Consider the following 1,153,433-nt stretch of genomic DNA (forward strand, 5'->3'; position numbering starts at 1 on the left):
TTCCAGACTTATAAATCAGCATGGAATCCTAAATACTCATCAAAAGGGCTAATGAAGCATAAGATATATAGTAATATATTAAAAGGCATAGTCTTATCTTTAGAAAAGTGCCCAATAAGAGGCTCTTCATGAAAGAAAAGTCTTAGAAAGATTGGTATCAAGCATCTTGACTTCTACAATTACAACTAGGGTTCTTTGTCCATTTTTGCATGACAGTTCTGTTCTGCAAAATAGATTGTTCTCAAGCAGTAAGTACCAGAGTACCATCTGGCAATCTGTGACTAAGCACAGATCCAATACCATAAGGCAAAGCATCAGTGGTGAGAACCAGAGGTTTATGTGCATTGAGATGCACAAACACAAACTCAGAAGTCAACAACCATTTGTCATTATGGAAAGCCCCACCTCCTGCTAGAAAGCCCAACACCATTGAAGACTCCCTTCTTCTCTCCCTCAGCAGATAATAGAATGGCTCACTTTTGTGGAAAAGAAATGTGGTAGAAAATGAAAATCCACAGGAGGACTTGCGCCTCATGCTTTGTTCTTGGGCAAAGTACATCATGGATTGCATAGGATGATGAGTCTACTGTGCTGATGTTATAATTTTACCTTTCTCTTTGTAATCGGTGAGTCAAAATCATCCATAACTTTATCGTCTGTCACTCCCATGAGCAGGATACTATTAAAGTATTGTAATACCCTAGAAATCTGAGAAGATACGGTCTCTGATGCCTTAGAAATTCCTGGAGTAAATGAAATGATGAACTGAAAGTACTGACATCAGAATACTTCTTGATGAACAATTTGTGTTTGGGTGAATACAGTAGTGTCATTGAGGATCTGTTGCTGATCACTTTAGGAAAGGCTCGGTTTAAAAAATAAATTCTTTCCCTTAGACTTCTAGATTGATGGGAGCAACTTATGAATTGAGAAGGTAATAAATGAATAAAAGGGATATACATCAGAGACTACCAAAAACCCTAAAACCATCATGCTGTCACATTTGCCTGACAGTCAAGGTCACAAAGGAATTTTTTGCATGATTGGTTATGGGAATGACTTAAGTCCCTTATGAATACTCTAGTCAGGTCTACGTGACATTTCAGCTTCAAATTAGGCTTTAATAGCAATGCAATTTGTGTGCATGTGTATATATGTATATATTTACAGGAATGTTATTTGATCTTGATTCTCAAAAGCACCTTCATTATTTGCTTGTTTTCCGGTAGAGTCAATGTTTCCAATGAGCTCTTCCTTTTAAATACCCAGTGTATCAGAAAAGATCTCGGGAAACTGGTTTACAACTTCCTCTAGTTGAACAATTCAGAGCTATAGGGATAACTTATACCATGAATCATAATGGCATAAATTTATCCCTTTCCTTTCTAAAGAGACTTTTTAACGTCTTCCCTTTTTGATGACGAGTGGAACTTTTTCATAGGTGGGTGAGTTTTTATTCTAGTAAAGTATAATTTTTTTCCTTGACGGGAGAGAGAGACCAAGAGTGTGCAAGTAAATATTTATCTGCTAGATGGGGGTTGGGGGAAAATGTATTGAACTTCACACATTTAAGATTAATTTTCATTTTTAACATCTTCTATATCACTTCCTTAAGTGTAAACAATTAACAAAAATAAATCAAGTCTTGGCTTATACTTTTTGTTGATTTCTGAAATGCAAATGCTACAGTGAAAATTTAATTATGCGAGTTTTCAAGAGCTAGTATCTGTTGAATTTACATGCCCTTGGATGGGACTGTGACTTTTTAAAAGATCTTTTTATCCCTAATTCTAACTAAATTATATAACTCACAGCAGACACATTTTTATTCAATTGAATTAAATGAACCAGATTGCCCAGTCATAGTAATTTCCAACAATATCAATATTCAATCAATTCAATCTTGAAATTAACATGGACACTCAATGATATTTATCAAGGATATCATAGAATTTATCTTTTTTTCAAATATTCCTATGTCAAAGCTGAAAATGGATTCCACCTTGCATTCATAACCATTTGTGAATTGTGGTGGATGTACTTTAGTATCCTCAAGCATCTTGATACTGATCCTATCTACAAAAGAAAACCCTAGTAGTTTGCTATACTATGGATGATCCAAACCATTGGACGCCAACTGCTTTAATGATAATTCCAAATCCTTGTATCTATAAGCAGAATTGCAATGCATTGTCACCCTCCATCCCTGATCTGTGGGTTATCTGAAGTGTTCATTCACTATATCTGGTAACAAGAACTTGCTGTAGTAGAGATCATTTATTTTTGAAGCTATTCCTATATTGGTTATGTCTCACTGTTAGAATGTGAGTTTCTTCAGAGGAAGGATTGTTTTGCTTTTCTATTTTTATCTATAGTAAATACTAATACACATAGCTTTGCATGAGATAAGTGTTTAATTTTTTTTGTTCATTCATTTATTCATTTATTTCCTATCATCAGTCTGCTGTAAGATTGAGTGCTGAATTTTGAGGCAGGAGAAGCTGAGTTGGAATTCTACCTCAGACACTCACTCAGACACATTGACTAGACCTGTAATGTTTCAGAGTTTCAGTTAATTAACCTGTAAAATGAGTGCATTGCTTGCAATGAGTTCTAATGACCCTTCCAGCTCCAAACCTATGATCCAGTGATCAATCTTGTGGAGTGTTATCAATATCATACATACTCAAGTCAAAACTGCAGTTGAAGATTTTTTTGGTGAAGTCCACCAATTGTATGACCTCACATTTCAACAAAGATAATTTAAAATGTATAGAAATAGATAGCAGTTCTGCAGTATAAACAAGACTTTCTCTTTAGGTTGTTGATGTCATTTCTGAAATGCAAATTTCTGAATAATGAATAATAGTGTGAGTGAGAATTAGACTTCCAATTATCCCATAAATTAATCAAAAATATGAGTATTAAGGAAAGTATAGGAAATGGAAGGTTTTAGTATGAGATATGTGGGGCCCTATAAACTATAAGGACAACAATTTGATTGCTTCAGTGAAGAAGTTTTCCAACATAAGAATCACAAGGCACCACGTAATATCGGTCTTTCCAATATCCCCAAAGGCACTGTTTTAAGCTCAGTGTCTGTTCAGATTTCAGGGTGTTAACTGTACAAGAAGGAATAAAAGGCACCTGACCTGTGGGAGTCTACATGACCTTAGAAGATCTGATGAAGGTGATAAAAGGGTAGACTGAATTGCTGCGAACTCTACAGGGGGCTGTTATGCAGTTTGCTGCACCACAGGGGAACGCTATACATGTTACCATGGTGATGGTACCAGGACCTCTATCTACTGATGTGTTGTGTTGCTATTACACATGTCCATCTCTGTGATCTAATCTACATATATAGAGATGGAGGATATGGTTTGTATTTTATGCTCTCAAAAAGTAACCTTGTCTTAATAAATTCTAAGAGCCCAGAAGAGTTCTAGACCATATTTTTCCTTTCCTAAAGACATCCAGATCTCTTGTAGAGAAATGCTTATTTTTCAAAGGGGGTAAAAAGCAAACACACAAGAACAACAATAAATTTTTAAAAAGAGGATTCTATGAGTCAGAGAAAAGGAGGAAGTGAATTCCAGGCATGAGTAATATTTAATGCAAAGCCCTAGTGTGAAGAACTAAGAGAAAGCCAATTTTGCTAGATCTCATCATGGGAAGGGGAGTGATATGCGATTAGATTAAAAAGGGTTAGAACAAAATTCCAAACTTTTAAAAGCTAAACAGAGCAGTTTATTATTGTCAGTTAGATCTGGCTCTTAGTGACCATTGCCATTTGCTTCTCCAAATTACTTTACAGATGAGGAAATTGAGACAAATAAGGTGAAGTGATTGGCCTAGAGTCGCATAGCTAGGAAGTATTTGAGCACAGATTAGAATTTTCAAAAATGAGTCTTCCTGATTCTCAGGCTAGTGCTCTGTCCATTGTACCACCTAAATTTCCAGAGTAGTTTATAGGTGATTTTAAAGGCAAGAGGGAGCTATTGGATTTCAGTTTATTGAGCAGAAACATGACATGGTCAGATCTGCAATTGAGGAAAATTATTTTGGAATCAATGCAGAGAATATACTGAAATTGGAGAGACTTGAGACATGGAACTCAAATAGAAAACCATTTCAATAATACAAACAAAGGGTAATAAAGACCTGAAATAAGGTGGGAGCAATATGAGATCATAGAAGAACCAGAAAGATTTGACAATTGATTGGATTTTATTTATTAGAATGAAAAAGAATGAGAAGTCAAGAATAATACTAAGAAAAATGATGATACCGTCTACAGACGGAGAATTTGGGAAGAGCAATGGACTTGGGAAAAAAAGATAATTATTTTTTTGAATATGTTAGATTTGTAGCATCTCCAGGAAATCTAATTTGAAATGCTCAATAGGCAAGTGGGTATTTGGGCTCCAAGAGGAAACCGAAGCTGAATATCTGATGATGAGACTCATTGGCATAAAGAAAATAATTAAATCAGTGGGTGCTGATAAGGTCACCATAAGAAAAATGCAGAAAAGAAGTGGCCTTAGAGAACCTTGTATGACACCCACAATCATGAGGGTGTGATCTGCATGATGAATTAGCAGAATATACTAAAAAGAGGTGGGTAGGAGAAGAATGAGAGGGACCAGTAATGAGGAGCAAAGGGTGGTCAGCAGGATCAAATGCAGCATATGGGACCAAAAAAATGAGAAATGGATAAATGACCACCTCTTTTAGCAATGGAAAGATCACTGATAATCTTAAAGCAAATAGTATTATTGAAATGATGAGATCAGGAGCAAGATTACAAAGCACTGAGGAATAAATGAGAGGAGCAATGAATATAAACAGCACTTTCTGAGAGTTTGGTTTAAAAATGGAGAAGAGATAGACAATAGCTTGAGGAAATGTTAGGGTTTCATGAAATGGTTATAGGGGTTTTTTATTTTCAGGTTAGAGAACACATGGACATGTATTGTATATAGAGAAGAGGTTCAGAGAAATAGATAAAGAAAAGGAGAAAAAGAAAAGAGAAAGAAGATAGAGATGCAAGAGAATATTATGGAAAAGAAGGAGAGAGAGGGAGAGGAAAAGGAAAAAATATTTGAAGTTGCTTGATTACAAGAATTGTAATTGGGATTATAAAGGAGGGCCTGTGGGATGATAAGTTGGTGGGTAATGTTAATAATTAAACAAATATGTTTGTGCATGAATATGTGTATATGAAAATAAATATGTAAATATATGTAATTAAAACATTATTTTATTATAATAAAATAAATATAATATATTATGTAAAAACATATATTACATAGATAGTATATATATGCTATATAACATAAATTATATATATATATATATTTACATGTAAAATATACATATATGTATGCCTGATAGTATATTAAAAACAATATATACACATATAATAGATAATATATAAATATGTATGTAAAGTGCATAGTACACCTTTTAATTACCTCCTCAAGAAAGTGTTTATTTGGTTGTCATGGGAAAACAGACAGGTACCAATTCTGATTACAGAAGTTGAAAGATTGAGTTAACTCAAACTTAGTAGCTAGGTGAGAAAAGTGCTGAAGATACAAATGCAAAAGTAAGAAAGTTCCTACTTTCTTTTTTTAATAGTAGTTTCTTTCCAATTATATAGAAAAGACATTTTTAGCATTCATTTTTACAAGATTTTGATTTCCAAATTTTTTCTCCCTTCCCTTTCTTCCCCTCTTTAAAAAGTGGTAGGCAATTTGATATGATTATATATGTGTAATCATGTAAAACACATTTCCATATTAGTCACAGTTGTGAAAGAAGAAACACACCAAAGGAAAAAAGACTGTGAAAAAATATAAGTAAAAATAGTATGCTTTGATCTACATTCAGAGTCCATCTGGATGTGGACAGCATTTTTCGTCACAAGTCTTTGGTCTTTGTCTTGGATCATCGTATTGCTGAGAAGAACTAAGCCATTCATAGTTGATCATCATACATTTTTATAGTTACTATGTCCAATGTTTTCTTTGTTCTTCTCAGATAGTCCCTACTTTCAAGGAGTTTATATTTGAGGAAGAAAATATAAAAAATGGAGATGGCTAGGTGGTGCAGTGGATAGAGCACCAGCCCTGAAGTCAGGAGGACCTGAGTTCAAATCTGACCTCAGACACTTAATACTTCCTAGCTGTGTGACCCTGAGTAAGTCACTTAACCTGTCACTTAACCCCAGTTGCCTCAGCAAAAAAATATATAACTATATATATATATATACATATATATATATATATATATATACATATGGAAAGAATTTTGGTATTTGCAATGCAAAGGATTATAAATAGAACATTGGTTTATTCTTTCTAGGATAATGATGGTGTTGATCTAATTATTGTTCACAGTAGGAGAATAAGTGGTAGGATGAGAAAGAATTATGCAAAGGGCCAGTGATATGGGCTTGTAGGCCTGGTGTGCTGGTGAGTGATTTAGATGGGAAATATAGCATTTAAACAACAAGGCCTATGAGGAAGTATTTGGGTTCAACTCCTAATTGTAGCTGTGCAACTCCTTAAATGTGTTCAAGACATTTAACTCTTGTGACCTTATTTTTCTCTCAGGTACTTAAGTAGCAATAAAAATGTTTACAGTACCTACATCACAAGACTATTATTCCAAAAAGGTAATGAATATAAAGTACTTTGCAAACCCCAAATTTCAGGGGGGAGGGTTGTTGTTGTTAGTTTGAGACAGTTTAGTAAATTTGGAAACTCCGTGTTCGACTTTGGGTATATTTCTCTCATTCATTATTGATTATCTCTAACCACATGGTAGCATATGAATTTATTTATATATTTTCCCTTGAAAATCAAATGGAAGAAAGATTATTCTCTTGACTACAACTTATCTTTTCAAACTTTATTCACACTCTGCCCTAGATGGACTCTGTCTTTCAGCCAAATTGTACCATTCACCCATTTACTGTCCAGTTTTTCTACCTCTTTACTCTCCTTACCCTCTCTGCCCATGCATTTCTTATAAGATATTACAAAGTACTACAGCTATTTTATATATGGTTTATCTCCTTCCTTACTTCCTATCCCATTCATTATATGCACCAGGATTTAATTTTAATTTAAAGCTTAAATCCTGAAAGCCTAAGAGCCAGGCTTAAGTTTTATTCCTTTTTGCATCCTTCAAGGACCCAACACATTGGTTTATTTTATGTCAATGAATAATTATTAAGCAATCACGATATCCTACCTGCTTAATAAACGCTTGATTTATAAGTTTATTAACTTATGAATACTTTTATCATCAATAGAGTATGCCATTATTATAGACCTATAGTATACTGAATTTTATAGTTTCATCATTTAAATTATGGTCTTTCTTTTCATTTTTTTTGTTTAAATTCTGATATGTTTTTAGCAGATATTTCCCCAAGAATCAAGTCTGAGATACTAATGCTTTTTGATACTTGAAGGCTTTAGTCTCAGATTTCACATAATACATAGCTTTATCTCTAATTCGAGCACTTGTGGAGATGTCACATTCCACTGAAAAGAAGGATGAAATCACCCAAATGACTTCATTTTAAAGTTAAGTTTAAAAGCATGTGAATAACTAGTACTAAAAACATTTGCTGTATCAGAAGAAACCTTTTTTTCCAGACCTACACATTTTCCAAATTTGTCAGGATAAACTTCTGGAAATGAAGCAATGGTGATACATGGCAAAGATTGAACAGCTGTTCTTATAGCAGTTAGTAACACTACACAACAGTTTAGGAAATAAAAGAAGGCAGATTTAACTAAAATAATTCCATACAAATAAATATGAATTATGTAGCTGAAAAACAATATGCTATAATGTCAAGATCACTGAACTCAATACTCAAAAGTCATATATTGACTATTAGTTCTTTGAATTTGCCTAAGTCAAAAAATCTCAGTTCCATTGTTGGTAAAACGGACATAATAAATGTCCTATCTATATGACAAAATGGTCATTGAATTATTGAATGACATCTTGTCCATTAAGCACTTTAAAACCTTAAGACTTTAGAAATGATAGATGTTTAAGTCCATTACAATGTAAGTTTCTTTTGAATGGGATCATATTTGGATTTTAGCACCTAGCATGTCTGAGACATAGTGGTCCCTTCACAAATTTTTGTTGATGAATTGATCACTATTAATTTCATCTGATATTCTTTCAGATCAAATGCAATAATGAATAATAAGGCATGGCTTCCATATTAGTTTTACCACAAGAGTAATAAGAAAGCTTAAAGAAATCTTAATAAGAACAATAGGAGCCACTTATTTCTTCATCCTTTGCAAACAGAATAGCTTTCAAAATCAGTCTTCAATCAAGAATCAGCAATTAAAAGTTAGGTATAAAATAAATTAAAGAAAATATACTAAATAGAAGGAAAATGGAAAAGGCTACAATTTCCTCACTGTAAAAAGAGAAAGTTGAATCAAAAGGCCAGTGAGATACCTTTAACTATCTGAGACCATACCATACTGCCCTATTAGTATACTTCTGGTATTAATGAAGGTAAGTTTTATTAAAATATTTTTTCTCCATAATGTGATTTCATTGGTGAAATAAACTGTTTAAAAATAATATTTACTTATTTATTTATTTTAACATTTTTTATTTGATTCCAAATTCTGTCCCCTCCAACCCCCACTGAGATGGTAGCATTATGGGATCAATTATATATGTGATATAAATTATATTATTATCTTATCCATGTTGCAAAAAAAAAAAGGAAAGTTCCAAAGGACATGATTTAGATCATTGTACTGAGTAGAATAGTCATAAGGTATTCCCAAGTTGATCATCCTAACAATGCTGCTATTGCTGTGTATGTTGTTCTTCTTTTCTGTTCACTTTGCATCAGTTCATGTAATTCCACTTTTTTTCTGAAACTACTCTACTCATAGCACAATAGTATTCCATCATAATCGTGTACCACAATTTCTTCTGCCATTTTCCAACTGAAAAGTACTTCTCTTAAATTTCAATTTTGTGTAATCAAAAAGGAGTTACAATAAGTATTTTTATACAAATAGGTCTTTTTATAATTTTCTTTGATCTCTTAGGATCAAAATTTAGTAGGGGCATTTCAGGGTTAAAAAGTCTACACAGTTTTATTGCCATTTGGTCTTAACTCCAAATTGTTTAAGAAAGTATTAGTGAAGAAACTATTCAGAATAACTCACCTCTTTTTACAATTTGTCTACAGGAGTTACCAGGAGGCTTTTAAAAGTTAGGGGACTGGTCCAGGGTAAAAAAGCCAGTTGTGTGTCAGAGAGAAGGTTTAACTTAAACCTTGGTTTTTCATCACTTAAACTATAATGCAATTAAAAAGAGGAGGAAAATTTAACAGAACACACCTCTTAAAAACCAAACCAAATGCTTCTTATGAGAAACAGAAACAGAAAGCTTCCTATAAGCAATCCTCTTCCAAAGGCCTACAGAAATTCCAGAAATTCACAGTGCAGAATATAGGATGGCAGAGTTCATTGTAGGATCAGCTGGTATCAATCAGGAAACTTAGCTACTACCACAATTCCACTTTCCATTCACTCTATTACAGTTCTCTCTTGTAGGGACCAAAGAAAGCCCCTAAACAGCTTTCTATCTTTTAGCCCCTAGAGGCCAACAAGTCCTTAGTGAGTCAGACAAAGATGGAGTCTCTGGATGTAGTGATAGAATAACAGCTCAGTAAGTACCTCACAGCACTAGTGATAAAGTATTAGACCAAGGACTTTCTTTTTTCAGAACTGCTCCCTCTTGTCATTTGTCTGACCTGCCTCTAGCTACACAATAAATTGTCTAGGTCTGGGAACCTTGATTTTCTACAGCAGAATTATCAAACTCATACCCTTGCAAAACTCCCAAGTGCCTGCTGAACCAGATTAAAATGTATTTGGGAAGTGTTTAATGAAATAAAAATTTTAAAATACAACACAACATAGATAATGTTCATTTGTAATTTTCTAAATCAATATGCAGCCCACAGGAATCCATTTCTCATTGAATCTGACACTACTGTTTTTACATCTTCAGGAGTATCCCATCATAACTTCTAGTGGTCCTTCCCTTATCTAATTCAGGAGAACTGCCTCTCTATTCAAGGGAAAACTCCTTAATTGCTTAGGATTTATCTAGCCACCCCTATTTCCTTCCTAACTATTTTTAAACCCATGGGTGAGAATTATTGGAATCTTTATTAGGCTATGAAGAATCTTTACCAGTGCCTTTTAAAGAAGGCATTTATAGCATTTTAAATTTCTATAGCAATTTGACATACATTATCTTATTTGTGCCTTACAACGATCCTATAAAGTGGGTAATACTGATATTGTTAGCACCATTTTGTATCTGAGGAATCTGAGTTCCAGTTCAAGTAGTAAGGGAAGGGTGTTTCTAAGCTAGGCAGCTGACAGTGTTTGAAATTTTAGATTTTGAAATTATGACTACATGACTGGGAATAACATACACAAAGTCTCAAAGTAACTTCTGAAGCTTTCCTTTTATCTGACTGAAGGCTTCAGACAGATTAATTTGCTGACTACAAAACTTCCCATTTCTAGTCTTTATCACTAACTTTAGAATTTCTATTCTGCGGCTTCTGCCCTTCAAAAATGGCAAACTCGAGGGTTCCAGTTATTTGATTGCTTATTAACTGAAGTTTTACTTTACGTTCCACATTTTTATATTGACGGCTTGAACTTTCCTCAGTGTGATCTCTACACACAGATTGTCCAAATTACCATGTGCTTCAGCAGGCACTTAAATGTAAAGTTATGGGCTTTCGTAGCTTTGGGTAACAACAGATCATATATATTGAAAATTTAATAAAAAGGCAGATGTCAAAATGAAGGTGATCATTTGGATGGTTAACATTTTGAGACTTTTTCCTTTTATTTCAGAAGCTATATATTTGAGCTTTCCCATTTTGGAAGGAGAAAAAGGTAGTCAGACTTCCAAAGTTGTAACCACACTATTTGTGTGTAGAAGTATATTAACAGAAAATCCAATGGAACAGTTGCCTGAAATCCTCTAATTTGAAGGACTCCAGAGTTCTGTTTTTGCATTACAAATAACAATAACTAGCATTTACATAGAAATTAAGGTTTGCAAAGCATTTTCCATATATTTTCTATATAGGTAATATATATGATTTTTTATTTATGTTATCGGACTTTGTCCGATCCTTCCTTACTCCCCAACTATAGCCTGCGTAAGGGAAGTGGGGGACTGAAAGGAGGAAAATTAAGTAAAATCTTACTCCTCTTTTGTACTAGCTAGTCAGTCAATAAATAAGCATTTATTAAGAACCCACTATATGCAAGAAAGGTGTGGATATAGTAGACCAGCTAGTAACAAACAGGACATTTAGCTGTTAACTCAAACTCTTTCTCCAACCACCTGGGATAGATAGTTCCATTTTTATGTCTAAGAGCCCTTGTGTAGCACTCTCTTATTCACATAATTGTCTTTTAATCTCTTGAAAGCCAAAAACTTCTTTGTAAAGCAAAAAAAAAAAAAGTTTGTCTTTGAATTGATCTTCCTCTGCCCTCCATGAATTCAAAGTTGATTGTAAAGGACAATCTCTAAAAAATTATGTATAAGCAAGATATATACAGAATTAACTAGACATAATCTTAGATAGTAAGCAAGACTTTAAAAAGACAGGAAAATCAGAAGGTAGAAGTGATAAGATGGAGAAGTGAGGTTTGGGGGACAACCTGTAAAAATGCCTGCAGTTGGAGATATGCAAGAAATAGCAAAGAAGCACCAATGTCACTGAAGTAAGGTTTAAAAAAGATCAGAAAGCCAGAAAGATGTCAACACAATTGTAAATTATAGTCTAAATAATGACATCTTTATGGGGGTGAGGAGCTATATTGTTCCAGAGTCTCTCCTGTTCTGAATCCCAAGTCAAGTGTTTATATTAATATTAAGATCAGAAAATCTGAGATTTTTAGTGCTAGAAATGATCTTGGATATTCAACCACTTTATTTTATATGTGAGGAAAATGAGACCAACAGTGATTAGACAAGAAAGTTGACTAAATCACATAGTGGATAGTTATTCTAGAACTTTGGTCTCTGGTTCTCCAATCAGTTCTTGTTTCTCAACACTTTCTAATTGTTTAGATTGTTAAATTTCTTCTCACAATCTATCACATCAGAAGGTTGATTGGGTTATATATATTTTTTTTTGTCTATCTTTATTTTTGGAAGTTGACCAATGACAACCTTCTTGGCCATTGAAACAAATTGTTCTCCTTGGCCCATTCCACTGGAGGAAGTCTTCATATGCTTGGGGTAAAATTCCCCCTAACTCACTGATGGGTTTGTGGATAAGTTATGACTGTAGGTTACTCTCAATCTCACTTTACCTGTCTACCTAGAAGGTTTTAGCAGATGTGATTGCTGTACATGCTATTGCTTCTTGGAGACACAGATGAGAATTGAGTGCCAGGTGGACACCAAAGCCCTCACAGAAAAGGGATTAGATCTCCTTGTAACTCATATACTCCAGGTTGGTTATACACTGGTTATGATAAGATATTGATTTTTTTTTTTTTTGCTTTTTTTTCAATAGGTTTAGGGAAATTTCCAAAATAAGTGGATGCCAATAAGCAGAGGCTAAGAAAAAGAAATTAAAGCCTCCCACAAGAAATTTTTATTTTAAAATGCTATAAGATATGATATTTGTGGAAATTATATATAGAAGAATTGCACACGCTTAACATGTATTGGATTGTGTGCCATCTCAGGGAGGAGGTTGGGAGGAAGGGAAGGAAAAAATCTGGATCACAAGGTTTTTCAAGAGTGAATATGGAAAATTATCCATCCATATGTAAAAAGCTTTAATTTAACAAATAAATAACTAATAAAAATTCTATAAGATCTCAATAAGTTTTTCATTATAAAATTTCAAAAGTGAAAGCTTCTAATAGACATCATAAAGATCATGATTAAATTCAGAAAGTTACTTTTCAAAAAAAAGAGGGAATATACACATACATATATATGTATTAAATATAATATGTACTGGAATAATACAGATTATCCTGAGAAACTGTCAATATAATAATTAATATAGACTTTTGTGAAAAAAAATTTTAAATGCTGCTAAATATTTCAAACGCCAAATACAGAATTCCTTTTTACTTTATTCAAAATTGGATTATTAATTAGCTTTCTTTTGGGAGGTTAGTATATTAAAAGATTAAAGGGAAATAGATATCTGTATTTTAGCAAAATGTTTTTACACATTTCTTCATGTTATCCCATGTACAAGATGAATCAATATAAGCAAGATATAATAATGACTAAGATGGATTTGGAAATATTTGAATGACCAGGTGGAAAAAATATTGATTTCACATGGTATGCCCACCTATACATATGACTATGCATATAGGTTTTGACACAGGGTCTTACCTTCAGTTCTGTCCCCTTAATTTTTTGTCAACAAATTAGATGAAGACACAAATCAGATGAAGAGATAGCAGATAAAGTCTGTCTTTCAGAATATAAAAAGGTGCCAAGAGGCTGAAACAATTGGCTAATTTTTTTTTTAAGTGAAGTAGTGTAGGGATAAATAAAAAACCTACTTTAAGTTTAAAAGTAGTCTGCTAAGATAGTGGTAAGGAGATGTGGAAGGGATGAAATTTAGAAGTTAAAATGATTCAGAAGGGTCAGGTGACTACCAAAACAAATACACAAACAAACCCTAAAGTGACCCTAGGCTACTTTGATAAAACTCACCATCCAAAACAAAGGATAATAATAGCTCCATTTTACTTTGTGGTAATCTGATGACTTGCAGTTTTGTATTTATTTAGTTTCCTGCCTTTAAAAGGTTGATGATGAATTTGAGACCTTGCAGAGAAGGAAAACCACCATTTGAGTGTCCTAGGAACCATGCTATTTTTCCTTTCCATTTCTACTACCCAAGGACTAAGCACAGATAAAAGTAATAATAACAATAATAACAATAATAATAATAATATAAACATTTACATAGCACTTACTATGTATCAGGAATTATGCTAAGTGTTTTACAGTTATCTTATTAGATCCACAAAACATCCCTTGGAAGTAGATGCTATTATCTCGATTTTACAGATGAGAAAACTGAGGCAAACCAGGTTAAGTGACTTTACTAAATGACACAACTATAGTATCTGAAGCCGGATTTTAACTCAGATCTTCCTGACTCTATCCAGTGCTTTATCCACTATGCCCTCTAAATGAAACCTTATAGGTCATAGCCATTATCTATCCATGAATCTTCATTGTTTTACAGGAGTCCTTATCTTCATTAAATTCAAGTCATCAGACATTCATTAAGCATTTATCATGGGAAGTATAGGTGCATGATACAAGGATAAACAAGTTCAGAGTGGGGTGCAATGTAGATACACAAATAACTATAACAGGAAAGTTGAGATAAACTGAAAGGAATGGTCCAGGCAATGGCTGCATGAAGCTAGAGAGGAAAAACTCACTTTTACCTTGCAAGGGAAAAGGAACTTAAGGAAAAGTTTCATGGACAAATATATGGCATTTGAATTGGGTCTTAAAAAAGAGGAGACACTTCAACATCTGATAATAGAATAAGGGAGCATCCAATATAAGGATGAGAAATCATTAAGAGACTCCATAGCATAGCAGAAAAGTTGAGGAATTAAGTGTTGGTTATATTGAATTTTCTGCATCAAACATTTTTGCCTATTAATCACTTAATCTCTGAGAGGCTCAATCTAATTTCAAATCTAATTTCTTTTACAACTCAGCTGAAGTTCTACTTTCTATATGGGTCCTTACCTTACATATCAAGTTACTAATGCATACTCCAAAAGAAGACTTTCCATTTAACATGTATAATATATGTGTGTATAATATATATAATTATATATAAATATATGTACATATTATAGATGCATATATTTTATATGTGTACAATGATATATATGTACATGTATGTATCTATGTATATTCATAAATTTCTTTATATTGATATATTCATATATTATCTTAACTTAAACTAAATTCTGTATGTAACAATTAGGATCCAGATTTTCTAACTCTAAATGATAATGATGATGATGATAGGGGTGATGATAATAATAATGGCTAACATTTATTTAGGATTTACTAATGTTCAAGCATGTGTGCTAAACATTTTAAAACTATTATTTCATTTGATATTCACAAGAATCCTGGAAGGGAGTTGCTATTAAATACTATTATTATCCCTATTTTACATGTAATGAAACTGAGGTAAATAGAGGGTTAACTGATTTATCCAAGAATATACTAGCTAGTAAGGATTTGAGGTTGAATGTGAACTCAGTATTCCATTCTGTGACAATTAAATATATAGTGCTCTTTCTTTTATACCAAAAGTTGAGAGTAGTTTATTTGTGGTTAGAACATAGAACATATGAAAGGACATTAGTATGAGAAATAATTGGATTGATAGATAGTTTAAAAACTGATTATGGAGGGTTTTAAATGATAGGAGGAATTTTATATCTCATTCAATAGACAAAGGGGAAACCATTCCAGGTTTTTGAGTGAAGAAATGGCATGATCATAGTGTTATGTTAAGATTATTTACTTGACCAGCAGTGTGGAAAATGGGTTGGAGAATGGATAGATTAAAGTGAGAAAGACCACTTAAGGGATTATCTTGGTACTCTCAGTAAAAGGAGAGGAGTTATTAACATAGGGATGTTACAGAGGGAAGACATGACGATGACTGAAATAACAGCATGTGGCAATTGATTGGTTGTAATGGTTGAGAAGACAAGAATCCAAGAAAAATTAATTTAGTAAGTTTGGGAGACTTGGGTAGTACCACTAATAGAGATATAGAAGGTAAGAGGAGGGGAGATGATTGATTCTTAGACATGTTGAGTTTAAGAACTGTACATCTAAGTGGAGTTATCCAAAAGGCAGCTGGAAACCTGAGAAGCTGAGAGTTCAGGATTTCTCTGAACAAAAGTGATAATTAAAATCATTGAACTGAATGAGATGGTCGAGAAAGAAAAAAAGGAGATTGACTCTGGAGGCTTCTTTTTTTTACTAGGAAGAACTTTTAAGTCAAAGAACCTGGTTTCAAATTCTGCTTCTGACACTCTCTATATGAGACTGAAAAAGTCACATAATCTCCCGGGACTTTATCTGTTAAATAAGAGAGCTTTTCAAGCTCCAGATCTAGGATTCTATGACTTCCCATTGAGATTCCCACAATTGCTATCTCTTAACCTCTACTCTCTTCTCAAACCCTCAATCCTGCTGCCAATCTACTCCACTCATTTCTCAATAGATAATTTTGATCGTCATGTCACTTAAAAGCTTGGAATTACCATCATGAGTTCCTGCATCTCCTACTCTTTTCATTTCAAAAACTCTCACCAATCATTTTTTTCCCAGAAAAGGAAGTGACTATTATTCTTGCCAAAACTCACCCTTCCCTTGACTTTTGTCTCTTATCCCATACACTTCCATCTTCTCTATGTTCCTGATCCATCTATAATTCTCGCTAATTCTCAATATCACTCTTTTTTCTCCCTTTCCTACAAAAATACACAATCTTTCTAATGAGAAAGTCCTCTACTTTCACTGTTGTATCTTTCATTTTATGCCTTAAATTCCAAAATCCCCCCCCAACGTTTCTCCAGAACTCTAATCTCATATTTCCAATTGTCTTTTGGACATATCCAGTGATATGCCACATTGACACCCCAAAACAATGTGGTCAAACCTGAATTTATCAACTTTATAGATAGATAAATGAAACTTGTCTCTTTCATTTTCATTTATAATAAACTCTTGTTTATGGTACTCTCATACTCCCAATTTCCCAAATCTAAAATTTTATACATCTTTTTATTCTATTTTTCTGAGTCCTAAATCCAATCAGTTTCTGGGATTTATTCATTCTTTCTTTTCAATGTTTCTTCTTTTCATTGTCTCTTCTTCATTCACTACCTTACTTTATTCTCTACCTCTCTCACCTATTATATCAGCACCCTAAGGGCCTCTAATCTCTCTCCTTTCTGATATATCCTTGAGAAACCTGACAAAACTGTAATCCCAATGCAGTTTTGGCCATATTATCCCTCTCCTTAAAAACATTCAGTGGTTTTCTATTCCTCGTAGTATAAAATAAAAACTCCTCAATCCTGTCATTTAAGACCCACTGCAATCTGGCTCCAACCTACCATTTCAGCATTATTTCACACTACACCCCTTCACAAATTCTATGTTGCAGCCAAATTGGACCACTTGCTGTTTGAAGAATCACAAAAGAATCAAATCATAGAATCTCAATACTGTCTAGTCCAACCTTTTACCAGAATAAGAATCCCTACTTTAACATCACTGACAAGTGGTCATCCAGCCTCCACTTGAAGACTTGTGCTGACAGAGAGACAGCATGATATTGTAAATAGAACTCTGGTGGTAGAGTTAAAAAACAGGAGTTGAAATCCACCCTCTTAACACATACTGCGAATGTGGCCTTGGCTAAATAATTCAACTTTGATGGATCTCATTTTATTCTTCTATCATTAGTCTACATCTCTGGGATCTCTTTTAGTTCACAAGACCTGAACAAAATAGCCAATTTTTCTTTTGAAATGCATTAATTAATTTTTAGGAAGTTTTTTTCCTTACATCAAACTTAAATCTGCCTGTGAAATATTTACTCCTTTCTCCTTCTTGTGTTTTCTTTTAGAAATCACTAACATTGACTCAGCAATAACATCTGCTAATCCATTCATGACTTTAAGGTGTCGGTCCTTTGGTCCTAGAGATCTGAATTGATCAAATGAAATTATGTGTTCTCTTGTCACATTACCTCCATCATTATCTTGGCTATCAAAAATCATTTTTGTTCTATTATTTCTAATATAAATATATTCTTCCTGGAAGAGAAAATGAAAAAAAAATATGAAGTTAACTTCATCTCTCTTCATTCCTAATTATCATTTCTCCACTTACCCAAACAGTGATACTATCCTCCTATAATTTTTTCAATATCGCTAAAAACACACAAAACCTTTTTTCCCTTTTGGCTTTCCTTGATAGCTTTACTTTATTCTGATATTTGGAGTTCCTAAAACCATTTTACAAGATTACATCATTGTTTTGCATTTATCTTCTGTTATCTTTCCTTGTTTTCTCCTTCTATTTTAAAAATCTAATTTGTCTGCAAGCTTCTTGTACATTCACATTGGTTTCTTTGGACACTTCCCACTAGTTTTCATTGGAACTATTTCTCTTTAAGTCTCCACAATTTCATCTTTAGAATTGTCTTTCTTTTCTAGGTTGACTTCCCCTATAGAATTTTGGTCCATAGGATAAAAAAGTCATTCTAAAAGTTAATAAGACATAGATTCAAGTCTTGCCTTTAAGATAGCATATCTTGTGCGACTCTGGACAAATCTCTTAATGGCTAACTGACTCCAGGCAAATATAGAACTCTCTAAATTGCAGTCAAGGTACAGATCTGAATTGGCAAATGGAAGGATTCATCATTGGGATATCTTGATGCTCATGAAAGTACAAGCTGGGTATCCCTTCCCCCAAAGAAAGCCAAAAAATGTGAGACAATAGAGAAAAAAGGGAAATTCTAAAGCATATCTTGTTGTTGCCTATATGTATTAGACATAGAGTAGACTGAGTTGGTATTTTTTGGGGGGAGGGAAGATATTATTTTTATAGTATTTAATTTTTCCCCAATTACATGTTAAAACATTTTTTTAATTATTTGTATCCTTTTAAAGTTTTGAGTCCAAAATTCTATTCCTTCCTTCCTTTCTTCTTCATTCCCTCCTTAAGATAATACACATGTGGAATAATGTAAAACATTTCCTTATTAGTAATTTTGTACAAGAAGACTCAAATTTTTTAAAAAAAGAATGAAATGAAAAATAACAGCTTCAAACTATATAATATATATTGTACATAATTTATCTATTAATATGTGTATATGTATACATATGCATACATATACATACAAATATATGATCTGTATTATACACACACACACACACACACACACACACACACATATATATATATATATATATATATCAGTATGATATCAGTTCTTTCCCTGCAGTTCAATAGTATGCTTCATCTTTTGGGATTTTCTTAGCTAATTTTATGACTGAGAATAGTTGTCATCCAATTAGCTAAAACACAACTCTTTGTTATACAGTATAACTGTTACCATGTACAAAATTCTGGTTCTTCTCATTTTACTTTGCATCAGTTCATATAAGTCTTTCCAGGTTTTTCTGAAATCATACTGCTTGTCATTTCTCATAGAACAATAACATTCTATCATAATCATACACCACAGCTTATTTAGCCATTCCCCAATTGAGGGAAATCTCTTCAATTTCCAATTTTAGCCACCACAAAAAATATCTGCTATAAATATTTTTTGTACAAATAGGTCCTGTCCCTTTTTTTTTCTTCTGATATCATTGAGATATAGATCCAACAGTGGTACTGGCTGGATGAAAGAGTATGCAAATAATATTTTTCAATCCTTTGGGCACCATTTCAAATTGCTCTCCAGAATGTTTTCGTCAGTTCACATGAGTTGGTATCTTTTTTGTATTTGAAGATATTTAAGAACCTCTTAAAATTTATTTAAGATTTGATTGTGTTTCAGTGTATACAAGATCTTCAAAAGTCAAGAGTTCCTACAAAATATAAATGGAAATGAGAACTGGTAAAATTTGCTGTCAGCTCCTGTGACTGACAGCTTTTTGCATCACTTAGGGTGATGAGCTTCAATGCTCTTGAGTAGGATAGTCATGTTTGATTGATAATGTGTAGTCAAAGGACATGTTTGAAAAAAACAACTGCTTTGTTCACAATACTGTTAATATGCCAGTAATGTGTTTGCTTGATAGTTAATGTTGAGTGTTGACAGTATGCTCCATGCAATATTATGCTCCAAGGACTATAGAATCCTTGCTTTACTCGATTATGATGTAAATAAGAAGAAAGACAACACATCATAAGCATAAGAATTCTGGATAAAAAAGGATTCTGGTTTCCATTGCTGTTGAGAAAAGATTTTTTTAATTACATCAGTCATTTTCTTTTTCTGAATTGCCATCTACTGTCTTTTCTTCTTACTCAGAGAATTTTAATAAGAAATAGGTTATTTTTATTGGTATTCTTAATGTAAGAATTTATTTCTGAAGAGAAATTTTTAAAGTGAAGCTTATTGAAGTTCTTAGCATAGGAAAAAAAAGTCCAAGTATTGGGCAACCATAAATAGGGAAACAGTTAACAAAGAATAAGATCAGAAGTGTGAAAAGAAAAAAAAATGCATATTATAAGCTAACTGTGATCCGCCTTATGCCAAAAAAAAATCCTTGGAAATGACAAATCAAATTTTGAATCATAACAAAACAGAATCATACTTTAAATCTATTGGGAGGACTTCTTCAAAGAACTTGACAATGAATGCTTTATTTATTATTTTATTCTAATGTTAAATACCAAATAAAATGAGTATTCATATACAAAGTATAACAACAAGAGCATTATACATGATACTATTATGCCCAGATAGCTTTCCCTTTTAAATATATGATAAATTCAAAATGCAACTTTCAAAGCTCTCCTCTATGTCTGGTTTCCTTCTCATCTGACTTCTGTTTTCTCCTGTGCATTAAAAAAATTCTTCAATGAATATTTTTCTTTCTTTTTTTTCTTTTTAGCAATTATCACTAATACCCATTTTTCTCCATTTTCTCCTCTTCCCTCTACTAAAGATAAAAGAAAAACAAACCCCTGGTAACAAATATGAATATATAAAATATGAACATGTCAAAACATACATGATATATACATATGTTGTGTGTACATATATGTGTGCAATATATGTATGTAATGTATGTTTCCTTATGTGCTGTTAATCCATTAACTCTATGTCAAGACAGGAATAAATAAGCAGACCATCACCAATTCTCTAGAATTACAATGGGTAATTGTATTGGATCAAAGTTTTTTAGCCTTTCAAAACCGTTGTTCTTTATAATGACATCATTGTACAATTTGTCCCCTAATTCTGGTGAGTTCATTCTGCAATGGTCACATAAATCTTTCTAGATTTCTCTGAAAATATCCCCTTCCTTATTTCATATAGGATAATAATGTTCCAGTATATACCATAATTTGTTTAACCATTCCCAAGTGAAAAATAGTCCCTTAGTTTCTAGCTTTTTGCCACCATTTAAAAAAACACAAAACTGTTTCTGTACACAGGAGTGCTTTTCCTTGTTCTTTAATCTTTGGAGAGTATAAACCTAATAATAGAATGGCTGAGTCAAAGTGCAAATGAACAGTTTAGTGACTTTCTGCGTATAAGTGCTTTCCAGAATGGCTAGACCAAATTCACAGTTCTATCAACCAGTATATTCGTTCTTGGACCCATTTTCCTGTGGTCTCTCCAACAATTATTAATTTTATTTTTAAAATCATATTTGCCATAATATGGTGGGTATGTCAAAGTTGTTTTAATTTACATTTTTAACTGCAAATCTAATGATTTGGAACATGTTTCATATGGCTGTTGATAGCTGATAAGAATAGCTTCTCCATATTCATTGACCATGTATCTGTTGAAGAATGATTCCTAATCCAAAAAAGGAAAATTAGATTAATAAATTATCCATTATTATCCAGGATCCCAGATTATGAATTTTAAAGAAATAAGATTCGATTGAAGTTAAAATCAGGAGATAGAAAAAAAAATCCCAAAGTAGCTAAAGGGAATATACATACTGTTCTGAATGTAGTTTAGGGAGATTTTTCCTTTTTTGTTTTTCTTCATATTTTCTCTGAGCCTTAGTACAGTTTCTAGAACATAGTAATAATACTTAATAAATGCTTATTGATCAATTGTTTGAGATCAAAGTTAAAATAATACCAAATAATTTAGGGAAATAATAGATATAAATGTAGACATAGACATAGTATATATGATAAAGGATCGTAAACCAAATTTGCTTGAAAATTTAGGAAAAAAAGGGAGGCTTTTGTAAAATGAGAATTATAGAAGTAGAGGAGAAGAATTGATACTAAATGTGAAATAGAGAAAAGAAATAAAATATGACAAGAAATAGAAACTGCAATTGTATAGGTAGAGGAAAATTATCCTGGCTAAGTCTTCAAGGATGGTACATTAAAAATTAAAAGAGAAAGCAGCTAATCAGGCATTCAGCTAGATTCCAAAATGTGAAGAAAGAAATCATGGAATGTTATTTGAAGGAATAGCCTTAGACATTAAAATATGATGTCAGCATATCCTATATTTATTTCCTATTACACTGGTCAGGTCAGGCCATAGGCACTGGGGGCAGAAAGAAAACTATTTTTAGTGCTGTTTAGTGACAAAATTTTATTAATTTGAACTTTCTAAAAGTCAAATTGTATTTTTGAAGCACTGTAAAGATACTGTTATCTAAAAATGCTATCTCTAAAATGAGAAAATCCAAACAGTACATAATATATGGCATATCCTTGTGGACAGGTTTAACCTGTACCAATTTTTAATATCCTATAACATTTCTCGTCAATGCACATGGTTGGAAAATCATAACAATAATTTTCCAATGAAATAATGAAATAAATCAAATATAACAAATATTTGTTGTCAATAGTGTGCAGAGCAGTATGCTATATAGTTATGGGGTGGGAGAAGAATTAGAAAGTTAAACTAATGTACTGTACCTGTCCCAAGGAACTACACTCTAATAAAGGGATAAAGCACTAGCCTAAATAGCTATAATGAAAACTCTTATATGAGAAGCATTTAATATAATTGACAAATAAAATACTAGGTAAAGTCTGAGGTGAAAGATTTTTTGCCAAATTGGAGGAATAAGTGAAGGCTTCCTAGGGAAGGTGACATTTGAAATGGGCTTTCAGCAATATTCCAGTTACAAGAGTCTATTTTTTTAACTTAGTAAAATTCATATTAATCCAATGCTTCTTTTTTCCATTAAATTTAGCCTGATTCTCTACCATTAAGTTAATAGGCCTTACATAGCATATTTTTGTAACATTAAACTAAGAACCAATTATGGAAATATTGATCAAAAATTTTCTGTCCTCTGTTTTCAGAAGATCAATTCTCTACTTACAATAATAATTTTAAAAAACTAAATGAAAAGCAAACTTTTAATGAATGCCCCCCCAAATCCAATTAAGTCAATCATATCTCAAGTCACCTGTTCTGTCTGTCCTTTGAGGATCATATTCCTCCCTTATGAAGGTGGACTTAATCATCCTAATTTTTTTTAAACTCCATATGAAATGATACATAAGATTAAAAAAATAAATTCTGCTTTTGGCCTCTAATCTGGCAAGGACATGCATTAAAACATTGCTTTCATTCAAACTCTGAGCTCTGAGCACTGCACACTGAAAATTCAGATATATTCATGTACTCATATTATGATGGGCATATCTCAAAAACCAAAGAAGTAAGAAAAGAAAGGATATTGACTTTTAAAATACTTACACCATTCTTTCATTAGAGGAAAGTACTGGCTTTATCTCTTAAAGTTATATGAAAGCATATTTCTGTGTCCATCATCCTTCATTATGATATTGATTCCCATCTGCTTAAGATTTTCTCCCATTTTATATCTAAATTTATATTTAGCTATTATTATAATTCACACTTTAAATTTCTTTTGGAAGACGTATATGTTTAATGCAAAGTTTCCCACATTGAGGAATCTCATTAAATGTTTACTTTTTGCAAATAAATAAATTAAAAACCTACAGCCATCTGTGAAATATAGGCTTCTATGCTCTAGTTAAGTCAAAGCCCAATTAAATAATGTTTTTACATATACATGATAACATAATGAATACATCCTTGCTTTGGACATATGATTTAGCTAATTGTAATTTGTTGGTTATTGTAGCATTAATTGAGGAAAAAGACAAGTCCCAGAACCAACCAAGGATGTAGAAAGCAGTTCTCATTTCCTAGTTCTTAGAGAACTTTATAGCTTTGATATAATATTGATATTTCTTCTTGAACACCTACATGAAGGTAACTATTCAAGCTACTACCATCAATGCCCTAGAACAAAGCCAGCACCCTGAAACAAGCCTTATCATGGCAGAGAGATGAGGTTTGAATTGTAGCCTTTGAGGAAAAGCTCAGAAACACAGAAGTGGAGGTAAGGTTCCAGCAGTGATAGGATCTGGGACAATCGGTTCAGGAGAATTTCAAATATTTTAACAGAAAAAGAACTGTTCTAATTTACATTGACTTTCCTGAGAAAGCCACTGCCCACCCAAGCATTATAATTCTATTAAATAAAGAATAACAATCAAAAAAAAATTTCAGGGATCTAAAAATGATTTGGGGGGAAATTACTATTAATATTAGTATCTCTCATTTTTATCACATTTATTTTTGAGAAAATCAGATACAATATGTACATTGAAGATTAGAAAAAGTTAAATGCCAGGTTAATGGAAAATGAACTTATAAACAAAATTTAGCTAATTTATTCATACACAGGATATCAAAATAATATTATTATGTTAGTTAAGAACCTGAGACAGATATAATTAAGACAATTCTTTGCATTTATAATTACAAAAAGTGTTTGCTATTGTGGTTGTTATTCAATATTTGGGGTTTTCCTGGTCCCCCCCCCAAAAAAAAAAATCAGCAACAGTAGTTTGCCATCTCCTTTTCTGGTGGGTAAAGTTACATAGAGTTTAAGTTATTTGTTCAGGGTCACATATCAGTTGTTCCTGACTCCAGGCTTCTGAACCACCTAGCTGCCTCACAACTAAGCTAGACAGTAGTCTCTATCTTATATAAGAATATTAGACAGGTGTACGGATTGTTAAAGCGTAAAGCTCATGGTTTACAAGGACTAATATGGTATAAGGTCTAGCTCACCTTTGCAATGAATAAAAGGATCATACATGGATTGCAGCATGGGGGTGATGAGAGAGGAACAGATGGAAGGGGAAAGTATTGCAGAAGAATCAGTCTAGAGTTAGATCTATCTCCCACCTCCACTACCAATCATTGTTGGTCTATACAAAAGATAATTTGAAAATCAGTCACTTCCCTGATTCCTCTTAAGAGAGAAGATAGTATAAGCTTACTTTACACTAGTGAATATGATGGGTTCTGCTCGGTCACAATCAGACACACTTTCATTTTTATCATCTTCCAAAATAAATCCACCATCTTAGACTAGACTGGCAAACCCTTCCCCACAAAGCACTAATCCCACAAAAGAGATCATATAGCAATCCTTAAGTTAAACCCATCTGTCCCAGCAAAATACAAGAGAAATGTGATAAGTTGTACAGATTAGAATATACCAGTGAATATTTAAGAATAAATAAGCTCTTCAGATGGAAGTGAAAAAGATCTGAATTTAAAACAAGAGACAGAGAATAAATTTACTTAGGGAAGTCTTCTCTTGCTATAGAATGACAGCATCTAGGAGTCAAGGGGCAAGATGGGGCCAGTATTACCATATATGACCATGATTCAAAAGATTTCAGTTCACTATTCAAAGTCTTTCTCAACAGCCTTCCAGAAGTTATTTATTCTGTCATTCCCCAAAGAGTGTCTAAAACCAATGGAAAAAGTCCATTACCCAGTAATACCCAGGTATACTCATTATTCTTTCACACAATCAGGAGTTATGTCTTAAATTCCCAGAGAGGAAGTTAAAGTTTGTAGAAATGATTTTTTCCATGATGTCACAGGGAGTAACAACCATCACCAGGACTCAAATTCAGGAGTTAAGAAACTACAAATAAATCGACATTTAAAAAACAAAATCTAGCAAAAGAAATCATACAATTAGAATTAAGATAGACAAGCAAATTCTTTCCCTCCTTTCTCCCCTTCCTGAGATGATAGGTAGTCTGATGTAGATTATATATATGCAGTCATGTAAATATTTCATTTTGTGGAAGAAAAATCATATCAAAAAGAAAGTGAAAAAATAAAGGAATATATATTTAAAAAATGAAATCAATACACATTCAACTGTGTACTATGAAGCAAATGATCACAAGTACATTTACGTAAATGAGTAGACACCAATGTTAAAATCTTTGTGACAGAAAACTTGCACATCAGAACATAAATAGAAATAAAGAAAAACTTTGAACTATAAAGGACATCAAGGTACTACAAGGAGTTCTGGTCCTGGAAACAGGAGTTCAAAGCCAGCCTCAGACACTTACTAGCTGTGTGATCCTGGACAAGTCACTTAACCCTGCTTCCCTCAGTTCCTCATCTGTAAAATAAATTGGAGAAGGAAATGGCAAACCATTCCAGTATTTTTGCCAAAAAAAAATTCCAAATGGAGTCATGAAGAATTAGACATGACTAAAAAAATGACAAAACAACAACATGGGCAAGCAGAGATGATACTATGTTATAATGGATAAAAATTCATCATGAAAATCAAGGATGAAGAAGGTCAAGTGTTATCACTGATTCATATTGGCTATCTGACCCTGGGCAAGGTAGATAACTTCCCAGCAAAGTCACTAAGATTGTAAGAAGATTCTAGACTGTAATAATAGAAGGAATTCTTTAGAATACTGAAACCCCAGGTCAAAAGAAGAAAAAAGAAAAGAAAAAGACACTTTTAAAAATAAAAAGAAAAAGCCAAATCTATTCCATGTGGATGTTTGCTTTCATTATCTGTTGGCTGGTGATAAAACCTAGCAAATATTACAAGAAAAAATTTCATCACTGAACTTATGAGACCTTCTATTGATCATCTCTCTTTTGCATTTAGCACAGCCCATTATTTTTTTTTAATTATTAGCTCAGTGGAGTCTCTGTTGCTGTTACTTTTTTGTTAAAAACTTAATTAAAATATCATCAATTTCCAGGGAAAAAACTTTGACTTTTCAAATGTTTACTTGGATCTTAAAAGTGTTTTTCTTCTTAAAATCATTTCCATTGCCTCATGAGTGGGCATCTTTTTTACAGTACAAATAAATAGGATGTTTATAACTTTGTCCTTTCATAATTTCTCAGGATGATACTCATATCTCAATTGAAAGTTAAATAAAATCAGAGAATCATAAAAAGATAACAGCTAAAATAGATATTAGAGATCATCAAGTTAAAGTTATGTGAGCCATTGTGTTCCTTCCATAAAGAGACCATATTGAGAGCACAAGTACTACACTTTGGAAATAATTAATATAAATTGGAAACCATCCAGAAGAAATCAACCAGTAGGGTGACGGGCCTCAAGATTATACAACTGAAGGCACAAATGTAGAAGAATGGAGATGTTTCACCTAAAGAAAACTCAGAAGAACAGAATAGCTACTTTCAATTAATTAAAAGGCTTATACTCTTCATACTGAAGAGTAATTAAACTTCTGCTAGTCCAGAGGGGCCAGGAGTTGGATAAATGGATGAAAGTTACATAAATTGGCAAACCTGAGTTTAATGAAGAAAAAAAAATCTTTGTAACAATTATAAAGCTCCAAAAATGTATGGGACTTTCTCTAGAAATACGGGTTCCTACTCACTACAAGTTTGCAAGCAAAGTCAGGATAAAGATTTTCTGGTTATCTGATAGAGGAAAAGTCTGCTTTGGGTACGGATTGGACTTAAATTGAATCTCATCTTCCTTCTGTCCCTGGGATTGTATGATTTCATTAAAAACTGCAATTCTTAAAGACATTGAAACTTGAAATGCAGAATAAGTAAAAAGTTAGTATACAGTGGAAAAACAACATAGCAGTAAGTTCAGTTCATGTGTGAAGTTTAAAGAATTTGTTTTATGTTTCAGTTTCTTTTTATTTATAAAAGTAACTTTAAGGTGACTTTTGTCTCACCCTGAACAATATTCCCACTGAAAGCAGATTTGAAGGTCACACCCATCCAAAGAAAATCTATAAATACTATGATTCTACAGTACAAAATGAACAGTCTTTATACTAGTGTAACTTTAAAGATAACCACAGTTCTCTCGAATCAAATTGAAGTTTGATCTCCCCTTTTCTAATAAATACAAATCTAATTTAGTCATTCTCTTGTCTTTTCCCTGCCACCTGAGACCCACTCGTGTTCAAATAGTTCTTTTTTATCTTAAAAAATCACCCTGAAATATGGCAACCATCCTAGTAGAGTTCTGTACAATTCTTTTTTAACTCTTTCTCCCTAATTTATTTTATTATGAAGCAGATTTCTCCATTTAATATGCTGATACATTTTATAAAATGTGTCAATAAAATAATTTTCCTCAGTTCACTTAAGAGATTGCAAGGTTGTTATGAGTATTAATTTATCACAAGCTAAAGAAATTTCTAAGAGATAAACAATGAAGGTACAATGTTATTTATATATGAATAACAACCAGTTGGGTTAGCACTTGGAATATATTTTTCCATAGAAAGAATGATACCAATAGTAGTCATTAGATTCCTAGGCCAGCTCCATAAAGCTTTTTTATGTTTCCTATGCCAAAGAACCAAACTTGGTTTCTTGTGTCTGAGTCCTTTCTCTATTTTTTTTCCTCTGCTCTCCTTGTAACCATCCTTGCCTCAGTGGATGCAAAAGATCTTCCTCTTTCTCTTGCCTTCCCATGTACTTATTCTTCACTCTTTTTTCTTTGCCAACAACATTTATACATATCTAATGCCTTATGATTCACATGTCTATTATAGTAAAATGTGCTAATCCAAAATCTATTAATTCAAAATATGCTATAATTGAAACATATGTTGAAATTTCTTCAGGCTCATTGGGGGAAAAAGTAAAATAAATTTAAATTGCAGACAATAAGAATACTGTTTCTACCATTTAATATATTTGTAACCTCTAAGGTCAGCCACTTTCTCTCCCTGGGCCTCAGTTGCCTCATACTCAAAACAAAAGGATTAGGATAAATGACCTTTAAGATCACTTATAAGTATAAACCCATAATCTTATAATTACTCATTGGTAAAGGTCAAAAAACTATATTCAAATATTTATAAATTAGCATTAACTAAATAATTTATGAGTATATAAAATATTAACTGCAAATTAACTTTTTTTTTCATTAGAAAAGTTTCAGGTCTTTTAAATACAATGATAACAGTAACTATGGCTCCCAATTACAAAAACTTTAGGGTTTCCTAAATACTTTTCTCAATTCAGCCTTATTGTGCTCAAAAAATCATTTTGCACTCCCCTAGTTAATCACTATCCTACTCATGCCATGATTTTTCCAAATTTTTTGATTTTCATACTTCACATGTCCCTCCTATCTCCGACCCTCACTGTTAAGAACTTTGCCTCATATTTTACTAAAAAATTTAGGCCATTCAGAACTCCCTCCTTTCCCTTTGTCTTCATTTCACATCAGTCAAATGTCTTTAACACTATCCCCTCTTTCACCCCTATCTCATTGATGATGTGCCTCTTCTCTTTGCCAAGATGAACCCCTCTACATTTACAAATGATTCCATTCCATCCCATCTTCTCCAGCAGATTGTTCCATCTGTCATCTCACTTTCTCATTTATTTTCAATCTGTCCCTCTATTTTGGCTTCTTTTATACAGTCTACAAACACAACTGTTTCCCCATCTTTGATAAACCTTCACTTGATCTGTCTAGTTTTTGCTAGCTGCGATCTTATATTGCTCTTCCTTTTTTTTTTTTTTTTTTTTTTTTTGTCACTAATCTCCTGCAGCAGATCAGCCAATTGGTTCTTCTGCTTCCTTTTCTCTTCTTTTATCTCTCTATGGATGGTTTTTCCTCATAAAGAACTTAAATCTTACTTTCTATAACTTTTACCCATTGTTCCTTGTTTTTAAATCCTTCCTTTGCTTTATCCTTAAAATACTTAAAGGCTTAAACTCTTCCAGTTTCTTCAAATGATCATTCTAGGGACTGATTGGTATGAAATATGAGTCTTCTGCACTGATCCTCTTCTTCCTGAATTGTAGCTATTATTGTCTACATTGTGTGTGTGGTATAGATTAAAAGACACTTTTCTCTCCCAATTATTTTCAGTATAAAGCCCTCTTGATCAGATTCCCAAGGCTCAAATTTTTTATTTTTATTTTATTTTATTTTTATTTGACAATCTACATTTTGACTAGTCATTTTTTATTTTTATTTTATTTTTATTTGACAACCTACATTTTGACTAGTCATTGCAATGATTGAGGAATGCTATGGTGGCACATTGGCTAAAATGCTAAGAGTTGGAGTCAGAAAAGCCAAACCCTGCTTCATGTACAACTCTAAGGCTAAACTCCTAAACTCTCAGCTGTAAAATGGATATAATAAAATCAATTACCTCATGGGTTTCTTATGAAGGTGATGTTATAATATATCTAAAATACTTTGCAAACCTTCAAAATTTATGTGAATGCTAGATAGAATGATGATCAATCCATCATATATTTTAAGCAATGGGATAGCGTATGTGAATGCTAGATATGACGATGATAAATCTATCATTCAAATATTTTAAGGCATGGTGCAAAAATCCAAACTTTATTTTCAGAAGGCGTTTTCTTAGGAAGCTATTAACTTCCAAAATTTGCTTTTCTCTACTTCAACTGGCAGAAGCAAAGAAGGCACAACATTTGTTCCTAACTATCTTTTCTGGGAATTCATCATTCTTAGGAATGATTTTTTGGATTCCTCCTGGCAGTATCAATTATCCCCAGATGAATTATCAAGAATGAGGTTTTCACAGGTGACAGTCTCAGAGGATATCTATCCTGTTAGGAATATAGACTTTGAGAAGAATGCAGACATCTTTATTATTCATGTCAGATTGACAAACAGCTACAGGGCAGTGGAGGTGAGCTGGGGGAGACTGGAAGGCAGGAGCTATTGCTAATGGTCATAAAAAAAGATTCACTATTTCTTTGCACTGGAGCTACAGTCAGTACATAACATCTAGAACAAGGGCTTCTTTGCTGGTGTTTATAAACTGACCTTTTGTACTGCTGTTTCCAGTGAGTTGTGTTTGAAAGAGGAAGATGGAGAAAAAAGATAAAGAAAGCCAAAGGAAACTTCTCCATGGTGGTGCCCTACCTTTTATTTAGTTTTCTATGTACATGTGCATTGATGGTCCCTTACATTAGATACAGCCTTAATATTAGTTATACTGAATTATGCAAGGTTTACACTGGAGCATTTACTAGTGGCTAGTATAAGGTTAGTAACAACTGCATCCTTAACTTCTTTTGAGTTATTTGTTCTTCTCATGGAAATATCTGTATCCAAAGTTATTAGACTTAGAGTCAAGTGACTCTAAGCTAATATCTAGATTTTTCAAAATCCTGAGGTCTGGGTAACTTGAAGTCATTTAGAAATATAAATTTATCTTTTCACTTGTCTTTGGTCCCAGTTACATCTTTAATCACACTTACCTTTCTGAAAATTCTTCTCCCTGACACAAAATCATGATAATATTTCTTCTATTGGTCATCTGTTAATATTTCATCTGATTCAAGTAGTGGGCCAATTTTTCTTTCCTTTTTATTGTTCCTAATTCAGAACAATAAACACTTCAGTTATTTAAAATATAACTTTACAGCTATTGCATCAATATTATCATAGTTGAACACATTTGGGGGAATTCCTCATCATAACTATTTTCAGGACCAATTATGAGTCATAGGAAAAAAGTCAGTGTCATAAAAGTGCAATCATACTTAGTTTGAACTCCAAATTGTATTATTCAACTTGACTTTTTAAAATCTTATTTATAATGCTTATCTTAAAATGACCTTTGGCATTTGTCACAAGAAGGGATATTCCAAAGAATGCATAGGAAGACCTTGAGGATAATTCCAATAGATTTCTAAAACTGTTTGAATAGCAGTTTTATAACAAATATATAGTTTTCAAATGTGATTATGTTTTACAAAGACAGCACTCATTTAATGTATAATTTCTGAGACAATTACTAAATAATTATAGCAATAATAACAGAAAGTCATAGAATGCTTTAAATCTTACAAAGCATTTTACATACCTTATCTAATTTAAGCATAACAATTATAATGGGATGTAGAAACAACAGATGAAGAAGCAAAGACTCAGGAACATAAAATCAATTATACATAGTAAGTGCCAAAATCAGATAATAAACCCAGTTCCTTCCCAAATGAAATTCTCTCTATCCATTATGTTATAGTGAAATAGTTGTGGCATTTTTAAAATAGAATTATCTTACTCTATAGCAGGGCTTCTTAAACTTTTTCCCCCTCATGATCTATTTTCATCTGATAAATTTTTACACAACCCCCAAGTATATAGGTATACAAATTAAATATTTACTGATAATAAATCATAATTTCATGACCCCACATTCAGTTACATGACCCCATATGACTCTCTCTCCTTCTCTCTTTCTCTCTCTCTCTCTCTCTCTCTCCGTACACACACACACACAAACACACACGAACATATCTGTAACATATACTTTACTTTTCTTTGACTAAGAAACATGTCTCCCTCTTCCTTAAAAAAAGGTCATCTCTTGGTTTAGCCTACTTGATTCACTCTATCCTTTCCCCCTTTCCTTTCCACACTCTTTAGGAAAGACTTTTTAAAATAGAATTTTATTTTTTTCCAATTCCATGTAAAGACAATTCTAATACTCTTTTTTTTTCAAATTTTGAGTTCCCAGTTTTCTCCTTTCCTCCCTCATCTCCTCCCTCCCCAAGTTGGTAAGCAATTTAACATAGGTTATATATGGGCATTAATGTAAAACATATTTCCATGTTAATCATGTTATTAAAAAGAATGAGACCAAAAAAAGTTAAATCATAAAAATGAAAGTAGTGTGCTTCATCTACATTCAGAATTCATTAGTCCTTTCTCTGGAACTGATAGCATTTTTCATCAAGAATCTTTTGGAATTATCTTGGATCACTGAGTAATTGAAAATAGCTAAGTCATCCATAGTTGATCATTGTACAACGTTGCTGGTACGATGCAGAATGTTCCCTGGTTCTGCTCACCTCATTTTGCATCAGTTCATGTAAGTTTTTTTTTATTAAAGCTTCTTATTTACAAAACATATGCATGAGTGATTTTTTTCAACATTGACCCTTGCAAAAACCTTTTCTTCCAAATTTTCCCCTCCTTCCCTCCACCCCTTCCCCTAGCTGCCAGGTAGTGCAATATCATGTAAGTCTTTTAAGGCATTTTTGAGAAAAACTTCTAACCTAAGGGCCTCTACTTCTTATGTTTTTACTCAATTATTAACTTTCTGCAATATGGCACCTCATCATTGAACTGACACAGCTCTCTCAAAAGTCATCAGTGATCCCTTAATTATGAAATCTAATGGTCTTTCATCAGTATTTTTCTTCATATCTCTGCAAACTTTTGGCACTGTTCATCACCTTCCTTTGTGGATACTTCCTCCTCTATAATTTTTTATGATAGTTAGTCTCTCCTTTTTCTCCTCCTAAATTTATTTCCTTTGCTAGTTGTTAATCCAAATTAGAGCCATTAATTGTTGGGGAGGGAGGTGTCTCAAGTCTATATCTCTGGTCCTCTTCATTTCTCCTTCTATACTACTCTGCCTGATGATCTCATCAACTCTCATGAGTTTACTTACCTGTTATATGCAAATGATTCTCAGATCTTTTTTATATACAATTTTACTCTTTCTCATCTCAAGGTAACTAGATAGTTAAGTGGATAAAATACCAGATCTAGAATCAGAGAGATTTCTCTTCTTGAGTTCCAATCCAGCCTCAGATACTTATTAGCTGTGTGATCCTGGGAAAATTACTTATCCCTGCTTGCCTCAGTTTCTCATCAACAAAATAAGTTGGAGAAGGAAATGGCAAAACCATTATAGTATGTATCTCTGCCAAGAAATTTCCAGATGGGGTCATGAAGAGTCAAAGACTGACATGACCACTTTTGGTTTTCCAGTTGCCTTTTGACTATTCCAAACTGGCCATACCTCAAAACAGCACATCCAAAACAGAACTTATCTTTTCTTTAAAAATTCTCCTCTCTTTTCAACTTTCCTATTACTGCTTAGGGCCCCACTATTGTACCAAACAAGCTCACAAATTTGATGTCACTATTAACTACTCACATTCACTCACCCCATACATCAAATTACTTGTCAAATCAATTTCTATCTTCAAAACTCCCATTGTATATCTCTTGTTCTGTCCCTTTACTTAGCTACTACCCTAGTTTAGGTCATCATGTCCTTTCATTTAGACTATCACCATGGCCTTCTAAGTGATCTTCCTGCCTCAAGTGTTTCTCCATTCTATTTTATCTTCCACTTAGCTACCAGAGATTTTCCTAAAGCTTAGGTCATTCCACTACTCATAAATAAATAAATAAAAAGGCTTCAATTGTTCCTTATTACTTAAAAGTCCAATGTTAATTCCTGTTTGGCCTTTAAAGTCTTTTATAACTTTGTTCTTCCTACTTTTTCAGTCTTCTGAAACTTCACTCCGTTTCAATAAAATCTGTGATCCCAAACTAGCCCTTTTTTTTCCATAAGACATGCCATCTTCCTACTCCATACCTTTGCATTGACTATTATTCAAGCCTAGAAGGATCTTCCTCCATACTTCCAACTCTTAGTTTGCCTGGTTTCCTTCAAGACTCAACTCAAATCTCAATCTGAAGGAAGTCTTTCTTTTCCTTATTTTGCCTCTTTGACATTACTTGCCATTTATATTGTATACATCATATATATATATATATATATATATATATACACACACATACATACATACATATATATATATACATATATATATATAGTGATTTGCATGCCATATCTCCTATTTGAATATCAGTGAGCTCCTCGAGGAGAGGGACCGTGTTTTTGCTTTTCTTTAAATTTCTAGTTCTTAGCAAAGTGCCTGGCACATAATAATGATTTAATAATTTTGTTGACTAATTTAGCAGCTTATAATGCTGACTTGCATTCTCTTTTTCTTTTTGTTTTTAAATTATATTTTATAATATTTGTATATTTTGTAAGAACTTGGGTGGGATATATTATTGAAGCAGATGCCAGGGATTTGAAAATTTGCTAGGTGAGAGTAATCTGGTTGTCATTTTTTAAAGAGTAATATAATATGTTCCATGAGTGCAGTATGTAATCTAAAGGGTAGCCTAATTCTCCCAGATGTCAACATAAAAATGTTGTATCCATAGAAATATTCCCCCATATTCATCTGTCTTGGAACTTAGGTCATGGTCAACAAGAGTTTGTCATCACTAATGGTACATTTTATTCTATTACCTATTTCCAAGGTTCTTACAATGACCCCAATGGAATCTAAGTTATATATGGTCAACATAAGAGTCTCAAGACAGTTTCGTGGATTTCTCAGTCTACAGGAAGTGAATCAGTTTCATTTTTAATGTACTTAGTTCTCCCATCTTCCCATAGAAAGAAAGAAAATATACAAGCAATTGTAGCTTCAAATGTGAATGGAATGAATTTACCCATAAAACAGAAACAGATGGCATATTAAAATTTTGAATTTGACATAAATTCACATTGAAAAGAGGCTACAAGGTGGAAAGGATATGTACAACATTGCTCTGGAGGTACAAGGTTCAAAAAACTCCACAAAATAACCTAAGAAGTTACTAAATTCATCCTCATGATTTGCAGGTCCTACAAAACATAATTCTCTTTTCTGCATTGAAAAAAGTGATAGAGATAAAGACTAGGAAACAAAAATTTTTGGAAAACAGTGTGGTTGAAGGCCCTAGTTGTGACTAAAAAGTAGAGAGAAAAGTTCTAGGTTGGGCCTTGGATAGAGCTCAGGAACTAATAATAAAGATCTGAGATTTGGAACATAATTTCCTATATCTTAGGATAACAAGTAGATCACACTAATAACTATTAAAAACAAAATAACACTAAATAAATAAAAACGAGTAAGCAAAAAAGAAAGGCTAGGGTAAATAGAGTATAGAATTTATGAAAGGGGGTGAAGTTTAAGAAGACTGGAAAGGTAGACTGTTCCTGTGGGGATAGAAAAGATCTGAGTTCATATTCAGATGAATATAAAAGCTAAAAAAAACAAAACAAAACAAACAAAAAAAAACCCAACAACACTCCTTTTTCAATGAGAAACATCAAATAGTCTCAAGTACAAAAAGAGTTCTTGGAAGAACTTTAAATACCAAAAAAGAGAGATCAAGGGGGGAAAAATCAATAAGAGCAATCCTAGAAAAACAAGAAAATTATTAAAAGAAAATCAACCAATTAGAAATAAAGATCAAAAACTTAAAAAAATAATTCCTTGAAAACTAGAATTAGGAAAGGGAAATATTAATGACATTCTAAGGTACCAACAAAATCAAAAGAATGAAAAAAAATAAAAGAGAAAGTAAAGCATCTATTAGAGAAACAATGGATCTGGAGAACAGGTCAAGAAAAAAATTATATAAGAATAGGAAGAAGGAAAATACACATAAGCATAAGTACCTTAAAATGTGAATGGGATGAATTTACCTATAAAATATAAACAGATAGTAGATTAGAAATTTTAATTCAATATGAATTTATGTTGACTATTATAAAAATAAGGGATATACATAAAATAAAGGACAGGAATAGTATTTGGTAAGAAAAAAAGCAGGGATAGTAATTATGAGCTCAAAGTTAAAATTAAAATAGATTTAATCAAAAGTGAAAAGTAGAGAAACTATACATGGCAGCTTATTATTCAATGTTGTTTTAGAGACCATATAAAATACATAAACACTATAGCATACCTGGGCATATACTGGCAAAACAGGCACATGAACTATACAATCATAAACATAAAACATTTTTATACAAATAAACTCAGATTTAAATAAAGCCAATATAATTTTAAATGGCAACGTAACCTAATCTATTTATTCCATGTCATCCCAATTAAATTACTAATATATGTATTTCACTGAGTTAAAAAAAATAACAAAGTTCATTTGGAAGAATAAGAGGTCAAGGCCTTCAAAAAACAGGAAAATAGATGTAAAGTAAGTAGATTCAGAATTATCAGATTTTAAATTATATAAGGTGAAAGAATTGTTAAAGTTTTAAAAGGGTAATTTTTATTATCCTTTAAGCTAAATTTTCCTTGTGTAAATAGAACCTATGTAGGCAAAAATAAAAGGAATGTAGAAAATTGGGGGGGGGGAACCTTTCATAGAACATCTCTCAGGATGTGATTGCTATTCTGTTAGGAATGATGAGCTGATTGATTTAGAAAAAACAAAAACATGAAAAGATTTGGATGTGTGAAGGAAGATGCTATCCACATTCAGAAAAACAGATGATAGGAGAAATTTAGCATGGTATAATCTTATATATATGTATGTATGCGTGTATATGTGTAAGTGTGTGTGTGTGTGTGTGTGTGTATGTATATTATATTTTTATATGTATTGTCAACCAGACCATAACCAGTTTCAAACCTGTGGGTAGATGGAACTGAACAAAACAGTCTGGGAAAATTTTTTGAAATGCAGCTTATTGGGTATTTTTTTGGTCATTTATAAAGAAATTTAAACAAATACAAAATGGAAAAAAGATGATAATTCAATATAAAACATAAAACAAAATTTCCATTTCAAAAAATCTGTATGATAATACATATTGTTTTCAAAGCTGCTCAGCTTTTTTTTTTTTTTTTTTTTTGGCTTCCTTATTGATTTTCTTTTCTTTTCTATACTTTTTTTACTTTATTTTTTTATTCTTCCTCCCATCTCCCCCCCAAAAGAATTAATTGAGGATATATATATATATATATATATATATATATATATATATACACACACATATATGTATGTGTTTATGTATGTGTATATGTGTATATATCTATCAAATAGAAATTAAATTTCAAAGTGAGGAAAGTGGCTTACAAGCAAGAACACAAGTACCAGACCAAGGAGCTTTAGTGTGGGGAGATCTCATTTCTTATACTAATGGCTTTGAAGAATGCAATGCTGACAATGAGGGGGTACAGCAACAATATGACAATTTTGATTCATACATTTCTGAGATTTTGCAATAGTTGAGATCATCCAGATGGTGACATCAAAGGATTGTTATTCTGCCGATTTCAGGGCACAGTCTGCTTGCTGGGCTTTAGCTCGGGAAAACAGGTTATATCCTAATATTTTGACATTTCCCCCTTTTCAAAGGGAAGGTATCTGAAAGAACCTCTATCCTTCTGGCCAATAAGGGAAAGGCAAGTGCAAGCCAAGATGCTGTTAAAAGCCAATTGGGCCAGGATGAGTTGTTGCCCAGAGGGTTAGTTCTTTGAGACAATTTAGTGGGGATGTCTGAGACATTGTTTGCTTGCTAGTAAAAAAAGAGAATGGGGGCCATGAGAAAGAGAGAGAAAATGCAAATACATGCTTGATTCGGGGATTTGATGGTTGGGTACATAACCAAAGAGGAAGAAGAAAAAAAACTAGAACAATATATGTCCTCATCCAGAATCTTTGGGTAGCTGTCTCTTGGATCTCAACTCTTTCTAGGTCCATACAGGATGAATCTTACAGTCTCTGGGGGTCTGCCATCCATTCAGGAGCAGGAGCTTTCTTTAGATGATCCAGGAATCCACACCCACAAGTTCAGTAGCTATGGGAGAAGTCAGAAGGACCTGGTAGGGGCCCTTAAGAAAAAAAACTCCTTCATCATTATATACCTCAACAATGATACTGTTTGAGGATGTATTCTGATGGAAGTGGATCTCTTCGATAAAGAGAGCTAATTCAGTTTCAATTGATCAAAGATGGACAGAAGCAGCTACACCCAAAGAAAGAACACTGGGAGATGAATATTAACTGCTTGCATTTTTGTTTTTCTTCCCGGGTTATTTATACCTTCTGAATTCAATTCTCCCTGTGCAACAAAAAAACTGTTCGGTTCTGCACACATATATTGTATCCAGGATATATTGTAACCTATTCAACATGTAAAAGACTGCTTGCCATCTGGGGGAGGGTGTGGAGGGAGGGAGGGGAAAAATCGGAACAGAAGTGAATACAAGGGATAATGCTGTAAAAAAATTACCCTGGCATGGGTTCTATCAATAAAAAGTTATTTAAAAAAGAAAGAAAGAAAGAAAAAACTCCCTGCATCAATCTTTGAATTTGAGTTTCTGATCAAAATAAAATAGGTCCTTAGTTAAGAGTCCCTGAACAGCACATAGAAACAATTCAGTTTCCCAGTCATATGGGGCTTGTTACAAGCAATGCAATACAGTTTTTTTCTTACAATTCCCATAATTTCATAATTACATTAACTCAGATACCAATCAAACTACTTAGAGGTCTCACAATGAAGTAGTTTTGAGAAGGAAGATTTACATGTAACAAGAAAACCATGCAAATGAATGCAGTTATCCCCAATGTTAGTTAACATCAAATATTCTTATATTGCAGTAGCTCATTCTCAATATACATTTATTTAATCAACCCATTTGCAGTCCCAGATGCCTCGTGCAGTTATATGGTCCCAAGATATTTTTTCCTGAATAATATGCCTATTTTCAAAACAGCTCTAAAGGGGACTCTGCTTCTCTGGTTCCAAATCTAGAGGTTAGTATGACAATTTAAATTTTATTCTCCAATTCTGAAACTTCAAAGAATTTTATTTTATATAATACTTTTAGTTTCTACCCTTAGCTAAATCCTGTACCAATGTAAGAATCTTTTTTTTTTAATTATGAGCTACTATTCTATTTCTTAGCCAGTACCAGATAGTTTTGATAATTACTGCCTTAAAATATAAATTAAGATCTGATGCTGCTAATTTTTTCTTTATTTTTTTTATGAATTCCTTTACTACTCTTGATTTTTTGTCCTTCATTTTTATTATACTGGCCCTGAATACTCATAAATAATTCATATTTCTCCAATTATTTAAATCTGATGTGGTTCTTAGGTGTATTTTGGCAAATGCAATTCCAGATATTTTATACTCTCTAGAGTTATTTTAAATGGACTATCTATTTTTGTGGGGTTTTGTTTGTGATGTATGTATCATATTTTCTGCAAAAAAAAGATAATTTTATTATCTTGCCCCTATTTTGGTTTCTTCTATTTCTTTTTCCTCTCTTATTGCTATAACTAGAATTCCCAGTACAATATTGAATAATACTGATGACAGTGTGCATACTTATTTCATACCTGATCTTACTAGGAAGACTTCTAGCTTATTCTCATATTCTCAACTAGCATATAATGATTTTAGATTAATGCTTTTTATCAGTTTAAAGGGGAAAATCCATTTATATCTAAATTTTATTTTTTAAAATTTTAATAGCTTTTTATATACAAGTTATATGCATGGGTAATTTTACAGCATTGACAACCGCCAAACCTTTTGTTCCAATTTTTCCCCTCCCTCCCTCCTTCCACCCCCTCCCCTAGATGGCAGGATGACCAATACATTATAACTATATTTTCAGGTATTTTAATAGAAATTGCTGTTATACTTTGTCAAAATCTTGATCTGTATCTATTAATATAATCTTATTATTGTGTTATTATTTATGTAATCAATTATGTTAATAGTTTTAAATTATCCTTGAATTCCTTCTACTTGGTAAGAGTGTATAATAATTGTTTGTAGTGTTTTAGATAGCATTTTATTTAGGATTTTTGCATATATATTCATTAATTACATTGGTCTATTATTGTCTTTCTCTGTTTTGGTTCTTCCTGGTTTTAGATATCAGTATTATATTTATTTCATAAAAGGAGTATATATCTCTTAGAGAAAAACAGTCTAATCCTGTTGCTTTCTCAAAATGTATTATTCATTTTATTAGAAATTTTTTACATTACATTTTTTTCTTATTTCTAAACATTTCTCCCACAGAAGAATATCACTATATTATAATTTAGTCACAAATATAGGTTAAAGCTGTAATATCTTCATAGTTGCATTTTATTATAGTAACTCAGAGATATTCCAGTATCAATCTATCATTTAATATTTAATATTATATTTACAAAACTTCTATAATTAAAATTTGCTATAAAATGAAAAAGAGACATGTAGTTATAATATCATATATTATAACAGGGAAAACTCCCTTAGCTCTGTTTGATTTCAGGCATGAATCATATCTGATAGCCAATCATGTAGTTATAGAGCAAGGCTTAGTATTACCAGGTGGAGGTTTTCTTTTTCAGAAAGAAAATAGCACAGTATGGAAATAGTCATGAGAATCCTATCTATGCTGTTCCTAAGTTGTTCCCAAAGCTTTTTCCAACCCCATCATCCATCTTTAGCAGTTCCTAGAATGTAGGGCATGCCATTTTCTACTTTTTGTTTCATGACAATTCAAATAACTCTCAATACAATGGTAAATTATAATTTCAAGAATGTATATCTTAAATATCAAAATTTTACTAACCACAACTTAGGGTTTGAATGTCTTTTCTGATGTTTCCTTACCAGTTAACAAATTCATCAACAACCAGTCAGTTGCTGTTACAACCAGATTAAAAGTTGTTTTGTCTAAGAGCATTTTTGTTATAATGGTCTCTCAAATTTCACAGTATAAAAGATTTTAGAAATAGAAAAATAACACAAATAATAAACTTCAGATAACATTCTACCCCTCTAGTTATGCAGTTTCCAACCAAGCTCTGGCTAACTGTTGCTGCTGGTGACTGCTGGCAACTACTGCTGACTACTCTTGCTACTGACTACTACTACTGACTCCTTAATGATTGCTGACTACTGCTGACTATTGTTGAGGGCTGACTGCTGTCCTGCTGCTTCTGACTACTTGTGACTTTTCCTGCTGACTACGGCTGCTGACTGCTGCTGCTGGCTGCTTCTTGACTACTTGTGACTATTCCTGCTGAATACCACTGCTGCTGACTGTTGGCATTTTTACAGGATTTTTTCAATACTATTGTTTAGGAATCTAATCAGGAATGGGAGGAGTTAATGGGAAGATGGTTTCTGAACTAGGAAAGTTGCAAGAATCATTTTAATTTAAGCAATCTTTTCTCTTTTTCTGACAGTAGTCAATGTTAAGATGGCTTTAAGATGCAAACCATTTATCTATTTTTTTCACTCTGCAATTACTTCCAAACTAACTATCTTTCTTCATTGCTCTTGAACAATAAAGCTATTATTCTTGTCATTTACTTTTAAAACTTTTCTAAAATTTAATCCTTATTTTTCCTTAAAACAAATTCTGATTACTAAGATACTTCAGAAGGCAGTGAGTTCCTAGTATCACCCAAAATTTTGGGATTAATCTTCAAAATCCTTAATATGCTAAAATGTTTCAAGTAACACAAAGTTTGATTACCTTATTTTATTTTTAAAATTACAACATAGCCAAAGCTGAAATGAAAGGAAAAAGTATCTTACAATTTTTTCTCTTTTTTATAACTTAATTTCTTTCAAAAAGTATAAAGCAGGAATTAGTTTTGAGTACTAGGACAATCACTTCAACTGTAATAGCTTATTAATCTTTTCCACTATTCTAATTCTGGCATCTCTTAGAAGTTGTTTTGTTCTCGCTGTTGTTTTTCTAGTTGGCTGTATTTTATATATTTCAAGATCACAGAATCTGGTTTTCTATTTTACAGATACAGATCTTTTACAAAAACAGAAACACAAAGAAAATGACAAGACAGATACCAACAAAACTGGTTTAGCTGAGGCACACAAGTTACCAAGCAATTTTACAGAGGTGCTCGGAGAGGTAAATTTTAAGAGAGATGTGCATCCTTATCTGGATGACTGGACTAGATTTGAGTATGGGCTCTAGAGTTTTCCTTTCTAAAAATCCCCAGCTCAATCAACTTGGAGCGTTGAATACTGAAGCAGGAACTAGGGGTGGCGGACTCACCAGACATGTTGAGTTTACACTCTGAGAAAATCTCCAGTGGGACCTAGTCTTTTACCACTGGGACTGGAGAGTCCAATGACCTTATTTCATGTTCAGTCCCACTTCTGCCATTAATTTAAATGTCAACAAGACCACAAACAGTCTCTAACCTGTGCGTGGTCAGAAATAAACAAAATAGATTAAAAACAGAATAGTCAGGAATTAAATCAAAGTTTAATTTTGAAGTCAGTAGAATGGCTTTCAAGCAAGGATGCTTGTTCCAGAAGGTGGCTTCACATTAGTGTGGGGGGATCTAAATACTTATATCAGTAACCAGTGATGTGTAGCCCTGATAATGAGGATACCAACAACAGTGTAACAAATTTGATTCATAGTAGAGCTACATGACCAGAATTCTGGGATTTTGCTATAGTTGAGATCATCTAGAGGATAAGCACAAAGGACTGTTTTTATCCCAAACTTAGGACACAATTTGTTAGGTCTTAGCTCTGAAATATATGATATGTCCTAATATCTTGACATATATATATATATATATATATATATATATATACACACATACAAATAGGTATGTATATTTTTATGTGTTTGTATAGATACAAATAGATATATACATAAACACACACACATATCCTTGATTAACTATAGCCTTCTTTTGGGAAGAGATGGCAGGGAGAAGAAAAAAAATATAAAGCAAAAAAGCATAGAGCAGAAAATTAAAGAAAACCAACAAGGAAGCAAAAAAAAAAATCTGGGCAGCTTTGAAAACAATATGTAATATTCATAATATAAGGTTTTTTGAAATGAGAATTTGTTGTTTTATACTGAATTCTCTCTTATTGTCTGTCATGCACATGACAATGTTTTTTTTTAATTTTGTATTTGTTTACATTTGTTTTAAAATGACCAAAAAATATCCAATAAGCTGCATTAAAAAAAAAGAAAGTGCAAGAAATGAGGATTATCCTTGCAATTGCCAAGAAAATACAGCTTTCACTCAGGGTTGTTCAATCCTAATGAGAATTTTTATTTCTTATTTGTACTTCTGGGGAAATTCTTACTATTGAACTATATCTTCATCTATCATTCCTATGAAGCTTGGAAGACCAAGGGAACACAATACCAAAATATTTATAAATATTCATTCAGTTGCCAGGCTTGTGATGAGAATAGGGATTTTCACATAGTGTATGAAGTAGCATCATAGAGTTTCCTATGAGAGAAGTGAGGAAAGCTGTGAGCGTGGTGTTATTAAGTAGAAATAGAAATTCAATTTCCTCCCCCTCCTGTAGATAACTGGATTTCTTTTTTTTTTCCTCCATGATTTTTTAAGATATGTGAATAATCAGAAGGACTGCATCTGATTGATCAGGATACTTTCACAGGCAGCATTCAAGCAGGTTAAAAGTTATAGGAAAGGACAGGAAAGTCAGGGTAGAAAGAGTTTTGAATCTCATGCAGATTCTGGAAGCAAAAAAGTGGTCCATTTAAGGAAATGATGGATTGCTATGAAGACTGGACATTTTAAAATAGCTAATATATAATTATCACTATTTAGAGTAAATGGCTATAAAATATTGAATACAAGATTTCAAGTTTAGACATATAATTTAATTTTGGTATAAAAGATACAGTACCAAAGGGAACTATAGAAAAATCCTTATTACTGTTGCATAGATTCACCGAAATATTACATTTACATATACCAAGATTTGAAAAATTAGTATAAGGAATTTTAAGTGTGAAGAGAGAAGGCTTCTTAAAAATTGGTGAACATCTAACCAGGAACTGTGGCAAATTATTGATTGCATGGGGGCCTTGTCACTAAATTAAAAAGTGTTTTCAAAAGTGTATTCCGATCATTAAAAACACAGAATATATGGAATATTTGTATTATCACCAAAGAATTGAGCAGAATGATTTCAAAGTAGAGGATAATACTTAATACTACCTGAGTAGGATAGAACCCTCAAGATGTGAGTTAGTCATGCTAACCAGACTCCTGGCAACTGAGTTCCTATTTATTTTCAGTATTGGAATGCCTGGGGAGGAAATGGCATAATTCTTGGTTGTCTGTAAAGCCATTTACATTCCAGTATTATACTAGTGGAGGGATGAAGAATAGCAAAAACCTTTTACTCTCAAAGACCACTGGATTTTATGTCCAAAGGCCATGGAATGAGTTTTGGCTCTACTGTTGCCAACTTTGTGAGTCTGTAACAACATAACTTTCTTTCCTCATCAGTGAAATGAGGAAAAATATGGAACTAATATTGAATCATTTCTTTCATTATATACTACAGAAGAGGGGTCTTATGGGGAATAAATGAAACTATACATAGAAGCACCTTGTATATAGAAAGTATTGTACCAAAAATAATATTATTTGATTATCGTTACCATTACTTCATGGCCCAGAATATTAAGAATTTGATTAGCATATTCTATACCCTGCTTGAATTGAATTTTCTGGTGTATTTGGAGGAAAAAAAAACCTGTATTGGTGACTGAAGATTTTGGATAGATTTTAGAACTGCATTAGCATTGTACATCAATCCCTTCACTTAACAGATAGGGAAACTAAGGCCTCAGAGGTAAAGTCACTGAAGCCATACCTTTAAGAAGTGGAATAAGAAACCAGGTTGTTTGACTCCAAAGTCACCCTTCTTTCAGCAATGTCACTACTTTCATTTATGTTGCCATATGGTGGGGGCTGTCCCTAAAGGCTTATTTCAGTATTTCGGATTCCTGAGGATTTACATCTAGTTTTAAAAGGAAAAAGAAGGTCATCTTGTGAAAAGCTGGCATTGCTTAAGATACTCATTACTTAGATGTTAAGCAATATATGACTTAGCTATTTCTTTTTTAGCTCATGCACTTATGGTCTGTGATTATGTAGGATTAGCAGTAGTAGCTTTATATATAAAGCATATGATATATAACTGCAGAGAGATACTACTTTTGACATATGTGGTCCAGTCCAATTAGATAAATATATCCCATATAGGCTGTTGTTGATTTTTTTCTTCCTCAGCATCTAACACAGTATCTTGCATATAGTAGGTGCTCAATAGAATGTTTTAATTGGAACTATAAAAGACAGCAAGAGCAAAATTGAGACTTTCTTTACAAGTTGCCATACATCTTCTATACCCCTATACACATCATTTTAAGTCCATAATTTATTTTTTGTATTGGCAAAAGCATGTCTGTTCATTGCAAATAGCAAAACAAACCAACAAATAAGGATCTGAGAGAATATGGTGTTTTATAGCTGGCACAGTTGATTTACTATGGAAATGGAGAACTGAAAATGTTAGGGTCTGAAAAAACCCCTCAAATGCCCTTCTGCTGAGTGCTATTTCCCCTAAATAGGTGAAACTTACTGTTTTTTGTTTTGCCTGTGTAGAAGGATCATTTTAGAGAAGCATAAATCCCTTTACCTGTACTGGTCTATTTCATGGCCTGTGTTAATTGTTCATTAACTTAAAAAGAATCAATCAACATGTATGCTTTGAAATCCTTCTATCTATCTCTCCTGCAAGGTGCTAGGTATTATGGAGGTAGGAAGATACATAAATGTTTAACCAGGATCGTAAATATAGTAATATATTTAATAGGGAATTTTAGTGGGGAAAGGACTTGAGTGATGAATACTTTTTATGAGAAGTTCCAGACCAGAGTAATTTTTAAAGTTAGTCCACTTTTCTTAGGATGAGAAATCATTATAAGAAGAGATTTGGTTCGTCATTTCATGTAGTTTATTTTTCATGCAACATTTTATTTTTTATATCATATTTTCTTGAGAAAGTAAACTTTTTCCTTGATTCTATTTTGTCCTTTTCCATTAGGTAAAATATTGATCTTTTTTTTCTCCATCTATTTCAATAGAGTTGAAGCTAACAAGGTCATCTCTCTCTCTCTCTCTTTTTTTCCCCCCAAAACCACTTCATCTGGTTTTCAGAGCTGTCTTTTACATTAGCATCTGTGCTCAAACATCATCAGATGCAATCTGGTCTCTGAGAAGAATGTGTTAAATATAGCTTGGGAAGCAAAAAGGCCATGGGACTTTATTTTATTTTTTGGAAGGTTCACCTTAGAAAAAAATATTGGCAGAAGTTGAAGATTTCCTGGCAATAGGGGAAGCCTTATATCTTAAATCAAACGTTAAGGACTGTGCCCATCAGATTAAAACTATTTTGGAAGCTTGAAGTTTTTAGTTTATTTAAAACATGGTTAATTGTCATTTTAATGTTATTATGACATTTGATATTTCCAAATAATTAACTTTTTCTCTTCCTTCCCTCTTTTCCTTTAACCTTTATTTTTCATCTTTTTAAAAATTTTTTTCTTTTGATTAAATTCCTTTCCATAACACTTAAAATTTTTTTCTTATTTGTTGCTAATTATCTTTGACAAGTCCTCTTGCTTATGGTCAAGATAATAAACCTATTACAAATGTTTTGAAAAATATCAATTTAAAGGTCTCTCCTGGCCTATGATATCATGATGTTATGTTAGAGCTGATTCTGATTATTAGCAATCAATATGCACTTGTGCTAGACTCTTGGAATACAAGCACAATGAATGAAGCAAGCTCTATTTAAGGCTAGGTCTCCCTCAGAAGCTATTCATGGGCCTGATCTGCTCAAGGTGCTGTGACCTCCTCAATGACTCCTGGCAAACTCCTCCTTAAGCAGTCTGGTCTCTAGCCTCTTCCTGAGGGGTTGACTATATTAATGTTTAACTTAGTGAAGACATACACATAGTGGATCATAGTTCATTGTTACTTATGACCCCAGAGTTCTAGAAATATCCTGAACAAAGCCTTCTCAGTATCTGGGAAATACAGGCATGCATAATCACCAACCATACTGTGTTAAATATTCTTTATTTAAATATTTATTTAATTTAAATTATTAAATTTAGTTAAATATTAAATAGAACTAATATTCTAATGATTTTTAAAAATTTTTGTTTCAACTACTTCCACAAGTAATATTTAGTATCTAATTAGCATTCTTCAAAGTTCTATTTAAAATACTGTTTAATAGTTTTTAATGCATTGGCTATTTCATAAACTGATGATATAATAGCAATATTTATATAAAACCTTTAGGTCTACAAAATAAATTGATATATATGTGTGTGTGTGTGTATTTATCTATATCCATATTTCTATCTATAAAATCTTATTTGATCATTACTATATAACCAAGAGTTAATTGATCTTATTATTCTCATATTATATATGGGAAATATAAGGCAGAAAGAAGTTAGTGACTTGATTATAATTATACAGCTAGAATATCATTAAGACAGGATCATTGTTTCCAAATTTAAGTTTAATGCTCGATCCACTATATTACCTAAGTACCTTATTTTATGAGTTTTAAAATTAAGGCCCAGAAAAATTTAAGGGACATTATGATTCACAGAACCAGTGTGAACTAGTAGACTAATGGCTTCTAGAAAACCAGGATTCAATTTTACCTTTGACACATATTGGCTTTGTTGTCCCTAAACAAATCTCTTTCCTTTCCTCTGCACCATCAACCCTCCAGCAATTTTGTGCCTCTAAATTGCAGAACAGTTGCTAATTTGCTTTGGTTTAAAAAAAAAAAAAAAAAAAAAAAAGGTGGTGGTGGTGGTGGTGAGGAGTATTAAGAATCTTCTGCTCCAGTGAAACCACAGGTTCCATTAAAAAAAAATAAGTATGAGTAATTTTTGACTTCACCTTCAGTGTAAACTTTTTTGTCTACACTGACAGTAGTAAAATGTTAACCCGAGTTTGTCTACCAAAAAAGGATAATAGATTTTATGAATATTTTCTAAAAGTATAAACTTCTACCAACACATAGTTGAAGCAGACTGTTTAGATCCACAGAATTCACCATTGGGTCTAATGAGACTGTTTAGAGATATTAGACTTAGGGGCTTTTTAATTAGAAATGACCTTAGAGATGGTACAGCCCAAACTCCTCTTGCTACAAATAAGAAAGAGCACTTTGGCCCAGTGGGGTGGAGTTGCTTGCCTAAGGTCCAAGCAAGCAAGAGAAATCAGTCTAAAAACCATCTTCTCAGTCCAAGTCCACTGCTTTTCCCACATGGGTTTTGGTTATCTGTAAACAATTATTATATGTTGCTCTAAGAACATGTGAAAATCATTCCATCTGAAAAGCTTAAGGAGGGAATGAAGGTGGGTTAGGTCCAAAACCAAGTAACTCAGAGTTCTCCTTTAGATCTGGAGAGAAATCAGTGCTTGCATAGGCCTTTTACTCGCAGCCTGGGTGAGATGGGGAAAGTTAGTCATTTTAAAAAATGGCATGGCATGAATTTGGGGGATCTGACTAACCTGCCTATCAGTTGAATACAAAGCAGTTCTATTGATCTCATATATCAATATGTCTACTTCCTGTAGAAAGCAACTTTTTGACAACTTGGAATTAAGTAGAATTTTAGAAAGAGAAGAGACCTTAGAGGTCATTTAGACCCCACCTTCTTAAACTGTGGTTTGTAACTGACTGTCGGGTATCGCTAAATTACGATTTGTCATCATTAAAATCTTGATTTGTATTCATATTTTATATCCTAGTATACCCAGAGTCAAGTAAAAATTTATTGCATGAAAAAGGGATTATGAATGGAAAAAGTTTAAGAAGCCCTGATTTAGTCTACTCTAGTTTACAAATGTAGAAAGTGAGACACCGAGCTAACAGAAAACGTCTCTTTGGATTTTTGCTTTTAACTTAGGGGGGAAAAATCTCTTAAATATAACTTTGAACCAAGCCCCTGAAATTAAACTATTTCCACCTCCCTTCTCAAATTTATTAAAGATAATACTTAGGATTTTCCTGCCCACCCATACTGTGGCAAACATCTTATCCTTAAATAAAGTTTCTGGAAGAGAGAAATGGTCCAAATTCAGGCAGCAGGCAGAATGAGACACCAGGATGGAGCAAAACCGTAAAGATGAACACCTGACTATTGGGAAGAACGAGATCCTCTTCCAGTTTTCACGGTCTGCTACTCCAGGACTCTTCACCATCAAACCTCCCGTAGTGGTAGGGTGGGGAGGGCCAGGAAAGGCAGGGAGCCCTTTATATGCAAAAGAGAAAAGGAGGGGAGCTGTTGGAGTTACTATTTCTCTCCCCCCCCCCACTTCTCTTCCGAGCTCCCCTCTCGATCCCCACCTCAATGCGTTTGCAGAGCTGCTAGGTGGAGCCCGCGTCCGTAGAGCCAGCTGATGGTCCAGATCCGGGTTTTCTCTGCTTCCTCTGCTTCTCCCTCCCTCCCTCCCCTTCCCCCTAAATCGACCCCCCCCCTCCCCTGATTTCTCTGCGCTCTCGGCTCGCTGGCTAGCTCCGGGCTCATTCTGCTTGGGCTCCGGCAGCCTTCGCCTCCGTCGGGCTGCGCAGTCCCAGCGCTTTCACGGATTACCCTGGCACCCGGTGAGGTGCCCCCCTCGCCTGCTCATCCCTCTCAGCGCTTCTTCTCCCAGGACCGGGGATGCAGCTGCTGCCGCTGGTCCTAGAGGGGGCTGCCTCTGGCTTTTCGCGGACTGCTTGCCTGCTCTGCTCCGGCAGCTGCTGCTGGCTTTGAATCGCCCCCCTCCCCGCTCTCCCTCCCTACCCCCTTTCTCTTCCTCCGTGAGTGTGTGAGCGTGTGTGCGTGTGTTGCACGGTTTGATTTGGCAGGAGCTCGTTCTGTGTGTGTGTGTGTGTGTGTGTGTGTGTGAGTGTGTGTGTGTGTGTGTGTGTGTGTGTGTGTGTGTGTGTGTGTGTGTGTGAGTGTGTGATCCTCGCTCGCTCTCGGTGAGTCGAAGAAGGGAAGGAGAAGGAGGAGGTGGAAGAGAAGGAGGAGGAGGAAGAGGAGGAGGAGGAGGAGGAGGAGGAGGAGGAGGAGGAGGAAGAGGAGGAGGAGGAGGAAGAGGAGGAGGAGGAGGAGGAGGAGGAGGAGGAGGAGGAGGAGGCGGCGGTGGCTGGGAGAAGGGGGGTCGGGCAATGAAGCTCCCACATGCCCGCAGCTCCCTGGATCAGCCCGCAAGCTAAACAGCTCCAGCCCCCGGGCTCAGTCCTTTGCTCCTCCCGGAGCTTCAGCACCTCGGCCGCTGCTGGGTCTGCGCTCCGACGCTCTGCACCCGGGAAGGACTTTGCGTGGTCCTCTCCCCCATTCTCTGGGCAGGTTACAGGCAGGAGAGAGAAACCTTCGCTGGGAAAGAACAACAGGAGGAGGTGGTGGCTCCGGGGGAGCAGCAGCCCTCCCTGCCCCCCTTGGCTCTCCCTACCTATTTCATCTCTTTCACTCCAAACCGAAAAGAGGAGGACGAGGAAGAAAAAGAAAAAGAAAAGAGAAAAGGGGGGTGGAGTGCGTGGAGGGGGGGAACTGGCTCTAAAGATCAGCTGGGGGGATGGTGGAAGATTTTTGGTGTCTTCAGCACGGTCTTCTCCTGAGCAGCAGCAGCAGCAGCGGCAGCGGCGGCAAGAGGAGGAGGAGGAGAAGCCTCAGCAGCAGCAGCAGAAGCAGCAGCAGCAGCAGCAGCGGCGGCGGTGGCGGCGGCGGCGGCGGCAGCAGCAGCAGCAGCAGCTCGGGCAATGACTGCCGCATATTAATAGCCAACGATTTGGTGTGGGCGCTGCTGCTGGAGACATAACCTTACTCTGAAGTTGGGCAACTGCCTAGGAAATACATTTTTTTTTTCCTTTGCTCCTTTCCCCTCTCCCTCTTGGTGTGTACATCAGTAAGGAAACAAAAAGGAAGAAAAGCCTTTTCCCCCCCTCTTCTCCCTTCCCCCCTTGGTGGAGGTGGCTATGTAGCAGAACAAGAAGAGGGGGAAGGAGACACTTTTTTTTTTCTCTTATCCTGGCCTGGGTTCTCCACCCTTCTGCTATCCGCTCTCGAGCTTCGATTATTATTTTTGTTTTAGGGGGAGGAGGTTGTCTTTACTGTGGCAGGTCCATCTTTCCCCCCCTGGGTTCCATGGCTGGATTGTGGGAGCAGCTCCTGGCTACAGGCTGTTGAGCAACTGATGGGACTATCTCAGGAACCGGAGGTTACAAAAGGTAATTTATTCTTCACACTCATCGTAATAGTCATCGTAATGGATGAGGGCAGCCTGATGCGTTCTTCCCTCTTTCCCTGGCATCGGGGGCTGGCGGCGGCGGCGGCCGCGATGGTGCGGGGCATTCACACACGCACAGTATGATAATGTGGAGAGGGAGGGCTGCCCTCCCGAAGGCTCAGTGCAAGATGCTGATACTGGGCGGCTCAGGATAATTGCAACAATTCGGTGTTTTGAAGTAGGAGCGAGGCTTAAGGGAATAAGGGAGAAAAGAGTGCTGGCGGTTGCACACCCTTGAAAATATGGACGTTTTCCATAATCCCCCCCCTCATACTTACAGCCCTCTCTGCTGGGTTGAAACAAGGCGACGGCTTCTCTGTGCTTGGGGCTTGTCCGGCTGAAGGAGGGTTAGGATAGCGGTTGGAGGAGGAAGGTAGGGGAGGGTAATCAAGGTCTGAGAGGACAGATTTGTTGAGCTTCCATTGTATCCTCCTCCCTCGAGGTCAAGAGCATCCATGCTGGCCCCATTTGGCTACTTCAGGACCTGGTTTGGGTAGATCCCCCTCCCCCGCCCACTCCTAGGCAATTGTTCCCAGACCTCTTCATACCTCTGGGTTTGACTAAGTCACCCTCCCTCCGGTGCCCTCCAGCCTAGGTTCTGCCCCGCAAGCGTGAGAAAGGGAGTCACTTTCGTGGGTGGCATCCGCAAAAGGGCTGGGGAGAAGTGCTGGCAGGAACTGGGGCCACCAGTGATGGCGGGGAGGAGTTGGAAAGGTGAAGTGCGAAGGTGACTGGAACATGCTGGGTTACAGGTAGGTGAGTAGGCACCTCTTCACGCTGGGAGAAGGAAAGGCTGGGGACATTCTTTCATCTTTTAGCCTTTTTTCCCCTTCTCTCTCTCTCTTTTTTCCCCTATTCATGGGCTAGTCGCTACATCGAGGGCTAGCTTTTGTTGCCCAGGGAGTTACACCGGGTCCACCAGGGGTTTAAGCAGCCCTCAGAGGTCGGACGCGCACTTGAGAATGAGCTAGGGGTGTTTGGTAGGAAGATGGAAAAGCTGCTGCTACTTAAGCTGAGCTGTTTTATCGAAATCGTCTCTGTTCGCTTTAACTGGAAAATCTGGTTTGAGGAGGAAGAAGGAGGGAGCGGGGGATGAGAGGGTTGATTGAGTCCAGCCGGCTCTCACCTTCTAGAGTTCTCCCCAAACCAGTAAGCAGTCAGGGGCGATGTGCGCTGTTTCTCCAAGCAGAGCTGCTGGTGCTGCGCTGGAGACAGTTACCTAATTTTCCTTGATGAAAGGCTAGTCTCGCCCCGAGATTTAAATAACCGAAAAGAGCCTGTCCCTCCCTGGTTCTATTGATTCTCCTCCCCACTTCCTTAGAGCCCCCCCTACGCCTCCCATCCTCAATGAGCTGGAGCGTATTTGCTTTTATTCATTCCGAGAGAAACCTTGAAAACTGTTCTCAGAACTCTTGGTGTGTGAGTAACCTCCGGGGTGCTCTGTCTCCATCCCTGCCAGAGATGCGTGCCAGTTGTACTTAACGCACATTGTAAACAACAGTGCGTGCGTGCTTCAGTGTAACAATTGCAGTTACAGCCAAAACAACCGAGGTCTATTGTGTTGATTTTCCCATTCGCCTTATTCATTAGAAAGCATTAGCATTCTTGTTCTTCTGGCTTGCCTTTCCGGCAGACAGCTTTTTTTTTTTTTTTTTTTTTTTTTTTTTTTGGGGGGGGGGGGGGGGGAGTGGAGACTAGGGAGAAAGGAGCAATTCCTTCTGTGTTCCTCTGAAGTTACTATGTAACAGACTAGTTGTAGTTTCTTCTTTACTCTCCCTAACTTGGTTCAAGAAATTCACTGTGAAATTCTCAGAGATTTGGCAACTGCTCTTGGAATGCTTTGTTTTTGAGTCATTTTCACATGCAGTGTAGAAAGAGTTTAGCCAACTTTCGCCTAGTATCTTTCCAATCAGCAGTGAATGGGGTGGTCCTGTGACTCCCACTTTTTTGGAATTGCCTCAGGATTTGGGATAGAATGGATTTCTTGATTCTTTTTATAAGTGTCACCCAAAAGAATCTTCTAGAGAATACATGAAGTTAAAAGAGATCTGTTTTAAGCATTCAACCTTTATAAAGAGATCCATTGTCTTTTTTTTTTTTTTTAAGTAAATGCTGTAGGAAAAGCACAAAGACTTTTAAAACGCAAGATAAATACTCTATTATAAACTGTTACTTTTCTCTAAGTAAAAGTCCTTAAATTCTTGTACCTGAGAGAGCTGCAAAATTCCTTTGTTGTGGTTATACTCAGGCTTCTCTGGGGTTTGTTGCAAGTATCCTTCTATTTAGAACTGAAAGTACAGCACTGTTCTGTGTGAGGGCATTTGGTTTCTAAGATACTAAAAAGGAGAGGATCCCAGATTGGATTTGTATATGGATCTCAGTTTCTAAAAGAGCTAAGATTGCAAAAAAAAAGGGAAATATTGAATCAATGGAAGCCAAATTTGATTAAATGATGATCCTTTTAGTTATTAAAAGGACAACATGAAGGAATTCTTTTGATAGATAGTTGAGAGAGCTATAATTATTGGAAGATAACAGAGAAATGAGTCTTTGTAGGAAGGTTTTATTTCCATAGCATATGTGGTCAGGCTATCCAGTTTTCTGTCAAGTTTGAATCTCAAGCTGGACTTTAATTCCCTATCTAGAAGATTGATCCTCGTCATTCCCAGGCCTTACATTAGAAAGATTTGATCAGATCTCTTCTTTGTTTCCCAGCAGCATGTTTCCTAGCAGTCATACATTCCACAGGTTCTGATGTCATGAGAGCTGTGTCCATCTGTATTGTGCAGTCTTTAGTGGAAGGTGAATATGTCAGAAGTGCTTGAATCACATTCCTTAGCACCCCATAATTGTCAAGTAATATATTCCCCCTTTTCCCATTTATATGGTTGATGGAATTATTTCCATGTAGTTCGGGAAGGGAAAATGATTCACTGGAAAGTGCAATATGAAAATTAGAAATTTTAAAGATAGAGCTATAAGATAGCATCAGGAATCCATTCACTGAAGACTGATTTATCAGCATGTAATCTGCTGATATCTAAATACTTCTGATGTCTCATTCCTGAATTAGTTTGTGTATTTATCATTCTCATTTGCAACTTGAGAAACGAAAGAGGGGTCTTTTAAAAGTATTCATGTGGTCTCTTTAAATATTATACATGTAAATGTTTACCTCTTTTATAGAGGATAAAAATAACATGAGACTTTTCTAGCTCCTGCTGCTGAGAGTGTGCATAGCATTGTTTTTGGTAATTGAGAAAGGCAAAGAGTCTTTAATGGGACTTTATTTAGCATATGTTTCTCTGTGAACCTTTTGCTGAGGACATCACAAAGAAAAGAGAAAAATATTAGAAAATCCCAAGAATTTAAGTTTAGCTAAATCATCTGTCAAATAATCCAATGGGAAACTGAAGAGATTCAATTCAGATTAGTTAATAGTGGTTCCAGATTCTGGTGTTTTAGTTGAAAAAGAAGTCTGTGCAGAAGTGATGATTGCTGCTAGAAACTGACCACCTTGACCCCTGTGCATTTTTGTACATCCCAGCAAGAAAGCTGTATTTGATTTCAAACTCATAGTTAAACTGGCCTCATCAACAAAAGGTGTTCTGCAGCTTTAATCCAGTATGGAGCAGTTGGAGTTATAGGGAAAGAAGCCTTGTTTTATCAGTTTTACAGCTGGAAATTTTCTTCTTTGATTTCTCAGATTTGCATTGCATTGCAAATGTGAATTTGTGTATACAGGGAGAGCCCTAACAGACGATGAGATTTACTTATAATTTAGCATTCAAATAAGTTGAGAGAGTGGGTTATATTTGAATTACTATTGTTTGGTACCTCCTGTTTTTCTAAGTTTTCTTTATTTTTTTCTCTCTCCATATTACAATAAAACATGCAAATATAAACTTTGTGCCCTGTTGTTTTTCTTAGTTTCTTGTGTAATGGAGTTATTGTATAGTGAGATGAAAATGTAAATTTTTTCACTCCCTAAGAGTTGTTGATGTAGGTTTTGATTTTAATGCTGATGTTTATTGGCCTGCTTGACAAAGTAGTGTAATTTATATTGCATATATGTCCTAAGGGGCTCAGTATTCTTGTTTTTATTCATAGACCTTTCTACTAGCCATGACACTTCATTGTAGACAAAGTGATCCCTGTATAATCAAAGAAAACTAACTCTATTATTGTTTGAATAATTAACTAAAATTCATATGTGTGTATGTATACATATACATATAAATGTATATGTAGAGTGAGAGTATTCCTTAAAAGTCGAGTTCATGAAAATTGTGTATATTTTTTTTCTCTGTAGCTGATCATGTAGGTCTGTGTCAAACTAGAGTTTAGAAAGGAAAAAAAAAAATCCTCCAAAACTTAGTATTTCCAGATATGGCATCTTGGTCTCTTCACAACCTTGGGCTCAAACTAAGTAATACTTTTAGTGATAATTAGTTTTATCTCAAAGTGCTGACATATATACATTTTAAAAGAATTTAGCATTCAGTTTACAATATTCTGTCATTTATGAAGGGATACTATTTATAGTAATCTTATTTGTTTGGAAAGCTCCCTCTAGGAGAGAAAATAATATAATTTGCTTGATTGCCCAATGTACTCTATTGAAACACCTGTGTGAAAAAAGATTGGGGGGGTGAGGGGGAGGAAATGCTGTAGCATAATCTGACTTCTCATCAATAAAATCTTTTGCCATTCATTTTCTTTTCCAATCTGAATAAAATTCTTGAAGACTAGAACTTATTGAATGAATGGGTCCAAAGTACAGTAGTTAGGGCTTCTTGAGACTTTTTTCCACTTGTGACCTTTTTTTGCCCGAGACATTTTTATGTGATCTCAGGTATATATGTATGTAAAATAGGTATACAAATTAAACATTTACAGATAATAAATCATAATTTTGTGACCCCTACATGCAGTTACAAGACCCCATATGGGATCATGAACAACAGTTTAAGAAGCTTGGCAGTAGAATACATATATATATATATATATGTGTGTGTATATATATATATATATATATATATATATATACACACACACATATATAGGTGTGTGTGTGTATAAATTTTTTTAATGCCTTTGGGATATCACATCTAGTAAAGATTCATGATATTTGAAATTAAAGTCAACTTCAGGATTCAGAGCATACTAAGTATTATCAAAGTTTTTGAAAGTGAAAATGATTAATATTTAGTTTTCTACCATTTAAGACTCTCAAGAATTCAACCTACTTAAAGGGAAGTTTGTAGAACCTCAGAGGAGATGTGATCTGTTTGACTACTTTCTACCCTATGTGGCTTTGGATAAATAATTCCAACTCTTTGTCCTCAGTTTTCTCATCTGTTCAATGAGAACATGTAACCAGATGATCCCTTATGGTACCATCAAGCTCTGAATCCAATGAGCTTATATGGTACTAAAAATGATACTTTTCTTACTAGATGTAAAATAAAAATTATAAAATACTATCTTAACTAGTATTATTATGGGACAGCTAAGAGAATAGTGATATAATCTTTGAGAAAACTTTGAGAAAACAAGTATTAACATCCTAGGAAGAGGCAGATTTGTTATTGTCTTTACTCCCTCACCCCTTCATCCAACAGCTCTTTTTAGTGAGCTGCTCAAAGGAATGACTTCAGTTTTCTAAGTTACTGTTCAATGGGTGGAAACATGGAACTTAAAATATATTATTAAAGCATTATTGAATGTAATCCAGAAGAAAGCCTTTATACTGCCATAGCATTTTAAGGCTTATAAAGGAATGGTATTTGTGATAGAAAGAAATGAATCATTCAGCCAACAATCATATTTCAAATATGTTCTATGTGCCAAGATCTGTGTTATGTGCCAGGAGCAAGAGCAGGATGAGAAGGGGGGGAAAAAGAGCAATTCTTCTGAGGCCGGGCATATTGTATTGAGTAAGTTGCAATTTTATATGAATACTAGCTTTCAGAATATATAATTGAATATTTATATACCTGAGAAGCAAACCAGAAGACCCCCTGAACTTTTAATCTTTTAACAAGTATCTGAACAGTTCAGCTGGTCATTCTCATTAGAAGGAAAATCGGATAATTATTTTAATTAAAATGCCAGAAAATCAGTGGTTTTAAACTCTAATGTCTAATGTGGTGTGATATTCACTGTGGAAATAAGTATTGCTATAACTGGATAATTTTACTTGATGCCAGACTTGAGTGTGCATTTTTACTACTTTGATAACTCTTTGAGGCTGTACTCTAGAGTCCTGATACATTCACATTCATCATATGTACCAATTTCCTTTGTCTAATACATAGCTACATTTTACTTCTGGCCTAAGTCTTTTATGATAAAGTCAAGAGTTGAAACTCATCTTTTCTAGTAACTTCTTTGGTTAATCAAGCTTTATGTCCCAGAAATTTTATTATACAATAGCTCTCCCAAATCAGGTATTGTTTTGCATTATAATGTCTACAAAATGTCAGCAAATGGCAATTATAAAGAACAAAATCTGCTATTTTTTTAGTTGTGAACTCTTAGGTTTTAGAAAGAATTCAAATAAATTTTAGAGTTTAAAGTTGGAGGGGGCCTTAGAGGCCAATTGGATCCCACCTTCTCAGCACAGATAAAGTAACTGATTTAAGATTACACAGTAATTAAACTGACCTCAGATCTTTCTGACACAAGTCTAATGTCTTAGCTTTCATATTAGGCTTCCTCTCACTTGATGCCTCATAGAAATCACAAATATTTTTATAAAAGATTAAGGGATGTTGTGTGTGTGCACACACATGCATACGATATTTATGCTTTTTTTAACCTGTGCAGGAAATTTGCATTTTTTATTTTGGAGACATAATATTCTGCTATTAATTTCCCACCTAAAATAGTCATCCTGATCTGAAAATATTTGTGACAACTGCCAAACATTAGGTCTAAAGACTGATTTTTAAAATGGGATATGAAATTCAAGGAACAATTTAATTGTAAAAATATTTTAGATTCAATTCATCAAAATTTTCACACATGAAATTATCAGTTATAGATGTCTTATCTTATAATTTTATACTATAGATATGTAAGTACATATATACATATATAAAGCCATAATGACTCTTTACAGGACTTCATACTTTAAAATTCATAGCTCCCACATTTGCATGATTGTTGAAATGAGTTCTTGCCATTTAAATTCTCAAGATGTTTTAAGACTCTGTGATGTTGAAGGGGACAAAAAATAATCAATCTTTTCAAATATGGCAATAGTAATATCAGTGAAAATAATGAGTGGTAGGATAATAGACACAAAATAAGTAACTTTTATTTGAATGATAAATGAAGCATTTAGCTTGAAGAAGTAGCAGCTTAGGCCCAATGACAAGGTAGAGATTTGTAAAAATGAATTGCATGTTACCACCAGAATATAGGTGGAATTTTTGAATAGCTGACTTTGGAAAATATTCAAGATTTGATGTTTTAGAAGATACCACAAGAAGTAAGCCAAAAAGAAACTACACTATTCTTTTTAATCAGTTTGTATTGGTGTTTACAAGTCCTGCAGAGGCAGAGTGTGTTACTATTCAGTGCAGCTTCAGAAGCTCAGCATTAGCTTAAGCCTATGAGAATAGGGGAAGGACTCAAGCCCAGTTTTTGATGTTCTGCATGGGTGGGTAACCTGAATACTAAAATGCATTCCATTGACAGCTGACCCTGTAAGAGGTTTTTCAATGGTCCCCTGTTTTTTCCTTTTCCTTTCCTCAAAGTTCTTCTAAGTACTGAGTGGGGGAATGTGTGTGTGGGGGGAATGAGGCAGAGGAAGAAATGAGAAAAACCCCACATCAAGCCAATATCCCAGATCCTATTATTTTTGACCATCTTTTTAAATACGTATCATTGACAGGACAGAACTCAAAGTTTTCTTAGATCCTATTAACTTCTTTTCACAATGTTTAGTACAGTTGATATATCAATGATTAGTACTTATCATTTCCATCATAATTTAGAAGTCCACACCATTACATGGAATATTAAAATGAATATGTTGTGATATAACTAACTTTTATACCAAATATCAGGGACATGAATATATGTGTGCTTTTCCCTTTCATAAAGATTTTGAACATTCTGATTGCATTATTCTAATGGCTTTTATGGCAAAGTACTAAGCTATGATTGCATGGCACTTGGAAGACTATCCATGGTAAGTATCCAGTTTCCTTTCAGGAGAAAATAGACAAATCAGGATTTGAGTGTGAAATTTCTGCAGGTGTCACTTTCATAATCATTAATAAATATGTTTAATAGTGAAATGGTGCTTTTATATTTTCATTCAAGATGGCATCTTTCCTGAATTCAGAGTCAACATCAATAAGGATTTATATTACAAGTGCACATTTTTACATTGTCATTTGTTGCTTATAATTAAAAAAAAAGTATTGAGTCAAGAAAATAATATGCTTATAAAAGCACTGAAATGATCTCCTGAGAAAATACATCTTTCCTCCTTAGAATTGGAGGTGAGGAACACTATAGGTGGATATTGCAGGTAGATATTTCAGAGATAGCCTCATGAGGATATATTTGGCAATGGATTTGTTATGAAAACAAAAGGTGTGGTTGAAGGGGAAGGTATTGTGCCTGCATCTGTGATTTCATTAGTATGGGGAGCTCCAGATAAAGAAACTCCCTCTACTATGTCAACACTTTCACTGCAACTTAAAATCAGAGAATTGCCTAAGACATGATCAAGTGACTCAGCTAGGATCATAAAGCCATTATGAATGGTAGAACTTAAACTCATGTCTGACTGTATCTGAGACTTATTTCTATCCATGAGACTACTTTACAATAAGATAAAATAGTTTTAAATATCCTTATTTAATATATATATTATATTAATAATAATAATATATATATCCTTATATTCACAAGGCTGTGTTCATCTAACTTATGTACATTAAATATTTTGTTCTTGCTAATGTCCATCTTAAAAATGCAGAGTAGGCTTTTTTGACAGATATACCTTCATTCTGGTATTTCCATCTTAGGGAGACCCTTAGGAATCTTGGTGTTTAGATATGTTTTGGTTAATTTTTTTAAACATAAAAGACCTGAATAAAGTCATAGATCAATGCTTATCAAATTTGCAAATGACACAAAGCTGAGAGGGATAAAAAACCCAATGTATATCAGAAGCGATGTAAAAGAAAATTCTCCAAAGACCAGAGTATTGGGTTGAATCAAATAAAAGGAAATTCAGCGTAAACTTAAAGTCTTACACTTGGAGTTAAAAACAACTACTTCATAATTATAAGATGAGTTGAGTCATTAAAGTCAATTATAATAAAGGTCAGGGTTTTAGTTTTTTTGTCTGGATGGGCTACAGTTCATCATAAATTAGTAGTATAATGTAAACCCTAAAAATTGTCTAAAAAAATTCAATTTACAAAAAAAGTAAAAAAAAAATGTAAAACCTCTATTAGAGCAACATAACTTCCAGGAATAAAGAGATTCTTTTTGTATTCTGCCTTGGTTGGGCAATATTGATTATTGTGTTCAATTTGAAGTACCACAGTTTAGGAAGGGTATTGATAAGCTGGGGAATGTCCAGAGAACAACTAACATGGTGTAATAAAGCCTTGAGTTAGTTTTATATGAAGATGAGTAGGAAAAATTAAGAATATTTAGCCTCAAAATTAGAAGACAGAGGTAGGATAGCTGTACCCTCTTTAAGTATTTAGGGGCTGACATATGGGAAAGTTATTAGATTTATTCTGTTTCATCCCAGAAAGCAAAGCTGGAAGAAATAATGGGTGGATGTTGCAGAGAGATCCATTTAAGATGTTATAGAGAGCTGTACCATCTTCAAGTATTTAAGGCTCGCATATGGAAAAGTTATTAAATTTATTCTGTTTCATCCCAGAAGGCAAAGGTGGGAGGAATAATAGGTGGATGTTATAGAGAGACCCATTTAAGCTTGAGATCAGGAAAACTTCCCAACAACTATATTTATGCAAAAGTTTAATGAACTACCTTGGAACCAGGTTTCTTCCCCATTAGAAGTCTATCAGCAAAGGGCAGTTAATGATTCTAATGTTATATTAGGGATGCCTTTTTAAGCATGGAGTTGCTGGGATCCCTTCCAATGGGAAAAAGTATATGATTCTAAACTTTAAGAATATTAGATGCGTCTGTTACTGTAGAAGAGATTTTGAAGATCACTTAATCCATGGACATTTTTGTGTCATGGATACAAAATGACTTAGCTTAGATCCTGGCATATGTTAGGCAGTTGATTAAGTCAACTGATCTGGGCAATCTGATTCCTTCAAATAATGTTTTAAAATGCATAGAATTAAAAAAGAAACCAAAAATTGAAATAAAAATATTTTTTTCCTATCCACATTCATGTGCCTTCTTAAATGCATCCACAGACCCTGATTGAGAACCTCTAATCTAATCCAGACTCTTTATTTTTCAGGAAGGAAAACTGAAAACAGGGGAGATTAAGTGAATTGTCTCAGATTGCACAAAGAGTAAGGAAGAAGACTAGAATGTACCTATGTACTCTGACTGTAAATTTAGTGCCCTTTCTTTTAGATACTTTGATACAGATAATTTTATAGGATTTTGTCATTATATATTTGAGATCATTTCACATTCAAGCATCACTTGTAGCTTCCTTATGAGAACTTCAAGACAGCAGTTAAATCTACTTAATGTTAATAATATTGTACAAAAGAACTATGTCCAGGATGCATATATATACAGGGTCTTCTAAAATTTTTTTCTTCCACTTGCACATGATATTGGGAAGAATATGGTCTATTTGTTCTACAAACTAGCGAAATATCTTTAATTTGTAAACTCTGCCATGTAGAGTATGCTTTTCTGTTAACTGCATTTGAGATGAAAAGCCATATTGACAGTAACAGTTCTATTTAAGTTTTAGGTACCAAATCCATGTAAGTAGATTTGAAGACAGCTTAGAAGAGTAACTAATGGATAACAGACTCCCTAATTAGTAGAACTCCTAAGTGCAGTTGACCTTGCCCATTGATATAAATCCTTGAAGAAAGAATACTAAAAATTAGTATGCTGTCAACATTGCATTTTTATTATTTGACATTATTAAGCAAACTTAGAGTATATTTTTTTCTCTTTTTTTGGAGCATTTGATTAAATGTATGATCTTATCTTGGTGAAATAGCCTGCTGGGCTGCAGACAGTAGTGTTCAGAAATGAAATTTGTTTAGAGACTCTGAACAGACATTTATTCAATGAGACCTTTCTTGAATAATAGATGATAGTGAGATAGAAATGCAGTGTACTGTCTGTGTCTTTCTTCCGTGCACAAAGCGGGTATTGAGATTGAGGAAGAGAAAAGATAGTTTAAGTGCAAGAGCAAAAGTGTATAATGCTCGTGCAAAGAAATTGGCCTGTTGGTAGTAGGAAAATAAGTTGTTTTATGCTCCCCTATTTGTTCTGCTTTGGTATGGTTTTAAGTGATTCTATACTAGTGGTTCACAAACTCTGATATGTCCCAGGGGACAGACAATGGTGTGATGATCTTGTTATTTGCTTTTTGTCTCTCTATCCTCTTCTGCTGTCTGAGACCGACGTCAGTGATTATGCAATTTCAAACACTTTTGAACTGTATTTTACCACTTATGTTATATCTTTATCCTTCTTTGCTTCTTCAGGGATGGCTCTGGAAGCATTCCCACCCCTTCCACCCGTGGAGGCTGCAAATGTTGATTCAAGATAACTGATGGCAGACTCCATTAATGCTGTACACTTCTTGGTAGCCCTCTTTTGCTCCTTAATTCCAATAATTGGAGTTATCAAGATTTGCTTCAAGTTCCAATACATCAGTTTTGTGTTGTTTTTTGTTTATTTTTTACAACTTGGTTTACAAAGAGCCAGATTCTGATGACACCTTATAGATTTAGGGAAATGCATCTTTCAAAATTCATGAACTTCTAAGAACCCCCATTTATAATGATTTTTGAAGGTTTATAAAATCACTTCTATTAATTTGTTTGAACAATACTGTAGATAATTTAGCTAAGCATGTTGTAATTTGAAAACATCCATTAAAACTGTACTCCAATGTCTTATCATGGCTTGGGAGTGACTCTCAGAGCCTACGCCAACAGCACGTGCTAAGGCATATCCCAGATAAATCTGGGATGTTTTAACATATGGGCCCCCAGATGAGCTACGTATTTTTTGTCTGCAGATAAGTCTACAGGAGTTGTGAGAAGTTCATCACCAGAGAGTTACCCATCTGATAATGACTGCTCAGAGCAACTCAATAAGCTCTCTGCTCAAGTATAGAGGAATTTCAGTCTGAATCTGTGCAGGGAGTATCCATGCCGATGGAACCAAGATCTCTTCAGCATTACATATATAAACGAGGCTTCTTTGGCTTCTTCAGGACAATGAATAAATGAAGAAATAAACTCACAGAATTTGAGCTGGAAAGTATCTTACAGATTTTTCTGAATATTTACCTGTTTTGTCACATTCCACCAATCGAACTATTGTGCCATCTAGTCCAGGGTTTCTTAAACTTTTTCCACTTATGACTCCTATTCACCCAAGAAACTTTTACTGGACTCTACATATATAGATATGTGAAATAGTTATAAAAATCAAACATTTACTGCTCATAAATCAAAATTTTGTGATCCCACATTCAATTTTGAGATCCTCATGTGGTGTCACAACCCACAATTTAAGAAGCCTTCATCTTGTCAAATATCTATTACTTCTGTCCTTGTATCTCATCTACTCTAGTACTGTTTTCCAGAAGTGTTTTGGACAAGTCCTATTTTTGTATATACCATTTTTCTTACTGTTTACAGTAGTTATTCTTTAAATAGAATCAGAAGCTGAGATGGATAATACATGTCTAGCTGACCTCAAACTATCTATAAAAGCTGCTTGATTTTGCAGTTTTTCTTTGTACTAACATTTGAATATAGGTTTATCTTATATTATGGACTTGCAATTCAAATTATTTTTAAAAAGAAACAATAGGACTGCATGTGGTGGCGTACACCTGTAATCCAGTTTCTGGGGAGGTTAAGTCTAGTGGATTTCTTGAGTTCAGGATTTGTTAGCTACAAAAAACAACCCGTCTGCTATACTAATTCCATTACTGATATGATGAGCTCCAGCTAGGGCCCAGCAAGCTTCCCAAAAGGGGGCAAAATGTGGCCCTGCTTGAAAATGAGTGGGTCAATCAACTTCTGTGTTGATCAGAGGGAGGGAGGGATGGGGGGGAGAGAGGAGAATGAAGAGGAAGAAAAAAAGGGAGGGAAGGAGGGAGAAAAGAAGAAAGGGAGGAAGGAAATAGATGAAATGAGAAATGAGATTAAAAGTAAGAAATGATTCTGAAGAAAATGGCCAATATACAAATTTCCTCTTCATGCTCCTCTAAATGTCTTTCAGCTTTGTATTCTATTGTTGAAAATACAGGAGGAGCTTGTCAAGTAAGTTGATTCAAAGGGGTAACCTAAAGGCAATCTAGTTTCTTTCAAACTTATGAGTCAAAGGAATGATTCATCAGTTAGCCTTCCTTTGTAGGAAAAAAGAATATAAAGTAAAAAATAGAGATATCTAGATGCCAATAATTAAACAAATAATTAAAACAGGTACTAGCAATAAAGAAAAATGTCAACAAAATAAATAACTCAAGTAGACTGATGCATATTTGAATATTGTTAATATATTTGAAAGCAAGATTTGCTGAGAATAAACTAGTCACTCATAACATTTGCTCTAGATGAATGAATGACATTTCTTAATGGCACTAAGTAGGAATTTATTCTTAATTTTCTTTCTCTTCGTACATATCCACTAGCGTAAATTGCTCATATATTTAATGCTTGTTGAATAAACAATTGAATGAATATGATTTTAGAAAGGACCAACCAGTGGAAAATAGTTTTTGAAGTTGTTTTATTTTGAATGTAATTTGGATTTGAAAATTGCCCCATATTTGATGAAATGTCAAAATTGGAAAATATAAATGATGTTACCACCATTCTGTCTTCCCATTATAGAGATGAGAGAATTGAGGCTCACCCTCAGATTTAATAATTCACTCAAGGCCTTTTAATTAGTAGTCTAGCATAATTCATATTAACTCACTTTTGAGTCTGATCAGAAAAGTAGTATTTATATTTATAATATCCAAATGGAAAGCCAAGAGAAAAAATTAAATTGAAAATATCACTAAATGAGACTTACTTCTCACTCTCATCCTGAAATACTTGCCTTAATTAAATGAATGTAAGATAACATTGTGATAGACCTTTCTGGTGAAAACTTGGGGGGAAAAAAGCTATCTTTTTACATAAGAAATAAGAGATATTGGCTGTTACCTCTCTTTTCTTATCCTTAGGTAAAATAGAATTGATTTAGGTTTCTGTTCTCATTTCTCTTTGGAAATCAAGCCTAAATTTAGTTATGGAAGAAAGCAAATTCAAGATATAGAACATTTACTTTGTGTTCACAACACTGCTGCTTTCATATCATAATTAGGCTACCCTGAACATGTCTCAGCATGAATAGAGTAGACAGGTTCAAACTGAATAACCTGAAGTAATAGGGAATGTTCACCCATCTCTCTTCCCGCTTTAGTCAGGAAGGGGGGCTCCAGACTGTTTTCCTAGTTTCTATCCTTCCAAAAAGCACCTTTGAAAGAGTGTTGCCTCATTGTAACCTTAGATTTATTGTGTTAATGGAAGGAAATTGAAAAGAATTGGGAAGTCATGTTGACATCTTTCCAATACAAACAACAAACCTCAAATTTTCAGGTTGGATATATTTGGTGGACATTGTAGAGAAATGGTTAGCATCGTGTGTGTGTGTGTGTGTGTGTGTGTGTGTGTGTGTGTTTTCCTTAGTATTATTATCAATGTCTACCATTTAATTCTCAAATAAAATCTAAGGGGACTCAAACTACCCTCTGATCAATAAGGGCAGTATTTAGAAACGTTGCACATTTCAGGAAAGGGCAGCTCTCAGTATTTGGGTTGACATTGAAATAGCTGGATGCTTGGATGTGAGGGATGGGACAGTAGGAGTAAGGAGAGTGGCATTTCTTGAAACCTTATTTTCTTTGATACTGAGTGTATTCCTTCCTACTACACCCCTGATACCTTCTTTTGATTTACTTTAAAACATTGATTCCAAGATGTCCTGTGACCTGAAAGAACCCTGCTTGCAGCATAGAATGTTTCACCTTAGCAACATGAAATTAATTTTCTTAAAACCATGTCGCTTCTGTACTAAAAAAAATCTTTGGTGGCCTCCTCCTGTGTCTAGAATGAAGAACAAAATCCTCAGTCTGGCATTTAATGACCTTTCCCATACCTATCTTTCAGGTATTATTTTATATTAGTCCTTGGTTCGTGTCCTTTGCTACTAGTCAAAATGGCTTTTTTTGGAATCATTTTCCATGTCTTTTCAGAAGTAGTGCCTCCTTTCTCCTGTCTACCTTTTAGAATCCCTACTTGTTTAAAAGTACAAATCTAACATTATCTCCTACAGAAACATCTTTTTTTCATTCTGTCCCCTTCCCTTAGTAGTTAATGTTCTCTTAGTCTTCAGATTCCTTTAAAAGCTTTTTAAATGCACTATAAATTAATAGGTACCCTACCCTACTTACCTTCTCTCTTATCCCCCTTGCCTTCTCCCCATAGCCTCTTGCCCATACTCAACTTGTAATAGCCACTGAGGAGTCTTATCCTACCACTGATCAGCACAGGCTCTTGACCTATCTGTTTCACTTCCAGTCTGGCCCTATTCATTCTTCCTTAGTCAATCTAGGAGTGCCACCTGTCCCCTTCTCCCAGAGGCTTACCATCATAATGCCAAACAGTATAAAGTGTAGCTCACCTGAGCTCAAAAGATCTGCCAGCCTTCCCAGCTGGAATTACAAGCCTGTGTCGCCTCCCCCCATACTCCCCTGGCCTTTTTTGGCAAGAAAAATGCTTTTATTAATTACTATGTGCCTTTCACTGTGCTAAGCTCTGGGAATACAAATGCAGAAGAGAGTCTCTTTCCCTAAAGAGCTTAAATTCTAATAGGGAAATATAATACTGATGTGGGAGTGGCAGCTAGAGCAAAGAACATGTGGGGAGTCCCAAGGCTGACTAGTTGATTCCCAGAGAAATCAGTACAGAAGATACTTCTGTAGGAGATAACGTTTGACTTGTACTTTTAAACAAATTAGGGATTCTAAAAGGTAGACAGGATAAAGGAGGCGCTACTTCTGAAAAGGCATGGGGGATAGAGGCTGAATGAGTCATAAAAAGTCATTTTGACTAGTAGCAAAGGACATGAATCAAGAAAGAAAAATGGTAGTATAGTAGTATTGATTGATCAATTTGGTCCTAGAACAAGAGGTAGCAGAAGGTAGGGGAGGGTGGGACCCAGAGAGACAGGAGAAATGGCAAAGTATCCAGGGTGAACAGTTTGATAGAATATAAAGCATGGGCTGCTCTGGTTGTCTGTGGCTGTCTAAATGTAGTGAGTCAGATGAGGACACTCATTGACTCACTGATGAAGATGTTTCGGTTCAGAATGGAAGTTTTAAAATTCAAAATATTAACTCCTTCAGCTGTTGAGGGATCCCCTCCCCGTTATCTTATTACAGGTGCCCTAAAAATCAGGGAAGGGGCAGGGTGGGTGACAAGATAACCAGAGTACACAAATGGAAGGGATTTGAAGTATGGTCTTAGATTTATTAATATTTTATATTTACTTCTTGCTATGCTTATTGTATCTTCCTCCTTCAGTATATAAGTTCTTTGAGGGTAGGAATTGTAGCAAATTGTGTGTTCCTAAGCCTAAGAACTGTGCCTTTCCCATATCAAATGTTTTATATAAATGTACATGGAATTGAAGTGCACTGAATTGAAGTGTTATGGTCTTAAGGGGATGTCAGTGAACAGGGATACACTAATTCCTCTAGACAAAACAGTTCTATTTAAGGTGCTGTCATTTGTCAAGTGCAAAGTAGCTTTTTTGCATGTACTACCAATATCAAAACTAATCATTTAAATTATCCTATACTTCTCAAAGTATACCATTTTATAATAACCCAAACTTTATTTTAATGTGAAATCAAGTATTTGAAATAAACAAATTAGTGGTCATTTTTATTTTGCTACAAAATGAAATTTACTTCAGTTTAATCTAAAATGAAAAATCATAAAAGATAAAGAGGAAAAGTAATTAGTGGGTTGACATGACCTTGACAGGATGTCAATATGAATCTATTTATCTTTATTTTAATAAAAGTTTGTGGAACTTGCAGTAAAAATGAATTGAATGAAGAAATGGACTCTGGTAAAGCTGTTCCCATTGTAGTGCTATGAGCTCTGTAGCAAAATCAGTTTTATACTTGGAAGGTATCATACCATTCTCTAGGGGCCAGCAATGCACTTCTAATTTTCTATTTTATCTGTGTGATAAGTTTGTACTACATGCCACATAAAATTCAGACAGCTTTTGAAAATTCTCTCAGATCTTTTAAAATGGTTGTAACCTCAAAGATCTTTCACCTTTGACCAGTCTGTTATTTACAACTATAGATTGCTGATTTCAAATTCAAAAGGACTTATATCTTGAATGTGCAATAAAAAATACAATGATAGTTTTTTTTTTCTTTTAACATTTTGACAGTATGTGTGTGTGTGTGTGTGTGTGTGTGTGTGTGTGTGTGTTAAATGAAAAATGCAGAAAGTCGCATGGTGTTTTATTTATGTTTGACAGCTCAAGATGTATTTTTTTACTTCTATGCCTTCCTTTAGTCTTTTGAATATTTCATTTTCTCCCACAATGCCTAATTTTAATATAGGAATATTTAAAATTTAAAAACATATGAGAAACATTGAAAATTTAACACTTCATCATTGTGTATAAATTTTAACATAGTCTTTAAAAATGGTTATATCAAAAGCTTTTGTAATCAGAAAAAATGATTTAGTACATCATATTTAAATGATTGTCCTTTATTTCATGGGCCTCCAGTAACTCTGCTTTAGTGAGAGGTAGTAGATAAAGGCTTTCCACAACATGGGCATTTTTTCTTGGCACTGCAGAAGTATCTTCTGCTCTGGCTATATATTCATAGGCTTCCTTGTGTCATGGAACTGGAAGATGCCTTAGGAAACTGCTATGCTAGTATTTTCATTTTACAGATGAGAAAAGTTAAGGGGGGGTAGTAAAAGTCAGTCACTCAATCATTCATCAAACCTTCAGCAAGTATATAATGTTCCAGACACTATACTAAGCATTGGTGATACAAAGAAACCCCCCCCCCCAATGTACTTTCCCTCAAAGATTAACATTGTAATGCAGGTGAAACTATGCTACTAATTGTATACACAAGATATATAAAGAGGGAAGTAGTTTGCCCACACTTAAATAACTAGTACTGAAACCAAATTATTTTGAATTTAAATCCAGGACTCTTTCTATCACATCACATTTCCACTCTTTTCCCTCCACCCTCAGATTTTCCTAACATTTACATGATTGCTTTAACTCTTCTGTAGATTGCTTTCATTCTGCCATTAATTCTTACTTCATAAACACCATTGCTATCTCTTACATCTCTGGCTCACAATGAAAGGAATGATTAGTTAGCAATTTGTGCAACAATAAAGATATGAACACTGGCATGCATTGTCAGATTTGAATGTTTACAGAATATTTTCTTTTTAACTTAAGCTGAGCATATAAATCTACAAAACATTTCAAATTTAACTATTTTCAAGCCACAATCTTCTTTAAGTATTTGATTCTGTAGCCTCCCATTTTTCATTTCTGAAGTACTGAATTCTCTCAATACAATCTTTAGCATTTAGATGAAAATTATTTCCTTAAAAGGAATATAAATAAATATTATGACTGTCACAAGAGGATTGTTGTAGTAGAATGGGAGGGGGGAAACTTTGAGCTAAGAGTCAGAATCCATGATCAATTCTGATGTGTATATGCATATGTGTGTATATATATATGTATGTATGCATACACACATACACATGCCCACACACACACACACACACATTAATCAACTGAATGATTGTATTAGCTAGGGTCCAGTTTTGGAGACACTAGTAAAAAAGTTTGATAATCAGGAATATTGAACTGATTGCAGTATGTAGTGAGGAAAACCACAATATGAATGATTGTGCAGAAGAAAGACAATATATGGGTGGCTGTTCAGTTTTTCGATTGTGCACAACTCTTGTTGCTCCCCTTTGGGTTTTCTTTGCAAAGATAATGGTTTGCCATTTCCTTCTCCAGTTCATTTTTTATAGATGAGGAACTGAGGCAGTCACACAGCTAGTAAATATATGCGGTTGGATTTGAACTCATGAACATGAGTCTTCCTGATTCTAAGCCCAGTGCTCTATCCACTACCACAAATAAAGTACAGTATTTTCCCAGCAGGAACAGATGTTCCATTTAAGTCTTGATCATCCCTATAATAGGCCTGTTCATACTTGCTTTTCAAAAGTATTCTTTAATGTGAGATCAGTGTTTGTGTCTTCACTGCTAGCTGCCATTTTCATTATAATATGTTTTCCATTCTTTTAATTATAGTATGCATTATATAGAAACTTTTGGCTTTTGAAAATTAAAAATGCACATTTATGTTCTGTATAAGTAATGCTATATATCTGAACTACCCATTTAATCAGCAAACATTTGTTAAATACCTGGTCTGTGCAGTTCCTGGTGCTCGAAACTGGGAATTAGAAAGATACTGAAGATACAGTTCCTACCTTCAAGATACAATCTAATGGTGCAAATATAAATTAGAAGCCTTTTTTATTAAATAAATGTCTTATTCTCATCTCCAATGATGACTTAATTACAAACATAATTTATATAAATGGAAAGGTTTTGTATACATCTATTTATCTTTTAAATATGAGAATTGTTCAAAAGAATTGTTAAAATACAGCATGACAGTTGGATGGAGTTTAAATCCCTCATTCTGGATAGTTTTAGGTGTATGTTGTAGCAAAGCAGATGTCACTTAGTTTTTGTTTAATCAGAGATTAAATATTCACAATTCAGTTTTAAATTGTCATAACTGTCAGCTTGGATAAATGAATAAGGCTTATCCAGCATATTCCTAAAGGAAAATGGGAAGATTATAATTGTATTTTCTAATAATTTTTTAGCAAATCTATGATATAGAATACTTAATACACTATATGTGTATACACACACATATATATGTGTGTGTGTGTGTGGGTGTATATATAAATTTGTATATATATGTAAGCATATATACACATAAATATATCTATGTATTTATGTAGATATGCATATGTATAGGGGGAGAAACAGAGAAAAAGAGAGTGAATTCTGACTGTATTATTACCAGTCTTACAGATATGATGAATTAGAATTCTTTCTTTTTTCTCTTTCTTTCTCCTTTACTCCCTTTGAGTGTGTTAATCTTAAAGTCAGGAAATGTGCCATCAACTATATATACAGAAATAATCAAGCAAACAAAACCCATATTTCCCCCAGAACTTAACTGTAAGTTAGGAACAAGAATACAAATAGAGATGTGAGACAGCCCCTGCTTTTAGATCTTACATGCTGCTAATCAAGATACTTAATTAACTCCTTAGAGGTTCAGTTTCCTCAACTGTAAAATGGGAATAATAATCTTTAACTCTCAGGGACAGTGTGAGAAAAACATTGAACAAATCTTAAAACTTTTTAAAAAAGTGAATTAATTAGCCTTCCTATCTCAAAGTAAAATAGCATTTCCCCAAAAGCACATCATCTACATTTAGGTTCTAAGTTTGATGGAGAAATAATGGATTTAGTTATGTTGGTTTTGGATCTTCTTGTAGTTGTGTGTTAAGACACTCCTGGGTAGTTTGCTCTCCAAATATATATTTTTAAAAACTGTAACCTGGTCAATATTTTTTTTCTTCTGGAACATAAACTTCAATCTTTCTCTTTCATCTAAACGTGTTGTATTCCTTGGGAGAAGCTTAAATATTAATATTTTATGCGTTCCTTGTTCCCCCTGGTTCTATAGCAGCAGTTAAGACAAACTGCTCCCGAAGCTCTGCTGACTTCTCTAATATGGTGCATAAAGTAAAACACCGAGGAAAAAAACAAAGCTCAAACCAGAAAAAGCATGTTAATTTCAAGCTCCATTAGAAATGCCAGTGAAAAGAATGGCAAGGACCTCTCTATAGGTAAAGGGACCAAATTGGGAAGGAGTGAGATTCCATTTTCCAGTCTTCTAATTATGGACTGAAGAAAAAGGGAAAAATGAAAAATCTACTTTGTGAAGTAAATCATTTCTTACCAGAGCAGAGGCAGTCCCCTTACTTTCTAGGATCAGTAAGAATTTTATTTTAAATCCATAGTTCTGTGATATGGAGAGCTGTATTTCAGTGATGGTTTGGTTATGCCATTAATAGTCAAACTGGATTGCAGATGTTGATTTTTGTCAAATGTCTGGAAAGTCTCTAAGGAAAATTGTTTACATAGTAGAAAATGACTGTCACCCTGAAGCTGTAATAATTAGGAGAGCTAACTGGTTGTTCCAGTTTATATGGGTATTTGTCTAAGCTGTTTTTCGAGGAAATTGTGGAGTAATTGAGGGTGGGATGTTGCATTCCATCTTTCTGAGAGTGATTTGATGAGTGTGAAATTGGTCTGTCAGAGAAGAGTATCTCTGTGGAAGGTCTCAGTCCTACTCTCCTCAGTTTCTTTCACCGTCTTTACAGAAAATGTGTATTGAAGGTTTTGTTCCTCTTTGGAACATAGAAAACTGGTTCAAGTACTTACAATTGCTCTTTGTGGTAGGCAGAAATCAAAATGCAAGAGAAGGTAACTCTGGGTATTATTTTACCAACTGCATTTTTTATGGCACATAAAAGAGGGAGTTGGGTTTGCTAATGAGATATTTGTGGCTTATGATATGCTTTCTATAGAAAAGCCAATAAAAACATAGAACCCAGACAATAGAACTGTCCCTTTTTACTGTTACTTTTTTACTGTTTTTAGTTTCTGGCATTTGTAACCTGAGAAGGGAAAACTGAAACAATACTAACAGCTTCTCTTTCTCTGTGGTTTTGCCTGTAGGTGTGGAACCAGGTCTTTGAATGCTGTTGTCAGTCTAAAGCCCGCAGCTTCTGTGTGTAAACATAGTGGGAGTTTTTTTTTTTTTTTCCACACCTTGTGTGGTAACTTTTTTTAAATCAATGTGATGAGGGTGTGTGTTTCTGAAAGCATACATGTCTCAGCGATTGCCTTGTACAGTGCATTGTTAAGTCACTCTGCCAGTTTGACGTTAGTCAGTTTATGTCTACTTCTTTAAGTCTATTGTAATGCAGGAATAGAGAATGTTTCAGAAGACTCGAGAGACTTCCAAGGATGAGAAGTGAACAGATTCCAAAGTAGAACTAAATGGATCAACCTAAAATTTTCCATAGAAATATGTATTCTTAGGATATAAATTCCTTGGGGACTCAGATGTTTTATTTTTGTATTTGTATCTTCAGTATATTTTTCAAGGTCAGGAACACAGTAGATGCTAGTTAAATACTTGTTAGCTTTTTTTGATTGAGTGATTATTCCTAAAAATGGAGAAATTCTGTTTGGGTAAATTTGTGGATCAAAATCTGATTGTGTTGTTTGTTTCCTTTAAGGCGTATTCAATTCAATTTAATAAACATGTATCAAGTGCCAGATACTGTGCTAAGCCCTAGGGACTAAAATAAGAAAAAAAAATTCCTTGCCTTCAAAGAACTTACAATCTAATGGGAAAAGACAATATTCAAAAAGAAGCTGAAAAGTTTACAGGGGCATTAGTGCATAATGTGGGTTAGGACATGATGTTCAAGTCAAAACCAAGCAGAGCTGCTGATGAAGAATAAAGGGTTATATGGAAAGTTCTGAGCCCTCTATAAAAGAAGGCTTTGGGAAGGGTTTATTGCTCTGCCTTCTAGGCGCTTTAGTACAAGGAGGGATGCTACTGAGATAGCTGAGGGATTGAAATCAATCTGCATGTCAGGGAGATTTTCTGGTTATCAGCTTATACTGGGGGAGGCAAGGCTTACTAGGAGTTGAAACCAAGCAGAGATTTGTTGAAAAATGAATGTTGTGTTCTCTCTCTGCCTGTGTGTGTCTCTCTCTGTCTCTTGTCTTTTCTCTTTGCCTCCATCTCTCTTTCTCTCTGTCTCTGTGTCTCTCTCTTCCTCTCCCTCTCTCCTTCTCCTCCTCCTTTTCTCCCTCTGCTTCTATCTTTTTCTCTCCCTCTCTTTCTCTCCCTTCCTCTCCCTCTCTGTCCTTTCCTCCCTCCCTCTTTTCCTCTCTCTCTCTCTATCAATTTTATTGAGATTTTTTCTCAATATGTTTTTGAAATAGTTTTGATTTTATTCCTATTTTTGAATTATACATATACAATTTCTTAGGGCCAACTGAAAGGGAATAAAGACATCACCTAGACCAATCTTCTTATTTAATTAGATGGAGAATCTTGACCTCAACGAGATTGAGCAATTTGTCTCAGGTCACATGGTAAGTAGAAGAGCTGAGACTTGGAGAAAGAAGAATGTATAATACCTTCACTTCTTGATTTTGTTTTCGTTTTTGTTTTTAGAACTAGAATAAGACCCTAGGAGTAGTTAATTTATTAAAAATTCACAAAAATGCAGAGATCTTATTTTGGGAAGGACATAATAAATGAAAAGAAATCTCATTTATTTGAAGACCCATTAGTGAAAGTGGACCCTAGATTAAAGACTGAAATTTGAAGAAAGAGCATTATATATAGCAACTATGCTATGTATCTCCATCTCAAAGTACAACAAATACTGCTCTTCCAGAATTTTTTTTTCTTTTCCATCATGAAAAATCATGTAGTAGCATCCCATAATTAAAAAGCTTGTTATTCATTTTTGATTTGTGAGTAACTTCACTGCTACAGCCCAAAGTAATAGTATTCCTTCCACATTATGCCTCAGGTATTTTGTCTGTCTTTTCAGTTTCTATCATATCTCTCTTCCCCTCTAGATGGGTCTAACATTGCATGTACAAATTTATTCCAAGTACAAAAACTTATAACTTTGGGTAACTTCAGGTATATAAACTATGTATATATTTAAGATATAGCTATAAAATAAAACCACAGATTCTACTATCTGTCCTTAACTACCATGGCAAGTTTTCATAGATGTAATTACTACAACATATATAATCTGTACTATCCAGTTGAGCTTGATACTTGATAACAATGCTTTCTGGGTCAGCTAGCTAATTTGCCCAAAATGTTCCCTCCATTTTTTTTCCATCCAGTCTATTCCTAGAACTAGTTTTTTTTTTTTTAGTTTTATGGGGTCCCTGAGGAAGCAAAGTCATTTCTGCTTGGTCTGGCATCCACCTCTTGGTTCCAGTTCAGAATTGTTCTTCCTGCTGCCACCAAATCCCTGCCTCAGCAGCTTCGCTGGATTTCATTCCTAGTCACAGAAATCTCCTGAACTAGTCTTTCTGTGTTTTGGCAGTCAGCCTAAGACAAATATCCAGGAATTTTTTTTTTTGCCCTCCCTTACTCAACTCCTTATTTTTCCTGCTTCCTAAGCCTTTTCATGTGCCTTGAATTTTAAATCATTTCCCATTCACTCTTTCTCCTTTTTTCCCCTCTAATAGCCTAGAATGGTTTTTCGTAATACTATTCAGGATAAATTATAGAGAGACAAATGAGAGAGAGAGATAGAAAGATAGAGAGATAGATATAAATGAGATATGGATTGTATTTCAATACTGTTTTCTGTGTTTTGTAATTTTATTTTATATATTTTAAAACATTGCTTTGAGAAGGGCTCCTTAGTTTTCATCAAGCTGCCACAAGGTTCCATAACTCAAAAATGTTAAGAAGTCCTGCTCCATGTCTTTATTGAGCTCATATCTTATGTTTCATTTCTGGATTACATGGGAGTTATCTATATCAAGCATATATAGCCTAAATAAATATAATATAATATATATATATACATATATATGTATATCATACACACACAAAAACTTCTCTTTTTACTTTAAATTTTAATCTATTTAAAATATAATTCCATCTTAATATTTAACTTTAGTTAGCCAAGGACTAAAGGGGAAATAGGTTATTCACATGTATTATTGAAGAGGGTTTCTTATTTTATTTTTATTTTTTGGCCATACATCTGGTCATGGACTGCAATCTTAGTGCCTTGGCTTCAGAATATGAGGTTATGTGTTTTTTTTTCTCTTTAAAAATTGTTTTAGAAAATTTGAAGTTTATACAAAATCTTTAATAAATAAGATTCTAATAAAAAATATGCTCTAGAATAAATAGGGAAGACAAGTAAAATTATTTCTCTAGATCTTCTGTTAATTTCTACTATTTGTCTTTTATATAAGGATTAATCTATATTCAAAGATATCTTCTTCCCACTTCTCCTCACATCCAGTTAATCTTTCATAGAATGAATATGTGGGTATTGGATGAAACACCTTGAACTTTAGGTGAAATACTAAGTACCATTGCCACATAAGGGATCCCTGAAATGCAAAGTGGGTATGAATTTGACTTTTTTTTTTTTTACTATGTGAGACGTTGGGGGATGTGAAGGCCCCCCCTAGAGGTTTGTACTTCTGAGTCTGCCTGCCTAGCAACCTGCCACTAGTTTGCCTCAGGTAAGGGATTTGGTACTGAGATGTTATTTCACCCCACTCTAGAGACAATCAATGTAAACTCCAGAATTTGATCCAGACATCCTCGAGCAAACTGGTGGAAACTGACAATTCCATCATCCTCAAAATTCAACTTTGTTATATATTTTCAGAATAAGCACAATTCACAAAATTTGGAATCTCTCTGAATTGAAATTTTTGAAACTGAACTGATATTAAAGAATTAATTGGAAAGATCTATTAACTGCAGGGTGAATATTTGATACCATTGCCTATAAACAACATATATGATATCTATAAACAATAATAGGAGACAACTAAATAATTCAGTGGATGGAGTGCTGAGCGGTGTCAGGAATATCTGAATTCAGATTTGATCCCAGACACTCATTAGGTGTGGGACTCTGGGGAAGTCAAATTCTATGTGCCTTAATCCACTAGAGAAGGAAACAGCAAACTATCCCCATATCTGCCAAGAAAATCCCATATGGTATCATGAAATGTTGGACACAACAGAACAAAAAAACAACACAAAAATATGAATATAGTTGTTATATTGGCATTGTGTGGGTCCCTATCTTAAACTATCTTTGGAAAGATAGTTTAAGTGAGCACAAAAGACTTTCAACTATATTTTTTAGAAACAAACATTTTATATAAAGCTAAGTTTTTATTTCAAAAAAAGGTGATTGCAAAAAAAAGCCATTTGGGATCTTTTAAAAATTTTAGTACTTTTTTCCATCAATTCTCAGTGTTTATCTCTAGGGAATTCTATTGAAGTTATAATGGAAGTTATAAATCCATCCTTAAAGTGTAACTGTGCTGTTATGTAATTTTGTATGCAGAGACATCAAATGTTTTTTTCTTAACATGTTAAGAAGTAGTACATAATTTTTCTTTAACTTTAAATTTATATGATTATTTGTGTGACTGTTCTTTTGTAAGAAAGAGAAATAAAGAGAAAAGAGAGGGAAGAAAGGAAGGGAGGAAGGAAGGAGGAAAGGAAGGAAGGGAAGAAAGATAAAATTATTTAGCTTTAATGATTAGGCCTGGACAGAAAATAAAACCCCCTGAAAGGCTGAACTTGTATGTGATTCCAAAATGTAAAATAACTATGACTTGTATATTAAACAGGGATAAGAAAAAGTTTAGTTTAGTAGTGTATAGAAAAAGCACCCAAGGATGAATATAAAAGGTGAAGTTGTTAGATTGGAGATAATGTCATTATTAATGAAAATTAATATTTTAGTTAGGAATAACCATAAATTTTATTTCCAATAACATCTCTTTCTAACCTTCATCCTTAAAATTATAAAAAGGGGTTCCTTTTTTCCTACTTGACAGGTGATTACATAAAGCATTTTAACCTTCATTGTTATGTTAGAATACTTTTTTCTCCATGTAACCAAGTGAGGAAAATATATGATTTTTTATTTTGAGGAAATTGCCAAATGTATCTAATATTATAGTCAATTTGAATCAAGATTTTCTTTCTAGGTCTTTTAGCATAGTATATTCTCTATACTATGAAATAGCTTTCTGAAAAATGTCAAAACAAACAAAAAAACATTGCTGTTACTTATGGATCTATAGTACTTTGAAGTCATTATATCTCATGAATCTTTGTTTTAAAAAATCATATTTTTCAAAGTTTTTTTTTTTATTTTGTTCTTCAGGACCCAAAGATTTTAAAATACATACAGTTCAAATATACAATCCCAAAGAAAGTTGGCATGGTGAACAAACATATACACCCAAACTCGGCTTACTTTGATGGCTCTGTGATCTTATGGAAAAGTGTATGCATTCAGGCAATACAGAGAAAAGACAGATTGTTAGAAGTTGTTTGGTTATATGAGTAGAATGGGGATATTTGAAGGAATAAGAAAGCATATATATTAATAAAATAACACTCTAAGGATGAACTAACCCCTCCCCTCATAAATATCAGATAATAGCAGAATTTACTAAATTTCCCTCAACCTAGTATACCAAGAAGATACTAGCTATGGTCTGTGTCTACAGAATGTCAAATATGGTCAATTTAAGAGCTGATTGATTCACAATAATGATTATGATCATATATGATCATATAATGATTATAAAGATAATAATTATGATTCAACATAAACTCATTAATTAGATACCTGCAATTTCTGGGATATTAGACAGGAGCTTAAAAAAAAAAAAAGAAAAGAAAGAAAGCTCAAAAAGAAAAAAAAAGATCTAAGACATGTTTCCTGCCCTACCCAATTCATCATGTATGATTGCAGGGCACCTCATTAAATAAAGTACCAGCTTTTGTCAAATGAGCCATCTAGGCTAATAGTTACAAAAGCACCAAAATGAGAGCCAACACCATGGTCTAATCTCAAGGCTTCTAAGTGACAAACAGGGAGTGGGGAAATCAGTTATATTTTACTATCACCAAAATAGCCAATTGTGTGGTTTGTCTTCCACATGTTACTTTCTCTTCAATCTACCCTGACTCTGTACCCCTCCCTTCTGCTGCAAAGCTCTTCAGTCTCTTCTCTGAGAAATTGCAACAGCAACTACAGAAGGACTTAAAGCATCAGTGGCATTAAGTACCATTAGAAATTTCATCCAAATGTATCCTAATGAAGTTATTTATGCTTCATACCACTTGGGGGTTTTCCCTGGGCTCCTTCTGAGAATAGCCTCTGGTTCTTGGATAGTGACCAATAAGTAAGACTTCTTCTCTAGTCTCTATTCCCTTTTCCTTTTGATGAGATAAAGTGTGTCACATAGAATGATGAATCATGGATGGAATTTGATATACAATACCAATGTCTATATTTTCTTCCTTTTTCACCAAACTTCATTTCCCAACTTAACTGTTTCTCTTGAGAGCATTATAATTCTTCCATTTACCTGTCTTACAAATTTTCGTTTACCTTTGACTTTGCCCCAAAATTCAGTCAGTTGTTAAATCTTGGAAGTTCTATCTCTATAGCATTTCTTGCATTTTTAACCTTCGTTTTCCTTATAAATACCCCCAAATCACATCCTTCCAGGTTGCCTCAAGTCTCTGCCTTCTCTAATCATTCATATAGCTGACAAAGTAATTTCTTAATATGCAAGTCTGACCATATGAAATCTCTACTCTCCAGTACCTCCATCTTGACTCTAGTCAAGTATTCTAACCTTATTTTTAAAAAATTCTATTTTATGTAATTATTGCTATAACACTTGATGCACATATCTTATAAATAAGTAAATACGAGCATTGGGAATTGTTGCTCATTTTTTTAAATAGATGTGGTTCATGATCAAAAAATTTGACAAATTTACCATCCTTTGAGACACCTTTGACTATGCTATGACCATTTTTATTTTGCTCTATTTTAAAAATGAGACCTACTTATTGCTAATTTGTCTGTTTTATGAAGCTTTCTCCTAAGATTTTCTTACTCTTATGTGAAAACATATGTCAATATGCTTCAAGGAAAATTGTCTTAATATAGTACCAGTTTTAGAATTTTTTTCTGAAATCTTTTCTCATCACATTTTTATATTTATTTTGTGAGGTTGGTTATATGAATTCAGCAGATTGAAGTTAAATGATCCCTCCCTTCCCACATTTAGAGGGTGGGTGCTGGATCTGTGATTTCCCTGGTGTGGAATATTACTGATGTGAGAACTACAGCAAGAGGTCTGGTACTTGGAGAGAGAGAGCTCACATTCACCTAACTTGCCCATATTCACCCAGCTACTCTATGACCAAGGTGACACTGAAGTCAGGTTTAGTTTGACTGCAAGGGTAAGCCCCCTATGAGATGTGTTATGTTGCTTCTCTTCCCCTTTCACCCCCAAATCACTTAAAAAACATATTGTACCCAATGTAGTACTCCCTTAAAAATTATCAATATTGTTCATGTGTATCAGCAGCAATGTAAAAAAATGTTACCTAGCTTTGTAAATGAGATGCACAACATAAATGCTTTATTATTGATATAGATATCCAAAGAAGGGATATCACTTTTTAGTCTGTCTGATCATGGAGGAGATAACATGAGTTTGACAGAGATGGAGGCTTCTTCCCAGACAGAATAGTAAAAATATAGATAGAATTTAAATTATGTTTTCCTAAGAGAAGCTCAATATTGTTGTAACTACAATATACGATTTGTACAGAGAGATAGATTTGGGAAGAAAGCTTGAAACCAGACAGTCAATGATTTTGAACATTAGGATAAATGGGCAATATTAACAACCATAACAAATGGGTCCTATGTAGCATTCTGAGATTTGCAAAGCTCTTTGTATTCATTACCTTTAGTCTTAAAAACTCCCTATGAGATAGGTACTGAATATTTATATTTTCCCCAACTTACAGTCGAGGACACTGAGGGTCAAAAAAGGTTAAGTTAGTTGCCAGTAGTCACACAACTTGTAATTTCATATACGAAATGGGATTTTTATTCCACATCTTCCTCACTTCAAATCCAGAACTCTGGCATCCATGTTTCTACAGGGGGAATAATACTAAGCTTTAAACTGCATTAAGAATGTTGGACACTCTGTAAAATCAAAGAATTAAAGAAGAGGGAGCTGAGAGAACATGTCAGCAAGGTAGAAACCCACATTTCTTTTAATACCTAATAATAACTCTTTAATCTAGTAATGGACTTGTTGGACTACACTGGATTTGTTAGACGTTTATTTACTGTATTTTACAATAAAGAAACAAAAAATGAAGCTCGTTAGAAATATTTGTGAGAACCTAGGGACTAAGCTTTGGTGAATTAGTAACTGGTTGAACTAATTCTGTTTGGAGGAAGAATTTATCTTCCTTCTTCCCCTGACCCCTTTTTTTTGTTTGGAACTGTGATTTAATTGGTATATAGGGAACTTCCAGGGAGGAAACTCACTCTACCAAAGCATATTAACTGCTGCTCAGCAATTTATAGTTTTTGAAAGTTGGCAGAGGGCACTGAGAGGTTAAGGACCTTGGCCAGGGTCAGGCTACCATATATGTTTCTTCCTCTTTCTGAGCTCAATTGTTTTCATTATTTCTCTTTGCTTCTTAACTAAAATTCTACCTGATGTTAAAAATGTTAAAAGTAAATATGATAGTTTCAGTTACTTTTTATATAACATACAAATTTGGTGCTGTTATTCATTACATTTTTATATATTGTATTATTACATTAATTGTACCTTTAGATCAAGCCATTCAGATCAAACCATGCAGTCTTGTCTGACTTGGAGCTGTGGTCAGCTCCACAGCTACTTCCAGGCTTGTGCAGATGGCACAGATATAGATGAAGAATCATGACTGATTGGTTCTACTAAAATTGATGATTGGATCCATTCTGTAATTGTTCGACTGCCAAGTCTGGAGCCATAGTCTCAAAGCTCTTGTTCTTGTTTGAGTAATCATTACTGAAAGTCATCACCAAGAAGCATATTTGGCACTTATTTGAATGTTAGTTCATATTTAAAATCATTTCATATTGCCATTAATAATAGTAATAATAATAATATGACATCTTGGAATTGAAAATGTTTAATGTATTTTGAAATCCTTCCTCAAATATAGCAGTAATAGGTTATTTTATTTATTGAAGATTCAGTCTTTGAGGCAGGATAGCTTGAAATGGGATAATATTATAACTCTTGGGGGGTTATTTTATTTTAATTTTATATTGATATTCCTTGTTGTTTTATCACCTTGATTTCCGAATGTATCCTTCCCTCTTTCTCTCCCAATAAATTTTTGTTTTTAACAAAGAATTAAAAAGGAGTGGGGGGAGGAGAGAGAGAGAGAGAGAGCGAGAGAGAGAGAGAGAAAGAGAGAGAGAGAGAGAGAGAGAGAGGGGAGAGAAGAAAGCCATTCAGAAAAAACTAACCATATAATTGAGTCTGACAGTGCATGCAGTTTTCCATACAAATAAGCTACGAAAAAGGAATGGAGTTGTATTTTCTCTATTCTCCTCTGGATGGAGACTTCCTTTCCATTAAATCTTTTTTCAGTTCTCTATTATTACCATTTCTTTTTTTGTCCCCTAATCTTGCCACCTTTTCTTCTTTTTTCTTCTCTTTTCAGTTTTTCATCTTCTTTTTCTCTTCCAAAGGCAATGCTGTTTTACTTGATATAGTTATATTTATGTTTCTCATTTTAGGACTACTTTAACATTTGAGTTGCTAAGGGATTTGTGTGTTCACAGAATCAACACTATTGTTTTCTTGCAGGCTCCACACTTTGCCATCTCAGAGACTTTGGTAGAACTTTGTTCAAGACTGGCGAAGTGAAAAGCTAAACCTCTCAGGTGTCTAAAGATAAGCATTGAAGGATTCCTATAATATTTGTATCCAAAGAGGGTCTTGGTAAAGCTAGGTACTATTAAAATGGATTCATCTATGTAGTATAAGAATATTTTAATTAATTTTGACTAAGAAAAATAGTTTTAAAGTATCTCAGCAAGATAAAGGAAGATTCTGAACACATTTTATGGGAGGTATAATGCTGTATAAAAAAGAATTTGGAGTTAGATGGACTTAGATTCAAAACTTTCCTTTGTCACTTAATATTAATTTTACTTAAGGCAAGCCACTTTACCCTTCTTGGTTTCAGTTTCATCACAGATAACTAATAGAAAATCACTGAAGTCCTTTTCAACTCAAATATTTGATATTATTCTAATGTGATGATGTGCCCCTTAGGTTCTATGATTCATCAATATGAGTGCGTGCTCTAAAATAGAGATTATAACCCATTCTGAAGGATTCTCTGTGTTAGTCCAGAAATCTGCATATGGCTCATAAAATGTGAGGGACTTTAACCTTTAAACTATGGATAATCTGTAGGTGTTAATAATAAGGAGAACTTTCCTTTTGTTCTCACCATAAGATTATTATTGTCTCTCTAGTAATGTCATTTATATCAGTTCTTGTATATACACTTTAAATATGTTTTTAAATAGTGGAAATATTAACCTATTTTCCAAAGTCATTTAAAGAATACTGGATATATGTTTTAGTTTTGGCTCTGCCATTAAATATTTTTGTGACCTTGGTCAAATCACAATTTCCCTGTATCACAATTAGTCTATAAAATTTGAGGGTTGGATCAGAAGATCTATGAACCTTTTCCATCTTCTGGATTCTAAGTAAATGATGAAATCAAACAAAGAGTTAGAAATGGCATAATTCAATAATGAAGAAATATATTATCTTTACTCACATCAATAAACATTGTTTGAATAATTTTAAGGTTAACATTCTTATAAAGATTGTGATCTGAATAGTCCTCTAGCAAATATGTTGATGGTTTATATTAAATTACTAATTTTTCTTTTTGATTAAAGTTTTTTTTTTTAATTTTACATTTAGAGACCTTTGTTTTAGATGGTAGAATTATTGATTATTGATTAATCAGCAAGGAAGCATTTAATATGTATCTACTGTGTGTCAGACACCATGTTAGGTATTGGAGAAGTAAATACAAAAGTCAGAATGTCTCTCCCCCAAAGGAGTTTACATCCTAGCAGGAAGATAAAATATGTTCATAGACAAGTACATACAGTTTTTTTTTTTTACAAAATAAATCCATAGTGATTTAGGTTGGGAAGCACTAACAACTAAAAAGTCAGTGAAGATTTTTTGAAAGAGGTAGAATGTGATCTGAACTTGCCAGGAGTTCATGATCCCAAGAAGCAAACGTGAGGAAAGAAAGGAGGGAGGGAAACAATGTATATAAAGTCATGGAGATAATGATGGAATATTATCTATGGGGGGGAAAGTAGGCCATTTTTAAAAAAAATTTATTTTATTTAATAATAACTTTGTATTGACAGAATCCATGCCAGGATAATTTTTTTACAACATTATCCCTTGCACTCGCTTATGTTTCGTTTTTTCCCTTCCCTCCCTCCACCCCCCCCCCAAGATGGCAAGCAGTCTTATATATGTTAAATATGTTGCAGTATATCCTAGATACAATACATATTTGCAGAACCGAACAGTTCTCCCGCTGCACAGGGAGAATTGGATTCAGAAGGTAAAAATAACTCGGGAAGAAAATCAAAAATGCAAATAGTTCACATTCATTTCCCAGTGTTCCTTCTTTGGGTGTAGCTGTTTCGGTCCATCATTTATCCATTGAAACTCAGTTAAGTCTCTTTGTCATAGAAATCCACTTCCATCAGAATACATCCTCATACAATATCGTTGTCGAAGTGTATAATGATCTCCTGGTTCTGCTCATCTCACTTAGCATCAGTCCATGTAGGTCTCTCCAAGCCTCTCTGTATTCATCCTGCTGGTCATTCCTTACAGAGCAATAATATTCCATAACATTCATATACCACAATTTACCCAGCCATTCTCCAATTGATGGGCATCCATTCCTTTTCCAGTTTCTAGCCACTACAAACAGGGCTGCTACAAACATTTTGGCACATACAGGTCCCTTTCCCTTCTTTAGTATCTCTTTGGGGTATAAGCCCAATAGAAACACTGTTGGATCAAAGGGTATGCACAGTTTGATAACTTTTTGGGCATAATTCCAGATTGCTCTCCAGAATGGTTGGGTTCGTTCACAACTCCACCAACAATGCATTAGTGTCCCAGTTTTCCCGCATCCCCTCCAACATTCATCATTTTTTCCTGTCATCTTAGCCAATCTGACAGGTGTGTAGTGGTATCTCAGAGTTGTCTTAATTTGCATTTCTCTGATCAGTAGTGATTTGGAACACTCTTTCATGTGAGTGGTAATAGTTTTAATTTCTTCATCTGAAAATTGTCTGTTCATATCCTTTGACCATTTATCAATTGGAGAATGGCTTGATTTTTTTATAAATTTGAGTCAGTTCTCTATATATTTTGGAAATGAGGCCTTTATCAGAACCTTTAATTGTAAAGATGTTTTCCCAGTTTGTTGCTTCCCTATTAATCTTGTTTGCATTCGTTCTGTTTGTACAAAGGCTTTTTAATTTGATATAATCAAAATTTTCTATTCTGTGATCAGTAATGGTCTCTAGTTCATCTTTGGTCACAAATTTCTTTCTCCTCCACAAGTCTGAGAGATAAACTATCCTATGTTCCTCTAATTTATTTATAATCTCATTCTTTATGCCTAGGTCATGGACCCATTTTGATCTTATCTTGGTATGTGGTGTTAAGTGTGGGTCCATGCCTAATTTCTGCCATACTAATTTCCAGTTATCCCAGCAGTTTTTATCAAATAATGAAATCTTATCCCAAAAGTTAGAATCTTTGGGTTTGTCAAACACTAGATTGCTACAGTTGGCTATTCTGTCTTGTGACCCTAACCTTTTCCACTGATCAACTAATCTATTTCTTAGCCAATACCAAATGGTTTTGGTGACTGCTGCTTTATAATATAATTTTAAATCAGGTACAGCTAGACCACCTTCATTTGATTTTTTTTTTCATTAATTCCCTTGAGATTCTCGACTTTTTATTGTTCCATATGAATTTTGTTGTTATTTTTTCTAGATCATTAAAATATTTTCTTGGAAGTCTGATTGGTATAGCACTAGATAAATAGATTAGGGAGCATTGTCATCTTTATTATATTCGCTTGGCCTATCCAAGAGCACTTAATATTTTTCCAATTATTTAAGTCTGACTTTATTTGTGTGAAAACTTTTTTTGTAATTTTGCTCAAATAATTCCTGACTTTCCTTTGGTAGGTAGATTCCCAAATATTTTATGCTATCAACAGTTATTTTGAATGGAATTTCTCTTTGTATCTCTTGCTCTTGGATTTTGTTGGTGGTGTATAAGAATGCTGAGGATTTATGGGGATTTATTTTGTATCCTGCTACTTTGCTAAAATTATTAATTATTTCTAATAGTTTTTTAGTAGAATCTCTGGGGTTTTCTAGGTATACCATCATATCATCTGCAAAGAGTGATAGTTTGGTTTCCTCATTTGCTAAGTAGGCCATTTTTTTCTGGAATAGAGTGTGTGGTAGAGAGTGAGATGTATTCTTCCTTGAATGATAACATAGAAGGAGAGTGTGTAGGACTTTATATTCCAAACAAATTAATTTGTATTTTATCCCGTTGACCATAGGGAGACATTGTTGACTGAGGGAGATGATATAGTCAGATGCCAGTTTCACTTACAAGTACTTTTGCTATGTATGCAAGAGTTGGATTGAGAGAAAGAGCGATAGCTATGATGCTGACAGAGCAATTAGGAAGCTACTATTGACCCACAGGCATTTATTAAGCACCTATTTTAATGACTAATATGTTAGTCATTAAAGACTGAAATATATAATTATTTATTGATTAATTCATCTATCTATTTACACATAAAATGAATGCAATTTAATTGAAGAATAAGAGCAAAAATTTTCCCCAAGTCTTTGTTTGGAGTTAGAACTTTTCCAAGGAAGATCTAAATCTTATACTAGAAGGCTGTAGAAAGATTTGGAAGATACTTTTTATCTTTAGCAATGTAAAATATTTATCGTTATTCTTATCAAGTATTACATTGTGCATTTTTACAGAAAATGAAAGTATATGTCTGGTGTAATGTGGGAGCCATATTAAAAATGATTTAAGTAGAGCAACCATCTAGTCAGTCAAAAATCATTTAAGTTAAGAGAAAAGAAACAGACAAAAACAAAGGAAAGACCTGAAGAAGTCACAAAAAAATCAGAAAAGCTTTTAAAATTACATGTTTAATATGTTAGACACTTAAAAAGAAAAGTAAAGAAATCTGCAGAGTTCTGTATAATCCTCTTGTCATATTCTTGCCTATATGGAAATACCTATTTTATTTGTTAAGTTCAGAATTTTTAAAAAGTCAGAGATAGAGAATTTATTATACTTATTACAATGGATATAGAAGTCCTAGAATATAGAGAGAATTATAGTTTGGTAAAATGGAAATGCATCATTACCCCAATTTTACTCATTCATCTGAGAGTTCAAATGACTTTTTGAAATTTTATGTGAAATAATGAGTAATTCTGATTTTTATGTTTCAAGTAAGAATTTATTGTCTCCTTTATGAATTTATTATGATTATTTGCTTTCAGTTGTACATAGCTATATCAATTCATTTTTAATTCATATGCCAGTCTTTTAAGAAATATGCTCTTAAAAGCAAAATTAGCACCATTTTTTGTAGTTACCATACTTTTAAATAATAAGTTAGAAAGGAATGGCAGTTAAATTCTAAATGTATTCATATTCTTTTGCTTTTTCAGACATCTTTATTTGGTAGCAGGAGACTGAAAATTACACATATATCAATTTTATAAATATAAGTAAATTAAAACAAAATTGAATATATTTGTAATTTTCCATTTGGGGCATAGGAAAGACGTCTCATGTCTATTTGCTATTTGTGTTTCATTCAACCAGAACATGTTCTATGCAAGGTACTATTTCTAGGCATTACGAAAGTATTTGAGACTAGCTATTGATGCAGTTAACTGTATTCAACTATTGTAATTGAGGGATAACAAAGAGATAGAATGCTAAGGTGTAAGAGTCATGGAACTAGTAGCATGTATAGAGCAAATCACAACTCAAATTGCTGGCTACTGTTTCTCTTTTAGTTTGAAAACTGAATAGAATGGCTTTGATTTTCACTTCTCTATTTATGGCATAACTTCTGAGGGTCACCCCAAAATGCACTTTAGATTTCTATAGATTGAAAAAAATCAAAGTAATTCCCATCAATCAGATTTTGGGGGAAAACAGCTGCAAAACTATTAGCACAGCTGTGTTATCTCCAGTTGATAATATTCTGGATATGTTCCATTAAGTTCTATTAGTTTTTTTCAGAACTGTGCACCATTTCTTTTTTTATAATTCTGGTCAATAATCACATCTCTAGATTACATTAATTGTAGAACAAGATCTCTTTTTCAGAAGTGGATGATGCATTTAGAAATAAGAAAGATGAGTGGATTGGAGAAAAAAGATATTAAAAAGAAATACTGGAATAAAAAAAATAGAAAGACAGTTAACTGTTTCAACAATGGAAATCTGTTACTAAGACAAATGTAAGTTGGCACTTGTATTTTTGCTCTCCTGATTTAGCTCTTTGATATGAATTGAATGGAGGGCTAAAACTTCCTGCATTCAACTGATTGATTTTGAATTTTTCAAACTGATTAATGTTTTCATTTGAATAGTAATGCTGACTTTGCAGAAGATGTGATCTTTTAATTAGCAGATGCTGAGATTAGCATTAGGGCTGAGCTGTAATTAGCATTTGCACTTGTATTACAAGAACACAAACTAAGTCCTGGAGCAAATAGAGCTATAAAAGTGTTTCCCATTGCTTCTTTGGATCTTTTGTGTGTGTGTAGTTTAAAAATATATATACATATTAAAATACTTGATCATTATAAAATTCAAAACATTACAGCAAGGAAGTCTCACTTATGATAAAGGTATTATTTAAATGTCAAATTTATGGATAATTAGATATTTGCTCACAATTTTCTGAGTTGCTCTGTCATTTATCTAATAATGAATTTTTTTTAGATTATTAGCTAAATTAATTTGTGAGCTTGATAATTCTTGAACTTTAAGCTATTGGAGTACCCAAGTGATAGAATATGCTTTTGTTTCTGATTATAATTTGAGAATCATTCATATTGAAATTAGGAAATATGATTCCCACCCATTGCCAACATTATTTAGGTGTTTTGATGATCTTTTTCTGCTAATGATGGATGCCTCTACTTCTTTTTCTCTCATTCTCTTTTCTAACTCTCTAGTCTAACTCTCCATCTCAGTTATTCAACTAAAATTGCTTTCCTCATGGTTACTAATAATGACCTCTTAATTGCCACATCAAATAATTTTTTCTCAGATCTCATCCTTCTTGACAACTGAATCCTTTGACACTGTTAATCACCCTCTTCTTCTTGATACTCTGTTTTCCTCATGGTTTCATGACAGTACTTTTTCCTTATTCTCCTTTACTGAACAGAGCTTTCTATAGTCTCTTGTTGAATCTTCATACAGGGATAGCTACTATTACTATGCTTCTATAAGTGTCTCATAGGGCTCTGTCCTGGGCAGTCTTCTTGGCTCTCTCTATACAATTTATTCTTAATGATCTCATCAGCTTCCACGAATTCAATTATCATCTCATCCCTGATGATTCTCAGATATACATGTCTAGCTCTAACTTTTCTCCTAATTCCATTCTGTTCTTAACTATCTATTTGATATCTTGAAATGGATTTTACAAATGTCTCGAACTCAACATATTTAAGACAGAACTCATTCTTCTCTCTCTACTCTCCCCACTCAAATCCTTCCTTCTTTCTAACTCTCTTATTACTTTTAAAAGCACACAACCATCCTCTCAGTCACCAAAGTCCAAAATCTAGGTGTCAGACTCAATTTATCACTCTCTTTCATCCCTCCACATCTAATTTCTTGCCAAGTCCTGTTGATTTTTACCTTTACAACATATAGCTCTAGTCCTCTCTTCTGACATTGCTCCCATCCTAGTACAGGATCTCCTTATTTCAGTCTGAACTATTTCACTAGCCTGGTTTTCCTGTTACAAGTCTACTCCAAACCATACTCCACATGGTTATCAAACTGATCTTCTAAGATATATTTGACCATAGTATTTTCCTGTTCAATAAAATCTATGGGATATCACCAAAGAATCAAATATGAAACCCTCTATTTGGGATTCAGAGCCTTTGATAACTTAATATCCCACCTTGTACTCTTCCTTTGGGTTAGTGATAATGGCTTCCTTGCTGTTCCTCATTGAAATTTTTCTTCATTTCCTGATCCTAAATATTTCACTGATAATTCTCCATGCCTGAAAGTATCTCCTTCATTTCCTCCTCTTGGTTTCTCTGAGTACTTTTAAGTTCTAGCTAAAATCCAACTTTCTACAGAAAGCTTCTCACAATGTCCCTTAATCCTACTGTTGTCCCTGTGTTCATTATTTCTGGTTTGTCCTGATATTTAGTTTGTTGTAAATATAATTGTTTGCATGTTGTTTCTTCCCATCAAACTGTAAATCCCTTGAATGCAGGGACTGTCTAATGTGTTTCTATTCTTAGGGTATAACATAATGTGTGACACATAGTAGTCACTTAACAAAGTTTAGTGACAATTTATTAAATGATTATAACTAGCTGAAAGTTTTAAAAATATTTAAATATGTAATTGTTTTTCTTTTAAAAATTATATTTATTTCTGGAGTATTTAACTATTCTAAGCTCATTTATTTCATTTTTGTTTAACTTTTAGACATTCCAGTTTTTCCATACCATCTTTACATCATAGACACCCTTTAATTCCTATACATTTTTCCTTTAATTCATTCACAATTCTCTTTCATTTCTCCCTTTATATTGGAAACATTTCCAGATAGGTTGAGTGAAGATTTTTTTGTCTTTTCCAAATTGCTACTTACCAGCAATAACCTGCCAGGTATCTTACCTTGAGAAACGCCAACATGTAAAGTAAAATCAGATATGACACAACTTTTTCTATATATTTATTTGTATGATGGTTGTGTGTACCTCAAATAATTTTCCATTTCTTCTTCCTTGGCATCTTTAAAACTCTATTCTCATGATTTTTTTATTTCATGGTTTCCTTGAATGGATTCCCATTTTCCTCCAGATTTTTAAACTTGAATGTTTTCCCCCAGATTCTCTCCTTGCCCCTGTTGCTTCAATCTTTACACTTTTCACTTGATAATTCCAACCCCTCTTGAGCCTCTAATTACCATCTGTTTCTGTTCATAGCATTACCATCTTCTTACTTGATTAAGCTTAAATCCCTCAGAGTAATCTTTGAGTCTTCCCTTCTTTCCTCTCTTTTATTTCCTGTATGCAGTAATTTGCCTTGATGACAATATCTTTCATATTATCTCATTCCTTTCCATTCCTGCCATGTACCCATCTAGTTTGGGCCTTCATTCTCCCTCACCTGGGTTACTATATAATAGCCTCTTAACTTGTCTTTATGCAGTTTAAAAAGCCCAAGGTCCCCCACTGCATTAAGGACTGTTTCCAGTAATCCTGATCTGCATCTTGCCATTGGACCCAGATGGCTCCAGAGGAGAGAGTAAGCTTGGTGACTTTGACACAGCTCTGTTTCACTTAAAATCAATTCTTTTTCATGTCATGACATCACTCCCTGATGTCATGATTCCCTTTGAGAACAAAGGACAAATAGCAATAACAATCTAGATTATCCTAAGTAATATTATTCCCTGAGTAATATTTCTAATTTATGGCTTGTATCATGGCATTCTGATACTATTTTTTAAAAAACTTAATCTCAGTTGCCTATTAAATAAAAACATGAACTGCTGGTTTGTTTTGGAATTGAGTTCTCCAATTCTTTTACAGCCTTCCATTTTAATTTTGTAATCTCCATTCCAAACAAACTAAATTATTTTTGACTCTATTCTCACCTTATATGTTCCTATTTGTACTTCTTCCCATGCTGTCTCAAATTCTTGGGTCTCTCTCACCACTAATAAATATTCATGCAAGGGGCTTTATATTTTTATAGTATTAGCAGTTTCTATGGCCTCCAAATAAGTACTTTCACATTCACCACTAAGGATGTTGCACTCTGACTGGAGATGACAGACATAACACTTAATCTCTCACTTAGTTATAAAAGGATGTGAAGTCTAAACCAATGGACTTTGCCTACTTCCTCTCTACCATCCTAAAGAAGGAAGCAAAAAGAGACAGGAAAATTCAAGAAAAAACAAAGAAGGAGAAACAAAATCTATACTGTACTTCCATGAGAGGGTTTAAGAGGTACTTGAGTGTAATGAATTTTTAACATGAACCAAAAAGATGGATTTTCTTTCAATGAATATAAAATATCACTTTTGTTCAGAATAGGTAGAAAGTAATATGATCATAAAGTAAAAGGAATTCTTGCTTAAGAATTAGAAAAATAGTTAAGGAACATAATAGTGTTGAATAAAATATGGCAGAGGAAGTAACTTCCAACTCTCCAAGCCAAAGTACATTTTAAAAAGATTTAATTCAGTGTATGGAAGTGAATAGCATTTACTTATTTGGCTTAGTTCCATGACTTCATTTTTTAGTTTTGCCTTCATTATTTGGATGAATCCCCATATGACCTTTCAAGTTTTCATAGATCTACACTTCTGTTAAAGGGAAAATAAAGACTTATGCTTATCATGAGTTTGTATATAAAAATAGCAGAAAATAAAAAATTTACTTTCCAATTAATAGAATGCATTTGAAACCATGCCTAAAAGCAGAAATAGGTATCTTCCTCTGCAACGTTTCTTTACCTGGCCCTTTGAACTTAAAATATATTTCATTAAAACAAATTGGAGGCTATTAATTTAGTTAAATTCACATTTTCTTTTAGGACATGATCTTGATCTTGAAATTAGATAATAATATTCATTATTAAACTTACAGAAAAAAACTAAGAAGTTATATCAAACACTAGACCTGACTCTACATGACTACAAGTATAACTGGAGCCCAGAATCTCAGGCTCTATATTTAATTGCAGCAAGATCAGTCTTGGAGACTTCTCACATTCTCAATTTTTTTGTCTTGAATTCTCTAAGCTGAAGTTTTCAAGGCTTCATCTAAATTTAGTTCTTGTTTGGTCTTCAAAAGAAAATATAAATAGGTCTTTGTTCCTATGTAAGCTCTTAAGCTATCAATATATTGAATATAGGAGAGTCTTCATTTAACCCTGTAAAGGACCATAAGTAAACATAGAATCATCCCACTCTTCCCCAACAATCTACCCTCAAGAATCTATATATTTCTCTATATTTATAGTATGCCATCTTGAACTGAAGACCCTCTCCTAGAGAAAAGTACTCATGGATAACAGGGATAGAGCTATCCTCTCTCAGTCCTACTATTTCATGGTAGTAATGAAGGGCAAAATTCAGATTTATACAAAAGTCTTTTCTCCTTATTATTGCAGTGGATTGCTTATCTGTATGACCTAGAGGAAATCATCTAACTTCTTCTAAACTCAGTTTACTCAACTGTACAATGGGGATAATAATAATATCTGTCCTTCAGAATTGTTTTGAGGATCAAATGATATATATATATATATATATATATATATATATATATAGTGTATATATACACACAGAGAGACCTATTTATTATATTTATATATATATATATACACACACACACACATATGTATATAATACTTATGTAATACATATCTAATATATGTATATGTTGAATATATACATATTTTATAAATGTGACTAATAATTATAATTAGATGTTTTTGTTAATTTATGAGTTGGATAAGATCAGAGCTAGCTCTTTCCACTCTCAACCCCTTTTTGCCTGAGAAATCTTTACATGTCCCTAGGTAACAGGTATATAAAATAAGTATACAAATCAAACATTTACTGATAATAAATAATTTTGCCACCTCCACATTCACTAACAAAACTCCATATGGGATATTCAGGTACTAGATGACCAAACCACTATGGTTCCTTCCTGCATCGAAATTTTGTCATTAGCTAATTCGGTAATGTAGTATAAAATATGCAAAGAATTAACCACCGTGCAGGATATTGATTAATTATCAAAAAACTAGCTTTGTTAAATACCTTGTTGAAGAAACACTAAGGGTTTAAGGAAAGCCATACTAATTTCTTCCTGAACATCCCCTCTATGGAAGCAAAAATTTCCTGGTATATATAGGTGAGGGCAATTGTATCTCTGCAGCAGAGGTAGTTGAAATGTCTAAACCAAACCAGAATAATGAATTAAAATGTTTGTTTTGTATTGTTCTCATTTATGTTGATAAGGGCACTCCACAAAAAGCACATTTCTGTGCTTCTTCTTGTGGAAAAGCCTCAGGCCTTCAGAAGCTTTGTAGGTTTTCTCTAACTGGAAAAGCTTTGAATACAACTGTCCAAAGACTAGCCTAGCTAAGTACACAGCTTGTTGGCAGAAAGTCAAATGGTAGGTGATGATTTTTTTAAAAATTACTATTGTTATCCACGAATCAGATTAAAATCCAAGACAATGTGAAGTTATATTTCTTTCTCTTAATGGCAGTAGCAGAATAAGCAGATAAGAAAGCCAAGTGCTCTCAGCATCATTCACTTCTTAGACTACTTCCTAACACTAATTTAACCATTGTTACTCTAAAGGAGCAGTCTTTGTTCAGCAGCCACTGAGTTGACACACTGCCAGAAATATGGAGCCACATCCATGTTGACGTTTCTCAATACAAATTAAACTAGAAAAAAAAAAAGTATAAAGAAATTGCAGCTAACAAAAAAGAAATTGTAGCTAAATGAAAGGATGATTCACCATCTCTTTGGAGAGGTATATATTGATATTGATTTTATTAAGTTAAATGATATAATACATGTTTAATGATAAAATTCTACCTTGCTAATTAGCATGTATACAGTACTTCAAATTTTGCAAAGCATTTAAAAATATTAAATTTTGTAAAGCATTTTACAAATATCTCATTTTATCCTCAGAACAATTTTAGAAAGTAAGTGATATTATTATCTCCATTTTTTCAGAGGAGAAAGAAAATCAGTGGTTAAATTAAGTGTCCAGAGTCACATAGCTAGGAAGTGAATGAGGAAGGATTTGAATTCAGGACTTCTGACTCCAGGTGAAGCACTTTATATATTGTGTGACCTAGCTGCCATCTCATTTCATATTAGTGTTAAATAATGGCATAAATTAGTTCTTATATGGACTACTTGGCAGGACAGAAAGCTTCCAGCTAAATTTGAGTGGTTTACCAAGTAAAACAAAGCATGCAATTGATGATAGTGTGAGGTATATGATGAATCATTTATAAATCTCTACTATTGGTGGGAAACATTCTCAAGTTAATGTTCTACCTATTAAATCTCTTTGGCTTGTCTTTCCTTCACAGGTTTATCAAAGCAAACTCTCAAATCCACAAATCTGACAAAGCAGACTCTTTGTTTAGAAATATTTCATAGTCCCCTAATGCTATTCAGGAGAAATTTCTTTGACATTTAAGGGCTATTCTTCCAGTCTTATTTCATTCTACTTCCTTATTTTCCATCCAAATTGGATTACTTATCTCCTCTTTTTTTAATCCCTAAATGTGGGTAGGTCATCTCTCAGACCTGAAATCCACTCCTTCTATATCTTCACTCTTGAAATTCTTTTCTGCCTTCAAAACTCAGCTCATTTGACACCTCCTTCATGAAATGTTTTCTGGTTCCTCAGCTGAAAATGATCTCCCCTTCTAAGAAATTCACAAAGAAATTTGTCTAGCCCTTTACTTTATGCTTATCACAGTCAGTGTTATATCATGTTTATTTGCGTTATTTGTCTCATTCCTATATCCAGTTTCTACATTATATTATGGTAAATCAGTCAATAAGCTAGCAACAGTTATATAAAGTTATATAATGAATACTGCTGTTATAATATATATATTGCTGTTAAAATGAAAAGAGAGAGACAGAGAGAGAGAGAGAGAGAGAGAGAGAGAGAGAAAGGAGAAAGGAGAAAGGAAGAAGGATGGAAGGAAAGGAAGGAAAAAAGGATAGAAGGGAAGGAAGGAAGGGGAAAAAAGGAAGGAAAGAAAGAAGGAAGGAAGGAAAGAAGAAGGAAGGAAGGAAAGAAGGAAGGAAGGAAGGAAGGAAGGAAGGAAGGAAGGAAGAAGGAAGGAAGGAAGGAAGGAAGGAAGGAAGGAAGGAAGGAAGGAAGGGAGGGAGGGAGGGAAGAATGCTCTCTCCAAAAGAAATCCCAAACTAAACTGAAACAAAATAAAAGGTGTCCTGCCCTTAAGAAGTTCATTCATTGGATGATTTAAATTTTTTTTTCTTTGTCTTTAAGCTGTAGTAGAGTATCTCATTTAAAATGGACATTTAATGAATGTTGCAAATGTTATAACGTATATTCTAGCACTATAATTGCAATTAATATTTTCAAAATTGAGATCCTCCCTTTCCCTCCCCATCTTTTGTTAAAGCTGGCATTGTAAAGGGAAACATTTATTATTTTTTAATTATTTTTTCCATGCCTGACTTATAACTTCTTTAATTAAAATCTTGAATTTTAGCTTAAAGAGACTGACTACACATGTTTAATAAAAAGAACACATGGTGTATAGATTTGGAAATGCCTTTGATGTAAAAACAAACGGAATTTTAAAAATGAAAAATAATACACATTATATAAAGTTTGGGAGTTTTTTGTAAGTGAGGACTTAGATTATTAAGCTTTTCTTAGGTATTATTATTTCTTAATGCATAAATTTTCTGATAATAAGGACAAATGCATTTTCCCAATCTAAATTTACTTTTTACATATTTTGTTGACTAATTATAGTTTGTATATCATGTGCTAAGATTCAGAGAAGTTACAAATAAATGTGAAAACTGAAATACTAAACACATCCATTAAGACTATAATACAATAAACATATGAAGTAATGAAGAATAAAGAAAGCAGAGTATTTATACTGCTAATGTAAGGGATATAGCATCAAATGACACAAAAGCGCTTTGGTCTGTGTTTGGATGGGTTGATGATGCTTATTTAGTATGCAATGAAAATTCTCCAAGTTCTGCTTACTAAAGTGATCAAGTGTAATCAGATTCATAAGTTGATAGAACTTTGGAGTAAAGATTAGGTTTATTGCACTTTCACTGCTTGCCCTTTGATATATTTATTATATCACAATACTTGTTATTTTATGTAAATTTTTTCATTAAAATCCAACAATACATAATTAATAGTAAAAATGCTCAGTCTTTTCCAAGAGAAATCCAAAATAGGAATGTGTATTGAAAGCATTATTATAATTCGACCAAAAAGCTAAGTGGATTCTAGAATACTATTAATAGTTTGGGGGCACATGTTATAAACACAATGATATAAATAAAGACAGCAAAATAAATTGACAAAAAATTCAAGAAAAAAATGAACACTATTGGTACACATTTCCAAAAGATATGACCTTCCTCCTAATAACTATTATTTAATTACAAAATTGGAATTCATAATACTGTTGGTAGCAATCATATTATTGTAAAGCAATTTTGTTTTTAAAGAATGTATTTTATAGGGTAAGTTGGATGTTTGCTAGGGTTTTTTTTGTTAGTTGAGAGCACACTATATCAGAAACAAACAAAAAGTTCTATTTGGCAAATTGATTTTATATAGCTATGCCTTAACTCAATTCAACTCACTTTTATGAACAAGCTCCTATATGTAAAATGGTAAGGGCCTGAACTAGGATGCTGGTCAGGTTACTGGAGAGAAGGAAGTAGGTACTGTGGCTAAGGAGGTAGAATCATAAGCATTGAGTTGATGCTGAGAGTATTAGTGAGTGAACAGTAAGAGAATGCTCCTGAGAATGTGGAGCTTCTTGACAGGACATTTGGGGAGTCTGAAGGTGATCTCTAACTAAGAAGGATGTGCCTTATTAAAATAAAATAACACCCGGGATGATATTTGCCATAAGGCATATACATTTCAACCTTTAAAAAGAGCTATGAAATGTAAATCTCTACCTTTTCCTATTTACTCTATTATCTCTCAGATATTGACTCATATTGGAATGGAAAGACATTGAAATTGCTTTAAAACCAAATGTTCTTTTTTTTTTCTTTTTTAGGTAAGCCCAGTTTAGGGGAAAAATTGGAAGAACTAGGAAAACTCACAGCCTTAGTAGATCAGTGATGAGTTTCCTGATGAGACACTTACATGCATTTTTCATGAACAGTAAAACCAGCAAGGCAGAAAACATGTAGAAATTCCTAGTGCATAAGTGATCATCGCCCAAAGGTTTTTAGCTTATTGCTTTTAACCAATTGTTTAGGAATATATTCTTATTTTGGGAGTAAATAGAGTCTGTGTGATGACCTATTTTTATAAGTCTTCACATTTTTAAAATGCTTATCTTAATTAAAAACAGTATAAATAATTATATGATATTTAAAATCATTCTTTAAATCAATAGATAATCTTTAATCAATATGTAATCAAAATCAGTATATAGTCTTTTTTTCTTTTTATTTATTACCCTAATACAAAAAGAAAAAATAGGAGAAAATAAAGAAGAGGAAAAATTTTTAAAAGAACATTGTTACATGTCCATCAGGGCATCAGGGAGGATTCAAAAAATATAACAATAAATTTCCTTTTCAAGAAAGCTTATATATACATAATAGAATAAGAGAAGAAATTATATTCATGAATATCCAACTTTTCTCTGCTACCTTATTCTTTTGTTCTTTGCTGTGCACTGTTTTTTACTTTATTATAAACTTTAAAATCAATAAAATCAAAGCCAATAAAATGAGCATAAAATGCATACAAAATCAGCTTATATTTTAAGTAGGTATAAATATCCATCTTGAGCAATTATTTCTAGCGTATAAGGAGTTAACCAAGGTGCACACCTCCCAATCCCCAAATAAGCTAGAGAGGAACAAGGATTGGGGACAGGAGCTTGAGGAATGTGCATTCCCAGGCAGCTGCTAGGAAGGAAGAAAACAAATATTTATTAACTGTCTGCTCTATGTCAGTCTCTATGCTAAGTGCATTACAAATATCTTATTTAATCCTCTCCAAAACCCAGATTGATATGAACTCTATCCCTTTTATAGTTGAGGGAATTGAAATAGAGGTTAAATGACTTGTTCAGAGTGACACAGCTAGTATCTAAGGTCAGATTTGATATCAGAGCAATATAATTCTAGGACCAACACTCTCCACTGAATCATTTACCCCCTTCCCCCATGTCTGCCATTGCTGGGAAGTACTGGTGATACACACCCTCTTCCCCTAACTCAAAAAAGACAGTTAAGCTGGAATCAGTTCAATAGGCTCAAAAGATAATATATGGCATTATGCTTCAATGTCTTGTTCCTTATTACTTAATCATTTATTTAAATTATATGATGGTTTAAATACTTGCATAAGGCAATACAATTGGAAACCTAAAGGAGAGAGTTAGACGGGTTTATATTTAAAAGTCATAGATGCTAGAATCTAGTAGAACGCTCAAGAACAAACATTTTTTTGTCAATTTTTCTTGTTTGTGGGGCAAAGAGTGCTAATAAAAGTAGACTCTATCCCTGTATACAGATCGTACAACAGGTTAGGGAGGTGATGACTCTAGGTCATATTATTGGGTATTTGGGGTAATTTTATCAGGAAAAAATATGCTTTGTTCTAATCCCTTGTAATAGCCTGCTTTGGCCAGAAACCCTGAGCATCTTCCCTTCCCAGATTCATTCATTCATTCATTTAGATTTTTTAGAATAGATGAAAAGATTTTTTGTCTCAATTACTACCTAGCTTAATCACTGAATATGTGTTGCCTCAAACTGAAACCTATTGAAGATTTTAACTTAAAAAGGCCATGGTCTTCCACTGCATCCAAGGCCATCTCCATCATCCTGATCTACATCTGGCCACTGGACCCTGATGATTCTGGAAGGGAAAGTGAGGCAGGTGACCTTGTTCTGCCCTTCCTCACTTCAGCCAATTCATTTGTATGTCATAGCATCCCCTTCCTGATGTTCTGGTCCTTTTAGAGATTGAAGGACAGACAACCACAACCTGTAATAGATTAATGATCAACACAAACTCTTAGATCTACTGGTCTCTTTTCTGTTCCAAGAACTAGACTCTCCATCTTTTTGCCCCATAAATTCTCTTTGGCTGTTCCCTGTGCTTAGAATGTTCTCCTCTGTTCTTATTCCTGATCTCCTTAGCTTCTTTAAAGTCCCCAAATAAGAAAAAAATTATTGAATGCCTTCCTCATATCCTCTTAATTCTAGTCATCAGTCTTACTTTCTCCTTAAATCTAATTCACTTGCAAGTCAAGACTTCTTTCTTGATGCTATTGGTACTTTTCAAGCACAAAGGACAAACAATACTTTCAGAGAGTCTACAAAAAGTTTCAAAAGATCTAATCAATTGTACATTAGAAAAAGACCGGTCAGACCTCAGGGCCCAGGAAAAGGAGCCCTCTACATCATGGCTAAACAACAATCAATAAACTTTTTTTTAAAGAACCTACTGTGTGCCTTCCCAGTGTTATTTCTTAATTGCCTTGTATTTACCTTGTTTTGCATATATTTGTTTGCATGTTTCCTTCTTTAGATTGTCAGCTCTTTGAGAGAAAAGATAGATAGTTTTTTGGTTCATTTTGTATCCTCAATGCTAAGCACAAAGCCTAGCACACAGAAGGTTCTTAAAAAAAAGTTTATTGATTGTTGTTTAGCCATGATGTAGAGGGCTCCTTTTCCTGGGCCCTGGGGTCTGACCGGTCTTTTTGTAATGTACAATTGATTGGGTCTTTTGAAACTCTTTTTAGGCTCTCTGGAAATATTGTCTATTTTTGAAGGGAAAATGATACACTATTCAAAGTCCTTTCCTTTTAAAAGATAATGACCTTTCAAGAGAAATCATGCTTATATTAGTGGAAACATTTGAGAGATCATTTGGTAAATAATATTAAAAGGCTATCATGTTTGATTTGTAATATGAAAAGCAATAATATAACATCTTGTCTGCTTACTAAATAAATGAGATTCATGGTTGAGTTTAATACCATGATCATAAAATAATTGAAATGACATTATTTTGCCATGCTAGCCAATAAAACTAACCACACTAGTTGAAATTATTGATTTAAATTCAGTTTAACATCATATTATAAACTATTTTGATAAAATCATGTCCATTAAGTTATATAATGTTCTTCTTTCAACAGTTGAGAGAACTTTCTGCTATTAATCTTAACCATTTCATTCCAATGGGGGAAAGGCAAAAGAAATAGTATTTTTCTGTTTTAATCTGACGAACCTTCCATCTTGTCATAGTACTATCTTTTACTGAGCAAATATTTGTGGGTTATGCTTCTCAGTTTGAGACCTTTGGCCATGAGGAAATAGTACTGTCCATGAAAGTTTATTAGCTAACTCCCCATTACACTGATTTATGCAGTAGTAAATGTGATTAAAGGGAAGGAATGGTATTCTAGTGGTCAGAGTAACAGACTGGGAATTGGAGTTGTATTTCAGGTCACCCACTTGAAATACAAAACTCTGCAGTCTTTTCTCATAAAGGATGTGGTAATTATTAGGATGTTCATTTTAATAGAATTTAAATAAATGCATACTCAGGCAACACTTCTACCATGAAATTAGCCTAACTTGTCCTCAGAGACTGCTGGTCAACTATATATGTACGTAATGTTAGACACAAGCCTGAGTTACATACAGAGAAAGAGAGAGAGAGAGAGAGGGAGAGAGAGAGAGAGGGAGAGAGAAGAAGAGAGAGAGAAAAGGAGGAGGAGGGAGGGAAGGAGGGAGAGGGAGAGAGAGAAAGAGAGAGAGAGAGAGAAAGAAAAGGAGGGAAGGAGGGAGAGGGAAAGAGAGAGACATACACATGTATATGTATGTATGTACATATACAGGTGTGTGTAGTATATATAACTGTGTTTATTCATATATATGTATAATGTATATATGAATATATTTATATAGTATGTATATGGATATGTGTATACACATATAGGTGTAGCTGCATTGTGGATACATATATACATAGGGAAATTACAAAACTAATATGTGGTGGTACTGAAATTTGAACCCATTCAGGCTTCTGACTTTAAATCTTGTTCTTTCTACCTAACCACTTGATAGAGCTAAACACAGATATAGCTAAATCAATAAGGTTTTTTACTGACTTAGGTCTTACCCTGTTCCCTCATTGTGAGTGGAAGACCTCTCTCCACAGGCAAAGTAAATGTTCAGTCAATTCCCACTAGCTAGAAGCATCTCTGTGTAAAGGAAAGAATGATGGACTTTACAGTCATAAGGCTTGGATCTGAATTACAAAAATCTGCTAATTAAATTAAATGCACTTTTGGTCTGTTTCCTCACCTACATTGGGTTTTAGTGAGGGGCCAGCATCACTTTGTCCTCCAGAGCCATCTGGGTCTGGTAGCAAGTTATAGATCAGAACCACTGGAGATAGCCATGGATGTAGTGAGAGATGTGGGCTGATGTCATGTTCCTATTTGAGAATGAAGGGCAAACAACAGCAACAACCTCCTCTGGAAAATGGAAGGGACTAGGTCTTTTCAGTTCTTTCTTACATTCAACTTTTTGGTAAGTCTAGTTCAGTTTACAGAAACCATCAATGAATGTTTCAAGTGAGAGAAATTCATGAATGCTACCAAATAAGTCCCCACATGGGGACTGTGGTCTGTGTTAATGATTGGAATACTGATGAAATAATGGGTCCTTGAAGAATTCACTCAGTAAATATTTTTAAGCACTAACTCTGTGCCAGACACTGTGCCAAGCATTAGGGATACAAAGAAAGGCATAAGTCTGCCCATACCCTCAAGGAGTGTACATTTTAAGTGGAGGGAGAAATAAATAAAAAGAAGTGAAAAGGGGGTGGGGTATGTGTATGTGTATGTGTTTTTTGGTGTGTGTGTGTGAATGTGGGAGCACAATGAAGTCTCGCTGCCTATGATGAGAAATGATCTAAGAAGGTGAAAGTTTCAGAGCTGATTTTATCTTGGAGAATGATGAGTTCTTAAAATAATGAAGTTCAGGAAAATAGCTGGGTGGGAAATGATGAGAATTCCCTGGGTGCCCTCCCTAAATTGAAGTATATCTACATGATATAAAATCATATTAATTTAATTCAGTTCAAAATAGAAACATTGATATTTGTTTAGGTTCTTCTTTATATCCTTTATAGCCATTAGCAAATGACAGATAGGCTCACAAAATATAGTGAAGTGAAATTCATCTTTGGAATGGGAGACATACATAATGGCTCACCTGTCAAGACTATGGGAACAGATTTGCTCACTGTACCACAAATCAGTCAACAAGCATTTATTAAGCACTTTCTTTGGGCCAAGCACTCAGCTAAGTACAAGCAGAATTCAAGCAAAATAATTGCAAGCAGGAACAAAGGCAGTGCTTTCCTACAAGGGGCTTACCTTTCGATAAAAGAAGACAACAATTAAAATGGAAACTGAAAGGTAATTTTAGGGTATTTTGTGTGGGGTATAATAAAGTCCAGCGTGCAGTCTGGAGGTTAATGAAAACAAGACTAATTTGGACACCTTTCTCAGAAAAAGTCTGCAAGACTGCAGGATGTTTCTGATGTGTGAATTTCATGCCTGGAGTGAGATTCAATGAAGAAGAAATTTCTGAGCCATGGTAAGAGAAAGATGGGAGTACAGCCTGGAGAGGAATGAAGATAAATAAATGTGGTCCCTAGTGAGCAAGCAATCTGACACACTGACAGAAGAGTTTGAGAGCTTGTAGCAGCCTAAATGTTCATAAAAGAGTATAGTAGTTGTGATCCCAATGAATTTTTCTTCCTATTTCTGAACGGATTAGATTCTGCTTAGAAGAGTAGAAATTGTAGGAAACAAACAAATAAACAAAAAAATCTGGTGAATAGAGTAGTCTGGAGTCATGGCATGCAATCCAAAGGCATCAAAATTTAGGGGAGCGTGAAATACTCCTAAAATCCTATCCAGATTAAAATGTAATTGAGAAGTGTTTAAGGGAAGAAATAAAAATAATAATTAACATAGATGATCTTAATGCAGGGTCTTCTAAGCCAAAAGAAGCCTTCTCTGAATTGTTTATATTTGAGTTTGATACTACTGGAATACACTATATTCTATTCATCTTTGCTTTTTTTTTTCTTCTCTCTCAGAATCTACTGATGTTTTCTGCCCTCTCATTTGTTTTCAAAACTTTTCCCACTCCACCTCCTTCATGGTTCTTTCTCAAATCCTGCTATATTCCTCTTTTTCTCAGTATCAATTCCTTGATCCTGCTCCAGTCTATACAAGCTTAAAAAAAGTGGAGGTCTCCCACTAAATCTAAAGTTGTATCAGTATTCTTGATCCATATCTTTCCACTGGACCTAGATGGCTCTGGAGAAGAAACTGAGGCTAGTGACTTTGCAGTCACTCTCATTTAAATCCAATTCACTTATAAATCTTGACATCCCCTTCCTGATATCCTGATCCTTTTTTAAAACAATATCTATCTCATTATAAATTACAAAAAGAATTCGTTTTACTCTATATTGGATTTTATTCTGTATTTTCTTCCTAATGTGAATACATCTCTATGTAAGTTAGTATCTATGTCTGAAAAGTACAATCAATAGAGCTGGGGTGGTGTTTTTGTTAGAATTTCATGTTTACAACTGCCTTTAGATTCCTATTAGATGGGGATGTATAATTTAGTAATAGTGCAATTAATATTACCAGTATTGATGAATAACAATAAATATTAAAAAATTTCTACACTGGAAAGAATAAGCAATCATTTATCTGAATACTCCCTTGCATCTGAGTGAAAAAATATTTAATTGTCTAAGACATATGTTTGTCTGTGCTTTTCTGAAAGAGACCTTAGGATAGGGATCCATTTGCTTATTTCAGAATTTAGTGTGAAAGTCATTAGTGGTTTATGCCACAATTTATTACAGCCTATCCTTTTACCCTGTGACCAGCTTGACTTTATTACTTCATTCCTGAGTAATTCCTTTTGCTTTTTAATTATGCAGTTTCCTATTTTATGGATTCTTATTTGGACTCCTTTTCACAATTCACTAGCTAGTTAACTGATGAAACACAACTGGTTTTTATATAAGACATAGGTACGGTCTTAATTCACATCTTCTAGCCCTTTTGTCTATGGCCATTTTTGTTACCCGTCAAGCTCAGGCCAGCCCTGTGCCAAATTCTCCCAGTATGTTTAAAAAAAAAAAAAGAAGAAGCATTTGCTGACCCACTCCCAATAGGTATATAAGCAGACTCTGTAGGTAACCTCGAGTGGAGAGTAGTTGTTTGGAGTACAGCCAGACTTGAAGTTAGCTGGGTGGTGTCTGACAGGTGGGAATACTTATTTCCTTTTGGAAGGTTTATTTTATAATCTATATGGGGCTACTTGCTAGCAGAGTTTGCCAATCTTTATGACCATGAGAAAAAAAAAAGATTTGTTTTTAATTAGCAAAAATTTTATTTTCTCTCCTATTCCCCCATTAGAAGCAAGAACAACAAACTTGTGCAAAGCGAGACAAAAAAATCCTCTCATTGTCCAAGTCCAAAAATTATAGGTCATATTTCAAGGCCTCAGTGTTACTTCTGTGTCAAGAAGGAATAACATGAGTCCTCATCAAGTGGATAACTTTTTAATATTAAAAAAAAGTCTCTGGCCAATATTAAAAAAAAAAGTCTCAGGCCCATCCACTAAAGAATATTTGTTTTTAAAGACATAAAAACATCCAACAATGCTTTTAAATTGACTTATATGTTTTATTAATAAAATAGCATCTATATAAATTAGAAAATATTAATATATTTGTGTGAGGAATATTATTCAACCTACAGAAAGCATGTTTGCTTATTATACTGAGTCATGCTGAATATTTTGTTAGAGCTAAATAAAGATGAAAATGATAGTGCTTCGTGTGCATATGGAGTCACAGACCCTTGGCAATAATTTTAGGATTCTCCAGAGGTTCTCAGCCACAGGCTGCAAAATAACTGGGTTAGAGGGTACATTGGAGCAATACATAGTCAGCAAATGGTTGGGCTGTTGTTTAGCAGACGACCAAAGCAATTAGGTATAATACAGTTCTAAACTTAAATATAGCAATACAATTTAAAATAGCACTTTCTAGAAAATGATAAATGTTGGAGGGTATGTGGGAAAAGTAGGACACTAATGCCCTATTGTTGGAGTTGTGAACTGGTCCAACTATTCTGAAGAGCAATTTGAACCTATGCCCAAAGGGCAATCAAACTGTGCTTATCATTTGACTCAGCAATATCACTAGTAGGTCTGTATCCCAAAGACATTATTTTTAAAAACAGGGAAAAAAGAACCTATTTGTGCAAAAATATTTATAGCAGCTTTTTTGGTAGTTAAGAATTGTAAATGAGGAGATGCCCATCATTTGGGGGAAAGGTTCCTGGTTCACGATTGTAATGAGATATTATCATTCTATAAGAAATGACTAGCAGGATGATTTCAGAAAGACCTGGAAAGACTTTTATATACATTGAAAAAGAGTGAAGTGAGCAGAACCATGAGAATATTGTGCATGGTAAGAGCAATATTGTACAAAGGACAATTATTAATATTTAGCTTTTCTCAAAATATGATTTCTCCAAGACAAATATCAAAGGACTTTTAATGAAAAATGCCACCTTCACCACTTATAATTTAAAAATGCCTGATGGCACCTGAATACAGATGGAAGCACACTATGTTTCTCTTCTTTCTTGTTTTCTCCCACAAAAATACTAATATGGAAATGTTTTACATGATTGCATATTTATAACCCATATCAGACTGCTTACCATTTAGAGAAGAAAGAAAGGATACAATGTGGAACTCAAAACTTAAAAAAAATTAAAATTATTTTTATATGTAAAAAGAAAATAGCATTTTCTAACATTATATGAAAAAATTAATAGTAATAGCTAACAATCATGGGGCAGCAAGGTGTCTGGAGTCAGGAACACTCTTTTGTGAATCCAAATTTTGCTTCAACATTTATTAGCTGTGGTCATGACCTTGGATGAGTCCCTTAATGCCATTTGCCTCAGTTTCCTCATCTATAAAAAGAGCAGGAAAACCCAAGAAAATCTGAAATGGGATCGTAAAGAGTCTGACATGACTCACAAATGATTGAAGAACAAGTTGACATTTATAAGAGGCAGCTAGAGGTTCAGTGGATAGAGCACCAGACTTGGAGCAAAGGATACTTGAATTTAATTCTTTCTTCATACACTGTCTAGCTGTATGACCTTTGGTAAGTCACTTAATTCTGCTTGCCTCAGTTTCCTCACCTGTAAAATGAGTTGGAGAAAGAAATTACAAACTACCTTAGTATCTCTGTCAAGAAAACCCCAAGTAAGGTCACAAAAATCATACATGATTGATAATGTCTGAACAATAAAACTGATATTTATATAGTGCATTGTTTTTTAATCTCATTACAAATATTGCTTCATTTAGTCCTCACAACAAGCAAAGGTTTACACTCTAAGTATGTTATTTTCTTCATTTTATAGACATACCTAAGGTAGGATTCAAATATAGTTCTTCCTAAAATTAAAATTGTTATATTGTTTTATACTATGCCATAACTCTTGATCCACTAAGTTAATCAAATATGTAGTTAACTCTCTCTCTTTCTCTCTCTCTCTCTTTCAATCTCCCCCATATACACACATATACATACATCTTCTTGTGTAGTTTATGACTATTATGTAAATATTCCGTCTAGAGAATGTGAAAGCAGATATTTGTAGCTCGAATATAGTGCCAGTAACAGTAGAAAGATTTCTTTTGACTCAGTCTCTATAGCATTTTAATGAAAAATGAGGTTTTAGTTATTTTTTTCTGAAAGGAGATATGATAAAGGTACATGTCCCTGCATAAGTTAATGTAGATTATTGACTACACTGACAGAAAGTTTTATCAAATAGCTGTGGCAAAAAGTATGTCATATTAAATTCACAAAAGTAAGAAAATTCAGAAGATGAATAATGTCCAGAATCTCATGAAAATATTAGTAGAATTATCTAATAATATGAAACTGACCCTTTCAGAAGACATAGCAAAAACTGTCACTTGCTTCTGTGCCACATATTTCAGTTTCACTGATGTGGTTGCAGTGAATTGGCTTCTGTATTCAGCAAAAGGCCATTCCTTTTCCATGAACTCATGTAAGTCACAAGTCATTCAAGTCATTTATAGTACTATAGAAATTCCACATATGCAATTTCTCTGTAAGCATCCCAGGTTTAATATGATATGTTAATCATTTTGAACCTATAAATATCTCCTTTTTATATCTATTGTTCTTTATTAAATCCATAGGAAATTATTTTTGAATGTTATGTTACATTGATTTCTACAAAAGAAAGCATAAAATTTGGAAAAATTAAAAATTAAATTTTCTTATTTCTTTGGAAGAGAAAAAAATTTTTTTTTTCCATTTTGTGATTCTGGAATTATTTTCTACCTAACCATTCTTGACAGTTCTATTCCGAGTAAGTCCTCAAGGAAGATTAGTGAAATGGTATAAACAAAAGAGACTTTGAAGATCATGTAATCCATTTTCCTTTTTCTATAGACTAGGAAACTGAGGCATACAGGGCTGAAGGGATTTGTTAAGCATCATTCATAGCTGGTCCATAACAGCTGGGATTCAAACTCAGGTGTTCTGATTCCCCAGTCCATTAGTTTTTTTCTCCTCCTCATGTATGGCATATTCACTGTTCCCATCCTGGGTTTAAGCACGCCTACAACAGTGTCAGAGAAAATCTTGTTCTTACCTTTCAATTAATATAGCCTTTATATTTTCAAAGTACTTTATTAAATAATAGTTTGTTTGGTTCTCATATTTCCCTTTCTGTAAAGTAAGACAGACACTATTACCTCTGTTTAGCATATTTAAAACAATGAGATTCAGTGTAATTAAACCAATTAAATGTCAATGTCACTTATTGCAAAGCCAGAACTAGTCTTTTGACTGCTGCTTTTTCCAATAAACAATGCTACTTAGCACATTTGTGTTTGTCTTTTAATTTTGTATTGCTTTTCATAAACATCGAATCTTTTAAAACAAAAACAAATCCTTTTTTCATAGAAAGAAATTTTATGATATAAATTATTGTTATAACTAACTAAAACCTCATTTTTAATTAAAATGCTATAGAGAATGAGTCCAAAGAAATCCCTCTACTGGTACTGGCATTATATTCTAGCCACAACATTATATTTTATTATATTCATAGTTGGAAAATAAACGAACTACATGTGAAATACATTTAAAATTATAAGTTAAACTATGTTAACTTGATGATTGAAAGTTAGATACTCATGATTCTTTAACTAGATTAAGTGCTTTGATATATTTTACTCTATAGATTTCCAGATTATCTTCTAAAACAAGAGTTATGACCAGTTGTTGAGATGCTTTATTTCAGAAAATTACAAAACACATTTTAAATTAAAGAAGTAAGTTCAATTACTGCTTCCATAACACTTCTTTCAAAGTATTGAGTTCATTTTCCATTATTCACCCAGTAACCCATATGAATATTTTTGTTTCCATGCTTTCGTGTTGGATGCTTTAAGAAAACAAATTAGTCACCATTATTATTTTTCTCATTTGCTTGGTCAAAACAATAAATACTAGATTAATGAAATATTCTTGGTAATGATATTGTATCTTTTAGAATTCACTGGATTTTTGATTTACTTGGATTATTTGATTTCCAGACTGAATGTGGCAGGGCTGAAATAGTTAATGACTGAAGCATCTAGGCAAAATCTTTAATGGATTTAAAATTAGCTATCTTATATTTGTCTAAAATGCTCTTTATTCTTTGAGGCACAAACCAATTTTTCTTTCCGCAGCACATCTAATCAATTTCAAAGTGAAGAAAAATAAAGCCTGAGCCAGTTTTGAAAATTATTCCTCCTTGAAATGTTCTGAGTGCTGGAATTTATTTTACAGTTCCAGCTAAGGAGGCTTCTGGACTGAAAAGAAGGGAATGAATAGTGTCTAAATCTGCTTTAGGAGAGAGGTTGTTTATCGAGCTACACCTCATTTTGTTTTATCTGTCATTGCGTAAATAATAGGTAGATTTTCTTGGTTGGCTGTACTGTACGTGCGCGGCATATAGCTTAGTCAACCAACTGGAGCAGTTCTGATTCTTTTCCAAGATATCTTTTTTCCCAGTAAACTATTTTCCCTACCCCAAAACATGAGCCAAAAAGAATGATCGAGTCTAGATATTCATGTTTTCAGTGACTACCTTTTTTATTTTCAAATTTAACTTCTAAATGAAGTGTAAGGCCATTGGCAATATTAAATAGGAATTATAGAGAAATGGAATGTTAGGGATAAATGGACTTTTAGGCGTATTCTACTTATGTTCGGCTGCATTCTTTTTCTATCTATGAGAGCAGTGAATTGTCATAAGGCCTTATGGGCCATTAAATGAAAGAATCACATTAGGCAGTAAACTGTTTTCATGAAGAGGCTATATGTATTATTTTCTTTGCTGGTGGTATATATGCCACATTATAAGTGCCCCATGGTGGATGCTCAACAAGTGTCTCTGACTGATTTAAGTGTTTCTTCTCAACAGCTGGGTCCTGAACTAAATACAAATCTTTGAGTGCAAAGCAGCCAGGTGACACTGATATTGATATATTTTTGTCACGTTTTCCTTTTGGAAAGTATGGATATATTGAATGGGAACAAAAATTAGCTATCCATTACCTATGATTGTGTGTCCAATAGGTAGTCTATGGACTAGTCTATTTTTTTTTTAATTTTAAAGTCTATTTGTGTATTTGAGATGAGTATGTTATGAATCATTGTTCCTGATTGTTGCAAATATCTCAAATGTTGGATAGGTGGGAAATCTATTACCCAGTATTATCTGAATTAGGTCATAGAATGAGAACATAGACTAAATATTATCTAGTTTAATACCCACAATCAGCAGATGAGGAAGCTGAGGTTTGGAGAAGTTAAATTACTTTACAAAGACTTGGTTGGTATCTGGACTTTTTAACTTTTGTCTCCTCACCCTAGATCAATAATACTCTTTCTGTTATCTGCTACTTTGCTTGAGCGTTCTTGAAAGACTGAGGCATTATTAACTGCCATTTGCATTTTACCAAACTGCATCTCTTCATTTTCATCAATATCAGGAAACTCCAGGAGGCTGCCTAAAATATATTACTGTCTTTATGGTATAGAATAAAATCATTTTCACTAACCAACCATTTAATGTTGATAGTTACTGACAGTTATATATTGCATTGGAAAATTACAAAGAATTACAAAGGACTTATTGTTATAACACTTAAAAATTTACTAAATACTTTCCATGTAATATCTTCATTTGATTCTTACAATATCCTTCTAAGATCATCTCAAATGTCATCATCCCAAGTTTACCTATGTGGAAACTAAGGCTGAGGAAGTTTAAATAACAACCATGGTAAGCCAACTAATAAGTTTTGAAAGTAGGATTAGAATTTAGGTCATTAAATTTAAAATTGAATTCTTTTCCCTATATACTATATTAATCATTGAAGTGTTCTGAAGAAATAATCCCTTAGTAACTAATGATTATGACTAAGTTATATAGTATTTTATTTTAAGGGAAATTTTGCTAAATATGAAAGTTATATTTTTCCTTCATTTTAATCTAAAAATTATGTGTAGATGAAATATTGTTAATTTGAAAATAGAAAGTGTCTGATTGAGGTCCAAAAGGAAGCTCAGGCAGGGCTATGTTTTCATTTTTCAGAGGTGGCTAAGTATATTGCCTAAGGTCACACACCTGCTACACAATAGTATTGAATTATGATTCCACACCCTCTGACTCAATACAGTTTTCCCTATTCTACTTTGCTGACTATTGGAACCATCCCTTTACCAAAAAGAGACTATTGATCAGATGGTTCAGATCATCATTCATCCACACTTTCTTATGTTAGATAGTTCTTGAGTCCATGATCTACAAATATTTTCCAGAGATGATCTAATCAATATGTGGGAGATTTTCCTCTCAATTTTTGTATGTTTCATGGATACCAATTCAACTAGCAAGCTATTCACCTGTTATCCCTCATTCTTGTTATGTGACTAGCTCCATTCTTCTTCTGATCATACCTTTATTGATATTATTTTTGATTCCTTTTGTGCAACATCACTAGAAGTATGTCATATGCTTTGGAGATAGTTATGTTCTAAAATTTACAACAACAAAGGGTCAGGAGGAGGATGGCTTTAAAATATATTTTGCATTAGTAAGAATATGGTATGGTAAAAAGAACTCTGCAATTTCCCAAATGTACAGTCTGTTTTCTGCCCTTTCTTCCATTCTGGGCCCAAATAATTATCCATTTGTAGTACTAATAATATGCATACATATTACACATGTGTAAATATTGTCCAAACTTTGACAAGTAGTAAGATAAACAGTCCATTAGCTAGTTCATTGAGTTGTGTTTGTATGCTGACTTTGCACAACTTTGCCTCTTTCAAATCTAATTCATGCACAGGTCAAAACATCCTCTGATATCATTAGTCCTTTTTGAAAATAAAGACAAACAACAGTATTAGTAATATGTATGAATGTGCATATTAACATATATTACATATGCATGCACCATAATACACAGTGTTATATAATATAGACATATGGATATATATGTAATTTATATTATATATGTATATATTCATATTCACATGAAAACACATAACCCTATGGATTGTACTAACTCAAGGGACTGTTGCATAATGTGTCAGTGAAACATTAGGCATTTTTCAAATACTTGGATTTTCTTGTATGGATTTGGATAATCAAGCCCCTTTTATTTGCAGTATTCTGATGTTGATACAGTCAGCACAATGTCATCTATAAACATGAAGCATTTGAAGAACTTCATCCTCTTAATTCTCTTTTCGACTAGACCCTATATGAGACATCATCCATGCCTTTAAGTAACACTTTGGTAAAGACTTTTGGTATTCCCAGTTTATGTATCATTTGATGTCAAATCAAAGGGTCATACATATGGTTGGAAGTATATTTGTGTGTGTCTGTTTGTATGTATGTGTATGTGGGTATTCATTTTTGAGCTTGAATTTATTGAGGAATCTTCTATGATATTAATATATGCACAGGAAAGTTCTTGTAAGAGAAGAAATTTAAGATTACTTTTTTTAAGAAAGTAAGAGAAAAATATTAATACTATTTACAGATTAAATTTTAAAATGGCATACATACTTGACCCTTCATTTCCTGACTGTGTTTAAAAATATTTACCAAAATATCATACCTTATGAAAAACATCAAAGGGCATTCCAAATATAATGTGAGCCTAATTCTGTTTTTCTCAGCCTTCCCCATGTGTCTCTGTCTCTCTCTGTCTCTGTCTCTCCCTTAGGTCTCATCTAGAACACATATTTTAACCTGGAATCCTTTAATACTTTTACTTCTTTTAAAAATATTTTGATGAATTATTTAATATAATAATATGATTTTCTTTGTAACTTTATGCATTTTAGTTTATGCATTAAAGCATGTTGGTTCATAAGCTTTACTAGGCTGTTAAAATGGTCCATGACCCAAAACAGATTTAGAACTCATCTAGAATAACCCTTCACTTTATGGATAATTATGAGAAGGCACATTTTCTCAAATCAGTAAACACTATAATTATACAGCATTCATCTTTATTATTATTTTCATTTACATTACTGTCCTTCATATTGTTTTCCTGCTACTGCTCCCCTTTTTCTCTGTCATCACAAAAAAAATCTTGTCATGAATTTTTGGTCAAAATAATATTAATAATGGTATTATAGATTTTTCTCTTGACTCCTAAAAAAAAAAGAACATCTTTCATCTACAATATACTTTAAAAATTTCATTCTAATAATGCCTGTGCCTTTTCAGCAACACTTCTATCTTTAGCATGAAGTAGCAAATTTTTATTTTATTCAAACTTTAAGTTCCTGTAGAAACATGGTAAAATAGTTTTCAACTATAAAGAAATTATTTTCAGATTTCTATAAAAACTAATTAAGCTGTGCAATACAATTACTGTAAAAGTACTTATAATTTTATTTCTAAAATTAATTGAAATTTAAGTATATTAGACTTAGTCTTAAGTGGCAATGGCTAAATATATTATTATGACTTTAAGGAAGTCTATAATCGTAGTTTAAAATTAATATTTAGGGGGCAACTCAGTGGTGCAGTGCATAGAGCACCTGCCCTGAAGTCAGGAGGACCAGAGTTCAAATTGATCTCAGATACTTAACACTTCCTAGGTGTGTGACCCTGGGCAAGTCACTTAACCTCAATTGCCCAACAACATTTTTTTTAAATAATAATATTTGTAAACTTATTTATTTAATTTTAGATTTTTTAAAATTTCTTTTAGCTAAAAGAACTCATGCATTTTTTGTAAAGAGAAGTGCCTATAACTAGATTTATTAATATAATCCTTTTAGCCACCCAGATTCACATTCTCCAAATCACCCTCAATTCTACTTTTTTTTTTCCTTCCAACTCTCATATCCATTCAGTTGCTAAGAACAATTGCAACAATCTCGACTGATCTTTTGGCTTGTCTTACCCTTACCCAATTCATTCTTACTGCTATCAAATTTATGTGATCTAATCATTATACTTTCCCATCACAAATCTTTAGTTGTTCCTTCTTGCCTCTAGGACAAAACTGAGGACTTTCTCAGTCAGGATCTAACCTCCCTTACCCTGCTTCATGTTCAGTCTTTCAGTAATATTCTATTTTTGATTACCCCATAAACCACAGCATGCTATTCTGCTATCTCCCCAAGTCTGTCCAAGCTTATTTCCATTGCTTCCATAACAGTATCTATCCATTTCATCCTCTGCCATCCTCTTTTCCTTTTGCCTTCAGTATTTTTCAGCATCAGGGTCTTTTCTAATGAGTCCTTTCTTCTCACTATGGGGGCCAAAATATTTAAGATTTGGGTTCAGTATTTGATGTTCCACTGAGTATCCTGAATTAGTTTATGCAGTGACTGATTTGATTTCCTTGCTAGACAACAGACTCTTTAAGTCTTCTTCAGTACCCTAATTCAAAACCATCAATTCTGTATCTCCCACCTTTATTTATAGTCCAACTCTCCCAGTGAGTTCATTGGCACTGGGAGGAGGCATTATAGTTTTGATTATATGGACTTTTGTTAGCAAGGTGATAACTCTGTTTTTGTTTGTTTGTTTATTTGTTTTTTTTTTTTAAATATGCTTTCAGATTTGCCATAACTTTCCTTTCAAGGATCAAATGTCTTTAAATGTAATGGCTGCAGTCTCTTTCTACAATGATCTTTAAATCCAAAAATATAAAATCTCACAGTGCTTCCATTTCTTTTTTTCCTTTTTGCCAGGCAGTGATGAGACCAGTGGCTATTATCTTAGTCTTTTTTCAGTGTTAAGCTTCAAGTCAACTTTTTCCACTCTCATCTTTCACTTTCATTAAAAGGCTTCTTAATTCCTCTTCACTTTCCACCATCAGAATGGGATTATTTGCATATTTGAGATTGTTGATATTTCTCCCAGCAACCTTAATTCTTGGCTTTTGATTTGTCTAGCCTGGCATTTCATGTGATATATACTCTGTATATAAATTAAATAAATAAGGTGACAATACGCATTCTTGTCCTACTCCTTTTCCAATCTTAAACTCAATTGTTCAATGTTTGGTTCTCTGTTGCTTTTTGATCCACATATAGGTTTCTCAGGAGACAAATAAGATGATCTGGTATTTTGGTCTCTTTAAGGACTTGCTGCATTTTATTGTGATCCATAAAGTCAAAGTCTTTAATGTAGTCAATGAAGCAAAAATAGATTTTTTTTCTCTTTCTTTCTGGAATTCCTTTTCTTTCTCCATAATCCAATGGAAGTTGGCAATTTGGTCTCTAGTTCCTCTGTTTCTTTGAAAACCAATCTACTTCTGGTAATTCTTGGATCTCAAATTGCTGAAGCCTAGCTTCCAGTATAACTTTGCTGATATATGAAATGAACAGAGTTTGGTAATTTAAACACTTTTTGGCATTGCCCTACTTTGGGATTGGGTCATAAAATGATCTTTTACAAAATACAATGGTGACTTGAGTTTTCCAAATTTGCTAACATATTGAGTGCAGAACTTTAACAGCATCATTTTTTTAAATTTAATTTAATTTTTTTAGGATTTTAAAAGGCTTAACTGGAGTTACCTTCATTAACCTTTTTGTGAGCAAAGCCACTTTTCTTCCTTTTCCTTGATGTTTGCCAGTAACCATAGCATTGTGTTAATATTTTTCTTGTATAATTCTTCCATATATTAACAATATCCTTCATTTCTTGTTAACCCCCTAACATTTCTGTCTTTTATCATGTGTATTTTTTGCATGAAACATTTCCTTGGTATCTCTAATTTTCCTGAAGACATCTCTTCAGAAAGAAGTGGTGTACCTCTCCAGTATCTTTGCAAAGAAAACCCCAGGGATAATATTAAAACAATAAATGAAGCCCCTTGGATTGGAAGATGTCCAAAACTCTAATAGGAAAGCGCAGAGGACAGCTGAACCAAAGCCAAAAGGAAGCTCAGCTATGTATATGTCTGTGATGAAAGGAAAGACTGATGCTGTAAAGATCAATATTTCATAAGAAACTGAAATGTAAGATCTGTGAACCAAGGGAGACTGAATATGGTCAGAAAGGAGGTGAAAAGAGTAAAAATCCACATCTTGGATATCAATGAACTTAAATGGACAGGAATCGATAAATTGAATTCAGATGATTAAATATAAAATATAGTACTATGGGCAAGTATCCCTTAGAAGAAATGGAGTAACCCTCATAGTCATTATAAGTGTAAGAAATGCAGTAATGGATTATAATCTCAAAAATGCTCAAATGAAATCTATTCAAATCCAAGGTAGACCATTCACCATCATAGTAATACAAGTCTAAGTTCCAATTACTGATTCAGAAGAAGCCAGTATTGATTAGTTCTTTAAAAAATAACATGTCCTCATCCTCCCCCTCAAAAAAATTCACATTCATTTTATAAGGGACTGGAATGTTTAAAAAATTAAAAAAAAACCTGGAATAATAGATAAGTTTGGCCTTGGAGTGCAAAATGAAACAGGGCAGAGACTTAGAGAGCTAAGCCAAGATTGATGCTGGTCCTAGCAAGCTTTTTCACAGCCCAAAAGATGGCTCAATGCATGGACATCACCAGATGGTCAATAGAGAAATCAGATTGATTATATGTTTTGCAGCTTAAGGTGGAATTCTGCTCTATATAGTCAGCTAGAAAAAGACTCGGAGATAACTATGGCTCAGGTCATGAAATTCCTATTGCAAAATTCAGATTTAAATTGAACAATAGGAAAAACCACCAGACCATATAAGTATGATCTAAATAACATCCCTTATGAATATGAAGCAGAAGTGAAAAATAGATTTAAGGGATTAGATTTGGTACATAAAGTGCCTGAAGAACTACAGACTGAGTTTCATAATATTGTAGAGAAGGCAGCAGCAACAACAGTAAATTTCCAAATGAAAAGAAGAGAAAGAAAGTAAAATAGCTGTCTGGTGAGGCTTTACAATAGTTGAGGAAAGAAGGAAAGTGAAAGTGAAAAATATACTGCACGGGCTGCTTAATTCCAGAGATTCGGAGGAGGAGATAAGATTTTTTTTTAAAAAAGCAATACAAAAAAATAGGAAAAAAACCATAGAAAAGGAAAAACCTCACTTAGTTCAAATGATTACCCTTCAAATAGACTCTTCAACTCAGTCCTTGAATTTTGTTTCCATTACTTGACCTCTTTATTTTGCAAAAGCTGTCTCTCATTCCTTTAATATAATTCTTCTTCATCTCTACCAGGTGGCCCTTCCAAGTTTAAGCCTTACCTGATCTTCACAGTTTAGTGCTTTCTCCTTTCTTTAATTATCTTGGCTGTCTACAAGGTGTATCCCCCAAGTAGCCTGCTTGCTCCTGAAGGATAACTTGTTTTGTTTCTTGTTTCCTTGGTGCCTATCATAGCGCTTCTGGTATAATTGGTGAGTAATTAACATAGAATTCAATTGAATTCAACACAAATAATTTCAAATGTTCTGTGAACATGACACATAGGAAAATATTTTCAGTCACTTTCTTTTGTTAGAAAATTAGCATTGGGGTTCTCCTATGTACCATTTACACTTTGTAGCAGAGTTTAGACTTAAAAAAAAAAAAAGGCAAACACATAATCAGCTTTGAAACAGTGTTTCAGTAAACTGGGAAAAGTTCTAACAGCTATAAACCAGTTTTCATCTATTCTGTATTCTCATTGATAGTTTTGCTGAAGGCTTGGTGATAATTATAAGTCTGCAGCTTCATTCTTAGTTTTATGAGCTCTTTCCTTTATCATTTTCAGACTTTAAAAAAAAAGATTTTATCTTGTTTTGTTTTTTTTTTTAATGATTTATATAGTTTCTAGAGATTTTGTGAAGTCATCCGTATCTTTCACTTTCCCATTTTTATCTTACAAGAGAAGAAAGGGTGTCGGCTCTGCTAGTGTTTTATAGTAATGATAACTCACGTTTATATAGTGCTTTCAGGTTCCCTCTAAACAACCCTGTGAGGTAGGTAGTGCAAGTGATATTATCCCCAGGAGTGCTGATTGTAAATCCTTTTAAATCCACATAAAAGGCAATAGTCATTCATACAAAATAAGATCTCCTTCTACCAGCTTACTGACATCTAACTGCTCTCCTTTAACCAAAAGATTTGCAAAATTAAACATATTTTTGCAAAATTTGTTGAATGAGTCTGAATTAGGAAGGAACAAAGAAACCATTGTCTCTAATACTTAATGCTAGAGGAATGGATGCTTTTTAACTTCTCACTGTGTATAGCTGCATCTCAGATTCAAACATCTCATTAATTTGTCTAAACTAGTTCTGCTAATGTATTTGAAAAGAAAAGTCACACTGCTATGCTGACATTACAGTTAAAAAATGCTGGAAAAGCTTAAAGTTTAAGAGTATCTTTTTCCCCCCTTAGGTGTTCAGTTTAAATAGCCCTCCTCATCTAAGTTATTCTTTAGGAAGCCAGAGATAATAGCTTACTGGGACTAATGACCCTACACTAAGCCTATTGTGTGCTAGAAAGGAAACTGATTTACATGAAAATTACTACACTCCCGCTACATTACAGATTCTGTTACTTAACTTTTACTCATGATGACCTCATAGGAAAACTATGTGGTTTAGGAAGTACCAAAACCACTATTCTTTCCCTTCAAAAGGTTACACTTTGAATAGATCTTCACAGAAGCTCTGCCTATCTATTCTTGATGTTTGCCTCCTACTGTATGAAATAAATGATGATGGAGTTAAACTATAGCTTGCATTTCCCCCTAGTTACTTGCTTCCAAACAAAGAGCGGTTATGTGAATAAAGCTCTTGATGAGTATGTAAATCACTCAGCCATGGGGCTTGAATCTCCAAGCATACCTGTGCCCATTGGCAGGTGTCTGCTTGTAATCTTTTCCAGATGTTTTACTGAAGGAAACTATTGAAAATTTGGGGATGGGTGGGAGGAAAGGCTTGGAAGTTTCCTAGCTTTTTAGTTTTTAACCTTCTGGAGCTTTGCAGATCCAGCGAAGTCAGGTCAGTGATGGAGTCTTATGACTAGATCTCTTCTCTTAGTCTGATACTGTGTTTTCCCTATACTCAGCATTTATCATTTTGTAATTTGCTTTTGTGTTTGTGCTATGAATAGCACATGAGTTATCCTCCTGTTTGACTGTGTCAGATCTCTAGGGTGTTGACTCGATTATCTATTGGAGGCATGTAACCCGAGTTCTTCTGTGGTATGAGTGTAGTTTAGTTCCTCATTAGTTGGGGGAAAGTAGAGGGAAGTGTTTGAATCACGGATTCAGCTCCTAGGAGGATCCTCGTCTGATTCCCAAATAAGCTAGGGAATAAATTCCGCTAAAGGATCACCTTGGGCATTCATTAAAAGCTTCTGCATATGTCCCTGGGGAAGGGGGGAGTCCAAGAGAGAGCTGGGGGAAGTAGTCTGTGTCACATATGCAATTTTGTTTATATATCTATTCAATTTCAGCTATATGTGTACTCACATATAGCTTTTATATGTATATTATATTTATATTATATACACACGTGTATATAGCTTTTGTTTGGGCATCCATTAAACCCGTGGCTTTGTTTTGCTTCATTATCAACCACCACTTGCTTATGAAATGCTAAGTTTACTTACATTATTATGCGTGTGGTAATGAAAATTAAATTCAAAGCTTCAAAATAATCCTTATTTTAATATCTATTTGATAGGGTTGTGCTGTGTCCCCTCTGATTCCTTTTCCAGATTTAAAGTTCTGTAGTTCTATGATCCTGTTTCATTTTAGAAATTAAGTCTTCATTATGTTTACTTTACCATAATTTCACGTGTATATAATCTTTAGTGAACATTCTGGGAAAACTACTAAGTAGTGTTGTCAAAATTAATAGAGCAGAAAATAGTAGCTTGACCCTCCCTTCTTATTCTCTTGCTACTTAATTCTTTAAAAAATCATAGGACACCCCTTATTTATAATAGTTATAGTATTCATAAAATTGTGCTCAAAAATTCTCCAAGAAGTTAATAAACCCGGAACATCTTATCTCATATTCAAATAGTATTTATCAGATAACGTTGAAAATTTGGAAATGTTGATCATTCTGAATGTCATTATTTAATATCCTGTAGATCATGATATCTTTGCTATAGAATAAAATTTATGATTCTCCATCCAGAACAACATAAAATTTATCTTGTTAAAAGTTTATATTACCTAAAGGTAGAAAGAAATATCCTACATACCCTGGATATAATATGGGAAAAGTCCAGTGTACTGTTATTGATGATTAGCATGTAACCTTATTGTTGTAGTGGGATAATTAGGAATGGAATTTTCTGAGCAAAAATTTTCTTATAATACCTTGACCAACTTTTAATAATTATTTGCATCTAAAACTTCCTTGGATTCTTCATGGATCTGTGATGTTATAATGGTAAAAATGTAAGCTTCTTGAAATCAGGAAATGTCTTACATTTGTATTTATATTACCAATACCTGCAACCTAATGGATTCTCAATCTGCCTTTATTACTTGCCTTTTAGAATTATTACGTCCAAGAAATTCATTACATTAGGACTGAGCAGGTCACTAGTGGCCTTTCTTTAACTTAAATAAGCTTTTCTAAGATCACTGATATACAGTTTGTGAGTGGGCCTTGAATTACCATGTACTTTTAATTCTTTATTTTATTTTTGCAGTAAAATTTTTTTTGTGAAAAATGAAAAAAATATATAGGTGTTAGGCTTATACTTCAATAAAGACAGGCATTTAGAAAGTTGCTGATACTTTCCATTATATAGTTTGCCAATATAATGTCAAAATGCACAGAAGAAAGCTGAAAAATTCAATTTATCATATGCATGTTTTGATTTCCTAGCACTGCATACTTGGATATATGAAAAACAAATCCTGGCACTCTGTATTTTATTGCTTATAGATTTAAATAACATTTAAAAATATGTTTGAATAGTTTGGCATTGGACATATGTGCAACTATTGTATAGAGTAACTGAGATTTAGAGATAAAGCTGAAAGTATCTTTGTGCAAAGTGAGAATAATAATTTTTACCAAAAAAAAAAAAAAGTTGTCCTGCTTATTGGTTCCCCAATTAAAAGACAAGTCACTGGAAAGAAGAATGTATATGTGTGTATCTGTTTGTCTAACCTGGGATATTCACATTTTTCATAATAAAGATCTCCTAGGTGAACATAAGAGTGCTGAACCTGGAGTCAGAAAAATCTGATTTCAGATCTGGTTTCCAACACTTACTAGCTCTGTGATCCTGAAAAAGTCATTTAATGTCTATCTTAATTCACTGGAGAAACTGGTTCAGTTTCCTTGCCAAGAAAATCCCATGGACCACACTGAGTATAAAGAGTGGGACAAGACTAAGTGTCTGAACAACAGCACAGATGATCTTATTGTGGTTGGATGGAGAGTTTAGGTGTATCAAAGTCAGGAAGCAAGTTTGTTAAGACTTTATCAGTGATTCATAGGAATACCTTCATTTTGTCACCATGCCTATGTTAAAAGCTTTTCCAGATCTCTAGCAATTAATCAGAAAGCAGTTAAGTGGCTACTACCTGCCAAGCATTGAGGTAGGACCCTTCACAGCTTGAAATCTGCTGGCATAGCATTCAGAGATCTAGGGATAGTTCACAGCCAAATCAAGGTATTGCAAAAAAGCTTTTAGTTTTAAAAAACACGGAGAGAGAGGGAAACAGACTATGTATTATACCATAAAAATCATAATACAAAAGATTATCAGTAATTGAGGATATACTGAAAATATCTTCACGAGAGACCTTTTCCTCAATCCCTTTCCCCTCAGAAAGAGTATAAACACTTTTTATCTTTATCTATTTTACTCATTACTTCAAAGAGATTGAAATGGCACTCCCATTAAGTCCATTTTTGATCTATATCTTTGTTTCTTCACCAGTTGAGGGAAAAACAAACCATTAATTAACTGCCTACTATGTGACTTATTTACTCTGGGTATCATAGGTACAAATATCTCTACTGCCAAATAACAATAATAATATCTATAATATCCATTTTACATTGTTATTGTAAAGCTCAAATGATATAATGTATGTAAATCATAAAGCACTATATAAATGCCAGTTATTTTAAAATGGTAAACTACTTAGCAAAATGATAAAATGTTCCTAAAATCTTAAATTGGGGTTAAAAATACTCATGTGCATGTTTTCTGCAGTGTACTTTAATAGAAATAATGTACAAGAAGTTAGACTACATCATAAATATAAATAATTGCAGTGGGATTCAGGAATGTATAGGATTGTTTAGTATAAATTGGGTTTGATGATAAAAATTCCCCTTAGTTGTAAAAAGGTATCTTATGAATATATTTTACTTCATTTTTGTATTTTGTATCTAACTGCCATGTTCTCTGAAGAAAAAGCTGGTGTTGATTAGCATTCAGACTCTTTAATCCTTAAGCCGGATCTCTGACATAAATTGTAAAGCCATGGTCATTATTTAGTTACAATTCAATTGTAAAAAGAACTCTCCATATCTGAAAACATCCTGCTTCTTTCTATATCTTCCTTACACTTTATTCGACAAGAAGAGTAAACATTTCTGCATTTTTTCCTGTTTGGGCAGAGTGAGTGGATTTTCTTCAGTGTGGTGCCAGAAAAAAAGAAAAAGAAAAAGCTTTAAATGATACGTGACGTGCCTCTAGTCACCTACCGAGATGCTCACAGCAAAGTGGTTAGTTCTCTGTTACTGTGTCATTTGATGGATATAACTTCAAAACCATAGCCACTCTGCTTCTCAAAGAAATGAGAAAAGGCCAAATGCTAGTGAGGGATGAGGGGTAAAAGAAATAGTAACTCTACTGGAAACATGAAGCTGCTGGGAAATGGCAAACAGGCCACAAAGGTTCATGCTTGTGCATAAACTAAGTTATAGTTTTTTACCCATTTAGTGAGCATTTTCTCATTCATTACAGATTAATCTTTGTTTCAAAAAAAAAATGAAAGGACTCCATTTTATGAGATTATCCAGTATACTTGGACATCACAAAAATGGGGCACTGATGGAGATGGCATTGTAGTGGAAAAAGAAAATTAAGATCTTGAGGAAGTGTTTGTAATGACTTACGCATAAACACATATCATGGCCATTGTGGATAGCTGCTGCTCCATAAATAATTGTAGCTGGTTGCTAACTTTGATTTTATTCAGTCTAAAACCAAGAATTGCTCCATAGATAATTGTTGACAGTTGCAGACGCTCATTTCATTCAATTAAGTTGGTAACCTTTTTAGGGAACTGTTTGGGAGAAAGCCAGGAATTCCAGTCAATTGAATTCTAGAAGAACTGAATTATAATTGTGTTGGTATAGAAAAATCTAAACTATAGTTTGTGGCAGTGATAACTGTTTTTTGTGTTTTAGTTTTTTAACTAAATGTTTTAAGTTTTAAGTATCCAAGTGGACAGAAAAGAGGGAAATTATATTCTCAAGATGAATATTTGTCTAACTTGATCATAAATTGGAAAGATTCTATACACACACACACACACACACACACACACACACACACACACACACACACAGTTAATGGAAGCCTGGAAGCCATTGTTGCAAGGAAATGTGCCTAGGAGAGAAATCTCTTGTGATCTCTACCTAGTTCAAAGACTGGCCCAGGTAATGAATTATATACTAACTAAGACTTGAGAGGCTCATCCCCAGAGGATTGATTTGTTTTTGGACAAGTCTGTAACCTTTCTTCTTAGTCTTTATTAGTAGATCACCCTCATGGATGCGAACTCAGATATTTGGCGAAGTATTGAAGGAGATAGTTGAGTTACATGTACATGCTAAAGGTAAGAGAAAAAGAGACTATTTTCAAGATACATTCATTTTGAGGAAAATCCTGGTTAGTGGAATGGATTATATCCTAGAGTTCCAATTTCACTCAAACATGTTCCTCAATTGAACTTTATATAGATGAAGGAATGGGAATGTGATATTTGACCCATAGTATTCCAACTATGATTTTGTTGTTTTGCTGTTAGGTAAAACTTATGGACAAATAATATGAAATGATTTTTTGAAATGCTTCTTTTTATACAAATATCCTTTATAATGCCATACTGATGGAGAAAAGGTCATATGTTTAATTTTCCTCCCTGCCAACTTTAGATATAGTCAACTATATGGGAATAGACCAAATACCTAAAGTCAGTTTTAGCAAGACTCCTTAAAAATCTTTTGTTAGTCATAATGTAAAAGATTCTGGACGTTGTGGGTAGATCAATACATATCTTGTAGTCTTTGGAAAGTGGACCTTAAAGCATATGCCCAATTTACAGCAACTCAGGAGGGTCTTTGTGAGAGACTTAGCTTAACTTTTCAGGTTGGATCATGATCTACAGGTATGGAAATTACAATCAATAAAAGAAAAAAATTATAAATGCTATAATTATATTCTAGCAGTTTTCATTCATTGACTTTACCTTCCTTATGCTGACATTTTGAAAACAATATACTTTATCTCAGAAGAGGTTTTATAATTCATCCTACTAGTTATTACTTTTTTTCTTTTCCTCTGAATCAGAGGGGCTAACTGGTTGACCCTTCAAGGGAACAAAAAAAACAAATAACAACAAAAAACATATGTCATTTAAAAAGTTCAGTTCTGGGAGTCTGATGACGAACCAACCACAAATATAAAACCTACTAAATTATTTGCCTTCATTTTAGACACAGTAAACTTTTAAAAGTATATCTACCTCTATTTCACAGATCATGAAGGATAAAATCACACACAATTTATTATTAATCATATTTAACTGATTTTCAGAGGGGACAGTGCAAGGGTAGAGGGAGAACCTGGAAAGGAAACACTGGAGAAATCCAAAAAAAGAAACTGTATTTAAATCTGGAAAGCTAAAGCTTCATGATTCTGAATGGATCAAAGATAGAAATGATAGTGGCAAGGGAGTGTCATTGGGTATAGGATATTCAATAAAAAACTTCATAACACAAATGACATTTTACAAAAAAAAGGAAACAGCTATTAGAGGCTGTCAGCCAATGTTTAACTATTGTCCTTTTACTGAGATTTGCATTTTTTTTTTCCTTTTTGGGGTTATGTTGAAGGAAGAGGGAAATGAAGAGATGAGGATAGTGGGTAGGAATTGAGCAAAAAGACTTAATTGGAGTATAAATCAAAATGCAGAGGTTTTGAAACAAGGTAGCCCGCACAATAATGTATAACTAAAAGTGCTGAATGTAACTGACTTTTTATATAAAGGCAATATAATATGCCAAGAGGTCAGTCAGCTTCCAGTAAATGAGAGACCCTGACACAGTAAGTTTATGTGAAAAATTAGTTTTAATCTAAGATTTTTGACCTTCACAACAATTTTCTTAAAAGTTTGAATGAGATTAATTATAAAAGAAATTCTCTGTAGCATTTAATTTCTGAATTTGTCTTTTCATTAGTCTTGTAATAAACATAAGCACATCAATTTGTGTATGTTTTAGGAGAATCTTCACTGGTGCTATGAATTAGATTTGGATTATTGCTGGTGTTTTTATTTTTATCTTTATATAATTAAGTCATTATATTCTGAAATTTTAAATATAAGAAGTTAACTTTTAGCAATTTCATTTACCCTGAGAGTACCCTACAATTTATATTCTTGCGATTACTTAGGACATTTAAAGCAGATAGACTTCCTGTTGTGTTCCTATACAGAAACCCTTATTGCTTTTTCAAAAATCCAGCTGGTCTTTTCCCCCAAGTAAATGTTTAGTTTTCCAGATTTAAGTACAGTTCCTTTCTTTGGATTTCTCCAGTATTTCCTTTCCAGGTTGTCCCTCCACCCTTGTACTGTCCCCTCTTCGAAAAGTCAGTTAAATGTGATTAATATTAAATTGTGTGTGATTTTATCCTGCATGATCCTGTGAGGAAGAGATAGATATACTTTTAAAAGCTCGTTTCTGTCTAAAATGAAGGCATATAATTTAGTAGGTTTTATATTGGTTGTTGGTTCTTCATCAGACTCCCAGAACTGAACTTTTTAAAATGACATTTTTCCTATGGGAAAATCACATTCATCTTTGTTTTGATTTACAGTACTGTTTCTGGAAATTTAATCCTCTGTAACTTTAAACACTGCTTATATAAATGGATGCAATCACATTGGTTGCAATAATGAGGCTCTTGGTATACATTATTTCATGGAACAGTATATTCATATATGAATATGATTTTTTCAGCTAGTAATTTTTTTCTGGTCTGTTAATTCAGAATTTAATCTTCTCATAGAATTGAAAACATTTTGTATGAATGAACATAATCTGATCACCAAGAACCATTTATGCTTAAAATAAATATCATCTTGTGACTTCATTTGAAATGTCTTAGGTGTCATCACTTTCTAACAATAAGCTTACTGAAATATAATATAAGATATTACAGTGTCAGTTTTTCAGACTGTTATATAATGAAATTCATTCCTATTTCTAATGATTCTGTTTTAATTTGATTTTTATTAGTCTACTTCAATCCATTCTTGTTCTTTGCTTAGTTTTGAAAGTAATAGAAAATGCTGTTTCAATGACTATAGGAATAGTAAAATCTTTTCAATTGGTGTGATAATTTTGGTAAATCAACAACTTTTAAAAAATGTTTTTTAAAGGTGAATCAGTCTTTGAAAGAGATTACTTTCCTAAACCAGTGTAGTTGTATTTTGAATTAAATATGTGTGTGTGTGTGTGTGTGTGTGTGTGTGTGTATAAAATGAAGTAGTTTTCAATTCTATTCATATATTTATTTTAGCTTTTTTTGAAAATAAAATAATAAATTATCACAATGAATCATTGGTGTTATAGAGTACTTCAACTGTTGCATTTCTTATATTTTGTGAATGTGTATTGCTCAGGATGAATAGAGAGGGCTTCCACCTGCAAAAAAGATTTTCATGTTTTAACCAAATATAAATAGTACATACAGAGGATATACTATTATAACATTTACCCCATTACTGGTCACAGAGAGAAATTTTCAAAACATTCAATGTCAGACCTGCAGTCAACTTTCCATTTTCCACCAACAGATTATCCCCAGGGAGTCTGGAAAGCTCGAAAGTGATTCAACCACTCTGTTGATTTTCTTATGTTCTATGTTGACTTTTCTACCTGTAAGCACTAAGGTCTGTATCCCTGAAGGATCTAGAAAAGATATATAGTGGGAACTGATATTGCTGCTCAATAAATAAGTGTCTCTCTCTTCAAACCTTGAATTAAAATGAAGGGGAAAATGAAAATACCTAATAGTTTAGTTAAATAGGAAATTAGAGCCTCTTTAAGTCTGGCCTTTTTATGTTAACAATTATATCATCAATTCCTCATAGAATCAATAATATTTATTATGCATCTACTATGTATCAGTCACCATATGAGGCACTGTACACACAATAATGGAGAACCAGCCTCTGAGTGAACTTGCATCTTGTTGGTGGAAGCAACATCTTGAAATATAGACAAATGCAAAATATTACAGAGGATGGAATAGAGAAAGGAGAGATGAAGCAAAAAAGAACAATTAGGAGACTGTCATATTTTTAAAGAAAAGTGATAAAGTCATCAACTTAGGGGGTGATTGTTTAAGTGGAGAGAAAGGCACAAGTGAAGATGAGGTACCCCTACTTATATCTTCACATCCTGGCTTCCATATTTTGAAAGAAGCTTTTAATGTCTAGTCTAAGTCCTAAAGTAATGGAGATTATAACTCCCTCACAATAGCAAAAATAATGAATAGTTCCCTCTTCTAATTCTCCATATAAATTCACCACAAAGTTATAAAGCTTCTCCATACAAAGCCTTGTGATGGGTGTTGAGGGAGATAAGAGATATAGTGATGAATAAAATATGGTTTCTTTTATTAAAGAGCTTTCTAGTAGATATCTTTGTAGCATAAAATGTTAGATATTAGAAATCACTTCATCTTATTTTCATTTCACAAATAATGAGCTAATTCCAGAGAGGTCCCAGGCATCTGAACTTGGAGTCTAGTCCATTACTATTTATCATGCTGTGTTTTATATTCCATACTCTCCTAAGGTCAGAAGCTCAGGGATGTCTTCATCTAAGGTGGACTTTGTACATGTTTGTGCATGATTATTTTTGGCTGAATATGAAATTTATATAACAAAAAGAAGAAAAAGTTGTTGTAGCTGTTATTCATTTGTGTCTATTTCTTTGTGACATCATGGACCATAGCATGCTGGTAATGTCCACAGGATTTTCTTGGCAAAGATACTGGAGCAAATTTTCCTTCTCCATCGATTAAGGAAACAAAGATTAAGTAACTTTTGCCCAGGGTCACACAGAAGTATGTGTCTGAGGCCAGATTTGAATTCATTATTTCTTGATTTCAGGTCCTGCTTTCTATCCATCAGGATATTAGGTACCTTATGCTTTTTTAACTAGTTAACTTCAAAAGCAAAATTTTAGATCACAGACCCAAAATCAGAAGACATCTGAGAGGACATTTAGCCCAATTATTTTATAGATGAAGAATCTGAGTTACCTCTCCACCTCCATTCCCAGATGACACAAATAAGAAGTTTCCAAGGTAGCAACTCAATTTGGAATTGGCCTGTGGAAAATGAAATTTCTGCCACTGAACCAAATGGATAAAAATATTGTCAACTTTGGCTTAACGTGTTTGGAATTATCAAAAAGGCCAACTTACTGTTGGATCTTGTTTGGATTAAAAACTAATTGGTAAATGATAATTTGTCATTAGAAAATGTATGATAGTGACCTCTGGAATTATGCACGTGGTTCTGAATGCTGAAGATCAAGAAAACATGAAGCTGGAGAAAGCGCAGAAGAGAACAGATTAAATGATCAAAGAGATGAAGGAATTCGTAATAGGAAAAGATATTTTTTGAAGCTGTAACGTTATCTATTTATTGACATGCAGCTTTTTTTAGTATATGACAAACTCATCGCATTATCCCCAAAGCTCTCCTGATCTGAACTTTTTGGACACTTATGTGTATTTAAAAAAGAAGTTTCATCATATCCTCTTCTCTTTTTTTGAACATAATTATGGACATAATTAACAGCTTTCCTTCCTTTTTATCTCTTCTCGAAAATACCCCAGTCTACAAACCAACCAATCCCAAAGACCTTCCTTGTTACAAATGACCATACTCAAGCTGCTATTGCACTTCTAAATCACAACCTCTCAAGCAAGAGGTCATCAGCAAGTGTCATTATTGGTCTTCTGGAGTTGTTGTTCATTGGTTAGATCAGAGCTCAAGAAGAGATATTTAAAAATAGGACTCTCCAATGTGAAAAGATAGAAGTTAAAGTGGGTGGCAGCATATTTTAGAAATGTACTATAGGCTATAGATAGGCAGAACATGAAATTATTCACTAAGTATTGGATCAGGAAACAATTTTTAAGTTTAAAAGAGAATTATATGACAAATAAAAGGATGTACTACTTTGCATAGCACAGAATAAACTTATGCAACTTATTATGTGAGGAGGTGGTAGTGGTTAAAAACAGAGAGATTCAAGAAAATGACTTCACAGAAAATAATAGGTTATTTAAGAAAGCCAAGGTTGACCAAATTCATAATTAAAATGGAAGAAAATACCACGGACAGCAAGACACAATGTTTGTACTTTCACTGGAATTGTGTCTTGGCTGAATTTATCAATGGTTAGTTTAGCATGAGGCAGCTAGTTGGTACAGTGGAATTGGGAGAGTTCAAAACTAGCTTCAGACACTTACTAACTGTGTAACCCTGGACAAACCATTTAATTAATTAATTAATTTAATTTCCATTCCCTTGTCTATAAAATGAACTGGAGAAGGAAATGACAAACCTCTTCAATATCTTTGCCTAGAAAAGCCTAAAAGGGGTCACAAAGAGTTGGACATGACTGAATAACAACAAGATTTAGTATAATAGTTCTTGGTTTTAGATAATCGAGTAAGATAAGATAAAAGAGTTCACAAAATTCTATAAGGGAATGGGAGTTTTATGATTAGTGGTATAATTATTGTTATGCTAATATTTTAATATGGCTTCTGTTCTGTTCACTCTGACTTTGAGTAGGCCACATTTTTATAGAGCTCATGTTTTATTTAGTGGTAATTATTGATTTTCCGTCCTCAATTAATTTTTAGTTACTTTTTACATAAAAAAGAACAAATTCTTCAACTCATCACTAAGGATAATCCTTTGTTAATCAACTCAATTTCATATGCATCATTCTCTAAAAAGTTGAATTTGAACTTCTATTAATAATAGCAATAATAGCTTAAATGTATATAGTGTTTTAATGTTTGCAAAGTACTTTTAATATATTCTCATATTTAATTCTCAAAAGAAACTTAGGAGGGAGATGTTGCATTATGCTTTTTATAGAAGAAGAAATTGATGCTCAGAATTGTTGTTATTTGGCTAGGTCATATAGCTAGAAAGCATCTTTGATGGAATTTGAACTCAGATCTTCCTGACTCTAAGAAACTTTCCCTCATTGTGGTACATAATAAAGCTTGGAATCATCATTTGGTATAAGAACTAATGTCAAATACCTCTTAATGTGTTGAATAGCATTGATAATATTGAAAATAAGATATTCTCTTTTTAGAGGAAGTATCTTTCGATATTTTCAACTTCATCTGAGATGTTATTTGAATGTATATAACATCTATATATGGTATTTCCTCCTGATGAACTATTGACAAAAGTATTTTTTTAAAGCTTCCTTCTTGATTTTCTTCCAAGTTCTTGCACATTAAAAAAAACTGAAATGCTTATGTACCTTCTTGGAAATATATATTATATTAAACAAATATTATATATATATTATATTAAATTAAATGCATCATTTGCATTGGTCAACTCATTTTAAGGATAAATTATCTTGCTCTTCTGGGAGGGAGGAACTATATTGCTAAAGAATTGAATATATTAACAGCTGTGGGACATTTATTTGGAGTGTACTGTAGGAAAAAATGTGGAATTCTGCAATGTATTTATTACTCAGTGCAGTGTAATTTTTATGAACCGAACAACAAATGATAGAATAGCCACAGTTCCTTAAGCATTCAGAGAGTTACTTGCTCAATTAAAAATTCTTGTTAAGTAGGACATAATGGATTCTTGTTGTTACTTTAGTATTTATTCAATAGAATGGATCAATACTTTTGGACCCAAGGGAACTACACTGATAAGAGCAACTGTAGTAAGTCTATCTGTTATAAAGCTTTGGGCTGACAGGTGTAGTCTGTTCTATGGCTAATTTTAATTAGGCTATCAAGGTGGGATCTCTTTTGTATTGCATGTGCTATTTAGATGCATTTTTAAAGGAAAAATGAGAACAATAGCCCTGATTTTGAGAAATTTAGCTATTATGTATGAGCACTCTTTGCAGAGCCCATTTGTTTTAAGTTTGAATAGAATAAATCCTTTCACTATAGACTGCAGATTCATTGTGTTAGATAGGCAGGAGAATGATCATCCTTCATTATAATGTTTTTTTTTAAAACAAAGTTTTGTTTCAATCCACGTTTGAATTTAATGAAGTGGATTTGTGATTTTTCTCAAACTTGATATTAAATAATATTATGACAAAATTGGGTGGGAGGAGGAGGGCACTCTATCAGTATTTTTGAAATGTCACATAATCGATTGTTCATTTCATCAAGGAATAATATAATTTACAGAATAGACTGTCAGATTCAAATATTTCTAAACTTGGATAGACTCCTCACTTTTTTTTAAAAATAAACCTTAGAAGTTGAGGGGAAATGCTTTTTCAGATTTTACTCAGGAAAAAATTTATTGAGCTTAGCTAATATGATCATAGTGGAGAGAAAAATTTCAAGTTGCCTAAAATAAACCATCCCTGAGCACAGATCTCCTGCACAATAACCCTGAGAAATAATTACCCACTCTCTGATTGAATACTTTCAATAATGAGGAATTATCTCCTGGAAAAGTATATTTTCAGAAGGGCTATTTTATATTCTTTTTTCCCCAAAAAAACCCAGACCTGTGATTTTATTAACAGAGGAAATACCCAGGTAAGGAAACTCCCCTTTGTCAAGTATATTAGCAACTATTTTTCAATTACTGGAATACTGAGAAGTTAAAGTGATTTAAACTTATGTCTATAAAATAGACATATATATTCCATACACATGACTTTCTTTTAAATAACGTGTTTTAAAAAAAAAAAGTTTATTTCAATGTGTTCTGCATGTCTTTTTCTAAACCTAATTCGGTTATATTCTCCATTTCCCATTTGACTCATCTTGTCTTTCAGTGGTGTTCAGTAATTCATTTTACTCCAAGATTAACTCTGAAAGTCACACTTCTTTCATACTGAAGGTCTCTTTTCTCCTCCACTTCTGAATGGATAGAGGATGGACATTGGAGAGCTCCTCCCACATCTGTTTAAGGAGGAAACTTAGTGCAACCACCCATCATTTCCCAAAAAGTGTCATCCTTACTACTGCTCTTGCCTCCCACCATTTTTAGCTTTCAGCTTCTTTTATGTATTTTCTCCGCTCTTAGGTTGTGAGCTGTTTGTGGATAAGGACTCTTTTTTAAAGCTTTCTTTGTATTCTCAGATGGCAAGTAAAAAATGCTTAATTCCTCTGTGTAAATGAAAATGAAAATTTTAGCACTTGCCCCATCACTAGAAAAAAATGACTTAATTTCTGATAAATAAAGTTTAGCAAAGCAAATTTTCACATTGTCTGTATTAAAAAATATATCACATTTTGATTTTTGTCTATCATCTTTCTCTAAGAAGGTGAGGAATGTCCTTCATTGTGTTTCTGGAATCTTGGTTGGTTATTGTAGTGATCAGAACTCTAAGTATTTCAAAGTTTTTCCTTAACAGTGTTACAAAATCATTTTACAATTTGTTCTGCTCTTTCTCCCCCATTCCTTTTGTCTGAGTCATAGAAACTTTGCCACATTTTTCTGAATCTATTTTTTAAAAAAATTATTTCTTATGACTTGGTAAAATTGAACATCTAGGTGGTATAGTTATTAAAGATTCAAAAAGACAGGAAGAACTGAGTTTAAATTCATTTTCTTGGGTAACCCTGGGCAAGTCAGTGTTAACCTCTGTCTATCTTCGTTTTCCCATTAGTAAAATGGGATGATAATAATAGCAATCACCTCCCAGGATTGTTATGAAAATCAAAGAAATAATAATTATAAAGTGATCAGCAGAATACTTGACACACTTTAAGTTCTACATAATTGTTACTTATTATTGATAATTGATGTTGATAATTCCTTCTTTCCTTCCTCTCTGTAACAAAAGTGCTACTATACATATTGTACATATGGATCTTTTCCCTTTGCGATCTCTTTGAGGCACAGGAATGATATTTTTGGGTTTAAAAGTATCAAAAGTTTAGTGACTTTCTGGATCCAGTTTGACATTGTTTTCCAGAATAGTTGGACCAATATACCAAAAACGCTTGTTCTATCAGATCCTCTTCAAAAATTGGCAGTATTCTCTCCTTGTCATCTATGCAAATTTAATGGGTATGAGGTGGAACCTAACTGTTCTTTTAATTTGCATGTCTCATATTATTGAAGATTTGCAGTCTTTTCCCCTTATGGTTCCTGATATTTTAAGTTCCTTCTTTTGATACCTGACTATTCATATTCTTTGACCCTGAATGTACTCCCTTCTCACCTTAAGTCAGGTTAGCATTAAAAGAAATTGTCATATAACTAACCTAAGTTTTGAGCATATATTCTTTTAGATCATGAAGAAGACATAAGATCTAAGAGCTATTTTTTTCAACATAAAATGCACTAGTATTTTCTATACTTATACAATACTATTTGTCATGTTGTTGCAAATCAGTCTTTGGTATATAAATAAATATCTCTGTCTCTGTATCTTTATGATTCAAATCTTTTAGATATCCGTATGATCCTTATGGCTCATTTACAATAGGAAAATGTTAGTTTTTATATTAAATCATTTACAAATCAGATCAGGTTTTGTAGATTATATTGATCCCATGTACCTAGAAACTTGATATTGAACTCCAGATATTGTGCAAAATACAACATTTCTAGGAAATTTTGTGGGTTCTTCAAAGGTTGTATTTTACACACACACACACACACACACACACACACACACACACACACACACACGTACGTATATATATCCAATTTGAAAAATACAATAGCTTAAATTTATATTGTCCATAAAGGGTTATAAAGTACGTTTCTCATGAAAGCCTTACAAAATAGATAGTAAAACCCCAGTCCAGATTTGTAGGGATTAAATGATGTGACAACAACAGCTAAAGAATATTAAAACTAGAATAAGGACTGAGCATTTTTTCAGTATTTTGTAAATATTAAAACACCATAAAAATATGAATTGTTGATCATATTGTTTCCACTATGGTATAAATGATATTGAATCCTTCTTGACTTTAGTTTTGTCAACTACTGGGCTTCTGGCATGGGATCTCTAATACATTAATTGAGGACAATCAATGTCTAGATAAACTCTAAATATTGTTTTGCAATTCTAGCCCTTCATCAAAGAAAAGAGATGATTCTTGAATGACTCTTTTTCTTTAAATAATATAAACCAAACTCTTTCTTTGCTTGAAATACCTGAATTTTTGATGTTTCTTTCTTTTAATAAGAGTTACAGAAAAATCTTTTCAAGATTTTACAGGTCAGTAGTTTCCTTTTGCATACTTAAATAATTATGTGATTTTTGGAATAGCTATTCTGTTAAATGCAGAAATGTTGCGCTTTTGCCATTATTCAAAAATTAAGAAGCAATGAATATTTTTCTTCTTTTCCTTTACACCCCATCTTTCCCTCGGATGTGCTTGTTATCCTTTATAAATGAAATCTCCATGTAGCTGTTGCTGCCTAAATTCCATATTCACACATTATCCTTTTGCATGCTATAATATAAAATGAGTGGACAAATGATTTATTGCAAAAGAAATCTCTTTGATCTACTTTTCACATATGGGTATAATGTTTCAACATGAAATAAATAAGTCATTCTTAGGTTGCTATATTTATATTTTTAAAAAGTTAATTATAGAAAGCGAATAGGCTGTTACATAACACAATGGCTAGATTACTGAATTTGGACTCAGGATCTGAAATTCTGGATCAGAAATATCTAAATTCCAATCCTTATTAGCTGTATGACCTCAGAGAATTTACTTGATCTCTATTTGCCTGTTATATCATCTGCAAAATGGACACAATAATAACAATTACCTATCAACGGTATTGTAAGGATAAATTGAGTAAATATTTGTAAATGTTTTGTAAACTGAAGGTGTTATACAAATGCCATTTATCCTTTTATTAATAGTAATCAACTGGCAAGGACATCCACAGGAGATATACCTCCTGAATTTCTCTTTGAAGAAGGTGCTTGCTTCCCTGAATTGACTAATTTATGACAAGGATGTCACTGCTTTAAGTGTTGGATTATTCAGCTACTATATTCATCACCAGCGAAGAATCACTGTCTTACTAACTTTTTCTCAGAATAGGTTGGAAAAACAAAATATATCACTGGAAGTATTTTTTCTCAAATGAAACCCTGGTGAATTTTTAGAGTTAATGATCCTGAATGGGGCCCTTTTTGAGTTAAATGTTAGCATCGGTTCTTTTCATAGATGTTTTTCCTCATTAGAGGATGAATGGATGATATATTGTTGCAACTAATTCTCCAGATCCATGTTTTTTCATGTGTATGATGTTTACTGCAAAGTAAGAAGGAAGGAAATGATGCCCCTGGATAATAAAGTACCTTTCAAGATATGGCAAAGTAACCACTGGAGAAAAATTGTGTTCCAGTGTTATTTCTGTGAAGTGTAAAGATAACTGAACAAACCTACAATATGTTTCATGCAATTTGGACATAGTGGAAATTTCTCAAGCTATTGTTCACTTTCTCAGTGATCTTAGTCAATGGGTAACTAAGCCACCATGATTCATCTTGAGAAAACAAGGTCATGTTTAAGCAAAAGCAGTATTTGAACAGGGTTTGTGAAAATCGTGATTCTGGGATTCTTAATTCTACATTTCTTTCTTTAGTCCTTAATGTGGAAGCAACTTAGTCTACCCTCTGTACTGGAACTTACCAGACAGACTGTATAACTGTTATGGTTGGACCTTTTACAAAATAATGACCTTCTATGATGAACTTTTTTTTTTTTTAGCATCATACATATAAATTGATGGTCTAGGAAAGGAGGGGAAGGGATGCATTATGAATTATTTATACTTTTACATTGAACCTCACACTGACCAGACTTTTTCTTTTAACTCATTCACTAATGTAAATTACTATGTAAGTCTTGACTGTAGGTATGTTTATATAACAGCAGGAAATACAGGATTATTTTCAGATCATAGTTTCCTCAGTATTTTTTAAATGCTAAAATAATTCAGTGATTTTGGTTAACTGAAATTTGCCTCCTCTTATATTACCCTAGAGAATATTTGATAATAAGATTATTGTTGCACTCTTTCTGCAACACCATTCCTGCCACAAACTATTCACAAATGCTCTCTCTGTCTCTCTTTCTGTGTCTCTGTCTGTGTGTGTCTCTAGGTCTTTCTCTGTCTCTCTGTGTCTCTGTATGTGTCTCTCTGTGTCTCTGTATGTGTCTCTCTGTGTCTGTGTGTGGTTGTCTCTGTGTGTGTGTGTGTGTGTCTGTCTGTCTCATTGTTTCTCTTTCTCTCTGTCTCCTTCCCTTCCCCACTCTCTCCCCCCCTCTCATTGTCACTCACTGTTATGAGATACTCTTTTTTTCCCCTTAAAAAGAAATGGATAATAGATGGACAAGGCAGAAAAAAAGAAATTTGGCAAAAATGCTTTACTATTATAACTTCCTTCCAAATCCTAAACTTAGAACTTCTTAGCAAATTTTTTAAAACAAAATTTGAAACAAATTTGTCTTGATGCTGAACTTCCTACAAGGAGCTTTACTATTGACTTTGATAAAAATATCTCAAATTGGCATTTCCAGAGATTAATTTTAATTCAATCATGAAATTGTGATATTATGAATTTAGGATCTAAAGCTAGGTAATGGAAGATGTAGTGGTTTGGAAATGGCATCAATTAAAGTGTTTGGCTTTTTAGATTTTTTTTCCTTTTAATATGGAAATATGGTATACTGGTAACAGCACTGGCTTTGGGAATGAAGGAGGGGTTTAGATTTGACTTCTACCAGTGAAGTTTACTTGTATAACAGCAATCTAGTTTAATCTTTCTAAATCTGTTTTGTCACCTGAAAAATGGGGATAATAATTCCTGTAGAATGTGCCAGACAATATTATGATCAAATGAAATAATGTTTACGAACCACCTGGTAAACCTTAAAGTAGCATATAAAAAAAATCCTCTCATTTTTATGAGAATGACCTATAACTTCATTAACTCTTAAGTCATAGACTAAAGCCGCAACAGCTATAGCTGCTTCAGCTGCTCTTTGGTTTTTGTAGTCAACTAACTTTTGCAAATCTTAATATCACCAGGATATACAGGACATTCCCAGTTGTAAAACTTGTAGCATTGTGAAAAGAAAGAATATTTCAAAATTCACTTCAATTTCTGCTGATTCTCAATGGTGTAAAATCTATGGGCTTTTAAAGAATAAAAGCAGAAACTACAAATCAATCTGTTTTCAACTATTTTTTCCCATCTCATTATTTTTATAGCACAGAGGTCAAAGCCACATTTTTACCTCACATTTTTACATTATAAATGTCAGGTTTTTATAATTGCAAATCATTAGGCCAGAGGAAATAAGGTATAATAATATACTATAGTTTGGAGTGGGAGGGAGGGAGTATTATTATTTTTTTCTGAACAGGAATATTTGAGTCAGACTTTTTTCCCCACAACAGTGAAACAGAGAATTGGAAATAATACTACAGAATCTAGGGCCTCTTCACAATCGGTGAAGGGTGTTTTGCAAGTCATTGCTGTCTTCCACCTTCTGGGAAACTAGAAAGCCAGCATAGTGTTCTGGATCTGATATGAATGGCAAAATCTTCCTTAATCGTAGTGCCTTCCTTTTGAAATTATGCTCAATTTATCCTCTAGCATTTCTTCTGCACATACTTTATTTGCATTTTTTTTCTTTATTACATTGTGAACTCCTGGAGAGCAGTGAATATTTTTTTGGCGGGAGGGAGACATATTTTTGTCTTTTGTATTTAGCACATAGTAGGTGCTTAATAAATGTGTGTTGACAAACTGGCTGTATACAAAACATTCTCCAGTGTTGTAGAAGGCCTATCCTTCCCAGAGAATCTACTTATAAAGGCTCTGTGGCATGTTGTGTGACATTGCAAAGCTACCATCTGTTCTTTAGCTGATGTGAAAAACACTCAAGCAAGCATTAAAAATGGCAATGTGCTTTCATAAAAAAATGTGCCTTCTTCCCCACATGCAGGGAGGGGAAACAGGAATGGCTTTAGCCACCAGCTATTTCAATTCCCCCTGGCTTCACAGCTGCTTATAGTAGAAAAACTCTTGGGCTTCAGTGAACACTTTTTGCCATTAATAGCCAGCATTGGCTTTATTATTCACCAAAATTATGCCCTGCAATTCTCAATGGCATTTAATTTGAATTGCCTTACAGATTTTATTTTTATTTTATTTTTTACAAATTGCTCTCCTTGGGGTAGATACTACAGTTTGATCTTAGCCAGAGAAAAATGTTACTTTAAAAAAAATAAAAGTAGTCTGCATCTTCTATTTTAGAAAATCTCAATCTTCAGTCATATTTATTAGCTGCAACATTCTGACTTGTTAAAAAAAGGAATCAAGCAAGAGATGCTTTAGTTTGTGGGAAAATAAGTACATAAGAAAATGGAAACATGGGCCCAGGATTGAGATACTCTCGCTTCAAAGTACATGTGGAAGGGTGCTGTAGGAAGAAGCTACTGGAACCTGAGTTGCTTTGGCAAGAACCAGTTAGCTCAACTGTGGAAGCCAGAGAAATATTTGATGACAGAGTTCTGGCATGAACAACTTTTTGCACCTTTCATCATGAAAAATTCCTAGCAGCTTAATGAGCAAATATAAAAATGATATATACTAATATTACTATATCAACCACAAGGATACTGCCATCTCTGGGTGAAATCAAATCGCTCATAAATGGTATAATGCTAATGGAGAACATGAAGAGAAGAATACTTTATGAACTTTAAACTAGAGTTTGAATCCAAGTTAGAAAAATAAAATCCTATGAATTAGTTACCAAGCTATGATCAGAATGCTGAGTGCAGATTTTAGTGAGAGAGTTGTGTTTATGTGTTTTAATGATGTACCCAGATGAAATAATAGTTACTAGGAGAATCTGGCTGAATGTGTGAGCTGGAAGGTAACTTACTCCTGTAACTTTAGGGTACATATTGTTATTACCTTTGATTTGTTCTTTATAATGATCAGCCTAGGTGTTTGGTGAGGTGAAAGATCTGATTCTCCCTGAGTTCTTAAAGTCTCTCACCCTCAAACATCTAGCTATTCATCAAGTAAGATAAATGTCTCATTGGGGGAGTGGGGGGATCTGCTTTATTTAAAAGCATTATGAGGTAAATAGCCATAGTGTGATGACTTCTATTATTTTGAAAATGGAAATAGGAAACTGAATAAAGAAGGGGATAGCCAGCACTTTTAATTTTGCTTTGTACCTAGAACCTTGTCCCCCAATTTAGAAGCTTAATAAATTTGTCAATTTTCAAGGAAAGAACAAAATTAAGGAGAGGATCAACAACGATGTCTGTAATGAATTTCATTTCAATAGTATTTTCTTAAATATTAATGATAATAGCCAACATTAATGTAGAACTTTGTTTTGTTTGATTTATAAATGTCATTTTATTATGTTCTCAAATGAGGTATTATTATCCATGTTTTACAGATAAGGAAACTAAACCAGGTTAAGTAATTTGGAAGAGAGAAAAAAAAATTTAGATATGACCCTCTTGTTGCCTTAAAGGGTGTATCATCTAACAGGAGAAAAAGCATGTATATGGATTGTAATAGTAAACAGTTTTATCTGCTAAAGGCCTTAAAGCAGCAAAAAAAAATAGATTGCAGTTTAGGTCTGAGGGGGGAATGATTACTTTATAGGAAAAATCAGGTGAAATTTCATGGAGGAATGGCATTTGAGTTGGGATTTAAGGGAATTTAATAGACAAAAGAGGGAGAAAGGGGTTTATTTCAGTCATAGGGAATAATGGGAGGAAAGTACAGAGACTGGAAAGCACGGTTTGGGTGACAATATTTCATCCTGGCTGGAATGGATGGTGATTGGAAGGTAGTGATGTGAGATGAACCTGGGAAGATAAGGCAGATCTGATAGGAAGCTATTATAGTAACTCAGTTGGGTGGTGCTGAGATTTTATACATGGGTTATTTTAGTGAGAATAGAAGGACATTATGAATGGAGTCAGATATTGCTTAGGTAAAATCAAAAAGAACTTGGGTACCTGGATATGAGAGGTGAGAGAATGAAAGATGTCATGAAGGTTTTGAGAATGTTAAATTGAATGAATGGAGGTATGATAACTGCAAATGGCCATATTGGCCGTATATATAAATAAGCAGTAGAAAAAAGCAGTTTTAGGGAAAAGGATAATAATCTTGGTTTTTTAACAAATTTTGTTGCAGAGAGTAATAGAACATGCATGTACAATAACCAATAATTAGGCACTTCAAAATGTGTATGGAATTCAAGAGGGAAGGCAAGGCTTTAATAAGAAATTTGAGAATTACCTGCATAGATGATCCAAGGCAATTTGAACAGACTTGGGATGGAAAATGCATTCCACATGCAAAGAGAGAATTATGGAGACTAAGTGTAGATCAAATATGGTATTTTCATCTTTTTGTTGTCATTTTTATTTGCTTATTTTTTTTCTTGTGGCTTTTTTCCCTTTTGATCTGATTTTTCTTGTACAACATGACAAATATGGAAATGTTTAAAAGGATTTTCCAGGGGTGATTCAGGCCAGTTCCAATAGACTTGTAGTGAAAAGAGCCATCTGTCTCCAGAGAAAGGACTCTGGGAACTGAGTATGTCTCACAACATAACATTTTCTTCTTTTTATCGTTGTTTGTTTTTTTTTTTTTCTCATTTTTTTCTTTTTGATTTGATTTTTCTTGTGCAGCATGAAAATTGTGGGAATATGAGTAGAAGAGTTGCACATGTTTAATATATATATAATTACATTGCTTGCCATTTAGGGGAGGGAGTGGGATCAGGAAGAGAAGAAATTTTGGAACACAGGGTTTTGCAAGGGTGAATGTTGAAAATTATGCGTATTTCTAAAAATAAAAAAGCTTTAATAAAAAATTTACCCAGAAAAAAAAAAAAGAATTGCCCATATTTAGCCTATATCAGATTGCTTTTGTCTTGGAAAAGGGGGAGGTAAGGGAGAAAAATTGGAAGACAAAGTTTTACCAAAATAAATGTTGAAAACTATCTTTATATGTTTTTGGAAAAATACAATACTAGTGGAAAAACATCTTCAATATCTTCATAGAGACAATAGATTAAACAAGATTAGTAAATTAGATGGCCTAAGAATCATGGGGAATCCTCATAAGAATTTAGAAAAAAAGGTTGAAAGCCAAGAAAATAATCATTAGTAGAGAGTGCATTAAGAGGGTCAAGAGGAAAACCATAAGAACATGGTGTCTGAAGTTGAGTAAAGCGTATCCAGTTTTGATGGAGCCATCAATTTGCAAACTGAAGTCAAGCTCCAAAGTCATTAATGTTCCTCTGAAAAGACTCAGAGGGAGATAAGTAAATATTGTCAAGTCAAGTAATTAAGGATCATATAGAATATGGGAGAAAGCTCTAGTTGCTAGACACATTTCCATTACTTCTCTTTTCTCTTCTCTCATAGCTAAATAGAAAGTTGTTGTGATCTAGTTCAGATGGATCTGAATCGGTCCCTGTTCAGGCGCCAAATGTTATGAGTTCAAATGTTGGAGTTCTTGTTCTTCTCAAAACACAGGGCTTAGAGGCTTAGAGCCCTCCGAATATCTCCAAATCCAAAGGTTCTGTCCTTCAGCCTCTGCCTCTGCTTCCTTCAGCCTCCAACCAACACAGAGATGGAATGTCTCTCTTGTATCCTTCTGGGGAGCCCAGCCACCAACTACAGTGGTGTGAGATGAAGATGAATCTGGTTGTCCACTGAACTCTCCACTCGTAGCTTCTTCCTCTGTAAACTCTTCGTCTGCCACCAGCCAGCCAAGAGGAAAAAATGTATTCTGGAATGGCTGTCTCGCCTTATATGTGAATCTTCTGAGAGAATGGGATTATGGGTTTTCTCCCATAGTGCTCTCTGGCCCAAAGAGCTTTAAGGGAGATGTGGACTCCCTTGAAGTTAGAAAGTTTACTTTGTGAAGCTAGCATACTTGTGGACTCCAATGAGTAAAGGTGTGAACACAAGCCTTGTACTTCTACTTAGTACCTTGTTTCAGGTTCTGGCCAAAATCTTCTTGTAAGATTAGATCAACTCTAATTAGTTAGCAGTTAGTAAGGATTCCAACAGAAAGTTGTATTTGTAATTTGCCCATTGACATTTCTGTACATACCCAATGACATGTACATGGACTTTCTTTTCTTTTTTGGAATTATTGAATTAGTAAATTTTTTTTTTAAAAACAAGCTTTATGATGCATTTCTGTTATTTGAAGTGTGATGGTAAAAGTTACATGCCATGATAATGTGATTTGGAACTTGGTGACTTATTAATCCCAGGAGGCAGCACTTAGCCACTACTTTAAGTTACATCCCTTCATTATTAGGATTCAAAATTATACATTACAAATAAAAAGGTGTTGAATGCTAGAATAAAGAATGTCAGGCCAGTCCCAAGGATAAGGACAACTTCAAGGAAAGAAGAAATTAAACTAGAACTAGAAAGTAAACAAAGTAAAAATAACATGAACACAATTAGAACAAAAGCCTAGGAAACATAAGTTTATTGCCTCATTAGATAAATGATTTTCCCTGCTCATTTTTTACATGTGGCATCAATGATAATCATGGTAATGATAGTTCACAATTAAACATTTCTTAAAAAGTTTATAAAGTGGTTTTCCTTTGAACTTCTTGATGTAGATAGGAAAGAATTACTGGAGAATTTTGTCTTCTTGATGTTAATTTATATTCTCTTAAATATGTCAGATAGGAATCAAAATTTTTTTGGACCATTTTATAAACATGAACCAATAATAGACTTTAATAGAATTAGTTCTGTTTTTAATGCCCACTATATAATATAGTTTTTTTATATGAGGGTTCTTTGTTGCTATTGTTGCTTTTTGTTTTATTTTGTTTTGGGTTTTCTTTTCTTTTTTTTTTCTTTTTTGGCTATTTACTTTTTTCACATTTCATGAGGGCTTCCTTAATTTTAGTATATGAAGATGCTAACTAAATAATGGGAGAAATGAGTTGAATAACGCTTTATACATCAGGGACAATGTATTGGGGTTAGAAAGGACAGAAGAAATATGGCTAATAGGTAACTGATGCCTAAAATAAAAAAAATAATATTAAGGGATTCTAATTTTGTTGATTTCAAGAAACCTGTGCTGACTGAACTATTCAGAGTACTTTAAGAACTGGCAGTTGTCATTGCTGAGACTCTGTCAGTGATGTTTAAAAGATTTTAGAGTGCTTGAAATAGGATTCATTGTCATGAATTTTAAAAAAGGGAATAGAATGGAGGCTGCAGATTTCAAGCCAGTAAGCTTAATTTGATTCTTAGAAAAATTCTTCAATATATTATTAAACAATTGGTTAGTGAATATCCCCAAAAGGAAGTGTGATAACAAAAATCCAGCATAGTTTTGTCAATAACAGAGAGTGATAGAAAAATCTAATTTCCTTTTCTGATGAGGAACCAGACTGGTAGGTGAAAAGAACATTGTAGATATGATTTACCTTGATTTTAGCAAAGCATTTGATAAAGTCTCTCATGGAAAATATGGAGATGTATCATTATATTAAATTATTTTTAGGTGGATATGGAGCAGGAGGAATGGTCATACCTAAAAAAAAAAAAAATCATTAATATGTCCATGGCCAGTTTGAAAGGAAGTCTTCATGGAGAGTCCTCGGCTCTGTGATATTAAACATTTTCATCAGTCACTTGGAAAAAGGCATAGAAAGAAGCATGATGATCAGTTTTGTAAATTACAGAAAATTGAAAGGGTTAGGTACTATGACTGATGGAAGGATCAGGATCTAAAAGGATCTCAACGGACTTAACAATTGACCACATTTAATAAGGTGAAAATTAACAGTGATATAAATTTATGAAATCTTAAAGCTGGGTTGAAAAAATCAACTTCATGAATAGGGATGCTAGGGAAGCACAGCTAAACAGCATTTCATCTGAAAAAAAGGTCAAAATGAGTCATCTGTGTGATTTGACAATGAAATGTGATGTAACTGCAATTTAGAATACTTTAAAGCCACCATAGTATTTTAGATAATGAAAATGATTTTCCTTTTCTCCTGTGGCTTGCACAATTCACATTTAGAGTATTTAGTGTTCAGTGTAATTTAAAGAAATGATGCTAATAAAATAGAATTTATCCAAATGAAGACAACTGTGATGATGGATTACCCCAAAATCGTCACAGTAAATATTATATAACTAAATGAGGATTCTTGCTTTGGAGAAGAGGAGGTTGAGGAACTGAAACAATAGTTGTGTTAAATATTTGAAAAAATTGTCATGTAGAATAAGGATTAGATTTGCTGTTTTTTGATGGCTGATGGTTGTCAGCAACGATAAATTAAAACAAAGGAAGTAAATTTACATTTAATGTCAGGAAAATAAATAAAACTTCCTAAGAAATAGAGTTGTCCAAAAGGGGATGGAAAACATACCTTTTGTATTATATATAGATATATAATGTGTATATAAAAATGTATATATATATGTATACATATGTATATATGTGTGTATATGTATGTTTATGTGTGTGTGTATATATGTGTATGTGTTATATATATATATATTATATATATATATATATATATATATATATATATTATATATATATATATATATGTATGTATGTTTCTCCTCTTCCCCCACCACAGAGACTATAATGTCCTCACTAGGAGGGAGTTTTTTTTTTTTTTTTCCCCATCTGTGTGTCCTCCGGTCCTAGCAGAGTATCTGGAACATTAAAAAAAAAAAATGACTGATTGACTGAATAAACTTCTGCATAACCCAGGTGGGAAAAAAACCAAAACTAGGCAGAATATGTGGGATTGGCAGAGAAGCACATTTAGTTTTGAGGGAAAGAAAAACTGTAAGTGATATTGACAAGTAATATGGACCGCCGTGGAGAGGTAATGGGCTTTCTCTTCCTGGCAGTTTTTAAGTATTTCCCCCCCCCCCAGATATATTGGAGCAGGGATTTTTATTCAAGCAGGTTGGACATGATGGCTTTTAAGAGCCTTTCCATCTCTGAGATACTGTGATTTTAGTTTAATGAACAATAATAGCTTACATTAATATAGTACTTTATGGTTTATAAATAAAGCACTTTACATATATGAAAATCAAACACTTTACATACATTATCTCATCTGATGAATGAGTCTATGTCTATGCATCCTGTTCATAACTTCATAGGCTTGAGTCATCTTGCTTTCACCTTTCTATGATCAGAAGAACTATATCTTCAAGGGAGTTTCCTTTTGAATTTTTTAAAAATAAAATTAGTTTAAAGAGCAATTTTTTAGCAAGTCTATAAACCAGATTCCTCAGATTTTCTGATTCTTTTTTGGCCATCTAAATTTGAGAATACACCTGACCACTCACACTACTTTGTAACTTTAATAAGCTGAAAGAAAGACTAAGTCTCATGCTCCAAAGAGACAGTGAAGTCAGGAAAGACTTTTATACACTTTCTGGATGCCAAATTACAAGTTCCTCAATGGCTGGATATGGAGCCAAGAGAACAAATTAATATAAAATTGTTGTGTATTTTAAACAACTAGAGCTGTTCTAAAAAACTGGCCCAAAATACAACTGGATTTATCATGTTTACATTTCATAACCAGTTAGTTGCATATAAATGTGGAATGAGTCATTTGCAGTCTAAAAAAAAATAACCCTTTTTATGTCCTTGCTCTCCATGACACTGCTGAGCTTTAAAACCAATGTTTTTTTTCAAGAGAATTTTGTTCTCAGATTGAGTCCCTTGAAAGTAGAGCAAAGGTAAGAAATGGACACATTACAAATTTTACTTTATCTTTTCTCTTGAATATTAAACTATTTCTTACAGCATTTCTTTTAAGACTTCAGAATTAGAGATAAGATATGGGACACAAAACTTATTGAATATCTTGGGAGATACTGCAAATCTATTTCAAAGTTTTTTGGTGGGGAATTGCCTTATGCAGCAGTGAGTGAATAATATGATGCAGAACCAAAGCCTTAATACTATAATGCATTTATCATATAGAACTCCTTTGGCAATCAATTCCTAATGTCTGCTACATTTTTGGTACCATTCACATCTTGTCCTATGTTGTTCACAGTCATTAAATAAAACATTTCAGATGCTGGCATCTTATGTCTGGCTAGACTGGTTTCAGAACAGGGGCTGTATTACAAAATAAATGACACTAGTATTTCAGCAAAGGAAGTTTACACTTGTAAAATTTTAATATTTTTGTTGGTCTTTCTAAAATCCAAAAGGCAATATCTATGAAATGCATTATATTTTTATTAAACTGGCCCTGGATCTCCTATTAGACTCGCCTATATTTGCAAAGCATAAGGATTTGACTTTACTTTTTTTCTGCACACTAAGGGGAAAATATAATTTCCCTAGGTGTTGTAATAGTTAGGTGATTAAGATTCAAGGTAGCCTGCTCTTGATTATTCATGGACTGGTTATCCAATTGGGAGATTATCTTTGTTTACTGTTTCCTTTTTTTTTTTTTTTTTTTTTTTTTTGCCTTTCTTGCTATGAAGAGAGAACTGGATACTAGAGATGGAATCTTCCCCCCTCCCCGCCCCTTCTCTCCTCTCTTCTCTAGTGTATTTTTCCTATTCAGTATAGAAAATTTTAATACCATTTTCTGTAATATTCTTCTCTAAAATGAAATGTTTTCTGGGAGTAGGCTTCTTGGGGGGCTTCAGGGAGCAGCCTTCGTTTCAGTTCAGAGTAATCACCCCAAATGCAGCCAGGAGTTAAAAGTCCAAATCCTTTATTGTCTCTTTCAAAGTCTTGTCTCCTTCACTTGGGGCTCACCTAGTTTTCTGGAGGCCTTAAGTAGTCTTGGCTTCGAGAGCTTAAGCTGCCTTCTCTGGCTTCTGAATCTGCTCCACTGAATCCTGGTTGAGTCTCCCAGAGCTTCTAGTGGGCTTGTGCTTTCTGACCCTGACAACTCCTCCTTATATATCCCACACTGAGTATACACCAATCATTATATCACTAGGAAACTATTATTTGTTGTAGGATTAAATCAATGCTAAATTAGATTTAACCATTGTCTCCCTTACTTAGCATTTTCTTTCAAGTTCTGGCCCATAACAATTTTCCCCAGAAATTATGTAAAATTGGAAGTTCTTTGGACAACATTTGCAAGGTTTTCTTTCTTCATGATCTTGGACAGGTCATTTCATTTTTTAATAGTAAATAAAGCCTCCTTATCCACAGGAACAGGACTGCTAATACTTGTCTCATCTGACAGGGTTTTTGTGTGATTCAAACAAATATGAAAATAGAGAACGAAATATACATATTTGTGTGTATATAGATATGCGTGTATATATATATTTACAATGAGTGTATATGTATACACACACACTCATTGTAAATGATGGAAATACAATAATACAAGGTGGGCAGAGAAAATCAAAGAAGGCAAAGCTTAAGCCAATCAATCTTTCTATTTAACAACAAGTGGGTTTAATGACTTCTTAGAAGAGTGGGATTAAGTAAATGATTAAAATGAGGTTTTTGGATTATCTGTGTCTTTTTTTTAATGTTCTCCTGTGTCCATAAATACTGATGAATTCAGAGCTTTATGTGGTTAAATTAGAATTCCAAAGCCACTTTTACAGCTTTATGAAGTATCTGAGATGCTTTTTTTCCCCTTGTAAATTTTATTTCTTGAATGCTTTGCTTTAAATACTATTATCATTTGACATGATCAGTTATAGTTTACTCATTAAAAACTTGTGCCTTGTTAGGAATTTTTAACTCAAATAATCAAAATAGTTTTCCTTCTTAAGCACTAATCAGTTTTGGCAATCAAAATCAAGAGTTTGATTATATCCATTGCTGTTATTTTATTTGACTGTGTAAAGAATTTTGCTTTCCTTTGTTAGAGAGTTTTGCAAAGTTTCTCCCACCTGAACTTTGGCCTCCAAAATAGTAAAATGTCTTGCACCTGAAGGCATAATGAGGAGCAAAAACTAGTAAGAGAACTGAAATTTCTGCAGTTAGCTACATCCACATTCTTGGAATGGAAATTGTTAGTAGTTAAATGTGTTAACTTGAGTCCTGGGGGTTGGGGGGAGAGGGGGGGTCTTGTTAATACCAGGTGCTTTTCCTACTCTTTGATTCCCTTTTTAAAACCTCCTGAACCAGGAATAGAGACAAGAAGGAGGTTTTAACTTCAAGGATACTGACAGGCACTGGTGGTTAGTGTGGTTTTGGTTGAGATAATCTCTCCAACAGTAAGTATCTCATTTCTATGAATTGGCAGCCCATTCACAATGATTTAGAACTGTGGGAGGGTTGGCTTAAAAATGATATGCTTTTGAAGGGGTTGGTCCTGAGTAGGGTTTCTTTTTTAAACATCTTTTTCAGTTCATAGTGATACAGAAAAATTCTTGTTTCAGTAAACTACTCCATGACTATATCTTCTAAACACCCAAAGTGTGCCTTGTCTCTCCAATTTGTTTCTGTGTTCTAATTATACTGTTGGCCCTCAATTTCTAAATCTTCCAACCATATAATTACTACTCTTATAACTTTTCTCCATTTTTTCCTATTCATTCTGCCACTATAATTCCTGTTGAATAATTTGTTTCTTGATTCATTTTTACTCCTTTTTGTTCACAGCCAAAGCTTGTAGGAGTTAGAGTTCTAGGGAACTTTAGGTTTCATTTGGTCTAAGGCCACATTTTACTGATAAAAGAAACTGAAGTCTAAATATGTGAAGTGACTTGATTAAGATCACATAGCTAGTAAACAGAGTTGGATTCAAACTCTGATCTGAATTTAAATGTAGGGCTCTTTTTTTTTTACACTATGATCCTCATCTGATATGGAAAAGAACAGCTTATCCTAGTACATTGCCTTTTTCTAGGAAAACTTGGACCCATTTTACTTTGATCCTTCAGGGACATTACTACATTGAATATGAATTTCCCAAACTATAACTTTTCAAGATGAGGTTCTTAATTAGCATGACTGCCCAGTGATTTGGGCAGTGATTGAATCAGTGATTTGATTCAATATTTCTTAAAGATATTTTCTTTGGGTGGGGTCTCTCAGTTCATGAAAATTTAAAATTCTCAATTCCTAGAGTATTTGTGTGATTTTCATCTCCTCAACCATAGGAGCAAGGATCAATATTGTATGCTGGAATTTTTCATGGCATTTAAAGTTTGTGGTGTAGCTGCTGAACTGGTCCTTTGCATTAGTGGACTTCTCATTTTATTAGGTATGTTGATGTGTGTGCGCACATGGATGTTCAGTTTTTGTGGCTAGAAGATACAGAAGTTCAACCAGGAAAGTGGAAATTAGTTCTTGCCCAAATCCTACCACCAACTAGTAATGTTTCCTGGTAATTTACTTGATTTCTCTGGGCCTCAATCTTGGCCAATTGCAAAGTTATAAAGTCATACAATTTTAGATCTGGAAGGTTCAATGCTTTCATTTTTTTTTCAGAGGGAGAAACTGAGTCACAGAAAATTAAAGTAATAGATATATCCAGGATTACAAAATAGATTCAGCCAGCAAAGGGCCTCGGAGTGTTGTATAGCAGTTTATTTCATTCTGGTGTTCAGATCTGAATGAACCTAACTAAGGACTCGGCACTTTTAATTTTTCAGAAATTTTCCAAATTCCTTGGAGTTTTATTTTGTGATGTTTGGAAGCTACCTCTCATGAATCATGTTGAAACTATTTTTTTCCAGTCCTGTGCAATTACTACTACAGCACATTTATGTATCTCTTTATATTCAATAATGTACTTTCCTTATAATCTTAAAGGATTGGTAATAAGGGTAGTATTATCCCCATTTTTTAAAGCAGAATCAGCTGAAACTCACAAGCCTGTGGATTTAGAAGTAGAAAGGGATTAGAGGCCATAGTACAATCCCCATTCCCATTTCATAGATCAAGTCACTGAGGTGCAGAGAGATTAAATAACTTGCCTTCTATTACCCAGGGACTGAACCAAAATCTTTTGAGTAAAAACCAGTACTTTTTCATCTATTACTGTATTATCTTACCTCACAGCATGGCATGGAAAGGAGAACAATGAACTTGATTCTTGGTTCTACAAATTATTACTTGGATGACTTGGAAAAGTAACATTCCCCCTGGAGCTTTTTCTCCAAAATGTGAAGGTTTTTCTAAACAAATCTCTAAGGGTGCTAAATTATGGGAGTCTGTGGTCCACCATCAAGGACTACATTATGCTTAATTTTATCCCTCATGGTTCCTATCAGAAGGTATTGAACACATTGGGATGATTGATGTTAATGAGGAAGATGACAATGACAAGGTATCATGACAGTGATGGATGAATAATTGTTAAAAGTTTTTTGACGTAATAATTATTTGGAATCAAGACAGCTCTGAGGGACTTTGATGAAAAATGCTATCCATACCAAGATAAAGAACTGGTGGTGTCTGAATACATATTGAAGCATATTTTTTTTCTTTCAAAAATATTATTTGGAATTACCCATGATTTGAAATATTTTTATATTTGAGAGATATTACACTACATATATATATATTATTTATATACTAATAATATATATTATACTAATTTTTAATTCAGTGGATGGGCTGTATTAGTTTTATAAACATAGGGATTAGACCTGTGATTTTCTTACTATGGGGAATTCATAGATGTAGAAACTCTTTATTGATGCAAGGCAGCACCTTCTCTTCTACTTATGGTGTTAGAGAGATAGTTAGATCACTGATAATTTAGGTGATTTTCCTATGATTGTGCAATAAATGTCAGAAATAGGATTTAAAATAATATTTTCCTGACTTTAAGGTAAGAATTGTATCTATTAAATGACATGATCTCTTTTACAAAGACTGTATAGAAAATAGTTAGCGAGCCAAAAATTTAGTTAGCCTAACTGATTTAATATCACTTGTTATCAATATTATATAATATAAAAAGGAGATATAATATGTTCTTATTAACCTGAAGTGATCAAAATTAAATGCTTAGTGGTTATACTCCTCTTTAAAGATTTTATATCCTCTTCTTAGTAAGATGTGTAGTTTTAATAATTTCAATTTCATGTTAAATATTAATGTTTAATATGTCAATTGATCTCTAATCCTTATTGTCCTTTGTTGAGTAAATATCATTTTTTCTCCTTTTCCTCTTTATGAAAAAAATATTAAAAACAAAGAAGTCAAAAGAATGAAAATGGAAGGCTTTCCTTAGTTGAATTTAAATAGTATATACTCCAAAGGTTGGTGGGATCAGAAATAATGGCACAGATAATTTAATCACCCTGAGACTTTTGTGAATAGGAAAGGCAAAAGCATCTCTCTGAGTTCCCTATTCATGTTTGCTTAGCAATCAATTGACCTGTCATTTAAGAAATAGGCATGAATGGAGTCCCCAGAGATGAATCCTTTTTAAAAACCATTTTCAGAAAAGACAGTAAGTGAGATCTAGAAAAAATGTATGGAGACTCATTCAACCTTATGGACTTGAAGGAATTTAATATGGCTAAAACAATTTAAGGGGAAGACATTGTATTAATGATACAATTTGAGTAACTTTGAAATTTCGCATTTTAACTTTGGGAAATTTAAATTTTAACTTTGGGGAAATTGGTTCTTTTAGTGACAAACAAATATCATAGTTCATCATCAGATGAAAATTTTAAAAATCTTATCATTGGTTTGCTTATTTAGTATAAATCAAGTGTGTACCTTAAAAGCATCAGATATTTCAAAACTAACTTTAAAAAGTCAACATCATTATAAGATTATTAGTCTTGGAAATCAAATAGTAATAACCATGTTTCTAGTTTAGAGAATTTACCTAAATGACACCAAAACCATATACATATATATTTCCCTTTTTTTAGTGCTTCAATACTCTTTATAGTTTGTGAAATTTGGTTATGTATAATGAGCTGGAAATTAATTTGGAGGTCATCTAGTCTAATTTGATTTTATAGATAAGGACACTGATATCTAGAGAAATAAAATTATTTATCTAAATTCATCCAAGGAGTAAGCAAAATATTGAAATCTTGGGGGCAAACACTGCTTCTTTTCCCCCCATTATCTTGATTCAGAAACAAGAGACTGGATAAATATAAATGACCCTGACAAAATAAACACTTTCATTGGAATTTCTTATCCAGAAAAAAACAAAGGTTGAAAACTTGGCTGAACTACCTCAATGCTAAAGATATCAAATTACTTATTGACTTAACACTGTGAAAATGAGGTCACTTGTCCTAGTTAATCCTTAATTGCTTTGTTCTTACTTTCAAATCCTTTTGCAAACCATCAAGCTTCAACCCACAGCTAAATTTAAGCCTTATCTCAAAGCATCTCAACTTGGTGAATGGTAGAATTAGGTGGAAATTCTCCAGTTCTGACTTCCCCACTTCCTTTATGGAAAGGTTATCAGAGATGCACCTAGTCTAAAAATCCCTCCATGACAGTGCTGAGTAGACTTTGCTTGACTATCTCCAGTAAGGAAAAATCCAGTGTCGTCCTGAGGTGACTCCACATTTCACTGTGAGGAAGCTCTAATTATTAGGAAGCTTTTCCGTATAAGAAACTAAAATTGACTTTCTGATACTTATACCTAGTGATCTATTTTAGCAATGTGGAATCCAGCATAAGAAGCCTTTTCCATGTGAGATCCTTCCAATAGAGGAAGACTTCCAACCTAAAGCAAAGTTAAACACACTTATTTGGCATTCAAGGTCTTTTGCAATCTGGTACCATCAGTATTTTCTTTCTTTCTTTTTTTTTTTTTTTTAAAGTATTCCTTGTGATCACAGATCTAGTGAGATAGCTGATTAGGACTAAAGGGAAAGCTTTATTGTTTTAACTACAGTTTACATTTGAAGATGGGCAGTTCACCCATCAGGCAAGAGGAAATATGAAAAATAATATGACTATGGAGTTCAGTTTTAGCCATTGGTAGCAGAGGACTACCCCAAAGTGCCCTATTAAAGGCTGAGATTGGGCCTACCTGTGATGTCATTGATGTAGGGAACTTCCAAATGAAGGAATTGTTTCTGCCATTGAAGGTTAGCACCTTTTCACCAATTTGTAGTCTTAGAGTTGCCTAGAGCACAAATTTATTTATTGTTTTCTCATCATCCCTATAAGTGAGAGAACTGTAGAATGATATTTATTACTCACAGAAGCATTTAAAAAATTAAACAATCATTATTACATCTGGACTTATGACACAATTAATCCTGCCTGTGGTTAGGTGGTTGTGCGGTCTTGGCACAAAGAAAGTATATATATTTTAAAAGGCCATACTTTGAAATTTGATTTAATTTGATTACAGTGTTTATATCCTTGGAATGTGTCATATTGACAGATGATACCTGTGTCACTGCACTGTCAAAAAAAACTAAAATGATGAATGATTCTTGATTCTGGAATATGGAATTATTTATTTGCTATTTCCTTACAATTTGTTCTTACTCTGTTGCTAACTATCTGCCATTATTAATGCATTTAGAGAAGAAAATTATTACTTCTTAAGAATTTTTTTTCTACTTCTTTAGAAGCAAAGTTTTAAATGATTCATGGAATATTTTAAAGCACTTGAGAAGATGACAAATGTCATTAAGAAAGAACAAGATAAATTCACAGAGATACTCAAAGGTGGCATCCATACAACCAAAGCAAATTAGTGAATTATACAATTACACTTTGCATTGGTGAACTATGCAAATAGTCATATTTAATAATTCATGTTAAGACGGTTCCCCAGAAACCTCCAGATTGGCCATTTGGACAATTCCTGTTTAGTCTAGGAATTGCTTCACATTGTCCTTGTGGGTACTTTAGAGATCATAATTATGGCAGCAGTGGAAAAAAAAAATACTTATGCTTCCTACTAGACTTTGAATGGTGATAAGGATTTCTCATCCTTAAAGTCTGAAACCTATTGTGCACTCTTAATAATAAAAAAGTTAATAATTACCTATTGTACACATCATATTTTCTTTGATTTTTTTATCATATTTTATTGTTTGTACTTAACAGCATCTCTTACTGAATTTTTAAAACAGTGAATAGTTACATGTAATAACTTTATTTTTTAAGAAATGAAAGACTACCTCTCTATAGGTTCTATTATTGAAAATGTGCTGGACAACAGAAGGTTTTCTCCATAGGAGATAGTATTTGGAGTTTTTATATGGTTCCACTTGCTCCAGTATTTTGGTCCATGAGGTATTTTGAACTTAAAATAGGAATAATCCAAGTGTGAAATGTTAATACTTAGTTTAGCTTTTAATTCTAAGTGATTGCCTCAAAACTTGTTACCACAGAAATAGTAAATTACCTACTTTTTTTTTTTTTGCTACTTTGCTCCATTTTCAGGATTTTAATAAGTTGTCTACAAATGATGTCATCCTACCTACTGTGGTTTTTCTTTAAAGATTGTAAATAGGTTTAATGATATTGTTAAAGGTGACACATCCAGTTTCAACATATTGGCACTTCCATTTTGATGCAATATACCTGTCTGGTAAGGAGAACTTTAATGTGCACCTGAAACATAAAAATTGCCTCAAACAGAAAAGTTCTATGTTCTAAGAAATGAGAAGTAAAGAGGATAGTCTCCTTTATTTCTTAGGCGGTAAAGGATGAGTTGGTGAGGGTACAGCCATATTTGAACAAATCCTGTTATATTTTAATTCCTTTGGTAACTTATGAATGAATTAGCTATGATATTATCTAACCCGCCAATCATCAAGTATAAAATTTTAATCTTAAATGATACAATATTAGAATCAGGAAAATCTCTTAATAAATCCCAATTGACATTTATTCACAGGTCAGCCATATACAAATCACTTAGCTGTTCTAAGTCCAAGCTGTCTCACTTGTGAAATGAAGATAAGAACAGTACCTACCCCATTAAATTGCTATGGAGAGGAAATGAGTGAGGTAATCTATGTGAAATGTTACTTATAATTATTGTGCAATGTTTACTATTTTTTATCCTTCATTTTTTAAGAGTTGAGAAATAAATTATTGGTTGGTTTGTATCTCTGAAAATAAATTTATATGTTTGAAAATTTCAGAAAAACCAAATCAACTGTAAGAATAATGTGTTGTAAACATTAATAAAGCATATTTAGTTAATAAGTAAGCGAGAAATGAAAATATTTAGCAAAAAAGCATTTTAAAATTTTGCTTAGTTTAGATAATTACAACAGGTATACTTATTTTTCCTCAAAATTTAACAATTTATGTGACTATTTAGAATCTTTATTAGACCAATTAAAGTTTATGTTTGCTTATGGAATATTTAAGTAGGTCAACATTGTGAAGCCAATTTCACTAGTGAAAAGGATTGAGATGCTTCCAAGTAAACTGATTTGCACTTTTCCATAAGGCAGAAAAGTCTAAAACCCAAAGTTAGGTTTCTAAGACTATAAACTGATTCTAAATGAGGTATCTGCTTGGTGAAATCTGCCTGAAGTATTATTCCACCTGAAGCAATTATAGGAGAAAAAACATAGTTCAATGAGGAGTGTGAGGGGTGAGAGTAAAAAAAGGAGAAGGAGATAGAAGAGAACGGGGAATTATTCAACATATGGTCCAAAAGATGTACAGATGATATGGTCCAAAAGATGTGCAGCTGTGGAATTCTGGGATTTCTCAATAGACATACCCTTCATTATTCACCTTTTCTCTCTAATTTTTCTTGCACAAAAAAGATATATTAATTGCCTAATAAAGTTTGTACAGTGGAAAAATAAAGATTATTTTAGATTCAGGAGCCCAAAGGAATGCAAAATTAACGTGATCTCCTCCTTTATCCTCACTATATGTTTTACTTATTCTTTTATTTCTACTGTTTTACTCTACTATTTTCTACTGATGGGGCATTTTTTTATGTATGTAATTATCCTTGGCTGCTTTTTTCTTTAATAAAGTATACTATGAGAAGATGATAATAAATCACAAATGGAATTATTAAACTATATAATGAAAGGAGATGAAAATATATGTAAATAAAAAGAAAAGAGATGAATGAAATTTAAAGGAGGACACGGACAAGGTAATTTTAATGGCGATATGTTAAAAAGTAATACTTAAAAAAAACTCCAAAATTTACATGATAGAAATCTATCATTTCAAATATATAAAGAGATAAATATCCATTAAAGAAACAAATGATTAGTTGATAATATAAAGAAGCATTTGTTTATAATTAAGACTTGAAATGGTACTTTTAAACATATAAAACTCTCTGGAATTTCTGACTTGGATTTGCTACTAATCTAGAAGTGGAAAGGTCCTTTTAGTATCTAGGTAACACAAGGAATTTCCTGTGTTATTACCTAACTTTTTTTTTTAAAATCCATGGAAGAAAGATTCATCATTTTATTCTCTTATGAAAAAAAATTTTTTTTGATTATTCATTTTAAGAAGAATTTATTAATTTCCTTTTGTCAATAATTGTTTTAGACTCAGAAAATTCAAAGACAAAAGAATGTTCCAGTATTTTCTGATAATTGATCTTGATTTAATGTGTAAATAAATTTGTAAAATCAAAATTATATTTAGGTCTTTGGATTTGCATTAATATTTCCTAGCTTTACAACAGCCATATGCTATTGTAGAAATAGCCATTGATTCATATTTAAATTGCAACTGTTGTCTATCTTGAACAAGCTGCTTAACTCTTTTGGGTCCTAGTTGCTTCAGATATAAAATGAAGTGGCTGATCTAGATAATGGGTTTCTTAATCTTTACTATTATTGTCATTATTAATAGCATATGTCACTGCCATTTTGGTGAAGTTTATGGACCATTTTTCAGAACAGTGTTTTTAAATGCATAATTTAAACAAATTAGATTGCAAATGAATCCAATTATATTGAAATGTTGTCATTATCATCATCAATTCATGAACCTCAGGCTAAAAATTCTTATTTTAGATGGTCTTTTGTAGCTCTTAAATCCTGTGGTCCTCTTTGATCTAGTAATTTAACCTTCTATAAGGAAGGCATTTAGCCTCCTCACCTAACTTCTCTGTCTTCTTTCCTGGATTATCTCCTACTTCACATGCCCTAACTATTGATAACCCAGATTTGACCATATAGTTCTACCGTTTGTCGAATTTAACAGGTTCCCTCTGGTACCCAGAATAAAATGGAAACCTTTCTGCTGGATATTTTGAATCTTTTTACAAGTTTTACTCCAACTTACCTTTCTAGTTTTAATTGCCATTAGGATTCTTTGCATACATTCTATGCTAGCCAAATAGGTTTTCTTCTTATTCTTCATGCATGATATTCCCAATGCTTTTGCACTGACAATTCCCATACTGGCTTCTTATAATTCCTAGTTTACTTTAAGATTGAATTCATAGACTTCTAGATCTGGAGTTTCCAAAAACTTCCAGCAATGATATAATCCAATCCCTTCTTTTTAAGAATAAAAATATTGAGGCCTTCCACCTTATTTGCTAAGGTGCAGTTGATCTCCCAAGTGCCTGGGTCTTAGCCCAGAAATTACATCTATTTGGTAGAAACGTGTATAAATATACATTACTGTAAGCAGCTTGAGGTTAGGAATTGTTTCACTTCCATATTTGTATCCAATCTCCTCACATTGTATCCTGGTCAATACTAAGCATGTAAGAAATGCTTGTAGATTGACTTATTGATTGACTTAGAATCAATATTGACTATTAGCTTTGGAGCCAGAAGACCCAAGGACATATTCTAGTTCTTAGCTTCAGTAACTCTGATGTTGGAGAAGTCATTTAATTTCTCCAAGCTTCAGATTCCTCATTTGTAAACTAAGGATGTTAAGGAGATTTCTACTGCCCACCCTTAAAGTACATATAGATTGAGAAAAAAGCTTCACAGTCTCTAAAGTGATATGTGGATGTATAATTTTAAGACACTGAGGACTTGTGGACTATATATACTCATATTGTTTTGCAAAAATTTCAGTTTAATTCTTTAAAAATTAATTGATTCAAATCCAGGAATATCAACTTTGTCCCCTTCTGCTGGAGGATTGAATTTATTTGATCAGTGGACAAAAGCATCCTTGGTCTGCTTATTCATATTTCTAGTTCTTTGAACATAATTTATAAAAGTGAAATTTGATAGCTATTGTTTTTTCTTAGATGAGTTTTTGGGATTTTTAATTTTTCAATGAAATGCTAAGCATTATAATGTCATTAGAATTGGGAATTACTAAGTTTTAATTTTCAGTGCTTGAAAAAATTTCTTATTAATTTAATATTTATTGCCACCTATGATGATAAAATACCAGCAATCTGTTTTCCTTACCATGTTAATTTTCTCAGTGAAACTAGTAATAGATTAAAAAATATTCTCCATGCCCTGGCAGATAAATTGTTCAATAATCATATTGTTGGTTACCTTTTAACAGAAAAAACTGAAATGTGACCAGTATCATTTTAAAACTTTTACAATTATCAATATATATTTAAATAGCATTAACAAAAATATAGCAAATTAATGCTGAAAACTGGAATAAGGTGTATTATGAAGATGGTGATCAATTTCAGATTAGTTTAGAAATGAAATATAATCCTTTCCAAAACTATAATCTGCTCTCATAACATTAGGATTTCATAAATTATGATGTATTTATATTTATGTTCTGTTGGAAGAGAGCCAGCACTTTATGTGGAGAGAACCATTTGGGGGGACATGTTTTTTCCCTTTTCCTTCCTTCTTTTTTTCTATCTTCTGGTTTTATAGATATAGTTATGCTTAGCTGGCCATGCAACTAACAGTGGAGGAAACAAATATTGCACCTGTAAAGAGATCAAATCACTTACTGAGAAAAAAAAGATTTTTAAGTAACACATAGTCTGTCATAAAGAATTAGCATTTATTATATGTAGAGAAAATGACCAATCTACTAAGTCAATAAAGTCAATATGAACAACAAAATGGGCCACATGAAACCTTGCAGTACAGCCCTGAAAGCCCTTCATAATTAAAGCTCTATTAGGTCTCTGTGTAACTACCTCATTTTTCATCATCATTGTGCTATAAAACATCACTCCAGGAAGCAGGGGGGGAAACTACACAATCAATTTTACTTTTCTCATTTGTTCCCATAGTCCCCAATTCGATTACAAATTTTAAAACAGTTCAGTTTTAGTTAAAATATAAAATATTCTCTCTTAGTATGTTTGAAACTATACAAAAGCTAACAACTTTTTGACAATAAGAATGCCAGTTAGTGGCTATCCCCTGTTGTGACATTTATGCTTTTAAAGTGTATCATTACTGTTGCTCATTTGTAGAGAAATATATTTATTCATTGGAATGCATGTTAGCCTATTTTTGTTTGCCTTTGTAGAGTAGATAATACATATTATATTCCTGTGAGCCACAATAGTAGAATTTGAATTCCAGAGACAAAAGAACCATAGATATAAATCACAATGTGGAAAGTCCAAGTGTGGATAATAGGAAATTTGTTGTGTGATAACTTCAGAGAATCATCGCATTGAAAGAGGCCATCTAATCCAATTGGTACCTGAAAAAAATATCCCATACACATAGTCATCTAGATTTCAGTGATGGGGTACTAGTACTTCCTTAAGCATCTCATTTCATTTTTATATAGTTTTAAGTATTAGGCAGGACTCATTTTTAAAATCTTTTTTCATTATCATGACAAATAATAACAAATATCATTTTATATACAAAACAACATAAAGAATGTTGAGTATAAACCCATGAATATTTCTGAACTTCCTTCTTCTTTCTTGTCTCCTTCTTCTAATTGATTGATGTTCTTTTTTTTTTTTATTTCATTATTACAAAATTCCTGAATCTCAATTTACTATTTTGATTTTAATATTTACATAACTATTTTGCTCTCCTGCAGAAAGAAAAAAAGAAATAAAAAATATTTCTTATGACAAATAATTACAAATGAGCAAAATAAATCCACACACTGGATGAAAATGAATGTGACATTCTGTATTTCTAACATATGTATTTCCCTACCAAGAGGTAAAAAGCATGACTCCTTGATCTTTTGTATTCATGGTTGTTCCATTAGTCTTAGTTATCAAGTCTTTCACAGTGGTTTTCAGGGTTTTTTTTTTTTTTTAAGTTATGCTTCTTGTAGAAATTATCCTATAGCTTTTGTACAGTTCACTTTGTGTGAGTTCACACAAATCTCAGATTTCTCTGAATATCTTAATTTTTATAATATAAAAAATTAGGTTAAACAGTCATAGGCTATTGGCATAGAAAAACCATGAGTAATTAATATATTTGTAATTATTTAAGTATGTCATTTCTTGAAAGTGTTTTATAATTGAGTTGAAATACTTTCTTTATGTGTCTTTGTTATTGCGCGCGCATGTGTGTGTGTGTGTGTGTGTGTAGCAGTATTGTCAAAATCAAATAGAAGCAGAGTGCTAATTTGTTTTTTGAATTTTTTTCCTTTTTTAAATTTATTTTTAGCACACATTGCTTTATGAATCATGTTGGGAGAGGAAAATCAGAGTAAAAGGGAAAAACAATGAGAGAAATTAAAAAAAAAAAGTGAGCCTAGCATGTATTGATTTACATTCAGCATCTTTAGATCTTTTTCTGGATGCAGATGGTGTTTTCTGTCCAAAACCTATTGGGATTGCTTTGGATCAATGAACCATTGAGAAGAACCAAATTTTTCATAGATGATCATCACACATTCTTGCTTTAATCTTATATTTTTCCATTTTTTTTTTGCTATCATAAAAACAGCTGCTACAAATATTTTTGCCCACAAACATGTGGATCCTTTTCCCTCTTTTATAATTTTCTTGGGATACAGATCCAGTAATGGCACTGTTTTAAAGGGTATGCACAGTTTTATTGACCTTTGGGCATAGTTACAAATTGCTCTACAGAATGGTTGAATCAATTCCCAACTCCACCAGCAATGTATTATTATTCCAGTTTTTCCATATCCCCTCAAACATTTATTATTATATTTTCATGTCATTTTAGTCAATCTGAGAGGTGTGAAGGAATAACTCAAAGCTGTTTGAATTTGCATTTCTCTAATCAATAGTGATTTAGAAGATTTTTTCATATAACTATATATGGTTTTAATTTCTTCATCTGAAAATTGTTCATATCCTTTGACCATTTATCAATTGGGGAATGACTTTCATTCTTATAAATTTGACACAGCTTTTTTTATATTTTAGAAATGAGACCTTTATTAGAAATACTAGTTGTAAAGATTTTCCCCCAGCTTTATACTTCCCTTTTAAGCTTGTTTCTGTTGGATTTGTTTGTGCAAAAACGTTTAATTTTATGTAATTAAACTTGTCCATTTTACCTTTCATGATATTCTCTAGTTCTTCTTTGCTTTAGAGCTCACTAATTTGTATATTAGGATGTATACTGCATTTTGTCTTAGTTTTAAAAAGTAGTGTTGGGCAGCTAGGTGCTACAGTAGATAAAACACCAGCCTTGGAGTAAGGATCTGAATTCAAACTAGCCTCAGATAATTAATACTTCCTAGCCATGTGACCCTGGGCAAGTTATTCCCAATTGCCTTGCCTTCTACCTTCCTCCAACATATGTGTAGTTATATTTTTACTTATTTTGTTAAATATGTCCCAATTGCTTTTTTAATGTGGTTCTGCCAGCACATAGAGTTATTACAGGCATATATATATATATATATATATATATATAGAGAGAGAGAGAGAGAGAGAGAGAGAGACAGAGACAGGGAGAGAGAGAGAGACAGAGAGAGACAGAGAGAGAGACAGACAGACAGACACACACAGAGAGAGAGAGAGAGACAGACAGACAGACAGACACACAGAGAGAGAGAGAGACAGAGAGAGAGACAGAGAGAGAGAAACACAGAGAGAGAGAGAGAGAAAGAGAGAGACAGAGAGAGACAGAGACAGAGAGAGAGACAGACAGAGACAGAGAGAAAGAGAGACAGAGAGAGAGAAAGAGAGAGAGATAGAGAGAGAGACAGAGACACAGAGACAGAGTGGGAAGGGGGGGCAGGAGATTTATATGGTTTTGGTTTAAATCCAGATATTTTGTTTAATTTACTAATTATTTCACTTAATTTGGTGGAATCTTTAGAATATATATGTTTCTTTTAGATTTCTTTTAAGTATGATTGATAATGGGGCATTTCGGTATTGTATGAAAACCATGATGATTTTTCAAGTTTTATATTCAGTTTATATTCACTTCTCATGACATCAGACACCATATTTTTCCTTAAAGGGAATAGAAAAAGTAACTGTAATTTTTATTTAAACTTTAAAGATTTTTTAAAACTATATAATATATCTGCATTCTATTGAATATAATGTTTGTTAATGAAGAAACTCCATCTATAGATTACAATTTGGTTAATTAGTCAGGGATTATCAGCTCCACTGGGTTTTGTGTATGCTAACTCAGTCTTTAAGATTAATCATGATGGGAAAAGGTATTAATAATGTATTTAGGTTGTTGTAAAGAGGTATATAGAGTTCCTTGAGAGGCATACTTGTAAGTAACAAGCAGTACCTTGCTATTTTCAACTTTAGACATATTTAACTAATTTCAGGCTATAATTAGAATAGATTTTAAAATTTCTATTTCAGAGGTATCAAATGGTCAGATTGTGGGCTGAAGTACTTCAAGGGCCTCTGGAACTTGATTATAATGTAATGGGGAAATATCTCATAAAAATAAATCAGGATATAATAGAACATATGTAATGTTAATATGTAATTTTATCAGTCAGTGTATGGAATGAAGGCATCTTTATGCACATTTGAGTGGAGCCTCTTTTCTATTTGCATGATACCACTAATCAACTTGACCTACAGAAGAAGCTTTTAAATCATCTATGGCTTAACACCCCACTCTGGGCTACCTAGCCCCACATCAACAGAGGGAAGAGCATACCTGAACTTCTGACTTGGTTTACAAACCAATCTAAACTGTTAAGGATACTCTAGATGTATTTTTATTGCTTTGCACATCTGATGGTGTATCACAAAAAGTGCTAGCTTATAGGAGTAATGTTAGCAGTTAAGAGGAGGAAAAATATGGGATTTCATCTATTTAAGGATGTTTGCCCAATGTAGAATTTCCCTGACCAGTATTTAGATCTAATTTTGTGTTTTGTACACAAACGGAAATGTTGTTAGCATTTCAAAATGCTGGTCTGATTTTACATGGTTTGTTATAATGCATGGATGCTGGAAGCAAGGGATACTAATTTCTGTATTTCAGTGTTCCCAAAAGGTAGGTCACATAGAGAGCACTTGTTTAGCTTAATTTATATGTTATAGATATTTAGAGAAATATAAAGTGAAAAGTTCCCCAAATTTGCATTCTCCTCCAAATCAAAACATTTCACTCTGGTTGCATTTCCATGCATTGCCTAATTTTTATTATTTATTTAATGTCTGAAAGGTTAATGATAGTAGAATTTTATTCATTTCACATTTCACTAAGCTGCCTATGAAATGATTGATAGGATTTATGCATCTTAAGAAAAAGCTTGAAAAACAGGATTCCATTATGACATGAATAGTGCACCATTTTAAGGCATCTAACAGATCTTAAAAAGTGAATATCTGTAGTAGGAGTTTTACTAAAGATTAATTTATAGGGACTTATAACTAGCACATGTTCATTGTTGTAAAGATATCATATTGAATATTTTCCTTCTGCTACAAAGCAAAAAAGGAAGGTTTGTTTCATTCCTCTCTTCACCTCCCTTGTTATGGAAAAGGGTGGGGCTCACTCTGGAGACTTCTGTCAGAATGTAATGATGACAAATCAGAAGGAGATCATTACTGGTTGGGAGGCACAGGAAATGAAACAGAAGGTAGAATGACCCTCCACTCAGAACTGGTCTCTCAGGTTAACTCAAAGGCCTAAGAAAGAACAAAGGCAAGTTCATTGTCTATTCATGGTAAATGTTTTGCAAATGTTTTGAAATGTAGGATGAGGAAGCCATGGAGGCCCCAAAGTGCCTTTCAACAGATTTGTAAATTCTGTATATATGAGAAATAAACCCCCTTTAGTTAAAAGGCAACACCATGCCCTATATTTTGATATATAAATTGAAAAGGGATAACACGGACCTTATAGTATGTATGATAGCTGCTGGACTAGAATGAAGGCTTTTGTTCAGATATCCTTTCTCACTGAGGTAATATTGCCTGGTAAAAAATAGCATCCTGAGTAAATATAACCAGGAAAGGTTTTACTTTGAAACTTTAGTATTGGTGAACTAGGAGTATCATGTTTCCATAGTTTAATATCATTATCAGACGTAGAGCCATATTGCCATATTTGTGGCTGAAAAGGTAAGTATTTAAATAAACTGTTCCTGAATGAAAAACAGGTGTTGAACTATATTTTCCAGAATATCACTTTCTAAAGGAAAAATGTAAACTTTTGTGATCTTGTATATATCAGTTATCAGACTGATATCCATAAGATATCTCTGGATACTGTGTCATATTATATTAGAAATAAAATTTGTATATGTAGCTTCTATTCCCATTATTTCTCTGCTCCATACAACTCCCACCTCCAAAAAAAAATTATCCAATAAACACTGCAACAGTATCCCTGATGTAGTACGACAACTATGTAACACGATGGTACCACTTCTGGACTATTTTTAATAAGACTTTCTGCCTGTTATCATATTACTTCTTAATTTTTTAGGCTATAGTTTATTTCCAAACAGGCATGTATTGTTTCTTTATGATAAAAAGTAAATTTTTTAAAACTCTGGATAGAAATACTGAAGTTCATTATTTCTGCAACATAATAATGAGTAAAAAGTAACCAAAAATTTGCTTTAAGTCTAAAGTCTAGAACTCTTTGAAACTATTAATGAAAACTTTATAGTTATTTATATCAATTGGAGATTCTTTCACAATTAAGTTAGGAGGTGTTATATAGTAGGTTAGGATCTTATGCTTTGTGCTCCCATTTGGGTTTATCTTGGCTAAGATACTGGAGTAGTTTGCCATTTCTTTCCCAGCTCATTTTACAAATGAGGAAACTGAGGCACACAGGATCACAAGCTATCTAAGACTGGATATGAATCCTTGGTCCTCCTAACTCCAGAGCTGATATTCTATCCATTGTACCATCTACTCCATCTAATGTTGAATAATCTCATCTTATTTTTGTAATGCCAGAGAAACTGAGTCAAGATAGAGATTAGAGAGTATTTAATAATTTATTAAATGGGAGAGATTTGCTGGGACCAAATCCATGGTTTGGTCCCAGGGCTGAATGAGACTATTGTCTCTAAGAATCCAGCAAACAATATGAGTTCTCAATGACCTATATACACACATGGCTCAGACTTGGGAGGTATATGAGGCAGGGGCAGAGTCAGAGTACTGAGAGCAGGAACCAGACTCTGATAGGGTGGGGTGAGCGGAGGATGACATAATGGGGGGAGGCACCCCAGACATGGGGAAGGCGCGAATCTTGATAAGTGGGTATCTGGCATTATGATAGCTTGAGATGGGGAAAGGCATTCTGATATTCTAAAACATTAGATCTTTTATCCTTATCAAATATTCTGATGAAGAGGGAGAGAAGGTTTTGCAGGACTGAGCTTTGAGATGATAAACTGAAGCAGGAAACTGCATCAGGATGGGTCAGGATAATTAGGGAGACTGAACCAGGACAATAAAAGAGAACTGTGGCATAACAATTTTTATCTAAAATTTGTTTTTTAAAAAGTTGATGTTAGGTATCTTCAATTTAATTTTTTTTAAGTTTTAGGTAAAATTCATAGAACTGTTTCATTACATTTCCTTTCTATTTCTGTCTCTTTCTAACGGTCTCTCATATACATATACAAACACACACACACACACACACACACACAGAGTTTACCCTATATTATTCAATATTGCTTCTCAAAAATTTATTCTCCAAATCTAGTGATCGAGAAGGAGATAATTCTTAAAAACTCTATCTATGTCTCCAAATTCATTTTCCCAGATTGGGTAAATCAACTACTTTTTTACTGCCCCTATTTCTTCACAAATTAGCTCAGAGTTTGTATATAGATACAAACTTTTGTCTCTGTGTGTGTATGGGGTGTGTGTGTGTGTATAGCTTTTCTTTCTCAAATTATTTCTAACTACCTGGTATTTTTCCTATTATTTCCACCATGGTGTTATATATTTTCCATCCTTTCACTTTCTTTCAAGCATTAAAAAACAATAATTCATGTTAAGGAATAAATGATTAACATGAAATTCTTATTATTCTTATGAGTTTTTATACCTTTTTAAGAAAGAAGACAAAGTCCTTAAACTTAAAGATTACATTTCTAATTATTGATTTTAATTTATCAGTGAGAAGATTGAAACAATAATTTGGGATCTTTTTTATTCCCCGCAAAACATACCTTGTAGTACACAATTATTCTGTCTAAAAATAAAGTTCCACATATTCTTGCACTATGGGATATTGAGGAATTTCTCAATCCTGGATATTGGAGAACCCATGGAGAATTTCATCCTCCAGTGCTACTAAAGTCTAGAGTAAGTTTTGGAGCTCACTCTAATCAGCTCTTGAAAGCTGATTATTAACTTTCCAGTGTAACGTGTTGGAAATTGGCAAACATTACAAATCGAAGATTGACTTATTGTTTTATTGAATCTTCCAGAATTAAGAAAGGATGAAGAAAATGTTAATAATGCAGATTAAACTTGAAAGTGTGGTGTTGATACTTCCCCACTTTCCCCCCAACTTCTGAAGAGCTCATAGTAAAACTTTTACGAGGATGCACTAACTGGAGGTCAAATTACATGAGTAACCAAACTGAAAGAATAAGAGATTTATTATCAAGAAGGAAGAAAGCTCAATGAAAGCAGGCAAGTTCAGCCTCTAAGTCTTCATTCACTCTTGATTTATATAGATGCTCAGGATCACTTAAAATACACAGCCAGTCAGTCCCCAGAATCCAGTAGATCAGTGATATAAACCTATTGCTCAAGAGAGATAGTAGGGATTGAAAAATAGATCTGGGAGTCATCTGCATACATCTGATAATTGAACTCATTGAAGTTGGTGAGAAAATATGGAGAGAAGAGAAGAGGGTCCAGGACACAACTTTTTTGGATACTCAGAATCTGATACTATGACACGGATTATAATCCAATATAAGGGATTTAGAAAGAGAGCAGTTTCAGGAGAGGTTTGTTAACAAAGCCATATTGAGGGAAAGATGCTTATTCTTGATTGATGGAAATCCTTTCTTTTTGTTGTGATGAGCTGTGAGTCATTATTTATTCATAAACTGAACTTTGGCATATTGCTTAATAGCTTGCCCTTGTGAAGCTATTCTAAGGAATCCACAATTTTTTTTGTAATTTTTCTTTTCTGGAGAGTATGAAGATATGGAAAAGGTTATGATGAAAATATCATTATAACATCAGAAATACACTAATCAGATTATTTCCATTTAAACTATGTTAACTAGAATACATTCGTAGTCTTTTCTACTTGGGGACACAAGCTGCTTGCTGTATTATGTTGGTAGAGATAATGGGTAATTCCTTTGGTATCCTGTTTTGGAATCATTTTATTAGACAAAGGCCTTTGAAACTTCCTTTGTTACTGAGAACAAATGCTTAGATTTTCAGAACTGTAGCTACTTTTGTTATTCACAAATACCAGAGCCTTTCAAAATTCATCATCACTCACATTCTCAGCTTTGCCACACAATCAGTCATTATGTCAGCAGCTGTCCAGGGAGCCTCACTTCAACTCATTCAGCTAAGTAAAAATCATGAGGACAATCATTTCTTTAATTATTATTAATAATAATAACATTAATAATAATCTTAAATCCTCAGAGAGATTAGCAAGGCTTTACCTTGAGTTGGCCTTCATTTCTTTTGTAAAGAGGTAATTACATAAATTCAACAGAACTTTTCACTATCCTTTTGACAGGTATGGAAAAGTAATATCAGCCCTGCAAATTAAATTCATCCCAATGACATGTTTTAATAATAGAAAAGGTTACCTTTCCCCTCAAAAGTTTCCCTTTTCTAAACAAAGTACTTCAGATGATTCATTTTGAGGTAGCATAACTTAGAAATCTGTTTTAGTTTTAAGTCTGGTGACAGTTTGAATGATGAAAATGCTATGTTTTTCATGTAAATATTAATAGAGGTTTCCAATATAATAAGCATTAAATGGAAAAAGTGTTATTATGCCACTTTGGGCTATATTAACATGCATAAATAGTTGAAAAGATTGACATCTAGTGACCTGGAGTTAATTTGCTTAGAATGCCAGGTGCATTAACCTTAGACTAGATTGCCCAATTACTCTACAAAATCATTACTTTACAATTACTTTATTGGATAATATATACATCCATATTAGTGTGTATATGGATACACATATCTTTAAAGCACATGTGTACATAAGCATTTGTGTGTGTGTGTGTATATATATGTATATATAGAGAGAGACACATATATGTATGTGTGTATATGTGTATAGTTATATAAATTACATATTATATATATATATGTATGTATGTATATATATTTTTTCCTTAGTATTTGTTACACAGATATGTCTTCTAACTTCAAGATTCAGACATTTCAATGTCAAGTCACACATAACTCACATACCATTTTATATCTTTGTATTACCTTGGAGATTTTAGTATTCATTCAGACAGCACCCTTTTGAGATAATAACCTTGAAATCATGGGAGTCAACAGGTCTTGGGGCAAACTATATTTCATCAGTCCTAAGCTAGAACTATTCAACTGTACTGCAATCCTAAAGTCAGAAGAAATTTTTCACATCCTCATTCTGAGGATTCTAAAAAAAAAAAAAAAGTAGTTAAGAATTTCATACCAACTGATACACAGCTATATTATCTATCTATCTGTCTGTCTGTCTGGATTTGGATGCACTGGTCAGTGTATAACATTGTCATCTTAGGCTGAATACTTTAAATTCTTTGAAAAGATCTTTTCCATTGGAAGCCTTCCCATCAACAGGGGCACATTGAATGGGGTAAAGTTCTTCTTCTTTTTTTTTTTTTTTTTCAGTGTAGAAATAGATATTTATATTCCAAGGTTTTTACAGCAGATAATAAAAAGAAAATTTTGTTTCTCTTGAAAATAGCTGATGGGGAATGCTTTAAGAAATAGTTTCCTGTATCTCTCCCCAAAGCTCAGACTGGATTCTAGGCTGCTTCTCATTTATGTTTGGAGGAGCTGCTAATGATCTGTGAATCTATACAGCCCATTAGTAAATCTGAAAGTAATAGAAATGCTATTTAACAGGATATTGAAGATTCCATTTTTCAGAACAGAAAACATTCTCTCTTTGGGGGTATTTTTTTTTTCATTTTATCACCATTAGGTTAATGAATTTAATCTTATTTTGTGATGAGTTCTGATTTCCTATGAGAAGACACATACAACCTTATCTATTATGTGCTGTTTATTTTTATTAGCCTTAGAAAATATTATCATTGAACCTAATTTAAACATTTCTAACTTCTAGCTTGTGGATTACCCTAAAACATTTATACCAATGAATTGAAGCAGTACATTTGAGAGTTAGGAACTTCATAAAATAAAAGTTTACTTGTCTAATATCTTGAGCATTTCCTCTGTCTTTTGGCGGAAGGGTGGGGGGAGAATCTTTATTTTCCTGATTGATTGGTTTCATACTATGTTGATAAGATAAATATCCCATGCTTAGGACACTCAGTTTTAGGAATATTACTGTGATTTTTGAAAATTACTTTTAAATGTGCATATTCACAATACATGTTCAAAACACATAAATCTTCTGAACAGAATATGATACAGGATTAAAATGTGCCTAGAATGGACCAGATTAATAAATGCCTCTCTTAATATATAGTCTATTTTTGAATGTTACATAGGAAAATTGCAGAGTGTATAAATTACATAGCTATCATAAATTAGGTTGTTGCGTGTATACACACCCACACATAGAAGAGTGTTGCAGAGATCACTACATGTTTAAAAGTGAACAAGAAAAAAAACACAGCTTATGTGAGTGAAGAACACCAATTAAGAAAAGGAAAAGCTTATGAAATTATTTGAGAACTTGAGCAGGAAAATTACTTATCCCTGGGCAGCTGTACTTTATGCAGATTACATGGATGCATTATATATCTTTGGCAGATTCAAACTGTGTGACTTTCTGCTCTAGCTTAAAGTACATGAGCTGTTTTGAATAAAAATTGCCCTCATGCATAAAAATGCATTTTTCAAACCCCAGGAATGTGCACTATCGTTAAAATCTTGTTATCTTAAATTCTTAATAAGGGAACTTGATTTTATCAAGTTAGCTGATCCCTATCTCCAATTCATTGGGATTCCCAATTGAATTATACACACACACACACACACACACACACACACACACACACACACACACACAAAACTTGTTTTTGTGCTTCCTGGAAATCATCGATAAACTTGTTTATCTTCTCCCTTCAGATTTTCTATCTTCCACAGGAAGCTTTTCCCAGTCCCTCTTAAATCTAATGTCTCCCCTCTCTTATTTAGTTTCCATTTATACAGCCTTTTTGTAAATGTTTGTTGGTCTCTCTCGTCCATTAGATTGTAAGCAGATAGTCTCTTACCTCTTTTTGCATACACTTATAATAGTTGGCAGATAGTAGGTGCTTAATAAATGTTTATCAACTGACTAACTGAATTTTTCAGTTTACAGATCTATACCATTTATATGATTCCTACTCTGTCACAATGCTTTTTTGCTACATTGAGTAAAGTTCTAGTCAAACAAGAACTTTTACAAAAAGAAGGCTCTCTCAAATGTCTACACTGGAAAATCAAGGATTATATTGGAAATGCAAAAATTTAAAAGACTTTTCAAAGACATTTCCTAACTAACAGGAAGTTTTTTTTGAACAGAAATAAACTTTTGAGGTGTCCTAACTGTCCACATGTTTCAGTACATGCTTTTGACAAGCAGCTGCAGAAATCATGAGAGTTTCTGCCAGTGGCATATATTGAAGGCTGAACATGAACAACAGACAGAATATATAAATGTTTCATATGTGTTTGTTCCATCTTAAGTACTATAGAATTTTAGTCTTACTGAAAAAAAGGCATATCAGGGCTTTAACCTTGTCAAAGAAAGAAAAAATGCACTTCCCTATATTAACATACATACATACATACATATATATAATATATATATATATACACACATATATTTTCATCATATTTCAAAGCATGTTTTATCTTGAAAAATTTTGGTAATATTTCAGGACAAAAACGGATTTTTCAGTGGTTTCAAAGAGAAATCTATTTCTGGGAACTTGATAGCAAATTCTGTAATCTGCTACACAGGTATAATGGTGGTTAGGAGGAAAACAAAGTCCAAAGGGGTTAAAAGTATCTTTTGTAAAATGAGGGGTTTAATCCTTTAAGAACACTTCCAACCCTAAATGTAATATACCGTGACAGGTTCTTGTCCAAAGGAAACCATCAAAACAGCACCTCCCTGTCTGCTACTCACCTCCTATCTATGGAGGTAACACTTTTTCTTACCTACTTCCCATGATCACTAGATATAGTGATAGATTACTGAAAAAAGAATTTCCATTATAATTGAATAATTCAGGATTGATAATCCATGATAGAAGTTTATTCAGAACATGTTCCAACTTTTGAGGAATGTCACTGACCAACATACTGCTACAATTTTTATTGAAAGTGATAATGTAGGCATTATCTTTACAAATGAATAATTATTTAGAATGTTAGACTTTTATTTAAAACACACATAATGAGGTCTTGACACATTTTATATTTCAGGTAGCATTTTTGTCAGGGTCTGAAAAGGTGAAATTTTTTTGAGGTCAAAATAATGGAATCTCAGTACAATTAAATATATGCTGTTAAAGGCTGGTGCTAGAAGTAGTTTGTATATAGCACATTATGGTATTTTAAAATGGAAGAGAAATGATCCATTTTAATTGTATTGTCTGTGAATTGTGTAGATAATAAATATCTGAAATCTTTTCCTGAAATAAGTGAAATTGTTTTGGGTAGAAGTGTAATTTCATTAGTGTAGGGAGTGATATGAGTAAAAGAAAGTATATAAGAAATGAAAAAAAAAACTCATTAAAGAAAAGAATTGGGTTATAATGGAGCATATTACATGAACAGGGTCTAATGTTTAGTATATTATCTCATAGCAAATATCTTGCTTTTTGTTTTGTTTTGTTTTCTGTTTTTTTTTTTTTCTTCCAACGGTGAGATCAGCTTCTTTCACTGACTAGGGTAGCAGCTGTGACTGCTGTGCACAGATGCAAGACACTCCAGGTAAATGAGAAATGCTATGTTGTTTGTGTAACAACTGCTGATGACTGTAGAATATTTGTGCAGTAGCCTTCCTACTTTGCTTTACTGCAATCTGAGGGGTAAAGATGTAAGTTGTGTGAATTGAATTTTGCTTCAGGTAACTGATTTGGCCCTTGTTTCTCATTTTGTAGTGAAATGTGTTTGATTTAAATCCAACAGTTCTTGAAGCTCTCAAGACAATGCCCATTGTACATGAAACAGCTTCCCTGTGCAGTACAGGATAGGAGTCATTTACCTTCCTTGTTTATTTTACTGGGTACTGTGACTAACACCACACCCATCTGGGGGTGATGCTGCAAAAAACAAGCTTTGGGATATCAGTTGGCCAGGAAGAAACATTTTTCACCTTGACACAGGAGTCTTTGTAGTTTATTGGGAGTAAATCAATGCATAATGGAAACATTTTTTAAAGCTTCTGAATGCTGTGAGAATTTTTTGCCTAAGCTTTAAAATATTTTTTCATTTATTTTTTCTTCAATTATTCACCATACTTCTTTCCTCCTCCCCTCCACATTGTCCCTTTAGGATGAAAAGCATACAAATACAACAGGTGAAAAAGAGGAGGAAGAAAACTTGTAGAATTTTTGGAACTATGTCTCCATGTATGTTTAAATATTTCAATAGCAATAGTGTTTATAAATAGGCAATATAAAGAACACACAAGTACTTATAGTTTGTGTTTTGCTTAGGTTACCTAATTCCTTCAATTCAGAGCTTTTCCCTCTAAGATTACCTTGGACCTACTTTATATATGTTTTGTTTCACCATTTATGTACCTGTTCTTCCATTTGAATGTAAGGTCTTTTAGGGCAGAGATTGTTTCTCTAGTCCCAGAGCCTAAAATTGTGCCTTTTGAATGAAATGTGTAACTGATTAATTGATTCATTGAACAAAACTTATTGACAAGTTAATTCTCAAATGTTATTGTCTACAATATTACCACTACTACCACCACTATTTCTACTACTACTACTGCTGCTGCTATTTTGACTAATACAACTGCTACTATTTCTATTATTACTGCTGCTACTATTTCTACTAGTACTGCTGCTGCTACTACTACTACTATAGTGAGTGAATGCATAGTTAAAACCAGTGTTATATGGATCATAATGTCATCATCAAGCCAATTGTCTGTGACAACCATAGAATGATCCAGTCAACCCCAATGGTGTCTTGCTTAGATCTTTTTGTCACTGGATTCTAGACGTATTGCTTCCTCAAAGAGAGGAGAATTATAACTTGAATTCATTAAAATGAGCAACTGATATTTATTATAAAATATCAGTGATTTATTTTTTAAAAAATTCTAGGAAATACAGAAATAGTTAAATGACGGGCAGCCCTGTGTAGTAGAAAAAAATTAACTTTCCAGGCAAGTACAAATTCAGTTAGTAATTGTTTGTAACCATTGGATGGAAAGACATTCATTTTATCTTCATGTATGCATTTCTTCAATCTTATAATGAGGAAGGTGGAGTAGTTTCTCAAGTCCTTCCCCTATTTAAATGTAATTCCACAGGGAGCCAAAACTAAAAGTGATTTTGGAGATATAACATTGATAAAGTATGCATTTTTTCATGGATTTAAATAAATAAATTTGTAGTTCAAATAAATGTTACACACACAGACAAACACAATATTCCATATTGAAATTTAAACTAACTTTAATTTAGGAGCCATAGATTTTCTTTAGAAAAAAAATGTATCTATTAGTTAGGAACTACAAAAGTAAGACATATGTAGGAGTCCCTTTGTAAACCCCAAGATAAGAAAAGGAATAGCATAAGGGAAATGAATTTTAAAACAAAAGTCAATTATCCAAATATTTTAATTTTGAGAAAAACAAAAAGAGCAGTTTCAATGGAAGTTACAAAAATATTGTGTGCTTTGCTGAGGATGGAATTTAAGCATTTCAAGATGGCTAATTACACAATTCAGTCATTGGACAAATCACTGGACCTATCTGGCCTTAGATTTTATATCATTGCTTAGGTTCTGTTCTGATTATTTGCCTGTAATTTCCATACACACAGAATTTTTTATTCTTGAATGACATGGGAGTGTTTGCATATTCATCAATTCATCATTTTAAGACTTCCTTTTGGGACTTTATCTGTGCTTAGTCTCTTTATCCATTTCAGTCTTAGCTGTTAGAGGGTTGTTTTTTGTATTTTTTTTTCAACTTGATATCACAAATGCCTCTGAATTTCACTATGAAATAAAGCAGTAGTGAGAGGAGGCTTTATGTATGTAAGAATGGGCATTCAAAATGGCAGCAGCTTAATTGACTCATAAAATAAGATTATGAAATATAAAAACAAAATGGTGAGTGAGAAGATTTCTCTTATGTGTCCTAACGTGTTCATGGCTTTGGGCTGGACACCATCAGCCTCCTCTGACTTTCAGTCTGTGAGTTTAAAGGGAATTCACAGAACTTCAACATGGATATTGTTTTCCTGTAGTATTGCATATTGATTTAAAAATTAAATCCTTCTGGAAACAAGATACAAAACTTTCTCTTGTTATTTTTCACAGGGAGAGAGGTAGTGTGGGATAATAGATAGAGAGCTGGCTTTGAAATCAAGACAAACTGGTTTAAAATAATCCTTCTGCCATATTTCGGTTCCCTGGGTACTAGAGACCAAAGGCTACCTCTAAGATGTTGTTTGTCCTTCATTCTCGAAGACAACCTTGATGTCAGGAATAACTCCATGACATGTGAGTGAATTAGATTTTAAATGAGGGAGGGCTGGGCAAAGTCACCTGTCTCGCTTTCCCCTCCAGAGCCATCTGGTCTACTGGCCAGATGCGGATTAAGAATGGAGATAGCTTTGGATGTAGTGGGAGACTTTAAACTTTTTAAGCTAAGATTTTCGATAGGTGTCACTGTGACTGAGGCAGCACCCATTCAGTGATTAAAACTAGATTGCAGTTGAGACAAAGAATCTCCATTAAGTAACAACTTCTTTTGAAGTTTACTCTTTAATCGGGACTTCCCCATGCCTGTGAAATTAGAGTATCAGTCTCCATTGCCTTAATAAAATATGACACCAAACTTAATTTTTGACAGATTCGCACAAAATTATAGCTTCTAATAATTTAATTAAAAAATTGCCCCTCATCTGTTTTACACCCTTATATTCTGCAAGTGGTTCTGATCAGAGATTTTTCAAGATAGCAACACCTAAATGAATTTTAAAGAATCAGGACTTATTTTGGGTGGTGGTTAATGGACAAACCTAACAGTATTTATCTTTAATTGGTTTTGTACACTGAGTGATGTACTAGACGAAGTCTGTATCTGCAGAGAACTTTTTTTTAAGTTCTTGATTTTAGCTCAGTAATGAGAGGTAGCCTCATCACTAGATGGACAGATACCTGAGGTCAGGAACTCTCTGTTCTAAATTTGGCTCTGTTTCTGATTTATTGTGAAATGTTGGACAACATCAATTAACTTGTTTTGGCTTGGAATTTTTCTTCCTGTCTCCACCATGCTCCAGTTAACCTCAAAAGGTTTTCCCATGTGGAAAGGATATAGAGAGAGTGGAGTGCAAAGCTGAAGTCTCAAGTCCCACCTCAATGGTATGGCAATGTTGAGCAGTCACATGGTATACTTTTTGGTTTATATTCCACAGGCATAGAACTTTTGAAGTAGTCCATTTACAGAATAACAGGAGTTTGCACATAAAAGTAGTGTAGACTATTGCTTATGGAAAAAAAAGGTTTTTGTTGCTTTGTCATTGGCCCAGGATTTGGACAGATTTGATTCGCCTTTTTTTCCCAGTGAATACACATGGTTCTTACAGGCTAGCTGGACATGCTCAGAAGAAGGATGGGTTTTCCTTGTAATACACTGTGCCCAACAAATCCTTTTCCAAGAAAGAGAGCTGTTTTTACCCTAGGATGGCAGATGGAGCAGCTGACTACCAGTGGGGGTCCCAGCTTTTCCCTTCTAGGGATTTTGAGGAATGAAGAGGTGATGCTAGTTTATCTACATTTTAGCCTATTCAAGGAGCTTTACAAATCCCAAGAAACTCAATTATTCTTTTGAGGGCAAAAACATTTAATTTTATAGCAATCTTCAATAGCAATGGCCTTGTAGTTGTATCTATAATGTTGAGCGCCAAGAAAATTGTTAGCATTTAATACATATTAAAAAAATAAACATTGACAAGATACTACTGTTCAAGGGCCAGACTTGAAAAAATAATTGGCAAACAGGCCTAGGCTCCTTTTTCTCTCCAGATGAGGTGAATGAAAAACAAAACAAAAACCCTCACTGTATTCATGAAATCCCATGATGATAGAGCCAAAAGGGAAAGCTGAACTCTTCGACTCTAATGAAGAGAAAAGTGAATTCCAAAATGTTATTTCAAATTAATCAGTCAATCAGCAAGCTTTTATTCTGTGTTTACTCTGTGCCAGGTATTGTGCTAAGTATTGGCAATAGCAAGAAGGCCAGAAGATTAATACTTAGAATGGTAACCAAATTTACTTAATTAGTAGAGTGTGATACTATTTCACATGTACTTTTCTCATAATCTGATTTTAAAATCTGTTCATATACTGTCTGGTAGAACTGGGTGTTTCTCAGTAGAATCTCTGAGTCAGGGAAGGGCCACACCTGCAGTGAACCAAGGAAACCTGGGGCACAGGTGTGGCCAAGTGTGCAGTCAGTCCATCAGGGTATATAACTAGAGCTAGAGCTTTGCTACCAGGAGCAGGATGTTTTGCTACAATTAGTGGTTTTTCTCATGCAGTCAGACTAAATTGCAGGAACGAATCCAAACCCTTGGAGGTTTTTAGAATAAAAGCACTCTCTGAAAACAATGGGTATCCTCATTATTTTTATCTTTGAAGAAACACTTTTTTTTTTTTTCCATACCCTGCAGGATCAGCTATTTTTCAAGACATTTTTGTTCCCTTTGTTTGGGAGAAGATCATTTAAGTATCTCTGGCTACAAAATCTTAATTCTACATGTTAAGGTACTCAAATACAATTGTGGTTGTTCTTTGAGTTCAGTCATGTCTTATTTCTTCCATGACCCCATTTGGGGTTTTCTTGGCAGTTACTGAAGTGGTTTTCCATTTCTTTCTCCAGCTCATTTTACAGATCAGGAAACTGAGATAAGCAGAGTTAAATCTAAGCTTGACTCTATCTATTGTACCATCCAGTAGCCTAAAGGAAGTAGGAAAAGTGGAAAAAAAAAAAAAAAGAAAAAGAAAAAGGGGAAAAAAAAAAGATGTAAACGTACCTGTGCCCTGGAATAGGATTGGACTATTAGTTGATGAGTAACTCTTGGTTCCTCAGATTTAAATAAAATGAGTACTTGCTGAAATTAAAAACAGTATCTAGTTCACTTATTCCCTAAAACAAAAATAAACTCAAGGTTTGGGTAGGGAAGAAAACTCTAACAGCATTTCATAACACCTCCTTTCTTTTGTTTCCACAACTTATAATACTTTTCCCAAGGGGGTAGAAAGACCTCAAATCTAAAACAGATAGTTATGATTCAGGAAGCTGGGATTTAGGCTCTCACTTAGCCAATTCCAGGGATGGAGGCCTTCCACGAGCAAGGGAGGTATTGGTGGAGCTCTGCTGTTTATGATTAGTGAGCAATGAAGCCTTGTTAAGGGAAGAAGAGGGTATTCTGGGGGGAAAAAAGGAAGCAGAAAGTATAATGATCCTTAGAAATCTGAGCAACATGAAAAATAAGGTAGAAATGATTGCACCCTGAAAATAAAAGAACCTGAATAAGTTTTGTTTCTCAATCATTTTTAACTTAGTTTCTTCTCAACTTAGGGCCTTTATGAACTCAAAATAATACCCTCCAAGATGATCACATTTGGGTTCCTGAAACCTAAATTTCATTTTTTTAAAAAATGTGTTTGTTTGTTTTCTTTTTTGGTGGAGAGAGGTTTTTAGTCTTAAGTGATTAGTACCCACAAAGTCAATTGAAATGAATTGACAAGTCTCTATTGAGAGTAAGGTTTCATCACCCTAAAACCTCATTGCAACTCACTTTAAAAAGAAAACAAAACATAAATACTCTTTATTCATGATACTATTTTCCATATTTTGGAAGTTACTTGAAGGGCTATGGGAAATTTAGTAATGAGGTGGGAATTATTTTTTTAATAACAAAAATTTTCTCATAATCAGGAGACATGTCTTTTCTAATGTAATGTTCTTCATGTTGATCAATTGAATTGATACCAATCATTACTGCTATTTAAGCCTTAGTAAATCCATATGCTGTTCTCGAATTGGATTATTTTAAAAAGGTTTTAAAATGCAAGCCATATCAAAAAGTCTAAATACACTTTGCAAAGCTGTTACATCTTTAGGATAATGCTTGAAGATATTTAATAATCAAACCAATAATAAGCTACCTTCTTCCCTTAAGGGAGGTTGCAAAGGTTTTATGTTTGTTTGAAATCCTGAATAATTTTTCAGTTGATAATAATCAAGGGGATATAAAGAAGTAAAGACATATTCAATTTATTAATGGTTTTGTTAGGTGGCTTTGCTAGGTAGCCTTTTAGGAGGATTAACATAAACAGAATTTAAAAAACCTTTTAAAAGTTTTTTTTTTTTAATATTTTAGGATCATTTGCTTTTTTAGTTTTTATTCTTTTCAATGTTAAAGACAAAAAAAAAGGTGGAAACTGATATTTTCTGGATATCTTTAGATAACTACTTAATACAGAGGTTTAAAATCTCAGAAAGATTGTGTCTGGGAATGGAACCAGACAACTAGACAAACCTCTAAAAAGCCCTGCCGCTTCTAGAGGATTAAAGAGTATGTTTTAAAAGATGATTTGTGTGAGCTTTTGACTTGTCCTGGTAATAAGACTTATTCTACCTATAATAGTTGCATTTCAAGTTAGAAGAAGAAATCTTTCATAAGTGGAGATACTTGAAGGGGTTTTGGTTATTTCAGCTTTTATCTTATCATAAGCTTAGGGTAGACATTCAAATTTGTGTATATGACTCTTAGATATATAGGGTAAAGCTTTTTGATTTTGAGCAAGACTAATTTTTCCCAGGTTTCAGCAAGTCCTAGTTGATATGAAATGAGAAAGAAACTGGCAGTTGTGGGCCTAGTTTTGTTGGCATGATGAAAAAAAAAGGCCCAGATAAAATCAGCAAAACATCATGTTAATACCAAATTTTAAAATCATATCAGAATATGGTATTATGACACTAGGGCCTAGGCTATCAGTAGGTGAATTATACCTCATATTTGTATTTGTTTTCCAGCTTGCACTTGGAAACTAAAATATTGTTAATTTTATTGATTTTACTATATCAAAGATTCTTAACAAAAAGTCACAGAAAAAATGAATTGGAGAAAAGAGAAGCTTTTGATTACATTATAGAAGATAGACTACTGAATCTTACTGGCTCAATCTGGATAAAGACTTGTAAAGACTTAGTGTTTCAGTTTATTAACTTGAATTGCTATCTTCTGTAAGAAGTCAAAGGAAATTTCAAAGCAAATATAACCTTTCCTATTTTAATAATTCAAATTTGTAATATTACATGTTTTTAGATAATTTTATTTAGTATCATTAAGAAAGGGTATTTTGGATAGAGAATTAACCTTGAAGTCTCTAAAAAGCCTAGATTTAACCCCTGACTCGTAAGTCCTTTTCTCTTTGACCTTCCAGAAAAGTCACTTAACATATCACTGTTCACATTACTTTAAAAATATAAGCTATAGAAAAAGTGATAGATTGCCTGCATTGGGAGAGGGAGTCTCTCACCTGGGAGTTCTTCTCACCAATAAAATCACAGATCCAATGATATTACAACACTTATAAAGGATTATATTTTTAAGATTTCAATAAATATATTATTTCCTACCCTAATTGATAGTTCAGTATTTACATATTAGCATATAAAATGCCTGTCTGATAAAGAAAGTGAAGATGGAGATCAGTTGTGGTTGTCATACATATTGCTTTTCCTTTTTTGTTTATTCATGTTACATCAGTATATGTAGGTCTTCCCAGGCTTCTCTGAATTCTTTATATTTGTAATTCTTTATGATAAAATAAAATTTCATTTTATTTAGTTATGTTTTAATCAAATATCTCCTCACCTCCATGTTTTTAATTACCACTAAAAGGGCTCCTATGAATATTTTTGTATGTTTTGGGTCTTTCTAGCCTGGATTGCATTGGGTGATTGTGTGCAATAGTATACTTGCTGGGTAGAAGTGACATTTCTAGGAGAACTCTAAGTTATTTTCCAGAATGGTTGAACTAATTCCTACTTCTATCAAAAGTACATTAGTGGACTGATCTTTACATTCCTATTTTATCATTTTTGTCAATTGGCTGAATGTGAGGAGAAATAGTATTTTTATTTGCATTTATCTTAGTGATTTAAATCATTTTTCAAAAATTGGTTGATGATTCACAGTTTTTAAGTGTTTATTTTGTGTGAGATTTTTTTTAAGCAGTGAGGATTTAAAGACCACACTGATAAAGTCTCTGTCTTAAAGGAACTTGGGAAGAGATATGTATATACATCTATATGTATAAAATATTTGCAAATTGAATGCAATGTACTTTTGGAAGAGATATAACTATGGAAGAGATGGGGGATATGCATGTTCAGTATAAAGGTACTTGATCTTATTCTTGAAGGGAATTAGGGATTTGAAGAGACCAAATCAAAGGGATGCACATGGATAACCAGTGTCAAGGAGTGTGGAATACTGAAAATGCAGTAGCATGATCACATAGGTCATTGTGACTAAGTTGCAGAGTTTGAGAGGCTAATGATAAGAAGAGAGGATAGACAGGAAGGGAAAGATTGAGGCAATTTATAAACCTTACAAAAGCATTTATAGTTGATCTTAGAGTTAATAAAGAGCCAGTAGAGTTTTTTGAGCAAAAGGAGGTTAAACTTGAACGTCAGGAAAATCCTTTTGATGGCTCTGTGGAGGATAGATAGGAGTAGAGAGAGCCTTGAGGCAATGAGACTAAATAAAAATTATTGTAATATCCAAAAGGGACCCTAAAATAAAGTGATGGCCATTTTAATAGAGAAGAGAAGACATTAGAGAAAAATAACATGGAAATAAAAACACAAAAATCAGCAACCGATTAGATATGTGAAATAAGGTAGAAGTTTCTGAACCTGAATGGGACTAAGAGAATGATAGCACCTTTGACAATAATAGGAAAACTCTTGAAAGGGATGGGCTGGTGGGGAAGATTTTTACTCATATCCTTTCATTATACCTTTCAAGTAAGGTCATCATATTTTTGATAAACATGTGTATTTGATAAATATGCACATATACACATATGTGTATGTACAAATATACATAAAACACACATATGTTTATATTTAAATATATATAGACATATATTCTGACCTTAAATCATATCAAAAAAGTTGATATAAAGTGTTTTTTCCTCTTACTTGGCTGTGATATCCTTTAGAAGTAAGTATATTTAGGAGGTAGATCAATATTTCACTGAAGAACTGATACTTAAATTCATATTATTTAATGGGATTGGTGCTTTTTTGTTTTATTTGCTGAAGTTTTTTACTTTTTAATCTTTCTGATTTATGTTATTGATCTGTTGACCATTTGATAAATAATTAGAAACCAAGAAATAGTTAATTGAAATACATAATATAAGCATGGTTTCACAACAATAGAATTGAGTAAATCAGGATGAAAGAGAGGAAAGAATCAGCCACTCAACAAATATTAATTGAGCATCCATAGGATATACAAACGGTAGAGCTTTTATTTTTAAAAAATAGTAGAAAAGAAAAATAAAAAAAAACATTTTCCATTTAAAAATTTAAAGAGGGGAATAGTGAGAGGGTATTTCTGTAGTTGAAGAATTTACTTTTCTACTACAACAAGCCACTGAATCTAGAAAGGACACTTAGTCAAAGAACTATTGTCCCATATTCTAAAAAATGGAAAAAATCGCACAGTAGGTTATTTGAAGTGTTCATCTTTTGAGGGACTTTATTTTAATTTCTCTCTCTCTCTCTCTCTCTCTCTCTCTCTCTCTCTCTCTCACACACACACACACACACACACACACACACACACACACACATCAGTATTTAATTTTTAAAATTCATTTTGTAACTAAAAATTTTAAGTAAGAAATCAACTTTCATAATCTGAAGCAAATCTCAGAGAGAAGATGGGATATATTTTCTTTGGATTATAATCATTTACTAATTTATTTTCCTGGAGCAGTCTGATATTTTATAGGAACTTAATTTCTAAGTGGATCCTTATCTTTTTTTCATATCACTAACTGAACATGAATTATGAGAAAAGACATTGTGAGAATAAACATCTTATTTTCCACATATTCTATATGGTAAACTTTTTCATCTCAGAATGCTAAAGTAGTTAATCTATTTTTATGAGAAGTCATTATATGATATGCTTCTGTCTTTTAAAATATTTTATTTCTTATTATTTTAAGATAACTTATAAGTAATGTCACTTCTCCATAGAAACCTTCCCCGTAACAAATAACTTAAATAATTGACATTAATTTTGTATTACTATGTAATAGTAACCTATTTTTCAATGAAGCCTTGAAATAGAAATATGTAAGTTTAGCATTAATGGAGAGAACCTCGCTTAACATTAATGGAGAGAACTACCATTACAAATTTTTTAAAAATGGTATGTTTAAATATTTAAAGTGTGCCTAGAAGGAGGGGAACATTCATTAAATCAGAAATTAATAACTTTTCTTGTTTATTTCTAGTGTTCTTAAAGTATATTAAATAGGTTGTCTCTCTCTGGTCTCTGTCTCTTTGTGTGTCTCTGTGTGTCTCTCTCTCTCTTTTTGTGAGTGTGTCTGTCTGTCTGTCTCTCTCCCCCCTACCTCTGTCCCTCTCATATTTCAGAAGAAAGCATCTCAGCATATGAAGGGGTGTATTTGCTAGTGGATGGATTTAACCTTACCTTTAAATTTCTTTTCTTGGGGGTGGTTTCACACAGATGCAATGGGGTAAATTTTTAGCACAGTGTGTGTTAAGATTGAGCCATGCAACTCCCGTTGACGTTAATGGGAATCTCTCAGCTAAATCCTCACATGCTGTGTTGAAAATGTACCCCCTAATGTTTGAATAGTTTTTAGGCTATCATAGACTCTAAACCAGAGCTATTATGGTCCATGGTATAAATACATATTTAGACGAATTTAAAAACATTGATTTGCTAGGAAGAAATGTGAACAGTTACTTAGATTGTGAACTTAATGCATTGACCTCTTAACGTATAAACTGGGAGTTTGGACTGTCGGCTTGCTTCAAAAGAGATGGAATTGCTTAGCTTCATTTTTTGATAATTGCCAGCTTTCTGAAAAGAAACTATATCACAAAGTGAAAATGCCCTAGTAAACCCCCTGACAATGCATGATATTTTCTAAAAGGAATCCACTCAGTCCTCTCCTGTTTTTTTTTTTTTCTCAGTCTTTATTTTTAAATTTAAGTATTTGCTAAGCCTCAGTGCTCATCCAGTGAAGTGAGGTACGTGTATTTTGCTCATTTTTGTGTGTTTTTGTTCATTTGTGCTTTGTTGAAAAAATCTTGAGTTCAGATTCTAAAACTTTTTAGAATTCTGAAATAACCAGTTTAATTTTTATGTAAAATGTTTATGCATACAAAGGGCAACAAAAAAAGTGGCAAGATCTCATGAAGCGATGTGTGCGCTTAGGGAGAGTTGTCCAATGGAGAATACTTTTATCAGTGCATATATTTTAGTGCAAGAAAATTTTGCTAAAGGCTCAACATGTCTATTGGATAGTAAGAAAGGACTCAAAACACATTTGCTAAATTTTTACTTAAATATATCTATAATATGCCATGTTTTGTTTGTTTTTTTTTAGATGTTAGCATAACAAACAATGGTATAGTAGACAAAGCCCCTTATAATGAGGACCCAGTCTATTTTTTTCAAATTAAATAGATTATATATACATATATATGTGTGTTTATGTATATATATATATATATATATATACATACACATATACATAGACTACATATGTGTATATATGTGTACACACATAGATATAGACATATATAAACATATGTGTATGCGTGTGTGTCTATGTATAAACCAACTGAATTCTAGCCATTTTGCAAGTTTTATATTCCATTTTCATCTGTATGATTTTTGGACAGTTCTCCTTTAAGTTTTCAATGACTTCCCTTTTTATTTCTGCTTCCTAACATTATTCAACATGTATTTTAGATACTATCTCCTATATAAAATTTTTACTGATCTATTCCAAATGTTAATGCATTAATGTACTTTTCTCTGTATATGTTGTATCCTCTTCCTTCCTACACCCCCCCCCCACAACTGGCAAATATAAATTTTATTTTTATATTGTATATATTTTATTTTGCTTTACTTTAAATTTTGTTTTCTTGTGCTTAACTCAATGTTTTGCAAACAATCAGCATTTCAGATGTTTGTATATTTTTAAACTCCCTCTATCATCTCTGAAAAGTTGCTTCTTTTATGTCTCAGAGAAATTAAGCCTATGAGCTGGTTTTGTAGGTAGCAAGCAAGATTGATTTGAACCTAGGCTTTTTTCACTCTTAGTTTTGGTACTTTATTACTCTATACTTGCACACAGTAGTTACTCGATAAATTTGTTATGTTAAATCAAAGAGGCACTGGACTTGAACCCAGCATTAAGTCCTGAGATTTATCCTAATCTTTGCCGTATATTTACCATGTCATCTTAGGTAAGTCTATAAATTTGTCTCATTTGTTAGAAATGTTTGGACTACCCACATAACAGAATTGTCCTGAGAATCAAATGAGAGAACTCATGGCTAGCACTTTAAAAATTCTAGCTCAATTTACCATGTTTTATTCTTAGGTTTTGGTCTTTTCATGTCTAGCCCTATTGCCTGCAAATAGCAATTGCTTAATTATTAAAATGTTCAATGGCATAAAGAAGATATGGCTAGGGATTAATATGAGCTAAAATTAGTTCTTTTTAAAAATATTTTAAACACAACTTGTCTTACAGGAAGATAACCTAGTGCTTTTGGAAAACATTAGCCTTCTAAGCCCACAAAGACTATACACCTTTTGTGCTGTGCTAGAAGCATTTTTAGCTTTATTTTTCTTATAATAGTAGGCGTTTCATGAAGTAAAAAACAGGAAAAATTGCTTTCTGACTTGTTAATAATTTGTTTCCACATATAGAAGCTCTTTATCACTTGGTATCAATAGAAATATGTGAAGTGTAACTTGACATAGGACTGTTTCTATACTTAATTCTGTGGGAGGCAACATGATTGTAAGGAGTAAATTAAGGAACAAACAAATAAAAAGAAATTTTAAGAAATCCCACTGGTCTAAGGTCAGAGGACCAAGGTTCAAACTTCACCTCCAATATTTACTATCCTGAGCAAGTCATTTAACCTCATGCTTGAATTTCCTTATCTGCAAAATGAGGGCATTGAATTAATTGTTCTCTGAGGCCCATTTTAGCTCTAAATCTCTGATCCTATGAATAGCATGAGGGTATAGAACATATTTCAAAATAGAGAGGAAGCAAAGCTACCACTGAAGAAAAGAATGTGGGCATTACCCAATAGCATCATTCCCTACAGTGTAATCCTTCTCCAAGGAAAGATTACCCATGCAGCAAAGAGTCACACTGGGGAAAAGCAAGCGTGGTGCACAGTGTTCCTTCCAACAGAGTAGTTCTAAAAGTGTTATGCATTTTTTGTTAATTTAAAAGCATTGTAGATTTTCAAAGAAGAATTCAAGGTAGATAGCAATTTGAGTGTAATATCAGAATTAGATGAAGCTTAATTTAACAGATGACTAAGGGAAGGTTTCCTTTCCTTTCCCCCACCTCCCCCAAAAGGAAAGCTGAACATGTCAATAAATGATATGCTGATGATGCTGGGATGGAATTGCTCTTTTTTAAAATTTAGTCTCTCATTTGAATGGTTGGTTACACTATTGAATTCTTTTGCTTTTAAACCAGCTTTCTTGTTTTCCATTGTACTTTAAGCTAAAAATTGATGTCCAGTCAATAGTGTTCAGGGATTCAACCTATTACATAATCAACATCATTTTGTGAATGAAATTTATTCTGGAAGGCTTAATGACTTCCTTGTTTAAAACTGACCTGATAGAAAACTACCTGAAATTTGTATCCTTTAGAGTTTGCCATAGGAATTTCTTTACTCTTTGAAAATCTAAATTGTATAGAGATGAAGCCATGATTTCTTTCTTTCTGTTTATTTCTTTCCTTCCTTCCCTCCCTCTCCTCCCCTTTCTTCCCTCTCCCCCTTTCCTGTCTTCCCTCTCCTCCTTCTCCTCCCTCCCATCCCTTCCCTCTCTCCCTCTTTCCCTCCTTTCTTCTCTTCCTCCCTTCCTTGCTCCCTCCCTTTCTTCCTTTCTTCCTTTCTTCCTTCCCCTATTCAACTTGACTCAGGATGTTCTAAGTATTTGAATATTCCAGAAGATTTCATTTACAATTCAAGATTTCTATTTGTTGAAAAATATGATTGGCAAAACACCATTAAATAGAGTATTTAAATATTTAATCTATAGCAAAGAAACTCTGTTATAGAAAATATATTGGAAGGTTAATTTAATTATCATGATTAAAGTGTATTCATTCAAAATGGAATCAATTGTTTCTTCTGCAGTAAGCAATAGTCTTTGAATACCCCTTTGACTCCAGATGGCAAAGTACTGTGACAATAGGTGAATGAAACATCACAGGGTTTTAGAGTGTGTGTGTGTGTGTGTGTGTGTGTGTGTGTGTTTTAATTGGCATGCAAGATTGAACATTTCTTCTTAAATATCTTTTTCGTTCCTATTGTGGTATATTTGAACAATGTAACTGTCACTGCTATTTTAAAAAGTGAAGTGAGAATGGAATTCCATAGCTTAATTTACCTGAAGCTCTGCAGTGATAGACAACAGCTTTTGAATGGAAGCTTCCACATATTCGAAGTTCATCATTATCATTATTTACTTGGTGTACATTTTACTCACTCTTGTGTATCATGATACTTAAATTTCCTAAGAGAATGATTGAAATCTTCAATCTTAAGAGAAGTTTGGGAAAAATTATTTTAAGTCATTCCCTTCAAAATAGAAGGCAATTTCCTCCATATTCTATTCACAAAACTTTTCCTATTTTGTTTGTTAATTCTGTTCCTCTAAAAAGGACCAGTTAGAGGCTCCAAATGAATCACAAGATTTATGAATATATGATGATTCAAGTTTATGATAAATATAAATTAATACCTTGATTTTGTTTCCTAGTATAATTCTAGAACATATTTTTAAAACGATGATTTAGTGAAAATCTTAAAAAATAAAAGGTAACAAGGAAGCAAAATGACTTCATTTACAAGGTCATGTTATAGACACAGGGGTCTTCAAACTTTTTAAATAGGGGGCCAGTTCACTGTCCCTCAGTCTGTTGGGGGGCCGGACTATAGTAAAAACAAAAAACTTAGTTTTGTGGGCCTTTAAATAAAGAAACTTCATAGCCCTGGGTGAGGGGGATAAACGTCCTAAGCTGCTGCATCTGGCCCACAGCCTGTAGTTTGAGGACCTCTGCGTGAGATTATTAGGGCAGAATGGTATATGCCTCATGAGGATATGGATACTGCTTGAATTACTTTTGTTTAGTTGTTTTTAATTTATGACAAGGAAGGATTCAGTCTATCAGAAGGGAATGTTAGCAAAACATTTGATAAACCGTGTTTTACTTTTGTGGAAAGGATAAAAAAAATATGTATACAATTAGATATATTTGGCACTTTTTGAATTGTTGCACTCCTGTCATTAGTTGTTGCATTGCCTTTTAAGTGAAAGTGAGTCTTTCCAGGAATGTGTTCAAGAATGTATGCAGTTGGCTAAGGCAGATCACAGTGGCACTTGGATTTCCCATTAAGTCACTAATTATCTATCAATGCAGATTAATAGCTTGTTAGCTTACAAAAAATGACTATTCTGTAGTTCACACTGCTGAATGATGAATTTACAGCCTACTAGACCCCATCCCATGTCTTTTCCAAATTAACTTTAACCATATCCCACTTAATCTGTATTTATGTAATTGATTTCTGAATACAGGACCTCCCAATTATCCCTAAAAGATTGTATTTAATTAGTTTTTACCCATTTGTTTTCTATACTGAAGCCTATTTGAATTTCAGACTGTTATTCAACATATTGACTCTCCCACCAAGCTTAATGTCATTTGTAAATTTAATAAGCATACTTTCTTTGCCTTCTGGTCATTGATTAAAAATGTTGAATAGGATGGGATGAAGGACAGAGATCTGTTTCAGGTTATTAGACACCTTCCTGCAAGTAGATGTGACTCTATAATGGCTCCATCAAACATGACTGTTTAGGATCAGCAGATCAATTACTTCTAAATTCACTTCCCTAAACCATCAACCACTTGGCCTTTCTCATTTTCAAGGGCTTTGTGAGAGACTCCCTTAAATGACTTTTAAAATCAAAGCATGCTAACTTTATGGTGTAAATGGTAGACTCTCAAGTAACTCATATTACTTAGTTTCAATTTATTTGGCAAAATTGGAATAATCAAAATAGATTTCAATGATAGTATTACCCATGTTATTGTCAAGAAGCACCTTGTAAACCACATAATATGAATTATGATTTCTTTAATTACCTTTGTTAACATTGGCAAAAAATGGAAAAGATGTTAGTCTGATATTATTTCTTAAAAAACTCTTGCTCCCTCTTAGTGACGATGACCCTTTTCAAGTACATACATTTGTTATCATGTTATTTTTTGGAAGTGTACCAGGGCATTTTTTAGCACATAATAAATGCTTAATGATTGTTTGTTGACTAAATCCTTTTTGACCAGCAATTAAAGGAAGGTTTATTAACACATCTTGACTGATTCAAAGTCTCACAACTTGGAAGGATTAGGACTAAGAATTAAGCATGAGATTCTTGACTTTGTTTTTGTATAACAGGCTACAACACCAGGCAACATCTGGTCTTTCTTATGCATATTTGTATCTTACAACTGAAAGAAGTAGGATACTCTGGCATGGGTGGGTTTGTGGAAAAGACAATGAAATTGGAGGACCAATGTTTAAATCTTAACTCTGCCTCTCAGCTTTACACCTTTGACTATAGAGATAGACTTCTACTTTTATAAGTCTTAGTTTCCTCACCAGTAGAGTGAGAGGGTTAGGTCAGGTGGTTGATAGAGAACTTAGTAGGTTTTTTGTTTTTGCCTTTTACTTTAAACCTTTTGTTGTTGTTGTTTTTGTTGTTCACTTCATTTTTTTTCCTAGAATATTCTTGGCAGTACCTTGATAATAGTAGTTATTCCTACACTGTTATTGTTGTTGTTTTAACCAAAGACAGCACCACCAGGCTGTGGGTTTCTAGACAATGTTACTTTCTCTTTTGATTATAAAAGATTAAGATTAAGTTACTTGTAATATTATGAATGCAACTTAATTGTGAACGCATAATATTCAGGAAACCTCACTGCTGTCACCTTTTGCCATCCTCTCATGAAATTCACATCCAAGTAAGTATTTATTTTGTTCCATGGTATTTGAAAATCTTCCCAAAATATATTAAGTATTCTTTAATACCATAGTAAAAAAAACAACTTTTTTATTGTTTAGAGTCTTATGATTCCTTGGGGTTCATCCATCTGAATAAAAATTCTCATTATGCAGAACCATATATGATTTGCCTGGAGGCATAATCAGTTGAAAGCATACCCTGGAAGTTTATTTTTGTTGTTTGAAGATCAATTCATGGTGCAGATTTGTTTTTTGTTCATTTGTTTTTTACTCATAAAAGTGCATAGAAGAAAAGAAAATAAAAAATGCCCTACTAATATGGTTTAATTAAAATTTTACAGCACTTGTGAAATTCAAACACTTTTCCAATAAGAATTAATGGTCAAAATGAACTCAAGAAACCTCATTTCAAATAAATTATTTGAATTTTATAATAAAAGTACAAACTTAATTCAATGCAATGAATTTTCTAATAGTTATTCCCTCCTCATGGGAAATCACAGAGAAATCTGCTATATTGATAAATATGATCTAACATCCTATTAAATAAGGAGAATGTGGTTATGATTGTGTTTTCCTATGTGAAGCACTTAGAGATTATGTAATACAGAGTGCTGAATAATATCAATGGAATAGGAAAATCAGCAGTTTGAGTTTGAAAGATTTTAGTCTCTAGAAAGTACCTTATCATGCTTTTCTTCAAGGTTTAAAGGATTTATTGCATTGGAAGGCTGAAACAGTTGGGTTCTTGGCATATACTCTAGTGTAAGATTCTGTATTCCACTAATGGGTGAACTCCTCACCCATGCAATAAATAGTATACTTTCCAAAGAAGTGAAGTGACAGGATTTATTTCCTTTGCTGAGGCTATATGAGACAAGCTTTATTGTTGCAGTTTTGAGTTTTAAAAATCTGTTTTACAATATGCAACAAAGTAAAAAAAAAAGTAATTTTTTTGTTCTAAATATTAAGGATGTTTTAAGCATAATAAAGTCCCTTATTATCATAATCTTTTTACTTTTGAAAATGCCATAAATAAATGAATGTGCATATATATGCATATATGTATGTAATTGTATATATGTTATATATACCTATTTGTGTTATGTGTGTGAGTGTATATATGTACTGCTGTAGTATTCTATATTTGAAATAAGAAGACTAAGGTTACTAATCTTGTGAACTTGTTTGTGTCAATTAACCTTTTCTAGGCTTCAACTTCCTACTTCATAAAATGAGCTAGAATGGATTGGATGAGCTCTAAAATCCTTTCTCATTCTAAGTCTGTCAACCTAATGCTAGTCAATGTGATCATGAGGACATTAAGTTAAAAAATTAAAAAAAAAACCTATGGTATGTAGAAATCCTGTGCCATTATAACAAGGTGTGTAGGTAATAATGAAATTCTATGCATTTAATGTTTAAGTCAAGGCTCAAGGAAGAGAATTTTTAAATGTCTAAAAAGCTTTTAGAAACTTATTTTAACATGATCATTGCTTAGACTTATTTTACACAGAATTTATATATTTAAAAGTTTTTAAAATACATGAATTATGTTAATACTCATTGGACTTTTAAAAATAAAAATAATTCACTATTCTTTTTCTTTCTTGTATGAAAAAATTAAAATTATTGTTATATGTTTCAAATATATTTTAATGGAATACTTCCCCTTTGAGAGGGAGTTTGTACAAGAAAAGGTCATGAAGGGATCTTTGGAAGTAGGTGAGTATAGAATTACTTCCCAGAAGTTGTCTTGATCATTATGCCCTGACAAGAGAACTGTATAGATTTGGCATATGGTGGTGAGACAGTTATTTCTGTGATAATAACAAAATCCCGTCTGATTTAAAAAAAATCACACTTAGTAGTTCAGTGATTGCTATACATTTTTGGATACGAAGTATAAAAGACTCTTCCAAGAAGTCCCTGGAATAAACTTTCCTGCTATAAATCAGCAGCTATTTCTTGCGACACTGAAGATAATGATTAAAAGCAGTTCTTTAACTATTTAGGGGTCTTTGGATAAATTAATTATAGGTAGGCTGGCTTTCAGCTACCTATCTATCCATTTATTTCTTCCTCCCTTAGGAGTGGACATAATGAGGGCATATAGTGATCGAGATGTAGTCCAACTACTCAGTTTTACAAAGAAACCTGAGGATCAGAACAATTTCAGTGACTTATCCAAAGCCATGCAGAAATCTGTAGCAGGACCAGAAATTGAACTGCAAGTGTACTGCAAATCTAGTTCTTTTTGCTTTGCCCTGAATCATCATTCCTATATGGTTACATTATTTTATGCTATTATAGACTTTATTTTCAACTTCATATATTATGTGTAGTGAAGATAGTAAAGTATGTCCACTTGGGGAATAATTCTGATTATCTTTTCCATTGCAAATTTTTGATCAAGATGATTTTTCCCGAAATATTATTCATTAGGAAATTTATGAATACTGATGTGAATGATCTTCACAGTAGGATCATTGTTACTTAAAATGACTTGAGCATTTGTATTAAGCCCACTGGGTGTACCTAGGATTTGATCATTTAAATGTAGGAGAGAGCTTTAAAAATGTTGCATATTTGAAAAATATATTATAATAAGAATCTCTGGGAATGTTCTACCTTGGAAGGAGTTGACAGCTTCTTCATTATGAGGGAAAAATAGTCCTCTTGGGAACTTGTATTTCTGAAAGAAGTAAAATTCAGGTGATATGTAGTCAAAATGGTAATATTTTAATTATGAATTGGGATATTTATGAAGCTTTTCTCTTTCAATCTCATTTTAAAAAATTGTCACGCATGTCTAGCATATTTCAATATTTCTAGACTCCACAGTTTTATCTATGTAGAACATTTTTTCCACCAGTTTTGGTCACCATGATTATGTGACTTAGAGGATATTCTTAGTAAGGTAATAAACCCAGTGATAATGAGCCATTTTATATGACTTTCTAATGACAGATTCACAATATCACCGCATCAATCTTTTTTAAATAGCTCTTTATTTACAAGTTATATGCATGGGTAATTTTACAGCATTGACAATTGCCAAACCTTTTGTTCCAATTTTTCCCCTCCTTCCCCCATCCCCTCCCCCAGATGGCAGGTTGATCAATACATGTTAAATATGTTAAAGTATAAATTAAATACAATTCAAGTATACATGTCCTAGCAGTTATTTTGCTGTACAAAAAGAATCAGACTCTGAAATATTATACAGTTAGCCTGTGAAGGAAATCCAAAATGCAGGCGGGGGAAATATAAGGATTGGGAATTCAATGTAATGGTTCTTAGTCATCTCTCAGAGTTCTTTCACTGAGTGTAGCTGGTTCAGTTCATTACTGTTCTATTAGAATGGATTTGGTTCATCTTATTGTTGAAGATGGCCACGTCCATCAGAATTTATCATCATATAGTATTGTTGTTGAAGTATATAATGATCTCCTGGTCCTGCTCATTTCACTCAGCATCAGTTCATGTAGATCTCTCCAGGCCTTTCTGAAATCATCCTGTTGGTCATTTCTTACTGAACAATAATATTCCATAATATTCATATACATGATTTATTCAGCCATTTTCCAATTGATGGGCATCTACTCAGTTTCCACTTTCTGGCCACTACAAACAAGGCTGCCACAAACATTCTTGCACATACAGGTCCCTTTCCCTTCTTTAGTATCTCTTTGGAATATAAGCCCAGTGGAAACACTGCTGGATCAAAGGGTATGCACAGTTTGATAACTTTTTGAGCATAGTTCCAAATTGCTCTCCAGAATGGTTGGATATATTCAGAATTCCACCAACAATGTATCAGTGTCCCTGTTTTCCCACATCCCCTCCAACATTCCACATTATTTTTCCCTGTCATTCTAGCCAGTCTGACAGGTGTGTAGTGGTATCTCAGAGTTGTCTTAATTTGCATTTCTCTGATTAATAATGACTTGGAGCATCTTTTCATATAGCTAGAAATAGTTTCTATTTAGTCTGAGAATTGTCTGTTCATATCCTTTGACCATTTATGAATTGGAGATTGGCTTGATTTCTTGTAAATTAGAGTCAATTCTCTATATATTTTGGAAATGAAGCCTTTATCAGAACTTTTGACTGTAAAAAATGTTTTCCCAGTTTATTGCTTCCCTTCTAATCTTGTCTGCATTAGTTTTGTTTGTACAAAAACTTTTCAATTTGATATAATCAAAATTTTCTATTTTGTGATCAGTAGTGATCTCTAGTTCTTCTTTGGTCATAAATTCCTCCCTCTTGCATAGGTCTGAGAGGTAAACTAACCTGTGTTCCTCTAAATTATTTATAACCTCATTCTTTTTGCCAAGGTCATGAACCCACTTTGACCTTATCTTGGTGTATGGTGTTAAGTGTGGGTCAATGCCTAGTTTCTGCCATACTAGTTTACAATTTCCCAGCAATTTTTATCAAACAGTGAGTTCTTATCCCAAAAGCTGGGGTCTTTGGGTTTGTCAAACACTAGAGTATTAAAATTATTGACTGTTTTATCCTTTGAATCTAACCTATTTCACTGATCAACTAATCTATTTCTTAGCCAGTCCCAAATGGTTTTGGTTTTATAATATAATTTTAGATTCAGTACAGCTAGGCCACCTTCATTTGATTTTTTTTTCATTAATTCCATTGAAATTCTTGACCTTTTGTTTTTCCATATGAACTTTGCTGTTATTTTTTCTAGGTCATTAAAATAGTTTTTTGGGCGTCTGAGTGGTATAGCACTAAATAAATAGATTAGTTTAGGTAGTATTGTCATCTTTATTATATTTGCTTGCCCTATCCAAGAGCATTTAATATTTTTCCAATTGGTTAATCTGACTTTATTTGTGTGAAAAGTGTTTTGTAGTTTTCATAGCATCAATCTTTAGAGACTTTCTAACCTGATGTGAAGCCTGATAAAGCTTATATACTTTCCTCCCCCTTTTCTGTATTATTTTATTTTTCCAACTATATCTGAAGATAGTTTTCAACATTTGCTTTTGTAAGACTTTTTTCTCCCTTCCTCCCTTACCTCTCCCTTACTAAGAGAGCAAGCAATCTGATATAGATTATACATGTATAATATTTTTATACATGTACAATACTTTTAAAGAAATATTTCCATATTTGTCATGTGTAAAAACAATTGGGCCAAAAGAAAAAAAAAACATGAGAGAGGAAAAAAAGCAAACAGACAAATAAACAAATGTGAAAATGCTATATTTGATCCTCATTCAGTCTCTATAGTTCTCTCTATGGGTGGCTGATAGCATTTTCCAGCATTTTTCATCCCAAGTCTATTGGAATTGTATTACTGAAAAGAGCTAAATCCATCAGAGTTGATCATCACATAATAGTGATGTTACTGAATACAATGTTCTGGTTCTTTTCACTTCACTTAGCATCAGTTCATGTAGGTCTTTCCAGGTTGATTCAGAAAAGTCTGTTGACATAGTCTTTGAGAAATTATGACTTTTCATTATGGCAAGATGAAGCCTTTGAGAATGCTCTACTTGTGTAGAGGAACCACTTAACTGTGAATTGCAAATGATTTGTAATCACTGGTTGCAATGAGCAAAACCAAGCACATTTTTAAAAGTGAACAAAAGACATTGCTTGGAGTTATTGGAGATGAAAATGGTCCAAGAATCTTTAGATGTTCTCAGTTATTAGGCAGGGAAAAAGAAGATGGCCCTTAAGAAAGGAGTTGTTATTTCTAGATTGCTAGGGGTACTTTGGTTAAGTTCCCTGTATCACTTGATCTTAGGTTTAGAACTAGAAGATGTCTAGAGGCCTTCTAGTATAATCCCCTGGCCATTTTGACAGATGAGTAAATTAAGGGACAAGGAAGAAGAGTGCCTTCAAAAGATCACTCTGAAAAGTGCCAGAGTGAATACGTGAACAATAATTAAATCCAGATTCTGAATCCAACTCTTTTTTTCCCTTCTTCGCTGTTCAGCTTATTTTTCCCATTTTTCCCCCGACCAAAGTTATTTTATTTAAAAAGTGGTAGAATATCAGTCAGATTTTAGCAGGGAATACAGGACCAAATAAATCAAAGGTTACAGAGCACTCTATTGATTTTACCCAAACACCTGACAAGATTTCATAAAGCTTTATCTTCATTGTTTGTATGTAGTGCAGAAAAGTTGTTGCTAAATTGTTATCCTAATTTCCTGTAGGAATTAACTAACTTAGGCACCATTAAATCTAAATGTTTTAACTACAGTTCACTCATATTGAAGTTTCTGATACAAAGTCTTCTTTTTTCCTGAATCAGTTTGCTCTGATTGGATAATTAATTATAAAAACAGCTTTTGGGTTTGTTTGCTAACAATACAGTCTTGTTTCCTTTTTTTCCTGTGAAATTTTTATCCTTGCAAAAGTGGAAATCAAGAAAACAGCTCTTTACTCTTGCTTGTAATGGGGAGAAAAAAAAAAACACCTTAAATAATTAAAGCTTGCCAAAATGCTTCTCTGACTCATGAAATTGGTTTTCAGAAAGAAAGATTTTTCCTCATAAGAATCAGTCAAAATCATTTTTAACATTAGTGCTCATAAATGTATATTTTGACATTGCCTCCGAAGCCCTCCGCAGATGTCACATCATCACATGCAGGTCATTCAAGACTGCAGAAGGCTGTGCCAGTAAAAATTTCTGGTAGAACTGACTCGGGCTCAGTAATAGCCTGTGTGCCTGTCTCTCAAGGACCAGCCTGGCTAAATTTAGAAAGAGATATCACCAGATTGACTGCAGGGTTATGAGTTTTTCATCCATAACAACTCTTGAAGAAATTTGCTACCAAAGATATGTTGCAATCTGCATAGTAAATAATAGCTCACATTTACATAGCAAGCTCACACAGCTTTTTACATGATCTCATTTGATCTTCCCAGCAACTCTGTATGATTATAAATATTTTCAGATGATTAAACTGAGGCTTTTAAGTGACTTGTTCAAGGTCAAAGAGGTGATAAGTTTGGGGTATGTGATTTCAACTCTCATCTGCTTGACTCCAAGTCTAGAATCTACATCACAGTTACTTTTCAGCTGCAACCACAATGTACTCACAGTGATGAAATCACAGGTCATTGGTGTATTGAAGTATCATTATTCTCTGTTAATGGTTATTATAGCTAGATAATTGATTGAGAAATCAAGGTATAAGAGAAAACAAATTGATTTCCCAATCTCAGATGTTGATTTGGAAATATAACATTAGCCTACCTTTAAGTGTTATGTAAACTCTTATGTAAAACCATCCATCAATTGCTTTACACTTTTACTTAGAACTGGAGACAAGGTGTTCATTGTCTCTAATGAAAATCAAACATTTATTATCAAGTCTGCTTATGTTTTCCCAATTCATAAATAAAGTTATTTACCACTGTGAAATCTTTTTTGAAGAAAAAGAAAAGCACTTCACATGAGGTTCCATGATTCCAGAATAGATTATGGAATGGACAATTTAGGAACACTTAAAGAGGAAAGATGGTATACCAAGATTAGCAAAGACTCATTATGAATAAGTAAAGTCCAAACAACTTTGCTTCCCTTTTAGGAAGTTATGCAACCAGTAGTTAAGGAGAATGTTACTGAAAAAGTATCTCTGAATTTCAATGAGATATTTGAAAATGATTTACAAATCTTTTTTTCTTTCTTTCTTTTTTTTGAAAAATCTGAAATCTGGACTGGTTACTAGTATTAGAGATTACATAAATTAATGACCCTAACCCCAAATTATTGACTAATGATTAAAGTGAATCTAGAGAAATCTTTCCCCAGTGGCAGACTATTCAAAAATGATTCTTTACCTTGTTCTTTACCTTTTTTTTTTTTTAAGAATTTGCTTCTTTTTTATTTTTATTTTAACACCAAATTTTTTAAAAAATTTTTCATATATATATAATAGGAATATAAAAGATGGTTATATAGAAATCAAAATATTTTGCCACATTTGTTTTAAATATGTAGTGAAGTCAATGTTGTCTATTACATGCTGTCCACTACTCTATTTCTTGTTCTTTTTTATATAATTTCAAAAAGTTTCAGTGACCATTTTTTCTTTCTTAGTAACATTATTACTGGCCGTCCTTTATTGCTAATCCACCCTTATTTTAAGAGAGGGAGGAAATCATGTAACAAAATAAGTCTAACCACACAAACCAAATCACACTAATCAAGTCGAAATGTATTTTTCCTTCTGTAGCTTGGATCCATAACTTCTCTGTGAAGATATAAATATTCCCTCTTTTTAAACATTTTTATTAATAGTATTAATGGAATAGAATAATGTTAGAGAGTGAACATTAAAACACTAAAGAAAAAAACAATGTAGAAAAAGTACTCAGATTATAATTTAGCCTAGTCATGTGAAATGTATTAGAAATAATAACATTTAATAGTGTGCTAAAATATTTTTGCACAACGATGGAATGAAGGATAAAAAGGACATTAACAGCAATTTACAATGGAAGGGAAGCCTGAAGGTGATAGCTGAGTATAAGCACAATATGAATAAGGAGTGTCATGTAGCTGCTAAAAAATGACTTGTGGATGAATTAATAGAGACCAGTAGTCCAAAATGAGGAAGATCGCAATTTCATTTAAAATGTGTTGCTCAGCCCATATGTGCAACATCACATCCAGTTCTAGGAGCTATATTTTTTAAGAGAAACTTGGGTCAAGGTGGATCATTTTCAGAGATCAGCTGATGTTTTTTGGCTCTTTAAGTCTCCTCAATATGGTGATTACTACAGATTATTTTATTTTATATGGGAAATAGTAATAATAATGTTTGATAGTTTGAATTTCTTCTCCATTTTCTACTTTATGGCATCAATAGCTTGTGTAAAAATTTGAGTTTCTCCTTCCTTCCCTTGTTTCTTAGTTTGACTTCTCACTGAGTCATTCTCCATATTCATCCACATTCTAAATTATACTTCAACAACACCTTTCATATTTCACCATCCTCATAACTTTTCACCTAGATTATTATTATTCTAACTGTTCTTCCTGCCTCCAGTTTTTCCTTCACTTTAATAATCTATTTTCCACATTTCTGCCAAAGTGATTTTCCTTAAATACAGTTCTGACTTTATTATTCCTATACTCAATAAATCTCATTTTCTCCCTGTTATCTCAAGAATCAAATGCAAATTTCTCTGTTGATCTTTTAAAGCCCTTCACAACCTGATCTCCACCTATCTTTCCACCTTCATTGGATATCACTCGTTACTCACCTTCTTGTAATAATAATAGGATCTAGGTAAACCTTCAAACTGTTCTTTACTCATTGCACTCTTTATCCTATTTCTTTGCCTTTGTATTGGTTGTTCTGTTGTTTGAATGTGCTGCCTTCTCAACTTTAACTCTTGGAATCTTTTTTCCCCTATTCAAGATACAGCTCAAGCATTTCCTTCTATATAATCTTGTTCAACTACTAGAGGCTGATTACTGTTATTCTTATTAGCATTTACTTTCTGTATACTTATATGTCTTTGTTATTTCTGCATTAGAATTCAAGCCCTTTTGTTAATAGTAATTATTTGATTAATCACATTTTTTATTTCAAGTACCTAGCAAACTGTGTGACATGGCATTTAATATTCACTAATTAATCTCCCTTATTCTTTTCTTTATTTATGATAGACTATAGAGGTGTCTCTTTTTCTCAAATCCAAACCCTTTACACCTACCCTTTGTCTACTCTGGCAATTTGCCCCTGTAGTCATCTGTTGCCATCCCCAATCTTTGATTCTTCTGAATTGGTACCCTTGTATTTGGCTTGATAATCCCTTCAAAATTTCATTTATTCTCTCTTTCACAACTGAAATTCCTTTTTAAAAACTGCCTACAATCATTTTTACTTACTTTATATCAACCTGTTGTGGTCTGGTGTACAACCTCAATGCTCAACTGAAGGAACACTTTTTGGGGTTACCAATGACCTTTTAGTTTCCAGTGAAGCCTTGTCCTCGATCTTTCTTCAGCATTTGATACCACTGATCATTCTCTCCTTCTGATTATTGAGTATCACCTACTTGATGAAAATAGATGAATAGTATTGCTTTTTTTCTTGCTTTAAGTTTTTGGATTATACACATATGGCATAAGAGAAATAATACTTCTCTAAATAAAGTAAGAAGTTTCCTTTTCATAAGTAGGGGTATATCCTATATGAATCCAGGGATGTGTGTATGTGTGTGTGATACGATATATAAACTTTGTCTAAATCTGGTGAGAAGCAGCATATGTTGAATAATAGACAATCTGTACTACCTTTTTGACTTCCATAAAACAGATGCATGATGGATAAAGGATGATATGGTCAAAAAGACAATATTTAGGAGAACTAAGGATAAACAAGAGTGTTCCTTATTTAAGTGAATAATGTGGGTATAATAACTATGTCCATTAGCTGAGAGCAATTTGTGTTTTAAAATTGGTTCCTGACACACTGTTGAACTAAGGAAAGGCCTCCTGGATTCTGGCAGCAAATAACATACTTCATCCATTATTATACAAGAGAAGATGCTTTCCACATGTCTATATTTATCTTATATTAACAACTCTTCCTTACCCAAGTATATCCAGAACTTTTTGTTTGGGGCAAAAAAGGGCAGGAGTGTAACATCAATTATCTAGGAAATTTTGAACAAATAAATAAATTTGATGTGATCATGTTCTTCTAAGTGACTGATTTTAACCAAAACAAGCAAACAAAAAGGAAAAAAATTACCCCAAAACATTTAGAACAATTCTGTACATTTTCATAATGTTGAAATTAGTGGATAGACCACTGAACATGGAGTCAAGATGAGCTTAGTTTGAATCAAGCTTCAAATAATTATTACTCGTGTAACCTTAAAAAGGAAACTCACTAACTTTTTTCATCCTTAGTTTTCTTTCTTTTAAAATGGATATCTATGGTAACAGGGTTGTTATGTGGATCCATAGAAATATCATATGTAAAGCTCTTTGTAAGCTTGAAGATCTCGGTAGATGTAGCTTTTATACACACTATGTATAGATTAGCTTCATGTAAAATGTTTACTGAAAGCTTGGGAAATAAGGTTAATGTAAAAATGTGACCTTTTTATTTTACAAAGAGATTTTCCTGTTTTTGTTGTATTCCTGGAATTGTCTTTTTCATTACCAATTAGTGTTACCCCAGTAATAAAAAAATCACAACTTACATATAAATAGTTCTACTCTACTTTTTCTCTTCTACTTGTTAGTTAATTACAAATATATGAGAGGAATAATTGGCCATTCATACAAAATTTCATTAGAGCTTTTTTTCCTGCTGTTTATTTATCAATAAATATCCCTAAATGTTGAATACTTATTTTTATGGGGAGTGGGAGGTAATAGAAGGTGAAGAAAAGGAGTAATTAATCAGTTTCTTTCTTAGCTGTAAAGAGCAATTATAGCTAACACAAAAAGGAAGACCTTCAGTGGTAATACCAGTTGGAGCAAGAATTGGGCAAAGATTTGAGAATATGAAAAGTTTTATTTAAAAAAAAAGCAAAATCAGAAAATCACAAGAAAGATAAGTATTTGGAGGAAAAAAACAGCTTAGATGAAAAGGAGATAGAAAGATCTACAAAGTTGCAAACTCAACTTAGCATATTTAAAATAGAATCAAGGAAAAGGAAAAAAATCTTACAAAAATGACAGTAGGTATTTTAGACCTATTTTACCCAATTCTTAGATTCCATTAAAAAAATTGATTCATACTGTATGTATAATGTGTATAGATAGCCATTTAGCATTTAAAAAAAATCTCTCTCAATTGTTTTGCTATCCAGTCTTTATTTCTGTTAGACAAAGGAGGAGATGTCAATTTTCTGCTAGTTAGTTATTTTCTTCCATGAAATTTGATAATGTGAAATCATGGAAGTTTATAATATAAATAAAATGCAAACATTCTTGAAACAAAAATTTTCATTGTGTTGGTAATAAGCCATTGCTTGAATGTTTGCTTTTATATATTTTTTATTTGAGCCTCTTAACAATACACAAAAAGACATTATAATAATAATTTTCAGATACAGAACTGAAGTATACTTCTCCATGATCCCAGTCAGTGTTAAAAGATTTTCAAATATATAACTTCTGACTTCAAGTCCAGTAAACTTTCCACCATGTTCCAGTACATGGATGAATGTGTGTACATTCATATATGTCTAAGAGTTTTAAGATGCAAGATGAAGAGTTGTTTGAAAAGGATTAAAAATAGCCTGTCACAAAAACTAAGACTAGAAATTAGTTTTGGGAAAATGAATATGCTTAGTAACTGGAGAAGTATGTAGTATTTTAACAATCAGATTAACACATCATTACCTTCCTACTTTTCCTTTTAAAAATATTTTATTTATGTTTATCTTATTTTTTTTTTCGAATTGAGTTTCAAATTCTCCTCCTCCTGTAAGTCTCTCTTACATCTATTAAGGAAGCAAGCAATATTATATTTATTATACGTGTGAAGTCATGCAAAATATGTTTGCATTTAATCATGCTGCAAAATAAAAACAAAAACAAGAAAATTAAACAAAAAGAAAAATAATATACTTCAATCCTTATTCCATCAAATCTTTTTCTGGAGGTGGATAGCATTTTTCATCCTGTGTTCTTTGGAAGTGTAATCAAAATTATTCAGTTTACCTCTCGTGATTTTATTTTTCACTTATTTGATTTTAAACTCCTCCATTATTCATAGACAACAGGCAAGCAACAATTGTTCTCCTAATTTAATTATGATATAACCCTTTATGTTTAAATCTTAGTCACATTTTCATCTTGTTTTGGTAGGAGATGTTACTGAATACCTAATTTCTGCCGGACTACTTTTCAATTTTTCTAATTAGTACTTGTCAGATGGTGAGTTCTTGCTCCCAAAGCTTGGACCTTTGGGTTTAAAAAACATTAGCTTACTTTTGTCATTTAATCTATTCCAGTGACCTACTCTATTTCTTATAAAGGAGCAGGGAGTTTTGATGATTACCACTTTGTAATATAATTTGAAATTTGATACTGTTCTACCTTCCTTCACATTTGTATTTCATTGATTTCCTTCATATTCTCTATCTTTTGTTTTCCAGATATATTTTGCTATTATTTTTTTCTAGCTCTATAAAATAATTTTTGGTTGTTTGATTTGTATGACATTGAATAAGTAAATTATATTTCATTATATTGATTTAACTTACCCATGATCAATTAATAGTTCTCTAATTTGTTAGATTTGTCTTTATTTGTATAAATAATACTTTGTAATCATTTTCATATGAATCTTGGGTATATTTTTACATGTAGACTCCCAAGTATTTTATACTGGCTGCTGTTATTTTAGTAAAATCCTTTCTCTATCTTCCGGTAGGTTTTGTTGGTAATATATGGAAATTCTGGAGATTTTATGGGTTTGTTTTATACTTCATTTTATCTATTTTTAGCTTAGTTTTTAGAAATATCTAAATATACTATAACATCATCTGCAAAGAGTAATACTTTTATTCTCTTATTGCCTATTTTTATTCTTTCATTTCTCTTTCCTTATTGCTATAAGTAGCATTTCTAGTCCAATACTGAATAACTGTGGTGATAATGGATATTTTTGCTCCACTTTGATCTTATTAGGTGTACTATTAGTTTATCCCCCTTATAGAAAATGCTTGCTCTTGTTTTTTAGGTAAACATTACCATATCATTTTAATAAATAATTAATTTATTCCTGTTTCTGTAGTGTATATAATAAAAATGGGTACTATATTTTGGTAAAAAGCATTTGGTAAAAAGCATAGCTATTGATAGAATCATATGTTTTTTGTTATCCTGATTGTTGATGTGGTTAATTATGTTCATAATTTTCCTGATATTGTGCATTTCTATTTTAAATTTCATCAGCAGTAATGCATGAGCTTTGTGATATATTGTTAAATTCTGCTTGCTAATATTTTATTTAAATTTTTTAATCAGCTTTTTTTCTCTGTTTTTGCCATCTTTGTTTTGTTTCAAAAGCGTATTTGTGTCTTAGAAGAAATTTGATAGAGAACTTTATTTTTTCAAAAAAAAATATATTGCAATCAATATATTGCTTTAAATGTTTAGTAGATTTCACTATTTATAAATCCATCTGGTCTTGGAGATTTTCTGAAGAAATAATTTATTTCTTCAATTTCCTTTTTTCTAAAATTAAATTATTTAAGCATTATATTTCCTCTTATTCCCCCTACTTTTGGAAAGAAACAATCTTCAAAAATTCTTTTAGGGATGTGTGTAGGGACTAAAAGGGTTTGGAGAAGATGATTTTTTCATTTATCATTTTTTAAGTTAGTTGTATTTGGAGAATTATTTGGCTGCTCTCATTTCCTATTTGGTTTTGAAAGCTCTTTTAATATGCTTATTGTGGGAAGAACTAAGGTAAAATCATGTTTACTGGACATACTCTGAATCTGCTAAGTTCTTCACTTGCACTAGACTAGATCAGTCAAATGCATTGTACTATTTTGGAAATATGATGAGATTTTGTATTCATTTATCCAAAAATTAAACAAAAATGCATTAAAGTTATTCTTCATTACTGGGAACCTTTTTGCCCCGTGTTGTGTACAAATGACATTTTGGAATAGGAATCAAGGGAATCATTCAGTTTATATTTTTGTCAGTATGCCAGCATTATCAATGGGTATAGTTGTGTTTTAGACAATCTTCTCAACAATAATAGTGGCTTCATTCAGTATGTACCCCATGTGCTATATAGATCCATTACTACTTAGCAATACATGCAAAGATTCATGACTTGAAAATACATGATAGATCATAGACCATTTTTTCTTTTTAAAATCTTAATATCTTCCAAAGGGACATTTATTATTTTTTAAATTGGTAATAAGAAAATTATTTGCTGAAGATGGAATTGTAAGTATTCTACCTTTTAAAATTTCTCCCATATTTATTTTCATAATATGAAATTATTTGCATATTTATATTACATTTATTGGCATTACTTGGCAGAGAAAAAAAAAACATTTCAAACTTCAACATGATTAGTCCTCATGAACAGAAAGTACTCAAGTTTAGCCTAATTCACTACCTGAAGGGCTGTGAACCATTTAGCTTGTTTTTCATTGCAGTTAAGTTGATAAATGGCCAAATTCTGTATTCTTGATAGTTGGTATTTTAGAAATGTCTTTGATCCTGCTATGTCCAGGGTGGCAATTCCGTTCTTGACTACAAACTTCTTCTTATGTCAAAGAAATGTATTTCTTCTGATTCTGTTTCCCTTTTCTGTTTATGTATATTCCCTTGGTGGTGGTAGTAATAGTGTAAATCTGTTGTCCCTTTTCAATAATAATTTTTGTACTAATTTAGAATATATTTGTTTAAAAGATCCAAACTCATAGTAATGTAGATTTGTTTATTTCAATTATCCTTTCTCAGAATACCCTAAACATTGCACTTTAATTTGGAGCATTAAAGGAAAGCAGTAAACTTAAACTGTAGTATCCTAGGGAATGTGAGTGGAGAAGAGCTTTGTATCACTTTTCTATTCTCACATTTGGACTCCTTCCCTCCTTCCCTTCTTCCTCTAACAAATTCCAACCTCTCAGTTCTCCAGGCAACTCTCTAATATGATAAAATGCAGAGAAGGTGTCAAGCTACATCTGTTTATCTGTTGGAAAAGGTGATTTATTTTTGACCTGAAAATTGTATAAACAAAGGAGCTTTGAAAGACCCACAGTCATTTATGTTGGTCATGGTTTCTTTAAGTACATATCACTACAATGTACACACATGTGGATATGGCAGAACGTCATAAAGATGTTCCTTAGAAGTTTATTGTCTCTAGAAGAGTTAAAAGACACAGAGTTAGCAACATTTTTAGGAAATAGTCTCAACCATGAAATTATCCTATAACAAAGGTTCCAGCTTGCTTGCAGTATACATTTTTCGAACTCTTGAGATTTTTCTTTTATAAGCTGGATGACTTGTAGAAAGCTCTGTGGCTCTAACAGGGCTTTATAGAGAATTAGGAGTCAATAACCTGGGCTCACTTTCTCATTGCTGTTTGCTGTCAGTCATACTGCCATCTTAGGCAGCTGAAAGAATGATTCTAGGAAAAAAAAAAAACAGTTAAGCTTTTTTTTTAATCCTATAGTGTAATGTTCTGGTTAGCTTTCTGGAAGTCTCAGGACCAGCCTTGGTCTCGGCAGAATAATCACCTCATGAGAATAGTCAGGGATAAAGTCCAAAGTCTTTATTATCTCCTTCACAGTCTGTCTCCTTTGCCTGAGGCTGGGCTAGCTTTCTGGGGACCTTCAGATGGGCCTTAGTCTCAGTGGAAAAATGCAGGAGGCAGGAGAACCACCAGAAGCTGGTCAAGTCTTTTCTATCCCTGGTTGAGTTTGTCTTTTATAAACCAATCATTACATCCCTAGGGAACCATTACTTGTTATAAGATTAAAACAGTTATACTGAACTAGAGAACCATTAATCACCATGTTAAACTAGAAAACCATTGTGTTATCAATTCCACTGAGTTAACACCTTTCTCCAGAGTTCTGGCCCATTTCTCTATAGCTCAACAGTCTGATAAAAGAATATGCCTTAAAATCAAAAAGACCTGAATTCTAGTTGTGATTTTCACCGAACTGCCTTAGAAACTCTGAATAACTCAGATTACCTTTTGGTACCATAGACAATTCTCTAAAACTGGAAATTGCAGAAAAGTTTCTAATTGAGTAAGCCCTTTGTGGGAGCTACTACCAATGAAATCACAATACTCATCTACCAAAAAAAAATAAATAACTAGATTCTGAGGTGAGTTCTGGGTATGAAAACACAATTTTGAAGGTTTTCTATTTACACTCACATGTAGTAACTTTATCTTTCCTGAAAAGCATGTTCTATGAGGTCTGTGAATTGTGTCCTAATACTGACATTAATTCTCATCATCAGAAGAAATCAAATTCTACTCTGTATTGCTGTAATTTCATATGATGTACTTCCTAGAAGCTTCATCTATAGATACTTATAAAATGACTCTTTACATGTTCTTGCCATCCCCTATTCCAGAAATATCCCTCAGTGGCAATACAGATGTCCACAAACTACAGCATTTGAGTGGCGTCATGGGTCAGTTCCCTTAAGATTATGAGCAGTTCATCAACAATAATGACAAATAGCTTTTTAGGATTCATGAAAATTGTAGTTGATTCCCCAAGATTTAAAGTCTTCTCATGTAGATGGTGGGAGCAATGTCGGGTTACCAGCAAGGGTAAGTGCTAGTAACAACGTTCATGCTTTTTCGGAGACCAAAGGAATGCCCTGTGACTGATTCTACACTTTTTTGTTTGATGTTAGAAGTCCAGTTTTGGAAGCTAAAATTCAAAGGCTCAACAGCCCTTCTTTAACATTGTTCATCTGAGGCTCTGGATATAGCCAACTTAGATATAAACTAAAAAAAAAAAATCCTTGCCTGCTAAGTACTGGATATCACCAATTAGAACATAGAATATCAGCACCCCACTGATTATACCTTGACTGTATACTGATAACTGGCAAAGTCAAAAACTTGTCAAGTTCCACCTTGTAGGCTCATGGGGTGGATAGTTATGTCAATCACAAAATGGATATTCATGCCGAGTTAGGTTTATGACTTAATATTTGGACTAGCCTCAAAATTGACTTCAGATCTATTTTGAACAAGAGCATTCTTTTTTTTCCCCTGTTACATTATAGATGTACTATTATTCCCTGCCAGGTTTATTTATTTATTTATTTCAAGAAATATCTGAATAATTTTGTCTTTAGCCACTGAGGTACAGGAGAAAGTGTTGATCCAGAGCCAGGCTCATGGTTCATATCCCAATTCTCAACTTCATCACATGTAAAATGAAGTAAGTCAGTTTAATTAAATGACATATTTAAATCAATGATCACCTGATATCTACTCATTCAGTTAAATATATACATATGTATGTGTATGTATATATATACACACATGTATGTATATGTATATACACACATATATGTATATATACATAAGCATATGTATATACACATATGCATGCATGTTTGTTTTAAATATATATTCAGATATACTCACATTTTTAATTTGATAATGTTATTTCTTGACATAATTCTTTCCCCATTAGAACACTTATTTGCAATGGAAAAACAGTTAAGTAGAACTCATTGACAAAAGCGTCCACATTTTTCTGTTTATAGAAAATCTTTATATCTCTTATTTGTGCCTCTCCCTTCGACTGAGAGAAAGGATGTGTGTTTAATCTTATGTTATCTGGAACCATATTGTTCTTTGCAATTACTTTGAATTTAACTGCCTTTTAGTATTGGTTTCATTTACATTCTTGTAATCATTTTGTTCATTTCTCTCTTTTTATATATAAAATCATTTTACTCATGTCCACTATCTTTCTCTGAATTCTTCATAGTTGTTATTTCTTATAGCATAATAGTATTTCTTTATAGTCCTATTGCCATATTTGATCAGGTTTTCTTTACCTATTTTATAGGTGGGTTTTTTTTGCTACCACAAAGAGTATCACTATGAGTGTGTGTGAGTGTGTGTGTGTGTGTGTGTGTGTGTGTGTGTGTGTGTGTGTGTTAGACCTTTCTTTCAATGACCTCCTTAAAGAATGCTCTTACTGGTTTTTATCCTGGGTCAAAAAATTTGAGCATTTAGTGACTTTTTCCACAAAATTTCACATTGCTCTCCAGAGCTATAAGGCCACTCATGTGTCTGTCTTCCCACAGCCTTATATCCATCTGTGGTTAACTTTAGCAATTTTGATGGTAAAACCTCAGAATTATTTGGATTTGCATTTCCCTTATTAATGATTTGGAACATGAATCAGTTTTTTTTTTGTTTTTGTTTTTTGGTAATTCTGCCATCGGGGTTGGTTTGAATTTGATGTTTCAGCCCCATGTCACGGCCAAGTATAGTAAATTACAAGTACATTGATAATTTCCTTATTTTAAACAAATTCCACAGTTTCATTGGATAAGATACTCATTTTGAGCAATGTTCCATACAGTAAAATGATTGCATTAGATAGTTTATACCTTCCATAGAGATTAATTGTGATAGTATTTGACCAATATATATTGTTTTAGAGTGAATTTCATTCTGTCTTAAATAAAAACCTTCAATTAATTATAGAACACATTGATTAAAACCATTGGTCATAAATAGTCTGACTTTCTAAAAACAGTGTGGTTCTCATCATTTCTTGTCAATTTTCCTATGATCATAAATGTAGCAATGGCTTTCACAAAGATAAAGAATGTTTAAAAAAATTGTTTTTCTTCCAGTTGTTAACTTATTGGTTACATGACATTCATAACTTACTATATTGGTTCTAAGAAAATTGTCAGTCTATTAGAGCTTTTTTGACATGAGAATGCACTAGAGGTTATTATTATACTCTTGTCACATAACTTGCTAGAATATGTATCCACCCTGCCATAAAGAATCATCAGAGCAAGCCCTTTTGAAGATACCTTGCAATCATAAGGACAAAAAAATAATCACAGGGTTTTTCTGAATGTCCTTTCCATCTTAAAATATTTTAAACAGGTGTGTTGTTATCATGATGCATTTTTTTTTCCTGTTACATTACATTAGTTCCACTAATGTCTTATATGTTGCTAGACTGTTTACTCAGTCTCCTAACAGAAATGATCTGACCATCTGTATATTGGTATATTAACATTAATTGGTAAAGATGACTCTGTAGTTTGGCAGTAGTAGTGTTCTGCATGATGAAGTGCAGTTAGGGGAAACCCCCAGGGAATAATCTTAAGCCTCTGGTTCCTTGAGTTTGTGTAGCTCAGGTGTTTTCAATGCTTTGTCTGCTGCCAGTTGACTTATTCTCAAAGGTCCTTAGTTACTAACTCTTCAGGAAGAAAGTAACAGTCATTCTGTTAATGACTTGGGTATGGGGAGAGAATGTAGAGACAAGGAAAAAACCCTAGAGTTGGCTGGAACAATTCATCATGATGAATCCTGTTGATGTGTGCTTGGCTATGGTGAATTGAGGAGTAAAAAAAAAGTCTTATTTGATGACTGTGGAGTTCATCCATTTCCTTCTCCTGTGAAACATTTAATTTAGAAATAGTTTTATATTGGCAAGCCTTCATTGGTCTATTTTTCTTTGGTTTTATACTAAACTTGAATAGGGGCAATGTGTCCTATTGCACTGTGTTGATAACTACTGTTAAAGCATTTGGTTAAGTCTTTGTATAGACTCTAATATAGAGGTTGAGTATAAGTAGCCAAGAAATTAAAGGTAAGCCCTATTTATAGTCCTTACAAATAATGAATAATAGTGCCAAGAACCAAAGGTGCTTATTATTAAGGGTGCTTATTATTAAGAGTGTTTTCTGGCAAAACCCTCTCCCCTGTCTCTTCCTCCCTCTGTGTCTCTCTCTGTGTCTGTGTCTCTGTCTGTCTCTGTATCTCTCTCTCTCTCTGTCTGTCTGTCTGTCTGTCTGTCTTTCTGTCTCCTGTGTCTATCCATATTTGTGTATGACAGGTGATGGAAGATAGGCATAAAACAAATTTGAGGTAGGTTATAACTTTACAGAGAAAGTACCTACTTTAAAATGTTTGTGTGATAAGCCCTTACTAAATATTTTAGTGAAAAATTGTGACAGGAAAACTTTAAAATTAAAATATGATAAAATAGTTTGACATATGTATATATTGGTCCTAAATTGTGAGTTGCTCATTTATGGAAAACAATTTAAGACAATGTTTAATGAACAGGTAACTGATAAAAATTTTATCTTTTTTATATTCTAGGGTCTCAAAACCATCTCCAGGGAATTATATAATTTTCTTTGAATAAATTATTATTAACTGATAAAACTTTCTCCCCTTTGTTGTCCGATTCAGGTCTAAATCTTCCATACCCTGTTTATCCTGATTGTTTGAAAGAAGGGTTCCTGCTGCTACGGGATTTTTGTAATCACTGGGAGACTGTAATTCTATAAACATATCCATTAATTAAAATGCTTTCCCCTCTCTGTCCTAAACATAGCTGTGCAACTTGATCACAGTTGTGAATAGTTAGCTGTGTATATTAGCTGTTTAATGCTTGGCTTGCCATCAAGACATTAGTTTGGGCGGGGGGAGGCTATTCCTTAGTGCAAACCTCTTCCAGAATGACAGAATGTAGGAACTAAAACTTTAGAAATGATCTAGTTCAACATCCTTTCCTAAAATTTGAAAAGATGAGAAACTGAAGACAAGAGGAATAAAATGATTTTTCCAAAGTCACATACAGTGAGTTGAAAAGTCAAGATTCTAACAAAAGGAACTATGCACTTTTATATGGTGTTTTTAAACATTACAAAACCTCATAGCCCCATTACATAGGTAGTTTATCTATCCCCGTTTTGTAAAGAAGAAAATGAAATTAGGTGAATGACTTGCTTAGGATTACTTAACCAATAGCAGGATTTCAATTTGTTTTATTTCAGATTTTTTTTAATGTCTTCTATGAGTATAACTTTAAAACTTTTTGATCAGATCAACAATTCTGTTTATTACTACCTTGTGACCATTAGCAAATCACTTGACGCTCAATTTCTTTATCTGCTAAATGAAGGGCTGGCCTTGAAGGTCCCATCATCTGCAAATCTATGATCCTCATTTCTAATATGAAGGAGTTTGACCAGATATCTCACTTCTATATCTAATCAAACCAAAGTTTCCATAGAGAAAATATTTAGTGCTCATGTCTTTGAAAGTTACTGAGAAGAATTGCCTCCTACCACAGCAAATACTGGGGCCGGAGGGAGGGGGAGAGGGGAAGAGGGGAGTAAAAAGGAAAGAGTTAGATCTGTAGGATAGAAGTAGATTATACAAATCGTTAAAATACTCAAAGTGAAATTTAGACTTGCTAGTTTGCATTGGAAATTGCTTTGAAGATGCTCATGTTGGAGGAATTCCAGTCAATATAATAATATTTATTGAGGGCTTCTTATGCACTGTACTGTGGAGACTATCCCTCAAGAAACTTACGGTATAATAGGATGGGGCTGGAGGAGTAACCTAGGCTTTGGAATAGAAACCAAGCAGAGATGCTGATAGAAAACAATTTGTATCACTATCATTATTTTAACACATGCACTTTAAAAAAAAATTAGTTTTGAGGGAGAAATGACCAAACTGGCAGAATCCTCTCATTCCTTCAGATACTCAATAAAACAGGACATTTTGAAGAACAAAAGATTATTCAATAAGAAAGTTTAAGAAGATGATAAAATAGTTAGCTCTGGATACATTAAAAATAACAAAAATAATTTAATCTTAGAGAATTAGATAGATTAGGTATTGTCTTTATAAATATGATTTTGTTATTCTTAGTGCTGTTTCCCAGATTGTGTAGTTTGTGAAGTATGTACATTACTGTTTATGTTTTTTTTTTTTTTTGGTTTAAGTTTCATGTAAAACTGATTCATAAAACCTCTGTTGCCATTTCATGGACTTATTAAACTCCATTATTATTTGACATTGATAGAACAGACCTCCTGAAATATCAAAACTGACTAATTTTTGCTTGCCACTTTATTCCTGTCCAACAGTTGAACTATGGCTCACCCCAGTTTGTTTTTTTGGCATCTGACTTGGCTATTTATGGTGTAATAGGATCCAGAATGTAAAGAGAGTAGTCCATCTGTTGTCTATCATCTTTGCTATATAATCTCTCTAATGTCTCTGAAAATAGTGAAAATTCACTAATTTGTAGAAAGTTTCTAAGTCTCCATTTTCTCCAGAAAGTTAAATTTTTAAAGCCAATGCTGTTTATTAGTTACATATTTTAATATAATTGAATTAGCTGTATTCTAAATAGTAGGATGTCATTTCCTAAGAAAAGTAGCAGAAGTAATGAATTAAATAGTTTTTTCTAACCATAATGATTAAATAATTGCTTTAATAATGTAATTTTTCTACTCTGCATATTTAATGATATTAAGCAATTAAATCCTGTTTACTTTTGCTAACTTATGATTAAATGATTATTGTATTTTTAAAATATTAATTGTTTTAATGCAATATACTAGACATTAATTGATTTTCATTTTATAAGAAAAAGTCCAAACTCAAGTAATTCCTATTAGCTTAATAATAGAGAGTATAGATTGAAACGCTTTTATTTTTTAAAAAATATATTATTAAACATTTTTGTCTTTACATTCTATTGTTTCTTACCTAATCTTCTCCAAATTGTACCCTCCTTTGTGCCAAATAAAAAATAATTGAGCAAAAGCATTAGATGTAGATAATATATCAGATAACATATGCGGTAGTCTTTCTCCCTTTCTCTTCCCCCATCATTCTCCTGTGAGGAAGGAAATCTTTTTCATTCATTATCTCTTTTATAAAACATTCATCGGTTTTTCTGTCACTCAAGAGATCATGTTCCCATTAAAAAGTGAATTCCTTTAGAAAAGGGATTCTCCTTTGCCTTTTTTTGTATCCTCACCTAGCATTTAGCAAAAATGCCTGGCACATAACAGGTCCTTCTAAAATGCTTGCTGAAAAAAAAGGAAAAAAAATTCTTGCTGGCTGACTGAAAATTCCTTTTATTTATCTTTTCAGTTGTACTAATGTCATATATATATGTATATATATATTATATATATATATATATATATAAATTTATCTTATTTTGTTCTTTTTATACAAACATTGCCACATTTCTCTTAATTATTCTTCATTTATCATTTATCATTGCAAAATGCTCTAATTCATATGTCTTTTTGTCATTCTTGAATCAATGGACTATCCATATTGTTTATAATTTATTCCTAACACAAATAATATTACTGTGAATATTTTGGTTTATGTGGGGCATTTATTTTGGTCAGTTACCTTCTTGGGTTATGTGCCTAGTAAGCTTCTTTGCTGAAATACTGGTTTAAAAGGATTGCTATATGTATATCAATTGATTAATTTCATGAATTGAAAGTACAGAAATATTTCTGACATTGGCTGTATTTTTTAATCATTCTAAATTCGAATTAATACCATTTCTGATGAATTTTACCACCTTGACAAGTACTTTATCAATCTACATGAACCTTTGCCCCAAGGCCTTACTCTCTTGATTAGTGACTTTTCTGTTCTTTTAAAAAATTCTTTAAAAAAAACATTCTGAACTTGAGAAATAAATTATCTCCAATAACATAGTAGAATAAGGAAAAACGAAATTGCAAAATCATCATGTTCAATTTGCTATAGCTTTTAAATATACCATAAAGTTATCATGAGACTTTTTTCTTTTTTTCTTCCCTTCTTCCCTCCCTTAGAGATATTATTGGTGACTTTTCTCATCTGGATGGCCATTTCAGGAAGGGGCTCTCTTCCTGTACACTCTAGTTAGCTAGAAACATAGGCTGTGTCACCATACCTGTTTACCATTGCCTTGTCTGAATTCAAATTCATAAGCTTGGATTTTAAAGCCTTAAATAATATGACCCCAGACAACTTTTCTAGTTTTATATCACTTTTTATCCCTTTTTATATCTTATTGAAATATCTCATTTCTAAGAGGTAGCATTTTGTGTGGGCTATCTTGGGAATCAGAAAAACACATTCAAGTCCATCATGAAGAGGAACACGTTTTGTGATCTTGGCCAACTTAACTTTTAAGTGTTATAGGTAACTCTGTAAGAGACTTAGTTGCAGAGAAAGGTGTTGATTTGTATTAGTATGAATTCTTCACTCTGGTAATCCCTGTGCCAATGAAATCACAAGTCTAAGACATTTTTGTCCTCATATCCTATAGTCTATTTTTTCTATTTTAGAATAAAATATAACATTATTAAAATGCATTTGATATTTCTACTTTGCCATAAAGATAGGATAAATTTTGCTTTTATCATTGTTTCAGCATAAATGTAATTTTTATCATTGTTTCTTATCAGATCTATTTTCTCTTGATCAAGGAAAATTTTAGAAAATTCTTCCTATCTTCCAAATTCAGAGAAAAGACAATCCACATGTATATAATGGATAGAATATGGGGACACACGACTTAGGAAAATTTAGATTCCAGTCTTTCCTCTAACTACCTCTGAAACTTTGTGTCTCATCTAGTAAATCAAAGTAAGGTTGCAATCTGCTCTGTTAAAAGGAGATTTAATGCAAATTCCCTGTGCTGAAGAAATCACAGATCTTTTCAGGTATGTGCATCTCCTGAAGAGTACTCTGATTTCTATGACTTGTGAACAGAAAGAAAGTGGAGTTCATCCACTTTAGAGTATTCCTCAGACATTCTGGAGAGAGCAAGGACAATATCAGATGATTTATGAGAACCTACAACTATGATATGTCAAATGAGATTCACAGTTCTGCTATAAAGATTAGTTGAACTTTTCAAAAAACACACATTTTTACAGCGATATTCTTATACATAAATACAGTACAAATAACATACAAAAGTAGAAAGCATTGATGATCAAATAGCGCTCATCAAAGGATCCTGTGAAATAAACTGTCAGGTAGCAGAGATGATAGGCCCTGTTTCTCATTTTATACTACACAACAAACAGATCCAACATGGGGTTCACCTTGAAGTCTCTGGTAGAATGGCATTTGACTTAGCTGCTGTGGATTGGGGAAAGCTGAGAAATTATTATTTTTCTTGTTACTCTATCTCCCTCTGCTCTAATGCAGTAAAATATCTTTTTAGATTACTCCTGTTATGTAGCCTGAGAATTTCACATCCAAGAGTCCAAGTAACCTTTTACTTTCAAAGAAAGCTATTTATTTGAATTTTTAAAAATAAATTATAAATTAAACAAACCTGATTTATAAGCCTTCAGAGTAAGTCACTATTAACTCTGTTTAGAAAGAGAAATTTGCAGAATGCAGATATTATTTATATTTTACCAAGATTATCCAAACTGCCAATAAATACTGCTTTGAATTACATCATGATTCTTCTCATTTGGGGTAATTTGGGGAGGAAAGAAAAAACCCATGTATATAGAGCCTAGTTGGTGCCAGCCATCATGCTGTAATTCTTTTATGCATATTACCTCATTTGATAGGTACTGGGAGAATATGACTTGTTGAGTGATAGAACTTTGAAGTTGTAGCTTATATTGAAAATGGGAACAACAAGGAAGGTGGGTGTTGTTGACAAATTTTCTGGCCTACCCTTCATTTGTGAGAATAGGTAGCATTCCAGCATAATAATTGCTGACTTTTGCAAATTGTTAACAATTATTATCCCCATTTTAGATAATTGAGGCAAATGGTGATTACAATGACTTGCTCAGGGTTCCACTGCCAGTAAGGATCTGAAACTACATTTGAATGTAGCCTAGACAGTCTCTAGCTGCAAAATTCTATCTAGCTGATTGGATTTTCCCATTTTCACCATTGACTTTAGGTTCAATATTCAGTCTTCCTCATTTTTGCATTTGTTAGTGAAACTAGGTAATAAATAGGTTATTATTTCAAATATCATTATCAATACAGTTCAAATGTTCTTGAAAGAGTTAATGTAGTTTCCATGGTACCAAACTTTTTTTTTTTTCTGGGAAGAGATTAGGCACTGGGTGAATCCACTTTGGTATATATAACTTTCATTGAATTGTTAATTAAGAGAGTTGTTTTAAACCTTTTATGTCCCTTTCATTATATGAAAGTGAATATTTCCAGCTCCAGGCCAAAGAAAAGAAATGGAGTCTTGTATTTCATTTTTCAACTCCCAACTGTGGAGGTATATTAAACCCAATTCTCCCCAGTGGCTGTCACTTCCTATAGCTATGTAGGAAGGTGCATTAGCCCTTTTAGGCCAGCAGGTACTATTTAATGCATTACTTCCATAATAGAGCCCATTGTGTTATTAACACACAATTCTGGTGTTCAATATATAACCCACAACCAGTTAGAATGATGTTTTGAGCTATGGTCCATTTACTGTAATACCTGAATTCACTAAATTAAAGATAGGTAATATGAAGTATGCTTACATTAATCCTCTCAACAAGTTTTAAGGGAACAGCTCTAACAATGACTCCTTTCAAATGCGTAAAACTGTCAAGGATGTCTTGGTAGGCACTAGGAGAACACGACTTGTTCACTGATAGAAATGTGAAGTTGTAGTTTATATGGAAAATGAGAATTAAAAGGAGAAGCTGTTGGGTGTTATTGACATACTTTTCTGGCCTAGCCTTCATTTGGGAGAATATGTTGCATTCTAGCATAATAATTACTGACTTTTGCAAAGCTATTCAAAGTAGTTATTTTATATAACTATGCATACTTTTAAAAAGTATTATAAATTGATAGGTGTCTGTTACATTCAAAGTTCTTTCTCCCAGTCAACATGTATTAATTAAGAACTTACTATGGTCCTGGCATTAAACACTAGAGACTAAGTTTCTGGCTTTGATTCTGACATGACTTGACTGTATGTCACCTCTTGTTCAATCTTTTTTAAAGCCTTTCAAACACTGAGCTGTTCCCTTTTGATTTTAATACTTTTCTAAAACTAGAAAATACCTTTTGAGGGTTCAAGAGAACAGAAACAAATGTAGTCTATTTATGCTGCCCAAGGAAAGATACAGCCATTTATTGCAAAGCACCAGGAGCTAGAAAGGGTATTTTCTTTTAAGGGGAAAAAATTAAATAGGTAAAATATATATAGGTAATGACCATTCATTGTGGGTTTTTAAAAATTTTCCATTTTTTTCAATTTCATATCTTCTGCATTTGCCAATATAGTCTTCCTCAATAAAATTAGGATTGTTTTAACGATGTAAAAATAATTAGCACTGTCAGACTTTTTCAGGAAAAATTTGATAATGTTGAACTGTTTATTTTTTTAACAAGATTTTTTTTCCTGAGAATTTCTGATATAACCTCTATTGTTTCATGTCAACCTCTACAAAGAAAGGGAAGATGTCTGCCCATATCTCTTCTTCAGAATCATGCTTGTTCATTATAATCACAATGAGTTTCATTTTTTTCAACACTTTTGTCATTTGTGTGTTTAACTTTTGTGACTTGAAGAATTCTCATGATTTTATTATAAAATTTACTTTCAGTTTGAGTAGACAACTACATATTTTCAGCTCTATGCAGCAGAGACAAAAAAAAAAGATAGGTATCCTTTGAGCAAGTATGTGGACTGGCCTTAGTGCTACACTGATCTTGTTCATTGTACCATTGTAAAGAGTCCCCTGTGCATTTGTTGTCTATTTTCATTATTTACCGTTGAAACTCAAATTTTGTGTTGCAGTTATGGCCCCAAAGCATAGTTGGTCCTTTGAGTTGTAAGTCCAATCATATAAAGTTAGTAATGAAGGCAGCATAAATAAAGGCATTAGATAAACTTCATTCCAGAATTTATGTAGTTATTGTTGACCCGGAGACCTATAAGGATGTCAAACAATCCACAAAGTAGACATGGGGTTATTTTAATTTGGTGAATCCTTCCTAGTCTCCATTGTCATTCACCAGCTGTGAAGGACAGAGTCAAAGGTGATGTTGAGATCTTGCCAGCCTCAGTATATCTTCTAGTAGCATCAACTGAAGTCCTTCTCCTTTCGTTTTTAGAGAGTGATCAAAGGGATAAGGGTAGGGGAAGGAAGGAATGCCAAATTTGCTGCAGCATAGTATAGAGTTCAGTGCCCTCACACCCCCGTCTGAGACAGTTGAAGTTAGTATTCAGAATTCAAGACATATGAAGAAAGATATTATCTGCATCTTTTGCTGCTTTGATCTTTTGGTATTACAATTAGCTCCATGTATATGGAATTTAAAATATATTTTAAAAGTAGTATGTTTTCAAGAACTTTTAAAAATAAGAACAAAATCTTAAATTATTGGTCCAAATTCAGATTTTGTAAGGATATAAAAGAGGCAAAAAAAAAAACATCACAAATGAAACAAAAAACTAGCCCAAAGCACTTTGATACTCATTTTGTGGGATTTATGACATTCTGACATATTTATCTTTTCCTGTTTCATCTCCTTTTCTCCCCTTATACTTTTTTTTTAGCATTTTATAAGCTTTTAGTGATTCAATAAACATCTTTATGTAGACTCCTAGATTTATGTATTCTGCCCTAGTCTATCAATTTACCTACATCTCCTTGCCCCTGTTCCAAATCAACAACTTCTTTTAGATATCTCTAATTGCATGTTTTATAGCATCTCAAACTGATTGCATCCCTAAATCCTTTTGAGGACACCTATATCTTTCCATTATTCAAATACACAAGCACAACATTACACTTGACTTTTTTTTCTTTTTTCTGCCTCATGCACTAATAGCATTCACTGTATTCCTAATATATAATCATTTGAAAAGTTTTGCCAGTTCTACATCTACTTCTCTCATCTGTCTTTTCTTCTATTCACATGGCCATTATCATAGACAAAGTCTTTATTACTTTTTCTCTCACTTGTAGTATCACTGAACTTACAGTAACATGGAGTTGTCAGCTTTCTCTCTCTCTCTCTCTCTCTCTCTCTCTCCCTCCCTCCCTCTCCCTCTCCCTCTCCCTCTCCCTCTCCCTCTCCCTCTTCCTCTCCCTCTCCCTCTCCCTCTCCCTCTTCCTCTCTCTCTCTCTCTCTCCCTCTTTCATTCTCAGTTCATTATAATTGCCATTTTAAACTCTGTCGAATACCATTTGAGCTTATCCTTGTTCGTGTATCTTCAATGGCTCCCTCTTGTCCCTAGGAAAACAATAAAAAAATTCAACTATCTTCTATCAGCCTCTTACAAGGCACAGATTATGTGCTAATTTATACCAGTATTTGTTTAAATGCACTCCACACATTACATAATGTAAGCTCTTTGAAGTGAAGGAAGGAACTATTTTTGTATAGTCCTTGTATTCATAGGATTCCTAGCACCTTAGCATAGTGCTTACTACATATCCATGTTTGATCAATGATTACTGGAATTCTTGACATTATTGACAAGAATTTATAATACTTGACAAAGTATATTATAAGATTTTAATAACCATAGTTCTTACCATATCACATTGCATATACATAGTTGGCACTTGAATATTATTATAAATAGCTATTTTTATTATTTTTATTATAAAACTGAGTCTTTAAATAACAAGTTCTGTTTCTCATACTTATCACTATCCCAAAACATAGTTATCAGTCACCTTTGGTGAAAAACCATAGGCTGTACAAGGAGACTACTAGTCAGATTAGATTAGATGTACATTCTGAAGAATATAAAGTGATTTTGAATTCTTTCCTAAAGCACAGCTATCAAATTAAATTTTTATAAGGCGTTATTAAAATTATTTAATATTGAAAGTAAATTAGTATTAAAGGGAAAACCTGTAAATGTGTAAAATAGGCTTCAAATAAAATATGAAATATGCTAGATATAACAGTGAATTTAAATACCTTGGTAAATTCTGGATGTTCCATTTTGTTAGGTATTTCATTAATTGTAAAAATTCTGACAGTCAAATAAATCTGTCCTTTCAAAGTTAGTGGGTTCTTGGGGGTTTTTTGAGAGTAGGGTTTAAATAATTTCTTTCTCTACATTATTATCTCACTTAGTAAAACATCATCTCTCCAATTTGTTGCACTTGTCCAATAGGAGCAATGCTAGTATAAGGGCCCTAAAGCCACCAACAGCTGTGAAACAATCAAATGAAAGCCATAGCTCCAGCCATGAACTTCTTCAAGTTCAATATTCCATCATGTATGTTTTATAAACATCCTTCAAGGTTTGGAAAAACAGCTTTAGAAACACACTGAGTCTGGGTTTTATCTTAAGTGACTTTTCTTATTTAAATGTTAAAGAAATGTAACAATAATTTTACATGGGACACTGGGAAATTAAGCTACCATAGCATTTATATGATCTTACTAGACCTAGAGATTGACTATTGGAATTCAGTTTACTGGTGGCTAGCCATAAGCCCAGGTGCTAAATTATAACAGTTTATTGGTACATGTTCTTCACATAAAGATGAAAAGTCGGATCATTAAAATAGAAATATTACCTAAGACACATTTGGAAAATTTTACTACCTACAGGTGGCTGCTTTTTTTTCTTTCCCATTTCCCTTTTATTACATAAATTATCTCTTTTTTTCCCTAGTATTTGCCCAAATGCCTTGTGAAAGGAAGTTCATATTTCACAAAGAAGACCCTAGTTGCAATCAATTCTTAACTTTACCCTTTAGTGGCCATGTAAAGGTGAACAAGTCTCTGACCTTAGTTTTCTCATTTCACAGTGCTGTTTTGAGAATCAACTGAGCTAATGTAGATGAGAGTGATTTGTAAACTGTAAATGCTCTGCAAGTCATATGTTATAGTATATAAAAGCTTCCAAAAAGTACAATGTATTTTTCTATCGCAAATAAGAATGAATGATTCTGAGGAGGAAACATTTTGGTTAGAAAAGTTGATCATCATCCACATTTTCTGTTGGAATATTTGAATATCATATAATAAAAAGAGTAAAGAGATACTTTACCAAAATAATACAAAAGCCAGAATTTTACTTGAATTTCTGAATAATGGATTATTAGCAGTCATAGTATTTCTTTTTTAAATTTATTGACACCATTTTACATGTTCTTTCATGAAATGTAATGATTATGGTCTAGCAATTGTAAGGATTTCTTAAGATATCTTTCTTTCCTTAGCTATTCTTTCTTTGATAGTAGAAATATGTATTTTCCTTTCTCCCTAATATAGGAAAAATTGCTTTGAAAAGCCTAACTGCTACATATTTAGACTATTTGTTAACTGATATTCCCATTGGTGTATGATAAAGATATTTTCATGGGTTACATTAATATGAAGACATAAATTGTAGAGATTTTGGTATCTCCATTTTAAATTATTTAGGACCTTAGCAGAATCACTGGGTATGGGTACATCATCAAGGAAAAAAAAACTTTTTTTTTCCTTATGAAAAAAGTACATTTTCTAAAAACTTTCTAAGGTATAGATTGAATATACTCTAAAAATGAAAAAATTCAAATGTAGGAATAAGTACCAATTATGAAGCATTGCATTTGGTTATTAGTCATGTTCCTCATTTAAACAATGCTATTTGGATATTTCTCTTTTTTATGTTTTGTATTTGATACTTTAGTATTAATAATTTTAATATCTATTCCAAATAATTTATATAGAGTTCACCTAGGTTTTTGCAGCTTAAAAGATGGCATTTATTTTTCTCTCACATCCTGTTGCTTAGTTTCATTTTGGAATAAAAAATAAATACTGAAGTTTTCCTTTCAGTTAGTCAATATAAACAAAATGTCTTGCAAATGTATGCTATTATTTTTCATAGAGAGGAGGAAGATGTGTTGTAATAACTAGCTAAAATAACCATAACCAAAACATCCTGCTGTAGAAAGGTTGAACTCTTCATATAATGGACATCATCAAATGCCAGACTGTTTTTTTTTTGGTAGGGAGGGTAGGTGATGAAAGACAAGAGGAACAGAGATTGCATTTCAGGATGCCTGGCCATTCATGCCATTTACCTCTGTTCAGCAACTTGCTAACTGGCATTTGACTAACAAAACACAGCCCCGTGTATATTTTTTTGCAATAACATGTTGATCACATTCAATATGCAGAGATAGTTAGATGCATTAGTCAATTTAGATGGAATTTATTTTAAATTCTGCACTCAACTATCCTGTTCATTTTCTATTGTCCTTAGTCTAAAATTTAGTTTTTTAAATGTTGTTCAAGAAAAAGAAATGTTAGTCTTCTTCCAAATAATTTGGCTTTTATGGTTATATACATATATATATATATAAATATTATATATGTGTGTGTACATACATATATATGTATGTTTCTGTGCTATATCCATAAATATTCTACTTGGCATATTAAAGTTATAAAAAAAAAGAACAATTTTCCATAAAGAGGAATAAGTGAACACAAATTTATTGTATGCCTATTATGTCAATCCATAGATTTCAATGTGAGTAGAAGGATATCCAGAGTGTTTTAATTAATGAATTAAAAAAGGAAAACAAGTTCATTTTTTCACAGATTAGCGCTTTCTTTTCATTATGGAATGAAACTAATAACTCTTAGGCCTTAATTGTACTCAGATGCTCTAATGAATCAATGGCAATCTATGCAGTGTCCATGCAATGACCATCTGTCTCATCCTATTCAAATCTATTGGCTGATGTCCAGAAATTCAGCACATGGGATCTACCTATCTTTTTTGAGGTCCTTTATGATTTTCTCTTACACCCTGAAGACACCAATGGAACAAATGAGCTGCCTATTGGTTTTCTTTCATTTTTACCCAGGGACTAACCTATATTTTTTGTCTATCATGCATATCCTTTATAACACCTTTTATTTTGGTTCTTCTTTGTATGTTCTTACTTTGATATATGTATTAGGACTTAGGACTTTCTCACAATTATCATATATATCTCTGTTGCCCTTTGAATGATATTTTTAAAAACTACAGGATGTCATTATTACATCCATAAAACATTCTTCAAAACTTAAAGTGTGAGTCGAATGATAAAGTTAAATCAAGAAACCACCTCAGCAAGTGCTTATTAATACCTTATTAGGAGCAAAGTTTTTTTTTAGAAAATACTGAGAAAATTAGCTAAATAAGGGCTAGTATCTGTTTTTCAAGATCCTTCCATTTAGAAAAGCAGTTAAGAGTTAAAGAAAATACTGTTTTAAGATTTGTGAATAATCAAATTGAATCTGTGTTCTGAATGAGTTGGAATTTCCCTCTAATGACTGAAAATTGAAATCAGTTTATGCTACTCCATCCCTTTTTGACTCTAGCGAGATGTCCTTCCATGATTTTGCTACAGACAGTGCATCCAGCATATCTGAGGTCTTACTGACTTTCTCCTGATATGATAAAAGTAGCAGTGGAAGCATACTGGCTGGCTGTCATCCTTCACCACTTTGTGAGTTCATCTTTTCTTCATAATTGCAATTTCCTGATGGTAGTCTTCACTCCTGCTCTACTTTTGAGATAACTCAATTAATATATTTTACAACCTGTTCACTTCTTCATTACCTTAATGTAAAACTCATTTTAATTTTTTAGGGATGGTTGTTTTCCATCCTTTGATGCTATGCAGAAAGTCTCCAGTTTCACTAGAAGTTTGAGATCATTAAAAACTTTGCCATCTCCAGAAGGTAACCCAGTCTGTTCTCCTCCTTCTTCTGAAAGCTGAGCTCAGCTCATGTATCTGTACTATCTGTCTCAAATATACATACTGCTCCACATGCTCTGTAATTTCTTTTTTTCCATATGCATCTTGTAATTTGGATAATAAACATTCTTTATCCACTTGATCTTTCATATGTGAATTGTCAGCTAAATAAATGTGTGTGTGATTATATATTTAGTCATTATAGTTCTCTTACAGAAAGTTCTGCAGTATACCAGGACTTTATGTAATCAGAACAATGTAATCCACATTTAGAATAATATGAAAGACCTGCACCATTTCCCTCTAACTGGTATTTGATATTAAATCTTCCATCATAGTCGCAAGCACCTTTGGCAAACATACAGCTTTCCATTTTTATGCCTCATCTGGTGTTTATTATCAAAAAGATGTTAAACAGAATAATTTTTGTTAAATTGCTCAAGGAATCTTGATTTTGTTTAATGTATTCTTGGGATATCTTAGATGAAAAAGCATAAAGTGATGTTCTGATTTACTAAATCAAATGCTATTTCATAATCACTCCAAAAGTATAATGGGATCATATCTATCTGTTAATTTTCTATATCTGTCAATGAATTGTGACGTGATAGTTTTGATCCATTATTCAGTGTTGTTTGTAAAATCTTGTCTCCTGCTAATACCTTCCTATAGGCTGTCTTTAATCAGTGTATAGGTGACTCTCATGAAAAATTTCTAAAGGTTGCTGAATAGACATTAAGTAGTGATTGACACTTTTCTGTTATATTTTTCTTTCATTATAATGAGTTCTTTCTCTTCTTCCTTATTGTTTTGGTATCTTCTTCTCCAAATACTTAAAATATTTATTCCTGAAAATTTTACTGCCAGCCTAAGTAACATTCTGTTATTCATACTTGGCCCCATTTGGCTGATTTCCCCTTTTTCATTCTTTTTAATGCTATTTCTATATCTAGTCCTGTGATACTAAGGTTTGAGTATGATATTTCCATTGACCCTGATGGAGAAAACAGGTTGTTAAAAATGATTTTTTTCTATCTTTTCCATTTTTCTTCACTTTGTTGTTTTTATCCTTTTGGATGACTTTGCTCAGTCCATCTTTTACATGTAGATGTTTTGCCAGTATTTCTTGAAGCTTGCCCTTAACTGCTTTTCTTTGCTTTATTAAATGGTACTGCTCAAAAATGTCCTATCAACCTCTTTTAAAATTTTATAAATGAATTTATATTCTAATTTGGTTTTGCCTTTGACAAGCCATCTCTTTCTATTTGGTAAATAAGTCAGATGGTTGCTGATTAAGGCATTTTGGGGGCTCTTTTGGTCTTCTTGTTGAGACAATCAATTTACATATATTAAATTTTTGAATAAAATTGTAATCAGTATTGATGTCATTTCTGTTATTCATTTTACATTTTAAATTACCTGCCTAAATAGTTTAGTTTTACTATTTCACATCTTTCTGGCTTTTTAAAAAAACTCATTCTGATTTGGTTTTGACAAATGAATAGTCTGATTATATGAAAAAGCTGATTATTGAATAGTTACCACATCAATAACAGTATTTTTTGGCATGTTAAATATAACCGTGTGTGTGTAAGCGTGAGTGTGTGTGTGTGTGTGTGTGTGTGTGTATGTGTGTGTGTGGTGTGAGATTGTATTTGCTATTTGTGATATTTATCTCTTACCAGTAATTTTCTCAAAAAATGTGTTAATCATATAAAGGCAACACTTCTGTGTAATCTAGAAATGTGTAGCCATTCTCCTTCTCACTTTCTGAACCTGTTGTACTTTTTATTTCTCATCCTTTTCTACATCTTTACATTAAATTCACTAAGTGGGGAAACAAAGTAGCAACATCTATTCCTTATAAAGTAATAAAACTTTTTCAGAAACTTTTTGGAAACTGGGAATAAGTCTCAAGTCATTAATAGTATCTTGGTTGCTTAGCTAGGGCAAGAGAAATCAGGAATGCCTCTGGCTCGACAAATGCTTCTGATTAGCCTGGCACCATGGCAAAAGGCTGGAAAGCTACACCCAGCTGTTTAAATGCTATATCACTGTTGAATATTATTTCCATGTCATTATTAACCAAATTGCCTTTTGTTAACTGTCTTTTGTCAGATGGTCTACTAGTGTCTTACTCCCCTCCCCCCAAATCTTAAACTTTCGGATTTTCTTCAAAGCCCTAGCCCAAAAGATTAAGGATTTTTGCATATTAATATTATTAATGCATATTAATAAAATAAAATTAATAAAATCTTAGCAACTTCTTGACCTTTTCATCTTTAACACAGTGCAATTGCTTGTCGCCATTATTTAGTTATGATTTTGGGGGGATAGATATTGATAAATATTACCAAATGTCCCATGAAATATCTTTTTGTTGACTTTTGACATACAATAAAACTTGCTCTCCTGCCCATTCTTTGCCTTATCAAGAAGTACTTGTCAATCATTCTTCTATTGATCAACAATTTCCTTCTTTTTATACCTTTGCTTATGGTAAGAATGGCCAGGTAGAAAAAATATAGCTATATTATCATTATAGCCACTTAGTGGTTATTGTATCAAGATACAATACAATTTGAATTAAGTTTTATAGATGCTCTAAAAACTGTGTGATACTATATCAGTATCTTTTTAAATTGGTGTATCTGTCCACTGTTAAGTGCTGAAAAGATAAAGGCAGGTCTGAACAAGTCACAGAAGGGCTTCAATGACTCCTTATTAACTCCAAGATCGAATCTAAACTCCTCTTCCATTTACAATCTTCTTATGTTTCTCTTCCCCATGTAATCTACAATTTAGCTGTTCCTTACATACATACTACACTCTCTGTTCTGATTCCATGCATTTCCATGTTTTTCCTCCTCCTCCTTGTCATCCATGTTCCCTGGATTCCTTTGGGACAGCTCAAATCCTCCTTATTTAAAAAAGGTTTTACCTTTTTACCATTACCACCTTTGCTCACTCACTGGTGAGATAATCTACTCAGTTTGTATTATAAATATACTTAGCTTTTTACATATTGTCCTCCCCTCGTTAGAATGTGAGTTTCTTGAGGGAAGCCACTGTTTACCTTGTATCCCTAGAAAAAAAAATCTAAAGAAAAGTAGCCCTTACTAAATGCTTGTTGATTCATAAATAATTAATTGGCACAAATTTTCTGCCACTCTAATAAGAAACAAAAGGTAGCTAAGTAGAATTGAAGATTTTTTTTTCAGGGGAGTGCTGGAGCCAGATCTAACTGGCTCTTGGGGCTTGATTTATTGTTTAATTGCTTGTCTAGACTTAAGAAAGTGTTAATAGTACAGGTTAAATTTAAATGTGTATATTCATTCTAACCTACCCCAACCCCTGCTTTGCCCTCCCCTTACTCCTAGCTTGTTAAACATTTATCAGCATAGCCCCATATTGCTCTATAAACATAGTGTGAGCTAGGCAAGAGTGCTCTGTAAGGATCTAGGAATGAAATCACCACCAGAATAGAGTTATAGGGATGCTAAGCTACTGATGCTGCTGTCATTTGAATAGTGCTTTAAGGCTTACAGAGCACCTTATATCTGTTATTTCATTTGAGTTTAACAATGCCCTTGGCCATTTTGTATTTTTTTCTGATTCCTTATATCATGATATTTTGAATACAGAGACAAAACTAAAAAAGTCCGAGAGCTTTCTTATCTCACTATGAAACTCCTTTTCTAGCTTACTTCTGAACCCCGTTACTTACAGAACAAACCAAAAAATCTGTATATAGAGAATAGATTTCAAAGATGACTGAAATATCAAAAAATAAGATCTATGAGAAAACTGTCAAGTGATTGAGAATATTATATCTCAAGGTGGGGGGAGGCAACTTTAAATATATAAAAATAATGTTGACTCTATGCTTCATATTTTAAAAAGGAAATAAAAAATAAGCTTCAACTAGAGAATTAGCAGTATTTAGGCTAGATGAAAGAATAAATTCCCAAGAAGTTAATATTATTAAACATAAGAATGAGCACTGATATAATGTGAAATTATAAATTTGTTGAGAGTTCAGGCCATGTATTTTTTAACCTGTCTCTGTTTCAATCATAATATTCTGTATATTGTTAAGTGTTGACAAAATAATTCATTGCATTTTAATCCAAATGTTCATTGAATACCTTTTCAAATAGGACAGGCTTATTTTTCTAAAATGAGGTTTTAATGGTCTTACAAGAAAGAAATGGGTAGGTTCAACAAGAACTTCTTGAAAAAATGTAATATAGTTTTTTGTACTTGATGAAGTACAAGAAGATTTGTTCAAGTTGTATGCTTTTTTGTAATAGCATAGCAGCTAAACTAAAAATTGTTTTTATGAATTGAGATGTTGCAGTGTAGTCTGAGAAACACAAAAAAGTTTTGCTGTTTTATAGGAAATATAAAAGTATAAAACAGATGTGGCCATAAAAATTGAGCAAAAAATTCCACTCTTTGTTCAGGAAGGCTGTTTCTAAAAAGAGTGGCGTTGTATAAATACATTCATATCACACAACTATATGAACTGTATTAAAAATGTTTTCTTGTACTCGGACTATTTTAAATGCGCACACCCCTATTCAACTAAAGCCTAAAACATAAAAAATATGTTTTCAAAATTCATGTATGATGTGAAGTATCTTTTGTTAAAAAAAAGACTATGATCTGTTCCCTTTAGACATAACCACATATTCCATTGTTAATTTGTTTTGCAACCTGTAAGGCAGTATCCCAATGGGAACCTCAACTCCCTATATATTATGCAGAGGGAATAAACATTGAAATATGCATCCTATGGAAACTTGAATACTTGAATAATATTTAACTTCTCTGGCTCTAAGACCCTAATATTTATATAAAGGCTAGGAGGGTGAAGTATTTAAATGTTGTTTCCAGAACTCTCTATGGGATGTTGTGTCCATCCCTGGAATGGCCACTTAGCTGTTTCAGTCATTGGAATGAGGAATAGGTCCATCTTGAATGTCACCTGCAGTTTAATGTAGATTTCTCCCAGGTATTTTCCTAGAGATGCATTTGCTCGCACTCCTGTTGCTTGAGTTTTCTATCACAATTTTAACTAGATCTATGCCTCACACTTTCCCAGAGCAAGAACAGACTCTGGCTTCTTTTTATAAATAAATTACAGATTCTCCATGTAATCCTACTGGCAATTCCTTTATCATATACTCCAGATAATATTTTGATGAAAATTTTATTTTCAAATCTTTTGGGGTAAAATCTTGTAACATAAACCATTGCTATTTAATTGAACAGTCTCAAAAGGGTTAGCCTTTAAAACTTAGGGGGAAGCTTTCTATTATTTATTTTGAGATCTAGCTTTAAAATTGAATATTGAAGTAGAATCTTGCTGAATATTTCCCTGGTGACTTGAAAGAGTTAAGGCAAATTCACAAGGTACCAACTTTTCAACTAGACTAGCTTAAAGCAAGTAATATTGGACTAAATGTTCCTTTCTCCTTTTTCTATAAGCACTTGTTTTACTTAACTATCTCAATATCCAAAGTTGACTCCCACCTACACAAATAACACTGATTTAGTAAAACTGTGGACATTTGTTGTGAATTCATCATTTAGTTAGTATTTATTGAACATCTACCATATCCATTAATGCTCCTGTGCCAGATATTACAAAAGAAACATATAACCTGGCATTGACTTCTAGAAGCTGCCATGATCATGGGGAAGGTAAGACTTCACACATAAAAGAAATGTTATAACAGTAGAATAAAAAAAAATGCCAATACAACATAGTAATTGAAGGTTTACAATGTCATTATCATTTGTATAATTCCTGCTATGTTCCAAGTACTGTGCTAAGTGCTTTCCAAATATCTCATTTGATCCTTGCAAAAATCTCTGAAAGATATTATTTATCTTCTTTTTTACAGATGGAAAGTAAAGAAAGCAGTTAAAGTTACTTGTCCAGAATCACATAGCAAATGTATGACACCAGATTTAAATTTAGGTTTTCCTGGTTCTAGTCTGGGTGATGCTTTAATATTTGCCAAGTCCTTTAATTATTGATTCTCACAACTCTGGGAGGAAGATGCTAGTATTTTTACAGATAAGGAAACTGAGTCTAAGAGAGGGTTAGTGTCTGAAGCTGGCTTTGAACTTAGGTCATTCTCACTAACTATGCATTTAGTCATCTAGCTACCTTTTTATTGCTCCTTTTTTCCTACTCCCTTTCTCTCCGGAAAGTGAATCAGTCTCAGCCCTTTTAAGTTAAATCAATAGGGTGTGATAGGTATAGCCATATCCTAGAAAGCACGGACTTAGAAAGGAACATGGTATGTTTGAAAGATTACAAGGAGACCAGATATTTAGTAAAAATATTCAAAAAACAAGCAAAAACTTCATCTGCCAAAATAAAAGTGCACAGCTAAACGTTACTTAGAATGAGTTCCTGCAATTGTATGATAACAATAGACTGCTTTTAAGGTATCAGATGTCTTAATGATAGTTTTGTTGCCAGAGATGTGGTTGTTATCCATAATTGCCTTTTCAGCTTTTTTTCTCAGACTCCTATGACAAAAGGCCATATATATATATATATATATTCATACATGTGATTTGCATGTAAACTTTATAAGCATATATAAATCATATGTACACATGACTATATAAATGTACATATATTCAAATATAGAATGTTCTACTGTCAAATGTTTTTTTCCTAAATATTAATCTCAGGCTAGGGGTTTCCATAACTGCAGAAAAATGTTTTAAGACTTTGAAAGCAGAACAATTGTCTTCTTATAGGATCTGGTTATACTATAAGTATGTGATGCATTAATAATGATGTTTGAACAACTTTCTCTTGTTAAAGGACACATTAAAACATTGTGAATAAAATTATCAACATCTTAGCTAATTTAAAGAAAGCATGGAAGAGTAGCAAGAATGTTTTGTTATAGTCATTGAGATTTCTGATACTTTAGAAGCAGCTTATTGTTATCATGCACGTTGCTGAAATTTACATTTTCATCTTAAACGTTAAATGAAGGGATTGTTTTTAATACTATAGGAGCCTAAAACATTGGATATGGAACCCACCAATTCTAATAATGGATAGTTTAAAAGTTGGCACCTTAATCTATGGGACAAAATACATTGCCCAGAAATATACCTTACCTTTAAGAACAAGTGCCATCAAATCAATTCCAATGCCATTAAAGAATGATAAGTAATAAATGATATAAAATGTACACATAGTAGGGCTAAAAGCAGGGAAAATATATATTCCTTTCAATAGAAAAAGCCATCTAAGGTCAGGTAGGTAATACAAAAGAACACTGACCTTGGAGTCAGGAATTCCTGAGTTTAAATATGGCCTCAGATACTTGACACTTAATAACTGTGTAATTCTAGGCAAGTCATTTAAACTTCTGTTTGACTCATTTTTCTCATCTGTAAAATAGGAATGTTAATAATAATAGAACTTTCCTCCCAGAACTGTTTTTAAGATCAAAGGAGGTAATAATTGCAGTGCACTTAGCACAGTTTTTTTTTATCATCATCATCAATCACAATGATGTATCTTCTCACCCTTCTTTTAAAAGTAGCACAAAGAAGTTGATTGCTGAATTAAGCCAAGAATTTCAGAGGCAGTATTATAGCACATTTTGGCAGTAGCTACAAAGCCCAGTCCTGATCCAATGACATGTTAGGTGTAGGAACATCTGGTACTCCACCCATTATTGAAAAGTTCTAATCACTGGAAAAATGTCAAGGATCTATAAGGGAACTCATCATTAATGAAGATGACAATTTGTCTCTAAATTAGAGAGTTAGAAACTTGGAGAGGTTGAATAACTTGATTTTGGTAGTCAATGGATAGAGTGTCAGGTTTACAGTCATGGAGACTCATTTTCTTGAGTTCAAATCTGGTCTCAGACATTTACTAGCTGTGTGACTGAATAAGTCACTTAAGTCTATTTGCTTCAGCTTCCTTATCTGTAAAATGAACTGGAGAAGGAACTGGCAAACCAATCCAATATCTTTAATAAGAAAATCCTAAATGGGGTCATGAAGAGTCAAACCTGAATGAAATGACTCAAAAAGGACAACACACAACTAGTACTTATTAGAACTGAGATATGAACCAAATGCTTCATATTGACTTGAGTACCTCCTATCTAATTTTCATTCTTCCAGGATAAAATGGCTAAAAAGCTTTGTTAAAAAACAAGAAAAATAATTTTTAAAAATTAAGGTGCAAGACAATTAGTATCTTTGAAAGCCATAGCACAATAATGAAGAAAAAAATCTATCCATTCTCTTAAAACGAAAAAAAAAAGGGTAGAAAAAAAAAAGAAAATATTCTACATTGTTCCTCTCTTGTTTCAAATGCAAACTTCTTTTGGTTAGAGTTTTATAAAATTGTATAAAACCTACTATTTCCTAAAAGTCTAGTAAATAATAAATGGTAATAATGAAGGAGAAAAGTAGATTCCTAATCCTCTGAACAATTTAGCTTTTATGTCAAACTCATTCTTTCAACAAAAATTTGAGTGCTTATTGTGCTGCTGATAAATGAAAGCACTCATAACTTTTCTTGTTATACAGATTGGAAAAGATATTTTAAAAAATTTAAACCATTTATTTATATTTTTTGTCATTTCCTGGAAAATAATTACATAATAATCAAAAGCTTTGTGCATGTGTGTTTGTATATGTGATATATATAATCTCTAACATTGGTGATAAGGTTCTATATTTTTATAAAGCCCCATATTTTATGTAACATTTAAGTGGCTATAATTCGGCTAGCTTTACCATCAGCAGGCATTAACGTCAGTCTATTGACACATTATAAAGGCACAAATGGAATGTAGGCTGGTGTACTGGTACTAGTGTTGAGATTTAATAGTACATCTGTATCATTTATCCCAGAGGGAAATAATACAGGATGTTGTCTTGTAATTTTTTACTACTGTATAATAAAATATAACCATAATAAATAGCATCTAAGCAAATAACAAAGCAGATTTGGACTGTATCCATTTATCTTTACCATGAAGTTTTTAGCTCAAGCTTTTAAGTAGTCCTATATTTTAAATTGCTTTAATTGGTTACAAGTTACATTTAACTTTCTTGGTGTATTAGCAAAGAGAAAGATCCTTTGTATTTATTTGCTGTTTACTCTTCAGCTAAAGTATGCAATAAAATTACTTATGCTCTACATTGGATTGACTATATATTATTCCAATATTGTGACCTAATAATAGGCATCCTTTGGAGAATTGGTATCTAGGCCATTTCTGTTTATTACTGCAATTGTTTTCATTGTTATTACTATTATTTATAACAATCAAAGTACTTGCTTAGAATAAGGGATGTTGATCATTATGCAATATTTTATATACCAGAATTAATTTTTAATAATTTTTAATGTGATGTTTCAATTAGCACATTTTAAACCCAAATTTAAAATGTATGGCATTTGCAGATTTTTTTTCATCTAGAAGGCTTGTTATATAACAAGAAATAGAGAGATGTTCGACTACTTGTATTAACAATGGTATAAATAGGAATAAATCCTGATGCCTAATGCAATTTTTTTCCACTATGCCATACTTAATCCCTTTTCCATGCCTACTTTTTCCTACAACCCCTTGTTAAGAACTTATTATTACAAATCTGTATTATAATTGATTTCTGGTTTTCAAATTTCTATCCTTTCAAATTCATCCTGAACACAAACATCAAAAATATACTTATCTACACACCTCCCCCAAAACAAAAAAAAAAACCTCCCAGATGATTTTATGACATAAGTCTCTTACCTATGACATTCTGACTTTTCATTCAATGTCAAGTGGCTACTCTTAAGATATTTTCAAGGCTTTTTATAGATTTTTTTGAATTCCTTTATCTCTTTTCCCTTCTTTTTCTCTTTCTTCAAGGTCTAACTCAAATCCTACTTTCTTTATGAAATTTTTCTGGGAAAATTGATCTCTTTTGACTTAACTCTTATAACACTTTGTACTTTTTCCTTGCTTCCTTCCTTGTTTCCTTTGGAAGCTTGGCAGTTGGTCAAATATTATCAGTTATTGCTAACTAATGGTTTCATGTGTATTTGATTCTTCCCAGAGAAACACTTTTAAGGGCATAAAGCATGACTTAATATGTGTGTGTTTAAGAGAGTGAGATGAGAGAGTTAGAATTAGGGGGTACCTAGGAAAGAATTCGACATATAGCAGTATGTAATATATATTTATTAAATAGAAAGAAACCAAAACATATATTTATTAAATAGAAAAAAACCAAAAACATTGAAATCCATGAATCTGCTCCATCAGTCCTCAAATAGCCAAGTACTATGTGTATTTTCTTATTAAAACAACAACAACAACAACAACAACAACAACAAATTAGAAAAGAGAGGAAAAATGACAACACAAGGATCAATCATTCCCAATACATGTAATAAGCAGCTTCTGGATACTTCTGCTATTATCACTTACCAGGTTATTTCAATGCTCATATCAATGTGTTGGGCCTTTTTGCCATTCTAAGGATTAAGTGATAGGGACACTGGGAAACTTCTGGTTCCTACAAGTGATGTCTTATACTTTATAGATTGGCAAGGAAGGTTAACTCTCTGATTCTTATTTCTCCCATTTGTCTGCTTCCTTTTTGCCTTTACTTATTAATGTATAGGAAACAAAAGATGAATTTTACTTGGTATTTTAATGCCTTTTAATATCAGAGAAAATATATGAAGGTGTTGATTAGACTTCTTAGTTATTAAGAAAAGCTTGGGATTGGAAATGTTAGTTCTTAGAAAGTAATGATGGCTGTGGACATGTTTGTTATGTAACTTCTGAGGAGGAAGGGAAGAAAGTACATTAGCAATAATTCTGATTCAGGAACAGTTCTTTTGTAGGTGGGCCAACACCTGCACTCTTGATAGCTATTCACATAGTTTTCTAATATCCTAGTTACTTGAAAGTATGGAAAATACTGTCTTAAACACTTGTCATTTATATGCTTTTCTCTTTTGCCTCCCAGATTATATGACAGAAGGTAAGATTGACTTGAAATTGAAGCTACATGGGGGCTAATGCAAGAAGTGGGTAAATCAAGGATAGTGGCAGGAGTTATGATTGGGGTTTGCAAAAGTAGGTCAGCAATGGGGTGGTCAAGGGATTCAAGGAACAACAATATAAAAATTAGAATATGAAAAGTCTAAGTTCAGATGGGTTAAATATATCACATTTACCAGTATTATTTGATGTTCTCTATATTAGCCAACAAACTTCATCTGTAGATAATATCTGGCAACTGTCAATATTTTCCAAATGGAGAAATAGTCATATCTAAATGGGACAGGTTGTTCGCTAGGATCATTATTTCTTGTTTATTCTAACAGAAGGAAAGTAAGTGAAAATGCCTTCATTTATAACTTAACGAAGTTATATGTAAGGATGGCCATATGATACTGTTTTCCCACTCTTCATTTTTAATAAGTTGTCATAAAGGAAATATAGAACAGTTGATATGTAAACTTTGACATTAATTTCATTTGACTATAGTCTGATATTATTTTAAATATTTTGTGTTTCTTAGGTTTCTCTCATAAGAAAAAAAAAAAGTAAATTTAGTGACAAGAGATGGTATCTGGTATCAAACAATAGATGGAGTACTGGTTTTGAAGTCTGAAGGAAAATGGGAATTCACATTAGAAGTCTGAGTCATGATTAACTCCGCAGTCATGGGCAAGTCATTGAGTGTTTCTAAACCCCAATTTCCTCATTTATAACAACAGGAATGATATTTGTAGCACTTGCCAAACAGTGTTGCCGAAAATTAGATTAGTCAATAAGCATTTATTAAGCACCCACTTTTTGTCAGGTACTGTGCTAAGTGCTGAGGATACAAAGAAAAGGAAGACAGTCCTTGTTCATGAAGAATTCACTAACTATTGAGAAAGGCAACAAGCAAGGAAGGATAATGAGAGAAAATTGGTTGTGAAGGGCTTTGACTATCAAATTGAGGTTTTTATATTTGCTCCCATTAGTGATAGGGAATAAGTAGAATTATTTCATATATATTTACTCAATATATTTAAGATATACTTATAAGTATAAATAATAATAATATAATAATAGCCAGAAAAATGCTTCAGAAAAATAATTATGGTGGTTGAATGGAGAACGGATTGGAGTGCGGAGCATTGAGACCAGTTATCTCATATAAAGTCCATACTTGAGAAGAGCTTTAAACTGGGTGGTAGCAGTATCAGAGAACAAAAGGGAGCATATCTGAGAGATATTACAAAGAGTATATCTATAAATGTTGGCAACAGAATGGATGTGAGATGCTATTTGTAAATTTTAAAATATTATGATTCTCTAAATTATTTACAGAAAAAGAATTTTGAAAGGGGAAAAATTTGCCATCAAAGAAAAATTTGGGAGCACAAAAATTTAATTTTTCTGTTTTGTTTAAACATTAGCTAATAGAAACTGATTATATATATGAATTATATCTCTATATCAAGAATTCTCTTTGGAATAGGAGTAAATTGGATATTGGCCGATAAACAAGAATAATATATAAAAAAATCAAAGTCATGAAATATAGTCATGAAATTCTCAAAGCATCATTAAAAATAACTCATTATATAAGCTTCTATGTACAGACTACATATTTTACATAACAAAAATTAATAGTATTTCAAATGAAATACCAGCACCAAACCTTTAAGCTTATTTGCATGTAACCTCAGGTCAAAGCCCTGATTCTTGAGTACTATTTTTGTAGTCAGGCCCTGTGATTTAGTAGAAAGTCTCCTGGACTTGAAAAAGGCAGTCTTCCGATACTGGCTCTGTCATTTACAGATTGGTATGAGCATAGAGAAGTTACTTTGACCCTCGGTTTTCTTATTTGTCAAAAGGAACTATTAAGTTTCATAACTACTTTCAAAGGGTTTATTTGAGGAACAAATGAGATATCCTTAATGTGATCTGTTTTTATAATTGAAACTTCTTGAAAGAACTTTGAGAGAGGTAACTTCTTCAGGAACATTTGAAATTTGAGATAGCATATGTTTTAGATTTCTTTTCATTTCTTTTTTTTAAATTACTATAAGGATGAAATGTTTTGAGGGGAGAAACAAACTTTATCTTTGACTGAAAATCTGGTCTGGCACACCAAATATTTTAAGCCCTGGGAATACTTCATTAGAAGCTAGGTTTTCATACTCCACAAAAGTGGGAAAGTCTGATATATTCGATTTTTTAAAAATTTGAATTGTGTTTTCAGGATATGACCTCACAAGGAATAGAGAATATCTTAGTTGAGAAATTTCAAAGGTATGAAAAAGGATAGCTTCAATAACTTCTTTGTTCTCAAATTAGTTCAATGAAGGGGAGAGACCGGTAGAGACAGAAACAGGGACAAAGGCAGAGACAGAAGCAGGGACAGAGGAAGACACAGAGGCAGAGACAGAAGCAGGGACAGAGGAAGAGACAGAGGCAGAGACAGAAGCAGGGACAGAGGCAGAAACAGAGGCTGGGACAGAGCCAGACAGAGACAGACAGAGGCAGGGACAGAGACAGAGACAGACAGATGGAGACACAGACACACACAGAATGCGAATGAACATAAGAGGAGGTTAGTACATTTTTGTCTTGGAAATTTTTTTTTAAAAATCTGCATTTAAGTGAAGAATCTGAGGTACAAATATAAGAATATGCAGAACTCTTGTGCAAAACGATTCTGGTACTGTAGGCAAACATAATAGGCTGTGTCACTTATAGAACATATGTTCAAAGAGCCTTTAGTCAGCTTTTTAATGTGATGAGTCAAAAAACGACTTGAAGGGTGATTGTGGAGATTTACAAGTTTGTTTGCTTTTTTATTTTCAAGAAAGCAAATGCAGATAAGTGAAATCTTACGAACTGTATCCCAGATTTTCTTAGGGTTAGGGAAGCAGGCTGCTGAGTACTACAGAAATGTTAGAAGGCCACAGTAATCCTTAATCAGTCATGTCTGTACTGGATCTTGGCCATTGAACTATATCACTTCCCAGTCTTTTCCCATTGGCCTTAAGCAGTGAGTTGGTTTTATTATTTTTTTTCTTGCTGTTACTGCTCCCCCTTAAGTAGATTTTTCCTTTGATTTCTATGTTAGAACTACAGAACTTGGGCTGATAAAAATGAATGAAGGACCTGAAGAAGCTGGTGTGATTTTTCTGGATGCCCTAGCTCTGGCTGCATGCATTTCTAGGTACCAAGGCTCACCCACAGCTGCTCATCCCATGAATCAGTAAGCTCTGACGGGTAGTTATGTCAAGCTTAGACTGTGTCTTCAAGAAGTTAGAGGAAGATGTATTAGATTAATGAAGGGTGCCCATACTGTGCGCCCAGCTGTAGTGTTTCCAGCCATGTTCCCTCCTTCACTCCCATTTAGCCCAACAGAGTCATTTTATATCTCTGATCTCATCAGAGTGTTGCCTTTTTTTCAGAAGAGGAAGAGAAATATTTATTTCTATGCCTTTGATGTGAAGGAAAGAAGGAAGGAATTGGGCTTAATTCTATAGTGTTGTTTTTAATCAGAAGCTCAATATAGCAATGAAACAACTTCCCTTTCCTATCACCTGTTCAGGAAATGTTTGATTTATGTTTGAGAAGAAGGAAGAAAGACAAATAAAATGTTATAAAGGGCTATTTAAAGTGTTTAAGAATGAACTATCTAGATCATTTTTCCTTCCTCTTCTATTAAGAAGGATAATTGAGAGATAAGTGTTCTTTATATATTTATTTAATTAGTATCTACAATTTTTATAGCATTCCAAGGTTTGCAAAGTATTTTATATGTAGTTTCAATTAAGTCTCACAACAATCCTGTAAGTTAGGTCGTCTTATTATTATCTTCCTTTTAAATATGAGAGAAATGAGTTTGCTATATGTTAAATCATTTGATCCTGATTATACAGCAATTCAGTGTCTTAAGCAGAATTTGAATTTGGGTCTGAGTTACCAAGTTCAATATTGTATCTACTATGTCATCTTGCTTCTCCAAAGTACAGCATGATAAATAACTATTTTCAATATGCCCAAAGCGGTGCTATGTATTTTGAGGTCATATGAAGGATTCCAGGAATCTCCAAAGTGGAATAGGATTTTCAAATCATTTAATTCAGTTTTATGGATAAAGAACAGCAATATCCATAAAGCTTTAGACTTTCAAAAGATAAAGAAGTTTATGCCAAATTGAAACCAGAATACAGATTTCACCTCTAGGCCAATCCTCTCTCTTATTAAGTGGTAGTACAAAAAAATGATGTTTTTGCTTTTAGGAGAAGTGTGCTCCAGTTCTGTCCCTACCAGTAAACAATTGGATGATTCTGAGACTCAGTTCCATTATCTACAAAACAATTATATTGGCTCAAATGATCTCTGAACAGGTTCCTTCCACATCTTTAAGGCTGATCATTTTAAGTGCTTTTTTTTTTTTTTTTTTTTTTTTTTTTTGGTGTTTCCAAGGAGCAGGGAAGGAAATACTAAACTGTGGTAATGAATGAAAAAATAATTGAAATTCAAAGATTAGTTTGGCCCAGAAGATAAAAGGTCTTCTGAAGAAAGTGAAGTGCTATGGATCATGAAGGGGAAAAAAAAGGATAAATTAGAGAGGAAGGTAGATTCATATTAAGTTGAGAAAATGTATATAGAATTAAAAATGACCATACTCTGTGTATGGTTGGGGGGTGATGGGAGATGATATTAATGGGTGGGGGATGATGAGGGCTCTAGGCAAATCTATATGGCTTCCAAAACTCTTTACTTCTAAGTCTCTTCCAAACTTTTGAGTTTTCTTTCACAATCCAGCCTTTTTGAAACGTGTACATGAAACATATATTTCTACTTCAGACACTTTCATTGGCTGTTCCCCATGCCAGTAACATGTTTCCTTTTCACCTAGCTTCTTAGTCATTCTTAGATCTTGGCTAAATTATACTTTCTGAGATGAACCTTTCTCAGTCTTTAAACTTAATGTCTTCCCTTTGAAAAAAACCCAAATTTGTCATTCATATAGTTTGTGTATAATGATACTATAATGATACTATAATGAATAATGATAAATCTTTGCATATATTTGTGATTTTTTAATCTAGTCTATTCATTTATCCATCCATCCATCCATCCATCCATCTATCTGTCCATCTATCTATCTCTTTTCTTCTCCATTAGAGTGAGCAGGAACTTGGGAGCAGGAACTATTTTTCTTTTTCTCTTTCTTGTTTTGCCTTTCTTTATATACCCAGCACTCATCCCAGTATTTGGTACCTAGCTAAATGCTAGTTGATTGAATGACTACAAATAGTAGTCAAAGTGCAGACTTATATGGTAGAAGGAACTCCTAAGAGTTCTTATACCAGTAAAATCACAAATCCAGTTCTTATCCTATTAAATGTCACAAAAATTAGTTTTTAATTTATTCTATTACAATTTAACTTTGGAAAGTAAATTCATCAAAAGAAGCTTTCCTTATTCCATTATGATAATTCTTACATTAATCAGAAAACATTCTCCTTGAAATATTCTGGCCCCATATTGGCTCAGCACCCATTTTTCCCTATTGAGCTTAAGGTACATGCAAAACATTTGAGGCATATTCTAACCTGAGCTCACAAAACAAACATTTGTAGCTCCTTTTTTATAAAAGCCTGTACCCTATAGTTCCTTTAAATACTAAGCTTCCTTAGTGCACTTAAAATTTTATTTAAATTGTTTCCCACAGGACTGTTCCATTGTGCAAACTCAGTTGCATATGTATCTTTCCTATTATCATGTATATCTTTTTTTAAGGTAAACTTTCAATAAACACAGCTGCAAGGTAAGAGTAGAAATTGAGGTCACTTAGCTACAGGTATATTATGAAAATAATGTGCAATTTATAAAGCAATTGTAGTTCTCTGAATCCAAAGCTCAAGAGAGACTGCATATTTCTTTCCTAACTTCATCTTCTTTTTTCTGTTCATATTTTCTTTGTTTAGAGGGGAATGAATTAGGTATTCTGCACAAGTGATTGTTTTAGGAAAATGAAGGTACCAACTGTAAGGCCCAAGCTAGCTTATATTTTAAAATTTTTGATAGAAATATTTTTCAGATACATTGCTTAGTTTTGACAGAAAACAGTAAACATCATTTAAATTATTTTCGATTGATCCAGGTAGCTTATCAACATCTTTTATTATACGATTTATATAAGCATGTAAGCACACACACATACATTCAAGTAGCTTATGAATCTCAGGTATTATTATATTGTGTGTAATATCACCCTTATAAACCTATAGACCTTTGAGGTATATAGAACTAGTTTGCCTTATGCTAAAGCACTCCAGAATTACTTAAGCCCATAAAATTCTTATATGGAATTTTTCACTGTTTTTTTTTTTGTGTGTGTTATGTTTCTTTTTTGTTAACTATAACTTATAGCTTATTAACATTTCTGCCTCTATTTCCATCACGTGTATAATTCTCTGATCCTGATCTACTTTAGACTTAGAAGCCAGAAAGTGAAGCTTATTTGTACCATTTATAAAGTCAAAATAAACTAATTGGTTCAGCAGACACCTATTAAGTGATTATTAGGTGACAGTTACTGTGCAGTCCTAATGCCATCAAGATAGTTACATTCTATTGGTTTCTGCATGAGGGGCTAAGAAGAATTTTCCACAAATAGTATCTATGAACTTGAGTTAAAATATTCTGACATCTCATGATGCTCAAAGTTGTTGTTGTTGTTGATTTTTGTTTGTTTCTTTGCTTTTGTTATCTTTTTATTTTAATTTTTTTGCTTTCTAATTTTCATGTATTCTAAAGGAGTTATCTTCCAATAAATGATGGGTTGGGTTTATTGTCTTATTAAATTATTAATAATTAACAAATTCTAAAATGGTCAATCCAATGCAATTTAAGTGAGGGGTCTAGAATCAATCAAATTATATGTGACTCCTACAGAATATGATTTAAGATAGATCTAAAAATACTATTGGATATTTTGGTTGGAGGTGAGGGGGAATGTCATAGGTCTAAGTTTTGAAGGGATCTCATACACATGTGCCAAATTCCCTTTATTTTACAACTGAAGAGAAGTGACAATAAAAGCATATAAATAAATTAACTGAGATCAGACAGGAAAAAAAAGGGGCATTAGAATTTGGATGTAAGTGCTCTGATTTCAGAACCAGTTCTCTTTCTAATCTGTCTTCTTGTTGTTCAGTGAGATGACTCTTCATCATTTGGGGTTTTCTTGGTAGAGTCACTAGAGTGGTTTGTCATTTCCTTCTTCAGCTTATTTTACAGATGAGAAAACTGAGGCAAGCAGGGGTAAGTGACTTGCCCAGAATCATATGACTATTAAATATCTGAGGCTGAATTTGAACTTGGATATTCTCTGACCTTAGACCCCCTGATATTCTATTTATTGTGCCAAGCAGCTACCCATCCTGCTGTCTTACACATTTATTCTAAATGACTGTGTTAGAGTGATTAATTTAGGTGATTGACAAATTAGAGGGTGAGATAAAGGGTAATTATATTTCACAAGATAGAAATATTCTAGCATAAAACCTTGAGTAGGTGTGAGAAATCAGGGCATTAGGACTAGATGCACAGTTAGTGGATTACCCAGGGCCTATCTTTCTTGCTTTTGTTACTATGGTTTTAAACTGATATTCTCTCGTCTTTTCCAAAACTGGGACCTGTGACATCCCTATCTTCTGGGGACCTCGATAGGACACTTCTTCCTTTCAAGTCCTGGCCTATGATATGTCCAGAAGCCCCTCTGTTTAAATTCCCTTTTAATGAACTTGCTAACTTGAATATTTGAACAATCTAATATGGGTCTCCTTTGTATTTGAAAACGTTATGTGTATTACTTTCAGGCTTTAAGCAATTATGATAAAATTTGCATAAATGATAATACGTTATTTTACAACTACTGAAATTTGCTTAGCTAACTTATTTGGCAAGCTCAAGATTATTTTTAAGGGAGGAATGTAAAAATAAGATATGTTTTATTTGACATTTGACATCAATACTAGATCATCAATATAGACTTGTTTGTTAATGTTTACACTCAGGTCTAGGAATTTTCCAAAGTTCTCACATTGCTGGATTATTTCAAATCATTTCCTGTCAGATAGCTACTGATGTGTAAGTACTGTTTGGGGAGAGCTAATACATTTCTATTTTTTTTTAATTGTACTGATTTCACTTTGATAAAAAATTCATTAAACTTCATTATTTCCCTAGATAATATTTAGGCTGATCCTATGCATTCTGCTAGGCTAAATTCCAAACTCAACTTTAATATAATGACTAGGTTCCAGGAGAATTTATTTTAATGAGGAAAGACAGCATTGCAGTGTCTTTACTAGAGGGATGATAGTCCCTTATGAACAGTTAAGAATGAAGCAATTAAAGGGGGGGAGGGAGTGGCCTTTCCACAAATGGTAAAAGAAAACTTATAATTAATATGGTTTCTGTGCAAGTCTAGAAGTTGCAATTATACTTTGGACATGGTGTATCTATTAAGTTTTTTAAAAAATTCATTGGTATCAGACCTTTCATTTTTTCAGAGCACTTTTCTGTGCAAGGGGAAAACCTTAAATTTCCATTTTTTGAATTAACAAATTGGGCTTTAGTAGTAATGTGATTAATATTATTGTGTCTTTCTTTGCAGTTTATTTTTTGTGTTTTTAAAGAGAAATAAATGCACAAGTCATAAGTGACCGGGAGTGTATTAAATATATTTATGTTTCTAAGTTAACTATAAAGTACGATTAATTATATCATGGAAAACTGATTGGCATTGCCTTTCAGAAGGCATATATTATGTGCTGATTTTTTAAAATACACACTGCTAAAATCCATCATAGTGAATTTATTACTCTGTTGCAATATAACTGGTTTCCTTTGTAATCTTTTATATTTTATATATTTAAAACATTATTCTGAAAGAACCATGACCTTGAATTACAGTATTTCTGCAAGTTGACTTGTTTTTTGAGAGTTATAGTAACTTGGTTAGGATCACAGAACCAAAACATGTTATATCCAGTTTATAACACTCTACATACTATTTTATATAAATATAAACTAATAGCATATAGTTTTTTTTCAAGTTCGTTTAGCACTTGCATCACAACAATCCTTTTAAATATAATTCAAAAATTCCCACTTTATAGGTTATGAAAATAAGCCTGAGAGAATCAAGTGATTATGCCATAAACACATAGCTCATAAGTATTGGAGGTATACTTTGAGATTAATTGCGGTGAGAGTTCTATTGATTTTGTCTAGATTTTAAGTTGGGGGCGGGAGGTGTTGTTAGGAACAAGCAATGTTCAATTCCTTTTTTGATGATGGAGTTTGTGTCTCTGTGATTGGAACTCCTTCTCTCTCCTCTCCTTTTTATTCCTCCCATCATCCATCCTCTTTTTTGGGCAAATCCACCCAAAAGTTACGTAAGCATTAATTTGATCTCTTAAGAAAATATTTGGTTCCTTCCCATCCCCTCACTGCTTTAAATTAAAGTTATAATACAATTTTTAGCTATAATTATTTAAAGCAAAATTTGGATTGTTAGAAAGTTGTAAACTATTAAAGCTTAAAACTGCATTATATATGTATGCAATATTTTATAAAGGGAAGCTTAGATTAAAAGGGTAATGGTTCAGAAGTTTCACCTTAGTAACCTGATTGTCTTTTTCTTTTGACTTTACATGGGGAGGTTAGTATTATATTTTAATGATTTTTTTCCTTTGAAAGTGTGTGTGTGTGTGTGTGTGTGTGTGTGTGTGTGTGTGTGTGTGTTCAAGTCTTACATATCAAAGTGTTTTAGGGGATTTTGCAATCCAAGTATTCTTGACATTTTAAAACCTGAACTCCCTAGTCCTACAATACCATTTAGTTAAGACAGAAGTAAGATTTAAATGTTATTTGAAGCTTTGAGTCTGAGTGACTCAAAGATGAAAATAGAGGGGAAGTTAGGAGATGTGACTTATTGGAAGAAAGTGAAAATCAGTTTGGGAAATGGGAAGTCTGAAATGAAGATGTCCAGCCTGAAGTTAGGAATACGGCACAACTCTTAGAAGGTTAATGACCTGCATAGAGATGATAAATCTTTGGAGTAGATGAGATAGCCAGAAAGTTTGAGTATAGCAAGTGAAGAAGACCAATTCCACTGAGAATTAAATGATCCAGTCTAAGTTATATAGCTAGTTAGTAGTCTAGGTCTCAGGACTCCCAAGTCAATGTTATTTCTTTTAAGGAATATATCTTTATTGAGAACCAAAGCACATTTTTGTCTCTGTCATAGGAATGAGAAATATATAGGAGAAAAAAATAACATTTATATCTTTTTGCTTGATTATTGTTTACTGCTATTCCAATCTATAATGAATTCTCTCTCTAATTCGAGATTTTTGCTATAGACAAGAATAAATCCTTAGAGTGAAAGTGATGTTGAACTCAGGTGTGTGAGGATGAGGAATGAGTCAGATGTGTGAAAAAAAAACACAACAGGATAAAGTGAAGGGTATGGGTGAGGGAGAAGATATTAGATTGATGATTTTCTTTTCTTTTCTCTATTTTTTTTTTGAAAAGCTTGTTGCAGAAGATTTTTAAATGCAAGGATCCCAAAGAAAAGATTTGCCAGTTAAAATGTCTCTTTTGCTTTTTCACATTGTAGCTTTGCCTCAATCAATGTTTTGTGACTGGAGAACTATCTGAAATCTGTCCCTTAAGTCCAGAAAAAATTAATGTGGGACTAAGGACCTGCGCTATAGAATTCTTAGGTTGCCCAACAAAGAAATGACTAAGATTCAGCAAAAGATGTGATAACAAAAGCTGTGTATCAGTAATTCAATTCCCTGTGTGTGTGCATTTGTGTATTTACACAAATATGTGTACATATATACAAATATGTATATATACATATAAATATCCATAGACATATATCCATGCACACATATACCTACATACATATATGTGTGTATCTATTTATATATAGATACACACACACACACACACACATATATATGAATTTGTGCCTCCCAAGTTTTCATCATCTGTTAAACTAATTTCTTTTGTTTCATTAAAGCTAGCACACACACTGCAGTGGCTCAGAGTTGAGAAAGAAAAACGGAAAAATATAAATCAGCACAAAAACAATCCCCAAGTTGTGGGAGTCTAAACGGAATCTTTCTCTTTAGGCACTTAAGTGAAGGGATAGAAATGACTATTCAAATCAGAAAATATAACTTCCTGTGGTTTGCAAGGTGAAAACAGTAAGTCTGTTCAGTTCTAGAGTTTTCTTTTTTCATTTTTTTAATCACATAGGACTTTGAATAATAATAGCTAGCATTTTGATTGTACTTTAAAATTTGTAAAATATTTACTTTTTTTTACTTAATACTATTTTATTTTTCCCTAATTTCATGTAAAGATAGTTTTCAACATTCATTTTTTAAAGATTTTGAGTTCCAAATCCTGCCCCTTTTTCCTTCATCTTTTCCAAAACATAATCATTTTAAATGTGTTTCCATATTAGTTATATTGGAAAAGAAAAATCAAGACAAAATGGAAAAATCATAAGAAAGAAAATAAATGAACAAAAAATGAAAATAGTATGCTTTGGTCTGCGTTCAGATTCCATAATTTGGATAGGGATGGCATTTTCCATTACATGTCTATTAGAATTGTCTTGCATCAACATTTACATATTATAATGATGTTTCACATTTAGATAATTTTAAAACCTGCAAAAATTTTGCTGATGATCATAATGACTAGCTTTTCTATTGTTCTTTTGCAAAGTACTTAAACATGTTCACGCATTTGATTCTCACAACAATCTTGTGAGGTGGATGCTATTATATTCCCAGTTTACAGATGAGAAACCTGATACTAAGAGGTGAAATAACTTGTTTATCTGATTCTCCTCTTCCTTAGGGCTTACTGTGTTAAAACCTGATGGGATAGATATGCTATGGGATTTAGTCCAATTTTTTTTTTGGAGAATTCCAGAATTCAGCCTTTATCACTAGTCTCTATCTCTCTATGTCTTGAGATTACATGCATGTATCACAATATCTGGCTTTATATCTCTGTAGGGCTTTAAGTTTACAAAATATTTTACATGTATAATCTGATATAACCAGTGGTATCTGTATACTAACCCTCAGTGATTCTTCATCTTTTCTGTTTTCTTTTTTCCAATGTACTATGATCTGATGATATTATTTTTGCTGTTTTTTCTTTTATAATTCTTTTTTGGTCATGTATTACATATCCCCCAAGTGTCTCTTTGTTCTTTTTTAAGTCACCCTCAATTTGAACCCTTTAGGAAGATTGCATATTCCAAGATTCTTAGCCTTACAGACCCCACAGAGTGGTTTGGTCCTTTTTTGAATAGTTTTTCTTATTAGAAAGTACTTTTTTTCTGTTAAACTGAAATCTATTCCCATGTAATATGCAGAGAAGGATATTTTAGTCTAATCTAATTATATTCTAGAGATACACTATGATTTTATATACCTGCTTTTTACCTTTAAATGCAGTTCTAGAGATAGAGACTATTAGAGCTGGGGGGCTTAGAAATCAGTTAACAACTTTTATGTTACTCTGGGGTGGCCATTATCATATATAAGGAATATATCTTGGTCATATAAACTTTGGGGGGTGCTCTATGCATATGTTATATCCAGTGACTGAACAAAAATGAATAACAACATTATTATAATATTTTCTACATGTCCCTCTGTGCAGAGCCCTACATAAATATATAGTTGGGAATTCTATTTGGTGTGATTTAAATATTTATTTTTATCTCTCAGAGATCAGAACTGTATCCTTCAACTTGAATTCTGTAGTTCCTTGAAGAACTAGATGTTTAATAAATGATTTTGATGATTATGGTGTTGATTTTTGTCATGTATCTCTTGTATCATGACTTTTTGAGGCAAATAAAAACCATCAAGATAATCATTGGCTTTCTACAGTATTAGTAGTACCATGATTAGTCAGCAGTGTGACAACGGAATCGGATACTTAATCCAGTATGGTTTCAGACAACTTAATATTGTGCCTTTTATTCTTGGCATGAAAATAAATCACAGTAATATAATATGTTCTGCTCATTATAATTTGAAACAATGGTTATTTGAATATGAATGGTAGATTTAAATGACTTGTCTGTTTTTCATGGTCATTTTTTTGTCTTTTGTTTTTCTCTGTCGTAGTTATTTGAGTATATCTCCTTACCCTTCTCCTTTTCCTTTCTCTGTCAACTCTCTTAACTCTCCCCTAAAGCAACAATAGCAAACATGTAAATAAAATTATAGCAGCATAATAGATCAGCATATGGAACATTCTATATTTATGGCCCACCCGTAGACTGTTCCTTTCATCCTACTCCCCTTTCTATACTGAACAGTCAAAGATATTTTATTAGTGATTCCCACTTGCATCTATGGTAGAATACAAATTCTGTTGTTTGACATTTAAGGGTATTTATAATTGGGCTTTGGTCAAACTAGTAGACTTGTTCCTTCTAGTTTTACTTCAATTATTTAGAATCTCTTGTTCAACTCAAATGTTGCTTCCTAAAAGAGCTTTTACTAATTGCTGTTATTGCTGGTTTTTTCCCCAGTAATTTATGTGATTTCTTTATGTTTATTTGGTGTATGTTTCCATATCTTTCTCAGTACATTTTTCTCCCAGTAGAATGTAAGCTCTTTGAGGGCATGAGATGTTTGTTATTATTATTATTACTATTACTATAAGGTTTAGGACACACACACACAACTTTTATAAAAAAGTGAAAGAAAACAAAAAAATAACCTTGATGATTATAGGATATTATATTCCTAGAAAGGCATAATACCTGACATGATTAAACTGATAAGAGAAAATTCTCTTTTTGACCAGATTCTGGAAAGGTGCCCTGAATAAGTTTGAGAGGAGAAGCCTTAAATTTGAAAAATTGTATTACTTATACCCTTAGGTCTATAGGAAGTTTTGAACTATAATTATTGAAGGCAAGAGAAAAAGTCTGATCACCATTATGACTAGATTTTTCTGGCATCAAAACATACATATTTCTTCAAAATAATATTTAAAAGTATGCCTTATTTCATCCTTTTGTGTGTGAGTTGTTTTTCATTGGTTTCTTACTTTGCCCTCTGTATTTGACTAAGTAAAGGACTGATGTCCAATTATAAAAGAAGATTTACCATTAAAACCATATTTCTTTGATTAGAAATATTATATTGACGCTTTTTTACATGTAAACTTTCTAAAGTGTTTAAAAATCAATTAAACAGAGCAATGCAATTACAAATCACTTGAAGTATTTAATACTATATAGTATAATAGACTATTGAAGAGAAAAAGTTCTTTACATATCATTTCTGCTTTATTTTCATTACAGTAAACCAAATGGAATGTTTCTACCTCAGATGTAATAATTCTGTGTGAAGCTGCACAGTAGTTGAGAAAATCTCTCTCTAGAAGACAGCTATGAGAAATTATTTTATTTTAAACCCAGAAAGATTGCCCTGTTACCCTAACTAAAGTAACTAACTAAAGTCTTCTTTCTTTTAATTTTCATCTTTTATGTTTCTCAACTTGTTTACTCAATATTCCCCAAATCACCTAATCACAAATTATTTCAGATAGAGTGATGTTGATGTCGTTCTGGTACAAAGTCTTACTCAGTGGTCAAATATTGGTGAAATAGCCATTGGAAATGAACACAATGTTATCCCTCTTGAATTTCTTTGAGGTTTTTGTTTTGTTTTAAAATAAGTTACTGAATACTCAGGGATTCTGCAAGGAAGATTTTAAACAAATATTCTTATAGAAGTCATTTCTTCTCACCCCCATCTTTTAAGTCAGTTTGGTTGCTAATTCTAGTAAAGGTGATTTTGTAAAGTGAAATTTGTTTATACGCTTAACTTCCTTTCTTGCATTCATTTTGTTTACAAGTTATTTAGAGAATTTCAGTGGAGAAAGGGAAATATTAGGTATAAATTCCAATAGAAGATAGACTTCTTGAGGAAAAAAGTGTTCCATTTGCTTTTATGTTTTCTGTAAGCAGCCTGGGTTTTTTTTTTTTTCCTTTAATTGTATCACCAGCATTTAGCATATAGTGAATGACACACAGTAGGCACTTATAAATACTAATAACTTTACTTTTTGTTCAGTAGTCACTTAATGAATACTAATTGACATTAGGATAGGATTTCAGTATGAGGAATGGTCACTTTTTTCTGTAGTTTCCCTATTCAATAAAATTAAACCTTGTACCCTGAAATATAGCAAGATGTTATGAAGATTCTCTTGAGACACTCAGTTGTGTTTATATGCCGATGCAGTTGATGAGTTTCATTCTATTGAAATGACTTAAGTGGGATTTAGAACAAAATTCAAAGTAAAACTATGATCTTAGTTTTCTGTTACTTCATCTTTTGAGATGGAACAATAGATTATCATCTGATTGATACACAACATTAACAATGAAAAATGACTTAAACAAGAAGGAGTTGATGATATGAGATGGAATAGAAACATGGAGGAATAAAAATTGCATGGCAGAATCAGAGAAATATGCCAATTGCTATTTGCATAATTTTTGGCAAGTAACAACTCCATACCTCCACCTATTAAATGAGGGGAATGGGATTTGTGAACTCAAATGTCCTGGTTGTAGATTTACAAACGTATTGTTTCAAAATATTTCATTGTAAGGAAAGTTATTGTTACATAAATCCCCTCTCTACAATTTTAATTGCTCATAAGGTTGACCGTTTGTCCTGAGTAGGACTAGAACTTTTTCTTGTAGGTCCCATGAAGCACTCTCCATTTTCTTCCGTTCCCATTATATTATTTACTATCTGTGTAACCATGAAAAAGTCATTTATTTTTCTCAATTTTAGTTTCACCTGTAAAATTTCAGTATTACAGTTCTCGTTTACAAAGTAATAGAAATTATACCCATAGACATATCTCACAGAGTTGTTGAGAGACCCAAATGAGAATTCAATGAAAGTCTTAAAAAACACTTTATAAGTTATAGCACTTGTTGGTTTTATTTTAATCTGTTAGACACCTATAAATTTAGGACCCTGTTCTCAATTGTGAATAAGCAATGGATTTTCACTTAATGAGATAAATTAATCCCTGTTCACATGTTTGGCTTTCTTGTGTGCTGTCTGTTGCAGATAACATAATTCCTGAGCTCAGTTAAAAAGCATGTCTCCAGAAGGCCCTCAAGGAGTGACTCTAATTATAGAGATTTTAGACACTAGGATACTTTTATTCTGAGATATATTTGCTCAGCCAAGCCCTTTGGAACCCCTTAAATTATTGTCAGTTCTCATTTTCTTCACTACTTATAAGTATAGCTAGCCCCATTTTTATAGGTCTTTCAGTCTAAGAAATTTATGTCCTATTGATTCATTGCCATTGTTCAAATTTCCCATTGCTTTCTCCATCTTTCTCCATGTTGTTATTCATTTGCCTGGTTATCGTCGTACAGATGATAGAATTCTCATTATAATGCTAAATATTTCTTTACTAATGCCAGATCCTCCTCCTTTTCTAATTTTATTGTCTCTCTTATCCAGTTTGATATATTTTGTGCTAGATTCATTCCTTGGGACATTGTTAGTTATTTTTTATTCCTTCTTTCTAGTGACTTATCTTATGAATTTTTTAATCCTTAACTTTATTAATCACATTATAGTTGTGATTTTGGGGGTGGAATTTGTTCATTTTTCTTCAGTGGATACTTTCTTTTGAGATCTTTTGATTACTCTTCCCCATTTTTTCCCTATTTCTTTTCATCTATTCCTGTTAGAACTCTTAAGGACTATTTATTCCCTCTTCTTATTAAGACTATACTTTTAGACTTCTGAGTTATAGAGGTCTGTTGTCTATTTTTTTTAAAGATAACACTTTTGAAGTGGTTATAGCAAACCAACTAATGAAGTTCAATATCAATTATGATAGAAGCCTTTGGCAGTGAGTCACTTAATTCATTATCATAGGTCCACAAATAGGTGGGATAGGTATTTTTGGTGGATCAAAAATGTCTATGTTCCTTAAGATTTTCTTTTTCCAAAAGACATTTTTTCTAAGTGGTTATTTATATGAACATAATAAATCAATTTGGCATTATTTCATATTTTAAACAACTATCATTTGATTTGTGGAAGTCTATCAACTACATGAGTCTATCAAGCCATATAAAATAAAATAAAAAATGCTGAAAATGAAAGTATGATGGAATTCATATGATTTATATTTTGAAATTCTATTGGATCAATCTTCAGTCCTATTGACTTGGATGTTCCTCTGTACATACTGTAAATCATCTATTCTTTTTGTTTTACTGAATAAATCTTTTGTACTATCTTCCCTATATTACGTGGTCCATGTAACATGTTGAACACCTTATCCTTTTTTTATTATAGCTTTTTATATACAAAACACATGCATGGGTAATTTTTCAACAATGGCCCTTGCAAAAACTTCTGTTTCAACTTTTCCCCTCTTTCCCTCCACCCCTTCCCCTAGATGACAGGTATCCCATTCATGTTAAATATGTCAATGTATATATTAAATACAATATATGTATACATATTTATACAGTTATTTTGTTGCACAAGAAAGATTGGATTTAGAAAGAGGATAAAAATAACTTGAGAAGAAAAAACAAAAATGGAAGCAAACAATAACAGAGAGAGTGGAAATATTATGTTGTGGTCCATACTCATTTCCTAGTGTTCTTTCTCTGGGCGTAGCTGGTTCTGTTCATTACAAATCAATTGGAGCTGATTTGGATCCTCTCATTGTTGAAGATCCATCAGAACTGATCATCATGTAATATTGTTGTTGAAGTATATAATGATCTCCTGGTCCTGCTCATTTCACTCAGCATCAGTTCATGTAAACCTCTCCAGGCCTTTCTGAAATCATCCTGCTGGTCATTTCTTATATAACAATAATATTCCATAACATTCATATATGACAACTTATTCAGCCATTCCCCAACTGATGAGCATCCACTCTGCAGTTTCTTGGCACTATAATGAGGCTGCCACAAACATTTTTGCACATGTGGATCCTTTTCCCTCCTTTAAGATGTCTTTGGGATATAATCCCAGTAGAAACACTGCTGGATCAAGGGGTAGGCACAGTTTGATAACTTTTTAAGTATAGTTCCAAATTGCTCTCCAGAATGGTTGGATCCATTCACAACTTCACCAACAATGCATCAGGAACACCTTATTCTTGATGAGGGTTCCTTAAATAAGGACTGTGAACTTTCTTTTCTTTTAAAAGATTTTTTGATAATGATTTTATCACATGAAACTTATTTTATGCATTAAAATATTCTGAAAAGGAGTCTATTTGTTTTACCAGATTGTCCAAAGGAACAATTAAAACTGTTGTTCTAAATAATTTCCTATTTCTTGGTTATTAGTGTAACATACATGTTTCCTATGCCTTTGCCTTTGCTCTAGCCTTCCAAATTGGCCACCTAATCTTCAAATATATTGTTATTCAGTTGTTTTCAGTTTCATTTGACTTTTTATGGCCCCATTTGGAGTTTTCTTGGCAAAGATACTAAAGTGGATTGCCATTTCCTTCTCCAGCTCATTTTACAGATGAGGAAACTGAGGGAAACAGGGGGAAGTGATATTTGGGATCGTGTTTAAAGCTGCCATACGATGGAATACAATTTTCATTCCTCAAAAATAGCTGTGTTCTAATAGTCACAAATGTGCAGCAGCATTCACTGGAGTGCATTTGTGTTAAAAACAAAACCAAAAAAAGAAAAAAAAAAGCAAATCTTGGGCTTTAGCAGCCTGGGATTGTTATACACACTGTAACTTGCTCCATGAGCAATCTAGCCCATTCTTTTCCTCCCATTCAAGTGTGGGATAAACTCCTTTCTTTACTGCTGTGTCTATCTTCAATACATACATTGACATACAAATACAATAGACTGGCCAGCTAACAGTACGTCATAGCCTGGAGAGTTGGCGGTTTTCATCCATTTAGTTTTCCAATATGAAATGTTACCTTGAGATCTTTTGAGTAAATAAACGGCTCCAACTGAGTATTGTCTCATTTAAAGTAAGCATTTTGGAAAGATAGAGATGTGTTTTAGTAACATGGCCATTGTTAGAAAAGGTTTTTAAAGCTATTCCTTTGGAACTTTCTTCACATTTTGTGCCATATTCTTTTGAATGCCCACGAGTAAATACATCTTTGTCCTTTAGGGCAGAGTTGAAATTTTGAAGCTACTCCAAATAATGGAAGTCTACTGAGGCGAATAAACATGGGTTTAAAAGGAAAAATGACTTGTAAACTGATTCTGAACACCATTCTAAAAGGGATAAAATATTTTTATATGTCACAAAAATGTTTGTAGCCTTCCATGATGAAATTCTTTTGGAAGTCAATTTCTGTTTGTGCCTTTGTGTGTGTGTGTGTGTGTGTGTGTGTGTGTGTGTGTGTGTGTGTGTGTGTTTGGTGATATACATGAATATATATACATACATGTGTGTTTTAAAGCTTATCTTTATCATTACTAATTTTATTGTAATAAAATTATCACTAAAATAGATATTTACCATGCTGCCATTAATATCGTTTGCTTTAAATGTAAATTAAATTGTACCTTTTAGTTGTATAATTTAATCTTAATTTATAATTTCCTATTTTTTCACAGAAATGTTGATTGCTGTGATCTGCAAAAAAAAATATGGATTTTTAGCAACTGAAGAGCAAGTCAAGGTAACTATTCAATCACTGATAACTATGTTTAGTTCATTTAAGAATTCATGAAGACATAATAGATACTATTTAAATTAAAACACCACCATCTTTTATTAGGCTTCAGCTATGTTCATATCATTGCCTAAGTGTTAGGAATAACAGAATGATTTACAAAAATGAAATGGTATCCATCATAAAAAAAGTTTGCAGTACTAAAGTTTCATCTTTAGTTATACCTAGTATGTTAGTAGTATACTTTTATGAATTTTCATAAGTAATTTGAAAGTCAGATTGTAATTCCTTTGTCTTGGTTTTTCTCTTTTGAGAAAGAAGCAGGGCACCTAAATCATGGAAGATTTTGGCTTTTGCAAAAGATAACAAAAAAAGTTTTTCCTTAAGCATAGAGTGGATAGTTTAAAAATCACTTACAAATAAATTTTACCCCAGAGATGGAAAAGCTAACTTGTAAGTTAGATGAGTATATCTGGTTATCTCATTTGTCATGTTTATTTAACATCATTAAATTTTCAACTGCCCAATGGTGTCTGTTATATTCCCAAATGATTAATATTAACAAATGTAGCAGATAAATAGAAAAAACAAATGTATATTGTGAAAAAGAAGTTTTTAAACTTCATTTTCCCCTCCTGAAGTATAACTGATTATCCATTTAGATTAGTTTTTTTTATTATTATTTGTGGATTACATCTGAAAGTAGCTTGTTCTAAACTGACAGACTTTTAAAAATAAGATAAAGTGTGAACACTTAAAAAAAAACCCTAGTATGAAGAAGGATCAAAATGTAGTTAGTAGTAGCATAGCTTTGAAGCTTATTATACTTTGCTGATTTTGTTTTTGGTCACATTCATTGATTTTTGAATTTAGATTGTAGAATCTTGGTTCCAGATAACTTTTTTTTGAATTATTCTTTTCCCTTTTGAATATGTTATTTTCTATCTGTCTTTAAAATTATAATATCAAACCCAAAGGAGCGTATAGCATTTATTAACCTATTAGAGTAGAAATAAAAAAAAATCATTGAAAGTTTTAATTATTTTGACTCGAGAATTTTTCACATTTGTGAATTTAGAAAGCTCATCAGAGAATAGAGAGATCTCTGGTCCTTGAGAAATGAGTAAATTTTCAAAGGAATTGGTGAAGATAATATTTTAATATAAACTTGTACTTAGAAAGGATTGTAAGTAAACCCTATGTGAAACACTGTGGATTCCATTGTTTGAACATGATTTTTTTAAGCAGCTAATACATAAATATGTGTCTAGGTACATATGTTTATAACTCTATATAGTCATTTTTGTTTTTATATTTAATAATCTATGTATCCACACATACTGGTAAGGTAAGTGGACTTGGAATCAGGAAGACTCATCTTTCTAAATTTGTTTGGTCTCAGACATATTAGCGAGGTGTTTCTGGGCATGTATCTTAACCCCGTTCGCGTCAGTTCCTCATCTATAAAAATAAGCTGAAGAATGAAATTTCAAACCACTCCAGTATATTTGCCAATAAAGCCCCCAAATAGGATCATGAACCATCAGACAAAATTGAAAAATAATTAAGCGACAATGACATTCACACATATATACATATTATGTGTATGTATGTATGTATATGTGCACTACACACACATGCAAATTTTCATGAATAGTAATTTAAAAGTAATTTAAAACTAGAATATAATGGCAAATGAATGAGACAGAGTATGAGACCGCAATGTTTTGGTAAGTGGGGTCAATAGAGAACTTCTTTGCATCTACAGTCTCATTTAAGGAAAATCTTGTTCATAGGAAGTCAAAAGAGAGAGAATTTAAGATAAGCTTAATTTTCTTAAACAGGTTTTATTTGGTTTGTTCTAATGTATATTATTGTTAATGTTAGTGTTAAATGTTGTATATAATTAGAACTTCTTTAAAGATTTTTTTATTCTAGTTTGAAACTTTGTATCATATTTAGCAGATATATTAGCAAACTTGCATATATAGGTAAATTATATGTATATAATATATATTTGCATATATGTATATATATATATATTCAGAACAATCATATTTGTGTTTTGAAAGTATCTTGTTCATTAAGGTACAAAATTCTATGTTACATTTTCCATTTCCTGCCCCCTCTATGGGATGTAAGCTGTCATTTCTTCCCCCAATATTTTTTACTTTCCCTTTCATACACAGAAATCAACTTTTATTTTATAGAGCAAAATTAAAGTAAGTAATTTTCAATTTTGAAAAAAAACTTTTTGTAGTATCTTCCAATTCTTAAAAACATGTTCTTCAATAAATTTGTGGATTTTCAAGAAGGTATAACCACATCTTTTGTGAAGGTTATCATCTCATGATATGACAAAAACTTGGGCTTTTTGATAGGTTTGAATATTTAAAACTAAAATATAGTTTTAACTTTTAGTCTTTCAGGGAGTAAATTAGGTAAAGTCAAGACCTGAACTATGAAAGTTACTAAGTATGTGACTTCTCTATATTCATTATCATTACTGTTTAAAAAAAAAGTTTGGTTTGCCATGGCTTTAGCATTTCTAATTAATTTAGAAACCACAGGCACTTGAAGTGAATGAATGATATAATAATTGGGCCATGGGGCCAACTTAAAATGCCCAATTATTTGGGCCATCAATCCCATCCCATTTTTTCCATTTTGGGTGACATCCTTGCTGTCAGAATGTGTCAGCTATGTAGTGGGTGCCCTTCAAAATTAACATGCGTAAGCAGTGGCCTTCAGAAAGCTACAAGAAGATAATTCTTCCTGCTAGGGAGCTGAGCTGAATGGGAGCTAATAATATTAGCTACTGGTGAGCTGAGCTGAATGTGAGCTGTCTGTCTACAATTATGCGACATAAGACGATTCAGAATAGAAAAGAATGACCATGAGTTAGTGTATATAATAAACACCTTCTCATAAAATCTTATTTCGGGACACAAGAGAATTGTGTGCATGATCACTTAGAATTAATGTTAATATGTATATTTTTGCGTCAAATGTGTTCCTTAGAAAATGTCAAAAAACACTCCCCCAAGGTCCTAAAACTTTTTAAAATGCATTTCATTACTACTATTTGGAGAATTGTGTTTTTATGTTCAAAGAAGATTTATTTTGCAAAGTAAATAATCATTCACTGGAAATCATGTCTCATAAATTAAAATTGTTTATATAACATAAGATTTTATCCAGAAATTAGCTCAGAATATAAGGAAACAGTGCTTTGGAAAAACTAAAATAGATGACATAAAAATCCACACAGTAAAGCCACTTAGAGGAAAGTCCTTTAGCCCCTTACTCACAGAACCCCCTAAGTTTAATTTATACCTAAAATTGGCCATCTGTTTAGCATATTCACCTCCTATTTCTCAGGCCTTGAGAAGCAGAAAATCATAAGTAATGAACAACTAGAGACAGATTGGCAGCAGTAAAAAGTAACAGCTGACAGGTTCACAAAGGCTGAAAACTATTCAAAGCAAGCACAAGAATGACACGTTTCAACAGGTCATTTACTGTAGGGGCAAATAGTCTCATATACCATAATGGATCTGTTGTATAGTACCCTGTACAGTAACTTATATTGATAATAATCTGAATCATTAAGAAAATATTATATTCAGTTTACAGTTTAAAAAAACTTAAAAATATGTAATGAATTTTGGAGGATATGTGTCTAAAAGTATTTACTGTTTTTTTTTTTTTTTTTTATTGACATATAAAGAAATGTCTGACTTTTTTTTTGGCTATCTGCTATAATCTTATAATTCCTACAGCCATTTTGACTGCTATATTAGATTTACCTAAAGTTTAGGAAACCTTTTTGGGAAGATGCATTATGTAATGTTTTCTATTTAAACATTAAATAAATATTCATTAAAAAGAATTTATTTTATTTCCTTAAATCTTTAGCTTTGAGATTACAAAAGTCTATGAAAGTTTTAGTCTGTAATGGATTTCTTCCTTTGAAATTCAGAGTAAATGGTAGTGTTTTCAAAATATGATTTTAGGGGTTTTCAATAAATGGCTGCTAATTATTAAAAAAAAAGAAAAAAGTAAACTACTGTTCTTGTTGTAAGTTCATATAAATTTTACTAGCTTTTGATTGATTAGATCAGGACTTCTTAAACTTTTTCTTTTTGTGACTCCTTTTTGCCTGAGAAATTTTGCATGGCGCTAAATATATAGGCATATAAACTTGTAGAAATATAGAAATCAAACATTTACTGGTAATAAATCATAATTTTATGACCTTCACATTCAGTTATGAGACCCTATATGGGGATGCAAACCACAATTTAAGAAGCTGAGCATTTGAAAACATGACTTCTGTGAATTGAGAAATTAAAAATGAAACATTTTCATTTTAGTAATATTTTAAAATAACTATATTATTATACATATTTGTATATGTATATGTGTATACATATACATATGTATGTGTACATGCACATGCATATATGTATAGATATATACTCATATACATACTCATATATAAAATAGTTCTAAATGTTTTTTTCTGATAGTTATGTTTTCACGATCATGACTTTGAGAAGCTCATTTTTTAATTCATTTTTGTAGTTAATAAGAAGGCTGTGAATAGGAGTATCAGTAGCCTCCTAGGTGATTAAAATTAAATTTATTTATAACTATTTCAAAAGTTTTATTCTTATTTACAAAAATGTCTAAAATCCTATTAGAAGAAATCTAAATATTTTTAAACTAAGGAAAAATACATTAGTCATATTTGTATTTTATCTTGATTTCTAAAATGGGTTAACTGAGGACAATGTGAATGTTCAAAAAAAAAGAAAAGAAAAGAAACGAGATTCCTTAGATGAATGCTTTGGCTAACTGCTGCCTTCAGTGTTCTGAGAACAATAATGCAATTAGCTAAAATGTTTATCCACAAAATTTAATTCCTGGGGAATATTTTCTCAAATTGCCTCTTACAAGTGTAATGGAAGCAAGCAGTTGTTTGCTGGTTTTGTTGCCAAGAATTGTGAATGGACAGATTTTTATAAAACTTGGTGGTAATGCATGTATAATCATGTAAACAGTCTATTGTAAATCTGAATGGAGAAAACAAATTCTGTAGACAAACATTTTCAGTTAAATTTTGCCTCAGTGTTATTGGCAGTAAATAAAGAATTCCTAAGTGCTGTTAATTATTGAGTCTTTTAAGTTTATATAAGATTTTCTTTAATTTTGTTGAAATTCACCATTGATTAGAATAATGTTAATCAGTGTTCTGGATTATAAGGGTCTTAATCTTCTCCTGCCAAAATAGATCGGAAGTGAGGGCTTGGTATTTATACTAGAAGGAATGCTAATTTCCAAAGGAAGTTGAGGTTGCTATCATTATAGTTAAATAGACAACTAAAGGTATCATAGGATTCAGTAAATTTTTTAGGTGAGTATCCTATAGTAAACATATGCAAAATAACTTCAAAAGATCCCAGAATAGATCATTATAAATTGTAGTTTCTTAAGAATCGCAATCCCTGAACAAGATATCTCCAAGATTACTATGCATTTATTTTTAGCCAGTGAAAGTTTATTTCTAATGTTCTTTAAATTCTATTTCCTCAGTTTCTAGCTGCCTTTAATTCCTATTACCTAATATATAGAAACCTATCCAATAAATAATAGTAATAATAACGATAAATTAGAGTTCTATGAGGACATTGAACAAAAAAAATCAGGCTAATCAAAGCTGTATTTATTAAAATAGCTAGCTGCACACCATTTGGATTAAAATAGGATAGCTGAATACCTGTATTAGATTTCAGTGGGATGCCAGAGAATACATTTTAATTCAAAAATATTCTCAAAAAGCATTGCTGTAAACGAAACCTTCATCGGTATTGGAAGTAGTCATACTTGTTCCTCTGTCTTATGAGAGTTCTCCTTGTGCTCACAGACAAATGGGGAATAATGAAATAATGGTGTTTCTATAACCCTCAAGCAATACATTTTTGAAGTTATTAGACCATAACTGAAGATTAGTTTCAAATTGCCTTTCATGCAGGCGTATGGCCTACTTTGACTAAAGAAGAAAAGGTTTTAAATTACTTAATTTTTGAAACTCTAGACAGAAGGGAATATTTGACTGAGAGCTTTTATCTGAATAGTTAAAAAAAATTTAATGCACATGATTTACAATTATATAATTCTTTTATATACAACAGATAGTGAAGCTTCTGACATTATTACAAATCATAATATTTCATATTTACATATATTATAATAAATTAACAAATTTTTTTCTCATTATATATTGAGTCTGATCTAGTATAAGAATTATTCCCATTTTATAGGTGGGTCAACAGAATTTAAAAGCTAAAATGACTTGCCCTTGGCCATACCAATAGGGAGGAAATATTAGTTTTAGATCTTGAACCTACATTTTCCTTTTTCTTAAGCCATTTTCCATCTTGAGGATTATTAACTGCTACTAAAACTCTTTGGCTGATGTTGGCTTTCATATATGTTTGTTTCTGGTATACTTGGGCTGAAGGTCTAATTTCAAAGTTGGCGTGATTCTACAAAGTTGACCCTGAAACCCTTCATTTAAAGATGGCAAACAACCATTAATACTAATGCTTCCATTTACATTTGAAGCATTGCCTAATGTATTAGCTATCTTTCTATATAAGACTTCTCTCTGTCTTAAAGAGAATTAAATGTCTTATTCTTCAAAAGATATGTGACTTCATTGTCCTAGATCCTTTGGGTGTGAATGCCAGTCAAAGCTTCTCCATTTCTCAGAAGTTCATGAGTTATTCTGGACACAACATTCATCTAGTCTTTTTGACAGTGAACTTTCTAAACATCTTGAGGCAGATGTTCACAGTTATAGTCATCGGATCCATTCTTTGGTAAAGATAACTGTTTTGACTATTCTTATAAAAGTTAGATTCTAATTTCCATTCTCAATAACATGGAGTAATCCAAGTTCTTGTATAAAACACCACCCAGACATACCTGTTTATTCTATGTAATCCTTATCCTTTGTCTTTCCAAAAATAATCTGTAGCAATTTGTGACTTTAAACAAATGACTTAACTAACTCTTGAGATACTTACCTATTTTATTGGAAGATGGAGAAATTAGATGAGATGACCTTGTTGGTCTCTGAGTTCAAATTAGTGATCCTTTCATGCTATGATCCTGTAATTCAAATCATATTCTGAACATCTTCCTCTACAGATAGCTTTTATTTAAATTGAGTTTTTCTTTTTGTTTTTTCCCCAACCAACTTGGCTTAAAGGCATTTATACTTTATGTGGACTTTGGCAGCATCTCTGAAAGTATATTGAATAAAATGGCCAGCACTTGTGTCCCAGACACCATCTTTTTAGCTCATACTCTCATCTTGGAAAGAATTCTTTATGTGATATATATAGTTGCAAACTGATTTATTCAACAATTGATATAGTGGAAAATTTTAATATAGTATGAGAACTGTTCTGTGTATTATGTCCAGGCAGTACTTTTTTTTTCAAGCTTTTTTTTTTTTTAACAGACTTTTTTTTTTCCTAACAGTTTCTTCTTTTTGATTGTCTGGGTTACTGCTAAATTTGCATTTCTGTTTTTCAAAAGTTTTTGACAACTCATGGTACAGGGGAAAAAGTACATAATGTCTAATTTTGCTTATTATTTTCTACGTGACCTTGGATAAGTTAACAGCCTTTGAGCCTAAGTTTGCTCATCTATAAAACGAAGTAGTAGGACTAACTAGATCTTTATCATTTCTTTTAACTAATTCTGTGGAGCTTAAATCTTTTTCCTTGACAAGTTTCACAGTAATCCTACCGTAAGGCACATTCCTGTGATGATTCTTCTTTTATAGGTGAGGAATTTGGAACTAATATGTATCTAATTTAAGCTGAGCTATGGAGCATTCCTACTTTGATTATGGCATTTTTGAAGCTGTTCCCTTCTACTATGGAATCCTTGTATAATTCATAATACATTTCCAGCTCTGAAGTTTTGTTTTTTTGTTTTTATTTTTCTAACACATAGTGCCTTTGTCTCCTACCTCCTTAGCCATTAAAACCTGTATTTGCAAGGTGCTGCTTGGAAATATATTGTCTTTTGCTAATGTTCTCTAGGATATCTCACCTTGGAAATTTTGATCACCATAGTGATTGATGATTAATTCTTTCAAACCAAGAGATGACAATGGCTTTTCTTATTAGTCTTCTGAATGGTACATTTTATCTCCCATCAAAAGGATCTTATTTATTCCCTGATCTTCCCCCTTCCCCAAGGATTTCAAGTATTTGACTGAAACTAGACTAGTATGGATGAAAAATAAAAAGCAACGAGGGTGTTGAGGGTCTTTGTCCATTGTGTGTGTCCTGCACTACTCTGCTTTGAACTTACAAAGACTCTAAACAGAAGCTTATTGAAATTAATGGAGAGAATCATTATTTATGTTTAGGAAATCTTTATCAAAACTTGCAGTGTAGCCAAAGAATTGGATGATAAAAAAGATCATCATTTTCATATAGATTGTCATACAAATAATATACTGTAATAATTTTTAATAAAAATTTTTTCAAATTCTTGAAAAAATGTGTTCTTTATGAAACTCAATTACCTTTTTTCCAACTGCTACTAAACTGCTTCTTTCAAAGCAGCATTGAAGTGTATTAGCTCATTTGTTGGTGTGTGTATTAGTGAAGAAAACACGGGTTGCATGTTTGATACAGACATGGGTCTGTTAACTTTGTGAATCCATGACCATTGATTGAACCCTTGTTTCCAGCCAACCGTCTCTAAATTGCATGCCATTGGTCATGAGGGGTGCTAGGGATGAGTCTTGGGAATGTTTAAGCACCAATCCATGAATACTATTAGAAAAGAAACTGAAAACACAAGACTTTCTGATATCCTGTAGTATAATTTCATTCCTGATTTTGTCCCAGACTTAAAATTAAAAAACCCTTGGAGATTTAGAAACAATTATAATAATAATTGTGATTAGAAAAGTATTTAAAAGCTTTCAAACCATTCACTTTAGCTTTGCCTCCTGACTCTTGTTCCATTTAGCAAATCTATTCAAGAAATTACACATTTTTACATATCGCCAAATTCCTTCTAAAAATGAAAATGAGATTTCTGTGTACAGATTGAAAAAATGCCCAATTGTGTAATTTAGCTTCAAAACATGCAATAAAAGTTTATTCGTTGGTTTAAAAATATCACTATAATACTTGTTAACCCTTTCATTGTGTTTTTATTTTTTATCAATAGGGAAGTTTGTATTCTACTGTATTTTATTAACTCCACACACTCATTCATAAATAGTATTTTATTTTTTAATATTCTATGATAATAAAGTTGATTAAGCATTATTTTCATATGAACATTTATCCTTTTTTATAATATATGCACAATGAAAAATCACCCCTCTCTGTATAAGGTGGCTAATCCCCGAGTCTAAAAAGACAATCTGATTTTACCCAGAAATAAAAAGATTTTAATCTAGAAGCATATAGGTTGTCCTTAGAAATTTAAGCTTTATTTATTTATTTATTATTTATTTATTAGCATAGGACTAGCTTACGCTAGAACTAATTGAACTTATATTCACACTAATAGGAGACTAAGCTCCTGAACAGACTGTTATAGGATAGGACAGATACTCATTTATAGAGAAGGGAGCGTGAGGAAATGGAAATCTTTCCCAGTGTCAGGCTTTATTAAAACTGTTGTTTGTTTAAGTGTCAAAGCCATTCCTGAAGTAGAAAATATTTAATCAGATCAAGACACAGAACTGCATTTGAAGATGGAAAGCATTTCGATGAACTCTGTAAAACTCTTAGAAATGCAGATGGCTTTTGAGTGCATTTTTTATAAGAATTTAGTATTCATTAGGAAACAACACTGCTGACAGGGTCTTATACTAGCTTTGTAAGTATGTGTTGTGAATGAAAATGCCATCTTGAGAAGATTTCAAAATGGTCTTTGTGAAGTCTAAATTCGGGATGGGTAGTGAAAGTAACTTTGCAAGCTTTGCTTCCTAAACAAATTGTACACGCTAAAAACAGTGGAGTTCCATTTAGTTTCATTTTTTCCCATAGTTCATCCTTCCTTTTTATGGATAGGTTGTTAGTTCCACTGAACAAATGGAATTAACTTCCCGACCTTTTTCACAAATACTGTATTGCATAGACATAAAGGATGAAACAAGGTCTTCTAGAAATAGTAATGGTCCATGAGAATACCATGGCATAGTGAATAGAGCATTGGGCTAGAAAAATAGAAATCTCAGAAGACCGTGTCTCTAATCTCAGCTCTGTTCCTGTGAAACTGGATCCAGATGTCTGGATTTTTAGTTTCTATGCCATTTTATTTTTTATTTATTTATTTTTGCAAGGCACTCAGGACAAAGTGACTTGCCCAGGATCACACAGCTAGTAAGTGTCAAATATCTGAAGGTGAATTTGAACTCAGGTTCTCCTGACTCCAGAGCTGGTACTATATCTATTGTGCCATTATCTGCTTTTCCCTACCACCTAGTAGTTCCTCATTTGATCTTTTTGGAGGTCGGTACTGTTTTTTATCACCATTTTATAGTTGAGAAAACAGAAACAAATGGAGATTAATTGAGTGTCTGAGGTGAGATTTGTACTTGGGTCTTTCTGATACCATGCTCAATTCTCTATCCATTGTAATGTTTAACTGCTTCGAGCTCGAAAGAGTGTTTGGTTCAGAGTCAGGAATTCAAATACAGTTTTTTGGGCTTTTTGACCCTAAACCAGTGTTACATTCTATTTGCCTCTTTTTCCTCATCAGTTAAATGGAAATTAATAACAGAATTTGCCAACCATGGTTATTGTGAAGTTCAAATGAGATAATATTGTATAAAACATTTACTGTAGTGCTTAACATAGAATAGGCACTTGGTGATTTGGAAAATCATAAGAATCATAAACTTTTTGCTTCAGCCATTCCATTGGTCAAACTGCAGGCTAGACCAGTGATCTGTAAGATCCACAAACTTTAAAAAGAAATGTCATTCTGTGCTCCTAAATAAAATAACTTTGAGTATTATCTTTCTTCATTATAAATAGATTCTATATAATGGAAACAATTTCAACAGTTTAAGAATTATAGAAAAATCATCTAATAAATCCAAATGGAATGGTAAAATTAATTTTTCACAGATGTCAATTTTTTGCTGTAATCCATTAATCAAGACTTAAGAGTGCATGGTTTGGAGAATATTGTACATAGCAACATTGTGAATGATCAACTCTGATAGACTTTGTTCTTCTCAGAAATATTATGATCTAAGACAATTCCAAAAGACTTATGTTGGAAAATGCTATCCACATCTAGAGAAAGAGCTATGGAGTCAAAATGTAGATTAAAGCATAATATTTTCACTTTTTTTTTCTTTTTTATGTTTTTTTTATGTTCTGATTTTTCTTTCACAACATCACTAATGTGGAAATGCCTTCAATGTGATTGTATTTGTATGACCTATATTGGATTAACTGCCATCTTGGGGAAAGGAGAGGAGGGAGACAAAGGAACAAAAAAGGCAGATCAATATATTATAAAAGTAAATGTTAAAAACTAATTTAAAAAAGAAAGTTTGCTTTTTAAAGAGTTTATCTTTGAGGGTCTCCAGTTTCCTCATTTGTAATATGAAGGATTAAGATTTGTTTTCTTTTCTAAATCTATGATCTTTGACAGTTCCATTCTCTGTGCTTCAGTTTAATGAATGGAACAAATACACTTTTAGTTTGCTCATTTGTTTATTTTAATATGTTGCTAGAAGAAAAGCATTGGAGTTTATGTTCCATGCATTCTGACTTTGAGCGAGTGAAAATGGCTGAGAAGTAATCCCCTTTTGCTTCTGTTCATAGCAGATACTCGAAGATAGAGGCCCATCACTACAAGTTTTCTGTGAGGCTTCCAGTGAATAAATAGCAATATTGATGCTTCTGAGTGTCAGGATAGGAGGCAGGACTGGTTATTCATATCCACCCAGTGATTGTGTAGCTAATTAGAATTGTATATTGGCAGTAGTTGTCGTGGTAGAGAAAGCCTATCAATGTTACTTTGTGTAAAATTTTAATCACACAAGTTAGGACATTCAGAATTATGGTTTCCATAGTGACCACAACACTGAGTGCTGTGTAAAGCATTACAGTAAGGGTCTTTGATTATGAGAAAGCTAACCAGAAGTGAAACAAAATGGTCCATATGTGCAGCTAAAGTTTAAAAAAAAGTCCCATTCCCTTGTATTTTATGTTATTGGGTTACTCTGTGTCACGTGGCTCAGCCTTAAACTGAAAGGGCTATTGTTGTGCTCATATGGATGCCCTACTTAAATTGGGATGAAGATTTTAAGATGGGATTTTCAAAATGTCTTTTGCAAACATTAAACACCTCCCCCCCGCCTTCTTTGCTTGTCATTTTCTCCATACCACTCCATATAAGGTATATACCATATCAGGCAGATTTGATGAGGAGTTTTTTTTTTTTCCCTTTACTCCTGCCTTTCTTTTCTTACATGGAAGGAATTGTTGATAATTCTCTATTACTAAATGTCCATGGGCATTATATATTCAGAAGATAGAACTCTGGTACTGAATGTTTTGCTAAATATCCCTCATTTCGTCATGTATGCCTAAGAAACTGTTTAAAGTTCCATTCACCCACATTAATTTTATCACTGACATGAAAAGAATTCCAAGAGATGGAATTGCTGATTCAGAATACCTACAGAATAGAGTGAGAGAAAATTGTAGATAGAGGAATGAAGAATGTCCCAAAACAAAAGATGTTGAGGTGACAATCTGGCTTTCACATTGATGGATGGAGAGTACTTATTGGTAGCCCAGTTGTGAATTGATGACCTTAATGGAGCCCTTGTTACAAAATATAGTGTTGATTAGAGAAAGAAAGTCATAAATCCTTTTCCATCACTGGGCAACATTAGTTAACATGACAGGGCTGCCTGATAACATTAAAAAAAATCCTGAGCCACAAATTTCTTTTTTTATTTCTTTTTATTATTTCTTTTTTTCTATCTATCTATCTGTCTATCTGTCTAATAGATAGTTATTTCAGGGATACTAAAGCACATTCGTATTCATGTGTTCTGTCTTCTCCTCACTCTGTTTCAATCTTACCATTCTATCTTCTGCATCATTGTCTTTGTATCTTCCATGTTCCATTCCTTGAATGAACCAGCTTTTCTTCATCTCATTAATGTCATTAACTTCTTTCAAGACTTAGCAAAGATCATACTTCCTACAAGGTAGTCCCTTGGTTGTTAGTGTTTTTTTTTCCTTCCTCAAATTATCCTGTATTCATCTATCTGTTTATATATTATATTCCCATTAGAAACTAGTATCCACCATGTAGCCACTAGGGTTTTGTTTTGTTTTGTTTTATACTTTGTATTCCTACAACTAAATTTAATACCTTTCTTATAGAGTCCCTCTCTTGCTTTAAAATGCATTTTAAATGCCATTTTCTGCATGAAGCCTTAACTATACTGTCCCACTGCTTGTGTCCTCCCTCCCAAACTATTGTACATTTGAATACACACACACACACACACACACACACACACACACACACACACACACAGATAGAGAGAGAGAGAGAGAGAGAGAGAGAGAGAGAGATACACGTACATACACACACACATACATAGCTCCTTGTTGTCTCCCCATTAGAATGTAAGGTCTATGCAGGTGGGGATTGTTTTATTCCTTGTACTTTGTGTTATAGGTGCCTAACAGTCACATCATAAATGTTTAATAGATATTTGTCACTTGGTTGATTAAATGCTCATTAAATTGAGTAGTATGAGTCAAATAAACTACTGGAAAAGTTATTTTTGCCTTAAGCCCATCTCAAAATTAATTCCTTGAATTGAATAAGGTTTTGAATCATACATTCCAGATGCTTTTAAGATTTTTATACTATTATATGACAATATGATTTCATTATTGTGGGAACTCCTTTTTCAAGAGAGACTATAGTTATTTTAAACATCTTAAATGTCTTCTATCACTGTTACTAAAAAAAACTATTGATCATCTGGTATCCAATTTTGGGATAGTGATTTGTAAATGAGGGTCTAGGATTCCTTAGATTTAAAAGAAACATAACTACCAGCAAAACAGACTCTGTCATTGCACTTGTAACCAAAACCTTTCCATCTTGATTTTCCTCTTTGTCTTTATATTATACTGCACTACACTATGCTATGTTATGTTACTACACACCTCCTCCCCCCCTCTCTCATACATACACACACACACCACACACACTCAATTATGTTGAGAAGGAAATAATTTTCTCTCTTTGGGAGTGTTCATTTTTCTAACATGCATTGCAAAAAACCCTGATTTTTAGCTTCGAATCCATGCACCTTTTCAGGCAGTATGGAATAGTGAATAGAGTGATGATCTCTAGTTAAGGACCTAGGTTTAAGTATTGTCTCTGTGATATATGTGTGTGTGTGTGTGTGTGTGTGTGTGTGTGTGTGTGTGTGTATTCACTTGGTAACTTACTAAGATTCAGCAAAGTCTCTTATCTGCCTCTATGAAAGGAGACTTTTTTTTACATAATTTACTATCCAAATAAATATTAAATCCAGACTAAAAACAAAAGTATAGTACACATTTTTTTTGGTATAAAATTATGTTGTTATGTTCTTATCCATTGATAAAATATACTGTTTAATGTTTGTCCTGAGAAGAATAGGGGTGTGTGTGTGTGTGTGTGTGTGTGTGTGTGTGTGTGTGTGTATTTAGAAGTCAGCCCATTGGAAAATAACTGAGGGAAATATCTGTATTTGATGAAGATAAAGGGCCCTGTCCTTTTGAAGAAGATGCTTCCCTTAAGTGGAGGTAGAAGGGTCTCTCTAACTAGCAATTATGGTATATTGCTGAGTGCCTCAGATGTACTTCTGAGTGATATGGTTGCTACTATTGCTTAACAGGAAAATGTGGTACAGATGGGAAGTCATTTTTTTTCCTTGAATCCTTTCTTCCTTCCAATTATTCATTCTCATATATTTGCAATGCAGGGCCATGGCATGTAAGCATAAAAATATGAAAAGATTCTTTCATAAAATCATAATTTTAAGGACTAAAAATCCCTATATGAAACTATAGAGGATAAAATTTAAACTATAGAGGATAAAATTTAAACCTGGTTTAAAGCAAGATACTTTTAGATAAATTTTAGAGAAAGCTTTCTTCTCAGGTATTTTATGCCTTTTCTATAGAACTGATTTTGATTACAGTGGCAGAAGAGATAGAACAACAACACTTTTTAATTTGAATTTTAAAACATACAATCTTAACAGTCCTTGATAAAGTATGTTAAAGAATAATCCCTCAAAAGGATCAAAATAGACATTTGGATGTATATTGATGTGGGAGGAAATTAGCTTATGAGTGTACTTTTGATGGCATAGTCAAGAGACATACTCAGAATGGAGGAGCATCTTCTATTTGTCTATATTCTCTTAGTTATTTTTGTTATACTTTTCATAATGTCATATGATATTAAAATTGACATTATCATAATTTTGATAAAAGAAAATATGTACTACATAAAATGCTGAATTTAGTCAAGAAAACACATGACCTGTGTGCCCTTGGGAAAGCCATTCACTTTGCTGAAATGCAGCTTCCTTATTTGTAAAATAGGTACATCTGTAGTATTTACTTTTGAGTGCTATTAAAAGAACTTAGCAAGATGATGGATTAATGGTGCTTTGGAAATATTTAAAAAATATGCAAACAAATTATTTCTACTTTAACAAAAGCTATATATGGAAGAGTTTGAGTAATTGAAATTCCACATAAGCATTGAAAGATATATTTTAGAAAACTATATAGTTTTGCAGAAAGGTCGAGTTTGAACTCCTGATTCTGTGTCTTATAAAGATTTCATTTTATGAAAGTTGATATTCTAAAAGTTTGTATTGAGAACTCATTGTGTCAAGTATCATGTCATTATTAGTTATATTTAAAAGAACAGGCCATCCAGCTCAGATTTAAAGGGAGGAAATGTATGTACTCTTTTATTTTTTATATTTTCATCCCTCATTCATTCCTCTTAGTTGTCACTTTCTGAATCATTTATAATTATGACAGTTTAATCCAATAATAAGTTTTAAGAAATAAAAAGGCAGTTCCATATGAAAGTGAAAGCTTCATTTCTTACATATTAATAATGTTATTTCAAGGTTCCTTAATTTATTAGAGTATTGTCAATAGTTTGTTTATCATCATAAACATACATTATTATATTGATGATCCTCAGGAATGATGGGGGTTTGAAAGACTGTTTCCCAAAGTGGAGAAAAAAATCCCAAATGGTTGTGCTTTCATTTCAGTATCATTTGCATCCTTCTTACGGTTTCCTCCTGCCCTAGGTGCTTAGAATATTCTGCCTATTTTCATTTTAGAAAGAGATCGAATTGAGGTTGGCAACAGGGAAGAAGATAAAACTTAATCAGTCCTTTCCTTTTTCCCTCCCTTCTTTCTTCTTCCTCCTTCCCTCCCTCTCTTCTTCCCTTCCTTTTGCTCTCTTTCCCTTCCTATTCACTATACAATTTTGCTTCTAACTTCTAAATTATACTTACAACATTAAGTGAGCCCTTTCTTAAGCATGAGTTCCCTCTTCTTTATAGTAAAGTATCGTGATGATTTCATGACAACTGTTTTCCTCATTGCCCAGAGACTTTTTTTGTTGCCTCTAGGTTCATTCAGGGATATATTCCAGGAGGTTTAAGTTGCAGTATGTCTGACAACTGAATAAGGGGATGTGGATATAGTTTAATACCTATGAATTCTTGCTACCTCAAATAGTGTAGGCTGCCCCACTTTTTGATTATCTTATACTTCCTCTTCACTATATTTTCTCTTCTATCTGAAATAACAATCTGTAAAGTCATTTCAGGATGTTTAACCAATTTGAAGAAAAACATAAGTTTCATCTGCCAAATTCCCTAAATACTCTAAAACTTTCAAAAATTCTGAAAAGTTATTTAATTTAGTGCAAATTCCATACACAATTTCATAAAAATAGAATTCTTTTTGACCTAGAAAATGACCCCCTGAATATTTATGAAGCCTTTAAATATATACTTCCAGAACTCTTTTATCTGACCTACTTATCAGTGAATAGTTAAACATAATTGCAAAAACAAAACCAAACACTGCCTCCCCAAAACAAACAAAATTTTAAAATTTAAATATCATTGTTTTACAATATCTTGTTGGAAATTTTAAAATTATATATAAAATTGTGAATTAAAGATTAAAATACTATTTTAAAAGATTCCCTTCTTTTTCCTGCTATTTGGTAGCAAATAATAATGATTGATAGCCATACAGCAAATTTAGGAAAAGTATAATTTATTACAAAACTCTTCTTTAAAATACAGTAACGTTTCATTGAATTGTTTATTAAAAGGGGAATTTATTTAAGGAGAATAATGAATACTATCTACTGTCATGTTGTCTAAATCTATTGTCCAATTGTATTTCCTCAGAGGATGTTACTTGCAAAACCATCATTGGCTTTAAGATGATATTTCGTCTGTCTTTTGCCTGTGGCAAAAATCCTTGAGTACTAAAGAGGTTAAGAGTTTAGATTATGATTTTTCATTCAATTATAATAGCACACTTGTCAGTCTGAACCAAGCCTTAGTACATTTGCTTTTTCTAATATGTTACTCACCTACCTTTATATACAACAAAGACCAACTATCAAAATATCTTTTGTGTATCATTATAACGTTCAATCAAAGTTAATGTAAATATAGAATCATAGTATCTCAATGTTAGAAATCAATAGCTCAGAGGGGATTGAATCCAAACAGAACATGATTGGGAATTTTCCCTGTAATATTCCTGATCAGTAGATATCTGACCTTGAGGATTTCTGATGTTCTAGACATTGGAAAATTTCATGACCCCATTCTACTTTTTTTGGATAGTTCTCTTTATAATTATGGTTTGTTTCTCATATTAAGTTAAAATCTGCCTTGTAACTTCAAACCATCAATTGTCCTTCTGTCCTTGGGGAAGGAGAACAAGTTAATTTCTTTTTCACTTGTCAGTCCTTCAAGTACTTTTAAGTCAGCTGTCAAGACACCTCTAACAAGTCTTTTCTTCCCCTGGCTATACAGCTCCACTTCCTCCAACTAATCATTCAGCTCTTTTATGATGCTTATCCTCTAAATACTTTATAGTTTGCTGATGTCCTTCTAGGTGTCACCCAGAAATGAACAGAATACTCTAGATGTCTGATAAGGGTAGAATGCAGACAGACTATCAGCCACTTCATTCTGAAAACTATGTCTTTTAAAATGTAGTTTAAGGAAAAGGCAGAACTCCCAAGTGTTATGCAGTTACAAACTACATTTTAATTGATATACAGTTGACTGCAAATTATAGGCATTAGGAGATGCTGCTGCATTTATTTATTATTTGTTGATAAGTTTTTTTTAACCATTTGAACACCATCAAATCTCTTCTCTAAGAAAGCATTTCCTCAGTATCTTTCAAAATTATATGTGATTACTTGAAAGAAATGAATAGAAACTTTTGTACAGAAATCCTCTGATTTATTAATGTCCAATGAGTCATAAACAGGAATATATCTGTACATCAAAGGTATTTTCCATCATTATTGAAGATATTTAATACAATTTTCAAATTGAAAGAGAATTTTCTTTTTGATGGTGGGAACTTGCAATTTCTCTTATTTGAAAAAAGTCATTGCTCTGATTGCACCAAGCTTAGAAGAGGGGCAATACTTCCCAACTGAGATAATTAGTCATGCAAAAGTTCTTTCCAACTATTTAGACAAGAAAACCAAATGGATCAATAATACTTCTTGTATATACTGTGAAATAAAAATGGAAAGAAGACCCAAGGGAGGTAAAATCCATCAGCACAAGTTGTTTAGGTAGATTGTGTTGTTGGAAATTGAATGGAACTTAGAATTGGAGTAGTGGTGGTTGGAACTACCTTTGCTAAATTGTGCAGTGCTTATAATGACGTTAGGCTTATTTCTGAAACAAAAGCCTGTCTTTGTAATGTCAGTACTGAGTTATGACACTGTGGACATGTGTTAAATGTAACGTGCTATGAATTAGTGTTTTTTTCTTTTTTAGAATGTATTAAGCACTTAGCATGTGTTAGACACATTGTTAAATTCTAGGATTAAAAAATACCAGTAAGCAAGAATTTCTCTTCTCAAGGAGCTTGTGTTCTGTTAGGAAAATATATCAGATATAGGGAAGAAATTATGTGGATGGGCAAATTAGAATGATGGGTGCAGTGACAAGAAATTTGATTAACATCATTATTGGGAATGATAACGTTTGCTACTATTCTGAGAGCAATAGTTGAAAAGGGTAGGGAGTACCATGGAATAATAATGCATGAAAAATAATCTGGAAAGCATTAAATTTTAAAATAAGGTTAAATGATCACTAATCAGAGCCCATACTAACAACGTTAGGACTTTCAGTGCTATAGAGAGGTGGAAGCTTGAATGTAGGAAACACGGCATGGACATGATGAGGAAGAAAAAAAAAAGAAAAATAAATGTTCCCAAAGTCTTCACAGGTAGAAAAATATCAGTGAATAGTGCACATACTCATTGGTTTCCACACAGTATCAGAATATATAGAATAAGATTTCTTACATGGTGATGAATCTTGTTACTCAGTAGTTTCGTTCATTTCCAGCTCTTCATCATTCCATTTAGGGTTTTGTTGGCAAAGACATTTTGTCATTTTCTTCTGTAACTCATTTTACAGATGAGGCAAGTGAAACAAGTAATTTCATGTTATTTTCTTGGAGTCACACAGCTAGTAAATGTCTGAGGCTGAATTTGAATTCAGGTCTTCTGACTCCAGGCCCAGTGCTCTATTCAATGCAGTATCTAGCTGTCTGTTGAGTGACTCATCTATGGGGAACTAGTAGAAGAAAATGGAAGAGCGTTACACAAAATGAAAAGTCATATTTGGGTTATATTCTATGCCACAGAAAGGAATATTCATATGTGAGATCAGACTGACTAGAGTATATTTATATTTATATCTTTATAGCTAATCATTGCCATAGCAAATTGTTGAAACTTTAATATTGTCACTCACTAAAATGAGTTTTGACCCATTTCACTTAAAACTAGATGGTTTTTCACACCCACTGGTTGCCCAGCCTCAATCTCAATCTTTCACTTATAAAATGAATTTCCAGAATCCTAGTGTCACCCTCTCAATTTTTTTTTTTTTTTTTTTTTTGCTATGGATTCCATCTCATTAGATTTTTGCATCATCATTCTAGCTAACTGCAAAAAAAGGTTTTGAATTCTGATTCTATCCTTTGGCATAACTTTGAGTTCTGCATCTTCTATGTATTTTAGAATCACACAGTTCATTTGAATAATTGAATAAAAATTATTCCCTCCAAACATGGTTAAGCACAGATTCCAGGAATATTTGGCTAGATACATCTTCTTCGGTTGACATTAGTTCAAATGGTAATTTTTTTGGGAGAAGATAATTCAACCTGTTCTGAATCTACTTGTTTATGATTACATAGTTCACAACTTTTCTAAATTATCTACAAATACATCATGGGAGAATGTTTTTAGATGCCTTATTGAGTTTGAGAAATGAAGAAAGATGAAACAAAATGTCTGTGGTATCTTTTAGAGCTATACATCTAATTCATCAGTAAGTGTTATAATATTCTTGATGTAGTCAACAGTTTCAGAAATTATTTATATCTTTATTGTTATATTCTATATGAATCTCTGAATCTTGATTAAACATGTAAGATTGAATATATTTGATATTTTAAAATTTGATATGTTTTGAATAAATTATTTGTATGATATATGAATAAGAAATAATCCAGAAAGTTTCATTTTCTTCCACAGTTTGAATGTGAAGTATTCTGTGTGGTCCTTTGTGTTCAAAGATTTTTGGGAAAAGTGCAATAGTGGCTAGCTATCCATGTAAATTTTCCTGAAAATGACTTAATTTGTAAATAGGATACTTTCCTTATTCAATATAAAGTGACTCATTTAAAAATATATATTTGCTTTACCTAAAAAGGAAATTTGTGTTTAATAAAAAGAAGAAACGTACTTCAAACTTAGATTTGTTTCTTGCTTGAGTTTCCGTTGTTGATTACTATATTCCTTGTTAATAGTAAGAAGAGCAAGAGCTTTCAAAGGATTTCAACTTTTCTTATTCTTCTTAAGAAATTAATATTTTATAGGTGTATAAGAAATGTAACTTAAGTCAATACTGTACTGACATTTGACCTTTGCAAAAAATGAATGTTGAAGTTATAACATGAGAGAAAAATTGATCCTGTCCTCAAGAATCAAGTTACACAGTGATATCTCACAAAGAGATATGAAAGAAATAGGAGGGACCTAAGATTTACCATTTTTTAAACATTTGAGCCATGTTAGCAGTGTGAAAACAGTAATTAGTCAAACTTGCCAATAATTACACAAACGAATTGAACATCTAAATGTAGATTACAGAGACAGCTGTAGCATATCAGTAGACACATGGCAGAGATGTAAATAATTGTCTGATTTTTACGACAACCTTTAATGTTGAATATAAATTTTGCAGATGAAGACAAGAATATGTCTATATTGTTTTTCTCTATTGACCAAAAATCCTGCTTTGAAACAAATTAAACTCGGTGAAATTTTACAAACATTTTTTGAATACCTACAATATTCAAGGCACTGTTGGATATGCACAAATGAACAAAATATGCTTTCTATCCTAATAAAGAATATAAAGCATTCACAGATAAATATTTTTCATGGAGAGAGGGGAAAGGGCGAAGGAGGGAGGGGAAAATATAATATAAAAAGAGAATAGAGAGAATGGATAGACTTTCTCCATCTAGTTTATTAAAGAAGGTTTATTTTTTTAAATAGGTGTTATTTGACCTAAATTTTGAAGACTGTACTAAACTTAGGTGGAGGAGGTCATTATACTAGAAAAAAAATGACCTGAACATTAGAATAGAGAAAGAATAAGTGTTGTTTATTTTAAGAATAAGAATACTATAGTTTTACTATAATGTGGGGTGCTAAAAAGGGGAGTAATAGCAGGAGGTAAATTGGAATGATGAATTAAGCTCAGATCATAGAAATGCTACACTAACACTCTATAGACCATGAGGGAAAGGGGTAGTCATTGAAGGTTTTTCAGTTAATGGAATATTTGATTTTGAAAATACACAAGTTACTATGACAATATCTTGATGGAATTATGAGGAATGAGGGGAAGATAAGTTGTGGGGAGGGGGACTAATGAGGAAGATATCTAATCCAATAAAAATTTATTAAGTGTTTACTTCATGTCAGGTTCTCTCCTAAATCATGGATATTGCCATATTTGTTTGGAAATGAAATAATAATACCACTAGTATTGTAGATAGTATGAATCGACAGAGGATGAAAGGGAGAGAAATTTAAATGATAGACTTTTAGGTCATTCAATAGAGTAGATTTTTTGTGGTGAAGGAAGGAGAGGGATTAATCATCAAAGATGTGTCAAGTGCTTGTTTTGTGCCTGGCACTATGCAGAATACTAGCAATATGAAGAGCTAATTAAAACATTCCTATCTTCATGACGCTTTTCTTATATATTGGGAGGCAATATCAGTCACTTAATAGAAAGTATATTAAGGATTATTTATATTAGACACTGTACTAGGCACTGGGTATTCAAAAAGAGACAAAAAGTTCCTGTCTTCTAAAAGCTTACAATGTAATACACACACACACAGACACTATGTGTAGCATGCATATACTAAATATATACATGTAAAATAAATACAGTATAAAGAAGGAGAAGGTAACTGGGGAGATCATAAAAGTTTCATGTAGGAGGTGTCATTTGAACTGAACTTTGCAGAAAATAGCAGAAAATAGTGAATAAAAAGTACATTTCTGGCATGTGGTATAGCCTTTGTGCGGAGGAAGAGACTAGGAAATAGAATGTCACAATCGAGGAATAAACAGCATTAACAGCAGTTATGCTTGAACACAGAATGTGGGAAGAAAAGAAATATATAATGAATAAAAGTAGAGAGGTAGGTTGGACTAGGTTGTGAAAGTCTCTGAATACCAAACAGAAGGAGAGATCCTTGAGGTTATTACCTTAAATGGCATGGTCAGATGTATGCTTTAGGAATATCACATTGGCAGTTGTATGAAGTCTGTGGAAAGTCACTCAGGGGAGGGAAAACAATTAGGAGACTCTTGCCATGGTCCAGGTTAAAAGTTAGATCCTGGACTAGATGACTGAGATTTGCTTTCAGAATTGTTAATGAAGAATAATACCATTGAAAATATTAGACAAACTGGGAAGAGGAACTGAGTCAACAGGTAGAGAGAAGATAAAGATGTTGTTTTATATTTGAACATGTTGTGTATAGTGTGATTTGCATAGCAGGGCATTTAGGTAGAACTGTGAATTTGAAGCTTGAATCTAGACTGATAGATATGAGAATTATTTGTATAAAAATGATAGTTGAAGTCATTAGAATAGATTAGATGGCAAAGGAAGAAAAAGAAGAGAAATGGACCATGGTATTGCCTTAGGGGAAACCTTCATTTGATGAGAGAAAAGAGTGGAGGGAGAGAGTCGGAGGAGACATGAAATTAGTAGATCTAGGGAAAAGAGATACATTATTCTAAAGGTACTGAATTAATTAATTTATTACTGATGATTTCCTGATGATTGAAGACATTTGTAATTTTTATTAATATTTTCTAGGGGAGGGGAGGTTGATTGGATAGCATGAACAGCAAGAAAGAAATATAACCAAAATATAGAGCTATACATTGCCTTTCAATAAGTTAAGAAATAAAAGGAAAGGCAAAGGGATACAGTAATTTGAGAAAATAGAAGAATTGAGAGGGATTTAAGGCAGATGGGTCTTGAGTAGGATTATAGTCCAAGGGGAAGAAGGCAGTGAATAAAGTAGTGATTGAATATGAGAAAGGAAGAAAATGGAATGGAATGAAATAAGGAGAAAATAAAAGATACAGAATTTTTAGAGATGGTAGAAGGAATCGAGAACAAAGTCATCTTCCCCTCTAAGAATCAAGAAATTGTTCATACAAGTTATACTTCTCCCAAGTTTCTTTAAAACAATAAGACTTCTATCTTGTTGATTAAACACAGGAAAATTTCAATAGGGGTATTGAAGAAACTGCTATATAGTTATGGACAAGAGTTTAACAAATTTAGATTCTTAAAGATATAAACTAATTTAATGAAAAAAGAATCAGAACAAATAAACAATAATTTTATAATATCTGCCTTCTAATACTTTCCTCTTCTATCAGTATCTCAATTTCAATTAAGATTAACACGATTATACATAATTTTATTATCGTCTAGGTGTTTTGCCCTTTTATAAAATGGGGGGGCTGTAAATAAGAAGAAAAAAGGCAATGAACATCACTATATTACATATAAATTAATAACATATTCAGGTTATTTCTTATGTATTGGTGGAAGCCCTGTAGCAATTGGACATTAATGAATTCTGATGTTATATACTTTCCATTCAAGATATCCAAACAAGTATAAACTACTATTTTGTTAAATCCTAAACTGAAGGTAATTTTTTCCCAACTAAAACCATATTACATTACAACTCTTACTGCATTTCAGGATTCATGCTAGGTGCTACAGATATGACAGCAACATATTTTAAAATCTTAAAACAAACAAACAAACTAGTAAATGATTGATGTAGGTCCAAAGCTTTTTTTTTTTTTTCCCTAAAAGCATTAAATCAGAAAACAAAACCCTGGAATATCAAAATGTTTTCACATGCTAATCTGAATCAAATCAATATGTCATTTGGTTCCTTATTGACATTGTAAGTCCATCATCATATTAATTTTATAATGTGAGCATTGAAATTCTTTGCTGAACACTAATATTTAATATAAATGTATATGTGAAAGCTAGACTTTTTCACTTGGGACCCATATACCTTGCTTCTAGACTGAGATAGTTTGTTATTGTCTTTTGTTTAAATGTTATATTCAGATTTTTTCACATTCACTATGAACTATATTTATCACACTGTCAAATGTCAAAGTTTCAAAATAATTAACATTATTTAGTCAGTGGTCAGTCACAAGCCAAAAAAAAAGTGTTTTGATCAATCTAATGCAACATATGGTTGTCACTAGGATGTTAAGCCTAGCAGGAATACTTTTTCCAGATGTGGCTCACAATTTGTGCTATATCATTTTTTTGGCTCATACAAATGCATTTGTAATGGAGATAAAGATTTTACAAGAAATAAACAAACTTGAAATGATTTACACATTAAATCATTGCAATGATAATTCGCTAGTATTATACGGGCATTGAGTATTATCATTTACCTCAAATGTTTTGTGAGTTACCAAAATACATCTTGGTCAAATAATTTAATTCTTCAAATACCCATTAAGGGATTCATGCTCCTTTTAGGAATTGCTAATACACATTATAATATAATATTGTGTATTTTGGCTGAGACTGTTCACTGTCATTCACTGATGAGAGCTTTTGTGCCTTTTATTTTTTTTAACCAGGATCCAGGAAAGTTAAATTTTTTTAAAGTATCCATATATTTACAGTGTAGACAGCTTTTACATGGCCATTTTAAAAATGGCGAAAAACTGTTTCTCATTCTGTTATGATTTCAAAGTAGCTCATTGAGACTATTTTCTTCACTCATTTTTCAAATGTAACAGACTGGAAAATGAAACTGAAACTTTACCAAATTTAACTTGCTGTCATATTTGGTATAACTGTATATTTCTGTATGTGTGTGCAGAGAGATATGTTGAAGAGCTGGACGGTGAGACATTTTTCAAAAGAAATCATTTAGCCTGAATTTTTTTTCTAAAAATGCAACTTTTATACAACTTTAACCTAACACATGCTAGGTTAGTAAAAAGGCAAAACACTGTAAGCATTGTTCTTTAATAGGTGAGCTTATCTTCTCTAATAGCTAAATGATGTCATTGGAATTTCCTTATGCTAATAACAGCAAACTATATACCACAAATCATTCCCCAGAATCAACTGTCATAAAATATATAGGCTAAGGTTTTATATTACACCTAAATATTCAAAATAACAAAGCTAAGCTTTAAGTTAAAGATTATTTTATCTGAATAAGTTGCTTTAAATGACTCTGAAATTTTAAATTGAGACATTCCTTGAAAGAGTTTTTTTTTCCTTCAGTTTTCATAACTTTTCTGATGCAGTCAAAACTAACATCTCAAGTATCATGTCTCTAAACTGTTACCTTGCAAGATTTTCTGGAAGATAACAACAATAGAAAATTTTGTTGAAATTAGCTATTTACATTTATTTACATATTTATTAGCTATTAACATTAAGCACAGCAAAAAATAAATGTATGTTTGACAAAAGCATTTGTTGCTGTTACAGAAAATGTCTAGTGTTGAGTTCAAATTGAAATGAATGGTGAGATCTTTGCAGTCGTTCCTGTTTATAGATAGTATTGTGTTAACTACATTGCTTGTTGATTAGATATTTTTAAAAGCATTTAATTCTATAGAGAAAAAGCTGCTTAAAACTCTCTTCTTCAACAAAATGCATCCCCTGCATACATCAGAATAATTTAGAATTCCTTGAAAGATGTGAACAAAGGACTTTTGTTCAACAATCTTCTGATTTATTCAAATCAGGTGAAGTGTAAATCAAAACATAGGTAAGTAAAAGGTATTTGACATTATCAGTAAGTTTGTCTAGCTCTGAGGTTCACTTGAGCTACAGATTCACTTGTTTGGATTTGACATTATGCTTATTTGAACCCTGAAACACTGAAGTTTCCCCTAGATTAGATTCATAATCAGTAAAAGGTTTGAATTATCTCCTCCTCCTCCTTCCTCCCAAGTTCTCTCTTCCTCCTCCTCTTTTTCTCTCTTCTTACAAAAGACCACATATAGAGTGAATAATACCTACACTTTGTAAGACAATTGAATAAACAACTCATAGAACTTGCCCAACAGAACATATATTTTGAGTACACATTTGTTTGACAATCACCTGGATCCAGATTTGAAAAAAAAGGGGGAAAGTAGGCTGAGTTATTTTGTGGCAATTCTGTAGTGCTTCTCTCTGAAAAGAATGTTAACTTTTAAAGTGGAAATGTTCTTTCAATGATGGTTATCAGTCAAGGAGAAATTAATATTTCTACTCATAGTAAAATGGGGATGTGCATAATGAAAATGAACATGTTTCAAAGTATTACTAGCAAAGAATAGCACAGCTCATCAAGTTTAAAGGTATCAATAGAAAGTTCTATGAACTATTGGACAGTCTTTACTATTATTACCCTTGTCTGTCAATAAGCTTAGAAGAAGGTCCTTTGCATTTTGGGTGGACCGCTCCTATAGAATATATTGAAGCACACAGGTAAGAGGATAGGAAATTATGGATTCCTTGTGCTAAAATGTGGTCACATGAAATATGATCAATCAGATCATTTGCATTATTGAGATATTATTACCTATACATAAAAATGCATTAAACATGGAACTGTTTGGGGAAAAAATATGACATGGCAAAATTAGATCTTAAAGTATGTTCCTTTGAGTAACTTTTCTCCTTCATTCTAACAGATGCTAGTTTTTTAATATGTTTGATTATTGGCCTTACTGATCTTTTTGACCTCTTCCATTCTGGCCCATTATATGAAAAATTTTCCTTATCTTTTAAAGGTGTGAGCAAAATCTGAGTGTATATGTTAAACCATGTTAACTATATACTATTTTCCCTTATGTATTATAAATAATCTTTTCATACACATTTAACATATTTTTCACTCTTTGGGCCACCACCAGGTTTTATTCTTTAGAGATTATCATGTTATATATTTGAGAACAATGTAGCATCTCTGGAAAATAGTAGATTTTAAGTTATGGATTTTAGTTTGAAGATGCTTTTAGCAAGTTGTACCACCCACTTCCTTAAAAGAATCCCACCTTTTTATTTCCTTTTTGTAACACTAGGGCAGCTCATTATTCTTATATAGTGTCTGCCTATAATTTGGGTTCTTTTACTCTTAATTCATCTATTCATCTGTACATCATAGTCTAGACAATAGGCATTCTTTACCTTCTTGATTTTTCCTTGTAGATTGATAGGTCAAAATCTCTTGAGTATGTATCTAGTTAGAGATTTCATGCTGGTATGTCACTTCATATGATGAACTTGATAGGATACTGCTATCTACAGACAGAAGTATTTGTAATGACTTTATCATTTACAGTCATTTACTTCCATTTGAACTGTTTTCTGAGTGCCCTCTATGACAGTGATGAAGAGAAAAAGCTAGCATAAACCTCCCTGTTTTGTCTCCCTTGATGATGATGATGATGATGATGATGATGATGACTAGAAAGCCATTGACCAAAGTTATCTCTATTGTTGATTTATGTAGGATTTTTTTTGAGGCTTGAATATATGGAGAGGTGATAATTTGTTGAAGATCTTATTTGTGTTTAGGAAGTTCCATGAAAGTTATAATTTGGAAAATGTGTAATTAGAAAAAGATTATCATTGTGGTGATAGAATACAATAACAAATGGATAGGCTGGTACAATATTGTGATATTACAAGCCCCTAAAAAAAGGAATCTCACATCTTAGATTTTTAAAGAATCTGTTATATTTTGATATATCTATGTAGAATTTGGTTGATGGAGAACATGTCCAAAAGTCACATAAAATAATGGATATATAGTTTATGAGCTATAAAATCATGAAAAAATCCAGGTCCAGAAGACTAAGGATTGAAGGATATACTAGTATGTACTGTAGGTTTTATTGTTCACCATTTTTCTCCCATAATGTTTGAATAATATAACTTTGTTCTATGTCAAATCAAAAAGAAAACAAAAATATTTCAGTAAGATTCATATAGGCTCCCATTGTCTCTCAATAGTTAAGAGGGATAAGAAGAAGGCTGGACAGTTGAAATTCCCTGGAGAAGAAAAAATCTGGAATAAGCCATAATCAGTGAAAACATTCTGCCACTGATTTCACCAAATATTGATTGAATCCTTTATAGTTTCTGTCTCTATCAACTTTCTAAACTTTTCTATCAATTCACCTGCTATTCATAAATGACTCTTTTTATAATATTCTAGATCAAAGTCTCAGCTTAATATATTTATTTAAAAGAATTTTTAAAAAACTATCTGAATTTCAACATTATAAAGGGCAAAACCAATAGCCAGTATATTTAGTTTTAGAATTGAGGGACATAAAAGCATCTTTTGAAAGTAGATGTTATAGTTTAGTGAAGAGTATGGAATATGATTTAGTGAAAATACAGCTGAATGCTGTCATTTACTACTGTGGACAAATCATTCTAGTTTTGTGACTTTTAGTCTCCTTTTCCGAAAAGTAACATTGTTAGACTAGATATCACTAAATCTAATTCTATCTAAAATATGACGAAGGAATGTCATAAAAATATTAAAAACCAGAAAGAGGTGTTTTGTGTTAAAATGCTTGAGTCACTTCTGTGCAATCTGTTTTTCTTCATATTTTTTCTTCTCTTTTCTCTCAATGACTTCCAAATGTAGCATGCTTATTAGCACAGCCCCTTAACTTTCTTGATGGTCCCCAGTTGGCAATGAGAAGGCTATTTTAAACTGCTGACCCTGCACCTGGGTATTTGTTGCCCTTGGGGCATAAACTGTAATCCATTTTCCCCAGCTATGTTGCTTGTAAAGACATGCCTCTTTGCTGGATATGTGGAGATTAATGTGGTCATTCTCTGCTTGTGGGAGAAGGTGGTTGATGATCTCCAGTTGCCAAGAATTTTACCATAATTTCCTAGCTCTCCTTGATGTGAAAGACTAAGGGCTGCAGCTCTGCTTCTGTCTAAAGCCTCAGTTCTTAACTTTTTTTTTCTTTTTTTTTAATGCCATCGACTTATTTTTTTTGACAGTCTTGTGATCCTTATGAATCCTTTCTCAGAGTAGTATTTTTAAATAAAAAAAATACATAGCATTACAGAGAAAATCTTGAAATAGAGTCATTTTTTTAAAAAAAATGAACAAATTTACAAACCTTGTCTTAAAGCTTCATGAAATTTGGTGCTTCAAGATTGAGTTTTGATAGTCTTCATAAATATTTAAAGTTTTTTTTTTCATCTTCCCTCTATTATCTAAATCTTAAAAAAATAAAATGCTAAAGTAGGCTGATGTTTATTTTCTTCCTTTTGAGATAATAGTTTTGTTAGTTTAAGTTAGAAGAAATAATTATCTTTTATTTTTCATTTACCAAAGGTGTTTTCTTTTGAGGAACCCATTCTAGAGGTACTTTCTGTTGAAAATAGTGCATCCATGGTCATTCAGATAGAAATTTTCAGGCTTCTAGTGTCACTTCTATTGGCAGAAATAATGGACTTTGTGTCAGCTGCTCTTTGTATTGTTCTAAGAGTAAAAAAAAAATGTATAGGTTAAGAGGGATTTTGTCTTATCAAACATGATTTCCTATGCTAAAGAGCAGCATTTGAAAAACTTCAAAAGGAAGCTTGTCTAATTCTCTTCATCTGGATTGATATAGTCTCCCATATGGGATCCAGAAAGTAAAAGAAATAAAATGGGATTTGGATTTTAGACAAAGATGAAGTCAAGGAGATTCTTCAGAATTGATAAGCATTTTAGTGTGGGAGGCTTAAAAAAAACTTTCTTTGAACCATAGCTTTTTCTCTTTAATTGATAGGAAAAATGAAGTCAATTGTATTGTAGTTGCCACATCTTGGAAGTAAATGACACATGTGTTTTTAGGCTCAGAATCAAGTCTCATTATGGAAGAAGCCTGCTTTTTCTTTCCTTGGGAATTGATTGCATAAGGCACCAAATCATATAGACTAGTAGATACTACAGTATAATCAATGTTATTGAAATTAATTCTTTTAAAAATATTTAATTTTATTTTTAAAAATTTATTTACTATACATTGCTTTGTGAATTTATGAAATTTTAATTTATTTATTTTACTATTTTATTTCATTTTTTGGTAGTAAGTTTATTTTTAATATACATGGGCTTTATGAATCATGTTGGGAGAGAAAAATCAGAGCAAAAGGAGAAAACCATGGGAGAGAAAAAAAATAAAAAGAAGTGCAACTAGCATGTGAGATTTACATTCAATCTCCAGAGTTCTTTTTCTGATTGCAAATGCCATTTTTTGTCCCAAGTCTATTGGGATTCCTTTTGGTGACTCTACTGAGAACCAAGTTTTTCATAGTTGACCATTGCACATTCTTCCTATTACTGTATACAAATTCCTAGTTCTGCTTGTTTTGCTCAACATCAGTTCATGTAAATCTTTGTAGGCCTTTTTAAAATCAGCTTGTTCATCATTTTTATAGGCATTATCTTCATATAGCACAGATGAATAAGATGCCCAAATGATGAGCATCTACTAATTTTTATTGGAATTAACTCTGAATGTGTTGATAGTCTGACCACATTCCACTTAGAAATCATAATTTTATAGATTAAGATTGAAAAGAACTAGGTCATCCAGTCCAAAATTCTGATTTTATAGATTAGGAATCTGATTTGAAAGATGGGAACTGACCTAAGATTATAAAGTTAGTAAGTCTAATGCAAGTTTGAAACCATTCCTTTCTGATTTCCAATTCCAAGAGGTTTTTCTATTATGATATGCTGCACAGACAAGTAAGTACTAAAAAAGTACTTAGAGGTTTGTTAATATGATAACTTCTCTATGAACCCTTTTCTTTAAATTGTCTCCTTATTCTGGAGTGGTTTGTTCTTGTCAGTATCAAAGGTATTTCTTTACTTTGTTCACATAGAATATCTTATTAGGATTAAATGAGAAATGTATTAAACATTGAGTTATGATCATAGTTTGTTTTTGGCAGGTTGGGAGGTGGGGATTAAGAAGAAATCTTCCAGATTCTTGCTGCAAAGCACATAGAGATCTTAAGGTTTCTTTGACTTCTTTGTGCTTAAGTAAAAAGTAATCATTTCAGAAAGGTAAATATATGAAATTTAAATTATATAAAAAATATAAATCATACATAATAATAAATATTATTTAAATTCTGTGAATGTCTTGTTAGTTACCTTTAAAAAAGACGTAGTCTACAGAACAGTAAAAATTTTTCATTGTTCTTCAAGGACTCAGTTGTTCTATCTGAGACATGAGTCATCATTGAATTTTTTTTTTTTTAAGAAATTTCTGGGGCAGCTAGGTGGTACAGTGAATAGAGTACCAGCCCTGAAGTCAGGAGGACCTGAGTTCAAATGTGACCTCAGACACTTAACAATAACTGTGTGACCCTAGGAAAGAAGAAAAAAAATTTCTACAAATTAACTTTTTTATATTGTATACAATCTTTGATGATACATATCAATTTAGATTCCTTGAAATATTTACCTTAAGAGCTCAATTAATAATCTAGGTTCCTTGTTTTAGATTCATGGTATTCTTTCCATCTACAATTTCAGTTGACTACTTCTTAGTATTTAATATAAGGCTATCATATCCCAAATTCAAAGAAGGAATTACCATTTATTTATAGGAGAATCAGGGAAGACTTCACAGAGTTACTTCTCCTAAGTATGTTAATTATCTATTTCAAAGGGTACTGTAACACATACATTAATATTGATGGTCAGTTTTAAAACCTCTTCTTTGAAGCATTAGTCATTTAAATTTCTGCAGATATCAAAGTATTGCTTCTTAATACTCTGTCTTTTTCTCACACAAAAATTACTTTTCTATTTTATGTATTTTGGTTTTTAAATCCTGTCTCTTGAGATCAGAATCAGATTTTAAATGCATCTGAGCTATATCATTATCTCTGGCTTTTCTTTTAAAAAAAGTTAAAACATGATTATTTATACAGCCCTCATCATGACTAAGAAATTTTGATCTTAGTGATACTTAAGTAAACTAAATTGTTTCCACTTTTTATGCATCACTATTAACACTGCCTCCATCATATTGCAGTTGATATTTAGGTCTTTTCATTCCCACTGATGTTTTAGTCCCCTGTTTTATCATGCACATGGTCCTCTGTTTGTAAAGCCTGAAACAATGGAATGGAAGCTCTGGTAGGTCCTACCTACCAAGCTGGAAAAGCATTGCATATTGTTCCAATTATGGAATTTGTTTCTGATATCAGAAAGAGACTGGGAGAGTTCAGAAGAACTCACTTCATCATTGGCTTGTGTGTATGTCTGTGTGTGTGTATGTGTGTGTGTGTGTCTATAATCTCTCTTAAAAATTTGTCTACCTACCAAGTTTTAGCAGGATTTTAACGTGCTTTGTGGGGCAGTGTACTCATATTCAGTGATGTCAAGGATCCTTAACATTTTTTTACATGACTTCATGTAAATTTAATTATTCATATAATAAAAGTGAAAAATGGGTTTTAAGATAAATTAACAATTGTGCAACATGATGTAAAATTTCTTTTTTTGGAGGGTGGAGATTGCATATTTTATAAGATAAAATCTGTCATTTCTTACAGTGCATCATCTCTTAGATAGAGATGACCAGTATCTATCAAGCAATTCATCATCCTGAATCAACATAATCAACAAAGAAATTATCTTTCTTTTATTGAGCTCTTGAACGTATTCATTTATTTTCTTTGTTTCCCCCACACTGTGTATATATAATTAGTTTAAGATGAAGAGAGTAACTTGCTGGACATATTTTATAAGATAACATATGTATTTAAAGTAGTTATCTAAATGGTTTCTTTATACACACGTGTATACACAGAAACCCACATATATTATTTTGACAGTTTCTTATCATATTTTTTGAATACTAACAATATGCTATAGATTAAGCTAAGTAGAAATTGCCATGTAGTGGATAAACCACAGGATTAAGCATACCATGAAATGAGATAATTGCTTGAATGTATGAGACATACCAGAAGAATCCTAATATTTAACTTAATCACGTTAAAACACCAACTCTAAACAAAACAGTACTTTTTTCACCCACTGCTCTACTTCTCATTTAAAGATGAAAAATCTACTCTATGGTATTGCATAGGATGATAGCCTGACTTATTTTTGTTTTCAAAATTGTTTTTCTCCTTATCTTTAAGAAAGGTCTGAGCACATTTTAAATTATAGTGAGAATAATACCTTAAAAAAGGGAAAGGGATTTTTTTCAGAGACTAGCATTACATCTCAATAACTTGCCAAAGTTTTTGACTTTTGCCCCTTGTGAAACGATATGCATGGTCTGAGAATATGGTTACTTAAAACAATCAAGAGTCCCTTTTGCTACTGAATTTTGGTGAGTAATGTAACTTATCCCATGATAATTGGTAAGGAATTTTTTATTAATATAAACCAGCATTGTGTGAACTTTTCTGATTGATATTGTTACAACTTCTAAAATATAAATCTGTATTAAATTTATACCCTGCATAAATTAAGATTTTGCCCTAAATTATTTGCAGGGGTAAAGTAAGCAACTATATTGAATGATTCTTTAACTTCAAGCTGTTTAACAATTTAGGGATGATAAATAGAAGAAAACTTTAATGATAGTAGTAAAAACTTGATGGTGTTATCATATATGTGTGTGTGTGTGATTGATACATATATGTATATAAGTATATATATATATACATGCATACATGTATACATAATATATACAAATCGGGAAAGGTATAGCTCAAATATTTTGTTTCTAATTCTGCATTAATTTAAAAAAAAGTTATAAATTTAAATAACAAAGCAAGTAAAAACCAAGTGTTAGTTCTGACTTTTGTTAGCTCAGTGATTTGGGACCATTTTATTAAAAGCATACTTTTGTCAAATAACTGGCACTTGTATAGACTATTCTCCTGAAGTTTCTTATGAATGTTTATGTCCAAACTTGCAAAAGGCCTGTTTCTCATCTTGCTTCATGCCCTGCAGTGCTGGCTGGAATTTATCATCTCTGTGGGGCATGGGGTAAGACAGGAAATTATCTCAAAGTTACTATGAACATGTCACAGAAATTTGTGAGAGACTGGCATTGTGGCAGAGAGACCAGAGAACAGTATCACCTGGAAAATCAGGATAAAAATGTGAGCCCCTTACCTACCTTCGGTAGGCTATGACTAGTAATTGGATAGATTCTACAGCCTGCTGTGAACTCTTCAGAAATTGAGCCTTACTTCATAAATGCAAGGCAGTATTATTGTGGCTCTTCATAAAGTATTTCAGTGAGGATGCCAGAAAATGTATTTCTTCTATGCAAGTCTGTTAAATGTTTGGAACTGCTGAGTTGGCATTCTGATGGCTTATTACTTTTATTTTTCATTACAAGGGTACATCACAACTACAGTAGATTGTCCCAGCAAGAGGAAAATTATATTGGTCTTGACTTTTTTCAGACATATCTCTGATAACAAAGATAAAAATGAATATTTCCAAAATTTTGGAAAATTGTGACTGGTGGTTTATACATGGGCTGGAAATCTTTAGTCACCAAATAGTATTATTCTACCTTGTGTAGAATATGGGGGGAAAGAGATGGAGTGAGGAAATACAATAATATAGATATCTCTTCTATCATTTTGATCCAAATGATCATATTTATGGTTCTTTGCTCTTGATATTTTCCCTTTATTGTGACCTGAGTCGAATTTTGTTTTGTCTGATCAAAGCTTTTATATAAAATTAGTTTTCTGGTAAAAAAGAAATAAAATAAATGACCTTTTATCCCAAAAGTTTTAAAATTTGATATGTTTGACAAAATCAAGATATTAATTTAGATACCTACATCATTCTCTCAGCTTAAAAACTACTATTATGCATATATTAATATATGTTTGTGTGTACATATGCATATAGGCATTTACATTTAGATGTGTGTGTACATATGCATACAGAGAGTTTTCAGCATATTATGTAATTTGAGGACCAGTCAATTTAGTGATAGCTGTGCCTTTTGATTAGTAGGCAGAGGAACCCTTGATGGTTCCTGTTAATGGGGGATACAACATAAAAACAGCTCTCTCTGTATGTGTGTCTGTGTGTATACATGTTTTTATATACACATACACATACAGATACAAAAATTTTACGATGTGAAACAGAAGTAATAAAATGAAAGAGAAATATATCCGTCATGTCATATTTTTCTCAACATGTGTTGTTTTTTTTCTATGAAAAAAGTAAATAAAATCTGAAATATTTTATTTTCAGCCTCTGTGTTTTTTCCCCTTTGATAATTCATTTTAAGTTTGCTACCTATATTTAGACTCTAAAACTACATATTTTTAAAACTTCTAATTCTTCTTTGAGAGTACTTCATTAGAAGTGTATGAAACTTAAAAGGGTTGAATTCCTTCACTAAAATAGGGTTATTTTTTTTCAAAATAATAACTTTTTATTTTCAAAATATATGCAAAGATAGTTTTCAACCTTCATCCTTGCAAAATCTTGTGTTTCAGATTTTTCTCCCTCCCTTCCTCATCTCCTCCCTTATTTTTAACATAATCTAATTTATGTTAAATATGTGCAGTTCTTCTATACATATTTCCACATTTATCATGCTGCACAAGAAAAATCAGATGAAAAAAGGAAAAAAAAATGAGAGGGGTGTTGGGAAAGCAAGCAAACAACAAAAAGGTGAAAATATTATGTTGTCATCCACATTCAGTCCCCCATAGTCCTCTCTCTGGATGCAGATAATTCTCTCCACCTCAGGTCTATTGAAATTAGTCTGAATCACCTCATTGTTGAAAAGAACTACAAATATAGGATTATATCTAATTCACCAATATCCATTAGGACTACCTCAAGAAAAATAATGAGTAATGAACTCATTGTAGCACTAGATTTAGGCTTTCATTTTCCTTTTTTTGATCATTTGCTGGCTACCTTTGTATTCTTTATATACTTCATCTAATTTTATTGAGAAAAAAAGGGTTGCTATTGATTTGTTTTGTCTCTCTAAGACGTCTGGTCTTCTGGAGGAAAAAAAAAAGATTGATGAATACCATGAGAGGAAACAATCCTTTAAAATAGAAAAAAAAAATGTCTATTCAGTTTTGAGAATTCTCAATAGGGACAGTGCCTTTTTCTTTCTCATATCCTACTAAAACTGTATTTTTGATTGATTGTTTATGTGGGTTAGTGAAATGAGTATATTGTTTCATTTGAATTTTATTAGCTTTATTGACGATGCATGGTTGCGTGAAAGGCACCAATGCTGATTGGTGGTCTCATTACCTATGCTGTACTTGTGGCTCTTAAAAAAAAAATAAAAATGTCACTATTCCTAACTCTTGCATGTATGTACACACTCATCATAAATGAAATATTCATTAAGCACAAAACAAAGACAAATATCCTTAAGATTCCATTGGAAAATAGTATGTGAATTTATTATATTACCATACTCTTCTGTCACTTTATTCTTGAAATGAATCAATGTTTAATCCATAAGACTGACTCTAAGTGGCTCCCATATAAATGGTCTAGCAAGATTTACTTGCTTTTGGGGGGAGGATGGGGGATGGGGATTGTAGTTTTGGGAAACCTAGAATGCTTAGTGGACAGAACACTGTTTGAAGTCAGGAAGTTTCATCTTTATGAGTTCAAATCTGGCTTCAGACTTACTAGGTGTGTGATCTTGCACAAGTCATTTATCCTATTTATTTCAGTTTCCTTATATGTAAAATGAACTGGAAAAGTAAATGGCAAACTATTTCAGTATCTTTAACGAGAAAATTCCTAATGGGGTCAGGAAGAATCCAATTCAACTTAAAAATGACTGAAATTATGATTTCAATGAATCTAAATTATTCAAATTAACAGCCACACTAAGGGCAAAATGCTGATAAAATACGTATTGAAATTCCATATACCTGTGGGTAATTAAAATTCTTGCGGCCATCATATGAAATGACTTAATATTCATTTAGGCACCTTCCTATTTATAAAGTCACAGATTTGTTCAATGACATCAAATAATTTTTTAAATGGTAAATTTTAATCAAATTTTTATTTAAAATAAATCATTGAGTAAATATGCTTATATTTTAAAATGCCTGTGCAATATTCTCTTAAATTCAGTTTCTGCACATTGACATCTATTTGTTGCTTGTAAATCTTCACAGTAAAATTGAAAGGTTTATGGACAAATTTCCCAAAGAAAATGCCACTAATACCAGGCTTTTGAAAATGTTAGACTTTAGCAGTACCAGATCTAAAACTATATATAAATCAGCAGTCATCAAAACCAATTGGTACTGGCTAAGAAATAGAGTGATAGATCAGTGAAATAGGTTAGATACACATGACACAATAATCAATGACTATAGATATCTTATATTTGATAAAACCCCAAATAACAGCTTTTGGGATAAAAACTCACTATTTCACAAAAAAATTGCTGGGAAAACTGGAAAATAGTAATTTAGAAACTCAGCATAGACCTACATCTCACACTCCATACCAAAATAAGGTTAAAAATAGGTACATGATTTGAGTATAAAAAGTGATACCATAAGCAAATTAGGAGGAAATTTATCTTTCAGATCTTTGGAGAAGGGAGGAAGTTATGACCAAAGACGAATGAGAGAACATTATGAAATACAAAATGAACATTTGATTACATTAAATTTAAAAAGTTTTGCACAAAGTCAACACAAAGAAGATTAAAAAGGGAAGTACAAAGCTGGGAAAAAAATTTTACAGTCAGTGTTTCTGACAAAGGCCTCACTTCTAAAACACATAAAGAACAGTATCAAATTTATAAGGATACAAGTCATGCCTCAATTGACAAATAGTCAAAGGATATGAATAGACAATTTTCAAATAATGAAATTAAAATCATATATAGTTTTATGAAAAAATGCTCTAAATCTTTAGATTAGAGAAATGCATATTAAAACTCTGAAGTACCATCTCACATATCTGATTGGCTAAGATGATAGGAAAGTATAATGAAATTTGTTGGAGGGGATGTGGGAAAACTGGGACACTAGTACATTGTTGATGGAGTTGTGAAATGATTCAACCATTCTGGAGAGGAATCTGGAACTGTGCCCCAAGATCTATAAAACTGTGCATACCCTTTGACTCAGCAATATCATTATTGGGTCTATATCCCAAGAAAATCATAAAGGAAGGAAAAGGACCCACATGTTCAAAAATGTTTGTAGCAGCTCTTTTTGTGGTAGCAAAGAACTGGAAAATGAGTAGATGCCCATCAATTGGGGAATGGTTGATTAAGTTGTGGTATATGAAGGTAATGGAATATTATTGTTCTATAAAAATGATGAAAAATATGACTTTAGAAAGGCTTGGAAAGATTTACATGAACTGATGCTGTTATACACAAGAACAGCAAAAATATGCTATGATCTACTATAAACGACTTGGTTCTTCTCAGTGGTTCAGTGATCCAAAACAAACTCAATAGACTTTGCACACAAAATGGCATCTGCATCCAGAAAAGAACTAAGGAAATTGAGTGTAAATCAACACATAATATGTGTTCTTTTTTTCCTATTTTTTTATCTCTCTCATGATTTTTTCCCTTTTGTTCTGATTTTTCTCTCCAACATGATTTATTAAGCAATGTGGATTAAAAATAAACTATTTAATTAAGAAAAGAATATTGAACCTAAAATGAGAAGACCTGGATTTATAATTTGTCTCCAATTGTATTTATCTTCATTTGTATCTCTGGGCTTTAGTTTTCTCATCTATAAAATTAAGAAGTTGGATCATCTTTTGAGGTTCATTTTAAGTCAAAAAATATGATTGAATGAATTTTTAGTTAGGACTTATATTTACCCAAATGAAACAATATACCCATTAACCATGGAATGATTACGGTCCAACTCCAAAATATTCTATTAAATTAGTTTCATAAAAAAGAAAAATGTTAATGCATATGTATATAACCAGAAAAAAAACAATACAAAGGAAAATATTAGGCCTAAAAAGATAAGAACCTAGAGAATGTTCCTTCATTGTGCAATTACTTTTAAATGATTTCTTATAAATTGTATAATCCAGATGATTGTTATTGTAAATATTTCTTAACCAGAGGGTGGTCATTTGGCTACTTTTTCATGAAAAGCAGACAAGTAAATATAAACAACTCATCAAAGTCCAGTATAAATTAAAGGAAAAGATCTTTTTTTCTCCAACAACTCTATTTTACAGATAAGGATATTGAATTTGAGTGTTCTAATTGTTTTTTTTTTTCCAAGTAAACATAGATAGCATATATTGTTACATTCTACCTCTATATAATGTAGGGCAGAATTACAGGATAAAACTCATAAGGATGCTTTGAGCAAAGTGCTTTGTTAAACATAAGATTTGGTGTAAATGAGAGCTATTATTAGCCAGAATTTCATTTGGTATCATTAAGATTTGTGAGTCCCAAAGACAAACAAATCAACTATAAGAAAGGTCAAAGGGAACAAAGACAATCTCCAGGAAGACTCAGCGATTGGGTTTCATAAATTTAGATACTTTTTTCTCTTCATTTGCTATTTGTTTTTTCATGTTAGCCTGCAATGCAACTGAAAATTACTTTGAAGGTAAGTACCACAAGATGGACAATCAAACAATTGATAATAACAATTATAATAATAATTGAAGGAACTAAAGAAAGAACAAGCGAAGTCATAAAAAATAATTTTAGCAGGGATTATTTTTATAGAAAAAAATCTCTTAACCTACTAAATACTTAAATATTCAATTGAACAAGTGGGAGTGAAGGCTCTTTAAAAAGAGTTTATACTCTTTGAAAGTAGGAATCATATCTTTAAGCTCAATGCTCTTCCACAATCCTTATTACATAGTGAATACTTAACAGATATTTGTTCTATAGATTTACCTATCAAAGCAGGTCTAAGAAGGTTCTTATTATTAGTCATTCAATCTTGTCTGACTCTTTATGATTCCTGGTCCTTCTACCTACTACTCGGTCTTAGAGCCTGTCCTAAGTTCATGTTGCTTGTTTCCATGACACTTTCTATCCATCACATTTTCTGCTGTCCCCTTTTCCTTTTGCCTTCAATCTTTCCCAACTTTGAGGTCTTTTTCAATGAGTCCCATTTTCTCATTAAATGGCCAAAGTATTTGAGCTTTAACTTCAGTATTTGACCTTCTTGTGAATAGCCTGAATTAATTTCTTTATGTATTGACTGATTTGATTTCCTTGCTTGCCAAGATTCTCTCAAAAGTCTCCTGCATTACAATTCAAAAGCATTGATTGTGGAGTACTCACTTTTCCTTATACTTCAATTCTCAGCCATATATTGGAATTGGAAAAATCTTTGCTTTGGCTATACAGTGTTTTGTCGGCAAAGTGATGTCTTTGCTTTTTAACCCTGTCCAGATTGGGTATGCAAAGCAGTTATTTGGCTTAAGAACTTAAGTTCCATTTTGTAGGGAATATGATAAAAAGTTGGGGCAGTGGCTTGGCTAAGAATTAGCTTTTATCAAGAACCTCAAATTATTACAAACAATACCTCAGGGATATGCATGGGAAATAGCCATTTTAATTAGGCAGAAAAACTTGGAAATGAAGTAATTTTTAAGGTAATTTCTTTTGTGAGTGCTTTACTGACCAGTGGAATTTATTTACCACATAGACCTGCTATAAAATAGGTATTTATGGGTTAGTTTTTAATTAGAAATAATGGCTTGTAGAGTTGAAGTGATGAATTGTTTTATCCATATATTGGCTCCAGCAGTCTTAGTGAAAGATGATCCCATTGACAGTTTTGAATGTAGCCTAACTAAATGTTTTGTCTCCTAAAAACAACAGAGATTTTGTCCTGTTTTAGAGGAGGCCTATGTGCAAAAGCTCTAGACCAATGTTGTAATACAAATAAAAATAACGATGATACTTTTAACACCCTCTTTGGAGATAAAGAGATAATTTTACCTTGTATTAAATAAAGACAACATAAAAAACAAATTATATTATGACATTTAAAAATGCAAATAGAATTGGAAAGAATTCAACTGACCTTGTCAAATTTATGACTATGTAATGTAGTCTGTTTGATGAAATGGCTGAGCAGGTATAAAGAACATGTCATTCAGAAGGACACATTGATTTCAGGCTAGGATAGGTTTTTCTCCTTATTAGCTTCTAATTATAATCCAAAAATTTAGTATAGAAACTAACTTATTTTTCAGCCTCAACTTCTTATTTAGAAACATACTTAAATGAGGTATTACTTGAGAGTGAAATCTTCACTTGGAGAGCAAAGATTCATATATGTGATTTACTTAAACTTCAAAGAATTTGTACATACATTTACTTCCATTTCATTTTATCGTCTCTTTAGTTATAATAGATGTGAGTATGTATTGAATATCAATAGAATTGAATATGAATTGGTCATATGACAAATCATTTAAGTCTTTTAGAAAAATAAAAAGGTAATAACAGTAGCAATAAAAACAATTTTATATCCAGCAGCTTCTTCAGATCGATATATTTTTTGAAGATATGCTTTTGCCTCTATTGAGCCTTTATCTGTTAACCTTTCACAAAGTACAGCATAAATACCTACTTAATCTTAAATTTATCTAATAAAAATAATAATAATTTGATAGATATTTTAAAAATGCTCTCATAATGTTTTTAGTGACAGTTTAAATATGGTAATTCTGAAAACATAGCACTGAAACAAAAATCTCACTTTTTATTAATGAAAACAAATACATGTTAGAGACAGACAGATGGATAGATAGCACTAGCATGACGTTTACATGCTCTCTCAAGATGCCTCTTTCATACTAACCAGTTTCTCATGTATTTCTCTATCATGTCTTACTAATCATTCAGTAGCTCATAATTTGAGACAGGCTATATATTACCTTTTTAAAAATTGTGGCTTTCCATCAATTTATAGATCGATACATCAATATTATGCCTTATTTGTTGATAAAAATTAATATAACTATCTTAGCTTCTGTCTCTAATTTTATTGTTATACAAACTGGCCTAGAAATAATATATCTTTTCTAGTTGTGTCCTAGGCAGCTTGTAAAATCTAACACCTTATATTGTGGTTCTAGAGAAGAATAATGAGAATAAGGAGATAGAAAATGAATAATGTGTTGAATTCTTATTTCCTTCTCTGGAGAAATAGAAAATTCATATATTTTTTTCTCATATAACTCCAATGACAAAACTGAAGAAGAAAGTTGAAATATTAATATTCCCACTTTACAGAGAAGGAAACTGATATATAGAAAGAAAAATAACTTAGCCAAGATCAACATTAAAAGAGTAACTGAATTGGATTTTTCACACAATCCTTTAACCTCAGTTGCAGAAAAATTACAAACAGAGATTAAATCTAGGATTAAGTTAAGAGTGAAAAAATTTTCCCTAATTTTCTGTTTCCAATATAGTCTTTGCCCTGTATCCCACTGCCATCTTTGTATGCTTTTTGGACATGGAGCAGTATTTCATTGATAAAATTGTCTACAGTATCACAAATGATATTTTAAAATCTGTCTGCTGCTGTTTTTGACTATGAATGATTCACTTAAAATCTAGAGCGTAGAATCCAATAAGAATCACAAGGCTTAATATTCTGATATTCAGGATTTTTCCCTCTGTAATTAAGAGTAATGGGATAATGGATGCACATAGAACAATTTCTTTCATTTTAATCATTGTAGGCCTTATTATTATTCTGATTCCCACTGGTTTTTGTTAAACTGTGCTCAAACCTGAGTTATAAGACTTTGTCTCAAGCAGTACCCTTAGTAACACAGTATCTAATAGTTTTTATTTTTACAGTCCTATTATTCACTGGGTGATTTTTGAAAATTACTCTTTTTCCTAGAGACAATTTTCTACTACAATGGAATTTAAAATGTTATTCAGTTTGGTGGAATGGATATAACTCACAAAAAGCTGCACTATCACTCAAAATTGATAATTTACATAACATCACTCATTTTTTAGATGAAATTATCTTTACAAATGATGTTTTAATTTTCCCTTATAAAACTGATTTAGAGTGTAGTGTGATCAACTGAGATTCCTGATATGGAATCATTGGTTTTATTGGAGTTGTTACTCAGACATTTAGCTGCAGTACTGATAATATTCTGCTCCAACTTATATTTGATAATGTGGAATAAGAATAAATCATCAGTATCACTTCCGTTTAAGTCAGAGAACCTCAGAGGTTAATAGTTGTTCATTCAACTTGCCATGCAGATATTATTTGATAATAAATAGAATTGAATATATTGAATTTAAATAAATTGAAAATAAATAAATATAGAACTTGTTCATAGAAGTGGTTGAGATAGGGACTGTTTTAGGAAACTGTCTCTACCAATACAATGGAGATGGTAGAGTACATTCTAGGATTTCAGGAGGGACAGCAAATCCATAGAGATGGGAGAAGTCTGATGAAGTAAAAGAACATTTACATACCTGGTTTGTGTGGAATAAAGAACATATGAGTAGGAATGGTGTTAAGCAAAAATCAAGTAGGTACCAGATTAAGGGGTTAATGGGAAGATAATGACCCTAAAATAATAAAATTAGCAATGTCTATGTAAATAAATTAAAAGTAAAAGAGAATGTTTATTATATAATACACTTGTGAATAAATTTATTTAAAAATATGAAATAGTTTACATGTGTCTTGTCTGTTCACTCATCAGTGAATAATCCATTGGTCAAAGATTTGATTCTTAAGCATTCTTATCAGAGTTGTGCTTGATGTTACACATTCTCTGTAGATGAAGTGTTAACACAGAAACAATGACACTTTGGACTGTGATTTCACAATTGGCCTTGCCCTTTTTTCCATTTAAAATTATTTTTGAAGATGTATATTCTTTTGTTTTGGTACATCAAACATATCTCTTCCATATGTTTTAATTTAAGTCCTTTTGCAACATACACTTGCAATCCCAAACATTTTAAATGGAAAATTAATTAAACTACATCAGTAGAGTAGTAAAAGAGAGTATGCATTTTTGCAATAATCCAGAACAGAAAATGCCTTCTCTACTTTGTTTTGTTTTCCTTTTAGTTATGTAGTTATAGAATTGTTGCCCATGAGCATATAGCACCACAAACTTGTGCCCAAATTCCTTTTTATGATTCAGCCAATTGCTCTCAGCAGCTGCCCATGGTAATTATGTCTTTAAAAAAATTTTTAAAAAGTTTATATTAGTCCTCCTATAGTTAATCTAGTATCTTCCTCTTTGCTCCAATGGTTGAAAGAATAGATTTTTTAACCTTTTGGTTGAGATATCAGTAGACACAAACATAAACTTTATCTTTTATTGGATGAGAATCTGTGTGGTCAAAATGTAATTAATGAAATTGCAGTTAAAAGTGTAGATAAAAGAAGGAAATCTTACTATTTTCTTATTCAAGGAAATAAAGTGTTATGAGATGTTTGATACTGGATTAGTTTGAAATGGTGGGTAAAAATGAATTATTAAAATTATTGACTTTCTATGCTGACCTCATCCTTTTAAAAAAATTTCAAATTCTTTCCAAATACTCCTTCCTTTACCTATTGATAAGTCAAGTATGTTGATCTTGTCTTGTGAATGAAAGATCTCTGGAAAACTTTTTGCCCAATGGGAAGATTACAAGTCCCCCCTTCATTCTTATGTATACTTTCAAAAGAAAGATTACACTTATAGGTAAAATGCATATTTCCTTTTGGATTATACTTACAGTACTGCTTATCCTATTTCTGTACATATTTAAATATATTAAAATATATACTTTATTTTTCAGCATTATGTGTAAAAGAGGTTCTAAATGATAAATATGTCATGCATTTTTTTAAAAAACAAATTTATGTACCTAACATAAAGAACTCCTGTTCTAAATAAACCAAGAGGATTGTTAATTAGATACAAGGAAAATAATCAGTTTTACTTCACAGAAATGTCAAGTTGGACAAGAAGAAAAATACCCAAAATGTGTTTGTTTGCTTTGAATTTATTTTAATTACATCCACATTTGAAAGGAATTCATATTTATTATTCTAATCAAAATGAAAATAGAAACATACTAGGTCAATGAGTTTATTCCTTTTTATTGTATTGTCTTTCTGTAAAGTGTCTCAGTATTACTAATACTAATGAAGTAATCAGTATATACTGTATTCTTAGGTGTTCTTTGGTTTTTACTTTTTTTTTCCTTTTGGGGAAGGGTTTATAATCTGCAATCACTTGTCATCATCATTTTTGTATAGTATATTAGAAAGTGATGTGTGTCTTTGCTAATTGTTATGAATATAGTAATGATTGGTGATATCCCCATGCAAATAAAACATGGTAGTTGGACCTGAATAAGTATAGAGTGCACTAATTTCTTTTTTTTCTTTCTTATTATAATTTTAAATTGTATTTTATTTCCCCCTATTATATGTTAATGTGTTTTAAAACATTTTTCTTTTATTAAATCTTTTTATTTTCAAAACATATGCATGGATAATTTTTCAACATTAACCCTTGAAAAAGCTTGTGTTCCAATTTTCCCCCCTTCCTCCCACCCCCTCCCTAGATGGCAAGTAATCCAATATATATGTTAAATATGATAAAAATATGTTAAATCCAATATAGACATACATATTTAGATAATTATCTTGCTGCACAAGAAAATCAAATCAAAAAGGAAAAAATGAAAAAGAAAATAAAATGCAAGCAAACAACAAAAAGAGTGGAAATGTTCTGTTGTGATACACACTCAGTTCCCACAGACCTCTCTCTGGGTGTAGATGGCTCTCTTGATCACAAGATCATTGGAACTGGCCTGAATCATCTCATTGTTGAAAAGACTCACGTCCATCAGAATTGATCATCATATAATCTTGTTGTTGCCATTGCCAATGATCTCCTGGTTTGGCTCATCTCACTTAGAATCAGTTCATACAAGTCTCTCCAGGCCTCTCTAAAATCATCCTTTTGATCTTTTAAGAACAATAATATTCCATAATACTCTTATACCATAACTCATTGAGCCATTCTCTAACTGATGGGCCTCCAGTTAGTAAAACATTTTTAATTTAACATTTTATGTTCCAAATTCCTCTTCCTCTATTCCCCCTCTTGCCCTCCTCACCCTGAGATGGCAAAGAATCAGGTATAGATTATACATGTGAAATCATGTAAAACATTTCCATGGCCATTTTGTTTTTAGAGATATATACATGCTTTTAAAAATTAATAAGTCATGATGGATTTTTTGTAATGGTACAATTTCCATGATTTCATCTTTATTTTTCTTCTCTCTTCCCCTATTTCCACTCCATACACACACAAAAAAAATCTCCTTAAGTAATTTGGCATGTATATTGGAAAGACAACTGGAGAAGAGAAAATTTCAATCCTCAAAGTTCTAAATATATGATAAAATATAGAACTTAATAACTATTAGCAAAAATAACTTTTTGTAAATTCCTTTTCCATTCTCAAAATTAAATTAAGTATGTAAATGTTTTCAGTTCTAGTCTACTAAAAGCAAATTCATTAGTATGAGTATGACAATGTGAGTTAATTTTACTTTACATGTAATCAAAACTCAGAATTTATCAGTAATGATTAAAGAATGTCACTTAAATTGCTAGATGCTCCTACAAAATAATATTGGTTCAGATCTACAACATATATGTGTGTGTGTGTGTGTGTGTGTGTGTGTGTAACTGATTTGGATTTTTACATTTTGAATGTTATATTTAATTTTTTCCAGAAAAAAAAAAAAAACTACAGGGCTACCAATCAATCAAATTCAGGCATGGATGGTATTGCTCAGATATGTATTTCCATGCCATTAGAAACAAGCTCTAGTGAGCAGTGTGCTTACCATTGATGGGAAAATAATGATCAGCTAAATGAACTCTAGCTTCATAAATAAAGCCATGACTGCTTAGCTCCCATACCTCTAATTTGTAACAAATGAAGAATTAAGGAAGATGGAGTGTGAGGGATATTTTAAACTATTTTTACATTTTTAAATATGGCATTTGTTTCTGTTCATTTTTTAAATTTCATAATTGTATTTTTGCATTTATGCACATTGTAAGGTAACAATTGCTTTAGGATGATTAGCTCATTAGATCGAGGTTAATTAGATCAAAGCAACTTCTTTTTGGGGGGGAGACTGTTTTCTGTTATGACAAGCTTTATATAGTAATTCACTTCATTTTGTCTCATATACACACATACAAGCACATATACACACATATGATAGCATCATGGAGCAGAAATAATGGTATAGATGAGCAGAAAGAATGTATTTATATGTGCATGTTTGTGTATGTATATATGTATAACTAATAGAAAATCTCATGTTTAAGGCTCATAATAGTTGTTTTTGCTCTTGTTTTTTGTTATATATTTTGAATTATCTATAGGGTATTTCTACTTGGATACTGAGTTGACCCTGAGTTCTCAAAGAATCTTTTCAGGGAATCCAGGTTTTCACCAGTACCACCTGGCTGGAAAGGACTCAAATATGAGCTCACTGATAGATAAATGATATGATTATTGCCCTGTTTGGGGAGGGAGTCTGGCATGGAATATAATTTCTTTTTAGATATCTTATTGTAATGTGGGATCATATCTTTGCATATTTAATCTCTCAAGAATATAACCTCCATTTATAATTTGATGTCATATTATCCAGTTAAGTATATTGCTGGGTTATATATCTACATTTACAGAGAGATTTAATATAGCTGTATGTGTGTGTACATATGGCTGAATGTTTGTGTATATACACATACATATATATATATATATATATATATATATATATATATGTAGGGGAAGATTCTTGCTTCATATAAATTTTCAGTATGTAAATTTGATTTTACATGAAGAATTATGAAAGAATCCCACATTTCAAAAAAAAAAAACATAAAATTACTTATATTTAGTCTATTGTACTTTATTGTGCTTTCCCCCCAATCCCATGCTCACCTCTCCATGAAAAAAAAAATTAAAAAAGAATTCCTTTAAGTGAAAGCAGAAGAAGGAATAGACTTAGAAACTTCCACAGAATTGGGACCTTGGCTTGCAGCCTCTGGCTGAAAGAGGGGACTTTTTGTCTCACTCTACCAACTGCTCAGGTATCTGTCTTTCATCCATCTGCACTTACTTACCATGGCCCTTGCCTGTCTGTAATCCTCCCCTCTCTTTGTCCTGACCCCACATATTTTCCCCTCCTACTTCCTCTCCCAATTTGGCTGCCATATGACTGGCCTCTTGTCTTCATGGACTGCTGGCTCCTTTCCTATTCCTCCCTTTCCCAAGTCATGGGCAAATTTGCTTCCAGCTAAATTACTTTATTTAGAGAATTGCAGAAGGTCCTCTTTGAGAATTATCTGTGTGTATATGTGTATTATGTATGTGTATTCTCATATCTGTGAATACAATAAAACCATCTCAATATATTATAATACATACATATATATGCATATATACATACATATATAAAGATATACATCTTTTAACTTGAGTCACATATACTACATATAAGTCTGTATAACAGGTGACAAAAAGTACAGTAAGTGATATTGTTGAAGAGAATTTGAAAAATTGTGCTGCCCAAGAGCTATCTCTAAACAGGTGATTCAGAGACTAATTGTAAAGTGCCATCTGCTGACTCACGGGAGCCCTTAGGACCAATAGTCATGCCAGTTGATTCTCTGTAGTTTATTCAGTGGTGGTAGAGAATATCTTGTTTGAAAACACTTTTATTAGAGTCTAAAATCTGGAAATGGAAAGAGAGCGGTGATAGTGGTTGAAAAGTAAGACATCTAAAATACATATGTTTTGTCACAGTATGTGGTTTACCTATGCTTATCTGTTTGCTACAAGGTTCCAATATCCTTAGGATTATTTTTTTGCATTTGTTTTTATAGGTGATAGTTAAAAGAGAAAAACAGAAAATATATAGTCAGGAATTGATTAGTGTTGTGAATTTTAATTTCAATCAGCAACCATCCTATGTCATTGGGTCTAACAATCACTTTCTTATTCAAAATGTTGCCCCCAAATATATAAATATACACATATGCATATGAATAATGTACATATATACATCTATATATACATATACACTTACACACTAGATATTGCTAAATGTGGGATTCTGTAATTCTAAGTTTCACTATCAGTTCTACCATTTAGTGGTTGTGTGATCTTAGATGACTTAACATCTCTGAGCCTCAGTTTTCCTCCTCTGTAAAAAATGAGGAAGTTGACCTAAATATTTTTTAACATCCCTTCTGATTCTTGGTTTATGATCTTATGATTTGTATTTAATTCCTGCACATTGCCTTGGGCTCCTCTATTTATCAGAAGTTGCCCAAGATCACATCAGTATTAAGGGACAGAGCCAAGGATTTGAATACAATTCATGGCATCAATCATAAATCTAAAATCAGAATATCTAAATAGGCATTAGGAGTGATTAAGTTAACCCTAACATTTTTCACAGATGAAGAAATTGTGCTTGCTCAAGTCACTTAATTTTTGAGCCTCACATAGCCATCAAGGGGAAGAGATGATGTTGGATGCCCCATCGCAGGATTCCACATTCAGCACTTTATTCAGTACTGTGATGCCTTTCAACATTTGCTATCATCCAATATACAGTATGAATCTTGAAAATACACTACATCGTAGATTTGACTATAGAATATAGAGCCATTTGTTCCTCCAAAATACAATTTGAATCTTGAAAATATACTACATCCTAGATTTGAGTTGACTATAGAATATAGAGCCATTTGTTCCTCCAATATAAAATCTGAATCTTGAAAATATATTACATCCTAGATCTGAGTTGACTATAGAATATAGAGCCATTTGCTTCTCCGATATGCAATCTGAATCTTGAAAATATACTACATCCTAGATTTGAGTTGACTATAGAATTCACGTTATTTCTAAAGTATTATTATAATGCAAAAACAACACTGACAGTTTTAAATTTATATATTTTTTTAACCTAAAAGGACATTAGTTTGCTTCTTTGAGCCAGGAAATTCTGTTCTTCCCTTTAAAACTTCATTCAGATTTCTAGAATATATCAATACTTCAATCCTATGGTCAATTACATCCAGACATTGCTTTTATGTTTCCTGAATGAATAGCAATAAGAAAGCCCTTGTTTTTATGGTTTTCTCTCTTATTTTCATTCTCCTTACCAGACTTTGCAAGAGGGAGTTGAAGAGGCAGGTTATGTTCATGGGGAAAAAAAAGGCATGTGTACTATTTCTGGTCAGACTCTTGAATAGTATGAAAGATTACATTTTTTGCATGTGTGTCAGTTCTGTTTTGTACTATGGCTGATAAACATAAAAGGCATGAAAAGTTCAAGATACAGGGTAGCATTTTGAACACAATTTACAAAGATTCACACACAAAGCTATTTTGTTCTAAATATGTTACACCATCTCTAACCCCTACTTGGGAAGGCCTCTACATTTGGTATCAAAGAATCAATTAATTATGTGGCAAGTACAAGCAATCCAGCTATGAATTTGAGGCAACAAAACTTGTTTGCCAGTTGGTGCAGAATTACATGGCGTTTGATATTTTCAAAGTCTAAAGAATTTGGTTTAATTTTTAATGCTTAATCAAAATTGAAAAACATCTACTATCAAATATATTTTATCTATATGTATTTTATTTTTTATCCAGTATTTGCTATGACATTATATATCCTCTTTCTTAAAAGAGGGGATATTTTTCTTAGTCATAAAATACTTCAAAAATAAATCTGTTCTTTCACATCTCCACTCTCAATTTCCCTTTATTTGAAGATATATTCACTGATCATATGTGGTACTTAAGCTCTAGAAGGTCATTAAAGTTTTTTTTTTCCTTCAGTGCAAATGGAAGTAGGAGAGAAATAGAGGAGAGCCAAATGTCTCCTGCCTAAATGTACAAGTAGTTTAAAATAGAGTTTTATCTTAGTTTCTGAGGGAGAATCAGAATGAATATAGGCTGCAGATAGCTTCAAATGTCAAAACCTCTTTCCTTCATTATTATTAAGTGCAGGTGTCAGTGGATACAGGGGCAAGTTCCACTGTCAATTATATGTGATTTACATGAAAAGTTCATTAATTCACTAACACTGGATTTAGATGCTTTGATTTCCACAGAATATAATTTTAAATACAAAATCTAAATATATTTGATTCTAGGGTGCTAAAACAATATATTTAATCAGATTTTAAAAAAAGAAGTGAACTGATTTTATTTTTTCTTTTATTCTCTAAAACATTAAAAACACTAAACATTTTAAAATCCCAACAGAGTTCCTCTCTATCTCTGTCTTTCTGTCTGTCTGTCTCTTTGTCTCTGCCTCTCTCTCTCCCTTATAGACACATTTTGGTAAAAGTACACTATACCCAAATAAAATTCAGTAGACTAACTGGAAATAGTTTACTATTTAAAAGTGGACATATTCATATTGTTTTTGGTTAATATGTTTTAGGGTTTTGAAAAATACCATTCCTTATTCTTAGGAATTCCTTTTCTTTATAAGCCATATCTATTCTGGAGTTGATGAATTGATAATTTGATGCATCTCTCAGTGTTAATATGATGATTACTGCTGCTAAGTTATTAGGCTTGCTTCTTTTAGTTAACCAATTTCTATTATAATAGATGTATTTAAAATACATATGTCTTAAAAGTGCCCACTGTGTCAGTTGTATTTGTTTAGCTGTACTCCAGTATTCCAAAAGATGGTTCAGGAGAAGAAAAATATTGGGTAAACATTGATAAAATGTGCTTGTGTGTATATATCTGTGTATGTACATAAAAGAATATCTTAAGTAGAAAGGTGGCATTTCAGGGATCATGGCAAGTTTTGGAAAAGAGTCTTTTAGTGCTCCTCATGGCATGTTAATGCCTGCTTAATCCACCTATTCATGGGGCTTGTGTGTGTATTAAAGACTGAACAGTTCAGCAAACTCAAGTTCTAATGGATTAGGAGAGGAGACCTCCAAATTAGAAAGAGAGTTCTATGGAAAACTTGATTTCATTCTCCAAGTTTCCTCTGAGCTCACCACACTCAGCTGATTTTCCCTTCCAGCTAAATACCTCACACCATTTGAAAATGCAGAGATCAAACCTATTCAGGGTGGGATTGAAGTGGGAAAGACAGAACAAGTCTATTACACAGAGTCGCAGTATTGTCCAAGAAGTACAAAGACTCACTGCTTAGGAATCAGAAGAAAATTCTTGGCAATTATTTTATGATTCTTTGTGCCTAATATGGTACGCTGCACTGCCTCTTAGACTAAAATAACTATGGCAAGAACCCCAAGTAAAACTTTTCTTAGAAGACATATTTTTTAAAATCCCCTTCAACCTAGATAGTGATAGTCTAGGAAAGGAGAGAAATATCAGTTGAGCATTACTAACAAATGGCAGGTGGACACATGAAAATCAATCAAGAAAGTTTAAAAATACATGCAATATTTTATTCCTGTGGACTCCTTACTTCTGCAAAAGAGGAATCTCATATTTCTTCTTTGGGACTATGCTTGTTCTTTATTATTTATAACATTCACTTCCTAATGTTTTGTTATATTTTTTCCATTTATATTGTTTAAACACACACATGTAAGTATGTATGCATTTTTATTTTTTCTTAGCTCAGCATTTATGACTTCCTATGCTTCTGTGTTACTTTGTTATATTCTTAATTTCTTATAGCTCAGTATTATTTAGTTACCTTTTATTCAAAACTTCTTTAGCCATTTCCCAGTTGGTGGACATTTATCTTTGTTTCCAATAGTCTACTACTTCAAAATAAATACCATAAATTTTTCTTACTAGAAACTTCCTTGAAGTTATTAATAGTTGAATCTCTGGATTAAAGTCTGTGAACATTTTTGATGCGACATTAGTGACATAATTCAAAAGTGCTTTCTAAAATGGCTATATTGATTGTACAGTTGTGCTGTGCTGAACATCAACACTAATATAATGTTTTTATTTTCCCACAACTCCTCCAATATTACCTATTGTCCTCTTTTGCTTTCTTTACCAATTTACTAAATTTGTATTGAAACCTAGAGATTGTTTTGATTTGAATTTTTCTTATTTATACTCATTTGGAGCTTTTAAACTTCCTTAGTCCTCATTTGGTAAATATACTCCTTACCTATAGCTATAAAAGGTATATGATCAATTTCTTTCTAACTTTTTCTTTTGTTATTATTTTTAAAATTATGGGCATATATATTTTTTGAAATTATAGGAATACGGTGTAAAATATTATACAAAGCCTAATTTTTTCTACAATGCTTTCTAATGTTCCCTGCAGTTTTTATCAAATAGGAAATTATTTCCTAAAAATATGGTTTTTGAGTATTCAACAATGGGATCTATATCATATATATGTACATATATATAAAAATACATATATATGTGTGTGTGTATATAAATATATATATATACTTCATTATAGTTTGAACTATGAAAATGTCATTCAGGTGTTTATAACTTTAATCTTTTTAAAATTTCCTTCTCCAAATGAATTGATCCAGAGGCAACATGTACATAAGTAACCAGACATAAGAAAAATATTAAATGGATACAAAGTTATGTGTTTATTGTGATGGACATTAGGCTTTGTACAAAAGGAAATGCTTGAAATGAGAACTGAAAGATAGTTAATATTCTTTGAGATATGGAAGGAGTACATGCCAGATTTGAAGGATAGCCAGCACAAACAGATGGACAGAGGAAATGTAGAGTTATGAATGAAGTCAATTTCATCTAATGAGAGAATGTGAAGGTGAGTAAAATGTATGAAGTCTGAAAAGATAGAGGGTTCTGTAATTTTATTGGTGTGCTTCCCCTATTCTTTCAAATCTAAACCTTTTTATGTCTTTTTAGGTTAGGAGTAATTAAATATTCTTGTGAATATTCAAATGATGATGATATTAATACTAACTATGAAATAGGCCAATAATAATGGTTAATATTATAACAGTTTTATTATACACTAAGATTTATATTACTTATGTCATATATTAATGTATTGTATTGACATGTGAATATCTGTTATTAATAACTTATTATAGCTAATACCCCCATACCACTTTAAGTTTGCAAAGCACTTTACAAACAGCATTTCATTTTATCCTCATAACAATTCTTGATATAATAAATGTTGGAGGGATGTGAAAAAACTGGGACATGAATACATTATTGGTGGAGTTGTGAAATGATCCAACCATTTTGGAGATCAATCTGGAACTATGCCCAAAGGGATATAAAAGTGTGCATACCCTTTGACCTAGAAGTGACACTATTGGATCTGTCCCAAGGAAATCTTAAAGGAGGGAAAAGGACCCACATGTGCAAAAATGCTTGTAGTAGCTCTTTTCATGGTAGAAAAGAAGTGGAAAAGGAATGGATGCCCATCAATTGAAGAGTGGCTGAACAAGTTGTGGTATACGAAGATAATGGAACATTATTGTTCTACAAACATGATGAACAACCTGATTTTAGAAAGGCCTGGAAAAATTTATATGAACTGATGCTGAGCGAAACAAGCAGAACTAGGAATACATTGTACAAAATAACAGCAAGATTAGGCAATGACAACTATGAAAGATTTAGTTCTTCTCAGTGGTTTAGTGATACAAAGCAAATCCAATAGACTTTGGACAGAAAATGCAATCTACATCTAGCAAATGAACTATGGAGACTGAATGTAAATCAATACATACTGTGTTCACTTCTTTTTTCTGTTTGTTTGTTTTTTTAAATCTCTCCCATGGTTTTTCCTTTCTGCTCTGATTTTTCTCTCTCAATATGATTTACATCAATATGATGTAAAGGACTAAAACTCTGAGTTGATGCACTGGAATCAGACAACCAAGCACTTACAGCTAATTACCAGTTGGACAATATTAGCATATGCTTGGAAAATGGCCCTTCCCACTGTTCTGTGCTGGCTCGATATTTTGGTGTATACAGAGATATTAGGGGGTGGAGTAAGACAAGGCAGAGTCACTTTGGTGATAGACGAGGAGAAGGGAGGTCATGGAGATCCTGTGTACATCCAATTCATTTCTACCCCTAAAGACCAAGAATAAAGACCAAGGACTTTTGCTTATCCTGACTCTGGCTGAATCTAAGGTATCCAGGGTGCTAACTCGGTCTTCACAATAACATAATGTGTATTAAAAATAAACAACACAAAAAGAGAAACAATTCTTAATATAAATAGATGCTACTCTTATTTGCATTGTTTTTTGTACAAAAACTTTTTGACGTAATATAATCAAAATTATCTATTTTGTGATCAATAATGATCTCTAGTTCTTCTTTTGCCACAAATTCCTTCCTTCTCCACAGATCTGAGAGGTAAACTATTCTTTGTTCTAATTCGCTTATAATATCACTCTTTATGTCTAAATCATGCCATTTTGATCTTATCTTGATATAGAATATTAGGTGTGGGTCAATGCCTTTCTGCTATATTATTTTTCAATTTTCCAGGGATTTTTGTCAAATAGTGAGTTCTTATTCCAGAATCTGGGGTGTTTGAGTTTATGAAACACTAGGTCATTGTAGTCATTGACTATTGTGTCTTGTGAACCTAACCTATTCCATTGATCAATTACTCTATTTCTTAGTACCAGAGAGTTTTGATGGCTGCTGCTTTATAATAAAGTTTTAGATCTGCTACAGCTAGATCACCTGGTAGATATTATTAGCCTTATATGACTTGGGAACAAAATTAATGTTCTCTTATTCTCCCTTTACTCATCAATAAAAAGAATATAATGTCTTTTGTGTCTTTTTGCTCCAAATCCTATGATATGTTCTATTATAGCAAACTGTCTACATACATTTATATGTTCTCATCTCATGCTTTCATACGAATACCTATTCTTAGTTTGTGGAATACATTATTCTCAAGGAGATGAGATGGTTGACATATGGAGTGATGTGTCAAGAGGCAGTTTCTTAAACCTGAAACTTCAAGTTTGAAGAAGCTTGATGATCCCCACCTTCCCTCTTAGTTCATTTTAAATAAATCTATTCTCCACTGTAAACTCAGGATGAAGAATGTACATTAAGCTAATTGGATTTACCAAACCATCTCTCCTCCATAACTACTATGTTCTGAGTTCTCTGATAGGAATGGTAGAGAGAGGAAAACGTTTTGATAAAGCAAACTTCCTGCCCTCAAATTCTTTCCATTTTCTTAAGGCATTTCATTCTTTAATCAACCAATCATTGTCAAATTTGCAGCAATGGAAAATTGTGATCCAGGTATTATTTGTATTTGCCAATACATGTGTATACTTTAAATATATACATACATATATATATATATATATATGTATGTATGTATATAAAGTATGTATTACCTCATTAAGTAAACATAATCTGTGGAAATTAAATTCAATCACTAATTGAAAAACACTATGCTTTCGATATAATCTTAATCCCCTTATTTTTCATCTTTGTATAGGTGAGCCATTTTTTCCAGTAGCTTTACTGCAGTGTCTGACTTGTTGCCACTGAAATGACCAGATTACCAGTATGGATTTTATTTTTTATTTCATTTCAATCTGTAGTTAAGAATTTAGGAGGCAGGCAGAGATGTATTGAGTTAATGTATCTTATTCCAGACTTCTAATATCATCATGCTTTACCCTTCCTATCCCTTTTTATGATTGCCTGGGAAAGAAAATCTATAACATCATTATATTATTCTATTTATGTATCTGTTTCTCAAATAATTAAGAAATTGGGCTTGATATTTCTCTCTTTATAATTTGGAGATGATTTCAATAATAACTTTTTATCCCTTACTCACCACACACTAACTTTCAGGCCATCCCTTCCTACTTATCAACTTTTTGTATGTTTTTTGAACTTTCTTCAACTGAATACTAAAAATTATGAGTTTTTTATGATTTTATATAATGATCTAACATTGACTCAAGAAAAAATAATTATGAAATTTACTACTTAATGCCCAATTTATTCTACCTTATCATTTCAAAGCTTTCAAAATGTTTTTAAGATAAGTGGAGTGAGGAGGGTTATTTTAAAAATTAGGAAAAATACAATAAGTAATATAATTACTTCATATCTTAGGAAAATATTATTTAGGTGTTTTTTTTTTGTTTTGCTTTTGCCACTGTTGAATCATCAGTTCTTTTAAGTATCTAAAGGCAATGTGGTACACTGGAAAGAGTCTTGTATTTAGAAGTCCCGGTTCTCTCCTTGTGATCTATTTAGCTTTCTAATACTGGACAAGTCACTTAAATTCTCTTAACCCTCATTTCATTACCTATCTAAAAAATACAAACAGTAATCTATGCTTTATCTCCCTCTGAGATCTCTGTCATAAAAACAGAGGATAATCATTTTAAAATTCTATTTTTTTATTTTTATTCTTAATGTAGATTTACAAAATATAACGATGCTCTTTTTAGTCATTGAGTTTAAGAAATTAAGAGTTTCACTGTACCTGTTGCTGGGCCTTTATGCTGAATATTCCCTTTACTTGTCATCATACTTGGAAATGAGTATGTTATAGACAACTCCTAGTGAGAAAATCTATTTTTATATGTGTAAAAATGATGGATAAGGGGGAGGGGTGTTACTTTAACAAATTAAATAGCATTAAATTTAAACATCAAGAGAACTGACTATGAATACCTTAAAAGTCTTTCTTAATTATGTAGTCAGACAGGATTCAAATAACTAGGAAAAATGTAATGTAAGAACTAAATTTACCAGGAAGGCAGCCAGATTAATTAAGGAAGATATTTTCTATGCCAAAGTATACTGAGGTAGTAGAGAAAAAGGAAGAAAGAAACTTTTCTTCTTCTATAATTTCTGCTTCTCCATCTTATCCTTTAGAAACATCAACTAAGAAAAAGAAAGAAACTACAGTCTTTGGATGAAGATTATTCTTTCATAAGTTATTTTTTTCCCATTATTCTTGGAGTTGTGCCTCTTTCTGTTTATAACTATCCTGTTTATTAACAATGAAAGCATGGAAATGTACATGGTTTGGCTTGAAGGACAGGAACTAGGGTTATAAGCTGAACTTATTCTGAGCTTTGAACCAGATGAATCAGTTAGGAGGAAAAGATTTACAAGTTTGCTTTTCTAGCAACAGCCCTTTCTTTTGGTATTTGTCATTTTCTTATCTGGGATAGGTGGTCCTCTTTTAAATTTTGTCTTTATCCCTAAGTGGCAAGTACTTCCAGAATTGCACTGCTATGTTCCAAATAATGAAAAGAAAATCCAATATCTTGGAAAGTAAGAGAAGGAAGAAAGGACAGGATCCTGGTAAAGAGCTTTATAAAGTGAATTTTTACAAGTGTGTTTCTGCTTAAAAATAAAAATCTTCAACATAAAGTTTTGAGAATGAGACATTTTCGAAATATTGATTTTGTAATCTGACATGAAAGGCAACTCCATCTTTCATTTCAAGAGAAAGGCAATATAGTTAATAGATAGAATTCAGAATTAAGAGATGGAGAATATGAGATTTGCCATTGGTATTTAATTGAGCACATTTTTGCTTCATGCCTTTCCATTTTGCCACCCATTAAGATATAGTTGGCATTCTAATTTTTTATAGTTGAACTTTTCTCAATTATTTAAATATCATCTGTATGATTAAACAATTAAGGGACCTATCTACATATCCAACATCTCTTTTAAGCCTCACATGGACATAAAACACTCAAGACAATAGGCAGAATTTTTTGTAATAACAGGGATAGGAAAGTTATCTATTCCTTATTCACAGAAAGAAAATAGAAAACGCACTTAAGTTGTATATGGGGCAAACAAGTCAGGGATGAAAGCATTTACTCAGCAGTGATTTCATAGAATCATTAAACTGGAAAAGGTTTTTAAGGCTTTTTCATCAGGCACATATGTAACAATTGATGATTGTCAATTCAGTTTTAATAGCTTATCAAGACTAATGGCTCCAAACAACAATGTTCGTAGGCATTACAGTATTTTTTAATTGACTTTCAATCAATGAATGTGTTTCTTAAACAAAAAATCTTTCTTACTATCTCTTATGCCCATTTTCTTTTAGTTCTCTGTGGAAATGTAGAATGATTGGTTAGCATTTTCTTCATGTGTCTGCAGACAGTTATTAAATCATCCTGAGCCTTTAGGCCTTCAGAATAAACTACTTAACTGCTTTCACACTTCTTTATAGATCTTATTTTCCATCCCTTAAATTGTTTTGGCTTCTGTTTCCTGTTTCCTATCTGCTGTCTTCACATCTCTTATATAAAAAGTGAACACTTACATAAAAACAGCACTAATCCTGATCGGTTTTGTTTTTAATTGATCTGAGTAAGGCTGTGTATGACTGAAATACAGCTTTTAAGTCTTTGCGTGTTCAGTTCTTTTCAATTAAAGACTTTTAAATGTCTATTATATACAAGATCCAGAATCGGGTGCTGGGGATACCAGGTTGAAAACTCACTTAATCTCCTAAGTAACTAACAATCTAAAGGGGATACCATAAAATAGAAAATAATTATAAGACAAAATGTGCTTATTGCAAAAGAGATATCCAGACAAAGTACTATGAAAAATCTAAATGAAGACACATCTTATAGCGTAGAACACAAAAAGACTTCTTGGAAGAAGGAGTACACTTTTAGAAATGCAAAGAAGTGGAAATAATGAGGATAAAGCTCATTTAAATAAGGAACTTCAAACATGTGAAGGAGGAATTATATACATAACTGTTATGGTTATAATTTAACTACCAGGTGGCAATGATGGCCACTCACTAGGGAACCCATACTCAGCATTATTGGTTTGTGTATGTGCCCACGGGGTAAAAGTGCTAAATGTCATTTTCTGTCTGATTAAGAGAGAACAAGAGGTTCTAGACAATGAATACCTTAAAAAAAAAAAAGGAAACCTCTGAAGAACCTCAAGTTGCTACTTCTCTTAAGTATTGGAAGTTTCTCAGACGTAGGATTCGATTAGTTGCAGAGGTACTAGTATAATTATAATCTGTCTTCCCATGAGATGTTCCAGTCACAATTCCCATAGGACCAATCATCGGAGGTTAAGATCTTGGCTCATTCATCATGAGAACAGGCCATCTCGGATGCAATATAAAGTAGAACTCCAGAAGGATTGTAATTGGGCTACTTGATGGACGTGATACCTGACCTCATCTGATTGCAGCTGTCCTAGCACAGAATAAGAGTAGTGGAACTGATAGCCAGACCAGGAACAAAGTCGAGCCAGCCTTATTTTTGCTTCTCCTTTTCCTTAATTGTAGCCCAATCTCTTTCTATTTCTGTGTTCCTTTCTTCCTCAATTTTTAATGTGATGTACCCCTCAACCACACCCCAGCTTTAATACCAACACTCCAGACAGGTTAATGGAGGGGCAATAGAATTAAAGAGGTGTTACAAGAATATTTTCTTGTAGATTATAGAATGATTATGGAGATATAGACACATGCACATATACATGTTCTTGCATATAAAATTGGTTATTAGATGTCATTTTGCATCTTCCAGTGCTAGAGTTCAGAGGTTGGCCATACCTAATGTTATATAAGCTTCACAGGGTCAGAGATTTGGAGCTGGAAGAGAACTTGGAGGTCAAATAGTCCATGTTCTCAATATGGAGGTGGAAACTGAGTCTGAGACAGGTTAAATGGCATTTGTGAAATGACAAACATTGTAACTGGGATTTACACACTGAGGTCTTCAGCGTCTTAATTCATTACTGTTTCTATTATAAATGAGAAAATAAATTAGCTTTTTAAAGGAAATAACAGGTTTAAAGAAATTTTGATATTAAAGTAAAGAAGGATTGTTAATATTTTTAGAAGGACTGCTGTGGACTGTAACTGACAGTGTTTAGTGAGACATTCAACTGGGATAAGTAGGTAAGGAACTTTAAAGGTAGCTGAGGAACTTTATCAATTATCAGCTTTACATTTTGTTCAAAAAATTAAAATAATATGGATTTTCCTGGTTATTGATTTCTTAGTGTAAGAAACTCCCAGGAAAATCACTTTTACTAGTTTAGATCAGAACCTTCACTGTAATTTATATTCTAATGGCCTAGAGCGGTGGAATCAAATACAACCAGAAATGAGGATTACTGATCCATATATAAGGATCCCTCTGGGCCTAGTATTGATTTAGTTTTAAAACATAGTGTTACCTATGTTTTATTGTATTTTATTTATTCTGTTAAATATATCCCAATTATATATTAATCTGGATTGGGAAGCACTCTGGGGGACAGTGCGTTTTATTCTTCTGACCTAAAGGATTGAGAGATTAAATTTGATCAGCATCTAACAACGGGGATAGGTTAGAGATTGAAATTGAACTTGAGTTTTTCTGGTTTTAAGACTAAATGTCTGTCCATTTTGACTCAGTGACTCTATTTTAAAGTAGGGATGCTTATCTCTACTTCTGATGGATAATGTCTTTATTTGTCTTGAAAGAGTTTTCAGTTTGAATTCAGATAACTGTCATCCTTACTAGCCATAATATCTCAACCATAATCTATCTGGTCATAATCTCTCAAGCCAAAATATCTATGGGTCTTAATTTTTACATTTATAAAATGGCACCAATAATCACACCTATAACAATCATTTTTAAAGGATTATTGTACGAGTCAAATAAGACAGGTATATCTTTGTAAGTGATGAAATAATATACAAATATAAGCTTTTAATTATTAGTAACAATGCTAACAAGTTTATTGTTATCTTCTATACCAACTTAGGTTATTTGTCAGGCTAATTACCTTACTTCTATTTCTATTACCGAGAATATTTATTGCTTTTCATTTTGTTTTGTTTTTTTATTAATTTTGGCTGCATGGTAATTACTATGAAAAGCCATTTTCTAGGTTCTCCTAGGTTATTCTGTAGAATCAACAAACTTTCTTAAATGTGACCTGTTAGCCAGTTGGACATTCAAGTAACCATAGTCCAGACTTTATCATTCTTACTTTGTTGAGAATGGTATGTGAGATGGAATGGAAAGCCTCATTGAGTTCCAAATAGATTAGATCTATTGCTTTCCCCTTATCTACATTGCCTGCACCTTTATCATAGGAGGAAATTAAATTGATCTGGCATTATTTATACTTCACAAAGCCAAGTTGGTTACTACCCAGTACCTTGTGTTCTTGTAGGTAATTGAAAATTGATTGGGTGTTGAACTCCCAGGTAATCATAATAACTATTATCCTCTTTACCTTTCTTGTGGAGAGGCACTATATTTACCCTTTAACAACATTCAAAAACTTCTGTGATTTGCCAGTAGGTTAAAAAAATATCTTGTAGCATCACAATAGTATATATTAATTGCTTAAATAGCTAAGGATGTTTTGGTGTTCATATTATTAACAAAAACACACATGTTTCTACTTATACCTATGTATATACATATTTGTATTTATGTTTATGACATGTTTATGTGTACATTTATGCATAAATAGTTTTTAAAATATAACGACAGTTAATTTTCAATTATCCATATTAATATTGGAACTTGTTTGGGTAATGCAAATAGTAGATATTCCTTAAGAAAATCATATGTATTTAGCTTCGGGATATGATTATATACTTCATCTGATTATGAGTTTGTCTAATGTGCTCAATAAATACTTGTGGACTTATTGATTTAATAATAATATACGCCCACTGTGAAGATTTGACTCATGAAGAGATAGAAAGCTATCAGACTTCCTGAAGCTGCTTACCTGCTAAGAACTCTTCTCTTCATTTTTTTTTCTCTAGGAACTTGGTAAGAAAATTTCCTTTAGGCAGAGGCAAAGTACTGGCCCAAAGCAGCAGGTTTTATCCTGTTTATTCCTAGGTGGTAATTAAATGTTTATATTTAAGAGCTACTGGGTTAATGTAAACAGTGGTCCTTTTATGTGAATAAAAGGCTTATTTAAGAGGAGTATAGTAACACTATTAAGAACTTGAAAGGAGATAAAATACAGTGCAGATAATGAGGATGATGGGTAATTCTCTTCCCCAATTCAGTTTGACTTTCTTATTGTCCTACTACTAGAGTCACAGTTCTAATTACTGACCACAGAGAGACTTTTTACTAAAAATAAGTGAAATATTAAATGTCTCAATTCTTTTCTAATCATTTCTTTTTTTCCATTTTCCCCCTTTTCCAATTAAGATCCACTATTGTTTTTAACCATTATTTTGGGGAGGTTATTTTTTCCCTAATAGAGTGTCAGCAGAGTAGAAAAAATGCTGGGTTATTATTATTATTTTATTATTGTTGTGGTTATTATTGTTATTATTATTCAGACTCTACTTGGTTTTACTACTTAAATAACTTTGGATAAATCAATTTGCCAGCTAGGATTGAGCTTATCCATCCCATCAATTTTACAAATAAACAATCTCTAAGGACCTTTTCCTAATTTAAATCTATGATCTTATTGTCTTTCATCTGGAATTTTCCACAGAGCGGTGCTATTTCTAAGGCATTTTAACTTGATGAGTTGGTTCAATGCATTTCCCTCTATAAACTTGGAAGCCATTCAGAACTCTTTGAAGAAAGGTACTATATTCTACAGGATTAGTGAGGATACAAGAGCAGGACACAAAGTGACTAAAGCAAAATTCATAAATCATGAATGTAAAGGAGTCATTCTCCATAGGGATTATTAATGAAAGTTGTATATAATGTAATATTAGATATTTCCCATTTTTAATTGTCATAAAATTTGTGATCACTCCTAGCTTTCATTATTCTTAATAGACATTCCATTTATCATGCTTATTAATTTCTATTCTAAAAGAGTATTAAGAAAATGCAAAACATTAGGAACTAGTGTATAATAGTTTGGCCATTCTTCATCTTGACTTGTTCAGAATAATATTTGAGTGTGAATATAAACATTTTTAAACCCTATGATCTTTATATAAATATATATACATATATATTATTCTGATTTTTATATGAATGAATATTATATATTCCAGAGTTGAAGGTATACTTATGAAATCCAAAAAAGAAAATATTATTTCAACATACCTGATAATGGTCATCGAGTTTCTACTTGAAGACCTTAAGCTTATAGGAAAACTATTCCATTCTACTTCTGGATGGCTTTAATTGTGATTAGATAGTATTTCCCTACATCAAATCTAAATTACTCTCCCTAACTCAGCACCCTCAAGCTGTATCTTTTTTTCCCTGACCTCTAAAATAAAAAGTTTAACTAAAAAAGACCAAGTTTAATCTTTTACATAACAATCTTTCTGAAATTTACAGACTGATATCATGTTCCTCTTATACTTCTTTCCCCAGGTATAAAATTTCTAGTTTCTTCCACTAATTCTTATATCCAAATATGAGATACACACACACACACACACACACACACACACACACACACACACACACACACACACACACACACACACACACATATATATATAAAGTTTAGATTTCTCCAGGATCACACAACTTGTAAGTATTAATAAAATTTAATAAATTTTTTAATTTAATAAAAATTGCCCTACAACAACAACAAATTGAAAGTGAATAGAGCACCAGGTGTGGTCTGAAGGACCAGAATTCAAATTTGGCCTCAGGCACTTAATACTTACTAGTTGTGTGATCCTGGGCAAGTCCCTTAACCCCAGCAATCAGGAATGAAGGAAGGGGAAAAAAAGGAAGGAAGGAAAGAAGGAAAAAAAGGAAGCAAGGAAGGAAGGAAGGAAAAAAAGGAAGCAAGGAAGGAAGGAAAAAGTAAGCTAAGAAGGAAAGGAAAGAAGGAAGGGAAGGAGGGAAAAAAGAGGGAAGGAAGCAGGGAGGAAGGAAAAAAGAAGGAAGGAACAAAAAAGGAAGGAAGGAAGGAAAGGAAAAAAGGAAGAAAGGAAAAAAACAAAAGGAAGGAAGAGGCTGATAAGGCAGGAATTTATGTCCATTTTTTTTGGGGGGGGACTCCATGAAAACAAAGGAAAATTGTTAATTAGGATGTTTCTAGCATAATAGTCTCTGGAGTTGGTTAGTGTAAAAACATACTGTTTGCACAGGAAAGACAGAGGAGATGGCTCTTCTAATAGCTGCCTAGTTTAATAATTGTCTGGACATGTAATACTGATGCCAGGCAAATAGTAGTAGATTAATAAATGTTTGTGTTTTTCTAGTTTTTTTCACAACCTTAATCTGGGAAAAACAAAACAAAACAAAACAAACAAACAAAAAACCTGATTGTCAAAGAGAAAGTTGGACTAGTTGAAAAATAAAGGAAAACATTCTCCTAGATTAGTCCTTTTAATTTCACTTTCATGAGAAATATTATATAATAAAATTGTATTTCCATGGAATGGTCTTTTTCAAAGAACTAAGAAACAAGTATAGTATGCCCAAAATGGTACTTTCTGGCTTTGATTCAGTAGATCTGAGTGTAAATTCTACTTTTCCTTGATACATGTGTAACTTTGAAGCAGTCTTTTAAATATCCTTGGTCTATGCTGCTTCATCTTTAAAATGATGGATCTGGACTAAGTGGCTTCTGTGCTTCAAATCTGTGGTCCTATGAAAATGACCTTTAGAAAATAAAATTTAAAAGAACTGCCTCTTTATGATGTAACCTGCTTGTTCTTAGGAAGAAGAGAAGATTCCTTAAAAGAGAGAGAGAAAAATGAAGCAGCTCTTGATGGATATATTTTGCCTTTGGCCTGATTTTTAGATTTCCTTTCTTTTGGAATAATATTCAGATAACTTATTGCATGACACAAATGTTTTGCATTTTAAATTTACCTTGAAATAAAGATTTATTTTAAAAACAAAACAATGTGAATGTATGCAAATAGGATGTTATTTTGTGAAAGCTATGATATATTATTACAGAGTACTGGTGTGTGGAGAGCTTGATTTATAATACTGAATAGTTAATATGAATAAGTCATAAATTACAGTATTAAACTTCTGAGTTTACTATTACCTTGACTTTAAATGGAGTCATTGTGGAGTAGGCTGAAGAAGTGGTGTCTATTTGGGTATTTGCATGCTTACTCAGGTCCCATCTTTTTCAAAAGATGCAAATATTTTTCTTTGTCTTATAACAGACATTCAGATAAATATCTTAAATGGTACAGTGGAGGAAAAAAATCTTTTTTTCCTTACTTAAAATAATTTATTATATAATTATAATTATAACACAAAATAATTTAAACAATAAAATAATTTATATACTCATGATAAATGTGCACAATCCAGCCAAATAAATTCCCATTTTGATCCAGCACAAATATGCCTCATTCTGAATTTTAAGTCCATCTCTCTGAGATGTTTCATCTCCAGTTCTCTGTATTTGTGCTTTATCATTGCACTGACTAATTCTAAAGACTTCCAAAATTGTTTTTCTTTACACTGTTTTGTCATTGTGTAAGTTGGCCTCCTAATCCTACTTATCTCACTTGTCATTTTCCCAGTTTCGTCCAAAACAGAATTTTGTAAGAAATGCAAATAAAAAGAAGCAATAGTCTTAAATAGTTTTTAATGATATATTTAATCCATTTTAATGAATTTTCTATATACTGGGCTTCCAATTTAAAATTTTTGCTTAAGAGCTACTAGACTATAGATCTAGAATTTGTAGATAATAAGAGTTGTCAACAAGATAAACTTCTCGTAACTTAACTAAATCTCAAATCAATTGTTTATTTATTATTTGATGAAGGATTTATTGATAAAATCTTAATTTATCATTTTGTTAAATGCATTTAGTCTTTATGCTAGGTACATTATTAAAGATAACCAGTCAAAATATGGACTTCATTATGAGATACAATGAGCTTCAAATCTCTTCAGAGTTGATTATTTTTCTTAATTAATCACAGTCTATTGAGCCATTTACAAATGCATGAAGATCACAATTGATGGTAATAGCTGGATTTGGAAGATTACTGAAATTATTATCTCCATCATAGCCTTTTTAACCTTAGAAATAATTATATGCATGTATCTATGCCTGCATGCATGAATACATGTATGCATGTGATTATACCTATATAAATACATATATAGAAAAATGCATAGGTATGTATACATATATATGGGGGGTTGAATGTCAAGTTCATAGATACTTTTATTAGATATTCTAAATATCTACTCCTAAAAAAGTGATGATAATCCCAGGGGAAAAACAAACCAAAGATTTTATTTTCTCTAATGAGGTTATTTGAAAATTATTTTTATTCAGAATAAGAGATGGAAAGCAAAACATTTCTTCAGTAATCTTAAAGTAGGACATGTTTGCTCAATTATTAGAAAAATAATCACTCTCTGGTCCAAAGGCTCCATTATTCTTTTGTATTTAACATTTTTCTGTGTTTTAAAATATGTATATGTATACACACACATACACATACACACACATATAATGATTACAGTAATGATTATACTGTAATTATACTGTATGTATGTATGTATATATACAATGTATGTATGTGTGTGTATATATATATATATATATATATATATATATATATATATATATATATATATATATATATATATATATATATATATATATATAAAATATGTTACTTTGGCACTACTGTCAAAGTATATAGCTCCTCTGGTTTCAAAGTGCCTTTTCTGGATATTGATGCTATAAAAACCAAAATCCTCTTGTAAAACATTGTTATATGAAACAGCAACTTCAATGGTAATATCAGGGTAAGAAATTATTTGGAGTATTAGCCTTTATTGGTGCCTTCCTAATGATATGTATCCAGGTAGTATAGAGTATCAGCATATTAAGATATTGAAATCAAAATCTCTCCCATAATATAGAGGCTTTGATTGATATCTCCTAATGGTAATAATTTGAATTCTCATTTTATTAGGCAACTACTGTTTGATAAGTATTAGTTTTCTGATAAGTATCAGTTTTCTGAGTAATAGAATAAAGTATCAACTACCTCGTGATACTATGTTATTACAATATATACTTTGAGCTTTATTCTATCAAGACAATACAAACTAGTGGCTTAAGATTTTAAGTTGTTTTGTTTTTGTTTTAAAAAGTTCCTGGTTTAATTGAACCTTTTTATCAGGAAACTCAGAATCTACAGAAAAAACAAAAATCTGAGTTATAAGGTAAAAATAACAACGTAAATTTAGACTTGATGAAAACTTTTCTAATAGCACTTTCTCAATTAGGAATAGACTTCTAGGAACATTGTGTCCCTTCACTCTAAGCTTTTAAGAAAAGCCTTGTTCTGTTTTCTGAGATGGTTTTTGGTAAAGTATGATTTGGACTGTACTTTGAGGTCTTTTTCAACTCTAAGAATCGGTGGTTTTCTTTTTCATTTTGACCTACCTGTATATTTCTTTAATTTCTTGTGTTTTGTGTCCTCCATAAAACCCAGTTTTATTACCACCTTAATAAATATCAGGAAAGGATCTCACATAAAAATGAAGTTTGTTGACAAGAAGTATGGTCTCTAAGATTATATAATGGAAGAAACCTTTATTTGAAAATTCACAATTTTACTTGTTTTGCATATATTTTCAACATTTAAGGCACTGCCTGACAAATAAAACAAGTGTGTGTATATATTCTTATATATTATTTACTAGCCTCTCTTTATAATAAAATAGAGCCTTGAAACCCTCTATAATATTAGAAATTTTTTCCTATAAGGACATGAATCCCAATTGATCTAAAAATAAAGAGAAATGATTAATCCACCTATTCTTATTTAGGACTCTCCGTGTTATATGACATCATGGGTCATTGAAAAAGTATCCTATACAAACACACACAAAAAAACACACAAATTGCTCTTTCTTCATTTTTCTTTTTCTCAGTTCTGATTCTACCCTTACCTCCAATCTCCAGGTAGAGAACTAACAGGTTCTTTGCACTATCAAAATACAAATACCCTTGAGAAGACTAACTGCATTTACCTCTTTTTTATATTAATGTATCTTTTTTTGAGCTATAAGTGTAGAAGACCAAGTCCAGATTCCTTACCATTTTCTGGGTCTACTGGACACCAGGAGCAATCCACAATTCTTGGGGCCAAAGCTAAGAGTTTGCATCTTCTGAGTCAACCTGAGGTGAACTTTTTGAATTGGGGGTAGAAATTCTTTTTATTTTTGTGTTTGACGCTGGGTCTCCCAATTTCTCTTAGGTAGGGGTCACTTATAGACTAGGCCCATTGCATGGAAACCTCAGACTGGTTTGTCCTTTCTTAGGAAGCTTTGCTGGCCTTGTTTTTTTAAGGATTCATCTTAGAATTAGTTCAGCCATCCAACAGGTTTTATCTCACTTACTGCAGCTCAGAACTCTAGCATACAAGTAATCTACCAGCTATACCCTAGTAACAGGGTTGATAGAACTCTCCTGATTTGGGTAAAAATTCAGAAACAAACAAACCAAAAAACAAAGAAAAAGGCAGAACCAAGGCAAGAGATAATAATGCATGACTGTAAATAGTAAGGCATATGATTTTGGTCAAATCTCTTCCCATTTCTGAATTTTAGTTTTCTTTTATTTATTAAATAAGAGAAACTAAACTAGTTTGACTCTAATGTCTTTTCTGCTCTGGTGGCCAATGATCCTATTGTTTATACATTACTATATATGAGCTAATAATTAAATTTGTTAAAGGAGAGAGCAGATGACATTCCATTCCTGGTTATTTAAGGTCCTACTAAAGAGACAAGAAAGAGTAAAGCAAGGTTTCTGGTGAGACTTTGAATAATTTGCAAATTGTTTATGGATACCTTTTCTTTTTCTTTTTTTAAAATCTATTTTATTAAGATTTTCTCCATCATTTTCTTAAGTCTAGACAATCAACAAAACAATAAACCAAGCTACAATTTGTAGGTTTTGCTGATTTTTCTTATTGAACTTTGTAAAAATAATATTTTTTTCAAATACATGTAAAGAGAGTTTTTTTGTAAAACTGTGTTCCAATTTTTTTCTCCCACCCTTCCTAACTTCCTCCATCCCCAACAGCAATGTGATATAGGTTAAATATGTGTAATTCTTTAAAACACATTTTCATATTTGTCATGTAGCACCAAAAAAAATCAGATTAAAAGGGAAAAAATCATGAGAGAAAAAGAAAAAAACAAACTACAAGAAAAGGTGAAAATGCTATGTTTTAATCCACATTTTGTCTCCATAGTTCTCTCTCTGGATGTGGATAGTATTTACGGCCGTTTTTTCTTTCATAAATTAGCACACAATGAATCCTGTGGTCATTCTCTATTCAGTTAAAAAAGTAAATGTTATAAAGGAATTGATGTTCTTTTAAAGTTTCCTCTTCTATTTTCTGGAAGCCTCATAGACATTGAGGATAGGGTAAGTAATTGAAACTAGTATTTTATTTAAATACCCGTTGCCCTTTTCCCCTCCAAAAAAAAGGGCACATAAGAATATATTCAGAGCTAATTGTCAGTACTTGGCAGCAAATGTCTGACCAAACCAGGTTAAGCAATTGTCGTACAGTGACACATGATGAATAGCTATTATTTATTGGTATAATGGTCTACAGTACCTGGTTTTCTACAGTAAATAAAGTGCCAAATTGAAGAATACAATCCTTGTTTTGAAGAGATAAAAATTCTAAGTTACATATGGGAACAATTAATGTGGTTCCAATGACTCTTGGCCCAAAGATGGGCATCATGCTACTTACTGAAATCCAAGGAAAGGAATAGAGCCCAGAGCTATCCCCAGGGACTAGAGATTTTTTTTACCATCTCTAAAGCATTTGTAGGAAGACTCTAAAATTGGGAGGCCTCAAATGCCCCAATTTTACATTTGTATACAGCTGAGGAAGAATTATAATGAAAATGTACGTTGTTGAATATTTAGTAACATGGAACTGAAGAATCTAAGTAGAAATAAGAAGTAGAAATTATACCTTTGAAGAATTATTCGTCATTATTTTTTAAAGAATGAAAGATTTGACTCATTTCTGTTGTGGTGCATGGGATGAGAACTTAGGAACTTTTTTTCCTTTTTTAGCATCAATTGCACTAACCCATTCCCTTCTTCCTGACTACCTAAAAGGGAATTTACTGAGCATGATTAGCTATCACACATGATACACTTAAGATTGCATTAATGAGGAAAAGAAAAGAAAATGTTATATAAATCTCTGAACTGTGATTCAAGATTTATAAAAAATGTAGACTGTCACAAATCATCTTAACATTTTCTCTTGCCTCTTATCTTTTATTTGCTTCATTCTCCCTTGATAGTGTGCACTTATTCTAATTTGTCACTGATTATTTTTTAGTTAGATTGAAAACTTTCCCTATTGGATTTTTTCCTCTAATAAAATTGGTTTCTCTAAGGTTACTGGTGAAATCTTGTTGTTAAATTCAGGAGCCTTTTCTAAGGAATCATCCTTTGTTTCTGAAACATTTGGTCCTTTTTATTGCTCTTTTCTTTTGGATATTATCTGTTCTCTAGGTTTCATAATATTTTTCTATTTTTGCTCCTACCTGTGAAACTTGTCCTCTTTATCTTAATGGACTAATCAATGACCACTAATTCAGTTGTCATTTGTATGTAGATAATTCCCTATGCTATGTATCGATCCTTCATCTTTCTTTTTAACTCCATCTATCTAATCATTGCTGAACATTTTTACCTGAATATTCTAGAGTCACCTCAAAACATGCCCCAAATTGAATTCATTATCTTTTCTGTGCCTAAACCTAACCCTCACCTTAACTTCCATATTTATGTCAAAGGTACCACCATCTTTCAACCCAAATGTCATTCCCAGTTATTCACTCTTCTTCAAGCCCATACCTACCATATCAATTAGTTTTTAATTGTAATTCTACATCACCTTCCCTATCTATAACTTTTACTACTTCGTCTCTTGACTATAACTCCTAAAAGGTTTCCCAGCTTACATTTTCTCACCTCTCTGATCATTCTTCCACATCTCCCAATGTACGTTGTACATCGTCCAATGTATGTCTCTCTCAATATACATCCCCCAAACATATGTCTCCCCTAACATATTCCTCCCCCACAACATACGCCTCCCCCCCAATGTACGTCTCCCCTCGCTATGTATGTCTCCCCCCATATCCCAACATACATCATCTCCCAAGGTACATCTCATCTCTCAACCTTTCCCATCTTAGTATTCTGATCATGTCACTCCCCAACTCAAGGAGATGCAGTGGCTTTATATTATTTCTACAATCAAAAAGAAATCCCATTGGTTAACATTCAAAACCTTTCACATTGAACTTCTGACCAATCTTTTCTGACTGATTTAATGTGAATTTGCTTCATGTTTTCTATGTTTTAACCAAACTTCTTGCTCTTCTCTGTCTATGATATTCCATCTTTCCCTTTGAATTTTTCCATGGTTGGATGTCCTTGCCTGAATTGTTCTATTTACTTATCATCTTATCTAAAAATTTAAGACTTATCCTCAATCCCACTCAATGCAAAGCTTTTCTTGATTATTCTATGTCCTATTCCTCTTTTCTGTTAATTGATATTTATGTTGTATCAATGTTGCATTTACTTGTGTACTTATTTTCCCTCCACAGAAGGTAAAACCTTTGAAGGAAGAAACTATTTTGCTTGTTTGTTTTACTATATATAAATCTATAGGTTTTGCCATGCTTCCAGAACTGTCCATGATAAAGTTCTTTTGTTCTTTATTTTTCTTCTCAATTTAACATGAATCTCTATTATTCTTTTCTTGCCTTTGTTAGGGTAAACCCACTTCCTAACTTTATTGAACTGTTTTCTCCACCTAGAGACCTGTTATAATTTTGATAATTGTGACTTTGGATTATCTCCTTTAAAGAATGTTAAAGGTCTTCTTCCATTGTTCCAAAATAGTATCTGAGCCCACTTACTCATAAAAGCATAATTAGATAGAGTTAAGAGCTTTATAAAAACAATTTCCTTATATCAATCTTGTGAGGTCCTGTATGAAAATTATTAGCCATATATTTTAGAAAGTGATATTAAGGATCAGGAAGTAAAAGGGACTAAGTCCCACAAGGAATAATTAACAGTTAAAATTCAAACCCAGTACTTAAAACTAACTATAAATCCATAGCCCTTTCAGCTATATTATAACTTCTGTTACTTACGGGGGCCCACACAACCAGTAGCTATCAGTGATTGGTAACCATTACTTTTGAACCAAAAACTGCCCTCCCTGTTGGGCCTCCCACCACGTTTCTCTTTCCAGGACATTTCCATTTCCCAGATATTTCAGAGAACTGGTATAGCAGACATATGCCATGGGACTAATGAACATTTCATATGTTTCCATGAACTAACTGCCAGTGTTCCCCATTTCCATACGTTCTCAAGTTAATGATAGTTATAGTAACCCTCCCTAATGTTTTCTAAACTAAAATCGAAATACAAGAGTACATGTTTTCCCATTTAATTTTTTAATTAATAAAAAGCAGGAATATTTCTTCTCACCCCTTTCTCTACTCCTTCAGCAATGTCAAGGTAATTGTACTACAAGCTCTGAAAACAACTCAAAAAACATGTACAAGAAAGAAATTATTTACCTTGTAATATGATCTTACTTGAAGCAATCCTCTTTCTTCTGTGAATTCTTATCACTCATAACCCTGTCAACTAATAACCCCAACAAGTCTATCTTAAGTCTCATAAAATCAAACCAAACCAAAACATAAATGAATCCCATGTATGCATTCATTGCAACATGAATAAGCAAACTACTTTTAAAATAAGCAAATATAAAATTATTTTAAAGCTGCCATTGAATACTTAAATAAATTCCAGATAACTGAGTCTTTTTATTCTCATTCCAATGTTGTTTAGTACATCCCCTGATTCTTGAAAATAAAGCCTTGGGGGAAATTGTCAACTCTCAAATTTAGGATAAAAAGCATTTCTGCTCAGCATGGCTTTTTCTGTTCTCTAGGAACCACTTGTAGAGGATTTTCTCACTCAGGCCCATGAGTTTTCATAGTTGTTCAGAAGATTTGGTTTTGATATAATTTAGTTATACTAGATATATAGCCTTTCAAAGCCATTCCTTACTTGAGCTTTTCACTGAATTCTCTCCTCTAGGAATTAAATAATCCTTTTCCATTACAAACACTTTTTGGAATAGATTTCTGATGTTATAGGTATTCTGGTCTGCATTTGTTCAACTAGATTACATTTACTTTAAGATAAAGAAAGAGTGGTCTGTTAGGTGAGCTCCTTTTTATCATCTTACTAAGGGGAAGCTAGACTATATTTGTTTTAACCTATATAAATGTGTAGTAAATCTTCTTTCAATCAACAAGAATTTATTAAATGCCTGCTGTGTTTCAGGAGCTATACTCAGAATTGGGGTTACAAAGACTAATAACAAAATAAATAGAAATGAGCAATAGTAACCATTCTCTGAAGAAGCTTACATTGTATTTAGAAAGACAGCTGATGGAATCAGAGAAGGTTTCAAGTAGAAGGTAATATTTGAGGTATAATTTGTGAGAGTTTGTGACACATAGATGAGGAAAGATGATGGGAAGTTACCATAGTAAAGGCACCTTAGTGGGCAATTGAGTGCCAGGTGAGAAGAAAACAGATTAACTTGGCAGAAGTGAATAGTGAATATAAGGATTGTACTATTTTAAGAGAGGAATTTTTTTTAAGACAATGGAGATCCCTGAGAGCATATTGATTTGGGGAGTGACAATGTTTAAATCTGTGCCAGAAAGACCAATGAGAATGCTATTGCAATAATCTCCATTTAGATCCTTAGTCTTATTGGATCCCTGTTGGACCCCCACGAAGGATATAAATAAAGACTTTTTTATTGTAACCATTTTGCAGATAAAGAAACTGAGACCCAGAGAAGCCAAGTAGCATTGTCCTAAAAAGACACAATTGATATTAGAACAGAATAATTAAATTTTTATTTGTAAATTAGAAATACTAGCATTTTGGGTTCCTTTATCAGCTTACAAACACATACAAAGACACATATACACACATACAAATTGTAAGAGAAGAATCACGTATGGATATTTATTTAAAACTTTTCTGAATGCTAGAAGAAATAAAATGGTCATTGTGTGATTACAATTCTAGTCATGAACTTATCCAGTTTCCAGGACAAAATATGTACAACATTAAAAACAGATTATTCATATATAATGTCTTACTCAACAATGTAAGGAAAAATGAAATTTAACATGTTTCCCCCAGATGTTTGTAATAATAAATCCATGTGTGGCTAGAATTACCAAAAGATCTCCCTCCTAACATCTTGATTTTCATACATTTTAGTTCTGCAATATTTTGCCCAAAAATCTTACCTGATTTTTAACAAGACAAAAGTTTAATGAACCACCCTCATTATTTAAGAAAGACGAATATTTGACAATTTTCCATTAATGCTTTAAATGTAATAATTTTTATAATTATATATTTGCATCCAAAAACATAGCATATTCATTGTAATTATATTTTGAAATATCAAAATTTATTCACTTAAATATGTGTAGGAAGAAATGATTATATAAATGAAAAACAAAATGACAGGTTTGAGGTGAGGTACTGCAATTAGTAAATTAGTTATTTTTGGTAACCCAACTATAATATGAAAGTCAATTAACTATGCAGTCATTTCATAATATAATGTAAACCCCTAAAGTGCTATTACTTTATGTCATATGCTTTCTGGGGGAAAATGCAGTGCTACTCTTAATGTGTGAATTTATTTTACTTGTTTCAGATGAGAATATAGTTTAAGCACAGGTATTTCTCTATAAGTTGCTCCAGCTATAGTTTAGCATTTATTTCTGCTGCTATTTTGAAACAAGTTGTTTTCTTTTCAGATTAAATAATATTTAACATTTGATATTTGATTGTCTTAGGTGTCAATCAACTCACAAAATAGAGGATAAAACTTGTCTCTAATTTGTAGAATGCTTTTTTTCTTCTTATATTTTGTGTTTTTATGCATAGAAATAGATTAGAAGTAAACAAAGAGAAGTATTGATACATTTCAGGAAGTTATATTTAATCTGTAAGAGTCCAATTGAAGAGTATCTTTCCCTACTGCTAAAAAGCAACCCCCAAATTAGTATACACTCAAGTATTTATTACTGCAGTTTTCATCTAAAGACACTATGGTTATCTGAAGAAAAGAATGCACATCTATCTCATTTAATTAAACCAATGTCTTTTGGCCATTTATCCTGTCCTGGGTCTGGTGGATGGATATATTTCATGATGTCATGTTAAGCTATAGAAAAGCAAATTGAGGATTTAGCTCAGGAATCCGATGACAAACCTTTCCTGATAGTTCCCTAATTCTAATTGTTATTTCTCTATCCTTCCTCAAATTTTTGAGCATTACTAAATTTTTTGTATATTACATCTTCTGACTACAATATATGCTTCCTGAGAGCAGGCTCTATTTTTTTTTGACTCTGTGTCCTAGTTGTGTACCTCCTCCATTCTCTATTTATTTTACATGGAATGAACTTTTAATAAATGTTTATTGAATTGGGCAAAAATAAAGGAAATTGAGATATGAAAGAGAAATCCATAGCATAACATGAATGCTCAGTATGTTATACATTCAACATTCAGTATACATTTTTTAAACTTCTATTTTATGTGAAATTCTGCATTGGGCTACTGACTTTAAGAATATTTTTGTGTACTGTGGAGAGTTCAGAACATTTTAATTAATGAAGGACATTTAAATTTGATTTAAATGAGTGGATATTAGTAAAATATTTTACTCATAAAATATTTTAGATTTTTATTTTGGAAAAAAATATTTCTCTTTAATTTTTGTAACTTTACTCAGAAGGCTGAACTCAAATGAATCAGGGTAATACTTTTATTTTTTTCTCTGAGTTGAATGTGTTTGCAACAAGTACATCTGAGCAAAGTAAGTGTTAAGATAGATACTTATTCTTTTTTTAAAAATAACCTTTTTCATGTTAATGCATAATTAAAAATTCCCCCTGTATCCTTGCCCCCCAGCTCCAAGAAAACCATTCCTTGCAAGAGGTAATTTCCAAGTCATAATTTGAATTCATATAAGCAATTAATTCCCAATGTTGAAACTCATTCTAATAATTCTAAAAGACAGTTGTTAGTTGAAAAAGCATTTTCTTAAATATTTGCTCGGGAAACTAAGAACTTAATAAAATCCTTCCTTTCCCAGTTATAGACAACTAGTAGTTATCAAGGACATGACTTACTGACAATAAGGCTAATGCATATTCTATCTTCTCATATTTATTTATTCACACATATTTAACATCCATAAAATGATGAAGCATGATTGATTCATTGTAGAAAACTTAGAAAATAGCATTTAACATTTGGAAGTGACCTGAGAAAGAACAAATATTTACTTGTTTCTTCCTAGGAAAGAATGCCTAATAATAGGAAACTTTTTATTTTATTATTTTATCTAATTTTTTTGGTTATCTTAATTATCAATTAATCCTGGGAACATAGATAGATGTAAAACAGCACCGTGTAATGTGAACATTAAAACAACAGAGAAGTCTAGATCTCACATTAAGAATCACTGTGATGAAAAGACTCTACATACTTATACATAGCATCACATGGAAAAAGTAATCAATTTCCTACAATATTGCTGGGGAAAGGGAAAAGGGAGGGCAAAGTTTTTTCATTCTAGGGTGATCTCTCATTCTAAATAATACATAATTGAAATTCTCTTTTATCTGGATATTTTCTAATCTGATACAACTTGTAAGAAATCATTAAAACTCCATTCCAGTGGCTAAGAATGTTTTGAAAAACTACCTTTCAGACTGACCTCTGCCTATTTAAGTTATTAAGAAACTTCCATGAAGTATCATCATTGATTGCTTAATTAGATTTCCCTTGCAAGCCAATTTCTTGATTAAAATGGCTCAAATATTTTTTATTCTAGGGCAAAAACTAGGGAATTCATTGGAAAAAAATTTAATGGAATGGAATGGCATATAACCATTATTTCTGTTTACATATTGGAATGTGAAATTGCTATCCATGTTTTAGATGTGAAATAATATTATTGATATTTAATTATGGATATTTATTTTTTTTTGCCAGTGGGGTTTGTTTGCCTTTGTAGCATTCCTTAGATCTCTAGGATATGTTCAAGAATTGATTTAAAAATTCTTGTGATTGGTTTGTTGTCCCTACTGGGACTGTCTGGAACGATTCTAAATTGATTTCTCCCTTATCTCTCTGAGCACTTGGCAATAGTTTCTTAGGAAAGATTTATTTCAGAGTCACTTGCCTTGTTTCCCAATTTCAGATATTTACCATTTTAATAACAGACCTATTTCAGTGTTATTTGGGAAGCTTTTAAGGATTTCAGTATTATTTAAGATTAGATGAATAAAATGTTATGAAATTAATTTCTTAACAGACCAAAAGGTTTTAAGAATATTGTATTAATTGAGAATTTCTTTTCTTGTGATACATTGTGATGGTAATTTATTATATTTCATATTATTGCTTTGAGTTTTGATGTGTTGTTTTTAAAAATATTTTGACATGATTAAAATGCCTTATCATCTTCAAACTATTTTCAGATTTAAGATGTTTGTTAACTATTATTGCCTTAGGGCTCTATTTAAAACAGTATTTTAGGATGCTGAGCAATAAAAGCCTAACCTGATCAAATTATTTTTCTTTATTTTCCTTTGTTATCTATCACATTTTCACAATGAAATATGATTTACTGAGGGCACACATATTCATGTTTCTGTATGAAGTATAAAATAATTTGTTAAGAGGGGAAGTTCAGAAGCTCATATGTAGATAGATATAGAAAATTTTACTATAATATAAACAGAGTGAGGGGGAGGTGATTATAGCTAATAAAATCATTAGTGCAAGTTCCTTATAATATATTTATCTTTAGTAATGTCACCGCCTGCAAATTATCCAGGCTTAAATAATGTTAAAATCTTCAGTTAAATATCTAGAGTTTTCATATGTTAATATTTACAAAGTAATTTTTAAAAGATTAACTCATTTGATCTTTGCACCAAGGTCTTAGGAGTTTGGAGCTATTATTATCATCTCTATTTTACCAATGGAGAACTTGAGTCACAGAAAGATTATGTTGAGTTGACCAGAATCACACAGGTATTAATCATGATCCTGACGAAGTCATTATTGTTCTTGTTTGTCCTTTGTTCTGCAGAGGACCATGATATCAGGGAGGTGATACCATCACATGCAGGTGAATTGGATTTAAGTGAGGGAGGGCTGTGCTCGAAACTGGTATCTGTATGAACCAATTGTCTAATACTTTTAAAAGGATACTTAAATGTGTGTGTGTGTGTGTGTGTGTGTGAGAGAGAGAGAGATGAATCCCCCATCAATGTCTGCTAAAGGCTGTGTTAGATGTACAAAGTTTTATTACAATAATGATTTTAAATGTAGAAAATAAAATACATATATATATGTGTGTGTGTGTGTATCTATATCTATGTAATCTATATGTATACATACATACATAAACTCAATTGAAATAAAAATATAATCATTTCCCTAACTTTGCATACCTGATGAAATGTTTCCTGAAATGTGTCTGTAGTTCTGAGATTAAGAACTCTTGTTTTGCAAAGTCTTTGACAAATTTTGTTTACATAGAAGAAGGTATTTTTCTTTTCTTTTTTTAATTTAGGAAACCATTTTTGGAGAATTTCTGAAGATACCTGGGATGTGAGATGTAGTGAAAACATTGAGAATTATGCAGTTTTTTAGGCAAGCTTGTTCAGTCACTTCAAATCAGATGGTATATCATATCTCTATTCACATTTTTAAAAATCTATTTTATTTAATTTTATTATTATTAATTATTATTAAAAATATATGATTGAGGGAAAATACAATTGAGAAAATAAATTTGAAAACCTATAGAGTTTATAAGTGTAATATACATACTATAGAAAATGCTATTTAACATTAATCATCCAAAATATAGTTTTTCTATTCTGCCTTCTGCTGTTACCCTGAGATTATGTTACAGATAACACGTACATCCTATGTCTACATTAAAACCCAAAGCAAGGAAATCCTTAATATTCTAATATTATTAATTGTGATGGAGAATTTATAGGAAACCAAAGAGTTAAGGGATTATTATCAAGGGATAGACTTAAAACTTGGGCTCTTGTTGTCTCGTATAGACGAAGAAATGAGAACATTGCACTTACGGGGAAACTTAAGAGTCAGCCAAAGGTCAAGTGGAAAGATAAATTATCGAGGGTGGGTATGAGTTCTGTGGAAGAGAACAGAAGCCCTGATCACTTAAAAGGAAGTCATTCGCACGTAAAAACAATGAATAGTTTTTCCAGTAGTGATCATGTGTGTCTGCTAAGCTGTCCACATATTCTTTATTGGCTCCTTTCATGACCAATGCACTGAATTGTCAAGGGAGTAACTCATCATCCTGGTGAGGAAGAGAATCTCTTTGGTGAGAAGAGTATATAAAAATAAAACTAAAAAGAAAGAGCACTGGAGATGAAAGGCTTCATTCTTCCTTGGGATGTTCACAGTAGTCTAAGAACCCATGAAAACGCTTCCCTCTAACTGTGAAAGATCACTTTGTTCAACTTACACCAGTCCTCCGAGCTCGTTCTTTCTGTAGCCCTCCCTCAGACTGTGGATGGCTTTTTAGTAGCACCTACATTCACTTTCCTGATTATGTGGGAAGAACTTTTAATTTGCAAAAGCTCACTAATGCAGATACTACAGTCTCCCAGTCTGCCTTTTATGTCTTAGACTGTATAGTACTTGGGATTGGAAGGAAAAAAAAGAAGTGGGGTGACTTATGAATTTTGCCATTTGGAATACTAGAAAACAATTTACAATCAGTCATGAATCTTTTAAATAAGCTGAAAATCAGCCACTTAATTTAATTCTCTTCAAGGAAAAAATAGGATGACCCTCTACCATCTTTCTTTAATCTCTAGTGGAGCAGCTAGGAGGCACAGTGGATAGAATATTGAATGGGTTAAGGATGACTCAAGTTTTATGCTGCCTCAGATTCTTATTAACTATAAAAATCTATGTAAGTCACTTATTTCTTATGCTCAGGTAATGCTTTTTATCTCAGCGATGTTGCATGGATTAAATGAGATACTATACGTAGAAGTATTTTGCAATCCCTAAAGTACCATATAAGTAGTTGCTATTAATATTATCATTTTATGATTGCCATTTTAATTGGAATGGTAAAGTTGTGTTTTACTCCCATATTCAACTTTTATAAGTTTAACTCTGGTAGATTATATACTTATAATTATCTAGTTTGTGAAATAAATATATTCTAACTCAATCTTAACTTTTTTATCCTCCTAGTGTTTACTTATAGATGAGCTTTATAATTTTCAGCAAGACCCTTCTTTGTTTTCCCTTGTTCCTATTCAGTATTGACCCAATACCCAGACTCATTAATAATGTGTTATTTTAATGTGTTATCCTTAAATTCTTTGTCCTCTTGACATTACAACTTTTTTCACTATGCTTATGCTAAACCCTGGGTATTTCCCACCTTTTATTTCTGTGACACTTACCACTGAACTGTCAAACACAGAGAAAAATAACAAAATTGAGCTAAATGGGTTCACTGAAAATTTATATTATTTAACTTCAATTGAACTTCTGCACACGACCAATTCTTTTGTTAATATATCTTCTCATTTTAACTCTGACAATAACTGTTCTAAAACTCTTCCAATTTCTTTTCCCCAGCCCAATGTATATATATATATATTTTTTTTTTTTCCCGTACTCTTAGCAGATGCCTAGGCCTGCCACTCTATATAGATTTAGACCTTCTGTGAGTTCATTCAAATGCTTCCTTTAGTTTTTTTACTCTCTCTCACTATCTTCATTTTTTCCCCCTTCTATCTAATCTTAGAGAATGAGATGGCTTCTTTACAAAAGGTAGTCTTACCACTTGTATCTATAATCTCATATTTTTTTCCCCAATTCTACATGACCGTTTTTTATTAATCATAGAATTCCTTAAAATAATTTCACTGTCTCCCACTTTTGAACTTCTTTTCCCTTATCCTAGAAACTTGATCAGATCTTTCCTATTCAGGGAAAAAAAAAACCTTCCTCAAGGTCATCCTATCTTATTTTCCCCTTTCACTAGTTTAAAGACAAAAGGTACTCATTATATTTAGACTTCCCCTTTTTTGCCATCTCTCATTCCTCACTTTCTTGCAGTCATGGTTTTTGTGCAACCATTTTACAGAAACAGTTCTCTCCAAGATCTCTGATAATCCTTCTTACTGTCAAGTTCAATAGCTTCTTTCCTTTTTACTATTTTCCTTGACTTCTCTGTGACTTCTAACATAGCACTCTCTCTTTTATATCTTCTCTCTTGGTTAGATTCCTATTACATTCTAAGAGAAATTCTCTTAGTTCTTTAACTGAACTTTGTACATTCATAGCTAGCTTCTAAAACTTAAATCTTATTGTTCTTCCAGGTTTTATCTTTGGCCCTCTTTTTTCCTATTCATTTGGTCTTTTTATCCATTCCTATGGTTTACTTGAATGAAATTGTGATATTTAGTCCAAAAATGGGAAGATACAATCTAGAAGTGCAAGCTTTTTTCAAGTTCAAGTACTTGAAGTTCAGTCTAATGGAAGAGATATTGGAATATTTTTCCTTTGATTTCTTTGATCACAAAGGCAGAACTAGGATTAAAGGGTAAAAATTGCAAAGCAGCAAATTCAGTTTTAATATCGGGGGAAATATCTAACAGTTTGAGCAACTCAAACCTAGAATGAGTTGTAGTGATCTCATTCACATCGGATATCTTCAGTAAGATGAGTACCTGCCAGATGTGTAAAAATTAAGATCTAAGGTCACCTAGATGTCTCTAGAATTTACTGACAAGCCACAAATTCTGGTGTATGATTCTTCCTTCTTTATCTCCTATATCCAAATATTTCTCAGTTATTTTTTATTCTCTTTTATCAGTATCTGAGTAGTCAGCCCTTCTCAACTTATTCAACTCAAAGGTGTAAGCACTCTTGGTCAGGCCTTCATCTCTTCTCATTAAAATAATTTTATAGTCTCCTAGCCAATCCTTTTTTTTTTTTTTTACTTTATTCTATCTATCCTAAATACTTCTGTTCAAATAATGATGCTAATGTACAGTACTTCTAATCATGTCTCTTTTCTAAAACCTCTTGGAGATTGTCATTGCCTAGTGAAAAACAGTACTAAACTCCTGATTCTTTCTAGCTTTTATCTTCAACAGTACTCTACATTATAATGAAAATGAGACTTTGATGATTGCTCTATTTTACCCTTTTTCATTTGAACCAAGATACTTTAATACCAGTCAGTATTTTTTTTTGACTGTGAAATTTTAAACTGCAGTATATATGATATGACTGCAGGTCATATCAAGATTTGAAATTTTATCAGAATGCAAAATTATAAAAAAATTAATATAGTAAAATGCAGTAATTAGTCCAGTATTACCTATATTTGCTAGGTGAAGATTTTAAATTTATCTATACCTTTTGGACATAAAACATATAAACCAGTTGATCACCATATGTCTCTTGTGCTTTTAATATTTCCATTAGTTCTTTCCAGAATCTAATAAATAATAGTCTTCTCCAATAATTAAATGTCTATAATTGAAAGATAAACTAGTGCTTAAGGGTTTATAGACTAAAAAGTATTAGAGGCAACCAGCATTGGTAAACCCATTTTCTTTACTACTGAGAAATGTTGAATTATAGTTTAATCAAAGAATGTATGCCATTAGGCAAAACATTGAGTTCCAAAGCAGTCAGCTAAATTCAGCTGATTATTTTTTGTGAAATAAGAAATTTCTTAAATTTCATTTGACTATGATTTGACTTAGATTATATTTCTTATAGTCACTTGTCCCTGCTTGTGTCACACAAATGACACATGATATCCGTTGTTGCCCAGTAGCTTTGCCATGAGTAATTAGGGATGGATAAATTATTCATCCTAACTCTAGTGGCACAAAATAATCAATGCAGGATTCACAAAGGAAAGGCCATAGGTTATAATCATGGGTGTACTGATAAATGGCTAACAACCAGATCTTCAGGAAGGAAAGAAATGTAAATAGCATACACTTTTAAGTTTAATCCATACACTTAATATTTTTTCTCCACTACTTTCTTAAGCCTAGACAGTGAACACAATAATTAATCAGTCCCTTATTTGTAGCTATTTGCCAAGGTATAAATTCTCATATTGATAATTTAACAATCAGTTCAAGATGGCTCTAGTACCCTCTTGGGTATAATTTTTTTTGAATATGTGTGTGATTATATAGGCTTATGGATTTAGAGTTGGGAGGGATCTTAGAAATTATCTGGCTCAATTCCTTCCCTTTATAGACTAGCAAACTGAAACTCAAGAGAAGTTAACTTGTCTGAAGTCTCAAGGTTTGTATGAAGCAGAACTTGAATTTCAACCCAGATTTTCTGACTATAAATTCAGATGTTTTTCCTACTCTTACCATATTGTTTCTTAGTTCTGTTCTCAGGACATCCCTAATTGCATCCATCTTTGTCATCTGGTATGATCGCAGAGTTTGGATAGGTGAGGACAAATTTATCACCACTACTGAAGAAACAATCAGAAAGACTGAATAATTGAAAAGGTCATACCTTACTGATAACAAGTTAGGAACTGATAACAAGTTAGGAAGCTCATTTTTATATGTGAAGGATGGTACTTTTTTTAAAGCTGGACTTCATGTAAATTAAAGATAGACCATGAGAAAATTAGCTTAAATGGTAGGAGAGATTTAGATTAAATAAAAAGAAATTTGTGTCCCCTTGTTCACAAATGGAAGAAATTATTCAGGGAAGCTTTAGAGCCTCTTTTCTCCTGAGGTAATTTAGTAGGTCAGGCATTTTGACCCTTATATTTGGGAGTATGATGGGACCATGATTTGATTCATTTGAATCTTCCTCTACCTTCCCTACCTTCTTATCCTCTGTAGTTCTTGTTCATGTTTCAATGTAAAATAAGCCCTGTAAATAAAATCCACCCAACATTGTAAAATCCTTTTTTGTTCCTTTGTTCTCTCTCATGTTGACTTTCTATTAAGACTGTTCTAATTCTTGCATAAAGTATTCTTTCATTTTTCATATTTTCTTAGTTTTTTATTCATCTTTTCTACATTGTTCGTGTTAATGTATTTACTTATGTTTGTATATGTGGTTTTTCATAGAAGAATATACACTCTTGGACAGTAAGGATTATCTTTATTTTCTCCTTGTATCCCCAGAGCTTATCCTATTCTAGTTGCTTTATAAATGCCAGCTGGTTACTTGATTGTCATAATTTGTGTACAAAGAAGAGACCTTCTAAGAGGTCATATGTTTCTAGAGAACCATAACCTCTCAGGGACTTAGCTTCTGCATCTATAAAATGAAGGATTTGAAAGAAATGATCTTTAAGGTTCTTTCCAACTAGTTGACTATCTGTTTAGCTGATAGAGCAAAGCTTCTTACTTTGTGGGTGATGTAACTGAATGTGGGGATCACAAAAAATGGATAGCAATAAAACATTTCTGAATTAATTCAAAATCAAATATGTAATGAATTTGAGATGTTATTGGCAATATGTTTCATCCTACAACTTCACTGCAGTCTTGGTTCTGAACACATAATGTTTGCATTGTGCACTGTGCATAAAAGAACACTGCCAGCAACAGCTTCACTCAGATTTGAGATGCGTAAAAATTTCATGGGCAAAAAGAGGTCATAGTGGAAAAAGTTTTAAAATCTCTGAGATGGAGTACTTGGAGTGATGAAAATATAAATTCTTTCTCTGCCTCAGTCTTACTAGCTCTGTGATCAAGTCACTTAACTTTCTCCTGCTTCAGTTTCCTCCTTTATAAAATAAATATAATAATAACACCTACTTTCCAGGACTATTTGAATTGATATTCCCTATTTTTTTCCTTGCAAAAAAGATTATCAGTGAATTTACCTCATTTAATCCTCACAACCACCGAGAGAGATACATGCTGTTATAATCCACCTTTACAGTTAAGACAACTGAGGCAGATAGTGATTAATTGACTTGCCTTTCATTTGAAGGCTGGAATATTGAATTAGAATTAAAAAATAAGGTTTTGGTTAGTCCTGGGAGATATTGTTTCCAGTTTGAATGTAACCTTGCTGGATTGGAAGGAAATAACAGTAAATTGCCTTCATCCCAATGCAGCTTCTGATTTGCTGGGGTTACCTAATTAACAGTCCAAAGCCTTTCTCTAAAAGTTGGCTGTCAGAATACTGTCTTATGCCTATCTTAGCAATTCTATGAAAGATGTTTTGAAGCTCCTTTTAAAAGTCCCTAACGAGTTGGTAATTGTTTTTATGGCTTTCCAATGAAGTGTGAAGTGCTCCCAATAGCTGTGTCAAAGAGAGTAAGTTAACACCACTTACTGTTGCTTGGTGGTCTTTATTTGTTGGTTCTAAACACAGTTTTGAACAAACTCCAGAGGAAGGAGGAAGTGGAAGGGAGAAATAGCATTTTATTCTTTTATACCTAGAAGAAACCTTAGAAATCATTTGGTTCTTTCCTTACATTTATAGATTTAAAAAATGGAGGCCTAAAGAACTCAAGTGATTTGAAAACAACCACACAATTTGTAAGCTTCAGAGGTGGGACTAAACCTCACATTTCCTAGTGTCCACTGTGCTATTTTCTGCTATCTTACACAAAATTTCACTGGGATTTTTAAAAGTATTTTTATCATCATGTACAAAAACCTATATCTCTCAAAGTATAATTTTAAGTCAGAAACATGATTTTGAAAGTTCACTTAATTATCTTTGTAAAAGAAATTCTTACCAATTCAATTGAATTTCTAAATTGTTGGACAAATAAAATTATTTCAAATTAACTATCTAATTAACATTTGCCATGGTAAGCATTTTTTTTTTTGTTAGTCGGGTTTGTAATAGAATGCGCAATTCAGGTATGCAGTTATTCTATAACTCATGAGCTGAGATCCTAATTTTACTATTCAGGAGAGTTATGGGGTTTTTAACTTTTTTGTCTCTTTCTTTTATGATACCTCATTAGTCACCATTATAATTTATTTGATGTAGAATTCTTAGACGTACACTTTCCAATTAAACATTATTTTTAGAGGACAATAGAATCTGTTTTATGATCATCTGTTTTAGGATACAATTTCCAGGAATGCATTGTGACAAAAAAAAGTATAAATTGTCTAGAAAAATCCTTCTGTCTGAAGTAGCATAATGAGAGGAAACTATTATTCAATCATATACTCATGTTCAACTCTGCCTTACTCTGTGGACTATCCGGTCTAGGGGCTTTTCTTGGCAAGAATATTGGAGTAGTTTGTCATTTCCTTCTCCAGTGAATTAAGGCAAAGAGAGATTAAGTGATATGTTCACCAATGGAGGTTAGGATGAAAATACAGATATTGAAGTTGTCCACACTTTAAAGGAGACGATTGAAGTCAGGAAGAGGGTGGGTTTAAACTCCTTCAGAGAGATAGTAGAATAGAAGAAATAGGATAACTGAGTATTGAACTTTGAGAGAAAAGGACATGGATAGAGAAGATAGAAAAGGAACATAGGCATGTAGGATAATCAAAAGAGAGAAGTCATAGAAGATATAGTTCAAAAGAAAGTGATTAATAATAGTGTAAAACAGCATGGAGACAGAAAAAACCCATTGAGGTTTGCAAATTAAAAGATTGACTTAGATTTTAAAATGGATTGAACTTTAAAGGTCATCTATTCTTATCTCCTCACTTCATAGATTAGGCAATTCAGACCCAAAGAGGTAAGTGACTTGACCAGGATCATATGGGTAGCAAATTATAGAGCTGGGAATCACTTTATTTTCTACCAATGACCTTAAAGATAATAGAATTCAGTACAGAAAAACAAAAGTCAAATTACTTGGGAGTAAGTAGTCACAGAGGGTGATGAGGAAAACAGAAATAATAGCTATAGACTAGTTGTCAGGAACACAGAAATGATTGTTATAGACTAATAGATAAAAATTAACAAAAAAAGAGGATTATAACTAAAGGGGACAATTGGTCCAAGTATAATAGGAGACCTGTGCGTGTTGGTAGGAATACTAAAACTGTTTTAGCTTGGTGTTTAAAGCATATTGTATTGCCATACAGGTTTAAAAGATTACGGTTTATTTTAATTATTTCTATATATGACATCTTCTCAAATGATACCCTTGAGATACAAAGAATAAATAGTAGGTAACCAATAGCCTTACTAATTATAAAAAGTTTTTTTTTCAATAATTTCTTTACCGTACTGAAATATTTGTTTTCTTTGTAGCATTGAGCAGTAAACTAAATATAATACCTCTCTTAATAGAATTAACATTTTGGTGGATAGAAAAAATTTATAATAGTAAACATTTAACTGAAATAAACAATAGAAAAAAAATTAAGGAATGCTTTGTATTATATTTCATCATCTTTCCCCCACCCCTCTATTTCTTTCTGGTCTGTTGCATGATACAGACTATCTTAGAAGAACCTTAATATATTACCTTCATCTGCAGGCATGATAGATTTTATTAATGAGGGCAATCATACAGATATCAAGGCATGAGCAATAAAAAATGACCAAATTTTCTAGGACCTATGGGATAAATATATCTCACTTGAACTCCATTATCTTCCACCTATTTATCCAAATGTAGTATACCTCCTCCAAAGATAGATCATGTCATTTTTCTCCCCACAAGATTGGGAAGTTGCTTGTTAAACTCATATAAATTACTGTCTAAGACTCCCATTAAATCACTACTTGGCCAATCAGACAAAGTTATATTTTAAATTCTACATGATAAATTTCCCTTTATGATTCCCACAAAAAAATGTCTGCACCTCATAAAAATCAAATTAAAATGTTTTAAAAAGACAGAAGGAAAATGTGAAATAAATATCCTCTCTCTGTACCACTTACTTGAATGTTGAAATCCAAGTTTCCCAAAGCAAGAATCAGCTTGAGGTTCCTTTGTATACCACCGCTTAGGTTTGTAGTATTTATTACAGGTTGCATGCTATATGATAACTTTATTCTGTTTCACTAAAACTGTGTTTGAATCATGAGATTTTAAGCACAGATCATTAGCACAGAAAAAAGATAAAATAAATTGGAAGAACCATTAACAATAGTGATTAAAATTTATCACAGCAGTACTATAATTGTCACTTCAGTTGAGAGTGAAGAAGAAAAGTAATCCAAGCTGGTTGTAATAAGAGTTCATTTCTGAAAGCCTGACAGAGATATATGGTTTCTTTTCTATAAGTCCCATTTAGTCCCCAAGACAGTACATCACCCTTGATGTACCTAAGAAATGGGTGGTGTTAATGGCGAGACATTTTCTATAAAGAAGGCAGTTAGAAGTTGAATTTGGAAAATGTTATCAAGCTCCTCTAACTACTTTCTTGGAACAGTGATAAATTAAGTCTAGCAAGTATATATCTCAATTGATACTCATTATTTTTTTTTACATTTTCCTTACTATGTCAAAATACTTGCCAAATCTCATGTTAACTCATATGATTATACAGATTTCTTTGGTACCCTGATAACAGTCTAAGAATTTAAACTTCAAATAGGATTAGAATATTAAAATAAGGGAGATGAAATATTCACATTCTATTACTCCAAAAATATTACTAAGAAGTTGGTTTGGGTGCTAAAACTACATAATGTGATCTTTGTTATTACATAGTAAATTGAGGTTGCATGGCTGATTAAAAAACAAAAACAAAAAAACAAAGGTTAAGTAATTCCTTCAGTATATACAAATCCTCTTGCTAATCATGTATAACATTTTTGTATTTTAAAGATAGACAGCAGTATTGTAGAAGTTATAATTAAACATTTGATTTTTGTGCATTTTTTTCATTCTGTCTTTTTGAATCCTAAGAAATTAAGGGTTTCTCCCTATAGATATGGGATAACATATCTACTACATAGTTAAATCAGAGTTTTCACTTGAGCCATATACCAAAGAACCTGACATTTTTTTCTGAGTCCATACTTTTTTCTTCTCTAGTTATTCATTCATATTATATATTAAGTTTTTTTCCTATATATCAGTTATATATTCTCTTGTCCTTGTGTTTTCTTAATATAGAAGCAAAATAAATGAAACTGAATCATCTGGAAATACTGAAAAAGTTAACAAAAATTTTGAAATCATGAAGAAATGTGCTTTCTATAGAGGGGGAATAAGAACAAGAGTGTTGGGTTTGACTCATTATTTATAGTTAAGAAAGTTTTTATCTTCGTAGCATTTCATTGGTAGGTAGAAGTTAATTGTCTCCTAGTTATCTAGGAACAATTACATGTTGTTTGACAGAAGAACTGAATAAACTTAAATAGGGCAAAAAAGACTTAAGATAGAAGGAAATTGTGAAAAGAATGATCAAATACTATGCTAGAATCATAAGGAAAAAAGCAATAGATGAAGTGGCAATGGGCTTATGCTCCCCAATCCATCATTATCTGTCTTCAGTGTCAATGAGTGAATTAGTCTGTGGTTATTAAAATCAGCTAGATTGGTGAGCCTACTATGAATTTGTTGTTTTACTTGGAAAGATTCATACACTGACTCTGACTCTACCACTCTATATCCTGGCACGAGATTGTGATATTCTTTTGCGTATTATTATCATACGGTATTCATCACAATCCATTATTTCAGAAATCTAAATGCTGGCCTCCAAATGTTTAGCCTAGTTTCATATGCCCCATATTTTAAATTGTCTTAAGATTTTAAAATATGTAATTTATTTAAAACAGATAAAGTTAGTAGAAGTCGCTCTTTAATTTTTTTCCATGATACTATTTCATTTTGAATAAATAGTAATTCAAGGAATCAAGTAAAAACATTCATCTACATTCTAGATAAATTTTGTTCTATTGTTTTGAAATGAACTTTACCAAAGGTCTAAATAGTATGAATTAATTTAAACTTCATGTAAGATTTACAAAGGAAATTACACATATTACTTCCCGATGACCCTCTGAGGTAAGTGCTACTATCATAGTCATTTTACAGAAGAAGAAATAGAATTATTGAGAGGTTAAGTGATTTATCACTTGTCACACAATTGTTGTTATGTGATGAGATTAAAACCTTAGTTTTAATGACTAGAAGTCCAGCATGCTATACTGTAGAATACATTGCCTCTTCCTTCCTTTTACAATTAAACCTCTTCATTTCTGAGACATAAACAATCCCATTGAAATACTTATTTATTTGTGTAAAAGCATCTTCAATGATGTCAGGATAATTCTGGGAATAGTTTTAGTGGAACTTTGCTTTCTTGGCTGGAGCAATATGCATCAACAAAGCAGAAGAGGTTAAAAAAAAGGCATGGCAGGGTCACGTCTGAGTGTAGCTAATGGATGCTTTTGGTTTAATGATGTCTGAAATGTATTTTTTAATGCTGTATAGAACAAAGAAACTTTTCCATTACATTAACTGTTTTAATCACTAGAAACACTGACATTTTTCAGACTGACCATCACATTTCTTTTTGACCTATGTATATGTATTCACATCCATATCTCCAAAGATTGGGAGAATTCAATATTGGAGTATTTGGTATTTTCTATTTGAGACAAAGCAGGAAAGCAAGATCTAATTCTTGGATCTGAGTATTGGAGATGTTTCTGAATTTGATGTTTACTGGCAGTGCTTGGTAGATCTACTATTAATTGTTGACGTGTAGAGATGGGTCTATTCTGTTTCATAAAAGTTTGTTAGAACAGGGCTTAGAAACCTATTGAACCAGCTCTGAAAAATACACCTGGTCAGAATGAAAGATTATCTTGCAAAAGAATGGAAGAAATGTCTGTTCTACCTCCCTACTTCCCTTGCAATCACAGATAACTAACTACGATACCACTTGATATCCCTTTCTCCACTTGAAGCGCCATATTCTTACATGTGGACGTTCTGTCTGTAAGAATATAAATTTGTTTGCTTATATTTAAGTTATTTCTAAAAGCTGAAAAAATTTACTTTTTGTCTTATATATTTTCATTTGAATTTCTTGAAATATAACTGTGAAAAAACAGGCTTTAAAAAATGATTTTTAAAAGAGTCCAGTGATTCTCTGGACAAGCCCATTGTGTTTCAAATGGAACTACTTGACTTAATGATTCTGGCTTTCATTGAATGACCAAAACTAACCCTAGTCCAAGTCTCTATGACTCACAGTTTTATTTCAGTGGCTTATATTTAGAGAGAGGTAGATGTAGATATAGATATAATAAAATAATAGACATATACACACATATATCCAGACTTCAGACTAAGATAAAATCTATTATAAGGCTCACTCAAAAAAGATTTTGAAGTAATATTTCTAATACTTTGCCACCAGGGTTATCTTATGGTTACTAGATTAGAGCATTCAGAGAAGATCTCTTTGATTGTGGGGGATGGGGAGCGTGAGTGGGGAAGTTTTTGTTAAATTTATTTAGTCTGACTAAATTTTATCTTGGTACTTTCATTGCAAGATAAAAAGGGAGTTGAAGCTTACTGGTTTCAGAATTGTTCAATATACTGAATTTATCATTTAAGATGTGCTCAATAAATGTTTATGGTTTGATTGATCTACAGTAGAAGAAACACCCACATTCATTGGCAAGGTTTTCTAGGAGAGGACTTCTTAAATTGCTCAAGTATGTGTGTGTGTGTGTGTGTGTGTGTGTGTGTGTGTGTGTGTGTGTGTGTGAAAGAGAGAGAGAGAGAAGAAAAAACATGGATTATGAATTCATTTGGAAGTCTCGTGAAGGCTATAGTCCTCTTTCAAAAATAGCATTTTGAAATGCATAAAATAAAATATGTAGGATCACAAAGGAAACCTATTATGTTTAAATATTGTTATCTTAATACTTTAAAACTGAGTTAATGGACTTTCTATTAAGAGCCCTTGCTTTAGAGCTACAGAGCTAATGAAAATAATCAAAACGGAATTGTGAAGCAATATTTATCATTGATGGCCCTCACTTCCCTTTCTGAATCCTTCAGGTGGCCAAAACATTCACCATTGGCCCTCTTTCTGTTCACTCTCCTTTTTTTGAACTATCAGAGAATTTTTTTTTTCTTAATGAACTTTTACCTTTGAACTATGGTATTTTTTTGGAGTATATGTTTTATATGCCTTCCTAGACTATGGAATTCTTCCAAGTAAGGACTTTCTATCTTTTCTTTTTTCAGTCCCGACAACACAGTGTTTTGCATATAATAGAAATACAGTAAATATTTATTGAATCAATTAGTTACAAAGCAGATCTGATAAACCATTAAATATAAATTGATTTAATAAGTTATGTTTTCAGGAGGATTTTTGAAAATACTTTGGGAAAAGAAAGGATATGAGCCTGTTATTTCACTGAAGCAGGAACTTCCATGAGAGAAATATCCCTCCTCCAGCCTTCTTTGTCATCTTTCCTGGAAACTTAGAGGTAGAGTTGTCTAGAATGCTGGAAGTTTACATGATTTAACCATAATCATAACTTGAATCCAGGTCTTTCTTCTTTTGAAGGTAGTTCTCTCTCCAGTATGGTATGCTGCACCTCAGTCAATAAAACAAAAGGAATACTACTCTAATGATGAAATTTAACAATGTAACATATGAGTGAGGGAGGATTGAATTCACACCATATGAGTGACCAACTTATTCTGTTTGCCTTTAAGAATTATCCTGCTAAAAACAAACTGTGCATTTCTGAATATTTATATTAGTGTGAAGTAATAAATGTAAATAAATAAATACCACAAAGTCTAAAATTGGTAACATAATTTATAGTAGTAGGGGATGAGTTTTTTGTCATAGTTCTTTTCGTTAAATTTACATCAATGCTTTTAAAAATATTGATCATATTTTCCACAGTGTTACAATATACTATACACTATCAATAGGTTATTATAAGATCATATGTTTTTATCCCAAAGATTCGGGATTCACATTTCTAACATATTTGGAAAGTCCAGATCGCTAAAGATATTTCTAGATCATAGAGTTTTTATAAAATTAAAATATATGTAACAAATTTCTATCCTGAATAGTGGTGAATAATTAATTATTCAAACAGTTGTAGGATAGGACAGATAGTATAGTGGATGGGCTACAGTTCTGGAGTTACGAAGAACTGAGTAAAATCTAGCGTCAGATATTTATTAGCTGTTTGATTGTGGGAAGTCACTTAATCCTGTTTGCCTCAATTTCTTCATCTGTAAAATGTTTTGGAGAATGAAATGGCATACCAGTTATCAAGAAAACCACACATGGGATCATGAAGCAGTAGACACAACTGAAATAACTGAACTATAACAAAAGATATGAGATGAACATAAAAGATAGTAGTGGTGATGATAAAATGAAACATAGCCAATTTATTCATTTCTACATGCTAAATGAAATGAAGGCAGCAAATTTGCACTACTGATAAATATGCATCATCATGGTATAATGAAAGTAGTGAATCAAAAATCTAGATGTAAACCTATCTTTAATCTTGATTTATCTGATAAATTTAAGCTAATCATTTAAATTCTTCTAGCCTTATTATTCTTATCAGAAAATTGTGAAATTTGAATTATATCCTTTAGAGCTATGAATTTCCAGTGTTTCTTCCAGGTTCAAATTTTTGTTCTTTTTAAACACAAAATACAAGTAAATGGGATAAGCATTTATTAAGCACCTACCAAAGTGCATACAAAGTATCATTGCAGGCATTAAGGATTCAAAATAAAAACAAAACAAATTCAAGAATAGCCAGGTGAAAGTATCATTCAAAGATACTTCTGTTTATTAAACTCTATAGGAAAACTAGTTAAAAATGGAAAGTAAAAGAAATGAGGAAGTTGTATTCAGAGATAATTATTTGGGTTGCTATTGGATATTATTGACATTACTCATATCTTAAATGTAGAATTAGATTGTAAGTACACCCTGAGAAAGTCTATTTTAACTTTAGTTTCTGATATGGAATTACCACTTCATTTGGAGTCACAGAAGAACTGGATTCAAAATAATGATAATTGTGACACCTTGAACAAGCCATAAACTCCCTGAAATCCAGCCTGCTCATTTTTTAAAATGGGCATAATACTTATAACTGTCTCCCTTAGGATTATTGTGATAAACAAAGTAGTGATGTTAGTTGTTGTTATTACGTATCCTCTAAAGTTATGTGCATCAAATTAAATAATCTTTTGAAATATCTTAGCCAAAAAAATACTTTATTGATGATGGCTATAATTATTCTCTCTGTGTCTCTGTCTCTCACCCTCTCCTTCCTGCTTTCTCTCTCCCCTCCCCCCCTCTCTCCTTCCTTCTCTCTCTACCCCTCCCTCTCTCCCGCTCTCTCTCCCTCTCTCCCTCCCCCCTCCCTTTCTTCCCATCTCCCTGCCCTGCCCCCCTCTTTCTGTCTCTGTCTCTCTCTCTGCTGTCTCTCTATTTTTGTGTCTCTCTCTCTCTCTCTCTCTGTCTGTCTGTATCTCTCTCTCTGTGTGTCTTTATCTGTCTCTCTGTCTGTCTGTCTCTCTCTCTCTGCCTTTATCTCTGTCTCTGTCTCTCTCTCTCTCTCCCCCTCTGTCTCTGTCTTTCTCCTTCATATATACACATATCTCTTTTTAAGAACAAGCAGAGCACAAAATCCATGACAGATAAGAAGTAAAATATACTGTAAAGTAATGAGAAATGATATTTTATCAAATCCTTACATTCTTGTTGGAATTTTTTTTTTAATTTTCCAATTGTGGCCAACTACACAGTTATGGCTACAGTATCTTCCTAGAACTCCCCTACTTTTTTTTCCCTCTTCTACATGGAGTGAGATTGGTGGAATTAACCTAAAGAGTCTTTGACCTTTTTTTTTCTTGACCTTCGGCCAAATCCTTAGATTCCTGAGAAATGTTACCAAGTCTAAAAGCCACAAGAAAAAAAAGTTAGTTGTCCTCAGCCCACATACTCCCCAAATCTGGTCTTTCAGGAAAATGGCTGAGGAGGAGTGTGTAACCTTATCTCTGTAGCTCTTTGGATTTTATAATCCATGACTTACATCAAAGTTCTGTTTTCTAGCCTTTTAATAACTGTTGCTGAGTAGGAAGACATGAAATAGGTTGACATTCCCCTCCATCCTAATCCACAGATCCAAGGGAAGAAGTGTGTTCCATAGCCTCTCATTATTTCCTTACTTAAGGGTTTATCTTAAAAATTTTTTTCCATCTGCTGTATTTCTTTGGTGGCTCTTTGCCATTACTTTATTTTCCTTTTCTGTTCATTCTTGATGCCTTCTAGCCCCTCTCTGAGAATGTCAGAATCACAGAATTTCATAATTCAGAGTCTTTAGTAGATAATCATATCTAATCTATATCCCCCCCAAAGCTTCTCCTCTGTAGCATACTTGACAAATGGTTGTTTATTTTTGGCTTTGAAGACCCTTAGTGAGATAGCAGCTAGAGCATTGGACTCCAGTCCAATACCTGGCTTCAGACATCTCCCCAGACCCAGATTAGCTGTGTGACCCTGACACTGGGGGATAAGAAGTATGGAGATCATAAAATATACTGACTAGTATTCTCTGTCTTCAATATAATAAATCATATTTCCCAAGAGTTCAGGTTGACCTTATTGCTCTTTAACCTATAAAAATGAATTTCTGACCTTTCCTTTATAATCTTCAGAGAAAGAGAGAGAAACCCCTCAGTCACATATCAGTGTTTCACATTGGTATATTATCCATTATTCATAAAATCAGCATTAAACTTTTTTTAATGTGAGGTAAAGTTGGATATTTGGCTGTGCTTTTAAATGTCTAAAAGGAAAAAGGAACTGGTAATGTGAGTGTGTGTTTAAACTTCAGTAATTTATCAGGCATTGATTGCCAGATGCAAAAGTAGACAGCTCTGGATGCAAACCAAAACCCAAACAAACAACAACAAAAATTGAACAATTGACTGGCTCTGTAAAAAGGGAATATTTCTGGCTTGTCTGAAGGCTGAATTTGTCAGTAATAACTCAGAGAAGCATATTTTAGGAAATATAATCCTCTTTGAATAAAATAAAATAAAATAAAATAAGAATGTTTTCTCTAAAGTATTTGAAATTTAGTTTTCAATTTGAGGAATTATTTGTTTTGATTATTTTTATTTGGCATCACTGTAAAAGGAATCAAGAGAACATTTAGGTGAAATGTTGGGTAAAAAGGGATGAGATATCACATTTACAGTAATCTGTTAGCTCAGTTGCATTTGATGGATTTTCCATCACAGTCAATCTGTGTTCCCTTGCTCTATTCCTAGCTGGAGCCAAGTGCTAAACAATGACACTATATATCTTTCTGCACAATTTGCCAATTTTGGTTACTTTAGAACATTGGTGCTTCTGAATTGTCCATGTGAATCATCACTGTCATAAGAAGAGCAGGACCAAAGAAGTGATTTATTCAATAAAACATTAGTATTTTTTTGAAACAATGTAGCACACACAAAAAAACTAAAGGATGTAATTTGTTAAGCCCCCCAAAGCAAGTTTTATAGTTTTGGTGATTATTACTCATTAGATATTCTGATAATCAAGAAAATATCATTTGGATAAAAACAGATGTTTTCAATCTTAGATCTACTTATCATATATATCTTTTATTTTTTGAAATATGTGTCCTTTCTCATTCTTTTTTCCTCCATTTCAATTTATTTCTCTTTTTTTAATCTCTGTGAATAAATATAATTTAGAAATGTTGCCATTTCTCCTGTGTTTCCATTAAGCATCCCATGAAGTTAATTGTATTTATTTTCTACTAAGAATAAGGGAATTAATTTCTGGGTTACTCTAAGTATTATTTGAAATACTGCAGAGAATAGGAGGTATCTTATGTAAGACAAGAGAAGACTAAATGTCTGCATTTTCACAACAGGAAATATGATGGTGTCTGCCAACCACAGGCCAGATGGACTTTTTTCCTGGTAGAATTTCAGAGCAAATTATTAAGTGGTTAGTTAAGGGATGTATAGAAAATTAAATAATGATCTTTGAGTTAGTATGATGTCATCAAGAAAAGCTCACCCAAGATTAACCTCATTTTCTGTAAGGAGGTTCGGGGCAAGAAGTTAGTAGACTGATAGGGCATGTATTTTACCTTCATTGCATTAAAGTATTTGGCAAAAATTCCTGCTTTTCTGATGGACTAAATGAAAAAGTATGGTTATGTAATGACATAAGTAGGAGGATTTGGAAATGGTTTAATTAACATAGTCAAAGAAAAGTCATTAATGAATCATTTTCAAATTGGTGGGAGGTTTCTATATTTTCTTGGCTTTGTGCTGCTTGAAATTTTTATTAATTATTTTGACAAAGGCACAGATGACAATTTATTAGCTTTGCCTATGTGCAAATGTGAAAGAGAATGGATGATAAAGTCAAATTTCAAAAATATTGTGGAAGGTTAACATGTTAGGGTGAATCTAATAAGATGAAGTTTAATAAAAATCAATGTAAAGTCCTTCACTTAGATCCAAAAAACCCTCAAATAGACAAAAGGGAATATGAAAAAAATTCTAAGGCCTCAGTGGACAATAACTTCCATATGAGTCAATTATCAAGAACATGATAATTTCTGGAGATATGCTTTCTATAACATGGAGGGTGAAAATGACATAACTGTCAACAGATATATTTTGTATTCTTAAGAAAATTTCTGATTATTATATTTAAAGAAATTTTGACAGGTATAAAGACACACAGAGGAAGGTATCATGGGTAGTGAATATCTTAGAGACAATGTCACATATTAAATAGTTGAAAGGATTATACTACTTAGTTCAGACTTAGGCAACTAGTGTTTAATAAGCCTTTGTTTTGTGTCAGATACTACACTGAGCTTTAGAGATATAAAGAAAGAGCAAAACAAAATCCAAAAAAATATATGTTTCTAAGGAGCTCACAATCTACTGAGGAGACATGTAAGTAATTATGCAAAGACATACTCTATATAGGATAAATTAGTAGTAATTTCAAAATGAAGTCCCTTAGGTAAACAAAAATAGAAAGGGCTTCTTGAAGAAAGTGGAACTTTAGCTGAAACTTGAAGGAAGTCAAGGAAGATAAAAAAGCAGATGAAGAGGAAGAATTTTACTGGTGTGTAGGACAGTGAAAGTTTGCTACCAAAAAAGAGAATGGTAAATGGAACGTCAGGTGTGCCGTACAATAGGAAGGCTATATTGAAGAGTACATGAAGGACAGTAAGAAATAAAAATCCCGAAAGTCTAGGGAAGGGACCCTTTATTACTTTTAAAACCAACAGGGCATTTTATATTCATTCTTGGAGGTGATAGGGAGCACTAGGGATTATTGAATAAAGGATTACATATGATCAGATTTGCATTTCAGGAAGATAAATTTGACATTTGAGTGGAAAATGAAGTGGGAATATGGAAAGAAGAGATAGGAGAAGATTTCTGGGGAGATCATAATTATCTTCACATATTCAAAACACTGTTATGGAAAGAAGCCAATAGATCTGTGCTCATGAGCACCAAAAGGAATAAGAAGGAACAATGAATGAAAGTTATAGAAAATTTAGGCTCCATACAAAGAACAACAGAGCTTAATAATCAGTGCTCTCCCATAGTGCAAAAATGGACTGTCTTAGGAGGCAGGTTTGGGTTTTTTAGTGAGGGTAAATGAATTCTTGTTGAATATTCTAATAATTTCTTCTTTAGTAATCTAATTATTTAAATATCATGGGCAATTGTAGCTAGCACTTCCATCTTTGAATAATTGTATGACCGTACTACATTTAGTTCTCTTTATAATTTTAAGTATCTTTGTACTTCTTTCTTCTTCTCTGCCAATTTTTCACATAACTGATTTGGCCAATCTATTTGCCATTCCTTCTTGACTTAATTGAACAACTGGATTATGACTATTTTAAATAATGAAAGTTTTCATTATCTAGTGATGTATCAAATAAAAAACTATATTTGAACAATAAGCATTATAATACATTTTTTCTACGAAAGTGCATGAGCTTAACATCTATTTTAAGAAGTGAAAACAATTTTGTATAGACATGATTCCCATAAAAACATATAAAAAGATTTTTTTAAAAGAAAATGCAATATTGGACTCAAGTCTTTTTTCTAAAATATCACTGATGCCTCAGCTTGACATGAAGGTGATAATGGGTTCACAAAGGCTATGTTAGTGGAATATGGACCTGGCAGTAACTGCAGGCTTGGAAACTCTGAGGATGCCCTTGTATTTTTAAAATCCCAAAGGACTGAGATGAGCTTGTGAGGCTTAAAACCAGAAAGTTAGCCCTGGGGTGATGAATTATTTAGTTACTGCAACATATGAAGAAATGATATAAAATTAGTAGAAAGAATACTCACATTAATTGAATTATTGATCTTTTAAACTATTAGTGAAGTAATGAATAGTTAAAGTAGAGAACTGTATGACTTCATAGTATTAACTTGTAGTCATATGATGCTAAGCAGGCTAACAGAAATTATATTGATATTTAAAAATTCTAGTTGAAATGTTATTGTGTAAATAAATGGTTGTTGTCAAAGTCATCTGTGTTTATATATCCAGTTTTACGTATATATAGATATATATATAGATATAGATATAGATACACGTATATGTGTGTGTGTGTGTGTATATATATGTGTGTGTGTATCTATATATATATATATGTTTAGGAGCAAATGACTGGATGTAAAATTATGTGATACTCTAAGAATATTAACTGAAAATTTAATTAATAGCTATATAATTTATGCATGCAAATATAATTAATATAAACATTAATTATAATTATAATATTTAATATAAATTTGCAAAACTTGAATGGGAAAATTACAACAAAATATAGAGTCCTATATGAATACTTTGGAACTTGGGGTTATTTTAAATTTTATGGTGATGGTAATTCGTTATCTTAGAGTTTTTTTTTTAATGTATGACATATGGAAGAAAGAGGAAGAAAGGAGTAATATAAGATCATATTATGATCTTGCAGAAACAGTGTCAAGAATGCTAAAGCATAAACAAAGGCTGGCAAGGGAATATGAGGACAACAAAAAGGACCCCCCCCCACTGCTGTATAGAGTAAAGAGAGAATCAAAAAAGAACCTTTCCTATCTTTTTTTTTTTTTGGATAAAGTGATGACAATTGATAAAAGAGACAAGGCAGAATTGTTCTTTTCTGACTTTGATTCTATTTATTCTGACAAAGAAAAAGATATTTGCATTAGAAATGATAGGACAAAAATGATTACCTTGAATTTGTGCCCAAGATAAGTAAGTAGATTGTAAGAAAATCCTTAAGTACTCTTTCTGAATTTAAGTCATTTTGCACCACTAAATTACATCTCCAGATCCTGAGACAGTGGGCATTGACACCTGAAAAATCAAGGAAATGACAAAGATACTACAAGAATGAAGGACAAATATTATCATGATTTTGAAAAACAGGAAGGGAACTGTCTGTGGAGTCTGTCAGTAGGCTTGACTTTGCTTCCTGAGAGGTTTCTAGAATGGAGTCTCTAAGACATAGTCAATTAATGAAAAGAAAGGGGAGTAGCTTCCAGAAGATGGCATGGTTTTGTCAAAAACAAGTCACATATACTAATATTTCTCTTTATTATTTCTTTTTGATAGGATTTATAAACTAATCGATGAAGGGATTGTGTGGATATTTACTTAGTGTTTTATACTCTTCTTCTGTATAAAGTAGAGAGAGATGGAAGAGATGGAAATACAACTGGGTAAATGTGGAACTGGTTGGATGACCAGACTCTTGAGTAGTTGTTAATACAAAAAGTAGTCTCTGGTGGAGAAACACAAGGATCTGGACTAGTTAACATTTATATTGATGTCTTGGACAAAGACATAGATAGAAAGCTTGCAGATGAGAGAAATCTGGGAAAAGGCTAGCACAATGGAAAACAGAGTTGGGATCAACAACAACAACAAAAAAAATGTATCTGCTTAGAATATTGAACTGAAACTGATAAAATGAAATCCAGTAAGGATAAATGTAAAGTACTTGGGTAAAAAAATCAACTTCAAAAGCATAATGTGATTATATGACAGATGTTATGGAAGATGTGAGTGATTTTAATGGATTGCAAGCTCAGTATGAGTCAACAGTGTGAGGTGGCAGCTGAAAGTGCCAGTGCAATCATGGGTTCTATCAAATGAGAAATAGCTTCTAGGAATGGTAGGGGGTGATAGCCCCTCTGCTCTCTGTCTTTCTCTGATTTCATTTAGAATATGCTTACTTTTGACATTACAGAAGGTTTTTGATAAACTATAGAATGTACAGAGAACAATCTTAAATCCACATCTGCTTAGCTTAGAGAAGATAATGCCATCCATGATTTCTATCTTCAAGTATGTGGATGCATGGAAGAAAAAAGCTTTTACCCAATACTTATGTGCAAAACACTGGGCTAAATGCTGAGAATACAAATTTTTAAAAATAGAATAACATAAACTCTTAAAGAGCTCAAATTTTTATTATTTTGTGATAACATATAGCATAGCTCAGCTTTGAGTGATATATAATAAGGTCTTGTGGTTATTGAGTACAGTGGTAGATAATAGTACATTTTCTTAATATCAGTGCCATTCATAAAACCATACTGATTTCCAGATGTTGAAACATGTAATAGTGTATATGAGAAAGGAGAAAAAATATCTTTTTTCTGTGTCTTTAGAGGTTGTTAGCTGGTAAGGAGAGGATATAACACCTTCAGAGGAATTTATAGGGTAACATCTCCTCAAGGATTGTTTCCTCTTTGAGGAGGCTAGAAATATGATTAGTATTCAAGAAGGGCTGGCTCCTGTTCTTCAGACTTGCACTTCCCTGGTAGTTTGCCACTGATGGTTGATGGTTAGTATTGAAGATGGCAGTTCCTTTTCCACAAAGGCTGAATGGCATCAGTGGCTGAGCTAGAAGCAGAGCTGATGGTCTGGGAGAACTTTGGGATTTCTATAGCAATAATTTTAGGGGGGGGTTTCTTCAGGTGGTTTGACCTGTGTGGTACAAATAATCTCCCTGTTTCTCTCTAGGGGTGCCTTGCTTCTCCACCGAGTTTGGCTTGTCTACATCACCAATGGAACTTGGTTGGCAGGTGGTGATGGTGGGAATGATGGGACTCTTCACCACAAGAGATATTTTCCTTGATGATTGATCAAAAGGGTCAGTTTAGAAGCAGAGCAGTGGTATGAGGGTCACGGATGTTCTGACACTTCTAGCTGCACCTGCTTGTATTCTTTGGCTTCAGAGGGCAAGACTAAAAGCAATAGGGGTGAATTGTTGAGAATCCAACTTAGGCTTGATGTCAGGAAAAGCTTAAATCAGGGGTCCTCAAACTACGGCCTGCGGGCCAGATGCAGCAGCTGAGGACATTTATCCCCCTCACCCAGGACTATGAAGTTTCTTTATTTAAAGGCCCATAAAACAAAGTTTTTGTTTTAACTATAGTCTGGCCCTCCAACAGTCTGAGGGACAGTGAACTGGCCCCCTATTTTAAAAGTTTGAGGACCCCTGGCTTAAATATTTAGAACTGGTCAAAAGCGGAACAGCTTTCCTTAAGAGAAGATTTCAAGTTAAGTTATATGGGCACCTATCAGTTAGATTACAGTGGGGATTCTTTTGGTGTATGTCTTAGATTATATGTCTACTGATGTCCCTTCACTCTCAAATTTGGCTATTCTATCATAACAACCATAAAGGTGTATTTAGGTCCTGTAGTAAAGTCCCATTTCGATAAAGTTATAGAAGAAATATTGCATCATATCCTACAAGCTTAGAAACTCTCCCTTGGTAGCAGCCGCCTTTAATTCCCTTTAGGTATTTTAGGGATTGATACTCCATAATGGCCCATTAAAGTAGGTGTTTAATTTAAGACATATCCAGGTGCCCCCTACTGGGATGAGATAATTTCAAAACATAGTTATTTTCTTTCCTGCCTGGTTGGTACTGATAGTGCAATAATACAAAATGAAAAACACCTGAAAATTTTAGACTATTTTATAGCCATTAATTGATAACATGTTTCACTGAGATTTTTAAGTGCAATTGTAGAAGCATGTTTTGTAACAAAACTGGCAAATGATTTTTTTTTTTTAGATTTCTGACTTAAAAATCATTTGTTATTTTCTATTTTCTTTGTGTGAATGTATTTGTGTGGGGTGATGGAATTGATGTAGCCCTTACCATTGTCTGTTATTTTAAATACTTTTTTTTAATTTTAAAATATTTAAAATACTTTTTAATTTAATACTAAATAATTTTAAATACAAATGTCATTTTAAATGCTTTTTAAAAAGTAAAAAAAAATTAAAATGCTAAAATGGTATGATTATCCAATTCTGATACTAAAGTAAATTTTCCTTGAAAATCTTATTTGTGAGTAAATTATTTTATTGAAAGATTTAATGTCAGTTTGAACTACTTTGCTATGCTTCTAGTAGATTGGTGTTAGAATGTATTCTACAATATCCATGTTGGAATTCTCCAAATTATGAATGAACTAGGTTCTAAAATTTTCATTTATAAGTTGGTTGCTTGAGAATTAGCATTTCCCCATCAAGACACTGTTTTAAGTGATGCTTACAGTAAGAGTTCAGTTCATGAAAGACTTCTTATCTCATAAGATAGACTGAAAATTACACATTCACAATAAGATTCATAAAATATATATTTTGATATTAGTAATATTTATATCTATCTATATCTATATTTATATCTATCCATATTTGTATCTACATATATATCATCTCTATCTACATATCTATCTATCTACAGAGAGAGAGAGAGAGAGAGAGAGAGAGAGAGAGAGAGAGAGAGACAGACATATTATTCTCCTGTATACACTGCACACTTAAGCCAGGCTGACCTATTTTGCTTTTTCCAAGCCTACCATTTCATCCTCTCAGTGTTTTTTGCATAGGATATTCCATATGCCTAAAGAGGCAGAGACAGATATAGAGAAAGAAACAGAAGAGAGAGACAGGAAAGAGAGAGAGAGAGAAAGAGAGAGAGAGAGAGAGAAATTGTGATTGCTTGTAATGGAATTATTTGAGGAACAAATGGTTTAAGAAAGAAGAAAATAGAAGAACATTGTGAGCATAATCTGCTGGGAATCAGGATGGATGAAGAAATGTTGTTCTACATGTATATGCAATTATGAACAGATACACAAGTATATACACACATAAAGTTCCTTAAATGTTAGTGAAGTTTTAAACTGTTAATGCTTAAAAGTTCAGTGATTTTTTTGAGATATTATGTATGCACAGATATATGCACATACACACATGCTCACAGGCATATGATCATACACAATTTGAGGTAAAAATACTGGTCTTCAAAAAAAAAAAAAAACTGGCCTAGCACAAGCGGGTTGCTGCCCACAATGACTTTTAGACAATGCAAGGAGCGAGAAATGTTGAGATTGATTCATTCTTTGCTGAACATTATCAGTTTCAATTCATGTAGCTCCATAAGGACCTCAACAATATGGTACCACTAATAATGTTAAACTGGTAGTGTTAGTACAATAATATTGATGATGTCATATTCTGTTCAAGAAAGGAAAAATACTGTTCAGAATTATAAATATGGGGCAGTTAGGTGGTGCAGTGGATAGAGCAACATCCCTGAAATTAGGAGGACCCAAGTTCAAATCTGGTTTCAGACACCTAATACTTATTGGCTGTGTGATCCTGGGCGAGTCACTTAGCCCCATTTGCTTCAGGGGGAAGAAGAAAGAAAAGGAAAGGAAAAAAGAACTACAAATATAATCTCATTCTCACATTACATACAATGGACAGAATTAAATGAAAAGAGCTGTACATATGCTAAGCTTATGAAAAGATAATTATTGAATTTTCCCCAGAGACTGTAATGTAAATGATAGGATGCTCTGTTTTTCCTTCCTTATTCTTGCTTCCAGTTTCTTCTCTAATTCATCCTCTGTATAGTTGCTTATTACAGAAAAAGTTTGACTTTATCATTCCCCTGCCTAAGACTCTTCTATGGTTCCCTATTGTCTTCAGGATGAAATACAAAATTCCAGGGGCTGATATTTAGAGCTCTCTCTAGTCAAACTCCATCTTAACTCCCCATATTATTCATATTATTCCCTTATGTACCTGGTATACTTAAGCCAGCCTGAACTATTTTTTTCCAAGCCTACCATTTCATCCTCTTTGTTAGTGTTTTTGTGGAGAATATTTAAAATGCTTGATATATTCTACCTCTTTGCCTTTAATGCTTAAATCCTTTAATTTTCAAGGTTCAATTCAGTTGTCATCTCTTGGGAAACCCTTTCTTTGGTTCCCTTTTCATTGGTGTTTTCCTCTTGTAGTGATCTTATATTTTATCAATAAATAGTATATCTTCCCAGTAGTCTAGTTTCCTTAAATATGTGATTTTTTAAAAATTTGCCCTCAGTATAGAATGGGTAATTTAATAAAAACTTGTGGAGTCATTATATTTGGAAAGTCCCTTTTAAAGTGACAGTATTGTTCAATCATTCCGTTGTGTCTAGCTGTTCTTGATCATGTGGACTACAATACAACAATACTCTCCATGGGATTTTCTTGGTAAGGATACTGGAATGGTTTGTAATTTCATTCTCTTGTGAATTATGTCGACTTGCCCAGGGTCACACAACTAGTAAATGTTAGCTCTCTGAGGTGGAATTTGAACTTAGGTTCTCCTGACTTCAGGCCAGTGTTTTTTCCACTGTGCCATCCCACAAGGAGAGCTATTTATCCACTGAATCACCTAGATGCCTCTCTAAAGTAGTTACTTATCAACAAAAAATTCTGATGGTGAAAGATTGCTTGAGACAGTTCTTTCCATTTTACCACTTTCTCTTCCTTGTAGGTTCTTTGTACAATGCTACATTGCATATTAAGAATTTCTTGACCCTCTCCTATAAAATATGGATCCTTTGTCCCTCAAATTTGTCATAGAGTTTTTGTTGGTTTCCCTTATACTTACTTGTGGTAACCTCACTTCATTTCCTTACACCAATCCAATTGTTAACACAATAATTTTCACAAAACAAGCAAATTGATTCTTTAATAAATTTGATTGAGCTTATTTAGAGAATCTAGATCTTCTCTTTCATTCTGATTAATCATCTAACACTTCACTTCTTGCTTAATCATATGTCATATTCTTTGCGTTTTAAGATAATTCTTTTGAAGAGATAAGATGAAAGAAAAATATCATTTTTCATGTTATCTGTTAATTTACTGCCCTTAATTCCAAGCTCTGGTCTTATCCCTTCCCCTCTACAGTTCTTAAACGAGAAGTTTTTTTGTTTGTTCATTTGTTTGTATTTATTTTGTTTTTAAACCCTTTTGTTGTTTAAAAAATTTTTTTAAATAAAAATCAGCTCATTTTGTGGTTTAGTTATTCTGCACCATCTTAATACATCCTTGCCTTTCTTTTATAGTTCATAGATATCTCACTTCCAATTTTTATGTGTGTCCTTTGAAAACATGAGCTTATCAGAGAATTCTCTTTGATGGCTCCTTAAGATAGTCCTTTGTTGTATTCCTTACTTTTAAGTGCTTTTTATTGTTCTAAAATCACACTTCTTTTAAGAAAACCAAGCATAGGATTAACATGCTTCTATTTTGTTGGACCTTTGTGAAATCTACTTTCTTCCCAGTTAATGTTGTATGTCAAGTTATCTCTAGAATGTTTCTTCTTTAGCTATATCCAACTGTAAAATAACAATATTACTTTCTCTCTCCCTCCTTATTACTGTTTCTTCTATTTCACGATTCAGTTTTTCACTGTTGGTCAATGTAAGGCTCTCACTTCTGTCTTCTGAAAGATAAAATTGGTAGTAAGTCAGGCCAAGCATTAGTCAGTTGGTTTTTTGCTTTTAGTATAATGAGTATTCCAGAAGAAGCCTGGGGAGTTGAAGTCCCTGATGAATATAGCATTTTGCTTTCTTGCCAATTTTGTCATCTACACAAGGAATTCATCTTCTATTTCCTCTTGAAATAACCAAACAAGAAGAAAATAATTCTCCTATAATTCTATTTTAAAAAGGTATTAAAATTCATTTAAATATTGGTAAAGTATCCTCTCTAAGTAAGAAGATACTTTTAATTATTTTAATATGTTAGGATAATAGCCATGATGAGAATAATCTAGGGCTATTGTTTACTTTGGAAAAGAGTAATACTTTTCAATTGTAGGTAGACAATTTATTTGTGTAAGTGGTTCTTCTTCTTTGCAATAACTTTGTCCTCACAAAGTTAAGGGGCTATTTTTTAGTTATTCCGATAACTCGCTAAGTACTTTATAGATATACATTTTTCTTCCAGTTCTTCAGGAATCATTTTGGAGTTTTGTTTTTTTTGTTATTTGTTTAAGTATTCATATATTCATATGTAAGGAACCCAGCTTGGGATGTACCCCTGTAATCAGGTTAGCAGCTAAAGAAAAAGAACCAACTAAAGGTGGGTTGTGACATGATTTAAGATCAGATAGTTGTGTAAAAGGCAACCAGACATTCATTTTTTTATAAAATGAATGTGACCTCAGGAGACATAGCAGGAATACATTTCTGACATTTTCTCCAAATACTTTTTTTTATCTGGTAACTTACAGCCTTCCCCATACCTTGCTGAGGAAAGAGTCTCAAAAATCAACATTTTTCAGGCTTCTAATTCTGATAATGATATTCCTTTATGAACTAAATCTGAAACAAACCTGTATCATAAAAGGATGATGTAATATATTTCTCATGGTCATATGATCTCATTAATTCAGTGTTTCTCTCTACTAATATAGATCATATTCTGTCTCTTCCTGTCTATCTTGTGCAATTTTCATTCATATCTTCCTAATAGTTTGCCACAGGGGTCTACCCAAACTCATACTTGGGTAAGAGTTTGATGCAGATTCAGTATGGTCTATTCATATATAAAAGAAAAAGAAAATGTAGTCATAGAGAAGGATAGATTATGAGAATGAATTAGTAGATTGATGAGTTCAACATAAAAATACTTGTGTCTCAATCTACTCATATTAGTTGTAAAATTTAAGCTTTCATTGTTAATAAAGCTTCTTAATTCACTGTTGAGGGCTCACAGAGGAATAGGTTAGCATCAGATTTTGAGGATCTGAGCTGTCATCTGGTAATAGGGAAAACATGTATTAAAATAAAGAAAGTATGCAGGATTCAAAGTCAGAGACATAATTTAAATTTTATCTCTGTTAGGATCTAGGTAGTACTGGGAAATTATTCTCTCTGTGCCTCAGTTTCCTTATATACAAAATAAAGTGTTTTTCCTGAATGATCTTCAAGGATTTAGTGCTAATGTCTATGATCTTAAATATGGTTTTTCCACGTCAATTTTTATATATCTTAAAACAAATGCATGGCAATATAAAGAAATTGATAAAACATTATAAATGTTCTGTGAAAAAAAAATTGGATTATTTGTATTATAGTTGTGTTCATTTGGGTGTATTTTTCCAAAGTTATTTTGTGTAAAAGAGGTTACAGCAAGGAAGAATTTTTTTTTTAATTAGCTCTGGAATAGTAGTTCCTGCTTAAGTCCTAAAAGTTATTTCCAGATAAAAATAACAATGTTTATTTAAACCTATCTTTCTTTCAAATATTAATAATCATGCTTTACATTAGAACACTTATGTAAGATAAAATAACTTTGTTAGATGTCATTTTTCATAAAAAATATTATCTGCTTACTTTTATTCACATTCTAATTTACCAATATGTTATTTTACTCTGTTGACTATATTCTAATAATTTGACTATAAATGTGTGTATATTTGTTTTTTTAATATGTTTTGCCTCAAGTTAAAATTGTTTTTCAAATAATTAGGAGTCATAAAATATTTTTACTTTCAAAAAATAAATTGTTCAAAATAATTCAGAGTTAATTTTCCAGGTTTCTTAGTTCAAAAAAATATAAATATTTCAAGTTCTAAATTTTAAGCCTCAGGGAATAGAGGAAGGAAATGCAGGTATTTCAAAGAATAAAGACACTTTTCCTGAAAATCATTAGACTAGAGTAGATATTGTCTCTGATACTGTCTCCCTGCATTTACTATGTATCTCACATTTTTTTCTCATCAAACCTACTTTCCTGTGTTTTTTCTCTCCCTATTTTCTTTCTTTCTATTGCTTAAAGAACACCAAGAATTCTTAAAAGTGATTTAAAGTGAGCCTTTTGAAGAATTAGTTTTGAATGTTGTCTAAGACAATCAAGTAGCATTTAATAAGTGTTTACTATATGCCCAGCATAAGTCTAAAGATTCGAGTTACAAATATAAGTCCGAAGAAAAGCAGCTGCTACCCTAAAAAGCTTTCATTTTAATGGAGGAAAAGAATATATGTAAGGGGAACTGTAAGAGTGGGAGGTTCCCAAGTGGAGGCATATATTTTAGTATAGAGATTCTTTTGTAGCTTAATTCATGTTTAGAATTCTTAAAAAAAATAAAAATAAAAAGTCCTATTGAATGAATTATGCTGTTATAATGCTATTTGAGAGATGCTGATCTAATTGAAGGTCTGCTTTGTAGTTTAGTGTTTGCCTTTTTTCTTGCCTAGTTTCAGAATTCTTTTCATCTCCCAGAAGTTTGATAACTTAAAGAGACACACAAACTTGTGTGATTAATTTTAATAGCATTTGAAAAAATTACCTAAGTGTATTTCATACTTATTCATTTTTTATAACATCAATTCACAATACTGGTAATTTTTCTGTGACCTCCTTCTATTAACCTTATCTCCTGTACTTTCCAAGTTTAAAGTCACTTTGAATTAAATGCCAATGAAGCAGGCAGGTGAATATGTCCAACAGTTGTCCAATGGGTTTGGAAACTTCTTCCTTGAAAGTAATTAGGGGAGGGAATGACTTTGATCTTTTAAAAATTCCTAGAGGTAGCAAACATTATTGAATGGTTTTATACAGTACTATAAAATAATGCTTAATAGCCACTTCTCTTCTATAACTCTTGTCACTAAATTTGCTCTCCAGTTAAGCATTACCATAGGACTAGCATAAGAAAATATAGATCCTCTTGGACATCATAAATAGTGAAATATGTACAAGGTCATTCTTCCCTTCCCTTCACTGTAGTTTTGGTTTATTATGCAAGATCAAACATATCAAATTGAGTGAAATTACTAAATAGTACATCTCATTCCTGTACTGTAGAAATATGGTAGAGGGGATGGGGGGAAAGATGCCCCTGAGTGTATTCTGCTCATATAAATCATAGTTGGAGTGGGGAAAATGATATTTATATACTTCAAACACCTTTTAAAAATGAATTTTGCTTCCATCCTTATGAACATCATAGAGAGAAGATTGTGCATTAAAATTCTATAGAATGATGATCAGGATGTTATGGTACACTCAGCTGATTTTTAATCTTGCTTCCCATCTCTTTGAAACTAATCAAGTTATAGAGTTCTCATTGACTTCAGAAGGGAACTATGCAGATTCTCTCTTTGAAGGCTGTGTATGTGTGTGAGAGAAAGTAACCTCCTTCTCTTTATAGGACATGCACTATAAAGCATTGCTGTATGTGAGCTGAAGGTTGTGGGGGTGTGAACCATTATTCAGTAAATCATGCAAATATTACAAATGTACTTACGAGTGATGAATGTTGAATGGTTTCCTATAATGTATACATGCATAATTAAATTTTGAAGCTGAAATATCATCTCCAACCTTATTAATTTAATGTATTTTTGAAAATGCTGGGCTATCTATCTTTGGTTACTATTGATTGGGCTTATATGTAAGTGTAGTGATCTGTGAGCACACAACTCAAGATTATCTAGATGCACTGGTATGATATAAATATTTGCTTTGCCTGTTGAAGAAGTGATGAAAGATTAAATGAAATAAATAGCTTAATATTTGGTGGAAGTTTGTTATTTTTTCCTTAAGCCAATCATCTGTGAAAATCTCTATCATCAAAATTGCAATTTACACAGGTGTCTTGTGTGATACTGTATTTGGTTTGCTAATGAAAGTAATTCTGAGTTGTTTAAACTGCTAACCATGGAGGAATGCAGATAACATTTCACCAATATCTCTCAAGCAACCTCAAAATGAGATTTGCTAACAGATTCCCATAATTTTATTAAATGTATTTTTAAAATGTCTAAAAGTAAACTGTCACTTTGTAATTAGTATTGGATTTATAAGAATACATTCAAAACAATTATGTAGAATTGTTCCATTTTATATATTTGAATTATGTGATAACAAGAACAACATTAGGGAGTCAAATAAAAGACTCTAAAGGTATGTCAAATAATAGAATCCTTGGGCATTCCACTACTTTAAGGATTGCAATTTCATCTGTGGATACCCTCTCCCTGCATTTCTCATTTAACTTCTCCTTATCTGTGTTGGTGCTGATTGTTGAGAGTTTACTACAAATAACCACTGTGTTAAGTGGCTAAGTCATCCCATTCAGACATCTCCAATGCTCCCCCATCCCAGTTGCTTCTTGAAAGAGCTTATCTTTCATTATTGATTTCCTTTGGCCCTATTCAAAATTCCTTTGATTTAATCCTTCTCTCCCACCATTCCTATTTATTTATTTTTTTCTCCCCTTCTTGAAATTAAAGCACCTTTACCTAGGAATTCGTTAGCTTTTATGTTTAAATTTCCAGAACTTAACATATTGACTGGCATCAAGTAAACACTTAAAAATACTTTTTCATTTGTTAGTAGATAATCTTTTTGGTTTTTAAAGGTTTCTTTTTATTTTCAAAACATATGCATAGATGGTTTTCAACATTCACCTTTGCAAAATCTTGTGTTTCAAATTTTTTTCTCCCTCCCTCCCTCCTTCCTTCTTCCCTAGACAGCAATCTAATGTAGGTTAAGCATGTGCAATACTTCCATATTTGCACAAATATCATGCTTCACGACAAAAATCAGATCAGAAAAACTGTTAGTTTTTGATCCAGTAGTGTTTCTACTGGACTTATATCTCAGAGATCTTAAAGGAGGGAAAGGGACCCGCATGTGCAAAATTGTTTGTGGCAGCCTTCTTGTAGTGGCCAGAAACTGGAAACTGAGCAGATGCCCATCAACTGGAGAATGGCTGAATAAGTTTTGGTATATGAATGTTATGGAATATTATTGTTCTGTAAGAAATGACCAGCAGGATGATGTCAGAAAGGCCTGAAGAGACCGAATTGATGCTGAGTGAAATGAACAGAATCCAGGAGATCGTTGTACATGGCAACAACAACACTATACAGTGATCAATTCTGATGGAAGTGATTCTTCTCAGCAATGAGATGATTCAGGCCAGTTCTAATTGTTGAGTGATGGAGAGAGCCATCTACACCCAGAAATAGGACTGTGAAAACTGAGTATGGACCACAATATAGCATTTTTACTCTTTCTATTGTTGTTTGCTTGCAATTTATTTTGCTTCTTTTTTAACTGGTTTGATTGGATTTTTCTTGTGCAGCACAATGATTGTATAAATATGTATGCATATATTGGATTTAACATATATTTCTACTATGTTTAACATATATTGAAATACTTGTCATCTAGGGGGAGGTATGGGGGAAGGGGAGAAAATTGGAACACAAGGTTTTGTAAAGGCTAATATTGAAGAAATATTCATGCATATGTTTTGAAAAATAAAAGGCTTTAATTTAAAAAAATCAGATCAGAAAGGAAAAAAAGAAAAAAGAAAACAAAATGCAAACAGTAAAACAAGTGAAAATACTATGTTGTTATCTATATTCAATCCCCATAGTCCTTGTTCTGGGTAAAAATAGTTCTCTTCATCACAAGAACTTTGGAACTGGCCTGAATTGTTAAAAAGAACCATGTCCATCGGTATTGGTCATTACATAATCTTGTTACTGTGTACAATGTTCTCCTGGTTCATTAGTAGATAATCTTGATGAATTTTCATCCTGAGTGTGTGTGCATATCTGCCTCTCTGTATGTCTCTGTCTCTTTCTTCTTCTCTCTCCTTTCTCTCCTTACCTCTCTCTCCCTCTCTCCTTCCTTCCCCGCCTCCCTTTCTGTGGCCTTTTCTCCCCCTCCCTCTCTCCATCTGTCTCTCTCCCACACTCTCTTTCTGTTTGTTTCTCTCACATTCACTCTCTTGTCTCTCGGTCTTTCTCTTTGTTTATGTACACATATGTATGCATGTGTGTGCATGCATGTGTGTGTGTGTATATATATATACATATATACCCATACATACATATGTACATATACGTATACACACACACATACACACACATGTGCAGACTTAAAATCACTTCCTAATGTTTAGGCAATTCCCTGCAATTAGGTAAGTTAAACTCATAGAACAAATATGGGATCTCTTCTTGGGTCCAGCCTCAAAGCTTTTTCCAGCTTGGCAGAATCAGCAGGTTGCTTTTTCTAAGCTGTCACAGACTTTGAGGTCCCAGCATTAGCCTCCACTTGCACTAAGATATCAGGTTATGGATTTAGTAAAGATAGCAATTTAGAGAAGTTTAAAGGCTGACCGAATCATTCCGCTCCCACGTCCATAGGTTGTCACAGTACTCGAATTCAATTGAACCAGATCACTTGAAGTCATTGAATTTTGCTAGAATTTCTCTTACCTTGAATTATAAATTGGGTTTTAAACTTTTTTTTGTTCTATACTCTCCAGTTGGCGATTAGTCATTTTCCTATAGAGAGAAGAAGCCATTTCATTTATATCAAGAATTCCTGGGTGAGAAAAACTATCCCTGTTGCCCTTTGGCACCTTCTATATAATTTATTCTCTCAGAACATTGCCTCCAATGTCAAGAGATGGTGACTTGCCCAGGATCACACTACTATTATGTGCCAAGAGTCTGGATTTGAATCCAGATCTTTCTGCCCCTGAGGCAGACTCATACATACCATGACTATATTACCTGTCATTACCAGAGGAAGAGGAGTCACTGGACCTGTGATTTTATTAAAATAAAGAGAAGAAACAGATGAAAATTAAGAGTAGACTGTTATTTCTTTTATCTTCTATTTCTGTTACTCCATCACTCATCTATCCCTTGCAACAAGCATAGGCTTTTTGTGGATTTATTGCCATCACTACCCCCACCAATGTAATCATGAGAAAAAGAACAGATGTCCTTTTTCATGCCTTTGACACGAAGGAACAAAAACTAAAAAAAACCCAAACATGTAAATCATACAGAAAATTCTGTTTATCAGGATTATTTTTGTCTGGAGGATTTGCATAAGTAACATATTATTGGATTGATTTTTCATACTATCCTACTTACAATGTAAAGTTATAAAAATGAGAATTTAAAATTCTAAAAGGCACATATTTTTACATGGCCTTATTCATTAAATTGCATCTCTGTTATGCCTTTTAAGAAAATAATAAATGATTTGTTGGTAGTTTTGTCTACTTGCTTTTGAACCTTCAACCCACTTTAAATGTAGAAAATGAAGTCCATTCAAACCATGGTTTTGTTAACGTGCTTTGAGAAAGAGAGACCTTATACAAATAGTAAAGCTATCTCTATCCGAGGAAAGGACACTTTTCCAAACTCTCTCTATATATACTAGTACCTAGTATAGTGCTCTATGTGGTATTCATTTAAACATTTTTAATGGAAACTAAGATTCTAAAAGTTCTCAATTATTCCATACTTTACAAGCCAGAATATGGCAAAAGATACTGCTGTTGTTTGTCTCAAGTCTCTATACATAGCCTTGACCTTGAATACTTGATAACATATCCATAAATGTAAGGAAAATAATGAAGTAGATATCCTAGAACTAGTTCAAACAGAATTGGGAGTAAGGAATTATATATAACGAAGATATGGTGATATTTTCAAGGCTGGAGAATCTGATAGTAGAAAGAGGGAAAAAATAGAACATATAACATTCTTATTGGTCATTGTATTGTTTGAAGTTAATTTAAAATTGAAGAGGCTAGACAAAGCTAAGAGACTTAAGGGCACTTAATCCTTCTTGCATCTATAAAGGCAGACTTGAGAATGGACTTCAGAAAAAAAATTGCTCCCACTGCTGGCTAGATCTTGGAGAATTTTAAATGGTCCATAAGAGTCTTGGCTTTGACTTTGATTGGAATCTGAAGTTCTGGTTTAGACTTTTTTATTTCAAGAAGTGCTCCTCCTCCTGTTGCTTCTTTCTGCCTTTTTTATTTCCTGCCTATCCAGAAGTTTCAAACCACCAGGAATGATGCAAGAGTACACCAAAAAACAGTGTTTTTAGTACTATTTTCCTTTCCTCTGCAAGATGATGCTTGGTTTTTGACCATTATTTTTTAATATATGTATTTTTTTTTACCTTTAGCCCCATCTTTACTCTTTCTGTGTCTCTTATTTTCTAAGTTTCTCACAAAAAATACTTATTATGTTTAAGCTAATTTATTATTGGTGAATGTTGATTTATATATTTGATTTCAAAATAAAATGTCTCCAAAAGAAAAACAGTAAAATGTTGAAGAGAAAGACAACTCAATAAGATTAGGGTCCCTTTTGCTCAGTATCATGGGTTTGGTGAAATAATTTGCCCACTCAGTCTCTAAGTTAAGGGACAAAGATTTATTATGCTGCTTGACAGCAGGCTAAACTTTCAAAGGGATTTACAAAAAAGCAGAAGCAAAAAGAAATTACACTGTTGCTTGACAGTGGGCTAATTTCAGGGGAATCTAGAAGAGTCAGAATCAAGGAAATAATTTTGATACCAAGGGAGTCTAGGGAAATCTAGGGAAAGAGAAACAAAGGTTAGGGTGGTGTGCTAATTATTACAGTTTAGAGGTATAATTGAGGAAGGGTAGGAGTGGGATAGTTTCCATCATTGAGTTCTACAACTTACAGAACAACAGAATCAGTATTGGATTACTGCTATTGGCCAACATTATTTGTGGCACTCTAGGTCACTTAAGGCTTTGTAGGCAACCAGCATTGTTTGTTCTACTCCTAAGGCTGGGTTATTAGGGTTTCTCAGGAATTACTACTTTCTGACACTTCATCAGTACTATAATTCTGTATACCAAAACATCAATTTTACTTGTCTATTAAAAACATATATTTTTGAACAAATTATTCACTTCTTAACTATTCTTTATGAACAAAAAGGCATAGTTGAGCAATATAAACCAACATATTGGCCATATTTAACAATGTATGTTTTATTTTACACTTATCAACTTTTCTGTCAAGGGGCAGGAAGCACACTTGCTATTAATCTTTGTGATTAATAATTTTGGGGGAAATGTAAGGAAAAATATTTCTTGTAATCAATAGGAATGGTCAAACAAAACAATTTTCCTCATTAGCTATATTAAAAAAAATCTTACTGTGAATCCTAAATCAAGCATCTCTCCATCACTTCTTTAAAAAAAATTGGTCACCCTGTTAAGTAAAATTTGCTAATATGCTATGTTATTGTCAATATTAAGAGATCCTAAATTTATAAAATTATGTTTTGAAATACGCCTAATATTTGAAGTGGGTTCAGTTATACTACCTTCCACTTAAAGTAATGAAAAGATCACTTGAATTGTTGGGGTATTCAGTCCCCTGCCCAGAGTTTCATAATCCTTGAAGAATCTTTTCAAGTTTTTTTTAATATACACTCACGTATGTGTGTATATTCATATTTAAGTGAATCACCAATAGTTGATAGTTTAGATACTTCTTTTTGTTGTTGTTGAATATCTCTAATTTTTCTATAAAATATTTTTATTTCTCCACAATTAAAGATATTTTAACATCTTTTCAAATAAATTTGAATTCTAAACTCTGTCCCCCTCTCTCTCTTCATCCTTCCCTGAAATATTAGACAATTTGATATAGATTATACATGTACAATCATACAAAATGTATTTCCAATTTAATCATTTTGTGAGAGAAGACACAGATTACAAAAGAAAAAATAAACATGAAACAAGTAAAAAAATATTATGTTTCATTCTGTATCAAGACTTCATTACTTCTTTTTCTGGAGATGGATAGTATTGTTCATCATAGATCTTTGGAATACTCTTGAATTATTATATTGCAGAGAATAGGTAAGTCATTCACAACTGATTGTCATATAATATTGCACTTGCTATCTGCAATATTCTGGTTCTCATTCTACTTTATATAAGTTTTTATTAATATTTTCAGATTTTTCTGAAATCTGCCTGCTCATTTTTTCTGATAACATGACAATATTTCATTCTAATCATATATCACAACTTATTTAGTCATTCCTCAATTTATGGGTGTCCCTCATTTTTGATTTTTGCCACCTCAAAAAAAGAGCTGCTCTATTTTTTTCTACAAATACCCTTCTAATTTCTCTAAAATCTCTTTAGGATATAGACCTAGTAGGGGTATTGGTGGTTCAAAGAGTGTGTAGTTTGATATCCCTTTGGACATAGTCCCAAATTGCTCTCTAGAATGGTTGGATCAGTTCACAAGTCCATGCACTATGACTTGCATCCCACTTTTTCCATATCCCTTCCAATATTCATCATTTTCCTTTTCTATCATATTAGCAAATCTTATAGATGTGAATTGGTACCTCAGAATTATTTATTTTACATTTCTCTATAAATTAGATACTGTTAAAAAGGATCTTTATCTCATAAAATGATAGGATCATAGATCTTGACTTTGAACAGAACTCAGACTAGATAACTGAATTTAATCATTTTACAGGTAAGTAAACTGAGGCCATGGAAGCAAGATTGCATAGGTCTTGGGCATGACCAATTGGATTTGCACCAGTACTTCTGAATTTAGCACCAGTTCCTTTTCCTCTGTATTATGCTTTATTCCAAGAAAAACTATGCTTTCCAATTACCCAGTTCATGTCACCATACTGTTCAACAAGTAACTGGCCATCTTTTGTTGGGCTCTTAAGCAGAATCTGGGACTTTTTGAAACTTGTGGATGATCCTTTATATTCAAAAGACCATAGAAAATGGTTACTTTCTTCAAAAGTCCTGAGATGTCCCTTGTGATAAGAGACTTATGTCTTTTATATATCAGTAAATTCAGAAATTCTTTTTCTTCTCTTTCTATTGTATTCCCCTGTTCTGGCTTGATCCATTAGAATGCGAGTTCCTTGAAAATAGGGATTATATTCTTACTTTTTTAAATCTCCAATGTTTAGATCAATGCCTAATTTGCTTTACTTCTGGATTATTTTTTCCATCTTTCTAAGAAAACAAGTCATCTCCTTTAATAAAGCAGATTATGAAGCCTTTCTTTCTTTCATACTCTTGTCTAGAGATAGTATTTCTAGAATTTGGCATATGCTAAAATGTAAAATGTTTCCGGAAGAAACAAAAACATCACTCAATGGTTCTAGGTCATTGATACTGTTCTTCAGTTTTCACATTGTTTGGAAGCAAATCTTGTGCCCTCAGTGACTTCAACGGGCAAAGTTAACAGGTTAACTTTTTAGTTGTCACTCTGGGACTTGCCAAAATGTGTTCACTTCTAATCTGCTCTTCTCCCCTGGTAATACCTAATTGCCCCTAGTTGTAGCTTCAGTCAGCAAATGTCTTCTCTCTTTTAATATCTGTTTTCCACCCCACTTCCAATCCTTAGGTGTCTCAATGTTTATAACCTGTCAAAGCCTTTTTTTTTAACAATTATTTTCCTAATTTATAGTTTCTCAATTATAAATGATGTTTTAAACAAAGGAACGTTGTTTAAAATAATAAAAAATAGTTTGAAAGCTGATATTATTTGAATCAACTCACTTGTTATTAATATGGATTAATTAATACAATTAATATAAGAAATAGAAGAAAGAATAGAATTAATAGAATTAATTAATAGAAAAATCTAAGTGAGCCAAAAACATTTTATTCATTTGTTTTTCCTCTGATGTCATGGTAGATGTACGGCTCAACGTTTAATTGTAAAGTGTCCCAATTAATGATGAATACCTTCAGAGGTTCCTGCTTGTGGATGACTGTCCATCAAAGTATAAGAACCAAAATGGCAATGTGCTTTTTTTGGAGTAAGTGAGATGTCTCATTGGAGGTGAGGCATTAATAAACCAAATTTGTTAAGTGTTTTCAAGAAAGAATTCTTGTTAAAATAATAAATGGACTAATGCCTTTGAAGATACCTTCCAACTTTTATATGCTATAATATTATTATTCTATAACATAAACAGTATTAAATGCTTCGAATATTACAAGAAAGGAGAGAGCAAACATTATTTTTAATTGTTTATTTCATTAAAATTTCTCAATTACATGCAAAAAATTACCAGTGTTTTAAAAATGTGAATTCAAAATACTCTTCATCCCTCCTACCAACTGCACTATTTTAGAAGGCATGCAAATTTAATACTAATTATACATCTGAAGTTATATAAAACATATTTCTATATTAGCTATGATACAAATAAAATAAAACAACAAAAATAAAGTTTTAAAAAGCTCCTCATTCTGCACTCATGTCTTTATTTCTCTCTCTGAAGGTTTATGTTTTTATTATGGATTCTTTGATGTTGCCTTAAATTATCCTTTGTATTTTTATTTTCCCCAATTACACATTAAAAATAACATTTTTTGATTATACATATACATTCTTTTTTTACACATTATGAATCATGGTGGGAGAGAAAAATCAGAACAAAAGAAAAAACCACAAGAGGAAAAAAAACAAAAAACAAAAAAGGGAACATGACATAGTTGATTTACATTCAGTCTTCATAGTTCTTTCTCTGGAAGTATATGCATTTTCCATTCAAAGTTTATTGACATTCCTTTAGATTACTGAATCGCTGATAAGAACTACTTTTTTCATAGTTGATCATTGCACATTCTTGCTATTATAGTGTACCATGTTTTCCTGGTTCTGCTTGTTTCACTCAGCATCAGTTCATGTAAATCTTTTCAGGCTTTCTAAAATCAGTTTTTATAGAACAATAAAACTCCACTGCTTTCATATACTATAACTTATTCAGCCATTCCCCACCTGATATGCATCTACTCATTTTTTAATTCTTTGCCAACATAAAAGGCTGTTAAAAACATTTTTTGCACATTTGGGTCTTTTCCTGTCTTTTATAATTTTTTGGGTACAGACTCAGTAATGCCATTGCTGGATCAAAGGGCATTCACAGGTTTATAGGCCTTTCTTTAGGCATAGTTCCAAATTACTCTCCAGAACAGTTAGATCATTTTACAGTTGTCTTAGATGGTTTTGATCGAAGCAGTTGAGTCTTTTGCAATTGATCATCCTGATGATATTGCTATTACCTTGTAAAATATTCTCCTGGTTCTGCTTATTTTATTTTACATTGGTTTGTATCAGTCTTGGTAGGTTTTTCTGAAATCATCTTGCACCTATTTCTTATAGCACAGTAGAATTTGACAATCATACCAGAACTTCTTCGACTATTTTTCAATTATTGGGCATTTCTTTGATTTCCTTATTTGTCTTATTTGACACCATAAAAAGGTACTATAAATATAATTGTACAAGTAGGTACTTTTCCCTTGTCTTTGATCTATTTGGGATATATAGATATAGTAGTATTACTGGATCAATGGATATACATAATTTTATAGCACTCTGGGCATAGTTCCAAATTGTTCTATTCCACTGATGTACCATTTTATTTCTTAGCCAAAATTATATTGTTTTTATTATTATCATTTTGTAATATAATTTGAAACCTGGAACTGATAGATCATCTTCCTTCACAATTTTTTGGTAGATTCTCTTGATATTATTGATCTTTTCTTCCAAATGAATTTTAGTACCATTTTTGGTAGCTTTATAAAGTAATTCTTTGGAAGTTTGATTGGTATGGCACTGAATAAATTAACTTAGATCGAAATGTCACTTTTATTATATTGGCTTTGACTATTTATTACTCATTAATAATTCTCTAGTTGCTTAGTCATAGGTCTATTTGTGTGAGAAGTATTTAATTGTGTTCACATAGTGCTTGAGTTCATCTGGGTAAATAGATTCCCATGTATTTCATAATGTCTGCCTTTATTTTAAATGGAATTTCTCTTTCTATATATTATATAGAAATGCTGTGGATTTATTTTACATTCTTCAACTTTGCTGAAGTTATTAGTTCAATTAGTTTTTAATTGATTCTATAGCGTTCATTGTAAGCATACCATCATATCTTCTGCAAAGAGATAATTTTGTTTTCTTATTGCTTAATTTTATTCCTAATACATTTCTTTTTTCTTATTGCCATAGCTAGAATTTCCAGGGCAATATTGAATAATAGTGGTGATAATAAACATCACTGCTTCGTTCCTGATCTTACTGGAAGGCTTTGATTTATCCTCATTACAGATGATGCTTGCTCTTTTAGATAGATACTAATTACCATTTTAAAAAATTTCCCTTGCTTCCTATGCTTTGTAATATATTTAATAGGAATGTGTTGTATTTTGTCAAAGGTTTTTCTGTACAGTTTGATAAAATACTGTTATTATCTCAAGATATGGTTGTTTTTGTTATTGATATGCTTAGTTATGCTAATCTCTTTTCTAATATTGAACCAGAACTTCATCTTTGGTATAAATCTCACTTGGTCATAGTGATATATTGTAATTTACTTGCTAGTGTTTTATCACAAGTATCTGTATAGTTTTAAAACCACATTAGTGTATACTTTTATGATTCTCCATTGTTGGGTTGTAAGAGTTTTGAAAAGACAAGAATAATTATTTTAGACATAAACCCAACTATTTGTAGAGTTATACACCTTGATTTTCAGCAGTTGAGCTGTGAATAGGTTGGCTTCAAAATTCCCTTCATAAAGAGTTATGTGAAGATAACTAAAGTAATTGATCTATATGTCCCAGTTACAAAAAATTTAAAGTTGGGAACTGGAGGATTCATGGAGAGATAGTGTTATTTTGTTTGAACTCCATCACAGAATGGTCATGACTAATGGAAAATCATTGTTATTCTTATTTGAGGGGGGCAACAACCCCCAATTTATTATGGATGGATGTTTATGTAAACATAGTCACCAAAATTAGAGTATGTTTTTTAAATGAGCATACAACTTAGGTTATGTTTATTAAGAAAATTCCAAGCATGTCTAAGTAAAATCCTTTATTTATTTCCAGTTAAAGGACTGTGTAGAGGGCAAAATGACAAAAATGAAAAGGATAAGGTCTTAGTCATCACCTTGCCCCCATCCCGCTTCATTCTGTCAGATTGTAAAGTTGACAGAGTGAAAGGAGAAAAATTAGGAGACAACTTTATTCATATATATATATATATATATATATTATATATGTATACATACATGCACATCTGCAAACACATACATACATATATACATACACATATATATATATATTTATACACACACACACACACACACACACACACACACACACTACTGTCATGACCATTTGTTCTTTTTGACAGTAGATGGCCCTTGAGGATCTTTCTGACCCAAGAAGCTATCAGTTTTTGAGGTTTTGGCATTTTACTTCCTTGTATAAATAATAATTATTGAAGTGTTTTTAATAATAACTATTATTTATGTAGTACTTTAAAGGTTTGAAAAGTGCTTTATATTTGTTATCTCATTTGTTCCCAAAATAACCATATGATATGAGTATAATTTTATAGATGAGGAAAAAGAGTGAGAGGGGTTAAGGTCACATATAAGTCTGCAATCAAATTTAGGTTTTCCTGATTCCAGGTCCATCCAGCCCCATATCCCACCACCTACCTTCCTGTTTGGTAAATTTATGTTATAGATAATGATTAGGAAAATTAAATTTCATTGAAAAATTAAAGTGGGAACTCAAGGAAATATCTAATTCTGAGATCTTGCTGTAAATATTACTTATCTCTATTTGCTTCTGACCGTTTTTATGGTTTCTTTTTTCATTTTAGGTCTTGGACTCTGGATATTTGTGTTATTATTTTTAAACATTTTTGAGGGAGACTTTTTTTTTCTTTTATCATTTTTTATTTTTTTTTAAATTCTCCTCCCTTAAAGTAGAGCCATCTACTTCTTGGAGTAAAGAAGAGGGAACCGAAGGACACATTTCATTTCACTATTGAAGCACTCATTGCTGAGCAATCTACAAGTCACAGTACACAGCCATGTGGTCATCACAGCTGCTATTCTTCATGACGCTCTTTGCACCAATTATTCATGGTAAGGATATAATGAAGATATATATGGAATGGATCTCTTCTGCTCACTTAGTCATAAAAGATTCTTTTTCAAGTCAGCAAGCTAAGATTCAGCAGGTTGACATCTGCTGTACATTAATTCCAGGTAGGCTTGAATCAAGGCCGAGTATTTATACTCTTAAATTGCAAACACAAAATGACTTCAAGATATATTTCCTGAAGTGCACATTGAAATATATATACCCATAATGTATATACAGTTGTATTTGTCTTATGAATATATGTATACTATTCAGAAGTTTATCATTAGTACTCCTTGCTTAATGAATTGCATTTTATGAGAAAATTTTGTTTTTAATGATTGGTTATTTTGCATTTACATTGGATAAGAACCCAGTTATACATTTAATTAATTTTTACTTCAATGATCTGTGATTCTGTACCTGTCAATGATCCTTCCACCAATGAAAATTATGTTCTTTCTAAAACTTGATAATCATTGAGAGTTTCTATGACCACTACCTTCCTACTTCTCCCCCAAAAAACCACCACCACCAACAACAAAAACAACAAAAACAACCTGTAGGAAACCAGAAATAGCTAGTTAGGTTAGTCTGCTGTTGACAGACATTGTTGATCCTAAAATGGAAATTTTTTCAATTTGGTAGGATCTGAATGAGATTGAATTCCACCAATACAACTGTTGAGAGTCATGAGTTATTTGCAGAAAAGAATGAGGCATCAACTTACAACTTTATTGTAAATTCTATAAAAAAGAATCACCCACAACTCTATGATTGAAAAACCAAGTAAATTTTAAAATTCTGAGATGATTGTTTTGTATTCCTCTTAAAAAAAAAAAAACAAATTTAAAGGTACTGTTGCTAACAAAAGCTCTCTGGTTGTTATGTTTAGAATTAATAAGAGTAATTTGCCTTTATTATTCAAAAACTTAGTGAAATAGTCTCATTGGGAAAATACACCTCTACCCTCTTGAACACTTTTCTCAATTTCTTTAGTCAGCATCCTTTTTTTTAACACCACAAATTTGCTAAAAAGAGATAACTTTAAAAAGCATCTCTTAATAAGAAAACATTTAAATGAGGCCAAATTTTACTATAAAATTCTGATTTTTCTAAACCTGTGAGGTGAAGGATGTTTTACTATAAAATTCAGCAAACCACAGCTTTTTGTCAAACTCTAGAGATATTTCCAAAATTAAAAATGTTTTACAGTAGAGTACAACTGGGATGGCACGGTAAGTAACATAGCTTATATATCTCACATAATTGAGGTTAATTTTAGTAATATGGAAAGGTGGACACTTGTATTTTCCATTTGCTGACAGAATACCAGAGAAGAATCGATGGATGAAGTGAATTTCTTGTCAGTTCAGCTCATCTTTGTTTTCCATTGTTTATAAAAATCCTATTTTAACAAGATTGTACCTAAAAATATATTTCCTGTTTTCAAAAATCTATTCTGTTCTAATGAAATATTAGAAATTCTAAACAGTAACACTAGCCTCAGCTATGTCTGGTTAACATGTATTATCCTACCATTAGAGCAGTCATTCAAAATTGGATTTTTCTTCCAAAAGGTGTCTCTTAAGCATATAATGTATCAAAACTTTACAAGATGCCTTAAAAGATGTAATGCCCTAAATAACTTTCTTTGAACTTCTAGTTATTAATTTCTGGCATGGCATAAAGGAGGAAAATTTATACTTTCTACTGTAATTGAACAGATCCTGGGTTATATCCAAGTTAAAAATGGATTCCTAGTAGATGGTGAAGCCCTTCATATGTTCCAATTTGTAGATGACATTGTTCTAATTGCACTGAGGTGTGTAACATTGCAAAGCCTTTTAAATAAGAGCCATAAGTACTCAAAAGACTATGGTCTAATCATCCACTTAGGAAAAATAAATTGAACAAATTGGGTGAAAAATACCTGTGTTCCCCATGATGACATCAAGTTGGATTACCTGTGGATAATCTAGTGATTTTATGTTAGTATATTTGTGTATATGTATGGATGTGTGTGTAAAGTTATTTTGGACTCAGAATTAAGTACAAGAAGTGGAAGAAGAATTGCCTTCAGGAAATTGCAATCTTCATTTAATGACACTAAACTTCATTTATAAAGAAAAGCTCATCTTCTTAATTCCCATATTCTAGTAGCCCTATATGTACATGTCATGGAACATTAAAGTTTCTAGAGAATTAAAAATGAATTATCATTCAAGGAACAATATAAAGCTTCATGGCAAATGGGATTAGACTATTACACATTACTAATAAGAAGTTATACAAAAGAGAATTGAAATAAAGGATGCTATTAAACAAATGTAATACCAAAAAATAAAATTGAGTTGGTCCCATGTCAAGCAAGAAGGATAAGCATTAGATGTTCCTTGTAATTCATTGAACATCCTTTTGATGTCAAGAGGAATTAGAAAAATGAGTGGATGCCTTCACTCCAAATTCAGAGAGAGAGAGCAATGGACAAGAGTTATATCCTAGAGGGAGACATGAAAAGATTTGAAGTCTGAATGGAAGGGACTATCATTGAAATGTTAGATCTCATTTGAGAACTGGAATATTTTAATTTCTTGAAAGTCTATATAAATAAACAGCAATGTACCTGGTACAGGAAGGAACCCTACTTGAGTCACCAGTAATAATATAGTAATATATTTGTTAGAAGAAATTATAACTTTTATTTAAAATTGAGAAATGGAATTTGAAAGACATATATACTTGCTCAAGTAAGACCATTTGATATTTGATGAAGGATTCAGATGATTGCAATTAATAAAGTTGTTCTAAGAGCAACTAAGTGGATAGAGTGCTAGGCTTGTAATCAGGAATACCTAAATTCAAACCTGGTCTCAGATACTTACTAGTTCTGTCACCCTGGGTAAAGAAGTTAACCTCTGTTTTTGTTTTTTTGTTTGTTTGTTTTGGTTCTTGTTTCCTCATTTTCAAAATGTGATAAGTCTCCCATAGTTATTGTTGAGAATACTTGTAAAGCATTTAACACATAGTTTAGCACAGATCAAACATTATATAAATATAAATTTTAAAAGTGTTACATAATAATAATAAGTATTATCATTGTTATGTTGTTACTGAAAAGCAACCTGAATCAGTTGTAGTATGAGTATTTAGATTTTTTTTTGTCATGCTATTTTGAAACTAGCTTCAACATTCATTCTAAAATATTTAAATGTGAAAACCCATAAAATATAAGCTTGCCATACTGTATGTTGGGAAGTTGCAAACAAAAAAAGACTATTGCTATTTTAATCTAGATAAGGTTTAGACTGGGAGTTGAGGGAGTAGTGCACAGCTTAGGGGTAGAACATATGATTATTGCTGATGGAGAGGTCTTTGCTTCCTATCCAGGTGCCCTCTACCAGCTGCCTATTATGGTCGTATAACTTAAGCTTCTTGCAAAATGAATTAATTTCCTCAGAACATTGCCTGAATGAAATCTCCTGTTGGCTGCTCATTCATTGTGCATAATGCAGAAAGGAGAAGACAGCCAGCAAGAGCATTCTCCTGACAGTGTTTTTAGTGCATTTAAAGAAAAAAAATCTAGATTTCCTGTTCTGATGGTAGTTGTCTGGATTATGTGAAACTGATATTGAAATTCAAAAGTTGCTAAATAAATGAAAATATAGAGTCTTTGAATTTCAGAAGCTTGCAGGGCATTGTTCACACCCCTTTTGTTTTCATAGATTCCCAAACATATACAACTTGATCTAAACAGATCCAATGTAAAATGGACTAGAGAACTCCAAATAAAATAAGAGTTCAGATGGGAAAGTTTAATATAAAGTAACTATAATATTTATAAAAGATCAGTTTTGTCCTGAAGTGATATGTGAATAGAGAGAGTAGCCCTGGCAGGCACAGATTGTAGAGAGTGGTTCTTGAGTGCATTAAAAAAAAAATTTCCCCCTATATAGTAGGTCTGTCTTTTGTCTCACAGAAGCTTTATTTGAAAATTATTATTTTGACTTTTTCATCCTGAGTATAAAATTATTTATGTCAGTGATTTTAATTTTCACTAGATTGTTTAGAGCAAAAGAGTATGTGAATATTCATCTACTTTTGTAGTTTGGAGAAATATATCTAGCATATCTAGTAACTTTATGTTTTGAGATTTTTTTTTATGCATCAAAGCAAATATAGAACTTTTCCCAGTGGTAAACATTTTATACTATTAGCATTCATAATTATATTACAATTATATTCCAACATTATTATCTAACCAAAATTGATTAAGCCTTTTTCAAGTAAATGGATAACTAAATATTTATATATACAAGTATGTTTGTGTATAATTGCTTATATATAATCTACATAGAAATTTTTCATATGTGGTTTATACTCAGTAATACCTATATATTGTCTGTCAACCCCTTTCTACCTCTCTATATATTTATTACTACATATAGTTTGATATCAGCATAGATCTGATCAGTTTAATTTAATTTTTATTTAATTTATCAATTTGATATTATATTTCAATATATGATCATATTATCTTATAATATATAATATATTACAATAATTCTATTTAGAAATTGTCATATTTTATGATATAATTGTGATTTTATATAATATAATAAATAAAATAAAATATTTAATATTTAATTTAATTATGTTTTAAAATTTAATTTGATAATCATATTATCACAGAAGATTTAACTAATGTGCAACATTGCATATAATGACAACACCTTCTTCACTACCACGTGTATCTATTTCTCTCTGTGTGTGCATTTTCCTTCTTCAGTGTGCTTTTTTCTCCTTAACTTATTATTCATTAGTTGTACATCATTCCCCTGGATGCAACGAGAACCTTGCTATCCCAGCTTACATTCTGCACATATCTGATTTCTTCACTGTCTTAAAAAAATAACCATAGTGATTTATGTCTGCGGTATACTGCTTAGTCAGGAACATTTAGAATTTCCTGAATTCTTGGATTTGTATTATGTAGGTGCTGTCATTTTCATTTGAACTCCATGGGTTTCTTTTGTGTTATGTCTCAAAGTCTTATGGCTGACTGAAAAGAGAAAAACAATGGCCATATATCTTTGAGTTTGTTCCTATTCAACTGCCTATGGATTGTTTTGCTGATAGAATACCAGGGAAAAACAATTAAAATTTTAAGAAATACAAGGTATCCCAAAAGTCTTGATGACATTTTAAGTTTTATAGTGTTCCGAAAGTCTAAGACAGTTTTAAGCTTTGTTAGTGTGTATATATATATACACCCACATATGTATTCAGGTATGCATTAGACAATATAGTATCATAGAATGAGAATTGGTCTGAGATCTCTGATGACCTATGTGTTAAATTCCAGTCCTTGTCATATATTGATTATATAATGTTGGGAAAGTCACTAAAACTCTCTGTACTTTATGTACCTTTTTAAAAGTTGCCAAGAAAATTGTTGCCCTGAATTGGTAAGGGGAATTTCATGACTCAAAAGTGCTTAAATTAAGGAAATCACATGTTTAATCCCTATCGCTAACACATATAAATAACAGAGATAAATGTATTTGTATACAAACATATATAAATCTCCTTAAGAGAAACTACTTACCTTGGTTCTCTATTTTTTTCTCACAAATTTTTCCCCTGAAAGTGTATTTTTTTTTATTGAAGATTCTCTTAGCACCCTTGGCCTTCACAGAATATTTTGATTTCATATATAAAGTCAATCTCTTTGGTTCATCTGAATATATCAAGAAACTTGGAACGTATTTATCATTATGGATATAAGTATCAAGAAATTGCCTTTAACTGATAATTTTAGTTGTAACAGAGTAGACTTCACTCATGTTGAATGAAAAAACTTTATACACAAACACCTATCTATAACTATATATTTTTACTCCAGCTATGTATAAATATAGACAAAGTAGATGGAACACATAACATAATTATATATATTATCAAAGTAATTTTTCATTTCTGCATATGATTTAATAAAAACTGATGATTTGAAATCATTTGGGGTTCATTTTATACTTCAGGTAAAATTATATTAGTGAGAGAAGGTTGCTTTAATGCATTTTCCTTCATTACCTTTTTCCATATGATTCACAGAATATATGTTTTATTCATAGTGAAATAGGGTCTTGTGATGTAGGCTCTATTTAACATTGTTGTTTTAAGAGATTAGATACTCTTTAAAATATCCAATGTTTGCTAGGCTAAGTAATTGGTATTGCATACAGTATCTCCGTTTTTATGATCTTAAAGAATTTTTTTTTTTAACCTGGTAATAACACACAAGGTTATTGTGGGCAGACACTACTGAATTTTCATTAGATGCACTGTACTGCTGGATCTTGGGGAAATATCCAGTCATTGAATTGATTATACAAACTAAAAGGATGTGTATGATATTATTTTCTACTGCCCTCTGCAAGGCTTTATTTAAATGTTTTTGCTATATAAACATGTTAAATAAAAAGAATAAAAAGCTATCTATGAATCTTATTGTAAACAGTCTGAGAAGACATAAGCAGGGAGTCATGTACTTTCATTTCAGTTATGTATATATAGGCAAAATGGATGCAACATATAACATGTAATTACATATTTATTATCAGTTTTTTTTATTTCTGCATGTGATTTAATAAAAACTGATGATATAGATAAAAACTGATGAAATCACTTTGGTTTATTTTACACTTCAGGTAAGGTTATATTAGTGAGGGAAGGTTGCTTTATTGAATTTTCTTTCTTTACACTTTTCCATTTGATTCACAGAATACTCTGTATCTCTAATTCTGATCCTGTGACATTTTAGGTTATACAAATGTGATAGAATGTAAGCAATCCTTACCTACAACACTAGAGTGTTTGGGAATGAGGAAGTATTTATAATATACACTAATTTTACATTTGATTATAAATATTAAAATTTTCTGCCACTGTCTCCTCATTTACTTCTACACTATAAAAAAGTCTTCCTTATTTGCTTTTTCTACATGAGACATTTTTCCCATTCTTCTTTTTTTTGGTGAATCCCTCTTTATTTTATTTTCAGTAGGATTTTTTTCATCTGTTTCTCTTTTACCAAATTGACTCTTTTCATAGTTTTAGTGCATAGCTCTTATTTCTTTCCCCAGGTTTTATTCTACCTTCTTATTTGATTAAAAAAAAAAAATAAACTTTTCTGAGTTCTTCTAGGAATTCTTATTCAGCTTATCTCCAATTCACATTTTTCTCTGAAGCTCTGTTTGTGTCTATTTTGACATCAATCCCTCTTTCTTATGTCTTTATCTTCCCTATTACCATATCTCTGTCACCATAGTATCTTTTTATATTCAGGTTTCCCCCAATTTATTTCTTGATGTTTAACTATATGTTAAAATTGGGCTTTGTTAGTTTGATATCATCAGATTAGTTCTGGGGCTCTATATGCTTTCAGTGCTTCCAAAATTGAATAAATCAAGTAGAAATGTGGTCACTTCTCATGAATTAAAATAATTGATATAATTGACTCGAAATGAAGAAACATTAGAACATTTGGCATTCCTAGTAAGAAGTAAACAGAAACATCTCATTTCCCTACATTATTTGATGTAGTTCTAAAAGTATTAACTAAACAATGAAACAAGTATTATTGAGCCTCTTAAACTATTAATTTTGTAATTCATTTCAGAGTACTTGATTTATGTGTTTTTTTTCCATTTCTTATTATTTGTATGAGAATGTGATATTGATTCTTAGAATTGTAAACTTTATTCTAAAAGAATAACCCAAGAGTCTCCTGACAATTACTACCTAATTTAAATGGCAAACCTCTGTGGGAAGGAAGGTTCATGTCCATATCAGTTGGCTGGTACACTTTAAGAATTGATTGATCATTCTTTTTTTCTTTCATCCCTAAAGTCACCCGTGAATATCTTTCCTTCCTTTCTAAGTAATGATTTAATAGGTAAGCAAATAGGTAGGCCCATGTCACCACACCTGCCATCTTATAAAAAATCCTTTAGTTAACTCACTTTTATCTCTATGAGCCAATTAGGAAGTCCTAGGGTTTCATAGTATTCAAACAGTTACTGTGCTTAAAAATGCCAAAGAACAGATTTTTGAAGGAGAAGCAATATAAAATATCTATTTATCCATTTAACCCCATTCTGGAACCCTAAAAACTTAAGGAACATTTCTTTAAAATATTAAAGATAGAATTTTACTTATACAAAAAGAATAGGGAGAAAATAAGCTTTGGAATTTCAATATCAGCTCAATATGGCATAAAAATGTAAAAGCCCAAAATACCCCATTCCTATCTTGATATTTCAAATACCTATACTTAGTTGGTATTGAAAAATTGTTTATTGAATGAAGTGGAATCATCTAGTCCAGAGGTCAACTAATAATTGATCTTGGTTAAAATCTGGTCACCACTTTTTTATTACCTTAGAAGTTAGAATTTTTGTTCATATTTTAAAATAAAGTTTTATTGTATCTAAAAATTTTAAACTATTTATTTTAAAAGCCCACTTAAAAAGAAAGAGGGCAAGATAGACTGAATTTGCCTAATTGTCTTTTGCCTGCCCTCTTCACTTTAATTTTTTTTTAATTCAGAGAGTCCTCTTTCTAATTCTTATAGTCAGTGATTTCAATTTTGCAAGAGAACAAAATCAAAGGTATAAACACTGAACAAAATATGACAAAATTGTTCCTGTTTGTAGATGACTTTTTGCTGCCCCTAGAATACTTCAAATAAATATCAAGGTAACTAATTGTTATTATTAATCACTTTAGTGAAGGGAAGAGAATATAATCCACAGAAAACACTGATTATACTAGCAGAACCCGGGCAGAGGTAATAATTGGATAAATTCCATTCAAATACATATGATATCTGTAAGGTGATTTACCAACACACACATATTCACACACAAATAATAGATAATATAAATTTTACAGAAATTTTTACAGAAATAAACATAGAGAGAATCAGATTACTTTACTTGATTTTAGAGAGAAAAACTTCATCTTTATTCTTTTTTTTTTCTTCTGAGAAAATTGGGTTTTAAGTGACTTGCCCAAGGTTAAGTGTCTGAGATCAGATTTGAACTCACATTCTCCTGACTGCAGGGCTGATGCTCTATCCACTGTGCCACTTAGCTGCCCCTCTTTATTCTTTTTTTTTAATAAGAATAGCTTTTTATTTTTCAAAATCCATGCAAGATAGTTTTCAACATTCACCCTTGCAAAAGCTTGCATTCCAAAAATTTTCCCTCCCTTCCCACCTACTCCCACCTGTAGATTGCAAGCAACTTAATATATTTTAAACATATACAATTCTTCTAAACATATTTCCACATTTATCATGATGTATAAGAAAAATCAGATCAAAAAAGGAAAAAAAATGAGAGAAAAACAAGCAAATAACAACAAAAAAGTTTTGTGAATTTTTAGTTTTTTAGTTAGATATTTTAGTTACCTTTTTATGAATTTTGTCTTTATTTCTGAGCAGTTTATGTAATCGGTATAATTTTAGTCATCTTTTATGTTTAAACAACATATTTTAGAAGGTAGAACTTAGAAATGAGTATATGAGGCACCAACAAAAAATGAAAATGCTATGTTGTGATCCACATCCAGTCCCTACAGTCTTTTCTCTGGATTCAGACAGCTCTCTCCATCACAGGTCTATTGGAAATGGCCTGAATTACCTCACTGTTGAAAACAGCCAGATCCATTACAGTTGATCATCACGTATCTTGTTAAAACTGTTCAAGTTTTGAATTGAACATGGGCTGGCTGTGTGATCCTGGGCAAGTCATTTAATCTCTAAATGTTCTCTGCAATTCTCTGACTTGAAATTGAAGAATAGTGTGTGCCAATCTGCATTGGTTCAGGGAATGGCTCAGCAGGAACTACTTAACACAAATGAAATTCCAGGTCCAATACAAAATAAATTATAGAAGACAATTAATTTAAAAGAGATTTTAGTCATTCCTCATGGCTAGACCAAGTCAATATAATAAATATGATGAAAGTACCTTAACTAATATGTAGATTTATTGCTATAACAATTAAATTACTAAGGAAATACTTAGCAAATTAGACAAAATAATTATATTTAAGAAGAAAAGATGTTCTTAAATCTCAATGGAAAATGGAAAACATAAATATGAAGACAGCATATATTACAAGACCACAAAAATAAACTATTACAAAACTATAGTGGTCTAAACCAATTATTAAAAAGCAAAAAAAATTACTGAGACAGACCAAATAAATAAGAAACAGAAGTTATCAAAACAAACATCCCACTATTTTATATACTAATGGATGTGAACAGCTATCCTTTTTTTCCCTCAACAAGACCTTCTGAAGAACTACAAAGAAATCGAGAAGAAATTATGTTTAAAGTAATATCTTATACCATCTATCACAATAAAATCAAATATATACCACAAATATAAGAAGTCACACTTTTCAAAATGAAATTGGAGGAGAATGAAATCAGGCATATTTTAAGTGGTAGTGATAATAGAGAGATCATTACTTACATGTTTGATGTAGCTTCTATATTTTAAAAATTCCTTTACTTAAGAGTTTGGAGCAGATGGCTTGGATGTTCCTTCCCTGGACTCACAGGATTCTGTTGAATTTAGTTTGGAGACATGATGATGAATGTCTTTATTTCTCTGCAGTTTATTGAATCAGTATAATTTTAGTCATCATTTATGTTTAAACAACATATTTTAGAAGGTAAAACTGAGAAATGAGTATAGAGACACCAACAGAAAATGCATTATTATTAGGAAAGAGAGTATACTTAACAAGTGATTTTTTTGGATCCAGTTCATAAGCCCAAAGTATCTCTTATAGTAATTGAGGGCCTGTGAAAGAAGAGAAACTTCAAGTTCTAACAGGACATTTATGATGCTGTAAAAATGTAGAAGGTGAGAGGCCCTTTCAAATTTTTAGTGAAGCTAAATTTTAAAACGTTGCTATTTTTACCATCAGAGATGAGGGTTAGTTTTATCTTTTAATAAACTTCTTTCCTATTGAACTGATTTTAAGAAATAATTTTATTAAAGATGATAATGTTCCTTAGTGTATAAATCACTATTTATCCTAAGATTTTTAAGTACAACTTTTGAAAAAATAAGCATACAGTATGAAAGAAACAAAACTAGAAATAAATGTAGTGTATGCAGAGAAAATATAAGACAAAACTAAAAATTCATATATTACTTGCTTTCTAAACAAGGTGTTTTTGTCCACTTCCCATGTGGTAATATCTTTGAATAGATATGTAGACATTAATGCATAAATCAAGAAGCCTATGATTATTAGTGTCTTATGCCAGTCTGCTGCAAGAAATGTATGTGTATATGTGTGTGTGTTTAGACACGCACATATATGCAAGTTGCCACTGACAGTGACAGATTCCCTTTTTCCATTGAATTGTTAATTGATGGAAGAGTTATGAAGAGACAAATAATCACTTCTTTAGTCCAACTAGGGACTCCGTAGGATCTTTTAAGGTATGTGTTTTCTTCTTTCCAACTTGGCTCTTACCTATCAGTGTACGTGTTCTGTCCCTTAAGACAATAAAATCTTTGTAATCTTAACATCTAGGATTCAGCATTGCACATAAATGTTTGTTGAGTAGATTTGAATATGTCCATACTCATCCTTACAAACCTGAATTCAGGATTTTGTTTGATTTTTCCGTAGTGGCTAAGTCTTAAGATATTCTCTAGTAAATCATTATAGCTCAGCATTCGAATTAAATATTGGATTCATAGTCAGGAAAATCTTTTGTTTGCTATCTCTACCTAACTAAATTAAAAAAAAAAAAAAAAAAAGAAAGCACATTCTATTCCCTTATTCTAAGATTCTATCTTGGAAGAAATGGATTAATACTCTGGAAAATGATGCTTCTTTTAGCATATTTGATTTGGTTCCACTTTTAAAGGTAAATGTAAGCATAAGTTTAATATGCCAGAATCAAGGACCTGTTTGTTTTGGACTAAATACAAAAAAGCTATCTATCTCTGAACTATTTTTCATCTATCTAATCCATTTTTCCCTGTCTATCTATCTATCCATCCATCCATCCATCCATCCATCATCTTTTTTCTATCTATCTCTCTATTATTTATCTATCCAATTTTCTTCCATATCTTTTTTAACTCAGTTTCAAAACAGATTACTATGCTTGTTTCTTTGGAGCACAGAGGGGTAAGGGATTGAGATCCAAACAAAATTACATCATTCTAGAAGGGGGAGAGATGAATTTACAGAAGGAATCCTGCCAGCTTAATACACTGATGCTCAAAATAAAATGATCGGATATTCCACAAAATTAGTAATCGTATATACTACTTTAATTAGCTTTAGTTACAGATCAACAATAGTTTCACAGACAACTTGAAACCAGTCATGCTGCAGTAATTGTTATTTAGCCATAATCTTTATTATAGTTCCTTTAATTGTAAAATTTGGGAAACAGTAAAATGCACAGGCACAGATTATGCACAAATTTCAGTACCACAATCTGGGATGATCTTTCTCTCTGGGGACCACTACACATTTGCTTAGCACTAAACTTTTAGGTGAGTTACCAGTAGCCCAGGACACCCAACTGAGCACTCAGGTACTCTGTAAGTCACAGGTTATTGTTATGAGACTAGCTCTGCAGACACATGAAAACACTGTGTTGTTATAAAAGGTAGATGGTCATTTCTAAGCAGATTGTATATAGCACAGCTATCAAATATTTGATCACTGAGCTTGTTCACTGGATAAGTTGGGAAAAACATTTAAACATTAAGTAAAAATTCCTCTTAGAAAAAGCCCTGATACTTTGCCAGGGATTCACATGCACATTTACAGTACACCTCAGGCAGGAAGATCATACAACTAACAAAAGACACTTGGGTCCAAATAGATTTACCTGATTTTGCTCACATATACATTTTAAACATTATTGACAGCTTGAGAAAAAAAAATTTTTATCATTTTTGAGTAAGATTCAATTTCACACATTGCTCTTTATCCTTCACTATGGAGTTGAGCAGAGTAAATTTAATGTTCATTCCAAAAGAAAAGTCTTCAGATCCTTCAAGATCATAATTATGTCCCTCATCTGCCAAAGTCTTTCTTTATCAGCTGTACCACAAACATCAGGAACTGAAGTCCCTCTGGGTCTTTGAAAGTAAATAATGACTTTCAAACCAGAACATTAAGGATACTATAATGGGGAAGAGAAAAGTAGGAATAACTGAATATTTCAGGGATTTATGTCACTGAGAAATGAAATCTGGTCTGTGATTACAATTTTCAATTCACAGGCCTGTTTAATTAAAAACTATACTGTATGTTATCACTCTCAGGAATGTTTTTGAATGAGAAATCTAATAATGGTTTGTTGTTTTACTTAATTTGATTAGGAAAAAAAAAAAGAACTCAGTCTTTGGTCAGAAGCCAAAATGATAATGCTTTCCTATCACTAGGTAACCCCTTAGTGTCTGCTGCAACTTTTTTATTGCAAGTGATCAGGATTCAGAATAATAGTAGATAATTTAAAAAAATTAAATAGATGTGTTGATTTTGGGACCAAGAAAATGGGCAAAAAGGTTATCCAATGAAAAATAATCTTAATAAAGTTTATTTTAAAAACCACATATCATTTTCATAGTCCTACAAATTCTTTGCATTTCTCAAGAACACTGTTCTCAACATTTTTTATACTGCTTTAACATTGTTATCCAACAAATGATGGTTTTAACTATTGTGGATTTATTACTCTTTAAGAATAAAAGTGAATAAGCTGATATGAAAGAGAAAACTATCTACATAAGACATGCCAGATAACACTCCCAGAATACAATTGAAACCAGTTAAATAATCAGCTGAGTTAAACTGAACATTTAACAATTTGTTGCAACAAAGCAGTTCCCTTAGCACACCCAGTATTTCAGCAACTCTGTATTGGTTCCTGCTAGAACCATATGCATCTTATGGTGGTACAAAGAAAGCCAGGGAAAGTAAGAGGTAAAGGTAAGCAGAAATAAGACTGTAGGGCAAAAGGGCAACCTGTCCAAACCACCGCAGCTGGAAAGCAAATATTCTGAGCACAGGGAGTGAAGGATAGAGTGCATGATAGAAAACCAGAAAAGTAGGAAGGATCCAGATTCTGAAGTTGTTTAGATGCTAAAGAGATTATTTAATATTTGATCCTAGTACAGAGAAATATTGGGTCTTTTAAAATAGGGAATAGGAGGTAATAATGGTCAGACTTTGTTTTAGGAAAAAAAAATAGAAATTCAAGTAAACAGTGGATTAGAGTAGAGACACACTAATACAGGGAAACAAAATGGAAAGGGCAATTAGGTGGCCACTGGGTCTAGAGTCAAGTAGACTTTTTTTGAGTTCAAATCCTGCCTGAGGCAAGTCCCATAACCCTTGTCTGGCTCCCTTACTTCATCTGGAAAATGAGCTAGAGAACAAAATAGCAAACCATTTCTATATCTACAAAGAGAGATAACTCAAATATGACTGAACAACATCAATACATTTTAATAGTCAATGAGAAGTTTTGAAAGCCTGTAGTAAAGTGGAGTCTGTGTGAGCAGAGAGAAATATGTAGGATGAGTGGGAGTGAACAAATCAACCATGAGCTGCCTAAAAATGACATTTTTTTACTTTAATCTGTTTGAAAAATAATTTTTTTAAAGAAACAATGTTTGTTTAACAAATCAATGCCAATCTTTCTTCTGTAAGCACAGTGGTATATACACCAAGGACTATTGTTATCTGTTAATATTTACTGTGAGTATTCAGTTGACAAATATAAAACAGACTCCTCTGATGCTGTTTTAACCTAGATACTTTTTTCTTTTTTATCTCCAAGATTTTTGTCTTGCCACTTGTTATTTGACTTGCTTGGGTTTTTGAAATGTTTAGGTAATCAGTCACACTGAAGTACAGTTAAAAGTCTTCCCACACTTTGGGAGACAGCATGACACCAAAGGGAAAGTTTAGTTTCTTGTACAATTGTTTATGTACAATTTATAATGTGCTCTCAATGAAAGAAAGCAAAATAAAGCCACATAACAAACAGAGTAGAATGCATTTATGGTAGAGATCTCAGAATTAGAAGTAGTTGGTGTTTGTCCTTTGTTCTTGAGGAGGACCTTAATATTAGGGAGGTGACATGTAAGCGAATTGGATTTCATTAAGGGCTGGCTGTGCACATCACTAGCCTCCCTTTCTCCTCAGGAGCTGAGTAAGATTTGGATCAGAATAACTGAAGATGGCCGTGGATGCCGTCAGAGATCTTGGAGTTTTTAGTTAGGGTCTTTACCAGATCTCGGTTTGACTGAGGCAACCCCTGTTTGATTAAAGTTAGATCCTGGACATTTTAGTTGTCATTAATAGTCTCAGTTTGACTGAGGCAACCACTCAGTGAGTAAGGATAGATCTTGGACTTTTTAGTTCTGGTCTTTAACAGATTTTAGTTTCACTTAGGCAACCATTCCTTTAAGGGCAGGTTAAAAAAAAAAAAAAAAAGAGGCAGAACATGACCTCTTTACTTAGTGAAGAAGGAAAAATAAAAAAATAAAGAAAAAACAAATGGAGAAAAAATACACACACACATACATATACACACACGTGTATGGCCAAAACAAAAACAACTACTATTTAGATTTACTGAGTCAATCAGTACCCAACAGGTTTGGCCTGGAACTTAGTCTTGATCAGTTTATGAGACCCTGAGTGATTTGGATTTAATGCCTTTAAACCACAAGATATCAGTGGTAGCTTTCACTGACCAAAATTTACATTCCTTTCAGCAGGGCACTTGCAGGTAAGAGTATGATATTTTGTGTGGACTGAGAGAAGGAAGGGAAAGAAGCAAAAAAAGAAAAATGTTGTTTTCCCCAGCTGGCCTGTTTCAGTTAGGCCCTCAGCTCTTATTCCTACTCAGAGAAATTGTCCTTCATTCTCAAAGAATACCCAAATACACACCAACTGAGCAAAAAAATGGTGGGTTTCCCAGTTATGAAAAATAATATCTTTATATATCAATAGTACTTAATACATAATGACTTGATATTGCTCTAAATCACCTTTCTTTCCAAGCATAGAACCTATGTCAGAATTTGAATCTTTCCTCAACTCAATATTTAGTAGCCACGATATGTCCTTAAATCAATGTCTGTTTGAAGAGAGAATGAATAAGGATTCTCGGATCATATATTATATCCTATGAAGCTCTATGTTCCAAGAATCCTTATTCATTCATTTATATAATAAATATATTCTCTCTCTCTCTCTCTCTCTCTCTCTCTGTCTGTCTGTCTGTCTGTCTATCTTTATTTGTCTCTCTCTCCCCTATATATCTAGAGAGAGAGAAATAGATATTTTCTTGTAAATTTGAGTTTATTTGTTTAAATAGTAAATTGTTTAAAGAGTAAATTTGTTTAAACTGCAGGCATGGTAGCTTTACCTATGTCTCACTTGGCTGAGGGACATGCTACTTAAAAAAAAAAAAAAAAAAAAAAAAACCTCATAGGAAGAATTTCCTTTCTTTAATGTTACTAGGGTCTTACAGGGAGGAAATGCCTATAATATATAAAAAGATACCCTTTAAATTTTTTTACATGAAAACACTCATTATTAGGTCCCACTGAATTTTCATTAATGAAGAATTGGTGTTTTCATTGAAGTTTGAAAGAACAGAACTTATTCCTGAAACAAAATGCTGTAAAGGGCAATTACAGAAAAAGCTTGATTTTTCACAACTTGGCTTGGCTTGTCACTTGTTTCCTTAATTTAGCACCTTTTTTTGTTCACACAGAATATCAAAATAGCACTCTAATTACCCTTTGACTAGAGAATTTAGTAATCATGTCTTGTAATGTGTTTAAATCAAAATGTTGTTTTAGTGTGAGATTTCAGATTGAATTTCAAAAGTTTTTAATTATAGACAATATATTTGACAGACTATTGGTTTTATTTTTTTCAAGTATTTATTTTCAAGTATATTTTTCAAGTAATTTTCAAGTATTTCAATTATTCACTTTGTGGTTTTGGGGGGCTTTATTTTTTATTGTTAATACATGCATCAAATAATGAATTAAAAACACCTGTAAAGTGATGTAAAAGACACACTTAATATATAAAATTTTATTTTCTTAATCATAATTGTAATCTATATGCTTTGCTAACCATCCTACTGCTAAATGTATGGTTACCCATTCTGAAATTTCAAAGAGAAGACATGTATACTTTTTTCCCTAGTTTATTCTTTGAGAAACAATCATATCCTCATTTTTTTTTGCTGTGTCTTCAGTATGTAGAATAGTGTCTGGCAAATATAAGATGCTTAATAAGTGTTTGTAGTAGGAGGGATTGAGCAGAACTATAAAGACAACAGGTTAGATTATGAAAACATGATATTTTTATATTGAACATTTTCTCCATTTTTGAACAAGTTGGTATAGTTCAAATTTCATAGTTGTCTGGCATTTTATTTTTTTAAAAAAAGTTAGTGGTGCTTAATATTTAAATTATTATTTAGTGGTATTTTAAAAATGTTATAGCATTGGCTACATACTTAGTTGTCAATTACATGCCATAGATTAATTTTTCACAGAAAAAATATTGCTCCTTTGGACAATGTTTAGTAAAAATGGTAAAAATAATAATAATAATAATAAAATAGGTATCTTTTCTTTACCACCATCTCAAATCTGTTATATTCCTCATTAGCTATATGTAATCATGTATTGTTATTTTTAAATTTGTTAGCTTCTGAAATTGTTATTATATATCATACATATAATGAACTCCAAAAAGACTTGAATTGAAATGCTATTTCTATTATTGATGTATATTGTGGATAAAGAAAAGTTAAGCTCTTTGTGGATTATTTTTCTTACCATCTCACCTCTAGACTAGACCTTTCTAATGGAGCTTTTAAAGAAATAATTAATGTGGACAAGTGAAAATAAAATTTTTTGTGAAAACCTACATGGACTTGGATATTGATAAACAATGTTTGAATGTTATAAAATGTAGTTTCTATTTATATTAATTATATTTTCATAATAATTAAGATAGATATAAAGTCTATAAAATTTCTCCTCCCAGCATCCCTGCTAAAATAGGTAGTACAGACATACTTTGTTTTATTATGCTTCACTTTGTTGCATTTTGCAAATATTGCATTTTTTAAAATCGAAAGTTGTTGGCAACCCTGCCTCAAGCAAATCTATCAGTGCTATTTTTTTCCTAGCACCATGTATTCACATAATGTCTGTGTCATATTTTTGTAATTCTCACAATTTTTCAAACTTTTTAATTATAATTGTATTTATTATGGTGATCTCTGATCAGTGATCTTTGATATTATTATTATAATCTTTGGGACCATCACAAACTACGTCCAGATGAGATAAAGTATGTGTTCTGACAGTCCACCCACTAGCCATTCCTGTCTCTCCTTCTCCCAGGGCCTCCCTGTATCCTGAGACAAAACAATATTGAAATTAGGCCAATTAATAACCCAATAATGGCCTCTAAGTGTTCAAGTGAAAGGAAGAGACAATCGATATGGCAGGTTTTACTGTTATCTTATTTTAAGAAATTGGCAGAGTTAGCTCAACATTCTGAATCCACCACCCTGAACAGTCAGCAGCCATCAACATAAAGGCAAAAGCCTCTACCAGCAAAAAAATTACATTTTATTGAAGTATTAGTTGGTATCTATCCGTTTTTTTATCAATAAAGTATTTTTTAAATTTATGTATGTATATTGTGCCTTAGACATACACTACATCCTTAATAAACTATAGTCTATTTTTATTTGTATTATAAAAACAAAAATTTATGTGACTTGCTTTAATTGCTGTAGCTTGTAATTGAAACTATAAGGTGAGGTATTCTTATCCAACTATTGTAGCCTCATTTTACAAATGTAGGAACTGAGGTTCAACAATGGTCCAATAGTGAACTTTTAGTTGTTATAAAGCAAGTAAGTATTAAAGTTAGAGGTAAAAATATGCCTTGAGAATTCAACTCTCTTGCAGCAGACTGCAAGAATTCTCAAATACTTTCAATCAGCCAATCATTGCCTCCAAAATAATATCAACATTTTGGGATGGAAATTAGTTGGTAATATATTTCATTTCTGAACTGTTTAGATTTCAAATTGCATGACCTAAATTCTGCATTAGGGCATAGACTCTAGTGCAGTTATGTTCTGAGTTTAAGAAAATTTTCCTGTAACATCACATCAAATTTTCTTGATGATTTTCTATTTCTATTTCTAATCCAAATTAGTTTTTGAAGAAAATTAGATTTTTATTATTAAAAATAAGAAAATTAGATACAACCATTCAAATTTTTCTCCTCTGCTTAATGCATGAACGAGATTTCTTCATCTTGCCAAAGGCAGAATTCCAGAATTTAGGCTCTGATTGTATGAATACCTGTCATAAGTATATGTATATGTGTGTGTGAGACACTCACACACATAAATATACAAATACACACACACACAGCAACTCTACGAGCCTATACCAGGAAAGTGAGCATATGAGTCACTTAAACTAGCACTGCCATGGACTACTTTTGCTCTCAACGTGAAGGAAAGTATATTCTCAAGCAGAATTCAAAATGATTTCCTATATCTTCTGCTTATTCTTTAGCCTTTGCTTTATACTGACCTAGTTGTTGATCATGAAAATATTAGGACTGAGCTTCACATGTGTTTTATAGAGGCTTTCTCTCAAACAGCGAAACAATTCTGAGTTCTGCTTTTGGCTGATATAAAATACAAATCTCTGGTGATCTCAGGACTCAGGGACATAGAGAAGAAAGCTGGATGAGGTAAGAAAGAAGACCTAAAGTGATTTTAATTTGTAAGAGTTATGAAAAAAACTATAGTTACAAAAAACAATAATAATAAAAAATAAAAAAGAAAGTTAAGAGAAAGTCCAGCGTTTCAAAAATTTTTAACAAGCATTTTCTTCCTTACAAGAAAGGAAAATCCTGGAGAAAGTAGTGATGGAATTGGTATTGGTCATCTTAAAGGTTATACTTTAGTAAAGTAATCTTGGACTGAACTAAATATTTGTATCAAACTGTCCTTCATTGGTAAAGAGAATGATTATTTATTGTTATGTAGTTATATGATGGGTGAAGTTGATAAGAGCTTAGGGTGGGAGAATTGCTTCTTCTTTAGGTCCAAGGTTTGGGGATAGAGACATATAAATGCCAAGATTTGTGCCTCAGGTTTTAGAAAGAAAAAAAAATGACTAAATAAGTATGTAACACCCCTAAATTCTGGAATTCTGCCTTTGGCAAGATGAAGAAATCTCGTTCATGCATTAAGCAGAGGAGAAAATTTTGAATGGTTGTATCTAATTTTCTTCAAAAACTAACTTGGAGTGGAAATAGAAATAGAATATTCAGCATATTTAATGAATATTTCGAACGGCTAGTATTTAGAGATAGAGAATATACTGTGTGGTCAAGTGGTACCAAGGAATAAAAATTAAAGAAAAATGAAGAAAAATCTTGCATTATCTTAGATTCTATTAATGATTAAAATCAAATGAATGCTGAAAAATATCATTGATAAAATTTTAGAAAAGATTCTTATATTTCCCTCTCCCAGTCTAAAGAAGAAAAATAATAAAAGTTAGTAAGACAGATTCAATAACGCATCTGTAAACATAGATAGTTAATTACTAACTTATTTTGTATTTTGGTCCTGTTGTCACTTTTAGGTGAGAGCAAAAATCTTTGATTAGAAATTGTTAAAGAGCTGTACTCAATTTTAGATCCTTTACACTTATTACTCATCAATTTAATGTAATTCCTGATAGAATAAGGACTAAAGACTCAATGTCGCAATCTAAATGTAAAGATTTAAAATTAGAACATTGAAATATAAAAAATAAAACTTGTTGAAAGAAAGAATATCTTATCAGCATTCAAAAGTTGAAGAGATTGCCCAGTTAATACCTAGACATAAAATCTTTCCCTAGTAGTACAGGGAATGTTAATGTGTTTATTATCATCCTCTTACCAGAGTTGGTTCTGATTGGCAGGTGGATACATATAAGGTTCATTAAGATGGTCGGCTAATAGCTCAGACTCTAGCCAAGCATATAGTGGACTAGTTCCTTAACAGCTTCCTTCTGGAATATAGCTAAAGTACCTCAAATCTGACCTGCAGTTGTCAGAGTCCTACCAAAAAAAGCTTAGCCTGCATTTTTACCATTCTTAAAACTTCTTTTGGCACAAAAGTCAAAATGCTTTTAGGAGAAGCCACTGCAATCTACACCTTTCTTCAAGGAAATTTCTGAAAGCCCAATTCCCTTGTAAAGTCTCTATTTTTGCATTCCTGGGATTCCTTAGAAGGAGAGTGATGTTGTGATAAGATTTGAGCCAGAAGAAATATTCATTCTTTTTTCTCCCCAAAAGCAAATTCAAGTTTTCTGGATTCCTTTTGCTTCTTTTTAAACATTTAATCTTGCATAATTAACTATTATTCATGTAACTGAAATCCCCACCTCCCAACCCTCCTTGAATGATGTTGTTGATAGATAGTAAGCTTATTATTTACTCTTTGTTTATTTATAGAAATCTTTTCAACTTCTAGGTTAACAAAATCAAACATACTTTAAATATGTTTCAAAAAGAAAATAAAAGCAACAAAAAGGAAGTTTGAAGTTTTGACCAAACTCATATTATTCTTGATTTTTAAAATTTAGAAAGTGCCTAATTAAGTGCAACAGATATGTTTTGTTCAAAGTGTCAATTGAGTTCAGAAATGCAAGAGTGGTTGCCAAGATTTTTATTCTGTCCTTATTTTTACAATTGTGACCAGCAGTGTTATGGCAGCAAGGAGAATAAAGTTTTCTAATTCCCCATATTTCTGAGGAAATTGCAATTATAATAGACATATTTTTCAGTTTCTTAAAACTGAACTGTTACCTCAAACAAAAGTTTAGAATATGGATCTACAGATCTACATTTTCTTATTCTGTCTTCTGTTCTTAAAAAACCACCTATGAGAAAATTTGGAAATTAGCAAGAGACTAATCTCAGTTACTCTCATTTGCTCTCATTAACACTTCACAAAGTACACACTTCAATAAAATAATAACAAAAAGGAACCTCTTTGTATTTTCTAAGAATGCTTCAGAAATGAACCTTCGTTTTTACTGTTCTTTTGCCTAATTAAAAACTAATTATTAAAACATGCAAATCCCTTAGGAAGACAGTGTTAAAGTGATGTTTTTTTTGCTAAGATAATGTTTGATATTCTCCTTGGTTAAGAGGCTAGAAAACAGAAATGCATCATCAAAAAATAAATCACATTTAAAATAAGTGATCCAAAGATAGAGTTGAAAAGTAAATATGAGTTTCCTTCAGACAATTACACAGAACTAGTCCTACTATTCTGGAGAACAATTTGAAATTATACCCAAAGAGCTATAAAAACTGTGAATGAATTTTGACCCAGAAATACCACCATTAGGTATGTATCCCAAAGAGATAAACAAAATCAATTTATACAATAGTATAATTTTTTGCCACCTTTTGCCCCCTTTGTAGTGGCAAAGAACTGGAAATTGAGGACATGTCTATGAGATGGGGAATGGCTAACCAAGTTTTGGCATATGATTGTGATGGAATACTATTATGGTAGAAGAAATGATGAGTAGGATGATTTCAGAAAAATTTGGGATAAGTGATACGAACAGACATAAAGGAAAGTGAACAGAAAGAAGAAATCAATGTATACAATAATAGCAATATTGTAACAACAATCAATTGTGACTTTGCTACTACTCGGATAGATATGGACATCCAAGACAAACTTTGATTGCAGATTGAATTTTTTTTTCACTCTATTTTTCTTGTTTTTTTTTTTTTTTTGCATGTTTATGGATTTTCTTTTGCAACATCCTAAAAAGGGAATATGCATAACTTCATAAGTATAATTGATATATTGTTTGCCTTCTCATGAGGTTAAAACTTAATTTTATGTATAATTAGAAAATATTTAACAAGTATATTAATTTTATTAAAATAGAAATTAAAAGCTAAAAAAGATATTGACATATGGTTTGTTGATGCTTAGGAGAACTAAAAGCATGTTTGTCCAATTGTCACAGCAAATGATTTGAGGAAAAACATAAAATAATTCTCCATGACTTACTGGTCTTATATTTTGATTGGCATTATGCAGAATCATAAAATTGAAGGAGCAAGACTAAGTAGAGGGAAAGTAAATTAATATTAGGGGGCACTTTTAATCTTTAATTTCCTTGAATGGTTCGTCCTTTATTAAATCAGATCTTAATTTTTAATTACATAGTAGATGATCTTTAAAAGTTCCTATTGCTAAAAAGTTCATTACTCTGTGGTCAGTTTAGTCATAAACCCTTCTGAATTTAGCTGGTTTTATTTGTAAGTAGCAGACCCATGGTCCATCACCGAGTCCATGACTAAGCCCATCATTGAATCCATCACTGAGTCCATTTCTGGTTTTTATAGAGTTGTAAAACCAGCTTTTAGAACCAGGATCATCTATGTGCCAGATTTGGGCATTAGACTAGAGCCTTAGAGGAAAATTGATTTCATCATATATATTTAAATATCAAGTTTGTACATAAGGACAAAACTGTTTATAATAAGAGGACAGAACATTTTTTCTCAGGAACCCTGTTGGGTTCTATAATAGCTCCTACTCTATCTATTCCTAGTTCTATTTTATAGGCCTCTAACAAATAGTCTACCATTTTTCTTGAATTTCCTTTTGGCATTTGCAGTTTTTACTTTATATGACTGATGATTTAAAAACCTGAGAGTTACTCACTTTACTCATTTTTCCAGTGATACTTTATTGAAAATAATGAGTTGCCTTTACCTGTACCTTCATAGATTATTATACTGTATATACTCATTTAAAACAATCTGATTCATATTTTGTTATGATTTTGCATTTACAAATTTTGCTACAGAGGCTTAGAACATATGGAGAGGTAAAGAAATGGAAAAGCCAGCAGCAGAAGTACAGAGATTAATGCTGTCACAACAAACCAAGGCTTCTCTGTTTTTACAAGCTCAGCCATTTGAATGCAGCTCAACTTGCAGCAGTATAATACAGTGTGGCCTTCAAAATGCTGCGCTAGCTTTCTTGTTTTATAGGACACCATAATATTATTTCAGATTAAGATCCCTGCTCATATTAATTTGGGGTTTTCCCATGTGAGTTAGTAGTTTAGACAGGTCATGTGGTTCAGCCTATATGCAAAATATATTGACTCCGCATTCCCTTTTTAGAGTTCTTTTATGCATCTTGGGTCATACTACTTTTTTTTTCTCCCCCCTCCCCCCACAGTGGTAAGAAGTTATGTGGAACCTGAGAAACAGGTTAGAAATTTAAGTTAAAAAATTGTTGGCCTTAGCATGGTTTCAGAGCAAGTCTTTAAACTTATATTCCTCTCCCAAAGTGAGCTAATATCAGCATTTTGTAACAAAAAAGACAGGTCCAGTTGATAGCAAATGTGTTAATGAGCTGAGTCTTCAAATATTTATGATGTAATTTGGTAAGATGCAGTTATAACTTATTGCCATTAGCTCAAATTACATGTTACTTCCCTCTCTAATCCTAAAAATACCTATAAGCAAGGATTTCAAATTTCTTCATAAGTTAAATGTGAACATGACTAATGGATTTTATTGTTAAAAGCAGCCTAACTGATGAAAGATAGATTTTGTAGTAATCTGTTCATAACAATATCGTCTGTATGGGCAGAAGAGAAAGGCATAATAGGATTTGGGGGTACATGGGATTTATGGAAGACTTCTCTGAGAACCTACAACTATAGGATCAAGAATCTAAACTTTATAGATGGCAGCAAATAGAAATTAAAAGAAAGTGTGTGTGTCTGTGTGTCTGTGTGTCTGTGTGTCTGTCTACCTACCTATCTATCTGTGTCGTCTGCCTTGCAGATGTGGAGATCCCAATTCACCAAGATCTTATTTTGGAAATTTTTATTTTGATTATGTATCATGGCAGATAAATGACCCAACTTCACAAGGAAGTGGATTATGTCAAATATGGTAGACTATCACAACAATAGCAAAATTTTATTTTATTTACTAAATTGACTCCTGAATAAAACAGCATTTGGATCTCTTTTAGCCATAATATGACCTAGTTATAAAGAATATTAAATTGAGATGGTGAAAAAAAATGAAGTCAATTGTGGTCATAAAATAATTTAATAGCTGCTTTTGGTATAAAAGGTTAATTTTTTTTTTAAAGTGAGAACATTAGATATTTACTCAAGGCAAAAGTTGTTAAATATGCAATTTTATTGGAAAGATTATCTTACTAAGATATGATTTATTCACTCAATTTCACATATGAAAGAAAAATATACTTTTGTTCATCTAATATTTATATCTTTTTTCATCTATGAAAGAATTAGAAAATGACATGATTATTCATAAAAGGCAAATGTTCCAACAGGATCATTTAAAATGGCCATTCTAGATTCTTCTTGTCATTTTGTTGTTAAATATTCTTTACTCTGGAGATGTGATTTGCTTCTTATATTGCACTAATTTGTTTTACAAATTCAAATAAACCATCAAGATTTGACATGGGATTGATAATAATGACTTCATTAGAGTCAGCTATTGCTTTCTTCCATTACTTGTCCATCTTTTGGTCTCCTGTGCCAATAGGGGACTATGCTTATTCACATAATATTGTTCATATGCATTTGGTAAACACATGTGTTGAATATGTATGTAACTAGAAAGAAATTGCATTACACTCTTAAACATACACTGATATAATTGCTCTAAATTCTGTTGTTCTCTTTAAAGAATCCTCATGGAATTTCTATGAGGTAGCATTTTGACCGATAATAATACCTGGAAATGATTATTAATTGAAAAATTTGAAAGCTTTTGGCTTGAAGAAAGTTAATATTAAATTTACCACCTGAAAAATAAGAGGAATTATTGACTTCAACATTTGGTTCTGAATGAGTAAATTAGCTAGATTCAAATTTGGAAAGTTATTTAGGTCAATCATCTATGTAAAGAAGGATAGCAAATATTTTAAGATACCTTCCAGCTCTTAAATCCTATATGGAAAATGTTGTTGTTGTTTTTATAAGGGATATTCCAATTATTTTTGCTTTGTTCCAGTAGGATCCTACATTTTAGAGGAAAGAACAGTTTTTAGGTCCTTGATGTAATTTGTGAATTTAATGAGCGGGAAAAAATGTCTATTAGAATTAATAAAATGGGAAGTTTATTTTCACTCTGGGGAATAATTAATTACTGATTGGTAGTTGTTTTGATTGTTCTTCTACATCTAGTTTTAACTCCAGCCAAGCTTAAATTCATGATAGTCAGTTCTTTCTCTCATCTTCCTCTTTCCAGTTCTGGAAACTTTTAGGAAGTGTGTGTCATTCTATTACCCACTAACCATTTATCACCCTGGTAATTTACCAAGCCAAAAGAAGCTACCATTTTTTCCTTATGTGTTGTCCCTCTGGTAGAATGTAAGCTCCTCGATCACAAATACTGTCTTTGACTTTGTATTTGTAGTTTTAGTATGCAGCATTCATTTTTGAAGACTCAAAAAATATTGGCAATGTTAATTATAAGTAGATATATTGATGTCAGAGTAAATAATGCATATATGTAAATTGGAATGGATTAGAAGAAAAATATACTGATTTTTAAAGTTAAATTTCAAAATAATATTTGTCAAAAAAATTCAAAATACATTTTTAAACTGACTAATCTTGAAATTATTTTGACACATATAAAATCATAAATTTGTTTTACTACTTTTAAAATATGGAGATGTCGTGGTTATGTAATTTAATGTTTAGAAGTCCTAAGTAATTTGCTTATGATTACTGCTTTAATTACAATTCAGAAGGAGATTGACTCAAATGAAGTACCTTGAACAGTGATTTCAGTAGTCTGTAAATCAGTTGGCTCTTTATGAATATTCTCTATATTCATGTTCCATTCATTTTGATTTCAATTTGGCAAACATTTAAGTGACTACCATATCGTGTTTGTTGAAATTTAAATTCTGAAGCAAAAGATTTTCATCTTAGGTAACAAGATGACAGCTAGACCTCTTGATTGTCTCTCTAAAACAGATATAATAAAATGCACAATATCTTGTGGCTTTTTATGGGACTTCAGTATTTCTTTTTTAATCCTAAATATGGTACATTCTAGAAATAGATTTAGTTCCATTATGCATGTACCAGCAAATATATTGAATCTTTCTATGCAGAAAGCTGTGAAAGATGCTCTGTGAAAAGCAAGAAATATAGGCCATTTTTTTGAGGAATTTTTGTTGTGGTTAGTATGTAATATTTTCTTCCAATTTGCTTTATACTATTAGTGAGGATTAACATAAACTATGTAGCAACCACATGGAAAATAATGTATCAGACTAAAATTGAACATGCATTGAGGTATATATAACAGTACTCATAGATGATTGGCTAAAGAAGGTCATTTAGAGACAGGATATAAGAAATATGGGTTGCTAAGAGTTGGGAAGCTAGGTAGTAGAGTGGATAGATTGTTGGGCTTGGGGTCACGGAGACTCATCTTCCTTAGTTTAAATTTGGTCTCAGACATTTTCTACCTATGTGACCCAGGACATATCACAATGCAATTTGATTTATTTTTTGCTCTATAAAAATGATCTACAGAAGGAAATGGCAAACCAATCCAGTATCTCAGCCATGAAAACTCCAGCCGGGGTCCAGGTTGGATATGATTGAAAAATGACTGAATAGCAACAGAAGTTAGCAATGGAGATATTTTACATGAAGGGACTGTCATTAGCAAAGTCTTGAACACAATATTACCTATTCTCAATAAGGAAATAATAGGGAGAGTACAAAAAAAAGAATTAAAATAATTTTCTTACAGTGGTAATAAAATATAGAACCATCAACTTTAAAGATGGAATAGACCTTCAAGGGCATCTATCCCAACTCTCTCAATTTCCAGCTGTAGACATTGAAATTCAGACAATTAAGTGGCTAGCTCAAAGTTACTCTATAGTAATTAGCAGACCCCCCCCCATTCCCACAAATGCAGCCAGCCCTTATATCTCAACATCCTGGGAGACATTTAGAGCACAGAGAAGGCTTCAAATTCTAGGCTGATTTATTAGTTTTATAAGGTAATCTGTAAAACAAAAAAAAAAGACCTTCTATATATGGTCTTTAACAAGAGAGTGATGTTTGAGAAAGATTGGCATAGTTCTGAATGAAACAGATTGAAAGAAGGAAACCAGAAGCAGTGGACCAAGTAGGAGACTGACATTTCAGACTTGAAATGCTGCAGACCTGTTAGGATGATCAGCCCTTGAAAATGAAAACGGATCTGAGGCATCCTTTTGGGGAAGAATGAGTTATACTTGGTGACTGATTGAATGTGGACAGGAAGGGGGAAAAAAGATTATTTTTTAAAGCACATACAGTTCTGGTGAAATAAAGAAATAGGAGAATAGTACTTCCATTGTTGGCAGTTGGGAAGCAGGGGAGGAAGAATGATTTTGCTATAGTAGGTGATGAGTTCTATTTTCAACATGTTAAGTGTCAGGTATCCTTCAGATAACACTAGGAATGATTCTGTGGACAGCTGCAGATATGGCGCTTGGAATCTGGGTGTCATCTGCATACAGGTGGTGGTTGAAATAATGGGAGTCCATGAATCCCCCAAGGGACTAACTGTTGAAGAGGGAGAAACATCAAGACAAGGATTGATGACATCTTACTTTTCAAAATTTGGCCTTAGGAGCTATCAATTCTTGAAGTAACTTGTTTTACAAAAGAAATACTGAATAATAACTTTGATTTTATTATCATTTTTAATGTTGCACTGCTATTTGAGACTTTTAACAGGTGAAAGTAATTTCATTAATAAGCCCCACTTGTTACATAACAGGCCCAAATCAGAGAAACTTTTCCCTCCTTTTTTTTTTTTTTTTTGGAACTTTGCCCTTGTATTATTATTCCAATTGCAAGATGGCAAAAGGAGGATAAGATACTTGTTTATTATTTATTTCTTCCTCTCTTTTTGTTTAATTTGATCTAATACTATTGAATACTAATTAATAGTACAATTGAAAATAAATAATTACCAACTTAATGTGATGTCATTTATTTTGAAAGCATCAGGATAAATGATTTGATTTTTGTTGGGCTTGAATAAGATTTTCCCTTATTTCTGTAGATGGACTGGGAAAGATGGTACAATGCAAATATCTTGAGGTGCTGTTGCTACTAGCCTTCTACCTAAAGACACAAACATGAACAAAAATAAATATAATAATATAGTACTTTTTCTTACCTGTTAGAATATTGATTATATTCTTCCTTGAATTAAAATTGTGTTTTGTATTCATTCTTCTTCTAGAATGTAAGTGCCTTGAGGAAAAGGAATGTTTTCCTTCTATTTGTATCCTTATCCTTACTGGGTACCTCATAGATGGTAGAATGGATACCATGTAGTATGATATATCGCATGATGGGGAAAATGAATGCTAGAATAGTATGGTGAAAAGAACATTGTCCATGGAATCCAGACCTAGATTTAAATCTTTCGCCCTGTGTATTCATGGGGAAATCCCGTCACCTCTTTGAGTTTCATTTTCCTCAACAATTAAATGAGGGAATTAGACTAGTTGGTCTCAGGTGCCTTCTACTTCTAAATTTGTGATCCTAGAATTTTCATTTATAAGGTAAAATGGAAAGTCAGACTGATTTATGATCATAGGTCTGCCATCCAGGAAAACACAGATTAATTTTATTTTTTCCCTTTCTTTTATACTAATAACATTACTATGTTATTATGTTATATTATGTTATATAATATGATAAAATATATACTACTAATATATAAATAGTATTAGAGAAGCAGACTGAAAAAGAAAATTTGACCAGCTCATCCTACTAGCTAAAATAATAGAAGCTGGATTAGTAGAACTTGGTTTGGGGGTGATAAATTGCATCTCTTCTTTTTACTATGATATGGGAAGTTAAACAAGCTATCTGGCCAGGAATGTGCTGTGCTAACACAAGGCAGTCTCATAGCTGCATTGTTTGTTTGTGGACTTTATGGAAGCAGCTCATCTGTCCTGCTGGGACCATGAAGAGGAGTAGGTGAGAGTGCTTTGCATCATCTCCCCTTAGCCCCAGAGATGGGAACAGCAACAACTAGCTGCAGAGCCAAAGCAAGGGAGACAGTGCAATTAAAGGGATATATGTCTGAGTGCCCCTCTATGTTCCTCATGCAACACAAATTTATGCACATGTACTGTGTGCAGTACACTTTAATAGGAATTGTGGAATGGAAGGCAGAGCAAATGGAGTGCTTGCCTTTAAAGAGACTGAAATCAGGTGGTAAAAGGGAATAATATGGGCAAAGGAAAACTAGGGAGTAAGAGATGATCATAATACATCCTCAATAGAAACTTGATTTGCCATATCTTTTTCTAACAGTAGATCTCCAAAATGCATTTTTAATAAGCTAAGACTGTTTATCATCAACCTTGAGCAAAGTGAACAATTCCTTTTATGCTCTAGTGCAGTAAGCCAGTGGATATACTATTCTTATTTTCCTAAAATCTAACTAGAAATTACCCGATAAACTTTTCCCCTTTGAAATGTGTGTGGGTGTGTCTACACTGTGCATTTTTAGCTCTCTGAGTAGATTGCTTATTTGGTTTCATTGCTCCTGGTTACTAATACAAAGTAGGTAACAAGCTGAAATAAAATATTTGGCAGAGTTGATGATCTCCTTCCTCAGGAGGCACTTGGAAGCGGAAGGCATGCCTCCTAATTTATATGAAGGTCACCAGTTTGTAATGTGTGTATGGGAGGTGGGGGGGAGGCAGAATGAGGACTCAGACATGCATCGCTGCATTGAGACAGGAAAGTCAAGTTGTGAATTTAACGGTGTAAGCAGTTCACTGCTTTATCTTAAAAACAGAGCAAAAGCTTGTATGACTTGGAGAGAGGAAAAAAAGTTTATCAGCAGGATCATTAATAACTCAGGACTCAGGTTTTCAAGTTACAATTAGCAGCTCAACAGCTGTGACCTTCAAGAGCTGCTCATTATTTGAGTCTGATAGTTCACTCCCACTCTATAGCTCTTTTTCAGAAATAGTTTCTCTGACATCATTGACCCCAGGGGTCAGAGTGAGAAATAAGTCTTCAAGCACTCATTTGTGAGTCTCGCTTCTGCAGGATGCCATTTTTTTGGGGGGGAAGGTATTGAAAATGCTGTAAATCGTTAATACGCTCATTGTAAATCCAGCTCTTTGGTCAGATCCCAATTAGGATGCTGCCTGCTGGATAAAGGGAAACTCCTGGGAGTATCTGAAGATTTAGTGGTCTCAAACACTTACAAATCTGCTGGTAACAGAGCCTCTGTTTTATTTAGATGTCTTAAAAAATGCCTTAACACATATGCCTGCCAAACCCCGTCATCCACTGTTCAGCACCCTACTACATCAGCAGGAATTTTTTAAACTATCTCTGTGTTTGGCGGAAATTCTGTTCCAAAGAGGAAGCATGGTTTTAAAATTTTAAAAAAAGAATAAAGTGCTAAAGTAGGAAATGAAAACCCAATTGTAGAAGGGAATTTACATCATATTTCAGGCCCTTTTCCTTAGGTACCTAGACTTGAGATATTAAGGAAATGTAATAGCATTTATTTGCCTCTCTAGGCAAGGAATGATGTGAAAGAGCTCCTGGTGCTCTGAAAGGGAACAAAAATACAGGATTACATAGCGTGATCAGGCAACAGGAAACATGCAGAAGCAGAGGCATAGATTTGGGAACTTGAAAAACCCTGTTTTATCTGGGTCCTGGGGGGAGGGGACAAAGATCTCAATTTGTACCACAAAATGACTCATTGGTATCCTCCATATGGTGCAGTTATTAAACATTCATATATGGCAGTTTCAAGATTGAGACTATAGATATTCAAAGGAAAGCCCATTTGTTAAAAAGGTTCATTCTAGAAAATCAATATTCCTAGATCTTCCATGGCTATTCCATAGGGAATTGTTACCTCTGGATCCCCTTCAGTTTGATTATAACCAGTACTAGTGACTCAAAGTTGGTAACATATGATATCCTGCATGAATGAACTTCTGTTGTTCCTTCTCAACCCTATTATTCTGTAGATCTTTGACAAATGTTAAGTGGTCTCCATGGAATGCATTTCTTATTTTCATCATTCTTCACTGTCAGCATGTTCAGGAGCCATATCTAATTTTATTTTTTCTAAAACATTGCTGGTACTCAAATGTCTGTTAATAATGTTCCATGGAAAAAGCCATGAATGATGGGATTAAAAACTTTGCTGAAAATTTAAACAAAAAGAATACAGCTTGATAGGCCTTAGAGATTGATCTTCTGATCATGAGTAGAGATTGTTATAAGAATTTATGAAATTCATTCTGCTTTTATGTCAAGATCTCTAATTATTTTATTAACTACACACAACTGAATTCTTTACATAAACAACATGAATGGATATACAATGATATCATGGATTAGAAAGTGAGAAAAACAATGATATTTATGTTGAATGCCACGTATTTGGTACAAAATGCTAACTTCCCAAATATAATATTTAGGTGCATTGAAATTTATTGTAAAAACCATAGTTTTGTTAGAAGGCATCTCTGAAATAATCTATTCCAAACTTCACCTGAAGCATGGATTACTTTTATCAATGTACATACACCCAGAGTGTCAGCTTTTACTTAATGTACTCCAATGTATAAGAACAAATCATATAACTGAATTTCAAAACAAAACAAATGGAGACATTTGAAAGTTAATGTGACATAAAGTAGAGTTTAATAACAACAGGTAGAAAGGGCTAGATTAAATTTGTTTAGAATTTCCAGGTGAATTTTAAGGTCAAGAATTGCTCTTGTGTGCATTTATAATCCCTAAAATAAACTCCTATACATAGTTAACTTAATACATGTTGATTATTCTTCTCCAACCATCAATAAGACAAAAAACAGGCTAAAAATAAAAAGGACAAATATAACACAAGAGCAAAAAGTAATCCCTTATTTTACAGGTGAGGAAATTGAGTCCCAGAAAAATTGAAGTCTGGCCCAAGATCCCATAACTAATTAATGTTAACTTGAAGTAGAGCCACAGGATCTGAAGCAATAGGGAAAAGACAGGGAGTATATAGTACATACATGGTTGCCTCTGGCAGCTAAATCAACTTGCTTGCATTCAGCACAGGGATCATAGGCTTTCACTTTGATGAGAGACACTTCTGTCAAAATTCCTTTCATATAGCAGGCAATTAAATATTGAACTGAATTATATTAATACTTCCTAATTACTTTTTTCAGCATCTCTAAATTTCCATAATTATCTTTTAAAAGAATTTTATAAAAATTTCCAAACAAAAACAATTTACATTCTTTTTTTAATTTAAAAATGCCTACCTTTCTGCATGTTTTATTTTAATTTTTTTCTTTGCTTTATTGGGGACTGAGCTATAAAACTACCTAAAGCTGCAAAAGCTATGATATTGCAATTCTAAAATTGAGAGATAATAGTCACAAATTTGACTCTGAAAAATCTAGTATTCTTATTCTTTCTTGGAGAAAGATGATTATTTTGAGTCTGGCCATGTTTACATTAGAATTTTCATTGCAGAATTGGTTATACTGTGGAAACTATTTTAAACTGCTAAATTCCTTCAACGATAATTAGATGTAGTGGTAAGTGGTTATTGTGAATGATGTGCATAATTTGGCTTACATTGGTAGGTTCTTATTTATTTAAGCAGGCTGACAAGAGCTTCTGTCCTTCCTATTCTTGAATATTTCAAGAAATATATGATTTTATTCACAAAGGTCTCTCCCATCACTGACCCCAATACAAATCACACTGGCACTAAGTCTCAGGAGCAAATTTGGGACAGTAATTTAGGCAGACCAGTGGATATTGTATATATGTGTGTGTGTGTTTTCTCTCTCTCTCTCTCTCTCTCTCTCTCTCTCTCTCTCTCTCTCTCTCTCCCCAAATATATATATATATATATATATATATATATATATATATATATTAATGAGGAAGACTAAATTTCTACTCTGAGGCCTTTTGATGTCTTGGAGTTGACTCTGAGGTCTATGAGAACAAAGAACAAACTATCAGGCCAGCAATTTTTCTAGTACAAGGTCACTGATGGATCAGTCTCAGAATCTGCCGGTTAAGTCAAGGGCAGTTCATCCCTAAAAGTCTGCTTACCAAATGATGAATGTTTATAGCCAAAGAAAATATGAAACTGTCAAATAATGATTATAATAGCTAGCTAGCCTTTATAATAGCTTCAGAGTAGAAATTTAATCTTCATCATTAATAAAAATTATCTGGGGCTCAAAGCTATTCTACACTCAGACCTTGTTCAATATTGGGATTTTCACTCTATGTCTCTCAGTCGGATTCATGGCTTTACCAAGTTTCCTCCAGGAATGTCAGCGTTTGACGTTTGGTTAGATTTTCATGATAACAATAGAGTGGAGGCGGGGAAAGCCCTGAGCTGTTCTGAAAACACTCAAGCTACCAAACATTGCAAGAACAAAAGGTTTTATTTTATCCAATAAAAAGAGATTCCCAACCAAAGTCATAAAAATCCTTCCAGTAACAAAGATCTGCAACTTTAGCCTTCTCTTCATCTTTTTTCATTCACCCCATATGTCTAATTAGTGACCTAATTTTAAATTTCTCTCTTCATAATATCTTTCTCTTTTCTCACACAGAAACTACCTTATTCAGGCATTCATCACTACTAACGTGAACTATTATAATAACTTATTAAATAATATTTTATTTTCCCAATTACAATTAAAATTCAATTTCTAACATTTATTTTTTTATATGAGGGTTCCAAAATTCCTCTGTCTCTTACCTTTCTCCTTTCTGAAACAGTAAGGAATTTGATATAGGTTACACATACACATTTATACACAATATATTTCCATACCAGTCCAAAAGAAAAGAAAAAGAAAAGGAAAGTGGAAATATGCTTTGATCTGTATGGAAACTATCAGTTCTTTCTCTGGATATGGATAGTGTTTTTCATCACATTGGTTCTTCATCATTTTTCATCATCATTGGTTCTTTGGAATTGTTTTGGATCACTGTGCAATCGCCTTCTAAATGGATTCTGTGGCTCACGTGTATCCTTCGTGTTTCAATCCATCCTTAACAGAGCTGCCAAAATGATTTCCTTAAGTTTTAGGTTTGATCATGTTACCTCCCTATTCAATAGATTTCAGTAGGATAAACTCCTTTAGGATTTAAAATGTTTCACCATGTGGATCTTTTGTATCTTTCTAGATTTCTTTTTAATTCATTGTTTCCCTTCATATATTGTGTACTCTAACCACATGGGGCTGCTTTCTATTTTTTAAACCTACTAGTATATCTCTCATATCAGTGCCTTTGCCCAAATATCCTTCCATCCCTCTGCTTGAAATGCTCTGTCTTCCAAAGTCCAGCCTCTTAGAATCCCTAGTTTTTTTAAAGATTAAAATTAGACACTGTTTGCTACAGAAGATCTTTATGGGATCCTAGCTTCTAGGACCTTCTTCAAGGCTATGTTTCATCTACTGTGTATGTATGTATCTATGTATATGTATGTGTGTGTGTGTGTGTAGTGTGCATATCCCCTGCTAAGATATAAACCCCTTGAGGATATTAATGACTTCATTGTTTTGCTATGTTTGTTTTTTCCTTCTCCAAGAGCTTAGGTCTCAATATAATCCCTTAATAAATGTTTGTTAATTAATAGATTGGAATCCTTGCACATTAATCCAGAAAGAACAAAAGGTTGCTAGAGGATAGAGGAACCCATTTCCTGTTTAACCCAGGGGTATACTTAGAATTTAGCTCTAACCACAGCTAATTATTAAATTTTGAGTAAAAATATTATTCTTCAGAAATTGGCTACTGTTTCAAATCAGGATGTGATTTGTTAGTTGTTTAGACTTAATAAGTGAAAATAATGGTGATTAATCTACAAAAATGTGTGCATACTCCGCATCCCTCCCATAAACATCAGAACCTGGTTGTTAAACATTTACCAGCAGACTTCTGTATTGATCTATAAAATTTGCATGAATTCAACAGAATAGTAGAAGGCTTACAGAATGAAACCATTACCATAATGGAGGCTTACTGACTTCTCCTCATCATTATAATCATATAGATTGATTAATAGATTGATAGAGCTTTAAGGTTTACAATGCGCTTTATGTCCATCATGTCATTTGACCCTGATAATTCTCTGTTACCTGTTCACTTGCTTCATAATTAATACTGCAAACATGAAGTTGAAGTCCCACTACAAAATGAAGAGAAAGAACTTTGGTATCTCTAGAGAGTTCAAATTACTTCATCTAGGGATGGATTCAAATACTCATTGAATATTTGTAATGTCACCCTATGATTGAGTCCTTCCTGAAAGGTGAAAAGGCTTGGACTCAATAAAATTCAATCTCATTTCCTAAATCTGCACAATCCACCTACATGAAACACAGGAATAGTAAAGGTCAAAATCTTATTTTGCTTTTCCTCATTGGTTTTTTGGTTTGTTTTTTTGCTGAGGCAATTGGGGTTAAATGCCTTGCCCAGGATCACACTTAGGAAGTGTTAAGTGTCTGAAGTTGGATTTGAACTCAGGTCCTCCTGACTTTAGGGCAGGTGCTCTATCCATTGTGCCACCTAGCTGCCCTCTGATTTTCTTCATTGTAACTTTATTATTTCTCATTTTTCCATGGATCACACAACTGTTTGCATGAACAGGACTCTAGGAACTTCTGTTTGGTGTGGGACCTCTTCTGTCACTCTATTGCTGCTTTGCTGTTATTCTTCAATTATTTATTTCTGCTTCTAACCTGGCACCTGTAATTACTTGGTACGTGACTAATGTCTTCCTATAGTTCCATCCCTGGGATTGTATGGCTCCTGGAACTGATGGAATATTTGCATAAACTTCCCTTCAGGAGACCAAGTCTCTAACTTAATCAGTTTTTGGTTTTGGTTTTGGTTTGTGATGTTTGTTTTCTAACAATTTTCTCTAACTTTTGTATGGAATCTTTTAACTAAGTCAACTAACTTTGGGTTCAAGTTTGGCCTCTGATGGTAAAACAATGAGAAATCTGTGCCTTCTTTAGGAATTATTTGTTTAACCCTTTGTCAAGGAAATCTAAGGAGAGAAGGAAGGGCACGAGGTGAGGAATGTTTAGATACATTCAGTATACCCAGTAGGTCAAGAGTTCTTAAACTGTGAACTTTAAAATAAAACTTTTTTTATAAATACTTAATGTCATTGTTTTGTTTTGTAATTCTATGTATTTTATCATTTTCATTTAAAGAACAGTGTTCTGAGAAGATGTCAATAAACTTAGACTGACAAAGGGGCATTAAGGGTAGCAAGGAGGCACAATGGACAGAGACGTGGCTTTTAGGTCAAGATTTGAGCTAAAATATGATTTCAGACAATTACTAGCTGTTTGATCCTGGGCAAGTATTATATTTTTTCTCAGTTTCTGTTTTTCTCATTTTTAAATGAAAAATTTAATTGAAAAATTGAAAATTTACTTTCCAGGGCTATCGTAAGGATTGAGTGAGACATTATTTCTGAAGTACTTAGCAATCCTCAAAGATCCATATATATGCTAGTTATTGTTTTATTTGTCTATGACCCAATAAAATCAAGAATCCCTATAATCTAAAAAAATACTATTATTAAAATGAGCATGTATGTATATGTTATGAATCTAGATGTATTCTACCATGACTTCCATAGAATTGTTGCTAAAATGATACCAGTATATAAAATAATCTATAAATATGAACCATCTTGTAGATTAGGAGTTGTGGCTTCTTGTGAGTGCTGTTTTTGGACTACCTGGAAGTGTATAGACTGTGAGGATTTTAAAATGTTATTAACACAAAAAACTTTTGTTGCAGCAAATAACTATTACTTTTAAGGCTTTCTTATTTCTGTTATGATAGATACAGCAATGCTTTAAGATAAGCAGGGCAGAGGATATTATTCCCATTTTACAAATGGAGATATTGTGACTCAAGAAATTATAAATTGTTCAAAATTATATAATTCATAGATTGAGAGGTTGAATTCGAATTTTCTAATTTTTTGGGAAGTAAAAGAAAGACTTTCTTCCTTACTCCAGTCTTTGTTCCTTGCCTAGGCAGTCAACCACTTTCCTCCCTAACCAATCCAGTCCCATTATCGTCTCAGGTCTTTTTAAAAACCAATTTTAAACTTTTATAGACCCAATTTTAGCTTCCCAGCATCATATTGTCCATTTATGACACTGCTGCTGCAGAAGTCTTACATTCATTCCATGAAGCATGACTTTATTGAAACAGTTAAAGATATTGGGTGGCATATGTGCCTGCAGCAGGTTACAAGCAATCTAATACTCATGTTTGGTGTTAATACTAAGACGGCACTCAAGAATTACTGGCAAACAACTGACTATAAGCTCCATCCTAAAATCTGGATAGAATTTGTGATTAAAATCATTTGGGGCCATGGGAAAGCATTTGATGTCAGCCAGCCTATTTTCCTAGGACTTTTAACCTTGGGAACTTTCTTGAAAGAAATAAAATAGAAAATACCGAAACAAAACACACTGGTTCTTGACAATTTATAGAGCCCAAAGTTAAGTCATATTAACGATTCTAACAATTCTTTATTCATATGATTAAGATATTTGCTAAATTTGGGCATTGTTGGAAAATGTCAGCCTTCTCACTCATTTTTCCGAAGCGCACGTTTCACAACATACTGCCTGGACATCTCTGCTGATATTACTGCTTGTAATGGAGTGAAAACTGTTAATTTGGAGGATTTAGTAGAAGATCTGTATTAGAATCATTTTGCACCTAGATATGAAAGGGAATCTTTCTTCACTGGAACAAAATTGATATTTAAAATAATTCAAGAAAAGTCCTGAGCCAATGAGATTGGTCTGAATTACTACAGTAATAGAAGTTAAAAGGGAAAACTAAGTTTCCTATCTGCAAAGAGGAGATAATAATAGCACCTATCTCTTAGGGTGATTGTGAGAATTAAATGAGATATTTGTAACTATTTATAAAGTGCCTTGCAAGCCTTAAAAGTACTATATAAGTACTACATGTTAGGTTATCCTTATTTATAATAGAATAACAGATTTATCTTCAGCACTTGAAAAGATTTCTGTTTTTATATTTGGGAGTAATCTGTCCATTGATGCAGCTTTACTCTTTTATGGATTAGTAAATGGTTTCATAAACTGCTGTGAGCAAAATACTTCTTCATTTGGTGGTTAACCTTCTGGTGATATACCTCTCTCAAATTATGAGCATATTTCTTTTCCAGAAGTTGGTCCTTGGGATTCCGCTTGAAACCTTTATGCTTTAGAAGACCTCACAGACCTTATAATTCATGACTCACTCCATACTACAGTGAAGCATCAAAATAACACTTGAGCAGAGAATTGAATTTATAATGATTTTTTAAAAAAAAAATTTATGTGTAGATTTTAAAATATATTAGTGACATGAGAAAAGTGCTGGGTTTGGAAGGAAAATACAAACTGTAAATGATATAGTTCTTACTATCCCCAAACTTGGAAGAGTTTTGGATCATGTAGATCTTTAGAATTGTTTAGATTATACTTTCAGCACATTGAACCCATGCCATAACTGTATAGAAAAATCAAATATTTGGTTTGTGTATATTCACTTTATCAAGAAACTTATTCTCTGGGCTTTGACAGATGAGCTTTTATCTTAACTTGCTCAGGGCACTTCCTGGGCATTTCTGGACCAGCCTACTTCCATTCTGACCATTAATCATCTTCATTTCCCTCCCACTGAAACCTTGAATTCTACCTCTGGAACCCAGTAGATAAGTTTTTCATTTATCCTACCTGAACCAACCCTCATAACTCCTCTTTCTATATGGTGTTTTCCCCCCTTTAGAATGTAAGCTTCTTAAGTACAGGGACTGGCCTCCTTTTTTATATTTATTTCTTCCACTTAACACAGTTTCTACTAGATAGCAAATGTTGAACAAATGTTTTATCATCCATTTATTCGTTTTATTTAAAGTTCTTTCATTACTGAAAAGCCACAAGGCAAAGGAAATTAGGTGAAAAGATGTCTTGTTTCTAAAATATCTTTCATCTCCCTTAAACTATAAACTCTATGAGGGTAGGAGAAAGAATCTTATGGATATTTGTAACTCTCTTGGTCATGTCTAGATGTTCTACACAAATCCCAACAAATATTTATTGTTGCTACTACTGTTTTCCTGTGGTGTCTGTATTTCTTCCTCTTGTTTATTGTGCTGTGAGAATATGTTGTATTTATAAAAGTAGCTTGTGCTAAACAAAGAACATGGTTTCTGCCCCAGTGATTTTGATTAGTGCTTTACTCATTCATTCCATGTTGTTATTGATACCAAGCTCAAAGTGGAAAATTAACATAATTCAGAGGTTTTTGTTGCAGATGAAATGGTTGGTCATAGACTTGCGTGTGCTTCCTCAGAGAAGTTCACATACAATATCTATATGTATGTACATAGCGAGAGCATTTCTACATAGTATAAACAAATCAGCAGCATCCACTTTTAAGTGTCTCACTCTCTATAGTAGGGATCAACAAACTAAATTCTGCCAGCCAACTCAAGTTCACTGTGTATTTTTGTATGGCCCACAAACTAAGAATGTTTTTCCATGTTTAAATAAAATTGTATTTTCAAAATAAAGTTTTATTTATGAGTCAAGCATTACCTTACAAATCAAGACATGGTCCTCTTTAAGAATGAAGGACAGATAATGACATTTAAACACGTGAAAATATATCTTAGCATAAGAATAGTTAGTATTTGGTTTGCAAGTCATAGTTTGCTGACTCCTGACAATAAATTGTAGAACAGTTACAAATACCCATTCCTAGATTTTTTTGCAAGTTCTCTACCCCACTGAAACCTGGATATGGAGAGACAACATGTAGACGGCTATACACATGAAAATATATATACTGGATAGATTGGAGATAATCAATGGAGGGGAAGACTAGCATTAAGAGGAATAAAAAAAAAAGATTTCTCATAAAAAGTAGAATTCTAGCTGAGACTTGAAGGAAGCCAGGAAGCAGAGATAAAAAAGGAGAAAATTCCAGGAATGGGAAATCCCATGTCAGTAAAAATGCAGAATTAAGAGATGGTATATTTGATATAGACAGTAATAAAGAGACTAGTGTCACTATATCATCAAGTATATGGAGATGACTAACATTAAGAAGACTGGAAAAGAAGACCAGGTTACAAAGGACTTTTAACATCAAGCAAAGGATTTTTATATTGATCTCTTCCCTCAAGGTGATAGAAAGACACTAGAGAGTTTGTATGTGCATTTACATTTACATATGCATATTTATCACATATATATTCAAAATAAGATAATAAAATTATAAGACACATAATTGGAACTATAAGAGATCTATGAATTCATCTATACTAGGGCTTCTTAAATTTTTTCCACTCATGACCCTTTTTTGGAGGATTGTTTACGCAACTCTGAGTATATAGGTATATAAACTATATGTACAAATCAAACATTTACTGATAATAAATCATCATTTTATGACCCTGCATTCAGTTTTGAAACCCCATATAGGGTCACAGCCCACTGTTTAGAAAGCTTTGTTCTAAGCCAGTCTCCCCATTTTGCAAATGAGAAAAATAAAGTCCAAGAGAGTTATTACTTTGTATGGCACCACATTAGTAGTAAGGGACAGCGTATTAGTTAGAAAAGCAAACAAAATACAAACAAAATCTTTAGCCTTAGAGTAGAGTTAGAGGAACTAAATTCAAATCCTAGATCTTGAAATGACTATCTCAATGACAAATTGGACAAAATACTTAAATTTTCTGGGCTTCCCATATCTACAAAAAAAGTTTGGACCCACTGACATGCTTCCCACTCTGTATGTGATTCCTAAGTGTTTGAGGAAGTCTTTGAACCAAGGTCTTTGAACTTTAAATCTAATATTTTGGCTATAAATATCAAGATATCCTATTACTTTTTATATAAATTATGCATATATCTGGATGAGATGAGCAGAGATGAGAACAAACATTTATTAAGCTCCAACTAAGTGCATGATGCAGCACTTTAAAAATATCATTTGATCCTCCAAATTCTGTGAGGTAGGTCCTATTATTAAATCTATTTTATAATTAAGGATTGAAGTAAATGGAAGCTAAATGACTTACACAGCAAATATCTGAAGCCATCTTTGAATTCTGCTCTTCCACTGTTTTATTCATTGTGCCAACATTATGAGTGGGTATATAAGGAGTGAATTCATTCAATTATTTAATAGCTTACTCACCTTCATATGCTCCCTACAATGAATCCAAATTGGTCTTGTTGCTATCCTTCACATGACTTTGTTTTGCTTTTCTTAGTGGCCTTTGTTCAACTTTTCCCTATATTTGAAATGTTTCTCCTCCTTGCCTCTTCTTGAAATCAATGGTTTTCTTCAAAAGTTACTTTGTGAGGTCTTCTCCTACTTGAAGTTTTTACTAATTCTCCTTCACCTAATATCTGCAGACATAAAATGAATTTATGTTTATTGGATGGATACTTACAAGGATACAGGTACCCTCCAGTAGAACATAAGCTTCTGAAGGGAAAGGACTTCTTTTTTCTTCTAGTCTTCAGTGCATAGTGCATTGTGAACACCTTAATAATTGCAAGTAGATTGACTGTTCAATCTTAAAAAAAAGTATTAATGCTATTGATGATTTCTTCAGTAAAGATTTAGGTTTTATTGCCTTTCTTTCCTTGCGCAGTGGATGCAATTTATCTAGAGTACCGGAGAGGATTAGAAATTAATAGTTTTCTTTATAGTTGAAGTTTTAGGAAAATGGAAGATATCTCTTCACTGAGGCTAGTTTACATTTGGCTTTAGAGTATTGATAGGATGTATTGACTTACAAATGCTTTATCAAGGACTCCTTAGCAATAGTTATGGCAAATGCTGGCTATATAAATGGAAATGGCTCTTTTTATTATTATTATTATTATACTGTGAATTGACATTCTCTTAGGAAGTTTTAATCCTTAGTTGTCAGCATTTCTTTAGTGAAACAAATTTGTCAAACGCCATAGTGTAGACATTAAAGCCATTGTAAGCACCGTCTACATCTCCCATGTTAATTGAAATGTTAGTAGACTGCAGGTAAGCTAATGATCCAGGAGTCACTTTGTACATTCCTTTCATAACAATATATTTTTTTTTCTTTTGCCACTACCCTTTGAGTCAGGTTTCATCATTTGTAATCATACAAAGTATTCCTCAAGACTCTTAAAACTTAATTATTTAGGAACCTGCCTGTAAAGTATTATTGAATGCTTAATGATGGCTATGTAATTATACTACCAGTTATGAATTCAGCCTTTTTTAATTCAAACATCTAAGGATGAGTTATGATTAATCAGGTCTCAGCATTGTAGTTAAAAATGAATTTATATAATAGGAAAACCATTACTGGTAAAACTTTTTAACTCCATCTTCTCTTCTTAAATCTTGTAGTTAATGTAGTTATTTTTCTGTTGCTAGTTTGTGAATGTTTGATATTGAAGACTGAAAACTATTCTTGCATGTCCCTAAAATGACACAGCTTTGTTTATACAACCTTTATTTTTGTTTGTATTAAATTTGTTGTATCGAGAATGTAGAGCATAATTTCACTCCTAGGGTAAAGCTTATGTAAGATGTATTCGTGTACAAGTGTTTTAAGGCTCGGCAAAACTTTAATTATAGTTTCATGTGCATAGATTGCCCACTACTGAATTCTTACAATTTATTTATTTAGTTCAAACTTATAAACACACATTTGAGTTGCTGCAGGAATCCCATATGAACGTTTCTGGAGAAGAAGCAAGAACCAAGTGGCATGTATTAATGGAATCCATATTCGAGGTCACAGGAAAATGCTTAATTATATTCCAAAAGTATTGTAGCTTTTTATAGTGATTTAAAATGGCAAAAAATAAAACAAAGTCTTGAAATAAACTTGACTACTAAAATATACCTTTGCCCTGAGCTTTAGAGAGGCCTCTAGTGCACAATTCATTCTTTCTATGCATGAGGAGGACTGGAAGTCACAATTTTTTTTCTTCAGATGAATTACCCTAAATTTCAATGACTGCAATTTTGGTGATATTTAAATATCTAGAATATAGGTTAAGTATAGATTAGAGGCTAAGTTTGTGGTCCAGAAAATGGCCTGAATTTTTAAGACTCAAGTAACAGCTTAGATAAAGACGCAATATGACCACATTTATCAGTCCAAGATACTTTTTTTTCAAAAAGTGTCAGGAATTTCTATCATTGAACCAGCATATATATGCTAACTAAATCTTATTTCAAATCTTACTTACAAATGAGTATATTTCCTAATGAATATAACAAATTGACTTCATAGATTTGATTTAAAATGGTAAAGTGAAAAAAAAATAAGAGTATTTCTAATAACAAGGATACATGGACATATTTGTGATAGTAATGATACAGGTATTATGGATACCAGTGGTATCAAACTCAAATAGAAATATACTCAAAAATTCCTGAGAGCCACCTATTTATTTATAAAGGTTCATATTAAAATGATCTATATTTTATTATATTTTTATTGATTTTGTTAAATATTTCCCAATTATATTTTTATTTGCTTCTGCTCCCATTTGGAAGTATTGTGATCCACATGCTATCCGTGATGTTTAATATAACTTGCTTATATTCATGTTAGTCATCAGCCTGCACATGTCCATGTCTTTTGTGGAACCTTTCTCTATGTCTTCCTATAAACTCTTTATAGTGGGTTTACCCACCTAAAGTACTAAAATTCTCTGTCTGGATCTTGTCATTATATTGATAGTAATTTAATATGTTGGCTGTATTCCAAGGATATGGAAAAGTTTTGAGGCTTTCCTAGACCTCAGAAAGAAGTTAATTCATTTTGTATGGATTCAAGGGATTTATATTAGATAACTTAAGGAATCTGGCTATTCTTAAGTAAGTAAAAGAGGTCTAGAAAAACAAAATGTATGCTTTAGAGATGTATGCTTTTTATCATAGAAAATAGTTCTGATTGTAGCTTTAATGTGAATTTTTATAATTATGGTATATACTTGTATTCTAGTCAGATGTTTGCTATATAACCTGGGAAAAATCACATTGAATCCAAAGACTTAGTTTTCCTACTCATAAAATGGGAATTAAAAGCTAATCTTTACAAGTATTAGAGGAATAGTATGGAAAATAGTTGAATGGTGCTCAAAATATACTTTGAACTTCTTAATGTGCAGAAAAAAACCTATATTATTATTATAATACTGAAAACCATAAATAATAAAATTAAGTTTCAAAATGAAAAGGACTCCCATGGATTTTTTTGTCTATTCTTGGAAAATAATAATAATAATAACATTCTTTTATATGATTCTTTAAAGTTTACAAAGCCTTTCCCTCATAATAACCATGTGAGTATGGTATTATCCTCATTTTTGCAGGTGATACAGATTGTGATTCATAGAAATTAAGTGATTTGCTGAAGTTGACGGGAATTATTGTGTTGAACCCAGGATGTTCAAACACAATTTAGCTGATGCCAGGCCTAAAACTCTTTTCATTATACCATGTTTCCTCTTGTAGATTACTATTAAAAGGTAAAATACACTCATGTTATTACATCCTTCAGTTAGTATATTTTGCTTTGACTTGTATGTATTAATTCTTTTTCAAAGATTATAAAATCCTCTTCTGTTCATTCCAGGAATTCCATAAAACAGTTAAGTCATTAGTCCACTTCCCAACCCTTCTGTTTGTTACTCGATATTGAAATAATATCACATTTTCCAGTATTAGGAAGTAAGTACCTGGGCCAAAGGCTATATCTCTTATCCAAACCCTAGTTGTTGAATAACAAGCTTCCTGGATTATTCCTATAACATTAGATGTATTTTTTTGTTGTCATCTGTAAAGAAAGCATATGTCATACGATACAAGACAAATGCATACATTTGTTTATATATTTATAGACATTTATCTCCATATAGACATAAATCTCTATAAACATAGATGTGTCTATAAATGTGTGTGTGTGTTTGTGTATAAGAAGCAATTTCAAAGCAACAGAAAGAACAAGATTAGGGAACCTACTGGTAATCTGAGAAACTAAGATAGAAATGTTAGGCCTTTTCTTAGCTTTGTTTTATTATGCTTGTGTTTTAGCCAGAATAATCTTCCAAACTAAAAGCTCAGGGAACCATAGTAAAGCTGAAGAACTACTTGATGTATTACATTAAATAAGGTCCTTACCAAAAATCTTTCATATTTTCATTTATACATTTAGCCAATAGGTTCCAAATTTTGAGATTACCAATTGTAAGAAACCAAAGTTTTTCAAAGAAAAAGAGAAAAAAGAATGCAACAAATATAATTTAGGTCTTTATTGAATTTGGTACTAAAACTGAAACTTTTTTTTGTTTTTCTTAAAATCTGTTACTCACTTATAGTTCTGAAAACCTTATGAGTTTAGATTATTATTCTCTTCAAAATACTTAAAATGATTTTTAAGATACCATTCTATCATTATTTTTAGTGACATGTTTCAAAACAGTCTCATTTTTGTGCCTTTATGAATAGATGATGGGGTCAACCACATAATTACTTCAAAGAAAGAAATATGGAGCCAAAATCCATAACTCTGATTTAACGAAACCATATTCAATGAAAGACTTTACATAGTTAGTCTCTGAGTGCTCTTAAATTTAGTGTAAGTCAGGAGCTAAAGAGTTTTAATATTCAAGAATAGTGAAAAACAAGCAGTTAAACCTGTGGATAATTTTACATTAGTAATGGCCTATAAATACCACTGTAAGACTGTTATATCCACTATAACAGACAATCATTAAAATGTCTAATTTTGTAGAAAGTATACATTGGCAATAAATGGATTATGGAGTTTTACTTTTTTCTTTAATTTAAAAATTGAAACCACATAGTGAGTCTACAAAGCTCCTAGCAGGCTCCTGCCCACTGTATGCAAATCAGTAATATGTCAGTTATAGAAAATGATTCAATTGAATCCATTATGGATTCATAATCAAAACTTGTTTTAGTATATATTGTATTTGAATATCCCAGCTATTTAAGAATAAATGGCTTGAATAAATGTGTATGGAGCTGTCGCTTATATTAATAATGAATTGAACATCTTGGAATTAAGTAATATTTTAAATAGAGTTGAAACATTAACAAAATGTGGTAGTAAATTTTAAGATATGGTAATTAGTGAATTTGAAAGACAAGACCCAAACCTTTTTATCTGGGGTTTAGATGTAGATCTTTGTCTTTAAAAGCTTACATCAAAAAAATAGTATTACTATTTAAATGCTTGATGGAACTGCCTTGAAAAGCAAAAGAAGCACAGAATTCTAGATCTTTAGAACAAACTTACTCATCATTTTCAAGCCTTGAATTAGATAGTAAACTAAGATTTCCAATTTCTTTTAAGTAGAAAAAAAACTCACCTTCAAAGATATTGGCATTATCAAAAATTGAAATAAGTTCATTTTAGAAAGTGGATTGTGGCCTGCTAAATGATAAATATTTTGGTAGTTTGTAGCTACTAAGAATTTATTTTCAAATTGGATTTGACACATTTTTTTCAAGAGCTTAATTTATGGTAGCCATTGAACAACACATTTCTATATATGAAAACTTACTACTTCCAAAATGAAAGGATTTTGCCCCTATCCAAATGAGAGTGTGAGAATGAGTTTCTTATTTATGTTAAATTTGATATTAAATGTGAGTTTTGGTCTTCTTGGGCAGTTTTTCAATGGTCACTAAGGCATGTTTATTCTATACTCATTTATGAGCCACCAGGTAGCATTCTAAGGTAGAATTGAACCAGCTTATTCAACTGAGCATGTGTAGACACACACCTGAAGTATACACTTTCTAATGCTTGCTCCCATTCTGGGGATATACTTGGTCTATTAATAATTGCTAATTCTTTTACCCAACTCGCTGATCACAACCATTACATCACACTCTCTTTTCAATTCTTAGGGCATTCCCAATCAATGCACTGAATATGCATTGAGATTGAATGGGTTTTGTGAAATAAAAAGTGAACATAAAGTATAAATTAGTAGCTTCTGATCAAGAATAGCACTAGCTGCTTCCTACAGAGTTTATATTTTCAACTCTCTTTCCCCGTCTCATTCTTACATACTTCTAGATCATGGCAGAGAAACATACCCCACTTTACTATCTTTAAAGAGTACTTTTAAGCATCTTTGATAATAAAGTCACAAGGGAATGGGAGAATGATTATATTTTGCTCCATTATAGAAAGAAGAAATCAATTTTAAGGAAGTAACCATAATATTCACGAACTATAGTTTTATATATAATATCAACACATTTTAATTTTTCTCAAGAGTATTTTATTTTCCCAAACACGTCTAAAGATAATTTTGACTTTCATTTTTGTAAGATTTTGTGTTCCAAATTTTTTTCTCCCTCACTTTCTTATTTATCCCCTATCCCCAAGATGTCAAGCAATCTGATTTAGGTTAATCATGCGTAATACTTTTAAGCATAGTTCCATATTTGTCATGTTATGCAAAAAAATTGGACAAAAGGGGGAAAAAACAGGAGAAAGAAAAATAAAAAAAAAGGTGAAAATTCTATACTTTAATCCACATTCAGTCTCCATAATTCTCTCTCTGGATGTGGATATTTTTGTCCATCCCACATCTATTAGAATTGTCTTAGATTACCACTGAGAGCTAAGTCTGGCATAGTTGATCATATAATCTTTCCGTTTCTGTTACTTTGTACAATGTTCCCCTGGGTCTGCTCACTTCAGTAAATATCAATTCATGTAAATCTTTCCAGCCTTTTCTGAAATTAGCCTACTTATAATTTTTATAGAACAACAATATTTCATGATATTCATAAACCATAATTGATTCAGCCATCCCCCTATTGATGGACATCCACCCAATTTCCAATTCCTTGTCACTACAAAAACAGCTGCTACAAACATTTTTGCACATGTGGGTCCATCCCTCCTTTAAGATCTCTTTGGGATAACAGACCCAGGAGAGACACTGCTAGATCAAAGGGTATACACAGTTTGACAGCCCTTTGGGCAGAGTTCCAAAGTGTTCTCTAGAATAATTTGATCAGTTCACAACTCCACCAACAATGCATTAGTGTCCCAGTTTTCCCACATACCTTCCGACATTTATAAATATTTTTTCCTGTCATCTTAGCCAATCTGATAGGTGTGAAGTGACACCTCAGAATATCAACACATTTTAAACATGAATAGGATATCCCAAATAATCTGTAATAATTTATTCCTCACCTGCATCATAAAACTAACTTAAATGAAAATCGTTATTATGACTCATTCTTAGTTTCAGTTGCATGCTTTTCAAGTAGAAAAAGTCATATAAATCTGCCCAAATATTAAAAAACCCTACTATCTCTAATTATGAAAGAATATTAAAATAATTTACAAAAAACGAATGAACAATTCAAGGACTAGAATGGAGTCTTAGGTTCTCTTTCTTATATTAGCCACAATTACATTAGATTATAAAATGAAATTAATAATATGCCACTGACTCCCCCTCTCCCTTTTTAGGTGGTTTTCAGACCCAAATTATATTTTCCTTGATTTTAATGTATGCACCTAAGTGAATTAAAAAGGTATTAAAATGGCAACTTCTTAGATCCAATTTAATGGGAATTCTTTAAAAATATGTAAATTTTGGTGGCCTCAACCCATATAGTCTTGATTTGCATAAACTAATTTCAAGAATTGCCTATTAATTCTGGTGTGTACTTGAGATTGGGGCAAACCCAAAAATGTCAGATGCAGGAATTAATTGAGAAGTTCAAAGACTTTTCATCATGGTCTATAAAAACTTCCTGTTGCATAGCTAATGGACAACCAAAATCTTTTACTCTGCGAGGGCCTGAAATCACTCTAGAATTAAAGAACAGCATTAAAAGGAAAATGTTACATGAATGTAAATTGTTGCAGTTTGTAATCTGCACTATTTATAAACTTAAAGATTTGCTTTTCATTCTAGAATAGCTGTATTGTTGTTTGTTCTTTGTTCTTGAAGAAGATTGTGACATTAGGGAGGAGATGCGATGATATACAAGTAAATTGAATTTAAGTAAGGGAGGGCTGGGCAAAGTCACTGGCCTCATTTTATCCTTTAGGGCCATCTTTGTTCAGTGGCAAGATAAAGACCAGAATAGTGCAGGATATGAGGGAATAGTCAGTTTTCCACTTTTCCAGAAAGGGAAAAATGAGATACAGAAGTTAAATAATTGTATATTCATCAAGGGAATTTAGTTGAAGCACCAACTTGGACTCAGGTTTATTTGGTAAATCTCTTTCAGAATTTAGATTTTATTTGTTAATATTTTAGATCAAGAATCTTAATCTGGGATTTTTAAATTTGACTTTTTCCCTTCCTCTCTCCCTCTCTTCCTTCTTTCCCTTTTTTCTCCCTTTCTTCCTTTTTCTTTTCTTCCCTCTCCTTTCTTTCCTCCCTCCTGTTTCCCTTTCCTTCCTTCTTCCTTCACTTCTTCATTTCTTCCCTTCTTCCTTCCCTCCTTTCTTCGCTTCTCTTCCTTCCTTTCTGTTTTCATTGGTTTCCTTTGTAAATCTATATACACACTTAAAACATTTTGGAAAAAAAGATTCATATGCTTCAATAGAATCCCAGCACGGTACATCAAAAAAATTAAGGGATGTGTATGTGTATGCAGATTTCATCATTGTGGAAATCCTAGTGTTGAAACAATTCATGTCAGCAATGAGACAGCTGTCCATTTTAGAGAACTTCCTAGAGCCAAGTGATCTTAAGTAACTTTCCCACCATGGTTATCCACACCTTGGATTGGAGGCTTCCTGTTTCTGATATAGCCCTCTATCCATTAGGCGCCAGCCTTTTAGAAATCCATTTATAGCTTGAAAGGACTTAAAGCAAAATGGTGTCTTAGAGAACATAAAGCTCATCAATCTCATTTTACAGATGAGCAAACTGAGATGCAGATCTGTGAAGGAGACTGAGATTCAAACCAAGATTGTTCGATGATAGTTCTTTCTGTGCTCTGATGCTTTCCCATATCTTCTCTCCCCTTCTTCCCCTCCCACCCCCCTGCCCCATCAAGAGTTTGATAAATATATTTACCTAAAACCATTCAGTAGCTGTTTTATTTATTTGTTAATGGGGTATGGTAGGAGTGGGAGGGTGGGGAGGAGTCCTTCAAAATGAACAAATGACAGCAATACACTTGACTCCATTCAAAACCCCCTGCATCTCCTGACTGAATCAAAACTGGACCAGGCAGGCTGTTTGCAAAGAAATGAATCTTTCTAAAATTTTTAAACTTTATTTTGCTTTTGACTTGCACATCCGCCATTAGTAGCCATTCCTTTGCCAACACTGAACTGCTTTTGTTTATAGCATGGTTGGATACTTAAATGAAAATTAATAAATGAAAAGTTTAAAAATAAAACAAAGCTTGGAAGGCATCCGGGATGGCATTTAATGCTGATTTTGATGAGGCTGAATTTGGCTCTTGCTTTTATACTAACAGTCAATGTTGCTGACACATTGGCAGGAAGTACTTCCAGCGCAAATGCATATGCCATTGAATATTTTGTTCCTTGGGTGGACATATTTGTTGTGTATGTGGGTGTGTGTTCTTTCTAGTAGTACTATATAGGAATGATGATGTGACTCACAAGAAAGAAGCTGAACAAAATGTGATTGACGTAAACATGTTCTACCTATGTTTTTTGGTTACTGTTCAATTGTGTCCAACTCTTTATGATGTCATTTGCTATTTTCTTGGGAAAGATACCAGAATGAGTAGATATTCCCTTCTCCAGTTTATTTTCGAGATGAGGAAATTGAAACAAACAGGGTGAAGTGATTTGCCCAGGCTCTAAGTATCTGAGGCTGAACTTGAATCAGTCCTCTCTGAGTTCAGACAGAGCACTCTATCCAAAATGTCACTTAGCTGTTCTATATACCCATATAAAATTACTTATATATTGATTTATATACCTGGAAAGTAAAGCACCAGTGCATAAGTTGGATTTTTATTTATAACAATATAATAAATAGTTTACATTAGAACTTTGTGTGAAACATTGACAGAAGAAACAATTTTATTGAACATTTAAGTATTTCTTTTAGACTTCTTCCTTTTTCTTTCTCATTGGTCTCCAGAATAGACTTTGGAAAATTTTCTATTTCACTTCCATGAACCTCAATTTCTTCATCTCATTGAATTGGAAAGAATTAATTGTAAGGAATAATCCAATTCTAAATTTATGACCCTACCAAAATCACAAAAAATATGGGCCTGAAAACATGACAGGCTGTTAATTCATCAAGAACCATGAAAGAACCAACTTTTTTTGTTTGGATAGAATGTGTTGTGATGTATTTCAGTCCTTTTCCATTTAGTCCTTGTAATATGAGGCGCAAGCCTATTCCTCATTGGTGTAATCCTTGTAGTCAGTTGCCATGCAAACAAGTGGGGACAGTTAAAGTGAATCTACCTATCTCTGCATGAATGATGGAAATTCTTTCCACTTTCTAATTAATTGGTTCAAGAAGAAAAATGATCTCTTTCCCCTATAAAAGAGGTGAGATTTGATTCCACATGAGACTTGCTAGGCCTGGTACACATTAGAGCCAATTCTAGGACTACGGTTGGAGATCAAGAAGGAAAATTAAAATTTCCAATTGTTCTACAAAAACTGGAAAAAAACACAAATTATCTCACAAAACTATCATTAAAATATGCATACATATTTTCTTTTTAGATTAATTTCTTTCAAAGGGCTTAGGATAATTTTGGTGGTTGATATAACTACCAATGTTGTATAAATAGTATGCATAGAGGTTGGAGAAAGATTTCCTATCCTGGAGATACAAAACAAATGTGGTTTTAATTTTCTTTTTGTTAAGAAAATGCTGTTTCTTAGTTTGAAAAATTCTATCCATATTCAGGGAAAGAACTGATCATGTTGGAATACAGATTGAAGAATATTTTTTACTTTATTTTTCTTAATTTTTTTTTTAGCAGAGGGGGGTGTGAAATATGTGTTTTCTTTTGGAAACATTACTTTTATGGCCATGTTTTGCATAATTTCATATATGCCTTCTTAATAATGGCAGTCAGGAGGGAAGGAAGGGAGAGAATCTGGAACTCAAAGTTTTAAAAACAAATGAAAAACTGTTATACATGAAACAACATATATACATATATATTATAAGAATACTAAGAAATAAAAATAAAGTTGCTTAAGATAGGTTTGTTTGTAACATATTCTTAATAGTAATGAGTTCTTCTACCACATTTTCTCAAAACAAACAAGTTTTTCAAATAGTGATGATTAAATCTACCATTCAGTATACTTATTTGATCTACAATGAGTGAGAAAAAAACTTCACCTGAGAAGTGAATTATCTGGTTTGAGAGGAGATGAGGGAATGGATGCTAACCCTGACCTATTCACATGCTTCTGAAAGAATAAGTACTTGGAATAATGATCAAGTTTGGGAATGTTACTTTTTCTGTGTTCTGTATATTGAAACAGTTTGATGGAGATTTAGGAAGGCCTATGTCTTCATTTTTTCAAGGTGAAAAAGCTTACAATACTCATTTTGACTTGGAGTTTATCATAAGCTGAAAATTGAACCCTTTAAATATGGTTCCTTTATTAGCCTTGAATTAAGTCGATATTATTCTATAAATCATTATCTTTTGTAGTTCACATTTATATGGAACTTTAAAATTTACAAAACCTGGACTTTAAGAATAAATTAAAATAATTAATAAAACACATTTTTATTTAAATAGGAAACTGAGGCTTAGAGTGGTGAGTTAACTTTTCAGAAGTCATTTAAGTAATAAGCTGAAGACATATAATGATGTTCCAACTTCACAGTCAGCACTTGTTAATTTTTTTTTAAATCAGCTTAATACTTTAAGATTTTACTCTGTAAGTTAGACATTTATACATTTAATTTCAAGTTCAAATTATGTGTTTTAAGGCAGATATAATAGAATTTTTGTTAAATGACATTCTACTCTGGCAGTGTTATGATGATGATATAGAATGATAAATCTTGATTAAATGACAAATTGAAGCTTATAGTCTTAACTAGTTATCATTTAATATATTTGCTTATAGTGAGGATTTCACCTCATTTAAATTTTGGAGTCTTTATTTTTCCTCCTAATTAATAGTTACTGTATTTCTCAATTATTTGCCTTTTCTTGAAAACTACAAAATATATGTTTTTTTGTTCTGTATGATGAGATTTGTAGAAAATTGTTACATTGTTGAAAGAAAAGTTAAATTGCAAATAAAATTCTGAATGATCCCAGTTATTGATATAGTGTTTTACTGGAGGTCAAAATTGTTTGAGGTAAGTTGGGTATTTTTTTTTTAACAATCTATAGTATGTGAAACAAAACTGAATTTATGAGGCATTTGTGATGTAAAATCTCTGTGCTACCCCACTTTTGATCCACTGGCATCCTTTCTGTTTGTGAAATGGATAGAGTGCAAAATGTAACATGAAAGAAAATCAGTAAATATTACATGCGTTATGAGAATAGAGTTAAGTTTAGATAAGACATAGAGACAAGACAAAGAGAGTGGTTTAGTAAGGGTTATTTTTTTTAATAAAAAGAGAAAATGTATGGCATTGGATTGTTTACTGGATTTAGGAATATTTGAATTCAAATTTGAAATTTACCAACTTTGTGACCTTGGGAAAGTCATGGTTACCGATTTGTGCCATATGGGTAATGTCCTGTCTGTAGGAAGGATTCCTACACTAGAAATTGTCCATATTGATTTAAAGCACAGATTCTACATATTAAAAAAATGTTGTATCAGAATTTTAAAATTATATTCCTTGCATTTGCAGTAACGTAAAAAATGTATTTCAATTATATCTTAGCGAAAATTTAAAGTAGTGATACTTTGATCAAAATGCTTTGAGATTATAAAATGAATTTCTAATATAAATATGAAATACTTCTATGTGTTTTATATATCAGGGCTTCTTAAACTTTTTCCACTTGGAACCCCTTTTTGCCTGAGAAATTTTTATGTAGCCATGGGTATATAGATATGTAAAATATGTATGCAAATCCACCATTTACTGATAACAAATCATAATTTCACAAGTTACATGACCCTATGGGGGTTGTGGAACCAAAGTGTAAGAAATATTGGAAATAAAAATATACCTAACATAAACATTGTTATAAATATATAATATTTTGTATAACTATATACATATATATTACCTCACTATTATGTACTACAATGAATTTTTTTTTAATTCCCTTTTTCAAGTTTTGAGTACAGAGCAAAATTACCTAGGCTTGCTAAATTTAAACAGATTTGGGATTTAATCTTAGGATTTCTAAGCCAGTTTTCCCACTAGATTCCATGGAAGAACAATTATTCCATCTATTCCTTTAAATTCCATAGTAATCATTGAAGTTGCAGCAAACAAGTCAATTGTGTCAAGATAAAAAAAAAAAAAAGTTCCATTCTACATGATAATGTAGGTCATTTAGTTTACCCTTTTCCATAAAGCCTGACTTATGGACATAAATAAAGTATCCTTTTTTTGATCCCCAAATTCATTCCCTCCCTCTAGAGTTTGAATTATTTTTTTTTGCCTGGTCTACTACCTTCATTCTTTACCTTTATAATTTAATTTCTTTGCCTCCTCAGAAATATTTCCTGTATTGGAAGACTGATTGATCTAGTTTGAGAAAATATTTTTAACTCTTTCTTATAGAGTCAAATCTGACTTGTAGTGTAAAAAAATAGAGTAAAAAAATTCAGATTATTAAAATAATCCAGCCCTTTCATTTTATTCATGAAATTGAAAAAGATGCATGACATTCATGGAAGAGCTGCTCCCTTTCCATCATTTCCCCAATGCCAGGCTTCTCTGGAATGAAATTTCAAGATTGATTTTATCAATTCAAGCTATCAGGAGCATTACAGACTAATGTAATGTTTTTCCTGACCTCATTACCACATAATTAAACATATATCTTATGATATATCATTATATATCTTTTTATTTTGTTTTTTTTACATTAGGTAATAACCTACCAGATTATTTTACTATGTGTTCATTAACAAATTATTTTTCCTATTAAGACAGTTTTATGAGAATTTTAAAATAATTTGATAATATTTATTAAATAAGTAGTTTTTTGAATTAAGATAATTGTATGTGTATTATATCTTATTTGTTTCATGAAATTGTGAGTTTAGGAAATGACAATGTTACTTATAGTAAAGAAGACAACAATCGGGAAGACAAACTAGAAGTAGTTTGTCTGAAATAATCTCAGAGTTTTAGTGAATAACAAGCTGAATTTCAGTTATCAGTTATGACATAGCAGCAAAAAAATAAAAAAATAAAAAATACAATAATAGCAACAGCCAAAAACCAACCTAATATATTCTTGGAATTAACTGTAATAATAATTACAGTTTTTGGCAATGAAGAAATCAGAGTACATTTCAGTATTGTGCTCAGTGAAGCCTATATATTTGCATCATGCTTCATTTCAAAAATATTTTGCTTTCTTTATAATTTTGATTCTTATTCATAGTACTTCATGATTTGCTTCACAATCATATAGCATCCTCAGTATTAGTAATCTTATTTGACACTGTCAATACCCTATGATAGTCCATTATCTTCTCCTGCTTATACTACTGCAATGACTTTCTGGTCAGTCTCCTTGACTGAAGTCTTGATCCATTCTCAACTCAGCTGTCCAAGTGATCTTCCTAAAACTTAGATCTAATCAATATCCTCTCCCCTCAATCCCATTGCCCTCTTCCTCAATTCAGTAAACTCCACTGATTTCTTATTACTTCTGAGATTAATTATCAAAATCTTCTTTTTGTTTTTTAAAGCCTTTTTATTGTCTGGTGCTCTTCTACTTTTCTTCTACTTTATGTACTCTGTGTCTAATTTATGTACTCTTTGATCCAATGACAGTGGCATCTTTGCTATTTCTAAAAAGAGACTCAATCTCCTGAATTCTCACTATCATCTATGCTTGATATCCTCTCCCTGTTTACTTTTGTCTTCTAGGTTTCCTTACTTCATTTAAGTCTCAACAAAAGGTCTTGCCTTTTGAAAAAAAATGTTTTATAGTAATCCTTAGTGCCAGTCTTCCCTTGTATTTATTATACTTATCAGAATGCCAGAGATATAGTAGTTGCTTAATATATACTCAGTGACTTGTTATAGGGCAAAGACTACCTCAGCAAAATAGATGAAATTTTGAAGGGATGCTTGATTTTGGATCATGGAGCACAGTGTAGTTTCTGATAGAATTCAATTATCCTTATATTCAGTTCTGATCCTAGCTCATTGTTTATCTCTAGTGCTTACCCAGCTGTATCTCTTGGTGGTTTAATTCAATAGTTGCCCCCTAGTTGTGTGTATGTAGCACTAAATATAACTTTTCAAGTAGAGGATAAGTTTTATTTCTACATTTCACAAAACCCTAAAGTTGCCGATGAAAAAGCATTTGATAAACACAGTTCTTCCATTACTGAGACTAAAACACATACAAAAAAAAACCAAAAAACAAAAGCTGATATCTTAAAACCTGAAAGATATTAAAAATGAAACTCTAGATTTTCTTCATCTTAATATTCAAATTAATAATGAATTTTAATTCATAATAATATAATGTCTTTTCATTTAGACATTAGCAAAGTATAATCCCTCAGAAACTACTTTTTATTTAAAGTAAGCTTTAAAATAACTATACAATCCTATCCCTATCCTTTCTCATACCTACATCAAGAAAAAAAAATAATAAACATGAAGGATTACTGAAGTATAGAATATGAAAAATGTTGATTTCTATAAACCTGGAGTATTAGAATTTATTCTGTATTTAAATGAAGATCTCATTATTCTTTCTTTATACCAATAGCCTTTATTCACAAATAAATTTAGAAATTACTTCTCTTGATGCTGATATAATGATAACAAATTGTCAGATACAAGGAAAAAACATGGATTCATTTTGTTTTATTAGAGCAGAAGCTAATGAACCCAGAATTAAAAATGTGATCTGCAGAATATTAGAGACAATCAGACTTTCTCTGTTCTTGGGCTGCAAACTGTATACTTATCTCCATACTGACCCTTTGAAATTTAGAAATTAAAAGGGGGGTCAAGGTAGAAAATCCATAAATGTTGATTTGTTACCACTACTGAAGAAGTATATCAAAATTACAAACTATTCAGAAAATTATGCCTGTATTTTAAGAGAAATATATTCCATTGATTATTGGAAAGAAAAAAAAATAGAAACAATAAAATTATTGTACCTGTTTCCTTCAGAAAGTATCAATTTATTAGGTCTGAGATAAATAATATAAGGAATTAAATCTGAAGTAGTCAACTAGAAGTCTTATGCTGATTTACTTCTTCCCAAAAATAGTTATGTAAATGCACTAAGAAAATTCAGTGATATAAAAAAATTATCAATTGTTAACATGTTTTAGAAGATATCTTTTTGAGAATATATAACCCAAATGACTCATATCATGAATGATTTTTGGATTCTAGAAAAGATGTCATGTCATTCAATGAAAGTGAAAGCTAGTAATAAACAGTAATTCACTTTGCAAGATAAAAAGTATAAATTATTTTTTTAAAAATCTGCATATTACAGGAAGCCAAGATGAATACTTGATTATAGATGAATAAACGGCCAGCAGATAGACTCGGGATTCAAAAAAATCTCCAACTATAAAAATGGGATGATCTTAGATTGTATTTAACATGAGTGAAGTGTAAAGTTAATCATCAGGTATTTATGAATTGCCTATTGAATGCCTAGCACTAGACAGATGCTGGTTACAAAAATAAAAGCAAAGCAAGAGAAAAATCACATGTACATACAGTGGAGAGGGAAGGAGGAACAGAGATAGAGAGGGAGAGGAAAGAATAGAAAGAGGGAGAAGGAGAGGAAGGGATAGGAAAGGAAAGAGAGAGGGAAGGAAAAGAGAAGAAGGAAGGAAGGAAGAAGGGGAGAGAAAAAAAGGGGGGAGAGGGAGGGAGCAAAAATAGTGGGAGAGAAAGAAATAGAGAGAGATAGAGAGACAGAGGCAGGGAAAGAGTGAGTGAGTGCACACCAGAAAGATTTCCATTCAAATATTATCTCTGACTCATAGTGATTGTATAATCTTGGCATGTCATTTAACTCTTCAGTGTTCTAACCATCTCTCTCAGACTATGATTTGCAGAAAGATAATAGACCTAAATTGGTTTAAAGAGTTTACCCACCTGGGAAGTGTCTACAGATTCAGTCCCTCTATCCATATATGGATTATGAAAAAATAGCTGCAGGATGATTTTTGATGAAAGAAATTATTAACTTTGGGGAGAAGGAAGTATTTTCATATAAAATATTACCTGAGCAAATTCTTTTTTTTTTTTTTGATACTTAGCAAATTCTTTTTTTTTTTAAATAATTTTTATTGATAGAACGCATGCCAGGGTAATTTTTACAGCATTATCCCTTGCATTCATTTCTGTTCCAATTTTACCCCTCCCTCCCTCCACCCCTTCCCCAGATGGCAAGAGTCCTGTACATGTTGAATGGGTTGCAGTATATCCTAGATACAATATATGTGTGCAGAACTAAACAGTTTTCTTGTTGCACAGGGAGAGTTGGATTCAGAAGGTATAAATAACTCGGGAGGAAAAACATAAATGCAAGCAGTTTATATTCATTTCCAGTGTTCTTTCTCTGGGTGTAGCTGCTTCTGTCCATCTTTGATCAATTAAGGCTCTCTTTATCGAAGAGATCCACTTCCATCAGAATACATCCTCAAACAGTGTCGTTGTTGAGGTATATAATGATCTCCTGGTTCTGCTCATTTCACTCAGCATCAGTTCATGTAAGTCTCTCCAGTCCTCTCTGTATTCATCCTGCTGGTCGTTCCTTACAGAACAATACTATTCCATAACGTTCATATACCACAATTTACTCAACCATTCTCCAATGGATGGACATCCTTTCATTTTCCAGTTTCTAGCCACTACAAACAGGGCTGCCACAAACATTTTGGCACATACAGGTCCCTTTCCTTTCTTTAGTATCTACCTGAGCAAATTCTTGAAGGAAATCCAGATTTCTAATAAAAAGAGTTGAACATTCATTCTCTAGGTATTGGGATTATCCATTCCAAAAGTATGGAAATGGAAAATGGAATGATCCATGAGAAGAATAGTTTTCAACAGAACTTATGAAGAACAATGTGCAATTAGACTGGAAAATTGATTTAAGATTTTAAATGCTATTCAGAGTATCAAAAGAATAGCACAGGCAAGTAAAGGGATGGGAATTGAATGACTAGATATAATTCTGGGGCAGGAGTTTGGGGGCTATAGATGTTTTATCAACTAGAGGCTCGATATAGGTCAGCAGCATGTATGGGAGTCAAAAAAGCTAGTTGGACCTTAGGCTGAATTAGCAGGATTGTAGAATTAAATAAGAAATCATAGGCTCTGTTCATGTGTCCTTAGAGATTTGGGGACAATTCTATTAGATTGTAAACTCTTTAAGAACAGAGTTGTCTAATAGTTTTATGTATCTCAGTGCTTCGTAGTCAAAAAGTGATTAATAAAAAATTGTCAAATGAGCAGATTCTAGTCAGAGATCTCATAAACAGGGAATGTGCTTTAAATGGATTCTCAGGTATATTGGAACTATGAAAGGCCCTGAAAAGTAGAAAATAGGACAGGGTCTGATGCAGATCCAAGATATTTGAATGCTACCCATTTATTCCTTTGGAAGATATTTTGTTGGGCAAATACAGAAAAAGTAGTTCTCCTCCTTATAAAATAATATCTGTGATTAAAAGTAGCTTAGGTTTGTCAAAAAGGGGAAAGAGGAGTAGAGTGATCCGAAAGCCTGAAGATTAAGGAGTGTAAGGGAGATATAAGATGTAAAAACACAAGGATGTGGCATTTATCCAATAACTGGTCAAATCAAATGTTCTATGAGATAGGAAAGTGGTGGACTAGCACTATAGAGGCTCAGACTCAGATGAAATATCATGACCTATGATCCATCCTTGGAAGAGCTGTGATTTCCTTTTTAGGGCCAGAATCCTCCTCTCCTTTAACATCTTATTTTAATAAATATCTGTTCTCAATGATATATTTTACATCCTTCTTTGCTTAGATATTTTTGAAAGTCAACTTTATGGTGAAATTATATTACTTATCAGACTGATTCTTTTCAGGTTTTCAGCATTAGTTTAAATGTTCTTTTTAAGCATCATATTGGGCGTTTCTCCTTTTACAGGGCATGACAGAAAAATAAACTATTGCTAGAATGAGATATTTTAGTTTGACTTCATATCTTATCACTTAACTGAAACAGCACTTCCAAAGTTAATTTTTAATTTACCTTTAAAAGATCATCTTTTAACAACTCTAAATCACAAGTCAAGACAACATACCATGGTATTAGAAATTACAAATGATGATGTGCTGTTCATTGTTCAGGTATTGATGAAGGCAAAGATAGTTGAACCTCACTGGCAGCAGCAAGATAATGGGGAAGGTGATGGTGTTTTGGCACTTCAGCAGGAGACAGGGACTTTGGTACGGCCATCCAGCCTATAAGCAAAAGATAGCACTTAAAATAGATAATGGAAAAGGAAGGAGCAACCTTGTTGGGAAGCCAACCCAGAAAGGATCGTGCAGGCCCCAGTTAGCCACAAGGAGCATGAGCCAGGTGGGCTGGAAGCGGCTATGGCGCAGGTGGGACCATGAGGTTGGGAACAATCTCAAGTGAGCCTCTAACAGCTGTGAGCCAGGTAGGCTGGTGACCAGGATAGTCTGTGTAGATCTGTTTTAGTTTGTTTTGAGCTCTAGAGGTTTCTTCAAAAAAATAAGGGTCAAGTTGTGCTTTGAAGCTGACTTTAAAAAAAAAATTGCCTGTCTATATTATTCACAGCTTAAGGGTCTGAAAGAGAAATGTGGATCTTGATACTGATAGAACTGAGAAGATGTAGGTTTTCCTTATTTCCATATTATCACCTGGAAATTTTGCCTTCAAGGAAATTGTGATGCAGACTAAGAGTAGTTAGGGTTAACTTTTCCCCCTCAGAGGATTAATCTGTAACCTAACTATATACTAAATAGGGTAAGAAGTGTATCAAGGCAATTTTTAAGACTGGCAGAAATCTCCTATTATTAGAGCAAGATCTTTGCCAACTACTTTTATACTCTTTGCTGGCAGCTTTAATATGCTTTTATCTTCTTAGACTTTTAGCTACCTTAGGGATGCCTTTTACTGAAGACTATTTGAATTTGTTCTTGTTAAATTGATTGTTTGAATCATTAGGCTTTCAGTGATCCATTTCACCAGATACAGAATAATTTCCTGAAGAGTACCTATGATATTATTTCTTTTGCATGAGACTTCATAAGCTAGAGTAGAAAGTAGAGGTATATTCCCTCAAAACAGAGTTACTAATAAACACAAAACAGGTATAACCACATGATGGTGTTCCTTTCTGGGAATATTACTATCAGTTTAAGTAGAAGTTAAAGTGAGCAACCTGGCTTAGAAGAAGTAAATGCAATCCTATCAGAGAGATCATTGGTAGATGTATGCAATACACTAATAATGGAAGCATTTGTTCAATATAGAATAAATGTTTATCAAGGAACTCTTATGAATATATCTTGAAAAAAAAAGCATTGAATTCGTGAATGACTCTACATGAATTGGGATTTTTCTCACTCATTTGTTTCTCTGCCAACTTTTTAAAGCATGTTCCCTCTCTTTATTACAGATGCTAACTACATGAGAAAGAAGGGAAAAAGTAACTGATATTAGTATATGAACCTTAATATGTTTTATTATTCTTACTCTTACTTTAATGTATCTGGACCTAGGATGTTATTATTTCTTTTGCTTTGTTGCTAAGTCAGTGTTTTATTTAAGGTTTAAAAGTATCATTATTTGTAGTAGCTTATTTTACTTAAATGGAAGCCCATTGATCAGATATGGGGAACTGTGATAGTGAGGAAGGGAAGTCCATTTCCCAACAACAGAACCCTGAGAAAATTTGAATTTAGCTCTATGGTGAAAGTCTTTCTTTGGGAAGCTAAACCTGACAGTGTTAAGAATAAGCTGGAGGAGGAAGCCCAGAGAGTTGAGTAGGTGCCCATGTGCCACGTGGAGAGGTGTGAAACACTGCAGTGTGGGTGGTCACCATAATTCTACTAGCAAAGTAATAGTTCCATTTTATATAGTTTGGTATTTTAAGGTTATCAAAATGTGTCTTTCACTTATAGCTTTGTGAGAGGCAGAAAATACATGGGTTATCCCCAAGTTAGGGAAAAGGATGTTAAGGTTCAAGTGACTTAACTAAATCTATATGGATAGTAAGTGGCAGATCGGAGATCAAGAGAATCACAGAATATAACATGTAGGGAGGGCTATAGACACATTATTTAATCCCCTTACTCTCTGAAGTTCAATGACATAAACAGATTTGTCCTATAATTGACAAAACTTAGCCTCAAGTCCCAATCTTCTGTCAGGTGTTGTTTTCTTCCCTGCAATCCTTTTTCTTTTTTCCTTGCTTTTGTTTCTTTTGAAGCAATCATGGAAATCTTCCTCTCAGGTACCATGGTGCTAATTACTAGTTAGTTGTATCTACATAATGTTAAAAGAAAGCAAATTCATGTTATTTCTTTAACAAGTTTCTTTAGCTCATTTAAATGAATTCATTTGTCCAAGTGCTAGAGCCTACTGGGCAGCTCACCCAGATTTCTGAACTTTATACTCTTTTTCTCATAAACTTATTGGGTGGTCTCAGGTGACTGTTCCCTTATGTCTTTATTTTTTTTATTTTTATCAATTGGAAAAGTGTGCTTTACTTACTTCACAGGCATGTCTATGGCAAAACTAACCAATGATAATTAAGTGTGATATGTGCTGTAAATGTCATTTCGTGACTATTTTCCACATGTGTGCATAATCTTCAGCTTTGCCATTGCCACAAGTTTCCTGTGATTTTATGTGGTTTTGAAGAAAAGTTTTAGGGATTTGGAAATTTGTCATTTGAATTCCCATTATTTCCTTTACAAAGTTTTTGATTCCTAGAGGGGGAAAAATGGAAATCTGCCCATCCAAGAGTTTTTTGTTTTTTTTTTTTTTTTTTTTTAACAAAGCTGGGATGAGGTGAGAATTCACTTCTCAACTTGCCAAATAGAATTCAGTTTTACTCAAAGGACTTTCATTGATTGCCAGAATTAACCAATGTGTGCTTTTTTTTGGCCAAGAGTTAAAGTTCCATTTTTGGCCAATTTATCTGGCATTCTGATTTTTTTCCCCTTTAGGGCAGACAGTTGCCATCTGTGTTTTATGGGAAACAAACTGACTATTGTTTGTGTCCCACATTTTCTGTACTTGGCAAAAATCTGGACTTTCACAGGTTGAGAAATTTGGTCTGGGAATCCATTACCACTTCCAACAAATAGAGGATATCAGCCTTATCCAAAGCCAAGATTGACACACAGAAAGAGAGAGAGAGGGAGGGAGAAAATGTGTGTGTGTGTGTGTGTGTGTGTGTGTGTGTATGTGCCTGGTCAGCATCTAAATGTAATTCTAATTGTGTTTTTTTAAGCATGAAAATAAGTATTATTATGAATAAAGTAAATGAGAAATAAGCTTTCCATTTTGCAACACTATCCTTGACAAATATACTCTAGTGGAATGTGTTTTAAAACCTGGTTTCTGTAAACAGGAAATTGAGAACTTTTGCTGGAACTTATTATCTTCAGAATACAGATTTATTCAAGCTCTTGGATATGTTGTCCTAATCTCAGATTGACTCCATAGACAATAATAGTTCAACACTTGTTGATCATGTAGAAGGATTTGTTTTTCATGTTAATGTGATTGTGAAGCTGGTGGATAAAGGATTTATAAACAGAATTGTATTATGCTTTTTAACCAAAGAAGGTATTAGTGAAGGGGATATTACAAGGTCTGTTCTGCAGAGGATTTATACCTGTAACTCCCAAAGAAATGCTTAAGCTTTCTTTCCCATAAGTATAACAGAATTACATGTCACTGTTAGTCAAACACATGTAGATTCCATTTATGCTTGTGTATATGTGTGTACCTGTGCAATTACAAAATACCATGTAATGTAGTAGAAATCTCTTTTCCAAATAAATAATAACAATAAAATATATTTTTATTTTAGTAGAAATCTTTGTATAATTTTTTCATTCTAAATACTGCCTTTGTTTGCCCAATATAAAATTTTATTCACTTATCAATAACTTCATTAATTATTCAAAGCTCATGTTTTTCTCTCTGCTATTTATTCAATGAGATTTTTGTCTATTAAGTATTACACAACTATAGAGTTTTTGCAGACATTTACTTGATTTCTCTGTAAAGACAAAGGGAGTTTCATACTTAAATAAATGGATATATTTACAATATAGGAAATAGTGTTTCTCACATTTTAAGATAAATACTATATTTTGTGATTAAAGTAATGATTTTCCAATAGTCACATTTTGCAAGAGTCACATCAAGGATTCTATTTTAAAACATATATGTATATACACATAGGTCTGGATCTTGCTCTCTTAAATTGCTCTTGCAATGGAAAATCAAATCTTCTCTCCAGAGGCTTCTGTTGCCATCTTGAGGGATTGGGGGAGCAATTTCACTACTAGGATCACAAGTAGTTACAAGTCTAGTATTTTTGTATAGCAGTTTTATATGATGTTCCTCTCCTAATTTTCAGCTAACGTTTCTCTATCGTCAATCTCCAGGGATATCAATTAAAATAACATTTCTACTATATGATTTTTGTCCAATATCAATGACCAAAGCAACATTAATCAGGTCTGAAAAAGGCCTACTGAGAAGGAATATTGAGAATTGAAGCATTAAAAAATTTCTCCCAAACATGAATAAACTCACTGCTCTACACATTTATTTAGGTCCTGGGAGAGTGGACTCATTTAAAATGTTTGCTAAAAAACATTACTTTATTAAGGTCATTTCTCAGTATGGTGTAACTGATAGGTATTACTTGTTCCCTCACTTGCAGGACACAGTATCTTGGCTACTACAACTTTATTGTATACTTTACTATGGATTCCACTTCTTAGATCTTCCTTTCATCCTTCACAAGTGACATCTTTCAAATATATCCTTTTCCCTGATACTGCCATCACTTTGGCATAAACCTTCATCACTTCTTACTTAGACAACTGCAGTATCTTTCTGCTGAATTTGCTTGCCTTAAATCTCTCTCCACTTCAGCTCCTCCATTCAACCACCAAAATGATTTTCCTAAAGTTCAGGTCAGATCATGTCATCCCCACCATTCAATAAATTCCATCTTAGACTCTCTATTACCTCCAGGTTCAAATACAAAACCTTATGTTTAATTTTCAAAGCTCTTTATAACTTAGAACCTTCCCTAACTTTGTAGCCTCCTCATGCCTTATTCCTTGTTATATACTCTTGAATTCTGACATACACTGTTCTCTAAAAAAAAGATGCTTTATCTCTCAATAAAATATATTTTCCTCAATTGTCCCCCAGTCCTGGAAATTTTTCACTCCTCATCTCTGCCTACTGGCTTTCTTTTAAGAGCCTAACTAAACTTTCATCTTCTTTTCTAATCCTTCTTAATTCAGTTTCCCTCATTGTTAATTATTTCCTATTTTCCATAAAAAATATATATATATATATATATATATATATATAATCTTTTTGTCTTTATTTCTCAGTGTCTCTTTGTCTCTCTCTCTCTCTCTCTCTCTCTCTCTCTCTCTCTCTCACACACACACACACACACACACACACGTGTATATTTATTTTCTTTTTGTCTCTTACATTAGATGTTGCTCTCCTTAAGATCAGGAACTATCTCATTTCTTTTTTGCATTCCCATCACTTGCCAGCGTTTTTAGCATATAACAGATCCTTAAATGTTTTCCTCCATTTCCCATTCTTCCTTTTCTCACAAATTCTAGCAATTTATCTACCAGATTCACAAATAGTTACAAATCTAGCAATCTATTTACTAGAACTAGCCACTAGAATATCTGTTCATTTAGAACCAAACTCATTATTTCCTTTCTGCCGCATCAAAGGAATTTCTAAGCCCAACTCCCATATTTCTGTCCAGAGTGCTATCATCATCCTAGGTTCCTAGGCTTGGAAGTATTGCCTCTGACTATTTTGTTCCTCAGATCAATTTATTTTTTCTCATGAATTGGTTTAATTATCAAATTATGTTTTACCAAGATCATTTGGAATAGGGAAGATTTAGAAGGAAGGATTGGGGATTTATGATAGTCTTCATAGTTTTAAAGGGATGTTATAAACAAGTATTTTTTCTCCTATCCCTTCTCATCCTAATTCAAGTTGTTATCCATTGTATTATTTCAGCAGCATCTTATATACTATTCCCGCCTTCATTGCCTTTTTTTTCTGATGTACTATATCAAAAAACCTAAGATTCAAAAGTGGTAATCAAATGCAGTCTCTGGCAAATAAAGACACTCTCCATGTAGTTAGTTTTCCAGTCTTTGCATGAAGATGTCTAGTGAAGAGAAACCTACTAAAAACCTACTAGAGAAATCTTTCCATACATCACTTCTAAATTTGCCACTTTGCAGTTTCTCCTCCTTGAATCTAGTTTGAATGCCTGGTGGGAGTTCTTAAAGAATAGTCCTGATTGATAAATGGTCAAAGGATATGAACAGACAATTTTCAGAGGATGAGATTGAAACTATTACCACTCATATGAAAGAGTGTTCCAAATCATTATTGATCAGAGAAATGCAAATTAAGACAACTCTGAGATATCACTACACACCTGTCAGATTGGCTAAGATGACAGGAAAAAATAATGATGAATGTTGGAGGGGATGCGGGAAAACTGGGACACTAATGCATTGTTGGTGGAGTTGTGAACGAATCCAACCATTCTGGAGAGCAATCTGGAATTATGCCCAAAAAATTATCAAAATGTGCATATCCTTTGATCCAGCAGTGTTTCTATTGGGCTTATATCCCAAAGAAATACTAAAGAAGGGAAAGGGACCTGTATGTGCCAAAATGTTTGTAGCAGCCCTGTTTGTAGTGGCTAGAAACTGGAAAATGAATGGATGCCCATCAATTGGAGAATGGCTGGGTAAATTGTGGTATATGAATGTTATGGAATATTATTGTTCTGTAAGAAATGACCAGCAGGATGAATACAGAGAGGCTTGGAGAGACCTACATGAACTGATGCTAAGTGAAATGAGCAGAACCAGGAGATCATTATACACTTCGACAACGATATTGTATGAGGACATATTTTGATGGAAGTGGATTTCTTTGACAAAGAGACCTGAGTTTCAATTGATAAAGGATGGACAAAAGCAGCTACACCCAAAGAAAGAACACTGGGAAACGAATGTGAACTATCTGCATTTTTGTTTTTCTTCCCGGATTATTTATACCTTCTGAATCCAATTCTCCCTACGCAACAAGAGAACTGTTCGGTTCTGCAAACATATATTGTATCTAGGATATACTGCAACATATCCAACATATAAAGGACTGCTTGCCATCTAGGGGAGGGGGTGGAGGGAGGGAGGGGAAAAAAAATCGGAACAGAAATGAGTGTCAATATAATGTAATTATTAAATAAAAAATTTAAAAAAGGAAAAAAAAAAAAAAAAAAGAATAGTCCTGGAACATTGTTATCATCATGTCAATTCCCTATTTGGGAAGTTCATCATCTTCAAACAATCTTTTAAGTTAAATTACAATTTTTTCATACTGGTTTTCCTGACCTTTCATAGTCAGAACTACTCTGCTTATTCTCATTTATATTCCACTCAGCCCTTGAATTTGAACCATGTTGTTTTTCATTTTCCCTCAGAATTAACTTTGTTGTTTGGAATGTCCTTTATTTCTAACAATTGAAAAAGTATGTCACCTCAATTTCACTTCCTTATAAATCCTTTTTTTCAATATCTGGTCCATACCAATTAGTTTCTTTCCCATTTTTCATAGTATATAACTATGTAATTTTCATTAAGTATATATCTTTTCTCTCCAAATCTTTTATAAGCCCCATTTATAGGCAGAACTGTTTCATAAACACGTTCCTGTATGTCATTCTTCATTGCCCAGTGCCTCTTGTAGTAATGGCAATAAGAAAACCACTCAAGAAAAACTTGTTGACTGCAATAAATGTTCATATGTTAAGTATTTGCATTTTAAAAGTGTTGGTGTTGCCTATTAGGCATAAAAAGAGAAAAGTAACAGTCTCTGAAATCAAGGAGTTTAAATTCTATAAAGAATACAATGTCTCTCTATGTTAAGAAGAGGTAATTCTGCCCTGGGTTACTCTACACACACTTCCCTAGCAAAGTAACTTATTTTTATATTTTTGAGAATTTTAATAAATATTTAGTCTTCCTTACTAACACAGTTTTCCCTACTTTTAAGAATTTTGGGATTGACTTTGTTCTATTTGTTTGTATTTCATACTTTTATTTGAAAATGTCTTGACGGTATTAGTGGGAATAAAATTCTCATGAGTCAAACGGGTAATTCCTTAGGTTGTTCACATTAAAAAATTAGAGATCTTTTGGTGACAGAAGAGCTTCACACAGAGCAAGTTAGTTAAAATTTTAGAAATTTGCATTCATTCACTTCAAACTGAGAGCCTATTACATCTGGGAGTATTCAGAGTGGAACTTTGGATTGATAAAGATTTAAAGGAAAGCTTAGGAAAATGAAGGATTTCATAGTTATAGAAGTGTTAGTTGAACAGTCACAATCTATAATGCTGACTATTTTTATCTAATGTCATCTCAGTAACATCCAAAGAATTTGGAATATGTCGTTTAATTCATTTTGAATCAATTTAAAGTATTTGCAGCATTTTATTTCCTATTTCATTTCATGACCTATAGTCATTTTACCTATGTGCGATTTCCCCTGATATACTAGAGCTAAGCGAATCCATATTATAAGAAATGAATTCCCCTCAATATAGGAACTATGTAGGACAGAGAGAGGTAGCTGAGTGTGACTTGATAATGGGTAGTGACAGAAAATGCTGTAATCATTAAAAACAATACCTCCTCCTCCCCACTGTAATTTTAGGAGTTTTAAATTAAGCCATCCAAATCTCATGCTTTTATTTTCTTATTCTCCCATTGACCTTAGAACAGAACTGCCTTTGTTATGCCTACAGGACATCAGTTTGTAATTGTCACTGTTACACTTAGTCAAATGCTAAAATAGCCTTTAAATTATATGTATTCTTTGTTGATACAGAATTGTTGGAATTCATTGTATTTAGAAGCTTACTGGTAGCAGATGTACTTTTAAAGAAAGTAAGTATGGGTTGATGTTTCCATTTAAGTTCCCAATGTAATTTTCTCTGCCAAATAATTTGGGCTAGATTTTCGGAGCAAATTTCTTAAAAGCTCAATAGTAACATGTACAATTGCATGTTTAAAAAATGTAATAGTGTACAAACACATATTCAGAGTACCTGCTTGAACTACAAGAAAAAGAGAAAGAAATCGGTGCTTTTCAGGAACATTTGTCATTCATTAATGGTGAAAGTTTATAAACAGTATTATATTTGTCCAGAGGCATATGGTGGTCTCCCCCAAGAACAGAGAAATATTTAGGACTATTAGCTTCTTTTCTCTGACCTTCAAAATTATCAAAGTCAAGTTTTGGAAGCTTGAATATTTCATTTAACTAATTATTAAGCAGCTTCTAAATGGCAAAGCCCTTTGCTTAGAATAACAGTGTTAGCCATCACTTAGGGCTCATAAGTTTGCCAAGCAATGTCATTTGATCTCCACAACAAACCTTTTGATGTCAGTGCTGTTATTATCCTCATTTTACAGATACTAAATGATTTGCCCAGGAACGTAGCCAGTAAGTGTCCAAGGTGGGATTTCAACTCTGTTTTCCTGCCTCAGAGTCCTGCCCTTTTACTCACTATCCTACCTCACTGCCCTAGAACTAGAAATACAATAAGACATACTTCTTCTGATTAGTTCATGGTTTTACTTAGTAGAAAAGTAGGTGATATAGTGGACAGTGTGATGGTCTTGGAGAGAGTAACCCCAGTTCAAATTCCACTTTGGTCAATTTAACCATAGGAAGTCATTTAACAACTTTGAACTCAGTTTTTTTATCTGTAAATTGTTTTGCGAAACTCAGATAAATGTTTATAAGTGACTGTGTATATACGTATATTATGTAATATAAATACATGTACACATGCATAAATGTACATGCACATGCAACATACACATATATGTAGGTACGTTCAGATTTGTGCATCACATACGTATATATGTACATGAGACAATTGTCCAGAGCACTGAGAAGTGTCTTTTTCAGTGTTGCACAGATGATATACTCTGTTGTTGCTGTTGAGGCAATTGGGACCAATTCGGGTCACATAGCTAGGAAGTGTTAAGTGTCTGAGACCAGATTTGAACTCAGGTCCTCCTACTTCAGGGCTGGTACAACAATATGCATTTTAGACAATAGTTAAACTAATGGCTTCCAGACTTTAAGGAAATTTCTGTATTTTTTTTTAACACCTTGTGCTTTGCTAACTATAAGGCAGCTATATGGATGCAACTCGTTATTATTTAATGAAATAACATATAAAAAGCTTTGCAACCTTAAAGAACTTGGCAGCCACTCTTTATATTTTCTTTTCCTTTGTTTGCTTAGGTTGTTGTAGGAATTTGGCATTTGAATAAATATTATTCCTCTTTTAAATTACATAGACAGAAACATATGAATCTGACACAGTTGGGCATTTATTGAGAGTCTGGGACAAATTGAGCCATGAGATATGTTCTTTGGGGATATGGACTTCAAGTAGGAAGATGTTGACAGAGGAGAGAAAGTGAATTATTAAAGCCTTTTTCTTTAATAGGGGTTACTGTTGCAGGCAAGAGAGTACCCAAAGATCCTACTAAAGCACCTGCCTAGTCATTTCCTCCCTACCAATGCCAAGTTCTACCAAGTGCATCCCAATCTTCTCCTTCTATCTTTTCTCATCCTACTTAAAACTTCCAAACAGTGAAGAAGTGAGATTCTCCTCTGTACAGGGTTAAGTTCCATAAATTAACTCTTTATTTTTTCATTTACCTTCTCTAAGAACTAAACTTATCCTTAGCCAGAGAAAATTGTAAGTTGGGTGATTTAAGGAAAGACTTCAACTTCAAAAATGTCTCTCCTATAATTCATAAAATAAAACAGATTCATTTGAAAGTACTTAATGACTCCCCAATTTAGCTAGATCCAGGAAACAGACTAAGGATTCATTGATATCATGTTATGAATAAAGGAATGATCGTTTTGATTGGTATAGGAGAAGTGGGAATAAAATCTAGAGAATCCGAAGAAGAACAGGGAGTGGTAGGATTAATGATAAAACTTCATACCAACCCCTCAACAGAGAAATGTTGAATTTAAGGTGAAATTTATGTTTTTGCACATGTTTTTTGGTGGGAATTTGTTTTTCTTTAATGCATACAAGGGCTTTCTTTTTAATGAGAGTAGGAGATGAGCAGGAGAGAAAATAAATGCTTATCTGAAAAAGTAAGAAATATTTTTAAAATAGCATAATGACTATATATATGTATATATATATATATATATATATTTATATATAACAGTGTGTTTCTTACTTTCTTAATGTGTCAGAGAAGGAAGAAAATTTTGAGAAAGTGAGCAAAAACAATTGGATATCAGTTTTAAATCTGACACAAATGTGGGGGATACCATGGGAAGCCACAAGATTGTCCTAAAAAAAAGGGCTAATCAGATCACATTTTAAACAAAACAGGTTATAGCTGTCATACTGATTAGTACTGGGACATTGAGTGATGTGTTGCTCCATAATCTCAGAGATAGTTCAGGCTGGGGACCTGTAAGCTTTCTGAACTCTCAGAATAGTTTGATGCAAGACAAAGTCTGATTGCTGACTCCTGCTCCGAGTTCTGCAAATTATTGACCTGGGTTATTTTTGCTGAAATAATATTAGATTCCTAGTTGACTTAGTGGCTATTAACCAACTGGGAAGCTCTATGCAATGAGAGCAACAAAACGGGAAGCTCCTCTTTGGTCTGGGATTGTTGTCCTGTTTACTGTTCATTTAGACTGGAATAGAAGCTGGAAATGAGATTTTAATGTTATATTCATAGAGTCTGAGCCACATAACACTGTTTTTTGCTTCTGAACTTCCTCCTTTCTTAGTACATCATTGCTCAAGGTCAGCATCTGTGGACCACCACCCCAAGCAGAAATCCCTTCTTTATTTTTCCCTGAAACTAAGACCCAGACTGGTTGATGAGCAACAAGGCTGCCAGTTGGCACTGATGGTACTGTGTGGGTCTATAAGTGCATCCTCTGCATCTTATCATCATCCACAGCCTGGGGACTGGAGTATTCCCCACTCAGTACATTCCTGGCCAGACTCCATCTCCAAATGTCTCTATTTCCATATGCAACCCACACTGAAAAAATAATATACTAACTTTTTTCTTAGATTTGCCCATCAGATTCAATCTGATGCATTTGCTGAAATTGTTTAGGAAAGTTGGTTGGTGCCAGGATGGGATGGGGAACTCACTGGTACTTCTTTGTTCTATTCTGCCATTTTGGTCCCATTTTTGCTTTATTTTCTAGATGTTCATTATCTGACCCGTTAATGATACCCCACAGAAGTTTTCCAGATATTGAAATGAAACTTATTTATCTTTAGTTTGCATACTCTATACCCCTACCACTCTTTTTATATCACAAATTCGATTTTCTGTGGTCCTTCTTCCATTTCTTATGATTCAAAAATTAATTATGGAGGGGCAGCTAGATGGCACAGTGGATAGAACACCAGCCCAAAGTCAGAAAGATCTGAGTTCAAATATGACTTTACATACTTAATACTTGTGTGACCCTGTGTGACTCTGGACAAATCACATAACCCCAGTTGCCTCACTAAAAATAAATAAATAAATGATATGAAATTTAAAAAAAAAATGATGGTGGCTCAGCATTTGCATCTCCAGTTAGTTAACAATCATAGCATATAGTTCATCTGAGATTGGTCCATTTCATGCATCTGTATGATCTCATTTTTATCCATTTTTTCAAGGAATACAGATAAAATTAAACAGTGACAAAATATCTCTTGTCCTTAGCTTGATTGCCAGTTTTAGCTCTTTCTGAGTTCCCCTAATGCTAACAATTGTTACTTAGCCATCCCAGTGCTGTTTTATATATCAGTTATATTATTCATGTTTTCTTCTACTCCTAATTACAATACACACACACACACACACACACACACACACACACACACACACGACAATGGGATCCCTGTGTATCTAAGTCTCTTTAGAACACCATCCCCTTTTCTCTTTATTATAACAGAAAATCTTTAAGAAGTTTCCATTCCTCCAGAAAGGACTATCCATGAAAAAATGTTCATCAATGGTTATCTTAACTTATGTTCTCCTTAAGTCTTATTAGAATTAAGGCAACCTTTTCTTTCCTCCTCTACCATCACTTTCAAGACTATAATAAGTTAGTGGCTTTTACTTTATAGATGGAAATAATTTTAGTTAAACTTGCAGTTGTATGATTTCTTTGTATGTCTGTTTTTGAAAAGTGTGTCCCCCAATTAAAGCATCATCTATACAAACACTGTTTAGACTTCACTGACTCATTACATTACTTAAACACAATGACCATTAAATAAAACAAATGCTTTGACAGCTGAATTTGTTTTTGTTTGTTTTTGCTGAATTAATTTGTGTTATGATTGATCTGCCTGACTAATTATTTGGAAAAGATCAACATAGCTGTGTATAAGGATATAATCACAGAGTTATAACTTGCTAACTAATTTGGTTTAAGTGGTGAGAGAAGGAGAAACAGGGAAGATGAAGTGAAAGGTTTTGCTACTGACTGACATAATGAAGTTAGGAGAAAATATAGTTTGAGGAGATGAAAAACCATTGTTAAATGTTGAGCTAAGGATACCCAAGATAAATCCAAATAAAGATCTAAAATCTGTGAGGGGTTCTTGGGATTTTCTAGGATTAGAGGTAAAGATTTTGGAGTCTTCTCGATAGAGGAGATAGTTAGCTTTGTAAAAAATGAATGAAATCACCAAGGGCATGAGTATAGAGAGAGAATCGAGTAGGGTAAAGAATAAAGCTTTGTTGTGAAAAATTAGGTATAAACTACCATTTTGATCTTGATTCTTTATCAGATATCCTACAATCACATCTTAGATTTCTGTTTACCAGTTGAATTTAATATCTTTCTTGCAATGGAAAACAGTATTTGTGACAAACTGGGGTCTATTAAAGACATCATAATACATATAATAATACAAAAACATCAAAGTGAATTCTATAAATTACTAATATATGTCAAGAAATATTAGAGATAGAATAAAATTACATACATATTGACACAAACACAACTTTAAATAGTATAGAATTTTAACTTTTCTGGATCTTTTTGGGCCTTGATATGATGTGAGATAATGCAGATTTCCCAACTTGTGGAACAAAGAGGATGTACACTTAACAGACATTGATTATTCTTCTGCCTACCAGAAAGGGCCTAAAAGAAAAGTAAAAAACATCGCTTATGGCTACCTTGACCAAGAGTGGGGATTCCTTAATACCCCTCCATCACTACTCTTCTCCATTATTCTTCGATCACAGAAAGGAACAGTAGTCTTATTTTTGCTGCTCTGGAATTCAGGAGAGATGAAAGTAAAACTTTAAGTGATCCTTATCTACTGTCTATTTGGGGATGTTTTTTACCCTTTGCTTAAGACTAAAAGCCATAACACTTTCATTTGTGTCTAATTTTATTCTACATGTGAGATCCAAGTGTAATGTTTATTCCCAGTTTTCAAAGGAAAAGTCAGTATTAAACCAAAGGACTCCAACCCTATTAACAATAGAAATTACCTCCTTAATCTAGCCAAGTGAGTGAAGCCCACTTTCTTGAGAATTCTATTGTAGATGAAGCCGAATGTAAGGGGTTCGTATTATTTCCTTTCCATATCAAAAAAGCTGATGGTATATTGCTGTTAGTTGATAATTATTTTCAGTATTGTACAAGTAGCCAACATTAAGCAACCCAAAGGAGTTGGGAGGAATAATTGGTGACCAGAGTCATAATTAGAGATGGAGGAAGAATGTCTGAGAATATGGGAAATCATAGAGACAGAAACTATCCAGTCATATATCCCAGTGGAGTCAAAGAAAATTTGGTCTGGTAGTGACTTAATTCATTTTGGACTCTTATTCGATGATTATTGTTGACCTTGAAGAGAATAGTTTTAGTAAGAGTAGAAAGAAAAGTTTTATTCCAAAGTATTGGATAGAAAATTAGACAAAATTGTATAGAGAGTATTAAATTAAAAATTCCAAGAGAGCCAGGACTATGTCTTAAATGTGATTTCTTTCCCCTGTGTCTAGAACACTACTCAGCACATGATACTACTTACTAAATATTTGCTCAGAGTTTGTTGAATTAATGGTGAGGAAGTAGCAGTATTGAATCTAGACTTTCCAAAAAAAGTGGTAAAGAGAGGGTTGGATTCTGTTCTAACGACAATATTCTCTTAGTTCAAGTTCAACATTGAGATAAAATAAGGCACTTGCAAGTCACTGAAGAATTAGTAAAAAGGAAATTTAAATTGCCTGACATGGCAAGGATATGCAATAAGGATAGCATGGTCCTCAGTTTCCCTGTACAGATTATCTGTCATCTTCATATTGAACACATTTTCTATCAGACAAGATATGATGAAGGATAGGATGATCTGAGTGATCTTCAGAAATCTACCAAATTGCAGGGCTCAGACTTCATGTGAAAACCTTTTTCTGCCTTGAGATGACCATAAGGCTACATCAGGAAAGCTAAATTCAATCAGATCTCAGGGGCCACTTGTCTCCTTTTAGGGAAAAAAACAAGCAAACTAATTTATGTCACAGGTCTAACCTATGAGAGTGTGGGTAAGGGGAAGAAGCTGTGTTGGGTTAATAGGGGCTAATTGAATCCTGTAATAATTTTGTCTCCATTTTAGGGAAAATTAATCCATACCACAGGAGGGAAGGAGCGGTAGTGCTGTGCAGAAACATTGGTAGAGACATTAGTTCTATCACAAAAGAAAGTCTATTTCACAAGAGATGTAGTAGCATTTGAATCTACTAGAACAACATAGCCGGGAGACTTCACTCCCAAGTGGTATTGTTAAGGTATTGGTGGATGGGAAGAAAACATTGGAAAGCTCAAGAGGTTGAAGATTATGCTTGAGAGAGAAGGAGAATGCCTTTTGAATTCAAATCCTGCAAGAGATGGAAGAAATAAAATTATGGGCAAGAACATGAAAAAAAGTGAATGTCCTTCCTCTGTGGCAGGAGGGAAAGAGGATATAGTAGGTGATTTTTCAAGTGACTTAAAAATGTGGAAAATTGGAGGAGGAAGTTGAGAAGACTTTTAGTCAGACTCTATTCTTAGAAAAGACTAGATGGCTTTCTTTATATATGATTCAAAAGACTTGAGACTTTTTTATAAGGATTTTTTTGAGGTGTGGGAAGAATGAGAATGGGCTAGAATTTTATCAGTATAGAGAAGTATGAGTTAAAATAAGGCTTAGTCAACATTTCCTGAGACTGTGAGGAATTAAGTATCTTGCCCATGTCTGTACAGATAATATAAGTCAGATATCTAAGACCTGAATCTACCTCTCCCTGACTCTAAAGGTGGACCTCTGACTACTATGCCATGGTACCTCCTTTTTAGGACCATTAGGTATACCATTTTGCACTTTTAAAAAGTCTTTGCTTTGAACTGCTACATTAAAATGTGAAACATAATTCAAAAGTTTTAGAAAATAGTCATGGCTAAATTAAGCTTTATTGTTGGTATTTAGTCTTTTCTGGACACTTGGCTCTTGTATAATGATTCTATGTAGAGGTATTGAAAAATTTCATAGGAGAACCTAGTCCAAATAATACATTATAAATTTTTAAAATCTACATATTGAATGAAAACTGGAAAAATTCACATTAATGGCAACAAACTACTATAATTTGTTTTATAGACCCAAAATAATAATGTCACAATAAAAATTGAGGCAAATATTTGCCAGATTGATCACATAGATAGTATTCCTGAATCCAGATAAGAAATCACATATTGTAAAAATAATATAAGCATATAAAATGGCATTTCCTTCAGCTAGAGATAACAATATGATTTATTTTTGGACACTTTTAAAAAGATAATTTTTCCATATTATTTTATGTCATTCAGTTGTTTAGTCATTTTTCCAATAATGTTCAATTCTTTGTGACACCTATTGGAGGTTTTCTGTGAAGAAATTCTAGTGTGGTTTGACATTTCCTTCTGCAGTTCTTTTTACAGATGAGGAACTGAGGCAAACAGGCTTAAGTGACTTGCCCAGAATCACATAGCCAGTGACTGAGTTTGGATTTAAATTCAGAAAAAGGAGCCTTTCTGACTTTAGGTCCAGAGCCCAATCTGTGACATCAACTAGCTTTCCATTTATTTTTAAACATGTGACTTGTTACAAATGATCAAAATTTATGTATAGAATTAACAAATATGTAATAAAAGTTTTATTTTGCTTAAAAAATAAAAAAGCAATTATTTTACCTGTAAATAACTTTTACCTGTACCTTTAGTACCTTCTGATTAAGGACTATTATTGTTTTCATCTTGTAGATGCTATTTTATGGGGTAACACAGCTCCTCGGTATAGAACTGGTTTAGATTCCAATTTTCTTAAACACAATTTTAGTACTCTGTCTTCATCTGACTTGAGAAACTTTTAACATGAGCTACTGTAACAAATACCAATGAAATGAAAATAATACTTATCAAATAATTGGGATAAAGTTGTTCCAGCAGGATCACTCCTGATTAAGAATCCTTTATGATAGCCATTTGAAAAAAAAAGTTTAGATATAATCATTGGTAATTGGGGGATATATGATATTTTATTTATAAGGAATTGGAAATTTTAACAGCAACGTTATAATATCTCATTCTTCAATGAGAAAACACCTGAATTTATGTGAAATGCTGGAGTACTGGGTTGGTTTTGTCTAAATACATTTAAGTCATGGAAAAATCCATTATACTAAAGGGGATAAGACAAAACTATTGCTGCTTTGAACATCATGAGTCCTGTGTTTTGTTGATATTATATGGATTTTTGTTTGAATACTTCTGAAATCAGTTACTGTTATGAAACAGTCCCACTAAATTAGGGTTTGATGGTATAGAGGAAATATAGAATTTAATAAATATTTTAATGACAAAAAATATACTTATTTATATTTTATATATTTTATTATATTTTTACATTTTACAATTGATTGAAAGATGTAGAGAATACAAGATCCCAATGTACTCAGTTTTTCCCCATCAGTACCAAATGACTTTATTGGGAAGTAAATGATGGCAGTTTTTTGGTACAGATTATGAAAATGTCAAATAACCAAAATATGCTTGCACTGAAAGACAGTAGGAGTCACACCCATAGTTCCCAGGTGTGGGGGAAGCCAGGTGTGGCTTAGCACTTGTCACTGTCTCCAGGGTTGTGCTTGTCAAAAAAGATCTTCCATCATGCCAGAACTGAGGCCCCCATTTTGCCCAAATTGGTTATGTCATCACCCAGTTGTTTGATGGATTTTACCTGTTCGCCCAGGTAGTAAATTTCAGTGAAATCTCACTTGTTTTTAAAGAGCATTTGATTCAAATAGCAGAACATCATTTTGTGATCTTTTCCAACAAAATACCCTTTTTCTTGGTTCACAATCATACTTTATTCCCTCAGAAATATAACAATAACTTGGTTGTATGATTATCAGATAATTAATATTGAATAAAACATAAAATAGAGAAATATTTGCTTATTGATGTTGCTTGCCTTAGTAATGGAGAATGTATAGCAAAGTTCAAATGGAGGAAAGATTCCTTATGCATGATGAGGTCCTTCAAAATATACCCATTTATGGATAGTATTGTTCTAGTTGCACCAAATCCTGCAATGTTTCAACATCTTCTAAATCAATACATACTCAGAGGAGTTCATCTTAGTTCTCCACATAGGAAAAAAACAATTGAATAAAAAATGACTATTTTTCAGTCTATGATATGCATTCTAATGGATTAAGATGATCCATCAATATACCTTGAATAAATTCTATCAATCTACAATAAGGTAAGAGGGCCCAAAATTAAACAAAGTAAAAGAATTACAAATTGAACCATTCCTTTAAAAATCCCAAACTTCTGAATTAATGAAAACATGCAAATGAAGGCAGCCTAGCTGTACCAGACGTAAAACTATATTATAAAACAGTGGCAATCAAAACTATTTGGTCCTGGTTAAGCAAGAGTATAGTCATTCAGTGGAATAGGTTAGATTCACAAGACACATTAGTCAATGATTATAATAATCTAAAACTCAAAGACAACAGCTTCTGGAATAAGAACTCACTATCTGACAAAAATTGCTGGGAAAATTGGAAATTAGTGTGGCATAAACTTTGCATTGATCCATACCTAAAATATCCTACACTAAGATAAGGTTGAAATGGGTTCATAATTTAGACATAAAGAATGATACTATAAGCAAATTAGAAGAACAAGGAATAGCCTACCTTTCAGATCTGTGAAGAAGGAAAGAATTTGTGTCCAGAGAAGAACTATGGGATGCAAAATGGATAATTTCGTTATATTAAGTTAAAAGTCTTTGTACAAACAAAACCCAGACAAAATTAGAAGAGAAACAATAAACCAGGGAATTATTTTTTTTTACATCCAAGGATTTTAATAAAGGCCTCATTTCTAAAATATTTAGAGAATTGACTCAAATTCTCCAATTGATAATTAGTCAAAGGATTTGAACAGAAAATTTTCTGATGAAGAAATTAAAACTATTTCTAGTCATGCAAAAAAAAAATGCTCTAAATTACTACTGATAGAGAAATGCAAATTAAAACAACTCTGAAGGTACCACTACACAACTGTCTGGTTAAGATGATCAGAAAAGATAATGATGAATGTTGTAGGGGATCTGGGAGAACTGGGACACTAATAAGTCATTGGTGGAATTGTGAACTTATCTAAACATTCTGGAAAACAATTTGAAGCTATGCCCAAAGGGCTCTCAAAGTTTTCACACCCTTTGATCCCTCATTGTCTCTACTGGGTCAGTATCACAAAGAGATAATAAAAGATGGAAGGGACCCATATGTGCAAAAATGTTTGTGGAGGCCCTTTTTGTAGTGGCAAGAACTGGAAACTGAATGGATGCCCATGAATAATGAAAAATGGACAACTCAAACATAGAGAGCTAATAAAATGATAACAAAAAACTCAACTAAAAACCCTTTGAGCTCAGTAAATAGACAATATTTTTAATATAGATGTATTTTAACTCAATGAAAGTAGAGTTTATATTAAGATACTACTTTGCCATAAGATTAAAAATTTACTCAAAGCTTTTCAAATATAGTTTTTTCCAATACTTGGAGAGAAAGAACTGTTTTTTTTTTCCTTTAGATACTAAAAAGAACTTCCCCCCCCCCTTCTTTCCCTAGCTTTCAGTCGTGCTCCAATTCCGATGGCTGTGGTCCGAAGGGAACTATCATGTGAAAGCTATCCAATAGAACTTCGATGTCCTGGAACAGATGTTATCATGATTGAAAGTGCCAACTATGGTAGGACTGATGATAAAATCTGTGACTCTGATCCTGCTCAGATGGAGAATATCCGGTGTTATCTGCCAGATGCCTATAAGATTATGTCTCAAAGGTATGATACATAACTTTTTCCCCCCTTATGGCTTAAAAAAAAGTTCTACATGTATACTTGCAACTTACTGATGATCCAAAATAACTAGTCATTTTGCATATTGCTGTTGAAAAAGAAGAGAATACATTTTGTTTATTTCCCCCTACTAATCCTCAAAAAATATAATTTATAATTTTTTAAAGAGGGGAATCATAGAATATATAAATCCTTTGTTATTTAAATGAATATTTTTTTACCTTTACAAAAAGAAAATGCAAATAAGGATTTCCATATTTCATGAAAATTAGCATGCCTTATATTACTACATAGTATTTTTTTGCATATTGCAGTTACTTTTAGCTTGTGTGTTAAATCAATTTGTACTTGTATGTTATAAATTTCTTGTACTGTTTAGAACTAAGTGTTAACAAAGAAACATCCAAATGTTTATTTTGAATTGATTGCTTTAATAGAACATTTTGTTTCATTATTATTCTTAAATATCCTTGGCAAATCCAGGCAAATCTAGAAATTTGTTCTAGAGTACCAATCCTCTCACTTAAGACATTCGTTTACAACTATCATAGTTTCTGAGTCCTGACACAAAAAGTGAATTCCAGTTGATTAAAGTTTAGCCAATGTATATAATGGAGTTTAAATATTAATTTATCTTAATTTTTTAACTTTATAGAAGCTCCAGTTAAGAACTTTTTCTTGTATTTCTTAAAATAACATGTGTAAAAAGAATCTTACAATTATCTTTTATTTCTCATCTTTTAGTCTTACTAACTCCAATTCTTTCTCCTTGATCTTTACTGATTTGTCTTTTATGATTTCTAATTATTGAATATTTGATTAGTAGCTGAGTAATAAGATCAATTCTGTAGATAGTTTTAATGACTTTAAATCAATATCAGTAATAGAAATTATGATGGGCCAGATTCTCTATGATGAAAGTAAAATGGATGTTATTCTGAAATGACCTGTCTTGGTTAATTTCACCATGCAGACAGCCTTTTTTTTTATTCTGACAACTGAAGTCCATTATTAATGATATTAAGTAAGAGGAAATTGCCAGTTTATATTTTGTGTAATATGTTATATTACAATGGTACTTTTTTGTATCCTTTTCTTCTTCATTTTTTATTCTTTGTTTCTACATGTTTAACTTAATTGAAACTATGGGCTTAGAACTAAAATAATTGTAGTCATTCCATTGCAGCTAGATATTGTAATGGTTGCTCAGCAGTCATTGCCATAGCTAATGAGGAATGTGAATCAGAATGATATTTATTATTCTCAGTGTTCTAAGTTAAGCAATTCAGCATAACTTCATTTTCTTTCCTTCTGGCTTTTTTGTTGTTCATTTTTTTCTTCCGTGCATATGTGTGCATGTGTGTGGGGTAATGTAGTGGGGGAAATGCACATGTGCCATCTGTATTGCAAATGGGTTGGTACTTAAGATGGGTACTTTTTAAAGTGGCAATATAACATTTGCTAGTCCTTTGGAATTTTCTTTTTGACTGTCAGTGGGATTATTTTAATTTTCTTGCTGAGATACTCAATGATTTCCAATGTAAATTCTTCTTTCAAGGCCTGTTAAAATGGACTCTGGAACCATTGCAGGCATGTTTAATCTGTACACAAATAGCAAGCCTGAATAGTCAAATTTTCTATACCTTTCTGATAAATAATCTCTGTGATGGTAAAAAAAAAAACTGTTTTCACTCTCCTTTGCATCCCTAGAGCTTAGACTACACCTAATAAATGCTTAATAAATGCCTATTGATTCATTGATTCTTCAGGTGTTCCATGGGTGTTCCTGTTAGACAGTACCATCTTTTTTTAAGGACCATGATGAGTAATTTCCTGATAAAACTGGTCATTCATAGAAAAAAGTGACAGAATAATGTTGATGTTATATCCCTGAATATCCAAATTGAACACCTTTGACCTTATTGAAGGAGAAATGTTATTTGGGTCCTGTAAACCTTGAGAAAGGCAAGAACCACTTCAGTTGAAGTGGTTTTTACTCTCTCTGGGAAAGTTCTGGGGGAAAATGAGAATGCTTAGTAGAGTTTTAAGATAACTTAGTTCTAAGATATGGTTAACTTGTGAAGCAACAATGAAAACATTTTTATAAAATATATTACCAAAAGAGCTGCTGCGTTTCAGTTTTTTGAACTTAAAAAATAAATTATATTCAGTAATGAACACTTTCGAATATCAGGAAATCTGGATGGTTATCATAAACCACAATAGCAATACTAACAAAAATACCCTTCTCATAAGGAAGCACTGAGAGTGGCTTTAAATCATCATTAATCAAGCTAGAAAGAACATTAGGGATAGAGTTAGAGATAGTCTAATTTTTTTCCTTTATTTTTTTTAAACAGATGAGAAATCTTAGAACTAAAGAGATGAATTCCTTTGCTTTAGATCATAAGAATAGCAAATGTTAGAGCCATTTCTAACTTGAAATCCTCTGCTCTTTTCACTACACTATGGCATTTCTCTGGCTTATGGCTTTACTTTAAGTTATCATTGATGTGGGAAGTAGTACTTATTCTGTGACTGGCACTGTGCTAAGTACTATTTTTGACTATTTTCTTATTTGATCCTCATATAGGGGGACTCATTCTCACACATGAGAAACCCTAGATTTATGATAATCTATGAGTCTTCATCCACACAAAACCATAGCTTCTAAGTCTCTACCAAAGTGCAGATTTTCTCTTTAATCCCTTTAATTCCCTTCCATCAGTATAATGGAAGACATCAGACTAAGTCCCAGAAATGATAGTTCACCTTATTAAATGTCAAGGCAACATGTTAGTGTTGCCCTGCTGCTTCCTTTTGTTCTCATGATGATGTATTCTCTAACAGTCTCTTTGCTAATATCTTCTGGACTTCCTCTCTTCAAAATGATATGTCAGTCATTTAGAAAACTTTTCCCATATATAGTAATGGTATCAGACCTTTAGTCATAGCTACCATATTTAGATAAGAAATACCAAGCAGTGTGTACTTGAGAGAAGATTGTCTTTTCTTTTTGAGCATTTATTCTGGGAAGAGATAATGACTCTCTCTCTCTTTTTTTTTTTTAAAGGCCAGATATTCCCCAAATTCTGGTTTAGAAAATAATTGAATTTTAGCAAGCACAAAAGGTAATTTAAGGAGACAAGGCCATGGTTATCCACTCCCACAGCCTTCATAGCTGTTTTATTACCTGTGTACAACCCCTTTATTTTGCTTTTATATTTTAAGCAATAAAATTCCCTCTCTTTCTATATAAAGTTGTGCATATTCCTTTGGATGAATTAGAAAGGCTTTATCATTTTTCCCCATGAACTCGCTAACTTTATCTCTCCAAATACTCTTATTTCCAAGTTCACCCACTTCTGCACTTCCAGTGGTCTTTTCCTTCCTCCATCTTCATCTCACTGGGTGTGTATTCTCTTTATTTCAATGCCACCTAAAATTATCTCACTTCTATGACCCATAACTTTGAAATATTTCTGATCATTCTTCCATTCCATCCATATCTACCTATGTTTCACCTCTCCTATATCTCTTTTTTGTTTCTCACAACAGCCTCTAGTGATTCTGTTCCTCTTGAAATTTCCAGGTCAGTATTTCTGTGCCAGTTTTATTTAGCTCCCTCAAGAGCTTGACCCTTTAATTTAACCATTTCCTTCATACTCTATACCTTATTCTTGAATCCCTTGCTGTTGCTCTTTCATGGCTAATCTCTTTCTAAATCACAACTCTTCTTCCTTCTCTGGTTTTGCACACATGATATTGAATGCCACTGTAGGAAATCATATAACCTTAGAGAATGACTGCACTAAAGATTTTTTTTATATAGCATCATCTGATTGATAATGCTATCCTTCCCTGTTGATTCTCTTTTGAGTTTGTCAGAAGCTATTCTAAACCATTTTTTCCAAGCTCAATCCACCTACACAACCCCCTTTATCTCAGAAGAGAACCTTACTTCATAATTCACTAAAAACCAAAACAAAACAAAAGAAAAAACTTAAGTCATATATCACTGGCTCTCTCTTTCCTCTAATTCCATACTTGAACATTTTCCACCCATCACCATTTTGTCTTCCTTTGTTCTAATCTTAGAGAACGTAGTGATCCCTCTCTTTGCCAATATTAATCTTGCTGCTTATTGTGCTCTTGTTTCCATTTTTTCCATTTCCTTGGTGAATTTTCCCTTTCAGTCTTTTTTCACTCTAATTCTCAACCTTTCCGTACTTACCTGTAACTACTTACCTGTTGTTTTCAAACATGCTGAGATACCTCTGATCCTTTTAAAATCAAACAAATTAAAACAAACAAAAATCTTCATTTGATCCTACAATCTATTCAAGATAGTGTTCTATAACAGTCAACTTCTAGAAAAAGCTACCTGTACTCATTACCTATTTGTCCCCTCCCAATTAGTCATTCCTCTGCTCTTTGCAATCTACCTTCTGTCAATACCAAATTATTGAAATTACTTCAAGGTTACATCAAAAGATAGCTGCACTACAAAATTAAGTGATATTTTCTCAGTGCATCTCCTTTTGGAGATCTTCTCCTGCTGGGACACCATTATTCCTACTTAATTGATCAATCTTTTAATCAAGAACACAGATTTATTAAGCACCTACCCCATCCTAGACATTGGTCCATCTCTTTTTTAATAAGTTTTCTTTCTACTAAGAGATTGGCCATATAAGTAAATGTAGGATATATACAAAACACTTACAAAGCAATTTCAAAAGAAGCAACTTATAATCAGCCAGTATCCAATCTGTAAAAGACTTTTAGTGTCAAACAAGGGGAAGAGAAGTATTTAAAGATTCTTGAGCAAGATAGTGACATGGCCAGTCCTATGTTTTAGGAAGATCACTTGGCATTCAACATAATTAGCAACCAAGGGAAGAGGGACTGTATAAAGATCAATAGAGATTTCATGTAATATCAACAGAAGACAAGTATAAGAAATGTTGAGAAGTAGTATTTTCAAGACTCGATAACCACTGGAAGAAGTGGTAATGTGTGAGATTAAAGTGGAGGTTATAAATTTGAGTAACAAAGAAGTAGTAGTACTCAACAGAAATAAGCGCAACAAAGAAGGTGGATTTATGTAAAAAGTTTATAAATTCCTATTTTGAATTCTTTTAAATCCTTTGCAGAATTATTCTCCATGTCCTATTCCCTATGATTAGGTATACTAGCCTCTTTGCTGGGTCTCTTATATCTTTATATTTTCTCTCCTAATGGTTTTAACAGCTTCAATAAGTTCAATTATCTTATCTATAGAAAGTTATGTAATCTAGTCACTGTTCTCTTCTGCTCCGGCTCTATATCTCCACCTGCCTGCTAGATATCTCCATGGGGATGTCACAGAGACATTTCACATTCGATATATGCAAGATTCTTGTCACATGCTACACTGCAGTTCATTATTTAATCACTCTATTATTTCCCATTTGTCTTTTCTTCCTCTCTAAATCTTAAACTGGAAGAGGACAGGAATAAGAGGGTCTTACTACTATACAGATTAAATTATTGTTTATTATTTAATTAAGTTGTTTTATTGAATGATTAAATTATTAATTTGCTGTGTGCCAAGCACCTTGCTAATTGCTAGAGATAGATTTAGAAATATAGAGATTCTAAAATAGACAAAGGAAAACCGCCCTTTTCTTGAGTTTACACTCAAATTTCAGGAAGAAAACACAAAAGAAAGTTCAATAACAAAGCAGAAATAGCAAGTTCCAAAACTCATGAGGTTATATCTGGAGAAATGTCTACACCATTTGTATAACAGTACCAAATGCCTAGAGGATAAAGAGTCGGGTCATCAAGTGCTGAATAAATATTAACTGAATAGTACTTTATTAAGCTATTCTCCAGCTTTTAAAAATATTATTAAATCTATCCTTTCTATAGTTTCTACTTTTGGCTCTTCACCATAAGCAGATTTTTATGTAACATATAAAGGTTCATTAAATTAAAATGTTGAAATGATTAATAGAGAGCCAATGAAAAGCTGAAACCTAATATGTTAATTTCAGGATAAGATAAATTCCATAGGAGGATTTTTAAGATGGCAACTTATAATGCAGAGAACTAAAAGGTCAATGACTTTAATTCAACAACCAATGACACTGTTTCTTAAAAAAAAAAATGGATCCATTTTTAGATCATCATGACTGCTGCCAGAAGTACTTTTATCAGTGGAATGCCATGTTCTGTTGGCAGTTTAAAAAAAAATCATTGACATTTACTGTATAAATCTGGACAACTTCCTGGCATCTCATTTTAGAGGGGGTACAAAGGCATTGGTCCTCTTATACAGTACTATATCATTAATTGGAAAGGCATTTTAAATATCACTTGTTTCACAGAAGAATAACCCAAAATCCAAGAACATGCAATATATTTCCGAAGGTGATTTTCGTCAATTAATTTGGAAATTCAACAAATGTTTTATAACTATTGAAACCTAATCCTTTTTTAAGTGTGATATAGTTAGAAATAATCTTGGACTTGGAGTAAGAATCTGCATTCAAATACAGGTTCCATCACTTACTAATTCATCTTCTGAATTCATTGGCTTTGCAGAGATTATTATCCATTCCTGGAACACATTTCCTTTTCTCCTTTGCCTCCTAAAATCCCTGTCTTCAATGAAGATCTCTCTCACATGCTAACAATTTCAGTGAGCCTTTTGTGTGTCCTTCTGGTGGATGGTGGTGTTACAAATTATGGCCTTATGTTGTATCTGTTTGAGAGCAGGGAATACTTTTCCTTTTGTCTCTGTGCATTATTTTTCAAGTAAGCAAATAATTGATTTTTGTTAAGTGGGATTAGCCTCAATTTTTTTATCTGTAAAATAATATGAATACTTATATTAACAACCACAAAATGGCATTGTGAGGAATGTTGTTGTAAATTGTAAAGTGTTCAAGTATGGTGGAAATAGTTTTGTATAAGTTTTTAATAAGTGATTCAAACACCACAAATGTCTTATTTAATCTATTTTTCTCCCACAAGTCGAAAAAAAGTAGTCATTTTAAAAATTGAATTGAATATATATGAAAAAACAATAAATATTGGGGCCATTGACAAGTCCACACAATTATGGAAACCATTGTCCTTGAGACAGATATCAAGAAAAAGCATCCAGCTGTCAATGCCATCACTGTCCTCAAGCTCCGGATTCTCAGTAGCAACATTCTGAATAACTCCTGAGAAATCTGTAACTTCCCCTTGCATAGTGACTCTTAATAAATATTGGTTGAAATGAATTGACATCTAATCTCTCTAGTGATCATAAGGTTGTTCTGCAGGATGGGGGAGGCCAGAGCCACACCTTGACTCCCTTCAGGACCAAGGAACATAGAAGAAGTTGTATATTAGCCAGGAGATGGAGAGGCAATTATAGCTCTCAGATATTCAATTGTTGATAATATTTCCCTGGAATATGCATATTCAGGACAGTGCCATAATTTGGGCTCTGTTTGCCCACAGATCTCTGTCACTATACCACACGATGGTGTCTGGATCTTCCACCATTAGGGAACTTCCAATAAGTCAAGTTTTATCTCTAGAAAGCCTTTGTTCAAATGATCATCTTCATTGTCATCATCTTCATCATCCTTTTCAAAAGCTATTTTAAATTTATTCAGTTAATATTTTTAAAAGCAAATGCTCAATTGTTACAGCATCAGAATTATTTCAAACAGAAATTGTCATTCTCATCTTGTCAAGAGTGTCTCAAACTACCATGCCAGTGTCATAAAATAAAAAGTAGTGATAATATGTGATGACTATATATATGTGTGTGTGAGTGTGTGTATGTATATCGTGTATGTAGAGGTATATAGTAAAAATTGAAGTAAAACAATTATACATAAAAACAATATTTTCATTATTCCTAGAAAAAGTACTCTCTTCTCAGTTGAAATATAAATAGAAAAAAAAGCAAAAAAATTGACCTTCATATATATATACATATATATTCCTTCTATGCACTGTCTTACTTGAATGATATGAATAATATGTTTCTTCCATACATATTCCATATTCAGATACTATAATGATTTTTTTAGTAGTCTAACTCATGATTCATTATTATTGTAGCTGGAGTATTTATCAGATTGTTTCATTTGACTATAGAATAGAAGGAATGGATACACAAATGCACTTTAATGAGGAAGAGATTTGGAAACGTTTGCTGTAAAGAATGTCTGATGTCACTCTACAGTGTTGGTCCCCTGGACAAAGGGTGGAAGACGAGGCTACTTTATATCTGCTATTGGGATAAAGTTAAAATCAAAAAAGGAGGGTGGGGACAAAAACTGCTGAAGATAAACTTGGCTCATTTTACAATTCTATATTGCTGGCCCAGCAATGCCCTTGTCTTTCAGATTTCCATGCCTATTGCCTATACCTAGTACTCCTAGGATTCCATATTGGATATAAAATCAACTGTCCTTATTCCACAAACAAGCAGAGCCAGTTTTCCCCACTAAAACTAATGTTCCTTGTTTCTGGTATTTTTTCTGCTCCAGTCCTTAAGTTATATTACCTGGTCCTGCAAGATGACTAGTATTATTGCTGAATGGGAGAACAGGGCAAGATGTCATCATGACCATATAAAAAAGAGAGAGAACTTCTTATGATGGCAAATGATAGCATCTCAGAAACATCTTAAAATCTGTTTATATATGTGTGTGTGTGTGTGTGTGTGTGTGTGTATCTCCAAATTACTACCTCATTAAAAGGCATCTGTGTATTATATCATATGCCAAATTTAGTTTAAATAATAAATAGTTAAAATAAATAATAAAAACTACTTGTCCTTTCTCCCCCCAGATTGCTAGTGTAATGGAGGGTTTTGCACATGTGCATGATACTTCAGTTGGCATCTCCATGTTGAAAATGCTAGGGAAGATATATTCATGTGCCAGATTCCAGTAATGCTCCTTTTTGTGGATTGAATAAATACATGTTATTTAAAAAAAGATATTTGAATGTCTTTGGAATTTGCATGTATTTTAAAAAGAATGAACATATAGTATTATTTCTGTAATTGTGGCCATTAAAATATTGTTTTGGAGGAAAAAGGAGAATGGGTTTAGTTTTATGTTGAGAACTGAATATATATATTACCCTGCGACATTTGAAAATGAAAAACTTAAAATGGATATTTAAAATAGAAAATTTTAAAAATGTTTTAGAAAGTTTTAAAGAATAGTTAAATTTATTTTAGCTTTACTAGTTTTTTTCTCCAGTATTCATTGTCAAATAAAAACAAAACAAAAAAATTCATTCATCACATCTGTTCTATTTTAACTATATAATGTGACATTATGTGTGTGTGTGTATGGTGTGAAGTTTCTCAATCCAATGTTTTAATGTAATGGGGATATGACCCTGGATTTTTGATCAAAACACTAGTGAAGAGTAAGTGCTGGAAAATCTTTAAAAAGTAGGAAGGTTTCTAGTTCAGAATGGATTCTGTGTCTGTTGTCTGAGGATCAGATAACAGTAGAAACTTCAACAAAAGGTTAGTCACTGAAATCCATGAAGTTTGATATACTAAGACCTAACATAAAGGGGTTTTGTTTTATGCTCTAGTAAATGAAATAATGGATCCATCCAACCACTTAAGAGAATGAAGAGAAAAGGGAACGTGTGTGTGTGTGTATGTGTATGTGTGTGTGTGTGTGTGTGTAAAAATGCACCAATGATAAAAGCTAGTAGACCTGTCTTCTGGCTTCCACTTCCTACTCTGACATTGTGTCAACTAGGACAATACCTCTCTAGGTCATGGCTTTGTTTTTAAGGTGATGAAAGAGATTTCTAAGACCCTTTCTTGCTTGAAAACTTTCTTATTTATGGCTCATTACACTACAAGGAAGTGAGAAGCTGGTTGTAAATCTCATACTTTTGCCCCATTTGGCTTCTTAAGGATTAGGTTAGATTTTATTGCATGTCCCTTGATAGTAGCACAATTGTATTTTCAAATAGGGAATCACATTAGGAGATAGTTCAAACACACACACACACACACACACACACACACACACACACACACACACAAAAGAGTTTCTCACCTTTTCTGAAAAGTTGTCCCTCAGTTTATATAGTAGCACTGCAGGGGATTTTACAGCTTATGAAACATCTCAAGGATTTCTCTTTTATTTAGTACTGAGAAAGCAAGAAGCTTTTCAGTGATGGATAAAATAGAAAAAGTTCATCACAGGTTCAGAAGTATCCATAGTTGGGGAATGTTCTGTGATACTTATTTAGCTCTCCAGGAATATCGCCACCAAACTAACACTCTGGTTGATTCTTTTGGTTGATAGAGGCATGATATTTTGCTAGGTATTGTCTTTTGCATTTAATGGAGACATGGGGTAAAGAAATAAGCATTTCAACTTTAGTTCTCATACTTTTATTTTCAGCCAGGCAGTTTGCAGTAATAATTAGCATATTCAAATATCATGAGTAAGACAAAGAATTTCAATGACAACTATTAGTCTATTTCAACATGATTTTATTTCCCCCCCAATTCCATATAAAGACAATTTTTAGCATTCATTTTTATGATATTTTGAGTTCCATATTTTTCTCCCACATTTCCTCATCTTCCCTTTTCTGAAAATGGTAGACAGTTTAATATAGGTGCTATCATACACAACATTTCAATATTAGTCACAGTTGTGAAAGACTATATAGGTCAAAAGAAAAAAATCACAAAGAAGAAAGGGAAAAAAGTATACTTCAATCTATATTCAGAATCCATCAATTTTTTATCTGAATATGGATAACATTTTCTTTGTCAGTCCTTTGTACTTATCAGTCATCACATACTGTTCCGGATACCATATACAATGTTTTCCTGATTCTGTTCATTTCATTTTGTATCAATTGATACAAGTTTTCAGATTTTTCTGAAATCTGCCTGTTCATCGTTTCTTGTTGCACAATAGTATTCGATTACATTCACATACCATAGTTTGTTTATCCATTCCCCCTTAATTTCCAATATTTTGCTACCAAGAAAAGGGCTGCTATAAACATTTTTGCATATGTAGACCCTTCTCCATTTTAATGGTCTCTTTGGAATACAGACTTAGTAGCAGTTTTGCTAGAAAAAAGGGTGTGCAATTTTATAGTCCTTCGGGCATAGTTCCAAATTGCTCTCCAGAATGGTTGGATCAGTTCACAGCTCCACCAACAGTGAATTAGTGTCCCAATTTTTCCACATCCTCCAACATTTATCATTTCCTTCTTTTTGTCATATTAGCCAATCAGATAAGTGTGTTTTAATTTACATTTCTTTGATCTAAAGTTATTTAGTGTACTTCTTTAATATGCCCCCAGGTAGCTTTAATTTTGTTGCTCTGTTTTTTAAAATCAAAAGCAAAGCTAGATTTATATCCCCAGAGTCAAGAGACCAAGAATATTGTGAGCCAGAACCTAAAACTGAATTCTTTACATGCCTTTCCTTTGCCTATCAAACCAAACCTTTTCCTTTACTCTCAGAGGAGATCTTTTGGATGAGAGCCTACAAGGAGAACTCTCTAACACCTCTTGCTAACATACTCCATCATTTTAATTGCTATGCAAAGTATGCATCAGAGTAGTCAGAGTAGGTAATTCTGACTTAGAAAATTTACTAGCTGATGCAGATCAAATGTTTTCAGCTAACTAAAGTGGAAAGCTGATGGGAATTATTTGGCTCAAACTCTCAGAACCCTTCTGTAAATTAATCCTTTAATAGATGTTACTTTACCTTTTTTCCCATTTTCTCCCATAACATTAGGTATTTATTTTTCTTTTTTGTATGGTTCTGTGTAAATTTGTTTTTATTTGGCTTAACACCCATTTTGTTTTTAAAGCCTATGGGCTTTATTTACAAATGAATTTTCTTTGAAATCAGTTTTGACCCCTTGAATAATTGGGACAATGAGATTAAAACACATTTTGAATAATAATAAGAAAAATCCTGAATTTTTTTAATAATTTTAACATTTTATTCTTTAATGTTTATGATAGTCATTATTGAAATAAAAAACCAAAATAGTAAAATAGCAAATTACACAAATGGTGATATTTAGCAATGGTATGGTTTGCAAGGGCATAAGACATCATTATACTTTTATTCTCTCTGTGGAAATATGGTCCTTTGTTGTCAATATTTTATAGATAAAACCATTGTTGAGAAAGAAAATAACAACCATTGTATCACATTCTGAGGAAATATTCTCTTCCCATTTCTATTTCTCCATTTAAAATCTTTTAGAAAAAATAAAAAGACAAACATTCATTCTATGACTATTTCCAGAAGTCATACTTAATCTCCTAAAATGTAAAATTTTAGTTTAATTTTATTTTCACACAGCTTGATGATGGTGTTTGGGCTTATGATTCATCAGATAAAATACAACTGATGAGTGTAATCTTAATATGTAAGTAGTGGTCCTTTATGTCTATTTCCAGAGGGTGCCATTTGATTTGATGGTAAATGTTTAACAACGGTCCCTGGATAGAGAGTGGAGTAATACATAGTTAACACTACATACTTTTAAGTTTAGTTTGCTTTAGTAACATTTTGTCTACCAATTTCTTAAATTTGGACAATCAACAAAACAAATTAAGTCCCAGCTTTGTGGTTTTCTGAGATGCAAATACTAATGCTAAAAACTTAATCATCAACTGAATTAGTAAAAGCCTAGCCTAGCACTCCACTTGCCTACTTCCATGTAAACATGATCATGGTGTCCTTGGGAATTTCCTAATGTAAAAGAGCATTTTAATCTTGAGAATCATAGTATAAAATTAATGTTAAGGGCTTCTTTCCTGAACTCTCCCCAGAAAATTCACTAGCAAGTTTCTTCAAGCTCTTTTTCGGATTGTTGATTCTATCATTGTTATCCAACTTAGATGATTTGTTTTAAAATTTTACGAGGGGACACAAACTGTAGAGGGTCATGTTCGCAATTCTGAACATTATGTCATCATTGCCAAATGAATAGAACAAACAAGAACAATATTAGATCAAAAGGCTTTTATCTATGTTTAATTATTAATTAGATCAGATTTATCCTGAACATTTCTCTTAGGCTATGTTCCCACTAAGCGAACAAAAGAAATGCATTTGATTTTGGCTTTATATTCTTATTTGTTTTTTTTTTAAAGAGGAAAGAGTGTCAAAGAGAATCAGAGAATCAGAGAGAGAAAAGGCTTAAATTACAATTAGAGGTCATATTTATTTAATTCCATCATTTTATATAGTTAACAAAATTTAAACTTAAAGAACTTAAATAGCTTGCCCAAGGTAGTATGAATAAATGACTGATGATACATCTGAACCCAGGTTCTTTGAGTTCAGATGTATCTGAACTGCTAGCAACATTTATACATACATATATATATGTGTGTGTGTGTGTGTGTGTGTGTGTGTGTGTGTGTGTATGTGTATATATATATATATATATATATGTATATATATATATATATATGTATATATATATATATATATATATATATATATATATATATATATATATATATATATATATATATATGGAGAGAGAGAGAGAAAGAGAGAGTGCCTTGAGATCTCCTTGAGAATAGCATATACCTGAGGCTACATGGAATGATTTTCAATAAAAGGATAGTGTGTTAAAATCCTCTGATTCTGAGTGGCCCATTGTACCTGATCAATGATACCAAGCCTGAGAGGTGTTAATGAACATCTAGAAAATGAACCGAAAATCACAAAAAAACCTAACATGAATTCTTCAATAAAGAGTTTATGCTAGAGTAATGTAAAATCTTTATATGAAAGAGTTACTGGGCTGACATCAAGAGAATATTATAGTTATAATTTACTAGATATTAAGCAAAGTATTTGAAAAAATCTTTTGTGCTATTTTCGTTGAAAAGATAGAGTGGGATTGTTCAGAGTGGGGTGGATTCAAAATAATTTGAGTGACTCCCTAAGGTTAGTTATTTATTTTATATGTTGAGAAGAAATTATATATTGGATGAATCTGTGTTTGGTTTTGTGCTCTTTACTGTGTCTGTAAGTGATTTAGATAAATACATAAATGGAATGCTTTTAAAATTTGTAAATGATACATTGATGAAGTGATAGCTAATATAGGATATAACAAAGTCAGGATCGAGAAAATGTATTACTGTTAGATGATTGGGCTGAATCTAATCAGATAAAAGTATACTCAAACTAGATGAATCTGTGATTGATGATGCAAGTAACAGTCGATCCAAGTCTGCCAGTACTGTAGGATCCATACTCATGTTCTCCCAAAAGTTCATTCTGGGTTGTGGCTACATGTTGTACATTAGACCTTCCTTGTTTTCTTCCAACACTGAGGATAGTTCACTCTGACCAGCTGTCCAATATCTCTCTGTCTCTCTATGCGACAAATTTATCTTCTCTTCCTGATATATAATTCTTTCCATGCAAATTTAAAAGGAATAAGTGTCAAGCTTTATTATAGGCTTCATGGTGGAATTGTTAAGAGAGCTGATAGAAAGCTTAAGTTCTTCTGACAAATGGAGTCTGCATGCCCTTGGAAGGTCTCTTGAAGTGAGTGTAGCCCTGGAGAATTGTCAGAAATTGTAAGCTCAGCTGGAGAAATCTTAGGCCAGACAAGGTGGGAGGGAAAAAAGGAGAGACAGAGTAAGAGAGACACAGAGAGGGGAGGGAGAAGGAGGAAGAGAGAGAGATGGGGAGAAACAAAGATAGAGGGAGAGAGAGGAAAAAAGAAGGGGAGAGGGAAGAAGGGAGGAGAAAAAGGAGAAATAGGAGAAAGTCTTACTCTTGAATTCGAAAATGTGCTTTATCATTTTATCAATTAAAAAAATTGTAGATACATGATGAGATGTGTTTTTCTTTAAAAAATTGTGCCAATTGTACCAAGCTCAATGTGGAAAAATAGTATCTTATAATAGTCACCTCCCCCCCAAAAAATCAGCAACAACAAAAATAAAGTTTCTGCTTCTTAAAAATAGAGATAATAGTACTATTGTACATTTTCTTGGAAAATTCTAGATGGTGGTGGTGGTGGTGGTGGTGGTGGTGATGATGATGATAATTATAGCTAATATCTATATAGTACTTTAATATTTACAAAGTACTTTAAATAAATTGTCTCATTTGATTTTCTCGACCTCTCTATAAGGTGTGATTATTATCCTCATTTTATAGATGAGAAAACTTAGGGTGAGTTAGGTCATGTAACTTTCCTAGAATAATACAGTTTATCAGTAGTTAAAGCAATATAATACCTCAGATTATCTTGACTCTAAAATTTAGTACTCTTTCTAGTACACCACTTAACAACAATTAGAATAATGTTTTCTGAATACTGAATTTTATGAAGTACATTGATGAGCATTCAGAAAAAGAAAATCAAGATGGAGGAAGAATCCAAGATTATGATTACTAGTTTAGTTGGAGGTAAAGAATTAGGATGCAAAGGGAGAGAAGAGACACATTTGAGAGTTTTTCTTAAATATTTAAAGGGTTTTAATATTCAAGAGGAATTAAATTGCCCTACTTGCTCCCAAAGGACAAAACAAGGTGCAAAGGATGATGTCAACTTACAGATTTTATGTAAGGCTATACTTCCTAATAATCATATAAAAATGAAATTGACTACTTCTAGACATAAAGTATTTACCACAAATCTTCAAACAAATGTTGGCTGTTATCTAACTGGATATTTTGTAAAAGGAATTTTTTTTGTTTATTGTAGGTCATTTCTGAGGTCCTTTTCAGTTCATAGATTCTATGATTTGACCTCTCTATGTTTTACTTCCTCCATCAATATTCTGGAGTTAGAGTTAATGAAATAAAGTATAATTAAAGTCCATGCATATTTCTGTGGGAAAATTCTTAAATAATGAAGATTGCCCATTGACATTTCTTAATATCCCTGATTAAGCAATTAAAGAAAATAGTAAAAATCCTTAACAGTGAATAGAGTTAAATCCTGTTGTATACATATGACATAAGCTACTTATATCTTTTATAGCTCAAGGTACTAGAGATTGATTGGTTTAATCACAGAGGAATCAGTGCTTTCCAAGGCCCTAGACTGATCCTATTCAACTATTTTTTCCTCTGCATACAGTTTATAGAGAAGTCATCAAGTATATATGGTTGGTGAAGTATAAACAAATCATTGCTCCTGAGAAAAGTCAAAGAATGTGCAATTCCTGATATTGGGGTAACATCTTAAAAAAAACCAACTACTGGTAGAAATTTATTAAATTGTTAATATTTTAGTTTATGCTTTACTAATAAATACTAGGTAGAGAGGGATAAAGTACTTTAAAGATGAATTGGTGAAAGAAATGTGGGAATAGGGTAGAATACCCTATAATCATTTTCCTAAACATTAGAAATTTCATGGGAACAAGTTTATTTTTGAAGAAATAATTTTGCAAAGGTTGACTTGTGGCTGATAATATAAAATAACCCTTGAAATTCTGTAGCATTTCTAGATACAATAAGACTTGAAACAGATGTTGCTTGGAGTACTAGCTTGAATAGAAAACAATTAAATCTCAAGAGTTAAAAATACATTGTATGAATAACTTGAGAACCTAGAAAGTGGAATGATTGAGAGTATTACTGACAACAAAAATGAGTTAGATCATTCCCACTTATATGTGAAAATCACGTGGTATTGACTGCTTCATGTCTTCTTATTTGTGGTTTCAACAATAAAAACATGAATAACAGAAAAAGATTTTCAATGAAATAGTTGAAATAAATAATATACTTGAAAGATATCTATAATGATCTAATTGTTCTAAAACAACTCGTTGATCATAATTATAAAATTTTATTAGTAAAGATGATAATGGTTGATTTTGTAATTTCATTATCTAGGAAACTGTCCAGCTAAGAAATTCTTTCTCTATCTCAAACTGCCTCAAATTTTATTTGGAGAATGTCTAATAGATCTCATTGATTTAAGTCAATCTCTAAAAATTAAAGAAAGATGATGAAAGTATAGCAAGATCATTAGCCATGAGAAATCTGTAATAAACTAGATCCTAAATTAGAGATTACTTGCCAAAAAATGACTTTTGCTATTTTTATTCTTCTTTAGAATGCTTTCATAGGCAGGTTCTGAACATACAAGCTTATGAAGAAAGGGTGTTTATATTGTTAAAGGTGAAAAAGGTCACTTGAAGGTCTTGATATTGTTCTTTTAATAAAACTTTAAAATGTGACTCTAGAGGGGTCCATTATGGCGAAGAAAAATGAGGTAACTATAGATCCATAAGTGATCTTATGGATTGGATAAAATAAAAATTCAATCAAACATAAATAAAAGTTAATATGTTATTTTCTAAGCCAAAAAGTGGTCTGTGAGAATACTTACTGTAGGTTTAATGACCCTCATTTCATCTTGAGTTTTATACCACTGGCTTAGAGCACTGAAAGGTTAAGTCTTTTGTCCAAGGTCTGTTGTTTTTATTTTTTTTCCCTTCTCCCTACACGTTAGCAATTTAGAGTATGCCTTACCAAATGGAGCCTTTAAAAGGAAAATTGCATAATCACAAGTAATTTATTCACAAAACAAAATACAACCTTTTGGTTCCTTTTTTACTTCTAGTCTGAAATCAGGGATTTTGCCCTATACATAAATTAATCATATCCCCAGTCTATTATTAGACCCACTTATATGTCAAAGTGTTTATATAGGATATGATATGATTAATGAGAGTGCAGATTCCTACTTTTGTCCTGAGTGGCTTGAGTGGGGGAACCAGCTGTGTATAGCAATCAGAAGTACAGAATCTATTTAGTATCTTTGTGGGCATGAGTTGGCTTCTGATGTCTTCTGAGAAGCATTATGTTCTTCTATACCAGAACACAATTAGCAACCTTCTCTATTCTAAATAGTAATGCAATATGCTATAAACATTTATCTATTTTCTGAAAAAATCAAATTCTATGAAAATCACTTCCTCGTTTTCTTTAGAAATAATGGTACAAATTCAAAGAACAGTACTTTTTTTTTTTTTTTTAAGCAGGCAGTATTTTTCTAAAGATCATTACATTTTTTTCATATAAAGTGCACATTTATACTCTTGCTTTTAGTTTGTTGCTTAAAATAAAATTGAAAACATTTTTGGACTTGTTGATTAGTGCTAAATACAGTGCAATTAATTTTTCTGTTACAAATGAATCACACCATTTACTACACAGTGTGTAACAATGACTCACTTAGTTAATGTGTGTTAACAAATAAGAGATGTTGGTCCTGTTAAGAAATTCCAGCAATTATTTTAATAGAACATCTGGCATGGTTTAAGTATAGTTTCAAAGTATAATTTTTGTATGAAGCCAGAGAATTACATGATGCTGAAATTTTTACTTAGGCATATGATGCTGTAATTTGCTTTTTTGGAGCAAAATATATTTGATTATAAGTTGATCATTCAGTTAGTGCTAACCTATGAGCAATAAGAATCTGTAGTTGACTTCCAGCCTCACCCCCACCCAGTTTATTTCTGCATTGCTAATATAGTAGGACTTTATCTTTCCAATTACTAGCCTTTTAATTCTAGGATTATTCAGATCTTAGTTTGATGTTAGATTCTGGAATTAGATGTTTAAAAAGGAAGAAAGAAAGAAAAGGAAAGAAGGAGGAAGGGAAAGAAACAGAAAGGAAGGAAGAAGGAAGAGAAATAAAGAAAAAAGAAGGAAAGAGTGTAGGAAAGAAGGAAGAGAAAAAGTAGAAAAAAGAAAAGAAAAACAAAGAAGGAAAGAAGAAAGAAAAAAGGGAAGAGAAAAAGTGGAAGAAAGAAAGAAAGGGAAAAGAGAGGAAAAAAGAAGAGAAAAAATAAGAACAGAAGAGAAAGAAGCAAAGAAGAAAGAAGGAAAGAGAGTGGAAGAAAATAGAAGGAAAACAAGGAAGGAAGGAAATAAGGGAAGAAAAAGGGAGAAGGAAAGGAAAGAAGGAAGGAAAAAAGAAGAATGAAGAAAGAAAGGGGAAAAAGAAAGAAGAAACAAAAACAAAATACTCCTAGTTCGATCATTCTGATTGATGATTGTGAAAAATTCTGGATAGGATAAAAGCAGTGGCTACAAAGAGGGAAGAAAAAAGAAACATAGAAACAATAACAACAGTTAACATCTATAGAGCATTTTAATGTTGGCAAAACATTGTACATATATTTTCTCTGTTGATCCTCACAAGAACTCTGGGCTATAGGTACTATTATTATCTTCATTATGCAGGGAATTTAAAAAAAGGCAAAGGAGAGGCTCTTCTCTCAAGGATGTGTCTTAATGGAAAAGACAATATACAAAAAAAATCATGTACAAAAATGTATATTCAGGATAAATTGAAAATAATTAACAGAGAGAAGATACTAAAGCCTGCTCAGAATTTTTTTGGAAACATTAGCTAATAATAATATTTACACTTTTGATGGAAGATGAAATTTTAGTTGGGATATCTAGGAGGCTCATGTGAGGTGGGAAAGCATTTCAGATACAGGGAAGAGCTAAAGAAAATGCCTATAACTATAGAGATGAAATAAAAAAAATAGTAAAAAAGGCCAGTATCACTGGATGGCAGAGTAAATGGGAGGAAAAGGGTAAATTATAATAATTCTGGCAAGGCGGAGAAAAGGATGAAATTAGGAGGGACCTTTTAAATACTAGATGGATAATTTTATATTTGATCCTAGAGGAGATAAGGAGACAGGTTCTACTATTATTTCCATATTATAGTTGAGCAACTATAGATAAGTAACTTATCTATAAGTAACTTAAGTAACTTATAGCCATAACATTAGAAAAGAAAAATAGCAAGCCATAAAGGGTCAAAATGAAGGGACCAGAATTCCAAAATATATATTTAGTTTTTATGTAATTATATTATTGTTCCAGTTGAGGAGGGGTACATTGTGTGAATTTATAATATATCTCCTAGTCATTTGCCCGAGTAAATTGCAAGCTTAATTGAATGATTGAATTGAATTTCTTTTTTGAAACATGAAGTAGTTTATGGAAATTCAACTTAACCTTTGGAATATTTCATTGTGTAAGAAAGAGGACAATGTCATCATCATTTTATTTCTGGAAAAACTATGAAGCATGCACACACACATACACACACACACATATGTATTGATGATTAGCTTTTGATTTTGTTCTATTTAATCATAAAAATAAACCTAGAACCCAGAGCCAGAACTAAATAATTTATCTTATCCAATAAATATCTATTGGCAGATGATGAATATCTCTCTTAATGCAGCTCTATTTAGAATGCATTCAAGTTTCAGTGCTAAAGGTGCATAGTATTTAAACCTGATGAGTTGCTTTTCATTCAGGTAGAGACAATGATGAGGGTGGGAATATGTGTGAAAAAAGAGACTAGAAAATCTGCATTCTCCTTTGGTATCCTTTCCCTGTGTCATATTTTTACTAGTCTGGGGATAATTAATATCTTATCAACTTCTCTAGATAAACAGAAAATTCTCAGAAATTTAATAGAGTAAAAGAAGGAGAATTTCCCATCATATTTAACTCATATTCCTTCAAAAGAAATTTCTAAAACAGGCACCATACTGAGTCAGTCAACATTTTGTGCACATAGGTAGTTATTTTCTGTTCCTGGTTCTTACTTACTAAAACACCTCTTAGATTAAAATATTGCATTAAATTTTTTGGTTGCCAAGTTTTTTGGTTGATTTTTACTGAGTTAGTAGTCTATTAAATATCCGACATGTTTTTCAAAGAAAAAAATATATGTATGTATGTTTTATACACACCTACATATGTGTATATATCCATGTTTTCAGTTTTTTATACTTTCAAAGCAGAAGACTTAAAATGCATCCCCCAGTGAATTTTATTATATCTGATAAAAGATTAAATGATTTGCCCTAAGACACATCGTATGTGTTGGAGGCCAGATTTGGATTCAGATTTGAGCTTCTGACTCCAGATGTGGCACTCTTTATCTATTGTGCTGCCATAGTCACACTTTATCAGATACAGAATCGGAATCCAGTTCTTCTTGACTCCAAAGTCAGTCTAGTACTACATGTTACAAAATGGTATCTTTACATGTAAACCTAACATATCAAAAATCAAGTTATTTATTCCAGCCCAAAGCAAATCATGTATATCATCTTTTTTATCAAAATATCAGTACTTGAACAATTGTTCATCTTAGATCCTGTGAGAATGACAATTACTCTTTTCAGTAAGAATATATGCCCAAGTATAAAAGCAACCAGGACCCTGTAGTAAATTTAAATTGCTCTGATTTAGTTCTCTTTCCATCTTCAAATTAGGGCCTTAAACTTCTATATTATTCTTTCCTCTTTTCATCAAAGTCCCTGGTTTATAGCTTTAACTAATTTGAGATTAATCAGAAGAGATTAGATTTGAATATGATACTTTTCCATGAGAACAGGAAGTAGAAAGAATCTTTTCTTTTCTACAGATCCTTCAGGTTTTTTTTTTGGTTTTTTTTTTAATCAATCTCCTTAAGATTTTCTATCTTGGAATCAAGAATTTTAAAAATTTGTTCATATTTAATGTGTAATTAAATTCTTATATTTTCTTAATTTAATTTTGTATAGTTCCATACAAGAGACAGGAATATACTATTCCAAATTCATTCTCTAGCTCCCTTTAAGTCACAACTAAAATATCAAATATTCTCTGTTGGAATCCTTACAAAGTGATGTCAGTTGCCTAATTTGTCATGGTATTTAGCAAATTCTCTAGCTCACTAATGTATTTAAGTACTCAATGGAGTTCACACTTTTGGGAGATTCACAAGTCAGTATTCAGTATGAGATTCACAAGTCAGAAACCCATAATTCCACTCTCAGATCCCATAATCCCATTTTCTCAGAGGAGGAGTCAACCTTTGGGAGATCACATATAAGAAGCTCTTGGAGCTTCAGTCAGTTAGTTAGTTTGGAAGACTGACAGAGAGGGGAGCATTCTGGGAGGAAGCCCACTCTCAGAGGCGAAGTCAGATTCATTCCATCTTCCACCTTTGTGCTGGCTGGAAGCTGAAGGACAAACCTTTGGATTTGGAGACATTCGGAGGGATCTCTTGGAACCAAGCAGAGAGATAGGCCACTAGGAAAACTATCTGGGCTATTTTGGAGGAAGCAATAAAAAATCTGAACTTTTAACACCTGGCTGCATTTGGACTGATTATTACTTTTAACCAAAACTAAGGCTGCCTCCAGAAAACCTCCTCAAGAAACCTGCTCCCAGAGAACCATTATATTAAAGAAGAAAAATATCACAATTCTCCAATTCTTCTTAATTCTAGTTCCTTCCCTCTATTATTTATTTTATACTTATCCTCTCTATAGCTTACTTTGTATATATTTGTTTGCTTTATGTCTTCTGTTTGATTAGAATAAAAGCTATGTGGAAAAGACATGATGCAAGGCAACAAATGTAAATTGCACCAGATTATGGAGGGCCTTGAATGTCAGAAACTGTGACATATAAAAAAATTGAGAGACGAAATTTCTGGTAACTAATTATTTCATTAATTATGCTAAAAGATAAATAATAAAAGAGACAATGACACCCTGTACTGCCAAAAGCTCTTTATTGGACCTACTAAGTGCTTTATATTTCCTTGGAAGAGTGGATGTTCTGAAACGTAGACGTCAACTCTGATTAACAATGACAAAACAAATATTATAATGAAAGCTAGGCTTATTCTAATCCACCAATTTACCCTTAATTAAAATTTCTTTACTTTTTGATCCAATCTGTCTTCTTTCTCATCAATTCTGTACTTCAAAGTCTACCTATATAAACTACAGGAGCTGATTTCTGATTGAAGAAATAGAAAAAAGGAAAAATAAAAAAGCCTTAGTCATAATTCAATAATTGGCTATTAATATGAGACAAATTATCATTTCTCTCAAAATAAAATTATGCTTGGTATATACAATAAAGAACCCCTGATATTTTTTAAGTACTAAAGTAATATGATAAGCATAATGCAATGAGCTTTGGAAAATTTTTTTGGAGTATAGATCTGAAGGACAAATTTTGAGAAAGGATAGATTGCAGGAAAGGAAAACAATGAAATACCTTACATTCATTTAGCTTAACGAGATGATTACTAAAATTAGCTTGATGACAGTAGGAGAAGGAGATGAATGTGAGAGGTGTTACAGAATTGATCAACAGGATGTGATCATCTGAAATGTACCTGATAGGAACAAAGATTCAGAAGTTACTCAAAGGTTATGAGATGGAGCCACTGAAGAAAGTTGTCAGAGATGGTCGGTGAAATTGTACCAAAATTTTCTTTTTAATTTTTCTAAGACATAGCCCTCTCAAACCATTTCTCTAGTAGCAAACTTTAATACTGGGCAATTCCCTTTCAGATTCTTTTCCTCTGAAACTAGAAATAGTTTCTAGTTTCTGCAATTTCCACCTGCTGAGTTAAAAAAAAAAAAATTCCCCAATAGGCTCCCCCACTGGGCTTGTTATTTCATTAGGGAGAAAATGTGGGTGTAATGACATTACCAACAATCCCCCCCCAAGTTCTATCTGTTAATTACTAAGGTAAACAGTGAGTGGGTGACTTTTCCTGATGCTGTCTACCATGCTGTTCCCCACAATATGGGCACAGTGAAATTACATCATCAAGAATGATTTCACAAAGCCAAGATCATAACCTGTAAAGATCTAGAGAAACATACCTTCAAAATGTTAATTCACCCAAAATACCTCAAAACCTAGCTAAGCTTAGTGTTCTTCATAGTGGGATTTGAAGATAATATTTTATCACAATACCAGACTTTTCTTTTTTTCTTTTCTTTTCTTTTCTTTCCTTTTTTTTTGTCTTTTTCTGTACATGAAAGATTTTACAGCCTAAGTTTATGAAGAATATAGGTAATTAGATTATTTTGATAGGGAAGATGGTTCCTTGGAAGAGCTAATAATTTCAACATGGTACCATTTACCACCACAAATTAGAGCCTATTTCTAGGAGAAAAAGCAAGCAGATATGTAACTGCTCCTACCACAAAATTTTCTTTTTGTTTCTGACAGAAAATATTCAGAGTGATATGAACGTGGATCCCGATGAATTTTTCCTCCATCTGAGTAACCACTCAGACAAAGCAACTGACCTTCTAGAGTCTTTAACTTGATGAATCTTGCATTTCTTCTGAGCTAATTCAATTCTGCTTGGCTCAAAGAGCATAACACCTTCTCTGATGAGGGCACGCCATGCTAGGCATTCCTGGGTTAGTGTCTTCCATATTATACAATCGATTCTGTAGTGCTTAAGAGAGACCTTGAGAGTGTCCTTGTATCACTTTTTTTGACCAGTTTGTGAGCACTTACCCTATGTGAGTTCTCTATAAACTAATTTTAATTAATAAATTAATTAGTAATTGTGTACAATTTGCAGTTGAACAATGCAGCCAGCCCAGTGGAGTTGTGCTCTCTGCAGCAGAGTTGGAATGCTTGGCAGTTTAGTTCAAGAAAGAATCTCTATGTCTGGTATCTTATCCCACCAGGTGATCTTCAGCATCTTCCTAAGACAATTCAAATGAAAGTAATTCAGTTTCCTGGCAGGTATGGGTATACCCATAGGTTTCACAGGCATACAACAATATGACAACATTGTCTGCATAACAGAAGATGACTGGAAAAATACTAGGAACCCTTGTTTTCCTCCTTCCCTTCCCTTCTTCTCAGTTACCTTGGTAGTAAATAACATAGCCATCATTCAGATCCAGCTCCACTCATCACTAAGCCATTGTTCTTTCCATTATAACATGTGTTCCTCTTCTCTTTGAATGTATTCTTTTCTCTCTTCTGTGGTACCCCCTGTACTTCCATCCCATCTGCTGAAATTCTCTTCACTTAAAGTCCAATTGCATTGCTACCTCCTCCATGAAGTCTTTCTTCTTTCTCCTGTCTAGAAGAAATTCCCTTTTCCATGTTTCCTGGATTACTTTCTCCTTACTTAATTATTTTATTTATTATAGAATTTGTTATCTAATTGTATATGTGTATATAAATGTATATATGTACATATATATATATATACACATAGATATATGTCTTATTGCATTTATTGAAGTGTAAATTTTATATAAAGTCAGGAGACAGAGTTTATTCATCATTTTGACTTCAGCTCTTAGAATGTTGTTGATCATTAGTGCTTTAAAAGTGTTCATTGCTTGACTTTTATTAATACTACCTCATTAGGAAACCTACGCTTTCAATTGGAAATATTAGCAGGAGAGCCTAAAGAGAGAAAGAACATAAGCTTGGAAAAGAGACCAGAATACATATTTTAAAAAACAATAATAATTAACATTTATATAATGCTACATCACACACTATCCTAAGCATGTTCCAATTATATTTTCATTTATCCTCATAAGAATCATAAGAGGAAGGTGCTTTTATGATCCCCATTTTACAGATAAGGGAACTGAGGTGCAGAGTAAGTGACTTGCTCCCAGTCGGACAACTACTAAGTATGTGAGGCTGTATTTGTACTCAGCTCTACCTTATTCAAAGCATGATGCTCTAACCCATGTACTTATTTTGCTTCCTGTCTTGTGGAAATTACAGTAGTCAATTTCTCCCAAATCACCTTCCTCATCTTTTCTAGATATTTTCAATAATTTATATGAGCTCTATTGTTTTGTGTTTTTTTGTTTATTTGTTTCTGTATACATGAGTAGGTCAAATTAGCATATTTTACCTTAAGTAATGTGATTTTTTTCTGCCCCCATTTTACAGGTGAATAAACTGACCACCAAATGTTCTACCGTCAGAAATATTAAAGGATTAACTTACTTGGTTATGGCTTATAGAAGGTCATAAAAAAGCCTTGAATAGGTCTTCTAACTCCAATCCCAATGTCTTTGGAGTCTCCTATACTCTACCACAAGCTGTCTAAAGGAGGATAACATATAGCTTTCATTTTTTCATTCTGTTAGACAAATGCTATACATATTTATCAAAATATACTTTTTTTTTCCTCATCAAGGCCATAGATTTAATCTGAGATATGACTGCTGCCATCCTTTCTGAACTGTGCAGTGATGTTCTAGAATTCACTATATTTTCTTTCCTTGAAAATTACCTTTCTTGGTATGCTGCAGCATATCAATTTGAAACAGCTTGCTTAAGATCAAGAGAAAAATACCCCACAGTTCTCCTCCTATTAAAATTGGCTTCTTTTACAGTTTAGTATTCTGTTTAGAGTTGAAAGATAATGTGTATTTGTTAGTGTTTATGTAGATAAGGCTTATCAGCTGTGAGGCTATTAACTAGAGAGAGCAAGTCACAGCAGGAATGAAGCAGAAGAAGGCTATGCCAGAAACTCAAGCTTTTATTGGTTCTACTGTATGTCAGTTTTGTACGAAAGAAAAAAAAAAATGCCCCAGAATTCCAAACTGCTCAGTGTTCTGATTAATTAAAATTCACTCATTATTCCCAAGGAAATCCTATACTCAGTTCCCCCCAAAAGGAATAAATTCCAAGTATGCAGACATGTTCAATTGCATAATTGAGAATAATGCATTATTTTATGTGCACTATTTTCAAAAAAAAATTGTAAAGACTATTTAAGATAGACTTTATATAATCGTGTAGGAATGACAATGTAAGTGATGAATTTTCAGAAATGATATGAAAAGTTAAAGGAATTAATAAATAAAACATTTTAGTTGGGGTTATTATCTACACTGTTTGGCACTCATAGATACATAAGAACATTAATTCATGTTTAAATCACATTCATTCCTTCTTTTTTGCATATTTGTATATGCTAAAATTCTTCATTTAGAATTTCATTGCATTTGTGTTTGTGTGGGGAATCCTGATTATGCAACCCAGGTTATGTTTTAAGGTTATGTCTTAATCCTCATTTCCCTATGGGTAAACCTAAGAGATTTTCAAATGTGTAACATATTGATAACATGCATATAGAATTAGGACTATCTAGCTTCTGGTCTGAATTTTAATAACGCCAGGAGGAGTGTTGTGTTAATGGAAGAAGAAACTTGGGCGGACAATTTCCATGTATTACAGCTATCATATTTAATAACTTTGACAATTAAATTGCAAATAACAGTTTGTGTATATCAAAAAAAAAATCTTGGAGTCAAAATGGTATAGTGGAAAAAGTCCCAGAACTTAAATCAAAAGAGGCTTAGCCTTCTATCTGGTATCTGATGATTGAACATGGGCACATCATTTACTTTCTTGGACTTGCCTTTCTCCTCATCTGCAAAATAAGGTTAATTTCTCAATGTTACAGTAAAGATTAAATGAGGTAATATATGAGAAGTCCAGAAACATTAACACACTCTTATAAACTTCAACTTCTCCTATTTTGTTTTTCAATCAATAAGTTTGTAACATAGAGTTGGAGACAGTCTACTTGAGAACTTTCTATTTTGTATTTCTCCATATCAAAACAATTAATAGGATGGCTAGATTAAGAATCCAGAAGACTTAGATTAGACCCTGCCTATTATACATACTAACTAACTGGTCAAGTCATTTAACCTAGCAAACTCAGTCCAGTAGAGGAAGTTCCATGGAGGTGTTCTGTTCTTTCATGATGACATTACAGAATTGTACCCAACTCCCAAGAAAAAATCATTTTGTATAATAAACTACAAATAAACAATACATACATATATGGAGTCTCTAATAAAATACACATATATACATATCCACATGCAAATTTCCAAAAATTCCACAAATTTCTTCATCTGTTCGTACCAAGCTAGAAAAGCAGAAATATTTTCTGTAAGGGATTCCAAAGGATGGATGGCTTTATGTTGCTAAGAAATAACCTTGTCAAGGCTAAGGAAACATCATGAAATTGGCAATAAGAAAATTCATTTTTGGCATTAATATTCAAACATGGTCTATCAAGATTTTTTGTTTTATCTTAATCGTTAATTTCTTTGATCTTGAGAATTTCCAGTGAGAAAATTTCCTCTACTTTATGAAGATAAGCCGTTGTTCTGCTACTCAAAAACTTTGAGATATGTTAGGGGCCCTGAGAGGTTAAGTAACCTATCTAGGACTACCAAGTTTTAATTAAAAAAAAAATCTGTGTATTGGTGGAGGGATGTCATTTATTCCCATGAGATGTAATCATTAATTCTTGATGTGTGTGCATATACAATACACAATCATTAATTCTTGATGTGTGTATATATACAATATATACATGCATTTATGTGTATATTTTCATTTTTGACTGACTCATCATTTTATTATTATAGAAACTTCTTAATCACTAAACATTTATTAAGTTCCTATTATATGTCTAGCACTGTGCTAAAAACTCTGAGTTGACTTCTGTGAGTAAGTGTCTCTACTAAAGCAGATTGCCATCTACTCAGCAATTTATGCTCTTAGTGATTTACCTGGGACAGTGATTAAGTAACTTGTTCAAGATCAAGTAGCCAATACATGTTGGGGTAAATCTTAAAACCAGGTCTTCTGGCTTCACATTAGATAGATGGAAAGTTTTATATATATATATACATTTATACATACATACATTCATAGAGATAAAGGAAAGGAGAAGGATTATGTAAGCTGTAGATTGGATATATTGGTAAAGGGAGGTGTTTTTTTTGTTGTTGTTGTTTGTTTGTTTTAATTAAATCAAAAAACTAGTCTCTTCTTTGAATAGACATGTCTGCATATATTTATACAGAATGATGTAATTACTTAAGTATAATGTAGTCATGCCTATTTGGATTTATATATGTCTGTTATATATGTATGTCTGAATAATCCTAGATCATTAATTTTTTTTTCTTATGTAGAAACCTATGTATTAACACAATCCCTGGAATGCAGTAGGTAACTAATAAATGATGGATCCACTGATGATGGATTGGTTGATTGAATATTTAGAGTTTTTGAGAGATTTTTATATTTCAGAAACTTTTTTAGAGTTTCCATATTGTCTCCAATATTACCCTCAAAAAAGGGTGACCAAAAAGGCATCCATAATTACTGATCCTCATGGTTAATTTTTTTAAGATCATAGATTTAGATCTGGGAAAATTTTCCCCTCATTTAATTTGATCATTTTTATTTCTAAAACATTTTTAAATAAGAATACTGGAAATATGTTATTAAGGGCATACCTTTTACAAATGTTTTATCAGACCCCAGTTGTTGGGTCTGATTGAAATTGGTTGAAAGGTATAAAAAACATAATATCTTACTATGATCATTGTTAATTCTTTATTAAAGCAGTGAATTTGATAGAATAAAATGCAGCCTTAAGGACTTTCTATGAGAGGATATCTCCTGTGTATAGTTTAAAACTTTACAATATCCCTTGATGTCTAAAGAAAGTGTTAAAAACTATCTTCTAATTATGATTATCAGATGAGGCATAAAATGGAATGATATATACACCAAAAATGTTATATTTGCCACTGTCGTGAAGAATTTTTAGCATTGAGTACAAATGGAAAAACAAAGCTTCATTATAAATTATAAGGTGCTCCAAATAGTTCTATTTGCACATGAGTTTTAGTAGTTCTGTGTAACATTGCTATTTAAGGAGAACTTAATTAAAGTAGTTCTTTTCATTATTTTAAAGAGAGTCTGATGCATTTCTTCTTTAAAATGAGCTTGTTTACAAAATGTAGAGTTTGCTGTTTTATCTAAAGGAAAGCAGATAATGTGTAAAAAGTTACTTGGTTTTTCTGTGTTTTTTTTAAGCAACTTAAACTGTTTAAAACATAGAAACAATTTCTTGCTAATGGTAGGCTCTAGGCTAACGATATGACCATATTGGACAATATTCTTTGTGTTTTACAAGAGATAAAAACCAAGTTTATTGTTTTGTTGCTGAGTCATTTAGTTATATCCAAGTCCTCATGACCTTGTAGATCATTTGTTGTTTCTAGGATACCTGGAAACACCTATCCATCTCAACATCCACATCCCCTTTTTTCCTTTTCCCTTTAATTTTTCCCTATATCAGGGTCTTTTTTTTTTTTTTTAACAAATCCCATCTTTTCACTATGTGGCCAAACTATTTAAGCTTTAGCCTCAGTATTTGACCTTCATGTGAATAATCTGTATTAATTTCTTAAAATATTGATTGATTTGATCTCCTTGCTGTGCAAGGGACTCAAAAGTTTTCTCCAGCACCATAATTCAAAAGCATTGATTGTACAGCATTCAGCTTTCCTTATAGTTCAACTCTCACAGCCATACCGGAAAAACCACAGCTTTGATTTTATAGACCTTTGTTAGCAAGGTAAAATCTCTGCTGTTTAGTATGCTGTACAGATTTGCTATAGCTTTTCTTCCAAGGAGCGTAATATCTTTTAATTTCATGGCTGCGGTTGCTGTCTGCAGTGAACTTTGAGCCCAAGAATATCAAATCTGACACTGCCTCCATTTCTTCTCTCTCTATTTGCCAAGAAGTGATGGGATCAGTTGCCAAGTTTAGAGTTTTTTGTTTTGTTTTGTTTTTTTTAAATCAAACTTCATGCCAGTTTTCACAATTTCCTCTTTTACCCTCATTAAAAGGCTTTTTAATTCCTCTTCACTTTCTGCCATCAGACTGGTATCTTCTGCATATCTGATATTGTTGATTGTTCTCTTGGCAACCTTAATTTTAGTTCTTGACTCATTCAGCCTGAAATGTTGCATGGTGTACTCTTCATAAGTTAAATGAAGGTGATAGTTTATAGCCTTGTCATATTCTTTTCCCAATCTTAAACCAATCATTGGTTCCATGTTCAGTTCTAACTTTTGCTTCTTGGTCCACATTTGTGTTCCTCAAAAGGCAAGAAGTATCATCTGGTCCTACCATCTCTCTGACAATTTGCCACATATTTTGTTATCCAAACACTCAAAACTTCTATTGTTTTCAATAAAATGGAAATAGATGTTTGTTCTTGGTTTTTGTTGCTTTTCCCTTAATCTCTTGGTTTTTCCATAATCAAGTGAATGTTGGCAATCTGGTCTCCAGTTCCTCTGCCTCTTTGAAAATCCTCTTGTTCCTCTGGTAATTCTTGGTTCACATGTTGCTCAAGCCTAGCTGATAACCTTAGACATAATCTTGCTGGTGTGTGAAATGAGTGCAGTTGTTCAGTAAATTGATTGATTTGTTATAGAGCTTGTCAAATAAATCTTAATGAAACAAAAAAGCTTACAGTTTTGATGGAGGGCATCAGACAGCATGCCAAATGTCAGAAAATATGAGTCCTGTTCCAGTATTAACATCTTTTGAAGTGAGAAAACCACTTAATCTCTTTAGTTCCCAGTTTCCTCATATGTAAAATGGTAATGATGATGATAATGATGCTCATTTTCTTTCTTCAAAGATTGGTTATGAGATGCAAATCAGATGACATGTACAAAGTACTTTTGCTAACTTTAAAACAGTACAAAAATATCAGTTATTTCCACTACATATTGGACATCTTAAAGTTCACTCTCTCATATTTTCAGGTACCATATTTTGTATAAAGATCTTCCTGGAGAACTGAAGGGATAGTTGAGAAAGTTACTTGAGGCTACAAAATAATATTGGTGAAAGTTAAGATTTGGTTTTGTTGTTGAGTAATTTAAATCATGTCCTACTGTGGATCTACTTGATGTTTTCTTGACAGAGGTACTGGAATGATTTTCCATTTCTTTCCCCAGCTCACTTTACAGATGAAGAAACTGAGGCAAATGGGATTATGTGACTTTGATGAATATCATATAGGTAGTGTCTGAAGCCAGATTTGGACTCATGAAGATGAGTCTTTTTGATTTCCTTCTCTTCACCAAACACCTATACCTCTATGCTCCACCTTTCCTGGGACAGTCCAAATTTTAAGAAAAGAGAGTGTACGTTCGGTAAATCTCCACAAAAATAATATCTACTGGAAGAACTTTGTGTATCTTTGGTTGTACAAAAAATTGGTCACCAAGATCATTGTCCAAATACCCTGATGTTGGTTTTAATGCTAAATGATACTATAGAACTTTCCTTTTCTGAAGTCCCAGAAAAGCAATCTTTGTATTCAGCAAATTTATAAAATAATTTCATAGTTGTAAGAGACTCCAGAGCTCATTTGATTGCATTGACTCCTGAAGAGGAATGAATACTTCTTGTGAGGAATATTTGCTACCTACCAAGGAAACCCATTTCACTTGTGGATAGTTCCAGTTATTCGGAAGTTTTTCTTCATATTCAATCTAAATTTGCCTCTTTGAAATGTTCATCCATTGCTTTGGTCTCTGAAACCAAGCAGAATAAGTCTAATCTCTACTAATTAATAGCTCTTCAAAAACTTAATATCAACTATCATTACTACCACTGATGGCACCCTCATTCTTCTTGCTCCCCCTTGAAATTTCTTCAGCCTAACTATCCATATTTCCTTCATTCCAATTTGTGTAACATTATCTCCATCTGGAACATCCTATGGCTCGCAAATGTCCTTCCTAAACTGTCTTTGGCAGAAATTAATACAGAATTTCAAATATAGTCTGACTAGGGCAGATTGCAGAGAGGGTGGTCTTGAATCTTACATTTTTCAATGTACCTTGAAATCATAAGTACTTTCCAATTTTTAAATGCCATTAAATGTCACACCATATCAAGCTTACACTCTATTAACTCTTCACATCTTTTTCGGAAAAAAATTTCCCTTATATCATGCCTTTTGTGCCTATCTCATCTAGTTCTTGTGGAGGTTTTTTTTTTTTTCATCCAAATGTAAGACTTTAAATTTTCCTTTCTTAAAAGCCTTCTCCTTAGATTCAGTCCAGTATTCAAAGCAGCTTTTCCATTATTGATCAGGCTCTGGGGAATGTCTTTATCCCAACAAAACAATCAAAAGGTTATTTTATAAACAAACCTTGACATCAATTTATTAATTACAAAATGGAAAATATATTTGACAAGGTATGGATTGTTTGTACAGGGCTTCCTTAGCCATTCCCTATAGCTGAGTAAGTCTTCTCAAGAGACTAGATTATATCAGTAAGTTCTTTAGTTATCATAAAGTCAGAGCAAAGGGAATTAGAAGCTGTCTAGTGATATTTTCATTGAGCTAAAGTAGTCTAGCAAATTGACCTTCTCCACTCAAATATGGATGTCTGTTCAGATAACCCATTCATCAAAAAGACAATATTTGTTTACTCAGATAAAGGTGCCTAAGCTATTGACAAACTTCCTCTTTGGTAATTGTCTAGTTAGATCAGCTATGTTCTGTATGAATAAGTGATAGTACCAGTAGTAGATTATACTGCTACTTTTCAGATTTTATTCCCTCTGATAAATTTTCATGTAATATCCCAATTCTTAAATGAGATTTTGGAATATTGAACATTCCCTTTTCTTAACAATGATCCATTCAGAATCATCTTCAGGACAGATTACTTTTGCATGCATTTAATCTTCACTTTCTATTGAATTTTATTAGCTTAAATTTTGGAGAGTTCCATTTATTGATTCAGACTTACTTTTACCACCAGAAACTCATTCAAATCCAAACATATGATCTTCATCCTAACACTTTTTCATTTTTCTGACTTCCTAGTGCTGTCAATGAAAGCAACAAATATGAAGCCAAAAATCTTTTTATCAACTTTATTTTGTCAATAATCTCCAGACTAATTTCTCTATAACTCACTTCTTTATCTTTTCTCTCCCCACTTTGTTTCCTTCTTCTGTGTTGCCTTTTCCTATTAGATTGTGAATTTCTTAAGAGTGGGAACTGTCCTGCCTGTATTTGTATTACTTGCCACTAACACAGTTTAGCACATAAAAGTTTCATAGAAGCTTGAAGATTTTATCCCAAAACTCATTCTTTCTTCTGACTTCCAGTTTCTCTCACTGACATCCACAATTTTTTTTTAAAAATGGGCATCTTACATTTCTCAAAAGTTATTTATTTTTCTAACTTCCTAGTTCTAACAATGAAATCCATAATTATTTACCAGTGTTCAAAAGCGGTTATACTTCCTAGTCAATTGTCCTATGGATATCAATTCCATTTCACTTATTTTTTTGAAAACATTGGTCCTAGAATTCTTTTATTCTAATTGAGAATTAAATCAGTAACTCAAATGGATAAACTAGGATTTTGTGTATAAGTACATGACTACTGTAATTCCTATGTCATCATGGACTGCTTCTTGGAGTGCTGGGGACAGATTTCTCCTGTAGAGGTAATAAAACATAGTAGTTTGATGCATTAATAAAACATCAAGCTTTATTAGTAGGCCAATTTTGACATTAAAGCATTTGGGTTAAAAATCCCATTTCTGATATTACATCTGGCATATAAGAAAGAAAAAAACAGATGAGGACACTGAATTAGATGCTTCCGTTATTAAAACTTTCAATTGTCCAGGGAGATGGAAAGGAGAAAAAAAGACATTTTTGTGTATTGAAAAAATAAAATATTTTAAGTAGTCTCAGGCCCTAGTTTCAAATTTGAGTGCAAAAGCTCTTTGGAATTCTCTTTCTTACTTGCCAATATTTTTTATATATCTTGCTTCTAAAGATTAGCATTATGTTATTTTTATGACAATGTAATTGGCTTCCTAGCGTCACAGGAACCAATGTCATTGCCATGGGTTTATCCTAGACAAACCTACAAGGATCCTTTTGTATAACAAGATGATAAATTAGTTTCTTCTATGTGTAATGCTTCTATAAAGTACAACACCAAAGTAGATCTCTCTCACCAAGGAAACTCAATAGCTTCAACTTAAGAAGGCTTTCCAAAATGAAAGCCCAGTGCTGCCCATGTGCATAATACAAACTTCACAGCATTCAGCAGACACAGCAGTGTGAGCTGGTTGGTATAGCTGAAGAGTCAAGAGTTGCCAGCATGCCACTCAATGGACTAGTTAATGGCATTCTGCACACTTACCTTGAGGACCACCTCAAGAAATTGGACTTATCCCAAGTGGCAGATGTCAGAGAGACTCTTTCTGAAATGTGTAGGATGCAGTTCAGGAGGAGATTGATCTTATTAAGTGAGTGTTTTTGCCTGACATGCAGCAGTTAATACTTAAGATCACTGTCTATTCTGTGTGGCATTCATTACAACTGGGAATACTTTACCTGAGGATCCTAAGTGAAAGACTAGCATCCCTTTGGCTAAAATGCATCAATAATAGCCATTTCCCACTGCTAGCTTCACCATGGAGTACTAGATTTAGTGCAACCTTTTACCACAACAATCATCCTGTTGCTGAGGGAGAAGAGGTAAAATTATTAAGTCAGTAGAAATAGGATCTCTTCTGAAGAAAATTTAGATTGCCAAAGAAGGATCTATTGCAGTGCTTTAGCCGTGGGGAAGGATGCTGATCTAGTCTCTCCTCATAAGAAATTTGAAGACTCCTTCCCAAATCAAGGGACATTCTTTAAGCAATCTGAGAATGTTGCAGATGTGTTATACAAACAACAGGCATACTTTGTAATGAAAACAAAGCAGTTTATTTGAGAAGCTGCCGGATGGGAATAAATGAGAGAAGTTTAAAAGGAAAACAAAACGGAGTTGTTAGTCTCAAACAAGATTAAAGAGGAAGTCATCCACCAGTTTTTTATTATACTGCGTGGTGCTCACTAAATGATTTCAGGATGGTTGTTTTATTTTCCCCTGCCTTTGAATGATGTGGAATCAGGCATGTGTACTAAGAAGCATTTATTCAAGGTATGGATATTGTTAGTCCAGAGAATGATAAAGCAACTTTCTTTTTCTCTAAACCCTATAAAACAGGAAAAATATTGTCTGTGCATTCATACTGGATGTGCTGACCTTCATATTCAAAGTTAAACCTTGCTTTGTAATGTGCAAAATATTTTTATTTCCACCAACCCCATGAGGCAGGTAGTACAAATGTTATTTTTACTGCTGAGAAAAACTGAAGCTCAGAAAAATTAAATGACTTGCCCACAGTAACATACCTCCCAAGTGTCAGTTAAAGTGAGGATATTTAAGGTGTTGAGATTTCTATGCTTTTGCATTCCCCAAACCCCCATACCTAGCCCTAGCCATTTTTTCCTAAGCATCAACTTTGAGTTACCATTGATTCTAGTAGTAGTAATGAATTCAAACTAATTCCCTTAACTTCTCCAGCCTATTCTTTCAAATGATAGACAATTCCATGACCTATTGGATTTAGAGAAATAGCTGGGTGATAGTTAATTGCCTTAAGTAGATTAACTTAGCCTTAGTTAACCAACTAAACTAACAAGCCATCTGTTTTAAGTAGCTCTTTGAAACCATTGGCAAATAAATATTGCTGAGGTGTGTAAAACTTGGCTACTATGGACTTGTGCCTTGATTTTCAAACCTGGCTTTCAGAATATATATCCTATTCAAGATGTACAAGTGAAACTTTCCCCTCAAATCAAAAAACAAGCAAATTATATACATATATACATTGTGTGTGTGCATATGTATATATATATATATGTATATGTATGTATGTATACTTATATATACATACATACACACTATATATATTTAAATATTCATATGCATACATAAATACACACTACTTGTTCCAATAAGTCATATTTGCTTTTCTCTTGAATGATTATATCATTTAACTAGACATATTTACATACAGAGATCTAACTGGGAAACATTAAAATTGGCTAATTATCTTCACATACAACCTCCTACCTCTGCTTTAGGTGCAAGTAAATAATGAAAAGTAGTTGGATATCATATAGAGCTGGTACACAAACACTTTAATAAAGATCTATTGTTGTTTTGTTTTGCAGTGGCAAAATAAATCAAGAATCTAATTGAGAGTAGAGGAGGAAATAATTTATTAAGATACTGCTGATTATTCTTTTTAAATATTTCATCATTTGATTTCACGACAAGCCTGAGAGATAGCTGTTATAGATAGCTGCTATTTATGTCCCCATTATACAGTTGAATAAACTGAGTTAGAACAAGGTTAAGTAACTTACTAGTAACATGCTAGTTTCTTAGGCTACATCTAAATTCAGCTCTTCCTGACTCCAGGCTGAGTATTCTTTCCATTGTAAAACCTAGTTCCCAAGAAATTAATGTTTCAAATTTATATTTTAATAGACTTAGAATTTTTGTGGTAGAAAAGAGGTATAATTACATAAATTTGAATTATTTTCTTATGTTTCTTTTATTAAATATTGTTTATTTGACAAGATTGAGTTCAGAGGTCAAATAATTACAGTGTTGAAATCTCCATGGGAAATTTAGGAGTATAAATTCATTTTTAAAAAAGTGTGTTTACTAAAAAGATAATAAATTTGCATGCTTCATACTCCACAATCGGATCATTTCCATCGTTCAGAATAACTTAAGGTCATCCGGACTTTTTATTTTATTTTATTTTTTAAGAATAGAAGCTATTGAATATTTCAGTGGACAAAGCAAATTTTTGGCTACTGGAGTGAATGTTTACTTCAAATTGAGGGAATGAATTTGAAATGTTGGCATCCTTAAAATTCTAGAAAGAAGTCATGTAGAATTTTAAATAACAGAAAAACCACAAGAGAAGCCTTGTCTTCTACAAACAGCTTGATTGGTGAAAGATTATTTTTTTTTTCCTTTAACAGCACTATTCTAAGTCTCCATTCGACTACTGAATAAAACCTCCCAAGTTGACAAAGACTTGCATTATAATTTTGATTGCTACTTTGAATGGGAAAGACTAAATATGCTAATACTTGCTTGTGACTTTTGTTTCTGTTTCCCATATGTCATAAAGAGAGACTATTATGACAAAAAAACTGGATTTTATATTGTATATACATTTAAATTATTATAAATGTTTCTCACTTTCATCTCCAGAGCCAAAGAATTAGCAGTGCAGACTGATTTCTACAAAGTTTGCATACTCTTAAAATTAGTTTCTCTGTCTTTGCTCTTCCAGCAGGAAATCCTCTTATCTGATATAGTGAAAGTGACTTGTGTGTATATCGAATTTCACGAAATTTTCAGCTCTTGTGTGCTATTTTTGGGGGATAAAGACTGAATTATATGTTGAATTTTGAATGGATTGAGCCAAATACCATTTATCTTTTCTTGTTCTTTATGGAGGTGTTTTTTCCATGTATATCATGTAGAGAAGGCTATGTGATATATGTGTAAAGAGAGTTTTGTTTTTGTTGGTTCAGCATACTGGTTTAAATTAATTCAATGTATGCATGATGCCGATCAAACACATTGTCAAATTGCAGCATTATGCCATCTTTTATTGATGAAATACATTTTAGTGCAATCTGTGATGATTGATAATGCATTTTTGCTTCTTTCTGCTTCTTACCTTTAACTCATTTAACAATTTCCCAAGCTTGTAAAAAGCATGTGATTTTGGTAGGTAATTTTAGACATAATTTCTATGACACCACTGTCCTTGTTAACACTTAGGCAATGTTGATCATCTACCCAACTCCAATGTTTTCTTGTCTCCACTGTCAGAAAGGATAGTGAAGCAAAAAACCTCTGTTCTTCCCTTAATCAAGCACAAGCTATACCAGGGTGATCATCTGAATTCTTTCTCTGGCTTGTAGACTAAGATTTCAGCTCCTGAACCCTACTTTTACTGATAGAAGTTGCTTGCCATTGCACAAAAATGACTTAGAGACATGCGATCTTGAGAAGCCAGCCAACAATGCTTTATTAATATAATAGTGATAGCAGAGATTTGCTTCTTGTAGCTGATCAGAAATGAAGATCTCTGTTTAGCATGATTCATAATTAGATATCCAAAAATCTTTCTTACCATCCTCTTCCCTCCATGTTTCTTCTCATCTTACCTCTCTTTGCCTACTTTGACATAAAGCAGGAATATTGTTATTGACAGAGTTTGGTATACTTTACTGTTATAGAGGCAGATACAATATATAGAACTCTGGACTTGGACACAGGAAGAACTAGGTTAAAATCCTGGTGACATTTATTAATTTTCTAAACTTAGACAAATATGTTATTAATAAATAATTCAGTTTTCTTTAAAAAAGAAATACAAAAAACCCAAAGAACACCATCCCAAAATTTTAGTAAAGTGAGAGTAAGAATAGCACCTAACATTTAAAGTTGTTGTGATATCAAATGAGTCATAGGTGAAGTACTTTGCAAACTTTAAGAATGAGAATTATCAACAGACCTCCTTACTTTAGAGTCCTAAACATATGCTGGTCTAAGGAATCTTTCCTGAAGGCAAGAGAAAATTGTGATCTTATATTCTCCCATTTAAATTCAGCCAGATTATTTTTAGAAAGAGATGATTACTTATAATACCCACCCATTGCAGAGAGGACAAAAATAAGACATATAAAATAGCCTCTGATCATGGATTACAAGGCACATCCACATCTCTTGCTTTCTATTGTCACAGACAGTTGTTCTAACCACCTGACCTCTGAATCTGATATTCCTTGGACTACTAATACTTGGGTTTCTGTCAGCTGTTCCCTGTCCAATATTTTGTCATTCTGATTAAGTTTCTTATTCAGAAGTTCTAGTTTCATTCCATATAATGGTATATTTATGATTATTGTTGTCTTTAAAACTTTCTGCTCATAAAATACTAAATTTGATAAGAAAATTCTCTGACATATTTGGGTATAAAAATGACCCCTTTTCTTCATTATCTCTAGTCAATAACATTTGATAATTTCAAGCATTTGATAATAGAATGCTTGATTAGCTTATACTAAGGATTTTGTAAATGCCTTTCATTTATTTATTCTTCATTTAGTATTGTAGTACCGCTACTAGTGCCCTAGTTTAACAAATCTCCTTTCCAATTTCCAATTAAATTCAAAACTCTGCATATCTTGTCTAGCTATTAGCCAATTTGATTTAGTGGATAGAAATCAGATTTCCTAATAAAGAGAACTAGGTTTTTTTTTTCTGGATGCCACAAATTATGTGATTGGATGAGTCTCAGTTATGTAGCCTTTAAAATTATCTTTAAGTTCATAGGACCACAGATTTCAAGATAGAAGGGATATTAGATTATAGAGATTAAAGATATTCAGATAGGATTTACATGAACTGATGCTAAGTGAAGTGAGTAGAACCCAAAGAACATTGTACCATTGACCACAAGATTATCTAATGATCAATTCTGATGGACATGACTCTTTTCAACAATGAGATGATTCAGGTCAATCCCAATAAACATTTAATGGAGAGCGCCATCTGTACCCAGGGAGAGAACTGTGACTGAACACGCTTCACAGCATAGTTTTTTCATCTTTTTTGTTGTTGTTTGCTTGCTTGCTTGTTTTTTTCTCATTTTTTCCCTTTTGATCTGACTTTTCTTGTGCAGCATGATAAATGTGGAAATGTGTTTAGAAGAATTGCATGTGTTTAACCTATATTGGATTACTTGCTGTCTAGGGGAGAAGGGAGATGGAGAGGGAGGCAGAAAAATTTGTAAAACAAGGTTTTGCAAAAGTGGATGTTGACAACTATGATTGCATGTATTTTGAAAAATAAAAATATATTATTATAAAAGTAATAAATAAAATTTTTAAAATGATGTTCAAAGGGGACCCTAAGTCAGGAATTTATTGCTCAGCATCTCCAGTGCTATTGAACATAGAAAATTTAAGCATAACTAGTACTAATGACCAATATGGTGCTTATATAAATTGCAGGGTCACACAAATATTGTTTCAGGTGGCATCTAAATACATCTTTCAAGGAAGGTGCATGTCATAGGGGAGTAAAAAAGATCTGGATTCATGTATTACATCTGTGTGATCCTGAATAAGTCATGATCTCTCTATGATCTGCCCATTAAAGACTTAAAATCTCTTAAGTTGCAAAGAAGGTATTGATCTGAATTTGAAGAAGAACTTTACTGAATAGGGGTTCCTTATTCAAGTGAAATCACTATTTCAGTATCCTTCCTTCTTACTTCCTGAATGCTGCTTTGTATTCACCGTGTCCTAGCTACCTCTTACATGATGACTATTTCAGTTCTAAACTTTTATGATTAAAATAATTAATGGTTAGATAGGTGGAAAAGGAATAGATATTGGGCATGAGGAATAGGATTTGCAGCCCCAGCGGTCACATGGTGAAAGATGACAGTATGGAAAAAGTCAGAAGAAAATGATTCTGACTTCAAAGACTCAATAAAGATTTTCAAAAAAAAAAAGAGAAGAAATAAGCAATCATGCTCATTGATCATATACATTCCTCACTAATGCAAGTCTTACTAATTCTTGCTGAAGTGCTGGCCAATTTAAATATGCCCTAGGTTGGTCATTAGCTCTAGTTATGCTTAAGTTGCCTTCGTTCTATAGTTCTGGAAGTTGCTGGGCAATGAGTTCCTGATGTTGGGTCCCCTCTGAAAAATTTTAATCTCTGCAAACACTCCTTTCTGTACAGCAGGTCCCCATTGTTAGACTGGAGAATAACTTAATTCCTCCAGGCCTTTGCTGCTTTTCCAGACTATTCCTCCTTTTTTACAGCCTGGATTTCTTTCATCTTTAAGTGTTCAAAATGTTTCCTATTATATCAATAACATTGGAACAAATTATAAAATTCATTATAGCAAAATGGTTAAACATATACACGCATACACAGAGTATTTACAAAGTAATGCTGGTGGGTGGTCAGAAAAGACTTTATATATGTAGGATAGCTTTGAGTGGGGAGAGACTTGAGGCAGGGAGACCAATTAAAAAGATTTTTGTGGTACATAGCAAGGTTCATTTCTAGGGTGGAAGCTGTGCCAGTAGAGAGAAGGGAATAGAAATGAGAAATGCTCTTAATATGAAAATGCCAATTTTTTTTAATTGATTGGAGGTATAGAGTGAAGGAGATTAAAGTTTATAAACTTGAAAGGAATGGAGGAGTTTGAGGGAGCACCAGGTGTAAGGAAAAAATAAGTCTGTTTTGTCTATTGTTTAAATGTCATAGAGATATTAATTTATAATGTCCAATAGGTATTTGGAGATGCATGACGAGTTCAGAAGACAGACTAGAGCTGGTTGTATGGATCTAGGAAGGATAATTAAAACCTGGGAACACTGATGAGATCATGAATAAGAGAAACATGACTGGATTTGAGCAACAGGAAGATTAATCTGGGACCTGTCCTATTGCTAATTGTCGGGGTCGAATGATAATTAATTCTATAAATACTGAAAGCCATGAATAAATGTATCTCAACTCTTGTTGGGATTATAAATATAACTGCTCTTTAGGAAAATTGTCATTTCATTATCCTTAGGAATGTGAAGCAGGCAGAATATATAGTCATTATGTCTGTATTTCATCACTCCTATGATTTTTACCATGCATTAATTAAATCTATTAGGTTTTTTATTCATTTTTCCTGTTTTCTGGTTAAGAATTTTCTACCTTTATTTCTACCACTTAACTGTTGCTGCTGTTTTTGTAATTTAGCAACAAAACATTCAATTTCTCAGATTGTCTTTGTATTTGAACATAAGCTACTTATATACGGTTAACAGTATTGGTTGCATATTGAAAGAAATTTGATGAGCTAAATACACCTTACATAATCATTTCATTGTTAATACTTTTGGGGTTGTTTTTATTTTTTTAAGTTTTGTCTCCCCTTACTTTTTTCTCTCCTCTTATAACCATTTCTCTTCCAGTTTTTAATATATTGAGCATGCTTTAGGCAAGAAAATCAATTTCATTGGAAAGACAAATTTTTCTTCAAAAATTTTTTATTAAATTCAGAATGAGTCGATCATTGGGGGGAAAGCACGAATAATATATAACAATGAAATACCTTAAGTGACAATAAAGCACAGTTTTTATCTAAGTAAAACTTCAAATTAATTTACCTTTAATTTTATTTATTTTAAGATTTGCTTTTTTGATGCCTTTGTTTTCATCTCATAATTTTGTTTTATGATACCTTTCCCCAATTCCTCACTCTACCAATATTGAATTCTTTGTTACAAGAGAGAAAAACAGTTAAATAGTCAATCAAATGACCATTCTTGGCAATGTAGATAGCTTTCTTTCACTATATCTTCCTACTCATTAACCAAAAGTGGGGAAGCATGTTTTATTATCTCTTCTCTATCTATTTCTATTTATTATCTAATTTATTATCTTCATTTAAAAAAATGAGTCATTCCAGTTGCTTAGTATTGTCTCATTTTAAAATTTTTAAAAATATATTTTTTTTATTGTGTGGTGGTCAGGGTCTATGGAATTTATCTGAAGATGACAAGGCTCCTCTAAAAAATTCTGAGTCCAATTATGGTTTGAATAGTGATATCCTTGAAAATAGGAAAAGGAGATAGGGATTGTGAAAAATAAATGAATGTAAAAGTTTGCCATCCAAAAATCAGAAGGGAATTGTCACATTTGTAAAAGAATAGCTATTCACCAGTTGAGAACTTGTCAATGGATATGAAAGAACCGTTTTCAAAAGAAGAAATAGAAACTATTCATCATGTTCTGAAAATTGTTTAAGATCACTAGAAAGATCATAGAAACACTATTTGAAATTACATCTAAGAATCACCTCACACCTTTTCAGTTTGCATATATGACAAAAGATGAAAAAATAATCAGTATGAAGTATTATGGTAGGCAGGAATGCAAAGTCACCACTAGCAGAGATGTGAATTAATACTCTATAACAGTTTCACCTCCACATTATCCTTTTCCTTTTATGATATTTTCATTGTAATAGAAATTTTAACATAGTTCAAATTAACTTTTCAGCTTATTACATAAATATGCCACAAAAGTATCTTTTAGAAATAACCTTTTAAAAGTAGAAATAATTTTCAATAATTGTAATGACTTTATGATTCTACTTTGTGTGCTTATTCATTGTATCATCACAAATATTTGGAATTTGTTTAATGTCCATCCAAATATTCTTGTTCTTTTAGGCCTTTGTAGAATGTTGTTCAGGGATTTCATTATATCATGCTTCTTTCTGGGTTTGTTTCCATATTGTAGATATTTTAGCTACTTTTTCCCCTGGTGTCCAAGTTAGTCCAGGATAGTAAGCTGGTACATTAACTCTTTCTGGCCATTGGGGGAAAGGAAAGAAAAGAGAATAAACAGTTCTCTAATATCCACTATTTGCCATGCATTGTGCTAATTGCTTTTTTACAAATAACATGCTTTTGCTGCAGTTGGCAATGAAAGTTTTCAGAAACATTTCTGATTGTGAAAAAAAATAATTTGATTCTTTGACTATTTTCCAATCTCAAGTATCTCTTGAAAGTACTCCTATGGTTAAAAGGATGAGTTTTCCTTCCTAGATATTAGTACCAACTGAGTTAAAAAAAAATGTCTTAAAGGTAGAAAGAGTTATTATGGCTTCCTTATCATTTACCTTATACCAGGGAATGATATAGTCATTATGAAGAGTGGAGCCCAAAGGAAAACAAAATTTGAAAACAAGAAAAAATGGAATATGATCCCTTATAAAATAACCTTTTCCATTCTTCTATTTCCTGCCATATCTTTTGCCTTTTCCACTGTCTCTTTTTTCTTACTTCTTACAAACATTCTTTGTGTCTCTCATTAACTTTTTTTTCTTTTAGAAATGAAAACAAGGGCAGACTTTAATTAGAGTTAATGATGATTGCCTTAAAGGGAATTTGAATAAGCTGGTTTTGTGAGGAAGTTGAACCATGAACTTTTTTTTAATTTTATGCATCCTGTAGGATAACATACATATAGCTTCACAGATATATATGAAACAACTTAGCCCAGGGCTGTTAGAAGCACACTTCTCAAATCATCCTGTTGTTGACTCTGAAAGCAGAGACATCATTTCCTTATAGATAGAAAATTATATGTTGGCTTTACTTGTCCATAAGAAATTTTATTTTAGAGGCTGCTTACTTTCTTTCCACTCTTAAGCTGTGGCAGTTATATTAGTAGAAGTAAGATATAGCCTTCAAATCTACATATAGTGGTTACAGTTATGTAGATATATCTTGGGATACATATTGAAATTTCTTGAATTAAATTAGGTACTCTTCATAAACATCAGAATCTGGGTTTTTAAAAAAAAAAACTATCTTTCCTCTTATTCTCCCTTTATCCATTCATCTCCCTCCTTGTCTTCGTTGGGAGGTAAAAATCAGTCAAGATGATTTTATTCCTCTTTTTTTGAATACTTATTTTCCTCTCATGTTGTTAGAATACTACAGTTGCAGACTGTCAAGATCTGTTCTTAGATCAGTGGCTAATTCTGTAACTATGGCAACAATATGGATTCCATTTGGAATTATTTCTTTATAGCAGAGAGACTTCTCAGGATTTCTCTGAATGGACAACTTACATAGCTTCAAAATCTGCTCATCAATAAAAATCCATTCATTTGCATTTTTTCCAATTTTGATGATTTCTCTTCCCATTATTAGAATATCTGATACTAAAACTATTTGCCCCTTCTCATTTCCCTTGTTTTCTCTCTTCTCCTTTCTATGCAATTTATTTTAATAACTAAAATGATTAAAACATGAAGGCCATAGTGAAAGAAATGTGAATGAGATTCCTTTGTCTTCCAGTTGTGATTATGGTGGCCAAGAACATAGGTGTTTTGAATAGAAAAGAGCAGCTATGAATATATAATAGTAATTATAAGTTTTTGAGGAAAGGTGTTTTATCTCTCAGATTTAGAGATACATAATAACAGCCAAAGGCATAGTAATCTCTAATCTCGTTTTAAAAAGAAACAAAACATTATTCATAGTTGTCTGATCTGAATGCAATGGAGCCATTTTGGTTATATTTAAAAGCTATTTCTCCTCTTTTTTACTCTTCCATAGCAGAATATGAGGTCCCTATATGAGACCTATTCTAATTTCCTTTTGCCTTCTTTGTTTGGGGGCTATGTGTTGTGATGTATAAATATATGTACAGATGTGTATATACAAAAGAAAATAGTTGCTTCTCCCACACATAAAGCCCTTGTTATTTTAGCAGCTATTTTAATACCTTCATATAGATCATTTACCTTTTATTTATTGACATCTAGCCAGCAGAAATAATTTCATCCCAAATCTCTTTCCCTCTGTTCTTTGATATAGATCTGAAAATAATTGAAATAAAGAATAAAACTATATACAATTTTTTTCAAAAATAAAATTACTATCAAATACATAGATGTTTTATTTAAATATAAAGTTAATCTGTGAGAAATCACCCTCCATGAAAATTGGTATTGACTTAGAATTAGTTGTGCAATTAAATCTTTTTCTTTATTTTAAAGTTTTGCTTTTGGTATTGTCAGTATACTTTTCACATATCAATATTGCCTTTAGTGATTTCTAAAAGTTTACTAAATCCAAATTTGAGGCACAAGGCCAGTACAAGAGTATATTTGGGGTCTGAATTTCTTTAAACCTTTGCCAAAGAAGGATTAGCTTTTGCTGAAAGGAGAAAAGGGAGTGTGGAGTAGAAATGCTCAACCTGTTCTCAACCAGTCAGTTCACTTCATTATCTTTTAAATCCTATTGTCAGCCCTTCTCAGTTTAGGTCAAAAAGAATTTATAAATCATACGGATCTTGTGGTTGCCATATTTATTAAATAAAATATAGCTTCCTCTTGGATTTAATTTTGAAACATGAATAATAGCTAATGTTTGTATACTATTTAAATTCAAGACTTATAAAAACAGTTTGTGTCTTAATCCTCCCAATAAACTGTTAAGTTAGGTTCTGTGGTTATTATTATTCCTCTTTTAAAGGTGAGGAAACAGAAGGTGGCTGTGATTTAATAATTAGTTTCAGAGGTGGGATTTGAACTTAGATTTTTCAGTGGTCACCATTTAATATTACACTTTCTTTCACATGAAGTCAATATAGAATTCAATTAAAAACTATTTTAAAAGAAACTTTGTGGTACTTTTTGTTTGATTTTGGTTGTTCACAAGAAATTGTATTTTAGAGGTTGCTTACGTTCTTTAAATTCATGAGCTGCGGCCATTGTATTAGTTGAGGTAAGTCCTAGCTTTCAAATCTATATATGGTAGTCAAGATACATCGAAATATTTGAGGTGTATATTGAAAATTTTTAAATTAAATTAGGTTCTCTTCTCAAAACATCAGAATCTAGTTTCCTTAGCTATCTTTCTTCTTATCTACCTTTTTTATCATATCAGAATTTTTTCAGGGTATGTGACTGGCTGAAGGAACAGATTACAAGTTTTGCCTGGAAGATCTACTAAGGTCTTACTATTTATCAGGTTTAAGGGAAAAAAGATGAACATTTAATTCTCAGCTTTTCAATTTTAGCAGGAAAAAAAGATAGGAAAAAGCTTTTGGATTTAAGAAGATTTTAAATTAGTTTTAAAAAAAAGAAAAAAGTGATGGGGCAGCTAGATGGCACAGTGGATACAGCATTGGCCCTGAGGTCAATCCAGCCAAAATACTTAACACTTACCAGGAATGTAACTCTGTGCAAGTTATTTAACTTTAATTGCCTCCCTCACTTATATCTCTTCCCGCCCCCACCCAAGAAAAAAAATGACAGTGAAAACTATTCATCCTATTATGTGCTTGTCCTTTAAACCAAAAAATGCACATATTATAAATAAAAAACAATATTTTGAAGCATTTTTTCTCTAGTAGATAAATTACTATTTGTTGAGAAGAACCGGAGGAGGGATGTTCTTGCCTAGGTTAATTGAAGGACCTGTTATAGTCAGAGTCTTGCATTAATTTGACTTTGAATGAATTGATAATATATTTCAATAGGTTAGCTCCTGGTATTAGTTTGGAATTGATGGCATTATATTATTTGTATAACCCATCTTTCATCAAGTTAGAATATAAGAATTTAATTATAAAAATAATTCTTTTGTGGTCATTTCCCAAGGATTTTCAAGGACATTTGACTAATTTATTCTGAATGCTTGATCTTATTTAGAATCTATATTCGGTAAATCTAAATTTCTATTTCTCTTAAGATAATATAAAGCATAAGTCATTTGAGAATTGATGCAGTGTAACTGTCTAGCCACTGTAAAATTATTGGAGGACACTTGCTGGGCCCTATTTGTTTTTTGGGTTTTTTTATTCTTTCAAAATTGATATTTTCTATGTAGTAGTTTTCAAAATAAGAGAAAAATCATATTAAAGAAACATGTATGTCATGACTTAATAGACTGTAACTGCTTAAAATAATTTTATACACTAATTAAATATCTGAGGAAATGAGTGACCTTGGATTTAAAAGATGTTGCATATACTATTACCCATTTACACATTATGTTCCATCTATTCAGGAACACATTTTAAAAGCTTCTAAAGTGCCTCTTTAGAAGTTATTCTGTAATAGTACAGATGAGTCATTATGTTTTATTGTGCCCTTTTTCAAATCCTTTAGGACAGATTTTTTTTCTCCACCCTTTTAAAACAAAGTGCACATACTCTTTGTTTGCAACATTTTCCCAAAGTGCAGCTTAATTTTATGAGGTTGAAAGCTAAACTATTATTTGAAGAAGTGTTTGGATGTTGATACACATCATTGAGCAACAAATTTAAAAATGTATAACAGAATAAAAATAAATAAATTGAATAAATGTACCCTTTCAAATAAAAACTGTCTATATAAAGGCAATAAGAAAATGGGTATAAGATTGTTTGGTTGATCTATAATTATATTACTTTCAAATATAGAATAAGTTGTCATAAAAATTATGCTTACCATTAAAAATTGTGTTACTTTGCCTCTTTGAATATTGAGCTTAAAATTTGGAAAATGAATAATGTGTATATACATACATTTGTGTTTATATGTATATGTGTATATATACACACATATGTGTATAGTATCAATATATACACAGAGAGAAATATATGTATATATAACATATATATATGAAAGTTGAATGGTATTCAATGTTTACACACACATATATTTTTGTATTCTGAAAAATCACTTTCTTTTTTAAATATTGTTTTTAGATTGATCAGAAACCATAGGCTGTGGAACATTTGTGATAATAAAATTTACCTCTATCTCCTACATTTTCCAATAATATAATGAAAAAGTTAAAAGTATATAGCGATAACCTGCAGATATTAAACTATTTTTGAAAAAAAATTGGCTAATGGAGATTGTAGCCTCTGATCTGATAACTGCTTTATTTTAGTCATTGACTTCTTTTTAAAAAAATTGATGCTCAGCAACAATAGCTGTTCTTTTATTTCTATTTTTAGACCAGCATCTTTTCAAGAGGTCAGGTTGAAGCTGTTGTAATTGTATATAACATCTCATCTTTATCATTTCTAACTACGTGACATAGTAGATAGAGCACTAATCCTTGAATCAAGAATATCTGAGTTCAAATACAATGTCAGATACCTACTAGTTGTATGACCCTGGAGAAGTTATTTAACATGCAGAGAACTCTAGATTGGGAGAACCAAGTGTGTTAATAATTGAAAAATACTAAAGATAGAATTTAGGCACATGGGTCCTTAATAAATGTTTTCTTTCTTATTTGATAATTAATTTTGACTTTAATAAGTTGAAGGACTGACTCTATAAAGATAGATAATGCTAGAATAAATTCCACCTTGATAGGTAGCCATTTTCTTTTTGTTTAGCAGTTCTCAAGCTCCATTTTCTTATCTGTAAAATGGGACTAATAAGAGCACCCATCAAGGATATTGTGAGGATCAGAGGATATTACACATATAAAGTGCTTTGCAAACCCTAGGTGCTTCAAAATACCATCTATTATTATTATTTGTAGTAAATTTCCTTTTTTGTATGAAATTGAATCTCTTCTACTTTCAAATACGGAGTGTTCATATATAAGTGATTTTTTTCTTACAGTAGTAGACTGGCTCATTTAGATTACTAGAAGTTAATATTTAGTTATTGCAGAATTCTTAACTTGTTCTGTCTCATGAAACCTTCTAATATTCTGTTGAAACTTATGGACCCCTTCTCAGAATAATACATTTAAATGCATGCAATACAATTCACTGGATTACAAAAGAACCCAATTGTATTAAAACAAATATGATTTTTTTCCCACCATGCAAATTCAAGGAAAAATTAAAATCTGTCTTAATCTACAAAGTCAAGAACCAATCTCTGGAATATCAGTCTAAAAATTATTTAATTCTAAGTATCATGTGTTGTTTTTGCCACTTCTGCAAATGCATCGCTAGAAATAAAAAGGCACTACAGATCTGAAGGTCATGTAGTATTTTTCTCTATTTCATTGGTCACCATAGCCATATAATATAGCTTCTGGTGACACAACTTGCTTTACATAGCCAGGTTGGTCTTTGCTTGTTTGTTTTTCAGAATTGTATTTGAAATTTTTTATTGGGTGGAACCTGTCTAGTAGAGCTTTTGCCCCATGACATAGACTTAAGGAATTCAAGGCACTTTTGTGTAATGGTAAGGAATTAGGGTTAGATATTGTTGGAGATTAACAACATAAATTGGAAAATCTAAGTCATTAGCCATTAAAATATCACTATTTTTGGGAGAAGGAAGCTACATAATTTGGAATAGTTTTTTTTTTTACTTTGAATCAAATGCATTATATATAAAATTTGATTTTTTAATGTGAAATTCTTTATTAAAGTATAAGATGGTTATGAAATTAAACAAATATTTACTCAATACTTGCTATGTATGCTGTAAGAATATAACGTGTTATTGGAGAAATGTGCATTCATAAATGCACAATTTCAAAATATAAACTTGTCCACAAATATGATTAAAAATCCATATCTTTTTTATGAATTTTACATGTAAAATGTAATTCTTGCCAAAAATAATTTTTCTAGTTTCTTAAGATGTGCTGCTTTAAGACTTAGAAGAATTGGAAGGATTATTTATCTTAGTTGATTTTTCCATTGTGTTTCTTAATGTGTATGCTTATCATCCTTAAGCATATTTATTGAAAAATGATGCTAGAACTTATGTGTTTCATCATTATTTCCTTGCCATTCTATACTCATTTAATCTTATCAAGCTATTCATTCCTAATGTATTTCCATGTATTTCATTCTCAATTATAGGTTTTAAAAATGTGTATAAGTGATATCAGAAGATCAAATTCATTGAAAATTATTTCTCTTCTTTATGTGATTATTTTGTAAAGGAAGATTTGGTTTTCTGTTTATCCATGGTACTTTATCCCCTGCTACTTCTACAGGCCCCTGGGAAGGTTAGAGTAGTAAACTTCTTCCTCCTCATGGGGGAATCAAGAGCAAAAACAAAAAATAATTAATTAGGTCTAATTCATAATTCAGTTACATGAACATCTATCTAGTACAGAAATGTATTTATAACAATTCTGCAATCCTGAATTATCTGTAGCAAACTCCATAGTTCATATCCCAACACAAATGTGCACACACACACACACACACACACACTCTAGAAACTGAAGGTTCAGAAGGTATACACATTCTAAAAATACAACATGCTGGATTACAAACTGGAACAGTTGGTTAACACTGCTAATTGCTTCAGAGAGGTCATAAAGGAGATGTCCAGAGGAAAAGAGAGTGGATTAATGTCCTATATACTCATTGTTGCTTATCAGTATTTTTGTTTCTTTAAGATGATATTTCCCCACCTGTTTTTGTAGAATTCCCTAATCTTTGAATCAGAAGCATGCTCTGAGATTATGTTGTCTACCCTTTATTGGGAGAAAAAACAAACTCTCTGTATCATGCCTGACAAATGATAATACACTCTAGATAACTTAACGTGTAATAAGTACGCGTAAAAGGCTTATTAAAGGCTTTTTCATTAATTACTTTAGCCATCTTTTTGTTAAGACCTCCAATAAAGGGAAGTGGGAATAGCTCTCATTACTTTCCAAGGCACTTCTATTTTGTGATCTAATTTTAGACACTTTCCCTCACATTATTCCTAAACATGTCATTTCAACTTATTGATCCTTTAAGGTCAAGCAGAACAATTCTGTTACTTCTACCTTATAATTAAGCATTTTTGCATCTTTGATGACAGCTGTTATGATTCCATTATTTTCCATGTTAAAAAAAAAATCCTAATTTTGTCAGTATTCCCATCCATCTGTGGATCTTTGATCCTATGAGCTGAGGAGAGAGGGGGAGGAAGGAAGAAACTTTGAGGTCAAGGTATTAAAAGATTTGTTACTGGGGATTAAAGTCCTTCAAAGTAATGGCAGAAAATAGGAAAAAAGAGGTGATGAATTAGGTGCTAAAATGATTGAGAAAGTTGTGAGTGGAATTGAGATTGGCAGGTGACCAGAAGTAAAGATGAGGAAAGAATTTTTTAACTATATGAACTTCCTGAGAGAAATTTATTGAATAGTCTAGAAAAGGCAGTTGAAACTTTCTGTTCATTATCTTACATTGATCATTGGTTAAGACCCATTGGGAACACTAATTTTCAGTAATGGAGTAATGAAATTTGTTAAAAATATTGGGTAAAAAGGTTCCAGTGTGTCATGAAAGAATGGCATAATTGTACTTGTATGCTAGCTCAGATGGAATTTATATATTCTATGATACATTTAGTATTTCTTCTGGTGCCATTGGGGATCCCTGTACTTGGTCTTAAAAAGAGGGACATAGAGAATATTCATTGCCATCTTGTTGCATGTTTTTATATTCTGTACATCAGAGAATTGAATGAATCAGCATAGTGAACAGTGTCTCCCAATGACATACTTATTTGAATTATGGATAGCTGTAAAGGTAGGAAGAAGTAGGTATTTCTCTGACTTTATTGTCAAGGTACAGCAAACATCCAAAATATTTCTGCTTAATATCCTGTGACCTATCTAGAAATTATCATCTTTTTAAATATTCTTATGCATTAAGAAATTACTACTGTAATATTCTCATGAAAATTGAAATGTGTTATCTGGCAAGAATAAGTAATCTAGAGTTTCTTTGATGGGTGCTTCTAGCAATCCTGATAAATAGGCTGAAGTACAGAACTTTAGGGACCTTGACAAATGAGTTGCAATACAGTTAAATTTTGGTTTGGGAGAAGTAGGCAGCTGGAAGAAGTTCTGGGACACTTAGATCCTTAGGAGAGGACAGGTTCATTTGAGGAACCCTGGCAAAGAAGATCATTGTCAGAACTCTAGAATTCATTGGAGTGGGTGCTAGAAAGAAGTATTGAGGGCACTAAAGAGAATTCTTTAGCTAGCTTGAAAATTTTGTTTAGAATTATCTTTCCTTGTGATTTGTAATTTTGTAAAGTAAATGTCGTATTGTACCATACGATGTAGGAGTATGTTGCTCTATGCAGTACTATTTTTGTGTTTATATTTCACCTACTCTCAAAGAGTAAAAATAACCTAAATTCTAGGGCAATTATAAACTTTAGTAATGTGAGACCTCACTCCGGAATTCACTTAACAGAGCAATGCTGGAAAGACTTTGGTGAGAATGTTGAGATTTACAGAGAAGTAAGGTGGGGATGAGCAGTTGGTGACTTTCTGAGAATCATTTTGGATGAAAGAAAAGCTTTCATTTGCTAGAGAGAAGGAAGAGCAAAATCTTCAAACTTGGAATTCCCTAGTGTATTAATGTGAACGTTGTTTGACTATTTTGATAAGCCAACATTAAGAAGCAATGTGTTTTCTGTGCCAAAGTGGTCACTTAAATCATAGTTTTGTCCAGTTGGGATAATGTTTAGTGATGTAAACTTTTCGTCTTAATTTTGTGTTTTTCCACTTATTAGATCATCAGTGTATACCATGTATACTTCCTGTATTTGAACATGCAGAAAATTTGGATTCATCCAAAAAAGTATAACTCATATTGCCAGAATCTGGGTTATTTGCATTGGACATGTGTCCTAATTGTATCTGTGTGGTGCCATGATATCCTGTAGAGACTAATTCTAATCAATTCTGTCTAAGTAGTCTGGATATCCCATCAATTACTGAGCTAAGTCCTTGACAGAATTCCTGCCAATCTTTGGGTAAATGTCTCCCAATCCTGCCATCTTCGCACCCCAGGGTATCAGCAGAATGACAGATCTCTTCATATTCCTAGTTTGCATACCCACCTTGTTAAAATGCAGAAGAATAATTTCTGTGAAATCTGTACTTCAAGCTTGTTAAGCTTTTAAGGGAATATTATATTTTAGAGAATGGCATGCTATATTAGAACATTTTTATGAAACTTTATGTCAGCATAATTTAATATTATAGTATCTAGATTTTCCTTAGTATTCTACTTGTATGCTTCATATATGTCGTATTTTGAAATTACATTTTTAAAAAGCCAATTTTCCTTAAATTTTTAAATGTAATTTTTAATGTTTTTATAGCTGGCCTTAATCATCTATATATTCTTTATAAAGCACCTATTCACCCAAATAGTCAATAAATATTTTTTAACTGTCTACTAAGTGGTGGAAGTATAGAGGGGAAGAAGATACCCAATTGTGATGAGTCCTGTAGCCAGCTTGGAATGTATGAATTGTTTGACCTGTGTCCCCTCCTTAAATAGATAATCTAGAAGAAGATCCCCTGAGTCAACTCACCACCCTTTCCAGTGAAAGGATGAGAACAGTATGTACTGAGAAAGTATGAGTTTCAGAGTTAATTTGATCTTATAGGAAGGTGAATTTCTGGAGACACTACAGTACAAATCTGGAGTACAGATGAGCAATCAGGTGGAAAATGAAAAATAAGATAGAAGAAACAAAGAATTTCATTCCTGTATCCTTTCTTTTTTTCCTTTCTTTTTATTTGAATTTTTTTTTACTAATTTTCTCTCTTTTAAAAAAGCAGTATCTTTCCTATTAACACCAAACTAAAACATTGAAAATTATCCTCCTTCTGCTTATTATCTTCGATCTTCACCTAGGCAGCTGGCTACAGAACTCATTATACCTAGGTACCTTCCTTCCCTTCTCTACTTCCAGCATTTATTAGGTACATAATAAATGTTTATTGACTATCTACTGGCTAATTTACTTTTATGTATAGGCATGACCACCTTCCTTTATCCTTAAAAATCATTCATTTTATCCTATCATCCCCTTAATGTATCATCATTTATCTCCTTCTTTCATAACCAAGTAAAAGCTACAATCCTCTCTTTCCTAAATTATCACTCACTCCTCAACCTCATGCCTTTATGGCTTCTGAACTTATTATTCAATTGTCAAGTCATAAAAACAAATTCAGTCATAAGTGGGAATTAAAACATCTTTAATTGATATAAAAGGGGAGCAGATGTAGCTGACTCACTAGAAAAGTTTCTTATACTTTTAGGAGAAAAGGGGGAGGAGGCTAGTTTAGATTGTTACGGTCTGGTCATTTGATGCTAGGCTCCATCAGCAGTCCAAGCAAGGAAAACCACTTGATTCCAGCTGTTTTATTCTTCATGACATGAACCTCAATAGAACAGAAAAAGGATATTAGGAGGTTCTTTGGGAACTGATCTAGTTCAAAGTGGCTTTGTTTATAGGGTAAAATCCCAGGGTGGGTCTTAAAGTATGATTCATCTTAACCTAATCAAGAGTAAAAATTTTAAGAGTAGGAATGGGAGAACATTATTGAAATTTTGAAATTCATATGGTTATAGGAATAATGGCAGGTAATGAGTAAATAGTATTTGATACTAACAATATTTGTCACCATTGAAACTTTTCCAAAACTTGGTTTTAGTTTATTTTTTTTTCTATTATATTCAACTCTTTGTGACTTCTTTTGGAGTTTTCTGAGCAAAGATATTGGAGTCATTACCATTGTCTTTTTCAGCTCATTTTACAGATGAGAAATTGAGGCAAAAAAGGGTTAAGTGACATGCTCAGAGTCACACAGTAAGTATCTGGAGCCAGATTTGAGCTCAGATTTGATGCTTTCCTAACTTCAATAAGAGAACTATCATTAATTATGATATTTTGGTTTTAAAAAATTTACTGCCATATATAGAAACATTTGCAGAGTGAACCTGCCATTGATTTATAAGAAGCAAAATCTATTTTTCAAAAAGTTATACCAAAGAAAAGTAACCTCTTTTGAAGGAGGTAATCTACTAGAACATACAAAACCAATAATTAATTGCAACACTGCTATTTTAATTTTAGCTTTTTTGGAAAGAAGCTAAATCAATAATACTTTTTTTTTAGAATGTGCTAAATCAAAACCCAATGCATTTAATCTTTTAATTTTCAAGTCTGATGGCTTTGACTGATTACTCAACTTCCTAAATTTTTTTTGCAGTATTTGTCACTCTTTACGATGTTTTCTTCTTGTAGATTTTCTTCTCTCTGGACTGTGTTATTTAGCTCTGCTTCTACATATTTGGCACCTTTTTTCTCAATCTCCTTTTCTTCATTATTATCTAGGTTCTATTTTTTTTACTCCCCTTCCTAAAGGGGAAAGGGGAAAATGAAAACAATGGAGATTCTGAGTAATTGTAATGATTTTTCATTCAAAAGGTTTTGGATATAGGAATAAATTCTCAACTCATCTAATTCATTTTACAGATAAAAAAAACTGAATCTGAAAGATGTTGAATGACTTGCCTAAGATGAAATGGTATCTATTGATGGACTTTTTCCCTTAGGTATATTGCAAAGAATACTATATATGAAGTATAGAATTCTGCAAGTGAATTCTGGGTCTGTTTACCAACCTATGTGGCTTCATTTCAACGAGGCTGTTTCCTTATCTACATAATGAGAACAACAATATTTTATACATTTAGATGTTTTGATGAAAGCACTTAGTAAAGCATTCTTTTTCAAGTTTCATCAACATCATCATCATTATTATTATTTATGGGTGATTGAGCTGGCAAAGAGATGACTATATGAAAAAGAGCTTTTTATTTACCAAAAAAATGAAATTTGTTGCTTTTCTAACTTCAGTAAGAGATCTATCATTAATTAAGGTGTTTTGCTTAAAAAAAATTATAACTGCCATACACAGAAACAGTTGCAGAGTGAACCTGCCATTGACTTACAAGAAGCAAAATATATATTTCAAAAAGTTATGCCGAAGAAAAGTGACCTCTTTTGATAGGGGGTAGTCTACTAGAACATGCTAAACTATTAATTAACTGCAACACTGATTATTTTAATTTTAGCTTTTATGCAAACCAGCTAAATCAATAATACATTTTCTTTGTAATGTCTGAATGCTGAGAGGGAGAGTCAGAGATTGTAACTGTACGTGAGTTTGGTGTATATGTGTGTATGTGTGTATTTGTGTGTGTTTATTTCTACAAACAAATCTATTTTTGCTTACTTAAAATCTTCTGAAGAAGTAATCATTGTTCAACAAGTTAAATACAATGTCTTTATAAATATTGTGAAAGTCACATTCAGAATGAGAGTGCCTTATTAAGCCTTTAAATCTCCCAGAGCAGCAGCTTGTTCTTTCAAGTTAATGAAAGGAAGCAATAGTCACCATCAAAGAATATATTGTTTAAAAATCAATGAGGGAAAATGCCCTCTGTGTTGCTCTTTCCACTTGCATTTTTCTTTTTCTGCCTGGCAGCTTGGGAAGAGTCTTTATTCAGTCCTTTAGATGTGCAATCTGGTGTCATGGCTCTTGGATCAATGGTAAAAATAAACTGGTTAAGTTATTATATCTCAGCTTACACTCTGATCCAAGATATTCCACACAAGTAAGTTAGTTAATGAATCTTTTTCTGTTGCCTCAAATAATTTTTCAGATCCTCCATTTAGTTTATCTTTACAAAAATATTGCAATGAACATATATATGTCCTCTGAGGCAATCGGGGCTAAATGACTTTGCCAGGGTCACATAGCTAGGAAGTCTTAAGTGTCTGAGGCCAAATTTGAACTCAGATCCTCCCGACTTCAGGGCTGGTGCTCTATCCATTGAGCTACCTAGCTGCCCCAATGAATGTATTTCTTATAAACTAAATTGTATTATTAATGGAACTGAGAGAGGCTTTGCATCTAAAACAAAAATTATAAATTTATGCTAATTGCTTTAGGGATTTGGGCAATGACCTTTGGACTTTCAGGGTTTATTTTCTTGAGTTTTCTTCAGTTTAAGAATATTAAACCTCAGTATGGGTGACAGTAGTCTAGCATAATATATATTAAAGTCTACAATTTGGTATAGTAGTCTCTAGTTACAAATTTCTAGGTTCAAATCTCACTTTAAAATATAGTGACTATATGATAAGCAAGTCATGCAACTCAAGGGCCCCAGGCACCTCTTTGAGACTATAAATTTCTTATAATTTGTCAACCAGCATTGATGGAGAGTTTTTCTTATATAGTTTTCTAACCTACTGAATTCACAAATCAGGAAGGAAGAAAGGAGAGGAAGAAGGAGGGAGACAAAGAAGAAAAGAAGGAGACAGAGAAAAGTAAGGAAGGAAAGAAAGAAAATGGGAGGAAGAGAAGGAAAGAGAGAGAGATAGAGAAAAAAAGAAAGGAAAGAAGAAAAAGAACAAAGTCACCAATGTGGGGGCCTACTAACTTTTAAGCAATTGGAAGCTTTTTAGCAAAAAAGTATATGTAGTGATTAAGCATTTGATAAGTTTTGAAAATTAAAAAAAATAAAAATAAATACTTCTTGAGTTGTCACTGTTAAGATGTTGAACCATTAAAAAAAATCCTTCATGTAAATAAAGCTTAGATAGAAACATTGTATTGACAAGATCATAGATTTACTTAGGCTGACATATATCATCTCATATATAAGTATGTAATGACAGAATTTAAGGTTATTTTCTAATATTAATGCCAATGAAAATGTCATCCTTATCATTTTTACACAGATAGCATATATCAAAAAGCTTTTACTATGATGTACACAGCAAACACAATGGTAGGTGAGGGAAATCCTACCTTTTTGTAAAAGAAAACTTGTTGAGAATGATGATTAAATATTTGTTTATTTCAGTTTGGAATCTACAAATAGTCCTTCAACCACTGTGTTTTCATTTCTTTGTACAAATATGATTAATAGCAAATGTCAACATCAGAATAAGTAAATACCACTTTAAACACATCCACATTGGGGTAAAGAAAAAAAGAAAAGTGCTTAGAATTTGTAGTAATTAACGTAAAACAAAGAAATATTACTTGGTCTGACAATCAGCCTCACAAACTTATTTTAAGATTATTATTTTTATTAAACAGGATTTTTAAAAACAGTCCATGAAAAACTTGTAACTATTGTAATATATTAAGAGCACAATTATTGTGTTTTGTTTTCTCTTAGGGTGGGAGGAGGGTCTCATGCTCTTTCCCTTGTTATTTCTTATTTCAACTAATACTTTCTCATGTTAAAATTATATGATCTGAGTGTTGGGATAAACTTGAAGTATCATTTACTCAACTGATGCTTCTTTCCATATATATTAGTTGTACTCATGTCAGGTTTTTCTTACTATTAACTAACCGTGGGGAGGATTCCTATGTTCAACATTAAGAACTTATTACTAATGTGCTGGTTGCTGGAGGTGAAAATGAAAATAAATTCTGTGTGACTTGAACAGTCTAGTGAAGTGTTTCTCAAGGCAACCCTTGGGGTCCTTGAAACTCTTTCAGGGGATTTACAAGGTCACAATTATTTTCCAAATAATACCAAGATGTTTCCATTTTGAAGACAGTAAATGCCAATCTAGCTTGATAGCATCTTATCCTACCTTTTGAGAACCAACTATGGTTCTCAATAGTTTTCGATGTCAGCTCTTATACTTCAGAAATCAACAAACATCATAAATCAGGGCTTGATATTTTTGACTTTTTTTGGTCTAGTCTACATTTATGAAAATAATCAAGGAAATGTAATAATACAAATTAGACATAAAAGAATTACATAGTGTATTGTGCTTGTGTACTTTTGTGTGTGTGTGATTTTTTTTTTTTTGGAGAGCTAGTTATTGAATATTTACCAGCATATTCTGAATTTAATACACAAAAACAAACATTTTGGATGGTAGAGAGATGAGGGGGAGAATTCTTCAGTACTTTGTAAGGATATAAAATAATCTTGAAACACAAAAGTTTGTGTATTGCTGTTCTAACAAATATGTTCATTCCTTAATTTTATAATCATACTTTTGAGACTTCCAAAATAATAAGAGTTCAGTTATTATAAATCCCCAGAGTATGTATAGCATTCAGGACAAGGTAGCTGCATAATGTCAGTTCCTAGTAATATAGGGTTTTCTTGAATAATTTCATTTGATTCTCAAAACAACACTATGAAGTGACTGCTATGATTAAAAACTCTGTTTTGCAGAATAATTAGACAAAGCTATTTATCAGAGTTCATATAAACAAAATTATCTGTGGCAAAATTTGAAACATGGCCTCCCTGATTCCAAGTAAAATCTTATGTGCTACACCAGGCTGATCCATGAAAGAGTTGATGCCTGAAACAAATTATAAGATACAAGTTTAAAAATCTCTTATTTGAAACTCATGAGCCGTTTTTGACTTTTGTTTTTTGGTCTACACTGAATGTTGTCAAATAAATACTGATTATTTTAAAGTAATATCCTAAAATTGAGATAATATTAAATATATAAATGTTGTGAGAGATATTCTTCCTGTGTATGCCTTTGATGGAATTATGGGAAATAATAAAAATATTTGAAACATATACAAAAATCGTTACGTATATCATTGGAAAAAATAAGCAAGTTTTTCCTCTTCCCCCCAGCAGAACCTCCTATGTTACACAAAATACAATTAAACTAAAATGTTCTATCCTAATAGTTTAAAATATAAATTAGTAGACAAATTTGTACTTACATGTTGGTAAGAGATAAAAATGGAATGTTCTGATGATTATTTTATTATCAGCTCTATAAAGGACTATGTGAAAATATAACTCCATCTGGAAGACAGTTTTATTATCCAGAATAATTATGATTCAATAAGGGACTTTAACTCAATTAATAAACTCCTTTATTATATCTGCTAAAACTTTAATTTTAGGAGCTGTAAACTGAGGCAACCCTAATAGTATAAAATTGCTTAAAACCTAATGCTGAAATATTTTTCTCCACATTAAGTGGTATTAGCTAGCATAACTCCATACTTGTACAGCTAATATTTGCCTCGTACCATATTTAAAAATACATTTCAGCAGTATGGCAAGTATTAATTTCCAATTATATTTCAAGCACATACTTCATTCCGTAGTTTCCTAATAATTTTGATCTCACAGTTTTGCTTTGGGTTTTCCATATGGCTTTATATTTGAAAAGCAATATATTTGTCATATAACAAATGATTATCTCAACAGTGTTTCCTAATGCTAAAATAATATATGTTTCCTTAAACTGGGAATGCTATGCAGGCTAATAGTGAGAGAATCTGTTATTCTCTCACTCTCAAAAGTTTTTTTTTAAACTTTAATTTTTAGGGTGATGGGATAATCATTGATGTTATATATTCTCTGCCCTAATCCTTTCTTTAGCCATTAAGCCATTCATGGCTTAAATGAAATGGATAGAGAAGAGATTGGTTGCCATTAGAATGAGGGTGGGGGGAAGGAAGATAATATAAGTAAATGATGTCTTGTTTCCCAGCTAAGAAAACCAGAGGGGATGCCTGGATCATACTAGCTTGTGATAGAAGAGGGGGGAAAGACTTGACCAGTCATTAACCTCTCTTAAGACCTCTTTAACCACTTATCCATTTACTTTCAGCAAACAGGCTCATTCAGATAATTTCCACTGCTAAGCAATCAGATCAGCAGCTCTTACTGCTGACAGCTAAAGCAGTTCAGTGAGGGGGAATGATGTGAAGAAGGTAGGGGGGTGGGAAAAAAAAGTGCCACATTGGAGGAGGCAGAAAAGACAAAGCTCAATGCATACCTCATTTTAAGAGATCATTTCTCCAGGAAGGTGTAAAAATAAAACAAAAAATAAAAGGTGTAAAGGTGTAAAAAGAGATAAACAATATGACTTTTCCTATAGGGCTAAGAAATTTCATAAGATAATCACTCACTCTATTAAATAGGAATTTAAAATGAATACTGTTGCTTTTTCTTAGATATTTCTGGCCATACCTGTTCCTCTTTTCATCCTTTTCCAACAACATCAGAGAATTTAACCCTCCCTTGTTACAAAAACAAAACAAAAATCATAACACAAAACAAAACCCAAGTAAATAGAAATATAAATGGACTAATTGACCTTTTGCCTTGTTGCCTAAAGCATAGAAATCTGTATAAATTGCCCTTTAAAACCAAAATTATTTTTTTTCCTACTCTGAATTGTTTCATTTTGAAATTCTTCATTTATGTTATTGTAGTCTTTGAATCATTCTGCCAACAGAATTTTTATGGATCTTTAATTTTCAGCTTTCAGACTCCAATGGGGATCTCCTTGTTCTATTATGGGGTATTTTTTAATAAGCACATTTAAACTTTTGCCACAGCCTCCTCAACCTTGTAAAACAATGAGTAAAACTCTTGAGCCTCAGATATCTGGTAAAATAGAAAAACTCTAAATTAGGAGGCTGGGAACCTGAGTGTGTATGTATCCTGGTTGTGTCACTTAAATTGTCAAACTTGAAATAAATCACTTATCTTGGAGTCTATTTCTTCATCTGTTGGAAGAGAGAATTGGTTCTGAGACTTTTTGTGTGTATCATGAAGCCCTTTGGCAATCTGGTGCAGTCCATGGACTATGAATTCTTGACAAAATGTTGAAGTTAATCTTTTTTTAAATTATTAACAAGGATTTTCATAATATAATAGAACAGAAAAAAATGATTGCACATGAAACTGTAAATCTATTATGTACAAAACTTGCTATGCTTCTTAAATACAGTAAATTTTTTAAGTAGCTTTTCCTCTTTTTATTTCTTTCTTTTCCAGTATTTGCTATTAGGCACAAATATATCTACATATGTTAATTCATTCTGTATATGTTTCTATTTATTAGTTCTTTATTTAGTTTCTCTGTGAGAATTATGTATGGCTTAGCTAACTTCTAAGTTAATCATTTTATTTTCATGTATAGAATGACTAAGCTGCATATAATTCTCACACCAGTTTTTATTTCAAGTAATTTAAGAAACCTGTATTAAATATTTACTTTATTTAAAATGCTCTAATATTGCTATCTGGTATGCTTGAGGAAAAGGCCTATATATTCCTTTCATTTATGTATTAGAATAAATATTTTAAAGAGCAATCATTTATATGAAAAATACATTTCTTTATGTCCTAATGATGTGATAGGCAAGGAGTGGATAATTGATGTTCTTTAGCAGTTCTAATTGATATGTTTTCCTTTTTCATAGAAAAATTCCATTTAATAGTTCAAAATTAATCTTCTTCCCTAGTTAATTGGTATATCAATAGTTCTTACTTTTTCAATTATAAAAAAGACATGTTAATAATTTTGTGAAACTTGACATGATGGTAAATGAACATTTTTTAGAGAGGAAGCAGGTCTAAACTTTTGATTTTATTACCATAAGGTTCTCTTCTGTAAAGAAACTTTTTAACAGTTGCAAATGAGCAATTATTCTAAACATAAAATCCTAGAGAGTTACTTGGAGCGTTGCGTACTTAAATGACTTGTTCACGGTCCAAAAGATAATATGTGTCAGAGCTGGTATTGGAGTCTAGTCTTCCTATCGCTCAGGTTGACTCACTACCCAGTGTATCATATTGTCTCTCAGTTGAGCTACTATTGGAATAAAAATGTAAAACAAAAGGAGACAACTAAGAAGTAAGCAACACTTTTAAATTAGTTTGTATTAAAACACACTGATAAACAGAATGTGTGTGAAATACTTTATTGAAAATAAGTTTATTTATTGCACTTTTTCCATTTCATGAGCTTGACTCAGAGGAATTATTGTTAGATTCCTCAAAAGTCCAATGCCACTTGACACATTTTTTAATATGTATTTTTGGAAAATTTAATTTGGTAGATGAACTTTCCCCTGCCTTCATTAAAATTCTCTTTTCATATGCACAATTCAATTCACAAGAATAACAATCATGTTTTAAAGTTTGTAAAACACTTTCAATATATGTAGTAGATATGTTGATATTGTGTATATGTACATGTATGTGTGTATATAATCTCTATTCATTAGTTTCTACTTAAAGTAATTTTTTTTTTGATATTTTGATCTTTTAAAGTTATTGGTGGCTGTCCCTAATTCTTAAACTGAAGTCAATATGTCATATATAGTCCACCTAAGGAAAATCATAAGGACATTATCATCTCCCTTTTTCTGGCCGTTTCTATTGCAGCCCTTGGGTATATTAACTTTTTTCTGGATGTCACATCTTACTTCTATCTCAGTCATGTTGAGCTTTCCATTTATAAAAACCCCCAATTTGTTTTGTGTTATTTTCGTTTATGATGTTTCCTTTTAAACAGGACAGCAGTTTTTATATCGTAGTAGAACCTCTGTGTAAGTACCAAAATATTATATGTGACTTGTGTTACCCTTGAATATAAAGTTATGTTTTATTTTAATTTATTAATTTTGGAATTTATTATTTTGAACTCACAAAAAGTTATTCACTCACAAAAAGATAGTATTATCTGTTTAGATAAAAACATTAATAAATATAGAACAGTTATATGAAATTATTATAGATCTAACTTGCAAGGAGTTTGCTTTCTACTGAAGAGTCGACCAAGCTGTTTTTTCAAACAAAAGTCAGTTATGTTTAGATGTGTGAAACTGAATGTGTAAAACATTACTGTGGTGTGTGTGTGTATGGTTGGAGCAACTTGTAGTAATTTAAACAATTTCAGAGAAATGAGAATTTAGATGTCTAGGGCTCTGAAGGGTGGAGTAGAGGAGTGAGTGAATAGGAAGCCTCTAGGATGTGTCTAAATACATTCATTAACAGAAAACACTTTCTAAAATTCAAGTGCTATTATATATTTTTCACTGTTATTAGTATCAGAAGACTGATCTACAATGTTAAAATCTCCAGTAGTTTTTTAATCAAATTCTTAATTCAATTACTTTATTACACGTAAATATTCACTTCATTGACAAAATCAGATCATTTTTACATAGCATCCAAATAATTAATGATTTAAGCTTCTCTTGATCATCTCCTATAACTAGGAGGAGATAGGCCTACTATCCAAGGCAAGCAGTTCATCTCTGGAACTGTTCTTTGCCTCTTCACAACTGATTTCCTTATGTCATCAACTTTCACATCTTTCTTTTAACTTGATGATGAAGCAAAACAAGTCAAATTCTTCTCCAAGAAACTCATCAAATGGTTAAAGACAGCCGTCTTGTACTCCTTAAATCTTCTTTTCCAGGCCATGCATATGTAGTTCTTTCAACAAATCCTTCTGTCCCATGGTTTTCATTCCTTTCCTGAGTCCCTGAATAGCTTCTTGTTTTCCAATATTTTTCCAATATAGAACATTTCTTCTGCTAACGCCACAGAGTTTTTTGTGTGTCTTTTTATTGAACTGTTGTCATGCTTTTCCCATTCTATACATATGCAGTTGATTTATTTAATTTCAGCAGAATATTTTTATTTATTATAGTTAAATTTCACCTTAATTTATCCTATCATTATAGTCTTTTGAGCCCTTTCTTGAATCCTGAAATTTCCCCAGCTATACATATCTGAAATATTGACAAGTCATGTCTCTTCTGAGTCCCTGATTAAAATATTGAATGAAAAGTCAAGTACAGAACATATGGCCCAGCACAAGAGATTTCCCTGAGTGTGGAAAGAGATAATGAAAAAGTCAGAGAATTGGGCTGATGGACACCGATTTTTTTCACAGTACTATTTTTTTACTGTGTTTGGGAATTTGTATCTTCCCAAAAGATCAAAGACCATTTATATATTTCCATGGCAAAGTATTGTATGTTCTTTTTAATGATCTCATTAATTGTTTTTAGATTAGTCGGATAAATAGTTCCCTATATGTGAGACCTATGTATTTGAAATATCTGCCATCTCAGAGGTAGAGCAGGGGGGAAAGGAGGGAAGAACTCCTTATTCCTGATTCTTAAGAAATGTAGCATGGCATCCAGTCTATTGGTGCTGTCCCTAATTTATTTCTGCCAATTATCTGAACTGTAGCTCTGTACTATATAAATATTATCACCTTCATTTTATAAATCAGCAAAGTGAGAATTTAAATAAATTTCTCACTGTAACATAGCTAGCCAATATCAGAAGCATTTAAACTTAATTTTCTTCTGATTTTAAGGTCAATCTTCACCTTGCTACATCACATTTCTATAAATCTTCTAACATGTCACAGAAATATAAAATGCAGAAAAACTACAGCTAACTTCATAAAACCACTTTGACTTCATGGGCATATTATCAGCAAACTCTTTTCATACTCAGAATATTTGATTGTCAGCTCAGTCCTCACAGAATGATGGTGGACAAACTTATTACCAGTTCCTTGATATTGTTTCTTTCAATTACATATATCTACACCAGTGCTATGAAAATCAAAAATCATCCATAAGAATCCCTTTGGGAGACATATTGACCTACTATAAAACTTTTGTCTATGTTTTATTGTATTTTTATTTTGTTAAATAGTTTTAACTTCCATTTTAATCGGTTTCAGGCTGTATATGTGAGTCTTGCTAGTCACCAAGAGCTCATATCAGCTAAGTAACATTCTCTTTTGGCAAGATGTGGCTTTGATTGATTCAGTTTTAACATGCATTTATTAAGCAGAAAATAATATGCCAGGGACAAGAGAAAACAGAGGCAAAAAGAAAATAAAAGCCCTTGTTTTGGGGAGCTTACATTCTATTATTGGAAGTAAACAACATTGAGATTTAAAATAAATAAATACAAACTATATACAAGGCTTTGGGGAACCAGTTAATAAATATTTGTTAAGTGTTTACTATAATCTTTGGACCCAAAGACATGATTATTAGCTCTGTATTTTAAACTTACAGAAGCTCTTGTTTTGGTCTCAAAGAATTGGAAATTAAAGAATTCTTATCAATTATGGAATAGATGAACAAGTCATGATATATGAATATGATAAAATATAATGACCGCGTATTTAAAATCAGCCAGAGTCAGGAATTCAGGTTAAGGGAAAAATCTTCAATCTTTATTGAAGTGAAGAAATGAATAAGGATTGTGATAGCAGTATGTGATATGTGATAGCATATGTGATAGCAGTATTATATATTAATAGAGTATGGTCCAATTACTATTTAGCCTCATGTGCTTGGGACCTCAGTGCATCAATTCAAGCCTCAGCTCATTACAATAGAATACTATTGTGCTTTAAAAAATGATGAAAGGGATAGTTTCAGAAAAACTTGGGAAGACTTATATGAACTGATGCAAAATGAAGAGTACAGAATCTGGAAAATAATTTACACAGTAACAGTGATATTATGAGGACAATGAACTAGGAAAGACAACAGTTCAATCAGTATAGGGATCTAAACAATTCCAAAGGACTGATGATGAAAAATTATTTCCACCTTCAAATAGAAAAAATGGTGGATTCAATACATGTTGAAATATATTTTTCTCTATCTTTTTCTGTATTTCAGGCACTGTGCTAATGGCTAAAAAAATAAAAGAAAAAAGGGGACAGGCAGACAGCTCTAATAGTTTAAAAGCTAAATGTAGATGCAATGATAAAAAAATATATAAACAAGATAGATACAAGATAAATCATTCATTGCTAAAAGAGGGAAGGCACTAGAATTAAGCAGGATTGGGAAAAGATATTAACAATTGAGACTGGCTGAACAGGCTTTCTATGGCTAGGGACATTTGAGTTTATGTGAAGGAAGCTAGGGATTCTCTAAAGGAAAGGTGAGAAAAGAATGAATTAGAGGCTGTACAAACAGAGGAGCATATATGTTATTTAAGAAGCAATAGGAAAACACTGAAACTTCTTAAGCCAGGGGGTGATATGGCCAGATCTCTGCTTTTGGAATATGTTCAGTCAGTTGTATGAATCATGGTGAAGAGAGAAGAGACTAGAACTTTGGAAGGCAAGTAGGAGAATACTGGGGAGAGGAAAGAATGGAGATCTGCATAAGGGTGATAACTATGTGAATGGAGAGCAGTTAACCTATCTAATTCTCTTCTATTTACCACTTTTGGGATTTCTCTTTATCATCTGGTAATTACATTGGAGTTGTTTGCACTGGATATTGCCTTGTTGTCTTAAAAGGCCTGTATTCTTCCCAACTGTAATCCTGATTGCTTTTCTGTTGGTTGATGACATCAGAGTCCTGAATTTCTAAAGTCTCTCTGGGTGTAACCTCAGCTGCTATCATACCCCACCTGTCCTTTGAGTGATACTTTGGAGCTGGGCCTTGCCTCTCCTTCCTCTGGGTCAATCTACATTCAGAGGCCCAGTGAAAGCCTCCGTTACATTTTGGACATGGGGTTTTGGGTTTTCTCTCACCCCGTCTTCTCACTCTATCTCCATATCTACAATGAGCTCTCAAATGTCCAACTTTTCCGCACTGAAAACATCGACGAGTTTCTCTATAATTCCTTTGCCAAAAAGGACCTTGTCTTTCCATGTTCATCATAGTTTGGGCATAATAAGCATTTGTGCCCACTGTGGCACAGCGTCTTATGATTTCCTCTAAAGGAGCATTTTTGTCTAGTTCTTTTGCAAATCTCATTGGCATTTTCCTTAGCCAAATGTCTAGTCGTTATTTCTATAGCTGCATTATCTCCAATGGTTCTTATTACAGCTGTTTGTAAACGTCCCACAAAATCTGCAAAAGGTTCATTGAGACCTTGCTCTATTTTTGTGAAAGCATTATTTTCATCTTTCTGTCCAGGGAGAGAATTCCAAGCTTTTATTGCAGCCTTAGAAATTTGCTCATACACTGTTAAGGGATAATAAATCTGTTCTGAACTCTCTGCATACTGACCTTGACCAGCTAGTTGGTCAAAAGTGATTTGTCCAATAGCTCCTGTTTGCCTATTGCGTTGGGCTTGAATCCTACATAATTCATGAAACTCTGAAAGCCACAATAAATTTTGTCCCGGTTCTGGACATGTTTTTGCTATGGATTTCCAGTCATTCGGGGTTGAGAAATGATTTTAAGGATACAATGATGATACTTAACAACCAATTGGATTTGGGAGATAAAAGAGACAGAAGAGTTGAATGACTCTTAAATTGTGAGCCTTTGTCATTATAGGAGAGTGGCTATATCCTCAATAGAAATAAGGAAGTATATATATTTTTCATCTATTCATACAAAGAGGCAATTTAAAAATTTCTCTCTATAAAATATATACTGCACATTACAACTCCTCTTAAAAATATCAAATTGATTTAATATTCATTTAAGTAACTTTTATTAAATTTTAGAGACCAGTGGATTCAATGGGTTGCCAAGGCAGAAAGAGAAATATGAGAACATGCTTATTTATGCCAACCCTCATTTAACCTCCAAAGTGAAATTTAACCTCTAGTTCTAAATTCATGATAGTTATTTAAGTTTGCATACTTCTCTTTGACTTGATTTTTAGTCTTCCAGATCTAACAATAAAAGGAGAAGTCTTCAGACTTAATCCAAGAAGTTGGTGAATAGCTATCAGGGACTAGGGAGAATGAAATCTCTAGAATTTGAGTCGAGTAGAAACATTTCTCTGTTCTGCTCTGCCAGAATGAGAGACAACCCTCTTTGTAGGTCACTAAGTTAATCAAGTCAAGGATTTATATCCATTGTTGTTCTTCTCATTCATAGCTATAATTTGAAGCTGGATTTCCCTCCCCAAAAAATCTCAGTGGATATACTTAGCCTACAAAGCCAAATATCTAATAAGCTGCATCTACTTTGTAGCTTTGAAGCATTCAACAACTTAAGGCATTGTTACTGTCATTTAAAAAAAAAAATTATATGGGTCTGTATTGCAGAAACATGGAAAAGAAATTACACATCTATAACATCTCTGGCTTATTTTGAATATCATGACCTGTAATATAACATAAAAACCATCATTGTCATCAAAAAGTAGCATCATTTTAATCATAAAATGTTGATATCGGAAGGGACTTTAGAGCACATCTAGCTCAACTATCTCTTTTACACATACATACATACATATATTTTATAGCTGAGGAAATAAAGGTCCCAAGAGAGAGAGTGACTTTTTCAAAGTTACACAAATAATAAATGGCAGAGATGAAATTTCATGTAGGTCTCCTGACTCTAAATATATTTCATTATTATATTTATTAGTTAGCAGTATTTATGAAGACTGAACACTTGATCATTTAGTCCCAAATTGATTCTGTTTCCTGTCTTTTCTTGGAAGTCTTCTGCTTAAGTCTATTGGTAGAATAGGTTTCAGGTGGAAACAAGTTATGCCCTGCTTTCATAATCTATACTTTCTAATTTGCCCTCTTTCTATCGGTATTTTATTTTCTTTTTTTTTTTTAATTTTCATTCTTTGCTTTCCTACTATTTTTAAATGATTTTCACTGGTGTGTCTTGTCCCTGTGTTAAGGGTGTATTTCTTTGTGACAATGTATATTACATTCATAAAATAAAGTTTTTCATGAGTTATTTTATAAAAGTAGCTGAGTATCTAAGGTGAGATCTTTGCCAAAATTCCTTTTAATATAACATTTCTTCAATTTCTGGTTTAAACTGGTACCATGTTGGTACCAGTGGAGCTTTTGAAATTACTTAAATGTATAGTTAATAATATAGTAATAGTTAAACGAGTAGTTTTCATAAAAGTAAACATCTGAAATAAAATGTAAGTAGTTAACTGTATTAGAAAAGGTATTGAGCAGAGAGGCTTGGAGAGACTTGCATGAATTGATGCTAAGTGAAATGAGTAGAATTAGGAAATCATGATATACTTCAACAATGATACTGTATGAGGATGTATTCTGATGGAAGTGGCTTTCTTCGACAAAGAGAAGATCTAACTCAGTTTCAATTGATCAAGGATGGACAGGAGCATCTACATCCAAAGAAAGAACACTGGGAAATGAATGTAAACTGTTTTCATTTTTGTTTTTCTTCCCGGGTTATCTATGCCTTCTGAATCCAATTCTCCCTGTGCAACAAGAGAACTGTTTGGTTCTGCACACATATATTGTATTTAGGGTATACTATAATATATTTAACTGCTTGCCATCTAGGGGAGGGAGTGAAGGGAGGAAAGGGAAAAGTCGGAACAGAAGTGAGTGTGAGGGATAATGTAAAAAATTACCCTGGCATATATTCTGTCAATAAAAAGTTATAATAATAAAAAAGAAAAGAAAAGGTATTCAGAAAAACACTTATAATTTCAAAAAATTACCAGGATAATTTCATATTAATATTAGATTTATTCTTTTTTATTTGTTTTTCATGTTAAAATAAAAACTATTTTTCTTGGTAGGTAAGAATGTGTCTCCAATGTAGAAAAAAATAATCCTGAGCAACAAGTCAATTTTAGAGTATGAAAGTAAAAATTAAGATGTTTAATTTTAGATTTCAATTATTTTATTCCTATAACATTCTTTCTTTTTTTTCCTGGTAAATAATTAAGCTTTAATATCCCAGGATTTCTTCCTTATAAGACTTTCATTATGATAGTTTAAATTTGGGGATTAAGGTAACTAAGAATTCAACTTAGTGGGCCTATAGCAGTCCTTTATAAATTACAATATAGCAGAAATCATTACTTTTAAAATTCCATTCAATTAATCTCAGCAAATAATTATTTGTTTCCCATAATCGAAGAACTAGGCTTGGTATTATTGAAAGATCAAAATGAAACAATCCCGTCTCTTAAGTTTACATATGACTAAGCAAATTCTATTTGTCTACCTATCTGCCTATCGATCTGTCTGTCCATTTAGATAGATAGATAGACAGATAGATAGATATCCATTTATATGCAAACAAATGTAGTAAAAGGAAAACTAAAAAGGAAGAATGCACTAGTAGTTGGGGGTTCAGGGAAGGTCTCTTGGACACAGTAGTACTTGAATGGTGCAGCAAAAGAAAGTTAAGAATTCTGCTGCAGTGAAGATGAGGATTAGCATATTAATATATACCAGGAGGATAGCAGATGGATTGGTTAGTTTAGGGAAAATATAGTTGTCCCAATAGGGTGAAACCTTCTTTGTGAAGGAGATAGTAAGACATACTGCTGGAAAGATTGGATTATTAGGGCTAGAACGTAGGAACTTCAAATATTAGACTGAAGAGTTTGTACTTTATTTTGTTGGTGATAAAGTACTAGTAAATGTTTTTAAGAAAGATTACAGATAGTCTTTTCTTCAAAACGTTAACTTGGCATCCGGGCAGAAAATAGAATGGAAAAGGCAAGACTTAATGTAAGATTTTTCAGGAAGTTATTGTAGTAGTATATGAGGACTTGAAATAGTGTGATGACCGTGTGAATAAACAAAAAGAAAAAATATAAAATGTATACAAATAGAAGAGATAATTAACAATTGATCAAATGTGGAAAGTGAGGAGGGGAAAGAGTTAGGGATTTTTGAAAATGAATGAATGATAGGAAGGATGTCAGAACATGCTTTAAAAAGATAGAGGAAAGAGGTTCAATCTTAGAAGGAGGGGATGAAAAATAATGAGTTTTATTTTGGATATGTTAAGAATAAAATGTCTGTGATTGGAAGAGATATCTCATAATAGGTATATGACAGAAATCTGGGGGTTAAATTAAAACTGAATATGAAGATTTAAGAGTCATTCTTATAGAAATATTATGTGAGTCAATAGAGGTTGCACAGTTTTAAGAAGAATGCAAATAAAATGGGTAGAAAACTGCTAAGAATTAAGCCTCAGAAAACCCCAGTGTTTAAAGTGCTGGTGATCAAAGGTGATCGAGAAAAACAAAAGAGTGGGAGTAAGAAAAAAATAAAAATAACTACAGAGAATAGTTTCATAGAAGTAAAGGGAAAAGAGAAGATTCGAGAGGAGGAGATAATTGACACTATTAAACAAAAGAAACAACCCAAAAAATCATGTTAAGAAAAAGTCATTCAGATGTAGCAGTTGAAAGATCCTTACTAACTTAGAAAGACAAATTTTAGTCAGTTGATGGATTCAGAATCTGAATAGTTACTGTAAGAAGAAAAACTAGATGTAGAATGTTTAAATTCATTCTTTCTAGAACTTAGTCAATGAAAAGAATAGATATAGAATGAGTCAGGTTTTGTTTTTTGTTTGTTTTTTAGAAATAAGATAGATCTATATATTTTTATAGGAAATGAAAAGAGTGAGGGGAAATGAAAAGAGAGAATGAAAGAGAAATTCTCTGTAATTTGTGCCAGTCTTTAAAAAAGAGGTACCCTTTATCCAAGTAAACCTTTCTACTTGAGCTCTTGATTATATTCTCTTCCCATTTCTTTTGGGAATTTGTACAATGAAAACTTCATATTCTCAGCATCTCTTTCACCCTTCTCACTTGGTTACTCTTGCTCTCTCTTCTCTTTCTTTCTAGATCTCTCTTCTTCTTATTCTCTCTCCATTTCCCTCTACTTTCATCTTTTTTCTCTCCTCTCCTTTCTTCCTTCTCTTCCTCTTTTTTTTTCCACTCTTTTTCTTTCTCTCTTTCTCTTTCTCTCCTCTCTCTGTCTTTGTCTCTGTCTCTCTCTGTCTTTCTCATTTACTCGCACAGTCACACTGTTTCAAATATTTCTCTGTGGAAATTTGTTTTCCCTTTCTCTGAAGATATAGTGAGAGATAGAGACTAGGCCTTTGATTTCACTGAAGAAACTCCCCAGTATAGCAACATCTTTGTCACTTCTCATCTTAAAGCGTTGCCTTGAATATTAAGAAATTAAGTGACTAATCCATGATCCACATAGCTGTGTGTGTCAGAAAACAGATTTGAAGTCAGGCCTTCCTAGCATGGAAGCCAAATATGTATCAAATAAACTATACTGACTCTTGTAGGGTTTTTTTTCCCCTTAAATATCATTCTGAGTGATCTTTGCTTCATTTTTATGAATTTCTTAACATTTTAAACTAAAGACATGTTTGAACTTACTCATGCCTTCAAGATAGTTGACTAATTTCTAATGTTATGTGTCTCTTTTTAGTAATTATATGGACATAAGCATAACAGTGAGTTACATTAGCAATTTAATTCAATCTAACTAGCATTTGTTAAATTTCTATTATGTAAAAGGCACTGTGCTGCATACAGAGGATGGAATCACCAAAAATAAATAAATAAATGAGATAATATATGTAAAATGCTTGGCAAACCTTAAAGCAGTACATAAATCTAACCTATTATTTTATTATTAGCTATTATTTAACAAAAATAAAATAGTTCTTATGTATCAAGAATTTATATTCTACCAGGGGATACAACACATACATAGAGAAGTACATGAACTAGGATATTAAGAAAGGCTTTGAGTTGGGTATGACACCTGAGCCAAGCCTCAAAAAATACTTAGAATTCTACAAGGGAGATGTCAAGAGGAAATACACTTTATTGGAGAATAGTCTATGTTGAGATCTGGAGTTACAACATGAAATTTCAAATTCACAGGACAGCAAGTAGGGCAGTTTAGGCCATAAAAACAAGTAAAAAGAGTCCAGTGCTTGGAAAATTGTCATAGAACTTTGAATTTGGAAGAAATATCAGAAGTCCTCTGGCCTATTCCCTACTCAAACAAGAATCATCTCTTCAACTGATCTGACATGTAGACATCCAAACTTGATTTAAAATCTTCCAATAGAAAAGGCATCCGAAAAATTATGTCTAAATCCTACTCTGTTACTTACTACCTATGTGATCCTGGGCAAGTCTTATTGCTTTTACACAGCTTACTTTTTCTGTCTTCAAAAGACAGCCTTGGACTTTTACTTCTAAGGCCACTTCCAACCATAAATCTATAACTCCATTGGCTTATGAACTCCTGAGACAGCTCATTCCCCTTCTGCATAGCTCTTGCAAGTCATTGCTGTAAACATTCTGCCCTATGAGGCCAAGTAGAACAAATCTATTAATTCTTCCGTGTGACAGCTCTTCAAATGATTTAAGATAGCTATTACTGATCACTCTAAGTAGGAAAGAGCCAAATTGTAGAGAGCTCTGAATACCATACGGAGACGGTTTCATTTTACTTTAGAGGCAATGGTAACTCAGAATTGGTATTTGAGCTGGAGACTGGGATGGACAAACCTGCTCTGAGGAGCATATATTAGAAAACAGAGAATAAAGGAAGGGAAAGTAATTAGAATTGCAGTACTCTAAGAGCAAAGTGAAAAGAGTTTGAACTCCTAAACCATATCATCTGGGGAAAAGAAACTAATGTGAGAGCAGCTAAATAGTATTTAAAATATGCAGATGACATGAAGTATTTATCCAGCTAATTGTCTTAAATAGTAAGAATCTAGTTTTATATGCAGCATTACTGTTAATGATTTTAAAAGAGATTTGGCGCATCCTTTTAGTTGCTACAAGTAATAATGCACCAAGATATAAAATCTCAAATAGGATCTAGAGCAGCAAAAGACCTCTGAGATCCAATACCAGCCTTTTTATAAATGAGGCTGCTCAGCTCATAAAAGATTAAGTGGATTGTTGAAGTAGTAAATGTTCAATTCCAGCTGTTTTTGATATATAAATATATAAATAATGTAGATTGGGAACAGACCAGATGGCCTCTGAGATCTCTTCTAACCTCAAAATACTTTAATAACTTTTCAAAGGTGAAATTTGTTTGGTATATATCTAAATGGAAAATAGGTTTGATTAGTGCAGAATAAAAATCACCATGATTTAAACATATTATATTTGCATAAATGTGTGCATCTCATGGAAAAGTAGGTAGACTGACTTGGCAGCTAGACTATATTAAGTTTAAATTTTCCAGATCTACAATTCTCCAATTGATATGTGATATTTTCAAAATGAAATAGTAGAATTAACAAATAATCTTTCCAAGAGAATACTATTGTTTGCCTGTTAATGCTAAAATGCAGAATGTGTGTCTTGATTGGGTAAAATATCAGAAAGCTTACAGGGTTAGTTAAAAATCATCATTTAATCCATCAATAACACTGAAAATAAAATCATGTCACTGATGAATGAATGCTTGATGCCATTTATTTCTCAAGGTTTTTGTAGATTTTTTTCCTGACTAACTAATATTTGTACTTTCAAATTTGGAAACAATTCAAAACAAAAAAGCATTACTCCAGTGAGTCAAGATGTATCATTATTTTAAGAAAATAGTAATGCTATTTTGTGATACTTTACTGAGGTTTAATTTTAGGACAGTCAAAATATCATTAGACAAATACTTTAAATCATTAATCAGATATGTAATAAAAAGTATGCTAATGTAGTTACATGTGTTGATTGGAGAAATTGCTATAAAAGGCCATTTGTAAAACATAGGATAACCCTAATCTAAGATAAATCTAGTGACTTAGCATGTCAGTTATCCCCCCAAAAAAAAAAAATCCACCATAGTGACACTGTAAATATTATATCCCTCATTCCTCATCTCATATTCTTCCCCCACCCCATGACTTTGAAACTTCAATTAATATCATATATTGACTGCTTTAAAAAACTTAGATTTTAGTGGTGGATCTGTGAAAATTTGTGTGTGTGTGTGTGTGTGTGTGTGTTCATATTTGTAGATACATAAGAAAATTCAGGAGATAGTGATTTACATGGATGTGGCCTTTTTGGTGTGATATAAAACAAAAAGAATCTTGATATTTGGATACTACTTGATTTGTGTTATTACATTGTTTATTTAGAAGGTATGGCTTCACACTAGAAAACAGACTTTCAAACTAAATATTCATTAACATTTTCTTTTATTTCTTTTTCTCAAAATAAAGCATATATAGCCTCCAATTTTTATATTCTGATCAAACACAGTTAATGGTTATATTTGGTAGTTACTTGAATTATGATAATATCAGGAAGCCTTTGTGGTATGGACTTCTTGATTTCTGGATATTGCCTTTGAATGAATCAGTAGAAAATATTTCCCTTCTTTTTTTCCATCACCCTACTGCTGTTTCCCTCAAGTTTGGAAGTCTGGAGACATGGCTTTCTTACAAGCTGATGCAAGAATGCTCTATAATTAGACTATAGGGAATCTTAGAGAAGGAAACAGTTAGCTTCTTTTCTGCCCCCAGAGATAAACCTGTATCTCTGCAACATACTTATCTTCATCTCCCTAGGGAAAAAGGACTTAAAAGTGTGTGCATGTGTGTGCATGCATATATACATTTGCTCTTAATTGGATAGTCAAAAATCTATTGTCAACCAATGATAGCCAAATTTCACATCTATTAGTAAGATTGTATTTCATTGTCAAGGGTATAGTTTTCCCACTGGACTGGGTTCTAGAAATGACAGTGTAAAAATTCATCTTAAACATCAAAGAGGGATAGAAACAGTACTTTCCCTTTAATGTGCTAAAGAACTGATTATATAAGGCCTTATTTATTTCTCTGAGGAATCAGTGCTTATGGACTTTGGTAAAATGCGACAAAATTCAGTTTCATTGGGGAAAAAAAAGAACCAAAGGCACAAATCAATCATTTTTGCTGATGTTGAAGAAAACAAGGAAGGGAGGAAATTCTTAATTATTATGTCTTAAAGTTTTGAAGGAAACTGCCTACTTAAGTAATTTCTTTTGACATTCCATTTTGAGATATAAATATGTAAAAACACATATAGATACATGCACATAGAACCTACCAAAATGCAAGCTCTATTGGGGCAGGGAATCTAGATTTTATATTCTTATCTAGATTTTATATTCTTACTGTAATCTAGCACCAGTTAGTCAATAATTTATAATATATAGATATAAAACATAAATATGATATGCTTGTTGCTATTTGTGACAAAACTAGCGAATTCTTAATCCTGTCTCACTATCTTGATTACCTTTCCTTTATAGTCACTAAGTGATACCATGATGTTGGTAGGTGATTGTTTGATGCCATTGTGACACATATAAAAACATATAAAAATATATTGTTACAAACAGTGAAGAATTCCTACTAACTCATCTCTAATTCCCCTCGGGGAGGGGGGATGGCTACAGAATCTACATGGTGAAAGATATCCTGGTAATCAACAAATGAACATGAACATTTTTTCCTTTTCAAATTATTATTACTATAATATGAGATCATATAAGCAAACCCTGAATCAAGTTCAAATACAGTAGAGTTATTTTGCCATGACTCTGATTTGGAGAATGATTTTTCTTATCATTTAAGATCTCCATGATCATCTATAGCTTGACTTCTTCAGCTTTTTCCATTCGTGATCTCTTTTTATCCAAAAAAAAATTTAAACAACCCCAAGTTTGCCTATGGCATCCATCTATCTATCTATCTATCTATCTTTTCTATAATAGCTATAAAAATCAAACATTTATTGATAATAAAACATAATTTCATGATCTTCACACTCAGTGACATGACTCCATATAGGGTTTCAACCCAAGTTTAAGAAGCTTTGATCTATATAATATATTTATGTAATGATATGTCTGTAAAGCTAATCATTATTCATTAATTCATAATTGATTACTCTTAGTGACATTTATCTTCCTTTCTAAAAAGCCCAAAGAAAGATACTCTCTTTAGTCCATCTCCATGCTCACATGACATCACACAACTTTCTCTCTTGACTGTACTCCCTGAGGATTCTAAGAGAAGAGGCTCTTTTCTAAACCAAAAGTTGAGGTTGGGGTAGAGTATCATAACATATAGACACTTTCCTCTACTTTCTCATCCCATCTCATCCCATCATCCAATACTGTGTATTTAGTGGTAGGGAAAGAAGAATTTGTTATGAAGATTACTCTGAGTTCAATCTGTCCTCAGTTCTTATAATCTCAAATTCTACTGCAGCTGAAGCAGAACTTGTCCATCCATCAATGAATTGTGCAGGTTTCCTGGAAATAGGGTTAGTCATATTCCATGATGCCAGATATACAAAATGATCTATATTCATAAAGATATTTTATCTCTGTGAAGTCCTAGCAAATCATCTCAGTGGAAAAAATGTAAGTTACAGAATAGTGACAAAGACATACAAAGCTGAAGTCAAAAGAATATCTGCAAAGATATGTTGTGAAATAATGGCTAAGTTGTAAGATATAATTGCTTTATAGATTGTGCACTGTATTTTAATATATGCATGGTAATGCATAAGGAATCCATTGAAGTCATTAAAATGAAAGATGAGAAGCTAAAATGAAAGGAACAAAGGGGAAGCATTTAAAGTACTTAAGGTTCTAAGTTCATTTTCCATATTAATTCACAAACCAGACATAGTCTTTAAAATTGGATGTTGGCTGGAGGACATAAATAGGGAAAGGTAAATTGTTCTAGAAGGAGAATTAATAAAAGTTAAGGATAACCTGATTATATCATTAGAATCAGAGAATGAGGTTGATGTTTGTGTTTAAAGTATTCTTCAGAGAAGTGCTTTCTTTGTGGTGGAGGAATGTAATTTGAATCAGAGCATAACCAGATAAAAAGGATGCTCATAAACATTAGAATAGTGACTTACTCTATCTTCTTTTAAAGATGGACTGATTTCTTTTAGGGTAGAAATATTGCTGCTACAATTAAAGATTCAAGGAATCTCCTGTATCTCCTTAAGGCCAGATGAATTGTTGATCTGCATTGGGAAAAGAGATTTTTACCCTTGGAATTGCCTATCCCAATAAGTGGAAGAGAAAATTAGAAAGGCAGATGGAAAGAAGGAGGGAAGAAGGGGGAGAGAGAGAGAGAAAGAGGAAGAGATGTACAGACAGATAGGTGGATATTTGAGGTGGAGCATATAAATCTTTGATTTACATAAAGATGTATTTTTCCAGGCTCTTAGGCAGCCAAAAATGTATACCTTCTTGGTAATAGTGAAAACTGAAACAAATGGGATGGCCCAGTCTAGAACTTCAAACTTGGTCTAAAACTCCCAACTTCTGTTGATATCTGAATTCAAATCAAACTCAGATGACCACAAAGTCAGGAGTAATGACTTTGAGAAATTGAGAATTTATGGATGGTAAAGTATTATCAAATGTTCTTTGAGCCCTTTCACTTATTCTTGTTCCTTATATGGTACAGTGGCTAGATCTGGAGTTTTCCTGTTTTCAAATCCAGCCTTAGACACTTACTAGCTTTGTTACCCTCGGCAAATCACTTAACTTTGTTTACTTCAATTTCCTTATCTCTAAAAATGAGATAGAGAAGGAACAGTATCTTTGCCAATGGTGTCACAAAGAATCAGATATACCTGAAATGATTGGGCACACACACACACACACACACACACACACACACACAAGCACACACCCCTCTCTTTGGTATAATGGAAACCATTATTGTCTTCACTTGATTGTTAGAAATTTCCTGGAAGAAAACTTTTTTTTGTGAAGGAGTATTATCAAGTATAATTTCTCTTTGTTCCTTATTTTTGTTTGGGAAGCATTTCTTCCCAAAATTCAAACATGAGCAAACGTGAAGGGATTTTATATTTTGTATATTATTTATTTATTATATATGTATTTATTATTTTTAGTGTATTGTTAAGAAAAAACTTTTTGCATGCCTTATATTCTTCCCTTTTGTAGACCATCGTGGTCACTGGGCTGGAGAGCCTGTTCTCAGCAAGATGCTCCTTTCTTTGAAATCTTGTTTCCCTTGAATGTATTCAAGGTTTTGGTCTTGTGCTCCCAGAGAGGTTCTAATAGGATGATTGGGAAATAATACATATGGATTGGATATTAAAAATTCTTAATTGAATGATTCAGAAGACAAGCCCTCATCTCCAAGCAGTCATGCAGAAAGGCTATTTCTGTACTTCAGGGAAGGGAAAAATGCCTTGTAGTATTTTCATGATGGATAACAAATTAGGTCTGTCTCTTACATTAGAAATAATGATAAAATATTGGATTAATAGGATGGGCCCTGGGAAATAGATTAATATATTCACTTCCTGATTGTATCAAGAGAGATGGACATTGTCCTCACCTAAGAAAAATGTATGTGCATTTAAAGTATTGCCTTCCTCTCCTTGTTTATTTTGAGGAGAAAGTGAACAATATCTCAACTTTTTATGCTTTTTACACAATGAATACAGATGGAGTGATTTATTTTTGTTAACCATGCATGAAAGCTCAGAATTTTCAGTTATAAAATGCTTCTAGTAGATGATAACAACACAATAATAGAGATACAATTGTAACCGCTATTTAATTTGCAAATTTTTCATAATACCATACTGCTAGTGTTCAAATATGTAGCTACTCCCAAAACATTGTAGTTTAGAAAGCACAGATGCAGAACTCAGGGCTTTTTTTTTTTCCTCTTCCACCATTTGAAGGTACACTAACTTATAAAGAAACACTTCTTTTTGATTTAGATAACCTTTTTATCCATATGCACATGAACTATAAGACAATATGTGTCCTAAAAAAATGTTCTATTTAATGTAACTTGATAATTTAGTGCAATTTAACATGGTACTGAACTCTATATGGAAGGGGCTTGAAGCCAAAGTAACTTTCAGATCTGAACAATTGTGCCATGTCTAATCATCTGCATTGATTTATAAATTCTGCTTTTGTGACCATTTTTTAAAAGGATGCATTTTTATATTAGGAAAAAATATTCTTATATTAGGAAAAATATTGCAGAACTAAGTACACCAAGAACAATTAGTTCTAAATAATTTTTATAATAAAAAATTTGATGGGGTTGTATTTTTTGGTAAATAATATTTCACTTTTTTCAATTACATGTAAAGATAGGTTTTCAGTATTCATTTTTATGACATTTATCTCCTTCCTTCTCTTCCCTTTCTCCTCCTCAGGACAGCAAAGCAATCTGATACAGGTTAAATATATGCAATCATGTTAAATATATTTCCTCATTAGTCAAGTTGTGAAAGAAGAATCATGGGGCAGCTAGTTGGTGCAGTGGATAGAGCACCTTCCTTGAAATCAGAAGGACCTGAGTTCAAATTTGGCTTCAGACACACAACACTTCTTGGCTGTGTGACCCTGGGCAAGTCACTTAACCCCAATTGCCCCCGTCCCCCACCCCCCAAAAAAGTAAAAATCAAGAGAAAGAAAAATACACAAAAAAAGTGAAAATAGTAGGCTTTGAATTCAATTCAGACTCCACAATTCTTTCTCTGGATCTGGGTAACATATTCCATCATGAGTCTTCTGGAATTGTCTTGGACTATATTATATTGCTAAGCACTAAGCCTTTCATAATTGATCATTGCACAATCTTGATGTTATTGTGTAGAATGTTCTTCTGGTTCTACTCACTTCATTCAGCCTAAGTTCATGTAAGTCTTTCCAGGTTTTTTTGAAACCCACCAGTTCATTTCTTAAAGGACAAATGTACTCTATTACATTCAAATACCACAATTTGTTCAGTCATTCCCCAATAGATGGACCTTCCTTCAATTTCCAATTCTTTGCCACCAAAAAAAGCTATTATAGATATACATATACACAAATATCATCAATTTAAAGAATGAAATATTTTGAGGGGATTAGTCAAGACAATCTATAAGGATGCTTCCGGGTTTAACTTCTGATTCTATATTGCCATTTAAAAATGGCGATAGTTCATATCTCACTTGATATAGTCATCACAAAAACAGAACATATCTTATAAATTTTACTCACTTTACATATTATCACTATGTATATAATATATACATATGCTTGTATATTTGTAAAATTCTGTATCCACCTATTTTTGTTGGAAAAAATTAATATAACAGAAGCAAAAGGAGATTGAATGCATAAGAATTAAAATGAAGATAGTTCAGTCATATGCATTTAATTGTATGTAAATTGAACTTATTTCCTATTAGATATATAGTCTTAACAGGAGAAAATTGTTAATTTTAACATAATTTAATTTTTTTCTTTTATCACACTTTTCCCTTTGTATTCTACCCTTCCTCTTCATAACAAAAAAAGAAGGGGGGGGGAGGAACAAAACAGTTCATCAGAACTGACATATTAAGAAAGTCTGCCATTATATGTAATTTTCACCTATAGTTCCTTCAATAAAACCTAAACAAAAAAATCACTGCATATTTTACAAAACAACATATATACCCAAAATTAAATGTGGATATTAGCTTCTAAAATCAACTAGGAGTGTGACATTTTGGAATATGTAAAATTAAGTTGTCTGCATTTAGCAGTATATTTTGTGTTTAATGAAAGTATATGTACCTATAAATATAGATGTAAAAGAAAATATTATACAAAAGTATTTGGGTACGTAAATTGTATTCAAAACATATTTTACCTAAAGCTAAAAATCCAAAAATATAGGGTAATATATTTTGTCCAAGTAAAGTTATGTAACATGGGGAAAATATTCATTTAAATCCACATCCATCTATGAATAAATTCCATAAATATATATATTTTTAAAATCACATAGACATTCATTATCCTTTCTACAACCAATGGATGGAATTCTTATCATATTCCTAATATGCAATGGTTCCAATACACTAATATATGCTTTTTTTCTTCACTTGAAAAAAATATATACATATTTAATTAATGTTTCCCAAGCTTGGAATATATACCCTCCTCGTTTCTGTCTTTTAGAATTCCAAGGTTCCTTCAGGCTCAAAGTGTCAAATTCTCCATGAAACCTATCTGATTCTCACCATTTCTATCTCCTCCTCCAAACCCCCAGTTTTTGTGTATATGCTTTTAATTACTTATGTATATGAGTGCCTTTTCCATCCAATAAAATATAAGCTCCTTCAAAATATGGACTGCTGATTTTTGTCTTGATGTCACCAAAATTTAGTACCTAGAAGTTTGTTGAATGATTTGATGGATAAGAGCCATCTTGCCTACTGATTAATGTGCTGACCTAGAAATCAGGTTCAAGGCCTACTTATTATGAATACCATGGATAAATAAGTTAAGGTCTTCCTGACCTAAATAAAAAAAGGGTTAGGTCCACCCGTAACCCAAAAGGAACAACTTTCTTCGTATATAAATGGCTTTAAGTTTTTTAGAATATCTATGGGTAATGACCCCATACAAGATCATATAACTGAATGTGTGGGTCAAAATTATAAGGAAGGGATAATATATTTTGTCAAAAAGATTTTTTTCCACATTTATTGAGATAATCATATTTCTTTTATTGTTGATATGGTCAGTTATGCTTCTAGCTTTCCGAATATTAAACCAACTTTGAATTCTTAGTATAAACATTATCTTGTCATAGTATATGATATTTGATATATTGCTGTAATCTTGTTATTATTATTTAAAATGTTTAAATTGGTACTCATTAGGAAAAATGGTCTATGATTTTCTTTCTTTGTTTTAGGTAATTAAATTGTGTGTGTATCATAGAAATTTTAGTATGATTCATTCAATTTTTTTTACAAATAATTTAGATAGTATTAGAATTAATTATTCAAAGGTTTCAAAGAAATCACTTGCTAAATGTACCTGAAGATATTTTTTTCCTACAGACTTAAGTGATGACTCATTCAATTTCTTTTTTCCCCCAATATGATTAATTAATTAATTTCCTCTTCTGTTAATTTAGACAACATATTTTTGCAAATATTTGTCCATTTCACTTAGATTATCAATTTTACTAGCATATCACTGGGCAAAAATAAGTTCTAATAATTCATAGTACATTTACCCTCTGCATTTTTGATGCTAGTAATTTGGTTGTCTTCTTTTTAATTTTTTTTAAATCAACAAATGATTTGTATGTTTTATTGGATTTTTTTCATAAAATCAGCTCTCAATTTTTATATATTATACCATTAATTTTAACCTTTCAATTTATTAATCTCTCCTTTAATTTTCAGGATTTTCATTTTGGTGTTTATTTGGGGATTTTAATTTGTTTTTGTAGTTTTCTTTAAGTTGAGTGCCAGATTCATTGATCTGTTCTTTCTTTTATTGATGGGTGCATTTAGAGAACTAATTTTCCCCTCTAAGTACTGCTTTGGCTGTATCCCATAAATTTTGGTATGTTGTCTTGTTGTTTTTCTCTTTAATGAAATTATTGATTATTTCTATGATTTGTTCTTTTACTTACTCATTATTTAGGATTAAATTATTTGCTTTACAATTAATTTTTAACCTGTACTTCCAAAGCTCTTTTATTGAATGTAATTTTTAATTGCATTAAGGTATAGAAAGAATACATTTAATATTCCTATTTTTTGCATTTGTTAGATTTTCATGCCCTAATGCATGATGACTCTTTGTGAAAGTGCCAGGTATAACTGAACAAAAATTTCAATCCTTTCTAATTACATTCAGTTTTCTCCAGAAGTCTATTTTATCTAACATTTCTAAAATTCCATTCTGATCTACTTAATTTCTTTCTTATTTTTGATTAGTATTACCTAGTTTATTTATATTTTCTAGAGAAGATAGAGTGAAGTATCCCAGTAGTATAATTTTACCATTTTCTTCTGTAATTTCTTTAACTTTTTCTTTAAGAATTCAGATGTTTTGCCATTTGGTGCATATATGTTTATTATTGATATTACTTCATTGTTTATAGAGCTTTTTGGCAAATTATAATTTACTAATTATCTCTCTTAATTATGTTTATTTAGATTTTGCTTTGTTTGAATCATGATTATCACAGCTGCTTTTTTTTTTTTTTAACCTCAGCTGAAACTTAATATATTTTGCTCCAATTACTTATTTTAACTCTGGGTGTGTCTTTCTGTTTCAAGTTTTTTTTTTTTTTTTTTTTTTTTTGTAAATAGCATATTATTAGATTTATGTTTGTAGTCTCTTTTGTTATCTGCTTTGTTTTATAAGGGAATTCTTCCTATTCATATTCAGTTATGATTGCTGTGTATTTTCTTTCATTTTATTTTTTTTTTAATTTTACTTTTCTTTCTCTTTTTCCTCTGTTCATCCATAAAAAAGGAAGGCAAATTAAGGGAGGCAATGTATAGAAGCAAAATAGACTTAGCCTCCCTTAATCTGCTCTCCTTTTTTTTATCACCCTCTTTCCTTTTATTATTCCTTACCACCTCTCATTCCCCTACTACCTTGGTAAGTGAGATAGATTTCTATACCAAACTGAATGTCTCTGTATAGTCTTCTTTCTTTGCAATACTTCCAAATAAGAATGACGTTCAAGTATTGCCTGTCAACTCCCTCTCTTCCTTTCCAACATAAAAGCTCTTTCTTACATGCCTCTTTTATGTGAGATAAATTTCCCCATTTTTCTCCACTTTCCTTTCTCCCTATATATTCATCTTTCTCATCCCTTTATTTATTTTAGATCTTCCCAATAGAATTGGCTCAAATCTGTGACCTTCATCTATATAGGCTTTCCCCAAAGGCCCTATTAATGATAAAGTTCTGAAAAGTTATGTGTACCATCTTCTCAAAAAGGAACAGGAACAGTTTATTCACATTAAATCCCTTATGATTTTTCTTTCGTGGTTAGCTTTTTATGCTTCTCTTGTGTTTTTTTCTTTAACGTAAAATTTTCTCTTCAGCTCTGATCTATTCATCAGAAAATCTTGAAAGTCTGTTATTTCATTTAATGTTTACTTTTCCCCTGCAGGATTATACTCAGTTTTTCTGAGTAAGGTATTCTTAATGTAACACCATCTCTTTTGCCTTGCAGAATCTCATAGTCTAAGCAAGAATTTTAGTAACTTGTCCAGTCTTACAGCTAACAAGTATGTGCAGAAAGATTTTAATTCAAGTCTTCTTGATTCCAAGTCCAACAATTGTTCCACCATAGGACCTTGTATATTCTTTTATATGAGCCAGGATTAACAAAAACCTATTTGAGTAATTATACTCAATATCTAAAACAGGCACATATACAAAATATTATCTACTTTATTTGCAATTTGATCTCTAATAGTGATTTTTTAGGTGAAATTTCAGAATAGTATTTCTGTCAAACAGCATTCTCATTGGTATTCCCAAGAATACTTTGTTTGCATTGGCTGATCCTAAAATCTAACTTTTAAAAGTATTCTGTAACCTTCAGTGATAGAGCTTTTTTAAAAATATTTTTCTCATAATTATTGGCCATTTTTTTATCGTGTAGTAGATTTATTTTTTTATCCTGAAATATCAGTAGTGCAAATAATAGACATAAGTGTTAAAGAAGCATAAATGTGTTAATAGGAAATTATTCTCATTCTAACCACTATTACATCCAACTTTCAAGTTGGACACTCAGCAATAGAATCTTTTAAACTGTGTATAATTAGATGAACATGCATATCTATTTATAAAGATATTTATTTGTACTATATACACACATTTTTCACACACATATAAATAAATATATATGATATGTTTCAGAGAGAGACTTGAAAATCAAAAGGGTACAAATGATTGGTGAAGATTCTTTAGCAAGTGATGGGAGAACCATATCATATTGTCTATTTGCTGTAAGAACTATTAGTGAAACTAAACGTAATTGGAAAAAAGTAATACATATGTATATGTGTATGTATATATATATATATGTGTGTGTGTGTGTGTGTGTGTGTGTATGTGCGTGTGTATGTCTGTTTATAAAGAGAGAGAGAGAGAGACTGACTGACAGAGACAGAGACCCAGATACAGAAAGAGAAAGAGACAGTCAGAGATGGAGACAGAGAGAGACACAGAGAGAGGTCTGTGTTTTCAAGATCTGTGATTTTCAAACAAAAAATTTCATAGCCCTTTCATATTTTATCACCTCATGTGATTCTTGTTCATAAATGTATATTGGTACTAATAATCAAATGATCTTTTCCCTGATCCTTTGATTTAAACTTTATACCATATACAATAAATTTACTTTCTTTTTTAGTACTTAAGGTTTGTGTTGATATTTTTAATGGATTTCAGTTTATATTATTATTTATTTTCTGTTAAAGGCAATAAATTACTTTGTAAAAGTAGTCAAATTAGTCAAAAAAACTTGAATTTATATCTATTGCAAAATTGCCTTCAAAGTATGACTGATTATATATGTCTTATAAATTATATTAATTTAATTATAAATTAAGCTTATTATGTTGAATTTTTTCTGTATGGAATTATTGTGATGTAGTATATTGTCTATGGTATTTCCCAAATCATTTGGTAGGTTCTACCATAAAGCTATAAACAATGAGAGAGATAGTATTTTTTAAATAGCCACTTATTATTTTTTTGCAGAATAGGAACCAATTAATAATATTATTCTATATTTTATAGAAAGTCCTAGTCTTTTATATCATACTGTGACACTTTGATATATGTGTTATAATATCATTATACATTTTCCACTTGGTTATTATTCTTCATCTTCAAAGAGGATCAAAATGATGTCATTATACTGGGCAAAGGTATGATGTGTCCAATTGGATAATCAGAATAATTCGAGTTCAGAAGGCTCTACCATAAGCCAGGTACTATTAGTCCATATAAACATTTGGAATGGAGTTGTTATGTTTCTCATTATAAATAGTGGGGATAGACTAGGCACATTCTACCCCCTCTAAATATATGGATAGAATCTCAACATTTCTCTACTGGAATCTTAAGATACATATTCAGGGATTCCATTTTTGTATTTCTACCTGAAGTCCTCTTATCAAGTCTCTGTAAGCTCAGAGTTTGGGGCTAGCAATTAATACCAAGTTACAAAATTCAATGCTTTCTCAGCATCTGCTGAGGAGAAGAATTCATGCTTTGTGTGAGTGCTGAGCAAGGGCTGCATTTCTTTTGGGGGAAAAAAAATAGCATTTGCATCTGGCTTTAATGTTTACAAAGCCACGAACAAATACTGCCTCGTTTTATCCTCAAAACAACTCTGTAATATAGATGCTAATATTATCTTCATTTCACCCAGGAGGAAACTGGGCAAACTGAAGTTAAGTATCTTCCCCAGTCACGATTCTATTAAGTCTCCCAGGTTGTTTTGAATTTAAGTTATCCTGACTCTAGGTCCAGTGATATGTCCTTGTAGTCACCCAGATCAGCAAATATCTTTTCTACTCCGAAATTGAATTTTTTTCAGTCTAACTATCCTAAATAGAATTATCCAGGCTTGCTTTTTCAGCCAATACTTTCTTAGGATGCCCAGGTCACTCCCTTAGTTGTCAATAAAATAATCAGACTAGGGGTTTCTTACATGGCTTAGACATGGAGGTCAGCATTTAAATCTTAGTTCATGCAGAAAAAAGAGTAGAAGATTTGGGTTCAAATCCCAACTCTGCCACTTCCTACTTTTCTAATCTTCCTCAAGTATTTGGCTATTCTGGATTGAAGTGAAGAGACTGGATGGTATATTCTCTTAGGTCTCTTTCAGCCCAGATGGATAATACTTTGATACCTACTAGATCTAATGTTTCTTGTAATGATCCAGTTTTATCCTGTATTATTGGAGGTAAATCAGAAACAAATGAATCTTTCAAGGGGGGAAAGGTTAATTTCCATAAATAAAGTTTCACCTCTAGTGGTATGCTGAAGCAAGATATGCCAAATATTACATTTTTAGTGTGAGTATTCATACTTCAGAAATGATCAGAGATTACAAATTAAGGTGTTTTTTAAATTTATCTAGACTTAAGAAAGTGATGGAGCAAATGTTAATAAAGAAGATTAAGCTTAAAGGTTTATCCTATGTAGCCTTTTTTCCAAAGAGCTAATTTTTAAATAGAAGACCACTCTGCTTTACCTCCTTGTTCTTCCTTCACAACTAGAATAAAAAGTCATTCATGAACATTTTTAATATACCAATTCCTATATTTTCAATCAGCATCAGACTGAGTAAATTTATCTGCAAGGAAACTGTTAGCCCATTCTTAGTGCTTTTGTAACACCAGAAGACTGAAAGCACATAAAAATAAGGTTCTTGAATCATAATAATAGAATATTAGAACTGGAAGAAATTACCCTCCCTAAAATTACAGATGAGGAAATTAGGCACAAAGCAGTCAAAAGATAATGCCCAAAGCCATTAGGCAAGTTGGAAACTTGAACTGAAACCTCTTGAATCTCTGTCCAATATTCTGTTACCTGAACCATGATTCAGATAATTCTTCCTCTGTTTATTAGATATATAGCCAGTCTCCTAATGTACTTTTTTATCCCTAGCAGTTGGTTAAATTTCTATCTCAATTATCTCCTGTGGTTTAATGGCCCTTTCTTAATTTTTTGCTGTTAAATTTCATACCTGGACAAATTATGTAGATATATAATCATTAAAGCCAACTACTGACTATTTAAAATGCCTTTATTCTAAACAGACAATATTAAAATATATTTGGAAAATATTAGTTTCAGTACAACCTTTCTGTATTAGTTGATGTGGAGGTATGTATCTGTAAATGTATGTATGCATGCATGTACGTGCATGTGTGCGAAAATCTCAGAAATGGCATTTGTGATCCTGCAGGTTTTCAGAAATTTATGACTTTAGAAGAAGGTCAGCCAATCATAGATTTGAAGTGGACTATTTCCAAGTGATATGAAATTTGTTCAAGCTCAGATTTTCTACATATAATGTTTTAGTATATATTTATGGTGAACTATAGTGAAAAACTAATTTGGGAGTCAGCAGGCCTGGATTTTAATTCCAGTTCTGCCATAAACTATCAGTGTGAACATTAGCAAATCACTTCACTGTGGATTTCAATTTTTTTATAGATAAAGTCAGATTTTTGGAAAATGATGTCTATGCTAGCTCAAAAAAATGCTGATAATTATGTGCTATTGGGTTTTCTCCTTTAATTGACATAGATTTGCAAATAACCAAATTACTCTCACTTCTTACCTTTGCTGTAATTTAAATAAACTTTTAATCAAATATTAAAATGATTCTCATGCTATTTGACAGAAATTTTAAAAAAAAGAATGAAAGGCAGACCCTTTAAATTGCTTCTTTAATGAGGCAGTTTATTCATCAGAATAACTCACTACTAAGTACTTGATTGATACGATATGCAACCACATCTAACTAGGCTTTTTTTTTTTTCACAAATTCAAGGATAGAATCCATATTCTGAATGGTGACTTTAAAATGTTAATATTAAAGAAAAATCTGAGTATTCATTGCTTAAATTCTGATAATTCTTTAAAAGAATTACTGTAAATCAAAAACAATATGCTTCATGGTTTGAATATGACATTGTAATTCTGTGACCCCAGTTTCACTGTTGGTAGAAAGAGTCTGGTCTAGTGATTCATAAAGTACTTTCTATCTCTAAATCCAATCAGCTTGAGAAAACATATTGATATCCTTTAATATATCAATGTAATTAAATATAGTGTTTTTCCCCCCTATTGTGGTCCTATAGGAAAGTTAATATATTTCTTGATATTCTGTGGGTCAATACTTATTTTAAACCATCAATTAAGTATACTTCCAGTCTCTTGAATTTTACTACCCAGCCAGAGGATGTATAATTTCATATGAAAATAACTTTTCAACATGTCATATCAAATAAAATAATAAAAGATTACCATATTCAAACCATGGTAAATTGCATAATGGGTTACCACATACTACAAATACTACAGGATACATAAGGAAGACATATAAACATGAAAGGGATATATTTCATATCTTGTGAGACTAGCACACTTGTGTGGAAGAAAAGATTAAAGGATATTTGTGGCCATGTCGTAGTGTTAAATACATTACATCCTAGCATGGTAGAGATGCTGATGTTGTCCAGTATTTTCATTACTCTTGTCATCATATTCCACTCTTTTATTCTCTTTTGGGTACCATACCATCTTTGCCTCATGTTTTCAGTAAATTGCATCTCTGTTTTCCATAACATCATCGCTGCTGGATATCACTAAGTAGCTTTCTGCTTCCATCTATTCAGGTTCATTGATTAGAAAGCTTTCCCTGACAAGACTTTCTTGATTGGCATACAAATGAACCCGGGACAAGTCCAAAAGCTAGGAAAATATGTAGGGCTCTCATTTCTAACTTTATTATTTGGAGAGTGTGTGTGTGTGTGTGTGTGTGTGTGTGTGTGTGTGTGTGTGTGTGTGTGTATCAGCCCACAGAAAATTTTTGAAAGATAAGGATTGGCCTATGGCTAACTAAGACATATCTAGTGTTTGTTTAAAGACCTTGGTACTACAATAAATTTTGGAGTGAACCATATTTGTGCATTATTCTGGGAGATATGGCTCATATTCCACTAAGACAATGCTGTACAACACATAGGGGTTTCTTTTATGCATGATATATTTTTGCTCTTTAAGGATTTAAATCAAAGCTTTATAGATTTTCTGATTGAACATACCTCTTATTGAAATGCATGTTTTAGTTTTTGTTCTTCTAGCTGATGGAGTTAGAAGGTTTAACCTTAGTTCAGGAATTTATTTTCCCAAGGAGATGTGGAATAAAGGCCATACTGTTTTTCATTTCACTTAGTAGAGCTCTTTGTAACTCAAGATCACTGTTCTTGAAATGGGGACTCTTTTTAATGGGAGGGCAGCATTATTACTTTTTAAAAGGCAACCTGAGAACAATGACAAATTGTCATTAGAACTGAAACTTTGGAGAATGGTCCAAGACTCCATTTGGATGGCTGCCCACAGAAATTGTTCTCAATACCTATGATATCACTGCCAAGCCACCTGTTCTGCAATAGCCTGAATGTAGAGGATGACCAAATTGACTTAAACATTTTTACCTCCATTTCTTCTTTTTTTTTCCTTTTTATGCACTATAAAGAGATGTTTGTCTATATAATCATCTGACATGCATCTCAACAGGAGAACTTTAGAGCACAGAGACCCTTTGGGCTAACTGTTAGCCTACTAAATTGCCCAGTGGGTGTGAGGTATTGCCTCTTATTAATCTTTCAGTGAAATAACAGAATTGTTTTTTCTGCTTAAGGCAATCACTAATGAATCAATTTTAATTTATAGGCTAAAATAAAATCCTCATTAAGTCTGACAAACTGTAGCCTCAGGTAAACACAAAGTATTTCTTCTCCAGAGCGAAATGAGTTCTGCTCTATATGTTCTTTATTCTGTTAGCTCTAGAGTCAGGGTTCAGAGGTCCCGTATCTCATTAGAGAAGGCAGAATCTTAGGGGAAAACAAACAAAAAGTAACTCCAAAATTGACCACTAAGGTGTTGTATTTCTAATGTGGATAAGCAAGAAAGCAAAATATAGGCTAACTACACTATCTGATCTCATAGATCTTTAAGACTTTATACTTTTGGCTGTTACTGTTTTCAAAGGAATAGGCAGAAAGAGTGAATTTGGAAGGTAACTGAAGTTGTGATCACCTTTTAATCCTTTTTGTAGCTGTGGTATGATTAAATTTCTTGTTAATGGAAAAAATAAATCACTTTTCAGATTTTATAGGAATGAATTCATAGGATCACAGATCTAGAACTGGGATAACCTTAGAGTGCTCTAAGTCTAAACTTTAAGATGAAGAAAATGAGGATCAGGAAAGTGAATTTACTTGGCTGAGGTCATTTGCAGATGCTGTCTTAATATTAAAAACAAAGAAACTAATTACCAGTCAACCTTTAAATACCAGTTTTTTTCTCTTAGTACTTTCTCTAATTCACTGTTTTATTTCATTTTCTTTTTGAAGCCTTTAACTAGTGTCACACTGCTGTTTAAAACTCCTTATTGAATACCACACAGGTATTGTTCCAAACCTTCAAGTCCTCAAACCTGCCCATGGCTTTGCCCTCACAAATATCAGCAGGTGAACCACATTTTCTAAGATATAAAATCAGGTCATCTAATGTGGATCATATCTGTTTCCTTTCTCCTAATAACATTTCTTTGTATCTTTGTCCTCCATTCCGCCCCCCCCCCTTCTCTCCGCCTTCTTCTTTCACAAGTCTGAAACTTCCTCTTTTTTTCCCTACTTTTCATTGCTTCCTATGGTCTTGAATCATCAAGTTCTCCTTAATTTTGTTCCCATTTTCCCCATTAAACTCAGTCTTCTTCCTTTTCTCCTACTATTCCTTTTTCTTTTTCCCTCTCTTATGTTCTCCCCACTTATCATCTTTAAATTTTGAATCTTCTCCTTTACTGGACTGGAAACTAGAATGGCACATTGAGTAGAATGCTGAGTCTACAGTCAGGAAATCCTGAATTCAAGTCTAACCTTAGACACTTAATAGTTATGTGGCTCTGAGTATGTCACTGCATCTGTTTGCCCCAGTTTCCTTAAATGTAAAATGGGAATAATAAGAATACTTGTGGAGAGCATGAAATGAGATATTTGTTCACATGAAGATGTGCTTAGCACACTTCCTAACACATAGTAGGCATTATTATCTCCCTCTCCATCTCTTCCCTTTCCCTCTTTCCCTCTTTCCTTCCTCCTTCCCTTTCTCTCTCTCTCTCCTTCTCTCTCTGTGTCTCTCTTTCCCCCTCTCTCCATCTCTCCCTCTTTTCTCTTCTCTCCATCTCTCCCTTCCCTCTCTTTCCCTTCCCTTTCTGTCTTTCATTCTCTGTGTTTCTCTCCCCCCTTCCCTATTTCTCCCTTTTCTTCCCTTTCCCCCACCAATAAACATATTTAAATCTATTCTAGTTTTTAATGGTGGTCAGGGGAGACCTTTCCTTGGCCCAAATATCTTGTCAAAGAGTATCTTATTTTGCTTCATTAATTAACTGACAAATATCTTGAAGGAATAGTTTATGCCCATGGTTTCCTTTTCTCTCTGTCCACTCTTTAACTCACCATCTAGCTTGTGATTTCATTTTTTAAAATGTCATCTCAAAGCCCACCAAATACCTGCTCATCATTACCAAACTCAATGATCTTTTCTCAATCATTATCCTTTTCACTCTCTCTGAATTATTTATCATTTCATCTAGTTCCCCATAACCATTTGGGAAGCCTTCTCATTTGACTTCTGTGATACTCATCATCATCATCATCATCATCACCACCACCACTATCATCATCACAGCTAGAATTTGTATGGTACTTTAAAGATTGCAACGCACTTTTTGTATTTTATCTCCTTGTTCCCCACAATAATCCTGTAATCTCTTGATTCTCTGTCTAACCACTTACTTCTTCTTTGATAACTTCTGTTACTTCCAAATATATGAATGTATGTGTGTATATAAAATTATTATATATATAGATATGTATATATAAATTATCAGAATACATTTGTGTGTAATCTTTATTCTTCCCCTTGGAAACATAAAATATCACCTCTTTGGAGTTGACTTTTATATCTCTTTTCATATAAATTCAACCTTATATTTCAAAAATGTCTCATTGTCCTCCCTGAATCTATAGTCACTTTTCCCTCCCTGCTTTCGTAGTGTGTTACCTTTGCTTTAGCCTCACTTCCCCCCACCCCATTTCATAGTGTTAATTAACCTTTGTTGTGGATCAGGACAATAGTGGGAGTGGGGAAACTAGCCCTCATTTATAATTACGATGGCCAGGGCTGTTGTGAGTCAAGCTTGAATTAATTTTGCCCATAGATGGATTGAACTGAAACTCAGCTGTGAACTTTTTGGATAAAAAGTAAATAAAGTCAGTCTTAGAACTCTGGAGGAGAATTGTTGAGACCCCAAGAATAGTTCTTTGCTGTGAGCTACTTATTTGATTTTATCTTTTTCTGAACTACTTTTACCACCTTGTGGAATGCTTTTATTTGGGGATTACTGATATGTTTTTATTAAAGAAAGTCCCTATCTTAAGCCTCAGACTTTGAGTGTTAGATCACACTAGATATGGAGCCATAAATGGTACAACCCTAGAGTTAACCAATTCAGTTGTACCTGTCGATGCTTCTACCCTTAATTCCTTTGCTTCCTTGCCCTATCACTTTTCATTCCTTTCTTAATTCCACCCTGGTTTACCATCATCATTTGTACTTTCTGCTATGCTCTTGAGTTATAGAACTCTGCTAGGGAAAGTAAAATAACTGTGTCAAATGAGTTTACTAAAAATTACAAATTATTATTATTATTATTATATTAGAATAATTATTTGACATTACTATATTTATAAATTATATATTTATAGCATATAATTTATAAATAATTCTTATAAAACAAATGTATATAAAATTATATATGCTACTTATAAAATATACATTAGTATATTTTTATAATTTTTTACAATTATATAAAATAGTTTGGATATATATCATAAACAATATGAATTAGACTCTGAGTTTTATTCACTTCACTTTTCTTCTTAAACTGACTTTGATTTTCCAGTAAAAACTTTTTTTTCCTTTTCCTTTACAGAGACCACTGAGATTATCCATCCTTATGTCCTCTTCTATATTATATCCCTCTTTATATCATTATTTAGTTTCTCCCAATTTTTTCTCTAGTCTCTGAGAAAGAGAAGGACAAACCCCTTACTTCCATTCTTGATCCCAACCTTTATTTCATATTTTATCCCACTAAATTTTGCCTTTTTTTCTAGGTCTACTGTGATACCATATTATACTTTAGAAGCAACTTGATAATGTTATGTATGGAGTGTAATTGATAGAGGATCCTAAAGTCAAAAATAACTAAGTTCAAATTCAGCTTTAGGAATCCATCCATATTTTGAATTTGGGCAGATCACTTAATTCTTCCCAGTCTGTTTCCTTATCTGTCTTTTTGAATCTCGTTTTTCAAAATATAATTCAAAAGCCACTTTCTCTATTAGGTCTTTCCTGCAATTGATCGTACTCATTCCCAATTAGATCACTCTTCCTCTTGAAATTCCTGTATGTATCTGACACACACATTTTTTTTTTTGAGTGTGTGTATCTGTATACAGGCTTCCCTCTCTCCGTAGTAAAATATAATCTCTTTCAGGACAAACATTTTTTCACTTTAATCTCTGTATCCTTAGGACCTTGAACAATGTCTTGCATGTGATAAATACTTAATAAGATTTTAATTCGATTGACTGCTATGATAGTAACTATTATTCCATTTCTCATAGCTCTATTGAAGTGATCTACAAATGATCTACATTCTACCCAAATTTAAATTCCAATTCTGCCACTTCGAAACTCTGTAATCACTTCTGGGTTCTATATTTCTTGATGTCTTATCAAATTAATGATTTGGATTATATGTTCTCTAAAATCCCTTTTAATTCTAAACTCTTGTGATTCTACAAATGTAATAGTATGTGTATGGCACTTTATGGTTAACAAAGTGCTTTTCTTACAACAATCCTTATTCAAGATACTGCACATAATTTTACCTCCATTTCATAAATGAAGAATGTTAGTCTCAGAAAATTTAGGTGAGTTATTTAGTCACACCATTAGGAAGTGTGAGAGCTGGGACACAAATCTAGTTATTTTTTCCTCTAGAATACGTCTACACATGACTACATCAAAAGCACCACCAATTAATAATTCCTCACCAAATTTATACCTTCCCTTCTACCTCTCTTGACACTTCTTCCTAAATTTCTATTAATGACATCTCCTTTCTTTCCACCAATCACAGAAATTTGTTGCTTTAGAATAATCTTTAACTCCTCCCTGTCCTTTCTCACCATCCCCAACCCTCCCACCCATTGTCCAATGACTTGCAAAATCCTGTGAATTCGACTTAAATATCTTTCAAATCTATCCTCTCTGCTTTCCATTTCCACCATTCTAGTATGAGGTCTCATTTTCTCTTTGCTCGACCATTACAATAGTCACCCTAATAAGGCACAAATCTATTCATGTCACTTGGCAGTTCAAAAAAAAATCTTCAAAGAATCCCCGTCACCTACAGATTTAAATTCATACTCCTTAGATTGGCATTTAAGGCTTTCTGCAATATGTATGAAATCTATCTTCCTAGCTTCTTTTTCAACTGCTGCCTTAAAGATTTGCTTTGCCCTAACTAAATCAGGCTATTTCCTATTCCCCATCCATGTTCAGTGTTTCATTGTAACCTCATCTTTGTTGCTATTCTGCTATCTCTATTTGGGATACTCTGTCTTCATAGCTAGGTCTCAAAATTCTACCTACTTTCAAGGCGAAACTCAAATGCTACTTCTTTCATTGTCAACCTCCCCCAGGTCCCATTCAATGCCAACTCCTCTGGATCCCTAAAGTACTGTACCTCCTAGAACCATTACTGCATTCTGCCTTGGTTCAAGTGATTTTGTATATTTGTTTAGCTTCTGAGCTTCTGACCTGCAGAGACTATGTTTTAGTCATCGTTATTTCTCCCAAAGCTTATAGCATATTACCATGTACAGAGGAGGTAGCTTAGCGAATATTTATTGAAAGAAAATATAACGTATCTTTCTTTTAATCTTTTATTTGAATGTCATTGTTAGGAGAACACAAGAGACAGGAAAATCAAATTCCTAAAAATGATTTTGCCTACTGGTGTTAATAACACTATCAGAATAACTTCAGTTAAATTATTATGTATTTTATAAAAGCTGAATTAGATTTTCATTTTGTTCAGCCTCAGGTTTCCAGTTTTAGCTGAGTCTTCTATACAGCTTACCACTTGCCCTTCTAAAAAATAGTTTGGTGAAATTAAATGAGTTTATTTCAAATCAGTATAATGAAACTATAGCAGTATGTTCTAAATGTTCTCTACATAACAGTAATATGGCCCATTCTGAACTAATAGACCTTTTTAGCTATATATTTGCATTGGCAATTGACTGTGGGTGAGTTAGGATTGCTTAAGCTTGTATTTCTGTCCTTTTAATTCAAAGCCATCCTGTGTTCTGCCAGGTATTGAACAAGTTAGCATGGAAAAATGCAGTGAATTGATTTCATCTTTTCACTTTTTGGTGTATAACAAAAACTAATCCTGATACTATAGAAGCCTCAAATTAACTAAACCCCACTAAGTCTGTATAGGAGAATTCAAAATGAAATTATTGATAATGTTTACATGTGTCTGTCATACTGCAGAGTCTGATTATCCTTTTTTTTTTAATCTCTTGACTTCAGATGCAATAACCGAACACAGTGTGCTGTGGTAGCAGGCCCTGATGTGTTTCCAGACCCATGTCCAGGAACCTACAAATATCTTGAAGTGCAGTATGAATGTGTCCCTTACAGTATGTATATTTCTGTTCTTTTTTCCACCCCAAATTCAAATATGATTCATTCTTTTTGTTATTGTTTTGTAGTATCTGGACAGATTTGTCACTATATAAAATGATAGCTATTCAATGAAAAAAAAGTAGGAAAAACATATTCCCATAACATATGACTTAATCAAATTTGAAAATTGCCTTTGGTCAATTTCTACTTGGATATCATATGTTTTTCCCTCAAATCAAGAAACTTATATGCTTCCCTCATGTATCTTAAGATTTTAATTCTGAATATAAGGTTGATTTTTATTACAAAAAATTGAATGTCCATGGTAAGATGTTTTTCATTTATAATAATTTAATATGAAATACCAAATACTTAGTGGGACAAATAAAGAGGTTTTATCTATTTATCAAACTTTGGTACATCCTTCACCCATGCAAATAGAAAATGAATGATGAGAGATATACTCAGGGATTGATGGTCTAGGAATTGCTAAAAATGTAGATTTTTACCTTGATCAAAAACAAAACAAAATAAAAACCGTATCTCTTAAGGTTCAGATTTTTGAAGATTAGAAATATATTCATTTTAGAGAGAATATGTCAGAGAAAAAAAGGCTAAACATCTTATGTGATGCAAAACAATCTTTACAACTTTCATTTCATAGAAGTAGTATCTGCCTTGCCTCAACCCTGTTGTCAGTTGTAGTATATGTCAAGCATCCTTTTTTTGGTCCTCTGGCATATCAGACAACTAAAACTCTGACATTCAATACTCTGACTTTTCTATCCTGAAGAATACTCAAGTTTTAAATGAAAAATAAAATGTTCTTGATCTGAAATATTTATAAGATATAGGATTTCTTAATGAGAAATAGTCATAGAATCCTATGTGAACATATTTAGTATTCAGGTCAGTCCAGAGGCCATAAAACACCTGGTCTTAACCCCATTCCTAGATTTTCTTTAGCCAGAAGAATATGAATATATCTAGTAATAGACAAGCCTAGCATCCCAATAAAATGATAGGAGCATACCTCCTTCCTGGTCCATGATGATTTCAAAACCAGATCATTGCTAGTAAGAAGGAGATGTACTTATATTTTTAGCTAGAAGGGATTGAAAGGTTATTTGTCTATCACATATTACTTTGAAGTTGGGGGAAACAAATGTCATAAGTGAAGCAAAATCAGTTTCCTTCTTTGAATTATTTACTCTGTTGTCTTCAAGCCACATTTTTTAGAAAATATTTAGAAACTAGGTAGAGTATTTATAGCAATTCAATAGGATTTCTTTGAAATGATACATATTTTAGGTCATTTCCTCTACAAATATCTCCATTAATATATATCTATATGTATACACACACACACACACACACACACACACACACACATATACACTCATGCTTATACAAACATATATTTTGATGGACATACTTCAGCAACATTATATAAGCAATGAAATATTGTTTTAAGTTTCCCAACATTGAAGTAGTTAGAGTTCTTAAAGAGTTTTTTTTTTTTTTAATAACTTGTACGATGGGCTATTGCAGAAACCAAGTTAACACTGCATACACAGAAGTGACAAATAGAAAGGTATTTTTTATGTTCATGATAATGTATTATTTTAATTTTTATAAATAGTAGTGTTAAGATTTAAATGTCAGAACAACTTTTTTCCCTATACTGTTAAAAAAAATTAGAGAATTTCACAGTTGTCTCTTCAGTTCCTCTGAATCTTTTCAGACTGTTTTGTGATGATAGCTTATTCCAAAGTGCTCTGCCAAGCCTCCTTCTGAAATACCTTCTTCTTAAATCACTTTAATAAAGTGAAACCTTGCTTGTACAGCTCTGTATAAACTTGTCTTTCCCAAAGACATTCTTCTAGGTAAAAGGATTAGGGTTTACCACAGATTTTCTTTCTCTGTTGAAAATTTTCAGAAACAGACAATACAATCTCTGGGCATCCTTTAGTAATAGATTTCCTTTAATCCTAAAAAATTGTACTGGTTGTCCTTCAAGGCGACCCATGTTATACTAAAGCATTAATCTGATTATTTCATTAGACAATAATCTCAAACAGTTAGGCCTAATGAAATAATCAGATTTGTCAGTTTAGCCTCCAAGGTTTTAAATGACTAGTTCTGTACAGTGTGATCCCATTTCAAATTATATTCAGTATATTTTTAATAAAAGACACCCTATCCTATTGGACATTCAATGAGTAACTTTATCATGATTTTGTAGTGATCAAATTCACCTAGAAAAAAGTGAATAAAAATAACTTATGGAAGATTCTTGAGAAGCAAGTGACATGGATTGCGCTGGCTGTTCTATTTGTTAGCTGTCTGCCCTTCAGCATCTCACTTATCCTCTTTACAATCCCATCCACTTGTTTATAAAGTCATTCAGGGGGACTATATGAGCTTTCTAAGTTCTCTTTCATTGATAACATTTTATTATCCCCGTGAATGATTCTTTTCTCAAGATAAATTACTTTATATCTTTCTGATTTGTTTTCTTTTTTTGTTTGTTTGTTTGGATGACTATTTTCTACAAATCACTCAATATTTATTATTATTTAGCTCTTTTGTTTTTTTTTATTACTATGACAATGTCTTCAGAAATTAATGATATTCAAGTGTGCAAATCCTCTTTTGTATTTAGTCCTCTGCCAATTTTGTTTAAAATTTCCTGAAAATTGACTCCAAATTAAGGCATGACTTAAGGGAAAGGAATTTGCATTTATAATGCCTACTGTGTACTTGACTCTATGCTAAGCACTTTGCAAATATTTCATTTCCTTAACCTGGTAAGATAGATGCTGTTATTATTTCTATTTTGCAGTTGAGGAAACTGAGACAAACAAAAGTTGTGATTTGCATATAGCTACCTTAAAACCAGTTTCTGCAGTCTAGAAAGAAAGATAATTTTGCCATTGATTGGTGAAGCTGCTATAAATAAAGTGTATTTTAACAATTACACAGACACAACTGGGTGTATTCTTAAGGATATTTCTCTGAGTATAGTCGATGAGGCTTTAGGAAATAATTGTGTTATGGTAGCAGGATGGCCTAACTTTGGATTTAGAATTAATAATTCTAAACCACATCACTAGTGAAGTACAAAGTCAGGGAAATCAGAAATTGGAGCAGAAGAGAGAAAGAGTTCAGTTATAGAGGACAGCTAGCCAGAGAGAATTCCTGGAAATGAGAGAGAGTGTGTTTTATTTGAGGAGCAGCCAAAGTCTAGTGCTTGAATCAGAGTATATATCATGGAGTAAGATGGAAGAAGACTAGAAAGGTAGGAGAAGTCATGGTTATAAAAGGTTTTGAATGCCAATCAGAGGATTTTGTTCCTGGAGGCAATAGGGAGCCTCTGAAGTTTATTGAGTAGGAGTAGCTAAATAAAGGATGGATTGGTGTGGAGAGAGACTAGAGACAGGGCTATTGTAGTAATCAAGGCCTGAGGTGATAAGGGAGGAGAGGTGCACTGCACCAGAGAAATGGCAGTGTGAGAGAAGGAAGTATATTTGAGAGATATTGCAGAGATGAAATCAATAGACCTTAGCAGTACTATGTATATGGAGAGAGAGAGATAGTAGAGTCAGGACAAGGGACTGGAAGGATGATGTTGCCCTCTAAGGTAATAGGGGAGATAGGAGTAAAGATAAATAATTCTGTTTTGAACATATTGAATTTAAAATGTTTAAAAGAGAGAGAGAGGGGAGTTGGAAATAGAGATTGGAGGTCCACAGGGAAGTCAAGGCAGGAGAGATAATATTGAGAATCTTAAGCATAAAAACAAATCCAGGGAGCTAATGAGATGAATAAATGAAGGAAGATAGAGAGAAAAGTGTAGTGGGGCTGCTATAAAACTTTAAAGAATATCCATGGCTAGAGGGGCATGATCAGGGAGAGGATCCAGTAAAGGAGACAGCATATATGAATATATGCATATGTATGTATATACATTGCTGTTGCCAGTCATTTTAGTCACGTCCAACTCTTTGTGATCCCATTTGGGATTTTCTTGGCAAATATACTAGAATAGTTGCCATTTTCCTCGTCAGCTTATTTTACAGATAAGGAAACTGAGGCAAACAGGATTAAGTGATTTCCCCCAGTATCATACAACTGCTGGGCATGTGAGGTCAGTATTTAACTCAGGACAATGAGTTTTTCAGACTTCAGGTTTGGCACTCTATCCATTGTACCACCTAGCTGTTGTACATATATACTGTATTCTATTGCCTCAGACACTTACTGAGCAAGTGGGCAAACCACTTGACCTCTGTCTCTCTCAGTTATAATGATATAAAATGGAGATAATAAGATAATAATAGTACTTATTTTTTCAGGATTGTCTTTATCAAATGAGATATTTGTAAAGCACTTATCACAATAATTGGAACATAGTAGGTATACTTAATAAATTGTTCCCTTTTTCTTATCCCCTTGTATCTCCCCTCCTTGCCCTAATTTAGAGGTAAAAGGATCCAAAGGGAAACCATGCTCTTCTCTTTAAAATTTTAATTTCATTCCATCACTTTTGAGAGGAAACAACTAGCTACATAGTAACCCTGCCCCCTTTATCAACTCTTCTCTGCAATATTTCCCCCTTTCCTATATATAACCTTTCCTTTTTTTAACTCTTCATCCCTCTTATACAAATATTACATTGTTTTCATCCTTTCAGAATCTAAAATGGTAGGAAAGGAAGAAGTGAGATATTGGTTACATTCAGTGAAAAGCACCATTTGTATTCTTTCCCTTCTCTACTCAAACTTCTTCATACTTTTATCTTGACATTTAAGTTCATGTGAAAACCTGAGATATTGCTGTACCTGTTTTCTAAGCCCCTGTCCACTTATGCCTGTCCCAACCAGAAAGGATTCACATTGAAGAATCACTCATCTCTCTGCTTAGATCAGGCTTTTCTCATCTAGTCCCCCTCTTTTCTCTCTTAAAGCCAAGAAAGAGGGAAGTTATTCAGCCAGAGCTCTTCCATGTTTAGGTGGAGTCAATAATGTATCTGGAAGGAAAAAAAAGTAGATTCAAATATTCTATGACCTACAATAAGTTCTTCTTCAGGGTTTATTTATATCATTGGTAAATTCAAAGAGCTGAACTAAAGGTTAAGGACCCTTCTAAATGTAAATTTTATGTTGTAGTATTGAAAACTACTCAATTTACAAATTCATAGGATCATAGAATTTTGAGCTTGAACTTTAAAAATATTCCTATTCAACCCCCTCATTTTATAGATAGGGCACTGAGGCCCAATGAGAGTAAATTATTGTCCCAGGATGTCACATATAGTAAGTAAGAGAGGCAGGATTTGAATCAGTCTGTTTGACCTTTAAATTTAGTGTCTTTCTCCAAGCTAAAAATAGTGTAGCTAATTTGAGATAATGATTTTATATTTTCAGATGCATCCCTTGTCCCACCTTCCAAAATTCCCTTTGAAAAATGAAAATCACATGCAAGTGTCAACTTTGACAATGAATGATTCACACCTTTAGGTCTTTCCTTCTTTCCTGATTCCCAATATTGAATGTTATTATTCAGTTGAGTAAATAAGAAATAACTACCACTAGTTTCTGTGACACAAATTTAGTTATTGCTTTTTATATATTCATCACTATAAAATTAATATATTATTTCTACTTAATACTTCCATTCTTAGTGCTAGAAGGGAAAGAAAAGTCTTGTTTGTATTTTATTCTAGTATATTTGTCAACAGTATACATTATATGACAGGCAATGTTGTGTATTGTACAATATGCATCTTTCTCTCTTGATTATAACATACATGAAAAGATATTTTATTTACTTATAAAAAAGAAACAAAATAAGTAAAACAAATAATCAGGTAAAGAACAGTTTATTGGTTTTTTATATCAACAAAAATGGAGAATGCTAAGTATAATCATGGGAGCAAAATTACTCAAGTTTTATTGTACCAAAAGGGACAAAAGTGTTTTTTTTTTTTTTAATTAAAACCTATTCTAATGAGTTTTAGGGCTAAATAAATGCAGATTTAAATAATGACACATTTTGGGCATTTTAGCAGTAGTACAAGTACAAATAGAATATCTGGTATAGTGAAAATATCATTTTAGATATTAGCAATCTGAAGAAAAGACTTATGCTAGCTCAACTAAACAATAGCTTCCTAGCATTACACAAGTAACTTCACCTGTTTGTCAACTGAAAGAGAAGTTCTCTCAAGTCCCTTTGATGTCAACATTCTGTGATCACATTAAGACTGAGAGTGGGAGGAATTTATTTTTCCTGAATGTACTTAGCTGATTGTAATTATTTCGAGTTTTTGAAGTTAATTTTTTTAATCTTAATTTTTTGTATTTTGTAAATCAAAATTAGATTTTAAAAAAATTTTCCTTACTATAAAATCCTCAAAATACCCTCTATTTCTATCAAAAACTGTCCAGTTTGAAGAAAGAATAACGAATAATTTTCTATGTCCCAGGTTACCCATTATGATTGAATTTGCCACTTTTTCATTTCTCCATTATTCTTTTCTTGATGCTTGATTTCCTTCTTTTAGAGAATACCCTATCTCTATCTCCATTCTGTTTAAGAAATAACATGAAAATTCAGAAGGTTAAATATCCCAGTTTGGCTATACCCTATTCTTTTTTGTCTTCCATTTTCTTCTTATCCTCTTCTGTCCTGAAATGGGAATTAAATTGTGGAATTCATTGGTACCATTTCCTTTATTTGCCTTGGTTAAATGAAAGGTCTGTGTGTGGGGAGAAAACAATAAGAAAACTAACCACCCATTAAGAGTATTTCTCAGCAAAGAATCTTTACTTTGTATGCTGCTGACAAATTGTCTTTCTTCCAAGGCATACAATTTCATGCAAGTTGTGGCCAAAAAAGCAGCTTGCCTTCAGTCAAGATTCAGTTTTCCCTTTCACGCTTTTGTTTCTGACCCTTAAAAATACAAAGCACACACTACTTACTCTTCTTACTGTGGTTTCTCTAAGGGATCAGAAGGGGTAATACACATTTTTCAAGAGCTAAGAGAAATGAGTATTTAATTAAAACAGCCTAATGTTACATGTTTCTACAGGCCTGCTGACTATTAGTTATTTAAAGTCTGGGTTGAAAATGGACATAGCTATAAGAACTATAGTGATATATTCCTAGATTGTAGGATATACATATACATATATATATATAGTTATAGTTACATATTCCTAGATTGTATTAAGATTAAATAATAGCATTCAATACTAATATATGTGTAGGGGGAACATTGGTATAAATAATTAAAATTTGAAAGTTTTCTCCCTGAAATCACCCCACTCCTTAAGACCCTGTAGATTTTGTAAAATTAGAAACTTTTGGGAAAAAGGGTAAACTTGCAAATTTTTTAAATCATCAAATATCCATCAGCATATAACTCATTGTAATTTAGCAAACATTGAATACCGAGTGAGGCTAATATCAAGATAGGGAAAGGAACAAGGAGGCCTTTTGCTGTTGAATAGTTTACCATTTAATAGATTAGATAAAACATATGCACAAGAGCTTGATATATGAATCTAGAAATACAAAATGAATTGAGAATACTAAGGAGAATTGGGTTTCATGGACATAGATTGCATAGAAGAATTCAGAAAAAGGTAGGGGAAACAACCTGAGGATTATGTTTTGTGAAATTTTAGCTTAACGAAATGACATACTTCAGTTAAATTTCCATTTGTGAAATCTTTTGTATCTTGTGCAGCACCCAGTTCTGAACATGAGTGCCTCTAAAGAAATATTTGCTCAAATGAAATGAAGTGAATTCAGGATTGGTTCCTCTCTCTCCATTTTGATGCCCTGGCAAGGGTAGGGTAGCCATACTGGTAAAAGAATGCATTTCTCTTGCTTGGATTTATTCCCCTTCGATTTGTTAAGACTGTATTGGAAATCAACAAAGTAGAAAGGAAGGGTTATGAATATATCTTCTTCTCTAGAATACGATTTTTTCTTAGAATTCTATGTTTGAAAGGTGCTTTATAGAAATTATTTTTTAATCAACTCTTTTTATAAATGAGGAGATTCTGCCTAGAAATGATAAATGATATCCCAGAGTTATACACCTAGTTAGTGCCAACTAACTAGGCACAGCATATCTTGTATTTTGAGTGTTTCCAGTGCTCTTTATGTAATACTTCTTCAGAGGTGATTTTCCATAGGTTTAGGAAAGGGAGATGAAGAAAACATCACAGAATAATGAAAGTTTCCCTTGACAAATTAAAATTCACTTAATAAGATTTTAAAACTTAGGGTATAAGTGTAAGGTAAGAGATATTTTCATTCTCAGGAAGGCTATTCATTCAGTAAATGTGTAAGTAATCTAAGATACTATATGAGAAAATAAATCCTTCTATCCTTCAAAATTTGAAACTACACTCTACCTTTGAATATTTGAAGGTTTCTCAGTTTGGAATGGGAAAATATGTAAGGTGTTATTTAGTCTAACCATCGGTTTTTATTGCTGAGTAAAGAGAGAATCAACAAGTTAAATGCCTGGCTTGAGATTGTGCACATGGGAAAATGAGAATGGAAATTCAGGCTCCATTACTTAAAATCCAAGATTTTGAGTCCATGCCACTATAATATATTTTAATTGATTTGATGTTTAGAAGTGTGGACTTTTTAAGCATTTGTGAAATGAAAAGATAGCTTAATTGACTAATGGAAAAAATATAAATTAATTTATTTAAATGTAAAATGAAGTTAATTCATGAATTCTCTAATTTTTCATCTCCTCTTCTATTTAATCCTCAATTCTTTTTTTCAGATGGAGGAGAAGATGGAAGGATATGGTTTTATTTTATCATTAATTTGGAAAAAATTGTGGAGATTAAATTTCTTTTATTCACTACTGAAGATTTTGAACTTATATGTAATTTAAAGTCTTAGTTCCTAGAACTAAGGCATTAAATCTATGGACATATAACTACACACATATAAACATACATATGTGATAAACTCTTCTATTTCTTAACCTAAATCTTCCTAATCCCCTTCCCTTGATTTGCTATTTCCTGTCACTTCTTATTTGGTCCTTAGCTGTTATTAATGTCTGTTAATGTACTGTTATATGCCCAAATTTAAGATCCTTGTCAAGGTAAGTTTTTACTGGAATGTCAGAAAGGCAACCTATACAAATAATTCATATCTTGAGAGCCATTTTTTCCTCTATAGCAACTGATTAATAACCTACAACAAGTTGATAGATCATTCCTACATAAACTACTTTTTTCCATCTAAATGGCATGTTTAATTAATGGTTGATGGCCTCATTTATTTCATGAGTCTGATTAAATGTCTGAATTTAATCACATCCTGTGCTACTGTAGACATAGAGGTTTTGTTACACTAACATTTAGTTTTTAGAATGGAAATATAATGGATAATTACTGAATTTGTTAGTTTTCTTTACACATAAATATCAGATATAGCTGATTTGGAATAATTTGGATTGAATTATTTGTATGTAGAGTACAAATGAATGACTTCTCAATAATGACTTTATTTTTCATCTGCTAGTGCTTAGCATTTGTATTTGTCAGTTTATATCCTTGTATTTTTATTCAAATTCTCACTTAGGAGAATCTCTAAATTTAAGTAGAATCATTGTATGTTTTTTATAATCAAGCTCTACTAACTTTAGATATATTTTATAATCAAGGAAATCCATGATATTTCACTGAATAAGCACACTAAAATATCAAAAAATGTATTCTGAATTAAAACAGAGAATGCTTTGTGTACATATGATGGACTCTTGAGGTATATGTTCTTTGTCCAATTTTCAAAACAAAGTAGAGCGTGGTTGTCTGGATAAAGGCATTAACTGAACTCAGGGGATTTGTGTGTTTGTATTTCTTTTTGCTACACAATATGGCTATGTGCATTAATTTTACTATAAAAATGATAAACTGTTTATCTTTGGGGACTCTCAACCTTTCATCCACCTTCATTTGGCAAATCTTTTCTAATCTCACTATATCTTAGTTTCAAATGCTCAACACAGTCAGAATTCTGTTGACATTCATATTACATATTTGCCAACAGTGACTTGGGTTTTTAAAAAGAAAAAGAATCAGGGTTAGCAGGAAAGAAAGAATAAATCTGTCCAAAAGATAGACCATACAGTTTTCCTTAGCTGAATTCCTTCTTTTTTCTCCTCCTCTTTCTCCTTTCTATTTGAAGAATTTGTTAAACAATAAGTTTATCAAGCTAAAAGAAAATATTTCAGAAGAGAGAAGTATACTTTGAATTAATATTATCTCTTAAAAGGAGATGCTCATTTCTGTGCTTAGAAAGTCATTGGGAAGGGACATTTTGATTCTCTTTTTTTTTTCAGATGCTGTTACAAACTGTAGCAGACTATTAAATATCCAATAAAAAATCTATTTCTATAGTAACTGAGTCCTGGGATAATCTGAGATGCCTCATAATCCTATATTTTTCTTTAAGTAACTTAAAGTGTCTAGTAGAAAACCATTATATTGTTTATAATGCAAAGGAAAGTTAATCCTATTGAATTTGGTGACCACTAATTCCCACATTAAATGGGTTTCTACTTGTGATCTGAATCATATCAGTTGTTAATGCCTATCCTAAAACAAATTGTGAATGTATAATTATTTTAAATTATAGAAAAACAAATTTTCCTTAAAATTCTCAAATGATAGACTCCTAAAAGACTAGTCCAGCCTAAATCTGTTATCTAATTGAGAAATTGTCCTATTCTGTAATGAAATTAGAAGATCTGAGTTCCATTATTTAGCCAAATGGCTGCCTCAAAGAAATCACATTACCTTGCCAGGGTCTAATTATTCTTATGTAAAGGTGTAGTTGAGGCCATTAAGGCTTCTTCCAGCACTTATGTTCTGTGAATTCTTAAAGATTCTTATAGAAAAGATATAAATCCATTTTTGTTTTTATTAAAATATAAAAATGATTCTAACAATTTTGAAACGATTGACTTTTTCAGCAAATTAAATGGGGTTAGGTTCATTACTAGGTTTTTCAATATAGATACAGGTATAGGTAATCCATTTTGGGGCAACTCTAATTTTTAGGAAGCTTTTTCATACCTCAAACCTAAATTTGATTCTTTGCAACCTCTACTTATTGTTTCTGGCTCTGGACTCTGGCATCTAGTGGAATGGGTCTTCTCTCCCTTCTACATGAGAGCCCTTCAGATATTTGAAAGCTGTCTTTATATCCTTCTTGAATCTTCTAATCTAAACTTCCTTTATTTAGTTCTAATATGACATTGATTCAAAGCCTCCTCTGAAAACTCTTTAGAATTACGTTATCAATATAATATTTAAAACATAGTACCCAGAATTAAACAGAATTTTAAAATTTGGATTGATCAAGTACAGAGGACAGAAATAACATCACCTCCTCTTCTTACAAAACAACAGTTTTCTTAAAGTAGTCCAAGAGCACATAATTTTTTGTGGCTGTTACATTGTTCTTCTAGCTCTTATTTAAATTGCAGTATCCTGAACTCCACAATAGCCTATATTTGTTATCCCTAATCATGTAATCATCACAAGTTAAATCCACCAGCTTTGTGTCATCTGCAGATTTAATGAGAGCATGAAAATAATGATTTCTTTCAAATCACTGGTAAAAATATTAAACAGTACAATTCTCTGAAATACCATGCTGGAGAACTCCTGTCAACTTGTTATTGCAGTGATTTTATTAAGACCTATCAAATTGTATTAAAATCTTTAATTTTTGGAGAATTTGGTTAAACTGTCCACACTGGAGAGGGTGGGAGAGAGGGAGAAGTAGATACAAAATGGCTTGCCTATTTGGATAGACAGCCTATAGAACTCATCCATGAGTACACATATATCAGACTGATGCTGAGAATATGTGCAAAATTCCCCATATTATTAGGAGGACCTCTCCTTAACCCAGTGGCAAATTTATTGAACTACTTGGTCAAAGGATGAGCAACCTGAATAGTTTGCAATTTGCATTGTTGTAGTAAAAGGATGAGATTACAATTTCATTTACTATTAGGTGTAGCTGAGTGATCCTCTAATTCTGTATTGTCATCAAGAAAAGAAACAAGGACATTTGAAGGACCTTTCTTCTGAGAAATTCTGCCAAGGAGGCAGTTGAAGTTTTATCTTGATATAGAAAGATTAGAGGATAAATAACACATCCTTAGAAGGGCCTGTTGTATATAAGTTTTCTGGATCTCCCAAAAGTCAAAACCATTTCTGTGGCTATATCCCCAAAGTAAACTAATGTGCTACTTCTAACATCACAGGCTTTTGTATAGGGAAAAAGAAGTGAGAAAAAATAAATTAGAGAGAGTAAGACTAGATGGGCTACAGCAGTGCAGACAAAGCCATTAACATTTTGAATGTTAAGAGATAAATTTCAAGGTAGTTGAATTAGGGAAGGATTCCAAATACTTTCATTAAAATTTTTTAAAAACAAATTGCTTATTACTCAAACATAGTGATGAAGGGCAGTGTCAATAATAACACATTTGCCTAATTTTCTGTCTATAGAAAATTTTTAGGAAAATTATATACCTATACTCCACCCCACCCCCACATAGGATATTTGTGAGAAAAGTATGATAAGGGATCTGGAAGGCTTTTGTAAATCATATTTTATAACCAACCATACCATCATGATAGGACAATTATTAAAAAAGATACAGAGAATGCAAGATTCTACTGTGCTTACTGTATTGCTTATTGACTGTTATAAAAAGTCTTTATTTGATTTACAAAATTGTATCCATGCAACGGGGAATTTTTACTTAACAAAATTCCTTAAATAATTTGCCAATTTTTCTCATAGTTAAATTAAGGTTAGTATGTTAACCCTTACTTTGAAAATGATACTACTTTAGTAACAATGAAATTTTTTGATGTCCCTAATGCATTATGTTATCAACCTTCATAAAATCTTTCACTATAAATTTTATAATTTATGGGAAAATACCTGAAATCCATAAACAAAAGTGATTAGCAAAAATTAAGATTATTATATTCATCCTTTTTGAGGTTTTTTTTAAAACTATCTTTCTTTTTTAAAAATAAATTAAAAATAAAAGCTCAAATTTTATCTTTTCATATTATTCTGTTATTATAGTTTAACTCATGATGACATTTTTAATTATCATTTTTATCATTATAAACTTGTTTTCTTATTTAAGCTGTTTTGCATACTGTTTAAAATGATATTTTTACTTTCTTAAATTTCGTAGGAAATAGTTGCATGTTAGGCCAGTCATGATTGGTTTCTATGTAATCAAACTCTGTTGTTCTTTGGTATCTATTGATAAGTCTAGTTTGGTTTCACACATTTTTTTTTAAACCTGGCAAACTTACTACTAGAAGTTAAAACTATTAAAAAAAAAGAAAACTAGATTATAAAACTACCAAGTGTATTTCCTAATGGTGTACATGAGATAGTGTTGAGTCTGAAATAAAGCTGTCAAGTCAAAATAATTTGTTTTTAAATCTAGCTCTGTCACTGGCTTTTGAAATTCTTCACTTTGCAGTGGCAAAGGTTCATTGAAAATGACTTTTCATGACTGATGAAATATCGATATTTTGTTTTACCTTGGTCAGTCAATAAGGTCAGAAGAGCAAAGTTTATTTGGTTTTTATCAGTATTTTCTTGATGGCAAATACCTATTTAATTAAATTCTCCAGTGTTTAATAAGAATAGACTGATAGTGTCAGCTTTTCTATAGAGTGATATTAAATCAAAACGTTTGACAATTGGTGAAGGCTATCTACAGCAATGTCAATTTAAAAATGTTTCTATTCTATTTATAAGATTTGGGGAGATCAAGTTCTTTCTCAAATAGAAGAGGCAGAAAAAAAAAAAACTGCTTAAGAGCATCTAAATGAGAAAATGGGCATTATAGCTAATGTCTTATATTTTTCCAAACCCATTGACTCTGAAATTGGTTACAGGTTATTAAAATTCTAATAAAATGCCTCAATCAGTGTGAGATTATTTACATCATTTAATAAAATTGTGTGTTAACAACAATGTGATCAGATTTGCTGGTTCTACTTCTCAGATTCATATTTTTATTATAATCACCCATCTTGTAATCATGACAAATTTTCTCCTTGTTCTTAGATATTTTAATAGTTTTTAAATACAACAGCTTGTAAATTTCAAGAGTAACTTGCAAATTATATTTTTCAAAAGTCGCATGTAGGAAATATACTGACATTAATCAGAAAGTCCTAATAAGAACATCTAAATGAAAGCGCAAAATTAACTAATTTGTTTCTTGTGCTAAACGACAATTTCCATGACTAAGACAGACATACAATGTCTCTGAGTCTCAGTTTCTCCTTCTGTGAAATGAGACAATGTGATCTCGTGAAAAGAGCTGGGGTTCTAGGGTTCAGATCATGTTTGTGATAACTTGCTAACTCTGTGTCTTTGGTTCAGTCAACTAACCTTCATATTACCTCATCTATAGAATTAAAATATTAAACTATATGATCTGTAGGGACTCCCCCCCAACTCTAGCTATATGAGTTTTATGATTCTTTGATTTACAGGCTCTTTCCACATCTAACAAATATGATTGCTTTTTTTTTTAACTGCCAGGATTTTGGTTTCTAGGGAGATAGATATTAATGTCTCTGTACACGTTGAGTTTTTGAAAAAGATTTCCAGTCTTAAATATCCCTATTTAAAACTGATCTTCTGATGAACTGCCTTTTAGACATTTTGCTATATAAATTCTAAATAAATCCAGTCCATCATGTATTCAAGCATGCTCAATAAATGCTATTTGACTTCAAGCATTTACATCAACCAATCAATATGTTTGGATAGTGATAGGCACTGGCCCTGTGATTTGATCAATATGGTGAAATTCCAGTTGAGAAAACTTTCTCTACTAATACAGACTCGTACCTTTTCTTGCTTTAAAATTTTACAGAATTGTTAAAGGACAAAAATGACCCACATAGGGTCAGCCAATCACTTCACTGTAAAAGTAGCACTTCAATCCAAGACTTCCTGGCTAGATACATCATGCAATGCTGCCTGATTAAATATGAGTTTACTTTAATCTAAGCTGGAAGCAAGATTTTCCCATTCCTTAAATTATTTCATTCATTATATTTTGAATCTCACAGGGCTTTGTGTAGATTTTTGCCCAGACCTTCCCTTTATCCGATATAAATTCATTTAAGACTTGCTTCATTTAATCAGCTCAGTATATCTGAAAATTCTGAATATATCTGAATATTTGAATTTTTCCTTACCCTCATTCCTTTTCTAGCATGTAAAAAAATTCTTAAAACTCATCTCTTCTGTAAATCCTCCCATAAGCTATTTGTGAGAGAGAGGAGTCAACTTTTAGATTTAACCATAGCCCACCCACTATGCAGTCCAGATGACAGTTGTATTTATTTTCCAACAGTTTTGTTAATTGTTTGGAGAAATAATTAAATATGAAGTGGCTAAATGATGGCCCACAAGAGTCATTTTCTATAACCATTGTATAAAACTATCATCATAGTTAAAAAAATAATAACAGGTATTTGTAATCCAAACTGAGAAAGAATACAAGTATTTAGTCAAATAATGAAGGTGGTAATCATAACTGGGGTTTTTATTCATTATTCATTTATTCACTCTTACAAACAGGTAAATACTTGAATAAACTCATATAGGTAAGTATTTTGTTAATTGATTTGTTTCCACATCTTTCCATTAACTTTCACTCTTTTATTATATTTTGATCTGAAATGTAAATCTTAGATAGTAAACACCTAGAGGGCAGAAATATTATCTACATGATACAGTTGATAGAACTCAATCTAGTTTCAGGGATTCAACCAAGGAAGAGTTAAACTGAGTCAAGTCTCTCACATCCCTAACACTACTCTTCCTACTCCAAAACCACATTTTTATATAGGTAAGTCATTTGTGAAGAGAAGTAAAGGGAGAAAAGATACCCTGGGAGAAAAAAGAGAGAGATATAGAATGAAATGAAGCTTGCATGTGAAAGAAATGCAGCAAGTTTTATTTTCAGATAGCCAAGGTTCTGGATTTTGAATCAAAACTTGAATCAAAAGCTGATTGTGCTTCATGTTTTCTGTGCAACCATGAACAAAGTTTACAGGACCTCAGTTTCTTCTTCTGCAAAATGAAAGAATTGGATTATATGATCTTTGAACTTTCTGTTCTAAATCTATTATCCCCATGATCTGTTCCTTTTACATAGTACAAGAGCATAGAGTTTAATTTATAAGGCCAAAAAGCAGCTTTTTTAGCATTTAATTGGACCAATGGGGTATTGTTCTGCTCTACAAGGAAAGCTAATTACTGGACATCTTCATCTGTTTGTTCAACCAGACTCTGTTCACTTCTTGCATTGTGATTTTTGTAGATGAGCAGCTATAAAGCCCTTGCAGTGGAAAGATATAAAAAGGGAAGGAGAAATGGAGAGAAAGAAGGAAACTTTTATAAACTGATTTCTGGGAAAAGATACAAAAGAAAAGAGAAGCATTTGAGTAGTGAATAATTTCATCCATTTAGATAATTATATATGTGTATATTTGTGTGTATGTATATCTTTCTATCTATATCTATATCTATATATATATGTGTATATATATGTATATTTATATATATACACACACATATACATACATATATACCTGTGTGTTCACAGACACACAGAGACAAAAAGAGAGAATTATGCTGTGCTACTAATTAGAGAGGAGCTTCTCTGGAGATTCAATTCATTTCAATTCAACAAACATTGAGGATCTACTATGTGAGAGAAAATGACTATTTGACATTCAAAATAAGTTGAACCAACTAATTTCATCACCAGATTAGTAGTTGAAAGACCAATGTAAGTACTTAAAGCTTTATCTAGGAATTCTCGGTATTCCTTAGCATGGGACCTTGTCAATTGGCAGTTTTCTGTGGCAGTTAACCACAAAAGATATCCAAAAGATGACAGTAGGAATTTTGAAATGACCTTATTCAATTTTCATTTTATCTTTCTCTTTTTTCCATTGCTAAGTATCTTTCCATACACAAAGTGCTTGTTGATCTCACTTCTGTGTAAGAACTTAAAAAAAAAACCAAAAACTAAGATAGACTATGTCAATTAATATGCTCCAGATTATAAGGAGTAAATGAAATATATATTTTTTAAATAAAAAGAGTTTCAAGGTTAAAAGCAAATAATCTGAAGAGACAAGAAGATGCTGTAAACTAAGCCAGAAACTTGATTATTGGGGGGAAATGTGACATGGAAGAATGGAGGGAGTAGATCTATTTAACTGTTGGAGCTGAACACTAGATTTGTTTGTTTGTTTTTAAGTAGAGGGAGAAACTGGGTCCTTCCCAGGAGGAAGCAGCTGTTTGTGCTTTCAGTAATGATGATGTAAATCCATTGGTAACATCAGACTAGGTATCATTGAGAAATAGTCCTTCTCTCCCCCTCCCAGCAATTAATTCACCAACTCAAAACTCCCCCCTACTAGGACAAGATTGAGTCATGAACACACATTGATAACATAATAATAGTTAATAGCTGACTGATTAAAATGGGGACTACTCTTCCAAGTGTTTCAATTCCAGATGCAGCTAACCTTGATCTAAACCTTCCACTTCTGGTATCAGTGTTTCCTGCCTATTTTTTTAACTTGACTTCCTTCCAACCAAGAAAATCTTTGTGTTGTTTGTTAGCCTCTAATTCTCTTAAGAAGATTATAAGATTTTCTACTCTCTCTACCCTTATTTCTCAGGCTGATTTTGGGGGAAAGGATCATTTAAGTTTCAGGGAAAAAAAACAAACAAACAAATATAAATTCCCTGAAAAATGTTGGAAAGAAATTTTCAAATACAAATAATAATTAGGAGGATAGTAAACTCTTTATAAAACTCAACAACAAGCAGGATGTTACAATTCTACAAAGCTAAAATTTCCTATTTTGTGGCTATATTGCTGAAACAGGAGTCTCTAGGTTTGGATAATAAACTCCCAGACTATTGAGTGTAGCATAAGAGGATGTTTCCATTGGATCTTGATTTATGTTGTAACACTTTTATTCTGTCTTCTGCTTTCCCACTAACATAATTACAAGTTACATAGGCTTCCAGAAAGACCACTTTACATTTTGCTTTTTTAACAAACTACTCTTGTCACTCTGAGTAGCATTATTTAAGCCAGCTAAAGTTATTTCCTTTTTTGACTTTCGAGTTTTGGCTTAAATTAGTTTATCTTAAGGCGCCAACAACTCTTGAACCAATTTTTTTTTTTTACTTCCTTCTCTGGAGAATTTCATTTATAATTTCCCATGCAAGATTTAATTTTATAACAAACAGTAGTACTTCGTAACATCCGTCATTCAGCAAGCTCAGAGTGCTTTGCTGATATAATCCTGTGACTCTTTGAACCATCCCAATGAAGCAGATAGATTGTTAGGAAAAATGAGTAGTCCTGTTTTACAGATGGAAAAAATGAGGTTTGAAAAAGCTAAGTTCTACAGCAAAAACAAACAAACAAACAAAAACAAAAATAGAGTGGAGAAGCTTAGAGACTATTTAACATTCAATGATGATCAGAAGACTGGAGCAAGAACCAAAGATTTTGATCTATCATCCCAAAAGAAATTACAATAAATTGAAATCTGACATTTCAGAACTATTGTCACACTAGATGCACTTTTATAGTAGTACTACAAAGATTCTTGCTATTTATTTTTATCATCCAATCAAACCATTCTTTGTTTTTTTCTCTCAATGTTTTTTGCTGACTCAAAATATACATTAAAAATATGTAGCTGAATAATTTAATATTATAATAACAAGTGATCTTACATATGAAATCAAGTGTTTGAAATGATTTTAGAAAAATCTGAATATTTTTAACAATTCATTTATATATTAAATATTAAATGGATTTAACTTGTATTGATTTGTGTATAAAATGCTATGCTAGGCACAAACATGCATAAAAGATAGTAAATAATATATGGTAGATAAATGCTTTCAATTCAGTAAGGGACATGATATATAAACAGAAATGTATAATGCAAAGCAGTATGTTTTAAATACTATGAGAACCAGGAGTCAGAGTAAAGTGGGAGATGTCACTTTTTCAAAAAGATCATGGGAGGCTTTGTCCAGGAGACTGCTTCTTACGGGAACTTAGGGGATATAATAGAAGATAGTATAATAAGAGCTAATAGGATATATATTCCAGATGAAGGGGCTCTGAAGGGGCTCTCATAAGTAATTATATTCAGGAAATAGAAAGTAGACATATTTGGTTATTGAATATGGTTTCTGTAAGGAAATAAATGATGTAATGATTACATTGGAACAATTTTAGAGATTCTTGAATGCCAAGCAAAATATCTGTTAGATATTATTAAATAATGGAAAAGAAATTAAAGGATTTTGAAGAAAGATAATTTGTAGCATAGATTAGAAACAAGAAAAAAATAATGTAGACATGCTATTTCATGGTCTAAGTATGTAGTATTAAGAGTCTCAGCTATGGCAGTCCTGGGGAAATGAGGAAAAAAAATAGATAATGACTACATATAAAATAAGAGAGAAGAAAGGAGAATGTGAGAGAAGGGAGAAAATCATAAGGCATACATAATATATATATATATATATGCAATACATACTTACATGTATGATGGGGAAAGGGACTCTTATTTACAATTTTAAGTTTTAAAGAGTTGCATAGCATAGTGAAAGATTAGATGACTTGTCTTGTCCATGAGCAGGATTAGAACCAAGTCTTTTTGACTATGAGTCTAAATTTCTATCCATTCTCAGATACTTTATGATTATTGTAGCTACCATTTATATAGCATTTGAAGTTGTGTAAAGTATTCCTCATCATTTGAACCTTATAACAATCTTGGTAGACTAAGTAGTGTTAAATCCATCAAGTTACTTCCCCCAGCATTTGTCTGTAATTTCAAAGGAGGACCTATCTATTAAGAGTGTCCCAAAAATGAAGAATAGGAAGGAATAAGCGTTTATATGGTGCCTTCTACATGCTAGGCACTATACTAAACATTTACAAAGATTATCTCACTTGATGTTTACAAGAATTCTGTGTAGTTGCTATTATAATTCCTGTTTTATAGATGACATTAGGTAAATAGCAGTCAAGTTACTTATCCAGGATTATACAACAAATAAGCGTCTGAGATCAGATTTGAATTCATGCCTTCTTGACTTCATACCTGGTACTCTATCTGCTATACCACCTAGCTGCCCAAAGAACTGTAGAAAGCCAGTGACAAGATGGGAGGGTCTCAAGAATGATTGTTCAAATTGCTCATCGTAGAGACAAGATTGTGAAATCAGGACAAGGGTGATAGATGGAGAGAACAGTTAGAATTAAGGATCATTGTGAAAGATTTCCTATGACTTCGCTTGTGATGACTCCCTTCTTTTTGCCAGCTATTGAAATCTACTTCATTCTTCGAAGCCCAACTCAAATTTTAACTCATCCATGAGACCTTTCCTATTTCCCCAGCCAGAAATAATCATTCCCTTCTCTCAGTTGGTATAGCACCTTTTTCATAGCTCTCATGCATAGATTTCATCCTAATTGTATAGATGTCTTAACCTTCCTACCTAATTATAAGTGCCTTAAAATAAGTGACCCTATCTTATTTATTTATTTTATTATTTATTTTGTTTGTTTGTTTTCAGTTCTCCCATCACCAACCATAGTACAATGAATAACAAAAAGGAATAGAAGCCAGAGGATCAAAAGGCTTCTTTTAAGATTGGAAAAATCTATACAAATTTCTTTACATTCAGTCAGTAAGCATCTATTGAATGCTTACTAACTGTCAGATACGTGCTAATTGCTGGGATATAAAGAAAGGCAAAAGACAGTTCCTGCCCTAAAGGATCTCACAGTCTAATGGCAGAAGACAAAACAAAAAAGAAGCCAAAACAAGGCAGGGGATGATGGGAGCATGGGGCCATGATGATCTGCAACTGGATGGGAAATTATGAGATGACTGCCCTGGGCATCCTTTTTTCAATGGAACATATGGGAGGAGAACAGAAGGGGGTAATATATAAAGAGATAAAGGTACTCAAGATGGATAACAGAGACGGAAAAGGATTGAGAGGAAGGGGTAAAGAAAGGCGAAGTATCTCTGGAAATGAGAAGAATACTTCCTCCTTCAAGGATGCAGGTGTTAAAGCAAAGTCAGGTGAAAAGAAAGAAGTAAAATTTGAATCTTACATTTTGGAAGAATGTTAAAATTTTATCTTTTTCAGCCTTCCAGCCAGTACATAAATCTCTTCTACCATATCTTAAATAAGTAAGATTAAAAAGAATGCGTGGAAGAGTAGGAATCAAGTTGGATTTGGAGTCAAAGGAATGGGCTTCAGATCTGATTTTGCTCTTAGTCACCTGCATGATCTTGGCAAACCAAGTAGCTTTTTTGATCTTCAGTTTCCTCATCTATTAGACTAAATGACCCAAGATCTTCATTCTTGACTACAATCCTATTCCTAAGTCTAAGAAAACAGTCCATCCTTTTACAAAACAAACAACTCCCATTCCAAACTCTCATTATTAGAAATAACATACTTATCATAAATTGAAATCTGCCTCCTTTTAACTTCTATCTACTGTACTAACCCTGTTCTTTAGAGTAATAAAGTAGAATAACTAGTAACTAGTATAACAAATCTGGATCTTTTCCACCTGCTTATATTTCAGATTTTTGAAAATGAGTTATTTCTTCAAAGTATTTTCTTCTCTGATTTTAAAATTAAACTCTCTTACAACATGGCTTCTATAGGGGCAGCTAGGTAGCACCTAGCCCTGAAGTCAGGTTGACCCGAATTAAAATCTGGTCTCAGACACTTTACACTTCCTAGCTGTGTGTGACCCTGGGCAAATCCCTTAACCCAAATTCCCTCAGCAAAAAAAAAAAAAGAAAAGAAAAGAAACATAGCTTCTATGTTCTTCATCAGTCTATGTCTCCTTGAGACATGTTCTTGTCTATCAATATCATTCAAATTTACCTTAACTGTATTATCTAGTCCTCTGATTTCAAAATATTTATCTAGCTACTTAGTGATCCCTAGTATATTTTGCATTTTCTTTTATTACTCCATTCAAACAAATATCTCGAAAACCAAGCAGTTTTTGGGAAGAAAAACAAGATTTAAATATCAGTCATTTTAATTAAGGGATGACTTGGTGTGGTGGATAGGAAGAATAGACTTCTAAGCCAGGACAATCTGCATCTTATTTCTGTCTCTTACACATACAGTTTCAGTGACCCTGAACAAGTAATTTAACTTCTCTGGTTTAGTCAAGTTTCCAAGAAATCAATATTGCAGAGAAGACACAGACCTTACTTGGGTAAAGGAAATGTGCCCTCTTGAGAGTTGCCTATATTAATGAATTCCTGGGTCTAGTCACTGTCCTTTCAAAAATAAAATATAATAATTTGGTTTTGGGACCATTGATCTAGCTTACATCTTTCCATTTTATCCATAAGAATATCACAAGAAATTTTCTCATATTCTACAGTTGCCAACTCTATATAAACACAGAGAAAATATCAAACTGACCTCAAATGTATAAGGTAGACTATTAAAGTATCTTCAGAGGATGATGGAGGAGGGAGAGAGGGGAAGAGATATGAGTCTTGTAAACTGCAAAAAATATAGTATAGACTGGTCATTCTAAGTGATGTCTTAGAGAATCCATATGTAATTGAGATATGATTTATGTGGAGTTCGTCACCAAATGATGGCAACCAAAAGTTGGGGTTCAGTCATGTGAAGAATTCACAATAGCCATTCTCTTTGGCAAAAAGTAGACTTATTTAGGGAAGAGGTTACAGACAAAATGAAGGGATACTGGGAATGGTAAATATGAAATCGAGTGGGACAGCATAGGAAAGACAAGTTCTCAGTGGAACTCACAATTACTCAGTAGAAAAGGAGCACCCCATGAAGTTGGGACATGTCCTTCTGTGGCGGGCTAAATCCTAAAAGGGACTGAGCACCCTAAAAGAGTCAGCTGTAAATTGAAATGGGAATTAGGGGAGACATCACATGATATGGAGGAAGGGGGAAAGACCACAAGACAGAAAACCGGGTGATCCAAAGGAAGGTAGCAGCAAAACCATGGGCCCTGAGTTGTTTTATAGGGAAACTTTAGCCTCAGGGTCTCAATATAACTTGTATTCCTGACTGGATTACCTTTGGAGGGTGGAACTGAGGAACTAAACTGATCTCCATTATCAGAGCCTTCTTCCTGCTTGCCTAAGGGATTTATTTTTATCCATTTTTCCACTAATCACACTGAACATTGAAGACTTCTTCCATTGTCTATACAAAAATGGGATTATATGGGCATCTGGGTGTTGTAGAGAGAACACTAAATTTGAAGTCAAAAGACCTAAGTTAAAATGTAGACATTTAAAAATGTCATAACAATGAATGAATCACATAACCATTTTTTTTTGGGGGGGAACAGTTTCTTCATCTATTAAAATCTGTATTAGGTAACTTCTAAGGTTTCATTCTCTCTCCCCCTTAGCTCTACATTTGATATAATGCTATGAACATAATCCTACATATTTATGTCCTTTGAAACATATTTCCAAATTTACAATTTCAAAAATGCTAAGTTTTTTAAATCGTGGAGCCTTCTTTTCCACAAAATGTTTCATCTTATAAAAGAGTCAGACATTAACAGCATCAATTTCATTGTCAGACGTGTCCCCGGGGTATAGGGATTTAAAGGAATCCTGCTGGGTAGTGAATCAGGGTGTGTAAGAATGGAGAGAAAGAGATGGCTCCACCAACTGGTGTTTTAAAAAGTACCATATACAATCAGTTTGAAATTCCCACAAGAGAATCAGTGCAAAGCTCTTCTTTTCAATTGCCTCCATTGTTCCTCCTCCACCCTCCTGCCCTCATCTAGGCTGTAAATTATCTTTTTGTGACTTCTTTCCCTTTTACTGCTTCCCAGGTGAGCAGTTTCATTTGTATTTACCTGGCTATAAATACAGGGTGAGAGGGGATAAAGTTTTTCCCTGTCCCCCAGTTTTAATGACTATCTCTTGTCAGATAGATATTTAGAATGCTTTAAGGGAGAATGAAAATTCTGAAAATGAATTTTACTCTATTGACCTGGAACTCTTGTTATCCAAAGGATCTGATGTGGAATGGTGCCCAAAAATCTAATAAAACAATGTTTCATAGGATAAATGTTTTATTCTTCAAAATGCTTTTAATAGGGGCTTAAAGTTGGTGAATTGGAAAGCCAGAAATGGAGATGGTAATGACATAGGGAAAGGACAAAAATTCACCGATTTAGAATCTGTGTGAGGCACCCTTCATCCTTTCTTCTATCAATCGGTATAGATATTTGCATTCGAGCATCTTTTACAAGTAATTGTTATTTCCAAATGATAATTGTATCAAATGCAAAGCAGAAATGCTACTTTAAATGATGTTGATTTTAAAAAAGATTAATACGTGGTTGTTTTTTAGACTATCTACTTTAGTAAATATTTATTCAGTTGATTTTAGTGGTTTATGTATTTGTTTAACCTTTCATTTTCTCCAGGTAACGTTAGCTCAAATTGCCTTTCACCAAGGTTCTGTGTGCTATATGATCAAATAGTAGGTGTTTAATTTAAAGTAACAAAACGTTATTCCTTTACTGAAGCACACAGATTTGCATTAAGCTCAAGATAGCAAGACAGAAAAAAGGGAAGTTTAGAATGAAAGTTGCCAAGGCTTCTGGCTGTACTTAGCTTTAGAGAGCCTCCACATTCATATCTAAACCCCATGTGCTTTCATGATATGTAGGATCATTCACTGCTCTGAGACCCCCTGATGAGAGAGCCATATGTGCCCAATACCTGCTGTAGGCAAAATGGGACTGAATTGCACATATTATGGATGGCTTAACTCATCATGTTCCTGCTTGTATTAATTTGTCTCAACTACAGTGTTATTTTCTCTCCCCTGTGTTATTTTCTCTCTATTCCTCTTTAGGTTTGGATTTTTCTTTTTCTTTTTTTTTGCTTATTAAAAAAAATAATCCACATTCCCTTTCCCCATAGTTTGAACATCGCTGCAGAAATCTAGCTTACACTGGTCACTTGGCTTCTTCCCAAACTTGCTTTCTCCTTCTTTGTTTATCTTGCTGACATTTCCATGTTTATTCATGAAAAATAACATGGATTTTTACTCCTCTGACACCACAATGAAATTGCTGCTGTGCCAACAATAAGTGTCATTCAAGATATACAGGGATTTAGAGCCATTATAAAATGTCTCTTTCTGAATAAAGAGCTTTATCAAAGTCATAAATCTTATATCTCAAGCTGACTTTAATTGTGCAAGGGGCTGACTTCTCTATATGGAAAATAAGAGCTTTGGATTCTAATTTAATGTTATTCACAGTATGTTTATGTTATGTGTTTCAGAAGTATTTTTTTAACTAGTTCTTGATTTTTTTAAAGTATCTTAAAGCCTCTTATTAAAAAAAAAAAATCTGTGATCTCACTGATGTGGGTACTTCTTTAAATGATTCAGACACCAACTTATCCAGTTATATAGTCAATAAATATTAAGCACTTACTATGTGCTAAACACCATACTTGTTACTGGAAAGAGGAAAAAAAGGCCAAAGACAGCCCCTACCCTTAAGAAACTCACATTCTAATTCATACTTTCTTATCGGTGTGCTTCTTGTCCATGTCTTTCCATAATTTCTTTATAGAGAATCTATCTATAGTCTGGAGGTGTTTTTCAGAGTCCTCTTAACATACTATGGATTCCAGTATAATATTCTAAAACTATTATTGTATGATTGTTTTATAATTATTGGATTATGTTCTTTAGTTTTTAATATTTGATATACAAGCTACCATTGACAGTACACTTCAATCCCACTTAGGCTTATGATGTCATTGTCTGTGGGTCCTTTGAAATTTTGATTCATTAGACAATTTGATGTTCCCGAAATTCAAAATCATATAATGTCTTAAAAAAGAGGTTGTTTATTTCAGTGAGCAGCTTGAGGTTACTGAAAACTTTACAATTTCCCAAAAGGTATCCAGTCTGCTTTTTTATTCCTTCTCAATTTAGAAACCAGTGCATTGCTCATCTGTAATATCTGAGTAGATATATTTTGTACTGATTTGCTAACTCAACAGGCTGACTCTCCCATCTCTTCACATGGTCATAGATTCCATTGATTTGGCCCTGTGATTTTCTGTAGGTTCATACAGTAATCACAAAGGTGCCATATCCAGACAGCTACATCTGGAGGACATCACAATCTTTAGAAAATCATTTTCTCTTCAGACTATTAAAAATATCTTCCATACTAGTGAAGCATTTGTCTCCTTTACTGCCTTGATCCATACTGATACTGAGAGAGGAGTTTAACCACATTATTAATCTGCATCTATCAATGAATTGTTATAATGTATGAATTGTTATAATCTTAACATATGCTTTGTAGACAACTTGTTGAAAAAGATCCTTTAGAGCTGTTTTCACCTTACCAAGCTAAATGAATTTTATTATTGACTAAACAAGAAACACATTGGGAAATGTGTGCTGTGTACTTTTTAGTCAATTTATCAACAGTAGTCAAATGTATGTTAGTCCACTATAGAATAAAATTGGCTAAAAGTGGACTTTTTCCTTCTACTGTCATCATGAACATTCTTGATACGTGTAAAAAACCAGGCCCACAGACAATAAACTAGGCAAGAGGGTCAATAACTTTTGGAATCCTTGACTTTTTTTATCAGTGATGTTATCATCTGGAATCATTTTTCTAATTGTTTGGTCAGGAGCCGTACTGAATTTGCTAATACTTTCCACAGACAGTAATAGATAATTTTGAGAAGAGGAGGATTTGTAGGGAAAAGATAATGAGTTCTGTTTTGGACATGTGGAGTTTGTGACACCTTTTTTAAGGCCCACTACAGCCCACGGGCCAGATGTGGCAGCTGAGGATCATTATCCCCCTCACCCAGGACTATGAAGTTTCTTTATTTAAAGGCCCACAAAACAAAATTTTTGTTTTTACTATAGTCCAGCCCTCCAACAGTCTGAGGGACAGTGAACTGGCCCCCTATTTAAAAAGTTTGAGGATCCCTGAATTTAGACCATAAAGACAAAGCTAAGGCTATATATGTTGATGTGGGACTCATCTTCAGAACGATAGTAATGGAAAATGATGGTGGGAGATGATGAGAACAACATTCGTGAGATCTTGTAGTACAAAAAGAAAAGAAGGGCCAGGAGAAAGACTATGGGCCTGACCATGTAATTCTAAATGATATAAGTAATGAATTTACTGAAGGTGACTGACTAAACAATGACATATCAGGAACTAGGCATTTCAATGCCTGTTAAAAATGTAGTCGGGGCAGCTAGGTAGCTCAATGGATAGAGCACCAGCCCTGAAGTCAGGAGGACCTGAGTTCAAATGTGGTCTCAGACATTTAACACTTCCTAGCTGTGTGACTCTGGGCAAGTCACTTAATCCCAATCACCTCAGCAAAAAATAAATAAGTAAAAATGTAGTCAGTTTTCTTTTTTGTTCTTGTGTGCTCAGCATGTTTAGCTGTCTAATTCTTTTTCTTGAGGAGAGAATTTCTGATCTTCCAAATAATGTTCTAAGATTTGCAAAGTGATGTAAGCATCTAATTTTACATGTGTATATGTGTGTGATATATGTATGTGTGCTGCATTTTTATGTTAACCACATTCTTATCCATACATTAATACATGTAAATTGTTTATATGTTCAATATAAATATATATATATATACATTTGGGGTGCCAAGAAAATTCTATGAGTATATACATGTATATGTATATGTTTATATATATATATATATATATATATATATATATATATATATATATACATGTGTTTATATACATATATTTTATAGCTGGAACACTGCTTTAGAATAACAATTCAGAATACTCTTTGGATTTCTATCTACTCAAAAAAAAAAAGAAAGAAAGAAAGAAAAAAGCAACTCACAAATCTCACCCCTCACCATATTTGCTTTTCCTTGGTCACCTAGTTAAATGCAATGAGTCCAAAGCAAATACTTTTCATGAAATAACATTGCAAGAAAACTTGGATTAGAGAATCTTCCCTATAGGATGCACTTCCACAAATTGACACATGATTAGTAGAGAAAGGGAGTACTTAACTTAAAGGAATAAACCAAAAGGAACATATGTGTGGGGAATACATGTCCAAGAGCACATTTGTGGAAGGACTACTTTAGATGATGCGTCAGAAATACTGATTTCTTTTGATGATAATATCATACTTTTCTCACTTTTTTTCTGAGTGTACACAGCATCTGTGGTAAACATGTTCTTTTGATTCATCTCCCTGCTTTGATTGTGACAGCTAAATGTATTCTTTTCTAATTCTGTAGCATCTTCATTATGCACATTGCTCTGCTGCTCTCTTGGAAGCCCCACCGGGCAAGATGGTGACTCTTGATCATATAGACAGTTATATGTTTTGATGTTGGGCAACAACAACAAAAAAGTCAGAGTGGAAGAGTAGAAATAAAATAATAAAGGACAGGGAGAAACCAAAGGGAAGAGATGCTGTAAGGTCAAAAAGTAGATTTACTGGGAATAAAAGACTAGAAAAGGTAGGAGGAAAAGGTAGTATTTGAAAAGTGGAATGGTGAGTTAATCATAAAAGAATCATAAAACACATACAATTACTTGAACTGGTGATTAAAGTGTGAATTTTCTATTATATGTACTTGAAATGGATGTATGACACCTGAAATTGAGATTAAACAGTTGTGTGATTAAAGGATTACAGATAGAAAAATAGAAGAAAACTTTAAGGTTATCTATACCAATCCCATGGTTCTCCAGTTGAGGAAATTGAGGCCCTTAGAGGAGATTAAGCAAATTGCCTACACAGGTTAAAAAGTGGGGAAAACCAGAATTCCAGATTCCAAATCAAATATATTTCTTATAGTACCATACTTCCTCTCAGCTAACCCGGATATTAGCAAGTCATTGGAATAAATGCTGAAACCTTGATTGAAAAGGGGTGTAGAAGAAAACAATAATTCAGATGTAAATAGTGGAGGTGTTGGAGACGAGCAGATGATTGAAACAAAGATCTGAAGAGAGCAATATAAACATTCCATAGATATCAAAGGAAGAAAAAATCATGAAAAATGAAGGTAAGAGAATGTTGCAGCAATATTATGGAGAATAAGAAGAATATTTACCTTTCCTCTTGGCCTAATGCCTGAGAAAAATGGGGGAATGAATGCAGCCGAATATTCCCCATCATTCATAATCCTAAGCATCGGAATGTTTTTCATAACTGAGGATGTAAATTGTGATCAGAAAAGTAAAAAGTTACCAGTTTTGAGCTTTACCTGTGTGAAGAGAACAAAATTACTTCTTTAAAACACTCTCTAGCTTAAAAACAGGCATCTGCTAGGGTTATGAACTGCTTAGTGCCTTCTCAGCAAGGAAACCTGTAAATTGATCAGCTCTGCCATAATGTATAGGTTTTATGGTTCTCCTGGGAATATACATCTATTTTATGCCCATACAACTCATAGATTTTATTGTATTGCTCTCAGATAAAATAAACTAAATCAAAATGTAGTTCTTTCCACTTTTATTTAGATAGATTTAGGGGAAAAAAATGAAGACTGTTGATTTTAACCTAATTCTTTTCCTAAAACTAGAAACAAACACTGTATATCCAAATAAACTTATTAGAAGGGGGAAGAAAATAAAATAAAGTGTTGATCATTTAAAATGCCTTTAAACTTAAAATTTCAATGTTGAACTATTTCCATGTGTTAATCAAAAGTACTCAAATATCATTTGATAAGTATTTATTGAGAAAAATACCTGATTAATTCATTAATGTCTGTTACCCTTGCTGTACTTGCAATTTTTTTTCAAGTTACTTACAGAACTCATCTTAAATGAATTTTTGTAAAAATTTTATTTACATTTAACAGAAAGGCATTTGATCTTTACAAATTTCCAGAAGTCACTGATTTTTTTTTAAGTGTGTTGCTTAGCATAGGAATGAAAAACTGAAAATAATTTGTTAAGAGCTGAAATCAGAGTCTCCATTTTTATACCTCATTATTCCAAAAATCAATTCTCTCTGAAATTCTGTATAGCTATCAGTAAGAGTATGTATGCATTGAACTGATAAAGACATTTAAATCTCTTTTTTATATTTTGCTACAAAGGTCTAAGGGAATTAAGCCAGGCAAATGAACAACCGTTTCTTACTCTTTCCCTTTCTTCATAGGGCTGAGGAAGTTTACAAGAGTTCTCTTGTACTGATAGTCTTTATGCATCTTCACTTCCAGAAAAAGGATTAGATATTCACAAAGCATCCTATATTGAACTGGAAAATGGATGAATAATCACTTCTGCAAAAAGTCCCACTTGTGTCTTTCAGGTGCTTATGAACCTAAGGTTAAGAGCTAAACTAATTTTTTTTTTCCATCTCTCTTGCTTCATATTACATGAGGACAGAAAACACCAGCTATGATGAGTCCCATTTATCTTCTTCCTAAGACTTCCAAAGAAATGTGTACATTGGAAATTCTCTGGAAATATATAAATTTTAGCCTTTAGTTTCCACTTCTTTTCCTATTCACTTTTATGTTACTAGAAAGATTATTGTATCATTAGAATCATGATGCTTTAGTAACAGAATGGTTCAGATTTGGAGGAGAGAGAGGGAGAAAGAGAGACAAAACAGATAAAGACAGAAAATAAAATGTTACATTAGAAACAGAAGCTAACGATGATGGTTATGGGCATCATGTTTATAAGAATTTAATAATTACCTTGATTTTTAATGCTTATCAATTCATCCAATAAATATTTATTGAGAGCATTTACTATTCATTTTTGTATTCAGTCCAATGAGTATTTATCAGGTGATTATTGTATGCCAGTTTAAAAATATGATGATGGATTATATTATATAAATAGTTCAACTATGAACATAAACTAGATAAAAGTACATGAAATGATTGTTGAATTAAATAATGGCATTGAAGGGAATCTAGGAAGAAGAGTGACTAACTTGTTATTTCATTGATGTATGGAACACTTAATGAGAAAACTTCCTCACTAAAATGAAGAAATGCCACTTTTTCTGCAGCTTATATTGTAAAAGATTAAATGATTTGTTAAGGGTCCTATAAGCATTGGAAATCAGATGTAGGACTAGACTCAAATTGAGTTCCATAACAGTTACCCATCAACGGATGAGTAACTTTCATGCTGCTTCCCAAAGAGTGAAATATAATTTTGAATGCAACATCGCATTGTATTTTTCTAACTCAGTGCTAAGAGAACTCATTTTGGGGAAAGTGTAATAAAATCTGGAATAATTGAGAAAGAGTTCCTGATCTTGACAAACAGAAGAATAGCATGAATAGGAGCAGAGAGACAGAGGAACAAGGATTTGATATTAAAGAGATACAGTAGGGACTAACCTGACTAGAACAAGTTTTTTTAACCAGGGAGGTGCATGTGTACTACCAACAGACCAACATAATTTAAAAATAAAAAGAAAGATCAACTTGATGCTTATATCCTTTGTAGAACTAAAAGAAGACAATAAACATAACCAATTTGCCCTTTCTTCTGAAAGGAGAAAAATTTAGATGGGAAAATTGATAAAAGAAAGAAAATAATTCCAAGCATTTTAAACATAGTTTTTTTGGAGATAAAATCAAACCTTTCTTAATAGAAGTCCTGACAAATTTCTAATAACCCCAGTTTCTGTATTCATTATAGAAGCTTAGCAAAGCCTAGCATGGGGATTGTACAGCCTTTGGCATAAGATTGAATAATTGTAAGTCTTCCTAATATTATAAAATGAAAATAATTTTATTTTTTAAAAATTTCACTCTTCTCCTATTACTTTGCCATCATTCCCTACGGACAGTACATTGTGCTGAAGAGAACGTTAGATTAGCCATAAGTATTAACAGTCAGGGCCGTCTGCCAAATCAACTAGTCATATGGCCCCTGGATTAGGTACTTCACAAATCATAACACTATTGCTTCTGGGGAATTAGGGAGGAAGCAGTTGGGAGATCTTTCCTTTCACAGTGTGTAAATGTACTCTTCAGCATTAACCACCAACAAATCAAAAGTCGATTCTTTTTGTCCAACTTTGCCTTTTTTCTTTTGGTGAGATCACTTTCAAAAGTTTATTCTTTTTACATGATAAGTTTACTAGATCTTGTTTTTTTTTATTTTATTTATCTAGCATAAGACAATTCTCAGCTGATTAATAACATTTTCTAGGGGATCACTTTGGATAAATGAGAGACAACAATCAGCAGTTCAAATATTACAACTATAATCCCAATGCAATAAAAGAACTAGAGCAAAGGCTTAAGTTAAACATCACAAGGATGAGAACCTCACAGAACAAGGAAGCCTTAGAGAAATTTGTGTCTATGTTGATGCAGGGTGTTCTCATACTGATAACATCATTAATCCTTCAGTGTAATTTAAAGAAAGAAAGCAAAGCAAGTAGAGAAATGGAAAGCAAATGTTTTGAGCCTGTATATTTCACTCAAATGGACATTTATATAGTAGCCATATAAAAGAACCAAATGAAAAATTAAAATCTTAGTGCAATCTTTAATTACTTCCGCCTCCCTTAATATGTGCCAAATACAAATTGAAAATGTGGTAACTGTTATGATTTATTTAGGTTTTTTATTATTGGTGTCATAGCGTCACTAAAGGAAGTTAGCAAAATAAATATGTTGTACTTTTAAATGAAAGGAATATCACTAAACTAGACATTTATTGAGTTAGCTCATAGCAATGAGTTTGCTCCATTTTCACATACTTTTCCAGCAGTAAATGTTTTAATCTATTGATGTCACAGAGAAATGCTACATTAGCTATAAAACAGAAAGAGGGCACCATTCACTGACAGTACCAATAATATGTATAGTGCAGTAAATACTTTGCAAGAGTTTAATGGCCCTGACTTCAAAAAGATAATATATCGTTGACTAAACTGAGGGAGAAAATGTATAAAATAATGCTGATACTTCTAAACACATAAACTTAACTTAGATATGATATTAAGACATCAGTTTTTAGCATCTCAAAGGAAATTGAGTCTGCTTCCTCTCCCCTGTAAAACCCAAAACAAACTCTTTCTTCATTGTGCTACTTTATATATTTTGCCATTTCTTAGCATATGAATTTACATTTTGATTCAGTTCACAAAAGTAGAATTGTCATACTTCAATCCTTTTTTGCTCCCTCCTCCCAACCTTGCATCCGCCAGCATACTCTCCTTTCATACAGTAGTCACAGTGAGGGAGAGCTTCTCTCTGGGCTAATGTGGAATCACTCTTCAATCTGTTCTATGAACCAGATGGACTAATGTTTCAGGAAGAAGTGTGAGTTAAGATGCAGCTGTATGCATTTAGTAAGCATCTGTCTGAAAAATCCAACGTGCCATTTTCCTTCACCCTATCCATTTCACAAGCTGTGTGTGATTTTTCTGGTAGGCATCGAGACCCTGGGCTATTACTTTTATCCCTCCCCCCCAACATTTATATATGTTGCAAAACCAATAATGTTCTTAGATTGGGAGAACATTTCAAGCATCTCTATGTATGAATTTATTTCTCATCTATTATGAAGACAGTATATTACAACTTCCTCTTTTATAGCATTAAAAAGTTATCCTTTAGCAATGATCTGCCCTCTAACTTTATGTAAAATTAAAAGATTTATATTAACATTAAAGTATTTTCTTACGTAAAATACAATTCAACCTTTTCTTTGAAATCTAAAAGAGTATATTACATCTTGATTCTCAAAACTAATTCATAGAAATTTTGTCTAAATAATGATAATGTCCCACTACCAAATAATATATCAACTTTAAATTAAATTTCTAGTTACAGAAATAAATTTGTCTAGATCCACGCATACTTTTCCAGACAGATTATTATCCTGTTTACAGGAAAGGAAACTGAGACTGGAAGTTAGGTGACATGCCATAGGTCACACGAGTATTCAAACTCAGATCTTTTAGAACACAAGTCCAGGGCTCAAATTTGTGGCTGCCAGTGAACAGTGGAATGTAGCTGTAGGATACCTATATAGGGTATATATATATAGTTATAGTTATGCATATATAGTTATATATATATAGTTATAGTTATAGTTATACATATATAGTTATATAGTTATACAGAATAACTATGGAAAGAACACATTATAAAATGATATCGGTATTACTGTGGCCTCATTAATATTACATTCCAGCCAATTGAACTAATGACCGAAATTTGGTTTATTACAAAAAAGGGGTACTACTTAAACCAAGGACATAGTCAATGTAAGGGAAAAAATAATTACCATGAATTACTGTTTCAGGAAAACAAATTTTAATATGATATATTATTACCATGTTGTCAACAAAACCATAATGTTCATTATAGTTTGTTGACATTTTATTTCAACGTCATACCAAAGTGCTTAAACAAAGAATCAAGATATCTTAATAGCTGTGTAATCTTAGGCCAATTATTTGACTCAGGACCTTTGTTTCCTTTTCTGTAAGATCAAGATTTTACATAGTCTTAAAATTATCCACCAACTGTAAAATTTCATGATTACTTTTTTTATTTTTTGTCTTGTACCTAAGTGATAATTTTTATTTTAGTAGTACTTTATTTTTCCAAATACATAAAAAGATAGTTTTGATTATTCACCTTTGCAAAACCTTATGTTACAAACTTTTCCTCCCTCTCTTCTCTCTCTCCCTCCTCCTCCTCTAGACAGCAAGCAATCCTGATATAGATTAAACAAATACAATTCTTCTAAACATATTTCTATGTTTGTCATGCTACAGAAGGAAAATCAGGTCAAAAGTTGAAAAAATGAGCAAGAAGAAACAAATAAGCAAATAACAACAATAAAAAAATAAAGGTGAAATTATTATGCTTTAATCCGCATTCAATCTCCATAGTTCTCTCTGGATATGGATGGCACTTTCCATTTCAAGTCTGATGGATTTACCTTGAATCAACTCATTGTTGAAAAAAAGCCAAGTCTATCACAGTTGATCCTCACGTAATCTTGTAGTTGAGTATTATATTCTCTTGGTTCTGCTCACTTCACTCAGCAATATGATTTTATGTTTCTATGGAGATAGCATGAATACAGAAAAGATAAATAATATCATTTAAAAATTTGCTGAATGAGTTATTATGGTATATATATTGATGTGTCGTATACTATGTGTTTTTGTAATCAATGTCATAGACTTGAAATAGATGAAGGGTTTACTATCAACTTCAGTAACTGGAGAAAATTACATTGTAAGGTTTGAAAGATAACACAGAGGTTGTAGCATAAGACTGGGAAAAGAAGGCAATCCAAATAGTCAGTAAGCACTTATTATATGTCAGGCACTGTGCTCAGAGAACTTAGTGGGAAGCATATGTCTCTGGGTGGTAATGAACTGAATAGGTTTGATTAATATAGAAGAAAGTATTAGTGTGGGTGATAAGGTTAGAGAGAGAGGTTAGTACTGTGGGAAGCTCATGAAAATTAGATTGAGAATTTATCAGAAGACCTGGGTCTGAACATTGGCTTTGTGACCTCCACCAAATCATTTAATGTCTGAAAGCTTCTGTTTACTTTAATGTAAAAGGATGATTTGGAGCTATAAGTTCCAGAAGGCCCCTCTCAACTCCAAATTCTATGAGATTTTGACCATATTTTGTGAGTAGTGAGGAATATTATTATTCCTATTTCACAGATGGGGAGCTGAAAGGGCAAGGAGCTAAATCAAAGCTAGAGAAGAAGTCAAATGTTAAGACCAGGACTAAATGATAGGATTGCTTTTTTAAAAAATAAATTTGCATTTTTATATTCATGTATTTTCTTTCCCCAATCAAGCATTACATTTGTAGTGCTTATTTAAGTAGCCTGGAGAATTAAATATGTCATTTTCACTGTCTATAAATCAGAATCGTGTGTTAAATGATCTGTTAAACCCTAATGGCAAGACAGACTTTTGACTGCTTGGTTAGTGTTTCTTGTTCCAGATTGGAAGAGATATTTGAAAGGTTGGTACTTAATAAATATAATTGGAGCGCTCTCTCTCTCTCTCTCTCTTTCTCACACACACACACACACACACACACACACACACTCCCTTCCCCCTCTCCCTTTCTTCTCTCCCTTTTCCTCCTTCTTATTCCACCCTGTTTCTTCTATATGTTTCTGTTTCTCTATCTTTCTCTCTCTGTCTTTCTGTATGTCTCTCTGTGTCTCTGTTTCTCTTTGTCTTTCTGTTTCTGTCACTCTTATACATACTTATTTCAATTTATCACCTGCCCTACTTAAATTTATTTTGAAAGTTACTAAAAATTTACATTTACAAATGTATCTGAATTATTTCTTGTGCCTGAGATAATGCAAACATTGGAATAAACATGTTCATAGTATCAGAACAATTATAGGAGAATCCTTAGGAGTAAAGGAAGCTCTTATTTTCATTATAGTTTGTTGTAATCTGTGACATACTTCTTCTCTGGAATATTTGATATTTGAAATTTTTTGTTCTAGGTAATATTAATTAAATGACACTACATATAGTATGCTTGAACAGACACTTGGAAACTAATTTCCTTCTATTCTCCACTTCACCACCAGCTAAATTCTGATTTTTTTTTTTTGTATACTTCATTTAATTTTACTAACCCTCAGTTTCCTCATCTATAAAATTGGGATAATGATAAACCCTTTGTTTATTCAATGGAAGTTATGAGATAACATAATGAAAGCAAGCAAATGATGTATAGCTATGACATCATCATTATTGATTCTAAAAATTTAGAGTTATTCAGGAAGTTGGATCTCTCTTTATTTATTTAGGTTTGTAATTGTAGTTGAGATATGGTCTTGATTTCTTCATCCAAATGAGTGGTATGCCAGATCAAAAGTTCTTAACTTTGTATCATGGACTTTTCTGGCAGTTTGGTGAAGTTTATGAATCCCTTTTCAGAGTAATGTTTGATTGCCTACATTCATAACTGAAGGCAAAGTTAATTTTTATTTAAAGGTTAGTGAAAATAAAGATTAAATTTTTTTCCAACCAAATTCATAGACCCCTTGAAACCTTATCTATGAAGCAAAGTTTAAGAATCCCATACTAGATGCTTTCTAAATCTCTTCCAAACTTTAAAATATCATGATATTGACATTAATCATAAATGTAATATATTTACTGATATATGAAAATTGATATGTATTGATGTTTTTGTTGTATATTCAGAAGATAAGGATGCATAAACCTTAGAAATATAAAATAATGGGACAGAGGGAAGCTATTTCTTATGTGTCAGTAGATATATTAGCCAGAAAAATGGTATTACTTAGACAAATGTATGTGTTTTCCTCCTCAGTTTTTGTCATCATTACTGTTCTCCCCATCTCATTCTTCATGACTTTCTTATAGCTTCCTTTGAAATTAAAAAAAAAAAAATCATTAACTTCTAAGTGGACCTGAAAAATGTATCTACATATGTATACATGAAGCTTATAAATGATTATCTTACTTAATAGCATTTTCATTTTCATTTAACAGCACCAAATACTGTCTTGTTACTGTGTAGGACTGACCGATTTAGGGAGTGGAGAAAAGGAACATCCCTAATAAGCCAAGTATAATATTCACTTTAAGTGTTACAAGTAATAACTTAAATATTAATATTTTTGTTATATTATGCAGATTCTTAAAATAGTCAACTAATAGCAGAGTTTCCTAAAGAAAACGTACATGAATAGTTTGGAATGTTTTTACAAATCCATCAAATGAATGGAAGGCTAATATAAATTACTCATAAAAAGCTAGTCTTAGTTTTTACAATATCCATATATATTAAATTTAAGTGCTTAAATTAGAATGTGGTTGGTGAAAGTATTTATGAATTATTGACATTTTCAATCTACACACTCCAGTGTGAAATTCATTAAGAGGTGATAATTTTGGAAACTCATCATATGAAGCTATTGTAATACAAGGTGCTTGAGCAGCACTTTTATTCAGTGATGCATGGGTTTTATTTGAAAAACAATTTAAAAACTGAGCCTCAGAGATTACTTTTGTCTCTTATTAAATAAAGGATTAGCACTTCATTTGCTGAAAGAGACAGATGTCTGTCAGGTTTTTTGATATGCAATATATTAAAATCTTAATAAGCATCATGGAGAGAAAGCTTTTCTCCCACATAAGTGTTTTTCTTTTGTCTTGTTAAATGTAGAATGTAAGAAAAGAAAAGAATTTATTTTAGAATAATAAAAATCAACAGGCCCAAAAGAAGAATTTCATGAATGTTGTTTCTGCTCTTTATTGAAATTTTATGTACATTTGTCAGTTAAGGAGTTTGATTTGTGTGTGTGTTGTGTATGTGTATATATATTCATGCGCATATACATATGTGTGTGGTTTTTCCCTTTTAATTTACTTTGTTTTTCTTCATTATCATTCACATCTGCACTGGAACATCTGTTCTTGAAATTTTACAATTGGAAGATATTAGAGCTGTTTATTTCAATCCAGTCTCCTACTTTAGGAAAAACAATACCTAAAACTAGTTAATCCCTTTCTTTATAATGCCTTCCTACCTATGTTTCCTACTTCAAACTCTCTCAATTCTTCTAGAGTAGCATTAATTTTGTTTCTTCCATGAACCTTTTTCTGAGCATTTCCATTTTACTAAAGTCTTCTAGGACTTTGAGTATCTAAATATTAAGCCTCTATCTGGGTAAGTGAGTGGGGCATGTATGTGTAAATACACACACACATATATGTATTAATATGTACATGTGTGTATATTAAATACAATGATATATAATGCACACTATAAAATACCATTTATATTAATGTGTTGCTATATTAATGTTTATATTAGTATTTATGTATGTGATTTATGATATATAATAGAACTCATATGATGTTTTAATGTATATATGTATAGATAATATGATTTGTATGCTATATAATTTATTATCTATATATATAGTTATGTTAAAATGTATATGTAACATACACTCATGTGTGTATGTATGTATACACACATATATATATATATATATATATATATATATATATATATATATATATATATGCAGTCACTATAGGTAGCACTCAATAACATGTAGTAGCAATCACATGGCCTTCCAATGACTTATGCTGCTCTGATATAAGACTAATTTTTTTATTATATAACAAATTATGAAAAAAATATTGTTAACTATTAACCAAAAACAGTATCACAAGTCCATGAGACATTGAGTTGCAACCAGATTTATAACAAGAGAAATGAACATGCATGTGCATGAACCCTAAGCCAGGAAAAAGATTTCACAATCCAAACAGAAGCTTGCATTTTTATGAAATTCAGACAAAAAGAGGAGGGAAAATGTTCACCTTAATGGGAGAGGCAGAGGTGAAGAAGTAATGGATAATTAAAATGGCAAAAGCAATAGTTTTTTTTTTTTTTTCCTTTGGGAACTCCCAGACTGTGAAGATATGATGATTTATCTACAATAGTAAGCTTTTTTCCAGACTAATGAAGATGACTGGTGCCTGTCTTGACTCCCAAGGACACACAAGGACTCCAACTAGGGGTGCAAACAACAAATTATGTCAACATGGGGAGGGAAGGGAAGACATTGTCCTCTAACATGTTCAGAGCCTCCTATGAGCTCCAGGTTCAATGTTTTTAGAAAATAGAGCAATTCAAAAAATTCAGTGAACCTTCATAACCTCCATTCCACAGTTCCTTTTTCTTGTACCTTGTGACTATTGGACCTGGGTGTATATGTGTGTGGGTGTTGCCAAATTGAAAATCAGTGTGGTCAACCATAGGCAATATTGTCTTGTAAAAGATTTTTTCAATTTAGGCTCCTCTTTCTGAGTTACATTCTCTTCTACCTTCAGAGAGGAAACCAATGAATGTCCTTGAAGGGTACTCTGAGTTCCCATTACCTTTGCTTTTAAAATTTCTGGAGAACAGAACTCCAGGAAAGCACTGCAGATCAACATGAATCTTTGAAGAATCAGGCATTTTGCAAACACTGGCTGAAAAATGAAATACGTGAACTGGAACAGTAAAAAGAGAAGTTGTTTAGACCATTTTCATATCATCTTTTATCCTCCCCATAGCAACACATGGGTCTAAAAGACAAACAAGCTACATAAGAGCTCCATCAAACTCGAATTTATAGAGACCTGAAAAGAATCTCCTTCTATAAATCACTTCAGTCATTTTTCACAATCCCTGATATCCCAACTTTAAAGGAATAGAGAATCAGATGAGGGAGGTGACAGATATCCATACAATGGTAAGGGTTGATATCTTTTCCAAGAAAGAATAGATAGCATGTCATTGAAAGAAGACTTAGCAAAAAGGGAAGCTTCTGGGTAGAAGAAAAGGTAGGTTGTCATGTAACTATAGAATAATTTTCAATTATCAAAATATTTAGTTTTTAAAATATTAATTGTCGATACACTGTACCTCTGATACATACAATATATGACCCTCTTCTCTCAGTATCTCAAGCAATTCTGTAAGACAGTAAATTTTGAAGAAGGTGCTGATTGCCATTAGTAGAGATACATGAATTCATATGCCTAGATCCCATTCCATTTACAATTTACTATGATTTTCAAAGATAGGACTACTGATATGTTTTAAATTTGCATCAGAATAATTATCATTTAATTTAATTTAAATATTTAATTAATTAATGATAGACCATTCTGGAAATCTAGTGACAATTTATAACATCTCTAGGGTAAAATAACATTTAGAGTTTTACAAAAGCAAATAAATTGGAAACTGACTGCATTATCTTGTTCTTTTTCATTTCACATATATAAATCTTCTCTCCCTAACTATATTGAAAGCAGGGACTATATCTTTTTTATGCTTCTTCTTTATCCCTCATAGCACCAAGGCATAATACAAAGCACTTAGTGCCACTAAATAACAGTTAACTGATTTAATGTTATTGCTTATTTTCATTTATCTAGTTGAACGATTTTTTTCTTTTGTCCAACTGGTGCTTTAATTTAGTTCCTACTCTGATCTAATTGAGATTACTTTAAAATGTTTTAGTGTTTCCCCCCCCTTAAGATAGTATTTATGTTCCCCCTTCAAATGTTGAGTTCCCTTCTAGGTAAATACCAATATTATATTTGGATGAAAATAGGCAGAAAATGCAAATTGGCCTATCATCCTTGGCATAATCTCAAAATGTTCACATAATTTAATTCTGTGAAAATTTGGTTTTTTTTTAAACTTGCAATGTTGACATATATGTATGACATTAAAATATTCATGATACAGAGTAATTTAGCCTAATTAACCAGCTGTGAAATTTATGGGGGGAAATTTTTAATTTTTCTAAGATACTTTACTCATCTAAAGAATTATCTTTAATGTGCCAAAATCAATCAGTTAACATTTTAAATACCTACTGTATACTAAGTTATAGGAAGTAGACTTGCCTAAAAACTATATATAAATGCACATTTAGTGGATAGGTGCATTTTATTATACCATTTTCAGATGCATAAAGGATACAAAATATGATTAGGAAAGATAATTTTACTGTAATTGCCATAAAAGTTCAGACCTATTTCCTATTAAATCCTGTGTTCTATCCTTACTATAGTTACCAAAAGATTTATAGAGATATTTTGTCCTTGATCTTAAGCAGAAACATTAGGAACACATGTACTTATATTGATTCAACGATGGTTTAATTAAATACTTCTTTGTGTAGTGTGCTAAATTAGACACTGGGAGAGATACAAAAGGAAAAATAAAGTATAATCCCTGCCCTCAAAGAGCATAAATAATAGTAAAAAAATATATAGTAAAAAATAAAAATAATAAAAAAGAAGTGTGGACAATAGATTTCTAGGCAACAAAAGGGTCTACTGCAGTGAGCAACACACACACACACATAAGACCAAGAAAGCCTAAGTCATAAACTGAAGGAAGTCAGGAAGGAAAAGAGAATATCAGTAACTATTGGTATTGGACTGTTTACCAAGATGACTGTTTATATGTAAAAGGCATAAATGTAAACTATGAGTACATCAGCTTATATAAGCCTTGTTACTAAAAGGTTTCTAATTGATTTAATATTTTACATGATCTGTCACTATTTTTCATCATTTTACCATTTTACTAGTAATTGAAAATTAACTGAGCTTGTATCCACAAATGTTTGAGCGGAAATGAAGGCTGTGTATTTGAGAAAGAGAAAGAGACAGACACATACACACACACACACACATACACACACACACAGAGAGAGAGAGAGAGAGAGAGAGAGAGAGAGAGAGAGAGAAAGAGAGATTCTAAAGTTTCTAAAACCATATTAGCATTATTAAAGCAAAAGTTTCCTAAGTCTCATTTAATGAACAAAAAGGTATTTCTGGCACTTAACAATTTCTGTAATTTGCAATGCAATTTGAAAAACCTTGGCAATACATGCATAGGTTCTCTGAACCATGTATTTTATAATTAAAGAATGCAATTCAAAGTAATGCATGTGATAGGGTCTTGGATAGAACTAATGACATCTTATTTCTATAAACAATAATGTCCTATGGATAATATCCATTTTATGAAGATTTGAGGATTAAAGAGCAAATGGACCTTCCCACTCCCCCTTATTCTCCATACAAAAGAAAGGAAAAGTCAGAATAAGAGAAAGTAATAAACATTTTATAGAGCTTACTTTGATCCAGGCACTGTCCTAAATACTTTACAAATATTATCTTATTGGATTTTCTTAACAACACTTTAAAGGTGTTGAATTTCCCTAGTTTATAGTTGAAGAAACTGAAGCAAACAGAGATTAAATGATTTGCCATGGGTCACATAACTAGTAAGTGTATGAACTAAAAGCCTAGATTTAATCAGTCGATGCTTATTAATGCCGTGGTTAGCATCAAGTCTGGAGAAACACAAAAGTTGTGCTTCTGTTACTACGGGGAAAACAGAATCCAAGTGGAAAGGGACATTCCAGGGCAATTAGTTGAACTAGTTCCTTATTTTACAGATGAGGAAACTGAGATTCAGGTAGATTAAATGATTATTTAGCTTACAATGGGAATGTGTATCATAGATGAATTTTGATACTAGGGCTTGTGCTTCTTTCCTTTATTCCAAATTGCTTCCCCCTCTTTATGGAGACGAGATAAATAATATTAACATCACCTTGGTGGATGATGTAAAACAAATGTTGAACATGTTATTCTAGCTATCCAAATCCAGGTTAATTTTCAGGCATGGATTTCGAAACTTTAAGAAATGAGAAATCTTTATCAGTTATCCTAGGAAAGTGATAGATAGGCAGTAACCATTGACATATCCTAAATATTAGCAACTTTGTCAGAAATATAGCATATCTGCTTTACCTTCCCTTTCCTTCTCCTTACCCTCATTCAAGGATTGGTGGTGGTGGTTATTTTAGTTGAAATTTATTATTCAGTTCACTTTGGTTTTGAAGACAACCAGTAATATGCTGAATAAACTATAACTAGTCATAAAATGGTCAAGATCAGTATAATTTTTTCCAAAGTAGAGATGCTCAATAAATCATAATTGTTAGCTCAGAACTATTATAGTGACAAGCCTCTCTTGAAGTATACAACATTTATCCATGCTCCATGAATTAAGACCAGAACCAATGACATTAAAGTAAATTTTCATTAGAATCAAAATGGAGTGGTACATGAGTAAAAATATTTTGAAAAAGCGAAAATATCCTTAAAGGCAAGATGATTTTCCAAAATGAGGAGAGCTGAAATATTGGTATTTCTTTGTATCTCTTACTAATACTCTTTCAGTCAATATTTCTTCAGAAGAGGACTTGTATTTTCCTTTACCACACCACTGGATAAAGAAAGATAGGGGGAGGGATAGAGGGAAGAGAGGAAGTGTGAGAAGAAGAGGTAGAGAGAAAGGGGGTGGGTGGGAAAGAGAGAGTACAAATAAAGGATTAACGCATCAATTTTGCATATCCTGACATAGTAAAATATGTAAAAACTGGAGGTAGCTCACATTAGCTCAGTATAACCAACTTTTAAAATTTTATTGTGAATATTTGCATCTCAGAAATCAGCAAATGCTGATCAGAACATGATTTATTGTTTTGTTCATTCTCTAGATATAATAAAGTGATTTAAAAATATTAATAATCACTTTAAATTCAGAAGCATCTCATATTCTTTTTTTTTTCCAGAGACTCGGTTGTACAATGTTTCCCTCCATTAGATTGTATGCTCCTTGAGAATAGGGACTGTTCTGTCTTTGATATATTTATCATATATAACAAGCATAGTGCTTGTTATATATGATAAATACTTAAATTCTTGTTGATCAGTTGATTTATTTCAAGATTAATAGTCTAGAAGATGGATTTACTTTTTTAAGGGAGAAGGTTATATTCCTATATATATATATGTGTGTGTGAAGTTTAGAATTTAAATGCCAATCAACAGAACTGATGAAGCTGGAAAACTCTTCCCTAGGCTGTAACATCCCTAGAGGAATTTAGAACAAGGAAAATGTTTTAATGTTCCTTTTTCAAATACACAGATATAATCAAAAGAACTTTTAATTCCTTTTGATATAGGTATTTATGTTGAAAATAAATTGCATGTCATAATGAAGGCTTAACATTTATAGTAGACATGGAAATGTAATTTTTAAAAATAAATAATTGTTTTGTTGATCTTTTTAAATTCCAACCAGTCCCAAATGACTCCCTTATATTCCCCATAGAATGTTCTCATGTAAAAAGAAGTAGAGTTAAGGGGGGAGGAGGAGTGAAGAACATAGTACTCAAGTATGGCAGTATATAATCTTATTCTGAATTTGTAACCTATTATCTTTCTATTAAAATGCACAAGGCATGCTTCACCAGCAATGTACCACATTTATGAGAATTTTGATACCCTCCAGTATGTTTTCACTCTCATTGTTGTAGTTATTGTATAACTTATTTCCCCTGGTTTTTCATATGTTAGTTTATTTCATACAAGTCTTCAGAGAATGAAACTTTTAAAATGTGCAATTAGCACACAAATGCTTTCTCCTACATTTGACTATCAGTTATATGATGGCTACAGAGATACTCTTCATTTCCAGATTTAATTCAAAGAATTGACTGGCCTTAGTATTCTCCTCTGTGAATCAACACCTGAGAAACTGCCATTCTAGCTCTTTTCCCTGTTTAATTTAAGCCTTTATCTGAGAAATATGGAAACATTCAATCAATCCATTGCATGCTGTGGGTGCTCCATGAAGATTGTCAGCAGTGATAAATCATGGTAGTCTCTAGGCCATCAGGAAGAGCTCTTGAAATAACATGAAGTATGACGTGGAGGTATTTATATAGTTATTTACTTGGAAGAATTTTAAAGAGTCATAACTATTATTCTGTTATGTACAAATATTTTTGAGATACTAATTTATATCATAGTTTGATACTGGTTGAGAATCTCTTTTATACTTAATAGAGAAATATCAGTGATATCTTTAGAGTTCCTGGAAAAAGAGAGAGGACACACATACACATACAGAAAGAGGGGGAGGGAGAGGGAAAGGAAAAGAAAAGGGGAAGGGGAAGGGGAAGGGAGAGAGGAAGAAGAGGGAGAGAAATTAACTTAGAGCAGGAAAAAAAAAACATTTAAAATTTGTCCATTATTTAATGAACCTACTTGTCTGTGGTTCAGGTCCCCCCCCAAAGCCAGATTTTCTCCCACCATTTTCCACTTCCAGGTAGTTAATTCACATTGTAAGGATTGTTGTTTTAAAAGACATTTTCTTCCTGATACTCATTGTGCTTCATATTACCTTTAATTACTTAGTGTATCCCAATCATTTTTTTTCTTCTTCAGTGACTTAGGGCATTGATTTTAATTATCAACTCTAGCCATTAAATTTGTTGTATTTTTTTTAGTCACTGTAATTACTTTGTTCTCATGGAGCTAAAGCCTTGTTTAAGGGGACAGGAAAATTCTTTATATATGAAGTTGGTGCAGTAACTTTATCATTTCCAACAATTTGCCTTGACTTCCTTTGTACTCAGAAAAATTATAATGTCCATGATTCCAAGCATCTCACTTATTATGATTCCCTATACTTTCCTCCCTTCCACAGTTTGTGTTCCAACTATAATGGTTCTACTTTCTATTCCTTGCACATCCTAGGCCATTTCCCATCTTTGGACTTGTGCACCATTGTGTCCATGGCTTAAATGTTTTTCCAGCCCTACACCACTACCAACCTAACTGCTAGTGCTTTCTCTTCTCTTCTTGCCTTTCTTTTTTTTTAATCTCTGGAGCTTAGCACAGTCCTTAGGACATAGTAAATGCTTAGAAAATTCCTGTTGATTGACAGTATCTAAATAGTAATGTTCTATAACTTATACGGCCTAGATATTCAGAATTTATTCAGTGTTTCATGTTAAGATAGTATCCAAGTTAAATATCTAAGATTTGAGCAATGTGGGTATATCAATGCTGATCCCCACATAATGATTATAGATGCTTTTCCTATTAAAGAAAATAATTATATTCCATATAGCATATGATATTTGTGTGGGCAGGGAAAGAAAAGATATTCCACAAAAGTTTTCAGTTCCTTTCATTTAATGCCTAAATGTAACCTTATTGTATGTCTATCTCAGAAATATGTTAGTTCATAGAAATCTATTCTTTAGCCTGGGAAATTAGTTTCAAATTAAAGGTTCTGTTCAGTAGATCAGTTTCTGAGATGGATATAGAAAAGGCTACTAATTTAAACAGTTCTGTGTTTAGTATGTAATAGTATGTGATAAGTGGAACTAGCTAAATTATTAGAAAGCCTTTTGTTACAGTATCTGAGCTACCCTTATAAATGGAAATATTGATATTCCTGTTATGAATATTGTATATCCCTTTTCTATGGTCTGGTATACTATTGTATTTATTCTCTTAATTTGATGATTTTTTGTCTTATATTTCAGTTTTTTAATTTAAAAATTATATAAGGTATTTATTTTAAATTGAGCTTGAATTAGAGGAATGAATTTTAACCAATTAATGTCCTGTGAATTACATATGAAATAAATTAATATTTCCTTTAAATTTGAAAGAGGTAAAGATAAAGGTGCCTAGATAATACCGTACCATTAATCTATTCTCTTTTCTTCTTTCTCTCTTTACTTCTCTCTCTCCAATAGAAGTGGAACAAAAAGGTAATTAAATACCTTTCATAAATTATATATATATATATTACTTATTTTAGGCTAAGTTATTTAACAGTTTAACATATAGTTTAAATATTTTTGTCATTAATTTTTACCTATTTATGAAAGCTTATTTAGTCCCTCTGCTGCTCAACTTCACTAAATAGATCATTAAGATTAATTAGTGGCAGTTTAAACCCTTTATACTAAAGAATATTTTTTTTAAAGAAGTTTTATTTTATTCCCATTATTTGCTAGAAAATATTTTGCCTTTTTTCTATAGTGGTGATAGATAGTGATTTTATTAGTACGCGCATATATATAGAGACATTTACATGCCCAAATATACAAATATTTATATATATATGCATATATATGTATATGTATATGTGCATGTATATGCTAGATTATTTGGCCCAGCTTTGTTTTGCTGTATATCCTTTCCCTGTCCTTGCTTATTTGTTGGTGGGAGGGGGAGGAAGGACTCTTTTGAAACACACTAAAATAAATCCACTCTATATCCAAAACCTATTGGTTTGCATATAATAAAGGCCTGGACCCTTAACAGAAATGATGTTGTAGGGCAACATATTTATAACAGTAAAATTGAAAAATCTTTACAAGACATTTTAATAGAATAAAATAAAAACTAACTCAATGGTGAGATGCTTTAAGTCATATGCAAAGCCATTTTGATTTTCCTTCCTTTAGGAAAACAAAGTGGTCGATTTCTCCCCCTGACTCCCATTTTTTATTCTGGAAAAAAAGAAAAGATTTGGTTTTCCAGTAATTGTTTTCCATTTTAAAACCTAACAACATTCCTTGCTGATCATCTTACATTTGTTTTGCCTTGTATGTATGCTTAAGATTTCTGCTAATGAGCTTATTACTAATGGCTTTGTCAAGTTTGGGTCAAGGGGAGAATAGCCTATAATATACTAAATTATGGCTCAGCATTCAAATATGTTGAAAAAACTTAATTTGCCCTCCTACTACAATTCTCTGTTTCACAAACATAAGACATGATTCTTTTTCAGAACATTTTTTTGCACCAATTTTCAAGCAGTTTTGAATAGGTAAACCAACCAAAGAGTCTCATGCTTCCTCCCACCTTTTGGGCGACATATGCTACTGAATTATACTAAAACCTGAGTGTCAGCCTAATTGCTGGCTATTTTCAATCTGAAGTTTGAGCAGCAAAAGACCATGGTAAATGGTACTATTCTTTTACGCTCCTGTCACGTAACATTAGAAGGTACATGCTTTTAAATTCAAATACTACTATATTTAACAGGACATTTTTAACTGATTAAAATCTAGAGCTTGGGTTCCTCTCAATGAACTTCCCACCTTTTTCTTCTTTCCTCATTCCTTTCTTCCTTCCCTCTTTTCTTTCCTGCCTTCTCTTTCTCCTTCCAGTACCCATCCATCACTCATTATTTAATTGTGTGGATTGCATGCTTTATGTGCATTATAGCAGCTTTGGGAGTCCTTTTTGCTAGCTGAATTGGTGATCTCTTTTCGGACTCTACTTTTGCTTTAAGCATTCTTGTAAATGACTAGGGGATTGCCTTTTGCTTCTTAATGATACCTATTAAATTGTTCATACTACTTGGGCTATAAGGATGGATCGTTTATTGCAACTTTACAGGAAATTCATGAGTGGACTGTTTTTTTAATTGCATGAAAATGTTTCTAGGAATCACCTTTTTATTTAAATTACAAACTAGAGAGAACATTTGTGTACATATGCATATATAGACACTATATATATGTACACATATTAAAACATTGGAATTACATGTATGCAAAGAGGAATGCTGCAAGTAAGTACAGTTACTGTACAAACAGACTTAAATACAGTAACCAAAGAGAAACAAAATTATTTTGAAAAGTCAAAATCAAAGAGGAAAAATAATTCCTGCTTTAGGAAGAACAGCAGATAAACAAATCATTTGTATCTCCAGTAGCTTTTTGGTGGGTGTTTCTGATATTGAACTAGTAATTTAATATTAGATTCCAAAATGATGAGGAATAATAATACTTGCCAAAATACAGAAATTAATTGTATTTATCTCTCTCTCTTTTTTTTTAAACTTTTCCTCCTGACAGTTTTTCTTTGTCCTGGACTACTCAAAGGCGTATACCAGAGCGAACACTTGTTTGAGTCTGATCACCAGTCCGGGGCATGGTGCAAGGACCCCCTTCAGGCTTCAGACAAGATTTATTACATGCCCTGGACTCCTTATAGGACGGACACCCTCACAGAATACTCATCCAAGGATGATTTTATTGCTGGAAGGCCAACAACAACTTACAAGCTCCCTCACCGAGTTGATGGAACAGGATTTGTAGTCTATGATGGAGCTTTGTTCTTCAACAAGGAACGCACAAGAAACATAGTTAAGTTTGATTTGCGGACTAGGATAAAAAGTGGGGAAGCTATCATAGCTAATGCTAATTACCATGACACATCCCCTTACCGGTGGGGAGGCAAGTCTGACATAGACCTGGCAGTAGATGAGAATGGGCTATGGGTCATCTATGCAACAGAACAGAACAATGGCAAAATTGTCATTAGCCAATTGAACCCTTATACTTTAAGGATTGAAGGGACATGGGATACAGCCTATGATAAAAGGTCAGCTTCCAATGCATTTATGATTTGTGGGATTTTGTATGTGGTCAAATCTGTATATGAAGATGATGACAATGAAGCTACGGGGAATAAGATAGACTATATTTACAACACCGACCAAAGTAAAGATAGTTTGGTGGATGTACCCTTTCCAAACTCATACCAGTACATAGCCGCTGTGGATTATAACCCTCGGGACAATCTACTTTATGTGTGGAACAATTATCATGTTGTGAAGTACTCTTTGGATTTTGGACCTCTGGACAGCAGATCAGGTGAGTCTGCCTTTGGGCATCCTTTCTCTATTCCAAAACTGTATATGGGGTGCGGACTTGCAGGTCATTCAAAATTTGAAGAAGAGTATCTTTCCAACTTTGAAATTGTGGTTCAAAACAAATCAAATAGCTGTTGATTGCTATCTCTATGTAAAAGTTTTGGTGAAAATCAAAAACTGACTTATCAATGACTGCCTCTTCTAAGCACTAAGGGTATGTATTTGGGCTATGCTTTTGAAATAGTTGACCAATTTAAATGATCTGATTCTTTGGTGATCTTGTGTTTTCTACCATATTGTAGTCGTATGATGTATAAAAATCCTTCTTTGTGAATAATCCATGTCTATTATGCATGCTCCTTGCAAACAAAAACTGTCATAATCCAGAATAAAAATTCAAGTCCAGTCCTCCTCTGAAGAAAACTGACCTAGAGTTAGAAGATCTTGCTGAAAGGCTTAGTGTTTCTAGTTGCTTGCTTTTTAACTATGATCCCAATCACTAAAACTCTCTGTACTTCTGTTTCATCATCTATAAGATGAAAATTCTATTTATGCTAGCAATCTCACAGAATTGAGGAAAACTATAAAATACTATGCAACATGAACTATCCTTATTACTGTCATTATTTTCTTGCTATACGAAGCTCCGGATGCAATCCTTTCCATATGATAGATGCTTAATAAATGGTTAATTGAACATAATGCTAGCTTTTCTATAATCCCCATTGAGTATTTCATAGCCCTTGTCAAAATTTAAAATAAAACTATATTCAAGTACATATACTTCAGAAGTATAGGTGATTGCAATTTGATCTATTCTGCAAATAAACATCATTTCAAATAAACATTCTGCAAATAAACATCAGTCCACAAACGAGTCTGGGACAAACTATACAATCAGCTATTATGAAGGCTTCATAACTCTTGCCTTTGCATTTTGGACTACAACATGATATCTTCTTTCCTTTTTTTATTTTTATAAAGCCATTGACTTATGTTCTTTTTCATTACTTCCTCTTTTTATTCTTATTTAAAATAGTGTCTACAAAGCTCACTGTAGAAGAACAGGGAGGTCATTTCAAATATTTTAAAAGAATTCATTCAAGTGATGAGGAGATATAAAGGGGAATAGCAAAGATGGCAACAAATTTGCCATTGGGACTAGTGAACCCAAGGATATAATAACAACAAAGATAGTTTCCATTTTGTTATTTGTTAAAGGAATATTTCTGGATAACTCACAAATGCCTCATTTCTGGTTCAACTGATTTCAATGAAAAGTAGACAAGGCTATTCATTTGGAAGTGGATTAACCTTCCTGAAAGTCCTTTAATATCTATGAGAAATAAAGCAATATTTTCATTTTATCCATCTAGACCTTTCATATTTATAGTTCCATCCTTCTAGGCTTCCTGTATTTAAACAGACAATGATTTTCTTCAAGTTAAATAACTTCAAGTCAAGTAAGTAGGTCAATGACTTTTCCTGGCCATTCACTGTTTTTTTTTTTTTTTAATTTAAATAATGTGGTACTCTGTCCCACTTCAACTAATTTTGTGATGAAAATTTGTTTCTAAATTTTTAGTGCCAGACAGCATTAAGTCCATCTCAATTATGAAATTTAATCTTTGAAAATGAGTTACTACAATAGTCTTGTTAGAATGATTCCATTTTCTCAGAAATATCTACAAATTGTATTCACAGACTATACATGGTGTATATAAGTGAATACATCTACTTTGTATTGTAATTATATACATACTCTGGATGAAACATTAGTAGTAAATTGAAGAAAATTTAAATACTTAACATATATATGAAATTAAACAAAAACAAAAAGTTTAGAAAAAGTGTCAATGACTTTGTTTTTTAAAAGCCAGTTTTTGTAATGATAAATATAATGAAAATGATAAAATTCTACTTTTGACCTATATTGCTAATTTAACCTAGGTGATTATATTTCCACTTCAACAACAAAAATAACAATGAAGACTTATGTCCATTTTGCAAAAATGGAGGTTTCACCTGGATTAAATTTACAAATGCTTATAAAAATATCCATTTTCATGCATCAATGCCCTGATTAAAAAGCTAATAATTTGGCACAGTTTTAATGTAATTGAGAGGTGTAAAGAACACATTTAGAAGTAAATTTTCTGCATGGTATGTGGAATATGAGCGTTTCAATTAACATTAAGAGGAATTTTGATGTAATCCACACAAATAATTCTGTCTTCCATTTAGAAGATTTGTATGTAAGTATGTGTATGTATATATAGAAATATTCTTTTCATATAAAAATTTTCTTGGACATATTTGTTTTTACTCCAAATGCTGATAATGTTCTTCATGGGAAGTGAATTCTTTCCTTGTTGTAATTACTTTTCTCCTTTAAAATGTGTGAATAATATGATTGTATTTTAGATTAATTTGTATATTATTGAGAGCAAATAGTTTAGGGAAGTAATAATTCTACTAACTAAAATGATGGGTAACTTAAAAGTGAATGGGAAAAACAACAACAACCAAAAATATGTTCATGTAAGCCATGTATATGTGACTATGATTTAAATCAAATAAAGTAAGTTTCCAATAAAGAAAATCTTAGAAATTTTACCTAGAACAGACATAAAATTATTAAATCCAATTCTTCTTATAAATGAGAAAACACATTACGAAGGGTCAATGACTCATACAGAATAAGAAATTGAGCCTGATTTCACATCTACTACCCATTCAACTCTGTCACAACGTGTATTTATTTAGGAAGACATTTGAACATTGGTGGACAGATCTTATAATACAGAGAAAAACTAAGTTAAGAAATAGGATAGATTAAGAAACAAAAAATTGCCACTGAAACCAATTATGTCCTTAAAAGGATGAAATTGAGATAAGTGCCTAAACTGACCAAATACATGAAAAAGAGATCTATATACTTCCTTAGGGAAGCAAATTTTCCTCCAAGACATAAGAAAAGGAGGAGATAAGAAATGCTGCTATTGATCATTTGAAAGAAGTTTTTGAAGCTTCCTTCTTAGTGAAATACAAAGATTAGAATTCTGATATAATTATGAAGGTTAGAGATTTTTTGAAGGAGGTGAAGAAAAAAAGTTACATCTTCCAAATCTGAATATATGATCCCATGACCTAGTACAGAAGGAAACTTATAACTTTCCTGAGAATGTGCTCTCTTAAATATACATTCTGAATAAAGTTGAAAAAAATCTGATAAGTTTCTCCATTTATTATCTTAGATAATATAGACATAGACTTTGGGCTTTATGATTACACATATTTTCACTTTTGTTGAAAGATTCTTTTCTCACCTCTTGTCATTTGCCTTTACAAAAGAAGGTAAGATGAAAGAGAGAGCAAGTGATTTTTAACTCCATAGCAGGGACATAGGAAGAGGCATTAAGAAGTCATCAGAGTATTGGTCTGGATGCTCTCAATATGAGGATAGAAAAGAAAAGGTAGTGTTCAGTTAGAGAATTAGTTTTAAGAGGAGGACAACAATGAATTTCTGAAGTTGGCATAAGTAAATAGAGAGGATTTGTGCTGGTGATTAGTGAAAACAGGAGCTTGAGTTAGGAGTAAAATATTAGATTTGAATCTAAATACAGAGGTTGGAAGCCTTGTGAGAGAGGCTTTACTGTACACTTTAGTTATTGACATTATAGTCAGCAGCAAGATAAGTGTCGTTGTTTTGTTGTTAGTATCCACCTACTAGAAATGCCAGTACAGAACGAACAAGATGGAAGATATAAAATCAGAATTTTCCCTATGAAACTTAAGCTAAATTAGGGGCTCATCTGAGATAATGTTCGCATTTCTATCCCCGAGAAAAGAATGCCCTAATGGGCACTGGCCAACCTAACAAATACAATTACCCTTTCTGAATTCTTTTAAATGCAAATATGCAACCATTTTTTTCTATAGCTTTTACAAAATGTCATTAGAAAAAAAAATGAATCAGCACTCTTGTTATTACTGTTTAGCATTTATATGGCATTTTATATTTGCAATACTTTTTTATTATTAATCTAGCTGTATTTCACATATTAAGGACTATACACATTCTCAGTTTACAAATGGCTTGTATTCTAAAAGTGTGTCAATAATTTAGTTGTATGAAACTTTAGGTGATATTTTTTTCTGAAGAAAAACAAGATTGTAAATTGTAAGTTTTCAGGCAAGACTAAAATTTCAGTTTAACCTGTGGTATGACTGAAATACTTTACATTTTCAATATGAAAAGATGGGAAACAATATTGGTATAATACAAGTCATTAAATGAAGTATCAAGTTTATAAGAAATGTTTTTAAGGTATATATCAAATGTTGGCATTAAAAGCAGATGGAAAAGTAGTTGGAAACTTGCACAGTAACTTTGATGATTTATAGCAATGTATCTTTTTAAATTAAGCTTTTTTCCCTTAAAACCCATTACTTTCTTTTTGTTGGTATACAAGAATTGATGTTATACTTAACCATATCTAGGTATGTTTCTGTCTCACAAATGGAAAAGATGAAAAAAGATTTTTCTTGAGTTGGGAATCATAATTTAAGTTAATATAATATAAAAACAAGAACTACAAGAGAGTTTAATGAATAGAAACTTGAAAGGGAAAAAAGTATGTGTATTTGAGAAATAGATTGGCAAGGTTGAATTAACTTATTGGTGAAAGAAAAGGGGGAATTAAAAAAAGAGGTATTGTAGGAAAGACAGCTCTGAGATTCTACAGTCATCTCAGAACAATTTGGTTTCTGCTAAAGGCAAGGTTGATGAGAAGGCCAATGGAACAGGGACTCAGGGTAGGCTTTGAGAAACACTAGCCAATTATTTCTATCCTAATATTTTAAAAATCAGCATTTATCACTTATAGAGACCCTCTCTAACATCCAAAGATATATGTTGGAAAGAAGTGAATAGAATTTCCCTAACTCTACTCTTAAAAAAAATCTATATTGCATATTAGATAATTTTCTGGATTTAAATTTAGGGAGACCAAATTCAAATACTACTTCAGACATTTAGTAGTTGTGTTTTTCTTAAGCAAACTTTTTTTTCCCTTCCAGTTTCACTTTTCTGATCTGAAAAGAGGTACAATAGCAACTATCTACTGTTGAAACAATATATACGGAGGTATACACACTTGTAGCCATTATAGCTCCATATAAATGTTATTTTTATTATGGTTATTTACTGAGAATAAAATGTGAAGGGGTTTTGGCTAAAGGTGAAACCATTGAAGGCAGAAAATGTCAAATTGGGTGGGGTGGTTGACTATGGGTATGCAAGTGTACCTTTGCATTGGTGTCTCTCCTGACTGGTATACTCTACTTCCTCATTGCAGGCTGGTAATATACCTAACATTCTTCGAGAATAAGGTCAAGTGCTACTTCCTAAACTTTGCTATTCCTAAGCCTGTCTGTCAGTTGTTAATATGTCCCCACCACCCAAAATAACTATTTTATATTTATTTCTCTGTGTACATGTTGTTTCCCCTCTCTGTCTGCCTCCCAATAGAATGTATGCCCATTGCAGGCAAGAATTATTTCATTTCTGTCTTTGTATCCTATATCTCCAAGTATTTTGCTTATCCTATTACTTAATCATTTAATTGATGGGATTTCCCATTATGTCATTGTCTGAATATAAATGATCAAAATGTAGCATGATCTTATTCTCCAAAAGTGAATTCCTGTAACAAGAATAGAACCAAAGAATATGATGATTAGTTCTTGTGACACCATCTTTATATTTGATATATCATCATTTTCTATCATCAGCATTTTCTAAAGGACCAAAACATATCAATATGTTTCACTATTTAAAAGACATACTACTGAACTTTGCTTTTTTTTTTTTCAGATTCATCACAATACTCTTTATGATGCCCATCCTAAGGAGGAAACTCTTCCCTATTATGGACAATTAATACCTGTCCCCATCTTTCTACGCAAACCCTACCTCTTAAAAAGTAATATTTTGGCCCTAATCCCTCAGTCTTTAAATTTTTCTGAAGGTTCATTTGTTAACCCAGCTATGGCAAATCCACTGGTCACTTATGTCAAAAATATTCATATTTCCATGTTAGAACATCTCATTTCTCTCTAATGGACCCATCTTTTCAGTTCTCTAATCTTTGTCATCATAAACTCTTACCACTTCTATCCCTAGGCTTCTGAATCTTGCTAAAGAATTATTGAATCAGTCCAATAGAAATTCATACTCTTCAAAACTTTATCTGGGCTTACAGTTTTGCAAAACATTTGTTTATTTCTTAGTAATTTCCTTTGTAAAATTCCTTTGTAATTGTACAAATTGTAATTTGTAATGTCATACTCCTCAGCGCAGTTGATCTAGATCTTTTCTGTTCTTCTCAGATATCTGCTTCCATATCTACTTCTTTGATCATTTCATATGATCTCTCATTCAGTTTTACTGGATAGAACCAGAGCTATTTAATTTTCTCATCTATCTCTGGTGAAAATTAGAATTTATCTATATCCCTACATCCCAACCCATTTATTTTCCTTGTATTTATTTTCTTTATCCCATAACCATTCCATTATGTCTTAAAAACACTTGCTACCTATAGTTATATGAATTACTGTTCCCTCTCTGGCTTATCTTACATACTATCAGTATTATCAAAAGAGCAGTATATACTTGTAACCTCTACCTCCTCATTATTCTATATTTGAACTTTGATCTGTACTAATATAATGAAATTCTTAGCTTGAAGGTCACTATTGACCTTTTCATAACTTCCAAGTTCTGTGTAGAATATTTGACACTGATGACCATCTCTTTCTTTTTGAAATTGTGTGCCTCTCAATCTTTTGTTACTGCAACATCTTGATTCTTCTCCGTTTTCTAATTGTTTCTTTGTTCTCATTGACTGTTTCCAGAGTTGCATCCTAAGTTCTGGTCTAATAGTAGGCTCACACTCTCAATGATTTTTCTGATGTCTTGGATTTATATCTCTAATAGTCTAGTAATAATCTATATAAATGTGCCTCAAACATCCCAAAATAAACAATTCACAAAACAAATTTATTCACACATGAAAAACAGAAACATCAATAAATGGTTTGAGATTTGAATTTGAGACATAAAGGAATTGAAATCTCTATTAATCTTGATACCTTTGAGTCATCTTTGTGCCTGTCCCTTCTCACTTCATATGCAGTTACAAAGCCATTTTCATTCCTATTGATATCAATCTAGTTTATTTTCTCATTTTCTTTCACCTACACCATTTTTATAAATTTCCACCTGACCTCTCTGCATCCTATTTCTTTCTTTCAAATTCACTCTACATTGCAAAGCCAAATTAATATTACTAAAACACCATCCTATTAATATAATCTCTTTGCCAATTACTTTCTAAATGAGTTGTTTTAAGAGGTAGTTGCAATAGAAGACAAAATAATTGTGCATGGGTTATGCTGAATGTGTTGAACCAAATAGATTCTGAAGTTCTTTTCAACTCTTTTGCAAACTCTTTTATTTATTTATTTATTGAGAGGCAATGGGGATTAAATGACTTGCCCAGAGTTGCACAGCTAATAAGTGTGAAGTGTCTGAAGCTAAGTTTGAACTTAGGTCCTCCTGAAGACCTGAAGAAAAAGCAGGGTGGGTGCTTTTTCTACTGAGTCATATAGCTATCCCCCTGACTTGCAAATTCTTGAGATTTGCATTTAAGATTTCATTATCTGCCCCAAGTGGCATTTCCAGTATTATATTCTGCTTTTGTGTCTTTATACAGGATATTCCTTACACCTTGAAGAAACTCCTATCATATAACTCCGCATCTCTACCTGTTAAAATCCTATCGATTCTTCAAGGTCAAGGTTGAGTCTCCCTCCTTGTCTTTATAATTTTCCCTCAGAAATTTTCTTTCCTTTGTCTAAATTATTTTATCACTTTTTTTTTCTTCATGTTACAGATGCCATTGTGGTATAAATTGATTTCAGAGTTATTCTCTGAAATTTGCCAACTGTCTTACAATGAACAAATCAGTCTCTGTTATCTTTAGTTTTCTCATTTGTAAAATTTGGATAATAACAAAATCATAGATTTAGTGCAGGAAACGATCATAAAAATCCAACCCTTTCATTTTTACAGAAAATGAAACAAAGACCTACAGAGTTTAAATGACTTGCCCATCTGGTAACACAACTGGGATTTCAGCCTACATGCTCCGACATTGAATTATACAGTATGCTTTTCAAAATTTACCTTATAGGCTTGACATGAAGATGAAATGAAATAGTATATGTAAAATGCTTTGTAAGTCTTAAAGTACTATAAAATTTGTTATGATTATTGTATGCAATATTTATATATATTAACCTTGCTGGATTTTAACCCTTTAATTACAGATTCAGTGCCTTATATATTTTTCTCTCCTTCCTAGTATCTTTCATAGAGTAGAAACTGAATAAATGTTTTAAATGATTTAAAAATTTATTTTAAAAAATATTATTCACTATATTTGAAGAAGGCCAAAATATTTTGTCAACTTAGAGTTAATTCACATTGCCCCATTCTGCCTATCCTGCTGTAGTAGATTTATAGCCATTGAGATTCAATCAATCAGAAAGCATTCATTAAGTACTTCCTATGTGTCAAGCACCATAGTAAACTCAGAGGATATAAAGAGATTCTGTGATTTTCTCTCACTCATTTCTTCCTATGCCTTTCCTACTACTTCCTACAAGTGATCGATAGGCACTGATTTACACATGAAAATTCCATTTGTTGCCAAAATCCTATGAAGCTTAGATTTATTTCTGACCCACCCCCTGCTCTCCCTGAATACAATCACATACTTACAAGAACAGTCAAAACAGCAAGTGTTAAGGACTGTGGTGTCAATCCCAGTGTTCAGCCCATTTAGCTTTGATATCAGAGTAGTTTCTGCACTGAAGAATTCTATAGAAGTATTTTTTTTTTAAATCCTGGATTTAAAAACTTTAAAGTTACAAAATGCTAACTACTAAAGCTTTTACAGTATAAAATTTTAAACTACCTCATATTTTATATTTTTTACTCAAAATATGGAAACGCTAAGAAATTGTCAACGATTGTACACTAATATAAAATAGAATCATTTTAATTTAATGAATTTAAAAATAGAATCATTTAAGGTATAATTCCACTTTTTAAAGTGATCAAGTTTTTTATAATTCATCACCAGGTTGGTGTTGGCCATGTCATGATGGATTTTTTGGTTGCTGTTGTTATAATGATTCTCATAGACCATCTATAAAGCTATGGACAGGTTGTGACCTCTCTTAATAGGAGGAATATTCATACCAACAAAATCACAGCTCTTTGGTGTATTGCCCCATATCAGGCCACCATCTTTATCTTCTCTCCACTAGAACCTTAGACTCCAACTCTGAACTTTCCCTTGTCTTTTTAATGCTAAGCTTTCACTTTACATTGCTTGTTTTCCAAGCCAAGCCTCCATTTTATTTCCTGGCCACATCTGTGCCAAAGCATTGGCTTTTTAACCCATATCCTCTTTATTGATAGTCTTCCTCCTAATATAATATAAGATTCTTGAGAATGGGGACTATCTTTTTTACTTATATTTGTATCACCAACCTTCCCCATAGTATCTATTGCATAACAAATACATAGTTAGTAAATAGTAATATCTTATATATTAAGTTCCAAATTGATATTCAGTTATAATAGTTCTACTTGTTTAAGAAAGGAAGAGAGTTACTTTTTTTAAAGTGATAATGGAGAAAATTCTTAATTAAGCAAGAAATAAAGAGGTTAATCAGTAAACATTTAGCATCTAATCTATGTCAGACTTTGTAATAAAAATGAGAATACAAAAAAGGGCAAAATTTAACACCTCGCCTAAAGGAGCTCTAATTGGGGATACAAAAAGCAAACAATTATTTCTAAAAAGCTATATTCAGGATAAATGAGAAATAAGAAGGAGAAGGCTCAAGGATTTAGAGGGATTGGGAAAGATTTCTTATAGAAGATGAGATTTTAGTTGTGTCTTTAAGAAACTGGGGAAGCTAGTTTGCAGAAATGAGGAGGAAATCACAAGATTAGGGTCATTTCAATTACTAGAAATTGAAAGATCTTCATAATAATAAAATCATTGCTGCTAAAATAAGATAAATTACTGTTAATAGGAGGGAAATCTTTGTATCTCTTATCTCTAAGAGTTTCATATCCAAATAATGTAAGGATTTAACAAATATGTAAGCTCAAGTGGCAGCTAGATGATACAGTAGATAGAGCACTGAATTTGGAGTCAGAACATATGAGTTCATACCTCAAATATTTATTAGTCATATGACTCTATCCAAGTTTAATGATCTCTCTGCCTCAGTTTTCTATGAAATGGGGATAACAATAACTCCTATCATTCAGAGTCATTGTGAAGATCAAATGAGATGGCATTTATAAAACATTTTCGCAGACATGAAAAAATGCTGTATAAATGTTGGTTGTTAACAACAATAATAACCATCCAAACAGATAAAAGGTAAAAAAGGATTTGAACAAAGGAAAAAATTCAAACACTTGACAAGCACAAAAAAGGCTCCAAATCCCTAATAAGTGAAATAGAAAATTAAGACAATTGTAAGCTTTCACTGTACACTTTGAAAATTGACAAAGGTGACAAGGATGAAAATAAAAGTTGAAACACTAGCACAAAAATAGAGACAGTCTTAGACAAGCTTTGGATTGTTCCAACAATTATTTAAAAATGGAAACAACATGTTGTGCTAAAAATCTTGAAAGCAGTCATATCTTTTAACACAAAGACTCCACTAGTGGGTGTAATAACTATCAGATGAGTTTTCACCACTCTGGGTAGTACCTCTTAACAATTCACCTGGGTATGTGAGTACCTGTTTACTCTCTCATTTGTTGGCTGTCCTACTTCAAAATTCTCTGAAATTAGTAGGTCTAGATTCCTGGAGAAGGACTATAACTATGCATTTAAAACCCAAATTTTCTCAGTTTTAATGGCCTGTTTTTGAAGAGAAATGTACTCCTTTTCCTCACCAGTCCAGCTCTTGAGCACTCACTGATGCATTTCTATCTACATAAAACAGGCACTCACAGTAATGACACTTTTAGACCTCAAATAAAACCATTTTTTAATTCACACTTCACTCCTTGCTGTTTCTTTCTTTTTTCTGTCTGGATTCCCAATCTTTTCACCAAATCACCTCCAACCTCAGCCTTTGTATTCTATACCTATACCTTCCAGTGGCTTAAATCAATGCTTTCCGGCTCCCAATGAGTCCACCCGCTTACTTAACAGTAAGGCAAAGTAAATAATATAAGTATTCATTTATAAAATAAATGTATGAACAATAAATTCTATCATAATTCACATAAATCTGTACCATATCAAAGCTCTCAGTATCTGGGGGAGAGAGTGGGTGCCCACATAAACATGGAAGAGAAGAACATGAAGAAAGAAAACTCATTTCTCAGGGTGTAGTAAAAGTCAGTACTGCAGGCTTTGATGTCATTGGTACATTGACAAACATCTACATCATAGTACAAAACTGCTTGTCTACTAACTGTGTGTTGATTCTCATTGTTCCCCTTATATATTCTTATCTAAGCTCAAACTATGTTGCATTTACAAGTTCTTTCGGCTTAAAATTGACATTAAAAAGAAGTTGAAAAAATTATAATTTTTTTTATATGAATAACAGTTCCCTTTTAGTCAGAAAACTTCAAAGCACATCAGACTGGCTTTTCTTTGGGCTTTATTTACAGACAAGCCCAATGAATGACTTACTCACCAGGATGCTGCATTATCCAGTCGAAATAGAGCTCAGCACAAAGAGCTTAGGGTAGCCCTCTGAATAAGACAAACTAGTCTTGCTAGTTATTCTTATACAGCAAAGCAACTTAGGTACCTGTCTTTCCCCTTTCTTTTTTTTTCCCCCTCAAATTATAAAAGTAACAGTCACTTTTAAGAATCTCATTTCCCTTGAGTTTTAAGAGGCTAAGAGGTTTAAACAGGCTGAACATCTCCCTAATCAACTCAGGAATGTTTTAGCTTTATTTGAGGTAGCTAGGTGGTGCAGTGAAACACCAGCCCTGAAATCAGGAAGTGAGTTCAAATCTGATCTCAGACACTTAACACTTCCTATGTATGACTTGCCCAAGCAAGTCACTTAAGCTCCCCCAATTGCCTCAGGAAAAAAAAAAAAAATCTTATCAGCTAACTGGTACTCCAATTGGTCTTTTCATATGCAGTTCTAAAAGAACTGTTCTTTGTTATTATGGTTGTTGCCGTTTAATTGACCTGTCACTCTTTTTCTTTCTTCTTATGTCAGCATTCCTAATCATTTTTATCAAATTTCTCCTATGAAATGGACAAACTTTTTTTAAAATTAAATCATGACAATCTCCAAATCATTATAATTTCTCTTTTTCATGATTTTACTCTTTTTATTTCTAAAACAGCAATTAGCAGATTAGCTGAGAGGTTTTAATGCTCTGCTGCTTTATGTTCTAAACATTTTTTGCCCTTGAAAAAATATCTACTATTTTCCCCTCTTTTAATAAACAAAAAACCTTTTCTGGCTATTTAAAACCATTATTTTCAGATAAACAAGGCATCATCCTAAATGTTTCACCATGTTCTGTTAACTTCGTTAAGTAATTCAGGAAAACCATCCTCATTTTGGGTTTGAAATTTTAAAGTGTTGAGGGGTTTTTTTGCTCTGACTTCTTGGTGCCAGATTTCTTCCTATAACATCTGTCATTATTCTTGAATCCTCTCCTGAAATTCACATCGGAGAGAATATGAATGTATGTCCATGATATTTGTAGTGGGAGAGAAGTATACTCAGGTTTCTGTATTTGTGATTTAAGAGGTCTCTGTTCCATCTAGGTAACTAGGTGGTGCAAGAGAAAGAGTGTTAGACATCTAATCAAGATTTGAATTCAAATCCAGCCTCGAAGATGGATTATACATTTTAACCCCTGAGTAAATCAATTAAGCTCTTTCTGCCTCTGTTTCTTAATTCTGTAAAATGAGAATAAATAATAGCATGTAGCTACTAGAGTTATGAACATAATATTTATAAAGTGCTTTCTAAACATTAAGCCTATAAAATATAGCTTTTGAAAAAAAGAGGGAATATATAGACCAAATTAAAGACTTGAAAAAGTATTGTGCTGTTAGCAATGAAAGTAAATTGAAGAATGTGTTCTAAAGACTTAAAAGAGTTAAAGAATATTTTAAGTCAAGAATTTATTTCAAATCAGCAAACTGACCAACATTTATTATGTGTCTACTACATGCCAGGAAGTATGCTAAACTCTAGAGATACAGAGAAAGGGAAAAACTGCCCATACTTTCAATTGTCCTATTAATGGGAAAGATGCAAATAACTGTGCACAAACAAGATAGATATTGTGTGTGTGTGTGTATGTGTGTGTGTAAAGTTTAGGCACTGGTGTTAAAGAAGATTGTGAAAGACTTCTTGCAAAAGATGGGCTGTGAGCTGAGCTCTAATGAAAGGCAGGAAAAAAACAGGAGGCAGAGAAAAAACATAGCCATTAGGCACCTCTTCAGTGTAAAAGTGCTATTCCTATTGAAAGTTTTCAGTTCCCTAATACAATCCAAATTTTATTCTGACTAAGGTTGTTTATCAGAATCAAAAATAACCTGAAAAACCTACACCATCCCACCCCAGATTTGATACCCTTTTTGAAAAGGAAGAACTTTAAGAGAGGGTATGTTATCTTTGCATAGTAATGAGATTTATATGAATTTATTTCAAAAGTTATGCTAGAGATTAAATTGCATGTCAGCACGGCAGAGACTTGTGATTTAATGTATGTTACTATCACATATTATTGACTCCTATTTTTAATGATCAAACTATTATAATGATTTGATTTTAGAATCGTTGTATCTTGATGTTTATTCTTTAAATTTTTCAAATAGACCAACATGCTGTGGCTTCTTGCTAAAGTACTTTGATAGGTAGACTAATGATAGTATAACTTTCCTGCCCCTTTTTTTTTTTTTTTGCTTGTCAAAGATTGCATCTCACTTTTTTCAGGAAACCCAAACTTTCTCACCCAGATACTCAGGGGACTGAGTTTCCTCATCTATTAAATGAGGTTAGAGCTAATGAATTATCAGGTCTATTTGAGGTCTAACATGGTGACATGCTATGAAATAAGGTCCTTTACTCTTCCTTACAGAAAGAGAATGAATCCAGACCAGGATGGCAAGGAAGTGATTAAACAGACATTTAAAACTTAACAAAAGAGAGATGAGGCAGAATTCACAAAAGTGAACGATTCTAATAGATTTAAGGAGACAGATTGAGCTTTAGAATAACAGACTGTACTATCACCAAAAAAAATTAAAGAAATGTGGCCCTTGGCATATATGTGTTCCCTTGCCTGCCACAGCACACGGTGTCTTGAAACCTGGGTATATAGTATTTATTCATATCAGTGGAAATTTTTTTAAAGCACAGTTTAACAATGCAGATAAGGTGAACCCTCTGTCCTTATAATATGCTAATTAAATATATTTGTGTCTCCAGCAAAAGATGAGGCTATGTAGTGATGAATAAGAACTCTAAACACACATGACACCTCGTTAAAATGTAATTTTCACATCATAAATCTGAGCCTTTTACTTTGACAGTTGAGTAATGCGAATGTTGGGCTGAGAATCTTGAACATTTTGAAACTGTCACGTGTCTAATAGGTAACTAAACTTGTTTCCTGTATTGTTTAGTTTAATACGGTACATTCTGGCTAGAAAATAAATCAAAGGAGCAATGGAATCTTAAATCACACAGGATATGAGTTATGATAGCTTTCCAATTCCTCTAAGATAGCACTATCTCTGACGTTTAATCTAGGTCTCACCTGAGAAGCAGAATTGAACTTTTCAAACAGGAGGCATATTTTCAAGCTCTTTGTTGCTAATATCAGACCATTCTTTGCTTTTATCCTTCAACTATTTCCTTTGCTCTCCAGCAACCTCTTTCCATCTCCTCTTCATTGCCTATAGTGACAGCTGCTGGCTCTGGACTTTGCTGCTGGAGATTGTACAGGGCATCCAGCCAATTGCTGCAGTAGCTATTACATCCCAATTTACCAGGAGCTAGATTTTGGCTTCTGTTTGTTTTCACCTTTCATGTATTTTTCTTTTTTTGATAATTGAGGATCATTAACTTTCCAAGTTGACCTACTCCCTATTTGTTTTTTAGCCAGAAGAACAGGCTAGACTTATAATGTTTAAAAAAAAAAAAGAAGAAGAAGAAGAAGTAAGTCCTTTAAAACACAAAGAAATCATGTTCATTTGCGATCTAGATGATTTCTTGTAAGAAGCAAAAAAAAAAAAAAAAAAAAGGAAAAATAATTGTCACAATGTCATTTACTTATTGCTCTGGAGCAGCAGGTCTGAGCATATGCATCTTTAGAGCTGAAGTAGTAAAAAGAACTTTCGTACATGCAGTTTTTAGTTACAAAGGGATGGATTATTCAGTTTCTGGCTGTTTCCCACTCACACCAGCTGTCCACCCCTTATCCATTTCACTACTCATTAGCATGTCCACCAGAGGGCAGGCAGGTGGAACTGAAATCAATTTGGCTGCTCATTAGCCAATCTTGTAAAGGTTGATACCAATGGCTAAATTGAGATTTCTCATTACTTAGGGGTTTCCTTTAGAAATGCTGTACTTCCACCACAATTAGGGGGAAAAAATGGCTATACTGTGCAAGACAGTGAATGAGCCCCAGCCCTCTTTTTCTGAAATCTTCTGTTTAATGTATTTTCAAAAAAAATTATTTTAACCACATTATGGAATAAATGTTTTCTTTTTTTTTCTTCAAATTTTAACTACATAGCAATAGTGGTAATAATAGAATAGAATAGAATAGCTTAAAATGCAAAAAAAAAAAAAAAAAGCCTTCCTTCTTAATAAGGTGAGCCTTGAATATCATCATAAATTCCTAGTGAGTTTTACAGAGCTATTCCAGTTCACTTTTGTAACTCCAGTAATCCCAAAGTAAAATTTCTGTCAGAGAAGGGTTTTAAGTATTTTTTTTTTGATTTTTACTTTTACAGGGCATGGGGGAAGAGAGATGTTGGTGGTAGGAAGAAAGGATGTGTGCAATTAAACTATTGTGTCTAGAGACATGTGTTTGCTAGGTGCTTAATAAATGCTTGTTGATTGATTAATAGTATCAACAAGCATTTATTAAGCACCTATTTCTATGGTTAGGAGGTGTCAAATATGAAGTGGACAGCAACTTTGTCTCCTTTCAGTAGAAATAGAGCATTCTGAAAAAGCCAGTGATAAGATAGGTGATAGTCCAGATGGGATCTGAGATGTCAAAGTATTTAATGGGCTTAGTATTTTTAAAATGCCTTTGAATGATTTCTTCTGTGTTACTTGACCTGTGAAGGTGCTGCAGGTCCCAATACTTCTGATGTGTTTACATTCTGCCTCCTTCTATAGCCTGACCCTTCAAAATCTCCTGGGCCTTGAGCATCACCTAGTGACTAGTGCAGGAATTATCCATTTGCAAGCATCATTGTATGCAAACTCCTCCCAGTTTCAGGATAAAGTATGAATATAGCTACAGATTAGACTGACAAATTTCCAGAATACAGAAGCTTCGTAAAAGCAACATAAAAATCAGGTGAATTTCCAGTTCAACAAGGATCTGCAAGCAGTAGCTATTTAATCCTAGCAAGAAATAGCAAAACTATTCTATCAGAACAAATTGTATAAAGTTAGAGTTTTCTTCTTGGAAGAGAAAACTGAGTCAAGAGAATAAAATATTATATGGCCTGAGGCATGTAAGTTTAGAATATGTTAAAGGGAATGATTCAAATGATTTAAAGTCTAGGATTTATATATGTGTGCATCTAATATATATACATGTATATGTATATATGTATATATATATGTGTGTGTGTGTGTGTGTGTATACACAGAGACTATCAAAGTGAATTCTCTGAATCCTTACATATTTTAAATGTAATTATTTTTTTAAAACATTTTCCTTGATTCTTCAAGAATCCCTCAAAATACCTATTCAACAGAACGATTTCCATATGTGTAGATTTAGTTTATTATTTCTTTTTGATCAATTAGCAATTCACCTCATTCCAGGTTATATTATTACTTAGAAAGCATTCTCTTTAAGAACTCTAAGTTATGGGGCAGCTATCAGTGCAGTGGATAGAGCACCAGCCCTGAAGTCAAGAGGACCTGAGTTCAAATGTGGCCTCAGACTCTTAACACTTTCTAGCTGTGTGACCCTGGGCAAGTCACTTAACCCCAATGGCTTCAGCAAAAAAAAAAAAAAAAAAGAAAAAAAGAGAAAGAAAAAATTCTAAGTTATAGAGAAGGTATCAGCATGCAATAGATAATGGAAATTATCACATTAGAATCTCTCTTTAACTAATGAAATCACAGATCACATTACTCTCTCTCCCACTCACAGCCCCACCAAAACAAGTTTTGTTTTGATTCTTACTCTTTACAGAAATTCTATGGAAATGATGAAAGGCCTTCAAGATGAACTGGCAAATATTGAACCAAGACTGCATTTTTAACTTAGACTTGAGGAACTCCCTTGTGATTGGAAAGAATTTTTCAGGTTTGAAAATAATGAAGACATTATTTTCAAATCCTCATGTCAAGGATTCTAGATCTTAATTTTAGAGATCATTATGTGAGGTTCTCTCATTTTACAGATAATGAAATTGAGACCCTGAGAATGTTAAGTGGCTCACTTGGTGCCCAACAGCTCATAAGTAAGAGAAATCAAATTAGAGATCCCCTGATCTCTACAATGTGATGAAATGTTGTCATCAGTCTTGAAAACTATCATTTGATGAAATCTTCTCTTTTCCAATTTCTTCTTCTTTATTCTTTCTCTCTCTATTTTTCTGTGTCTATATTATACATATGTGGAAATAGATATACACATATATAGATAATATCTTTTACATTCAAAAATTCCTTTTTAGAAGTATATTTCAGCTTACTTAAACCCACAACATATTCCATTGTCTTTTGGATATCCTATAATTTTAATTTTTCAGACTATGCTGTATTCAGTTTTTCCCCAAAGCCAAATACCATTGCTAAAAAATATTGAAATTAAATCTGTGAGCTTTTTTGTAAGGGAGAAGGTTGAAGTCATTATAATTCTTCTATATTGGGTTGATTGAAATTGGTTAAAGGACCTTAAACCATGCTATACATGATATTGAAGTTCTTTTATCTGCTTTCCCCCCCCCCACTTTTCTCTCCTATACATGCTTTGCATGGAAGTTACCAAATATTAAAACATATGTGAATTTAATTTGGAAGGTGTTATCAGGATTTTTGTAGAATGTTTTTAATTTTCAAACTTCTGTAAGGAGATGTTGGTGAATAAGCTTCAGTTATCACCATAGTGACCTTTTAAAAATACCTGAAATGACTACTGCTCTAGGAAATGATCACGTATCACATAAAAAAAAATTATTTCTTTCTCTCTTTTGTACATACAATAAAAGCAACAAATATTTGCCTCTCCAAATAGGGACTATGAAATATCCTGCCATTTTTCCTCCTGAAACTTTCTTTTATCTCGTGATTAAATTTATACTAGGAATTCATTATTGATCCTATTCTGTTCTTCCAATAGCATGAGAGTCCACTCAGTAGTCACTAGACAAGAGTTTTTGCCATCATCACTGAAGAAGCAGAAAGGGAATACACATGATAGGAGCATCATATTACATTTTTAATTTTCATGTCTTGTCAGAAATATATTTCAACGTACTTAAACCCACAACATATTTCCATTGTCTTTTGGATATCCTATAATTTTAATTTTTCAGACTATGATGTATTCAATTTATTTTTAAATTTTTTTTTAACCACCTAGAGTCCAGCCTGCCCAGATAAGCCTCTGTATAATTACCTACATTAGTTTTGAGATGCAGACTTAGTCTATCGTAATGATTATATTTGACCCCTGCCAACCATTGTAGAATGTGACAAATTTATAATCAGCTAATATAGTTTTTGATAATTCAAAGCTATTTTCATACCAAGATGAGGCTGAAAATCAGAATTTTTTTCTTCCTTATATGTTAAAATCTTTTTCAGTGTAAACTTTCACCTTTGCCTTGAGGGATAATCCAAACAAGTAAAATTTCCTTTCATATAAGAATCTTTCAAGTATTTGAGAAGATAGATAAGATGATAGATAGATAAGATAGAGATCAGCATGTTGATATCTTTGTCTTCATTCTTTCTTTACCAATTATCTATCCCTCCATCCATCCTTTTTTCTATCTACCTCTCTGTAGATAGCTAACCAGGCCTAGTCATTTTAGTCATACATGGTAATGTATAATTTTAGGTTACTTCACCATTCTGGTTTATTTGTTTTTGACCTGCTCTGATTTAACAATGGCCTTTTAAGATGAACATCATACTCCTATTATGTTCTGATCACAGCAGAGTATAATGTGACTATCACCTTCCTTGGTCTGAACATTGTGTTTCTATTAAAGTAGCATGAAATTGTATTCATTTTTTTTTATTTCCACTTCACTATTGACATTGAACTGGCAGTCTACCAAAATGTCCAGGTCCCCCCTTTCATTGCAAATTTCTATTTACCAATTTTTCCCCAGTGTTGTTTTTCTACAGTTGATGTTTTTAACCTAAAATGTAAGTCTTTATTTTATATCCCGATTGAATTTCATTTTATTAGATTTGGTTCATCATCCCATACTGTCAAGGATGTTTTGGGATCCCAATTCTGTAATCTAACATATTAGTTATCCATCCTAGCATTGTGTCTTTTGCAAATTTGATAAGCATACCATCTGTGCTTTCATCTAAGACACTGATAAAGTTGCTGAGCAGAGCAGAGTTAATGATGATTTCCTATGGCAGTAGAGAATTCTTTGTAGGGAGAGACTATTCAATACTTTAAATCACTGTTCATTCAATCAGCTCCAAATCCACCTAACTTTAATAATTGTGTAGCCTACTCTGACTATCATATAAGAAATTTCAGGAGAGACACTGCAAAAAGTGCTGATCTTTGGTCTTCTACCAAATTTTTGCTTTTTCCATTGGTGAAGGAGCCCAAAATATAACTGAAAACTAGCAGTCAATGATCTAACTAACTTCCCTATTTCTAGAGCACCAGAAAAATACTCGTATTTGTATAGATGAAAGTTCTAAAGGAGTTATGTCATGTGAATAGAGATGCAGAAAAAAAATCAATTTGTCAATCTTTGTGTTGAGGAGAAAATGGAGTAATTTAGCATTCTCTCTCTGTATTTGAAATTTTTTTATTTTGTTTTAATTTCTTGTTTTAAGTTCTGATGTGAAACTTTTCCTGGGACCCTATAAGCATTTCCACTCAATGCTCATTTTTTATTTATATGAATGTTTTTTATCATTTGAGAAAGAATAAATATCACTACATGCACTTAAACATTTAATAAATGCCTTTGATGAAGAAAAATATGTAATTATGAGTATTATAGTACAGAGCCATGGAAAATCATAACTCTGATTCACTTCACTTTTGTGATAAAGGTTTTATTATTTTCTTAGATATTATAATTTTCTGTCCTTTCCTCTGAAAATAGACCACAACCCTAAATTAAATTTCTTTAAAGAAGGGAAATTTACAAAGGGAGATCTATGGAATATTTCCACAAACTATTATATTACTAAATAATTTGTTTGATGTGGAGTTTTTTCATTTTTTATTTTGTTTTTTTTTTGTCTTAAATTTCTTTCAATTAAAGTAGAGAAGTTTCATTTACTTTTACTATCCCTTCCCCCAGAATTTTGTTTTTGTCATTGTCATGACAATTTTCTTTTTAATGGTGCTATTGATGATGGCTATAGGTTTTTGTGCAAGGCAGATTTTGTGCAAGACAGGAGTGAAGTGGAAAACCAAGGCTTAGAGTTGGACCAATATGGAATTCACTTAATTTACCTTTCTGCAAACATTTTCTTTTTCTTTTCTCAAAATGTATCTACTACATTTTTAATACTCTTGATAATCAATGAGTTCATGAGCTTTAATGTTTGCAATAATGTGTGCATACAACATATACATGTGTGTAGCGATTGAAAAAAAAATAAATTATTTTGCTCCAGAATTGTAAATTATTATTTTGGTGTGAGGAATATCTAGTTGGAAACTCTCTCCATTGAAGTTTAGCAATTCATTTCTAACATTTCTCATCAGAGAACTAGAAAGTGACATGTATTGGGAGCATGATTCAAAACTACATCCACTTGATTATAAGATTGCCTCTTTACCCATCATGACATGTTACCTTTGATGTGTTTTATATACACAGAGATGTAGGTCATCTGATTTCAAATAGAGATATCTTAGTCATTTAAGCCCAGACTTTAGAAGAAGAAATTAGAAATAAGAGAGTAGGACTTTTTAATTGCTGTTTTTATTCTATGGTGATTTTTAATCGTTGCCCTCAGAGCTCATAATTTGTAATATACAATGCATCTATATGGGTGAATTTTTATCATCTATTCAGTCATTCAAATAATATCTTCCTCTTCCCTATGCTAAACCTGTTAGGTTTCTCTTTGTTCTGTGGTCTGACAGAATAGCCAGTTGTATATCTGACAAGGAAGAACAACAGCCTGATACAGGATGAGCATATCCCCCACTCAGTCCTGCTCTGGCAAAGCAGGGTGCCATTCATCCCATCCTTGAATAGCTGGAATAAATTAACACAGTTAGGAGAGCAATTAAGCTCTAGGCAGCCATACAGTGCTTTGCAACAGCTCTTCATCTGTTGATGTGTTGAAAAACACTGAGAATGGGCAAAAAGACAGATTTGACCAGTTAAGGATAAATGAAGGAAAACAGTAATCAGTGGGAGTCACATCTCTTCCTCATCATGGGTGGTACCTCCAATTTATTTCTTTGTACTAATTAGTCCTTAGCAAAGACCCAGTACTGTACCCCTTAAAATAGATGGGGTGGATTCCGACTTGTACTTTCAAACTACAGAAGTACTTTCCCTGAACCTACTGGCACTCTTTAGTCTTCAACACATGATAAATTCCTTCCTTCGTCCATTCCCACTGACTTTCCAAAACAGCAACAGATGAAGAGCTGTTGTGAAATGCTGTGTAGCTGCCTAGAGTTCAATTGCTCTTTCTGCCTGTGTTAATTTATTCCAGCTATTCAAGGCCAGCATGAATGGCACCCTGCTTTGCCAGGGTAGATCTAAGTGAATGCAGAGGACGTGCCTGTCCTGTGTCAAGTTGATGCAGAACTCCTATACTTGTCAGCGTTGCTGATGTTCTGTCTTTTCCCAATTACTGTGGTGGTTTTTGACCTAAAGAAATCTTAACCATCATCTGTTTAAATATATGATTGGGAACCTGTTGAATTTCCTGGTGTAGCGAAATGACTTATAGGTCCTTTAAAAAATATACAAAAAATACACGTGATAAGGCTGATTTACTATAACACAAGTGCTGAATTTCTTTTAGACAAATGTATTTTTATTCTTATTCTATCTCTTTTATAAGTCTCTGATTAAGTCCCAAAGGTATATCCCAAGAAATACTAAGTTTAGAGACAAGTGAAATGAGTTCCAGAGTCTTAAATTTTTAACTAGTTCCCTACTCTCTTCCACAAATTCCACAAAGAATTTTAGCACAATTAGTCATTTTAATATATTTCCATTACTTGTGCTGATGTGAAGGAAAAAGATAGAAAGAAGCTTTTTTTTTTTTAAACAGATGATCTTAGATAACTTTAGTTATCTCCAATCAATAGGAGACCTTTTGGAAAAGAGCAATTTTCTTACTATTTGTTCTCACTAATAGCCATGATAGATTTTTTTTCCCCTCATTTCATGCATTTTGAATCTTCATTCTTAGCTGCTTTTTAATCAAAGAACTAAACCTTTTTACTTTTTGTAGGAGATAAATTTATAAAATTAAAAAGAATAACTTCAAATTTCAAAACAAATCTCTAAATGAAAATGAGTATTTCATGATATATTTTAAGTTTATTATTTAAATTTAGATAGATATATGAGTAGAAATAAAAAATAGATTAAGGGCTAGTATTATGAGCTTAATGTTACCACTACAATTGCTACTACTGACCTTAATAATTGAAACGTATAAAGTATGTTTACTATTTGTCAAGTACTTTACATAAATAATTTCATTTGAAACTCCCTATGAGCAGGTGGATATAATTGAACAAAAGCTATTCTCACCCTCATTTTATAAATAAATAAATAAATATAAATATTTATAAATGTTATAAATATAACAACAATATAAACAAATATTTATAATTGAGTTTTCTTGTGCAGCAAGATAACTGTATAAATCTGTATGTGTGTATATATATAGTATTTAACATATACTTTAACATATTTAACATGTATTAGACTACCTTCCATCTAGGGGAGGGGGTGGAGGGAAGGAGGGGAAGAGTTAGAACAGGTTTTTCAAGGGTCAATGTTGAGAAATTATCCATGCATATGTTTTGTAAACAAAAAGCTAAAACAAAACAAAACAAAACAAATGAGTGAATTGAAGCTAAGAGAAGTGAGATGACTTGCCCAGATTATCATATCCAACACTCATTGTGAGTCCAGATCTTCCTGATTCTAAGTATAGCACCCTGTCTTTACTATTATTGCTACTGCTACTGTTATTGATACTACTAACCTCACTCTCATTCTGACTACTCTAGGTGTGGAAAGAGTCATTAAATCATCAATGCAATTCCTATAAATGACAAATTAATTAGTTGCTCTTTGACTCTATCTCACCAATCACATGACTTCCAGACTAAAAACATAACTACCTGGCCAACAGCCATCTATAACTGTTACCTTTTCTTATAATATTATAATGAATATAAAGATTTATATAAAAGTTATAATAAAGATAAAGATTCTATCTTTAGCTTTTGTATTTGTATCCGTAACACCAAACCCAGGGGACCGGGCTATAATAAATACTTAATAATTTTCTAAAAAGTTTATTCCTTCATTCAGCAGTTTATATAACTACCATTATAACTATTATTATGACTATTACTTAATGACTTCTTATAATCCACCTATAAGTTATACTTCATCTATGTTAACTCATTTGACCTGTTCTAGTTTTCAGGCTTTAATGTCCATTTATAGGCAGAGAGATGGTCACTGGTTCATCTTGTTGTGCTTCTTCATTAGTTGCCAAACTGTTTGAACAACAAACAGCTGTGCCCATTGTGTATATTGTATGACTTTGTTTGTTCATTTAAAAAAAATGTATGTCTGTAGTGTAATTTTGCAGAATCTTGATGGTAATGAACAAGTTAATTAACAATATTGAATAGGACTTGAAGAGATGAGTTTTAATAAGTAGTGCTAAAAATACTACAGTATTCATCTCTAGAACAAACATAATCAGCATCAGACAAATGAGAAAAATGATCAAGATGCAAGAGCAGTCTCTTTAGAGGCCTTTGCTTTTCTGGTGTCAAGAGAATCAAATGTGGACATTTATTAATATACACATATATCAACATATATATGATATTATTTAATGAAGTTACTATTGTGATCTATGATTTCATACTAGGGGAATTGAAAGTAAGTTAGCAAGAATGGCATTCTTTATTAAAAATAAGAAACTCTTTTAATATGTGTTGGAGGGAAAGATGTAGAATTCTTGCCCATGTAGAAAACAGAGTAGTTTACAAAGAATATTTGAATTAAATGAGCTTTTATCCCAGAAATATTGATAAACATAATTCTGAGTATATGAGTCTATTTAATTTCAGAACCAAAGGAATCTTAATTAAAGCACTAGAGGACATAGAATTGGAAAAAATACCATACTGAATGTCAATATTTCCCTCTAATTATAAATGACTTTGTTGTTTCATAAGTCCACTTAAAGTCTCTGGATTTTAATAAGGAAAAGTATTCCCAGGATTCATTTGCAAGGAATAATTTTATCAGGCATTAGCATCTGTTACCTGAGTGGTAAACAAATTTTCTACTTCAAACAGTGGTGTGAACAAAGATTATAAAAGTGATTTCAGTTGTCTAATATATACATATATATATATATATGTATATGTGTGTATTAATTGTGTGAACTTAATTTACTCCCGTGCTTTAGTCAAGGTCCTTAAACTTATAGTTGTAGGATTTAGAGTTGGAAATAACTTTTGGATTATTTCACTCAATCACATAGAAGAAAGAAGACTAATTTCTTGTAACATTGGTAAACTTATAGTGTGGCAGTGACACTGTTCCTAAAGGCTATATCAGTATAGTATAAATTCTGGCATCTTTGAGAAAGTTGTAAAGGCTATATACACAATAAACTCTTGTTATTTCTGGTGACGTCAGCTTACCTGAACATAAAAGACTTTTATCTAGAAGGTTGACTGCTAAGTTATATTCTTCCCTCTATTATGAAATGGACACAAATTCAAAATGACTTAGTTTTCTGTAGCCTCCTTGTTGGTTCTTTAGTGACAAAGACAAAAAGTGTCAAGAATTAGAGTCTGGGGACCATAAACACTGATTTAACTGTGGCAATCCAGGCAATCCATGTCCATAACATGTGAATAGATTAGCTGAGCCCTACTGAAAATAACACTTTTACTGTAAATGAATCAGGAGACATAAAGAAGTTGTAGCTAAAAAATGGAACAGCTCCTTGGAGAAATAGATGAAGGATCTGGTTTAATCCCATAGCCAAAGTCATGATCACTTCAGGATTACTAGGAAAAGTCAACAGATAATTCTAAAAATAGCTGCATTTTAAGTACTTAGATCTGTATAGAGATGAAAGAATTACAAGTTCTTAACTTTCTAGAATCTATTTATCCTTCTTATTATAACATCAAGGCCACTGGTCCCTTATTTCTAGTCTAGCATAGCTATTCTAACTTTACTTCTCTCTCTTTCAAGTCCTGACTTTGTAGAAAGTCATGTCAATCCAGTCTTGGATTGAGTTCTGTTTTCCGATCATGCTAATTCCCAACCCTAAATCACTCCAGCCATCTGGTTTGTCTTGCAAGCTGCCAGTAATGCTGGACAAAGTGCTGATTAAGTCTAATACAAACTCATGCTATGTCACCTCAGTTGGACCCAAACAATTGCAGTGTAATCTTTTTTATTCTTCTTTGGTGAACTCCATATCAAAACATCCAAAATGGCAATTCTAGTATTCCCTTTCTCTCAAGCTACCAAATCCATTTTTACCTCATCTCTTTTAGCACATTAAAACTCTTACTTTGCTAGGGACATTAAAGTCATTCCTCTTTAATTTGGATATTGTCTGGGATATCCCTCATGACATAGATGAATACCTTCATTCAATATATATTTCTTTTTATTCTATATCTGATGTGAGTGATATTAGAATTTGATTGATTTAAAAAAGCTATCTTCATGCTTGTATTTGTCATGTTTAGCTTATCTGTGAGAGAAGTAAATTTGAACTGAGGTTTCTTACCTTCACAACAAGCACTTTTTTCCATTGTTGTCTTTCATCTCCAATTTTTGTTTTTAATGTATTCATTTTGAGATGTCTTTGGTCAGTCAGTTAGAAATGTATGCTAGATGGCCAGGGAATAAAAGGAGAGATGAAGCTAGAGATCTGGAAGTTGTCTTCATTGAAAAAATGAATCCAAGAAAGTGTAGATAGAAAAGAGAAGAGAGAATGAAGATACTCATCTTCACAAAGGGACAGGATATGGATTATGTGATACAGCAAAAGGAGACTGAGAAGGAATTCTAGACATGAGAGAGAAAGATCCCAAGAGAGAATAATTACATGAAAATCCACAGGGGAAAAAATAACTAGAAGGAAAGAGTGGCCTTCGCTGTGTCAGACGCTGTAGAGAGCAAGATAGTGAGAACTGTAAAAAGCCAGTGAGAACTAAGACCAAAAATCTACTGGACTTGGCCATTAATAGAGCATTAGTAACAGCTTGGAGAGAACAGCTTTAGCTGAGTGATGAAGTCAGAAGTCAGAGACCAGTGGGGTGAGAAGAGAGTGAGATGAAAGAAAGACAATGAGTGTTTGTGTATGAGTGTGACTATGAAAGGGAAGGATGAGAGTTCAGCTTAGCATCTCGAGTTCTCCATCCTCCAGTTGAAGTGTTTTGATTGTTATATATGATTTGAAAAAGAAGTGAGCTTGTTGTGAAAGTGAGAATTAATTGTCACATAGGTACATTTATATTCATAAAATGTTTAATAAATTTGAGATAGATGGGCTGGATAGCTATACTATTAAAAACAATCTGCTCCATATGAATCTAATCATGGATTCATTAAAGGGATTTTTGAGTGGTATTCTAAGTAATTTTATAACATTAGCCCAAAGTTTGTTCTCCACAGTGACTGTGCCCAAAATGTTCTTCCAGATCATCAAGTTGCCTGACTATATGAAGAAGTTATCTCCTGCACAGGAGGATTCCTTCTATATCATCATTATTCCTAAGAATCTGGAATTCAGTTTTCTTCACTGACATAACTCTCATATAGCATTTCTCCCAGAATCTTCAGATCAAAATTTATTCCACTTTGGTCATATGTTGAGGCTGCTGCTGCTGTGATAATATTGATGGTGATGGTGATGATAATGAAGATGATGATATTTTTGTTTTAATTCCTTTTTTACATATATCTCTCACTGTATCTGAGTTTTAAATCTATTTAAGTCATAAATCGCTCTAGAATTTGAACTTTGGACCCTTCTGAACCTTGAATGTTGATTCTCTCAGATATCAGAAAAGGTTGCAATGGAGGCTGAATAAACATATCTAGAAGTAGTTCCTGGTCCAGCAGTCACAGTTGAAATGATAGAGAAAAGAAAAGACTCTAGTGACAGAGCCCCAAAGTAGCAACAATCTTTTCTATGAATAGGCCTTTTACAAATTTTTTTCATAAGATATTGTTGTACTGAATTCTAACACAAAGCATGTGAAAAAAAAATCATTTTAATTTCAGTCATGTTGGTTCTTTGTCTTTTATTTATCTTTTCAATTTTCTTGGAGGAAGTATACCATGGCAATGTTATTTTCTATCTTGTCATGTTTTTTGCAATAAGTGTGCATGTTGCAAGGACTGTTGATTTAATTTAGAGGATGATCATTATTAATGATTTTAGTGAAGATTTCCTTCCTAACATTGGTATAATGTAGCAAACTAAGGACCATTGCTTTGGAAGAATCAATAAAAATTTGGAAATGTCTTCAAACAACTTTGATGAAAAATAAATGTTTTTTTACATTCTTATCTTAGTTATAATAAATTTAATAAATAAGAGTTTTAGTTTATCTTTTGACAGTGGAGTAACAATTATCAGATGCAGTTTATACCAGACATCATAAATGCAATGCTTTTTTTTCCCCCAAGACCACTGAGCTTAACATTTCTTATTATACAGTTTTCCATCATAATCATATACCACAATTTGTTTATCCATTACCCAGGTGATGGACATTGCTTCGATGTCCAGTCCTTTGTTGCAACAAAGAGAGCTGCTATTAACATTTTAGAACATATAAGTTCTTCTCCTTTTTTTCCAATCATATTTGGAAACAGTTCTTATAGTGATATTGCTGGATCAAGTGATATAATTAGTAACTTTTTGGATATAATTCTAGATTGTTCTCCAAAATAATTATATTAGTTCACAGTTTTGCCAACAGTGAGTTAATGTCTTAGTTTTTCCACATACCCTCCAACTTTTGTCACTTTTCCCTTCAATGATTTGAGCCAAACTGATAGGTGAAAAATGATACCTCAAGGTTATTTTAATTTGCATTTCTATAATCAATAATTATTTAGAGTATTTTTCATAAGACCATAAATTGTTTCGATTTCTTCATCAAAAAATTGCCTGTTCATATCCACTGGCTATTTATCAGTTGGGAAGGATTTGTATTCTTCTAGATAGACTTGGACAAAATAATGAAGAGTGAAAATGAATAGAACCAAGAGAATATTGCATACAGCAATAGTGTTTTAAGGACAACTTTGAGAAACTAAGTTATTTTGACTATTACAAATACCCAAATTAAATGCAAAGAACATGTGTAAAAAGAAACTATCTGCATCCAGAGAAAGAAACTGATAAATAGGAGTAGTTATAGAATTAAAAAGAAAAAAGATCATTAAATAATGACTTTATTATATATTTAAAAGGAATAGTAAGTTGTGCATAATAAATCTGCAGTTTCATGTACCAAAAAAAGTGTATTGTATTGGAGTATATGCCTGCATGAAAAAAAAAATGTGTTTTTTTTTCCCCTAAATCTTGTAAATGCTAAATAGTCGCAAGTAAAATTGAATGGTTGAGAAACATCACAGCATAATGAAAAGAACATGTACTGAATTGAATCAGAAATTATTCATTCAGTAAATATTTATTAACCAACCTACTATGTCAGGCACTTTGTTAAACACTGAGGACATAAAAAGAGGCAAAAATTAAATAACCACAACAGTAACAAAGCCCTGTAACAAAGCCTTGCTCCAAAGGACCTCACATTGAAATAATAAGGGAGACTATATACAAAAAACTAGGTACAAATAATGTACATACAGGATGAATTAGAGATTATTAAGAGAGGGAAGGAATTCAGGGGAATCAGGAATATGGAACTATTTCCAACTTTGCCATTTGATTGTGTCACACTGAGCGACTTAATCTTTCTCAATTTCTGTCCTTGCTGGCAAAATGGGGTTAATGGCATCTACCCTGTACATCTCAAAGGATCATTTTAAAGATTAAATAAGATGATGTTAATGAAAACAATCTAAGAAAATAGAAAGGTACAAGTCATAACAATATGATAGGAATAAAGAGCTGTTCATCAAAATTGCAGTTAGTTAAGTTTTGCAAATTATTTATGTCCTAATTTTGCCTCTATATAAGTATGGAATGTACTTATAAAAATACCATCAGCAAACCATTTCTCCTTTTTTCATTCCCCCTAAATTTTTCATAGTAAATTTGGTGTGGAGTCTAAGACAGAGAATAATAAGATATTGGATCTATAAGGTCTAAAAGTTCTTTGCCCTTTTTTTCCATTAGTTTAGGTACACTTTATCAAAGGTGTCAAACCAGGACTCTTAAAAATCCTGAATGTAAGTAAACTAGATTAATATGTAATTGGGAAATTTATTACAAAATAAATAAAGATATAACAGATCATTGATAATATTAAATTGTGGTTTTTTTTTATATAATATCCACTTGCAGGAACAATTTTCTATTTGAACCTGATACCATTCCACCACGTTGTGAATTTTAAAAGCTATTCAGCCTTTTCATAGAATGAATGTAATAATGTCCAAGGGGCAAGAGAAGTTAGATCATCTAATACAATCTTTCGTGATAAACCAGAGGAAACTGAAAGTTAAGAGACTTAGGTGACATGGTTTGGAGTCCCATCACCATTACAGGCTTTTAAACCTTCTTCATTAACCTTGTCTATGTCCTCCTAAACATGATTTTAAGAACTGAAGAGAAAAATCTGATGACATAGGAGACTATCCTCCCTCACGACATTGGCAATCACCTGTTCTTTTTGAGTCCAGTAAAAATGTCACTATTAAAGCTTCAATGAATCCTTTAAAAATTAAACAGAAGAGAGCAGAAGGAGGTTCAAAAGAAAACAGAGATAAAGATGTTAATACTGGAACTACCATGTTAAATTTGAATTATAACAAAAAACTAGTATGTACATGATAGAAATAGAAACTGTACTTAACAGAAATTCATATTTTAATTTCCAATCCTTTTTTTCCATTTTTCTTTTTCATATTGAAATATTGATCTTTCTTTATTAAGTTCATTTTTAACAATAATTAAAATAATTGAATTCATTAGCAAGTAATCAAATTAACATATAATAATTAAGAACACTTTTATAAGTATTATCAAAAAGATTAATCAATAAAACATCAAAGTCATCAAAAAGACCAATCAAAAAAACAAGATTTGAAATGTATCTCTCATATATGTGTGTTTGAAATCAATGATCTTAATGGAGTTATAGTGTGTTGCATAATATATGAATTGTATATGTATGTATTAATAAGTACATCTATATCTCTAAACTTTGAAATTTAGGTATAAATTGACCACTGGACTAGCTACTTTTGGTATTGATGGGATAGTATAATTTTTATAAGGTAGTTCTCATTCCAAAATACAGAAGGATATATAGAAGATGAATCCATTGATTTATTTATTAACAAATATGTGTTCAACAATAGACACATTAAACATCTACTATGTTCTCAGATAGTAAAGTGATAATGAACTTAGAAGAAATCAATAGATCTTTCTTCAGTTCTTTGGGTGGGAACTTAGATTATTATTTAGAGGATGGGGGGAGGGCAATATTCAAATTATATCCTATTTGTGGACTTAGTGGAATTTCTACAAATATTCCCCCAATCCTGACTCTAATGTTCTAACTATAGCTTTAAATTTTTTCAGAATAAAGATATATAATAACTTAACACACTGTATGTAGATATAAATAATATATTTCAGGGCATTGATAATAGTTCTCAATTTTATTCTTTTTTGGATCTTGTAATGTCCCATATTGTGAAGTCACTATAAACTCCTTTCAATCTGGAATATCCCATCTAAAACCCTTCCCCAAATAACGTGCTGGTTGAATTAATTCTTGATCTTCTGTTTAGAGTATGAGAAGGCAGAATTTGGATCGATTTAAAGTAGCATTAGGTGTTCAAAATGCAGAGACAAAGCTGTTGCCTTCTTCATTTACTAGTTCATTTTCATTTATCAGTTTATACTGGGCTCTGTAATATATTGTACATGGTGCACACTTATAAGTCAGTTCTGTTCTTAAAAAAACAAAAAAAAATAAGATTTTAGAGGCTGAAACCATCCCTCCCATCAATTCTTAGAGAAAATTAATATTTCACAATGTGCATATACTATGATTTCTTCAGCTATTCTTCTAATGATGGGCTTCCATTTTATTGCTACTTCAATATTTCAGGAAAAAAAAATGCTGCTGCATTTGTTTTCTTGTATTACCATATTAATCTGTATTTCCCACCAGCAGTTCAGTTGTATACCTATCCAACAACCTAATTTTTTTATATGTGATTGTTGTCAATTTGATAGGTATAAGGTAGAAACTCAAAAGTTATTTCAGTTAGCATTTCTCTTATTACTAGTGATATAAAACAATTTTTATTATGTCTGTTGATCATTTGTATTTTTTTCAGAAGAACTTGTTCATATCCTTTGCTGCTTTATAAGTTAGGGAATGGCTCTTCTATATTTGTGTCAGTTTTTAAAAAATCAATTCTCTGTAAATCTTGAATATTAGGCCTTTATTTCTTTATAAAGACTCAGTTAACTGTCTTTTGATTTTAGTTCATTGTTTTTATTTAGGTGAAAAATTTTTGAATTTTATGTAATCAAAATTATCTATTTTGTGTTCTGTGATCCTTTGTCTATTTCTTTGTTCAAGAGCTGTTCCCTAATTTCCTTCCCTGCTCCTTTAATTTGTTTATATGATTTATAACTAGTTCTTTTATCAATGTAATGCTTATTAAAGCTCATGTTAGAACAGACCAGTTCATTATTTTGTTCAATCATTTTACAGTCATGTTTAATTCTTCATGACCTCATGTAGGGTTTCTTGAAAAACATTCTGAAGTACTTTGCTGTTTCCTTCACCAGCTCAGGGTCACATAGCTAAGAAGTGTCTGTGGCTAGATTTGAACTGAGGAAGATGAATTTCTCTGATTTAGGCAAGGCGTTCTATTCATTGTGCTGTAAGGCTGTCCTCTGCATCATCATTATAGTAACACTATTCAGTGAAAAGTGTCAAAAAAAAAAAAAAAAAAGATTCCCACAGTGTTTATGCACTTAAAGTTAATGCAACTTTAGCAATTGATCTAACAAAGATATTAAGATGGAGTCCAGGAAAATTTTTTTTAACATTTTGATAATTATGCATCCATCTCTCTATCCTTTAAAACAAACAAAATCTTCTTTCCTACCATCCCCTTAAGTTATTGTTCTATATTTCTTTTCACTTTCTCTGTCAAATGACTAGAAAAAGTCTATCTACATTTATTTTTTTCACGTTCTCTTCTATTAGTCTTGAACTTTTGCAGTCTGGATAGTACATTTTTCTTCAATTGAAACTTCTCTCTTCCAAGTTTTTAACAATCTCTTCAATTGTCAGAACTGATGGTCTTTCTCAGTCACTGATGTCTTTGTCTCTTCAGTGCACTATACCCTTCCAATTACCTTCTTCTCCTGGATATTCCATCTCTCCGGATTTTCTGAAATCTGATTCTCTCCCAAACTATGTGACTATTACTTCTCATATTCCTTTTCTGGCTCATCCCACATATCCCTGCCTTAAATCTGTCTTCACTTTAGTCCATATTCCACAAAGATGACAATACAATTTTCTTTTAAAACCGATCTGACCATCTGAACCTACTTATTAGTAGTAGCTCCCTATTACTTGCAAGGTGAAATAAGTATTCTTTTGCTTAGTGGTTAAAGCATTTTGTGACTTAGCCCAGATAATCTTTCTAGACTTATTGCAATCTATCCTGCTTCTCATGTTCTGGTTCTAATGTCTAGGAAAACTGTACTTCTCTCTGTTTCTCACATATAGTATTCCATATCCTATATGTCTTTGCACTAGCCATCCACCACTTCTGGAAGGAACTTCTTCCTTTTGCCTTCAACTCCAAGATTGATTTTATGTCTCTCAACATGCTATTCAAGTGGTATCCCCGCAACAGAGCCTTTTCTTATTCCTCTGTTAGGACTCTTCCTCCCTAAACACCTCATATTTTGTATAAAATATTTTGTATTTTGTATAAATTTTTGTGTTTTTGTATAAAAATATGTGCATATCTCTTTCAATGCAATGTAATCTTCTAAGTTGGAAATTATTTGTTTTTTTGTATTCATATCTCAATGCCTGGAACACAAAAGATATGATTGCTCATTGATTGGTTCAAAAGATATCAATTTAATATTCTATTCAAGGGGTGGGGGGACTAATGAATGAAAAACATCTATTGCCAGAGCAGAAAGCTGAAGTGAGAGAGAATCCGTGAGAGACTGTGTGTAATGGAAAGACAGGAGTGAGGGACAGTAAATAGATCAGTGTAGCTTGAACTTAAGAGTATGTAAAAGAGGATTGTAGGTTATCAGCATGGAAATAGAGACTTGAACCAAGTTGTAAAAAACTTTAAATGCCTAAGAGTAGTTTTTATTTCATTCTAAGAGAAATGTGAATCACTAAAGCTTCTAGAAGAGGAAATAACACCTGGTAAGATCTGTGCTACAGAATATCAATTTGGCAGCAATTTGGAAGATAGATTGGCCATAAGGGGAGCAACTGGGTTCTACCAATTGAGAGGCTCTTACAATAGAGATTGAGAAAGGGTGAAAAAGAGTGAAAAAACAAAGGGATGGCTCCTCGGTTGTGAACCGAGGTGACTGGAAGAATGATAGTGCCTTCAAGAGAAAAAAATATATGAAATTGAGAAGAGAGGTGGATTTAAGGGAAAAGACAGAGTTTTATTTTTAATATGGTGAAGTTGACATGCCCTGGAGAAGTTCAAGTGAAGGTGTCGAGAAGGCGTTTAGAAATGTCTAGTTAATTTTTCTTTCATTTCTCCCTCAGCTCCTTCCACTTGAGAAAGAAAATTCTGTAACACACCTTTATAGTCAAGCGAAATAAATTCCTGCTTTGTCCACATTCTCCTCAAGCTCTGGCCACTCCCACTTCCCAAAGTCTCAACCTGTACTGATACTGGATTTAGCAATAAAGAAATATTGATGACCATGAAAGCAGCTAAGAGGTGCAGTAGCTAGAACTTGGATGTGAAGTGAATGTAATTCTTGAACAAGTCACTTAATTGCTGTTTGTCTCAGTTTCTTCTTCTGTAAAATGGGATGATTGATAATAGAGTTGTTGTGAGAATCAGTTGAGATAACAGCTATAGAATGCTTTGCTAACTTCCAAATCGCTATGCAAATACTAGGTATTACTGTTGTTATTATAGGAACCACTTTATTGAGTGGTGGAGGGGAGCTGGGGCAGCTGAGGTACGGCAGTATGGTTTTTAGAGAGGAGCTTCATATATGGATTGTTTTTCTTTTCTTTTCTTCCTCGAATATGCCAATTTCCCTAAATCATCTAAGTAGGCTATTTAAACCTTTCCCCCATAAACTGAAAATATATGCTTATTTATAGTTTGTTAAACACTTTTCATTAGTAATTTTGAACTTTGGTTTACTTAATTGGATATTTAATAATAAAAGTGACTAATGTTCTACTTCTAATATATTCTCTGAGTAATGAAATAATTCTTAATTGTTAAAAAATAATTAATTTTTAATTGTTTTCTTTTGCTCAGTATATTCAAAGGCAAAGACTTGTTTTATTCAACTATAACTCTTACTTCATTAAAAAGACATTGAAATGGACTGCATAATCAAAAATAAATTTTTATAATATAAATATACTATAAATGAGAAATATTATGACTGGCCTAGAATCTCAAATTGTGAGCCATTTAGAATTGATAAGTTTCTCATATTCCTTTTCATACCATTAAAAGAAGAGGGCAAACGTTTTGGATGGAAATTTTTCCAGAACAGATATGCGTATACACACATGTCACACATGTATATATGCACATGTACACACATTCACATGTATCCATGTGTGTGTATATATGATCTCAGTAATATATACCAGATATATAATAAAACCAGAAAATTTAACTTTAAATATAAATAAAGCCTATTAAACTGTCATATTCCTAATATTAATAAGAATATCAAGGTCTTAAATATCCTTAATTCTGTCAATTGCTCTGCTTCCCCGCTAACTTTTTGTCTGTTCTATATAATATGGGGTTGGGGTAGAAATCAATCACTTAATTTAATACCCACTATTTAAAAAAAATTTTAGTGTCTGTTATTTTTATTTAATGATTTATAATTACTATTTGTTTCCTTTGTAACCCTATGCATTATCCTTTATTTGTTTAAAGCTAATATTCTGATAAGAGGCACCTAGACATTACTAGACCACTAAAGAGGTCCTTGACCAGAAAATGTTGAGTTTCAAAATTATATGGCTCCAAAGATGACTTGTTACTTATTATTGTTTTCCTGTGTTGATATATAGATATATACTTTCTTCTTTATATATATATATTCTAATTTTCAAAGCATTATTTTTGTCTTTAAGACTCTATACCTCCTTTTCTAGTTGGTTAATTTTTTTTTCAGAATTTTCTTGTTTTTCTTAGATGGTTTTTATTTTTATTTTTTGAGTTTTTTCTCAATGTCTCTCATTTGATTTACAAATTCTTTTTTGAGTTCTTCTATAAATTCTCTCTGGGCAGGGAGCCATTTAATGTTGCTCATTGTGAATAGAAGCTTTTCTTTTTTTTTTTTTTTTTTTTTTTTTTACTTCTGTGCCCTCCTGTGAAGATGTTACAAAGGAAACAAATTATTATTATAAATAATTTTAAAAAAACTTTCCATGTCCCTTAGTATGTTTCTATGATGAGGTTCTTTCTTTATTGCTGATTAATTTTTTTTAAATAAGAGGTATTAGTATAAGCACCTCTAATCCTGGGGTGGTGGGAATGGTGCCTCTGGCTTAACCTCAGCTCTCCCCTCTGATTAGGAACCCCAGACCAAGAGCTTCACTCTCCAGCAGGTTCCCTCAACCTGCAGCATCCCTGCTCCACTACCCCTGCACTCCCCATGTGCTGGATCCTTCCTGCCCAGGGCCACGTCCCAGCAGCACAGTTGGCCTGGCACTCCCAATCAGCCAAACGTCCCTCAGTCTTTCCCAACTGAGACTGACTCCACACACACTGTCCAGGAGGTGAATGTCTCTGTGGTACCTGCTAAGACTCCAGCTAACTCCAAGGATCACCACTTCATATTTCTGTGAAGCTAACTCAGAAGTGTTTGCACTTCATAGGGATTAATCCCTGGTCTGGGATCTTTCTTCAGATCTTAAAACCCCAGTTCTGCCCCAAGTCTCAATTTTTCAGCAGTCTTTGTTCACCCTGAGATATAAACTTGCTCTATTTGGAAAAAAATCTGGAGAGCCTGAAATTGACCAAACTACTCTGCCCTATTCCCAGAATTTTCCCATCAGAATTGTGTATCTCAAAAAGTGTACCATGGTAGTTTCAACTCCCTTAGTGGGCTAACTTTACAGACATTTTCACAATAGATGAGGATGTAATGACTTTGACAACATAAGAAGGATAATATTTGATTTTATGGCTCAAAGACTCTTAAACTCATAATCCAATCTAGTTGGTAATATGCAGACAATGTACCATTAAAGCATTTCCTCTGATTGTAAATTTGTTTTCCAATAGAAGACCACCTGAAGATTTTCCTGGGGAAAGTTTGCCGCCAAGAGATAAAAACAGAGGAACATGCTAATTTATTCCTTTTATTTTGTTTTTAATACAGGAGTTTTACAGCTTTCTGATGCTAGTTAGTAGCGCATATATTTTAATCATTCAAAAAAGAAAAAACACTGTGGATATTAATAGTGTTCTGATTAATATCAAAGGATTTGGTCCTTAAAACAAAAGGTTATTCTTCCCGTTCCCCTCAGTAGTTTTCCTTTCATAAATAGTGTGTGATATTCTCTGTTAATTAAATTGGAGAGAATACTAATCTTTGGTAGTTACATTTCGTCTCTAGTTTTCTTTTGGTTACAATTAAGAATCTTGGAAATGAAAAAGAAATAATATTCATTCACTTACCTGAGAAGATATTCTAAGTGAAAAGCAACTAGAATACACTTGGATTTGATTGACAATACAAAGACTTGGGTAACAGTGGTAAGAGGTACTTTCTTGGTTTTGAATAGTAGTGGATAAATGAAATAAACCTTTGGGTTATGGCTCCTTCAGTTGTCTGTCATGTTTGTGCATGAACTAATGACCATTTTGAGCATAGATCTTAACAGTAAATTATTTTAAAGAAAGCTACTTATTGCCGCTGCCTTACCAATTACTTCCACATAAATAACTTCTTATCTCTTACAGCCTTTCATGCCTAAGCAGCTCAAAAAATTCTTATGCAATAAATGCATTTTACATGAATGGTTTTATGTCAGGTACTGAAGAGAAAACTTAATCAGATGTACAGCTATTCAGAGTACACTTTTTGTATGCTAAACTAGAAGCAACTATAGCAACTTTTCCCCAAATACTAACAAAAATATGCTTTTTTTGGATTTGAAACTGCTCACACAAAAAAGGAGGGGAGAAAGAAAAGAAAAAGAGAAGGAGGAAAAAGAAAAAGATGAGGAAGATGAGGAGGTCAAGAAGAAATAATTTAATATTAAAATACTAAACATCAAGACTGTCTGTCCCTCTATAAATTTGAGCCTAATTCCTTTTATTTATATTAATCATGAGTATAGAAATTATGAGAAATTGAAAAGAAAGTTCTAAACTTTAAAGGAAAATTACTTTGTAGTGAAAAAATTTGGCTTTTTGCTGTTGTTGTTTCATAGGTAGTAAGGGGAGAAAACTTTCTTCAAGTAAATCCAATCAACATTTTTCACTATTTTTGTGCAATGTTATCATTTATATAAAACAAATATACTTGTTTCTACTCAAGAGAAATATAGAAAATTACCTGAAAAAGATAGGTTGTTATTTCTTTCTTTTGGAGGGGGGGGGGGCTTTTGCAAGAATAATCTTACTATCAAAGATATCTATAGTATAATATTGAAAATACTCTGATAACTTTGGTGATATCTTTTTTAAAAATAAGAATTGCATGATTCCTCATTTGGAAATATGTATCTATCTGTCTACCTGTCTATTCTGTAATCCTCTATGATTTTAGTTTTTTTTGGGGGGGGTTTGAAATTGATCTAATTAATTTGTGAGTAACTAAATATTCTAATCTTTATACCAATTGTTTTTCTATCTCAGAACTATTAAGCATTGATTGCTAGTGTTGCAAATGCAGGTAATGGAAGAAAGTATATATTTTCTTATTAGAAATATTTTAGCCTGCTATTCCTTGATTTTTGTGTGCTCTGTTTTCAAGACCAGGCAGTTTATTTCCAAGCAATTGGAAACCATTATTTTATCATTGTCTTTAACTTTGACAGTTTCTTTTACTGCTATTGAGTAGTTTGTGACTGTGCAAAATCATCTTGAGACAAGATAAAACCTTTGCAATTCTGCACACATCTAAAGACTTCTGGGGAAAAAAAAAATTTTGACTTTTCTAAAAATTCGGGTGCAATTAGACAATGTCCCTGTTCTTTCATGTTTTTGATAACTTGTACAAAAAAAAATGCAACATCAAGATATTCTTAAGTCTTCCAAAGAGAAGAAAATGAGTTATAATTCAAATAAAACTACTGTTGTGAATATAGTTTAATTTATGGAGTTGAACATGAACAAAAACTTATCTCTAAAGTTATCAGTACAAAATTTGCAATGAGCTCTTAACCTGAAATAAGCACAAACCCAAGATGATGTGATGAGAAAATTGGACAATTAGAGAAAGATTTTAAAAAAGTGAGTGAAGAGAATACTTCACTGAAAATCAGAATTGAACAAGTGGAATTGAATGACTCGAGGAGACAAGAAGAATCAGTCAAGCAAATCCAAAAAAATCAAACAATGGAGAAAAATGTGAAATACCTTCTGGGGAAGACAACAGACCTGGAAAACAGATCCAGGAGAGACAATCTGAGAATCATTGGACTCCCAGAAAAACATGATGAAAAAAAAAGCCTGGACACTGTCTTCCAGGAAATCATCAAAGAGAACTGCCCAGAAGTCATAGGAACAGAGGAAAAAATAAACATTGAAAGGATTCATCGATCACCCACTGAAAGGGATCCTAAAATCAAAACACCAAGGAATATAGTGGCCAAATGCCAGAACCCTCAGGTGAAAGAAAAAATATTGCAAGCGGCTAGAAAAACCCAATTCAAGTATCAAGGAGCCACAATAAGGATCACCCAGGATCTGGCAGCATCCACATTAAAAGATCGAAGGGCCTGGAATATGATATTCCGAAAGGCTAAGGAACTTGGTATGCAACCAAAAATAACTTACCCAGCGAGAATGAGCATCTTTTTCCAGGGAAGAAGATGGACATTCAACGAAGTAAGCGAATTTCATCTATTTCTGATGAAAAAACCAGAACTTAACAAAAAGTTTGATCTACAAATATAGAACTCAAGAGAAATCTAAAAAGGTAAAGATTAATCTTGGGAACTATATTTTGACTATATAGATGTATAAAGAATACATGTATACCTTGTTCTAGAAATTGATGTGGAAAGGACATTGTACCAGAAAAAGGGTAAAGTGGGGGTAGTACATCTCATGAAGAGGCATAGGAAACCTACTATATCTGAGAGAAAGAATGGAGGGGGATGAATATAGTGGGTATCTTACTGCCTTCAGAATTGGCTTTAAGTGAAAAATCTTAAGACATATTCAATCTATGGTGAAACTTCTCCCATCTCATTGAAAAGTGAGAAGGGAAAAGTGGAAAGGGAAGGAATAAGCTAAGCGGAAGGGAATACGGGAACTGGGAGGGAAAGGGGTAAGATAGGGGGAGGAACTCTAAGGCGGGGGGAGGGACACTAAAAAGGGAGGGCTGTGAGAAGCAAGGGGTGCTCACAAGCTTAATACTTGGAAGGGGGGGAAAGGGGAAAGAAGGGAGGAAAGCATAAACCGGGGTTAACAAGATGGCAAGTAATACAGAATTGGTCATTCTAACCATAAACGTGAACGGGGTAAACTCCCCCATAAAGAGGAAGCGGTTAGCAGAATGGATTAAAAGCCAGAATCCTACAATATGTTGTTTACAGGAAACACACCTGAAGCGGGGAGATACATGCAGGTTAAAGGTAAAAGGTTGGAGCAAAATCTACTATGCTTCAGGTGAAGTCAAAAAAGCAGGGGTAGCCATCCTGATCTCAGATCAAGCTAAAGCAAAAATTGACCTAATTAAAAGAGATAAGGAAGGACACTATATCTTGCTAAAGGGTAGCATGGATAATGAAGCACTATCTATATTAAACATATATGCACCAAGTGGGGTAGCATCTAAATTCTTAAAAGAGAAACTAAGAGAGCTGCAAAAAGAAATAGACAGTAAAACTATAATAGTGGGAGATCTTAACCTTGCACTCTCAGAATTAGATAAATCAAACCAGAAAATAAATAAGAAAGAAGTCAAAGAGGTAAACAGAATACTAGAAAAGCTAGATATGATAGATCTCTGGAGAAAATGTAATGGAGACAGAAAGGAATACACTTTCTTTTCAGCAGTTCATGGAACCTATACAAAAATTGACCATATATTAGGACATAAAAACCTCAAACTCAAATGTAGTAAGGCAGAAATAGTAAATGCATCCTTTTCAGACCACGATGCAATGAAAATTACATTCAACAAAAAAGCAGGGGGAAGTAGACCAAAAAATAATTGGAAACTAAATAATCTCATACTAAAGAATGATTGGGTAAAACAGCAAATCATAGACATAATTAATAACTTCACCCAAGAAAACGATAATAATGAGACATCATACCAAAATGTATGGGATGCAGCCAAAGCGGTAATAAGGGGAAATTTCATATCTCTAGAGGCCTATTTGTATAAAATAGAGAAAGAGAAGGTCAATGAATTGGGTTTGCAATTAAAAATGCTAGAAAAGGAACAAATTAAAAACCCCCAGTCAAACACTAAACTTGAAATTCTAAAAGTAAAAGGTGAGATCAATAAAATTGAAAGTAAAAAAACTATTGAATTGATTAATAAAACTAAGAGTTGGTTCTATGAAAAAACCAACAAAATAGACAAACCCTTAGTAAATCTGATTAAAAAAAGGAAAGAGGAAAATCAAATTGTTAGTCTTAAAAATGAAAAGGGAGAACTCACTACTAACGAAGAGGAAATTAGAGCAATAATTAGGAGTTACTTTGCCCAACTTTATGCCAATAAATTCGACAACTTAAATGAAATAGAAAAATACCTCCAAAAATACAGCTTGCCCAAACTAACAGAGGAAGAAGTAAATATCCTAAACAGTCCCATCTCAGAAAAAGAAATAGAACAAACTATCAATCAACTCCCTAAGAAAAAATCCCCAGGACCAGATGGATTTACATGTGAATTCTACCAAACATTTAAAGAACAATTAACTCCAATGTTATATAAACTATTTGAAAAAATAGGGATTGAAGGAGTCCTACCAAACTCCTTTTATGACACAGATATGGTACTGATACCTAAACCAGATAGGCTGAAAACAGAGAAAGAAAATTATAGACCAATCTCCCTAATGAATATTGATGCTAAAATCTTAAATAAAATATTAGCAAAAAGATTACAGAAAATTGTCACTAGGATAATACACTATGACCAAGTAGGATTTATACCAGGAATGCAGGGCTGGTTCAATATTAGGAAAACTATTAACATAATTGACTATATCAATAACCAAACAAACAAAAACCACATGATCATCTCAATAGATGCAGAAAAAGCATTTGATAAAATCCAACATCCATTCCTAATAAAAACACTTGAGAGCATAGGAATAAATGGACTTTTCCTTAAAATAGTCAGGAGCATATATTTAAAACCATCAGTAAGCATCATATGCAATGGGGAAAAACTGGAACCTTTCCCAGTAAGATCTGGAGTGAAGCAAGGTTGCCCACTATCACCATTATTATTTAATATCGTATTAGAAACACTAGCCTCGGCAATAAGAGTCGAGAAAGATATAAAAGGAATTAGAGTAGGCAATGAGGAAACCAAACTATCACTCTTTGCAGATGATATGATGGTATACCTAGAGAACCCCAGAGATTCTACCAAAAAGCTATTGGAAATAATTCATAATTTTAGCAAAGTAGCTGGCTACAAAATAAATCCCCATAAATCCTCAGCATTTTTATACATCACCAACAAAACCCAACAGCAAGAGATACAAAGAGAAATTCCATTCAGAATAACTGTTGATACCATAAAATATTTGGGAATCTATCTACCAAAGGAAAGTCAGGAATTATATGAGCAAAATTATAAAAAAGTCTCCACACAAATAAAGTCAGACTTAAATAATTGGAAAAATATTAAGTGCTCTTGGATCGGCCGAGCGAACATAATAAAGATGACAATACTCCCTAAACTAATCTATTTATTTAGTGCTATACCAATCAGACTTCCAAGAAAATATTTTATTGATCTAGAAAAAATAACAACAAAATTCATATGGAACAATAAAAAGTCGAGAATCTCAAGGGAATTAATGAAAAAAAAATCAAATGAAGGTGGCCTAGCTGTACCTGATCTAAAATTATATTATAAAGCAGCAGTCACCAAAACCATTTGGTATTGGCTAAGAAATAGATTAGTGGATCAGTGGAAAAGGCTAGGCTCACAAGACAGAATAGTCAACTATAGCAATCTAGTGTTTGACAAACCCAAAGCCCCTAACTTCTGGGAAAAGAATTCAATATTTGATAAAAACTGCTGGGATAATTGGAAATTAGTATGGCAGAAATTAGGCATGGACCCACACTTAACACCATATACCAAGATAAGATCAAAATGGGTCTATGACCTAGGCATAAAGAACGAGACTATAAATAAATTAGAGGAACATAGAATAGTTTATCTCTCAGACTTGTGGAGGAGAAAGAAATTTGTGACCAAAGATGAACTAGAGACCATTACTGACCACAGAATAGAAAATTTCGATTACATCAAATTAAAAAGCCTTTGTACAAATAAAACTAATGCAAACAAGATTAGAAGGGAAGCAACAAACTGGGAAAACATTTTCACAGTTAAAGGTTCTGATAAAGGCCTCATTTCCAAAATATATAGAGAACTGACTCAAATTTATAAGAAATCAAGCCATTCTCCAATTGATAAATGGTCAAAGGATATGAACAGACAATTTTCAGAGGATGAGATTGAAACTATTACCACTCATATGAAAGAGTGTTCCAAATCATTATTGATCAGAGAAATGCAAATTAAGACAACTCTGAGATACCACTACACACCTGTCAGATTGGCTAAGATGACAGGAAAAAATAATGATGAATGTTGGAGGGGATGCGGGAAAACTGGGACACTAATGCATTGTTGGTGGAGTTGTGAACGAATCCAACCATTCTGGAGAGCAATCTGGAATTATGCCCAAAAAATTATCAAAATGTGCATATCCTTTGATCCAGCAGTGTTTCTATTGGGCTTATATCCCAAAGAAATACTAAAGAAGGGAAAGGGACCTGTATGTGCCAAAATGTTTGTAGCAGCCCTGTTTGTAGTGGCTAGAAACTGGAAAATGAATGGATGCCCATCAATTGGAGAATGGCTGGGTAAATTGTGGTATATGAATGTTATGGAATATTATTGTTCTGTAAGAAATGACCAGCAGGATGAATACAGAGAGGCTTGGAGAGACCTACATGAACTGATGCTAAGTGAAATGAGCAGAACCAGGAGATCATTATACACTTCGACAACGATATTGTATGAGGACATATTTTGATGGAAGTGGATTTCTTTGACAAAGAGACCTGAGTTTCAATTGATAAATGACGGACAAAAGCAGCTACACCCAAAGAAAGAACACTGGGAAACGAATGTGAACTATCTGCATTTTTGTTTCTCTTCCCGGATTATTTATACCTTCTGAATCCAATTCTCCCTACGCAACAAGAGAACTGTTCGGTTCTGCAAACATATATTGTATCTAGGATATACTGCAACATATCCAACATATAAAGGACTGCTTGCCATCTAGGGGAGGGGGTGGAGGGAGGGAGGGGAAAAAAAAAAAAAAAAAAAAATCGGAACAGAAATGAGTGTAAATATAATGTAATTATTAAATAAAAAAATTAAAAAAAAAAAAAAAAAAAAAAATTTGGCTTTTTGCTGTTGTTGTTTCATAGGTAGTAAGGGGAGAAAACTTTCTTCAAGTAAATCCAATCAACATTTTTCACTATTTTTGTGCAATGTTATCATTTATATAAAACAAATATACTTGTTTCTACTCAAGAGAAATATAGAAAATTACTTGAAAAAGATAGGTTGTTATTTCTTTCTTTTGAGGGGGGGCTTTTGCAAGAATAATCTTATTATCAAAGATATCTATAGTATAATATTGAAAATACTCTGATAACTTTGGTGATATCTTTTTTAAAAATAAGAATTGCATGATTCCTCATTTGGAAATATGTATCTATCTGTCTACCTGTCTATTCTGTAATCCTTTATGATTTTAGTTTTGGGGGGGGTTTGAAATTGATCTAATTAATTTGTGAGTAACTAAATATTCTAATCTTTATACCAATTGTTTTTCTATCTCAGAACTATTAAGCATTGATTGCTAGTGTTGCAAATGCAGGTAATGGAAGAAGGTATATATTTTCTTATTAGAAATATTTTAGCCTGCTATTCCTTGATTTTTGTGTGCTCTGTTTTCAAGACCAGGCAGTTTATTTCCAAGCAATTGGAAACCATTATTTTATCATTGTCTTTAACTTTGACAGTTTCTTTTACTGCTATTGAGTAGTTTGTGACTGTGCAAAATCATCTTGAGACAAGATAAAACCTTTGCAATTCTGCACACATCTAAAGACTTCTGGGGAAAAAATTTTTTTTGACTTTTCTAAAAATTCGGGTGCAATTAGACAATGTCCCTGTTCTTTCATGTTTTTGATAACTTGTACAAAAAAAATGCAACATCAAGATATTCTTAAGTCTTCCAAAGAGAATAAAATGAGTTATAATTCAAATAAAACTACTGTTGTGAATATAGTTTAATTTATGGAGTTGAACATGAACAAAAACTTACCTCTAAAGTTATCAGTACAAAATTTGCAATGAGCTCTTAACCTGAAATAAGCACAAACCCAAGATGATGTGATGAGAAAAATAGAAAATTGAGTTAAAGTAACATTGCTTAATTATATTATGCCATTCTGACAAGATTAATCTCTCTAAGAATCTATTCATAAAAGCATGTCTGTAATGCAATAATTAATCAGCAATCTATTGTCAAAGATAAAGAATACATTTCTTTTTTAACAGTTATTTTGAAGGGAGAAGGAGATAAGATAGCAGTTGAGAAATGCCTGTTGTGTCAAAATAAAATGTATCAATAAATTTTAATAAGAAAATAAGAAAGAAAATTGAGGTGAAGATGGCAGACAAATGTTAAAACATCACCCTCATCAGAATGTGTTCAAAGAGGGACGAATACACATATGCATATATCCATAATTGTAAATGAGATGTGCTCACATAAAATAGAAATAAATGATAGAATGAATTAGAAACTAAAATTCAACAATATTTTGTTTACAAGAGACACATTTGAAGTAAAGAGATACACACAGAGTTAAAATAAGGCCTGGAGGAGACTATATTGTGCTTCAGTTGAAGTTTTAAAAGGCAAGGGTAGCAATGAACTCAGACAAAACAAAAGCAAAAATAGACCTAATTAAAAGAGATAAGTAGAGAAACTATATTTTGCTATGAGTTACTATAGATTATGAGCTATTTTAAACAATTTTACAAAGAATTTTTCAATCAAGATCTTGTTTTTCTAATATATAGAAAATTGAGACAAATCTGAAAAATAAAACCCTTTCTTGATTTTGATATATGGTCAAAGGATATGAACAGGAAACTTTCAGAAGAAATAAAATTTATCTATATTATATAAAAATACCTTAAACCAGTATTGATTACAGAAATGAAAATTAAAACAATCCAGAATTACTACCTCATATTTATCAGAAATAACTAATACTGGAGTGGATGAGGGAAAATAGGTACATTAATAACCTGTTGATAAAGTAATTAATTTACCCAACCATAATTTTGAACAATTTGGGACTGCTTAAAGGGCTATAAAACTGTATATAACCTTTGACATAGCAATACCACTACTACTTCTGTATTCTAAAGAGATCAAGGAAAAAATATTGTGATGGAGTAATATTTATCCTGTATATATTTCTATTGTTGAGCCTATACTTGAGTTGTCCTGAGTTTAGACAGAATTTCCAGGGCTTGACATCTGCTGGCCCAGCCTTCAAAGAACCCCAACCATTTGTAAGCCATTACAAGTTGGTAGGATCATAAGATCGTGGATTTGGACCTGAAAGTTCCTTAGAGATTATCAAGTACAAGTTCCTCAGTTTACAAATTGTAAAATTAAAACACTTTCATTTGTGGACCATTTCTTTTCACTTTTGTCCTCCTCACTTTCTACCTTTCTTATATGTTATCTCCCATCATTAGAATATAGTCTTTTTTTTCAATCAATAGCATTTTATTTTTCCAAATACATATAAAAATAGTTTTCAACATTTATCTTTGTAAGACTTTGTGTTCCAGTTTTTTTTCTCTCTTTTACCTCTCCCTCCCCAAGACAGCAAGTAATCTGATATAAGTTAAACATGTGCACTCCTTTTACACAAATTTCCATATTTGTCATGTTATACAAGAAAAATCAGACCAAAAAGGGAAAACAAAACATTGATAAAGAAAAAGCAAACAAGCAAACAAAAAGATGAAAATACTATGCTTCAATCCATATGTAATCCCCATAGTTCTCTCTGAAGGTAGATAGCATTTTCCAGACCAAAGATATGTCTTGGATCACCACATTGCTGAAAAGAGCTAAGTCCAAATCCATCACAGTTGATCATCACATAATCATGTTGTTGCTGTGTGCAATGTCCTCCTGGTTCTGCTCACTTCACTCAGCATCGGTTCATGAAAATCTTTCCAGGCTTCTCTGAAATCAGCCTGCTCATCATTTTTTTTAGAACAATAATAGAAAAAATTACATTTATATGCCATAACTTAAAATACCCTTCTCAAGGGTAGGAATTGTCCTTTTTTGCTTATATTTGTAGAATCACAATTTAGTTCAGCATTTGGCACACTGTTAAGCACTTAATAAATACATCTTGATTTTAGTACTTCCTTTAAAACAAACAAACAAACTATGGATTAGTGAACAGAGTACTGGGTTTGGATCCTACCTTTCATATTTAACTGGCTATGTTTCCAACTCTCCAGGGCTTATCCATTAAGGGGCTGATGAAATAAAATTTGCCTGGTGGAGAAAATTTTTAGGCAAGGACTTCTCCAAGCTTATTTTCTTGATTGACACAGTCATAGATCCTTCCTGTATTTACTTTAAATCCATAAGGTGTGTATGTATTTGTTTTGATCTTCACTTGTAGTTGATAGGTATGGTACAGATGCCTAGCATTTCTAAATTAAGCTTTTGATGCCTTTGTGATTACTTAGATCTCAGACTAAATTCTGACTTTTTAAAAATGCCTTTGATTAAGATTTCAGTATGAAAGTAGTATAGAAATCTGTCAGAAAATGAACAATTTGCTGAAATGGCTCAGCTTTTCGAGCTGACAGCATTTTAGTACACAGAGGGGAGTTGTCAAAATTTCTCTGTAGGCCGTCACATTCTTTACTCTAAGGCATATTTTAAAGTGAAATGAATGAGGTGGCCCAGTTCAACATTTTTCATTCCTGGGAAAACCTCCAATTCATCTATTTTTCTCATGTCAAGATGGTGTTAATGTACTTGATTGTTCTGATCACTTCTTGCAGACTTTGGCATCCTATTGCTTAGTGGCAGAACTTTCTGGCTCTGTTATCTTTGGACCAATCTAGCATATCCAGCTCACTGAAGAGGCTGTCACAATTTGCTGGGGTGTCTCGCTGATAGAATCTCAGGAAGATCAAAAGGATAAATTAAAAGAAGTCAGGTGTGCTGACCTAATTAGAAAAAAATTAAACATTTCCTCTCACCTTTTCTTAATGAGAGTAGGGAGTTTTTTTTTTTTTAATTATAATTTAAAATTCTTTTTTAATTCTCATTATCTGGTAAGTCATGTATTATGACATGTAAAGAACACTTTTGTGCAAAGTGAAACTGGAAAATGTATTCAAAATATCCCCTTGTTAGTTTTATATCTATGTTCACAGCATATCAGGCTTGAATGCCCTTCATAATGTATGGATATATATTAAATATATAATTGTGTGCACACATATATATGTGTGTATATACATGTGTGTATGTGTACACATGCGTGCACACACACGTATGTAATGACAAATATCTTAATGGTTTTCTTCTCTAAAGTAACTATTGAGAATATTATAGAAATGGACCTGTTCTAGAATTAATTGTGGCTTTCTTTCTTCTCTAGGATCAAAGAAAATATATTTTATTTATTTTATTTTTGGTCTTCAAAGCCCTTCAAAACGTAGACCCTTTTTCCTGACCTTCCTACTTATATTACACCTTACTTCCTGCCATTTACTCTTTGATTCAGTAACCCTGGCTTCTTTGCTGTTTCACAAATAAGATTTTATTTATTTGCTGTGGACATTTTCTCTACCTCCTTTGTCTGGAATCATCTCACTCTTTGTCTTCACTTTCAAGCATCCTTTGTCTCAACTTAAATCCTATAGAAAAGCTTTCTCATCTTAATTCTGGTTCCTTCCCTTGGTTAATTGTTTCCTATTGATACTAAAAACAGCTCACTTGTTCATATTTGTTATTTGCTCCATTAGATTGTCAGCTCATAAAGGGAAGGATTTGGTTTTTTGTTTGTTTTGTTTTGGCTTTTTTGCTTCTTTTTATATCCTCAGAATTTATCTTAGTGCCATGTACATATTATGTTTAATAAATGTTTATTGAATGAGTGACCTCTTTTAAGAATATTGCCATATGTCAAACAGATGGTAATGAAAGCCTAAAGATGATCCTCTAGGAAGGTAATGAGAGGGAAAGATGAAAATTTCAAGAAATATTTTTGGAGATAAACTCAATAGGACTGAAAAAGTAATTTGAATGTGAAAAATGAAGGAGAGGCAAAGGGATGAGTCAAAGACAATCTTACAGTAAAAAGCACTGTCCACATTACAGTTGTTCACAGACTACTTTTTTCCCTTTGGGGCCTTGGCATTTGGGGCCTTTTTCATCCGACTTGGAATTCTTGGCTCTTTTCCTAGTTTTTACATTTTCTTGGAAATGTTTTCTAAGATGTAGTTCTGGATATTTTTGTGGTGTGGCAAACTCAAAGAGCAGAGAAGAATAATTTAATGTGTCCTACCTCTCTTAGTAGACTACTGAATTTATCAAACATAAAACTCAGCAGGGGACTTCTTAGCACAGTGTCCTAGGGGAAAATTGTCTTTTTGATATTTATCCGAACTCAAGAGTTTCAGTCTGTTTGGTTCCTCAGGTTAAGCCAGCAGTTCAAAACTGAACTATTTGAACTTCTTTGATTCTCAAAGCTAATCTTTTTTATTATTATTCTTTTTCAATATTTAATTGGGGAAAAAAGCATCTTAAAGCAATACAAATATCAATGTGCAAGTAATTACTTTTTTATAAAAGATATTAATTGAATCTAGAATTTATGCTGTGGGTTGAGGTGTGTGTGTGTGTGTGTGTGTGTGTATGTGTGTGTGTGTGTGTGTGACAGACAGAAAGAAGGAGAAGTAATCTTTTTAAACATGTTGACTAAATTTCAATATAAATGACTTCCTTCCATATTGTGTGTATAAAGAGATAGATAGACTTAAAAAAAATTATTCTGGAAAGGGATAAATAAACTTTCCCAGATCACAGGAGGCTATGACAAAAAACATATAAAAAATTCAGATCATAAAGAAACATTGAAATAGTATGATAGTGAACAATCATTATAATTATTATATAATGTCTGTTTGATTACATAATTACACATAATAGAAATATGAGAATATTGTCAAACTAAGTCAAATTAAAATTCTCTATTATACCATAGGCTAATTTATCAGAAGAAAATATATAATTCACAATTGGAAGATTCTCTCAATTCAATTGAGAACTTTCTATATTCAAAACTAATGCAAACTTAGAAGGGAAGCAACAAACAGGGAAAACATTTTTACAGTTAAAGGTTCTGATAAAGGCCTCGTTTCCGAAATATATAGAAAATTGAGAACTTTCTATAGATCATAGCAAAGAATTCATAGAGCTTTGTAGTTTTATCAATATATTTTATTATCACGTGAATAGAGTTATAGATATGTTATAGGACAAATTTTTTCTATATTAATAAATCTGATAAGATTATAAAATTCCAAAATGAAGCTTTTTCCTTTTTTTTTTTTAAGTAATGTTTTACAACCTCTTCATAAGAGCTAGCACTTATATACCACTTTAAGGTATAAAAAATGTCATGTCATTTGATTCTTGAGTAATACTTGGAGGCAGGTGCTATTATTATTTCTAATTTGCAGATGAAGAAACTGAGATAGAATGGTTGTATAGAAAAAGTTTATAAGATATGCAAGTTCCATCTCTAATTCATTTTACAAATGAGGAAGCTAAGTCAAACAGGATTACGTGATTTGCCCAGTAGCATACAGTTAGTAAATTTCTGAGTCCATATTTGAACTTAGGAAGAGTTCCTAACTTCAGGCACAGCACCCTATTTACGGAGCCACCTAATTTGCCCATAAGAAGAGAGACCTGCTCTCAAATCATCTATAATATTTCCTAACAGGGAGAAAAGTAGACAAATCATTTACTTTTAGCCTAGTACCTATATCTGTAAAACAAGGAAAATAATATCAATAGTCTCTATGTGGTAGGTCTAATGTGATTACAAAATAAAATTGCATTTTAAACACCTTAAAATCACAAGTCTAAGAATATGAATGAAAAGACATTTTTCATTGCCAAAGATACAAAGATGTCAAAAATTTACCATCTGATAGCTTCCCATTCCTTAATGGATTCTCTTGCTATTCTTCTCTAAAGACAGATCCTAGATGTAATATTATGTCTCAGTTGCTTTATCTTATGTAGAAAAAAAAAAAAGTAACAAGTGCCCAAAACCAGTTTAAACTGAGTAAAAGTAATTTAAGAATAACCATTGTATAATTTAATAATAAAATGTTGCTATATGCTGTATGCATTTTTTGTGTGTGTATGAAATCCCAATTATAAAACTTTAAATTAAAGTATAATATGAATGTTCACAAAAGAGAAATTAATGAGCATAAAACATGCAAGATTTTCCTCATTCATGGTATTTAAACTTTGGACTATAATTTAAGTAATTGGTGCATTCTTTTTTTCTGCTAGATTTTGATATGTGACTTGAATTTTAAATAGAAATATGATTCAAGAAAATGCACAATTCTACCCTTTGGTATAGTAAAAGACAATTAAAAAATAATTGATGAAAGGGAACCCATGTTACATTTAGTGCTTCTGTCTCTCAATAGTACTACATTTAACCGGAAACTTGAGGATCTTCCCCTCCCAGATTTGTTTATTTAAATTTTTTTTTTTTAAATCTAGGAGGAATAAGAGGGGTTTTGCCTCATTGCTAACTGTCCTTAATTACTGAATGGAAGTTGCTTTAATTAAACTGAGACCTGGGGAAGACATTAGTTTAAAAAGATCAGGATTTCCCATTGCATCCAGGACCATTTCTAGTCATCCTGATCTATATCTGACCATTGGACCCAGAAGGCTCTGGAGGGGAAAGTGAGTCAGATGATCTCACATAGCTCTCCTACGCTTAAGTCCAATTCACTTGTATTTCATGGCATCTCCTCCCCGATGTCCTGATCCTCTTTGAAAATGAAGGACAAATAATAAGAAATACTACATAGGTATAGATATATAGTTATAGATATATATGTATGTGTGTATGTGTGCATGTACATGTATACATACACCAGTGTACATTTACACACATGCATGTATTCATACATACAAGCACATATACATATGCATGTCCCTATTTGTATGTGCACACATACACATGTCACATAATGCATATGTATACATGCACACATATGCATACATATACACATGTGTGTGTACAAACATACACACTCCTCTTTCTCAGAGTTTGTTCATATTCCTTGTTTCCACAATCCTATCTATCCATTTCATTCTTTGCCATTCCCTTATACTTTTGCCTTCAAGTTTCCCCCAAATCAGGGTCTTTTCCAATGAATCCTGTTTTCTCATTATGTGGCTGAAGTCATTAAGCTTCAGCTTTGATATTAGACCTTATAGTGAATACCCTGAATTAATTCTTTAAGTATTGACTAATTTGGTCTCCTTGCTGTCCAAGGGACTCTCAAAAGTATTCTCCAGGACGACAATTCAAAAGTGTTAATTCTGCAGCCCATAATTTAATTATAATTATTTAATAGTCCAACTCATACAAACATTGCTATTGGAAACCCATACATTTAGTTCTACAGATCTTTGCCAGTAAAGTGATGTCATGTTTTTGTTGTTGTTGTTGTTGTTTTAAGAATGCTGTCTAGATTTGTCGTATCTTTCCTTCCAAGGAGCAAATTTTTATAGTTTCATGGCTGCAGTCACAATCTGCACTGATTTTTAAGCCTAAGAATATAAAATCTGACCCTATTTCCATTTCTTCTCCCTCTATTTGCCAGAAAAGTGATGAAATCAGTTGCCAAGATCTTAGGTTTGTTGTTGTTGTTTTATATTTAAGCTTTGAGTCAACTTTTACACTTTTATTTTTCATTCTTATCAAGAAACTTCTTAATTCCTTTTCATTTTCTGATATCAGACTGGTAACATGCATATCTGAGATTGTCGATATTTTTCTCACCACCCTTAATTGTGGCTCTTCAGTCATCCAGCTTGGCATTTCACATGATATATTCTATATATAAGTTAAATAAATAAGATTACACTATATAATCTTATTGTACCTCTTTTCCAGTCTTAAATCAATTTATTGTTCCACATTCAGTTCTCACTGTGGCTTCTTGGCCCACGTACAGATTCTTCAGAAGACAAGCAAGGTGATCTGGTTCTCTCATCTCTTTGAAGTCTTGTCACATATATAACCTATTATGTGTCTATTCTCCGCTGGGCTTTGATCTTTACTAGGCCTATGCTCTACATGGATTTTCTATTTGCTATTTTCCAAGGCTAATGAAATTCTGAATTCCCATACATTCTTTTGGGACTTTCTCTTCCTTCTCCAACCTTGTGGATTTAAGAATCTTCCTGTTTTCTTAGATTTAAATAAACTTCCTTCCTTAATCATAACTAAAAATAGTTAAAGAATTTAAATAAATCTACATAAACATAAAATAAAAACAACAAAATTGTATAGGTAGAAGAATTCTGGACTTGAATTCAAAAAAATTATTCATTGTTTCCCAGGTCTCAACTTTCATGACCCAGTTAGGGTTTTTTGTTGTCGTCATCATTGTTGTTGCTGTTGTTGTTTTGGGCAAAAATACTAGAATGAGAATATATTATATTGAATGACAAATTCCATCTCTAATTCATTTTACAGATGAGGAAGCTGGGGCAAAAGGGGTTAGGTGACTTGTCCAGGATCACACAGCTAGTAAGTTTCTGAGGCCATATTTTAACTTGGGAAGAGTTCCTAATTCCAGGTCCAGCACCCTATTCACTGAGCCACCTAATATGTCCATAAGATTAGAGATGTACTCTCAAATCATCTGTAATATTTACTAGCAGTAATACAGTAGACAAATCATTAACTTTCTAGCCTATTTCCAATATCTGTAAATTGAGGATAGTAATACCAATAATTGTTGTATGGTAGGACTAGAGTGAGTATGAAATAAGATTGCATTTTAAGTATTTTAAAATCACAAGTCTTAGAGGATGAATGAAAAGGCATTTTGTATTGCTGAAGTTACAATGATGTAAGAAGAGACAATTCTGCCCTCATTAAATGTACATTCTAACAAGAGATTTTTCTTTTTTCTTTCAAGAGGCATGGGGGTAGAAAGAAAAGCAGGAAACGGGAGCATAGAGAAGGGAGAGACTGAGATAACCTGTGGTTGATTAGATCATATGTTACTGAGAAGCAAGGTCTGCTGCATAGGCCATCCATAAGATAAAGCAGGCTAAGTGGGTTATTTTTGTACATCCCCATCCAGAAACCAACTGGACTGGAAAAATATAGATTAGCAGATTCCATTGACCAGGCCCTGGGACATGGATTTAGGAAGGCTTATGAAGTAAGTTTATTTCATTGTCTCTTTCTGTGTGAATTGTGCTGGTCCAGGGGACAAAGGGGTCCAACAAAAAGAGACAAGTGGTGACATGGGGCAATATAGAAATGTCACCTATTATATAAATCCGAACAGTTATCTGCTTAGAAAGATCTATCTTTATAAATGTGTTGTGTAAATTTGATAATTATAGACCTTCTATAATGAATAGCTTTGTAATGAATTACTGCAAATATAATGTACCTGAATTATAAAAATTCAAGAGAAGCTGAAAGATCAATCAAAAATATCCCTTAAGTGTCTTCTATGTATCAGGCAGACTGTCAAATTTTGGAGATACAGAGAAAAACAATATAAATATATATCATTAGAGATAAGCTTAAGAAAAAGCCTAAGAGTAAGGAGGCCTGAGAAAGACTGCTAATAAAATGTAGAACTTTAGCTGAGACTTTAAGAAGATCAGGGAAGTTAGGAGGTAGAGATAAGGAGGAAACCATTAAAAATGACCAAAGAGAAGGGATTGAAATAAAAAGTATTTATTAAATGCCTACTATATACCAGATATGATGCTAAGTACATTACAAGGATCTTTTTTGAATATAGTACTGGATAAAGAGTACATGGAAGGTTTAAAAAAACTACAAATGTAAAAAGAAGCTAGTTTATAAATGTTTTAAAATCCAGAGGATTTTATGGTTGATGCTGAACAATAGCATACCATTAGTATTTATCAAGTAAGGGATTAAAGAGTTCAGACCTAGATTTAAGATTAATTTGAGAACAAATGGACTATGGATTGAAGTCAAGAGTGACTTGAGGTAGAGAGATTAACTAGCAACCTTTCTTATTAATCTAGCCATGAGGTGATGAGGTCTGTATCATAAGAGTACAAGGGAAAGTAATTCAGGGATTTGACAAATTATTAAATATGAGGAATGAGAATAAAGATTCAAGGATGACATTTAAGCTGCAAATTTGAGTTTCTGAGAGGATAATGGTAGCATAAACAGTAATCGGGTAAAGTTTGGTAGGAGAGGCATAATGAATTTAATTTTGGACATATTTAATTTCAGATGTCTACAGAATATTCAATTCAGGATTAATAGGTAGAAAAGAACTAAGAGAGAATAATGTCCCAAACACTTAAATAGAAGAGAGTATCAAGAAGAGAGTAATTGACGGTGTCAGAGACTTTGGAGAAAAGGAGGATTGAAAAAAGACCATGGGATTTAACATTGAAAAGATTGTTAATAATTTTGGAGAGCAAAGTTTCTCTTGGGTCAGTTACATGGTGCAATGGTTATAAGTACCAACCCTGGAGTCAAGAAGACTTGAATTAAAATCTGACCTCAGATATTTACTATTGGTACATCCCTGGTCAAATAACTTCACTATTTGCCTCCATTTCCTCATCAGTAAAATAAACTGGAGAAGGAAACAGCAAACCATTACAGAGTCTTAGCCAAGAAAACCTCATATATGATCATGAAGAATCTGACATGACTGAAATGACTGAAGGACAACAATATTTCAATTAAATGATGAGGCTAGAAATCAGATTATAGAGTTAAGGATGAATATCTGATCATACTCACATTGGTAAAATATCTTTTTTATCCTTGGTCAAAAGAGTCAGAGAGAATATAGCTTTATAAGGCTTATGGCCATTGGGGTGTCTAGAAGTGTGATTTCATTAAGGTAAAGAGCTATAAATTTGTAAGATATTTTAACTAATGCAGATGAATGACATTTTAACTTAAAACATAAGAGAATTTCTTTGGGCACTGTAAGGTTAAGTGCTTTGCTCAAATTTTACAGGATCATTCTTGTTAGATTACAAAGGGATATCAATCCAGTTCCTTTCATTTTACATTTGAAGAAACTGACACATAGGGAATTTGTAATTTTTTTAGAGTCATACAAATGACTTTCTAGATATCAAGTGGAGTTTGAAACCAGGTTCTGGATTCAAATTTCCTGCTGTCCCATGTAGCTTTTCTGAGCTTCATAAATATTATACTATCATTCCCTCTTTTCCCAATCATCTTCTGCCCCTCAATTTGCACAAGTTTAAAAACACCTTTCATTCATTTTTCTTTTCCCTCTCTGCTTTCTGGTGGTTATATTAACGAATACTGAAATGAGCTCTACTTGTGTGAATGAAATATTTTGTAATAAAGGTCTATTTTATGTATTACTTATAATTTTATTCTTTTGTGACTATACCTTTCAATTTCCATAAATGATCTCAAACAACATACTTTCATTTATCCTATAAAAATGATTCTTGACATAACCTTTTAAGTACTTATTTCTGAACAGTTAATTTTACTTTTTTTTTTTTTTTTTTTTTGGTTCTCCTACTTTTCCTCATCAGGATGTTTAATCCTATAAGCTCTGACTTCACATTGATCTTTCCCTTTTATTAGAATCATTCTTCTTGGCATTTATAAATTTCTCAAATATAGATAGGATTTAGTACTTGGTCACCAAAAAGATACAAAAAGAGATACCATATTCTTAGTGGATGCTATCTTTTTTTTATGAATTCACAGTGTGAAAAATATTCAACTGACTTTCAAAGTTTGATTGACAATTCCAGTGATCCTATTACTTATTTAAATGAACTAGAAAAATATGTAGGCAAGAAATTCTCTCTTTTTAAATCAGACATAACTCCATATGAAAGGAACTTGCCAATGGTGACATGTAATATAATAAATGTCATATATTTAAATATAGCTTTTTTCTCCCCTCCTATCACTACCCCACAGCTTTCTTATTTATTATGTGTATTTATAAAGACTCATCACCAGAAACCTGGCTATAGGCAGTATGATAGAAGATTTATGGATTTTAAATGAGGGTTAACCCGAGTTCAAAACTGTGTGACCCTATGAAAATCACTGACTCTAGCTACCTCAGTTTTCTCCTTTGTAAAATAACGATAACACTTGCATTACAGGTTTTTGTGAAAAATAAATGATTTTTTTATTTTTATTTTTGAAACACAGACAAAAGTTCAGAAGGGTTCATTGGGGGTTGGGGGAAGGCATTGTTGGTGCTACTGTGTTAAATTTATTTTTTGCTTTAAAAGCCCAAGTTATATGTACTTTTTTAAAATATTATAATCAGACATAATTGACAGAAGAAAAACAAATAATATGACTTATACAAAGTGCTTTGCAAAACTTTAGATTTCTCTACAAGTAAGTGCTATCTACTCTTATTTACCACACATGGTAAATAATTAAATATTTATTTGACTTGAATTAGTAGATGGTTCAGTGAATCATTGGACCAAGAACAATTCACCCCCTTACAGCCACATATATTTACGAAGGCAAGGAATTATGCTGATTGCTCAGATATGTATATAAGCAAAAAAAAGAAAAGTAGCCTCTGCCCTCAAGAAGATTATATTTTAATGGAAAAAGACAAGACAAAAAAGTAGCTAAAAAACAGCTTGGGATGGGAGAGAAAAAGTATCCATATAAGGTCCAAGAGCCTGGGCAACCAATACAGAGCAAGGAAAGAAGTGAGCTATAGTTAGGCTGAGGACAACACTGACAACAATGGTTTTCTTTGGGCCATTTGGATTATTTTTCATATTTATTTTCCCAGAACTCCATAGACTGCCATTTATTCAGTCAGTAGTTCAAGAAGTAAAGAAAAATAAGTATACCATGTATGTCACTTTCTTAGAGTTTTTCCTTTAGGCCGATGAGTCCAAGAAATTTATTATAACCCTAAAATAAGCATTCAATTTTCATAAATCTCATAAATACAATATGTGGAAGATGAAGGAATTTAACTTTAAGCCTCTGTGTTCCTTCCCTAACAGTTGTTTTCTGGAGAATATTGCTAGACAAGAGCCACTATAATGGTTAATTTTGCATCGCTTTTGTTAAGCCTTTCTTCTTTGTTACCAAATAATCCTCACTAGAGAAAACCCCATCACTGATCTTTGCTCTATCATTTCCTGAATAAGTCAAGCATGTAGTTAGTCTGATATTTTCTCTTTTTTAGTTACTTGATTGGAAACAAGTACACATAACACTATGAAAGAAGGAAAAGAAGCTGGAATAAAAAGATTAGAAACCAAATAGACAACGTTATCACTTTTACTTTGATGATTACTTTTGATTGGTGTTTACATTTTTACCTGAAAGTAGACTTCAGAAACACCAGATGGTTTAAGTCAGAGTGGGATTTGAAGATGGAAACACAAGCTGTTATGCTAGACATGCTCAATTTTCCATCAGCAAAAGAAACATCTTGACCTATGACATTTTATCAGTGGCACAGAGTTACTTTTCAAAAAGACAATTGAACTCGTTTTTTTGTTCTTATTGTTTCGTTTTTTTTAGTTTTTTTGTTTTTGGAAAATGTCTATTTTGGTAGTTATTTTAAGTGGTTAATACCACCAAACCCTATGTGCCATTCTCAAATGTAGTTTGCTGTGAGCACTTTACAGTTCCCACATGGAATCATTATTTTTTTGAGACAGAGAGAGATCGCTTTCTAGGGTTCATATAGGTGGCAAGAGCAAAATGATAACATTATTAAAGAGCCCAGAAGAAAAAAAGAAAAAAAAATGACAGCTTTTTGTATTATTCTTGGAGAAAAAATGCTGAATCTCTGGAGAGAAAATAATCATGATCAGCTGTTGAAAATTTTAAAGCAAGTGAAAAAAAATAGCATAAAAGGTTTTTGGAGAGCTATAGACTACTCCACTTATTTATAGCACTCTACAGAAAATGAGTAAAAATTGAGATGAAAGGTAGTGAAACTAAAGAAACCAGGAGGGACTGGGTTGTAGTAAATGCTTTTTACTTGAAGCAATGAGCTTCTTTATTTCTCCCCTTACTTATCTCCATATTTTATTTATCTCATTTTCCATTTGATGGACAGTGATGACAGATGTGAGTATAGCTAGCTACTAAAATATGTAGAATCTGAAATAGATGGTCTGGGATAAGTCTTTGAAATAAAGAACTTTATTTCGTTTACTCTCAACTGTTCAAAAGGGATTTAATTCCCTCTCTAGTTTTCTCCTTTAGTGGAGTTTCCTTTGAAAGTTGCCCTTAACATCCTCTGCCCTTTAACTATATTCTATTTTGAGATGTTTATTTTATAATATCCTTCTAGAAAAGATGCACTAGTGCTTTAAATGTTGTCTCTGTTGCTATCTGGGGCAGATGTAATGGCTGTAATCCTGTTTCCATGTCAAGATGCATAAATGATTAAGCATATACAGTAGAAAATATGCAGTAGTTCTGAGACACACAGTGCTGAATAAATACATATATTGTATCTGAGTTCTATAATTTAAGAGGGACATGGAAAAATTGGAGGTGGTCCCAGAAAGAAGTGGGAAGTAGGACCAATGTAAAGGATTAAGAAACTGACAGTGCCTTCTTGAGGCACTGAAGTGACTTCCCTCAAAATTCATACTTTTCAATTCTCTGAACACTTGTCACTGTTGCCCAAACACCTTGACATTTCTTCCCTTAACTTCCATGGCACTATACTTTTCTGGATCTCTTACCAACACTTTTCCCCTTCATGAACATCTATTTTCCCCTCAAGAATCCTCCCTTGGGGAAAAAGAGAAAGGAGGGAGGAAGAAGAAAGAAAAAGAGAGAGAAGCAAAAGTATTAAAGCATAACAAGTAAAAGAAATAACCATGTTGAACATGGTATGTGCCACATTGTGCAATTTTGTCTTCATCTTTCTGTTAGGAGATGGGTAACTTCTTCATCTTCAGATCTATTAGAATCATAGTTGATCATTTTGCTGATCAGAGCTCATCATTTCTTATTTTTTAATACATTTTTTTTTCTTATCTGCTAACTTTTCTCCTCACTTACATGAATATTTTGCTTCTTTTAATTCTTTCTTGCCCAATTTTGGATGACTTCCCAGGCTGTGTTTGAAATATCAAAAAGATATCTTAGTTCATCTGGTGATTAGCCTGTACAGATTAAACTTAGTTGCTTCGTACACTGGTCATCAGATCTACCAGAGTTCCTGCTTCTGTCTTTAAACCATCAGAACAAGGTCAAACTGTAAATGACTTTGTTATTCTCAGTAGTATAATTATCCACAACTACTCCAAAGAACTTATGATGAAAAATCCTACCCATATCCAGAGAAGGAACAGATTGAGTCTGAATACAGATGGAAGCATTCTCTTTTTCTTTCTCTCTCTCTTTATTTATAACTTAATTTTTCTTGAGGGTTTTTATTTTCATTAGTCTGAGAGATCTGTTTTCTTTCACAACTTGTCTTTTATGGAAATGTTTTATATGACTTCACGTGTGGTTTCTTAATTGTGGGTGGGTATAAGGGAAAGAAACTAGAATTCAAAAATCTTAAAAACAAATGTGGAAAAAAATTGTTTTGAATGAAACTGAGGAAAAAATATTAAATAAATAATTTTTCTTTGAAAAAGAGACATAAGGTCATCCCTAGTTGCAGCTGGGTGGCCTGAAGTCAAGAAGACAAACCTCAGACAATTACTAGCTATGTAATCCTGGGCAAGGCACTTAAAGTTCTGTATGACTTAGATTCCTCATTGGTAAAAGGGGTATAAGAGCACCTACCTCCCAAGGTTATAGTGAGGATCAAATGAGATAACAATTGTAAAGCACTTAGTATGGTACCTGGCATATAGTGTGTGTGTGTGCATGTATATTTATATATATATATCAATGGGCTGTTGTTAATTAATAATTACTTCAGATTAAAATTTTAGTTATTAATACTATATTTAAGCCAGGGCATAGCAGGTAAACACCAAAGTATCTGATAATTACAGATAAACTGATGTCGTTTTTCTCTATAATATTAAAGACATATCATCTCCACTTAATAGCATGCAATTTAAATGTTTCATTTTCCTGTAAGTGGAGTATTCCTCATATTACTAGTAGCAGGGTAGAATCTGCATAATGTTTTTAAATGTCATTATAAGGAACACTGAAGACTAGACCCTCTTCATGGTCTGCATTGCCAGCTAGAAAACTGCTTAGGGCAACAGCAGCTACTATCAACAGGGAGCCATATTAATTATTTAGAATGTGCCTCATAAGAGGAATCAACAGAGTTTATTACAAGTGGAATATTACTTGAATCGCGAAGGTTACTCTAGCTGTTATCATAATCTATGTATCATTAACTTTCCTTGTTTAGAAAAAAAAGAGATTAATAACCCTTTGAATTGTTCCTGTAACAATGTGAATTATAACTCTGTATTTTCATGATGAAAAGAAAAGTTGCGGTCCACCCAATATCCCTTTGGAAAAAGCAACATCCATACTTTAGAAAATGACTTAGAAATGAAATGAGTTTACGTTATATAGTGAAAGAAAGTAAATTTTAAATATGGTACTCTGGTTCTGTGCTGTTTTTTTTTTTTTGTTTGTTTGTTTGTTTGTTTGTTTGTTTTTGTCCTTCCCAGCTATCATATTGAAAACTGCTCTCAATTCTTTTATTTTAATTCAATTTTTGATAATCTGAACTTTAGAAATATCAGTGAACATAAGCATTTCCACCTATAGAGAAGCAACAGAAAGCTTACCGGAAAATCTCTACCATACCTTTTATTCTGTAACATATAGAATAAAGTTAAAACTGCCTTTTACCAAGTTATCATCATGAATTTTTCTGCTTTCTTGTGTCACCACTCTGGTTTCCTCTTGGCCCACAATGGGACAATCACCTTCAGAAGTCTTGAGCTTCTTATGTTGTTTTTAAACAAGCTACAGAACTTTTAATCTATTACTTCACCCATCAATTTAATACTAATAACTTTAGCTAATAGGTGTTGTTATAGAAAAAGTAGTACATTTGTGTCTATAAATCCATGAGAAGTATCTTGATGTCATGGTTGGGGAGCAGGTCTTAAAGGAAGAAAGACATTCACATCTTATCTATGGCACATATGAAACGGAACCAATCAATTAATTTCTTTGTGACTTAGAACTTTATTGTTATATAGGAAGTTTCCACATCAGAGAGGCCTCCAAGTTAATAAAATCATTAATCCAGACTAGGAAGGAAAAAAAAAAAAAAGTGAACTCATAGCAAACTGTAAAGGTTAAAGCATGAACCCACAGATACTTATTTTTAATTTTTTTTTAATTTTCCATACCAAGTGTTATAAAAATATATCAAGAACATATCAAAGTATTCTCCAACTCACTAACCTTAAGTAGCTCATTTTTACTTACCTGATATTACTCATATCCTATATAACTTGGCCCCCTACTTCATTTCAAAGTTATTCTTCATTCATATTCATCACAAACACTACAACCCAGCCAACCTCTAAATAAGCTGTCACTCACTGCTCTTCACATTTGGTACTTTCAGTTAAAAGGTAAATTCCTTATCTTCCCCCATTAGAATGTGAATTCTTGGAAGGCAAGGGCTATCTGCTTCCCATCTTACTCCAGGCATATAGTAAGCACTTAATGAATGCTTATTGACTTGACTTCTGTTTTCTGGGCCTAGGTTTTTTGGCATTGATTCTCCCACATGCCTAAATTGAACTTCTTTCTTATTTGTCTCTTGGAATACTAACTACCCTTCCAGTTCTTTCTTAAGGTCTATCTTCTACACAAAGCCTTTTATTTCAGTTTAGTTTTTGTATTCCCAGAACCCAGTACATCTTAGTGAAAAAGGCTTGTTGATTCATTGACTGACTAATAGATCTGATTGTGTTTTTGAGGCAGATCATAGCCAGTAGACTTTTTTCCACTAATTTTTAAATATGTATGATGCTCAGAGCAATTAAGTAATTCATACCAGTCATAGAATAAATGAGTGGGAGAAAGGACTTGAACCCAATTCTTCCTAAGTTCTCTGTTCCCTGATGAACCTGCTTTTTTGTGACACCTCTGAAACAATTTACCCATTAAATGAATAGTACTGAATGTTGTAAGTAAAACATGGCTGTTCAGTAGCTAAAATGATGCCTGCTATTTCCAGAATAGGATGCACTCAATAGTCTAAAAGAACCTAAAGAAAAGATAATTGTTTGAATTCTGTTCATTTGGTAAAATGTCTATTAGAAATAAAATTCTAATGAATGAATGAATGATGGTAAAACAAAAGATTAAAGAAAGAAAAATTAAAATGATATTAATAACAAGAAACTTGAACAAGGTTTATTAATTTGCTTCTTCTTGGATCCACAGGGCAGGCACATCATGGGCAAGTTTCATACATTGCTCCACCTATTCACCTGGACTCTGAGCTGGAAAGACCACCTTCCAAAGGTAAGTTGGCATAATTTATATTTTTATCATATTTTTTTCTTTGTAAAGGGCTTCTTACAGATAATACTAATATATGATCAGAAATTAAACATCCTACAGATAATACTAATATATGATCATAAATTAAGCATCTTTGTTTTTTATTAATTTTATTTATCATGAGGATTAACCTGTAATTTTCTCTTTTGAATAATCCTTCCTGAAAATCCATGGTCTATTTGTTTGATTTTATTTTCTCATCAAATATTATCTACTTATTAAAAATGAATGCATAAATTATGATATTAATATAGGGTACAGCTTTTATGGAGCTTTCATTATCAGTGTTATATATTTCAGATCAACAAAAGAATTATTATTTTAATGTGAATACTAGCATACTAAGATATTTTTAATTCCACCTCATGATAGGCAGTTTTAAAGGTTGATATAGAAAAATGAAACTCATGATAATAAACTTCTCCCAATTAAAGTAGACTGATACTTTTACATGCCATATAATAGCTTGGTAGCTACTGAATGAATGCTATCGACTTCAGTAACCCCAAGATATCTCCATATTATCATTATATAGAAGAGCAGATCTTTACTAAAGAAAATGTTAGAAAGAGCAAAATGTACTTATGAAAGTATATCTTTATGTAAACCTATGTATAAGTATATACAAATATGGACTTACCTGAATATATATGTGTGTGTAAGTATATGAAATGTCTATTTTGTGTGTGTATGTGTGTGTGTATTTCATATATATATCTATAGTTAAATGAATCCATGATTTCATTATTAATTTAGGCATTCAAAATAACAAGGGAAAAAATAGCCAATCCCTGCCAGCATATTCTGGGCAAGTATAAACAAAAGTGTAAATTTGCTAGTTATTTCAGGATACTTTTTTGATGTCCTTTAATAGCATGAGGATAATACTTGCCATTTGATCAGAATATGTATAGGCCAAATATTGTAAGCTACTTTTTAGTTTTAAGTTTTAAAAAATAAATTTTATGAGTTTGGGCAAATTATGTTTGTTAGAAAAATGGTTTTAAAATACTTTATATAAGTATACAACATATGTAATATATATCTATATTAAAGCATGGGCAATATAAGTTGAGACACTGAATGTTTGATTTTTTACAAATATTATAAAACGTATAAAAGATTATTGTAAAAATGGGTACACTTTTCCCTTATTGCCCACCTTTGAAAAGTATATTGTGCTTGTTTTAACTCAAGTGATGAGTCATTGCTTCATAAATTAAGCAGAAAGCTTATCTTTCTGCCTCACAAGGAACATCAATCAACATTTTGCATAATATAAATGAACTTTCAAAAATTGCTGTTGTGAATCTGTTTAAATTTTCTAAATATTAAAGATATTGAGGCAGAGTTTTATACTTGATTAATGCAAAGGACCCTCTTACACTTGCAAAATTGTATTACTCAATTTATTCAAAATTAATTTATTTTCTTTATTTGCATGTGAATGTAATAATTATTAAACAAAAAAAGCTTTGATTTTCCTATGATATGCTGGATCCTTTTACATGACTTCCTGATCTCACTTGAATGTCCATATCCAATTTTTTTATTTGAAAATTCGTTTCTGTATATTTTTACTTTTCAGTCCATTATGGAAAGTTTAGGGTTTTTTTTTTTTTTTTTTTTTTTAATCAAGGCTTATGATTTTGAAGCTGTAGAGACTTTCCATGAGGAAAATCACTTACCAACTCAAATTGCCAATTGTTTTGCAATTTATTATCTTAGATATATTAGGTAGTATAATGAATAGGATATTAGAATTTAAGACAAAAACAACTGAATTCCCAATCCAGATAGTTTCTACCCAGGTCATCCTGGGCAAGTCACTTAACCTCGATTTCCTCAATTACAAGCTCAGGGTAATAATAAGGCTTACCTTACAGGATTATTTTGAGGATCAAATGGCATAATATTTGTAAAGCCTTTAACATAGCTCCTAGCCTGTCACATAATAGACTTTATATAAATGCTTATTCTCTTTCCCCACTTTTTAAGAGGACATTGGAACACATGGTCTTTATTCCAACTGGTCCCAATCCTAAAGTTGCCCTCTATCTTCTAAGCAACACTATCTATCTTCATTTAGGAATGATATCTGAAAATAGCTCTGTCAATGGGCTAAATAATCTCATCTAAAAGGCACCCACTTCCCTCTTTTCTTTCGAATCACAAGTCAAAAGTCTTTCAGAAAATCTATTCCCTTAGGCAATTTTAAATGATTCACCATCTTAAGGGAATTTAAGTATATGCAAGTTTTACTACTTTCTGCTGAAATGCTTGAAGAGAAATGAAGTCACAGAAGAAATATGTTTACTTCTTGACATTAATAGTAAGTTTATTTTTGTAGCCTTAAATTTGTTTGTATGTTGAATGGAGGTTTAACTACCTAGAAAGTAAGATACAATGATGTAACTGAGAAGTTATGCACATAAAGGCCACATTGTGATCTAGTTCTATTAGCATAGATTTACTATTGGAAGTAGCATGATTTGGAGTAAGGAACAGGACAGAATGTTAGGAAAGCCTCTCTTTTTCTAGTACATGCATTGTAATTTTAATTAATTCTTGCAGTTTAACAAATACAGTATATCATTACTTTGTTTTTATGCCCAAGCTAGAAGATCATCCATGAAATGGAGGGCAAAAAAAAAAAAAATTAAAACAAATGAATTTATCTGTCCCTATCAATCTATTTAATGATATATTTTTGATATAATATTTATATGTAATAATTATTCTAGAATATATTTACAATCTAAAATAGTTACAATAAAATTTGGTATTCTCTAAATATTGTTTTGGCATCTAAGAGCTGCCTGAGGGTAAAATAATCTATTCTTTATTTTATTTTTTGATAAAGTATCATTGTTGCTGGAATTATACTTCTTTGCTCTTATTTAAGACTTCAGTGGATTTCTTGTCCTTTGATATGGTCTCTGTATAATTTAAACAAAATTGGCATCATTGCCAGGGGTATAATTGAGTACAGCAAAAATTGCTCAGGGGCAGGATGATATGAAAGAGTCAGTCAATGTGTAGGGTGCAATATTGTGTTGCCTCTGTACAGGAAGACAAATAAATTGAGCTCTCACTGTGTGCAAAATAGAAGGGAAAAAGAAATAGGTTTGTGAGGGGAAAGAATAAGTCATAGAAAATTGTAAAATGATTGATCCTCAGAATGCATAACCAAAGAGATAGTTTTAAATCAGATATAATTCTCTTCTTTCAAATATCATTTCCCTCTAACAGCACAGTGGTAGATATGAAGAGGCTGATGCTACTTTTTTCCTCTTTGGCTTTCTACTCTGTCAACATTCCTAGGAATTGCTTTCCCTGCTCAAGCTTTCCCTGACCTGATGTGTAGCCCTATTTTGTACCCTGGTTTTTAACTTTTTGTTTCAAGATCCTGTTTTCCTTTGTTATACAGATGAATGCAAGCTTTTTTATACCCAGAAATTCATTCATAGTTCTTTGATTTCATTAAAATTCATCTTTACATCAGTGTAGTTGAGTGGAAAAAACACATTAGACTTGTATCTAGAAGATCTAGGTTAAAATTCTGGATGAGTCACTCCCCTAACCTTAGATTCTGAAATCCTCAAAAAACAAACAAACAAACAAAAACTTTAACTTGAAGAATGCATGTAAAGGCATCACAAATATAAATTATGCAACCAAATGGCATACATAATGTCCCTCCCCCCCAAAAATAGGGTACTGGAGGAGACATCTCCACCATTAGAATGCAAGTTTTTTGAAAGAGGAACCATTTCATGTTGGGGTTTAGGATCCTCTGCTTAGCATGATGTTTGACACAAAATGACTACTTCCTAAAAGTTTGTTGACCAACTTACTGTACAACCTCCATTTGATTCTCCTAGGTCTAATCAATTATGAGCATATGAAATTGTCTATGTTGTCCATATATTTTGAAATCATTTAAGATTATTCTTAATTTATTTTAACTACTTTCAAATATGATTACATATAGAATATGTAACAAAATAATACCCAGCATTCTTTTGAGACACACTAAAAGAAAAAATCTTATCCTTAATATATATATATATATATATATATATATATTTGATAATACTATATGATTATGAATCATGGAGTCCCACAATCTCAATAGAATCACAATTTCAAGATTATACAAAGAATAATAAAGAGATAAAAGAAGTGTGAATGTTACTGAAGATTTTTTTTAACTGAACCTGGGATTGAATAGCATATGTCAAACTGGAAAGTTCTACAAAAAAGGGAAGATTTTCAAGTATGAGCCCAATGATGTACAGGAATGGAAATGATATCTTGCATGAGCACCAGGCTTTGGAATCCAAAAGATTTGAATTCAAAATCTTTCCTCAGATGCTTAATGACTGTATAACATTGGGCAGGTAATTTAATTTCATTTACCTTAAATTCCACATCTGGAAAAAGAGTTGTCAATTTGTATTGTAATTTGGAGCCTTCACATCCAGAGTTTTCTTATCTAATGATTTCACAGATTCAGACTAATAGATTACTGTATACTAGTATTCTGTAATTCTTCCTTTTTCATGATGGTACTAATGATTTTTCTGAAATCTAAAGAAATTACTGCCTCCTATTACTTTTTATACATCGCCAAATATTTATAGATATTTTACTATTGGAATAATGATAATTTTTGATAACTTCTCTTTGTGTTGTATAGACTTTGAAACATTCTTAAAGAGAAGTTGATTTGCCTGATTTTTCAGTAGCAATTTGAAATATTTTCAAGGTAGTAAACAACAAATATGTATATATTTAGAGTATTATTTTTCTCAATGAAAACATAAAAAAAATTTATATTGCCATTTAACACATATAGCAAAAGCATTAACATCTCTGAACACCATGGCAAATTGTAGAGAAATAAGAATTTACTGAATACTTTTCCTTGTATCTTTTGAAATAAGGTATGAATCAATTTAAGGGAGAGACCAGGAGAAACTTCTTGGAGGGAATGACTTTGGACATGCCCTATGATAAAAACCTGTAATTGAGTATAGATAATTTAGATTTTAATAAGTCCTTAGTTTGTTTTTTCTTTCTTTGGGTATCTGAAGTTTTTGTTTGTTTTTGGTAGGCTTTCCAACCCAGTAATAAGTTGCCCAACACTTTCATTTTTTGTGGAGGAAAAATGATTCGATGATCTAGAAACATTTATTTCATGTTTGTTTCCCCGTTGTTTGTAGAAAGTCTTAGTTTCTAATACTTGGTGTGGTATAGTGAATTCAACAAATGTATAAGGCAATTAAATAGCAGTGAAGTATAAAATAGATTTTAACAGAACCTAATATCCTCAACATTTGAATGTTTGATACTCTGAATTTGAATATGCATAATGTTAATGCCTTTCTCTAGGTGATTTTGTGAATTCCTCCCACCAAATCATATCTAAATCCAATCAGTCATAAGTACATAGAGTTAGGTGTAGGGAATAAAGCTATGGTTTTATTAATATAGGGAACTCCTAAAGGGAAACTCTTTCTACTAAAGCAGGTTGCCTTATTCTCTATATTTATATATTGTCAAATATATATGTAAATATGTCATTATATATTCTCTATAACTACATATGTAATATATATTACATATTACTAAAGATATTTGTTTTTATTATTTAGTCATTTTTCAGTCATGCTCAACTCTTCATGACCCTTTAAAGGTTTTCTTAGCAAAGACATGGAAGTGATCTTGCATTTCCTTCTCTAGCTTATTTTACATCCAGAAGAGGAATTGACGCAAACAGAGTTAAGTGACTTACCCGGGGTCACATAGCTAATAAGTGTCTGATGCCAGATTTGAACTCAGGCAAATAAATATTTCTGACTCCATGCTTGGCATTCTATCTGCTGCACTAGCTAACTGCCCTATGTACACGTATACTTGGAAATAATGTCACTTAAAACTACCTAAAGAGTAAATTTGCTGGATGCTGCCCTTAAAACAATTTAATGCTATTATGTATGCCATTTGGTCCCGTAATTTATGCTTGTGATGCCTTTATATTCATTCTTCAATTTAAAGATTTTATTACTGAATAAGGGTGTAAATTTTAGTAGTTTACTAGTACATTAATGTCACAATACATTACAAGGTAATTAACCAAAACTGCCACTGTAAATAGAAAAATAGTCACAGCCCTCACTATAAACCACTTAATAAAAATAAGGTCCTGAATCAGCATTAACCATTAGGGTAATTTTTCTTCCTGTGATTCTCATTAATCAGGAAATTTTTCTTTAAATTAGCTTCATCTTTGAAGTATTATTATTTTTAAATCTTCCATTACTTGAATAAGTTTGTTACTAATTTACAGTTAATTTAATGAGAGTGCTTATATATTTTCATTTGTAGATAAGTTTTACAAGTTTTTGAGACAATTCTCTCAGGTTTCTCTGTCAATTGTTAAAATACAAGACATGTAGCCAATGTGTTTTGTAATTATCCTTCAAATAAGAATTGTGTCATTTATTTAATGTAGAGAGAACCATTCCTGGCTTTCTCTCTGCCTTTTTTGATTTATTTTAATGAGGACTTTCCAGAGTTTCTTTTGGGGATTGCTACTTTTACCAGTAAGACTGCTAATAATAATTCTGCCAGTAAGGGAGGAAGAGCCTGGTGATAGCAACTGAAATACCCTTCTTGTTCCCAACTACAGACTGACTAAAGAGACTCATGCTAGTTACTTTCCTCCATTATCTTTCTGGAGCCACCAGCCAGGAGCCAAACAAAAGATTAGTTTAAAAAATCACTTAAGAAAAGATAATTATTAGCCACTGAGCAACCAAGGTTATGGTTTCTCATTTTAAAAAGATTTTATTGATATGTTGGGAGAAGAAGGTTATGCCATTATTTCATATATTTCATAATAATTCACATAATATTCCAACTTCTACAATAGAATAAACATATAAAACAATAACTAAATTTTATTGCATATGTACCTACCATTTTCTACTATGAGGAGAGAGATGTATTCTATCACTAGTAATCTGAAACTAAGGGTGATTATATATAATCCAGTGTTTTTAGATGCCTTCAGGTTTTCTGCTTCATAAGAATCGTTTGTAATTAGATTATTGGAACTATTTGTTAAGTAACTTATTGCTCTTAATATGATTTCTCCTTATGTATTCTCAAACATGACCTATTGCTTACCATTTTTCACAGATTTTTTCATTGTTTTATCTTAAAGTCTGGGATATACTTCCCATTTTACCTTACATAAGGATAGCTATGTAGCACAATGGATAGAGTAGGGGGCCTAGAGTCAAGAAGACTCATCTTTCTGAGTTAAAATTTGACCTCAGACACTTACTAGATATGAACTTAGGAGGATGAGAAGGAAAATAGCCAACTATTCCAATTGTCAGGAAAACCCCAAATGAAGGTACAAGAGTCAGAAACAACCAAAACAACTGATCAACAGTGTCTGGCATTCCCCACTTTCACTACTACAAATTGAAACAGCATAATCATTTTCATTGTCTCTTCCTTTCACTTTCATTTTAGTAATCAAGTTTTTTTTTTTTCAGTAGTCAGAACAAATCCAGAATGGTAATCCTTCTTCTACTATTTGATGTGAGATGCTTATTTTTTTTCTATTTTTCTATATTGATTTTGTTTTAATATTTCATTTTATTTTAAATAGTCATTAAGTTGTTTTGTCAATTCTTATTTTTGAAAATCAGTTGGGTATGATGTTGCATCTCTTGTAATAAGTTGCTTACTCTTCATTCACATTTTTCCTCGAACTTTCATCTCATTTATTATATATATATTTTTTAAAGTCTTGTTTCATTTCCTTTGGAAATTGGAATTGACTTTGTAGCCAAGCTGTATTTTTGATTGAAATTTACCTCATAGATATCATGAAGTTATTTTATTCTTTTGGTTTGGTGTCTTGGACATCCTTGGCTCCATGATGTTTCTTTGTTTATCTTGTTTTACTTCTTGAATTGGGACTTCCTAATAGGGCCAGACTCTGGACACCTCTGGAGGAAACATCATGTCCTTGTTTGGTCCTTTCTTGTCCTGGTTCTGGGTCTTCTCTGGGTAACAAGCACTGTGTTCTCAGATCTGCAGTCCAGCTCTGTCCAATGTACTGTATACCTTCAGTGCCTTAAACAGTCTAAATCTGGGCTGAGTCTGATCATTGCATTTCCACCCTTCACCCCCATTCAGTCATCTGAGTTTTGAAGATTTCAGACTTTAGTTTGTGATCTAGGTGACTTAGCAGCCAACTTGGCCCAGTTTTTAATTCTAGCGACTTACTGACTCTATCTCCTTTTATTGAGAAAGCTCCACGTGTTTACAATGAAACAATTGCAGCATTAAGCTTCTTTTGTCTAAAATCCTATTTTCTACAGCAAGCCTTTTTAAACCCCTTTTAATTCTAGAGACTTCCCTCTGTTAATTATTTCCTTTTCATTCTGTACATAGGTTTTTTTTTAATGTATTTGTTTATTGTCCCTTTCACTCCCATCCCCTCTCAATTAGATTATAAGCCCCTTTAGGGCAGGGATTGCCTTTTACTTCTTTTTATATCCCTAGTTCTTAGCATGGTATCTATCACCTAGTAGGTGCTTAGTAAATGTTGATTAATTGATTGTCCATACTCTATACCCTTGAGTTGCAAGGTTTAGTCCCATGATGTTGCTCTGGAGTCAAACTGACAAGAGTTACTGATGCCTACACTAAATTCCATGCAATGGTATATGGCCACTATACATGAACATATGTATTCAATATAGAATGTTATTCTTTCTATTAGTTCTTTTGGAAAAAAAAAAAGAAAACCTATCCATTTCTATATTTCATTCTATAAAATTTCAATGATACCTTTAATATCATATTTACTTCTTTCAGTCAAAAGTCTAAATTCCTTCTTATTTATAATTCTAATTCACTGGCAAATGGACATCTAGGACAATAGTGTTCCCTACTCTTTTCTTTGTTAATGTTTCCTTTGATTAAGAAATGATAAAATTGAAAATTTGAGTTAGGTTTTAAATTTCACGCTAATAGTCCTATAACAAGTTATGGTTTTTAGAATGATACAAATCTGGTTTACTTGACAGAATACATTGGCCACTCCAGGGATTATAATTCTACTTATGAAGTGAATTATACTAAGCATATTCACATATGCAAAATATTTATAAAGTTCCATATAAGCAGATGCTACTGAGTATTGAAACTACATTCAAAATAGGATAGAACAAAGATCTAAAATAGAAAGTTAGAAGCAGTAACACATAGTCTAATTTATCTAGGGTAACCATTTGAAATTAAATAAAATGAGAATTCACTGGAGCTGAATGATTATGAATAAATTACATGTTCTCGTATTTTTCTCCTATTTTTCTAGTGCAGTTTTTCCCCCCAGATTTTCTTCATTTGCAGGTTATTTGAATGGGGAAAACTACTGTAGACTATCTTACTCATATTTTTAAAGTGAGAGTACCACTCCCTTCCAGCTAGCTTCATCATATTATTCAGAATACATTTGTACTAGCTTTTTTATGTTCATATTTTAGTCTTTAAAGTAGATTTCAATCTGCAGTAGAATATGCATTTTAAAAGAGAGACCATTCTTTTTTCCCTTAAAATTTGGACCAGTTCCCAATGGTGTTTGAAGTCTTCTGCATATTCAATGGTCCATAGTTCAGACTTAGAGAGTGCTTTAGAGAGGAATATTATCTACTGTCTAAATAACATTCTCTATTCATTCTATAAAATTAAAATGACATATACAAATCTGATATCCAATGTTCACAATGTTGCAGAAGGAGTAGGGAGGCTAAACTATTTTTTCAAAGTTAAAAATTACAACCATCCATCAAAATTAACATTTTCGTATCAGTAAGACTGAGGGAAATTTGATCTGGTCATTCACAATGTAATGTTTGTTTTTTTTTTTTTTTTTTTTTTTTTAAACAATCCTGATTTCTTAATTTATAGAAGGATATGTCGTACTTCCCAGAGAGTAAATTCAGTTTTATTTTCAGGGACATCCTATCAGGTAAGAGACAGATTGGCCTAGATCAAGGCTACAAAGTTAGGAAAACCAGACTTTAGACTGGTCTCCAACACACACTGGTCGTGACTTTCCTAAGTATTCATTACGCCCCTAGTCATATACTGTCATGGCTTAGGCCATTTCCTAGTTCTTTCTACTTCTACTAAACAGACACAGATTGGGTTCCAAGACTTAAAAGACAAATGTGGACATACAAAGAATGAATTTCAATTAATTTCCGGAATCACAAGGTCCTGGAGAAGCATCCTGACTGGGAAAACTATTCTCTCACAAATTTCAAAGTAATTTCTCTATGCTGAGTTAAGGCAGTTGACTAGATCAAATCAGTAATATCAGTGGCAGCTGTGCCATTGGTCTATAATGTCTTCAGTTAACTACTTTCCACAGTCCTAGTAACTGATAAGATAAAATTAAATTGTATTGCCTAAGAAATGGCAATTATTATGAGTGTAATCTTACTTTTTTGTGCAATCTTACTTTTTTGTGCTTACATATTGAAAACCAGAAACATGGAATATGATTTCTTGATGGAAATGGCTTTAACCATATACTTGTGAATTTCTCACACCTTGTCCAGCTTCTGTCAGAGCTTGAGATATTTTCCCCGTTATCAATGCTGATGCATTTGTTTCTTTGATATTTGTCATCATTTAATATCAAACATAATATGTCATTCATTCACCTAATTTTGTATTAAAGTTATTTGGGTATGTATCCTATCCCCTATGTTTGTTATTTGTCCTTCATTCTCGAAGATAATCATGACATCAGGGAAGGGATGTCATAACATGCAAGTGAGTTGGATTTAAATGACAGAGAGCTGTACAGGATCACCTGCCTCACTTTTCCCTTCAGAGTCATCTGGGTTCAGTGGCCAGATATAGGTCAGGATGAGTGGAGCTGGCCCTGGATGCAGTGGGAGACCTTGACCTTTTTAAGACTATAAAAGAGTTTATAAAAGAGACTTCAGTCTTTTACAAGTCTCACCCTGCATTGGGTAATATCTATTTGGTAATTAAGGCTAGGTAAGAAAGCAATGAGTCAACTCCCTGTAAAGTACATGAGGGCAGGGACCATGCCTTTTATATATCTCCTCTACTGTCTTGTGTAGGTATTTTCATAAAACCATTTGACTTTTTCTACCATAAGAACTTTAAACTTGCCCTGCACACCTTGCCCCAGATCATTCAGCTATCATTCTTCAAAAAAAAATGGAACTTCAGAAAATTTAATTATCACAGAACCTTATGTCCACTCTTTGCCTATTTTAATGTCATTTCTCTAATATTTTTGATAACTGGCATATAGGTCACTGGCATAGTGGTCAGAGTGCAGGTTTTAGAGTCAGAAATAACTAGATTCATGTTCTGCCTCTTACACTAACTAGGTGTACATTCCAAAATTTCTGGGCCAAACCTTTTTCTTTTAAAAATCATTTTCTTTGTTCCTAGTATCTCCCAAACTTGATTTTTTTTTTTGTTAGCATTGAGCAATTATTTCAGAGAGGCAAGAAGACATGTTATATTTAGTTAAGACATAGATACAGTATGTACTCACTAATCCAGATTTTAGATATTAGTAATTGAGGTTATAAGTTATAAACATAACTGTGAAGGGGGTGTGAAACTGTGTTCCCTTTAAAATTATGACTGTGAAACTGTGTTCCCTTTAATCTGTAAAATTATCACTCTGAAATTGTGTCCCTTTTTGATCTAAGAGATCAGGGTCTCCCAGGCCCCAAGGAGTCTAGAGAGGGCCCATCCTCCCAGGATGAGACAAGCAAAGGGCAAATCAACTTCCATTGATCCTTTGGAAAGTCATATCCTTATTCAGGAAATTCTAAATTCTCATTCAATTGAGAATTCTGATCTGATCAGATCAAATTGCCTCTCACCTTCCTGCCAAAAGCTGCTCATAAAATAGGTTTCCTTTTACTCATTTCTTTGCAGAATATACAAAGTAGGACTCTGCCTGATGAGAAGACATTCTCTTCTCAGTGCTAGCCTCCATTTCCCTAATACGACTTGTCTCTTAGCAAAACTGGCTTCCTATCCAACAATAAACTTCCATTTTTGCCATTAATATTTTGGGTTTCACGAAGGACCTGCATTGACCAAAAGGGGATTTCCATAACTCTCTGACTGCCACTAACCTCATCAATTGTACATAAAGAATCACATTCAGGTATGTAAAGCTAATTTCAATTTATTTACTACATAAACTATCATTCCATATAAATTAGAGAAAATGGAATGAACACAAATTATATATGCCTTCTGGGTAATAATTGAAAACAATTACAATAATACTGCATATAAGGAGTCATAATTAGGGAAGGCTAAAAGTAAGGTTTTATACAAGCTACTAAAATTTAAGGGAGGAACTGTCAGCCTCTCAAAATAATTGCATTTAATGTCTTCTTAGCAAGAATAATGTTTTCAAATAGTAAGCTACCAGATGATACTTCTTTCCCTCTGTCTCTGGAATCTCTTCTTTCAGCTGATCAAACAAATAAAAAATGAAAAAACAAGCAAAACAAAACAAAAACAGTCTAAATAAATAAATACATCTGAGAGGGGAAAGATCCTCTGAGTTTCTGACTAAAAAGGAAATGATTGCTATTTACACTAATTCTAAGTCAATCAGGAGTCAAACAGTGACTAAAAGGGGCTTGGCCTGGATCTTTTGGTGATCAATCAATGAGAATCAGAGTGGTTTTAATTTTAGACCTGGTCCTTAAGAAAGAAATCTAGCCAGGAAACCTCAAGATATCTTGAAGGGTTCAGAGATCCAACAGGAAAAAATAAATGCTTTCAAGAGCCTCTGTAGGTAAAAGTATAATACCCTATATCCACAAAGGCAGAAAAAGGAAGGAGGGAAGACTTCAATTTCTATCTGGCTTTAATCACTGATTGAGCATTGTCTCAGCCAAACTGAGACTAAGTGAAGTTCTTAGTTTAAAAAAGGTCAAGGTCTTTCATTTCACCCAAGACCATCTCCAGTTGTCTTGATCTACATCTGGCCACTGGACCCAGATGGCTCTGGAGGGGAAAGTGAGACCAGTGACCTTGCACAGCTCTCTGTCACTTAAATCCAATTCATATGCATGTCATGGTATCATCTCCCTGATGTCATGGTCCTATTCCAGAACAAAGGATAAAAAACAATCATCACCTCTGGATAAAAATATCGGTGTGCTTCTCAGTGTGATATCTCGTATCCAGGATCTCTGTCCATGGGTTTCCCTTCACTCCAAATGAATGTCTTTTTGCAGTGGGTATACAGCTTTTCAGGCAACAAAACTTATTTAGCATTTACTATGTGTCAGGAGCTATGCTAATTTGAGGGGAAGCCAAAAAAAAAAAGGCAAAAATTCCCCCCTTTCAAGTAGTTTATTTAGTGGGAGTGATGACATGTAAATTACTTGTAAATAAATAGCTATATAAAGAATAAATTGGAAATGATCTCAGAAATCACTAGCATTAAGGGGGATCTGGAAGTACTTCTAGGACTATATTCTAGGAATTGAAGCCAGAAAAACTAGAAGCATAAATGAAGAGAGAAAAGTTATTAACAGGTGAATTTATGAGACTGAGGTTGATCAAAACTCCTCAAATGCCCCCTGCTTCTCCCTTGTTTAGATTTTAATAAATGAAGTCCAATTTTTTAGAGCAGTTTACTTGTGGTCACAGTGAACTGTATACCTTTCTCTTTGTTTATTATGATTTGTTATGCTTCTTCATTTCAAATGTGTGTGTGTGTGTGTGTGTGTGTGCTCATTTAATAAATGCACCTTGTTAAAATCATTCTCCCAGAGAGAACCCTGAGCTGTATCCATATCACAGGCACATAAAACCCAGTATCCAAATGGAAATATCAAAGCCTTGTGCTTTCACCTTCATATTTTAAGGAAAGGGAAAAACTCACATTTGCTCCACTGCTGCTTTTCCCTATCACATTAAAAAGTGATGTTGATATTTTAGAAAGTAGACTCCAATAAGTAAATCCTTAGAGAACCTCATTGATTGAAAAGTGACAAGTCTCCATCTCCTCTCTACAAAAAGAAAACAAAAAATCTGTAAAAATTAAATATTGTGCTTTATAGGTTAAACTATTATGTGCTGAACTTGGAAATAGCTATGAACTCCTACTCTGGAAATGTTCTGGAATGCTTCATTTTGTACTTTATGGAACTATGTACTGTGACATTGCTGGAACCTGTCATTTTCCCACCTGGCAGAGGCAACAGCTGGAGACTGGAATCATTTATGATGACCTACACTCAAGCAGCACTAATCGGAAATGAATGTCCTATGAAAAACCATCTCCCTTCCCCCAATTCTTTTAAACTAATCTAGGGTGAAAGAAGAATGTAGTTTTGTATTTAAAACCAAAGCTTTCTTCCTCCTCAACCCTCCAGCTCCAAGACTAATATTTTTGGTCCCATATTTAACTTTTGAAATATTTATAGGGATACTATCTGTTTTAAATGAGCAGATGGGGGAGACTTAAGACAAGCTGCTAAATTAATAAACATGTGCGGTGCTTTATCAGTAAAGGAACCCACTTTTGGCACTTTTTCTCGGTGATTTGTATGGCCTATTACCATCACACCTGGTGCAGGGACAATAAACGATCACTTAATATCCAAACAATGGGCAAATTCCTTCCATTATAACTTCATTATGTCAGAAACAATCATCTATTACTAGATGTCAAATTCATAATTTATGTCCAGTTGCCCCGTGGAACAATGTGCACACAAATGAATGGTCCATTAACAGAAGGGAGCTTTTACTGTAAATTTTTTTCTCCTAATACCTGTTTTCATCTTGGCATCAGGATTTAATTTCAGTGCTGTTTCTGGACACCAGAAAAGAGGTTGTTTTATTTATATTTGTGTAATTTGAGAAGATGGCATACAAATCATATGTGACCTTAACTTTTAAGGTATCCATCAATTTGATTATTTTCAACTATTTTTTTCCCCTTAAAAAAATTAGTGGATCTTATTATAACATTTGGGATCATGCGGTTTTTTAAAAATTTATTTTAAAATTCTCAATTTAGAGTTGTGTTTTGTATTGACTGATTCATAGAGCAGTATTTGGCCAAACCAATTATCTACTACTTTACAAACCTTTTACTTTCTAAGCTCCTTATTTCATAATTATTAATGACAACAACAACGGCAAACCTGTCATTTGCTCTTGGTATTCTTTTTCTTCTTATTATTATTTTAATTTTTTATTGCTCCTAATTCCTTATGTTCTTGTTCTCAGTCTCCACTCCTCATTGGGAGAGAAGGTTCACACTAGAACTATGGAAATTGGAGAAGTCTGCGTATGTCTGCCATAAATCTCTATAAAGCACTTGCAGCTAGTCAATCTCAAAATGAAAAGGTCAATCACAAAATTGTGACAATGGGAAATTGGAATAGTATTCACAAGGATAATTTGTTCATTCTACCTTTTTTTTTTTTTTTTTTTTTTTGGTAAGTCATCCATGAATAGGCTTCCAGCCCTAATCTTGACCCACAATGAACCAATTCAATTCTACATCCTCTCTACTCTCAAATTTCTTGGCCATATATCCCATCATCAAATGCACTTTATTATACACCAACCCTGAATTACTTCAATCAATCACGTCCTTTGCTCCTGTTCACATGCTCTTCAACAACACTGGAAGAAATCATAAAATTGTGCTGATTAGATCCACTACAAATGTAAGTGTCTCATCTCAACTAGAACCTCACTGCAAGAAAATAGTGATTCCACTCCCTAATTGATTCAGTTTCCTACTCCCCAAAGCAGTTCCAAACCTTCTCTTCTGTCTTCAATTCTCCTAAATTAATTCTTTCTCTACCTCAGCTGAAAAGCTTATCTCATGCTTCACCAAAAAAAGAAAAACTGAAGTTATCTGCCACGTGTCCGTTCTTACTTCTCCCTTTCTCACATCTTTCTGACATTATCCCTTCCTAATCTTCTCTTTGGCTCATCTCCTGATATGTAGGTGTCCCTTTTTTCTGCCAAAGCCAACCCTTCTCTATGGATGCTTAATACCCTCTCTTCTCACCTTTTCTAGCATATTGTCCCCAATTTCATTCCTTCTCTCTCTCTCTGTTTACTAGTTCTTTCCTTATTGGTTTATTGGTTCTTGCAAATATTCATCTGTCTCCACTGATACCCACATGAGGATTAAAAAAATCCTCACTATATCCTTCCATATCCTCTACATGTCTTCTAAACTCCTTCCTTTATTAGCTAAATTTCTTGAAAAAACTTCTACACTATGTACTTTTACTTCTTTTTGCCTCATTTTTCTAAATAGATGGCAGCTGGTTTATGACCTCATTATTCAACTGAAACTGCTTTCTCCATAGTTACTGATGATCTCTTACTTTCCAATTCTAATGTCCCTTTTCTTAGTCCTCATCCTTCTTGACTTTTCTGCACCATTTGCTACTATTGATCAGCTTCTCTTCCTGATAACATCTCTTTTCTCTAGATTTTACAAGACACTGCAATCTTTTGGTATTTCTCCTAGTCCGAGTAGTCTTTTCTTTCTCCTTTACTGTATTTCATTTTTAGCATACCTAGTAACTTAGAAAGTATCCAAAGCTTTGTTACTGGATTCTTAACATCTTTTTGTTATACATCAGTACTTGAGATTCTCAAGTAAAATTAAGTCAGGAAGCATTTATTAAAAACTTACTATGTGCCAGACACTGTATTAAGCACAGGGAATAGAGACGCAAGGAAAAATAAAGTTTCTGTCCTTAAGCAGTTTACAATCTAACCAGGGAAGATAATGCACAAAAGAAAGGTTTGGAGAGTGAAGAGATTTAAAGGGAAGAGATGAAAGTATCCAGTGGGTGGGGATATGGGTGGATAAGATTGATAGTCAGTAGAGCTGCTTTTATAGTACAATGAAGATAATTCTGATTTCCTTGAAATAGAAGCTGTGAAAGGAATCAGCCAAGGAGAGGGAAAGACCCCAGGGAAGAAGTTTACTTCCAAAATGACAAGAAGTCTAGCTTCTAGGGAAGCTCAGGAGTAGAATGAATTTCTAGGATAAAGAGGTTTCTATGGCATGGGAAGGTAAAGAAAGTCTAGTTCTGTCAATGTGAATTTTTATTCTATATGAGAGCCGGCAATCTTTTATGCAGTTGACTTTAAGTTTGTGTATCCAGCTTTAGTCTCTCTACTTAATTCCAATCTTGAAAAAAATAACTACCTTTTGGACACTTTAACTGGATATCCCATATGCACAATAGACATCTCAACACTCCCCATGAACAGAACAACACTAATTTTTTCCCCCCAACCTTACTCCTATTACAATTTTTTTTTTATTGTTGCTGAAGAGACCTTCATCCTTCCAGATACATCTAGTGTGAAACCCCAAATCTTCATTCTCACTCCTGTATCTGACCACTTTCCAAACTTTAACATTTTTCTTCTACAATATCTCTTCTATATATCCCATTCTCTTCACTCAACTATAATCCTACTTTAGACCTTAATGTCTTTTTGTTCATAATATTGAACTGCCTTCCAATTGACACCTTTGCCTCAAGTCTCTTCTCACAATAATCATCCAGATGGCTGCCATTTTTTCCTTTCCTAAAGCACAGGTTTGTCGAAGTCATCTTTGCGCGTAGTCATCTCCAGTGGCTCCTCATTGCTACTAAGATCTATTAAATTCATTCATAGCCTGGCCTTTTCTTGACTTTATAATCTTGTTATACAACATTTTCCTTTACATATTTTATGGTCTAACCAAAAATATGTGTGTTATACACAAGTAGCACAGGGCTATGATTGTTGTGTATTTTGAATAATCTGTCTACTATAATTAAAAGATTCAACCATTGTATAGTCCTTTAGAATCAATGTTTCTTAGTCTTTTCTTAAAGAAAAATGCTTTATATGCTTTGGTACTTTGAAAGAGCATGTAGTCTATATCACTCTTGGGAGAAACTATAGGTCCTTGCTGTTTCCTCAGCATCAGAATCCATTCTAAGCCATCTGATGTATTATCTATTAAAAACATTCTGGTATGTGATGCTTGGGTATTAAAATCAAAGTAGGTGATGACTGATTTTTGAGAGTACCAGTGTATTCTTAGTTGTAAGTTATATTCTGTATGATCATGCAATTCTCGCTGCTATTAATAATGACTTCTATTTTGGGGGCAGTTTCTCGGTTCACCAACCCCACCAACAGTTCAAAATATGTGTAGATCCCTATAAAATTAATAGTGTAAATTGATCAGCACAAAGAGGATGGATCAGAGAGCTTTCCAAATAGGAAAAGGAGAAGGTCACAATATACACATGAGTCTGTATTGAAAGACAGCTCAGGGTTTCAGCATTTGGTATTTTTCTTTCAGACTGGTGGATCAATATGTAGTTACAAACACTTAGCAGAAGTTTTCTGTTGACAGCTGGGATTTTTGGAATGACAATTATCTTGTGCCTCTACTGTACAAAAATCAGTTATTTAGAGATTACGAACCATTAATCCACACATGTCTTTGCAACCTAATTGTGGCTATGCATATAAATCAACTCCATTCAGAAGTCATAGAGCTAATGGTAAACTAGGCATGTGGTGTGTATTTGTATGTGTGTGAGAGAGATATGTCGTCCATTCCTAATGATTAGATAGATCACCTTTTAGCCTTTTCTGGGGAATTATTAACAATTTTAGACAATGTGCCTAAAGAGTAAGACTATTCCTTCATACATTATTGTAGCATATGTCAGACATTTTTTTTTAATTTGGATATCCAGAATATCAAAAATGTAGGAATTATTGAAAAATTAATTTAATGATGAAAGCAAAATATTCATGAAGCATGAATAAATTTCATGATCAGTGAATTCTAAAGTAATTTGGAATGTCAATAAATGGCATTTGTTTTGGGGGTATTTGCAATTGTTATCAGTCATTAAACTGATGTTCAACTTGTATCAGTTTTACAAAGTTTTACAAAAAAACTGTTTATCAAGGAAAAAAGTCAGCAGTTGATATTCTTCTAATATTAGTTAGTACTGCTATAAAAATAATCATATAAATATATTTGAAATTCTCCCTTTTTTATTAAGCTTTTATACAGTATGATTGGTTTTGTTCAATACAGAAATGTGAACAACTTGAAGACATCTTGTTTAATTAATGCTCATGCTTTTAATATTTACGGTATAGATGAAAACCATATTTAAAATTTTTTTTTATTAAAGCTTTTTAGTTTTCAAAAGATATGCATGGATAATTTTTCAAGATAAAATTCAACCCTTGTAAACCTTGTGTTTCAATTTTTCTTCTTTTTTTCTTCCCCCTCCCCTAGATAGCAAGTAATGCAATATATGTTGAACATGGTAAAAATATATGTTAAATCCAATATATGCATATATACTTATACAATTATCTTGCTGCACAAGAAAAATCAAATAAAAAAAATTGAGAAAATATAAAATGGAACAACTAACAACAAAAAAGGTGAAAATGCTGTGTTGTGATCCATGCTCAATTCCCACAGTCCTCCCTCTGGGTGTGGATGACTCTCTTCATCACAAGATCATTGGAACTGGTCTCAATCATCTTATTGTTGAAAAGAGCCAGGTCCATCAGAATTCATCATCTTATAGTCTTGCTGTTGCCATATATAATCATCTCCTGGTTCTGCACATTTCATTTAGTATCAGTTCAGTAAGTCTCTCCAGTCCTCTCTAAAATTATCCTGCTGATCGTTTCGAAAAGCATATTTTAAATTTTCAATTGAACTAGTACAATTTCTGAATCTAAATGGAAGTGACATGGCTCTTCCTTCTAAGTTGCTATCTGCTGGGAAAACTCCATAATAAATCATCAAAATTTGAATGGTAAAAATGTCTCAGATCTTATTTACTTTCGATATTAACAAATTCTTTCCAAAGGGAGTTTTTTGTAACTTAAATCCATGTAAAGATAGGTTAATGTTTCTCTGTGAAGTGATAGAGTGCATTCAGTGACATTATCATGTCATTATTGGTATTGAAAAAAAATGAATTGGGGGTAGTTGCAGTGGATAGAACACCAGCCCTGAAGTCAGGAGGACCCGAGTTCAAATCTAATCTCAGACACTTAACGTGTCCTAGCTGTGTAATTCTGGGCAAGTCACTTAACTCCAATTGCCTCAGAGAAAGGAAGGAAGGAAGGAAGGAAGGAAGGAAGGAAGGAAGGAAGGAAGGAAGGAAGGAAGGAAGGAAGGAAGGAAGGAGGAAGGAAGGAAGGAAGGAAGGAAGGAAGGTAGGAAGGAAGGAAGGAAGGAAGGAAGGAAGGAAGGAAGGAAGGAAGGAAGGAAGAAAGGAAGGAAGAAAGGAAGGAAAGAAAAAATGAATCATGGCTTTTAACAACTTTGCCTATTTGGTCTAATGAGAAAATATTGTTTTAAATATCTTTACTAATTATAGAGGCAGTGGAATAGCGCAAAAGGAACCAACCTATAAGACCTATAAGGTAGAAAGACCCACGGTCCAGTCAAGCAACCAAGACCCTGGCCAAGCTAATTAATTGCCCTGAGGCAACTCTCGTGAAACTATAGATAGTAGAATAGTTGTTGGTAGAGATAGTTTCCTCTTTAGGATTTCATTACAATAATAACAAAGGTCCTGCTCCCACTCTTATCCCCTCAAAAAAAGTTATTGGTTATTGATAAGAAATATAGATTCTGTAGAATTTTGAGTCATCTGAAAATGATAGAACTTAAAGGTCTTTTTTAATATTACAGAATTTCTGGTTCCCAACTTGAAAAGCTTGCTTTCTCAAGATGTTTTCTTTGTACAGACTCTTCAGCCTGCACACTTGTAAACAGAACATCCACAGCCATATCGGCCTCCGCAGCCTAAACAAGGGTTGCTATTTGTAAACTAATCTGCCGGGATGATACAGCACACATTTCCTGCTTTTGCTGATGCTTTATGCAAGTGTTTGACTTGTGTATATTGTACAGCACTGATTTAAGAAAACAGATTTTTACCGTATGTGACACAATATTAATATGGTTCTACTTGCTCTGCATTTGGTGGCGGTGGAAGGGACCATTTTAAATGCCAGATTCGATGTCATTGAGAGATGTTTGTTAGTGAACTCCTTTATGAACTGTCCAACATATCATGTAAAAACCATCCCTCTGACATGTTGTAGGACTGAAATACAGCTGTATTTCAGTATAGCTGTATGGTGTTAACAGTAATACCCTTACTAAGCTTTTTAGTTCATTTATGAAATATAAATATCATTGCTTTTCAGAAGTACATATCTATATTTAACAATTTTAGACATCTATCTAATGTCTTAGTCTTAAGTGAAATGAAATTGTTGCGAATTCATAAGCTCCTTGTGAATAGGGCCATTTTCCTGCTTTATCTTTGTATCCCCAGTGCCTTGCTTAGTACCTGGACCATAGGAAACAAGAAATGTTGTTTTTTAATTGATTAATGTTTGGGCTCCATAAACTACCATGAAGACAGCTTTTGTTCAGGACTCTCTTTTTTGTTTTCTGCTGAATTTAAGAAAGTCTGCTCATACTGTGTATGTAAAGTAGCAGCCTAAATAACACTGCCATCTTTGAGATTCTTCAAAGTATTCTTTCCTTTAAGATATTCAGCATTGTGTTTGATTCCTGGCTAGAAGCCATATTTAAGTGTTCATTAATACAACTGGATAGTGAGATCCCATTGCCTAGGGTTGTACAGATTTAACAGAACCTTAGCTTTATCACTAGAGTAAGTTTTATATCAGGCATCAGACAATAAAGAAGCAGTACTTAAAAATAATTGGAATTTATTGCTTTGAGATAATTTTACTTTAGAATCAAGTTTGTATACAAAAATAATAAGAATTCAGATGATAAAACAGTAAGAAAAAAAATTACAACTTTGTACCACCAGATTTCAGAATTACAGAATAATATATGTAAAGTGCTTTGTAAATCATAAAGCATTACATAAATGTTGACTATTATTAATATCATTATTATTATTGTACAAATCTGGTATGATAAGATTTTTAATAGCAATGGAGAGAAAATACATGCTAATCATCTTAAAAACAGTCTGTAGAAAGTTAGCCTCTTTTATTCTTCTAGTTAGTATAAATACATTATTTATCAGATCTGAATTAATGAGGATTTATGGAAATAGCCACATACTTGAAAGTTACAAAAAAGTATTTGGAGGCTATTATTAAAGCAATTATCACTTTTAGTATAAAAAGAAGCAGTGCTATTCTGAAAGGTGAACCATTTACTTTTCCAAATGGAGTTAGAGCCATTAATTAATCAGGTTCATTAAAAGACTAAATTCTGTAATAGGCTTATATGTTGAGAAATTGAAAAATCTGATTAAAATATTGAAAAATATGAATAAGGGCAAGTGTATATATCCTCTGCTTCTTTTCTTGGGTGCTACTTGACATTAAATGCCATACTTAACCTCTTAGATGCCTGAGTTTTCCAGCCTTGGTAGGAATTTTCATGACATGGAAGCTATAAAATGCTTTGAACTCATCAGAAAGATGGTTAGGTCCCTATTAGTATAAATAATAAATCCCTTAAAGTGATTAAATTCACACTATCAGAAGTTATAATTATGTAAAATATGATCATTGATTTTACCCCAATGAAAATATCCCTTGCAAATTTGGAGAATGAGTGCAGTGTCTGGAATTGCCATACCACAAACGACAAGACTTTCAAACTCCAAATATTTGAACAAAGTAGGTATCATAACATCTGGGGTTTGAAAGGCAGATGGAAGTGATTTTAGTTCATTCAATTCCCTTATCAAATCCACCTCTCAGCTTATATAGCTTGAATTTTATAACTTATAAAGTTCATATTCCCAAACTTAAAATTTATCATTTGAATTCAAATGGCATGCTAAGTGGTATGTTACTATACATAACTCCAATACTCAAGAATCCAAACCAAAAGATGAGAGGTTCAAGTTCTTTCCTTTTGCCATTAACACAAACTCTGCATTCCTCTGGAATTAAAGGAATTGTGCTTAGAACCTTAAATCTATGTATGCCAAAATCATTGCACTATGACTTTAACACATTATAAACAAAAGCTATTGAAATGTAATATATCCACATTGGGAGGAAAACCTATCCATTTACTATTTCTATCTTCTTTTTTTCTTTTTTATTCCTTTTTAAAATATTCTTTATTTCTGATTTTTGAAATGAAGCATTTCCATTATAGCAGAGTATGTATAAAAAAAAGATTATTGTGTATGAAATTGCAAAGCTGTTTATGTACAACTTCCTATTCTTTTAAAATATATAATAGAGTTGTCATGTAAATTTCTTTTTATTTCCTTTTTTCTTCCCTCCCCAATCTCTTCATACAGATGGCTATTACACAAGTGTGTGAGTGTGTGTGTGTGTGTGTGTGTGTGTGTGTGTGTAAAATCATTCTATACATACTTCTAGCAGTTCTTTCTCTGGACAAAGCATCTTCATTATTGCAACATGAAGACTGTCTCTTTGGAATTGGGAGGACAAAATTCTATTTAAAAATGTAGACCTTATTAAAACAAAACAAATCAATTAACATATATTTTTAAACAACTTCCAAATATTCAAACAATTATGGGTTCACAGTTTATTTATTTTTATTTGTTTTTTATTTTGGAGGAACCTCGGAGATCACCTAGCCCAACACCAATCATTTTATAGATGTAGAAAATGGGGACAATCAAGTTAAACTATATTGCTTAGTATCACACAAGCAATAAGTGGCAGAAGCAAAATTTTAATTCAGATGTTCACATCATGCTATCTCCTGTGAGACACATTTGAGGATTGATGGAAATTCAGGATATTATTTGAGGTTCAATGAGCCACTGAACCTCAGTCAGCTTACTGTCACAGTGTACCTTCCTATATGGAAGCTACGACATTGCTGTTGTGGAGTTCTCTGCATCCTGGAATATTGTTTTACCTGTTGTCAGAGAATCACTTAACATTATAAGATAGGTACTGATTTCACAGATTAAGCAATTTTCATTTTTCTAATAGTTTACCTTTCAGAAGAATGAAATTTATTCCTGTGAACTTTAAAAAGTATATTCTTGAATAGAGAAACATCTAATCTTTTAGTAGTTACCCTTCATCCTGCCACATTAAATCTTTTCCTTTCAAAATCATGTTATTTCAAAATATGCCTTTTCGTTTGCTACCACCTACTACAATATAATTGAGGGAGTGACATTGAATATTAGAGTGAAAGCTAACCTTTAATGCTCAGGGAATATTATCACAAGAGACACAGCAGTAGTAAATAATGTAGTCACTTAACAACAAAATGAATCACAGACTCTGCTTGTATGTCTACCTCTACTTCTAGCATTACTCCAACTCTTGGGAATTTCTAGATGTGCTATAAAGTCACAGACACTGGGGGAAAAAAAACCACTAAAGATTTGCATGTTTTTTGAATGGCTTTTATAAAAAAGTAGGATTGCTGTAGAAAGCTCTAATAAGTAATTTAAATAAGTTTTTAATTTTAATTTTAAATAGGGTAATTTAAAATAAGCATTGAAGCAGTCACATAGTTCAGTGGATGGATTGTTGTACCTGTGGTCAGAAAAATTGGAGATGAAATGTGTTCTGATACTTCCTTCTTTGTTGTATGACCCTCAACAAACATTTAATCTCTCTTAGTTCAAATTTCCTCATCTGTAAATGGTTGGGGGTAGAGGGGATAATAGCACATATCTTTCAAAGTTATTGTGATGATAAAAAAAGATAATATTTCTCATGAGCTTTATAAACTTTAAAGTTCTCTGTGTTGTTTGTATTAATGACTTAAGGAAAGTACTGAGTATGTCATTTTATGTGACCCTATACTGGAATTGTTTGCCATTTCGTTCTCCAATATTTTCCCATTTTACAAATGAGGAACTAAGGCAAATACTACCCCAGCCATCCCTTAAAAATGCTATATGAGTGCTACTTATAATCATAATTATTATTATTATTATCATTACTACTAAGCGATATTGGAAGAAACATTGGATTAACCATTATAAGGTCAAAGAGGTACATTTCAGAGGGAAAGGAGTACTCTATATTTATTATTTTAAAAGCTAATGAATGGTTGACTCATTTTAAAGATATATTATACAAAATCCCACACTCCATTAAAGTATAACTAGCTTATGTTTTATTTTATTTTGCTTCCAGTCAAAGTAATGTTATCAAGGGTTATATTCCCCTATTCCATAACTGTTGCTAAGGAAAAATCACATTATTCTAATATTTAGTAATAACTTTGCTGGGTGGATTCTCTCACATAAAAGTACTATGGGGAAAAAAAAAAAAAGAAAGGAAATAATAATGAACCTGTTGACCAGCATACTTTATATAGAAATATAAAATAAACTTACTATCAAGGGCTTTTGCTAACAGTTCTAGGGGGAAAAAAGGTTATTTGTTTTGTTTTGTTTTTCAAATTAACTGAGCCAGGGGAAACTGAAACTTGTTCTAAGGAGAAGTAGAGAAGTATTCTAAGTAGAATAAATAGGAATGCTGTTATGTAATTTCTTTTGGAGGGAAAGCATTTGTTTCTCATTTAGGATTCTATTTAATTTAATATTGTATGGCAGGTAAATCATAGACTGATTTCTAATTCTGTTTTGTACAACTTTGAAATCTGATTATGACAAGTAATTTAAAGTTTATTTGAACATATGCAATTTGCAGAATGACGGTAGTGATGAGTTAAGGCATATGATAGAATTTCTAATTATCTTCTGGTAGGTGGAAAAGTAGTGTGATCGACCCTTTAGATTTTATTTTTTAAATAAAATTTTTATTGCTAACTTTTGTTTGTCATCTACATTGCTCAATGCAACTCTCCTTTCTGGGTGCAGTGTCTTCCCTCCCCCCTCCCAAGAAAGATTGCTAGGGATTGGGGATTCTTCCATCTGCTCTGAAGCAGCCACTTCCATCAGTACTAACCAAGGCATCTTCCACCTCTTGGTTCCAGCCCCAACCTGTCCTCTGGGATAACAGAAAATCTCCATTGCAAAGAACAACTTTCTTTTTTGCTTTTAGGTCTCCCATTTCCTGCTACCTCTCTTTTGAAGGTAAAAGACTACACTCAATGACAAATATTATCATAACTGGTAATACTCTTCATTTAGCAGGTCATTCTCATATCTGATCATATCCTTCACTCCTAGTGACTCTAAACATTTGTAGATTATCATCCAGTCCCCAAACTATACCCTTTACCATCTAATTCCTCATCCTCATGCCCTTCAACCCTCCCTCAAATTCTAAAATTTCATCCTAATTTCACCCAGCCTGTTGTACTCTCTGCAATGCTTATTCTATAAGTATCAAATGCCCTTTCATCTTTAATCTTTTCTTTTCTCATCTTTCTATCTAGCTGTAACTGAAAAGCACATACCTCTGAGGACACAGCATCCCTGACCACCATTTTTAGTATTAGCTGCACCAGAACTCATTTTCTTCAGCTCAAACTGGGAGAGTTGGAATGTTCCTTACTCTCCACTGCCACTTCCAGGCTCTCCTCCTTCCTTTATCACTCAGTAATCTCTCTTCCTTTGAGGTATATGCTATTTATATGTATCACACAATTAAAATCCAGATAGCAACTGTCTACAGATCCCTAGCTTCTTCTTCTTTCCTCTTCAATGAGTATGGTGCCTGAGTTATAATTTTTCTCTCCACCCCAAGGCCTTCCTCATACTAGAAAACTTTAAGGTACATGTTAATTCCCCCCTCAAATACTTTAACTACTCAGCTCCTTAACTTATTCGCCTCCTGTGAGGTACTTTTCCAGCCATACTCTTGATTTTGCCATCACTCATAAATGTACCAATTCTATGTTTAAGAATGCTGAAAATTCTTTATCCAAACATGACCTCTTTCTCTGCCTTCACTTATGTAACCCTACTCTTTATCTGGAATAGGATCTTTACTCTCCTGACTTTTCATTTTTATCCTAGGCTCTTTGCCCCACACCATTCCCTACTAGACTCCTTGGTAAAGCAATTAATCTCTACATTTTCTTTTCTATTAAATCCCAACCCTCCTTATTTCACTAATTATGCTCAATCAAACCTTATTCTTGAACCACTCCCACCATTCACCACCCAAATTCCTGTACTTTCCTATAGCTGATTGTTACGAAAAACATACTGATTAGGTTTCATGAGCAACAATAGTAGGAGTAGTCACCTATAGGTTTATCCCAAAACCATTTGGGGGATCCCACTGCAAACTTGAGGCCCTAAAAGAGGTACAGCATACACTGTCTTTTATATTAGTATAGAAACTCCTTGAGAATAGGGATTATTTCAGTTCTTGAAACAATCCCAAATACCTAGCACAGTCTCAGAGGCATGGTAGGTTCTAATTGGTTGATTTATTATCATTGGTTATGATGGTGGTTCCAGAATGTTTTAAAAGTGACTTGCCAAGTGAGTTTTGAGTGGTATAATCAGGGGCTTAATAGTTTAAAAATATTAATTACTGCTGAATGAAGGAGAAAATTTGCCTACATATTCAGGTCACTTAACCCCAACTGAGCACTCAGGGCTGTTAAACAATCCTATTTGAACTTCCATATAAGTTTACTATCCCTCTCTTCACAGCTGAGAACCAAGCCTCATATTTTACAGGAGAAAAAAAAAAAAGAGGCCTTTTGCCATGAACTACCTCTTCTCATCCTTTTCTCCTATCATTCAGACTCATTGTGCCACTTTTTCTTCCTTCACTTGTCTCACATGATATTTATCAAGGCAAACCATTGTACTTGTTCAAGCAATTCCATACCATCGAATCTTCTTCAATAAATTGCTCCCTCTGTCATTTCTGTTCTTTGAGTTTATTTTCTCATTTCTTCCTCTTTACTGTCTATTGCCTATTGTCCACAAACATGTTCTTAATTCCCTTAACCCGAAAATAACCCTCATTTGATTTTTCCATCCACTTTAATTATTGTCCCATATATATTCTATCCATTATAGTTAAATTCCTTAAAAGGCTATCTATGATATGTACGTGTTCTGTTCACTCTTTTTTAACCTTTTGCTGTCTCACTTCTGGTCTTGCCATTTCATCAAAACTCTTCTCTTCGAAGTTACGAAGAATACCTTAATTACCAAATCCATTTTTTTCCCTCATTGCTTGTTCTCCTTGACTTCTCTTCTGCCTTTGACACTATTGATCACTCTCTTCTCTTTGATACTCTTACTGAGGCTTAGTTATAATTTTATAGCATTACATTGCTTTGTTTTCATTTTATTTGCATATGACAGTTCCCTGGTACTCCTTACTTTATTTTACAAAGACTCATGTTGCTTCCCAGACTTCTCTTAATTCTCTATGTGCATAATTTCTTATAATTGGTAATATTCATTATTTTCATGTGAGATATATCTAGCTTAGCTATTCCCCATTTGATGAGCATCAACCTGGTTTCTAGCCTATTGCTATTACAAAAAAGTATTACTATAAATATGTTGGTAGATAGGGAACTCTTTAGAGTATATACCTTTGCTTCAGTACATCCAAAATATATGAAGTTACTTTCCCCTAATAAAGTTTGCAGCCTATCTGCTCCTGAGTAAAATACACCTTAAGGGTTGCTGTATCTAAAAACAAAAGCAAACAAACAAAAAGAACCCAAAACAAAAAAACTCATTATCATTTAGCCAATTTAGTGTTGATCTAACAGCATTTCTAAACTAGTATAGATTGGTCCTCAGATATTACCTCTCACCAAACATATATCTAAAGCTTTTCTAGATTGGTAGGACCTGACAAAGCCTTCTGGGCTGGCATGAGTACCCATAGCTACCTCCACCCTGGGAAGAGGCTTTAGAAAGGGATTTTAATGAGGAGAGACAATAGCTTCAAGAAATAAAATAATCAGGACACTATGATAAGCAACCAGACTAATTAAGCTTTTCTTATGGGTAAGGCAAATATCTGAGTTTGATTAATATTGTTGTCTTGATAACAATATCTGTAGCTTTTTTTTTTTTGCTCTTTGATATTCATTATGAAAGCATAAAATGATTGGATAAATATCATAGAAAATAAAATCCTTTATTTAGAAAATAAGCTCTCATTCATTTTTTAAAAGTAGAATTGTGCCGTGAGGAGATGAGAGATTTTTAAATGTATCTGAGTTGAATGCTAAAGAGGATAACATACAAGTGGTCTTGAAAATTACTTAATGTGAGTAATGTTAGTTTTCATCATTCTTGGAATCATGAGGGAAACCCACAGTTTATTTTGGGGGTTAATAATACTTTAAAATGTTGACTGATAGACTTGATGATCTTTTCTCCTTCACAAAGGGATATAGTTTATTCATTCCATTAGATCAAATCATAAATAGTTGGCAAAGATACTTACATTTGTTATTTTTATTAGTTATTTCAGTAAAGAAAAAAGGAGAGAATATTTATTTTTCAAAGAAATATTTATTCTTCAAAGGATCTGTGATCTCATTAGGTATTTTCTGCATTGGCACAGACCCCACATATTGTCATCCTGTGAGATTATTGTTCATTTCTTCTTACATGATCCACTTAATACTCTGTGGTCTTTTCTCTATATCCCTGGGGCAACCAATATAGAAATTAAAGTTATGAAACGGGTAAAAAAAAAGCATAAACAAATAGGACAAACTTTTGGCCTAAAAATTAAATATTATTTTTGGAAACCAAAATCTGTTTCCAAAATGGATTTTGAAGCCAGTTTTAATCCCAACTCTAGAACAATGCTATTCTGTTTTGAAGACTTTTCTCCTTTGGGGTTTTATTTATCAAGGTAATAAGGTTATCATTGGAAAAAATAAACAGTTGCTGCAGAAGGGTAGTTTATGGGGTTTCTTTTCTTTTCAATGCAAATTATTCCACCATGTTTACTCATATATTTATTGTCATTTATGGGAGGAAGTATTGAGGTACTAGTGCCATTTCTCATTGGCTTATGAGCCTTAATATATCTTTTTCATCCCTGGGGACTCTGTTACTGGCACATATGTATAGTAGACACTTAATCAATGTTTGGCAAATCAAATCAATAAGAAAGACAGTTGTGAAGCTGTGGGAAGGTGTAAGTTAAAAGCATAAATCTCCCATGTCTAAGGAAGATAATAAAATGGAAAATAAGTAACATCTTAAAAGTTTTTGACCTATACCTTCTCTTTAGAAGTCTGATTTCCATTTTCATTTTCTGAAACTTGTTTTTTTTTTTTTTTTCCTGTAAAAATAAAGTTGGACTTTATTGGGAGTCCTAAGATCCTTTGATATCAAGAAATATAATAACAGATTTATGCTTAAACTAGTGAAATTGAACTTATTCAAATAGATTTGTGACTATATTGGTTTGGATATTCCCTCCAGTAATAAGTACTGATAATCATTCAAATAACCATCCTGTACATCTCTGGTTTTCCTTCTCCCCAAATTTCCCACAGATCTACCAAACATTTTAGAGTTATTTCTTTATTTCTCTTGAAATTCTGAGGATAATACTTGGGATATCTACCTACTACCCTTCAACCTTGCCATCTAATGAATCCATCTTCTTTTTCGATCATACATTTCCCTGATGACATCAATTTTTTCTTTTTCTTTTTTTTTTTAATTCCTTCTTCATATTATAGGTTAAAACATCTCTGTTCCCATCATAACTCTGTTTTCATTCCTGTGCTGGGTTTATTTTCAGTGCTTCAGAGCTTGTGTCTCACAATTATATAATAACACTAATAAAACATTAGTGTTTAAGAGATGAGCTTTTGCTTCTTGGAAAAATTTACCATCATTAAATGAATTTTTTAATCACTTCAAGGTAATTCAGCTTCTTGTTCTCCTGTTTAATTCTTCATCCAATTTATTGTGCATTTGAATTGTTTGTCCTAAATAGCAATGGACAAATTCATCAAAGCAGGTCATAAAGTGAATAATAGACATTCTTCATCCACTCATACTTACTATGTAGATCACTAAGCCAAATATATTTAAGTTTTACAGATCTCTTCCAGGAAGCTCTGCAGTATTCTAGGGCTTGATACAACCAGGACAAGGTCACCTATAAAACAGGTACTTCTACAACATCTCTCACTATCTATAGTCAATAACTGTAAATTCTGCACTGAATCAGAGAAATCTTATGGCCAGAATCTACCTTCTTGTTCTATGTCTTCCCTAATGTTTATAATCATGAGGTTCTTATAGAAGATATATTCCTTTGTATTTCAATGATTCTTGAATAATTCTCACATATGGATGGATAACATTGTTTCTAGAAGAAGTTTAAGTTGTTTTTTTGCTGAATAGAATAAAAAATTTTCATATTATCAAGAAACAATAAGGAGCTTGTATTTTCATTTTTCATTCAATTGTGTGATGATAAAGAGATAAGTGTATTATAGAAAATTATCCTTTCTCTTCTCTCTCAATATGATTAGTTAATATTCTCTTATGGTTTGTTTAGATGATTCTCATAAAGTTTTATAAGCATGGGCAAGTAAGCATTTAGGTCAGAAGTTATTGATATTTCCCAGTTAATTTTTTTTGTTTGGTTTGCTTTTAATTAGGTTTAATTTTTTTTCCAAAACCTTTTGTATCGAATTTCCCCTTCCTTCAGATATTTTGTGAATTGACCCTCCAATTCTTCCACAATTGGGTCACCCCTCACTTCTATACAGTTGGTTTAATCTGGCTTTCTCTTTCTTCTTTGCTTTGGTTAATGCCATTTGTAGTAGTGCCATCACCACTTGTAAATGCATCTGGGATTATAATGCTAAAACCCTAGAGTGCTGGCTTTGTTGTCCTTGATGGTGATGACAGTTTGCCATAACAATCTTTGGAAATCCATTTAATTTTCTTATTTATAGTTTTCCATCCACTTTTATTCTTCAATGTCTTCAGGATAATCTTGCTAGTTTGATTTTTTTTTTTTTTTTGCCAAATTTCCCATAACCTGATTCTTATATTCTTTTTGCCAAAAAAAAAAAAAAATCTCAAAAGAGGTCACAAAGAATTCAACACAACTGAAAAATGACAGCATAACAACTTCTGGGAAAAAATCTTATGTTTAGTGTTGATGTCCTTTCTTTCATCCTTTGTCCATTTTTCAATATCAACAACTTGTTAAAATTGGTCATGATTAAGTTGTTTCAATTGCTTTTTTATTCTTTTTTATAGTTCTGTGCTGACAAGTGATTCAAGAATGATTCCTAAAGAAGAAATTATTTTTTATTAATCATAATTTCATAATGATATAGTATAATATATAATGCACTGTGCACAATATAGATTTAAATAGAAATATATAGTATAACTTAATAATATTCCTGCCTTAATATAATAAATAAATTATATTAAAATATATTGTCTTTTAAAATATACACATATGTTCTATTCTGATAATTGCATGAATTTTATCAAGCCTAGTCCCTACCTGGTCTTTTCACAAAAAAAAAATGATTTCATGATGTAGATTTGTAAAGGCTTCTTATAAATTTTTATAAGTCTTTGGCCTCTCATTCTCATTCTTGACCCATACTTTCCCATATACTCCTTACTACCCTTACCTATACCCAAGTTTTCCTTGAAGATACTGAAAATTAAAGTACATGTTGATTTAATTTGGAGGATCTTCTGGAGTTTTTCTTTTCTTTTTTTTGCTAGAATTTCTCTACAATTTCATCTTCTGCAGCAGAAGATGATACAACATAGATGATTTAAAGCCTGTGATTCTTACCATGCCTCTTCCCCTTTTACCACTATGAATATCACCACAAAAAATGGAAGAAGCTTTGTGTCATTTTGTATTTTTCTTTGTTTAATGGATTGCCATGGCCAAAGACTTCATCATCAAGTAGCTTTCTTCAAAGTGTTGAGCTTCTATATATGCAGGTCAATTATTGAGAGGAATAGTTGTTCTTGACATATGGTAAATATTTAGTTAAAGGTCTGTTGATTTAATGTGTTCTCTTCTTGGACCATTAGTTTGCCTCTGTTTCTTAATCTGTAAAATGGAGACAATCATAGCATCTACCTTCAAGAGTTATTGTAATGATCAAACGTAATAATTATTGTAAAGTGCTTAACATATTACCTGGCATCTAGTGTTATATAAATATTAGCTATTGTTAGAAGCATGAAAGAAACCACCATGTCTTATACTCTGCTGGAATTTCCTTCAAAAACCTAAGTCACTTCCACACCATTATGAGCCACTGAAATGGGACTTTGTGGAGTGTAAAATTCATGAGAGTAAAGTCAACTTTTACTCTTGATAAGATCTTAAAGGATCAGAATCCTAGGTTTCTCTGCTTATGATAATGAAAGGAGCATTAGGATTGGCAATGACTTCCTAAATAGAATGGCAAAAGAAATTAGAGTAATCTCATTATTTGCCTTTGTTTTTTAAATATTATTTTCTCTGTGAAATTACAAGTTTAAAATTTGAGATCCTATACAATCATGGGAAAACACTGTTCTTACAACAATGAAATAGTTTCAATAAAAAGGACATAATTAGTAGGTACACTAAACTTTTCCCATGGAATTCTACATATAATAACTGGTCACATTTACCTAAAGTTTACAAAATATATTGTTCATAACAGCCTTCCCAGATAGGTTGTACAAATATTATTAGTTCCATTTTATAGATGTGAACGAAGCTTTACAGAATTCAGTGACTTACAGAAAGTAGCCCACTTGGTGTCAGCTTTAAGACTTTAGTTCAGCTTAGATTCCATTATATCACGCACTACAGTAGTTTTCAGTGGCTTTTCATTTTAAATTACAGCAATTTAAATAATATAGTCTATTAATTGTCATTTCTTCATTTTTCTTTTCTGTGGCTTAATGGAGCCAGATCTTCAGTGTCATAAAGGAACAGTTGTGGAGACTATAGGATTAAAAAAAGAGAAAAGATTTGGATGTTAGGAGGAAAAAAAAGTTAGAACTAATATATGAAGACTCAAAGGTTGCATTTTGAAGTCTTTGTCAAATTGTCAAATGAGAAATCAATAGATGAGAATCCACCTAGTAAAGAAGTCCCAATGGAAAATCAAGATACATAGTTTTCTTTTCATAAGCAGAATCCTATAATTTCAAAACAGACTGATGAAAGAATGTCCAAATTCTATGATAAAGGGAGATAAAATCCTAAAGCTAGAAATTGCTATTAGCTTAGATAATTAGTTGAGTCATTCTTAGAATTCCCTATGGGTAATTAGAAATCTCTAATTTGTTTGCTGCCTTGATCTCATGCATTAATTTTAAAAGCACATTTCTATAACGACTTACAGGGTGGCTGGGTTGAGGTAAGAGTGGGGTTGGGTATGCTGTGGTACGGTCTAAAGGAAACAGAAACTGATGGAAATGGTTGAGATTTGGTTTTAGATGCCTTTGGCAGAAAGTGACAGAGTTGACACTGAGTATTTTGCAATCATTTGTTTAATTAGCCAAAACTCCTTAGGGAAAGTTTTATGAAATGGCAAACTCCCAGAGCCTAATTTAAATGTGTTTTTCTTCGCATGACAATTTCATAATACAGAGTCTAAAAGGGCACAAGTGGATAAAAAGCCCAAGAAGCAAAAATCCTTTTAATTGATAAGGCTCCCAAATTATAACGTATAAAGGATTTTGAAAACAAATTATATCAACTAAAATATTATTTAAAGGATAAATTTAAGGTAATGTTTTTTGCAGATGGCTAACAAATTGTTAACTTTGTAAGTTTTCCTCTAATAGAATCATAAAAGAGCCCAATGAAATTATATGCTCCAGATATTCCTTATTATACTTTCCCACAAGGAGACCTTTACTTGAAGGCCTGAAGTGATGGGTGACACACTATTAATAGTAAATCTTATTACACATTCTTTTAGAAGTTAAAAGTTTGTCTTCACAAAAACTTTGCGAAGCAGATAACATGTGTTAAATTTTATTTTAGCTTTTTATTTACAAAACTTATACATGGGTCATTTTTCAACACTGACTCTTGCAAAATTTTCTATTGCGAATTTTCCCCTCCTTCTTCCCTACTTTCTTCCCTGGATGGAAGGTATTCCAATACATGTTAAAATATATGTTAAATCCAATACATAACATGTGTTTTATTGACTCTTTTATATCCAAAGAAATTGAGATTTGGATGGAGAGTTTCATTTCTATTTGTTCTTACAGGTTGGAATGATTGGAGTTGTGATTTCAATCTAGGTTTTTTAATCTGAAATCCAATGATCTTTTCACTAAACTCTCTCACACCAATATGTCTTTAGAAGCTCAAATAATTCGGTAAACTTTTTTTTTAAATAGGCAAAATCATAGTCATGCGTATTGGTCCTAGTTTTGTGTCCAAGGTAGCTTGTAATAGAGTAGGACAATAAAACACAGTAATATGTTACACAATATCAATGATATATATGTCAGAGAACTGATGAAAAAAGTTTTATAAATGATCCAAAGATAATTACTGATTAGTGATCACTAAAGTCTTCAAAGAGGAGAATATTTGAATTGAGTTTTAAAGAATAAGTAGGATTCCAATAAACATAAATATTCTTAGCTACTGATGTAAACATTTGGCTTATCAATCTTAGTTTGATAAAAAATCGGTGTGCTTTGTCATGGAAGTAAGATTTCTTTATTATTTAAGGTTTTCAAAGCACTTTACATATATTATCTCACTTGATAATATCAACATGGACCTATTTATATATATGACAGTTATATTTTATGCTTCTTTCAATGGCTAGGTCAATCAGTTACAAAATTTATGAAAAAAAATTACTGTTTCTAAGTTTTGAATTCCTGTGATACCTTATATAGTGAGTTGATTCAGTGGTTAGAATACTAATGGAGTAAGAAAGTCCTGAGTTCAATTTTCCCCTCAGGCACTCACTAGATGTTTGGAACTGGTCAAGATATTTAACTTTTCTCAGATTCAGTTTCTTCATTTGTATATAGGGATAATAATAGCACCTATCTCCCAAGGATTGTTGTAATGATCAAATCAGATAACATTTCTAAAGGATTTTGCAAAATTTATAGCATAATATAAATTCTAGATGTCATTATTACCTGTTATATATTACACATTACTTTTGAATCAAAAAAAAAAGCAGTGCTTTATTAATTTTGGTATTAACTGATACTGAAAAACACAAGTAAGTTTACTGAACATTAGAAATTCCAAAATCAAAGTTAATTTATTTGAAATAAACTGAGTCCATTTGTCTTCCTTCAGACACATTTAACTTCACTAATGTTGATAGTGGACAACTAATCTATACTGATCTTGATAAAAGATACAAGACCATCTTTTCTAAAGTGAATGACAGTTAATTTGATTTCACTGGAACATACTGAGGAGACTTTCTAATGTGACCATCTTTCTCTTAGCTTTATTTCCATTCTATTGATTTTATTGTATAAAATATAGAGATAATTATCAATTCTAATACATGCTATTCCCTTAGTTTTCTAATGATAATATTTTTATTATCACTTCTGAGTTTCCACATGTATGATATTTTTAATCTTTTAAAATCCTCTTTTTCTCAAGTACAAAGAACTATAACAAAACCCAACTCAGCTATACGTAGTTAAAAAAATAAAACTCTACTTTCCAAATATCTCTCTTCTATTTTATCTCTTTTTTTTTTAAAAAGGTATCTTTATCTCTCTTTTTTTTTTCTTTTTAAAATGTGGTACTTCCCACTGAGTGCCATTTAATGGCGCAAAGTTTTTTCAGTGATAACAAAAACTTTGCATGTGCAATAGCAAAATTACCCACATATATAAATGTAACTTTACATTTTGAGCTTGGAACATTCATATATGAAATAGAAAATGAATATAATTGACCAAGACAATCATAATTTCCTAAGGAATTTTAATTACTGCATGCCAACTGCCAAACTGAGAACACAGAATGGACTTAGAAACCACCTTAACCAGTAATCACTAGATAATCCTGCCAAACAGAAAGAGGTAGCAGCCAAGGTTAATGCAGTTTTGAGATATAAACTCATTTGTAAAACATTATATAGGAGAGGTAGTACAAGAGTATGTGCAGTATTTATCTTATTAAACAGTAAGAACTGGGGAGAGAGACTAGACAAATTTATAGAAAAGAACTATAACCCAACTCAACTAAGCAAGATTGCCTCAAAAGCATTTTAAAACGAAAGTAGAAGGATAAAAATCTGAGGAGAAATAGAAAAAGGTTCTGAGAATATGCTCCATCATCAACAGTAGGACAATACATTTATTTGTATTTTAACATCATATCTACCTAATGCTTGAAAAAAATTACAAACCTTAAAGTAATTGAGAATACATCAAAACCCCATATGTTTACTTTCCCATATGTATGAAATCTTCATGCAAATAATCTGTAGGTTTTTTGAAAGCATAGTAGGTGGAGGTTGGGCTGAGCAGTGGATGGTGGATATTGCTAAGAGGTTGTTAATCCCCTTCCCTCTTCCCATGGGTGATATTTCTTTTCCCAGTTATTCCCTCAATTCTTTCCAGGGGTATATGCTTCCTTTTAGCTTTCCATCTCCTCCTATCTGCTGCTACCTTCTGTTTGCCACTCTCACTATGAATATGTTCATCTCTATGATTTCTGCCCTTCTTTTTCCCTTAGAAAAAGCAGTGAATTGCCAGTGAAAGTCCATTCTCACAAGATCACAGGGTCTAAACATATCTCTAAGTTAATGAGCAAGATAACGTTGGCTATTTCCATCTACTAGAAGTTTTTGACCTCTAGCATCTGGTTATAATGATGAGACAGTCAAACATTCACAAATAAGATAGCCGCAAATTAAACAGGAGTGAAAGAAAAGGGTAAGCTATATTGCATTTATGTTGCACAATTTTTTCTTTAACATAGAACTTTCTTTGTAACAACAGTTATGTTCTGGTGACGTCATTAAGTTGAGTTATTTAAAACAAACAAAAAAAAGGCAACAAAGAAAAAGTCTCCAAAGAATGCAATTTGTATTGTATTTGTATCCAATTCACAGGATGTATGAGTACTGTACAGCATATTAGCAATGAAAAAGTATACAGGAAATATTCCAGCTAAAATTCCAATTCCTCTTTATTTTGACATAAGAGTAAAAGAGATCGCTATCTGTGCATTAGGTTTCAACAATATACATAGATCTCTCTACTGGATAAAATTTTTCTGTGGAATAATTTAATCCCTTTTTAAAATTAAAAAAAGTTCATAATTTAATCAGTAAAATTAAAATAAATAGCACTAGAATAAGAAACAACCATACTCGTCTTCATTAATAAATTATTTTATTCTGTATCCTCCTTAATTGTTTTTATTCCCATCACCTTTAAAATTCTTATAGATTTGTTATACATTTGATAATAAAATAAAATGCTAGGTATACTTATTTAGGTGTTTGTAGAGTTGTAGATCTTTTAGAGTCACTGATAGCTACTTTTTACATATGCTTTAGAGTTACAATCTCATTTGAGCATAATAATCCTGAGAAGTTGGGACCACAAATAGCCCCAGAGGAGATGTTTCCTTCAGTTTTCTCTACGAAACAACTAAGACTTAAAAATATTAAGTGACTTGATCAGGATCAGACAGCAAATAGGGTTGGTTAGAGTTAGAGAAGACAGTAAAAAGGGAGGATTCAAATAAAACAAAACAGTGCCTCAGGGTGAACTTAAAGCAGTAAAAATAAGATTTGGGGCAGAATAATGGTCCTTCTGGGACAATTGAAGGAGATCCAAAGAAAGCCCCCAAGACAAGGAGGTTTGACCTAAGTGGAGGATAAAAATCTCCAGTCTAGCTCTGCCGAAATAGCAAATTACAAGTTCTGGAGCTAGCTGGGAGGTAGCCCCTGTCCCAAGCACAGTAATTTTTACCTCCTGGGCAGTTTGAGGAATATAGTATCTGAGCAAGGGAAGATTGAGGTAACTTCTGCTGATAAAGGATACCAGATCCAGCTGTGCTTCCAAGACACAGCCCTGGGTGAGAACAAGAATATTCTCAGTGAGTGCAGGAGCAGTGAAGGAGGGACATTGTTGGCTGTGGGGACTTAAAGGAGAGCTGGGTTATTAGTTAAATTTCCAAGCCAGAGGAGAGAACTGAAGATCATATTCACTGGAAGGTTCTCAAGGAGCAAGATAATTTCTAACATATCATGCAAGGAAGTAATGGGGGTAGCTGTAGTTTGGGAGTGTGAGAGATTGGGACTATGATAAATCTCAAAAAATAACACAAAGAAGACCTGAGACTAGAGGTATCATCCCCCACATACTGGTGATTATAATGATAAGCTGCTTTTTTTTTTTTTTAAGAGTAAAAAAAAAAAAAGAGAAAACCCAACTATAAACAGTTACTATGGGAATAGAGAAGTCCTAGATTCATCTTTAGAGGAGGATACTGAAGCAAAAAGATTCTCCTACCCCAAAAAGTAGTGGCAAATGATTTCCTGCCCAAAAATAATTCTTAGAACTGAAACAAAAAAACTTTGAAAACCAGATAAAAGATATTGAAGAAAATTTTTTAAAAATTCAAGAAAAACAAGATTATGTAAAGAAAGTCAACTAACTAAAAAAAGAGATCCAGTCTTAAGGAAGAAAGCACCTCCTTGAAAACTAGAATTCATAAGGACAGCCAAGAACATAATAGGAGACAAATTAAAAAAAAAAATTAGGAATAATGAAAAAAATAGAAGAAAATGTGAAATATCTTCTAAGAAAAGCAATTGATCTGCAGAACAGATCAAGAAGAGAAAATGTAAGAATAATCAGATTACCTGAAAGCTACAATCAAAAAACGAAGAATCTTCATAAGATAATACAAGAAATAATTAAAGAAGTGTTAAAACAAGAGGGAAAAGTAGAAATGTAAACAGACAAACAAACAAAAAACCCATCCCTCATTACTTGAAAAAGATCTTAGGATGAAAACTTACAGAAATATCATAGGAAATCCCCAAAACTCTATATTAAGAAGAAAAAACAATTCAAATAATGCAAAGCCACAATTAAAATTACACAAGACCCAGGAGCAGCTACATTAAAAGACTGCAGATCTTGGAACTCTATTCAAGAACAAAAGAACTGGGTTTTTAGCCAAAAACATAATACCCAAGAAAAGTTAAGTATAATCTTTAATGAAAAAAAAGGATATTTAATAAATTAATAGACTTTCAGTATATTGTAACAAAAAAGACCAGAACTTAATAGAAAGTGTGACATATAAGAATGAGGAGAAATATAAGATAGACATCAAAGACTAATTATAAGGGATTCAATAAGGCCAAATTGTTTACTTTTTCTATGTGGAAATATAAACTGAATATCTAATATTGTCATTAATAATTAGGTAATGAAAGAAAGATTGGAGTAGAGGTGAAGATGACATAATCCTAAAAAATAAAATAGTGTAAGAAAAAATTAAAAGCATAATTATCTCATAAAAATGAAGTATGAAAGGAAGAACTGTACAGAAGAATCAGGGGAAGGAGACCTAGTAGTTCTAGAATGCTACTCACATCAGATATGGTTAAAGAGAGAACAACATATACATTTAGAAGGATATAACAGTCATCTAAATTTGTAAAGTAATAAGAGGGTGAGGAAACAGGATGGGAGTGAAGTATAGAAAGATATGTAGATTAATAGGAAAGAGTTAAAAAAAACATAATTATCTGAAAGAGTATAAAAGTCTTCTGACAGAAAGAAGAAGGGCAAGGAAATAGGGTAATGACAGAATTTGGGAGGGATTTTAAGGAGAGAGGGTAAGTTAAGGAAGAGGAAGATAAGGCTATATGGTGGGTAGAAGTAAAGCAGAGGAATTAAGAGGGATAAAAGAAATAGGGTGAGAAGGACACTGAGGAAAAATAAGGAGGATAATATAACAAAAAAAATTTAATAGCTTAGAATGTGAATGGATGAATTTACTTGTAAAATGGAAACTTGTAGTGGTTTCTTTTTTAATGCAATAATAAGTAGCTTTCAAAAATGTGATTAAAAATGAGATACACATATACATTAAAGGTTAAGAGTATTTATTATGTCAAAAAAAAAATCAGGGGTTAGTAATCATGATTTAAAGACCATTTAAAATAACTAGACAGTATTAAAAAAACCTGAGAGTATACTTGTCAAAATAGACACAGGAACTATATGAATATAAACACAAAGCATTTTTCATATAAATAATGTTAGATCTAAGTAATTGAGGTTATATAACTTTTAAAATGACAATTTTTTACCTAACTAATCTGTTTAAGTAATTCAGTCCCAATTAAATTACTAAAAATTTATCTTACTAAATTAGAAAAAAATAATAATTCACTTGCAAAAACAAACTGTTAGAAATGTCAAAGAAACCAGGGGGAAAAGATGTAAACAAAGCAAATTCAGTAGTGTCAGATCTTAAACCATATTATGAGATAAAAATACTATTGAAATGTAAAATGGATAATTTTTATTATTTTAAGTTAAAATTTTCTTGTATAAATAACATCTATACCATCAAGAATAGATGCAATATAGAAAATAACTAGGGAGTGGTGGAGGGAAAATCATAGATAAACTCTCAGATAGAATATAAGTAGATTGGAAGATTGCTGTGGTATAGGAAATGATGAGCTACTTGATATGGTAATATGTAGAAATACCTGGACTTGTGAAAGAAGATGCTATCTACCTTCACAGAAACAAATGACAATTGGAAATAAGCAAAGTACAGTCTGACATATATGTGTATGAGTATATATATATTTATAGTTATTTGTATAAATGTTTGTGTGTATGCTTTTTGTAGCCTTTTAGGGGGTAGGAGAGAGGATGCAGTTAAAAAAAAAAAATGCATCCGGAGAACAAAAGAAAATCTACAAGGAAGCAAAGATGGATGACTTTGAAAATTTATTTTTATACAGGTTTTCTTGAAATGAAAATGTATTGCTTTATATTGAATTCTCTCTCATGTTTTGTTGTATGTATAGCAAAGATTTTTGTTCTTATTTTTGTGTTTAAGTTTAAAATAAAATTTAAAAACATTTTTTAAAAAAAGTCAGAGAAGAGATTGAAATTGACATCTCTCATGAATCTAAATGTCCTACAACATCCAAGTATTAGGGTGCTATTTCCCAGTGAGAAAGAAAATAAGAGTGGGGAGAGAATGGAAGAATACTTATTATTCATTTATTCAACAAGTTTGTGTTAAGTGTTTTTATATGTACCACTTTTATGCTAGGTTCTTTAAACAATATGCTTTAGAAGCATTTTGAAAGTTCACTGAAAAATGTGAACTAGTGTTATTAGTATAGATTTTTATGTAGGAGATATAGTCTAGATTATACCTTTTTGAATTCATAGTTATCCTTTTAAGACTTTCTGGTTGATACATTATAAAAAGAAAACCTTGAAATGACATGTGAAACTGCTTAAATGATGTTGATACAACATAATGAATGCAGTGAGTCTATAATTTTGAAACTAAACAGGCACCATCAGTTTATAGAAGTGAGGAGTGATTCTGCCCACACACCTAGAAATGGAATTGGAAGTGGTTTTAGTTAAATTGTTCTGAAAGGAATATGTATTTCTGGGGCAAAAAACCATATAAAAATATTTCTTTCTTCAGAAATGCAAATGCTCTCCTTGGCTCTGTGTGTCCACTCATAGTGCATCCTGTTAACTAAGAGGAGACAATATCTTTCATATCAATAATCTCATTCCAAGCATACAGCTATTGTCCTAATTCTCTCTTTGCTTTTTAATTGCTAAACTTTATTTTAAAAAACTGAACTCTGCACTCTAGGCTTCTACTTTAACTTGCTACAAATGTTCCCCTCCACTTTTTTCCATCTGGTTTCTATCTTCATTATTCTACTGAATGAAATTGATCCCCTAAAAATCATCAGGGTTCTCTCAGTGACGAAATCCATTTACTTTTTTTTTCTTTTTTGTTTTTATCATCTTTGACTTCCTAGTGATATATAATATACTTCACTATGCCCATCTTGTATGGTACTTGATGACAGTCTTCACTACTTTATTTTCTAAGTATTCTTTTTTTTCTTTGGATTCTAAAACATAATAGTCACCCTTTCTCCTTTACCATCCTTTGATCCTTTTGTTGGTTGGTTGAAGCAATGTGGGATAGAGGAAAGGACATAGAATTCAGAAATAGTTTAACCTAAACTGAACTTCAGGTTCTGTTACTTACAACCTTTGGAAAAATAAGAAAGTCTGAGGATCTCAGTTCTTCTAAAAAATGAAGGCTGGAACCACTAAGGTTCCTTCAAGTTCTATTCTCTGCATCTGAAACCATTAGGTTCCACCAAAGTTATATCACAAGAATCATTCTCAATGCACTTCCCTTTATCCACCTTCAGTAATCTCATTCATTCTCATGATTCTATCATCTCTGCTCATTTCCTAACTCTTTATCCTAGAACTGACTTCTGAGCTTTAGCCTCATATAACTTTCTACCTAAAAGATTGTTTCACTTGTGTAGTCTACTCACATTTCAAACTTATCATGTACAAAACCAAGCTTATTTTTTCTCAAAACTTCCTCTTTCTGATTAATTTGTGTCATCTATGTCATCAGTATCACCATTCATCCAGATCTCTGATATTAAAGTCTATTCCCTTCTTTTCCTTTCAAAACCAATCTGTTTCCAAGTCTATTTTTCTTGCTTCTTCATTATTCCCCCTTTAAAAAAAATCTGAACTTGACAAACATAAAATAATATTTCTTAATTTAAAGTAAAATCAGAAGATGGGATTTTATGTCAAACTATGAATATATTACATACCACTTGATTTTTCTCCAAATGTATCTTATGTCCCATTCTTTCCATTACCCCTTCCACTTACCTAGCACAGCTTCTTATCATCACTCACCTTATCTCTCCTAACAGGTCTTCTGGTCTCCTTCCTTATATCACCCTTTATACTGGTGTCAAATTTTTGTTCTTTGTGTATAGATCTATTCATCATAACATTCTTCTGCTCAAATATCTTCAAGGAATTTATTATTTCTGAATTAGCAGAATGTATATGTACCTGTATATGAAGATAAACATATTATCCTATAGTGACCACAATACATAGGGGATTTAAAAACTCTTCAAGAAATCAAAATAACGGATTTTAAAATTATAAGATGAAACCAATCACTCTCATTAAGTCAACTTAATCTATGCTATCATTTCAAAAGTAGTCAGATTCTTGAATGGAGACTAATTTGACTTCCAGCTTGACTGTGTTCTTTCACTGACAAAGTGATTTAGAACAAATTACTTCAATATGGTAGTTTGCTTATATATAAAATGCCTATCAAGATTCTTACTTTTTGTTTGTTTCTTATGGTATTTCCCCATTTTGCATTTTAGGAAGATTAAGATAAATTTGGTGCTACAAAAAGAGCTCATATCCATTCTTCTCTTATAATAAGTGTAGGATCTTTGAATGATGGTTTACTATTGCATTACTTAATCAGCTGTGACTAACACATCTCAAAGAAAATACAATGGATTTATGATAAGCATAGTCTGGTAAAGAAGGGTTTCCTAACTATATTAAAACAACACAAAATATTCATATGAGGTTCATGAAAAAAAGAAAAGGGTTACCCAAATGCAGTTATGGGTGATAGATTCCAGTTAGAGTTGAAATTTTGAAGGTGAGATTCATCATTTGTTTATGAATTAAATAACATTTTTGGTACCAAATAAAATTGACCAGTTTTCTAGAATATTGACTTTTTATAATAGTCTTTAATCATGAGGGTTTTCAGAAATACAAAGCAAAAAATATCATATGTGTTTGATAAACTTTTGGCTATTTCTATTTAGGATAGATTTGTTTGTTCTTCACAGATGTTGTCTTGTCATTTAATGTTTTTTATAAATAAAAAAGAGGAGGTTAAATTAAGAAACTAAGGTCTTGGCAGAGTTTGTCAGTTGTTGATTCAGGAATACAGCCTGAACCTATATTCATTGGAATAGGGAATTTAAAGATTAGAAGGTAGCCCTGATGAATACAGTTCAGGATTTTCTTTCCAACTAGAATATTGAAGAATTAACCTAATCTCTAAATGTTCAGAGGTTAAATAACTTGCCTAGGTCAGACAGCCAGGGTCAGGAGCTTTGATTTTTGACTCATAGGCAGATTCTCTATCCACTACACTCCTAGGATATAATATTATTAATATTTACACTAAGGCAGATCTGCAGCTACTTAAAATTCCAGTACTCCCAGAGCTTTCATTATTTTTCTTTTGCTTTGCTTGGTATTTTATTGATTCATTAATAAATAATATTAAATTTGTACTTACTAGTAAAATGTTGGGAGTGTTAATTTGGTCACTTTTATGTTAGCCTCTGCCCCTTTTAAATTTAAATACTAAAGAAGGGCCTCTAGACAATCAATGGATAGAGTGTTGGGCCTGAAGTCAGGAAAATTTATTTTCCTGAGTTAAAATGTGGCCTCAGACACTTACTAGCTATATGACTGGACAAATCTGTTTTCAATATGAGATAGAGAAGAAAATGGCAAACTACTCCCATATCTTTGCTAAGAAAATCCAAGTGGGGTCATAAAGAATAGGATGGGACTGAAAAATGACTAAGGAACAAATTTTAAAGAGAACCTTCAAAAATAAGTTAAAAAAAAAAAAAAAAGCCCTCAACAAGTTATAAGGGCTACAACAACAACAAAGATTCTTGTTTAGAAAGGGAAGTCTTGGATAATTTATCAAATTCCAAATGAGGTAGTTGTAGTCATTCTTGAATGTGTAAATATATTGTCAGGTTTTTTTTAAAGCAAACAATAGATTCTTAAGTACCTGTCAATATTTTTTAAAAGAAAAGAAATTAATGAAAATCAGCACAAAGCTTTTATCTGATTGTTCATGAATTCCTTTTATTCACTATTCATAGCCAACAAGTACAAGTGATACCTTGCCTCACAAATTCTCTCAGAATGAAAGTCCATTGAGATGAAGTCCTTATGAAAACAAAGGAAAATTAAATCTCCATTTCTCATGAGTAGGCTGCTGTTGTGTTGATGGTTATGCTTGGGAAAATTCACTCTGTGCACAGATTGATTCAATTCAACAAGTATTTATTAAAAACCTGCAACATAAAAGGCATTGTCCTTGATTTTGGTGACATGGAGATTGAATAAGTGAGAAGACATTTATTAAACATCTCTTATGGGCAAGATAATCTTACAGGTATTGAGACTGAAAGATATTGACCCCACCTTGAAGAAAGTTCCCTGGGTTAAAATTAACTTAAAGCAAAATTCGGGGTTTTTTTTGTTCTGGTCTCTTTACTTCTGTTCCTTCCTACTAGAACCATGAAATGATCTGATATTAGACTTGTCTATAAATTTAATTGTTTAATTAATTACATTTAGTGTGAAAAAGGTTTAAATGCTATTACAGGCATTTATATTTTAAAGCTTTTATTTATGATTGTAAAATTAACCATTTTATTTCCTTTTAAAGAAATTTTGGACATTGAAAAATCTGAATGAAAAGCCCAAGATACAGAGTTTCTGGATAATTAATAATCAGTTTGTTAATTAGTCTAGCAAATAATAAATGGATGATCAGTGGTCTCCTTCAATAAGCAAAGATCAATACCTCAGAGATCATTGAATACTTAAATACCATTGAAAAAGTGGCCAGTCAGAGATCAAACCTGATTGTTGAAGAATTAATGAAGGAACAGGTATATTAATGAGAAAATGGGTCAAGTGTTTAGTTCCTCCTGCTTAGAATGTTGCTTAGGTGTATTTGAGTTAGATTCCTATTTTGTTCAGCCATCGTTCCAGTTATAGCAGTTGATTTTTTTGAATAGGATACATTTCAATTTTTCTAAGTATTCTCTTTATAAAAGGGTTTATATATATATATATGTATATATATATATACATATATATATATATATATATATATATATATATATATATATATATATTGCACAGTTGATACAGCACTAGATTTGGTGGTGGCAGGAATATTTATTTGGACACAAGAACTATAGGACCCTTTATAAGGCCTCAATTTCTTAATTTGTAACATGAGAAAATTGGATTCAGTCACTTCTGACATGCCAACCAACTCTAAATCTATGGTTTTATGATTTTTGAGTAATTTATATTACTTTTCAAAAAACACAAAAACAAAACTATGTATCCTTTGGATGCAATGCAAATTTTATGTTCAGTTTAAGTAATATCTTTCCAGCATTTAGGAATCCTGATTAATTCTAATCTCATCCTTCATTTTCATAAAATTGATTAAGAGAGGGTTCCAAAGAGATTTTAAAGAAGGGAAAGGGACCCACATATGCAAAAATGTTTGTGGCAGCCCTTTTGGTAATGGCAAAAAACTGGAAATTGAGGGATGCCCATCAATTGGAGAATGGCTAAACAAGTTATGGTATATGAATGTTGTGGAATATTATTGTTCTATAAGAAATGACCAATAGGATGATTTCAGAGAGGCCTGGAGAGACTTACAGGAACTGATGCTGAGTGAAATAAGCAGAACCAGGAGATCATTATACATGGCAACAAGAAGATTACACAATGACCATTTCTGATGGACTCTTCATTTCTGCTCTCTTCAGTAATGAGATGATTTAAACCAGTTCCAATTGTTCGGTGATGGAGAGAGCCATCAACACCCAGAAAGAGGACTGTGGGAAATGAGTGTGGACAACAACATAGCATTTCCATTCTTTCTGTTATTGTTTGCTTGCATTTTTGTTTTCCTTCTTAGGTTTTTTCCACTTTCTTTCTAGATCCGATTTTTCTTGTGCAGCAAGATAACTGTATAGATATGTACACATATATTGGATTTAACATAAACTTTAATATATTTTATAAGTATTGGAATACCTACTATCTAGGGGAGAGGGTGAGGGGAAGGAAGGCAACAGTTGGAACTGAAGGTTTTGCAAGGGTTAATGTTGAAAAATTACCATGCATATGTTTTGTAAATAAAAAGCTATAATAAAAAAAAAAAGTGGGAGCTCAAACTTCATATTTCGGAAGCTTTTAGGTCTACCAGAAAATGTTTATGAAAAATATGTATTACATATTCTTTATATGCTGTCTCTCTCAGAACATAAGTACCTTGAGAACAGGGGATGATTTTAACTTTCTTTGTTTTCCTAGGTTTTTATACAATATTTGGTACATAGAAAGTACTTAATAAATCCTTGATGATGTGAAAGGAAAAAAAAAAAAGAATGAGAGGGTTCCAATTAAGGGAATAAACTGAAGTAGACTCCCTAAAAATTGTGAATTTAAAAAAGGTTCTTTTAACAACTAAGTATGGATCAGATAGATGGGTATGTACATAAGTATGTATATATAGACAAACTACAAATAATGAGATAATCTCAGAGGGAAAGTATTAACATTGAGGAGAGGGAAAAGCTTCTACAGAAGGTATGCATTAGAGAAACAGGATACCTCACATGAGCAGAAGTAAATATTTTCAACATTTAAAATAGAATTGGAAATCTGGTTGGGATTACTAAAGATTTCATTTGATTCCCCCAAATCCAGGGAATTATGAGGATTTTCTGAATTCAAAAAAGATCACTATTCCAGAAGCCTTGTCATGTATTAAAAGAAAAATAACAAGACACTGCTATATCAAATTATCCCAGAGGTTAAGTGAACATATATCCCTGGTGTTCTATGGAGTTAGCTATACTTTTCACATTTTTTGCATGAGTTAATTTAATGCAATGCAACAAACATTTTATTAACCCCCTTCTATGTGTAAGTCATTGTGCTTGATAATCAGAAACAAGATAAAAAAGAAATAGGGCCTGCCCCCAAAGAACTTACCATTCCATTTGGGGAACACAACATATAAACATAGAGGTATGGAATGGGAGGAGCCCATTGAGGTTCAGTGGATAATATAGCATTAGGCTTGACATCTGGAAGACCTAAGTTCAAATGTTCAGATACTTATTAGCTGCATGATTTGGTCATGTTTCCCTTAATCTAGTGGAAAAGGAAATGCTAAACTTTACCACTCATGTATTTTTGTGAAGGAAAGTCCATGGACAGTTTGGGCGGAAATAACAAAAACTAAACACAACTGAACAAGAACAACATGTAACAGAAGAGGTAATTATACATACTCACACATACACATATGCACAAATTGATTGACTTATTTTGCCTTAGGGCTTCAATTAAAGGAAATATCTAGGTTCTGGATTGCTAGAAAATTGGCAATCAGGGAAACGATACAATCACAAACTATTGCTATGTGACACAGTAAGCAGGCAAACATAACATATACATAGACTATGACAATATAAACAGACAGAAGTTTGTACCACATGCAAGAAACTCATCATAGCCTGAGGCTGTTAGGGAGGGGACAATTTTTGAAGTTGGGGTTCACATGACAAGATTATTTGGAAGCTTGATTGAGAACAGATGTTAGAGGGAGTGATCCTAATCAGATCCAGGATGTGATCAAAAACTTCTTAGGGTCCCTTATTCATAGTAGGCTTAGATGAAGCTCAGATAGGGGGACAGAACTGTCAAGTGATTGGGGGATCTGACATTAAGGAAGGTAACAGAAGGAGAATGACTCAAAGATCCTGAAGTGGGGCAAGAGTTCATTTCATCAAAAACTGCAAGTCACATTCACCTGACCCAGAACTAACAATGGAAAAGTAAAAATGTCTTTTGCCTATATGGTTCTATGGACATTAGGTCCACTTAGTGCAAGTGACTCTATATTGAAGTCCTGTCATTATAACATAACATCAAACTGTAATCAAACATAACATCAAATGGACAACTAGGATAAAGTGCAGGGTTTAGAGTCAAGAAGATTCACCTTCTGAATTCAAATATGGCCTTAACCACTTACTAGCTGCCTCTGGGCAAATCACTTAACTCTGGTTTCCTTTTCTGTAAAATCATCTGGAAAAGGAAGTGACAAAACAATCCTTTATCTTTGCCAAAAAAATGCCCAAATGGTATCAAGAAGAGTTTGGACGTGACTGAAATAACTGGACAACAACAAAAAACATTGAATAAATAGTTGATAATTATCACACACACTCACTGAAAAACTTAGAGGTGATACTTTATGATCCAGAGACCACCAGCAAGCAAAAATTCAGGAAATATTTCATGGAAATGGATTGTAAATGGATTGTAGGGTAAGGACAGAGTTTTTTCGTAATGAGAGTTTGTGCCAGACATGGTAGATGCCTCTGAAAAGGGCAGAGGAAAATAAGTAATGAGACCCCCTGATATTGAATAGGAAGGATTGTACATAGATTCTCATTATACATAAATCTGACTTTATTTAAAGATTTTAATCTCTGTTTGTCTTAATTCCATGGAAAAGCAATGGCAAACCACTCCAGTATACTTCTCAAGAAAACACTATTGATAATAGGGTTCATGGAGTCCCAAAGAGTCAGATATAACCAAATGATTGAAACAACAATTACAATACACACACACACACACACACACACACACACACGTTTTTGAAAAACTAAACTTTTGTCTGTCTCTCTTTCCTCAATTTTAAATGAGATAATAATAATACCAACTTGCCAGAATTATTGTCAAAATCAAATGAAGAAAATCTGTAAAGTACTTAGCACAACCTAGCCCTTAGTAGGCATTTAATAAAGGTCTATTCCTCTTCCTCTCTTCTCTTAAAAATGTATTAAAGCCAGAATGAGTATAGAGAAAGGTTTCAGAAGACTAAATTCAATGGAGAAACAGGATACTTTATAAGAACAGAAGTTATTCTCTATCTTTTCAACAATTTTAAGTATTAAAGAATAGAATAGCACTAAGATTTTTTGAAAAATCTTTTATAGTTTATATCTCCCTATCTACTGATCTGTAGATCTATAAATCTTGGAACAATATAATTTATAAAAAGACTTAAACTTGAGTATCATTTGAGGGGCATTGGAAAGGTATAATGAGATAGATGGATGTCAGTGGGATGAAATACCTAAAAGACAAAGAACTGTATAGATGAATCAGATTAAGATATATTACAGAAATGCTGGATAAAAATACATAAATGGGGGTAACTGGGATCTTCCACCAATATTCTTGTGTTGGTAAGAGAGCAAGGATTTTAAGATGAGTCAATTTACTCCCACTATCCTGTCAGGCAAATTTATCAGGGAAGTGGATAAGGATAAATGGTCTGCACCCTGAGATGGTTTTGCATTCTTTATCACTAGAAAGAATGAAATATGCACATCACTGAGTTTATGGATCCATTTGAATATATCCACACACAAATAACACATTTTCATTTGCTTTTTATTTTCTTTTCCACTTAAGTTTTACTTCCCATAGTTAAAATTAATATCCACAAGAGAGAGATTCTGGGTCTTCTACCTAGATGATAATTAGGTCTGAAGACCTCTGTGCCTTATTGTATGTAGTGTTAAATTAGTATTATACTCTTGTCAGCTCCTAAGAAACTGAAGAAATCTTAACAGGAACATTTTTTTTTAAATTTCCTCTTAAGTGTGGAAAAAAGGTGTAATGTTCTGGTGAGACTAGACCAGCATCCTTATCATTTGCCAGTGCTACTTTTCAGTGTACTGTTAATTTAGGAACATAACAGGGTTAGAAAAGTCTCACTGATGAACACTAATGGGGCTGGTAGTCTGATTAGTACAAAATTTGAATTATGTAATTTTTTTCCCAAAAAATGCAGTTTTATTGAATTATAAACTTTTTTTTTTAAGTTAAGTTCTAGATCTTTTTATATTCCCAGTGCCTAGCACCATACCTTCCTCATAATAGCTGTAGAACTGAATCAAATGCAGGTACACAAAGTAACATAATTTAGATTAGCAAAGTATGGGAGGCTTGCCTTGCTAAGAAGTCTTCAAACTAGTTTTAATGAATAGATAAGATTATGTATAATTAACTTTAATTGGTTGGTTGCTAAAATAATTTATTCTCTTAAATAGCTTAATTTATATAACACTTCTGTTTTGTTGCTCTTTGCTTTTCCACAAAGGGTACAGAGGTAAATTTAAGCCTATTTAGTTAATGGAGAGAAATTACAAATATTTGAATTAGTCCAGTAAAATTAATGAGGTTTATTATGCTATTGTCTGGAAGCAGAATGAACTCACCATCAGTGACTAGGGCAGTATTTGTTTATAATTTAATCCTTCATCTGGCTGGATCTGGACATGAAGTGATATATTGACATAATGCCTACATACAAAATTCTAAATTGACATCATAGCCTTCTTTAAAGAAATGATTTTTTTTCCCCTTTCCCTTATGCTTTTTTTTAAATTTAAGCTTAACAATCATTCAAAAATATATGCATTCTAATAAATAAAAGGGAATTATATATGAAAATAGAAACTTTTGTTATAGATTTTGTTTTTAAAGATATGTACCATTTATTGTGAAAATAACAAAATTGTCCCTTTTATGTTTATGTCCCTTTTTGACATTCTTTTCCATATGTTTAACATGCTTTTTTTTTGCTATTCTATTTTTCTTAATTTATCACTTCCCGGTAACTGCCCCTTTTATCAAGTCTTCTGTAACAAATAAGAATATAATCAAATAAACCAAATGGACATATTGGCAATTCTTGAACATGTCCATATCATTCTATACTAGTATTCTTGGTTACAAGGTCTCTAAGAGGTCAATTGAATATTCCCCATTCCAGAGTGAAATCACCCTTAACAGCCAGACATTTTCAGGTTTGTTCAGTGGGCATCCTATATTGGAACTATGGGTGATGAACACGTGATGCAGTTTTGAGACAGGTATCCTTACCTATTCCTAACAAAAAAATTCTCTGTTGCTTTTTTTTTTAACCCCCCCCCAAAAAAAAAAAAAAAGTTTTGGTGACATTTCCATCACTTAGGTAATTAACAACTATGTGTAAAAAAAAAAAGACTATTCTCTGTTCTCAGTGTCTTTCTCACAGCACATCAGACAGAATATTCAGCTAACTGCTTAAAGTGCACAATTTGTTGTTTTGGTGAAAGAGAATCTCGGAGGACAATTTAGCTATGTATCAAGTATGTATTGTTATATTCACAATTCACAACACACAATTTAAGCACAGGTTTACCCATAAATAAGGTTCTTATGATTTTTCCCTCAGCAGCTCAGCGTAAACTCACTGGTTCAATGGCCTTGAAGTCAGGAAGACCAGAGTTCAATCTAGCCTCAGACACTTAGTACTGAGTGACTTTGGGCAAGCCATTGATCTTTTGTTTGTCTCAATTTCTTCAATAGTAATATGAAGACAGTAATATTGTCTACTTCCCAGAGTTGTGAAAATCAAATAAGATTGTATTTGTAAAGTTCTTAGGGAAAGGGGAGAGAATAAGCACTTTTATATAGCTTCTATTATATGGTTGATACTGTACTAAGTGGTTACTACAGAGCCTGGCAAATAGTAGGTGTTATATAAATGTTTGCTGTAATAATTATCCTGATAACTGAGGAAGCATTATCTTTTCATCTCCGGGCATGTCTATTCCTCAATTTCCAGGTGATAATTTCTCCTCTTAAACAATTGTATCTTGACTAACTTTCTTTGGATTCTACTTACAGAATTGCCCTGAATTTGAATTTACCCTTCCCTTACTACAAGATTCAAAACAAAATTCTAATAGTAGACCCTTTGATCCTCTTTATTTAAGTCATGTCCACATTTTCTGAAGCCAATTTTAACACTGTTCAAAAGCTCACTATAGAGGGCTTCAGTTTCGTCTCATATTTCACTTTGTCCCTTTTCTGTTCACATTGCCATCATCTAGACTACTGCCCTTACCTCCTAATTAGTCTCTCTGTATCAACCTTTCATCTCCAAACCATGTACCACATAAAATACCAAACTGTTCTTCCTAAAGCACAACTGTTACTGCTTTTAGCCCAAACTGCTTTCTTGACTTTCTCTTTATAGGTAAATAGTATACAAATTCCTTGGACATTCAGATCTTTCTTTCTAGGCTTATTTCTCATTGCTTTCCCTCCCATTATTATCAACAGACTGGTCTGCTTGCTATTAACTCATGAATTCTTATCCATCTCCCATTTCTGTAATGGAGAAGGAGGAGATTTTCATCTTTCATTGCCTCTTGAAGTTCCTACCTCCCTTCAAAATCCAATTGAACTGTTATCTTTTACAAGAGATCTTTCCTAAATTTCACAATCTCTAGTGCCACTGCCAACTATTTTGTGTTTATCTTTTATGTATTTTGAATTTCCTTAGTATCCCTACTGTTTTTCCTCAAAAGGCTTTATACTCCTTAGGGGAAGAACATATTTGTCCTCAGGGCCAATTACCCAGTAGGCAGCTTAATAAATGTTTGTTGGATGGAATTAAATTGAATCTCTGAGTAACAAGTATTTATATCTCTTCATATCCCAAGGTCTTTTTCTTTTTCCAGAGAAATAGTAGCATAAATATGAGCACAAATTTTGCCCCAAATAGGCACTTAATTATTATTAATTCATGTACCTTATAAGTTGAGATTTTATATATACACACACATGCATATATATGTGTATATATACACACATATGCTTACATGCATACAAACTATTTACAAACACAATATTGTATGTGAATTGTTAGCATTCATTCTTATTTTAGTGGGGTGATCTATATTCCTTATTTCAGATAGACAATGTATCTAGGCTTTAAAACAAAAACGTCAAAGGAAAACACTGTCAGACACAAATGTATGAATGTTCAGAAAGAAGACATAATTGAGTGTTTATATAAAGAGGTAATATAGTATAGGGGAAAGAAAATTTGATTTATGAAACTAAAATTGATTTATTTTTAATAATTCTCAAGGGCTTTCACTTTTTCAATTAGCTTTCTATTCATTATCTTATTTGAACTTCACAATAGTTCCAAGCTCTGCAAATATTATTTCTGTTTTACAGATGAATAGACTGAGTCTTCAGTGAGATTAAGTGACACACACCTATTAATTGCCAGGTATACTAGGAAGTCATTTTGATTTTCTAGGCAGTCTCATTAAGCCCCATGTGTTAATTCCATGTGAGTACCAAATTATATTTCATTTTCTCTGACCTTCACCATTCTGAGGTTATATCTTTGATGTTTGGGAAGAGTTTAATTTGCATTACTCTCTGTTATTCGCCACATAAAGTGATAGTTTAGGTACTATAACCTAAACAGTGGTAAAATGGCCAGAGAGTTTAGAGTTGGAGAACTCTGGACTCATATTCAGGGGAACTGGTTCCAAGTCTATTGATTATTACTGCTACTAATTTTCTAGCTGTGTGACTTTAAATACATTATTTAGCCTCAATGAGCTAGTTTCCTTATCTGCAAAACAAGAGAGTTGGATTCCTTCAAGTTATGATCTTTAATGTCATGTGATTATCAAAGGTTCCTTTTAGCTTAAAACTGTTGGCTTTATTGGCTTGGTTGACCATTTTTCTTTTTTTTTCTTATTCTTTTATTTTAATACATATTGCTTTATGAATCAATCATGTTAGGAGAGAAAAATCCAAACTTAAGAGAAAAAACATGGGAGAGAAAAAAACAGAAAAAAAAGTGAACATAACATGTGTTCATTTACATTCTAAGATCTCTAGTTCTTTTTCTGGATGCATATGGCATTTTTTATCCAAAGTCTATTGGGATTGCTTTGGATCCTGGAATCATTGAGAAGAATCAAGTCTTTCATAGTTGATCATCATACATTCTTGCTGTTATTGTGTGCAATGTATTCCTGGTTCTGCTTGTTTCACTCAGAATCAGCTTGTGTAAATCTTTCCAGGCCTTTCTAAAATCAGCTTCTTCATCATTTGTATAGAACAATAATATTCCATTACCTTCATGTACCTCAACTTATTCAGTCATTCCCCAGTTGTTGGGGATCCACTTATTTTCCAATTCTTTGTTACCACAAAAAGAACTGCTACAAACATTTTTGCACACATGGCTCCTTTCCCCTCCTTTATGAAAGAACTACTCATATTCTAATTCACTAATTCTACTAATTCACACTACTAATTCAAAAGATATGCACAGTTTCATAACCCTTAGGGAGTAGTTCCAAATTGCTCTCCAGAATGATTGGATCAGTTCACAACTCCACCAACAATGCATTAGTGTCCCAGTTTTCCTATATTCTCTTCAAGATTTATTGTTATTTTTTTCCTATCATTTTAGCCAATCTGAGAGATATAAGGTGGTATCTCAGAGTTGTTTTAATTTATATTTCTGTAATCAATAGTAATTTGCAACATTTTTATATGACTATAGGTAGCTTTAATTTTATTATCTGAAAATTGTTCATGTTCTGTGACCATTTATCAATTGGGGAATGACTTGTATTCTCATAAGTTTGACACAGTTCTTTATATATTTTAAAAATGAGACCTTTATCAGAAACATTGGCTGTACTGATTTTTTTCCACAGCTTTGTACTTCCCTTTTCATTTTGTTTCTCTTGGTTTTGTGTGTGCAAAAGCTTTATAACTAAATGTAATCAAAATTGTCCATTTTGCCTTTCACATAATGTTCTCTAGTTCTTCTTTGGTCCTAAATTCCTCCCTTCTCCAAAGATCTGATAGGTAAATTATCCCTTGTTCACCTAATTTACTTATGATATTACCCTTTATGCCCCAATTATGTACCCAATTCAACGTTATTTTGATATGGGACGTGAAATGTAGTTCTATGCTGAATTTGTGATATAATATTTTCCAGTTTTCTCGGCAATTTTTATGAAATAGTGAGTTCTTATCCCAGAAGCTGGAGTTTTGGGGTTTATCAAATACTAGATTACTATAGGCAAGTTGACTCTTTTTCTAAGACAAATCTTATCTAGTGTATATTGTGTTTGAATAGCATATTCAGTGGTTTTACACATCTTTCATGCAAGCATGAAAAAAGGGAATGCACATTCATTTTCAGAGTAGGCATTCTTTTTTTTTTTTGTTGTTAACACAATGGTTAGTTTATTAAAAACATCCTTCAAGAGAAGTATTCTTGGTGAAATATGCAATATTTGTCATTGGGGAAATTTAGATGTCTTGCCATTTAAGTATATTAACTTGATAATTTATTACTGGCCACAAAATGCACAAAACCTCCCTTGTAACAGAAGTACACATTTTAAAAAGGCTGAAATAATATAAAAGCTACTTTATAAATATTGATTTTTGTCTGCCATATCCTTACAAAAGAATCATTTTTAAAAGGCACTTTAATTATATTGAAACAGGTGTTCCAAATGAAATCCTATATTGCAATTTTCTGTGTGAAGTTTGATTGTCATTGATTATGCTAAATGCTTTTTTGCAAGAAGGAAAAAAGTCAAATACATTTACTGAAACTACAATATAATTCATGTCATTTATGTTTATGTATATGTAGATATTACACACACACACACACACACATATGCACATATGCACAAATGACATGAACTATATTGTGGTTTCAATAAATGATTTTATTTTTTTTAAATGCTTGTGATTTCAGAGAGAAAACCTGTTAGCTTTCTCTACCTTCCTTGTCATATTGTATATTAGATAATTATAAATTTTAGCCAATGCATAATTTTTTGCTTTATTTGATTAAAATTATTAAAAATTATACTGGAAAGACACTGGATTATTTGTATAGCAGTCATTAAAACTTAGGCTGGAAGATCAAATTGATATTATATTTATAGAAATTATAAAGTGTGAGATCTAAAAAGGAAGATTAGAAATCATCTCCAATCATCTCTTTTTTTTTTTTTTAAATATGGAAACTGATGCTGAGACACGTTAATATTTATATAAGGTCATATAAGAAAATTACTCCTTTGACTAAAACATGGAGCTTCCCTGCTTCTAACTGGGTCACTGCTTTCTGCTGTGTCCTGCTGCTTCTTTACATGGACAGCCATTTAGCTTGGATTTCTGAATATTTTTTAACATGTTCAGGAGACATGCCCCTTTTGGTTGGCTTTTTTTTTTTGTATGTCAGTCTAAGTTTATCACAGAGCAGACCTACCTGAGTTGACAGAACAGCTGACTTCCTGAAATGTGGACAGCAGAAAAATAACGAACAATTGTTAAACCAAATTGATAAGTTGTTAAGCTGGAACAGAGAGTAAAGAATTGTGCTAGTTGGGAAGGATGATAAATAGAAAAATAAGAACTGATTCCAGTCCTCACAAATCTTACAATCTAGTGAATTTGTGAAAGAGAAATACATCTTCCCATCGACTTGTAGCATATATTTTCTCACTTTCTGAAGATAACAGGATAAGGAAGATAGTGGGTGCTATCAAATTTTCCTTTTTTTTTTTTTAAACCATCTGCATAAAAATAGATTGGTTAAGACATCCAAGGCATCTCACCAGTCTCTCTCTCTTCCCAAATGAAATACAAAGTTGAAAGAGGAAGAAGCATATCTATTAATGCATTAGATGCCCCAAAGTCCTCAGAGAACTAATTGTCTCTCAATTGGGGTCACCACAAAGTCACTTGAATATGCATACACAATCAAATACTTGCAGTGTAGACAATAAGCACTCAGATGTATGTAATACTGTATACTTTAAAAAGTACATTCCCTACAAAATATCTGGGAGGTAGTTGATTATTACCACCATTTTTAATCTGAGGAAATAAATACTTAGATAAGTCAAGCAACATACTATAGTCATAGAATTATTAAATGATAGTGCTAAGATTTTTCTAAAGTCCACAGCTTGCTAAGCCATTAGCAATATGATCTCAGAATAAGATAACAGACTTGTGTCACTCCATATAACGATGGTGAAGATACCAGGCAAAGTGGCAGATATATAGTTAAAGTATCGAACAGCAAGTCAAACATGCAATTTTCCCGAAATTGCTTTTAAAAAGATTTAAATTGAGAGTCACTCTATAAAGCCATCTAGTCACTAACATAGCCTTTTTTGTTATAAGGGGGCATACCTCCTTAGAAATCAGGAAGTTTTTCTGATTAATTTAATGAATTTCCCAATCAGATATGGGTATGCAATCATTAAAACATTTCCATATTAATCATTTTGAATAAGAAGAATGGAATACAAGAAAAAGAATGAAAGTGAAAAATAACATTCTTCAATTTCTATTCAAACAATGTCAATTCTTTTTTCTGAAGGCTGATAGTATGTTTCAGGATTAGTACTTTGGGATTGTTTTAATTCATATTTCAGAATAGCTAAATCATTCATAATTCTTTTATCATATAAAAGTGCTGTTACTGTGTAAATGGTTCTATTCACTTAACTTTGCATCAGTTTATGTAAGTTTTTCCAGGTTTTTCTGAAATCATCCTGCTTATCACTGCTTATAGCACAATAATATCCATCATAATCATGTACAACAACTTGTTTAGCCATTCCCCAGTTGATGGACATCTCTTTGATATCCAAATTTTAGCTACCAAAGAAAGAGTTTTTATAAATGATTTTGTACAAGTAGGTCATTTTCCTTTTTTTTTTTCCCAGATGGTTTTGGGGGATATAGACCTAGAAGTGATATTTCTGGATCAAAGGTATGCAGTTGTGGGTATAGTAATAAAAGACTAATTGGGGAAAGCTGCCCCTGTGGAAGTCTATTAATGTGGTCTGACCTACTTCTCTTGGCCCTTTTGTCCACGCCCATCCCACCCCATCTTTTTGTTGTTTTCTCTTTTCCCTGCTTAAAAGGGGAACAGGGATTTAGCAGATTCCACCAGTAGTTAGTACTTGGAGAAGGAAGAGAAAACCCATGTAAAAGCACAGTTTCCTCTGTTCATGAATCAGTAATGGGTACATTGGACCAGAATTCATAGTAATTACTTGTATTTACCTTTAAGTCAAAATCCAAAGATTTCATAGTGAAAATTCCCAGCCTCAGAGATGGTACTTGCTGGGACAAAAGATAAAGAAAGAAACCCTCTACCTTCAAAACGTGTGCCTTCTAGTAGGGGATTTTTATAAATGCATACACATGGATGTATGTATCCATATCCATACATATGCATATATGTATTAGGGATATATATGCATATACACATGTTAGTGAATACATACTTGGTAGCTACAACATAGTTTGAGAAGGAAAGATAGTAGCAGTTGGGGAGACCAAGAAGTACATCCTAAAACCAAGGATTTTTAAAGATAAGATTGAGGGAATTCTAGGCATGGGGATAGGCAGTACAAGGGCACAGGTAGAGGAGATAGAATAGAGTTTGTAACTCATTTCAACTGTCCAGTCGGCCAATCAATAATAATTTATTAAACACCTACTATGTGCCAGCCTCCTATTAAGCTAATAAACACCTATTAGATATTTCTGTAGACATTTTAAACTCATTGTGTTCAATACCAAATTCATTATCTCTTCCTCAAAATTTCTTCCTCTTCTAATCGTATCTCTAAGTATTAAGGACACCAACATCATCCCATTCACCCATGCTTGAATCATGTCATCCTTGTGTCATCCTTGATACTCACTCTGTGTTTTTTTTTTTTACCCTTTATATTCAACTTATTGCCAAAGTCTGACCAATTTATTTTTGTAACATCCCTTGAATTTGCACGCTACTCTCCTTTGGCACAGCTACCCATCTAGTATGGGTCCTAATCTCTTCAACCCTAAACAATTTCAATAGCGGACTGGTCTGCCTGACACATCTTTCCAATGATCTTGCCATTCCCTTTTTCAGTAGAGTTCATTGATTCCTAATCATATTTCCAGAATCAAATATAACATGTTTAGGGACATACAAAGCACTTTTCAACTTGATACCTTCTTACCTGGTAAATCTTCTTATCCTTAACTCTTCTATTTCCACCTTGACATATTCTGTGATCTTTGCTGCCCTTTAAACAAGACATTTAAAATGTGGGCATTTTCACTGGATGTTTCTCATGATTGGAATACTCTCCTTCCTTGTCAACACTTCAACTTCCAAGGCTTGCTTCAAGTTCCAGCTAAAATCTTACCTTCCTCTTAAAGATATATACCATTAATAAGTATCTTCCTTCCGTTGAAGATCTCTAAATAATTTTGTATCCATCTTGGTTGTAAATATTTGGATGCTATTATATTATCATAACATTATTATTATATTTTATAATATTATTATATTACTCTGAGATTCTTGAGTGAAGAAACCGTTTTTATCATTCCTTGTATCCCCAGAGCTTAGCACAGGGTTCAACACATAATAGGAACTTAATAAATGCTTATTACTTGACTGAAAACTATCTTTAGAAATGGAAAACTATCTTTAGCAATGGAAAAGGTACTGGAAATTATCTGATCCAACTCTTTATTGTACAGAAAAGGAAACAGGTGTGTAAATGTTAAGTAACTTAACTAAGATCTCAGATCATTTCTCTCAGTTTTGTTATACACATAAATGTAACGTTTTTCTTCAAATTGCTTTGATCTTTAAATAGTCCCAAAAGACTTCTTACTTCCAGACACAGGTCATGTGAATAAATGATCCAAAATGAAGATTTCCCCCCCAAAATTTTTGTTAGCAATAAGGAAACCGAGGCTGGGAAATTGTGTCTTGTCCATAATTATCAAGATAGAAGAGCCAGGATTAGAATTAATTTCCCAATTCCCATTATAAGTGTGTGTGTGTGTGTGTGTGTGTGTGTGTGTGTGTGTGTGTGTATATTATATATATATGTGTATATATATAATATATATATACACATATATACTTCATGTTTGTATTTACATATATGTTATTATATATTAATATTCACAATGTCCATTGTATGTATATATGCATATATGTGTATACACACATATATACATTTCATGTTTGCATTTACAATAATATATAATAATATATTATATGTACATTATATAATATATTATATAATTAATATCTTCTCTTTTATATCATGCTGTCCTTTTCCGGATAAAACAGATGTTATATTTTAAACCAGAGATAAAACTATTCTTCACTCAGTTGAGGGATCTATAATTTCATCTCTAGTTATTCTCTTCATTCTCTTCATTCACACATTTTACATGTCATATTGTACTTGAGAGGTGTTTTTAAAAGTATCTGTGCCTGAAAAATGTATGACCTTGTGGCTAAACTAATTTGTATTTCCTCAAACTTAGCTAAACTGGTCTTAGTGCTGTAGACATACATTTGCAAACCAGATTTATATCTAAAAGATCTACTAGCTTGATATGGAACATACTTGAGCTTTGTACATATCTGACATACCTTTCAGGGACCTATAATCACCTCCACACCATCCATGAATCAGCCATTAAGCAAGCATTTATTAAGCACCTAATATATGCGAGGCTCATTGTTGAATTATTGGGATAGAAAGAAATGCAACACACACACACACACACACACACACACACACACACACACTATAAAAGGAAGGTAATCTCTAATTTGGAGATTCAGACTTAGGGGAAAGGAAAGGGTATCAGAAAGCAGAGGTGGAAGGTTGTCCTGAAAAATTGTAGATTTTCAACTGAGTTATGAAGGAAGCTAGGAAAGCTAGGACATGGAGGTAAAGAGAGAAGAATATTCTCACCATGCCAGTGCAAAGCATTGGATTCAGGAAATGGAGGGTTCTGTTTGAGGACCAATAAACAGACCAGTGCAACTGGAATGAAAAGCGTTTAGAGAGGAGGAAAGTGTGAGAAGAATGGACACAAAGGAGCCAGGTCATGCTTTTCAATAACAATCAAAGGGAGTTGTATTTTAAATCAGAGGGAACTACTGGGAAGCAGGGGGTTGACCTAATAAGATATACTCTTCAAAAAAAATGACTTACACATCTAAGAGGAGAATGAGTTCTCCTCATACAAGGCTGGTGCTTATGTGAATATAGAGAAGGGAACATATGTGGAAGGTGGAGAGATGGTTAAAACAATATAGTCAATGGCAGATTGGATTTAGGGATAAGTGCAGGGATGTGATAAGTGCAGAGTTGAAGTAACCATCTTCAAATTGACTCCTTAGAATCAATTTATATTTTTAGTGTGAGCATTTACACCCCAACAGTTGGCAGATGCTACACATCAGGGGTTGGTTTATTGTTTTATTGATTTTATACACTTCAGAAAGTGATGGAGAAAATGTTAATAATGTAAATAATGCTTTAAAGTGTTTCCTGAATAAGGAATACAGGGTGTTACCAAGTTAACTCTGCTAGATGATTAGGAGGATGGTAGCTAATAGTTCTCTGGATTGTAATAGGGAGATTTTAACACATTCCTCCAATGTAATTGGGGGAAATATATTAAGTTCTATTTTTTTCTATAATTTTTTTTATTATAGCTTTTTATTTACAAGATATATGCATGGATAATTTTTCAGCATTAATAATAGCAAAACCTTTTGTTGCAATTTTTTCCCCTCTTCCTCCCATCCCCTCCTCCAGTTAGATGGCAGTTTGACCAATACATGTTAAATATGTTAAAGTATAATTTAATACAATATATGTTTACATGTCCATACAGTTATTTTGCTATATAAAAAGAGTCGGACTTTGAAATAATGTACTATTAATCTGTGAAGGAAATGAAAAATGCAAGTGGACAAAAATAGAGGGATTGGGAATTCTATGTAATGGTTCATAGTCATCTCCCAGAGTTCTTTCGCTGGGTGTAGCTGGTTCAATTCATTACTGCTCTATTGGAACTGATTTGGGTCATTCCATTGCTGGAGATGGCCACGTCCATCAGAATTGATCATCATATAGTATTGTTGTTGAAGTATATAATGATCTCCTGATCCTGCTCATTTCACTAAGCATCAGTTCATATAAGTTTCTCCAGGCCTTTCTGAAATCATCCTGCTGGTCATTTTTAAGTTCTGTTTTTAAAGATGTTGAGTTTGAGATGTTAGGAGACAAATGGTTTGAACTGTCCAAATGATAGTTAGTGGTATGGGACTCTATATAAAGCACAGGAGAACTTTTAGGGCCAAATATATAGATCTATGACTTGTGAACCATAACAGTTAAATTTTAGTGGAAGAAGAATAAAACATGACATAAAATACATATTCTTGAGGAGAAATTAAATAGTGAATTCGAGAAAACTTAAAGTAGTTCCAGACTCAAGCTATAGCTGGATGGTTATTATTTAAAAAATTAGTTTATACTATGATTGTTAGACTAAATATATGGGGGAAAACTTGATTTCAGATTCAAATTATATAAATTTGAGTTTAATATTTTCCCAGTATATTTCATTTATTTTATTAAATGCTTCTCGATTATATGTAAAAATTAGCATTCTTTTTTTAAAATTTGAGTTCCAAATTCCCTCTCTCCATCTCCTCTTTCTATTTTGAGAAAGCAAATGATTTGATGTAGATTGTATATGGGAAATCATGCAAAACGTATTTCCATTTTAACCATTAAACTTGGGTTTAATATTAAAGGAGACATTCTGAGGTAAAAAATGAATAGTAATAAAATAATGTTCCTCCTGCTATAACATAGGAATGGTCCATGATCATAAACACAAACAAAAATGCTATCATGCAATTTCCATAGTCTGATAAAAACAATAACAACAAAAAGAATACCAGCCATCAAGTGAAAAAATATATGCGTACATAAGTGAGCCAATCTCTTTCTGGAAGAAAAAAAAAAGCCAATACACTCAGACTATCTATTTAACACCAAAGCTAACCCATTAAGTTTTTCTGTGCTGGAAATATTTATAAGAGAAGCACACAAACACACACACACATACACACACACACACACACACACACACGTCTGAAGACTAAGTATCTCTGTGTATCTAGTGAGGAGTAGTATTATTCAGTTATAGATTTTTTTGGCTGAACAAGGAAGAATAAAAAACCCCAGCTTTATGGTTTCAAAAACCACAACCCATTTGGAGAGATTTAAAAGACTAACTGCCTCAAAAGACATTAAAATTAATTTAATTGGATTAATAAAGGAAAAATACTATTAGTATAATTTACTTCAGAATTGTTTTAGTTTTCATAATCTGCTGGATGGCTCATATCTCTGGATGGCTTTTCTGGTGGTTAGTCAAACATTGCCTCATGCCACTCAGCACATTTCTAAGCCGACCCACACCCATTCTCCTTTCATATTTATTAGACACAGGATATGCTTCAGACTTCATTTCAGCTTTTTAAGTCTGGCCACATCATGTTTTCTGATGGTGTTATCAGGTACGCACATGCTTCATCTAGCAAACAGGTTGCCAGACATCCTTCAAAAATATTTATATACCAAGTAATAGAGGAAATCAATTTAGGGTCAGACTCAAGAGTTTTGAATTCTCCTCTTTCTCACACCAATGTCTACCATAATGAATTCATACTACATATAATGTTTATAGTGAATTTGTCCTGTTAGCTACATGAACTATAAAAGCTGGCCATTTAAAACAAATTCCATTTATTAGTTCAATACATGAAAAAACTTAACTCCAATATTAATTGTTCAGGGGGTTTTTTGTCTTGATTTTCTGGATTCAGGCATATAATTCATATGACAGAATATTATCTCCAACTGGTAGTGATACTCCAATTAGGGTTAAGAATTTGAGGCAGCAACAATTGGCTAGTTTTTTAAGTTGCCTGAATAACCAGTGCTGACATCCTACTCTCAGAAGCCTGTCTCTACCTTTCAACTGGTTGGTCTCAGTTCATTATAAGTGGGAATATCTGGCACCTTGGATAGAGCTCTGGATTTGGAAGCAGAAAAACATATTTATGAGTTCAAATCTGGCCTCAGATACCTATTAGTTGTATAACCCTGGCACTTAATTCTACTTGTCTCAGTTCCTCATTTATAAAATAAGGTGGAGAAGAAAATGACGAACTATTCCATTATCTTTGCGAAGAAAAAATTCAAATGGAGTTATGGAGCATAGGACACAATTGAAAAATGATTTAACAACAACATGCTGCATCTATCAGAGTCAATCAATTTCCAGTAGTGGGATCCCCATCCCTTTTTGGTACCCTTTTGTGAGCTATATTGTCCACTAGCGTGTAAGCACCTTAGGGGCAGAAATTATCTTTCTTCTTCTAATATCTCTATTTCCAATCCATAGCCCAGTGCCTGACATATATTTGTTGCTTAATAAATGCTGTTGACTAAAATACACCAAAATGGAGCATTCACAAATACACACTAAAGACAAAAATATAAGGTAAATGATAACCATAGTTTTCTGTAAGTAAAAGTCTAAAAGACACCTCATTTACAATATAATTTCAGGATTTCAGTCTTAGTGTTAGCCATAATTTCCATTATTTCCCCCCCAAGTCCTAACTTAAATGCTCCAGCATACAGTTGTTTTTTTTTCCTTTGCACAGACAGTCCTGGGTTTGTTCCATCATCATCATCCAAAATCTACCTCATGGGACTTAGTTTATTTTCTTCAGTCAGTCATGATGTGATTGTAATTTTGGAGGACATTTGATAAATATATTTTTCAAACTTAGCAAATCAGCCTCAGACAGTATTGAAGTTTGTTTTGGCACCTACCTCTCACCAATCTTTGCACCACTGCTCCTCCTCTTGAACTAATCCATCCTGTTGCTGGCAGCCAGACAGTACTCAGATAAGTGGTTCTAAGGTGACTAGTTGATGTTCAAAAAATAAATGAGACTCACAGAAAATCAGAACTCGATTGAGGAGAAAGAATGCTTTAACTGGCATCAGAGGCACTGGGGTTTAAATTCTCATCTATGAAATTTACCACCCCAGTAACATTAATCTCCTTGGGCTTCAGTTTCCTTATTGGTAAAATGAAGAGATTGGACTAAGCAGCCTCCTAGGCACCTTCCAACTCCCTCTCCCTCCTCTCATGCACCCTATCATCAGGATAAATCACTTGCTATACCAGCAGTACACTTCTCCCAATTTAGACCTTTTTGTGAATTCTTTTCTTATCATAGTTCCCATTAATGTTAATCTAAAACTGATTCCATTTATATAGAGAGATAGATAAAGGAATATATCTAAATACATATCTATCCATCTATATTTTATATATATAATGTGTGTACTAAGGGAAAGGAATGATTTCCTCCAAATCCCAAACCAATACCAGTCCTGAGGTCTAAATGATAGCCTTTCTGATCCTTTAACTCTCTCCAGAGATTATGGTTTCAAAATCACATTCTATTTTTAACGATGAGAATGATTGAAAGAAATATCCCCCCAAAATTAAAGTAAAAATAAATTTCATTGAATTAATTGAGATAAAGTGGTATTAGTGTGAATTTACTCCATCTAGATTGTTCTTTTCTATTTGTTTTATTTGCTTATTAATACAGATGATTATGCTATTGGTGGAAATTCAGTTGTTAGATATAACACAGTCAGGCAAATGGACTTATATTAAATCACATCAGTCAAATGTATTCTGCCTTCTTGGAAGGTTCTAAGAGTGGAAGGGAAAAGGAGCATGGATAACTGGCTTCCTCTCATGCATACATTTCACCTTAAACCAAACGGCTTTCAACTTGGGTCTTTTAGAAGACTCAACTCTATGGGAACCCTATTGGAAATTTCAAGAGAACTAACTCTTTGCATCCCTTTAAACATATATACAGGGGTGATCAGAGAGACCTCAGAACATATTCCCTCTCATTTTAAACTCATTCCTTTCCCCAGCCTGACTTTGATTTGTTAAGAAGTCAAATTTCATCTAGTCATTTTTGAGCTGTTTAGATATGAATTGGTTGCCATGAAACCTGAACCATGAAATCTGATAACATGAAGTCGTGAATTATTCGAGCAAGAAGGGAATTTAGAGATCGCATTTTCTAGATGAGGATTCTGACATCCAGAGCACTGAAATGTTCAAGGTCATTAACATTATGTATGTCATCAAATATGCATCAGGTTTTCTTTGTTCTAATATTAACTTGATTATAGAACTCAATTCTGTTCTGTATTCTCAGTCTTGAGAGTTTTTTGGCTAACAATATAAAGAAGGAAAAAAAAAAAAAGAACATTGTACTAACTCATAGTTTTTCCCAGTTGCAAGGGAAGTTGGATGGCATAAATTTTATATATAGTTTACTTTCATTTATACTGATTGCAGGGCTCTATAGAATTTCTCAGAAACAGTTTATTAGAGCATTTCTTCCTCAAAAGTAGCTCCCTTGTCTATGTTACATCAATTAGATATTCATTTGGATCAGCAGCTTGTTTTTTAAAATGTAGTGGTGTTGGATCGTATAGCCATCTAATCAATCAATTAATCAGCTGCAATTTATTTGAAGCCTTCTGTGGGTCAGGTACTGTTATTAAATTCCATGAGTTTAAAATTTAAAATTGAAATAAATCATATATAATTAATTATATATCACATAATATTATAATTAATAATATAATAATTAATTAATTAATATATAGTAAATATATCATATATAAATAAATTTAAATAAATATAAAATTTAAATGTAAAAATTAAGTAAAAAATTAAAGTATTACATAAAATTTAAAACTCAATTTCTTACATTCTATATTCATATAAGGGTATAAATGCAAAGTAGATGTAAATTATACACCAAAGCATATAAATAGATGCAAAATTATGTACCAAATACATACCGATAGTTTTTTGAAGGAGGGGAGAAGTAGTATGTGGGAGTGTTCCAAAGGGTTTCATTTAGGAAATGGATTTCGGTTCAGTTTGAAAGAATCTAGGGATTCTCAGGTCAAGGCAAGGAGTACATTTCAGGAATGAGATGTTGAGGCCATTTCTTTGGATTGTAGCATGCATGAAGGTGATTAATGGTCTAGGAAAGTAGGCTGGAGGCAGGTTGTGCATCAGGTCTCAGCTTCTCATGGCAAAACACATTTAAAAAAAATTATAGTGGTACAAGAGGGAGAAGTGGTGCATTCAGGCTCTTTTCCCATTCACTGCCTTAGGGAATAGTTACAGGAAACCAAGACAGCAGCCATTCATTAATATAATGGCAACTGTTACTTTATTAATAGAATTAACAGTTCTGATCCCAATGAGCCCATAACCCAGCTATTGTTGCTAAAATGCATCTCTTCACCCCTGGAACTTTTCTGCTAGACTAATCTATAATTGCTGCTAGACAGTAGAGTAAAATAACAATAGCTAACATGTGTAGTCAATGATGTGCTGGTAACTGTTTAACAATCAGCTCTTTTTTAAAAAAGTACACAAGATACACTTTAAAGTTTTATTTGCATTATCGTTTTATCCTTCTTTTTCTTAAGGTTAGACAAGAAAATAGGGAGTAGTGGTAGCCTTTTGCTGATTTGAGATGTAAATGCTTATGCAGAAAATTTGACAGTTGGCTCTTCCTAAAAGGATCTGTCCCCAGAATATCCTTATTAAAATATTGTAAAATTTCCAAACTCTTTATATAGTTGATCTGATTTGACCCTCAAAACAACCCTAGGTGATAGGCACTGAGAGGCACTATCATTGTGCCCATTTTCCAGATGAGGGAAGTAAAGAATTAAGTGATTAATTTAGCGTCACATAGCTAAGGTCCCTACCTCATTTCCCTACAAATTTATTCCTATGTATATAAACCATAGTACTTAGAGATAAATAAATTCTTGCATCATAAAAAGATTTGTAAAGATCATGTGAACAAGGTGAAAGTGAATATATTGAAAAATGATTTCTATCATGCCAAAGCAAGAAAATATGGGAAAGAATCAGCAAAGCCATATTCCACGTCCCATTAATTAATTAATTCAAGCCAATCCTAATTACCATATGTAGAAAAGGGAAAAGTCTTAGCACTGGTGGTATTACAGGTTAGAGCAGATGGGATGAACATTTCTTCTACTAAGATTTAGCAAACAGATAAATTGCAGTGCATTTGATGATAGAAAAAGGCAGGGATGGAATCAATATCCAAATTTTGTGTTTTGAAATAGGAGCCATAACTTTCACCAAGAAACAGACACCAAAGGATACAGAGGTGTGAATCAAACCGGGAAATGTATCCTGTGTTCACACAAATATCTTCTGATGGGCTCTTTGAATTCAGAACAGATTGTCTGCTTTTAGGGGATTTTTATTTACTTTTTCTTGGGTGCCTCTACTGCACATATTAAATGCTTACAGTATGTAAAAATCCAGGAACTGGGTTTTTATTTGATTAAGAAGTAAAACTTATATATTTCCCCATATGAAATGATATGATTTTGATTAACACGTTGCCATTGTGGCTTTTTGATGAGAGTCATTTATCCTTATAAACATTCAAGTTATAGATGAAGAATAAAATTGAACATTTTGTGAAAGAAGACCATAAAGGAATTCATTAACCTTTTAAAATCACTCACATTTTATGTATTGTTTCCACAATTCACATTTTGACATTAGGTGTCATCTTTTTGTCCAGCAGTATAGAAATCAGTAAGGGTAATTTTTCTGTCGAAATGGTGTATTATTGCTTCCCCCTCCCTTTTTTTTTTTTTTTGGCCAACAAGAGAAATAAAGAAAAGTGAGTGATATAGGGAAAAAATATGCTTTAATTCTCAGATAGACTTAAACAATCTCCTATTTGCTAGAATTGCTTTTAAAAAATCTATTTTATTCACAATGAAATAAGGAAATACATAAAGTCAAATAATGTATCATACTTATTTAAACAAACTTACAATTTCATATTTATCAAGTTTACTATTATGATTTTTTTAAGTATCCCCTTTGTAGCTGAGAGTTTTTAGAATTTAATTAATTGGGCTTGACATGTTATCTCTGTTGTTCTTTGATGGGAGCATGCTAAGACTAAAATACCTAAATTTCAAGAGTTTTGAGCTTCAGTTGGGCTAGAGTTCATCAAATTTCTTCACTATTTGTACCAATAAGTTGAGTCCTTGGGAATGGAAGACCACTGATTTGCCTATGGAGGAACAATCCAGCCTAGACTGAGAAAGCAGAAGAAATTAAAATTACTGAGTTGATTAGTAATGAGATTATATTTTCTAGGGGGATTGAATTGCTAGCCATGGGGAACAACAGAGACCTGGACTCTCACCTCTCCATTTTTTTTTAAAGCAACAAGAATAAAAAAATCTACTTGGTTGATACCTAATCAACTTCCTTTCACTCTTATCACATCTATCCCACAGAATTCTACATGTTTTGAATTAAACATGGTACCATATAAAAGCATTCTTTAATATAGATCAGAGATGTCTGGCCTGTGATTTCATTGACAGAGAATACCATGAGGAAACTCACTTTTCCAATGTATTTTAGCAACTCTCTTGAAGTTTACAGCTGTAGATAATTACCTGAAGCACTGAGATGCTAGTACTCAGTGGTTCTCAAAGAATCCTGGGGATCTCTGGAACCCTTTTAGAAGGTCTACAAATTCAAAAATAGTTTTTATTTCCAATATGGTAAATGTCTATAAATATAATCCAGATAAACAAAAACGCTTTGGAGAGATCCTCAATAATTTTTAATAGGATAAAGATACTGAAAACAAAAGTTTGAGAACCACTGTATAGATGATTTGATCAGGATCACACAGTCAGAAAGTATCAAAGATGGGTCTTAAACTTTAGAATTTCCTGACTCTAAAACCTACTCTGTCATTTTTCTGAAATCAGCTGAATTTAAATTAATTGCACAAATAATCTAAACCCCAGGAAACACATGAAGAAATATACTTTCCTACTCTCCATACAGAGAAAGGGAACTACAACAGGGTTACATACTCTCAGGTGCTGTCATTTGATTGATTGATTTTATTTTTGAGAATACCTATATGAAAATACAAATCTCTGTATTTTCATTATAAGAAAAGCTTCAGTGGGAGAGAATCAATGAAAATATAAATAATAGCACTTAAAATAAAGTAGTATTTATTCAAAAATTTTTCTTAAATAATATGATTAATAGATCATTCCTACATCAATTATCAAATATATTTGAGCCCACAATTGTATATTCTACCATTATTAGACTTCAGATAGTTGAAAAGAAAACCCTATTTAGCTATTGAATTTAGACGTGCACAAGAAAGGAAAAATATTTTGAATTATACACTGTCTTAGAACTCAGGATTGTTTTTTCTTCCTTTGCTTTTTTTTTTTCTTAAATAAATCAAATGGACTTTTGCTTAATTACTTTGAAAATTTCTTTTAAATGCTCTGAAATTTGTTTAGGAATAGAAGCTTGATACTGTTGAATTAAGTAGGTTAGTGAGGTCTGGAAAGGTCAAGATCTAACCATTGGGTACTCCCTTTAGGATAGCGGCATTTCTGAATAGGGCAGTGTTTTATTGTGTGTAAACTGCATAGGATGGTCCAGAGAAGGCCTTTCTGTTAGTAAGTGGTATCCCACAGATCCATAGTGCAGACACAGTCCTTTGAAAAGTGGCGTCTGAAGTCCCAAAGACCTCAGCATCCTCCCACTTGCTTGCTCTTGAGGTCTAAGCACTTTGAGCTGGGGTTATATAGTAGCTTAATTTCTACTTTCAACAAATTCAGCCCTGAATCACAGCAGTGTGTAGTCACCCTCTCCACTCATTATTTACTCCCTCTGAGTGAATAAAGGTCCAAGGATACAAGCAGCTTATGTACTTTTTCTAAAGTGCAAAACACATAGCTATTACAAGACAAGTGGCCCCTTGGGCATACTTCATTTTTCCTTCCTCATCCCTTTCACCCTGCATGCATTTACTTCTTTCCTATATTTCTGCCTGGTTTTGCAAAAACATTTCTATTTACCTGTCACTCTCAAGGCCTCCTATTTCCAAATTTCTTCATCATTAAATTCTTTTGACTAAATGGTGGCCCACAGTCTTTCTCTTTTGTTTCTTTCTTGATGAGACAGGTTGGGGACTTATACACACAATTATCATTACGGAAAGTCTTTGTGTATTAAGGAACCTAAACTCTAGAAGAGGGACATCCTTTGGATTCCAGTCCTTTTCCTAACAAACACATTGACCTTATTGCCAGACCTAATCTTTTGAGTCCATTCTTTAATCCTGGTTTAAGTTCTGCCAATACTAATCAAGAAGTGTTTATTAAAAACCTCTCACATGTCAATCACTGTACTGTGTTAGTATTCATATAGTTTAACTTGTCCATGCATATAAACTCAGAATAAATGATGGTCAAATTCTAAGAAATTAGTGATAGAAGGCCTATGTTTCTAAATTATTTAAAGGTTTTACTACCTAAAAATTTAAACTCTTTCTCCCCATTGTAGAAAGTACCCTCTTCTCCTCTTTCCTTTTTTCTACTTTTATCTTTTCCATCTTTTTTTTTTATTGGATCTAATTTTCCATCCAATTTTACATACATGTATATATTCCTTATTGTAAAGATTAGACATTCCAACTACTTGGTTTTACTTCATCTACTAATTCTATACTTTCATGCCCCACCGCTGATATATAGATGATCCTGGGTTTTTAGAGGTGAGGCTTTTTAAGAGAATTAAGTCTGATTGGAACTACTAAACTGGAAACATTTTAGGATGGGCACAAAGATGTTACCTGAGATCCTAGCTAAGTTTGAGACAGCCAGTCATCTACTAACAGCATTTTGTGTGCTGGTGGAAGAAATGTCTATATCTAAGAAATCACAGATCATTGGAATATTCAAATATTGATTTTTATTTTAAGTTGCTTAAAGGCAATGGTTATCACTTTTTAACCTTTGAATCTTTCATGCAAAATATAGTTTCAGACACATAAAAGTTTACTAATTATTTAGTTGACTATTAGGGTACAGATTAGTTCTAGAGGGAATATTTGTAATTAAAGTTGAATTTATTTGTATTCTAGAAATTTTGGGCTGAAGCCATGATTTTTCCACAAAGTAGTTGTGTCATCTTGGGCAGGTCACCTTCCTTGGGCCTTATTTTTTTCACCTGTAAAATAGATGGACTGGGCTAAATAACCTATGTTTTTTCTCTTAATTTTTTTCTGATTCTAACTTATTTCTAGCTTTGATCTTCTAGAATAATGATTAGATATTATTAATTAGATTAGATAGATATTATTACAAGTATTACTGCCACTAAGAATGCAAATTTGCACACATTGATTTTTATTTAGAGTTTTTAATGTAGTTTTTAAGTCTGCTTTAAGTCAGTGATAGTTTTTAGTTCAACTGATGTATAACTCCTGGATTTAGACATTATAAAAAATAGGTTAAATTCTAAGGGACTTGTGATGGAGAGAACCATCTGCATTTAGAGAGACGATTCTGGGGACTGAATGTGGATCACCTTTTTTGTTGTGTTTGCATTTTTGTTTCCTTTCTCACTTTTTTCTTTTTGATCTGATTTTTCTTGTGCAGCATAATTATGGAAATATGTATAGAAGAATTGCCTATGTTTAATCTATATTTGATTACTTGCTGTCTAGGGCAGTCAGTGGTGGGGGGAGAGAGAGAAAAAATTTGGAACCCAAGTTTTTCATCCCACAGTGAATGTTGAAAACTTTCTGTGCACATATTTTGAAAACAAAAAAATAAAATAAAACTGGGAAAGAGGCTATGAAAAGTCCCTGTATACATCTAAAACCCAAGGACCTCAAAGGATGTACGATTACAGATAAAAAAAATAATGTTATGTGTGTTTTATGCATATCTCTGCGTGTATAGTTATATGTATATACAGACCAGACAACAAAATTCATTTAAGTTTTTGCCCTTTCACATTTTATCAAACCTACATTAATGTAAGAAAATTGACTTATTGACAATTAAATGATTGATAGTATGAAAAAATATATATATCTATAGACTAGTAAAGGCATTGGGAAAACCCAACATAATGACCTTTAGAGAATAGCAATTGGCAGCTTTTGGACTTCCTTGGTAGCAGCCTTTGCATTTTGTTGCTGTTGTTGTTTTGTTCTATTTTGTTTTGTTTTTTAATATGACTGAAACACAGCAAAAGAAAGTTCTTAGATTGGTTGAGTTAATGGTGGATTATGTTTTTCCTTTGAGGTTATCATTGGGGCTAAAGGTTGCCAAAGGGAATAATAATAATAAGGATAGAGTATTATTCACTAAGCTGCCCATGTGCAAACACAAATTCTCTTTTCTTTTTTTTTTTTTTGTTTGAAATACAAGAGTACAGTCTGATTTGCATACTGATGAAGCCAGTGGTGCTATTTGGGACAAGGGGGCAGAGGTACAAAGGCTAAAATGGTTTAGAGTAGTCTTTTAAAATTGGTTGGTTCATTGCTCCTGTTTTCTTTTCAGTTTTACCTTGCCAGCACATTTGATGTAGCTTGTTTACATTTCACATAATGAGCTGTGATTATAGTATGGAGCTCCAATGAAGCAAAAAGACTTCAGTTTTTCACTCAGAAAGCAGCTGGGTATTGAGGACACATGAAAATATTTGGGTTGCAGATAATGCAATAAATAAGTGTCAATTGAAAGTATTCTGCATTGTAATCTCAAAAATCAGAAGGCATGAAGCTTCTACATCTTTCCTTTTCTTCTGCCGCTTGCTCTTCCCTGATCAAGTTGAAAGATGGAGGCGTGATGCCCTCTGGTTTCTATTTCTTGATATTTCCCCTACCTATTGTTTTCACTTATTCTCTTCAAGTAAGACAGCAAAATAACAACAATTTTTAAATATTAATATAAGATTTGAAAAAGTATATCTTGAAAGCATTGAATCACAGAAAATTGAAAAACATAATCTGTACTTTTTGAAAGCCATCCAATTTCCTTTTATTTACAACCTCTGAGCTATTTCCCAAATTGAAAAGCAACCATTCACCCATTTCATGTTTAGATTATTATATGTTTAAAAGATGCAGAAACATTTATCAGTATGCAATTGGTCCATTTCATTGAGCAAATCCAGATCAAAGGTAAAGGGAGAAATTTCCAAAATGCTGGTTTGAAGCAAAGTCATATAATATCCTGAATTATGAAAGCTAATACAATAACTCTGGTATTAGTAAACATTATTTTGTGTGCAAGTATTTGATTGTGCAGGAAAAGATTTCTCTCTTTATTCCCCATGTTATTTATTTTATTGCATCTGAATTAGGAGTTTATTCATTTCTAGACATTAGACCAATCAAATAAAAGCATTTTAAAGTAACTCTACAAGCTGAGAGAATTGTGGAATTTAATAGTGTAAAGGGTTTTGAAGCAAATCGAGCTCAATTTGCCCTCCTGCATTTAGATTAAACGTGTACTTATCTTAAATGGTAGACATACAACACACTCATAATTGAAAGCAAAAAGTAGTTTTCATTTTAGCATCTATTTTTTCTCATTCATCAAGGCTTTTTGAAAGTCTCTAATGAATAAGAAAAATATATCTTTGAATTAGAAATAAATGATATAGTGGCTAGCACCCTGAGCTTGGAATAAGAAGATCTGGATACAAAACTCTTTCAAATAACTATGTGAATCTTGCCAAGTCATTTAAACTCTGTCTCAGTCTTCTCATATATAAAATGGGAAGATTGGACTTTATGATCTTCAAATCCCTTTTCACCTCCAATTATGTTTCTTCTTTTTATTCACTCAAATTTCCCTGGGGTAAAGGGTGAAAATGAAAAAGAAAAGCAAGTTGAGAAAAGCGAAGAAGAAGAAATGGATATAGATAATAAAATAATATATAAAATAAAATTAAAAATCATTAAATGATATCCCAAGTTTATATTTCCTTCTACAGCAGAACCCTACCATAAAGAAGTTAAGTGTTTTGTTTAGGGTCACGCAGTTAGTGTACACATTTGTGTAAGGCAGAATTTGAACAGGAAGGAGAAGAGGATTTGTGTGTGTGTGTGTGTGTGTGTGTGTGTGTGTGTGTGTGTGTATTAAAATCAATCAATCCAATCAATCAATCAATAAATGTGTGTATACACACACACACACACACACACACACACACATACATAGATACAAAATACCCTTTAAATATTAGCTATTGACCGAGCTATACTGACCACTGGACCCAGATGGCTCTGCAGGTAACCTTGAACAGCCCTTCCTCATTTCACTCCAGTTCACTTGCAGCATTGCCCAATGTCCTGAAGGACAAACAGAAACTACTTTTCTTACTTGGCTATTTCAGATAAATGCCTTTTATTTGAATTACTAGCGTCTTCTGATTATTTATAAATAAACACATTGGTAGATGCTTGTGAGATCAAATTTTGGCTGCACAGACCCACAGAGTAACTTGATTCTGGACTGATCATCTTCTAGAAACTCATCCTGTGAGATGGGTGCTGCCCATTGTGGGGATCTTTAATGAGTTTGAGCTCTGAAAATAGTATTGGGACAGAGGTTGGGGGTATTGTGAGGAAAGAAGACAGAAATGAATAATGGAAAGAGGAGGAAAACATAAAATATGATTTAAAAATTTGTGAAGAATATTTTTCCCATCTCCCTTAGGTCCACATAGGGACTAGAACTAAAAGAAATCTTATTATCATCTACAAAGTATTCTCATTTTACAGAATAGAAAACTGAGGGTTAATACCTCAGGCCCAAGTCAAATGAGTAATAAACAGGAGAATCGGCATCAGTACCAATCTACCAACACAAAATTTAGTATTCTGTTACAGTAAATTACTTCTACCAGTCTCTTGCCACATTATTTCTTTTTAAAATTTACTTTAATCTTCTATTCTGTTGGACTTTATTCTCAAACTCAGAGATGTTATCTTTTGCCATCTCTTCTCTTCATACCCTATTTATCTTTTGAGGTGACTGTCTCTGAGGCAAACTTTTCACTAATCACAATGGCATTTTAGTTTCAAACTGTGATCATCTGAAGAACACATTGTGCTGTCCAGGATAGCCTTACTTGCCTCATGAATTTGCCAATTTGATGTTTGAATGTTCAAATTGTCAACAACCTCTGAATGCAAGCTTTGGTAGCAGGGACTCCTGTTAGTGTTTTCCTTTCCTTTTGTCTTTGTCTGACTAGCACCTGGCACAGTGCTCTAGGAGGCATTTAATAAATGCTTGTTGAATTGAACTGAACCCATTCACAAATGATTTGCCTTAATGAGCATCTAAACCTTCTAACATTATATTGTTCACTTGGAAAATAAGGAATTTACATGGAGGATCAGAGACAGAAGGATTGTGCTTGTAAGGCTGGAAGGTGCCTCCAAGGCTATCTTGTTCCAACCTCCTTTTTTTTCCCATTGTGGAAACTGCTATGGGCCAGAATTTGAAACAAGGATTCTTATAAGGTGCTAACTCAATGGACTTGATGAGACAATGGTTATGTAGTTTAGCATGGTGAAGACGAGTTCTCTAGGTCAGTACATGTCCTTAGTACTTAATATAGTTCCACAAGATTCACACCTACGATAATGTAATTATAGCAGAGTATATAACAGTCAGCAAGGACTGGATGAGATTCATTCCTTCTTTGGTCAGGCTCTTGGTGGCTCTCCTGGGGGACCGAGAGGCTCGGAGACAGAGCCAGAGAAGACAAGAGGATTGGAGGCAGGAGCTCAAGCTCTAGGAGCTAAGGAGAGAGATTCATTCCATCTTCATCAGCCTCGTGGTGGCTGGCCTGGCCTGGCCTCCTGCACTTCTCCACAGAAACCAAGACTCCAGAAAGCCTCAAGAAAGCTGGCCCAGGCCCAAGCAAGGAAACTAGAATTGTAAAGGAGATAATAAAGGATTTGGACTTTTAACACCTGGCTATTCTTGTGATGATTACTCAGCTGAAAGGAAGGCTGTTCCAAAGACCTCCAGAAAAACCAACAAGATCACTACAGAAACAGAGGCCCAAGGAGGATCAGTGTTTTCCCCATCATTACATGATAGTGATTTTATTATGGCTTGTTCTATAAAAAGCATTAGAGTTATTTAAATGACATAATATGACCTCAAAGAAGATTTCTAGGCAGATTTTTCCATCAATTATATTTGTTGTTTATTTTATATAGATAGATAGATATCTATATAAATGTATATATAGTTGTTTATAAGTAATTATTATAATAATTTGTTTGTAATAAGTTATAACAATAAATTGATTAGCTTTTTGTGGCCTTCATATGTTACTTTTTTTTGTGATCTTCATTTTATTTGGACAATTCTATGGACATCCTGAATGTCCATTTCAAGTTATGAAGGATTCAGCTATTTTCCTTTGTTTTTCTTTTATTTTTGCCATTGTAATGTTCAGTCACCAAGGAACACTTGTTATTTTCTCAAGGGTTACCTTTCCTGATTCTTAGCTTAAAAAGGCCAAGGTCTCCCACTTCATCCAGGACTTTCTCCAGTCATCTTGATCTACATCTGGCCACTAGATCCAGGTGGCTTTAGATGAGAAAGTAAGACAGGGGAACTCGCATAGCTCTCCCTCAATTAAATCTAATGGGAGAGAAAAGTCATGGGATGCTTTAGCTGCAAATTAGGTGGAATGGCCCCTTGTTCATTAGGATGAAGCAACAGAGAAGGGGATAGTGCCTTTTCTTCAATGTCATTTCCACTAAAAAATTCATGTTTGTGATATTGAACAATGTATGAGTAGTGCTTTGCAAATTAAGCCATCTGTGAAGATATGACTTTATTATTGCTATGTAACACCATAGAGATGTAGGAAATAATTAAATCTGCTTTTATGGGATAGTCTAAGTATATTTGTTAAGTAAATATGCTCTTGACCCTGTGAACAAGCTAAGTAAAGGTACATGAAAGTTCACCTATCAGAAGTGATAATTAATGATAATGATGAGGTATTGGATGTATTAAGAAGAATCTACAGGGAACCATTCAATTTGCTACAATAATAGACGATTATTAGTGATCTGAATGAGGCTATTTCAAACACTAATTTTACAGATGATGCTAAATTGATTTTCAGATGTTGTTGCTCTTGATTGCCTGTGTATGTGGGAGGAAGGGTTATTCTAGTATTCTAGTATTTGTGGATTCAATTAGAATTAAGAATCATTCTTATTTAAATGGTCTGGATATTTATATGTATTTATAAAGTACTTCCTAACAAAAGCTCTATAAGGTACAAATATTAGAAACAAACAAACAAACAAACCTCTAGCCTCCAAGAATTTACATGACTTGATTATAGTCAATCATCTAGTGAATTTAAGGCAGAATTGGAACCCAAGTCTTCTATTTGAGAAAGCTGGTTTTCCACATTGCTTTAAAGGAAGCCAGCTCTTTTCTCATCCCTCCCTCCTCACTTCCTGCTTTTCCCCCTTTGATTAAGACAATTTAAAAGTACTGAAGTTGACTGAATGGAATTTATAATGATTACAATCCTTCCTGTGCTCTATGAAGGGTTAGTGATTCTTATCTTTAGATTGACTCATTGAATAATCAACCTTTGAATTTAAATCAACCATAACAAAACTCAGCTACTCAAGAAACTTAATGAAAGCTTTCTTCTGGTGGCTTAAGTCTTATGTCTGCTTCATGGATAATCAAATGTTTAAGATTAATTTTTTAAAATGATAATTTCAGTTACTTTTAATGTAATAGAACATCATCAAAAAAAGCAAACTGAAAATGAGATCTATACTTTGTTTCAGTGTTTTAAACATTTACCCATACAACTAACTGCTCAATGGCAGTAAAAGAAGATCTCATATATGTTTTCCAAGCATCTGTGATACATCAGAACTACAAAAAATTGCAATTAAAAATCATTTTAAAGTTATGAGCTTTTCTTTAAGTATTTTGTTTCTAAATGTCATTGGTAGTTTTGTTCTTTTGAGATTTATTTTAGTTTAATACTGATTTATTTTTTTTAATAATTATATTTTTATTATTATATTATATATAAGTTTTTATTGACAGAACCCATGCCTGGGTAATTTTTTTTTTTTACAACATTATCCCCTTCACTCACTTTTGTTCTGACTTTTTCCCTCCCTCCCTCCATCCCCTCCCCCAGATGGCAAGCAGTCCTATACATATTAAAATATCTCACAGTATATCCTAGATAAAATATATGTGTGCAGAACCGAACATTTCTCTTGTTGCACAGGAAGAATTGGATTCAGAGGGTAGAAATAACCCGGGAAGAAAAACCAAAATGCAAACAGTTTATATTCATTTCCCAGTGTTCTTTCTCTGGGTGTAGCTGCTTCTGTCCATCATTGATCAATTGAAACAAAGATCTTTTTTTTGTCGAAAAAATCCACCTCCATCATAATACATCCTCAAACTGTATTGTTGTTGAAATATATAATGATCTCCCGGTCCTGCTCATTTCACTCAGCATCAGTTGATGTAAGTCTCTCCAGGCCTTTCTAAAATCATCCTGCTGGTCATTTCTTATATTATGGAATAATATTCCATAACATTCATATACCATAATTTACCCAACCATTCTCCAATTGATGGGCATCCATTCATTTTCCAGTTTCTAGCCACTACAAACAGGGCTGCCACAAACATTTTGGCACATACAGGTCCCTCTCCCTTCTTTAGTGTCTCTTTGGGGTATAAGCCCAGTAGTAACACTGCTGGATCAAAGGGTATGCACAGTTTGATCACTTTTGGGGCATAATTCCAGATTGCTCTCCAGAATGGTTGGATTCATTCACAACTCCACCAACAATGCATCAGTGTCCCAGTTTTCCCACATCCCCTCCAACATTCATCATTATTTTTTCCTGTCATCTTAGCCAATCTGACAGGTGTGTAGTGGTATCTCAGAGTTGTCTTAATTTACATTTCTCTGATCAATAGTGATTTGGAACACTCTTTCATATGAGTGGTAATAGTTTTAATTTCATCATCTGAAAATTGTCTTTTCACATCCTTTGACCACTTCTCAATTGGAGAATGGCTTGATTTCTTATAAATTAGAGTCAATTCTCTATATATTTTGGAAATGAGGTCTTTATCAGAACTTTAATTGTGAAAATGTTTTCCCAGTTTGTTGCTTCCCTTCTAATCTTGTTTGCATTAGTTTTGTTTGTACAAAGGCTTTTTAATTGATATAATCAAAATCTTCTATTTTGTGATCAATAATGATCTCTAGTTCATCTTTGGTCACAAATATCTTTCTCCTCCACAAGTCTGAAAAGTAAACTATCCTATGTTCCTCTAATTTATTTATAATCTCGTTCTTTAGGCCTAAATCATGGACCCATTTTGATCTTATCTTAGTGTACGGTGTTAAGTGTGGGTCGATGCCTAATTTCTGCCATACTAATTTCCAGTTTTCCCAGCATTGTTTGTCAAATAATGAATTCTTGTCCCAAAAGTTGGGATCTTTGGGTTTGTCAAACACTAGACTGCTATAGTTGACTATTTTGTCTTGTGAACCTAACCTATTCCACTTATCAACTAATCTATTTCTTAGCCAATACCAAATAGTTTTGGTGACTGCTGTTTTATAATATAATTTTAGGTCTGGTACAGCTAGGCCACCTTCATTTGATTTTTTTTCATTAATTCCCTTGAGATTCTCGACCTTTTGTTCTTCCATATGAATTTTGTTGTTATTTTTTCTAGATCATTAAAATATTTTCTTGGGATTCTGATTGGTATAGCACTAAATAAATAGATTAGTTTAGGGAGCATTGTCATCTTTATTATATTTGCTCAGCCTATCCAAGAGCACTTAATATTTTTCCAATTATTTAAATCTGACTTTATTTGTGTGGAAAGCTTTTTGTAATTTTGCTCATATAATTCCTGACTTTCCTTTGATAGATAGATTCCCAAATATTTTATGCTATCGACAGTTTTAATACTAATTTGTAAAAAAACCAAACAAACAAACATGTAGAATCCTTATTTTTACCTTTATTGTACATTATGATTCACAATTTAATATATTTATTAAGAACATAAATAAAAAAGTATCATATTAGTAGCTCCAGCAACAACATGATTTTGAAACTATAATAACTACAATATTCTATTTTCAATATTCAAAATCATTCCATACCATCCTATAGAGAAGAAGCTTGGTACACTACCAAGCACAATATCTACTACAGTTAGGGGTCCTATGTTAGAAGCCAGACTTTTATACTTACTTTATTTGTGACCTTAGTGAAGTCAACCTCAGTGAGTCTAGATTTTCTCTCCTGTGAAATGAGGAAACTGGAATTTATGCTCTTTATTATCTTTCTAACTCGAAAACTCTTAAGTTTATACATGTTTTAATAGGAATGTGGAACACTTTCATCAAGTATTAATTGAATAGAATTAGATTGATTCATCACCTGGAAAGGTAATCGCAAGCAACTGATACTCTAGTAATATTTTCCAAAATTTACCACAATTATATAGGAAAAAAATTGCTCCAAAACAACTAAGCAGTATTTCACAAGAGAGCTGCCCTAATTAATTGATATTTTATAGTTCTTTGAAGATTAAATATGTGTGAGTATGTGATTTTTGAATCATAAAATTATCCTTTCCTTAAATGACATTTGGGTTAGAATTATAATGAATTTAAAATAATGTCATTTCTATTTTTAGAATATAAGAAAGTGTCACAATCCCTTGTCTATATAATAATTCTATGTGATACATTTTCATCTATCTTATCTTATCTATCTATCTATCTATCTATCTATCTAATTTGTATGGTTTTCTTCTAGCAGAGGTGTGTGACAGGCAAAAATAATCAATAGTGCTGTATCATAGAAAACTGAATTTAGAGCCAGAAGAAAATAAAAGGTTGCAAATGCCAGTTCTGCCATTTACTACCTCCATGACCTTGAACAAGAATGAACTTCAATTTTTCTCTTCTGTTAAAATTAGGTAGTTGAATTGGATAGCTAAAAATTTCTTCCATCTGTAAAGCTATATTTCTATGATTTTAAGATAATCATTCAATTGAACAGTACTGAAGCAAGTTCCTAGAGGCCATAAGGAGAAAAATGTAAGACTCCGAAAGCTAGAATAAGTAAATCTTTGAGTGGAGTTAGGAAGACTTGAATTCAAGTGTGGTCTCTAGACCCTTAGCTCTGTGACCCCTAACAAACTTACTTCACCCTGTTTGTTATAGTTTTCTCATCTATAAAATGAACTGGAAAATTATCTTTGCCAGGGAAATTCCAAATAAGGTCAGGAAGAATTGGACAGGACTGAAAGGACTGAACAACAACAATAATTGGTAGCAAAAGCCATCTAATCTTAAGGCTCAATTCACCAACAGTAGATGATTCAGCCTTCCCTTGAAGCAAGGGAGTACTCACTACTTTAAGCCTTCTCTACTTTTTTAGGAATTCTAAGGGCTTAAAGATTTTGTTTTGAGTTTGGATTTTGTATGTGTGTTTGTTTTTTCCTGTATATCAATCCTAAAACTGCCTCTGTAAAACTACTGATTGCTTTTTACTCTGAATCAGGACACTATAAAAATTTCACTACTGTAGAAGTTAGAATAAAATTCTTCTACTGCTATTGAAATTGAGAAAAGCTTTTAACCCATTGAGATTTTTTTTTTGCTTGTTAATTTTTATTAATTTCCGTTCTGTTCAGCTTGGAGGGGATAAGGATAAAACACTCAGTTTGGTAACACAGAATCTTAGCATCTGTTTACCTCCTTTATACCACTCCTTTCCACATCCAAGAGTCTCTAGAATTAAATTACTGCTCCAGGCACTTGAATTTCTTTTATTTCTTATCTCCCATTTATTTTCATATACATTTATTATATCTTGCTTTTGTTCTCTATCTCTCATTGAAAAATACAATTTTTAAAACTGAGAACACATGTCAATAATAATATGGCTCTGTCTAAAATCCTTCAAAGTTATTCTTTGTAACATTGTCATTATATATGTTCATTTTTAAATTTTTCTTAAAGATTGTTATCTTTTTAGTAGTTGGCAACCTTGATTAAGTGCTCTATGTGTTTTGAGCTAGAGTTATTTCCCTAACTAGTTCCAAGTCAGCTTCCTAGGCCATGCCCAATGAACCTACAGATTTTTTTTTTTCATATCTTCACTTTCTTTCCAAAGGAACTACCTCAGTTGAGGTTTCTGATCTCTGAACTTTGTAGCTGTGGAAATATTTTGATTTATTTCCTTGTGGAACAAGTCAAGAATCTGGCATCCTCTACTGATCCCCACAGTGATGAGTGATCCCATGTTAAATGGGATACTTTGAAGTGCTCAGACATTTGTAGATGCTGTTTCTGTGCTGGTTAGAAAAGCCCTTGATTTTTGTTAAGGTTAAAGTTATACCTGTATATTGGTATGTGTGTATATACATGCATGTATGTACATGTACACACATGTATACACATACATATATATTATGTTAACACACGTATGAAATTTTCCTATGTTCCCTAAATGGCATATCGTATACTTAGCTACCCTGAATGAATGAGATATCTGAACTTCTAGCAGCTCAATGATAATTAAAATAGTCACAAAGAAATTTCACCATACCATGTGGCATTTCTAAATACAAAATTGAGTTTTTGCAATAATGGAGAGAGTATTAGACTTGGATTGAGGAAGTCTTGAGATCAGGTGTTAATTCTCCAACTAAATTTTGTAAACTTGAGCCAGTTGATTCATTTCTCAGACTCTATTTATGTTTCTATATCTGTAAAATGAGGAGGAGGTAGGATAAAATACCTTCTGAGTTCCTTTCCATATCTAAATCTATGATCCTATGTTTTCTGGTTATGTTCAGCAAAATATCTAGCAAAGGAAGATGGGTGAAATAGAAAAGATGTCTTAGGAATCTTAATGACTGTAAATGAATTTTGGAGAGAAGAGGCAAAGAAATAGAATGTAGCTGGAACATGTACTTTTTTTTCTTAATGTACTTTTTCCTTTTCTTTTTTATTATTTTTTTCTTTTTTCCTCCCTTTTTTTTCTTTTTCTTTAATTTAAAAATTGCTTTATTTATCTTGAGAAAATTTCTTCTATATGAAGAATAAACATCTCTTTAAAAAGATAGGGAGGAGTACTGGACATCTGGTTTCCTTGGCATAGGGAATTACTAGAGGAAGATACAACTGATAGATAGTCTTAGAAAACTGTATCTAGATGGAAGTGACTTGTCGAGGGCAGGAGATACTATGTGTCAGAAATCTTCTAGGCCATATTCTTATTATATTATATTTTTTATTTTATTATTTCCTTAAAGAATTTTTATTTGATAAGTCCATATTCTGTTCTTAGCCTAGCCATAATAGGGGGCATGTTCTGCGATCACATGCAGCTTAGTTTTACTGATGATGTACTTCAAAATTGAACAAAATTCCATTTTACTATAGGAACTCTTATTCCAACAACGCTCATTAAGCTAGTTAGAACAGTCCTCTGCATCCAGATTATGCCCTCTAAACTGACCCCCTACACATTTCACAGTAGAGCTCAAAACTCAATCTTCTTAAAGTAAGCTGGGGAAAAAACAAACAAACAAACAAACAAAAAAAAAAAACAGGAAAACACACACACAGAGACATGAAATAGGAAAAAAAAATATGGTTACAAATTTCCAAGGGGAAAAAAAAACAGAAACTAATTTTGTCTTGAAGTTAATGTAAAATAAGAGGAAGAAATTCAATAAAAAAAAGTACTAGTCAGTCATTTCTAATGGAAATACTAATTGGTACAAATTTATTGAGCTCCATAGGAGAACTAAAATAATATGGAAAACTACACGGCAATTTTGAATAAATGCTACATATGAAACATCTTTAATGACTTTTGAGACGTAAACAGACTACAAAGTCTTTTCTTTTGCATTTTACCTTTCCATTGCTACTATTCTATCTTGTAGCCACATTTATTAGATTCATTAATCCACTAATAGAACACTTTTATAGCAGAGGTTTTTTTTAAGTATATGATTTGCTATTTTCTTGGGGACATTAATACGAGGCTCAAATATGAATATAGGTAGGACTTTGTATTGGAATCTCTCTTTTGAGGCTGGAGTTGCTTGTTTTGTTTTGTTTTTAACAATGCTGAATAAAGGAAAGTTGTCCTGTCACTTGGACACTGGTGACTGCAGGAGGATCATTAATGCTTATTCTACCAGGGCTGGCATTGAGCTGAGCCCTGGGGAGTCTTTTATAGCAGAAAATAATGAGGTGGGGAGGATAGTAAATTCACTATCATTCTTTCAGCATAACAGAATGATATGACCTGGCTTGTCGACATCTCTCTGTGGCACTGTTCCAGGAAAATAAGGTTCAGTTTGGATCCTGAACATTAGTTTGTGCTGTAATATAATAAGTTGATAGTCATCCTTGTATAATAGTATATTACAAACCAAAGTAACTTTCTTTTTATCCATTTTATTATTGTTATTGTTTCATAAGGGTGTATTAAATTTAAATTTGATTGTTCTGGGATTAGGGTAATTTTTAATGTATTTTTTTTTCCTTCTGTTCTATCTCCTGCCTTGATGGCTAACAATTTTCTTATAAAACTAGAGGCACTTTGGGATTTAGGAACACATTTTTGTTTGTTTGTTTGTTTTTTATTAAAGCTTTTTATTTTTCAAAACATATGCATTTTTCAACATTAGCCCTTGCAAAATCCTGTGTTGCAATCCCCCCCCCCCTTTTCCTCCACACCCTCCCCTAAATGGCAAGTAGTCCAATATATGTTAAACATGGTAGAAACATATGTTAAATCCAATATATGTATATATATATTTATAAATCATCATGCCACACAAGAAAATAAGAGAAGCAAAATAAAATGCTAACAAACAACAGCAAAAAGAGTGAGAATGCTATGTTGTGGTCCACACTCAGTTCCTATGGTTCTCTCTCTGGGTATAGATGGCTCTCTTCATCATTGCACAATTGGAACTGGTTTGAATCATCTCATTGTTGAAGAGAGCCATGTCCATCAGAATTGATCATCATATAATCTTGTTGTTGCCATGTATAATGATCTCCTGGTTCTGCTCATTTCACTAGGGATATGTATTTTTTGCTTAGTGAGTTAATGTTTGGGAACTACCATCTCTGTAGGAGGCATCCATAGGAACTTTTCTTTCTTTCCTCCCTGATTCCCTGTTTGGGATTGTCTTCCCTCCTATTGCTGACTGAGATCTCCAACTCCAGCCTCTCTTTTTTCATTTATCAGTTTGGCATTTTAAAAAGTTCCAGAGACATAATGTCTGGGTAGTTTAATAATTTTATTAATAATAAGGCTAGCATATTTATTAATAAAATGGTTGTCATTTGATCATTTCTCTTAGACCAAAGACCCTTCAGGGTGGTGGGTTCACAGTTTATATGGTCTTGGAAGAGTAGATGTTCTTCAGAGTGGCAATTGACTCTGGTTAACAATTAATAAGAAATGAATATTACAATGAGAGGGTGGCCTATGTAACAATAAGGTTTTCGAGGTATGTAACATTATCCCATAAGAGACTAATTCCAAATCACAAGTCTGACAAAAGGGAGTATCCATATTTTCCCAGATCTGTCTAGGCAAACCACAACAAGCCCAAACTTAAAATTTCTTTTATTGTCTGATTAGGTCTTGGCTAACTCTCTGCTTAAGATTTTCCACACTGATTAATTTTTGGTTGATGAAGTACAAAAAGGGGAAAAAATCTCAGTCCTAATTCAATAATTAGTTATTAATAAGAGAGAAAAAAATCTTGCATCAGTATAGGTACAGAGTAAAATCTTCAAACAGGTGATGACCATTGTTGAAGGGGAGAATGTGTTTTTTTTTTTTTTTCATTCATCCATTCCCTTCATCCCCTACACCTACTCTAGAAGACTGGGGCTCCTTTTAAAATTACAAAGGACAGTTACTGAGCTAGAATGTTGTTCTGAAATGTAGATTGTCACCTGGCATGGTCCATAGACAGCCCATTATTTTATTAGCTTTCTAAATAGAAAAAGTCAAGAGGTCAGTGGAATTGCAAAATGATCAATCTGGATTTAGGAGAACAATCTGGAATTATATTCAAAGAACTGTTAAGTTACCTATGCCTTTTGACCTAGAAATATCACTACTTGGTGGTATATGATTGTGATGGAATACTATTGAGCTTAATATTATTAAAATGATAAGCTCAATGATTTTAGTAAAACATGTGGCATGATATAATGAAGAAGAAAATGAGCAGAACCAAGAAAATATTGCATTTAGTAATAATAATACAGTTTTAAGATGAAATTTAAACTGTTATTTTGACTATTATAAGCACCCAAATTAACTATAAAGGACATATAGAGAAAGATATTATCTCCATCCAGAAAAGTAACTGATAAATATAACTAAGTATAGAATATTTTTTCATACACACATGTGTTTGCATGTATATATTTATATATTTTGTTTTTTATGGACATGTTTGTTTTATTCCATAAATTAAAAATCAACAGTTTTTTAAAACAAAATAATACATAGACTGGGTCTGTTATTTCCTTGTTATAAGGAATTCTCAGGGGAGGAATTTCCTTAATCAATGCCAGTCAGCACTTTATCTACAACATATAGGCTTAATATGTTTCCTAGGGAGCACTCAAAGAGCTAAGACTTTACTGGGTTATAAAGCCATTTCGTATCAGTTACTGGAGGGACAGGAACTCAAGTCTTCCTCATTCTGAGTCAATCTAGCTCTCTTCTATTCTATGCTGCCTCATACAAATGTACCTCATTCAACTGGTTACTATGGAGAGGGGATGATTATGATTCTTTGGGAAGGGGGATGATTCTGATTCTGTGAGGTGCTTGGTATAGAAAATAACAAATCAGTTTATTTTCTCATAGGAATATTTTCTTATGAAATGATTAAGATCAATTATTGCAGTACTGTGCTTCAATTCAAATTCACTAAAACCTATATTAAGCAGCTCGTGTTTAATTTTCTGAGAGTATTGATACAGACTGTGAGTCTCAGATGTTAAAACTCCTTTTACTAACACATTTTCACATCTTTCCTGCGATTTAAGACCTTAGAAAACTGCCTCAAACACCAAGAGTACAAATACCATAAGACATATTGGCTGATTTCAAAAGATTTACATTACAATTTGGAGGAAAGGAAGTAAATATTTATATCAGATCTTTTATGTGTTAAACCCCAAGTTAAGTACTTTACAGATATCTCATTTAATCTTTCCAACAGCCTTGGAGGAGATGCTATTAATATTCCCATTTTACAGTTGAGGAAACAGGCAAAAGGATACATGACCAGAGTCACAAAGCTAATAAATATGTGAGGCTGCATTTGAAATCAGCTCTTCCTGCTTCCAAATCCAGCCCAGCATACTATTTCCAGTGAGATGTAATTGCCTAATTGGGAGGGGGAGACATATAAACAATTATGAGGCAATAGGTAGTAAAAGTTTAAAGGGAAGCTTGGTCTACTAGAAAGAATCTAAGATTTGGAGCAAGAAGATGGGCTTGAATCCCAGATTTCTACTTGAGATTATGTGACCTTGCCAAGTAATTTGACTTCCCTGAGTCTCAGTTTTATCATCTGAAAAATGAAAGAGTTGGACCTTGGATGAGTGAATTCTAAGGCTCCTCACAAGCTTTACAATTCTATGAATGCTATAAACAAAGAGCTGTGAAAAATGTAAAGAAGAGAAAACTTAAAAGTAAGTTGCTGAACACAGTGTGAATGTGAGTGTATTAAAATCCTCACTACATCTCTGCCCATGAGAATATAGAATTTGGTGTTGTGGATAGGATTTGGTACCTTAGAGGTCAAACAGCCTAGCGAGGAACAATGGCTTACTGTCACTTAGCCCTTGGCAGGGTAAAAAAATTTACAAACTTCAATTCAGTACATTTCTAGCTACACTATACTTTCTTATAGAAAAAAGTATTTTTGGACTGACCTGTTAATCTAACCATTATTTATAATATTATTTTTAACTCACTTGAAGAATAAAAGAACTTAATTAAAAATAAACTTTTAGGATGCAAGCTCTTATGAATTGGAAGCTCCTATACATTACTACATATACAGCTATGACTGAGTTTACTATGCTTTACTAATTGTATTATATTCATATGAATCAATCATGCTAAGCTAAATGGAAAATCACTTTACCTTTGCTTCTTTAATATGTATGAAAAATTGATGTTTAAGGTTATAATGTAATGCTTGTGACACTGACTGAACATTGTAGAGCAGTTTTCATGATCTACTCTTTTATTTTTTCCTCCTACATTAGGAAAACTCACTATAATTTCCTTCAGAGTAATTTTAGATGACCTACTTCAAATATATATGCAATATACTTTTACTTGAAACCAGTGTTAAGGATCATCACCTGAGAATTTCAAGGTTAAAATATATATACAACATCTTTTTTTACTTGACATCAAGGTTAAAGAGCATCACTTGAGAATTTCAAGGTTAAAATATACATACAATATCTTTTTACTTGACATCAAGGTTAAAGAGCATCACCTGAGAATTCCAAGGTTAAAATATGTATAAACCTATATACAGATCTATAACTCTATCTAGATATATGTATATATGTAAACATATATATGTATATATACAGTGATGATCAACTGTGAAAGACTTGTTTCTTCTCAATAGTTCAGTGATACAAAGCAATCCCAATAGACTTTGGACAGAAAATGCCAACTGCATCCAGAAAAAGAACTAAGGAGACTGAATGTAAACCAACACATGTTCACTTCTTTTTTCTGTTTTTTTATCTCTCCCATGGTTTTTCTCTTTTGCTCTGATTTTCTCTCCCAACCTGATTCATAAAGCAATGTGTATTAAAAATAAACTTACTACAATTAAAATACACAGACACAAAATCTTTTTACTTGACACCAAGGTTAAGGATCATCACCTGAGAATTTTAAGGTTACTACCTTTCATATGGAATAGATTGGACCAGATGGAGGCCCCCTTTTGAGTTATTATTAGTGTTTTTTTATGTTTTTTTAAACTGTTCTTTGTGTTGTATTGAGAATTTATTCTTTAAAAGTAGTTTTGATCAACTTTGGTAATTCTGAAAGCCCTGTTAAGTATTTGATATTGACCAAATACTTGTCTGGTGCTTAAATTGATGCTTTTTTATGGGTTCTCACTCATATGTAAGGTATAAAACATGCAAGATTTTCAATGTTTGGGGAAATCTGAAGATCACAGAACAATCACTGAATCTGGTGTCTTTCTTTTTTATTTTAGAAATCTCTACCACAGGGCCCATGGGCCTGGGAAGCACGACCACCACCAGTACCACCTTGAGAATCACCACTGGCAGCCCAGGGAGGAGTACCACAACATCAGCACCAGGGAGAAGGAACCGAAGCACCAGTACCCCCTCCCCAGCAGCAGCAGCCCCAGATGAAATCACCACACACCTTCCACCTGCTTCCTCTCAGCTCCCAGCTCTGGAAGAGAGCTGTGATGCTGTGGAAGCTCGGGAAATCATGTGGTTTAAGACCCGTCAAGGGCAGATGGCAAAGCAGCCATGCCCTGCGGGGACAGTAGGTGAGTCCTTTAGAAGGACCTAATTTACGGGCCTCACATTCTCTTACTTTGGCTCAGTTGTCAAATATTCCTTTAGGCTGGTTCAGTAATGCAGATAGAGTAATTTCAAAGGGTAGTTGATTAATTATTAAGTCTGATAAATTAAGCTTAACATAATATCCTGACTAAGCTGTGCAGTCTTGTCCAAAATGCCAAAGATTAGAATTTGGTTAGCATGAGGTGCTGTGAATAAATAGTTTAGGGAATAGGGATGACAAACTTGGACAAAGCATTGCAAGACATTTTACATCTAGTTGCAAGTCATTTTGGACTTATTTAAAGCTATCAAGTAAACTGTGAAAATTATTGAGAAAAGGCCCTACAAAGGACAAACATGTGTCAAGGGATAGATAAGAATTAAACAGTCTTTTTCTCAGCTTTTATTTGTGTGATTCATAATATTCCTCAGGGGAGCCATACATTGTGATTTTAATTTTTTTTTTAAACAAGAAATGTTCTAACCTTATCACAGTGTGATTGGACTCTAGTGAACTTTTTTCCCCCCATTTTGATCTACTGCATTTTGTTTGTATTATTTCATCATTATTTAATCAGTTAGTAATTAATCAGACATTAGAATGGCAGTATACCATTGCCCTTACTTGGGATTTATGTTCCCAGATTATAGAAATGAAATCAAACTTTAGCCAGGTTCTTCTGATATTTCTTGTAACTGAAATTATTCATATAAGGTCTTTCCTGGATTTGTGTTAAACTTATTTCTATGAAATTTTTGACATAGTAAAAGATATTTTCAAAACGATGTTATGAAGAGTCTATTTCCTCTTCTTCCTCCTCATAATTATTATTATATTGATGGATTATAGTAGTCCTGTTAATATAAAGTCTCTAAATAAGTAAAAATCTATAGAAAAGCAAACATTTATTTCATTATATTTACTTTTAATAATATTTTGTTTATAGATATAAATATAATAAATAAAATATAAATATATATGTTTATGAATATAAAATAAAGATATAAAGATATCTATAGATATAAATATAATAAATGAACATATATAAATAAATATCTCTATATAAATAAGAAAATAACATTTGACAAAATCTATTATGTCCTCCAAAAAAGGTGGAAATATGTGGGCCTGATGATACTCTAATTAAAGGGAGGGATCTTAATTATCTTTGTATCTTTCTGGTGTCTAGCACAGTAATTTGCATGTATTAGTAAGTTATTGTTAAATGAATAAGTGGATAAATGAATTCCTAACTCATTTGTATTCAGAAGTGTTTGGACAACTATAGCCAAAGAATGTTGATTAATTTGTGATATTTTTGATTATGGGGGAAAAAAAGAAAGGATACAACTTTAAAGTCTGTCATCCTACAATGTATCTCTTATTCGCATGAGATAAAGAGGTAGAGTGAAAAGTGTGATCAACTTAAATTTGGAAAGACCTGGCTTCATACCTTACTTCAGATACTGATTAACTTTGTTAACTTAAACAAGTCAGTCACTTAACTTCTCTCAGTGTTTAGACAATAAGAATAATTGGATAATGGGGATAATGATAACTCCACTTTCATATAGTTGCTTTGAACACCAATGAGATAATATATGTAAAGTGCATTGCAAATCTCAAAACACCATGGCCATGTAAGTTATTATTATCATTATCATACTGATTATAATAATTGTTATTATTAAGTTCAAAGCACACAAGAAACTTTGATAGGACAACAGAAATAATTTTATTCACTGATCATATAATTATAAAGTGGAACTCAAAGCATGGTTATATACCTTTGTCAAGTGATTTTGCCACTGTTATTCCCTTCTCACGTCTGCTCGATAAAATCTGAAACTTCCTTTAAAGGGGAAGAGCTCAGTGTTACCACTTATATGACCCCTTTCCTCATTCTTATCTCCACCTGTTATTCTTCTAGAACTTTTGATATTATTTTGAATTTGTTTTCATTTTTACCCATTTGGTATTTATTTATTTATTTGCATTCATATATGTGCTTTGTATTTATTTACACATCCATTCACACCCCCAATCCTTATCCCCATTCCATGCAATGTAATCCCCTGAAAGTAACTTTTTTTTAATAACAGGAGATTAATAAATATTCATTTAAATGAACATCCACCATAAACTCCAAAAGGAGAAATTCCTTAAAGATAGACTCTACATCTTTGTTTTTCTAGATCAATTTGTACTGATTGACCAAGCCCTAGAAACCTAAATAAGGCTAACTAGGAATAATGTGTGTGTGTGTGTGTGTGTGTGTGTGTGTGTGTGTATGTGTGTGTTTTTAAACAAAGATCCATATAGAAACATCCAAATAAAGAGTACATATTACCTAGATAATCCATTGAGATGGTCATGAGTAAATGTATCTTAGATATTGTAGATGAAGAATGATGTGTTTAGAATGGAAAGAAGGAAGACAGCAGAAAACATTAAATTTGTAAAATTATGGCATGCTTTCAATGAATTCAAGTTCCTCTTTGAAACAAAAGCCTTAAAAAATCGATTATGATTGCTGTTCATACATTATCCACAATTCCTAGGTATGCCAAAGTGCAATGAAGAAATGTTTGGTGTGTTATGCTGTAGCATATTTCTAATGATTAATCATAGACAAGAAACAGTATAAAAAGTATCATCAGTTATATGTGATTGGAAAACAAAGTAGGCTGGGCACTTAGGACAAAGAATATTTATTAGTTGAACAGCTTGCATACACTACTGATATCAATATCTTATTGAGTTCTACAGGCAGAATATTAGTGGATATACCAACTTTGGATAATTTATTGGACAGAATATATTCATTCAGTACAGGAAAGAGTCTACTCAAGGCTTTTGGGAAATGGAGTGTGCTATCTCATTAGATAATGAATTATCTGTCATTAAAAATGTTAAAGAAACTCAATGACCATTTTTCCAGAACACACTGAAAGGACTTGTGAACTAGCTGCAGGATTAGATTTAGGTAATTCCTAAACTCCCTTTACTTTGAAATTCAGGATTCTGAGATTTGACAGTAAAACAAAATGTTTTCAAAAATAAATGCATAATAATGTTCTACTTGTTGAAATTTTCAGAAAATAACTTTCCTTTCTATATTAGATCACTTTCTAAAAGGGGGAAGAAATCCTTTGTTCAAAATATGAATATCATTCTTTAAGTTCTAACTTAAACATTTAGTGCAGTGAGATAATTCAAAGCTCAAAAGCACCATTATTAATATATAATGAAAAAGTAAATACAAATTCACATTTCTGTTAAAATTGTAGGTGTTTCTACCTTCCTTTGCTTGGCCCCTGATGGAGTTTGGGATCCTCAAGGACCAGATCTCAGCAACTGTTCTTCTCCTTGGGTCAATCACATAACACAGAAGGTAACTCTTTGCTAACTCTGATACATCATTGTGAATTACAAATGCTGAAAAAAAATCAAGGAATTTTTAAAAATCAAAATCATTTTCTTCCTATTTCCCTAATTGCACATATAGGTTGGTTGTATTGGGAGAATGAGAGGGAGGTCCTCAATAATTAATAACATGCCCAAGAGATTTCCTGATATCTTTTTTGAGATACCTGTTCTCTTTAAAGTTATATGATGCTCCCTGTTGATACTCTACTATCTTAACTTCAATAATGTTATGTATTATAATCTATAATTATAAATAATATTCTTTTAAAGTCATGTCAGCAAGCATTAATTAAGTACTTCTTATTTGTCAGAAAAGTATGCTCAATACTAGAGATACAAAAAAAAATTTAGTTCTGTTCTCAAGGAATTCACATTCTAATAGGGAAGACAAATATAAATACAATGAACAAAGTATATCTAAAATAACTTGGAGATAATCTTGAAGGGGAGACATAAGGATTAAGAAAGACCTTGAAAGGCTTCTTATAAAAGGTGCAATTTTATGTGCGACTTGAAGGAAATCGGGGAGGAACAAATCCTAAAATAAGGAAGTAAAATATTGTAGTAATAAGGGATAGCCAATGAAAATGCATAGAATCTGAAGATAGAATATTTTGTTCAAGGATTAGTAAGGAAGCCAGAGTTTGTAGAGTTGTAGAAGGCCATAAGGTATAAAAGGACTGAGATGGTAAGAAGGGGCTTGGTTATGATGGGCTTTGAAAGTTAAACAAAGGATTTCATATTGGATGGTAGAGGTCAATAACAATGACTACAATTACAATAATATGCTTTCCATAGCAATAACAAGAGAGATTTTCAAACTTCCAAAATAAAAGCTTCTAGTATATGTACCTTATTCTAGTACATGTATCTTGGATAGATAGTGGATTTTTAAAAAAATTAGTTCCACTTTTGAAATTTTGTCATTTGATTAATGTTATTTAGAACCCAATTTATCAATGTTGAAAGTACATTAATGTGTGGCAATAAAATTTTGCAGACTCGATTTAACAGGATTTATTTGGTTGCAATATGTTGAACATTTTTATTATTAATGCACTATGGGACTTTGCGTTGATTTCATAACAAACAGAGACCAGATGTGCATTTATACCAAAACTGTTGTGGGATGAAGCCTTATTATAGCAATTTATGTGGCTTTATTCACTCTTAATATCAGGAGTCCTTCTATGGAAAATTAGGCTGTAGAATTTCTGAAAGATATTTTTTCCAAAAGAAATATTACAGATGATAACCTTAGAAGAAATACAGTCTTGCATTTGCCCTCCTCTCTACTTATTTTTAACTACCCTCATTCTCAGTGATATACTGTATGGTAATCAGTAAATATTCACCCCAGTAGATCATGTAGCAAATGAGCCATAACTGTCTCTTCACCCTAAATCACAAACAAGGAGTAATGGTGAGGATTGTAGTTATTTTCTTATATATATATATATATATTGATATGATACCTGTTGCTATTCAAAGCTGGTAACTCTGGTTCAATTTCAATACTAATCCTGACACGGAGATTGGCCTTTGATTTTATTACAGTATAATTCTGACCCCAGGGTGAATAATTCTTGTGGGATATGATCAGATTAATAGATCAGTAGCATATCTGGTACCATTAGCAGCTTTGCATTTTTAAAATGCTTAGCCTTTGGGTTAATAATGATTTCAGTCATCATTCACCTAGCAAACTGGGTGCTTTCTTACTGTTTTCTGAAAAATAGACTTCCAGGAAAAAAAAAATACTTAGACTTTTCTAATTAAGGAAAGGAAAGGATCATAGGACCACAAATTTAGGGCTGAAAGGAACTTGAGAAGAACAATTTCTTTATTTTACAATTAGGTACAGTGACTTATCTAAAGTCAGTAATAGAACCTAAAAGTTTTGTGTCTAAATTGATGCATTCTTGTTTCAAATTGCAACATAAAAATTGTTATAACGTAGTGACATAAAATAATGTTGCTTCATTTTTTCCTTGCTACTTTTTTGTATGTAATCTCATAGAGGAAAAATATCATCTGTTATAAAAAAACAAAGTGGGGGGTGGGGCAAACAACCACTTCCCTTTTAATCAACAGTTTGGTTTGTTCCACAAATAACACTTGGTTTTCCAAAGTTCTTTAGACCTATCAATTTCCTCCCTATTAATTTCTTATTCCAAAAAACATTTAATTTGGATTTTTCCTGATCAGAATCAAGGATCTATCAGATTTACAGATCAGAAATTCATAATGACTTTTAAATAGAGTGAATTTCTCAGCATATCATCTCAGTCAATATATTTAATTTTTTAAGACAAAATTTGAGAAATGTCAGGAACATTAGATACCAATCAAAAGTCTAATTATCTCATTCGATAGATGAGAAATCAAGAATAAAAAAAAAAGGAAAAGACAAGCTCAAGGTGACAGTTATTTGTGTTCAGTTAGTCTCTCTTTATTCTATATTTTTGTTTTTGTTTTTTTCACTGAGAATTTTTCCCCTCCTCCCTCTAACTTGACTGTGGCTTCTTTAAATACAGATGTAGTATTAATTAGTACTCTGTGATTGGCCTAATATTCTCCTTCTGGTTCACTTATGCCATAAGTACTTTATCCATTGAAATATTGCCATTCTTATTCATGTTGGAATGAAAATTTGAGTCAGGTGGATGTTTAGACAATAGCAAGTGAACTGAGATGAAACTTTTGACTGCTATCTGGGGACCTAACTTATGGTACTGATATAAACATAAATATAGATGAAATTTTCCATTCATTATTTTTGAATACTGGTTACAAGAATGAGTTTATGGACAATGATAATCCCTTGGCTGTCATTCTTTCCTCTTCCCCCCCCCCATTTACTTGCAGCATACTATTACTACTCTCCCCACTGAAACTTCTCACTTCCCTTAATGATTTGTATTTGAGCATCCTTATCAATATTGATGTTCTAATTTATTGATGTCCAAGAGTGGGGTCTTTTAAATGAAGGTATTTGGATGTAAACTTCCTTTCAATTTAGTCTATATGTTTGACTATTGAGTTCATTTATATTATATATAGGGTCAGAACATCTATTTAAAATTCCAAGGATTCATAATTTTTGTTTTTCTGGTTCGTTTTGTGAATTCAAAGAAAGGATACATTTGAATTATCTATGAAGAAGATGTATCCATTCTGTCTTTAGTACAAGAACATGCAATCTCCTTTCCTTTCATGCCACATATGCTCATGAATTTTGAAATAGTGCTGTCATTTCAGGATTTTTTTTTTTTGAGAAAGTAAAATGAGAGATGCAAAGGAAGTTAACAAATTGCAGGATAAGAGGGAACTTTGTCCTTAAATTTGCCTCATTTATTTAATGAGGCAATAATTTTGGAATAGATTGAGAATTCTGTGAAGTTTAGTGTTTGGGGAAATAACTCAATCCAATAACCACTTACTGATTATCTACTATGAACAGAACATTGTACTACATGCTGAGGTAGATGAGAAAAATAAGTAAGATAGGGTCCTTGACAAAAAATTTTGCACTATGCAAAGTTCAAAAAAGAGGTACACAGTATTGAGAATTCAGTAGAATGAAAGGACAATCTAGGGGCATCAAGTAAAGTTTTCCGGAGGAAGTACCATTAGCCTAGGGAAAGTCAGTAGAATCGTTTAAGAACCTCCCAACTATAAGAGACAAAAGCAATTTGCTGTTGATTTAATAACTTTGGCTGAGATTGATGGAAAAATAGATGTATTCTTTCAGGGAAATGGCAGGGCTGCACTTAAGTACTTTGAATAACTCCTTAATGAATTCTTTTGGCACCCAGATTAGGATTTTTATATAATAAATGTCATGAAATGTCAAAGCTTATTTCAAAGAAAATTGTTTTTGGCTCCTGTCGAGGCTTAAATATGTAAATAATATCAATCTCTGTCATAATTAGTATGCTTAACTAAAGCTTATGGTTTTACTCCTATTTTGAAAAGATTGTTTATTGAAGACCTGGTTATACTACTACTATTTAAACTAGACAGTGATTTGCCAATCTATACAAAACAAAAATGTAGATTTTTTTTCAATGCTTACTCTTTATTAGAAATAATTTTTAACAGATCTGAGTAATTGAAGTTAGAAATGAAGTCTTCTTTGAACTCTTCTGGTTGAAGAATTTATATAGATGTTCCTATTACTTACCTTTCTCTTATGTGTGTACTTCACAAATCTAATATGCAATATAAAGGAGCTGAATTTAGCCATCACTTTGATACAAAAACACTTCTAATCAAAGCAGAATTCATGACTTCAGCTGGCCGTCATTCTTCAGAATTGAAGTAAGACAGAAAGTGACATGTTTGCTGCTTGTTTTTCTCTGCTTAATGGACTTTTGGAATGTTAGCACTAGAAGAGATTTTATATCATTTAGTCTAGCCCTGTTAGTTTGTACATTCAGTCACTGGCCTCAAGGCTAAGTAAAATTTTAGTGTATGTACAGACTTAGGTGACATTCTATTTATTTACAGGGTCATTAAAAAAAATCACCTGAACATCAGTATTTCACTTTTAAGCTTAATATTATTTTCTTCTTTTTACTGTTCTATACAAAATAATTGGCTCTTAATAGACTATGAACGCTAGAAAAATATTAAGTATTAAACTGTTTTTCACTTAAAGAACTCATGTATAATATCAAACTAGTTCATGTTATTGTGATTTTTCTTCTAGGTTAGTCCGGGACAAGTGTTCTTATTGCTATTCCACACATGAGAATATTCAATGCACAGAGGGAAAATAATGATGAAGGTCTTTCTGAATTTCCTCTGAAGGATATGTAAAAAACTTATTCAAGTTTATACAACTATAATGCATAATAGTTCTCCTGAACCTAAGTTCTCCTGATTCCTAGCTAGACCAGTATAACTGTCTTATCCAGTATGCCACATTGCTTTTCCATTCTTATTTGTATTATTATGGAAAAGACTCTTTATAATATAGGTAATTTGTTTTTATAAGCACTTGTGTTATTTAACTACTTAAACAATTATATTTAACTTTTGTTAAGGGAGTTATAACTAGCTCCCCCTTACTATGATAATTCACAGATGTTTATAATAAATACTTCAGGCAAACTTTCCAAATGTATACATTTACACAGAAATTAATTAGTAATAATTTCCAGTAATTTTTCCATATTTCTTTGTTTTGCAAATCATTTTGCTTATCATGAAACTTCCTATTTAAATATAATGAAAAATGGTACTTATACTAATATTCTTGAATTTTATGTAAAGGAAAAGTAATATCTATTTTAGGTATTATGAAAAAATATCATATCTGATGTGAAATTGTACAAAGTTATCTTCCATTTAGGTGTTATCTTAACTAGGCCAATTTAGACACTTATTCACCATGCTTTACAACCTTAAAATGTGGTAGATACTTTAACTACTTAACTGCTTTGGCTAAACTAACAGTGACCAAATCAGACTTCAATTATTTTAATCCCATGCTCCAGTATTTCAGTGAATCTATGGTATAATTAATATGGGTGCATGTTTAGATGATCCAAATCCAATACTATTTATGGCCTCCCATTCTCCTTTCAGTGTTCTTGGAAGTCTATTGACTTCCACATGTTCTTTTAACATTGCATAGCACCTGGGTGATACACTGGTCATTCTACAACTTTGGATCTAATTACTTGGCTTTTTCTACAGGACACTGAGGGCCCCACACAAAGTATTCTTATAGTTTCATGGAAATAATACTGGAAAATGAGTCAGAAGGCTTAAATGTTTCACTCCAGTTCTGTTAATACTAGATATATGACTTTAGGCAAGTTACTTAATTTTTATTTGCTTCAATTTTCTCATCTGTCAAATAAGGATTATGAGTCACACCCAATTCTAGAATTGCTGACAGGATAAAATGAAGTAAAATATATAAAGCACTTCACAAAACTTAGTATTATATAAATGCTCATTATTACTGTTATGGACAAGTAGCTGGCCCAGTAAATTGAATGCTGGGATTAGGGCCCACTTCTGACCTCAGACATGTATTAGCTGTATGAGTCTGGTCAAGTCATTTAACTATATGATCATTTCTTTTTCTATAAAATGAGCTGAAGAAGAAATGGTAAACTCCTCCTGTATCTTTGTCAAGAAAATCTCAAATGGGGTTACAAAGAATCATACACGGCTGGAACAATTGAACAACAAAGGAGATGGCAAGCCACTTAAACTGACATTGACCTAGGGGACTTTCTAATACTCTTAAATTGCACACGAGTTGCTGATCTATAATAATGGAAAGAAATTTCCCAATATGAGTTTTCCTATAGAAATACAGTCATAAGTTGATTTCCTTTCTCCTTTTCCACACCAATTTTTTTTAAAGTATATGTATATGTAAACACAGAATTTTAGATTATTGTTTGTTTTTTGTTTGATTTATAGTTAAAATCCAGTTAGGAGTAGAGGCACAACTATGTCCTATGCTACCTACTTCCATCTAGAGTTTACATACTTTAGTTGGAAAAGTCACCAAAAGAAGCCTTGGAGAAGATCATGACTTGACAAAGGTAATAAATATCTTTCCACTGTTTCTTGTTTTCAAAACTGTAGTTGAAGTCTGGTGAGACAGCTGCTAACATTGCCAGGGAACTTGCTGAGCAGACCAGAAATCAGTTGAATGCTGGGGATATCACCTACTCAGTTCGTGCAATGGATCAACTGGTAGGCTTGCTGGATGTTCAACTTCGAAACTTGACTCCTGGTGGAAAAGACAGTGCTGCACGTAGTTTAAACAAGGTAAGCAGCAAGGGTAAGGATAAGAGATAGGATGGAGTTAAAGCAACTGAGTCTTTCCTTTTTGGCAAATAGTTTCTTCCAGTGTAATCAAGATGTGCCCGCTATTGTCAGTATGATTTGTAATTTAATGTATAGAAATTATATTCTTTTCATTTTGGTCAAAAAACTAAATTTTTTAAAAAAGAAAAAAATTAGATTATTATGTTTCATACTATTTTAAAGATATGTCTCTTTTTTTCCCCCACAAGATTGAACTATATTTGTTTTTACCTAATATTGGAGGATTAAATGAACATGAATAGATGTGATTTAGAATTTAGCATCATTATTGATTTTACTCATTTACCTCTCCTCCTTATTTAATATTAAAGCTAATAAGCAATATACATGACAGGTGAGCATCCAGGTCATCAAAAGCAAAAAATAATAAAAGAGAGAAGAGCAAAGAAGGAAAATGTCTTCTCTATAAACCCTGGATCAATGGTAGAGTTAAATTTGAAATAGGGCATATGAAGGTTACACATACACACACACACACACATATACATATACATGCATACATGCATGTATGTGTTTTTGTTCATAGTTATATATCCTATATTTATGTATCTCTATGTAGATATAATTCTATATTTATGTATGTGTGTATATGTATGTATGTATATATAATTCTGAGGGATTTTTTTCCTCTGAGAGACATAAAAAAATTTAGATTATTTTTCATTTTTAGTATGCTACATAATGTTGGATTTAATATTTATGAAGACTTTGCATCATTAAAATTTTTTAAAGCATGCCTAGATTTAATAGTAACACCATTATTATTTGATCATCACTCTCCAGTGGATGCCAATAAATTTATAGGTTGAAAAAGAAAGTATTCAAATTATGTTTGTAAGAAAAGATATAAAGGGCCAGGTAAATGCTAAGTATGAGAAGAAATGGAATTTTTTGAAATTACATAGTCTCAAGAGGTGAATAACAGTCTATCTGGTAAAAGTATGTCAGATTTGCTCCATTCAAATGCAGTGTGTTCACTGAATGTTGCACATGAATGAGGTGATAGAGGGAGAAACATATTAGTACCAAATTTTAGTTGCTAGAAGACAGTGACAGTCTTGCTATTTAAGAAAACAAGATATTGACAATGACAGACTTAAGTCTCTACTATGGAATTCCCAAAGATAAATTTACTCCTTTAAAATGAAAAATGGCTAAACAGACTGGTTCCTCAACTCAGTATTATTCAGTGCCATATTGAAGGAAAGGTCTCATCAAGATAGAAGGAAATAAAGATTAATTGCTCACTATAGATCAGCCACATAATTTTATGACAAATAATGTTTGTGTTGAAAAGTCAGCCTCAGAAGACAAATATTGTTAATTGTATTTGATGTATATTATTATTTGAGGCTATTCTCTATGCAGCATCAAGATTTTTTTTTGTTTCTGTTTTTAGCTTGTTTTATTATGTTTTTTGGTTTTGTTTTTTAAATAGCCATTCTTTTAATAGTACATCAAGCCACAGATATCCATGGAACCTGTGAATGCTGGAAATTTAATTTGTGTTATTACCCAGGCTGAGTTGATACTATTTAATGAATATTGCTGCCAGCAACTGTTATGATAGTATACTAAAAGTAGTCATTCGTATTAATGTTACATATCCATAACATGACTTGTTAAAGCAATACTGCTTATCTTTATTTAAAATGATGTTGATGTCTGACAATATCAGGTAAAGCTGGCAATTAATGTCACATTCTAACTGGCTCCAGCTAATCAGCTTTCCTATTCTGGATATCAAATAACGACATAACAGGCAAATTTTCATTTGTGAAGCTTTTTTTTTTTTTTTTTTTTTTTTTTTTTTTTTGCTCTCTTTGTTTCCCATTTGGCTCTTTTCAATTATATGATGTGATTTGTCATACATTAATTTGCATGATGAGCTAAATAGTTGGGATCCATGAGGTTGTTCCCATGCTTGCTGGCTTGCTCTCATTTCTTATGGTCTCAACCATTCCCTTAAGTAGTTGTATCCTATTAGGTTTGCAAAGTCAACTTAGTACAAATCAATTGTATTCAATAATGAAATCCCAGAATGTATGGAGGGAGGGAGGCCTGCAAAATGGTGATCTGAGTCACTGATCCAAATGACAGACCCTATAATTTACTTGCACTCATTCTTTCTTGCTCTATGAGCAGTTAAGAATGCATGAATTAAAGTAGGAAGAAGTACTTAGAAGACAAAAGGCATTGGAGTAGCTGCTTCTTAAAACCTGATGATTTCTTCCTTCACTAATCTGGGTTTCTCAGGGATTGGAGAAATAAGGATAGTTGAAGAAAAGAAGTAATTTACAAAGATTTTTGTTCTATTCTTTTGCTAGGTCAAATAGCATCCCTTATGTTTTTATTTTACTATTTTAAAGTTTATAAAATATAAAAAGAATTATCTTTGATCTCCTGTAAAGAAAAATATAAAATCTCTGTGCCCCAAATATACTTCTTAGCAAACAAAATTTCTAAAGTCATGTATAATTATCTTTTCTGGGAGGAGGGATTCAAAGGAATGATGATAAATGCATTATCAGATCAAGAAATCACAAGTTTTTCAATCTGAAATGGCTTGTTCCTTCGTATTTATCCTCATGATGATGTCATAACTGAAAATCCATTTTGCCTCTGTAAACTTTTCATTTGACATACACACAAAATATATAGTTTTCATGCAGAATGGGTTACCTGTATGAACTTATAGTTGGTATACATCTTATACATATTTCATAGGATAAACATAAACCATCTGAGAAGAGGGCTTCAAACATTTGACATAATCTGTTTCACTTTGTCTTCATTTCTTCTCTGTAATTCACAACTAACCCTGTTATGTAATATATAACTCCAATCTAATAACAAGCACTTATTTTATTAAGTCCTACTAATATTTAATTGCAAGATTTCTTGACATAACTAATAGCTTGTTATCATTCAGCTTCCATTATTTTGAAAGGATTCTTGGGCCGCCATTTGCTAAGTCATTGCTGTATTTTGTTGCTGCTTAGCTGTCATACTCTTTTAGAAAATAGTTCACAAATAAATTTTGTGTAGATGTGTTCTTTTTAAATTTTTTCTTGGGTTCTTCTGTCACTAACTTATTTTTTCTATTCTGTGTTTAACCTGCTGTCTTTATGGAATCAGCTTCAGAAAAGAGAGCGCTCTTGCAGAGCCTATGTCCAGGTACTTTCAGTGTTTTTATAAATGTGTTAAATTGTTGAATTGTTTGTGGTGTTAGTATTGTGTATTTGCAGCTGATTAAATATGTGTCAACGTATAAAGGCTGTAATCCAATAAATTTAGGTTTCCATTGAAGGGGAGAAATATAAAGTATATGAGAGACTCATGCTATGTTAAACAGGCTTGAGGGAGGGGGAGGGGGAAGATTATATTTTGTAGAACAGAGATATCCAGAATAAAAGAAAGATGCAATCAGAAATGGGAAGATTGCCACTTGTGCTGTGAGGTGAGTTGGTGTATTTATTTTAAGGCTTGAATCCTTCAGAAAGGTGGGGATGGAATTATGGATTCATTCAACAGATATTTATTGGGTAGCTCTTGGGAAGGCTCATAAAGTAACAAGAGAAGGTAATAGACATCACTTACATAGTGCTTTAAAGTTTACAAGAACCCTATTAAAATATTAGTTCATTTTATCCTTACAACAAACTCTGGAAGGTGGTTGCTAATATTCTCCCCTTTTATAGATCACAGGTAAAGGGACTTGCCTAGTGTCACAAAGCCAGTTAAGTGTGAGACCATATTTGAAATCAACACCAGGTCCAGAGCTCTATCCACTGTATAAAATAGCAACCTAAATAAATACAGATCAAGACCACAGATCCTGTGATGCTCTTCTGAATTTGAATTGGATAGTGGTTTTTTTTTTTCCTTAATTACAAAGCACTGAACTTGCTGTGACTAGAAATGATGATATATCTGGATCATTCATATGTGTGTGTGGCTATATATAAATGTGCATATATCACTGTCATTGTATGAAGGAAATGGGAAATCCAGATAATAAAATGATTGCTCTATAAATTGTTCTCAGAAAATGCTAATTTCATAATTCCCATAAAAGCACTTTTACCTTATCTTCTTTAAATTTCCCCCAGATGCTTCTGTCTTTTCAAATTTCTTATGTGTTGACTTGGCCCTTGGTGCCATATAATTTCAGCTGTAAAGAGTAGAGAACCATTCAATTTTATTCAGTATTGATAGAATATTAACATACTTTTTCTTTTATGGTATGGCCATATTTTACTTTTTAATGTAAAAGAAAAAAAATTAAAATGTCAACCTTCTTATTTCTCTTTCCTTTCTTTCTTTGTAAAGCTATCCAAATCCTCAGATCTGAAATCTTTAAACAAGGAAGTTATAAAATATATAGAAAAGGGAAAATAAATGACATTGAAATATTTGTAGGACAAGTTAAAGACAGGAGAAATACCAAGTTTTGATCATGGAAAATTGTTAAGTCACTTGGTTATTAACTTGTTTTTCTGCAGTTTTTACTTAAGATGTTTTTAGTGGTATTTACTATTGATATGTTTTGATATATAAGATATGATATATCTTCTATGATAGATGAATTGAAGGTATCTTGAGTAATTAATCTTTTAATATTTAAAGTCTATGAAGTTCATGATCATTCATATGCAAATTGCTAATGGAAAACTAACAACATGTTTTATTCACTAGCTGTTTTTTAGTACTATACTTGATTATGAATAAAAATTTCTGCTGTTTACTATGTATCTGACAAAATTGGATAATTTTGGTGAAAAAGAAAAATTGGGTTTACTAATAGATGATGATTTTTTTACTTTTATCATTTAATTATGATTTCATAAAAATACAGATATCTTAGAGATTTCACTTCTTAAAACAATGAAATCTAAGTTATAAAATATTTTAGCTCATATTATTTGATGCCTTGAACTAATCTACGAATTAAACATGAAATTAACCGTTATTATATGACAAAGGATATATATTTATATACACTATTTTTAATTAAAATATAAAATTAAGACGTTTAAATAAAAGGTGAAGACAAGCAATGAGAGAAGTTTATTTTTGGCTAGATTTTTGACTTTAAAATATGTGGTATTCAAGAAATCAATGACGAAATTTTAAATTGTCTAGATTTAGTGGTTAAACTATTTTACTCCTACAGTCTATAGTCAGAAATACTCTTCCTAAATACAAATCTGACCTTACTTACTAGCTGTGTGACTCTGGGAGGGATGCTTAACTCTTTTGCCTCAGTTTCCTCAGCTCTAAAATCATTTAAATATGGAAAAAAAGCAGATCACTCCAGTATCTTTTCAAAGAAAACCCCAAATAAGGTCACAAAAAGTTAAACACAAGTGAAAAATTACTGAATAACAATAACACTATTACAATCTAGCTTTTGTTAATATCACTGTTTCAAGGAAAATAAATGGAGGTGAAAGCCAAATTAGTTAATGTCGGCATTGTTCAAGATGATAAATATGGTTCTGCCTATTAGCATTTTCCAGAGAACAGAAATTGATTGATATATGACATAATTAAATATTATTAACACTCCTTGAGCACATTCCCTGTGTAGTGACTCATTACAGAAAAGGACTTTTACACAAGAGAATACAAAGGAACCTTATATTGTTAAATCTATTGAAAAGCTAACACATGATGTTGATAGAAAAGTCACCTTTTGTCTTTAAGATGACTCACAAGCATGTTATCCTGTGTAGGTCTGAGAAAAATGGTGCTCAGGAATTCATGGGTTTCTCACATGATTGAATGTTTTTGTTACAGGGATGGGAAATATATTATTCTACCAAAGCCAAATGACCCATAAGAGAATTTTAAAATCATTCAAGAGAAAGAAGAAAATCAGCAATGTAATTTAGTTGTGAAGGGTTTTCTTTTCCACCTCTGTTTTTTGTATTTTAAGATATAGAAAGTTAAAAGGTTAAGACTGATTTTTTTTTTAAAGAATTCAACACACAAAATTGAATTACATAAATATATAAATATTTTAAGTACTCTATTCAAAAGATTCTAAATACTCTATTCAAAAATATTCTTATTATATGGAGGATACTATACTGCATGCTAGGGATACCCCTATGAGCTATTTAAAATAAATATAATTTAAACACTATGGGTTCCTTTATCACTCCTAACATCTATACACTTCTTGTCAGTGTCTTTACATAAATTCTCCATTCAAGGCTTCCTCAAGTTCTTGTAGTATTTTTTAGATACATGAGTAACATTCAGATTGTCCTTTTGATAAACTGCACTCTAACTCAATGGAAAGCTCCATGTACTTATTTAAGTATTCTCTATAACTTTTATGCCATTTACACACAAAAGTCATCCTTGGTACTATTTCATACTTGACTTAAGTCTACCATTTGTCCTTTTATAGATCTTGAGGGCACCTACAAGAAAGTCAAATGTTCTAGAGTAGAAATAAGACTGTGTACTCAGAGGACCTAAATTCTTAATACTTATATGAACTTAATAAAGGTACTTCACTGCTCCAGGAATTGGTTTCCATATATACAAATAAGTCTTCATTAAGTGTCTAGTATGTGTCTGCCTAGTAGCATTTTCCATTTACCATTTGTGGTAGTACTAGGCTAAAACAGTTCTCGCCTTAGTAGGAACATAATCTATACTAAAGGAGAAAATCGTGTATGTGTATTTAGGTTTAGACAAAACAGATACAGAATAGCCTGAGGAAGTACTAGTTTCTGGGGAACCAAGAAAGACTTCATATGGAAAAGGATACATGATCTGAGCCATGAAGTAAAGCAACTATTGCTAGAAGCAGAAGGAGAGAGAAATAGAGGTAATATCGATTACACATGGGAAAGCAGTTAGTGCAAAAGAATGGAAGATAAACTGTTATTTGTATAGAAAAGCAGAACGTCTTTTTAGCAAGGTCATAAAATACATGAAAAGGAATATGTGTAACAAGACAGGAAAGTCAGGAAGAAGGCATATTGTTGAGAGTTTTACATGCTACACAGAAGAATTTATAATTCATCCCCAAAGTAAGAGGGAACCACAAGGGTCTATTGAGTAGAGAGGAAGACAAGGTCAAAAGTCTGCATTAAAACATTTCTTTTGGTGGCTATCTGGAAGATGATTCAGGTGAGAAGAAACTTTGAGAGAGAACAATTAAAAATTTGTGTTTATAGTTTAGACAAGAAATGATAAAGGAACTGGTACAATAGCTTTGTAAAGGGAAAGAAGGAGGTTTATGCAAGAGATGTGGAAAGAGGTAAAAATGACAAGTTGTAATAAGTAAATGTGTAGAGTGAGTGTAATTTAGGAGTCAAAGATAACACCAAAAAAGTGCACCTGGATAACTGGAAGAATGATAGTAGCTTTGACAAAAGTAGGGTTGTTTAAGGGGAAGCATAATAATCTCTGGGACATAGTGAATTTGAGATACCTACAGGGCATCCAGTTCTAAATAACCAATAAAGAGTTGGTAATGTGGGGCTCTAACTCAAGAGGGAGTCTAGAGCTATATCTGGGATCAACTGCCTAGAGATGATTAATATGCTCATGGGATTTGATAAGCAGGTCAAATAAAAGTGTAGAAAAACAATAAAAATGCATCAGACTAAATAATTTCTAATGCCCCCTTTATTTCTAAAACCAATGATCTTGTTATTTTTTGGATTGATTCATCACAGGCTGTGACATCTTGATCTGAAATAATGTAATCTTGCTAGGAAAATTGTGGTAAAATAGATAATATACATAATATACAAATAGTAATTACATATGTGCATATATACATATTTTTATGTTTGTGTACACATATATGCTGATAGACTAATTTAATAAAGAGCCAATGTATCTGCTTGTCTTAATCTGGATAACAGCCACTTTAGTTTTTAGTTTGGATAGTTAAATCAATATCTTTTGAATTACAGAGGATTTTATTAAAGAAGCTTTATAGCACTGTTCAGTTCAGTGTATTTAATATGATGTTATCTATGGGTAGTTGCATTTAGAAAATCTTATCATCAACAAATAATCATTCTATTTGGACTTCACAAAAGATTTTTCAGTGATACTAGTGAATACATTATATAAGCATGTCTCCCTATTTTATGATGTTTGATGTTAGTACTCAGAGAATCATAGAATAATTTTCTTCCATAATTGCAACTATAATAGAATATTTACCAAGCTGGACACATACCTTATTCAAAGAGAGATTATGAACTGACATTCTTTCTTTTTGTGTGTGTAAAAAAAAAATCTACAAAAAACTGCAATAATTTTGTATATTGTCTCAGCTTCTCAGGTAATAATCTTTGAATATCTGGTCCAGTTTAGGAGATTGTCTCTGAAAATCTGCATTTCCCCTATTGTATTTTAATAAAGTATATTCTGGATTCATAAACAGACCTTTCTCATGCAAATTTTATTGAAATGAAAAAGCTCATGAGTTTTTAGTTACTAATGTATCTTCTTCTTTTCTCATATACAAGTATCATTTGTGATCTTTTATGTTCTTTTAAAATCTTTCCTTTTTTTGATAAATTTCAAAAAAACCCATAAGTACTATTAAAATTGTCACCCTCAATATGGATTTCTTTCATATGTATTTAGAGTGATTCATTTATTCTTCCTAATTTATTCTTCTTAAGTATCATTACACTTCTTCATATTTGATAGTGATGTTATGAATTAAGAAAATTGGTTCTAATGTTTTCACTTATCAGAATAGAAATACTGACATAGTGGTTCTATTGCAAAATCTGCTTTAAATTATCCTCTGTACATATAAAAATATAAGTATTATATAGCCAAGGTAATCCTGCAGGGTTGTTTTCTCTTTTACTTATTTTTACTATTTGTGAATTGTTGTCATAATCTTCTTTTATCCTCCACTGCAATACTTTGTTAAAGACATTCTACTTTAATTTTTTGTTTCTCATATTTCCCATGACTTTCTACTTGGCCAAGAGGTAATATAGTCATTATAGTCACCATACATTTTATTTCTTGAATTTCTCTAAGAAATGACAATAATGTAAAGGTTTTTGTTGTTTTTTAACTTGCCTCTTTCCCATTTTTCTTCTAACTTCTTATATCTCACTTCCTAATATACGGGTTTCCTGACTGTTCTATAAGCTAGATGCTCCTTCTCTTGATTCTGATCATTCTCTCTGGCTGCTCCTCATTCCTAGAATGTTCAATCTCCTCCACTCCAATCATCATAGCTTATTTTAAGTCCTAACTAAAATCGTTCTTCCTACCAGGTTTTCCCCATAACTCTTAATTCCAGCATCTTCCCCCAGTTAAATATATCCTAAATAAATAAATAAATATTAAATATTCCCCTTCATAAATATTTCCTATTTCTTTGTATGTAGCTTGTGTATATAATCTTGCATATTATCTCCCCATCAGATTGTAAACTAATTCTTGAAGTCAAGGGCAGTCTTTTGTCTGTTTTTTGCATACTTAGCAATTAACACAGTTCATATGCACACTAGGTGCTTAATAAATGTTTTTTTTTTGATAGATGATTGATTTAAGATGCAAAATTAAACATACATTTTTGAAATTACTAATGTGGGAATCAACAAGAAAAAGTATTGGATTTGGTCCAGCAAAATCTCTCCTCAAACCCTCCCTCCATCATTTTCCATTCATACATCAAAAATGTGATGATAAACTGAAAAGCAAAGACAGAGAGAACTTTGATGAGTGACTACTTATAAATATATATTGAGTGATTATAATTATCAAAGTGAGAGATATATACTTACAATAGAATATTCTGAAAGAAGATGCCAACCAACCAGAGTCCAATTAGAAATGATTAAGACTAGATGGTGAGATCTTCCATATTTTCCCATTTTCAGGTGATACTGTCATGATTTTTGTCAATTCCCTAAAAGCACTGAAGAGCGGTAAGAAATAAGGAATGAAAAATGATGCTTCTTCTAGAGTTGTATCTAACTGCCCCTCAAAACCCCACAATGTCTAAACAATAATAAACAGTTGGATACACAAATCACAGAGATAGTCCATCAGACAGATGTTGCATATAGAAAACTGGACTAAACATAAAACTGAAGAACTAGAAACAGATTTAATTACAAGGAAGAGAAACACTTTTGGAAAATTATAGTGTTTTTAGTGAATGACCTCAAGTTTCTCACTGAAGTAAAGATGTATCTTTTAAAAATAACAATAATAAGTTTTTATTGATGACTAAAAAATTTCTAGTTAATAATATTGTACTTACTAAAAATGAAGCCTCCTTTATAGTAAAAAGCAGTTAAGCAAAAGCAAAGGCTACATTGACTATCTGATAATATAGAGAATATTATGATCCTAAAGTAGTCTGCCTTTGTGCTAAGAGGAGAAAGATATGTTTCTGGTATCTTCAGGACCAAGAATGATTATTTCAATTAATACTTTTACTTTTCTTTTCACTAAGTTATTACAGCAATTATATATTTAACTCTGTTTCTGTTTACTTCACTCCAAATAATGCTCATGTTACTACATTTCTTGTGTTTTTCTGAGTTGCCTCTATTTGGAATTTCTTATGTTTCCTTATGTTTATATACTGTGATTTGTTCAAAATATCCCAATTTATGGGTAACAAACTTGGTTCTGGTCCTTTTTATCACATAAAATAATGCTATAAATATTTAAGACCATATTTATTTTTGAGTAACTAGTGTTCTTCCAATGATGTCATATGACTGTGAATGTTGGAATACCATTTTAAGATGAATTAAGTCATTACAGGACAGTTAGGTGATATGGTAAATAAAATGTTGATCCTGGAGTCAGGAGGGCCTGAGTTTGATTTTAACCTTAGCCTTACCCCCAGCCTTACTAGCTGGACAAGTCACTTAATTCAGTATACCTCTATTCCATATCAGTAAAATATGTTGGAAAAGGAAATAGCAAACTGCTACAGTATCTTTGCCAAGAAAATCCCAAATGGAATCATGGAAAGTCAGAATAAAATAACTTAACACTAACAACAAGGTCACAAGTCACCTAAAAGGCAACAAAGAAAAGGATGGCAGATGTGAGGAAGTAGCAGTAGTTACCAAAAAAAGAATTATACACAAGTGGCATGATGTATTTCATCCAAATGATTTATAACTGGGAAAGAGGGCTGATAATTTATGTAGTGAAAAATGAGGGATAATCAATGAGAAGCTCACGTAATTTACTGGGATGTAAACTATAGCAAAAGACCTAGAGGAAGCTCCTAGCAAGTTACTTGAAGCTCCTACATGAACTTTTTTCAGAACAAGAGTTCCATCAGATCACAAGATGAGATTAGGTACTGATATGTACAATTAAAGAGTACCCACATGGATGAGATCACCCATCCATTGAAGCATGTCTGGTAGTGAGTCATCTAAAACATTTGCTAGTCATCGGTATCTTTTTTGATCGGAATTATCAAGAACTATTGGCAACTTAACAGCACAACTTCAAAATCATGGAGTTTTCATAGTGAAATTTTTTTTTTGATTATCAGCTTCCTTTGTCCACTAAATCTGAGAGGCAGTATGTGCTCCGTGGAGAAACAGAGCACTGGTGAGAACACTGCATAATGGGATGGATAAGTAGAAGTTCCCATATAAACATATATTTAATTGAGTCATCTTTTGGAACTTGCTGTCATTGAATAATCTGATAGAGAAGCAATCAAACATGAGGTACATAGAATAAAACAGAAATGTAGCAAGTGAATTAACATTTTCTCTTATCTCTTTTCTCTTGTCCTTTTCTTCTAACTGTTCCTCCCCCTTTCTCTCTCTCCCTCTTTTCCCTTCACAGTATTAGTTAATTGAATTCTAAGATAGCTATGTCTTTTACAAGAGTTGTCTTTTTAGTTCTAAAGTTTTAGACATCACTTATTTTTCCTTTAGAGGAAAATTTACCCGATCCTACTTATTTGCCAGTACATTGAAAGTACATGCATTAGGCTATTTTGTAAAAATCATATGCCCTATGTCAAAGTATTCTAAGATCTAGGATCTTAGGATTGAAAGTCATTAAATCTATTGATTAATAAAAAATGCATAATATTCCTTCCCAGATGATACAGATACTGAGAATTTGTGTGTGTGTGATATAAACATTTCTGCCTATTTCCTTTCATTTTTGTAGTATTACTTTCCTGTGAACCAAAGGAGCTACTTGCATCTTCATGACAGAGTGCAAATTGAATTAGGCCAGTTTTCCTTGCTTGCTTGTGGTACATATGACAAGAAAGATTCTAACCTCCATTTATACTGCTAGGAAGAAATTAATGAGGATTCTCAAGTTCCTTGTTTGGTCACTTAATTGGCTGTATGACAAAGAACTCCGTGGTGCATGTCAAACAACTTTTGAGTCTTCTAATGATTTGTGCTTTGCTTGACTTCTGATACTATTTTGTGTGGCCTGTCAGGCTGGATATCCTTGTTAAAGTGGCTGGAATAAATTGGCTAGCAGTGTGCATACAATGTAGTATATTAACTATAGCAACAGGGAGTACTTTTAGCAGCTCTTTCAAGAGATTTAGATGTTTGCCCATAAGCATCAAAGCCAACCCAAACTTTCATTTAATATAATTAAAAGGACATCTGAAAGTAGTTTGATTCACAGTGGGTTTTTGTGGTTGGTAACCCTTTGTTAAAACTCTGTGAACTTAATATATTTCACAGCTTGATAAACCTACACTTGATTTGTGGCAGTACGAGAGAAAATATAAATCCGCACCCTGCATGTTTCTGCTGCTCCATACCCTATTGTTAAAAGCAAGGGGGAATCAAAGAAAGTCACTCCAATTCACCATAGCAAAGTAGTTTTCTTTTGGTAAAGAATAGTAATAATTTATTTGTAAGGGTCCACCCTGTGTATGGTTTTAAATAGCCATAGTTGTCCTGAGATACATAGAAACCATGTGTATTGTTCAACTGGGTGTGTTTATATACCAAGTCACAGAGGTATATGATATTGTGTTCTTGAGACACCTAAGTAAATCATTTCACAAATCTGACTTCTTCAGGAGATCTGTAGTAGGGTCAATTATAGATGTAGGCTAGTGAAAAGAATATTGCATTTAATAATTCCTCAGCATTCCCTTGGCAAAGTAGCTCAGGTCAAGCAAAGACATATTTGCATAGTGAATTCCATTTTCATCATTTTGATCTGTTTTGGGGTAATTAACCAAATGGTCCACTTGTCACATGCTGCTGACAGAAGTTTTCAAGGAATTGATTGATTCAAGTAGAAGTCCAATGACTGTGATCCTATGACCAAATGCTATTAGGTTCTATTTGTTTTTTTTTATTGTTGTTGTTGTGTTTTAGATGAATTTGAATCATAATTTATTATTTTTCCTAAGACATTCTTTTTAATTTGTTTTTCATTATAGTAAGTTTATTTTTTAATACATATTGCTTTATGAATCATATTGGGAGAGAAAAATCATAGGAGACATTAAAAAAAAGAAAAAAAGAAGTGGACAAACCTTGTAAATCAACATTCAGGCCCCTTAGGTTTTCTCAAAATGCAGAGGGCATTTTCTGCCCAAAGTCTATTGGGATCACTGAAACCCTGAGAAGAGTCAAGTCTTCCATAGTTGATCATTGCACATTCTTGTTGTTATTGTGTACAATGTATTCCTGGTTCTGCTTGTTTCACTCAACATCAGTTCATGTAAATCTTTCCAGGTGTTTTTATAATCGGTTTCTTCATCTTTTTTCATAGAGTAATAATATTCCATTACCTTCATATACCACAGCTTGTTCAGCCATTCCCCAATTGATGGGCATCTGTTCCTTTTCCAATTCTTTGCTATAGTGCCAGTAATGGCACTGCTAGGTCAAAAGGTATGCACAGTTTTATAATTCTTGGGTATAATTCCAAACTGCTCTCCAGAATGGTTAGGTCATTTTACAACCCCATGTTAGGTTCTATTTGTATTTGCCACAAAACTATGCTCTTTTAGGAGCTCATATCTCACTTCTTTAGAATATCCTTTAGGCATTTTGTATAATAGTTAGTTCATATACCCTTTCTTTTCTTGTTTTTATCAAATTTTAGTTTTAGAATTTAGAATTAATTCTCAAATTTAAAATTTTCAAATCAAATCAAATTTGACTTTTAGGATTATAAGACAGGGACTTCAGAGGCCTTTGAATTTAAGTCTTGTGTTTTAGAGCTGAGTAAAAACAGAGACAATTGTCCAACGTCATATAAGTAGAAAATGATATAACTATTTTACCTAGATTTCCTCTGAGTTGAAATCTAGCACTTTGAACCATGTCTTATAATATTAAGTAAACACTAATACCGGTCAGTTCTTTGTGCAGATTTTATCCTTTGAAAGTTTGGGAAAATATGGCAGGAAGAATAGTGCAAACAATTTTCATTTTTCATTAATTTGTTCATTGATCCAATCATTCATTAATTTATTCATCTATCTATCTGTTCATTTGTTTATTTAATGTAAGCAAGCCTAAGAAAGATGGACACCTTCTTATTGATGTGTTTTATCCAATATAGAGGCAGCCTGGCATGAAAGATATTGAGCAAACTTATATTGGTGTTTTCTCACGAGAGAGGCTCTTTGGCTCAAGAAAACATAGTTCCCTTTCTTCTCCTTATCCAGTAATCCATATTCTCCACTGATATATTGGTGATGTCAACCAATCTCAAGATAATTCCCTGGTGTTGAGGAGAGGGATCTCCCGGGATTAATATGTGAGAATTCACTGGTAGGAGTTCCCTAAAACAGTTGAAAGTGCATGAATTCTAAGAGTATCATAATGATGACATCACAGATGCATTGGAGTAGTTTACTATTCAGAGGCTTTAGAGTGACCTTATTCTTTAGAAGCATGACTAGTTATGTAGCAGGATCAAAGATTTGAAACTCTCAAAAATGTCATAAATTTAATATTTGCACTTTGATCAAGGCAAAAAAAGGGGTGGTGGTGGAACCCAGCCATCCACTATATTTAAAAGAATAAATTGCATATAACATTGTCATTTGTTGGTACTGTGAGGTAAGAATCATCTGATAGCTAGAAAAGTAATTAATTTACTCATGAAATCCACTCTCAGAAGAGAGATTTTAATTATTTTGCATAACTGTCAGTTCACTTTTCTTATTTAACAATAGCTAAATGAATAATGTCCTCATCAATTTTTGATCAATTTAGCATAAGCCAACTGGGCTACTTTAACTTTTAACTTTTAAGCAGACATTACAATGTTCATTTCATATCAATGATATTCTAAAGAGAATGCTCTAAATATACTCCAGCTAAGCCAAGTCATTTCATTCTCAGGTTATATTTTTGACACATATATATTCAAGCTTTAAAGACATTCCCTTGACAAAGTATTATCAACCAGTTTGAGCTTTGAGCATGTTAACTGTTTTTTGCTGTTGTTGTTGTTGTCAAAAAGAAATTCTTGAATTTAAAGCAGGTTAAGGTGTTCAAAAATAACGAAATGGACCTTTTGACTTCCAAATTACATTTTAAGATGAGGTAACTAAGTATTTCACTTGTTTTTCAGCATGTGATCCCCAATAACATATATGAATTGGTATTTTCAATATTCTTCAGAGTCAACTAGTTCCATGAAAGGCCAGCATCTATTACTGTCTAATAGTGATTGTGGAATTATTAACAGATTTCAAACATATTTGCTAGAAATTATTCAGGGTTATGAATAATAATGGACTGGAGGTATGATACATAGGCTTACATCACTTAAATAGTTAGACTTTATAAAAATGTTTGAACCCTACCTAGAAAATTACATCAGAACCAGGGAAAACCCATCAGTACTAATAAGACCATATTGTTTAAGTAAATTACTTACTTGACTCTAAGAGAATTTTTTTCTTAAAATTGTGACAGAAATAAATAGAGTGGATAGATTCATTATCAATTATGGTAACAAAATTGTTAAAATTTTAAAATTCACTTCAGATTTTTTCTTATTTCAAACTTGACCATCATTAACAAATGAATTTTTTTTGTATAAAAGAGAATTTTATAATAACTTGTTTTATCAAACCATTTAATGGTTTTTTAAATGATTCTTTAATCCTTTTTTCAATCTTTTTCTTTATTTTTTTTAACATTATCACTAGTTTTTCTCCTTTCCAAAGAAAACCTTCTTTGTAGCAAATGCACTCAAAGTAAATCTAAATGTATATCTCATTCTGAACATTTTCAATTTTGTGGATGTGTTCATATAATTATTTTATTGTTATAATTGCTAAAAATTATATATTTCCCTTTATCTTTTATATATTTTGCTCCGATTGCCCTCCCCTATCCCCTCTCTCTATTTAGAGAAGAGTCTAAGAAACAAGGAGTGAATGTGAACAACATTTGTGATCTCATTGAATTGATCTGCCTTGATTTTACTGAACTTTCTTCCTCTATACCCTAATAATTCTTATACTTTTTTCTTTCTTTCTAAATACTTTTACATTCTGTCATCTGAAATGAAAACTTATTTTGTTACTTACTGTTCCTTTCTCAACTTTATCTTCTTTCTTAAGCACAATTCTTCAATTTTCCTATTGAATTAAATGTATTACTATTTCAAGATTTTGTGTGTGTGTGTGTGTTTGAGTAAGAGTAGAGACAGACAGAGACACAGAAACAGACAAAGGCAGGATTCTCCTTTGGTTCAGAAAAGAAAAGTTCACATGGCTTATTCTTTCCCTCATACCTTTTCTTTCATTTTTGCATCTAAGTCTATATTAGGGAGAATAATTAATCCCTTGAAATGGTCACATTAGTCAGATTCATATTGATATCTTCATAGTAGAATATTTTACATAAGAATAATCTTAATAGCACAAATTGGAACTCACCATTTCAGAGAATTCATCATTCCCACTAATTAAAACATAGTTAAATTATTCTCCTATAGCCCAACTATGAGAAGTAGTTAGCTCCAATCTCATCTTCGCTTCTTCTCTAATGTACTCCTTTTTATTTGCTTTCTCAGAGATCATAAAAACCTCAATCCCAAACTCACCTTGGTCCCTTTCTTGTTTTATGTATTTACATCTGTGATTTTTGGAGTCAGAATACTATGGAACTCTTTAAAAAAATTCTTTTAAAATCTTTTAATTTTAAATTTTAATTTTATTAAAATTAAATTTTAAATTTTAAAAATCTTTTTAAAATTCAAAAGTCTAAGATTGATAATCATTTAGTCCTTGTTTATTATTCATATGTATTTAATTGTCTTAGTTTTTCTTAACTCCTATATTTGAACTTAAGTTTCTACTCATTCTTGTCATCAGGAACAATTGAAAATTCTCTTCTCTATTAAAAATGCATTTCCTAGTCTAGAAAGGTAAGTTATTCTTTATTGTGAACTTTTATATTTTGTCTTTCGGAATATCATATTGCAATGAGTTCTTCCAACTATAGTAATAAGCACTAGATTGTCTTTCTGTTTGAAGGATTTTTTTTCCTTAGGAAAAAAGAAATGTTCTGGAGTTGAGTTGCAATTTTACTGGAAATTTTCATATTCCTGGAACTTTCATTATGAGTTTTTTCTAGAAGTGACTGGATTCTTTCTGTTTTTTACTTTGTCTTCTTGTTCTAATAAGTCTGTTCTACTCATTTCCAGAGTCCAGTAAAATTTTCTACTTCTACTATTTATTATTTATTCTTTTAGTTCTTTCCTTTAAAGTTCTTTTTAACCTTTTAAATTCAGTTTATATATCTATCTCTATCACTATACTCATATCACTATATTCACTTCCTTATTTCATAGATTGTGTCATATCCAAGCTCCTCTCTCTCTCTCTTTTGTAGTTTTCATTGAATTAGATCTTTTTTCTTTTCTTTTCTTTTCTTTTCTTTTCTTTTCTTTTCTTTTTTTTCTTTTCTTTTCTTTCCTTTCCTTTCCTTTCCTTTCCTTTCCTTTCCTTTCCTTTCCTTTCCTTTCCTTTCCTTTCCTTTCCTTTCCTTTCCTTTCCTTTCCTTTCTTTTCTTTTCTTTTCTTTCTTTCTTTCTTTCTTTCTTTCTTTCTTTCTTTCTTTCTTTCTTTCTTTCTTTCTTTCTTTCTTTCTTTCTTTCTTTCTTTCTTTCTTTCTTTCTTTCTTTCTTTCTTTCTTTCTTTCTTTCTTTCTTTCTTCCTTTCTTTTTTAGCAATTAGCTCAATTTCTTGGATTTTTGCCACCAGATTCCACTTCTGTCATGACTATACTCAGACAGTGTCAAACATTGCTGAGCTCAGTCAGATCTTTAAAGATGTCTATCTCTGGTCAGGGTGCTGCATGCTATCAATACTATCATAGGTTGCATATTTGTTAGTTTCTCTAGCAGGATCTCTCTTCCTGGACCTTATTTCTTAGACTGTCTTTTTGTGTAGTCCCAAGCTGGACAAAAGGCCTTACTGATATTTCTTTTTCAATTTCATATTATTACTCAAACAGGTGTTCTTTTAAGATAGTTGATGGAATAAAACTGGAATAATGAGGAGCCTCCAGTGCCTTTTATCAGTAATTTTTAATTGGAAGTGATCATACCATCTAACTTTAAAATAAAATATTTTTATGAGCCATAATCTCAATTTTATCTTTCTCTTTAACAATATTTTTATTGATACATTTCATCTTTTCATAATAGGCACCTTATGAGAAATAAAAACAATTAAACAAATTTATAATTTACAGATGTGATAACTGAATAAAATGTCCTTTCCTGGTTTTCTTTATCACTGTGCCATGAAAAAGAAGTATTATATAGGCCCTCCATTTTATGTAGGTTATGAGTCGAATTTTTTTAAATAATATTTTTACCTTGTTTTCTATTGTCATGTATGTTCTTTTAGTTCTATTTATTTTTCTGTATCTGTTCATACAAATCTTCCAGCAATTCTCTGGATTCTTTATAATTGTCATTTATTACCTGGATGGTAGCACTATATTATATGCTATGCCATAATTAGATGCTTCTTAAAACTATTCTCCAATATATCTAGTATTGGTATCCAGTTTATTTCTAGTTATTTTTCTACCTCACAGTTTGATGGTATTTATATATTTGACTTTTGTTTCTCTGTTTACCCTCTATGAAGCATATATATAATACTTGGATTTGTTGTCAAATGATAGAAAATATTTAGTAACTTTTCTTATATAATGTTCTTAGACATTTCATTCATTCTTATAGTTTTTAATTATCTGTCTACATATGAATCCATAATTTGGTTTCTAAGTATAATCTTTCTTACAAACTGCAATCCTGCCCACCAAACAATTTTCTGGACATATCTACCTTAATTTCTTGTTTCAAACATTACACATCTAAAACTGATCTTCTTATATTTTTCCACCAAGCAGTTGTTTCTTATCCCTTCTCTGTTTCCTTTAGTGCTTTTCCATTCTCTTGATCTTTCAGATTCAAAATCTCAAAGGCATCTTTAACTCCCCCCTTTCACTTGCTTGCTTCTCACACTGTCAGTCATCAATTCCTATTGATTTTGCCTCAACAATGCCTTTTACAGCTATTCCTTCTTTTCTAATTCTGTTGGCACTACTTTAATTTACAGTCTTATTATCTCATTTCCGACTCATTTTAAAAACCTCTAACTAATCTTCCTGCCTCCCTTCTCTCCTCTAAAATATCTTATAACCTCTTGCTAAATTAATTTTCCCAGCATACTGTTTTGATTATTTTGCTCCCCTGCTCAAAAATCTTTAATGACTCTTTATTTCATATTGATTGAAGTTCAGTAGTTCCTTATACAAATATTTAAAGACCTCCAAGTTATTTTCCAGTCCCATTGATATTGTAATATAAGAAAGCACCCCCTACCCCCACCACCAAATTGACTTACTTATTTGTGTTCCTATCCCAAACAAATAAAAACTACTAACCTCTTTTATTTGCACTTTTACATAATACATCAAATTATAAACATGTTAGTATATGCTTTATCTTCCTAACTTGAATGTAAATTCCTTGAAAGGAAGTAATCAATCTTATTCTTATTATCCCCTACCATATCTAAAAGCTGCTTATACATGGTATAAGTACTTTATCAACCTAGATGACTAGGTTGTTTTGTTTCAAAATTTGGGAAAAGAAACTACTTATAGTCACACAAGGATTTAATCACTTAATAGACATGGTAGAGAAGGAATACATAAGGATTTCAGCATTATTTAGGCAGTCACCCAAAAGTCCCAAGATTCCTCATTCAGTTATACATTGTATGTTCAGTCAGAAGGACTCTCTGCTTTGGGGACCAAAATTCAGAGATGATTTTTAACTTCTACTTTGCTACCTATCCTGTCTTGACTGATTATCTAACCAGTTCCCATAGCTTCAGTTAGTACTTCTTTGCAAATTATTCCTATATCTGTATACTCAGCCATAATTTCCTGAGATCCAGCAAATAACTAACTGCCTTTTGAAATCATCAACTGAATATCCCTTGCACATCTGAATGCAACAAGTTTAAAACAGAATTCATTTTTATTCTTCCAAAATCTGTCTGTATTCATAATTTCCAAATTATCTCCAGATTAATATGACTCTCACAAAATTGGTTTTATTTCCAGTTCTTCTATCTTACTTATCTATGTGTCTTTCTGGCTTCTTTTTGCATCATTTTTGTGTCATTTGTCATTTGTATAATTTTCTCTATTCATATAGCTACCATCCTGGAGAAAGTTTTCATCATCTTTCTCATAATCTGTTGTCACAATAGACTTCTACTAAGTCATCTTGCCTCAAGTTTTTTTTTTTTTTTTTTAATCCAATTCACCATCTACTCAGCTATCAAAGTTATCTTTTTCTAATGCATCTGTGGCTATCTTATATTGTGTCTCACCCCTGACTGTGTTCAGTAAGTCCAATGGATTGATATTGCCTCTAGAATGAAATATAAACTTTTAAAGTTTTACATTCCTGCCATCCCTCTAACTTTCCAGTCCTCTTACTCTTGACTCACTTAACGTTCCAGATATATCATCTTCCATCCTTTAGACTTATTGTCACCCAAGCCTGGAATAGTCTAGCCTCTAAGTCTTAGGGCTTTTTTTTTTGTTTGTTTGTTTGTTTGTTTGTTTTTACTTTCTTGTAGAAATTCAGATCCCATCTTTATTCCAGGAGACTTTTCGTGTTTCCTACAAGATGCCATGTAAGATCATTCCTTCTCAAAGGGCCTCCCATTTTTTTTCTGTGTATCTTGGTTTTTTTTTTTTTTACATGTTATTTTTAGAGCAGAATATTTGGTACTTCTTGAGAGCAAGATTATGTTTTTATCTTTCTCTGAATCCCCAGACTTAGCACAAGGCTTTGTACTAGGCAAGCACTCATTAAAAAGGTGAGAGATCCTGAAGTAAGGCAAATTTTAGATATAAGGAAAAATTTCCTCATAGAATTAGTCAGGATATGGATGGACATTTCAAGTAAGTTGTGAGTCTCCCCTTTTTGGTGGTCTTTAAATAATGGTTTCATCAGTTCTTGGGGTTGTTAAAAAAAAAAGGTTATTTATCTATAGTTTAGACCCTTGAGTTCCACCCAAGTTTGAGATTCTGCATTTCTGTGACTTCATTAATAGTGCTATGGTAAACCTTCCCTAGATAACAAAAATGATGACCATGTATTGCTAGTGAATAAAACTCAAGAAAAAAATCTATCCTTCATTTTAGACAAAAATTTATTATCCATTTCTCTGCCAGGAATGAGTGCCAATAAGCTTGTCTCAAACCTAAGTACATGATTTAGCTTTCCTGAGGAAAAAAAATCCCCAAATTCTTTGTCAGGTTATGGAGCCCACCAAAGCACTAAAGATATCTTTATTAAATGAGTAATAATACCTGACATTTATATAGTGCTTTCAAGTTATTAAAGTGCTTTTTCATATATGGTTTCATTTAAACCATAATCCTTTGATTCAGTACTATAGATATTAACTTGATTTTAGAAGAAATTAAGGTTTTTTTTTTTTCACAAACATTCATTTTTAATCTAATAAATCTTATTCTATAGTATGTACCAATTTTTGGAATAGTAAATGTCATAAGTGAAGTTTGGATTGAGGTTTTCCTGACTCCAGGGTCAATAGTCTGCTTTTTATATCACATAGACCTTCCTCTTTGTGAATGAAAAATCCCAATTGTGTGTGGGGGGGGGGGGAGGGGTTTGCCTCAGTTCCTTTACATATACCAATCCTTTCTCCTTGTGTATCAAAATTCTACACATACTCATTTCAAATATTACTTTCTTTGGGAAGAAAAAAGTTGTAATAGATCATTTCCAGAGTCAGGATTTTTTCATTGCTTTTTAAGGGACCTCTAACAGCTTTTACCTCACTCATAGTAATTTCTCACCATGTATTTTTGGACTAGAAAGTTAAAAGGGGGTTATATCTATAACTTTAAAACCATTACATGATTACTTTTAGGCCAGGCTAGGAAAAGGAATGTTTTAACTTTCTTTGCTTCTGCCATTTTGGTTTTGTTGTATTTTTTTTTTTCCGCCCACTAAACTTAATGATATGTGACTAAGATAACAACCCTAGTATTTTTCTCAAATGAACACAGTTAAGATGGAGATGAGCAAAGTCTATAACTTTCTGTTGTTTATACATAAATATATTAAGTAGATATATTTGACAAGGCCCAATTGCCTGACATCTAAGCTACTTTAATAATTACAATTTAATATATCATATTTAAGAAAACAATAAATATTTTAAACCATAATAATTCTGTTGAGTCACGTTGTCCTTATTATAAAACTCTAGTCCCAGCTTGTTCATTCTTCTATTACTGTAATACAGCTGCTTATGCTGTTTAGAAATGTGGATAGCCGAAGTTCCCCTTTTTTATGAAAAAGATGACTCTCATATGTATTTTATATGTATATATGCCTACACACACACACATATAATTCTGATTCAAAGTGGCCTAATAAGTGGTCTTAGAGTTGGGAAGTTCCTGGTTAAAAGTCCTACCTCTGACCCATAGGCAAATTTTAACCTTTCAGAGACACAGATAACTCTAAAACTGAGCTGTCAAAAGGTGCTAAGCTGCTCTGATGCAAAGAGTTTTCTCATTGGATATTTTTTATACTAATGAAATCACAGATTCCTTCCCTCAGAGATGATGGAAACAAAAATTAACATGTTCTTTCTTTAATGTACTGCTGTTACTACTGCTGATTATAGCCAGCACAGTGCTTTAAAGTTTGCAAAGCACTTTAAGTATTTTATTTCAAAATAGCTTTCTAAAGTAAATGGTAATATTTTCTTCATTTTACAAATGAGCATTTAGCAACAAGTGACATTAAGATACTTGAATGCAGTAAGGTCATATAGTAAATTACTAGCTGTGTAATTTAATAGTTGTTCATTTATTTTCAGTCATATCCAATTCTTTGTGACCCTATTTGGGGTTTTCTTGGCAGAGATGCTAGAGAGATTTTCAAATTTCCTTCTCCAACTTATTTTATAGCTGAGGAAACTGAGGCAAACATGATTAAGTCACTTGGCCAGGGTCACACAACTAGTCAATGCGTAAGACCAGATTTGAACTCAGGGAGTTGAGTTTTCATGACTCCAGGCCTAGTGCTCTATCCACTGTACCACCTAGATGCCCTTTGAGATCTGGGCACGTTAATTAATTTCTATTTCTCTCAGTTTCCTCAGCTGTAAAAGAGATTAAAAACAGTATCTACCCAGTTTATTGTAAGAATAAAAAGAGACAATATTTATAAAGCATTTAAAATAGTACCTGTTCCATAATAGGTATTATATAAATGCTTATTTCCTTCTACTTCTGACCCTCTTGCCCAGGGTCTCCTATAAGGATCTGATGCAAGATAGTGTCTGTATCTAATGTTCTGTCCATTGCTTTCTCAAATTCCTATGAAAATATGTGCCATCTGCTTTAACTTTCTAGTTAAATGTAGCCCCTTATAAAACACTCTGATGATTCTTCCAAAACTTTGAATATCAAAATTCTGAATGTCATACTTTTCTTAAAACAAAAGGAAACATCTTGATGCCCTAATCAAGGCTTTATTTTACTTTATTTTTCTTTTCTTTTTGCTTTTCTATTCTTAAACAGTACTCTCTTTTGTAAGGCTAAAAGTGAAGATAGCTATATAAAAAAAGAAAGTTGCCTTGATAATCCTTTTTTAAGCTATGGTTAGGAGATAAATGCATCCTTATTTTCAAATCAAAGAATTTTTAATATAAAAATGAAATTGTATATTCCCAAGCCAAAACCCAACCTTACAATTTTATAAGTGAAAGAATATGGTGATTTATTGAGAATTTGAGTCACTCAAAGCAGATTGAACAGAGTCAAGAGTCAATTGGAATTAAAGATATTGCATTAAAAAAATCACCTTAAAAACATTTTTATATGTTATCTTTAGATTTGCTTATTTATATTCTGCATATATTTTGCTGTTCAGTGAGAATCTGTTGAATATAGGCCTCCCAACTCAGTTTAGTGCTTTTTCACTGCCCTTGATTCCCACTATAATTGCAACTTTCAGTAATGTAAATATGTCAAGAAGAAAAAATGAAATATTATTTTCACAAAAAAAACTTTAAAAAAATAAAGTTTGACAGATTTTTTTTCTGAAATAACAACAGAAGACCTGCAAAGCATCATAAAGCTAGGAAAATATTATGGTTTAGTAGACCATAAAGCTGGCTCGATGTGTAACAGTTTTTTAAAAATTGGGAAAAAAACAACAAAAAGTAAAATCATGTCAGCAGTTTCTATCACTTCCTGATAAATAGAATGTGAGAAAAAGGAAAGCAGTGTTAAATTTTATATTTTTGGACTAAAAGATCACTTCAGACAGCAACTACACTGAAATTAAAAGATGCTTTACTCCTTGGAAGGAAAGGTATGGCAAATCTTGACAGTATACTACAAAAACAAAGAAATTATCTTCCCAAAAATGTTTTTTTTCCAAAGGCAGTGTATGACTGTCACAGTTGAACTATAAATTAAGCTGAGAATTACAGAATTTACAGTTTTTAATTGTGCTTCTGGCTATGATTCTTGAGAGTTCCTTGGTCACCACCTTGAAGAAATTAATTCACATTATTCCTTGGTAGGTTCAATATTGAAGCTGAAGTTTAAGTACTTGGCCACATAATGCAAAGACAGGATTCATTGGAAATGACCCTGATGTTGGGGAAGATTGAAGGCAAAAGGATAAGGAGATGGCAGAGAATGAGTTGGATAATAATGTCACAGAAGCAGTGTACGTGAGCTTAGAGAGACTTCAAGAGTTAGTAGAAGATAGAAGTGTTTGACATATTATAATTCATGGAGTCACAAAGAGTCACACAATGACAACAATGACAACAAAAAGTAGTGTGTGATTTTTAAAAGCAATATTACTTAGCTATTATGTTCAAAATCTCAATGCTTTGGAAAACATGAAAACAAAAATAATAATATATGACAAGATAGCTGACAGAAAAATCAATATGCTAACTAAAATAGTTTATGGAGAATATATTTAACTACTATGAATTTTCCAGAAGATTTGTCTAAGAGATAATGTGCCTAATGCTAGGAAGATTTGTCTTTTTAAAAAAATCAGAACAATTTGTTTAAAAAATATGCCCAATCTAGGAAGTGTTTCCCCTCCTCTATTTCCCTTGGTCAATATAACTTTTCATTTTACCAGCTGTTTTTTCACAAAATTGGTTAAGTTTTGTTTTATGTTTGTATATTACTCACAAAAGTCCCTAATAAATTCCAAATCAAATACCATTTAAAAACTTTTACCAACAATTTTATTTTGTTGTAATGGAATAAAGATCATTTATGTTGTGACATTTTTTTTTGGTTTAGTTTTTGTTTGTGTATTACATAGTCCCCTCTCTAAAACTTTCAAGCATAATCATTATATTTTTGTCTTAGCATACTTCCCCTTTGGGGACAGGGTGAGGTAGTATAGGGCTAAATATCCTTACTTCCAAATACACAAATGTATTTAACATCATGAATGAATAGATTAAGCCTTATATGAGACTGATTTAGGCAGAGTTGACAAGTGACATTTGAATGATTAAATTTGGTGGAAGAAAAACTCTCCCTTTTCTTATCCTTGGGAAATAAGGAACCCAAGAGTGCCAGCTTTGCTGTCATGAAAAATCATGGTCACTTTATAAATTAAGTCAGAGGCTTTCACTTGAAAAGTTATGATTAAACAATGATCCAAGACAATTCCGAAGGACTTAGTGAAAAATGCTCTTCACTTCCAGAGAGAAGTGTTGAACTCTGAGTATAAATTGAAGTATAATTTTTTCATTTCCTTATTGGCTTCTTTTTGGTAACATGGCTAATAAGAATGTTTTCCATGATTTCATCTCTATAATTAATATCAAATAGCTGCCTTATCAATGGATATAAAAGAAGCTGGAGGGAAGACCATAATCTAAAACTTTTTAATGAATATAAAAATAAATTTTTAAAAGAAAAAGAAGTTATGGTTGAAATAAAAAAATTTAAAAAATATTTAGGGAAGTGTGATGGTGACAGCTGACAAATGATATAATACTTTATAGTTTAGAAAGTGTTTCACTTGCATTATCTCATCTAATCTTGAAGACATTAAGAATATTATCATGACTCTTACTCTTTCCATTTGTATTGGATAAGAAGCAGCTGTTCATCTTTTTTTTTTTTTTCCTGAATATCATTTCACCTAGTATGCAAAACTTGTTGTGCTCTTAATTCAAGAATTCTCATCCAATCATTTCAAACATCTCATAGAAGTAGACATTTACTATAGCTACAGCTATGCTTGCATTCAAATGACCATTAATTGCTCTTTACTATAATTATTCTTGACTAGTCCTCAAGGCTCACAATCTAGAGTAACTTTGTATCACCATATACACTCAGTGAATTAGGATAGTGAGTGGTGAGATTGCTTAGAAACAGGGAGAGAGCAGATCATGATTTTCACCGAATATAAAGGAAAGGAGGACAAAGACTAAGAAAAGTTGGATGTGATGGTGCATGCCTGTAAACCCATCTACAGGGAAAGCTGAGACTGGCAGGTCTCTTGAGTTCAGAAATTTGAAGCTCCAATAGTTATCCTAAATACAGAATTAATGTGATGAGTCCCAGGGAGCAATGAGCCATTAGGTTGCCTAAAGAGGGACAAACTGACTAAAAGTAGAGGAGGTCAAAGCTGTCATGAGGCTTGGTAGGGAAATTGGGGACTGCTTTTCAAGTCTATTTCAACTAAACCTAACAGACCCATAAGTGGTAGCAGCTACTGTTGACTATTCTTGCTGAACACTTAAAACATGAAGTCTGTGGTCTATACTCTACTATAATATGCTGTGACTTAAAAAAACAACAATAAACATACCAAAATTTATACATCCAAATAAGTGACATCTATTCGGTGGTGTTCTAGTACTTTTTAAACACCTCTTTTAGGATTACCATCAAAGCTGTAGGGGAATTCTCTGGAATATCCCCCAGCTATTGGTCTCTAAGCATGTGTTTGATTAAAACTCATTCAGATTCAGGTCTTTTAACTTATATACATAATCACAATGTGCATATATCACGGAATCAAAAGTGAATAGTGATGATTAGTGAAGAAGATAAATACTTATGCATTTGTACATACTCTGATGTCCATTTGAAAAGAACAGTTCCAAAAATTATTTTGAGTATGGAAAAGTTGTTGAGTTGCAGGCTCCCACAGTGACTACTTTAAAGGACAACAATAGTCTGCATGCATAAATTTCAATATGTTCATAAAGAAAAAAATGAAGTACATTAATTTTATAATGACCTCATATAGTGAAGGGAGAAAATAATTTGACCAGAAGTACAAAGAAGTTAAATGGTACGAATGGGAGCTGAATTCTTAATCTTAGAACATTGAGTTGGTTCATTATGTTATGTGACCTGGAGTTTAAAGAAATCAAATGTTTTTATTCCATGTTCCAGTGCAAAGAAAAATAGCAAAATGAGATGTTTTCTTGTCTGGCAGGCATATTGTCTTGCAGGTTAAAATCTATTCCTCAGAGTTGTTTGATGACTTATTCTGTATATCTCAACAGTTATTACTTAATTTGACAAGTTCTTTGTCACGGTGCACAGAGGCTTCAGGAGGAGAATGGTAGTGTCACATGACATATTCTGAAGCAATTTTACTTTTCCATTAAATTAGAATATAAATTAGATATCAGAAAAACATGCAACAGAAAACAAAAGTTATTGAAACCTGTTTGCCTAGTTTATTTTAAAGAATGTTAAATACTAATTAATGACCTAGCATTAGCTATAACTTTTGTAAAATGAACCTGACTTTTCCAACTCAACCCAATGATCTAATAAGTTTACAATTGCCTTTACTTCTTTATAATATAAAAAAAATCCAGCATATTTTGGAGGAATCTGCATTAAATTAAAGTCATGCAGATGCTTCTTTACAAGGGTAATTATGGTTTTGTCCAACAAAAGAGGGGAAAAAAAATCACGTAATCTGTTTGAGAAGCACATACAGAACATGCAGATATATAAATAGATAAGCATTTAGAATTTATAGAGTTATAAATGCAGAAAATCTTAATGCATTTTAAAGTTAGGTCATCATCAAGTCATTTACCCTCTCTTAGCCTAAGTTATATTATTTATAAATAGAAATAATTCTTATACTCCCTAAGTATTATTTTTAAGAATATGTTCTGTAAATCTAATATATAAGGCACATGTAAATATGAAATATTATTTATGACTAATTAGTCTTTGACAATCCAGGGAATAAGAGATAGGAACAACCATAGAAAGATTAAGAATGAAGGAAAATAAAAGAACTTTAACTGCAAAATGCTCTGAATGGTCAAAATAATCTGTTCTCATTAAGTCAAATTGGTCAGTTTGTTCAACCATCTGAAAAACTCAATAGTATTATAGGATCATGGATTTAGAACTGGCAAAGACTTTAGAAGTTCATCTAGTTTAACCCTGTCATTTTTAGAAATACAGAAATTTGTGCCCTGAGTTGTGATTTATCCGACATGTCAGGATGGAAATTTGAGCCTGGCCACTATAACTCCAAATCCAGTTTTTTTTTTTTCCCATGTATCATTTTTGACTTCACTTTATTGGAAAACTGTGAATAAATAAATACAAGTGAACATTCCAGCCAGCCTTCAAAGAGTTTGCACTTTTTAGGGGGAAATATTTCATGACTGATAGATCAAGGAGAATATTTTTGGTTTGGTAAGTCAAAGAGATGTTGAATAGAGCCACTGAAGAGAATCAATTGATAGCCTTTCCAGAAGCAATAATATTATTTTGATTTCTATTTGCAGAGCAAAGGGTGAAAAGATAGGAATTAATATGTCCTTAGGAAGTACAGTAGATGTCAAGAAGGCCCAGTTAAATAGTTAGATGGAATACAAAGCATGGTTTGGGGTATAGAATGGATAGACATATGCATTTGCTCTGAGTCACTAATCAAGGTAAAGTTTCCAAAACTCGGTGGATTAAACAATCAATGAATGGTTTCTGGAACCATTGTCCAGGAGGAGTAATAAACAGTGGTCAGTGGCAAGGAAATGGCTGGGCTAAATGGTAGGATGGGGTGGAAAGCAAAGAGCTAAAAACAGATTTTATAATCAACTGATTAACATATGTTAATATTTCCTTGTACTTGCTATCTAGAATATAGTCATTAGTTACTCTAATTCACCATTTTCCAGATAAGGAAACTGAAACTTCAAGAGCTAGAATTTTCATTGAGAATGAAAAAAAAATCTAGTTAGCTAATTGACTTAAAATTCGATGTTCTTTCTACCCTATCTTTATACTGTGAAAGGAGCCTTTTCCATAGGAGGATTGGATTTGAAACTTTCCTCACTGTGCTAGCTAATTCAAATTTTTAGACTAAAATGCCGGTCTACATTTTTAATTCAATTCAATTCACCAGATATTTACTAAATGTCTATTTTGAGAAAGGTTCTGGAGATTCATCAGTCTATTGGGCTTTGAGTAAATGTTAATTTAATATATTTGTCATGTTTGAACTTGGGGATTCCCAGGATCTGAATGATTCTTATAGATTATATCTTCTTATAAAAGACTGTAATTCACAGAAAAAAAAGGAAATGTCAAATATATGTTTATTTAGTAAATGAAAAATCATTAACATCTCTTTAGTTGCTATGTTACCAGTTCATTTATGAATTAGCTTAGGAATGATGAAAAAAATAGAAAAGCAGAAGTTTTGGAAGTCAACTTTACATGAGTTATTGACCCTTAATAATGGTAGAAATATCTATGACATTTTCCAGTTGACTATGGTTAGTAGTTATATCTTATCTTTCTTCTCATACAACCCTCTTTTTTAAGAAAGAAAATCAACAAATTTAGTATTCAGAACCATTTTTTTTTTTTTTTTGCCCAAAGAAAAATTTACCTTTCAGCTGTAGTAGAGATAGGAGTAGGAGAGTCTGTTCTTTCCTTGATCAGATTTTTACATTTTGAAGGGAAGGCATTTCTACCCAACATATTCATATTTTTTAATGAATATAGATCCTTAATTTAAAAGTATCAGACACCGCAAGAAAGAAAATTTCTTTGTTCTAAGAGTGTTTTAGGTCTCCATTTGACTTCAGGATAGATATTAAATGCTTCTATTTTGTCCATCTCCCTTGTGGTATTTCCCTTTCTCCTAAGAGGAGATCCCTCAAAGGATCTGGATCTTCTATGATCTGGAGAGATATATTCATTCCTTCTTATGAGGAAAGCTTTCAAAAAAAAAAAAAAACTAGAGGAAGAGCTAAAGGATACTATGTGAAAATTACCAGCCAATTAAATCATTTGACATTCTTTGTTTTGTTCATTTTCACGATAACTTGTTGGAAGAGGAAGGGCAAGGAAATTAAAAAGGCAAGCTGAGAGACTATTCTCCAGAAAAGCCTGTTGATGGCAATTTGTGTCTACAATTTTCAGCATCTCGAAAAATGTCAAGAAAGACAACTTTTATCAAAAGGCAAATTAATTTGTTAAAGCTAGTGTTAATTGGCAAGCAAGGTGTTTCATTATGAAACAGAATTTTTTTTTTTTTTAACAGTCTGTAGTTACTAAGAAAACACCAACCAGAAGAAAATGCTTCAGTGCTATGGGTACTTCTTCCATCCCATCCTTCTTTTGATAAATGTAATCAGCTTTGTTGAAAAATATTCATATGAGACCTAGAAGCTATAGCTGCAATGGCTAGCTCGATATTTTTTCTTAATCAGTTTGAGCCTTAGTCATCAGTTGGTTCAATAACAATTTCTTTAAAACTATGAATCTTATAGTTTTTGCAATTTGCAACTTTTATATATCTAAATTAGCCCTAAAATAGGCTTTAGTTGAAGAAGGGTTGCTCTTGTTTAGAATGTAGAACTCAAAGCAAACCTTAGGAAGTACATGACTTGCAACCATAGAAATGTGGATGAAGCAATGTGAAATATGGTAATTTGTGTCTATAAGAGAGTGTACCTACTGATTCTATCAAGGGAAAAAAGAAAACCCTGAGAACTATGTATAGTACAGCCTACTGCTTATGAAGCTCTGTAATAGTAAATAGCATGAAAAAAGTTTCTATAGACAGAACACATAGGGAGCCCCTTGTAGTTTACATGCCTTGATGTTTTCCCCCCAGTCTAATATTTTTTTCTAGTTAGCTAAGAAAAATGATATGCTTACTTAATCCTTACCTTTTCTGGAATGAAACCAAGAAATATTCTCTCTTATAGTCCTTGTTTTAAATTGTATTCATTGTATTGGGCCACCAATTTTACAGGGATCTATAGAGAAAAAATAACTTTTTTTTTCCTTTTCCCTGGTAATTAATTTTTTCCCTCCAATCTGAAAATATACAATTTTAAAGCATACTCTGGGTTTAGTGATCACAATCACATGGAAGCATGAGTTATTGATTCTAGGAATCTAGCATGAGTTTTTTTTTTATTGTCATTCAAAATATTAGCAGTTTTCCCCCTGCCTAGCAAAGACTCAAATGGGGTTTACAGTAGAAAATAATGAGTCCTTCTGCAGTAGCATGTCACAGGGGACGATAGGACAATGCTGTAGTCGTGCTCACTGCTGTGCCCTGCTTGCTGGGTAGCATGTACTCTCAGATGTCTGACAGCTCATGTGGGCTCACTAGAGACCTCTGTCATTCTGTTCTTCCTCTCTGCAGGCAATGGTGGAGACAGTTAACAACCTGCTCCAGCCACAGGCTTTGAATGCATGGCGAGACCTCACGACAAGTGATCAGTTGCGAGCAGCCACCATGTTACTTGACACTGTGGAGGAAAGTGCTTTTGTGTTGGCCGATAACCTTTTGAAGACAGACATAGTCAGGGAAAACACAAACAATATTCGTAAGTGATCCTCATTATCAAAAAAGAACCAATTTCTCCTTCTTTCTAGGAAAGGGAGAGAAAAAACTATCTTATAGGTTTGCCAAGAGGTGCTTTTTTGCTTTTATATGGTTTATATTCTTTGGTGGGTGGTAATTGCTTATTACTGTTAATAGGAAAACTTGCATTTTCAGATAAGAATCTGTCATTCTGAAATTGAACATGGTAGAATAAGCTCATCTTAAATAAAGGAACTTAGTTCTATTTTATAAATATGGCATTCTGTAAGATATTTCTTTTTAAGACTAGAAGTTTAGTTTTATATTAGATGAGAATTGAATATTTCTTGAAATTGGTTCAAAATATAGTATTAACCTTATAAATGAAACCAGTAAAATTATATAGACTTTATATGGTTTTTGCTCACAAAGAAATTAAGACGTTTAATTATTTATGGGGAGATGGCTGACAATTTTATTTTAGAGAATTTAATGAAGTTGATTTTAGCTTTTTAGATTAAAATATAAAATGAAAGTATGCCTTTCAAGAAGACAGACATAACTTACAGGGTTTTTAAAAACTCATTCCTCATGTTCATGAATTCTTGTTAACAATATGTACTTGTCTGATATCATATATTTTATTGCTTTTCCAAAAATTATATTTGAATGTGAGGGCAAGTACATTGTAAATAAATAAAAGCCATTGGAGATTCTGATAAATTATATATAAGATTTTGTAATTATTTTATCTTAAACGTATTTTAGAGATTTTAACAAATATTTCTTTTATATTATTATTAAAGCTTTTTATTTTCAAAACATATGCATAGATAATTTTCAACATTCACCCTTGCAAAACCTTATGTTCCAAAGTTCTTCCCCTTCTTCCCACCCTTTCCCCTAGATGGCAAGTAACCCTATATATGTTAAACCCGTGTAATTCTTCTATTCATATTTCCACAATTATCATTCAGCAAATATTTTAAGGTAATTTTTTAAAAATAATATTTCTCAGTGTATTTTGAGCTTGTCCTGATCCTTTTCTATTGTTGACAGAATTGGAAGTTGCAAGACTAAGTACAGAAGGGAATTTAGAAGATCTAAAATTTCCAGAAAACATGGGCCATGGGAGTACCATTCAGCTTTCTGCAAATACTCTGAAACAAAATGGCCGAAATGGTAGGTTAGCTGTTTTGTTTTGGTTTTTTTAAAGATCTTTGGAACTAATTTTCTTGTCATCATCAGTTAATTAATTCCTTACTTAATCTTCCTCTATAGTCTGGCTATCTTTTCACCCTTACTTTCCCACTACTCTCCAAAACTTAAACTATTTTCTTAAGTCAGTATTCTTCCTGTCCTATGAGTGAATGAATGAATGAATGAATGAACTAAAAAACTGGTATTAAGTATTTACTATGTGCCAGATACTGTGATAAGTTCTGGGAATATAATTAAAGTCAGTCCCTTCCTTCAGATAACTTAATAGTTTAGTAAAGGGAAACACAACATGTATAGGAAAATAGTCATCAGGAAAGAGAACTTGGATAATGAGACATGATGAATTGATCCATATTCCATATCAATTAATATACATAGTTTCCTGAAACTATGGTAATATTGTTTTAATTACTATTCCAAGATCAAGAAGTAAAGGGACACTAATCCTGTGATAACAAATAAAAGGGTAAAATTCCTGTAGGTAGACAGCTTTTTGGGATGTGAATCGTGTCTTGTATGGGGACGACCAGATAGAACAGACTCCTTGGTTTGCACTGACATTAACTAATCAGGGCAGCTCAGTACCAAGGTCCAGGGCTGCAGAGTAGATTAACTGCCCCAATATCTGGGCCATGCATGATTTCTGAAAGTCCATTCCCAAAGAGGAAGATAAATAGAACCCAGCAGAGCAGATGGCAAGATAGCTATCTGAACACAGCGTGTTCCATCTCATATATCTATGCATCCTGCCCCAACTCCTCTGATTGTTTAGTCTATCAAACTTTCAAACCCTATCTCCTCTATGAAATGCTTTTACTTATACCAAACCTTTTTGGCATATGAAATTTTCATCTATTCAGCACAATTTAGTGCTTAACTAAAATTTGTCATATCCATTTTAGGTGTGTTACCTTTAAGGTGCTTAATAAATGCTTATTGAATAATAAATTGATCAAACTTGTAGGAATACACAGTGGACTTGATTAGTTCAATATGCAAAGCTAGATGGCTTTTTCTCTCCCTTTTTGTCCTTACTTTTTTTCTCTTCCTCCTTTTTTTTAAACATACTTTTTTAAGGCTATCTCTATTTGTAGGAACTACTACTCTGAATATATTTATTGTAGTAATATATTTTCATTGTTCCACTCGTTATCTCAGCCATAATGACTAATAAAAACCTCCCATCTATTAGGTATTTTTCTACACACACACACACACACACACACACACACACACACACACGTATCTTAAATATATAATTGTTAACAAGTTGTTTTCCCAATTAGGAGGTGAACTCTTTGAGAGAAGGGATGATATTTTTGCCTTTCTTTGTATCATCAGTGTTTAGAACATAGCCTGGCACACAATGAGCACTTAATAAATAGTTACTGATTGACAGATTGGAAGAATATTGTGTCTATGTTCAATGAAATAGAATCACCTATAGAATGGAATACAGGCAAAATTTCATTACCAAGAAATGTCTTTACCAAAAAGAGTAAAATTTTAACATTCCCACTAGTATATTGTTATTTAGGTTATGATTGTCCTATCCAAAATCCTCATGAAAACAATTCTTTTCTAGTTCCCAAATGTAATAGGTAGTGTATATAAAAATCACTCAACTGTGTGATTTTGGTAGTGAATTCAGACTGAGCTTTTTACCCTAGGGACCTTAATCCTATTTCCACCTGACTCTTGTAATTGAAACACTTAAACAAAATTTTCTAAACTTCTTATGCAATCCACAAAACAATAAACCATTTTTTAAAAAAGGATTTTAAAACTTAGAGGGGAAAAAATAGGGTAATTTGTATATGATGTACTTTAATATTTAATTGTTGTAAATAACTGCTATGAAGCCAGAGTGTTTGAATGATTTCACAAATTTGATCAATCAGTAGGAGTAAGTATGGGACTGGTGAGAAGATAAAAGAGACGTAGTGCAAAGGAAAGAACATTGGCTTTTAAGTCAGAGAACTTAAATTCAAATCTCACTGGTGGTGTTTGTTGCCCAGGTGATGATATTGGGTCTCTGACCTCATATTTCTAGTCTTCAGTTTCTCAATTTGTGAAGTGAAAGGCCTCTGATATCTCATCCATCTCTCAGATCCACATTACCATGATCTTAGATTTTTTAGGCTAATGACCTCTAACAAAAAGGGAGATAGGGAAACTGAGGCCTAGAAGGATGGAGTGAGTTGCTCAACATCATCCTAATTGTATGGCAGTTCTGGAATTTTAGCCAGGTTCTCAGAATCTCTTGTCCACCACATTTTTTCCTATTTCTCTTTCTTGCTCCCTTATGCTTTTTATTTTTATTGATTTTTGGATATCTACGGAATGTATTTCCATTAAAAAGTTAATTATTATAGTATATATTTAAAATAAAAGGTATTTTGCTTCACTAAGGAAAAAAAGTTTTATTTTACCATAAACTCTTTCAAAATAAAAGTATTGTCAGAATTTTATGCAGTATTTTAATGCCATAATTTTATGCAAGATTTTAAATTTTAAATGGTAATGAATTTCTCCACAAAACTGTTGTCTTTAATTTCCAAGTATTGAACCCTTATTTGTATGTCCATTAAAAGCAGCTACAATGTTATCATTCAACTCAAATTCTATTATAAATTGGGGTTGAAATGGCTCTTTCAAAAATGTGTGAGCATTTAAAATATCTTGAGCCAAGTGCCAGATTTTTTCAGTAGCATAACCCATACTCTTATCTCCAGAATGGAATAAAAACCAAAACTAATTTCTCTTTCAAAAAATTATAGATTTAGTCCTAGAAGGGACTCCCTCATTTCTTGAGGGATGAGGAAACTGGGAGTCAAACAACTAGTAAGCATATAAGGGAGTATTGAACCCACAATTTTTCTATTCCAAGTCCAAAGGAGTGAATTGTACATGTGATGACTGAAATATAAAAAAGTGTTTCCATGTAGCCATTTTGCTATTTGTTACTTTGCTAATTTAATACTGCCTCATAAATATGTGCCAGAGACCTAAAAAGTAAATAGAGAACATACATAGCCATATGGAGCAGTGCCCTGCATATTATGGGCTTGATATTTGTTGAACTGAATTGATTTTTTTAAGTGTCTTTACCTATTTATTGAATATATTCTACTCCCAATATACAAGTGTGGTCTCTTTTACAACAGTGGAAGTTTAATTTAACAAATATCCAAAATGCATTGTATTATAAGGGAGAAAGAATTCTGTATTCCAAATTTGTAATTATTTTGGACAGATTATTTGTCTCAGGCTCCATTAAAGATGTAGCTATTATTCATTTTCCTCAAAGATGCCAATGTGCATTATATATTTGTTAATTTGGAAATATTTTTTTCGTAAATAGTAATTTATTGGGGAAGTAAGGATCTTTCCTATTTCCACATGCCTGATGTTCCTAGTGAGGCAATGTAATATAAACTGAGAATTTGTCCTGGCCATTGTCAGTAGCTGGATTCGACCCCAGAGGATTGGTGTTCAAAGCTCATGTCTGACAATTACTAACTCTTTGATACTGGGCAAATCAGTTCACAACCCTAAAACTCTTCCTCATATGGAAAATGAGAGGACTAGACTAGATGACCTCAAAAGTTTTTTCTAGCTCTAATGCTGTGAGCCTTTGTTTGTAAGTGATTTTTTTCTCTGAATCATTTTAAAAGATTAAATAGGCATTAAGGACAGAGTCATTGGCAGTAAAACATTTTGTGGTGCCAGTTTATTCTTCCTTTATGTAAAGATAGTTATCATCTTCCCTTTTATGAATTTCCTAAAGAGGCTTTGGTAAAAGTAATTGTTAAAAGCTGAAAAATTTTAAATAGAGTTTAGAAGGAAATAACTGAACTTTTTAAGCAAATTGTAGCTGTTTAAAGTTTATTTTTAGTTACAAAAATACTGATAAAATTAAAGATGATTATGATATAATTAAACCTAGCAGAACTAATTAGACCAAATACATTAATCAACATTTGAACCCAACCTTTGATTTGAATTCACATTTATTTTAGGAGAGATCAGAGTGGCTTTTGTCCTGTATAACAACTTGGGTCCTTATTTGTCCACGGAGAATGCCAGTATGAAGTTGGGAACAGAGGCCATGTCCACCAATCATTCTGTCATCGTCAATTCCCCTGTTATTACTGCAGCAATAAACAAAGAGTTCAGTAATAAAGTTTATTTGGCTGATCCAGTAGTGTTTACTGTTAAGCATATCAAGGTAAGATAACAGCACATTTAAATTTATTTTGATTATCCAGTTAACTCACATTTTTATTTCCCTTACAAAATCAATTTTAAAACAGAATTTTTAAAAATTCTTATTCTATTATTTTTGACTAATTCAGCAGCTTACAGGTAATGCTGCTGCTGGATATTTTCCCCCTAGGGTATTTATTTTGAGGAGGGCATGTTTCTTTTATGTTTTGTGTCAGAATATGTTGGGCAGTTAAAATTTTGTTACATGCATTATTTTATTATAATTATTTCATTATTCACTCTTCTGAATATTATATATGGTAGGACTTCAGAAAAAGAAGATAAATTCCTCATGGCCATGTAATATTTGTACCAAAGTTAATTGCCAAGAACAATTAATTCTCTACTTTATACACAAATGAGTAGAAATAGTACTAAAATATTAAAATTTGTTTGCAGTTGTAATGAATCAGTGACAAAATTAGTCTGGCATTAGAAATATAAACGATTCTATTTATCTTGGATTAGGTGAATGCCACTAAAATAATACTTAAAAGCCAGAATCATTAGGGTAAGTTGGATTTGGAATATGTCCTCTTAAGTTATATCTTATAAAAGTTATTTGCTTTGAAATTTTTTTCCTTATAGCAATCTGAAGAAAATTTCAACCCTAACTGTTCATTCTGGAGCTACTCTAAGCGCACAATGACAGGTTATTGGTCAACACAGGGCTGTCGCCTCCTGACAACAAATAAAACGCACACCACATGCTCTTGTAATCATCTCACCAACTTTGCTGTATTGATGGCACATGTGGAAGTTAAGGTAAGATCCTACAAAAAAATAAAATGTTAGGGCTCAGGAAATCATTGTAATGCTATATGATCCAGTATACATTCAGACAATTCATCTTAATCACAATGCAAGAATATATACTATCCATGATATTGGTTTCCCAAAAAGAAATCAAGAATGTGTAAGTGTGTGATTTATTTTTTCCTCACTGTTCTGTTTAGGAATCTCTGTCTGTCTAATCTACATCCTTCTGCTGATTCTTTGTCCTCTCTCTGGGAAGCCACTTCCATCAGTTTCTCAAACATTTTGTTTTCCAGGTCAAATACCCATAGTTTCTATAAACTTTCTTTAAGAGATTCTCCACACGTTTTTGTCAGTTTTGTTGCTCTTTTCCCTGAACCATCCAATTTTATTTGTTTATCTAAAGGATTCTTAGATCCATAATATAAAATAATGGTAGTTTAGTTATTTTCCAAATGAATAACTATAGACATTTTGGGAGAAATTATGGGTAAAATTATCTTGAATACCAGCATTATTTAATTTAAATAATTTTTATTTAAATTTATACAGTTTGATGAGTATTTGAAAAGGCATGCCATTTTTGTTCAATGGAATTATTTAATCAATTTACTCATTAGTAGTCTATTCCTGATGATATCAATTTTACAGAATATTAGGCTTAATCTTGTAAATTTACTATTGCATCTCTATTTCTCTTCAAATATGGCATTCTTTATCTTCTAGACTAAAGTGGTTTTATTTTCATAGAATTTTTTGTACTAAAACAAAATGAGTGTAAAATAATATCCATTAATTAAGGTTTTGGAATATTATCAAAGGGTTTTTTTTTAAAGAAATTTTAATGGATTTTTTTTTGATATCCTCTCTTTTTATATCAGTTTACATTTGCATCTGGATTTCTCCCAGTTATCAAAGAGCATAGTTACTGTTATCATTTTATTTGTATAATTCTAAATCATGTTGATTATTTCTATCTTTTTTCATTTTTGTCAATTTTCTGAGTTTTAAGTGAATCCTTAAGGCTGTTTTGATTTATATTTCTCTTATTCATTGATTTGGAACATTTTCAATGGGATTGTTAATAGTTTACAATTTTTTTTTTAGATCTGTTGGTTTTTACCTTCTATCTGTTCAGGAATGGCTTTTTATATTTTAAAAAAAATTGTTTATTGCCTATAAATCTCAGATATCAGATCCCTATCACAAATATTTGATTTTTGTTTTCTAAATTGATCATTTCTTTTTTTATCCTAGATAAATTAATTTATTATACAGAAGCTTTTCAATTTCATATACTCAAAATAATCTTATATTTTGTAATTGGTTCTTTTATTTGATTAAGAGTTTACTCTTTACTCATAGCTATTAAAGACATATGATCTGCACCTCTGTAATTTTTTTAAGATATAATTTTTAAAATTTGGGTCATGTCCATTTTGAATTTATTATGTAATATGTTGTAAAATGTTAGTTTAATCCTCATTTCTGCCTGAAAACATTTCATTTGCAAAGAAGTAGTTCTTTTGTAGTTTATTAATATTTAGGGAATATCAAACACTGGGTTGATACACTTCCAAACTTAAAATTTAATACCTACTTCTTTTTAAATATTATGTTCTCTTACTCCAGACTAAAATTCAACAATTTTATGGGAATCATGGGAAGGGAAGAATACAAGTGAGAAAATTGTGTAAAAGTAAATAAGATTCTAGAAGCATTTCCAAAATTTGTGTGTGGGGGGTTAATTATTAAAAGGTTACCCTTTTCTAATAACTCATTTGTTTCATATATCCTGTAAATTTTTAGGTTACATGTTTGCAATTGTTATACTTACATTTTATTTTTGCTTGAGTTAAATTCTATGTAAATTAGAATGCTGTATAAAACACAAAAGATAGAAAAATCCTTAAATTATCTAGTCCAATCTTTTATTTTAATGGATGAGAAAAAAATCAGGAATCTTAAAATCATGGAATACATGTAAGTTGGAAAGAACTATAAAACCATCAAGACTAATTTCCAGGGGAACAAGAATTTCCTCCATGATATATCAAACAATTTAGGTACAACCTAATGACCTTCAAGGAATAGAAACCTTCTATGTAGGAAGTCCATTCTCCTTTCCAATAGTTCTAATTACTAGGATATTTTATGGTTTGTTTTTTCTTTAATTGTCAGATATTTTGATATTTTCTACTCTTTGATTCAAGCAGAAGCAAAACTACTCCTGCTTCCACATGTTAACCCTTTAAATACTTCAGAGCAACCATATTGTCTCTTCTAGGAATCTCCATTTTGAGAGAGTGGCCACTCAAGTATGCTCATTCCTTCACTCTTCTCCCAGATGTATACCTGACTTCCAGAATGCTTCCCCTCTTGCTATCTTTCCCTTACCCCTCCCTTTTCAATTCCCATTTAAACTTTGTTTTCTCTCATTAGAATGTAAGCTTTTTAAGGGCATGAACTGTCTTTTTATCTTGCTTGTATTTATATCCTCTGTGCCTGGGACATAGTAAGCATCTGATTTAAATATTTGTTGACTTGACCTCAAAAATATTTTCTTCTCTAGGCTAAACATCTACATTTATATCAACTGTTATTCACATTGCTTGAATTTAAGATCTCTTATCATCCTTTTTCCATTTTTCTTCCTTGATTGTATTATAGTTTATCATCTGTGTCTTTCCAGAACTAAACTACACAGGTGATCTGATCAAGACAGACTATATGGCCTCCCTAGTTCTGCACCTTTTGAATCTCTTAATTCAAACTAAAATCATGTTTTCTTTTTTTTGCTCAAATATTGTTAACTCATTTGGCCTCTCAGTCCCACTATTCTCCAATCTTTTCTAGATGAAGCTATCTATCCTCTGTACCCATGATTTCTCTATCATATATTTGTAAAGTTGTGTGTATATGTATATGTATTTTAGCCTTGTAGAATATTTCACTTGTGTACTTATTAAGTCTTTTTTTTTTTTTTTTTTTTTTTTTTTTAGTAAATATTGGCAATAGTATAATTTGGGAAGATCGTTTAAGCTTCTGTCTCTCATTCAACCTATTAGATATGCCCCCTTGCTTTAGCACACATATGCAGATTTCCTAAGCATGTCACCTATCCTTATCTCCAAATTATTGACAAGTGCAACTTTTCACAGAAAATCTTCCATATTGGCATACAACCTTGTTTGACTACAGCTCTACAGCTGGATCCCAGTGAGTTAGAATAATGAATCTCCTGGAATATATATTAAAATTCCTAATATTATATAATTATAATTATGTACAACATGATATTATCATTGTTTAATTCAACTGTGCCCAAATTTTCATGGCCTCATTTGGGGTTTTCTTGACAACGAGATTAGAAGGGTTAGCCATTTCTTCCAACTCATTTTACAAATGAGGAAACAAGCAAGGAAACTTGTCCAAGATCAGACAGTTAGTAAATTTCAGAAACCAAATTCAATCTCACTAAAATGAGTCTTCCTGACTCCAGACTCGGTGCTCTATCTACTATGCAGTGCAAATTCCAATAATGTGAACACTTTAGGAGAGTTATTATTTGCACTAGTTGAGATTTATCTTTTCTCTTTAGGTCTAGCCATTCAACTAGTTATAAATAGATTTAATTCTGCACTTGTCTAGCCCATCTTCATGTCTACAAGAGTAACATGAGTTACTGTGTCAAATGTTTTGCTAAATTCTAATTAAATTATATGTACATATTATCTTGATCTATCATTGAAAATAAGAAAATGAAGCCCTATTGAATTTTTGCAATCATAGCTCCCTTTTGAGATTTTTCTCTAACCATTTTTGTAATATTTTGGTCTGATGGGTTACTAAATTATAGATAAAGGCTAGCAAATCTAGCCTGCTGCCTGTTTTTAGAGACAGCTTTCTCTCCCTCTCCCTCTCACTTTCCCTCTCCCTTTCTCTCTTCTTCTTCCTCTCCTTTTCTCTTCCCTTTTTCCTCTTCCTCCCTCTTTCCCTCCCTCCCTCTTTCTCTTAATAGTATGACTTTATTTAAAATGTAAAAAATCATTTTAGCTTATGGTGATACATTTAGCCTAATATGATGTCCCCTACTCTAGAATATTGGCAGGAAACAGTCAAATTCATTGGTACTATGGTTTGAAGATTGCCCTTTCTTTCTTTTTCCAATAATCAGGACAATATTTGTTTTCGTCCAATTAGGTAACCTTTACTATACTCCATATTCTTCCAATGATCCTGAGGGGCTTTCTGCTACAAAGATCTATTTTTTAAATACCATGATCTTCCTGGCAATGTTTTATGACTACAGATTATGACCACGAATTCCATGATCTCAGAATAAATCTAATGGTGAATGTCTTTTGAGGCAATTCAAATATACATAATGGATAGAAGAAAGCAGCAACATATTTGTAGAGATGATGTGTTCATAAGAAATGATATGACAGATTAACTAGTGATATGTTTGGCCAGAAAAATGAAAGGGAAGAAAAACAAAAGGGTAGCCCCCTTCATGCTACACTCCTACTTTTGAAATATTCAAAGAATAAGATGCACGTCTATCCTACTTTTATTGGAATTTATTGAAATATGGAGGATTTATGGAAAGATTTGTGTAAGAATCTAGTAGGAGAAAAAGACAGGTCTCCTGCAGTGCACGATACCAATGAAAATAATATAATCATACTGACAAATGAAATCTCAGATCAATTGTTTTATTAAGATTGGAAACCAATTGTGATCATTGTTTTATTTTCAGACATTTTAACACTGTGTGAGATCTTGCTTCTATGTGTTCCCTTATCATATGCAATTTAATATATTTTTTTCTTCTTTTGATTAAATGTTGTTCACTTTTATCTAGCTCAAACTTCTGTTCTTTTGGATTTGGTCAACTTTCACTATAGTTGAAGAAAAGTCTAAGATCAAGGAAGAGTATATTTCTCCTCTTTTTGTTCTATTCTGAAATCTGCATCTAAGCAACTAAAATAATAAGTACATAAAATATTTGCAACTATATTGCAAACATCAACTCATGTATTGGTACGAAACCTACTCAATTCATTCACAATTGCCTCTCCCCTCTTATTGAAGAACTAAAGAGCAGAACACTAATATCCTCCCCAAATTCTCCCTTACAGAGAGGGCTTACAACTTTCCTGGTAAGTTCATTTTTTATCAGTAGCTCTGACTCCATGAGATACATATGTCCTGGTCTTCTTTTCTCTTCCCACTCCTTGCAAGTTCCTTTTGTATATTGTTTTCCCCATTAGTTTGTAATCTCCTTGAAGACAGAGACTGTCTCTTTTTCTTATTTTTTTACTTTCTTATTTCTCTTATTCTTCTACTATCTTCAGTAGCTAGCCTAGTAACTAGCACATAGTAAATGCTTAATCACTGTTTATTGAATTGAATTTCAATAGATGTTCTTATTACAATAAGGAAGACCACCCAACAGGCATTACTTTTTAGGGAATGTAATATTAAATTGATGTTCACCTAGAGGACTATGAAAAGTGTAATTTTTTTTAATTGAGAAAGACTAAAAAATATCATTGAACAAAAATGGCTTAAATTATTTATATTTTATTTTAAGTGTGAGAAAATAATCTATGTAAAAAGGCTGTTCCTACAGGCAAATTATCCTCATTACTTGTCATGAAAAATCAACATTATACTGTCAGCTCCTCTTAACAAATAATTGAAATGGATATCCTTGATCTATGGTGATTTGTGTTGCTTAATACTTTGGTACTGTTACATTTCTTACTTTAGCAACTGAATTTCCAATCTTCTTCAAAAAACAGTCATATTCTTGCTTTAATAATTTCGATTTATAATTCCAGTAGAAAACTCTAGCTAAGAATAGCAAGTCTTATTAATTAAAAACATTGTGTAAATAAAGTAATAAGGATTTGAATGTAAGATGAAGATTAGCATTTGACTCTATCAGGTTCAGAAAGGGAATGTATTGCTTCTATGTGTTATCACTTGCCAGAGATAAGATGGGGGAGGGGGAGTGAGAGGGAGGTAGGGAAGAGGTCTCTTTCCACTAGCAAAGGATAGGTTGTACATGAAAGGACTGAGTTTTAGAATTTGGGCTTTAATCTGAAATATTCTTCAATTCGCAAAGAAATACCAGAGGTAAAAAATGGAAGCTAAAATTTGAGTTGTCTAACCTGTCTTGTCAATGTAGAAATCATTGGATATTCTATACAACGATTTTTCAAAGCGTGGCTATCACACTGGACAATTCTTCACTGAATCTTAGAACTGAAATGAATTTCAGAGACTAGTCAGTTCATTATAGACCTGTACATGAATCCCTATAACATATCTGATAAATCAGGTTGTTATTTAAATACCTCCAGTGAGGGAGTATCCAGTACATCAGAGAGAGAGTACCCATTTTTCTTTTGGCCAGATCTTTGTTTATTTTCACCATATATCAAAATCAAATTTCCCTCTGCATCTTCTGGTTGTGACTTTTCAAGCCAAACAGAAGCCTAATTTTCCTTCTTCAAGATATAGTAGATTACTAAAGCATATTTTCTTATTTGGTTGTCTTAGTTTATTGATAAAGGCATAATTAAACTGGAAGACTTCATGTTTTAAGGGGAAATGTTGAAAATATTAAACTATTCTGCCTGTTTATAGTGGAATATATTCCTTTTAGTTCTATATAATCACTTATTACCTCAGAATAAAGATTAATGTAGATAGTGCTTCTTTAACCCTGTCAAAACCATTATAAAATTATGGAGTTTTAATTACAGCCACTTAAGGGTACAAATGTAAGTGTTCTTGGTAGGAGAGTAAGGTTATGTGCTTTGTATGAAGAGAATTTTTTAGAAGTCCCATGAGTTGTGAACTATATTTTAATTATTAGAATGGTGAGGTAAAGTTCTACTTCATTCCTTCTGTGATTGATAGCCGTCTGGTTTCTTAATCAGTGTAGCTATATATATCTCTGTCTTAAGTGGGGGAAAATACCAATTACTGACCAGACAAGTAGTGATTTATCTAACATTTTTTAACAGGGTGTTTGTAGGATCAATTCCTTGTTGAACAAGGAAGACTGCTCAATTGAGAAAAAAATTGTTTTTAATATACTGACTATATAAGAATTAAATGACCTCAGAGCCACCTTAATTTGCTTAATCCACTGTGTATTCTCTATGGCTGGACTATATTTTAGTGAACCTAAAAGAACTCAGGCTTTCTTTATACTTCCTCATTTATGTATTGCCATCTTTGCAATTATTTTTTCCTCTTTCCCAATCCCTTCCCATTAAAAGCCCTATACAAGCAACCGACATATTTTAGGAGGTGTTGGATCTAATTCATGTTATTCAGAAGTTGGAAAATGACTTATCATTTCTTCCATGCTGGGCAATCTCAAAGGAATTTTATAAATAAATACATGAAGTCATGTTAGTTTATTTCATTCCCCAGATGAGCTTTTTCAGGTGAGATGTTACACATCATCATGAATTTTTACAGTTACAAATGCCAGCAAATGTTAATCTAGAGATTCTTAGCTAAAAAATCTACACTGATTAATTCCTACAAATGGCAATTAAAAGAGCTAGATTCAGCTGCTGACTAAAATATGATGACACATCTGTTCAGAAAAGTAGCAAAAATAATACCTTGTTAAGAAAACTATAGGAATAATGACCATTGAATTCCCATGATAGGTATAAAATTACCATGCTTAATCACCGGTTATCAAACGGCTAACTTTCAGTATGCTTAATATGTCATATAAAGTACCCTATAAAATATGCTATTTTCATAATTTGTAGACAAGTTAACAGTAAAAATGAAAATTTTGTCCTAACTTGTTTCAAGACCATAAAATAAGTGAAGAATCATTGTTACACTAAGTATTAGAGTGAATGTTCATGTGAGAAAGCTCTCTGCAAAAATGATGTTAAACAAAACAAATGAGCAGCAACAAAAATGCTTCATCTAAGATGAAAACTTGAGAAATTAATTAAAAAATACTTTTTAAAAAGATGCATAAACATCTGTCCAATATTAGCATCTTTTGTGTGAGAACAGATAGATGAAAGCTCAGTTGGATTTGGCAGTTTATGAATAGGAATTATTACTTAGAAACCTCTGTCGAGAGTTTCTGCAGCCTGACTTCATAGAAGTGCCAATAATAACTATTCACTCTACTATAAACAAAAAAAAAAAAAAAGACCTCTTTTGGGGGGAAATGTTTATTCTCTCTAGGGTATTTTTCTCTTAACTTTTTAATGTCTTAAGACTAGAAAAGGCCTCTTGGGAAGAATGAAATTAGAAGGATTGTACCCAATAGAATATTATTTACAGATGAGATATTAATAACTGGGTTTTTTTTGTGAAACTCATGAATAATTAAATTTTTCTTAAACTTCACAAATTCAACAATTGCTAATAGGTATTGATTAAGCTCTTTTGTCAGGCTTTGTAGTGGATACTAATGTCAGTGTAAATAGGAAGTGGGTCTCTACCTTTAAGTAGAGTATAGCCTAATAAGGAAGATATAATATATGCATGATTATATGTTATATTTAATACACATAGGACAGTAGGCGTATAAAGTTTAGTAGTTACTGATGTTTTATCAGTCACAATTTTTTCCAGTGGTAATAATATCCATGGATCTTCCCCCCAAGTGTTTATTATTTTTCTATCATTTAGATCTTTTAAAAATCAATTCCTCTGTGTCCTCAAGATGTCATATCCAATTGTTTTCCCTTTTTGTTTTCTTTAGAGATATTTTAAAGTTTTTATTCCACACTTTTGAGTATATCATGCTAGTATCAACATGGGTGGTTCCATTACTGATGGAAACCAGTTTATATAGTAATAGTTTATGTAAAACAATTAACATAGTAATCTTGCCAGAACTTTTCTCTTTTTAATTTGTGTTTTACTCTTTATAATTTCACCCTTTAAATACTCTTAAATATAACCTATTCATATTGGATCTCTTGCCATGCTTTTGGTAAACTTGCTTTTTTACATCATTATTTTGACTTTTTATTGTTTCATTACATAAGGTAATGAAACAAGTTAGAAAATGATTAACTGTGTGAGAGAGGTCACATTGAGGCATGAGAGATTCAAGGATTAAAAAGGTCACATCTAAGTGGGAAATTTTATCAAGTAAGTAGATTTTATCAAGTACTGAGTTTTTATAAGAAAATTATTTTAATATTCTAAGATTGGAGCAGGAGTATCCATTCTAGAAATAAATGATACCATGGTTAAATTCTATTGATTGAGGAAGGAGCTAGACAAGAGCTAGCAGTAATGGAAGGTACCATTTCTTTGGAACTTAAAAGCACATGAATGGGAGAAAAAACTGGAAATATATATTTGAGCTGAATGGTAGTTTAGCTTGGAATGTCAGGTTAACAAGTTTGTATTTTTTTCCATTGGGATGTTTCTAAAAATTTGTGCCAAAGGAATGAGGTGATTACATCTGTATTCAAGGAGTGTCAGTCAGTGAGTGTGAAGGACAAATTGGAACAGGGAAAATATAAATGAAAGGATATCAGTCATGAGGTTCTTTCAATAATCTAGGTGAGACTTAACACAGACTTACATTTAAATTGGCAAATCTATGTTAAAGGCCAATAGAAGATCAACATTTTAGAATTGGAAAGGACCTTCATGATATCTAGTCAAATGAAAAGGAATTTGAAAGGCACTGAAAAAATAAAATGAAAAAAGAATTGTAACTGGTTAAATGTTCATTGAATTTGAATTGAGGTAGGAAAAAGATTGAGGTTCTGCTGAGGAATTTTTTTAGATGAGGTTCTTTCCATTTCTTAATTCTGTGATCTATGAATCCTTTGGGCATATGAGAACCTGGATGAGAGACAATACTTTGTAGTTGATTAGGCTCTTAGGGATTGGACAAAGTTATATTAGAGAGTACAATCCAGGATGTTCTTTTCCCAGGGTTCTAGATATATAGTTTGAATTCCCAGAAGATTTTGTCTTAGCAATATGTTTCTCTGTGTCTAATTTCTTGCTGGGTTTTTAGTACCTGAGCTTCTATATAAGGTTCAATTTCTGGTGCCCATGATATGCATGGGCTGATAAAATTAAAATTAATTCCTGTAATCAATTGTGAGTTCATTATACTGGGATATCCTTAGAGTTTTCCTCTGACAAGTATAGTGTCTTTGGTGGATCAATGCTTCTCATGAATCAACCTCTGTCCAAGATCCATTGTACTATACAACCTATCAATGCATTTGCTGCTGTGAACTAAAGCGAAAAAAAATTAGTCCAGGGCAGAATGAATTTTATTTATAGACATGTGATTAACCAGTAAAGGAGATTTGGGATACTTGATCTGAACAATTAATCTCAAAGTGAAGGATCCCTAGTTTTGATATCTCCTTGATCTACATCAAACTTGATGAATTCCCTCTATGGTGATTTTTTACATGTAATAGTTGTGCTGCAGTCTGGTAAGAGAACATTCACAGTATAATATTTATTTTGGGGGTATCTTCTAGAAGAGCTTTGGCATGGAGGTGTTCATTAAAGGAGGGTAATCAGGAAAGGGGAAGTCTTAAAAATCATGCATTCTTTGGAAGGAAATCAGGATGTATGGTATAAAGAATGAAGGCAGAATAGATGATTTCAAGGGTTTGAAGATTGCTAATATTGGAGAGAGTTTACATTTGCTTTACTTGGCCTTTGGAAAGAACTAGAAGCAGTAAGAAGAGAAGCAGATTTTCATACTACATAAGTAAAAAATGCCAAATAAGAGTTATGCAAATCAAAATGAGTTCCCTACTAATATGAGTTACCCATCCCTGAAAAACTTGATGTAGAACTTGGTATAATGCAGAGAGAATTTTTAACTCAAGTGTGGGTTGGAAAATTGGTGATTTCTGAAACTCTGATTCAATGAAACATGATAAAATAGTCGAGTCATACATATTGAGGTAGCATGTGAAAGAATGGGAGTTGGTCAGAAAGGGGAGAGTGAGAATGGAAAGAAACAAAGAGAGGCCAGTACAGAGCTGGGGAATTGTCTACATTAAAAACATACATAAAAAAAAGAAGAGGATCCAGTGAAAAAGAGAAACATTTTCCAAAGGGCAAGTGAAAATTCAATCACAGCTCTAGAATGTTGTGTGTAGTCTGTTAAAATCCAAACCTTTTTTTTTTTTTTCTGTCTCTTTCCTTCTGTGGGGCAAAAAGGAAAATAAAAAAGCTCTGAATGTTTTGAATGTTCAATAACTCTTGTTTTGTTCTGGTTTTCAAGTTTGAAAATGTTTGAAATTGTTCAAAAGAGGTTTAATCCTTTGAAAAGGCAATTGCTGGCTGGAGAAACCAGTTTGGCTAACTGTCCCTAATCCTTGGAGAAGCAGAAGGGAGTAGACTCCTTCTATTGTGTGCAAAACAACCTGAGCTGGAGACTTAGAAGGAATGTACTGGAGGAAACATGGACTCCTAGGCCCATCAACCAATAAAATGGTGCCAAGTCTTTTTATGTTAAAAGTGAGGGGGGTGGGGTGGGGGTATGAATAGCCACATTTTCTATGAGTTTAGTTTGAACCACACAGGATGCAAGGAAGAGCTTTACTCCCACAGTTAAATCCAAAGCTAAATAGCCTAAAAAGGGCAGAAAAGTTCTAATTTCAGCAGTGAATAAATCCTCAATATTTTGTAGGTGTGTATTGATTTAAATGAATTCAATTAGGGACAGCTAGGTGGTAGAGTGGATAGAGCACCAGCCTGAAGTCAGGAGAACCTGAGTTCAAATGTGACCTCAGACACTTAACATGTCCTAGCTGTGTGACCCTAGGCAAGTCACTTAACTCCAATTGCCTTAGCAAAAAAAAAAAAAAAAAAAAAAAGAAAGAAAGAAAAAGAGAGAGAGAGAGAAAGAAGAAAGGAAGGAAGGAAGAAAGGAAGGAATTCAATTAAATTAATTATCACGGAAGAATCAATCCTAAAGTAGCAAAAATAACAGGATTATCTGAGAAAAGCTGCTGGGCCTTTTCTGAGCATAAATATTTCTAAAGAATTCCTATATGGAGGAAAAAGTTAAGTGTGTTGGAAGTCTTAAAGTGAGTAGAGTCTTAGATTTTTTTTAAATGGATTTTTGAGATTACCAATCAGGAAACCAAAGTTTAGAAAGATTGACAAGGACACATATATAATAATTAGTAAAACTGGGACTGGAAACCAAGGTATTCTCTATCCCAAAACCTCCTTATTCTTGCCTCTTGCTTCCCAGGCTTCTTCAAATTCCAGCTAAAATCCTATCTTCTGCATGAAAGTCTTTCTCTATCGCCCTTAATTCTAGTCTCTTCCTTTTGTTGATTAGTTACACTTTATTCACTTATACACTTTATTCAGGATGTAACTTGTTTGTACATAATTACTTGCATGTTGTTTTTCCCATTAGAACATGAGCTCCATGAAAGGGACTATCTTTTGCCTTTGCTAGAGCTTATCATTGTGTTTGGCAAATAATAGGACCTAAATGATTGCTTATTGACTGATTCACCAATCCAGTTCTCTTTCAACTGTACAAGCAGAAATAATGACAGGTAGTCAAGGAGACCCTTTGTTTTTGCATCACATTCATTTCTGGATAGATGCCTTCCTCTCTCCTTATAACAATGATTTTAAAAGAAAAGGGAAAAAGTTCAATAAAACCCACTCACTGGCTGAGAATATATTCAATATTCCATGAATGTAGTCCACCACACCAGCAATGAAAGGAGGAAGATACATTCATGTCAACTTTTCTCTGCAGACACATTTGATCATTATAATATCCAGTCAGCTTTATATTAACATTCTTTCCATTAACATTTTAGTTTTTTTAATATTGTTTTTCCAATTTTGCTTACTTTATTTTGTATTATTTCATGGAATACCTTTTCTTTTTTCTAAGTTATTCATGTGCATCCTTTAAAAAAAGTAAGGCATTAAGATACTATTATATCCATGTGCCATGATTTGTTTATCTATTCCTCCAATTGATGCATCGCTATAAAAGTCATACAGTATATAAAGGGCATTTCTTTATTTCTTTGAAGATGAAGTAAATGTTGTGGAATCTCCAAGTCAAATGTTATTCAAATTTAATCTTTTTAAAAGCATATTTAGAAATTCCAGATTTATTTACAGAAGGGTTTTGACAATGTCACAGCTCCACCAATAATATATGAATGGCTCTGTATTTCTGTAACCCTTCCCTATTGACCAGTGACATTTTTGTTACTTGTGCTAATTTATATGATATGGGGGAAATTGTAAGAATCATATTGATTTTCATTTGTTTTATTATTCTTATATATACACATTTATTTTTTAAAAAATTATCTCACTCCTTACCAAATAAAGTCAAAATGGATATATGATTTAAGCATAAAAGGTAAGACACTATAAGCATATTAGAAGACCAGGGATAGTTTACCTATCAGATCTTTGGAGAAGGGAGGAATTTATGGACAAAGAAAAACTTGAGAATATCATAAAATGTAAAATGGATAATTTGGATTATATTATATTAAAAATTTTTCCCCCACAAACAACCAAAGCAGTCAAGATTAGAAGGAAAGCAGAAAGCAAGAGGGAGAAATAGCAGCCAGTACTTCTAATAAAAGCTTCATTCTAAAACATATAATTGATTCAAATTTACAAGAATACAAATCATTCTTCAATTGATAAATGGTCAAGTGATATAGACAGTTTTTCAGATAAAGAAATTAAAGCCATCTATAGTCATATTAAAAAATGCTCTAAATCATTATTGATTAGAAAAATGCAAATTAAAACAACTCTGAGGTACCACCTCATACCTCTCAGATTGGCTAAGATGAAAGTAAAAAATAATGACAAATATTGGAGGGGATGTGGGAAAACTGGGACACTAATGCATTGTTGGCAGTACTGTGAAATGATCCAATCATTCTGGAGTACAATTTGGAACTATGTCCAGAGGTCTATAAATCTGTGCCTCCGTTTTGATCCAGCAATATCACTACTGGGTCTGTATCCCAAAGAAATCATAAAGGAGGGGAAAAAAATCACATGTGCAAAAATATTTATGGCAACTCTTTTTGTGTTGGCAAAGAATAGGAAAATGATAAATCCCCATCAGTTAAGGTGTGATTAAGTTATGACGTATGAAAGTAATGGAATATTATTGTTCTATATAAAAACAATGAAATGATTTTAGAACGACCTAGAAAGATTTACATGAACTGATGTTGAGTGAAGCAAGCAGAACCAGGAAAACACATTACACAGAAACTGCAGGACTGTGCATTTATCAACTTTAATAGATTTGGTTCTTCTCAGCAATTCAGAAATTCAAGATAATCCCAATAAATTTGGGTGGAAAACACAATGTGCCAGAGAAAGAATTATGAAGACTGAATATAGATCAACACATACTATCTTCACCTTTTTTTCCTCCTGGTTTTTCTCTTTTGTTCTGACTTTTCTCACCCAAAATGATTCATGTGGAAATATGTAAAAAATGAATGTACTTATATATCAAAAATATTTTTGCATGTAATAGAAGAAAATAAAAATATTAAAAGATATAAAATATTTCAATAGGCTGAGATGTGAGGTATCATACTTTTACCATGGCTTTTGGGAGAAGGGATTTTGTAGAACAGAAGTAATTATTGAAATAGAAAAACAATCATCATTCATTTAGCCCAAGATTTCATGAAGTTGTTAACAGCTAGTAATTTTTCTTTATGAAATTCCCCCCCACACACACACACATACCCATATCTTTTGAGCATTTATCTATTAAGAAGTGGCACTTGCTCTTAGGTATTCATGTTAACTCCCTACTTATCTTGAATATCATATTTGATGCAGAATTTTTTTCTGAAGCAATATTTTCCCTTTTTACCTTAACTTCATCCACATTTTTTTTCTTCAAAAGTTTTTACTTTCACATAATTTATCTGTGTTTTGAATAAGGGACTTTTTATATGTCTAAGAATGTCTTTTGCTTTGATGTTTGCCTTAAAGTTTGATTTCATTTCCTGTGATTCCATATGTGTGAGACACTTCAAGGAATAGTGGTTAGGGAGCTGACCTCCAAGTTTCAAGAGGACCTGGGCATGTCTTATCTGTGATATGTAATGGTTATATGGTGACTTAATCTCTTACTGCACTTAGCTAAGACAGGATCTTAAAAAAGAATTGCTGATCAGTATTGACATGAAGGATTTCTCAAGGGAGAAAAGGGGTCTCTAGACCAATAAAATCATACTACAGGCTAAATTTCTTAAATGGATGAGACTTTTGTTTTGGTGTGGATCTATAGATTGTCTTTGGAGGGACTGAGAGGCTGACTTGTTTATGAGCAGTCATTTAGCTAGCTACTATGAACTCTCATCTTCTCAACTACGTGGCCAGCCTTAGGGGCTTTATCCTATGTTGCCTTTTTCCTTTTTGCATTTTTGATAATTTGTAGTAACATAAAAATTTATTTGATTTAGAAAAGGGAAAAAAACCTGACAACTCGAGTGGTTATCTCTGATTTCTCAATTACAGATTGTGCCTAAAGAGATCTGGAATTGTAAAACATAATGAATTTATAAGGATATGAATAGTAGCCTATAGTTTGAAAGAACTTCTTTGCGAGTAGAAATCACTGAGCTATCTCAAGTTCAGTTTCACAGGGCTATGATTGCTTGGTCAACTTTTCATAGAGGAAATGAATAAATCACAAGCATTTTGGAATGACAGTAGGCTCCAGACCACAAAAAAATCATTAGACATAATCTAACCCAATCCCTTCATTTGACAGATAAGTAAATTAAAATCCATAAGATGTAATGGGATTTGCCCAACATCATGCAAGTAGGTTTATGATATGAAATTGGGATCTGTGCTTCCAAATCTAATGTCCATTTCATATCCTATAACACTCATTCCTTCATTCTATGAAACCAACAACATAAAATACACAGGAATATACTTAAAGTTTTTAATAAAGTACCTTTAACTCCTATGTTTTTTGGCATATTGCTTTTACTAATCTCTCTTATTTGGCATTTTAGAGTTTACAAATTGCCTTCTTAATGAGGAGCATGTGAGCAAGGTAGTATAAATATTATTAGTATTCTGGTTTTTCAGATGAGCATTTAGTCCTTGGCAGTGATCCCATTTGAGCTTGGTTTTACAGAAAGTGCTTTGGAGGTGAGATCAGAAAACCTAGATTTCAATGCTGTTATTGTTATTTAAAACATGTCTAAAGGTCATCTTCTTGAAGGTCAAAATTCCAAATCCAGAGCTTCTTACCCTTTTGTCAGAGGGGTTAGGTGATTTACCAATGCCACACCGTCAGTTAGGGTCATTTCCTGATTTCTTTGTCTTCTGAATGTGAAGACAGTGTTTTTTTTTTGTTTTTTTTTTTTTTCTTTCTTTTTTTTTCTACTATATTATGCAATTTCTCTATGCATTTAACTTATTCAGTTTTCATACTGCTCATCAAATTGTTAGGCTTAGGAGACCAAAATGCAAATTGGTTGATACCCTCTTGTAGAAATCCTTAGCAGTTCACTGTTTCCTTTGTACACTTTGGGAACCATTTCTTTTGTCAGTGACAGTGTTAGTTTCAAGCCAACTTTAATTACATTTCCACTGTGATTTTTGTGAAGCACTGCATCAATTTTTTTTCTTTTTTGGTAAATGTCTTGTATATTATATCTCCCGTAGTTCTTTCCCCTACTGACATTGTATTTTAAAAAAAAAAAAAAAACAAAAAAAACAATTATACTTGGCATGATTTTTTTTTCCCCCTTTGAAAGGCTTCTTTTGCCTAAACTTTGGCAGGTGTGGTTCTCATTAGATTAGCTTTGTATCCTTCCCACCATCTCCATTATTTTTCCCTAGTTAAATTCTAAATTTATAACATTCTTTAGTATAACTCTATAGTTTCCTTTATTTATTGTAAATCTAACTCTCCTTGCTAGTATTTAGCTTCTTTCCTTTGTACCTTAAGTATCTTCTAAATCAGTATTTCAGAATAGAATTTTTTTTCCTGAAAAAAAAAAAACTACCAATTTGATAATAAGGTCTCTATTGTATTAAGATAGATAATTATTGCTATAATTTATATAGACTGGTTTATGAAGGGAGAAAAAATGCTTTCAAGAAAAGGGGGGGAATGTAAAGGCTCAAAGTTAAATTTGACTAGTTATATTTTTGCAAAGAATTAAAACTCAACAAAGGATTGGTGGGAAATACCATGTATAAAAAACCACAATGAATAATTTATAAGCATTTTTGTTTTTAATTAATTTTATTTTTGATTATGAAATTGATAAATATCAACACAGAATCAACACAGTATACAAAGAAAAACAAGAAAAGAGGATGTGAAATTGTGAACTGTTATATACAATTGGTTCCTCACCCACCTACCCCCCGATCAAAGTTTGGGGTATATTTTTTTCTGATGAATACTTCAAATTTAACATGATAGTTCCAACACTACTCTGCTTATCTGTCTCCTTTAAAATTTCTTTTTTGCCCTCTGCATTTTTTAATGATTTATAGATACTTCTTTCCCTCCTTCCTTCCCTCCCGTTTTTTTTTCCTTCCTTCTCTCCTTCCCCCCCTTCTTCTTCCCATCACTCTCCTTCCCCTTCCTTCCTTCCTCCCTCCCTTCCTCTTTTCCTCCCTCCCTTCCTTTTTCTTTCCCTTTCTCCCTTTTTCCCTCCTTCCCTTTCTCCCTTCCTTTCTTCCTCTATCCCTTCCTTTTTTCCTCCCTCCTTTCCTTTCTCCCTTCTTCTTTCCTTCCCCTTCTCCCTTCCTTCCTTCCTCCCTTTCTTCCTTCTTCCCTCCTCTCCTTCCTCCCTTTCCCTCTCCTTTCCTTTCCTTTTCCCTTTGCCTTTCCCTTTCACTTTCCCTACTCTCCCCTCCTTTTCCCTCCTCTCCACTCCTTTTCTCTCCTCTCCCCTTCTCTCCCCTCCCCTCCTCTCCCCTTCCTTTCCCTTTTCTTTACTTCCCTTCCCTTTCCTTCCCTCTTCTTCCTATTGCTATCACTACTCTCCCTCTTCATACAAATAAGTATATGTGTGTTATTCTGCACTTCTAGACCATTTTCAGTAGGCTGAGGCTGTTGGGGTGACAGAAAAATGGGACACACAGTATATCATCAGTCTTTTGGAATTTTAATTGGTCACTGTATTGATCATAGTTTTTTTTTTTTAATTTCACAATTGGTTTTCTTTGTAATCCAGCATTTAGTGCATTGCCTGACAAATAGTGGGCACTTAATAAATATTGATTGATAATATAGTAATTACATATAAATGGTTCTCCTGCTTCTGTTTACTTTACTCTTCTTCAGTTTCATACTCTTCATTTTTTCTGACTCAATATATTTTGTCTTTTCTTATGACACAAGAAAGAGAATGTGTTTTCATAAGTTGGTAGAAGAGAAAAAAAGATGCTTCCACTCAAAATTCCAGATCTCTTATGTACAACTGCTATTCCTTTCAATATATAGTAAAATTATCATGTTACTTTGCTTTTTCTTCTCTCTTCTTCTCTCCCTTCACCCTAGGGTTACCATTAGACACAAATACGTGTTTGCATACTGGCATGCATTCATGAATCTAAAACTATTCTAGATATCTATTTATCAGTTCTTTCTCTGGATGCAGATATAAGATAGGAATAAGAAGCTGAATAGAATAAGTAGATAAGAAAGATATCCAAAGTGATGAAAATTTTGAGAAGAGAGCACCTATGTGCTATTTGGTGTGGTTTGAGAAAATTTACACGAGAATTTATTCCATTTTAGCAATTTTGTTTTAATCCATTTTAAGTGTTATGATTAATATTTCATTCAACTCATTAATTCAACAACTATATATTGAGTGCTGACTCGTTACGGGAAGAAGGGGGAGGACACAGATGAATAAAACCCAGTTCCCTGACCTCAAGGATATTTCTATTGATTTTCCTTAAATATATGATTTTAAGAGATTTATGTAATTTTCCTCTATCTTCAGGTCAATATACATCCCACAGAAGTGCATCATTGACTTTATAATGGAAGTTAGTTGAAAAGCAGGATCTAGTATACAGAAACATTAGAGAGAATTTCTGTTAATAAATCTTTTATTTATGTTAAACACCCAGAGTAGAATAATGAACAGAGGGTAGGTCTCAAAATCAAGAGAACAAGATGTTAAGACCTTTTTCTGGATGTCTGATCCTAGGCAAATTACTTAATATCTCTGTGCCAGAATTTTCTAAAACCCCAAGCTGAAGAACAGATGTTGTTCAACATTGGAAAGGGAATGTTCCTTATAAAGCCACCCTACATAGATTAAAATTAAAAAAAAAAAACTCAAAAGAGAGATAGGGAGAGAGACAGAATAACAACATTAAAGCTAAATGTTATGAAAAAATATTGAACAAAATTTGCTCCAAAAAAGAGAAATGGGAAGTCATACATGTCTTTATCCTGTTGTGGTTTTTTTGGTCTTTTTTTTTTTTTTCAGAGATGGAAGACTTTGGCCCTGCAGCATTCCAAATAACGTAAAATAATAATTACAACAACAATAGTATTTATGTAGTACTTTAAGATTTGCAAAGCTCTTTATAAATATGTCATTTAATCCTTACAACACCTCTGGAAAGTAGGTATTATTATTATCCCCACTTTACAGATGAAAAAATAAAGATAAGCCTAAGTTGCCCAGGGTCACATAATCTAATAAATATCAGAAGTTAAAATTTCCTTGATATGTTGATTACTTTTGATAAACTGCCTCTCTCTTCCATCCTTATAATTTACTATAAGAGATGTTATTCAAAGCTGTTTGTGTCAGAAAACATAGGTAATATAAAAACAAAGAATATATATACACACATACATACACGTGTATGCATACATGTTTGCACAATAGTCTATTGAGTCAAAAAGAGGTAGGTGTGCCTCTGACATCTCTGGGCTCTCAGACTAGAAATATGAATATGCATTGATCTGCCTTGATAAAGAGAGTTCCCCTATGCAAATGACATCACCAATGGATCCTAAAAATTCATATATTAATTGATCTAGAGCAGGAGTTTCTGGGAGTTAATTGGAATAACTTTAATTGTTCTGGATCCCACACTGTACCAGTTAATAGTTTCACGGGAAGGAAATTTCCTATTTTTTAGAATCAGCTAAAATGTTGAGTAGCTATAGTGATAGAATCCATGACTCCCCTGCAATAGGGAACTCCCAGATAAAGAAATTCCCTCTATCATTTGCTTGGTGCCTTCTCTGTAATTTATCATCCTAGAAAGTTGCCAAGCACACAAAACACTAAGGGAATTGCCCATTAAACATCACCTTTTGATGTGCAACTTCCTTTAGCATCTCAGAAAAGATAAACCAAATCCTCCTCTAGAGTTCTAGGTCTATAGATGACTCAGTTTGACTTCTTCATGTGTTCATTGTTGATTCTGGAAATACTAGAAAGTTTTGTATGAGAAGTGGGCTTTATGGTAGTTTAGAGAAAGGAGCCGAATTTGATGAGAAGACACGGGAGTATTACAGTCTGTACCGGTGGTGGTACATCAACTATCTAAGAGTCCAGATGTATCAAAGTATCTAAATGATGTTGAACTAAAACAGGAAAAGATATTTTTACCACAGTGGATCTCTGAGCATTCCAGAGCTGAAAACCTTAACTTCTCCATGACTATGTGAGTGAATGAAAGAAATTGAGAAAAGTCATTTCTCTTTCTCTTGTCTTCACTCTTTTTCCCATGTTCAATTTCTTCACAACCAAAAATAAAGTATCTGAAAATACTAGTATTTCTTTTAAGCCCATTAAACCTTGAGGTGGCAAATGGGGGGAAGGGGTTGAGGACATCCAAAGGAATTTGAAAACTACTTCCTTTGCTATCTTTTCCTTGTTGTAATTTATTATTTTTATTTTTCCATTATCAAGCATTGTTTATTAGTTTCTCCCTCCCATAGACCTCCTGCTATACACATATGCTATTAAAATAATCTGAGAAAACAAATTCCCATATTAACTATGTCCAAAATTTTTGTCAGTCTGTGCATTTTAAGTTCATCATCTCTCTCAGAAGATCAATGAAATGTTTCATCTTGATTCTTTTAGAAATTATTTTGGCTTATCATTGTATTGATGAGAGGTTTAAATTTTCTAACTCATTTTTCTCCGTAATGTTATCATTCATACTGTTCTAGTTCTCATTTCTCTGTACATTATTAGTTCATAGAAATTTTCTCTGTTTTTTTTCTGAATGTTTCCATTTTATCATTTCTTAAGATACAGCAATATTATTATCTTATATCAATATGATACAAGTTGTTTAAACATTCTCCAGTAGGAAGGTACCTCTTCCAATTCTGATTATCATGAAAAGAGGTACTATAAATGGTCCTGAGCATTTTTTCCTTTGGTTTCTTTTGGATATATGCCTAATAGTGTTATAGCTGTGTCAAAGACTTGCATTGATAACTATCTGTATATAATTCCAAATTGCTTTCCAAAAAAAGCTAGGACAATTGTTTTGTCTTTTTTTCTCTTTTTGTCATCTTTTCCAGTCTGACAGTAGTCAGTTAAAAGCCCAGAATTGCTTTAATTTGACTTTCTTAAATAATTAGTGATTTAGAACTTTTTTATATTATTGTTAATTCCTTGGATCCTCCCTTTGAAAGCTACTATGCATATTATTTGACCAAGTGCTAGTGAGGAAATGACTCAATTTTAAAAATTTGAATCAGTTCCCTATATTTAGATGTGATATTTTTATCAGAGAAGCTTGATGTAAAGATTTCCCGTTACTTGTATCCCTTTTAATTTTTAATATATTAGATTTGTTTGTGCAAAATCTTTTAAATTTTATATAATCAAAACCATCTATCTTGCATACATTTCTCTATCATTTGTTTTTAATATGAATTCTTCTTCTGTCTACAAACTCAAAGATTATCATATTTTCCACTCTTATTTCTCATGAATAGATGGGGAAGACTCGATGCCCCAACCTTATAACTAGTAGAGAAGAAAGGTGCTTTCTAAATTTATGATTAGGGAAGGGGGGAGTAAGAGTGACATGGGCTAAGTAGATTTTTTTTCTGTTAAGCATATAAAAGGGGGGAATAGTAAAAATTATTTTTATGGGTCAGTTAGAAGTTATGAATTCCTAATAGTTTCTAAAGGCAATATGGTGCTATAAAACTATTTCTAAGCATCGTCTGCTTCAGTACCATAGACCTTTGGAATATAACATTAGTTGAAATGGAATAAAAATTAGAAATAGCTTCAGCACCACCAATGCATTTTCTTGAAGATGATTAGTTAATGGAGCCTTACAATTTTTCCAAAATTCTCTCATCAATGTGAAGTTACACCAAACCCTTACCTCAGTCTAGCTCCTGATCTTTAGTTATTTCCACTGCTGGTTCCACTTGCACTTTGTTATAGAACGTCTGAATTACTCTCTCCCCCCCCCAAAAAAAAATGTCTGTAAAAACTCTACTGAATTATCTAATGTTATTCTATTGTCCCTGATTTCTTTAATTGGAATATGCTCAGTCTCTTTTATCCTGTTTGGAATTTATAATATTGTTTATTTTTGTATATTCAGTAGATATTGAGAGAAATGTATGTCTATCTACTATTTTTTTAAAACAGTTTCTTATATTTGTTCATCCTTTAAGTTTATCCTGTTGGAAACAATGAGCTCATGAAAAACATGAAACAAAAGTTGTCTTCATTCTGTGTATCTTGGTCTGTTTTCCTTTGGGAATATACATATTTCAGGAGGTAAAATCATTTAGAAAGTTGTGATAAAGTTGTTATAAAATGTACAAAAGAAGAAGAATGCTTTACAAATGGTAAAGCACTGGAGTTAATGTTTTAGATTATTTGTTATGGATTGATATACTCAACTCATTTATTAGCTCCCCCTTAACAAGTAACATCACATCATTATATCCCAAAACTTGGTTTGAGGGAAAGAGTAATGGACTCAAGGTCAGGGGATGTGTTCTAGTTTCTGCTCTGTTGTTTATAAACTTTGTTATCTTGGACAATTTATTTAACTTCTCTGTGTCTGTTTTCTAATTGGCTTAATTGGGATAATAATAACTTCCCTATCATTTTTAGGATATTAGAAGCTACAAATAAGATCTCAGCTCTGCTAATGTCTACCTCTGTGACCTTACAAAAGTTGCTCTTCATCAGTTTCTATATCTACAAATTAAGGGGGGGTTTATTCAGGATGATCTTTGAGATCCATTATACATGTATGTAAAAGTTTATCTAATCTATCAATTTACATTTTTAAAATTTTTACATTATTTTTGTTATTTTTGGCATGCTTTTAAACTCAGTATGTTGAGGAGTTCTTTTTTTGTTTGTTTTTATTTAGTTTTGGGGGTTATTGTAAGGTTTTTGCATAAGAACATATTTTTGCTCTAATTAAAGGAGAACATAGATATCAGTAATTATAAATTAACATCTTTACAGGGAAGTTTTAAGGATTATATCCACTTCATAAATGTAGAGATAATTCCCTAGAAAAGCCATATGAATAACTTTTTTATTATGTTGTTTATTGCATTATTAATTTTGTATGAGCATTGATTTGGCATTTGAGTGTGTACCTATGTCTGCATTATCTACATACTGGGTAGAGCTTAAATTGCATGACCTCAAAGGTCCTTATCCTTAGAAATTGTTTTGTACGATTCATATTGACATCTTTTTGTGGAAAAACTACACAATGCCCATTTCTTCCTATTTACATTGAATTTATTCTAATAACCTACTTAAAGAAGCCTTATGAAATCAAACCATTTAATTGCCTGCCCTGTTACAGAGATGGCATTATACTATATGAGAGAAAAATTTAGTTATAATTTGGTTCATCAGTCTGAGAAAGAAGATATTGCAAGTAGCACTAAATTGAGAATTGTAGCAGTTATACAAGATTAACTTTTTTCAGCTTTGTTTCATGTTGTGTTTGTAAGTACCAATATTATAAAACTGTAATATGTCAGGGACCCATTTTCAAATATAAGTGCAGAAATACCTAACAAAGTCAAGTATAGAAGAGGGCTTGTTTTTAATTTGCTATTTTTCTTCTCTCCAGCTTTCTGTTTCTTTCTTCTATTGAGTTTTCTACAACTGTAAAGTAATTGGATAGAATGGTGTATAGATTGCTGGACCTGGAATCAGGAGTACTGAATTCAAATGTGGTCTCAGATAGTTCCTATATGTGTTATTTTAGGCAAATCACTTGACTTCTATATGTCTCATTTTCCTAGCTGCAATCTTCCATATTGATTGTGATGATCAAATGAGATTAAACTTATAATGTACTTAGCATAGTACCTGGTAAATAGTAGGTGCTTAATAAGTGTTTAGGAGTCATTTTAGCTGATACATTCCACGTCTATCAAGCCTAATGAAATGTAAGTACATTCTTGCTTGCTTGGGTTTGCTTATTATGGGGTTCAAGTGCACCATGAGCTTTCAGCCCAATCAGTTGCAGCCATTCATCCTCTCACCACTTCCTACTCACCTTTCTTACTACAAAATCCACATCAGAAAAGTAGCCCTAAAACTCCAGCTCTTTCAGTCTAGCCCCCTTCCCATGATGGCTTTTCTTTAAATGCTTTCTAGCTAACTTTTTTCCCTTTCAGCTATTCCTGGTCATTCCACCAGTGTGAAGAACAGAGAATTCTCCCTAAATTAAATACTGATTTCCCCCCTCCTCTCACAGAATCACAAATTTTCAGCCTTGGAAAGGGCCTATGAGATTCTTGACTCTAGGAGAACTAATGCTGTGATATCCTTCATTTACCATTCTTGTCAAAAAAGAAAATGAGATTCTAAGACTCTAAAATATCCTTTTTTTTTGTTCCTATCTATTAAGATCTCAAAGCTGATATTCATTATTGATAAGAAAAAGAAAGAAGGTAGATTTTCTACCCCTCAAATTATCTACTCCTTGAGTCTTGCAGTTTTGCTTTACGTAATGCAGGAAATACTTTGATGTACTGTTTTATAAGGACATTTTCATTACGTTATTTCTAGAAATAAAGTGATAAAACTGTTTGCCTACCAGAGTCTTTAGGAATTTAGGCCAGATTTTCCCAAAGAGTTATTTATATGAAGTATTAAGAGAGGCACTGGGGACAACTAACATAAATAAAATTTTTCAAGGGCTTAAACAAAGCAATATGTGGAAGAAAAGATGATTCTAGCACCATTAATGAAAAGGAACAGAATGTTGTTTCCTTTTTCTGGTCACAATTGGATCAAGGGACCGCACCTAAATTTAATTTGCTCTGTGCCTCATTACACACATATTAGAACTGCTGCTTGCAGATCTCCAGTGGCTACTTCCCCATCCAAGAATTAAATTTAAAGCTTCTTAGATTATGAAAATAGTTAATAAAAGCATTAGCACGAATTCTGGCTAACTAGTTTAAGAGTTGATTATTTCCAGGCCAAGATTTAGGGAAGGGCCCCAAGCATAAAAAGATGCTTATTCTAATTGAAATATAAAATGTTGCTGTGCACCAAAATTTAAAGAGGGGAGGATTCACCATATTTCTAAAATATATTGTGGGATGGGGAATTAATATTTGATATTGTTTGGAGAGAATTATATATCACTTATTGATCCTCATCTATATAAAGTAATGCTGCCACATCTACTTTTAATTATCTTCCCCTTCTTTTGTTTTTTCCTGCTATTACTAATTGAGAACACACATACAGATACCTATATGGATGATTCTTTAGTAAGTTCTCCATAAATAGGAACACACTGGAAAGAAGTAGGGAAAAATGTGTATTCTATCTTTTTTGTGCTACGATTTAATTATTATTTATTAATATTTTTGTCTCTAAGTATATCCATTTAATCAAGTCAGACAAATATGTATCCATCATCTGTAATTTACCACTAATTATTTTTAATGTCCTTTTTTAGTACTAACTTAGGTATCAACAAACACATTTCAATAGCCAAAGAACATATACTTCTACTATGTGTGGTTTTCTTTAAAAATAGATACATGTCTATCTATTTTTTTTTAAATGTGAACTCCTTGAGAACATAAATTGTTTTATTTTTTGTTTTTTAACTTATTTGTATTCCCATGGCTAAGCACAGTCCCTGACATAAAATTGGTGCTTAATACCTATTGACTTGAATTGATTTAAAAAATTATATTAACTAACTAGGAAGTAATAAATTTGCTCTTTTTTGTGTATGTGTATGTATTTTCATTCCTGACTGTCTGTTATCCTTCAATTTTAATTTACAATTTTGGTTCCATATCTAGTTTAAAACTTAGGTTGATTGATTTAGGGAGTAGAGATTCACCATATTTCTAAAGTATATTCTGGGATAGAGAGTTAATATTTAATACTGTTTTGAAAAGAGATCTTGCCTTAAAAGAGATTATTACTTAAGTAAAACAACAGAAATTAATTTTTCTTCTAGCTGTTTTTTTTCTTTCCTACAATAAAAAAATGCCATGAATATCTTGTCTTTTATGAAAACTCTGTGTCTCAATCCTTTTAAGATATATATGTATTAATGAAATATCTAGGTCAAATGATTATAAGCAAAGCAGTGATTTTTCTGGCATAATTCTCAATTGTTTTATGGAAATTGTAGCAATTAATATCTCCACCATTATTGTATTAGACTGTCTTTCTCCAGCCTGCCCCAATATTGTTTTCATGTTTTATCATTTTTATCACTTTGACAGGTATTTGAGGTGAAACCTCAGGGTTGTTCAATTATTATTTCTTTTATTAATAGAATTTGGAGTAATCTTTCACATATAGTTGTTGATAATTTAAGAGTTATTTTTAAACTACCTTTTAAAATTATTCATATCCTTTGACTACTTAACATTTGGAAAATGATTATTGACCTTATGTATTTATGTCAATTTCATATCCTGCATTATCAAAATTTATGAACTACTGGTTGCAGTGATTTTGATTATCCTCAATGTTAGTTTCTCTTTTCTTCTACTGATGGTATCAAAGGATTTTTACACTTCTTCAAATTATCTATTTTATATTTCATAATCACCACAACTCCTTTTGTTAAGAAGTATCTTTCTACCTATTATTTTGAAAGTTACTTTTTTCACCCTCTATTCTTTAAAAAATGTACCTTTAAAAATATTTAGGTTATTTGTTTATTTGGAATTTACCATGGTGTATAGATTGTTATGTTGCGATTTAAATATTCTACAAAAGTGCTTTTTTTTTTTTTTTCCCAGAAGACCTTCCCTAATTAGTTTGTGTTCTGGAGTTTACTGCATGCTTGAATTTTGTGGTAGTCCAGTGTTCAGTAAACTCCAGAACATAAACTCTCTTTGTATCTGCAGTATATATCACTGTGTGTGGCACTTAATAAAACATACTTGATCAATGCTTGTTTGATTGATTCTGGATCTTGCTTATCGATTATCTTATACTGACCTACTTTTTTTTTTTTCAACCACTGCCAATTGACTGTGACAATTACTGATAATACAGTTTGAAATGTAATAATATTTTTGCCCCCATTGTACCTACTTGGTCATTGTTATTTCCCTTAAAATTCTACTTATCTTTTATTCATTCAAATTATTTTTGTTACAACTTGTCAGTTTGATTGCATCAAATCAGCATATTTAGAGAGGATATTGATTTTTATTGTTTTGTTTTAGACAAACCATGAAATTATATATTTATATTTTTCTAATTACTTAGGCTTTCCTTCATTTCTCTTTAGAATATTTTGTATTTATAATCCCTATATGTCCTTTTGCTTATATTTTTATTATTATCTTTATTTAATATATTCCTTCCCCCTTGTATCTTATAAATGAAGAACTGAGACCAAATAACGTCATTTTTCGTATATATGAGATGGGTATTTGAATCTGCGTCTCTTCCAGTTCCAAGTCCAGCACTCTTTTCTGTTTGTAATTCTGCCTCTTTTTCCAGCTTCCAACATTTACTGATTCTCTTAGTTATGGAAAAGTCATTTAACCTTCTTAATCTCAGTGACTTCATTCTTTGTACATTGTAAACTTTAAAATACTATGTAAATGTGTCATTATAATTGTTAAGAATTTGAAGTATACCCTACAGGTATAAGAAGACAAGCACCTGCTTCTAGGTGATAATATAGTTTTGATTATGGTGTAGAATTCTGAGTTCTCACCAGTTAGCTTTGTTAGTAATTGTGCATTTCCAAAATGTTGTTCCAACAATAAAATGAAATAATGTGTGTCAGGCAAAGGTTCACAGACATTAAAGTGACATCTTAAATGGCAGTTTTTAAAGGCCATCACAATAATTTCTATATTAATTTGAAAGAAGGGCACGTGGGATATGAGAGTTTTATAATAGATAATTTGGTCTTTCCTAACTATGATTACACGGAGCACAATCTTGTTTTATACTATCTAGAATTGGAATTCCAAGCACCAAAATGATTTTCCTGAATACTAATTTTCACTAGGTTTCAGAGTACAATAGTTCTTGAGAAAGTGACTGGGTTTATGCTTAATCAAGGTTAGTATGTGATTTCTAATCCAGGTGAAAATTTATTTTTTTCTGTTCTATATTAGACCTGGGAGGAACATTATATGAATTTCAGATGAAAGCAGTTTCTTTCTAACTATATTTATTCTTTAAGTATGTTAGAAAGAGATCTGTTATTTCTAAATAACACTGCCACTGATATCACTTTTATTTCCAACTCTCCATCTATTATATTCCATCCATGTAATAGATGAGTTTTAAAGGCAATAAAGGGAGGGGGGATTAGAATAACTAATCAATACAATAAAAAAGTTTGAAAATATGTATGCTATCAAATACTTGATAGTAAATCTCTGCAAAAGTGATAGATGGAGAATGTTTCCTCATTTCTTTCAAGCCATTCTTATTCTTCATAATTGTACAACATCCATTTCTGGTGTGTGTGTGTGTGTGTGTGTGTGTGTGTGTGTGTGTGTGTCTGTGTCTGTGTCTGTGTCTGTGGTTATTTCTGTTTATACTACTTTAATCACTGAGTAGAAACCACTAGAAGGCTCCATGGATAGAGTATTAGCCCTGGAGTAAGATCTGAATTCAAATGTGGGTCTTAAGACACTTGCTATCTGTGTGACCCCAGCCAAATTCATTACTCTCTTTTCAGTTAATCGACTGGAAAAGAAAATAGTAAACCACTCCAGTATCCTTCCCCATGAACAATACCAGAATGCTAGTGAATAGTCAGACAAGACTTCACAAATAAATAAGTCACTGTGCATATTGTTTTCTTGGCTCTCGTTTCATTCTGTATCAGTTTAAGGAGCTCTTTCTTTGCTTCTCTTTTTCCACCCGATTCATCATTTCTTATAGCAACAAATTATTTTACAACAGTTGGGTAAATAGTCATGTATCTTGCCTTTCCCAGTTAATGGCAATTTACTTTATTTTTACTTTTTTGCTATCAAAAAAATGACAAAAATACACATTTGGGACTCTGAGGAATTATTCATGATCTGTTTCAAATACAAGCCTATTAATAGAATCTCTGAGTCAAAAGGTATGGAAATTTTAGTCACAACATTTACATAATTCCAAATGAAAGCAGGAATTTTTAACCTGGATCTACTTTTTTTTTTTTTAAATTGACTTGATAACAACGTAATTGGTTTCTTTGTAATCCTCTGTGTATTATTTATATAATTCACAAGTTTATTCTGAGAAAGAATCCTTAGATTTCCAAAGAGGCCCTCAATGCAAAAAAGCTTGGGAATCTTTGCTCCATGGGGAGAAGAGAAAGGGAATCTTTCAGAGTTCTTATAGAATTCTTAGAGAGAGAAGAAAGTCCATAAACAACATCAGAATTTTGGAGAAAGGAGGAGGGAACATGGAATCCTACACAGAGGCAAAGAAACTACAAGGGATTGAACACATTCTACAGAAGAGCAAAAAATCTCAGCTTTTCCTTCTTTCTTCCTCTTCAGATGCTGACTTTTTTCATCTCAGGTTGCATTGCTTCCATGAGGCTTTCATTATTACTTATGCTCTCTTCTTCCTTAAATTCCTTCCACATATCCCACTACTATATACACTTTGTAGGGTAAGGACTGTTTTTTTTTTTTTCCTTTGTATCCTCAGCATCTAGTTGAGTGCTCTGCAGATACTATAGATGGGACTCACTGAATGTTAGTAATTTGTTCAGTTGAAACTGGCCTTCTTGTATTTTTTTCCTGTTTTCCCCCCAAAGGATCTACTTCTTTTCAAAGAATCACACTGAATTATCTCCCTCAGGAGAAGTTTCCTATTTAGTTTGGACTTTTGGTGAATTTTCTGGATGATTCCTTTCTAATCTTTGTTATAACTGAAAAGTATATCATTTTGATGATTGTATTTGAAGGGTTCTGCTACCCATCAAAGGGCCTAGGTTGTGAAATTTGACATTTCTTTAGCTCTTGTTAGCTTTGTATCTTAGTTTATAAAAGGAAGTGCAAGGATTGGTTTCTGTGTTTTTCCCTTAGCTCAAAAGCTTAAAGGGCTGCAGTCTAACAATCTTGCTTCTTTACATATTTCAACACTAGAATATAATAAAAAGAAGACAGTTGGACTTCTGAGGTGCTGGGTTCTACCATTATTATTGCTGATATTGTTATCTATTTGTGTTTCACATCCTCTTTTGTTCAGTGACTTTTGGAACTTTGAAATATAGGAAAGCTAAAAAAAACCCATCATCTGTCTAGTCACCCCAACTTCTCACCTAGCTTCTGCAAAAAGCATTTTTTAATGTTTCTATGCTATTCCCTTCTGAAAATTCTGTTTCAACCAATAATTCATCAATCCTGAGGTAGTTAATTCTAGCTTACTTTTTAAAATGTTGGGTTTCAACTCATAGGGCCTGTTGTATTAGATCCAACAGCAATTTGCTCACTTCTATTTTTTCCCCCTTCTTTTGCTCTAACTTTATCCAAAACTCTTTTTTCCAAAACTGCCTTTTTCCTGAATGCTAGTTTTTTTTTCTCCTAAAACATTTTTACTTTACCTCCATTGATATTTTCTCAAAATCATATATGAAATTTTAGACTTGTACCCTGAATGATCAAATTACACACACACAAATACTATGCTAAATAAAAAGCAAGCTATTTCTCCTTTTTCTGTGTTTCAGTATTCACTCATTACAGTGAGAGACACAGAGTTCAAAGACTCCAAATGAATAGAGTTTGAGGAGACTTAGCTACTAGTGAGGAGATGTATTAATAAGGGGAGTAGAGTACAAACCACTGAAGACCATTTCAAGTGTCTCAGATTAGCTTAGTGAGCTGGAACCTCCTGCTTAAATTGCAGATCCAGGCTTTTACCTGAAATAATTAAATTGTCTGCATCTGAATTGTTATTCAAATAGAGTAAATCTTAATGGCTCCAAAGTGGATGTTGCTATTATTTTCATTTTAAACTGAAGAGGTTTTTGATATTGTTTTGTCCAAGGAATAGTTTGATGCTGTGTATTCTTTATCTCACTGTAAATAAGAGAGTTCGGTACTTTTGTTGTGTCTATCTCTATTCCCTTCCACCTTCTTTCCCCAAGTCTATAAACACTCCTACTTAGCATAATAACAGCATTTATCTTTTATAGCATATCCTCTAGGCTGCTTCTTCCACTTCCACCAGCATTGACAGGCTGGGTTCTCTCAAAGGCAATTGGACTACTTCTCCCCTAAACAGTCTAGGGATAATCCTGAAAGTATCAGGTTTTTCTATTACTAATTCAGAAGGGCCCATCTGATATGTTTGTCTGTTAATTGATTATCAATTAGTAATCAAAATAATCACAATTTTAAAAGTCCATTATTTTTCATAAATGAGTATTTGTAAAAGTTGTATATAGTAAAAGCAGTTAATACAAAAATTTCTCCTGAATCAGGGATGCTCCCACATAAAATCTTTGTGGAGAATCGTAACTGATGTAAGAGAACACAGTTATACACTGCTGCTCTAATACTAAATATCATTTTAATCTGATCAGTCATGAACTTTTCCTTACATGTAACTTTGCTGCTAAACAGCTTTTTAGTCTTGAGGCTGCTTGTTCTTGATAGATCTTGTTTGTTCTTAAAGGTTCTCTCACCTTCCAATTCAGACCCTCCTTTTACCCACTGCTGTGGACGCTGCACTCGTCACTGGTGATGAGTCCAAATATTTTGACATTTGAAACTTCACAAGGTCATCATCTATTTGAAAGGGGGAAGAGAGAAAGTACTTATTACCCCCTTCCCCTCCTTCCAACAAGGAGAATTCTTGGAATAATCAAAGAAAATAAAATGCTGGTCATTCTTTCATATGCTTTGCCTCAATTATAACTCCACTATGACTCTCATTAGAATGAAGAATAAGCTTATTCATTCAGACCTGGATGATCCCAAAGGGTTGTAGCTTTTGTGATTGAATTATATGATCAGTTTGATGCAGATCAATGCCCCAACTTATTTATGTAGTCACACAGTGCTCATCAGATAATGCTAATCTCTTGTTGACAAAAAACCATTATTCCAAACAGTGGCTTACAACTGATTCCCTGAAATCAATTTGGGGTGTTCATTCAGCTGCTAAAATGGAGTAGAAATATTCCTGATTACAGGAAGTTTAAGAGGTAATTTAAAACCTCATTATTATGCTTTAATAAGTCAGATGGAACATTATGTAACATTATTTTGAAGACTGAAGCTGTTACTTGGTAATTGATGCATGAACAGAGCTGATAAAGATCAGGAGGGGAAATTTTCAAATAGCATCAGAAACAGTTGATCTCTCCACATTACTAAGGTAGAGAGCATCAAAAGGATAAAAGATAACTAAAATGTTTTTATACTATCCTGTTATTTGTGACCCACTCATATTAGAATTAAAATGAAAACACAACACTTATATCTTCATTTTATTTAGTGTTTTTGCTTTTCTCCTACTGTCTTAAGCAATGAAGCCAGATTTTTTGTTGTTGAAGCAATTCATGACTAGATTTGAGTGTAATAGAATATTGTTACTATTATTTTTCACACATAACTAAAATAACAAGAATCATATTTTTAGGCTTATTTTTCCTTTAGCCTGTATTTTTGAGGCATTAAGGTAGTATAAGTAATTTTGATGGGAAATTATTTTTTTAATATCAGATTCTTCTTTAGAACATATGCCTCAGTTTTGGTGGGTATAAGCTATATCTTAGCAATAATTTGTAATTAGGACCATTAATAATCCAAAAGGTAGATTAAAATTCAATTTAATGTAACAAAATATTTATTATATACCTCCTAAACTTCCAGCCTACAAAGACATAACTAGAACAATTCCTGGCTTGAAAGAAGCTGTCATAAAATGTTGACATAAGAAACAAAATGCAAATTTTGAAGAAAAAATTATTTTTAAAGGCAGAAACAGCATAAGGGGAATTTTGCAGAAATCAATCAAAAGCTTTCTACATTTCATCCACTGTTTTCAGTAAAGTATTTCAGAAAGGATAAAACACAAAATTTTACAAATAATTTTCCCCTAAGTAATCCTTGAATAAAATTGGAAAGGTTTTTGTTTGCTTGCTTAAAGAATTTCAGGCAATCACTTGTGATTGTGACCAGGATGCTGGGTAATTGGAAGGGGAACTTCTTGTTTGCTTCCATTTTTTGTTGTTGTTTGTTTTGTTTTATTTTTTGTAATGCTTTGGCAGCATGAATTTCTAAGGAAAGTTGAAAACTTATGACTCTCCCAAAGATTGATAATCTGAAGAGAAGCAGCAACAATAGTATCTTATCTTTATATGGCACATATATTAATAATAATATCTCATATTTGCATGATACTTTATTTGTTGATTCAGAACTTAAACCAAATCTGGTTTCAAGTTTAATACAACCAGTTTTCTAACTGTGAAATGAAGGATGATAAAAATAACAAAACCAATCCTTGTGAAGCAAAATTATATAATTACATTAATTTTCTGGATAATCAGTGGAAGTCTTTGGCAAAAGAGAAAATATGATTCAAAGTCATTTCCATTTTTATCAAATTGACTGCAAAAAATTCTTATTTTTAGCTTATACACATAATGTTTTCTTTCATTTCAAAGCTAAGAAAATTCCCCCAGTATTTCAAAGGAAGGTCAAATTTTCTCATGTCTATATAATCCTATTCCCAGTTCCTTGCTCATTTTTACCTTTTCCTCCCCTAAACTTATTTAGTATGAGTAGTCCAGGAGCTAAGAAATGACAAGAATGAAAAAAAACTAGTAGCCTACCTACCAATATTGTATGATCTGAGTGCTTGGGTCACTTGGAAAGGAAGTGTAATTAAAAATTAGTGTAAAGACATGTGAATTATTATTAAGTAGTGATAGAAGAGATTGAGATCTCCAGGCAAAAATTTAGTAAAATAGAGTAAGAAGTAGTCTAGATGAATTTCTATATAAAGAAAGATTGCAAGTGTTTTTTTTTTCTTCTTAATATTATCTTGGACAAACAAGCTAATAAGCTCTAAAAAGTCATTTTGGCGCTATATATTTATTTAGAATAATTAATTAGCCAATGTGTTCAATACCCAGTGGTCAAAGTGAAGAAATCCTAATGACTATTATTTTCATTTCAAATACAAGAGATTTTGGTCATTAGTTATATTGCATCTACTCTGTGTTTTCTGACTTACTAGAGAATATTCATAGCATCTTCCATTGACATTTGATGTTATTATCACTTTTCATACATTATACTGATAAAATACAATGAGACATTATTATATTTAAAAGATTTGAATCTCATATTAGAGATACTTGATATGGATAAGGCTTTATCATAGTCAGACAAGGATTTGAATCTCATATTAGAGATACTTGATATTGATAAGGCTTTATCATAGTCCGACGAGGCAGCTTCTGATAGGAACTAATCCTTAAGTTTTATTCTGTCTTTGGAGACCTTTCTCTCTGTCAGCAATGAGGCCATGTTCTCTTTCCACTGACTTTTGAAAAGCTGGTAGTCATTTGTTTCCAATTCTGCATGATGTTTTGCAAAAAAAAAAAAAAAAAAAAAAAAAGGAAAGGCAGTGAACAAAGTAAATACTTCTACAATAATGGAACTAAATAAAGGCACGGTGACAAAGTTTTTCTTCCTTTTTAAAATTTTGTCTTTAGATTTCTAGACCACATTTTCATAAGTATTACCCATGAAGCTTTTCCCATTATAGAAAACTGCTGTGTTGAATGTTGGTACTTCACTTTCTGTCACAGCATCTCTCCTTTGAATCGAAGGTATGAGCAAATAGCTCTGTTCAGTGGACCAGCTGAGATTATATAGCAGGTTGAGCACTAACCAGACTCTAGATACTCAAATAATTAGAATTTAAGCTTTAAATAACCCTTTACTTTATTAGTGACCCCTGAAGAATAAAGCAGTGCAGATGTACTTTAAATTCCCATGAGATTTCATTTCATAATTTAAATTCCTCATGAGAAGTAAATCTAGGTGTATGCAGAGTAAATTTCAAAAGATTTAGTTGACAGGACTCCAGCAGTGTCCTTTGTGGAAGAGGGGATTGTGCATTTGCACCTAAGTGATCCAGACATGCTGGGGTTCAGGACACAGAGTAGGGGACTCAGTTGATGGAGAGTATCCAATCATCTTTAAGAAATAACCTGACCACTCAAGGTAATTTTAAAATGTTTTAAAATTTGAATCAAAAGGAAAAAAAAAGGAAAGGAAACTTAGCTATTCTGTGTAAATTTCCTTTGTGAAATAGAAGGGACCACCATTTTCCTAGTCAACCAGGATAACTTTTGTCATCCTTATTTTCTCGATCTCATTAAAGACACGTCCAATCTTGTCACTTTCCCCCCCCCTACTTTCTCACCATCTCTTCTATATATTTTGTAGCCATCTTAAACTCGATTGGAATTTATTATGTTTCTCACCAAATCCTCCACTATTCCTAACTTGGCTATTATCTTTCAGTAATTCCGATTCACAACCTCCATGGCATTTTTGACTTGAGACCTTCTTTAAATCTATTGCCAAGGTCTGCCCATGTTACCTTGGTAATATTTCTCACATATACCCTCTTCTCTTTTTTAATGTTGCCCCCACCTTGAAGTTAGCTCTCATTGCCTGTTATCTGGAGATTATTGCAATAATTTATTGACTGATCTTCCTACCATAGACTTTTCCCTAACCCAGTCCATCCTCCACTCAGCTGTCAAAGTGATCTTTCTAAATAGTAAGTCTAACAATTTCATTCCCATGCCCAACAAAATCCAGTAGCTCCCTATCCCCTCCACAACCAAATATAATATACTCTATTTGACATTCAAAAACCTTGAGAAGCAGTCTTTTCCTTCTTATACTTTAAACCTTCTCCCCACATATTCTGTGATCCAGTTACACCAGTCTTTTTGTTTTTCCTTTTGCCTTCTCTTAGCTTCTCTTGCCATCTTCAAGTCCTAGTTAAAACCTTACAATCTATAGAAAGACTTTATTACTGCTACTTCTTCATTACCAATTTATCCTGCATATAGTGTGTTTGTACATAGTTGTTTCCATGTTATATCCCCCGCACCAGACTTAGAGCTTCTTCAAAGCAGGGTCTTTTACACTTTTATAATTGAAAGCGGTCAAAAAGTTAACTTTACAAGGATAAGGAAGATATAGACAAAAGTCCATTTGCAAACTAAGTCAGGGCTTTTAATGGACTGAACTTCAACATGTATTGATAAGATAGTCAGCCAAGAGAGCTAATGAGCTCTTTGGCTATATTAAGAGAATCTTAGTGTATAGGATATTTTAGAAAGAAGATTTATAGTCTGAAGAGTATCTAAAAGAAAGTGGCCAAGATAGTGAAAGATCTCTGATCAGATTATGTGAGATCTACTTAAAGGAATTTGGCCTGGAAAAGAGGAAACTTTGAAGGTAAGAAATGCTATGTGTTTTCAGCTCAAATAAGGATGTTATATGAAAAAAAAGACAAAGAAAATTAGGAGATAAGCACACCTAAAAACTATGGGTAAAAGTTGCAAAAAGGAAACTTTAAGGAAAATCCTTCTAAGAATTACAACTGTCCTAAAGTAGGAGTAGATGACCAAAATTTTTCATCTAACTCTTAGAATATGTTATTCTGATTCTGAATTAAACATGAATTTGATTCTACAAAATCTAAGGTTAAAAAAAAGGAATAAGAAATATATTTTTAATTCTGTGAATACAAAAGTCAAATAATGAGTAATTACTCATTATGGATCATTTGTGGAAAAGTCAATTAATAAATGTAGTAAAATTAAACTACTACATAGTATCCTGTATGACTCTATACCTAAAATCATGTAGAACCAGTGACTGACTGACCTTTTTCTCCATTATGTTTTCAGCATAGTGATGCAGTCCATGACCTCCTTCTAGATGTGATTACATGGGTTGGAATTCTCCTGTCCCTGGTTTGCCTCCTGATCTGCATCTTCACCTTCTGCTTTTTCCGTGGCCTTCAGAGTGACCGTAACACCATCCATAAAAATCTCTGCATCAGCCTCTTTGTGGCTGAGCTGCTCTTTTTGATTGGCATCAATCGAACTGACCAACCAGTAAGACACTTGGAATAGCATTACTGGGATTGTATATTCTTACTTTAATTAAATTACTTCAGTTTCATTCACTTTAGTTTACTTAAAAAACCAGCAACAGCAGGTACTGAAATTTTCAGAAAACTCAAGGAGGAGAGAACAGAAAAGATTAGATTTGGCCAATTACCTGATTTCCATTAGACCTTTACTGATATTTTAGGATTCAGTACATGTTTGCTCTCATCCGTACAAGAGCTTCTAAAAGGGATGTGGAAGAGAAAAGGATTTTAAAAACATGTAAAATTTAGGAGACTTAAAAACGATGGATTAACTTAATTCTGTTCTCTAATATATATTTCAATATGTATGGAATATTTTACAGTATATGGAGTTGTATTCATGACTATGATTACACATTCATGATTAATGATGGGCATACACATAATTATAGTCATTTTACTTTTAATTGACTATCCCATATAAATGAGACAGCCCCAGGAAAATGTATACATATGAATAAGCAATCAAAATAAGTTTGTTTTTAAAAGTTCTGAAATGCATCTCTCCTCTTCTTGATCCCCATAATACAGAGCATTCTGGTTTTGATCACAAAAATTCATCGTTGAGATTTTAAGTATAAAAAAACAAGAAATGGAAAATTGCGTTCTTTTTCTCAGAAGTCATTTTTGCACTCTCTTATTAATGTGTGTTTAAAATGCTATATGATTTCCTTTGAATTTTATATATGCTGAGCCTACACATAGTAACACAATATGGTAGATCCCATCTTCACCCGAATATTGACAAATAGCTGATTGTTGAAAACCACTTTCAAAGAAACTGAGTGTCATGAAAAATTAGGGAGACGTGACTGGGTCTGGCCAGAGTTTGCCACCTATGATTCTACTATGTTTTTTGCTAAGTAGAGCCTAGTCTTCCTCAAGCTCTAGAAATTTGTCTTTCCTTGCCAGTTCCCTTTAGCATTTATCTGCTTAGTTTTTTTCTCCCCTTCTAAACATTAATATAAGAAAAGAAGAAATACAAGCTAATATAATAATGACTTTTAGTAAAATGTACTATCTCTTTTAGATAAGTTTATTTGCATTTTAGGTGATAAGCTTGGATTAGTACTGGGCATAATAATATCATGAAAATCAAAGGTAAAAGAGCCTTAGGAGCCCTTTATATTCACAAGTAGACATAAATGCCTTTATAAACATAATCCTAATAACCCCTGAAAGATTGTATGAATTGTGACTATATATTACTCATTTTAATATTCCCCCCCGCCAGAATTTGTCATTTCATAACCCATGTAAATCAGCCACTATAAGTCTGCTGTAATTATTAGCCTGTGGCAAACAGTACCCTAAAGTATTGTCATAATCTATCAAAATCAGAAACCTCTAAGGAGAAAGGGTACAGTCCCAGCAACACTCATTTTGTCTACACCTGAGGTTCCTAATTCCAGGCTAGGCCTTGTTTAGGGAGCCTGGTAGAAGATGATTTTGCTGGGCTGAGTTCCATGACTTCTCCTGTGGGTTCTAGTCAGCCTGTCTTATCCTTGCAATTAGAGTTATATCATCTCATCATCATCATCACCATTTATAATACTCTGAAGTTTGCAAATCACTTTACAACATTTATCTCATTTTATTCTCCAACAAGAGGTAGATGTCATCGTTATCCTTATTTTAAGGATGTGGAAACTGAGGCAGAGATAAGTGTTTTTCTCAGATAGTTAAAAAGTGTCTGAAGCTAGAATCCTAAAAACTTCATTTTTCTTTCTGACTCATGTCTATCTCCATGGCAACACCTATAGTATACTTACGATCATTAGTTAAAACCACTTTTTAAATAAAACAACTTTTTACCTCTAATATTTTAACTGATCCCTAGAGTGATCACTGGAAGCACCATAATGGCCACCTATTAATGTGTTTTGAGCTGTCTCGGCTGGACACACCCTTCCAAACCCTAATCATCAACTGACTTTCTTTAAGCAACTTATGTCTTTCGTTAGAATTTAGATCAAGCTCTTGTTCTTGGTGCCTCAGCTGTCAATTCTTTTGCAGATGTGGAATAATGGATCTATTTTAGGCTTAATGAACACATCCCTTCCCTGGCTCCATCTTCTAATCCCACAAATTTCCTTAAGTTTGATTTGATGACCTGTTTCCCAAGTACTATTCCTCTTCCAGGGGCTTCATTAGAATATCACAAATACTTTAAATATTTAGAAGCTTCAAGGACACATCTGTTTCATTCTAGTCTTTTTCTCTGTGGATGGACAGCAGATTTCAGAAATCAGACACCAACCTTTTTTTTTTCCCTCCCTTGCCATACTGTTTTTGCAAAATTTACTTTCATTTTTAAAATTACAAGTCAGAAAATACTTTATGTTAAATGCAGTGAGAATGGGTCAAGTATTTGAAATTCATTTTCAGTATCTGTTTTAAAAGCTTTATCTAGATCTGTGTACCCTTAAATATATGTATATATGTATGAGAAAACTTAAAAACCTCTCTCTACATACATATACATGTGTATATCCGTATATATACACACATACATTGTAAAGATATAACAATATTCTATTTTGTATTATATATGGTATCTATATGTCCCATTTCATATATGTGACATATATGTTTCTCTTGAACATTGTTTTGCCTCCCTATAAATCGTATATCTGATTTATTCCTTAGATTGCCTGTGCAGTCTTTGCTGCCCTCTTACATTTCTTCTTCTTGGCTGCCTTTACTTGGATGTTCCTGGAAGGAGTGCAACTCTATATCATGCTGGTGGAGGTTTTCGAGAGTGAACACTCTCGCAGAAAATACTTCTATTTGGTTGGCTACGGGATGCCAGCACTCATCGTTGCTGTGTCAGCAGCAGTAGACTACAGGAGTTACGGGACAGATAAAGTGTGAGTTTGCTTTCCTCTAACCCCCCCTTCTTTTTATGCCTTCTTGAAATAAAACTTTTAGGACTTCCTGGGGACCAACTACTTTAAATTGTCTCAGAACCACAAATGAAGAAACTAGAGTGACAAGTTTAGTAATTAAATTAGTACACTTGAGTCCTTACCCATTTTTTTAAACTCTAAAGTAAAAAGCTGAGAATATTTCCCACAATTCATTTTGACTCTGTCTAAAACAAGTATAGCGTTCTCCAGCCACACCTCTTTTCTCATTTTCCATCTTCTTTCTCCACGTTCCTCATTTTAATAAGCATAAAGACAGAATAAATGAATTTTAGGATGATTTGACAAACCTTTTTGCTATTTTAAAACTATATATTGGCAATTTGCAAATAAAAAATTCTATTTAGAAATACAAGGCTCTGATGGGGAAGGGACTGGAGGATGACAGAGAAGTTACCATTTATTGTGGTTAATATAGTTCAATACAACTCACACCAAAAGAATGTGGCAGAGCAAATAGATGGCCACAACATCAGGAAGGCTAGGATTCAATATCTGCTTCTGAATCATTCTGACTGTGTAACCATTGACAAGTCCCTTAAATTATCACTGCATATCCCTGGCAACTCTCCAAGAGTATAAATAGCTGAAGAGTTATGTATTTGCATCAGTAAAAAGGAATTTTTCTTACAACTTCCTATACTAATATAATCACAGTATGCCCCCCCCAAAAATAGTGATAATAAACCAGGTCATAATTATAGAATTTTTGCTTACAATCACTGAAACATAACCCTGAGCTAACAAAATTTCAGAAATATTTTTAATAGAGGTCTTCATGCCAAATACCCATAATCTCCAAGTTTTGTGGAACAAAATGTTTTCAAATTATAAGGATGTATCAAATGAAATCAAATCATGTGGAAAAAAGATGAGGTATATGTCATTCTTGTTATCCTGTCTGCTACTGGAATTTTCCCAGGTATGCTTTCTATGAACCCAAAGGAGATAAACTCATAACATAATATTTTTTTCCAATCACAAAAAAGTTATTTTTTCCAAATCTCCACATCAACAGAACATTAAATGTAAATTGATAATAACAGTTGAATGACTTTTCTATAGTCCATTTCTATCTGAATGCCAACAAATAAGTTGAGAATGATTTTTTTTGGTAATCTAAATAATGATAATGTCCTCAGACTGTTTTTTTATCAGAACATTATTCTTTTGAAAAGATTGGAGGGAGCAGATAATACTTTCTTCTTCATGATCAGTAACAGATTGGCTTGGGATAATATTCATATGTCATTGTTAATATTTATTCAGCATTCACCATGAGCAAAGTGTACAGAAGAAATGGCAAATTCATCTATTTTTTAAGTCTGCTGAAATTTTGCTCTATCCCTTTTCAGGAAGCAGGGAATTAGAGCCTTTGTCTAAAAGACAATGAGAGTTAACTATGGGACAGGACCATACTATGCGGCTACAATATCTGTATTCTCCTGAAGAGATTCAGTGAATTTTTAAATCCAAGATGCAGGGGTGAAAAGGGTGTTAATGAAGTCAAGAAAAGAGGATGTGGCTTGGTATACTTGGAAATAATGCTCTGCTGGGCTCAGATTCTAGTTTTGAAAATTATTAAATTTATAATCCTGAGCAAGTTGTCCTGTCTTTGCTTTTGCAGATGTTTCCCCAAATGTAAAAGAGGGATAATAATATTTGGGTTTTCTCCTTCACAATACTATCACAAAAAAGAGCTCTATAAACTTCAAAGTTCTATGTGAGCTGATAAAATCTATTGGATTGTTGGGGAGAGGAAATGTAGAAGGTTATCCACAGACAAAGTAACAGTCTTACAAGAACTAGAGAATATAATATAACATGAAATTATACTGAACTCTACCTGCATTCAAATACATTTCACTCTTTAACTTCTTGGCCTTTATCTTTAACCTTTTCTATCTTTTCCTCTGCAAACTATGTACTAGATTTTTTGCTTCTAGTCCAAATATATCAGGTTTTAGTAGCAAATGTCAGTTATTTAGCACTTTAAGATTAGCAAAGTACTTTATATATGTCATTTGATATTTCCAACAATAATGCTCAGAGAAAGATGCTTATAGATATGATTATCCTCATTTTATACATGAGAAAATTGGGTTTGTGAAACTTTTAGTGTCTTTCCCACTATCAAATAGCTAATAAAAGTCATTCAGAAACAGAACAGAAGCACACTCCAATTCCACTGCTCATCTCATTTCCTCATGTTTCTTTTCCAAGTCACTTGAATTGTTTTCTCTTTAGCCATTTTTTTCTATCAAAAAAGACTTTTCCTGGAGGATAGAAAGTTAGACATTTGTAGGCAATCAATCATTTCCAGTCTCTTGCCATGCTTAAAACTTGGCCATCGTTGCCTTAATAACCTACTCTCTAGCTAGTTGGTCTCTCTTCATGTAGTTAAGGCTCTGTTGGAAGTAGATTTAATTTATTTCCCAGCCTAAAGTTAAAACAAAACTTTAATAACAGTTCACTTTGACCATTATAATTTCTGCTCAACTGAGGGACAAAATAGATTTAAGATAAAGGGAGGCAAGGATGGTGAAAGTGGGGGGTGGGGAGAGAGAGACAGAGATACAGAGAGAGAATAACATTAACATTGTCAGAAGCAGTCATATGGAATGTTAGCAATCCAATTATTTCTCACAAATTCATTGTCAATGAATTGTCAGCAAAAAAGATGTTCTGAATAAATGGAAAAACAATTTAAGTTTTTGCTCTTTGGGATTTTAGCCAACACTGCTTTCTTCTCTGAGTTTTGTTGATGTCCCTATATTAGAAACAGGTGAAAAAAGGAATTATTCAGAATCTCAGTCAATTGTGTTTACTTAAAAAGCTGAATTGATTGGACTGTGTTTTCATCAAAGATCTAAAAAGGTTATTTATTTAGAAGAAAAATAAGGCCAGTGAATTTTAAAATGTTATTTAAATATTTTCTTTGAAGTTGTGTGCTGCTTTCCCTTTTTTTTTCTTTACTCTCCCCTCTTCTTCCTCCCCACCATTAAACATCTATATGTGTACTCCTGATTCCTCTTTTTCATATTTTTTTTCCCAATTGCCATGTGGCATTTTCCATTCTCTTCTCTCCATATGGCTCCGTTCTTATTTCAGTCTCCCATTTCCATGTCCTCTCATTAATATTATCTTCTTATGTTCTTTTGTTATTTTTCAGACAGACATGCCAGTTCCATGCTCTAATATATGCTCTGATCTTTCCTAACTCAAAGCAATTTTTTTTCAGACAACATTTAGTGAACTCCTGTTAGTACTGTTACTAAAAACATTTGTGGTCTGGGAGGTTATTGTGTATTTTAAGAACTTAATGACTATGCTCCTTTTTTCTTTCTGTTTTGAATTGTGTGACTCATAAACAGAACATTCAACACAAAGCCTTTTAAGCTGAATACAATGAAAAATATATATTTTTTCATTTTGTAAAACCCTATTAGATTAAGTTGAGTATTATCTTTATATCTTTCTGTCTTTTGAACTTGGTTTTCCTGTCCAATAGACTTAATTGTGCTTCATCATATTAATGATGATGCTATTTCATTTCTGAAACCCTTAATAATAATTTATGTCTTCAGGAAGGGAGTGAATCATCCAAGAGGATATAGCTAAGATTCAGATAGGAGGGAGTTTTGGTTAAGCAGGTGGGATAAATGGTACTTTGATGTAGAGATAGGTAGTTCTCTTCCATCTGGCTGATGGATGGTGATGTATTTCTCAGTGTAATACTATTAGCGCAGTTGAGCTGATTATTATGTGCAAGGAATGAAACATAAAGCATGCATAATTTGATTTTGAGAAGGTGCTTAGTTTATCATCAATTTGTAATGCAGGAAGAAGATTTTTTTCTCTATTTTTAATATTTGCTTAAATAAGGCTTTTAGGATTACTGACATTATAGAATTCATTTTAGAAGAACATTTGTTCACAATAATCAAATCTCAAAAAGATCAACATAGGAACTCAATGTAGTCATTATTTTTAATCCTCTGTTAATGGACCACATGTCCAAATTATACTGTGGGAAATGTCCATTTGTTTCCATTTAGTTTATTTGCTTTTCATGTATTTTAGTGTCATCCTTTCATCTCTCTTGCTCTATCATGCATCTTGACACCCAGAAATACTCACTCAATACTGATATTATCATAAGTTTAATTATAGCAAAGACTGGAATTGATTTTTAGCAGTTGTTTAGACTGGACAGACTTGGAAAATATGTACTAATCATTTTGGTTATATGATTTAAAACTAATCGGGACCTCTAAATGTTGATTACCCTACCATTACCTAAAATGCAGAGTAGTTTTATATCAGAAACATTCACATTTCTGTTATATCATTTTCTCCAACCTATGTTCAATGTACCAAAACAAAGACCAAAGAATCCAGGTGTGATGAAGCAGGGGATCCAAAGCCTGCAGAGTGGCCTATGCTTCAAAAGTGGTGCTGGAAAAACTGATAATGGTTTTCAGATAGAAATATGTTAGGTCATGAACATTTATGACAGTTCAGACCTTCTTTGAGCAATGTAAGAAAATTCAAGCTCTTAAAAATAATTGAAAGCAAGTTTTATGATCTAATAGTAGAAATAAATCATCAATTGGGTCTTAAATTTAGTTTTAGCCTTTCTGGTTCAGTTGCATAAAAGAAAGATGCACAGGTCTGAGGGGGTTAGCTTCATCTTTATGGTTTCTCCATTTTAAAAGTCCCTAGTCACTTCTTCACTTCAACAAGGCCTTCTCTTATTTATTATAAATATTTTGCTAGAAAGAGGTGTTAAGTAGACATTGGAGAAAGCTTTAAACAATTTCTAATCTCTTAACAATGAAATTATAAATGATACTGTTTAAGGTCTACAATAATGTTCTTGTGGACATTCATATAAGCAGATGTGTAATATATACAATCAGTTAAATAATTAAATATTTCTCTACATTCTCAAAAAACATCATTTTTATTTTGAGAACTTTTTTCAAGAATATTAATATTCCATCATATTGTTTATCCTTCCTTGGTACTCAGAGACCAGTGGATAAAACACATATCTTAATTAGTTATATTAGCATGAGCTTAGCCATTAGTAAAAATACCCATATTTTTAAAAAATATTATTAACAAGCTATTATATGTGAATTGGCAGAAAAGCCAAATTGTAAATTCCTCATCTCACTGAGTTCTCAACTATGGGTGTAGAATTTCATGCATGATTACAGACACATTTACTTGAACAGTTTTGTTTATTTTTTCTTTGATTTTTTTTTCTTTTTCTTTCCTTCTTAAAGGCAGATACATTGGGACAGGAAAAAAAACGAAATTAGAAAATTTGTCACAAGAATGCAAATCTGTTAAATAATGACTATCAGAGTGATTATCCTTCATAGCAATGAACTTCACCATTTAGCACAAAAGCTCAGCAGGACACATGGATTCAAACTCTACCTTCATCTCTAGTTCCTTATATGGCTTCATTTAGACAAATAAAAATGCTGTTGTTTTTAATGCACTTTGGAGCTCCAGCAATCTTGCATCAAAATTTTTTTTCTTTAATATATTCTCTGGGTAGTAACCTAGAAAAATAATGGACGTAGGATATAAACATATTACTCATAAACAGCATGGTGTGGTACTGGATTTAAAGGCAGGGACCCTGGCTCTGAAATATGGCATTGCTATATGCAACCTTTATGATCTCAGGAAGGTAATTTTTTTCCTCTTTGGGCCTCAATTTTATTTATAAAATAAGAAGAATTCCCTAAGTAATAATATTAGCTTAGCATTTACATAAATCTTTTAAGATTTGTAAAGCTCCTTAGAAATATCTCATTTTATCTCAGCAATAACTTGGGAAGTAGGTGCTGTTATTATTCCCATTTTACACATAAGGGAACAGAGATATACAGAGGTTAAGGGATTTGTTTAGGATCATATAACTAATGTGTTTAAACAAGATTCCTAGGTAGATTTTCCAGATTCTATGTCCAAAATGCTAAACCACTGTGACATCCGGCTTGCCTAAATGATCTAGGAAGTTCTTTCCAGCTCTTAGCTTGTGATTCCATGTTCTAAAAGTTTTCTTTCTGAAATTTGACAAGAGTAGTATTTATTTGGTAGACTAGTTACATGTCTAAAATATATATCTTCCTATACTGAAATTATTATATTCAGCAGAGTAAATCAGTTTTCACAGCTGATCATTCTTATAATATTGCTGGTACCATGTAGATTGATCTGGTTTTGAGCACTTCATTCAGCTTCAACTGAAGTCTTCCCAGATTTTTTTTTAAAAGCTTCCTGCTCATCATTTCTTATAGCATAATGCTATTCCATCAAAAGCACTCCTTCTTCAATCATTCTACAGCTCAATTTTGAATTCTTTTCCACCTCAAAAAGAACTTCTATAAACATTTGTAGGTTCTTTTACTTCATCTTTGATTTCTTTAAGATATGAATATACTAATGGTATTTCTGGGTCAAAGTGTAAGCATTTTATAGCTCTTTCTGCATTGTTCTAAATTTGGAGCAGTTCACAACTCCACCAACAATGCATTTCAAATTACTTATTTTTGAATTATAATTAGTTTATCAATTACCCTGGCACTCTCCTGTTATCTATCTTGTTTCTGCCTTAATTTCAGGAATTAAGGGAACTTGACAGACCACTTAAAAAGACACCAAAAGCTAAACATTTAAAATGGTTTATTTCTTTCATATTGGCAAAGTATGACATAAAAGTAGGGATCAAATCAATGAGTGCTCTTTAATATATGTTCTTTAGAAATGGAAAAACTGCCTTTTAGTTACAGTTATATTAATATAGTGTATATTCAATTTAGATCATCTCATTTAAGATTAAGAGCAAGAGGAAAATCTCATTTTTAAGTAGGAGTTGTAAGCTATATGTGAAGACAAAAATAAAATAATCATAAAACAATCTATTTCATTTTTTAAAAATTCTAAACCTTGCAATTAAATATAGCTAAGAAATTAGGCATTTGACACATCTGTTTCTATCCTTGTCTCCTCCAATACAGACAAGAAAATTATTTTAATTTTCTTGCACATAGTTATCAAATAAGTAATGAATGGAAGTATTTAGGTGTTAAAATGGCTCCCTAATTGGGGAAATAGTGAATTGGGGTCCTATTCTATGTACGAATTTGTATTTACATATATTCATATTCATAGGTACATATGTATATATTTAAACATGTATATATGTATATTGCATATGTATATTTTATATAGTTTATACATACATGTACTCTGGATATGTGATTTCATTTTTCATTGGCCTAATGAAACTTTGGTGATAAAAAATCCTGATGTCAATGCAAATTGGTACCTGTTCTGCAAATTATAGGTTTTTAGAATTGCCTGAGGGCAATGAGAATAACAGAAATGATAATAATAAGCACATCATATATAACACAATATTTGTAAGGAATTTTGCAAAACATAATCTTATTCTTTGTTAACAATAACCTTGAGAGGTATGTGCTGTTATGTGGCCCTAGGCACTTTTTGTCCACTATAACACAGTTTTTTTTGTTTTGTTTTAAACACATAGATATGAATATCTATGTGTTCATTCTACAACTTCCTTGTCTCATAAAATCTCCTATGAAGGCAACCAAAAACTTAACTATAGGTATAAAAGACAACCATAGTTGTTTTATCAATGTCCATATATGTCCAAAATATCCATATATTTTATTTTCTTTTTAAAATTTTCATGGCTCCATGATTTTGTCACAGTGAAAAATCCCTCTACCAGTAAGAATCAGAATCTCATGACTTATTCAAGGTTTATGATCAAAAAGTCCACCAGACTGCAGACTTCTGGTAAATGTTCTTTCAGAGTTCAGATTGTTTGGTCCTTGCACTAGTTCATTCTTAAGACCTCTCTAGTTTCATTGAACTTTCCAGGCTGAACAAGGACAGTCTTTGGTCCCTTTCATTCAATGATGTTTCAGAGTAGAACATAAGTGGAGGGATATATATGTGTGTGTGTGCAAACTCATCTTATATAAATATATATTTATGTTTATAAAAGTGACAGCGGTATATTTATATCTGCCCCAGAGAAAAATAAAGCTATAATATTACACTTAAGAAAACAAAAATTCCTATCAAGAATATGTTAAATCACCTTTTTATAAATGTTATGGTCTAAAGTTACCCCTATTTATTTTATATATCATCATATATGTCTATATTGTTGGCCTTGAAGGCTAAGAGTATGCCATTTTATTTTATCTCTTAATGCCTAGAACAATGCCTGTAAAGAGTATAGCACAGTTCCAGTATTTTTCCTCCACCATCATCCCCAAAAATAAAACAAAATCTTTGACATTACAAGAATATTTCACTGTGAGTAGAAGAAAACTAAGCAATCAGAAAAAGGCAGTTCAAAAGTATCGCCTACTAATATTAGAAATAAGAAATCAAAGTTTTTGATAATATTATTAAGGTAAAAACATTATGAAACAAATTGTTCGGATAGTATTTATTTGAATTTTGAATTTTAATTTAGAATCAATTTAGTGGAATTTGTTGATAAAGACTTCAACAATAAAAATCATATAGATTTTGATCTTCTTTTCTCATAGTAACAAAAATTTAAAAATTCTTTGAAATCCTCAGTGATCACTTTAATAGATAACAGGAAATACTGAACTCAGGAATTTAATGCAGGAATTCTCTGCTAATGGATCCTTCCTGTTCTTTCCACTTTCCCCATCTAGTAAAAATAGTTGCAAAGCACATAAAAGTGAAAGTTAACTTGAGAGGGAATATCTGCTTGGGGATTGCTAAGCCCCCAATGTGACTATGCTTTTCTTTGGACTCAAAGTTTTATCAGATGAGTCTTTGATGTATGTGATATTATCTAAAATGGAAAGGTTACCCATGTTTCTTCAATTAAATACATCAAATAGTCAGGATTCATTCAATTTATCAGCTTTAAAGCAGTCCAAGAAAAATCAAAGTCATATGCACTTTAAAAAAAAAAAAGGAATTTATATACCTTTTTCATCTTTTTTGTCTTAAAGATGATAAACACAATTCTGTAAACATATATGTTTATTTTTAAAAACTAGAATATTATTAATAAGGAAGTAGCTTGACCTGTCATTATTCTGAATCCTCTATAAATTATTTCTTCCAAAAATGACAATTAGTCTAATTTGAAGACATTTGAGGACAGATCTGGTAAAAATAAGTCTTTGATCATTTGTAGTTAGGACTAATATGTATGAACAGTATGATAATGTATAGGTGCTTATAGTTTTCCAGATATGTGTCTCCATATATTGCTATCTTTAAACATTGCTAGCTCCATACATTGCTAAATATTTTAAACTGTACCTGTACCGTTCTATCATTGCCTATTAGTAATCACTGTCTGAATGTGCCTGCCAATGGAATAAATGCATTTTGCTATTCTTTTCACATATAGAACTGACTGTACCTTAGAGCCAAGGTGGGTTTATTATACACAGTAGCATAGTGATCTGGGGCAGGAGTCATTCAAACTTGTAAGTACTTGATGAGAGAGAGAATAGATGCAAGAGCCTCTACAAGTCAGCATGTGGCCAAAAACAACAGCAGGTGTGACCATATGGCAATCAAAGTAAACTCGAATTTTTGCCACATTGCCTTCCAGGAGATAGTAAAACTCAGAGTACTCAGAAAAAAGCAATTTACTTTGTATATTTAAATTTTTCCCTCTTCATCCACTCAATTCAGACAAGGAACAAGCTTCTTATCCCCGCTGAACTTCTTGGCAGATGTTTATGGTTTTTGAAGTTACAATAGAATCTTAAGCCTATTGTATGAAACAAAATTTTCAAAGAATTCTCTTGAGAATGAAAATAATATTCTCAAGTACAATGCCAGTTTTATGATCGGCAGAAAGTCATACACAAAAAAGTGAAGTTAGCAATTTTATTTCAGAATAAAATATTAGATAAATTAAATAATGGTCTCGTTAAATAAAAGCTCAGACTTGTAAGTATAACGACTTTATTTTATTTTAGTCAAACAATGGATAATCTGAAAAGACCCATTTAAAAATATAAAAACTCCCTATATAGGTGAAAAAAATTACTAAAGGAAAATAAAGAGAGTGTGTGTGTGTGTGTGTGTGTGTGTGTGTGTGTGTGTGTGTTAATTGTTTGGAGGCTAGATTTTTTTCTCCCTACAGTATTATAAAGTATGTCTTTCCATTTTAACTTATTACTTTATAATACAGCTGAACTAAACTAATAATAATATTCTCTAGCACTACTCCTAGCCCAGTTTATTTTTATGGTTTAACTACATAATAGAGGAGAACATTGAGGAAGTAATCTTGTAGCCTTCCTATTTTGAGGGGAAAATGAACATTTCACTCCAATTGTAGAGCTTGTGGTTAAAGCCTTAGCTTGAAAGAAGGGAGCTTGGCAGTAACAGAAAGAGAGAATCGGAGGACTTCGGAGTTGGAAGCGAATGTAGAGGCCATCCATTCTGATGACTACTGGAAGCATCCCACCTACAATATCCATAACATTAATGCTCACTCAGCAATTGCTCAAAAGGTTCCAGGGATGGGAACAGACCTTAGAAGGCAACACATGATCACCTGATATTAGTAAGGCTACATCCTGCTATGTAGAAACTATTCCTATATAGATTAGTTCATGTATGCACCGATGTATTAAAGGAAGAAGTATTTGATAGAGTTCTTTTCTTCCTACATGTTCTATTGGACTAAGTCCTCAAGCAGAACAAAACTATATCCCCTATTCCACATGATAACCTTCAGATATTTGAACACAGCAATTATGCACTCCCATTCCCCCAAGTCTTTCTCTTCTATAGATTCAATAAACTCACTTCATAGGATCATAAATTTAGAGCTAGAAGAGACCTGAGAGATTGTATAATCCTGAACATTCTTTTAGCAGATAACGGAACAAAAACCCTGAGAGGTTAAATGATTTGTTCAGGCTGTAAATAGTGGAATCAGAGTTTTTACTCAATTCCATAGTCAGCCTGCTTTTCATTACCATGTTGCCTTTCCTTTCCTTTTACTAATTCTCACATGATTTAGCTTTCAATCCCTTCACCATCCTGTTTTTCCTTCCACTGGAACGATTCATCTCATCAGTATTCTAACAACGTATTAGAACCCAGTATTCCAGTTGTGGTCTAGCTTTATGTAGATCCATCTCCTTTTCCATTGCTGGTGGTGACTGGTCTCCCATTTATGCTGAAAAGAGATTGGATAAAGCATTTTTAAGGACCTCTGGAGAAGAGACAAGAAAAATGTGCAGTAAATTTGTTCAAAACATATTTCTGTCACTTATTACATAGATGATGTTGGGTGTGTTATTAGGGCTTCAGTTTTCTCATCTGTAAAATAGAACTGATTATCTTTTAATCTCATTTCCAGCTCACAGTTTGTGATCCTAGAACCCCTTTCTGGTTTAGATCAACCATCCACATGCAGAAAACATTTGTAAATCATAGCCTCATAAAACCAGAATGTACCTTGTTGATTGCCTATTGTTCTTATTTTCTAGAAAAGGAAACTGAGGTCCACAGAGACAGTTTAAATTTGGAATCTATAATTGCAGCACAAAAGAATACAGAATATCTAGTTTGAATTATGCTTGTTAAAAAAATCAGTCAATATAAAAAGTATTGCTCAAAATTCTAATCTTGAAGCTTAAAAAAACACCCTTACATATTTTTTCTTATTCACATAAACTTAGAGCTATTATCTTCAATTGTAGTTTCACCATTTCTCCCTATCCCCCTTCAGACTAGATAACCCTCATCTAGATCTGTATGTTTAGTTATGCATGTATTGGTACATATAAGCAGTCTGTTTCTTAATGAATTGAATTATTTTGAATTATTTTCACCATCACATTGGGTTTAGGAGCCATGAAGTTTTAATCCTGTGTTTGTTATAAACTGATATATTAAGAACCAACAACTAGTTGTTAACTGAATATTAACTAGATTTCTTTCTTAGTTATTATTGTGTGATCTAAAAATATGATTTTATATACTACTATATCATTTGGTTTTAGAAAAAAATGGGTTTTTTGTTGTTTTACAATTATAGCAGTACTAAACACTTGGTGCTTTTTTTTTCTGTTGAGCCCACTTGCCAGACTACTAATTAATGTTTACCATTTTAGTTGTTTACTCTTTTAATTATGCCTGCAAACACAGCACAATTACAAATAATGCAAGATATTATTATTTCTAGCATCATGTAATTTGCCAAAATTTACATTCATCTGTCTTATAACAAGTTTCTTCCATTTTGTCTTCCTGTCATCCTGAAGAATGAAAATGTAATTTCCCAGAGGCCTTTAGAATTGGGGGTGTATTAAATGTAGCTGAAATTAAGTGATTAATAATTTAGTTTTAGGTCATGAATCAATTTCATAGGATGCTGAAGATCATTTGCAGCCCTAGATACATTAAGTGGTAACAATGCACTTTTTAGATCTAAAAAGCTCTCAAAGGTTGACTGCCCAACCTAATTAAACTACAAACTTCTGATACCAAATTATTTCCTTTTGTACTGAATTTTCTCAGATCTTCTTGACAGGAAAATGTCACTCCACCTGACAGCTGATAGACAGGCTATATAGTACCATAATTGGAAAGAAAAGGATAGCTTAAGGCTACAAGATCTAATGCTCTGTTTGGCTTTTTTCCCCCCCTTTTTCTTTTCTTTTCTTTTCTTTTTTTTTTTTTTTTTTGATGAAGGTTTCTATGTCAGATACAAAAGGCCCTAGCAACTAAGGCCAATGCCATTTTCCCCTCGCTTCCTCCAGAAGTAATTATCCAACTCCATCAATAAGTGCTGTCAGAAATTGGGCACATAATTCAACATTTAAATGAACAAGCAATGTAATATTTCCTGTCTCCCAGTGGAATACTTTGCAGCTCACATTCTTCTCTGTCACTCCTTCACTCTTGATATATGTCCCTTGTGTAGTCTTTGAATGCCTCCTATCCTTTCTGTTTCACTACAGTTGTTGGCTCCGGCTTGACACCTACTTCATTTGGAGTTTTATAGGACCAGCAACCTTGATAATTATGGTAAGAACTCCTAATGAACTACTCTATTTCCCAGGTCAAGAAAGAAAATTTTCACTGTTCCCTTACTGTATATTTTTAATTTACACAGATTAATTTGGGGGAAAGCATATACTTTTTTGACCCCATCTAACTCAAGCAATTAGGAACTCATTGTGGGAAACTCTTTGGATTACAAAATATTTGATCAATTTCTTTGGGAGAAGAAAACATGTACCTGAAATAAGATGAATATTATTCTGTGTTCTTTCAGAAAAAAAAGTCTGAAAAAGCTTTTCTGTCCTAGGCATACAGGGAAAAAAAAAGCTACTTTGCATTTTGATTCAAGGATGCTTTTCATTTCTGTTCTGGAAAGAATGAAATAATTCAAAATTGCATCATCAAACATTTGGTATGATTAATAAAATCATACTCGGAAATTGGGGAGAGGAAAAAAAGAATTTTTTTAATTTCACATAGATTAAAGACAATGAGTTTCATGATTAGTAAGCTTAATTTCTATACAGCAGAAGATAATGTAAAGGAAAAAAAGAAATGATTCAAGGTTGACCTAGGGTTTATTTTTCTTCTTCATGGATTTTTGAAGTATTGAGTATAGAATATTGATAGTTACAGAAGTAACCAAAGCTACTTAACTTATATAGGCGAATTTAAAAAAGAGAGAGAGAGAAATTCAAAATGTGATTGTTCCTCCGGGCAACATTTATCTGTGACATAAGAAAGTAGACAGGAATTTGGAGATTTTTAAACATGTGTTTCTGAATATTACTGAGTCTTTTGGTTCTAATAATTTCAGTGATTGGTTATTTACACTTTAGATAAATTTTGCCTGACACTGGAACCTAATATGACTTTTACAATCCTAGCATATTGATTATTGTAGAATAGGCCCTTGGTGTAAAACAAGATTTGAAAATTTAACTTGTGACAATCATTTTGGGAATATCATCAGGGCAGATTTTGTAAGAAACACATATTAACTTAAAAAAAATTAAAGTGCACTCTTCAGAGAAACAAAAGTGCTGTTAAAAATGTTGTTGTTGTTTTTTTAATTTTCCACTACATAATTTGGACTACTTCCTTTGACATCATGACTGGTTCTCTACTTAGGTATAGTTGCCCCCAAAGTGGTGCCTAACTCAGTGGTATCCCAATTCTCCTAACTGGCTTCTAGCCTTGACTAAAATACTAGGTAATCATGTGTGATTCAATCTCTTTAAAACTAGTGAGAGCTAATTTCCCCGAGCAACTCATCTGTTACAGAGAGTAGACTTCTCCATTCCAGTTCTGCTACATAACACATCCTTTTATATTCCAGCTTAATGTAATCTTCCTTGGGATTGCTTTATATAAGATGTTTCATCATACTGCCATATTGAAACCTGAATCTGGCTGTCTTGATAACATCAAGTAAGTGATTTTTCCCTTCCATTTCTTTGGTATGCTCATATAGAAATGTTCCCTTTTGACCTAAATATTGCTGAAGTGGCTCATTCTGACTGAGAATAAGTAGAATGAAACTTTATCTTTGAAAGAACTTTCTTTACCTCCTAAACATCTATTTGCAGTATTATTATTTTCAGATTTTTTTTGTAAACAAAACTAAGATGATTTTGCTTTTGTTTAAAAGTAATGTATAAATTTAAAAGAGATTGAGATTTTAATTGGTCATGTAGAGTTATCTATATCCTTTAGAAAAAAGAGAATACCTTGAATTTTTGATGAGCTATAATTATTTGTTACTTGTTATTTAGTGAATTATATTAGTTCTTTCTGAATATATATATCTGCTTTGTCAATATATACTGCACATTCATTTAATATTCTTATAATATATGCAAATTTTGTTAAACTTCCCTAACAACAATGCATCATCACAACATAGACTCCATACTTTTAAGGGTGGTTCATAATCTGTAAGATAAGGGTAATACTACTAGTCCAATGCCAACTAATCTACATTAAAATATGTTATTGCTTCTCAAATACTATTGTCTCTTGAGAAATTACCATCAGAAGTTTTTTTAAAGCTCTGGAACTTAAATAGAATTCTTCCCTGCAGAGAAGTGAAATGTTACACCCCATTTTTTGACCAAAAATCTGCCAAACAAACATGTTGTTGCAACATTCTGCAATGATTTAAAAGTAGCATTGTATAACAATCTCTTTCATACAGATGTTGCTTTAATTATAAACAAGGCACAGTGCATGAGTTTGTAAAGAACACGGGGAGACTATTTCCTTGCTTCTTGGTGGGGTATAATTATGTTCTCATGCATCTGAGCAGATATATATCACTCTAGGTCACTCCACCCCTCTCTCCTGAGCAGTCTTCTTTCCTTTACTTTATTTCTTCCTATTACTGCTTTTCCCTATGATGTACATGGTTTGGGGTACATGACAGGTGCTTAATAAATGTTTGCTAAATTGAATTGATCATTTCCAATTATCTCACTTTACCAAAGTTTGAAATCCTGGACAGGTATCTGGGATGATGAAAGAGAAGGGAATAAGAAGGGCAAAGTTATAGGAGGAGGGGGATACAGAGGAGCAGGGATAGGGGCAGTGTTGTTAATGGTTCTGATTTTCTAAATTATTTTCCTTTACTTCTAGCACTGAATAGCTACTAAACAGGTTTTTGGATCTGCCTAAAGGTCTCAGAAACACTACATTTGTAAAATAAAGAAATAAAAAAGAGCAACAGTTGCTTTTTAAGCAGGGAAATCATTTCATTTTAAAAGATTATATCTCTCTACTGAAAAAATATAAATCTTAGTTTCAATATCATAATTGCCTAATAGATTTTGTGATGTTTGTTAGTATGTTGAGAATAAATCATTTCTAAAGAAAACCTGTTTTTTTCACAGAATAATTACACCTGAGTCCAAATAAAAGTAATTTTAAATAATCACAGATATTTGGGCTGTCAAGTGTTTACCTTTACCATATGCTAACATGGACTATCAGAAATGTGAAAATACTTTATATTTAATGGGTCAACTTTTCCACTCATTTGAACATCAAAAAATGTTGAAGATCATCACATGATAGTAGTAATATCAAAACATCCATCAACTGAGAAAATGAATATGAGTCATGCTGGAATTGCATTAAACTACTTCCCATTTCTAAGATTGGTAGATCACTTGAGCTAGGAAGCACTAAGGCTAAACCATTCAATATCGTCATTAACTCTGACATCAAAATGGTGAATAACTGAGAGTGGGAGGTTACCAGATATCTAAGGAGGGAAAGACTAGCTCAAGTTAGAAATTGGAGCAGGTAATTATTAAATAAAAATTAAAAAAAAAAAAGAAATTGGAGCAGGTCAAAATTTGTACACCGATTAGCAGTGGGATTCATCCATAAGTAGTAGTAGCCCTGCCAGATACGGAGACTCATTCTCCAAAAGTGAAAAAAATAAAGGCAAAATATATATTGGAAAAAAAAAGCTACTGTAATTTACTAATCTTTATATGAAGTTGCATTTTATTAACCACAGCAGTTTCTGTGTATATTTATAAGATACGAAAATATAGTATGAGACAGTTGTTCTCTCAACTGAAGGCATATTTCTAAGTAAAGTGTATCAGGTATATGTAGATTCATAAAACTCTTACCATAACTCCATTTCTAATACCTCTCTCCTCAACAAGGGGTTGACTCTCCATATTGGGAAACATTGCTTTAAATATGCTTATGTCACAAAATTGCTAGTTGACATCAGAGTAAAGTTAGATATGAATGCTGGTAATTTCATCAAGTATAGCAAATATTATTACAATAATCTGTGACATATTAGCAACATGGACACAGTGGACTCCTCATTTGTTCAAGGATTATTGTGAGAGTGAAGCCTAACTTTTTCATGTTTTCTCTTATTATTCCTTACTAAATAATGTCCCTGCTTAATCATTATTGAATGAATAAATATGATGCATTGTGAATAAAATTTAGAAATGTATTGTGTATATATATATATGTATACATGTATACATACATATGTTGCTGGTTTACATGCATAATGTAGTTTAATCCATCACTTCAGTTAATCTTTGGAAGACAGTGATTACTCTAGAATAAGAAAATGGGTATTCATATATCATTAATGTCCATAGTAAAATCTACATAAATTATTCAGTGAACAAAATTTAATATCAGGAATGAATGGTGAATAGTTTAAATACTTTTCTCCACCACTGAAATGCAGTCTTGCAGAGGAAATTGTGGGTATGTTTTCTAATTGATGAATTAATAGAAAATTATTTGAACAATGAAATTTGCAATCTCTAATATTACATGAGTATAATTTGCGCATTGGCATTATGTCTAGGTTTGAATTTAATTTATGTGACTTAATATTTGTGTCACTGGTAAAAAAGGTAACATAGCATTGTTAGGTTTAGTTTTGCTTAACAAAATATATGTGTCTGTATCAAATCAAGAAAACAAAGAAATTTAAGAAAATTTATGATTGGACAAAGCTTGCCATTATTTGCTATGAGTAATCTTTTATGCTTATATTTTTGCTACCTTTGTAAGTTTACCAGGAAGTTATTCAACAGGTTATCTCAATGATTTTAATTGTATTTTATGTGTCCCCATATACATGTGTCTGAACAGTATTATGCTCAATAGATTGATTACCATCCTTTCAAAATACAATTAAAATTTAATATGCATATTTATATTATTCAAAACACCTTATCTTCCCCAGTCTGCTATATAAAAATAATGATTCTCCTAATTTCACTGTTCTGCATCATATAAAAAATCGTGATAGTTAACTTCTTATTAACTTAATTTTATGAAAAAACCTACCAGATGTATTTGTGATAAGAGATATTCAGTATTAAAAATCAGCTTGAAAATCCATTTTACATTTATAGTTTTCATGCACCTTTTTTTTCTTAGTGAGAATGCACTCATGAAATTGGTCTTTGAGCCAATTTAGTAACAAAACATTTGCTCAATTTTTACTAGTTAATTCATATCTAATGTCATCACCTATCTTTTTAACTTTTAACTATATATTCAATATTTTGAAATGTGCTAAAATTATAGAATATCAAGGCATTGTTTTATTCTAAAATCAGATGTATTTTACAGTGTAACAAATTTTATCAATATAGGTCTCCTTCAAAGATTAATGTAGAACAAACAGAGAAATGGGAAGTATGAAGCCAACGAATTTGAATTTCAAGTCCCATTTTACTTTTTAAAAATGAACTTGTATACAGTTCCAGCTCTTTATGAATGTGACCATATTGTGGAAGATCTTGAATGGAAAGCAAAGGAATTTGAATTTTACCAGTTATGTAAAGAGTAGTATGAGAATAGTTTTTAAGGACATGAACTATATAAGATTTATGCCTTAGAAAAATTATTCTTGCAATGTTATAAATATAGAATTTAATAAATATAGAAATATATATAAATAATAAATATAGAAAGATGGAAAAGTCAGGAAAACCGGTTAGTAAACAACTGCTATTGTTCAAGCATGTGGTGAATTGAGACCTTTTATTATTATACTATCAGTTAACATTTATTAAGCTTTCTATATTCTAGACTCTGTGCCTTGTAATGATATAGCATGAACAAGGAGGGAAAACAGAGAAATGTTAAGGAGGTTTAATTGAAAGAACTTGGCAACTGATTGAATATGGAAAGTGAGAGAGAGAGGCAAACATCAAATTTTGGAAATGGTAGACCAGTAAATGCTGATGTCCTATATTATAGTCAAGTCAAAAGAAAGAATAGGTGACATAACAATTTCAGTTTTGCTCTATGTTGAGTTTAAGTGAATATATCCAGTTGAAAATGAATTATAAGCAATTGGAGATGTGATGGTTCTGCTCAGAGGTTAGAACTAGAAGTACAAATCTATGATGCAGTTGTATAAAGGTGATAATTGAAGTTGTAGGAGTGAGTGTAATATCAAAGGAAAGAGTATAGGGAAAGAATAAAAGGACCAAAATATAGAGCCTTAGGAAAAACTTACATTAGATACAAGAGGATGAGAATGAGAACTAGGCAGAGGATGTGGTGGATGAGAAGGAAGAAGAATACAATTTAAAAAATAAAGATGTGATTAGAAAGATAGAATGAGCACCAATTGATATACTTAAATATATCCTATTTTTGTCACTAGATAATATGTATACTATATAATAAATATAACATTATAAATCATTGTCACTATATTCACTTAATTTACTGAGTATTAGTAAAGGGTTCGACTACATTAGGGCTCACAATTTTAAGGACAATATTAGATTTAAAAGTGCCCTTTCTTTCAACGATGATATGAGATACTTAGTACAAAAGAATTTTCATGCCTAATATTGAGATTATGCAATCAAGGCTTAAGAATATTGCTACTTGCCCAAAGCTGCATAGCTACTAAGTGCTATCGGAGGTGATATTTGAACTTTGAAGTCTCTTTAGCTTGAGTTCATTGCTCATTTCATTATAACAGACCATCTCTTTGTATGTGATAGTAAGAAAGGAAGATTACAGGATCATCAAGTTAGACTTGGAAGGCAACTTAGAGTCCATTAAGGTCAACCTCTTCATTTTATAGATGAGCAAACTGAGGTACAGGGAAGTTAAGTGACCTGGCCAGGAACATGATAATCTGAGGCAAAACATTCAAACTTAAGTCTTTTTGACTTAAGTCTAGTGTTCTGCCATTTCATCTAGATAATTTGGCATTGCAAAAAATATTTTCTCATTTTTATTAATGATTTTTGTATAAATCAGTTGGTCAGTAAGCACTTATTGAGTACCCACAATATTCCAAGAATTGGGTTAGGTGCTGGTAATAAAACACAAACACATGATCTCTACTCTCAAGGACCACATGTAATGAATAAGGCAACATACAAACAATCATGTAGGTTTAAGATATAATATAAATAGGGAATATTGCAGATGTATGACACTAATTGAGGCAGAGTAAAAAAGAGAGTCCATAACAGTGTCCAATGGTTGGTGGGCATTTCTTGTAAGAAGATCCAACAAAGAACATAATGTAGCTAGACCAGAAGGGAACCAAGAGATGGAGCATTTCACAAGAAACTGCAGAGTAATTTTCAGAGTATATCAGAGGAGTGCATTTCTGTGACATTCCAGAAGTACATCACATTCATTTGTAATATATTCTTTCCCTTCCCTCCACTTAGAAAACTATCTCTTATAACAAAGATTTTTTTTAAAAAAGAATAAAACAAATTAGCAAAATTAACCAACAAATTTTGTCTAACAGCATAAACAATATTCCATTCCTAGAATATAATAAATAAAAAAGGCAATGAAGGGAAAGAGATGCACAGAAAAAATGCACTTGTACGATTCTGCTTATAAATAGCTTTTGCCAGCACCAAAGAATTAATTAAGTATACATGGGGCTTTTGGATTCCAGGGTCAGCCCTATTCACTTTTTTTCCTGGTAAATATCAACAAGTTTATTTTGTTACATGTGTTGTTTATTACTAAAAAATTATATACAAGTGTTTATGAATATTCATGATAGGCATTAATGCTCATAGACATCTTATTTTTGACTCAAAAGGAACATAGCCAACTTCTAATAGTCTCTGTAGTTGGTGCCTATATCCATTATAAGAAAAACAGTTGTTTTGAAAAATGAATATAACTATTCATAGTTGACATTTCAAAAGCACCTTAAAGTTTATAAAGTGCTTTCTATACATTATCTCATTTGATCCTACTATACTGTGAGATCAGCACTACAGGCATTATCACACACATTATTTCTAAATCTATACATAGATTATTTTATATTAATAACTTTACATAGACTATTTAATTTGATCCTTCCACCAACCATAAGAGATATCAGTAATTACCATGGAATTATCATGGACATTTTATTGAAATATTATCAAAGATATTTTATAATAAGATAAGATCGCTTCCCCAAGGTGTCATAACTACAGAATGTCAATATAATCTTAATACCATAACTCCAAATCCAATAACTCTTAGATGAAGGAATCATTAATATTTTTAGGAATGGCAGTTGATGGGGGAAGGGATGGAGTTGAGATGCAAGAAACTTAGTGTGTCAGTGACAATTACTCCTCCCAAGTCTTTTCAAGTATCTCTTCCCCTTGGCAGAATTATACATTCAAGCACTATCTTTTAATTTTCTTATGTTTTCCAGTCTCCAGCACCCTGCTTTCTTAACTGCAGGATGAAAAAATATACCATAGGAACGTTTTGTGAGGTTGAAAAATGTACCTTTTCTCTGATATCCTTATTTGTTCTTTAAGGTTGAACTTGCATAGTCCCTCATGCTTTTTTTTTTTTTTGGCACCTGTCAGTGCCCTAATGACATATAAATGATTTTGTTTAAAGTGCCATTAAGAATTACAAAAAAATCATATCTGAGGGATCATAGTAAAATTCAAACTGGTCCCATAATGAAAGAATTGTCTCCAGGGGTGGCATGATTAATTAATCAAAAGCAATTTGTACAATCATTGTTGGAAGGAGGGGTGGGAATCCTCAATAAGATTGGACACCTGCCACATTTAAAGTTATGTAGGGATCTTAATATGCTTCCTGATAGCTTGGGGGAATGAATAAAAAAATACATCATCATAATGACATGTATAATAATTCATTCTATTTCTTAAAGAAGGTAACCTTTACTTTGATGACTGCTTTTAGCCAGGTAATAAGGTTAATTCTATTAGAATTTCTTTTAGCTAAATTTACATTATTCTAATATTTATGGGTGGTTATGACAATCATGAAATATTTAGATAATGAGATAGAATTTCAAATAACAGAAAATACGAACTTTAATTTAAGGTTTTTCTATTCTATTTTATTCTTTCTAGATTTTCCCTCTTCTTCTTATCTACATATTTAATGTTATTGCCAATTTTGTAACTTTTCCTAACTATACATTCAGATCTCTTTGAAATTAAATAATTTGAAGCTCTGTGAGTACAGTTAATGGATTAAAGAGTCATGTCTGATGGAAATGTCTATCAAACTCATAAAACTTCTATAAGTTGGTCTAAAAAACCTTAGTATTTCCTCATTCTTAATAATTCAATTAATGATGTCATAGTAGTAGTTTGGATTACTAAAAAAGAAAACTAAATTTAAGAATATTATGGATTATTTAACTATCAGTACTGTATACTTCAAGACTGACCAAACATCCTGGAAGTTTACTTGACTAATATGTTTATTGTTTAGTATAAAAATATTGAATTAAAATAAAATTTAATGTAAGTATTTATCTTTAGTTTGATAAAGTATTTGAAAGATTCCAATTATTTATAATGATCTCCCATATTGGGAAATTTTAAAAAATTGTTATTCTTTTAACTTATCATTAACTCTGGCAGAAGAGATAATTTACTAAATGATGTCATTACCTTAGCATTTGGGATTTACTCACAACACAAGTAGAACAATTCCAAAAAGTATTTAGTTTGATGCAGGATTTTAAGATAGCAGAACATTTTTGTCATATAAAATAAGAAAGCATCTATGTTCATTCAGTAATTGTGCCTTTTCAGTTTCTTTTCTTTCTTTCTCCAAGTATGAAAAGTCAAAGGGAAAATCTATATATATTTTAGAAACATTCCAAACATTTCAAATTGAGTGCCTACTCAATGATTTATTCCAAATAAAATCACTTAGAACTTTCAGCTGCATTTGATCCAGAATTTCTGAGGTCTTCCTCCAAAGTTATTTGTTAGTCATCTCCATTTCAGCACTCAATAGCTTTCATTTGGTTCTCACCACTGACTTTAATAGTAGGAATTACATATCTGCTTCTACTTTTCCAAGGGCATTATAATTTAAGAGGATTATTCCTTTGTATGCATTTTTGTCTTTCTCTTTTTATTATTTTTTTAAAATCTATTTTATTAAATAAATCACTAATTTATTAATGATATATTTCATATTTTATAATTGAACCATTTCACATATCATAAAATGAAACACAAAAACGTTTAATATAATGACTGACTCAAGCATATTGCTGGTATGATGCACTTGATCATGAAAGCAACCAGTATCTCAAATACAGCAAACAGTGTCTTTTCCAAAGAGAATTATGTTTATGTTAGGAAAGTGGAAGTAGTAACATAAAAATGTTAGAGCATAAATCTAAAGCTACTTTTTTTCTTAACTTAAGATTACAAAGAATGATTGAGAGATTTTGCAATTCTTTAGTTTTTAGATAATAATTAGAATGTGAAATGCTTTCATTTGCCACATTTACTATACACAAAATCATCCCAAATTAGAAAAAGCCTTCTAATCTCTTATTCTGTGGAGCCAAAGATGCTCCATGTTCTGATTCGTATCTACAGGATGAATTGTAGCAGATAGTACTAGTAATGAAGGACACATATTAAATCTAGTGACCTAGTACAGTATTTGAAAAGGGTAACTGAAATATAAAATTGTAGCAATTAAAGATTAAATGGATTGCTTTGTTGTCTATACCATGTCTGTTTTTGGTTGAAAAGTTTTCTTAATGTGATACCACTCTCATTTTCCTACCCTTTATAATATTGCAATGATTGCAAAAGAGTTGATTTGTGAGGTAAATGATAATCTTTCCACGGACAGGTGTCTTCCTTTAAAGTAATTCACTCAATAATTATTGATCTCAAAAAATATTAAATACTCAAGGCCTCGCTCTGAAATCATTCATCAAGATTATTGACTTAAAAGGTCATATTTATATTTCATATAAATGATTGCAGGTACATAAATGTCCAAGAACTTCATTGAACCTTTATGATGCAATAAGTTAGAAATTTAAACTGTTTTGACTAGTAACTCCATTGTATAATTTTTTAAAGCTATAAAAGAGATATTAAAAAGTTTTGACTATTGTTGTTATTATTTCCACACTTTTGAGTTCATCAAGGTAGGGAATTTCTAGCATGGAAATTTCCTAGAACACTGTAAATTGTCAACTTCTCTGTAATCTTATAAGATAATAGATTTAGAATTGGGAGAAAACCTACACGTCATCTTGTCTAAATCCTATATTTTATAAATGAGGAAACTGAGGCTCTGAGAGGTTTACTGTCCTACCCAAAGGCATATCGATTAATAAAGTCATTTAACCTTTCAGAGTACTTTTCTTAAACACCTTCTTGAGGCACCAACAAGATAAATATGTGACTTGTTCATGTTTTTAATTTTCAGAGTTATAACTGAATTCTTCCTGACTACAATGTCATTCTCCATTCAACCTGCCACACTGGTGCTCTGCTATTAATTACTAACAATTAGTCATTAATCATTTATTAAATACCTACTATGTGCTGGATGCTGTGCTAAACACACAGAGATATGAGGAATACATGTTGAGATTCTGTGAAACACATCAGCTTTTTTTTTAAATTGATATCAATAAAAGATATTATTTAACATTATTCAGATTATTTTCAAATTATTTAGCAAAATATCACGACTCTTAAAAACTTTTAAATAACTAGTTCAGTCATCATATATATGTATACGTATATACATATGTATTACACACACACATATATATATATACACATATATATATCTATATATATATATATATATAATCTTTTGTTCCTTTTACAGATGGTTTAAGCCATATTATATAGTGCATGCTCTACAATAAAGCTATAAACTAAATTCTCTAAAAAGCAAGAGTCTAATGAAAGACATATTTTGCAGAAGGATTATCCTTCTGTTTCTTTCTGTCACTACTGAATTATAGAACCTTTGGTTATATGCTTTTGAAAAAGAGCCACAAATTTAGGAAGACCTTGATTAACCCCAAAATTATTGTATCCTCATTTGTAAAGTTATAACTTATGCATAATGATGTGAAACTCACAGATGTTATTATAAAAAATAATTATCTTTTCTAGCATAACTATTACATATGCTTTCAGAATTCAGAGAAATTCTTTCTCACTGAATGAAAAATGGAATCTATCTAAATAAAGTGAAAGGAATAATTTGGAAACTATTTTTAGAGAAAATCATTTTAGAGGCAAGGTGGTATAGAAAACAGATTTGGGCTTAAATCAATTCAAGCTAAATCTTTGAAACATACTGTTTGTGTAACTGTTAGTAAGCAATTTTTGTAGGTATGTTAGGACTCTAAGTTGCAAAGATACCTGTTGACATTGATAAAAAGGGAGTTTGCTCATCTGGGTATTCCCTATAACTATGAAATCCAAAATGCAGTTCATATCCCTGTTCCATATGTATCAAGTCCAAAGCCCCTTCTACATGGAAATTCTGTAAATCTTCACCCTTTCCACAGTGGTACCTGGGAAAATGCTGGGTGCTGTGGCTATCGATATAAAAATACAAAAGAGTTCTGACAGAATTTGCTGGATTGTATTTATAATCTTGCAGGATTATAAAGTGATCATTGGATCAATTTGGCTCATACACACAAAAAAAGTAACTTTACAGTCAATAAAAAGTATGATAAATAATTCAATGATTCACCACAAAGTCATGTTGACTAAAAATACATTGAAATATTAATGTATGTATGTGTGTGTGTTAATAACTGCTTTCTCACTAACATACTACCCTCTTCATAGCATGGAGCTATTGCTAAACTCTTAGTCTCACTTCTACCATTCTATGAACTAGATCAGGGATTGGCAAACTACGATGGACGATAAAATGTAACCTGTTGTTTGATTTTATATATCCATAGCTAAGGCTGCTTCTTATATTTTAAATATAGCCAAATACTGTTATAAAATGTAGAAACCATTCTTAGCTCTCATGGGCCATTGTTTTCCACCCCCTGGCCAAAAACTAGAGACTGAACCTGTGAGAGCAGCACCTGTTAGACAAAGAATTATATTAGAAGGTTTCTAAAGTTTCTTATTATGTGCTACATCAAGCTCTAGCAGATTCTGCCAAGCCGGAAAGGATCTGAGTATGGATCCATATGTCTAATATGTCTATTATCTAAGGACCAATATGGTGACATTTGACATGGCTCCTCACCACGAGATTGTAAGCAACCTGGTTAATAAATACCAAAGCCTAAATTCCCAAAAAAGTTTTTGTGTATTTCAAGACTCAAAATCTTTGGGACATTTCTGGACTATTCCAACATTAGTTGAGTTAACTAATTTCTCTCCAAAGACCCCTTCTAAGATTCCAAAATGGAGGATTGCACGTTATAATCTTAAATGACTCCTTGCCTTTGGTGTTTTAGAGTCAATAAGCCAAAAACTTCACAAAAATATAACATGTACTTTTTTGGCATATCACTGCCACTTATACTGTCTTCTCAAGTGATTTTCACTGTTGGGGAAGAGGGTAGGCAAGGTGAGAGAAATATCTTCTTCTTTTCTCATACATAGTCAAAAGAAAGTTTACAAAAGAGCCATCAAAAGATGAATATTTCCCTTTAGTTTCTTTCCTTCATTTCTTATTGGTCCTTCTTGAGTCTGTGACCAATTATCTTTGTGGCAACTTCTGACACTGTCTACCAATGAGAAATTTCTCTGTTATCTTGACGGTTAAAGACCAGTTTAGCACTTGGCCAATGTCCATCCAATGGAATATACATTTATTAAGCACATATACATGTGCTAGGTACTATATGAAACACTGGAGATATGATTAATGATAGGAAAATTAGACCCTGCCCTCAAGGAGCTTACGATCTAAAAAAAGGAAGTGGGAAAGAACAGGTTTGAGGGTTGGTGGGGGACAGATCAAATACTATCTTGATCTGTATAGTCGAAACCAGACAGAGCAGCAGATAAAAAATGCAGTGAGCTGAGTGTCCAGTTTCAGCCCTCTATAAAGAAAGTCACTGGGAGGAGTTTAGTACTTCTCCAGCTCTTCAATCAGAGGGGAGAGGAGGCTGAGAGAGAAGGGTTCCTTCATCCAGCTATATGATGGTGACTTTGGAAGTGATGAGCTTACATAGGGAAGAGCATCTGAAGCCATGCAGAGCATCAGATGCAAAATGGAGTGACATTAACCCAGAGAAGGGACCAGAGCACCTTCTGAGTATCACAGGGAGTGCTACAATCCAGAAGAGCTAAGAGTTGCCCTGATGACACTTTTGCCTATTCATATTATCACACACATTATACATTCATATTATTTCATCTCCACAAAGAAGAGAAATATATTTTCATATCTCTTCTGTGGGAAGAAACTTGGCCATTATAACAGATCCTTATTTTCCTTCCATTTTAAAATGTTCATTGTTAAGCAAACTGCAAGCTAGAAAAAAAAAAAACTCACTTGCTTAGAATGTAGAAGATATGAATAATAGTATGTGGTTTAAGAAGCAGAGGAGTACTTTGATAAAATTGGAAAAGGTATGTGGGAGACATTATGGAAGGGCTCGAATATCAAGCTAAAAATGTTTGGACTTCATTTGGTAGATAGTGAAAGTTACTACAGGTCCCTGAGTGGCAGTGTGATACAATCATCTCTATACATTAGGAACGCTTATTTGATAATGGTATTAAAATGGATTGGAGAAGGGAGAGAGAGATGAAGACTTAATGATGTTTAGGGAATTGTTGCAACAGTCCAAAAGATAAATGATATTATATTAAACATATTCAAATGTACCTCAGAGTTAATTTTCCCTGTCTTGAGAGGAATTCATACACTGCAGTGGATGTTAAGTGTTTATTTGTTGAAAGTAACTATGGCACTCCTATACATATTCAGCAGACCTCCTGGTAAGGAGAGTCATAGAGATATATCCTTGTGCCATCGTGAAGATTTTGGGAGCTCATAATTAAGGTACTATATTGCTGCCCCTTTAAAAATGTCCAACTCTGCTTTCCATTTCCTGTTGTTTTGCTCTCTAATTACTGACTTAATCAGTTGTTTAAATTGATTAAAATCAATTGCTTATTAGCTAAGCACCTCTTAATGTATCAGTAATTGAAGCATTGGCCTTTAAAGGTGTTTTTTCAGAGGGTAGGAATATACTTGACTGCAGCAATCAGCCATTTCTGACCTTTTCTTTCCAACCCTGTGGTGAAATCATTGACTAAAAATGTTTATTTTATAATAATATTAGAACATAATAACAAAACAAGTTAACATCAAATACAGTGAAGTATCAATATATACATTGAAGAAAATGTCCAAGTTAATTGAAGCAAATAAGTTTGTTCTTTTAAAATAAATGATAATTACAATAAAATTCTTTTTTTATTAATTGAAAGAAGAGAAAAGCTAAAAATTTTGGTGAGATAATGAAGCATCATGATCACAATGAGTAGAAGAGAGATGGGAGCAAGTCATCACTGCAACTATAGTAGCTTCATAATGTAAGATTTATCATGGTCCAAAGGCTGTTAATACTGATGTCTAATGCCATCATCCAAAGACTACAACATTAAAATCATAGTTACTGGTCTTTCAACAAAGTCTAAGAAGATAGATTCTTCAATTTTATCTTGTTTTATCCATCTTATGGTATCTGATTCCTCTCAAATTGAGCATATATTTCTAAAATATCAATTTGATTTGGGATTTTCTTCCATGATACTAGATCAGGTCTTTTAATTCAACTGCACATTGTCAATCTTTCTGTTAATAGATATGGTAGTAATGTTTTCTATTCTGATACTGATGGAATAAATAAATTAATTTAAAAAGATGTATATTAAATACTTACCATGTACCAAACACTGTGCTTACCATTCCACTAAGATACAAATATTTTTGTAGTAAACTGTCCTCAACATCAAGGAATTTTTTTATTCTAAGAGAGAAACAAGACATTTAAAAAATGATGGCCTGTGAAGGATATTTTTGTCTAAGAAGAAGTCACAAGGATTTTGAGTGAAACATTAAGACAGTTCATTTGACAAGCCCATTCCAGGAAATGGTATTATTAAATTAATTACAGATCATTAGGTAAGAAGTACGGGATGGTCACATATATTTTAAATGCAACATTATTGTTGTGTTAGCATGGCTGTGATCATAGTGGTGGTCATTTTTATTATTTGATGGTTTTCAATCATGTCTAATTCTTCATGATCCCTTTTGGTATATTTTGTCAAAGATACTAGAGTAAGTTTGCCATTTCCTTCTCCAACTCATTTTAGTGAAGGAAGCAGACAGGAGTAAAAGTCTTGCTGAGGGTCAGACAACAAATAAGTGCTTGATTAATTTGTCAAGCTCATTCTAGAGGAAATCACATTGATTTGAACAAAAAATAGGAGAGGAACAAATATATTTTGTGGTAATGACTTCTCTTTTATTCTACCACGTATCTCTTATACAGTGCAATGTGATAAGAGCTTCTATTTTTCATGGTCAGGAACATACTTGGCATCAGCAGCATGCCTATTATTACCCATTTTTGATGTCATTTCAAGGTGGACCTTGGTACTCACATTTTTGTGGGATATTTTTTTACATGTATATTAACATATACAAATGTAAATGCATTATATGAATATATATATAGTAATTATAGAATAAAAAATCTTAATTATTGCAGATAATATGATTATTGGTCTTATATCCTAATTTATATACAATGGTGGTTTTTTGGTATGGATGTTGATACTACTGAAGAACTCCTATGATGGTCCTCAGCATGCTCTGCTTGTGCAGCATCCAACACAGAAGCACAACTCTTTTGCTTCACCAGATAAACTCAGAACAACTGTCAATTAGTTGATTTTTTTCTTTGCTCCAGTGGGATGAAGTCAACTACTTTACTGTTTATTCTATGGCAGCATTCCAGGTTAAAATCCACAGACTAGATATTGATCCCAGTCTGTGTCAATACAGATTATATTTGATCTGAGCCAAAACCCTGAACTCATGTGACAGACCCTCAATATAAGAGAGACAGTAGTGTGGCTTATACACCTCCCCAGCAGGCTTTGTTGAAATTCTTCATCTGACCCCTTTCTATCATATTTGACTACTTTCTCCAGCCAGTTTTCATAAATAAATATCATTGCTAACTTTTGTTAAAAAAAAAAACACACACATTTCTCACTTCAATAACATGTAAAGAAATTTATTGATGCAAGTGCTTTAATTATGAGAACATTCACTTAATTAGAAGAATTATTTATAATGTTTTTAATCTTTCTATTGCCTTGTTGGTGAGGTTACTTTTTAAAATGTAATTATATTTTAATTGTAGATATGACTATTTGGAATAAACTGTAGTTATATATTTATCATGTTTGATTTACAAATATGAGACCCTTCAAAACAAGGCTTGTCACATCTTTGTGACTTCTTAGACAAAAATGCTCTTTCCAGGCCATCATTTTTAAAATGTGTTGTCTTTCTTCTTAGAATAAGGTTTTTTTTTTCCATACAATTATTCATCAGATATTTATTGAATGCCTCCTGGGCCTAATGCCTAGTACCATGAGTCCAATGCCCAGAGAAGTTGGCATCAGTTTCTTGTCAATTATTCTAGCTTAATTCACAAAAATGGTGGCAGCAAAAAAAGTAAGAACATGAAGATCAAACAAAATATTATAGATTTTCCTTAGGCCCATTCCTCCAAATGATTCCCATTGATAGGGTTATTCAGGGGTAGACTACCTAAGGTTTAAGATAATCTGTATGTCTAAACTCTAAAAAGCATAATTCACCTTCAATAGTCAGCCAATGGACACAGATCAAAGCCAAGGCACATACTGAAATAGCAATCTGAGAACCGTAGTTGTAAAACATTCTCATTAAAAAACCTGATACAAATTTCACAAATATAAAATATGTCAAGGGGAAAGGTGGGTATAATAAGAGTATACTAGTAGAGAGGCGCACACTTAGATACCAATCAAACAATAAACATTTCTTAAGAGCCAATATATGCCAGACATTGTATCCAAGAAAAGCCATTTCTAATTCCATAAAGTCTTTATGTCCCTTCTTGATGTTGTTTCAGTGGGTGTATTGCTCCAATGAACTCCACAAACCTAATTACTTCCCTGGAAAATTACATGGCCACTGGGTGTAGGATGCAGGGAAGAAGAAAAAAAATCCTTTCTACCTGTGAGGAGTGATTTCTTTATAAGTGTTAGGTTCTCTTTTCATAGTGTTTTTTTTTTTTAAACCAACTTAGGGCTTACATGTTTAAGAGATATTCCTGAGTTGACTGACTTCTATGAATGTCTAACTTGTTTTTTAAAGTCCAGTACAGTTGTGTCATTATTTAGCTATCTTAAATTCCTTCAAGTTTAGTTGAAGAGTTTTCACACTCTTCCAAAGATATAATAAAGTATAAATAATAATTGTCTTCATTGAATCTTAACAATTCTTTTACTTTGTTACCTCTTCCTTAAATCTTATAGTTTCAAGTAGTGGGAAGAAATCAATGGGTCAGAGATCTTCTGATTACTTCTCCCTGAGACAAAGTAATTAGTGAGTAACCAAAGTTTGGGAATAATCTGCATGGAAAACCAGAAGACATATTATCTGTAACCAAGATTTGAAAAAAATAAAGAAAAACATATTTATATTGCTGGAATAAAAAGTTCTTTGAATATCAAAGTCAAAAAAAATTTCTCAAAAACAGTGTAGCTAAACCTAGTAAGCATTTTGTTTTTGCTGTTAGAATTTAGTAATAAGATTATACCTTTTGAAAAGTACTTATATCTACCTATTTAGATTCTTCAAAAGTTAAGTAAACTGATCACAAAGAGAAAAACATAGTGCCTTTCTTATTTATTACATTAGCTTTGTCTTTTACATTATAGTACTTTTTAAATCTTTTTTATGTAAAGGGAAAAAATTCCATTTGGGGGATTTTTTTTTTTTTGGTTTATTTTTCATCATTCCCTCTGAGTGCCAAAATTTGTTTCTGGAATGAATATTTTGTTTCCCAAAATGTATTTTTTTTAACTTTTCTTAAAAAGTGCTGAAAGAATATTCAATAGTAGATGGTTACCTTAAAGATGACTAAGCATTAAATTCACTGGGTTTTTAATTAAATTGTATAGAAATTGATATGATCCATCATACCCAGAGGAGATGTGCTTTGAGTTCCACAATTTTGAAAGCACTGAAGTATTCATTTATGATTTATTGAAAGAGGTAGAAGGTACTGAATGATTAGAAGAAGAAAAAACTTTTTTTAAAAAAAGTGAGAAGACAGAAATAATTATATATACAGAGATGTGGTTTTTTATTGCCACAAATTTTTTTATAGGAATGATCTACATCAGCATTTTTATCCTTGATAGAAATATGAGAAGGAAATGTGAAGAATTTTGTAAACAATTTGTCTATTGTGTATCATATAACTTCTTCAAAGGTGATGTTTGACTGAAAGATATTATATGCATTTTTATATCATTATAATATGCATACATGTTGAATCAGTAGGATAAAAGGCTTCCTTAAAGACCCTTCTCCAGCAAGCTGTCTCTCAAGTACATATTGGAATTATATACTATTTTTTGAATAATTAAATGACAGGGCTAAGTTTTTGTCTATGTTTTTTCAATGATCAGACTTTCAGTCTTAATTGAGGTCTAAAACAAAGAAATATAAGCTTGCTGAAGGTGTTCAGTTCCTCTATTTTAGAGGTTATTTTTCATAGAATAAAAACTGAAGGACATGCAATATTGTAAAGTTTTTATTTTTTGCAATGTGTTGCAGGGGAAAGATGAAATACCTGAGGAAACAAGGTTCACATTTCCTGTCTTATGAGTTTCTTAGGTATTACATGTAAATTGTAATATAAATCAGAACCAGATTTTCCTCAGCTTGGCACTGGATCCTGAATACAGAGGGAAAGAAATTTTTATGTATTAAAAGAAAACAATTAAGAAGATATAAATTAGAATACAATTTCTAGATGAAGGAATGACTAAAACTTTTCCAAATTGAGAGAAGGAAAACAAACAGGTACAATTCTCTGAAATCAGAAAATGGGAAAAAAGAAAGGTATTCTGCTCTACCCCACCCTGCCCAAGTTCTGTATTCAGTCAAAGCAACAAAGAAACAATAAATGATTGACTGTTTTAGGCCAATTTTTAATTACAACATATGAGTTGCTTGAGATATATGATTGATTATAAGAACACTCTTTTGAGCTGACTGGATTTCTAGTAAGTAGGTAAGACTGATTGCAGATAAAGGTGGCCCAGCTTTCCAGATCCACAGGACTAGGTTGAAACAATGCAATAAAGTTTTCTTACAATTATCATCAAGTTTTCTCACAAGACAGAAATTGGACTAGACCAATAGTTGAATAGTATAGGAACTGAGCTAGCTCCACAATCGAGTCACAAGATGGAGTCAGTGTGGTTAACTCAATTTACACAATTCTCTCAATGACATTCCACCATTTATATCAAGCCATAAATTACTGAAGAACTTTTTTTTTCTATTAAATTTATGACCATCACAAGCAATCAGTCTAGCAATATATCGAGGAAAAACAAAATGGATGAAGAATAGGTATTGCCCAAAAAATGATATGGAGGTATGTTAACAGTCCAGCTGTGCATCTGTTTTAGAGATTGTCAATTCAGGTTAACAATGCTTCATATAGAATAGGAAAATGAGAGCCAATTATATTGCTAATGGGAAAAAGGAAGTGCTTTTAAGGAGGCTAAGCTTTGGTCCAATAAAAGAAACAATACAAAATCATTTTTCTTCCAAACAGTATTCTTCCAGTGATGCTATTTAGATGCAAATCATGGAACATTTATACTAGGAAGACTCACTATCCCCAGTGAGAAAGGGACAATGAGGAGACCTGTGAAGTTAAGCCCAACTTCTTAAACTATGGGTCACAATCCCATATGGGATCTCATAATTGAATGTGAGGGTCATGAAATTATGATTTTTATATCTATTTTATATACATATATACCCAGGGTAATGTAAAGTTTCTCAGGTGAAAAGGGGTTACAAGTAGAAAGAATTTAAGAAGCCCTTAGCTTCTTAAGTATTATTGTTATTATTAAATAATATTATTATTAATGATGATATGTAAATTATAATTAATAATTATATACCAGAAATGTGTGATTACAAAAAAAATTTACATAGTAAGAGTTAGAGATCATAGATGGATAGTGTAATTATAACTGTTACTACTGAGTGTTAAAATATCTAGAAAATGATCCACCAGTATGGTCAGGTTTAAGATTTTGAGATGAATATGTTCAAGAATTGCATTTTTCTGTCTGTACTTCATTCACATGCTTTTAAATTTTTTCCTTTTCTCATTTAAGGAGACAAAATTAAAGCTCAGTATACCTTTTTTTTGTGAAATTATCATTGAGTGAACTTAAAGGAAATAATTATGAGACATGTATAATTATTTAACGATTTGAGATTTTCAGCAAAAGTACAAAATAATCTTATTTTATTTGCATTATTTTCAAAGAAATTTTAAAAGTATAATCCTGATTTTTTTAAATAAAGACATTGATTTAGATAATATGTATAATTTTATATAGATTACTAAGAATATAATGTATTACAACACAGTTCAGATAATGAAAATGTTTTATTTCATTATGTTTTCATTTTTACTAAAGTTTTCAAAGCCTTTGCTCACTTATGAATTTGAAATTTGTGCATGACAACCAGTTTGAGTTATTTTCCCCCCACAATTCTTCATGTAAAATTTAGGAAAACTTATGAGCTCATTAATTTGTACATTACAGCTTTTTATATATTTATACCCATGTTTTTGTATAGCAATAAAATAGAGGCAGCAAGCTTGTTTTGTTTAATCAGCCTGTAGCTAGAGTTAATTTAAATGAAATTTTATCAGTAAATCACCCTTGCATGAGGATGAAAACTATTAAGATTTGAAACTAGTTGTGTAATGTCTCTTTACATTATGAGAAACTTTGAATCAATTGTGATTATAACTTTCTATTATAGAGACAAAATTATCATTGATTTAATTAGGAGTTGACAGAGAAAGATTATAGAATCAGGTGCTATAAATCAGTAAAAAACCTGACAAAATGATTGAAGGGGCTGGCATATTGTAGTTATCCTTTCATAATCATTAGGTATTGAATCACTGTCTATTATTTATGTCTTTCTGGAAGAAAAATTAATGAATGGTCCTTTGCAAGAGCATGAATTTCTATATTGAGTGGGAACTGTGAATTTTTATTGATATTGACAAAGGATTGAATACCCCCCCTTAAAATAAATGAGCAGTTCAAGAATGCTTTTGATGATACAGACCTTATTTTTCTACTTGATAGTCAGATTCAAAGATGTTTCTTCATGAGTTACAGACAATGAGAATTAGGAATGGTTTCTAATAGTACATACAAATGAAGCCTAACTGAAAGGTGTGGATTCATGGAGAACTTTGAAACTGTTGCACCAGAAATTGTCAAAATGTATTTGATATATTCATTTATCAAAACTCATTATTAAGTACACCACTTTATATGCTGCTGTGCTATATAAATTGAATCATAAAAGGGAAATTTTTCTTTTTTTTTCCTTTTTTTTTAATAGCCTTTTATTTACAGGTTATATGTATGGATAACTTTATAGCATTGACAATTGCCAAACTTCTTGTTCCAATTTTTCCCCTCCTACTCCCCATCCCCTCCCCCCGATGGCAGGATGACCAGTAGATGTTAAATACATTAAAGTATAAATTAGATACACAATAAGTATACATGACCAAACCATTATTTTGAAAAGGGAAATTTTTCAAAAAATATATTTTGTTCAAGAGAAAACATTGACCTACTAGGTAGACAATAGGACAAAACTGAATAATTTCATGACAGTTTTTCAGAATCTAAATAAACAAATAAAATCAATATCAACAAAGAGGACTTTGTCACTTTTAGACATGTTTCACAACAATGATAAAGGAACTATTAGGAGCTAGTAATGCTTCTGTTTGTCCAGATATAATATAAAATTGTGTATAATGCCATCAATCAATCAGAGCATTTCTTAAGTGTGCATTATGTGCCAGAGTAAGCACAGAAGTCTGGAAATACAAAGAATGACAGAAACATGCTCTTTGCCCCATTCTAATGAAGGAACCCTCTTACATACAAGTTGTATACAGAGTAAAAGGAAAAGAATCTTAGTGGGAGACACTGGGGATGGAGGGGAAAAATATTCTTATAGCAGATGAGATTTGAGCTGCATCTTGAGGAAAGCCAGTAGGTAGTGGTGAATAAGGAGAGCGTTCCATGGATGGGGAAGAGCTTGGGAAGTACTAAGTGCGATTCTCACTGACCTTTGAGGAAGAAGGCAGGCATTTCTAGATTGTAAAATACAGGGAGGTAAGTAAAGTACAAGTACTAAAAATAAGCAAAGGGATGAATTCGTGAAGAGTTTTAAAAGATAGAGGATTTTATATTTGATCTTGGAGGTGGTAAGGAGTAATTTTATTTATTAAAGAGAGGACATGATATCTGGATTTTAGAAAAATCATTTTGGCAGCTAAATGGAAGATAAGAGGGAGACCAACCAGCAGGCTACTGCAAGTGATGGTAGCTATGTCACTGGAGAAAATAGGACATAAAAGAAAGATATTGGAAAGGTAGACATGACACAACTTAACGACTGGTTGGAAATAGGGGGTGAATATGATCGAGAAGTTGAGGATGACATCAAGGTTATGCATGAGTGATAGAAGTATAATACCCTGGACAGAAATTGGGAAATTCAGAAGAGGGGAGCACTTTGGGAAAAAAGATAATGAGTTTGGTTTTGGACAGATTGAATTTAAGATGTACATGGAGCATCAAGCAAAAACACTCATTTAAAAATCTGAAATTCTACTTCATTCATGAAGTAGATTTTTCAGAAGACTTTGTCTTTGCCATTTTAACAACTGTCCCTGCTTCTTCTCTAACCTACTTATGCATTTTCCCTTTTTTGTCCTATGCTGTTGTTATTTAAATATATTTAACATACTTAAATGCACTTATCTATTAACCATTTAGAGATCTAAGAATCGCACTTATTTTTTTTTTTCCTTTTTGGCACTTTTTACTAAATTATCAACATGGCCTTATCTGAAATTTCATTACGGAAGGCAAGGATTATATACTGTTATTTGGTATTAAACTTGACATCTTATTGTAAAGACATGTATCTTTACACAGAGGTACAGATATGTTATTGTTGTGAGTGAAATCTAACATGTAGATTGAGGTATGTATTCTCTTGAGCAAGATAATATATTAACAAGGCACATCCTTGCCAATGTCAGTTGTGGCTTCACTTTTAAGACACAAACCCTATCTAAGTATTGAGCTACTTTTTTAATTCAATCAGAACAAAGAAAAGAGCAGGGAAGTGATAGATAATAATTATATTAGATAACAGTTATAGAGTTTGGGGGATAAAGCCAACATGATTAATTACTTATGAGGTGGGGGAGACAATATGATTAGTTGGAAGTTAGGAATGAAGAGCCAGCAACAACTCCTTCTTTCCTTTCTATGACTAAGAAATGTTCATTGTTTCAGTCCATCTGCAAGTACAGAAATAGTGGACCAGATTTGTTTTAATAGAAAACCAGACATCCCTGAAGAATAACATGATGGTATAAAGATACTAGACCATATTCTGTGGTGTCCACACCATATCTTCAAAAGATAATAGATTTTCTTAAGGGAAGAATAAAAGTGATTTGCAAGAGAACTATTTTCTCTAAATTTAACTCATTATAAGCCAGCTAAATCTCCACATGAAGTTCAGAGACAAAAGTACCAAGACTTAAGCAGTCACAAGACAAAATCAATTCATTGTAAATAGGATCAAATTTTGACTTTCAGAAGTGTATGGATATATGGATACTTATTCAATATGTAGCTTTATTTCTACTGCCATCCAGTTCTATGAAAGAGGAAAGAAGAGACGAATGTGGTTGTGTTTCTTTTTTTGTCTCCTTTTTATAATCAGTAAGCAAAATCCTTGGAGTCATACAGGCTTGAAAATACGGGAGTTAAAATATACTTCTGGGTGGGATATATGATTTTCTCCTATCAATTTTTAGCCTATTTATTACTTTACCTTCCTTTATCAAATTGAAAACAAACAATGCATCTACTTCCTTTCTCATCTCCCAGTTTTCCATCAGAGAGACGATTTTTAAATAATCTAAATCCATTATCTTCAAAAGAAGATAATATTCAGGTTTAACACATAAGCTAATAATAGAAGGTAAAATTACTTAAAAGCATGATATCCTTAATAAAGTAATCCCACCAAGGAAAAGGTACCATTGAGTCTGTGATTTTAAGTATCTCTAAGTCTTTCTAGGATTCTGTCATTGGATTTCTCTAAAGAAGGGTGATCTCATCAGACGTTAAATATCTGTCAAGAAAGCTGTATAAGGACATGACAAAATATTTATTATGATTTTTGGAAATGTTCATGAGGGATATGTATATATGTGAAACTTTTTTTTTCAAATTGCTAATATTTAAGCTATCATATAGACTTTTAAAAATTTACCTCTTGGATACAAGGGTTGGGGTTGATGTCTTTAAGGAGTTTGGAACAGACTGAAGCTTTGGGGGACTTGGGGTATTTTTTTTTTCATATGAAATGCCTTAAGTCAATATATGCTAATGTTGGTATTCTTGTCTTTATGTCTATGCATTCTTTAGCTATGAGGATAACAGACCCTTCATCAAGTAAGAATGACCTGAATGGCTGATAAATTTCATTTATCAGTGTGGTCCCATGAACCAGCTGTCAAATCAGTATTGAAAAACCATTAAGACTTCTGTCATTCACCTTGAGGCAGAAGAGCAAACTGTGTAGGAAAACAGTCAGGCATTCAGCTTATGTGCTGAGTAAACATGCTGCAGGCGTATTGCTGAACAATTCTGCTTCCCATGTTTCAATTGGATACCACCTGAACTGAGTGACACGGTCATAGCTATAGTCATTTCATGTGGTACAGATGTGTTATGCTTAGAATGGCTTTTTCTTTCATCTGTGATGTGTCGGTCTGCATCCATGCGTGTTGTTGTTGTCCATGTTTGGCCTTCGTTTTGGATTTTCGATTGTTGATGTGATGGAGTGGTTGTTTGTTCAATTGATCATATGCCCTATTTCTACTCCCATTAATGGAAATCTACAAAAATATGCAATATTTTCTTTAAGAAAGAAAAAGAAAAAAGGGTTCTTCAAAATAAAATCAAAGAATTGTTACAAATTAGGCCTATATTTTGGTGTCCTATAATTTAAGTAATAAAGCATTTTTTTTCCAAGAGGGTAAATAGCCATGATTTTTTTTTTTTAATGAAATGAAATATCTCGAGCAAAAATTGAAGTCTGTACTAACATGTTGAAACAACACGCTGAATTTCTTTGAAAAAAAGAAAGAAAAAAGAAACTACTCCTTCTACTGCTAAAATTTCTTTTCCTGAAACAACAAAATAAGATTGTGAATGCAAGCTTAACTTTGCTATAAACTTTCAGTTTGTTCTTCTGGTGAAGAGTCCTTTGTTTGCATTGTTGTCTAGTGCCATTTTCACTTAGTCAGAATTTTGCTTATTTTCCCTTTTAAAGCCAGAGCACATGAATTTTGAAACAACTGTGCCCCTCTGTTCTAAAGTTAATTTTCTACAGGCTAATAACAACATTGAATAGTTCAACGTTGTCCTTGCTCTAAATCAAAGTAGAATCTTTGTCTTGATATAATGAATATTCTCTCTATCTTTCCCTTTGGTCACTTCTATGAGACTATTAGTTTATCCTAGTACCTCTTGTTTGACTGAATTCAGGGATATAATACAATATGACCCTTTGGGATTTAGTGCAGTTATGTGAATATGAAAAAGAATAGTTGAAAATACAATTTCATAAACCAAACTATGTGGATTTGCTATTCTAGAATTACTTAACTCTTATTAATTAAACAAATTAAATTTAGCATGCAGTTAAAGCTCGAATCTGATCTAATTTCTGATTATGTAAAGGGGAAAAAAAGTAAATCAGCTGAGACAAATTGTTACGGGATTTTAACAATTGACTGTTTTGCATTCTCATTTTCACATTAATTTTTTTTCTCATTTCAAACAATGTTTTGTTAAAAAATTCATTCACATTTTGTGTTTTCCAAACTACATTATACATAGTAAAACTCAGCCTAAATTTAACTTTTGAACTTCTTAAACTTGGACTGATTCTTTTTTTGAACAATTAAAATGTATAATTTAGGCTTTAAGCCAAGAATGGCTATTCTGAATTTAGGGTTTTTTTGTTTGTTTTTTTTTTTTTTTTTTGCTTATATGTCACAAAATTATTGTGATATATACTTGAGATTCCTCTGGCTGTTCTTTTTTAGTTTTCATTTTAAAAAAACTATTTCAAAGATATCTCACCTTAAATGAATACCCTTCATAATTCAAAAGCACTTTTAGTCTGTCGTCCCCAGCATAGAGATGTCACAAAGCTGTCACTGAATGCAACTGCAGCATATCATATATGGTTTGATTTCTATCTGCAAAGCTACAAATCACATGGAAAACTTTAGCTCCACTGAAGTGGAATAAAGGTAGACAGCTTTAAAGAAATACAGAAATACTACCACATTTAGAGAAACCATGCTTACTAAAACTAAAATAACAAAAAAGTGACTTTATTGAGATGTAAAATGATTTCGCAAGACTCTCTGGTGAAATGGAAGGGAGTCTATTTTTATTACTTGGTTCATGAGACTCTCTTTCATGCTATGTGGGGAGGGCAAAATGTGACCAGAGACATGAGGACTTTGATGACTTAGTACAAATACCCATCAAGTATGGCAGCTGGGCAGGAGGAGTTTCTAGTACAAAAAGCTAATGCTGTGGCTCTGCTTTCTGCTTCAATGACTTCACATAATAAATATCTTTAATCTTTCATTTCCCTCATTTCATCTTGCTCCATGAGACTTAACAGATAAGAAAAGGGTGAAGCTTGCTTGGTACCTGGCCATTTCTTCCAATAGTAGGCTAAAAAAGTCTGACTACTGAAGTCAAGGTTATCTGAACCTATATGATTTTTTTTTAGCATCAAGAATAGTAAATAATTATTAATAATTATCTGGAATAGAACATGTACTTGTATTCATATTTAAAGTCTCTCAAGTCCCTAGATTTTCAGCAGTTTTTTCTGTCCACCTCTAGGATTGGAAAAACAAAATCTTTAAAACTCACATTCAAAAAAATTTTTTCCTTCTTATATTGTATTGTATCAATAAATAAATTAAACAGAGCTTACTGGCACTTTTGAGAAATAGAGAAATACAGGCCAAAAAAAATTAGTGTAAAGATGATATGGTGAGATATGTCAAACTATCATCTCAGTGAAACCAATAAAATTTAAAGTTTTTTTTTCCCTTGACATTTGCCAAAACCACATCTGCATATCATTTGTATTCATGACACATACATAAGCAATGTATCCATATTTTGTGTTGAATTTGATTAATTTCTGTGTTTGTAACATTTTCTTATGTGTATTTTTCCTCAAAATTGAAGATCTGTGTTATTGCATTAAAATCCTAGAGTGCTTCTGCTACCTGTCTTACATATTTCATAGATGAAATTTATTAGAACATACACATTTCAGTGTCTACATTGTTACTGTGCTGTTGCTGTAATGATTCAAAAATGATTCTTTTGATCATTTTTTCCCCTTTCTCTCCTCAGGTCATGGGTTATAGGTGCAATAGCTCTTCTCTGCCTATTAGGACTGACCTGGGCCTTTGGACTTATGTATATTAATGAAAGCACAGTGATCATGGCGTATCTCTTCACCATTTTCAATTCTCTACAGGGAATGTTTATATTCATTTTCCATTGTGTTCTTCAGAAAAAGGTAAGATAGCTTTTCCAGTTATGCATAAAAATGATATAGTTTATGTTTGTAAAGCATTCCATTACAGATTTTCCTTGATTTTTTTTCTTACTTTAGATCTCACTTAAAATAATAGAATGTTATAGGCAAGTGGTAATTAAAGATTTTGTTTTTAACTAGAAGTTTTGAAGTTCTGTTTTTAAATACTCTTTTTAAAAGGTTTTTAAGCTTAGAGGAGACTAGGAGTCAGGAAGATCTTTGTTAATGCTTCTTCACACTAATAAATGGCAGTCATTTTCATTCACAAGAAAGTATAGTTCTTTTTTAGAGCAAGCTAATACATTGAAAAGTTCCAGTTTCCTTTTTTTTTTAATATATTCATTAGAAATTATTGTTTAAAGTAAGTTGATAAATATTGGTTTTTTACATTGCTTACAATAATTCTGTTATTATTTTTAAAATATAGAGAAAGTGTAAAAATTTATATTCTATTTCAAGATAAGCTTTTATAGATTGTAAACTTTGAGCTTTAGTTTCCATATAAATGAAATCAAATTATTCCCCTACCCCCACTCATTATTTGTATTGAGGTTTTTAAGATATATTAGTAAATCACCTCCATTATCATTAATTTTCATATGGAACTTAATCTCCACATCATGAAAATGAATTTGCATTGATATATCATTTTTGTTTGGTGTACATACATATATTTGTATGTCCTTATTTGAAGTATTTTATTAGTATGGATAGTTTTTCTATCAAGACAAATTATAAATTATTTTATATTAGCAAAAAGGACTTGAGTTGCAGCCAATAACTTTTTGAAAATTATTTATGTTCAAGTATGTTTCTAGAGATTAATCTAAAGATATCCATTGATATTGTTTGTTCGTTTTTAAAAGATGGTACCATTCAGTATTTCATAGCTATAATTTCTTCCACTATAGTTGTTTGGATCAATTCAATGAATTATACATTATAATAGTAATTTTCACTAGTGAAAGCCAAAGACCAACTTCTTTTCTGAATATTTTTATATTCTATATAATCAAAAATGTTTCATTAAAAAGAAATAGATTTCCTTTAAGGTAAAGAGTGTAGAATATTGCTGAATAGTTGATTTATAAACAAGAAAAAATAAGAAAGCAGTATAAGGTAATAAGTGATTAGGTGAGATATTATTTGGTGCAGAATTGAAGTGTTATCCTATGAGAGACTTCATGGAAAAAGTAGGACTTGAAGAGCAGATGAGTAGATAAGAGAGAAAAACGTGCTAGCTTCCCCCCAACCTTCAACCTTTTAATCCTGGCAGCTTCCATTGAGCCCCAGACATAACAGCTAAGTCTCAGCCTCTAGGTTCAACCTTAACCATAAACTCAGGAGGGTTAAAGGAACTTTATCTTAGCAGCTAGCTGGCTTAGCAGCAAATCTGCTCTTTTTGTTACTCAGTTTTTTGTTTCATTTTCCACCTCTCCAAGAACTAATTTTCTAATGTGTACCAGTAATTAGATGTTCTGCCTTTTACTTTCATCATAGACTCAATTTTCCTAATAACATTAAATTTGCAAGTCAAAGGACTGGTTCAAGTCCTAGCTTTTCTATGTATTACCTATTCAAGAATATCTATTGAACACTTACTCTATACTAGACACTGCAATGTTTGCTCGGGATAAAAAGACTTAACTTCTCTGGGTCTTTAGGTTCTTTTTCTGTAAAATTAGGAAGTTTAAACTTGATCTCATGGGTTCCTACAAACTAAATTTATTATACCATGATTTTTCAGCAACTCAGCTTTTTACCTTCTATTTCTTTATTTCCGAGGCTGTTTAAGTTTCCAAACTTTCATCTCTGCCCCAATGACTACCATTTCACTATCAATCACCATGGGTATCCTCCAATTTCCTGCCTGTTGAGTCTATACAGATTGAATGATTTCCCTGTGTTCTGATCAACACTTCTACCTTCCTCTATTTCCACCTTACTAATCTCATAGGACTTAACATTTTACTTGTTCTTTACCTTGTAGTTCATTTTGAAATTTGGGATTCATTTTTTTAAGACTTGTTTTCCAGACATGATTCTGAAATAGCAAATCCTTGCCATACTTAGATGTTCAGCTAGACTTTCAACTTTTTATCAATATGGGTCATTTGTCTGGATTCTCAAGAACTTTTTCTGGTTTTTAGGGTAAATTACACTAATGACAAAAAGGATAGCAAATAGTCATGGAAATATCATGAAAAAAGTTCTAGAGGCATAAATGTATTTGATAAATGAAAGGAACAGTAAAAAGACTATCTTACTTGAATGAAATGGTTTCTTGTTGGAAGTCAGTGAATTACTCAAACAGGGAAGTGCCAGTTTTAGAAGAGTTTGTGGTTATGATGAGCAGTAAGGAAGATATCTTAAGTTGACATAATAAAACAACTATATTAGGAAAATTAATATCAATAATATACATAATATATATCATATCTAATGTCATATTAGAATATGTCATAACAATCTAATTAAGATAATGGTATCTAATATGGTGTCAATAAAAAGCTAAATTTACAATTTCATCAAGATAAAATCTGGAATTTTATTATTTGGTTGAGAGCCTACTGTTAGTTACAAAACAAGAACATTTTTAAAAGGAGAATTAATTTGTGAAGCAAACAAGTTTGTTTTGAACATAAAGAGTAATATAATAGGGACATATGGAAATACCATAGTGGGAAATTCATCAAAAAGAAAATGAGTCTAAAAATGGGAGTAAATTGACTTCCCTCCCCTTTCTCCCCCAAAATTAAGATTAGTGAGGAGGTAGACAAAAACAAAATCCTAGACTATAACTAGTATTAGTTGTATGAGGAAGGAAAAAAATAAATTGTAGATGAAAGGGGGCAGAGGAGTAGTCAGAAAAGTAAAAATATCAGAGTAATGTAGTGGAACAGAAATCAAGAGAAGGAAGAATTTCAAGAAAATAATGCTTAGCAGTGACAATGTCCATAGAGATTTTTAAGAATTAGCATTGAGGTAATGGTACTAGATTTGGTTGGAAAAATTCAATTCAATTATATAAATATTTAATGACATCTATAACCACGGACATTGTGCTAGACATTGTGGTCAGTATGAAAATGAGAAAAGGCAAACTATTTTCCCCTAAGGAGAAGGGGAAAGAGAAGTATAAACCTAGCTAAAATAAAAGGCAGAACAATTTCAATTCTATAAGAGAAGTATTAATGAAATCAATTACAGTGAATTTAGAGGACTAGAAAGAGCATATTTAAATCAGGGGTTCAAGTAATGTTTCACATAGAAGGGGTTTTTGAGTTGGATTTGAAAGAGGTTTTGTTAAATGGATGATATTCTAAGAGAATTGTATGAACCAGTTTTAGGAAATGGAAAAGTAGGATGCGTGTTTGAGGAATAAATTGTAATGTGCATGGCACAAACATGCAGAGCTGGAGATAAGATTAGAAAGGTTAGAAATGGGAAGATGGGTGTGATGCGATGGAAATCGAACTTCAGATGTGGAGTGTGAATACCTCAGTCTAAATTTTGTATTACTTGTGTCACCTGAAGCAAATCATTTCACCACTTTGGACATTGGTTTCCCCAAACTGAACACTTAAGCAATCATTCTGTATTCCTATTATTTAAGTCACAAAAAAATAGTTAAGCATCAGACTTTTTTTAGGCAGGGAACTAACTTGAACATAACTAGTTATTCTAAGATCATGGAAAGACAATTTCCTTAGGGGGAAAGGATATCCTAAGATAATGTGAAAGAGCCAGAATCTAGAGCGAGGAAGCAAATTGGCATAGATTTTATTGCCTCATTGCTGGCCAAAGGATATCATTAAAAACTGAGAGACAGAAGGGCAGAGAGATCAGGAAAGAGGAAAAACCACAAAGTCCAAGCAGGTCCCCCAAATCAACAGCTTTCTCATATTGATTACTACTTTGAGCTCTAAGCAGTGTGAGTCTAACAAGTCAATGTCCTCAAATAGTAAGTGAGTAGAGAGAAAACCAAACAATGGACTAGGATATGATTAGCTCACTGTAAAGTTGTCTTCTAATTTGATTTCTCCATTCCTGCTTTGAAACATTTCCCTCTTGAGGTGATTAAGGCAGCATGAAAGATAATATTTGTATATGGCTGAGTGAGGGGTGTGAGGAAGAAGGTAGCTATGGTCAGTCAGCCAACTAGCATTTATTATTGCTTTTCCTCCCAGATTCATTCGTTCACTTATTTATTTATTAAATTTTTTTTGGACTTAGCTACAGAGGAGATTCTTGCCTTAATCATTCACTGAATGGGCGTGCCTCAGGCAAACTGAGACATATTAAAGATCTTAGCTTAAAAATGTAAGTCTCCCATTTCACCAGTCTTGTCTTGATCTGTATCTGACCACTAGACCCAGATGACTCTGGAGGGGAAACTGAGGCAGATGACCTTGCCCAGCCTTCCCTCACTGAAATCCAATTACTTGCATGTCATGGTTTCACCTCCCTGACAATCATTGTCCTCTTTGAGAAAGAAGGAAAAACAATTATTAATGGTGTTCCCTTATTTTATTTATATATTTACATAAATTAAATACAAAAGGAGAGCAAGGTACAGAATGGGAAAGCTAATACTTGTGAGATCCATCAAGGATACATCACATATATGAGACTTGACTCCTAATTCAATATAGAGAAGGAAAAAAACAAAAGAAAAATCAAACACAATGCTAAAGAATTTCAAAGCTAGATGTGTTAAAATAGAGCTGACAGAAATCAGAGAAAGAGATGAATTTGAAGTGCTAAATGGACATCTGATTGGAATCATGTAGTAACAGATAACTGAAAATGTAAACTTGGAGAGAATTAAGTCAAAAGAACCTTCCCTAAAATCTGTATTTGTCAAATGAAAGCCAGGAACTAAGGAGTTACTTATTGGAAAGGAGCTAAAGGGAGTAGGTGTAGACCATTTGTTGAAAGATTTTGGCAAGAAAAGGGAGATCTATTATACCATGATGTTCACTAGTACAGATTCTACTTTAATGTGACTATAAGTTTACTTTTTATAATAGAGGGTCAGATTTATTTAACCCTATAAGTTCAAGTGAATAAAAGTCTGATAAAAATGAGCAGAAATGTTGTATTTAAAGCCAAAAAAAGCCAATTTTTTAAAAATTTCAAACATTATTTGTGTTATATAATTTCATTAGTAAAAATACATTTCCCCACTACAGTTAACCATTTTGCTGATTTGTTTAAAAAAAAAACTGATAATATAGAAAATAAATAGATGCAAATTTTGAATCTCTGCAGAAAAAAAAAGAAAAATGCATCTATGGATTGCATACTTTCTGTTGTTTTTTGTGCTATAAAACATTTTCTATTTTCAACACCTATTTAAAATGAACATATATTTGTGTCAGCATGTTCTGAGCTTAACTTAAAACATGACAATTGTCATACTAAGTAACTCAAAATACTAAATGGCCATTCTTTAATGCTTCTATTCCATATTATTAAAGTATTCATTTTGATGCTATTTTTATAATTGAAATAAGGAATAGAGCTCTGTATCAATGAATATAAATTTTAAAAAATAAGGAATGCTAGTTTTCTAATGGGCAACTGATAGTATTTAAGGAACTTTAAATTTGTAAGAAAAAATAGAGGCAATGTTTCTTTCTTGGTCATCTACTTAAATTTCATTATGCTTATTCTAGTATTGTTTAATTCAAGAAATTTCAGATGATTTAATGATTGAAAAGTTTATCGTTTCTACAATGGAAGAACATCTTATTTTTCTAATACTTTATTTCTCACTGTCTAAGCTATAAACATTTATGATTAAGATTTCTCCTGCAGACTTTTTTTTAGGAAGAAAAATATTATAATAGTTTGGCTTATCTAGTGCAACACTTTTTTTCCTTCATTTTTTACTGAGTTGTGTCCAAGATGGTTGCTCTCCTGACTTGTCTGGAGTAATGATAATTCTCACAAAACCAATTCTTCTCCTTGACATCTATGTTATAGAAAATATTCAAACCAAAATAATATAAAGTGGTGGCCAGCTATTTAAAGGCAATTAAGCCACAATTTAGCATGAATAAATGGATTAGATTACACAAACGATCAAGCACTCAAAGAGCTGTTTTATGGTAATCCTTAAGAAAATTTCTGTAGAAAATGTTCAGGATTATAGTCATAATGTTCGATTCATCTTTCTTTTCTTCTTTTAAGCAATTTCTTAATCTTATGCTAATGTTTAAAATAAAATATCAGGAAATTTAAATAGTCTATTATGCATTGAGTAATGTGTGTCAACACATGGCTTCACCACAGTAGTTTTACATTAGTGATTCAGAGTATTCAGTTTTGTTTGGGAAGTGAAAATATTCTAAAATGTCTTTCCCTCTCCCACTTCCCCACTCCATGCCTTTAAGACCTAATGTCACATTGCCAGTTCTGGAATAGAGAAAACACACATACATTTATTTATGTTTATATATACACACATAATTATTTGTGTATATATGCATATACACACATATTTCATGAGAATCTTGTAATCATGCTATAGTTATAGGCCCCCTTAGCCAGCAAAGTAATTAGTTTAGGTTAGATTAGTAATTAGGTTAGTAAACCTGCATTTACTTTGAAGGTAAATGTTTGGTAATTTTTTTTTTCCCTGAGATTGCTACAGAAACAAACAAAAATGCCAAATAAGACAAAGTACATACACACACACACACACACAAATCACAAACACATTACTAGATTTAAGAGAATGAGAGAAATTTATTGATGAGTTCTCATGGATGATGTCATATTCTTCCTTGAAAATAAGCATTGTCTTTTGGGAATAAAAAATAAATTTCTTAGCCTCCTTTTTGAAAGCTTTTAACAATCAAGTGCTCATTTGCTTTTTCAGCCTTGGTTTATACCACTGATATTCTGACCTGTCATTCCTGATAAAAAAACCACCTCAAAATCTTTGGTTTTTTTATATGTTGCAGTTTGTTCTCACTTAACATTTTCTCCTGCCCTCTCTATGTCTTCTTCAGTGGCAGTGATGTTCTCACTTTATACATTATGCTTTCTAAGCAAAATTAATCCCTAGCTATTTACTAATCTCATCATATTAATCTCAGCCTTTTCTGGTTGTCCCATATACCTGGAAAACTTTCCTTTCACATTGATGTTATTGAAATTCTTTTCTCCTTCAAAGCTTTCCTTTCTTTTCCCCTGGGGTTAAGTGACTTGCCCAGGGTCGCAAAGTGTTAAATGTCTGACGCCACATTTGAACTCAGGTCCTCCTGACTTCAGGGCTGGGGCTCTATCCACTGTGCCACCTAGCTGTCCCAAAGCTTTCCCTTTCTTTCAAGCCATCTATTTTGTTTCTAGTTTTTCAAGCCCACCAAAATATTGTTAAGTATTTTATTATACGTTGAGTTTTTTAATCTGTATTTGGTTTATTCATCTTCAAATATTTGATTACTGTCATGTAGAAAAGGTGTTTAACTTTTTCTGGATGACTTAACCCTCTCCCTCTCTCCCCCTTTTTCTCCCTTTCTCTCCCCTCCTTTCTCTTGCCCTCCCCTTCTCACCCTCTCTCTTGCCCCGTTCTTCCCTTCTCCCCATCTCCCTCCACTCTCTCCCTTTCCCTCCTTTCCTCCCACCATCCAAAATGTTCTTTCCACCAGAGAAAGATCTAGAGCACAGCCAAATTTAGGTTTAATTAAAAGAAAAACTTTCTTATTGTTATTAAGTTCTCTAGAAGTAGAGTCAGCTGCCTTAGGAAATAATGGGTTCCCCCTTAGAAAAAACTTCAAGCAAAAACTAGATGACTATTTTGGAGAGATGTGATAAAAGGAATTTGTTTTTCCAATTTGTTGTTGGAGTAATCATTGGAGGTCCTTTAGGATTTTGAGATTATAAGAAATGAATTTGTCCACACTGCATCCAAAGAGATTGCCTCATTTAATCAAGCTTCCAAAATAAAAGCAGGTTGTACCATTAAAAAATATATATATATTTGCATATCGTTTATATCTTTTTTGGGGGGGAGAGGAACAAGAAATATATTTCCATGATTTGAGAAATTTCTTTTGTGGAACTTCTCATCAGTAATGCAATTGGGTTTTTCATCTAATCTCAGAGTATGAGAGAACTTCTTGCAGTGCTGTCCATGGTCACCTAGGCATTTCAATTCAATAAACATTTATTAAGTGCCTACTATGTACCTAATAAGTGCCAGGTACTATTCAAAACACATTTAAAGATAAGGCTTGAACCCAAGCAATTTTGATTCCAGGCTTTCCTTCTATCTAGTCTTTTAATATATTTTTTTCTTTTTTACACTATAATACATATTATCATGAAAAGATGATTTACAAGTATTAGTAAAGTACATTCAATTCTAAGAAAAAAATTTAGGTATTTTTCTTTGCAGAGTCAGGAGCACATGTGAAATGAAATTTTCAGATATTTACTATTTCCACAATTTCTTTTTTGATGATTTCATAATTAAAACTAGTTCTGTAAGCACACAGGGAGGGAAATAAAAAGGAATGAACCTGGGAGTTACAAAAACCTGGATTCCCATCCTAGCAATGACAAGCCTCACATCTACTGCCTGACTCAGTTTCTTCTTCTGTAACAACATTATTCAGATTTTGTGTATCTTAAAGTTGTTTTAAGGAAAACTTTGTAAGTTATAAATATAAGATATCTAATATTAATAGTAGGCAGTAGTATTAATACCTGTCTACATGTTGTAGTCCCTAGTTCCATTAATTTCATTATGGAACATAATATTTGAGTTGAACTGGCCTTGAAGAATTAGCTGAATCTTTATTCTACCAGGTGAACTCTGTCTCAAGCAGAGACATGTTTCTCTCCCTCCTTCTTTTCTCTCCCTCTCTTCCTTCCTCTTTCCCCTTCTCCCCTTCCCTCCCTCCCTCCTTTTCCATCTCTATCAGACCCACACTTTACTTGGTTTTTACAAAGCAGGTTAAGGCATCTCTTGATGATGAAATGACAAAGTGTGAATTGAATCATGTATTATTTAGACATGACCAATGCAAAAATTAGTTAACCATATTTGTTACAAAAGCTTTGTTTTTCGTCTCCTTATCATGGGGACTAGAGAGGGAAAGAGAAAAATAGATTTTTACTCATTGAAAAATAATAACATTTTAAAAGAATAGTAGGGGAAGTAGGGAACTGTGCCAGTGGGAAGAGAGAAGAGAGGTGATGGGCAGTTTCCCCTCTCACGCACTGCCTGAGAAGAGGCATTTCAGGAAATAATTTAGATGGAAGGCTATCAGACTAGATTACAGGGCTAAGCAAACATCACTCAAAGTGAAATCAGAGGTTCTGAACTCACTCTATTCATTCCTTTTCCCCCTGGAAATTATAGCTCAAGATGGGGAAAGGAAATCTGCCCAAACTGAAGAGTCCAATACTTCTCATGTAACTTAAAGCATTCTGTCAGTTTATTTATCATATCCATGTAAATTTTATTTTACAATATTTACTGATAGCATGTGAGGGTTTTCATTAAAATATAAAATCCAAAAAGATGTGAGGTTTTTTTTTACATTTTTTAGGTATATGTTTTCTGATTTTTTTTGACTAGTTCCTAGTTCTTGAGCAAATTTTACAAACCATGGTATAGAAAAGAAAATGGATCTTGTTTTTCAATGACCCAAAAGAAACAAGGGGAAATAAGTTTGGGGGCAGAATTCAAGTAAGCCCAGCTCTCAGGAGCTCAAAAACCTCTAGAGGGGGGTACATATGCCACTTTTCATAAATACTAAACTCAGAAAGAAAAAAAATAAGTTTAAAATAAAATCTCAGTAAACCATATCTTTTTTAAAAATGTGGTGAGATATTTTTTGTTTGTGTGTTTTTGTTTTGTCATTTCCTCATTAACCCATTGCCAGAAAAAAGTAATTTCTAGTACTCAATAAACCAATATGCCAATTTATATTAAATTTATCAGGATGTTAATAACAAGCTATGAAAAAGAAAATCTCAGGTTTCTTTGTTCTCCTTTGAAATACTTAAAAGGTTGCTAGGTTCTAATGAGGAGAGGGATATGATTTTTAAAAGAAAGATTGTTCTTTACACATTATTATATACTTGCCAATTATAGATAAAACAAATTTTATGTAAAATATGTGTCCAATAAAAATACTTTAACATTATTAGCAAAAATAGGAATGACTATAATGGATTTTGTAAAAAAAACCTGCACTCTTAACCATAAGTCCATAGCTGGAATAAAAAGTTACTTGCTAACCAAAGGTAATATTTAATTTGTTAGGTACGTAAAGAATATGGGAAATGTCTACGCACACATTGCTGTAGTGGCAAAAGTACAGAGAGTTCCATTGGCTCAGGGAAAACATCTGGTTCTCGAACTCCTGGACGCTATTCCACAGGCTCACAGGTAAACAATGTTTGTTAACTGAAATGGAATGTCTGTTGTCCACATGCTCTTTTGATTTACTACTCATTCTGCCTTAGTGATGATCACCCTACCAAATGTTAAATTCATAAATTATTAGGGAGAGAAAGGTGCCTCCTCAAAATTGGGGAGTAGATTAAAGCAGGAATTGAGAAAGTTAATAATAAAAATCACAGAATTACTTGATAGATTATTGGCCTGGTGGAAGAATTTGAGACAATGAAGGTTTTATTTCATATTAACTCTATATTATGTAACAGAAATGAATTGAGATATAAAAATCTAAGCTATACAGAATTAGCATTAATAATTTAAGTAGTAACAAATTAAGTCTTCAAGCAGATTCAAGAAGTTTGCTGTTTCAATCAAACATTAAATAAAACTCTAAACACATTGACAGCTATGACAAATACATATAAATTCTTAAGACTGCTTGTTTCACTGAATTTTTTTCATTTAATGTCTTGAAATATCTTCCAAGTAAAATTTTGATGTGGAATTATTAATAAGGGTAACAATTCCTTAAACTACAATAGGGGATGCTATTTTTAGAAACATCATATCTAAACATTAGGTTCTCTAACTTGTAAATGATAAGGATTTCTAACAAAACTCATCCAACTACTTAATCCAATCCTCACAATAATAAATAACCCATTTCTTGACGGACATTGAATATGTTAGTTCCAAAACTGTCTAGCTTGTATACCCATGAAATTAAATATTGTCATATTTGGTCCATAGTTTTAACCTGTTGAGATACATTGGTTCTCTTTCTCAACTTAAATATCTCCACAAAAATGATCGAAGTGTTAGTAATATCTTTAGCTAAATAATTGATAGAAATATTGAAGAGTACAGACTCAAAGATAAGACCTTTTGGCACCCTGTTTGAGACCATCCTTTAGGTCAACATCAATTACTATTATTTTAGTCAGTGCCATACTGTCTATCTAACTATGCTGTCATATGTCCTATATTTTGTGAGATAAATTCTCCAAACCTTCACTAAGTACCTTTCAGGCACAGACAGCTTGGGGTTTTGAGGATAAAAAGACAAAAATGAAAGAGTCCTGTTCTCAGGAAGTCCTTTGTCTCCTGAAAAATACTGCACATATACGGAGATGTAAATTAAAAGTAATTTAAAAAGAGGCCCAGTCAAATGAAGAATCAAGGAAATTTTTGTAGAGGAGGTACCTGAACTGAGCCTTACAGAAAGATAAAAGATTCAGGGATTCAGAGATAAGGAAAGAGTTACATTCCAGGCACATGATTTGGTCTCCTAGATTTAGTAAAAGGTTTAGTTGTAAATGACTCTCTGAAAATATTAATTGTAAGTCAACATCACCTCATACATGTTTGCCATGTTGTCTGAGCAGCCTGTCATTCCTGGTTGAGGTGGTTACTTTTATTTCATAAAACCTAAAGAATTCATTTAAATAATTTTGAATATAAGAAACAGCAAAAAAAGAACAAAGATAAGATAGGGAGAAAGAGCAAGTAAGTTTCAGAGAATGACATCAATTTTCTCTTTAATTCCATTACTATATAGTTTTCTCTGAGGATTTCACCTACTGAATTGTGATAGATAGAATAAATAGTTCTAATTTTCTAGAAACACATGATTTCTGATATATATATATATATGATAAACCATTCATTGTATTTTACACTTTTAAAGATATAACACGAAGTGCTCTTTTAAGAATACCCATGATGTGCCACTGTTTCATCTTTTTTTGTTTTACATTATTGTCACTTAATTCAAATTCTAAAAAGAAATTCCCTTATGGCAAAGTATTTCAATTAAGAAAAAAAACCCCCAAAAACAGATATATTGAGCATTTCTGAACACATCTTCCTCATTTCACTTAGTCATTCAACCCCTGTCTGTGGAAAGAAGGAAGAAATAACTTGCCCCATATCAAAGTCCTTTGGAGTTGAGAATGTTTGTTTCACTGCTCTGAAGTTGGATTTCTCTTTCTGTTATTTACTTTTGCATTATTTTGGCTATTGGGTATATTGTTCTTTTGGTTCTCCACTCTGTGTAAGTTCAAACAAATGAGAGTTAGCATGGCACAGTAAAATGATGGCTAGTATGGAACTTGTGTCTCTCTTCACTCCCTCTTTGAGGTTAAGCAGGTCACTTATCCTCTCTGGTAGGTTCATTGTTCTTATCTACAAAATGAGGGAGTCAGACTAGATAAATGGTCTCTTCTGGCTATAAATCTATGATTCTGTGATTCTATAAAATTTGGCTCTGAATTCCCTTATTAATCATTTCTGTTATAATGGATTTTTATATGAATTTGCTACAATTTTAACCTCTCCCCAATCAGTAAGAATCTGTTCCATTGTATTGATTATCCATGTCATCTTAATGCCCTTGATTCAAACCTGGTCCATATTGATAATTACTTAGAGCAAATTTCTTCAATTTCTTTTTGAGTGAAAAGAAAGAATTTCTTTCATAATGAGTATGGTCCATGTTCCAAAAATAATACTATTCAACATGTATTGATGAAACAGCTTCATTTTATTCAATAAGTCAAGAGAATAAGACTCTTCTCAACAACATATCATTTTTGACTACTTAAATAATGACTTAGGATAATTCATTCACTTTTTTTTGTCTTTCAAGGGTCTATTCAATTGTACATTAGCCCTCATGCTGCCTTATGCAGAAATAAGTTTGTTATTTTTTTTAAATAACGTACAAAAATAAATGAATTGTACTAGACAATCTTTAGAATCTCTTCTATCTCTACAAGACTATGATTCCTTAAGCACAGACCTCTGCCATTATAAAATGAATTTATTTTTCCTTCATCTGAACTCTAAAAGAAATGTGAGATAGCTTTAGGAAGCTGTCTATCTTAAAAATTTTTAATGAAATTCCTAGTGAACTAAGAGAGTTGATCTTTAACTATCTTACTTCTAGGGAATGACTTAGGTGACAGGCAGAATGCTAAAATTAGGAAGTACCAAAGAAATATAGCTTTTGACAGCCCAAATAATGTCTTTTAAAATACAAATTTGTGTCTTTTACATCTACTTCATGATAATCCTCTCAAAGTAATATGGCCATTTAAAAAAATCCTTATTTGTAAAGTCAATTAGATTTGCAATTGTGTTGCTCTCCAGTTTTGTTTTTTATTTTTGTTTATGATATACATATTTTTATCCCACTTCTATGTATGCCTTGTATCTCTCTTCTCAACAAATTGCACAAAAACTGGGTTTTCACTATAAATTTTTATCAAATCTTCTTAAAATATTAGTTTCTCATCAAAACAGCAAAGGTATTGGAAAGTTTACAATAGTACTTCCATCAAAAACCATTTGTGGGTTTTTTTGGCAAATATATAGGAGTGGTTTGCCATTTTCTTCTCCAGCTTATTTTATAAATAATAACACAGAGTCAAACGGAATTGTATCTGAGGAAGGATTTGACTCATCCTGATTCCAATCTACTACACCACCTACCTGCTCATTTTCATCTTTACAACTCCTCTAAAACAATTCTGTCCCAAATCACTAAAGATTCCTGAACTATGAATTATCAAACTAGAATAGACCGTGGTGATTTGGTCCATGCCCTTCATTTTAAAGATAAGAGTATGGAGGACCAGGAGGTTACATAACAGGGATCCTGAGACACAATCCAGGAAGCCTTTTTCTCCACTTTTTTTCTCATATTGAGTTCAATTGCTTCATAGCTTCATAAATTCACCTATATGAAGATGACTCCCAAGTATCTTTTCTCATCACTTAATTTCTGTTCCAGAATTCTAATCCTATATTTTCAATGGTCCACTAAAAATCTCCATGTGTATATTCTTCAACTATCTCAAAATGTTCAAAATAGAACTTGACAGGTTCCTCTTAAAACTTATCTCTCCTCTATGATTATTCATTATTTATAATGTTAGCTGTTCACAGATTTCCTGTAGAATATTTAAGAATTAATTTTCTTTAGCTTTTAGTTTGAGTATTTTAAAAACTCAGTTTTGAAATTCACAGACTATATTTTAACCTATTTTGAGTTCTTTAAACCATAAGCTTCTCTGTTTATTTTGTGGTACACATGGACGATGTCTACATTAATTTTTCTACTTGTCATAGAATAAGTCTAATGGAAAAATTTTTATTTAGCTTCTCCATTCCCCTTATCATCCAATCTCAAAAACTGAAATCCATTTGTAATTCTTCCCTTTCCTTTAGCTTTTACAATCAATTAGTTATTAGTTATTAGTATGCTAGAAGTAGCCATATCTCTATTATTCATTAACATTACTATTTTCATAACTTCTTTGTTGTTACTATTATACCAGTCTTCTTATTGACTTTCCTTCCTCTCTCCCTTATGCAAGCTGTCCTTTATAGCATAGTCCATGTTATCTTCCTAATCCCCTGTCCTAATCTTTTTATTCCCTTAGTCAAAAATCACTAGTGGTTCCCTGTTGTCTACAAAATAAAATTAAATTCCTTATTCTGGCATTCAACTACATTACTCTATTTCATATACTCTTTTCTGGCAAAAGTGAATGATTCACCATTCCCTTTTCTCATTCTGCTCTTTTATCCATGCTAGAAATAGATTTTCTTCCCCAGTTTACCAGCTGAAATAATTTCCTTCCTTAAAACTCCATTCAAATAACCAAATTCAGGTAACACTGCATAAAGTCTTCTTCAATTCCTGGAACTAGAAAAATCTCTCATCATTTCCCTTGTGAATTTCTCACATTGAGTCTTGTAGTATAAATTTTTCTATTTATTTCCAACCCCACCTCCATGTCCCCATTTTAGTAGATTATAAGATCATCGAATGTCCAGGTTAAGAGATATATTTAATCTTTGTATCGTCAACACAAATAGCACAGGGCCTTAGTAGACACTTCATAAATGTTTGTAAAATTAAATAGATTAATTTTACTTTTCAAGATGTCCTTTCTTCTTTTAGGAAAAGTAATTAATCTCTTCTTTATTATACTCTGTAGCTTCAGAAACTTCCTTTATTTTCTACCTGGAACTTAAGCTATTCCAGATTAGTAGCTTCTTGAACTTTATTACCACTAGTGATGCTAATATAGTTTTATAAAGTGAATAAAAGGACAAAAAATTTGCTAAAGTCCTCTGTGCCTGAAATTGTGTGAGACATTAATAATGACCTTAAACGAGATGAATCATCTATCCAGAATTCACTGTATATTAGGATTATAAAAATATCAACACGGCAATTTATAGCCCTCATCAATCAAACACACACATACCTTTCTTCTGTGCCTTTTGCTAACCAGTGTCAATTTTGTGAATATTTTGTTTCTACTAGGATATGCTTTATTTTCTAGCACATCACCCAAACAGGAACATCTAGGGATTAAAAAACAAAACAAAACCAAAAAAAAACAATTTCTTTCTTTTTCCTATGGTCTTTTAACTGACCTTTTATAGCTTTTAGTTCATTTTATAATTGAGGAAACAGGACAAAAGAGGTTAAATGGCTTTCCAAAATCAAACATGTAATAACTGGCATAGGTAAAATTTGAACTTGGCTCTTATGACTCTAAACTCAACATTCTTTATACTTTCCAACACTGAATCCCCAAGGCATTAAAGAGAATGATGAAAACTGAGAAGAAAAAGAAAGCCAACTTCTTTAATTCTTATTTTGTTTCTATTTTCTTTGACACAAAGAGTTGTCTTTGAACTGTCAAGGACAGAACAGGGCTTGATAGTCAAGAAAGGTAAAGAGACCATGAGATTTGTGATTTGATGATGAAAAATCATGACTTTTAGTAGAAGTACCACAGGATTTTATAAAAGGGCAAATGTCTCTGTTTTCAGAAAAGAAAAGAGAGTACAAAATGGAAAATACAGTCCAGGAAGCTTTGACTTAGTTTGCTGGCAAAATTCTACAAATGATTATTAAAGGTTTAGTTAGTGAATGTCTAAAAAGGAAATAGTGATCACAAAGAGCCAGCACGACTCCATCAAGAACAGGTCATGCCAGACTAATCTCATTTCCTTTTTTAATAGGGTTATTAGACTGGTAGAGCAGAGGAATACTATAGATATATTTTAACTAGATTTCAGCAAAGCATTTGACAAAGCCTATTGTGCTATTCTTGTAGAACATATGGAAAGACATGACCTAGATGCTAGATGTAGTCTGAATAGGTAGGTTTGGAATTGGGAAATTGCTCAATATAAAGATTTGTCATTAATGGTTCGATGTCACTTTGGAAGTAGGGGTCAATTGTTTGTCCTAGAGACTTGTGCTCTTCTTACTTCTAGCAGTTACTCGAGGAAAGGCTTAGATGATGTACTCATCAAATTTGTAGATGCCCCAAAACTAGCTATCATAATAAATGATAGCCAGATACTAAAAAAAGATCTTAGACCATTGGGACAAATCTAAGATACAGGCTAGACTATTGGGACAAATCTAAGATGAGACTTATAGGAATAGAAATAATGTCAGATTTAAATTTGAAAAATCAACTTCACATAAGCAAAATGGGTGTGGAGATGACTAGCTAGCCATTAATATAAAAAACTGAGGATTTAATGGACTACAAGGACAAAGGGAGTTAACACTGAGTTAACAATGAATTAATGCTGTGATATGGCAGCCAAGAAATTTAATAGACCACTTTAAAAAAAAAAAAAACATTGGTTCCAGGAGTGGAACTCATTACATTTGGCCCTTGTCTTATCCCATCTGAAGTGTTAAGTTGTAAAGCATCATATTTTGGGAAGAAAATTGATTATCTAGATAGCATTGATAAGAAAATACAAAGAATGAGGAAGGACTCTGAGTCTATACCATTGGAAAATTGTAAAAGAAATAAGTATATTTAACCTGAAGAAGAGAAAATTTAGAATAGAGTATAACTGGATTTTTCAGAATTTGAAGGTTTATCATGAGATAGAGTAATTAAACTTGCTCTCATTTCCAAAAGACAGAAATAGAAAGAATAATTGTCAGTTTCAAGAGGCAAACTTATTTTTGATGAAAAGGAATATTTATTAATAATTAAAACTACACATAAGTATAATGACTACCTTGAGAAATAGTATGTTTTCTTTCACTGGACCATAGATTCATAGAATCAGAGCTATAATGGACCTTAACCATTATCTAACCCAACCCCTTTAATTTTACAGATAAGGAAATTGGATCCTAGAAAAGTTAAGTGACATAAGTAGGAGAACCAGAATTTAGACTCCTGTCCTGATTCACCAGATTCAGTGCCCTTTCCATTGTGCCATTATGCTTCAAATATCTTAAAAGCATAGCTGAATGACCATTTGATATTCTTGTTGTTTTATGGTTTAGACCAAATATTTTCTTAAGACGCATACCACTTATCCTATGATTCTGTGTGACAGTAGATCACTTGTATTTTAGGACATTGATGAATGAAGTAGCTTGGTTTTAAAAACGAAAGTCATATTAGTGGTAAGAGGGTAGAGTAGATTATGACCTAGATACTGGAACCTTTCTGGAATTTGAGAAAATGTGGGTCAATAATGGATAGCAACCCAAGGAAAAAAATGAGGTATAAACATATTGCTTAGATTCCAAAAGAAGGAGTGTCACTAATGGAAGTAGTAAAGGAATGATCTGGCATCATCAAGAAGAATTGAGTGGTATAATTCATTAGCTGTTAAGTTCAAGGAGTAGAAGAAAAGGAATGGCCACCAACCTTCAGGTCTGAGTTTCATTTAAAATGAGGAAATGAATTCAAAATTAGTTTAAAAGTTTAAGGATGTAGATGAATGATGAAAATAGAACAGCTATTTCCAGCAACACAGTGGAAAACACTGAGGGATGAATGAAGTAGACTGGAGTAGGGAGTAAATTATGAAATTTAAGGAGAATGTAGTAAAAGATTTTAGCTTGCATAAAAAAGGCCTAATATACTTTCTGCTTCCATTCTCTCCCTACTCCAATACATTCTTCATAACTTCTATAAAATTAATGTTTTTTGCTATTTGCTTCTTCTCAGTTCAAAAATCTTTCATTTATCTCCATTGTTCACTAAGTCTAAACTTCTTTACCAAGCACACTCTCTGAGACTAACACAATCAGTCATGACCCAGGTTTTCTATATGCTTAGGGAATCACGGAATATGAAAGGTGGAAGGGATCTCTCTTTGGCCCTTAGCTCTACATATATTGGGTCACCCAAGGTTTGCTCTAATACTTTTAATAAGGGGGAACACATCCAAAAGCAGACTTTTCCACTTTGGCAGAGCTCTAGTTTTGGGAGTTTTTCTTTACATCAAACCTAAATCTGCCCTTTTTCAATTTTTACTAATCATTGTTCTTAGTTCTTCCCATTGGGCAATGGAGAACAACTCTATTCCCTTTTCTACATAACAGTACTGCACAGTATGAAGGATAGATATTTTGTACAGCTTAAATCTTCTCCTGGCCAAACATTCCTAGTTCTTTCAACCTATCATCACATAACATAATCTTAAACCTCTTTACATCTTTCCTATTCTCTGGGTATTCTTCAGGATGTCCATACACTTTCTAAAATATATCCTTTAGAATATTCCAAATGTGATCTGCTCAGGGCAAAGAAAAAAATCACCTCCTTAGCCCTATATAGTAATCATGCCTGCTAATATAGCCTATAGGATTAGTTAGGTTTTAAATTAATTTAGCTGACATCCACACATATTATTTCAGCCAAATTGTACTATTCTCTTTTCCTTTTACACCCACACTGTAGTTTCCTGTAGGCATATTTGATACATCCTTCACAAAAACTTTACTTACTGAATTCCAAACTATCTTTTAAAGCCCATTTTAAATGTCACCTCCTACATGCAGCTTCTCTGCTTCCCCTCCTAACAATTTTCCACTCAAAATTTCCAGTTTATTTTGCAATTCTCCAAATAACTTGTGCATCATAATGTACTGGAGTCATTTGTGCTTGTATCATATTTCTCTACAAGAGTACAAGTTTTGTGCAAGTAAGGACTTATATCTTTTCTAAATATTGTATCTCTCCTAGAGCTAATTAGAAGGATCTGTAGAAAGAAGAATTTAGATGATATTTTAATCCTTTTAAATTATTATTACTCTTTGACTTCTTAAAACAAGTCTTAAAATATTAATAAAAAATGAAAAGCTAGAGGGACCAGAAAGAAAATGTAATAATAAAAATAAACTCTTTTCTTTTTGTTATCCAAAATTTATTATTTGAAACCCATCTCTGATACGTAATTCATCTTCAGATATGGGATCCCAGATAAAGACAGTAATAATATCTACTTGATGTAGTTCTGGCAGTTAATAGACTCCTTTTAAGGATTATTGTTTGTATGTGATAGAAACTCTACCAAAAGAACTCATATTTCACTAGTATCCCTAGTATCAACCGTACTGTCCCATTCTCATTCCTCTTTGTTGTGTAGAGATAACTCTTACTTCTCTCTCGTAAGCCATGCCATCAGAACAAAAAATCCCAATAATTTCCTAACAAGCTGAAAAGGTTTTGTGTATGAATACAGTGATGGGCTGTATGTCTGTCATCTAAGGAACAACTGTATGAGATTGGAAAAAGATTATCCCTAGATTAAGATATTATTATTATTATTTCCATTATCACATAGCAACTCTCAAAATCTATTTTCTGAATTGTTTGGGAATTTAAAAAAAGAAAAGCCTTGATAAAGTATCTACATGTACAAAATAATAGACTCTTGAAATAATGGGAAAATGGGACAAGACTCCACTCAAACAAAATACAGTTCCATGCTTTAGCATTTGATGTGTTCCTATAACCAAAAGAAAGTGATCACTGCAAGCTAATTTGGAGGTGATGATTAAAGTTCTAAGATGATAGACACATAATCCATTGTGTAATCCATAAGTGAAACTTTTCCAAATTAGTCAAAACTGCTGAAACTTATTTGCTGAAAACATGGGCTTACTTTCTAGGCAGGTCTTTAGTAGATCTTTAGTGCTTCTTGAACAAAAACAGTCCTAAACTTAAATGTGGTGTTGATACTGTCATCTCTCCAAGTTGATACCTCTATGAGTCAGGCAACTTGTTGGTTTTGGATTGTCCACACAAACAAATGAATTTGAAAATTTTCTATGTTAAGCTCCCATATTTTCCATTGTTACTATAGTGGAAAAGTAAAGTTGACCATATTTAACTTTTTTTTTTTTTTTTAAGGAAAATGAAATCAGAATAACGTAATATTCCCTAAAATTCCAGTTTATTTTTTAAAGTGTCTCCTTGAAATGAAACTTCTTTTATTTAAAAAATAGAACAATCATTTAGCTATTAGTTTTCAGCACATTACAGCTTGAAGGTACCAAAGCTTGACATTCCATAGATTCACAATTGTGTGTATATATCCACCAGATTAAGAAGTTTAATACTTTTAAAATAAAACAACCCCCTTAAAATTGTTCAGATATTTATAAAAGTATTTTATTAGCTTTAACTTTCACCAAATTTAAAACATTTTAACCTATTAAAAATCTTTAAAGAAATATTCACCATCTATTTGTCTTTAATTACTATATATTCAAGTACTTCATAGCTTTTGTCCCTTTCCTTTTCAATACATGTGGCACTTGAGTATAGCAAAACTTCATGAGAAATCAATTTGAGTCACTTTTGGAAATCAACTTTTGGAAGCTGCAAGTAAGCTACAACAGTGCTGAAAAGGTCTATTACAGCAAGACTTAAAAAAAAAAAAAAGCTCTCAGCAACATAGGGTACACACAAAATTATATGTGTGGGGGAGAATTTTTGTGAGAAAATTCAGTAGCTGATTGGTTTCTTCCTTCTCCTCCCTTTTCCTGTTTCTAGAGCCGGATTCGAAGAATGTGGAATGACACAGTTCGAAAGCAGTCTGAGTCTTCCTTTATTACTGGAGATATAAACAGTTCAGCATCACTCAACAGAGGTAATTATAAACTATTTTTCATATTTATGACTTCTATGATTACTTTAAGGAGTCTTAAATTTATTGCTTTATTTTCAGCTTCTGCTGGACCTCATTCCCTGTGATAGGAATATTACAACAAAGTATAAAACCTGGCTGAGTGTAGCAGGGTGTTCCATTATTCATAAACCTGGATTTTTTTTTTAACTTGAATTTTCAGAATATCTTTTCTGAAAGAAGTTAGGAAATAAGGAACTTCTTTCCATATAGTCAGCTGCTACTGCCATAAACTGGTGAGCTGTCAGGCCTCATTGCAAGCAATGAAAATGGGCAATTATGTGACTATAGAGTCTGCTAAGCATCATAGAGTTACACATTGTCCTAGGTATAAAGCAATTTCATACTCTTTCAGGGAGTTAAAAAAAATACTGCATAATCCATACCTACAACAAAAAGGAGGAAAAGCATATCTAATCTTAATTTTTAGAATATATATGGCCAACTAACAGGGAACCATGAGGATAACAGGAAAATCTGAATGTGTGCCTTGACCCTGAGTGCTTCTGGGTAAATTGTTCCACAGGCTCTACTTTATTTTGTTCTCAACAGCTCCAATTGCCTTACTATAATTTTAGCAAAGCTCTTAATTGATTTTTTCCCCCTGGATTGAACTGAGCCCAGTTAAAACATCTAGAGCATTATTATAGAGGATTATGATATCTATTGGAAATCAGTAGTGCAGGAACTTTTGACATTCCAGATTCACTATTCTCTAAGAAAAAGACTTTGACTCAACTTTTGCAAGAGCCAGGTTATTATTTAGTTTGAAAGAGCAAGTCGTTATTTTGCCCAACATGGAAACAGAGCAGTCACTCATGGACCTCATCCCACCATCGATTAGCAGAAGGTTTTCCTTCTCCATGTTTTCCTTGTTAGTTAATTCATCTCTTTTTAGGGCAGCTTGGTAGCTCTCTGCTCTTTAGAGAATACACAATGCTGCCAGTGTTAGTGTGAAAACCTAAACAACTTGGGCTACTTCAGCTCAAAACTTCCAAGTTCAAGTAATCCACCAACCTTAGTCTCCTCAGCATCAGAGATTATAGGGATATGTTATACTTTCCCCAGCAAGGGTGAGTTCTGTCATTTTTCCCTAGACTCAGATCAAACTAGATATATAACTTATTTTGTCTTGAGTCATTTTCATATAATTTCTTTTAATATATTACTTGTAGGATTTTCATTTAGGTAATGATGTTTCTGATGAATGCAACAGTCAACATTTACTGGGGAGGTGTTAAACAGATGGGCATCTACCCTTTATTTGTTGCAACAGAGGAAACCATAGTGTTTTTGTTTTTTTGTTTTTTTTAATAGTATGTAGTGGTTAAAGTAAAAATGTTGAAAATGTAAGATTTAGGTGATTAAATTAACAAATCTTGGTTCATATCATAAGATACTGTTAAATATGTTTTTCAAGAATCAAGACCCTATACCTAAAAGATAATGATCTTGTGTTTGTTTCATGAGGGACAGGGATTATTTCTTTTAAATATGTAGAATCTGCTTATCTAAGCAACTGCTCCAAAGCTGTTGTCATCTAATACTGCCTTACCTTCAATTGATGAAAAACTGGTTTGTGTATAAGAGAACAGATTACTTCCTACATAGTAGAAGATGAGTTGATCATGAATATATCCGTGAGCACATGAATTATTCCCTTTGCAAGGACAGACTTTCATCTTTAAAATGATATAGTTAGAGTAGATGATCTCCAAGGGCCCATGCAGCCCTAAAATTCTATGATTTCATCATCTTTCTTTTTTCTTTAGCTAATCTCATTCATTGGAGAATTTATAGTGTTTTCTTTATAAGAAAGCCATTTTTTTCTTTAAAAGAAAACACTATAAATTCTCCAATGAATGAGATCTCAGGATTTTTCTTAAACAACCTTTTTTAAACATTTAAATATTTCTTTTTGTAAGAATGAAAATAGAGCATACAACCTTTATTTTTCCTTATCATTTGGTTCTTTATGTGGTATCTGTTATGATTTGTCTTATTTGTTAATAAATTATATCTAAAATTAGTGAAATGTATAATCACAAAATTTGAGAGTTGGAAATAAGTTTATTGATCAAACCCATGCATTCAAGCCTGGTGACCTATCCACTATACTACCTAACTGTCCCTACTACAGCTTATCATTTTCTTTATTAATCTTTGGCGCCTTGAACCAAATACAATACTCCAGAAGAGGTCCAGTACACTCAGACTATAATCTCATAATCTTGGAAACTCTGCCTCTCTAAATATAGTTCAAAGTCACACTAGCTTTTTTGGCTTCCATAGTGCATTGCTGACTCATAATTTCCTTGCTATTACCTAAAACTTCTAGGTATTTTTCAGAATTGATATCTTACCAAGCCTTCCTTATCTTATACTTTTGAAACTGATTTTTTTACATCCATTTTCATCCATTTTTCATATTTCATCTTGAGTCAATTCATTGTTCTAGTCTGTCAAGATCTATTTGGATCCCGTTAGCTCTCTCAGCTACATGTCAGTCCTAGAATTGATGAGTATATCATCTCTGCCTTTATGCAAGTCTGATGAAAACATTGATAAATATCACAGATTCATTCCACTTGAAAACTCATTCTGATTTCTTAATTTTGAGGAACTTCTTATTTCATATGTTACTACTTATTATTTTTCTTCAAGTATAACTCATATACTCTCTTTTTCATTAGTTGAATGATAAGCTATAATAATATTGATTTTTTTAGACCAATAACATTTTAACTTCCTGGTTTTGCAATCATTTATATTATTGTTTTTTCCAACGACTAAGAAAAATCAATGCTTATATATTTCAGTGGATTTGTGATGTCATAAACAAAGATGTATCTTCTAGGAGGTCAAAACTTTTCTGTGAATCCAGTTCCCTAGATATCCGTGATATCTGCCATATGTCTGATCATATATCCTTTTTTCCCTTCATATTTGTCTTTGGTGATGTTTTATATTGTTCTTCAGCAAAAACTTACTAATAAGTTGCAGACTCCTCATGCTCATTATATACTTCCCCAGTGTCTTTTGGAAAAACAAATGAAATTGGCAAAATGCACTTATTTCCCAGATTGCAAACTTTTGAGTTAGCCTGTCTATATGTCTATCTGGGACATAAAATACAACAACAACAAAAAACACATCTTTCTACAATTTTCTTCCTACATTTCATTTGCATGGCATCTATTTCCTAAAAACAAAAACACATTCTTGCTATCTTTAGGGTCCATTAATTTTTTTTTTAAATCTCCTTTTTATTTACAGTATATTATTATAAACAGTGAATTATTTTCCCTTTTTCTCTTCCTAATTTTTCTGTTACTTTACTTTTTTTTCACAATAACTCTCATGTTCTTGGGTTCGAGCATCTTCTCTAGCCTTGTTTCATGTTAATCTTCAAATTATTTCAATGTTCTCAAATAGTTTCTTAGAGACTATCTTATTCTTTTCAAGAATTTCTTCTTAATCTGAGGCTCTAGAGAGACACAAAGGCTATTTATAGAGTATACTTCGTATCAAAATCCAGTCTCATATAATGGTGATATGTTATTTCTATGTTTCAAGTACTGATTCTTGTATTATATTATCCCAAAAGATTGAGTACATCTTTCTCTGAGTGTTACAATGATTTTTAGAATTCAGGTAGCTCTTATTTCTAAATTTGATTTATAATATGGAGATACAACAACAACAACAATAATAACCCAAATTTTTACTTCACATCAAATTTTTCTCACAGTACCTAATGAGTTAGATAGTATTGTTTCCATTTTATAGGTGTGGAAATATATTTTTGTAGTCATGTTTCTTATAATGGAGGCCACAATCTACAAGTTGATTAATTAACACAGTGTTATCCCCAATCAGCATTTAAAGGCCCTCAATGTCTTTTGGGAAGTTCATTGGGAAAGCCCTAAATATCCTAAAAGAAATAGCAAATAACCTAAATCTTCCTACTTAACCAAACCTTACTTGATGATAATGCTGAACAGTGTAGTTAAAAATTAATCTCTGGATTTGCATTTGTTAAGGAACATATGATCTTGAGGTGATCAAGGTCATCATGTCAATGATCTTGACATGTATGAGATACTCCTTTTTGGAGTAGAATGATAACAGCTAAGTTTTATTCAACTTAATTGAAAGCTTTTTTTTTAGGACTTAGGAGGTAATCAACTAGCAATAAAAACAATGGGATCTTAAATTTAACATATATTTTAATCAATATTGTGTCTGTAAAAACATGGCTGAATCATTTGCAAATGATTGACTATTCCCTTCTCATTTTCATCAAAAAGTCATATATATATATGTATATATATATATATATATATATATATATACACACACACACACACACACCATTATCATCAGTATGAAATATTTATGCCAAAGTAAACATATCAGTAATTATTGGTGTTCTCTTGATCAATTTCTTCAGGCAATATCATCTGTGATATTTTCCCCTAAAAACAAAAACAAAACAAAACAAAAAAAAAACTTCCCTTTCCCAAGATGTTATTTAAAAAAAAAAAAAAGAAAACCCTCAATGCTCTCAAAATTAAACTACCTCTGGCACAATTTTACCTCATGGGGTATTTATCTGGTCTAAATATTCTTTCTGGCATTTTATCTTATTTTCCATTTCTAATTCCTTGTATTATACATCAAGAACTGTGATAATAGTCAAAATACAACATATCCTCTATCAAAAATACTGAAAGCAGATATTGATAAAGAATCATTGACAAGCTTGCTTCATTTTCCATTTATTTGTTGGCTTCCTAACATTTAATCTGCTAATGCTCTTGAGCTAATACATCTCTTTTGAGTCTCAAGTAAGATATTCTATCCAAAGGCATCTTATAGGCTGGATACAGTACTGGGTCTGAAATAAGGAAGATTTATCTTCCTATATTCAGCTGTGGGCAAGCTACTTAATCTTGTTTGCCTCAGTTTCCTTATCTCAGAAATGAGTTGGAGAAGAAAATGGGAACCATTCCAGTATCTTTGCCAAGAAACCCCCAACAAAATGTTGAACACAACTGAAAAACGACTGAATAGCAACAACCAAAAAAAAGCAGTTTTCTGCTTGATTCCTACAACTTTGACTTTTTGTTGTTATTGTTAACAAATAAGTTTGCATTCTGAAACAGTGCTTTCTTTGGCTGCCATGTCTTTGCTTGGCAAGGGCAGTAACTGCTTATTTGATAGTTTTATTGTTTTCTAGACTTCTTTGATAATTTCAATGAAGTTCTTAAGGGGAGGGAGGAATTGTGATAATCAAATTTAATATCTCCCATTATCCACTTTTTCTTCATTGGATACTTTTAAATTAGATTGAAGCTCTTGAAGTCATTCTGCAAGTCTTATATTTATTCTTCTGATTTGATATTAATATTGACCTTTGCTCTAGATATTGGTCTAATCACAACAAACAATTGAATTTAATAAGATTTTCCAATAAGTAACCAATTACTTCTTATCACTATATAGTCAGTGTAGTTTTCTATGGTGTTTTTTTAGTGCTTATCTTATTCTAATTCTACTTCTCTTCTGGAAGAAAAAAAAATTGATCTATATTTGTAGATGAAAGTATTAACTTTGACTTCTTTCATTTATCATATCTGAATCACATTTGTCAATTTTTGATATTTTTTCCTCTGCCCACCTTCACCTTGAAGTAAGCAAGTATCACAGTATGTTGGCTTGGCTTACAGCGTATTGTCAGGTTCTTCCTGGAATATTTTTGCTTTCTCACACTTTATGACAAATTCTGGCCCATATCCTACAGTTAGTTGTCTGTATGTTTTTCTTCTGGTTTCATTTGTAGTAAAAATATTACTGTTGATTTGATTCATTTCTTCTAATTGTTTTTCAACTCATCACTCATTGAACAAAGGACTTATTTAGAGTACCTATATTTAATATTTATACTCCAAAAATAATTATCCTTTGTAGCAGCTTACCTATTTTTCTTTTACCCTACCAAATTTATTTCCAAAACCCAAGGGCATGGATTGCCACTGCCAAAAAATTGAAAATATTCTTATGAATTTCCAGATTACTTCTGGTGATTAACATTTCCATATTTAACTAGATTAAACATCGAACTGTTATTCAGTCTTTGCTCCAGTCATGCTTGAAATTCTTCCAGGTTGGTAGTTCCTTCCAGAGCTTATGTTCAACTAGCAGAACCTCTGTGAACCTAGCATTAGCCTGTGCCATGAAGATCGCATGAAGATGGTATGGATTGGAACTGTTTCAAATTGATTGGCATGAAGAGAGAAATAAGATAGATTGCCCATAAATAGCTTACACTATCAACAACAAAAAATGTGATCTCATTTATTTATAATTCCCAAAACTTTCTGTCTTCTAGTTGCTTCCAATACTCCTTATATATTTCAATATAAAGGTAATTACAAAAAAAAAAAAAAAAACAAAAAGCAAAAAACAGCAACAACCTGAGGAAGCTAACTGAATGCTAAGTGAGCAGAGTGAATATAAATCTTTATTACTTTAATCTAAGAGGATAATACCTTTTGGATTAAAATAGAGAAAAAGACTAATCAAATAGACTTGTCTCCTCTGAATTAAAAGCTAAATGCAAAATGGATTCCCCTTTCTGTCTTTTTGCTTTCTTGATCTAAAAACAGATTTGCTGTGTCAGAATTAAAGGTAATTCATTTACTCTCCCTTCTTTAGAAATTAATTGTAAACATTATCTTCCCAATCCTTCCAATGTCCTCTCCTACCTTTCAGAAATCTTTGGAAATACTAGTTCAATTTAGAAAGCCCTGCTAAATAACCAGTTTTGTAGCAGAGCAGTGATGTGACTCCAATCCATTTTAAGCCTGTGTCTTGTCAGAGCAATATTGTCTTTCAGAGACTGCTAGATCACTGGGCCAAAAGAAACTTCACAATAAATCACCTGCCATCTCATTAATATTCAGGCTCCTAAACACATTTTGTTTTTATGTTTTCATAGGAAATGCAAATGAAAAAATGTCAATGGTGGGTGATGATTATTGATGGCTTATATAAATTAATGCTCCCAGGGTGAGGCACTCATTCACTGAACTTCATTATTGTCTGTTAATATACTTTGGTGTAAATGCATAAAATATACCATACTGCCCATAAGTGTTGCCACTCTAAATGATTATAGAATTGTCATTTGTAAATATTAAACATATCTTTATAATAAATTTGTATGTCTGTGATATATGCAAAGAAAAACAGTTAATGATGTGCATGTGTGCTTGTGCATATTTAGCAAATAAAATAGCCTATAAAAATGCTGTTCAGTATCAACAATGAGCAGTAGGACCATATTATCTCAAGTATGTTAAGCATTCTATGATGCATACAAAAATTGGTTTCCCTTTATTATTGTGGATAGGTTTTATATCAAGTATTTATTACCACTTCCTTTTCCTGATGTACAAATGTGGTAACAATTTTCATTCTTTGAATAATGCATTCACAATATTAAAATGTTGTTTCTATGCATTATTATTCCATATTCTTCAATAATAAACCAAGAACATTAAATGCTGGTTTAAATGATAAAACTGAAATAAGGATTATTAGGTCTCCATTCGAAACCCAAATCAAACTAAGCCATTTTGAGAAAGGGTTCTCTATTCAGATTGAAAAGAAAAGGAGGAAGAGATAAGAGAGGGTAAAAAGAGACAAACAGATGAAAAAAAAGAAGGAAAGAGATGATCTTCAGCTATATTTTTCAGTCTATATAATCCAATGAATACTGGAAATAGAAGGTTGCTTTTTAAAAATTTGTTATTAATATATCTTGTATCTTTTGGATGACTACTTTTAATTCTATTTTTTGCATATTCTCCCTTTCTAAACCTTTGCCCCATTTTTTTTCCCTAAAACTTTCTGTTCCCCATAGAAAAAAGTTCTCTTTTAACTTGTTTATTAGGGTGTACCACTGGCAGGAAATATCCTATCATTCTATTATGAATTAAATTGTGATGTAAAGAAATGGTCTTTATCTTTCTTTCACATTATATTTTCTTCTGATTAAATATTAGATCTTCCATGCATCCTTTGGAGCTTCTCCTGGCAATGTTTGTTTAATCATGGCCCTTTTTCCTTTATCAAGTTGCCTTAGTTTGGACTTTCTTTTGTATATCTAGTGAGTAAAACCAATTGGCAACAATTGTTTATAGAAATAGATTGAGCCCTATCAGTATTTGACACTGAGGACCAAAAAGGATTATTTAGATAATCTAATCCCTGCATTCAGAGAATTTACAGTATTATAGAGCATAAGCAAGGGTATACTGGATCCATTTTTTACTGGAGTCAGTTGCTAATTTTTTCAATGTGAACATTTATATCTCAGAAATTGGCAAAAACTACAAATCAGATCTTTATTTATTATTTTGCTAATTGTCTGTAAAAAAATCACAAAACTCAGTGAAGAAACTAAAAAGTTCTTTAGACACATTCCTTCTGTAAAGAAGAAAATGTTCTTTTTAAAAAATGATGATTAGAGCTTCAAATTTTTGTGGCAATTGCTTTAAACAGCAACCATTAGAATATTGACTTGTAAACATTGATGATATATGACTCTGAAATTATCCCCAATAATTCTAATATATATTAGATGATCTCAGAATAAACGTTTGTGTCCTTTAAATGCCTTTGGTTTCTCAGAGGAACTGTGGCTTCCTAATATATTACTTTCAATTGGAGTTGGGTTTCTTTCTACTACATTCTGGTAGAAACTACTCTCCAAAGTCACCAATTCAATTAAACCCAACAAACCATATTTAAATACCTACAAGATGAGAGAGAAATTGGGGTGGGGGAAAGTTTTTGCCCTGAATTAGGAAGATGAAGCTTCAGATTTGATGTCCAAGGTCAAAGTACTTCTCTAAGCAAAATGGAAATCACATCTGGAGAATTTACTTGATACTATATAGAAAGACTAAAGATATGTTCATATAGCTAATGTGTATGTGTGTGTGTGTGTGTTGTGTGTGTGTGTGTGTGTGTGTGTGAGTGTGTGTGTATTGCTTTTAAACATTAAAATGCTGTCATATGAATATTTTAAGTCAGATAGTAGTATAAATTAAAGTGAAGTTATTTCTGGAAGAAAAGAAAACTGAGGAGATATGCAAAGTTATTATCATGGAAATGGTACCCAAGTTGAGTCTTGAGGTGCATTCCTAATTATCAAATACATCATTCTTGTTTTTTCCCTGATTTTTTTTTTTTTTGACCTCTTGGCAGAATGCAACACAATGTGAACTTCTCATCTTTTGTCATACTCCAATCCAGAGGTTCTTGACCTTGGATCTGTGGATTTTTCTTAATAGTTTAATGACATTTCAATATAAATGGTTTTCCTTATAATCCTATATATTTTATGAATTGAAAGATTTTCATCAGACTGCCAAAGGGATATATAATACAATGAAGTTTAAGACTCAGATATTCTATATTCTGAAACATTGTACTGTCCCAATTTTTGTTCTACCTCTTTGATTATTTCTTTTATGTCTCCTTAGCCAGATCTCTTCTAAAGGTTCAGTACTTCTCTTCCTCTCTTGCTTTTTTGTATTCTCTCTTATCACTCTCAACCACTATTGTGTTTTAAATCACTCTTTCTGAGCCCAAGATCTCCCCTGACCTATCATCACATTCTTTAAGGTCCTATCTTCACCTAGAAGTATAAATAACACTTAATACTCAATATATTCAGAATTAAACCCATTATCTTTCCCAAAAACTTTGCCTTTTCACTTAACTTCTATAATTCTGTTGATGGTATCATGCTTTTAATCACCCAAACTCAAAATTTTATCCAATCACTTGTCAAATCCTCTGAATTTAAACTTCTATTTTTTCTGTTTTCCACACCTAGTGCAGGTATTCATTACTTCCAGACACTTGAATTAGCCTCTAACTGATTTCCTTGTCTCCAAAATAACCCTTACATCAAGAGCAAAGTAATTTTATTCATACATAGGTTTCATCACACCAATTCTTTGCCCCAACTATTAAAACCGCATTTTGTTCCAAATAAAACAAATTTCTGTGGCATTCCAGGAATCCAGGAACCTGACCCTAACTGGCTTTGCAAGTTTTATTTCATGCTATATCCCACCACATCATGTGTTCTATAATTCCTGTCAAACTAGAATTGAGTACCATATTTTTTTCCTCATTCTTTTGCCAACTCTCTTTTCTTTGCAAACATAACTAGATATACTTGGTATAACTTTTCACAAATTTTCAAATCCTTTCTTGTAAATCTAGTTCAAAAGCCATCAACTCCATGTTTTGTTTTGTTTTCCCTGCTAATTCCACCTTGATACTTTTCCTCATCCCAGCCCTAAAAGTGATGTTTCTTTCTCCAACTCTCTTATAACACTATTTTTTTTTTATTGTTCCTAGGAATTTATAATAATATGACATAAATATGTGTTTTCCCAATACTAAATATAAGCCCTCTATGGACAAGTGTATCTTATTTTATTCTCAAATATCAAATACTTTTTAAAAATTAATTTATTTTTTTTAACACACATTACTTTATGAATCATGTTGGGAGAGAAAAATCAGAGCAAAAGGAAAAAATGATGGGAGGAAAAAAAAAAAAACACAGAAAAGAAGTGAACACAGCATGTACTGATTTACTTTCATTCTCCTTAGTCCTTTTTCTGGATGCAGATGACATTTTCTGAGCAAAGTCTATTGGGATTGCTTTGGATCACTGAACCCATGAGAATTACCAAGTCTTTCATAGTTGATCATTGCACATTCTTGCTGTTACTGTGTACCATGTATTCCTGCTTCTGCTTGTTTTGCTCAACATCAGTTCATGTAAATCTTTCTAGGCCTTTATAAAATCAGCTTGTTCATCATTTTTTAATAGAACAATAATATTCCATTATCTTCATATACCACAACTTTTTCACTCATTCCCCAATTGATAAGCATCTACTCAGTTTCCAGTTCTTTGCCAGCACAAAAAGAGCTACTACAAACATTTTTGCACATGTGGGTCCTTTTCCCTCCTTTATGATTTCCTTGGGACACAGACCCAATAATGGCATTGCTCAGTCAAAGGGTATGCACAGTTTTATAGTCCTTTGGGCATAGTTCTAGATGCTCTCCAGAATGATTGGATCATTTGACAATACCAACAGTGTATTAGTGTTCCAGTTTTCCCACATCTCCTCCAACATTTATTTTTTCTTGTTATATTAGTCAATCTCAGAGGTGTGAGGTGGTATTTCAGAGTTGCAAGTCTTTAATCAATAGTGATTTAGAGCATTTTTTCAAGTAACTATAGATGATTTAGATCATCTATAGATGATATAGATCTTTAATTTCAAAATTAAAATTGTGAAATGTGAAAATTGTCTGCTCATATCCTTTGACCATTTACCAAATGGAATATCAAACAGTCTTAACATATATAAATTGAATTTAACTGAATGAGACCAAAAATCAGTTTGGCAACAGACTCCAGCAAAAATCCTGGATAACTCTCAAAAACGCATTCCCTTGTTCCAAAAAGGTATAAATAGGTAGAACTATTATTAAAAGTTATATACCATGTACTACATACATGAATGAAGGGTCAGTATATGATGATAGGTACCTAATTAAAACATAAGAAAGATGTTCCCTTGAGATGTCAGGTTGAATTTTATAAATAAGTGTACAGAACAAAGAATTTTAAAAAAAATAGAATTCCTACTACATTTGGAAGGGTATTAATATGTTCTAAATAAATAAATTATTTAAAATATCTTGTATTTATATGGATCTTCAAAGTTTGAAAATTGCACATGTAAAGTTACATACATACACGTGTATTATTTGATTCTCATGACAACGCTGAGAGGTATTATACCCATTTTACAATTGAGGAAACTAGGCTGAAAGAATTTAAATGAAAAGGACACAATCAAAAAATAATTGAGTAACAATACATGCTGACTGTGTTGTGTAACGGAGCTGAAATCCTAAGTTCTCCTGGAAATTGTCTAAGATTATAAATTGCAAAAAAAGTATTACCCTATATTACTTCAGGAAATTTCATCTGTGAGTTACCCATAACAGTGAAATCACAAGTCCTACCTGTAATAGGAAGGATTGATGAAGCTCAATAACAGAATCTCATTAACAAATAGGTCCCTTTTGAGACTTTTTAATTACATTAATTGTATGAGTAAAGAGAATGGAAATTTTTTCGAATTATTTTTTCTCAGATGTTTTGAGTCCTTTCCAGAAACATAGCACAAGACAGAACTAAGATTCTGTTTAGTTTACTAATTACAAACATTCTTTTCTGGTTATGATGACTACTTTCGTGTCAGATGAGTCTTTTCAAAAGCTCAACTTGAACTCTAGAATCATTTGTGCATATGTGTATGTGCATATGTGGTAATTCTGTACTAGTATGTTTTGAAAATAGGAAGGCAAATAATTTAAACATTGTAGCTGGTATCTACCTGCTGACCTACTGCTCAGTTTTCCCATGGAAGTCTACCACTTTTCTCTTCTATTTCCTCCCATTGTCTCGCACTTTAAATATTTACTGTTATCCAGGGACCATACCTGTATCTCCCAACCATTCTCAGTAATTTCTGGTGAAACTTCCAGGCCTGACTTCTATAAAGTTGTTTTTGTTTTATTTTTCCCACATAATTTGTCATTATTCTCCCTTCACTTTTCCAGAAATAGATTTTTCATTCCTTTATTCTTTTTTTAATAATCTTTTTTCCTTATTTACATTTTTTCCTGAAATCTATATGTAGACTAACTCTACCTTAGATGATATGACATTCAACTGCTTCTGTGATGAGTAGTTTTTTCATTTATACTTCAGTAACATCATTGATGATGCTACTGTAATTTCAGCCCTTCTTCCTATGTTCTTTTTTAATTCAATTCAACTCAGTATCTATATATTAAACACTGGGGATACAGGGACAAGAATGACAAAGTTCCTGTTCTGAAGAAGTTAATATTTTATCATGGAAACATAGCATATATACAGATAAGTAAACATTATATACAAAAGAGATAAAATGCAAATAACCTGGAAAATCCAGCAAGATTTTGAGTTAGAAGTTGAAATTGAGCCTTGAAGGAAGGTAGGGATTTCTCAGAAGCAGAGGTGAAAAAAGGGGATAGAAGGATGACTATCTGCTAGAATTTCATCCCCCTATAAGCAAGGACTGCTATCTTTTTCATTGCAGTAGTTCCCAGACCTGGCTTAGTCATGAGATTGATTTAGTGGACTTCCATGTTCTTAGCAGTAGTTACTGACACTGAGATAATGTTTTTCATTCTATGAGGAAGCCTCAGGGAAGGCAGCTGACTAGACCAAGATAGAAAAGAGTGGATTCCTATTGATAATCTCTCACTCTGAGTCCTGGGAGAGACCCTGTCTCTGGCCAGGCAATCAATCAATAAAAACTAATATGCAGTAGAAATAGAATCTAGAAAACCTGAGCTCTGACCCTGCCTTAGATTCATACCATGTTGCCTAGCACAAATCATTTAACCTTACTTGATCCTAGTTTCGTCATCTATAAAAATGGGATTAATAAACTCAGAAAGTTGTTCTGACAATTAAATAAATAAAGAACTTTGAGACCCTTAAAAGTACCATGTAAACGCTATCATTGTTATCCTTTTCATAATGGAACTTGAGCTCAGAAATATCAGGGGCTGGTAGTAAGAGTTGTCTTGCTAAAATACTGGAGTACAGAATCAGGAACCCAGAGATCACGTGGAACCCAAAGAAGCTAGAAAAAGGTGTACCACATTATAAAGATAGGCCTTAGATTGGGAGCAAGGTCTAGCACTAACTCTCTGCATCTTAATTTCTTCAATTTAAGGAGAAAGAAAATGGCTAGAGGAGGGATCAGTACTCTTAAGGGAAATTTTAAGAAAAACGTATTTTTGGTAATTTTCATTGAATTTAATTTTTAAATAATGTGCAAATTATTATATATGTATTCTTTTTTTTTGATGGATTTTATGCTTTCATTTGAATGGGATATGCCTGGTGAGGAAACTCTTCTACTAATTCAAATTATTAGCACATGTTCTGATATTGATTTTTTTCAAGAATTAGCTCCATCACTTACACATTTGTGACCTGCCCAGGTTTACAGCCACCTGATATCTGAGTTAGGACATTCATTCAGGTATTCCTGATTCAATTGCTTTGGAAAATATTCTTTCAACTTACCCCCTCTCCTCACCTTTATGTATTTTTTGGACATTTTCATTGTTTTAATTTAAAAGAAAATCATATAATTATATAAAAATTTATTAAAGACAATAAAAAGTCCAAATTTCATTTTAGAAGGCCATTGGTAATGTGACACACAAATGTAGTACAAGTTCTAATGGAACCTTCTCTCTTGAGCACTAGTTGTCCCCTCAGAGAGCAGAGAGAACCTAATCCCAGTGAGGTAAGGATCAGGAAGTAAGACTAGTTTGTTGGTAAAAAGTGGGAATGATCATGATTTTAACAAAACCTGAGAATGGGGGTGCTGGCTATCTGACCAGAGAGAAGTTGTTCATATAGGGTACTCCCTTGGAAGCCTTATGCTGGGGTAGGGGGAAGTGTATAAGAATTCTAGGTTAGTACTCTACCACCTTACAGCACTTAATGACTTTTGCCCACTAATGTGAAGAATAAACATTAGAAGTAAAACCTCATTTATTCTAGTGGAAAGAGGTATAAACATGAAAAGCTTACCTTCCCCTTTCCCACTTGCATGCCTTAGGACTAGATGATCTGAAGATCTCTTTCAGGTGTAAAACTTTTAAAATATTGCAATTCTTTCTCATAGATTACTAGAGGACAGAAAACTCTTGTTTTCTTTGTAAGTTTATACCCTAGTCAGTCATTGGAAATCATCATCATTGTTAGACTAACAATATATTTTAAAAAGACATAGAACCAACATTTTTGCTTATAAATAATAACTTTTAAGAAATATAAAAGAAAAGCCTATCAGAAGAGAAATAATAGAAAGATATTTTAAAATAGGAATTGTATATATGGAGATGGAGAAATCATGAGGAAAAAGACATTTCTATAAAATTACTTGTCTAGCAATATATGAATGCCATATGCCTCCAATAGTAAGTATGCTGAAATTTGAGATACATATACATTTAATTGTAAAATAGTAATTGTAGAATTTAATTTTTTTAATATTCCCCCTCATATATTATAAATCCTTGTGTTGAATATTATTGTGTTATTTAATTTTTGTCTCTTTCTCACTCCTGACATAGCACAGTAATAGCATAGACTAAAAAATGAATAGATGGAATGAGTAGATAACCATCTACATTTGGTTAACCTAAATGCTATGATGCTATGAAGAGGAATTAATTTTCCCCACCACATATGAAAAAGTAAATGAAAATATTTCTTTTATGATGTCTACTGAATAGATCAGGGAAATGGTCTAAATTAAAGTCTTTCAGTTTAACTTTGTTAGCCTGCTGTCAGGAAGGAGGGATTATTTTCAAATGATAAAATATCATTAGATAATGACCTACAACTCTCAACTTATCTTTGCTTTCTTTTATAGCTTCTAAAAATATGTTTCTTCTCTTTAGATATGTCTCAATTAAATTTATCATATCATATAGTCACTGAGTGATGATTTCAAAGAGGGACTACCTATGTGTAAAAAATAATACAAATTTTATCAGAGGAAATATGTCAAGCGTTTTTGTTGTAAGCTATACTTTGGTAACCAGATAGATATTATATACATATGTGTATATGTATGTAAATACACACAAATATATATACATATATTCTCATAATGCATATATATGTTACATATATATATATATTATACAGAGATATATGCATACATATCCTATTCAGTAATCACTTATTCATTCAGAATCTATGGCAAAATCTTTAAGTACAATTATAGTTTAAAAAGTAAGAAAAAGAAAAGTGACATTGTAAAGTTCTGCTTGAATTCTTCATCAACTAAAACATGATCTTGAGAATTTGATCTTCTCAGGTTATGTCATAAAAAAAAATTTTTTTTCCCTACCTGCCAATTCCTTTATTTTAACCTATAATCTAAAAAAATCAAGCTATGTTTATCTATTTTTTTCCTCCAGAAATAAAAATCCTGCTGTTGGAATGTAAGCTGACGGTTTTGTTGAAGATGCATGTATTTAGAATAGAAAGCTAATTGCTCTTCCGTAGCTTTATTGCAGGGCCAACACTTGTTTCTGTCAGCAAAGGAAGCAGGTATGACTGGAATACACATAGGGAACAGCTCACTTGATGAAAGGATAGCTATTTTTACAGAGCCATTTTCAGACCACAATTTGAGCTTGTTACTTCTGCTAATTATGGGTTAAGAGGCATATTTTTCCTTTTTCTTTACTAGGGTTATTAGTTAGTATTTAAGTATCATTTTATGTTTCTCAAATATTGTTTATTTACTTATGTATTTATGCCAATCATCTCTATAAATTCTACTATAACTATATCCTTAACTGGGCCTTATTGCTTATTCTGTTGAAAAGAAAATCCTTCAAGGTTTGTTAACACTTTTGATTCTTTATAAGATTATACCTAATATTTAGCACTCCCAATAATGGGAGAAAAGATTTTCTTTTTTTAACTTTTATAATGACAAAAATCCCCTTTAAGCAATATTTTACCAAGTGATGATGATGGCCAGTATTTTTTGTCATGTTCCTAACGTATTTAGTATGGAAAGCACACAAGACAGACTTTTTAAACATACTAACCATATTAATTTAAGTCAGTTTGACACTGTGGAAGCACTGATGTGTTTTGAAGGTCTCCATGATTTCACAGTCACTAAAAAGGGAAATTTATAAATCAGACATTCAGTTCAGGGAAAAGGAAGAGACAGGCTAGATGATGGCATCCTGGCAGATAGGATCAGAACTCAAAGTGAAGAAATAATCAAAAACAAAGTAAATGATGTACTATGAGAAGAAGTAAAGGTACTCAGGGACCAAAACAAAACAAACAAAAAAACCTTTACAAATAAAGGAAAAGGTTAAAGTTATAAAATTGAAAGCAAGCAAAGTCTACACAATGACACAAAACAAAATAATCACAGAAATAGAATGTATCGATGAGAAAATGGAAACATTCAATAAAATTTCTTTGGATGGCTAGTCTTTGTCTAAAGTAATTAAACATATAGTCAGTGATATACATTAACTGACCTTTTCAACATTCATTCAAGCTTTCAGAATCTACCATGTGATTTGAAGTAGATCCAGCTAAAGATGTCCTGTCCATATAGCAATAGGAAGTCATTTAAGTCCAATTTCCATCCTCTGCCCTTACTCTCAAGTCCCATCCCTACCATCATGGCAGCTTACTAGAACTTGCTCACAATTTTAGAAATCACACTTATTTTCTCCCAATAAATTCTTGTTAGGTTTCTGCTATTCAGATCCTCAATTGAATCATAATCTACAGAACCAAAGTTGATTGCTGTGGCAATAATTATTGCTCTCTTAAACTGGTTTTAAAATTCAAGATGGCAAACAAGAAATAATAGTAACAACTCCTAAGTTGAGATCTTGTTTTCAGGAAAATGTTCTTAATTTTAAAAGATAAGGGGATTGATGAATAGTACTTCACTCAACATTTTAGTGAGTTATTTCAGTTTTTCATGTAGTTTCCCCTATAAACAAATAGATTTTTGATAATGATCACTTCAAAATGAATGTAGGGAGAGAAAAACAAAAAACTAAGGTGATGGATTCAAAACCAGACTCTGATACTCTATATATTTTAGGCAATATTGTCCCTTCTGTGAGCTTTAGATTCCTCAACTATAATACTGACTTCTAAGACTTCTTTTACATTTAAATCTATGATGAGAAGCAAATGAGCAGCATCTGATTCTTTTATCTATAGGGGCCTGCAGATAGTGGGGGAACTCTGGGTGAGGTATAAGACCCTTTAGCCCAAAGGGAACCTACTGACAATGCCTAGTTTGGCTCCCCACTTCTCTTTGGTGTTCTCACCCTTCCTGGTATAAGATTCTTCAGCCCAGAGTTTCTCCGCTATCTGCGGCCTTCTACAGTTATCCCCTAGGATTTGATAGGACTCTGAATAAACTACTACAAAAGATGAATTTCTGCAAACTACATATTTTTTGTTCAACTCTCTTTGCCATCAAAAAAAAAAAAAAAAAACACCTTGATATACTGCAGTGCTTTTGTGCCATTGTTATTGGTCATTCTAAACTTAACTGCTCAGTAGCAGAACCATGAGGACAGAGAAAATCATATTTGGCACTCATTCCCCTTAGGCCAGTGGTGTGGCTTAGAAAAATGTTGTAAAGTATTTCTTTTTAAAATAGAAAATAAAACAATGTGGAATAGAAAAGGAGTAGGAAGCATGAAAAGATGTAAAGAAAATTCACTATATTAACAATATATTTTAAAAAGCATCATCAGATTTACACTCATGGATTTCATCTTGCCTTTTTTGTGATTAAATCTTTTTTTTTCTTACATCCTAGGCCAATAATAAATTGAGTGATAAACACAGGAGCCGAAATATTGAGTCATCTGCTTCTTGGTTATGCTTGATTCTTCCCAGCTCAGTGTTCATGCTACAGTTCGTTACAGGAGACAAAATTGTTTCCTTATTCTAAACCACAGAGCATCTTCTTTTACATCAGTACAGAAAAAATATAAGGCAAGGGAATATTTTATCTTTCAAGCCTTATATATATATCTATATCTCAAGAAAGAAGAGTAGCATGCAATGTGAATAAACCCTATCGCCTATTTTCCAAATAGTTCAGTTGGTATAATGTATAGTAATATCATGTTTCTTTGGAGAGGCTGTAGAGACAAGTAGATACTAAAATGTAAAATCCAGCTTTCAAAAACACAGTCTATTAAGAGGTTCAGATGATCATCATAGACTGATAACAGTACAGAGAAGGTACAATCGATTTTCTATTTTGTTTTCCTTAACTCATTAGTTGTTTAGACTGATTTAATTTTCTAAATAAATAATTATAGAGACAGTTTAAACATATAGATTGTAATTATTTTTGTTAGGGGATAACATGATCACAGCAGTTGAAACCAAAGGCTTAGATAATGAAGAATTAGTTTTTCTAGTTCTTTCCTTCAACATGCTATAGAGTGTCAGCTCTTGTTTATAACACTTAAACCAACTGTAGCCCATCAATCGTATAAATTTAATTTTTAATGAGTATGCACTCTTTTAAGAGAAAATATTCACATGCCATTAGAACATGGGAAAATAACATCCCATTTTTGCGATCCATGGGTGACAGATTTAGTTGTACATCTTATTGGAAGGGCATAGTACATAGAATTGATCTTGGAGCCAAGAAAGCTTGGATTTAAGTCATGATGCACTGTCTTAGTAATGCTGGGCAGGTCACTCAACTTCTAGTTCAGAGGTGTCAAAAACAATCAACACTCTGGGGTGTTGAGCCCCATGTGGATTAAAATACAACTTAGAAATATTTTTAAAATACAAAACAATTAAGACAAATAACATCACATTTAAAAACTAAGTCAATACAGTCAACAGGGATCTTTACATACAGATTAGTAGTCCACTGCTTTATGAATTACAAAGTGCCAAACTACATTGGTAAAGTTCTCCATTACAATGAAACAACAGGTCTTGTACCTCTCTCTCTCCTTATTACCTTTGTACAATTAAAAGAAAAAATATGTAAGATTCTTTTCAACACCTATACACATACTCTATGAATCCACTAAATTATATTTTAAGTAGTGTAGGGTTATTTACTTATTTTTCTCACTATACATGTTCCTTCTCTCCAAAAAAAGATAAAAAAAAACTGGCATTTTTTTCATGCAGAATTGTACTCTGGAAAAGTAAATTTATAATCATTTGATTCTCCCTTTTCCTGCTTTCTGCCAGGGATAAAAATGTGCCAACATATTTTTAAAAATTTAATGTAGGTTATACTTTTCTAATTAAAAAGTGATTCTGGGTAGCATTTCTTTGGTTCTCATATCGTAGTTTTATTAACATCTTTTCCTTATTTTCATTCCTCATTATTTAAAAGAAATATATGCTTCTATTTATAGATTACCTCCATGTCACTATCAGAATAGATTTGACAACGGTTTTTACTTTGAGCTTTCTCTCTCCTATAAATTAACTTGTGAAACAGGGAATGTTGCAACTTGATCTGGCAATGTGTTAGAAACCAAGGTGTATCTGTGTATGAGAGGATCTAAGGCTAGGTTTTTATTTCTAGACTATACTGACATGATATTAAAATGATCATATGGAAAAGGGAAAAAATATCAATCACCTCTTTTATTTGGTCTTACGAAACAATAACAGAATAAAACAAATCTGCCAGAAGAAACCTCTGGTCTTTCTTTAATGAAAAATCAGTCTTTCTTTAAAAGTAACAGAAACAATAACAATAAATAAAAGTGATGCAATTTAGTCAAACTAGATTGCTTAAGTCCTTCTTTTGAAAAAATGACTAAAGCTGTGGGTTTGGGGGGAAGATGCTACACTAACTCTAGAAACCAAGAATCAACCAGTCAAGACAACAACAATAAGAAAAATATGATAGCACCAGTTTTTAAAACTTCTTTTAAATGATTTTGATTTGACCAATTTTTTTTAAACTAAAAAGGCAGGCAGCATGGTCCAATGGCAAAAACATTCTTTATATTTATACTGTCTATATTTTTTTGAATGTCTTCCCCATTAGAATGTAAGCTCACTGAGAGTAGGGATTATCTTATTCTTTGTATTTGTATCCCTAGCATCTAGTACAAGGCCTAGGATAGAGTAGATACTAAATACTTGATTGATGGATTGACTGATTGGATGTAAAGGACCTGGATTCATGCTCAGTCTTGCTATTTACCATTTATGTTGGCAAGCCAACTAAACTCTCTGGAACCCAATTCCTCAATTGTAAAGTAATGGGGCTCACCTAAGAATCCTCCGAGTTCCTTTTCAGCTCTCAATTTGTGATACTTTGTACAACAGTTAGGTAAAGTGATTATGAAAAAAAGTGAATTGTCTAATTGAGTACTGATTGCGTTTATCTTTGAAATAAATTATTTTGAAAGAAATTTACTGAAAGAAGTGGATACTCATATGGTATTTAATAGATCTGGATATATTGATTTTAAAAAGATAAGAAAAAACCTAACATGAAATGAGATGTAGAGTTTTTGTACTATAAGGCTAACCAATTTTGAAATTTTTTTTTTGAAACTTAAAAAACAAACAAAACTGTTTGGATCTCTTCTTATGTCAATAACAACTACTCACACCAAATATGAGCCCAGTCATAAATGTATAATTCAGTTTTGTTTTCTGCTGTTGGTTTCTTTCACTGGAAAAACAAACAAACAGAAACCTTGTTTTCCACAATCGATTATTGTACTGTTTTATGTTAGTCTCTTTCTTTCTGAATAATTTGTTTTCTTTGTTTTGGCTGTTGAATTTTGTTTCATTTACTTTAAACAAGCATGGAAGCATAACCTTGCTTATACCTTGAGAAAGCAAGTACCATCAATGTGGCTTTATTGGCATTTTGAACCATTTTTGTTCTTTCACACTTGGAAAGTCTGTGCTCTGTTGAAAATGTCTGTGCTCTGGTGCCATGTATTTTTGAGTCTAATGAGCTGGCTGCTAATCAAGACTATTTCAACTGTTGTCATTCTGAATGTTTTTCTTTCTTTCTTTTTTTTTTTTTTAAATCATATTTGCCTGATTGACCTTTTTTTTTTCCCTGTCTTTCTATTGGGCTGCTCCAGGAGCCATGGCTAATCATCTTATAACCAATGCTCTGCTTCGTCCTCATGGCACTAACAATCCCTATAATACATTGCTTGGGGAACCGGCCGTCTGTAACAACCCTTCTGTGAGCATGTACAACACACAAGGTGTGCGCGAGTTTATCTTCATTTTTTGAGTGACAGTCGCATTTTGCGTGGCTTTTAGGGGCACATTTGTTTCCTTTTTCTTTCTTTCTTTTTTCTCCTATCTTTTCTTTGTTTTGAAAACAGCTACAAAGACTCTTTTCCTGTCACATCCATTTAGATCTCTATTTTTTTCCCCATTTCCCCTAGGCTTCTCTCAGTATATGAATGGATTCCATGTGTTAGACAAATCCCTGTTCCATCAAGATATGTTTTTCTTTGTTGTTTTGTAACCTTGGTTTGTGGTTTGTTAATTATTTCTACATTTGTTTCCTATTGTATTGTATTCCTACTTTCCTTCATTAAATATTTCTTAATTAAAATTTCAATTATTAATATACATTAATTAAATTTACACATTCATTATGAGAAGTGGAAATTATATTTAAGGTAAGTGAGAAAAATTGTGACTGTGGCATAAGAAGTTATTTTTTAAATTTTTATAAGAAAGCTAAAATTTCAAGAATTTGTTTAGCTATGAGGTAGATGCAAGAGCAGAAAGTGTGACTGAATCAGGATAAAATAAATTTATAAAATTCTAAAATAATAAATCTATACTCAGTTCTTAGGAAAAACCAGTTAGTATGGATGAAAAAGGGAAGGAGTAAGAAGACATCGGTCTGAATCCCAGTTCTGTCATGGGCAACTCAATCTCTGCCTCCAGATTTCTCACCTATAAACTAGGGAGTTGGATTAAATAATCTCTAAGATGTTTCCTAGCTAAAAAATAACAAACAAAAATATGATTTGATATTAAATAACAGGATCTAAAACAATTGATTTTTCAAACTTTATATGATTTTTTACCCTTATTAGTAAAGAAATTTTTAGAAAAAAATACAAAAAACTAGATGTTCAAAAGGTGAGTAATAATAGTTTGGCTGGTATGATCCACAGGTCACATTCATTTTGCCCCAATGAATGCACTACAATTAAAATATAACTTTAAATAAAGAGTCCTTAAGGTTGTTTGTGGTAAGATTTAATAGTATTTCAATATTTCCAGGGATTTTTTCTAAGTTTTATGCTCCCCAAATAATAACCACTGAATATTTGTTTTGCTGAAATACATACTTAAATAGCAAGGAACAAACTTATAATATTGGGGGGTGTGTGTGTGTGTGTGTGTGTGTTTTAAAGCCTATTGCCCCTGATCATCTATACTAAAATGTCCAGATGGACTCTACTAAAATTCTGAGAATCACTTAGACTAATTAAAAACCATTAAGGACAATAGTTTGGATTTGAGCTAAGGAGAATATTTTAATTTCAGAAGTAATTCCTTACAAATTCCTATAAGTCCTCAAAGCCTACATGGAACCTTTAAAGTTGGATAGTATTTGGTTAAACACCATATCTATGCTCAATTCAACATGCCTGACAGAAAGCCATTACTTGGATACCCGAAGTAAGCTCTAGCATTCTAGCTTGTGAAACAACCTTCTTCATTGCTATTATTAGAAAGATCTAGTTTTAATAAAAAAGTGAAATCTTTTTCCTTATGCATTTCACTAATTGGTCTTACTATCATAATCATGTAAAACAAATCTACTGCATTTTCCATGCAACAATTTTTTGAAGATTTAAATGTAGTTATAATGCTTTTCCATAGATTAATTTCATCTAGGCCTAAATATTCCCAGTACTTTTAGTTGTTTCTTGAATAATATTTTAAAGGTATTCTCTCTTCCAGAAAAGCATTTGTCAGTTCATTTGATGTATTAAGTACTTGTTTACATGCATACACACACATACATACATGTGTGTGTGTATATACATATGTATATATGTAGGCATATATATATATGTATATATATATATATATTTTTTTTTTTTTTACTAAAACAACTACATGGGACTTGCCCTCAAGGAGCTTGCATTCTAATGGGCAAGTGGATGCATGTGTAATGTATTCAGGAAAATATGATAGAAGATAATAGGATAATGGCAAAGAAGAAACACAATGGGTTTGGATAATAATTAAAGGAGGGGAATAATTTTGAGTTGAAAAGATCAGAACATCTTTGAGAAAGTGGTAGATGGATCATTTCAAAAGGAGGAGATATAAAAAGCATCTGCATAGATACAAGATAAGTAGAAGAGAATGAAAAAATGGGCAGGAATAGACAGTGAGAGGAAAAATTAGGTAATAGTTCATTTTGGCTATAATATAGATTATACGAAGGATAATAGTAAGGAAGAAAGATAGAAATCTATTATGGGAACAGATTGGAGAAGTAGGAGATTTTCCAAGAAGTGTGAATTTTATTTCCTAAACAATAGAAACCCAGTGAAAATTTCTGAGCAATGGAATGAAATACAGAGAGCCATTGGGTAGGAAAATTACTTAGAAAGCTGTATGAAGTCGAGATTGAATGGAGAAAAAGAAGCCCATTTAGAGGTGATCACAATCCTAACCTTAGGAATTATACAATACTATAAGAGACCATGTAAATTCCTTGAAAATAGGGAGGGTTTTTTTTTTTTTTTTTGTTTTTTTTTTTTTGTTATTTGTTTTTCTGGCACTTAATATAGTACCTGGCACACAGTAGGTTTTTGAAAAGTGCTTACTGATTGAATAATATATCAATAAAGACAGTGAGAACCTGAATCACAGTGGTTACACCATGAAAGGAGAAGAGATAATGGATGTGAAGAGGTTATGTACAAAAAAACATGATTTAGAAATCATTGGATTTATACAATTGTGGAACACTGAGGCAGAGTTAAGGGAGAAAAATAAATCAAAGATGAAAGAAAATTTCTAGTATAGTAACTAAAAGAATGACAAAAAATAAACTATATGATATATCTGGAAGAGCAGCTTGGAGGGGGAAGACAACGAATTCAGGTTGGGACTTGAGTTAGAAAAGCTGGCAGAACATCTAGAAGACAGGTTTGATTTAGATTTAGGAGTCACGTGACTACAGATGATAACTGAGTCTTGAGAACAGTGAAGGGAGAGAATGTTTAAAGAGAAAATAACAGGGTCGACAAAATCTTGGAAACACCCATGCTAGAAGAACTTGCAGATGAATCAATGAGGGAATGGTTAGACCAATAGAAGGAAAGCTAACCAACAACAGTATTACAAAAGCTAAAGGAGAATATGAGAATAGGAGTGGTCAACAGCATTGGTATCCTTTATATGCCATGTAATTACCATAGTACACTGGGTGATACTGTACAGAATTCCCTATTGTGTTTATTCTCCTTAGCTCAAGTCTAAGGTAATTGTACATTAAGTATTGTTATGCATAGTCTTTTGACAATCTGATTGGGTTTTGTTTGTTTGTTTGTTTGTTTTTAAAATTTGATTGGTTTTAGAGTGAACCAAAACTACCAATTCAACAGGCACAGATACCTGTAATTGGTTAGACTTCTTGTCCCAGGTATTTTAACATATTCGGTATTTATAGGCTATAGTTAATTGTTTCTAAGCTATAATTAATTTGGGGTCTTTTTTTAGTTACTTGAAAATTTTACATAATTTTAAATTTTTACAAGAAAAAGTCATAGTTTTTAATAAGCTGATTTCCTAATATATTCATTGTTAAGAAATGTCCTTAAAGATAAATTTAAATCCATTAGCTATATGGAAATTTGAATTAAGATACAGATTTTGTTTACCTCAGAAATCAAGTCTTAAATATTGCCACTTATGCTTTTTTATTTTTTATTACAAAACCAAATGAATTTTAACTTTTACTTCCAAAACTTTAATATATTTTTTTCAAACTTAGAAATGGGGATACTTTTAGCAACTGTATATTTTAGGTGCAAAAATGTTAAGAGATTTTGATAGTCTTTAGAATATTGACTTTCCCAATGCATAAGTGATAAATCATGGTGACTGTCATACTGCTACTAATTTTATGCTTTCAGATGAATGCACTTATATTCTAACTGGCAAGGGGAAATCATACATGAAATATAGGTGGCTCGGTATGTACTGGGTTAGTTTATATTGAATCACCACTTGGCACTGTTATATGGGTTTAATAAATCAGTTATACAGATTTAATCTTGTCATAAAAACCCCAAATATTTAAATCTGAGAGTTTTAATATGCTTGACATATTAATGCTTTATTTTAAATAGATAGGCTTAACATCAAAAAATATAATTAGACAATGAGATTGATATATTTTTAAAAATGTGAATGTCAATTTTTTCATCATTAATTTTTTTTCTATATGATTTTTTGATTCTATATGAAATTTTTGAGAATACTGTAAAGTATTTGGGAGTAAACTTATTAGAAAGTGAAAATTCTAGCATTATTACATTAGGAAAGTTGTGAAAAATTAATGAAAGAACTTGTTAAGTATGGTTTTATAATAGTATAAATATTAAATAATTGAATAAAAAAAGTTATGTCCATAGTGTAGGACCAGTTAAGAGGACAACATGATAGTTGGCTAATTTACAAACTTAAAAAATATGCAAAAGTATATATCCTGATACAGCCTGCAAAGTGAAAGAGGGAATTGATTTTAAGTAAAAGTGGCTAGATGTAATAGATGTTGGAAGTCCTTTGGGTTTTAGCCCCAGCTCTGCCACTTTTTAAGTTGTATAAACTATAATAACTTGTATAAGTTGTATAAACTATAACTTGTATAAATTATAAACTTGTATAAGTTGTATAAACTATAATAACTCACTTAGTTTTAGCTATAAAATTTGAAGATAGGTCTATAACATCAGCAAGATTCTTTAACTTTCAAAATTCTATAGTATAATAAAGGAGCTTTGAATACTTGAAAATACTACAAAGTTACTACTACATTGGATTGACCCTTTCAAATTCTGCAGCTGCTTTGAAGTTTGAAGTCTTAGCAAGATTTACCCTGTATTTTGAAATACAATTGGTCTTAGATCAATTTTTTTTAAAAAGCTCACTCCAACTTCTAATGGTTCAAAATTTACCTTCCCCAAGGAGGTTATTAAAACAAATGATTATGATATAAGTAAAATTGAGACCTCCTAAATGTATTGCACCATTAACCCACTTGGTTGTATTTTAATTACTGCAAATACATTTATTCTAATGATCTGGGTAAAGTTTTTGGGAGGGAAAGCTTCTTTAAAAAATTTTTTTGGTATGAGTTTCTGGGTTGTTTTTTTTTTTTTTAAAGAGGAAACAAAAGATATTAAATGTAAAAATCTGTGCTGAAATAAGATTGTGTCACAAACCAGATGATAAGGAATTAATTGTGGTTTAAAAATATATATCTTACCCATATTTATATTCATTGAATTACAATCTGATTTAAGCATTTTTCTTTTTTCTGGCAATAGCAAAATTGATCCAATTGATGCACATTTTGAAAGTATTTTTTCCCCTTGAAAAGACATATTTTGATGTCTTTTTTGTGTGTGTCACTATAAATAATTATAAACAATAAGGAAATTTTTATGTACTTGAAAAGAATGGGAAAAAATATGACTGCGAAGAAACAAAAAAAAGATAGAGGGAAATAAGCAGTTGAAAAGTGTGTGACATATTTTCACTCTCCACTGTGTAAATACAGGGTTAGATGTGGTCCCCATGGAAGCCAAGCCACCTCCAGGGATCTGACCTTGAATTAGATTTGTGGAGACAGTGAAAACTTCATTTGAATTGCTGCTCTTCTTGGTTTGTGTGATAATCTTAAACTTTCTAACAAGTATATTTCTTTTGTGTTAAAAATGTGCAAACCTTATATAGGAAGGATCTTTTAAGAAGCATTGTACTAGCATGCTTTTATGGGGATGTCTTATTTCCTGACTAACATTTTAGGATTTTACTTCTAATAAATCATGTAACACAGACTCATGTATTTGGGGGCAGTGGAAATGATTTCTGTTGACCCTTTTTTCTGCATATCATCAATTTGCTTTTTACTCATGTTTCTTCTATTGTCGCTGTATGCTTACTTGTTGTTTTTCTTTCCTTTTCCTCATGCTGTCGTGTAGAGCCCTACAGAGAGACAAGTATGGGAGTAAAGCTAAACATTGCATATCAAATGTAATTTTTTTTAGTTCACTTTTATTGCATCACATATAGATGATGTAGTTATTAAAAACAGTTCATCTCACAATTTTGCAATCAAAAGACTAAAAACTTATAAATCTATTTACTAAATATATGTGAATATAGATTAGACGCTTTTATTGTCTGATTCCTTTATTTGTGTCACATAATCAACATAGTTCTTGATTTTCATATAATTGTCCGTGTGAGTTAAATTGTTTTTAAATTAAGCATTTTTTTTTTAAATCATGAACTTTCATTATTTCAAAATGGCGCATTTCATCATAAGGCTATGTTCTGTTTCAAGTTCAGTGCACCCACTTGATTTTGCTGTGGCAGTTTCCAATCTGCAATTCCATGCATTGACAACATAAATAACAAACAGGGTTTCAATGCATAAGTCACCCCACCATAATCATCCAACATGCTGTCACAGATTCAGCAGCAATAGCCACCCATCACATACAGTCTTTAAAAACATTTACTTTTTGTTTCTTCTTAACATTGTGAATTGTCTATCAGGTACTTTCTAACATGAAAATAAACAGCTTCATTCTATGTCTGTGATGCCACTGGTTTTAGGCCTTTGCTGTTGTTTTTGAAATGTCTATTGTGAGAATTCAGAGGATGTATCCAGAATCCATGAGACAATTGACATATTGAGGCCATTTACCATAACGGGACACTGTAAAGTACAGTCCTAGATAAGCAAGAGAATTGCATCTATATCTGCATCACAGATATAGAATGGATGCTCTATTTTCACAAGGTAGCAGTGCATTAAGGAATATCTACAGTGATGTGACCCCTAATCAATATTTGCAGTCAAGAAAACTACTCGTTTCTACCTTTATTGGCTAAGTGTTCTTTGTGATCATTTCTGGTAGTTGCATCTGAATTTTTTTTTTACCAATACATAAGTGAAAATATCATGTTTTTTAGATATCTATTCATGGGATAGTAAAACTCATGAAGATGCATGGAGCTATATGTAACAGCTTCCTTTATAATTAAGGATTTCATAGCAGCTTTTTTGTTCCAAGGAAAAATATTCGGAATATCTCAAAAGTTTTAATGAAGATTTAAGGTCAAATATAGCTCAAAAATGCATCAAGACTTTTGGGATACCCTGTGTATATGTAAATGAACTCCACCAAGCTCCTTTCAGTACAAATGTTTAAAAGAGAGAGATCAATCAGGATTTAAATTGAGCCTCTCCTATTGATATTGTTTTATTGATGATTGGATGATTGGGTGTCCATCTTGCCCATCCCTTCTTTTTGAAGCAGTGATCCAATTACATTCAGTAGTCAAATGGATCTGACCTCATTAATGTAAGCATTCTCTTCAATGATGCAGATCTCATTCTTTCTATTCCTTCCCATTCTATGTAACTTGTTTATGATCTTTATAAGGAACCACCTTAAGGTTTTCCTTAATTTCTCTTGATATCATGAATCATATATCATTATCCTAAATAATAACAGTGGGTACAACATATGTTAACCATGAAGGTGCCTATTGCAGGAAAAGAAAAAAAAAGAGCAAATCAAATCCATATAATATTTCAAAAACCCACAAGTCAGTAATCTTTTGATATCACATAATAAGCATTATCTTAAAATTTTAAGTGACATATAAAATAAATGTTAAGCACATATTTTTAAACTTTATGCTTACAAATTGATGGCTATAATAAGATACCAATATCAAAATTTTAAATTGTCCCATTTCACAAGTTATTAAACTCATTACTGATGGAAATATAGAATGGCTCAAAATTTTAAGTTCTTCCATTTTACAAGTTATTACTAAACTCATTACTGATGGAAATGTAGAATGGCTACCTATAGTCCTTTTGTATCAACTTTCAAGGTTTATTTTGTTAAAAAGATTCTCTTTTTAGAAAATTGTACTAGTTATCCAACTATGTGTATATATATGTGTGTATGTGTGTGTATTTTCTATATATATATAATATATAGAAAATATACACATATTTATCTGTATCATATGTCTCGATAATAATTTGGATCTCAGTAACATTAAAGTAAATACAAATTAATTTTATATGCACCCCCAAAGGACTGCAGGATACAAATGTCAGCTTCTTTTTCTTCCTTTCTGTTTTTCAGAGGGGCTTCTGAACAATGCCAGGGATACAAGTGTCATGGATACTCTACCACTGAATGGTAACCACGGCAATAGCTACAGTATCGCTAGCGGCGAGTACTTGAGCAACTGTGTGCAAATCATTGACCGTGGCTACAATCATAACGAGACAGCCTTAGAGAAAAAAATTCTGAAGGAACTCACTTCCAACTATATCCCTTCTTACCTGAACAACCACGAGCGCTCTAGTGAGCAGAATAGGAACCTGATGAACAAACTGGTGAATAACCTCGGCAGCGGGAGTGAAGATGACGCCATTGTCCTTGATGACGCCGCCTCCTTTAACCACGAGGAGAGTCTGGGTCTGGAACTCATTCATGAAGAGTCCGATGCCCCTTTGTTGCCCCCGAGGGTTTATTCCACAGAGAACCACCAGCCGCATCATTATACCAGAAGGCGGATCCCCCAAGACAACAGTGAGAGTTTTTTCCCCTTGCTAACCAACGAGCACACGGAAGATCTCCAGTCGCCCAACAGGGATTCTCTCTATACCAGTATGCCCGCCCTGGCCGCCATGCCAGGCGCGGAGAGCGTTACCACCAGCACTCAGACCGACCCCCCGCCAGCCAAAAGTGGTGATGCTGACGATGTTTACTACAAAAGTATGCCAAATCTAGGCTCCAGAAACCATGTCCATCAGCTGCACACTTACTACCAACTAGGGCGAGGCAGCAGTGATGGATTTATAGTTCCTCCAAACAAAGATGGCTCCTCCCCAGAGGGGAGTTCCAAGGGACCTGCTCACTTGGTCACTAGTCTATAGAAGAGTAAACAAATTTAAGCCAACAAAACCCCTAACACCTGGTTTACTGTTCTGAGTTAATATAAGCAGTGGTAATATTGTGTGTACTCCTAAATCTTTATGCTGTTCTAAAGGGACAAAAAAACGAAAAAAAGGACAAAAATCAAAAATGAGAAACAGAAACTTTCAGACTTTTTTTTTTACTGGAATTTTTAGGCCAGCCCAGGGGAGAATAACTGCTGAAATTCCCCTCTCCTCCTTCTGTTTTGTCCTTCCCCCTCCCCTCAAACACAGACTTCATTATGTTAATGAACGGGATATGAAGAAAATGGCACTCTTTGTGGCCTTCTTGAATTAATGCTGTGTTTGTTTAAACATCTCTGATGCTCTGTTACTATTCCAATATGGACCTGATTTTAAAAAGGCCAGAACACGCATCCGAAACTAGTAACAGTGACGCATCTAGATTGGAGTGCTGCATAAACAAACATAACAAAGCAAAACTGTTTATTATCAATCTGTATCACCTAATGGTTTTTGGTCACTCACAACTTGATTTTACCACAGCACACTTAGCTGTGGGGTAAAACAAAATAAAATTCTAATGAAATGGAAGGGAATTCTAGAATTATATGCTAAATGCATATTTTATGTTTTGCTGTATTAACTGATGATTAAACTAATGGCAGAAAAATTGAACAATTTCTATGTAATGTACAGATACTAGCATTGCACATATAGTCTGCTTTCCGTTCCTCCAGAACTTGCGTCCCTGTTAATGTAGTGGAAAACGAAAAACAAAAACAAAAAAAAAAGCAAAAAAAAAAAAAAAAAAACTTTCTGTTGTGCTGGTCTTGCAAGTTTGTCTACCAGTAGGAGCAAGATTTTCATTAGTTTTTCGGGGGCCATTTTTTTTTCTTAATATTTCACTGGGCAAAATAAATAAGAACTATCACTTTATAAGGATCATTTTCTAGTAATGCAAACACAAATTATTTTTTACAAAAAAGAAAAAAAAAAGAAATTGGATCTTCTTCCCTCACTCTGTATCTTTATTCAGTGGCTATATTGCAAACAGGACTTTTGCAGATTAGAGCAGGACAAACTTTATGTTTACAATGCACAGCTGATATAATACAAAGCCAATTGGGCAAGAAGTCCCTCACCAAGGCAGTAGGAATGGATCAAAAAGTTAAAAGGTATCTGTAGAAATAGTGGGGGCTTTTTGCATGTGAAAATGATAGTCTTCTAGGAGTAAGGCACTCCTGGTTCATTCTTGGCTCCTAGATGAGGAACTTGTATTACAGTTGGTTAAAACAAATTGATTCGCCCATGCTACAAATTGAAAAATCCAATTATTTTGATGTGGCTAAAAAGAAAATCCTCTTTTCATTATTTTCCCAAAAAGGGAAAAAGTTATTTATTTGACAGGATTTTAAGTAATGTAGGATTTCAGGAGGTAAATTAGCAGCACAGATTATAATTTTTTTTTTAATTTATGATCCATTTTGTATGGTCTCAAAGTTGAATGACCTCATTACTAATATTTGTTGTAAAAGTGAAACTTGTTTGCCAACCAATAAACAACTGATTAAGATTTAGAAGATATTGTATCTATGTATGTACAATTAATCATTCATTCTCTTTTCCTTTCTTTTGCCTTTTTCCCTTCTATTTTCATATATGAAATTAGTGGATTTTTGCTAATCCTCTAAGGCACAAGTGAACCATGCAAAAGAAAAACCTCCCTGGCTGAATAGCTTAAGCACAAAAATTATACAGCTGTAGCAGATGAAGGAAATCAGAAAATGGGTTGGTAATACTTGTGTAGGCTGAAACAAAGGGGACAAATTCCCTTTCTAGCAGGTTATATATGGGTGTGTTACATGCCTATTATATAAACCACATTCAATCAGAGATTTTAAAGTATATTTCTTGGGTTGTGCAAGTTTTCTACTTTGTAATCTCTATTATGTTAGTTATAGATTAACCTGTTTGTGAAAAGCTGCTAACAATTGTGGCAAAGAATATAAACCTGCAGCGAGCTCCTCTGAGATTCTATTTGTGGTAATTTTCCTTTATTATGTTGGGGGGAAATGATAATTAAATTCTTTCAGTGAAAGTCTCCAGTTTTTCAACAGTCCTAGAACCTTCCTTCATCCACAATGTGTACACTTTTAAGTCCAGGAAGCTCATGGGAGGAATGGGGAGGATTAGGAAGCCTCAGAGTATTACTCTATTACTCTTTGTTATATATGTAATTTTGGAAAATTTTTAAAACCTAAACCCTATTTCATTTCTTAAATCAAGACAACTGGGACCATTATATACCTTAGAGATGAATAGGTGACTTACACATCATTTAAACATAACAACAAAGGTTCTTAGCCAGTTAACAAGGTGGCTCCAGTATCAGTTGCAAAAGCCTAATTTATACATTGATCTTTTCAATCATTTGGGCTGGTCATATATAATTTCTCTAAATTGAATAAAAATTATGTTATTTCAAAAAAAGTTATGGCAATATTAGCACCTGAGAGGTATTTAACCCATCAGGTTCAAAAGATGAAATAGGACTCTGAGAAAAACCCATTTAGCATTCTTTGAGATAACTGTAAAAACCCAAATGTAGGTTGCAGATCTTTGATCTGACACTTGGTTTATCAAGCAAGAAGCAGGCTGTGTCGGCACAAACTGGTCTAGGAGAAGCTTGTTTCATAAGACTAGGGGAAAACTACCTCAATTCAGCTTGCTGATACTGCCAATTCCGGTTTTCAGATGTTGCTACCTCCACGTTAGCTTTTTTTAAATTTAGGGTTATTGTTGAGGGTTTTGTTTGTTTTGGGTTTTTTGGTTTTTTTTTTTTTTGGTCTTGTTAACTGAAATTTGAAAGAGGTAGCCTACTCCAGCATTAATCAAGATCACCCAATATTTTAAGTTATTGCCATCAGTATATATGGGCAAGATTTTTTTTTTAACTCCTCTACATTTTTATTGAAACTATGTTTTCAGAAAGAATTATTAGCAAGATCCCAAAGACATTCACAAGAAGAAACTGTTACATAAATTTAATGTAATTACAATAAAATCATTGGTAGATAAATCAATTAATTATATCTACCTTTGAAGACTATATAAATATATAACAAGTTGGATAACTAATTTACCTATAAAGCCCTGTGACAATGATAAAGTTTTCATTTCTTTAAGTTTCCACTTTTGATTCAATATGCATTTTTATTTCTTACTAATTTGATAGTTTCTTGGGCTTTTTTTTTTTTTAATTTTTATTCTAGATGCCTAGTCAAGTCAAAAAGCATTAAGCATCCACTATTTGCTAGGCACAGTGCTAAGCACTCTGATTTTTTCTAGTCTTGAATAATAATGTACCCTTAACACATTTTACTATATATCTCAACTGGAGTGAGAGGAATAGATTTTCATTCAAGAGGAAATTGACATCAAATCCAATCTAAGGTATTTCTGATAATATATTGATAATTAGAAGTAAAAATCATGACTATGGAATAAACCAGTTGAGTTATATTTTCATTTATGTCTTCTTGAACATGGTTTAGGTTTCTTTTTTTTTTCAGAGTTAGTTTTACCTCATTGGAAACCCGTAGATGAAGAATGCAAATTATTTGCCACATAAATAAATGGTCTCTGAGAAACATTACAATAACAAATGTCATTACTTGGTGAACAGTTGGTTAGAATTCCCCTTGCATGTCACTCCTAGTGTGCAAAATTAAAGTTTCTAATTTAACCCAATTTATTTTTAGACTACAAAATATAAGACCCATGAATGTGCATTTACAAACATCTAAGTTTCCAGTAGTAATATCAAAAAAAAATAGATGCAAATGTGCATGCACACTATTTAAATATGAAACATAAAAACTCCTTGAAGTAAATAAAATAAAATATATTGAAAATTATTTAAAGAGGGAAAAAACTCTGGCATCATAGAGTAATGAAATGATTTCTGACCTAAAAATCATCACAAAAACCCATCTGGAACTTTATCAGCTGCTTATATCTAGGAGAGGTTGTACCCAGATGGTCTCTGAAGTTCCTTCTAGATCTAATCTGTGATCTATTTCTTACTCCCATTGAAACCTACAAAATCCATAAATAACAGTGAAATTGGATTTTTTTTAAAGTTGAGGGAATTATTTTTAATATTATTCATAAGCAATGGAGGGCTGGCCTTGAAATCAGAAGATCCAGATTCATACCTAGGGAGTGGTATACCCTAACTTCAGTAGACCCAGGGAAGTCATTTAACCTCCCAATGACTCCAAATAATTCTCTCAGATTATAATTTAAGGAGGTGCAAATATGCATAGTAGAGGAAATTGCCATACTGAGAGGTTCCCCTTATTAGGAACATGTAAGTCTAATACCACTAGCCTCCACTGAAAACACTTTTTTATTTTGTGTGTAACTTCTCAATAATTCATAATTAGAAATATGAAATAACTACATCAGTTTGATGCATCTGTGATCTCTGCAACCTATCAACACCCTCTCATCTTGCTTGTCAATGTCTTTCAAAGGGAATCTACTTCAAATTCTCTAAGAACTATGTGGATAACAATGGATTTATATAAAGTCAATTGTTTCCACTCTAATCACTAATAAGACTTTTACTAAAGTAATAGATAAGAAGAAATTAGCTTATTTGACATTCATTTTAACACAGCTACTTTGGGGACCAGACCAATCTAAGGGCAGAGAAAAAGGTAAGAAACTAGATCCCACTTCTTAAAGTGTTTTGAGATCTTTAGGATTTTGTAACTGGATGTGGGGGTCATGAAATTCTGACAATATCAGTAAATACTTTATTTGTATACCTATTTTATATACCTCCATACCTGGGATCACATAAAAATTTCTTGGGTGAAAAGGGGTTGTACGTGGGAAAAGTTTAAGGAGTCTTACATAAAAATGGATTATTTGGTCCTAACTAGGTCACTACAAAATGTAGCATGCTATAATGGAAAGAGTACCTGGATTTGGAATTTGAGAACTTTAATTTAAATCTTAATTATGATTTGTTACTTGGATCAATTTGGGCAAGTAACTTCTCTGGTTTGTTTCCTCTTCTATCAAATAAAGAGGTTAGAGTATGTGATCTGTAAGACCTCTTCTGGATTTAAACCTATATTTCTATAAATACTCCTAGTTTATCATCTCATTAAATTTTTAGCTATTCACTGTAACATGGGTAAAATGTGTAACTTTTGACCTTTCTTTTGGCAGAATCTGCAAAGCTCTTATGTCAATTCATATTTAGAAATCAAAAGAGAAATATGCATATTTGTGAGCACTCCTCCAAATGTTAACATTAATATTTTTTTCTATAATGAAAATATTTGGGGAAATATTATATCCTAGTAATATAAAATTTGTATGCCTTCTGGCACATTGTATTGTTTAAGTATTCAGATCAAATCAATTTTAATAATCCAGAGTTATAAATCAGTTTCTTGGAGTGGGTGATACTAGCACATTTTTATATAGTACTAATTAAGACATGCCACGGAACTATTAGCTCATTTTCAATATATCTTAGATTAGATTTCCTTATTTCCAGGGATCAGATAGGAATCGAAAAGCACTAAAATCAGGAGATATTATTGCAGAATACTTGCTTTGAAGTGGCTTTATACTGATGAATGTTCTATGGAAAGTTTTCTGGTAGGGCCCTCAAAATAAGTCATATAGTTCTGGGGCCTTGGCAGAAGCACCTCCACTTTCTCCTGACTCAACATGTCTGTTTCCATTGGAAATTGGTTTTCCTCCCTGCGTTCAAGGGAAAGAATCATTGAGATATGCAGCTTTCAACCATACTTCTGCTTTTTCAGATGTCCTAATTTCTCATATCTGTACAGTTTGGGGAAGAAGGGCTAGCTTCTGATATTGCACTTTGTATGATATTGCAATAGTGAAGCATGACAAATGTTTAGATGTTACATAATCTTATTCACAAACTGTTTTTTGCATTATGACAAAAGGAAGAACAGCACTTTTCTAAAAATGAGTGACAACTTTAAATAGAACTAGTTGAATTCTCAAACATTAAGATGTGTTCTACTGTCTCAAATTATTTTTTAGATTAGCACACATGTTAGTTTTCTGTCACTTCATGTCTAGTTTAGATTTTTCAAGTTAAAGGTGAGCTATGAGTAAGAAGATTGATGACATGGATTTAGGGGAAGAAATCAAATAATATCATCCCAACTATTTCTGAAGAAATAATCTCCATTGAGATAAGAAAATTATTTACAGAACAATATTTATTTTAAAAATAGAGTACAAGGAAGTGGATTAATTGGTGAGATATGGTACTTGAATTAGCAAAAAAAAAAAAATCAATTTTCCCAATATTATTCTTTCAACATAGCTGCTGATTAATATATTCACTTTTAGCATTGTTCAGATAGATTGATCAGATTCTTGATAGTTTTCAGATGTTTCATAAGGTTAAGAACATCCAGGCCTCCTCAAAAAGGAAATAACTAAGAAAGGCATTTGTTTAGATTGCTATAACATTACATTGTAGTTAATAATGTTGGTGGGCTTCTTCCTTGGTGCCCTTATGAACACCATATGAGAAGTGAAATTCTCTAGAACTGATTCCCAGACCTTTTGACCAATCTTGGGGATTCTGAGGTTTTATATGGTATTGAACTGAAGAAAGTAGCTTATGAAAGTTAAAAAGTTGGGCAAATAAACACATATTTGCATTTTGATTTCTTAAAAAATCACTATCTAAAAGTTGCCAAAACTTCTCATCCAAAGTCCAAAAGGATAGAAGAATATGGAACTGAAGGAAGCTGAATATGTCCCAAGGAAAATAATATACTGTGAATAGGAGTGGGTAGGTGAGGAAGATGATAATGACTATATATTTAATTTAAAAAAATAAGAGAGAATCTAGTCTTAGGATATGCAATGCTTCTCCTAAAATAAACAAAGGTTTTCCCATCTAAGTCTTCCCTAGAAAGTAAGCAGAAGTATTGAAGCTGAGTCTTCAATAAAATAGGTTTTGTTGACTTCATAGACATTTAACAAAATTCATGGCCATCATGCGTTACCTTGTCAGCAGGGAGAGTTCTCTGGAGATGGGGCTCCAACCAAGCTGAAAGAGAAACAGCAAGACTGGGATGTGTACCTCTCCCTGAAGCCAATGCTTAAACTTCTTTTATGGAAATACCAAAATCCTTTCAATTCCATGAACTCCTAATTTTTTTCCAAGTGCTTTGCTTTAAACTCATTTTTTTTTCATTGAAAGACTGAGGTAAAAAATTCTTTGAAGTTTATATTTATATTTAATCTGATAAGAATATAAAGTTTTACATATGCCATTCTATTTCTGATACGCATAATGCCTTGAAACTTAGCTGTGAACCATACAGATGTGCTCCTTACTGAACAAATCTGACATGCTTCTATGGCCCTGATAAAAATAAACAAACCATGTTTTGATTGTGAGGCACAAAAATCAAGATTCATGGAATAATCCTGTCTATTTTTCTTATATGCAACAAAAAGATACACACAGCTCTCCATGAATATCTATTTGCAGATAAATTGAAGATGGAATTACCAATTGGAAAGACTTTTCCATTCTGCCTTCCAATTTGCAGAGTAAGTTAGAGTGATATTCAGTAAACTTTTTAGGACATGTGCTATTTTAGTTAACAGACAGCTCTGGTTTTATTTTTTACTTTTAGAAAAACATCATTGGTTGAAAAGAAGCCTTTTTAATAAAAAATGGTATGGCCACTTCCTGTCTCTTAACAGTCATACTGTTGTATAATATTTGCCATCTTACAATATCTTTAACCCAGGACATCAACAAAATATAAATGTTTTACAAATTGCAATTTGTTGCTTTTCCCTTGTACACTCTTTACATATCTTTTTTTTTTCTTTTTTGGTTGTTCCTTAAATGCTCTGTACAATCACATGTAAAACCTCGAGCTAAAACCTCAATAAAAAAAAGTCAGTAAACAAAGAACATGTGATGTCACATTATTATGTAGTAAAAGCAAAGCTTGGACTTCAGGAGTTTCAAATTAAGCCATAGTAACAAAGCTTTACAAGATTTAAAACCAATATATTCTTCCTTATTTCCCTCCTACACACACACACACACACACACACACACACACACACACACACACATATGAGAAGAGAAGAGAAAAGTGGGAGAGGCAGAAATATTTGATTTTTTGCCTTTTATTATTTTTTAAATTTTGCTTTAAAAAAGTAATCAATTGCTACAACTAGAATTTACTGAGCTCAGCATTTGACAATGGATGGAATAGAGCTAGAAGTAGTCATCACTACTTCTGCCTTGGCCCAAACTATCTCTTGACCAATGCCTTATGTATCTTACTTGCTCAGGTTGGAAATACAGAGCTACCGTTTATTTCCAGTTTTGGGGAGTAAATACAGAAGTAAACTGCTGGCTGGAAAGATTTTTCTAGTCTTTCTAGGATCACATATTGTGAGAAAGGACTTTCAAAGGACATGAATCCCAAACCTCTAATTTTGCACATAAGAAAACTGAGGCTCAGAGGGGCTTCAGGATTTCTCCAATGTCTGAAATAAGGTAGATTTGAACCAAAAGTGTTATGCCTACTATACCATACTAACTTCCTCAAGGCAGTAGCTTGGGTAAAAAAGATAATTAGAAATATAAGCATCAACTTTAACAGCCTTCTCCCCCACTTTTCTCTCTATTTTCTATGTCTGTCTCCCTCCCCGCCACACACCCTTGAAGTCACATGTTAAATCTAAATATCAAGGAACTTCACCTTTTTATAGAAGTGAGAATCTCAAATATTATTGAAAGTTGCTTTAGTTAATTATGGAATAGAACCTATATACTTGTATATTGTTCCCTTCTCTCCCTACCCCATACTTGGTTAGACTAAAAATACCAACGAGAAAGAGGGGAGAAGTTAATTCAATAGATAAGGAATATAATATATTAAAATATGTTAATGAGCTGTCAAAATTATTTTATCTAATATAAAAAAGTTTGGGGGGCAGTGATCTCACCTTTTAAGAGCATGTGAAAAAAGGATAAATACTTTTTAAGGTAAGTACTTAGCATGCAAAGGACCTAAAGGTTGTCCTGGATGCTACATTTTGAATGAATAGCATTTGTTCTTTTTAAATTTTGCATTGGAAAAAGACAATGGCAACTGAGTAGTTCTCTGGAAACTGAAGATGCTTCAAGAAAAAAAGGATTATTCTGAGCTTACTCTAAAAATACTAATTGTAATTGATTATATGCTTTCTTTTAAATTAAAAAAAAAATAAGTAAGGGATGAAATGCCAAAAGTTAGGAGTAGGAAAAATGTGATTCAACTGAAAAACATTTCATAAAGATGAGTGATTTGTAATAAGCAATCTACTAAAAGTAGAATGGAGGCTTATAGTAATGATTTTCTGTTAAATAAATTTTCATTTGATCTTGAAAGAGGGAGGGGGCTAGTAAAAATCATTGAACAGAGAAGTGATATGATCAGGCATGTACTTTAGGATTAATATTGTGACAGACTTCTGAAGGGTAGTTTGAATATAGAAGAGAAAGACATTTGGAGGGTAAATTATTAATATAAAAAAAAAACTATTTGTAACCTGGTTTTGGCCACTTACCTCTGTGGTACATTCTTCTCAATTTAATCTCAATTCCAGTGGTAGAAAATCTAAAAATCTATCTCAAAAGGCCTCAGGTTGTTAACATGATCTGAAGACCTTCTGTAAAAGAATAGATGGTCTGACCTATTCTGGTCATTGTGAGTATTCAATATCTTCAAGCAAAAAAGATTTCATCAAAGTGCCAACCAAAAGAATGGAGTGTTTTATGAGTTTGGATGTTCATCTGAGTTAATGCTCCTATACCATAAAAATATCTCTAAAGCAAAAAGGTGCTTAACAACTACAAACTTCTATAGTGATACAAAAAATCATTTAATTTACTCCCTTTGCCTTTTATTCACTTCTCTTGAAACAAAAAGTAATCAGTTATTTTTAATCAATAAATCCATTATTAATCAAGTATTATTAAATAATTCATATGTAAGAAGTTTGCTAGTTACTGGGAGTAAGAAAACAAAATTAAGCTGTCCAAAAGGACTTACATTTTATCAGGGGACTAAAAGGTTGATATGGAAGTCTATCCTCTATTTATATAATATAAGTTCAGAGTAGAACAGGGGAGAAAAGAGGAAAGAACTTTTTGTTGTATTGATAAGTTAAGGTCTTACTTGGGAAGTTGCATTTGAACTAAGCTTTTAAAGAATAGAGGTTTTCTATCCAAGCAGGGGTGGTTCAACTGCAACACAGTTCATGACGTTGAGTGATTTGTAATAAATTTTGAAAAGTAGGTTGGAGTCAAGTAGTAATAAACTTTCTATGGCCAGCAAATACACAATCCTTTGATCTTAGGGGGAACCAGTGGAAATTGTTGAACAACTAAGAGATATGGTCAGCTTGTGCTTTAGGAATAATACTGAGACAGGATTGATTGGAAATAAAAGAGATTTGAGTCACTGGATCAGTAAAAGGTTGAGGCAAGAGATGGTGAGAACCTGCACTGAAGTAGCTATGTCAGAATAAAAGAAGTTACATATGAAAAATTATGGAGGTCAAATTAGCACATTACAGCCACTGGTTGGATATGTAGGATGAAGGAAAGTGAGAAATTTAAAATGATTCCAAGTTTGCAAACCAGAGAGTGCCAAAGAAGTTAGAAAGTTCAGAAGAGATGTTGGTTTTTTGATGAAAGATTGCAAGTTATATTAGGATATAATGCATTTGAGATGCTTATGGGATAACCAGGTGGTAAATTTCCAAAGGCAGTTAATGATATGATACTGGAACTAAGAGATGGATAAGGAATAAATGCATATCCAGGAGATCTAAGCAAAAAGAAGACAATGTTCTACCAAGAACATGTGGGGCTAATCCAAAATTAAGGGTCATGAGTTGGGATAGATAATGATCCAAAAGAAGATTATCTTGGTCAGAGGACATGACCAACAGGAAGCAATGTTACAGATATATAGAGGAAAAACTATCAAGGAAGAAATGTCAATTAAGATAAAGATTAAATAAAAATCATCAGATCTGGCAATTAAGAGATTATTGGCAATTTTGGAAAGAAAAGTTTCAATTCAATGATGAGATCAGAAGGAACTGAAAAGTGTTAAGAAATAATTAGAAAGGGAATGAAAGGAAATGAGAATAGATAGCTTTTTCTCTTGTAATGGTGGTCCTGTGGAGTTACAGTACAATCCTTGACATAGAGTCCCCCTGAGTCTTTTCACAGAATTTTTGAATGCCTATTTTCTCCCTGGACTGCCTCGTTCCAACCTGCCTTCATGCCACTAAATCTAGTTTTCTAGACAACGACCATCATCACATAACACTCAAATTCTCTAAGGGTCTTAAGGATAACTCTATTTAGTCAACAGAAAATACTCTGTTCATTGCTCTAGCTTTTGAGCTCCCAGTCACACATTACTATTTACACAAATCAGTCATTCATAATAATAATATTTTGTACATTTTGAATGCATTGCTAAACAATAAGATACCATCACACAAATTAAAGCAAATACATGAATAATAAAATTCATTATAATACAACATAAATGTGACATAAATCCTACTGGCTTACATTCTCCTGCTAATCCAATAATAGGGGAGAAAGTACATATGCACTTATAAGAACCCAGGAAAGAAACATATGCAGGAGTAAAACCCACATACTCAGAGCAACTCCCAGTCACTTTTGGATTTGATGGCATTGGTCCCTTTCATGAATATATACCCCACACAAAACTGTTTTTGCTAACTACTTATTTCTTGGTCCTAACTACTCCCTAGCTTTGCAAATCCTTTTCTATCCTCAAATATTCACAAACTCTTTCCTGTTACAATTGCCATTAAAATGATATTTAGAAAATGTTACTGCTGTGAATATATATATATTCCAGTTTTAGTTTTAAAAAAAAACAACCTTTCTATATTCTCTAAACCATTAAACTGTTCACATATAAATGGACAAATCTTTATATATCTTTCACAAAGTGATTTGAGTCTATGTATTTATATGTATTTATTTTTAGTTTTTTTCCTATCCCAAACTGCTTAATCTCAAGTGAACATTGTTCCTTCTTATACATAATTAAATAATTTTTATTAAAATAAATTTATTTTCTTATTCATTTTATGATAAAAATGCTTATTTATAATAGCTCTATTATTTTATATCTTTTAATAGCTAATTTAAATATTTCCTTTTATGCAGAGGTTTAGTCAACAAATATTAATTGCCTCTCATGTATCAGGCACTGTGCTAAGCACTAGGGATAAAAAAAAAATTAGATAAAAAAAGAATGCTTTTAAGAAACTTCCAGTTTAATGGAGGAGACAAGCCATATATAGGATGTATGTATATATATATATATATATATAGTACATATGTACATACATTTATATACACACACTATAGCAAGCTATAAATAGACAAATTAGAAGTAATTAATAGAGAAAAAGAACTAAAGTTAAGAGGGATTGGCAAAGGCTTCCTGTAAAAGATGGAATTTTACTTGGGACATATTTTCTACTTGTTTCAGTACTAAATGGCTCCATTTGAAAGGGCTTTAAAGATATTTCTTTAAAATATGCATGCACTAATTAGATGTCTGTGACTGTTGTTAAATCATGTTCAACTCTTTTGTAACACTATTTAAAGGTATATTTTTCTTTTGTTTGGTTGTTTTTTTTTTAAGCAAAGATATCAATGGTTTTCCATTTCCTTTTACAATTCATTTTGCAAATGAGAAAGTGAGACAAAATGTTAAATGTTAAATGACCCAGCTAGTAAGTATTTTGAGGCTGGATTAGAACTCAGGAAGATAAATCTTCCTGAAGCCAAGTTCAGTGCTCTATCCATTGTACCACCTAGCTATCCCCTTTTTGTAACAGGAGAAAGCAATTATCAATAAATTCAGGTGAAGGTTTTTAAAGCTTGAGTAGACCTGAGCTTGTTTTAGAAAGCAGGAAAGACACTAGTTTATGGGAATAACATTTAAGTTTAGACAGAAAGGATAATCACAGTTCTAATCTGAGGGATGAGATAAAAAGTACATGTAAAGCAATAATAGTCAATGTTAGCTAGCATTTTTATTGAGCTTTAAGATGTACAAATCCCTTAATGTTAATCTCATTTGATTTTCATTATAATACCAATAATAATCCTAGTAGCTACTATTATCCCTATTTTTTAGATGAAGAAAATGAGAGTGAGAGTAATTAAATGACTTGTTGAGTTACAAAATCATGTCCAAGAAAGGACATGTGAATTGAACTCTTATCAATTATACCATTTAGCTGCCAAGAATCTTTGGCCTCGAAGAGCAGATGGACCACATCTGCATCCACATCTGGAGTTGTTTGTCCTTCGTTCTTGAAGAAGGCCATGCCATCAGTGAGGGGATGCCATGACATGCAAGTGAGTTTGATTTGGGTGAGGGAGGGCTGTGCAAGGTCACCAATCTGACTTTCCCCCTCAGAACCTTCTGGGTCCAGTGGCCAGACAGAGCTCAGGATGACTGGATGTTGAAGACTCAATCAGGAATGACTAAAAGCATTAGCTTGAGCCAGTAAAACCCAGTTGAAATTAATTACCTAGTAAGTTGTTATTGCCTGAATTTTCCTATAACTCATAACTCTTCACCTTTCCATTTAACTTCCCAAGGCTCCTCCAAGAATCTCCTTTTGCACCAGACAGCCATCTCTTTCTTTCTCAATTCACTCTTCTGCATTTCTCAATCATGCCCTCATATGAGGTATTTTTTATTCTTTAATTTCTCTATCTCTTTTCAGCTTCCTTTTATATATCATCTTTGCCTAGCCCATTAACTTTTGGAGAGCAAGGACTATAATATTTGTATTTGAATTTCCCCACTTATACTGTCTGGCACATAGTAAAATATAAATACAGTAAACATTTATTTATTCATTTGTATTAGATAAATTTTCTGTAGAGCAAGATTCCCATGTTTTTCTCCAGCCGTATTATGTGAATAGGAACAAAGGAAGCATATGGGAGGAATAATCCAAAGTCAGAGTTTGGCGAAATAAGGCAGCCAAAGATTGAGAATAGAAAATAGTGCAGGGGTGAAGGGGTTAATTTATAAGTTAAAGACTTGGAAGGAAAGAAAAAAAAAAAGCCAGAGTAGGGATGAGGGCCCAAAAACATTTAGGTGTAGAGGGACTGGAAGTTATTGTAAGGATGAATAAGTTTAAGACGAGTAAAGCATGTCTGATAATATTGTGAAATCCAATAAGATTGTTCATAAGATATTAAAATCTTCTCAAGTCAGACTCATTTTTATCTATAAAATGATTGCTTCCATTCATGGTTCACAAGCCTAAACTGTGAAAGTTTTAAAAGACAAGACATCTCAGTAAGTTCAAATGATAGCTGAAACACAAAGTATTTCTGTTTATTTAAATATGCCTTTACTCATGGGAAAAAAAAAAAAAAGTATATGCTACATGAAATAAACATCATCCATGAAAACAAATTAAGTTTTTCAAGGCATAGAAGAAATAATTTTGATCAATAGTTCTGGCCTTTTCTTATCATTTGCATGATCCATGACTATTTCTCACAGTAGTAAAGGGTCAGTATGATTTTTCTGTTCCCAGTGACCTAACTTAATTTAGGGATCTGAAGGATCTTATAACCCAACATATGAGGTCTTATTCACTCTGGAACAAGTCCTCCTAAAGCAATCTTTGGAAATTCAGCTATCATCAAACAATATATTCGGCAACTAATGCAACTTAGGAAAAAAATCTGCTCCTCTGTAAAACTGAATTGGCTAAAATTCCAGAGAAATATAATCAAAGTTGATGAAAAGAAAGGATGAAAGGCCTTCAGTGAAGTGGTTGAAAAGACCCAGTAAGAGTTTTATACATTCTTCTGGATTTGGTCTGGTCGCCAGTATCTCATTCAGCCTCTGTAGCCCACCCAAACCACATTCCTTCATTTCAACTTGAACACAATAAATTGGGGATAACCACAATCTTCTACAATTAGGATTGGCATGTCAATCTGGAATAAAGGTGAAACAAAGTGAGAAATCACTGAAGAAGACTAAAATGTTTCACCTGGTGTCAGAGCACCTAAATTCAAATCCCAGCTCTGTCCCTTCCAAGAGGCATAACCTTAGGCAAGCCATTTAACATTGGGGAACTTTTTTCTCATATTTAAAATGAATGGTGTTAATCATGTAAACTTTATTTTATCTTATTTTCAACTTATGGGATAAAACAAGCATTTCCATAACAGTATAATGAAAATATAACGGTATAATAAACTAAATAAATACAAATATTTGTTTATAAATTTATATTTAATATGTTTATATATTAAATAAATATATATAAATAAATCAAAATAAAAAACTAAATATAATAATCAAAATAAATACAAAAATCTAAAATGCCTTCTACCTCTGATCTTAAATTATCCAATAAAGATAGCTACAGAGAGTGGTGGTTTGAGAACTGAACATAGAAATAGGAAGAATTTCAAATCTAGCCTCAGACTTACCTATAGGACACAAGTTGAGTCATTATCTCTATCTACCTCAGTTTCCTCATTTATAAAGTGGAATGATATTAGCATCTATTTCCCAGGGATATTGGAAGGATCAAATTTACCTAATATTTGTAAAGCTTTTTGCAAACTCTTATACATTGGTAGCTATTATTATCCAAACAGATGGTAGAAAGTATGACTATCAACTCCTCATATGCCAATTTTTTTTTCATTTTCTTTGTGTTTAACATGTTTTGTTTAAAATTTAAAGTTTTAGTCTTATCTTGGAGATATTATATCTTTCCTTTTCTTCTCCTTTCCTCCCTCCTTTTCTTTTCCTTCCTTTCTTCCTTTTTTTTTCTTTCTTTTCTTTTTTATGGAAATGTCACCAGGATAATAAATGGGGTGAAACAGCAATTGATTATCATACCCTTTTCAGCAGTAACATTATTGATTTGATAACTGTTCCCTGAGTAAGAAAGAATTAGAAAGTTAGGAAGTAGGATTATCGAAGAATGCCCACAAGGCTTTCAGGGCAATCAAATGTATGGAATGGATGAAAGTGGGGGGGACTGTCTTTTGCCTTTCATTATTCTAGCACTTAACACAGTGTCTGGCACATAGTATTGCTTAATAAATCCTTATTAACTGACTGGTCTAATGCCAGCTAAATAAAATAGGTTAGGTGAGTATGCATTCAGAATAATTCAACCACAAATCCAAGTTCAAAAATTGAATGGATTAACTGCTAAAGGGTAAGGCAATTGCCTAATGCTTTCCTCCCCTCCAGTAATTTACATTGGTTATCTTTCATTATAACAATGCACTTTATAGAAACCAAGGCAATTTTAAGAGTATTTTTTTAAAGAATGAAATTTTAGATAAAATTTAGCCAGGTTGTTCCTCAACTCTAAATTTGCAACTCCCCTGATGCCTAGCACAAAATAGGAATTTAATAACTTATTTATAGAATTGAATTGGAAAGAACTCGGTATGCTTATCCACTGGGAACAGTATGAGTTGTGCAACGCTAACTTTCAGGAGAAAAAAAAGGTGAACATTTTTGGTTTGCTTTCTTTCATAACATGTTTAGTTTAGGAATCTAAGATACCATCTTTTAGTTTCCTTTCAATTTTTCTGCTATGGATGACAAGCTGGACTAATTATAAAACAATCTTTTTCTTCCAGATCATCTTCATTACTTCCATATTTAATCTTCCCTCCATTATTATTCCAACCTATTGCAATCAATCCAGTGCAAAGAGCATTTATTAATTAGGCACAGTAGCAGCTTCTTGGGAAAAGAAATATAAAATGAAAATTAGTCCCTGACCTCAAGAAAATAACATTCTACAGAAAGGACACACTTTATGGACAGTTATTTATTTCTATGATTATTTGGGGAGGGAGAAGGTCCTAACAATGAAGGGGATTAAGAAAAGCCAATAGTACAAAACAGCCCAGAACTTAAGAAAAAGTGATTAGGATTCTAAAAGATAGGAAAGCACAGGGACTGTATTCAAGGTTCAGAATATTGCCCATATCTGAGGAGATAAATTTTTCACTTACCAAAATAAAATGGGTTTTGATTTAGCTTGGTTTTTACTGAGATTTAGATATGCATATTAAAGCCAGAAGTACTATAGAGTTGGGTAGAAGAGACCCTTTGCTTATTTTTCTCCCTTTCCCAACTTTTCTCCCTTTCCCAACTTTATTCATGATAAGTTAAAAGGTAAAATGGAATATCAAACTCTGAGTGAAATAGTCATCTGGAATAGGAGATACATCCTCATTTATATGGGTCAAAAAGAAAAGCAACTTTCTTAGCTTAAGGGAAATCTACTTGGTATTTTTATAATAATATGGCTTTAATTAAGGAGTTGTCAACCTGGCCTTATTGTTTGTTCTTTGTTCTCTAAGGGAATCATGATATGAAGAAGGAGATGTTATGACTTACAAGTAAATTGGATTTCAGTGAGGGAGGGCTGTGCAAAGTCACCAGCTTGACTTTCTCCTCCAGAGCCATCTAGATATAGATCAGGACAACAAGGTAGCCTTCAAGAGACTCAAGTCTAGAAATGTCAATGTCCAGCAAAAGTTTCTCTGCTCAGAAATCACTGTGAGGTCATGAGACGGGACTAAAACCAGACATCCAGCAGTCACCAGGAGACCAGAGAGGGACAGGGGACCAGCAGAAATATCATACTTATCATATACAGTGAAAACAGTGGGATTATACCACCCGAAGACTATTAATAGTGCTTCTGGACACGAGAGCTGTGGGTTGCCTTTCTACCTATGTGTCCTACCCATATATATTGTTTAGATATATGTCCTAGTTAAACTGTCTCTATGCATGACCTTGGTGCATGTTAGAGAGATTTGTGTCTATAAGAGAACGTTCTGTTGGGACTTTTTGGTTTGCATTAAATGTCTCTGTCTTGATCTATCTCATTATCTACATACATATCTCTGTCTATATATATAAGGCACTGGCGTGATAGAGAACTCAATATAGGTAACATCATATAGGGTAAGTTGGCTAGAAGATAGAAGGTATGAAAGGAATTGTTGTAAAATAATCTGGGAAAGGCAGGTCTAAGCCATGAGTTAACAGAAGTATTTGCTACACTCATCACATTTTAAAGATTTCTTTCCCCAAAACATTTTCCCTAGAATTTCAACGAAAGCATTTTCTATCCCCATCACATTTATGTAGATTCTGGTTAACCAAAAAAATCAAAGCTTTGATTGATGCATCATTATTTGCCCTCTTTACCTTTATAAGTTGATCTATGTCAAACCATATCCTTAAGTAAGCTCATTATACTACTCAACATTGAAATCAGAGATAAGGTGAAATGTAGAGGCAATCTCTTCACTGTTCCCAATTTTATGTCCTTTATAAATGTGATCTCAGTCAGGACTTTCTAATTATATTCTGTGCATCAACCTTCAACTTTTCTCCTATTTTCTTTCTTTCTTTTTTAAAACAATTTATTTAATTGTTTTAATACACATTATTTTATGAATCATATTGGGAGAGAAAAATCAGAGCAAAGGGAAAAACCATGGGAGAGAGAAAAAACAGAAAAAAAAGTGAACATAGCTTGTGTTGATTTTTATTCAATCTCCATAGTTCTTTTTCTGGATGTAGATGGCATTTTCTATCCGAAGTCTATTGGGATCACTTTGGATCACTGAACCACTGAGAAGAACCAAGTTTTTCCTAGTTGGTCACTGCACATTCTTGCAGTTACTCTGTATAATGTATTTCTGGTTCTGCTTTTTCCCCTTCAGTTCAGTTAATACAAATCTTTCCAGGCTTTTCTATAAATCAGCTTGCTTATCATTTTTTTATGAAATAATAATATTCCACTACCTCCATATACTAAAACTTATTCAGCCACACCCCAATTAATGGACATCTACTCATTTTTCAAATTTTTGCTACAAAAACAGCTGCTACAAATATTTTGCACAAGTAGGTCCTTTTCCCTCCTTTATGATTTCCTTGGGATATAGACACAGTAATGGCATTACTGGGTCAAAGGATATGCACAGATTTATAACCCTGTGGCCATAATTTCAGATTGTTCTCCAGAATGCTTGGATCATTTCACAACTCCAACAACATTTTACAATTCCAGCAACACTATATTAGTGTTCCACTTTTCTTATGTCCTTTCCATTACTTGCTATTATATTTTCCCATCATCTTAGCCAACTTGAGAGGTGTGAAGTGATACCTCAGAATTGTTTTAATTTACATTTCTCTAATAAATAATAATTTAGAGAACTTTTTCATTGGACCATAGATGGCTTTAATTTAGTCATCTGAAAAGTGTATGTTCATATCCTTTGACTTACAAATTTGACACAGTTCTTTATGTATTTTAGAAATGAGAACTTTATCAGAAACACTGGCTGTAAAAAAATTTCCCAATTTATATTTCCCTTTTAATCTTGTTTCTATTGATTTTTTTTGTCCAAAACTTTTTTTAATTTAATGTTATCAAAGTTGTCCATTTTGCTTTTCATAATATTCTATAATTCTTCCTTGGTCATAAATTCCTCTCTTCTCCCTTTATGACCAAATCATATTGATCTCATTTTGGTATGGGGAACGAAATGTAGATCTATGCTGAGTTTCTGACATATTATTTTCCCTGTTTTCCCACAATTTTTGTCAAATGATGAGTTTTCATCCCCAAAGCTGGAGTTTGGGGGATTTACCAAATACTAGATTACTAAAGACTTTGATGACTATGTCATGTACATCTAATCTATTTCATTGATCCACCACTCTATTTCTTAGCCAAATGGTTTTGATGACTGCTACTTTATTATATACATTTAGGTTTGTACTACTAAGTCACCATTCTTTTTTTTTTTTCATTAATTCCCTTGATATTCTTGACTTTTTATTCTTTCAGATTAATTTTGTTATTATTTTTCTAGTTCTATAAAATTTTTTTTTGGCTGTTTGATTAATATGGCACTGAACAAGTAGACCAGTTTAGGTAGAATTGCCATTTTATTGTATTAGCTCAGCCTACCCATGAACAATTGCTATTTTTCCAATTGTTTATTTCTGATTATTTGTATGAGAAGTATTTTTGTAATTGTTTTTATATAGTTCCTAGCTTTGTCTTGACAGGCAGAACCCACATATTTTATTTTGTTTGAGGTTATTTTAAATGCAATTTCTCTATTTCTTGCTGCAGGACATTGTTATTAATATATAGAAGTGCTGATGGTTTGTGTGGATTTATTTTATATGCTGCAACTTTGCTAAAGCTGTTAATTATTTCCAATAGGTTTTTGGATGATTGTCTAGGATTCCCTAAGTATATCATTATATCATCTACAAAGAATGATAATTTTATTTCCTCATCTATTCAAATCTATTCAAATTCCTTTAATTTATTTTTCTTTTCTTATTGCTAAAGCCAACATTTCTAGTACAATGTTGAATAATAGGGGTGATAATGTGCACCCTTGTTTGATTGCTAATCTTACTGGGAATGTGTTCAGTTTCTCTCCATTATAATTAATGCTTGCTGTTGGTTTTAGATAAATACTGCTTATTATTTTAAGAAAAGCTCCCTTTATCTCTATGCTCTCTAGTGTTTTTAATAGGAATAAGTGCTGTATTCTGTCAAAAGCTTTTTCTTCATCTATTGAAATTATCATATGATTTCTTTTTTTTAAATTATGATCAATGATGGTAATTTTATAAATATGATAAATTTCCTGATATTGAACCAGTCCTGTATTCCTGATATAAGTCCCACTTGGTCATAACATATTATCCTGATAAGTTGCTGTAGTCTCTTTGCTAATATTTTATTTAAAACTTTTACATCAATGTTCATTAGGGAGAGGGGTCTCCTTTCTCTATTTCCTTTCTCTATTTTGGCCTTTCCTGGTTTAGGTATCAGTATCATATTTGTGTCACAGAAAGAATTTGGCAGAAGTCCTTCTTTACCTATTTTTTACAAATAGTTTACATAGTATTAGAATTACTTTTTCTTTAAATGTTTGGTAGAATTCACTTGGAAATCCATCTGGCCCTGGACATTTTTTTTTTAAAATAGAGTTCATTAATGGCTTGCTCCATTTCTTTTTCTAAAATGGGATTATTAAATAGCTTATTTCCTCTTCCATTAATCTGAAAATCGATATTTTTGTAAATTGTCAGATTTGCTGCCATACAATGGCAAAATATCTCCTAATTATTGCTATAATTTCCTTTTCATTGATGGTAAGTTCACCTTTTTCATTTTTGATGCTGGTGATTTGGGTTTTTTCCTTTCCTTTTTCTAATCAAATTAACCAAAGGTTTATCTATTTTTTGGTTCTCTCATAAAACCAACTCTTAGTTTTATTAATTAGTTCAAGTCTTCTTAGTTTCAATTTTATTAATCTTTCCTTTAAGATTCAGAATTTATAATTTGGTATTTGAGGAGGTTTAATTTGTTCTTTTTCTAGCTTTTTTTTAGTTGTATGTCGAATTCATTGATCTTCTCATTCTCTATTTTATTCATGTAGTTTTTGAGAGATATAAAATTTTCTCTAAGAACTGCTTTATCTGTATTCCATAGGTTTTGATATATTGTCTAGTTATTGTCATTTTCTTAGATGAAATTATGGATTGTTTCTGGGACTTGTCTGACCCACTTATTCTTTAGAATTAATTTAATTTCCATTTGGTATTCAGTCTATCTTTCCCTGCCCCTTTATTGAATACAATTTTAATTGCATCATGATCTAAAAAAGAAGTATTTGCTTTTTCTGCCTTTCTGCATTTGATTATGATGTTCTTATGCTCAAATACATGGTCAACGATGCAATGAAAATTACATTCAATAAAAAGCCGGGGAAAATAGACCAAAAAATATTGGAAATTAACTAATCTCATACTAAAGAATGATTGGATGAAATAGAAAATCATAGACATAATTAATAACGTCACTCAAGAAAATGACAATAATGAAATGTCATACCAAAATGTGTAGGATGCAGCCAAAGCGGTAATAAGGGGAAATGTCATATCTCTAGAGGCCTACTTGCATAAAATAGAGAAAGAGAAGGTTAATGAATTGGGCTTGCAACTAAAAATGCTAGAAAAGGAACAAATTAAAACCCCCCTGTCAAACATTAAACTTGAAATTTTAAAAATAAAAGGAGAGATCAATAAAATTGAAAGTAAAAAAACTATTGAATTAATTAATAGAACTAAAAGTTGGTTTTATGAAAAAACCAACAAAATAGACAAACCCTTAGTAAATCTGATTAAAAAAAAGGAAAGAGGAAAATCAAATTGTTAGTCTTAAAAATGGAAAGGGAAAACTCACCACTAATGAAGAAGAAATTGGAGCAATAATTAGGAGTTACTTTGCCCAACTTTATGCCAATAAATTTGATAACTTTATAGTTTGCCCAGATTAATAGAGAAAGAAGTAAATAGCCTAAACAGTCTCATTTTAGAAAAAAGAAATAGAATAAGCTATTAACCAACTCTCAAATACATGGTCAGTTTTTGTGAAGGTGCCATATACTACTGAGAAAAAGGTGTATTCCTTTCTGTCCCTATTCAATTTTCTCCCAAGGTCTAGCATATCTAGGTTTTCTAGTATCCTGTTAACTTCCTTAGTTTCTTTCTTTTTTTCTTTTGTGGTTAGATTTGTCTGATTCTGAGAGGGGAAAGTTGAAGTCCTCCACTAATATAGTTTTACTGTCTATTTCTTCCTGTAACTGGCTTAAAATTTTCTCTAGGAATTGGCATGCTCTACCACTTGGTGCATATACATTTAGTACCGAAACTGTTTCACTGTTTATGGTATCTTTTCCTTTCTTATCTCTTTTAAGTAGATCTGTTTTTACTTTAATTTTATCTGAGATCAGAGTTGCTACCTTTGATTTTTTTAACTTCAGCTGAGGATAACAAATTCTATTCCAACCTTTTACCTCTACTATGTACGTGTCTTTTTGTGTCAAAATGTGTTTATTGTAGAATTCTGTTTTTTAATCCACTCTGCTATTTGCTTCTGTTTTATGGGGAAAGTCATCCCATTCACAGTTATGATTACCAACTCTTTATTTCCCTCTTATTCTCTCTCCTGTATATATTTTTGTTCCTTCTTTTCACCCTATCCTCAGAAGGTTTTTTTTTTTTACCCACCTCTCCCTCTACTTTGTCTTCTATTATCCCTTCTACGATTTATTCAGGCATTCTCTAATTGGTGAGCATCCATTCAATTTCCAATTTCTAGTCACTACAAAGAGGGCTGCCACAAACATTTTTGCACATGTGAGTCCCTTTCCCTTCTTTAAGATCTCTTTGGGATACAAGCCCTGTGGTAACACTTCTGGATCAAAGGGTATGTACAGTTTGATAACTTTTTGAGTTTATTTCCAAACAATTCTCCAGAATGGTTGGATCTATTCACAGTTCTACCGACAATGTATCAGTGTCCCAGTTTTCCCACATCTCCTCCAACATTCATCATTATCTTTTCATTTCATTTTAGCCAGTCTGAGATATATGTAGTATTAACTTAGACTTGTCTTAATTTGCATTTCTCTGATCAGTAGTGATTTGGAGCACCTTTTCATATGACTAGAAATAGTTTCAATTTCTTCATTTGAAAATTGTTAAATTGAACAATGAAAATTGTTCATATCCTTTGACCATTTATCAATTGGAAAATGGCCTGATTTCTTTCAAATTTGAGTCAGTTCTCTATATAATTTTGGAAATGAGTATTTTCCCAGTTTATTGCTTCACTTCTAATCTTATCTGTATTAGTTTCATTTGTACAAAAATTTTTTAACTTAATATAATCAAAATGATCTATTTTGTGATTAATAATGATCTCTAGTTCTTCTTTGGTCACAAATTCCTTCCTCCTCCACAGGTCTGAGAGGTAAACTATCCTATGTTCTTCTAATTTATTTATAATATCATTCTTTATGTCTAAATCATGAACTCATTTTGACCTTATCTTGTCAGTGTTAAGTGTGGGTCAATGCCTAGTTTCTGCCATACTAGTTTCCAATTTTCCCAGCAGTTTTTGTCAAATAATTAATTCTTATCCCAAAAGCTGGGGTCTTTGGTTTTGTCAAGCACTATATTGCTATTGTCATTGACTATTTTGTCCTGTGAACCTACCCTATTCCACTGATCAACTAGTCTATTTCTTAGCCAATATCAAATGGTTTTGGTTGACCACTGCTTTATAATTTGGTCTTAGATCTAGTACAGCTAGGCCATCTTCATTTAATTTTTTTTTCATTAGTTCTCTGGAAATTCTTGACCTTTTGTTTTTCCAGATGAATTTTGTTGTTATTTTTTCTAGGTCAGTAAAATAGTTTCTTGGGAATGTGATTTGTATAGCACTAAATAAATAAATTAGTTTAGGAAGTATTGTCATCCTTATTATATTCACTTGACCTAGCCAAGAGCACTTGATATTTTTCCCAGTTGTTTAAATTTGACTTTATTTGTGTGAAAAGTGTTTTTTAGTTTTGCGCAAATAGTTCCTGACTTTCCCTTGGCAGATAGATTCCCAAATATTTTATACTATCAACAGTTATTTTAAATAGAATTTCTCTTTGTATGTGTGTAATGGGCTGAGGCTAGAGTTGATGAACTGAGGTCCCAAGTACGTGAGGCTAAATAGTAATTAGACCATACTCTATTAATAGATATGCTTGGAAAAAGAATGGCCCCCACCCACTCTTTGTGCAAGTCCTGATGTGTTGTATAGGAAATGACGTTTTTGGTGGGTGGAGGCAGGGGAGTGAAAGGGAAGCAGAAAGAGAGACTGCTGGCTGGCGTCTTGACACAGCTGCTCACATTGCTGTTGCGACCACCCTTCACCTCCAATCCCCCTCTGCTAGCTGGCTTCCTGTCTGCCCATATTGCTATTGCAATTCTTCTTCACCTCTACTGAGAATAAAGATTGAAGATTTTTCCCTTAAGCTGAATTCCTGATCCGGCTGATTTTAAATACGTAGTCATCACAGATATCTTGCTGTTGGATTTTGTTACTGATATATAAAAATGGTGATGATTTATGGAGATTTATTTTGTATCCTGCAACTTTGCTAAAGTTGTGCTAAAGTTTGCTAAATAGCTTCTCTGGGGTTCTTTAATTATACCATTATATCATCTGCAAAGAGTGATAATTTGTTTTCCTCGTTACTTACTGTAATTCCTTTCATCTCTTTTTCATCTCTTATTGCCAAATCAAGCATTTCTAATACAATATTGAAAAGTGATGGTGATAGTGGGCAACCTTTTTTCACTCCTGATATTATTGGGAATGGTTCCAATTTATCCCCATTACATATGATGCTTATTAATGGTTTTAAATAGATGCTACTGATTATTTTAAGTTCATTTATTCCTATAGTATCTAGTGTTTTTAATAGGAATGGTTGTTGGATTTTATCAAATGCTTTTTCTTGTATCTTTGAGATAATTATATGGTTTTTGTGAATTTGGTTAATTTGATTAATTTGGTTAATGATACAGTTAATTATGCTAATACTTTTCCTAATATTGAACCTATCTTGCATTTCTGGTACAAATCCTATTCTGGGGATGACTTTTTATAATTTCTTTGCTAATATTTTATTTATGATTTTTGCATCAATGTTCATTAGGGAGATTGGGCTATAATTTTCTTTCTCTATTTTTGTCCTACCTAGTTTAGGTATCAGTACCATGCCTGTGTCATAAAAGGAATTTGGTTGGAGTCCTTCATTCCTGATTTTTTAAAGATAGTTTATATAGTATTAGAGTTAATTGTTCTTTAAATGTTTGGTAGAATTCACATATAAATCCATCTGGTCCTGGGAATTTTTTCTTAGGGAGTTGATTAATAGATTGTTCTATTTCTTTTTCTAAAATGGGACTATTTAAGCAATTTACTTTCTCCTCTATTAACCTGGGCATCCTATATTTTTGTAGATTGCTCCACTTCACTTAGGTGATCAAATTTATTGGCATAAAGTTGGGCAAAGTAACTTCTAGTTATTGCTCTAATTTCCTCTTCATTAGTGGAAAATTCTCCCTTTTCATTTTTAGGACTAACAATTTGATTTTCCGCTTTACTTTTTCTAATCAAATTTACAAATATTTATCTATTTTGTTGTTGTTTTTTTCATAAAACCAACTCTTAGTTTTATTTATTAAATCAGAATCCAGGCCCTTTGATTCTTTAATAGGGAATCTGCTAGATCCTGAATAATCCTTTTAGTGGCTCCTTGGTATTTGAATTTTTTTTTTCTGGCCGCTTATAACAATTTGTCCTTAGTCCAATAGCTCTGAAATTTAGCCACAATATTCCTTGGAGTTTTAATTTTGGATTGTCTTTCAGGAGGTGTTTGGTGAATTCTTTCAATGACTATTTTACCTTCTGATTCTGTGACATTCAGGAAGTTCTTTTGGATGATTTCCTGAAAAAAAATAATGTCAAGGCTCCTTTTTACATCATGGTTTTCAGGGAGTCAAATAAATCTTATATTATCTCTCCTGGATCTATTTTCCAGGTCAGTTGTTTTCCCAGGTAGGCATTTTACTTTGTTTTTCTATTTTTTCATTTTTTTGGTTTTGCTTGACTGATTTTTGATGTCTCATTGAGTCATTCCTTTCCATTTGTTCAGTTTGGATTTTTAGTGAATTATTTTCTTCATTTACTTTTTTAAATTTCTTTTTGTATTTGTCCAATTGAGTTTTTAAATGAGTTCTTTTGTTCTATGAAATTTTTTTCCATTTCACAAAATTTTTTTTAAGTAGTTATTTTCTTTTTCCATTTCACAAATTCTGTTTTCTTGGGAGTTCTTTACTTTTTCCATTTTATATATTCTGTTTTTCAGAGAGTTGTTTTCTTTTTCCACTTTATCAAATCTTTTAATGAGTTATAGGCCTTTCTAAACCCTCTTGAAGAGTTTTTCTTTCTTTTTCCCCATTTTTCCTCTAGCTCTCTTTTAAGATCCTTTTTAATTTTTTCTAGGAAAGCCTTGTGTAATGGGGATCAGGTTATTTCACCTTTTGGAGTTTCACCTGGAGACAATATGCTTTTAGTCCCCTCAGGGTTTGAAATCTGTTCTCTTTCATCATAGAAGCTGTCTATAGTTAGAGTTTGCTTTGTCTTTTTACTTATTTTTTTTTAGTGGGATTTGTTTTTAGGGTCAGGGTATTCCAAGCTTCCTCTATAGACCAGGAAGCTTGACAGGAGCACTGGGATGGCACTGAGTCACTCCTGGTGCTGGGTGGATGTGGGCAGGTCCTGGGAGACTCTGGTGCTTTGGGATTCACTCTTTACCCTCCGAGATTGTGTTGGATGTTTTATAACTTCTCTGCTGATCTACTGTCTTGCAACCAGGACAAAGTAGCCAGCACTGTGGTAGAGTTCTCCCCATTCTCCCCATAGATTCTCTACCTCACCACATCCTGCCCCCCAGTCTGCTCAGCTGCCCACCATGCTCTTCCTCCCTGCCTGTGCATGGCCTCCTCCCATGCCCAGCGTGATCAAAACAGACCTTTTCTGGCGATCTTCAAAATTATCTTCTGCTGGTAATTTGCTGCACATTCCCAATATTTGTGGATTTTGCCAGTCCAGCACTATTTCAGAGGCTGAATTTCATAAATAGTTTGAAGGTAGCAGGAGAGCTCAGAAAGAAGCCTGTGTCCTCTCTGCCATCTTGGCTCCGCCCATATTTCCTCTTTTTTAATTTTTTTGGTTGATTTCTTCTCCTGGGAAAAAGGGAGCTCTGTCCCAAGCTTCCTGTGTAGCTCTGAGCCTTGGCTTTGAGCACAGGAGCCCTTTGTGTTTGGAGAGGTAGTGTGACTGCTCTTTTCAGGAAATGGCCTGGTTTCCCATAGTTTGCCTTCCTAGCTGGGACTGGAGACAGCCTTACTGGTTGGCTCCACTACTGAGCCAGGACCAGGGTCTCAGTTGCTGATCTGTTGTGATTAAGACTCTCCCTCACTTGCTTTTCTGGATGCTGAGCTGAGCTGAACACTCCTTTCATCCCAGTGAGACCAACTTTTTTTCTTTTTTTTTTTTTTTAATTTAATTTTATTTAATAATAACTTTGTATTGACAGAATCCATGCCAGGATAATTTTTACACAACATTATCCCTTGCAATCACTTATGTTTCGTTTTTTTCCCCTCCCTCTCTCCTCCCCCCCCCCCAAGATGGCAAGCAGTCCTATATATGTTAAATATGTTGCAGTATATCCTAGATACAATACATATTTGCAGAACCGAACAGTTCTCCCGCTGCACAGGGAGAATTGGATTCAGAAGGTAAAAATAACTCGGGAAGAAAATCAAAAATGCAAATAGTTCACATTCATTTCCCAGTATTCCTTCTTTGAGTGTAGCTGTTTCTGAGACCAACTTTTCTTGAAGTCTTTCTAATTCCTCTTGAGATGGAGAGAGATTTCATTCCTTCAGACTCTGTTCAGAAATTTGGTTTCAAGGAAAACTGGGAGAGCTTGAGCAGCTTGCTGATTTGCTCAGCCATTTTGGCTCCACCCCCAGAAGTCCATTTCTCCTAATTTTACCTTTTGTTCTCAAATAATAATTTCTTTCCCATTTGAACCTTATGTACCAGCTGTACTAACTCCTTTGAATCTCTCTTCTTGGTTGAGATTCCCAAAGTAATATACTTAAACTGATTCTCTCTCAACAAACCAATTCATCTCTTCTTCCATCATTCATTACTTATTCCAAACAAAAACAGCAGAACTATAGTTCATCATAAGCTCCCACAAATGTATATATTTTTTCTCTTGTCACACGGAGGACATAATGAGATCAAAACAGAAGAATTTAATAAAAACAAAAACTGAGCATTTTCTCATAAATTTGGGACACAAATCTCTTTAAAATACACCAGTAATGTCATGCATAGAGAAAGCTCAGACAGAACATATATGCAAAATAATATATATGGCTAAGGTATTTAGTAAGCATATAAGCAATTTATGTGTATGATGCACATAATAAGCTATTATGTCCTATTTCTCAGATCTACTGGTCCTCAAAAGCCATAATCTGATGTTTCACCATGACATGGAGGTGATCATTAAAACCAAGCGCAGACAAATTCTGTTACATCTTACTAAATTGGAAAGACTTATAGTATTGAATCAGGGATAGTGTGTGTTCTGTTTATCTGTAAATCAGGCTAACAAAACTGAGAGATTCTTATCAATTTGGCATCAGGTCATGAATTTTTTAGCTCTAATATACAACACCATCACTAGGGTGTAGAATTGTTAGAATCTGTGTTTATTCCTCTTTTCAACAATTATTCCTTCCTTATATATTTTTCTATAATTGATGTGCTTTTCCTATATTTTAATGATAAATTGGGTTCATGGTAGCTCCTTCAGGCTAGCCTTTAAAAAAAAAAAAGCTCAAATGGTTCTAGCTAGTATCCAAATACTGTTTGGATTCTGAACAATTCTGAACAATTACATCTGACTCTACATGCTCAGTATATCTATTCTTTTTATTCTCAGTATTATTATAGTAAACTTTTTTCTAATCAGTTAATAATAATCAAACACAATATTCCAAGATTCAGTTCAACTTGTAATTTAAAAGTACTAAATTGCATTTGATTAGTTAGCTTATGATGATATTTCTAATTAACTTTGAACTTTCCATTTGACAGGAATGCTTAATTTAATACAAAATTTACAAAGCATCTACTATGTTCCAGCTTCTGTGCTGGATCCTGGTGATACAAAGACAAAACCTACACAATTTACGAGTTGGATAGTTACCTCAGAAGTCATGTAGTCCAACCTCAAAGAAAGAGCTACCATAACAGACCAAAAAATTGGTCATTCCATCATTGCTTCATGCCTCCAAAGGTGGGTGGAGACCTTTCCTTCAGTGTAATCTACTTTATTTTTCAACATTTCTAATTTTTAGAAAATGTTCCTGATATTTGATTAAATTTATATCTTTGCAATTCCTAAGCACTGTTCTTGGTTCTGCCCTCTGAGACCAAATAGCAAGAATAATCCTTCCTTCATATTAAAAAAATTTTTTTGGCATTTTATTTTGGGCAAAAAATGTTAAATTTTTCAAGGCATTTCACATGTTCTCTCACTCCCATCCCAGGACAAATATGCCCAGTGCTTTCAGTTGGTCCTCACAGACCTTTGGACTTAAGGACACTGACCCTCCTGACTGCTGTCATTACAGCTTATCCATGCTTTTTCAATTGATCTTATGGTCTTATCTAACTATTTTCAGAAGCTGTACATCTTCATGCTGCCCAAGATTGCATCTTTTAAAAATTTTGACCGCTCAACCAGTTGTTGACCTGCCAAAACCTTTAGATCCTGAGAAACTTAAGTAAAGGTGAACCATATTTAAAAAAAAAAAATGATAAGTGGTATGCTTTGATAGATAGACCAGGTTCTTTTATAATCCGGAACTAGTGGTTCAAGTTTTGATTTTGACATATACTCACTGTGTGACCCAGTGCTAAGCAACACTATAAGAGAATAAGGTTTAAGAGGTGTAAACCTGTGTTGGTGGAAAGAGTTTCCCTATCCAGGAGTCCACCATACTAATGAAATCATAGGTCCAGTCTTCCTTATTCAAAGTAATAATAAGAGAGAAAGAACACTAAATAATTGAAAGGATCAGGAAAAAGTCAACTCTTTTATCTAAACTTTCTCATCTAGAGAATCAATCATTTACTAGTTCTTGTGATTTCCAACAATGACAGGGAGATATTTGACCAAATGACAAATGACAAAATGAAAAATGATGAAGGGATTTTGTTGGAAATTACTTGCCCTCTACCCCCAAAAAAGGAGTAGAAATATCTGAATGATTAGTGTTTATTAGATAAGTGATAACTCATTAAGTTATAGCTGATGGAATTATAGTTACGATTATTCAAACACATAAAAAAGATTTTATATTTACGTAGATGTTATCTTCTAGAAACAGTGTTTTAGATAAAATAGAAGGAAATTATTTCCCCCCTCAAAGTATCTCAAAGCAGATACTCCGGCATTCTATCTGTTCACCAAACTAGAACCACAACCTAACAGATCTATGGGGAGGGAAAATACACATAAAAGAGAAACGTAAAGGTTGGAGAACAAAACAAGCAGGCGAGCATCCTAGCAAACTTTCCACTTCCATGCAGATACACAGGAAAGAGCTGTTTATGTAAATGGTGACGAGTTAACATTCCCATCCACTAAGCAAAAGAAAATATCCAACACTGTGTGTAATGCTTCCGAATCTCCAGCTTTGGCAGAAAAATGTCAGAAGTGAAAAAGAATTGACAATCTTGTCTCCAGCTCAGTGATTCATGTGTGTGTACAATGGAGATATAGTTTATTTTCCTGTAGTCTCAGCTTATGTTGCCCTGAAAATGATTACTGAGGCTTTTTCAAACAAACAGGAGGAAGCTCAAGTAAATTCTATTTTGCTTTGTTTTATTTTGTTGTTGTTGTTTTTTCCCCCTTTCAGAGCTCCTGAAACATATCAAAAGCCAAACGGAATTAAAAGTAAATGACATCTTTAAACTGATAGTGAGATAGGTACTATAAAGCTTTGGTTCAGAACACTTGGACCATCATCAGAGGAAATTAGTTAATGTTTCTAATATGTTTAATTTAAAACAAGCTACAAAGAGAGACCATCATGAGGAGAGGATACAAATCTTCAGTTAGAATAATTAAAGCTTAATTGTGATCTAATTACAGAATAGATTAAGTTTTTGTCCCAATTTGAATGGTTTTCCCATTGGATAATACCGTATCAACAAGCTTTCTACTTTTAAAAGCCTAGACTATGGAACCTGGAAGTCAATAATGATTTTTATTTCCTTTTTTTTTTTTTTTTTAAACTTGCCTTAAGGATTTTGAAACAGTTTCATGGTCTTTCTACCCCTTACTTCAATTTTGAATTCAGTAGAATTATAAACCACTTCCTCACTAGCCAATATAAATTCTAATGATCTGCAAAGTTTTGATTTTTCTCTGGGGAAAATAAAATGCTTCAGGGATAGGCCAGAAAACCAAAGATTAAGTAGCATTCACGATTTGAAGTAGAGAGCCTGTGTTGGTAATAGTTTTGAGGAAAGGGACTCAGTATTACCTCAGAAGTTGAAAATGCTTACAATTCTCCAGACTATTGTAAGTAATGTTAGGCATAAACCCTTTGGCAGACACTAGGGACAAGAGGTGCTACAGACTCTATTCATACTCTTGTCAGAGGCATTTCAGAAAGAGAAAGTGCAAACTCTTGGTTCAAAGAATAAAAGCTCTTTGATTAAATGTTCAGAAGGCACTAGGTCTCTGGAGCTGGAAAAAACTCTTCCACAATTATGTCCCCATTGAGATTTAATTGTCCCATTAGATGCTTATTTATTTACTGCTATATATTAAGTTAATGTAAGCCACTAGAAAAGGGGCTAACATACCAAGGTGTAGAAGCACTTACTCCTGCTATATACAGATACTTTTGACAATGAATCTTTTTCCAGCTTTCTGAAAGAGACAATTAGTAGGTGTTCTTATTTGCATCTGATTTGGTAACTGATTTTTGTTCTTCTTAAATAATCACCTCTAATGTGGAGCTCTCTCATGTGTATGTGTGTGCATGTGTGTGTGTGCATACATATATTTAATTTTTAATTTTAATTTTTCAAATTTTAATAGAAAAAGAGGATGAGATTGTTGTTGTTCAGTTATTTCTGTAATATCTAACTCTTTCTGATCCCATTTGGGGTTTTCTTGACAAAGATATTGGAATAATCTGCTATTTCTTGAACTGATTTTACAAATGAAGAACTCTAGACATAGAAGTTTAAGTGATTTGCCCAGATCACACAACTAGTAAGTGTTTAAGGGTAAATTGAACTCAGGTCCTCTTGATTCTAGTCCCAGGGTTCTATCCACTGTGCCATCTAAATCTGAGGATGGAATAGTAGTAATAAAAACAATAAAAATAATTCACATTAAATGAATTACTGTAATCAAAAGGGTAGGAGGGATGGTTCTCTAAATTCAGTGTCATAATCTTCATCTCTGAAATGCTTGTTGCAATTGTCTACCCTGATTATATCTTTGCCATTATAAGGATGCAGAAAATAGTGACTTTGCTACCATTGGATATGTTCAAAGAATCTCTTAAAATAAAACATAAAAGAATGTATTTTAGAAGACAAAAACATACAAAAGAAGAAAAATAAAACAAGGTTGTAATTCCATGATTTAGGGTAAACGATTGAGAGCTTATTCCCTTTAAAATAACAATTTCTACTTCTATAGTACTTTAACATTTTAAAAAAGTTTAAATGCGCCTCATTTGAGACTTATAAGAATTCTGATATTTCCAGAATTAAGATTCTTATTTTACAAATAAACTAAAATTTAAAGGAGTTTTTAGACATTGGTTTATCTCTAAAGCTCGATACCATGCTGCATGGTGATAGCAAAGCTTGATTATAAATTTAAAATGCTCAACAGGTTCATTTTTGATCCCTGGATTTATATATTTTTGGGGTATCCCCAACCTAGTGATAGTAGATAAGATTTAGAATTGGAGGAGACGAAAATGTATTTAATAGATATTTGGAAATTGAAGTTTATATGGACTCAGGGGGAAAGAATAATTTTTTTTCTTTTTGCTAAGTCTAGGTTTTACAAATGTGAAACAATAGAAGATCTATTCTTTCTATAGATCTATAGATCTGGTCTAGCAGTTAAACTTTGAATTGAAGCTCTGATCTGTAGTCATCTATAATCTGGGTTGCTTTTGTTTTGTTTTGTTTTGCTAAGAACCAGCGTATCTGACTGTAATCCCTGAAAATAGAATTTCAAGAGACAATTTCAGGTAGCATTTAGCTTGAATATTTTTTCTGAGTGTATTGTTATCATAAGAGTTTCCTCTCAAGATTGCATTTTTTACTGAAATAGTTGCAAAATAATTACCAAAAGGTGATCACTCAAACACCTAAAATCTGCCTTCTTTTTTCTTAGTTTATATAGATATTGTCAATATCCCTTCTTTTGTTTTCACTGCTAAGTTATGAACCAACGTAACTGGGATAAATGGGAGGCAAGAGTGAAGAATGGCTTCTAATATATAAATACTATACTTTTCATCTATATTTTGATGGTCAAAATTATTTCTGTAAATAAAGAAAATTACTGCCTAATGGCAAAATTGTCATCTGGAACATAGGGTTTTTGAGCTTTTAGCATTGTGGAGTACTTTAGAACCCACACGGATGAAATGTCAACTAATGGAACTTGATGACAAAAATCTTGTTTAGATGAAGCCTTATGGCTTTAATGGTCCAATCTCTACTGCAATCACCCAGTCTCATTCTATGTCTATTGCCAGAAGCAGACAGAAAGATCATGGATGAAAAGTTGTGACAGATAGCTAAGCACAATGGGGGAGTGGACTTCCAGAAAGAGTAGTGTATATCAGTGGGGATTAAAAATGGTTAACTAAAAAAAAAATCTAGATTTGAACTTTTAGCTCCAAATAATCTTTGTAGGAAAAAAAATCCATATTCAATGAGTCCTCTATCTTCCATATCTCTGCTTCTCTCCTTTCTTTTGATGTGTTTCTATTTTTCCCTGTATATTAAGATCCAGATTTCAAGCATTCATTAACCTTCTGCTATGTATCAGGAACTGAGGAATACAAAAAATGCAAAAATCCCTGCTTTCAAGAATATTACATTCTATTAGAGAATTCCATGTACATAAAAGTACAAAAAAAATGAACATCATCATCAACAGCTATTGATCAATTGCCTCCACAATTAAGCAAACTTGTCTAATTGAAATAGCAAAAGATCCTGGCAGAGTTGTAAAGGCAGTGTGTGCCAGGCGAATCAAACCACAGCCATTATCTTGGGTACCATGGTCCTTTAGATCCAAAAAGAGACAACCCAGAGCTCTGAAGACTTGTTTTTCTTCCATGGCCACCACCAGACTGCTTCTATCTTTGCAGGACCTGCAAATGATACTTCTACTTCTATAGGAATTTAACCTTTTTAAAATGCTTTAAATGTATCTCATTTAGATCCATCTCCATTCCCTCCAACACAAATCATTTATGAACTTTTAAATTAGGTTAAGTAAACATATAGAGGCATGTATCTTTTAAAAGTACATTTACCCTTTTTGGCTATAACCCAGCCTTTTAACAAATTACTTCTATTAAACACTGGGTAATAGCTATGGGTTTTTGTTTTGTTTTGTTTGGGTAATAGTTATGTGACTTCAAAGGATCAATATATCTTCACAAGTGCTACTCTTGCAGAAAGTAATTTATGACTCCACATAGAAGACATATATATATATATATATATATATATATATACACACACATACACATATACATTTATACATACATACACATACAATATACGCATATATTTATATACATACATACACATATCTATATATATATATCATATTACATACATATACATACATATCATATTATTTAGGTTATTCCATACCCTAGGTGAGGTCAATCTAGAATATGATATATGTGTATATACACACATATGTGTTACCTCACCTAGGGTATGGAATAACCTAAATAATATGATTTGAACAAGTCTGATAAGTATGATCCCACTTCTGATCATCATCCTTATCTTGTCATCCTTATTACTATCCAAAAATAACTCTCCCAAAACTGACTAAGAATCATCCACTAGAGAGTCAATCATTGTTCTTGAGCTCAATTCAATAAACTTTTTTTACTTTAATGTTTCCAGTCAGTCACAGTGATAAGTGTTGGGAATTCAACTGTAAGCAAATGAGCATATAATGTCATTGGAGGGGCATATTACATACAAATAAACATTATGTATAAAGTGAAATATGGCAAGGAAAAAGCTAAGTCTCAGGAAAGATGTTTTTAAAAAACATTTTAAAAATTGAGGCAATAGAAAATATTTCCAGGTAGGAAGGGTTGCGTCTTCAGAAGGATAATCCCTGAGCCAAGCATTGAAAGAAAGAAATTGATTTCAAGAGGTAACAGACATGGAAGAAATGACTTCCTTCTAGGGAAGATCTATGTGAATGGGAGAATTAGAACAAGATCAGCAAACAAATAGCTGAGAGTCTAGTTCAGGAAGAATATACTATGTGAAGGGAAATAGTTCAAATAAAAAAGATAGAAAAGTAGAACAGGGCTAGAATATGAATAACCTTAAATGTTAAACTAAAGTGTGCATTTTAGTACTCAGTAATAGTCAAGACATGATTTTTGAACAGATAAATATTATGTTCCTGCCTATTCATCAAGGAATATTATTTTTGTAGGATGGTTTGGAGAGAGAAGAAGCTGAAAACAGTCATACTAATAGAAAAACTAAGATAAAGTGATGTTATGGAAATCAAAGATGTTATTAAGAAGAAAGGGATGATCAAAAGTACTGCAAAACAATCAAGGAAGAACACAATTTTGGATCTTTTTAAATGTTGCCCTGTTGCGGGGATTAAATGAGAAAAAATAATATAATATATGAATATATTATATTCCCCCAATAGAATATAAGCTTCTTGAAGGTAGGGACAGTTTCATTTTTATGAAACACTTTATTAGGTGCCTGATACTTAGAAGAAGATGATGCTTAATGAACACTGATCTTTAGACTCAATGTCTTGGTTTGGTTTGGTTTGGTTTGGTTTTGGTGGGGGGGTAGGTTATTTAGAAGCAATCTAAGCGACTTGCCTGGAGTCACATGGCTATTAAATGTCTAAGGCCAGATTTGAATTCAATTCCTTCTGACGCTAGTGTTGGTGCTCTGTCCAAGGCTAGCTGCCACACATTCTGTTTTTTCAACTTATCCTCTTGTGAAGCATCAGAAAGGGCCTAGGCTGAATTCTGCCCCTATATAGTAAATAAGCTTATCATTATTTCAAGTCTCTCATCATCCTGATTTCTCTCCCTCAGAGACACTGTGTCACCTGTTAATATTCATTGAGATTGTTGTCAACTAAATCTAACTTGTTTATCCAACTCTGTCTCATCTTACACTTGTAAAGTTTTATTTTTCTTCTTTAAACTCAGTATGGGACTTTATAATTATTCCCTAAAAACTCTTATTTTATTACTGCTCTGATGCCTCATCACATTATAAATGTGACCTTCGGTTCTCAAAGGCCTTTCCCAGTGAGCCCAGGCGTAGTAGTTCCTGTCATGCAGAGATCACTTTTATATGTGCCAAGAGATGAGCAGTATTTAATTTGAGCACCAAGTTAGTTCAATTTAAAACAGAGTAATGGTCATCAGATAAAGGCATTTTTGGCTACAGACATTCCCTGCGCTTGCTATTAAGGTATGATGGGAATATAGCATATAGCAGAAGAAGGAATATTTCCCATGATGAAATTACTCATCTTTGAAACATGGAAATAAATCACCATTTTTCATATTTGTTCCATCATCATAATTTGTCAAAATATTTTTGAATTCTGATTCTGTCATCCAACCTGTTAGCTTTTTGCCTTCTGAAAGAGTGTTATAAGCATATCATCTCTATTTTAAAATAATTGATTACAAGTGTTGACAAGGGAGAATATAAATAAACTTAATCTCAGTAAAGTAGGTGACTGGGTCATATGCTACTTGAGATGTTGGAGATCTATGAGAAGAGGAGCATTCTTGGAAAACTCTGTTGGCCCAGAATGCAAGGCTGCTCAGATGTTCGATTTAGGGTTTGGATCTTGAGCCAAGAAAGCAAGCCACAATTACCACAATCAAGGCTGCTTGCTGGAGAAGAATACTTAACATAAATGTGTGTACTTCACCCTCTTAGCCACATTTGAGTCACAATTATAGCACTCTGAAGAAGCGGCTTTGTAACCATTTGTAGGTCCCCATCTACCACAACCAGTGGCAACAGAATGTTCTCTCCTGGTTATAGCTTGAAATACCCTAAGGAATATAAGAGTACAACAGCTCCAGGGTGTCAGCAGGCTGCCCTAACAGGGTTTATAGAGCCCCATAATTCCTGGGGGGAATTGACGTATACCAGAATGCATAGATTTTTATGCAGTTTAGAAGACCATGTAGCAAAAGCCAGTTTTTATAGACTTTTTAGGTTTACAGAATAACCCAATCATAGGCAAGCATTACAAAATTTTCTAATGGGGTATCTCAAATGACCCAAATTTCTTGCAGTAATGTCAACTTTGTCGGGTTTGGGGGCTTCCCATCTGAACTGCACATCCTTAGGGCAGACATGGAGTTATTAACAATAATAATTCACATTTATCTAATTGCTCTTAGGTTGGCAAAGTGATTTGCCTACATTATTCTCATATCTCCCAACAACTCAGTGTTTCAAGTACAGTGTTTGTTGTTATTCCTACTTAACAGAGATGAGGAAACTAAGGCTGTAAGTTTAAGTAGATTTCTCAGTCATCTCTGTAAAGGGACATCTAGTTAGCACAATACATAAAGCACCAGACCTGGAATCAGGAAGATCTGAATCCAAATGTGATCTCAGATACTAGCTGGTCAAGTCAGTTTGCCTCAATTCTTCACAAAATAGAGACGTTTGGAGGAAGAAAATCTTAGAGATATTTGGGGGAAGGAAATCACAAACACTCTAGTATCTTTGCTAGGTTGGGCAATGGATGGAGTGGAGCTTTAGAATCAAGAGGGCTCTTCTTCCCGAGTTCAAATCTGGTCTCAGACACTCATTAGCCATGAGACCTTGTTGTTTTGTCCTTGGTCCGTGGAGACCAGGAGGTCAGGAAGTTGCCATGACATGCAAGTGAACTGAATTTAAGTGAAAGAGGGCTGAACAAGGTCATCTGCCTCACTTTCCCTTCCAGAGCCAACTGTGTCCAGTGGCCAGATATAGGTCAGGATGATGGAGATGACTCTGGATTCAGTGGGAGACCTAAGCCTTTGTAAGAAGACTCAAAACAGCTGAACAACAAAGTCCTGATTATATTTGTCAGACTATAAAATGCATTTTTGGGAAGAGGGGCAAATGCATGCATTTGTTTTTCTCATTTTTTTAAAATAAGTCACATCTATATATGAACACCAAATTAATAATAGACTATTTCATTTCTTTTTTTGCTATGATTATTACTTTATAGCACTTATTAAGGGACATTTACTGGGAAAATATAGCAAGGACAGATGTTACAAACATCCCCCCTTCCCAATACCAGCTCAATACTAGGCTTAAAGGAATTTCTACATAGCATTCTTTCTACCAAGTTTATTTACAAATTCAGAATAGAAAGTCTCCTTGAATTGTTTTCAGTCATGTGCAATTCTTCATGACCCTATTTGGAGTTTTCTTGGCAAAGATAGTAGAGTGGTTTGCCATTTCCTTCTCCAGCTGATTTTACAGAAGAGGAAACTGCGACAAATAGAATTAAGTGACTTGTCCAGGGTCACGCAACTAGTAAGTGTCTAAAGCCAGATTTGAATTCAGGTTTTCCTAACTGTAGGTCTGGCACTCTATCCATTATATCACCCAGATGCCCTTAGTCTACATCTCCTGTATCACTTGCCTGCCTTCATGGCTTTGAGACTGGGTTAGAGGGCTGGCTGTAAAACCCAGAATGAACTCTGCCTTTGGGAGAAATGGTGACCCACTTCTCTGATCTTTTCAAGTTCAAAATGTTATAGCCATCTTCAATCACATTCATCTAAAACACCTCCCCTAGCTGACAGGTAGAAAGAAAAAATAAAATGGAACTAAGCAAGCTTTAGGGAGTAATTTTGAAAATGTACTTTATTCACCATCGATTTACTCCCTTGCCATATTGCTCAAAATAGGGACCATGACTTCTTTACCAAATTCCTACTTTCACAGAGACAAAGTGTATGGTTTCTGTTCTTTTACTCTTGAGTGTCATTTCAGTAGATTTTTCTCTATAAAATGCCAAATTATCCCTGTAAAGCCCTTGAAAATTGTTAAAAGCAGCAACATTATAAACACACTAGCTGAGGGTCAAGAAAGCTTCTGGAAAATTTTTGTTAGTGTTCATTTTTTTTAATGGGGGAGAGAGTTAATAATGAAGGTAAGTATAGCTTCACTTTAAAATGCCACAGCAATTAGAGTCCTCTCCACAAAATTGTTACATTTAAAGTGCTAACAAAAGTGCACAGAGCCCAGTCCTGTTCTAATTCCCCTGATTCATTTTGAATCTTGTAGTTAAGTGGAAAGCTGTTTATTGAGTGAAATGCAGGCAAGATTTACATACTTGATTAAATAAAGTTGCATCTTATTGAATGAGGGGCTGGATGTTATGAACAGAACAGACCTCCATTAGTATTAGGTTTTTTGTTTCTCAAGGAACATCTGAACAAAAAAGGTACAAGGAATATACAGTTTCTACCTCAACCTTTCCTGGAACTTAAGTACTTTCTAAATACTTGTGACCTCATCTCTGCCTTTGGGTTATGAAATCACTCTGGAATATAAAACTGTATATACAACTACAACCCAGATAGTTGATCCTAAGCTGACTATAAATAATTCAGAGCTCTCAGGTTATGGACAAAGAAGGGTTTAAGAAGTGTTATATCATGTTAAACTAAAGGAGAGCTGATAGATGGTGCAATATACTGAGTTCAAATCTTTCCTCAGATACTTACTAGCTGTGTGAGTCTAAGTAAGTTACTTTACCCTGCTTGCCTCAGTTTCCTCATCTGTAAAATGAGCTGGCAAAGGAAATGGCAAACCACTCTGGTATCTTTGCCAGAAACACCACAAATGAGGTCACTAAGAGTCAAGTCATAACCAAAACACAACTGAGCAACAACAAAAGCCGAAAGCTTTACAAAACTTCACTTTAGGGTGTGGATATTCTAGACATCTTAATCTACCTATCTTGAGTCAGGTAGATAAGGATAAACACAGAGACTAATAGAATTCCATCTATTTTTGTTTTGCTATAATTATTATTTTTACAGCATTTATTAAAGGATATTTATGTAGAGGGCTGAAACTGAATCAGACAAGAGAGCACTTAAAGCTACCTATTCAATGTGAGACAATGGCTCTATTCGCATATGTTTGGAGGCCGGCTCTCTTCACCATTGGTGCTTGATGAATGTTCGGAAGTAAGATAATAGTAGGCAAGGATTGAAGGGTGGAGGGAGAGAAATGGGAGTCACTTGACAGCAAGATGAAGAGGAGAGAGGCTGAAGACTCTGGACTCCAGAATGGAGGATTTAGCTTGTCTACCTCCTTCACTTCTCCCCGTGAAGAGCCAAGGACTTTGATTTATCCTGACTCTGGCTGACTCTGAGGCCCTTCAGGGAGCTAGCCCATACTTTACTGGGAAAATATAGCAAGGACAGAAGTTACAAACATTTCTCCCCAATTCCTGGGAGACATTTACCCTAATACCAGCTCAATATTAGACTTAAAGGAGTTTCTACGTAGCATTCTCTCCACTGAGCTTATTTACAAATTCAGAATAGAAAGTCTTGTTCAGTTGTTTACATTCATGTCCAATTCTTCATAAACCCATTTGGAGTTTTCTGGACAAAGGTACCGGAGTGGCTTGCCATTTCTTTCTCCAGATGACTTTACAGAAGAGGAAACTGAGACAAATAGGATTAAAAGACTTGCAGAGAGTCATACTGCTGTATGAGACTTTGTCTGTCCTCAGGAAACTTACATCCTACTGGATATAGAACTAATGAATTGATTCATCACTCACTGTAGCTATTTATAGCTACACCTTTTTTTCTTCCTCTGGGGAGAGGTCCCAGTTTCACCAAACTCATTAGAAATTTTTATTCACTACTGATTGTCCAGGGTCACACAGCTACTAAGTGTCTGAGGTTGGATTTCATATGAGATTTTCCAATCTCCAAATCCTATGCTCTATCCTTTATACCATCTACCGGTTTTTTGTTGTATGCATATGAACTTGGATGATATTTCAGCACCATACCAGAAAATGGAACCATTTCTATTTGAAGTATCTTAAGAAGAGTCTGATAATACCCTGGCAGGATAAGATAACAGACACAGAAGTTCTTTCTCAAACTAAACTGCCAAGCATTCAAACGCTATTGAAGAGAACAGAATGTCAAACTTACACTTGCCTAAAAGACGATTTTATGGAGAACTCACAGGATAAGCACTAACATGGTAGCACTAACAGTGATACAAGGCTATTCCCTTAAAAACTTTGGAATTAATTGTGAAACATAGTAGACAGGGGCACCGGACCATCTGGTGTGCTCTTATCAAAGAAGGTGCTGGGCTTTATGAGCAAAGCAGAATTGAAGTAGCTCAAAGGCAGAAAAAGAACTAAGGAGACTGAATGTAAATCAACACATGGTATATTCATTTTTTAAAAATCTCTTCCATGGTTTTTTTCCCTTTTGCTCTGATTTTTCTCTCCTGACACGATTCATAATATAACATGTATTAAAAATAAATAAACTTACTATAATAAAAAGTAGCTTAAAAGACACACTAGATGCTCAAATTTAGAAAATCCACAAAACTGTTCATATGGAGTATTTGTGCCTGACCTCTGGCATAGCACTCTGAGGTCACATTGGTCTAATCAGCCATTGTTGGACACAGTCACTTGATTCTACCATAGTGATGTCACTTTGATTCTCTTTGAAAATGAAGGATAGAAACTGACCGAATCACTGCTAGAACTGAGTTTGGGACCCAACAACCACACACCTTCAAAGGCTGTCTGTAGAAGCTATGAATTAAGGTGCTCATAAACATCATACAGCCAGGTTTTGCTGCTGAAATTATATGAGCCTGCAGCAGTTATTACCCTGAACTGTGAAAAAAGACTGAACAGACACAAACCATTTGCAGACAAGTGTGCTGACATCCCTACTTCATTACTTTTAATAGAATTGAATTTGTGGTGTTGATGCTGGAGACAAAGAGCAGTATCTCTAGAAAGAAGCCATGGCCATTTTCCCAATGGCACAATACTTGTGTCTTATATCCCTTTTGGATGGGAAATTTGCTTATTCATTGAAAGAATTTTCTTTCTACTTAATAGTATTTTATTTTTTCTAATCACATGTAAAAATAGTTTTTGACATTTACTATTATAATTTTTTCTTCGTTTAATTTTTTCCAATTATATATAAAGATGGTCTTCAAACATTACTGTTACACATTTCCCCCCTTTTTCTTCACTTAATAGTATTTTTCCAATTATATGCAGTTTTCAACATTCACTTTTTTAAGTTTTTGAATTCCAATTTTTTTCTCCCTCCTCCCCAAGTCAGCAAGCAATCTGATATACATTATACATGTACAATCATTTTAAACATATTCCCATATTAATCATGTTATAAAAGAAAAATTCAAAACAAAAGACAAAACCATGAGAAAGAGAAAAAGTGAAAGTAATATGCTTCAATACACATTCAATCTCCATAGTTCTTACTCTGGAGGCAGATTACCCAAGAAATTTTTGACTAATTGTTAATTAAGGTAAAAGCTCAATTTAAGAAATGTTCCATATAGTTCTACACATCTATTTTAATTCATGCGCAAAGAAATTAAATAGAATCAAGGAATTATCTTTAATAAATCTCCATTCTCTAATCATTACTCAGCAAATAATGTATGGTGTGCCCATTATAGGTGAAACAATGTGTATGGCACAGTAGCAAGAATTAATGTGATGAGCAAAATAGATTCTTGAGGTGTCTTCAAGTTAATAGGGTCTTTGGTTATTGGCTTACAAGAGCAATAAAGTTGTAAAGGAAGTCAAAGAGTTCTCTCAACTCTGTACCTTTTCATATCCTTATACCCTCTAAGTTGGTCTTTTCAATTATATTATTAATAATAAAAACCATCATTCAATTATATTAATAAAAAATAATAAAACATAAAAACTAGAATTTATATAGGACTATTAGGTTTGCAAAGCACTTTACAAATATTTCATTTATACTCATAACAATTATGGGAAATAGATGCTATTTTATCAGCCTCAGTTTACTAATAAGAAAACTGAAACTGAGAGAAGTTAAGAAAAGTTTTCACAGTTCTATAGCTAGTCAAAAAATGTCTGAGACTTCATTTGAACTCAAGTTCTTATGAATTCAAGTTTTACATTCTATCTAGTAAATGATCCAAGTGTCTTCAATGTAATCTCATCTACTTATATCAGCTTTCCTAGCTCAAATCTCTTCCCAATTTGATACTCAAAGTCACGTTATGGAGCCTGTAATAGTTATTTTTTGTTATCATCTACTAATTTATCTTCCTCCTAGTAACCTTTCCTAGCTCTGCCCAGTTAATTTTTCTTTTATATGCATTCCCTCACAATAAAAATACAGTTTATGGTGTTTTAGTATTCATGTTACGTCCTGGGTTCTATTACTTCTGTCACTTTTTTTTTTTTTTAAACTTAGGGACAATATAATGATCTTCAGGTGCCAATAGGTTTCTTTACCTATTATTTATTTATTTCAAATGGAAACAATCACAATAGTTCAGTGTTACAGTAAAGGAAAATACCTAATTTTTTATTTAATCAATCAAATCAATAAATATTTATTGAGTGCCTACTCTGTGCCAGGCACTGTGCTAGGTGTTGGGGATACCAGAAAACAACATGACAGCTCCTTCCTTCAAAGAGGTTATGATCCAAATTGTGTGTATTTGCAACTAATCCTTGTTTAATTTATATTTGAGGCAAAATTCAGACATGGAAAGTCCTTGGGTAGAATAATTAAGCAGATTATGTATAGCATGAGGAAAGAAGGTTGAGAAAAAGTAATTATTTTGGAATTTCCCAAAGTTCTTCTAAGCCCTTAAGAAGCAATTACACAGAGCAGAGCACCAGGCGTGGAATTAGGAAGAAATGGGTTCAAATGTGGCCCCAGAGACTTGACAATAGCTGTGTGACCCTTGGCAAGTCACTCAACACTGATTACCTAGCCAAAAAACAACACAAAACAAAATAAAACCAAAAATGAAGAAGGGAAAAAAAAAAGAAGAAAGAAGGAAAAGGAAGAAGAGGAAGAAGGAGGAAAGGAAGAAGAGGAGAGGAAGAAGGAGAGGGAGAAGAAGGAAGAGGAAGGAAAGGAAGAAGGAAGAGGAAGGAGAAAGTAATAGTAGTAGAAGAAGAAAAGTAAGTAGAAGAAGAAAGCAGAAGAAGAAAGTAAAGAAAAAGTAAAAGAAGAAAAGGAAAGTAGAAGGAGCAGGAGCAGAAGCAGAAGCAGAAGCAGCTGCAGCAGCAATCACAACGGGCAGATTGAGGCTAAAGTTTATTTCCCAAGAGGACCAAAATGGCCTAATTGTTTACTCCTCTCCTATCTTTGCTATTCACTTTTTCTTTCAAAATTTCCTTTTACTTATTGTCCCTGGGCTTCTGATTCATTCCAGGTTGGTATATTAAGTCTGTTCAGGATTGGGGACTGCATCTCCTCGGCTGCTTTACTGCTGAGGTCTATGTAGTCTCCCCAATCTTCCTATTCTTCTGTAGATTATTTTTTTTTCTTTTAAAAACTCCCAGACATTATTCAAGTTTGTTTCTCCCCTCTCAATCCCCCAGTCTCAAAGATCACAATAATTCAAAATCATTCTCAGGGGTATGAGAGAATGTTTGTCTCTATAAACTATAAGTTTCAGGATGCTAGTCAATTTTCAACCCTTTATTACATCTTGTTTCTCAAGCAAGACTATAAGAGCAGGGACTATTTTTGTTTTATCCATTATGCTATTGGTTTGGAGAAGTGATATAGCTATTAGAACCATTAGTATCTGTGTGTTCAATAATTACTTGAATGAGTTTAGGGAATCATTTAACATTATTATGTTTCAGTTTTTCTCTACTAAATAAAGGTCATATTATTTATCCCACATAATTCAAGAAGCCCTCTTAAGAAACAAAGGAGAAAATCTATGTAAAAACTGTTTTGAAAACATGGAGGACAATATAAAATAATCTAGCAGTCAATTCTATGCTCACAATAGGCACCTAACAAATGATAATTCAACTCTATTGGTACTTATTTAGGAAGGCAACAAATGGACCCTGCTCTCAAGGGGATTAGAAATTGTAAACACAGGATAGATAAGGCATGTACACAAAATATTAGTGTATATAACACAAATTAGAAGATAGATACCAAAACATGTGTTAGAATTTTTTAAGTGAAAAGGGAAGAATCTAGATATTAAGAGAAACTGAGCAAAATAAAGTCAATTCTGTAAAAAGAATATAAAATAATTCTCATTTTACAGAAATATTAATACAACCATTTTGCATTAAGCCAAAACCAAATTGGTTTTGTACTTATAAGCCAAAATCCAATCTCAATTTTCTCATTAATAAACCAAATACTCTTAATATATATCTTAAGCTTTCAGCAAGTATATTTAGGAAGAAAAGGAGGCACTGGATTTTTGGAATCAGAGGTCTTTAGTTTGAATCCTGGATATTCCACTTACTACCAGTGGGAATTTGCTAAATCCCTTAACATCTCCAGCCCTCAGATTCCTCATCTATAAAATAAAAGAGCTGAACTAAATAATTTCTCAAACCCTTTCAAGCTCTCAGTCTTTGATCCTATAATCTTTGTGTGAAACCCTTATCAAGTAATTATTATTTGAAATCTTTTACATTTCATCTTCAACTATATCTTCCTGATGTTCATCAAAAAACTAAGGAAAGTCACCCCAAAGGCATTTAAGGATAAAAATAGAAAGAGAACAAAAAGATGAAAAACAAAATTCAAGATATACATACAAGACTTCAACATTAAGAGCAGTGAGGCAACCAGACTTAGATGCTAACATGACAGTCCCAAATATGCTGCTTTTAGAGACAGAAATGGCATTGAAAGAAAACTACACTGTACCAAATGTATATAAAGTATACTGGATCCATACTGGAGATGGCATATGCTTCAAAGTGTTTCATATTAATTATCAAGATATGAAAGATTACTAAAGATATGGGGGAAATGGATTTTATTGTACCTCTCCTTTCTTCCAATATCACCAAAGTCTTCTGAAAGAATATCTATAACTACCAGCCTGTGTGCCTGGATCCACATTTATACAACATTTTAATGGGAATATACTATAGATACATGAAGGACATCCTTGATGAGAGTATCAGAAGGGAACTGGCAGGCTTTCACAAATGATATTGCACAGTAGACTATGACTTTTTAATCACAAAACTGAATTCAAAGTAAGGAAAATATAAGATCCTACTTCATCTGTTTTCTGGTGTGTGTGTGTTTGTGTGTGTGTATGTATGTGTTATACACACATATATGATCTAGTGTAGCAAAATGTCACTTTAAAGACTTTCAAAAACTTGTTTCCATTCTTATGCCTGAAATAATACAAGATCAACTTCTTTTATTTACTGCAGATATTTTTACTGCAAATAACCTTGCCCAATGACTTTCTGATTATTAATATTAAGTGAGTGAATAAGACATAATACTTATGCTTTTAAAAAGAAAACACCTGCTGTTATAGAAGTAATCTATTATATAGTAGAAGTTGAAGAGGGATTCAATATAGTTGGTGAGTTCTTCCAAATACTCTTGTCTTGCTTATTACATCAAGGCTTGGAGCATTGAAGACGCTCCTACATAAAATTCATAATCATTCAAAAAAGATTGTTCGAACAATTCACACAGGAAAAATTAAGAGGATGAACAATGCCATCTGGGTATTAATAAAATCAGGGAGAAACTTAAGGACATTAAAATAATTACATCTTCCTAAAGACAATCCCTTCTTACTCTTCTACATAACCCTTGCTCCATCTTTTTATATGTTTGCAGTATCTGTCCAAGATATACACACATATATACTCCAGGATGACCTCTATGGGCTGTCTATTGAATTCAAGGTGACCCTGTGTTTCCCTGAAATAAAGGTCTCTTTTATTAATAAAAGTATTCCAACAATTTTGTACAATTGAAAGCTTATAAAATGTTTCTGTATTCAAACACTAGATCTAGTAAGTCATTAAAAAGGCAACGGGGAGGGACATAGCAGATATGAACAGCATAGCATAAATAAGAAATTACTTAGGAAGAGATATTAAAGCTGTCATCAGAGACATGTATAACTTGAAAAAAGGATCATTATTTGGAAAAGGCAGAATAAAACAATAGATACCCTGTGTGCTTCACTATTATCCACATGATGTGAAGAGAATATGATGATAGCCCAGTGGGTATACACGTTGCAAATTTATGGACTTGTAAAGGATAAAAAGGAAAGACAGGCAAGAATGGAATTCTACATTATTGGAGGAAATATCAATATTAATGAGAGTAAAGATCCATGGGAAAATTTATGTTCATCAAATTATGTAACAATCTTAAGGGATAAATTAAAGGATAGATGTTCATTTGTGAAGGGCAATGTAAATGAGAAAACTTATTTTATACACAGTGTATGAAACTTACCAGTGGGGATTCCAACTACCATTCTTTTTAAAAAGTATTATTTTATTTTTCTAACTACATGCAAAGATAGTTTTCAACATTCACCTTTGCAAAACCTCGTGTTTCAAAATGTTCTCCCTCTCTACCCCCTTCCCCAAGACAGCAAACAATCTGATGTAGGTTAAATATGTGAAATTCTTCTAAACATATTTCCATATTCATCATCGCTATGCAAAAAATATCAGCTCAAAAAAGAAAAAACACAAGAAAGAAAAAAAAAAACCAAGCCAAAAAATAACCACCATAACAAAAAAGGTGAAAATACTGTGTTTTGAATCACATTCAGTCTCCAGTTCTCTCTCTAGATGTGGATGGCATTTTTCATTACAAGTCTATTGGAATTGCCTTGAATCACTATGTAGTTGAAAAAAGGCAAATTCATCACAATTGATCAGCACACAATCTTGTTGTACCTGTGTATAACATTCTCCTGGTTCGGCTGATTTCACTTAGTACCAGTTCAAGTAACTCATTCCAGGCTTTTCTGAAATCATCCTGCTGATCGTTTTTTACAGAACAATAATATCCCATTACATTCATATAAAACTTATTCAGCCATTCTCCAACTGATGGGCATTCCCTCAGTTTCCAGTTCCTTGCCAATACAAAAAGGGCTGTTACAAACATTTTCTGACAGTCTTTTAACAAAGTAAAATGTGTTAAGAAGCATGGTCATTTGAACAAAGTTGAAGAGTAGGACTGAAACTGTCTTCTTGGTTATTGTTTCAAAGGGTCAGACAACTGAGCCATGGTCATGAACAGGGAACAAGATTGCATTAGTGAGCAAAAGAAAATGAAGCTAAGGTAACAAGTGAAGGTCAAGGATAGACAAGTTAAAATGGGGTCAGAGATTATACTTTACAACGAATGCTGATGGATCTGAACATAATTTAAGGAGAGTGACTGGGATATTGAGAGATTTAGAAACCATATCATTTGAAGAATTGTTGAAGGAATTGAAGAAGGTTTGGATTAAACCCTTCCCAAGGTAAACTTGGGAAACAAGTGAATTACTTTTAAATATTTAAAGGTCTGCTAAGCAGAAGTAATTTATATTCTGTGTTTCTTTGACATCTTAGAGGGTGGATGCTACTGAGAAGCAAATTTTAATTCAGAATTAAGGACTTTTTAACAATTATAGTCCAAAATAGAAAGAAGTTGACCATCACTGGAGACATTCAGACAAGAGTCTGCTAATAATGAAAAATATCCCCCCCAAAACAAATAAAACAATAATAAAAACAAATGCTATTATATTTATGGCATAATTTAAAATTTAATTTGTATTAACATTTCTCTATCACTTTACAAAATCCTGACAATAAAATTAAAGTTCTGATTTATAGCATGTGCCCATTTTTGAAGTGTAAGTGCTCACACTGAAAATTTAAATATCTCATCTCCTGAGTCAGTTCAAATTCACTTCCATCATACTGATGAGTTAAAAAAAAAAACAAAAAAAAAAAACTGGTACACATTCTCCTTCCTTGGATTTATTCTTCACACACGTATATTCCAGGAGCAGTTATAAAAAGAAATTCTGGCACCTGAAACAAGAGCACATGAGTGGGAGGGAGATGGAGATATTGTGATAAAATCCTTGAGTTCTTCCAATGCACAAGTGAAAAAATGTAGTTTAACTAATTTTCTCAATCCTGCGTTTTCAGGAGAAAAAAAGCCAGAAACTTTTTTGAAAATAATGTTGCTTCAATTTTATACTTATCTGGCATGAATGTGACTGTTCAAGACAGATTATGAAAAACAAACTGCTAGCATTAATGAAAAACTCCAACCACAGATGCAGCTGCTATGACAAAGGGAGATGCCCAGAATCCAGACAATCTGGCCCTTGCTAACATTGGTTTTAAGAGGTTCTTGCAAGGGACATCACAGCAATAGCTTGCTGAGATATACTCTGGTTGATTATGCAATAGATTGATCAAAGATCTCTAGGAGAGGAGTGATATTAGTAGCCCCCAGAGAGAGGAAGCAGGACCTGTGATAAAATAAGCTTCACACCCATTCCTTAGATGACAGTGCCTTGGGATAAAACACCATTCATTTACTCTAAGCTAGATAAAACTCTGCAAGACTACTGTCAACTTAGTTTCTTTTGTCCTAGACAGTAATGCATTTTTGCAGATCCTAACAGGGTACTCACAATCCTGCAAGCCTTTCCTCAAAAAAACAGGTTATGAAATTTATTAAGAATCAAACAAACATTGATTGCTTTGGGTAAATCTTAGCTCAAAGACAAATATACAAATCATTACTCATCAAAATGAGGATATTAGTTCAGCCAGATAAATGACTTTATACAGGAAGATTAATTCCAGTAATTCCAAACAATGATTTTCATACCATAGTCCTATTCAGAAAACATAAAACGAGAATGCTGGTGGATGGGGCTAAAGTTTACCTCCAATTGCTTTTTGGACACCTTAAACTAATAGATCTTTCAAACATATGTCCAAGCGGAACTTATCTTTCCCCTCAAACCCTTCCTCTTTCCTCTTTCCTATTTCTGTGAAGGGCACTAATTCTCCCAGTTACTCAAGCTTATAACCTAGATATTATCCTTTACCTCCCCACTATCATCCTGCCATTCCCCCACATCCAGTCTGTTATCAAGTCTACTAGATTTATCTCTGTGATATCTATCGCAGGTGCCCTCATTTCTCTTCTGCCATTGCCACAAGCCTGGTACAAGTCCCCATCACCTTATGCACTGATAGGTGTGGAAAAGAGTAAGCACATCTGCCAGACTAAGTCTGCTACCACAGGTAGCCTTGGACTTCATCATCACGAAAAGCAACTACTAAGCTCAAGGAGCTAGACATCCTCACTAATCATCATTCATAGGGCATGTAAGCCAGCAAGGAACTCCGAGGTAGAGAGAGATGGTAGCATATGCTAGGTAAGTCAAAAAACCATCCCTCCTATTTTCAGTGAGACAGTGATAGAAATAGCCTGTGGTTCTGAGCCCAAGAGTCTTGGAAATAGCAATGCTCCCAAATCACCAGACTTGCTTCTAGTCTAGTCTGCTGAGCCATCATTGAGAGGAGAAACCTTTGGAGGAGAGGGGACCCATCTTCCTCATCATTACCAGCAGTAATTGCTAGCTAATTGTCACCAACAGATAGGCATAGGAGCCATGGAAATGGCAGCACCTTCCATTCCACTGGTGTAGCCATCACAGACGTCACCAGGTAAAGTAACACTTGTGGAGAAGGAGCTAGCCATTATCAGCAGCTTGCACACACAAGATAGGTAAGCCAGTGTAATTAAAGCAGCAAGGTACCCTGAGGGAGAAACAGGAAAAGCATGTTCCAAACAAAGTAGACTACCACTATCACTTTGACTAATAACTTCCCAGATCTATATGGCGACTCTCAACTCAAGAGCCTTGATGACAGGAATCCTTCCAACCCAAGACCATTGACCTTTACTTTAGGAAGCAGCACCTATACATATGCAACCAGGAAATACTTCTGCAGATGTTATAGTTACAGCTACAAAAGAAAAGGAAAGTTCTGGACACCCAAGTCTTGACAACATCAAATGGTTCAATATCAGAAAATGCTATTATTTTGTCATTGGAAATCACACTAAAGAAAAATCATTTATAATATCTGTTTTCATCTTGTGCCCCAAGGATCATGGGATTCTTCCATCTGACTTGAAGCTGAAATCTGCCATATATATATATGGTAATATATATATTCCAATATATATATATATGTTGTCTTGCTGATTAGAATGTAAGTTCTTGAGTGCAGGGACTTACCTTTATAATAGTATCCTTAGCACTCCACTTGATGCTTACTCATTCATGACTGAACTATTGCCTCATGATTGATGTCACTGCTTCAAGTGTCTCCCTATTTCAATCCATCCTCCATTCACTTGCCAAAGCAGTGTTCCCAAATCATAAACCTGACCATGGTATTTCCTTACTAAATCAACTTCAGTGATTCTCTCCCTCTAGAATCTAACTTAAAATGCTCTATTTGACTCTTAAAGCACTTCATAACCTAGCTCCATTTTACTTTTTCAGTCTTAATAATCTACTGTAATCTAGGGGTGGCTCCCTCTCCTGACAAAGCATTTTCACCCAATGTATGTGGAAGACACTTAATAGTTTTTGATTGACTTATCGATTGGCTGGTCACCCCCAATTATCTAGAATGCTATCTCAATATTTTTGTCTCCTGGTTTCCCTGGCTTCCTTCTCATCTAAAATTCTACCTTCTACAAGAAGTGTTTCCTCATTCACCTTGCTTGGCATTCCTTCTGCTAGTTTAATCTTGTGATCTGTGCCATCTTGTACAATATATTGGGGTTCAAAAGCTCACTCGGCTCTCCAAAAATCCTTCCCAGAGCTAGTGTCTTCCCTTTGAGATTACTTACACTTTAACGCAGAATATACATAGTTGTTTGCCTGTTGATTCTCCTAGGGGGTAGGGACTTTTTTTTTTTTTTTCTTTATATCCCCAGTAAAAATGCTTGTAGACTTGAGTAGAAAAGATAGTAACAAAAGAATACTAGAATGGGAGGCTGCACTTTTTAGGGAAGGTTAACTCACAGTCCCAACAAGAAGGAATGAATAAAAGATAAAGGTTTTATTTAGCTCTTACAGTATTGCAGGCACTTTGGTAAGCACTGGGGATTCAAATATAAGGAAGCAAGAGAGTCCCAGCTCTTAAGTAACTTATTTTCAGATGGGAAAAGACAACTCATAAAGGAGAACTAAGAAGAAGAGGGGGATAGGTTAACCAGAGGGAGCAGGATGTCCATAATTTAGAGGTTTGGAAATGACTAGAAAGTGAAAGAGGGCTAATTCCAACAAAATAAGGCAAAAACTTAACTTCCCTCTGGTTTTTTAAAGTTCTGTTCCAATCTGCAATGCCTGTAGATAAGACTGGCATCCCAACTTTGATTGATTGTGTTAAAAATTCTTCATTAGGTTTTTCTCTCCTAAGCATCCTGGGATCTTTGCTAAAGTTGGGGGAATCTCTGACCACAGAAATCCGAGAATCCTCGTGGATAGTTTGACTGGAGGCCAATAAATCAGGTTATAAGACAAAAAGTATAATGAATAACAGCTGATTATTAATGGTCAGGTGACTACTAACTTCTGGAAACAAAGGGAGACACAGTCACACTTACTCACATACTCTCACTCTCACTTTTCCTTCTCGATGAATTAAGGGAGAAAGTGTTAATTTTGGCATTTCTGGAGTTACAAAGATCCAATTTGTTTTCCTTGAGTTGTTTTCTGTAGTTAAATCCTATTTGAATACCTTAGTGAGGCTGTATTCCTCTCAATAGACAGGAGGTTTCTAAAATAGTTAAGACTTCCAAAAGGATACAATCAGTGGATTTATCTGATTCTTGGGTATGCAGACTGAGGGACTATCTCTATTTACATAACTGTAGCTTCTATTCTTTGACCTTTTCAAGGGAGAAGATTCTTTCCCCCAAATTCATTGTCTACATCCTCATTATTATTCCTCAATCTCTCTCTCCCTAGGAAGGACTACTACCAACCAAACAAGCACCAACCAATTATAAAGTTCCTTATTTAAAATTCTCTCGCAATTAGCTGATTGATAAATTGCAGGATGTCTCTAGCTCCATAGCACAGTAAACAAAACTTTAATAAATATAGGAGGAAAAAGAAGAAAAAAGGGACCATAGCAAGTCTGTATTTGAGTGAGAATGCATTTTAAATTCTGATTTCTCTGTCAGTGGTATTAACTGTTGTACTTTAAAGATTGTTTTTAATTATAAACTAAACAAACAGAATTAATTAAGCATCACCATGTACAAAGTAATTCAGGATAGTGAGCATTTCAGGTGAAACCAACAATTTCCATTGTATAAAGCTCACTTTTTCTTTTAAGTATGCAATAAATACATAATGCTACTTTCAAAGGTGTCCTGATTTTTTTTTTTTTTCTCCCAATTTCCCCTTGTTCTCTTTTATGGATTAAAAAATGTAAACCTCCTTTCAAATTGTTTTTGGCAAGACCTTTCTTAACCGCCCCTCCCCCAGCCTTTCCCTCCTCCAACCTTTTCTTCCTTGCCAAAACACTCCTATATTTGTTGCAAGGGTTGGGTTGTTCTTTATTTTCACTTGGGATGGTGAGGTGGGAAGCATAACAAAATTCAAGATAAAATAAATTATTCTAAAAAATGTTTAAAGTTAAAAAAAAAAAAAAAGCAACGTAATGGCCTTTTTACTATATTCTACCTTTCCCTCCACTGTGCAAATGAAAACAGCAATGAGAGCAACAACAAAACTCCCCAATTTTTCTAGGCATACTACATGGTCCAGAAAAATAAATTCCTACATTATTCCTATCTGAAAATGTGTATTTCTTTGTGATTTTAAGCACCTCATCTTTTTGTCAAGAGTGATGATTTTCTTTTTCATTCTTTTGGCCTCCCAGTTTACTCTGCATTGATCAGAATCTTTCTTTCTTTCTTTCTTTCTCTCTTTCTCTCTTTCTTTCTTTCTTCCTTTCTTCCTTTCTTCCTTTCTTCCTTTCTTCTTTCTTCCTTTCTTCCTTTCTTCCTTCCTTCCTTTCTTCCTTCCTTCTTCCTTCCTTCCTTCCTTCCTTCCTTCCTTCCTTCCTCCTTCCTTCCTTCCTTCCTTCCTTCCTTCTTCCTTTCTTTCTTTCTTTCTTCCTTCCTTCCTTTCTTCCTTCCCTCCTTCCCTCCTTCCTTCCTTCCTTCCTTCCTTCCTTCCTTCCTTCTTCCTTCCCTCCTTCCTTCCTTCTTCTTCCTTCCTTCCTTCTTCTTCCTTCCTTCCTCCTTCCTTCCTTCTTCTTCCTTCCTTCCTTCCTTCCTTCCTTTCTTCTTTCTTCTTTCTTTCTTTCTTTCTTCTTTCTTTCTTTCTTTCTCTCTTTCTCTTTCTTTCTTCTTTCTTCTTTCTTTCTTTCTTCTTTCTTCTTTCTTCCTTCCTTCTTCCTTCCTTCCTTTCTTCTTTCTTCTTTCTTCTTTCTTTCTTTCTTTCTTTCTTTCTTTCTTTCTTTCTTTCTTTTTCTTTCTTTCTTTCTTTCTTTCTTTCTTTCTTTCTTTCTTTCTCTTTCTTTCTCTTTCTTTCTCTTTCTCTCTCTCTCTTTCTCTTTCTTTCTCTCTCTTTCTTTCTGTCTCTCTTTCTCTCTTTCTTTCTCTTTTTCTTTCTTTCTCTTTTTCTTTCTTTCTTTCTTTCATATTTTTAAAACATATGCATAGATAATTTTTCAACATTGACCCTTACAAAACCTTGTGTTCCAAAATTTCCCCTTTCCCCCTACCTACTCTCTTAGATGGCAAGTAATCCAAAATATGTTAAACATGTTAAAATATATGTTAAATCCAATATATGCATACACTTTTATGCAATTACCATGCTGCACAAGAAAAATCAGATCAAAAAGGAAAAAAGAAAATGAGAAAGAAGACAAAATGCAAACAAACAGCAAAAAGAGTGAAAATGCTATGTTGTGATCCACACTCATTTCTCACAGCACTCTCTGGGTGTAGATGACTCTCTTCACCTCAAGATAATTGCAACTAGTCTGAATCATCTTATTGTTGAAAAGAGCCACGTCCATCAGAATTGATCATTTTATAATTTTGTTGCTGTATATAATGCTCTTTTGGTTCTGCTCATTTCACTCAGCATTTGTTCATATAAGTCTCTCCAAGCCTTTCTAAAAGCATCCTTCTGATCGTTTCTTTTAGAACAATAATATTCCATAACATTCTTAGACCATAATTTATTCATCCATTTTCCAACTGTTGGGCACTCATAGAATTCTAGCCTCTTTCGAAGGTTTTTTTTTTTTGTATAATTATTATCATTTCACAAAATGAGCTTATTCTGCTCATTTAACTCTGTATCAGTTCAGAAAGATCTTTCCTCTTCCTTTTGAAGTTGTCCATTTCACCATTTTTAATGGCATAATAGCATTCTATTATATTAACATACCACAATTTGTTTAAACACTCCTGAATAGGATGACAAATACTAAGTTTCTAATTTTTGATTGTCACAAAATTGCTATGAAATATTTTTTGTACATATCCTTTTTCTCTTTAATTTCTTTGAGATGTAGACTTAGTAGTGACACAGCTAGCTCAAAGAGTATGTACAGAGTAGTAACTTTCTAAGCATAGTTTCAAAATAATTTCCAAAATGTCTGCTCTAAATCACAGACCTTCCAATAATGTACAAATATACCCTGTTTTCCCAGAGTCCCTCCAATTTTGTTTTCCAGTCTGATAGATGTGAGGTGAAACTTCAAAGTGGAACAGAGCTTTGGAAAGTTTAAGAGTATTTTGAGGTTTGCTGAGTATACTGTATATATTACTAACTCAGACATTTTCTTAACCCCTGGCTCCCAGTTCAAAAATCTCTAAAAACTATATCATCTTACTTTTTTTCCTCTGCCCTTTGAACAGTCTATATCTGTGTCTCTTTGTCTGTCTGTCTGCCTCTGTCTCTGCCTCTCTCTGTGTCTGTCTGCCTCTGTCTCTCTGCCTGCCTCTGTCTCTGTCTCTGCCTGTCTGATTCTCCCTGTCTTTGTCTAACTCTGCCTGTCTCTGTCTATCTCTCTCTGCCTGTCTCTATCTGTGTCTGTCTGTCTCTGTTTCTGCCTGTCTCTGTCTCTGTCTGTGTCTGTTTCTGCCTATCTGTCTCTGTGTCTGTCTGTCTGTGTCTGTGTCTGTCTGTGTCTGTCTTTGTCTCTCTGTCTCTGCGTGTCTGTTTCTGTCTTTGTGTGTCTATATATGTGTGTCTCTCTGCCTATGTGTTTCTTTATCTTTGTGTCTCTGTGTGTCTGTCTCTGTATCTCTGTGTGTCTGTCTCTGTGTCTCTGTGTGTCTATCTCTGTGTGTCTCTCTGTCTCTCTCTTTCTCTGTGTCTCTGCCTCTGTGTTTCTCTGAATGTCTGCCTCTCTCTCTGCCTCCACATCCATGTCTCCGACTTCATGTTTCCGACTCTCTCTCAATATCCGTCTCTGTCTCTGCTCCATTGCAAGCTTTTCTCAGACACTAAACAGTTTATAATCAGTGATTAACTCTCTTTTTATTTATTTTTTTATTCCTAAGATCTTTTGTTAACACAAATTATTTGCCCAGGGTCACACTTAGGAGTTTTGTATCCACTCTGCCACCTGCTACCTCCTGAATTCGTGGCATAACTTTTAGTAAAGTATTTAATGTGAACTAATAATGAAAGGTAGACTGAAAAATAAAGGTTCAAATACCCTATAGCTTTTACTTTTTAGAATATGTCCTGAAACAAAATCATTATTGTTCGAGTCTAGGATAAGATGTATCTTTTCATATTTTCTAAATTTAACATTCAATATAGAATAGATGGAATGATGGTAAAAAGGTGTCAGAATTATTTAAGACAGTAAGCATGAGACATTATGTACTATGATATTTATAACGCCCTACCAAGTTTTGATCTTCTCCTGATCATTACAAAGGTGTCTTCTGAAGTTTCCATTAAAAGTGGCTTGCTCAGACAATGTGAGCGGTATTCAGGATGAAATAATGTACTTATGGCACAGATCAGGCTCAGTCCCCAGATCTGAGGAATTAGACCTGTTATTTCTTTCAGATGTCAATTTCTGGGACAAATACATAACACCTACGTGGCTAAACTGAACCGATTGGTTCCATATGTATAAATTCACTTGTCTAAGACTAAAAGTTGGCAAGTTTATTATCTTGCTTTGTAACTATAGATTTTATTACTAAAGTATTTACAGGAAGCTGAATTGGCAAAATCCCAAGAACTGGAGCTCTCTTCACCATTTTTATTTATGTATAAATGTTTGCTTAATCATATTCCAAACTTTTTCTTAACAGCTTTTTTTTTTTTTTAATTGAATAGATACTGTGATTTGTAATGTGAGCTTTGGTAGTTTAAAAAATACCTTCATTTAAAGGAGAATACAAGACTTCCAGGGTGCTGTTGTTAGTAATCAGTGTGCTTTTTTAAGTGAGATTTTTGATGTGGCAATTAACTACTGAGTTTTTCAAAGAAAAAATGTATGTGGTTTTCAAGGCAGTTTGTTTAGGTTATGACACAATAATAGTCATCCATTATGGATCCTACCAGGGTTCCTCTCTTAGTACATCTGTAAGATTAATAATCATTATCTTCATGCATTTGTAACTCATATGCTAAAGTTACATTTATATGGAAATGGAATAAAAATTTTCACTACTTTTCAGCTATAGCCTACTCTATAGTATGACTCCATTTCTTGTTTTCTTGGCAAAGATAATGAAGTGCTTTGCCATCTCCTTCTTCATTTGAATTCATAGATGAGGAAACTGAGATAAGCAAGGTTAAATTAATTGATTTGCTCAGTACACAGTTAAATTAGAATCTTCCTGATTCCAGGCTAAATTCTGCTTATTTATTTAAGGTGTGGATATCTATAATCAGAATGTTTCTGGTGAGTTCACTCTAATAGGTAAAGCCTCTTAACAGTAATCTGCATTTCATTATATTTAGTTAATTAAGGTCATGCATATTTAAGATGCTAATTTGATTATAAGCTCTTTGAGGGCAGATATTTTCTCTCATTTATATCTCCTTCACAGTCCATCAATGGGCAGGACACCCAAGTGTTTTTAATATTAGTAACTAATGACATATTTGTATAATGGCTCTAGGCAACACACTGCACTCATAAAGGTAGGTAGCATTAGTATTTTTATGGCCCCCTTACAGATGAAGAGACTGACATCCTGAGAGGAGGTTTTTAACTGTGATCACATGCTATTGTGTATTAGAATTGAAAATCAAACTTAGATTTTTATGATTCCAAATTGAATGTTCTTTCTACTCCACCTTGGGTAGAGGGAAAGAAAGGAGGAAGAAGGAAGAAAAGGAGGAGGAAGAATAAGATCAGGGAGAAGGGAGATATATAAAAATTAAGCCCCACTAATAAAAGTATCAAAATAAGTTTTGAGAGTGAGTTAGTGTCATCTTTATATATCACAACTAAGAACAATGTATTTTTATAACTGTATCCAAATTTTTTGTAATATGATATGTGAAAGTAATTTTCCCAAAGGAATATTATAGTTATATCTAAATACTTTTTTTTTTCTCAACAGGTGGGTTCTGTTTTCAATTTATTACATAATTCTTTGATGTCATAATATGAACTGGTGTATAAATATTATAGAGCTGGAAATAGGAGTGTGTTGGTAAATGTTTAACAACCAGCTTTTTGGATGCTAGCTCTAGGTAGGTCATTTAAGCTCTATTGATCCCATCTGAAAAATGGAGATAATAATAACACCTCCCAGGATTGTTGTGAGAAGTACTATTTAAATGAAATTAGTTTTTTTTGTTTGTTTTAATAATAATTTCCAGTCATTCCCTGTAAAAGTGATTCTTGAATGTACTTCAAACTTTAAAAAATTTATCATAAAAAATCTAGAAGTAAAGACAAATCTACAAGCACTAGGAAACAAAATCCAAGATGACTGATATATGTTTAAGAAAAATGCTATTATAGTTGCAATGCATTTCTACTTATAGATAGGATTATGTGTGCATATTTCAAAGATATGCAAAACTATGACATCCATATTTTCTTAATTTTAACAGAAACCAACATTTGGGATTAAAATATATATTCTTATTAACACAGAATTGCTAAGAACACCAAAGCATATGGTCATTTTCTAATAAATGCAAGCTGTTTAATGGGCATTCCTACCAAAAAACAGTTCTCTTTCATCTGTCACCTAATTGTTATTGTTGTTGGTGGGTTTTTGTTGCTGCTATTGTGGTTTTTGTTTGTTTTTTTTACTTTCTGTGTTCCTGAGCATTGGTTCATACTCCATCTCATCTACTCTGTTTTTGATAACAAACAAACAAACAAAATTCTTTCTGCCTCTTTTCTTGGAATATCATCTTCCTTCTTTGGCCAATATTCACTACACTCAGCCAGATGGTAACTTGTTTATATTCTTTGTCCCCTTCTAAGATGGGGACCTTTCAAACAATATGTGTGGCCTGGAGCTGCTCTTTGGATTTTCCCACTTAGTCATCTGTTTGGGTTGGCTGCAGTTAGCCTTCTTTTATCCAAAGCCTGTTCAGCAGGTCCCATATATGTGTACAGTGTCAAAAACAGGTATTCAAAGAAGAAAGCTAATACTTAAGGTTTTCAGTGGTGATATATATATATATATATATATATATATATATATATATATATATTTTTTTTTTTTTTTCCTTGCCAGGTTTCCTTCCAAGAATAAGTCTCATACCTGTTTTCTGTCTCAAGTATTAGATAGAACCTCCAAGAGAAATTGTTTTATTGTATTCCTTGTATTTTTTGAGTGAGCCAAATTCATGAACTCATATAAATGGGTTTTAAAGAAATTTGCCAATTGCTCTTGCTAAATATCTTGGATAATCTCTTACTCTGACACAATATGGGATTTCTTTGGTATTAAAGTACTTTCTAGCATGGAAAGTTTCAGTTAATGATATATATAGTCAAAGAACAAGAACAGGAAAAGGCATCCAAAATCATAGCCAAACCTAGAACTGAACATGTCCCCTCCCTCCCCTCAGGCAATTGGGGTTAAGTGACTTGCCCAGAGTCACACAGCTAGGAAGTGTTAACTGTCTGAGGCCATATTTTTTCCTGATTTCAGGGCTCTATCCACTGTGCCACCTAGCTGCCCTGACCATGTTTTTATTTAAGTTGATTTCCCTTCTCTGAAAGACCCTCCCAACCTTCTGAGGCTGCCCCTACCATATGCAGGTAGCTCTAACTGTTAGGAAGTTCTTTTCCCAATATTAGGTACAGAAATTCTATAATATAATTCAATAATAATTCTAGGTTTTTTTTTTTTTCCTCTGTGGACAAGCAAAATAATCCAGATCCCCCTTTCATATGACAACCCTTCAAGGAGATCAAGAAAGCCATCATATTCTGCCTAAGTACGCTTACATCTATCTTTCCTTCCTCCTTCTCTGTCTCTGTCTCTGTCTCTCCCTTCTTCTCCCTCTTCCCCTTTCTTCCTTCCCCCCCCTTCTTCTTTCTCCCCTCCCTCTTCCCCTCCCCTCTCTCTCTTCTTTTCTCCCCCTCTCCCTTCCTTTTCCTCTCCCCTCTCTCTTCCTTTCCCTCTCCCTCCCCTTTCTCTGGAAAATCAGTAAAGAAACAGACAACTAAAAGCTTCTGTAAGCATTAGAAGACAAAATCAATCCACAAAATCATCAACATTTCTATATGGAGCTAATAAAAAGAAAGAACTATTAATGATAAATTCCACTAAATAATTAAAAATACATATAGTATGTAGAAGAACTTATAAAGATGAATTCTATTAATATAGTTAAAAACACTATAGAATTAATAGTTGATTTAGTATTTGGAGTTTTGACTGAAAGTTAAAAAGGTCCATAGATTGTAATCAAAGGAATAGAAATAGTAGTGAAGTGGTTTTAATAAATCTAAAAAGGTGAACCTTGGATATGGTTTCCCTATCCAAATATAAAATATTTATATTATATATCTAATATATCCAATTAAATATATACAACATAATATATTATATATACATAGTGTATAGGCATATGTATATGTGTTTTTTATATATGCATATAGACATCCTTATAAAATATACTATAATTCCAAAGTGCTACTTGATCTAAATTTAAATAATCAGATTGATCATACAGTAAGTAGAAGAGATCTTTTTCATCTATGACTAAGAAGATAGTTATTATCCAAATAGGAATAGATCTTAGATCCCAAGATCATAAAGATTAGAGAGACCTCCAAATCTCTCATTTTCCAAATAACTGAAATTAAATAATTTTTGCACAAATACAATAAATGAAAGTAAAATAAGGATGAGAAACTATCAAATGGGAAAATACTCATATAACAAATTTCTAATAAAAAATTTTAACAACCAGGATATATATGAAAGTGATGAAAATATATGCCAGCAGGAGTTATATCCCAAGACATAAGTAGATAAAAGAGCAAACAACAAATATTTAATTGCAAGCTAGAAATAACCATTTGAAAATATGCTTCAAATCAAATTAAGACAACTCAGGGAAACTATATTCTCCTAAAAGGTATCATAGATAGTGAAGTCACATTAAACCAGTTTCTGTGACAAAGGCCATATTCTTAAATATATAAGAAACTGACTCAAATTTATATTAAAAAGAGCTATTCCTTAATTGATAAATGGTCAAATGATATGAATGGATACTTTTCACAAGAAGAAAACAAAGCTATCTATAATCACATTAAAATTAAAACACTTCTGAGGTATCATCCCATACTATCAGATTGGAATTAGATTGCTTCTAATGCCAGACAAGGAAAATGACAACTATTGGAGAGAATGTGGGGGGAAAAAAAAAAAAAAGGATATAAATACTGCTGTTGAATTTGTGAACTGTTCCAACCATTTGGTAAAATAATTGGGAACTCTGCCCAAAGTGCTGTGAAACTGTGTGTATTCTTTAAACCAGCAATACTGCTACAAATTTTGTATCCCAAAGAGACCTAAGATAAAAGAAAAGGACTAATTTGTGCAAAAAAAATAATAATAGCATATCTTTTTGTGGTAGAAAAGAATTGAAAATTGAAGGGATGCCCATTAATTGGGGAATGATGAAAAAGTTATAGTATCTGATAATGATCATTGTCCTATAATGAATGAAAACAGGCATGGTTTCAGAAAAACCTAGAAGACCACTGATGCAGAGGAAAGAGAGAAGAACAAAATCATTGTACACTGTAACAAGAATACTGTAAAAGGCTTAGCTACTCTCATCAATGTAATGATTTAAGACAATTCCCAAAGCCTCATGACAAAAAATATTATCTATGTGTGAAAAGACAACCGATAAACTCTGAGTGTAAACTGAAGTATAAATTTTTTCACTTGTTTTATTTTTCTTGCTTTTTTTTTTTTTTTGACACGGATAGTTTGGAAACATATTTTGCATGATATTACACGAATGATTTGTTTTTTACTACTTGCCTTATCAATTGATAAAAGAAAGTCAGGGAAGAAAGAATTTGGAACTCAAAAAAATTTTATGAAAAAAGATGTTATAAATAAATAATAATTTTAAAAAGGCAACTCATTTTAATTCATGTTTTATAAATGAAGAATAATGACAAAAACTCAAATAATTAATACTAGAGGAGTTGTGACCTCTATATAGCAGGACATTCCTGGTAAAACTTAATTGGACCAATCATCCTGGATTTCAGTTTGAAATTATTTAGGAAAAGTGGCTGAAATATTAATATTTTTTGACTCAGTGATCCCATTACTGAGCATATATAACAAAGAGGATGACAAAAAGAAAAAGGAAACAAAGGATCAATACTGAACTATTCACAGTAAGATTCATTTTGGTTAAAAACAAACAAAAACAAAAACAAAAAAAACCCAACAGAAACAAAGTGAAAACTTTCTTGTTGGGCAATGGCAAAAATACAAACATAAAACTAACTTTTGTGCATAGAATATCATGAAATATTTTTATGCAGCACAAGTAATAAATTTGAGGAATTCAAAAAACTTTAGGAAGAAAAAAAAGCAGAAAATGGATAGCATACACAATAATAACTATATTATACATTTTAAAAGATGATGGAAAATCATGCTATACAAGAAAGAAAAGTTCTGGCTGGATATCAAGAACCTGGATCCAAATGCAGCCTTTGATACTTCTGTTTTTCCTTTGGTTCTCAAGCTATCCAAAAAAGGGTTCCCAGCTTCTCCCTCTGAACCTCCTCCCTTTCCCCCCCTTCTTGGTATTTATGGCAAGTTATCACCTTGTTCTAGTCTTTGAACTTCCTTTTACCGATCTTGTATTTGTCCTTAATTATCTGGTCTTACTTCTAGCTTCTGGACATAACATTTAAAACCTGAGTCCTTTGATGGTTTTTTGACTATTAAGAGTTTTTCCTTTATAAACCTTCCTAATTTTTTCCCCTTTCTCACCAATTTTTTTTTCCATTTGTGTCATCAAAATTTTATTCTTGAGAGCTTCCACTCCCTCTTGTGCCGACTTCTATAGAATCTTCAGCCATAGCATTCCACCAATCATTTCTCTGAATGTCTGAAATGGTCTCTTGCTTCTCTAATTCTTGAGGCATATTTTATAATTACTCTCTATTTGTTATCTTTATAGGACTAAGATAGTTCTAAAGAACTGGAAAGTATATGTGGAACAATTCCTTTATTATTAACAAGTAGAAAAGTTGGAACATTTTACTAAAAATTATTTTGTGCTTTCATGTGAAGATGTCTTACCCTCCCTTCACCATTCCAAAAATGTCTAGCTCAAATTTGAACTAAAGCTTATCTTATTTCAAGTCTGAGTCAAAGGAATTTGATTTAATTCTTCTGTCATCCTACTCTACATATTCTAGGAAAAAGATGTCTTTTTCCCATTTCCCCACTGATTGTGTTCCTTTCTATTTTCTATTATTCCTTCTCATCCTTCAACATGTAGAGAAAAGATTCAGCACTGGGAAAAGTGGGACACTCACTCAATCCTTAGGAAATTTTAGAAGATCATTCAGTAGCATTTAAAGTATATTTGAGTAGAGGAAAGTTTCAGGTATCAAATTTGGAATTTTATTTCCCTCTTTTCTTCTTCTAACTTGTTTCGTTTACTAGGCTTATCACTTTTCCATCACAAAGATGCCCACCTCCATGATTATATAAGCCCATTTTTCTTTCAATTACACCAAAAATGAAGAATACACAAGAGAGATGAGACCAGACTTCTGAGACAGCCATTGACTTTAATGCCTCCAGAATGAATAGAGAAACATTAGATCTGCATCATCTCCATTCATTTCCACAAAGCTTCTTAAGAAGGCTTATTTTTGAATTGTGGTGAAAAGGTTTAGCCTTTTATGCCCTTAAACCTATTGATTTATAAAACTATAAAAATCATGAACTAATGCTCAGCAATCATTTTTCTTAAATTTATTTTAAAAACTATCATTTCTAAGGAAACTGTTTTAAATGAGATATGTATATAATTTAACATAGAAGCTTTCCCACTGGATTAGAACTCCCCAATTTGGAAATACATGTGTTGAATATTAGAGACATTCTTAGGGATGATTAAATAATACTCTCTGGACTGTTTAACTATACTCATACAACATATATACTTTCAACCATCTGTTTTACCTAAAGAGAAGTTTAAAGAATGATATCACCATAGTACCTCAACTACACTGAAAATGTAGACCTGACAAATTTAACTTCATGTATGAACATATCATTGGAAGCATATGTTTGAATGAATGTACTTTCCATTTCATTTATTGGAATCCACATTTTCCCAGTGACAAGGCATTCTTGGGAAGCTAGCAATTACTTTTGCATTTTCATCATTTCTGAAATTATTGGTGAAAGGCACAGCATGATAACATTTGCTGTGCCTCCCAATGTCTCTAATTTTCTCCAATGGAGGAAAAAAAAGATTTACCCTCAGAAAATCTGCTTATTTTGGTTAAGTTAAGATAGCAATATCTATATATTTCCAAAACTATAGGGAGGAGAAAGAGCAATTTCTCTATGGCAAAACACTGATTCCTTTCCTCAGATTCCAAAGGCAAATGTCATATCTGATTTTTGTTTGGTTTCTTATTTCTTTTCAATGGGAGGAAAAAGAAAAGGATGGTTTAAAATACCAGCCTAAAATCCATGACACCAGTAGAATGAAAGCCTTCTGATTGGCTGAAAAATCTTATTATGGTATTTTTGAATTACATAAGAAGCATGTGGGTGCAAAACCCCTTAGAACTACATTAAGAAATCTTTAAAATAAGATAATTTCTTTTGAACAGAACTACCAGTTCAGTGAATCATTCCCAAGAGATGTTAAATAGATCATTGGCTATTAACAACAATAAAAAATAAGAATAAGAACTGGCATTTATATAACACTTTAAGGTTTATTAAGGATGTTGTTGAGAGTTTATTTAGGGAGGTAAATGCTATTATCATCATCCTATTTTATCGATGAGGAAACTAAGGGCAAACTGAGGTCAAGTGATGCATCAAACATCTCTGAAGCTAATAGCTAAAAAGAAATTTAAAATATAGGAGAAGATAAATAGCCCTTGGAAGAAGTCAAGAAAACTCATCTTCCTGGGCTCAAATCTGTCCTCAAACACATACTAACTTGGTGACTCTGAGAAAGAAACTTAATTCTGTTCGCCTCAGTTTTTTCATCTGTAAAATGAGCTGGAAAAGGAAATGGCAAAGCATTCTAGGATCCTTGTCAAGAAAACCCCAAATGAGATTGTGAAAAGTTTGACACCATGGAAAAGGCAAAACAACCACAACAAACATAGAACAAAAAGATGTGTTTGGTCAGTTCTCTATCAAACATAGAATTCAGATAAGGTTTTTTTTTTTTTTAATCTTTTTATTTTCAAAACCTATGTATAGTATTCAACATTCATCCTTGCCAAAACTTGTGTTCCAAATTTTTTTCTCCCTCCCTTCTTCCTTCCCACCTCTGCTCAGATAGCAAGTAGTCCAATATATGTTAAACATGTGCAATTATTCTATACATATTTCCACATTTATAGTGCTACATGAAAAATATCAAATCTAAAAGGGAAAAAAATGAGAAAGAAAACAAAAAAAGCAAATAAACAACAACAAAAAGAGTGAAAATGCTAAGTAGTGATCCACACTCAGTTCCCACAGTCTCTCTCTGGGTCTAGATGGTTCTCTCCATCAATAGACCATTCATTGGAAATGGTCTGAATCATCTCATTGTTGAAAAGAGCCAAGTCAGAGAAGTCTTTAATTAAGTTATGCTTTGAAGGAAACTTCGGATCCATTGAGGTAGATGTACGGAGGAAGTATACATGGGGGACCACTTTTCTAAAGGCATCTTGGCAGATCAAATGACCTATATAGAGAATAGCTAATAGGCCAGCTTGACTGGAATTCAGCATGGAGCAAAGGGAGAAATGCAAAATAAGACAGGGAAGTTAAATTGTTTGGAGAGGTTTAAATGCCAGACTGAAGAGTTTTTATTTTATTCTACTGCCAGTGAAGTTTTTTGGGGTTGTGGAAGTCTAGAAGGGTACAGGAGTATGTTACCTGAATTCTCTTTAAATTACCTGACTAAACACCATCCATAAACCAGCCTAGGAGACACAAACAGAAAAACTTTAAATCAGTAAGTGTATCTCTGCTCTGATGGACATGTGTATATTTCTTACAATTCAACTGGCAAAATTTGAACCATTCTTTACATTCATATAACTATTTCTTATTGTGAGACCAAGAGGAGTCATACTTGTCACAAAATAGGATGATCAAATACTGCTGCTACTGCTGCTGCTGCTGCTGCTGCTGCTGCTTTTGTTCAAAGCAAATAGTATTAAGTGACTTGCCTGTGATCCCTCAACTAATAAGTGGCAAGTCTCTGAGGTGGAATTTGAACTCGGGTCCTCCGGACTCTAGAATCTGTAGTCTATCTACCTAGCTACCCCAATCAAGTATTTCTTACAAGAAGAGGTTTAGTTCTTGTTACAAAAGAAAGAATATGTCTTTATAAGGAAAAAAAAAAAAAAAAAACAAAACTTCACACTAAACAAAGAGGAACATGAATCCCTTGTTAGAAGAAATATGTCCTTATTAGAAAAACTATTCTCACTAAACAAAGGGGAACATACATCCTTCTTAGACAAGATAAAGAGAAAAAGCAGACTTCTTTGCTACTAGTAGTTGGCTTAGTAGATAGAACTTCAGATATGGAGTTAGCAAGTCCAGAATTCAAATTTAACCCTAGACATGTGCTAACCACATGATTTTGGATTACTTACTCTATCTTTATCTCAATTCTCTCAACTATAAAATTGGGATAATAACAAACACCTACAACACAAAGCTGTTGTAAGATCAGGTAAGATAATATTTGTTAAGTTCTTGATATAAAGTAGCTATTTCCTCTCCTTTCTTGGACTATCAAATTCTTTCTTTTCAATGATAAAAAAATCTTTTGTAAAAAGGAAATACTGAAAGTTTGTTGTAAGCTGATACAGCAGTATGCATTAAGTCAATACTTAGCAAAATAGCAAGTACAGAACAAAATGGATTTAATTATGTAAGCTCTTAGTGGAGTACTTTTAGCTCTTAAAAATCCACTTTTTAACAGCTGCACATACCAAGATGTATTTTTCAATTTCCAAAATAAACAATAATCATGCTTACTAATGCATGCTTTTCTAAGTAGCACAAATAAAAGGATGAAAATGAATGAAAACATTTACTAAGTACTTAGCATGTGCCAAGCACTGTGCTAAATTCTAGGGACAAAAATAGAAAAAGTAGAAAAAATAGAAAAAAGAAGATTACCTGTCCTTAAGGAGGTTATGTTTTAATTGGAGGAGACTAAGCCATTAAAGAAAGTTTAGTTACAGGATAGATGGAATAGCTCAGAAGTTTTAAAGGTACAGCAATGGAATGGAGATGAGGCCTTAAGTTATGGTGAAGTGACAATCCTAGAAGTCATGGCAAAATGTTTTGTTTTTGTTTTTTATCTTCAAGTGTGCATCAATTGTGAATTAATTTGACATATATTCTAGACAAATTATCACAGAGATCACAATCAATGATATTGAATTCAACGTTACTGTAATGCTACATTAAAGAACTAATCAGTAATATTTTCTCTGGAATGCTAACTCTAGCAAAAACAAAACCAAACCCTAAATGGACCTTAAAGCAGTAAAACAAAAAAAAGAGCCTATCTTAAAGATAATATAAAATGATTTTTTACTCATTTGTAAATCAATTTACCACCTATTGGCTAGCACAGTGATAATTAGCCTTTTCATATTTAGTAGCCTAATATCAGACAAAAGACTCACGCCATAATTGAACTTTTTTTTAGAAATATAGAAACTTATGGAGCTAATATTCTACTTTCATAGCCTTGGAAAACCCAAGGTCAATAGTAGGACTTTGAGATGATAGCTTATTTCACTATGGCAACCCATGAGATAGAGAAAGAATAAAAATTCCCCTTAGTTCAATGAATCCCTTTCTGTTTCTATAGTGATCATGATGGAGTGGCACTAAAAGGAGCAAAGAGTACTAAGAATCACACCATCTTAGTAGCTATTAACTATTAACATTACCTCAATCATTGGTATTGTAAATCTCAGAACCTTTTCCAGTGATTAATAAATTGAAGAAATGAACCACAGCAATACTGATATCCTCACAATAAATTAAAGCAGATATTAAAAGGAACTGGCAGCTAAATGGAATGGCTCATGGTGTTTTTGGAAGAGGTGAACAAAAGAGTTGGCAGATTTTGTTTGATCATATTCCTAATAGCAATGAGAAACATCATTCTGTGAGATATAGTCATCTCTTCTTATAGTGTGTATTGTTAGCATAAGCAAAAAGATAACCAGGGATATAAGTTTAGCTTATGTGTCAGCTCTATCATAGAGCATAAAGAGATCAGTTCTATGATGAATTTGACAAGTTCTTCCAAAATCAACATATTTTTGATACTTGGTAACTTTGATGATAACATAAAGGAGATCATATTGAAAATAAGATTTGAGTCTAAGAAATGAAGGAAGGGCCTATTTGTAGATTACTCAGAAATCTCATGCATGTATAGCTTGAATATTTTCTTTAAGAAGAAAGTTGAAAGGAGTTTGACATACTGGTATTAAGAAACATCAAAAACAGTGAAGCTGACTTTATTTTAATAACCAGGGAATTACTAGTTACCAAAGTGATACAAAAATAGATGTGTCTGTATTTAAACAGATTATGATGGGGATGGGATGAGTTTGGAGGGAGAGCAGATAAAGATGAGTAAAAATTATTGCTCACATTTGCAAATACTTTGATAACTTATTAAGAAATCATCCATGTGGAAGAAAGATTAATGTAAAAAAAAGCAAAAATAGATTTGGATTATCACTTTTTCTTATAAAAGTTTAGTTATTGTTGATGTTAACTGGCTAATGAATTTAAAAAGAGACTAGCAACTTCCTTAGAAAACAAAACATAATCTTCTGAACAAGTGGGAAGACATGGCAGACATGTCCAATACCAATTTGAAATGCAAATTTACTTATAGAATACTGAAGAGGTGAATGGCAGAAAATTTTAAGCAGTTATCAGCTCATACCACAAAAAAGGAAAAAATACAGCAACAGCCTAGTCTGCAGAAAGATTTTTGAATCTATTTAAGTCATCATCCCAAGAGAATTCATAGATGAAAATGACAGGAAGACAACAGAGATGAAACCTGGGACAAATTTCTTCAGGAATTTATTTTCTTTATCATTGACAGTGGAATCATGACATTTAGATCATAACATGTCAGTCTCGATGTACTTTCCAGGGACACTGAAATGACTCTTAAGACACAGTTAGGAAAGGCAACAAATCAGACCAGACCAAATACACACAAAGAAAATCCATGTTGGAGGTGACAATTTTGAAGGAATTCAGGGTTTATTTTAAAAGTAACTATGGGAGGAAGAGATAACAAAAGAATGGGAAAAATCATGTTGATTTAGCTCTCCCCAAAAAGAAAAAAAAAGGAAATGAAAAAGCATGTTTTTGCTTTCAATTCATAAGATTCTTTCTCAGAGATATGGTGGTTCATTAGGTAATAACCTTGATTTAAAAAAAGATTGTAAACTCCTTGAGCCCAGGGACTACCTTTTGCCTATTTTTGTACACCCAGAACTTAGTACAGTGTCTGACACATAGTATGTGCTTAATAAATGTTTATTTGTTGATTAGTTGAATGATATTTGGGTTTGATTGCACAATAATTTAGTATACACAACAGATCAAGAAACATCAAGGAAGATCCCCGAGCACATGGAACATCTATAGGGAATTTATATTATCTCATGCACAGGTGTGGCAAAAAATGAAAAAATGTGGACAGAATTCAGTGTGCACCAATGGATAGAAAATCCACACTGATGATATCATATCTTCTTGATTTATTTGAAATATTGAAATTTTATTTGATTTATTTGAAACATTGAGATTTTATAAAATAAATGATTTTGCTAAGTGAGTTTATGTAATGATGTTGTGTTGAAGTGACAGAGGCTATTAAAATAGAATCTCACTGATTTGATCTTCCAAAAGGTTACTTGTGATCATGATAAAGTATTATGTTTTTGCTGGTTTTTTTTGTTCTTTTTAAATTCCTGTGTAAACTTCATAAAATCTTATGGAAAAGGATGATAGAATGTTATAGGCAGTATCACTTCATTATACACAAATAGGGAAAAGTAAAGCCAATTATAAGTTTTATAAAAAATCTGATTTGAAAACTAACTAAGGAAATTATCCTAAGGACATTTAAAGATGAAACTGTAAGGATGGCAATAGAGGAAAAAAATAAAAAAAAGATCTGCAAAATATTAATAACAAGTTTTTTCACCGTTGTAACCAGTAAAGCAATTGCACTTAAAAGTGAAAATCAAAGATCCAGATGTGTTTATTAAAAGAAGGAAGAAATGGCACTAAAAAGGATAGAAATAAGGAATTAAACCCATGAACAAAGATGTTATGCCTTTTCAGAGAAAGAACTAATAAATAGTAGTAGGTATGGTATGATTTTACATATAGAAATATGGAAGGAAAGACAGCAGGAATGATGGACGGAAGGAAAAATGGATGGAAATTCAGATAGATGGATAGCTAGATAGATGATAGATGGAAAGATAGATAGCTAGAAAGATAGAAAAATTGATAAAAAGTAGAAAGCTGATAGATAGATAGGTAGATAGATAGATAGATATCTTTAATTGTAGCCTTCTCTGGGAAGGGGTGTGGGGGGATGAAAAAAAGTACACAGCAGGGAACAAAGGAAAATTTAGAAGGAAGAACAGAAGAAGCAAAAAAGCTTTGAAAATAATGTATAGTATGTGTTATATAGTTGCATTTTTTTTAAGTCAATAGTCTGAAATGGAAATTCATGGTTATATATTGAATGATCTCTTTATGTTGTCCTATGTATATAGGTATCATTTTTTATTTAAGTTAAAATAAATAAAAATTTGGGGGGAAAAAGGAAAAAAAATTCTCTCAAGAGTGACTGTTGTTTTTCCTGCCCCAGATAGTTTGAAAGAAAAAAAAAAAAGAAGAAATAGGAGAGACAAGTACTCCAGTTGCTTTGCTGTTTAAAAAGAACTAAATTGACTTGTTTGCCTTGCCAAGAAAGTCAAAGTGAGGGCTTAATTTTGAGCCATGCCCTGATTGGACAATGTAGTACTTTAATTAGTAGCTGTGCTAACTGAAAGGTTCAGAGACAACCATTCTAATAAGCTCTCTAGTTCTCTAACTAAATGGGGAATAGTGCTATAAAGTGGTAAAATTTTCTAAATTCCCTTTGTAAGAATAATGGTTAAGTAGCTTATAAATGTTACATCTAAATATAGAAGAGAAGATTTGATTAGCTGCAAATCACTGAGGGCCAACACACAGGCAATTAGTAGAAACTTAGTTTTTATGTGGTGTGGATGCTCCTGAATAGACTAATAACATGAAGGACTGCGTTCATCCCAGAGTTCCGGCACCCAGAGCACCTGGGTTTGCCCGCCTCATCTGCTTCCCCTCTCAGGTTCCTGTAAGGGTGTTCCCACTCTCCCAGGCAGATTAAATACATTGGTGGAAATGAATGAGTCAGATTTATGTGTGGAATATGTTATTATTCATGCACTTGCTTAATATATTGGTACCTGTCATACTTTTATTATATCTTTTGCCTTGTTACTAAGTAAATGGTTATGTTTAAGATTTTAAAACGTCATTATTCTGAATGGCTAATTTGTGTAAATAGAACAGTAACAATAATGGCTTAGGAGGAGTGCATTTCCCTCAACATTGTTAGTTACCGCTTGGATATTGAGAAGAAATATAATCACACGGTGATGGCGGCTTTTTTTTTTTTTTTTTAAGAATCTAGACCTGTGCGGGTAAGAACAGGTTGGAACGAATGGGTCGGCGTAGAAAGTAAAGAGATGTTCACATCCTCACTCAGGTGACATTAAAGGCATGGAGTATTGACATCTTAGTTATCAATATAATTTTTTTTTAAATTTTAGTTATCAATATAATTGAAAAGTTCATTTCATTTAGGGGGACAAGATAGCGGAGTAAAGTCAGGAAGCTGCTGGAGCTCTCTCACTTTCCCTGGAAAATCTCCTGAGATCGAGGCTCTGAACAGAGTCTGACCGAATGAATCCTCTCTTCCGCTCAAGACAGACCGAAAAACTCCGAGAAAGGTCAGTCTCACTGAAAAGGGGGTTCAGCCCAGCTGAGACGGACTCTGGGAAAGACAGGGAGAGCGTCTTAGTCACAGTACAGCAGTACCTGAAACCTTCAGTCCTGGCTCGGCAGAGGAGCACAGCAGGGGGCAGCCTCCAGTCCCAGCTCGGAAGGCAAACTGGGGGAAACCAGGGTGTGTCCTGGACAGAGCAGCAGAGCTCCTCCTGCAAACACTAGGGGGCGCTGTGCTCAAAGCTGAGGCTCAGAACTGCCCAGGAAGCTTGGAATAGCGCCCCCTGTGCCCCAGGAGGAGAACTGCACCTTAAAAATAAAAAAGAAAAAAGAGCAAAGAAAAGAAAAATGAGCAAGAAACAAGCAAGAAAATGAGCAAGAAACAGAAAAGAATTTTGAGCCTAGAAAGCTACTATGGTGACAGGAAAGAAGAAAACACAATTTCAGACAAGGACAGAAGGTGCATAGAAAAAATCTCAGAGTGAGATAAATTGGTCTGAAGTCCAAAACTTTTTGGAAATGCTCAGAAAGGACAAATAAGAGAGGTAGAAGAAAAAATGAGAAAAGAAAGGAGAGAGTTAACAGCTGGGAAAAGAAAGGAAAAAATTGTCTCAGGAAAACAATTCCTTAAACCTGAATGGAAAAAGATACAAAAAATACTTGAAAAAAAATAACAAATTAGAACGGGGCAAATGGAAGCTAATGACTTTGTGAGACAACAAGAATTGGTCAAACAAACGAAAAAGAATGAAAAATGGAAGCAAATATGAAATACCTTGTTGGTAAAACAGTCAACCTGGAAAATAGAACCAGAATTTAAATTTAAAAATTTAAAAATTATTGACCAATCCAAAGGCCATGACCAAAAAAAAAAAAAAAAAAAAAAAAGACTGGATAGTATTCCACAAGAGGTGATCAAGGAAAACTGCCCCAATATTCTAGAAACAGAGGAAAAAATACTCATTGAAAGAATCCATTGATCACCATTGGAAAGAGATTCCATAAGGAAAACCCCAAGGAATATTGTTGCAAAACTCCAAAACTATAATCTTAAGGAAAAAATATTGCAGACTGCGAGACAAAAGCAATTCAAATATCAAAAAGCCACAGGGAATACCATATTTGGGAAGATAAAGGAACTGGAATTACAACCAAGAATTAACTTTCAGGGGAGTAGATGGAGCTTTAATGAAGTAAGAGATTTTCAATCATTTCTATTGAAAAAACCCAGAACTAAACAGAAAATTTAATGTACAAACACAGAACTCAAGAGAATCAAAGAAAGGTAAACAGGAGAAAAATGTATTTAAATGTTATACTGTGTGCATTCCTAGAGGAGAAAACAATATCTGTAATTATTGAGAACTTCATTTGACACTGAGGTAGGCAGAGGGGGACAACACATGGACTGAGGGTGTGGTTGTGAATAAAACTTTGATGTGATGACATCAAAGAAAAAGATATTAAGAGTGGAGGTATTATGGGACAATTAGTCCACATGAAGAAGTGCAAAAATCCTTTTACAATCCAGGGCAAAAAGGGAGGAGAATAAACATTGTTTGAAGCATGATCTCATCAGTTTTGGCTTTAAGAAGGAATGATTTAATCATTCAATTGTACATAGAAATTTATCTAATTCTATAAAGAAAAAGGAAGAGAAAAAGGAAAAGAAAAGGTAGGGACAGGATAGAAGAAAGGTCAGAAGCACTAGAGGAATAAGTAAGAGAAGGGGAAAAGTTTGATAGAAGATAAAGTGGTGGGTGGATTGGGTTAAAAACACTAATAGGAGAAGGGGGAAGGGTTGATAGAAAAGGTAGAGGGTAAAAAAAACACAGGAAAGGGTAGAAAGAAAGAACAAAAGTATATAATTTTGAGAAAATAGGATGGAGGTGAATACAGAGCTGATAATCATAACTGCTAATGTGCCCCTAAGTAAAAAAAAAAAAGAGAGAGACATGAATAGAAATCCTGATCTTAGATAAAGCAAAAGTAAAAATAGATATTATTAAAAGAGATATGGAAGGAAAGTACATCTTGATACAGGGTGTAGTAAATAATGAAGCAGTAACAATACTAAATGTGTATGTACCAAGTGGTAGTGTAGACAATTCCTAGATAAGATTTTAAGTCAGTTACAGGAAGAAATATACAGCAAAACTATTCTAGAGGGTGACCTCAAACTTCCACTCTCAGAATCAGACAAATCTAATCACAAAATAAACAAGAACGAAACTAGGGAGATTACTAGGATCCTAGAAAACCCAGACATTATAGACTTCTGGAGAAATATACCTTTTTCTCAGCAGTATATGTCAGCTTCACAAAAACTGACCATGTATTAGGGCATAAAACTTCACAATCAAATGCAAAAAGACAGAAATAGTAAATGCTTCCTTTTTCCTATTACAATGCAATAAAAATTATATTCAACAAAGGACCAGTAAATGATAGACTAAGAGCCAATTGGAAATTAAATAACCTAATTCTAAAGAACGAGTGAGGCAAATAACATAATTTCATCCAAGAAAATGACAATAAAATGAGACAACATCCCCAAATCTATGGTATGCAGCCAAAGCAGTTCTTAGGGGAAATTTTATATTTGTAAATAGCTACATAAATAAAAAAGAGAAAGAGGAGATCAATGAATAAGGCATACGACTAAAAAAGCTAGAAAAAGAACAAATTAAAAATTAAAATTAAATACCAAATTAGAAATTTTAAAACTCAAAGGAGAGATGAATAGAATAGACACCAAGAAAATCATTTAACAAAATTAAGAATTGATTTTATGAAAAAAAAATAGATAAACCATTGGTTAATTTGATCAGAAAAAAAGGAGAAAAACAATTTATCAGCATCAAAAATAAAAGGGGTGAACACACGATCAATAAAAAAGAAATTAAAGAAATAATTAAGAGTTATTTTGCCCAACTGTAAAGCAGCAAGTCTGACAATCTAACTGAAATGGATGAATATTTACAAAAGTATAAATTGCCCAGGTTAAGAGAAGAGGAAATAAAATACTTAAACAGTCCCATTTTGGAAAAAAAAAATTGAGCAAGTCATTAATGAACCTAAGAAAAAATCTCCAGGGCTAGATGGATCCACAAGTGGATTCTACCAAATATTTAAAGAACAATTAATTCCAATATTATGCAAAATATCTGCAAAAATAGGTAAAGAAGGAGTTCTGCCAAATTCTTTCTATGATACAGATATGATACTGATACCTAAACCGGGAAGAGCCAAAGCAGAGAAAGAAATAATGTTCTTAAAGAACATTGATGCAAAATTTTAAAATAAAATATTAGCAAAGAGATCACAGTAACTTATCATTAGGATAATACACTATGATCAAGTAGGATTTATACTAGGAATGCAGGGCTGGTTCAATATCAGGAAAACTATTATCATCAACTATATCAATAACAAAACCAAAAGAAATCATGTGATAATATCGATAGATACAGAAAAAAGCTTTTGACAAAATATAGCATTCCAATTAAAAATAGTAGAGAACATAGGGAGAAAGGGAGCTTTTCTTAAAATTACAAGCAATATCTTTCTAAAACCTATGACAAGCATTATTTAAATATAGAGAAGATGGACACATTCCCAATAAGATCAGAGGTGAAATAAGGATACCCATTATCACCACTATTCAACATTGTACTAGAAATGTTTGCTTTAGCAATAAGAACAAGAAATTAAAGAAATTAGAATAGACAATGAGGAAATAAAACTATCTATCTTCACAGATGATATGATGATATACTTAGAGAATCCTAGAAAGTCATCCAGAAACCTACTGGAAACATTCCACAGCTTTAGCAAACTTGCAGGATATAAAATAAACCCACACAAAACATCAGCATTTCTATATATTACTGACAAAGTCCATCAACAAGAGATAGAAAGAGAAATTCCATTTAAAATTACTGTAGACAAAATAAAACACTTGGAGGTCTACCTGCCAAGACAAATGCAAGAACTATGGGTACACAATTACAAAACACTTCTCACACAAATATAATCAAATCTAAACAATTGGGAAAATATCAATTATTCATGGCTAGGCTGAGCTAATATAATAAAAGTGACAATTCTGCCTAAATTGGTTTTCTTGTTCAGTGTCACACCAATCAAACTGCCAAAGCATTATTTTATAGAACTAGAAAAATAACAACAAAACATTCATCTGGAAGGACAAAAGGGTCAAGAATATCAAGGGAATTAAGGAAAAATACATAGGATAGTGGCTTAGGAGTACCAAATTTAAAACTATATTATAAAGCAGCAATCATCAAAACCATTTGGTACTAAGAAATAGAATGGTGGATAGGTGGAATAGCATAATAAAATCCAAAAATAAAATCAAAATTCATACATGATTTGGGCATAAAGGATGATATCATAAATAAATTAGGAGAACAAGGGTTAATTTATTTGTCAGAACTCTGGAGAAGAGAGGAATGTATGATCAAAGAAGAAAGGCAAAATGAACAGCTTTGATTACATCAAATTAAAAAGTTTTTGTATAAACAAAACCAACAGAAATAAGATTAAAAGGGAATTATAAAGCTGGGAAAAAATCTTTATAGGCAGTATTTCTGACAAAGTTCTCCTTTCTAAAATATATAAAAAAACTGTGTCAAAATTAAAAGAATACAACTCTTTCCCCAAATGATAAATGATCAAAGGATATGAACAATTTTCAGATAATGAAATTAAAGCAATTTATAGTTCTATGAAAAAATGCTTGAAATCATTATTGAATAGAGAAATGCAAATTAAAACAACTCTGAAGTACCACCTCTCACCTCTGAGATTGGTTAAGATAACAGGAAAAGTTAATGATAAATGCTGGAGGGGATATGGGAAAACTGGGACACTAATGCATTGTTGATGGAGTTGTGAAACAATACAATCATTCTGAAAAGCATTCTGGAACTATACCCAAAGGGGTATAAAACAGTGCATACCCTTTGACCAGCTATACCATTACTGGGTCTGTATTCCAAGGAAATTGTAAAGGAGGGAAAAGGACCCACAGAAGCAAAAATGTTTGTAGCACCTCATTTTGTGATAGCAAAGAACTGGAAAAAAAGTGGATGTCCGTGAATTTGGGGAATGGCTGAACAAGCTGTGTTACACAAAAGTAATGGAATATTATTGTACTATAAAAAATGATGAACAAGATATAGAGAGATCTGGAAAGATTTACAAGAACTGATGCAGAATGAAACAAGTGGAACCAGGAATATATTTTACACAATAACAGCAAGATTGTGTGATGATCTACTATAAAAAGCTTGGTTCTTCTCAGTGGTTCAATGATCCAAAGCAATCCCAATAGAGTTTGGACAGAAAATGCCATCTGCACCCAGAAAAAGATCTAAGAAGACTGAATTTAAATCAACACATGCTGTGTTCACTTCTTTTTTCTGTTTTTTTTTTTTTTTCAGTCTCTCTCATGGTTGCCCTTTTGCTCTGTTTTTATCTCTTCCAACACGATTCATTAACCAATGAGTAATAGAAATAAACTTGCTACAATTTAAAAATTCATTTCATTTGTTGACTTCACAATGTCTTTAAAATGATAGCGTTAAAATATACTGAAGAGTTTAGCATCAATATAATGAGACTGCATTTCATATAAAGTTTAGATAAATTATAAATTTAAAAAATAACTTCTATATAAAGACTATTTCTAATGGCAGAAATTTTTTGCTAGCTAGTGGAATATAGGAAGCATAGGATTAGTACTATCAACAAACAAGGCATGAGTTTAATCTTTGCTCAGACCATCTTTACACGTTGCTTACAGATTCAAAAATGTTGTATGAGCCAAGTATCAAAAAGATTAAAACTACAGCTTTTTTTTTTAACTACTAGTTGCTATGACATTCAAGTTCAGCATCCTATAGTCTGCAAACAATTTCTATCTGTAAATGTTCCCAAAGGCTTGATTGAATCTAGATAGACAGCATGATACACAGTCAACTTGAGATCTAAAGAGACTTTAAAGTAGGTATTCAAGATCTATTAAAATCCAAGGACTTTCATAGCACTTCCTATCACCTTAGGAGTACCAAATTTAAAACTATATTATAAAGCAGCAATCATCAAAACCATTTGGTACTAAGAAATAGAATGGTGGATAGGTGGAATAGCATAATAAAATCCAAAAATAAAATCAAAATTCATGATCAGATATGAATGAATTACAGGGATTGAAAGAACCTTACAGAACAAGTAGTTAAATCTTTTTATTTTAAAATTGAGGAATCCTGATTATTTGATTAGAACATCAAAGATATATATTATATTCAGAGACTTGATGACTAGATGCTTCAAAATTTTACAGCACTGACAAAAGTCATGAATGATGGTGTGTAAGTTAAACATTAATTGTAGTTATGATGCATCAGTGATGGTCAAGATTCTATTCACAATTTTTTCCCACAAGGATTATTGTTATAGATGATTGAAGTATGCACACACACTCATATATTCATGTATGTATGTATATATACTTAATATGTATATATGTGCATAAATATAAATACACATACATATGGATGTGTATACACACATACACACAATTCAAAATTACAAGTTACTTAGAAAATATTGGAGAACCTATTGTGAATTCTATTCAATTTAATTAATATGACATAGATGCTTGAATCAATAATTCATTTACAAAATGATGAAATGGGACAGACACACCTAGTTCTTTGGATATTTTGCCAGGAAATATCATGATGAGAGCAGGAAAAAAGGCTATAATCATACTTTAATAAAGCACAAAAGGCAAAAAGGTGCATATCAGCAATAAAATAAAGGGGTACCGAGCTAGACAACATGTGGGTAGGGATAGGATGTTGAAGGAAAGCAAGCAGCAATGGGGGAAAGGATGGGAAGGAGGAAAGAGGGGTAAGAGAGTATCATTTGTAGCTACCTGAATAGGTTTTGAAGCACTCAGCAGCTTAGATGCTAATCCAGATCCAGATGGAGATAGAAGAAAGGGGGCGAGAGGAGTTGGGGGGCTCATTTTTATAGGGATTTTGGGGAGGGAACAGACTAACTCTCATCTGTGCTACCTTGGGGTTAAGTTCATTAATATATCCAAATCATCTTAAAGTTTTCAGAAAAAAAAAACAAAACAGCTTTAAAGTTAACATAACCATAACATTTCAAAGTTATCAGAACCATTTGATGTTGTGCTGGTCTTCTGGAACTTGTGTGAGATTTACATAACATGGGACCAAGGAGCTCTGACATCAAAGCTCAGATGGCTTTTCCTGATTTACCACATCTTAACAGGATGTGATTTTTAGGTAAGATATAGTATGATTTGTAAATTATGCTCCTTTGATCTTTGAGACATTTTGTACATGGCTTCTGGGTTTCTATTTGCAGTCTTATTTCCTAGTATTTTCCTTTTATACTGGCTACTTATAAACTTACTGAACTGACTAGGAAGGAGTGGGAGTAATCAGAGAAACCAGAACAAGATACAATTTAAACTTTTGTTTTTTTTTTTTTAGTGGATTATCTTCTACATACCAACAAAGAAGGATCACTCAAAAAAGTCTCTTAAGAAAGGACTGTTTCATCTCCCTAGAAATCAATATGCTAAACATTTATGTAATTAAACCAGGAAATTGCCAACCAATTTCAGAGATATTCTTCAGAGAACTTGAAACTTCTCGGGAAGTCAGCATTATTCCATTTGAATATAATTTTTGCATTAATTCATTTGAAATATAGAAATAATCCTTTTGCCCTAGGGTAAAATTACTGAGAAAAACCAACATATCCAAACAAACATTGTATACGAGACTAGTTATAGATACTCAGTAGACTACACCAGTACAAAAGCCCAAGGATGGGGCCATACCTTGTGGGGATGCCCCTTGCATTGATAATAAGATACTTATTATGATAAACTGCACCAGCAGTTCCCAGAATCAGTACCTGCAGTCAATCAAGTCCTTGCTATTTTGCTTGGGAAAATGTCTTTGTAAAATCTGACCTTGTTTAAATTCATCAAGAAACTGATCATTGACGATGACATTGCCAATAACCTGAACATTTCCTTTTGGGTGTTTTGAACTAAGTACCTTCAGTCCAGAATTTTGAGTGCATTGCTATAATTTTCCATTGTTTCACAAAAAACATACTTTCTAAGTCTTCAGTTGTAGTCTCTATTTCTACAATTTACTAAGAGATAGCATAGTAGAGGAAAAATATGTTGAATTTAAAGTTAAGCCATGTGGTAGTTACTTTATGGCTATGGGGAGCCTGATCATTCACACTTAGTCTCAATTTCCTTATCCATAAAATGGAACTGATAGTATTTGTGCTATATATCTCACAGATCTATTATGGGGAAAAAGCTTTATAAGCATGATGTGCTATATAAAGGAGAGCTGTTATTATTATCAATCATTTTGTCTTCTTTCTCTCTGGATTTCTTCCTCTGTGCTCAATATGCTTGTACCCCAAATCTCTCTCCAGCCTTGGAATTCACACATTTTATTTAAGTACTTTCTGTGCATAAGGCATTATGTTAGAAATAGAAATACAAAAAATGAAATAATCCCCAATTACAAAGAACTTGTGGTACCAACAGAGGGACAATTTGTGGAAAGACTTACATAATAAATCCAATGTCATTAGAGTAAAAAAATTAAAATGTGAAATCCAAATTTCTTGTGTTGTGCTGCTATGGACTAATTCCAACAGCAAAGAAGTGAGTCCCCAGCCAGACTGACCCCAAAATGTTCTTGTTCCCTGTGGGATCTTACTTACCAGGCCTGTGCTCGGTCTGTCCAGCCCACAGCCACAGCCCAAGAGCAGTTCTGGTCGGCATAGCTGCCCTAACTTCCAGAAATAGGAGGTTTTGGGATGGGGGAGGAAGGGAGACTCACTGCTTCAATCTTTCCCCACTCAGCTGTCTACTGTTCTTTTGAAGAAAGTTTGTGAGTTAAAAAGTTCATGAAATGAAAGTTCCTGAGGCTGACGTAAAAGTTTTTAAGATGAAATTTCCCTAGTCTGCTTCTCCAAAGAGCTGCCCTATGTATGTATGGTTTGCTGTTTGTTGATTAGTGGAATTGGCCAAGAGGTATCTGTGTTTCACTCAGTCCCTATCTTAGTCTTTAGAATTCCTGTCTTTTCTGAGGTCCTCTCCAGTGGTCTTTATAAGGACAACTGCTTTACACATATTCTGTGTTCATTTTCTGGTAATTTTCTGTCTGTGGAGGAAATCTGAAAAAAATTCTGACCTATTCCATCATCTTCGGTTTCTCAAATACAGATCTCTTATTTCAAATATTTTAAAAATATTGTCAAATCTATAAGAATATGAATCATTCCCAATTGATAAATGGTCAAAGGCTATGAATAGGCAGCTTTCCAATGAAGAAATCAAAACAATTTATAGATATATGAAAGAATACCTTAATCATTATTGATTAGGGAAATGCTCACTGAAGCAACCTTTAGATATCATTTTATAGAATTTTCATATTGGCTAAAATGAGTGAAGGGAGAGCAACAAATGTTAGAGGGTATATTTGGAAAAATTTAGGTGTCTCATTGTTGGTAGAATGGTGAATTAAATTATCCAACCATTTTGGAGAACAATCTGATATTATACCCAAAGAGTTATTAAACTGCTTGTAGCCTTTGACCCAACAATACCACTCCTAGATCTATTTCCAAAGATTATAAGGAAAAAAGGAAAATAACTTCTGTGTTTTAAAATGTTTATAAGCAATTTTATTTGTGATGACAAAGAACTAAAAATTTCAGGATGCAATCATTTGGGGAATGACTGAATAGATTGTGGTCTATGATTGTGATTAGAATATTTCTATTATAAGAAATGAGCTAAATGAACTTAGAAAAACATGGAAAAACTTGCACAAAATAATGAAGAGTGAAATGAACAGAACCAAAGAGAAGACTGTATATAGTGTTTTAAGAACAACGGAGTCATTTTAATTGTCATAAATATCCAATTTAACTATAAAGAACATATGAAGAAAGATGCTATCTACATCTGGAGAAAGAACAGATAAAAAGAAATATGTATATATACGTATATATGTACATATATATGTATATATGTATGTGTATGTGAGTGTGTGTGTATCTCCATAGCCATCTCTAGGGTGGGGGGGAGGAGGAAAGGGAGGAGAAGAAAAAAAATAAAGAAATTTGCATGATAACTTTATTTAAAAGGAATAGAAAGTTGTATATAATAGATTTACAGTTTCATGTACAATCATCTTTTTTTCTTATATTATACTATGGAAATGCTTGTTTATTCTATAAATTAAAAATAAATGAATGAATGAATGTATGAATGAGAAAAAGTAAGGCAGCAAGAAGTTCAGCCCTTCCTTACATTTTACAATTCCTATTTTGCTTCTACAACAGCTCAGTCTTTTCATCAGTATGGCATTGTACAAGCTAGCCAAAGGACACTGCAGAATATCAGATGGTTATTCTGGCTAGTTCATTACAATCAACATAATTTCTGGTTCTTCCAATACAGTTTTCTTTGCAGAGCTGAACTTGTGCTTAGCTATGAGATGCCAAAAAATAAAAAGACACCAGTTTCTTCCTAGTCAGGAGTAGTGTCATATACGAAACTGTTCTACGTACAAGGTGCCAAAAAAACCTCTTTCTTTCTGAGTCTTTCTGTTGACTTTCTGAGTCAACAAATTCCATCATCAGGGGATGTACTTGATTTTGCTGATCACACATTACTCATAAGGCTCTATTCCACCTTGTTTTGAAAATACTGTCCCATATCATTCTTTGAGAAAACCTTCTAATCCCTGAGAAAATTGGGACAGAATGCTTCTCCAGACACATCTCCTTTTCAGGTTGATCATATTGTTTGAATGATAAACTGCATAGGATCCCAGAACATTCTTAAAAGATGATATAGTTGTCAGTAAGGAAAAATTACTTAAGGAATTCAAACCATTCCCAAGAAATCAATTATAAAAGATAATTGTTATGAGAATATTCAGTGCCGTTATTCCAATACCATATATATTTTAAAAATTTCAGATAGCATTTATCTAACTCTCTTGGTCATTATAAAATGAAAAACACCTGGGAATTGTTTGCAGGAAATTGACTTAAAATTACATCTGAGATATTGGAATAGATTCATATAATAAAGATGTTATAAGAGGATCTAACTTGACTGAGAATAACTGTGGAAATAAATTTATTTTTCATGTTAAGGGATAAAAATGACTTGGTGGCAAAGAATCATCCTGATTTTGAAGGTCTAAACTATTCTACGGGAAGGAGGCCTACATTGTTTAATTATTTTTTGGTTACTGAATATTTTATTTTTTCCCAATTACTTATAAAAACAAGTTTAAAGTCACTTGAAAAGTAATTTTGAGTTCTGAATTTTATTCCTTTTTCACTCCTCCATCCCCTCCCTGAGGCAATAAGCAGTTTGATGTAGATTATACAACTGTAATCCTGCAAAACAAATTTCTTTATTAGTCATGTTGTGAAAGAAAATAGACAAATCTCGCCCCCCCCCAAAAAAAAAAAAAAAAAAAAACAAAAGGCCTACAAAAAAGTAAAAAAATAGAATGCTTCAAACTGCACTTATATTGTGTTGTTCTTTTTCTGGAGATAGAGAGTATTGTTCATTATGAGTCCTTTGGGATTGTCTTAGATCATTGCATTACTAAGAATAACTAAGTCATTCATAATTGATTATCATACAATATTGTTGTTACTGTGCACAATGTTCTCCATGTTCTGCTCATTTCACTTTGCATCAGTAAGTTTTTCCAGATTTTTCTGAGAGCATCTTGCTTGTCATTTCTTATAGCACAATAGTATTCTATTACATTCATATACCACAATTTGTTCAGTTATTCCCCATTTGATGAGCATGTATTTAATTTCCAATTCTTTGCCACCACCAAAGGAACTGCTATATTTATTTTAAAAAATCTCTTTGGATACAGACCTAGTGTCATGCTGGATCAAAGGATATGCACAGTGTTATAATCCTTTGGTCATAGTTCCAAATTTCCTCCAGAATGGTTGAATCAGTTCACAATTTCATCAACAGTGTATTAGTGTCCTGATTTTCCCACATCCCATCCAACATTTATCATTTTCCTTATCTGTGCTATTAGACAATCTGATAGATGTGAGGTGGTATCTCAGAATTGTTTTAATTTGTCTTTCTCTAATCAATAGTGATTCAGAGCATTTTTTATGACTATTTGTAATCATCTACAGATAACTTTGATTCCCTCATCTGAAAAGTTCATGTCCTTTCATGATTTATCAACTGGAGGAAATGGGACTACATTTTTTTTTTTTTGGTAGATTTCTCAAGATTGCCTGAAATGCTTTTAATTCCATCCAAATTCTCTACTACATCACAGTTCTGTGAAATAATTATTTTTGCAGTTGCTGTTTGTTTTGCAGAATTGGAATGCCAGATAGCATCTCTGACAATGGAGTAAGATTTACTTCCATTGAGTTTAAGGAGTTCTTAAAAAAGATTTTCATATGAACAGTCACTGTTGTCCCTTGTCATTTTCAAGCAAATTGTCAGTCTGAAAGACTGGTGCAGATCACCAAAGATACCTTAAGACAGGTTTCTGTGTGAGACTGGGCAATAAGACTTGTCAGGCTTCTCATCCCTCTCTGTGTCACTATACTTTCAACAATATGACAGTCAACAAAAATTCAACAAATTTACCAAACATAATAAGCCTACCAAATGCAGGCTCCTAAACAAAAGTCAGGCATTAGTCTCAGCTGAGCATAAGGATGATACTGGGTTTCTTTTAAAATATATATATATATATAAATTTAAAAACATTTTTATTATGAAATTAGCAGTCATCAATACACACAAACATTTCAGTATTTAAAGATGGGAAAGAATTGTACTGGAAACAGAGAACTTTTGTTATTTTTAGTTTAAAAAATTGACACTTAAATGGAGGGAATAACACCATTGCTCTAATTTTACTAATATAAGCAATGTCCTCTTAACACACATATCCCTACTTTGACACAGAGAGGGAAGCCCTCCTTTCTGTGTAGAGTAGTGGAAAAGTCACTGCATTGGGAATTGGATGCACCTTGCATTTGAGGTCAAATCCTGTTTCTGTCATTTTGGGTGTATGTATCTGTGTGTGTGTGTGTGTGTGTGTGTGTGTGTGTGTGAGAGAGAGAGAGAGAGAGAAGAGAGAGAGAGAGAGAGAGAGAGAGAGACAAACAGACAGAGACAGAGATGAAGAGACAGAAAGACAGAAAGAGATGGAGAGATACACAAAGAGGAAGAGAGATACAAAGGGGGAGAGAGAGACAGAGACAGAGAGAGGTAGAGAAGAGACAGAGAGAGACAGAGAGACAGAGATGAAGAGACAGTGAGAGAGAGAGACAGAGAGACAAAGACAGATAGAGATGGAGAGATGCACAAAGAGGAAGAGAGATACAGGGAGACAGAGAGACAGAGACAGAGAGAGAGGTAGACAGAGAGAGAGAGAGAGAGACAGACAGACAGACAGAGACAGAGAGAGAGATGGAGATGAACACCTATTTCCTTGGTAAGTCACTTAAACACATTGGAGCTTGTCTATAAAATTGGACTAGGTGACCTCTAAGTTTCTTTTTAGCTTTAAATCTGTGATCAAAAAAAAAAAAAAAAAGGAAAAGAAAAGAAAACAGTTAAGTAAAACCGACTCACACAGGACCTTATCTGACAGGTTTTATCAAATTGGAATGGCTTCAAGGACATAACAGCACTAGACGGTTTTCAGAGCCTAGGTGTATAAAAGGAAGGCTTATCATCAGAAGGCTGGCCTCTAGGTCAGGAAGTCTTTGGCCACAGTAATCCGTGAAATGGATAAAGCTACACAGAAGCTGGCACGTGCTAGGGGCTGTATAAATGGTGGCTATTATTATTATGTGCTTTAAGATACGCAAAGCGCTGTACTTTTTAATCTCATTTGGGGGATTCTTTCCATGACCCTGTGAGGTAGAGCAGAGCAGAAAGTAAATAAACAGACCTCGTGGAAGAATTTTTTTGGTTCTTCTACCCTATTATTATACTTAAATTAGCAACCATTTCTATAACCCATTCAACATAAAAGGAAAATGACCTAAAAAAAAGATATCCCTTTTTTGGTTAAAAAATATTGGATACATGATATTTCAGGTTAAAAGAAATTTTATATACACATACACAAACACATATATTCTTAATATTTGTCTTTTTCCTTTTTTTCTATATTTATATGTATATATATGTATGTATATATGTACATATATTTTTAATATCAAATACCTTTTCCTTTATCTATTTCTATATCTATATGTCTATATGTATACACATATATTTTTAATATCAAAGACTTTTTCCTTTATCTATTTCTATGTGTATGTATATGTGCATATTCTTAACATCTAAGACCTTTTACTTTATTTCTATATCTTTATGTGCATATGTACATATATATATTCTTAATATCTATGTCCTTTTCCCTTATCTAACTATATATACATATGGCATATATGTGTGTATGCTGGTTCTGTATGGCCTTCTCTTTCTGTATTGGTGCTTGGAGAGTGTAGATAAGGAAAAAGGACATAAAGTATTAAGAATTACAGAGTTTTAAAAGCGGTTTCTAAACAGTAATTTAAATGCCGGTGCTTTAAATGTGAGATTTTTGTGCAACAGTAAGTTGATACACAGCTGAAGCAATCGAACCACAAAAATACTGACATTCTCACTAAAAGACAAAATGAGTTTGTGGCTAAGCAGAAGGAAGCTCCCAAATGGTTCTTGGAGAGACATGCAAAGGAATTAGTGGAGTCATTTACATTGTGTAACCACAGTCAACAAGGACTGACGTTCACAGGAAACTTGGTTATCTCATTTTGCAGGGCTTGTGATAAACATAAGAACATAGACTACCATGATGATAATTGTAACTTAAATCCCATCTGGGGAAGAGGACAAAAAAGTAGAAAAACATCTACGAAGAATTGGACGAGATGTTATGAAACAAGCAAACATATGGGTACAGGGGGATAGCGTGGAAAGTATTTGGAAAATATGGCTCAAGCATCTATCCAATGCAGGAAGCTTGCCATTTGTCTTTAGGCTGCCCCTCCTCTTACCAACTAGAACAGCAAACACCCTCCAGACCAGGTCTCCAGAGATCACCCCTTCCTCTTCCCTGAACTTATCCACTGGGCTTTGGTATCAGACTGAGCTGTCTTGAAAGGTTAGTGAGTGAATTGAGGGCAAACTTACCTGTCCCGCTACATCTGGCCACTTCAGACCTCATTCATTCTCCATTTCTTGTATCTAACATCCACATTCACTTCTGCTCCTGCCTCTGTTTTCTATTTCTTGTTCTAGAAGTAGGGTGGAGGATGACAAATAAAGGTAGCTAACTTGTATAACTGCATCTAGGTTATATCTATATCTATATATTTTTTATATACACACATAATTACTCTAGCTAAAAGATCACATATATGTGTGTGCATAAAATATTTCTGGTTAAAAGCTATATATATGTATATATGTATTATATATACACACACAATTATTCTTATTAAAAGAGCACATATAGATATGTGCATAATATATTTCTAGTTAAAAGATATATAACATGTATATATGTATATGTATATTATATATGCACACAATTATTCTGATTAAAAGATCATATGTAGGTATGTGCATAATATATTTCTGGTTAAAAGATATATATGTATATATATATACACACATAATTATTCTGATTAAACTATTTAAACTTATAAATGGTTTGGGGGAGGAATTCAGGACTTCAATACTAGTGATTGTATTCTTTATATTCTCTTATTTCTTATATACTGACAAACTTCATAGATCAGCTAATTCTCTGTATGTTAATTCTTTACAAAGTTTAGATGTGTTAATTTTTTACTATGTCTGTCCTTGGGATCTAGAGCAAATATGATCACTAGCTGTTCTGAGAATATTGCTAGGATGCTGATAGAAAAAATGTGAGTTCTTCCAGATTCTAAAGTTCATGATGTCCTTGAGATGATGTCAAATTGTTTTATTCTACGCTCTCTAATCTCATTCCCTAAGCTACTCCTTAGGGGATATGGTTAGACCATTCCCTTCTTGTTCCTTTCTATACTACTTCCTATAGCCACTTTTACTGTGGCAATTTTTGATATCTGACTTTCAGAGCATTCTTAGCTCTGCCATTCTTCACATAATCTATTATGGCAATACACGTGGCGTTTAATGATATGTATAGGTTTTGAAAAGTTTTCTTGTTGCTAAAAAATTATGGACAAATGTGATTATTAATGAAGGTTATACCAGATATAAAGTTTTAAAATCTGCTTTAGTATTTGTTACTTAGTTGATTAGTTATGTCTGACTTTGTGACCCATTTGGGAGATTTTCTTGGTAAAGATACTGCAGTATTCTGTCATTTCTTTCTCCAGCTCTTTTTTTTAAAATAACTTTTTATTGACAGTACATATGCCTGGGTAATTTTTTATAACATTATCCCTTGCACTCACTTCTGTTCCGACTTTTCCCCTCCCTCCCTCCACCCCCTCCCCCAGATGGCAAGCAGTCCTATATATGTTAAATAGGTCGCAGTATATCCTAGATACAATATATGTGTGCAGAACCGAACAGTTCTCTTGTTGTACAGGGAGAATTGGATTCAGAAGGTAAAAATAACCCGGGAAGAAAAACAAAAATGCAAGCAGTTTACACTCATTTCCCAGTGCTCTTTCTTTGGGTGTAGCTGCTTCTGTCCATCCTTGATCAATTGAAACTGAGTTAGATCTTCTCTTTGTCGAAGAAATCCACTTCCATCAGAATACATCCTCATACAGTATTGTTGTTGAAGTGTATAATGATCTCCTGGTTCTGCTCATCTCACTCAGCATCAGTTCATGTAAGTCTCTCCAAGCCTCTCTGTATTCATCCTGCTGGTCATTCCTTACAGAACAATAATATTCCATAACATTCATATACCACAATTTACCCAGCCATTCTCCAATTGATGGGCATCCATTCATTTTCCAGTTTCTAGCCACTACAAAGAGGGTTGCCACAAACTTTTTGGCACATACAGATCCCTTTCCCTTCTTTAACATCTCTTTGGGATATAAGGCCAGTAGTAACACTGTCCAGCTCATTTTAAAGATAAGTTAACTGATTTGCCAGCGTCAGATCCTCTCAACTCCAAGACCACACTTTATCTTTTGTGCTACATTGCTTCCCCTTGTTTTAGTATAGTAGATCTATTATTTGTCTTAGAATAAGTGGTTTATTATTTGGATTTTTCCCATCTAAATCAAAAAGGGCTTTTCAAAATTCCATTTTAAATATGTCTATCTCCTTTTAAAAATCATTTTAGTTACCTGTTAGTTAGTTAGTTAGAAACCTATCCATTCGGTTTCATTATTGGCTAGCTTTTCAGAATTTGTGTTATATATATCTTTCAGTATCTTCAGGTTCTTAGAGTCATCAGTCTTCAGATTTAAATAACTTTTTGGTTTCTACCATTAGTTATTTGTAGTTTATTATTATTAATAATTTGAGGAATGAAGTCATTAAAATGGCTTTGCATTGATTTGTAATATATTTTTATATAACTTGGAGATGGGAATAGTACTACAAAAAAGCAATTAAAAAGTCCTTGACTATAAATTATGAATTTATTTCCAATTTTGCTATAATGTAGTATTGACATCAAATAAATGTATTTACATTTTCAGTTCTTGTCATGAGTAGTTGTAGTTGTCACAATCTATACTGCAGAATTTCCAGTATGAAGGGGATTGTTATTTCTAATTTGTTCTGATGTATATTGCCTTCTTTTGATATTAAAACACCAAGGAACATTCACTCCATTATCCTTCTTGCCAAGTCCACCCTGCAATTGTATGCCTCCATATATTTCTTACATTCTTAGAAGTAATTATAATTTACTAGACAAGCTGCTAATTTGAATAAGTTGGGAATTGCTAAATCCCAAGTGGCCTACATTCAAAGATTCCAATTAGGACTTCATAGTTATCTCAGCAGCCTTGGGACATCCAGAAACTCCACTATATATATATATATATATATAAAATTTCTACTTGATACTACCATACTTGGCAATTGTTTTCTCCAACTATGGCATGTATCATAGATTCATCTTTTAGGAGGTTAACATTCCTCCCCCTCTTCCTCCTCCTCCTCCTATTTTTTCTCATGATATTTAACAACTGGTAAAAGCAGAACAGAACTTCCTTTAGCATTGGTTAGTGATATAAGAAGAGAGAAGGAGAAAAGAAAAAAGGAGAGGAGAGGAGATGAAATATGATAATTGACCTTAATTCCCTTGATGATTAGACATTTTTGGACTTGGAACAAGTGACTGAGCATCTTTTAGAGAAGCAATCTATAGACTTTCATCTAAAAATGGGTACCTCCTAGCAGAATTGGGAAGGGGGATGAAGTACACTGAAGAGAAGATGTCTCCCCAGCCTTCTCTCTTGTAGAATGTTATACTAGCCAGGTTTTTAAGTAGGTTCTGTTTTTTTACTGTATCTGAAGAAGAACAATTGCTGCCAGAACTTTCTGAATCCAGCCCTCAAGGCAAAGTTCAATTATCTTTTTTCAAGTTATGACTCTGTTGCCATTTTCTACCCATCTTATTTTGCCTCCTTCTGTGACATAGATGAGTTATAAAGAGGCTGGGCTATCAATAAATCCAGGCATTGGTAAATCAGAATGGAAGTTTTAATAACTAAGAGATGAGAAAATTTTTTTTTCATTGGATTACCTTCCTTTCTTTCTGAGGAATGATTTTAGAAGATCAAATCATGTAAGACAGGATCATACCAGAAAATCATTAGGAATTCCTATCTTGATGTGAAGGAACTTGTTGTAATATCTATGCTTCTAAAGCTTTAGACACGGTATATGTCTGTCATTTGCAAAGATAATCTTTGCAAATGAGGGAATTATTTGTGGTGCATAATTCTTAGTTCCTGAATAATCATGGCAAAAAAATTATTTAATTTTTCATTAGAAGATTAGAGCAGTTTGCTTAACTAGTTGATGGTATTTTCAAGCAGAAAGAAACATATCAAACAGGTCAATTTTCAGAAAGATAATCATCTTTCATTATGATGATGTGTGTTTTCCTGTTTTACAGTGAATCCTATGACTAAATAGAAAGTTAACATTTTCAAGGATCATAAAGTTACCAAATTAGGCTTAATGAAGTTTACATTTTATGGACTCATCTATGTATTATATACATACATATCATACATATATACATATTTGTGTATATACATATATGATAACTATAATCTATATATGTATATGTTATAATCAATATATGCTTTTAACTTGCTGTTGACAAGAAGGTAAGTAGTGGAACAAGCAAAGATATCACTGATTAGGGAGAGAGATTTTGTTACTTTAAAGATGATGCTAAAAATGTTCATGGAACCAATATGGCAATTTCAAGAATTGAACTTATAGAATTTCCCTCTGACTTTTTTAGTGAATTGCTTAATCCCACTTTAAGAATCACTGGACTACTATTTACATATTCTGTTACATATTATAAGGACATCAGAGAGAAGAATCCTCTGGAACAGTTCAAGCGCTTGAGTCACCCTCTCAAAATAAGATCCACAATTCTAGTCCAAAAACTCCTTTCTCTTGTATGAGGAGCTAGACCATCTACTTACTGCCAATTTCCTTGTCTCACACCCAGCCCTTTAGGAAGCCCAGTATCTAACCCTTCATTATCTGCCTTTTACTTTTTTGTGAATTATATTATCAGTTTTCTGTGTTGGCAATCTGGTCATAGACCAAATCTCCTACATTTTTAAATACTCCATAAAATTTAGTATTCCATGAGGATATCAAATAGAAAAAGAGAAATTTGAATAAGATGTTATATCCATTTCTTGTCCTTGAGTAATTTTTTTTTTCCTTTGAAGACTTTCCTAGCTTTTTCTGTAGAGAATTTCTTAAAGATTTAGTGATATGTCCTTTTGATTTCATTATCAAACTCCCTTTTATGGCTCTGTCACAACCCCTTTTCTCTGTTTTTCTTCCTTAATAAGCCACCCCCATATTGTTGCCACCCTGTGCTACTTCCTTTTTCCAATATCTTTTTCAAATCCCTAAAGCACAAGTCCTCCTCCAGGCAACAAGAACTCTGGTTGGGTCCCTAGGGGTTCCTGGCCCATGTTCTAGGAAACACTGATTTACATGAATGGATTAAGTCTTTACCATCTCAAATTCCTGTTATAATTAGTTTCAGAAAAACGGATCCATGTTATGTCTCTTTCTATTCCTTTCCTAATCTGTGACATGGGAATGAGTCATTAGAATTTTAATGTCCACATTAAATGCCAGCAGTGATCTGCTGTAACACATTAGCTACTCAAATATTCTGAATTTTGACGGGCTGGCCCATTCTACCTCTTCATTGCAGGGTGTCTTTGCTCTGTAAGGGAACAGGAATAGGCTGCTAATCAAACCAGAGGACATGGAAAAGGTCAAATTAGTGCAGAATGGTGCTGTCTATCATTGAATAGCTGTGGAATTAAAAAACTTGTTTTTGTGACTAAGATTGAAATAAGAACATAGAATGTCACCACATGAATCCATTCCCTTGACAATGAGAGTGGCTTGAGTAGGAATAGTGAAAAATTAACTCTCTTTTTAAACAATTTTGTTGCATATGAACCCTCTTAAATGACATGCTCATTAGCAGCAGGAAAACTGGGCAACTACTAGGTATGGGGAAAGAGTGGGTTGTTAAGAATTCATTCTAGTGAAACTTTTTGTTTAAAAGTCTGTGCAAAATGTAACACTGAGGAAGCAAAATCATAGATTTCACATAACGCTTTAGAGTTCAACGTTTTGACTTCAGGTTAAGCATTGACCTTTTTTGACAACTTCCAAAATAAAGATCTTATTTTATGTATATAGAATTAAGAAGAATAAGAAATTTTGAAAAATAGACATTTTTGTATTTATACTTTCTAGCCTGTATTTAATCATATTCTTCCTTTCTTAAGGCTGTCAAATAGAATTCACAATTTCCTCTTACTTTAAAGGTCAATATTTATAATTCATTCTTTATAAATCAATTTCCTTTTGTGCTTTAAAAGTAGTCAATTTTAGTTTAATTTTGTTTTTTTTCCCATTATTTTTACTTATGATTACTAGAGCTAGTCACAATTACACAGCTAAAAGATATAGTCTTGCCATTAACTAAAATTACTTAATCATTATTTTATTTATAGATTAGCCAGTCAATTGCCTTTCCATTTGTAATTTAAATATTCATTAATTTTACTAATTTATTTATTATTTTCATTAATTTATTTTAAATATTCTTTATTTATATACTTTGATCTCTGAATCTCTCCCTCTCTTTCATGATGAAAAACGAATCCTTGAGAATTGTCTTGGATCATTGTATTGATCAGAGTGACTAAGTCTGTTACATTATTGGTGTTACTATTTATAATGTTCATCTGGTTCTGCTAACTTCACTTTGCATCCATTTGTCTTTTCAGGTTTTTCTGAAACCATCATACTTGTCACTTCTCATAGCACAATAGTATTCTATCTCAGTCATATACTACAATTTGTTCAGTCACTTCCCAATTGGTGGACAACCCCTTAATTTTCAAGTCTTTGCCAACACAGATAGAGCTATTGTAAATATTTTTACTTATGTAAGTTCATTTCCTTTTTCTTTAATCTCTTTGGGACACAAATTTTGTAGTGTTATTTAAGGATAATACTGGATATGCAGGGTTTTGTAGTCTTTTGGGTATAGCTCTATATTGTTCTCCAGAATATTTGAACCCGTTCAGAACTCTACCAATGTTATATTAGTGTACCAATTTTTCCACATTTCCTCCAATATTGGTCATTTTTTCTTTTTCATAGCGTTAGCCAGTCAGATAGGTTCTATGAGGTAGTGCCTCAGAGTTGTTTTAATTTGTATTTCTCTAATCAATAATGATTTCAGAGCATTTTTAGATGATTATAGATAGATAACTTTGATTTCTTCTCATGGAAGCTGCCTGTAGATATCCTTCAACCAGTTAACTGAGGAATGATTCCTTAATTTTCCAAATTTGACTCAGTTTCCTATATATTTGAGAAATGAGGTATTTTCAGAGAAACTTGAGGTTAAAAAAAAAATCCCAGTTTTCTGCTCTCCTAATCTTGGCCGCATTTGTTTTATTTGTGAAAAATCTTTTTAATATGATGTAATTAAAATTGTTTGTTTCATTTCCTATGATCTTCTTTATCTCTTCTTTGGTAATAAATTCTTTTATTTATAGATATAAATTGTCTAAATTTGTTTAAATCATACACTAATTTTGACCTTATCTTGGTATACAGTGTGATATATTGGTTTGTTCCTAATTTCTGCCAAATTGCTTTCCAATTTTCTAAGCATTTTTTGTTAAATAGTGTATTCTTGTTCCAATAGCTTTGATTTTTGAATTTGACAAAACTACATCACTATGATCATTTACTATTATATGCTATATACTTAATCTATTCCACTGATCTACCACTTTATTTCTTAGCCAGTATTGAATTGTTTTGATGTTTACAGTTTTGTAATATAATTTGAAATCCAATCCTGCTAATCAATTGTCTTTCCTTATACTCTTCTCTGATGACTAGCTTTTGGCCACTCCACTGCTTGTCAATACTTCTACAGGGGAAAGAAAAAAGAGGGAAGCAAAATTCAGAAGATTTAATACTTTTCTTTTTTAAAAAAAGTCATACCTATAGGTTTATCGATGTGGACTATCTTTAATGATTAATCATGAGCCATCTATTTCTGTTATCCTGTGTAACTCTTAGCATATCTTCCCATATCGAAGTCACAGAAGATTCACCTGATACTTGGAACCTTTAACATTGAGTCTTAATATTAGGTAGATGCCAATGGAATATATAAGATGTTTTTCCTTTTTTATTTTATTTTTTTCTTTCTACATGATTAGTCTTTCTCTTTTTACAGTCTGGTGTCTTTCTGATAACATCCTTTACAGCATTCTATTGGACAATACCTCTTTTGTAATGTGTTTCAGCCTACTTACTTTCAACATGTTTTCCTTTATTGCTCATGGGATGATCCTTAATTTGGACTCAATGGAATGACAAAGACATAGGTTATGGTATCATCTGTGTGGCTCAGACTTGTACTTTTTCTTTGTCCCCAAGAATGTGGATCATTGGCAAATCTATTTATGTAATCCCTTTCTAGGGGTATTAAGCCCCAACAAGGTCATTGGAAAGGTTCTTTCTTTTCTATGGGTAATACTCTAAAGCCTTTGGTTATTCCTTAAAAGTTATATTCATCTATGCCAGCAACTATTTTTATTGGTTGATAAACTCTGAAGAGAAGTTTTTAGTTCTGTTTTGTTACTGACTCATAGGCTGTCATAGCAATAGACAATCAGTTTAGAAATAGCTGTGACCAAAATATTAAAATAAATTATTGTTACATGTCAGGATGTACTCTTATGACAAAAATAGAGGAAAATGAGCTGCAACAGAAGAAAATCAGCAACCTGTACTTATAGACATCATTTTCTGTTTCAGAGGTTTAGAGGTAAGGGGTGTAGATGGAAGCATATACAACCTAAAAGTAAAAAAAAAAAAAAAAAAAAGGAAAGGCATGGAAAATAGAAGCTACCATTAAAGTAACTGATTTATAAGTCTGTCAGAAGGGACTAATAGCTCTAATTCCAGGGAAATCATTTGAAAAATCTATTCCAGAGTTATTCAATGTGGAGAGCAAGAGAAGAGTGGAATGAAATTGATAGAATCCTTCAAATGTTCAACACATGACTTAAAGGCTCAGTAAAAATACAGATGGTAGTCATTTAAGTCAGTGATATATAAGGCAGCTAGATGTTTGTCATGAGTTCCCATTAAGCTAGGCTAAATTTTACGTCATGTAGACAAAATCAGTTTGCTCAATTCCTATGCATTAAAGTTAAAATATTACTTTAGGCATTGAGGAAAAATTGGAGAATTCCTATCACTTAGAACAGGATGCCCATCCAGTCCATCTATCCATATGTTCAATAGTTCTGATCTATATTAGAACTAGATTTGAAGAGGAAATTTAAGGGATCAAACCAATGTATATTGCTAAAGCATTTTGTGGAAGGAAATTCTAAGGAAATGATAAAGACATATAGGAGATGATTCCATGTATGCAATAAACCTTGACCTGCCTATATAGATCAAGAGATAACAGACCTGGGGGATCAAGGAGATAAAGGAACCCCAAGAACTTTGGTAATTGCAACAACTCAATAACATCCGATTTGCTAGGCTTTTTCATTCTTTACCCTGATGAAGAATAACAAAAAAATTTATCAAATGCTACTAAGATTTCTTGAGGGGAGGGGAAAAGGTAGTTGGATAATCATAGGTCAAAGATTTAGAGTTTGAATGAAACTCAAGTCACATAGTCCAACTCCCTAATTTTACAGATGAGGAAAAGTGAAAAATTTCCTTTCAAAATAATCAACAAGGATTAGTTCATTGGTTCACTAAGATTTCTGTATGAATAAATAGTAATCCTTGAAATTGGGAAGGAGTGTGTGTGTGTGTGTGTGTGTGTGTGTGTGTGTGTGTGTATCTGTCTGTGTCTGTGTCTGTGTGTTGGGAGGGTGGTGGTGGAAGTGGAATGGTGGTAGAATGAGGGAAAAAGGTTTTTTTTTTTAATTATCCTTGCAATTTGATGGGTCTCAAACAGTGCAGCTCCAAGAGCCAACCTCATTTGTCAAAAGTATTTATTGTTTGCTATGTGTTCAACACCGTTCTTGGTATTTTCTTGGAGGGTACAAAAGAAACACGTGACAGTTTCATCCCAGAAAAGGAAATAATTACTCCATTTTCTATCTGCGGTTTTGCTTAATTTCAACCACAAGGACAAGATATCCCTTCTAGAATAAACTCATCACTTCTAATCTCATCACCATGCTGCTGATTCAGTCTTTGATAGTCAACTCCTTTCCTCATCCTCCTCTCCTCTCTCATTAGAAGGCTGGAAGAGAAAGCACTTCTCCACAAATATTTATAGAGGGCAGAATTTGAATTTTAGCTCCTGCCACTTACCATCTTCAGTTTTATCCAATTTTAACTACATAAAAACAAGCTGCCGCCATCCTGGGTATCCATCAATGTCTTCCCCACCTCCACCCTATTTTCCCACCTTTTAAAATGTATTTTCTTCTTGGAAGGCAGAAATTGTCTTTCTTTTTCTTATTTGTATCCCAAGTATTTAGGATAGCACCTGCCATGTAATAGGCTCTTAAATATTTATTGAATTGAATGACTGAAAAAATTCTTAAAATACAAAGCAATAAAATAATATCATCTCAAATTTATATAGGGCTTTGAGATTACAAAGCACTTTACTCACTATATTGTTGTTAGGTAGAGGATGTAATTATTACTAACCTCATTTTGCACCTGAAAAATTAAGCTTTATAGCATTTAAGTAGATTGTCTGTGGTGATATAGATATTAAGTGTCACAGCTGGATTTAGATCCACTCTTGGTTGTATGTATGACCATGACTAAACTGCTTAACTTCTCTCTAGAATTTTAATGTGTGTGTGTATGTATATGTATGTATATATGTATGTGTGTATATATATATATATAGATAGATAGATAGATAGATGTGTATACATACACATATATGGGCAGCTTTGACTAGTTCAGGAGAGGGGAGCCTTTTTTTTTTTTTTCTGCCAAGGGCCATTTGGATATTTAGAACACTATTTGTGGTCCATACAAAATGATCAGTTTATGGAATTCAAACAGTGGGAGGTTGCTCAAGTTTTCAACTCATCATTGTTTCTGGTTGCCTTAGCAAAGGATTTTATGGGCATTATTCAGCCTGTGGACTGGAAGTTCCCTGCTCCTGGACTAGATGGTATTTATTTTCCTTTCTGGTGTTGAATTTATGTTTTTATTATAAGCCAAAGAGCATAATACAGTAGGTAAATGGTAATGTTAGTCAAGATGAGATCAATACTGATGTCCAACAGTGACAGAAAGGGAGTTTCATGGAAGAGGAGGCAGAATGTAATGCAGTCCCTGAAGAAAGGCCATAATAAAGAGAACATTCCAGATAGACATGACAACATGAAGAGGATTAAGGATTTTTTTCCCCCTACATCTCCTTTTTTCCCCCCATGTTGTTGTTCTCTAGTATTTTCTTTCTTTTTCTTCCTTCCTTCCTTCCTTCCTTCCTTCCTTCCTTCCTTCCTTCCTTCCTTCCTTCCTTCCTTCCTTCCTTCCTTCCTTCCTTCCTTCCTTCCTTCCTTCCTTCTTTCTTTCTTTCTTTCTTCTTTCTTTCTTTCTTTCTTCTTTCTTTCTTCTTTCTTTCTTTCTTTCTTTCTTTCTTTCTTTCTTTCTTTCTTTCTTTCTTTCTTTCTTTCTTTCTTTCTTTCTTTTCTTTCTTTCTTTCTTTCTTTCTTCTCTCTTTAAATTTTTTTATTAAAGGTGTTTAATTTTCAAAAGATATTTATAAATATTTTTTCAACATTAATCCTTGCAAAACCTTGTGTTCCAATGACCACCCTCCCTTTCCCCTAGATAGCAAGTGATCCAATATATGTTAAACACCACATCTATTTTTAATAGAGTGATCTTGAGTTCATTTTTTCTAACCATAATTTCATTTATCATATCTATTTATCAATGGTGAAATAATGGGTTTGTAGGAAATAAAGATAAAATGAGAAAAACTACAAAAACAATTGACTACCTGATAATCGTGGATATCTTCATCTACAAAAAAGCATAGTTGGACTAGATAGCTTCTAAGCCCCCTCATAGCTCTAGATCTATGATTACATGAAAATTAATAAAAAGATTATGTGGTATAGAACTTTTTGTATGTGGGGCAAAATCATACCAGGACAAGTAGCACTGTTGTCAGCAAGATGGATAGAACACTGGGCTTGGAATTATGAAGACCTGGATTCAAAACTAATCTGAAACACTGTGCAATATCTATCATCTTTGATTTCCTACATCAAAATTATGAATGATAATAACATCTCTCTCACAGGGTTTCTATAAGGATCAAATCACATATAAAGTACTCTGAAAATCTAAAAGGACTATTAAATGCTAACTATAATTATTGTTCTGGGGTTGGGAGGGAGGATTGATGTTGTGATCTTTTTTTTGATTTCCTACATCAAAATTATGAATGATAATAACATCTCTCTCACAGGGTTTCTATAAGGATCAAATCACATATAAAGTACTCTGAAAATCTAAAAGGACTATTAAATGCTAACTATAATTATTGTTCTGGGTTGGGAGGGAGGATTGATGTTGTGATCTTTTTGGGGGAAGAATAAAATTCCAGCATAGCATAAGGACAATATATCCAAACTCAGAAGAAACAGTTCATTTGGTAACACCCCTTGAAAATGAATTACTCCAAATAATTGGGGAAGTAAGGACAGAGAGGTGTGGTGGGTTGCTAGATTGTTATCTGTATACTAGATCCGATATCCATGCCTTAGAGACCACAGATAGCTTGGGATCTGAAATCAGGAAATCTGAGTTCAAATCCATCTTCATACTGTTGAAAAGGTGGAATTTTCACCCTAATTAACAAGGCAAAACTCACAACAAAGAATTAAAAGGATTTTATTATGTTTGTCAAGGTAGCAACAGGTTGGCTGGCTGATCACTGAAGATCAGCAACGGCTTCCAGATGAGGGCAACTTTTATAGGTAATTTTAAGACAATTCAGATAAATCCACCACAACTGAAATGCATCTCAGTTTCTCCCCAAGATAACAAGAAGGTTATAGTCTTGAGGTAACAAAGAACTAGTAATACAAAAAGCTAAAGATCTTGTGTCTCCCTCCTAACTGGTGCCTCTCCCAACAGATTGATAAATTGAAGAGGAAATGACGGGATCCTGAGTCAACAATGTGTTTATTATCTAGGAGTCTCTGGGCAAGTCACTTTACAGTCTGCCTCAGTTTTCTTATCTGTAAAACTGGATTATTCCAATTACAACACCAGCACCTACCTCCCAGAGTTGTATTGTTGTGGTTGAGTCATTGCAGTTATGTCCGACTCTCTGTGACCCAATTTGGGGTTTCTTGGAAGAGGAATAAAGTGATTTACTATTTCTTTCTCTAGCTCATTTTGCAGATTAGGAACTAAGACAAATAGGCTTAGGTGACTTGCCTAGCATCATTTAACTAGTAAGTATTTGAGGCCATATTTGAATTCCAGGGCCACAGTTCTATCCACTGGACCACCTAGTTTGTAGTGAGTTATCAATTGAGATAATATGAATAAAGTGTTTTGCAAAGCTATAGAAAGCTAGCTAGCTAATAGCCTCATTATTTTGTTGTTGTTATTCTTGTCAATTAAATACGATGATCCATTATTTCTTCACAATTGCCATTCAACAATCATGATTATTCATTGGTGCTGTCCTTACAGACAACAAATCCATTCTTGGGAGAATAGGGAGAGGAAAAAGCTGAAATAGGACGCTCCACAAAAATATATATATATATATATATATATATATATATATATATATATATATATATATATATATATATATATATATATATATATATAAATACCATCAAATCTTCAGAGTATTATTATGTTACAGTTAAGAGTACCCTCAGGGAGCCATCTGAACAATTTAATTAATTAATTTTACTTGATAGAAAATGCAAGCCACAGAAAGGAGAAATGGCTTGTCCAATGTCAGAGAGGAAGGTTCTTTCAACTTTTACTGAAATTGTACATAAATTGAAGTGGAGTTAAACAGAACTGTATTAACACTGCAATTAATCACCTTGTCCAAGCTCTTCATTTTATAGAAGAAGAAAGAAGATCAAAGAAGGGATGAGTGCCTCCAAATTCAGTGCCTTGTACTTGTTAAAATTTGGTCTTCTGGGAACAAGAGCATCCTTTCAGAAGATCAGTCTCTTGTCTCAGGACAGACACCAAAGCAAGGAGGAGACCTACAGTTTCTTGCAGTTTTACCTTAGTGCTAATTCACTACTTCTATTTTGCTAGGATAGTTTCAGCATCTTGGGAAACAAAGCTTCAAGGAAAAGAAGTGTTTCAATGTAGGGCTCAAGGGGATGGCACTGACATTGCTTTTATTTTCCCCTATCTCCTTCCTTCATTTTCACTCTCTTGGGGCAGAGCTTGATGAAATAAGAGAGTTTCTAGAATTTGGGAGCTTTCAATTTGGCCCCTATTCCTAATCCCTGGATTACAAATCTTCTAGAAAGTCTGAAAAAATCAGAGAAGGTGAAATTATGGGTGAAAGAGAAATCTTGTGGGATGGAAAAAGCAGAAATATCTTCAGGACGATCCAGATTTCTGGGAAGGGTGGAAACCCTATCTCTCCATCCCACCTTTACTGGCAGACTTACCTTTTCTAGCTCACTAGCCCCTCTGCAGGTGGATGTTGTTCCCTAGGTTACTTGCTCCCCACAAGTGACAAGATGGATTATGAGGATAGAAGGTTGCACTACAGTTGGTTTCCTTGGGACAAAGCTAAAGTTCCCTCCTCATCCCAAAGCTCTTTAAAGACTGCGCCCTTCTGGTCTGAGTGACCCCCAAGATAATCTTTGATTTCCTCCAGTAAGTCTGGCGGAGTCTGACCTGTGTTCTGAATGTGCTTCCCTCATCTTTTCTTTTTTTCAGCTGGCTTGAGTAGGGTTTCCTTGTTCCTTCATTTTCTTTTTTCCCTTAGAAAAATTGTTCTCAGGACCCTTTAAACATCTTGCCATAGAACAAATTTTCTGCCCTTTAGCCCATTCTGGGATAATGCCTCTGTTATCTGACCTTAGTTAGTACTGTGATATAGTGAATGTACCATTAGGTTAAAAAAAAAAAAAGTGGCTCCTGCAAGTGCCAGCTCTAAGCAGTCACACTAAATCCAGGTAATTGTTTATTTTCTTCCCTTTATTTGCCACTGTTGGTTCAGGCAAAATCTAACTAGGCTGTTCCCCATTTGACTCAGAAAGAGAAAATAAGTCAATTCAGCTTCCAGATGCTCTTTTGCTGGAATGTAGTAAGTAATCAATAATGATAAAAAGAAATTTAAAACACCTCAAACAACACTTGGTCAAAAGGCTGTAAACATCTGGTGCCTTTTTAAAGTAAAAATTATAATTGTGTTTTAGGCCATGTTTTCTGTACATCATGGTAATGGGCCTGCTGGGCGTAATTAGCTGACAAATGATAAAAGAGACCACTGTAGCTGAGACAGAAGCTGATTGCCAGGAGCGTTAGATGGATTGGGCAGAAGCCATGAGAATTAGGAGTGATAGGAATGTGACATGGGAGCCAGGGAGGTATGTATAACTTGCTGTGTTCTGGCTGAATTGCTTTAGTGTTGAGAGAGGGCATTAGAGGTCTACAAAGATCCAATTATTTGAACCAGTTGCGATTCATCTCATAAAAAAAAAAAAAAAAGAAAACAAAACTTTGACTTTTGTCATTTTGCTTCATGAGGGTATATCAATACTTAAAGGTTATTGTATTTGGTGTCTTTCAAATATGTTAGGAGATTTTGTCTTGTATATTGCCTTCCAGTCCCACAATAGTTTTCCAATTTAATATTTCAGAAGTTCTTTGGATGCAGAAACTAGTAAGAGAGATTATAGATTTAAAACTATCGGGATTTTAGAGGCTATCTAGTCCAAACCCCTCTGTTATAGATGAAGAAATTGAATCCCAAGAAGATTAAGTAACTTTCCCAATTTACATAGCTAATAAGTGACAGAACATAGATTTGAAACCTTATCTTCTATATGAGGAAACTTTAATGTGGGAAGCTGATAGTGATATAGATCTTTTATAATGTTTGTGATGGGGCAGATTTTAGAATGAAGCTTAATTATGGAACATTTGCTTTATTCATTTTCATTTTCAAATACTATATTCACTGTTTATAGCTTTATTGTAATTACCGAAATAAATGAATTTACAGATGTGGCTCATGCTATCTGGAATGCTACCCTCATTATTTTCAGCTTGATTTTTAATCAATGTTGATCGAATCTAATATTGTCACATATTGCTTTTTGAATTTTATTTACATAGCTCTTGCCTCTCCATGTAATGTCCTCCAGAAGGGCCTTGATCTCAGCAGGATAAACACCATGAGAATGGACAAGAATAGAGTCCAAAGTCTTTATTGTCTCTTACACAGTCTGTGTCTGTCATAGTTTGACCCAGTCTCAGTCTGACCAGTCTCATGTAGCAGTCTGCCAGTCTACCAGTCTCAACCAGTCTCCCCTTCCAGATCTGACTTTGTCCCTAGTTTAAATACTCTATTACAATTACATCATTACAATATTCTGAATATGTGTGAACTAGAGAACCATTACATCACCATATTAAGTACTAAGTATATATGTGAACTAGAGAACCATCTTCTCATCAATTCCACTGAGTTAACACCTTATTTCAAGTATACTTCTCCAGAGTTCCGGCCCTCTACATCTCCAAATAGGAAAGAGTTCATTTCAGACTTGGAAAGGTCTCTGGGGGTACTGAGGAGACTCAGGTATCATCCCTACAAATGCCTTCTGTTACCTGACCTTAGTTACTACTGTGAAATAGGGAATGTACCGTTAGGTTAAAAAAACAGCTCCAAATGGCCTGCACCAAAGTGTATCAAGAAATTCAACATGGCACACCTCTCAATGGCCTATCCTATATCAAGTCAAAAAGTACTGAGTCATACCCAGTCTAGATTTCAGATACTTTACCGAAATAAAAAACAAACAACTAGCCTATCTTGAATGGGATAGATATTATTCTTACAAGAAAATCAAAAAGTTAAGTAATTTGCTCTTTGGGCTTTTAAAACCCTTTACAGACCATCCTCAACATCCAACTTTACTATTTGTTCTTTTCATTCCACATCCTTCAGTCTAATTAACTATTTTTTCCTTACCAAATGAATCTCTTACTTCTTTCAATACTTAATCCAAGCACAAACTTCTAAATGAAATTTTTCTTGATTCCACCAGAGTACTGCCGTACTCCCTCCCAAGCTACCTTATATTTATTCTGTATATATTTATAAATGTACATGTTAACCTTTCCCAATAGAATTACATTTCCTTGAGAGCAGGAACTGTTTTAATTTTGTTTATTATTGTTACCTGGCACAGCTCCTAGCATGTAAATATGTTTAAGAAATGCTTATTGATTGATTTATTGCTTATCATCACATAGCAAATAAATATCAGAAGTGAAGTTTGAATCTAGGGAAGATGACCAGGGTCAATTTGACCTCCATATTCTCAATATAGATACCACAGTTTAAACAATAGTCTTTATAAGGCTTTTTTTTTTTTTTTTTTTTTTGTCTTTGCCCTCAAGAGCCAGTTGAGAAGTAAATGGGGTTATAGTGGTGCTTATTTGTTGTAATCAAATTTTCTCAATAATCCAAATACTGTACTTGAAAGCTAAACATATATTATATAAAAATTGTTATGGACCTATCCGGGACTCTTTTCTAAACAATTTAGTTATTGGATTGTCCTAAGCATATGATTATAATATAATTTTATTTTTAAAGAGAAATAATGGCAAATCTTCTACATAATTCAAGTATGACAATCACACTTCCCTTAATATTGTCTCTAGATGGGTAATAGATCCATGATTTCATTGGTAGATTGACATCTTATGTGTACCTTAGAGTCTTAGTTTCCTAGGCAATTATTTCACTTTACCTCTGTTTCCAGGTTATTGAGTGAAATATTCATTTTCTATATCACTACATTGATAGACCAATCATGATTATTCTTTAGAAAGGCATAGCTCCTCCTTCCTCCCTCTCTCTCTTCCTCCCTCTCTCCCTCCCTCCCTCTCTTCCTCCCTCCCTTCCTCCCTCCCTCTCTTCCTTCTTTTCTCCCTCCTTTCCTCCCTTCCTCCCTCCTCCCTCCCTTCCTTCTTCCTTCCTCCCTCCCTTCCTTCTTTCCTCCCTCCCTTCCTCCCTCCCTCCCTCCCTTCTCTCCTCTTTCCTTCCCTCCCTCCCTCCCTCCCTTCCTTCCTTCCTGCTTCCTTTCTTTCCTCCCTTCCTTCCTTCCTGCTTCCTTTCTTTCCTCCCTTCCTTCCTCTCTCCTTCCCTCCCTCCCTCCTTCCTTCCTTCCTTCCTTCCTTCCTTCCTTCCTTCCTTCCTTCCTTCCTTCCTTCCTTCCTTCCTTCCTTCCTTCCTTCCTTCCTTCCTTCCTTCCTTCCTTCCTTCCTTCCCACAGAAGATAATAGTCAATTTGTAGTAGTTTTTAGTTATGTCTGAAATGATTTGTTTATGTAACATATGGACATAGTATGATTAAATGATTTGTGAAAACACTGATGATTTGAGATTTCAAGTGAAAGAAATTGATAATGTTCAATGTTAAATACTAAAGTGATTTCCATGTTATAAAGAGAATGCATCATTTAATTTAAAAATGTTTTATCTCACTAATTCAATTTCTAATTAGAGTGCACATACCTATAAAATGAACACATTAATGAGATAGTCAAAGAAATTTCATAGAATTATTAGTCTAGATATTATTTTCAAAAATGAACATCTATAACTACTTATGCATACATTAAAGGGAAAATTCTCATTATGCAAAATAATTGAATATCATATGTTAAAAAATTTACCCAAAGAGATTAAAGGCAGTGCAAAATTGCAGCAAGCCAATTACTTAATCGCTTGTTTCAACTATTTATCTCTCCTTTTGTCTTCATAACACTCCTCCCAATTGTTATTTCTTTAATTCCCATAAATTGCAATGATAAAAAAAGAAAACGTTATCTATTTGGACTTTCTTTTCATTGGTGAAATTATTCTTCTCATTAATCCAGTCACGCACTCATTTATCGAAATTTTTGGGTCTAAGTTTGTGTTTAGAATAAATGATCTCTGACACCTTTCCAAATCTGAGATTTTGTTACTCTGTAAAAATTCACTGGGCAAGACATCCATCCATCGATCCATCGATCCATCCATATGACTTATTTTATCATTCATTAATAAAATAGGCAACCAACATTCATTTAAATAATTATGATTACAGTATACAGATTATGGTGCTAAGTGACAAGACCAGTACAACGTCAAGATGACATGATCTCTCCCCTCAAGAAACTTACAGTACAGCAGTTTTTTTTTTTTTTTTTAATAGAAACAAACACAGATAGTTTTATAAAGGAATGAAGGATTTTGTCCTGGCCAGAATACAGAGCAAACATCAGAACCTTTGTTGATAACAGATATACAAAATAAAAGCAAGAATGTAGACTCAGAGGATAATAGGCAATAACCTTTACATCCTTACTTAGTTTTTGTTCTTGCTCAAAATGTGTTTTGGGATTAAAGGGTCCCCATCAAAGTTCAAAAGAGAGTTATAAAAAAATTGCCTACCTCTATTGTCTGAGATCGTAGACTTCAAATAATTACTGGATCCAAGCAAAAAAAAAAAAAAAAAAAAAGATTTAATCTTCATCTAAGGCACTCTATGTCTGTCTTTCTTTCTTTCTTTCTTTCTTTCTTTCTTTCTTTCTTTTTTTTTTCTTTCTTTCTTTCTTTCTTTCTTCCTTCCTTCCTTCCTTCTTCCTTCCTTCCTTCCTTCCATCCTTCCTTCCTTCCTTCCATCCTTTCTTCCTTCCTTCCTTTCTTCCTTTCTTCCTTCCTTCCTTCCTTCCTTCCTTCCTTCCTTCCTTCTTCCTTCCTTCCTTCCTTCCTTCATTTAATTGTGGTGGTTCACAGCTTTAATTGTGGTGGCTTCCAACTTTGGCTATGGGTAAAGGAGCTATCTAGCTTTCTAGCATTTGTTTCTTAGCAGGTGAATGTGAAGAATTGAGGCACAGAAGATAATAGTCTAATTAATGGTTGGCAGAAGACTAGTAAACAGAAGATCAGCAGGGATGCTCAGAAGGGAGAGGCAAGATAACATTCCTAGACTACATCAGCAATTTAGTGTGAGCTGGAAGTGTGAGCTGCCCTCACCACATGGGTTTTAGTGACTAATGTTCTCCATCTTTATGCTTGTCCCAAGCATTCTCTGGGCATGTACTTTCTCACTAAGTAACCCATCATCCGTATTCCTTGGCTACATGTGTCCATCATGAGTGTATACCTTCCATGTCTTCTGGTCAAGAGCTTCTTGCGTACCACCATTGTTAACAATGTGGTAACTTGCTAAAGAATGTGCCCCATTCATACACGAAAATGTTGTAATTATGCCTTTATTTGTAGGATTATTTTGTTGTATGCTGTGACCACTGGCTCACTGGTAAAGTTTAAGTTAAGAGTTAGTAAGTTAAGAGTTTGTGGTGACCCACAGCATGTCTTGAATCTGCAATAGTTTTTCTGGGAGACCATGGATAAGAGAGAGTATCCCAGGTGCTGTAGTTTCAATATACAATATTATGTGAAAAATGCACCGGAGATTCACAAAGTGCTTTGTAAGATCTGAGTAGAAAGGTCGGTATTGATGAGGGCAAAGGGAGTGCTAAGGAAGGCGGCCTAGAAGAGTCTTTCCTCTTTAATGTGGGCTTTTAAGGCATCCGTGGGACTTCAGCTGGAGAAGCAGGACATCCACAAGCATGCACAAAGAGCAGAGCCACGTAAGTGGGACAATGATGGCGTGTTCAGGGATCAGAGGGTTTGACAAAAGGGTTGAGCGGTATGGTTCTCGAACCTTTGCTTGGTGAAACTGGTTGATGCTTATGATTTGATCTCTTCTTGGTATTTTATACTTACAGCTTATTTCCACATCATCAACAAAATGTTTCCTAGCTGAAAAGCTTAGAATTAGTGAATGTTCCTGAGTTGGTTTTTTTTTTTTTTTTTTTGGATACTTTTCAACCACACTTCCCTTCCCACTTTTTCAGACTGACTCATTGGCAAATGATTCTGACTTGGAAGCCTTGATATGCCACTCTGACCCTACCCCAGCATCAGTCACCAGTGTAGGATGTAATAGCTTGTAGGATAATAATTATGAAATATTCTGAAAATATAGGCTGTTATTATTTTTAATATATGTATGAAAGAGATTATGTAATCTTTGTCAATTAAAGATAGTCATCTCCAGTCTTTGTAGCTTAAAAATTTTCCTGCATTTTTAACCTAAAATTATCCTGTTGCCCTTTAAATGTATTATTTTCATACCCTCCCCAATCCCTAATAGAGTTGTTAGTAGAGATGAGTTGTGCTTGTTCTATCATAACCTTGAGTATGGATATGTAAAACATAATGGTGTTACTGAAAGACAAATGAATTGATAAGACATTAGATTTTATGCTCTCTCTCAATGGTTTATTCTTCAGGCTCAAATGTATCAAGTTCTTTAAACTTTTCAATTTAATTTAATTCAACAAGCGTTTGTTTATCATGTTCAAGGCTGTTCTTTGTTCTTCATTCTCAAAAGGGACTATGACATCAGAGAGGTGATGTTATGACATGCAAGTGAACTGGATTAAAGTAAGGGAAGGCTGTGCAAGGTCACCTGCCTCACTTTCCCCTCCAAAGCATTCTGGGGGAATGAGAATATAAAGGACAAAAAAATTCTTAAATCCTGTTTGTGTGTAAGAGAGGAATATAGCATTTATATGTGAAAATAAATGTAATTTGAGGAGGGATAGAATATTGACAAGTAAGGTAATAGTGAAAATCTTTCTTAAAAAGGGACAGTGAAATTGAAGCTTGAAATAAATTCAGGATTCTAATAGGAGGAAGGAGGGAATGCATTGTAGGGATGCAAGACAATCTGTATAAAAAGTATGAAGGCTCTGCTGGAGATGAAATGCTAAATTCCAGCTAATCTCCAGCAGACAGTTTGCTTAGAACATAAAGAGTGAGTGAAGGAAAACATATGAAGTAAGGTGGAAAAGGTCAACTAAAGCAAATTTCGAAGGGTTTCTCACAAAAGATTTGTTTATTCAAGTCCCTTTTTTGTTCTTTTGGATTTCTTAAATTTCTTTCTTCTTTCCTAATTCATGAGTTTTGGAAGATTCACCAAAGGGCATGGTAGAATTGCTAAATTGCTTTAAAATGCTAAAAGAATTTAAAAAAAGAGTTAGATGGCATTGCCTGCCCCATATATTTGTTGTTTATTTTTTCCCCTAAGATGCTACCTACAATCTCCTGAGAGCTGTATTATAGTCAGTTCAAGTACCTTGACCTGCCTGTTTTCCACAGCATTCTTTTGCTAAGATTAACTTTTTAACAGTAAATGAAAACATTCCTATAGTGCCATCTTTGCTTGAATATGCTTGAAAATGACCTATTTGATTAAATTCTTGATAGATTTTTCACCCAAACATTTCAGGGATTTGGAATATTTTACCAATTCACCCCAAAATTTCAGGGATTAGGAATATCTTACCAATTATAGCCTATTAGCAAGAGTTTCAATACATTCTTAAATGTACATTAGAGATCTTTCCAAATAGATGAATAAATAAAACCTTTACTTGTGTTCATGTGTTTGAATAACTGGTTTGGTAGCATAAGTACATCAGCTATACTGTGTATGAGAGTATCATCCTTAACTGCCCAAGAGCTAAAAACTAAATAAAGGAGGCACTAAGTTCTTAAACTACATGTTTGGTGATTTCTTTATTGAGCAAAAATTAATTTCTTGGATGAATCAGAAAGGAAATAGAATACTAGAATATGATAGGCCCAAACTCACTATGAGTTACAAGTAAATTCACTGGGTCCAGGAGATTCAAAATGGTCCACGGTTTCTCATGGACCAAGTAGAAGATACATAGAAATAGAGAGTGGGAAGCTGTAAAACAACAGCAATAACAAGTACAATTGGGAGAGCAGAAATTAAGGTACACATAATTACCATAAAGAAAGGAGGCAGGATTTTAGAATTAAGGATGATTGGTTTGATGATTTATATTAGGATGGAAATAGTGTGGCTGACTTTTCCTATCTACTACTACCAAACTTGAGGTGATAATTCTGTATCCCCATGAGCTCCTTTCTTGAGAATTTGAAAACTTTGCCTGTAGGTAGAGAGGAGAAATTTGTTTCTTTATTTGTTTTAAATGTTTGCATGGTCTTCCTAAAAAATGACAAGTGCCCGCAATTGTGGTGAGACTGTACTTATTGCACAGTTGTGAGGGGGACTGGGAAAAACACAGAGACGAGATAGAGCTAGGTGTAATAAGATAGAGTTTTACTAGAAATGCTGTTTTTGACTGGTGGCCCAGAGTGATGAAAAAGATAAAGAGACAGACGTATTTTGATTCTGTTTCTCAGAGTGGAGAAACAATTTATAGCTAGGGAAAAAACTCATCTTGGATAATGTCAGTAGTGGTATAAAGAACACATAAGAATGCCTGAACAACCCTTACTGGCACATCATTCCATTAACACTACTATATATGCTTGTCTATATGCACACACATACTCTATATGCATATATATCTATATTTTTATATAATATTATTGAAAGACTTTGAACTTTTACCTTCATTGAAATAAGTGCTCCTGTTATAAGCTGAGTTATTTTTGGCAAAGACCAATATTCACATCATAACATAATCAATATTTATATTATTATATCAATATATACATTATGATAATATTCAAATTTTGACCAGGACTTCTGAACTGTTTGCCTTTGAAAAGTTATACATCCCAAGAATCCACTTCTCCCAAAAAAATCTCCTTAGTTTAACATAATAGAATATTCTTGGAATATTTGTATCTAGTCTTAGAGAGGGATCTGAGTATCCCTGGACTTGCTGGAAACCATCCTCTCATGGCTGCTGAGAGGAACTCAAGTACCTTAGAAAAACACCCTCCTTGAGATGGCTCATCCACCTTCAGTCAGAATAGTTATATTCCCGGCTATTATAGCCATTCTGAGAAGGGTATGACATAAAACTGTATTCCCTCTTCCTTTGAGGATAATGTGCTATTTCTGCCACTTGTTCCCTTTGAGACTGCTGATTGCATCAGACCCAACTTCATCCTGCCATTAAACTGCTTGCTCAGAATCAAGTCCAAGTTTTCATTTCATGGGAATCTTGAACCTTATCATAACAACTTCTGGATATAAATACATGTATACATACAAACATACCTATGCATTTTTATATTCACACACATATATTCACATTTGACTTGATGAATTTGCGATTTTATCTATCCAAGAAGATTAGCAATTTCTCTTAAGCTTATTAGATGCCTATGATATGAAGAACTTAAATGAATTGCCAGGTATTATAGGCAGTTTGTGTCAGACATAAATCTTTTTAACTCTTAAGCCAGTTTTCTTTCACCTAGGCCATACATCCTCTAACCATGTGATTGGAAAGGGTATATCATTTGATGGATCAATAAAATATTACCTTCTTCAAATTTGGTCTCTAAGTTTTCATATTTCTTGATTATATTTAGAAAGATATAGCTTTGCTTTTCAGAAGTCTGTAATTGCAAGAGCAATTCTTTCTCACTTTGAGGGATATCAGTGAATTGCTATAGAATATATACATACATAGATGAATATAATATCAGGGGTCCTCAAACTACTGCCCGCGGGTCAAATTAGGCAGCTGAGGATGTTTATCCCCCTCACCCAGGGCTATGAAGTTTCTTTGTTTAAAGGCCCACAAAACTTTGTTTTGACTATAGTCCAGCTCTCCAACTGTCTGAGGGACAGTGAACTGGCCCCCTATTTAAAAAGTTTGAGGACCCCTGGAATTGTATTAATGATTAAGGCTTTTATCTCCTTCTTAGGAACTTTGTATATAGGAAATATGTTTTTTCTACCCTATGGAATATGAATAAGCATTTAATATAAAGAAAACCAAGGGGGAAAATCTATAAATACTTTTTGACATCCTTTGATTCATCTTTTGAGAGAGCAAAGAAAGTCCATTTTTCTTGCATTTGCCAGATAATTGGCATGGATCCTATGTGTTAATTATACTTTGTTTTGGCTTTTATCCCTAAAATCAGCCAAAAGGATCTTCTCATCTCTTCATAATAATTTTGTAGATAAAATGTCTATGTATATCTATCTATTTTATAGATAAAATGTCTATCTATAGAGTTCTGATGGCCCCATTACTTCTATACTCATAAACATGACTTTCTATATCCCTCTTTTTGGTCAGCCTTGAATAAAGTTGGTAATGTGCCACTTTCATACTTTTATCCCCCCAAGCCAACTTCTGCTATCAGCATATAGCTCCTTTGCTCATCTCATACACTTAAAAATAAATTACTTTGGCTAGGTAAGAACCCTTCTTGACTGAATAGATCAATCAAAACCAAGTGTTAATTCGATCCTCCATACTTCCTATAAGTCCTATAAACCACCATGCTTTAGCTACTGTACTTAAGTGCTGAGAATACAAATGGAAGTAAGGAGAAAGATGCTTATTGCTTTAAAAGTATTTACCTACTAATGGAGGTAGATGTGTCAAGGCATAGACAAAATAATTCTTCTCTCTGATCCTGCAGATTTCTTCTCATGTTGATGAATTCCTCCAGAAATGTCTGTTTGAAGGAATGGTTCAGACCAGCCATGCTTTCCTTTCCGGATTTTTTTTTTTTTTTGGTATATTTTAGTTGCTTTCTCCTTCTACTTCTTCAGCTTTTTCCCCTCATTTGTGAACTTCTCCCAGTTTTTGAGGAAGGAATAAGTCTAACCATATTTCATTTTCTAGACTTTGCACTAGCTCCAATACTTTTACTCTATTAGAATTAGAGTTCTTTAAGGCAGGAAATGTCTTTCTTTTGTCTTCTATTATGTCTTAAGCATACTGATTGCTTATAATATATTTATAAATAAATAGATATTTATTGACTTGTTGATTTCCTTGAATAAATCAAAGCCATGGTCCTGAGAGACTTATTTACATGCTAATAATTTGTATTAAAAATAAGCACTTATCTCAGATCCACTAAGAGGTTCCAAACATCTGGAAGTGGAAGGAAGAATTTGTGTGATACAGAACTGAAACAAGAACTGGTAGGCAGAGAAGTGAATTGACCCATGGCCAATTAGAGAGACATCAAGAAGGGCTATCTTGAAATAGATGACCTATTATAAGGAGGGTGTCTTAAGTGCATCATACTACTGGAGGACTGAAAAAAGATCTGTTCTTTCCCCAAATTTCTTCCTATTGCCTCTCTAAACACTGACACTCTAAGAGAGTCTCTTGTTTCCTTTTCTAAATGTTTTTAGTTACCTGAATTGTGCCTTAACCACAAAGAGTCATGCATTTCCATAAAAATAGATACAAATATGCATTTAAGTAGAGAGCCCACCTAGCTGGTGGCTTAGACCAACTGTGCATGAATTCATAACTTTTCATCTAAAATAAACTAATTCCTCAAAGAAAAAATTCCAGAAGAGGGAATCATGTGGAACTTAAGAGTCATTATATTGACTTTAGGCATAAAATGATCTAATTATTGTAACATATTATTACTTTGCATTCAAAGATCCCAAAGTATAGCGTTAGAAACAGGAGTAGCAGGTAACTTGCTTCCCATTAATCATTAACCTGAAACCTCCATTAGGAAGGAACATCTCAACACATAGTACAGATGGGACTTTTCCTATATATAAAAGGAAAGCTGGGACATTGTAACAGCAAAAACAAACCCTCAATTTTGATGCAGTTTTGGAGCCTTGAAGCAATGTGCTCTGCCTAAAAGTGACTGTAAAGAAAATCCTTTATAAAAAATTCTCCTTTGAACATATAAGTTTTGTGCGGCAGGTTTCTTTTCCCCATATATATATATATATATATATACTTATTTAACAAATTAAAGAAATAAAATATACAGGAAAAATTCAACTTTTCTTTCTCAGTTTTAAATACATTAAATTACTGTAGGAGAAGCTCTATTTTACACCAATACAGATCAGTATCTGTTTTAATTTATAATCATAGAGAGCTGCCTGAGGCACTAAAGATTTTAAGTCCTCTAGGTGATACAAGCTGGCTGTTAGAGGCTGAGCAAGAAATTTAAACTCCTAGTGACCCAGGCAAGTCTTGGAGACTACAAGTTGCAGAGGAGTTGTTGATCTATATTAGTAGAAGAAATTTTCTCACAGGGAGTTCCATATACCAATAAAATCACAGATTTGAAACCAAAATAAAGTGGTTAAAGATTTTCCCAGGGAGGAATGTCCCCAGAAAGGAACTGGAACATCTCATAAAGATGGCAATAGGAATTTTTCCACAGACTCAGGCCCCTTGAAAAACAACTAAATAAGAAGCTGTAGCAAATGATGAACTAACAAAAGAAATGAATGAAAAGGAATGCCAAGTACAAGAATATCCTAGGGGGGAAAATGCGAAATAATAAATCATTTGGCTCCAAAAAGCACTAAGCCAGAAACAAAATAAAATGACCTCAAAAGCACAAATGTTAGCCTTGGAACCAGCTTTATCCTGTATGTACTACTTAGCCTACTGGCCATAATTGTTCCCCTGAAGGTAATTTCTGATTGGGATTACCCAGGTGTGAAGGGTGCGATCAGTTTGATGATAAGGCCTTTTGTGTTGGTATCTAGGTAGAAGGTAGAGAAGCTTTGTTTTTCTAGATTTGTCTAGCAGAGGATTGAGGGCTCTACATGTATTTCTACTTTTGGACATTGTGCTGAAAGGACCGACGATAAAAATTTTGCACTTAGGTCACCTAAGTTGTGCAGTAAATAGACCACCAGCCCTAAAGTCAGGAGAACCTGAGTTCCAATCCAGTCTCAGATATTTAATATTTGTTAGCTGTATAACTCTGAGAAAGTCACTTAATTCCTCGCAAAAACAAACAAAAACCTCCCCAAACACTAGCAATTACAGAGCTAAGAGTTCAGGAGACCTTCACTGTCTGTTCCTACTAGAGATATTGATTTTTTTTTTTTTTTACCTACAGGAGCCAACATGACAGAATGCACAACTCTCCTATATTTACCTTCAAGCAACCATAAAACAGCACCCTAAACAAATCCCTGAGCAGCAGAACCAGCAAAAAGATGGGGTGAAATAATTTTTGAGTAAAGAAAACTTGGAAGATTGGCAGGAAAGGTCTGTCTCCCCAGGGTAAAATAGAAGGGAAGTCCAGGACAGGAAGAGTATCAGAATGAAAAGAGAAACAGAAATCTCATTTTAGCAAGCCAACAGTAGAGATGGAGCCTTGCTCCCCCAGGCAAACACCAACATCTGGACACTGATAAACATCTCAGTGTAGCCAGGGAAATGGGCAGACCCTCACGCAGAGAACCTCCAGGTGCTTTAGTGTAGCTCTGGGTACACAAGCAACCTCCAGAGACCGACCACCTATTTCAGTATACCCGAGGACAAATGCAAAAACACCCCACCTGCTTCAGCACCCATCAGACTCCCTGGCTTAGCACCAGGTAAACTGCCAGACCCCTACAGTTTTCAGGACAGGTAAGCTGCCAGATCCATATAGTCTCCAGTACAGGTAAACTACCAGACCCCTACAGTCTTCAGGTAAAGTAAGCTACTAGATCCTTACAGTCTCCAGTACAGGTAAGCTGCCAGGGTCTTCAGAACATACCCCTACAGTCTCCAGTAATATCAGCCATCCCCTATCCCAATAGAATAATGAAAAGTAATTTATGGCACTTACTATATGATATGCATTATGCTAAGTGTCAGAGATACAAATAACAAAGTCCTTGACCTCAAGGAATAAGGAGAAACAAGAAAAAAAGAGGAAATACTGGCCAGGTGTCCAAAACTACTTAATGTCACCCTCTTGCATGCATAAGTCATTGAACAGTGAGCAAAAGGAAATTTTCTTTGCCCCCAAACAGCAAGGAAATTCAACAAGGATAGAATGGTACTTAGGTTTTATAGATACAATCTCCTTTTCATCCACATTGAATCAAGCTGGTCAGCAGGGCAGGCTATGTCAGATGCTTTGAGTGGTCAGACAGCTACCAAATCCACAGGGGTTTATGTTGTTAGGTGACCACAAGGTTATAATCTGAGGGCGGCTCTTTTTTTTTTTTTTTTTTGCCTTTTAGGGAAAAGTGATCTCTGTTTTGATAAAATGTAGAAGCCAAGTATTTTCACAACAAGAAAATATACTGTAGTTTGGAAAACCATAGCAATGGTGAATAGGATGGTAAGTAAATAAAATTATATACCCCATCCAGAAACAATGGCAGAGTTGGTTTGATTATGGTTTATGGTTCCAGGGTGAAAGAAACTATGAAGTAGAGGGCCAAAGAATCAACAGTGGGAGAATACATGACTTTACCACTCTATTTCTGAAATAATAGGGACAATCACTTATCAGAACAGTAGTTCTAGGCAAGGCTTGTTGTATAGGAATAACATATGTGCCTTCATCTCTTACAAGTGGTCAGGGAACATGCATCTTTAACAACCTTTGTCCATTAATTAATTAATATATCCTAATAAATTCTATAAGTAGACTAAGTGGATAACAAGCTCTTTTTCTATGCTTTGAAAGCCCAGAATCACCAGTGGATATGGTGTCATAAACATAAAAGGTATATAATATACACCATCGTTTTACTTATGTGAGTTTTTGGACTCACTACACGCTTGACACGGGGTAAGCAGATTAAAATGCCAGGATAGAAAATTGCTTATCTTTGATTCTTTGGGGATAAATGACTCTTGAAACAATTTCTTCTGATGAAGTGTGATTAAAAAGAATATCTGCCTTTAAGATAAGAAGAATTTCTTATAAATGTAGGTGCAAAAATTATGATTTTTGGTTAGCACAGGAAAGGTTCTCAGAATAGTTCTATCTGGTTGTAAAATACTTAGAAAATTTAAGGGAAAAATTAATAACACTCATCTAGAAGAGGCATTTTTTATCACAAGATAGCTGATATAGAAATCCAAGTTCTGCAAAATAAGCTTATTGAGTAAAAATAATACCAGCTTCCCTTTCCATATACCCTGTGTAGTCTGTGAGTTATATAGATGCCATCTGGCAGCTTACAGTGGATTAAAGGGGCTGAAGAAAGTGGTAATGCCCATCATTGCAGCTGCTTCTGAACTCATCAGTGTCATAGATTAAATAGGGCAGGTCCGGAATAGTATGGGGATATTTATTTCACAAGTGATTTTTTTTCTCTATTCCTATGGTTGCAAGGGGGATAAAAGCAGTTTGCTTTCACTTGGGAAGTAGTCCAGTAAACCTTTATTTCCTAAATTCCCTGAACTCTTTCTTTAATTGCCACATTCTAGTGCAGAGAGACCTGAAAGAGACTTCCCTTCCTGAGGGAACTATCATATACTACACTGATGACATCATTTTAAATGGGCTAGATGAAGATGCAAGGGCTAATTTTCTGCATCACATATTGGCCCAAGGGGTTGGGAAATCATTTAAAAATGTAAAAAAATCAAGTTCTAATTTAATAAGTTAGCTTGGAGGAGAATACAGTAGAGAAAATCCAGCAGATTTCAGGTATACTTGAGATTTAACTATAACACTGGCTTCCCCCCAATCTAAAAAAGAAGCCAAGAAACTTTTGGGACTCCAAGTATTGGAGAAATCATGTTGCCTACCTGAATATCCTAATAACTCTCATTTACTTAGTCTCTCATAAGTGCCTTTGGGCACTTATGGGAAGCATCCATAGTTAAATGGAAGTGGTACTTTTTCCTGAGTCCCTTTGTTGTAATTTCCCCTAAGTCAAAAATCATTCATTAATTATTTAATATGTGCCAAATAGTTTGCAATTATGTGAGAAACTGAAGTTTCCAGGATAGACCTTGGAATATTAATCCAATGGACTCCCAACCTCAAGGATCCATTTTGCTTGTTTTACCTTATTTTGCTTATTTTAGGCTCCTAATGGAAGAGAATAATGTGCAAATGGAATTCAGTGGCCACTAATCTGGTAACATATTAGAAAGTGAAGGTTTTAAACGTCTTCCCTAGGGCTTGAGCTCCAGTCTGCCTGATTGACATATGTGAGATCATTGTGGGATGGGATGCAAAAGATCTTTGTCATATATATTAATTTCATTGATAGTGGTCACGGATGAACCAAGAGGACCTGAGGCCTGGAAGAAATAAATCTAGACAATCAAGACAATGGAGTCAGGTTTGATGGAAGAATTTTTCCAGTGCTTCCCATTTTATATACTTATTTTTGATAAATTTTTTTAGTATTTATCAGAGATAACCATGTTCTGCACTGAATTAAACAATCTGTTTGGAGCTGTTACAAAAACAGTTGAGACTGGGGACTAGATCCATTGTCAATCTGGACAGCAGGGTGATGAAACCACATAATGCTGACCCTGAAGTCATTTCTGTGATAAATTATTGCCTCTCTAGAAGGAGGATGGATTTTGTAGCCTTTCTTGGATCCAGTTTTCAGGATAACTTATTTGATGAAAAGGGATTGCTTTTGGATATAGTTCCAGCTGATCCTCTCAAGTTCTTCTTTTTGTTTCTTTTTCTTGTCAAGAGTTTCCTGGGCCTTAAGAACTTTACTCCCTCAGAAACCTCCATTTACCCTGGAGAAATAGCTAGAATTTATGTCATTTTGCAACCTTCCTTTCTTCTATGATATTTCAGACCTCCAAGAAAGGGCTTAGAGGATGAAGAGTTGGTATTACTGGGATGTGCAGTCATCATGACTTTTCCCATCATGGTTTCACTATATCATGAATTGACATTGGGAGTTAAATGGAACTTTTTTGGGGGGAGTTTTGCATAAGCCACAGATAACAAACAAAGGCTAGCAGAACTCATAGAAAAAAAAGTTTAGAAATTCAGAAATTCATTACACACATACACACACACACACACACACACACACACACACACACATTATAATACCATAGTAATTCAAATGTCTTCTCTGGCACAAAGGGAAGGCCAAAAAATTTGACATATATTTTCCAGATTGCCAGGGCATCATGTTCCAAATCTCCATGATGGGGAAGGCATTTGTTTTCTAACAGCATCAGGAAGAGAAACTTACCTTATAATTATGGTGAATGGGAAATTACTTAGAAGAAAGAAGAAAGGGAATCTCTTAACTGACTCTGTGGTAATTCTGAATCCCTGGTTGAAGGTGGAGGTGACTATTTAGCCTCTGTGGAAGTAGGAGACAGCTCCCACATAGGGCCTTTAAGAACCAAATATTTGGTAACATCACAATCTGATGGTACTCTGAGAGTTCACTGACTGACTGACGGATTGCTGGGAAAGAGTTGGGACTGGCAGTTGCCAAGGGAACATGTATGCCCTAGGATGATATAGTTGGCCCCTTTATATTTCAGAGCAAAGTCCTGAGATGTTTCAGTAGATAGAACATTGGGTCACAGTCAGGAAAACCTGACTTCAAATCCAGGAACTTACTAGCTCTGTGATCCTGAGTTGTCACTTAACATCTATTTTTTTTTAACCTCAGTTTCCTCATCTGTAAAATGGGAATAATAATAGCACCTGTTCCCATTAGGGTTGAGGTAAGGATCAAATGAGATAATAATAAAACAGTTATAACAATGTAAGTACAATAAAAATACTAATTATCCTTTATTATTACGGCTCTGGGATTAAAATAGTGAAAGGACTAGAATTCATGATGAAAATGTATCAGTTGAAGTAACTAGGGATGTTAGCCTGAAGAAGATACAAATTAGAAGGGAAAGGATCACTTTCTTCAAATAGTTAAAGGGTTGTCATATTCAGCAGAATTTCTACTTGTTCCGTTTGTCTCTGGTAGCCAGAAGTAGGATTAATGAGTGAAACTTAGTGGAAAGCAGACTCTGACTCAACCTAAGGGAAAATTTCCTAGGAATTAGAGATTGCCAAAAATGGAGTGTTTCTGACATTGAAAATCTTCAAGCGGAGTGTGGGCGTTTGCTTGCCCAGAATGTTGAGAGGTGCTTTATGTTTTGGAGAGAGGTTGATGACTTCTGATTTTTCTTCTAACTCTGGAAACCTGTGATGCTTTGGTAACATTTAAGAACTTGACTCATAAAATTTGAAAGTTATAGCTCTTGGAAGCATTTTTGTTTTTTAACCTGAGTCCAGAAATTAAGTACATACATATTGGCAAATGCTATACACTCCAATGTACCTTGTAGAGATGGGGCTCTATCTAGTGATACATTATCTTAATCTCCTGTCGTAGTCACAAGGAGGGCAGCACCTCCTGCCATTTCAGTGGACTACATATGATATTTAATGCAGGTAAAATAGCCTTTGTGTTGATTTTATATAAGTTTAATTCTACTATGAGCACAGTGCCTGATACATACTAAGCTTGCTGATTTAATAATTTACTTCGTATTAAGATTCAAATAACTAGATTGACATTATTTGACAATAATATTTAATAAGTAACACACGCATATATATGTATGTATATGAAATGCTTTTAAAAGATTCTACAAATATGCAAATAGAAAAAAAAAACTTGATTGTAAATGACAGGAGCAAAACCAATACATAAAAGGGAAGATTTCAACCCAAACTCATCAAAAAAGATAGATTTTTTAATTACAATTTTTTTCTTACATGGTATTTTAACAACATTCTGGTTTTCAAAAGAAAAAAAAGGAAAGAAAAAGGGAGGGAGTGAGATTAGTAGTTGGCAGAGGGGAAAAAAGTAAGACAGAGGGATAAAGAGAAACAAATAAAATTCAGGACTCAAGGAACTGGGGGAACTTAAGCAATTAGTAATTAACTTGGTCACTTACTCCCCTTTTATGTGAGGTAATATTTTTACAATGCAATAGATAAATTGAATGTGACAGTACTTAGCTTTCAAGTGAAGCATTTTAATCACCTTCATTTCTACCAATAAAGAAAATTAAATCATGCATACTTATGGCTTCTCATAGGTTGCTGTATTTCAAGTTATGGCATATTTCCTTATGAGTCTTTTAGTCCCTGAGGAATGGTGCGCCCATAGCTTACTGACATCAAAGATTGTCACTTTATAATATTGCATATAAATTTATATATAATATATGTTTATAGAAACACACACATATATATGTATTATATATATAGAGAGAGACAGAGAAACAGAGATAGAAATAGAGACACACATAGAGAAAGAGGGAAGGAGGAAGGGAGGGAGGGAGGAAAGGAGGAAAAGAGAGAGAGAGTGAGAGAGAGACAGAGGGAGAGAGACAGAGACAGAGACAGAAACAGACAGAAAGGAAAGGAGAAAGAGACACACAGAGAAAAGAGAGAGAGATGGAAAGAGAGAGAGAGGGAGGGAGAGAGAAATATATATTATATATAGAGGAAGGGGGAAAGGAAGGAAAGGAGGGAGGGAGAGAGAGAGGAGAGAGAGAGAGAGAGAGAGGAGAGAGAGAGAGAGAGAGAGAGAGAGAGAGAGGAGGGAGAGAAAAAAGAGAGAGAGAGAGAGAGAGCACGAGAGAGAGAAGAGAGAGAGAGAGCACGAGAGAGAGAGAGAGAGAGAGAAGGAGAGAGAAAAGAGAGAGAGAGAGAAAAGAGAGAGAGAGGAGAGAGAGAAAGAGGAGAGAGAAAAGAGAGGGAGAGAGAGAGAGGAGAGAAGAGAGAGAGAGAGAAGGAGAGAGAGAGAGAGATACTCAGAGGCAGAGACAGAAACAGAGAGATAGAGAGACAGAGAGCTACAATGTGAAATTTCATCTACATCAACACAGCTAAATCAAGTTAAATATCAGTTTTTGATGACTTCCTCATGAATTAACTCCTTAATTCCCAAATGGTTCCTTAATGACTTGTTCTCTTTTCAACAGCTCATTCTATGTCAGGATTCTTTCTGGAGATCACTGTTCTGCCATATGTCAGAAAGACAGTCTAAGATTCTCCTATTGAATGTGGCTAGGTAAAATTTAAGTATGTTACCTTGATGATGGTGACATCATTCAGGTACTTGGCCTACATGGAACTAGCCCCATCTCCCTTATTTCATTTTAATGAGTCTCCATGGCTTTGAGGCTATAAACTAAAATACCATTGCCGTCTCCTCCAGCAATCTCAAACTTAATTATTCCACTCCAGGAAGCTGTCTGATGGCCCTGCAGAGACCTGCTTTGGAACTAAAATGCAATTCTTTATTGTGTGACAAAATTACCTTTGTTTCAGGTTCTTTTTCATTTATTTACAAACAGCATGGAAAAGCACTTCTCAGCACAACTTAATAGATGATTACTACAAATTTGATTTTGAGATTTAGATAGTGCCCTTTTTTGGGTAGCTCTTTTTATGTTTTCATATGTAATCATTTTGACTTCTTAAAGACTTTGATGTACTGGGTATTGTGCATAATGTGATATAAATTGTCATCATAACTTATTACCATTTTTTCCATCCTAAGTTTAGATTTTATTTATTAAGTTTTATTGCTTAGACGACATATCTTATATGCTTGTCACTACTAATATTTTTTAGTGGCGTTGGACAGATTTAGTTTTCTTATGCTGAAAAACTGAGCAAAATTGCAGAAAACAGAATTAACAGAGGGAAAGAGAAAAAAACCAGACATCACATTGTCTACATATGTGGTCATTTAGAATATGCAATTATAAGATGATTTATTTTAAGTAAAAATGTTAGCAACTTTTTTGATGGACACTCAAACACGTGTGTGTATGTGTGTGTGTGTGTAATGTCAGGAGCATCCGACTTTTCTGATATAGGATAAGGGAAGTCAGAAGGATTCATTTCTGATTTTAGTCAAAATTAATATGTAAAAATAATAACGGATAACTATGGGAGTATTACAAAAGTGAAGTAGATAAATTTTGTTTGTTTCTTTATTCTCTTTTCACTAAGTCACAGAGAGCAATTTTCTTTCTTGTGGTATATATTTTATAAAAGCAAAGATTCATGCTTACATATATGTACTGTTTTCCATTAACAACATTTTCCAACTCTTAGAGGTTTCTAAGGTTATAACAAAAGGGAGGGAGAATATACTTTATTTTATGTAAGCAGATTGTTTTAATTTACTTCTCTTTAGTTCAATACTCTCAGCTCTCTAGGAACTGAAATCAATGGAAGTTAGTATGTTCAAGTCAATAGGTGTTTCATGAAAGTATGAGCTAAAATCATGGGCCACCACAGTGTACAAGCTTTATAGACATTCCACTCAGCTCTCATGTGGATGGGCTGTTTACTTACTCAGACTATACCTCCACATAAAACAAAAATTAGATTTCCCTCATTGTTCTTACAATACTGCTGAACTTAACAACTGTGGAATTGAGAAAGACCTGTGCACAGATAATATTTGGAAATGCAGACAGAACAAAGTGGAATCCATTGTTTATTTTGGGTCTGGAGGATTGTGGAGGAAAAGAGATTGAATTAAACACACAAAAAACCCCAAACCTTCTAAAACTCATTTTAGTTTATACTCCCTGAACAAACTAAACAATAAGTGCGGTTCTGTCTCAAGCTCAGTCACTACCTTCAAATTATTTGAGTAAGTATGGAGAACGTACCTAGTGACAATTAACTGAACATATTGAGGAAAATTTTTACTAAGTTTACTTTTATATAAAATCTTATATAAACATATGTGATATCTTATGTAGATACATGAAATATATTTAAAATATATACTTTATATATTTATATATAAATAATATATTTAAAATGTGTATACATGCATCATACATATGATTTGCAATGTTCAGTATATATACACATACACACATAGACATATATATCTGTACATGCTTCTCTAGTATATATATGTGTATATATAGTATGAATGTATATAGTACACAAGAAAATGGCAAACCTTTTTGAGATATTTGCTTTGAATAGAAGGAAAGAAGAGAAAAGAAATGACAAAAGGGAAGGAAAGGATGAAAAAGAAGAAAAGAAAGTAAGTGAAAAATGAAATATGGACGAGTTTTGGAGCAAAATTCACCTATATATTATTGATATGGGAAGAAGAGAATAAGGATTTATACAGCACCTGCTATGTGTCAGGCATTATACTAAGTACTTTTAGAAATTATCTCATTTGATCCTCACAACGTTTTTTTATCCAAATTTATTTTATTTAAATAAACAGAATAAGAAAAAAAAATAAAACAGAAAAGGAATACAAAACAAAATGAAACAAATCAAAAAAGAACATTGTCATGTGCCCAGCAGAACATTAAGGAAGTGTGGGTATATATGTGTGTGTGTGTGTGTGTGTGTGTGTGTGTGTAGAAGAAATTATATTCATGAGTGTCCATTTTTTTCTTTATTTTCTTGTAAATTGTTCTTTTGTCCTCTGCTGTGCACCTTTTTTACTTTGTTCTTTTTTCTGTCTTTCATCTCCCTCCCCCCAAGCAAGCTATAGTTGAAAAAGAATATATTTATGGATAGATAAGTAGATACATACATACAGATACACACACATAACTTTCCTATCCCTGCTGACCCTTTGCTTCCTAACTTGTCTTGCTATTACTTAACTCCTCCCTCCCCATGGATCCTTCCCTTGCCTTCTTCCCCTCACCCTTTGCTTCCCTCTCCATTCCTTCCTCCCCCTTATTTCTTTATAGATTTTGGAGGGTGTTATACCCTTCATGGTACATATGAAATGTTGCCTATTGAACCCATTCTGGCTGTGAGTAGGTTTTCAAAACTATGAGTTCTTCTCCCCACTTTAATGCCTCTGTGTCTATTCTTTCTCTGCACCTCATTTGTATGGCATTATTACTTTTTTTACCTTAACTCTGTCCTAGTCTTTCTTTTGAGCTATTGTATTGTTGATGTCAATCTTAAACATGTTATTTATTTCCTGTGTTAAAAACATAAACAACTTATTCATGTTGAGTTCTTTGAAATCAATTTTTTTTAATTTAATTTTTATTTAATAATTACTTTATATTGACACTCGTTTCTGTTCCGATTTTTTCCCCTCCCTCCCTCCACCCCCTCCCCTAGATGGCAAGCAGTCCTTTATATGTTGGATATGTTGCAGTATATCCTAGATACAATATATGTTTGCAGAACCGAACAGTTCTCTTGTTGCATAGGGAGAATTGGATTCAGAAGGTATAAATAACCCAGGAAGAAAAACAAAAATGCAGATAGTTCACATTCGTTTCCCAGTGTTCTTTCTTTGGGTGTAGCTGCTTTTGTCCGTCATTTATCAATTGAAACTCAGGTCTCTTTGTCAAAGAAATCCACTTCCATCAAAATATGTCCTCATACAATATCGTTGTTGAAGTGTATAATGATCTCCTGGTTCTGCTCATTTCACTTAGCATCAGTTCATGTAAGTCTCGCCAGTCCTCTCTGTATTCATCCTGCTGGTCATTTCTTACAGAACAATAATATTCCATAACATTCATATACCACAATTTACCCAGCCATTCTCCAATTGATGGGCATCCATTCATTTTCCAGTTTCTAGCCACTACAAACAGGGCTGCCACAAACATTTTGGCACATACAGGTCCCTTTCCCTTCTTTAGTATTTCTTTGGGATATAAGCCCAGTAGAAACACTGCTGGATCAAAGGGTATGCACAATTTGATAATTTTTTGGGCATAATTCCAGATTGCTCTCCAGAATGGTTGGATTCGTTCACAACTCCACCAACAATGCATTAGTGTCCCAGTTTTCCCGCATCCCCTCCAACATTCATCATTATTTTTTCCTGTCATCTTAGCCAATCTGACAGGTATGTAGTGGTATCTCAGAGTTGTCTTAATTTGCATTTCTCTGATCAATAATGATTTGGAACACTCTGAAATCAGTTTTTAATATTGTTTCTCATATGTTAAATGTTCTATTAATTTAATGTTTGGTTGGTAGAAAGTCCCGAAAATTTGCAAGTTCATTGAATGTCCATTTTTTTATCAGTCAATATTACAGATAATTTTGCTGGATGTGATTTGATTGTTGGTAGATATGATTCTAGGACCTGCAGTCTTTTATTATGGCTGCTGCTAAGTCCTATAAAATTCTAATTGTAGTTCTACAATATTTGAATTGTTTTTTCTTGTTTCTTGCAAAATGTTCTCTTTGATTTGGGGTTTTCAAAATTTGACAATAATGTTCCTATGTGTTTTCCACAAAGGATCTTTGAGGTGGTAATTGGCAGATTTTTTTCTATTTCCATTTTTCCCTCATCTTCTACCACGTCAGGACATTTTTCTTGGATTATTTCTCGCATTATTGTGTCAATATCCTTTTTTGGTCATAACTTTCAGACAGTTCAATTATCCTTATATTTTCTCTTCTTGATCTGTTCTTCAAATCTGTCATTTTTTAATAAGATGTTTTCTCTCACAGTTTCACTGACTTCCTTTTGTCCAATTCTAATTTTCAAAGAACTTCATCTTTGAGACTCTATATCTCCTTTTCTAGTTGATTAACTCCCCCTTCATGATTTTCTTGTTTTTCTTAGATATTTTTAATTTTAATTTTTAGTTTTTTCTCAATGTCTTTCATTTGATTTTTAAATTCTTTTTTGAGTTCTTCTATAAATTCCCCTGGGCAGGGAGCTATTTCATGTTACTCTTTGGGGTAGAAGCTTCTTTTACTTCAGTATCCTCCTCTGAAAACCCTGGTCTTCCCTGTTCCCATAGTATGTTTCTATGGTAGGATTCTTTCTTTGATGGTTCATTTTTTAAATAAGAGGTATTAGTGTAAACACCTTTGATCCTCGGTTTGGGGGGATGATGTCTCTAGCTTCCTTTCAATTCTCCAATCTAACCAGAAACCTCTAACCAAGAGCTCTCCTTCCAGCAAATGCCCACCGCCAGCAGCATCTCTGCACTCCAGGTGTGCTGGTCCCTTCTCACCTAGGGGCACGAGTCAGCAGCACAGCTGGACCTCGTGTTCCCAATTATTCAGGTTCCCTCAGTCTTCCCTGACTCAGACTCCACAGCACAAACACTCCAGCAGGTGAAAGTCCCTGTGGTTCCTTCTGAGGCTCCAGCCACAACCAGCTAGCCCAGAGGCTCCCCCTTTTCAGTTTCTGAGGAGCTAGCCCAGAAGTATTTGCACTTCACGTGGGTTAATCCCTGCCGACTTTCTTCCGATCTTGTTGGGTTGCATCCCCTGTACTGCCCCTAGTCATCTTGATTTTTCACAAGTCTGTGTTCACTCTGAGGTTCAAATTTGTTCTATTTGTGGGAGCAATGGGGAGAACTTGAAATTCACCCGCCTACTCTGCCATCTTCCCGGAATCCTCCCACTCCTCCCAACTTTTCAGCTATTATTATCCCCATTTTGGTTGTTCCAATTTTACTACTAGTGGTAAGTATCTTGCTCAGAATCATATAGCTAGAAAAAGTCTGGAGATTCAAATTCAATTTTCCTGCCTCTGAGCCCAGGGCTCTATTCACTTGAACCATCAGCATCCCTCATGACATCCCCTTCTCCATTACCAGTAAAATCCATCTAGTCTTGGACACTTAATGGCTGCGTGACCCTGGGCAAGTTTGGTACTTTCACCTTGTTCTTAGTTCTCACATCCAATCAGTCTCCAAGTTTTGCTCCACTCCCTTTACAATATCAGTCTCCCTTGTGTTCATTGACCACCAGCTTACCACAAGCCTTCATCACCCCCTGCTTACACTATTTCAATTTCTTCTGATAGGGCTTTCTTTCTGAAGTCTCACTTTCCATCGTCATCCTTGTATTGCTTTCAGACATTTTCCACATGAATAGATTTAGTTGGCTCACACCTCAGTTCAGAATCCTTTAATAGATCCCTATTGCTATCTCATAAAGTTCAAGATTCCATTGTCCATGTTTTATGCCCCAAGCAGGGGGGACTATTTATGCTCTGTCCCCTGTAAGAACCTTATACTTTTATTACTCTTGTGGGTCCCTATTTCCCAAATACTTTCTTCTTTTCCTGTGGAAATCAGATAAGAAAATATTTTGAAATTAGATTCAGCTTAGCAATGATTGATATTAGAGAATCCTTTTGTGTCTAAGCATTATAGTTTTAAAATCTTATTTTTTAAATGTAAGGCAATAGATTATAAGTGTTTAGCAGATAGCTTGTTTAATACAAATCCTATTTGTTTGGCTATTGTGACAAACTGAGATAACATCGTCCATTTATGGGACAGATTTAGTAGCTGATCCAACAGTATTCTGGTTTCCATCATCATTGGAAGCAACCAAGTTTCTGCTCTAGTTAATGAGAGAAACCACTTATCTTCTAGAGAAAGGCTCTTTAAATTCAGTCATATTTTTAGTAATGGCAAAGCTTAACTTTTAAACCACTATAGATTTTGCTTCTATAAATTTTAATTTTACCTAAAAAGCCTAAGTCTGAACAGATCCTTTGTTACGATACCTTATGTGTATTCAGAAGAGATGTTACTGATGTATTTACTAATAGAACAAATTCAGGTCTGGATTAATAAAAGACTATACTTAGGAATAGGTGAGAACATAAATCAGTCAAGAAATGAAGCAAATGTACTGGGTAAGAATGTTTGCTATTTTTTGTTATTTTTCTTTTTCTACTTCATCACACACTGAGACTGCTCACATTTATTTATTTTTTAAATGAAAAGTACAGAATTGTAGCAAAGACTGAAAAAGGTTTGAATGGAAACTATGAATTTCTCCCTTTCTATCTTACTGAATATTTAATTTGGAGATACTTCCTGGGAAAGAGTAACTGAAATGAAAGAAAAGCAAGCTCAGGGATGAAACATGTCAGTGAGAGGAAGCAACATTTTTTAACTTTGCTTCTTAGTTCATATTTTTTAGATGGAAAATGTCAGAAATCCATTTTCATTCAGTTGGTCACACTTTTTTGACTTATGTGACCTATATTGGTGCTTTCACTTCAGTTATAAATATCCAAGTGTGTTGGATTCAGGAGCTATCAAGAGAACTACTTTGCCAGAGCTTGGACAAACATGGTTTCCCTATTGTCAACATGAGTTAAGTGGCCTTAGCTCTCAGAGGTGGGACAGTCATCATTCCCTCCGGCTCATCTTTTGCAAAGGTGATTAATATACTGAGGATGGAGGGAATTGTTTCTATTCCTTTCAAAGATATACAGATTTTGTGAGTAAATAAAAAAGAAACAAAACAAACACTAAATTTGTTGTATTGTCCCTAGAGCTCTTGACCCAACCACATTTGGGTCTAGAAAACTTACTTTTTACAAAAAAGTGAGAGAAATAACAAATATTTCTAAACAGTTTCTCAGTTGTATAATCTGTGATGCCAGTTTTATTATTCAACACTCTTGAAATGTGCAAATTAAATAAATCAAACAAAATCAAAGCACTGCAGGTCAACATGAGACTTTCAGTAAGGGAGAAAGGAGCCATCACCCTGTGAAATTGTTATGGAGGCAGACACTGAAGGAGAATGGGAAAGCTGATAGAAGCAAACTCTGCATGTTTAAATGAAAAAAAAAGGTATTAGAAAGCACATTGTGAATAACAAAAAATAGTTATTTCATTTTTAAGTCACTGACTGAAGACATATTTCATAAACAAAAAGAGCATACAATACAACAATTTTCTTGGCACTTCTGAAATGATTTCATTAAATTGTAATTTCTAATTTGATATAATATAATTTCAATCCTCTTTACAGAATTCAAAAGTAAGTATTATATTCTATGAACATAAAATATTCATGTAATATATACAGAAAAATTATATTCTGAGATTACAAAAAAAGAAAACTATCTTCTCCCTTCCCCTCAACTTTATGAAATCTTTTAAGCCAATAAGGTGGAAACTAAATATTTCTGTGTTTATAAGTCAAATTATTTAAACTAAGAATTTGAATGTTGTGACATATGTTGGCGTATTCACTTCAGTTATATTTAGGTATGTTGGTTTCAGAAGCTGTTGAAAGAACTACTATATCAGAGGCTAGACAAACATAGTCTCTATAATGTCAATGTAAGCTGAGTGGTCCCAGCTTTCAGACCGGGGAAAGTTAACATCCCTTCAAACTTTTTTGAAAATATGACTAATATACTTTGAGAATGTGAGGAGATATTTCCTAACCTTTCAAAAATATACAGACTTTGTGAGTAAATTAAAAATTTTTCAATAGTGTGTCTTTTGCCCAGGTATACCATTACTAGATGCATACTGGAAAGAGATCAAAGAAAGGGGAAAAAGTCTTTTATGAACAAAAATACAAAATAGTTATTTTTTTTCAGTTGTGAAAAACTGGAAACTAAGTTGATATTTTTTTTTAAATTGAAAAATAGCTGAATAAGTTGTGGTGTACAAATATGAATGAAGAATGTAAGTAGGGCTGGTCTGTGCTCTTCCACAAAAATAGAAGCTCTAGGATTTCACAAATAGGGAGAAAGACATGAATGTTGTTATTAGATTGGCAGGTTTTTCCAAGTAGAGGAAGCTCCCAATTTTGAAGGAAGTTCTTGGAGAAACTAGAGAAGCTTTGAAGCCCAGAAAAGCTAGAAATAGGTTCAGGAGGAGAATAATATCCCTGGATTAGTATACTGATATCTTATGGTTCTGATGGGACATTGCTCTTGATGTTCTGGGACAGACCTAAAACAGGCTTGTCAAGTGGTTCCCGCTTGAGATTGGAATGCAATGAGATATTTTAAATAAATTTATTTTTTAATGAATTTATTTATTTTTAATATACATTGCTTTATAGAATCATGTTGGAAGAGAAAAATCAGAACAAAAGGGGAAAAAAAAAAACATGGGAGAGAAAAAAAAAAGAAAAAAGAAATGACTATAGTGTGTATTGATTTACATTCAACCTCCATAGTTCAGATGGCATTTTCTGTCCAAAGACTATTGGGATTGCATTGGATCACTGAATTACTGAGAAGAACCAAGTCTTTCAAAGTTTATCATCACACATTTTTGTTGTTATTCTGTGCAATATATTCCTGATTCTACTTGTTTCACTCAGTATCAGTTCCTGTAAATCTTTCTAGACCTTTAAAATCAGCCTGTTCATCTTTTTTTTAAAAATTTTTATATAACAATGATATTCCACTGGGAATAAATTTGTAAATAAAATGTTATGTAAAGGGGCAAAGTAAAATAATTTAAATAGTTTGACAAATATAATAATATATAACTTTGTTTTTTACTTCTTTAGAATACCTTTAAGACTCAATCTGCTTACTTTTTGTTACACTTACTGGTTTTACACAATTAATTCAAAATTGAGTTCACAAGATTTTTGACACATCATGAAGAAGCACTTTTAAATCATAATGGATATTAAATGTGTTTTTGATAAACAGTCTAATTTCCCAATTCTAGCCTAAATCATAGCCAATAGATTTTTCTATGAGGTTTGAATCAGCCATGTTCCAAGTACATTGAGTCATGCTTATCTCAATCTCATTTCTGCTTCCTCCTTTCACTTTTTGTTTACTTTCTGGTCTTTTCTACTTTCATACCAGCTGTCTTATCTGCTCAAGGCTGTTTGCTCTAATGGGTCCTTGCTGACTGCTTCTTTTGTGTTTTGTTTTCCCCTCTTTAAATGTCTTTGAGAGTCAGGACTTCTTACCTTCTTAATTTTATTTCTCCAGTATTTATCACAATTTCTAAAATATAATGTGTTTAACATGTATTTTATTCCTTGGGTCAATACCTTAATGTTTTATGATATCTGGCATGGTCCAAGGTTGTTTATGAATTAGCTTTTATTTTTCTGTTCATACAACTTCAAGAAGCCTATAAAACTTGTAGAAGAATCAAAAAGAACCCTTCTCTCTAGATTCCAGTTGCCTCTGGCCATTTTCAGCTACCCTTTGTCCTTCATTTTTGTTTGTTTTCACTTTTGATTATGCTTTTTTTTCCAGTTTTCTTTTCAGTTATGGGTTTGAATGATCTTTGAAACATTTGACTTCCTCACACCAACAGTCACTGCAGTGTCTCTAACAATTATTGAAGTATGTTCCTTAAGACATATAGTTGCTGCATAGGACCTTGTAGTAATATTTATTCTTTGAAATGGCAGTTAAAAACATAACAAAAGAAAATGTATATCATATGTATATGAAATGTACATGTATATGTATGAAATGAAATACATATATATGTGTATATATATATATATATCATAAAGTGATAGCTTGAAAATATGGTAGAATAAATGAGTTATGTTTTTCCCCCTAGGCTCAGAATCTGAGTGATGGAAAATTGATTATAAATATCTTTATTTTGTTTTTAACCACCATTTTTTGAAGTTGTTTCAGTCCCATATAAATCACCTGATTTTGTAGATTGCACAATTTTTCTCAACTTCCCAATTTCCACCCAACTACAAGAATATCCTTGTACCCTCACTTGAGTCTTTCAATCCTCTCAACCAATAGGAAGTCAGGTAGTTTAAACCTTACATTCATTTATCACTCCTGCCAAATTGTATATTAACCATATAAAACTCAGGGTTCAGGACTCTTTTTGCTACTGAGAGCCTTTGGATCTGATTTGTTTCTGCAGCTGCAATTTTTGCTAAATACAAAAGGCTTGTCTGAATGAAAGTTAGTTTCTTTATTTCAGTGTAACATTAGTGAGCCAAGCAAAAGGTGTTGATGTGAACATCTGTGGGACAACCAGGCTTTCACTGGAAAAATCCCTTAAGATTGTTCCAGTAAGATTTTCTATTGAGGGAGTTTCTCAGTGAATGTTATCTTTGGACCTCCACCTTCTCCTTCCTGAAATCACATCCAGAAATGGTAAGTGATACCTAATGGGGGGGGGAGGGTCTCACAGGGGCCAGCTCTAGTAAGCTGATGATGATCCTTAGGGTAGTTCTAATTATCCTGGAAACAGGATAAACAAAACAAAACAAAAATTCCTTATTCAAAACAGAATGATGAAGAAAAGAGCTCTCAAATCATCTGAAGATTGGTCTAAAATATGTAAAAATTCTGATGGCTACCTGATCTCATCCAAAGATAGGATCTTTGATTACTGCAATTTAAAAACACTAAAACTTTTTTTCTGGAGAATTACGCGCTTAGGTGATTAAAGTGTTATTTGGTTGGTCTGTTCTCTCTAATATATCTCTCCCTCTCTCTTTATTCCCATGATCTTTGTTCTATTCCCTCTGTCTATCATGCATTGTCCCCTCCCATTACTAACATCTCCCGACTCCACTCATGGGTCTCTTTTTCCATTTTCTGAGTTATCCTAGCCCTTCAGGGGAAGGGGAATGGTCCCACTTCAGGCCTTCTGACCTGGCCACCTGTCAGGCTAAGAAATCCTAGTTCAGTGAGGCTCTGGGGCAGTTATTAGGCAATATCAGTCAATAAAGCGAGGTCATGATTTTATTTCCAAATTTTGACTCACTTATTGGATACCTCCTGTTATTCCTTTTTTTTTTTTTTTTTTTTTTTTTTTTTTTTTTTTTAAATTGATATATCTTTATTATTTTTTTTTTTATAATAAATTTTATTTTATTTAATAATAACTTCGCATTGACAGAATCCATGCCAGGATAATTTCTACACGACATTATCCCTTGCAATCACTTATGTTTCGTTTTTTCCCCCTCCCTCCCTCCTCCCCCCCCCCCCCAGGATGGCAAGCAGTCCTATATATGCTAAACATGTTGCAGTATATCCTAGATACAATACATATTTGCAGAACCAAACAGTTCTCTTGTTGCACAGGGAGAATTGGATTCAGAAGGTAAAAATAACTCGGGAAGAAAATCAAAAATGCAAATAGTTCACATTCATTTCCCAGTATTCCTTCTTTGGGTGTAGCTGTTTCTGTCCATCATTTCTCCAATGAAACTCAGTTAAGTCTCTTTGTCAGAGAAATCCACTTCCATCAGAATACATCTTCATACAATATCGTTGTCGAAGTGTATAATGATCTCCTTGTTCTGCTCATCTCACTTAGCATCAGTCCATGTAGGTCTCTCCAAGCCTCTCTGTATTCATCCTGCTGGTCATTCCTTACAGAGCAATAATATTCCATAACATTCATATACCACAATTTACCCAGCCATTCTCCAATTGATGGGCATCCATTCATTTTCCAGTTTCTAGCCACTACAAACAGGGCTGCTACAAACATTTTGGCACATACAGGTCCCTTCCCTTCTTTAGTATCTCTTTGGGGTATAAGCCCAATAGAAACACTGTTGGATCAAAGGGTATGCACAGTTTGATAACTTTTTGGGCATAATTCCAGATCGCTCTCCAGAATGGCTGGATTCGTTCACAACTCCACCAACAATGCATCAATGTCCCCGTTTTCCCGCATCCCCTCCAACATTCATCATTGTTTTTTCCTGTCATCTTAGCCAATCTGACAACCTCCTGTTATTCCTAAGGATGTTCAGGAATCAAAAAGGGAGGCAGAGGATGCTTTTTCTGTGGGGAAAAGGACCACTTTGGCTAAAATTGTAGAAATGAAGCAAGATTTGAAGCTGGGGACCCTCATCAGTATGAGGGTTTGAGGGGAAAGAAGGGAACATGATAGGAGAAGGATGAATTCTTTGGGCCTGACTACCCAATCCTTCTGTTCTAACACATGCTATTCCACTAACCCATTATCCCCTGTCCCCTATGAGCATTACATCACCATCATGTTAAGAGAAAAATATTATGACTGTTTAATGGATACTGGTGCCTCAAATTCCATTCTGGCCCATCCATTGCTTAAACATACTAAATATTAGCCCACCTTTGATATGATCAGGATAAATGTCAGTTCCTCAAAGGTTCCCTAAATTATGTTCTCAGCATGTAATTGTGAGACCCCTGCCCTTGGAAAACTCTGCTTTTGATCTCATTTTCTAAGAGTCTTCTGGTTAGAGATTTACTATGGAAGCTTGGACCTACTATTAAATGATCCTCAAATGGAAACTTCTCTTTTTAAATTGTTAACAGACATTGCTTTTTGAATCATGTTGGGAGAGAAAAATCAGAGCAAAAGGGAAAAATTGTAGGAGAGAGAGAAAAAAAGAAAAAAGTGAATATATATACATTCAGTATCTTTAGTTCTTTTTCTGGATGCAGATGGCTTTCTATTGGGATTTCTTTGCATCACTGAACCACTGAGAAGAACCAAGTTGTTCACATTTGATCATTCCACATTATTGCTGTTATTGTGTACAATGTATTCCTGGTTCTGCTTGTTTTGTTCAACCTTTCTATAATCTATAATCAGCTTGTTCATCATTTTTATAGAACAATAATATTCCATTATCTTCATATACCACTTGTTCAGCCATTCCCCAATTGATGGACATCTACTCATTTCCCAATTCTTTGCGACTACAAAAAGAACTGGGACAAACATTTTTGTACATGTGGGTCATTTCCCCTCCTTTATGATTCCCTTGGGATTTAGACTCAGTAATGTCTGCTGGGAAGGGCAAGCACAGCTTGAAAACCCTTTGGACATAGTTCCACACTGTTCTCCAGAATGGTTGGATCATTTCTCAACTCCATCAATAATGCATTAGAATCCCAGTTTTTCCACATCCCCTCCAACATTTACATTTATCTTTTCCTGCAGAATTCCTGACCACTCTTCACCTCCTCTTGGACCATTCCTGAGAACAAAACCCTAAAACCATGGGCTTCTACCCCACTTATATTCCCTTCCAGGATCCTACACACTCAGGGGAGCAATAATTCCTCTGAGTCGGTGCCCTTAAAGTGCGTCACTATCAAGAAGGGGAATTCTCCTTCAATGTCTCCTAAGTGGAGAAGCAGAAGACAATATCTCACTTATTATTGATCCCCTCATTCTGCAGGAGGTAATGTTCCCAACAAGTCCACTTGTAATAATTCCATTTTTTCTAGTAAGAAACCCAAATATGCCCCTGCTTATCCTACATGATTCTGCATCACTATGGTTCTTAACCTGGCACTTCCCTTCTTTTATGGTTGTAGATTTATGCTAAGTTTTCTTTAGCATCTTGGTGCACCAGCATCTTCACCTGGAGACATCAGCAATGGACCTAGACCAGATTGCCACAAATGTATACATAGAGAGGGCCATACCCTGCTTCTTCAGCTCATTACAGATGATTTAACTTCTGTTACTTTGAACAGATGCTGAAGGGAACAAGCAGAACCAGGAATAAACTGTGTACAATAAAAGCAAGAATATGCAGGGACCAACTATGAAAGGCTTGGTTTTTCTCATTCGTTCAGTGATCCAAAGCAGTCCCAATAGACTTTGGACAGAAAATGCTATCTGCATCCAAATAAAAGAAATAAGGGGACTGAATATAAATCAACATTTATGCTATGATTACTTGTTTTTTTTCTGTTTTTTTTTAATCTTTCCCATGGTTTTTCCCTTTTGTTCTGATTTTTCTTTCCAAACATGATTCATAAATCAGTGTATTAAAAATAAATAAACTTACTATAATAAAAAAGAACTCTTGCTTTGTCTACTTTATTAGCCCTTGCTCGATATGCAGATTATTGCTTGTCTTCTCTGATAAAACTGCTGTTCTCTACCTCTTAAAACAATTTCTGGAAAGAAGTCTTACATATCTGAAGGCAAACTGTGATGGTGCAAGCATGACCTAGGCTTTTTTTCTTTAAGTCACAAATGTCCATGGATCTCCTCAAAAGGATCTCAGTCCTCCAAAGTCTCAGCTTTCCCAAAAGCAAACTCCAGGTGTCATTCTGGGAGCTACAGCCACGTAGGCAGTGAGTCCCCTTGTTTGAGCTGACAGGGAAATGTATTTCTTTTTTTTTTTTAATTAAAGCTTTTTATTTTCAAAACAGATGCACAGATGATTGTTCAAAATTGACCGTTGCATAGTCTTGTGTTTCAGATTTTCCCCTCCTTCCTCCCACCTCCTCCCCTACATGGCAAGCAATCCAATGTATGTTTTACATATTAAAACACATGTTAAATACATTATGTGTAAACATATTCATACAATTCTCTTGCTGCACAAGAAAAATCAGATCAAAAAAGGAAGAAAATGAGTAGGAAAAGAGAAAGCAAGCAAATAACAATAAAAATGTGTTTTTTGTTGTGGTCCACACTCAGTTTCATAGTCCTTTCTCTGGATGCAGATGGCTCTCTTCATCACAAGGTCATTGTAAATGGCCTGGATCATCTCATTGTTGGAAAGAATTGTCCCCATCAGAATAGATCATCATATAATCTTGTTGTTGCCTTGTATCTCCTGCTTCTCTCATTTCATTTCGCATCAGTTCATGTAAGTATTTCCTGAACCCTTGATTCTCATCAATTAGCACAAGGTTGCACTTGCCAATTTGAAGCCAGTCCTTGTGTGTACCTCTGCACTTGGTATCCCTGACTATGAAAAACTGTGCTCCCTGTTTGTACATGGATAAAGACAAAGTCGCCTCTGGGGTTCTAACTCAGGACCTTGGTCCTAATCCTGGTGATTTTCCCATCTAACTGGACACAGCGGCCAGAGGGGCTCTGCCTTTCCATCTAACTGGACACAGCGGCCAGAGGCTCTGCCTTTCCCATCTAACTGGACACAGCGGCCAGAGGGGCTCTGCCTTTCCATCTAACTGGACACAGCGGCCAGAGGGGCTCTGCCTTTCCATCTAACTGGACACAGCGGCCAGAGGGGCTCTGCCTTTCCATCTAACTGGACACAGCGGCCAGAGGGACTCTGCCTTTCCATCTAACTGGACACAGCGGCCAGAGGGGCTCTGCCTTTCCATCTAACTGGACACAGCGGCCAGAGGGGCTCTGCCTTTCCCATCTAACTGGACACAGCGGCCAGAGGGGCTCTGCCTTTCCCATCTAACTGGACACAGCGGCCAGAGGGGCTCTGCCTTTCCATCTAACTGGACACAGCGGCCAGAGGGGCTCTGCCTTTCCATCTAACTGGACACAGCGGCCAGAGGGGCTCTGCCTTTCCCATCTAACTGGACACAGCGGCCAGAGGGGCTCTGCCTTTCCATCTAACTGGACACAGCGGCCAGAGGGGCTCTGCCTTTCCCATCTAACTGGACACAGCGGCCAGAGGGGCTCTGCCTTTCCATCTAACTGGACACAGCGGCCAGAGGGGCTCTGCCTTTCCATCTAACTGGACACAGCGGCCAGAGGGGCTCTGCCTTTCCATCTAACTGGACACAGCGGCCAGAGGGGCTCTGCCTTTCCCATCTAACTGGACACAGCGGCCAGAGGGGTTCTGCCTTTCCATCTAACTGGACACAGCGGCCAGAGGGGCTCTGCCTTTCCCATCTAACTGGACACAGCGGCCAGAGGGGCTCTGCCTTTCCATCTAACTGGACACAGTGGCCAGAGGGGCTCTGCCTTTCCTATCTAACTGGACACAGAGGCCAAGGGGCTCTGCCTTTCCCATCTAACTGGACACAGCGGCCAGAGGGGCTCTGCCTTTCCCATCTAACTGGACACAGCGGCCAGAGGGGCTCTGCCTTTCCCATCTAACTGGACACAGCGGCCAGAGGGGCTCTGCCTTTCCCATCTAACTGGACACAGCGGCCAGAGGGGCTCTGCCTTTCCCATCTAACTGGACACAGCGGCCAGAGGGACTCTGCCTTTCCATCTAACTGGACACAGCGGCCAGAGGGGCTCTGCCTTTCCCATCTAACTGGACAAAGCGGCCAGAGGGGCTCTGCCTTTCCCATCTAACTGGACACAGCGGCCAGAGGGGCTCTGCCTTTCCCATCTAACTGGACACAGCGGCCAGAGGGACTCTGCCTTTCCATCTAACTGGACACAGCGGCCAGAGGGACTCTGCCTTTCCATCTAACTGGACACAGCGGCCAGAGGGCCTCTCTCTTGTCTCCCTGCTATGGTTACTACTGTCCCCTTAGAGGACAAGATCTATCTCTATGGTAAGATCTATGTATGATTCCTGATCTAATTATGGAGGATGCAGTTGAGCCTTCTTCTCACAGCTGAGACAGCATAGTGGGTCTGACTGAGCACTCACAACTATCTCAGAAGCACCCACCACAGAACCCTAGCTGACATTTTGCACTGATGGCCCCTCACTGGAGCTGCCATCGTCTCTGACAGAGACTCTCTGCTTTGCATCCCTTCACTTGTCCCTCGGTGCTCAGGCTACCTAGTCATGCATGTTGTGGCTGCAGTGAGACTCCATCACTTCAGTAGGAAACAGCCAATTCTAAGGCCATTGCCCACTTCCCTCTGATGCAAAAGAGAGCAGATTTGAGGAGCTGAGATATGGGGCTAACCTTGTTGAAGGAATCGCACCAGAGGGCAGGATACTCCTACCCGGAGTTTTGCAAGCACACCTGCCTTTCTGTACATATTCAGGGCCATTTGGGGATCCCCCCACCCCGCACTCTATACTGTGTCTGCAGGCTCCATTTGTCAGGCATTCTACCAAAAGGCTTTTAGGCATTTAGCCTTTTGGTGGCCACTTGATTACATTCCGTCAGATAAATTTTCTCCAGTTGCCTCACTCTGGACTTTATTGCTATTGCCTTGTTATCCTTGGCCAGCTCACACAGTAGATAGAGCCCTACTCCTGGGAATAAGAATATACCTTAGTAATTAAGAAAGGTCTTTACCTGAAGTAATTCTTCATTTTGACCATGCTACATGTATAGACTCTATAGGAGTTTGCAATTCACTGAAAGGTGCTCTACAAAATACATAAAATTTGGGCATCTCCCCCTCCTTCCATATCACCTATCATCACCAGAGTTCAGGGCAGATTGAATATATCAACTACAGGCTTCAAGCCATGTTAAGTAAACTTTGCAAGGAAGCCTATTAATACTGGTCAGAGATTCTCTCCATCATCCTTTTCTACTTACTTAGAAGAACAAAGAGGGAATACTTGTTACCTTTTGAAATGTTATTTGGCCACTATCCCTGACTGCTAAGCTTTCTCCTCAGTCTATACATCTCTATTTGTGTGGAGACACAAATGCTGTCTCCTATGTCAGAGTCTTTTTTTTTAATTAAAGCTTTTTATTTTCAAAACAGATGCACAGATAATGTATTCAATATTGACCGTTGCATAGTCTTGTGTTTCAGATTTTCCCCTCCTTCTTCCCATCTCCTCCCCTATATGGCAAACAATCCAATGTATGTTATCCTGTTGGTCATTTCTTACAGAACAATAATATTCCATAACATTCATATACCAGAACTTATTCAGCCATTCTTCAACTGATGGTTATCCATTCAGTTTCCAGTTTCTTGCCACTTCAAATAGGGCTGCCACAAACATTTTTGCACATATGGGTCCTTTCTCCTTTTTTATGATCACTTTGGGATACAGACCCGTTTGCCTTGGTGAATGAATTGCTTATTTGGATGAAACTCAGTTTATTTCTGTGGAACATTAGAAACAGGGAAATTAGGAAGAGGGATTAGTTTAAGGATAAAGATGATGAATTCTCTTTAGATATGTTGAATCCAAGATTCCATGTGACATCCAGATGGACATGTTCAGACAGTAGTTGTTGATTTGAGATTGAAACAGAAAAGAAATGAGGGATGGATATTTTGATTTGAGAATCTGAAGGTGAAACTTCTCAAAACCTTTGTGTAAACTTTGTGAAAATTCATTTAAAATGTTTCTCTACATTGAGTGAAAATAGGGCTTGTTAAAAAAAATTAATGGTGGTCATATTTATAAAAGACTTTATTTAGACTGCTTGCACACAGAATATAGAATATTCTGATTTTGAGATGTCAGTCCTTTTTCTGCATGTGGATGCAGTATAACCTACCTCTATGCATGTAATGTGAGCTAGCCTCAGTTTCTCTTTGGGAGGTGAGGGAATTGAGGGGATTGGGGCAACAAGTAGAGACAGAAATTAAGTGAACCCCACTGACTTCATCTTATAACTCAATTCTGAAATTAGGTCAGTTCCCTTTCTATTTGATATAGATTTAGTCCAACTTCTGTCTTGTGAGAAAACTTTTTTCAGTTGTAGGAATTGGGAGAAAACCTTATTTCATGGCTGGGAACCTGTATTACTTTTAATACAAAACAACAACAAAAAAATACAAACAAAAAAATACAGTTTTTAACTGCTTTTTAGAGACCCTTAATTTAGAGACCCTGCTTCTGAAAAACCCACTCAGGTCCAAAGAGTGATGCAAGGAATTTTCTCACAATTATACATGCATCTTAAGCAACAATTATGTCTTACCTGAAACCTGGCCTTGTAATGATCAGTTATTCTTTCCATGTTTATTTGATAGTTTACAGACACTTGGAAGGAATGAGATGTGTCCTTTCCTGATTTCAGGGAAATGCATATTTTCTTTCTCTCCAAATTTGGAAATTCCCTTATCTTTCTTCCAATTAGAAATCAGAATATCTAATTTTGTATACTGGTTAATTGTTTCCTTTTAATGAATTGGTTTTATCTGATTAATTGTTTTTGATGTATAAAAATCTATCTTCTCATTCCATTTGAGGTCCAGTGCAAAAGCTGAAGAAAACTACTAATTTCCACACATTGCTTAATAAATCGATATGTTCGGAAGCTCAATACTTTGTTTCCTCAATCATTTCATCTTCCCCTCCTCCCCAGAGGTTTGTTCTTGAATGCATTCTATTTTAAAGTAAAGTATATGTAAATTCTTGCTAGTGAAGTCTCTGTAACTCTCTGCCAATGGTCTTACATTGTTAAAATGCATGAGACAGTGAGCAGTGTTCTGCAATTTTTATCGAATCTATTTGTCCTCAATCATATCCTGTGAAATAAATTTCAAAAAAAAATCTATAATTACAGTTGTCTTGGTAGATTATTATCTATTTTGAGTTAAAACCTCATTTTGTTCTGGAACCAGAAACATAGCAGCAGTCTAATTTTCTTTATTCCCTAAAATCCACTATGTTCCTGTTTAATTACACCCTTCCATTTACTAGCACCCTGGCCTTTTTCCACATTTGCTTGTATATTTTTTCAATCATTTTACAGTCCAGTTCTTAATCAGGTATCTTATGATGTGTATTGTCTGGCTTGTTCTTTATAACTATTCTAATTTTAAATATCAAATCCTCTGTGAAAACTTTTAAAAATTAATTTAAGAATGTCTCTCTACATTGAGTGAAAATGGGACTTATTAAAAATAATTGATAAAAAAATAATAATGATGATCATATTTGTAAATGGCTTTATTTAGACTGCTTGCACACCTATAGAACTAATCCAACTGAAATGCTGAGTTATTTTCATCAAGAAATAAGTTTATATGATAGACCATTGTGCAGAGTAACAATAAATCTTGTTGATTTATTTGATGGGATTTATTTGATTAATCTCTTTGATATCTTATTAGTCAGCCATCAAGAATTTATGGAGCATTTACTTCATGTTAGGCATGTACTCAGTGCTGGAGATTCAGAGAAAGGTCCTCAGTGAGCTCACAATCCAATATGGACACAATTCTCTGTCTCTGTCTCTTTTTGTTTTTCTGCTGTCTCTCTCCCTCTTCACATGTAATTACACATAAGATATATACAGGATAGAAGCTGCAAAGAGACAACATCAGGTGCAAGAGATTTCCTCAGAATCCTGAGGCGCTTCTTACTGGATGTCTAAAAACAAAGGTTAAATGACTGTTTATTGGATATGCTGTGGAGAAGATTCTTATTCAGATACTGGTAGACTAGATAACCATTGAAATACTTTCCAACTATGTACTTTTGCATCTTCTAATAACCATTCACTCAGTGAGATAAGTAGGTCAAGTGTCATTAGCTATAGTTCAAACATGAAGAATCGGAGTATCTCTTTGTCACAAATGTTATATATATCACTGAAACTCTGGCCTTCCATGGTTTCCTCTAAGATTCCACTCAAAAGCAATATTCAGCATGAGTCCTTTTTCGGCTGCTGCTAAATTGGTATTACATCATCTCCCTTCCTTCCCTCCCTCTTTCTTTTCCTCTCTTCCTCTCTTCTTCTATTCCTCCATCTCTCTCTCTCTCTCTCTCTCTCTCTCTCTTTCTGTCTGTCTGTCTCTCTCTCTCTCTCTCTTTCTGTCTCTCTCTCTCTCTTTCTGTCTCTCTCTCTCTTTTTTCTTTTTTCTCTGTCTCACTCTTTTCTCTGTCTTTGTCTCTCTCTCTCTCTTCTCTCTCTCTCTCTCTCTCTCTCTCTTCTCTCTCTCTCTCTCTCTCTGTCTCTCTTCTCTCTCTTACTCTTTTCTCTCTCTCTCCTTCTCTCTCTTTCTCTTCCCCCTCTCTGTCTGTCTCTCTCCACTTACCTCCCTTCCTCCCTGTCTCTGTCTCTTTCCCTCCCTTCTCTTCCTCTTTCTCCCTCTCTGTCTCTGTGTTTCTCTTTTTCTCTGTCTCTCAGTCTTTCTCACTCTCTCTGTCTCTTACCTTTCCTCCCTCCCTCCCTATCCCCCCATCTACCACATTAAAATACAAGGCATTTGAATATAAGAACTCTTTCCCTTTTATCATTATATCCCCAGTGCCTAATAAATAGTGTAATTAATAAATGACAAATGATTGATTAGTTGATAATAGCCCCTCAGATAACTGAGGGAAATCATCATGCTTCCTAAATCTTCTCTTTAGGTTAGACATAGCCAATTCCTTCAGGTGGTTCTTGGATGGTATGAGTTCAAGCCCCTTCATCATCCTGGTTGCCTCTTTCTGGACACTAGCTAATCAGTTCTTGCTAAAATATAATGTTCATAAATGAACATTATTCTCTAGGCATGGTTCACAGTTGTGGCAGCTGAGTGGATGTGCTTTTTTAATTACCTCTGGCCAGAAGCAAATCCTGAAGCATTTATGAAAGCCTGAGGTGGCTAATATACCAGCTATTGGAACCAGTTTGGATTTTCTTAAGACAACTACAAAATGAACATTTCTGCCATATTGGTTTTCCTTTTTTAATCCCCTTTGTGTTATATGCCAACAGTAATATAACAATAATGTTGACACCAGAAAGAGTTAATATATTTCCTAGCGTCTTGCATACAACTAGATTAGGAATTTAGATTTACAATTTTTTAAGAAAAAAAATTAAGAATTTTAGATTTACAATTAAGAACAAAATAAAACAAAATTTCCTGACATCAATTTTTCTTTTGCATTTTTCCTTTATAGAATTATAGTCTTTAATTTTGCACTGTTTTGGTCACTTTGGCTTTAATCTGAACTTCACTGTTGCTCTGTTATCACTGTGGTCCTCTGCTGTGTCATAAAGCCTTGAGCTGAACATAATCAGTTATCCTTTCAGGAGAATTCCAGTATTTCTAATAGTAAAAGGAGAAACATTTAGATCACACATTTTATGGGAAGCAGAATGGTCCCAAGAAAAGTACGGTAAATGACCTTGGGAGCCGGTAAGGTTAGTTTCCACTTCCAACTTTGCAGGTTACTGTGTGGCCTTCGGCAGATTATTTGACTTCTTTGGGTTTTCTTCATTTGAAAAATGAGTGATTGGAAAAAAATAATCCCCAAAGTTAAACTTCTATTTCTAACAACCTATCATTTAATTTTGTCCCTCCTCCCACGAGTTATCATCAATAGTTATGCATAATAATCATGGAATCAACATAGCTTATGAAATTTATTTTTTGCTCCCTCTACTGGCTGCCCAGCAGGCAGAGACCAAACCCTCCAGGTCTCATCCAGCTCTTTGTGGATTTTAATTGACAGGGTTGGTGCATATAATAAAGCTGTTTTGGCATGAGTGACAAGGTGTTGGCATTTGAGCAAGAATAGTCATTTTAATCTTACCCTCATTTGAAATGCAAAAGAGAAAATCGGTGTTTTGTTGAGTGAAAAGGGTTTTAAAAATAGTTTCCAGTAAAAATAATTAAAACAAAACTTACTTATACCCTTTTAAAAAATAGTAAGTTAATAAGCTCCGGCTAACATTTCCATCTGAAATTTCCCTAGACTATCCTTTTTATGATAGAAGCTGGATTTTAAATTGAGATTTTATGTGCTTAGTCCACGTTATAAAGCCCAGCCCTGTTGTTTAGGGCCAGACACGGACACTATTTAATTCTGTTTATTATAGGAATCAAGTGCTTTTGGAAAGAGATTTGTGAGCAGCTGTTTGATATGGTCTTTCTGGTGAGATGGAGATACATTTCTCTTGCATAGCTTGGAAAAAGCAGTTCATGAGGCTCCTGGAGGCTCTTTCCTGTGAAATGTAGCCCTGCTGGCAGGTTTCAGAAGCACAGAGACTTGCTGTTAATTAGTTGGGCTGGCTCTGACAGGTGTCAGTTTAAGAGCTAGGCTTCAGAATGATTTTTAGAGACTATACAGAAAGATGATCTCAACCGTTGACAAAGGAAAAGTAATACAACTTTTTTTTTCAAGCTTTACTTTTTGCACCTAAACTACTTTTCTTATTTTAAGAAACTGAAATGCATGAGGGAAAGTTTTTTGGGGGGTTATTTCCAAAATCCCATTTACTGTAAAACTTTAATTATATAATGATAAAGGAATTTGTAGATTTATTTTAAAAACAATGTGTTGAGAGTAGGTGATTCATTTTTTACTAAGACCCTTTGTAAAAAAAAATTTTTGGAATGATAGTTAACTGAACTATACAGTCAATTTGAAGTAGGTTCTTAAATACTTTAGTTAATATTTCTTGCAATCATGTAAGAGAATTAATTGACTTGGTGGGACATCGGCATTTAGTTTGAATAGGGGCTATTATTATGCACTTGGGATAATTATGATTAAAAATGAGGCCCCACATATCAAGAGCATCAAGCCTGGTCATGTTTTCATGATCCTCACTCATAAACACATATTTCTCCAGAACTAAGCTCAAAAAAAAGTTGAGGATATCAACATTAATGGTCCTGTGTGTTACATGAATGAAAAGAAAAATGTATTTTCATATGTTTAAATAAATCCGTATCAAAAAAAAATGCACGTAAACAATTGCATTATACTTTTGGGGTAATTCTGGGAAATTAACAAATGCAGAGAAATTTGAATTATTAATGCAGTTTTGGTCCAAAATAAATTGTATGTTTTTTTTTGTATTTTGATAGTATTTTATATTTTTCCAATTACATGCAAAGATAGTTTTCAATATTCATCTTTGCAAAACTTTGTATTTCTCCCTCTTTCCCCTTTCAAAAGGATTCAGATCATCTGATATAGATTAAACATAGGCAATTCTTCAACATATATTTCCATATTCATCATGCTGTGCAAGAAAAAAAGAACAAGAAAAAAAAAAGCAGACAAATAACCACAACAAGAAAAAAAGGTGAAAATACTATGCTTTGATTCACATTCAGTCTCCACAGTTCTCTCTCTGGCTGTAGATCTCCATCACAAGTCTATTGGAGGTGAGTTGAATGACCTCACTGTTGAGAAGATCCATGTCTATCATAATTGATCTTCATTATCCTGTTGCTGTGTACAATGTTTTTGTTTCTAGTCATTTATTTCACTCAGCATCAGTCCATGTAAGTGTCCCCAGACCTCTCTGAAATCAGCCTGATGGTCATTTCTTATAGAACAATAATATTCCATAACATTCATAGACTATAACTTGTTCAGTCATTCTCCAACTGATGGGCATCTACTCAGTTTCCAGTTCCTTGCCACCACACAAAGAGCTGCTACAGACATTTTTTGCACATGTGGGTCCTTTTCCATCTTTTATGTGGAATGACATTAATGATAAAATTTATTTAAATTATGTAGGTAATGTAGCTTAGTGTTAGAGTTAGTCTTGGGCACAGGAAGACATGGCTAAATTCTAGTCCTAATTCTGATATATGCTGGCTATGTAACTTTGGGTAAATAGACTCCCAGGGACCCTAAAAGTATAAGTTGCAAAACAGCAGTTACAATTGAATTAGTTGAGAAGTTTCTCATTGGGAACTCCCAATTAAATTACAAGTATGGTCATTTAAAAAAATAATCTTTTTTTTTTGTTTGTTTGAATTGTTCAAAAGGATACCCAACTCCAGTGAACCTTTTGATTAGTCTGCTGGCCTAGAAAAGTGAATTATCCGAGAACACCAATTTAATTTCTAATAACAATAAATACTCCTTAGTGAAACTCCTTTGCCTAGACATCCAAATACTACTATAGTGGACAACTATTAGGCTGCTTTGGATGATAAAACAATCTTTGAAGAGGTCAAAGTATAACTTTATATATTTTTATTAGATATATGAAGCTATTATTATAGGAACTTCCAGAAGAGAAAATACCCCCCATCAAGATCTTATACCTTTAGAGCATTGCCCCAAAGGCTCAGTTGCTTGCCTAAGGTCACACAACTAATAATCCAGTTCTTCTTAATTCCCAGACCAATACTATTTTTTAATTTTTTTTATTATATTATGATTTCCTCTAAATGACCTTTATAATTTTGTAGGAAAAAAATAATAAGAAAATTGAGCACATATGCCTTACAGTTGCAGATAAACACTCATATATATAGTAAATCTCAGGAGATCCATTGTCTTCTGTGGTATTGTTCTCTTAGTGCCTTAATTAAAAAATCATAATGTTTTGCGATTGGAGAATGAGTTATTTCTACAAAATGGGAATGGAGATATTTCCAGATTCTCAGTATTATCCAGGTGGTACAATAGTTTTTCAAAAGACTTTTGGGGTATTAGAATTCCTTGAAGATGTCAACTGATCTTTTTCCTTTTGTATTATAGGTATTCATCTGAAGTAGAGTATAAGACAATTACATATCACTGAAAATAATAGGGGGCAGTTACTCATGATTATGATAAAGGAAAGCTATATACTAACGAATTGAAAAATGAATATTCATTGAGCTAAATGTTGCATTTATCATTCATCTTATCTTTTGCCCTATATGGTGATAAAGACATTTTCATTGAATGAAGACATTTTCATTGATTATTTTTCTCCCTTACTCAGTTGATTTTAAAATTTGTATATCATGGAAAGACAAGCACAGAATGAACAAAGTCTCACATATACACACAGGTAATATCCTTTGGATAGTTGGGAATAAACCTAAATTTTAAGTTCAAGATTCTTTGCACGAGACTAAACATAAACACTATATAAAAAATTATAATGCAATTTATAATATAATTTGCCTAATTCTTCAACCTGCAGTAAGATACTAGGTTATTTAAAGCCTAGAGTGAGAGGAAAACTTTCCTTTATTATACTATGAATATTCTCTGTATGATCTTGGAAGCAGAATATTTGTCCTGTCCTGAGAAACTTGAAGAAAATCTTACTTGACAATGTCATAACTGTAGGAGAGTTTTTCTTAAGGGAAACAGGTTTCTTTCATCTATGAACAATTATTCTCTAACAATTCAAGAAGATGAAGTATTGTCATAATGGTTATGAAATATAATCTATCTTAAGCATTTTTAAAATTCTTTTATTCTGGATATACTTTAGGAGATTGGGATTGCCTATCCATTAACTCTCAGACATAAATGAATGAGTTTGAATGATCCTGCTCCCTAATTCTTGGCAAAACCTGGCTAACATATATGAATTACTTTTACATGTGGTTCCAGCCTTCTGTTATGGCTATAGCTAGAAGTGGAAATAATAGAAATATTACCAGGCATTGAGCCTATTTTAATAAGATTTCCAGTCTAATTATATGTGCTCAAGAGGTTCATGTGACAATTGTATCAACAGAAAAGATTTTTGATATTTAATTTAAACTTCTGACCTTTCAAGCTCAGTTTTTTTTTTAACTGATAGAAAGTCTATTCCAGAGGAAAAAAGAACACCATCATTTGGTTCAGTGTTACTTTATTTATTACTATTTGCAAGCTAAAGCCTGAAATATCTGGCCTTCTTGGCCCTTTCCCACTCAGTTTACCTACTTAAGAAACAGAAATTGAGTTCCAGGAAATGTATATTATAGATGAATATCAGAATTGTGTCAGCACCAGTAGAAATTGAGGAAAGAATAAGTTCTTGGAGTTTCCATTAATTCTTCAGACACATTATTTGCCAGTGTTGACAGAAGATAGTGTCTTTTCTCAATCTATGCAATTCTTTCAAGAAACTGAATTTGACTCCACTTTTCCCTTCATCTACCTGGAAAAGATGATGAAAAAGAAGAAAAAATATGGATGGTGACATGGGAGAATAGAAAATGTCTGAATGTATCTTTTAGTATTATTTAACACCTCAAGAGCTATTGTTATAGGCTATGTCTACATACAGAAATTAATATTTTTTAAAAAATTCCTAAATATTTAATCTATTTCACAGTGGTTACTTTGAGAAAACTGATTGGATTCAGTCATGCATCTGTTGTCAAAGTAATTGGATGACTGAATACAGCCATTTCGAAAGCCAGAAAAACATTTGATTTTTTTTCATGGCTATAACTTTTGTTTGTTTCTCTCTTGCTAATATTCCAATAATTGAATTATTCTGATTTCACCCTGTGAGGATAGGAAATTGGAAAGAGCAGTGACTTGGAGTTTCAAGCCCATAATTGAAGTTTTGGTTCTGCTTTTTTCTTACTAGTGTGACTATCTGCGGTCATAAAATTTTCAAGTTGCTGGAACTTCAATTTTTTTTGTCTTTTAAATAGGAAAGCAATACCTCTTTTTTTTTAAAGTTCTAAATATGATATATGACAAAATTCTGGGAAGTCTCTAATGCATTATGCTGTAAGGTATAATTTTTTCAAGAGTATGTAAGTTCCTTGATGATAAGAACTGTTACATATTTGTCTGTATTCCCGGTACCTAAAACAGAATAGGGGCTTAATAAATGTTTATTGATAAATTGATCAGAGGACTCTAGATTTAAAATGGGAACCATATACAGATCAGGAACTGAGTAGGTAATTTGCTCAGTATATCGCAGCTTATAAGTTGAAACTTCATTTTTTTAACTCCAAATTCAGTACTCTATCCACTACACTCGGCTGCCTCTCATGATTATAATCAATTCAACAAGCATTTATTAAGTGCTTCCAGTCTTCAAGGCTCTATGATATGCACTGGGTTTGCAAACACAAAACAAAGGAAGTCCTTGACTTTAAAGAATTTATATTCTACATTTATATTCTTTATATCCCTCTGTTAAGACAAGAATCACTTAAATTACTTAAAATTCATCCTGATATCTTCCTTATTACTTAGTTCATCAAATCATGTCTTATAAATTCCTCCTCGATGCCGTGTAAAATTCCCTAGGAGCTGATTTCATCACCTATCTAATCTGAATAGAAGGACAGATATCCTGCTGATAGTTACATGTGCCTACTATGATGTTATTAAACACACCATCTGGGATTTTATTTTGGCTTGTCTTTCCCTATCATTTGTCCTGAAATATTGTCTGATTCTTAGCATCTGTCCTATCATACATAGTCCCACTCAGCTCATTTATGCTACCTAAATTTCCTAATTAGAGTGCATGGTTGGAATCCATGTGTTTGAACCGTAATTCCTAAGTGGAAAATTTGGTGTATTTCTCACTGGGGAAAAGAATAAACATTTCAATATATAAAGAAGAACAAACAAAAATGATATTAAATATGAAATTTGAGACTTTTATATATGGTTATTTAAGGAACTGTTTATGAAATTCAATGCAGTGGCAACAAAATGCTTTTTTATATTTCTTTTTGAATACAATCTTCCAGTATTAAGAGAACTTCTGACAGTTTTTTCATTACATTTACATATCACAGTCAATAATCACTAACTGTCCCTCTTTATCAAAGGCCTTCCTTTAAAATGTATATCTCTGAAAACATATCTGAAAACATATGTCTCATTCCCCACCTTTAGGACATCACCTCTGTACCCAGAGGTGAGAGATGTATATCCCCAAAGTTACAACTAGTCACAGAAATGATCAGAGTTTTGAAGTCTTTCCATGTGGTTTTCCCTTACTTGATTTTGGTTATCATGTAAATTATTCTTCTTATATTTCACTTAGTATCAGTTCCATAAGTGACTATGTATATAGAACAGGCAGAGAGTAGTTCCTTCACTGAAAAATTTGTGATAGATCCATAGTTTGTCTCCTTCCCTTCCTCTACCATAATGATTCTTGAAACATTTTTTTTGGAGGGGGGATGAGATATTTTTGTTTGTTCATTTTTTTAAATCAATAAGCAATTTATAGGTTAATTTGTTCTTTCCATATATCCCCCCCCCTCCCTGCCATTGAGCACTCTTTCCCCAAAATCAAACCAAAAAGAACTTTGGAAAAATTAAATAAGTCCTCAAAACAAATATGAAAAAATGTATTTTCCCCTTCATTTTTGGATTCATTGCCTCTTTTGTAGAGGTGAATGCTGTATTTCACTTTTTATTCCTTTAAGCTCTGAATTTATTATTGCTTTGGTTAGTTCTAAAGGCTTTCAAAGTTGTTTTTCTTTATAGTGTTATCATTGTAATAAATTGTTATATTAGTTATGTTCACATAGCTCTGCATCAGTTCATAAAACTCTTGTTTCTTTTGAAACTGCTCATTTTGTCGTTTTAAAAAATGGCACAATAATATTCTATTACATTCATATATCTGTTTAGGCATTTGAGAATAGGAGAATATCTCTTTTAGTTTTCAATTTTTTTATTACCTTGAAAAGAGCTGTTAAAATATTTTAATAATATTTTCATATAGATTTTTATTCTCATTTTGGATTTTTTTTTTTAAAGAAGTAAGGCCAAACAGTGGTATAGCTGACTCAAAGAATATATAGAGTTTGGCAACTTTCTGGGCATATTTCCAAGTTCTTTTCCAAATTGGCTGGACCAATTCATAGCTTCAGCATCAGTATACTAATGTATCTGTTTTTGTATTGCTCTTCATATTTGTCCTTTTTCTTACTCTTTTTTTAGAACATCTTGGACATTCTTATAGGTGTAAGATGGAATTTGAAAGTTGCTATAATTTGCAATTCTCTAATTATTTGTGATTTCGAACATCTTTTCATTTTTCATATTTTTATGATTGAAAGCTTAGAGTATTGCCTTTGAAAATGTCTAATTCCTATTCTTTGTCCATTTATCTATTGGATTATGATTCTTTGACTAATACATTTGAGTCAATTTCTTAAATATATTGAATATGAGACCAATAGCAAATGAACTCCTTGCAAATTAACTAGGAAATACAAAATAATTTCTATTCATAGCTGATACTTCTAGTAGACAAGATACATTTTTACTGAAATTTCAAAATCCTCTTTCCCCCCTTATAATTGTGTATTTTTCAATAATCAGTAAATATCACTAGAAGTTTAAAAAAATATGGGATAATCCAGGAGAGGCATAGCAACGACCATTTAAAAAATAATATTGGTAAAATATATAGTGTTGCAAATTTCATTACTAGCTCATTTTCTGTTTAAAAATATGTTCTAACTTTTTTTGCTGAGACAGTATGTTCCATAAGAAATTAGTAATTAAAGAAAAAAGTGCATTGTGATGCAAAATATAGTCTCTATGCACTTCTAATTATGAGAAATATAGAGAATATGATTAGATCCTGCTAGGTAAGTAAGTCATTCCCTGAACTCAATAATGTAGGAACATTAACCATTTTAAGCCCTATAGGATAATTTTTTGATTACCATTTTAATTCTTCCTACTACCACTAGGGAAAAAAAAAAGACTCTTATCATTAATCACAAGGGTAATATCTAGTAATAAAATTGATTACATTTTTTGGGAAAATGGACTAATTCTACTGCCTACCCAATTTTTGTCCATAGTGAAGAGAGACCTAGGTTTTTGGTATGTTGGAAGTTATCCAAAGTGAATTTCATAACTTCATTCAGAGTCACTCAAGAAATAGGCAAACTTCATAAATACTACATGGGTTAGGTTATGTATATGGGGCAACTGCAATGTATGAATGATTCTGACCATCATATTCCCACACGATATTAGAGAAATGTACCTTTAGTATTAAGTTAAATTGCTCAAGGGAGATGCAGTTTGGTGTATCGCTAGTTGCGGGCATATAATATTACAACTGGCACAACTTTTGCTCTGGAAGCTAAGGAATAGAGGTGATATTTCAAAGCATCTGATATGTGATAGGGTTAGCCTTCTTAATTATATAAATATGATTCTATATGTCTACATATTTAATATTTAAACATTTATTCAGTAAGCCTTTATTGAGCATCTGCTTGGTGAATGTCACAGTTTAGATATTATGGGTATAAAAATGGACCAAACATAGTACCAATAATAACCTTAAGGAGATAGAAATGATCAAAATTGGCATTTTGATGTCATGAAATTTGCCCCAACTATCTTAATTAACACAATTAGGATAGGAAAAGAAATGGTTTATTGGGGGGAAATTGAGGAGTATTGGAAAAGAAGAAAGCAAACAAAACACATTAAAATCAAATATCTTTATTAAGGGGCTGATATACATTGAATAAAGGGAAGAAGTACAAATATATAAGACTAAAACCATTCACTAATGGATAAATGTCGAAAGATTATAGACTATAGATCTTATGTTTGTTCAAATGAAGAAGTGTTGAGAAATTGATCCAATTTTTAATCAGGGAATGATTACAAAAGATGAGAATAATGTTAGTAAAAGAGAAATTATAGAAGGACAATCACAGTAATGTAGTCTAGGTGAATTTCTGAATTAATTCAATTATAATGGAAATCAATTTGGATTCATAGGAAGAAATTGTCTAATATGTCCATACCCTATGGCTTCTTGCTCGACCTAAACCTCAAGGAGATCAAGTAGAATGAATAGTTTTAGATATATTAAACTATTTATAGCAGCCCTGTCAGTAATAGCAAAGGACAAAGCAGATGGCAAATGGTGAATGGCTAAACAAATTGAGGTTAATAAAAGTAATAAAATATTGTGTCACAAGAAATGATGAATATGAAGAATATAAATAATCATGGAAAGATATATATATGCATACCTCCATATATATACATATATGTAATATAGATTATATATACATACATTTTATACAGAAAGAGAGAGAGAGAGAGAAAGAGAGAGAGAGAGATGGAGACAGAGACGATAGAATAATGAAAATGGATGAAGTAAGCAGAAACAGGAAAATAATATGTACAATACAATACAATACATTATAAGTAGAAAGAACAACTTGCAAAGCAAAATTGAGACAATTTTATGAAATTATGATTGCCAAACTTGGCCCTAAAGAAGAGATATGAGAAATCACCATTTTCCCCACTTTTATGTTGGGGAAAATGGAGTGGATTATAACATGTAAACTACATATAATATCAGAGTTGATCGATGTGTTGATTAACTTTGCTCAAGTTTTTACCCCTTCTTTTCTCCTCCTTCTGTTATAAGTAAATGTTCTTCTTTGGGACAGAAGGAAGTATCTTCTGTTTTTGCATTCTTTTCCTTTTTCAGTAAATCAATAAATTACTCACCTTTCTTCTCATGAAAGTTTTTTTTAGTTTAAATAGTATGATTTTAGATATATTTGAATTATGATCAATCTTACTATATTTGGTCCATTAGTCTCTTTCTTTCTTTCTTTCTTTCTTTCTTTCTTTCTTTCTTTCTTTCTTTCTTTCTATTCTGACTGTTATACTTTCAGCTTTGTAACATCCTCATATTTGGTAAGAACATCTTCTATGACACTAAGTAATTAATAATAATAATAAAAAAACTATTTAACAGTTTGGGTCAGGTTAATGTCCTGGGCCAGAGGTCATGGCCCCAATTCAGATCCTCACTCAGTCAATCACATGAAGAACCTATTGCATGTCAAGTACTGGCAATGCATATATAAAGAATGAAATCATTCCTTTTGTCAAGAATCTTATATTATAATAGGAGAGACAAAAAGTACACATAAAAATAGAGACAATCTGAATATAAAATGAATAAATATGAGTATGAAAAAAAGTTGACTTCTAACAAAATGCATAGATGCAAAGCAATAGATTCTTTTGGTATTTTGTTTTTGTATGCTTATGGTGATTTATTTTGAAAACAAATAAAATCTTTTCTAAATATACCAAATATTATATGTAATATTATACTTAACATATAATATCTTTTATATAATATTATAAAAACAGTTATTAAATAAATATATTAATAGATTAAGGAAAAGAGAGCATTCATCATGAAACAAAAGTTAGGTATGATTTGGTCTGTTAAGCATATCAGTATTTAACTAATAAAAGTGATGATTGATATTTATATTGATTTAGGATTTATAAAGGACTTTTCTGCTGCTGACCCTTAAAGACTGACATATTAGCTGTTATTTTACCCATTTTACAGATAAAGCAATGAAAGTTTTGAGAAGGTTAATGCCTTAGCCAAGGTCACTTATTTAGTAGCTGAACCAGGATAGGCCTTCTGATTCTAAGGTTTGTGTTTTTCCCATTATATACTGTTGAACAAAAAATGCTAGTGACCTCTAAAAGGGATCATTAAAAATTTTATAGATATAGCTTTCTCTGGGTAAAAAAAAAGATTTACTACTAAAAATAGAAAGCATCAAAATTCCTGCAGTTATTTTTGAAATGTTTATTCCCATAAAGAATTTAATATTTAATGTAAATTGGAAAGGGAAAAAATGGAAGTTAATCTCTTAGCAAATTTCAAAGTCCTTTCCTTTTGCCCTGTAGTCAAAGAACATTTCTTACATGCCAGAGGGTGCATCACAAGTCACTTTGACTTTCACTAGTAGGCAGCAAAAAGACTTTCACAACATGATTGCATTGTGCTGAGTTGAGCAGGTGGGATGCAAATCTTCAATAATGTTTCCCATCGGCATCATTGACCCTCCTCACCATAAATAAATTCCCTCCCTGAGAAAGCTGAGGAATTGTGCTGTCAGTTCTTACTGTGATCAGCCTATAATGCAGAAACCAGTAATCAAAGAGAAAGTGTTCCCCAAACAGACTATTGCTAGGGACAGAGTCTTTTCATCAGTCCAAAGTATAAAGGGCACAAGTCTTTTATGGACTTTCAGGGAACAATATGCTATTTTTCATATATTTGGTACATATGTTAAAGTGATCAGAGAGCCTTTTCTGGTCCTTTTCTGTTCCTGTGTCAGAAGTCCCTATAGTAAGTTGGTACCAGCTTTACACTTCACTGTACTTAAGAACTAAAAGTGATTTCAAGGATCATCAAACCCAAATCCTGAAATTGAGCAGATGAGAAATATTCTCACACTTTGGGGTTTCTCTGGAAATACCCTTATGTACTTTATTTTCTGAATCAGTTAGTGAGGCTGAAGTATTTTTGAATTTGATTTTTATGAACGACAAATAACATGTTACCTTTCTCTTATTTTATACTTCAGATCCGGAAAAGAAAAGAACAAATGTAGGTCTACTTTGTGTTTACTTTTCTTGAAAGACTTGGTTGTTTTTTTCTTCCAAGTCTGAGAGCAAATGAAAGAGGCCTTTATTTTTTAATCTGAGGGTTTATGAAATTTGATAATTCAAAGTGTTTTTGTTTTCATATAGAATCTCCTATGTTAGTAATTTCCTGACCCCATAGAGGTAATATGGGAAAACTGTGTAGTCAGCTGCCTGTCACAGCAAGTAGAACTTGTATAGAATTGGTATTGGGAATATCACTTCATAGTTAATTATAAGCTAATTTATAATTTATATATAAATAGTTTATTCTCATAAAGTTTGTTCTTACGACTTTTTCTGTGGCTTAGAAAGCACAATTCTTAATGGCCCGTTATCTACAAAATTCCTGATCCATATAAATAATTGCAAGCCCATGCCATATGAAAAATGATTAATTTAGTTACAGTGATCATCATTGGCCTATTAAGTATGGTAGATCAGTGTGTTGCAGTTTATCGAAGTTTATATGTTAAAGAGAAAAGCAAGATTCACTAGGCATGCCTTAACATTCAAATAATCCAATGAAGAGGAGTCCAATGACATTAATTCAATACTAGATAGAGTATATTAAAAAAAAAACCATTTGAGGGCATTAAATTATTTCCCTCTGTTTCACTCTTCAAAATGAAACCCACAAAGGACTTTCTATATAATCCTAGAGGTTATGGGAAGCCACTGACATTTATTAAGAAGGAGGTAGGGTGACAGGGTTAGATATGCACTTTAGGAAAATTGTTCAAGACACGAGTGAAGGATAAATTGGAGAGATGTAACGTAGGGGATGAATTTGGTTAATGACAGTATCAATGTTCAGAAATAACCCTTAGCATAGAAGACATTATTAAAATATTCTTAAAGTTTTTTTCTTCATGGAAAATGATTGCTTTCTGTCTTGTTTCCCTCAAAATCGTATATTCCTACCAGAGATTTCAATCTAAGGTAAGGTTTTGTTTAATATAGGGCTATATTGTCAATAAAACATATATTCAGGTGAAAGCCAATGAAAGCAAACCATGAGATGAAGAGTTTTATCACTCCTCACATATTTTTATCTCATAGGCACTGGAAGGAAGAAAATCAATCCTTCTAGAATGTGGAAAAATCATAGGATGATTAATTTAAATACTTAAAGAATTTAGTTCTGTTCTTGAGAGAGCAGAAGATAAGCTTGATTTAGGTAAAAGATTCTCACATGTTTCTTGCTAAATCTCTTTAACCTCCAAATAAATTGTGCCAGCATCCTTTCATTTTTAATACATAAGCTTTTTTCATATTTTTTCAAGACCCAGAACAGATGTTTTTTTTTAACATGATTTTTCTAAGGTTTTTCTACTTTTCTTTCACCCCACTATAACTTATGAATAATTTCAAATTTCTTGGAACTGCAGGTCTATGTCTATCCAGATTATAATCAACATCATCTGGATACTGCTTGATCCAACTTAATTGTTAGATGAAATAATAATTTGTGATATTTTCTGAGCAAAAAACAACTTAATAAAACAAAACCAAATCATTGTGAAGAAAGCCAGAAGGAAGTGGTGAATCTTTGTGATTGAATAATTAAAACAAGGTATCATGAATCTATTCAAACAAAGCGAATTTCACAGGTGCTTTTAAAACACGATTTAAACTCGAGTGTGAACTAACATTTTACGGTAGGGGAGGAAGAGAATATATAATCTTTCCTATTTTGACATGTCATGTAATTGATTCAAGGTTGTGAATGTTGTTATACCAATAAATGCACTGGGGCTATTGAATCTTTCTTTGAATTTTTGATGGCCTTATTTCTAATAATTGATGGGGATTTACTTAATTTAGTTGATATTATACATAGAGATTTTATGAAACAAATTTTTTTATTTAATATATTCTCTTGTGGAGAATACTTTTCAGGTCAAAATGAATCTATTAGATTTATTTCAGTCAATTGTTTATAGTTTTGGGGATGTGTCTATTTACAGTTTTATAAGGTTTAGGAAAAAAGTATTGTGATATTTGAAAAAACATAAACTTCTTGCATAGCTTTAGAAATAATGAATTATTAGTAATATATAGTTTTATTCTGTCATGATGATACAATATAGAGAGCAGAAGGTTATATACTTTGAGTTTCATCTCACCACTTACTATCAAATTGACTTGCTGAGAAACTCTTAAACAAATGTTGAACCTACTTAATAATATTATTGCAAGGAAAGGGTTTCACAAACCTTAGCAATACTATGTAAATGTATTATTATTTTTGTTGCCAAAAATAGTAACTTTTCTTGGAATCCAAGCCTTCTTCCAATCTGGCTCCAACCTACTACTGCTCATCAAACATCCCAGCCAAAGTGACTTGGTAACAATTACCTGATCTTAACATGTCCTTTCTCACGTCTTTAGTTTTACATTCAAAATTGGAGGGAGTAGAGAGAAAGAGAACAAGTATTTATTAAGTTCCTATTATGTGCCTGTGTCATGCTGAGCACTTTACAAATATCACATTTGATCCTCACAACAACTCTGGAAGTGAAGTGTAACTAAGAAAAAAAATACAGTTCTAAATCTTTAACAATCTAATAGGGAAAAAAAACATGAAAAAAAAAAAAAGACTGAAAAACAGGTAAGGTGTCAAAGGGTACACAGTTGGGTGCACTATGTTCATGAAGTTTAAGTCAAGCAGGAATGCATATGGAAACAAGTCATTCCTTCCTCTCTAAATCTCTTAGTCTTTTCTTGTTTGTCTGGTCTTTCCTATACTATTTCTTTTTGTTTTTCATTTACTTATTTAAAACACAAATTTAACATATCTCAATAAATATAGTTTTCAGAATGTAACCTCCTTAAGGGAAGGGACTATTCTGGCTTTCTAAAAAACAATCTCCAGCATTTGCCACAGTGACTGCATAGAAAACCATTAATAAATGCTTGCTGGTTAGTTGAAAGACCTAATATTTCAGTAGCAGCAGAACAAAAGAAAATTAATAATAATAATAATAATAATAATAATAATAATGGATTTAATCTAAAACTCATATAATCTAAATTTAGCTTAATAAAACTTATTGAATCTAAAACTTATACAATACTTATATACTAGAAAGACTAGACATATTAACTGCTGCAAGACTTTAAAAATATTTAACTATAATTTATGATCATATTTTTACTTATAAAATGTATTTTAAATACAAATAATTATAAACAGATATAATTTTATTTTTAATTTTTGTCTTTAGTTGCATTTTATTTGCTCTTTGGATAATAAAATGCTTTGCGTCAATTGTTACAGCTTGATCCTGTATTATATTCTTAAATTCTGCTCCTTCTAGTGTTAAAGCATACATTCCATTTCTCACAATAGAACCAACACTGCCCAGTTTGTGTTCATTCTGCATTTTTATCCTTTTCTGAGTATTAAAAAAAAATCATTGACCCTCTTTTTCTTTTTTAGAGAAAAGAGTAATACTGTCACTCCCCCAATTCTGGCTCTTTGACACCTCACAATAAAAATTTTTCTTTGTAACAAATAAGCAATGAAATAAAACAAATTAATTGTATCAGAAAATCTACAAAATCTCTTATTTAATCAACTCCGTGTTAAGAGGTGGGAAGTATGATTCATCATCACTCTTCAGAAGATCTGGTTTATCATTCATTGCCGTCTTCAAAATTCTTAAGTCCCAATTCCCCCTCTTACCCTTTATGTTATTGTAGCTCTATAGATTGACTCAAAGTTCTATTCAATTCACTATGTGTCACTTCTCACAAGACTTCCCAGGACTCTGAATTGATATCTTTCATCCTGTCTTATAGCATAATACTATTCTATTAAATTCATATGCCATTGTTTATTCCCACAGTTCTTAGTTGTCTCTCTTTCCAGGTCTTTCCCCATTACAAACATTGTAGTTATAACTATTTTTACATATATGGGTCTTTTCCATCTGTTTTCAATTTTTTGGAGTTTTGTGCTTAGTAGAGCAATGCTTATTTAACTTACTTCTTGCATATAATTCCAAATTATTTTTCAAAATGGTTGGATCAATTCATGGCTCTGAGTGAATTAGTGGGCTTGTATTTCCACAACTTACTTCATACTCACCATTTTCTAGACTACAGCAAATGACTGTTTTGGTGTTATAATATATCATGGATCACAGCATCATGTACTTATCTTTAGATGCCACCTAGTCAAGAAACAGAATGACTTTGAGGACCCTGGACCCTTTGTCTTTCCACCTGTATTCTCACAAAATAACTGTGAAAATGAAAGGATATTTCACATATAAGGAATAATTTGTGTACGTGTATTGTATGTGTAATGTTATATGCATACATACATGTATATATTATATATGTGATCTATCTCTTTAAGAATATATTTGATGACCACTACACACCTGTGAGATTGGCTAAAATGACAGGAAAAAATAATGACGAATGTTGGAGGGGATGCGGGAAAACTGGGACACTGACGCATTGTTGGTGGAGTTGTGAACAAATCCAACCATTCTGGAGAGCAATCTGGAATTATGCCCAAAAAATTATCAAATTGTGCATACCCTTTGATCCAGCAGTGTTTCTATTGGGCTTATATCCCAAAGAAATACTAAAGAAGGGAAAGGGACCTGTATGTGCCAAAATGTTTGTGGCGGCCCTGTTTGTAGTGGCTAGAAAAGGATGCCCATCAATTGGAGAATGGCTGGGTAAATTGTGGTATATGAACGTTATGGAATATTATTGTTCTATAAGAAACATCCTAACAGGATGAATACAGAGAGGACTGGTGAGACTTACATGAACTGATGCTAAGTGAAATGAGCAGAACAAGGAGATCATTATATACCTCAATAACAATATTGTATGAGGATGTATTCTGATGAAAGTGGATTTCTTTGACAAAGAGACCTAACTCCATTTCAATTGATCAAGGATGGACAGAAGCAGCTACACCCAAAGAAAAAACACTGGGAAATGAATATAAACTGCTCGCATTTTTGTTTTTCTTCCCGGATTATTTTTACCTTCTGAATCTAATTCTCCCTGTGCAACAAGAGAACTGTTCGGTTCTGCAAACATATATTGTATTTAGGATATACTGCAACATATCTAACATATACAGGACTGCTTGCCATCTAGGGGAGGGGGTGGAGGGAGGGAGGGGAAAAATCAGAACAGAAACGAGTGCAAGGGATAATGTTGTAAAAAAATTACCCTGGCATGGGTTCTGTCAATAAAAAGTTATTATAAAATAAAAAAAAAAAGAATATATTTGATGCTTAACAAATGTTGATTTAATTTAACTTTCTATGGGTCTTAAGTTTGAGGAGTCTTTGCCAGGGGAACATAAACTAATATTTTGCAACAAATATAGAGTTTTTGAAAATTATTTTAATGTTTTAGCATAAATAGAGACTCCTTAGATATCTCATATATATAATTCATTTATTCCACAAATATTTCAGAGCCAATCTTTTAAGTACAGTTTTTGACTAATTTTTAAAAATCAAATACTAGCTTTCTGTTAGAAGCATATACTGGTTTGGTTCATTTAAATATCAAAGACATCTAATTAGTGTTATAATTTGTTTAAACTATTACTGGCATTTATGATTTATTTTCTGCTGGTCTTGAAAGTTTTCATGCTATTAACATATTTTAATAATCATGTATATCACTTGAAATTTTGCTTTTTAAATTTAGTTTTGGTTTGGGTTAAAGTGAAAATTCTTAATATAAAATAAAATTAAAAATAAAATAGATGACGTGAAAAGTGAATGTATCAATTCGTTTTTTAAATCTATAAAATAACATTTCTGTTTTGGTCAACATTAAACTTTAAACATTAAAATGAAATTCTAAGAAATAAAAAGATAGATCAATGGAACAAAGTAGACATTCAATCTACAGCAGCAAATAGCTTTGACAACCTTGTGTTTGATAAATGTAAAGACAAGTTTTGGGGATAAATATTCATTATTTCATAAAAATTGTTAGAAAATCTGGAAATCTGTCTGGCAGAAATTGATCACAGATCAATATTTTACACTATTTATCAAGATAAATCATTAGATTTTCATGAAATAATAAAGAGCAAAATGAGCCATCCCAAGAGACTTGTATATAGTAACAGTAATATAATTCTAAGTACAAATAATTTTAACTATTATAAACACCCAAATTAACTACAAAGGACTTGTAAAGAAAGTATATTTTGTATATTTAGAGAAAGAACTGGTAAGTAGAAGTATATGTAGAATGATTTTATATATATATATATATATATATATATATATATATATATATACACATGCACATCTGAACTGTCTCTGGGGTGTGAGGGGAAAGAAAAAAAGGGGAAAATTATATCACAATTATATTATATATTTAAAAGTAAAAACAAGTTGTACATAATTGATTTGCTATTTCATTTGTAATTTTTTCTATTATAGTATGTTATAAACATGCTTGTTTTATTAAGCTCAGAATAAAATAATTTTTAAAATGTTTGGAATTCTTTAAAGCAAATAAGTCTAAGAATAAGGAAGTTTTTTTTCTATTTTTTGAGTCCTCAGTAAAATATAAAAAATGAATATTCTATAAGAGTCCTAAAATGAAACAATTTGGAAAAATAATTAGGATAATGTTTTTCATATGTTGCAATGCCAAGTTAAATTTGCATATTTCTCTATTAAAAGTTAAATTGAAATTATTTTGTTTTTCTAGGTGATACCCTAATTATTTTCCCTTAGTCCCACTTTTGTGTCCTTTTTTTTTTTTTTTTAACTATTTCTTAATTTATCTTCTAAATCTAAATCATTATCTCTTCTCATAATATTCTTATTGCTCGAAGTCTTTTTGGCTTGATAGTCTGTTACATATTGAAATTAAGCAGAATTAAATGATACTGGATTGTAGTCTAAGAAATCTGCCATTAAGGTATTAGTTTTCTATCTTCTAGCCATCTTCCCTTACTAAGAAAAAAAAATCAATTCTTGTCTCTGTATTATTGGAAAAAAGTAAAATCTTTTTTCCATTAGGTTGTTTTTAACCTCTGTGCACTCAGCAGTCCCAGCTGTGGAGTAATTTCTTTGAGGAGTTTTTTTATTTGAGTGTATGATTTTATTTAGGTATGGCATATGATGATGAAATAGATTCTCAGCTTTTTTTTTTATTGAGGTATGATCTTGGGCTAATTCCTTAACTGTTCTGCACATCGCTTGCCCCATCTGTTAAGTGGGGATGTAATTATACTTATTATCAGTATTGGGAAGGAGAGGTTGAAAGGAGAAAAAGTTTAAAAAAGAAGAAAGAAAGATCTGAGATATTCATAATTTGATTGTTATATTTTTAGTATTTGTTTTCTCCATAATGTTCTGCAATACATATTCAGCTTTCCAAAAATACTTGTTAAATGAATATAATTTAATTAGAAAGGTGTTATCACATATCATGCTTCTTGTGTAGTCTTTCCCCCCTGATAGATTGGTATATATGTTTCTATTAAAATGAATAAATGAGTTATCTTTTTATTTCTATAGCATGTTCTTAATAAAATAAAATTATATTATTTACTAAATACTTTTAGATATATAAATTCAGTTAATATGCATACCTATGTACATGTAATGTAGCATTTAAAACAATTTCATTTGGGTGCTTAATAACAGCATATGTTCCTTTGTGTTTGAGGTTGAAACTATTGATTCTTTTAGTACTACATTATTTTTTTCTAGTGATGAATTTTGTATTGATCTTTCCATATCCTGTTTTGGACAGTGACATGTATTTGTGAGTTTGTGAGAAGCCTGGTAAGATTAAAAGGATTCATAAGAAAAAACAAACAAAGGATAGATAGAAGGGTCCATAAGACATATTCTTAAGAGAAAGCAAATTGGGCAGTTTGGATGGAAATCAAATTGACAGTCTTGTCCTCATTAGCTCCTTACTGTGATCAACTCATCTACTTGGCCACAGAGGAATTGATTGACTATAGAATACTGTTGTATATATAGATTTTTTTTTAATTTCCAAAAAACAAAGAAGTGAAAGATGACATTTGTTAAACTAATGTTTAATGTCTAAAAAACAGAATTAGAGACCCTATACTTTATAAGTGTTGAAATATTTGTTGCATGAATGATAATTAAAAAATGACTTAGAAATGAGTCTGTTCATGATACAACACTAAAATAATATCTTTAGCTCTGGATTTATTTCATTTTATTTATTCTTGGTAGAGGCTCTCCAAGTAGTAGAATTTAACTTGAAAACCATAGTTACCATTTTCCAGCAATGATTGTACCTACCCACTTTCTGTTTTGTAAGTTATTAAAGATCCTCTCATGTTACTTTATATGCTACATTTTCATAATAGTCATAAGTAACAATTCAATATTACCTCCAGGAATAGTCAGTCATATCTTTGGCCAGGAAAGTAGTAACCATACCCTGTACTGGTCTTTCATTTTGTGAGGAAAACAGACTAAGAGAACAAATAGTGTCCAGGAAGTCAGAAGATCTGATTTTAAATCCTGCTTCTTTTCATTCCTATCTGTGTGACGTTGGACAATTGATCTCTCTGGGTTAAGATTATTGTTAAATTTTCTTTGAGTTCTGATACCTGTGAAGAGAAGTTATTTATTTTCTGGTACAAATTCTAAATTAAAGGCATTACCCTCAGGCAACCCCCAAAATAACATGAATTCTCTTAAAACCAGGTCTCTAGACTCTAAAGCCAGTATTCTTTCTCCTAGTTCATATATACTACCTCTTTTCTGCCAATGCTAAATTAATGAAAATTATATTATTTCTTCTTCAGTCTGATTGCTACTTTTCAGTTTCCTTTGCTGACTTATCCCTCTCATACTCTTAACTTTTAAAATATAAAACTTTTTCATTTTCCCTCTTTATTTTTATCTATACTTTCTCTTGGTAACTACATCAGCTCCCCTTGGTTTAATTACTATATATCTTCATGCAAATAACTGCCATGAAAAGCTGAAAATGAATTGTCATGAAACTGTTTCTCCTTCTCCTTCTCTCTATCTCCTTGTCTCCCCCCTTTCTCCTTCTCTCTCTGTCTCTGTCTCTCTTTCCTCTCTGTCTCTGTCTGTCTGTCTCTCTCTGTTTCTCTCCCCCTTTTCTGTCTCCCTGTCTCTCTCTGTCTCTGTCCCTCTTTGTTTCTGTCTCTCTCCTTCTTTCTCTGCCTGTCCCTTTCTTTTTCTTTCTCTGTCTCTGTCTCTTTCTCTGTATCTCTCTGTCTCTGTCTCTCTTTCTCTGTCTGTCTCTCTGTGTCCTTGTATCTCTCTGACTCTTTGTCTCTGTCTCTGTCCCTCTGTCTCTCTCTTTTTCTCTCTCTGTCTCTGTCTCTCCGTGTCTATGTCTCTCTGACTTTCTGTTTCTCTCTGTTCCCTGTCTATCTGTCTCTCTCCTTCTCTGTCTCTCTGTCTCTGTCTCTGTGTCCCCATGTCTCTCTGACTTTGTCTCTCTCTCTGTCCCTCTCTCCCCCTCTCTCTGTATGTATGTTTATGTGTACTCCATGTGTACCCCAGTCTCATAAAAACTTTAGACCAGCAGCAGCAACTGCCTATTGGACTTTTTAAACTAGATATCTTGTAGACATCTCAAACTTATTGTTTAAAAGATATAGTTCAAATTATCGTTCCTTCTTTATCTTCCCCCCACTTCCAAATTTGTCCTTTTCTGAGCAGATCACCATCATTTGTCCAGTCTCCTAGGTTTATAGTTTTGGCATTAACTTCAGCTCTTCTCCTTCTTACCCCATTTATTGTAGCAATTGCTGTTTCATCTTGTTTCTTTCTCCACAGTGTCTTTTATGTTCATTGCTTCCATTCTCACCATGTGCACAATAATCACTTTAGTTTTGGTCCTTTTCACTTCTTTCTGGATCTATTTCAATGGTCTCTGAATTGATTTCATTGCCTTGTCTTTCCCTATTCCAATACTTCTTCCAAAGCAATTTTCCTTAACTTTAGTCAAAATACTCCAGGGTTTATTTTTCCCCTCTACATTCAAACATAAATTTCCCTTTAAAAATCCTTTAAAATGCCTTTAAAATCCTTCACAGACAGGCCCAACCTATCTTTTTTATTATCATTATACATTATTTTCTTTGCTGTACTAGTCAGTCCAAAGAAATGGGTGTTTCTCCTTGTTCTTCCTTCTTCTTTCTCTATATCTTTCCATAAATTATAGTAAATTCCCCATGTCTAGAGTCACTTGATCCTCACCTTGACTTCATAGAATCCCTCATTTTCTCACTAGAGATTAACCAATCCCTTCCTGAATGAACTCTGCAGCTTTTGGCCCTTTTCCCTCCCTGCTTTGTGAGGACTATCTCCAGTCATCCTGGGCTGTATCTGATCTCTGATCTCAAATGTATCGTTAGGAGAAAGTGAGACTGATGACTTTGCACAACACAGCCTCCCTTACATCCAATTCACTTGAACAACATGGTATCACTTCCCTGATTCCATGGTCCTCTCAAGAACAAAGGATAACTACCAACAACAATAGCAACTGTTCTGTATTTGTTCTCTATACTCATGTGTTGTTTTTCTTTTAGATCGACTGCAAGATCCTCGAGAGTTGGGATTTTATCATTATTTCTATTTTTATCTTTAGCACTTGCATATAGCAGTTTCTTAATGTGTACTTGCTTATTAATTCATTATTGAAAAATCATAGAATTATGTAGAGCTGGAGGAGACCTTAGAAACCATGGAGTCCAGTGTCCGCATTTTTTAGATTAAGTAGTTGAGATACATTTAGGTCAAATAACCTCCTGCTGTGTCATATTGCTAACAAATAAGTAAGGTAGGGTTTTGAGTCCTCCTGATTCCAAATTGGATGCCTTATATACCATATCTTGATGTCTGTCCCATCTATTGCTCTTGTTTTACATTGTTTCTTATATTTTAAATAATTGTCTTGAATTTTCTACTTTACTGTGTCTTATAGCAACTACTCTTAATATTCTATTTGGAAAATATAAAATTTTGTTGTTGATTCACCATGATGCTAAGAGAATTTTGAATCCCAGATTAAAAAGAAAAGCAATAAGAAATAGTCATAAGGTTGCTGAATCAGGTCACTGGACAGTCCTATTGACACTAGCTTTATGATCATAGGTAAGTCACTTAATCTATCTCAGTCTCAGTTTACTCATTAATAAAATGGAAATAATATTGCTAGTACTTACCTCAAAGGATTTTTAAAAAATCAAATGAAATAATACATGTATAACATGAAAAATACATGTATTACATGAATAATAAATGAAATAATGTAATACATATATAATAAATGAAATAATGCATATAAAGTCTTTTGGAATGTTTAAGTCATTTAAATAAAGACCAAATATGAAATCATGTTACTGATTGTAAATACATACTACAGTCATATTTTCAGACCAGAACTTCTTAAATTTTCCCCACTTGTAAGGCTTTTTTATCTCAGAAATTTTTATGACCCTGGGTATATAAAGTATAGAAAATAAGTGTATAAATCAAACATTAGCTTATAATAAATCATAATTTTGTGCCTTCCACATTCAATTACATGACATCATGTGAGGTCAAAATCCACATTTTAAGAAGCTTTGCCCTAGAAGCTAAAACAAAAATAACAACAAAACCCTAAAACTTTCTATAAGATCTGATAGGGCTGATAGGATTTTAAACATAGATGTAATAATGTCAATATAAAAACAGTTTTTTCTTCAGTTTGTCAGCATTATGAAAGAGTCCTTATCTTTGTGCATGTAGGACATGCTCAATGCACATTGATTTATTCTGATTATTATGTGTGTAAGAAGTCAAGAATTTTCTTAACCAGTTTTGCTGCTAATTAGTGACCATAGCACAAAATTAGGTAATAGTAAATTGCTTGCCACTATTCTAGAACAAAAATTTTCAAAGCAGGGTCATAAATGATTTAGTCATGTTAATATTTTACAGATCTATAGGAGGGGCAGCTGGATAGTGCAGTGAATAAAGTACTGGTCCTGAAATTAGAATTTAGCTTCAAATCCAGCCTAAGGCACTTAATACTTATTGTGTGACCCCAGGCAAGTTACCTAACCCCAATTGCTTCACACTCCCCCCCCCCAAAAAAAAAAAACGCCCAAATATCAAAAAAAAAAAAAAAAAGATTTATAGGAGACTTCAAGCATTTTCCTTTTTTTTTTTTGGCTGTCTGACAAAAAGCACATCATCTGCTTAACTAAAGAATCTGCAACTAAGCTTACTGTAACAAAAAAAAATGTGAGGAAAATTTCAAGTACTTTTTTTTAGTGTCTAGAAGAATGATGAATGGCTGAAAAAATCTTATAAGGCATGCTCACTAAAAATACCATACATTTTAAAGATTTCCTATGCTTATGTGTTGTTTCTATTTTCAGTAGTGTGGTACTGGACTTGCAATAATAAGGGGTAAAGTTTTTAGTCCTGCCTCTAGTATGTACTAGCTGAGCAACTCTGAACAAGCTCCTAAACCTGGGTTTTGTAATTTGGGAGCATGGGACAAGATGATCTTAAAAGTCTAACATCCAGCTCTAACAATCCTATTTATCAAATATTTCAGATTGAAATGCAGTAATTAAAACTATTAACATATGTGTGTACAATTTTGAAATTTGTTTTAATTAGTCTAGATAGGAATTACTTCTGAAATAAATGCTTCCATGTAAATAACATTTCATGGAGAAGAATAATTGTATTAATTTTTCTAGGCTATATTGATATCAAAAAAAATAAATTGAAATACAATATATTAAACATTTTCCTTCCCAGATGCCTGATTTGAAAATTAAAAAGATAAAACCATGATGCATATAACTGAAAACCAAAAGAATGCATCATCTTATTTCATTCTAGTCTCTCTTGCATGAATATGTCTCTTCTAGATAAGTATCCTGTACTTCACTGAAATGCTTAATGATAGGGCACATGTCAATAATTTGGAACTAAAGGGCATGTAATGACAGGCTCCATTGAAATAGGACAGAACATTTTTCCTTATTTTTTGGTATGCCAATTGACAACTCAGAATATTTTTATTAACATATTACTACTCTTGAAAGACGAGCATGTACCATTTCATTAGTCTTTACAGTGTCAAGATCCACATGATAATCAAGGTAAAACACCAAATCAATCATTGTAAAGCTGTTTCAAAGAAGAACCATCAAATCCACTTCTGTTGAAGCAATTTTTAAACTGTTTGCATCATTTAGTCTTTGACTTGTGGCTTGGTATTTTTCTCTGTTCCTATGCTTACTATTTTGACTTTGAGTCTCCTGTTCTTCCCTTGTTTCCATGTCTATCTCAAAGATGGGAACAACTAACTTGAATTAACTTAACTCCCTACCTGATGTTCATTACTATTGCCAGATAACTTAGTTTGTTTTCTCCTTATCTTTGTATTCCTTTTTGTCCCTCACATCATGGATATTTTCTACAGGGAAACCATCTATAGATTGTTCACTGCCCACTATAACTAATCTTTTGTTCTTTGTTTAGATGATGATGGTACTGTTGGCAATGTATCCTTGCATTTCTTCTTTAGGAATTATCAAGATCACTCATTAATTATCACCCACAACTCTGAGATGTATTAAATATTCTTATAGGAATTGATGTAAACATTTATGTAAGCATTGATATAAGAAATAGATTTCTCAACTTTCAGAAGAATATCTTTTCTTACAGTCCATGTTAAATAGCCTTTAACACTGCTGAACCATACAAAATTTAGGGATATATAGTCAATGAGAACTGACAAAAAGAATGGAATAGATAAAGTGAAATAAATAAAGAGGAAAAAAATCTAGGACTATTTCTGAAAGGTTAATCAGTTGAGAACATTTATTTTTGGATAATGATATAACTAAGGTGGATAATAATGCATAATCTAGAAGGACAAAAAAATTATATTGTTCCAAACCTGGCTAAAATATAATTTATGAAAAATTAAAAAAAAAAAAACCTCCAAAATCTTGGCAATATGGCAAACTGTTATCTATATTCAAAAATACTTTAGCCCCAATTTTGCAAGGTTGATTATAAGTCATCTGGCCATTTAAATAATCAAAATGGAGGACACTGGGCTTTTAGAATATTAGGATTTAGGGAGAGTGGATATTGGATATTGAGGAGAGCATGGGCAATAGCAAAACACTTTTGAGGAGAGACAAGGTGAAAGGACAAGAATAAATGGAAGGAAATATTAGCATTAGTAATTGTAAAAATTAATTTTGATGAAAGTTTCTCTGATAAAGCTTCATTTCTCAAACATAAAGAGAACTGAGTCAAATTTATTAAAAAAAGGAAAATGCCCCAATTGATAAATGATCAAAATATATGAATTATGCCCAAAGGCTGAAAATCATGTATCTTTTTGATTTAACAATACCACTACTAAGCATGAATCCCAAAAGGAAAAAAAAAGGAAAAGGACTTATAAGTACAATTTATACATATATATTTGTTATTAATATTATTTAATTTTTAATTTAAATTTAATTTAATATTAAATATTTATAATTGCTCTCTTCTCAGGGCAAAAAATTGGAAATTGAGAGAATGTCTAATGATTACAGAATAATTGAATAAATTGTCATATGTGATCATGATAGAATAGTATTCTTCTGTGGGAAATGATGATCAGGATGCTCTCAGAAAAATCTGTAAAATCCTCCATGAATTCAAGCAAAGTGAAATGTACTGTGTACAAAGTAATAGCAGTATTGTTGTGGGATGATCTGCTGTGAATGGCTTTGCTATTCTGAACAATATAATGTTTAATGACTACTATCAAGGACTCATGATGAAAAATCTTATCTTTCACTCAGAGAAAGAACTATTTGTGTCTGAATGCAGATTGAAGCATTCTCTTTGTCTCTGTCTCTGTCTGTCTTTTTCTGTCTCTTCTTCTCTCCACTTCTCTCTTTCTTTCTGTGTCTCTGCCTCAATCTCTTTCTTAAATTCTCTTTTCTCTCTATGCTATATCAGTTAGTAATTATGTCAGATGGATTCAATGATAATCTTTCTACATATTTATACATACAGTTCTAGTTTCTTCCTTGAGCTACAGTTTTTAATCACAAACTACTTTTTGGATACCTCAAATTCTAGATCCTACAGAAATTATGAACCTAACGTTTCCAAAACAGAACTCATTATCTTCTCCAAATTTCACTCTCTAGTTTGTCCAGATTTTCCAATTAACTGTTGAGAGTGATAGCATCATAAATGCTTTAGTCTCTTAAATATTTATTGCATTTGATAGTTATTATGAATGGAATTTTCCTTGCTGTTGTTACATTTTTGATTTTGTTATTATATATTTCTATTTTTGTGAGTTTTGTGAGTTTATTTTGTAGATTACAATTTTGCCGATGCTACTGTCTAATTTAGTGTCTTCTGATTCTGTAGGATTTCCTAAATTATGTCTCTAAGGGATTCATGGGATGTTCAGAAAGACTAGCATGTTTGGGGCTACAGCTTGCTGAGTCCCTTTAAGGGCTGTTCATCCATCCACCTTTGATATTTCCCTGATTCACCCACCTCTCACTAGGGCTCCAAAAAGTCACATGTACAGCAGATTCTTTCTCATAAGACCATCTCAGGAGATGAGCTGAACCAGGTTAAGGGTAACCAAAAGACTCCTTCCTATCCATTGGTGAGTTGAGCAATGTCTATTTAAATCATAGGAAGATTTCCCCTAAGTGAACCATTTGATACAATGGCCAAAAAGTGATTGAAGCAAGCACTCTGAAGCACTTAGAACTTGGTGAAATATTAACAATGAGGACTTGGGGGTGGGGTGGAGCCAAGATAGCAGAGTAAAGTCAGAAAGGCTGCTAGAGCTCTCCCAGTTTCCTTCAAAAACCACAGGAAACCAAGGCATTGAACAGTCTAATGGAATGAAACCTCTCTTCAGCTCAAGACAGACTGAAAAATTCCAAGAAAGGTCAGTCTCACTGGGGAGAAAAGGGAGTTCAACCCAGCTCAGACAGACTCTGGGAAAGCTGAGAGAGTTTTAATTACAGTAGATCAGCAGCTGAGACCCTTGGTCCTGGCTCAGTAGAGGAGCACAGCAGGAGGCAGCCTCCAATCCCAGCTCAGGAGGGAAACTGGGGGAAATTAGGATGTGTCCTGAGTAAAGCAGGCAAAGCTATCCCTTCAGATAGAAGGGGATGCTGTGCTCAAAACCAAGGCTCAGAATTGCAGAGCAGAGCTCCACCTTAAAACTAAAAAAGAGGAAATGCCAAAAGAAAAGGAAAGAAAATGAGCAAGAAACTGAAAAGAACCTTGATCATAGAAAGCTACTATGGTGACAGGGAAGACCAAAACACAAACTCAGAAGAGGACAGAACACCAACAGAAGAAATCCCAAAGAATGAGATAAATTGGTCTCAAGCCCAAAGAGACTTCTTGGAAATACTCATAAAGGACTTTAAAAGGCAAATAAGAGAGAGATAGAAAAAAAATGAGAAAATAAACGAGAGGTTCATAAGAGAGAGTCAACAACTTGGAAAAAGAAGGAAAAAATTGTCTGAAGAAAATGACTCTTTAAAAAAATACAATTGGTCAAATGAAAAAGAAAATCCATTGAAGAAAGCAACACCTTCAAAAGTAGAATTTACTAAATAGCAAAAGATATACAAAAGCTAACTGAAGGGAATCACATATTAAAAACTAGAATGGGGTAAATGGAAGTTAATGACTTAGTGAGACAGCAAGAATTAGTCAAGCAAACTAAAAATAATGAAAGAGTGGAAGAAAATGTGAAATACCTCATTGGCAAAATAGCCAACCTGGAAAATAGATCCAGAAGAGAAAAGTTAAAAATTATAGGCCTACCTGAAGACTATGACTAAAAAGATACCTTGGATAATATTCTACAAGAGATTATTAAGGAAAATTGCCCCAATATTCTAGAAACAGAGGGGGAAATACTCATTGAAAGAATCTATCAATCACCTACAGAAAGAGATCCCACAAGGAAAACCCCAAAGAACATTGTTGCAAAACTCCCAAACTATAATCTCAAGGAAAAATATTGCAAGCTTCCAGACAAAAACAAGATGAATTCAAGAGCTATATGAACATAATTAAAAAACACATCTCATATAAATAAAGTCAGATCTAAACAATTGGAAAAATATAAATTTTTCATGGTTGTTGAACTAAAATAACAGAAACAACAATTCTGTCTAAATTGATCTATTTGTTCAGTGCCTTAGCATTTAAATTGACAAAACATTATTTTATAGAAGTAGAAAAAATAATAGAAAAATTCATCTGGAAGAACAAAAAGTGAAGAATATCAAGGGAATTAATGAAAAAAAAAATACAAAGTGTGGTGGCAGGACCAAATCTAAAACAATATTATAGAGCACCCATCATCAAAACCATTTGGTACTGGCTAATAAATATAATGGTAGATCAGTGGGAAAGATTAGATACAAACAACACAATAATCAAGGCCTATAGTAATCGAGTATTTGACAAACCCTCAAACTCTAGCTTCTGGAATAAAAGCTCACAATTTAACAAAAAATTGGCAAAAAAATGGAAAATAATATATCATAAACTTGGCTTAGACCTACATCTCACACTCTGTACCAAAATAAGGTCAAAATGGAGACGTGATTTTTGTATAAAAGATGATACCATAAACAAATGAGCAGAATTAGTGATAATTTACATATCAGATTTTTGAAAAAGAAAGGAATTTATGACCAAAGAAGAGTTAGAGAACATTATGAAAGGCAAAATGGATAATTTTAATTAAATTAAATTAAAAAGGTTTTGCATAAACAAAACCAACAGAAACAAGTTTAAAAGGGAAGTTAAAATCTGGGAAAAATGTTTACAGCCAGGTACTTCTGATAAAAGTCTCATTTTTAAATATATAAAGAATTGTGTCAAATTTATAATAATACAAATCATTCCTCAAATGATAAATGGTCAAAGGATATAAATAGAAAATTTTCAGATGATAAAATTAAAGCCATCTATAATTATTTGAAAAAAATGCTCGAAGTCACTGTTGATTAGAGAAATACAAATTAAAACAACTCTGAGATTCCACCTCACATCTGTCAGATTGGCTAAGATGACAGGAAAAAATAATGATAAATGTAGGAGGGTAAATGGGAAAACTGAAAAACTGTGGGTAGAGTTGTGAACTGATCTAACCATTCTAGAGAGCAATGTGAAACTATGCCCAAAGTCTATCAACCTGTCCATTTTTGGCCCTGAAATGCCCAGAAGCTAATTGGGTTTGTCGGGAGCCTCAGTAGGAACACAGGAACTTTCAACTCTGGGACAGCATGGAGAGTATGTAGGGGTAGGGAGAAAGGGTCTGAGTTCAGGCAAACTGAGAAAACCTTAGCTGATTAGGAACTCTAGGTCCCTCTGTGCTGCTGAGACATGGTCCTGGGTGAGAAGGAATCAGCACACTGGGAGGGCAGAAGAAGGGAGCCAGGGATGCTGCTGGCTTCAGGCATTTGTAGAAAGAGGGGAGTTGTTGGTTTGGGGTTTCAGATCTGAGGGGGGAGTTGAATGAGGCTAGAAACACCATCTACCCACACCCCAGGATTAGATGTGCTTACACTAATAGTTTCATTTTTTAAAAAATGAGCAAAGAAGAAAAAAAATCCAACCATAGAGAATTACTATGGGAATAGGGAAGAGTGGGGTTCATCTTTAAAGGAAGATATTGATGTATAAAAAACCATTTCTACCCCCAAATTGATGTTAAATGGCTCCCTGTCCAAAAAGGATTTATGGAAGAACTCAAAAAAGACTTCAAAAATTAAATGAGAGAGATTGAGGAAAAAAACAAAAAAATCAGTTCAAGAGAAAAAGAAAGATTATGAAACGAAAGAGGAACAACTAGAAAAGAAGATCCTGAATCTTAAAGAAGAAAATGCCTCTTTGAAAATTAGACTTGGGTGAAGGGATGCCAGTGCAGTTACAAGAGACCAAAAAACAATAAAACAAAATATAAAGAGTGAAAAAGTAGAAGAGAATGTGAAATGTTGAGAAGAAAAACAGCAGATTCAGAGAATAGATCAAGAAGAGAAAACATAAGAATAATATGCTAATCACTATCTCAGAGAGAATCTACATGAAAAAACCTAAAGAAACGTCATTGCAAAATTTCAAAATTCCCAGATCAAAGAGAAAATTTTATTAGTAACAACAATAGCAATAACAAACCAATTCAAATATGTTGGAGTTACAATAAGAGTTGCACAGATTTTAGCAATAGTTACAATAAAAGACTGTAGATCCTGGAATACTATATATCCACAATCTAAAGAACTAGATTTCAGCCAAAAATATTATATCTGGCAAAAATGTTTAATATAGAATGAAAAAAGTATATATTCAACACTGTCAGAATTTCAAGATTTTGTTTACAACAATCCTGAATTCAATAGAAAAATAGAAAATATAAGAACCAATATTAAAGGCTAACTCCAAGGGACTCAATAAGGTCAAATTATGTATGTTTTATACATGGAAATATAAACCATATTTCTAAAATTGACATTAGTAATTGGTAGTTGAAAAGAAATATTGGGAGCTGAGTATGATATGACTTTAAAAAGTAAAACTGTCTAGGAAAAGGCAAAACCACAGTAATTATGCTATATGAATGAAGTACAAACAGAAGAACCAACAGAGTAATTAGATGGGGGAGGAAGGCTGGTAATTCTGAAAAATCTACTCACACTGGAAATGGGTTAAAGAGGGAAAATATATATTACATACATATATACATACATACAATATACACACACATATATATTTATATGTATATATGTACACAGATATGAAACTCACACATACACACATAGATATCAAAAAAGGTAGAGAATCCTCTAAAATCTATAAAGACAAAGAGGAGGAGGAATAGGATAAAATGAAGTGTCAAAGAGTATGAAGGGTATAGGAATCAACAGGAATGGGATAAGATATGTACATTTGTGTATTAATGTTGATTAAAGAGGGAAGAAAAGAGGGAACAAAGGGAGCAAAGGTGGGACACAGAAGGGTTTTTAGATTAACCAGAATGGGATAAGGTATATAGATTGACAGGAATAGGATAAAAAGGAAAGGAAATGGTGGGTGGAGAAGATAAGGGAAGGATCCTAGGGAGATGGTTATGTTGGGGTGGCAGGGAGGTTAAGTAATAGCAAGGCAAGCTTAACAGTAGACCTATAGTAGAAGAATTAGCAGTATTAGGAAATAGATAAACATAATAATAGGAGAATTAGCAGTATTAGGAAAGAGATAAACATAATAATAGGAAAAGATTTTATTTTTGTTTAAACTTGGGTTAATTATTATTGATTTTATGCAAACTTTTTAATTTTATGCAAATATTTAATCAAGAGAAATTTATATCATGTCAACCATATTAATATTATCTTATATGATATGCATTGTTTTTATATATTCCTATGTATATATATGTATTTATATGTGTATATATATATATGTGTGTGTGTATCTATATATCTGTGTGTTTAGCTGTGCATATGGGTATGTATATAAACACTTTTACAGATATGTATGTATGCATGCATGCATGAATATATACATAAATGTGTGCTTAATTGCAGTCTGCTTCAGGGGTTGGGAGGGAAGAAAGGGAAAAGAAGAATAAAGTAAAAATAGTGGAGAACAAAAGAAAATCTACAAGGAAGCAAAGATGGGATAGTTGTGAATACAATGTTCTATTATTATATATATTTTATTGAAATGGAAATTTATGTTAGATATTTTGAATCCTCATTAATATTCTCTTGGGCACATGATAATATTTATACACAAACACATATTTATTGTTTTGTTTCTTTTTTTTCTTTTCTATTTTGTTTTTTCTTATTTTCCATTTAAGTTTTAAATAGCTAAATACATCAAAAGTAATGCATAATAAAGTCAGGTTTGCAGGGTATGACATTTTTGGATTGCATCTTATGCTTCTTGGTTGTTTTTGTGTGGAATAATTTTGTGTTATTTGAGTTTCTTTTTATTTAGACTCTGGTTGCTTTTAGAATTTGATATCTGTCAGCTGAATTGTTACATTTAAACACTATATGTCTCACTGGTTGTTGCAGAGATGATCTGGAAAGATAGAGATTCTTTTGTTTGGTGCTTTGTATCCTTTAATAGGAAGTTCTTATTTTTCTTGCATTATGATATTCATATTTTTTGACATGATAATTTTCTAGTAAATCTATGAGTCTTAAGTTGTTTCTGCACATCCTGTTTTCATGATCAATATATTTTTTTCTTTTATAGAGACCATGTTCTTTAAACACCTTTCTTCTAGATTAGCTTTTACTTTGCTGTGTTTGTTTTCCCAATCACTTATTCCTTTGCTTATTTGCAGAGACTATGCTTTTAAATCACTAGGTACAAACCACTTAGGAGCTGTGTGCAATTCACTTAAGCTCCTTTAGTTTTGATTTTTCTCATTTATAAAATTTATATAATATTATCTGTTGCATCTACTTCATATAGTTATTGTTAGGCTGAGATAAGACTATACATGGACAGCACTTTGCAAACTTCATTATTTTAAAATGGTAGTTGTTATTCTTACTTTGTGTTTGAATCATCTGAAATAATTATCATTCCCTAAACCATAGCAACCAGATCCTCCTGTTAACTTACTGTGAAAAAAAGAATGAACAATGCTCTGAGAATATCATTACTTTGATAGGAATATTATCACTTAATAATGTTCCCATGAGAGGCAGGAAGTTATTGAAAGACAGTCTATAGAGTTCATCAGGGTAGTTTATGAAGCTCCAAGAATTGACCTACATGCTTAGGTATACTTTACACACTCTAGCTATTAGCTCCATTTGTCAATATGTAGAAATGAAAGGTAAGAAAGATTGATTGACTTTTTCAAGGTTACACAGCATGGGAGCGACAGATTCCAAAAGGGAGTCTATGTTGTCTGACATCCAAATCCTTGCTCAAAGTACTACATGATATTCCCTCTGGTTATATGCCACCAGTATGTTAGATAGTAGGCTCAATGTAATGCTTTTCATTGTGGCTTTTAGATAATTAATGACTATGGATGCCTTCTTGGTTCTTTCTGAGATTTTAAACTGTTTCTCAGTGAGTTCTGAGCCATGAATCTCTGCTCTGTACTCGCCTATATTTCTCGCCCCATTGACTTCACAGTGAGATGGAATACAGGAAAGATGTAAAGCCCTTGCCCTTTTTTCCATTAGTGACAATATTTTTCCAGTTCAGTTACAAGTTTAAGCATAGGCTCTTTGTTAGCCAATTCATCTCACACCTCACTCAAACACAGCTGGATAGGGAGCTCAGACATACAAAAGCTTCCTAAATCTGATCAAGACATACCCTTAGATTTTATACTATAAATTTCACAAAATGACTTTTTTTTCCCTATTTCTGCATTGTCTATTATTATTGTGCAATGAATAGCAACTCCAAAATGACTATTTTTTTCCATATTAGGTTTCATTGGATTAATGATTTTGTGTTCTTGACTTATACATAGCCATCCCCTCTGACCCCTACTCTCCCATTTCCTCCTAGGCATAGTTTTATTTCATAATTCATATTTGACTTAGAAATATGTTTAGAGAGTAATATGTTTGTATTAGATATATGTATTAGGGAGTTGTATGTTTAGTTATATAAATGATAACCTGGAAGTTCTTGCTGTAAGGTGGTATGATGTACTTCGTTATGATTTTTAAAAAATAAAACCTTAAGGCAGTTGAGAATATCAGCTCTTTTTCTTTCAGATATGTACTGAATCCATTTGTAATCACAAATTCTTACAAATAAGATGATGACACAGGCAGTAAGGAAAAAGACAATGGAAAATAGTCTTCCTATAGCAAGGTTTTAGTGATAATGGAAAAAATCTTTTTTTTTTTTGGTAGAAGTAAATAATCTTATTTTTGGAGGTGGATAAATGAGAGATTAGTATAGAATATATTGAAATAATATATGAGAAATTAAATCAGGCAATTTGTTCCTTGCTGTTTCTTCAGAGTTTTTAGCTTTTAGATCTAGATGCACGTGGAAGAATGCACAAACACAAAATTTATTCTAAATGATTAAATGAATGAAAAAAATCATTTATTAAATGCTTACTATTAATTGTTTATCAAACACTGTGCTAAGTAGTGAGGATAAAATATAAAAAAAAATATGTCCCTGCTTCCAAGGAACTCAAGCTATAATTGGGGGAAATTGTACATAAAGGAAAGTTCAGATACAAGGTCAATGGAAAGACCAGGAAATAATAAGAGCATGAGGGATGAGATGGATGGTAAATCCTAGTCCTGACTATTGAATCAGTAGCTCAGATTCAGATCCTAGAATCTGTGCATGCAGAGGCAATACAGAAGGTAAGACTCAGTAGTCTTCCATCTCTCTAGAAGGACTAAAGTAAAATGATGCAAATCTTATCCAAGTAGTGTGAAGAGTTAAATAATTTTAAGGAGGGGGAGAAGAAGAAGAGGGAAAAAGAGAGGGGAATTGAACCAGGTGATTGGATCTTCTTGAAGCTAGGTTGTTAAGTTCTGGTCTTGGGTTTGGGGTCAGCCTGGAGGATAGGCTAGCAGATGAAGAGTGAAGACATTGCGAAAAAAAGCAGAAAATCATAAATCTGTTTGATTTTATTGTCCTCATTCATGTCCTTGGTCTCTTTCTCCAACAGCATTTGAAGCCTTACACACAAAAAAGTGAATGTTTGGATTTGTGTATGCTTCTTTATGTGAGGTTTAACTATGAGTATATTGACAACATAACTGAAACTCATTAAATTTCTCAGAATAGCTCCTTGTGATTACAATCCAAAGGGCCTTTCTAGATGGAGAATACTTGGCACAGTATTATATATTCTGCTAAAAGAGTTAACATCTAATCTAAGGATTTTTCCTGGTTTTGATTGATGGACAATTTTCAAGGAATGTAGTTTGTCAAGAAGTCTTTCCTTTTTCCTTCCTGAAATCCCTGTTTGAAACCAGCAAAAGCAATTTCCTGTCTGTGATGGCATTCAGGACATGAGATACCCTTGTCTCTGACAGCAAAGGACGTTTGTTTCATTCAAGCTACTCTCTTATCATTGACAACAATAAAATTGTCAAGTGTGTTATTTGAAACATCAAATTCAGTACGAACTGTTGTATAAGCAAGTACTAGGAAAAAAGGCTATTTTTCTTCCTCAAGAAATCAAGTATATATAGTTAGATTTTAATACTGATGATTATATATTAATTCTTACACGGTGCAAAACTTTTTTGGACTTATGCATCTGGAACCAAGAAGCATAGGATGAAAAGATCTGTCAAATCTAATAAAAAGAAATTTCAGACTGTCGGTAAAGGGTGAAGCAATAACCTGAAGTGTCATTGATGATATGAAAAGAAGCAGGCCAAAGAATAGATTTCAGAGATGGTGTCTTAAATAATGCCTCTCTTTCTTTGGAAATAATTTAAAAAACTACAAATCTGTGGATCAATTTATTACCTTTGTTTTTTAATTAATTGTAATTCATCTATTCAATTCTTGTCTACTTTTAGACATATATTAATTACTAAGTGTATTCAATCTGTACACATGAAAGGGAATTGACTTAATTAGCGTGTGACTTTTTGAAGAAAATTGGTTAAAATGAAGACTGAAGATTAAAATTAGATTAACAACTTTTTTGAGTGTTAAGATTTATACCCTAACTGGCAAAATTACAATTATATTAAAGCTTGGAAAAAGACTCTAGAAGAAAACTCATAGTTCTAAGACGATAAAACTACATTCTATTAATTTAAAATAGTAAATCTGTTATAATGCAGGATTCTAGACAGAGTGCAATAACTGAAGGATAATTAAAAGTCACCTGTAATTTTTATTTTTAGCATCTGTGGAACAATTGTAATTTATGTCAGTGTTTATAATTAGATCATATTCATATTCCATAGGCATAGAGATTTATTGGGCTATTTTACTTGATTTCTTACTTTATTTGATTCCTAAAATGTAAACTGAGAAAATGTGATTTAAAATATAAAATTAACCGTATGAATCATAAAGAATATTTAATAATATGGGCTTATTTCTATATTTATAATATTTTATTAGAATATTATTTAACTTAAGGGAAAAAAAGCACATAGCAATAAGGTACATTATTCACTAATTTTCAGGGAACAATTTCTATATGATTTATTTTATTTGTCTTAAAATAATTTTGAAGAGGAAAACTTGTATTCTTTACATAGAAGTTTTTATATTTTACTACACAGGATGAGATATAAATTTTGAACAGGGAAATTAATTTTGAACAGAAAAATAAATATATTAAATGGATGCAAGTACTAGTACTATGTGGTTTTAAATGATTATAAGTTCCTTGAAGGATGGAACTTTGGTTTTTTCACTTTAGTTTCTTCTGTGGAACATAGATTAATTTCTTGAATATTGAAAACACTTGAATATTTATTGAATTCAATAAAAAAAATAAAATAAGTTTTATTGCTATTTAAAAAAATAGAAATAAAAGTAATCAGATAAGTAGGTAAGAAAAACAATTCTCCAAATTATTATTGATTATAGAAATTCAAAATAGAATAAATCTGAGATTCTAGCTCCCACCCATCAGAGTGGCAAAGATGAAAAAACAAAAAACAAAATTATAAATATTGGACATGCTCTGGATACATTGGGTCCCTGATGATGCACTTTTGAATAGGCAAATCAATTCTGGAAAGCAATATGAAATTGTACACAAAAAATTAAAAAGGAATATATTCTTTGACTCAGCTATAGCACTGCTGAGACTAAAGCTAAAAGAGATTAATGGAAATGAAAAGATCTTTTAAGCTCAAAAAACATTTGAAGCATATTTTTTTGGTAGTATCAAAAAAACCCTGAAAACTAAGATGATACCCATTAATTGAGGAATGGTTGAGTAAGTTGAAGTACATGAATGTGATGGAGTACTATTGTACTATAAGAATTGAGGAAATAAATGATTTCAAAAAGACAGAGAAAAACATATATGAACTTTACTTAGAATGAAGTAAGCAGAATCATGTGAATAATTTATACTAGAACATCAATATTCTTTTATAAACTGATTAAGCATAAAAGAAGAGAATATCTTATATAATAAAAACAAGTATAAAAACAAACGCTTTTGAAAGCAATATGAACAATGCCTATTCTTTTATTCCAGATGACAGATGATAAAACATGTTATCTATTACAGAAAGGTGATGGATTTAGGAATGAGGCAATATGTATTTTATATAAATTTGTTTTTAGCTATGCATATTTGTTATAATATTTTCCCCATTCTTTTGTCAATGGGATCAGGGGAAGAAGGAAGAAAAATTAGATTTCTGTTAATTAAGAAAAAATACTTATAATAAAATCTATCTTAGAAGCTTGTTTTGAGGAAAAATATGAAATAATATATACATAAAGCATTTTTCAGTTTTTTTTTAGCTCTTAAAATATATTTAAGATCAATTTAATAGTGAAATTAAGAATAGTTTCTTTTGAGCTGTTTAGATAAAACTCTACTTAATTGGCTTCACTATTCTAGAATGCTTTGATAGTTCAGACATAATTTTTTCAAGCTTTAAGTAAACTTGAAATTTGCAATTAAAATATTTAATAGTAGCTATGTAACATAGCTATACATACATAATTTGATATTTCATATTTACCTAAATTTCTTACTATCTTTTTCTACCTTACTCCCCTACTACCTTACTACCTTGCTACCTTATTACCTAAGTTTCTTACTACATTTATTATTTCAGATTACTTGCTAGAATTATTTGATCCAGCTACTAAATTGTATCTTTTTTATGAGAAGTATGATCTTGAAAATTGTACTGAAATAGAAGTTAAGTATGATGACATGGATTAGTTGATATCTGTTCTCTGTAGTTGATCATATATGAAGAGTTTATAGATTAGTGCTCAGGTGAGTAATAGAGGAGGCAAATAAGACTGAAAAAGTGGGCCTTATTTTTATAAAAGCACCAAGTAAGAACACCTCCTATATTTTAGACGTTATTGTTTTCACTCTGGATAGAAAGAGGCATATAAGTAATCATCTTAGAATCAAATAATTCAAAGATTATAGAATAAGACATGACAAAGGAACATAATTAACTAATAATCTGAGATAGTAAAGCTAAATTTTAAATAAGAAATTTCAAGGAAAAAGTAAACATTATGACTTGGGTTAGTTTCATGGAATGGAAAAGTAGAAAACTAATTATGTGGAAAGGAAAGAAAGAGTTTCACTTTAACATTCAGAGCTATAAGTAGCCTTTTTTGGTGTCCAGTGAAAGAAAGATGTATAGTGAAGGAAAGAACTTTGAAAATCAGCACATAAGTTTCTTTAAGGAGAAAGTTTGCCTTTTTCAGGGAGACAATACACTCCCCGTCTCCCTAAACACCTATTAAACACAGTAGCAAAGTAATGTGTATGATGGAGTTTTCCATTGAAGTTAGAATTTAGGAATGAGGCAATATGTATTTTATATACTTCCAGTAAAACAAATTTGTTTTTAGCTATGAATATTTGTTATAATATTTTCCCCATTCTTTTGTCAATGGGATTAGGGGAAGAAGGAAGAAAAATTAGATTTCTGTTAATTAAGAAAAATACTTATAATAAAACCTATCTTAGAAGCTTGTTTTGAGGAAAAATATGAAATAATATACATAAAGCATTTTTCAGTTTTTTTAGCTCTTAAAATATATTTAAGATTAATTTAATAGTGAAATTAAGAATAGTTTCTTTTGAGCTGTTTAGATAAAACTTTACTTAATAGGCTTCACTATTCTAGAATTCTTTGATAGTTCAGACATAATTTTTTCAAGCTTTAAGTAAACTTGAAATTTGCAATTAAAATATTTAATAGTAGCTATGTAACATAGCTTACACACATACCTACAATATGTTAACTATATTATTAACCTATAACAATAGGTTATTGTTACAATACAATAACTTATAATAAATTAACTTCACTCAAAGACAAGACTCTACAAAAGTGATCCATACAATGCTGATGGCAACTTTTTTTCATTTACTCTCAATTTTCCTTCATTATGACCAAAACACTGTTTCACATTGATGATATTGAAAACTGACTTCTAGAAAGAATCCTATGAAATGAAGTAGATTTTTTTTTTTTTTTTACTAAGCAGGTTAGTATGATGTCACAGATTTAGGAGACCTCCCTCTTATGAGCTTCTTTGGGAATACATCTGTAAATCTTGTCTAACTGGGATTTCCTTCTATAGCTTTCAAAATCAAGAAAATTGATTATATATGTTTGGGTATTTGGAGAAATGTGAGTCATGTTCTATACATTTCTGGTCAAGCGAAAGAAGCAGCTAGTGATAAAATTTTTCTCTGGGTTCTGCTTGTTAGAATGTGCTGGTATATAGTACTCTGAGATATCTCACCTAATTATAATAAGTAGAGGTAGAGGACTGCTAACTAGCATAATGGATAGAATGCTGGGACTAAAATCAGGAAGTTCTGAGTTCAAATGAAACCTCAGAAATTTACTAGTTATGTAATCCTGGGGAATTCACTTAACCTTGATGCTTCAGTTTTCTCATGAGTAAAATGAGCTGGAGAAGAAAATGGCAAAGTACTGCAGCATCTTTGCCAAGGAAACCCCAAATGGACTCACGAAGAGTAAGACATGACTGCAACAACTGAGCCGCAAGAGTCAATTAATTAGAAAAACTATCTTTGACAATGAATTTTTCCAGGAATCTAGATTTTCAGTTCACTTAATATATGTTTATTGTTTAGTTGTTAAGTAAGAATATAGGTACCCCTCCTACATATATGTGTGTATAATATATGTAAATATACATATATACTTTTATTTATTGGTAATTAATTTCACTGTATAATCATACTTTATTCTAGATGATAATTTTTTATAAATAGTTTAATTTCATAGGCTGCTCTTATATAGTAGATGTGCTAATGAAATTTCATGTTATCTTGCTAGTATTAAAATTTAATCAGTATTATTAAGAGACAGTGTGGAATAATGGGTAGACTTCTGACTTTAGAATCAGAAAGACCGACTACTGATGAAATGTCTGTATGATTCTGAGTAAGTTGCTTAATTTCTTATTTTCCAAGGCAATTTCCCTAAGACTACCTATATTACAGTTGAGTTATAAATCCCAAAGAGTGGTTTGAGAATCCAACAGATATAAGGACATTGGGGAGCTATTGGTTCTTTTTTTTGCATAGTCTACATTTCCAAGTACTTAGTTCTGAATGTATGTTGACTTTCCACTTCTATCCCTATGACAGATAACTCAGAGCACCAAATTACTCTGATCTTGGATCCATTACTCCTTTCATGACAGTTTTAGGTTAGGCTTATCTCCATTCAAGGCACTTAGATAAACAAGTAGTTGCCAGTTATAATCTTTCTGGTAAGATGGTGAACCATTGGACTTTATAATTTGCCCTGTCACAACGTCCTCAAACTTGTGTGACTTGACAGCTAATAACCTGCTGTACATTATTTGCAACCAAAGAACTAGCAAACCTTTCCATCTGCCTGGTAACTAGACTCTCATAAGTGTTGTCTCTTTTAATTAGAGAGTGAGTTCTTTAGAGAATAGATATTTTCACTTTTCTGCTTATATCCTCAGTGTTTAGCACAATGCTAGACATATAGTAAATATAAAATAAATACATTCCATTTGTAAGTGTGATTCTGGTGAGAGGAAATTTCTATATTAGGTATTTTCTCACTAGGATAAAATTAAAAACTCAGAATAAACCCTCTCTCTACTCTATAAAATCCATGAGTTAATTGGGAGATGCTAAACTATCACATATTTAATTGAGATGGATACACATTCAAATATTTTGGTATTGTCTTCAAGCATAAATTTGAGCTTGGTTCTCTACCTCAAGGCATAAAGTCATGTAATACTTTGGTATTTACATAATGTTTTTAATCCAGACATCTAAAAACATGTTCTAAGCAATGATTGTCAAGGTTGCTTTTTCTCCCCATTTATCCCAAGACAGAACGACCCATAAAAGACCAGTGTGAGCTACACATTAGTGGAGAACATAAATATAAAACACAGAAAACAATGTACTTGCTTTTGTTATGAAGATGATTTAAAAGGATATTTAGGGAAGAAAATGTAACTAGCTAATGAAAAAATCAGCTTAGTAGTTTGGATATAGTGGAAGAACATCTTATAAAACTACAGATTTAGGTTCAACTCTTGGAAGTGTGGCAAATCATTCTCTCTGAATTTTCATTTTTTTACACAATGAAAAAATGTATTTTTGTTTTATGTAATCTAAATTTTCCATTTTGTTTCCTCCTAGAGAGCAATACTTAGAACAAAAAATAAAGAAGATTTAAAAAATTCAGCAAAACTAACCACCATGTTGGAAAAATATGAGATATATAGTGTCCCACATCAATTTCTCCCATCCCTTCCCCCTGACAAGAAATGGATGGATTTGACTTCACATCTTTTTTTTGGCAGGGGGGCTAAGCTCTGTTATTAATAATTTCAGTGAATATGGTTTTGATGACTTTTTGTTGTTATTCTTTCCATTTATATTGCTGGGTCTTCACTCATCTAATACCTACTTGTATTCCAAGACTGTGTTCTTGGCCCTCAATAAAGCTCTTCCGTCTTTCTAACTTCTCAATTCCTGTTGTGGACATCACTCTGCTCCCAGTCATGACCTAAATATCATTTTTGACTCTTTATTCTCTTGCACCCCTTTTGTATCCAATCTGATACTAAGGCAATCTACTTCTATTTATTTGCACATTCCTGTATATTCTTTCCTATATATTTCCCTTCTCTCCTCTGATATTGCTCTTAACACTGGTGTATAATCTCATTGTCTCACATTTCAACTTTTGCAATAATCTTTTGGTTGATCTCTTCAAGTCCATTTATCACTAAGCTGTCAAATTGATCTTCCTAAAGTATGGGTCTAACTATATCGCCACTAAATTCAATGAACTCCAATGGGTTTTTATTTCTTCTTGATTAATTATAAAGACATTGTTTGCTATTTGAAGTCCTTGATAACTTGTCCCCATCCTGGCTTTCCAGCTTTTCTTTATTTCACTGCCTCACTTATATACTTTGTGCTGCAGGGAAATTGATTTTTTTCACTATTCATTCCATGAGATGCTCTATCTCCCATTTGGACATTTTCAATAGCTTCCTTCTTTTCCCATGCTAGAATTCTCATTCTTTTTCCTCATCTCTGTCTCCTGATTCCCTGGCTTTTCATCTTTTATAGAAAGTCTTTCCCAATATCCTTTTGTCCCTCTGAGACTACTTTTAGTTTATCCTATAGCTATCTTTCATATGTGTTATTTGCATGTTGTTTCTTCCATTGGATTTTGAGATCTTTGAGAGCAGGGTATTCCTTTTATGGGCAGTTGCTTTTCTTTGTGTTTTGTGAAATTTAGTGTCTGCTACAATTAGGTATTTAATAAATGATTGGTGACTTCATTTGTTAGAATTGTACTTTTTTCATTATTTTATATCAATTCCAAAACATATAAAGTCATTATATTAATTTTTATTAACAACACAGTCATGTTCCATTCATATTCCAAAGCTTGTTTAGTTGAATAATGGGCATCTATTTTGTTTTTAGTTCTTTGCTATCACAAAAAACTACTATAATTTTATCTTTTACCTCCCTGGAGTAGATGCTTAGCTGCCACACTATTTTTGGGGATCAATGAGACAAGATATATAAAGCAATTTTGTAATTATATATATTTGTATTTAGTTATATTTTAGGTTATTCTTATAATACATTATATTATACTATGTTACATTATATTCTATTTTTTTGTTATATTATATTTATAGATTATTAATAGCAGTGCTCCCAGTTAAAATTTTATAAATGAGGCAGCTAGGTAGCACATAGATAGAAGGCAGGTCTGGAATCATCAAGCCTTGAGTTCAAATCCCACTTCAGATACCTATTAGCTGTGTAACATTGGGCAAATCTGCTAACCTCTTTATGCCTCTGTTTTCTCATCTATAAATGATTTATTTTAGCATAATAATTACATCAACCTCCCAAAGTTGCTGTGAGAGTAAAATGAAATCATATTTGTATTGTATTTTAAAGATACATCATTGTGCTATAAAAATTCTAGAATGATGTCATCCAACTTTACCTGGGAAGTATAGCCAATTTATTGCTGAATTGTAATTTTAGCAAATCCATCTTTAAAAAATTCACCTTGATCCTGATCATATTATATTTTCATAATATTTTGTATGAAGCAACTCTCAGTCCTACAAAGGGACACCAGGAAGAGCAATGGACACAAGTTCTATTTAGGTTCTACCATATTGGAGAAGCTTTCTTGTATGGACTCAACCACATCTATCACCTGAGGATCAGTCTAGCTAATTTGGGAGGATTCATAGACAGAGAATGGCTTACCAGGCAATGCAGTTTTTGGCAACAGCAACCCCCAGGTACTTCCCACAAGGATAGAGGTATAGGTTGTGAACTATGCTGATGCAGTTAATGAAAACCCACCCATCTTATAGTATTATAAGTAGTTCTCAATAATGATGGCCATTTTTCCCTGTGAAAATGACAGACTTTGGAATATAGATTTCCCCCCAACATTTTTCACTTTAATTCATTCCATAAAGTATGAAATTCTCTTCTTTAAACTGAAAGTATAGCATGTCATTTGAAGACTTTAGGAAGTTTCACATTTAAATTAGGCAATAGTACTGAAAGATTTATTGGTGACTCATTTTTTTAAGATCATGGATATGTTATTACATCTTTATAGTCGTTTTGTTCTTTACACTTTGCTGCTTTTTTATGGTTATATTCAACAAAGCTCTTTAAAGAGTATTTTTTCCTTAACCTTTAGGTAGTTCTTTAGATCTTCGGCCTATCTGGCCTTTTAAGTTTTAAGAAACAGTCTCTTCTTCTAGTGCACTACATGCTACACTAGTCATTATGGTATTTTATTCTACATCAAACTTATTCTAAAACTCATATACCTTGAGGGAAATCATTAGCAATGGAATCATCGGAACTTCGAAGACTTGTCCTTATTTCCAAGGAAAGGAGACAAAAAAGAAGAAAAAGAGGCTTTGAAGTTACTATGCTTTTATGCTGTATACTTTGTTTCTGGGTTATTTAATTGTCTGAGACAGAGCACTTTTTTTAGCTGTACAGACAAGGACATACTCTGTAATATAGGAAAAAAATAATTATGACCTATAAGGAAATTAGTGAAATTGTTCAATCATATTCTTTTAAAAGTCAAAAGTAAGTGAGCAAAAATTAATGTAAGTTGATTGCACATACATTTAAATATACAAAATCTCAGATGTTTAGTTACAAGATAAGGAAAGGCAAACAAGTAGTGCTCACTATGTACTAGGCACTAAGCTAAGTGCTGGAGATAGATATGCAGATAAAAAAATAACTCAGTCCCTGTCCTCAAGGAGCATATTTAATGATAAAACTTAGGATCCCAGCCTTTGGATCATGTATTAGGTGAAACATTTATATCATAAGGTCATTTTGTTTTATATAAAGGTATTTAAGAGTTCAACCTTATATCCCAGGAAAGATTTAAATTTATTCAGTCTTACATGTAATAATATGGGAATAACATCCTGTTTGTATGACTTCTTTTCATATAATTTAACAAAAGAATTATATACAAGTTTATGGCTGACTGGTAGCAGAAAGAATAGCTTTGAATATAAGAAAACTGGGTTCGAATACTGCATCTATGACAATCCCACTGTACTAAGTTATTTAACCTCTTAATGATCTAGACTACTCTTTGATAGTAATAATTACTTCCCTGGGAGTTTCCTATCTAGTGAAATAAAGAGTGATGGTTTCTTGTAAGAATAGTGAGTTAATATCCACTGAAGATATGAATATTTCATGATCAATGTGGATATCTATGTCCAAAGAGCTAGATCTCTTTCTTGTTCCATCTCTATCTTCTCATCCAGTTGTTTGTGGGATCCATTCTTTAGCGAAATGGTCCATAGATTTTCTGTTATCCTTTTTACTTGACTCACACAATACTTTTCATATGATATAGTGCTACTAATGAATCTATTATTTGGTCTTCGGTGGCTCTCTTCTTTGGCTTACTGTCCCACAGAAAAGTTTAAGAAATTGTTCTGTGTGTTTTGCTCATAGAGCTTTCTGCTCTCTTTATTATGTGGTGGATCAGTATTCTTATTATGAACAATATTATGAAATTAAATATTTCTGTCCCCATTCTTTTTTGGCACTTTCTCATTAACCAATATGCATAATTCCCAGTAGGGAATTGTTTCTATTCCTTATCAGAGTTCTGATAAATGATAATCATATTTGGAAAGATCCTCATTGTCTCTTCCAAGGCCTCCTGTCACATGGACTTAGGCACTGAGCTAGTCTGGTCTCCTGCTACGGCTGAGAGTGCTCTGAGATTTGCACTGCTTGATCTGTTTTCTTGTATAGTGATCTATCTGGAAGCAGCATTTTCCCCTATTGTTACATCAGCAGGCCATGGCTAAGTTCCCATCCTGCTGGCTTTTGGTCTTGTTAACTGGAACTTGTGTTGGCTTCTGCTTTTCCTGGCATTTCCCATTTTTGAGTACAAGTGGGCTTTTGGTTTTTGTATATAGTCTTGAATTGGAAGAGCTTGCTAGTGTTCTTATTCTATATTCTTGATCATTATTCTCTTAGGTATCCTTTTAGGTCTTTGCTGGGGTATTTATGAAGGTAGGGAAAATTGGACTCTTGTAGGACTTTTGATATGACCATCTTAATCAGAATTCCTCAAGATCTTTTTCACATGAACTTTTCCAAGTATTTATGTCTACCTAGTGGTTATGTAATTGATTTTTGGCATCTAAACAGTTTATTATTTATTCCTATTAAATTTTACTCAATTCATCCTGATGTCCTAAGCTATCAAGAGCTTTTTGGATCATGACTCTTTTTAGTCTGAAGAAGTTCTGGGAATATTTCTTTAGTGCTTGGGAAAGAGAGATACTATTTAAGGACCATCTTAACATGATGGGTACTTAAATGATAATACAGTCCTTGAAACTACATCAGTCAGATCACTACTCCTGAAACCCTAAGGTGAACAACTCCGGCTGATGCAGGGAATTTTTCAGTGAGGTAGAGATGTCTTGTATTGGGATGAAACTATCTTGAAACTAAATCAGTTTCTGGATTTTGTAATTTTGTTAATTATTTTTATCATAGGTTCATTTAAGGGTTCTTAAATCAAGGCTCCTGAATTAAAAAAAAATTCAATATCTATATTTAAATAGAATTAATTTTCCTTTGTATATTGGTTTCTTATGTATTTTATTTTATGCATTTAAAACTATTATTCTCATGACAAAACCAAAGGTTAAGAACATCAGAAATAGAAGAAATGGCTATGAGGGCACTAGCCCAGATCTCTCACGATGGTATTGATTGGTCAGGCTTTTATAAAGAGGGTTTGGTTTTTTGCTTTTCTCCCATTTTGAACTGTCTGTCCCAATATTAACAACATCTTAGCCCTGTCTTCAATGTATGCGTCACTTTTTTGGCCAATAGCAGCAATGAGATTCTTTCTCTTTCTGATTCATGTACTGAGATGGATACATACATACATACATACATATATATATATACACATACATACACACACACATATGTACATATCCAATAAAACAGACTTTACTAACTAAATATCAGGGTGTGTGTGTGTAAGTGTGTATGTCTCAAATAAGATTTTCTATAATGGAAACTAAATTCATAATGAGATTTCTAAATACAAAATATTCATATGTAGAAAGAGATACTACTACTACTCCTTTTTCTACTATCACTACTACTTCTACTATGATTGCTACTACTACTACTACTACTATTACTACTATTACTGCTACTACTACTATTAGTATCACTACTACTACTATTGTCACTATTACTAGTATTACTAGTACCACTATTACTATTATCACTGCTACTATTACTATCACTATTGCTACTACCATTACTTTCACTACTACTAATACTATTGCTGCTGCTATTACTACTTCTATTACTACTACTGCTGCTGCTGCTGCTGCTACTACTACTAGTACTGCTACTACTACTAAAGCTACTACTATTACTCCTACCACTACTGCTACTATTACTACTGCTGCTACTACTACTACTAGTGTTACTTCTATTACTACTGCTACTATCACTACTATTACTACTACAACCACCACCACCACTACCAGCACTACTACTGTCACTACTGCTACTACTATTATTACTGCTACTACTACTACTCTCATTACTAATAGTACTATATCTGCTGCTGCTACTACTACTACTACTAGTATCATTACTACTACTAGTATCACTATTACTACTACTAATATCACTATTACTACTACTATTGTCACTATTACTATCATTACTACTAATATTATTATTGCTATACTATTATTACTATCACTATTGCTGCTACTACTACTACTGTCACTACTACCAATACTGCTGCTGCTACTACTACTACTATTAGTGGTACTACTACTAGTACTATTACTACTACTAAAGCTACTACTGCTACTACTATTAGTCCTACCACTACTGTGTACTACTGCTGCTGCTGCTGCTACTACTACTACTAGTAGTGTTACTTCTACTACTACTGCTACTATCACTACTATTACTATTACTACCACCACCACCACTACTATTATAACTGGCACTACTGCTATTGCTACTACTGCGTCACGACTGCTACTACTACTTTCACTACTAATACTACTACTGTTGCTGCTGCTGCTGCTACTACTACTAGTATCACTACCACTACTAAAATCACTATTATTACTACTACTACTAGTTGTATCACTACTACTACTATCACTACTATTATTAATATCACTATTACTACTACTACTATTACTACTGCTGCTGCTGCTGCTGTTACTACTACTATTACTACTATTATTACTAGAATCACTACTACTGCTACTACTAATAGTATTATCTCTACTACTACTTGTATCATGACTACTGCTGCTGCTGCTACTACTAGTACTGCTACTACTATTATTAGTATCACTACTACTACTAAATCACTACTACTGTCACTATTACTATTATTACTAGCATTACTACTACTATTACTAAATCACTACTACTGTCACTATTACTATTATTGCTAGTATCACTACTATCACTAAAATAATTACTACTACTACTAGTTATATCACTACTACTACTATTACTACTGCTGCTGCTGCTACTACTACTACTGCTACTACTATTATTGGTATCACTAACTAATAGCACTAATAGTAGTTACCACACTACTAAAATCACTACTACTACTATCACTATTACTACTATTACTAGTATCATTACTATTACTACTACTGTTGCTGTTATTACTAATAGTATCACTACTACTGCTACTACTGTTGCTGCTACTACTACTATAGTATTACTACTACTACTAAAATCACTACTGCTACTGTCACTATTACTATTATTATTAGTTCACTACTACTACTAGTATCACTACTACTACTACTATTACTGCTCCTACGACTAGTACTATCACTATCAGTATTACTACTACTATTACTACTACTACTACTATCACTATTACTACTATTACTATCACTACTGCTACTACTATCACTATTACTACTACTATCACTACTACTGCTATCATTAGTATTACTACTGGTACTATTACTACTACTATTACTACCTACTTACCTAGTTAGCATTTATTTAGTGCTTTGAAATCTATTAAGCACATTGTGAATATTATCTCATTTTACACCCTTGGAGATAGATGCTATTATTATTATTATTATTCCCATTTTAAGGATAAAGAAACTAAGGAAACAAAGATGAAATGGCTTGACCAGTGTCACATAGATAGGAAGTGTCAGGGATTGAATTTGAACTTGAGTTTTCCTGACTTCAGGTCCACTGCTCCATCTGTTTTGCCATCGAGATACCTGTAATAACAGAATAGAGAAACTAATTTTAGCACAAGATTTACATATATTTTAGAAGTCTCATAATTACCAGATGTTGCTATAAAATCAAGTGCAGGCAAAAACAGATATACCATTCATCATTGAAAAAATTAGCTGATCACTTCAGAAATGGACATAGGTAGCAATAATTTGATCGCATTCTAACTATATGAGTCATTTGAACTTTCCCTCACCCTTTAGCATCCTTCACCATCCCACCACTGTCTTTTAACTCTAAGGCATACTACTATTCATTATCTGAGCCATCTCCTCAAGCTCTGCATCTTCTCCAAATATGAGATTTGTGCTGTCTATAGCTTTAGCTAAGTCATTGATAAAGACATTAAAAACACAAGATCAAGCACTCATCCTTGTGGAAATCCATTAGAGACCTTATTCCAAGTTGCTGTTGAACTAATATAATTATTCTTTTTATCTGACCATTAATCAGTTCCAAATTGACTTAACTAGACAGTTGCCTAGCTCACATTTCTCCATTTTCTTTAAGAAATTGTATTGATTTCTTTTGACATTGCTGTCACTTACAAATACTGATTCTTGGATTTAAGATTTAAGATTAAGACTTTTAATGCTGGTGTCCAATAATATCATTGTATATTTTATTTACTTGATTTCCAGTGGGTTCATTTTATTTAAGTTCATACAAATAACTATAGATAGTCTTGTCATTCTTATATTAGTATTCTATATAAACCTGTTCAATTATATATGTGTATTATATTATTTAAAGTTTTATAGTTATATTCCTCTATGTAAGTATATCTTGCTCAGTTAATCTGATATTTTATGAATTTTTTAGTTA

General features: G+C 32.7%; 1 protein-coding gene across 9 annotated transcripts; it reads left to right on the plus strand.

The window, feature by feature from the left end:
• Nucleotides 1–51,938: 51,938 nt before the first annotated feature.
• On the plus strand, nucleotides 51,939–957,645 carry ADGRL3 (adhesion G protein-coupled receptor L3). Of its 9 annotated transcripts, none has more exons than XM_051964507.1 (25): nucleotides 51,939–52,023; nucleotides 257,688–257,752; nucleotides 382,958–383,225; nucleotides 465,335–465,548; nucleotides 564,454–564,563; nucleotides 614,104–614,904; nucleotides 679,376–679,456; nucleotides 771,771–772,076; nucleotides 775,384–775,487; nucleotides 782,138–782,323; nucleotides 785,522–785,560; nucleotides 814,645–814,828; nucleotides 815,866–815,988; nucleotides 820,050–820,258; nucleotides 820,885–821,061; nucleotides 858,511–858,720; nucleotides 861,408–861,628; nucleotides 874,738–874,804; nucleotides 876,120–876,211; nucleotides 900,436–900,462; nucleotides 903,469–903,637; nucleotides 913,944–914,069; nucleotides 924,938–925,034; nucleotides 946,947–947,075; nucleotides 955,263–957,645. In XM_051964507.1, the coding sequence occupies exons 3-25, from the start codon at nucleotides 383,171–383,173 to the stop codon at nucleotides 956,060–956,062; spliced, it is 4,527 nt and encodes a 1,508-aa protein (XP_051820467.1). In that variant the 5' UTR covers nucleotides 51,939–52,023; nucleotides 257,688–257,752; nucleotides 382,958–383,170; the 3' UTR covers nucleotides 956,063–957,645. The 9 variants fall into 9 exon arrangements, with proteins under 9 accessions (XP_051820467.1, XP_051820459.1, XP_051820464.1 ...); XM_051964499.1 differs by lacking the exon at nucleotides 946,947–947,075 and adding an exon at nucleotides 953,070–953,087; XM_051964504.1 differs by lacking the exon at nucleotides 946,947–947,075 and adding an exon at nucleotides 953,070–953,121 and having other exon boundaries at nucleotides 955,263–955,408.
• Nucleotides 957,646–1,153,433: the final 195,788 nt, after the last annotated feature.

The sequence above is a fragment of the Antechinus flavipes genome, chromosome 6 (genome assembly GCF_016432865.1).
Source record: "Antechinus flavipes isolate AdamAnt ecotype Samford, QLD, Australia chromosome 6, AdamAnt_v2, whole genome shotgun sequence".
In the NCBI taxonomy this organism is placed as follows: domain Eukaryota; kingdom Metazoa; phylum Chordata; class Mammalia; order Dasyuromorphia; family Dasyuridae; genus Antechinus; species Antechinus flavipes.

Excerpts from the sequence above, each read along its gene's own strand:
- ADGRL3 (XM_051964507.1), top strand. The coding sequence starts at position 383,171 with ATGTGGTCATCACAGCTGCTATTCTTCATGACGCTCTTTGCACCAATT. Across the intron at positions 465,549-564,453 it reads TATAAGATTATGTCTCAAAG|ATGCAATAACCGAACACAGT; the intron begins GTATGATACATA and ends TCTTGACTTCAG. Across the intron at positions 914,070-924,937 it reads GCTATTCCACAGGCTCACAG|AGCCGGATTCGAAGAATGTG; the intron begins GTAAACAATGTT and ends TCCTGTTTCTAG.